At 38.8% G+C, this 1,153,433-nt stretch overlaps 5 protein-coding genes across 7 annotated transcripts; all 5 read right to left on the reverse strand.

The window, feature by feature from the left end:
* Positions 1-183,509: 183,509 nt before the first annotated feature.
* On the reverse strand, positions 183,510-922,208 carry NELL1 (neural EGFL like 1). Of its 2 annotated transcripts, XM_054699343.1 has the most exons (20): positions 921,983-922,183; positions 912,932-913,060; positions 855,400-855,550; positions 815,004-815,174; positions 782,839-782,935; positions 765,332-765,404; positions 764,608-764,690; positions 756,693-756,827; positions 755,802-755,904; positions 747,853-747,926; positions 740,419-740,518; positions 724,898-725,026; positions 555,560-555,685; positions 460,609-460,731; positions 342,539-342,634; positions 223,123-223,263; positions 198,482-198,675; positions 189,737-189,913; positions 187,205-187,429; positions 183,510-185,565 (listed from the first exon to the last, which is right to left on the reverse strand). In XM_054699343.1, the coding sequence occupies exons 1-20, from the start codon at positions 922,035-922,037 to the stop codon at positions 185,515-185,517; spliced, it is 2,433 nt and encodes an 810-aa protein (XP_054555318.1). In that variant the 5' UTR covers positions 922,038-922,183; the 3' UTR covers positions 183,510-185,514. The 2 variants fall into 2 exon arrangements, with proteins under 2 accessions (XP_054555318.1, XP_054555319.1); XM_054699344.1 differs by lacking the exon at positions 223,123-223,263 and having other exon boundaries at positions 921,983-922,208.
* Positions 416,942-418,422, reverse strand: LOC119255427 (isocitrate dehydrogenase [NAD] subunit gamma, mitochondrial-like). Its single transcript, XM_037522584.2, has one exon. It carries the CDS (start codon positions 418,328-418,330, stop codon positions 417,167-417,169), a length of 1,164 nt encoding a protein of 387 aa, XP_037378481.1. The 5' UTR covers positions 418,331-418,422; the 3' UTR covers positions 416,942-417,166.
* A 17,910-nt stretch (positions 922,209-940,118) lies between the features above and the next one.
* Positions 940,119-1,030,810, reverse strand: SLC6A5 (solute carrier family 6 member 5). Its single transcript, XM_054699345.1, has 16 exons — positions 1,030,771-1,030,810; positions 984,692-985,255; positions 982,082-982,220; positions 979,405-979,536; positions 978,883-979,056; positions 971,379-971,520; positions 968,028-968,160; positions 961,825-961,959; positions 959,732-959,835; positions 956,289-956,413; positions 951,324-951,436; positions 950,493-950,624; positions 949,474-949,573; positions 946,551-946,651; positions 942,486-942,653; positions 940,119-940,293 (listed from the first exon to the last, which is right to left on the reverse strand). Exons 1-16 carry the CDS (start codon positions 1,030,798-1,030,800, stop codon positions 940,138-940,140), a joined length of 2,448 nt encoding a protein of 815 aa, XP_054555320.1. The 5' UTR covers positions 1,030,801-1,030,810; the 3' UTR covers positions 940,119-940,137.
* Positions 1,030,811-1,043,037: 12,227 nt separating this feature from the next.
* PRMT3 (protein arginine methyltransferase 3) lies at positions 1,043,038-1,119,880 on the reverse strand. The gene is made up of 16 exons (XM_037522586.2): positions 1,119,827-1,119,880; positions 1,119,423-1,119,567; positions 1,117,493-1,117,575; positions 1,115,992-1,116,041; positions 1,115,253-1,115,355; positions 1,108,636-1,108,795; positions 1,107,218-1,107,359; positions 1,102,844-1,102,909; positions 1,097,681-1,097,802; positions 1,091,629-1,091,728; positions 1,074,822-1,074,900; positions 1,064,717-1,064,904; positions 1,062,674-1,062,760; positions 1,048,187-1,048,237; positions 1,047,903-1,047,990; positions 1,043,038-1,045,035 (listed from the first exon to the last, which is right to left on the reverse strand). The coding sequence occupies exons 1-16, from the start codon at positions 1,119,852-1,119,854 to the stop codon at positions 1,044,926-1,044,928; spliced, it is 1,602 nt and encodes a 533-aa protein (XP_037378483.1). The 5' UTR covers positions 1,119,855-1,119,880; the 3' UTR covers positions 1,043,038-1,044,925.
* Positions 1,119,881-1,122,503: 2,623 nt separating this feature from the next.
* On the reverse strand, positions 1,122,504-1,140,070 carry HTATIP2 (HIV-1 Tat interactive protein 2). 2 transcript variants are annotated; one of them, XM_037522587.2, is made up of 6 exons: positions 1,140,049-1,140,070; positions 1,139,261-1,139,456; positions 1,137,387-1,137,494; positions 1,128,144-1,128,281; positions 1,124,534-1,124,595; positions 1,122,504-1,123,750 (listed from the first exon to the last, which is right to left on the reverse strand). In XM_037522587.2, exons 2-6 carry the CDS (start codon positions 1,139,453-1,139,455, stop codon positions 1,123,525-1,123,527), a joined length of 729 nt encoding a protein of 242 aa, XP_037378484.1. In that variant the 5' UTR covers position 1,139,456; positions 1,140,049-1,140,070; the 3' UTR covers positions 1,122,504-1,123,524. The 2 variants fall into 2 exon arrangements, with proteins under 2 accessions (XP_037378484.1, XP_037378485.1); XM_037522588.2 differs by lacking the exon at positions 1,140,049-1,140,070 and adding an exon at positions 1,139,842-1,139,895.
* Positions 1,140,071-1,153,433: the final 13,363 nt, after the last annotated feature.

The following is a 1,153,433-nucleotide window of genomic DNA, read 5'->3' on the forward strand; positions in this document are numbered from 1 at the left end:
GTGATGCTCTTACTCTCTAGAAGTTTTGTATTTACTGTATTAGTTTGCCTGAATATAGTGATCTATGAGCACTCTTATGGGACAGATGATAAAACCCCAACAATTATGGAGCTTGGAAGTTAATTGAATAATAGAAGATTACTGGGACAGAACAGGGGAGAAACCCAAAAGACCCAAGTGAGTCTAGCAAACTCTCCAGGCTAATGGTTTAATGGAATATCACTGCAAAAGGGTTCCTAAATAGCAAATGTTCTCTAACCATTTCAGCATCTGAGACTTATTAGTTTGTGGGTTATGGGGAGTAGCTTTGTTTCTGTTGAGTAATGAAAATTCTCCTTGTGAGCTTGTATATCTGAGCGGGGGTGGGGGTGGGGGGGAAGGTTAAGACCTTATATCCTGGTGAATACTCATTAAAAGCTGTTGTGCGGTATGTTAATTAGTAAGTCAAATTGAAAGGATTCAATGCACAAATAATTCTAACATTGCGCCCACATATTATTGAGCTCCATGGAGACTTTGCTATGCTAATGTACCTTGTCAATCTCTAAGAATGGTCTAATACTATCATGTGTCTTGGGACGAGGGCTAGCCTACCCTTGACCCATGGCAGTATTAGAACCAGTGAACCAGTGGCATCATTCCCACTGGAAATAGAAGAGCTGAAAAAATTCTGCAAGCATTTTAGTGAGTTATTTGCATATGTCCTTACCATCTGGAGGAATACAATATGATTGTCAATGCTGCCTTAAGCCCTCCAAATTCCCGGACTAGTGCTTTGTATGATAATTTCTCTTCTTAGATCATGAATCAGACTTTGACACCCTACACTTAGAAAATTCCATTTAGTTGCCATGATGTATTTGGTAGCCATCAGCAAATAAGTATTATGGGTTCAGTGTGTGGGTGTTCATGCCTATATGTGTGTTCTCTTTTCTAAAGACAGATCAGCAGCACAGTTCCCTGCTATTGTGTGAATGGTAAATGCCACAGTGCACAGCCATTTATTGTATCCCAAATTGTTACTGGCATTAATAACTGGGGAACTATGGCTGTATTTGTTGTGTCAGCCAGACATATTCCTGCTATTAACTTTTGGATAAAAGTGGCAGCTTGTCTAATGAAAAATTATGTCTTTAAAACAAAGAACTCCAAGTAATTTGACTCCATAGAGAAGCCAATAGCAGAAAAGCAGGACACACTCTTCTAGTTCACATTTCCTGTAGCACTAATTCTGAATGACTTTATTAGATGTGTCTCTGTAGCAATGTGGGAGACATAAAAATTAGTATGAATATATTTTTCCCTTTCACTCCCTAGGTCTCTAAGGACCTGAAGAAAGATTTTGAAATGGTTGATTGTAGCATTCTATTGGATAAATTAACCTCCTGGTGTGTGATGCTTCAACTCAAAAATGGATCACAAAATATGCAAATCTAATAAGTTTTTAAAATTTTTTTGGTAGAGGAGAAGGGATTTTTCCATTCCTTTTTGTAAGTTATGAGAAATAGGAGGTAATCACATCCTCAGCCCAATTGAAGACTTTTTTTTTTTTAATATTGCCACAACAATTCTAAATGTGCAGTTGCAAAATGGCATCTTGACTTAGAAAGGCACACCAGCATGATTGTGTGGATTATAAAGTCATTTATTTATGCACCCATTTGTATACAGTGTTCATCACTACAGCATCTGGGAGTCTGACATTACTTAAAAAACACAATTAAATTTGAATACCTCATACTGGAACCTATTATAAACTTGCTATTTCCTTTTCCTTAATTTCATCCCATTACTCCTAATTATAGTTTTCTATCATAAACAGTTCTTCAATTATTTTTTTCCTCTGGGGAATTTACAAAGAGAGATGAAATCTTTATTTCTTCTCACCCTTATTTTAGTCTTCTAAACAGTGGTGATGTGGTCCATGCAGCCCATATTTTCTATTTCTAGAACATTTCTGTAAGAGGGACTCCTTAAAGAACAAAGATCCTTCATAGGTGAATGTAATTTTTCTGTAACGCCGGGTTAAAAACAAGTAATGCTGTCAGTTGACTTGGGTTTTAATTTTTACTGGAGTCCAGATAAAGCTGATTATCTTCTTTAAGACCCTGTTTCCTCATTTGTCAAGCATGCATAAAAATTTGTTCTACCTATAAATCTATAATATTATTTTTTATCATGGAATCTTATTCAAATATTAGGAAATAGTGCTGCATATCTAATGTCTGCAGAGTTCTTTCTGTGTGCCAGGCACTGCTCAAACAAATGCAGGTACATTCACTTAATTTATCTTGTTAACAACTCAAGGAATCATTTTAAACCATCCCACTTACAAATGAGCAAAATGAAACATATCAAGGTAAATTAGTCTGCCTGCCCTAGATAAAAAAAAAAAAAAAAAAAGGAAATAAAAACAATAGCAAGAAGCAAGACTGGAATTTAAATACCAGTCTTTCTGACTCCATTATCTCATCCATGTAGCAAAATTACATGTAAAGCAAACTGAAGTTATCCACAATCTTTATTTATGAGTTGCAAGCTCATAGAGCCTAAGGGTTGTCCAAATAGGAATATTAACTATATTTGAGTGATGAGAAACGTGATGCTGAACTTGAACCTTCAAGATAGGCTTGGGTTTAGAAATATGGTATCATTATTGTCATGGTTAATTGAATATATTGATTGGCCACAAGTGCTTGAGTGCCTCAAGTGCTCAGATTAAATTTATGAGTATGTTTATGAGGGTGTTTCCAGATGAGATTAGCATTTGAATTGGTGGATTCAGTAAAGTAGATTGCCTGCCTCAATGTGGCTGGGCTTTATCCAAACCATTGAGAATCTGAAAAAAGCAAAAGGAAGAGGGTATAATTCCTCTTTTTTATCTTGCCTCACTGATTGAGCTGGGATATCTGATTTCATCTTCCTCTGCCCTCTGACTAGAATTTATAACTTAGTTTCTCTTGGTTCTCAGGTCTTTGGATGGACTCAGTAAATTTTATCAATTCCTATCCTTAATCTCCACTTGCAGAAAATGGATTATGGGACTCCCCAGTTTCCATAATTGCATGAGCCAATTTCTTATAATAAAACATCAGCCTGTTCCTCCCTCACACTTTCCTCTGGAGAAACTTGACAAATAAAGGTGATATTAGAATGGTTAATTGGGAAGTAAGGCAGCTTGGATCTAATAGACAGCATCAAGGACAGGTTCGATATCCTGGTTTCCTTAGTAAAATAACTCAGGAGTCTATCTTAGAATTAATTTTCTCAAAATTAATATGAGAATAAGAGATATAAGACAGAAGTTAAAAGGAAGAATAGGAAGATAAAACGGAGAATATCAGAAGGTGAAAACAAGTAAGAAGGAAAGGAAGATGGAGGAGAATGATCAACAGCAACAAGAACAAAAATGAACTGGCATTATGTGGCATCTGTTCTGATAGAATAGTTTCCATTTCGCCCCACTCCCTCCCCATACCCACCAACCCACACACTCACATATCAGGGACAGGTAAATTCATGTCTAAGCACCTCACCTGAAACCATGACCTAAATATCCAAACCCCATGTTGCTGATTGTTTTATGCTGAGGATGGAGATGCAGGTGAGTCAGAGAAATCTCATTACCTGTGCATGTTTATTAGGTCATGGCAACTCCTGAAATTTTGTTTAGAGGAATTAAATGGTCCTTTTTAATGATGTAGGAGGAATTTTAAATTTCCCTTTGGTGATAAAAAAAAATCAGAACTTATATCTGGGCATTTATAAGAAGGTTTGAGACATTTTTTACCTGAGACAGAGTGAAGTCAGACCTCAGCAACATGGTGAGAAGCAGCCTGTGGAGACTGATTGTGAATTCTGTATAGTCTCTTGGAGATTATATTCAACTTGAAGGTGTTTTCTATTGGGTCTGTAATTCTGCTTTGTTTTCATCAGTCTTCCACTAAATTCTGGTTAGACAATTTACGTCACTTGTCTACATATGGGGCAATATGCTTAAGTCTTGGAGCAAGGCAGACCAGCAAGCAGAGCAACTCTAATCATAGCAGAACAGCAGGATCAGACCTAGAGTCAAGGGCTGCGTTGGAAACCAGACAGTCCTTGGGCCAGCTAACAAAATGGACCCCTCTCCCACTGCTCAAATTCTTAAAATCTCCAGCAAGGCATTGAACTACTCACATTTTACAAGTTTGAGGTCTGGAGTTTTTAATTTAAATACTGACACAAGATGTTCTATGAATGCTGGAGGATTCAGTGAGGCTGAGGCAATGTAAAGAACACATCTAAGAATTTAGTCTCATCTGTTCATTGCATTATTTTTTTAGTCTTCTGAAAATAAGGACTTTAAACAGCTTCCTTCAGTGTCAAAGTGTCCTGACTGTTGACTCTTGACTACTGATGACAGAATTTCTCTTCTTCAAATTATAGCCAGCATCTCCCTCTGTAAAGTACAGATTGGACCCTGAGTAACTGACTAAAGGCAGGTAGTATTCTGCTTCCACTTATTGGAATTTTTTGTACCTAAAATCATCTAGTTTTCTATCTTTTGCTGCTTTTCACATACTATGTATGTAGTTTTTTTGGCGAACTCTCCCTGTTGAGAGTATTCTGTTGCACTATCATTGTGCCATTTTCATGAGCAGGTGACACATTTATAGTTTGTCTACATGGCAGGCAGATCCTTTTTGAACAGCAGAGTTTGGGAGAAAAGTTGTTCCCTTTCCTGTCCCATTGTAGGTAGAGAGCCCTGACCAACAGATGCCACTCTGAAGATGCTTAACTTGGACAGAAACACTCTAATTGTACACAAAATAATATTTACGTCTTGATCTGCACCTTTCAAAGTCCTGTAGCTAGTCCACACATCCTTGTTAAAGATCTAATTATTTAGTAAGTGCAGGGCTTAAATAGTCACTGAGATTCATAGCAATTAGAACTAATTTGCTTTTCAGGAGGGTTCTTTTATCCTTGCAGTTTTCTGAAGATAAATCATTTGACTTCAGGCTCACAGAGAAGATAAGCCCAAGAGAAATAGGACTTCTGAAATAGCACTGACTCAGCAAATTCTGAGCCATAAAGGCTATTTGAATTCACCAGTTGGGATCTTGTGCCATGAACATTAAAGGTTTGCTCAATGTGGTAACATATGCAGAGTAAGAACCTTTATCCCCTAATTTCTGGGCTACTGATGTTTCCATTACAACATCCTGTCCCTAAGTATTAGAGTCAGCCAGGATGCTGGGACCATACGTGCCTAACTTTTCCTATTTCTATCCGAAGAGCAACCTCTATTTCTCAGACTTTCCCTTAAGTGGGTGATCTTTCTGTCTTCTGTGCTTGCTATGTTAATTTGCCACAAGAATTTGTGTTTTTAAATTTCTTTCCTGTACAAGAATTTTCAACGATCACTTAATAGCTAGGGTACAAAGTTCTCTAATCTCATTCTAGTATTCAATTTTCTATAACCTAGTAAACTGGCAAAATTCAACTTCATCTTTCATTCATAAAAATATTAACTTCTCATTGTGGAGTACTTATTCAGTAATAGATATTCTACATCGACAATCTCATTAACTCTATGAAACAGGTAGTGTTACTCTGTTTTTATAGATGGCATTTGTGGTGCTAGAGAAATTAAGTAACTGGACTGAGGTTACTCAGTAAGCATCTGAGGTAAGATTCAAGCTCAAGCTGTCAGCCCAGCACAAGGGCTTAACTCCTGAACTGTGTTTCTTCTTCTTCTTAGCCTTTTCCACCTCTTCAAATTCATCAGGATCCATACTACCCCACCACATACTTTATTCTTAACCTAAGCCTGTACTTATCAACTACCTCTCCCCCTCTCCCCTCTGTAGTGTCTATCCTACCTCTTTTTTAAGACCTGTATTAGTTTCCTATTGCAGCTCTAACTAGTTTTCATAAAATTGGTGATTTACAACAGCACACATTTACTATTTTACAGTTCTAGAAATCAGAAGCCCCAAAACAGATCTTACAAGGCTAAAATCAAGTCATCAGGAGGACTGTATTCCTTCTGGAAGCGCTCAGAGAGAATCAGTTCCTTGCTTTTCTAGCTTCTAGAGGCAACATGTGTCCTTGCCATCTCAAATCCCTGTCTTCATTATCATGTTGCCTCTGCCTCTCACTCTCCTGCCTCCTTCTTTCTCTTATAAGAACACTTGTTAATATTGTGGACCCACCTGAAGAATCCAGGATAACCTTCCCATCTCAACATTTTTATTTTTAAACACAATTGAAAAATCCATTGTTCCACATAAATTAATATATTTACAGGTTACAGGGATTAGGCTTGAGACAACTTCGTGGGGTCATGATTCTGCCAACCACAAATATTAGTTCCAGTTCAGCTCCACTCCCAGGGTTTCCAAAAAGTTTTCATCAACAGGTGAATGTGGTATCTCCATATGTTTTTTGCTTATATTCTGTTTGGTTCAAGAAATCTGCCATCCACTCAATTGTCTGGTTTTTAAAACTGGACTGCATTTGTTATGGGCTCAGATTGTCACAGCTGCAGTCTTAGAGATTATCCAGTGCGGGAAGAACGAATAGGTTTCAGCTCAAATGTCACATCAGTGCAGCTGGTAGAAGCAGCTCATGGTTCTGTGCTGGGAAGGATTTTGAGGATCCTCGTTTCAAAACAAAGAAGATTGTGATCAATTAAAATGTTTGCCATGAAGGCAGGATGAAAAGTGGCCCCATGCAGTCCACTTCTGCTCTTCTCCCTGATCTTTTCCATCTTCAAAATGAGGAAAGGCAATTGGAACCTGGCAACTAGCTTTTGCAGAAGACCAAACGTCTGACACATTCTGGTATATTATCTAACTGTGTCTTTGACCCTCCTCATGACCTATATATAGAGCTTGGAAGTAGAAAGTAGGATTCCGAGAGTTTAAGAAGCTTTTTCAAATGTCAGATGGAAGAACTTGGAACAAACATAGTCATGTCTAATTGTAAACCCAATTCTGTTTACTGCAATTAACTTGGGATTTAAATAATTTACCAAAAAAAAAAAAAACAAGTACAAAACTACAAACAGAATTGGTATTAAAATTAGGATAGCTATGTTTCCCCACAAACAAAATACAAGGTACAGAAACATCGGCCACGTGGCCACAATGTTGGATTCTTAAACCTGGGGCTTTTATAAAATATGTGAGATGGATAGTTGCTGAAACTAACTATAGACACATACAGAAAATTTTTGTGTGTGTTAGTTTGACTGCATTTAATGATTTTCGGACATTATCTATTTTTCCTGGGTGAAAAACCATCAATAGTTGGTATTTTGACATTGAGATGTCACTTTCTTTTCCTGACACCAAGGTATTTACCATTGATTTTATTTAATATTTTCCTATAAGCAAAGTCTTCCTATTTCCCCTTTCCTTTCTTGTCTTGATTAATCTGAATTTATTAACACGCTCTAGAAACGGGAGTTCTGACACAGATGTGAGGACCCAACTCCTCCATCTCTCTGCCCGTGTTAAGGGTCCCTGTGTTAAGGAAACATTACTCATGGGCCAAGCCCTTGCTAAGTGATGACATTGCCCAAAGTCAGGTCAAAATTATTTTCTAAGTATTCTTGCATTTTAAGAAATTTTTCAGGCTCCCAATCTCTTTTCAGGGAAAAAGTCTTTTTTTTTTTTTCCCCTAGACTATAAGCCCCTTTGTTTTGTGTACTATTGCACTACTAAACACGTCTCCTATGTCACTCTCCTCTCTCCCTCAGCTCTTACTGCCCTGCTGCGATTGTATTTGTTGTCATCAGTCTTTTGTCTGAATCCCAGGCTTTGTCATCCCCTGAATTCTGTCACCTGGGTTCGACTCTTTCCCTGCCATATCCAGAAGAGCCGCTTGAGTGATTATTTTAAAATGCAAATCTGACCGTAATTTCCCTGTCCCAAATCCTCCAGTGGCTTCCTTTCATCCAGATCAGTGGCTCTGAAACCTGAATGATATCAAGGTTGTGTAGATATAACTCTGAATCTCCGCCAATTCTATCCCTCAGCCAAGATTCCAGTTCAAAAAGGTCTGAGGTAAGGCCCACAATAATAATTACCGAAGTCTCCTTATTATTCCAGTGATGATGCAAGTCTATAGAATATGCTCAAGTCCCTTCCAGCACACATGCAGGCCCCCTATTTTGATTGTGTTCAGCTTCTCACTTCATCACTATCTACACTAAACCCAGTTTCCATCCCCATCCCTAGGACTGCACCCTGACTGTGGTTTTTAGATTATTTTTGTCTACCTTCAATTATTTGTGATTCCCTGCAGATAAGATATAAGAGCATGGAGATAGCAAAGACCATCTTATATGCAGGGAACCACACAGGTTCTCTTGATAAGAAAAAGGTTAACTGTAATATTTGCCTCCTAAATCCAGCTTAGTATTTAAGTTCTGATGAATTCTCTACCATCGCCTCGGACTGAGTTGATCATTCCCTCCTCTGGATTACTTCTGGTTACTGTACTATTTGTTTTATGCACTAAATCATAAGCTTCTTGTGTCTCAGTCAAAGTGGGCATTGTGCTAGAGATCCAACTACACACGCACACAACTTATAAAGTATTTCTATTTTTTTAAGATTTATTTTATTTATTTATGCATATAAGAACTGGGGTACAGGCCAGAGGTGCGGGAGGGTAAGAGAATTCACCCAGAGACAGAGCAGGGAGAAGAACAGACAGATGGATTGAAAACACTCCTGAGGGGAGCAGCTGGCGAGACAGGAGAGGTCTGCCACGCCATGTGGGTATCACCCTGGCTGGCTGGGAATTGAACCCACAATGCAGAGGCTGCAGACAGCTTCACAGTGCTGCCTCAACCCACTGCACCACTGGGGAGACCAGGCCCTAAAGTATTTCTATTCTTGCACTACTGCATCTGATCCTTACCACAATGATATAAAATAGGTGGGTCACATATCATGCTTTCTTTAGTAATAAGAAAATAAGATTTGTAAAACTGATTTGCTCTCTCAAGTCAATGTGCTCTATCAAATATAATGTGGGCTCACTTTTTTGCTCCAATGATGTACCATATGTGATGTACGTTATACCATGTAACATCTCAAAATATACATCTTATGATATACTACATAAATCTCAAATTAATAGATAATTCCTATAGTAAACATAGTATATGGGACATTAAATCTCTATTGAGCAATATATTAAACTATCACATAAGAAAGTGTAATTATATTTAGTCAATAATTATATCCATTAAAAAATAACAATGAGCTGATCTTTCAGTTAGAAACTAAAATCAGTCTTATAAGCCTTGCACTCTCCCATGATTGCCTCTTTGGCATTTTGATCCTGAGGATGATAAGAATGTCCTAATTTCTATTTTGGTAAGTAGGCATTCAGCTGGGTTCCCCTGAGGCCTAGCAAGCTCTCACAGATACAGGAGTAGCTGCATCCAGAAAAGTGTTAGACACTAAGGAATTAATCTAAATTTTCTTTTTCACAAGTATTGTTCAGTTTATTCAACAGTTTTTGGAGACCTAAACTATTAATAAAATGTTACGGCTTCATTTATTTATTCTGACTGCTTCTTTCAAAATCAGAAACAAGTGAGATCAGAAATAATTCCTTAGGGTATATGATAAAGATTCCATTTGATAGCACTTGCTTAATTCAAATCTAAAGATTCAGACTTTCATTTTCAGAAAAATATAACTGTTGATATCACATCAATAAACTACATGGGGCCCAGACCCACAAGGAATTAATTTTAGGAACTGATAACACTTCATAAAAGGGGAGGAAGAAAACCTTCTCTTTCTATTACAAAATCTGGACTTCAACATGAAAGCATCCCTGGTGGGCAGAGTCATTAACTGAAACTTTTAATATGATGTATCAGCTAGAATTCTTTTGTTCCCATCAAGAGCTTTCCTCTTTCAGAATCTGAAAAAATATATGAACAAAACAAAAAAGAATTGTATCATATCATATAATTGGAACATGAGAGATAGCGTGAGCTATAAAGTCATGTTATCAGCTCATCAACAGAATCATTAAGGACCCTAATTTTTTCTACATTTTAATTCTTCCATCTTTGGGAGGCTTCCTCCTTAGTCCCTATAGTAAGGTGGCTACAGCACTTGTAGAACTATATCCAGAGAGGACAGTATCCGCATGAATGAGCAGGCTGGATTCTTTCTGGAGTTCTCTCATAGGAATGGAGAGACCTTCCCTCAATTAAGCCCACTCCAGTGAGTTTACTTCTGATTCATTAGTTGTAAGTATATTGCACAAATATCCTTCCACATGGGTCAGCTACTGGCACAAAGGTAATGGGCCTTGGGAATGGGAATTATTGTTAATCACAATATCAATCATGTGACATATTGCACATTTTTTCCTCTGAACTTTGAATCAGAGTAGCACATCTCTGTGCTCATAGAGAAATAGAAAGAGTTAAAGAAGAATCAAGCCTAGCCTAGGGGTGAAGACAGCTATTTACTTAAATAGGGTATACTTAAATACATACTCTATTTAAGTATCTAAGCACATGGCCACTGATTATTGTTAGACTCACAATAAGGTTGTGGTATCTTCTAAATGTAGGTAGAATCTAAGTGGATGAAACACATAAATCCACTTGGTCCAAGGGCATTAGCTTCTGGAAAACAGTATCCTTTTACTAGCAGCAGCTTGAAAGGACATTTTAATATCATAGAAGGTGATATAAATCCTTTACTTTCTTCAGGGGAGAGAGACACACCTTTCAACCATTGGCTCTACAAGGAATGAGGCACAGTATTAAACGTTCCTTTTCTTGATTCTTATCAACTCTGTGCTTTTTTTATTTTTGTGAAGTCCCAGACCTTCATTTCTAAAATACCCTTGTTTATTTTATTCCCAATATAGGATTTCTCCCCTCAGAAATGGTCTTTAAAGAAAACAAAGTGTCCTTAATTTTTAGTTCAAATATGAAACCAGAACGGTCTTTCTTTCATCAGATTAATATAGAAAAAAAGCTGCTTTGAGCTAAATAGGCAGAGCAACATAGTAGTCTCTCAATTGAACCTATCACAAATGCATGGTGGACAAAAGGATTGATACCACCCATACTCTACTCAAGCATGCATCAAACTGGAAACTAAGATGAAGAATAGTGGTGATTAGTGGGTATAGATGTGGAGGGAAATATAATCAGGGCAAATAATGTCTGTGTTAGGAGGGCACAAAACAAATTAACTTTATTCTAAGTAATGCTGGCCACATAAATAAAGAAAATATTTTCATGAGTTAGCTGGATGCCCACATAACATCGCCAAATCATGTTGAACTAATTTATCTAATGACACATAATTTTACCTCCTAAATAACTTACTTAGACCAACCTGGGATTATCATTTCTAAGTTTAGCTTCAGGTTCTTAAAGTTGCAACATTTTTGGGGAGTGGGCATTTCCTTCCTTCAATTTAAATGCATCAGTGCTATGCAGTAGGCATTGTTATTATAGGAAAATTTTATCCTAAATAAAATTTTAAAAATTTATTTAAGAGAATTTAAGGTGTGATTATCCAACAAATGAGGCCATTATTATTATTAATATTCACTTATCAAGTCTGTCACCGGCACTGGAAAGAAAGAAATTCTTCCCTCATTTATTTCCCAGAATCGTCCTTATTTCCCTTAATTATTAAGTTCTTATTTCCTAATTATCAAGTATCTAGTGGGTAAAGGTAGTAAGGCAGAAAACCATCCTTGAATTCTTCAGTTTGTCAAGATGTATAAAATTTTTACATAGTTTCAGAGTTACATAGACTCAAGGGCCAATGATTTTGAGGCTTTATTTAGGTTTATCTGTAAAGAGTGGTATGCTTGATTAGTTAATTCAGTCAAGAAAACAGAAGAGTGTAACAACTATGTACCTATTTAAGTATCATTACCCTAACCCCCCCTTTATATACATAATGAAGACGTCTCAGAAAAGTGATGTGCTCAAATGTGATAGTAATAAGCCCCAGCCTATGCATTCTTACTTCATTTAAACACAGTTTTTACTACGTTTTCCACTATCTTAACAAAGATGAGGTTAAATCCTATTTCTTTTCAGAAATCATTCAAACCTAGTCTTCTCATTGAGAATTCCTTTCTTCTCCCTTATGGATGTATGACCTTTAGATCAGGTCCGCATCATGACATATAACTTGGTATCTTTTTCCAACTACTACAAGCAATCCTATATGATGGAAAGTCAATTTACAAACCATATTGTCAATTATATCTAAACAATGATATTTCTCTTAGAAATATTTAAGTATTAAAAAACAGATTAAAAAGGGACTTCCCTGGTGGCACAAGGGGTTAAGCCCAGCGCTGTGAAGCTGTCCACAGCCTCTGCAGCTCAAGTTCAATCCCCGGCCATCCAGGAAGCTACCCACATGGTACAGCAGACCTCTCCTGACTCCTGACTCGCCCGCTGCTCCCCTCAGCAGTGTACTTCAGTCTATCTGCCTGTTCTGTTTCCTGCTCTCTGTCTAGTGAATCCTCTTCCTCCCATACCTCTGGCTTGTACCCAGTTCTTGTGTGCATAAATAAATAGTCTTAAAAAAAAACAGATTAAAAGCTATTACTTATATACTACCATATCCATATAATATTTTATTTTCCTGTCTTATCTCCATGTGCTTTAATCTCTACTTCTTTGCACTAATTGATATGCCTTTATAAAGTTGGAGTTCATTAAATATAATCTTCAGATTATATATTCTTTCTGAACCAAAGAATTAAACCTCCAACATTAGAAAACGCAATGACATTAAACATGAAATTGTGCAGATATCCAGCTATCTCTACTTTGTATCATATTTAAGTATAATCTTGTATAGAAGTATGTAATAATAAAAATAATTTATTTTAAATAACTAATATTTTTAAATTTGAATTTAAAGTAATGGAATCATACTACTATACATAAGACATAAGAAAAGGTTTGTATCAGTGGTCTGCAGAATCAAATATATAGTTTATGTAGGAGAACTTTTCAATAAAGTTTTCAACAATAAAACCCAAAATATATACAATTAGACATTTGAAATCAACCATGATCTGCATCAAAAATACAAAGGCATGTACAAAAGAGATCTTGCTTTATTGTGGAAATAAAATTAATTTCCAAAAGTGACTAAATACCACATTTTTTTTTTCTGTGTGCATGAAGAGATAGAATATCCATTCTGATAAAGGCAAGGATATTCTCAGTGTATCCTTGAATACCAGTGGGTAGTGAGGTAGTCTTTATTGCTGGGTTTCTGTGCATATATTTTTACCAAAGTCAAGTGTTTACTATTGTTATTGCCTACACAACACCTTCAGAGAAAACCCAGCTGAAGAGTACTGTTGAAGGAATTACAAAGTATATAGTTCATCACTTTAACAGGGTTAGCCAACCTTTTCCCTCTCCACTAAACCCTACTTGTGCTGTTCTCTCACATAAAATACGTGAAAATCAATTTCTCTGCCGCTGAGGTTGGTAGAAGAAAGACGATTTTGTTAATAATAAATCCAGGGTCAATTCTTGAGCTTCAGATGCTTAAAATCTGTGACCCAAAGTACTCAATCTCTCTATATCTATTTCTTGCAAAGTGTGAATTATGTTTTTGCAAGAGTTATAAATAACACAGGTTAAAGTCCCTAAAATTGATGATGAAAATAATGATAATGCTATGTTTTTGTGTGTATGGAAACTCATGGATTGTTTTCTAAAATTACCTGGAGAATCAGTATTCCATTTTAGCTACTGTTTGTCTTTCTTTTCCAAGCTCTCAAATGCTAAACAGCATTTGCTTATATTGGTCTTTGAATGGATGTGCAGTATATGTTGTTGACCTATTGCAATGTTTGTTAGTTTTCAGTTATAGAGTAAATTTATTCCATTATAATGCAGGTACCACTGTACAAGGTCAATGACCACATTACAAAGTCCCCATGTGAAAGCTACTGAACTATAATATCCATCACTAAGTACAGTGGGAAGTGAATTGACCTTTCCTTGAATAGTAGTTACTGGATCATATTATTTTTTAACTTGGAATAAATTGCAGTTCTCAAATGTCCATTTAAACCACTGCCTCCTGCATTCATGTCAATGCTTTGTGCTCCTGTTGCCACTATTGGTAATCCTAAGGAGCACAAAAATGTGCAAAAGCTGCATATGGTAATGGGATAATAGAAGAGTTTTGATTTAGATTGTTTGAATTTAAATCCTGGCTCTTCTTTCTGTCTTAATATCTGGATGGTATCTGCCAAATTAGTTTCCTATGTATCCTAACTTTACATATTGATGTAAAATTAAATGAAATATTGTATTTTAATAATACATTTCAGTTTCCATTCCAAGATATAGATCATTTAGAAGTCATCATGCCAAGTCTTTGCAATAAGTAAAAGTAGACAAGCTGAAAATCAATTACTTTTCTTGGACCCATTAGAGAACTGAGGTTGCAGACCAACCTTCATCTCCAAATCTGGAGAAATAGTCACAACCATAGACACAAATGAGTTCTTGCTGGGGCTATAAACTAATAGGATCACTGACACAGTAATATTGGTGAATTGCTTCAGGTAGAGTGTGGACTAATCTGAGATTGAGAATTTTCTACTGGCTTCAAACTCTGGGAAGTCCCCATATTTCTATGGGCTTTCCCTTCATGAGAACTTCCAAGGCTATCATAGGATATAAATTTAAAAATCAATAGAAATGTCCAAGTAACTGTCAATGCAAAACACATCCAGAAACTTTTCCAAGGCAAGAATCTACTCTGTAGGGCCTCCCCTGGTGGCGCAGCGGTTGAGCGCTGTGCTGTGAAGCTGCCTGCAGCCTCTGCAGCACCTGTTCGATTCCCTGGCCACTGGTGAGGGTCCCACATGGTGCACAGACCTCTCCTGCCACGCCCGCTGCTCCCCTCAGCAGTGTTCTTCCTCATTCTGCCTGTTCTGTTCCTCACTCTGGCTCTGGTGAATTCTCTCACCCTCCCGCACTTCTGACTGTACCCAGTGCTTGCATAAGAAAAAAAATAAAAAGAGTAAAAAAAAAAAAGAAAGCAGTTCTATAATAAAGCTAGTACTCTTTAAAAAAAAAAAAATCTACTCTGTAGCAGAAAGGACTTTCCAGAAACTTTCCTTAGCTGGGAGAAGGGAATCTCCCTCCAGTATTTCTATTTCAGTTCAGAGAGGGAAAACTGTGTCTTCAAAAAGATTTAGAAATTCATAGTAATAGACTGGTAATATGGCCAGGACATAGGGTGAGGAATAGAGGGATAAAAGCTCTATCACTGGAGGAACATTTGTGAAAGTCCCAATACTGAGATAAAGTCCCATCAAAATATTGAGATTTACTATATGAAGGTAAACTACAAATTTCTGATAAAAATATGAAAGATGACCTAAATAATTGGAAAGATATTTTATGTGTATGTAAAGGAAGACTCAATATTTTTAGTCAATTTTTCCCATTTTTTTTCATAGATTTAGCACAATTCCAATCAAAATTCCAAGTTATTTTGTAAAAATGGATAATAAATTCTAAAGTAGCTTTATTCATAATTGTCAAAACTTGGAAGCAAACAATATATTCATTAGTAGGTGAATGGATAAATAAACTGGTACATTACACAATGGAAAACTTTCAGTGATAAAAGGAAATGTGAGCTGTCAACTCACAAAAATGCGCGGAGAAACTTCAGTGCATGTTACTAAGTCAAAGAAAGACTACACACAGCAAGATTCCCCTAACATGATAGTCTGGAAAAGGCAAAACTGTTTTAAAGATAGTAAAAATATCAGTTACTAGGGGCTTTGGAGGAAGGAAGTAGAAATAAGTGGAACATCAGGGATTTTTCCCACAGTGGACCTATTGTGTATGATACTGTATCAGGTATGGTTACTGGAATTAGGGGTAACGAAATGAGAGGTCCATCTACTATACATCGTTCAAAACTAGGAACTGGTGACGCGTGGACTCTAATTAATAATAACGCATTAACAAAGATCTAATACTAATGTATTAGTATTAACTGTAACAAAGATCTAACACTAATGTAAGATGTTAATAGTAGGGGAAACTGGGTGTAGGGGTACAAGGGAACTCTCATTTTTATCATTTTTTTGTAAATATAAAACTATACTAAATTATGTTTGTTAAAAAAACCCTGGGATTTCAAATTTAGTAGTTGTTAGAGACATATTAGTTCATGTTTTCTATTTAGGTCATATCATACATGAATTCAACTAAGTGCACTTATTGAATGAAATGATTATAGGAGGAAATTTACTATTGAATTAAATATAAAGTTTAATAAAGTATAAGCATGTAGTATGAAGAAATAACAGGTTAAAAGTCTACTTAATGGACAGCTTGGTGAATTTCGGTTGAGCATAATTTAATTTTTGATGATTCAAATGGCACTTGGGAATCTTTGAAAGCCTCTAAATCATCATTATGGACATCAGTTATTTTTATGACCAGCAGAATTTTGCTAATAGAGACCTCTTATTATGAGAATGCCGATTTTAATTTGTTTAGGAATATGGATTCATCAAGAGCATTCAAGATTTTTTAAATTATACACATAAAAATCAATCAACATTAAAAAAATAAAGGTCACCATTAGAATGTCTAGGTTCAGAAGCTAACTCTGTTAGTATTTTTCTGTATTAGTTGCTTGAATTAAAAAAGCTGAGCAAAGAATTAAGAACTAGAGGTAGTAAGAAATAAACAGAAAAGGTTTTCTTGTCATTTGGATGAACAAGGATGCATACCTTGGTCATAGAGATTTTGCTCATGTCTGTATTGAAGCATACTAAGTCATGAGAATATTCTTTCCATTGCAAATAGCATAGCAGGATTCCTTTGACTAACTCAATGGGTGGGGTAAGAAAGCTCTTTGAAGTTTAGTGCCCTAAGATCTTGGTGTACTGTGTGTAAAAACGCAAAAAGCACTTATCCTTGCTTTAATACAGAAACTCATATTCCAAAGAGGTTTTCTTTTTCTTTTTGAACGTTGTAAGAGCATACACACGCTCAGTTCTGGAGGTGGGACATGAAATAAACTGGATAAGGAAGAGGAATTGGGTCATGTAAAAGCTAAGATGATGACATCCGCTGCCATCTTTGAGACCTCCAAAACTCAGAAGGTTTCTTTGTGTATTGGAAGCAAAATTTCTTGAGAGGAAAACTGTCAGAGAATTCTTCAAGTCTAGGTGTGAGTAAATATGAATTAAAAAAATGAAATTTGTAATATTTGTGTTTGTGCTGACTTAATAGGAACTTTATCTGTTATAAAGAACTTCAGTTCAGTTTACTAAATTTAGTGATTTGACTAAATACACCAGTCCTATTACCTGTACAAAAGGATGCTAGACTTCTCTTGTCTACACTAAAAAAAAAAAAAAAAAAAAAAAAAAATCAGAAACAAAAACAAGGATTCAATTAAATGGAAGCAGATTATTTCATATCTCCAAGCCAAATATTTTTAGTCCTTTAAGATACCCACTTAATTGTGGAGGAATCAGAGATAATCAGGTATTGAGTTTCTCTTAGAACCACAGTTATAGAAGAATAGCTGCATTTCTTTCAATAAAAAAAATACAAACAAACAAAAGCTAAAAAAATCATCACATTCATCCAAACAGAAAATATGTAATAGCTAATCTTCCTTTTTGCTCTAGATCATACTCATCCTTATCCTAGTTTTTAGGAGCAAGATAATACCTTGCAGACACTTTGATGGGAGATCATTCCTCCATAAAAACTATTTAAACACACAATTAAAAATATAAAGTCTTTTTAGCTGAAAGGCAGATAAACTACTAACCATAAAGCCAAAGCCCACAGACACAAAAAATAATTATATCCTAGTCACTAAGCCCATATTTAAAACTATTAATAGATCTCTCTGTAACTTCTTCGCCATTTTAGATAAAATGTGTGTCTTCATCCAGCTTAATGCTGCAAAAGCTAGCTAAATCAACAAATTACCAAGACCCCTTTCTTACTACTCTTATTTAGAGTTTGACAGTTTATATTTTAAGCCTATTTGAATTGATGCAAAAAAAAAAAATCTTACTGTGTGTACACAATCCATTATGGCTTATCTTTTTGCAGTTCTCTTAGATACTAACTTTAGAAGTACTTGAAATTCAACATTGGTATGTACATTTGGCAGATATTTTTTCCTGAATACTATGTAATAGGTCACCTTATCTTAATTTGTTTTAGGGCTTCTTCATTATGGAATGGCTGTGCTAACAGAGAATATGGGTTAGTGAAAATAGCACAGAATTTCAACTATGGGAGATTTGGGTTTAAATTCTAGCATGGCCATTTCTTAGACTATGAGGAAAGGATACAACTGCTATTTCCTCATCTTTAAAACAGTGAGAATACCCTCATTCTTTCAGAGGGTGAATGTGTGGATAAACTGAGTTCATGTTTGCATTATATTAGCACATTTACTGACATGTGCTTAGCATATGGCAGTCATTAATCACAGTTGTCTAGGGTGATATTCAAAATATTTAAAATCAGTATGACATAAGCATATTCAATCAGTATCAGTTCCAATTTTAGATCACTGTACAATTTTAGCTGTACCAACTAAATATCAGCTCCAACTATTAGGAAGCAGAAGGAAATACAATAGGAAAAACCAGTTGGGAGAGATTTGATGAAGACCTTTATATTTTTTATTTTTTTTTAATTGAGATAACATTAGTTTACAATGTTGTTTGTGATTTAGAGGTATAAGATCTCCCCTTCAGGTGTTGTTACCACTCCACACCCACCATCAAAACACCCACAGTCCTTCACCATTATGTGTAATTCTCTGGAAATATTTTCACCCCTAGTCAAAGTGCACAAGTGTGAAACAAAAGGGGTCACACAGCTTGAGAATTAGATTTAAAAATTGTCTATCAGACTCAAAAAACCCTTGCTCTCTCAGCTGCACTTGGGGTTTATGCAAGTTCCAGATTCTGATTCTGTTACCTTCAGTCTCTTGATCTGGTTGATTTCAAAACTGTGTTCCTGAATCACCAGGTCCTAGTGGGAATTATATATCTTCTAAAAAAGGTATAGTAGAACCTCAGAGGGCAGAGTTTATGTGTGTCCTGGAAAACAACCCTCATACCAACCAGAACCTTCCTTTCTTTCTTTCTTATACTAAGATACTATGATAAATGCCATTGAAATAAAAAGGTTTTGATTTTAAAAAAGGAATGTAAGAAGTCGCTTTTTTATTCCAAACTATTCCCTTGGTTATGCTCATATTCAAATAGATCCTTTTCCATATACTCCATTTCTTCAGTCCTATGGCCTAGATCTCTGGACACTATTGGCTAACTCTTTTGCTTGAACTTATACTTGACTTTAAGATGGGAAAACCCACCTCATATTTCCTACCTAGACATTGAATTTCATTTGTTACCATCTTGTATGTGATCCTAAGAAAACATATTCTACCTCTGGTTTTGTTCTTGGGACTTCGTGTGATACAGAATCTATTTTCTCAATTTGCAAGGCCCTTGGCATGATCTTTAGCTGCTCTGCTTATTTGCTAAAACCCTGGATTTTCATTTAGCTTTTCTTGGTTCATCACTATCAAAAATCAATAGCTACTTTATCATTTCAAACCAGAGCTGGAGACCAACATGTTCAATACTTTGAAAATCATGCCTTTAGGCTGGGACACAATCTGCTGGAATTAAGGCAGATGACATCATCTATTTTTTATCAACCCTTTCTAATTTTGGCCCGTCTATGACTCAGACTCTAGTGACCGCTGCATTGAAATCTTGACATTGACAAGGCCGCCTGTAGTCTCATGAGAAGGAAGGAAATGACACTGTGCTAGCAGTGTTTGTGGTGGCATCTTAGACTTTTAAGATGTGAATATGTTCACTCAAGAGGCTACAAACATGCAAACGTGCAGATTGCTATGCAGAATGTGCCACAGAGACCACCCAAATGGTCCCACCCCAGCTACTATATCCACAGAGTTAATTAAATTCAGAAGTTATCACTATAGAGTAGATCAGTAACTGACCACTTTCAGCACAGAATCATGAACTGTAGTCACAGGGATAGAAAGGGAGTCATTCTGGCCTTGAAGTGCAGATGCCAAAGCACAGTGGCCAAATTGGTACCCACTTGTCTCTGTGCTCATCTCCCATTTTTTGATCCTTAATATATAAAGTACACAGCATGCAGTATTTTCAGCAATTTAGTTACAAGAAATAACTCAGTGTTTCTTACTTTCTGTGTTGTAACGTGCCCGTTTCTGTTGACATGTATTCATGTTCACTGGTCCTTTATTTTGCAGTGCTCAATTTGCTAAATGCTCATTCAGTGAATTTTTTTTTTTTATATTCTATTTTTCAATCCTGGAATTTCCAATTGTTTCTTTTTAAAAATTTTCATCTCAGTTGATATTTTTCTCATTTTTTGTGAGTTTATTTTAGTACGTAAATATATGTGATGGATATTTTTATGTCTTTATTAGTTCCAACTGCTGTGTTATTATATCTATTCCTGTTGACTGTTTATTCTTCTGATTATAGAAAACAATTTCCTCTTTCTTAACATAATTAGTAATTATAAATTTCATGAGGGATATAATGAGTACTTCATTATTGAAAGAAAGGCTTTTATTTTCTTCCTTTAGAGAATATTGAGTTTTGCTGTGACAACCTGTTCGCTTAAAGGAGGATTAACTTTATAATCTTGAGGTCTGGTCTGAATCTGTTAGGATTGATCTAGAATAGCCTTTTTTCTGATGCTAGTATAGTGCTATTAATAATATAGCCTTTTTGGTGTATCAGTTGAATAAAGCCAGGACTATTGAATTTGGTCTCTCTACTCTAATTGATTCTAGCACTAGGTCACTTCCACAATCCTTGTGCAGTTCATAGCCTCCCAGGAGCTGTTTCCTGGCAGGTCACACAGAGTCTTTGTCTATGTATACCCAGCTTAATATTTGTTCAGAGTGTCAAAGCCACTGCTATGCAGATTTATGGAACTTATTTTATGCACAGAATTCTCTTCTATGTTACCTTACCTTGAATATTCTGTGGATACCAAAACTATGATCTCTGCTCTCACAATTAAATGAGACTACCTCTATAAGACTACTACTGTGCTCTCTGTTTGGGCTACACTGCCCTCTTCAGGAATTTAGAAAGTAGATCTAACTTTGTTTGCTCCTCTCAAGCATCCCTGTGCTGTTGCCCAGTGCTTTAAAGTTGTTTTTCCATATATTTTTTGAAGCATAATATCTGCTTAGACACTTTCCTTTGCATGTTCATTAGTCAAGCTAATTGTTTCAGGAGTTGTAGCTGATGTTCTATGTTCTAGTTCTATGTCCTTCTTGCCTATATTAGTTATGAGCCCAATAGGAATTTATCTCATTGTACAAATTTAAATAACTTATCTTATAGTTAAAATTTTAGTAGTCCAACAAATTCAGACCTGCAAAAGGAAGATATTATTTTAGGATCCAGAAAACCAAAATGGTAGTATAATTGTTTCAAAATAAAATGTCTGAATACTGTTTTTCACAAATATAATAAAGAATATGATTCTGGAAAGCATATAAATAAAAGCTGGACATGGATGAGGCAGGATTTCTGTAATCTAGATTAAACTCAAACAAAAAGAACAGTTTTGAAGAGAGCTTGGTAGTCTCCTGTTTTGTTTTTTTTTACCATCAGACATATAAAAACAATTTTCAGATTTCAATGAACAAACATTGCACTGATTTTCATTGTTGCTCTAATTGTTACTCCAGGATTCTCAGAAATTCCCAACATCTAGCACCCGTATTTTTGTACCCATCACCCTTATTTGCATTTTTTTGTTTATAACTTGCCTCTTTGGATTGTAAGTTGCCCAATAAACATTACTTGAACAGAAATAAGCTTTCATAGGATTTTAGTGCAGTTTAAGACTGCTATGTGGCTCTAAAACCATCACCAAGGTACTGACCAGGAAATACAGCTTACCAAGTCTTTAACAAAAGTATTCTAGGAACATAGATGCATCAATAAAATGTTATCCTTTTAAACAAGATGTTCCTCTCTCCTTTACAAAGTACTTATGGAGTACTAATGTGTCAATGTGAAAACACAGTACTTCCTCTGAATAACACTATTTTTGTGATGCAGATTCTACCATAGGCAACCCTAGCTTTTGAAAGTAATGTGTGTAATTTAGGCAATCAGCAGGACAGACACTTCCTGAAAGTGAAGAATGGCACTGCTTATTGCAATTCTAATAGCAATTCTGCAGAGCTTCACCATGGAAAATGATCATTCCAATCATTGTGAATCTTGCTTTTCTATGTTTAAACTAGCAGCAGAGTTTGATATGATTGACTCATAAGATGAAATACATTCTTGATACAGGGTTGGTAAGAATAATTCAGAAATGGAGGAATCATGTACATGAATAAAGCCTTTCTTCTTTTTTCCTTTCCTTCTTTAGCTTTCTCTTCTATCTGCAATATGGAACACTGAATTATCCATATAACTTTGCCTATCCCATCTACCTATTTGCAGTTAAACAAAATACAAGATATCGGGTGCTTTGTTTTTTGTTCTGATGTTTATGGATTCTTGAAATGATAAGAATGAAAGGAATTTAAAGCATTGTTATGAAGTTATTGAATACTGAGCTAAACCCATCTAAATGTCAATTCTTGAAGAATGAAATAAAAATAATTGTGGTAGAGTGAGTCATCCTAACTTTAAATTTATTACTTTTTTTATTGCTTTATAGTTGTGTATCAGTCAGGATTTCACCAGATAAACAGAATCAATGAAAGGTATGTATTAAAAGATCTATTGCAAAATATTGGCTTACAGATTGTGGGATTATTAAGGCAAGTCTGAAATAAACAGGGCAGGCTGTCAGGGAAGCCAAAGTGGAAACTCTCTGGGAAGAGCTGAAATTGCTATCCAAAGAAGGAATTTCTTGAGCAGGGAAATCCCAGCTCTTCTCTCAAGGCCTCTTCACTGTTTTAATTAGGACTAGCTGAGTTATCTAGGATATTCTCCATTATGTAAAATGAATTGATTATTAATTACAGCAGCACCTTGATTGAATTGTTGGGGATTGTTGCCTAGCTACATTGACATATAAAATTGACCATAACCATTTGTGTTACAGCATTCCTTATTTTTTCACATGTTTAATAATAGTCATATTACTAAGTTACTTTCTTAGTAAAATAAAAAGATAAAAAATTAAGTTGGTTTCAAAAATAGTTTTCAAAAATATTTCTACTGGTCCATGAAAGTCAAAAATCTAGAGAACACTGTTGATTTGCAATATTCTTCCTCACCTTTCCATTCCTCAGGTGGGAAAATACAGAGACCCAAGGAGATATTGTACTAATAAATCATGGGTAATATATATTCATTGCTTTATGAAATTTAATTTCCTAGTTTATTGGCTTACCTTTTTACCTTTTAGATTAAATCAGATAGCATCAGTTTTCTGCTGCTGCATACTGAATTATGACAAATCTTTTTATATCACAGTTTTGTGGATCAGGAGTCCAACCATAACTTTTGCTCAGTGTCTCATCAGACTGAATGGGGTTGTCTGGAGTGGTGATATCTTAGCATAACTTAGTTCCTCGAGGTTATAGGACTATGACTTTTGGAGTTGCTCACCATTCCCTGAAATGTGACTTTTTCCCCAACAAAGAAGATTGCTTCTTAAAGGTCAGTAGGGATTGCCCTTGATGAATCTGGAAATTATGATTATTCTATTTCTAAAACATACTTTTGGTGGACTTACCTCACTAGGTCAGGCCCAACCAGTAAGACTCTTTTGATTAATTTAATATTAATAGTTTAGGGGCCTTAGTGCAGCTACAAAATCATTTCAACTTTGCCCCATCACATGGCTTGACAGGGTAGTGATATTCTGTCATATTCACAGGCCCTGTCTCCTTCAAGGACAGTGAATTATGTAGGTACACAGGGGGCAGGGATCATGGGGACAATTTAGAATTCTGTCTCCTACACAGAATCAGTTATTTTTTTCAATACCATCCTATTCTTTAATTTGGGGCAAGGTAAAAGTAAGAGGAAAAAATTTAATTCATTGCATTCAGTACGTTTGGGAAGGCACTGAACTGAATAAAATAGGTTAAAATTGGGTTTATAAAAGCAATAATCACCAAGCAGTATTATATAATGGATTTTATTCAACTAAATCAATGTGTAATGAAACCTAAAGAGGATTAAACTGGGAAAAGTACAGAGATTTTTATAAACTCTTGAGATAATCACAGGAAAATGGGCTATAGATCATGGACTGACATTTTTACATCATTTCAGGTTATGAATTTGGGCAGATAGATTTGCTGAAGGATATGGTCTTTTCTCATTTGAATGCTATTCACATACACAATTGCTTACATTAATTTTTTTATAATACTATGAAGCTGAATCATGATGAGGAGAGGGCATCATTTCATCAAAATATGGGGGAGCTGCACTTCTCTAAAGGTTCAAAGGTCAATGATCCATGACTATTTCTTATCTGCCCTAGCTTTCCTTTTCAGAAGTGGATTTGCTGTAACAACTAAAGAAGTTTAAATATCAGTAGTTTTTAAACATTTTTTTTTTTGGTAACATAACCAAATGATTTTTATGCAGAAATGAATAAATAAGTGGAAAAAAGAAGAATCAATCTTATTTAGTTGGAGGTAGAATTCAGGGTTGTGACCTGGGTTGACAATGGTGTATACTTTTTTTAGTGAAGAAATCATATAATAAAATTATGAACAAAATGAGTCCTGGTGATGTAATAAAAACTAGTTAAAAGGATAATGGAAGTTTTGTTTCTAATCAAAAAGTATTTTCTGGGCCTCCCTGGTGGCACAGGCGGTTGGGAATTGTGAAGTTGTCCGCAGCCTCTGCAGCACGGGTTTGATCCTGGCCAGCCGCAGAGATACACACATGGCATGGCAGACCTCTCCTGTCTCGCCTGCTGCTCCCCTCAGCAGTGTATTTCAGTCAGTCTGCCTGTTCTGTTCCCCCCTCTGTCTCTGGTGAATCCTCTCACCCCCCACACACCTCTATATGCATAAATAAATAAATCTTAAAAAAAAAGTATTTTCTGATTTAAAGTCAAGTTAGAGACATTTCTTTTTTTAAGGTTTACCTATTCCAGAGTCCACGCTGTCAATTAAACCTTTTCTCCCAAAGTCATTTGCATGTTAATTTCTAGCCTTTAAGTTTAAGGTTTCTGATGAAAACAATGACAACAAATTCTGTTAAATCTTCAGTTGTGTAAGGCAATTATATATTTTTCATGGAGAGAATTTCCCCTTTTCCTTGCCTATTACTACCCAGGAGAATCTCTAACCTTCCAATTACTCCCCAATATTAACTCAATAGATAATCATCATCAGATTAATTTCTAGGCAGGCAATGTGTAATTAATAATGTAAGTCAATAAAATGCAATTGTGACTGGCCACATTAACACATTTAAAGACAGTTTAATAGCAACTGAGTGACAAGAGCTTTTTTTTTATATTTAAATTTAACATGATTGGGAAGATTTTTCTCCCAGAAAAGTTATAGAAGTGTATATACATTGAATTGAACTATTTGACAAAAGACTCATGAAATAATTACATTCATGCTAAAAAAACTGCATAAAATAGTTTACAATGTTTAACTTCCATAATATTTGTAGTGGTTTTCTTTTCTTTTTTTAAAGATTTATTTATTTATGCATACCAGAACTGGGGTACATGCCAGAGGTGTGGGGGTGGTGAGAGGGTTCACCAGAGACAAAGTGGGGAACAGAACAGGCAGACTGACCAAAATACACTGCTTAGGGGAGCAGCGGGTGAGTCAGGAGAGGTCTGCTGTGCCATGTGGGTAGCTCCCTGGCTGGGGATCGAACTAGTGCTGCAGTGCCTGTGGACAGACTCATAGGTTATATCTTAACCCCTTGCACCACCAGGGAGGTCCCTGTAGTGGTTTTTTTCTTTTTTTTTTAATATATTTTTTAATTAAGGTAACATTAGGATCCTCCCCATCATTGCGACCTGTGACCTGAAAATAGATTAGGATCTCTTCTAAGGTTATTTCTTGAAGAGTCACCTCTTCCCTTTCCTTGGAATATGGATTCCCTCATGATTTATGTCAAGACTTATAAAGTAGCTACTACTGTCCTCCCTGCTTCACCTCTTTCCCCTCCTGTATTCTGTATGCTGTATTAGAACTACAGTGTTATCCTGGAAACATAAATCAGTTCATGTTACCGCCTTGCTTAAATCATCCCCATTGGTACATTTCAATATAGACTATAATGTTATTTTTTCTTAATTTTTTAAAAATTTTATATATTTTTACATCATTTTTAATTTTTGCACAATATATGCATTTTCATCTTGGTTGTAGTCTCTATACAGTTTCCTAGGCTAGACTATAATTTTAAATCAGCAGAGCAATACCTATGGTATTGTTTATATCTGGCTAGCATGTATTTATCCATCCTTTTGTTTTTTAATCTTTCTCAATGTTTTTTAGATTTCTCTTTATACAAATTATAGTTGGGTTCTTCTTTGCCAAACTGAACATAATTTGCCTGTTAATCGGTGGCTGAAGCCTATACACTATTTTTGATGTAACTGATATATTGTCATATTTTAACATCTTCAGATTACGTTAAGACCTTAATGATCATATGACTAAAGTATTTATGAAATTTCATCTTTTAAATCAACCTAGAAACTGAATCAGACACTCTTCTGGACTCTCCAGAATTTGAATTATAATGATGAAATACCCTATATCTTAGTAAGGTTGTGTGTGTGTGTTTATACATACACATAAGAGCTTTTCATGGGCATCTTTGGAGCAATCCACTACTCCCCACCCCTTTCCAATGAAACGAACTCCCTGAACACAAGTGCTTTTATGCACATTGTTCTTCCCAGCATTGCTCATCCTCCCGCTGCACTGGTACAAACATCTTTAGAGTGTAAGGCACATGGTAGGGGCTCGGGATATTTTTGCTGAATTAATTAATACATGAATAACTTAGAATAAAGAGCCTCTTGGAAGTTAATTATATGTATTAACTTAGGAGAATTCATTGTTGCATGTGCCTGTTGAGTAAAGTTATAGATAAATGCAAGCCATTTATCTTTCTGGTTTGGGCAGAAAATAGCCTAAAAGTTCCAATGCCTTCTGTTTTTATGTAATGTTTTCTGACTCTAGCAGTTTCCAAGGTCATGTAACTGTTGCCCTGGATCCTCAATCTATACATCCCCATCCCAGTAGGCATATGATTCAGATCCCAGTCTTAATCTTACTATTTTGACTAACATAATTGTTCTTTTCAATGAACCCTGGAAATGTGAAATTATGTTGATTTATTGGCTCCTTAGAAAGGCACTGATACCTCTAGCTTGATAGCCAGGCCTCCCTGGCAGGCTTTCCCTTAGCTCTTCTTACTCTGTTTGATTTTGTTTCAGAAAATACTGTAGAGGTTTTAACTTTTATTTTGGATCATTAATTTCACTAAGTCATTTGGACAGCAGGATACTTAAAGCTTCCTCAGCAATTTGAATGAAAGAAGACTTTGTAAGTGCCTCAGTTGAATGCTTCTTATTCTAAGCTGAAGGCATTCATTAGAAATAGACTATACTGTCCATGGAAGATTTATAAGTATATGATTGAACCAGGAATGACAGACACGATAATATGTGAAGCTTTTACAAATACATAGGTGAAAAAGAATCATTTTCAAACTGCCATGAATGAATTGGGAATTTAATTAAAATGAAAACAAGATTTTGGAGGAATCTGTAGCATTCGAGAAGAGTTCTACCAACTGGGTAGAGGAATTAAAACTTATTTTTTTAAGCAATGACTGGAAATTACCTTAGTAAACACTTAAAAAACAAAATGGTTTTACTATTTAAAAATATTATTTCAGGGTCCCTGGTGGCACAAAGGGCTAAGTCTCAGCACAGTGAAGCCATCAGCAGCCACTGCAGCACGCGTTCGATTCTTGGCCAGGGAGCATGGCGCAGCAGACCTCTCCTGTCTTGCCTGCTTTCCCCTCAACAGTGTACTTCATAGATCCAGCTATTCTGCTCCCCACTCTACCTCTGGTGAATCATCTCTACCCCCCAATCTCTGGCCCAGGTTCTTGGATGCATAACTATAATAAATCTTTAAAAAATATATTATTTCATTGTTTATAATATTTGCAAAATTACTGATTAGTAGAAGGAAAAAAAAAAACAAATGAAACCCTAGGTGATAAGATTTTATTTCAATCTTCTAGAACTTTTCAATGAATAGTGATCTGCAAAGCTTGTTTTACATTCAAGTACCTCCATCCATGTCTTCACTAGAGCAGATGTTCATTTTTTGACTGTACAGTATCAATACTTTTCCCCCCTATATTAAAGAATTCCTTACCTTTCAAGTTTTGGTGAAAAATTACACTTGTTTCTGATTATTAGGCCTAGCCACTTTCTGAGATACTTTGGCTGCATGTTTGTAGGGGAGAGCTTGAACTTAGCTAATTAGAAGCACCCACTCAGTGTAGTTCATCTGGAGATATAGACAAAAGAGATCATTCTGGCAACAAGAGTGAGAGAGCAAACCCATCAGGTTTCCACATATTATAGTTGTGACAATTTTCAGTTTTTATCATTCTAATAAATGTGAAGTATTCCTTCATTGTGCTATTGATTTGCTTTTCTCTAATGACCAGTGATGTTGGACATATTTTCATCTGATAATATTTTCATTTGGGGCCATTTGGCTATCTTCTTTGGAAGAAATGTCTATTCAAATCCTTGCTTGTTTTTACTTGGTTTATTGATCTTTTATTACTGAGTAATAAATTCATATCTTCTAGATACAAGTGCCTTATGACATATGTCTTACAAATATTGCTTCTCATTTTGTGGGTATTCTTTGAGGCACACAATTTATGATTTTGTTGAAGAACACTTTTTTTCTTTTGCTGCTAGAGCTTTTGGTTTAGTACCTAATAATCCATTGCCATATCCCTGATCATGAAGAATTTCTTTTAAGGATTTTTCTAAGAGTTTTAGATTTATACTTAGGTCTTTAGTCCATTTCAAGTTAATTCTTGGTATGGTGGAAAGTAAGTGTTTAAATGATTTATTTTGCATGTGTACATTCAATTGTTTTAGCAGCATTTGTTAAAAAATGCTCTATCCCATTCAATTATCTTATACCCTGTCATAAATCAACTTACCATAAGTGTAAGGGTTCATTGCTAAGCGTGCAATTCTATACTATTAATCTGAGTAGCTGTCCTTATAACAAAAACACCTAGATCCTTAGAGCTTTGCATAAGCTTTTAAAATCAGGATGTGTGTGTCTTTGAAATTTATTTACTTTTTTCAAAATTACTTTGGCTGTTCTGGGTGCCTTACCTTTGCATATGTATCTTAAAATCAAGTTATTAATGTCTGCAAAAAAAAAATCATCTCAGATTTTTATAGTGATTGTGTTGAGTCTATAGAATAATTTGAAGAATATTGCTCTCTTAATGATATTATGTCTTTCAATCAAGGAACATGAACATTTTTATATTGTAAAATATAAATTTGACTATATTATTTTTTTTTCTTCCCCAAATCAGTGCATAGCTGAATGGGAAGGGGCACACTCTTCTTTTTTTTTTTTTTTTAGATTTTATTTATTTATACAAGAACTGGGGTACAGGTCAGAGGTGCGGGAGGATGAGAGAATTCACCAGAGGCAGAGCACGGAGCAGAACAGGCAGATGACCAAAGACACTGCTGAGGGGAGACTGGGCAAGGCAAGAGAAGACACTGCTGAAGGGAGCAGCGGGCGAGGCCGGCGAGGTCTGCCACACCATGTGGGTTTCTCTCTGGCTGGCTGGAAATCGAACCTGTGCTGCAGAGTCTGCGGACAGGTTCACAGTGCGGCGCTCAAACCGCTGTACCACCGGGGAGGCCCTGACTGTACTATTTTTAAGCAATATTTTGTATTTTCCAAGATACAGTTTTTATTGGTTGGGTTAAAATTATTCCTCAAGATTCCATTCTTTTGCATGGTATTGTACATGGAATAGTTTCAGATTGCTTATTCCCAGAATATACATAAAAGGTTGATTTTTGTCTATAATCTTGTATACAGAAAACTTGTTTCATTCATTTATTCCAATGGTATTTATCATGGATTCTTTTGAAATTTTTATATCCAACAGCATGTCATCTGATATGAATTTGAATAATTATCAGTTTTTACTTGTTTAAAGAATTTGTCAGCTTAATTTATCTAGTTATGATCCTCATGGTCCCCTTTATTTCTGAAAATATAAATACTGATGTGCCCTCTTTGATTCCTATTAGTAATTTGAGTCTTCTTTCTTTATTTTTTTTAATTAGTCAGTCTAGTCTGAGTTTTGCTAATTTTGTTGCTATTTTTAAAAAGTGACTTTCAGTTTGTTCATTTTCTCTCTTCTACTTCTTTAATTTAAACTCAAATCTTTATCATTTCTTTCCATTTCCCTGCTCTAGTTTTAATTTGCTCTTTTCTGCAGTGTCTTAATAAAGCATATGGACAGTTTGAGATTTTGTCCTGAGGTCTTATTTTTCATTCAATTTATCCTATTACAGCTATACATTTCCTTCTCTGCATGACTGCTTTCACTGCATCCCATTAGTTTTGATGTACTGTGCCTTCTGATTTTTTTATTCGAATCATCAGTTATTTAGGAGTACGTTGCTTAATTTATACATATTTCTAACATTTTGGAGAAAATACTTTGTATATTATTAACCTTTTTAGTTTCTCCTAAAGAATACTTTATGGCCTAATAAATAGTATATTCTAGAGAGTGATCCAAGTACACTTGAGAACAATATTCTGCTATTCTTGGAGTTGTGCATTTATGCCTCTTAGGTATAGATTTTTTTAAAATAATTTGTATCAATTATATTTGTTTTGCTGAAGGAAAGTTTTATAGAGTTATTTTCTCTGCCATGCTGGAAACTGTCACCTGTTTCCATTTAATAAACAGCTATTTCCTTTTAATAAACACCTCTTCTGACTAAATTAGCTAGATTTTGTTTCTATTGAAAGCAACAAACAACCTTAAATCATACACACACAGAGAGAGAAAGAGATTGAGCAAGAAAGCTTTCAAACGGAGGCTTGTTCAGTGGTCATTAATGTTGAATTTCAATCTTAGTATTTCTACTTGCACTTAGGGAGATCTGTGAATTTTGGGGCATTTTCTACCAAATTCTGGATATAAACTTCATTAAATTTAGTACATTTTAGAAGGGGGGAGTTCCTGGTGTTCATAACTCTAAAAATCATAATGAAATTCAAATATCTAAAAATCCTAATGTATATTAATCTTTAAATAATTGAATAGCCTTTCCTTTTCTTGACATGTGGTAATTTATTTAACCTATTCTTTATATAGGAAATAGGTTGCTTCTAGGTTTTACGCTTACAAAAAATACTGTCTTGGAACACTTCCTCCTTAAAATTTCAGATTCATTTCTTGTAAAAAGCATATAGTCATTCAAAATATTTTTGATATATATTGCCAAAGTAATTTCTAGAACAGTTGCACCAAGTTTTTTGACTGAAAATTCTACAGCTTACCTGATTTGATTGATTAAATGTGGTTTCTGGTGTTTATAACCACAAGCTAGTGGACATTGGCAATCCCAATTAGACTCGGTGACTTATGTTCCTCTCCCACTATATAAACACGAAGCATAAACTCCTTCAATTGCACTTCTTTGTCTTCAGTGCTCTTAAAATTCTCAGCTTCACATACAAAGGCTCTCTTTCCACATTTATTCCAATGCTTACCTGCTATGGATCCATACAGAGTGGAGTCTGAACTCATCAGCCTTAGAATTTCCCATGTCGTACTCCTTTAAGTAGTGCTCTCTTAGCCACACGACAGCAAACATGCATTTACAGCTCTGGCAGACATGCCTGACTTTAACCTGCTGCTGGAATAGAAACATTTGTGCACTATCTCAGATCCGCTGTGATAAAAATATTGTCAGATAAATGGAAGACTAAATTGGCACATGGCTGCCTGTCTGCATATGTTGATATCAATGGGAAGAATTTATAAACCTCCAAAATTATGTTTGGGTCCAAGATGTGTCTTTTTCCTCATAACACTTATTTTGAAGAAGAATTTTAGGAAATCAACTATGTGATCTATAGTTATTCTTATTTTTGAAGCAGTGGAAACATTTTGAATATCTCATATCTGACTCCGATATTATTGGACGTGAAGCAGTATTCTTAATTTTCTGTTGTTCAGGATTTTTAAAAAAAGATTTATTTATGCATACAAAAGCTGAGGTACAAGCCAGAGACGTGGGGGGTGAGAGGAGTCACCAGAGACAGAGTAGGGAGAAGAATAGGCAGATCTACTGAAATACACTGTTGAGGGTAGCAGTGGGCGAGACAAGACAGGTCTGCTGCGCCAGGTGGGTCACCTCCTTGGCCAGGGATTGAACTTGTGCTGAAGTAGATGTGGATAGCTTCACAATGCTGCATATTAACCCCTTGAGACCAGGAAGGCCCCTGTTGTTTAGGATTTAATGGAAAATAAAAATGCCTGCAAACTGTATATTCAATCGTCAGTTTAACCCATTTTTATTCCATCATGATTCTTGAATTGCTAATAAAGCAAGTTCATTTTAAAAATTTAAGTGAAGTAAGTTCATTTTGTGATTATTTTAGAGAACTTGGTGGAGTTTAATTTAGTCAATGGAAGAAGACTGAAAGACTTCTAGAGACTTCCTAAGGGTCTTCCTCTGCCCAACGGTCAAATTCCATTTCAGATAGACACTATGATTAAAAGACAGGTAATTCTGGGAGAAGTAATGCTAAATTATGAGTTGTTCTGATAATGTTAACATTAATGAAGAATATGAGAATGAATTTACAGATGAATCAAATACATGGAAATGAGAAACCAGAGTTTGGAAGGCTTAGAAGTCAGTCACTGTCTCTATCACAAATTGGCCTAGAATTTTATTTCTTTCCTCATTCATGCTTTCAGAAAAACCTACTTAGGGAAAAGGGGAAACACCCAATACACAAAATAATCTTTAATGTTTTCCAATTTTGTGCCCCTAACTCTATTAGCATCCCTTTTCCCCACTCATTTGATATTCACATCATATTTGAGAAGTGGTGCTATCTTTTCCCACAATTTGAATAAAATAGTTAAGGGACAAAGATGTTAAATAACTTGTACAAAGTCACCTTTTTAGTAAGTGTTTGAGTCAGGATTAGAATCTAGATCGGTCTAAATGTGAAGCTCATGATTTGTCTAAGAATATTAGATTATTATTATTTTCTTGCTGGGTTTTCTCAGAATCTGAAAAAGAAAGAATTTGGTCACTATGGGACTTATTTGTCATAAACCTTAGAAGTGTTGTTTAACTAAAGTTAAGTCTAACTTTGGACTATTTCTTCCTCAGTTCCACAGTTAATAAATAATGCCCTTCCTCTGCCCATAATGTATGCAGAAAGGGAGGCCAAAATACTTACAGTCTCATTCTCTATCATTCTTTGCAGATCATAATTTAACTGTGATTTTCTAACCAAACTTCAAAGCATAGAGTTTGGTATTAAAATACAAATGAAAGATTTACATACCCAGAGGAAATTTGAAGTAAAATTCTTCAGATGTTAGTCCCTTATATTGTGCAACCACTTACAAACCAAGATTTCCTAGCAAAGTAAAATAAAATAAAATACCCAAACACAAACATTTCACAAGAGCTAGGTGTTTCATCACCTTCAAAGACTCATTGTTGAGAGGCGAGCTTCTTGGTTCTGTCCATTTCACCTAAATTCCTATCTTAGTTAATTTTCTATTTATTCTACTCTAGCATTATTTTTAGTATTTTCATCTATTCATTATCACCTTTATGTTGTTTCTTTCTCTCTACTCTGACCCTTATTCTCATAGAACCAACTCCTATTCTTTATGAGAACTGTGTTATATTGTTTAAGTATCAGGATTGAGAATGAGAACATCTGTGGTCAAAATGACTTAACCATTTATTCCGGGAATATTTTAAACCAATAAATAACATTACTGTTTGCTTCAGGTTATTCCTGCTTATTCATTTATCTTAACAGTTGGCTCATCTGGGCAAATAGTTCCCATATGTTAATGTATTGTTAAACTGAGCAAACAGCTTACTTGTCAAACAGTTTACTGATCAAGACTTGCTTTTAGATGTTCACCATGTTGTGTCCACCAATCTTAAATAATTATGTCATAGTTTCATCCCAGTCCCAATCAGGCTAGCTAACTTGAAAGACCTGATTTCAATCACTGAGCTTTGATCATAAAATTTATGTGTATAGTTTTTATCTTTCTTGTGAGGGAAGACAAAGGATCTTTCCAGGTGAGCTCTATTATTTTGATTTCACAAACTTAGATTTCCTTACTTTAGTCTATTATGATGCTTTTTTAAAGTCTAGAGTCAATGATATCACATTATGTTTTTCAGAGGCAACAAATAGACAATCCAACTCAAATTCATTTAGAACCTCATAATGAAGTACTTTGGTTTCTATAACTGAAGGTCCACAGATAGGCAGAGAATGGAGAGGTTTAACCATTGTCACTAGAACTCAGCTCTGTTCTCTCAGATTTTATTCCCACGTGACTTCTCCCCATGATAATTTTTCTATTGTAGAATATGTTATTTTTAGTTGCCTCCAGATTTACATTCTATATAAGTGGGGATTCACTTGAAACTGAACCTGAGAAAACAATTTAAGTCCAAGTAATCTGAGAGGTGCAGGATATGTATGCCTACGGGGAAGAAGGGGGGCAGGACAACAAAGGTGAAGTAGCCCCCAAAAAGTACATTATAAACCAAATGCTACATTAGGCAACTGAAGCTGAATCTTGAAGGGAATCTTGGGCAAAATGTAAAACATACATCTTAAAGTTTTATCACCTAATGGACAAGGAAAATAGAACACTTGTATACCAACTACTACTGGTTATCGTTTATAGGAAGCATGTCCAGGTTGATGTACCTCAAGTTTGAGCAGACTTAACAGGACAATAGATAAAATCCTTAGGCTGCAAACATATGCAAATATCCAGAACTGGATGTTGAAGGTATTCAATGAATCAGAAGGCTCCAGGGATATGGGTAGTGCATCTAAAATGACAATAGCACTCGGACTCCAAGCCCTCAGCCTGAAACAAAAGTAAATTCTCTCTCCCTCTCTTTTTTTCTTATTTTTAGAACCATATGAAGTCACATGTATTGACAGAATCCAGTAGATTCAGTGGATTTAATGATGTCTGCTATAAATGGCAGAGTTAAGAACCTCTAAAAATTCTATCATTTGTTCAAGTAATTAGAACACTTGCAGAAATGGACACAATTCACTTTTGCCACAATTCACTATTCCCAGATTATAGGACAACACCATAATCTTGTTCCTGCAACCACTCTCTTCCACAAAGTTTAGATATTCTTCTTGACAATAGGGAAGGAATGGAGTTCCAAGTCAAAGAATGCATCTTTTCAACTTTCTTTATCTCTTCAAGACTGCCTCGTAAAAAAAGCATCTACAAAGCTCTGTTTTTCAGGTCTCCTCTTTGCAACACCAATTCCCTCCTTTATAATTATTTACCGAAAATTTCAAGTTAGGAGTTATTTAAATTCTCAAAGAAAGCTACAAAGCTCAAAATTCCATTAACACTTTGAAAACATGGTTTTATGAAGAATGAGTGAAATGTTTTAGGGGCAAGAGTAAGGATTAAACTTTTCTGAGCAATCTAGGTTTAAATATATGAAAATAGAGTTTATTACTGAAAGGACATCAGATGATATGCGGGACCATTTTTCAAACATAATGCAATATAGTAAAATGACCAATTACCTTCATATTTATTTTGTAGGTTCCTGGTATAGATAAAAAGGAACACAACCATGACTTGTAATAAGAACTTGGATATTATGCAGTTAAGTAATTAAAACTGTCATCTGTGGCAATAGTTTTATACATTTTCTCTGTTAGTTGACATCATCCTTGTCCAGAGGGTGAAGTTTTTATCTCAAAAGAAAAAAAAATGCAAAAACAAATCTATGTATTATAAATGGCTGTGAAGTGAAATTTGTTTAAGCAAATGTGGTTTAAAATGTAGCAATTTATCAAAGAATGAGCCAAATTTGCTTCCTGAAAGCAATTTTCATTGAGCTGTTGAAAACCTAAGATTCTGAGATTTTATCTTTTGAGTGGATACGGGGGAATCAGTGTGTGTATGGTAAAGGATGAAGGCAAGGGTACTGGTGTCAGAACATAAATAAAAGTGTGCTTAAATATTTTCTCCTTAGTTTGCACTCACTTGCAATAACTCAGAAGCATAAAAATGCTTACTCCCAATCACTAACAGTCACAGATTGATTATTGAAACAGAACTTGACATAGAGCAAAAAATTGATGGATGCTTGAGAAAGCTGCTGCTAACGGAGCCATTGACATAATGTTTCTGAACACGAATGCTTGTTTATTTTTCAGTCTGCTACAATGAATTGGAAAGTGAATTTTTGAGAGCATTAGGGAAGAGACTGTGACTTTATACATATTTCTCTTCTGGCTTTCTTATCATGCTACAAGGACACTGTCCACAAGTCTAATGGTAATTAGGTATGATTTGACTTATGCTTCAAAATCAAATCAGATGCATTGCAGAAAAGAACTACCTGAAGACTTGTCTGTTTTTTAAACTAAACAAAATTATTGTGAATGCTATTCCACTTAAGAAAAAAGTGACTATTGGTATTCAATGTTTGCATATTTCAAGAAAAAGTATATTCTACTCTAAAAAACACAATCAAGCCAAGATGCTGTAAAAACACATAAATTGCTACAATCTTCCTATGGAATCTCTGGATTTGAATATAGACCCTTCAGAATGTAGAAGGATTAAGCTCACTGTGTTTAGAGAGCTGAGTTTAAACATCTCGTGCACTTAACCTTTAAATGTAGCCCATTTCTTCAATTTGATCTTTCCTGTTGCCTTTCTTTTAAATCATGCTTCTTTGCCCTGTTCAAAAATCCTACTTCCCATTGCTGTTTCAGTGACTATTTTCACTTTACCAGAAAATACTTAATATTCAAGATACAGCTAGAATGCTATCTTCCCCATAAAAAAATTTCTGGACTCATATATTCATTTATCCTTTTTAAAATTTATTTCTGCATGCTTCATTCTCTGTTACACCTCGTTAAGCAATTGTATTTTTACTGTATGCAATTAAATTACCTCAGTGTTACTTTCCAAAGTTACATCCAAAACTCAGCTTAGCAATTTCAATTGGTATTGAAATCCACAGGAAGATAAATATTTTCTTTGAATAGAATTGGAAGTTTCACTTTCATATTCTTTTATTGAGGTAATGGTTTGTATTGTTATTTGTATTTTAGAGATATAGGATTCCCCCTCACTTTCAGGTGTCCTTAACATAGTTTGCCCATCATCAAAGCACCACACAAAGGAATACTACTCAGTGGTCAGAAAGATGAACTCATGACATTTGCAGCAACATGGATAGAGCTGGGAGGGATCATGCTAAGTAAAATAAGTCAGAAGGAGAAAGATAAATACTGGATAGTGTCACTTCTATGTGGAATACAGAAAAAACAAACCAAGAGTCAGATAAAGCCAGACTAAAAAATTAACTCTTGAAAATTGACTATATAACTGAGGCAACCATGAATGGGCAGGATGTATATGAAAAAGTGCTCAACATGAATAATCATCAGGGAAATATAAATTAAAACCATAATGATGTATCAGTTTATACCTGTTAGAATGGTCATCATCAAAAAGATAAATTACAAGTACTGGCAAGGATGTGGAGAAAAGGGAACCCTTGTCTGTTGTGGTTTTTGGAGTCAGTGGGTTTGGAGAGCAGGGTCCTTGGGTTCACTCCGGGAAAGGTTTCACCAGCGTTCCCGTTTCAGCAACATGCGGCCAGTTTCCCAGGAGAGTTTCTCCATAAGACAGAGACGTTAGTTATATTTAAAGAATAAGTTCATTAGGGAAAGGGGACAGAAGAAAGAAGGACACTTGCATAGACACAAGCGGGCAGGAAGAGCTGCCCCAAAAGGGACAGGTTTGCTAAGAGAGGCCTGCATGGTTGCAGGCGGGCGGCCTTGAGGAGAGCTGCCTCTGCTGAGGGAGGTCAGTGAAAAGAAGTCCTGGCAGGTACAGGCCATGGGCAGGCAGGGAGGCTGCTGCCCCGCAGAGGAGAGTTGATGAAAAGAAGCACCTGCATAGTCACAGGTGGGCAGAAGGTGTGCTGCCCCGAGCCACTGCAGAGACTACAGGGATATAGTCTTTTTCTGTTTGGGAGGGGCTCACTCCTTGTGAGCCTTCCTTTTAGTTGCTGATTTTGGATAACTATGTAGAATCTGAAAGGGACAGGAGATTTCACAGTGGGCTCAATCTCCATATCTTTACCCTTGGGCCTGTGTTCTAGACACTCTCTACAGCAGTCTGATACCTGCTTGGATTTTAGGGTTTGTATTCTAGGTTTGGTGCCTAAAGATCTTGGTTTCCATAGCTGTGTCAATGGCTATGCTAATCCCTTCTACCCCCACCTCCAGCTCTTCGCGTTTTGTGAGCCAGGTTTCTGGTCTTGTGTGCACCTCCTTTTCAGTTTTTCTATTCTTGTCCTCCATCATGTCTATTGTTGGTGGGAATGTAAACTGATTTAGCCACTGTGGATAAAAGTATGAAGGTACTTCAAAAAATTCAAAACTACCATACAGTTCACAAATTCCACTTCTGTGTATACACATATATGGAGAGAGAGGAAAGAAAATCACTATTTTATTTTTTTTATTTTTTTTTTTAATAATAAATTTTATTTTATTTTTTTTAAATATTAAATTTTATTTTTATATTCCCCCATACAATTGCAAACGCCCCATTCTGACCCCAATCCTTCCCCTCCCGCCCCCCACCCCCCAAAAAGTGTCTCTGGTTCATAGTTTTTTGTTGATTTTGATTTTCACTTTCTTATATTCATTTTCCTGGTCCCTTATTTAAGTTTCCTAGATTCCTGCTATGAGTGAGACCATCCGGTATTTTTCTTTTTCTTTTTGGCTTATTTCGCTGAGCATGATCCCTTCCAGTGCCATCCATGTTGCTGCAAATTGCATGTGTTTATCTTTTTTGAATGCTGAGTAATATTCCATGGTATATATGTACCACATCTTCTTGATCCAGTCATCTATTTTTGGGCATTTGGGTTGTTTCCAAAGCTTAGCTATTGTAAACAGTGCTGCTATAAACATAGGAGTGCAGGTGCTCTTTGGAATTGATGTTTCTGTGTCCTTTGGGTAAATACCTAGGAGTGGAATTGCTGGATCATATGGAAGCTCTATGTTTAGTAGGTCCAGAAATCTCCACACAGCTCTCCATAGTGGTTGGACCAGTTTGCACTCCCACCAACAGTGCACAAGAGTTCCTTTTTCTCCACATCCTCGCCAACATTTGTTGTTGCTAGTTTTTTTAATATGTGCCATTCTCACTGGTGTGAGATGGTATCTCATGGTAGTTTTGATTTGCATTTCCCTGATTACAAGTGATGTTGAACATTTTTTCCATATGTCTGTTGGCCATTTGCATTTCCTCTTCCAGTCAAAAAATGGGCAGAAGAGCTAAAAAGAAAATCACTATTTTAAAGAGATATCAGCATGTAAATTTAATCTAGGATCATTTAGCCCCCCCCATATTTATTTCAGGATCAATAGCCAACACTTGGAAATAATATGTCATCAACTGAGGAATAGGTAAAGAAAATATGGCATATATTTCTAAATACAATGGAGCTTTATTAAGCCATAGAAAGAAGGAAATCCTGACATTTTCAATAATATGGATAAGCCTTAAGAGCATTAAGGTAAGTGAACTAAATCAGAAAGAAAAATGCTGTGTGATCTCAGTTATGAGAACTCATAAAAGCAGAGAATAGATTGGTGATTGCCAGAGGCAAAGATGGGGGCATGGGGAGATGGGTGAAGATCCACTGTTGCAAACTTCCAGTTATAAGATAAAGTCTGGGATGTAATGCACAACTTGGCGACTATAGTTAACACTACTTTGATGTATGTTTGAAAGCTGCTAATGTTAGGGGGAAAGAATGTCCTAAAGCTAATTCCATACAGGCTTTGTGGACTCCACCCCCACTCCAGGCCAAAGCCAAAGACACTGGGAACTCCAAATCCCATCACCACCAAAGGGAAGGTGGCTGGGACATGGGGTTAAGCAGCCAGGTTGGTATAAAGCCAGACACGTGGGCTTTGGAGGTGTCCCCATTTTGGCTCTCCACCAGCTCACAGCGTCCGGCCAGCTCTGAGATTGCTTTTTGGGTTTCCAGGTTGGCAGATTGGGTAGGACACATTAAAGACTTTATTTCCCTATTTTCTCCCTGAGTTGTACATTTTCCTTATTTCCATTTCCCTTGTAAATAAACCTTTTATTAACCTTTGTGTGTGCCTGTAGTGGAGTATTAATAAGTCCCTTTTAAGCACGCGGGTGAGGACCCACAGCCAGGCAACCCATTTAATATCGGGGCTGCCCTATAACACTAAGAGTAGATATTAAAAATTCTCGAGAAAAAAATTTGCAGCAACATGAGGTGATGGATAGTCACCTACTGTAGTGATCATTTTGCAATATATGCCTATATCAAACCATTATGTAGTATACCTTGAACTATACTCATATTATTTGCTAATTATATCTCAGAAATCTTGAAAAAACAAAATAACGCAAAGTCAGTCCATATTTTCTTTGCCTTCTTTTAATCAAATTCAGATACTAGGGTACTGGCATCTGATGGAACACCAAATTTATCCATTGTTAGATGTTTCCAATCATCTACATCAAAAGAGAAGGGAACAAAAGAGCTAAGGAAGTGAAAACATACAGGGCCTCAGAGGGCAAAAATGTGGGGGTTCAATGGATTGAATTTAAGTGGGTTTGGTAAATTATGACTCCGGAATAGAGGCAGTAGGCAAAACAGAAGGTAGTGGTATTTGGAATTGTCATTATTAAAGCAAGCAGTAATTTAAATTCATAAGGGTAACAGAATAAGGTAGAGAATTGGAGAAGAGTAGGTTCTTTTAAACAGTCCAAAACTAAGGTAGTGATCTATATGCAAAAATAGATAAGGAGAGAAGGAGGAGAATGTGAGTTTGTAGATGTGAATCCCTTGAAGGAATAGTGCGCCTAGTTACCAGAAGTTCAGAGCTGTTCATTGGGAATTTGAGTCTAGCAACAAGAACCACAAAACCCTCCTGTGCGAGACAGATGAGATATTAACCTTTGTCAGCCTCCATTACATGACCTTGGGAAAGTCTGTCCACCTCCCTAATCTTCCATTTTCTTATTGTGAGTTGGATAGGTTAGAATCTAGGTATAGAGTGGCTAAAAATAATTGGAGACAACAGATAGAAAGAATTTACTATAATGCTTCACCTTTAGTAAGCACTCAGAAAACATTGGCTATTATCATTATGATTATCTCCCTAATCAAATTATACTCTTCCAGCAAAGACATCTTCTTTCAATCACCTTGATATACCTCTGTGCAACTAGCATAGTATAGGTCTTACAAATGCTTGTTAAACTGAATTTGTATGATTCATTTTTAACATTAGTCAACACTTTCTGTTTTTTTTACAAAATGACAGTATATGAGAAATGTAAGATAATAGTTTAACTCCTACGGCAGTCATCAGTTCTCACCTGTAGGCTAAGAAATGCTTGGTTAGTTGCCTGAAAACACTAATCTCTGCCTTACTTTGTAGTCTCTGTAAAGCAAGGATAATGATACAGTACATGTTTACGAATGCTTTTTGAGTCTGTAGATGAATACTGCAGTAGAATTAAATTGTAGCCAAATTTAAACTAGATTCTGTTTAGTGCAACATGTTGTTTTTCTACTTAAGCCCAAAGAAAATGTAGTGTTAACCCTGGAATGGATATTTTAGCCAAGGGATTTTGTATTTGGGTTCAGAATTATCTTTTACCCTATTATTTTAAATTTGTCAATGATTTGTCATAATATATAATTTAGGATGCAAATGTGACTTAAAAATGAAAAAAAAAAAACCAAACCTTTCCTTTCAAATGAATCAAGTGCCTTACAATATTTCACTGGTTTATTTGCAATCCCTAATACTTTTTGAAATACAAAAATTAACTTTGGCCAACATCTCAGTCTTCTAAGTGATAGATAGCAGAGAAGAAAGGAAGTTAATAATTGCCATAATATAACAGGGTGGTCCCCAGGAAAAGGGGAAGTTTCAGGTTTCCTGCCCCACCCCAAAGGAGGATAGAACTGAGCAGGGAGAAGAAGGAGCTGCAGAGGAGACTGAGGAAGGAAGGAAGCAGGATGGAGCCAGGAGACCTGGAGGAGGCACTTGAAGCAGAGGGACACATGAAGAAACTGCACTTGCCTTTTGGTCATGGACTGGTTGACACAGATGTGGGTGAGAGACCCGTAGAGACAATGGCAACTTTTATTTTGATTTTTTGATTTTGCTCTTTTCCTTCTGTTATAGGACAGGGAGAGGGGCAGCCCAAACCCCACAAACCTGCCTATTCTAAATGGGTTCTGCCATCCGCCGCATCCACACAAAACATAGGAGACTTCAATGGGAAGGAACTTTAATACAACTAGGAAACAAGACAGGAAAGGCAAAGAATCTAGTTTCTAAATCAAGCACCCAAAGTTACCCGTCCCCTCATGGGTAAAAGTCCATCCATATGGGATCAGCCCAGAACAAGGCCCCAAAGCCTGCCACAAGTCTAAAGCATCTTCCAGTGGGGACCCACAGAAAAGGGTCAGAAACAACCAGACAAGCCCAGAAGGAAAAGAGCAAAATCAACATGAAGATAAAAGCTGCCATTGTCACCTCCCCACGGGCCTCACCCACATCTGTGTCACCCAGTCCACGACCAAAAGACAAGCGCAGTTTCTTCATGTGTCTCTAAGCTCCATGCGCCTCCTCCAGGGCTCCTTCTGGCTCCATCCTGCTTCCTTCCTCAGTCTCTTCTGCAGCTTCTCCTCTCCCTGCTCAGCTCCACCCTCCCTTGGGTGGGGAAGGGAACCTCCCCCTTTCCTGGGGACCACCCTGTTACACTTCCAGACTTATCTGCTGTTTCTGATCCTTTTCTGTGGGTCCTCACTGGAAGATGCTTTAGACCTGGGGCAGGCTTTGGGGCCTTGCTCTAGGCCAATCCTGCTTGGATGGACTTTGATCAACAAGGGGACTGGTAACTCTGGGTGCTTAATTTAGAAACCATATTCTTTGCCTTTCCTGTATTGTTTACTAAATGTATTAAAGTTCCTTTTCATTAAAGTTTCATATGTTTTGTGTTGATGCGGCAGATGGCAGAACCTGTTTAGAGCAGGCAGGTTTGCAGGGTCTGGGGTGCCCCTCCATGCCCTGTAACAATAGCAACATGTATTTACTAAGCGCATACACTATGCTTTTTACATAATTTACTTTTCAACACAGAGAATTTTTTAATTCTCATAGAAATTCCAATGATGAGAGATGCCATTATTGATTCAGCCATATAGTTAGAAACTGAAATAGAAGAGCTTATATCACCTATGTAGAGTCACACAGCAAGCAAATGGCGTGGTCAAGATTTAAACCCAAGAGATGTGATTTGGTGGCCACATTTTCTGTTGAGAACTGAATGCCTTGACACTACCCACTACTGCCTCTTTTATATCAGAATAAACTTTACCTTGTTTCTAGGTGACAGTGAACTCATCTGTCAGTAGAATCTTGTGTGTTTAATTTCAAAAGGCCTTGGACTAAAACTGTTTATTTTTATGACCTTTATTTTAGATCTGAGACTTCTAAATTATATTTAGTATAATATTGTCTTTTGTTTAATTAAATAGGAAGATGATTCATCAGAAATTACATTTTTTGATAGTGACTCTCTTTTTAAAATGGTGCTTAATTATTCTTTTGTACAGTGGTTATTCGATGATCAAGCAAACAGCTTGCAGGGGACAATTCCTTCAGTGTGGTTGTGATGGAATTTCATTGAGCACGGGCAACATTTTGCCTTGTAGAGATGTGTTTGGATATTTGTCAATATGAAATAAGTAATCTGAGACAAGAATTCTATACACCCAAAGTGAAAAGTTGTCTCAATGTGACCTAAAGTTTTAAATTACCCAATTCCAATCTGAAATGCTTCCCTATTTCATATCAAAATGTTTAAATAAAATAAAAATATATTTACAGGGCCAGAGAAATAATATAACTGGATTATATTATGAACACAGAATTAGGAGGCCCAAAAGCATTCCTTCATATTTGTGCTTTCTCTGCAAATAGCTGATATTCTTAGGGGGAAAAAATGTATCAGCATTTATAAAATAAAGAATTGAATTTGATACTCCACTGTCCTTGCTATTATATTTTCTATTTTCTATTCTAGTATTCACTTTTTTTAGATATTCAGTGTACAGTGATCTCCCTCCCTTCCTCTCTCTCTCTCTCACTCTCTCTCTCTCTCTCTGATTTGCATATCTGTACACCTTTGAAAAGTAAATGAGAACTTCAGTTTCCAGATGGTCTCTTTTAATGGATTTGGAGGAATGTGCACCTGAAAATTAGGACTTAGTATTAATAAGTGAACCAAATAATAGTCTAACCACCATATGGAGACCATCATTTATTATAATCATTTAATACATCATCCATGAATTACCATAAATTTTATATCCATAACTTGATTGAATTAAATATTCAATGATTGGCCTATGTCAAATAGGCACCGATTTTTGAAATAGGATTATGATCTTTTTAAAATAATCCCTGCTTTTGAAGTATATTTTGTTAGGATGTCACCAAATCTATAATCCATTAGCAAACATATTTAAACATCAAAAACAATGCTTTTACCCCCTAGCGTCTTCCACCCTGTGAGGACAGAGCAGGAAGTCACCCACTATGAACACCAGAAGATAATCATGCTGGCACCTTAATGTTGGATTTTACATTCTCCAGAACTGTAAGCAATAAATTTCTGTTGTTTTTAAGTACCCCAGGCACTGTTATTTTTCTATATCAGCCTGAAAGAAGCCAAACACTATGACATTTATATAAATGATTTATTTAATAATCAAAAAATAAGCTTTTTAAAGTTTCAGAAGATACTACCAAAGTTTATGCTTTTAACTTTAGTTTTCCAAGTTTTTTTTTCAAAACTTCTTCTCATGCCTGGTCAACGTTAGCATAACAGAAGAACTACAACTAAACACCTGAGGCTTTCAACTCTCTTGGAAAAAAAATTTTCCAAGGTGTTTTCTAAATGGCGCAAGTTTTCAACCCACAATTCATTCCTAGTAAAGTGTCAGTGAAACTAAAATATGTATGAGGCTTATTTCTGAGTTCTAAGGCTGACTGAACAATGTGAGTAGACAGTTATGGATTACCTGTCTAAACTGATTGACACTAATTTTAATAAGTTGGGACCTTTCTCCCTTATTTCAGCCAGTTGTTCATGAGTTCAAGTCTTTATTCCTCCATTAGAAGTAATAGAATGACTTACTGACTTTTTCTAAAGGTTTTCCATGGTTAGAGAACAAGTGATTATGAAAGTTGGAAAGCTGAATTGTGATTATATAAAAGAGCCTTTGGTCTTTTAATGTTTGATTTGTTGTGTGACTGCTTTTCAATTAATTAAAATGTTCTATTTCCGAGACCCTAATGTGAACTAAAAAACCTCAGAGTATTTTACCTTAAGTGATGCAATCATTGTTATGAGATTACATTTATTGGTGCTGTGTAACACTAGCTGACAGGTGAGCAAATTAACTTAGAACAAGTCTAAGAACTGTACTGGATGGATAAATGCAGCTTGCACTTGTGACACCAACTTGCTAAGAAACAATACATACAACAAATACATGTATTTTTTTTAAAGTCATACCTCTTCCCTCTACACAATAATTTTTGAAAATATCTTTGACAGCTGAAAATAGGATGATAAATGGCAAGTCCGAAAGCAGATAGTAGTCAAATCAGTTAGTCTAATGACTCTGCGTCTTCCCACCACTACCTCTGCTCCATATTTTAATTACTGGATCATGAACCAAAAGTTGCAATGAGAGTTCCTATTATGAAAGGTAGCATCAAAAATTAATATCATTTAGCTTCATCTGGAAGGGGGAAAATCTCTATAATAAAGGAATAAATAATTAGAAATGTGCTGCATTTGGCTTCATCTTTCTCCCTTCTGGGAATCTAACGTGAAAATGAGATGATTACATTCCAATTTGCTCTCCTACAAATGCAACTAATTTGATTGTATTTTTTTGCTTATGTCTGATAGGAGACTGTGATAACTAATGTATTTCCTCCTATTTGATTAGCAATGAAGATGTCCATTTTCATTTCATATTTGCAAGAAACATGCCTTCTGAGTGCTCACACCTGCAACTATGCGTTCTAACTCTTCATTTTCTTCTCTAATTATTCCTTGATTGTGGAGTAAATTCTCTAAGCTGTAGGGGAAACAAATCATTGTCCTTTTATCACCTCCCTGAGGAGTGCATTCCACTTGTTTACTGATGTGTATGGCTGACTGAATAAAGTGTTGCCTAATTAGAATATATGAAATAATCATTGGTCTATCTGGAGTCATAATTAATGCATTAGGAAAAACTGACTGAATGTCAAGAAGTTAGGTATTTGCATAAATGAACTTATTTTATCTGCTTTGAAACACTGAGGATACCTTTTAGGTACAGTGTTTACTAAAACAGAGCAATAATAATATGGCAGCTTACTAAAAGCATTAGTGCACATCATTGGAAATTTATGTTATTGCATTTCAACTCCTTTCTCCAGTAAAAGAAAAAAAAAGCTGACTGACACCTTAGTAAATGTAACTGAAGGCTTAAAGAAAGGCAAAATTTATTTTTTCTGCAGTGATCCTTTAATAATTGATATGATCTTTATTTAGCATTTTCTTGGATTTGGGGGTACAAAAGCAATTTTATCTTTGGAAAAATGAGTAAAATCTTTTGATTGCTTTAAGCACATGTTTCTGTATAACAGTAGAGTTTTGAACTAAAGATACAAAAGGGTCAAGAGCCTTAGGAAAAATATCTGACTGCCACAGGGCTACCTTAGCTTAGAGAATTCACTTCATCAGCTGGCCTTCAGACTTGCTACCTCAAGACACAATTTTGTTAGCATATTGAGAACATATCTGCCTTTTGGGAATGAATTCCCACAAAACAAGTTCAGGATGAGTGATATAAAAAGCAAAGGCCATGTTATTGATTTACTGTGAGAAATATTGCTGTCATAAAACTGGGCACATTTGCATCAATATGACCAGGTCAGTATCCCACTAAGCAAAGCTTCATGGGAAGTAAAATTGCAACCTGTGTTTGCTTGGGGTCAGTTGAGCAAGTACTATATGCTTTTGTGTTCAGTAGCACCAGGCATTATCTCTGATATCCTAATAAAACCATCTGTACAACAGAGATCAGTTGCTGCAGGAGGTGAGATATTAGAGATATTAGAGGTTTGTCTCAGAACACCACTTCACAGTCAATGGGGGTGGATGGGTACTACAATCTTTGCCTCTCCGTTCTTCCTTTCTGCACTTCCTTGTGGATGAGTTTCTTCTTAATTGACACATTCCTCTATGGAAAAGTTAATTCTTTGGGGCAAGTTTGGACCTAAGAAGACAATTACTAAACAAACTTCAATGTGGGTGTTGAGCAATGTCCTTCCTTCTTCTGACCTCAGAACCCAGTTTCCTCTTCTGATACAGGGGTGAGAGAATGTGAGTTTTGACCTCTAATTCAGGTCCTGACAGTTTTGGGCATGTTTGTGATTACAAAGAAAAATACTGTAATTCTAGAACTAGAAAGGTGGATCGGGACTTACGGGGTATGGGATGAGGAGGGAGAAAGGAATGTAAAAAAGGGAGAATGATTTGGATATTGAAAACCTCATGTTCTCTTACCTTGTTATACATGGGACAAGATTTCATGTTAATGGACAGTTATTTTCATCTGCTATTCATGGGAAGGGAATTAACACATTCCGTAGTCAAAATGAGATGCTAGAAATAGTGCATACATGTGGAAGAAAAGAAGGCCATCTGTGAAGATCACACTTAATTATCAGGGAAGAATTTTCTTGGTGAACTCTACACACAGAATCATAATTTTTCTTTATTTTTTAAAGAGAAGCTTGCCCATGTGTTTGCACCAAATTCTAAGGCTTAGTTTCCTAGATAAGTGGAAGGGAAGCCAGGTCTTTGTCCCTAGCCATTCCTGGCAGTCTTTGTCACCACTGTGAGACACGATGCCCTTCACTGGGACTCTGCTTCTCTGGACAGGCTATGTAAATGGATCCTTCACCCTGATCCTTTTCTCATTGCAAGTTCAGTTGGGGTATGTTCTCACGCTGCTGCTGAGGTAATAGCCACTAATGTCCAGTCGTCCACAGATATCCAGATACACAGTCCCTCTAATTAGCAAGAAGTGGGCCTTACGTCTCAATTCACTCTTCACAATTGAGAACCAACCTCGAGGATTAAACCACTATTCCTTTCTGTTCTAAGCACCCATTTTGTTCTGTTTTGATCTCCTCCTTCCTTAGAAAAACCTAGAGTGAGGGAAGAAGAGAGGAAATGACTTTTATGTTTGTTCAAATATTCTACATTAGCAAGAATAACCAAAACATCTTTCACTATAGTTAAGTGGATTCTTTCCTAAGCACTTACTATATCCAAGTATGTGCACTCAGTATGACTGAGTATAATACTTAGTATGACTGAAAATAGTAATTATCATTGCCCCATTACGCACAAGAAGAAACAGGTTTGTGCTCATTCCCATGAAGTTTTTAGCTTCCTCTTCCTCTGGCACCCTCTGGTTAACTCCTACTTAGTCTGCAGTTAAGCTTGCTGCTCTCATACAGCTACCAACCTCCTCTTAATTGTTTATCACTAAAACTCTATTTTAGGTTTATTTTTATTTTTTTAAGATTTATTTATTTATTTATTTATACAAGCACTGGGTACTCTCAGAAGCGTGGGAGGGTGAGAGAATTCACCAGAGCCAGAGCAGGGAGCAGAGCAGGCAGAAGGACCGAAGTACACTGCTGAGGGGAGCAGCGGGCACGGCAGGGGAGGTCTGTGCGTCATGTGGGACCCTCGCCTGCAGGCAGGGGATCGAACCGGCGCTGCAGAGGCTGCAGGCAGCTTTGCAGCCCAGCGCTCAACTGCTGCACCACTGGGGAGGTCCTCTATTTCAGGTTTAAATACCACTATTCTTTCAAATAAAAAAAAGGAAGTCAGTGTCCTTGAGCTTCACTGCACTCTAGTCTTACAACCTGCCTATTTCTGTAGGCAAAATCACTGTGCCACTCTCAGGTGGACACAGGGTAGTGGCTTCTCTCAGAACACCCCTGTTCCTGGTACAGAGACCCTAGTCTGTGAACAAACTGTAGAAAGGCTAGTCCTTCTGTGCCTGGGGCAGAAGCTCCCTCCACCAAGGAGGCTGACTGAAAGAAGGAAGCTCTGGCCTCTTGACTACAGTTGCCTGGTATTTTCTTTGCCTCTGAAACCCACAGCTAGGGATTTGAGGTATATTGATTGTCTCCCTTTCCCCAGGAAAAACCACATCCTTTGACTCTGACCTGGTAGGAGAGGTCAGAGCTCAATCTACCCGGAGTGGGGCTTCCATTCTGCTGAGCTGGTGGGGAACAGGGTAGGGAGGAGGGAGAAGCTGGTATTGGTTGAAATGACATAAACTGACTATTTTAACTCTGAGTTTAGCGGATTTACTGGAATAGATTTTTTTCATGTTCTCTATGCTTTTGGGACTATTTACAGAAATTTAATTAAACTCTTTTTTACCATTTATTGTCATTTCTCTGGGGCCTCCAAAGAGTTCCTCATACCACCATTCTCAAAGTCAACTCTAAGAGCAATTGATATTTGTTAGGAATTACCCTTCCAGCCAGATTAAGATCTTCCCACAAATTGTTTCTTTTCATATTCCCAGTAATCCTCAGGAGTAGCTGGAATATTATCGTCATTGTACACAGGGGGAAGCCTACCCACAGATGTTAAGTCATTTGCCTGAGGTCCTTTAGGTGCCTCCCGTTCCCTACTACTCTGCATTAAGAGTGAGAAAAAAAAAAAAAAGATGTAACTAGTGGACATATTCAGTACCAGGGTTTTTCCATGAATGGGTTGCTCACAGTTGATATCTGTGGAAATTGCCTGTGCTGCAGGAACTTAACCAAGCTGCTGCTGGGGAAGCCAAGCCAGCTGCTGGGAAATTGTGCCCTTGTTTAGAGAATCAGGTCCCTTTTTATTCCTGCCAGCAGTCTTTGGAATTTCTATATTCTGATTTGATTCTGCATTCAATGTATAATTGCAATACAAGATTGAAAATGCTGTTTACAATGTAATTCTATAGTAGTTTATACTCTTGCATAATTGAAATGGTTTGCTTGAAACAGCTCACTGCACCCAAATATGCCTACTTAGCTAAGCAGGAGAACTTCCAAGTCCATTCTTTACAAAACATTACTACAACTAGGTGATGTATATTCTGTTGCTGGCTGAGTTTTTCTAAACGTGTATTTATGCTAAAATTTTCCAATTTAGAGTGCTCATTCCTTCCCTTTCACTAACTAAATATTATAGGACTGTGCAGCTATTATTCTATTAATGAAAACTATTCCCTGATTGAAGACAATTGTGAAAACATGCCAAAATTTTAAAGAGTTTTTTGATGCAATTTTTAATTATCATTCCAAATGACAACACTGGTAGTTGGTTTTATCAACACAACAATTATGATTTTTGCTGGAATGAATTCTATGACTTTTTTCAAGACATGCATTGTGGAAATAAATGGTTTGAGCGTGTAGTCTTCTCTAATTTGCTTACTCCTCAAGGTTAACTTCTGTGAAGCGTTAGCCTGTAGAGTTCACTCAACAAATACTTCTTGCTCAGCTACTCTTTCGAGAAAACCATGCTAAGCACTAGGGAAAATATTGAAGAAATGTGAAATGGTCTTTACTTTCAAGTCAGTAATATATATTATTTGGGAAGATGGCATGATATATTTGAAAGTAGAATAAGTTCAAATTCCTGTTCTAATACTTAAATTTGATAGGGTTTTCAACAAGTTATATAAACTTTCCAAGTATCAGTTTCTTCATGAATGAGCCTCATTAATGTTTATTTTAAAAATCTTTATGAAAATCAATGAAGCAATTTATGCAAAAGGTAGCACTATATCTGACAGAGTAGAGTTTATAGATGCTGCTGTTGCTGCTGCTGAATGTGTACATATATATTCATATGTGTACATATTTATGAATATGCAAATGTATGTATATATGTACTATATGTATATATAGATATAAAATATGTTTGCTATATATTTTCAGTGACAATGTCAAATTAAAACCAAATTTAAAGTCTGGAGTATTTAAATATACTTATGCATAAAAATATTAATGACTAGCTTAAGTATTTTTTGTTGCCAGATAAGTAGCACAATTAAAGGGTGAAAAGTCTGGTGTGTAAATAATTCATTCAACTTTAATTTATCAAGTTCACCAGGAAATTCATCTGATTGCTTATGTGAGGATATGAGGAGTGACTTTAAAAAAAAGATGGAATAGATCTTTTGATAATTATCAAGAGGAAAGAAAAAAAAACATAGTAAGAAATAAAAAAATGATCCTAGAATAGAGGTTTGGTTTTATTGAGAGCCTAGAACTTGAATTCAGACTCTAATATCTAGTTATGTGATTTAGACAAATAAGAAATCTCCTTCTTCCTTAGATTTCTCATCTTAAAAAAGGTCTATGTAAAATGAGTAGTACAGAATTTGGAGGGGAATAATTGCACAAAAAGTAAAAATCATTGTTCTTTTTGCAATTTTAAAAATGAACTGAAATTTGGTTTATATTTCTGACCATGAAGCATCAGTCCAAAAAAAAATTCCTGGCTCTCATATGTTCAAGAATTCAAGTCAGTGGGAGATGGATACAGAAAATTAGATTACTTGATAGAGGATGTCCTCATAAAACATCCAGTGAAAGTGATACCATGCAGATTACTGAGCCATAGAAGCTGAGATAATTTGTGTTATTTCAAGCCACAAAGTTGGTGCTAATGAGTTATGCAACAATAGAAAATTAATACAAAGCTCAAGACAAAGATGTACAGATGTGCTGTCTTGAATTTCATTTTTAAAGCTCTGAATAGGTGCAAATGTTCCATAACCAAGCTTTATATGCTCATTGTACACTTTTAATTAGAACATGATGAATTTCTTATACAGCTAATAAACCAAGGCTTCAAAAATGTCCATATATGTGAAACTCCTTGACTTATGCCCTCCAAAATAAATAAATAGGTAGCAAATAAATAGGTAAAAGAGACATGTTATAAATTTAAAAAATACAAGAATTAAACAATTGGACCAAACAGGTGTTGAATGTGTGCTCCCAGGTGAGACACTATTTCCACAGTGTAGACAAGAGACTTTAAAATCAGACTCCAGGGACATTTGCTATTAAGGATTTCTCTTGTGGGTTTTACCTTGATTTCAGTAGAAACCACTTAACACAGTTCAATTTGTGAACAGCCAAGCACACCTTTGTTTTAATTTTTGGATTTTAGCCAACAAATTTGTTAATGGTCTGAAATGTCAAGAGTCAATAGTTGCTTCACTGACCCTTTTTGACTTAAATCAAAAGCCCAAATGCAACAGGATTTAATGTCACAAAAATTATGCAAATAATACTGAAAAAGCACTACCCATAGAAAAAGAAAATAAACAGTTTTACGCAAAGGCCTTTTTTATTCTCCTCATTTTCAGTGGAATCTAATTATGATGCCCCTGAATGGTAGGGATTCACAAAAGAAGGGTAGAAATGGCAATAAAAGTCTCCACTGCACTAATGGAGCCAACCCATGTTTAACCCCTCCCCTCCACCATTAATTTCCAAATCCTGGAATTACAGTAATTTATGGTTATTATTATACAATTTAGTGCTGTTTCCCCATGCTGCATCAAAGTGCTTACTCCTTCTAACCTCACTTACCAGGGCTAACAAACAGTCCTGAGAGGGCTAACATACAGTCCTGCTCAAGTATGTGCAGTTAACAAGAATAAGTTGCCAACCCTCTTGGGGTTTCCATTTTACATAATGAGCTGAAATTTTCATATTAGGGAAAAAAAGTTATAATTCATTTGTAAATTCTCATTTCTAAATAGGTTATGATTTGGAAGAGGCAACAATCAATTATTTTTTAACTAAGAAGAAAATATTAAGAAGTTAGTTCATTCTTATTTCCAACCATGTATACAGACAACCTCTGCTGAGGACACACTCTGCTGAATGTTGAGAATAAATATGGCTAAGACATGTTTCCTGTATTAAGGAGCTCTCAGTTAAGAAGACAGAGTTGTGTGCCAACTCACTTAGGACCAAAATGATGGGAGCTATACAGGATTTGGGGGTGTTGAGACATATACTTGGTTCAGGCTGAACCAAGGGAGAGCTAAGGGAGAGCTATTGTATATAGAAAGTCTCAATGGAAACATTCTCTGCATGCCTACCATGACTATATAAGACCACTAGAATGACTTTCAGGGGACTTGAGTACAGACACTTTGCAGCCAGGAAGCTTAATGTGACATCTGTATCTAACTAAGAAAGGACTGGACAGGTGACTATCTTTGTGACTGAGGCTCAAATAAGCGAACTACAGTGCTGGTGTACTCTGTCTACTACCCATCATATTGACTTCAGGGAATTCCAATCATAGCAAGAATGAAAGAGTATTCAAGTTAAAAGGTCTTGGCCACTTATTTGAAGACTGCCTCATTTGGGCAGTTTAGTTATATATGAAAAAAGTAAAACAAAAGGAACAGGTTTTAATGAAGCTGTGAGAGTTGGCCATAATATGAGCATCGTTTACAGAAGGCAAAAGGGTCATAGAGCAGAATACACTCCTTCTAACCACATCAGGACAGGTGACTAGTATAAATTGAACTTCTTATTAAACCTTCTTGAATCTGGGCCTCCCCGGTGGCGCAGCAGTTGAGCGCTGGGTTGCGAAGCTGCCCGCAGCCTCTGCAATGCCGGTTCAATCCCCGGCAGCTCCCCGGCCACGGGAGGAGGGTCCCACATGGCGCGCAGACCTCTCCTGCCGCCCGCTGCTCCCCTCAGCAATGTACTTCGGTCCTTCTGCCTGCTCTGCTCCCCGCTCTGGCTCTGGTGAATTCTCTCACCCTCCTGCACTTCTGACTGTACCCAGTGCTTGTATAAATAAAATAAATAAATAAAAATAAATCTTTAAAAAAAAAAAACCTTCTTGAATCTTAAAAGTTACAGAACCTGGAATTTCAATGATAACATCATTTACAGGGAGATTCTGAGTCAGTCCATTGCTCTGATTAAAAAAGCAGGATGACAATTGCTAAACAACTGTCAAGTCATTATCCAGAGATTTCAAACATTTAACTACTTTATTATAAATTGATGTGCTAAATTGGGCGTATTTCTCTACTAGTCTCTAAAGCAGGATTTTTGATGAGTCATGTTTTCAATGGGATAGTTTATATAACTTCAAGTTAAAGATTCCTTTAAAATCATTTCTTTTGTCTTCTTCTGTATCTTTGGTACAGTAGTCAAGTTAGTATTCAAGATAGCTTACCCTAAGATACATAGAGAGAATCTTTGATTTTTATGCTACAATTGAGTTTACCAACAGAGCAATAGAGGGGCAGTATCAGACACAGAATTATATTATCCTTTTATTATGGTTGCCAGGAAGCTCTAAGGTAAATGTTAAAAAACCCCAACAACCTAAATTTAGTCTGTATGCTTAATGAAACTAGAATCCTGGGTTCACTGTTGCACAATAAAAAAAAAATAATACAAGTAACTATGTATTTTTTATTAATCACTTCAAATCTGATGGAGGCTGAATACATATATATCTCTATGTTGCCTAGTTTTACATGTATACTATATAAAATATATTTCTGTATATACATACAAAACTTTGGTTTTTTTGATATTTACATATTTATACCAAAGAAATACACAGCATTTGTAATTATATAAAAATTACATATGTGTTTTACAGGTAAATTTCAAAATATACTTAAAAAAAAAAGATTTTATTTATTTATTTATTTATTTATTTATTTATTTACTTATATATACAAGCACTGGGTACAGTCAGAAGCACTGGAGGGTGAGAGAATTCACCAGAGCCAGAGCGGGGAGCAGAGCAGGCAGACTGACGAAATACACTGCTGAGGGGAGCAACGGGCGCGGCAGGAGAGGTCTGTGTGCCATGTGGGACCCTCGCTGGTGGCCGGGGATAGAACCAGCGCTGCAGAGGCTGTGGGCAGCTTCGCAACCCAGCACTCAACCTTTGCGCCACTGGGGAGGCCCTCAAAATATACTTTGAAGCAAAAGTTAGCTTAAATATAGAAGAATGATTCAAACCTCATCCCAAGACTATTTTTTGCAATTATTAGGAGTTTTCATCAAAAGTATTCATATAAAATCTAAAAAATACTATGTACCCTTATTTTTATTAATATGTAAAGCATAGTTAAATGATCCAGCATGTTTCACATGGTAACTAGATAAACTGATGAACTGATGGAAGGAATAATGCAAAAATTGCTAGATATGTTCACTTAGTAGTGAGTATAACAAATAATGAATGTCTATTACTAGACTCAGAAATTAGAAATGAGTAAGTTTCTGCCTTGCCTTTCTGGAGGTACTAACCATAATGGGAAGATACACATAAAATGAGATAAGATGTAATTAATAAATCAAATGCAAGATGGACAATGTGCAGAGGGAGTACAGAGGTGGGAGTGGGTGGTGGTTAACAATTAATCCTTGATTAGATGTAATATTAATTATAATGAACTGAATCAGGGCTAAATGTTGTACTTGAATTAATCTCAAATAATCTGTGTAATGATTTAAGGGAATTAGCAACTGAAATTAAAATAAATTTAGTGAAATTAAGTAATTTTCTTACAAACTGCTTGTGTGTGTTGGAACCAACATTCATTATAAAAATAACTGTTTTCTGTAGTTATGGAAGTCTCCTTGCAGAGGAGATATTCGATACAGGTTTTGAACTATAAATAGCAACTTTCCTTAAATTAAATTAAACTTTCCTTACATTCAGATGAAGATTGGAGGAAAATATATTGTGAGCTTTTAATGCAAAATTAGCTGAAAGTTAATCAGCCTGGCATTACTATTGATATATTTAAATTTACACTCATCTCAAATCAGTTTTGGTATTGTGTATTTTTCAAAGAAATAGCCACTGTAGCAGCTATGCATTGAATTCTATAGATGCTCTTCTAAAGATTAAAGAAATTCTCAACTAGGGCCTCCCTGGTGGTGCAAGGGGTTAAGTACCGCACTATGAAGCAATCCACAGCCTCTGCAGCACGAGTTCGATCCCCAGCCAGCCAGGGAGAAACCCACATGGTGAGGCAGACCCCTCCTGTCTCACCCGCTGCTCCCTTCAGCAGTGTGTTTCAGTCAGTCTTCCTGTTCTGTTCCCTGCTCTGTCTCTGGTGGATCCTCTCACCCCCCATATCTCTGGCCTGTATCCCATATCTCTGGCCTGTATCTCAGCTCTTGTATGCATAAATAAATAAATCTTAAAAAAAAAAAGAAAATCTCAACTGCACATGAAATTACATACCTTTCTAATCCTAACACAGTTAATTTATACATTAACCCATTGTATTTTAATCATTTTTGCCAATTTCATTAGTATTTTCTAATGAAATAATATTTTAATATATTGATTGCAACATCTTCTAAGAGTTCTTCGTTTATTCTTTCGTTAAATTCTGCTTTTGTGTTTTGTATTTCCCCTCTTTTTAAAAATTTTCAAGTTTAGCCACTTTTCTATTTTCTAATATATATTTAGGATTCTAGGTTTTTCTTATGTATACTGTATATTGCTTTGGTTCCATCCCTCAGTTTTTACATATAGAATATTCATTGTTTTATTTATTTTTAAAAATAATTTCCATTATATTTAGAGGATTATGAATTAGAAATGTACATGACATTTGTCTTTTTACTTGTAAACATGATATCTTTGTCTCTTTTTTTAAAGCTAACTTTTAAAACTAATAGCATTTTTGTCACAGCTCCTAATTAATATATTTATTTATTTTTTATTTCTTAAATCTTTTAGACTAGCCATTTGGCTTTACTGTGAACAAATTTTGCAAATATTTCATATATACTTGGAAAATATTAGTATAGCACATAATGTCCATGAGGGCAAAGATTTTTGTTTGTATTTTTCCTAGCAACAGTAGGAGTACCTCACATACAGAAGGTCCTTAAAACATACGTAAATATAATAAAATTCTATTTGCTTTATACATAAATTCTCTAGGTTATATTTTAAGAGTGTAAAGTTCATCAAAATTTTTTCCTCCTGCCTGGAAATTATAAGCACCCAAGGCTTAACTTCTAATCTTCCATCTTTCATTTTATGGCTCCCTTGTATTTCAGTTCAATTTAGCTTTACCTTATATTTTTATTTATATGTATATTTAATTTTCACTCCTATATTGAAGCCCAAGGCTCCAATTTTTATTTCATGCCTATTTGTTTCTCATCACCAAATTGTACACAAATGCATACCAATTTATAACTGCAGGGTGAGATTTATTTTGTTTTCACTATATAGTTAGTAGATTTATTTCATGAATATATATTAATAAATCAAATTTATAAGATGAATTTCATCTACTTTGATTTTTATACATTTTAAATCAAATTTTATTATTCTTAAAGTAATACTTGCTGATGGTTTAAAAGTTAAATAATACAGAAAAGCTGCTAACAAATAGTTAGCAGGGGAGTGTTCATATCACTCCCGTTCTCTGCCTTTGAAAATGCTGCTTCCAGTTATTTATTTTCTTATTTACTCTTTAATACACCATTCATCTGTTGAGTTGTCAAGTGCATTAATTAAAACATTAGTGTTATATAAAAAGATAATTACATTTTACCTTAACATAAACTTTTTGCTTCTCTTCCTCATCCATTAAATTTAATTGTATAGTAGTTGTCAATATTCAGTGTTTTGGTTATTATAAATGCAATTATTTTTACTAATGAACCAATTTTTCCAATGAAAATCTTTTGATTAAATTCTGGAGTTAATGATTTTTAGTTTCTTATACCTCTTGCTTAATATCTGTATACTTCCCAATAATTCTGTAAAAAAACTTTCTTTTTTTTTAGAGGTTTATTTATTTTATGCATACAAGAACTGGGTAAGGCCAGAGTTGCGGGGAGGGGGGAGGTGAGAGGATTCACCAGAGACAGAGTAGGGAGCAGAACAGGCAGACTGACTGAAATTCATTGCTGAGGGGAGCAGTGTGCTAGACAGGAGAGGCCTGCTGAGCCATGTGTGTATCTCCCTGGCCGGCCAGGGTCCAGCTCCTACTGCAGAGGCTGTGGATAGCTTCCTAGTGCTGTGCTTTACCCCTTGCGCCACCAGGGAGGCCCTCTGTAAAAAAAAAAAAAAAAACTTTCAATGCAGCACTTAATAGAGTCAAATCTGTCAAAAAAGATAGTCACTCAGGAATTCACAGCAATAAACTCCGCAACTATGCTACTCTTCTGCTAGAAAGATGACATTTTTCTACTTTCATACTTGATGGATATCTTGGTTGGGGTTTTGTATTTCAGCTTGAAAAATTATTCTGTCCAGATTTCTTATCTGCAACTTACTGTCATTTGATTTTCCATTATTCCTGTTGAGGTGTTAGAAATCATTCTAATTCATTTGGAGTTCTGTGAATTAAAAAATTATTCTTCTGATGGCACAAAATCAGTCACCCACATACCTCTTTCCACTATAACTTACAACATGGAGGAACAGACCAAAAGAAGGTAATTATTAGCTGCTAGCTCTCAAAGAAAAAAGAAAGAGGAAGAGGCCATGCATGCTTCTGCTGAATGTACTTTAAGATTTTACTTTTTCCCCCAAGAAATGGTTAAATGAGGAGGCAGAGAAAAACCTAAAGATTGTATCAAATACTGTTCTTCCACATGTGAATCATTTTCCTGGGGCTGATGCAACAAATTATCACCAACTTGGTGGCTTGATATAACAGAAATTTATTATTTCACAATTCTGGAGATCAAATGTCTGGTTGGTCTGCATTTGCAGTAGTTGGTAAGCTATGGGTTCAGATTGGCCTGGGGCAAAAATCAGAGACTAGTCACTTAGAAACAGGAGCCAGAGGGTCCAGAAAAGTTTATTTATTGGCTTCAATAGTAATAAGGTTGGAATATCAGTTCATGTAAATATCTTTGTAAAAGGACAAAGTAGAAATTTTGCCTTTGAATTGTCTATCTACCTGCCTACCTACTAATAAAACATTTGCTAACAAAAGCAACTTGCAGATTTTCTATCACAATTGTGGGGAACATAAAAGGAAGTTATTATTGAACTTTTTGTAATTATTGGGATAACAAACCAAACCCATAATATCACCTTATAAAAATATGAGTGGTCTGGTCCTTGCCATTCTCATATCTGCTATTCTACCCTTTCTCTTTCTTTGCATTAACACTGTTGTTTCCTAAAACAGGCGATTCTCCCTCCTGCCGCAGAGTATTACAACAAACTTCTCTCTATTCCCTTAATCTAACCAACTCCTATATCTCTTATAGATCAAACTTCATCTATCAGTTCCCAGAGACAATGTTACACAAGCTCCTGATGAATTGAAGTTCACAAGACTCACACTAATTTGTGCTCTCCTTGCACCATACAGTTATCCTTCATTTTTCATATCCCCGTTGAGTTTCCTCACCTCTGTATCATAAATGCCTAGTTATAGTGCCAAACATTCAGAAGCTGTTAAGCCTTATTGATGTTGGAAAGTTACAACTAGTTTTGGCATCAACATTTACTTCATTTCCTGCCATTATTGAATTGATTGTTGTCTATTAATGATGTTATTTGATTGCCTAATATGTACTAAAACGATTTGGTCTATAGATGCACTATATAGGTTTCAAGGAACATCTTCATGGGAAGGATCACAACCTTAGCCTCATCACATTCAAATATTTCATTCAAATATTTCTGCTTTTATTCAGAACATTTCCTGCATTCAGCTGCTTAAAATTATTTATGTAGCATTTAATAACTGCAAAACACTTTGCCAACCACTGAATTAAATTTCCCATACTTTCCAGATAGAGTATCTCTTATTCTCTGCTTTTACAGAGAGATGCCACCATTGCCCTTTTTATACTTATCATAGGGCCTGAATTAAGAGGGTACATTAAGCGCTCATTCCTGCTTGCCTCACAGAGTCCCAGGTAAATGTTTGGAATGGCAATGGTATAATTATCTTTGATTAGTGACTGAGCTTACTAAATCCCCCATCCTTTATGTTATACAACAACAACAATAACAAAAAGAGGAAGTAGATGTTGATTATGAAGCACTAATGTAGAGCATTCATGCATTGCTATAATTCCACTCATGAATATGCATAGTTGTGCATCAGTTGTTATTCTCAACAGCATGGAAGGTACCTCAACCAGTGCTACACTCATTTAGGATTAGAAAACAGATGGGGATTTCAGAAAGCAATGCTGGGGAAAATATTGGACAGAAGCCAAGCACTCTTACTTGTGTTCCATATGGAAATGGTCTCTAGATCTTTCATCATAGAAAATGTGGCTGATGATTTAAGATCCCAGCAGAGGAGCTATAGCAATCTTTAGTAGCAGGTTGGAATAATGCTGATGTTACGGGTATAAAGAAACACAGTACAGTGGAAACATTCTGCTTCAGGCAGCCCTGACTTCAAATTTTGCTTCTTTTGCTTTATAGCTGTTTTACCTTAGATAATTAACCTCACTGAGCATTATAGCCTCAACTGCAAAACATTAAAGATAATGTCAACTTTCAGCTTGTTTTTTCAAATTAGAAATACATATGTATATAAACATATGTATATATTATATAAACTTTTGAAATGCTATATATAGGCACTCAGGTAATGTTTGTTTATGGAATGAGCTTGAAACCAAACATACTGGTGATATTTCCTATCAATCTATCTTGTAAATATTTTTTTAAAAATCTATATCTATTGCAAGTTAGGTAACTAGTTTTACTTATAACATTTACTTATTTGAAACGATTTTGTTCTCTTTTAGTCAACTGACAAATCTTTACCTATTATCTGAATAATTTCTGACTCCTTCTCCCACTCGCCCATAAGAACCAAAGTGCTTTTTCTCATTTGCTCTATCCTAGATGCTTTAGATTACTTCACTCATGGATTAAGCTCACATCTCCCTTCTGAGACTTTTCTATCATCCAATTAACTAGCTGAAGTACTAGTCTATCCTTTGCTCCATTTACCTGTCTGCATGTCTGTAACAGCTGAATGGATCTATAGGGAGTTCTTGATATAGGTTTATCAGATAATGTATAAGAGCCTCAGTTAAATTTGAATTTCGGATACACAGCGTGTAACTTTTTTAAGTATATATATATATATATATATATCCTGAATATTGCATGGCACACACTTATTTGCTAAACTGGCAAACCCAACCTTACACAAAATGGGACAGATTCCCCCCTCCCCCAGAAATTTGGAATTGAAATATAAAAGTCTAGTTAGCCCGTAATATGAGTTGGGACTTGTAGATTACATATATCAGTCTTTGTACAATTATAATTTTGAAAACCTGGTATACAGAAACAAATGGGAAAATTACACAGGTTTTAGAAATGCAGAGATGAGAGACCATATTGCCACAAAAAATGTAGAGTTACTCTGGTTTGTAGCTTACTATTTTTTTGATTCAATGCATTTTTATCCAGATTATATACTTTCTGTTATTGCATTCCATGAAATGCCCCTGTACCAATAAATTTATTTTTTTGCTTAAATTACTTTGAAGGAGGTTTGGCTCCTGCAAGCAACATTTCTGCCATGCAAAGATCAGTTTTCATTAGCCAACTGCACTGTGACTCAGAGAGTCAGATCAGTAATTGTTCATGATCTGGCATGAATGATTGCCAGCCAGCAAGCATGTGGGCTTCCTTACCTGTATAGCAAACAGAGTGAAAATTGTTGTTACTGAGAATTAGTCAAATCTTAAGAAAGCAAATTAAGAATATCTTTAAATAATTTAGAGTTTGAGAGGAAAGGGGGAAATATGTTATTTGGGGAGAAGCTGAAATCTGATTTCTTTAACAAACATTTAACTATCAGAATATGATTTATGTTCCATCATCAGATGACTGTACTTAAATGTTAGTGAGAAACTCAGCAGAGAAACTTTCAGTTTGGTTCAGTACCTAGTTCTATCCCTCTTCACATCTTTATAATTGCTGTTCTGCCTTCTGTTCAGTCTTTTTAGAGAATGATGGTTGAATCTGAAGACTTGAGCTGTTAATAGTTTCAGGAACAACTAATGTCCATATCCTTCTGTCTCTTTTCCCGCCCTACCTTGTGTTGCATTTTGCTCTGGCTCTTGCTCACCCACAAGAAATTGAGATTATCAGTATAGAGAGTATTTGTAGGATAAGAACATTCTATTTATGTTTTAATATATTTTTAAATTTTGAATACAAATAAAAGCATGGCTTAAGTGTAGATAGATTAGATTACAATGAAGGATAACACAGAAAAATAAAATAACGATAATGATATATTTTATTCATTTAGTCACTCTATCTTCTATCCTTGATCATTTATTGTTTGCTAGGAATTTCTCATACACGCACACACACACACACACACACACACACACACACACACACCCTACCAGACTAGAATAGTAAGATAAATTGGTAGAGACAAACAGTTAAAAAGAAACGTCAGGGGCCTGCCTGGTTAAAGGGAGGGGTTAAAGACAGCACTGTCAAGTTATCACCAACCACTGCAGCACAAGTTCGATCCCCTGCTGGCCAGGTAGCTTCCCCACATGGCGCAGCAGACCTCTTTTGCCTCACCCGCTGCTCCCCTCAGCAGTGTATTTCAGTAGATCTGCCTGTTCTGCTCCCCCTTCTCTCTTATGAATCCTCTCACACCCCCCCCGCATCTCTGGCTTACACCCCAGTTCTTGTATGCATAAATAAATACATTTAAAAAAAATAAATGGTAAATTCATTATTAGATGTGGTAATTTGAAGGAACTTGGGATAGCCAGGAAAAAATATACAGCAAATGTATTTGTAATAAAGTGGCTAGAACTGAGGATAGAGGACTCATTGTGGAGATGAAGATTGGCTATCACTAGCATAACCTATTTGTTGCCCACTACAAATCATTTTTGTAGTAAGAAAGCTATATATAATTTTGAGTTATAGTCATATGTCTTGGAATTTTAGAAAAGGCATTTTAAATTTAGAATGTAAGCATATTTTAAACAACACATAATCAGTTAATCATTAATAAAAAACTGATCATACATCACACCTTCCTCTTTCCTCTTCAGTATTTCCCTCCACATAACCCCCCTCCCCTTTTTGTCTTTTTACCTTTTCCTTTCTATGGAGACCATTCATTTCTAGGTACTACAAGTCACCCACCATTGAAAACAATAACTGCTTTTGGTAATTTGAGAGAAAGTATAGCACAAGCTTGTAAACCCAAAGGTGTTGGGGACCCTCATGGGAAACTCTTGGATGTGTCAATGTGATCTCTCATTTTTCATTAAGAAGGTAACACCTACTTCAGTGTAGAACAGAGGAAAGAAAAGAGGAGAAAAGCTTCTTTATTCTGGGCTTACTGAAAATGAATCTTTCCTTTTTCCTGTATACATGTCCTCGAATAATGCCTTTTCATTATAAAGTTGATGAGGAAAAACAAAAGTTATACCCCTTGGATCCCCTATCTGTAAAGTTTTCATGTATCTGCATAAGTTTTCTTCTCTTTCCTCCTGTATCCAAAAGATGTGTGTGTTTTGATTCACTGGTGTGTCAATTGTCCTAATCTGAGTGAGAGGCAGTGAGTGTGAACATAGGGTAGGAAATTAGCTCTGTTTCTATCAATTAACCTATGGTAGAACTGGTTTCATTATACATCGTTCAGCTTAAAGTTACAATTTCCAAAAACCTACCTGCAGATTAAGTGAGGACTTACTGTATCTCTCCAGACAGACCCAGCACTGGCCTTTTAAGCCCAAAGGCTAAATGGTAGACAAATCACCGTACCTGGCATCCTATGCACATAACAATTCGCCTTTTAAAGGTGGATGTTCAAAGTAATCAAAAGTTCTCATTCTGAATAAGTAGATCGTAGAAACATGAACTCAAATTTTCCTGCCCTTCTCTCTGTCCAAGGCCCTAAGCTATTGTACAAAGACCAGATCACATTCAAAAGTCTCTTTCATCTCTAAAAAGAGTACACCGAGAGTATCTGCTCCTCTCAGAGTGTTTCTTCAGGCTCTCTCTGGGGCTTTGTGAAATCAAAGATAGCTTTTAACTTATAAATATATAAACAAGACTTTGAAATTCATATATTGTTTTCTAGTGGGTTGGTTTGGGGCAATTCACAGTTTTCCTGCCCTGGCAATAGTTAGTTCAGGCCCTGAATGGCTTCTGTGTCTGAGTAGAGAAGATAAGGCAAGAGAAGACTGGTGAAAAGGATGGACACTCAGTCAACACCTTACAGCTGGGCACTCAGACTTTTGATTTTACCTATGTGATCTCAGGAAATCTTCATGATCACATGGCCAGGTAGCTTGTACTATTGCTAGTTTGACATGGAGAAAGCTGAGTAATGCCTCTGAGGTCACATATCTTGCTCCTAACAGAGCAGAAATTCACAGCCAGCTCTGAGTGAGTCTCAAATGTTCTGCCTTCCCATTTTTCTGTGCTGCTGAACAGCTGACGAAATGTTCTACCTGAGGGAAAAAAAAATGGCTTTAGCAGCTCTAGTGAGATTATTTTATTTTATTTTTTTTCTTTAAAGATTTATTTATTCATGCATACAAGAGCCGGCATACAGACCAGAGATGCGGGGGTGAGAGGATTCACCAGAGACAGAATGGGGAACAGAACGGTCAGATCTACTGAAATACACTGCTGAGGGGAACAGCAGGCGAGACAGGAGAGGCCTGCTGCACCATATGGGTTGCTCCCTGGCCTGCCAGGGATGGAACTCGTGCTGCAGAGGCTGTGGATTGCTTCATAGTGCAGTGCTTAACCCCTTGAGTCATCAGGGAGGCCCTAATGAGATTATTTTCTTTTTTTTCCTTTTAGATTTATTTATTTATTCATTTATTTATTTATTTATTTATTTATTTATTTATTTATTTATTTAGACAAGCACTGGGTATAGTCAGAAGTGCAGGAGGGTGAGAGAATTCACCAGAGCCAGAGCAGGGAACAGAACAGACAGACTGATGAAGAAATACACTGCTGAGGGGAGCAGCAGGCGCGGCAGGAGAGATCTGCGAGCCATATGGGACCCTCACCCTGCAGCCGGGGATCGAACCAGCGCTGCAGAGGCTGTGAGCAGCTTCTCAGCCCAGCATTCCACCACTGCGCCACCAGGGGAGGCCCAGTGAGATTATTTTCAAGGCAGACTAAAGCAAGTTGTTAATAATGGAGCAAACACTTTGTGTACAGCACAAATTATCAACTGTCTTTTATTTATCAGGTAACTTTGATATTGGGGGAATGTATAATATTTTGGAATTATTAATCATTTTGGTTGAGGAGCTTTGTCTTTTTCTGTATCCAAACAGATAAACATTTTTATTCCTGTGGGGAGCTAATAACTTTCATGAAACTTTATAATCATGATATGATGGTAAATACTTAGCAGTGGGTTCTCTCAGTGTGTGTGTTGCGGGGAGGGCACTACAATTTATATCATTTACTTCTTTCCAAGGTGGCAAACATATTCACCATGGTTAAATCAAGCTATCAATATGATAATACTAAACATGGATTTGGCAAGTTTTAGTTTATCATTATAAGGTATTTCCTTGTGGTATCAAGAAAAAGAACATAACAGAAGGGTTTCCCACAGAGAGTGGGCTGAGGCTGGCTGGCTAGCCCAGCTGCTGGAGCCCCAGTGGGGCTGCTTACACTGGAGGCAAAGGTGGTAAAAGAGCAAACATCTTCTGCCACTTTTGCAGTGACCTGCAGTAGCCAGCCCACAGGCAGTACACACTGGGGCCAGAAAGCTGGCATGCCCTGCTGCTCAGTTGGTGGGGCCAAAGTGGGGGCCCTACAGTATTATGAGCTAGCATGAGATAATTCTAGCATATCATTTTGATGCCTGCATCCTATTCTGCTTGATTGTTCTTCTCTAGGGATATTACCATTCTATCTATTGCAATTGGTGCTATATGGATTATTGTTCTGTCTGCCTTGTCTTCCATCAAAATTGACCTATGCAGTGTCCCTCTCTCTTAGTACCTAGTGATAGAAACACTTGAAAATAGATAATTTTCAAATTTTCTAGAAGATTAGCTATTCAAACATTGTTTATAGCATTAACACATACATAAGCTAATCCTGTCAAGAATCGTAATTTCTTAATTGAAATGAATGGATGCTTAATAGAAGAAATTTCAGGGACCATTGGGTAAGTCAGATTAGTAGGCAAGTATTTTAGGCTGGTAAGCTTTCTCAGTTACCTGAAAATTACAAGGGTTCCCTACTCATCAATACATAATATAGCCCTAAATCAAGATATTCTATTGTCATCATCATGTGTTTGTTAAATCATCCAGTTTTTTAAAGCCCATGTGGATTTATAAGAAACCCAACTCAATAGTTCTGATGCTCATTGAGTAAAGTGGTCTATTAATAGGTTGATAATTGGTATGATTGAACTGATGTACTGTATAAAATTAAGGTTTTAACAAAGAAAAGCCCTAAAATTGCATAATCTAGATCTAGGAGTGCTATTATCAGGTCAGTAAGGTGAGGAGGTGAGACCTTTTTCTGAATAGGCCAGTGCCTTCATAATCCCAGATATAGCAGTGTATTTTTCTTTAAAGTTGCCCAGAGGGAAATATTTAACAATTGTTCAAATTCAGAGAGGAAATTTTTCAACAATAGGAATTCCTTCTTTTATACTGTAGACTTGCCTGTACTACTTTATTTTTGATATGCTTCTGTCATTGACACAATTGAGAAGCTTTGGACATTGGCGTCTGTGTTCCTAAAGCAAAGTCATCCTTTGAAGATTATTAATTCTGCTGCTTGATACCATTTTCTGTTTGAACAAACTCAATACCTTTAACTTTTCCATGGAAATCTTATTTGCATGTTTCCCTCTGTGCAAACATTTCATTCTCTTCGCAACTAATTTCATGGTAGATGTTTACCACCACCACCACTACCTGTCATCACCCACCTACCCCTATCTATTTATTTTGTTAATTGCAGTGGCATTTCACTTTTGGGATTCCATGAATGGCAGCAACCTGCTGCCACCAAGGACTGAGCCATCCCCTGAACTACTTTATAACTCTGTCTACTCTTTGTTGCTTTTGAGATTTAAACAGGAAACTTAGGTCCCTAGTACAAGGGTGCATATGTCAGGACATCCGTGACATGTAGAGGTGACTAGTAATAAAGTTCAAAAGGGATCTTCAGAGTCTCTTACAATAATAGTGGTGGTAATCACCTGTGAAATGTTCTAATCCTACTGCTATTATTAATAATGATGCCGTCTAATAAGACAGTCAACAAATGGAGTAGAGTCCACCTATTAGGAGCAATAGGATGAGCCCATGGTAGAGATTAGGAGATTTGATTTAATCTTGACTCTGACTTGAAAAATTTAATTCTGTAAATATTATTGAGTTGCTAAAATATGTAGAACAATATGTGTGGCACCAACAATAAAAAAGATATGTGTTCTACCTTGAAAGAACTCAAAAGTGAGTCAAATCAATTAATCGCCTTTCCAAGACTTGTAAAATTGGAGTTTTTATATTAAGTGATCATTATATTAAATGATCCCTGAACTTTACATTGCTAGTATTCAAATGGCATGAGTTTTTTTGAATATTGCCTATCTTTTAGATTCTTATTTATAAGGGACATCAAAATGCATACATTACTTTCATCAACAATCTGGCAACTGATAAGATAATGTGACTTTAAAAACTTTGCTGACATCTCCCAATGTTTCTCATCAATAAAGTCAGAATACTAATAGCTATTTCTCAAAGATGAAAGGACCAAAGAAAATAATTTAGACAAGTCCTGAAACATAGGAACTACTCAGATAATTATAGCTATTACTGTATTATTTTAGCTAATAGAATTTTTAGATGGATAAAATCCTTATATAAATAGTAGTAAAGTAAATAGAGAGCTTGCAAGTATGGGAGCTAATATCATTGGATTATGATTGCTCTTACTATTTTATTTGATTTTTTTTAAGATTTATTTTAATTTATCCAAGAGCTGGGGTACAGGCCAGAGGCATGGGAGGGTGAGAGGATTCACCAAAGACAGAGTGGGGAGCAGAACAGGCAGACGGACCAGAAACACCACAGGGGAGGCCAAGCTGTTACTATTTTAGACCATATACTTGTCTCATTTGCATTCATTAAATTTATTAAAGATTAATGAAGTAAATTTTTAGTATATATTAAGGATTAGACTCATGTATGATAAGCTACTTGTTTAAGATCATACAGAATTCTCCCCTCCAAATTAATAAATATAAGAAGAGAAAAAGAAAATGCTGACTTTAGAGAGAACAAGTCACCACCACAATTGTCAAAATGCAAAATTAACCTGTCTAATAACCTTGGTCTCTGGAAGACCAGAGTTCTGTCTATAGTCACAGGTTCTAAAAGCACTTGAGTATTATTTACTTCACTCTATTAAAAAATTTCTGAAACCACTGTTGGCCAGGCACTCTCCTAGACATACGTAGTAAAAACAAATATGATTCCTGACTTTGTAAAGCTAAAAGCTTAGCAGGGTAAAGATTTGGTTAACAGGTGAGAAAATTTTCCCATAAGCCAGCAATGATTGAATGACCAATTTCTAAAGAATAAATAGGAATTATTTAGGTGAAGAAAGGTGCAGAGCTGGGTATTCCAAGCCAAAAGAAGCACTTGGTAGAAGGCAGCTATTGTTTACCACGGCGACATGACTGGAGCAAAAAATGCAAAGGCCAGAAAAATGTGAAAAGAAAGTGAGAAAGTAAAAAGGTCTGGAGGAAGTAAGGGTATAACAACCTTTGTCTCTTGTCAAATATTTGGTCTTTATCATAAAAGCCAAAAGAAATCCCAAAAACTTAACTTGCTGAGGACAGCATCATATTTTTATTTTGTAAAATTAGAATAGGGGACCTCACCAGTGGTGCAGCGGGTTGAGCACCGTGCTGTGAAGCTATCAGCAGCCTCAGCAGTGCGGGTTCAATCCCAGCGGGGCCAGCGAGAATCCCACATGGTGCGGCAGACCTCTCCTGTCGCACCCGCTGCTCCCCTCAGCAGTGTATTTCTGTTGTCTGCCTGTTCTGCTCCCTGCTCTTTCTCTGGTAGATCCTCTCACCCTCCCATGCCTCTGGCCTGTACCCCAGCTCTTGTATAAAAATAAATAAATCTTAAAAAATAAAATAAAATAAAATTCAAATAGGAAATAGGAAAAACAGATTACTATATAGAATTTTATTAATCGTGAGGCCAGTTCCAAATAATCCAATATTTGACCTGGTAAATGGTAATATTGCAACTTAGAGATGAAGACATTATCAAATCAAAATTTTCTCCTCTCATTTAGGTCTCTTAGAGTTCTGATAATATAAATACAATAAATATCATTGTAGATTTTCAGTGCTTTTATTAATCTTATGTCTGGCAGGATGTACATAAGTTTGTTCAAGAGAGGATTCCAATGCCAGAATATCTTTACCTATAACTCTGTACTACCATCAATATCATTCTTTCTTTCTTTATTCAGGATATATATATGAGAGAGAATCTATAGTGAGTATAAGGCTCTATGTAATGATAATTCATCAATAAATAAGAGACAAAAACCTTTTCCTATGTGAGCTTACTGCTTCATGAAAGGAATGGGGCAACAAACAAAGTCTGTAAATGTCAGATTATAAATCTGCCAGATAATGATTAGTTCCATGAAGAAAAATCGAAGGATGCCGGAGAAAAAATATGCCATAAGAGACAATGTCACTTAAAAGATATTTAAGCAAAAAACAGCAGTGGGTATTTTGGGGAAAATGTATTTAGTGTAAAGAAACAGCATTTGGAAATGCTCTGGGTTAAATGAACAACAAGAGCCTTGTGTGCCTGGGTCAGGGTAAAGGAGAAATAAAATAAAGAAGATAAAACTAGAGAGGTAGTGAGAGGTGAGGACCAGGATGTTCAAGATCTTAAAGACCATTCTAAGGACTGCAAATTATATAATATATCCAAAACCATGCAAGATTTTTGAGTAAAAGGATGTATCAAAATCAGAGATTAATGTTACTGTAGAACAATTACTCTGGCTGCTGGGTAGAAGAGAAATGGAAATAAGTGAAAAGTGGGAGAAGCCAATTAGATAGGAAGTGACTGACTAATGCAGTATGAGAAACTGGTTACTTGAATCCAGCTGAGAACAATGGAAGGAATAAGGAGGGTCAAATATTGGATTTACTTGGTAAAAGAGTTGCTGATAGATTAGATATAGTAGATGAGTTAAAGAAAACTGACTCAAAGATCTTCAACCGGGGGAATTAGAAAGTGGAGTTTCATATAGGAATAGAGACCATGGAAAAACAGGTTCTAGAGGAAAGGCCTGGAGTTGGATTTTGAACATAAGTGTATTTTGCATACTAAATAACAAAGTGGTGATTTTGAAGAGACAGTTGAATGTGAGTCTACAGTTCAGAGGAGCAGCCTGTTGTGGAGTTAAGACTTGGGGATCATCAGCTTTGTAACTGACTAAGATCTCCAAGGGAGTGAATTGAATTAAAGAAGTTTTTAGTGTTTTGTATTTAGGGTGATGAGGAAGAATAAACAAACTAAGTGGAGTGTTTTGCTTTGAATATAGAACTTGCATCCAGAAGGAGAGAGTAATAACTGTTTACATAGGCTAGGTCAAGGCAGAGAACTGGCCAAGCACATGCTGTTGTGAACAGTAGGAAAAAAAGCTTTCACAATTTGTCCCTTTCACAATTTGTCCCTCCCAACCCTTCAGCCTTGAGGCAAAAGTACAGGAAGTTTCACTGTGAGAATGCAGCTGGGCCAGGGATGTCCTCTGATAACTCCAGGAGCTTGCTGGATATTGGATATTGGATGAGACCTGATATTTTCACAAAGGTATAAATTGTAGAAATGCAAGTGTAAGCATTTTCAGGCTTCTCTGTTAGAGAAGCTCAGAGATTAGGTGGAGAGATGTCAGCATGGGGTCAGAAGCACGGGCTAAGTCTTACTGCCTGCTTTTGTTCAACCTACACGTGAAAAATAATCACAGGTTCTCTGTTGTAATATCCAACTGTAGCCCTGGAAAATAACCTGGGTTTTCTTTGAGCTTGCCTTTTACTACACATAATAAGAATCACTCAAAACCCAGGTCCTTGCTTCTTTTTGATGGAGAATGTTCTATTTTTTGGGACTATAAATTCCAGGAAGAAAAATCCAGAAGCCCAAGCAGCCCAGTGGTACAGAGCTTACTTGGGTCTGACCCAAGTATGATAATGAATCTATGGAATATACTACTGCCACTAGAAGCAACTTCTCAAGTGAGACTAAGTTTTTAGTCAAGAGAAACAAAGCTCCAAATGAAAGGTAAAATAGGGCTGCATAAGGAGTCTTTGGTATGAGTATAATATATGATTTTATTCATTATTTCAGAGAAAGTGCTATCTTTCCTCATTGCAATCTAAAAATCTTCTTGTTGTATTAAATATTTTTTTATTTTCAATATACATATAAACATAAATCTTGCTAAAGTTTTGAGCTAGTATCATTAAGTTTTTCTTCAACAAGTTACTATGTAGACCTGAGAATATAGAATGAGTGATTTTTCGTTCATCTAGAGTCTCTAGATTAATTCAAACATATTATGTGTGTGTGTATTGTAATTCCTTAAGTCTGTAATATACTTTAACACAAGGAAGTCAAGTTTTTCACCTTTCTATACCTAGAATTGCGTAGAGGTCATCAAAGTTCATCTAATAGGACCCATTTCCACTTTGTTGAATCTTTCAAAATAGGTTACAATGGATGGTATGGTATTTAATAGGATTTCTTTTCCTTCCTAAACTAACTACTCTTTAGGAGAATTTCTTTCTTTTGTTTATTACTAACTATGGTGTAGTTGTTGCTTCATAGATATTCTCTAACAGTCCTAATAACTGTGTGTGTGTGTGTGTGTGTGTGTGTGTGAGAGAGAGAGAGAGAGAGAGAGAGAGAGAGAGAGAGAGAAAGGGAGAAAATTGTGTTATAAAAGTGGAACAGAGAAATGTTATCTTTTTATTACATATCTGTGCTATCTTCATGAGAGTCTCATAAGTCACATTCAGTAATGAGAAAATAAGAACATTAACCTAGCTAGATACTTTATCTGACAAGATAAGGGAACTAGTTTATTTGCAGTAATGGTGGTGTCCCTTGGATCAGCTTCTTGTCAAGGTTGAAATGTTGTTCATTTAAAAAAAATTTACATTCCCGAAGTATAAGGAAATAAATATTTTAAAATGAGGTTATAGATAAGGAATTTAACATTGGAAAAGACTACAGGTCTAGCAAAACTGCTTGCACATAATTAAATGTAATTTTCAATTTGTAAATGTGCAGTTAAAATCTGCAAAGGTTAAATTCAGCACAGAGTGGGAGAAAAGTGAAAAGTTCTTAGGTCAGAGTCTCATCAAGCAGAACAGGAACACTTAGCACAATCTCAGGCCTTGCCTATATTTATTATGCATGGCTGCTTTCTTGCCTTACTGTGAATTCTTTCTTCTACTTTTCCCACAATATTCTGGATACCAAATTTTAGCTTAATAAACCCATTCTCCTTAACAAAGTTCTTTTGTCCCTATCATCATCTTTTTTTTTTTTTTAAAGATCTATTTATTTATTTATACAAGCACTGGGTACAGTCAGAAGCGCGGGAGGGTGCGAGAATTCACCAGAGCCAGAGCGGGGAGCAGAGCAGAAGGACCGAAGCACACTGCTGAGGGGAGCAGCGGGCGGCAGGAGAGGTCTGCGCTCCATGTGGGACCCTCCTCTGGTGGCCGGGGAGCAGCCGGGGATCGAACGGGCACTGCAGAGGCTGCGGGCAGCTTCGCAACCCAGCGCTCAACTGCTGCGCCACCGGGGAGGCCCCCTATCATCATCTTGAAGGTAAGTTCAAAGAATATAAAAGAACTCCAAATAATTTTCTGAGCAACATAGTGTTTGGTATATAATGTGAGGATTTAATAGTATATCCATCCAAGATTTTCACAAAGGCGTATAAACCATAATGCTTTATTGATTTCCCAAATCCTAAGGCAATTTTGACCCTGTCAGTAAAAAAAAGAGGATGGGATTTCAGGTACTATTTATTCTGTGACTTTGTATTATTACCATCACATTGTCACACACTGTATCTTCACAATAATCATCAAAATATATCATTTATCAATGAATTATCTTGTGCCTGAGGTTGTATTGAACATTTTACATCAAGTCTGTAATTTAATCTTCTCTAATAGCTTAAGTGCTTGTACTATTTTTCCCATTTAACAGTTAAGCAAACTGAGACCTTGACATGCCAAGTTTATACACTAATAAGAGCCAAAACTTGAATGTGACCCCGGCAGTTATACAGCGGTCTATAGACTGCTGCTGATTGTAAGCACACGAAGATGTATTCGACTGTTGTGTGTTCCAGGCACAGTTCTGAGCACTTTACATAGATTAACTTGTTTAATTCTTTCCCCAAACGTGGTGAGATAAATCTAATAATATTCCCATTTTACAGATTAGGAAATGGAAGCATAGAAAGGAAAATTACTTCTTCATGACTCCCAAAGTTAGTAAGTTAAGGAGGCAAGATTTATATTCAGGCTATTACCGAAGTCCATGAATCAGTTCTGAATATTAACCATCATTGAACAGGTCATAGTTTTAAATACACTGTAGGTTTTATTCCAAGTACATTCGATTTCAGACTCAATGGAATGAAAAGCTCATCTAAGAAGGGCCTTTAGTGATGCATGGCTCAGATTCCAGTGCAGATGAAGACCTTTGCTTCATCAGATCTCAGCTGTCTATGCAGAAGAATATCTAGGAGACCCAGGGATCAAGCACTGGAGAATGGAGCCCTCACATTCAAAGGACTTATAAGGAATAGACTATAGAATTTTTAAAGTATGCAAAGGTTCTACAATATATTATTATGTTTCTAAAGTACACTATTCTCAACAGCATACAGAAGGCACAGGATGGGTGCCATTTAGTTCTCTACCATCTGTCTCAAAGGAGTAAATATTTCAGTCTAATTCAGAGAAAGTTCCTAACTAAACCAGAAACCTTTCCACTGTCTGGAATTTCCATACAGTTCATTCTGGTGGCCAGAACAAGAAAACTCAAAATATACTCTTTGTAGGGACAAGGGATTGAATCATCAGATTATGACCTATGGTTTGGAGAGATTTCAATAACACTTATTTCATTCCCTAAGGGCCACCAGAACTGGTTTAGAAACTGACCTAAAGAACTATTATGGACTGTCAACTGTGCTACAAGTGGCACTGACTGACTTATGTACTGACACATAAAACAAAAACCTTTCGTTCATTAGCAATATGTGAGTGTGTGTGACATAGTGCATACTCCTTAATGTTAAATATAGACAGAAATGGATACATAGATAGATAGACAGATGGACAGATATATAGAGATAGATGATAAAGTTAAACCACATTGTAGGACTAGAGTAGGTGCAACAAAGTAAAGAGGGATAAGGAAAGGGAACTAGTAGGAAAATATATCATGTTCAATACTCACAGAAATGTTTCAAAATTAGAGGTCAAGCGCTTGATGACTGAAGCCAATTTGCTTAGGTTTGAGTCCTAACTCCTGTATTTATTAGTGCTATAGCTTTGAATACATTCACTCCTATTGTGTCTGTTTTGTCCTCTGGAAAATGTAACAATGCTACCCTCTCACAGCATTGTTGAGTTGTTATAACATTGCCTGGCTTATAATAAGCATTATATAAGTATTAGTTATTGATTTTATTATACTTATTATAGTCAATATTCATGCAGAAAATAGTGATGAATCTGGAATTTCAGAAAACTCTATCAATAATTATTGAAGAATACTCCACAATATTAAATTAAGAATTTACATGGATAAGACCTGAAACCATAAAATACATAGAAGGAAATATAGGTGAAACACTACGTGATCTGCATATCAAAGACATCTTTACAGACACATCACCCAAAGCAGTGATAGTGAAGGCAAAGATAAACAGCTGGGACTACATCAAATTAAAGAGCTTCTGCACAGCAAAAGAGACAATAACAAAAACAAAGAGAAACCCCACCAACTGGGAGAACATTTTTGCACCCAACACTAATGATAAAGGACTGATCACAAAAATCTGCAAAGAGCTGATGAGACTCAACAACAACAAAGAAAATAATCCAGTCAAAAAATGGGCAGAAGAGCTAAAAAGAAACTTCTCTGAAGAGGAAATGCAAATGGCCAACAGACATATGAAAAAATGTTCAACATCACTTGTAATCAGGGAAATGCAAATCAAAACTACCATGAGATACCATCTTACACCAGTGAGAATGGCACATATTAAAAAAACTAGCAACAACAAATGTTGGCGAGGGTGTGGAGAAAAAGGAACTCTCCTACACTGTTGGTGGGAATGCAAACTGGTCCAACCACTGTGGAGAGCTGTGTGGAGATTTCTGGACCTACTAAACATAGAGCTTCCATATGACCCAGCAATTCCACTCCTAGGTATTTACCCAAAGGACACAGAAACATCAATTCCTAAGAACACCTGCACCCCTATGTTTATAACAGCACTATTTACAATTGCTAAGCTTTGAAAACAGCCCAAATGCCCAAAAATAGATGACTGGATCAAGAAGATGTGGTACATATATACCATGGAATATTACTCAGCATTCAAAAAAGATAAACACATGCAATTTGCAGCAACATGGATGGCGCTGGAAGGGATCATGCTCAGCGAAATAAGCCAAAAAGAAAAAGAAAAATACCGGATGGTCTCACTCATAGCAGGAATCTAGAAAACTTAAATAAGGGATCAGGAAAATGAATAACTATAAGAAAGTGAAAATCAAAATCAACAAAAAACTTTGAACCAGAGACACTTTTTGGGGGGTGGGGGCCGGGAGGGGAGGGATTGGGGTCAGAATGGGGCATGTGCAGTTGTATGGGGGAATATAAAAATAAAATTTATTATTTAAAAAAAAAATAAACAAAAAGAACAAAAAAAAAAAAAAAAGAATTTACATGGATCTGGGCCTCCCTGGTGGTGCAAGGGGTTAAGACACAACCTATGAAGTTCCTTAGGCTCTGCAGCATAAATTCGATCCCCTGCCCAGCCAGGGAGCAACCCACATGATGCAGCAGACCTCTCCTGACTTGTCTGCTGCTCCCCTCAACAGTGTACTTCAGACAATCTGCCTGTTCTGTTCCCCACTCTGTCTCTGGTGAATCCTTTCACCCCCACACCTGTAGCCTATACTCCAGCTCTTGTACACATAAATAAATAAATCTTAAAAAAAAGAATTTACATGGATTACCTATTCATTTACTACCCATTCAAAAGATATAACTGAACACTGACTATGTGCTAGGCATTTGGAGTACACAGTAAATAAAGCCACAAAGACTCTTACCCTGGAGGTGATAATCTAACTGAGGTACTGGTAAAAGCAGACAGTAAATAATAACTAATAAATAAACAAAAACTATCTTGAAAAAGAGATAATTGTTATGAAAAAAAAGTAGAGCAAGGCAGTGTAATCCAGATGAGCACTTAAGGCACAGGTAGAAAATTTTATTTTTATATTTTTTAAGATTGTATTTATGCATACATGAACTGGAGCGTAAGCCAGAGGTACAGAGGGCGAGAGAATTCACCAGAGAGAGTAGGGAGCAGAACAGGCAGAGTTACTGAAATACATTGCTGAGGGGAGCACCAGGTGAGACAGGAATGCTCTGCTGCATCATGTGGGTATTTCCCTGGCCAGGGATCGAACTAGCACTGTCTTTAACCCCTGAGCAACCAGAGAGACCCGCAGGTAGAAATTTTTATAAGTGTTATCAAAATAAATTTAAAATGATACCTTTTTTCACTCAAACGTCTGTGGCAAATGGTAAATGCCCCAATTTATGATAAGTTTAGCTAAATCTAAACATGGAAGGAGTGAGGATATCTGTCTGCTGTGGGAATAGTTTGAAATTAAACCTGAATTTGAACACAGACTCCAGAACTTAACTTAAGCCTTGGGCAAGTCTTAGAATCTCAGTTATTTCACCCTTAAAGGAAGAGAGTAGCACCTATAATGCATAGAATTACATTATATAATTTATATGAAGTGATTTTCTCAGAAATTATCAAGTACTCTTTAAGTAGATAATAATAGCTTTGGACCTGTGTAGGATACTAAATCAGGTATTCCCTTCAAGTATGTAAAGGGTCAATATCTAAAACCCCAGGGCCTCCCCGGTGGCAGTGGTGCAGCGGTTGAGCGCTGGGTTGAGAAGCTGCCCGCAGCCTCTGCAGCATTGGTTTGATCCCTGGCCACCGGGCGGGCGAGAGTCCCACATGGCGTAGACCTCTCCTGCCGCCTGCTGCTCCCCTCAGCAGTGTACTTCGTCGGTCTGCCTGCTCTGCTCCCCGCTCTGGCTCTGGTGAATTCTCTCACACTCCTGCGCTTCTGACTGTACCCAGTGCTTGTATAAATAAATAAATAAATCTTTAAAAAAAATGTAAAACCCCAGGCTCTTGTGAATAGGGATATTATTTTCCTTTACACATGGAGGAATGATGTAGCTTCAGTGTTGGGACAAGGATCAGAGTTGAGAAGAAAGGTTAATGGTCCTGCAGAAAGAGCATACTGAGATTCAAATGCCTAATACTCAGCATGAACTCAAGACTGGGATGCCATGAACAGGGTCCTTTTAAGCAATTCATTGTCTTTATCATTTGCACACATATTGGCATTCCTGAGTTTGGTCTTTGTTTTAAGGTAAACGCTCATTGTACAAAGGACTCATTTTATCATGGTCACCACCTTCCACTATTCTGAAGGTGCCCTAAACTTTCCTTTTGCAAAAGTGCAACCTAATTTCTATAGAGTAAAACAGAATAAATGAAGTTAGCTCATACAAAACCTTAAATATATGCCTGTGTGCTCCTTGTCTGGGAAATTGTGTATCAATGGATTTTCTATGACAAATCCTCTAATGAAAATATAAAGTCCTTCATTTACCTGGGGGTATAAGCCAGAGGTGAATTGGATTGGACTGAGTACTCGGATAAAGGACAGTAGATCTTCAAATGACTGTGCACTTACATCCTTTATATAGTAGTTAACTCCCAACTTAAGCAGATTATTTGTTGTTAAGGCAGAATGTCCATATCCTATTCCCTTTATAAGTTTCCATTTTTATTCAGATTTTAATTACAGTTCTTTAGAAGTCTCTATTTCCCATAGATACTTGAATCAAAGCTCCTTTCTCTCTTCATTTATTTGTAATATGTCTTCAGCGTTCCCTCACTACAAGACACAATATTGTAGAATAGTCAAGAAAATCTAACATGCCATGTATCAGATAAATAATAATTCTGGAAACCAAACATGTTTTCACACATCATATGCTTATCTCATCAAGGCAAAATATTTATTTTATATTGCCATATTTAAGTAAAGGTTATATAATGCAGGGCTGTGGATGGTTTGGGGATAGAGCAAAATATTACCTTTGTTAAGCTGTCTTAACCACCTCCTGAAATTATGCAGATCATTTTACATCTGCAAATCATTCAATGTTGCTAAGTAAGTCGTATTAGCCTAATGTCATTTTTGGAATGTCAAATGTCAAATTAGAGAGGTTAACCACTTCACAGAGCAAGAAATTGGTTCTCCTGCATTTTAAACTTAATTTGACCAACTCCAAAAAAAGTTTTCCTCTTTGCATTATACCAAATAAGTTTAGGATTCTTAGATTTATGTTTATGCTTTTATTTTTTATTTTTTAAAGATTTATTTATTTATACAAGAATGGGGGTACAGGCCAGAGGTGCGAGAGGGTGAGAGAATTCGCCAGAGATAGATCGGGGAGCACAATAGACAGACAAATGAAAGCACTGCTGAAGGGAGCAGCGGGTGAGAAAGGAGAGGTCTGCCGTGCCATGTGGGTATCTCCCTGGATGTGCAGGAATCGAATCCACACTGCAGAGGCTGCAGATTGCTTCACAGCGCCATACTCAACCTGCTGCACAACCGGGGAGGCCCTATGGTTTTATTTTTTTAATCAAAATATTGGAACTGCAATGGAGTTTGTTTTTCTCATCTGTGAAAGACATGAATTTAACTGTAATATGTTCAGGAGTTAGGAAAACTACATAATCCACATGTACACACAATCACACATGAGTTTGTTTTAGATATAGTGACTATTCTAATATGATTTTTGTTTATTTGGATAAATAGCAGTTCTTTATTGCTTTTATGCACCAAAAAGCATCTGAGAGAAAGAGTTATCAAATAAATGAGTCATATTTCTGCCTCATAAATTTTAGGGAAACCTTATATGCCCATGCCAGATACCAGAAAAGTGCCAATTTAAGTTGAGTTCCTGCTGTGAAATACAAAACATGGAAAATTAAAATGTGCATCCTACTTTTACATGAATGTTCAAAGCTGCATTGTTTCTAATAATCCCAAATGAGAATCAGCACAAAAGGCCATCAACTGGTAAATGAACAAACAAGCTGTGGTATATCCATATAATATACTACTCAGCAACAAATAGGATCAAGCTACTAAGAAAAGGAATAGCATGGAGGGATCTCAAGCTGATTATGCAAATCCATCATAATAGTAGAGGGCATATTAGTAGAAGAGCATATTATGATTCCACTTAGATAAAATTCAAAAAGTGCCAACTAATCAGTAGTGACAGAAAGCAAATAATGATCGGTATGGGGAGCAGGGAGAGGTAGAAAGGAGGAATTATTAAGGAGAGTACAAAGATTTGGGCAAATGATGATTAAATTTTATCTCTTGGTTATAGTGATAATTTCATGGGATTATACATCTGTCAAAATTTATGAAATTGTACACATTAGATATACTGTTTATCATATCTCAATTAAACCTCAGTAAAACTCTCTTTAAAATTCATGAATCACTAAGAAATAATTACGTAAATAAGGAAATGTAGGTTCCAAGTTCATGCTGTGAATGATCTTTCATCCAGAAAAAGTATAAAGCAAATTGTTACTATTAGCAAAAAAATGATGGTGGGGTGGTGAGCATTTAGTATTTTTTTTTAAAGATTTATTTATGCATGCATGCAAGAACTGGGGTACAGGCCAGGGGGTGAGAGGACCCATCAGAAAGAGTGGGGAGCAGAACAGGCAGACTGACCGAAATACACTGCTGAGGGGAGCAGTGGGCAAGTCAGGAGAGGTCTGCTGCACCATATGGGCTGCTCCCCTGCCAGCTGGGGATGGAACTCATGCTGCAGAGGCTGCGGATTGCCCCATAGTGTGGTGCTCAACCCTTTGCGCCACCAGGGAGGCCCCGCATTCAGTATTTTTAATACTAGACACCAGGGCCCATTCTATTGACTTTGCCAAGGAACACAATTTCAGATATACTCAATCTGTTGATAAAATCATCTGGGAATAAGCAAAAGCTTGCGTTGAGGTCCTCAATGTTTAACCATAACCTTATCAAACATGCACTTATACTTCACGCCTTTGAAAGGATGTAAGAAAGCAGGAAAACAAATGTCCCATAATTTAAAAAGCAGATCAATACTAGCTGTAAAATACTAATGCTATGTTCCTGTTGGACAACTAAACACAACACATATTTGGCTAACTCAGGGGAGAATATTGAGAATTTAGTTAATGTCAATTATTGGTGGACAGATTGGGCAGGTTGGAAATATGTAATTCATTTATGTACATGAAGACAAGAAAAAGCTCTATAAAACTAACACTAAACACGGACCTAAAGCTTTCTGGTTTAGACTATTGTCAGAAATGGGATCTTATATAGAATATTCAAGTATGCAGATAGAAAATTAGAATGTTTCCTTATCATAGAACTTAGGGCACAACCCAAAATCATTTATTGAGCGTGAAGACAGTTGTACCTACAATCGTGTTGATGTCTTTAACAGTACAGATTCCTAGGTAATCTGCTTCAAGCTGATTGGATAAGTTCAAGTATTGGATAAGTTCCCTTTCCAGTCTCCAATTCCTCTTCACCTAGAAAAGTAGGTACTTAACATATATAGTTAAGGACAAAGATCTGACTCATTTAAAAAACATTTTGCATCCTGCCTGTGTGGACACCCTGGGAACACATCCCTCTTCTGTTATCTGCTTCTTGCATTAGAACCTTTCCTATGGTTATTTTTAGTCTTTTTCTGTTAATCTCTGGAATGGCTGTGCTGCTAGAGCACTGTTTTTTCAACTTGACTATTTTATTTATTTTTCCCTTTTTTTAACTTGAATTTTATTTTATTTTTTATTATTTATTTTTTATTTTATTTTATTTGTATATTTTACATCATTGTTCATTTTTAACAATGTTTGTTTTCCTTTCTCAGGGTGCAGACCTCATAGAATTTCCTCCATCAATTCACCATGCACCACAGTCCCCTGTGCTCTTCCCTCTCTTCTTTGGATCCCTCTCCCACCCCATCCCCTGCAGAATGTTTCTGGTTTAATACCTCATAATCAGGAAATGCAAATCAACTTGAGTATTTGTTTATTATTATTTTTTAATTTTTTTACATCCTTGTTCATTTTTAAACAATATTTGCTTCCCCCCACCCCCTCAGGTATAGCCTGCATAGAGTTTCCTTCACCAATGCACCCGTGCACCATCACCTCAGTCCCCTGTGTTCCTCTGATCCCTCTTCCTCCTCCTCCCCTGCAGTATGTCTCTGATTTGTAATTGTCCATTTTTGCTTTGTTGCGTTTTGTACTGTTAATTATTTTTTACACTGATGTCCTATTTGGTTCCCCTATATGCGTGCTATAAGTGAAACCATCCAATTTTTTTTTTTCTTTTTCCTTCTGGCTTATTTCACTGAGCATAATTCCTTTTAGTTCCATCCTTGTTGCTGTGAATGGCATGCATTTATCTTTTTTGATTGTTGAGTAATATTCCATTGTGTATATATGCCCCATCTTCTTGATCCAGTCATCTATTTTTGGGCATTTGGGTTGTTTCCAGGTTTTACCTATTGTAAATAGTGCTGCAATAAACATAGGGATACAGGGTGTTCTTTTGAATTAATGTTTTGTGTCCTTTGGGTTGATCGCTAGTAGTAGAATTGCTGGGTCATATGGTAGCTCCATTTTCAGTAGACTGAGGAAACTCCAGACAGCTTTTCACAGTGGTTGGACCAATTTGCACTCCCACCAGCAATGTAGGAGAGTTCCTTTTTCACCACATCCTCGCCAACATTTGTTGTTGCTTGTTTTTTTCATATGTGCCATTCTTACTAGTGTAAGGTGCTATCTCAGTGTGGTATTGATTTGCATTTCCCTGATGATAAGGGATGTTGAACATATTTTCATATGCCTGTTGGCCATTTGCATTTCCTCTTTGGCGAAATGTCTTTTAAGTTCTTCTGCCCATTTCTTGACTGGATAAAACACGTCAAGATTTTAACATAGGGCCTCCCTGGTGGCGCAGGGGTTGAGCGCTGGGTTGCGAAGCTGCCCGCAGCCTCTGCAGCACTGGTTTGATCCCTGGCTGCTCCCCGGCCACTGAAGGAGGGTCCCACATGGCGCGCAGACCTCTCCTGCCATGCCCGCTGCTCCCCTCAGCAGTGTACTTCAGTCCTTCTGCCTGCTCTGCTCCCCGCTCTGGCTCTGGTGAATTCTCTGACCCTCCTGCGCTTCTGACTGTACCCAGTGCTTGTATAAATAAATAAAAATAAATAAATAAAAATAAACTAAAAAAAAAGATATATTTAAAAAAATTTAACATAGACATTTCCACAAATTCTTGCTCTTCTGTGTTTTCTTTTTTCATGGTGACTCCATTTTCTTTAATAAGCTTGCATGCTTTTTATAATATAAAATTAAACATTAAACCTTGCTCTGATTTCATTTAAAAAGGAACCTCAGGTAAGCCTAGACATACAACAGGAAAAAAAAAGATGTGATTCCATTAAGAAAAGACAGGCTGAGAAAGCTGCTGAGACTCCCAGCTCATATTTAATGGGAACCAATCAGCAATACAAATAAGTTTCACACAGATAAATAATGTAGAACAGAAAGGCATTTGTTTTTGTTTGGTTTCATCTTAAGAGTAGACTATTTCCATAGGTAAGAGAAAATAGTGTTTCTTTTACACACCCCAAAAAGAAAGAACCTATCTCATGATTGTTTGTTTGAAAATTCAAACCTAGAATAGGTAGCAAATGTCATATTATCAAGCAGAACTCAAGACTGCTTTATTAAGTCTCTGTAAGACTTCTAGCAAACTGGAAAGTGTACAGAGGCACAGTGTTTTTAAAGACCTTGATTTCCATCCACCTGTGACATTTTATGAATCAGACCAAATTTGTTTTAAGTTATTACATTTGCTACAATAATGGGAGAGGGTTTTTGCAACAAGACATTAAATGTCAAAGATTTGATTATTTTAACAATTTCCTGTTGCCTGATGCTGAAGTGATTCAATTGGTCACTTCCATTTATATCTTTTTAAATTTATTTATTGATATATTTTACCCCGTTGTTCATTTTGGTACAATGTTTGATTTCTCCTCTCAGGTGTTGTGCCCATAAAACTGTGGGCAGAATAGCTAAAAAGATGCCTCTCCAAAGAGAAAATACAGATGACCAACAGGCACATGAAAAAATTCTCAACATCACTATAGTCAGGGAAATGCAAATCCAAACCACAATGAGATATCACCTCCATTTGTATTTTGTGCAGATGTTTTTTGTTGTTAAACTAGTTCCTCCTGCCCTTTCAACATATGAGATATATGCATAGTTTGGAGTTGATATTCTTGATAGTCAGACTGGACCAGAAATAGAAAGCTGTTTTGGGAGTCGTGAGCCTCACTAGGGACCGCCTGGGAGCTTTTCTAAGCTGGAGTTGTAGTACTAATAATCCATCAAGTCTAGCTGTCCACCTTTATGTCTCCATTTACCTCCTCAGTGAATTGCAACAGGTGTCACGAGCTTCCCAAGGCTGTTGTATCTAAGGGCCATAAACCGCCCACTCTACCCCCTACATAATCGTCCATCCCCAGAGCTCATCATTGGATTTTGAAAAGCACAGTCCCTTCTCATGCATCCTTTGCTTGTGAAGAATTGCTTGGCAGAATAGGCTATTATAATGGACACACCATATTTAATGAGATTGTCACCATCTGTTACACCTTGCAATTACCAAAGCAAATGGAAATCAAAAAAGGCAAAGGCTTCGGGAATCCCAGATAATATTTCTGCTCATTATGTCTTTTGCCTGATGTGGGTTTTAAAAATTTCATTTGGAACATGTTGTAGATGAAGCACACTTTCTTTCTATTACTGAGGCACAATCAGAATACTAGCATCCAGCACTGAGAGAAAAATGACTCTGCGAGATGCACAGGCCACATCCTGACCTCGACCATGTAGTAGCAATTTCTGCTCAGGCTGGCAAAAAACACTACTTGTGCAGTGATTAAGCAGTTACTCCAGAGTTACTATTGCCTGGGGAACAGTAAATGTAGTTGTACGAGTAATTATTGTAGCGTCGATGTTCCCATGTTTATGTCCAATATGCAATGGGTTTTCAGCAAGACTTGAAGGAAAAGCAAATATTCCCAATGAAGTGATGTGGGTGTGTGTGCCAGAGAGAGAGAGTGAGAGAGAGATAGAGACACACACACACACACACACACACACACAGAGAAACACACAGAGAGAAGGGTAAAGGAGATTGAGGTTATAGGTCAGAGGATATGTGATCAATATGATCCAAAGAGAGAATAAAGTCACTAAAGACAACATGAGTTTAAAATACTCAAGTTCCATTGTGTATATATGCCACATCTTCCTGATCCAGTCACCTATTTTGGGGGCATTTGGGTTGTTTCCAGGTTTTACCTGTTGTAAATAGTACTGCAATAAACATAGGGGTACAGTTGTTCTTTTGAATCAATGTTTTTGTGTCCTTTGGGTAGATCGCTAGTAGTGGAATTGCTGGATCATATGGTAGCTCCGTTTTTAGTAGACTGAGGAACATCCAGACAGCTTTCCATAGTGGTTGGACCAGTTTGCACTCCCACCAGCAGTGCAGGAGAGTTCCCTTTTCACCACATCCCCACCAACATTTGTCTTCGCTTATTGTTTTGATATGTGTCATTCTTACTAGGGTAAGGTGGTATCTCATTGTGGTTTTGATTTGCATTTCCCTGATTATAAGGGATGTTGAGCATTACTCAGCAATCAAAAAAGATAAACTCACGCCATTAGCAGCAACGTGGATGGAACTAGAAGGAATTATGCTCAGTGAAATAAGCCAGAAGGAAAAAGAAAAAAATTGGATGGTTTCACTTATAGCAGGAATAGAGGGGAACCAAATACGACATCAGTGTAAAAGAAAATAATAACAGTACAAAACACAACAAGGCAAAACAGACAATTATAAATCAGAGACATACTGCAGGGGAGAAGGAGGGAGAGGGATCAGAGGGAGGGAGGAGCAGAGGGGGCTGAGGTGATGGTGCACGGGTGCATTGGGGAAGGAAACTATGGGGACTACACCTGAGGGGGTTGGGGGGAAACAAATATTGTTTAAAAATGAACAATGATGTAAAAATGTAAAAATAATAATAAAAGGAGTAATAAAAATGTCAATGTGTTTTTAAAAAAATTTTGACACATAAACTAAAAAATATTCTAGAATATGTTTTAATATATAATTAATATGCATTATTCACTGGTAAATTGCTTTAAAATTTGATGTTATCAATTTTCATAGAAACATTCTTTGCATCTTTGAACATACGAAGCATTTCTAAATGTTTTTATATTACAAATAATACTCTGATAAAGAACTTTCTATGTATACCTTATATATTGCAATTATGTATTCAGAAAAAAATTCAAATTTAGACTTTAAGGGTTATGCCATGTTATACTTCATTAACTGTGTATGAAAGTTATTGTGGACAATACAAGACTTTTTGAATGCTTACTAATTTGATAAGCAAAAATGGCATCTCATTTCAGCATTTTTTTGATTACTAATGAGATTGAGTAATTTTCCATTTGTTTTTAATCTAATTTTATTTCCTCTCGTGTGAACTAGCCATGACTTTTTGGTATTTATTTACTTATTAGAGGTTTTCTTTTCCTCTCCCTTGGAAGAGTGTTTTCTATAGTAGAAATATTCTGTGACACTCAAAGTTTATATTCTTTGTAAACAGTGGGAAATAAAATGGTTTAATTCTTCCCCAAGAGTTAATCAACCAACAATCCTGACACAGCTGCTGAATAATCTTTTCCCTTGCCGCTGATTGGGAATGCTTCATAACACCACTTATAGACACACACATGAAGATAATCAATTTCTCTTCCTTTAACAGAGTGAGGTTTGCCCCAACGTGTAGGATTAGTCCTTATATTCAGGCATGACCAGGACCGAGACTCTTGTCACAGGACTCTGTGCTGAGCCAGCCCTGCTCAGTGTCACCCAAGTGAATTTCATCAAGGATCATCATATCCCCTTGGGCTCTGCATGTCATCTACCAAACTCACTTAGATCAATTCCTTAATTCCAGCCAGTCCCCTTAATTTTCAAAAATGTTTGACTCTGGAGTGACAACATGCTTTCCAAGTGAAATTGACCCCAAATCAACACAGGATTCAGCGATTTAAACACCCTATATAGATTGTCTCCCACCCCTGACCAGAAAGAAACTTAGGACAAATTATTTACCCCTCTCATTAAAATTAGTGTCTGTTTTCCATTCTCCTAGGGCAAGTCAGTCTATCAAACTGAACTCCTTCAAGACTGACACTAAATAATTTATCAGAGGTCCCTGTACACTGCATATTAGTTTCCTGTTGCTACTCAAAAATTTCCACAAGCCACAAACTTATTTTACAGTTCTGGAATTTAGAAATCTGAACTTGGTTGCAGTGGGCTAAAATCAGACTTCCAATGTAAGGATCCATTTCTGTTTCCTCTCCTTTGGAAGCTTCCAGAGACTACCTGCATTACTTGGCTCATGGTTCCTTACTCAGTTTTCAAAGCCAGCTGCCTATTATCTTAAAATCTCATTTTCTGACTTCCTTTTCCTTTCTCTTAAAAGGATCCTTCTGATTACATCGGACCTACTTCAGTCATCCCAGATAATCTCCCCATCCCAAAATTCTTATCCACATCAGCAAAATTCCTTTTGCCATGAAAAGTAAAATATTCACAGGTTCTAGGTATCAGAATGTGGATATAGTTAGATTATTATGCTGTCTATTCCACTGAATTTGGACTAATGGAGGATACAATGATTCCCTACTCGTGGAGATTTAGGGTCCAGTTTTTTTTTTTTTATCAGTATAACAATTAAATGCATATGTATGCATTGGGTGGTCAATTTTTGCTCATATTACTCTTTTTTTTAAATTGTGACATATTGAGGTAACCTTGGTTTTAATACTATATACAATTTAGGGGTCTAGATTCATACCTCTTCAGATGTTTGTTATCATACCACATCTACCACCAAAGCACCTCTGCCAATTTTTATTTCTTTTATTGTTGAATTTTGAGTTATTTGTATATGTTTGATATTAATGGCTTGTCAAACACATGTTGTGCAAGTTTCTTCTGCTGTGCAGAAACTTTTTTGTTTGATGTAGGCGCCTTTGTTTATTTTTACTTTTGTTTCCCTTCCATTGGAGTTGAGTCTCCAAATACAACTCTTAGATTGATATCAAGGAGCAGATCTTCTAGTGTTTTCCGTTACACATTCTGTGGTGTCAGATCTTATATCCAAGTCTTTAACTCATTTAATTTTTTTGTATGATGTTAGTAGTTCAGTTTCATTTAGGGAAGGAAAAAAGAGGTGAGTAAATTTGGACAAAGCAGGATGATCGAATTGAACGTTTACAGGTGAACTTGGTGTAGTAAATGCACATGTTGATTTCCAATGAAGCACATTGGAAACTGCAACTTTACTTCATTTAACAAAAAGAAAAAAAATAACTTCTAAAGCTTTTCCTACTCTGGAAGCAGATTGATTGTTTGCATGAGAGTGTCCTTTGCTTCTGTATAAACGTATTGCCAGTAAAGTGTGGGGCATGTTCTCTCTGGGTCTGACAGACAGGTAAAGGAGAGTCCTGGAGCCCTCAGTGGCTTTTTCAGAATTTTAATGATCTTTCTACACCATTTGTAGTGAGGCAACCAGGTGCTGGGCAGGCAGGGATGCAGGGAGCCAGGAGGCTGGCAGGCCTCCTAGTCCCCAGCGAATCTTTTTTTTCTCTACTCTGTCGCTTTGTTTCATGGTCTCCTCTCATAGCCGTTCTCCACCGCTCTCCACTGCACCCCACGGTAGAGTCCTCTGCGGAGCCTATGTTCTCAGTCTCTCAGCTCGGGTGCATCCACCTATGCACGTCCACACCATACTCCAAGTGCCCTCCATCAGGCATGTGGAGGAAACCACAGGTGTCCATCATAGATGCGAATAGTGGGGTGGGGCATAAAGCCTGATAACTTCATTTACCCTACAGTACCCAGCATTATTTTCATGTTGAGTTATAATCCTTGAATTTTTCTATTTCCTTCCTAATTGTAGGGTAAGGTAAAAAATCAGGCTTTTCTGCCCTTCCGCCATCAGGATAGATGAGGGAACCCTGTGATCCTGAATGCATGCCTGATGGCGGGCACCTGAAGTGGGTACACCTGTGCTAAGACTGTGCTTTTTAAGGGCGGTGTCACGGGGACATCAGTAGAAGCCGAAGGAGTAGAAGCCAAGAAGCCGAGAATGAACAGAAGCCAAGAGAGAAGCAGAGAAGGCCAGAGAGCCCAGATAGAGGGAAGACCTGCTGGGGCCTGGGAGGCCTGCCAACCTCCCGGCCCCCCAGCACCCCTGTCTGCTGTGTACTGGATAAATCCCAATAAAAACCTGCAAAACCACTGAGGACTCCGATTCCTCCTTTACCCGGTCTGCATGGGATCAGAAAACCTGCTCAGTGGCCCGTTCCTGACCTTACACTAATCTTCTATGCTACTCAATGCCAGAAATCTATGCCTTAATTTTCCCAATGTCTTTAGTGCCTACTCAGATACTATTCAGTAATTATGAGTTCTGAAAGTGTTTATTTAGTGCCTGCAGTATGCTAGGTATTGGGAACATAATATTGAAGACAGTCTTGGTTCCTCTACATATAATCCTAAAGTCTCAGAAAAGACAATCCTTAAAAGGATAACTACGATAAAGTGTAAATATTATAGAAGAGGATATTATAGAGAGATTTATAGAAAAAATACATAGAATTAAATATTTTATAATGCTTATTCATTGTTATTGTTTTACTTACAAGTTATAATTTTACCTTACAAATTATTGCTTGGATAATTTCACTTATTTTACTCTTATAAGGCTGAATATGACTTGAAGTAGGATTTGAAATTTCTACTCTAGCTGAACTTTCGTGTGATATTTCCTAAATGTTTTCCTCTGTTTAACTGACAATGAACAACCATACATTTGTCAGTAGGAGTTCAGCTGGTCTGGGGACAAGAGCTTTTCAAATGACATTATCATGATGTTATTGCAGAATTCATTCACAGGTAAGCAACGGAAATAACGTCTTATTAGGTGGAGACAAGGGCCAAAAGTAATAAACATGGAAATTAACTGAAGAAGCGAGCACCCTTCAAGAGATTAAGTCTGTTTATTTCTTACAGGTTTAGCCCAGGTCCCTTCAGTCACAGAAGTTAATAGGGAGCAGGAACAACGCAAAAATTCTTCAATTATTCATGGACACACATCAGTAAAGAGCAATTATCTCATGTGGTTACCAGGATGCATTGGCATTGAACATGGAACCAGATGTCTACAACCTTCAGAAGAAGAGAACACTAATGTCTAATTACCAGCCATTGCATCCAATCTGCATTGCCTAACAGCATAACCCAGAATTTCTCCATTTGGGCTGCATGTTAGAATCACTTGGATTTTTTTTTCCCCCAAATCATGGATTCCCTCCCTGATTTAATTGGCCTGGAGGTTTGTGGGAAAGATGGGGCTGCTTGGGCATCAAGGGTTTTTTTTTTTTTTTTAATGAAACCTCTGAAATGCAGTCAGGGTTGAGAAATCTAGGAATAGGTCCTTCCTTACTTTGCTCCCCAGCACACGACAAACAACTAACGACTATTAAGAACAACTCACCATGATGAGAAAATATATTATTGAGCAAATGAATATAATAAAGATTCCAGCAGAACTTCTAGCCCAGGTGCAATGAATACTCCCATGCAGGCGTAATTAACAAGTTTGTTTAATTACAGCTCTTTCCCTTCAAAGATTCATGGCCAGGGGGCCTCCCTGGTGGCGCAGGGGGTTAAGATACAACCTATGAAGCAATCTGCAGCCACTGCAGCATGAGTTTAATCCCCGGCCAGGGAGCAACCCACATGGCACAGCAGACCTCTCCTGACTCGCCCACTGCTCCCCTCAGCAGTGTATTTCAGTCAGTCTGCCTGTTCTGCTCCCCATTCTGTCTTTGGTGGATCCTCCCACCAGCCCCACCCCAGTGGGGGGTCTGGCCTGTACCCCAGTTTTTGTATGCATAAATAAATCTTTTAAAAAAAATAAAGATTCATGGCCAGGGCCTCAGCACTCCTATCTCAACAAAGTTACATTTCAACAAGTTCGGGCAGCCAGCCAAGCTGGTCTGTCTTTCCAGCGCCATCCCCAAATACCTGCATATTTCTCCCTTTGCCTGTCCCCTGCCCCCTTGTCTGGGGACTTGGCAGCGAATGGTTGTGCCTGCTGAAAATTGATGCTATCAATGTAAGATAGTTATGATTAAAAGAAACCCTTTGTCTTTATTTATTTATATTTATTTTCTTTTTTTTTATTTCTTTTCTTTTATATATGTTTTACAACATTTTTCACTTTTGCACAATGCATGTATTTTCATCTTGGTTATATTCCCCATACAATTTCCCCACCCCTTATTTTGACCCTAATCCCTCCCTCCCATAGTGTGTCTCTGGTTTATAGTTACTTCTTGTTTTTAATTTTTACTTTATTATAATTAGTCTGTTTTCTGGTCCCTTATTTAGTTCTTCTAAATTCCTGCTATGAGACCATCCTATATTTTACTTTTTTTTTCTGGTTTATTTTGCTGAGCATGATCCCTTCCAGCTCCATCCATGTTGCTGCAAATTGCATGAGTTTATCTTTTTTGATTGCTGAGTAATATTCCGTTGTGTATATGTATCACATCTTCTTGATCCAGTCATCTATTTTTGGGAATTTGGAAACCCTTTGTCTTAAAACAGGTGCTCAGACCTTACGGGCCTACCCAGGTCTGGGATCTCATGCATGAGTAATAAGCTTCTCCTGACCTCATGTAGGATAAGGAAAAAGTAATCGGCTTTTCTGCCCTCCCGCCATTAGGATAGATGAGGGAACCCTGCGGTCCTGAATGCATGCCTGATGGCGGGCACCTGAAGTGGGTACACCTGGCCTGAGAGACTGAGTTTATAAGGGCGGCATCATGGGGACGCCAGCAGAAGCCAAGAATGAACCAAAGCCGAGAGAAGAAGAAGAGACGCAGAGAGAACACCAGAGAGCCCAGTTAGAGTGAAGATTTGCTGGGGGCTGGGAGGACTGCCAGCTTCCCGACCCCCCAGCACCCCTGCCTGCCATATGCCTGGTAAATCTAAATAAAAGGCCTGCAAAAGCCACTGAGGACTCTGACTCCTCCTTTACCTGGTCTGCTGGATCAGAAAACCCGCTTAGTGGCCTGGCCTGTCCCTCCACCTCACTATTCCTGAAGTACTGCTTGTTCTTCCTCTACCTGGGTAAAAGGCCAGAATTTCTACAACAACCAGGGGCCTCCCTGGTGGCTGGTGCAAGGGGTTAAGACACAGCACTATGAAGCTCTCCGCAGCCACTGTGGCATGAGTTTGATCCCCAGCCAGAGAGGTGACCCACATGATTCAGCAGACCTCTCCTGTCTCTCCTGCTGTTCCCCTCAACAGTGTATTTCAGTAGATCCACCTGTTCTGCTCCCCACTCTCTGGTGAATCCTCTCATCCCCCACACCTCTGGCCTGTAACCCAGTTACTGTATGCATAAATAAATCTTTAAAAGAAAAACAAAAACAAGTCACCATTCGGCGAAACCTATAGCATAGGGGTGAGACTGAAGTATACTATTGTGGGATAAATGAAATTGGCCAGGCTTTTACACCCCTGGAAGCTGTAGTTATCACCTAACCTTGATTGTGCTGATCCAGGAGGAGCTTTGGAGCGTGGGCTCGGGGCACACCTGCTGATGGTGGACACCTGCAGCATGGGGTGGGCGTGCATAAGTGTGCACACCTGAGCCTGGAGGCTGAGGCTATAAGGGCTGCATCACTCAGACCAAAACAGCTACTGTGGACTGGCTTCCAGAGGGTGATGAACATGAGGAGAGGAAGAGGCCTCGAGACAACGCCGAAGAAAGTCCAGAAAGAAGAGCCCACAGAGATTCTCAGGGGGCTCAAGTTGCTGTCTGTCTCCCTGCTGCCTTGTTTCCCCTGCTTACCATTTAAACCTGTGAAAATGATGCCAAGATGCTTCAAATTCTCTTTCAAGTTGCTAGAAATGATGGTGAAACTACCCAGCCTGGGGTGGTTGCAAAATGACCCCCTGCACCTTGGGGACCAAGGACTGCATTAGAAAGGTAAGAGAAACAGCTACTTGTTGCCCATTGCCCCTCCCCCACGCCAATGCAAAACTGCAGGGGAGGCCTCCCCTGAGCCTTCTGGTTCCTCCAGCAAGCAAAGCCATCACCTTTAGATAAAGCCTATGAATAGATGATGATTATTAACATTTATTTAACCTCTGTCATTTGTATTACAATAATAGTGAACCAAAACTCCCATTGGGTGTCATTGCTGGGATTTTTTTTTTAATTATTTATTTTTTTACATCATTGCTGGAATTTTTGTCCTTGCTTTTGAGTACAAATATGACCTCCCTTACTATCTCATTTTTTTAACCCCTCCTCAGGAGCTACTTTAGATGGGCTATGTATTGTATTTAGCATATCATTCCATCTTTTTCTATATGTTAGTTTCATTTTAGGTTTCATGTGTTACTGGGTAGGTTATTTTGGAGGTATGAGAACATTCAAACATTTTTTTCATTTAAATTAATAGTTATTGCTTTTTGTTTATGCCATTTTGACTTAACAAAAGTTTTCACAAGAATGCTTAGCTTTCTGATGGTGGGGGAAATGTGTATCTTTTTTACTACTATTATTTGCATGAAATTGGTCACGTTCCTTTATTTCTGCCTGTAGGGCCAGTGGAAAAGTTTTCTCAGTTTCTCAGACTGTTTTTTTGCTGTGACCATCCAGCACTGATGGCCTAGTAGATAACATGTAGTCTTGAGATGCAGTCCACATGGGGGAAGCAGTAAATCTTTATTAATATGTAGCCTGCACGAAACATACTTGTGTGAACTAGGCCTAAACTTGGCCCTGTGACAACTTTGTATATAAATCATATAAAAGCTAATAGGGCTCTGAGGGCAGGAGGGGAGGGTGGGGGGCACTCACTGGGCCACTACTATGGATGGAACTTAGGGAGGCTGCTGCTGGACACTGTCACTGTTGTGCATTTCTTGCCATCACATGATAAAGACTGTTCCTGCTCCCCACATACAGCTTCATGACCTGTTTTCTTTGTCACCATTGAGAACCAGGCAAGCTTGTACCTGAGACCCTACACTGCCTTAATTTCCATTTCTATAATAGTAAAATAGTTTTACTGCTTCAGTGTTGTTATGAGGGTTTAAATGAGTTATTCTATGAAAATTCCTCAACAGTGTCTGGCTGGTGGTGTTATAGTGAGTATAGTTTATGAACATAAACCATAACTTCTACTGTATTTTGGCTATGATAGTGTTATTTGTGTATTCTTCTCGTAGGGGGTTACAAAGGTGAAACAGTTAATATAGGTAAGCACTTAGAACACTGCCAAATAGCAATATTTGCTTAATAATTGAGCTTAATAACCCAATAAATGCCACCTATTATAGTATTATTAAGTGCAGGGCAAGGCAGGAAAAGTAAATATTGGAAATGGAAAAGTTCACATTCTGTCTGAAAGGGAATATTAGTACTAACCTTCAGTAGATTTTTGCCATGAAGGATCTATTGATCTTTTCCAGATAAAGCTTTTTATCCAAATTTTTTTGATTTATAATATTGCCAATTAACTTTAAACAGGGCAAACACATCTGGTGTCATCGGCTTGCAATTTCTGAATCTAAGTTGTTTGAGGCACTCTCTCAGTTGGCTGCAGTTCTCAAACACTCCCCAAAAGGTATAGTTACACTGTGGTTCTCAAAGTGTGGCTCTAGACTAGAAGCATCAATATTACTTGAGAAGGTGTTAGAGATGAGAATTCTAGGGTCCCGTTCCAGACCTAGTGAATCAGAAATTCTGAGGCTGGTGCCCAGTAATCTGTTTTCACAAGTCTTCTTGGGGATTCTGATGCTTTCTCAATCACTAGTCATTTTTATAGTAGAAAGAGTATGGTCCTTGAAAGAGACTCTAACCCCAGTTCCATTAGAAATGGCTATTCAGCTTTGGTCCAGTTGACTGAGTCTCCTGAAGCTGTGATCTAGTGCAGAGTTGTGGGGAAGACAAAATAATAATGACCCCTTTTCGTTTGGCCCATCTTTCTGTTTTTGTGAGAAAATTCACAATCTTTCTGCCTGTTATTTCCTTACCCTTAGGATAATAGGTCTACCAATTAAATCGTTCAGCTGTTGGCATTTAAGATTCCAATTCCATTGCAGTCTACAATAAAAGAATATCTTAAAAAAAAAAATCTTTACCCTATGACATCTCCTGCAAAGCTCTAAAGACTCCAGAGCAATTACATCCTAGTGGCTTGGTTTGTCTCTTTCCAGACTGTGGTTTACAGTGAATTTCCATCTGTGATTATTTCTTGAAGCACTCCCCCAACTTTTCTAGTTTCACTTTGGGGACAGGCCCTATTTTTTTTCTTTTATTTTGTTGTAAAATACAAAAGTAGCAAAACAATGAGCTTATTCAACTAGTAATTTAGAACTTTATATTGGCTCGTAAAGAAACACAATCCTAGGTCACACACATGATACAAGAAAATGAAGAAAAGTACACAAACTTTCCCTTTCTGCTCTGAGCACTCTCTTTCAGTGTCCTGCTTTGGGGTTAGGGGATACAATGGATGAGCAGAGGGCAGAGAGAGGGGTCAAAATTCTATAAGGGTAGCGAAAAACTGCATAAGGCATCTAGTCTGATTTTTCCCAAGTAAGATTATACTATGAGATTATACTTAACTGGAAAGAGGACTATTAAAAAAATAAATAAATAAAAAGATTCCTGGGCAGGACTCCAAATCTACTGAACTGTAGACTGTCAAGGTAGAACTTCAGAATTCAAATTTAATTTTTTTAAGCTCTGATATGTTGTGTTGGACTGGTATTTGGAAATCCTAACAAACTTTTTCATATTTGTATAATGTTTGAATCTCCCTAAGCAGTTTTCTAATCTCCATTGGAATAGTCTGAGAGCAGGAACTCATTACTAATCTAGTGTTGTGTATATGAGTGTGGGTTCTGAGCCAAACTGCCTGTCTCCAAATGATGGCTCAGCCACTATAACTGCATGACTTGAACACTTACTAACCTTGTGTCTATAGGTAGTTTTACTGCAAAATGGCACTAGTGCATATTTTAGTACCTGCATAAGTCTCTCATGACTGCCATAACAATTTGTCACAAACCAAATGGTTTAAAATAACAGATATATTATCTTTCACAGTTCTAGAGATTAGATGTCTAAAATCAAGTCCAAGGAAGGGCTACATTCCCTCTGGTGGGAGACCCTCAGGGAGACTCCTTCCTTGTCTCTTCCCACTTCTGTCATCAGCTGGTGGTCATATCATCCAATCTCTGCCTCCATCTTCACAGAGCCACCTGTGTGCTATGCCTCTCATAAGGACACTTGTCATTAGATTCAGAACCCTGATAATCAGGATGATCAACTCAAGATCTCTAAGAGACTTTTTTTGAAATAAGTGTGGTTCAATTCTCAGGTTCTGGGGATTAGTATACATGGCTCAATCTTTGGGAACTCATCTCTTAACCCACTACAGTATCTTATGAGCAAAGACAGATAGGAAAGTGCTTGGCACTTGCCTGGTACATAGTAAGTGCTCTGCAAATATTATTTCTAGTTCCTGATGCAGACTTTCACATTTGGGGAGTTTTGACTCTGGAAACATCTGCTTTCTCGTGAATTAAAATAACACATTTCCTTATCAGCCATGGTCCTGCTCTATAGGGTCAATTAGAAGAGTTGAATTGTGTCTGCCACATGAAAGCCCTTAAATAATTTGAAAATACAGTTCACGTTTTCAAAGAACTGATGATAAGCACAGTCCACCTCAATGGCTTCTTTTTCATCTCCCCTGGGGAAAGAATCTCTAACTCCCTTCTTGTAACTTTATTCTCTGTATCTACTTCCAACATTAGGAAATATTAGATTCGTTTAATATAAATTTAGATTGGCATTCTGAAGACTTTTACAGTACATTCTCTGAAGTGTTCAGTTCTAAAAATGAGGTTACATTCAGGGCTAAGTGTGTATAAAATTCAGGCTATAATAAATTGAACTTCCAGAGCTGAAAAAGTAAATCCATTTGACTAGATTAAGATAAGATGTTACATCTACCTGCAATGATCAGAAGAATGGAGGAAGATGTAATGTAACATTATCTAAATCAAAAATATTAAGTATTGTCTTAAAAGATAACAATTTTGATGAAAAGTAACTTTTTGGATACCAAACTGGACACACAGAGACCTGAATATAAATGTACAATCAACAATAATAACAAGCAAACCTTTTTTTATTCTTGAAAATTTGATCCAAACACTTATGATGAGCCAAATGAGAAGATCAGATTCCTGCCCAGTGTGGGAAGAGATGGAAGATGAAATTCCAGGTTAGCTCCCTTGCCTTAAATTCCCACCTCAAGACTGTTCCTTTGTCCTCCAGATGATAACACCTTGAGCTAGGATTTCACCAAAGGTAGCAATATCAGGCCTAAAACTCTAAAAACACTGTTCCTCCTCTAACAAGTGTTTTCTCTTGAGTGGACTGGAAGAAAATATTGGGGAGTAAAGCAGAAAAGAGTGAAGAAGAGCATGAGGAAACGGGGGAATAGAAATGGGGGTGGGGACTTAGGAAGAGAGATTAAAGGGAAGACAAAGGAGAAGTTGAGGAGAGGGGGAGATTGAGTGAGGTGGGGAGAAATTGATTCTTAAATAGCTTCCTAATTCCCCTACTTTTATTGGTGTTTAGATTGGATACAGAATGTTTGAGCATCCCTTTATTCTCCTACAAAGTTTGAAATTAAGAGGTAATTACTGGAGTCAAGCAGACAGAAGTAGAAATGTCAACTTGATATGGACTGAAGCTAAGTAACAAATCTGCCTTTCATCGGTATCCAACCCAGACTTGAACCTTCCCCATCAGGCCACAGGCAGGGCTGGAAAACTCCAGTTGCTGTCCCCTCCCTTGCTCCTAGGACAGAATCTGTCCTGCTTTATAATTTTCCACACTGCAGAGAACTCATGGTCTCTGAAGATAAGTTGAACAAAGAAGCCCAAATGATGTTCTTCCTTTCCACAGCCCTGCTGCCTCTTCCAGGTGGGAGGGCTGGTGTGCAGGCTGGCACAGGTCTCAGCACAGGGTTACTTTGATGAAACTTAGTGAGTCTCCTCTGTTGAAATCACCTGTTGTCCTATCAGGGCCCCTAAAGTACCTGGGCTGTTTTGTTCAGCATTTTTAGCCCCAAATTCTGGCATATGGGAACACTTAGTTCTTGCTGATTGACTGAGTGACCCCACTCTGTAAAAGTCTTAAAGGGAAAAGAATAAAATGCAAACAGATAATGGTTTAGTGGAAATAATTCAGATTTTGGAATCGAACTAATCTGGGGTAAAATCTTAGTTCTAGTACCTAGAGCCTATGTGGTCATAGAAATTATTGAACTTTTTTTTTTTAAACTTAACGAAAATAAAATGCAACTAAGAGCAACAATTTGACAAAGATTAGTCACATGTAAGGGAAAATTATTTCTCTTTTGCTCTTTTTTCATTTTTTTTTCTTTGAGGGGGTGTCTAATAATACAACCATCCTATCTTCAGGCTAAATTCCCATGAAGGTGGAATCCAGGACTTCCTCCTACTGTGGAAGTTGCTGGAAAAGACAGGTGGTCTGGTGTTCTACTCCCTGGAATACCAGGAGAGGGAATGTAGCCTAAATCTGGGTAATCAGTCAGAGGCCCTGCCTGAGACTGACAGTGAAACAAGATGTATAAATAGTTAAGAGATTGTTCATGATGGCAGTAATAGATTCCGGCCCCCTTCCCATGGTGTAACAGCAAGACCAGGGTCGATCTAATAGTGAGAGCTTGTAGTGAATTTTAACCACTCCTTCGGTGACACAACTTTTGCTGGGATTCTTAGCTGCTCTCTGCTTCATATCCCAGTCTCATCCTCTAGCTTCCACATGTGTTCTTTGTGCTTCCTTTAATAATTCCTTTCAGTTAAATCTGGCTAGAATTATGAAATATATCATTCAAAAATAGTAACTGAAAATCGCTATTCACAAAGAGCAAAAAGGGGGTAACTGATCTAGTTCTATCACGATTCAGAAAGAATTAATATATAGCAAATATTACATCAGCAGCAGTCATCCTGCTGGGAATTTGCACACAAGGGACGTTTTCAGAAACTAAATTTCCAACAGGAAAAAGAGATTCAGTTAAAGTAGCTTTCCAGCAATCCTGCCTGCCAAGAAACTTAATTCTGTAGGTCAGCCTGATATTTCTACCCAAATTTCTTCATGTTGAAGTATAGTCCCTTAAAATTTGAAACACAGATTTGTTAGTGTACTGTTTTGAGGATTGCAATGAAATCTATGTTACAACATGGAAGAAGGTACAGCCAGAGTTTCCTTCTAGTAGCAAGTTGTGGACCAAATAAACAACACAGAAAACCTTCAACACATAGTACTTCGATAAGCTGCAAATGCATACATAGGGCATGATGGTGTAGGTAAAAAAAAATGGAGAAAAGGAATATGTTTAGTTTTCTTAAAAGTAAATCACCTATATTGTAGGGCAACTGTGCATTTGAGGGAGATTTAGTATTTGTAATCAGAGGACAAATTCATTAAAATGCATTCATGTAGGTAGGGGTCAAGAGATAATATTTGTTCCCTAAAGGAATAAATGGCGTCATAAAGCCATCTTTCAAGCGGTCCCTAATTTGTCCCTGGTAGTCAGTGAAAATTACATTTACTACATTGTAGTTAATTCCCTTAGTAAATTCAAGGTTATTGCTTAGGTTATAGGAGCTATTTATCCTCTTACTGACAATACAGCACAGAATAAGATCTTCACTAGACACTGCGTGAACTCTAGAAAATGCTCTACTTTGACATCAGGGCTGGGGTGCTGAGTCTCATTAAAAGAGTCAAGAATTGTTCTGGCATCTCGGGGTAACTGTGAGATTTGAAGCACGATGAGGATGAACCCTGCTGTGCTAACAACAAGCAGGACTGACTCAACTCTTCCAAGAAAGCCTATTGTAAAATTGAAAGTACAAGGGAAGAGCAATCTGGCCTCTTAGAGCAGAAGTTCAAATAGGGTCTGAAGTCAAAGAAAGAAGCTCATTATAAAAATCCACACCCTTGGGTGATGCTTTTGTAGACATTCATCTGGAGCATCCAATACTTAATTGTGTTCTTCCACCTCTAGCTATTTTTCATATTGAATTAAAACTGCGGTTGGCAAATATATATATATATATATACACATATATAAATTAAAAAAAAAACAATGCTGCAGTTGGACAGTAAGAATGGTGGAATTAATTTAGAACCCCTACTACAGGAACTGTGCATTATATAAAGTCAAGAACCAGTACAGAATGCTGGTCTAGAAAGCCTTGCTTGTCATATGGGGAATTTGTAGGCAGTTCAAACTTCTGGAAGTTGTGGGGCAGGTTGGGCTCATAGAGAGTAAGATCTCGGCTTTGGTAAAGCAATCCACCCCCAAGGTAAGGAGGGGTCTTGAGTATAACTGCAGCTTCACATAATGCCAGTACCCCTAATTCTTAGTGGAGATGATGAATCGAAGTCTTTACTTCCAGGAAAATTTTCCTGCCCATCCTGGATTAAGTAATACACTCTTGCTATGTTATGAATTTAGCAAGATGCAATTCCCCTATATCTCTGATTAAGAAAAAAAAAATAGTTCTGGGCCTCCCTGGTAGCCTAGGGGTTAAGTCTTAATGCTATCACCCCCTGATGGCCTGATTTTGATCCCTGGCCATGGAACTAACCCACATGGCTTAGCAGAACCTCTCCTGTCTTGCCCTCTGCTCCCCATTAGCAGTGTATTTCAGTATATCTACCTGTTCTGATCCCTACTCTATCTCTAGTGAATCCTCTCACTTCCCCACCCCCATACCTCTGGCCAAAACCAGCGTTCTTCTACACAAACATGAATAAAATCTTAAAAAAAAAAGTTTTCTCAACTTGCTGTATTAAAGGCAGGAAATGCATATACTAAAGTCCTTCTATTTCTAGCACTTACCACAATTTTTGGCCCTTAATTAATACTTTTAACTAGCGGATGAAGGAAATCAATCAGGCAAAGAAGGGAGGGAGAGGAGATAAGAATCCAGATTTGTCTAGATCCAGATTCCATATCAGAAAGGTCCAGAAATCAGTGATTTGTCAGGAGGCAAACTAAGTAATTGTAAATAGAGACAGACAGGTAGAGAGCAACCCCATGATTTGGTTGCATAGACATAGGGCATTGACTGAGATTAAGAAACTCTTTCCAGAAACTCTTTCAAATATTAGACACATTCAGTCCTCACAAAAGAGATGCTGAGTGAGAATAAAATAGTTGTCAACATCAGGAATACAATGGGAGGTCAAGTATTTTAATAAGTTCATGGAAGTTGAATGCAGACTATAGGACAAGAATAAGGATGTTTTATAAAATTATTTTATCCATATCCTTTAAAATCAGGTTTCCCCCTTCTCTTTTGTTTATTAAGACATTAGTTATAAGCAATAAAATTCACTTTTTAAGAGCTTTTGTTTTTCAAAATATTCTCTTAAGAAAGTGATAAAATCTGTCAAGTCTTGGAATAACTTACCTGATAAAGGACTGATAATCAGAACATATAAAAGACTTCCAAAATTCGATATGAAAAAAAATAAATGACCCAATTAAAAAGGTCAAAAATTTGCCATGTGGATAGCAAATAAGCACATGAAAGATACTCCTTCACATTTGGTCATTATGGAAAAGCAACAATAGAAACTTATCAGGGCTGGGGGTAAAAGGGAAGAGAGTGTTACCATTTCATACATACAGAACAACATTTTTAAAAGGTTAAAAAAAAGAGTTTGGGAGGCGGTGATGGTAGCACATTAAGAAAATATTTAAAACCACTGAGCAAATGTCCTCAAAAAAATAGTAGGATGGTAAATTTTATGTTTATATATTTTAGCACGATATAAAATAGGAAAGAAAATGATAATCAACTACACATTTTCTAGATAACCTAACATTTTTAGGACTGACCATATCAAATATCAACAAAGATGTGGAGTGATTGGAATTCTAACACTTGCAGTGGGAATGTGGTATCTCATAAATACTATAAAAACTGGTGATATCTTAAAAGGCTAAACATGCATGTACCACATGTTGTGGCCATTCCTCTTTTAGGTATTTACCTTTAAATAATGGAAATGCACATAAATACCCTGAGCAGCTTTATGTATAAACCAGACAATATAAATGTGTACTAACAGGTAAACAAGTGAACACATTGTGATAAATCATCCAATAGATTATTACTCAATGATAGAAATGAATGTACTCTTAATACATGCAGCACAGATAGATTGAAAAATAATTGTGCTTTGTGAAAAAAGCTCGACAAAAATAATGCATAATATATTATTTATATGAAACTAGAAAATGCAAAGTAATCTAAGTGATAGATCAGTGTTTGGGGATGGAGGAGAAGTGGGGCTCAAAGGGATGAGTTTCAAAGGGCATGAGGCAATTTTAGAAAGTGATGCATGTATTTATGATTCTGATCGATGATATTTACAGGCGCTATGTATCCATGTCATAACTTACCAAATCATACACATTAAATATATGCAGTTTATTTTATGCCAGCTATCACTCAATGAAGCTGTTATAAAATAGAAATAACAGAAAATATTTCTTAAAAAGATATTTCAGCTAATAGGTCTATGATGTACCACTGTTCTTTAGTGATGCAACAGGGGTTTGCACTATCATTTACTGATATTCAAAATCAGGCTTGTTTAACTTGCATGCTGCTTTGATTATGGGGTTTGTAGTACCTCACTGAATATTAGCAATTATGTCAATTGCTATATTCACCTATTGCTATTATAACTTCCTATTGCTGTAAGTGCTGGGTCTTCATTGAAAGCTTGTACACCCTTTCTCCTTGGTTTGTTTGGAATACCCAGTGCATGTATATCAAACTATCTTTGGTTATGGTCATAAAGAAATTTTTTACAATGTGTTCAAGAGAAATGGCATCACATTCAATGAGCTAATGAGTATTAATTTCTTGTAAGTTGTAAAATATGGTCTAATGGGAGTACAGCCTCATCTGTATACAGTAGTTAAGAACAGTAAGTACAAGATTCTTAGTCAAGTAACATTTAAACAGTATCTTTTCTGAGGCTTTAAAAATAATAGATGAATGCTAATTGATTATGATGAACAGAAACATTATTGGAGTTCACCAAATTTTGTATTGGAAAGTGTGCTGAGATAAAATTCCGAAGGCAAGGATTCTTAAAGCAACACAGAGATGTAAATCTCAGCATCAACTTACCCTGCCCAGGGCAACTTCGTTAGTATCTTCACTATGATGTTGTTTTCAAGACAGCAGCTTAATTGTCAAGGAGGGTAAGTTTATTTTTTGCTCACTGGCATGTAGACTTTTTCTTGACACTGGGTTCTTCCTACATACCTATACTAGTCAGAAAAATATGCAAATGTCCTTAATCACATTCCTATAGGCAAAAGAATAAATTATGCTAAGACAAACAAAAATGCTATGGGATCAGATAATCAGATCATATATACAAGTACCAGAAGTGAACTAGAGGGCACAGTTTGGCCCACTGAAGGTATAGGGGTGAAGAATACAATATTTGGGCCTCCCTGGTGGTGCAGCGGTTGAACGTTGGGTTGCGAAGCTGCCCGCAGCCTCTGCAGCGCTGGTTCGATCCCCAGCTGCCAGGTGAGGGTCCCACATGGCATGCAGACCTCTCCTGCCGCCCGCTGCTCCCCTCAGCAGTGTACTTCATCAGTCTGCCTGCTCTGCTCTGCCTCTGGTGAATTCTCTCACCCTCCCGCACTTCTGACTGTACCCAGTGCTTGTATGTATAAATAAATAAATCTTAAAAAAAAAAAAGAAAGAAAAGAATATAATATTTAAAGATTGCTGCCTGGATTCGAATCCTGATCTTACCACATGCTCCCAATGGGGGCTTGGGAAGCTAAATTAAGTTATTATACTTTTGTTTTCTCAGTTATAAAATGATGCTAATAATCCTATCTTTTATAGGTTTTGTAAAAATAAATGATATGATTTAGTATGATTTTATTTGAAAACATTAGCAGATGCTTAAGTCCTAGATGGTATTTTTTGTCCTTTACAGAATAGTTTAATCTGCTTATGAAATAGTTTCAGAAGGTGAAAATTAGATGTTCAATATGTAGCATTATTTTGTTTTCTACTTCTGCTCACACAGGCTCATATAAGAGAATTTGTGAAGGATAAAAACTGCTCCCTTAAGCTACCATGCGATCCAATCTGGCAATTCCACTCCTAGGGATCTACCCAAAGGACACAAAATTAGTGATTCAAAAGAGTAAACACTTATGTTTACTGCAGCACTGTTTACAATAGGTAAAACCTGGAAACAACCCAAATGCCCAAAAATAGATGACTGGATCAAGGAGATGTGGCATAAATACACAATGGAATATTACTCAGCAATCAAAAAAAGATAAACTCATGTCATTTGCAGCAATGTGGCTGGAGCTGGAAGGAATTATGCTCAGTGAAATAAGCCAGAAGGAAAAAGAAAAATATCAGGTGGCTTCACTTATAACAGGAATATAGGGGAACCAAATAAGACATCAGTGTAAAAAAATAATATTAACAGTACAAAACACAACAAAGCAAAAATAGACCATTATAAACCAGAGACATCCTGCAGGGAAGGAGGAGGAAGAAGGATCAGAGGGAGAGAGGGAGGAGCACAGGGGACTGTGGTGATGGTGCACGGGTGCCTTGGGGAAGGAGATTCTATGGGGATTCAGCCTGAGGGGGTGGGGGAAAGAAAATATTGTCTAAAAAAATATAAAATATGATAAATGTTAAAATAAAAAAATGGAAAAAATAAATTTTAAATTAAAAAAACTGCTCCCTTAAGAAAGCTCATTCATTTTGTAGTATTGTAGCTTGCTTTGAGCTTCACATTTTGTCTTTTCCTTTCTTTTATTAAGGTAGCATTTGTTTACAATATTGTTGGTGTTTCAGAGGTCTAGGATCTTCCCTTGCAGGTGTTGTTACTACACCACGTCCACCACCACCAAAGCAGCCGCAGTTTCCACTAACATCGTCCATTATCTCCCTCCCCACTTGTTCTCATCTCTTCTTCTTATCCCTTCTTCTTTCCCTCCCCTTCTGGTAGCTTCAATTCTACAGTCAGGTTTCTCAGGTTATTAGTTTGACATATTTATCTGACCCTTTGATTTCTCTATACCTCACATATAAGTGACACTATCTAGCATTTGTTTTTTTCCTCATTTTGCTTAGTGCAATCCTCTCCAGTTCCATTCATGTTGCAGCAAATGACAAGGGTTTATCTTTTTTAATATCTGAGTAATATTAGTTTGTATATATCCCACTTCTTTCTGATCCAGTAACCTGTTTTTGGGCAATGAATTTGTTTCCATAGTTTGGCTACTGTAAATAGTGCTGCAGTGACCATAAGAGTTACGTATTGCTTTGAATTAGTATTTTGTGTTCTTCAGGTTGATTCTTAGGAGAGGAACTCTAGGTTGTATGGTAGAACCATTTTCGGCATTTCGAGAAGTCTCAAAACTATTTTCCATAGGGGTAAGTCAGGCTACATTGACACCAACATTATTTAAGTGTTCCTTTTTCTCTATGTCCTTGCCAACATTTGTTATTTCTGTTGTTCTTGTTATTGTTTTAATATGGTCTGTTCTCAGTGTGAGGTTGTATCTCATTGGTTTTGTTTTGCATTTCACATTTTTCTGTTGTAAGCTTGTGACAATCTTTTGAATAGTTCTTCCATTTGCTTATATGCATACAGAATTCTTCATATAGAATGTAAATAATTACTGACATTTTCAAGATTCTTAGGATTTCATTTTTAAAAATGAATACTCTGAATCAGTGATTCTCAAATATTTTGTTCCTATAACCACTTTACATTCTTAAAAATGATTGTTGACTTCAGAGAGTTTTTAGTTATACCTTACCATTATACCGTATTAGAAACTAAAGCTGAGATGCCTTCCAAACATTCATTAAATTATGCAAAAATATTCTTAAATAATATTTAAAATGATAATAGTACATTATAATTGATATATTTTCAGAAAAATTTTATTTTCTAAAAAGTTACTGGGAAGAGGACATTGTTTTACATTTTTGCAATCTCTTTAATATATAACAATAGAAAACAGATTTTTATACTCTGCTTCTGTATTAATTTGACTATTATACTTGTTTTGTTCCAAGTTTGTGCATATTATCTGGTCTTATGAAGACATATAGTTGGAAAAGGTGTAGTCTTCTCACAGACCTTTCAGACTATGGTATATATATATATTTGGACATTACATCAAACTAAGCAAGCCAGTTTCCTAGCTATTAATTGCAATGTGGAATATGAAGCCATATCAATTAATTTTTATACTGTTAATATCTTTTGGTCTTTCTTGTACCTTGAATGGATTATTTTCTCACACATGATTTTGGGACATGGTACATTACTCATTGGAAAATATTTTTTCACTGAGTTATAAAAAATCTTTCAGTCTTTGGTGCATTTCATTATACCATATCAAAACAATCATATTCATTATTATTAACCTGTCTCATAAGAAAAGTCTGTCAGCATTTGAACATAAGTATTGTCAAGTTCATGGTGATAGATATATATTTTCAAAAATTCTAATTTTTGCCTAAAATCTTAAAATGTTTCATTGGAAAAATATGTGGTTAGTTGTTTTCTTTGATATGACAGGCTTATTTTGTTTGCCATTTACTCTTTCAAAGTAGAAGTGGTGTTTCATGAAAAAAAATTCAACTAGTTCAGCTCCCAACTCAATCACAGATGTAATTTTCTTAAATCATATGGAGCATATTTTTCATCTATTTAAAAATAGATATTTAAAAATCTTAATTGAAGATCAACACATAACACAATTAATAATTTGTTCTGCTTCATCAGGGTCATCCTAGGTTGAAACTTACTTTTTGTACTGATTGTATCTGAAAGCGAGGAATGCAGTGGCTACTAAGACACTTGGTTTCATTAACCTGAATTATGCTAAAGTGACCACAGCTTTGCCTCCTGTCCCTTCTGCAGCATCAATGCAAATGCCAACACAGTGAAAAAGGACAAAGAAAAATCTTTATCATTATAAATTTTCTTTTTCAATCTCATGGATCTCTGTGAGAGTGTCAGGGATGTCCAGGTTTTGATGAGTCATGATTTGAAAACTGCTACTTTAAACTATTGAATATTTTTTATATAATTGTTTAAGAAGGCTGCTTTTTTTCTTCATTAACCAAATTTTCAAATTTTCTCAAGTGGTTTCTACAAATTACAAAAGTAATTAGTTATACATAGATATGTATATTTATACACAGATATATATATATATATATGTGTGTATGCATGAGATATTTTTCACTGCTACCAGTTGATTAGTTCATTATTCTTTCACCTGTATTACAACTTTAATTACTAAGAAAGAGTTTCTTTTGACAAATATAAACATATTAAAACCAACTTGAAAATATTTAAAAATTCTATAATACTTCACTCTTTCCTGGAATGATTGTTTCCCCTGTATAGACATCTATCTTTGTATCTTGTAATAAGTATTTATAGCTTCAAAATATAGTTCCTATATATTTCATATTACTATAATTATATTTATGTCCTATTGTTAGGTTTATTTTTATCATTTCATTTTACTGTTACTGGTGTAGTCTTTTATATTTAGAAGTATATTTCATTTCAGTCACAATATTTAGCAGTCTTATAATTTTTCCCATTGGTTGTTTTCAGCTTTATAAACAAATGTATCTGCAAGTAATGATGATTCTGTTTGTTTTAGAAATGCAAGAGAAATAATGTTATTGCTTCTTACTGTTTTAGATCTCATTCCCTTTAAAAAAAAAAACCTCAAAAGTGTTAAGTAAAATGTTTTTTTTTTTGTGATTTAATTGGGAATATTTCTAGTGTTTCATCATTAACTAATAGATTGATAGTTTGAGGGGAGAAAAATCAGCATACAAGTACCATCAGCCAAAAATGGAGATGCATATGGTGTGTAAAAAAGATTTCTAGATACAGCCTTATTGAGTTATTATACATAGAAGGTAAAGAATCCCCCAACATCCAAGAACAATATTAAGTTAACATTAGGTGGACCCCAAATTTTCTTTTGCAGCATAATCTGCAGGCAACGGCGATCCACAATTCTACACCTCACTAAATGGTGTGATTATGCAGTTAACAATGCCTGCTGAAATGCTTATGAGATAGTTTTAAATATCTTCTTTTCCATTTTTTTCTTAAATTTTGAACTTTATGAAATAAATCTATATGTATAACAGCACTTCTTTAAAAGTTCAGAGAAGATTCTATGAACTGTCAACTCTTCATGTTTCTGGAATTTTTCCCTGTTTACACTTCCTTATAGACATCTATTTGCCTTATAGTGGCTTACAGTGGACTATAAGCTGAAGTTCTTTCTATCATAATAGTCTGCTAAAGTCTTTCATCTGCTAAATTCAGATGAAAAAGGGAAATTTAGTCAATTATTAATATGAGAGCCAACAGCTGCAGGAGTAGAATGGTAATAATTTTTAGGAGGGCCCTAGTCTCTGTTTAGTGTGCCTAAGCAAGTAATTCCTAATCCTTCCTAAAATTGGCACCAGATGTGTTCTCCCATGCAACTAGAAACATCCCAGTGTTGTTACTCAACTCAAACAAGATAAAATTCAAGAGAAACAAACTTTTGGCAGCATCAAAGTTCAACATGAGTCTGTAACACCTCTTTGTTTAGGGAGGTCATTGGAGTGTTGCTATAGGAATTTCTACCTCTTCTCCTTAAATCAGCACTTTGTAGGTTTCTTCAGTGTTGATACTGATACATTTAACAACTTCTAGTTTATGACCTCGTTTTTTTCCCAGCAGACTTTGTGCAATGTTTCTTCTAAATATATGCATTATGGTTTAAATCATTAGAAACAAAGCTGGGAAAGGGGCAGTAGAAAAAAGTGTCATATTGTCCAGAGCGTCATATTTTTTGTACTGAAAATTTATACCTTTGTCAGTTTATTTTAAAACCACTTTATGACTATTATTTCCAAGTATGTTAAAAGTTCTTTTTTAGATACTCACTATTTAATGAATACACCAGCTTTCATTTAAAAATTCATGGCACGTTAAACAAAGATAGGAGGTATAGGTGAAGAAAAAGCATTAATAGTGATGAATGGATATGATAATAACTTCTAAAAGTGTCCATGAAGTTGTTTTTGGTTGTATTTTTTTTTTGTATCTCTGCTTATTTTTGCTTATTGTCATTATGGATTCATGCCTGAAATTTTAGGCCTTACAAGGTTAGAGGTCCTGATAGCCAAAGGGGGTCTAGTAGCTTTAATTCTGCAGTCATATTTCAAGGATTTGTTGTGGTTTAGTTTTGTCTGTTTCTTTGTTTGGTTTCTCTATATTCCACATGTAAATGAAATCATTTGATATTTCTCTTTCTCCTTCTGACATATTTCACTTAGCATAATCCTCTTCAGTTCAATCCATGTTATCACAAATGGCAAAAGTTCTTCTCTTTCTATGACTGTATTAGCCATTGTGTATACACATACACCACATCTTCTTACTCTACTTATCTGTTGTCAGGCACTTGTTTCCATAACTTGTTTAAGTAGTGCTGCAGTGAGCATAGGTGTGCATACACCTCAATTAGGACAATTTCATCTTCACTCTTGAAGGTTAAAAAGAACTTATTTCTGTAGAGAAGGAAATACTGTTCATTTCATAGGCTCATAATTGAATTGACATAGTTCACAATAGTGGCATGTGTATTATAATTAAAAATCACCATGCTACATGACTAGTATTTCTGATTTTTTTTCCACCAGTTTAATTCCAGTGTGATAGAAACAGATTTTTTTTCTAATAATTAGTAATTTCCAGACCTAGGACAAGGATCCAATTACTCAGTATTCTATTTTTCTTTAATAGTAATGCTTGGTATACTAGCATATTTTTTCACCTCTAGAATATTTCTTTCCTGTATTGATAAGACAGAAAACTTTTACTATTGGGTAAGACTCATGAATTTTAACACTTCATAATTTTCTTTAAAAATCTCTTGCTTTTTAGCAGAGAACTTGGCATCAACTAACTCCATAATAGCTGTAAATTAGATATAGTAGAATGTAGAAAATAGTCATCATGTACAATAGAGTAGGACTTTCAGTTAAGGGTTAATCTTTTGTTTTCCCCTATTTTGTGCCATGAATGATGTCTAGAAAAGAAAGAGAATTGGACATAAGTGAGAACATTTATGGAGCTCATAAACATATCACTTATGTGCCTTTGAATACATTGTTTGAAGTTTAGATTTCCTCATCAGATAAATGAGCATGATGAAGCTGGTCTCCCTATGATTGTGTATATGAAAGTACTTACACAAGCTCATGCATTTTTTTTCTCTTAATAATCAGTCATTCCAAATTTACTGGGAAAGAGGAGAAGGAGAGAGGACAGGTGGGAGAGAGAAAGAAAGAACCAGAGAGAGATGGGGAGAGAGACAGAGAAGGGGAGAAGGGAGAAGAAGGACCCATTCCTCACTAACACTCTGTCACTGGGGCCCACCAAACTGGGCTATTTACTGTTTTCACCAAGTCCCCTTCTTTAAGTAATATACTTAAATTTCGTCTCCCTGGAAGGCTATCTTTCTCTAATAATGTCTCTGGCTGACATTTTTACCTAATTTATGTCACTGCTCAAATACTGTCTCTGCATAGAGACCCTCCATGACAATCAAATCTAAAATAGTACACCCCTACCATTCTCGTTTTAACTTGTCTGTTTTGTTTTAACCTCACACATTCTCACCAGCAGACATTGTATTATATAACACTTGTTTATTTCCCATTTCCAATTCTATTCATTAAGTTCCATTAGACTTGAGTTGTTGGTTTTTTCCCCTATTACCAATAGTTTTAGAAGCTGCCATGAAGTAGTAGTTACCTACTGCATGTGTGAGTGTGTGTGTGTCTGTCTACCACACTTTTTCTTTATTTTTTTGTAGAACTAACACTGCATTATAATATTACATATGTTCATTATTGAGAATCAACAGGCATATGTACTATATTACACTCACCAAATCTAATCTTTACCATACCATTGTCCTCTTCCTATTTGCCCACACCTTTCTGCCTTCCCTCTAGTAACCACTAATTGCTCTCATAGTATGAAAGCTTAGTTTTGTTGTATTTAGTTCATGTTTGTTTTTTATTGGATAAATGACTGGATTTTATTAATAAACTTAATGGATTTTCAATTTTATAAGTTTTCAGTTGCATATTTGTATCTTCGTAGATTCTAGGATGTTAACTAGTAGTAATACCTTTATTCACCACTTTACCAATTTGCTAACAAATATATTCATAGTACTACATTTAAAAGGTCATAAAAATGTCAGTCACTTTTTCTTCTATTTTCAAAATTTTATCTTAGCATATTCACAAATATAACTTGTCTAACTACTGTCCCATTTATTCCCTGATTTGCTAAATGAATGAATGAATGAATGAATTCATGATAATTGGAGATTAATGTTGCTTCTCTTAGGTCACTAAAATAAACTTGCCTTAATTTGTTTCTTTGTCCAATGGTTCCCAACCTTGTCACAGAGCAAAACACTTGTGGATTAAAAAAAAAAAAAAAAAATTACTCTGGGCCTCCCCTGGTGGCGCAGGCGGTTGAGTGCCACGCTGTGAAGCGGTCCGCAGCCTCTGCAGCGCCATTTGGATCCCCGCCGGCGAGCGAGGATCCCACATGGCGCAGCAGACCTCTACTGTCTCGCCCGCTACTCCCCTCAGCAGTGTATTTCACCTGTTTGCCTGTTCTGTTCCCCGCTCTTTCTCCGGTGAATCCTCTCACCCTCCTGTAAAAAAAAAAATTACTCAATGCCCCAAAACCCTGTACACCAATTAAATCAGTATGTCTGAGGGTGGTGATCATATATCAGTATTTTCTCAATTCCCAGGCCTTCCTAATGTGCGGCAAAGTTTGGGAACCACTTCCTTTATCTAAATGAATGAAAGTTTCTAACACCAGAAAGAAATTATTTCTGTCTGTGTGTTTTCTCCTAGACAGTCATTTCACCATATTTGTGGTTCACTGAAGAGTTACTCTTTCTCTTCTCCCTGGAAAGCACAGCAGGCACATAACATATGCTTTCTGTGTGATTAAAATGAGGTTCCTGACTCTGGGACTCAGTTTTCATTGGCCCCTCTGAATGGGTATCTTTCTTACAATGACTAGCTTTTGATATCTGTCTTTTAAAGTCTTATGCAAATGGTACCTCCTATTTGATATATATGTATATTTTTTAAAGATTTATTTATTTATTTATACAAGCACTGGGTACAGTCAGAAGCGCAGGAGGGTGAGAGAATTCACCAGAGCCAGAGTGGGGAGCAGAGCAGAAGGACCGAAGCACACTGCTGAGGGGAGCAGCGGGCAGCAGGAGAGGTCTGCGCGCCATGTGGGACCCTCCTCTGGTGGCCAGGGAGCAGCAGGGGATTGAACCGGTGCTGCAGAGGCTGCAGGCAACCCAGCGCAACCACTGCACCACCAGGGAGACCCTATTTGATATATTTTTTCCCTATGAGAAAAATATATATGGTAAGATTTCGCTACCATCGTTGGAGCTCCCAGTTAATCTTTCTCTTGTCCTTGTTTGTCACAGTTTGGTAACCAGTTTGGATAAGTCACCTTGTTTGCGATGATTAAATCTTGCAGCAGATTTAATCATCTGCTAAATGAGGATGTTGGGACTTGAACTTGTAAAACCCTGAACTCACTTCTGGCTCTGAATTGCTATGAATTCTTTTATTCTGCACACTCTCCTAGGAAAATAGATTTTCTCATTACCATGTATTTTAAGTGTCGCCACACACCATGTATTTTAAGTGTCACCACATACCACTTTTCAGTGGATAATTATGTTTCGGTTTCTGAATTGTCAGGAAGAGAACAATTCTACACATAAATATTCTGTTTCTGATAGCAATTGTGATGATTACTAATATATATGTATACCCTTTTTTATACACACCCAGATGGAGAGAGAGCTATATATATCCCTTATATACACCATATGCACATACATGTGATTTGCCAAATGAATGATATATGCATATAAAATACAAACATGTACCATGTGATTACAGCATGTATATACTGTATATACATAAACATAATTTTAATAATATATATCATTTATATACCATTTGGCTATTCCTATGGTATGTTTACATTTTTTTTATGTTTACATTTTTTATTATTTTACCTGGTGGCGCAGCTTGAGCGCTGGGTTGCGAATAACCGGCCTCTGCAAGATCCCACTGGTCCCAGAGACCTCTCCTGCCGCCCGCTAGCAGTGTACTTCAGTCCTTCTAATTCTCTCACCCTCCCGCGCTTCTGACTGTACCCAGTGCATGTATAAACAAAACAAACAAACAAACAAATAAATAAATAACATGCCTCTATAGTAAGATAGGTAGAGAGGTAAGCATTCTACCATCTTACAAATAAACCAAAATTAAAAATCTCAAGTGATCTGCCCAGGGCTCAGTCTATAGCAGATGTCTTCTGTCCCTTCAGAGTTCTTTCCATTCCACAGAGCTATTTCTCTATGTGTAATATAACAGGAGATGAAAGAGGCATCTCCATGCTGTGGTCTACTGTTATTCATATAGTCTGTTGTTTTTCCTCAAACTTGGGAACTTTAAACACAAGAAAATGTCAAGGTTTTGAAGCTCTGTTATATGTGACTGGACAGAAGAAACTAAAGTCACATGCTATCTGGGTGACCTCCATTTGCTGATGAATATCTGAGCCAGGGGAAAATGTCCTTCAGTTCTCTCTGACAAATCAAGCATATCTGACACTAACTATTCTTCTCTGTCAGGCTTTTCACAGACTTGTGCCTCAGAAATCCAAATTCCTGTCATCACTCAACAAATTCCCAGCAGGGGCACTTTTATTCTTTTTTTATTTTTTATTTATTTATTTATTTTTTTGTTAGCAGTGGTAGAGGTGCTTCCTAAAAGGTGGATGGGTGGTTACTGCTAAGTGGAGTATGTACAAAAGGAAAGAGATGACCTTTTCATTATACTAGCTTTGGAGTTTAACCTTTATAAAGTGATCACATATCCATTTCCCACATTTAATAAAGGAGGAAACTGAGGATGCAGAGGTTAAATGTACAATCATAAGATTAGAAACTGTAGAGTTAGGATACTTAACCTTGTTTTCTGGTAGCTAATCTAGTTGAGGAAAGAATGATGGATTACCCAATCTACTCCATTCTGGTGGAACAGGAACTTTTGCTCCGACTTTGCTCTCTTCTGGAATTAGAACTAAGTTTTTCCATGTAGAGACTTGGAGAGCTCTAAATCAAACACAACCAAAAAGTGTGCTTGAATGAAGAAACTTCAGGGCCAGCCAGGGCTTTTGAATAATCCTACTGCAAAGATTAAAAACACTAAAATTAAGAGATGCACACTATACAATGAATATGTTTAAAAATAAAGGACTAAAATGAAGTTATAGCATGCATTTTTAAATGAACCATGTAGGTAGAAAGTACCCTGATAACACGATCAAGTTAACAGTACCAGTAACACTATGTCAATATCTTATATCCCGTGATATAAACTGAAATGACAACATCATTAATCTAGTATTCCTGCCTCAATCTAACATAAAAATTGTGTAACTTCAATTAATCATGAGGAAGCATCAGACAAATCAAATTTAGGACATTCTGCAAAATAATTGACAGTACTCTTCAAAAAAGTAAGGTCCTAAAAGAAAAAAAAAAAACTGACAAGCTCCCAGATTGGAGGAAACTAAGAACACAAAAGAATGAGGTACAATGTGGAATCCTGGGTTAGATGCCAGAAAATAAAAGGAACATTATTGTACAAACTAGTAAATAAAACTTGAATAAGATCTGTAGGTTTGGTAATAGTTGTGTACCAACACTAGTTTTCTAGTTTTAATAATTGTACTGTTTATAAGTAAGATATTACTATCAGGGGATGCTGGGTAAAGGGCATAAAAGAACTCTGATGCTTTTGTAACTTTTCTTTAAAATCACTTCAGTATAACATTTAGGGGAAAATCTTTTAAAATGTTTTAAATAGTCAAATAGGATATTTAGAAGTGAAAGATGGTTTCCATGAAATTAAAAAAATCAGTGAACCCTAACTATATTATTTATTCCACTTAATATAGATGCATTCATTATGTATAAATTTTATTTCAGTACAAATAACAAAACTTTTAAGTCTTGAACTTTATGATACACAGGACAACGTATATTGGGGAAATTATAGTCCCTTTTGTATATAATATTTTGTATTATATACAAAAAATGTGATTAGATGGCTAGAGGGATGGAATTGTGATAAAGTGTATCAAATGTTCAAAGTAGAGTTCAGTGCTGGGTGTGTGTTGTGTGTGTTTATTATAAAATTTTCTCTACTTGTGGAAGTTTGAGAATTTGTGTAATGTTGGGAGGAAATCAAAGAATAGTTTAAATAAGAAATTAGTTTAAAAGTTCAAGTAAGGCTTAATAAGGAAAAAAGGGATTACACAGGAAATGACATACCTGAACAGATAAATATATGAAAATTATGAAAGATAGGTAATAGGCTTGGAGGGTGTAGTGAATCTATTATACATCTAATTGAAATTCTGACAGAAGAGAGAATTGTGAATAAGCAGTTCTGAAGAAGTTATGAATAAGTATCTTGCAGAACCAATAATGGAAACCAAATCGGATTCCCTTCTAAGTAGTATGAAGACCAGAAAATCCCTAGTAGGAAAAAAAAAAAAAAAAAAAGAAAAACCATTGCATGTTGTGAGGGTTGGAAACCTAAGAAAAAAATGAATCTTAAAACAGCCTGACTTTTTTTTTTTAAAGATTTTATTTATGCATACAAGAGCTGCAGCACAGGCCAGAGGTGTGGGGGTTGAGAGGATTCACCAGAGACAGAGTGGGGAACAGAACAGGCAGCTTGACAGAAGTACACTGCTGAGAGGAGTAGCGGGCAAGTCAGGAAAGGTCTGCTGTGCTATGTGGGTTGCTAGCTGGCTGGCCAGGGGATCGAACTCGTGCTGCAGAGGCTGCGGATAGCTTCATAGGTTACATCTTAACCCTTGCAGCACCAGGGAGGCCTCTGACTTTTTTTAAAGAAGAATAACTTGAACAAAATGAAACAAATCTCCTTCAAATGGTTGACAAACTGAAAGCTAATTTCTTAAGACTAAGCATAGATGCCAGGAAATATTTTTAATGAGCTGAGTAAAAATAAATCCCAATTTTTTCCCTAAGTATAATTTTTTTCCTCAATATAATTTTTCCTTATTTCAAGAGAAACAACAAATAAAATCTCTTCATGGGCCTCCCCTGGTGGCGCAGGCGGTTGAGCACAGTGCTGTGAAGCTGTCCTCAACCTCTGCAGCACCAGTTCAATCCCAGCCAGCTGGAGACGGTCCCACATGGCACGGCAGACCTCTCATGTCTCGCCTGCTGCTTCCCTCAGCACTGTATTTCAGTCACTCTGCCTGTTCTGCTCCCCACTCTGTCTCTGATGAATCCTCTCACCCTCCCGCACATCTGGCCTGTACCCCAGTTCTTGTATGCATGCATAAATAAATCTTTAAAAAAAAATCCCTTCAGTTAAATAAACTCTGAGACAAACCGCTGCATAATAAATTTTCCCATAACCAGTAACCATGAAATACAGTGACTTGAAACAATACCTAACCATTTGATTATATTGCAACGTTTTTGTAGGTTAAGAATAGGATGGGACTTGATTGACTCTTTTGTTCTTATGAGGTCACCGGGTGGCATTTACCTTGGGACTGGACAGTTTTGAAGGGCCCAGGTGACTTCTGTCACATTCAGAATGTCTTCTGTTACTTTCCTCGTGCTACAGAGACTTGCAGTGTGGGTGAGCCTGGAAAACTTAACCAGCCCTCACTCCTCTCTGTGTATTATTCAGTCATCTGTGGTTTCTCTGGCAGTGCAGGGACACTTAGTGTCAGCTAGGCGCTCTCAGATAACCATGACAGAGGTTCTAGTTCTTAGATAGCTATAAAATTGGCATAGTAACACTCTGCCACTCCAAAAAACACAGCACTGGCCAGCTCAGATTCATGAGAGGAAAATGAATTTTATTTATATGTAGGAGGAGTGTGAAAGAATTCATAACCATTTTTATTCCACCACAGACTTCAGGCAGAAGCAATTTGATTCCAGATGGAGAGAGTACTGTAAAAAGGAATCATGAACAAAGAAATTGAGCATATCGGGTAAATCTAAATTAACAACTAGATGAAAGGGCCACAATATGAAACAATAATATTGGTTTCTTGCCTGTTTAAAAAGGGAGAAAACTGAAATATACAAATAATATATAAGCAAGCAGGGAATAAAATAATTAAAATATTCTGGAGGTCTTTGTATTACTCAAAAGAAAGGTAAAGGTATTGACTAACTGTAGGCTCTCTCATAAGTAAGTATATATATTTAAAACTGCAGGTAATGACAAAAATACTGGAGATAGGTTGTGTAGCTTGCAGTCACTATAGGGAAAAAAACATAGTCGAGAAGAAATTTATGTAAAGGAAAGGAAGAAAAGCAGAAAATGGCAGAGATGGGATAAGCAGAAAGATGGAAAACCAAATCCAACTATTTTAGTAATAATAGTAAATGTGCATAGACTGTTTTCAAAATTCAACTTCACATTGTTTTTAAAAAACAATTATATACAAATTTAATTTCTCTGTAATGACCACATAGAGAAAATGTACTTTATTTTTAAAATGTGCATCTTAATAATAAAGGTTTTACGACAAACCTCATATAAAATGTACAAAATATCTACAGGTGGACACTAAAATTTTTAAGAGTTTTAAAAAGACCTAAATAATCAAAAAATTTTACCATGTTATTAATGGAAGTATCAATAGTGGCATGATAAAATTCTCCCAAATCAATTTATAAATTCAGTATAATCTTAATAAAAAATCCAAGACATTTGTTCTTGTTTGTTTTTAGCTTCCCAGGCAATGTTAAAATTTCAATGAAAAATCAGAGGGCCAGGGAGAATTAAAGAACTTCTGAGAAAAAAGGAAAAAGTCATGGTTTAGAAAGTTAACCCTTCCAAATATCACAACTTATAAAACTTTAGTTAGTGATTATGACAATATAGAAATAGCACAAAAATAGGTAAGGCTTCTTAGAGCAATCCTACATGGAAACAGGGTTTGTAACTGGCAGGAACTCAGAGGCAGCAGAAAACTCCTTGTGTCCTGGCTTGAAGAGATTTAAGAGATTTGGATATTCAGATTTCAACTAATTCACAGCACATCTTCTGCTGTGGCCCTACTTGATAGCTTTGAACATGTTATATATATTTCCCACTGTTGCCCTTGTCCACTGACAATGTGTTAGCACAGCAGCCAGAGACTGGTAGAGTGTAGAGACTTCATTCGCTCTCCAGGCAGTGGTAGGGTGATACTCTCCACCTTTTTGAACTCTAAATGGCCATATCATGTACTTTGGCCAATACAACAAGACTGGAAATGATGTGGGAACTTCCAGATGAATGGCCACTCAAGAACTTACACTTATTTGACTTCTCTTTCTTTTTCTCGTTGTCTTGGAAAGCAGTTGCCTTCAAATGTGAGATCCACCCAGGTCCCAAAATGTCCTGGTACTGAGTGTCATGAGGATAGTTCCCAGCTGACTTTCAGAGAGTGTAACACAAGCAAGAATTATACCTTCATGGTTTGAGGCTCATGAGAATATATGGTTATTTCTAAAATACAGCATGCCTGATTGATTTTGATTGCCTGAGATAGTTATCTTTTGATTACTGATTGATAATGGTAACCTTTCAAAAATGTAATTCAGATCATGTCATACTTTAAGGCTTCCTGCCCTATAAACTTGGCCCTGTCTTTCCTCTCTGAGTTCACTTTCTCACACTCTCCAACACACTCATCTTCTGAACACACCCAGTATACTTCTGCTTTTAGAGGTTTGCATTTGCTCTTCCCTTTACCTAAAATACTCCCTGCTTAAACACCAGATAGTCACATGACTTATTCCTTTGCTTTCTTCAAATCTTTGCTCTAATGCTAGATTTTTAGTAAAGACATTTTTGTAATACCTCCACATTCCCTATTCTCTTTATTATCTTTATAATACTGATCACCATCCAAAAAAGTACATTTTGCTTCTGCGTGTATATTTGTTTATTAGCTATTATCTTTCTCCCGTAATTAAAATGGAAGTTATAGCAGAGTATAAATTTCAATCTAATTTGTTTTCTCTGGATCTCTAGTCCCCTTGATGAACCTAGAAACATTAACTATTCAATAAATATGAGCTGAATGACTGGCATAGGGGGCATCTATAGATGTAAGGAAAGGAATATGGGCTTATAATAGTGCTAGGACAACTGATTGTGTACAGTAAGCAAAAAAATGAAACTGGACCCAAATTTCATTGCACATACAAAATTAGTTCTAAGCAGTTTTAAAAAAGTAAATTTGAAAGGCAAAAAGCATTCAGTTTTAGAAGTTTATACAAAAGACATTTTATGGGTCAGGGAAAAAATTTCATAAATAATAAACAAGGAGAGAAGATAAAGAAATTCTTGAAAAATTCACCTATACAAAATTAAGAGCTTCTGTTTATGAAATATCAGTGTGCATGAAAAGTGAAAAATAAGCGGGAATATTTTCTTCATATATAATGACAAACTAATAAGAAAAATAATTCAATAGAAAGATAGTAAATAACAGGTCCTCACATATGAGTGAGTTCATCTAGTATTTGTCTCTCTCCTTCTGACTTATTTCACTTAGCATCATTCCCTGTGGTTCCAGCTAAGTAGTCCCACATGGCAAGAGTTGGTCTTTTATTAGCTGAGTCGAATTCCATTGTGTCTATGTACCACATTTTCTTTATCCTCTCATCTGTCTTTGGGCACTTAGTTTGTTTCCATAACTTGGTTATTGTATATTGTACAGCAATGGGCACAGAAATGCATGTGTCCCTTTGACTTAGTACTTTGTTTTAAACCCTAAATTGTGTAAAGTGGTTAGTTCTAATGGGGACAGATCAAGGATGGAATTTGGGAGGAGTAGGCAGAAATGTCAAAGAAAATTTTCTTTCCTTTAAATAGGTGGTTGGGATGTAGGCTTTCCTTTGTTATTTATTTTATGTATATTTTTATAAACTTTCATATCTATCAGTATATAATTAAACCATTTTAAAATGTCTTTGCACTTAATGCTTTGCATTTGAAAATGAAGCTTTTAGAGATCCCATATTTACCATGATAACAAACAGAAAGCCTTTTGATTATCCAATTGCTGCATATCTCTTTGGGCAGCTTGAAACTGTGCCACTCAGCATTATAAACTGCAAGAAAAGGCCTTTTGAGAAAGGCAACAAATCAGAAATGCAAAATGCCTTCACTGATTAATTTATGAAAACGAAGTTTTCAGACTACAAGAACCAGGGGCAAAACAAAACAATAACTCACCAGGGGCCCGTGAGCCCTGAAGTGTGGCGCTTGGCCATGTGTAACTATTTGTCACTCCAGGTCTCAAATCTGAATGATATCAATCATGCTGCTTCCCAGGACGCCCACTGAATATAAATTGGCCTTTCTGGGCATCAATAGGCCTCGTTCTGCCAAGTGATTTGATAGTTCTTTTATTTTAAAAATACTTAGGATGGATTATAGAATGAAAGCTCACACTTTGGAGCCATTTAGAAAAATCAATTCGAGCCACACTTAAGGACAAAGAAAAATCCTTCTGTTCTTTCCTGCGACATATCTTACTCAATGGAAAAGTCCCACAGAGATGCAAATACTTGGCCTAGGTAAATATTGACAGCAATGTGCTCGTTAGCACATGTACTGAGACAATATTTGCACACTGTGAACCTGCTCATTTACTCTGGTGACCCCGAGAGTGTGCAAAACGTGTTTGGAACTCCTTCTGAAGAGCTGGTCCTCAAAGCCTTGAATAAATTTTTACAGTTTAGGGGTGGCTTTCTTTGACTTTCAGTAAATGCTAACAAGTCTATTGGAATCAGTTCAGAGAAGTTTTCAGGGGCAGGGAATTCTGATTTGGCCCATGCACAAGAGACAGCTCTGTGAAGAAATGCGTGTATTTCTGTGGATGGTTCATAAAATGTCAGTGATGCCAATTCCTCCTGCAGGGCAGTAACAGAGTCTAGACTTCAGGTTCAGGTCTCACTGGGAAGCCTGCTTTTGCCACTTACTAACTCTGGAACAACTGTCAAGTTACCTAACTTTCCAAACCTCAGCTAACCTGCAGTTTCCTAACATTAGGATGTTTGACTATTTTGAAAGGTTTTTATGGCAATTAACACACAACAGTAGTCAATAAATAGCAAATGAAAGTAAAATAAAAGCAGTAGTAAATCTCATCCTGAGATCTTGAATTTAGGCAATATTTGAATGTCAGTTAAATACTGAGATTTGAAGTTATATTCACCTGAATATAAACCATCGGTTTAAATTTCCTAGGTTATTTAGCATCAGAAAAACTGCAAAATGCAGTTATAATGTTATTTGTTAAAATAATAGTCACATGGCTATTTAGTATTAAAATGTAACTGGGGCCTCCCTAGTGGCGCAGGGGTTAAAGACACAACACTATCAAGCTAATCGCCAGCCACTGCAGCACAAGTTCAATCCCCAACCTGCCAGCGAGCTACCCACATGGTGCAGCAGACCTCTCAGTGTATTCCAGTAGATCTGCCTGTTCTGCTTCCCACTCTCTCTGGTGAATCCTCTCACCCCCCAACCCCCCCCATACCCCTTTGGTAGTAAATTCAAGTAAAGCAGAAATTTTGAAAATTTAAAGTTTATATATAAATGAGATAGGTGGCAAAGCAGAATGAGTTGGGAAGCCTGAGCATGGACATAAGAGGATTGTCATCTAATTTCCCTAGTTCATGTAGGAGTGAGTACATAGTCTGGATTCAGACAGTCTGGGATAGAATCTGTTCAGTATGAACTTGGCCAAAATGCTTCAACTCCCTTGGTCATTTAGATGATCTTGCCCTGAAGGGTGTATGTAAAGGTTGGTATCCTGAGATGTATGCTAATTTGAAAGTATCCTTTAAAAAAGGTGACTACAAAATTATAAATATATAAAATCAAGTCCCTGAATATAAAATTTGATCTTTTTTATATCCGCAGTAAATATGCCTCTGAAATCTTACAGGCTTGTTGGGTTGAGGTTTCAAAAAAACAAAGTATTTGGAATAGCACCCTGCACAGTGATCACTGCTTCAGTGTTTGTTCACTGTTATTTCCATATCAACCCAATAAAGCTAACTCCAGACCCCCCCATTCCATAAAATAACAATTATGTAGAAAAGATGAAAAAACTGTTTTTTCCTACTTACCTTATATGTGTCGGGTTGTCATGGTGTGCTGACACACCTAGTTAAGTCCAGGACAGAACTTGTAGTTTGAACTGAAACAACAGCTCATAAGTAGAAGAAAAGGCCCAAAACCTTCCATCTTCCCCCACCCACCAGGCAGGTAGGGTGGCTTAAGTTTCTGCCTTCACCACACCTGGTCAGACAGACTTGACATGTGTACCAAGAAGCTGACACAAGAATGCTTTACAAACAAAAAATAAACATACAAGCAAATAAGCTGAATATCTTCTACAGGAGAAGAAAACATATTGTGGTTTGTTCAAGCAGTATAATAGCAAAGGTGTGAAAATAAGATAATCAGCCCCAACTGTTAGCATGAGAGACTTACATGATGATATTAAGTTAAAAAAAAAAAAACACTACATTTAAATAGTGTAGACAGTTTGATATAATTTGTATATCAGAACACATATAAAACTTGGTTACTCATATATCAATGAAATACAAAATTCAGAATACCTTTTGTCCCTGGTAAGAGAGAGAGACATCAAGAAGAGAATTCTAGTCGAAGAGTCACCCTCTTCATGTAAATGTTTTTCTTTTCCTTTTTGCCATATTTTGCTGTATTTGTGCGAACAACTTACCTTACAAGCTCATTATAGTTTCATATGTCTAAAATATTTTACTATAAAATAACAGTGCATAATTTATCCTTTTTTTTAGTGATTGAGTCTTAAGTATGTCTATTTTTAGGCAGTTATTATAAGTAAAATATTTCAGAGTAAATTTTATATTCCTAATTTTTTTTATCAGTGTAAGAGTTAAAACTGATCGGATGATTTTTAATAATCACTTCGGTTGTTTACTTTCTGACCTATTTACATGATTTAGCTCTAATGTAATCATATTTAACAATTCAGTAGTTGTAGTGGCAGGATGGGCACAGGGCAGGATATCTATGATCACAGCAGACGGGTGAAGGATGAGTCCTGGAGACCTTGGTGGCCTTTTCAGGGCTTTTATTGGGACTTTACCAGGCACATGGCAGGCAGGAGTGCTGGGGGCCGGGAGGCTGGCAGGCCCCCAGTGAATCTTCACACTCTCTCTCTCTGTTCTCCTCTTCTGGTCGTTCTTTCGCTCTTTTGTTCTGTTAGCATCCCCATGACACCGCCCTTACAAGCCCAGCCTCAGCCCAGGTGTACACACCTACACATGCCCACACCCCACTGCAGGTGCCCGCCATTAGGCATGCATTCAGGACCGCATGGATCCATCATCTATCCTAATGATGGGAGGGCAGAAAAGCCTGATGCTTTACTTACCCCACACAGGTGAGCCTTGTTTTTTGGCACATTATTCTCTTGATACTCTGGTGGATTTGATCCATAGGCATTTTATTTTGAATACCCAAAAGTCTCTTTGACCCACAGTTTCTTTTAATGTGCCATCTTTGTAATGTTTTGCAATTAGTTGCATTTGCTTCATGAAGTGAGTGATGGCTTCTCGTGTCTTATGAGACTTATATAGCATAGGAACAACCTATCACACATTTGATGCTACATCTGACCTCAAAGACATAGAGGTGATTCTTAAATAACATTTAAAATATTTTCCATGAGTTTCCATATATATTTTTTCAACTTTACCCTAGTTTTTTAATTTATGTTAATAAGTTACAAAAAGTCCTATATTTTGTTGGAATATTCACAAGTGTATACAGTATATAGTTTTATATCCTTTGGCATCCTTTATCTTCCCTAGTGATTTATCTTGTTGCTTATTTGTGCTTTCCTTCTTTTTTATACTTGCCAGAAGCATATATATTTTAATATATGTTTCCAAAGATCCAAATTGCAAATATACTAAACAGTTGAGTTATTTTAGTGGTTTACTTTCTAATTATGTTTTCTGCTTTTGTCTTTACTATTTCCTTCCTCATGGGATGTTGGCAATCTAGACCAAGGCTATGTACATAATTGGGCCCAAAGAAGCTTGAATTGAACCACTTTGTCAAAGAAATGTATTCTGCTCCTAGTTACGGTGTCTATTGTGCTTAATGGATAAGTCAGCCCTGACTTCATTGTTTTCTGCAATTAATAAAACTTCCCTCTGATCAGTCTTCCCCAATCCCCACATGCAAGTGTGTACTCACTACTGAATAGCAGTGAAAATATTTCAAACTCAGTTATCTTCTCTGATTGGCTAGTTCCTTTCTCATAAATACCTCATCAATGTAAGAATCCACTTTCTCAAATGGACTCTTCCTCACCCTTTCTCCTTCCTGACACAAGTCCTGACACAAGTCTTTAGAAATTTTGTAGGTTTTGTTTTCAATTTATTTATTTATTTATTTATTTAGATTTATTTTTATTTATTTATACATGCACTGGGTACAGTCAGAAGCTCAGGAGGGTGAGAGAATTCACCAGAGCCAGAGCAGGGAGCAGAACAGGCAGAAGGACCAAAGTACACTGCTGAGGGGAGCAGCGGGCGGAAGGAGAGGTCTGCGCACCATGTGGGACCCTCCTCTGGTGGCCGGGGAGCAGCCAGGGATCGAACCGGCGCTGCAGAGGCTGCGGGCAGCTTCGCAACCTAGCGCTCAACCACTGCGCCACCAGGGAGGCCCTGTTTTCAATTTATTGAGGAGTGATTGGAACATATTGTGTGTATATATAGTGTACATGATAATTTGTATTGATTACTAAGATCATTACATCAATTTACACAGTTAACTTTTTTGTTTTATTTTTTAATGGTGAGACTGCTTAAAATCTCTTGGGATTTTTCCCATGAAAATATTTTTTTTTTAAATCAAAGGAAATTCACTGATTACTTTTAAAAAGATTTTATTTATTTTTGCCCAGAAGAACTGGGGTGTAGGTCAGAGGTGGGGGGTGTGTGGCGAAAGGATTCCCCAGAGACAGAGTGGGGAGCAGAACAGGCAGATCTGCTGAAATACACTGCTGAGGGGAGCAGCAGGCTTACCAGGGAAAATCTGCTGCACTGTCTGTGTTAGCAACCTGGCTGGGGACCTAACTCAGGCCACAGCAGTGTGCCTTCATGGTGATAGCACTGAGACTTAACCCTCACACCATCAGGGAGGCTCCACAAATTCATAGGCTTTTAAGGTAAAAAATAACATTTGTCCTTATGCCAATGAAGTCATATAATATAATGTTTAATATGTTTTTATGGAGGCAAAACTACTTGACAGTCTTTTGGGAGGTCATATAAGCAGTCTCTGGGAAAATCATTGTACACTTTTTGAAAATGAGTATCAAAAATGCAAATAACATCTGGGTATTATGAAAGTAACGTTGATGGTTCTCATTCCCTGAGAGAAGTTGGGGCACCCAGGAATTCATAAGCACAGGTTGGGACTGTGGCAGGTTTCCAAGGAGCTCTGCAGGAGACTAACTGTTGTTCTGGCATCAAGCCTGCTTGGAATCAGTCTTGGATAAGTTAATTCTGAAAAGAAAAAAAGGGATAGCCATTATATAGATATATAGCTTCACAATGTCAAATATCCCTGAAGAATATAAGTAGAGATAGGAGCAAAGAAGACAAGGATTTGAGGGTTTAAAAAAAAGATTCATTTAAAATTCTATATAATTAATAACCTCCATCTAATTATTAATATAATTCTTCAGAATTGGTGACTTTCCTGGGATCCAACATTTAATGTCATAATGAGGCTGATAACTTTGATTTCTTGATTTACTAAGCTAAGGTGCTCAAATTGAGGAGTTTCTCTGAGGCCAATCCTTACTCTTAAAAAAAATCAAGATAACTGCTACCCAAGTTTAAGTCTGTTACTGCAGCACATAATGGAAAGAGATGTTTTGGAGATAGAATGCAGTGTTTATGAAACCACCAGGAGGTCTCTCCACTTCTCAGAATCCCAGTTTGCTTGTATGTAAAATGTGTATAATAATAGAAGCTTAAGGCCCAGTGAGCACATAGGGCAAATGCATTGAACATGCTGGAAAAAGTTTTTTTTATTCCTGTCCCCCAAATTTTCATACCATCATGCCTGAACATCCAATTCTGTTTCTGGAATAAATCTTTGTCTCTGAAAGAATAGTCAAGAACCACAGAAACAGCAAAAACAGAGCTATGTAAGTAGGTTTGGAAGGGGATTCAGAAGGGAAAAAAAAAACTCTTCCTCAGTCAAGTGAATGAATTGGGTTTTATTTACAAAACAAGAATTTCTTATGAATGGCCAGGTGAAGGACACTGCATGTTTAGATTATATGGCAGATAACACATTGTGAACTCCCTACAAAGCAGGCACCCTAAATCCTATCAGGTCAGACAAATCCCTTGGCTTACTCTCCATTTTATGGGTCAAACATGCTTATCTGGCAAGGATAGTTCACATATTTTACTTATAATCATTTTACATTACAGATGATGGGAATGGCTTGAAAAGTTTACTAGAACAAGGTAGAAGCAGATAACAGTAAAGAGAAGGAAATCAATGTTCTAGAACACCTACCTTCTGCTAGGCATTTAAAAATTAAAGGTAACCAACAAATTTATTAAGAATTATGCCAGGTAGGTTTTATTCTCATTTTACAGATGTGCAGGTGAAACTCACAACTTGCCCAAGGCTCATTGTCTGTCTATTTGGATCAAATTTTTCTGCTTATACCACCTCATTTCTTTAAGTCTGGGCTTACAGTTTTTAAATAGTTTTGGTATATAGTTCATACATCATACGACTCATCAATTGGATGTGTACAACTAGTGATTTTTACTATATTCACAGAATAGCGTATTCACCATCACATCTAAATTTACAATATTTTCATTACCAAAAGAAGAAACTTTATAACGCTTAGCACCACTAGCCAATTCCTTCATCCCCACCAACCCTTAGTAGCTACCAGTTTACCTCTGTCTCTAAATACTTGCCTGATTTTATCTCCTAGAAATAGAACCATAAAATATGTGGCCCTTTTGTTGACTAACTTCTTTCACTTAGTGAAATATATTTAAGTTTTATCCATGCTGTAGCACCTATCAGTACTTTTTTATTGATTTTATTTTTAGTTTATCATGTCTTTATTTCAAGATAACATTCCATTGATAGAAATGCCATCTTTCTTAAAAAAAATCCATCAGTTGAGAGACATTGGGTTAGCTCCAATTTTGTTTAGCTCAATAATGTTGCCAGAAACATTTGTGGTTTCACTTACCCTATGTTTCTTCCTAGGAGTGGAATTGCTGGACTATGTGGTTACTCTTATGTTTTACCACTTGACCTGTCAGAATGGTTTTCAAAGCAACTACCCATTTTATATTCCATCAGAAATGCATGGAATTCCAATTTCTACATATCCTCACTTGTTTATTATCTATATTTTTGGTTATAGCCATCATAGTGAGTATGAAGCAACATCTCATTGTGACTTAGATTTGCATTTCCTGATAATGATGTTAAAATATTTTTATGCATTTATTAGCCACTTTTTATCGTCTTTGGAGAAATGTTTTTTTTTTCCAAATATTTTGTAGATTTTTAAATTAGGTTATATATCTAGTATTTAGTTGTAATAACTTATTTTGTATTCTAGATACAAGTATGTTTTGAGATAGATAACTTGGAATAGTTTTTGCCCATTCTGAAGTTTAATAATGGTGTGCTTTGAAGCATAAAAAGGTCTTTAATTTTAATGATATCCAGTTCATCTAAATGTTATTTTGCTTTTGATTTTTAGTCATTTATAATAAATCATCATCCAACCTGGAGTCACTAATATTTAAACCTATGCTTTTTTCGTAAGAATTTTTTAGTGCTAGATATTAACAGCTTTGAACAACATTTGGTTAATTTCTGTATGTGTTGTCAGTGGCAGGTGCAAGTTCACTCTTTTGCATATAAACATCTCATTGCTTTGGCATCATTGGTTGAAAAGAATTTCCTTTCCCACTAATTCTTGTGGAATTCTTGTTGGAAAATCAGTTGCCTATAAATGCGATGGTTTATTTGTACTCAACTTTCTATGACAGTGCTTTACTCTTTGTTACTACTGTTTTGTTACACATTTGACCACAAGGTGTGAGTACTACCACTTTGTTCTTCTTTTTGTAAAATCGTTTTGGCTATTTGGGTCCCTTAAATTTCTCTGTGAATATTGGAATCAATTTGGTAATTACTGCCATGAAAACAGCTGGGATTTTGACCGGGATTGTATTAAATTTCTAGATCAGTTTGGGGAGTATTGCCATTGAAATAATGAATCTTCAGATCCATGAACATATAGATGTTTTTCCATTTCTTTAGATCTGCTTCTTGCCTTTTAACAGTTTTATAGTTTTCAGAGTAAAAGTTTTCCTATTTTTAAATCTTATTCTAGATATTTTTATGCTATTATACATAGAACTTTTTCTTAATTTCATTTTATTTTGCTCATTAGTAATGTGTAGAAATGTGATCTTTATTCATCTTATATCAAAAGTTGCTTGCTTTAAACTTTCTTTAATATTAGAACTCATTCATTAGTTCTGATAAATTTTTAGTGGTTTCCTTAGGGTTTTCTACATACCACATCATGTAATCTGAACATAAATTTAGTGCTTTAGTTTATTCACTATTGGAATTAAATACCATAGATGGGGTAGTTTATAAATAACATATTTATTTCTCATAGTTCTGTTGACTGGACATCTGAAATCTGGGTGCCAGCAAGGATGGGTGAGGAGCCTGTTCTGGGTGGCAGACTTATCACTGTATCCTCATAGGGTGTAATGGGCAAGGAAGCTCTCTAGAGACTGTTTTCTAAGGGTATTAATCTCATTTATGAAGGTAGAGCCCTTATGTCCTAATCACTTCTCCAAAGTCTCCCTTTCCTGGTACCATCACATTGGGTATTACAGTTTCATTATATGAGTGGGGGTGGGTGGTGGGCTGGGGTGTGAAATACAAGCATTCAAATGATAGCAATAAAATTGTACTAATTCCTTTCAATTGTTGATGCCACTTCATTTTCTTACCTAATTGTCCTGGCTAGAACACCCCTTCCCCCCAAAAAAGTATTGAATAGAAATGACAAGTTCACACAGAGATGCTTATCTTATTCCTGATGTTAGCAAGAAAGCATTTTATCTTTCACGATTAGGCATGCTCTTTGCTCTGGGTTTACTTTAGATGTGTTTTATCAGGTTGAGGAAAATTCCCTTCTGTTCCAATTTTAGTGATTTTTTTTTTGTTGTTTATCACGAATGGGTGCTGAATCTTGTCAACCATTTTTTCTCTGTGTCTATTGAGATGATCCCCTGTATTGATGTGGTGTGTTACATTAGTTTATTTTGAGACAATAAACCAACCTTCCATTATTAAGATAGATCCCATGTGGTCATGGAACAAAGTCCTTTTTATATATTGCTGGGGTCAAGCACTTAGAATTTTGCTAAGGTTTTGTAGGTATGTTCAAGAGAGTAGACTTAAATGTTTTTCCACTGAGAAAATTCTAGGTAGATAATCACCACCTTAATACCTTTGGCATATGTTTTAAACTAATTCAATTTGTAGGAATGGAGTTCAAATGTCTACTTAAAGTTGGTCCTCAAAAGTGTTTTTGGAGGGACTTTTTTCAAGGTGATAATCTAAATAGACTCACAGTCGTATTAGCTGTGTTGTAGGTTTTATTAAAGTACAAAGTTGTCCTGGAGACCGAGATGGGCTAGTGTCATCTAGTGATAACAGAAGCAGAAAACAAGAAGTGAAAAAACTGTCAGACAGAATATCTAGATTTGAATCCTGGAGTTTATATATACTAATATTGGGAAGTTTATTCAATCTTTTACCTGTGTAAAATTATCAATTACCTATAAAATGGAAGTAATAACAGAACACAACTCACAGTTTTGTTATAAGGATTGAATATTTAAAACAAGCTCATATATATACTTAGAACTTAATAAAAGATCAGGACATATTATAACAATCTTTAAGCCACCTGCATTATTCACGATCATTTTAAGCCCCAATAAGCTAAGGGGCAGACATCATAGAAGTACACATGGTAGAGTCATGGACTGTCTAGAAAGGACCCGTTAGACAAGCAAATTCAATCCCATCATAATAAGTGTGTGGAAACTGAGACCTCAAAAGAGGAATGATATCCCTGAAATTTACACAAATTTCTCATACAGGTGGAATAAAATTCACCATTTATAACCTTTGAGATGCCCTATTTTTTATTATGTTTACATTGTGGGTTTAACTAGTTTTAAGCCAAAATAACCTACCCAATCTTAATAGACACATTCACAAATGGAAACATGTCAGAATTATCTAAGTACTGTTCAGAGAAATGACTGTCTCTCCTAACTTGACAGATAGTTTATAATACTGAAGGAGATGTGCTTTTGTGTGAACTATATCATGGTAGGAATTCCAGTTTTGCTACTTAAAAGCTGCATGACTGGCAAGTTATTTGGTGTCACTAATTCTTTTTTTTTTCAGCTGTAAATTGTCAATATAATGGCTCACATATTTCCTCAGAGGGCCAGCATAAACTACTGTATATAAATATTTAGCATAATGACTAGCATGAAAATATTTTTGCTTGGTTTTGCTGGTATTCTTTTAACCTATCCCTACTTGTGTCTGTTTTCTTTTGTTTTATAGTCATCCTGTTTCAATTCCAATCTTACTTTTAAACTCAATGCTTGCTTTTAGTTTCTGCTTTCAACTTAAAAATTTGGGGACAGTTTCAGTTCTACTGCTGTCTTCATTCGGACTCATCTTCCAACTTCCCTGGGATGAACCACTGAATAGTGCCTTTGCAAAGCTCTCCCAGACACGCAGAAAAATGGCATCATTGAGAAAGTAAGTTGCCAATCACACAAGCATATTTTTCCCTCCACTAAGTCTATGAAAATAGAGATAATTGTAAAGTTGGGAGGTCTCCAACCATTTATGTTATCAATAAAGAACATCTCCATACTGCCCTTACTTCCATAGCCATCTTGTAAAATTAAATTGAATTTTACTCTTTTCTCCAATCAGTGATAGTGCAGATGGTTGTTTAATTTCATTTATTCTTTTTTTCAGTGAGACTATCTGTTTATGTCTCAGCTGCTTCCCATGCAATTACAAGCACCTTTTACTTTCTCATACTTCTTCTGAATAAAAGCATTGATCATGATCATGAGTCCCTGAGCCTACATGCATATCTACCTGCATTCCATTAAAGGGATGATGTGATATAATTTCCAGGCACATAAACTCGACTGCTTAGGGATTATTTTCTTTGCTATGATTATTGGACTTGGAAAGTGTGTGCTTGAGAAGAAGCTTAACTTTTATACCTCATTCAAAAACAAAACTCCAATAAAGCAATCTTTATTTCAGGACCCCTGTCTGTCCCATTTCTGACTAGGTGAACTGAAACAGAAAACTTGAAACATCAGTTGGGATTTTAAAAAGTATTAATCGGGGCCTCCCTGGTGGTGCAGGCAGTTGAGCACAGCACTGTGAAGCTGTCTGCAGCCTCTGTAGCACAAGTTCTATCCCAGCCAGTCAGGGAGCTACCAACATGGTGCAGCAGACCTCTCCTGTCTCATCCGCTGCTCCCCTTAGCAGTGTTCGGTCAGTCCTCCTGTTCTGTTCCCAGTCTCTCTGGTGAATCCTCTCACCCTCCATACCTCTGACCTGTACCCCAGTTCTTGTATGCAAAAATAAATAAATCTTTTTTAAAAAGACATTTAAAATTTGGCTGAGTACACAACTGACTTCCTTCACTAAAAGGAGAAAACCCACAAAAAGAAAGAAATAATCAGCCCAAACATTAAGACAAGCTTAATGACATTTTATATTTGAGGATGTTAGGTTCAAAGCTGGTATAGGTCTCTGCCACTTTTTGAAAGTTTTACAAAAGACCTACATTATTTCTATCTGTTTTCGCTAATGGAAAGAAATCCCAAGAGGATTTTGCTTTTACCAGGTGAAAGCAAAATAACATTCAACCTTTATTTTTGAAGCGGCCTTAAAAGCGGCAGCACACACCCTGATCAACACAAGAGTGGCACCTGCACACTCCTTCCCGGAACTCCACTCAGCGCCAGCCTCCATCGCTCTGAGCTGCATATGCGATCATCAGTATTTTCTCTGGATTTATTCTCCGCCTCCAGTAGCAAGATGTGTCCTAAGGTATCAGACAAGTCTAGGAGAGCTCAGTAGGGTGTTATGCTTAGTATAAAACTGGACATGATTAAGAATTTCAATTATGGTCAACAAACTAAAGATAGAGGACATGCAAGCTTTGAACTGGCTGGTGTCTACTTTTTCAAGAGAGAATCTTGAAAGCTGCCAAAAGTGAAGTCTTCCCAGGACTGAACATGAAGCACTTGGGGGAGATTTTCACTATGATTTCTAGCACAGCAATGATTGCAGAAATAAGTTTAGGGCAGGTTTGCAAGATGTTTTGACTGTCTACAAAGAATTGCATGATAGAAAGTGTGTCAGTAAGCAGATAAACACATTTAAAAGCCTTTGTCATCAAACACAATAGATGGTAAGCCTGGATCTCTGCCCTAGAGGCAGACAGACCTTGAAGTATAGATATTAGTGACCTGCCAGCTCTCATGGACCAAGATGCTGACGGACAACCCTCTTCCTGCACCCCAGTCTCCTGAACCCCCCACCACCACATCTGCACAAGACTCAGCCTAATCCACCACAATCTCCACCTCTCAGCCTTCCAGTATGATCCTTGCCCTCCCGATTCTGGTAAGTGAAACTACAATGAATATTATTTCTACTTTATACAGCTGTTGTACTTACAGCATACCTGTGTTCACTATATGTTACTGTGATTTTAGGGTTCATGTGTTAAATTGGTATGATTTGGTTGGTTATTTTTTCAGTCTGAAAATGTTCAAAGGTTTTTCCCATATAAATTAAGCAATGGGTTCTTTGTTTTATGTCTTGGCTGATGAAAGTTTTCATAGTATTTTCACATTCTAATTTTGGATTCCGTGGGAAACCTATATTTGTCTTGGAGTAAGTGTCTGTTCATACTGGCTCATACTGGCATCATGTGATATACTGTAAGTGTAAGACATTGAAGTAAACAGGAGCCAGATTGTGTACAGCTGAAGACTATTGTTGGGAGTTTGGCTGTGACTCAAAGTGAAAGAGGGAACCATTGAAAAGTGTTCAGCAGAAAAGTGACATAGATTTTAACAGACTCATTCTGGTTAGTAGGTGGTCAATTGAATGTTATAAGCCAGACTACAAGCAGGGAGACCAGTCTGGAGTCTGATACAATAATTTTGGTCAGTACAATGAGGTGAAGAGACATTGTCTGATGCTGGATACTCCTCAAAAGTGAAGCGAAGAGGATTTCCAGGTGGAATGAATATGCAGAAGGAGAGCGTAATCAAGAAAGAATCTGAATACTGTGGTCTCAGCAACGTGCAACATGGGCTTGTCATGAATAAGATTGTGGGGAAAACAACTGGAAGAAAAAAGGGGGACTCAGAAATTGTTATGGAAGTGTCAATGTTTAAAAATTTACAGTGGTATGCATAGGATGCATGCAGCAGCTGCAAAGGAGAAATACTTATTTCTGAGTGAGAAAAAGTGACCTTAAGCTAAGTAATTCTTAATGAAAGTCATCCTCAACAGAATCGCTTAGTTTTGGATTCTATCAGATGCTCTTTTCCTCTTGTTTTACCTTGTCTCCTCCTAGTTACTCTTCCATGTTATTTCAGGTCTTTTCCATAAAGTGCTGCTATAGCTTCTCTTCTGAATTCCGTCAGAGCTGCCTTTCCTTTGACCCTTTTTTTTATAGAACGCACAATACAGAGCTCAATGTCAGCTGCTTCTTAGTGTTCTATTGGGCTCTTTCCAGGTGCTTTTTTTTTCTTTCGTTGCACCCTATACAAAGTGTGCAGCCAGCCTCTTTTCTGTCTCCTCAGGGCTCGCTTGCCATCTTCTTGTCACTGGTTTTGCCTTACCCCAGGCTGGTAACTTGTGTCAGATATGGAAAGAGTCAAATAATGGCATGGTGTTCCCAGACGCTGCATTCTGGCTGTGCTGTGCCTCAGGAATGGGGTCTGCATGGGGCGATGCTGTCCAGTCACACAAAGCCAACCAGCCATGACGGAGAGTCTGCTATTGCTCCTATCACTATAGGGGGTGGGATCTGGCTGCTACTGACTGGGCGATACAATCCTGAAATGCAGGGCAGATTACTGTCTGAACGGAGAGTTTTGACCAGGAGATAGGAGGATACAAGGGAGATAAAGTTTTCATTCCTCCCTTCTCCTAAGGAACAGTTTTGAGGCATAGGGTCTGAATATAGAGCTCCAGAAAACTTTCTGAATAACCTGATACAAGTTACTTGGAAACCTATGGCCATGGGACCAGTTGATTTTCTTAGAACACTACATATAACATGTGCCAATAATTATAGACTCTGAGGAATTCCACTGTTACAAAAACATACTTAACCTCACACAGCTCAGAAATTTCCACACTTACCGGTCCACTGGACTGTGGAAGGCATTGCTTATCACACAGCATTGTACATCCTGGGGCATATACTCTGAACATTGTGCATTACATTACTCTCAAGAGTGACAGTTTACCTTTACAAGAGGAGCAGCCAGGAGCCTCCACCATACTTCCTGGTGCTTAACATTAACTCTCCCTGCTCTGGTTTGCCCAACAGCAGCCCATAGCAGAATATGTGAGCAACAGACTGGGCCAGCCTCAGTCCCTGGTGATCATGAATCTTGCAAAGTCTCTACTGGAGGAAAGTGCTGTGAGGCAACATTGTCTGGGAGGACAGCATGAATTTTCAGATCTGATTTACATGCTTCTGACAGATAGTTGCTGGGTTTATGGGCATCATTTCAGAAAGCAGTTGTAAAATTCTGGAAAGGAGCAGGGATTTGTCCTGTTCATTGGAAGAGGTCTGTACTTTTTCTCCAATTGCTCTGAACAGATGGATGAGGAAAGGTATGTGCATGGGGGCTCCAGCAGAATTTGTTAACCACATTGACCTTTTCCTGTTTAACATACAGGGTGGATCATTTTTCACTTTGCTACCTGCTCTGGTTGACAACTGGCAAAACAGAAATATAAATACTGGGGACCTTCAGTCACAAAGAACATAGGAGACTCCTTTCTACTAGACCATGCATTCACCCAGCGTCCATCCATGTTTTCCACAAGGGCCAGAATTTGTGGAAGAATAATTCATCTTTGGGGAAACATTTGTAATTATTCCTTTTTCTTAATCCATTTTTCTCATCTCCATGTAAATGGTTGCTGATTAGAAGTAAATATGTAATTGATGTGCCCCTGGGTTAGGATAAACCATTAAATCTACTTCCCCATTTCTCCACCAGGCATAGATATTACAGTGTAAATAGCTTTTAAGGACAGTTTAAGTATGATGCACACCATGATGAAATGTGCATGATCTGTAGCAGAGTACAGAGAGAATTTTATAACAGGTTGCACTGTAGAATTTTTTCAAATCAATAAACAAAGTATTAATTGATGAAAAACAAACATTCTTAAGGGTCTGCTCACCAGAAATGCAAATCTGTGCATATCATCCTTTATGTTTAATTTCTCTCTTAACATTGTTAGAATAGTAACAGCAGCAGTGGTAAAAGCTTCTACTGAGACTCCACTCTGTGCCACGCACTAACCTAAAAGCTATTGAAGTATGTTCCAATCTATTTTCTAAAGCCCACTAATCAACATCCTTTAGGTGCTTGCTTATTGCACTGTCATGAGTACTATGCACAGGGGAACTCAATCCCCATGACTGTCACATGAGATAACATAATTATCGCTATTTTGTGGATTAGGACAGTAAGCCATTGAGAGGTTAATGCCACAGTGGGAAGTTGCAAAGTCAGGATTCAAACCCAGTGAGTGTGCCTGAGCCTTTATCCTTACACTGTGTCAAATAGCCACCTGCGTAACACTCAGAGTGCCTTTTTGCTAATACGAAGTTCTTAATATTCAGCAATCCAGACTGAATATTAGCTGTAAGACAGCTGCAAGGGCAAGAGGCTTCCCATTTTACCTAGAAAGAAATGATGGTTCAGTGTAACTAAGTGGCCAGCCCCAAACTGCCTAAGTAGTGACTATAGCATGCTTCAAAATCTGGTCTTGTGTGAAATTCCGTTCACTTTTACAGTATAGCATTCTGCCTCTTTTCCCTCTACTCTTTCAAATTCTTAATATTGACCCACAATTTGAAAATAAATTATCAGTATTGTTGGTGTTATCGTGGATCCCTCCACCCCCAAGCCCTTTTCCAGAGCCACAGAAATTCTTTAATAGACAATCAAGAAAAACGATGGGAGACCTGTCTCCATCTGGAGAAAAAGGATAGAGGCCATAGTGAACACATTCCTAGAGTGAAATAGGAAAATCTGGTCCTAGTCTAGCTTGGACTCCCACTTACTGTATAACCAAATGCTGGAATGCAGCAGGAAAAACATGCTGGAGAAATTTTTAAAAGGGAAAGTCCTTATGGGCAGACAAGACCAAAGATGTGTTCAGATGGGAGACACAGATCGGGGTATAGAGCTCACAGTGGATGACAAGAACCCGTGGAAAGTAGAAGCATTCCACCTGAGAGCTGATATTTGCCACACCAGGTTTCTAGGCTGAGATGTTCTTGCCCATGTATTCTCCCAGAATTCCGCTGGACCATTAACTATAGACTGTGCTACCCTCAAACTCCTTGGAACTCAGAGTTGGGGCAGCTCTGAGTGCAGCTCTAAATAGGACAACAGCAGATGAAAGATACCAACATTTTTTTTTGTCAGGCAAAGGCTGCCAATCTGGGTCAGGGACTATCGCCTCTTGACAGTACAATAATTAGCCTCTCTGTGTTGCACTTCAATTGGCCCGTTTCCTTTGCGTGTTAAGCATTATTTCTTATTCTATTATCGGTGTCTGTTTGCATTTGGTGCAGTCGTTTCATTATTAATGTAAAGGAGCAATTCGAAATTTCATGATTAATTTTAATGTAGACCTTCCTTCTGTAAATAATTGATGAGGGAGATGATCACAGCAATACCAGAGCTGGAACTGATATTCTTTCTGTCAACTCTTATCTTCTCAGCTGCACTCATTTTCAAATCCCCCTGAGAATCTTCATTTGGTTGCAGATGTTTTGTATTCCCCGACTTCTTGTCATTTAGTTCTTTGGTTATATGGCTGAGGATCCTGTGATAGCTTCATAAAGAAAAGAAAACACTGTTTTCCTCATTTTTCTCCAACTATTTATAGGAAGAAAACCTGAGGCAGCAGAAATAAAGTTATTTCTATCCTCCTGGGGTGCTGAGACCAGTGGCAAATGAGTTAGGAGAAATCTAAGAAAGGAAAAACAACTTACATCAACATAGAACATTACCCAGTACTTTTAAAATTAAAAACCAAGGTGCCAGGGCTCATAGCTCAGGAAATTATCTCTCTTTCATTCTTCCTCTCTATGTGAGCCATCCTTCCTTCCCTGCTGAATGTGTAATCACTGGCTTGTGCTTTTTGCCTAGAATGTCTGGTATCAACTCTGGCCATTGCAGTGAGAAAAACGAGAGAGATTGTTAACCTCTCAAAGCTACTTGGAATAGCATCTTTTAATTGCATACTGTTATTTTGCTGATGGGAGACTGAAGTGGGTTAGAATTCAGGAACCAAGAAGATGTGGTACATATACACAATGGAATATTACTCAGCAATCAAAAAAGATAAACTCATGCCATTTGCAGCAACATGGATGGAGCTGGAAGGGATCATGCTCAGTGAAATAAGCCAGAAAGAAAAAGAAAAATACGGGATGGTCTCACTCATAGCAGGAATCTAGAAAACCTAAATAAGGGACCAGGAAAAAGAATAACTATAAGAAAGAAAAAATCAAAATCAACAAACAACTGTGAACCAGAGACACTCTATGGGGGGGGGGTGGGGAAAGGCGGGATTGGGGTCAAAATAAGGGGGGGTGCAATTGTATGGGGAATATTAAAAAAATGAAAAAAGAAGGATGGGGAAAAAAAAGAATTCAGGAACCATACTGCTTAGGAGCCACTGGCAGGAGTGACCTTAGCGGTATATGAAAACCAACATCAGTGTCCCCATCTGGGCTTCCCAGTTCTCCTGTTTGACCCACCTGCCATGGGATCTTTCTCTCTGCTCTCAGCATGCTTGGGGCTGCCTGGTCCTCATTCTTCAATATTAACTCTCCTTGGCTCATGCATCTCTCCTTGTCTAAGTGATAGTGAAGCAAGAATAAAAGAAAAAAAATTGATTTATGGGAATTATTCTCAGAAATTGGTGTAGAACAGGGGAAATGAGTTACAGAGCAGGGGTTGGGCCTCATTTGTTTCTGGCTTTGGGTGTGTTTACAACAATTAATTTCCCCTCCCTCTTGCATCATTGTGTCCTCGTTCATCAGGACCTGCTCATATTGTTTGTGAGGTGTTCAGCTCCAGACTGTCATGCGATGGACAATCTTCAGGCCTGACTCCAGTTACAAGGCTTTGTCTGGCTGCCTTCCTGGAGGGAAGCTGCCCTCTCCACCCCAGACTTGGGACAGGGTTAGTCAATGCATTGCAGCTTTCTGGGGAATGTTGCAGTTAAGGACTCAGCTCTCCTCCTACCCCCAGCCCACAGAACGTGAATGTAGAGACTGTCTCATCCCTAACTCTGTTGCCTCCATCTATTAGGGGCCTCAGCTGAAGTGCTTCTCAGGCGCCTCCACCCAAACCCCAAACCCCCTTTTCAGGGATCTTCACTAAATAATTTTCTTCTCTCTAACTCAGTACTTTGCCACTCTTAGCCCTTCACTTTGTCCTCTTATTCCTGAAAAAGGCAGAGGCCTGCTTTGCAGTGAGCTAACCCCTATCTGTGCTGTGGATCAGCCCCTCACTTGGAGCCTTCTTGTGGGGAAAGTAGAGCAGAACATCCAGTACTTTTTCTCAGTCTCTCCTCTGCATTGTCACACTAAGCCAACAAAGACTTGATTGTTACTTTGGTCAGGTCAGTGCAGTGAGCAGGGCAGTCAATGAACATGATGACATTTTGAATAAACAAAGAGGCTGAGGGCTCCTGGAACCCTTCCCCGGTATGTCTTGGGCAGTGTTAGCAGATTGAAGAACACTTTTTCCACTTCAAAACAAGAGATCTGGTCCTGATAGCTCCCACTCCCAGGCCAAGATTCCTCAGTGGGTCAGATCCAACAAAGTGGCTCCAAGGAAACTGAGGAAGCAGTCCCTAACCCCTGCGCATGTCCTCTGACAGTGAGGCCAGGGATTCTCGCGGCCCTAGTCGAACTGTGACCTACAACTATGGTTGACTCTCAGCTGTTCCCTGATGCTGATAACAGCTTACAGCAGAGAATGCTGAGACTCCTGCTTCAGTGGAACGAATGCAACATCTCAGCATCGCTCTGTTCACTGGCACAAAGAGACTTAGGAGTTCAGTCAGTTTGCCTACATGATAAGGGAGGTGATCTTGTCACCTGAGGCAGTATGGCACCTGAAAATGGTGCCAGTACAGGTCCCTTCCTTCTGTGTCCTGATTGCAGCCCCACCAAGACAGCTGGACTCTATGTTGTCCAGGGTCTGGACAGTCGTAGGCCCCATGGTGCCAAGGAGAGAAGACTCCTTGCGAGACTCTGAATCTGTTGTCTCAGAGTGATCAGCAGAGAGACAGAAGTCTAAGTGTGGCCCCTAGAATCCCCTGATCCAAAGCCTTTTTCTTTTGCTCTTGCCTGTGTAGTTACTGTAAGTGAATAATGGCTTGATTGTTACTTTCAATCTGACTCGCCCTCATGTACCTTCGCCCTACACAATTGCCCAACAATTTGTTCCTGACTTAAACCCCCCCTCAGTCAGGATGAAATTATAATTTATTTGAAAAGATGGATATAAAATATAATTTTTTAGTCCACATGCATTTATGGAGAAACTATTAGTTTTGACACACTGATAAATGCTGGGGATTTATTAGTGATAAATTGGACATTAACAGACTGATACAAACAAGGAATAGGTATAACCAGAAACAATATACGACAGAGCAAGGACTTCTGCAATGGGATGTGTACGTGAACTTGAAAGATAAAAATGCTCTCAGGATAAGGTAATATTGGGCTAGAGTGGAATGGTGAGGAGGGAAGGAAAGGTGTTCTGGACAGGAACACCTAGGAAGGTGTTTAGGTAGGAAATTAGGTATGAAAAATGAGACCTGAAAGAGAATGACATTTATAAAACTAAAATATATGTTTTATATATTTGTTGACATGTTTTATAAAATATCATGTTCCCTTTTCATATACACATATAGCTGGAAAATAGAGTTCAAAGGAGAAAGTAGTAAGAGGTGAATGTGGTGAGATAGGTGAGTCTAAATCAAAAAACATTATACTGTCATCAAGATTTCAGGGTGACATTTCTATCTATACTGTCACAAAAAAGCCCCCAAATTATAGATATTAAATATATTAAAACATTTTATCTCATTTGATCCTCACAACTGCTCCTTAAAAATCTATGGATCCATATAACACATTTTTATTGAAAGGAAAATTAGATATTCAAGAAAGTGCATGAGCAGCATGACTGGCAAGAGCCACATGACTGGTGAACATCAAAGCTGTGCACTCAGCCCAAAGCTCCATATTTCAAAGTCACTTTTTACCCACTGTCCCACATCAGGTTGCTTTCTCTAAATCTGACATCGATTTGGGGAAATTCCTCTGATTTCTGGAACAGTGAAAAAGGGCTAGCTTTAAGTCCTTATAATGTCACTAATTCCCAGAAACCAATGCAACTTGATTATTAAAATCAGGGACTCTGTTTTAAGGAGGATGGGAAAGGAAGACTTAAGCTCAGTGGCTGTCTCATCTCATTCCCACTGCCACTGCCACATCTGCTTACATCCTCTGTGGGTCCTCTTATTCCAGTAGATCCCATTGAACTAATAAAAATGATAGTCACACCCATTCCTGATCTCCTGAGTAGTGACTCTATCTACTTTTCTCCAGCAAGTGGGTTACCAGACTGAACTTGTTTAACCTCTCTGTACCTGCAAGAGCATATTCAAAATTAATAACATTGTATTAGTGTGTCATCATTTATTTGCAAATTCAACAGGACCTACTTATAAGGGTGGCAAAACCATTGCAAACAATGTTGCAAATAATGGCTTCCAAATTTTTGGACCATGATCTATAGTAAGAAAAATATTTTAAATCATGATTCAATATATACACATAATACTAGTAGTGGTAATTGTAGAAAAAACTAAATAAAAATAGTAATGAGTACCTATGTGCCAGGTACTATGCTAAGTGCTTTATGTACATATGTATGTATATGTAGTAAAATTCATGTAGTATATACAACATATATAGTATATACATTTGTGCACATAGTATACATACATGCACATATAGTATGTATATGTGTATACATAGTATGTATATCTAGTAATTCCTTAAATTTTTTCAATAATCTCATGAAGTGGTCACACTTACGGATTCTAATTTACACATTAGAAACCTAGCACATGAAGAAATAAAGTTATACTAGGTCTTGCAGTTGAATAATGGCAAATCCAGGATATTATCGAAAGTAAACTGACTCCAAGATCTATGCTCTCAGTCATAAGATGTTGGTAAAAACACCCCCACTCCAACAAAAATAATGTATAGAGCACTCCTTACACTATTTTAAACTATGTAATGCACCTAGATATTTTCTACTTTGTATTTTCTAGTGCAAGTTGAGACTCTTAAAAATTAAATTAATTCCATAACCACTCAGGCCCCCTGAACAATGCATAGAAGTAGGTAGTGTCTCCTAGCATTGTGCAGTTCTGTTTTTTGACCCAGATACTAGTGGATTGACACCTGAAGTTTGGGAAATTCTCCCTGGTGTTTAAGTGCTTTGTATTCAAATCAGATATCACCTATGCTACCAATTTGACTTTCTTAACTTTATGACTTAAAGTGACCTGTAAGCTGCAACTTTTACAGTATGCATAGATTTAGTGATAGAATTAAAGGAAATGATGCAGTTTAAAAACCTAGCAGAAAATTCTAACTATATTCATCCTCAAAACCGGAGTGGGTGTTTATTTGTTTACTGTTTTGGGGGTTCTTGATTTGATTAAATGGAGTGCTGAGATTATAGAAGGTTCAAGACTGAAAAGGGCTCCCTCTGGACCTGCACCAATGGGTTTTGAAACCTGTGTGGTAGCCAGAGTGAGGCTGTCTTACTGGGAAGTCAGGTATTGTATAAGGTTGGTTTTGCCCAGAGACTTGGAAGGTAACTGTAAGTGATGATGCACTGTAACCAGCACCAACTCCATCTATATGCCCAGCCATTGGTGAGACTGGCTGTAAACCCTGCAGTGTCCTGAGGCATCTGTTCTGCTGGATGTCATAAATCCCTGGCAGATGAATGAACTTGACTCATGGAACATGCTGAGATGTGACTTGTGTCAAGTGCAAATGTAGTCACTATTTAGTTGCTGAGCTTTGGCAAGTGTCTTAGAAAACTTTAGACTCAGTTTCTCATCATAGAAGATGTATCTAAGCTCCACAGGGCTTTTGTTGAAATTTAAAGACTATAACAAACACAGAAATTGAAATGGTAAAAGGTTAATTAGTTTTTCTAAGATCAGAGAGCTAGTAAGACCAGAGTTTTATATTTGAAAATATTCATTGGATATCTGGTATATGTCAGGTACTGTGATTTTTAAGGTAGCTAGAATAATGCGTGCCAAATAATAGTTACTTTAGAGCTTCTGTTCCCTTCTTTGCTACACCTTTTGAATTGCAGCAGGGCTTTTTGGTGTCCGGGAATCCTTTGTGGTGGGCAGACTTCTCAAATTCATGCTCTGGTCTGCATTTACATTAGAAAGTGTCTGGGGTCTCCAATTGGAAGAACCTTTATTTAATTTCTTTTTCTTCTTTACGGAGGTAATATACAGTTTACAACACTTTATACATTTTAGTTTTAGAATTTCTCACCTCAACAATTGTGTATATTAGGCCATACCCACTACTGAATGTGAAGTAAATATGGGCCCCTTCTACCCATTTCCTCTCCCCACTTCCACTCCAGTAACCGGAACTCTCCTGTCCAAGTCTAAGGGTTTGTTTTGTTTGTTTAGCTTTATTTATTTATTTTGCTTTGAAAAATATCCTATAAATGAGTGAAATCATATGGGATTTGTCTTCTCTTCTTTACTTATTTCACTGAGCATAATCCCCTAAAGGTCCACACATGTTGTTGAAAATGGCAAAATTTCATCTTTTTAATGGCTGAGTAGTATTCCATTGTGTCTGTATTCCACATCTTCTTTTCCATTCATCTGTTGTGAAGCACTGGATTGTTTCCATATCTTGGATATTATGACTAGTGCTGCAAAGAACATAGGGTTGCTTATATTTTTTAAGTAATTATTTTTTAATTTAGGTAATATTAGGCTCATCCCCATCAGGTATCACCTTGAAAACATAAAATATGTAAAAGAAAATAGATAAACACTTCATGACATAAACTCAGAGAAATCTTTGCAGATTTGTCCCCAGGAACAATGAAAACAAAAGAAAATACAAACAACTGGTACTACATCAAACTAAAAAACTTCTGCACAGTGAAAGAGACCATGACATATATATTTTTGAATTAGTTTTTCATAGTCTTTGGGTCAATAATCAGAAGTGGGATTCCTGGATCACATGGTAGTTCTATTTTTAATTTTTGAGGAATCTCCATACTGTTTTTCATAGTGGCTGCACCAATTTACATTCCCACCAAGTGTTCCTTTTTATTCTCATCCTCCCCAACATTGGTAGTTTCTTGACTTTCTGATAATAACCATTCCAATCAGTGTGAAGAGAAATCTCATTGTCGTTTTGATTGGCATTCCCTAATGATAAATGATGTACAACATTTTTCTTTTTGTGTCTGTTGGGCAGCTACATGGCTTCTTTGGTGAAATGCCTATTTAGATTCTCTGTCTATTGTTTAGTTTGTAATTTTTTTTGTTGTTGAGCTGTATGAGTTGTTTATATATTTTGGATACTAACCTGTTGTCTGATACATAGTTTGCTAATATCACTTCCCATTTGGTAGACTTTTTGCTCTGACAATCATTTCTTTAGCTGTGCAGAAGCCTTGTAGTTTGATGTTGTTCTTTTTCAGTATATTTCCTCTTGCTTCTCTTGCTGTTGAATATGAATCCAAGAAGGCTGATGTCAAATAGCTTTTTATCTGTGTTGCCACCTATGTATTTTATGGTTTCAGGTGCTTAGCCCATTTTGAATTCATTTAAGCATATGGTATAATGTAGTGGTCTAGCTTCATTCTCTTGCCTGTGCCTGTCCAGTTTTCCCAGTACCATTTACTAAAGGCCTTCATTTTGGAAGAACCTTTTCATAAGCCATTATTCCTTTTGGTAGAAAGCATGGAGGATTGTGGGTCAGTATGAATTTTATATAAAATACTCTTGTGGCATTTTCCTAAAGAAAATGTCAGACCTGTTTTATTGTAGTATATTGTAAAATTCCATAACAAGATAACATTCAAGCTTATCTTTTCCCTTTTTAGAAACTGCTAGTCTCTAAACAGAGTAATGGAGCTTGTGAGAATTAAACCTCTAATAAAATTTTATGCAAAATAATATCTACATCACCATTTACAAAATCACTGAAATAATTTATATATCCAAAAATAAGGGAATAAATAATGGAGGAATGTGTGATGTTCCTGGTATAAGATTCATTGAGTAAATATGAGTAAAGACAGATCAGTCACTCCTCATATCTGAATTTTTAGAGGAAAACAGAATTTTCTAAAATTGAATTTATTATATCATATATATTATAATATGATTATATATATATATATATATATATACTCTGAGTGAGCACATCATATATTTTCTATCTTTCTTTTTGAATTATTCAAATTTCCAGATTTTCTGCAGTGAATATTTACATTTTCTGTAAAGAAAAAATACATTTCAAAAGTATATAACCCCTGTCCCCCAACTCACCAAAAGTCCTGCCAGTTTGATTGGTCTACACAGAATTTTAGAAAGCATTAAAAATGGTTAACTTCACATTATAAAATATATTTATGTACTTTTTTTTTTTAAAGCATAGTAATGGCAATCTTTTCACATTCCAGATCACTTTTTTACTGCCTAAACCAACCATGTGTCCCTCCTTTAGTTTACTTGTTTGACCCTATTTGTTCTCAATAACTACTCTGAGAGCTAAGAAAAATTATGCTACCAATATCCTCTATTCATCTTATATCCTGTAGTATTTACCTGCAGGCATGTGACAGTAGCTTATTATTCTAGCTTACATTAAATAGTCTTCCATTTAGATCACCAAACTCTCAGAGGTGCCTACTATGAGCTGGGGAAAAAACTAGAGGGTGTTGTCACAATGGTGAATAAATGGGGGATGTCTGCCTTTGAGAGGGTGTTACTCATGAAATAAATATAAAGACATATATAATTTCAATATAATGGTAAGTGAATATAATCTTGATGCTATGCTATGAAACCTCTGAAGAAAACCATGGCAGGAATTCAGAACAGACTTCTTGGAGGAAAGGAAGCCGGATTTGAAAAATAAATGGGAGAACAGAAGCATTCAAATTGTATTTGTTGAACATATAAAACTATCCCAGGACTGAGGTGTCTTTTTTTAATTAAACTTTTTTTAAATTCTTGACCCATTTAATGTTTTATTCCAGTTGAATATGAAATAATCAGGATCAACCACAGGAGCTCAGGAGAAGAGGTTACAGACAATACAATTCATCAGACTTGGCTGTGTGGGAAGAGGGACTTTATAACATTTATAATTCAGGTGTATATCATTAGAAATCAACATATGTGTAGACTCGATTAAGGTCCTTACTAAAAGTCCAGTTCTATCCTTCACCATTCAGGAAACCCCTGTTCCTGATTTGCCTTTTCCCTCTTGTAACAATTTATCTTCTAGTCCAAAGATTATTTTTGTTGTACTTAATTCATCCCTTTGCTTGGTTTCTCTGTATACTTGTTAAGATGGAAAGCTTAGGGTACTTCTTTTTCTCAGTCTGCCTTCTTTCACTAAGCATAATGCTCCCTAGGTCTATCCAAGTTGTTGCAAATGGCAGGATTTCATTCTCTTTTAATAACTGAGTTGCTTACCACTGTGTATTCCACTGTGTATAGACACACCTTCTTTAGCCAATCATCTGTCAGTGGGCACTTTGGTTGTTTCCAGTTCTTGGCTTTTGTCATTGATGCTGCAATAACATGAGAGAACATGTATCTCCTTAAATTATATTCTTGTTTTCTCCGGGCAAACACACCAAAGTGGTGTAACTGAATTATATGGAATCTGTATTTTTAATTCTTTGAAAAATCTTCATATTGCTTTCTGTAATGGCTGCACCAATTATGTCCCCACCAACAGCATGTAAGAGTTGCCTTCTCTGCACATCCTCTCCAAAACTTGTTTCTTGTCTTTTGGCTTATGCCTTTTCGTGTGTGTGAGCTGACAGCTCATTGTTTTGATAGCCACTTCCTTAATAATAAGAGATGAACATCTTTTCATGTCCCTATTTGTCCTCCAAGTTTTATTTTGAGAAGTGGTCACTAGTAGACAGAGTAGGGTGTCAGGAGTGGTAACTGCATCCACCCCCAAATGTTTTCTGTCCATTTTTTAATTAGATTTTTATTGTTGTTGAGTTGTATATTTTGTATCTCAACTCCTTGTTGGACATATGTGTGCAAATTATCTTCTCCCATTTGGTAGGATGTCTTTCAGTAGCAAAAAAATTAAAAAGTAAGAATTAAGGGAACCTCTTCTAGAGAACTCAATGAATTATTTGATGTAGTGCCTGATTAATGCTTCTCACGTGGAATTGTATATTTCAATTAACTAAAGATTTTGTTGAAATGTAGATTCTGATTAATCTTCCCAGAGACCCAAGATTCTCATGTATAACATGCTCCTCAGTGATACCAATGATGTTATGCTCAAGAAGTCAGTTTGTTTTCTGATTAGTCTAAGGGGGTGAGAACTGAGGATCTTTCTCAAGACTTTGACCTGAGACCTATTAGGCCAACACTGGTGCCATTCACTGTTGGAAAATCCTCATGGAGGTATTGATGTAAGGAGAAAAATAGATTTTTACTTTAAACATATTGTGTTTGAAGATTAGATAATCAATGGAGACTTTGTGGTTGTGAGTAGCTAGACCAGGAATGCAGATATGCATTCCAGAGTGAGTAAATGACATTGAGACAATAGTCAACCATGAGGCTATTCTATGACTAGAAGGTAGATTAGGAAGAGGTTTGAAAATAAGGGCTCTGACTTTTTTAAGATGAGGAGTTGGTGGCAATGACAAATAAAAAACAGACAAATGAGATAGAAGAAAATCAGGATATCGAGGTGTCCTGAAATCTCAGAGTTGAAAGCATTTCAAGCAAGGAGTCATCAACTGTCTCAAATACTGCTGAAGAAGCCACTGCACTTGACTAACTTGAAGGTGTTGCTAATCTTTTTTTTTTTTTTTTAATTTTCTAGAGGCATGTCTTATTTATTTATTTATTTATTATTTGTTTGTTTGTTTGGTTTATACATGCACTGGGTACAGTCAGAAGCGCGTGAGGGCGAGAGAATTCACCAGAGCCAGAGCGGGGAGCAGAGCAGGCAGAAGGACCGAAGGACACTGCTGAGGGGAGCAGCGGGCGGCAGGAGAGGTCTGCGCACCATGTGGGACCCTCCTCCGGTGGCCGGGGAGCAGCCGGGAATCAAACCAGCGCCGCAGAGGCCGCGGGCAGCTTCGCAACCCAGCGCTCAACCGCTGCGCCACCGGGGAGGCCCAGGTGTTGCTAATTTTATCAACTATCCATTGCTACATAAAAAATTATAAAATCCAGTAGCTTAAAATAACTTTAAAAAAAATAACACTTATTTTCACACTGTTTCTGAGGGTTGGAAATTAGAGAGTAGTTCTGTTGTATGGTTCTGTCTTAGGGTTGTCATGAGGCTGCAATTTAGATGCTGCCTGGAACTCTAGTCATCTGAAGGTTCTCTGAGGAGGAGCTGATGTCATGCTCATGCAAGTGGCCATGAGGCAGGCCTTAGTTTGTTGCTCCCCATTGGCCTGAATATTTAATTCATTGCCATGTGAGCAGCTTTCCTTATGGACTGTCTGCATGTTCTCACAGTGCGGTAGATGGCTTCTCCCTGAGTGAGTGATCAAGAGAGAGAAAGAACACACCTTGCAAGCTGCAGAATTAGTAACCCAGCCACATTCCATTACTTCCATCATATGTCATCAGTCACGCAGACCAAACTTGGCTCATGCAGAAGGGGACAAAAACACTACACGATTATAGGATGCAAGCATCGGAGGAGCCGTTTTGGAGACTGTCTGCCACAATGACTTTTCCAGACCTGTTTAGTACAGTTTGAGGGACTAAAGTCCAACTAAGTTACAATGAATAGAGAATGAGATAAGGAGGTAGAGACAGATAATATGGATAACTGTTTTATGATGATGTTCCAAAGGAGAGGGGAAGAGAATAATGGGGCATTAGCTATAGGAACTTAGACAATCTAGAGAACTATTTTGTTTTGTTTTGTTTTTACCATTTTCACTGAGATGTAATCCAGTAGAGCAAGCCTTGGAAGTTTAAAGTTAAAGATATGAAATAGATATTTTAGAGACAATTGGATTAAATGTCAGCAGAGGCAGGTTCTTGTTCTCTGTCACTAGCTAAGTAACCTTTAGCAAATCACTCCCTCTTGGAACCCAAATAATTAATAAAATGTAAATGTTAATGTACCTACTTAAAAATGCTCGTGTGACTCAAACCATACTGTATATGTGAAAAGTGCTTTTCTTTCCTTTTATATTTTTTTACATCATTTTTCATTTTAGCACAATGTATGCATTTTCATCTTGGTTATATTCCCCATACAATTCCCACCCCTCTTATTTTGACCCTAATCCCTCCCCCCATAGTGTGTCTCTGGTTTATAGTTGCTTGTTGATTTTGATTTTTACTTTGTATTAATTAGTCTTTTCCCTGGCCCCTTATTTAGGTTTTCTAAATTGCTGCTATGAGTGAGACCAACCATGCAGTATTTTTCTTTTTCTTTCTGGCTTATTTCGCTGAGCATGATCCCTTCCTGTGCTTTTTGAAAGGAAATCATTCTCTTAACATGAGAGAATCCAGCAGTTATTCACCCATTCATTTTTCCCAGTATTGATTTCCATAAAAGAAATTTGGCTTTGTCCAGAGTGCTCCCTCTGCACAGGAGAACTGTCTTGATCATCCAGTTTTAGATGACATTAGTTGTAGCACATGACCCTTTATTCCTCATGCAATATGACTAAATGTGCTTCTGGTACCTTTAATATAATACCAATTCAGACCCACCAGTGCTCTGTTTCCAAATTGTAGCCAAATACTCTTTTGATGGCACACTGACCAAAGGCTCTGCAGTTTATTCATTCTTTTCAATCATTGCTGGAAACATTAGACTCATCTGAGGTGTGTGGCGGCTGACACCAAACTTTTGTAGGATTCACCTGACCAAGTCGTGATTTAATTTATCTGGGATAGCACATGCTCATCAGTATTTTTGAAGCACATCACATACTTCCAATGGCTGTCAGGGCAAGACACACTGGTTTAAATTATGTATTACCTACCTGTGTTCTGAGCTGGATCCTCAGAATCTTTTTCCTTTCCTGCATCCTATCCCTGAATTTCAAGTTTTGTCTGGCAAATTATAAGTGACTTAATGTGTTTGTCGTTGAAATGATTGCTGCTAGTCTACATTGATAAGCATTATATGAAACAGTTCTTTGAAACTTACTCTATATTTAGAATGAAGACTTTGCTTTTTATGTTAGCCTTGGAAGAAAAAAGAAAATGTGTTCTTCGAGAGTAGGTAAAAGTTGCTTTTCTAGAGTCAATGATCATTTCTCATCTTTTAGCTACTCTGAACCATGAAGACAGTAATGTTTTCTGTGCCCTTTGACTGCTAGGAAACTTAGCTCTCTACCTAATGCAATTACTGTGTTAAACTTGGTTTTGATCGCACCCTAATTTTCTACCGTCTGTTTCCTTTCCTTTATTTTTCTTTATTTAAAATGTCTGCATCTGCTAAGATCTATGCATTATTTTAACTGTTATGTTCTTTTGAGAACTAGGTGGACTATGTTAAAAACATTTAATAATCAAGATGATAATCTAAACAGGATTCTATTGTGTGGCTTGAGAACTGAAATATCTGATCTGACATGCTTCATTTAAATAAGTGAATCGATCCTCAAATTTTTGAAGACATTTGATAGGTGTAAGTGTCCCTAAATTCTCAATTCTCTAGTCACTTTTAAAACACTAGGAAATGGGCCTCCCCGGTGGCACAGCGGGGAGTGGAGTGCTCTGAGGCTGTCTGTAGCCTCTGTATCGCTGGTTCAATTCCTGGCAGGCCAGGGCGATTCCCACATGGCACGGCAGACCTCTCCTGTCACGCCCGCTGCTCCCCTCAGCAGTGCTTTTGGTCTGTCTGCCTGTTCTGCTTCCCACTCTCTTTGGTGAATCCTCTCACCCTCCCGCACCTCTGGACTGTGCCCCAGCTATTGTATAAATAAAAAATTTTTCTTTTAAATAAAATAAATAAAACACTAGGAAATTCTATGGGGACTACACTGGGGGGAGGGCAAACATTGTTTCAAAATGAACAATAATGTAAAAAATATATATAAATTAAAAAAATATATAAATTAAAAAAACAAACAAACAAAAAAACCAGTATACAGCCTTTGTAGAAGAAAGAGAAAACATGACTGACTAGTCTGTGAGTGACTATGAAGTTCTTACTCTCATCTCTCTTTTCTCTTTGACTTTCCCATGGAAGTTTTCTACTTGGAACATGTTTTACATGCTGAATAAGAAAGAATAATATAAGCAAAAAGTTAGCATATTAGAGATATAAATCTCTCCTGTTTTATGAAGTTGCTAGATCTATTTTTTTTTAATTCAGGGGAGTTTTCTCTCTGAATTGAATTTTTAAATCCAATCCTAATTCAGTTCAGTCAGAGTATCTGGAATGAAGACCTTGGTTTAATTCTGTTCCATGTTTATGTGAAGAAATAACTGGTTCATTACCATATCATCAAGCCAAGTAGCCAATATGGAGAAAGCATTGTAACTTTCAGATAATTTAATCATAAAGTCTAGTAAGTGTTTATGTGTGCATATGGAGGCAGGGAGAGTACTTGGTGAAGGGTTATACTAGCATCTATGCTTTCAATATTTTATCAACATTTTAGCACATTGCACCGAAAGGCAGACACTCCCAAGGTAAACAAAATGGCATTGTAATCCAGGGAGTTTTGACATCTGTATTTACATAACATGTCTCTCAGGTATGCTGAGTTGCGTCGTAGCAGTGGTGGGAAAGCAAACCATAGCCTTGTGCCCTAGAAATCTTCCAGAAATGAGAAAAAATAAATTTTCACCTTGAATTCCAGTCTGGCTTTTTGGCATAATATAAGACTGCCTGGTTGAGCAGCTGAGCTTGTGGGGAATCTCTTACCATGTACCATCTAAGTGGCCTATGCCAAGGAAGCTAACCTTTTCTAATTGGCAACCTTTCCTTGTATGTCTTTGCTTTTGTTGGTCCCAGCTTTCCCTGGCTGTGTAAAATGCAGGATTCCAGGTGTTCTGTACCATTGTGATTTCTGGTGTGTAGTGAAATTCTCCAAGGTTTGCTGGGGACTTGTGGGGGGTGATTGCGGCTTCTGGAGGGTGTCAGGAGTTTCCAGGACCAAGGGACAAGGAGCTACTATAACTTAAAATTTCATCCTCTTTCTTGTTAATACTAAACCACAAGTAGTAAAAAAAAAATTATATCAACATTGAGAAAGTATCCACAGATTCATCTATTTTTTTCATATGTCCTGTTTGAAGAAGGGTGATTACTTTTTGTTATGAAGTGTGGTAGTTAATGGATTTTTGGTAACCCTTTTAAAGTTTCCTTTCTACTTTGTCTCAACACATAATTTTTCCATTCACTGTTATGTTTTTCTAACTTTTTGATTTACTCTTGAAATTGCACAATTCTTATCAAATTCTAGCCAATGCTAATTCTACATATTTATATGTGCAACAAGCATTCCTAATGGGAACAATTCTACTTTGGAAGAATGACAGGGGAAAAATCAATAAATATATTAAGTTGATAAAGGTCTGCTAGGGATTGTAAATTTCATGATGTTCTTTATTGGTCCCTTACCCCTTCCAAAATTATGTTTCTATTTGCAAAAATGGAAATACATAAATATGGTAAAAGAACACTTATCTGAAACTAAGCAGCTGAGTTTCAATTATTTAAACAACGATAAACAATTGGATGTTCCTCTGACTATGTCCAATCAAAATAAGATGAGTATTGTTCTATTTTTTTCCTCAGTTAATTTGAGTGATATTCAAGAATCAAAATGCTGGCCACCTTTGCCAGATAGACATGGTGGTTGTCTGGTCAGGGAAGGACCTTCCAATAAACTGACAATAGAGCTGCATTCTGATAATGGAAGGAAGCCACTCACACAATGATACTGACAAAGAACATTCCAGCTGGAGGATACCACTAGGGGATAGGCTGTTAGGTAGGGCAGAATTTCCTCTGGAAGGACCAGCAGGAAGTCTGTAGTTTTGTAAGCAATGGGTAAACTGGTAGGAAGCAATGTTGCGAAGGGACCAGCTACTGTGGAGATGTAAAAGTCAACAGATGAAGTTTGGAGTGTATTGCAAGAGCCAACGAAAGATAAAGGCAGGTAAAATCTTCTACCCAAGAGTCCTATACAATGAGCCCTACTTTTTAGGGCACCATCAGTAGGCAGAAACATCCAGTAGGAATATTATCACCAACTAGTGCAGATGACAATTTGATTAATTGTGATGCTGTTGCATGCCATGAATGCCTCCCATTTCCCTTTGGCAAGTTGCTCAAGTCTGTATTCAAACTCAAGGAACTTCCCAAACCAATCTACAATTTTAGTTTGGATGATCTATTTTTTGGACCAATTTTTATAGCTGTGAGAAATTAACAGAGGGGCTTGTGGAGCTGACACTCAAAACTGGAGGGACTCTGCAGACCTGGAATCCAGACCTCTGAGGACAGCAGGCCAGACAGCTGCTGTAGCTGTCTTTGAGTATAAGATTCAGCTGCTCCTATGGGCAGTGACTGCAGCTAGAGGGGGGGAAAGCATAGAGGGCTATAAATCACAAGAACAAGAAAGAGAAAGGAACTCCACAGGAAAGTTCCTAATTTTTAATTTTAAGTCTAAAGTTTTTAATTTTAAGTCTATTCTTCCATAAAAATGTGGTTTGCAAAAGTGCCACCATCATAAGCAGAGCATAGGAGATGCTGAGAGATAGGGGCTTAGGGGCTTATTAACTGTCCTGGTAACACAACGCAGGACAAATCCTCACTGCAGGTGAGATCCACTGTGATCCTGGGCTAAGCACCTCGATATCTCACCCAATTTAACTGACTATCCTTCTTTAAAACTTCCCTAGGATGTTTCCGAGTTCCAGATTGACCAACCCTTACAGTTCCTGGGATTCTAAAGTGCATGTCTACCCATTGCTGAGCTTTCTCCCGGTGCTGTGAACCCAGGTCGTCCAGAATAAGGGTGGTTGGTGACAGGCCTGAGAAGGGCCCTCAGTCCCCAAAAGGGTTTTTTTTTTCTTCCTCTAACACCTCGCATCCTCCCCATCATCAGTTTATTAGATTAGAGCTGTCGCACTGACTGCTAATCAGAAGACACTCCACTTAGCCTTGGGTGGTCTTTGTAGGTAATTAGCTCAAGTAGTCACACCTGACTACTATTTATCTTTGACGAAGATTTGATAATCCATTTTTTTTTAGGATTTCAGGAGACCTAGAGGCTGTTGGGAATTTTAAGTTATGACCAAAGCTAATTTTCATGCTTATGGGTACATATACACTGATAAGTACAACCTGCTCTGTCTTTGGTCTGCATTCAGGACCATTAAACATGGATTTATCTACAGGGCTCCTTGCTGTTCTGAGCCCAGGTTGACTTTGTCTTGGATCCAGAGGCTCAGGTACAAAATAGTCCTTAAGAAATTTCTCAGATGTTCCTGGGGTGGGGTTTATACAGCACATGACAATTACCAGTCCAAAAAGCTGGGTTCTCCAGGTACAACTTTTTAGGAGGTTGGCAGTAAGAGGAAGAAAAGAAACACCCAACCCTTATTATTTATCAGAATAGAAAACATTGTTTAAAAGGAAAAGGAAATTCTGAGGTAAGGCAATGTTTTCTACAAGAAAGGCATTATTACATTATCCTTAGATGGCATAGAAATCAAAGGAGGAGCCAGGAAATAATGCCCAAACTGCCATCTCCTGTCGCCCTCCCTGCACGGTCTGGCGAGTGTGGGAGCACAAGGTAGTCAGGAGGCATCATGCACATGTGGCTACTTGGTATTGGGTATTATTTTTGCTTCACACCTCATCCATTCTGTAGGGGGAAAAACAGCCCAGCTAAAAGTCTTGGACTCTATGTGATGACTCAATATCTCACTCCTTTCCCTTTTTATAAATTTTTAAACCACAAAATAATCCTCAGCATAAATGACTTTCTCCTATGAGTTATTGAAAGCTGAGGTGTTGCTAAATTCTTAATTTAAAGGAGACATAATTGCCTCCCAAATGCTGGCATGAGCTGTGGTTTGAGAACACCCATATGGACAGTGTTACTTGCAAAGAGGAATTTGCTTCAGTTAGCTTTTCATGCTGCTCACAGGTAAAGTCTGTATTCGATTTGCAAGCCTCCTTTCAGCTCTTTGCTGATAAGAGTGCCTGTGATTTAATCTAGCAGGGTAAGCAAAAGGTCTTCATGCCACAGATTAGAAATACAGCTTCCTTAAAGGAGTTGGGAATTTAAGAGATAACCACCCTGAAATCTCTCTCTGCACAAGGTGCTGTAGCTGAGCATGGAGGCAGAGGCATGCTTTCAGAGGATTAGCAGAGGGAGCCCAGTCCAGAGCTGTCACCAGGATGGGGAGGGGGAGATGGAGACAGAAGGGTGGGAGGACATAACAAGCTTATCTTGTTAATGCTTTCAAATAGAAACCATTAAAAACAAGGTGACCTAATAAGGCTTCATCTTGGTTGTAGATTATATTTTGCACATATTTTTCTTGTGTATTATTCAAAACCTCCCTGCATAATAGATGAAGTTAGAGGTTTAACTCTAGACAGCCCAAACCACACTCAAAGGAAGTGTGTGTGTGTTGTGTGTGTGTGTTGGGGGGGGGGGTAGGGTTAGGGTGGTGTAATTGGAAAAGTTCAGGTCCAGAAATCTGAAGACAGTTTGCTATGTTGTGTGAATACCCTTTTATCTATGTTTTAAAATGTGTGTGTGTGTGTGTGTGTGTGTGTGTGCGTCCACAATGGGAAAAAATCCTGGAAAGTAGTCAGACAAAAGCATATTATCCTTATGAGAGATTTAAAGAAATATAATTCACAGGTTATGATTAGAGCAGAGATTAAGTGGCAAAGCTAGATTATTGTCCAGAACCCCAGGCCCATACTTTGTCCTTTCTGAAGGTGAAGACCATTTCTCATATCAAAGACGTCATTACATTAATCGTTACAAGGCACCCAGAGCTCATAGGCAAAGTAGTATTAAATGTTTTCTATATATTTAATCTTCCCTGCACCTACACAAAGTTGCTTGGTTGCTAGGTCCATGAAACCCTTCAGAAAACTGGCTACATGTGACAATGTAGAACTGGAACCAAGCCTTTGAATTAGATGACCGTGTCCTTAGCAGAGATGATGGTAAAGGAACACAGTTTGGCATCAGATGCGCCTGGGCTTGGGTCACAGTTCCTGTACTTAGTGATTGTATAACAGCCCAGGGCAAATTGTTTCACTAGCTTATACTTTCCTTTCTCCATCTGTAAAATGGGGAAATTAAACTGCATAGCATTGTTGATACATTTGGCCGAAACTACAATCTATTTTCCTCCAAAAATCCTCTTCACTATGTAGTTCCAGGTTAGAGTTGGCCAAAAGATGAGTTTGTTTGGGATTAGAAAGGCAAAGTGAAACATGGCATTACTTTCAGAAGACTGCTTCCATCGCACATGGTGATGGATGAATGTGAAAATTTTGTGCTTCTGAAAATTTTTGTGCTTCTGATCTATTTGATTCTCTCTGCCAACTAGCTTCTTTGTAGCCTCAGGTTGCACATGGTCCTTAGTGGAACAGAATCTACTGTGGGAAAAATTCAGCACCTGCAAATAAATTATATTTTGATCTCTGAATGTAGCCAATTGAAATTTCCTAGGAGAGTCCTCTAACATGTCACTTGATTAGACTATCAACTAGACTCATGGATTACCCCCCATACATGGCCCTCTGAACTAGCAGGAAAGTAGGCAGATCCTTGTATTTGGATGTAGTCCACTTGAATACTAAGTCCAGTATATAATACTCTTCTATCTTCTTAGAGAACAGACGAACAATATAAAGTAACTATCCCTCAGGAGATTCTATGCAAAATAGTCCCAAAAGAGAAAGTAAATGAAAGTGTCATTTGTAGAGGAAATTGTGTGTAGAACTGATATATTCTTATTTTCTCATTTTTAAGGTATAATTTGCAAGCAGTGAAATGTACAAAATTTTAGAATATGATTTGATGAGATTTGACAATGACACATGACAGTATTCAGCTAGGTATGTGGGAATCATCTTATAGGGACTGATGGTTAAATACCCCCCAAATTTTAAAAAACAGCTATTGCACTAGGTGAGGTTTAAAAGCAGTGATAGTGGGAATTTTTATAGTTAAACAATAACCTACAATTGATACAAATTAGGGCTTTTTTGGTGCTGAGCATCAATTTGTCTTCATAGCACATTAAAATCTAGATCTCACCAAGATATCAAACAATACTTTGATGCCAGAAATAGCCTCTTTTCCTTCCTCTATTCCAATTCTCCACACTTAATTCCCCAGATTGAACTAGTATACTGCTTTTTCCCCCATTTACATTAGTTTTACCTTTTCTAGAACTTCACATAAATGAAATAACATAGCAAGTAGCTTTTTGTGTCTGAGTTATTTTGCTCAGTGTAAGGGTCTTGGGGTTCATTCTGTTCCATATAACAGTAATACATTTTTGTTGCTATGTAGCATTCAATTTTTATTAACAAATAATTTTTTTCTGTATCTTGTTGCTAGACATTTGGGGTCTTTCCAGTTTTTGCCTACTACATCTAAAACTGCTGTTAATATTCTTATGCGACTTGTGGATATGTTTTTTCTTGGTAACATAGATATAAGGAGTACAGGCTCATAGGACAGGTGTATGCTTATTTTTATGAAAAACTCCCAGAATGATTACCAAAGTTGTTGGATAATTGTACATTCCTTCCAGCAAGGTATGAAAGTTCTGGATGCTTCCATCTTCACCAGTGTCAGTTGTTATATGTCTTTTCTAATGGAGACATCCTGATTTGTGTTATAATATTTCACTATGGTTTTAATTTTCATTTCTCTGATAACTAACAATGCAGAGCACTTATTAATTTTTCTCAATGGACATTCATATATTTTCTTTTGTATAATAACCATTTATAAATCCTGCCCATTTTTATTGGGCTATTTATCTTTTTATTATCAAATTAAGGAAGTTTATATAATTTAAATAATGCCATTTGTCACGAGTGTATTGTGAATATTTTCTCCCTGTCTGTAACTCACATATTCTTAATGCCTTAATAAGAACATTTTTTTATTCTGATAAAATGAATTTTATCAACTTTTTTTCCTTATGAAAAGTCCTATTTATATTGATCCCCAGCAAAATCTGTGCTCTACCTCAAAATCCAATGATTTTATCCTGTTCTGCTCATAAAGCTTAATATTTGTAACTTTCATGTTTGTCTATAAACTTTATTTAATTGTTTTATACAGTGTGAGGTATGAGACAGTTTTCCCTTTTTTGGAAACATAACTAATTATTCCAGCACCATTTTGTGAAAAAACATTTATTTTGCCCCTGATGTGATTGCTGCTCCGTCAGCAATCAATTTGCCATATAAATATAAATCTATTTATGGGCTTTTTATTCCATCCCACTGTTCTTTGTCAATCTTCATGCAACTGTCACACTCTCATTATCAAATCTATATATAAAATATAGAAATAAATAGTATAAGTCCTTTAACTTTAGTCTAAGACTGAATCTAGCCTAAGGCTAGATTCAGTTTAAGGGCCACTGCAAGCAAGATGGCGGTCTGCATGCTTGTTCCCTGATGGAGATATGAGACTCCGCCCATTCATTTGTTGTGTGTTGCTGGACCACACAAAGGTATTTTTATGCATGGATGGCTGTCAAATTGTTGAGGAAGGATATGTATGAGGGAAGTCTTATTCAACTATGTTGCTGCCATCCCCAAAGTAAGAATTTCTTAAATTTATTTTTAACTGAGATAATATTGGTGTAGCCCCATCAGGTACTACCACCATAGTGCACCTACCAACAACTCACCAATATTCCATGGACCTCCTTTGTTCTTTCCACAACACCCTCGGTGTTTAATTTATTTTTAAAATTTTTTATATTCCCCATACAATTGCAACCCCCTTATTTTGACCCCAACCCCTCCTTTCCCCGCCTCCCCTCCCCCCTCCCATAGTGTGTCTCTGGTTCATATTGTTTGTTGATTTTGATTTTTTCTTTCTTATAGTTATTCTTTTTACTGGTCCCTTATTTAGGTTTTCTAGATTCCTGCTATGGTGTTTAAGTTTTTAGTTGGCTACCAAGGGTTTGTTTTTTAGCTTGTCTTTATTTGACTATTAATTTAGTTACTCCATATTCCACATGTTAGTGACACCACCCAATATTTATCTTTCTCCTTCTGACTTAGCATATAAGAGATCAAGAGTTGTTTCTTTGAGAAGGTGGACAAAATCAATTTCTAACTAGGCAAACAAAGAAAAGAGAGAAACTGTTAATAAACAATTTGAAATGAAAGGAGAAATTACTACATATAGCCTAGAAATACAAAAGATAGAGATTACTATGAGCACTTTTATGTTGATAAATTTGATAACTTAATGGAAAATTTTCTAGAATATAGTTTACCAAGACTAAACCAGGAAGAAAGAAAAGAGTTGAAGAAACCAATCACAGTCCTGGAAATTAAAATAGCAATAAAATATTTCTCCAAATTAAAAATAACCTCCTGGCTGTATAATTTCTGACTGACCAACAATCAAGACACCCTTTGTCTTGGCACAAGTAGATTGTGCAGTTCATCATTACACAAAATCATCAAGCTAACAAATAAAATCAATATCAAATGTATGCAGACTCAGAGCACCTCCAACAGGAAGAGAGAAAATATTATTCTCATATATTCATGTAGAGATAAGTACATCTAGAAAGCTCCTCTGACAGAATGGCAATTGCAAGAGAGGAAGGGGTGGGAGCAAAGGCATAATTAAAGAGACAGTTAACAAATCTAAGTTTTGCTCTAAATCAAGACAAGTCTTATCCGAGAATCATTTTAAAGCTGCATTCCTGTATTTTGATATCCTTTCTATTATTTTGCTAAGTGTAATTTTCCTTAAGAAATATAAGTCCAGAAAATAGCACATATTTTGTTATGGAAATGAGAAATTGATTAGAGCCCTAGAGTACTTCTTTAGTGCTATGAGAGTAAAAAAAAAAAAAAAAAAGAAAGTATGCATTATTCCAAAATAAGTGTAGCAGCTAAGAATTGAGGACATATACCTAAATGACTATGGAAAATAAACAGGAAGAATTGTTAACTTTTTAATGTGGAGTTTTCAGCTTGAGCTCAAGTTATAAATATTAGCAAATGTTCTACCGTGCTTCATTGCATTCCTCCAGTGCAATTCGTTTAGTGATTTGAGATATGAGACAGCCATATATTTTACTTACACTGCAAGTAGCCAATTTGCAAGAAAGCAAGTAATATAAAAATAGCTATTTACTCTGTTACAAGTGGTACAGTCCATTATCACTCTCCACTGATGTCGTTACAAGGATAGCAAATCAATAATCAGTTCTCATTCCCTAACTCAGTAAACCATCTGTTTCCATTGTTGTAAACCACTTTCAGTTTGGATGTGACCTTTTCTGTTATGCTACAAGCTGATTCATTCAGTAAGACTGCAAACATCACCAGAGGAAAAGTATTCCTTATTTAGCTTTCTCCAAAAAGTAAATGGCTAGGTGCTAAAGAATTTATTTGCAATAAGAGAAATAAAAATTACAAAATGTTGTAAATGTATCAGCAATAAGGGAGACTTTGCTAAATTGTCCAAATACAGAGTCCATCTTGCACAACTGTTTTGAAATTAAGATAGTGCAAATAAACATTGGCTCTACATGGGAAACCTCACTGAAGACATTTCATTTCCACATGTAGGACACTGCTTCTGGAGCAGTCAATAAGATCAAATACATAGGACCCAAATGCCCAAAAATAGATGACTGGATCAAGAAGATGTGGTACATATATACCATGGAATATTACTCAGCATTCAAAAAAGATAAACACATGCAATTTGCAGCAACATGGATGGCACTGGAAGGGATCATGCTCAGCGAAATAAGCCAAAAAGAAAAAGAAAAATACCGGATGGTCTCACTCATAGCAGGAATCTAGAAAACTTAAATAAGGGACCAGGAAAATGAATATAAGAAAGTGAAAATCAAAATCAACAAAAAACTATGAACCAGAGACACTTTTTGGGGGGTGGGGGGCGGGAGGGGAAGGATTGGGGTCAGAATGGGGCGTTTGCAATTGTATGGGGGAATATAAAAATAAAATTTAATATTTAAAAAAAAAAAAAAAAAAAAAAAAAAGATCAAATACATAGGGTCTCCCCTAGTGGCGCAGCAGTTGAGTGCTGGGCTGCGAAGCTGCCCACAGCCTCTGTAGAGCCGGTTCAATCCCCGGCTGCCAGCAAGGGTCCCACATGGCGCACAGACCTCTCCTGCTGCCCGCTGCCTCTGGTGAATTCTCTCGCCCTCCCGTGCTTCTGACTGTACCCATTGCTTGCATGTATAAACAAACAAATAAATAAATAAACAAATAAATCTTTAAAAAAAATCAACTACACAAGCCCAAAAACTGAGATAAAAATTGTTGAATGCACTGCAACTAAAGAATTGTAGTGGCCCCAAGTTCAAGTATAAGAACTAATTTCGTTATTTTATATAATTCAATTTTATGGTGATGCCAAGCCTCCATTCTGTCTCATTAACAAAATGTCAACTAGTAACTTCCAGTGAATGCACTATAATTTTGTTTTCTAAGTCAATTAACATTTCAAATTCTGTTTCTTCGCCCACCCCCAAGCCCAATCTTCCCCTTCCTCTTGCCGGGGTGCCCAATACTAAGTTCAGAAGAAGTTAACATGAACATTGGAGGAGGGCATCTAAACTTTTGTGTTTTATGCCAGCATCTTTTAAGATGCTATTTATCCCCGTCTTGTCTCAAATATGTCCCCTTACATAGACAATGAGTAAAAATGGAGGCACAGTTTTCCGAAGCCCAATGAGAAGCCAAACTTTGTTGTCTCTTGTCAAGTTCCAAAGTTCTATTTCAGCTTGTCCTTCTGGTCTGCGATTTCACACTTCAGCTAATGTTTATGTCCCTTCCCAAAGGCTGGGGAAAAATCAGTTGCTATTCTGTATCAGCATGGGACTGCAAGAGGCTCCAGAGCAAAGCAAATATTCACACAGCCCCACACATCCACACAGCCATCTCTGCTTGGTCTCACATTCGCGTCACCCAAGGGACATTGCTAAAGCGTCTGACTCCAGAGTTTCAGACTGGAAGGACCGTTCTTCCGTGCACTGATGATATTCATGAGCTATCTTTGGAACATTGTGGCAGACAAATGACTAGCCTTTCTGGTTTCTTGACCAACTGCTTCTCTCTTCCCAGCTCATGGAGCATAAATGGGAACAAAATCTGAGTCTTTATGATCATGTGTCCTATCCCCTGATTTATTACTGCTCAAGGCTTTAAATCATGTCACTTTCCAATATTCTGTTTCTCACACTGGCAAAATTCATGCAATAGCTGCCCTGCTATCTAATTGTATGAAAGAGTAAATAGGGAGTGTGAGAAAGAACAAGTAAGAAAATGCTTAGACTCCTGCCCCAGACAGTTAAATTTTAGTTGATTGCTTCCATATGACATCTCAGAACCAAGGATTGTCCTACCTTATATCCTTTAGTATATCCTTTAGTATATCCTTTGGCTCATCCAGAGCCAAGTAGTTGTTCTTTCTACTGTGTGTCCCTTATCCATTTGTAGCCATTTCAAGGACAAGGTTGTATCTTTTATTTTTTGGAGGTATACTTATTGCTAATTTTTCCTTGAGGTTTATGTCATTTTTTCCTTTTTGTTTCATTTTTGTCTATCACATCGATCTCCAACCCTTGAGGGAAATGGTGGGGAGCATTTCCAAAATATTAAAAGTATCTCTACCTTATGATCCAGCAATTCCACTCTTAGGTATCTACTAGAAGAGTTCATTGTGAAGGTTTATACACAATCCCATGTTCATTCCAATGAACTATATACAATAGCCAAACTATGACAACCACCTAAGTGCCCCAAAACAAATGAGTGAATGATGAAGATGAGGTATACTTACAAAAAAGGATTCTAATAAGCTCTAAATAAACACTTGCCATCTGTGCAACATGGATGGAACTGGAGGGGATTATGCTACATTAATAAGTCAGAAGATAAAGACAGGTGAAGGGCGATTTCACTTACATGCGGGACCTAGGGAAACAAAACATAAGATCAGAGAAAACCAAACCAATATTAACCCCTAGAAATCTGACTGTAGAATTGACCCTACCATAGAGACAGGGGGAGAGCAAAGTGGGGAAGGGCACAAAAAACTATGATTGAGGACTCTGGGGGTCTTGCTGGTAGGTGTGGTATGGTAACATACACCTGAAGGGTATGACACTTTATCTATAAATCATATACAGTATTGCAAACCAATGTTACCAAATTAAAAATTAAAACCAAACCATAAAAATAAGTAAAAAAAAAAAATAGATCTCCTAAGTGTCCTTCCCTCACAACCTTATCCCCAAACAGTCTTCATCTCTCATCTCCTTTACTCCTTTATTTTCCTGAAAGCATTTATTTCTGTCTGGTGTTACATTATATGTCCATTTGTTTGCTTATTATTAATCTCCCTAACTGTAATATGGACACCTTGAGGCAAGGACTTTCCCTCTCTTGTTTGCTATGCTAACCCTCACACTTGAAAAATGTCATTAAGTGCTCAAAAATGTTTTGTATGATAAAATGAGCATATTAGAAACTCAACTCAGCAGGGAACTCAGCAAATGTATACAAAAGCCTTTCCCTGTTTTTCTTGAATAAATTGGCAGAGTGTCTAGGCAACAGGTAGGCTTAAAGCCCACCTGATGGAGCACAAAATAATAAGGGTCACATCACAGAATCTGTCCAAAGCAGGTGCTTAATCAATATTGAATGAATTAAATAAAATTGAGGAAAAGGAATGAAAGGGGGGGAAAAATCAAGTTGTAAACTGATCAAAGTATAACATTGATAGACAATGTCTACTATTTTTTGACTTATTTTTTTTAACCAACATTTGCTTCCCCCCACCCCCTCAGGTGTAGTCCCCATAGAATTTCCTTCCCCAAGGCACCCGTGTCCCATCACCTCAGTCCCCTGTGCTCCTCCCTCCCTCCCTCTGATCCCTCTCCCTCCTCCTCCCCGGCAGGATGTCTCTGATTTATAATCGTCTGTTTTTGCTTTGTTGTGTTTTGTACTGTTATTATTTTTTTTTCACTGATGTCTTATTTGGTTCCCCTATATTTCTGTTACAAGTGAAGCCACCTGATATTTTTCTTTTTCCTTCTGGCTTATTTCACTGAGCATAATTCCTTCTAGCTCCATCCACGTTTCTGTGAATGGCATGGATTTATCTTTTTTGATTGCTGAATAATATTCCATGGTGTATATGTATCACATCTTCTTGATGCAGTCATCTATTTTTGGGCATTTGGGTTGTTTCCAGGTTTTACCTATTGTAAATAGTGCTGCAATAAACATAGGTGTACAGGTGCTCTTTTGAATGAATGTTTTTGTATCCTTCGGGTAGATCCCTAGTAGTGGAATTGTAGGGTCGTATGGTAACTCCATTTTTAGTAGGTATGTCTACTTCTTGATGATCCTTGCTTTTAGTGATGCACCTGGCTACTTCTCATTTACCATCTACCTTACAAGAGAGAAAAAAATTACTAATATGATTAGTTAAGGAAGGAAGCTGAGTGCATGCAAAGCATGACTTCTTGATTTTGGCACTAGTCTCTGTCTTTAGTGCACATTCTACCCTAAGTTCTCTAAGTATTAAATTTCACAGAGGTAAATTCTACATGTGTGGGAGATACGTTAGTTTCCATTGGTAGATGGATAAATCTGTTAATTCTGGAAACTATTTTTGAGGCCCACTATTTATATGAACCCAAGTCAGATTCTCCAAACAATTCTATCTATAATCATCTAACATCAAAAAATAAACCTCTGTCTACTTAGTTTCTTTGACTTTGTTCAGTTGCTATTAGTTCAGTCAGGGAACAGGTGATTCTTAGGATTTAAAGTATATTTTCACTGATTTCCATTATCAGTGCTAAGGTCTCTCTTTCAAACAAGATCTCACAATGATAGAAACTATGAATTTCAATAAAGGACATAAAAAACGGACTGAGAAAGCTGAGGGAGTTCCTATTCCAGAAATTCAAACGATTTACTATATAAGCTTCTTTATTCCATTATTTATGTCAAATGTCTTCAAGCTGTCTACATGCACAAAATGAAACAGACACAAAAATTACTCAGCAAATTTAGATTTAAAGGGAAAAAGATGTCACACTAAGGACATAACAGGGATTTACTGGAACAAATTACTGTTCAGATTTGAGTTCTAGTTTATCCTAAGAAATACCCTATATTCTTATAAGTGTGGTAGCCTTCATAGAGGCTTCTGACCAACTGGATTGGAAAAGACTTACATAAACTCTGAGCCACCCAACACATGCTAACATATAACAGTGTGGATGAACACAACTAGAAATGAAAAAATCCTGAAAGTAAAAAGAACAAATAACAGCAGGTCATTGTCCAGATAATGCAGTGCTAATGAGGAAGCTTGTTAAGAGGACTACTTCATGCAGATTTCTTGAATCAGGACTTTTAGTGACAGCAAAAACATCAAGTATAATCAAAAATAAAGTAGCCAAATACACAATTTTAGGGAAGGAGAGAGAAGGGTCCTTTCATCTAGTCTTGTCTCAGATATCCTGGAGTCTTTGATGTACTGCACCAAAGGTTCAAGGAGGTGCCTGTGTCTAAATGCTTAAGTAAACTCAGTGTCTAATAGCACATGCTACTAACTCACAAACCATATTTTTTTTTATGCAAGCCAATATGAAATGAGTTTCCATTTTGTTTCAATATGCAATTTTGCAATGAAAACTTATGCCCTTGTGTGTGTGCGCGCATGGGGGTGGGGTGGGGGGATACATAAAGATATTCAAAGTGAAGATAACTTTCATAGGTCATTAGTTCCAACACAGGTATGGTTTCCTTATCTCTAACTTACATTATTGCCATACATCCCTGGGGGCTCTCCCAAGGAATCACGATAGTCTTTCAGTAATTCCACATCTGTACACTGTCACCTGCCATAGCTTCAGAAATAGATGCTTGATTTTTACCCTTGATAGAGCATATCTTTATATTGATAGAGAAAACAGGCTTCTGAGGAAAATTGCCTAACCAATCATTCAGGGAACATTCCTTTCACTGAAATGTTCTCACATTCCCATTCAATCTGTCCCCTGTTCTATTACAGTTTTCAAACTTCTTTTTCCCTCTGCCTCTCAAGTACGTTGGACTAAAAGAAGCAACCAGTGGAAGATTAGAAGGTATGAAGAGAAGTCAGAATATTTCTCTTATCTCATTGCCTTGAGTTAAGTCTTCAGTAGTGACTGTTTTCTCCGGGATCCCAGCTTTCTCCAGGCAGGCTTGGTCTGTCTGGTCCCTATCCCAGGAGAGCGGCCCCATTTTGTTTCTAGCCACTTGCTCTGGTCTGACTTCTAGGCTTTGGTAACATGGCGTCCTGTTGTTATTCCTCCAGTTTCCAGCTGCTGCTAGTCTCCAATTTGGCCTCCCTGTTTAACTTCAGAGCTCTTCTGACACCCGTGGAACTAAAGCCTGAATGCCCTTACTTTGAAATCTAAAGTAGTTTCTGTTTTCCCCTTCTGAATCCAACTAAAGTATTTAGTGATCAGAGGAAAAAGGACATAGTGAGGCTGGATAAAATTGTGGAAAAGCAATCTGGGGGAGAAGAAACATAATTTTAAAATAATTTTCTAGTTTGAAAAGAGGGAAAACATAACCAGCACAGTTATTCAGTTAGGTTTTAACTCCTCTAATGGATTTAAATCCCAGAACTGCCTATTAGGAACTCTGCAACTTTAGGCAAATTTCTTAACCTCTCTCTGATTCAATTTTCATGTTACTAAAATCATGCTAAAAATAGTGTCATTGCTATACACTTATTGTGAACATTAAGGAAATTAGGAGCAATTAGCAAGTCATTTATAAGTGTTAGTAATAAGAAATCCTCTAATTTGTATTGTGATAATGAGGAACTTCTTGGTTATTTTTTAGCATATTTAAGTTGCAAATAGTTATTTTTTTTTTTTTTTTTTATAGAGGCATGTTTTATTTATTTATTTGTTTGTTTGTTTGTTTTTGTTTATACATGCACTGGGTACAGTCAGAAGTGCGGGAGGGTGAGAGAATTCACCAGAGCCAGAGCGGGGAGCAGAGCAGGCAGAAGGACCGAAGTACACTGCTGAGGGGAGCAGCGGGCGGCAGGAGAGGTCTGCGCGCCATGTGGGACCCTCCTCCCGTGGCCGGGGAGCAGCCGGGGATCGAACCGGCGCCTCCGAGGCCGCGGGCAGCTTCGCAACCCAGCGCTCAACCGCTGCGCCACCGGGGAGGCCCCGGCAAATAGTTATTAAAGCAATCTTCTTAGGTAAGGAAGTAGAATGATACATGCATAGAAACGTAAAATAATACATGAACAAATGAGTCTAAAAATGACACATTAAAGATGTCATAAGTGAATGCTTTCCTTATTCTTAGAGACAATCATAGGAGTACAATTGATTCTTGAAGTTCACTCTTTTATATCTTCTGAAGGAGGTTTGGAGTTGTACAATTTACTCACACCTTCCTGATTATTTGAATTTTTGTTCTACTTTTTCTCTAGATGTTCCACTTACCAAAAATACATTGTCTAACCTCACAGACAGCATTCTTTTTTTTAACATTTATTTATTCATATAAGAACTGGGGTACAGGCCAGAGGTGCGGGGAGAGGTGTGAGAGAATTCACCACAGACAGAGTGGGGAGCAGAACAGGCAGGCTAACTGAAATGCACTGCTGAGGGGAGCAGCGGGCGCAGCAGGAGAGGTCTGCTTCACCATGTGGGTCACCTCCCTGGTCAGAGATCAAACTCATGCTGCAGTGGCTATGGATAGCTTCATAGTGCTGAGTCTTACCATCTTGTGCCACCAGGGAGGCCCAGACAATATTCTTTCAATGTTGTTCTAGAAACCCAAAGTATCAAGGACATGGGATAGAGGTCAGGGTAGGAAGGATGTATTATAAAGAACTATAGGGCCTCCCTGGTGGCACGAGGGGTTAAGACACAACCTATGAAGCTATCCACAGCCACTGCAGCAGGAGTTCAATCCCCAGCCAGGGAGCTACCCACATGGCACAGCAAACCTCTCCTGACTTGCCTGCTGCTCCCCTCGGCAGTGTATCTCAGTCTTTCCTCCTGTTCTGTTCCCCTCTCTGTCTCTGGTGAATCCTCTCACCTCCCATACCTCTGGCCTGTACCCTCGTTCTTGTATGCATTAATAAATCTTAAAAAAAAAGAACTATAAAAATTGTGATTTTTCCTGTATTGTATTTTTATTGGGATAACATTGGTTTACAACAATATATAAGTTGCAGATGTACCTCATTACAATTCTACATCATTCCACAATACAACATGATCACCACCAGAAGTTTATCAGCATATACTTGAACCCTTTTACCTGTTTCACCCAACTCCAACCTCTGTGTCCTCTGGTAACCACCAGCATGTTCTCTGTCAATAAGTTTGTATTTGACGTCATCCAGTATTTGTCTTTCTCTTTCTGACTTATTTTGCTTATCATAATCACCCTAAGTTTCACCCCAGTTGTTGAGTATCCACTCATCTGTAAATAACCATTTAGGTTGTTTCCATGTCTTAGCTGTTGTGAACAGTGCTGCATTGAGCATAGGGGTCATACATTTTTTTGATTAGCATTTAATACTCTTAGGATAAATACCTAGAAGTGGATTTACTACATCATATGGCAATTCTATTTTTAATTTTTTGAGCAATGTTCAGACATTTTCCACAGAGGCTGAACCAATTTACAATCTCACTTATGGTATACAAGAGTTCTTTTTTCCATATCCTTACTGTTTCTAGTCTTTTTGATATAGACCATATTCACATATGTGAGTTGATACCTCATTATGGTTTGATTCGCATTTCCCTAATAAGTGTGTCTGGGCATTTTTTCATGTGCCTGTTGACCATCAGCTTATCTTCTTTGGACCATTGTCTCCTCAGACCTTCTGCCCATTTCTTTTTTTTTTATTTAATATATTTTATTTTATATAATTCTTGTATCATTTTTCATTTTTGCACAATGTATGCATTTTCATTTTGGTTATATCCCCCATACAATCCCCACCCCCCTTATTTTGACCCTAATTCCAGTTTCCACCCCTTTTCCCCCCATAGTGTGTCTCTGGTTTATAGGTGCTTGTTGATTTTGCATTTTACTTTATTATAATTAGTCTTTTTCCTGGTCCCTTATTTAGGTTTTCTAAATTCCTGCTATGAGTGAGACCATCCGGTATTTTTCTTTATCTTTCTGGCTTATTTCATTGAGCATGATCCCTTCCAGCTCCATCCATGTTGCTGCAAATTGCATGAGTTTATCTTTTTGTTTTATGAGCATTGTTTTGACTAGTTGTGGTTCCATCTACCTAACGTCTCTTCTATATCTTTGAAGGATATCATTAAAACTTGGATAGGGATTGTGTTGAATTTGTATGTTATTTTGGATAAGAGGACCATTTTAACAACGTTAATTCTTCCAATCCTTGAGTAAGGACCATCTTCCCATTTCTTTGTGTCATCTTCCATTTCTTTTAACAATGTCTTATGGTTTTCATTGTACAAGTATTTCATTTCCTTTGTTAAACTTTTTCCTACATAATTCTTTTTGATGCAATTTAAAAAGAGATTGTTCTCTTGATTTTTTGTTTGCACATAAAAACATAACAGATTTTGATCGTCATTTTTTTTTTAAGATTTATTTATGCATACAAGAGCTGAGATACAGGCCATAGCTTTGAGGGGTGAGAGGATTCACCAGAGAGAGCAGGAAATAGAACAGGCAGACTGACTGAAATAAGCTGCTGAGCAGCAGGGGAGACAGGAGAGGTCTGCTGCTGCGCCATGTGGGTTGCTCCCTGGCTGGCTGGAGATCAGACTCGTACTGCAGAGGCTGTGAACTGCTTCATAGTGTTGTGCTTAACTCCTTGTGCCACCAGGGAGGCCCCCGTTCATCAGTTTTTATAGTTTGTCATTTCACATATTGTTTCAAATAGTTCCCCTTCCTATCCGCCCCCTTCCCTCTCCCCATGGCATCTTTAGTGTTTTCATGGTTTTTTTGCAAATAATGGTTATTTTACTTTTCCAATTAGGATTCCTTTCATTTCTTTCTCTTGCCTAATTTCTACTTAAGACTTCCATACTATGTTGAATGGCAGTATGAGAGTGGGTAACTTGTTCTTGTACCTGATCTTACAGAAAAAGTTTTCAGCTTGTTACCACTTTGTATGATGTTTGCCATGAACTTGTTGTATTTAGTCTTTATTGTATTGCAGTATATTCCATCTGTTTCCATTTTGGTTTGAGTTTTTTATCATAAATTGAATCTTGTGAAATGCTTTCTGTGCATCTACTGATCTCATACTTTAATCTTTTTTTTTTGGTAATGTGGTGAATTACATTGATTTGTACATGTTGATCCATCCTTGTTTCCATGGAATGAACCCTATAAGTTATGGTGTATGGTCCTTTTGATGTTTGTTAACTTTGGTTTGCCAAGGTTTGGTTGAGATTTTTGTGTCTATATTAATCACGGACATTAGTTTTTTAGCTTTCTGTTATGATGTCCTTGTAATGTTGGCCCCATTTGGAAGTATTTGGATGTATTCCCTATTCTTCAAATTTTTGCAAGAGTTTGAGAAGGCTAGATATTAGTTTTTCTTTGAAAGTTTGGTAGTATACACTAAGAAAACTGTCAGTTCCCAGGCTGTAATTTTTTGGGGGGAGATGGGGTGGGGGGGCACTTTTGATGGCTGTTTCAATTTACTTGTAATTGGTCTGTTTAGTTTTCCTGTGCCTTCCTGATTCAGCCTTAGAAGATGTATGTATCTCAAGATTTGTCCATTTCTAGTAGGTTATCCAATTTATGGGCATAATGATATTCATAATAGTCTTTTATGATCCTTTGTCTATGAGATCATTTATTTTAACTTCTCTTTCATTTTTGATTCTTTTTATTAGTTTTATCTATTTTTATCTTTGTGGTAAAAAGCTAGATATTTGTCTTTTTTTTTTTGAAGATTTATTTATGTATACAAGAACTGGGGTACAAGCCAAAGGTTTTGGGGGGTGCTGAAAGGAGTCACCAGAGACAGAGTGGGGAACAGGACAGGCAGATTGACTGAAATACAGGTGAGTCAGGAAAGGTCTGCTGCGCCATGTGGGTAACCTCCCTGGACAGGGATCAAACTTGTGCTGCAGTGACTACGGACAGCTTTAGTGCTGCGTCTTAACCCCTTGCACCACAAGGGAGGCCCCTATTTGTCTATATTGCTTGTTTTCAAGGAAACAGGTTTTGGTTATTTCATCTTTCATACTGTATTTCTATTTTAGATATCTCTGCTCTGATTTCTTTCATTCTTGTGACTTTTGGTTTCATTTTTTTTGTTGTTGTGTTTTTGTTTTTTTTTTTGCTAGTTTCTTAGGTAGATAACTAATTTGAAATCTTGTTTCTTGATGTAAGCTGTATTATAGATACAAGCTGCCCTCTTTGTATTGTTTTTGCTGTGTCCCATAGATTCTGGTAGATACTGTCTTTGCTTTCACTTGTCTCTAGGTGTTTAATTTCTCCTGTGATTTTCTCATCCACTCAGTACTTCTTGAGCGCATGTTAGTCTCATTACCTTTGAGAGTTTTCCAGTTTTCTTTCTTTTTGTATTTTTATTTGGATACCATTTGTTTACAACTCTGTATATAATTCAGATATAGGTTCACACTTATTCTGATATGTTATCACACAACACCTACCACCAAGGCATCTATAGTCCTTCAGCATAGTCAGCTGGGGCTGCTCTCCCCTTGAAGGTGTTTCCTGCTTTCTTTATATAGTTAATTTCTAAATTGACAGCTATTGAGATCAGGTAAGAAACTTGATATATCAAACTTCATTAATTTATTAACACTTGTTTTGTAATCCAACATGTGTCTATTTTTGAGAATGTTCCATGTACACTTGAGAAGATTGTGTTATTAGTTATTATGGGGTGCAGTGTCCAATAAATGACTATTAAACCCATCTGTTTATAATCTTCATTTAAGGTTTTTGTTTCCTTATTGATTTTCTGTCTGATTGATCCGTTGATGTGAGTAGAAAGTTGAAGTTTTCTACTTACTGTTGCGTTGCTGTGTGTGGTCTTATGTTTGTTAATAGTTGCTTTATAAAATTTGTCTATGTATTTCCTCCTTTGTTTGGTGCATATATATTGAATATTTCCTCCATATACTGATTCTTTAATCATAAATATATTTTCCATCTCCATCTCATTTTTGCCTGAAAGTCTATTTTAGTGATGTAATGATGGCTGACCTGGCCTTTTTTAGGGTACTATTTGCTTGTAGGATTGTTTTGCAATCTTTTTCTTTGAGCCTGTGTTTCTACTTGGAGCTCAAATGGGTCTCCTGGGGAGAATAGAACATTGGGTTTTGTTTTCTGATCAAACCAGACATTCTGTGACTTTCGAACAGTGATACCTGTTTATTTGTATGAAAGTTGGTTATTAATATATGAGGGTTTGCTGCTGCCCTTTTGCCTTAAGATTTGTGATTTTTCCTTTTTCAGTTTTTGTGGACTTTCTTTTCTTTGATTGAGATAGGAGAGCTACTGTCAACATTTCATGTAGGGAAGGTTGAATGTTCACAAACTCCTTCAACATGTTTTTTTGTTGGTTTTTTTGTTTTGTTTTTTTTTTTTGTCTCAGGAGGCATTTATTTCTCCCTCATATGTGAAAGAGATCCTGTAGGATAGTCATCCTTCCTTTTTAATTATTGTGAGTTGTTTTCTCTACCTAAAAACAATGTGATTATATGTATATTTTAGTTCTATTCATGGGAAGAGTAATCGTTTGTTGATTTATTTACCATCAGGCAATGAATATTAGAATCTGGCAAGACAGGGAATGAGCCTGTTGTTTCCATTAGTCATTGGGATCTCTTATAGAAAGGATTCATTCTGAACACCTGGGGTTTGTTTTGTACTATCTGTCCTCACACAATAAATTTCAGTCTCGGGGGCTCAGGAGACACTAGCTAAGCTGACTAGTTTGGATAACTTCAATGTTTTCATGAACATGCACATAAAATGAAAAACTGGGACAGTTTTATTGAAGACACCCAAGAAGGAAAATTTGAGTCAATCGACTAAGAGTCTTCTCAGGTTTGCAAATCTTTTTGTCCTTTATTGATTGTAAAGTGTCATCCAAGATACTGTTTCTACAGAATTTTCCTCCTCACTTAACTCTGCATAGAAAATGGGTACTCTGCATGTGCCTTTCAGGTTCAAATGTTTCTTCCCTTTTCCAAGGAAAATAATAACCAGCCTTTTCAGCAATATATGTCAAATCAAATGACTTCAAATTAATTCGGTGTTCTTTACCATTGTGTGTTTTTTCATTTTTTTTATTTTATATTTTTTTACATCATTTTCCATTTTTTGCACAATGTATGCATTTTTTAACTTGGTTATAGTTCCCATACAATTCCACCCCCCTTCTTTTCATCCTACTCCCTCCTCCCTCCCCTGTAGTGTGTCTCTGGTTTACAGTTGCTTGTTGATTTTGATTTTTACTTTATTATAATGAGTCTCTTTCCTGGTCCCTTATTTAGGTTTTCTAAATTCCTGCTATGAGTGAGACCATCTGGTATTTTTCTTTTTCTTTCTGGCTTATTTAGCTGAGCATGATCCAGTCAAAAAATGGGCAGAAGAGCTAAAAAGAAACTTCTCCAAAGGGAAAATGCAAATGTCCAACAGGCATATGAAAAAATGTTCACCATCACTTGTAATCGGGGAACTGCAAATAAAAACTACAATGAGATACCATCTTACAGCAGTGGGAATGGCATATATTAAAAAAAAAACAAAAACACACATTGTGTTTTCGGTCCTTTGGCCAGGAGGTAATCATTTCCACATAACCAGACAGCACAGTTCAAGTGCAGAGCACTTACAGGATTTACCTGACTTGTTAGAAGTTTGTTATCAATTTAGAATTATTTTTTTCCCTAAAAGCACCATCAGGTGTTGATGTTACCCATTCACACCCTAGGAGGGATAAAAAAATGAATTAAATAAGCTTTGCACTTGCTTTTTCACTCAGCAATATGGCACAGATGTTTTGGTCTCTAAAGAAGGTCATGACTCTATCCCTGACTATGTAGTTGCCTAAGAAAATGAGGAAAGAGAGGGCAGGGCATTACAAGATACCAATATGAGGAAGAGTATTAAAAATATCCTAAAAACTACTATTCGTCATTAAGGCTCTATAAACTTTATGAACTTTATAAAGTCTCTCAATCCACTTAAGGCATGTGGTGTTAATCCCCACCCCCTTCATTTTAGACAGACAATTCCACTATTTAGGAAGACTACTAACTTGTCCACAGTTGACTGAACTAAGAAGTAACGGAAGTGGGATTCAAACTGAGGTCTTTCTTACTCCCAGACATGTGCTCTTTCCACTTAATCTTGAATCCTCTGGGTATAGTCTCTTCCTATTCTTCTACTTTCCACTTTGTTCTCCCATCTCCATAGACATATCAGATGTCTCCTGGTGCAGTAAAGTGTGTAACCTCATTCACACACTCCAAACTCTCTTATTAGGCACCGCCTATGTAAGAAATGGTAAGACACCTGGGCAGGTGTCAGCAAATAATCAAGTCTCAGCTTCTGTAATTTATTTCTTACCATATTTTCTGTTGTTGCTAATCCCCACCCTCCTATGAACCTGGGGATTGCCCCGATTATGCTGCTGGATCTTCAGGAATGCTGTACTGGTTTGGTTCCAAACACAGGCTTACACCACAAGCCCTCACTGCTCACACCCTGATTCTTAAGTTCCTTTTAAAAAGCTCAGTCCTGACCCTTAAACATTAGTAAAATGGGTGCCCAGTCTTAGAATTTGTGTATTCCAGCTATGTTTTCTTTGTAGTATAATTCTGTGTATTATCCCTTCATCTTAAGGTGATACATCTTTCCTCTGAATGCCTGAGTGCAATTTAATGTATCTTTTTTTGTATTTATTCCTTGCCACTTTCCCAAATAACTGTCCAAAGTAGGTGTTGAATGAAATAACCATTCGATACCTAGCATTAATGTGAGGTCAAAAACGATTGGAAGAATGAGTATGAACTATTTAGGCTAGGCAATTGGTTTCTCTACACTGAAGATGGTTCTTTGAACCAAGATATATGTGCTTGGGCGGGTTGGTCATTTTCAAGACACCCATTGCAGTTTTATTATCTTTTGCTTTTGAGCTCCAGAGCTTGGGCCAAATACTCTGACTTTTTATATGGTATTTAAGTCACTTCATACTGTGTATCACTTTTCCTATTTTGCATTGTGTGGGCTGCTCATAAAGGCCACTCAGTCCTTTTTACTTGGTCTGCGCTTCTCAGCTTGACTATTAAATTTTATCTTTTCCATACTGTATTATTTTTTCATGCTCCAAACTGGGCATTTTAGTAGTTTTGCCCATTGTGGAGTGAGAGTGCTATGTAAAATGACTAGAAAGATATATCCTCCCCATTGGAAAACAGTGTGATTGGACCATCTAGATCCAGGGTAGAGAAATAGATATTAAACAGGCTCTTCGGGGGACTGGGCAGCTGGATACATTTCACAGCTCACAAAGCAATTCTACTCATGAGAACAAATGACGAGTCACAGGTCTGGGGAAGCAGCGGTGGGAATGGCTGTAGTTAGCTGAATGTAATTACCTACCTCATCCAGAATGCAAAAGTGAAGATTAACAGTAGTTGGTTCTTGGGGTGGTAGGGCCATCTAATCATGCATATGCCCGGCACATACTCTTTTATCAAAAGCAGCATAGCACAGTCTTACTGTGAAAACTGCAGTAAAAAATGGTGGTCCTATGAGAATCAGATGGAGCTCAGGTCTTGTGTAACCCGGTTCAAACCACTAACCCTGACATAAAATATCTATTCTAATCTCCACTCATGCTAACTTGCTTTCAGTGCCTACTCTCTTCTAACTCAGTTCTTTTTTTTTCTCTGTTCTTTTTTTGGGAAAGTCTTCCTGTGAGAATCCTTCAAGACAACTTCGTTTTCCTCTCTAGATCTTTCTTTGTACTTTAGAATCAGAGCACCTCTACTCATAACTGTGAGGAAAGTTTGTGTCATCTTTTCCTCACTACTAACCTGTATATCATTAGCTCCAAAGTTTAGGAGTGGTTTGAGTATGAAATGAGATTATTTGCGTAATGCATAATAAAGTTTCTGTCAAGTAGTAGTGGATTAATTCTATATCAGTCCTCTTTTCTCAGTTACAAATACATGAATCCTGGGTGAGTTACCCACTTTCACAAACTCTTCCAAAAAATGGAGAAGGAAGGGACAATACCAAACACGTTCTATGAAGCCAACATTACACTAATACCAAAACCGAACAAGGACAACACAAAAAAGGAAAACTACAGGCCAATCTCCCTAATGAACACTGATGCAAAAATCCTCAATAAAATTTTAGCTATCAGAATCCAACAATGTATCCATAAGATAATTCACCACGACCAAGTAGGATTCATTCCAGGGACACAAGGATGGTTTAACATCCGAAAATCAATCAACGTTATCCAACACATCAACAAAAAGAAATAAAAAAACCATATGATAATATCATTAGATGCCGAGAAAGCTTTCGACAAAGTGCAACACCCATTCATGATAAAAGCCCTTGAAATTCTTGGGATACAAGGAACATACCTCGACATCATAAAGGCCATATACGACAAGCCAACAGCCAGTATCATTCTCAATGGTGAAAAGCTGGAAGCAATTCCATTAAGATCTGGAACAAGACAAGGATGTCCACTCTCACCACTGCTTTTCAATATAATACTGGAAGTCCTAGCCAGAGCAATAAGACAAGAGAAAGACATCCAAGGAATCCAAATAGGAAAAGAAGAAGTCAAACTATCACTATTTGCAGATGATATGATAATATACATAGAGAACCCCAAAAACTCCACAGAAAAACTAATTCAACTCATCAATCAGTTCAGTAAAGTGGCAGGATACAAAATCAACACGCAAAAGTCAGTAGCCTTCCTATACACAAACAATAAATCTGAAGAAGAAGAAATCAAAAAAACCATCCCTTTTTTTATTGAAACAAAAAAAAATCAAATATTTGGGAATAAATCTAACAAAAGAGGTAAAGGACCTATACAAAGAAAACTATAAAACACTGTTAAAAGAAATAGAAGAAGACACAAAGAAATGGAAAGACATCCCCTGCTCATGGATTGGAAGAATAAACATTATTAAAATGGCCATCCTTCCAAAAGCAATATACAGATTCAATGCTATTCCAATCAAAATTTCAATGTCATTCTTCAAAGAAATAGAACAATTATTGATGAAATTCATATGGAATCACAAAAAACCCCGAATAGCCAAAGCTCTCCTGAAAAAAAAAAGAAGGGAATGGAGGCATCACACTCCCAGACTTCAAACTCTACTACAAAGCCATAATCATCAAAACTGCATGGTATTGGAACAAGAACAGACATACAGACCAATGGAATCGAATAGAAAATCCAGAAATAAACCCACAGATTTATGGTCAACTAATCTTTGACAAAGGAGCAAAGACTATGCATTGGAGCAAAGAAAGTTTGTTCAATAAATGGTGCTGGGAAAACTGGGTCGCTACATGCAAAAGAATGAAGCTTGACTACTACCTCACACCATACACAAAAAATCAACTCAAAATGGATTAAAGAACTAGACATAAGACCTGAAACCATAAAATATATAGAAGGAAATATAGGCGAAACACTACGTGATTTGCACATCAAAGACATCTTTACAGACACATCACCCAAAGCAGTGAAGGCAAAGATAAACAGCTGGGACTACATCAAATTAAAGAGCTTCTGCACAGCAAAAGAGACAATAACAAAAACAAAGAGAAACCCCACCAACTGGGAGAACATTTTTGCACCCAACACTAATGATAAAGGACTGATCACAAAAATCTGCAAAGAGCTGATGAGACTCAACAACAACAAAGAAAATAATCCAGTCAAAAAATGGGCAGAAGAGCTAAAAAGAAACTTCTCTGAAGAGGAAATGCAAATGGCCAACAGGCATATGAAAAAATGTTCAACATCACTTGTCATCAGGGAAATGCAAATCAAAACTACCATGAGATACCATCTTACACCAGTGAGAATGGCACATATTAAAAAAACTAGCAACAACAAATGTTGGCGAGGGCGCGGAGAAAAAGGAACTCTTCTGCACTGTTGGTGGGAGTGCAAACTGGTCCAACCACTGTGGAGAGCTGTGTGGAGATTTCTGGACCTACTAAACATAGAGCTTCCATATGACCCAGCAATTCCACTCCTAGGTATTTACCCAAAGGACACAGAAACATCCATTCCAAAGAACACCTGCACCCCTATGTTTATAGCAGCACTGTTTCCAATAGCTAAGCTTTGGAAACAACCCAAATGCCCAAAAATAGATGACTGGATCAAGAAGATGTGGTACATATATACCATGGAATATTACTCAGCATTCAAAAAAGATAACACATGCAATTTGCAGCAACATGGATGGTGCTGGAAGGGATCATGCTCAGCGAAATAAGCCAAAAAGAAAAAGAAAAATACCGGATGGTCTCACTCATAGCAGGAATCTAGAAAACTTAAATAAGGGACCAGGAAAATGAATAACTATAAGAAAGTGAAAATCAAAATCAACAAAAAACTATGAACCTGAGACACTTTTAGGGGGGTGGGGGCGGGAGGGGAGGGATTGGGGTCAGAATCGGGGGGCTGCAATTGTATGGGGAATATAAAAATAAAATTTATTATTTAAAAAAAAATATGTCTCAAAAGATGTGATCCTATACCTCTGTAACATACCAATGTTACCTCAAAAAGAAAAAAATAAAAACATACTTTTTGTTAAAAAAAAAATAAAAACACAAACTTGAAAAAATTTGTTAACTCATACTCTACTTCCTGAACACACAATGTCCACATTTCTTCAAAATTCCTATGTAATCTTTGAAACTATCGTTGAAAGAAATGAAGGGAAAAATTGTAAAAATATAGTAGTTAATGCACTCCCTTGCACAACCAAGAGGTGAAAGTAACATGATATGGTATCATCAGGTATACTAGGAAGATTTATTCTTGTCTTTGTTGGCAAAGGGAGCAATTTGTAACACATATTCATAAATAAGGCTTGAAAGAGCATTCCTTTCAAATTTTATCTGGAATACTGTCAAGTATGAGAGGAAAACCTAAATTGACTTTAGAAGAAAATTCATCAAGTTTTTAGTGTCTGCTTGAAATTCCAGAAAAATATCTTGCCTATAGTGTTGTTTCATTAGATCTCTTTTTTTAAAAAAAGAGAAAAAGCATTTAGCCTCAATGTTCTACTTCTGAATTCTTGCAATGCTGGTAGTGAATTGTGAATGGGCACTAAGCACTATCCAATTACTGACTACAGTGTCTTTTATGAAGATAAAACAGCAATGACCTTAATTGTCCCTTCATTTTTATAACTGTCTCCTTAACTCCATCCAGGGTTTTAACTCCTTAAGGTGTTAAGTTTAAGACTCTATAGAAAATATTTTCTGGAATGTAGAAATTCTAGTCTGTGGTTCTTTGCACACTTTGGATGAAAGGGCATCTTCTCTTTAAGGATTGAGAATTATACATGCATGTTCTTACTCTATATTGATTCTTATATTTTAAAGAAAAAGAATCACATCTCTGCAATACAAAAAGGGGTTAAAGATGATTTTTTTAGAATTCTCGATTGATCAAGGTACAGCAAGCTGAGTGATTGCCATAACAATGTTATGTCCACACTACAATTCCTAGACCCTGTGAATGGAATGTTATTTGGAAAAAGGATATTTGCACACTTATCATTTCTGGACACAAGATCATCTTGGATGTTGAAGTGAACCCTAAATTCAATGACAAGGATCCCCATAAGGGATACATAAAGTAGAAATATGCAGAGGAGGGAATGTGACCACAATCACAGATTGAGTGATACAGTCACAAAATGAGGACCAAATAGAAACCTGAAACTGGAAATGGATGGATTTTCTCCTAGAACCTTTGAAGGAATAAAGGCCCTGTTGACACTTTTTTTTTCAGCCTTTTGGCTTCCAAAAGTGCAAAAACAGTAGTGTTTTGAGGCACAAGTTTTGTGATAATTCATTACGGTAGCCACAGCAGGGCAGTAACCTACAAGACTGGTTCTAATTCTGATATTCCCCAACATCATATGGTGTACTTGCATTCTCTTCAATTAAAAATTCTTCAAATTGCTTTATTTATATTCTGTGCATTTTCCTGTATCTGCTGAATAACAAAAGAATGACAAATATTCCTTTCTCAGGTGTTCCACAGCTGCAAAGATGGCATCCCATTGTTAAGGAGTAGGTATTCTGTTTCCTCTTCTTCATCTCTCTAAATGACTGCCAGCAGTTATGACCTGCTTTCTGTTGTCTTCCCCATGACTCTGGCCCGCAAGCAAGGCTCCAGGTGCCTGTCTGTCCTCACATCATATTGTTCTCCCCTTCCCTTATTGGCCTCTGGCTCCAGTCATCTTCAGTGCTTCAAACCTCTTTCTACTACGTAGTTCTTTGCACTTATTTCCTCACTTTAGCCCTTCGCTTATCTTTGTGAAAACATTTTTTATTGAAGCAACATTGTATTATAACATTGAGTTTCAGGTGTGCAAACATTATAAATTAGGCATACAGATGTTATTGAACATTAAGTGACCATTAAGAATATTAAATTTACCACAGAAAGTCCAATTCTCTCCTTCAGATTGCATAAATCTTTTACTATCATTCCTTGAGAGTTCCTTCTGATTCTCTAGATACCAGCTTGCTTATAATCCCCTTAGATAGGTTGAGGTGATAAAGGGAAACCTTTCTAAAGTGAGCTTTTCCAGTTTTTTTTCCAATTTACCACTTTGAATACTTTTTTCCTTCTTACTACTGATATACCCTGTAGTTACGTTGCTCACTTAGCTATTTTCTAGTTTGTTAATGGTCTTTTCCATATGAGATTACAAATGCCATGAAGACAGAGATCAGTTTTGTCTGTTCATTTTTGTATTTACAGACCCTACTGTATTATTACTGAATTGGTGAAAGAATAAATGAGTGAATGGATAATGATATCAGAAAACACACTAATGCAGGATTGCCTTTCATTGACAGGTTGCATTATATTTTCAGGACTCTGTGTGTGTGTGGGTGGGTGGGTGTGCGCGCCCGCGCACTAATCCTAAGGGTTACTGTGTTTAAATTTTTTTCATCCCCCTACTTTCCTATAAAGCATGGGGTTGGGGATTTGGGAAATGGCTTGTTGCTATTGTGGGTTTAGATAGGCTGTCTGGGTTTTTACTCCAAGTATTTCTCAGTTCTTATTATAGAATTTATATAAAGCAGTACCACAACCAGGTGGGATATGAAACACATAGACAATAACAGATATTATATGTCATCCATGATTGTCTTTTAATGGTATCCATTTAGGAGTAATAAATGTTTCCTTGAAGTGGCAATGTGGAAAAACATTTGGAACCACTAGTAGTATGGCACAAGGAAAAGCTGTGTGGATTGGGTTACAGTTCAGGATCTATGACTGCTTAGCCATGAGCTCTGGGCAAGTCACCTATGCACTTGCTGGCTTTAAAGGTATGCCCTGTTGAAGTTTGAGTTGTGTTGAGATGTGTGTAGGAGTTCCAGTTCTTCAATTCTGACTCCAGCTAGAGAGAATCTGCTTTTATCTGATTATGTTAGTGAAGCAGTAAATATATTTTGATTTTTTACATCCATTAAATCATAACTTGTGATATTATAAAAAATTATGAATTCAGTATCTTAAATTATTAACTGAAAAACCTAGTCTGTACAAGGCACTCTGCTGGGTGCTAGCAACTGAAGATTGTGCAGAGTCCAGCTTGTAGACTGCTGTAACCATAATACAAGAAAATGGATATTAAAAGTTCCTAATAGTGATAAAAACATAGAACTATGACATTTAGAGGAAGGAGCTCTGAGAAAACATACATACTCACATGTGTGTGTGTGTATATATATATACACACACACACACACGTGCAATAGCATATGAACAGATACACTATAAGTTGCCAAGCAGTATTACATACGTCTGTACATATATATCATGTGCAAACTAGAAATAATAAGGCAAAAATGTGTTCAGTCAATATGTCTAGTTAATATATAGAACTTTCATCTCACATTCTGCTTTCCTATACCAAGGTGTTGCATGCTACTGATAGTTGAATGGTAGCTACATAACTGCTTACCCATTCATCATTATTTCTTATCAATGTGTTAGCATCTTTATACTTGGTAGTGCCGGCAGTGGTTGTGGTAAAACAGGAGATAAATTTGTCTCACGCTGCTTTGGTTATTAAATGGACACCCATTTCCCACTGCAAATCACAGCATGAGATTTAAGCACATGCCTTGAGTAGATTTATGATTTAACAAAGCAAATTTTAAAATTTCTGGATCAAGAAGGGATTTCAGTAATTTATTATAATAAGATCCAATAATGCATCAAATATAGTCAACACAAAGGTCCACAAAATAGTGAACTTTAAAGAGAGTTTTGTCCAACTTTTTATTTACCCAGCGGAGCACCTTCTGTATAAAGTACTCAATAATTTTCAATAGGAAAATCTCATCAGACATTTTGTAGGAAGTAAACCCCTTATTGATAGGAACTGGTAGTCCTGATAATAAATATCAACAATATTTTGACATCAAATTAGCAAAGATTAAATTTATCCCACAGGTTAAAATGCATATATGAAATCTTAAATTGTTGCAAAATGCCAGGATTTTACGATAAGCAATCAAGGCTAATGGCCCTGCAGTAAAGAATGGGATTAACAAAATCAAAGAAAACTGTTGAGTTTTGAAAATTCTTTGAAAAAAAAAATGGAAACACATTCTAAATTACATAACAGTGTTCATTACCTACATCAGCAGTTGGCTTTTTTTTTTTTTTTTTCCTGTAGATGACAGGAAAGTAATGTTTGGTTTTGTGAACCAGGTTATCTGTTGAGGGTGCCCAATGGTGCCATTGCACCTGTTGAGCAGAAATGACTGTGTGTACCAATGGGCAGAAAAATGGACTTGACACAAGGGACCATCTTTGCCAACCCCTGACCTGTATAGATTCTTGTAAAGAAATGTGCTTCTTCAGTGAAAATTGAAAGATTTTTTTTAATGGAGGTGTCATAAATATTTTTTCAGAAGAATCATTTTCAAATTCTCCATTCCATTGTTAAGTTTAAAAATTAAGTAAAATGGAGATGTTTAATTTACTATAGTAGTAATTGTTAAATGCAGCTTTTGAGCTGATATCACAACTTAACATGTGAACTTATTGTCATGTGGTGAATTTTACTTTCACAAACAAAAACCGAGTTTCTCCAGTGGACTCCAGTGGCCAAATTGTCTCCAGTGGACAATTACCAATGGATAATGGTGATTAGAGCTTATGATTATTAATAATTTTGTTAGATTGAGGTTTTAGAATATTTTTAGCATGGCAGGCTTATCAAATTAGGTCTTTGTTGAAGTTGGCAGAGTGAACCAACTTAATGATGAATTCAGGTAACTTAGGTAATTTAAACTATGAAGATGTGATTTACCTGAAACTAGTAAGTGTGAATTCACAGCTTAGATAAAATATAATTATATCCAACTCTTAAAAATATTGTCATGGCTCAAATGTAGACATTTACTGTTCTAAAATGACTGTATCTCCTACAATATGAGAGTTTTGTGGATTAGCAGAAAATAGCACTGAGAACACATTAAGAGACTGGTAACCAGTCCTAACTTACTAAAATTAACTAGATCTGTGCACATTGGGTGACTGAGACAAATTTACTCTTCCATGACACAGGAATAATAAAAGCACATTTACCTGTGCTTTGATAACATATTAGTAGGTATGAGAATACCTTGTAAATTATGAAAGAGATTTTTCTCTTGCAGTGCCAGGAAATGCTTTGTTTCTTTCTGGCAAGAGAAAGTTCTTCTTAAAGTAATTATTTAGTTAGGTTTGTGGTCTTTCCTCTCTTTAACAAATATCCCGAGGCATCTGTGTTTGAAATAGAAACATGATGCAATTGGATTCCACATACATATTTTCATCAATATTTTTCATAGGGGTCTTGCTACTAAGTATGCAGTAGAGGGGACGAAAATCACAACAGGCAACTTTATTTGTAGAACTTGATCCAAAAATCAAGAAAAAAATAAAAGGAGCTGAATCCCTTATGTTAGTACAGAAAATAAACCGAAAAGTACGTCAACATTTACCATGAGGTCATTTAAATGGGTTTGCAAATGATAAGGGAAACGTGTGATTTACAACACGGGAAACTTCTTTTAACAACCATAGACTTAAATGCACTGCACTGTAGGTTACCTAGACTAGGTTAGCAAGAATGAGCAAAATGATAGGTCCGAAAGGCAACCTCCGCACACCTTCCTCAGATGGAGACTTTGGTAATTGTCCATGGTAGAAAATATCAATTCCTGTTCTTCTCATGTTGGATGGTCATTTTCTCCATTTTTCTCCCACAATGAGTCCATTTTAAATACTTCAGTTATTATGAAGACACTCCAAATCCACCGAACAGCAGACACTCCCATTCTGCACATGAAGACACAAGCAATAGCCCAACTGAGACCCGGAATATAAATCAATGATCAGGGGGCAATTCTTTTATTCAAAATGACCATCTACATTTTGAGACAATCTATGAACACTGCAGAAAAATTGACAAATCCTCCTTTTCTAGTATTATGAGACGCTCTAGGGACCCACTTGCTAAGTTCGTCCAGGCAGTGCTAGTCCATGTCTGAGCTCAAACTACATTTGGGACTCCTTTGTATTTCCAAATTTTCACACAATTTGCTCATTGAACATATTTCAAATAATATTTTTATAAATCCCTGAAATATAAGATGCCATTCGTAAGGATAATCAAACGTACAACACAAATCCAAAATGATTTCCAGAAAGATTAACTTATTAGGGAAAAATTCTAATCTCATAGTGACTATAAGGGGCCAGTCCATATTTAGGTACCAAAACAGTTGGAAATTCGGAAAATGAATTATACTTTAGTGTAAAGATACCTTTGTCATCCTATTAACTGAATAGCAAACCTGATCTTAAATAAATGTCTTCCACATCTAGGCATTTTGTTTGCTGGGGCTGAAGACTGACATGGGGCGAGGACTCCTTGGCTATATGAAGTTGGCTGTTAGCCTTTATATATTGGGGCTGCAGCTTAAGATGGTACTTTCCAGAAAAGAGTAAACAATTCACATTTGTCACAGCATAAAAAGACAATTTGGAGACCTTGAGTGAGGCAGGGTTTGATGGAAACAAATATACTATTATTTTTTTTAAAGATTTATTTATTTATTTATACAAGCACTGGGTACAGTCAGAAGTGCGGGAGGGTGAGAGAATTCACCGGAGCCAGAGGGGAGAGCAGAGCTGGCAGACTGATGAAGTACACTGCTGAGGGGAGCAGCGGGCGCGGCAGGAGAGGTCTGTGCGCCATGTGGGACCCTCACCTGGTGGCCGGGGATCGAACCGGTGCTGCAGAGACTGCAGGCGGCTTCTCAACCCAGCGTTCAACCGCAGCGCCACCCGGGGAGGCCCTATACTATTAATTTTTAATGTGCGTAATCATGGACATCCCAAAATAGATGTTTCTGTTTCTTGGCAGAGCTTTTAAGAAAGGAAGAGGTCAGTCTTTACTTTTAAAAATATGTGAGGAAGCTTTGTGGGAACTCCTCCAAATAGACAGGAAAGTAGTCACAATTAATTAAATCCTGCAGCAAGAGCTTCAGGTCCTTGTATTAGGCACCATGAAAATTAACAAAGCAAACAACTTCATAGAGCATTTGGTTTTCAAACACTGTATGAGCATACACTTTTTTCCAGGATGAAAGGAGGATTTTTTGGTAATATTTAGGTCAAAATAACTGATGTCAGCCACAGTGGAACCTAGTGTCAATTGTAAAATGCTGTGGTTTAAAGGGAAGAGAGAGGACTATCTTATTCCATGTTTATTTGGAATTTGCTGCTATACAAGGTGCAGCTCTGATCTTTTCAGACATAGTAACCTCCTCCTTTCTGACCCTGTGAGAAGTAATTGCCAACCTGCATCTCCCCAGACGCCATGGAACACGTGCATTTAGAGATGTCAGGAGTGGACCTACTGAATGTTCTGACAATTGCTCAAGGCCTGATTATCCTCAGGACATCCAATTACCTTGCATTTGCAGGTTGTGCAGGGAGATCCAGCCATTGTCCACACTGAGCCGCTAAGCCGTGAAACACCATAGCTGTCCAGGCAAGTTTTTCTGATGTCATAGGCAATGTTATCAGCCAGGCAGGGGTCACTGACACAGCGGGGACAACACTCCCCTTCTGAGATGGCTGTGTACTCACAGCTCAAACTGGGGCAGCTGAGTGGCCAGCAGTCTACCTCTCCTTCCTGTGGAGAGCAAGTAAAAAATGCCTCATTATTGTTTTTATGTGCAATTCTGCTCCCAAATCCCACAGGGGTAATGAGGATAGAGAATTCTCATCACTGCCCTCACTGAATGGTCCTATAATGCACTTCTTCCTTAAGGACTCACTACAGGTTTCACCTCCTCCAGGCTGCTTCTGCTGTCTATTTTGGCTGCAGCCCCATCACTCTGTGCCAATGGCAGTGAATATTTTTTTTTTTTTTACCATTATAGTTAGGGTCCTTAAAATTATTATTATATCCACAAGTTTTGAGTTTTCAGGATTTTGACTTGTCTCTTTATGCTTAACATAGCACTGGTCAAGAAATGCTAATCAAATGAACATATAAATAAGTAGTAGGATACTGGTTAGTGTATAAAAATAGGAGTAATTAAAGTCCAAGGAGAACTGGAAACACTATTTTAACAATATCATAAACCAACTTGTCATTATAAAATTGAAGTTGAGACTGGACAATATAAGAACTATTTCAGAACTAGGGGACTTTATATATTTCAACTGGGGTCCCACATGTCCAGGAATCTGAGTATATGCAGCACATAGAGGCACAGTGACCAAATTGTTTCCATATATAACCTTTCCTTCTAATATGACATTCATTATAATTCATGCAAATTCATGTTAATTTATTCAGTCAGTTTCACAAGACTATGGCCTTTGGTCAGTTTCACATTAGACCATGTCTCTTTTGCTTAGAGCCATTATATTATCCAGAGTCTGGCATGTGCAAACACTTAATAAATATTTATTAAACATGACCCACATTATTCTCAAGTAATTATTAAGTTACATGTTCCACAGCTTAAGTTTTCCCAGGAACTATTAACTGTAGGCAGTGGGGATGGGAGAGGATATGTTTTTGAAATTCTATGAAAATTTTTGGTCCACAATTAATACCTCTTCTTCTGAATGAGTGATAATTGGCTTCTAGAAAAAAGGAATGGAATTTTCCAGACTGATGGAGAAACCAACTCTACAGTTGTGTTGGACTGTTTCTCCTTGGAGGGAATTTGAAAACAGGGCTATGATTTGAATTTCTGAGTTAATACTCCTTAGCATGAGGAGTGATTAAGGACATATCTGTTAATATTATTTGGACATTCACTTGGAAAAGTTAGAAATTCTGATAGAAACTTAAAACAATTTCTCTGAATGCTTATTTTCATCCCTAGATGGTCATTATTTCAGCAAATGTTAGACTACGAAACCCAGAAAGTGGTTTCCTTTACAAGCTTACTTAAGACTCAGGTTGAATAGCTGACTTTTGAGGAAGTCAAAGTCATATTCACTATCTGAATATGTATCCCAACAGTCTTCATATCCTTCGAAATCTTTGTGGTATAATTTGAAACAGAAATAATCAGATCTTAAGATTTTTTTTTTAAAGATTTATTTATTTATACAAGCACTGGGTACAGTCAGAAGCGCGGGAGGGTGAGAGAATTCACCAGAGCCAGAGCGGGGAGCAGAGCAGGCAGAAGGACCGAAGTACACTGCTGAGGGGAGCAGCGGGCGGCAGGAGAGGTCTGCGCGCCATGCGGGACCCTCCTCCAGTGGCCGGGGAGCAGCCGGGGATTGAACCGGCGCTGCAGAGGCTGCGGGCAGCTTCAGCAACCCAGCGCTCAACCGCTGCGCCACCGGGGAGGCCCAGATCTTAAGATTTTTTTTATGGACATTTTCAAATCTGATTATACCAGTAATGTCTATATAGTATGATACAAAATAACCTTCACTTTTTCTATGAAAATATTTAACATCTGAAACAGATTTTTCAATGTAGGAGATATTAGCAATACTAGTTAGTGATCATTAAATACCTTCATGTGCCAAACACTGTATCAATCACATGTATTCTTTAATCTTTATACCAGTTCTATGAAATAGGAACTCATCTATTTGAGGGGAAAATGATCAATGAAATGCTAGTACTTAGAGTCAAGTCTTTTCGTTCAAGCACAACAAGTGCCATTCGAGACCTTGAGAGCTTCCTATCAGGCAGAGATTTTTCTTGACCTGTATTTGCTAAAAAGGAGCAGTTATAAACTAACATTAATGGGGCAGATTTGACCTGTTATATGTGCTTTTTGTCTTGCACATTGTTTCAGAGAGAAACTGGATGTCTTCAGGCAGAGCATGTATACCCCTTAGTTAGTCACGGGGACCACAACTGCCTGGGATCACACAGCAGGGAGCTGAAGCCCATCAGCATCTCAATTTGTAACCTGCTCTAGAGTAATTGGACAGCACCCTCTAAAGCGGGCTGACATACCAGACACCGGCACTGCTGGCAGCTGTGAGTCCAATTGTCTCCACTTCGATAGAGCTTGTGTTCATTTTGATCTAAACATTGACTTGTGACCCTGGTGTCACACTCTGGGCAACAGAAAAGGTCAACACTTGGATTCTGGCAATCACAAGCAGTCCGTCGGCAGAATATCTTCCCATCCTGTTAGAAATGAGGTTAAGGAGGTTTCATCATTAGGGAAGTAAGGTAGCCACACTAAGAAAAGCAAACTGTATAAACAGAGCACATAGGAGAGAGTCCTTGGCGTGAAAGCACTCCCCTGTATCCCATTTTGTTCAAAAGAGATACACATGTGGGTGCTAAAATATACATAGCTTTTCTTCCCCTGACCTTCACTGCAGAGCAGGCTGAGTAAAAATGGATACATTTCTAAATTGGGGGAAAAAAGTAAATATGTCCTTTGAAAACACATTTTCAACCCAAAATGTTTTCTAAAACTCCTATTTCTTTTTTAAAGCTTGATTGATTTTTTTGCATAGAAGAACTGCGGGGGTTGGGGGGGTGAGAGGATTCACCAGAAACAGAGTGGGGAGCAGAACAGGCAGACTGACCAAAATACAATGCTGAGGGGAGCAGCGGGCGTGCCAGGAGAGGTCTGCTGTGACATGTGGGTTAGCTCTCTGGTCAGGAATTGAACTCAGGCCATAGAGGCGGTAGAACTGAGACTTGACCTGTAGGCTACCAGGGAGGCCCTAAAACCCATATGTCTAAGTAGCAATTATAACTAAACTAAGTAGTTAAAAAGGTGCATGTGATCAAGAATTCTTTTGAGTAGAAATTTGTGTTCTGTACTTTTCCTAGTTCTTAGATACCGTCCCGACACATTCAAAAGCATTTATCTCATTTTATCTTTGTCTCAACTTTGGGAGGAAATCAAACTATGTCCCTATTACAGAAGAATTCATTGAGGCCCAGGAAGGCTAACTGATATGTAGTGAAATGGAAGGCATGGTGTCAAAGCAATTTTTTTTTCCCTATGAGACACCCTTTAAGTTGTATATTATCAGGGACTATAATTAGGGACCATCTTTCACACTGAAGCAGTTTCTCTAATGATAAGTACAGTACAATTTTTGGAGTATTGGCTCTGTTCACTCATAATGAATCAAAGTTAAAACCTTAAGGCTGGGCATTTGGCAGCAGACCTTCCCTTATATATCTTTTGCTCAGAGTAACTTCTCATCTCAGACGACAAGTCTTGCTGAACACTTACATAAGCCCAAGAACCTCAGGGTCAGAAGAAACCATAAAGTACACATCAGCCATGCCTGTATACATCTTGAATCGTCTCTAGAACAACCAAAGTCACCAAGTCTGTGATTAAAGCTCTTCACTCTGTAAGAACTCACCACCATAGGAAGTATACTGTCACATTTCACCTCTTTCACTTTCAGAAGCCAGCCCTTCCTTGTTCCCACTGAATCATCTCATCTGGATTAAATATCTCTACTGTTTTGACCAGTGCCCACACCCACAGGTTTGCATCCTTTTATGGTTATAGTTGCCCTCTCTTGCAACAGTCTTGAATATTTTCAGCCATCATCATTGTGCAAGTATGTTATGCACACTACCACATTTAATCCTGGTAATTTGGTGGAATAGAAATTTACAAGTCCATTTCTCAATTAGGTAGCTGAGTTAGAAAATCAAATACACCACTGAGCCTGTCTAACACTGCTATGACTCTGAACTCAGGAACTCAGGGTCCCCTTAGTTCTAAGTACTGCACTTTCTTTATAGAACCGGATTTCAATATGCACTTCTGGCATATCATAGCGTTGACTTATATTGAGTTTAAAGAGACTGAAACTTCATTAAGCCCGTTTGCATCTTGGAAAGTTAGATGTTGAAAGCAGCAAGTGCAAAGCTGGTGTATTATCCCTGTATTGATCCCTCAGCAGAGTCTACAGGACATGCAGTTGGTGAGTACTGGCGCAGCAGCCATGCCTCTTGCCTCTGAGAGGCTCCTGTTTTAGCATTCTTGAGCCTCAGCTGCCTCCTCCCTGCCTGCTATTCCATGCCGTTCCCTTCACACCTGGTACCAGCATTACTGCATGTGTGCCCACTGCTCGCCCTTATCACTTGGTGAGCCACACAGAACAACTCTGAAAGCCGACCCTAGCACACCACACTCACACCGCACACTCTACGCACACTCTACCCACACTCTCTACACGCACGCACACACTCACTCTACACGCACACTCTACCACTCTGGCAGCGGACAGCAAAGCAGGTCCGCCGCGCTTTGAGTGAGGCTCCCTGGCCGGGGCTCGAACTCATGCCGTTGTATTGATAGCGCTGAGCCTTAAACCCCCTAGGGCACCAGGGAGGCCTCCGACCTGCAGTGGTTCAAAACCACTATTAAGGAGCTTGAAGCTGACGCAAGAGGCCTAAGTAAGACTGGAAGGACCTGTAAAACAAGCTCCTTAAGACCAGCTGCCCCTAATCTGCTACATGGACCCATCAACACACACTTCACTAATCCTTCACTTCTGTTTCAGGATGGAAATCACAAAACTGTGCAAACACTTTTTAAATACTTACTGTAGGCCTAGTTTGGGAAAGATCACGATCTCTGTGTCCCATAAAGTATTATTTTATGAATCTGAGACACCACTTTAAAATGCCGTAACTTGAAGTTTGCAAACATGAACTTTCTTTGTATACAACAATGGGGGGGGTGTGTGTAGAGGAAGCCCCATGAACTATACTGAACCTATAACCCTAAAATAGACACTGTTGTAAGCCAAGGATACCTCAATAATAAATGTAATATTAAAAAAAGAAACAAAAAACCATTGGCATTCCATTTCATCTCTCTTGCTTGTGACAACATTTTTCCAAGTGTTTTGATGCTATCCACCTTCTGTGCACCTACACAGCTTAGTGACATCTACAAATTTGATGGACCTGCCCTCAGGGTCTTCATCTACATCATCAATAGCAAGCTCTATCTTAGTAAACTTATCTCAACAAAGTTGAATGTCAGCTAGGTGGGTGCTAGAGGGTGAGGTAAAAAGTATCAGGCTTTTCTGCCCTCCCGCCATTAGGATAGATGAGGGAACCCTGCGGTCCTGAATGCATGCCTGATGGCGGGCACCTGGAGGAGGGTGTGGGCCTAGGTAGATGGGATTCACCTGGGCTGAGACTGGGCTTTTAAGGGCCATGTCACGGGGATGGCGGGAGAAGCCAAGAGGAGAAGCAGAGATAATGTGAGAGAAGGCCAGAGAGCCCAGAAAGAGTGAAGACTTGCTGAGGGCTGGGAGGCCTGCCAGCCTCCTGGCTCCACCCCCCCCTCCACCCCCCCCCGCCCCGCCCCGCCTCCCAGCACCCCTGCCTGCCGTGTACCTGGTAAATCCCAATAAAAGCCTGAAAAGCCACTGAGGGCTCCAGGACTCTCTCCTCCTTTACCCCCTCTTCTGGATCAGAAAACCTGCACTGTGGCCTTCCTGTCCTGCCCCGAAGTATTAAAAAAAAAAAAAACTCACATGCCTGAATTCCAAGGCCAGTTGGAAGACTTGTTGCTTATACTGTGTACCTTGACTAATGTGTACCTTGACGTCCTCATTTGTAAAATGATACTAGTAATAGTAGCATGCCCGATAACAATAATGCAGAAATAACCTTGTCATGTTACTCTTAGGATTACATAAGTTAATATAGGTAGAATTTAGAACAGTACCTGGCATGCAGTAAATGTTCAGTTCATGTGAAAAAGTTGAACTCTTTAAAGGCTTGATTCTTTATGGAGAATGGAAAAGAGACATGCTGACTACACACATACATATAATAACTCCATAGGCTGAAAAATGCTTTCCCTCAAATCTATTACTATACGAAATGACCCGAAAAATTCCAAAACATCAAGGGATGAAATATTAAACATGTATGTCTATGTACATAGGTACACACATGCACATGAGGATATGCATGTTGACAAGGACTCTAGAGTTAAGTAGGTGAATTGAGTCAGAGAATTCAGCTATTTTGGAAAAAGTATTCAGACCCTAGGAATCTTCCAACTACAGGTCTTTGGTTTACAGCTCTATCCCACTATTTTAACTCACTAATACATTTGCTTATGTAACACTAGTTACATAACACCTTGGGAATTTATTTTAACCAGTGGAAGTGAAGAAAACTAATGATATTCAACACTTAAAAAATCCACATAGCGAGGTCCGTGAATAGCATCAAACACAGGGATAGATTCTGTTATAAGAGGCTACTGTACAACAGGCAATGAGACCCAATCAGAATGTCTCCCCAAGTGCTGATTAAAAGAATGAATAAGGGTAAGTGGATAGCCTCCAGGGTTAGTACAAAATAAAGCAATTTCACATCTCATCAATTATGTGAAAATGCCAAATAAGCCTCTCTTAGTTTCTAACATGTTTCAGAACAATGGCTGTGTTCACTTTGGCTTTTGAATTACAGGGCTACTGTCAAGAAAATAATTTTTAATAATGAAAATGTCACAGGTGGCTCCATTAATTCAATGAGAAGGCCATTATAAAACCCCAGCTCACAGAGCACAGCCACACTAGATTTCAAATGTGGTAAAAGAATGGAGACCACGGACAGTGAGTAATACTTTTTGCCATAAATCTCCAGGGTCATTCCAAGAGCTTGAGCTCTAAACCCCAGCTGGGGTGTTCAGAACATTCCAAATTACCTGCCAAAAATGTATCTCTCCACCCTTCTGCTATAGAAATTAAATGTTTTCATGAAGTTTTATGATGAAAGTTCAGTTAAATTTTAACTGTTTACAGTTAATAAGTATTACAATATTTAAATTGTTTCTGAATTTTAAGAAGCAGGGTCACACACTTTCTTAGCAAATAAAAAATGAGTTAGTTCTTTTTATGCCATGGAAAGTTATGGGTTTTATACTATAAATTACACAGTTTATTACTGAATAGTCAAAACAATGATACACTTACTCCCTATTGTATATAACTATTTTTCTTTCTGCCAGAGTTTCAAAACTTTTAAATCAAGAAGGTGGACTTAGGCAAGACTACTGGTGTAAAGTGAATAGTAATATAAACCAGAATTTGGCAAATTAATGCCCCCATTCTAAATCAGGCCAGTCGCCTGTTTCTCTCATCCATTCACATAGTGCCTATGGTTGCCTGCACACTACAATGTCAGATTTGCATGAGACAGCGACCCTACAGCATACAGAGCCTGTCTGGCTCTTCACAAAAAGTACTCTGATCCCTCATATAGTGTATGAAATTAGAGGTGGTATTCTAGATCTGCTTATTCCATGTTCATATAAAATTTGGATGTGATCTTCATTCTTTTCACACAGTGTTGAATCTCATCTTCAGGTTATAACTCACAAACTAGTTGGTTATTCTTCTCTAATTATCACCTGGGGTACAAAAACTTAAGTATTGAATCCAACTACTTCATTTTAATGACAAGGACTTTTCCACATAGCACATAAAAGAACTAGACTCCAATCTAGACTTTTATAAGAAAGAATTTCCCCTCTGCTAACTCCGTAAAGCATGATTTTGGTAAGACTATAGGAAAAACAGACTTCAGACAGATGGAGATGGGGATTCTTGGGGCAGAGCTTCTCAAAGGACAGTCCTCTGACCAGCAGCATTAGAATCTCCTGGGAACCACGTAGAAATGCAAATTGTTGCGGCCCAACCCAGCCCTACCAAACCAGAAAGTCTGGTAGTACAGTCAGTGATCACAGATTCCCAAGCCTTCCAAGTGATTCATTCTGATGCCAGGGGAAGTCTGAGAACCACTAATGGAGAAACAAAGTAAGGTAGACAATTGGGAAATTAGAATGGCAGAACCCACAAACTCCTGCAATGAAAACGCAGGGTTGGGAACAGTAAGAGAATGAAGTCTAGGACTAGAACTGGAAAACGAGATCCATGACAACATTTTAGAGCTTTTAGGGCAAGACTCAATCAGCTGACATGTACATCTTTCGAAGGCAGTCCTAAAGAATCTGAGGTGTCAAGTAGTCGAATCCTGTTATCAAGAATACCCTAGAATAATGCTACTGTTTAGTTCAAAAATTAAAGCGTTTTTATAAGTAGATTGCTGGAATCCAGAAAGCTAATTTCTGCTCTGCTCCCTGGCACAGTCTCACTCCATGCTGCTGTTCTCTCTGAGGGCCATGCTGAAGATGGTAGACAGATTTTACTGTCACCTCCCTGCAGATTTGGTGAGTCTATTCTTGCCTGAAGGAAACAAGGGGACCCTCTAGGTTTCCCTACTCTGAATATCTTCCGCAGTCTGGGGAAGGCTAAAATAAGGTCAGGTCAAATGGCCTGCATCCCAGACAATCCATGACAAATGTCTTTTGCACTTTGCCCTCCCGTTTCACCGATACATTAACTAGGCCCTGACATTATTATAACTTTGTGAGTGGTTGTGTGTTTATGTTATCCATTTCCCCACCCAGTGGCATAATTTCTAGGAAAACTCCCAGGCTTTCTCTCCTGGCTCATTACCACCTATATGTTCCCCATCATCTTGTTCTCCTGATGATCTAATCTCACCCTTATTTCATATTTCCCTGAAAATACTATGTATTTAGTGTTTCTACATCTGTCCCCTCCATTCCCTTTATTTGGATTCACTATCCCCACATCTCTTCTGGACTTTATTTCTCATCTATTAAGTCTTATATAATGGTCACCTCTTTTTGTGAAGTCTTTCCTTATACTTTCTGAATCTCCGCAGAATGAAGCCTACTTCTATTTCCACAACAAACTGGTCATCACTAGATCCTGTATTAAGAGGCTGTATGTATTTCCTACCCATCTCCATGATCACTGACATAAGCACAACCACTCATGCTAAAGTTATAATTTCCTAGAAACAATAAACCTGAGATGTCTCTATTTTCCCAGATAGCACACGTAGAAAATATGAGTGCTTTCTTAAGGCCCTGGACTAATTTATGAATGAAGGAGCCACAGACGGGTATCTATGAAAAGAAGTCAAGTTGTAACTAAGATTTAGGGATCAATTCCAGAGAGATGACCATTTTTCACTGTGGGTTTCTATGGTCTGGTAATAGAGAGATATGCGTTCCAAGCAGTTCAGCAATCATTCTGTGCCTAATCAACTAACTGCTATAAAAGTTCATAAAATTATTGTCACTGTCAAGGAGCATACAGCACCTAGTGAGAAGCCCAGATCAGTTTGTACTAGCAGCATAGCCTTATCATTGATCCTCTTTCAACTGTCAACATGTTTCAAGGAGTCTTTCATTTGGCAGGAGATACTAGAAGCTAATCTGGTGCATTAACTGGAATATGGCCTCTTAGAAGAACTCTGAGTTTTCAACATTAACCTTTGACCCTTTGTTGCCTAATGTGATTCTGCCATTGTATGATTTGGTTTTATTTGAACTTCAAACAGAGAATAAACTTCTAGGGAATGATGTTTCAAAGAGCCATTATCTTAAATCCCTACCTTGACTTTACTTATTAACCTGCGAGATGATGCCATTATAATAGTTCATTCTGAGGCTTAATTAATTGAGATATTACTTATTAAACTGGGCTAGAACATTTTCATCTACAAATAAAGGGAAAACATGCAGATCACCAGTACATTCCTTTTTTTTTTTTTTTTTTTTTTGAGGATGACCTACAGAATTTAATTCTGGTTCTTACTTTAGCTCCTAAAACAGGGCCCTCCTCCTTACCCCCACTCCCCTACAATATTTGGAGGCTGTGCTATTATGGAACAATGCATGCAAGCGGAAAAAAAAATAAGTGCTTCCATGCCCATTGGAGGTGTGACAGACTTGAAGGCAGGAGAACGAACTGGATTACTTTTTTAAGGTTCATTTCCACTCTGTTTCTAGGGAGCACCCGGGAATGTATCGGGAGATTCAGTTCACGAAGAGGTTACTAAGCAAGCAATTCCCCTTGGTTCCCATGCCTATAAAGCCTAAGATTAAACAGTTCCATCGCAGTCGACATAAAAATACAATGCAAGAGCTTCAGTAGAGTAATATCAAAGGAAAATGAATAGGCAAGATCAACAAAAGAAGAAATAAAACACAAGGAAATCAAACACTTTAATAGGCCCATTTTGCAAAGCATAAAGCAAAACGGGGTGATGGCAGAATTTCATTTTCATAAGCATTAAATTTACTCCCAAACAACTTAATGTAAGGAATAGCCCAGCACAGAGAATGACAAACACATCATTTACCAGAGGCCTTATGCTATTATCATCATTTAATCTAAATGGAAGTCCACCTGTCTGACCACTGGAAGCAGGTCTCTAAGTCTTGCTATCATGGATGATGTCACCACAAAAGTGAGAAACTTTATTCCAGTGCTAATTTCAGGCAAAAAGTAGTTTTAATCAGCAAGTTTGTGTAAGTGTGGGTGAGTGCTCATTAAAGTGCTCAACCAACAAGCCTTGGAGGCACTGTGGGCTCTCATTGGGAGAACTCTCGGTGGCTTCTCTGCCCTGCTTCCCCTCTGCTCTGCAGTCAGTCTTTAACCCCATACCTCACATTTTGCTACGAGCACAATCAATTCGAAGCAGGTTTGTCAGCCACTCAGCATCATCATTAGCTGTAGTGTAGGTGAGAACAGGAAAAGCCTTTTTAGGAACTACAGGAGCTACATGAGTCAACAACTTGGGAGAAAGGTGAAGGCAGGGAGAAACCAAACAGCTATAACTTCTCTGGCACCCTCTTACCTTGCAGGAGCAGACAGAACACCTGTCTTCTTTCAGGGTCCACACTTGCCCGTTGTGCTTCAATCCTCCTTCATGGGGACAGTCACCAGAGCAAGAGGGCCCAGAGGGACAGAGGCAGTCAAAGCCCCCCGCCAGGTTGATGCAGGCAGAATCATTCCAACAGGTATGCGTTCTTAAGGCACATTCATCAATGTCTGCAATAAAACAAGCACAGAGCTTTAGAATCTAGCCAAGATTATTGCTAGAAAATAAGCATTTACAACAGCATTAGTACCTTGAGCCCGGTATTGTGCCAAGCTGTCCACAGGCATTCACTTTGCAAAACAGCCCTGTAGAGCAGGATCTGTTATTATGTCTATTTTGTAAATAATGGTGCTGAGGCTAATAGAAGTTAAATAACATGCCCAGTATCATAGAGTTAAAAAAAAAAAAAAAGGCAGGTTTGATAGCTGTCAGACTCCAAATGTTAAATTACCCAGTAGCAACTCTAAACTGGCTTGAGGATATTATCCAAATCTGTAACGGCCAGATGCCATGAACACGTTAATTCATTAACAGTGTAGCTACACCTCATGGAGGTCTGGGTCTTTTAAAAAAGGTGCGAATAGGTTAGCCACTGAGTAGGAACATGTGGCAATTAGGACAACCCTGAGCCAATTAGACTGCCCCCAGGGGCGGAAGTTGAAAGAAGGTGGCATAATTCTTACCACCCTAATGGCTAGCAGCCCATGCAAGAAAACAACTCAGAGTTGCAGTAGAGTATGGCATGGATGCTGATGAAAGACACCGGTATTCTGCTGTTCTTCACCAACAGGAAATAAGGCAGGAAAATATATATCTAGTCAACTTTCCCTGACACTCAGAGCTTGAGTGACCTTAACAACACCGTAAACACACAGCCCCTCTGCTCTGGCTTGCTCTCCTTTCCACTGGAGTCGGATACGTCCCAAGGCAGTCAGTTCTATCTTTGAATAACCCTTAAGACATTTCTTCCTCAGACAGAAATGAAATATACTTTCTAGTAACTTCTACTTTTCGGTACTAGTTCTGAGATCACTTAAAGTCTACTTGATTTTTTTTTTTTATTTCTGATCTTTAAACTATCTGATGACATTGGCCATTGTCTGTCAGTCTTCTCCACCGATGATTGCTCTGCTCTCTGAACATGCTTTCATATGACATTAATTGTAAATTTTTTCAACTTCAAGGAGGAGTATATCTATAAAACTGTTGGTAGGGTACTTTTTCTATGTCTTAAATTTCATATTAAATATGTATAATATTGTAGGCATGTGACTAAGGATTATGGAACTAAATTAAACAACAAAAACCATTATAAATAACATTCCTAATGTGCTCAAATTATATCAGTATTGCTACTACTTTTATTTGTCTATATTTAAAAATTTATCAATGCCCTTTTTAATGCATTGCACCAACTTCTACAGAATAAACTAAAACACACAGAGCTTCAGTGGTCACACCTCTACTATGTGCTAGAGCAAAGACTGTGTCCTTGGCCCCAATATTTTCCCTCTATATAAATTCTCTTTTTTTTAAAAAAAGGTTTATTTATTTATACATACATACATACATACAGACAGACAGACAGACAGACAAGCACTGGGTACAGTCAGAAGTGCGGGAGGGTGAGAGAATTCACCAGAGCCAGAGTGGGGAACAGAACAGGCAGACTGACGAAATACGCTGTGGAGGGAGCAGTGGCCATGGCAAAAGAGGTCTGTCGCGCCATGTGGGACCCTCGCCAGTGCCCAGGGATCCAACCGGCACAGCAGAGGCCGCGGGCAGCCTCACAGCCCAGCGCTCAACCGCTGTGCCACCAGCGGAGGCCCTCTATCCAATTTCTTGCCAACTAAAAGTAATATAGGCTGTAGGAGTAACAAGGAATGTTGGAAATAAAGTTCTTCCATTTAATTGAGTGCTTACTATATGCAGGTTATTTCAATATCACATTGTATGAAACCATACCCATCTAATCTATGATCTTTTGAATCTAAAAAGGGAAATAGCATGATAATGACTCAATAAATGTTCTTGATACAATGAGCATATTTTTTGAATTTGAGAACTTTTCATTATTTTAACTAAGAAAATTGCACTTTAAAAGATATAACTGAGCCACATTTATAAAAGGAAAAATGTGACTGAATAAGCAAACTCAAAGTTTGATTGTTTGTTAGCTAGACTCAAATTGAAAGTAATCACAGAATCTCTGGCTTGAGTTTTATTTGTTTGACTTTTGCTAGACTGTTTAAGTCATGATAATGAAAGTAAATATTTAAGATGAAGTTAAAGCCCTGATTTCATATTTTAAAATATCTGAGTTGTATTACATATACACACATACCACGTCTTTATAATCCACTCTTTTCTTAGGCACTTAGATTGTTTTCATAACTTGGCTATTGTAAACAATCTATAATGAATACAGGGGCCCATGTATCCCTTTGAATTAGAGTTTTTGCATTCTTCAGGTTGTTAACTCGATTGCTGGATCACATGATAGATCTATTTTTGAGAGACCTTCATACTGTTTTCCTTAGGGTCTGGACTAGTTTACACATTCCCGCCAACACTGTAGGAGGATTTCTTTCATTCTATATCCTCATCTACATTTGTTTTTTGTTTTTTTTTTTTAATTATATAGGCCATTCTCGTAAGCATCTGTTGATAAGTCATTGTGGTTTTGCTTTATTCTTCCATAGTGATAAGTGATCTTGAACATTTTTGGAATGTGCTGTTGGCTCTCTGTGGAGAAGTGTCTAGCACTTCTGCCCATTTTTCAATGGGTTAAAATTTCTTTTTTGTTAAGTTGCATGAGTTCTTTGTAGATTTGGATATGGCCCCTTGTCTGATTTATGTCATGCAAATATTTTCTCATTTGGCACAGCATCTTTTGTTTTGATGATAGTTTTTCATGGTGCAAAATGCACAATGTAGTCCCATTTGTTATTTTGCTTTTGTTTCCCTTACCGTTAGTCAAGTCCCCCAAATCATCACTTGAATCCAATGATGTGCAGTGTTTTTCCTTTGTTTTCTTCTATGTATTTTATGCTTTCTGGCCTTATATCCATGTGTATCATGTGAGATAGTGGAAATCTTGCCATTTGCAACAGCATGGATGGAACTGGAGTGGGGGGTGTGAAGCTAATACTAGATGTTCTCACTCACATTGGGAATATAAAGAAACAAACCCAAGGAACAGACGAAAAAAAAAAAAAAAAACAGAAATCTGACTATAGAATCGAGGCTATCACAAGGGAGGGATGGAAGATGGGGAAGGGAACATAGAGGATAAGGGGCTCAAGGAACTATGGTGGAGGATGTGCTATCATACATCTGAAGAGGTATGAATGCACATCTCTAACTCATACACAGTGTTGTAAACCAATGGTATCTCAACAAAATTACACAATTAAAAGTTCAAGCCCTTCCTTCTTCATTGAGCAACAGGCAATATGGCTTAGTATCTAGGTATATAAAATCTTTCAACAATAGTAAAGTGATATATTTGTATTATTCTCTCCCCCAGTCTTTGCTGAAGGTAAAAATTAAAATATCCAGTCTTAGCTCATCAGATTTATAATATAGTTTGTATGACTAGGAGCTACAGAGTGTCAGTTGACAGATGGCTCATCACACATGTGGTGATAAAGGAAATACAGACTTCTTTGAACTTGTATCAGCTCAGGTCTGTGGAATTATCACTAGGACGTTCATTGACTTCCCATCTTATCTGAGTCTAGCCAGTTCTTACTCTAATTCAGTGATTTTTCATTGTGCTCACATAGAAACTTTGTTGATGACTCTGAGCACCAGTAAATTTTAAAGGCTCCCCCAAAGTATCATTTAATTGGTTTAAGGTAGGATCCAGAGATCTCAGCTGTGTTTAGTCTATTAGGAATCATTATTCTAAACCCCTTGCCTAGGAAAGTGGTATTCTAAAAACATCCCTGGCCATCCCATGCCTGATTACCACCCTGCTGATGCTTAAAATAGAAGTTTCAAACCCCTAGCATATCCCATAAGCGCCAATCTAACATTTCACTTGTCACCCTCTGTCTCTTCGCCTTCCTGCTTAAAAGCAATGAGTAATCTACAAACAGGTAAGGCTATTTCCCCTGTACCTTGGGACATGCCTTTTCATATTATAAAAAGCTATCCCCTCCCTTATCTCTTCTTTTTATTAGCCTGGATGGACTATAAATTAATTGGTGAGATGAGCACTTTCCTTTCTGTGCTACCTTCATTCCCATGAATTCTCCAATACCAAGATCCAGCATCTCCATCCTTCACTCCAAAAGAATTTGAGTATTTGCTTTCTCTGTACCTTAGAAATAATGCTGTGTTTACATCCCTCAAGAATTACATCTTTATTCTTCTCGAAAAATAGTCTCTGCCCTCAATTAACTCACTAAGTATTTCTCCTTTTATTCTTCTCAGTGTAAAGTACAATAGAAAATACACTGTAAATGTTCAATCTATTTATTTAACTTATTTAAATCCAAGGGATTTATGGATCAATACTATTGTAAAGACTACTTCGTCAAAATCTGGTCTCTGAGGTGTGCAGTAAGCATAAGGCATAATAATCACAACCATCCCCTTCAGGGAATACATGTTATTGCATTTTCATCTGGGAAAGCCTTAAGGTCTTATTCACAATACAATGAATATAGCAAAATAGTGATCTTACAGAAATAGTATGGCAACCTTCCCTCCTCCTTCGCTACCTATTTCCTACCAAATATTTGAGGACAAGAACAGAGTTAGTTCCATTAACAAATCACTCCAGAAATAGTCTAGGAGAGTAATTTCAACAGATCCACAGTGGCTACAAAAGAATAATTTAGTGTCTCATCTAAAATAATTTCTAAATTGGTTATTAATACTCAACTATGATAATTCTTTTTAACATTTAGTTACTTTGCATTTGCAAAGTTGAAACATGTTGGTATTGTTTTCCTCTCATAAATTAAGAAACCTGGGCACAAAGATAAACACACCTAGTGTGCACAATAAAAAAAAAAAAAAGTACAAAACCTGGCTTTGCTTTTGCTGTTGCAGAATGAAAGGATTTCACAGTTGCATATAGGACCATATTGCCTACAGAGTTCTATGTAATTGCTTTACTTATGACACAGAAATCTAATTCTGCTTTCACGCAATTTAACAGATTTATGGAAAGCCAGATGTTAGCAATTATGGAAACCGACATTATTCATATTCTTGGTAATACAGACCTGTTTGCTCTGCACAAAGCCAACTTAATCTATTATACATATCCCAAGGCATCCAAAGGGAAGAGGCACCCTATTTACATATTGCAACTGTTGTTCTCTGCTGAGCAAACACAAAGACATTCACCCATGATACTTACCCAAATCATCAGACAGGCCTCCAATGACAAAGAAGCAATGAAACAAAAATCAGGCAAACTATTCCATACTCAAATCTATAATCATTAGAGTGCCCTGTTTTTTTCCTTTTGTAAGTAATGGCTCTCTGTTGTTTCCTGTGTTTCTCCTTGTAAATTCATTATTTAAATGCTCCATGCTTAGATGAGAATTTTTTCAATAAAATTCCATGGCTCAGCTTGCATTAGAACTAATTTACTTGCATTGACATTTTCACAATTTCTAAAAGCTATTTTTATGGTACTCAATTTTACTTTAAAAAAGTCTGGTTATACTTAGTCAAATCCATTTTGTTCTTTAATTTGAGGTTCTAAGGTTACTTGGACATGTAAGAAAATGCAATTCAGGGATGTTTATATCAGCAACAATCAAGCCAATTGCAAACTAGTCCCAAACAATTTTCCTACCCTTCAAGAAAAATGACTTTGTATAAGTTTTAATAGTACAACTGTAATGGCAACTCTGCCTTAGGAGCTGAAACCTCTAGTTGATTTCAGAGATCAAGAGAAAGTTTTTTCCCCAATGGCGAGGTAGCAGTTAGCTCAAAGATTAAACTTTTTCATTACTCCATATTCCTCTTTCTTAAAAAACACTGACAACCCATGTAGTCTTACTTTCAAAATTTAAACAGGTGATGTTGATGAAAAAAAAAAAATTAACCTGGGGTTTGTATATCAGCTGCAGGTGTTCTGATGTGGAAATCATTACCAGACATTAGGAGCTTGAAATGAGAAGAGAGCTTGTGGGTCTATTAATGATGGACAAGATAGAGCACATATGTCTCTTCCATAGCTAAAGCTTCTACTACAGTGGCAGGGAGAAAACTACATATACATACTATGCATTAGTGAAGAACACAAGTAGAGAAATCTGATGTGCCTTGTAAAATGCAAAGCTAATGAGCTGTAGAGTAAGTTTTAGGTACAGCTGTAGAGTAAACTGTAGAGTAAATTGAGCTGCAGAGTAAGTTTTAGGTACAGAACAAGAGAGATGATGGTGATGCTTTGTTATCTGCTGCTCTTACCACACTGGATATTGTGTTTACTTCAGAACACAGACAGAGAACAGGGCAGACACATTTAGGACAAATCAAAATATACCCAGCAGCCTATGGAGGTACCCAAACTCATGTCACGTTAAGAAAACATGAGCTGTTCAGTCTGAAAGGGTAAAGACTAAATGAAGAGATAAGGGGGTGATAGGTTCATCTTTTTGAGATGCTCTTATGCACCTCTTGGGAAGAAGTTCCAATGTCCCCCCCAGTGTTAACTATTCAGTCTTTGTTCAAATCTCCAACCTTATTTGATTTGGGAAGAAACCCTCTCCTGTGTTATTTCTTACTGTTCAGTGTGTGATTCTTCCCCCTTCTTCTTTACCTAAACAGACTCTTTTTAAACAAAGGAAAAAAAATGAACACCTTGTTTGGGTTCACTGTTTCCTTCTCCGTTCACTGTCCATGTCTTATTTTCTAATGTCTGCAACTAGCAACCAGCTTTATTTACACGTCTTCATCCTTCCCTAAATATTTGCAAGTTTTCATGTAAGCCTCTCTCCAAAGCCTGAGTTCTAAAGGTTCACAGGACCATTACTTTGGAAAGTCATAGCCCTTTACTTAAGACATTTGAGATAAATATTTCATTCTGAGAGCTCTTTTTCATCCTCTTATCTCACTAATAATCATTAATCAAGTAATACTCATTTATTGAGCATCTTCTCTGTGCTAACCATAGTGCTAAAGACCAGGGGTAAAATGTGCAAAAGAAAACATACTTGGTCCTTTAAGTACAGACCTTAAGTTACTAACATTTCCCAAGTTTTTGCTTCTGACCTCTGATCATCTTTCTTCTCAGGATAATTAAAATCTTCAGCTTTAGAATTCAGCAGCAGTGAGGTCCAGTAAATGTGACTTGTTTCAGTTTTTCTGGGACTGAGCAGGATCCTCAAGTGGTCACTTTCAGTACTATCACCCGAAAAGTTCAAAGGTGAATGGAAATAAATTGAGTCAACTGCATGTTGTCTACTCCCTCAAACTTATCAGTTCTCTGACTCTGGAAAAATTGATCTAAGAGCCCTGGCCCCATCATTTGGAAAATGTGGACCAAAAATAATCCCTTATAATTTAAATAAGCACACAATATAATGCTTACTATGCAGTATTTGCTCAAAAATGGTAAGTGGGTAATTATTGTTCATATTATTTCTATATACTTTCCTATCAGAGTTCATCTCATCTCTATATACTCATCAGTTCTGAGCTCTCACTGTGTAGTGAGTTCACACTTTCATCTGTTAACTGAAGATTTCCACTTGACTTCTGAATTCTCCCTCTTGTAGATTTGAACTGTACACTGGTTAGCCAAATTCAGAAAAGATATACTCCAAGTTTTCTCTGAGTCCTAACAAGTAAATCTTGTGTTAACGGCTAATATTGGAAGAATTTTTTACTTTGCACTCCATGAACTTGCCTTAGTCAATCACTACATCTAATGTATAGGCTGCACAAAGTGAAGTATTTTACTGCAGGTGAACAAAATAGTTCCTTCTAAGTAAGAAAGCAGAGTAGAAAAAAAATAGAGTAGAATAAACACAGAGTAGTCTTTAAATTAACCAATTTGGTTTACTTTCTGCCATGAACAAGCCATCCTTTAACTAGTGATTCAATCTGTTTAAAATCAATACAATTCTGACCAGTGGAGAGAATAAATAAAAAATCTATAAATACAGAAAAACTTGCTATCCAAAGAAAATTCCACTGCACAGAGAGGCTACAGTGTAAAGGCCAGCAACCCTAGATTTATATTTTTTATGTATCTCTTCATAGGTGGGAGGGTGGGCTGTGTTGTAACTTCAGTCTGCATTATAGAAGTAGAATAGGTATTTCTTTACTAACTACAAAAATGCCAAACAATGGGCCATACACATTTTGTTGCTAGTCATTGTGCTGTTTAATCTCTTTTACAAATTGCAACTTTGACTGAAAAAAAAAAATTACCGTTTTGCACTTTAATTTTATGGTTCCTGCATCTCTTTGTTGTTACCTGGTATGCTTAGCCGTGAGCATGGTATTCTATCTTCCTTACCCATTCAGAAGTAAGAGGCAGATCTTACTTATCTTTGTGTATCCCCTAGCACCCATGGTGGTATCTCTCACTTTCTGAGAAATGCATAAACATTTGTTATACTTGAATCTGATTGAGTTATGGTTTAAAAAGAGGGATAATTATGGAGACTTGCTTTTTATCTATGGTAAAATACAGGTATAGAATAAAATGTTTTCTAAGATCATGTCCATTTCCAACCTTATATGATTACTTTTACCTTTGTAGGATTGGGTTTGTAATTACAGTTTTAGGGCATGAGAGGTGACAGATGGAAAACAAGATAGAGGTGAATGGAGAACCCAGCATCAGGTTAACAAGGATATTTCTTAGAAGGACATTCGGTACTTATTGAAACATCACTTTCTTAATGAATGAACATTTACAAGTAAGAGGTAAAGAAAGTAACAGTGGGATAAGCCTGGTTTTATTGTCTGCACTGAAGTCATGGCAACATGACCACTGGTGACAAGTATGCACAGGAAACCAGCCCAGGTGAACCCGAAAACTATTTTGACAAATCATTCTCTCAAACAAGTTGTCAGATGAGAAATAGGTTCTTCTCTTTTCTATACTAAGAAAAGGTCTAAGGCACAGATAGGTTGCAGAGTAATTTCAGTCACTACCAAAACCATCCTGCAACTTCCAAAGAAATCAAAGGTTAACAAAACATTGCTTCCAATACAGTTCTAGAACCAGGTCTGTATCTAAACTATATCTAAATAACAAGAGAGTCTGAGCTAAGCGGTCAAACACCTTTCATGCCTATCACATACTATCTTTTTTTACTACTATTTCCCCATGATCCCTAATTGCTCAGGAGAGGTCAGAGTGCTTCCAAAATCTCTGTCCTGGTGGCAGGAGAGTTAGGAGATTGATCAAAAACAACAAAACCACCATGCCAAAAAGGGCAGTTTCTACAGAGAAAACTAAGCTCTAAATCAATTCCATTACCCCATGCTTTCTTTCTTTCAATGATTTTGTCCCTTCCAATTTTTCTTCCTCTCTTCATATCCTTCTCCTAGTCGACTGGCTTGATAAGAAAAATTCAGGCCCAACTACTATTTTGAAGGAGCTCCTTTTCTCTGGAAATATCTAGATGATTTTTGGTAGAGTTAAGGGAAAACAAAGTAAGGAGTAGGAGAGTTTAGTCCACTCTGCTCTGGACTTCTAGGAGATTAATCTATTTTTTTAAAGATTTATTTATTTATTTATTTATACAAGCACTGGGTACAGTCAGAAGCGCGGGAGGGTGAGAGAATTCACCAGAGCGGGGAACAGAACAGGCAGACTGACAAAGTACACTGCTGAGGGGGAGCAGTGGGCACGGCAGGAGAGGTCTGCGCACCATGTGGGACCCTATCGAACCAGCGTGGCAGAGGATGTGGGCAGCTTCGCAGCCCAGCGTTCAACCACTGTGCCACCAGGGAGACCCTAAAATCTGTTTATTTTGAATTTTTTTTAGCTAACCTAATGTGACAAAACCAAATTGATTTCCAAACAAAATCAAAGGTGCCCACTGACAAACATTTCCTTCTTGACTATACTCTAGTAATTAGGTTCCTCTGAGCCCTGATTAGACTAGGCCTCAACATGTGAAATCTGCAGATTCTTAGAATAAATAATTTTGCCTACCACACCCTACCACATTAAAAGATTTGAACAAACGATAGCATATATTATAACACACGAAGGCAGCTAGGATGAAGACTTGACACTCTTAAGTTCCTGCCTGGGAAAGCTCAAGGCTGCAAAAATAAATTTATTTGTTCCAGACAACACGTGAGAAAACGATCCTTGCCTCACAGTCTTGTGAGAGGAGGTGTTTAAGTTTAATAAGAATCAGTTATCAAATACTGAGAGCTTTGACATGCACCAAGAACCCCTCCAGCTTTTTCTAAATTTCCTCTTCTCAAGCCCCTAGTCTTCTGACTCCCTACTCCCTCATTCTCATTTTAAAATGCCCAGTCACCTCTGTACAAATCAAAGTTGAATTCAATTCACGCTAAGCCTTCTTCCTAGTGCAATAGTTTATTACCGATTAAAATCAGTCCTTAGCACTTTAACCATGCCTGGCTTTCTTTATTTTTCACACCACTCAGGCTGCTGCATATAAACAAAAGATTTCTTACAGTTCACCTGTGGTCCAGCTCAGCTCCTCAGAGAAAGTAGAAACTAATGGTCAATGTCCTCATTAGCAATGGAAACAATTGCTCTCTAATTTTTCTATTTACTTATTCAATAAATATTTATTGAGCACCTGCAATATGTCAGATGCTGTTCCAGGCATTGGGGATACTATAAAAATAAAAAAAATAGAGTTCAGTTTGTAGGACGTTTACACCTTAATCATGTAAGGAAGGGAATAGATAATCCTTCCACATGTCTTCATCAGGAACCTGGAAATTTTTGATATCCTAGCCATCCCCAGGCACTTATATTGACTTGTAATTAACACATGTTATGAAATAGAAATATCATTTTATTATGTATGACAATAATTTAATAACCTTTTACCCATTGTACTCACTGAGTTTTCAAAACCCTTTCAAATTTGTTATCTATTTTGTCCTTCAAAAAAAACAAACCTGGAATGTTAGCATTGTCATCATCTCCATTATAGAAATAACCACCAAATGGATTCCTGGACATACATGAATGGGAAATTATGAATTTGAAATTTATTTGAAATTTCATCTATTCTAGACCAAAAATCATTTTTGCCTCTTAATCAAGATTATTTTGAGAGAAAGGTCACTTCCTCCTTAAATCATTGAGTAGAATAAGATCCCTTCTAGCCTGTGTGCCTTGTGTAAGTAGTACAGGAATAGGCAATAGATGACCAAGAAACACACCCAGGGTCACACAGCTAGCAGTTTGAGTCAGAACACAAACACAAGCATCTTGACTTTAAGTCATCACGTAATGGCAGGGTCCCCATTCTGGAGAAAACAAAGCAACATTCTACAAAGATCAAATGGTAAATCTCCAACATACCAATGAATACCCAGATTCTCTAAATATTAATTGATGCTCGCAATACACAAAAGGTAATAATAAACCAAACAAGGCAGACTGCCTCTCTGAAAAACACTGCAATTGGAGCAGGTTGGAAAAAAAGCAGACATTGCTTTATTTGGTCTGAATACAACTGTTTAAAAATCCCTGCTTATAAACCCACAGATAAGGCTGCATTCCCCCATAATGCAACATATTCACTCTTCATTTGCATTTCTTCGACCACTACAATAGCATTTTACTGTATTTCCCTCTGTAGGTGTCTTCAAAGAGAAGCTAGATTAATAGTCTGGTCATAATAATCTCACTATCTCAAGGATTTTTTAAGCAGGAAAATGACTCAGTTTGAGTTGCTACAAGGTGCTGTTTGTAGGAATTGGCAGAAAGTTGTATTTGAATCCATATTTTACTTATATGTGTCCTCCAACTGACTGTTTTAGTAAACCTTTTTACAACTTCTTGGGCTAAGAAATTGTTACTCTCTGTGTCAGAGAACAGAACTCTGTCATTTTTTCCATCTATAAAATGATGGATTATTTCAAATCTGAAGGATTGTTGTGAGAACAAGACAAAATGTCAGCACAGGGTCGGTGCTGGATAATAATCACCCTCAATAGCTGGCCAACCCTCTAGTATTGCTTTATTTAGAAGAGAGATATTCCAAGTAAAACGATTTAGAGAAGCAAAACTGAACAGATGCAGAAAATCATATTGATACATGCATGGTAGAGGGTTTTAAGTTTTGTGGGAAATATTGAAATATTTACACAACTGTATTTTATATTAAAATAGCTGTTTCTTAAAAAATGTCTGTTTTCATAACAAAACCATCACTTCAGCAACATTGAGGAATACTGGTATTGTAAAATAGGAGCCCTAACTTTCACCTCCTTAGCTTAGACCATAAGACCCTTCAAAATCTGGTCTCCATCCCTATTCCTGCCATGCTTTCCTTAACAATCCTGCATCCTTAACACATTCATCTACATCAGGCATCTCATCCACTACATGAAACTCACTATCCGTTAGATGCAATTGGATCTCTTTTATGACTGTCTCCAGCCAGACTGCTATTCCTGTTTAAAATATTTACATTAATACTTACTTTGCCAGGAAAAAATCTTTCCCATTCTATGGAACCAGTAAAAATCATATTTTCAATGAAAGATTCCCAAACACATTGCATTCCCACATGCCTCAACCCCAAAAGGAATTAACTAGTTTTTCTTTGGTCTCATTTATTTCTATAACCACACAATTCAACCACTGTCCAACTCCTATCTCCCCATTCCTCACCAGAAGAACATTTTTCTCTGTGTGCCTAAAACTTAGCACATGAACTAATTGAGAGTAGACCTATCAAAAGCTTGTTCAACAAATAGTGATTTTACACCGACAGTGACAACTGTTGAAAAATCCCCTGCTTATAAACCCACAGGCAAAAATATTTTACAGCAGCACCAGTAGCCTCAGACTAAAACAAACACTTCAATATTCATTGCAAAGAAATTGTCGATGCTGATCTGTGAGTTCCTGCATAGATAGGATCTTTGGCTCTAAAACATTCAAGCCAGAAGTTTCTATAATGAAACAATTGCTCACACTGCACTTTAAGAGGCAGGAAGTTGACAACTACATAGAATTCAATATGTAGGAGTGCTCAGAAACTGAGAGAGGATGGCAGCTGGATCTCCCTTGAGATCTAATTGTAGCCCCCTAGCGAAAAACACTGGGGAGTTAGAGCAGAATGATGGCTGGAAACACCGAGGCGGGATCCTGGTGTTCCATAGCACAGGCATCAGTATCATCCTGAGATTCCAGAGAAAAGTAGGTTCTGCTTCCTCTAAAGGATGCAGGTGTGCACATATATACAAGCTTACAGAAAGTTTTAGGGCATTCACAGATCCCCCTGAAAGCTTTCAATAAAACTCCCCAGCTGGTTTTCAATTTAGGTGGGCAACCTAAAAGGGGCTCCTTAAAAAAACAGATTACTGGGAAAGATCCCTGGTGGTGCAGAGGTTAAAGTCTCAGTGCTATCAAGCTATCACCAGCCACTGGGACATGAGTTCTATCCCCAGCCAGGGAGTTAGCTCACATGTTAGGTCACAGCGGACCTCTCCTATCTCACCTGCTGCTCCCCTCAGCAGTGTATTTCAGTGGAGCCACCTGAGCTTCCCACTCTATCTCTGGTGAATCCTCTCACCCCCTACACCTCTGGCCTATATCCCAGTTCTCGTATGCATAAATAAAATACATCTTTAAAAAAAAAAAAAAAAGATTACTGAGCCCTATTCCAAGATTGCTGGTTCCATAGGTCAGGGATGGAGGAAAAAAGTTTGATTTCCACCAACTTCCCAGGTGATGCTGCTATTCCAAGTACCACATTTCTAGCACCACTGCCCTCAGCTACATGCAACTGAGTTCATAGGAAGTAAAGTTAGGAAACAATTTTTTTGGAATATCCCACTCATTCTGCTGTTGCTAATTGGGACAGCCAACTAGTCAGGAAGTGAAAAATCAGAGGTCATTTCAAACTTAGATTTTGCATACTATAAGCTTCCAACTTCTATGCAGGAAAGACATCAAAGTGCTGCGATTGTGGGTCTTTCCAAATATGTCAAGTTTACAGTGAGAAGGAGGTGTAGGGTAAAGAAATGTCAGGCTTTTCTGCCCTCCTGCCATCAGGATAGATGATGGATCCTTGCGGTCCTGAATGCATGCCTGATGGTGGGCACCTGGAATAGGGTGTGGGCATAGGTAGATGGGATTCACCTGGGCTAAGACTGGGCTTTTAATGGCGGCGTCATGGGGACGCCAGCAGCAGCAGAATCCAAGAGAGAAGGCCGGAGAGCCCAGATAGAGTGAAGACTTGCTGGGGGCTGGGAGGCCTGCCAGCCTCCCGGCCCCCCAGCACCCTTGCCTGCTGTGTACTGGGTAAATCCCAATAAAAGCCCTGCAAAAACCCCTGAGGGCTCCAGGACTCCTCCTTTACCCGGTCTGCTGGATCAGGAAAACCTGCTCAGTGTCCATTCCTGCCCTTACAGAGGCCTTAAAGAAAACCCTAATAGCTCTGCCAAACACTTTTTAGGGGAAAATATCAGTCTTCCTGGCATATTATCCAACTGTTACTTCTCCTATGCCCGTCAGTACACGCTCACCCCTCTGATAAAGCCTGCTCACCCACAGCTCCCATCCAGACTGACTTTCTTTTCTCAGAACTCCCACTGGGCCCACTCATGTAAAACAAGCATGTCATGGGCACCATGACATCCCCATCATTCCTTTTTATATCCCTAGAGTCTCCATCATCAACTGGCTTGAAATTTCTGTCTTTGAGTGGCTGTGCCAGAAACATCACATCACCAAGTCCTCACCACAGAAGAAAGGAGAGCATAAATGCTTCTAAGTAGCATTAAAAAAAATCAGAGGTTAGGTTGGCAATATGAAAAGAGACATGTTTGTTAATAATATAAGGGCTGAGACTATTGCGCTTAGGGACAAATCAGCTAGACATACCCAGGAAGTCTTGAGAAGATCACTCAATCTAGGAGAGTAGAGTGATTTAGTTTTAAAGATGACAAGAAAAAAGAAAATATGGAACAAAGACATTCTTTTGAATGATTCCCTGACAAAATTGAATTTGTTTCACAACTGAAATAAAACTCCTTTGAACAGCTATTTCAATGATACTGAAAAAATAAGATTTTCTAGAAACTTCTAGAGCGGGGTCTATTCATACTTAACTAGCCAGTTTATACTACGGAACCAAAAACCATAGGCCACCTGGGTGAAAGAAGGGTTTTAAATTCAAATGCATTTGGGCACTAGCAGTGTATAGGCCCAGCTCTGAAAACTTCTGCATTTGATAAGCCAGCTTACTTATATTTAATTCAGAATTCCACCAATATATTAGTTAACAGAACCCTTGTTGAAAAATACACCAGTGTTAGTGTCCAAAGATCTAGCATTTGATTAACACTCTATTGGAGGTACCACCCCAGTTGGGTCATAACCCTGATGCCAATGATAGGAAGAAGAATAAGGTTCAGCTGATCAAAATCACTTTGTTGTCTTTATGCCATGCAAAAAACCAGACCCCCATCACAAATAGAGGGTCTCCAAAGCACAGATTTTTACTTCAGAGCAGCTGGGGACAGAGGACAACAAACTGCTTGGCCCTCAGCTGCTAAGCAGACTGTGTCAGCGACAGTTCATAGGTATGTTTGTCTTTTTAACTCAGGAACTTTTGATCCCATGACTGACAATGGACATCACATAGCAATATTAGAAGCTCTCACCACCTATAGGCTTCCTCACAGCAGGGGAACATGTATGTGCCCAGAGGGCCACCACCCTCAGTCTCTCTCCTGTTCAGATAAGTGAGACCTTCAGTCCATCTGTGCACACACGAGATCAACTAAATTTAAAAACCATGGATTGGACTTATTTACAGGTATGAACACTTAAAAGAAATTATCTTTTTGCAAAAGAAACATTAAATGATTTAACAATCCCCATATGTGTTAATGTTTCAAATGTATTTGTATCATAATGTGTAACATAACTGTGTAACAAAAATATCTACAATAAACCTTTTAGTATTTGTAAAAATAAATAAATAAATAAAAAAAACCATGGATTTTATAGCAGGGGTCAATCTACAAGTATATGATGAAGTAGAATATGAGGCTGTTATCTGAATAATCATTCCTGTTCAGGCCTTAGTTTAATCCTATCATATCTTATCTCCAATTAATAGACAATTGACAGAGACAGTTGGGGGAGCAGAAAGAACACAGGCTCTTTCACACATGGTTGTGCTACTTGATGTTTCCCCTCATTTGCTACCGAGCTCACAAGGAGTTTTTGAAGGTGAACTGACACACAGTTGGCATTCAATAGATATACTAGAGATTTCATATTACCATTTGTGCAACAAGACTCTAGCAGGCAATAAAGAAAAATTCTTGCTTAAGACTTCAAAAATATTACACGTGCACAGTTCTCATACAGAATAATGATTAACAGTTTCTAGAAGAAATCGATCAGTTAACAGCTCTATGACCATGAACAATTTATCAAATTTCTTTGTGTCTGTTTCTTCTTCATTAAGCAGAGATTATAACAACCTTCATCTGATGAAGTAGTTTTGAGGATAAAGCTCTTAGAAGAGTACCTACAGCATGAAGTAATCAATCTTAGCTATAACTAATATTTTTGTTATTATACTTACTAAAGACCCTCTATTGCTTCAAGTCTAACCATTCCCAGTCTGGATGACTTTTCTTTGATGCTCTTTGAGCACTTGTCTCCCTAATCACCTGCATATTTTACAGTGTGTCAGGGTCCCTAAGGGGTGAATTCTGAGCTTTACTTTTGTGGATGTAGTAATTGCAACGTCTGAGTATTTATGGAGAGTTGTTTTGTTAAATAATTTTCTAATTTTCTGGTCACAACTGCCTTAGGAAGGTATTTAAAGAATAGGGGAGTTGCAGCTGAAAAAATACAAAATGAGGCTGGGGAAGAGGAGTTGCTTACAGGACAGACCCGATAATTAGTTTCAGCTCCTATTAGAATAATCCCCCAAAATGTCAAGTTTTAGTTGCAAAGTAAAGAACAGCACATAGGCATTATGTGTTCCCCTTATGGGCTGAGGGTGACTAATGTACCTTGTTTCTACCTCAGTTTAGTGCAGTGAACCCTATTGGCACATCATTTTGGGAAGGTTCATCACTGAAACTAAGAAGGTAATTTGCCTTCCCTGAGAAGTCTCCAGAATATATCTAATTTACCCTACATGTTGAACAACTCCAGGCTTATGTGTAAGTGGCTGAATTTGAAGGGAAGCAGAAAGCATTCAGTGCATTTAATAGGACCCATTCCTCATCTGATTTAATATCTGTAATGGTTTATCAATACCCACTGTATGGCCCTCTCTAGGGGATCCAGAAGATACCTCATTTGATGGTGTAAAATGTTCCTAATTTCTCTATCCTGGGTCCCGAGTATACTGATACTTGTCTATTTCCACTCACACCCAGGTGGTGTCTGTGCTGGGTCTCTCTGTCCATCACAACTTGATCATGACATGGCAATTTTGGAACTGAGGTCCTCTGGCTCTCCAAGCCCCACTTCCTTATACTTCACACTGATTCTAGTTAGAAGCATAAAGTTAAACAGTTCCATGTCCAGGTGACACCTGCCTTTGGGAAGGCTATTCAATAATAGAATTTATTACTTGACTAAAACCCAAATCTAAAGTTCTTTAGAAACCAGTATCAATTTTGAGGTCAATGAAATTCCACTAAATCTTATCAAGAAAGGCTGAGAGGGGTCTCATCTAAATGGAAATACCTTAGAATGGTGGATCTTACTACTCAACAAAGAGGAAATCCAATTAGAGTCCCAGGATTAATGTCCATGCATCTGCATCGTAAACTTTCTTAGTTTAAAACACCCTGGTCCACAAAGATGTTTCTTAGTTTAAAACACCTTGTAATGTCTCTTCTCTGCCATAGAGGAGAAACATACCTGAGTCTTATGGATATTTAATGCAACCTCATTTCAAATCGGAATATTTTATATAACTCATTTTCCCTTCTAACTCTCAGGATATTCGTAAAAGTCTTTGATGTTCATAATATTGACACAGTTTATCTTGCAAACACTTAATAAGGCAAAAACTTACCTATCACCACTTTTCATATTTTTTATTCCCTACCCTTCTGCCCCTTCCTTTCCTTTTTCTACTCTGGTTTCATATCAATCAGATGACATTATTGACAAGGTTAAGATTTTCATAGCAGATTATCAGAAACTGCCACCTTGAAATCCTGCCTCTGGCCTAGCAGGATGGCCCCCAAACACAGCCCTCAAGTCCACTAGACAAAATGCTTCCCCAGAGTTGTTGATTCAGACAGAAGACAACAACTATCCATTTGAATCTCATGCATTTTTTTTTTCTCATTTTCTCTTTGTCCTGTCTCATTTGGCCTCCAGCCCCAGAGTTTAAATCCCTACCTTCAGGTAGGCACTGGTCTCCTCCCTTCCAGAAAATAATACCGTGTTAACATATTAAAAGCAGAAGCTTTGGGATCAATATACCTGGATGATGGCCTTCCTGGAATTCAAGACAAATTATCTCAATCCTTGGGACCTCATTTTCTTCTTCTCTAAAGCAGAGATAGTGAGAGGGCCTTCCCTGGGATGTGGACCTAAATTAGATAATGCAAGAAACCCCTGGGACAGTGTATGGCACACAGTGGAGGTAGTCAGTGATGGCTAATACTTGTCAGCACTTCAATCCCAAATGTTCAGTACTTCTTGGCCTATGTTACCTTAATCCTCACAATTACTCCATGGCAATTTATAAGATTGGAACTTTCATAAATTGTTGATAGAGCAGCTACCTGTCACAAAGTAAGCTCTCACAATAAAGCTACCATAAATGTTAGCTCTTACTACTGTTGTTGTCTTCATTTGATGGGTGAGGACTTTGAAGTAAAGGGAGGTTAAATGTTGACTATTATTTACTACTTGCCAGAATATTTGCATATAAGAATAGTCCTATTAGAAAAATCCCAACATTTAAGTTTTGGGATGTTGGAAAAGTCATGATGCATTTTGCTTGAAAACCAGAAAAAATGCGTCATGACTTTTCTGTCAACTCAGTGTTATTTTAATCATTATGTGCTCAGGAAACTAAGGCTTAGCAAGGTTAAATGTCCTGCTATATGCCACTAGAAAGGAGCTGAGTGAGGATTTGAATCCAAGCCTGCGCTCTACTCCCTCAAAGGCCTCATTACTTTCTTACCCCTCACTGAGGTTTGTCACAGGAAGCATCTCCTGATTACAGCCTTTTTAATCTCTACTAAATAAGAATAAGGCACAGGGCAGTGACAACAGAACCCAAATTATTCTTAAGCCATTTCAGTCAACTCTGACGTGACAACAAGTTAAAACGGAAATCTCCTTCCCCAGATTGCAGTGGAAGCTCTCCAGGTTGTTTTATGTCGCTATGCATGTTGATGACAATTGCAACAGCTGTTCCAACAAAAAAATTCTCATCGGGACATTTACAGCAACCAGAAAGCAACTCCTGAGTCTGGGAACCTGCTTTACCCAACCACGTTCTGCAGCAGAAGGAATCATGGGAAGCTAAGACGCACCACATCGCCTCAGAGCAGCTGTATGTCAGCCTCAAGCGTACCCTGATGAAGATGAGTTTCACTAGGATTTGAAAACTCTATTTGATTAAAAGACAAGAACGTGACCAATACAACTTAATTCAACACAGTTCCATAGAAGATACCAAAAGACTTCAACTCTACTATAGACTATAAAAACTGATGAAGATGACAAGTCTGATCTGGTAAGTTCCATAAGACAGATGCAAATAAATGGCTGTGGCGGACATATAAGTGGGGCACACTTTTTATTATTAGAGAAAAATATAAGATGATGCTTGTCTATACTAACTAAATATTATCACTTAGAACAACTTTTTTAAGTCTCCACGTCCATCAGGAGATCAACTGAATCACAAATCTCCAGGGCATGATAGTCTATCATGGATATTTTTAAAAAACTGCTCAAGTGAATATACTGTGAAACAGGTTTGAGAATCACTAGGTTAGGACTTCATTAGGATTTTGACAAGTGGAAATGAGGATATAAGAATGGTCAGGGAAAAGCAAACAAGCAAAGGCATGAACGAATTGGAGCAGGCTTGTGTACTCACACACAGTATGAAAGAGAGCAGAGAGAGGTTGACATCTGGGGGAGTTTGAATTTTATATTCAAAAATATGTAAAACTCTGCACTTTACACATGCCACTGTTAATTAAATATTAACAGTTCTCATCTCTAAATGACCCAGATAATGATGCCTAGATAAAAAAGCAATTGTGTGCAACTTCTATGCTAAAACTGTGAAGCTCCCTGAGTCCCACCACTGCCGGCAAGCAGAGTGCACTGTAGCCTACAGGAACAACACAATCCTGTCATCTGCCAGACTCCTCTGCGAATGCCAGTTGGCAAACATTTGCCGCTCCCTCGCTCCTGGCTTTATAAAGATACACAAGCAAATGGGAGAGACAGAGTCGGAGAGACTAAGTGATAAACCCAAGAATGGGGATTTTGTTTGCCTCTGTAATACCTAGATCTAGTCATTTCTTCAATCATGAACTGCTTAAAGAAAAAGAGACAAGTCTGAAACATTTTCACTCATGAAATAATAAATCTTGCCTGGGTGCTGTTAAATGGCATAATAACATTTGATGCTTACAGTCAACCAATGGAGTCAATAGAGCAGGTGTTATTATCCTCATCCAACAAAAGATGGCATGGACTGACATGAGACTATTCTCCTAAAGCCTACAAGTTCCGTATTTTAAATTCTAATGTATGCCAGTCCCACTACTCTCGGGGTGGGGAAAGAACATGTTGTAAAACCCCTTTCTAAACATTTTCAAGATTGTTTGAATGCTGCTCTTTTTTAAAAATGTAAGTAAAAAAGCAGACATTATTTAGGGCTTATTCTGAGGTGCTAATTTCCCCTGCCATCAAAGTATCTTATTATGATTCAGAATCTTTCAAGGTCATACATCCCTCAGGAACAGAGATCTTGTTGTTCACACTCACTTCCAGAAGGCTTAACACAGTGCTGGTATAATAGTTATAATTAATATTTTTTTCTGGGATAAAATACATGATTTTGTGATAGGTAACATCTTATGGATCACAACCAATACAACTACTGATGTCATATTTATTTTCTGTTTGGTTTGACCTTTTCTGGTGGTTTTGATTTTCTGTTATTTCAATCACTTGCCATTTATGCACTGTACCTTTTCTATGCATCTACCTTGTTCTGGGGGCTGATAGTACAGTGTTGAGAAAGATGAGGCTTATGTCCTGAAAGAATTTGCATAGTGTGGCAGACAATCACAGGCGTGTAGGCATAGTAAATTTAGGAATTGAAATGCTACATAAGATGTACCAGAGTGATATAATGAAGTGACTGGAGAAGGATAACTTCAGGTAATATGGTCAGGTAGGTCCTTGAAATAGTAACATTTGAGCTAAGAATGAAAACATGAAGAAATACATGCAGTAAGACACATGTTTAATAGTTCAGGCAGAGAAAACAGCAAAGACAAAGACTCTGAATCTGGGTAAGTTCACTGTCGTATTTGAAGCATGAAAAAACAAAAAAATAATACTAGCATGTAGGAGATGAATCTAAGAAGGGACAATGAGCCTAAGTAGGAACAATATTACCTCAAGTGACACAGGCCATGCAAAGAAGTTAGAAATTTCCTTTCCATTCAATGGGAAGGTGTTAGAAGGTGGTAACAAGAAAGTGAATGACCTGATTTATACATGTTTCACCAAGAGAAATTCTAAAGCAACGCAGTACTCTCAACTACTGAAGAAAAACTAAATGATGGTCAAATGTTTGTTCTTATTAAAGCCATTTTAAAAGTTATTTCGGAAAGTGTATAAAGGAAACATCATTCACACTAGCAATTACACAAATGAAAAGTGCCACTAATAGAAACAATTGTATTCTCTTGTCAAGGATTCCAATCCACTGAAGCATCCCCATGGAGACCAGGGATCAGTTCATGGATGAATAAAGAGCCTCCTAGGTTGTGCAGGAGTCCTATATCCCACCTCTGGGCATGGCAGAGAGAGCTCAACAGGTAAGGTGACTTTGATGTCTGTCATTCTCGTGGGATGATTAGTGAGAGTGACAGAGAGCAACTGATAATTACATCAGATCAACAGGCCAAAATCAGGACTGCCCCTGGCATGTAGGATATAGTTACCCTTGACCTTGAGTCTCAACTTGTATCAAACCAGCTTTGTGTCTGGGAGCAACATGTCCTCCTCTCTGAGACTGAGTTACTTAATCAGGTACATGAAGTCAATACATTTTTTCACTGAACACCAAATACCAAATGGTATCACTGTAGAGACAGAAGGAAAAAAGTCTATCTTGTGTCCATAGTCAAGTCGGAGTAAATAATTTATATGATTTGTAACAAGTGAAGCCACATAAACACACACCAGGGTAAGAGGCCTAGAGTTAGCAAAGAAGAGAGGTGATGACTCCCATGAAGAGATCAAAAATGCTTTATGAAGGTCTAGTGAAAACAAAGCTGTATTAAGGAAACTGAATTGAAATTCATATGGGAATCCACATGATCAAGAAAAAGGGAGGGTCGTCTTTGATTCAGATTCCTGTTCCATTCCAGCCAGAGAGACAGTATATACAAAAGCAAAGAAGGTGCAACATCATGGAAAGTCCAGGAGGTAAGAAAATAAATCAACTAGGTGATCTAGTTGTCAATACACTACAAAGCTAACAGTATCCGATTGAATGGTGTCAACTACAGTTTTCAAAATTATTTTTAGCCTCCAAATTTAGTTACCATCTATGTTAATGTTCTATGTCCATCCAAAAAGAGTCATTTGATCTATTCACATAACATCTATTTACACTGAGGTGTACACAGGAATGATCCTGGTCATGTGTAAAGGGGTATGTGAAAAGCCAGGATAAATACAAACCTCACCCAAATGTTGCAAGTCATTATTTTATGAGTAAAAGGAACACAAAGAGTATGAGACAGAATGTTGACAAGGTAAGAACATTTAAGATAACAAAAGCTAACATTTTAAGAATATCCAACAGACATTAATTAAATTAATTCTTCTGACACTTAAATGAACTAGTTATCAATATTTCCATTGAAAAGAGGGGATAACTGAGATAGAGACGAGATAGATTCTGGCCCAAAGTAAGCTACTTAGCGGTGGCAGAGTTGGAGTTTGACTGCAGGAAGGCTGGCTCAAGGGTGCATTTTTTTTTTTTTTAAGATTTATTTATTTATTTATACAAGCACTGAGAGAATTCACCAGAGCCAGAGCGGGTAGCAGACCAGGCAAACTGACGAAGTCCACTGCTGAGGGGAGCAGCGGGCAGAAGAGGTCTGTGCGCCATGTGGGACTCTCGCCAGGCGGCCAGGGATCGAACCGATGCTGCAGAGGCTGCGGGCAGCTTCGCAACCCAGCGCTCAACCGCTGCACCACCAGGGAGGCCCAAGTCTGCATGTTTTAACCACAACCCTGTATGCTTCTCAACAGGAATAGCAAGATGGTGGAGAACAGTTCGTGCTACATGCCCTTTGTTCTATGATTTATCTTTGCTCTCGGGCAACCTCAGGGTAGAAGAGGGAAAAACACTGCCTGGGTCTCAGCAGCAACTTTTAGGGGAAAAAAAAAGTATGCAACGAGCAGAGAAAACAAATTTTCAAAAATCAACTTCTCATTTCCTAATTCAGCAATCTGAACAAGTCAGTATTAAGAATTCAGCTGGGTCACATTACAGGAAAAAGCTGGATTGGCCAAGGTTGTCAAAGAAACAATTACATTTTTGATCCGTTCTTTGGATTTCGTGGAAATTGTAAGGTCTAGAAGGTGAAGAATTCCATCTGTTAACTTCCTCTGTTCAGCATTTAACATAACCAGAAGCATATCAATCATGAAAAGAGACCTCGTAAGGATGATGGTGGTGGTAATAGCAAAATAATTAGGTTAATGCCAATAGGTCAAATGTGTGCATCAATTCAAAGCTTACGATGTTTAAATATATGGTGTCCCATTTAATCCTAACAACATCTGAACACTAGTATACTAATTTTTACATATTCACAGGCTTTTTTTGGTGGAAGAGCTGGGATTTAAACTAAACTTTCTAACTCCATTTTATTTCCTTCTCTCCCACAGCTGCCTTTCATACTATTCAAAATTTCAACAAGCCATCCTGGCTTCCTTTGGAAAGAACAAGAGACCATGACATACCCACCTAGGCTTTGGACCTCTGTTTCAGTTTCTGTATAAAATTCTAATCCCCACACTGCATAATCCCTGGCCTAATTCCAGAATGGCAGAGGGAGGAAACTTGATAAATTTAACTGGAGTGATCATATCTGAACACTGGGAGCGGAATAGAATGAAAAGCAGGCTGCCCCTCCTGCAAAGTGCAAATGGATGGAGGGCATGGCTGAAAGCTGCTTACCAACACAGGACTCCCCGGACAGTGAATAGGTCCCATCGTCATGGAAACCGCTTCTGCACTCACAGTGGTACCACCCTGGCAGGTTAACGCAGCGGGAGTGGTTGTGGCACTCAATGATTCCCTCTGTACATTCATCAATATCTGCCTCAGAGAAAAACACAAGCCCACCAGGACATTAATTTCTTTTGTCACTAACCTTTCAGTAAACACCTAAAACATGCTCATGTCAACATACCAATTAGACCTGGTTAGTCACCTAAAGTGAAAGTTGCAGAATGAACCAACTTCCTTTTTCCCCCCAGAAGTTCAACACATTGAAGCATCATTTTTTTTGACACTTATATAGTGAGCAGTGAATGAGAGCAGGTGGTCATGAAGACATTCCTAACTGCAGACGCCATCCTAGCTTCTGAATCACCAAAACAAAAACTAACTGAGGATGTTCAGCACTGTTTTGGTCCTGAATGACTTTTCTCTGATTCACTGCTTCCCAAAATAGTCATCCAAGACATTATTTGGTGTTCTTTAAACTTATCTATGAAAAATAAGTTCAGGAAGCTCTTGGTTAGGTTAAACTCATTATTTTTAGTACTGCAGTCTCAAATACTCATATTTATAAACCCTGAAAAACTTAATAAGAATATGCAACGTTGGGCCTCCCCGGTGGCACAGCAGTTGAGCTCTGGGCTGCGAAGCTGCCAGCAGCCTCTACAGCACCAGTTCGATCCTGGCCCTCAGCAAGGGTCCCACATGGTGCACAGACCTCTCCTGCTGTACCCACTGCTCCCCTCAGCAGTGTACTTCGGTCCTTCTGCCTGTTCTGCTCCCCGCTCTGGCTCTGGTGGATTCTCTAACCCTCCCATGCTTCTGACTGTGCCCAGTGCTTGTATAAACAAACAAATAAATAAATAAATCTTAAAAAAAAAGGATATGCAATGTTTTCAAATATACTTGATTGGGGAGTGCTTTTATTGGTCATGCCATTAATTTCACATGAAAGTAGTATGAGGAGGAGGCAGAGTGTGGGAACTACTGTTCCAATTCTTTTAAAGCTGCTGATTGACTTCAAGACTCGATTTATGATAGTCAACCAGACTCATTTTTCAGTCATTCCTGCTAAAAGGAGTTCTTCTAAGCATTCCTTGCTCCAGGAGCTGGCTTTTTAGAATCAGCAGACACCTGGATCATACATAAATTCTCTAGCCCAAAGCGTTGCCTCTGAGCTGAAGGAAGTTGACACCATTGCAGAAAGACAAGCTGGAGACTGCATGCTAGCATCACCTTGTTATAAAATGTCTCCATGCAATTTTTTCTTGGAATATAGTCATTTTTGCCTGGGAATTTTCTACTACTTCTCCTGGAAATATCTAAACTATTCCAGTCTTATATGACAAGACCTCTAATTAACACTGGCATATAACACATAAAGAATAATTAGCATGTTGGATTTTTTTTCCCCCAACAGTGTCCTGTTGGACACAGCAGCTCAGGGACAATCAGCTATAGTGATTCCTGGACCTTAACAAGTTCTGAGTTGTGCACTGGGCTATGAATGTGGTTTGAAACCTGACCTTCTCCTCTCTTGGTATTCCAGCCAAGTAGAAAGAAAAGATATCGCCTTTTATTCTGGGCAATGCCAGTTGGCCTTTTCCTGCCAACTGTCATCTTCTTCCTTGTGATTTATATCACTCAGAACATATACTTCTGTGACATCCAGCATCCCACGGCTTGTAAATATAGACCTCAGCATATGGTGCTTCTCCAGTACCTTCCTCCTCTGCTGCAGTCAGACTATGTGTGCATTTATTGTTAATCTCCAGGAAATCTCAGCAGCCTCTGAGCCAGTCATATCTGACATCGTACAGGTATGTGATTTTGTGGGACACACCTTGGATCACCAACTGCTTGAAAGTTTGAAATAGAGAAGTGACTGGAGAATAAGTCTCCCAGAAAGGGAGGATTGACCCTGGATAATGAAGTTAATTCAGTATTTTTGATGACAGGCCACCCAGAGACACATAGAACTAGATTAATCTTCACAGACAACTTCTCTGTGTTAGGCTGAAAGAACCTCCCTGCAATGAAGCAACAGCAAATTCTACCTCAAACATTTATATCCAAAGCTCCCCCAAATTAGTTACTATCCACACAGATCCTGTCACTTCTCAACCACCAATGGGATTTAGGTAACAACCATCTAGCCATAGAAGTTTTGCAGTAAAGCAGGAAATACAAGAATGAAAGTTTCTTGGATAACCAAAATAACCCTATGTCCTGATGGCTTGGGCAGACGTAGTTTAAAACAACTGCCCCTTTCCAAATCACTCCAATTTGGAGAATACATTCTCCAAATAGCTTTTATAAGTAATTCCTCCTGTCCTTGATTCACTGGGAAATTTCTAGCAGGAGCAGGAATGGTAAATGCTATGCAAATTTTTCCCATTTTCTGATGTTTCTATTCCCAGAATGAAACCATGAGGCTAGTAAAAACCTGCTGTGCTCCAACAGGACAGACATTATCTGTGTAGCACAGGGGGCTCTTATAAGGAGTAAAGACAAGCAGAGGTATACATCTACAACTTCCAGGGAGACACTAGAAAATACCTGGCTGGCACTGAAAAAGAGAAAAGTAGTGGTGCTGTCCCTTGCCTGGGAACTGCACTTTTCCGGGACTCACGAGGAATCACTAGGACTCTTTGCACACCTGCTAATAGCACTGCACATTTCTCCTCTCTGTGCAAGGGCTCTAAGCTGTAACCAGGCATTTCATTTTACATACAACCACACTGCTCTTGCAAGGTGCTCAGGTTTTCAATGTGTTCCTAACACTGGCAGGTTCTTCTGTGTAGTCCCGGTAGTGTGAGATGCAACCAACATAGACAATAACTGGAAGCTTTTCAGCACACTGTGGGGGTTTTAAAATCATAAATAGGTGTGGCTACCCTTGTCTCACAGGTTTGTTTGTCACAGTGAGCACTTGCTACAAGCAAACAAGTAAATCATATGGTCTGGGCATGGGGTATCTGAGTTCACTATAAAATTCTGAATCTTTCTCGAGTTCTGACAAATTAGTGAGGTTGGCTGCATCACACCATGTGCTAACCATCCCAAGTAAAAGAACAAACCAAAAAAAAAATCTTTTATTTTCCTATATCAAGTCCTAGGATTTTGCTTAAATCCCAGTTTGATCCAATACAGACTTGAAAATGCGACACAGGGAACATGGCTGCTGGGGATACCTGAGTGGGGATTCTGTGTAGTCCTTCCTGCATCATTAGTGCCAAGTGTCTGCTACAAGCAGCTCACCATCTCGCCCAAGTCACACAGTTAACAAATGGTGAAGCCAGCTTCAAAACTAGCTAGGACCTGTGTTTGTCACTATGTTATATTACCTTGTTGACAAACTAAAAGGAAGATTTCGCAAAGATAACACATTCATTTGATTCTCTAAGTATCTTGTGAGCTGAAAATATGTGCCAAGAATGAGTATTGTGTTGTCACAGGTGCAGAAGTGAAGGGAAATTTCCAGAAATCCAGGTACTCTGATCAGGGGGAGGAGGTACACATAGTCATCCTTCACACCCCAACAACTAGCAGTTTCTTCAACTCCTTACACGCATGTCTTCCCTGTCCTGTGACTCAGCCTATACACACACATGTACTTAGCATGCATCTTGCACTCAGGATTCTTAGTCTCCATCACTCAAATGCAAATTGCCCAAGAATACAGGCAACATCTCACTGCTAACCATGAAGACACCCCATAAAAGTATGTGGAAATGAAAGAATTTGCAAATGGCAGTGGATTGGAAGGCAAAATGAAAAAGTGTAACAGATTTCAAAGTATCACAGGATTTCCTGATGTTCACAAATCACAAAGATGTGATGTCATTTTGTAAGACTAAATAGAATGGGGTTATTTTAATATGTTTGTTATTCACCTCTAAAACATGGCAGGTAGTTTCTACTTAATATTTGGTTTCTATGCTTGATCTTTAAATATTTTTAATGTGGCAAAGCAGGCAACATAAAATCATATTGTAATTGCCTTCAATGAAGAATCCCACCTGTACATTGAGTTTCTTATTCACATCCATAAACAAGTAACTACTCAAATTTTTTTCATAGGATTCGTCCTAAGCAAAACTTTGAATCCTATTTCAGATTTACAGTGAATTTGCTATCAAAATCCATATGCAAACAAATCTTTGTATTCTTGCAAAATTTTTGACTCTTGAGTTGAATAAATCTCTATTCACCTGATCTCCTCCCTCTCATATTTTCTATGGCAATTTATAAGATCAATCAAGTTTTTTTCTTAAAGCTTATTTTCAAGGAGAAACTGTGTATTTCACATTCATTGCAGTGAGATACTGGCTTAAGTTGCAGCTAGATTATATCTTTTCTAAGGATTTGTAAAGTGAGGGGGTTGAGTCATGAGAAAAGCTTCTGTTGTTTTCATTCTTTCAAAATTCATTGTGCTCACACGTCCTTTGATTACAGAGATGAAAATATAAAAGCCCCTGTCCTATAGACACTTAGATCTATCAGGGAAAACTGGAATGAAAGTGATAACCATAGCTTAAAACATGGACTTTGGGAACAAACATAACTACAAACTTCTGACCACTAACACATTAATTCGTTGTTTTCTCATCTGAAGATTGGGGATAAAAATATCAAATTTCTTAGACTGTTGAACAGAAAAAACTCAATCAAAAACATATCATTTTTTCTACAGCACCAGATATTATCTTTTGACCATGTATCACTGCTAATACAACTTAAGACAAAAAGACATTAATCTGTAATCAGGAAATTAGTGAGTACTGAGAGGTAATGTCTTGATATTTAAAAATATTTGTTTGTTATTTTGAGCTAATTGTAACATTGCAAAACATCCAGGAAAAGAATCTATAATTCTAAATATATACCCCATAAAAACATGAGTTTTCTCCCAAATGATATAAATTTTAAGGAAGTAGAATCAGTAACAAAGTAAACACAAACCTGATTATTACCTAATATTTGTTGACTGCTAGGATTTTACTGAACCTAATATGTATCAGAATGATAAAGGGGAATTAAAAAGATAAATAAATGAAACAGACACTCTGGTAGCAATAGGCTAGGCCTTTCAGCTCCTCTTTCTGGGGTCCCAACGGTTATGTTCTGAGTAGAACTCATTTATAGGTGGCTGATTCCACATGACTGAACTCTAGCTCTAGAGCTAAGAAGTAATGTAATTCCATTGAGGTCTATGGAAAATATCTCACACAAACCTCCACATTATCACTACCTGCCCATGGAAGGCTATCATACAGGGAAACCTTAATAAAAATAGCAGAGACTTTATCTGTCTGGCTGCCTATAAGACTACGTAGAGTGGAGTCCTTCCACAAAGCTGAAGCTGTCACAGATTCTTTGAATATTACACAGTCTGAGATTGCTTTATTGCAACAGCCAAAATTCCCTGTTTTGATAGACCCCTTTGCAAAATAAGGGGGAAAACTGTTCTCTAGTCAGAACTCAGACAGACACAATTTCTAGAAACAAGGGAAAACGAGCAAGGAAAAATGTCAGCACTGATCACCAATTCTTTAGGCAGTTAAAGTAGTGGCAGAAGTTTTGTCATAAAAATCAAGAGTCAAGGTAATGATAAGCATTTGCTTTCTGCTATGTATGTTATGGTTTCCAGTTTTATGTATTAGTCTTTTTCCATTTTGAATGAGTTTTTGTGTATGATTGAACCAGTAGTCTGGTTTTATTTTTTTCTTGTGGTTTCTAGTTTTCCAGCACCATTTATTGAAGAAGTTATTATTTCTCCATGGTAAGCTTTTGACACTTTAGTTAGACCAGAAACCATGAAATATATAGAAGAAAACATAGTAACTCTTTGATGTTGGTCAGAGTGATATCTTTGTGGCCTTGTCCCTAATGGCAAGCCAAACAAAAGCAAAACTAAGTAAGCTGGGCTATGTCAAACTAAAAGGCTGCTGCACAGCAAAACAAACAAAGAAACATCAAAACAAAAGGCAGTTCATGCCTGCAAGGCCCCAGCACAGTTCTAGCTACTCCTACTGGCACCAATTGACCTCAACCTCCATGTTCCATAGTGACTAACACAGTTATCGCTGCCAGCAGCCCCAGCTACTCCAGTCTCTGCCTCCCACCCAGCTAGCAAGCTGAGTGCCACACCCCTAGCAGATAGCCTATCTCATGGCAATGTGGGATACTGCTGCCTCAGTGAGCCCCAATATGGCAAATAGCCTAGATGCACCAGCAAAAATCCAGTCTCTTCAATAAATGTTGCTGGGAAAATTCGATAGCTACAATCAAAAGAAACTAGATCAGTAACAGCATATACTAAAGTTAATTCAAAATGAACTAAATAAAGACTTGAATATAAAACCTGGCATCATAAAATACATACAGGAAAAGATAAGTGATCAGATCTTTGATATTAGCCTTAATGATGTCTTGAAGATTTGTCTCCAACATCAAAAGTAACAAAATATAGACAAGAGACTACATCAAAATAAAAAGCTACTGCATAGCATAGCAAACTCTTAAACTGAATGGGGAAAGTAATTTTCAAAGCATATATTAGACAAAAGGTTTAAATCTAAAATACGTTAAAAAAAATCATACAACTCAACAACAAAATAATACACAGCCCAACTGAAAAATGTGCAGTCATTTTACCCAAGAGGTTATACAAATGACCAATAGCATATTAAAAGATGTTCTACATCACTTATTATGACTGGGGAAATGCAAATCAAAACCATGATGAGATTTTTACCTCATACCAGTTAGAACAGCTATTACCAAAAAGTCAAGAGATAATAAGTATTGGCAAGAACCCTTGTGCACTATTGGTGGGAATATAAATTGGTACAGTCACGATGGAAATGAGTATAGAGGACTCGGGCCTTGCAGTGGCAGGAACTGATCACCAGTGAAAAGAGTATAGAGGTTCCTCAAAAACTTAAAAGTAAATCTACCATATGATCTACTTCTGGGAATTTACCTGAAGAATGAAAGCACTAATTCAAAGTTATATATGCACCCTTATGTTCATTGTAGCACTATTCACTATAACCAATTTTTGGAAATCGAAATGATAGTGAGGAATGAGTGGATAAAGGTATGGTATGTATACACAATGGAATACTACTGTGATACACACAGGTGAAGTCTTGCCGTTTGCGACAATATGGATGGGGCTGGATTATTAGATGGATTATGCTAAGTGAAATAAGTCATACAGAAAAAGAAATAGACTGTACGATTTCTTTCATCTGTGGAAGAAAAGGATGTAATAAAGCAAACGAGTGAAACAAAACAAAAACAAGCTTTTAGGCAGCAAGAACAAAATGATGGTTACCAGAACAGAAGGGAGAAGAAGTCAATTGCATGGTAAAGGATGGAAACTAGATTTTCAGGGGTGATCACAGTGTTAGGTATACAGATGCCAAATTGCAATGCTATACACAGGAAATCTATGTAATGTTATAAACTAATCTTATCTTAAAAAAATAATAATAAACAACATGCAAATGAGAAAAGATTTCATAGTCAGACCCTTGAGTTTGAGTCCTCACTCGAATACTTCCCAGCTGTTGACCCCAAGCAAGTTTCTTTTTTTTGTTTGTTTGTTTTGAGCTTCAGTTTCCTTGGCTCTTAAAAGAGGGTGACTTCACGTAGCTTATAATGATGATTTAAGGACAATATGAGATCAATGCAAAGCTGCTCTACAATGCTGGGCAGGTGTTCCTTAGGCCTGTAACAATGTTCTCTAAATTTCAATTTCAACTTGACCGTGGAGGTGCCACATGTCTATACCAAGAGTCCAATCTCCAGGTTTCAAATCCTCACATAGAAAATAAATGTGTTATATAATACACACTAGTCCTCTTGATGAGTGAGAGATCTGTCCTTTATGCTTAGGCCCTCATCTGCTACTAACCAGCTGAAGGATTGCTAAAAGGCTCTGGTGGCCACTTTGTACTCCAGATTCCTCATTAGCCAAATTGCAATTAAAAAAAAAAAAAAAAAGGCTTTGTGAGTCTCAGTCTCACAAACAAAGCACAATAAGATATGACTGAGATCTGGAAAGTCAATTAATTGCTACACAAAATATATGGCAGTTTCCTTATTACTGTTTCTCCTTTAAAGTTCTGATTAGTAACTAGTTTTGGTCCATTAAACTGAAAGGTGCCTTCTGTTAATAATGGTGTCAGGGGCCTCCCCTGGTGGCGCAGTGGTTGAGGGCTGAGCTGCGAAGCTGCCCACAGCCTCTTCAGCGCCGGGTTCGATCCCCGGCCACAGGCGAGGGTCCCACATGGCGCACAGACCTCTCCTGCCTCCTGCTGCTCCCCTCAGCAGCGTACTTCGTCAGTCTGCCTCTTCTCTTCCCCACTCTGGCTCTGGTGAATTCTCTCACCCTCCCGCCCTTCTGACTGTACCCAGTGCTTGTATAAATAAATAAATAAATCTCTTTAAAAAAAAGAATAATGGTGTCAGGCACATGAGTTACATGGCTCTCTGCGAGAAAGTCCTTCTCTTCCTGGTTGTTCCTTTTTAATGTTATATCTGAAGTCTTTCATTCTGTCTGTTTATTCTCTAAACAAGTCTTTCAAAATTCTTCCATTAAAAAAATTTGTTTGTATCTCGTCTTTAGTCTGGAGGTTATGTGATTAGTGAACGTCACAACACAGCAACAGTAGCTACACAAAATGAAATAATGACTTAAAAAAATTAAAGGAGAACTAAAGGATAGAAAAAAAAAAAAGTGGCTCTGTATATGACTCAATGTAATTGGAGCCTCTGAAGAAGGAGCAGGGAGGAAAAAATTTAGAGATATATTGGCTAAGAATATTTCATGTGTATCAAAATCTATAAGCAAACAGACACAATAGGTTCAAGAAAGGAACATTGGGGCACATTATAATCAAACTTCCCGAAACAGTGATGCAGTGAAAAATCTACAGCAGTCAATTTAAAAAAAAAAAAAAGATATGCCACATGTAAAGGAACAAAGATAAGAATGTCAACATATTTCTGCTGATGAACAAGGGAAAAGACAGTGAAGTAATGGTTTATATCACTGAAAGAAAAAAAAAATCCTGTCATGTTAAGATACTATACCTGGCAAAAATAAATTTAATAAATGAAGTGAAATTGAGAAATTACAGACACATAAAGCTGAAGGAATTGATTACCGTCCTCTCTACACTACATGAAATGTTAAAGGAAGTTCTTCAGGCAGAAGGAAAATGTTTAAAGATAAAACAGGATGTACACAAAGCATGAACACTGGAAAGATCTGCATGGTAAACACAGAAAATTATGTGGTTTTATTAAAAATTTAAAATTATTTTCTCATTTACATCTCTTAAAAGGATTTTTGACCGTTTATATAAAAATAATGGCTTAGAGGTTTAAAATATGAAAGAAAATATATGTCAATAGTAGCATAAAGTCTAATAGGGAGTAAATAAAAGAATACTGTCATACGGTTCTTATATTAAATATGTGTACTGTAAACGCAAAAGAAATATATAAAGTAACAAAGATGTAGAACTAATAAGGAAATAATGGGAATAAAACTGAATCATAAAAATTTATTGATTCAAAAAAAATTTAGAAAAGGTAGGAAGTATGAAAAACAGATGGGACAAATAGAAAACCAATAGCAACATGTAGACATAAACCTAAACATAGCAGTACTATGCTGAATGTGAATGGTTTACACCTCCAGAATTCCACATGCAGCAAAACTGTCTTTCAAAAAATAGAGGAAAGATAAAGATATTTTCAGATAAACTAAAACAGAAACTCAGCAGGCTGACACTACAAGAAATGCTAAGGTTCTTAAGACTGAAGGGGAAAAGCTATGATAGATTATATCTCAGATACACTAGAAGAAATTAAGCTTATTGTCAGCGATAAATATATGAAATATTACAGCTATATTTCTTCTCAACTTCCTTAGGATACAAATAACTTTAAATAAAAAAAAAGTTAGGTTACTGTAGATGTAACAAATGACAATGAGAGCAAAAAGGACAGGGAGCTGCTGAATGCAGCTAAGTAAGCTGAAGTATGACAATATGATCCTAAATAGTCTATGAAATAAGGACTAATCTAGTCCACTAAGCAACTGTGCTAATCTAGAATAACAGGAACGCAAAGTAGAATGATAAACATGTATATTGTAACCTCTAGGGCAAATGCTAAAAACATTCAAGAAAGGAAAAACAAGAAACCTGATACAATTAAAATATTTGAATAAACAAGTGAGACAAATAGGAAAAAACCCCACAGAATGGTAGAACCAAACCCAACCGTATTAATATCCATGTTTATATTAAATATAAATTTACTAAACACTCAATGGCAAAGGCTGTCTAAACAGGAAAAATGCAAGACCCAATTATCTATTGTAGATGAAAACACATAAAAAAATTATCAAAGAACATAGGGAAAAATTTAGCATGCAGGCATGAATAATAAGAAAGCTATAATAACTATATGCATTTTTTGGCTCGATTGAGGTAAAATGGACAAACTTGTAATATATTTAAAGTGTAAAAACAAAGACTTGATATATGGATATATTGTGAAAAAATGGAATAGCTATATTTATATTAGAAAAAATAGACTTCAAAAGTAAGGAAAGATAGCAAAGTCAAAAAAAAAAAAAAACATGGCATATAAGACTCCATTCATTAGGGACATGTAACAATCTTAAGTACTGAAAAGTTTCAATTTTTAAAGTTTCAAAATAGGGGCCTCCCTGGTGGCACAGGGGTTAAAGACACAGTACTACCTAGCCACTTCAGCATGAGTTTGATCCCTGGACGGCCAGGGAGCTAACCCACATGGCGCAGCAGTCCTCTCCTGTCTCACCTGCTGCTCCCCTCAGCAATGTGTTTCAGTAGATCCGCAACTTCTGCTCCCCACTCTAGTGAATCCTCTCACCAACCCTCCCCCTTCCTACACCTCTGGCTTGTACCCCAGTTCTTGTATGCATAAATTAATAAATCTTTAAAAAAATAAAGTTGCAAAATAGATGAAACAAAACCAAAGAAGTGAAGGGGAAAATGTACAAACCTAGAGATTTTAATATTACTACTTTAGTAATGATAGGCTATCTAGACTGGAATTCATAGGATGATTAAATAGATACCAAAACAATCAGTAAGAATGTAGGAAACATGAACACCACCCACTGACACCAGCTGAATATTATACCCAATCACTATACATTTTTATCTTGCAAGTGGGAACGGAGCTGCCTCTCATGGGGATGACAGACTCCTGCTGTATGCATTTTGTTCTGCAGGCCAGATGAAGGACTGGATGGCTGGATGTGCAGCCACATTAGTGCCATGGGAGAAATCTCAAAAAGTCACAGACACACCAAACTAGCCTTTGGGTATCACTGAGATGCTAAACAAACCCTGGGCTACCTATTACAAAGTTTCTTGTCATGAGATATACTTAAGGATTTTTTAAAGTAATAATTACTGAGTTCTCTATTATTTGTAGCCAAAAAACACGAGTATTCAACAAAATATTTTTATCTCCATTTTACAAGCCCTAAGAGAACAAATAATCTCCACATGGCAACACATCTGGTGCTCAGTATTTGGTAAGATCCAAATTGTTTTTTCTCTGATTATAAAAGGTCAGTAGGCCATTCTATTTTTTTTTAATAGGACCCACTTGTTACTCTCACCAAAACGCAGGCCTGGAGATGATCAGGGCAACAAAATGGTCATGTTTTACTTTTTCCCTTATTCCATTATATCTAATCCTGACTATCTTGATAGCTTTAAGAGTCTTTGGTTAAGAATGAACGATGCTTTAATTCCCTGCTTAACAGGAGAAACACAGTTGGGTTTTTTTTTTTTTTTTTTGTTTTTGTTTTTATAGAGGCATGTTTTATTTATTTATTTGTTTGTTTGTTTTGTTTATACATGCACTGGGTACAGTCAGAAGCGCGGGAGGGTGAGAGAATTCACCAGAGCCAGAGCGGGGAGCAGAGCAGGCAGAAGGACTGCAGTACACTGCTGAGGGGAGCAGCGGGCGGCAGGAGAGGTCTGCGCGCCACGTGGGACCCTCCTCTGGTGGCTGGGGAGCAGCCAGGGATCGAACCGGTGCTGCAGAGGCTGCGGGCAGCTTTGCAACCCAGTGCTCAACCGCTGTGCCACCGGGGAGGCCCCACAGTTGGGTTTTAATTTATTCCTGCAAGAAGATAAACCTATCTCTTTAAGAACAAGTCCACTTTGAGTATTCCTATAATCTGTGTTGTTCAGTGAAGATATTTATGCAGAAATGATAAATAAGATAATTTACCTCCAAATGAAACAGAGAGGCTCTAGCCCCCACTAACAAAAATGAAGAATTTAAGCAAGTCAATTCTTTAGAAAGCTTCACCATAATTCTGTCACCATCTGATTACATACAGAGAAAAATTCTTTTATGTTGTGTAATGGTAGACAAGCAGCCATCATAATGAAAAAGCTATCCAGGGAAAAAGTAAAATCATTTATTTGTCAAATCCACAAAGTTTTTTAATTTGTGTTTTTGAAAGGGAGAAAAGAACAGTGCCTCCCTCCCTCTGCCCCCCTTTCTGTGCAATAGAGAAATAATTCAGACAAGCTGGAACAGATAGAAGGATGTCAGTATAAGTATGCATATGTATGTATATGCATTTGTAAGTACATACACATAAATTTACTGCCTAACTAATGCCCAGGGACATTGCTAGATGCTGAAAGATAAAGAAGAGGATGAACATTTTTTAGTGTCTATTCATTTCCAGGCATTATACGATTTAGTCTCCATGGTAGCCCTGAGAAATATGACTTATCCCCGGCTCCCATTTTACAGATCAGTAAACCAAGAGTACATGTCACTTTCACAAGGCCACAGGATAGTACACGGAGAGTTGGGATTCAAGTGCAGGTCTTTTAAATGGCAAATAGCATTCTTTCTACAGAGCAACACTGCTGCTTTCTTCTGACTGCTTCTATGAAATCTTAAGAGACCTCACATGGTCTCTTCCCTTAAGGACCTCTCAGTCCGTTGAGGGAGACAGACATAGAAGCAAACACCTCTTGGGGGAAACTCAGTGCCAACTACACAGAGAAACAACATTTATGGGGACACACCCAGTGGCAGGTCTGCAAGAAGTGACTGACTGAGTTCAGTAGAGCTTCCCACCTGCATGAAGCAAAGTAGAGTGCCAACCTACCTCTTGTAACCTCGAGAGAATGTTCTGGCTTCAGATTCAAAATCAGATCATGGACTTTCCTGAGGCATTTGATGTGAAGTGCTATACCTTGTGCACCACTTAGGGCACAAGCAGATGCACCACTTAGGGCAGCCGAGATGTGGAATCCCATCTAACATGCTTTCACCCTATCTTGTCTGGTCTTCACTCCCCCCCCCCCCAGTGAGTTGTGCATGTTAGTGTTCAAATTCTCCCTTCAAACATGATGAATCTAAGGCTCAGAGAGAAATTGCTCAAGATGAGGTCCAGGTGAGGTCTTTTGATTCCCATCTGTGTTCTCTGCAGCCACCTAGACTCACCGTTCTGTCATTATGGTGAGAAAGGATAGGAGTTAGTGACACAAGAGGAAGTTTCCCTAAGAGAGAATTAGTAATACAAAATGGTGGGATTTTGATTTCTGTTGCTGTCCCCTTTGGTTCTTTATTCATCTGCTGAGCTTTTATTCATCTTGTGATTTTGTCACAAGCCACTTCCACTTCCCTTTCCATTCTTCCCCGCTGACTTGCCAAAGACCGATTTTCAAAAACAAGTAGAAACCCAGGCGTCATTGTATATATTGAGGACATTGTGAAGGCCAGTAGTATAAAAACAATGCAAGTGTCTAAAGTATAATTAAAAACAAACAGGAAAGAAGAATTAATAAATAATTTGTGCCCCTCCCAAGATTGTCAAGGAAACGTAAAGTCAATTTTCAGAGAGGCTAGCCACTTTTTGGTTGCCCTACCCTCATCCTACCTCACCTCCAAGCTACCGGAAACCTTTCTTTTGAGAAGCATTCGCTCATCCAATGCCATCATCTTCACATTATTAGCACTTTCATCACTTAACCTCTGACTTCTCTTAAACACACTGGCCAAGGAGCTTCCATATGATCCAGCAATTCCACTCGTAGGTATTTACCCAGAGGACAAAGAATCATTAATTCAAAAGGGCACTTGCACCCCTATGTTTATAGCAGCACTATTTACAATAGCTAAGCTATGGAAACAACCCAACTGCCCAAAAACAGATGACTGGATCAAGAAGATGTGGTACATATATACCATGGAATATTACTCAACAATCAAGAAAGATAAACTCATGCAATTTGCAGCAACATGGATGGAGCTGGAAGGGATCATGCTCAACGAAATAAGCCAGAACGCGAAAGAAAAATACCGGATGGTCTCACTCATAGCAGGAATTTAGAAAACCTAAATGAGGGACCAGGAAAAAGACTAATTATAATAAAGTAAAAATCAAAATCAACAAGCAACTATAAACCAGAGACACACTAAGTGGAGGAGGGGAGAAGGGATTAGGGTCAAAATAAGGGGGGTAGGAATTGTATGGGGAATATAACCAAGATGAAAATGCATACATTTTGCAAAAATGAAAAATGATGTAAAATATATACATAATAAAAAAATAAAATTATTAAAAATATTTTAATTGCTTATTAAAAGAAAAAAAGACACTGGCCAAGGAACAAATAAATTGGAAATCAGTCCCTGATAAGATGGGGCAAGACTGAATAATATAAAAAGAACAGTTTCCTAAGAAGGGCTTTCCTGTCACAAAGAAATCTGTGTGAGCCCCATACCTATTTCTGTGGCCTTAGAATATATGACTTGGGCAGCCCTAGGGCCGGAAACAGCCACGCATGAGGTTTGGCTTTGCTTGGCAACAGAGTTATATTTAACAAATAGAGTAAATCTAGCAGCAAAAATCTGAAAATCTCACATGCAAATTTTAGATTCTTGGCATCTCTCAACAAATTTGATCTGACAACATTGGACCCACATTGCCACATGACAATGACTGGCAGGAGATGAGTGGTGGCTGCCACCTTTAAATGGTGCTCAAACTCCCAATGGCACTGCAACTCATTCCTGGCTCATGATATCAGGCTTGACAGACAAGTGACTTTGTTACACCAGCCTGGAGAGGCTGACCTCATGATGAGAAATGAGTCAAGATCAAAGAACATTTTAGATGGTGTCACGTTGTTACATTTTTACTCTATACCTTCTATACAAGCATTTTTATATCCAAACATACACAAAGTTAAACATCATAAGGTAGATGTTTTAATGAATATTTTAAATTAACAGTATTAATTACACTGGTTCTGAGAATTCTTGCTTTGAATCATATACCATTATATGTACTAATTAAATGATGTTGCCAGGGCAATTATTTGCCATTACATTGCTTACAATTAAAGGCTATAAAGTTTTATGCCCTTATTTTTGATAAGATGCTAATATAATGGAAGCTCTAACATGTCATGATCGATGGGGTGGCATGCATGTTTCCAGAAATGAGCTTAGCGTTGTGGGTGTGGGTGCATGACACCAGCACCCCCACATACTCAGTAGGAGTGAGGATATGGCACAGTGCAGCTCTAAGACACAAGTGCTCAATTTAAAAAATTTAATTAAAAAAATAAAAAGCTGAGATCAAACTTTGGCTCTACCATCTACTGGTTACCAGGCTTTATAAGTTTCAGTCCAGGAAACTGAATTGGAGACAACGGTTACATCATTGTGATGTTTAAATGAGATAAACTCAAGGCCTCCCTGGTGGCCCAGGAGGTTAAGCACAGCACTGTGAAGCTATCCGTAGCCTCTGCAGCACGAGTTCCACCCCCAGCCAGGGAACTATCCACATGGTGCAGCAGATCTCTCCTGTCTTGCCCACTGCTCCCCTCAGAGTGTATTTAAGTAGATCTGCCTGTTCTGCTCCCCACTCTGTCTCTGGTGAATCTTCTCACCCCATGCACCTCTGGCTTGTACCCCAGTTCTTATATGCATAAATAAATCTTAAAAAAAGATATAAAGTCTGAAAACTGATTGTTCATCTCAGAAATCAGAGCACATGCTCAAAAGCAACAGGTAACTTTCATTTTCTTATTTTTTACTTTAGCTGGTTTAACAACATGATTATATCTGATGGGCTCAGAACCTTGGCAGTTCTTTGCAAAACCTTCGCAGTTGGTATTTTTACTTCTTCCTTTTCATAACATCCACAGTCTATACATAAATATATATCTTCTTAAAGTTGAAAAGAATGACTTTCTGTGAGTAGACTAGTAAAAAAATTCAATCATCATCATCTGACAAAAGTAAGTTTGTTCAAATATCTAGCCACCAGTGCCCCGCCTTATACATGCACATTCAGAGTCACCGAGGAATGATTTATTTGCAAAAGCAAAAGGCTAATTTCATAATATTTTTGGAAAAAAAGATAATATCCTTATTAAGAAATGAAACTGTCTGCATTTGGCATCTTTCCTTTTTACTCAGCTATTATTTCACAGGAATTAATTTTCCTGTGGTGCTGAATCACAAGTCACTGACTAAGACATTGATGGTGGGAAGAGAATTACAAGTCAGAACCTAATTGAACAGCAGGGATAGAATGAGCGGCTTGGCAAGACTTTCACTGTAGGAGCCTCAGTAGGGCTGCCTGAGGCCCAGGTTGGGACTGAGTGTGACCTTACTACCTTAGAATAAATCTGATGTCCATTAATCTTGGATGTGTACTTTGATTAGAAAAACAAGTGCCACTAATCCCACTTTCTTACTTCAAATGACTAAATTATTTTTTCATGTATAACCCATCAATTATCTATTGAACAATACCCATGTAGCAGCAGTGCACTTGGGAGTTCAAGCCAGTAGATTTGGTGAGGTGGAATATAAATGAGTCTGCTCTTATATATCTAATAGAAATATTTATTTATTTATTTATTTATGTATATAAGAACTGGGGTGTAGGCCAGAGGTGCTGGGGATGAGAGGATTCACCAGAGTGGGGTAAAGAGGAAAGAACGGGGAGCAGAACAGGTAGATCTACTGAAATACACTGCTGAGGAGAGCAGCAGGAGGGACAGGAGAGGTCGGCTGTGCCATATGGGTTGCTCCCTAACTGGGGATAGAACTCATGCTATATGGCTGGCAATAGCTTGATAGCACTAAGTCTTTAACCCCTGTACCACCAGGAAGGCCCTAGAAATATTTTTAAATTCATATAGTTTGTATTTTCAGATGGCTTGGGTTTGAATTAATAAGGTCCCTTTTCTTGATGTATAGCTTTGGATTCTTCATCCTTATCTTTAAAACAGAGACAATAATTTTTGCTCATAGATGTTTTTCTGTAACTGTTAAAAGAAATGATATACCACTTGTAATTGGTGATTTTCTTTTATCCCTTTGTTACCAGGATTGCAGAGTTCATCAAGACCTGTTCCTTCTGTTTAGGCATTGTAGACCTTTATGGAAACAAATACATATGTAATTAAAATATTAGATGTTATAATATAGTCATCCTAACAGTAAAATCACAACTCCAGAGTCATCCTAAAATTCTGGGATGGCAGACTCCCTGATAACATGAATTCAAATTTAATGCAAATTGCAGAAAGCACTTGGCTCTCATTTTCTGTGTAGTCCTTATTCTCAAAGTGTTTATCTTGGGGAGATGGAAAAAGAAAGGAATGCAAGACCATCAAGTAAACAGGAGGCGGCCTTGCTTTGGGGATGAGAATGGTTCCCATGTGCCCAATATTCTCTTAGCACATCTTCTGAGATGAACAATCACCAACGAGCACAAACTCATTAGGACACTTCTGAAACAGCTGCTTGTTCCAGTCAAGGCCTGAAGTTAGATGCAGCCTCAATGTGATGTTGAGGCCTGAGGACAGTCGCCACCAGATGGCACCAAATAGCAGCAAGGATGGGATGGATTGAGATCCTGGAGCTGATTCACCTGAGCAGACTCATTTCCTCACTCTTGTGAGACAGTAACCTTGCATTTCACAAAACGTAAAATTTGAGGTGCATTTTCTCTAATGCATGGGTTTTAATGTACCAGATTTCAGTAGAAGCTTTGAACTATGTTATAATTTCCTATAACATCTGGCCCTTCTCATCTCATCCAAGTAACTCTCCTTTAGCTTATTATACAAAGACATGCTGGTCTTTTCAAAAATATGGTCTTGGAGACTTTGCACTAGCTGTTTTCTCTTCCTAGGATTCTCTTAATATACACAACCAGCTCTTTCTATTATTTAGGACTTTAGGTCAATTCTCAAAGAATCCCCTACCACCAATTGAAGTGGCTTCATCGCTCCAGTCTACTTCCAATTACCCTTCCCTACCTCACCCTCCACCACAGCATTAGTCAGTATCTGACATAAAATGGCATATGTTGGGGCACTGCCTGCCTTCCTCCACTATAATGTAAGCCCACAAGGGCACAAGGGTTTCTGTCTTGTTTGTCACCATATACCCACATTCTAGATAATTGCCGGTGAGCATGGTAAGCTCACAGGAAATCTACTTTGGGTCACTGTCTGGGCCCTGATAGGGCAAGTAGTATAGACAAAGTAGTAAATCAGGGCCTCCCTGGTGGCGCAAGGGGTTAAGCAATGCACTATGAAGCAATCCGCAATCTCTGCAGCATGAGTTCCATCCCCAGCCGGCGGCCAGGGAGCAACCCACATGGCGCAGCAGACCTCTCCTGTCTCGCCCGCTGCTCCCCTCAGCAGTGTATTTCAGTCAGTCTGCCTGTTCTGTTCCCCACTCTGTCTCTGGTGAATCCTCTCACCTCCTGCATCTCTGGCCTGTACCTCAGCTCTTGTATGCATAAATATTTTTTTTTTTAAAAGTAGTAAATCAAAAGAAAAGTCTAAATAAGAGACTTGTAGGAAACCAGGGTGTATTGGTGGAAGTAGAAATTTATTCTGGTAGATACTTAGGCTGGAATATATTAGAGATACCATTTTAAAAATATAAAAAACTACTTTTATTGTTAAAGTAACAGTTAACACTGTGTATGGTTTTTGGATATAGGTTCACATCTCTTTAAATACATGTTATTACATTACATCCACCACCATAGCACTCATAATCCTCCAACATAATCCATTGGGGGTTCTCCCACTTTGCTCCCCACTCCCTACCATCACGTGGTGGCCTCAATTCTGCAGTCAGATTTCAAGATTTTAGTGATAACATCCTAATGTCAATAGTGGTGACAACAACTATTAGCACATACCGAGGGTTTACTCTGCTAACTATTCTTCTAAATACTTCAATGATTTAGCTCATATAATCTTCTCAGTAACCCAGTGGTATAGATACTATTATCTCCTATTTGCAGATGAGACAGTCCCAGAGAAAGTAAACAACTTTTCCAAGATCACAAAACTAAAAGAAGGAGGTGATAGCAAAATAATGATAGTCTATTTCTACTCTCTGCACTATAATATATCAAATCAAGTCATGGAAATAGCCAACACACATTAAGAGTTACCTTAAAAGAAAGAAAAGCCAAGAAGGTCTTAGCTAGGAGACATGGTGTATAGATGTCCGTAGATGACTGGTAACCAGGTAACCCCAGACAGGTCACATAATAAAATACAACACAAGAAGGTGTGGCCACAAATAAGGAGCTCTTTGCAGGAAGCACGATGGAGGTTTGGGGAATCAGGCCCATGGTCACAGGGCTATATTTTCATCATCCGAGAATTCATGCTATAGGTTAAACATATCCTACAGATTGGAATCATGGCATTTTGGCAGACTTTACAAAGCCAAATGCAATGTAAATGTGTTCCCTCAAATTGTATCGAGGTTCAGCCCTCAACTAGACAATGTGTGAGGACAGGAAAGCTCAACACCAAGAATAAAGATTAGATCGAGTTTTCCTTCACAATTCAAGTAAAGAGCAAATGGGAATCTGCCCAGTTCTGCTTTAAGAAAATGCTTTACAAATTCCAAAGAGCACATGTAAATAGCATTTGGATTCTGTGCTCCATTCCAGCATGGTTATTTATGGTGTTTATTGAATATAGTCACTGTTCTCTGCCTCTCTGCACATTTATAAATACAATTTTTTAGAAGGCATCCATTATGGCTTACGATCTATAATTGGAAACAAGATGTGACCAGTCGTGCATTCGCCAACATTGTAGAATCATACAAAGACCCTAGTGGGCTAAAGAGGTCTTGTCATTCAACGCAAGTGCCCAGATGGTAATTAGGCCTCTATCACTTGACTACAAAATGAGACTTTGAGTTCAAGGGTTGTCACGGTATACATGCATGCACTGCCTCTCCTGCTAGATCACACATAGGTTTAAAAAGAAAATCTATAGTAGTAATCCTCAGCAGTATCTGAATTCATTTTCATTACCATGAAGGCAATGAGAATACTAAACTCTGTTGCTTACCTATACTGATATTTATGAAATGCTAAAGTAACCCAAAAAGTGTAAAAGTTAATAAAAGCACCAATGTCTACCGCACAGTGAAAAGGATAATCATTACTAATATATTTGATGCGCCCTCTGTATACTGACCTGATCACATTTCCTAAGATTAACCAGCATTCTCATTTTAGCTTTATCATCCCTATATATTTCTTTATGTATGAATCTCTAAACAATGGAGAGTGTTCCTTTGCATTTTTAAAACAAAATAAATGTTATCAGGCTGCACCCGGTTTTGTAACTTCCTTTTTCACTCAGTATTGTTTTGACATTTACTCAAGTTGAGAGGAGTGTCAGCCTAATTTGTTCAATTTCTGTGCTATTATCTTGCCCTCTCCTTGATTGAAATTTAGTTCTCAGATTGTTGCAATCACAATCAACAAAGCTTGTTGATGTGTTCTTGGTATGTGTGCAAGGATTTCCCAAGATATCCCTATAATTGGAATTGCTGGGTCAAAGCACCAAACAATAGGCTTACGTGTATGCGTACTCCAGGTCAAAATGCAGTTTCCCCTGTTGTTTCTTATCTTTGTCAATAGTTGGTATAGTCAGAAGTTTTTTTTTATCACTGTCAGTGTCAAGTAGCATTTCATTGTGGTTTTATTAAATTTTCCTGAATACGAGTGAAACGTATCATTTCCCCATATGCGTATTGATATTTTGTTTCTGTAAATTATGTTTATGATTTTCCTCTACTTTTCCTTTCCCTACAGATTTCTAAAAGGTATTAATAGTTTCTAAATATTACCTTTGTTGGCTTATATCTGATACAAATATTGGGTTTCTAGTTATGAAACTTACATTTTCATTTGTTTTGAGGGGATGATTTCTTTGATGGACAGAAATCAATTTATGCTAATATAGAATGACTTCAATGTTTTGTCTTGTTTTGTTTCTATTATGGGATAATTTCTAGACATTTTGTAATATAAACAAACATAACTTTACTATAATATTTACTATAAATTATCAAAAATAAATTTTTGTTGTACCTGTACTTAAATCTACTTTTTAGCACTAATAATTATTATTTATGTCTGTCTCTCCTTGACTAGTACCATTAGAATTTTGCTGACATAATTGATATTTTCAAAGAGAACATTGATGATTCTCTAACATTTTTTTTCTCATTTTGCTCATTTTTACTATCATCCCTACTTCCCCTGCCTTTGATTTCAGTGTCTTTGTTGTATTCTGTGCTTTTTCACTAACTTTGTAAGTTGTAAGCTTTTGTCATTAACTTTAACCTTTCTTTTTTTCTCCACAAGGGATTTGAAGCACCTTAAAAAACCACTTAAGTTGTATTCAACAAACTTAATTCCACATTTTAATTCCTAAAATAACTGTTGGGGTCCAATAATTGCATTTTCTGAAACCCTTGCCAGTAATTCTGTTGCTTATTGTTTTAATGACTCCAGTTCAAATTATTTACAGATTCTGAATGAAAGATTCTGTTCAATGGTGCTACATCTGTGAGAACTGCTTTAGACCTGAATTGATGATAAGTTCCTCTGGAAAGAATGAGCTTTTGCTTCTGAAATGTTGCGTTGGCAACATCACATTTTATTTTTATTTTATGTTTTTTTTTTTTACATCAACACCACATTGATAAAGAAATCTGGGAGTCCTGGAGCAGGCTGCGCAGTTAGCAGGATGTTAATGAAGAGTAAGACCCTGGCCTTTTTATTAATAGAATAACCACACAGCATCAGTTGTAAGGGGAAGGAGGAAAAAAGGAAAATGGAGGTGTGTAACTAGAAAATGTGCTGTCATCTATAGTATCAGAGGTTGTGAGTTTGCTCTCCAGGCACTTTTCATCTGCTTGATTACTTGGTATTGTAATTGAGATCAAGCCCTAGTTTGTCAGCCATGATTCCAATCTTATCAACAAGGCATTCCACTGATCAGCTTCTGGGGGCCCTTGTTATACAGTTATACAGCAGTTAGTGACCCCCTCCCCCATGTTCCCTGTCATACCTCCTAATGTCTAAGTCGGGAATAAGTTTATGCATCCATCATCAGCCCCAGGGGCATTCCCGGCCATACCTTGTGATGCTTACCCTTCCCAGGGTTATCCAGTTTCATGCCCTTGATTGGTTTGAAAGGCACCTTGCAGGGCTGGGCTCCTATAACTTACTGACCGTGCAGTTCTGACCTTGCTTAGGAATACCAAACCGTAGGTAACAAAATGTGGCTGAATAGGCAATTTAGGATTAGAAGACCCACATGCCAGATGTCCCAGGAGGAAAAATATTAAAACAAAAACAACAACAACAACAACAAAAAAAAACTTTAAGTTGATCTTTGATATTTGATTTTTCCCAGATCATAAAAATATGTGTAATTTCATTTTTCCCTGGAATATGTCTTTTATATGTAAAGACGAGATATTTAATAAAGGAGAAAAGACTCTAAAAAACTGAAGATGCATTTTTCTCAGATGCTCCGAACATTGGAACTTGATAGAAACGTTTCAGCAGTTCTGATTTTGAATCCCTGCTCCTTCCAAACAAGAAGCAAGTTAAAAACTTGAAAAGAAATTTTATATTTGTTTGGGTGTAGGCCTCAGTATGTGTCTAAAAGTATGGAGAATACATTCCTTGGTCAGGGCAAATATTAAATATAGCTAATAAGACTTTGCTCACCTAACAGAGCACCCAGAAAGTAACACACATTCCAATCATGTGAAAGCTCTTCTGTACTTCCACTTGTTCCTTGGGCAAGCGAGAAGGACAACCCAGAAGATGAAAAGACGCTTAGTCTATTGTCTCTTTGGCCACAATCTTAAAACCACTGCATTAATTCAGTAAATACCGAGCCCCTTCATGCTGAGCAGCGCTGGGGAGGGTCACATCCTAGGAGTGTGGGAGTGGGTCTAACATCTATCTCTGGGAGGTGAGGACATAATAAACTCAATATGTGTTGTGAGGTTGTACTTATCACTGTTCTGTGCATTTTATCTATTATCTTCTTTAATCCCTCCATCAAGTGCGTCAAGTATTGCCCCGTTTTCCAGATGAGGAAACACAAGTCCCGGATCACTTAATGAGAATGCATCAAAGTTGGATTAAGACCCAGGTCATTTTACTCCAGATCCTACTTCAAAAATCATAAAAGTGGTTCCCTGTAAGAGTACAAAGGCATTAGACTGTATTATTTTAAGTGTCTTGAGACCTATTAGGCTTGAAAGTCATAAACATGTCATCCCACCCATGATTAAATACTCTAAGTAGCGGAATGTGAATTGCTGGCATTACTGACTGAACAGCAGCTGTGATGTGACTTTGCAGTTCTGGATCACCATTACCAGACTGCTCTGAGTGTTCTGAGAATGTCCAAATAAATGCAAAAATTCACTCAATGGCAGTCAAATTGACAGGTATTTAAAGGATAATAATCCAACCCACTTTGGGTATATACCTTTCTTTTGAAAAGTCATTATTTTAAGATTGCACACCTGAGTAGCAAAAAAAAAAAAAAAAAAAAGCCTTTCTGTTTTTCATCACATACACCAGCATAATTTTTTTTAGTTAGTTTTCAGCTTGTCTTATCTCATTAGGATGTTCCTATTAGGAGACGGTGACAAGCCAGTGCCCTGAAATAATCAGATGGTTTTGGGATTTTGATGTATGTATGTACCTAGAGGAAAATTCAGACTTCCAACCTCTTTTCAGTCATCAATCACTTACTGAAAGACCTACTATGAGTAAGAACTAGGGACAGAAGATACGTGTGGAAAAGACATGGTCCTTAAACCTGAGATTCATAGTCTAATGGAAGAAAAGCAGATGATGACAACAGTTTTCTAAATGTTGAAGTAGACATGATGATTCAAGGAGCTTTAGAAGAGGAGTTATCAATGGAAATAGATGAGAATTAGAAACATTGCATAGGCCAAAAGAGCTGTTTCTCTCTTGCCCAAGGAACTCTGAAAGGCAAGTAGAATTTTACATGATGAAGACAAACACAAACCTGGATAAAGGATAAAAATAAAACAAGTGTTCAGGAAAAACTGAGGGGTCCATTGTGGTGGGGGACAGGCCATATGGAGGAAGAGAAGAAGAGTTTAAAAGGTAGGATGGGATTCCCCCATAAAAGACCTTGACTGAGTTGTTTTAGTTTAGTCACTGTCACAAGAGAGTGTGGCCCAGGTCTCACAGATGTAACTCCACTGAACAGTCTTCCATGCAAACGTGGGAATGGGGCAAACATTTTCTGTGCTTGATGAGCAATGAGATATATACAAAGCCCACAACATCATCCAGTGATGTTCCAGCAAGAACATGGCGTAACTGCCTTTCTATTTTGAGAAGACTACTTGAAAGCATGAGTTAACAAAGACTAAAGGAGGGGTGGTTGAAAACAAGAAAATGATAGTTTTGTTTCCAACCAACCCTGCTTCTAATAAAAGTAATCAACTTTCAAGGTAACAACCAGGATGGCAAGGGGTCTTGATCACTTTTACCAAGATAAATTACTGATACTTAAAACACACACACACACACACACACACAAAACAACGATTATCAAACAATGTGTTAATTCTGAATCTCACTATGTTCAATTAATCAAAGGAGACAGCAAGGGTGACAACTGAGAGAGGAGAGGTTTAAGAGTGGGATGTGTATCATCGGTTGACAGCCTGGGGTTGAAACAAGAGTCAACATGACTTTGGAATCTCCACTTCAAGTTAGTGAGTGGATACGTTAAAAATAAATAAAAATTCATCGATCTTAAAATTAGGAAGGTATAATCTATCTGAAAGTCAAAGGAAAAGCCAAAAAAAATTTACCAAGCCCACAGGACCAGGAGAAAGTTAGGAAGAGTGCAATCAGCAATTTTGTAAACCAAATTCTCCGAAGTCTGTAATAGGTACATGGTGATAAGCATTGAGTTAATTAAGACAAGAATTACAAAGGCACCCTGCAAGTTTACAATTATGCACCAAAATTGAAGTCAGATAGCAGGAGAAGCTGTGTGAGTAGAGGAAAGTAAATGGACTTGTGATCAAAAGACACGAGTTCCAACTCCTGCCCCACTGCTTACTCGCCTCTCTGAACTTCTGCCACTAAATACAAAACATGAAATAACAATGCCTGCATGGTGCAGATGGGAGGATCAAATGAAATAATGGATGTGAATGCTCTTATAAACTACAAAGCCCTTGACAAATAGGAGACATTGTCATGATGATATTATCACAATAAAAGTTAAATGCACTTTGGAAAAAGCCCCCTAACTTCCAATTATTCCATCAAAATGTTTACTGGACACTATTGCCAGTTGGCTGCTCTAACTCCTGGTGGACAAACAAGGTCCCTGCTCTCATGGAGCTCTTGAGGATCCCACACTCTCACAGTGAGAGAAAAGAAGTCACGAGTTACTCATGCAGGGGTTCCTGAATTCAGCACTGAGGCAGGGGATAAGCCGAGCTGATGTCAGAGTGTCCATTTTATCAAATTTGGAAGCCAGGAAAAATGTGGAAGGGAAGAGGGTTTGAGAATCAACTACTGGGTGTCAAGAAATTTTAAAGAGAACCAACTGTCACAATTATGAAACAGAGTCCAAAATCGACTAATAAGACAACAGAATCACTAGTGTATAGTGAGGGAGAGAAATCGGGGCACTGTCTGAATTTGACATTATTTCCAGTGTGTAATTCACTTAAAGTGGCTTTTAAACGATTGGGTTTACACTGTTACTCAAGTTGAGAAGCAATGTCAATGTCACCTGAGCACCCCTGGTAGAAGGTCTAGACACAGTAAAGACTCTGAATTTATAATAAACACAACATAGTTTGCTTGTCCAGCCCATTCCTCTAACTCTTGAAGTATATTTATAGCCGTCTTCTTGACTGCAGATGATGTTGACTTTGGTATAGAGGCATCTCTTGTCCAACCTAGAAAAGTTCTGTCCAAGAGAAACCTAATCTAAGCATGTGTGAAGTTTCTAATTTTGTATAAACCACATTACAATAGTAAAAAAGTTCATTTCAATAAGATATTTTAACTCAATCTATCTAAAATGTGTTCATTTCAACATGTAATCAATATAAAACATTCATTCATGAGATATGAGACATAGCCCAAGAACCTAGTGATAATATAACATTCACAGTAATAGCCTAAGAGGATGCAGTGATTTAAGTGAAATGTAGACTTACTAGAACAATAAAGTTGTGCTAAAGGGAAAATAAAACTTTTCATTGCTTTAATTGAAAATTTTAATTAAACAAATTAAAATTATACATTAAGTTGGCCATTTGTACTAGCTGCATTGCAAATGCTCAATAACCACTTGGCCTGTGTCTACCATTTTGAAAGGCACAGGTCAAGAGTTCAGAGGGAGTAACAGAACTTCAAAGAAACTTAAAGATCATCAGATCCACTCTCTCTAGTTTACATATGCTTGTGATGAGGGGGAAAAGGAAACTAATAATTAATCTGCCCTTTATTGGTACATATTTTGACATCATACTTTAAAATTGCCCTAAGGAGGATTATTTCTGTTTCACAGATGATGAAACGGAGTCTAATCGGAAAGAAGACTCTGCAATATTCCTAACAATATTCCTAATATTCTGCATTAGAACAGGATTCAAACCCAGAATACCCAATTCTCTCTGTTGCTGAGAAAATATCTTATTTGATATTTGTCCTTTTTTTATTTCCTCCTTAACACTGCTATATCCATTTACAGTGTTCCCACCTACATCTCAAATGATATGTGGCTGATACATGGAATCTCAAGTTTAAGAAGAGGGCATAAACCTGAGCCTCCCTTCATATATATGCCTATGTAGGGTAAATGGTTTGGTAAATGGTTTTTTCAGGCTTTTCTGCCCTCCCACCATTAGGATTGTCTTGCCTGATGGGGTACCAGCAGTTGTTACGTTGTTGCAAACTGTCTTATTTACTTCTGTGAGCCATAGGAAGGGTATTGAGATAGTGACCAAGAGAAGCAGAAGAAAGCTGGAAGAGGAGGAAAGGGGAGAAAGAACTCCAGAGAAGCCCACAGGGAAGACTTGCTCGGGCCTTGGAGGTCTCCAGGTCCCCAGCACCACTGCCTACTGTGTACCTGTTTGCCACACTACATGTAAATCTCAGGAAAGCCTGAGAAATCCACCAAGGGCTCCAGGATTTCTCCTTTACTGAGTCTGGTCTGCTCTGATCTTAGAAATCCTGCTCAGTGCCCATTCTGGCACCACACCTATTTCTTTCAATTTTCTACTTACCATTCAATGTATGCTGTGTGTGCTCTCTCTTTGGGAACAAAGCAAGAAAAGAAATTATAAATAGCACCCAGCTTTCCAAGGATCAGCTCAAGGAAGAAAACCATACACCTTTGCTATATTGGTTCTCGTCCTTCCTATGGACTCCATGTGAGTATGTAACCAGTCAGACACTGTGATGTATCTGCTCACCAAGAGAAACCTAAAGCTCAATATTGTCTGAAAAGCAGGAAACCATAGTTAAGATGAGGAAGAATAGAACACTCAAAGGCAACAGATGTATTTTTAGCATAACTTGCTTCAAGATCAAATTGAAAAAGATTCTGATGAATCAGGCTATGCTTAACTTCCACAGGGCATGTGGTAAGTGCTGATGATAACAGATTTGCCTTCATCAGGCAGAGAAAGTCCCAAATGATCAGGATAAGAATACATGCAATAAACAGTGTTTTAAGCAACCTTTACCTTTCTACAGTATTTTGCAATGCAAAGATTTTGAGGTTTGGAGCCAGAATCTCTTACTTGAATTCTGCTACTTACTTTCCTTGTGGCCTTCTTTTCCTTAGTTTTTCTATACAGCCCCATACCAGACAATCAACAGCAAGCTATCAATAAAAACTACATGGCTACTAATCCACAGTGGCAGGCTTCTACCCTGAACTAGTAATTCCTATTCACGTCTCTCCATTCTTTGTGAATTTTTATCATACCATCTTCTACCTCTATTACTGATCACACTATCAATAATAAATCAGGGCCTCCCCGGTGGTGCAGCGGTTGAGTGCTGGCTTGCGAAGCTGCCAGCAGCCTCTAAAGCGCTGGTTCTATCCCTGGCTGCTCCCCGGCCACCGGAGGAGGGTCCCACATGGCACTCAGACCTCTCCTGCTGCCCGCTGCTCCCCTCAGCAGTGTACTTCAGTCCTTCTGCCTGCTCTGCTCCCCGCTCTGGCTCCGTGAATTCTCTCACCCTCGCTTCTGACTGTACCCAGTGCTTGTATAAATAAATAAATAAAATCTTTAAAAATAAAATAATAAATCAATGGACTGGAAGCTAAAAGAAATCAGCTGCAAATCATCAGAAGCCACCAGCATCTGCACTCTGGGCCTGCAGCAAGTTCAATTCCTGGGAGAGACTTAGCACCAACCAAGAGTAAGGATAATAGATTTCAAAGTTATGGACACTGTGTGTCAAAGACAAGAGACTAATAAGAGTGTTGATGAGCTTTGGGTAGGGCTGGTATTGAAACAGATAAACTTTTGGGAGTTGGGAGGAAAGTACAAATATTGGAGCAGGGGAAAGTGCAGTGAGAGAAGCAATAAAATGCAAACATAATTGACCCTAGACAACCTTTGTATGTAAGGTTTACTCTAGTTATTCCACGTACCTTATAACAAATACATCCTCACTCATTCCAATGGAGAACTAAGGCCACACAGAGAAAACCCTGACCTACTCCAGATCATCGTCTGCAGGAAAGCAGTAAGTGGTAAATCCTTTTTAATCATTCATGACAGATTTGTAGTAATTAGAGCAGATGCTATAAACTAGTTTAAATCCCAGGAGAGCATATATTATTTACCATAGTGGATTACTCATCCCTTTGTCAGTTCCTAGTTAAAAAATACAGTGCTTCCTGCTTCTTTGCCTCACAGCATCATCAGTTGAGACATGCAGGTGAGATGGAATAATATTTGTCACAATGTGATCCATGTTAACACATATCAAGAAAAAGAAAGTCTTACTAAGTAACAAGTTACTGTGAGATTTTAAACAGCGTATCCAAGATGTGTGAGTCAAACTCTAATAACACCTGGTCCCAAGCAAACAACTTGCAGGGCTATTTGCCAGCATAAAATCACACATCCGCAGTTGCTTTTTGGATAGGATAAGAATAAAAGTGATAGGGAAATAGAATAAGTCTTCATTAAATTGCAAAACCCAGAAAGGCAAAATGATTTCATCCCAGAGACTATTATATTATGAATCTTTAGCATAAAAAACTCACTGAGCATGGTGGAGCTCCCAGCTCCATCTCCCGCCTCCCTCCCCCCACACCTTTGAAAACCAAAAGATCATTCACAGTAACAAAGTGGCAAAATCATACTTTCAGGGACCACTTATATTATGATATGCCATGACAGTATTTATAGGCAAAAACAATATACAGTGTCTTCTAGCACCATGAGGGCAGTCACTGGCAAAAATTAATCCCCTACAATGGGTAAATACCTAAGTGCCTTGGATATTGAAATATGACAAAGGAGGGAAAAATGATACTGATATAAATCAGAAAAAACAGATTGAGTCCTGTTTCATATTTAATAACTTTTGGTGTAATGCTGAACCTCAGTTTCTTATAATATAGAAATCAATGTCTTCTTAGCAGTGTGGAAGTTAAAACATGTCTGAAAATACTGTAAACAAACTGTTCAAAAACTTTGTAAACATACTATCTCAAAAAAACCTTCCAACAATACTGTAAGAAGCATTGTGTTATGTCACTGCCACTAGTAAGACTAACTTATAAAAAAAAAGAACCTGGACAAGGTTCTTTAACCCTTGTTAGAATTAAAGTGGTGGTTCTGGGTACTGAAAATAAAAAGAAGGTATACATAAGTGCCACCCAGAGCACTTCAAAACAATGCAATTTGAATTAGTTGAGGATTCCATTGCAGCTGACAATAAATAATGTGGGGGAAATAAAATCCTAAGGTCATAAGGACAAATCACAAAGCAAGTGTTCCTAAGTATGAGCTATTATCTTGCAAGAAAAGCAAACAGGCTGAAGACACTAGAGGTTGGCTTAGCACTTGGAGACAAAATGGGAAATGATGTGCAGCTTTTGTAATACCATCACAGGACATACTTTTTGGCCCAACAGTGTTATCAAGAGTAGCATTAATAAGAACTCTAGCAACAGAAGTAATGCTGAACTTAATGTAGTAAATACAAATGTTGACTTATAATGATGCACACATATAATGTTATAATGCAATGTTATTTCAATAAAAAAATCATACAAATGGAAAAAAAAAGTGTTATGTGCTTGCTCAGTAGTTACAGCTAAACAAGCTAGTAATTAATTGGTGAGATGGGTGCTATAAAAAAGGAAGATGGTAGTTTTATGCCATGCTGTCTGTATGTGATTTTTAAAATTTAAAGTTTTTTTTCAGATGATAAAAATAAAAAAATTATCATAAAATTTGAAATAAATGATTATAGAAAGAAAAAATGCCTCAATATATCTCTTTTCCTCCTTCTTTCAGTTCCAATCCAACTACATATATCTTTTCTTGAGCAATGCAGGTCCTAGAAGACATGCATGTTATGCCGGATCTATATTATGCTGATTTAAATTGCAGGCACAGGCTATCCTGTCCTGGGTTTGAAATATAAGCAGACTCACTGAATAACCCTGGGTCAGAGATGAGGACACAGTGATTCCTGGAAACCTTGGGATCCAAGAATCCCTGAACCCACAGGGTAGGGCATTAATAAATTTATGCAAATGATCCTGGAAGCACCTGCTATTTCCTGTCCCCCAGGATCATGGGATAGCTGAACTAGGGGATTTAATACTCTCACCTCAGAGAAGGAGACAGTTCCTCTTTATAGTAGAGTTGACCAATACAAAGTCTCCTTCCCAGGGTCTCAATAGGAAAATATTAAAAGTCCATCTCTATCAACATATATAAACGGTTTTGGTAAAAAAAAAAAAAAAAAAAAAAAAACTACAGCATACACAAAATATTGCACTTACTATAAGAACTTTAGTTATTCAGAATAACTCAGAATGCATATATCTATATATCTATAGGTATAGGTATATCTATATCTATATCTATATTTACGGAGTGTTGGAGTGTTGATTGTGCTGAAACAACAGACAGTGTAAACACTCATCAATGAAGCAAAGCCTGAGTGAATAAATTATGGTTTATCCATTAAGTTCACAACTACAAGTCCAATTCTGTCCTTCACCATACAGTTAACCCCTTTCACTGAATGGACCCATCCTTTCTCTCCCTTCCCTTCGAGTAACCACTAATTTGTTACCTCAACAAAAATGTTACCCAAAAAAGAAAAGAACACAGGGATAATCCCAGGTAAACCAGAAAACATGACTACCCCATCATAACTTGTTCTCAGTTAATTCAGTTCCTGACTATATAATATTACCTAAATAGAACCAAGGAGGGCCTCCCCGGTGGCACAGCGGTTGAGCGCTGGGTTGCGAAGCTGCACGCAGCCTTTGCTGCGCCGGTTCAATCCCCGGCTGCTCCCCGGCCACCGGAGGAGGGTCCCACGTGGCGCACAGACCTCTCCTGCCGCCCGCTGCTCCCCTCAGCAGTGTACTTCGGTCCTTCTGCCTGCTCTGCTCCCTGCTCTGGCTCTGGTGAATTCTCTCACCCTCCCGCGCTTCTGACTGTACCCAGTGTTTGTATGAATAAATAAAAAATAAATAAATCTTTAATAAATAAATAAATAAATAGAACCATAGAGATGATACAAGTTATAAGAAGTTTGTAAAAGTCAGGTGGAAAAAGACAATTTAAATTAAATTAGTCAAATACTAATTTGACTTCACTGGTGTGTTATGTGTATTGAGAAGCAGTTGGGTAAACTAAATAACAATTTAAAAAACACTTTAAGGCTATTTTTAATTTTTGAATTGAGGTAACCCTAGTTTACAAGACTGCATATGACTCAGAGGTGTGAGTTCACCCCTCCTCAGATGAATGCTAGCACACCACAGATTATAGAAGTAATCACAATATAGTCAATCACCACTGATCGAATGGAGTTTATAAAGCCAGGAGAATTCTGAAATGAAGTTTTGGGTGTTTAAAAGTTTTATGACAATACTGCTTTTGTTTTCATTTCAATGGTAATTTTTAAACATACTAAATTCCTCAGTTAAAAAGACACCCACTGTCTTGCACTGTTAATTGCAACTAAGTAATATTTTTCATGGAAAATTATTATCCATATTCTAAGGAAATAATGAGAGGAAAAAAATACTTTATTTTTCCCGTTTACTGCCAGGATTTGGGTATTTACTTTAAGACACAGCAAACTGAATGCCACAACTGACAGAGTGCTGCCCATTTGCATTATTTTAGTTATTTTGAATTGTCAATCTAATACTATTAAGACTCGTTGCCTGTGGCCCCAGTGAAAATTCAGATACCTTTCTGGCATGTAAATTTAGATAATGTGAAATGTCAACAACAGATGCTGGTTCCATATATCCTAGCTCTAGAATATATGAGATGTTTACAATTTTTTTTTCTGTTAGGGATATTTGGCATAAAAATCAAGAGACATAAAACTCCGCTAAAGATGAATATCAAAAGCCTTCCTTCCTTGCCCAGATTAGAAACAATTTCTAGCATCTATATGAGCAATGAATCAAAATAGAAAGTGTAAAAAAAAATCAGAGTCCCATCTGAACATTCTCTTGTCTTTTTCAGAAAGGGTCAGTGTTAAGAGAGAAAGTAGAGGGCCTCCCTGGTGGCGCAAGGGGTTAAGCACCACACTGAGAAGCAGTTCGCAGCCTCTGCAGCATGAGTTGGGTCCCCCAGCCTTGAGGGAGCAATCCACATGGTGCAGCAGACCTCTCCTGTCTTGCCCGCTGCTCCCTTCAGCAGTGTACTTCGGTCCATCCACCCATTCTGTTCCCCACTCTGTCTCTGGTGAATCCTCTCACCCCCCGCATCTCTGGCCTGTACCCCAGCTCTTATGCATAAATAAATAAATATTTTTTTTTTAAGAGGGTAAGTAGAAAAGTCCACTGCACTCTAAATTAACTGTACATTTGTTCTTTCAAGATGATCTGGAACATTCAAGAGTTCTCTCAAAATGATCTGGAACATTCAAGAGCTCATGTTCTTTGAGATAAAGACTATTAAAACTCATAACACACACCTGTTTTATATCCTCCCAGGTCTGTTTTGGCATTCAGCTAGAATAATGACTCACAAACCTGACTGCCCCTATAAAAATGACAATGCTTCATACCCAGAGATTTGGATTCATGGTCTGGTTTGAGTTGTTGGATTCAAGTTTTTTTTTTTTTTTTTTTGTTTTTTTTAATAACCTCCCCAGGAAATTCTAACATATAGTAACTGAACTTAAACACTGGAGAGTAAGCACACCTTCAAGGAGTTCACAGTCTAGGGAAAGATGAAAGTTATCCGGTTCCCATGGTGCAATTGCTCTTACCACTACTATCACAACAGGCATTATTATAAAGAATGCTAGCATTTGTCATGTCAGTACATGTCATGTGTATTGATCCTAGGGGTAGATTATTATCTCCATTTTTCAAAAGATAAGAGTAAACACTTTACTAGACAATTGTCACACATTTATAGTGAGTCTGGCACTGTCTGGGGCATTGGGGATCTAGCCTAGATTACGAGACAAGATCAGCTTGTACACAGTGACTGTGAAACTTCCTAAAAGTCCACAAAGCAGAGCATTCTCAAACACATCCAGCCACAGCCATCTAGACCCTGCCTCTGATGAGCACACACGCAGGGGGTTTCTCCTTAATTCCAGCTTCAGAGCTACTGTCATTAGTATTAGCAATCTCTTTCATCTGCTTGTGCACTTAGGACATATCTAGCATGTCTTGGGAGAATGAAAAGAATGCAACTCTTCTATTATTCCGTCAGTTACTAGCATCAGTCACACTTGAAGATCATTATTAAGTCATGCTGCAATCTTCACCTGCCCAGATTAAAGAACACATCTCTTCTAACCTTTTCCTCAGAGAAATGACCCCATGGACCTTTCATTATTTTCACTGCTCTTTTCTGCACGCTCTTCAACTGTCATTAAGTACTGTGTGAATAGAAATGATGAATAATGTGTGTAGCCCTTTATAAAGCTGTCTTTGTGGACTTAGCCTGAAGGCTCTTTGACTCTGGATAGAGTTTACCTGTGGGGCATTCACATTAGAGGAACCTGAGTTAATATTTCATACAGTCTGATTCTGACTTAAATACCATTTATTGAGCACTTACTATGGGCAGAGGCAATATCCTAGGGTATGTGCACATGTCCTCTCACTGGATATTTAGGAACCAAGGGTAAAAAAGAACAACCACCACCACAAAAAACACAACACAACAAACAACAATAAAAAGACAGCTACAAATCAGAGTCATTCTGCAGGGGAGGGGAGGGAAAGAGACCAGGGTGAGGCTGGGGAAAAACACAAGAGACTATGGTGATGGTGCACGGGTGAATTGGTGGAGGAAATTCTATGGGGACTACACCAGAGAAAAGAAGCCAACATTGTAAAAAAATAAATTGAATTAAAAAAAAAACATAGCAATTCCCTTTTGTGAAAGATATTGCAAATTCCCATTCTATTGGAGAATAAATGGAGGCTCAAAGAAGTTAAATGACTGGTGACACATAGCTAAGAGCTAGAAAAGAAGCTAGTGTGGGAGAGCTAAATGGTAGCAAGCCACAACAGTCAAATTCAATTAGTGGGTTATTCAGACCTCCCTGGAGGGAAATATTAAGGAAAATACAAAGTTTAAAACAGTATCCTATATTAAAATTGGCTTCTTTCTTCTTTCAGTGCTATTGGCATATAATTATAGCAGGTATTATTAATAAGCAGGTATTACTAATAAACAGTTCATGGATGGAGAAGAGTGGTTTCTTTCCTATTATCTGCACAGAGGAGCTTTAATCAGCATTTGTTGCAGGGCAGTCCAGTTAGATTCCTGGTAGCCAGAGAGGTCTGAAAGCTATTCTAACTCAAAGAAGGAATTACTGCCTGGGATTTTTTTGTCAGAGAAGTGTGACAATTTAGCAGTTCTGTGGCTGACATTGTCAAGCCAAATGGACAGTCTAATAGCATCACTTACAAAAGAGTCTTCCAGGTATGTGACAGTCAGATTCTTCCCTCACTGTGAACTGCCCTTCTTCCCTTCCCTGTGTGACTGGATCCTGCTGTGACAAGTCTCACTTGAATGATTTGCATTTTTTTGGAATAGTAAGGCAATTAGTGAAAACATTCTCTTTGCTTCCATCCTGGTAATAGAATGCCCAAGACAGAGCTATACTGTCCTCACAGTGCCCGGTAAGGTTCAAATTTTGCTGATTCCTAAGCACCTAGGAAAAGCTTCAGGAACATTACTCTTCATACTTCAGAAAGGTAATTTCTTTCTTTTTTTTTTTTTAAATAATAAATTTTATTTTTATATTCCCCATACAATTGCAACCCCCCCATTTTGACCCCAATCCCTCCCCTCCCGCCCCCACCCCCCAAAAAGTGTCTCTGGTTCATAGTTTTTTGTTGATTTTGATTTTCACTTTCTTATAGTTATTCATTTTCCTGGTCCCTTATTTAAGTTTTCTAGATTCCTGCTATGAGTGAGACCATCCGGTATTTTTCTTTTTCTCAGAAAGGTAATTTTCTTAGAGTCAATCGTTGGTTATTTGTTGATTTACACATCCCCCATTATATCCTAATGAAAAAGAAAGATAGAGAAAAAAATGATAGGATTTTACACAAACTTTCAGACCTATTCAATCATTTAGACCCAAGTTCCACTGATTTCTGTACCAGAGGGAATGAACATGACCATCCAGGAAGGGGTGGGAAGGATCCAGAAACCACAGGCCATAAGGAGAAACTGCTTGTCTTGGAGATAATTATCCTAGAGTAAAGGTGATGCAACATGTGTCTAGAGATCATATAAAGGAGAATTAAGTGAAAGGAGAATTAAAATTTAATCCAAGTCAATACTCATGATATCAATAGATAACCATAGCAGAAGTTGTAAAAAAAGTTTAGCTCTTCATAACTGTCCCTAAGAGAACTGATGCTCCCTCCAGTCCAGTTTTTTGGAGTATCTTTCTTCCGGTCCACACAGGGACAGACACAGAAGCAAGAGCCATAAATCACACCAGGAGTAAGTTTCCTGTTATTGATTCTACTTTCCATCTCTCTGGTAACAAGGTGTAGGGCTCAATTCTTTAACACTTCCTAATAATTCTTGCTAGTAAAAAGAAAGGCCCATAGCTGTAGGAATCAATATTGCATAACTAGAATAAATAATATCATTGCATTTCTGTAGCATGTATCTTTACTGAAAGACCTCAGTTAAGGTAAGTGATAGTGGGTTTCCATTTCCTGCAGTGGTGACAAGTAGCCTCATTAAGTAAAGTTAGTTTGCTTATAAAGAATTCTAAATGATTTCCTAAATAATTAATTGTACAACAACTCAATTGTGCTGCCAGGGATGCAGCACCATTTTAAAAGTATCACTGGAATAAGTTATTTTAAAAATAGTACACAAGATTGTTTCTTGTGAGTGGAGATTTGATGGCCTGATGGTAGTTTGGTTTGATATTCTGGAGAAACTGCTACACTGGCTAGAGGCCAGGATTCAATGACTGCTGTTGTATCTTCAACCCTGATATTTTATAATTCTTTCATTACCTTTTTTGATCCTCTGTTATTCTGCCTTTGCTCTGGTGACAAACCTGACATTTCTCAAAGGATTGCCATAACAAAATATAACATTTGTTCCAGCACCTATTACATGAAGGCTGCCAGTCCCAGCTCTTTGCCAAGTCTCCCGTGTACCTGCTCCACCTGTCTTTGCATTCTGGGCATCAAGATGAGACGTAGTCCCTTTGCAGAGAGTGTTGCTGCTTGCAGCAGGAATCTCCTGCTTGGATCTCTTACATCTTAGTCGCTCACTTCTGATGGCCCAAATAGATCATATGGCCAGTCTTGCCATTAGGAGAGGACTGCAAGGATATGGCAAACAAATGTTTGGGGGCTTCCTGGTGGCACAGGGATTAAATCTCAGCACTATCAAGCTATCTCCAAGCACTGGGCAGCACGAGTTCGATCCCTGGCCGGGGAGCTAATCCACATGGTGCAGCAGACCTCTCCTGTCTCCCCGCTGCTCACCTCAGCAATGTAGTTCAAAAGATCCATCTGTTCTGCTCCCCACTCTGTCTATGGTGAATCCTCTCACCTCTGGCCTACACCCCAGTTCTACGCATAAATAAATAAAAACAAATCTTAAAAAAAAATGAACGCAGATGTTTGTTCCTTGCACAGGGGTGGGAAGGAAATGGAAACATTACAATTTACCATAGGACCATTTAGGCTGGGGACATCTGGATTATAATTAAACTTTTCTCAGCAGAGTACAACTTTAGACATCAATACTTCCAATTAAAACCAACCACACTGAGCTATGGCTCTGTCATGTCTTCACATAATTAAAAAAGGACAGATAAAATAAATAGAAGAGCTTTCAATGAAGTTGGGTTATGACAAATGTTAATATGAGAAAAGGGAAAAAAGGGAAAAAAATTAGGCCATTAAAACAAATTTTGTTTTAAGTTTTTTTCCCTCCTTTTTTTTTTTTTTCATATTCAGGCTACAAGACAATTATTGGCCATATCAGAAAGTACAGGAGCACCCGCTACAGGAATGCGCAAGTTACTTAAAGGAATCCCTTTCTACACGGGGTCTCTCCAGATGCCTTCCAGCTCTGATAGGCATTGAGCTGAGATAAGAAATGTGAAAAATCCTTTGTCAAATAAGGGAAAGGGACCGAGAGAGGGCTGGGGGAGAGGGGGAGCAAAAAACTGGTAGAGCAGATATGAGAAAGAGAGACAGTGAGAGAGAGTTTATTTGTATCTGCTAATGTTAATGTAGTTTGTGCATTAATTAATGATCATTGTATGCAATAGACTCTCCATAATTACTCTACAGAAGATGACAACACAGAATGAATTTTATTGAAATGGGAAGTAAGAAAAACAAATGCCTAATTATGACAGAGGTACTGTAGAGGAAAGATATCACTTATGTCAAACTCTACAACGCAAGGAAGGAATTTACTATAGCATGCTCTTTTCAAATTAATTTAGTGCAGGGAAAGGGGAAAGAGCTTTAAGGTTTGATTCCCAACTGCTTCTGTTATGAGGCTGGCAATTTTGAGTCAATTTCCAAGCTCTTTACATTGATGACAATATGTTCCTCTGTAAGATAGGGGCAAAGATACCTACCTCTAATTTAATAAATTTTGATTAAAAACCTATGTGGTTGGGGCCTCTCTGGTAGCACAGGGGTTAAGTCTCAGTGCTCAAGCTATCACCAGCCACTGCAGCAGGAGTCTGATCACCAGCCAGGGAGCTAACCCACATGAGGCGCCACATACCTCTCCGGTGTGGCCCACTGCTCCCCTCAGCAGTGTATTTCAGTAGATCAGCCTGTTCTGCTTCCCAGTCTGTCTCTGGTGAATCCTTTCACCCCCTGAACCTCTGCCTATGTCCCAGATCTTGTATGTAAATAAATAAAAATAAATCTATTTAAAAAAAAATCTATGTGCTGGCCATTGTTGTAGACTTTGGGAATTTGGCATAAAAATAAAATCTCATTCTCTTGGTGGTCACATCCTACAGAGGAACCCAAACAGTAGTAAGATACACCATCATATCAGGGGGCAATAAATGGGGGGAAGAGAAAAACAAATGGGCAGAAAGCAGCCCACATCAGGGGTGGAAAAGATCTATACCAGACCAGATGGTGAGTGAGGGCCACTCTGAGAAATGACCTGAATGAAGAGAGAGGGAGGCCACCAGTTCCCTGGGCAACAAACACTTGAGGCAGAAGATAGAGAAGGGCAAAAATCTCAAGGAGACAATGAAGCTATTTGTCAATGAAGAAAGTCATTGTCACTTAGGCAATGTTAGTCAATGACATAGTGACAGGAGATAAGAAGAAAGTAAGTAGAGGCCAGAATATGCAGGATCTCACAGGGCCAGGTAGAGATTACACTTTAATGTGAGTGGAATGATAAAGCAGCAGGCAGTTTTGTAAAGGGGAATATCTTAGAAATAGTACATGGTGCAAAATGTTATTAGGGAAAATATGAAAATGTTTAATAATTTAAGAATGATGTTTTACTTCCCTCATCCTTCTTGTGGTCAAGTCAAGCTGAGTTTGAGAATAGCTGAATTAAAAAACCTTTGAACCATGAGATGCCTGGAACACAGAGATCTGTGCAACTCTAAGGGATATTTTGTTCTTTTTAATACAGTGGGTTGAAAGTTATTTGATTTCTAAGCCTGATCTGATTCTAACAAATGACAGGGTGCCCCATATAAACCTCATTTTTTTCTGCCTAACCATCTGTCAACCAAAAAATTGAACTGGTTATCTGTAAACTATCTTGCCCATAAAAACCAGATCTTGTTCAAGTTGTCTTGTGCCCATTAATGTTTGACCAAGGGAATGCCAGTTATTGTTCTGATCTGGGGAAAAGTTAAAAGCATTTCTTCCTTTCCTAAAGCAACAATAGGTACCCTAATAATCTAATGCTCTATGTAGAGAGCCAAGATCATGTCTCAGAAATTCCTTATTATAGTATGAACCAGTAGCCTTAAAGGAATGATGAAACAGACCAATACATTTGGGGTGGGCAAATCAATAGCCAGTTGGTCACTTAGCAGGCCCTAAACAGCCCACCCAGAATGAATGAGTTTGATTTGGAGAAAGGGATAGAAAAGAGTCTGAGGTCCTTAGGACTCAAGGACTGTAAGCTGACAGGTCCAGAGGCATGGCAGGGATATGAGGGAACTGATGGAAACGTGAGATTTATTAGCAATCTAAGCCTTGACATTCTTCCACCTGAAATCCTACCCTCATCCCCAACGCTGCTATATTTTCAATAATCCAGTCAAATACTGCCATAGTCATGCAGCTTCCCTGGTTCCCAGCAGGAAGACTCTCTTATCTCTCTATGGCACTGAATACATTTCACTTTGGATTTCGGTTACCTTGGGGCTATGACTAAATTTGATTAATCTTTGTATCTCCATTTTCTAAATGTAGAAACTCTGCATAGTGCTTTATCCATAGGAGACTCCAACGACTAGTGAGGAAGGGAAAGAAGGGAGAGAGGAATTGTTAGCAACATTTCCTGATTGTTTATTCTTAGACACTCCTGTCACCTCAGCAGACATCAGAAACAGAGATTCCACAGATTCTGTCAAAGAAAAGCAAAACTTTGTCATCTTTTTGAAGGAATTTATTTTTAATTCTTATACCACTTAATTTGATTCAAATACTGCACTGATACTTAGCCTCCTCTCAGTATGAGGTAACAAAACTTACAGAAGTAGAAGAAAGTTTCATTTTCCAAAAGGCACCTCAGAATATGCTTTCAATACTTAACTGCGAACCTGGCAGTGGGTAAAGGCCAGGGAATGATTTATAACTCAATAATATTTGAAAGAGTAATGTGCTTAGTGGCATGAGTTAAAATAATGTAGTAATGCTCCAAATCTTTAAAGTTCAACAATTTAGGTTAAGGGAAATCATTTGATTTCCACCATTGATAAACATTTTCCACCATTGATAAACAAATGGTGTTTCAGGTATCTGGAAGTACAATCACACTAATGATGAACTGAGCTGGAGGCAGAGGAGCTTTGCTAATCAGGGAAAAGAGTCAATTGAATTTTTCCAGAGACTGGAGGTGTTAACTGAGCAGTGAGTGAGTCAGCTGGACAGAGAAGTATGGAAAACACAGTGAACCTTGTGTTTTGCTTCTGGGAGCTTAGGCAACTCAAAGGCCATCAGAAAAATTAAATGCCAGTCTTGTTTCCCATTGATACTAATGCTAAATTCACTCCTGAAATTGAACTCAATTGAAGTTCATGGTCTCTAGACACATGCTAATGTAAATGTTTGAAAACTTTTTCCTTTACATTATTGACCAGAGTCAACACAGACTTTTAATGTGAAGCAAAAAAAAAGTCATTTATATTTCAATTGCAGTGCTACGTACTCCACAGAAGCTAAAATCTCCTATTCTTTAACATATGCACGCATATGCATGACTGTGTGTGTGCATGTGTGTGTGTGCGTGCTTTTTTGTTGAAGTGATAAACATGAACTTGTGAGTCACAGAGAACTGGTTCAGAGTTACAGGCTTGCCTCTTTAACCACTGACTTTGAACAAGTCCTAAGCTCTGTAAGTCTCCATTTCTTTATTTCTATAATGAGAATTATGATGGTATCTTCCTCATTGCTTGGTTGTAATTATTCAGTGTGATAAGAAATGTGCTTATCACAGTAAGCAAATAAAAGGTAGCTATTATAATGATACTAATATATCACATTCACTTGCTCTTTGAAACTATTTTAGTTCTTTAAAGTCTTTATCTTTTAAGACAAATATGCTTCTGTTATTTATTTACCAATATCCTTAGCTCTCCAGCTAGAAACATGGCTTTTTTTGGGTCAGAAGAAACTGAGATTCAATCAGAAAGGAACACAGATAGCAACATTATTATTAAAGGGTATCCTAATGGTCAAGATTGAAAAAGTAGCAAGTCTGACCATTTTATCTTAGGCTTAACTTTATTCATATTCCCATTTCCAGTTTCCTATAACCTTGTCATTAATTTCCATAATGTTCTCTCAAACACCGAAAAGAGACCATTGTACAAAGAACAAGAAAATGAGTGATACACAATCAGACCCTCATATACAGCCATTTTTCTTTGCGGTTTTCTGACTGCAAGAATTACAAATTCATCTTAGCAATGGCGAGGAAATCAATCTGGGAAGAATTTCTCTAAAGGCTTTTGTAGCTGTTAACAGATGTGGTCCTGTCTTAGAAGAGCACATGGTATGATCCTTCATAAGTATAATAATAAGGATTGATGGCAATTAACCTTTATAGTTACTCTTGGTAGACAACAACTGGCTATGTATTTTATATTCACATTGTGTTTTAATTTTTACAACATTCATGGTGAAGGTAATTTTTTTAAATCATTTTACAAATGAGAAAGTTAAGGCTGAGAGAGTATAAATCATTTACTAAGGTGACACAGCAGTAAGCGGTAGAGCAAGACCTGGACTCAAGAGTCAGACTCCTAAATGGATCAGGACATTTAGCCAAAGTGTTCTGAACATCCACGCTGCTCTATCATGCCCAGTGCTGACAATACCAGGATTATTAAGGAATGGGTTTGTCCTGGAGGAATTCACTGCCTAGCACAGAAGAGAGACACATAAAGGAATGTCTGTGCAGGATGGTAAGCTCTGGTCACGAAGATATATAGACTGCCAGGGAAATTACAGGACAAGCATCACCACTGGCTGGGACCTACAGGGAAATGTAGGGGTGATACTGGAGTTAAGTCTACAAAGAACAGGCGAGTAAGAACTGTTTATCAGTTCTGTATCATCATTTACAATGATAATGGCAAAAAATGTAAAAAGACTTCTATGTATAGCTGAAATATAAACTTAAATATAAGATAGGAGAAGACAAGAGATGAGACTAGAGGAGAGGCTAGATCACAGAGATCCTAAGCTATCCTCTGTGGACACTGGACTTTACCTTTTTGAGTCTCAGCAGAGGGAGCCACTGATCATCTCTTTTTTTTAAAGATTTATAAATTTATATTTATGCATACAAGAGCTGGGGTACAGGCCAGAGGTATGGAGGATGAGAGGATTCACCAGAGACAGAGTGGGAACAGAACAGGCAGACTGACTGAAATATACTGCTGAGAGGAGCAGCAGTAGAGTCAGGGGAGGTCTGCTATGTGGGTGGGTCTATGCCATGTGGGTCTCTTCCCTGGCCCCTTGCCTCCACCAGGGAGGCCCATCACTGAGGCTCCTAATCAGAAGAGTGATGTGATTATATCTGAATTGTAGATGCATTATTTTGGAGACAGTAATGTTACTTTGTACTAGCCTTGCAAACTTGGCCATGTTGCTGCACATTTCTTTACACCAATTCTCCATAAAATGGGAATAAAAAGAACACCAGCATCATAAGGTAGTTGTGAGAGTTAAATGAGTACACGTAGAAACTCTCCCATGCAAATACCTGGTATAGAGTAAGCCCACTAAGAGTTAACTAGTGTTTGTATTTTATGGATGAAGGTTGGAGAGCATTAATCAAGCTCTACATTTCAGATAAAGAACCTAAGAAGGGGAGATAAATCTCACCAGTTGTAAGAGGACCATTGTGTCCGGATCTAGTTTTAAAAGGGCGAGAAACCTGGCAATATGGAAATGCACAAAGACCTATTTAATCTCTTTCTAAATAGTGTGAGCCACTTATACTTTTACTATGCCTTTGGAGACAAGTTGGTGTAACCCAACATACTCCACTTCCATAGGACATCTTACTTATGTCTAGTGCAGTGCTAATTCTATCTACTTTATAATCAACATTCATTTTTCTAGACCAGGAAAGTCCTGGACTTGAGAAATTTCATGTCACATTCCTATCTTTGTATCCTTAAGCCTAAAAAAATATGTGGCATAGAGAAGGTCATTAATTTCTGCTAATGAGTATAGATAATGTACATTTTAATTGCAATGTAAGGGTAAGAGGAAAAGGAAACCTATACTGTTAGCTTCTGTCACAAACTACAAAGAGATATTTCAAAGGGGATTAGAGTGACCAGAATAAGATTAGTAGGAATCTCACTTGTTACTTCTGAAATTATAGAATTCTAGGCCTCAAAGAAAGCATAAGGGACATTTCCCAACTGAAGCTACAAGACTTTTCTATTTAGTCAATGTGAGGTTACCCATGCAAAACCTTCCTTGCAAATAGATTTCAATCTACTCATTTTCACTTCTAAAACTCATGCAAAGGCCACTGGGAAAAAAAAAATATCTTGCACTTGCATTGAATGTGATCTCCTAGATAGTTCAGAAAATTACATACATGTTCTGATGGAAAATAAGCAGACCCCTGAAAATCCCAGTCTTATCCATAATTTGATGGATCTGTATTTCCATTTTTAATAACACAGAGCTGCTTGGTATTCCTGATAAGTCCTGAAGATGTCTGTTGTTCTTGTTTATGAATGAAAGAAATCCCACTCAAAAAAAAACAAAAAACAAAAAACCAGGGCCTCCCCTGGTGGCGCAGTGGTTAAGCGCTGGGCTGTGAAGCTGCCTGCAGTCTCTGCAGTGCCGATTCAATCCCCAGCCACCAGCGAGGGGCCCACATGGAGCGCAAACCTCTCTAGCTGCTCCCTTTGCTCCCCTCAGCAGTGTGCTTCGTCAGTCTGCCTGTTCTGTTCCCCGCTCTGGCTCTGGAAAATTCTCTCACCCTCCCGTGTTTCTGACTGTGCCCAGTACTTGCATAAATAAATAAATAAATCTTTAAAAAACAAAAAACAAAAAACAACCAGATTCCCAAAAGAAAAATATTTCAAGAGTCTGAGTGTAAAGACATGCTACTTCAGATACGATTGGTCTATTTATTGTCTTTCCAGAGAGATGCTCAGAACTTTGATTCCTCTGAAGTTGAGCCCATTCTGCCTGCTTTGCTCAACAAATACACTTTCAGATTAAAAAAAAATGTAGACCCTGAGTCCAATGGGCATCTACTTTCTCTACATTTCCTACCTGGTATCATGGCTCTCTGGTCTTCCCCACCCATGCCTCATCTCCAAGTTTATCTTTCTGATCTAAAGAGAGCCCTTAAATGTTGTCAACCTTGGTTCTATCAGGGCAGAGCTACATTCTATCCAAGCTTTTTGTTTTCCATTTCCAGTCAGGTAGTAACTTGTTAAATTAATGAATAGAAACCTACCATTGTGAAAACAATTTGGGGATTGGACTGAATATAGATAATTCTCATTTTAATTAAAATAAAATTACCTAAAATTCTTCCAATTGATACACTGTTGGCCCAAAATAATACTATTAAAATGAGTATTACTATATAATGATAGGCTTAAATAATTCACAAGAAACTAATATTAATAATTAATAGTAGTTTAAAATTAAATGTCAAAAACAGTAGTAATTAAAAGTCGTAACCAACTTGCACCATCTGTAATGATAGTTAACAAAGCACCTTTCCCTTTAACTCTAAGAATTTTGTCTATGTGAGTTGAGGAGTTATTCAACTTGGCCAAACCTTTGGTATTAACCAGATAATGAATAAACTTGAATAAACTTGAGAAATGTCTAATGATGGCAGAAATAGCGGGTATTAGCAATTCTTATAAATCTTTCAATATGCTAATTGTCAAGAGCCTTTAGTGAATGCAGTTGAAAATGATTCCATTGTTTTTGGTTTCATTCTTAGTATACTAGGAAGCTTGCTGGTTGGAGTTAAGATATATTTTCAGACATATTTTGAACTCTGTCCTAGAGTTACCTTCAAATAGTATTTACTGGAGACCTCAAGGATGTGTAGCAGCTTAGAGGAAAACAGAGTGGACTGGAGAAATCTTGTTTTCTCTTAGCTTTGCCTACTTACAACAGCTCTGCTTTCTTTTGACATAAACACAAAAGATCCAGGTGATTCTCACTGACCTGCTGCGGTGGTTCCCTATCTATTCACAACCAATGACCCCTGCTATTAATAACTATTTTCTAATGCTTTCTTAAATTTTTAAGTAATATAATTAGCTTACAAACATAATCTTGAAAAAAATTCACAGGAGCTCTGCACTTCAGAGAGAAAATGAAAGTAAATTATAATAGATGATTCACATGTAAAAAGGTTAGGTAAGGCTACCCTAGAAAACATGATAAAGCAGTCAGACGTTTACCTCTGATAAGTTTATATTCAATGAAATAGGATAACATTCAATTGATTTATATTCAATACTTTCTCTCATAGTAGATATTTTTAAACCAGACATAAATATAAGTATCCATATTCACAACATAATCACCAGCAAGGTGACAGCTGCAACTGCTGGTTAGAGGTATTATTGTATTAGAGCCACAAATATCAGGAACATCACTGCCATCAGTAACGGGATTTTTCAAGAGAGTCAGAAAACTGATTTTGTGCCAGATACTGCTCTAAGCACATGCTGTTATTATTTTTTTAAGGTTTATTTATTTATACAAGAACTGGGGTACAGGCCAGAGGTGTGGGAGGAAGAGAGCATTCACCAGAGACAGAGCGGGGAACAGAACAGGCAAATGGACAAAGACACTGCTGATAGGAGCATTGGGCAGGGCAGGAGAGGTCTGCTGTGCCATGTGGGTATCTCCCTGGTTGGCCGGGAATCGAACCTACACTGCAGAGGCCTCAGACAGCTTCGCAGCATGGCGCTCAACCTGCTGTGCCACTGGGGAGGTCCCTGGCACATGCCATTATTGACTTATTTAATTCTCTCAACATTTTGAGATAGGTACTGTTCCTATCTCCAATTTACATCTAAGGACACCGAGACACAGACTGATAAAGCACCTTGGCCAAAGTCACACAGCTAGTTAAGTGTAGCTTGTGGGATTCAAAGCACAGCAGTCTAATACCTGAAACCTTGACTTAAACCTTTGTTATGTTCTTGGTGAGCAGCTCCTAGTGAAGCTCCTAAGAAAACAAAAAGTACACTCTTCCCCCAATAAGTCCACTTGTTGCATTTCTGGAAAATGCATGTATTAAAACTGTACCATAAATACTACTTGTCATATATTAAATAGGTTTCTAGGCTTAGTTAAAAATTGCTGTTTCGTCTACATGAATGTCAGGGGAGATATTCATATCCAGGATGTAGAATGTGGGGCAAGAACTGCACTCCAGATCACAGGGAAGCTGATATCCTTGGCTCCTGCCTTCTGAATAACAATACCCTCCAATAAGTATGAAATCCAAAACTACCATCACAGGGTTTCAAATTTCCATCTGCTGGCAGGTTCTGGTATCCAATCTCTGATGCTTGAAGCCTCAGAGGCATCTTATTCTTTCCCGAAAGCCAACAAGAGCAGCCCTCTTTTTATTCCTTTCATGCACTGGGGTTCCAGGTGCAGTCAGGTGAAGATGAGCAAGAAATACTTTTCTGGGGCTATGGGTAGCATATTTTTTTTTACATGCAAGTAAGCCACCAGGGTTATTTTAAAGTCTTTAAAGTATCAGCAGGAGATGACAGCTCAAGGGAACAGATGGAATGGGATGAACAATAGCAGTGATAACAATGCTTGAAGGAAAATGTATTTTAGAATTAGCTTTTGCCTGGATTTTACTGTCTACTTGTCCAATACAGCCCCCGTGCCTCTTTTCTCTTTAAACCAAAAAATAACTGTCTGTGAGACTGTCCAAGGAATTTAATAAAAAAGTGAACGGATGAGGCACAACGAAGGAAGAGGAAAAAATTGGGACGGCAGGGAATTTTATAAGGTGATGATTGAAATGTCAAGTGTTGCTTCTCAGAAATAAAATGAAAATGTTGTAATAAGTTCTGGAGAGATGCCAAATGTTATTGTCAGGAGATGCATGGGAGAACTTCACAGCAAATTAAGGACCCGGTTTCCAGTGAATCATTAGCAAGTTGTATTTAGTAACAGGTCAGGATTTGGAGTGTGAAGCTTCCAGATTGACTGCCAGTTTAGTCTCTTACTAATTGGGTGACTTTGGGCAAATTATGTAATTATTTTGGGCTCTCATTTTCCTCACAGACATTATTATTGCCAATATTTTCTACTATTCACTGGTATTTTTATATCAGTAGAATTTTCACAATTTAAATCTTTGTAAGAGACTGAATAACTGAAATAAATACAAGGGGAGCTGATCTAGGGATCCTACTACTTCTAGGACCCATTATTAATCAAGGTGATCCCTAGATCACCTCTTCAAGAATCATAGGGATGCTTAGAAAACAGCAGATTATATCCTCCCTTGGAGTTCTTCTATTCTAAAGTATTCTTTCATGTATTCAACAGATATTTATTGTTAACTTGAATGTCATCTCTACCAGTGGTAGGCATGGAATATATAATATAATCATATTGCACCTGCTTTCCAGAATTTTGTCAAATACTTACCTAATAGCCTGTTAATTATCACAAATCCCTTCCTATTCAGTCTGAAAACACTTCTCTAAATTTACATAGACATATGTTATGTATATATGTAAATATATGTAAGCAAATATATATTTTATACATATATATATATATATATATGCTTCCTTTGCTGAAAAGTCAGTGAACTGAAGTAACCCTCAGCGCTTCTGACTCTGCTGCCCTAGCTCCCATACCTCCTCGGTCCCATAGAAACACTCCAGACACGCCAGGGCTCCCTCTGTAGATCCTTGGTCTTTATTATCTTTTTGGCATCCACTGAGCCACACTAGCTGATGAAATCCCAGATTAGTATTGTGATGAGAGAAGCTGGCTGTCTTCAGATCATCTTCCACTGCCTCTTACTTTTGTTAACTTAGGCAAGATACTAATTCTTCATGTCTCTACCTCAACTTCAAAATAGCGCTGGTAACAGCACTGACTCTGAAGGATATTGAAAGAATTGAGACTCTAGAGTAAGTTCCTAAAACAGAACCTAGCTCAGAGTGATTGCTTAATAAACTTTTGTCCATTGCTACTTACCTTAACCCACTGACATAGTAAGGGGAAGAAACATTGAATCAGTGATTTTTTCCATTGCCTGAGGAACTTTGATTCCCTAAAAGATATTTTATTGGGAGAAGGATCTGGTATTAAGCATGTTGGGTAATGCTGGGTTAAATAAGCTTAAACTGATTTCTTAAATTCAGGACTATCCAAAGCTTTCGTTAAAAAAAAAAAAAAAAAAAAAGAAAAAGAAATCCTTGTCCTTGGTCCTCAAGGTAGAAATCTAAGCGATTAAAAGAAAAATTGAATTGTTCTGAGGGCTGAGTGCTGAGCAGATGTTGGATAGTGAGAACCACAGGGCCAATTCACATCACCTGTATTAACCTCAGGTTATTTCTGAAGACTTGCTTTGGGCCAGGCATTGTGCCTGGTCATTCAAAGACACATTATCATTTATTTTTGATATCAACTTGTGAAGGTCATAATTAGTCTCATTTTATAGATGATGAAACTAAGGCTTAGAGAAGACAAATGTCATCTCCATACAAGTGGTAGTGGCTCTTAATTCAAATGGGATCAGGGCATCTTCTGCCTCTGATCCAGTCTTCTTTTGATGAATACTCAACATCCCATGTTACCGAGTATTTCTCCTAACAATCTAGAGTGTTTTCTTCTGTCAAATAATTAGCAAGCTATGAGCTGTTTCTATGTTTCAGAAGTGATTGTTATCAATTATGGAATTATTAAGAGTGCTTCCCATCTGCTTCTCATTTCTAGCTAAGAATGTTAATTAAAACACAAATCTATGCAAGGATTTGGAAAATTTATGACTGAAGATGTTTATCAATGATTCTGATAAAAATGCCCAGCATGTGCTCAGTACATAATATAGATATTGATTTCATACTTCACCACAAGTCAATAATTCTTCCTTTGGAAAATTATATTACCTCAGTGACAATGTGAGGGAGCTGTGGGTGTTGCCCTCTCTCCAAGTGATTCATCTAGTTCACTTATTTGCCTCAGGATTTATATATATATATATATTTATTTTCCCCACATTTTTATATGCATCCTACTGAAAGCAGTCACGCCACCTGAGAGGCTCTCATCAAATTGTTAGAGCAGAAAAACAGAACTAGGCTCTTGGCAGAACTGGAGATTTTAGCCTTTTAATAACCAGCAGTCTTTCTCTATAGAATTAAGATCTAAGGGATTGCAGAAAATGGTCAAGTGCATCCACAGTCATGTAAGAAAGAGCTAGACTTAATGGTAGTTTCATCCATATCCCAAATTCTTGTCAGGAGAAAAAAAAACCTGTTTCAAAGCTACAATTAAGCCAATAATTCCTCTGGGAATGGAGCAGTTAAGAGAGCAGCTAATCATTTCCAATAACCAAGGCAGAATTGACTTTAGAAAACATCATACTAGCTTCTCCACATGTTGCCATTTGAGTAATAACCATAGGCCACAGGCTTCTAACAATGCTGGCTTCTCATGAATACTTAGACTCCAGCCACTGAATCTTAGGGACCTCAGCATAGTCCGTGAAAGCCACATTCTTAATGCCTGACATCCTCAGTCAATGTCTCGAACACAGTCCTTCCAATTAATAAACCTATATATGTCTTGTAGTCATCTTTTAATCTGTGCATTTGTTCATTGTGTTTTTTCATTAATTTCTGGTCTTCTCAGTCAATATTTCTATTGTGTTATCTGTAACCCCTATTCCAAAGTAAATAGTCCTCATCTCACCATATCCTGAACTCTTCCCAGAATCTCTCCACCTTCTGGTGTGGACCCATTAGTTTTATATTCTTTCATTTGTCTATAAAGGGAGAAGAGTTGGCATTCAGCATTAATGATGCACTAGGTGATGCTCTAAGCATGGGACTAAAACCTGCCTCTTCTCCAAGAAAACCCCTCTCCCTATCCCCTACTGCTCTATAGTCCAGCATCATTTACCTCATGCCCTTTGCTGATCCTAGATCTTTATTTCATTTATTCTCATGCAAGCCCCTCTCATTCTTCAAGGTTCTCACCATCCTACCTTACCACATCTGTTCCACATCTTCTCTCCATCATCTAGAGATTTTTCTGGTCATAACATTTCATTGACCAGGCTCTTGAAATATGCCCCAGTGTTTCCCCTCTTGATTCCGACCATCCTAGAGAGGGTGTAATCTTTCGCTTTATTCATAGCTCATCCATCGAATGATAGTACTTCAAAGTCAACCTTCTTCATGTTAACAAATAGCTTCAACTTTCCATGTCAGCCCTTTGCACAATAACACTGGCCCTCTTAAGCACTACAGTCTTACCCTTGATCCTTCTATTTCATCCTATACCCTCATCCACTATAAAAAAAATCTGTATTCCACATTAAGCTTAGATCCCATTCATCTCTTTTATTGCTAACATCCCAGCATTTTAAAATCTTACTCTTTGTATTAAACCTACCTACTAAACTATACCTTTCAACTAACTCAAAATTCTCAATTTTTCTCTCCTACACAAAGGTATGGAACTGCATTTGGAGAAAATAACATGTAATTTAGTTAACCGGTGGCACTCCAAACATGTGATCTTATGAAGACTTTTGGTACAACTCAGCCATTTCTTTTTTCTTGTTATCTCTGCTCAGTTCCTTTCAATTTTCCATGGGGATTACTATATAACTACTAAATTTCTCTTTATCAAGATTGCCCCACACCAGTCTCAGCAAAAGGGCTCTGGCTGGACTGTGGAGTCAAATAAAAACAATATGAACTTGAGTTCCACCACTTCTCACTGAGTATAACTTATCTTCTCCAGGACTTAATTTGCTTATTTTTCATACTAGATAGAATGTTCAAGGCATGCAATACAAAAATGTGACAAAAAATTCATACTCATATGATATTATTGATATTGTAGAGTAGTGATGAGGAGGGTGAGGAAGAAAGACTTAATGTAAATAATTTGATGGAATTAAATTTAATGGAAACACATGTTTAATTTCCTTTGTTTCTCATATCTAACTTGGCTTCTAATTTCCCCTTTGAGGTAGAGGTTATCTGTCTAAAACGAACATTTAGGCCACTTTGTAATCTAGTCTCTTTCACTCTATGCTGAAACAAGGCTATTTTCTATTTCTTCTGACTTATTGCCATATGTTCACTTTGCAGTTTTTTGTTTCTATTTTCAACTTTTGGATTACTCTATATTTTTGTTTCTCATTTTCCACTCAACATTGTATTGTAAGAACATTTTCCCCAATAATTTTCAAGTCTTTGAAAATAGGATTGTCAATGCTTGTGTACAGCTTTAAGAATACACTATAATTTATATAACTATGCCTTCATTGTTTGGCATAAAGATTGTTTCCATTTTTCACTATTATAAATGATGCTGTGATTATTATCCTCACACATAAATCTTTATCTGCATCTGTGATTCTATCCACAGGGTAGAATTCTATAAGCAGACTTAGAGGGTCAACAACTATATTTTAAAGCTCTTTATACACATTATCAAATTGCTTTTCAGAAAGATTATACCAATTTATACACCCACCAACTGTGTATGAAAGAGATGGTCTCGACATACTCACAATGTCATTAAGAACATATCCTGCTAAATTTTCAACCTCTCTCACTCTATGAGTTCCTACGACAAAAGTTAAAAATATATTTAAGTATTTTATCTACTAACAATAGTAATTTTCTACTCAGTGTTTCTTTTTGGTTACCATCTTCTTCTTCTTCCCTTGACAGCCAGGCTGCCTGGGGAGCGATGAGTCGTCAACTCTGATCAGTGTCACCTAATTTCCTATGTCATCTGAATTGGGTCTCCATCTCTCCACTTAGCAAATGCTACCTTGACCTCCTACCCACACAGTCTAGCAGATCCTTCTTGTCATTTATTATGTATTGAATTTAGGCATGAAACAATGTTAACATTTTTTCTGGAAATTCTCACTTGCCTCATTTCTAAGACAGTTTTCTTCATCTTTCCCTAAATACTCTCCTCAGGGGAATTCTTCAGGTCCTCTGTATCTTTCTTATATTTCCTCTACATGACTTAATATACATAAATGGCTATGACAACAGTCTGTAGCTGATAATCCCAAAACCTGACTTTTAGTCCAACCTAAGTTGGATATTATTGTGGGATGTCTGGTGAATTTATTTCATGGACATCCTTGGGAATTTAAAGTATAATTGCCTGAAGTAATTTCGTTTTTGTCTTCATTCCCCCACCTCATGTACTGACGGCTTTGGTGAAGGGCATCTCTACCCATGCCCATGCTAAAAACAAAATATGGATGTAATGAATTGACCTCACTGTTCTTAATCAAGAATCAATAAATCTTACAAAATAATGTTCAGCCCTATACAAATGACTCCCACATACACTTCAGTCTTTTTCTATGCTTATTTCTATCACACTCTGTGTTCTTTCCATTTCAAATTTCTTTTACATTATAGAGCACAACAATATGACTGATATCCCTATGTCTTTTCAATTTATTCCCAATTCATCCCACCCACACAACATACATTATGACAACCTCTCCAGCAAAGAACTATTCAATGTTTGGAATCAACTCCACAGAAAATTCCTTAATGGATCCTTTCCTCCCCCATGCTTAAAATTCAACATTTATGCAGTTCAGCCTATTCAACAGTACTTCCCTAAATTTATTTATTCGTATATTATTTCTCTGCTAAATTGGCAGCCCCTTAAGAGAAATGCTGTTCCTATTTGTCTTTGCAACTCAAGTTTAGGGAATTTACCAAGGGATTAGAGACATTATCCTGGCCTTCTGAATATATCCAGTTAAAAAATGCATCTAGAAGAATATTTAAATTTGTATGGTCTTGCAAACTAATGGAAAACAGCCGTATATATTCTTCTGCACCACACAGATATTCTTGATGAAATTCACCCATATTTCTTATATGTCCTGGACTACAGCCTTTAAACAATTCTTCTACAAACCCTGACTTATTCTTTATAACATTTGTTTGTTTGTTTGTTTGTTTGCACAGGTGTCTAACTCCACAAGGAAAGATTCAGGGCCTTATTTCTCTTTTTGATTCAATAAAGCACAGTGTACTAGAATCCCAATAAATATTTGTTTATGAAAATGTCAAACATGAAAACAGAAGATCCAAATGAAAAAAAATAGTGTCAATATCTACCAAAGGAACCTTTCTATCCTATCTCAAAAGGAAACTCAGTCTTCGATTAAATAAACAGAACATGTAAAAATTATGAAATAATTCTTTTGGACTACAGAAAATAGGCAGTGCAGAGCAATGATTCCTAAGAGAAGAGAAAATAGGAATTAAGTCAAGTAATTGTTGCTAATATACTGTCAGTATTCAGGCTACAGTGCAGACAGAGAGGGAACCCCAACCTGGTAATAGATCAGTTAAAACTGAAGGGCTCCACAAAGGAATCTGTTCACACACAGCAAGGCAAAGACAGAGATAACAATACACAATCTCAGACAGCTCAGAACAATAGCAAACATCTAACACAAAAACAATGGTATTCCAGGAAAAAAAAAAAAGAGGTGAAAAGGATTAAAAAATTATTTGAAGAAATAATGACTAAATGATGACAGGAATCTTTTTAAAGTTTTTGAAAACCATAATACTTCATATCCATGAAATACAACAAACCCCAAACAGGAAAAGAAAAATCCCACTAAGGCACATATTAATCAAATGGACATAAACCAGAGGGGAAAAATCATAAAAATTATAAAGGCCATTAGATTAATAAGAAACATGTTATAAAAGGGCATAAAGATAAGAATGATCACAGATTTCTCTCAAAAATGTTCAAATTAAAAAGAAAAGAAAGAACATTTTTAAGTATTGAAAGAAAAACTGTCAACCTATAATTCCACAATCAATGAAAATATCTTTCAACAATTTAAGTGTAAAAGGGTATTTTTAGGCAAACAAAAGCTGAAAGAATCAATCACCAAGTAATTTACAGTACATTGACTTTTCAGAAAATTCTTTACCCATAAGGAATGTGAATCAAAAAGATAAGGAACTCAGAAGATGGCAATCAAGTGATTAAATATAAGATACTTTCCACCCCCATGTTTAACTTAGAAAATATAATGTGACTATAAGAACCTAATGGTTACATACTTTGTAGTGTTTAACACATGCAGAAATAAATTGTAATACAAAAATAGCACAGCTGTTGAAAAGGGGGAAATAATAACGTACCTCTGCATAAATATATGGGCCTCCCTGGTGGTGCAAGGGGTTAAGACACAACCTTGAAGCAATCACAGCCACTGCAACACGAGTTCAATCCCCTGCCAGGGAGTTCACCCACATGGCACAGCAGACTTCTCCTGACTCGCCCACTGCTCCCCTCAGCAGTGTATTTCAGTCTATCTGCCTGTTCTTCTCCCCGCTCTGTGTCTGGTGTATCCTCTCACCCCCCACACCTCTGACCTGTACCCCCGTACTTGTATGCATAAATAAATAGATCTTTAAAAAAAGTATAAAGAACCTGTTATAAGGTTCTTATACTATATGTGAAGTAATTTAATATTATTTGAAGGTAGACTGTGATAAGTTAAAAATGTTTATTGTAAGCCTTGGGGCAGTAACTTGAAAAAAAAATAAAGCATTATAGCTAACAAGCTAAAAGTGAAGATAAAACGGAATAAAAAATATCTAAAGAAGCTGGGAAAATAGTGGGGAAGGAATGAGAACAAATGCTATAAATAAAATGCAAACAGCAATAAGGTAGATTAAAACCCAATTTAAAAAATGAAATTATTAAATACAAATAGATTAACATTCCAATTAAGAAAGGCAGATATTGTGAGATTAGATTAAAAAAAAGCAACACCTAATTATATGTGTACAAGAAAATCAGTGAAATATGAGCATACAGATATAGAAAGAGATATCATACATATAGTAATTACAAAAGTGCTAGAGTAACTACAAAGTAGACTTCAAAGATAGTAATAAGAAGCAATACTAGATAGTGATCAAAGTGGACAAATAATCAATAAGTCACATACATAATAATATGTCAAATGTGTATTTTGGGTGTATGCACATACTAACAGGTAACAGTACATGAAGCAATAACTGAAGGAATTAAAGGAGAAATAGATGAATCTACAATTAGAGATGGATATTTTAAGACTAGTCACTTGATAATTAAAGCAAGTAGAAAATAAGTTAGTAATGTTACAAAAGACTTGAAAAACACTACCACCCAACCTCCTATAGTTGATGTTTGTAAGATCCTCCACCTAAGATTCCAAAAATGCATATGAAAGATAGCAAAGACTATACTCCGGACTATTAAACAATTCTTAATAAATTTTAAAGATTTTAGTCACAAAGATAATGTTCTATCACAGAATCCTAATTAAAATGTGAATATATCATAGAAATGTATTTACAGTATTCCCAAGTATTTACAAACTAAGACATGCACACATACTCCTGGTTCAAAGAGAATCACTAAATTATAATATAGTTTGCGTTAAATGAAAATGAAACCACAAAATGTAAAATTGTGAGGAACAGCACAAGTGAGTAAAGGGAAACTTAAGCTTTGTAAAGAAGAAAGATATGGGGCTTCCCTAGTGGCACAAGGGGTTAAGTCTCAGGACAATGAAGCTATCAGCAGCCACTGCAACTTGAGTTCAATCCCTGGCCAGGGAGCTGACCCACAGGTCACAGCAGACCTCTCCTGTCTCACCTGCTATTCCCCTCAGCAGTGTCTATCAGTAAATCCACCTGTTCTGCTCCCCACTCTGTCTCTGGTGAATCTTCTCACCTTCCCCTCCCCGCACGTCTGGCCTACACCCAGCTCTTGAATGCATAAATAAATAAATGAAACCTTAAAAGAAAAAAAGAATATATCAAGCAAATGATTTAAACTTATACCCTGAGAAACTTTAGATTTAAAGAAAAAAAGGTATACTCAAAGTAAAGAAAGAAGAAAATAAGAACAAATAATACAGAAAAAATGGATAAACACTAGAGAAAAATCAAATTCAAAATATTACTTTGAAAGGTCAGTGAAATTCATAGCCCTTTTGGCAGAATTATCAAGAGTAAAGAAAGCACATAAAACAGACACATTTTAGAGATGTCAAGTGACTACTCCAGGATTATTATAAACATTATATACCAATAACTTAAACAACCTAGATCAAATCAACAAATTCCTGGAAAGATACCAACTGCAAAGTTATTCAAGAAAAAGATGACTTCCACTGTTGACAAAAATGGCATGTTGGGGCCTAGCACAAATTTTCAAGTTACTGAGGCAAAATATATAAAATAACTGTTTTCAAGACGGTGGATAACGAATGACAATGAACATATCTGCTTTGTAAAGGAAAGTTTTATCTCAGACATTGTTTGGAGCAAATGAGGTTCCATGTGTGAAAATCTCCAGTATAACAACAGAAACTTCAAGAAACTTCCTTTCCTCCCTCCCTACCCCTCTTTCTTTCCTGGTGATAAATTTTACATATCAAAACAATTTAAAAGATAGCATGTGTTGTGCTCTGAAAGCTTTCCCCAGCATAGCCTAGGTTCACAATTAGCTGCGGATGAAATTAAATACCATGTTTAGACAACATTGTCCTATCTGTCTGTCTGTCTGTCTGTCTGTCTCTCTCTCTCTCTCTCACACACACACACACACACACACACACACACACACACACCCCAACCACCCCACAGAAACTAATGTAAAAATTTCTTAAAAGAATTTTATTTCCAATGAGAGAAAAAGATGCCTTCCTAAAGTCTCTGTTGACTCCAAACATTTTAGCACCTGACAAGTTGAAATAAAATGTGTGCTATTTTCTTCTAATCCACTAAATATCATTTAATGTGAATTTATGATCCTATTTTCCTAGAAACTTTACATTTCTTTCTGGGGACTGAACATAAATGGAATCACCAAATTCGTATTCTGAAGGCAGTCTCTGAAGAAGAGCTTTATTTTAACCTGGCTCACAGTCACGTTAAAATAATCAATATATTTGGGTAATTGCCTTCAGGAAAAACACAGGTTCTGGAATCATAAAATTTTGAGAATAAAAGCCAATTCTAACACTCACTAATTTTCTGAGCTGTTGAACCAATCTTAACTTTAATTTTATAGTTAGTGAACATATCAGTCTTGCTAGTTATTCAAAGAATTGAATCATAAGATACAAATGAAATGTTTAGCACCATACCTGACACAAAAGCACACCTCTTTTTGTCCCCCGCAAAATATACACACACAGATATGTCTACATATGCAGTCATTTAATAAAATATATGTATTACATCAAGCAATCTATGCTGAATAAAAATCAGGGAAGATTATTGTAATGGGAATGTCAAAAATATTTTATGAATCATAACAGATGTTGAAATGACCCCACACTGTGTTTAGTTCCACTCCCCCTTTCCTGTGGGCACATGTTACTTTCTTTCAAATAAGAGAGTCCTTCTTTTGAACTCATCATTTAGACTTAACCATGATATTTCAAGAGGGAAATTGTGCCTTCAGTGCAAGAAAAATATTTTCCCTATTCCAGTTGTACTTTTAGAGTTGTTAGGAATTCTAAGACATGACCCTATCCTTTTAAATTTTCATCCAGATTGCAATTACTATCATTTTATGACATATCAATTATCCCTCAATAGTATAAACCATATTCTTAACTTAGAGCTATAAATATCAATATTCAAAACTCTGATGTGATGCATTTCCAAACACATTACAGCAGACTGAGATTGGAAGTCTTTTCCTTTGAATTAACAATGTTTTTGTTGCTTGTTCTGCTCTGCTTTAAAGTTTTCCAGACACAACATCATAAAGGCCATCTATGACAAGCCCATAGCCAATACCATTCTCAATGGTGAAAAGCTGAAAGCATTTCCATTAAGATCTGGAACAAGACAGGGATGTCCACTCTCACCACTGCTCTTCAACATAATACTGGCAGTCTTAGCCAGAGCAGTAAGACAAGAGAAAGACATCCAAGGAATCCAAATAGGCAAGGAAGAAGTCAAACTATCACTATTTGTGGACAATATGATAATATACATAGAGAACCCCAAAAACTCCACAGAAAAACTAATTCAACTAATCAATCAGTTTAGTAAAGTGGCAGGATACAAAATCAATGCACAAAAATCAGTAGCCTTCCTATACACAAACAATAAATCTGAAGAAGAAATCAAGAAAACCATTTTTTTATTATTGAAACAAAAAAATCAAATACTTGGGAATAAACCTAAAAAAAGAAGTAAAGGACCTATACAAAGAAAACTATAAAACACTGTTAAAAGAAATAGAAGTAGACACAAAGAAATGGAAAGACATCCCCTGCTCATGGATTGGAAGAATTAACATTATCAACATGGCCATCCTACCAAAAGCAATCTACAGATTCAATGCTATTCATGCTATTTCAATTAAAATTTCAATGTCATTCAAAGAAATAGAACAATTATTGATGAAATTCCTATGGAATCACCAAAAACCCCAAATAGCCAAAGCTCTCCTGACAAAAAAAAGAAAGGAATGGAGGCATCACACGCCCAGACTTCAAACTATACTACAAAGCCATAATCATCAAAACTGAATGGTATTGAAACAAGAACAGACACACAGACCAATGGAATTGAATAGAAAATCCAGAAATAAACCCACAGATTTATGGTCAACTAATCTTCGACAAAGGAGCAAAGAATATGCATTGGAGCAAAGAAAGTTTGTTCAATAAATGGTGCTGGGAAAACTGGGTCGCTACATGCAAAAGAATAAAGCTTGACTACTACCTAACACCATGCACAAAACCAACTCAAAATGGATCAAAAAACAAGACATAAGACCTGAAACCATAAAATACACAGAAGGAAATATAGGCGAAACACTACATGATATGCACATCAAAGACATCTTTACAGACACATAACCCAAAGCAGTGATAGTGAAGGCAAAGATAAAGAGCTTGGACTACATCAAATTAAAGAGCTTCTGCACAGCAAAAACCCCAGTCCAAAAAATGGGCAGAAGAGCTAAAAAGAAACTTCTCTGAAGAGGAAATGCAAATGGCCAACAGGCATATGAAAAAATGCTCAACATCGCTTGTAATCAGGGAAATGCAAATCAAAACTACAATGAGATACCATCTTACACCAGTGAGAATGGCACATATTAAAAAAAACATAAAGAATTTAATTCAAATATATAAAGACCCCTTAAAAGTCAATGAAAAGAAATCATAGCCCATATTTTTAAATGGACTGTAAAAGTTTGGGCCTCCCCTAGTGGCGCAGCGGTGGAGCGCTGGGCTGAGAGGCTGCCCGCAGCCTCTGCAGTGCAGGTTCGTTCCCCCGCAGCTGGCGAGGGTCCCACAAAAAAATTTTAAAAAAGGCAGTGAAAGTTTAACAGAAACCTCGCAATAGGATTTATATGGAAATAAGCACATGAAATGATTCCAAACATTGACACTCATTAGGTAAATGCATCTCTCTCTCTCTCTCTCTCTCTTTCTCTCTCTCTCTCTCTCTCTCTCACATACACACAAGATACCATAATAATTACTCTGAGTAAAACACATCAAAGAGTGTACATTGTAAGGGTCCACTGACATAGAACTCCAGGATATGCAAACTAGTATAGAGTGAGAGAAAGCCGATTAGTAGCTTTTGGCTGTAGGGGATGCAGAGAGGAGAATAAATTACAAAGACAGACAAGGAAATTTTAGGATAGACGGGTACTTTCACCTCCTGATTGTGATCATGTTTTAAGGGTGCATGCCCATTCATAAAAACAACAAATTGTAAACTTGAAGCAGATGTTTTTTATGTTAATAAGACCTCAAAAAAAGTGTTAAAATAGGGTCTCCCCTGGTGGCGTAGTGGTTGAGAGCTGGACTGTGAAGCTGCCCACAGCCTCTGCAGTGCCGGTTCGATCGCCTCCAGCGTGGGTCCCACATGGCGTGCACAACTCTCCTGCCACACCCACTGATCCCCTCAGCAGTGTACTACGTCAGTCTGCCTGTTCTGTTCCCCGCTCTGGCTCTGCTGAATTCTCTCACCCTCCCATGCTTCTGACTGTACCCAGTGCTTGGATGAATAAATAAATAAATCTTTTTTAAAAAAATAATATGTTCTCATTTGGGGCCTCCCCTGGTGGCCCGGCTTCTGATTGTACCTAGTGCTTGTATGAATAAATAAAAAATAAATAAATAAAAAGTGTTAAAATAATGTGTGTGTATTTAAGTGAACTTTTACATGCATTTGTTTAGTAGTATGCAACACTTAAGATAATAGTTACAGATAAATTATAATAGCCTCGAAAATTCCTAAGATATCACTTTTTTAAAGTAGGTTAAAAATGGAAAATATACAGACTCAGTGGGTAGAATGAAAGGTGAACTTGTAAACTTATGTAGATCAGGAATGATTTTATTTCTGGAAATTTTCTCTGAGGATGAGTCAACAAATGTGCAAAGCTGAAGTACATAGAAGATCATGGCAATTCTTAAGCTAGGAAACTATCAATTTGTTCTCTGTTGTTCACTAGTAAAAACCTGTTTAAAATGATGAATAGGTAGGCCTACTGTCTAAAAACATACCCATGATATCCTGTTAAGAAAAGTTTAAATTCAGCCTTCCTGGTTGCACAGAGGTTAATGTCTCAGTATTGTCAAGCTATCACCAGCCACTGCAGCCTGAGTTTGATCCCCAGCTAGGGAGCTGACCCACATGGCACCAGCAGACCTCTCCTGTCCCGGTTGCTGCTCCCCTCAGCAGTGTACTTTGGGTCAATCTGGCTGTTCTGCTCCCCACTCTGCCTCTAGTGAATCCTCTCACCATCACCACCCCACCCAAAACTCTGGCCTACACCCAAGTTCTAGTATACACAAATAAATAAAAATTAATCTTTTAAAAAATGGAGATATTCTTTAAAAAAAAAAAACCCAAAAAGTTTAAATTACTTATAGCGTGATCTCATTTTTAGCTTTAAAATGAAGAGTTAATTTATATACTTTCGGAAGGAGCAATTGGGAGGAGTGTGTGTATGTGCATCCAAAGAGAAAATGTCTGTAACTGTCCATACAACATGTTAACTGGATTATCTCTGGCTGGAGAAGCAAAGGGTGATTATTATTTTTCCTTTTATGATGATCTCTGAATGTTCTACAATGAAGCTGCAGCACATTTTATAATCAGGAAAAAATCTATTTCCATTTTAAATAAAATCAGAACAAAAAACTTTCATTTACAATCTTGAAGAAAATAAAAACATAGACAAAATTTCCTTCAATTTCATGAATATCATGTTTTGCTACTCCCCAGGATTTCTTTATATAAACAAATACACTCATTCAATAATTTGAACATTGACCATCATTAAGCATTAGCTATTCTGAGAACTCATAATCAGTGCACAAAAAGGAAGTATAGGATGAAAACAAACAAAAATGCAAAAAGACAATAGATATTTCTACTTACTAGGGATTGTAAAGCTAGTTGTGGCCAATTTTCACTTCAGGATCTTAAATTATCAATGTTCAGGGAGTTTACACTACTGGCCTCACCTCTCACTTAGGTAAATCCCCTAACATGATATTGAGGGGTCATTTTCAAATTTGGGGTACCTCAGCGCCAATGCTCTGTGAAACACCTGCCTCTTTCAAGCTTGTGTTGAGTACAGATTTGTATTGCAGATCTCTGAGGACAAGAGACACCTCTGCTAAATCAATCTGGTTTCCATGCACCTAATAGGTATCCAGCATATGAGAATATGCTTAACAATTGAGGGACTAAACCTCAATGCCCCCCAAATAGAATAGACCCCTTTGAATAACTATATTTAGTTACATTTAATCTGATCCAGCTTCTTCCCTATTGATCCACTGCTCAGAGCCTTCAACAACTACTTAGTGAGTGTTTCTTCTGAGGGAAGTATAGTGCTAGGTGGTGGAGATCATCAGTGGTGAAGATGAAAAGTAATCCTGATACTTATTTTCTATTGTTGCATGCAGACAAATCAGAAAGTGTTTGGCTTGCGTTAATCTAGAGTTGATTCATAGGATTCCAGAAGAATGGGATCTGACTCATAACCCAAAGCAATCTGAATAGCTTTAAAGATTTATCTAAATTGACACCTGAAGAAGAAACAGACCTTTTACCAAGTGAACAGATAACTGGTGAATGCAGCAAATCATTAATAAAAAAGCCTGCTGTATTTTCTATTTTGATAAGTAAAGCAAAAATTAGTCTTTTATGACAACTCCAAAAGAACTTAAAGAACTTGAAGATGAACTTACATTATAGGAACCTGTAGATATCCTTATATTTTCTTAACTATTTTAATTAAATCATTTCTATGCATTAAAATATATCTACCTGTGATATGATAGAAATAACAGAGCAAGACCACTGGTAAGGTCAAACACTTGTTAATCATGTTTTAACTTGAACCCACTTTGTCTTTTTTAAGATAAACAAATTTTGGTGAAGGACCATTGTTTTACAACATTGTTAATCTTTTTCACAATATATATTCTCTTCGCTCAAAGGTGGTCATTAGAGTTCTCCTACCACCAATGCACCATAATTCTCCACCTTAGTCCAGCATCCACTTTGTACTGTCAAAATAAATTTAATGTAGGATGATCTGTTTAGTAAAGGCTTTAATGAAACATCTTGTTGGAGATGTAGACTGCCTACTGATGCCAGATGTTATCAATCAAATAACTGACAAGGACAGGGAACTGTCACTTACAAAGAAACTCAAGTGCCCAACCCGAGATGTAGGTATCTTTATCCCCATCTTAGAGCTGGCTGGAAAATCATGGCTTGAGAACTGTGATTTAGTTTTGTCTAATGCAAAAGTCTTTAATGATTGTGCACATAATATTAGCACAGCATATTATGAAAATACAAAGAAATACAAAGTGTGATCCTAACTCCAGCCTGCTATGTAATACAGCTGGGAGGATAGAAGGCATCAAAGGCAATTCAGAACATAACAAAGAATGTTAATTGACAAATGAGTGGGGGGTGTGTGTGCACGCGTATACACACACACACACACACACACACACACACTCACCAACCCCCCTCCAGGATGATATAAGAGATGATGAGTGATGATTGTCCTGTAAAACATTATAAAGGGTATTTTCTTTTCTTTTTTTTTTTTTTTTTTTTTTTGTGGGACACTCGCTGGCTGCCAGGAATGAACCAGTGCTGCAGAGGCTGCGGGAAACCTCGCAGCCCAGCATTCAAATGCTGCGCCACCAGGGGAGGCCCAAGGGTATTTTCTTAAAGGCAGAACAAGGAAGACGAGGACTTGGAGATAAGAAATATGAAGCAACGTTTGGTTTAGGAAAGCAAAATTGTGTGTTCTGTGTTCTGTAGTATAGAGTCAGTTCAATGTTGATGTTGGAATGATCCTAGTAGGTGAGATGTGGGAGACAAGATGAAAGAGATTTAATAATAATGGAGTTTCAAGAATTTGCAAAAACACAGCAGGCTCTGTGGAGCTGTGAACTAAGTATAGGTAACACCTATGATTCCCGCTTTTCATAAATTTTACAGAGCTTCACAACTCAGCTAAATGTGACTGTCTGAGGAAAAACATCAAAATTTTGGTCTATAAGGAATAAATGAGAGCTATGGATTCTTCATAGGAAGGTAATCAGTTTTGGGATTTTCCAACATTCTTCAGAAAATACTCAAAAAGGACACTCACTCTTTTCTCAATCCCCAGGACATTTCTTCCTTCTCATTCCCCTTAACTGAGCCACATTGGACACTGCTTGCCACTGCCACTGCCTCCCTCTTGACACATAAGTTCTTCTAAGACTCTTACCAGTGAATTAATAAACATTTCACATTTACTCTGTTCCAGGCACTAACAATATTCTTTTCATGTCCTTTGTTTTTCATTCTCATCATGCCACACTTTGGAAAAAGGAAAGTTCCTGAAAGGCAAATATTGTATCTCATGTTTTCTTTCTCAAGAACACCCAGCTCTGGAATCTAAATATTGTATCTGTCACTAGATTGTGCTAAACAATGTGTTATAATAAAAAAATGACAAGATTAGTACTGTCTATAGCTGGAAATGGTCATGAATAAGTGATCTTAGGTTATACAGAAGGAATAGAAGATTTAGTAAAGTCCCTTCAACCTTAAGGAAGGGAGTGGGTGATATCCACATGGAAGTCACACTCAACACCTACAATACAGACATGAAATATGTATGAAATTGGAATGTTCCCTACTAGGAATGGTACATATTTATAGTTAATACTGTAACCAATTGGACTGTAGATGCAATTACGTAGTTTTAGGGTTGTGATCACTGACCAATAAAAGTACAAAGCTCTCAAATACAAGAAAGCACTGTCTTTACTTAGTACTATTACTTGAGTTTTTAAAAATTAGAAAATCTGAAAATTCTCCCAAATTATAATGTAAGAAGAGGGTTTGCTAGGAGAACACCTGCCGAAGTGTGTAATAGAATAATAGAAGTGTGTGTAATAGAAGTGTGTAATAGAAAGAAAAGTGATAGAATCATAAATTAAAGCAGTGTTTAATTTTTCTTTCCACATTTGACCAATTATATTAGTTATAACCCAGGAAAAAAATTTAGATGATGGCCCATTTGCAAAGTGGCAAAGAATTTCTGTTCTGCCATCCTCACTGCTCATTTTGTAAAGTATTTCCTGACTGTCCTGGAATGCTTGTTACTGTACTATGTTTTGTGAGGGATTAAAAATAAAGTGAGAAATACCATCTTGTTTGGGTGATAAAAAAATACCTGCATGACCAACAATCTCATTACTGTATATATGAACTCCTGGGAAGATTGGGCAGGTGCTCCCACAGAATTTACTAGAGCCTGGGCAATACCATCCAGGGGGGAAAGAGAGGATAGATAGCATTGGGCATAATGTGGAGCTCTGATGAGCTTTAAGGCTTCCTCTCAAATTATAAAAGTCACTAATGTTGTCCAGATGAATCAAAAGGTGACATGACTTTGACCTTGACTTGAGGCTAATCTAAAAATAGAAGGGAAACTGTATTTGTTGGATTAGGCATAGAAAACATGAAGTCTACAGAGCATCATAATATATATTACATGTTTATGGTTGTGGATGACTGGAATATCAGAACAAGACCCAAAGAAATTCCTGGGAGTTTGAATAAAGTAGAAAAGTTGGCAAAACCATAAAAAGCTGTAGATAAAAAAACAAAACAAAACAAAACAGAAATAGAACACACCTGAAAGCTTTCACCTGGTATCTGTCCTGGCTCTAATATTTGGGCTATGATTTTGTATTGAACATGAGTAATTTTAATAAAATTCTATAGTGAACATGAAAAGAGTAAGACCAAAGTGATATCCCTTTTAGGTTATATATAAGCTCACATAAAATAAGAACACAATACAGACAAAAATTCCAAAACATTCCCCACTCTCAGGTAACAGTTGCTACTACTTTATGACTTTAATTCTGTTCAATTTCTACTAATCCATACATAAAACTGTTAAATTACCCATAGCATGCTTTTCTCTATCCTCACTAGAGTATTCAATCCAGAAAGAAATCCCCATAACACCTTCCCAAATCACCTAACACAAGACTGAAACATTAAGCTTTATTTCAATACAATCTTGTCCAGGCAACCATTCCCTGTAACTCCCACGACCCTGTCTTACAGCCACTCATGCACTTGTCTTTACTTGACAACAAGTTAAGTCCTGATATTCTCTAGCTGGTGGGTGTTGAGAGTTGCTAAGATTTCAGGCAATGGGATGGAAGGTTTAAGGCAGAGAATCAGGAAGCTAATAGCTCAAGGAACCACCAATGACACGTATTTTCAGTCTGTATTTCTCAAAGTGATGTTAGTATAATAGGAACTAATATCATCAGTGTGTGAAATTCATTTTGTTTTATGTTTTTGTGGAGACATAATGAGAACACTTGATTTCTCAGCAGTTAAAACCAACTAAGCAGGACACTGAAGAGACACATAATTATTTAGTAAGTAAAGGTAATGTTTGCTATTATGTCCTACAGGGAATACACTCCATGACCTTACACTCAAGAAATTTATAGCACACTTAAACCAAAACTAAAATAGCTTTCATTTTATTCTTCAGATTTTGAGACTTGAGAGTTTACTATATGTTACACACTGTTATAAGTGCTTTACATAGGATCTTATTCATCCATAAACTGCCTTACAAAAAAGACGCAAACATTATTCCAATTTTGTAAGTAAGAGCACTAAGGTACAGAAAACTAATAGCTCATCCAGAGTTGCACATCTAATAAGTAATGATGAGTTCAAAATAAAACACAAGAAATTTGAATTTAGAATCCACATTCATAAACCCTTAAATTTATTCCTCTCAAGAGACAGAAAATAGTACATGACATAGCATGATTAACCATTAAACGTTTAGAAGGAGTGAGTTGAGCTAAATGATGAAGAATGGAAAAGAGGCAGGGGATGATGATGGCCACTGAAACAAAGGGTGCCCCGCTGGGGTTAGAACAGAAGGAAAGCAGGCCTTTGGGTGCCTATGTTGCAGGTTAAGTTGTTTTCAGTTTTACCACTTGTCTAAAGTTCAAGAAACCTGAGGGGTGGCCCAGTCTCACCTTGCAAAAAGTGTTGTGACCTAAAAAAAACCTTATTATGTCTCAGGAGACTCAGGTTCTTTTTAGGAGGGATTGAATACATATTTGAGGTGATAACATGGCACATCATCATAAAATCTTCCTCTAGAACCAGTTTTCTTTGAGGCTCAGATTGCCTTTAAAAATTAAAATTAGACACATTAAAAATTATAGTTTTATAGACAAAATGTCTGAAAATTCTTGTTTTTTGATTTGTATAAAATATAAAAGATGCTTTCAAGAATTCAAAACATTCTCAAAAATCATAAAACACTACAAATTTTGTAATAAAAATCAGGTAGGAAGTGTTTTTTTAGCCAAAGTAAATGCAACCTTAAAATGCACCCCAAATATTCAAATATAGTAAAATAACTAAAGGGACACAAGAATCATTAAAAAGGTTATATTTTAAGTAAATTGTTCATTGGAAAGGTGGGTTACTATTAGTCAAGATATTATTTAACAGGCAGCATAAATGAGCATTTGTCATATTTAGTTGTGATACCAATAATTAATATTTTTTGTCTTACATGTATTTGCTTCATGGATTCATATTACCTGTCAGTAACCACAAGTGAAACCTGGTATCTAGAAATGGAAGGTAGAAATGAATATGTAACAAGCATCTAAGATGTTCTAAGCACTGCAGAGAAATTGTACCTATTGCATTTAATTTTTACCGTAGATGGATAGATGTTACTTTCATCAAATTACTAATCAATAAACTGAAGGTAAATAAAATACTAGGAAGCTCTCCTACTTCTAAAGAAAAGGCTTCCCTCTGAAGCTTTAGAGTTCCTGGCAAAGTCATTCTTGAAAGCTTGTGAACCCTCATCCTAATTCTACAAACTTGGTCAATTTATCTACAAACAGATAACGAATGATCCTGCTCACAGCCTCTTACTGGTAAATATGCAAAGCCTTTGTCATCAATCCAGTTCAACAAGGGAAAATACATCAATATATTTTCCTCCTCAAAATTGATTTCCAAATGAGCTGGCATTTGAATTTCAAAGTTGATGGAACCCAGAATGTGTGGTTTGGAAGGGAAACCTTGCATGGAATGGGACACTTTTGCTGAGTACTGAATTGAAGTTGGGTGTTGGCAGCCAAGAAATGATTGAAGCCCCTTTGCATGACATGGCTTCCATGTCTATAATATACGAGCTTCCAAATGCATATAGTGATTTTAATAAAGTCAAATATTTCCCCTTTATCAGCTTAAAAGCTAAAATAGCAAACTCAGATTCAAGACCGTGATTGAAAATCAGTTAAGATATTTAAATTATCTTTCATTCCTCCCAACATGTCAATGTTACTTTAAAATTTAAGCCCATGAGCTTTATATAATTGTCTTAAAGATGTTTTAAAACATTTTTGACTTTTCAGTTTAATATTAAGTCTCTTAAAACCACTATTTCAATGAACAAAGCAATCAAATTATTAAACCAATTTCTTTCTTTTTGCATGAGCAAATTGAAAACACTCCCCGTGAATGGAAGTGTGGAACTCATATTAGTGCTTTAAAAATGCCATGTCATTAGGAATTATAGGACCAGAGAATAAAAATGAACTGGTCTGGAATCTAAAACTTCAAGTGCTAGCTATGAACCAGATATTGCAATATGGAGGCTTATAAAGAAGCAAATATAGATGATTACTCCCCACACATAAAAGGCCAGCAGCAATGCCAAGCAGTTTAGATATCCACGTGATCATCTACAGATAGCTCATTGGTTATCACAGTGGAGAAAGTCATGCTTTTCAGAACACCTAAATCACCTAACCATGCTTGGGCTTTCACAACTTTGGGGTCCTATTTTTTTTTTAAGATGCTTTTTTTTTTAAAGATTTATTTATTTATACAAGCACTGGGTATAGTCAGAAGCACGGGGGGAGGGGGTGAGAGAATTCACCAGAGCCAGAACGGGGCGGGGCGGGGGGGGGGCGTGCAGAGCAGGCAGACTAACCAAGTACACTGCTGAAGGGAGCAGTGGGAAAGGCAGGAGAGGTCTGCGCGCCATGTGGGACCCTCGTCTGGTGGCCGGGGATCGAACCGGTGCTACAGAGGCTGTGGGCAGCTTCGCATCCCAGCACTCAACCGCTGCGCCACCAGGGGAGGCCCTTTGGGGTCCTATTTTATAGATACATTTTGATACATTTTTCTTTTCTTCTTCCTTAGCACTTTTCCCATAGAGATCACCCTGTCTCTCCTGAACAGTGGCAGTTCACCTACGAAGAGGGGTCACTATTTTTCCTTTAAGAAAGCAAAGAGTTTCTAACCCATAAATCCTATAAAAACAAATGCCTTGTGAAGGAGGCCTTTCTCTTAAAGCAGGATAATTATTGTTTTTTAATCTGAAATGTTCCATCAGAAAAAGTAAATAGGGAAGTTAGAGGAAAGTGAAACAAAGGAGTATTCCTGGCATGTTTAGCAATCAGTAAGTGAATCCAAATACTCTGCCCAGAGTAAAAACTAATAAATTCATCAGAAGTGCCACAAATGAATTTGTGACTTCAGAGCTCTTAAAGTAGCCAAGAATGAGACCAGAAAACCCTTTTTCTTACTCCTTTTCCAGGAAATTATTTGCACTAGTGATTATTACCCATAAATAACCAAAATTGTGCGTGTATGTTTTTTTTTTTTTTAAGGATTCTAAGAAAATGAAGCCCATTGGATGTCAGTCTGGGATGTTCTCCCTCCATCTGAGATCATGCAAACAGACCTCTCAAACTGCCCTCTTCCTTTTCTCTCAAGTAAGTTTAAACCAGAAAGCTTTCCCAAAGCCAATTGCTTGATACACTGTAACTGCTGAAAATCCAGTACTTTTATCTGAAGACAACACTATAACTTGGACAACAAGTCCGTGTACTCCAGTCTTTTCTACCCAGCCTCAATACCAGCTCTTTGAGAGCATAACCAGGTCTGATTCATCAGTGTAACCTTGACCTTGGCTTCTACTGATTCCTCATGACTGCTTTATCAGCCCTTCACTGACCAGCTCTTCATTGGTGTAAGATCAGTTTACTGTATTAAAACCTTGCCCTTCACTGACCAGCTCTTCATTGGTGTAAGATCAGTTTACTGTAATAAAACCTTTACTTCCATAATTCTTATAATTCATTATTTTATAACTAATCTTTGATTGTTGTGTATTCCATTAATGTTAGGCTTGACCATTTGCACTGACCAATGAAAGAAAGACTAGAGAATGAAACAGCAGAGGTCTTAACCATTCTTACTTGAGTTGGCTTAGCTTTTGTACTCTGCCATCACCATGGGAAGAACACATCCAGTGGCTGAATGTCCAAGGTGAAGGAACAGACACCTGGACTATCCTAAACCCAAACACTGCCTGAAGTCAAACCCAGCCAATTTTTGCTAAGCACAGCAGAATTCTAGCCTACCTGAAGACCAGTGGGTAGAAAAACAAATGCTTGCTATGGCTTGCAAGCCACTGTATTTTAGAATCATTTATTACACTGAATTATTGCAATACTATTTTACAAATACACTCACAGAGGTTAGTTAAATCTAATAAAGATAGCATTTGATAAACATCTCTTCATATGCCTACTAGTCATCTGTCTTAATAGAGAGATACAAGCCAAAATTATAACGAGATACCACTTCACACTGGTGAGAATGACTATTCTCCAAAAGACAAGAAATAATAAGTGCTGGAGAGGAAGCAGAGAGAGGGTACCCTCATACACCATCAGTGGGAATGCAAATTGGTGCAGTGGTTATGGAAAGCAGTATGGAGATTCCCCCAAAAAATGAAACTAGCAATTCATTCCAGTTATCCCACCTATGGCTATTTTTCCCAAAATACAAACACTAATTTGAAGAGATATATGCAGCTCTGTATTTATTGTGGCTTTATGTGCAGAAGTCAAGAGCTAGAAACAACGTTAATCCACCAACGGGCTAATAAATAAAGAAGATGTGGTATATATACACAACAAAATATTTAGCTATAAAAAGATGAAATCCTGCCATTTGCAATAGCATGGATTTTCCTAAGTGATACTATGCTAAGTGAAATAAGCCAAACAGAAAAAGACAAACACCTTATGATTTCACTGAAATGCAGTATGTAGAGAAAACAGATGAACTAAATAAAATTAAAATTAACTAAAAAAAATTCCATATAAGTGAATGTCACAGGGATTCCTGAATATGATTCTATATGTTCTTTGAGGCTAAGGATCATGCCTATTTCACTCATTATTGTAGGTGTTCAGTAAATGTTTATTACATAATAATAATAAAAAGATGGGATTTACCTCAAGTCCAAGATGCCTTTTGCCTTTTACTCTCTCACTCTCAAGACATATGCAATGTTTTTAAGCCTATTAATTGTAACATATAAAAATATAAATGATTATAAAGTATGATAAAATTGCTCTATAGGCTGAAATATTTGCAAGCATCACAGTTTCATACCACTGCCAACACTTGCCACGTTTATCAAGAGTGTATCACAACTGGACACGGGGTCAACTCCATATAACTGGCAGTATAACACTTATTTGTGTCTAGCAACCGACATCACTATCAGGATTCACTTATGGTCCCAACCTACTCAAACAGTACAAAGGATCCATGTTAAAAGTGGGCATAACTATATAATGAACTTGAAGCTTTGAAGGTAAAACAATGTGTATTCCTATATAGATATGAAATTTGTACTAATCTACCTCGAGGAATTTTTGAACACTTTCACAAAAATCTTTAAAAGTATCTTCTTTCTCATATTAATCTATGATTTATGATGCTCATAAAATCATAATAATGATTATGCATTCATTCATTTTTCAGCCAAAATTTTATTTATGCAACCTCTATATATTGTATGCCAGGGATTTTACGAGACCCTGAGATAAAATGATGAATGAGACACAGAACTCAGCCCAAGCAGATTATGTGCCAAGTGCACACCACTGCACCTGAACTGTGAATACAGAAATCAGGGGCTAACGCAGGAAACAGTTCCCTACACAGATATCAAACATTACAATGTTAGAAAACTTAATTTCAAGGAAGTGTAGAAATATTTAAAAAAGGAGGAAGGTCCTTCACTACTGAACAAAAGATTTTTCCTCTGCAATCTTATTGAAATTCTTTTGTATTTTTCTAATCCTACATAAAACGTAAACAGTTTAAAATTGTCAAATCCTTCCTATTTCTGACTTCTGGCTTCCAAAGACAAGCATATTCATTTTTCAAACTGATTTTTCATTGATATTACTATTTTCCTGAAGTTGCTATTTGTATCAGTTTTAATTAACTTCCATTTGTAAGATGAAGATACCTTTTAGTTCTCTGCTACCTGCATGTCCCAACATAGTTTGTCACAAATTTTGTCTGCCAATATTTAGTCTAACAGTATTACCGTTATGCAGACATTGCTTACAATTGACTTAAATTGTTTTATGATTATATCATATATTTTAAAACTTCTCTCCTGTGTGGATGCTCACTTTACCAAATTTCATGTATTCAATGTTTATATCCTCATTTTGGAAAAACACATTCCAGTTGCTTCCTAAGAAAGCAAGCCTGGAACTATTTTGGGAATTGGCTTTAAATCTAGCATTGTCAGGCCTCCCTGGTGGCACAAGGGTTAAGACTCAACCTATGAAGCTATCAGCAGCTACTGCAGCAGGAGTTCAATTCCCTGCCAGAGAGATGACCCACATGGCGCAGCAGACCTCTCCTGACTCGCCCACTGCTCCCCTCAGCAGTGTACTTGGGTTACTCTGCCTGTTCTGTTCCTCACTCTGCCTCTGGTGAATCCTCTCACCCCCCAAACCTCTGGCCTGTACCCCAGCTCTTGTACACATAAATAAATCTTAAAAAAATAAATAAATCTAGCATTGTCTTTATCTTTATAATCGATTAATATTTGGGTAGGTACAGTACTGTAGACAATGAATAACTTTCTTCAAAAGTAACTTAATTTTTGCATTAGATCCTAATGCTTTTTTCCCTTTTTCATTTAGAATCTTCATTTTTTAATTTAAATTTATTTACTTATTCTTTTAATTGATGTAATATCAGGATCCTCCCCATCAGGTATCACCACTGTAGTGCACCCACCCACCAGATCACCCACAGTCCACCACCATAACCCATTCTGCTTCCTTTTCTCTTTGTTCTTACTCCTCCCCACCCTTGAAGGCTGACTACAGACTAGAATCTTTCACTTAGACTCTTTTCTTTGTTCAGATATTTTATAGTGATGTGATTTTTTTAATCAAAACTTAATATTTAGTGAGTTTTGTTTGGCAACTCTTCTTACATTCTGGGAACTTTTATTCATGAGTTGTTAACAATGTTCTCTAGTTTGTCTACTTTCTCTTTCTGGAACTTCTGATATTCAGAATTATCCTTCTGAACACATCCTCTAATTTTCTTATTCTCCCTTATTTTTCTCTCCAAATTTCTCTACAAGCAGTGAGATTCAGACTCTTGAGTTTCATTTTTCCCGAATTGGCTGTGGGTTTCCATTTGTCTGGCTGCTTTGCATCTGCCATTTTCAGTCCTTATTTTCTTTTCATACTGATATATTTATATCCTTTTCCTATCCCTCTCACTGTTAGTTATGTAACTTTTGTAACTTTTCCTGGGGATATGATGAAAGAGTAGATATAGCACATGTATTTAATTACTGTGACTAATAGGAATCTTCATTTATTTTGTTATTAAATGCACAGGTCAATGCTGTAGGCATATCTTCACAGAAATGAACAGACTTGCTGCTCAAAATTACAAAGTTGAGATAAACAGTTACAATATTAGTTGTATGTATTTCATTCATTTATTCACCCATCCATTCATTCAACATGCTCTTCAACATACCAGGCTTCTACTGTGTTGGGTGAGAGAGAGAGAGAGAGAGAAACAGAGAGAGAACATGAGTCAAAGCACTCTCAAAAATATTGCAATAGTATAGCCCATCTAACATGGAAATATCAAGAGGCAGATATGATTAACTCAAAAGTGACAGAAAAGTAGGAGTATAACACATTGTCAAGAAAAGACCTGAAAATATTAGTAATAGGAAGAACATGTACAAGACATAGCAATGAGCAACATTTTTTTTTTATTATGATGTGTTCTGTGTGTGTTGAAAGCTAAATTTCTCAGATGGAATTAATCTCTTCATCATCTTCCAAAACCATTTATTTGATAACCCTCTTTGTACTATTCCTATTATTTCACCTTTTTCTTTGTTAAAGTGACAACCTCAGTAATTTTTTTCCCAAAGATTTGAGTAAGGTTACACTCTGGACTCATAATGTAAATAAATGCATCAAGCTAAGATTTTCAGTAAAAACTGCTCCTCCTTGGGACCAGTAATAGAAAATATTCAGACAAGAGTGTCAGGTTCCTCAGAGGATTTCAGTACCTGTCTTTGATGACAATGGTGGCTACAGAGATTTATGAGAAAAGTTGACTTCCTGACTGATTGGGACTCTATTTCTGCAACACATCCAAGGTTTTTCTATCCGCAACTTAGCAGTTTCTCACTCCTAATATTCAGGTTAACATTTAATTGTTTCAGTATCTTACAAAAATGTTACAGTTTCCATGACAACTGAAGAGGGAACTCAGCTGACAGGATTTTTTTTTTTTCAATTTAATGTGGAAATTTCAGGATCCTCAAAACTTCCTTAACAGGACTATAAAATATCTTTTAGGCTTTATTATTGCTGAGACCCTATTCTCTTACTAGCTTTTATACCTCTACCAGCATTTGCTGCCTCTATTTCTGAGCACTGTGGTTAGTAATCACATATGAAGGACTTGGCCCAAGATACTGTTGTCACAGTGCAGGGTAACCAAAGGAGGCAGTGTTACCCACATCCAAATCCTCCTCACTCCTTCAGACTTTCTGAACCCGACGAATGTGAGCAGGGGTTATTCAAGAGTAGAATGGCAAGGAATACTGCCTTCTAGCTCTCGAGAAATAGGTAAGATATTTTAGGTGAGACATACTACAGTATTACACAATCCCGCTATCTCTGTTTTCACGCCTGTTCAATTCGCACTCACGTTACATGTTTGTGGCTATAGCTCCGCTCCACTCCTCTTCAGTCTAAACCAGACAGAACTAACAACCTACACTTTGGAGATGCAATTCTCATGACAGAGAGAGAAACAGAAAGAAGTGAACTGCTGCTAAGCAGTGAGGCAATGACTTCTACTTATATTTTTGTTTTTAAATACACACTGTGCAAACATTATGCATTGTATTTTAGATCTGCTGGAAATAAACGGTTTATACTTGGTTGGTCATCATCTAAACTTTGAAATAAATGTTGATAAAACAAATCAAAAGGAATGTAAGATTATAAGGCAATATTCAACCTGAGACTAGCTCCAAACCATGAATATATAAAAGAAAAATCACAATAATCTTTCTTCTTCCTTTACACAAGGAAGATTTCTTCATTTAGCTCTACTATCAAAAGTATTTAATTTATGGTTTTACATTACAAAGAGTGAATTTTAGTATATGTAAATTAAAAAGTTAAATTTAGGATAGTGGTGCATGGAACAGTGACTGGGAATGGAGGTGACTGGGAAGAAGCTGAGGAGGATACTTGAGGCGATACTTTTTAAACAGAGGTAACACTGGTTTACAACACTATATGATTTAGAGGTATAGGATCACCTCCTTCTGATGTTGTTGCCACACCACACCCACCGCCAAAGCACTGATAGTCCTCCACCACAGTCCACTGTGCTGCCATCTCACTTTACTTCCGCAATCGACACCCCACCCCCACCCCCCCGACTCTGGTAACCTTAATTCTACAGTCAGATTTCCAGGATCTGTTTTTGGTTTGGTTTTATCCTATTCTTTGTTTTCCCTATATTGCACATATGTCCGCGTATATTTCATTAGTCAAAGTTAAGTCACATGACCACACTTGATTATCCCAGGATTGGAAGTGTAAGTCTTCATGGAGAGGAACATACTATGGAATGGCTTAGAAACCTGGAAGGAAAAGGCCCTTTAAAAAAGGACAAGTGGGCCTCCCCTGGTGGTGCAGGTGGTTGAGCACCATACTCTGAAGCTGTCTACAGCCTGAAGCGCCAGTTTGATCCTGGCCAGCCAGGGAGCAACTCACATGGCAGAGCAGACCTCTCCTGTCTTGCCCACTGCTCCCCTCAGCAGTGTATTTCAGTCAGTCTGCCAGTTCTGTCCCCCACTTTGTCTCTGGTGAATCCTCTCACCCCCTGCATCTCTGGCCTGTACCCCAGCGCTTGTATGCATAAATAAATCTTAAAAAAAAAAAGAATCAGCATAATGCTATGGAGAGAGGAAGTTATCCAATTAATTGAATTAAAATTCCATGGATAGTGATCATGAGGTGGGGCCAATAGAGAGTAGAGGTGTTCAGGAATCAGGGTTGACTCTGGTAAAGAATCAAATTAGAGATTTAGAATAGGGTGAGATCCAGCCCTGGAAATAACCAATGATGCTTCTTCAATCAATCAACTCCTTTGTTTGAATTTAAATGCTGAACATATATGATCATTATGTGGTAAAAGCAATGTGATCTATAAAATCTCTAATAGGTACACCACAGCTAATCATCTATTAGCAAACCATATATATTATCATCATATGGATAATTATCTAGTAGTAAAAAGACATACAGAGCCTTATTTTGGAAACAAGCTAATTAATCTTTTGGCTTAGACATTCCTTATCAGGATTCTGAATTTTTTAAAAAAGGCTCATAAATATCTCTGATGAAAACAATCACCAAGTGCATGGGACATACATGAAATTTTCAAACAGAAATAGACACATCTCTTAGTAATTTCTGAACAATGTCACAAAAATGGTACAAAATGGAACTCATTAACAGACGCTGTCATCTATTAAAATAAATGTATCGCTATTATTAAGTGCAGAAGTAGGAGGAGGAAGAGGAGAAAGAGAAACAGGAGAAGAAGCGGTAAGAAGAGGAGGAAGAGGTGTACAAAAATAGCAGCAGCAAGGAGCAGTAACAGCAAATACTCCTGTGACACAAACTACTTTCTAAGCTCTGTTCTAAACCCTTCAAATACGTCAACTCATTTCATAGTGAGAGTGTATCATACCATTTAAGTGCTGTGCTGTCTGGGTCCTGTCCCCATTCTGTCACTTCCTAGCTGTGGCCATTGGGCAAATTACAACATTTCTTAGTGCCTAATTTTCCTCATCCACCAAAAGGAATAGACTCCTAATTTCTGAAAGGATCAGATAAGTTGAAAACTGAAATGTACTTTATACAACTGTTGCCCTGACTCAACTAAATATTCAAGAAAAACAAAGGATGTAAAATTCACTCCACTTGCATCACAGCAAGTGAAGGTTGTTCAGGCTGCTCACAAGTTGCCTCCAGTGTCATCTCCTGTTAGCTCCCTTGTCATCAGTCCCCAGGCTTAGATGTATGACACTGAACATTTGATTCCCATTATACGGTTTTGTGTTTGAACCGTGATCAGAGATCTTGCATGTAAAACCACCGGAGTAACAACTTCTAGTTTAAGAATAAAGTGAAATGGGTCTCCCTGGTGGCCTAGGGGTAGAGTCTCGGTCTTATCACCACAAGGGCCTGAGCTCGGTCCCCTGCTAGGGAGCTGAATGACATGGCACAGCAGACCTCTCCTGTCTCGCCCGCTGCTCCCCTCAGCAGTGTATTTCAGTAGATCCACCTGCTCTGCTCCCCACTGTCTCTGGTGTATCCACTCACCCCACCCCTGCAACTCTGGCCTACACCTCTTCTTCCATGCAAAAAAAAAAAGAAAGAAAGAATGAAGTGAAATGGGGTGAAGGGAAGGTAGGGAAGATTCAACACTGCAGTCACACATCAGAAGTTGGTTACTAAGAGATTTGCCTCCATGCTTCCTTCGCACACTCCACCCCACTTTACAAATGGCAACTGAACACAGGCAGGGCTGGCAGAGGGGCTGAATGACTTTTGAAGGGGAAGTGATGCCCACATTGCCCACCATTTTAGGGTCAGTCACCTCACTAATCACTAGGGAGGCAGCCTCACCCCGAGGTTAGGAACACCAAATTGTTGCATCCAAGGTAATACTCATTTTAGCTTATCACACAGCTACGAGTACCATTTTTTAAAACTCTATCTTTTCTTAACTTGTTGCCAAGCTTGAGCAAGCTTGCTCAACTACAGTTGAAGGGTGGGTAAAAAAAACAGACGATAATCTTTGTTTTCAGTGGAGAATCAACATGCACTTGGAGGCACCTTCTGTAGAGTTTTATTTTCTCTCTAGGGAAAGATATTTGCCTCCTGGAACGCTGTAGCAGCAGGGGCTTTGGGAGCCAACACACCTCATAGCTCTGTCATTGCAAAGAGGCATCATTTCTTTGCAGTCACACATCAGAAGTTGGTTGACTAAGAGATTTCCCTCCACACTTCCCACCCACTCCTGAGGATGGGGGACATCCTCAATTTTAGGGACTGTGGAAGCACCAGTTTCTGATGAAAGGAACCTAATTAGTGACAACTAAAATGTCACTTGGCATGGGTCTCTGAGTCCCAAAAACTAGGCTTCCTCTTTCTGTTTTCAAGTGTCTGTGCCACAGAACAGAAACAATCCAGCCCCTCTTCTGTTCCTTAATCTTCTGTTAGCAAACAAACACCAGACAAATGTTAGGCACAGTAAGGGATGTGGGGTGCTCAGGTGTCATCAAATGGAGGGACATCACAGGGACACTGTCACTGCCCTGGAGCACTGCAGCAAAAATCAAAAAGGTTCAGGGGGAGGGGAAAGAAAGAAGAGGAATGAGAAGCCAAACAAGCAAACACAAGAAAGAGAGATCAATAAAGCAGGCTTCGTCATTACATTTTTAATCTGGATGCACACCCAGGTTCAACAAGAGGAGCTTGTCCATCAAACTGCTAAAAAGTGTGATGGCCTGGTGTTATCAACCCCATACTGAGAAAGTCAATCCTTTTTAAGTCTGGGAAAGGCACTTAACCCACCTTGCCTAAATCACTTGCTTCTCTCCAGGGCAGTTGGCTTTGAGGCAGCCATGGCTGTGCATCTCTGAGCGCGACTGGTAGGCAGAGGCTTGTGTGTTCATCTTCCTCCAATGGCCCTGGCCTTCTCCATAATGTTGCTGAGAACAAGGGCACAGGAAGGTGCAGGGAATGATGGTCCGATTGTGCTTTCAAGGACAAGAGTTTCTCAGACAAGTTCAGTTTCCCCAGCCAGAGCTCCTGCTCACTGTCTTTTTAGATGACAGTGACCACACGTACTTGGCTGGTTAGCTGAGTATTTAGGATTATCTTGGTCCTGTGTTTTTCTGCATTTCCTGCTGATGCCTTTCTTTTGGGGCATCTCTTTATTAATGTCTCATTCGGGGGTTGAGCAAAGGGAAGGAAGAGAGAGAAATGGCTCTAGAAAACATGGGTATCTGTTAGCAGTTTAGGGAGGAGGGCAAGGCCCTGCAGAGAACAATTAAAACTATTCCAGAATTATCAGCGAAGACCCTTTACCCAAACCAGCCTATGTTAAGAGAATTGATAACCAAAGGCCCATTTTCAAAGATTCCCATGTCCATTCTAAAATGTCTTTTAAAATCCAAAGGATGCAGTGAAAAATGATAATATATAGGAAGAGAAGAGTAGCACATTTATGAAAGGTCTGGAGATTTCTCATTGAAACAAGAAGTGCTCAGGGACTAGAATAGACACCCCACTGAACAGGAGAAAATATTTGCACATCTATGAGGCCAATATCCAAAAAGCCACAAACAACCATGCTGGCAAGGGTGTGCAGGAACAGAAACCCTATTCCACTATGGATAGAAATGTAGACTGGTCCAGCCCCTTTAGAAAGCAGTGTGGTGATTCCTCAAAAGATTAAAAATAGACATACCATATGATCCAGCAATTCTACTTGTAAGTATCTACCCAAAGGGCATAAAAAATACTAATTCAAAAGGAAACCTGCACTCCTATGTTTATCGCAGCACTATTTACTGTACTCAATATGTGGAAACAACCTAAATACTCCAGAACAGATACGTGGATCAAGAAGCTATGGTACACACACACACAATGGAACACTACTCAGCAATCAAAAAAGATAAACCCAGACCCTTTGCAGCAACATGGATGGAACTGGAAGGGATTATTCTAAGTAAAATGAGAAAGATGAATGTCATATGTTTTCTCTTAAGTGTGGAATGTGGAGAAACCAAAAAAAAAAAAAAAAAGGATCACACAAAGGCAAACTGTAAGACTGACCACTGAAGGCAGACTGTAGACATGAGGCATACAGGAGGGAAGGGAGAGGCATAGAGGAGAGAATAAGGAGGGTGAGGAGCGCATAGTGGAATGTGCTAGAGGACTGTGGGCACTTAGGTGATGGGAAAACTATGGTAACTGCACCTGGTAGGAGAAGTTCTATATTGTGAAAAAACAGATGTTTAAAAATAAATTAATAAAAGATGAGCTCAGAATAAAAGAGTAACACCACTGTATGAATTCAGACGGGCACTGCTTAGAGACTGTCAGGGCCACAGAACAGAAAATCCCCAGCCCCTCTCCTTTCACTTAATCTTCCATTAGCAAACAAATAGTAGGCAAATGTTAAGCACAGTCAGGGATGAGAAGTCCCCTCTGGGAGCTCAGGTGTCATGAAAAGGAGAAACATCAAAAGGACCCAGTTACTGCATCTGTTTTCTGCTATATCTGTGATTCTCATGTCATCACCCCTGGATGCCTCAGGGTCAATGCAGAGTCTTTAGTGCATTGCTAAAATCCTTTCCTCATTATCAAACATGTTCAGGGAATATATGCAAATATTTTAGTGGAGCTCATTCTCAGCTTCTATCAACTTTCCAAAGTTTGGTGTATGTGCATGTTCACGTACACGAACCAAAAAGAGAAAAAGAAACCGCCGAGACCCTGCACGATCCCCCTCTTCCTGCCGGTCCTTTCTTCCTTGACCCAAGCCCAGCCCACCCCATTTCATAAAAATATGCAAATTAACTTGATTTCCAGAGACCCTTTACTAGAAACAGCGGCACAGAACTCTCATGCATCTTCCACCTGCTTAAAGCTCATTAAGCACATAATTAGTCTCTCTGGACGATAATCACAGTTGCTCAAGTTCATGAATTTCTTTCTCCCTAATTTCTCTCTAATTCTGGGTAGGTTTGTATTGGAAGATTTCAGAAAGACCAGCCTGTCATTAAATGGAGGGCTGTAAAGTTTTTACTACCATCATGTGCAACAAAAGCTTGATCATATTGTTACTGCCTCTATAGGAGGAATATAAAGCAAAACGCCATTTACACGCCCCCAAGGAGGACCCCTGCCTCCTGACAGTTGATGAAATATGTCTCACATTTTACCTCTGGTGGGATTGATTCAAATCATGACAAGTCATGGGAGGAAATAAATGTGGATATCTTGCCATAGCCTCAAAAAAATAGTTTTCTACATCAGAGGAATTGCTTTGTCATGCCACACGGATGACAAACAACTCAGATTCAAGGAGTATGGGTGACAAGGTAGCTGAGATGCCTGGGACCAGGTCTGCAGGCAAATACAGGCCAAAAGAGGGAGAAAACCTGACTCCAGAAGCCAGGAGACCTAGGTTCCTGGTTTAATCATGTTACTGACCCAGTGTCAGGTCATAGGCAAGACACTGTTGGACCACAGGATTTGATTGAAGATTTATTCAAACTCATTTTTTTTAAAACAAATTCTTTTCTGCAAACGATAACCTGATACAAGAACCTACGAGGTGCAGCCATCAAAGCAGAGCTTCAGTGACCGCAGGGTAGGTACTTAAAGGCCAGCACATCCCACTGTACCCTGGAACCCCAGTTCAGAGAATTCTGGATGACTCAGCTGTCACACAGTGGTACTGTCACTTCTAACAGTGACAGGAGCACTGCAAGGGGCTGGGAGACTTCTGAATGGATCATTGAGAGTGCTACTGGATTTAGTAAAGTTTATCACGTGTGTTATTACTCCACCCTTTTTTTTTTTTCTTTATTAACCAAAGTACTGGACTAGCCAGAAGGCTACATTCTAAAAATAAAATTAGAGAAAAAAGAATGCCAGGAGCCAGGATCACTGCCCAGGATGTCTGCAGAACCAGAGGCTTACTGGCAACAGCCTGTGTTACCTCCCTATTGGGATAGGGCTGCAAAGGGACACGGGAGCAGTAGCCAGACTCAAGCAGGGAAGGTAGGTGAGACTCAGGAGAGCTTCCAAAGCAGAACCAGACAGATCTCTTCCCTCCCACTGCCCCCCTCTTTCAGCAAACTCATACATTCAGAAGCTGTTATGATTAATAATAATTTCTATTAACCTATACATTTAATGAATATAATCCCAACAAAATCATCAAGTTTCTAACACTTAGACTCAATGAAGAAAAGATTTCTTTCTTTCAAGCATAATTTTTCATAATTATAAACTAGAATTAGAAACTAAATTAGACAATAACTAGATGGAAAGATACTATTCCAGCATTTTTTCATTAATCAAACTTTTGAGACAATCAAACTTTGGAAAATGTAGAGTAATATTTTCCCCAAATGTGAGAATTTCTAGACATTTGAAACTTAATTGCAAAGCTGCCAACACTGTCCTTGAAAATGAGTCATCAGCACTGACCTCAGCTAAGGGACCACAAACACAGACACCTTAGGAGGCTCATTGAGAAAACAATAAGATGGACAAGATCCTCAATACAAACCTCACACCCTATTGATAACCAATGTCATGAAGCAAGTTCTGCCAAACCAGTTCTCCAAAGTCTCCCAACCAGCACTTAAATCCCAACCCTGGCCTCCTCTGATGTGCCTCTGACCTTCACTGGGCTTTGTACCTGCAGCAGCTTCCCACCTACTTGGCCACTTCACCTGATCCCACCTGTGTCAGGTAGATGCCGCTGTTGTTAAAATGTTGTGCAGATTCTTTTCCATGCATTGTGTTTTTTAAAATAACATTTCCTTGCAATATTACTGATCTTGATTAGTATTTTGGCAACCACAGACTTTGCATCGGCAGTGCCTCCCTCACCTCACCCTAGGTCCAATATTACTATTGGGACTTCCCAACTTTTTTTAACATGAAGCTCCACTAAACAGTTTACCCTCCCCTAATCTCAACTAGGTTTTATTAGCCATGGTAGGCACCCATTCAAGAAGAGGTGGTAATAATGAAGCCTCTACATGGTCACAAATGGTCCTCAAGGTTGTGGTTTCAACAAAGGAATTCTTGAGAACCGTACAGCAAAGCCGAGCCCACGAACAGGTTGAATGAGCCTCCAGACAACCACAGTGTCCCGCGTGTGTTCTCCAGGGCTGGATCATGTGTGCTTGCAAACCCACCTGCATCCTTGTGCACCCCCCTTCCATATATGCATGATGCCAAGACTTTCTTTTTCTTGAATATTACTCTATAGCAGACACGATGCAAAGACAATTTACACATATCCCATTTAATTCTCTCCAACTTTGTGAATTAGATATTATTTTCTTGACTTTCAGATGAGGGAAATGAAAGCAGAAAGTCCTATAACTATGCTTCCCTTGATACAATCATCATTTGTAAGGGAACCGGTATTTCAGCTTTGGTGATCGAACTCCCAAATTGGTGCTACCTCGATCACATCTGGTGTATTAAGAGAAACAAACTGACCAGACTATATTTTCTTCAGATGATATCACCATATGAGCCATCTGTTGGGGGAGACCAGAAGGGGAGACATTCTGGGTTTATATTAAGCCAATTCCCTCCACAACTAAATTGCTGTTTATCAGGCACCAGGCATAGCCTCCCTAATCCCACAGAAACGGCAATGCCGTCTGCTCCAGCGCAGAGCAGGGAGCTCACCAGGCAGACTACACCATGGGGACTTCATGGTAGGTAACCTTGTATCAAATATTCTTTCCACTGAGATAAGAAGGACGCAAATCATTTTTGTGATCAAACAGCATGAAGCCTTTAAATAGGTAGAGATTACATATTACATCTTATTGCTGAACATCTCAATAAAGATATCATAAACAGAAATCCACACATATAACAAATCATACTTAACTGTGACTGGCATCTGATTTATGTTAAGTTATAAATTATTGAATCATGGGAATATGGTGCTGGAATGGAGCCCAGACCAGGATATGTATAAAAGAATCAAAAAAAGATAAAGAACCTTACGCCCCCTCTAACAGTTTTAAAGCAAAACCTGATGGAACCTGAAATTCATTCAGGATGTATTCCCTTAGTTGGCAATGCACTTTAATAACAAAAGGCTTCTCAGTTTGCTATAGAATCAAAGTGAGACCAATGACACAAGCAGTGAATACTGGATGCACCGTAGACATTAATCATCTTGTTCTCTCCAACAGGTTTGTTTTCTTGTGTCTACATGATGGAACAATGAAGAAGGTAAAGCAATTGACATTGCCATTGCATCAGAAGGGGGAAAAATGTCCCACATAATAAAGAAGCAGGAAAACATTGCAAGGTAGGAAGTGGTTAAGAACAGTAATAAAGCAAGCTTTATTCTTGTTTTTGTGGTTCTTTTAAAGATATTCATCTGAAATATGTGATTAGTGTAAAAATTACTTTCAACATAAATTAAATCCTAATGGGATGACTCTGTCCTAAATTTAAAAATTCAGATTCTATTTGAATCTTTTCCCGACTTTTTTTCTTGCATTCTTTCAGTCTGTGTGTGCTCAATGTCACATGTGTATATGTGTATATGAGAGTGTGACACACAACATGTTTCTTCCAATGTCCATTATGACCTCACGAAGGGACAGCTTGTCTCAACACCAGCATCTGTTCACCTAGGACAAAATCTTAGAGGAAGAAATGTCACGCCAAAGTAACCTTGTAATCTGCAATTGGAAATCAATGCTCACATTAGAACACGTGTTTTGACTTGCAAGTTCTTTATCAGGCTAGCTGACTTTTTCTTTTTAATAATTCAGCACCTGTCTCTTTTTTTAAGTAGAACTAGTGAGAAATTGTAGCAAAAGGACTCAAAGTCCTGGGCCATTTGACCTCCTTTCCTTTTCAGCTTATAAGAGTGCCCTAACCTACAAAAAAATGGAGAATCAGGAGAGGGACAAATCCGAGCAAAGGTCTGGAACTCTCTCTGCAGCTGTGCTGGTTCCAATGCCAAACACTATGTGTGAAGGATAGCTTCAGTCATGAGAATGCCAATCAAGTTTCATTTTGCAGGATGACTCACTCAGTTGGCAGTGGCTTCCTTGAATGTGAGGTTAGAATGATTCCCAGAAAGGGGAGATGAGTGAACTAATGCTTCCAGCTGTGTGTACAGCAATCATATACATGCCAAGCACTTGCCAAGCCTATGCGTGCAATTAACAATTCTGTGTCACAAGGAAAAGAAGAGATTTCCATCATAAGCATAAAGAACAGAGTTGAAAGTTTCAAGAAGAAAATGAGAGGTCATCTCCAACTGAAAAAAGCAGGAAATACTTTATGGAAGAGGGAACATGTAAATGAATCATAGAAAATTAAAAGGATCTCAATGGGCAAAGAAAAGACAGGGTCTTGGGGGTGTCTGAGGAAACTAAAGAAACAAAAGCATAGATACAGCCAAGTTCTATTTGGATAAACAATGGTTAGCTGTCTTTTTAAGAAGGAAATGCATGAAAAGGATGACACATGAAGTAAGAAAAGTAATTTGGGGAGCTCATGGACAAGGCATTGTTTGATGTATTATTAGTCTTGATGGATAATGAGTATTCACTAAAGAGTGAAGTTGATAATCAGAGTTGGGATTTGAGAGGATAAACCTAGCAAACAATTCAAAGAATAAATTTGATGGAGGTCTTTATAGAAAATCAAGCTGCCACTGCAATATGTAAACTAGGGGAAATGGGAGACAGAGTTAAAGACAGAATATTTCAAGAGGAATTACAGAGAATTAATGGGATGTCAATAATATGAAATAAGTAATTTTTAAAATGACTAAATATTTTAGCCTTAGTAATAAAAGTTAGCACTACCAGAAATAAGAAGATATTTTAGTGTGGTGACTAGTTACCTAATTCTGGAGTCAGACATAATTTTAAATAACCTTGGATAAAACACTTGATTTCTTTATAACTTATCCTCTCCCCTTATCTGTGCAAATATAACAGGGTGGTCCCCAGGAAAGGGGGAGGTTCCCTGCCCCACCCAAGAGAGGGTGGAGCTGAGCAGGGAGAGAAGAAGCTGCAGAAGAGACTGAGGAAGGAAGCAGGATGGAGCCAGAAGGAGCCCTGGAGGAGGTGCATGGAGCCTAGAGACACGTGAAGAAACTGCGCTTGTCTTTTGGTCATGGACTGGGTGACACAGATGTGGGTGAGACCTGTGGGGAGGTGACAATGGCAGCTTTTATCTTGATGTTGATTTTGCTCTTTTCCTTCCGGGCTTGTCCGGTTGTTTCTGACCCTTTTCTGTGGGTCCCCACTGGAAGATGCTTTAGACTTGTGGCAGGCTTTGGGGCCTTGTTCTGGGCCAATCCCATATGGATGGACTTTTACCCACGAGGGGACAGGTAACTTTGGGTGCTTCATTTAGAAACTAGACTCTTTGCCTTACCTGTATTGTTTCCTAGTTTTATTAAAGTTCCTTCCCATTAAAGTCTCCTATGTTTGTGTTGATGCGGCGGATGGCAGAACCCATTTAGAATAGGCAGGTTTGCGGGGTTTGGGCTGCCCCTCTCCCTGCCCTATAACACAAAGACTATAATACTTATTACACAAGGGGGTTTGGAAATTGAGAAGTTAATTAGGGTAAAGCACTTCCACGACTGGAAAAGAATAATCACTCAGTAATCTACTAAAAATTATTAGACAATTCAGGAAAAGGACAAAATCTTATTGAAAGAAATTCAAGGCATAGTATGATTAATTAAAATGTATAAAGAATAACTTCAGAGGAGCCCAATGACAGCAGGTATTACCAATCTTCCCAGGAAACAGATAATCATCAAGAAATCTATTCTTTCCATAGTTTTCTCATTGCCATCTCTTTTTTGCTGATGAAGACTGGTCCTTTACAAAGTCCTAATTTATGCTTCTCTAGGAATTTGTTTTTCTCTAGCATCACATCTTTCCCGTGTAAGACTATAAGATTCCAGTGGGCATCTGCATCCTGAAATCTTTCAAAGACAGAATACTCTTGGCTCAAGGTGTGTTTAATGCCCATGTTGGTCCAGGAAGCATTTTTCAATTTGTGAGAATTTAATTTAGTTATAGGTGTGCCCTTCCTGGTATGACTAGGAAGAGATTTATCCTCCCTCCCCCCCAAAAAAGATAGGGGGAGTCAGTAAAAAGGAAAATGAGATTTTTAATTGGGAAGTATTCAGGATGGGGAAAGATGATGTGTCCACTTTTGACCTGGCCTAGGGTCTTCCAACACATTGATACATCAAATTCAAAGCAGCATGTGGATGTAAAATTTGGAAAGTTTGGATCTAGGAATGTAGACTAATGAGTAATCTGTTTAGGAGGTGTTAATTGATGCTCAGAGGACTTAATGAAAATGCTAAGGAAGGAAATAGTACAGGAAGATAACAATTAGTTTTAACCAACTTTTATATGACCCAGAATCTGATTTCTTTCTCAGACACTGAGCAGTATACCACAGCCATGTTCAAATGCTTTGCACCCCATTAGACCCCTAGATCTTCACAGGGTTTTGAGAAACAACTCTCTTCAGTATAGTCAAGGCTCTATTTCCATCAGTTTATAAAACAGGGGCTCATAATAGGGTTATAATTTAAGACAGAAATGGACTTTGGGGCTTGTCCTGTAAACCTGAATCTATGTAGAATAATTTAGCACTCATTTCCACAGCAAAACTTGTCCTCCAGGGGAGGTCAACTATCTTTCACTTGATCCTGTCAGTGGCTTCCCTGTTGATATTGATAACAGAGTCACTGCTCAATTCCTCAGGCATTAGCCAATATCAATAGGGCCACCTACCTCTTAGCTGTTCTCAATGTGCATCATTATCTGATTGAAAGAAAGAGTTGTCAGGCCTCCCAGGTGGCACAGTGGTTGAGCACTGGGCTGGGAAGCTGCCCACAGCCTCCACATTCTCCTCAGCCTCCACAGCCTCGGTTCTATCCCTGGCCCCCTAAGAGGGTCCCTCATGGTGCACAGACCTCTCCTGCTGTGCCCACTGCTCCCCTCAGCAGTGTACTTCATCAGACTGCCTGTTCTGCTCCCCGCTCTGGCTCTGGTGAATTCTCTCAGCCTCCTGCGCTTCTGTCTGTACCCGGTGCTTGTATAAAATAAATGAATAAAATCTTTAAAAAAAAAAAAAAAGAGTTGTCTTGCTCAGGTCTACGGCAAGATGACTTCAGAAGGGAATGGGAAGGTGCAGAAACATGGTTTCACAGGCTGCTGAAGGAAGACTAAGGAAATCTTTGCTCACACATAGACTCTAGGATTAAAGAATTATAGCTCATTCTGTACAGCAAAAGAGACAGTAACAAAAACAAAGAGACCCTACCAATTGGGAGAAAATTTTTGCACACAACACTAATGATAAAGGACTGATCACAAAAATCTACAAAGAGCTGATGAGACTCAACAAAAACAAAGTAAATAATCCAGTCAAAAAATGGGCAGAAGAACTAAAAAGAAACTTCTCCAAAGAGGAAATGCAAATGGCAACAGGCATATGAAAAAAATGCTCAACATCACTCATAATCAGGGAAATGCAAATGAAAACTACAATGAGATACCATCTCACACCAGTGAGAATGACACATATTAAAAAAACAAGCAACAACAAATGTTGGTGAGGGTGTGGAGAAAGAGGAACTCTCATGCACTGCTGGTGGAGTGCAAAATGGTCCAACCAATATGGAAAGCTGTGTGGAGATTCTTCAACCTGCTAAAGATGGAGCTTCCATATGATCCAGCAATTCCACTCCTAGGTATTTACCCAAAGGACACAGAAATATTAATTCGAAAAGCCACCTGCACCCCTATGTTTATAGCAGCACTATTTACAATTACTAAGCTATGGAAACAACCAAATACCGAAAAATAGATGACTGGATCAAGAAGATGTGGTATATAAACACAATGGAATATTACTCAGTATTCAAAAAAGATAAACACATGCAATTTGCAGCAACATGGATGGAGCTGGAAGGGATCATGCTCAGCGAAATAAGCCAGAAAGAAAAAGAAAAATTCAAGATGGTCTCACTCATAGCAGAAATATAGAAAACCCAAATAAGGGACCAGGAAAAGACTAATTATAATAAAGTAAAAATCAAAATCAACAGGCAACTATAAACCAGAGATGCACTGCAGGGGTGGCGGGGGAGGGAGTGGGATCAAACAAGGAGGGTGGTGGGACTTGTATAGGGACTATAACCAAGATGAAAATGCATACATTGTGCAAAAATGAAAAATGATGTAAAATATTTAAAATAAAAAATAATAATAAAAAAAGAATTGTAGCTCAACTCCTCTCACAGCCTAGCATTGGAGATTAAGTCTATTTATTCTTAAGTAGAGTGGTAGAGACCAAGGTACCAAGGATACATTCTAGATAAGTAGGTGAATTTGTATTAAAAAAGTGAGATTTCCACCAAGCATTGGTTAGAAAACACTATAGTTTCAATTTTCCATCTTAATTCTGCTTTTCTCCCCTTAGCAACCTGATAATGCAGTGAAGATGAGTGGCTACATTATACAAATATGTGGGTGCCCAGGCATACTTGACAAGGCATAAGTTTGTGACAATGTCTAAAATTCCACCATTAGAACATGGGTGACATGCAAAATGGCATCTCTCGTCAAATGCAAATGCTAAAAGAAAAAGCTTCTGCTTAAGTCTGTAATATTTCACAGTGAATATTGAGTGTAATATATAGGTGTAGAATAACCCAGTAAGGGTTATTTGATCTATTGTAAAGCAATATGATTTTCTAGTTTTTTTCCCCCAAGTAGGAAGATTATTAGGAAAAGAGGGTGTTCCAAGTTTGGAAAGAGATAAGGGGAAAAAATAGTTCTAGAGTATACGTATCAAAAGTCCATCTGTATAAAAATTTAGCATGAGCTAGCTCATTCTAGGGAAGTTAGAGAAGAAACCCAGCATGACAATGGCCACTTCTTGTCACCAGCAGGACAGACTAGAGATTAGGTCAATGAACTAAGCTTTAATCTGTTCAAGACTCTGGGAAGAAATACTTCAAATTGTTATCAGATTTGAACATCTTTTCAAAAATATGTGACAGGATTGCTCTTCCATATTTAAAAAAAAAATAAATCAAAAGAGAGGGATGGAAAATGATTAAAGTTACCTTCAAGATCCACCATGTTTTATACACATGTTTAACGTTGCTAATTGTATTTTATGGTTGGCTTGCTCTGGAATCTTCAAGTCCATCCACCCCAATGTCTAACCTCCCCCACTGTCTTTTTTTCCCATCTATTATGTTACTCTTATTTTTGGCTTTACTCTTGACCCCAAAGACAAAACCAAATTAAAGTGGGATGTGAGCATTCTTATCTTTTTCAGCTCAGGTGAAACACTTTGAATATTTGACCAAAATTCCATTTTATTGCTTTATTATAGATAACCTTTATCACCTTAATGAAATTTCCTTCCTTATAGTTTGCTAAGAGTTTTCACTGAATTCATCAAATGCTTTTTCTGTATCATTGATAATATAAGTGTGATGTCCAAGGCGTGTTCTTACACATACAAGCTGCATTCATTTCTCAGTATCTGAAGAAGCTATTATTTCATTTTATACTCTAGGTTTGGAGACAACATGTGAATTTGCAAATATCACAGTTACTGGCAGGTGGACCAATATCACTGCCCAGGATGTCTCACTTGAAATTCACTTCTCTGCTCCAATGCACTACCTGCTGTAAAGTCAAACATGCCTCATATCCAAGACTGCCTTAAATAAGAAATGCTGGGAGTCAGCCTTGTTTTCTCTGACCCTTCAAATCTGCTACAGCCTCCTCCTTTCAGTTTCAGTGCTGCACAGTTCCACCTGCCAGTTTGTCTCACGGGTCCTCGGCATTATTCTGAGTTTATGCACTAAGCCTGGCCCCAGCAGGACCTCAGAATGATTCTCTAGGTCATTTTGCACATTGTGGGTGGTATCACCACAGGGAACAAAGTATAACTCCCCTAAATTGCTGATGTTAGCAGGATGCAGGACAAATACTTAATTCCTAAGTGTGATAGTCCTTCACAATCCTCATGTGGGCTCTAGTTTGCCAGGTAAGCTTTTTGCATTTAACAATTTGGAAAAGATGCCATTTTCTATGTCGAAGAAACAAATCTTCCCAGTTGCCCCTTTTAATTATCTGTTTCTTATGCTGTACCCTGGGCAGCTGCATGGTGTGCAGGAGACATACACACCTAATGTATATATATTTTTCTTTCCAAGGAGTTCTGGCTGAAGATCTGGGATTGTCAATCTGTTAAAAATCTTTTACAGTTTTACTGAAAAGAAACTTTGTACATTCTATTGAGATTGCTTTATAGCAAGTGGTATTTCAGCTTTAACCGTCAACATTACAGAAAGGGTTGTATAATTTAAAGTAGAAAGAAAGGAATAGAGATTAAATGTATTGCTTTTCTTTGCCATATTCTTTCTATAGTTCTATGACATTCAAAGACACACTGTGAAATTTGTCTTTGCTGCCATTACTGGTGTCTGAAATGTGTTATTTTCTCTTTGACATGAGTCCTCGCAAATTCTGTTTCCCTCCCTTCCTTTCTGTCTCTCCTCTCACATTCTCTCTCTTTCTATGATTTCTATACCTACTGCTTATCCTGGCAGTGAAATGCAGACAGGAATCATTAACAGAAGCAGGCAGACTTACAAAGAGAAAGAGGTGAAATCAGTACAGATAAATAGGAAGATAGATGTAAAGTGTGATATACTAATGAAAATTATAAATCAATTTAGCTTTCTAATGTGATCTGACTTTGGCAGAGCAAAAATGAAAGTTTCCCTCGACTCAGAAAAATGGAGAGAGGCATAGAAGACACAGTGTGTTTATCGACTTTAGAGAGAACATGAAACTGGTAGGAGTTCTGTGAATACATAGGATGGCACAATTATGATCCAGAATGAACTTGGTTGTGTGGACCTGAGGGTCAAATCTAAAAGGGGAAATTAAATGGAAATAAATTTAAATTTTTTCACTTAGCTACTAGAAAGTAGTTACACAGAAGGACTTAGTTCCCTAATTGGTTCCAAAATAGAGAATTATGATGAGCAGTTAAATATTAAGGAAGCAGATTTCACCTGAAAATAAGGAATGATTCTAAAAATTTGATTAAATGTTTTGCTTCAGTGGGAGTGAGATCATTTCACAGAAAACAAACAAGCACAATAAGCAGATTAGAATGAGTTAATAAGAAAAATAGTCTTGTGGAGATTAAGGGAAGAGGTAGAAAGTGAATAAGAAGAGCTGATGTACATCTCCAATACTGAGATTCTAGGAAGGATTCTGTGATCCAAGCTAGAATTTTATTAAAGCTTACTTTCTTTCAACAGTATGGAAATAAAGGGAAAAAAGAACACAAATCCATAATTGAAAGTATCTATTTAAATTTAAAGGAACATTTAGTTAATTTAAAGTAGTATATATATATACCAAGCTATACATCAATAATGTATACAGACATAACCTCATAACCTTTGATATTTGTATAGATATTTCATTGTGAAATTCTAAGTCAACTGGCAATGTTCCATTGAAAGAGCTATGGGAAAGAAATTGACTTTCCCAGGGTAAGGATGATAAGTGATGTTCTTTCCTTGACTTACATCACCATCTCCATCAACTTTACTTATCAGCATTACCATTATCTTCCATCAACAGCATCACGATCATTTCCCATCATCATAGTTTTCACAAATGAGAGGCATTATTACACAGTAATGGGCAGTAGAGTGTGGTGGTTAAAATCAAGGCTCTGTAGTTAAAGTACTTAAAAAAAAACCCTGGTTCTACCCCCTAATTCCATCTCCATAAATGGTTTAAATTACTTAGTCATGCTCCACCTCAGTTTCCTTATTTGTAAAATGGGGGAAATTGTTGTATGCATTCTAACACTCAGACCAGTAAATATATGTAAAAACACCCTTTATATCTGCCACAGAGTAAATCTTCCATCTTAAACACAGGCCATTATTATTTTTACTTCTCCGTAAGAATTTCACTGAGACTTAATTATCCTAACTTGAAATATAAGGAAACTGAAAGCAAAAGAAGTTTTAAACTTTCCCAAGAACAAAAAGGAAGTGCTGAAATCAGAATTCAAGGCCTAGTCTAGTCTTGCCATTAAATTCATATTTTCCTTAGCTACTTAAGTTCTACTAATTGGCAACATCAAAATAATAATATTAAAATGAAACTGTCAATCACAAACACTTCAACAAAAGGCAACCCAACAACCAGAACATTCATTCATTCTTATCCATGTACCAATCACGATTTCTTGTCCACTTACAGACACACAACTGTCCTGAAATTGACAGGTTTCCTATTCCATTACCATCTTTCTAGTGCTTTATTTTCCTTGGGTCTTGACGGCTAATTTCATTAGTAGTCATTGGAAATATAACTAACTACACCTCCCGAGGTCACCTAAGTTGATCTCTTTTTATTCCAGAGGTGATGCTATCCAAAGTAACGGAGAAGTCAGAATATTGTAATAACCATCCTGAGCAGTGTTTCTAATGACTGCTGAGTAACTGAAACGGTCAGTTCCAATTAGTGCTATAAAAAAATCACTGACTCTAAGCTCTCCTTTTAAAGAATAAGGAGCTGGAAGTAAAAGGGAAGTGGAGAAATGAGTACATGAGGCCAGAATGGAATAGGAATAATCTTTACAAGTAGTCAAACATGAATATAAAGTAAAAAAAAAAAAAAAAGTAGCTTTGCAAGCACCATATAAAGGAATTTAGAATTCAGTTGAGAGACCATTTTTTGGCATCTACTGTGTATCCAGTGCTGTAAGGTCAGGTGACACTAGCAAAACAAACTTAACTTTTGTTCAAATGAGGTCTAATGCTCCTCCACCAGCCCTCCTCACAATGGACCTTTCTGAGGTTCTATATGGATGCCTGCTTTTGCCTGAGGTCAGGTCTCCTTTGATTCTGCTCTGATTCCAATTTTCTCCAACACCAGTTAGAAGTACCTCTTAAGTCTTCCTCTCCTCAAGGAAAATATATCTAGTCCTATAGGCCCAGATACTAATACCATAAAGCTGAACTCATGAATTTATGAATTATCCAACATGAGTGGAGAGACAGAGAATGAATTATACAAGATCTCCAAATTACTATAACAGGAGGAACCATACATGACATAGTTTCTAAAGAATAGTTACAGAACAGTGAGCTTCAGGGGATATAGTTAGTGGCTAAGCTCAGAGACTGATACTTGTAACTAGAGTGCACAGCTATTAGGTGCACCCAGGGGCACTGGAATGGGAAGACACAGGCCTCAGGTGCATACACCATGCTTTGTTACTGTAATTATAATGATTATTACTATAAATTCCCCCATAAAAAAGCAATGGTTTATGATTCTCTATTAAAACAAAACACAGGCTAATCTCTATACTATGGGCTAACTTGTTAATAACAAAATATATCTTAATTTATATAGAATTTCATGTTTCACATAAATAGTACTGTTTAAAGTGCATGATTTTAAATAATTCAAAATGTGACTAAAGCACATGACTCTGACACCTACTTGTATAATTATTAAATATTTAATTTATATACTTTCATATGTTTACATGACTTAATATTGTACAAAGTGCTTATATTTAAATAAAAAAAATACACATACATAAAATTTTGCCAGGAGAAACAATGAGTACTTCCCCTTATGATTGAGAATAACTTAAATTTTCTCTTTCTACTTATTCTTATTTTTCATTTTTTTACAATGAAAATGTATCATTTTTAACCAAAAATTTAAGTGCAAATAGCAGTAGAATCTTCAAGATAGGCGAAAAAATGTAATCATTCATTCCTGATGTAAGACCCAGTCTTCAAATATTTTATACTATGTTGATTTTTTTAAATAACTGAAAATCATTCATATACCTTGCACAAAATGTTGGTCCATTATTAGTGTGGTCATTATAACTCATATGTACGTGTATGCATAGGCATATATATTCCTTATATACCGTTATATAACACATAATGTAGGTATTTGTAAAGAGTGATATATCAAAAATTCACTGCAAACATTATAGCTAATTATGAAACTTTTCACTAATTACTTAAAATAGCAGTATGTTGGTGTGAGCACCCCAATGATATGATTAACTGATCCTTCTGCATCTGAGCAACCAGCCTATCTTGAGAAAGAGAAAGATCTGTTTCCCAAGATGTTCTTGCAATTTCACACTACAAAATTTTGTTCATGCCATTCTCCTTGGATAACCATTCCTCTACTTTGAGTTGGATGTATCAATATTATTATTAAGGTTCTATCCAAATGCCTATCATTCATGATTTATTTTTTTTCTCCACTCCTCCCAAACAGAAGTAAAACTTCTTTTCTAAAATCCTACCAAAGATCTTTATGGCTCCCATACAGAATTTATCATTTTAAAACCATGTATTAGTACTTATAATGTGTTTCTCAACTCCCACGGTAACTCCCTATCTGCATTTATTGCAAATCATTTTTCTACATAGCAAGTAACTGGTAACCATTTATGGACTAAATGAACTCCTGTGCATTCTGCAATTTACAAGAAGCCTTAGCTGCCAAGTCTTAGTATTATTGGCCTTTTTTTTCCCCACACAAATTTCTTGTGTTACTGGGCTGAGATCACCTAATTTTCTGAAACCAATTTTACTTACTAAATGGATCACAGATTTTTAAAAAATTTTTATACGTGAATGAGTTAAGTAATTTGATAAATGAGGGGATTGCATTTTGTTGCCTTTGGAAAGTGCTTTAGAAAAGATTTGCATTCAAATGTTTCCCTCCTTCAAGCTTCCCTAAAGATTTTTCTCCATAGGAACAAGGTAACACTGCAGGTGAATAAGTTCACAGGGCATGGGTTACTCAATTACTGATACTTTGATGACAAGCACTGGAGAAAAATTTTATTTATGTGATGAACGAAGCCTCATTTTCAGATATTTTTAGTAAAAGCTGCTTTTGCCAAAGCTGGAAACCACACACTCCTGGAAATGAAGAAGGGACTGAAAAGACATTTAAATCCTGCATGAAGTGACCTGGTCTCTCTAGGTCAAATGCCATCTCAGGTAATGTTTTTTTCCTTAATCAATAAATTCTCATACTTGGGTGATTTTGAGGATTGATGTTTCTTGTTTATTATTTTTTCAGGCTCCCTTATCTTTGAAACTTCAATTCAGCTGCTATTTTCAGAGAGGCCAAAGTAATTTCTACTGATGTCAAAAAGTAGAATAATGTTCTTAATATTTCCTGCTTTTCAAGGTTCTACATTGTAGCATCACTTGAGATTCTTTCTATCTAGTGTTAAATAATGGAGAAATTACTATTACTTGAATAATAGAAGGGATTCCACTCCACAATCACTGATGCCATTTTACTGAGTGAAGGGAGCCCCAGGAAACTGAATGAGTCATTTTTTTTTTTTTTTTTTTTTTTTATAGAGGCATGTTTCATTTTTATTTATTTATTTGTTTGTTTGTTTTGTTTATACATGCACTGGGTACAGTCAGAAGCGCGGGAGGGTGAGAGAATTCACCAGAGCCAGAGCGGGGAGCAGAGCAGGCAGAAGGATCGAAGTACACTGCTGAGGGGAGCAGCGGGCGGCAGGAGAGGTCTGCGCACCATGTGGGACCCTCCTCTGGTGGCCGGGGAGCAGCCGAGGATCGAACCGGCGCCGCAGAGGCTGCGGGCAGCTTTGCAACCCAGCGCTCAACCGCTGCGCCACCGGGGAGGCCCTGAATGAGTCATTTTAAAAGTGAAAAAGAAATATTTCTTAGGTCTCCTGCCCCAGGGACCAGAACAGGAATTTCTTTCCATATGTTTTACTTGACCAAATACAGATTCAAAAGTTAGAAAGAATGAGTGTGTTACCAGTTCACTAAAATCATTTCATAATCTGCTTGATCTCTCCCAGAAGGGATACTTGGCTTTCCTAAATGTGATTAAGTTGCAATTCAAACCACCTCACTTTTATTACAAACAAAGAATTCTCCTCACCTCAAGATTTCATTCTCCAGAAGCCCAGGAATTCTGATTAGTTTCAAAGGGAGGGCAGATTCCGAAAGGCTAAAATAATCAGTCACAGCAGATATCTTTTCTCATTGCTAATCTTTCAAATTTCCCTCTCATATATTGCCCACTTTCCAATAAAGCTATTCACATTTAATCCTTCCATTTTTTTTCCCATCTCTTAGAGAGTTTTCATGGGGAATTTTCCCATTCTAACTGCTTCCAGATAAATCGATGAGGTGTTTCTTAATTCTCTCTAATCGACTTAATGTAAATTATATGTATCTCAACATATCCCTTTCAGCTCTAAACAAACCCACCTCATATGAGTTCTGTTAAAATTGGTGGCCTACAATTCTACACACAGGAAACTGGTGTAGAATTGTTCATTCTGAGTAGGGGAATTTATAGTTAGAAAACAATGAATTTCAATATATCTTCTGAAGTAAACTTGTGTAATAACTGAATCTTCTAACATATGTAAGCACTACCTTTTGGAAAATTAATTAATACTTAAAGTTTAAAATATGACAAGTAGTCTTAGGCATCTACACTGGGTGACAACAGTAGGGAATAGCATGCTCAGATGATATAACTTCTGCTAATGTTAATTAATGTGTCTCCCCTCCCAAGAAACATAATCAATTAACCCAGGTATAAAACTCTCATCCTTTAAGATGACTTTGGTTGGAAATTGCTGACTGAATTCTGCTCACACACTTTATATACAAGAACAGTTCTGTCAAGGAGAGTCCCAGATGAAAAATCTCTGCCTAGAACAAGTACCTGAAATTTCAAAGGACAGACAAAATGTACACACATATGAGTTCTGCATATATTATTTATACTAATATTTGATGAGAAAATTTGGAAAACAACATAGATACAGGAGCAGGCAGTCCCTCCCTTTGAATTCACTTCCCTATGCTTTTATTAGCACTTAACCTTAGGTGATTTTCTTACCTATTGTAAGCTTCACTTTTCCTAATTGCAAATAAGGATGCAAATAATATCTAATCCTGTAAGATGAATGTGAGAATTAAAGGAGTTAACTTATACAAAGTGCTTGGAAAATATTGATAGAGGAGAGGAACTCAATATGTGGTTCATATCTTGCCCACATTGTGTCTTTGCATAGAGATAATTTTCATTCTAATGGTTATCACTATGAACTCAAGTAGGTAGTCATCTGTTAACCCCAGACTCGACTGTATTCCATTCTACTGATCACTCTACCAAAATAAGACAAGATATTCTCATACCCAGACCTGAAAAAGCTGTCTATTGTGGATTGCACTGCTGGGATTGGCAGGTATAAAATAGCCTGCCAGTCCACTCAGCCTCCCATCACATCCACAGACAGTGCATATTTAGAAGGAGACCTAAAATACTTCACAGTCAATCCACTCTCAATATGTTCTCCTACGCCATTCACTAATCCATTATAGCATTTCTGTGAGATTCTAATTTACTAGAATGTAAGTACATTTGAAACTTAGTACAATTCTCAGTTGTCTTATAATGCCAGACATCTCCTAGTGATGAAATTTTTATGAATATTAGTCACACAAGAAATATTTAAAAAGTAGATCTTTTAAAAATGAGCTTATTTCTAGAGTCACAACATCCTGTACTTGCCAAAACAATTGGCTCATCAGCCACAGAATTTCTTTCTCTATTTTCTATTCAGCATTAATTGTTTGCAGTTTAATTCTTATTTTTTCATTGAATAAAGTGTATTCAGTTGTAATTATCCTTGCCAGATTTAATTTTGCTCTTCTTTGCCCAAAGCTATCAAAGCTTTTGACCCTCAGGTCTTTCTATATTATTTCTCAGTTCTCTCTGGTATTTGTGACTTCCACTAAGGACCATCTGCAGATTTAATTAACTTATTGAATCTTCCTTCTTCTAGATCATTAATGAAGTTGTTAAATAAGTCTGAGCCCTGTGCTCATCTCTGTGGTATCTTGATGGTCCTTCAACCCCAATTATGTACTACATTTCCCTTTAACATTTCTTTTTATTTACATCCCCTTGGTCATTTCCCAAGCCATTGAAACACTCACTTTCGAATCATTTGAAATTATAGTCAAATGAAATTTCATGTGAAATAACTTGATGTTTTAAAACCTGATTTAACTACCCTTAGTGGAACAGCAATTTATAGTCCCAGTTTCCCATAACATCCTGCAAATTTAATGGAATAACTCAAACATTGAACATCTTAAATAATGCTCTATTGATCTTTGAAATTAGATAGGTATTCTACTTCCAAAGGGAAAAATACCTATCTTCCTAGGAAGTCTCTTCTAATTTTTTTTTTTACAAAGAATTTAATTATCATGGGATTTTTGTAAAATTATATCCCTTCTCCTAAACATTCTTCCTTCAGAAAGAGAAGCACTTTATAATATCACAATAATTTCACAACTGGTTTTAGTACACGTAGGCCAGGGTTCCTTGTGACTTTTCATCTATAGGAATTTCTAAATTGAAAACACTAGGATATTAACTTAATATTAAACCTTCATGAAGATACAGCATTATCAAATTTTATGACACTGAATAAAATGAGAGATCACAATTTTTTAGAAAGAGAAAAATATGTGTTACACAAGTGATCAAGAATAGAGTGGCACCTTTGGTCTTAAAATGTACATTAAAAAATAAGAAAACAGAATTGTTCCTACATTATTATATAAAAAAAATGCTTCTTTACCTGGAATTTTATACCCATGCAATCAATCAGCTAAGTACAAAGTAAAGTAAAAGCATTTGGACACATAACATCTGAAGAATTTACTTTAACGCACTCTTCCCAAATAAGTTATTTGATTATCTGTTACCTGTAATTCAAATGAGGGTATGATTTAAAAAGGAAAAATAGACAAAATTATGGAAACAGAATACTCAACAAGAAAGAGATGAGATTGAAAGGAGATCTGAAGAAAGCATCTATTTTGTAGACAAAACAGTTTCAACCTACAAAATTCATATTGTTCTATAGAACAGAGGAGGACAGAAGGCTCTAAAAAAGCTCTTCATTAAGGAAATGAAAATGGCCAACAGGCATATGAAAAAATGTTCAACATCACTTGTAATCAGGGAAATGCAAATCAAAACTACCATGAGATACCATCTTACACCAGTGAGAATGGCACATATTAAAAAAACTAGCAACAACAAATGTTGGCGAGGATGTGGAGAAAAAGGAACTCTTCTGCACTGTTGGTGGGAGTGCAAACTGGTCCAACCACTATGGAGAGCTGTGTGGAGATTTCTGGACCTACTAAACATAGAGCTTCCATATGATCCAGCAATTCCACTCCTAGGTATTTACCCAAAGGACACAGAAACATCAATTCCAAAGAACACCTGCACCCCTATGTTTATAGCAGCACTGTTTACAATAGCTAAGCTTTGGAAACAACCCAAATGCCCAAAAATAGATGACTGGATCAAGAAGATGTGGTACATATACACCATGGAATATTACTCAGCATTCAAAAAAGATAAACACATGCAATTTGCAGCAACATGGATGGCGCTGGAAGGGATCATGCTCAGCAAAATAAGTCAGAAAGAAAAAGAAAAATACCGGATGGTCTCACTCATAGCAGGAATCTAGAAAACTTAAATAAGGGACCAGGAAAATGAATAACTATAAGAAAGTGAAAATCAAAATCAACAAACAACTATGAACCAGAGACACTCTATGGGTGGTGGGGGGCAGGGAGGGGATGGATTGGGGTCAAAATAAGGGGATTGCAATTGTATGGGGAATATAAAAATAAAATTTATTTTAAAAAAAAGCTCTTCATCAAATTAAAGTTATCAACTATAAAATACACTAACATTTTAGTGTACTGGATGGGTATTATTACTTGAGGAAAATTTTAGTTGAAACAGTGTTGAGTGAAAAATACTTTGAATAAACAAGCAATAATAAATGAGACCATCATTAAAGGAAAGCAAACAGTTATATATTAGGGAAATGATAGCAACCTTTAAATATCATTTGCATATACATAATAGAGCAAATATTGAGTGTTGATATGGCCAAAAATTGAAGAGAGAGGGGAATGAGAAGAGAGAGTTTGTGTGTAAGTGTGTTTGGAGGGGGGTGAAGACAGAGATAAGGAGGGATTGTGTGTATGTCTGTGCATGCACTGTAGGAGTTGGCAAAAAGTCAAATCTTTGTCTTACATGGTAGTCAATAAATAACAACTAAAACTGAGAAATCAAGTAATTCATATATATAATTATTTTAGCATATATGTGTCAAGCAAACACAATACATATTATTATTAAATGTGTGGTGAAATAAATGACTGACACAGATGCTGGAGAATTCTCCCCCACACACACTCGTTTCACTTTTAAATTGCTCTCACTGGAAGAGACCAGCAGTGCAAGAGACAAAAGGGCAAGAGTTTTGACTAAGTAGTTCATAGAACAGTATAATCAAATGTACAATAAGCATATATGTTCAACTATAAAAGTCATCAGAGAAGTGCAAATTAAAACCAAAATACCACAACAGCAGTAGGGCTAAAATGAAAAAAAGGCAGCTAATACATAAACACTGATAATATTATAGTGCAATGGGAATTCTTATTTTTTCTTAATGGGAAATAATTAGAAACAACCATTTTGGGAAATGATATGGCAGTATCTATTAAAATTGAACATAATAGCTAAGCTATGGAAACAACACAAATGCCCAAAAACAGATGTCTGAATCAAGAAAATGTGGTACATATACACCATGGAATATTACTCATCAATCAAAAATATAAGCTCATGTAATTTGCAGCAACATGGATGGAGCTGGAAGGGATCACGCTCAGCAAAATAAGCCAGAAAGAAAAAAGAAAAATACTGGATGGTCTCACTCATAGCAGGAATCTAAAAACCAAAATAAGGGACCAGGAAAATGACTAATTATAATAAAGTAAAAGTCAAAATCAACAAGCAATTATAAACCACGGACACACTATGGGGGGTGGTGAGGGTCAAAATAAGGGGAAGGTGGGAATTGTATGGGGAATATAACCAAAATGAAAATGCATGCATTGTGCAAAAATGAAAAAAGATGTAAGAATCATATAAAATATTAAAAAAAGAAAAAAACCAAAGGAAATGCAATTACAGAAAAAAAAATTGAGTCCTACTTTTTTTTTTAAAGATTTATTTATTTATTTATACAAGCACTGGGTACACTCAGAAGCACAGGAGGATGAGAGAATTTATCAGAGCTAGAGCTGGGAACAGAACAGGCAGGGTGACAAAATACATTGCTGAGGGGAGCAGCAGGTGGCAGGAGAGGTCTGCGCGCCATGTGGGACCCTTGCCCAGGCAGCCGGGGAGTAGCTGGGGATCGAACCGGTGCTGTAGAGGCTGCGGGCAGCTTTGCAGTCCAGCGTTCAACCACTGCGCCACCAGGGGAGGCCCGAGTCCTACTATTTCTATGCTGAAAATAGATGTTAGTAATCTTTTTTACTCTAAAGTCATAGATTATTTGATAGATGAGTTATTAACTACCAACAGAGTCTGGTTATTTATAAACTCATTTGGAATTTTGATTTTCATCTTTGTATGACTTAAAATTTCTTAAATAAATACACATTCTATAAAAAATAAATAGTAAGGAGGTTGTAATATAATGGTACTTAAATTGAGCAGAATTAAATTATAAAAATAAAAGGGGTAGAGTAAGACATTTACTGGTCAAAAGTTTTCCTACATAGTAACTCCACTAAATGTTGTCGAAACTGAAAAAAGTAGAGTGATGAATAAATCATTAAAGTAAATGCTCTTCAGGAATACCTTCAGCAATGCAGATAGCTAGGAACTTACCAGAATAACACTGCCTATTGTGCTATAGAAGCAAATTCCAATCACAAATCTAGCAGCTGTTCAAGCCTCAGTTCCCTAATCTATACAATGAGAATAATTAGAGTATCTATCCTAGAATCCATTTATGTCCTTACAATAGTGGCTGGCACAGAGTCAACCACCTTAAAAACACTAGCTGTAGGTATGCTAATAGACTGAGAAATAGAAAATGTTTTTTCTCTCAGATGTCCAGAACCTGGGTGCTAAAATATAAGCAAGATGGTACACTCCTTGAAAATCTGTCTACTTGACATTAAAATAAGTTTTCCTTGAGGAAAATAGCAAGGGTGTTCAGTCAGGGAAGGATCTGCTGGTACATATGGAACAAACTTCTGACCTCTCCTGAATCTCCCAGATTGTTGGTACAATGATTATCCGTGAACATCTGTTCAGAGAACTTCTGATTTTTTAAATTTCATTTCTCTGAAGATGTGTTACATTTAATCCTAATGTGTATGGGTTTTTTCCTTAGTATAATATTTATTAGTCCCTGTGGAATTGCTTCATCAGTGGGAGACCCGGATTGCTTTTATTACATTTCATGTTCTTATCTTGGAACTGAAAGATGTATTAGAATACCAACTCAGACCTTAATAAAAATATGAAATTGGATATTTTAACCTATGTGAATGCTTCTTTCCAACATGGAAATGACTCTTAATTTGCTATGCTTTTTTGAGGCACTCAAAAAACAATACCTTTGAAATTGTTTGTGACTATAGAGTAATGTAAGTATTACCTACCCTACAATTGATATTATTGTTCCTAAAAACAGAAGGGACATGTGAAGTCTGAACTATGTGGTTCTTAACTACTGACAAAATTATCATCCCCTACTATTTGCTAATGAGATTTTCTCTAATCCTCATGACACCATTGACAGATACTGAAGATTGAGGAGTTTTATAACTTCATTAGTGCCACATGGTGAAAAACTAAGGATTCGGGCCTCCCCTGGTGGCGCAGAAGTTGAGTGCTGGGCTGCGAAGCTGCCTGCAGCCTCTGCAGCACCGGTTCGAACCCCGGCCACTGGCGAGGGTCCCGCATGGAGCGACAGACCTCTCCTGCCATGCCAGCTGCTCCCCTCAGCAGTGTACTTCAGTCCTTCTGCCTGTTCTGCTCCCTGCTCTGGCTCTGGTGATTTCTCTCACCCTCCTGTGCTTCTGACTGTACCCAGTGCTTGTATAAATAAATAAATATTAAAAAAAAAAAAAAAACAATTAAGGATTCCCAGCTCAAAAGGTTATACTGTGCCCCCAATGTCCTGATTTAGGAAAAGCCTATCGGTAAAAAGGTATTAAAGTGGCATCTTTATGACACTTTCAAAGTTAAATCTCCACAGCAATAAGTATAAGTCACAGGAGATGAACACTTCAGGAGGAGAAAAGTTGTGAGTAGCATGGCTTAATGAGTAATTTCTTTTTAAAGTGTTAACATTATAAGCCAGTAAAGAAATATTCAAGTCCCAATTACCGCCCTTATTAATTTTATAAACTTGAGTATTTCTTTAATCTCTTAGCCTCGTCTGTAAAATAGGATGAGGATAACATAACCCAAAGAGAGTCATTTGAGATTAAGGATGACATAGTGCCTGAAAATATTCATTGGAGACTACAAAGATCTGTACTAAATGAAATATTATTATTTATTCCAGTCTCTTCTAAGAGAATATTATCTGAAGGAAAGTTATTTGCTCAGAACATCAACATGGTGTAGATGATAGAGAAGAATTCGAGCAGCACACACTCCAGAAATTACAGTTGAACTGAGAAATACAATATGAGCTCTGACAATTATCAAAACATTTTAATCAGCCTTGTCTTTTTGAGAAGGTCAATGGAAGACAATGTTTAAAAGCCTTCAGGCCCCAGAAACTGAATCACAGCTCTGACACTTCCTAGCCCTATAATTATGGATCTATTATTTTATAGTTCTTAATCTCAATTTACTTGGTAAATGAAGATATCATTCATTTATTCATTCAATTGATTTTTCTCAAGTGCTCACTAAGTGCCAGATGGTATTCTGAGAGCTGGTATAACCACAGCAGACTGTTTCTAACCTAAAAGAGGAGGTGCACAGAAGAAAAAGATTCCAGAAGAAAATTTTTTTTTAATTTAAATATTTTATTTTATATAATTCTTACAACCTTTTTCATCTTTGCACAATGCATGCATTTTCATTTTGGTTATATTCCCCGTACAATTGCACCCCCCCTCTTATTTTGACTCTAGTCCTTCCTTTCCCCACTCCTCAACAACCCCCCACCCCGTAGTGTGTCTCTGGTTTATAGTTGCTTGTTGATTTTGATTTTCACTTTGTATTGATTAGTCTTTTTCCTGGTCTCTTATTTAGGTTTTCTAAATTCCTGCTATAAGTGAGACCATCCGGTATTTTTCTTTTTCTTTCTGACTTATTTCGCTGAGCATGATCCCTTCTAGCTCCATCCATGTTGCAGCAAACTGCATGTGTTTATCTTTTTTGTTGCTGAGTAATATTCCATTGTGTATATGTACCACATCTTCTTGATCCAGTCATCTATTTTGGGGCATTTGGGTTGCTTCCGTAGCTTAGCTACTGTAAATAGTACTGCTATAAACATAGGTGTGCAGGTAGATTCCAGAAGAAACTTAATAAAGTATGGTTCAAAAATAAATTTGGCATAAAAAATGCAAAGATAAGTAAAAAATGAAAAAAAAAAGAAAAAAAGAACCTGGAGATCGAGCCTAAATTAGAGCCTTCTCTAAACATTAAATTAATAGTTAGGTGGGTTAGTCAGTATTAGTTTAGTCAGTATTCTGACTAAACATCTTCATAAGCTAGAAAAGTATTAATGCTCCATGAGATGCTGGAAAAATATGTATAAAAATAAATGTAAGCATTTCCAAAATTGTAATGCATGAAGTTTAAGGAAAACTCAGAAATGTCAGAAATGAGGGTGGTATTTCCACTTATTTGGAGACCAAGCATCTGTGAAAATTAAAGCTTGCCATTAAGTGCTTGATATTTATTGGCAGTGAGTGCTATTATAATTGGTGACAATAAATCAAAAAGTACTTAAAAGTACAGTGCATAGCACTTTGTTCCTATCATTTATTGAGAGCCAAATGGTAATTTAAGAACCAGGAAAGTGCTTGATTTGGGCAGGATTTGCTGGGTAAGAGATGTACTATCAGACCAAGGCCTGTCTATGGGAAGAAGGGAGGAAGACCATCTAGTGTATGTTTATCAAAGTTACCTTCATTTATAATAATGTTTTAGAAACACGTTCAGCAAATCTCATATATATATATATATATATATATTTCTTGTCACCTATGGTTTGGAGTGGGAAGAACAGCATCAGCAGGAAAAGGATGGAAGAAATATTGTTAGTTCTAAACCACTTTGGTTTGGAGATACTGGGAGTGGATTGCTATACCCAGTTAATATTTTATAGGAATTTGTTGGGGGGAAAAGTTAGACATGTGTTCTGGCTGTATTACAGGCTATATTACAGGGATGGGTGGTAGAAAGGGAAGTGAAACAGATAAACAGGCCATTCAATGTGATAACTTTTAAGAGAAAAACAAGTTTATCTGAAGAAACACTGTAGGGGCCTTACCTTCTCTGAGTATCTGAAAAATATTTTTAAAGATAAGTTTAAGTGGAGATCTATGTATTTTGTGACTATGTATGGTGACATGTCTACTTGACTTTGAGTTGATCATTTTGCAATATATACCAGTATCAAATTATGCTCTAGGGCAGAAGGGCCTTATCAAAAAAAACTTCCTGTGCCAGAGAGAGAGGTAAAGGCTCTGTCATTAACACAGTGACAGCAAGCAGGGGACTTGTGATTTTAGTTAGGGGTGAGGGTCTCTCTGAGATGGTAACATTGACTCAAGACCTAAATGACGTGAGGAAGCTTATGATAAATATAGTGAATGGAAGAATATTCCAAACAAATCAAACAGCTGGAAAACATGACTAGCAAGTTCTTAGAAAATCAAGGACACAATTATGACTGTAAAATAAAGTAACACTGTGAGTGTGTGTGTGTGTGTATGGCGGCGGGGGTGGGGAGGGTATACACTTAATGATAAGGACAGAGAAATAAAAGCAGCAGGGCCCAGGATAGACTATTGTCATCAACCAGGATGAGGAAGAATCTAGGGTGAGTAATTTGAAAGGGAGGAGACCAGTAATAGTTTAGATTATTGAAGAGCCTCAATAATCAACTTTTTCTATTATTTTAACTTAATATTATATATTTGTAATCAGCAAGTATGTCTGTATGTATGTTACAGGCAGAATTTTATCAAATCAAACCAAGCAAAACCTCAGGGATTTGAAAAAAATAAGGGGCATTTTAGTGTTTTTGAATGGTCTCTATTTAGGATATATATAAAGGATAAATAGGAAAGCAGGAAAGGCAGATAGGATCACGGAGATCTTTATGTATCACAGCATGGAATTTCAACTTCAGTTTGCAAGCAATAAGGAGGTACTGAAAATTTTTCTCAGCAAAATACTATTTAATAAAATAATCTTTCAGAATCTCTCTCTGTAGAATCAGTGTACTTGCTAAAATTGTTGCCACTTATAGATAGCTTCAAGTTTTCTGTTATACTGGAGAATTCTTTAAAAACACATTAGTCCACCAATCTATAAACTGCTTATCTTTTCAACCACTGTTAAAAGGAATGCCTAGATCTTGCTATTTAATTCATCATATTTTGAATCCATGTGAAAATTTGCAAGTGACTACATTTTTCAATCAATGGATCCTATTAGGAGAGAGTGATATAAATCTCAAGAGTTATATTGCTTTTCAGTTTGGTTATTGGTTTAATTAGCCTTTTTCCATATGATCTAAAGTGCATATTAAATGTAAAGAATCCTTGGATACTAGTTACTAGAGGGGGTTTATAAGTTTTGGACTCCAGTGGTCATAGTTTCAGAAAACCTGGATTTCCCTCCTTTAGTTATTTTTCTCCAAGTTACAGTCATGTTTGTATTTTCCAGGACTTGGGATTAAAACTGAGTGCATGCACCAAATTCCTAACTTTCGCAGTTCAATAGTATAAGCTTGCCTAGTGGGAGGAATAGCTGCTTGTTATCTAAATAGTCATGAATTATTTTCTGCTTTACTAACTAGACAAGGTAATCTCTAATAATCCCAAATAGCTTTAATTTATTTCATGAAAAATGTCAATCCCTTATTAAAAAGATTGATTCTCTTCACTTTGCTTTCTGGGAAGTTATGCTTACAAAGCTACTGGAAAAACATAAAATTTCTACACTGTTCTTATATATGGCATTCTTGTTAATGGCATTTCACTCCTCAATCCTCAGTATGATATACTTTAATTCAGGTGTCTTTCAATGTGATTTGGAGTTAGAACTTGTGATCTAAAAATGAAAATGAAAAATCCTGGACTCTATGAAACGCAGGGCCCAGTCTGTACTCATTGATTCACGTTTCAAGTATTTATTGAATTCAAAGATAGCAGAATTCTAAAACTGGATTTTTCCTACATTAGAGTTTTCATAGATTGTAAGTGTTGAGGACTCCCAAGTTCCAAGGTTGGAAACTTTCACAGCACTTTCAACAACTATATGCCTGTGTTAAGCATTAATCACCTTCCAGCTCTGTAAACAAAACCTAGACTTTCAATAAAGAATGTTGATGAAGCCAAAAGTGAGGACCTTTTTAGAGACAGCTCTTAGGCAAGCTGACTGTTGTAACTCATAATTTTTCAGGGGAATTTCCTTTGTAAACTTGTCTAAGGACAATAAGCCTGAAGCATATTTCCAAATGTCCCCAGGAGGGTAAGGGGCATGGAGACTAATATTTGAGCCCAGGCCTTAAAAGTCTAAAGGTCAACATATGGGTCTGGGCAGCATTAGCACAAAGAACAAAAAGTAACCACAAAATGACCATATAAGTTGCATTTGCACTGACAGAAGGGAAAATGGGTTTGCTGTGGTACAACAAGACAGCATTATCCTAATCATAGCAAACCTGACAGAGCAAAGATGCCATAATAGAGAAATGAGACATTTACAAGCCTAGTAGCAAAGGCACATGGAGTCAGAGCTACAGAAGGATGAAAGAACTGTCCAAATCAAAGGAAATTTTCCTGGAACTCTCCAGAGACCAAAGACCCTTCCCAAAAGCACCTCAGAGTAGAAGAACTACCAACTACACATGGCACAGCCAGAGATGGGTGATGAAGATTATACCTGTCACATGAGACCTTCTCCATAATGGTCTCATAGTCTCTTACTCTGAGGTAAAACTCATGACACATGTCTTTGAACATATGATACAGAATGAAAAAAACAAACTTTAAAACTGCTTCTCACTCTATTCCTCACCAAATGTAATATGCTGATACATGAGAAGTTTTTATTTATCTATAAGTCTATTAATTATTTAAATGAGACATTTTCTTTTTTTTTTATATTGAGGGTGTGAGGGACAGCTTTTGCAAAAACTGAGATGACAAATGATAGTGAATATAATGAATGAAATGGCAGAGGAATAGCAATTTTGTGGAAAATTAAAAGAGATTCTGAAAGGAGAACTAATATAGAGGGTGGTAGATAAATGAGGGATTTCAGGGAGAAGGAAGAATTGAGGGTGCCCTAAATATTTTACTGAAAGTCATAATGTCTAAATGAGACATTTTCTTCTATATGTTGAAAGGATCCAAGTCACACAAAAACCTGATAAATCACAATGAAGTTAATATCCTGTCAGCATTTTTTCTCTGTATAATGTCTATTTTGGTGCCAAAAATTCGAATCATGTTGAACACACCACTTCTAACTTAATAATAAACAGTACTTAGTAGAATGCCTAGTAAAAAACAGGAAAATTTAAAAATATTGTCTATTGGGCAGTAAAGTGTCTGTTCTCACCTTATAATTCAAGAAACTGAGGCACAGAAGTTTTTAGCAACTTCCTAACATCACAGAGTTGGGATTCAAATGTTGACAGTCTGCTTTTTACAGCTAGTTCCTAAACATATATTTTATCCTCCACATCATTAGTCTTCCTTCATAGGTTTTAAAGGCTCCCTAGAACAGTTACCCACAATTTATTTTACTAATTCTCTATTGTAATATATCTGGATTGCTTCTAATGTATTATAGTTTAAAATGCCATCCTATAAAGATTTCAAGTGTTTTCTCAAGTATCATTCATGTACCCATCTCTGATATTGTTTTAGTATAAATTCCTAATAACTGATGAAAGAGTATGGACAACTCTCATTTCTCTGGATGGATGCTTATTCCTGTTTTACATAGGAAAATTGACATTCTACCTTGCATTACTAATAGTGGAATCTGGGGATAGAATGCAGGATTTTTGGATTCCAAGTTAAGAATTAGGAGGGTTTTGTTTCCTGGGTGAATTTGGTGATACAACAAAGGGTGATGGAAATAATCTGCAGAGATGAGGGGAGAATCAACTTTTCACTGAGGCCTCAGCTCTGCCTATGTACAAAGACCTTTAAGCTATCAATAATACAGTGAGAACTTGGTGTTAAATTTTCAATATCAACTCCAAGAAGTGAGAAACAAACAACAGCAAAAACAAAAAACAAAAACCCTTCTTCCCAAGGACCATGGCTAAACATGCCATAATTTCAGATGAATTAACTCTCCCCAGAGCATAATGTTATGTAAATTAATACCTATCAACTTTATAGGATGTTTCAGAAAAATGTTTATAGGAACAGAGAGAATATAAATTGGCAAATAATATGTGCATAGAGACATTTTGCACAGAGACATTTCTAGACATTTCTAGACATGCATAGAGACATTTCCTTCTACAAGAGCTGGTAGAAGGAAGGCGCAAATTCAGCAATGGATGATGAACAGGCATGGCTCTGCCATTCACGTACTGAGTATCCTTGGGAAAGGAGCCTCTTATTTTGGGAGTCTCATTTTTATCACTCATGACAATGATGATAGAATTAACACCAGGCATCATTTTCAGACAGCAACAGTGTACCAGATATCCTACAAAGTGATTTCAATGGCAGACCTCATTTAATTGCATAATAATATACAAGATAATATCAATATCTTTTGCTGGCAGCATACTGAAGCTTGAGTCAATATATATATCTGACCCAATGGCAAGGATGCTGGTACAGAGCAGAGCCTCAACTTAAATTGAGGTAGTATGACTTCAGAGATTATGCTCCTAAGCCCTATTTTTCTTTTCCTATTTCTGTGTTAGGCACAACAAAGATATGTAAAGGCAGGTGCAAAATGAGGCACAAAATCCTGTATGCAATTATGGCTTCTTACTCACAAGAAAATATTTTATTTGGTTTCCCACATCATCTATTGAGAGTTATTGCCTTTGGACATAGATGATGCGATAAAAAGGGAACTGATAATTAGAAAGTGGGTTAATATGATAATATGAAATGTGGGTTCAGTCCAGTGGACGATATCCTTGTATATGCTTGATAGGGTAGAAGTAGCTGCCTCATGAGAAATAAGACATGCAAAAGTCTGGGATTCACACGAGATGGGTAACGGGCTATTACAAGTTTCACTTCACAGAGGCAGAATAACTTGTGGTAGCAGATCCAGTGTCACAGCTAGGGTCTCTGTCCTTAGTCCAGTACTCTTTTCAGAATTCCAGGATTATACATCTTTAATGTATAGTCCAAAGCCCTGCATGTGAATAAGACATCCCTCCTTACAGCTATAATGAAATGACTTAAAAACTTTCTTTGCATCAAGGAGATGAAAATGAAAAATGGTTTAAGGTATTTTTCCATATGTCAAAAACCTGACAAAAATGGTGATCCTGGCAGGATCCAGGTAAGGTTCTTGAAATAACTCCAATTTGTTGAATAGTTGAGTTAGAAGGCCTTTTGGAATCATGGGTAAGTGTGCTGGACATTTAACCCAATAGCTCCATCACAGGTGAAAAAAGAAACTTGAGTGTGGAATAAACTGAAGTGAGGAAGAGATAAGGTTTAGATGCACGTGGGCTGAATATTCTCAGTATTAGTCTTGGGGTGCTTTCATCCTATATTGAAGACTTAAACTTTTTACTCTGGAAGAAGAGGTAAGCAAAGCAATTGTGAACAGATGATTTAAAATTTTAAAGAACATAGACTTTTTTCCTGGCCATTTTTTTTTAACCTGGTGGATGAATAATATATTCAGGGCAAACTATCACCCCCAGTCCACCTATCTGCAAGTCCCTGAGGTAAAGGCAAAAGAACAGAATAAATTATCCTGCAAAAAGTCACTTCCAGTTTGTAAAAGTTAAAAAAAAAATAAAGTAGCTGAAAAAAATTCTTTTCATGGATTTTATGTTCCTCTTATTTTAAGCATTTAAGGTATTAGTCCTCATTACAACCAATTTATATTTCTCACAAAAATTTTAAAAATTCAGATAAGCAGAATAGGAGAAAAGTAACTACTAGAAATTATTTTTAAAAAATGGGGCCTCCCTGGTGGCACAGGCAGTTGAGTGCAGGGCTGTGAAGCTGTCCACAGCCTCTGCAGAGTAGATTCAATTCCCAGCCTGCCAGGGAGATTCCCACATGGCGTGGCAGACCTATCCTGTCTCTACCGCTGCTCCCCTCAGCAGTGTATTTCAGTGGATCTGCCTGTTCTGCTTTCCACTCTCTCTGGTGAATCCTCTCACCCTCCCGCACATCTGGCCTATTCCCCAGTTCTTGTATGCATGAATAAATAATTTTTTTAAAAAAAGTAATGCTGATCCTCTATTGCTATTTATTTTCCTGAATATTCTTGATTAGGGTATTAATATGCATTGGAAAAGCCTGGAGATGGTGAAAGGCTCAATGGTTATGTGAGTCTCTTAAATGAAGCCATTTCGGATTAAAGAACTAGACATAAGACCTGAAACCATAAAATACATAGAAGGAAATATAGGTGAAACACTACGTGATTTGCATAACAAACACATCTTTACAGACACATCACCCAAAGCAGTGATAGTGAAGGCAAAGATAAACAGATGGGACTACATCAAATTAAAGAGCTTCTGCACAGCAAAAGAGACAATAACAAAAACAAAGAGAAACCCCACCAACTGGGAGAACATTTTTGCACCCAACACTAATGATAAAGGACTGATCACAAAAATCTGCAAAGAGCTGATGAGACTCAGCAACAACAAAGAAAATAATCCAGTCAAAAAATGGGCAGAAGAGCTAAAAAGAAACTTCTCTGAAGAGGAAATGCAAATGGCCAACAGGCATATGAAAAAATGTTCAACATCACTTGTAATCAAGGAAATGCAAATCAAAACTACCATGAGATACCATCTTACACCAGTGAGAATGGCACATATTAAAATAAATAGCAACAGCAAATGTTGGCGAGGTTGTGGAGAAAAAGGAACTCTTCTGCACTGTTGGTGGGAATGCAAACTGGTCCAACCACTATGGAGAGCTGTGTGGAGATTTCTGGACCTACTAAACATAGAGCTTCCATATGATCCAGCAATTCCACTCCTAGGTATTTACCCAAAGGACACAGAAACATCAATTCCAAAGAACACCTGCACCCCTATGTTTATAGCAGCACTATTTACAATAGCTAAGCTTTGGAAACAGCCCAAATGCCCAAAAATAGATGACTGGATCAAGAAGATGTGGTACATATATACCATGGAATATTACTCAGCATTCAAAAAAGATAAACACATGCGATTTGCAGCAACATGGATGGCGCTGGAAGGGATCATGCTCAGCGAAATAAGCCAAAAAGAAAAAGAAAAATACCGGATGGTCTCACTCATAGCAGGAATCTAGAAAACTTAAATAAGGGACCAGGAAAATGAATAACTATAAGAAAGTGAAAATCAAAATCAACAAAAAACTATGAACCAGAGACACTTTTTGGGGGGTGGGGGGTGGGAGGGGAGGGATTGGGATCAGAAAGGGGGGTTGCAACTGTATGGGGAATATAAAAATAAAATTTATTATTTAAAAAAATAAATAAATGAAGCCATTTCTAAAGCAATTGTGAGCAAAAGGCAAGTGTACTATCTTTATAATACCAGCATGTTTTTTCCAATTCTTTTGCACTAGACTGTGGTGTAGCCTAGTCCTTTCCAAACCCCACTGCTTTACAAGACTCCATTTTGGATACCTGATGTCTATACAATTGCATTTATATAATTTATAAGTCACATAATATGCAAACTGAGAAATGCATACAACTACTGACTTGTCTGCACCATCATAAATATCCTCTTGCTTTATATCCCAGGCAAAATCCCTACTACAAATCGCTGATACATTATGCTTGTCTTAGAGAGCACATTTTAAAAGAAATTCCATTTACAATGAGTGTGTCTAACTTTTATAGTAGAAAGGAAATTATCTTCTTATTACAAACATTGAAAATTTCATGTTAGGATTCTCCTTGCCCAGCTTCTGCACCAATCTGCTTCCTAAGACTAAAAAAGGGTCTGCCCCACATAGCTCAGGATGGGAATGTGCCAGCCTCTGGATCTTGAATACTCAATAATTTTCTAATTACAGTAAACCCTAAATACTTCAAGAGAAGCTTATTTTTTTTTATCTCCTAAGAATGGTTATAATATTTTATTACTAAATAATGCTAATTATATACATGCATGCACATATAATTTGAAAGGATTTTTTAAAAATTCTGTATCTAGAATGGGGACTTGTTATTGTCAACAGGGTGATCTGGTCTCCCAGGGGATAGTTGGTTAAGTCAGGAGACAATTTTGATTGCCATGGCTGGGTGTGGGGATACTAATAGCACTTAGTGGGTAAAGTCTAGTGATGTTGCTAAATATCCTGCAGTGCACAGGATGGTCCTGCATAGCAAAGAATTATCTGGTCCCAAATGCCAAGAGTATCAAGGTTAGGAAGCCTTTGCTAGACAGGATTAGTAGCACACATTCCATCTAAACTTCTTGTTGGCAAATTTCTTAATGCCTAGCAGAAAAGGTATTTTCAGTTACTTCTTGGAGGGTGATGTTCTGTTGTTTGATGGTAGGTAACACTCTGGACGTAATGTAGCTATTTGATTTCTTATTTGAAAAGTTTCTAGGAAGAAGTTGCATTGTTTCATTTTATTTTGTGGTAATATTATGTCAATGTGTCATCACATCCTTTTAACTCTCCTAGAGAGCTTACTAAGAAGAGAATTTTCATCAACAGCCCCTTTCTATGCTAAAAGTAACAAAACTCTTCTTATTACTGATTTCTCACTCATCTGTCTCTTTGTACATCTCCATATTCAGTGTGAAACCAAATCAAAATTATGGGAACAGAAAAATCAAAGAGTAAGAGAAGAATCAATATACGAATTGTCCAGAAACCAAAGGAGGTAAAATATTTGCTTCTCCTTAATGGAGTTCTGAAAGTTTGTATAACAAAATCTCATCAATACAGAATAAATGCTGAATTGCTCATCTTTTTGCTACATATTGCACACAGTGAGATTTTTAACTTCATAAATTACAGAGAGTCATATTTTTAAGCAAGTAACTCCAATGTTTTCACTCTGTTTATTTGAATTCTGAAAGGCTGATTATCACAAGCAATGAATAAAATAAATAATAGGAGGATAAAGGGACACAGTTTTTTAAGTCTAAATTTAAGTGGATTTTCTATAGTCCAAACGGAACTGTTTAATTAGCCCTGTAATTAAAACAAACCAAATAAAAGATTTCCTGTAATCATGCCACAAGACATTCACATGTATTTGCATCTTTCCTTGGCATCCTGAGTCTCAAGGCATCTAGCAACACCATTCAATGCCAAATAGAACTACTTGATATTTTTTGCTCACAATCAATATGCCAAAATAATTCAGATAAGGTATAGCATAGGTTTTCAGTGTTCAACCTATAATTCATCTAGATCCCTTCTATAAAGTGGTTAGAAATTATGTATTTTAACCTACACGCAAAAGAAAAAATCTCCTAGAATTAAAGACTATTGACCAATATTAAAATAGAATGGCTTTGCTACAGATGGCCATTTCATCATACACAGAGAAATCTTGTTTTCTTTTGTTTTATTTATATAGAAACTGTATGAATTCAAGAATACACGATTCTCAAGCTCTACTTTAATATTTGAATAGAAAATTATATCCTGCCTGTTTTACCTTTGCCTCTGGTCTTGAGTTTATCTTTATCTCTATTTGTCCCACTCCACATTATGGACCGGAATGTAAGCATTGATTTAATCAACCATTTATTGAGTAAAGGACAGAGGCCAAATCAACAAGCCATGAAAAACCATAATCAATTTTTCCTGGGCTGCATCTAATTTGTGCCCCGATCTAATCAATGTTCCCCCAACCCCAATTCTTTATAATATAAAAGGGATAAGAACTTTATAGTATTTTCTCTGGGTAAATATCACAGAAACATAAAATAAATAAATAAAATAAATTTATTATATAAGAATAATTATTTCATAACAATCTGAGGCGCTTGGCCAAAGTGCTGATTTATGGGCTCTACTTCAGACCTTCTGAGTGCCCAGAGCTGGGTGATTACCCAGGAATTTGGATATTAATAGGAAGTCCAAGTACTATCCTTGAGAAAAACATGCTTTTTTTTATAATACAGGCATTGTGGAATGTAATTTGAGTTAAATTCTCAGTCCTAATATGGCTCTCATTCCACTCCCTTTTCCTTTCCCTGAAATTTACATAATTTTGTAAATTGATGGGAAATCAATTAAGAAATCAATGATAAAACACTAACTCTATAACTTATTTAAAGTTACTTGATCTAGCTACACTTTATTTTGCCATCTAGGAAATAGTAGTAATATCTATCTCTTGTGTTTGCGCTTAATATTAAAATATGCACTTAAAAGTTCCAATACCTAATTAGTACATAATAAATGGCATATCATTAGGAATAGTAGTAGTGGGATCCATCATCCTCAACTTCATCACCACCATCATCATCACACTGTTCCATTAATTCCTGTGCACTCAACTTAGGAAAACACTGCTGTTCCAGAGAAAATAATGAGAATTCTTAAGATATTTTTATCTTAGAAAGCCTAATTAAAATCAAATGCAATGCATAAGGGCATGTGCACTAAGTTACCATTAAGTTTCTTTGCTTTTGGCAAGAATCCTTCAAGTCCATGTGGTAATTCTCTTATCCTGCTCAAAGGGAGAACTTGACTCTTGTACATGTCTTTATGGATAAGCCAATTAATTGTTATTTAATAAATGTGACTTGATTTGATAATATCACAAAATATAGAAAGAATGGTACACTTATTGTATGCTGATTTCCTTGCTGAATAATTTATATAGTTAAAATTTGACATGTTTTTAAGAGGATCAAGCTGCCTTATAAATGTACAAGCAGTGAAATGTAATATTCAAATAACTTATGGTATAAAAAAAATTGGTCCATTCAAAAAATTATTATGTAAAATCAGAAACCTTTAAATATGAAGAACATGATACAAGAGGTTTGCTTAGACTTTTGACATTAGATAAAGACACCCTCCTCCTCATCTAATAATAGGATAATGATTCTAGCACCATATTTCCATTTTTCTAATCTATACTGTTGAGAACCACCAAGAGTGATGTTTCTGACTCAGGAAAAACAGTAATTTTAGCCTAACAAAACTCACAGGCAAATTCATAGACATATTCCACTTTACAAAGCATAATTCCCTTGGTTGCATTGCTACATTCATGGGCACAATGTCACTGAATATTAGATTTCATCTGCACACAGGTAGAAGGCATTCTCAATCAATCAAAGGGCTGTATTTCACAAGACAGCACCAATCACAAGCACTGCATATATTGCAAATAGAAAGGTACACATAAAGGAATCTTACCAATACTAATTGGCTTATAGTATCAGGTCCATGAATGATAATGTGCCTAATAAACCAATATTAGAATAAAATCCCAAGCACAACAATAAACCTGCTGCGGGAGTTATTTAAAATGTTTTTACAAAGGAGCATGAGCTCTAATTTAGATTCTGTTGATGCAGCAGATTGTTAAAACTCCAATAGTTGCATGTGATGCTACCCAATAGGTGATAAGTGGGGCAGGTCAGTTAGTCAGGCTTTATCTCTAATTAGCACTAAAAATGCACAGTGAAAACTATAGCACAGAGACAATTCAACCTTGTTAAATGAGACACGTGGGTGGGAGGGCAAATGAAGCTCTATTTTCAGAGGGAGGGTGCCTATTAGGAAATAATCAAAAGGTATCCACTTTGGAAGAGCCATAGCCACCATGTAAACGATATATCAGGTCAACAAGCAAAGGATTCCATTCTTTGTGACTCTGTCCCACTGCCCAAAGCAACAGGCTTAGGTTACCTTTCTCGCAGTGGCTTCCCGTGAATCCAGAAGGGCAGACACATTTGTTAGGAGCGACACATGTTCCACCGTATCTGCAGCCCTCTTCACAGAATGCTGTAGGAAAAGAATGAGGAATTTCTTAGATAAACTGGAAATAAGGAAAATCATCATAAAAGGCTGGATCATTGAAACAATTCTTCATTACCTAGGGAATACATAACTATGGTAACACAATTAAGTTTTAGTGCACAGAAATAAATGTAGTTATATCTATTTCACTGGTTTACATGAGCTCAATTGAAATAATGAATGTAAAATATTTAGCACAGGGCTGATATGAGCAGCTATTACTGTTGCTATTATTGTTATGGATTTGACATCAAATACAGTAAGTTGAGTAACCAGAAAGGATAGAGTTGGGATAAAGGCAAAGGCATTTAAAATACTATTTTCTAAGTACTCTTTTTCACTAAACATCTTTTATTACAATGAAGGCATTTTTGCATTATATTTAAAAGCTTCAGAGTAGTAAATATAATGTTGATAGCATAATAAATGTAACTAACTGCTTATAATATTGAAGACACTGCCAACATCATTTCTGTTATAAAAATAATGCCTTATAACTAATATGCTTAAAATGCTTCAGTGTGTTATTATGTTAGGGTAAATACCTCAATGTGAAAATACTGTATCCAAGAGGAAGGACTTAGATAAGTCTTTGGTAAGTAAGCTTTGCAGAGTTATCCCGAGTTCTAGTTCTACCTGTTAGTCTTTCCAGGGTGGGTTAGTTCCCCTCTTACACACTTACATAGCATAGTTCCATTTACTTTTCCTTTGAAATATTAAATTTAATTAGACATTGATATATAACTGACTACCACCTTTTTTCTCATCCCCTGGACTGTAAGACACATGAGGCCAAATCTAACGATTGTGTTTGTCCCCATTGCACCATCATCTCAGTGTTTGAGCATGTAGTATATGCCCACAAATACTTGCTGAGTGAATTAACCTCTATTCTCTTAGTTGTTCTGATAGAAAAACTCCTACCATAACAATTCTATAACACTTTCATGCAGAATAATTTATTATCAAATCTTGCTGGGTAACCAATAATTTACTAAACCTGTGAAATTTCTCATTAATGAGGATGATTGCAATTTGTCAACCCTTAGTTTCTTTTATTAAGATGAGAACTAGGTGAACAAGTGTTATTATTTTTAATTGTAGTTAGAAAATGTCACCCTGGAAAAATATCAGGCTTATATTTTGCATCATCATCATAAATAATATGAGTCTAACTTAATGTCTTTAGATAGTTGAACACTAGTTCAAGTATATATAACTTCTGACAATATTGTCATTTTCCACATCATTTAATATCCTCTGGATGATTTAACACTCTTTAGCTTAGCAATCAATTGCAAACTTGTTTGCTTTTGCCAGAGGACGACAGTCTGTACCTGGGTATTTGAATACCATTTCCTATTTGTAACATTTCTTTGCAGAGACTAGTACCTTGAGTCTATGAAAAAAAAAAAGATAATATTTGCCTTGGCATGTTTATCACAAACCAAAATATATGCAACTATATCTATATGTATGTACATAAAATTTTTTGTCACCCAAAATCACACATTCTGGGATCTCGTGGCAGGCATTACATGTACGACATTTCAAGGATAGTTCTGCAGAACAGTTAACGGAAGAGTAAGCATCTTTGTTAGCCAGATGGCAAGCAGTAAGGAAAAGTTTCAAGAGGCACCAAAAAAAGTAGGGGCTTGAAAACAGGGAGCTCAGCTTTGGTTTCTGTGGTGGCACAATCAACACTTTATCCAGAGCTCTGCACACGTTCATATGGACATCTGTAGATCTGCTTAGGAGACTAGATGTTATTTCACAATTCATGTGTGCTCTTGATTTACTCAATGCTTAGAAAAAAACAGCAGTAGGTGAACATGAAGAAAGCATGAGCTACTTGTGATATTATAAAATGTATGTATATCATAACAAAGAAGGTGCGATGAGGAGAAATGTGTTAGTACTTACAAAAGACTTAAAATAGCATTCGGCACATGATGCTGTGCAAGCATTTTACTAAATAACATTATTTCAAAGCAATACTGTTAAGACCATGAAGCATGGGCCAAGAACAACTATCTAACACCAAGATAATGTAACCCATCCCACAAGGTGTTCAGCTTCAACAAGATGGGCTTACGGTATCACTTTTCTGTTATGTTGAATTTAGTTTCTAATAAGATAAATACTGGGGGCCTCCCCATGGCACAACGGTTGAGCGCTGGGTTGCGAAGCTGCCCGCAGCCTCTGCAGCGCCAGTTCGATGCCCGGCTGATCCCCGGCTGCTCCCCGGCCACCAGAGGAGGGTCCCACATGGCGCGCAGACCTCTCCTGCCGCCCGCTGCTCCCCTCAGCAGTGTACTTCGGTCCTTCTGCCTGCTCTGCTCCCTGCTCTGGCTCTGGTGAATTCTCTCACCCTCCCGTGCTTCTGACTGTACCCAGTGCTTGTATAAATAAATAAATAAATCTTTAAAAAAAAAAAAAAACTTAAAAAAAAAGATAAATACTGGCTCTTATACCAAGGGAGTATCAGATAGGCATTATAACATCCATTTTAAAAATGGTGAGACTGGGCCTCCCTGGTGGCACAAGAGGTTAAGTCTCAGCACTATCATGCTATCACCAGCCACTGGGACATGAGTTTGATCCCTGGTCACGGAGCTGACCCCATATGGCTCTGCAGACCTCTCCTTTCTCGCCCTCTGCTCCCCTCAGCAGTGTATTTCACTAAATCCACCTGTTTTACTCCCCACTCTGTGTCTGGTGAATCCTCTCACCCACTGCATCTCTGGCCTACACCCCAGTTCTTGTATGCATAAATAAATAAATCTTTTTACAGGGACTCAGAGCAAACATCCTCATTGCAGGTGCACAGCTATTAGACAGCATGACCAAGATTTAAGCAAAACTTTGGCTTCAAAAATCTACCTCTTTTTATGCAAGATTTAAGCAAAACTTTGGCTTCAAAAATCTACCTCTTTTTATCTACCTCTTTTTATTCAGGGCAAGTCTATCTAATCCATTATTCACATGTGCAGTTTTATTCTTTGTAATATATCCTTCAGAGCTAAGGGAACTGACTACCAATTGAAAGAAGGATCCTATGTCCAAATGCACAGGTTGCATTAAAGAAGGGAAGTAGGGTTAGTTTCTCAGCTTGCCAGCTGACTACACAACTGAGACACCAAGAGGGGAGGGTAAAGGACAGAAAGAGAGGGAGAGAGGGAGAGAAGGAGGCTTAGAGGAAGGGAGGGAGGGATAATGTGTTGTGATGGTGGTGGTGGTGGAGTATGGGCGAGTTGGTGACGGATGCACCATGGTGGTAATACCATACCCCAATGTCCCCTAGCACCCATTTTTGTCTGAACCCACTCATACTTTACCCTGTCTAGGCACACTCAACTTTTTAATAGAATTTATCTGTCCTAAACAATAAATTCATTGTCTACTAGAACCTTAGATGACATGACAAAGTGATTTCAGAAAACATGAGAGCCAAAAAAAAAGGAACATGTCATGCAAACTATACTTTGAAGAAATAAAAATCAATGCAAATTTTCTTTGTTATACCTAGTGAGTGAGTCGGAGGACTGTGGGCACTTTGGTGGTGGGAAAACTGGTTGACTGCACCTGAGGGGAGAAATGCTATACTGTGGAAAAACAAGGATGTTTAAAAAAAACAAAAAAGAAATATTGAAGAGTATTTATATCAGGATAGTCTCTTTCTGAAAAATAAAAATCTGCTACTTCAAAGAAAAGCGCCTTGATATTCCAAGCAGCTATAATTTGCATTACTGAGCTTATGGTATAACCAAAACAAAAAACCAAGTTGCTACTATCTTGGGAGAAGTTGGGGTGGTAAAAACTACATGGTCTAAATCAACACTCTGTATGTGTTAGCTGGATGACCTATAGCAAATTATTTCATTTCTCTGGACCTCAGTTTTTTTAAGAGCAAAGCAGTAACGGAAATAGTAACATCCTTGCAGTGCAAGTTAAATGAAAGTACTGAAGTAAACTGTCAGCATAGGGTAACTGCAAGTGTAATGTGCTCAGAAACTGGATATGATTGTTGTTATTTATCACTAGGATTCTGTCTTTCCAAATAATGGTATTATTATGCACCAGTGTGTACAAGATACTGGAAATGCCACAGTGAATTAGGCAGAAAAAATTCCTGTATTATGGAGCATATTCTTTAGTGAGAGCTCATTATCACTCCTTTGACTTGATGACCTTGGTGATAACATGTTGTTTACAATGAAACTTGGCATCATTCCTTCTTTGCAAACTCAGAAAAACTCAGGCATCACACGTATGTGGCTTCTTTGTCAACATCTTTCCAGAATTCTAAGTGTGGCTTGAATAGATTTTATATATAGAATGAGATTACAATCCTAAATCTGCCACTAATGTGCTGTTTGTTGTTTTGTTAATTTACCATCCTAGGGGAGATGATGGGTTGAATCAACTCTAAACTGGTAAGATGGAAATCTGAAAGGACTCTCTGTTGTGCAAGAAAAGAAAATCATGAAACTCTAAATTGAGGGAGATTTGATACATGGAAAGGCTCATTTTGATTTCAAAACTTCTTGGTATGTGATATGAAACCTGGATGTTAAAGGTAACAAAATGAGAAGGTGGGTTTGCAGGTGTCCAGGTGTGTGGATTCCCAGTACCACCACCATGTGCTCAATTTGACCAAGATAGTTTTACACTAATATAAAGTAACAGCCCTTCAAGTTCTAAATACTGTCAATGATCCTCTTAAAAGTATTACTGGCATATGTTTAGTTTCAGTCCTCCCTGGTGGCCTAGGGGTTAAATCTCAGCACTATCCTATCACTGCTGCAGCCTGAGTTTGATACAGCCAGGGAGCTAACCCACATATGGCGCAGCAGACCTCTCTTGTCTCACCTGCTGCTCCCCTCAGCAGTGTATTTCAGTAGATCAGCCTGTTCTGCTCCCCACTCTGTCTCTGGTGAATCCTCTCACCCCCCACAGCTCTGGCCTACACCCCAGTTCTTCTATGCAAAAAATATATACAAAAGTCTTACTGGCATATGTTTAGTTCCAAGGGACACCCTGAATGCTGACAAAATAAGGAAACATACAAATTTCAGCACCATCTGTTAGATGGAAACCCTTTCCTCCCTCCTGGTTTCCTTGAGGAAGTATTTTCCTTAAGCTCATTTTTTTATCTCTTTTTTCCTGATTTGTTTATTCTGCCCCTAGAGAGAGAGAGAGAGGAATTTATTCTGTTGGTAAATCTGGGGCAAATATATATATGTCAGGATGATGCTTCTCATGTGAGGAAAGCAAAAGGATGGCTTAGTAAGCACCATATAATTGTTAATTGACACACTTGTAGCTATATTTTGGATCTTGAGTTACTAAGTATGAATTTATTAAAATAAAAATCAAGATATCTAAATAATAATAAGCTGGCCCTTGTGGGCCAAAAGCTACAGGGTTTTATGAACAAATGATTATAACTAATTTGATGATATAAACCAAAATCCAAAGGGTTGGGAGGAAATATTCATCTCTCTTGGGACTGAGCAGCCCAAATCAGTTTTCCTTGCCTCTCCAATGGCACCCTCCTTGAAACTCAGTGGGTAAGTTGCTGTATTCTGTGTTCATCCTTAGCAAACTAGCTTGGCTTAGAGACTTAAACTCAAGTTCTCCAATCCATGTCTGTCAATAATAAAGGTGATATCATCACCTTCATATTTGCTCCTTGTTTTATTCCTCACTTTGTTCAGAACATGATATTTGCCAAAGGCCCCGTGCAAACATTTTTTGGTTCTTGCAAGATGGTGAGTGGCTCAGTGTGCTCTTGGCATGTGTTAGCTAGAGGACAGGGATGTCCTCCAGGTATGGCTGGTCCTGCATAACCAAGAATTATTGGCACCAAATGCTCATGATATTGAAGTTAAGAACTTCTGCTCCAACTTTACCCAATTAAGTGTCTCCAGGAGCAAAATTATATTGTTTTAATTCTTCTTTGTTTTCCTCCTGCACTGCTCTTTCCCTGCAAACAAGTTTAAAGTACAGAGAAAAGGTTAAAAGTTAAAATCATCCAGAAGGCTAGCCTAACATATAAAACCAAAGACCCAGATGTCTGCAGTTTTCACTTTTCATAACATTAATCTGGTCTCAAGCATTTAGTATATGACATATTATCTGTTTATTGGTCTCAAAATCACTTTCAACCCTTTATCACTTACTGTGTTTGTATCAGCCACATCAATTTGCTTTTCCATTCTCTGTTTCAACAGTAGCAATAGTGATAACAATACAAATGGAAAATTCCACTTACTGGAGATCTATTAAATGCCTTATAGAAAAATATTCCATTTTACCCCTACAGAAATGTGCGTTATTCATGTTTTCCTCATTGTCAGATAGTAGAGCTCATATAGAGAAGTTACCAAAAGTCATTCCACTACTACGTGGCATCCAAATTTCAAGCCAAGGGCTTACCTAGATCACCGGGTGTTTCTGTTTAGGGCTCAGCCACCTACTGTGTGCAAGTAACATCTTAGGAGTCGAGAAGTCTATAGCTAGCCATGAAATTTGTTCCTAACCCCAAAGAAGTTGGCAACAGAACAACAGAGAGTGGAATATATAAAACCAAGTATAATAAAATATGATAAATGCTATTGGAGCAGAATGAACACAGCACTGAGAGAACATGGAGAACATGATTAATTGTGCCTGGTAGCCAAGGGCAAAGCTTTGCAACAGAGCTGGCGTGTGAATTTGGCTTAGAAGAATGAATGGGATTTTCGCCAGGTACAGAAGTACAGGGAAAGAGACAGTTCAAGTCAAGGTTTTGTTCTGTGGAAAAGTACTGAAAGCAGAAAATGAACAGGTATTTGTAAGTCATGTCAAGTTTAGAGAGTATTAGAAGGAAATGCAATAAGCTACACAGGGAGACAGCAACATTTTGGAATCTGTTAATCATTTTATCTGCCTTCCCATCTCCTATGCACTTTCTGGATTGCTAGGTATCTTAAGGCACAATAGTGTTCTGCCTAGAGATATGCATATAGATTTTTGTTCTAGCCATTGCTCTAGTTACTGTTTTAAGACTGTGTTTTGCTAAACATTTAACTATAGGAAATACTAAAAGATATGTTTTATATGAGAGTATATCATGAATACCACCAGAAATATAAAATTTATTCATAGTATATGCAATACATTCTGCTATTTTCTATTGTTTTATATTCTACTGTAATCTATTCCAGTCTACAGTATACTCTTTGTATTCTACCCTACTCTATTCTAATTCCATTCCATTCTAATAAGTTATAAAATGCATCTATATACAAACTTTCTTTCTCAATCCACTGTCAGCAGTTTTAAAATCACTTGTTCATATGGCCTATCTATTTTTTTGTAGTTTAAGAATCCTCCATGTCATTTTCCACATATACTGGACGAGTCCACATTCCCTCCCTACAATATGTCAGAGTTCATTTTCTTCCACATCCTTGTCAGTATTTATTGACTCTGGTTGTGTGGAATTATTGTTTGTTTGTTTTTGATTTGGACCATTCTCATAGAAGTAAGATAGTATCTCATTGTGTTTTTGATATGCACTTCCCTGATTAGCATGTGAGGGGTAGGGTGCAGGTGGGAACAAAAGGGTTGGGGTTCAGTAGTCTACGGTAGAGGAATATGGGTATTTTGATGGTGAGCATGGTGTGGTAATACAGTTTTGAAGAGGTGTGAAGGTGTTAACCTATATCATATACCATATTGTAAGCCAATGAGATTGCAATAAAAAATAAAATAATAAAATCACTGTTCAACACATTCTTTGTAATTGACTTAATGTCCTTGAATTCTGGGGACACTAAACTAGAGTAAAATATGAAAAAAAATATTAAATTTCAAGATAGTACCCTCATATGTAACTTTATCATAAAATTTGAGACAAAAATTTGACCAAGTCAGATCCATTCAGTTAAAAATGTATCAAACTAGCAACAACAAATGTTGGCGAGGTTGTGGAGAAAAAGGAACTCTTCTGCACTGTTGGTGGGAGTGCAAACTGGTCCAACCACTATGGAGAGCTGTGTGGAGATTTCTGGACCTACTAAACATAGAGCTTCCACAGGATCCAGCAATTCCACTCCTAGGTATTTACCCAAAGAACACAGAAACATCAATTCCAAAGAACACCTGCACCCCTATGTTTATAGCAGCACTGTTTACAATAGCTAAGCTTTGGAAACAGCCCAGATGCCCAAAAATAGATGACTGGATCAAGAAGATGTGGTTCATATACACCATGGAATATTACTCAGCATTCAAAAAAGATAAACACATGCAATTTGCAGCAACATGGATGACGCTGGAAGGGATCATGCTCAGTGAAATAAGCCAAAAAGAAAAAGAAAAATACCGGATGGTCTCACTCATAGCAGGAATCTAGAAAACTTAAATAAGGGACCAGGAAAATGAATAACTATAAGAAAGTGAAAATCAAAATCAACAAAAACTATGAACCAGAGACACTTTTTGGGGGTGGGGGGCGGGAGGGGAGGGATTGGGGTCAGAACGGGGGGATTGTAATTGTATGGGGAATATAAAAATAAAATTTATTAATTAAAAAAAAAACATTTAGTGCACTTTAAAATCTCTTTATCTCACTCAATTAAAAAATTATGTCCAAAATGTCAGAATTCTTAAAAAAAAAAAAATGTATCAAGCACATATATGGACTAGATAGTAGCTACTCCACTGAGATATAATCCCTGTTATTTATGATCCAAAAGTCAAATACAGTGGTTCTCACTGAGGGTACAGCCTCCAGTATCCAGGAATCATGGACAATGTCTGGAGACATTTTCAGTTGTCAAAGTGGGGATGTGCTACTGGTGACTCTACAGGTGGGTGGAGACCAAGGATGCTGCTCAAGATGCTACATGCATGGATAACCCTCAATAAAGAATATCCAGTCCCAAATATCAACAGTGCTAAAGTTGATAAAAGACAGTCTTTTAATCATTCAACATTGCTTACTGAGCATCCTTTGTACCAATGATAATCCTGAAAACCAGGGATTCACAGAGAACAGATCAATGTATAAGTTTATAGTCTAGTGTGAGAAGATATAGGATAACACAATATATGTGTAAGTGATATATCAAGTTAGATGATAGCCAGAGATATGGTGGAAAACAGAGCAGGAGAGGGGAATGAGAAGCGTGTGAGTGAGGAAGGTTGTATGTGAACAGGGTGATCATGGAAGGTCTCATGGGGAAGGCGGCATTTGAGTCAAGACCCAAAGAGAATAAAGGGTGAGCTGTGTACTTATAAGCAGAAGAATATTCCAGGCAGAAATTAGGGCCAGTGCAAATGCCCTAAGGAGTATATAGGTCCCATAGTGCCTTACAGATTTTAGTGATGCTGCCTGGACCAGGTCGAAAGGAGACAGAAAGAGGAAAGTATTGTTTCTGCCTGGAAGGTCAAGAAAAGCTCTACAGAAGAGCTGACACCAAAACTGAATCAGACAAATAAATAATGAAAAATCTGGTATGAGGGCTGGGGTGAAGGATGTTCAAGTCAGGAGGAGGGAACTGATTATGTAAAGGTATAGAGGTTGTGAGAACTACTGGGTAGAAGCAAAGGTGGCTCCAGCTCACTGGAAGATAAGCTGTGAGGAAGGATGAGCATTGACTGTAGCTGGTATTGGGTGGTTGAAAAGTCACGACATATTTTTTTCTATGTTTTTCAAGCAAAAAGTATGTCATGACTTTTCCAACAACCCACCATTTTGCAAACTCAGATAGCATTTGGATCATTTCACAAAAGGGTCACTTCTGTCTTGCCTTTCTTATGAGGTACCTACTGAGCGTTATGGAGGATTTAGGACTGTCAATATTATTGTCTTTTTCTGCAATTCCAATTTTACATAACAGTGTTGGCTTTTTTCTAGAAAGGTAGAGTCAAAATGCCAAATAAGAATCAATTTTTATAAGTTTACACATCTCTGAAATGTAGAAATGGGACAATCATGTAAAAGGAATAGCAATTCAACTGGAAATTACTGAGAACTTGGGAGTTAAGAATATTCAGTCTGGAGCTGCTGCACAAGGACCTTGACCTTGTGCAAAGACCTTGTATTTCACCTTAATCGCTGACATTACCCAAATAACCCGGGTGCCTAGGTGCTTACTCTGTAAAATATATGGCTTACTGAGAGGTTAAGAGCATAACTCTGGTATTAGAGATGCAGGTTCTGGCTGTGTATTCATCCCTTATTAGTGGATTGATTTTCCCTAGCTTTATTGACTTATAATTGACATATAACACTGTTTAAGTTTAAGAAGGTCAATATGCTGATATATTTATATATTGAAAACTAATTACAAACACGTCTGACATTGGAAAGTTACTTGATGTCCTTATACATCGTACTTTTTATCTCTTATTTATCTGATTTAGGTCCAAAGAAATCCATGTCATCTGTTACCACAAGTGGATTGAATAGGATGTCACAAATAAAGGACCTGGCATAGCACCCACACATAATAAGGACTCAGTAAACTTTAGTCCTTATATACATCAGTCTCTTTCTCTCTAGGTTAATTAATACAGTACAACAAGGTTTCTTCTCAAATATCAAAACGCTGTGCAGTCTGCCCTTTCTTCCCAGTGCACAAATCAATGCCAGAATTTGAGAGCTTGTTGAGTACAAGAAATCAATTGAATGAAAATGATGAGGGATAAAGACAAAATCCTAAGAAGAGGAACAGAATAAAAGATGATGTTCAAATCTGAAAAAGCAAAATTCAGGGAAGTTAGTTCAGGGCACCCTGTGATGTAAAAAGTAAGACAACAGTCAAATTATATCTTTTGCAACAAAAACTCTGAAAGCAATTCAAAATTTGGTCTTGAGCATTTATGGGGGGCACTAAGAAATGGGAGCAGAAAGTGGTACCTCTGAAAAGCAGTTATAGAGAGAGCCACGGGTGAGGAGGTCGGAGGTTTCCCGCTGTACCGCCGCATCGGAGCTAACACATAGATTAGCCCTGGAGGTCACAGACTAAGGCTGTAAAGAAATAAATTCCACCAGGCTCTCCCAGGAAAAAGCATTCTGTGATTTTATACAACCATGTGGAATTAGATGTTAAAGCGAGAGATGATACCGTGATAGTAGCTGGGTGATGTGGGAGCACCGGAGTTCTTGGAGGGCTTTTCCATTCCCGTCTCTATCTTGAAACCTGAGTTGTGGCTCAGATCTCAGATCTGTAAAGCAATGTGTTCTTTTGTTTAAAAAGAGCTCCTCTAAAATCTTAAATGATCATTTGTAATGGCATCTTCATTCTGTAAATGGACATGCGGAGAGGAGTTCGAATCCAGAGAAAGTTAGTGAGGAAGCAGAGACGAAGAATGCTAGGCTCTTGGATTATGAAAGAGCCACAGGTCTTTGGGAAGGTATGTCAAATTCTCCTAATGGAACGAAACTGGTTTGGGACTTTCAAGAAGTAGGGAAGGAAGGAAAAAAAAGATAGAAATAAGAAAGGCAACATAAAAGGAGACAGAATAGAGGAAGAAAGGTAATTGCAGTGAGAGATGGCACCAGTCACTGTTCACCCCACCAGAGACAGAGCGGGGAACAGAAATAGACAGGTAGCTAGATCCTCAGATGTCAGGCTCAAGAACACGGGCAGTCTGGGTGCAGACCTCAGATCTGCCGTTTTCTAGCTGTGTAAACTGGAGCGAATGCAGAAACATCTATAAACCTTATGTTCCTCCTGACAAAATGGAAAGTGAATGTAGAAGCCTCTTCAGATAGCTGTTATGAAGAGTAAAGCTTGGACACTTAGTTCCAGGGCTCAAAAATTACTATTATTTACATTATTATGACTATTAGTTATATGTGTATATACATGGTTGGTGGGCAGACCCATCTAAGGGGGAAACTACACTGACAGAGGAAACTAATGTTAATGAAAATCCTTCTTTGTAGGGTTATCAGGCTGTCATTTGTGTTTTGCTGGAGATGGACTATTTCCAATCCCATGCTTGATGGCCTGAACAAAAAAATTCAGAGTTAGAAGTATTAATTGTCAAGTTGTAGAAAGCAAAGAATTCCAAAGAACTCTACTTGCTGGAGAATTCAAAGACATACATTTGACCTTTCTTTGGCTGTCTTCAAAGTCAAAACCCAGGGCCTCCCAGGTGGCACAAGGGATTGAGCACAGCGCTGTGAGGCTGTCTGCAGCCTCTGCAGATGAATTCAACCCCCACCCCCGGCTGGCGAGGGGGCAACCCACATGGCGCAGCAGACCTCACCTCCCTCACCCGCTGCTCTCAGCAGTGTATTTCAGTAGATATGCTTGTTCTGTTCCCCTCTCTGTCTCTGGTGAATCCTCTCACCGCCCATGCCTCTGGCCTGTACCCCAGTGTTCTTGTATGCATAAATAAATAAATCTTTTTTTTAAAAAAAGTCAAAACCCAGGTCCTTGTACATGAGCAAGTCTGATATATAGCTGCTTCACTCTGTGCACGCCCGCCGGGCCTGGATTCTCCACCATGCATGCTTACCTGTCTTTCCGGATGTTTAGCTATATCTCATCTGCAACATGAGCTGCCCTCATTTTTTTTTAATAAGATTTATATTTCTTTCTTTTTTTTAAAGATTTATATATTTAATTATACAAGCACTGGGTACAGTCAGAGGTGCTGGAGGGTGAGAGAATTCACCAGAGCGGAGGGTAGAACAGGCAGAGTGACGAAGTACACTGCTGAGGGGAGCAGCAGGTGGCAGAAGAGATCTGTGCACCATGTGGGACCTTCACTGGCAGCCAGGGATCGAACAGGCGCTGCAGAGGCTGCAGGCAGCTTCGCGACCCAGCGCTCAACCACTGTGCCACCGGGGAGGCCCAACTGCCCTCATTCTTGAACTAATTTTAAACTATTTAGGCTCAACTCCCTCAAAATGTATTTCTAATTTATAGGTAGCATGATGCTGGTAAAAGAGCAGAGTTCATGGAAGCATAGAAACCTGGATTAAATCAACAGCTGCGTGGCTTTCAGCAATTCCCTCATCTGTGAATCCCAGTTGCCCACTTGTGAAATGGAGACATGACTAGCTCTCTTTAAGCTGTGGTGAAGGTTAAATAACTGGATCAATATGAAGGGTAACTGGCAGAGAGCCAGACACAATTTCTTCCTCTCTAGATCTGTCTCTGGTCTTATCCCATGAGGTACAGTAACCCAAACATGCTGGGCTTGCTTTGATACCCATGTGGATAGCCCACAGGACACTGTCCATGAAAGGAATATGCAAGATGCAACTAGCTAACTGTTTCCTGAGAATATTATAAAGAAGTTTTCATGATGTCCACCTTTCTACCCAACTGGGGAAGTGATCACAGCTTAGACTATCAGCTAGAAGTTGATCGTTTCATGGGGAAAACTTTAAATTTTCTCCCCCATATCCACCGAGTGCAGAAAATGCTGGACTGGAGCAGTGTTCTATGATCCCAACTAAGAAACAACAAGTACAGAGTAGCCAAGTTAGAGGGACAGAAAGAGGCAGCTTCTCACAGTCTAGCCAGCGTTTGCACAGTACACAGGGAAGAAGCAGTCTCCACTGAAATCACCTGAACCTCAAAGACTATATTCTTTGCTTATGAAAATAAAAGTAAGAAGTAGGAAGGAAGCACAGGTAAAAACAAAGTACTTTGCAATAAAAACTAGCTTATGATGGATATCATTGAGAAGAGATCAAGAATGGATGAAATCTATTATGAAAGCCACATTAAGAACTATCTGAAAAATTTTTTGTTTGCTTATTTATTTCTTTTGTGACAAGAGATGTGAGATTAATATGAGAACCCAATGCAGGTTTTAGTATTCTGTTTCCTATAATATTATCCTTAGAATTTATTTAATATTTTAGTAAAGCATGGGTTCAGAATTCCCAGCAAGCATTTTCATTTCTTCATGAAGTTCTATTAAAATAATCTATTGAGATCATTTTGCCAAGTGCTCCTTCAGACAAACACACGATAACAACACAGGACAATGATCATAACAGATCATGTCCCTCATCTAAACTTATCTTTTAGTACAAGAAAAACAACAATAAACAAATGAAAGTACAAAAATCCAGGCAATAGGTAAGTGCTATAAGGAAGGATTAATATTTACATAGGGTAGATATGAGGCCTAATAAATTAATATTTGAATAGACATACAAAAGAATAAAGAGAGCATGCCAGGCAAATATTGGGGTAGTGAGCATTTGGGCAAAGGGAACTGCTTAGTGCAAAGATCCTGATGCAGACGTAACATACAGAGGTGCAGGTTTGGCGGCTGAGTCAGGGGAGTGAGTCAGGGGCTGGGTCATAGGAGATGGTAACAGAATGTTCAAGAAACATCAGTTCTCCTTGGGATGTTAGGACATTTAAAGGCTTTGGTTTCCTGTTTAGAATGAATTAAAGGGAACATTTTATGCTAAAGAGTGTCATAAAACCACTTAGCTATTAACAGGATTTTTCTGGCTTTTGCACTGAGGGAAATAGACCATGGTGTGAGACGGGCAGTAGAGAAAGCAGACAGACCAGACAGACAATTCAGACGAGAAATTCCTGTTCCCCTTGACCAGTGTGACTTAAGTAGGGGTATAAGAAAAGTCAATGACTCCTCCACTAATTTTTGCACCAGGGAAACTCTGCAGAATAGACACGGTAATAGAAATATCCTTACAGTAATAGGCATTGGGGCGGGGGTGGGATTTTTATCTGGCAACAAGATGGACCATATTTCACATGTATTTTCTCTGTCTGGAATTCTTTTCCCCACGGGTAAATTGCTTCAGTTTTACTTGGTCTCCAAATCTCAACTGAAACATGTCCTGAAGTATTTATGATGGATAACCCTTTTCTCATCTACATTAAAGGCTGTATTTGGGCCTCCATGGTGACCCTAGGGGTTAAGCACAGCACTATGAAGCTATCACAGTCTCTGCAGCATGAGTTTGATCCCCAGCCAGCCGGGGAAATACCCACATGGCGCAGCAGACCTCTCCTGTCTTGTTTGCTGCTCCCCATGGCAGTGTTTTCAGTCAATCTGCCTGTTCTGGACCCCGCTCTGTCTTTGGTGGGTGAATCCTCTCACCCTCCACATCTCTGGCCTGTACCCCAATTCCTATATGCATAAATAAATAAATCTTTAAAAAATAAATAAAAGGCTGTATTTGTTTCCTAGGGCTACCACAGCACATTGCCACTGACTTGGTGACTTAAAACAAACCAAAAATATTTTTCTCTCTCAGTCTGAAATCAAGATGTGGACAAAATCGGTTTCTTCCAGAAGCACAGAGAGAGAATCTGTTCCATGCTTCCATCTTAGCTTCTAGTGGCTACCAGAATTCTTGGCATCCCTTGGGTTATAGCTACCTAATTTAATCTTTGCCTTTATATTCATGGGGGTTTCCCTGTGTTTCTCTGTGCCCCTATCATTTATCTTATATTAACACCGGTCATTAGTTTCAGGGCTTATATTAAACCCAAGATGGTATCACTTCAAGATTTTTAATGAGATCTTCCAAGACCCTATTTCCAAATAAAGTAATTTATAGGCACTGGGAATAAAGACCTGAACATACCTTTTCGGGGGCGACTATTCAGCACAGTAAAGGTTCCCTAGTTCATTCGTCCAGGAAATCACCAGCATAGTTCATCATAACATTTGCCATAATGCCTTCTAAATGTCTTCCTGATCATTTGACCTAACAGATTTCAGCTTCTCAAGAATACAGATCACATCTTACAACTTTCTGTCTCCACTTCCAAAGCACAGCTCCTGGTATATAACAATCACTGTTTATTAAATAAATTAATTACAAATGCCAGACTTATAAAACCATCAACAATTTGGTCCTCCCTGGTGGCGCAGTGGTTATGCGCTAGGCTGCAAAGCTGCCCGCAGCCTCTGCAGTGCCGGTTCCATCTCCGGCCACCGGCGAGGGTCCCACATGGCACACAGACCTCTCCTGCCACCCGCTGCTCCTCTTAGCAGTGTATTTTGTCAGTCTGCCTGTTCTGTTCCCCGCTCTGGCTCTGGTGAATTCTCTCACCCTCCCATGCTTCTGACTGTACCCAGTGCTTGTATAAATAAATATATCTTTAAAAAAATCAATAATTTCATTGAATCTCTCTAAACAATTTAAACTTACTATTGCCATCAGTGAGGATATTCAGGTGTTTGCATCTAAAGGGTGGTCTTTTAACATTTATTGGTTTTTATCTTCTTCTTCAATGGAATAGCATATATGGCATAAATAAACTTATATTCCAATTGGGCAAGGGAATAAAAGAATCCTTAACCATCAGAAGAGAGGCATATGTTCAATATAAATAGTTTTCAAACTTTCATATAAAATCTATCTCAATAGTTGGATCATCTCCTCCTTTCATCAGTCATTCACAGTGTTGTCATTGCCCATTTGCTGTTTCTAAAGCATGGAATCAGGAGCTTGCAACATTCAGAAGGATACCACACCAGCCGCTATAGCCAAGTTATTGGTGAGAAGTAGTGTTTCAAAGTAGTGAGTTCAAGAGAAACATTCAGGCAACCACTCTGAGTGCATGAAGCCATGATCCAAAAACAGGTTTTGAATGATCACTAGATATAAGAGTTGAGAACCTGAGAAGTGACAGACAGAAAAGGAAGAGAGATAGAACTCGCCCTACAGAAACCATGTCACAGATTAGAAGCGGGGAGCAGACAACTGATGCCACTTCTCCACATGAAGATGAGAATAATATATGGAAAAAGAGAAATACAGTCTCAGACTAGGAGTCCTCTGAACACGTCGTAGCACATCCTGGGCCTGACTACAGGGATATCCCACTGGCTAGCATTTATAAACCTGCTGGCTTTGTCAAAAGCAGTCAGTCAAAGGACTAGGTCTTACTTATTTCAAGGACTCCATAGTAAATGGCACTGATTTCAATTTAGAAAATTGTGAAACATCCAATAAAAAGCCAAATCAGTTCATTTTACTTGCTTCCTATGGAGCTACTGTAATCAGACAGAACCATGCTGGGGACACAGTGACCAGTCTGAGTCCTCACGCTGAGGTCCACTACATTAGGTCATCAAGCTAAAGTACTATATCAGTATACAATGATATAATGAAAACTACACTGTGTATTTACACAAAACAAACACAAAAAGGAGCATCTATCATCAAAGCCATTCTAACATATATATTCCAAAACTCAAATGATGAAAATATATCTGTACCTTTGGGTCACCACTAAATAAAAAGGGAACTATTTTTCTATGGAAATATGATAGACTGGTTCTGTGTTTTTCTTTTCTACAAAAGAAAAAAATTTCAGAGTGAGACAAAGCATTACAGATAAAAGCAATAACCAGAACACCATGAAACTCCAAATTTCATTTTCTAGGGTTTTCAGCAAACACTTTTCTGAATGCAGTGCATTCCCTTAACGGTATTTCATGCTGTTAAAACTAAGTTGGGTTGCCAATACTTGTCAAACACACTCAGACAGGTGCAGGTGAATTACACTTCCCTGCAACTATACAACCAAGGATAGGTTTACTATGCTCGGGTATGTTAATGGCGCCAGCGCCCATAGAGTAACATCAATGATGACTGGTAAATTTCATCTCCTAGCATCATCTAAGACATCCACACATATGACTCCTGCTTTCAAACCAAGAGACACTATTTCTCTGTTACTTCTTGCCATTCATTTAAGACTTGTAGGTCTCACACAAAATAATCCTCCATCTTTCTACTCTTGAACATGGTCACCTAAGATTCTTGTTTCCCTCCAACTCATTGCTACTTGTTCAGATACATGTCATATCCAAGGACTTCATCTTCATCCTGAACACCTGTGGAGGCTTCCTTCTCATCATCTAAGGAAGTATCCATTGCATGACCTATGAAATCCTTCATAATCTAACCCCAGCCCAATCATTTTAATATTTCTTCCCTTATTCACCAATAAGTTCAAACTATTTTTTTTTTTTTTTTTTTGGTGGGACTCTCACCGGCAGCCAGGGAATGAACTGGCGCTGCAGAGGCTGCGGGCAGCCTTGCAACCCAGCGCTCAACTACTGAGCCACCAGGGGAGGCCCTAAGTTCAACCTAATTCTTTTTTTTTTTTTTTTAAGATTTATTTATTTAGACAACCACTGGGCACAGTCAGAAGCGCGGGAGGGTGAGAGAATTCACCAGAGCCAGAGTGGGGAGCAGAGCAGGCAGAAGGACCAAAGTACACTGCTGAGGGGAGCAGCGGGGGGCAGGAGAGGTCTGCGCGCCATGTGGGACCCTTCTCCAGTGGCCGGGGAGCAGCTGGGGATTGAACCGGCGCTGCAGAGGCTGCTGGCAGCTTCGCAACCCAGAGTTCAACCACTGCGCCACCGGGGAGGCCCAGTTCAACCTAATTCTAACAAAATTTTCCTTTAAAATATTTCATAGCTTTTCACATGATTCTCCACCCAATAATGCTCTTTCCCACTTATCAATTCAAATGCCAACCCTCATGCAGGGATTTTCCCAGACCAAAATAAAATATTTCTTCTATCCAGGGCCTCCCCTGACGGGTCAGGCAGTTGAGCGCAGTGCTGTGAAGCTGTCTGCAGCCTCTGCAGCATCGGTTCGATCCCAGCTGGCCAGTGAGGGTCCCACATGGCACGGAAGACCTCTCCTGTCTCTCCCGCTGCTCCCCTCAGCAGTGTATTTCATCAGTCTGCCTGTTCCGTTCCCTGCTCTGTCTCTGGTGAATCTTCTCACCCTCCTGTGAATCTGGCCTGTACCCCGGTTCTTGTATAAATAAATAAATAAATCTGTAAGAAAAAATTTCTTCTATCCAAAAACTCTGCTGTTATCAAAGTCCTTAGGAAAACACAGCGTTAAGCTGCATGTGCTTAAATAGAGCATTAAGCCCTAAAACTGTCCCTTTATCCTACCCCACAACACTATATGGTGCTGCCATTATTATTTTGACTTTACAAATATGCAAACAGAGGTTTAAAGTGGGCAAATACCTTCTCATATTTACCTAGCTCCTGAGCAGTTGCACCCTTGTCCCTTTCATTGAAATTATTGGTTCACATGTAACACACATGTAAACTAAGCAGCAAAAGAGGGAGAGAGCCCTGAAACCCTCATTTCTTACCTTTTCCCAGCACCCAGCAGAGGGTCAGACACATCGGGTACACAAACAGCATGTGCTCAATGAGTGGGTGAGAGGATGGCAAATAAAAAGAAAACACCCTAGCTTAGTTTTGCATCTGAGGCCTAATGTCTTCATTGTACTGAAGAAGAGAACCAACATTGTGGAAATATTTTGGTCATGCTTCTACCTCCTACTGTTAGCTTAATGAGTCCTTCTAATAGATGGGATATTATTCTAAACAGAAAAAAATTTCCAGAAGACATTCAGTCCAAGTTGCATAGCAATACTTCACCCTGCTTGAGCTCCAGCCATATGGACCCAATTCCTCCTCCTTGCTTACCCCACATCTCCTGATCCTACCTTTTCAGGTTATAGTCCTTGTCCTCTGCTCTCTTTCCAGCCCTGAAGAACTTCACCTTCTTTGGAACCAGCTACCTCCAGTTGAAACTGAGCATTTCTCTGGATACCTCTGGGCCTTGGGATCCATATTTCACTGCTGCCACGATAAAGCACCTGGGAGGCAACTTCCACTCAGCCTCCCAGGACTCTGTCTGGAAAAACCTATACCTGACTCAGTGTAGTACATATGTCTACAATTCTCTTAAAAGTTAACACCGAATGTCTTTGGAAAAAGAGCATCTTTGGTTAATGTCTTCATTTGTTTCCAGTTGGTAAAAAGACAAATTCTTACTCACCTTGAGGGCTTTCGCTCTTTGTTCCCTTGGCTAGATTATCTGTCCCCAAATTGCTCATGTGGCTCAGAGTCTCATTGCATTCTGCTCTACACTCGATGCTGTGTCTGCTGAAATTCTCTCCACAGCTCATACCTTCCCGAGCGGCACCACTGCCACTCTCTCTGCCTTCACCTGCCCCTTCACAGCACTGTCTCATCATGATCTTATAGTGGCGGCAGCAGCCTCATAGTTAATATTTATAGAGTGACTTAATTTTTACTAAGAGCAGTGCTAAACACTTTTCCTAAATTGGGTATATAATCTCCAGAATTAGCATAAGAGTGAGTTGATTATTTCTATTATAATGCCACACTGCAGACTGGAAACTGCAACATACGGAGTTAACTAACTTATCCCCAAATCATCTACACAATGAATGGGTTGTGAGTAGGGTTTAGAAAGATAAATAGGAGATTTTGAGGAAAATAAAGTAAAGCAAGGTATTTTGGCAGAGTGAATATGGGAATAAGCATGTGAGTGTGTGAGGTGAAGATTTATTTTTGGTTTTGCCTGTTCAATATTCATCGCCAATTACTATAGTTGTTTTTGATTTTTGTTGTTGTTGTTATGTTGCTTTTTTTAATTTTCAGAGTCCTTCTTATGCCTACTTTCAGGTCATGTGGCTTGGGCTGAATTCATTGCATGTCCTAGTCTTTATTTTTTAAGATTTATTTATTTATGCATACAATAGCTGGGGTACAGGCTAGAGGATTCACCAGAGACAGAATGGGGAACAGAACAGGCAGACTGACTGAAATACACTTCTGAGGGGAGCAGCAGGAGAGGCAGGAGAGGTCTGCTGCGCCATGTAGGTTGCTCCCTGCCGGCCGGGGATCGAACTCATGCTGCAGAGTCTGTGGATAGCTTCATAGTGCTGTGCTTAACCCCTTGCACTACCAGGGAGGCCCACATGACCTAGTCTTAAGAATAGACATATAATTCAAAGGGAACCTTTCCAGATGTTCCCATACATTTGGGCATGGTGGAAAGTACATTCATTCTAGTGGAAATGCTTAGCTTATAGATTTGGGTCATCTTTCTTTCTACTTGTGAGACCTTGACTGAGAAAGAAATTTAACCCAGAGAGATTCAGACTAGAGGGATGGGAAAAGAGGGAAAGATATTTTCCTCATGCTTGTTTGGAAACCTCGAGTTGAGCAATGCCTAATCTATGTCTCAGTATTAGTCTCAGGAGGCAGTATATTCCCTGGTGTGCTTAAGCCAGTTTGTGTGGGGCTGGCTTCACTTTCATGTGACACAAGTTTTACTAACAGCAAAACAGGCATCTGTATCTGGAGACTTCATCTAATTTAATCCTGGTGGAAATTAAAGTGGTAAGAGAAAAGTGATGGGAAATGAGGCTGGAGGCAGAAGCAGACTGACTGTGTGTTTAAGTGGGTAAAAGCTGACTTAATAGGAAGTGCCAATGATTGCTATTGCTAGTGGTATAGACCTCCCAGGTAAATTTTTAAGTGTTGAGAACCAGTCTGAGGACACAGACACCTACACTGGAGAAACTGCTCTGAAACATGATGAACAATTTGGGAGAAGACATCTCCTGATTTAGAGAGATACTTCAGAACATTTGGCAAAGCCATACCTCCCGAGAGGCCATGCAGTGCTGCTGCTGCATGCTATTGTAGAAAAGGCATGTTCAGTGGCCTGAAATGTGGTGCCTTGGAATGAAAGTGGAACCTGTGATCAGAAGACATGTGTCCCTGCACCCTTCCTGTCTACACACCCACTAGGTGACCTTAGAAAAGTCATTTTGCAAATGGAGGAATGACCCTTGCTGTCAAATTTACAGGGTTTCAGAGAGGTCCTAATAAGACAGGGATGAGGCAGATGCCTGGGAAACTATGAAGCTCCATGTATATGTCCATTATTGGGCCTCACAGGTGGCACAGGGGTTAAAGTCTCAGCACTATCAAGCTATCACCACCCACTGTGGCCTGAGTTCGATCCTCAGCCAGGGAGTTAACTCACATGGTGTTTCTCACCCACTGATCCCCTCAGCAGTGTATTTCCATAGATCTACCTGTTCTGCTCCCCACTCTGACTTTGACAAATCCTCTTATTGCTGCACCTCTGGCCAACACCCAAGTTCTTGTATGCATAAATAAATAAAAATAAATCTTTAAATAAGTAAATATCCATAACCAATTTAATGTGATCAGGGGACCAGGGTTTGTGTATAAGTTGTCACTTTCACTTTCTGTGTGATTCTGAGCAAATCATTAAACACTTGGGATCTCATTTTATCTCTTTCAAAGAAGGAATTGACTTCAATAATATTAAATGATTTTTCTGAGTATTGCATTATTTCAGTAATTCTCCAGGTCTGCACTTTCCCTTTATGGAAAAGAAGCAAATTGGCCAAATTAACAAAGTGGTCAATAATTGGGATTTTCCAAAAGGCTAAAGTTAAGTTACTTCTCAAACCAGAGTCCTATGACAAGTCAGTCCCACAGCTAGCAGCTCCCGCAGCTCCTACACTGTAAAAGCAGAATTTCCAATATTAACCTTGGGCAGCAAATGGATTAAATGTATACTGACTACTTGGTTTAATGAAGCAGTCAGTATATTATGCATTCTTTTATGTGAAAGATTTTTATAAACATTGTTCAAAATAAACTTCTGACACTTAATGGATTAAATAAAGTACTAGGAAAATTCATTTAGGGTTGACACGTCACTGCCTGGAGAAGCAGAATAATTAGGGTGCTGATAATATAACTGTCATTCTCACAGCCAAAGACTGCTTTAAAATTCATGTCAACACTTAGCTGAAACAGTCAGGCATTCTCCCCATTGTACAGACAGGGAAACTGACTGACGTTCACTCAAAATACATGGTAGGTACAAAGCTAAAATTTGTATTTTGGGATCTTTTGACTCCCAAGTCTCTACTGGGCTATATTCCCTCTTGGTGCTAACTAACTAAGGGACCAGTAGGTGCTCCTGCTTTTCCTTTCTTGTTTTGCACACAGAGGTGGCTGCTAAGGCTTTGAACAGGGAGGAAGAAAAGAAAACTCTTATGAGAGGTCTGAGTGTCATTCAACAAAGTTCAGATGAGTTTGCTGTCTGAGTTTACACAACCAAATACACATCATGCAATACTATTGCTTTTATAACGAATTTCAGGCCCAGTGCCCATATGTGTGATTGATGGAACTCAATTAATACTGCTCTCTGCTGCCTGATTTTTTAGTGACACCAAGTTATCTCAGCATGTTACTGCTGCCCTGAAATCTCTCCACTGGCTCCTGCTACAATTGGGTATTGATTGAAAAATTCTATTACTGTACTTAGTTACACAGCTTTCAATAAACAGGTCACAGACAACACCGGGGTTGGTTTCAAGGAGAGTTGAAAAACCTGAGGGCAACTGAATACTTGAAAAAATTAGCAAGAAGCCTTAGGTGCTCAGGCAGAATGGACCTATCTCTTTATTGGAGTGTGACCTGATAATTTAGTAAGTACTGACACGCTTCTGGTTCTCAAACAAGGCACACGTGGTGGATACAAAATTGAAAATTGTTTAACAGCAACCTGACTGTACTCCAAATAAAAACAAGAATATAACCAAGAATACGCACTTGGCATGTGATGATCTAGTGGCGGCTAACACACTGAGTTCCATTAACATTGAGCAACCTCTGGATTCCAAGAATCAAGCTGGGTTCTGGAGATACTAAGAAACATGAGCTACGAGTCCCATTATCGAGAGCTGACAATCTATGACCCCCCAGTTTAAATCCAGCCTACATCTACTCTTGTAAATAAAGTTTCACTGGGCCAAAGTCACACTCATAATATTGTGTTGTTCTCTGACTGCTTTCCTGCAACAACAGCAGAACTGAGAGGTTGTGACAGGGAACACATGCCCCACAGAACAGAACATCTACTGACATTTTAAAGAAAGCTTGTTGACCCATGCACTAGACAACTGGGGGAGCAACCAACATTTATGGGTGATTTAAACACAATAGCCTATAATGTCCTGATAATCAGGAAGAAATTGATAAACCAGAAAGTTCCTAAACTTTCTTAAGGCTGCATGAAATAAGTGATATGTGAGTTACTTCTGCAAGAATAAGCAGACTAGGATAAGCAAAGAAAGATAAGCAGGTAAGGCTGCAAAGTAGAAAGACCTGCACAAACAAAAATGTAGAGTTGTAGGAGAAAATCACATATGTACATGGATATGCAACTTACATAGGACCAAATGAGATAGCAGGGGCCAGTCATTGAGCATCTCCTTTGTCTTTCTAGGAGTCTGGGCTCTATATATATGAAAATTCAGGTTGTTGATGAGATTGAACATAGGCTATATAGTCAAATTGATATCTTCAATATATCTTTCTTGGAACCAAGAGGAAGATGCATGTTAAGAGACAAGATAATAGCTGTTAGAATTAGGAGACAATTCAATAGTCCAATTTATGAATATTCGGAGTCTAAGCTGTGGTTATTGGGAAATTTACATTCAATTAATATTAAAGGAAGGAAAAATTCACTTTAAAATGATGCTAACCTGGGCCTCAGCACTATCAAGCTATCACCAGCCACTGGGGCATGAGTTTGATGCCTGGCCAGGGAGCTGACCCACATGGCACAGCAGACCTCTCCTGTCTCTCCCGCTGCTCCCCTTAGCAGTGTATTTCAGTAGATCCACCTGTTCTGCTCCCCAATCTGTCTCCAGTGAATCCTCTCACCCCCTGCACCTCTGGCCTACACCCAAGTTCTTCTATGCATAAATAAAATAAATATTTAAAAAATAAAATTACGCTAACCTGAAAAACAGCACTCATTTCTCACAATCACTTTACTATTTTTTGTCAGAGGACTAATTCAGATTTATTTCAAAATAAAATTGAAAAGTCACTTTCAATTTTATTTAAATCTACTATATTTCATTGAGATAGTGTTGGTTTACAACACTATATGATTTTGAAGTATAGGTTTACACCTCATCAGACGTATTTACCATGCCACAGTCTCTATCAAAGCATTCATAATCAATTCCTTTTTTTTGTTTTTTATTTATTATTTTTAAATTTTATTTATTTCTACATCATTTTTCATTTTTTCACCATGTATGCATTTTCATCTTGGTTATAGTCCCCATACAATTTCCACCCCCCCTTGCTTTGATCTTACTCCCTCCCCCCCACAGGGTGTCTCTGGTTTATAGTTGCTTGTTGATTTTGGTTTTGAATTTAGGTTTTCTAAAATCCTGCTATGAGTGAGACCATCTGGTATTTTTCTTTTTCTTTCTGGCTTATTTCACAATCACTTTATATACCTGATAAAAACAGGAGCATATAAAGACATGGTGAAGCATGTTTGGCGGACACTAAATACAATAAGGGAAAAAACAGAATAGTAACAGCAGCAAAATGAAAGAGAAAGATAACTAAAAATGTACTCTCTGCCAGACACAGTGCCAAGTTCTTCACTTACAAACTAATTTTATATTCTTTCTACTGCCATAAATCCATAGATGTATATATTCATTTACACCGCACACATACACACATGCATACATACGTTCTATTATACCATTTTTAAAGTGAAATGGGGGAAGGGCGGGATACAAAGAAGGAAAGGGTCTCCCTTAGGATTATTTAATAGTACTTAGCAGAGAACTGGAACATGATAGATGCTCAAAAAGTTTTGGTGTGTCCTTATGGGAATGCCTAAGAAATTATCTTCACTGAATCTGGCCAGAAGAAGGGCTTTCTCATTAAACAGATGTTGTTATTCACTTCTTTTCACCCAAGTTTTCTTCAAAGACTCAAAATCCAGTGGAAAGAGTTCAGACTGGGCCCTGACATCACAGAAGAGAGAGTACATCCTCATGTGTCTGAACAAAACCCTGAGCATTGTGAAAAGACAGACTAGAAGCAAAAAATCAGAGTTTGAGTCCATTCCATATTTTGGTCATTTATATACTTAAAGAAATTCTCATCACCCCTAACTGAAATATTTGGAAACTCTAAACAAGGAAAATGAGATCTCAATTAGTTTCTTTTCAAAAAAAGTACTGTCAAGTATACAAATTCCATTATTTGAAGCTCTAAATCCCATGTATTGTTTGTTTGCTCCAAAACCCACATATCAAGTGTTCAAGTATTCAAACAAGGAGGTGATGAGACTGAAGTTCCTCTAATGCCTTGGCAGCTGATGTTAGCAAACCCACCGCCATCGAAGCCAGAGTCAATTTCTATACATGCCTCAAGGTTAAGAAATAGAAATATACATGTCAACAATAACACGAAAAATATCATCCCTTATCAACAGGGAAGTGCAAATCATAACCAAAATGAGGTACTATCCTACTCCTGTGAGAATGGCCCATATAAACAAACAACAACAAAAACCAAATAAGTGTAGGCAAGTGCATGGAGAAAAAAGAATACCCCCTCACACTGTTGGTGGCAATGTAGACGGGTTCCAGTCCCTAAGGAAACAGTATTTATATAAATAAAAGATGCAACCTCAAAAGAAACAAAAAGGAATAGAAACTTAACTACCACCACTCACAGTCAAGGAGGCTTTTCCAAATGAGAGAAGCTTCACCTACAGTCAGTGAAATAATTCCTTTGCTTTGTGTCCACATATGCTGTATAAAAACCTTAACTTCATGGGCCTCCCTGGTGACACAAGGGGTTAAGACACAACCTATGAAAGTGTCTGCAGGCACTGCAGCAAGAGTTCGAACCCTGGCCGGCCAGGGAGCAAACCACATAGCAAAGCAGACCTCTCCTGACTTGCCCACTGCTTCCCTCAGCAGTGTATTTCAGTCAATCTGCCTGTTCTGCTCCTCACTCTGTCTCTGATGGATCCTCTCACCCCCCACCTTTGGCCTATACCCCAGTTCTTATATGCATAAATAAATAAAATCTTAAAAAGAAAGAAAACCTTAGTTCCTACTGGGAAACATGCTTTCAGACTTTTGTTTTGGTGCTGCCTGATTTGAGCTGATATTTACTCAAATATATTCTTGCAAATTTTAAAGTACCTCCATTTATATCTTCAACAATGAAGTATAGGTTCTAAGAGCTAGTTGTCTATACTTTTAGCTTAATATTATGTGCAAATAAACACTTAATAAATGTCTTCTGATTGGGAAAATGTCTTGGTCTGGGGAACCAGCCAAGTTTCAGCCACTGGTCATGTGTGCTTAGCTGAAAAAATTATTCTTTTTCCCTCCAGAATAAATTCACTCCAGATTAATACATTTCATCACATACACTGCAGACTCCCACAGTCATAAACACTAATTACTCTGAATTATCAACATGGGGCCTTGTTTACAAATGCCTGAGTTTTCCATTTGGAATAAGATTCCCCCTTGCTTGCCACAAACCCATTTGTGAGAATTCAAAAATAAGTACAAAATACACAAAATATGAACTCATTTTTTTGGCACTACTAGGAAACCACAGAGATAAAATAGGGTTCCCCACAGTCAGGAGTTTATTTTACAGTTTTAAAAGCTTGTGTAGGGCTCTCCCTTTCCTGGAGCTGCAACATAAATGCAGGACATGTGATAGTCTGCTAGAGCTGATCACTTGCGTTGTACAAATTAGACTGGCCTTGCTAGAATGGCGAGCTTTTCTAATAAAATGTCTCTCTTTTCTATCAGCATCTAAGCAAGGAATAAACACAAGAAGCTAGGGGAGCACTATATGGAACTTATTCTCTTTCATAGCTCTTGAAAAGAAACAACCCTTGGATTTCCAAGCTCCTGAACTGTGAGACAAAATGTTTTGCTGTTTAAGTATTAACTAGACAGAGTGGGGGACAGAACAGGCAGACCGACTGAAATACACTGCTGAGGGGAGCAGTGGGTGAGACAGGAGAGGTCTGCTGCACCCCGTGAGTAGCTCCCTGTCCAGTAGGGGATTGAACTCCTGCTGCAGAGACTGAGGATAGCATCACAGAGCTGTGCTTAACCCCTTGTGCCAACAGGGAGGCCCATGCTTTCCTTGTCTTGAAGAGATCCCACAATGTCAGCCAAGCAGTACTATTATATTCTACATTTTCATAGGAGGAAATTAAGACTCAGAGATGGAAACATTGTGTCCCAGTTCACTAATCAGCCCTAGTTCATACTGCTAATCAAAATCAAGCCCAGAGGCAGAAGTGAGGTTTGAAAGCCTTCCTCACCTGAGCAAAGGTGCTTCAGTTCTGTTTGAATATTAGGACTTAACCACAGTTTGTCTTTGAGTTTGTTTTAGAGTTCTAGTCCTATGTAAAATCAAAAATTGACACTTGTGTAGTTTTAGTTCATATACTTTATCCAAACTTTAAACATAATCATCCCCATTCTTTAGATATGACCTTACTCTTTGATGAGAACTGTAATTGGGGTGTCAAACCCTATTTCTTATAAACTGCCTGAGGTCATGGCATAAACATGCCTTTTAATAGTTATTACATGGAACCTTTTTATCTATTTATGAGTAATAATAAAATTCCACATCTGTGTAACCCTTACAGAAACACATTTATTTAGTGTTTACTATAGCCAGGCTCTGTGCTAAAACCTTTCACATATATTATCCTATTGAATCACTCAGTAACTCTGTGGAGTAAGCTGATCTCCATTGGTACAAATGAGTCACTTGAGGTGTGCAGAAGCCAGTGTCTCAGCCAAAGTGAATTAGGGAAGTGGAGTTTTATTCTTAGGATTGTTCTGCTCAGAACTTGGGCTCTTTCTACCTTACCTTCCAATATTGTTTGGTTCTCCCAACAGTCTTCAAAAAAAACCACAAATAGTGCAAGTGATTTGCTCAAGGTCAAAGGTATTAACAGGCAGAGGCAGGACCAGAATTTGTTTTTTTCCCCTCTCACTTCTTGCTTTTGGCACTATGTTCACTGTATTATCTCATGCATGCATCTGCCCCAGGCACATGTGTTAAACAAATAGGAAAAGAAAATAGTTTGTACTTAAGCAACTTTTTTAAAGTTATATGATCTGTATTTTGTTGCTGTTCTCAGGTGACTCTTTAAAGCTTCTGATTGCTGAAGTTATTATATTCAAGGATTATAGCAAGAAGTAGTTAAATTCCCCAAATCACGGGAATAAAAGTACTCCCTTTGAAGATCTTATTGAGATGCTGAGAGGGTAATGCTTTATATAAAGAGATTGCTGGGTTGAAATTTGAGACCAATTTTGCATGTGAAAATTCAGCCAGTGTTATGCTCAGTTCAGCAATATGTGATCATTAGGATAGACTGATGTTGTGAGAAGGGACTCTCCTGTAAATTGTTTTAGTGGAAAGCTTTCTTTATACAACCAGGCAGGTAGAATCTTTCCAATGAAATGGTGATTTTTAATGATGCTTGACTTGGGAACACTGAGTATAATATTTCTTAAACATGGACCATAAATTGAGGGGCCAGGAAGTACTAGTCAGTCTATATATACTGAGCATGTGTGTGTGTGTGTGTGTGTGTGTGTAGCTATGTCTGTATGTATGTATACACACATACATACATAAAGGCACCCATAGTTCTCTATAAACACTATAATCCATGTGTTTCCTCCCCATTTTGTTCTCCCCTCTTCCCATCTGGTAGCCTCAATTCTACAGATTACTAGGGTTTGTTATTGGTTTGGTTTTACCTGACCCTTTGTTTTGTTTCTCTGTATTCCACATTTAAGTGTCTCCATCCGCATTCTCCTGGTGACTTATTTCACTTAACATAATCCCTGTGCTTTGCTGGCAATCTTTGGTGTATCTTGGCTTATAGAAACATTGCCCCAAGCTCCACCTTCTTCTTCACAAGGTGTTTCATCTGTATGTGTGTGTGTTTTCAAATTTACCTTTTTTATATTGTCGTCATGTTTATGCCATGACCTCAGGCAGTTTATAAGAAACAAGGTTTGACACCCCAATTACAGTTCTCATCAAAGAGTAAGGTCATATCTAAAGAATGGGGATGATTATGTTTAAAGTTTGGGTAAAGTATATGAACTAAAACTACACAAGTGTCAATTTTTGATTTTAGAAAGGACTAGAACTCTAAAACAAGCTTGGAGACAAATTGTGGTAAGTCCTAATATTCAAACAGAACTGAAGCACCTTTGCTCAGGTGAGGAAGGCTTTCAAACCAATCACTTCTTCCTCTGGGCTTGATTTTGATTAGCAGTATGAACTAGGGCTGATTAGTGAACTGGGACACAATGTTTCCATCTCTGAGTCTTAATTTCCTCCTATGAAAATGTAGAAAATAATAGTACTGCTTGGCTGACATTGTGGGATCTCTTCAAGACAAGGAAATCATGGGCCTCTCTGTTGGCGCAAGGGGTTAAACACAGCACTGTGATGCTATCCTCAGTCTCTGCAGCAGGAGTTCAATCCCCTGCTGGCCAGGGAGCTACTCACAGGGTGCAGCAGACCTCTCCTGTCTCACCCACTGCTCCCCTCAGCAGTGTATTTCAGTCAGTCTGCCTGTTCTGTCCCCCACTCTGTCTCTGATGAATCCTCTCATGCCCCCCACCTCTGGCCTGTACCCTAGTTCTTTAAAAAAGAAAATAAATAAATCTTTAAAAAAGAAAAGGAAAACATTTAGCAAAGAGGATATGCCCAAGGTCATAAACTCTGACCAGAGGTCAGCAAGGCTGTTGGTTACAGAGGGGTGAGAGTCAGAGATCATGCTCTAGAGCCAGACTTCTGGGGTGCTCACTTCTGACATATTGTTTGCACTTTGTATCTGTGCCCAGCTCTAAAAATTGGGAAGAGTAGTATCCATTTCATAGGGTTCAAGTGAGAATTAAGTGAGCTCATAACTATAAAATGTTGAGAATGGTATCTGATTTATGGTCAGTCAGCAATCAGAGGACTATGATTTGTAGGGTTGGCTAAAAACTACTTAAAAAAAGAGCTTAAAATTATATCCCTCAAAAGGAAAAACAAATAAAAGTTTTCACTTGTGTTTCTTATTGGAAAGGAATGGAAGAGTTTCAAGAGAGATAGGAAAGACCTGAACTGAGAGGGAGAGACAAGTGATTTATCTGTGAAAACCTCTGTGGTCATGTCATTCCACAGCCAGGCTATCAATGGGGTAAAGCTTGTAATCATGGTGGCAGCTGGAATCATTAGATCAATAAACACTTGAAAGTTCTGTCAAGTCACCACCCTGAGCTACAAATGGAGGAGCCCTGTTAACTGTGATAAAAATACTTTGTCATTGACAAGGCAGGATACAAATATGATATTTGGTGTTGTTGCCATACAATACAAAGCCCATAGGATTTCTCCATTCGCTATTTATTATTGTTTTCCCACTGTGTGGGAAACACCATCCCAGACTCTAAATACAGTAGAGAATCCAGCAATCTTGCAATCATGGAACTTATAGACTAGAGAGGAGGTGAGCTTTATAAAAAGGTATTCACACAGAGAAATATAAAATGCAACTTATGAAAACCCTGATAATATTGAGGAGCATATAATTTGGAGACTGGGTTCAAATCCTGGCCCTGTCATTTAAAATTGGCATGACCTTGAACTGACATCCTCTTTAAGGAACTCTTCAGTAACAGTAAAGATTTAGTTCACAGGTGATTGTGAGAAAATCAAATGAGATGAGACATATTCTCAGCAAAAGAATTAATACCTAGACATAGCAAGGGTTCAGTAAATATCAGTTTACAGTTGGATGAATAAATTCATCCAGATGGCAAATAGGGCTCACATGTAAACACAAACACACACACACATGTGCAAAGTATACATGACACTAAGACCATCCTTCGATTCATCGCTAATCTGTTAAGAGGCATTTGACATCATATATAACATGTATATCAAAACATACAGGTTTGACCAAATTTTTTCTGACTAGGTGTTGGATAAGAAACAGATTCAAGTTTTCAGAGAAGATAAGGACCCAGCAATGACATCAGTTTATTTGTCTTCAGGTAGGTAGCTTTCCTGAAAGCTGGAATCCATTTCTTTCTTAAAGATCTCCCAGGAAGGAGCATTTTAATTTCCATTGGCAGATAACAAATAAAGGACATTGGAAATTTCATACCCAGATGAAGGGTGATACTTAATCCAAAGTGATTTATGACTTAAGTCACATGGTTATTATTGACGATTTCCTGATTAGATCTTTGGCATTTTACCCAGTTATAGCTTTTTAACCAAGTTTCAATAAAATACAAACAGAAAATGTCAAACACTGAAACAACTAAGGGGACAGTGAGAAAAATAGAAAGGAAGGAAAGAAAAGAAATAAAAAAAATATGATAAAGTCATATTGAATGCATTTGTGATATTTGTTCTTTTCTAGTTGGCCAGAGATGTAAAAATATACTTAGAGGCACCTAAAGGAATATTTGAAACCTGAAGATAACTTTTAAGAAAATAAAATTCAGAATATTCTCAGTGTTTCAGGCATGTTAAATGCCACTTAAAAATGACATATTTTATGTTCTGCAATGCCATTCATTTTATGAGTTTTACAAAGTTCTTTAATGTAACTTTTTTTCCCTAATTACATATAATTTCTATTTGGGGGCTTTTCCAAATACCTTGAATGTGGTCACAGAGAATATCATGTCTCTGATTCTATTAAGTAAAAATAGATATTTTTAGTATAGGAAACAATGAGAAGTCAAATGATAATGTTTACTAGTCCTATTCTGGGGCTGGTAGGTATTTTTGCTGTTCCTTTCTCTTCCTCTGCCTGCATCTAAAAGTATTAGCTCTCAATCTCCCTTTCCAGATGTCTCAGCAGATACAACATATCAATGGCTTAACACAGCTACTATGAAAATCTACACAGTTGCACTAATTTACCACTACATTTACCAGAACACTGTATGAAAACCAATTAGATGGCTAAATCCGCTCTCAGAAGAGATACATAGGCAGTCAAATTAAAATATATGTAAAAATATATAAGAATCAGCATGACAGCTAATTCCTTCATACAAGTGTGGGGACGTTAATACATAACATTGGCACACCAAAAAAAAATTTTACTGGGGTAGGAGTTTGGCAAAACATTGCTATCTTGGGGCAGGTGGTGGGGAGATACATCTGAAATGACTTTTCCAAAAGTAAAGTCTATTAAGTGCAATTTTGGAATCAAGTTTACTTTTAGAAAAAGGTGGGGGGAGAAACACAGATAGTTAAATTAAAATATTAGAAAAGATGCAGCAGACTTCTCCTCCCTCGCCCAAAGTTTCTCCTGGCAGTGTATTTCAATAAGTCTATCTTTTCTGTTCTACACAATCCCTGGTGAATTCTTCCATCCTCATGCCTATGGCCCACACCCTGATTCTTCCCAGTAACACCTTTTGCTAAACAAAGTTAAAATATGTTTATTAAAAATATTATTGGTCAACCTGATTGCATGTATTCTAATCACATCTTGCAACTCTAAGGATTTGGTGTAGACAGTTGGAGAGAGGGGAAAACAGGTCAGGGAGACCTCACTCAGCCAAATCCTTAAAAATGAGTGATTTACATTCCTTGGATAGAGTTATACACCCACATATGGCATCATGCACAGACGCCTGCTTAATCAGGGGTCAGTGGACTACAAATTGCTGTTTTGCCCACATGACCTTAATTTTTAAAAATATTTTTTAAAAGGTAAAATGTAGGGCCTCCCGGGTGGCACAAGGGGTTAAGTCTCAGGACTATAAAGCTATATGCAACCTCTGCGGCACTGTTCGATCCCCAGCCAGGGAGCTATCCCCATGGTGCAGGAGACCTCTCCTGACTCACCTGCTGCTCCCCTCAGCAGCGTATTTCAGTCTATCTGCCTGTTCTGTTTCCCACTCTGTATCTGGTGAAGCCTCTCACTCCCCTGCCACACCTCTGGCCTGTACCCCTGTTTTTGTGTGAATAAATAAATCTTAAAAACTGTAAAACGTAAATGAATATTGACTTTTTGGTAAGAACAATGACTTCATTTGGCCTGTTGGCCCAAAGAGCATAAAATATTTCTTATCTTTACTTTCACGGAAAATATTTGTCAATCCCTAGGACATACTATTTCTCACCATGACACATTGCACTTCTCCTTTTGCAACATTCATTATACAAAGACTCACTTCTCTAATGCTGTCTGTCCATCTAGATTAACAAATTCCTTCAAAGTAGGGACAAGCTCTGATTTTGACACAGTGGTGCCCTCTCTATTAAACACAGCACATAATCTACAGAAATCATTTAGCAGGATTTGATTTAAAAGTTAATAAATGAACTCTGATACATATGCAGACTTTCTCTGGCCTTTATTTCCTAAGAGCAAAGAGGAGACCAAAGAGTAAAAGGAACCAGACCAAAATCACAGAAATCAACAGTGGAGAAAAAGGAATTTCAATTTAGTGACCACTAGGCCAATTCTAATGTATCTTCACTACATGTTACCTTTGAGCAAAAGAAGAAAAGAGTCAGTTTTATCTTGGCTTACACATGTCTATGGAGAATCAATAAACCAGGCAGAGCAGTGCTGACTGGGCTAGGGAAAGTCCTGGACACCGTGGGCTGCTGTTTTCTCCCTGTCCTCCATCCCCCTTGCTTCCAGCCAGTGCTTCATTGCTTAACAGTGAAAATTACACAAAGATCAGGAACTGAATTATATGGCAACAGTAAATAAAAAGAGGCAGATGCAGAGGTACTGTGTGGTGATGCTAAATACTGGATATATACATAGGGCAGTAAGTTCAGAAATACAAAATTTACAAAATCCTATTTTATTATAAATGACCAAGGGTCGGACCATGCTCTTTCGCCCTGGCAGACTCATATCACTTAGATTCCATCTCCACCCTTTTACCTCTCTGATTTTATGACTACAATCACAACAATGATAGTGACCAAAAGTGATGTGTCATGAACTGGTTTATCCACATTGTCTGATTTCACCTATAAAGAATGGGGTTGAGGTTAATAATGGTAATAAGTCACAGATACACAACTCAAATGTAGGTATTTCTGGTTGCAAGTCTGATCATTGTAAGCATTGCCTTAAGCTAGAATTACCTGCTTTGGCTCATGCTTTGCCCCCAGTATTTGCCCTAGTCTTTAAGTTCTTATTTCTATTTTACTGATTTTAAGCATAGTTGATCTTTTACAAAGAAACATGCACTATGATCTGTCTTAATCTCGTATTACCCAAGAATACCTTTATGTCCTTGACAGAGGATTGAGACATATAAATTCTAAAATAATGGATGGCATGTAACCACTTTCTTATGGTATTTGTTTGTTTAATGCCTTTTTCAATGAATGATGTGAAGAAATTGAAAACAAAAGACCTAGAAAATTCAAACATCTTAGAACACGTATCAAAATTAATCTCAGTTGAATTATAAATAAAGAGAAAAAATGAAGCCACAACAATTCATGGCAAATTCAGGAATTTTGGTGAAAAGAAATTGCGGGAAAAAAAAAAAAACCTATATAGTTGTATGAAAAATGAAGATTATGAAACAGCACTGATTTGAAAGCATTAAAAAAAGCAAATGACATACAAGAAAAATGTCAATTAAGGTAAGAAACAAAGGTCAATTTTCTGAATTTCTGAAGTATTCTCTCAAATAAATAAGAAAACTCTACATTATACCCCAAAAGGCCAGGACTTTCACTTATGACAAAGTTTAATTATACAAGATTATTCCTTCTACTACAAACAAATCTGTGTATAAAATGTAAGTAGTGGGGCCTCCCCGGTGGTGTAGTGGGTTGAGCACAGTGCTGTGAAGCTGTACAAAGCCTCTGCAGCGTTAAGTTTGATCCCGGCAAGCTGGCAAGAATCCCACATGGTGGGCAGACCTCTCCTGTCTCTCCCACTGCTCCCCACAGCAGTGTATTTTGTCAGTCTGCCTGTTCTGCTCCCACTCTGTCTCTGGTGAATCCTCTCACCCTCCCGTGCATCTGGCCTATACCCTGGTTCTTATATAAATAAATAAATGCTCAAAAAAAAAAAGTTCAACAATGGAGATCTTGATGGGGAAGCAATTAAGAGGAAACAGACACCTCCATAAAAATCAACAAACTAGGGCCTCCCTGGTGGTGCAAGAGGTTAAGAAGCAATCAATGAAGCTCTCCGCAGCCACTGCAGCACAAGCTTGATCCCCAGACAGGGAGCTACCCACATGGCGCAGCAGACCTCTCCTGGCTTGCCTGCTGCTCCCCTCAGCAGTGTACTTCGGTCAGTCTGCCCGGTCTGCTCCCCACTCTGTCTCTGGTGAATCCTCTCACCCTCCACTCTTTTGGCCTGTACCCCAGTTCTTATATGCATAAATAAATAAATCTTTTTAATAAATCAACAAAATAAAATATAGGTTGGCGAGTTTTCCAGGGAGAGCCGCGATAAAGACAGTGAAGAAGAGATCTCGCACACTTGAAACAATGACCTCAAAAATATCCTGTAGAGGAGCTTGAATTTATTCAGATCGGACTGTGGATCGATTTACATTCCATAGCATTGTCAAAATCAAAAGGGCAATCAATCAGAAATTAGGAGCATCTAACACTCTGTGTTTGCAAAAATATAGGGTAATGAAGAGATGGGAGAGTCAAAGAGGCCAGCTGAAGCCTCCCACTGAGTCACTCCCTCTCTCTGATCTCCCTGAAAAGCTTGAGCAAACCCAAGACTGACCACTGGGGAGAAACTTACAGACTTCAAACTTCAAAGGAAACTAGCTTCACTAAAATTGTCCCAGCAAATCACTAAACAATCAATGAAACAAAAAATAGCCTTAAGGGGTGGAGCTCAATATCCAGGGTTGCAACAATGTATTAACAAAAGTGCCCACTTCTTCACAAAAATAAAATAATGAGACACTCAAGGAAAGTATGAACCATACATAGAAAAAACTTTAAAATTAGACAACAGAAATTGCCCACAAAAATGTCCAAATATTGAATGTAACAAAGATGCTAAAGTGCTTACAATAAATATGCTCAGAGCTAAAGAAAGCTATGCTTAAAGAGGCAAAGGAGGGTTTGATTACAAAGTCTCATTAAATAGAGACCATCAGCTAAGCAATAAAATTATAAAAGAACCAAATAAAAATTCTGAAATGCAAAACTACAACAGTTAGAAAAGAAAGATTCATTAAGTGTTTTCCATAATTGATTTGAACTGGTAGAAGAAACCACAAACTTGAAGGTAGATCAATAGAGATTATTCCATCTAAAAACAGGAAAAGGCAAGAAAAATAAGGTTTCAGAATTGAGGAAAACCATTAAGTGTACAACTATGCATAATTAGAGTACTAGAGGAGAGGAAAAGAGAAAGGAACTAAAAAAAATTTTGATGAAATAATGGTTAAAATTTCCCAAACTGGATGAAAAATATTAATGTATATATCCAAAAAGCCCAACAATTCCCAAGAGAAAAGTACAAGAAATTCATAAGACAGTTGTGTAAAACTGTTGAAAATAACAAAGAGAAAACCTGAAAAACAGGAAAGGAAAAATCATTAATCATGTACACTAGAATATCAATTAAGATTAATACCTCCCATCTCATGAGAAATAATTTAAATTAGAAGACAGTATGATGACATATTTAAGTGCTAAAAGAATAAAGTTGCTGAACAAAATCTTATACCTAGCAAAACTAGGTTTCAACAATGAAGAAAAAAACAAAGATATTCCCAGATAAATAGAATTTGTTTCTAATTCATTTACAAGAGCTGCTAAAGGAAGTTCTTTGAGCTTAAATCAAGAGGCCCCAATGGAATTCTAACTCACATTAAGAACAAAATCACCATTATAGGTAATTATGCATTTATCATATCCTATTTCTACTTTTTTCTCATGACATTCAAAATGCAATTGCATAAAACAGTGTGTCTGAAATTGTATTGTCAGGCCTATAACATACATGACTATAAAACATATGGCAATAACCACCAAAAAGAAGTGGGTGTAAACAAAGCTATGTTGGTGTAGGGAAATTGTATTTGATAGTCACCAATTTAAAGGAATAAAGACAAGCAAAAATAGTAAAAAGGAAAGTTACTGTAACAAAAAATAACAAAATATTACATATATGCACATATAGACCTATACATATACACACAGAGAAACATATATATGTAATATCTGTAAAGAAATAAATATAGTATTTCCTTGTTGGGAGATAGATATTTGACATGTATAACAATGATGACACCAAAAAGGAGCGAATAAAGCCACATAAAAATAAAGCCACATATTTCACTGGAATTAAATGAGAATATATCTGACATAAACTCTCAAATTAAGATACATATGGTAAGTTGTACATCAATAAATAAAACCTCAAAGCATATAATGAAAAATTAAAATGTTACACTAGAAAAATAATTGTAAAGATGGCATTAGCAAGAAATATTGTGAAATAAAAAAACACAAGACAGAAAAACAGCATTTAATGTAAACAGTTTATAGATGCAGTCATAAAACAGATTTGCAGCCTGAATTTGAAAAATTTATTATAAAATAATAAATTTTATTAAATAAAAACCTGATGACAAAGAAATGACAGTATTGAGAGAAAGATGTCCTACAATTCTATATATAGTAAAAATAGTCTCAAAATCCTAGACAAAATAAAGAATTTTTCAGACAGATGAAAGCTGAGCGTTTTTACCAGCAAATACGCACTTGATTAAAGAAAGTTCTTCCTGAGTATCAGATGGCGACTTGATTCTTAACAAAGAAATACAGATCACAGGAAATGGTAAATGTGGGGGACAATATAGAAGATATTTTAATCACTTTTAATATTTCTAAAGAAAGTTATTGACAATATAAAACAAAACTGATAATGCGCCAGAGTTCAGAATATATGTAGTTGTAAAATGTATACTAAAAAAACAGATGTTGGAAGGGAGAAACTAAAGCATACTCTTTGAAAGATTTCAATTTATATATGAACAAGAATGGTAATATTTGAATCTTGTGATAAGTAAAATATGCATATTGCAAACCATGTAGCAACCATTGAAAAATTAAAGAAACACCGTTAATAAACTAATAGAGGAAACAATATGGAAAAGTAAAAATTTTTAATCTAAAAAGAATTGAGGAAATGAGTAAAAATAGATCAAAGAAGAGGTGAAAAATAGAAAATAGTATAGATTTGAACCCCAAAAGAAACTTGAGTGTTCATTCCTTTTACCACAAGTCAAAATCCTGTAAACAATGCAAATTTCATTCAATAGGAAATTGGATAAAAATGCAATCAAATACTACTTACTAATAAAACTGGAGAAACTATCAATACCCCCATATAGATGAATCTCAAAAACATTATCCTGAGCTAAAGAGTTTGTCAAAAGAGTTATATAAAACATAATTTTATTGACAGATTTCCCTGGTATCTGACAGTTGAACATTTCTATTAGGTATGATTTGGTAGATTTTTGGTTATGGGAATACAAAAAAAGAAAAATACATGAAAATTAGGATTTCCTAGGCCCCAAATTCATTTCCTAGGCCCCAAAATAAAGTACTAAATTGGAAAGTTGAACTTTGGGATGGTGTGTGAGTTTTTCTGTGGGACAGGAGTGGTAATGGTGGGGTCACTAAGGGGGAGCCATACATATAGTTCACTAAGGGGGAGCCATACATATAGTTCTAGGAGAGGAAAAGCTATTGTAAAAGAATTTGGATCAGTGATTGTCTTTGGGAGGTATCAGCAACTGAAAGGTGGCACATGAGGACTTTCTGGGTGATGGGAATGATTTCTAGCTAATGGTAATGGGATTAAACAAGTGTATGGGCCTCCCTGGTGGCGCAGCGGTTGAGCGCTGGGTTGAGAAGGTGCCCACAGCCTCTGCAGTGCTGGTTTGATCCCCGGCCACCAGGCGAGGGTCCCACATGGCGCGCAGACCTCTCCTGCCACCCGCTGCTCCCCTCAGCAGTGTGCTTCGGTCCTTCTGCCTGCTCTGCTCCCCGCTCTGGCTCTGGTGAATTCTCTCATCCTACTGCGCTTCTGACTGCACCCAGTGTTTGTATAAATAAATAAATAATAATTAAAAAAAACCCACAAGTGTAGGCATTCTTCATTGCTTGTCTGAAAGCAGACTTCTGATCTGTGGGTTTTGAGATAAGCACACACAACACCTCAATTTTAAAACTGGTTTTAAAACAGGGGGAAAAGTTAATCATAAGAACATATACAAAAGACCAATACGTACGTGGAAACAAAATGTCAACCATACTATTGATAGTTAACCAAAAGAGTCACTTTAAAACAATGAGATATGTCCAAAAAAATTAGGAAATAATATTCAATGCTGGCAAGGAGGGGCAAGACCAGCATCCTGATGCAATACTGGTGAGAAACTTAATTGGTTTATTTAGCCTCTATGGAAAGACTTTGATATAATTATTTTAAGTGTTTACTTGGAGACAATGAATCAGAGCTGTAGACAAAGATTAATGTAAAAAGATATTCTCTGAAGCATTATTTGTAACCAGGTAACACTGAACAATCTAAATGCTTAGGAATTCTAAGAGGAACAAGTCAGAAAACAGAATTATATATTCATTATGACAAAACATGATATGCAGAGAGAAAAAGGTGCTCATACTGAAAAGAAATTAACAGTAGTGTTTTCTTTTGAATGATGAAATTATAGTTGTAATTTTCAAACTTCCTCAAAGAGTAGATTTTTCTTCCAAAAGGAAAAGAAATCCTTATTTTAAAGTACACACAGAAAGAATAATAGACAAAGTCAGAGTCATCTGATGAAAACAGAATGCAAATATGCTTAAAAAAAAAGAAAAAGGAGAAAAGCAAGTAAGATTTGAAAGTTCATAGCACAGAGGAAAGAGGAAATAAGATAGATTACTCTCTTTAACTGAAAGAACAAAAAGCATTGCTCAGTAGAGATTAAATACACCCACCGTTTGCCTTATTCTGTAACATGCATTTCCTCCTCCTACTAGTCTCACCCATTTTCTCCCCACTCACTTGATGGTCACGTTTCCCCCTTTGGTTATCTGTATATTTAGAATGAAGCACCATTACATTACAATGATCTCTGTTCTCTAGCACTTTGACAGGGAGAAACCAACTGACACCTGCCTGGATTTTTCAGAACATCCAAATAACCAAATCTCTCCACTGGGCTGCATTTGCTTGAGAATAAGCAGGTTCTGTATTTGTTTAATCTTCTTTCATAAGATTCATGCCACTTTGTCTGAAACCTACCCAATCTCAATGTTGACTAAAAAACTTTGACCTGTTTCAAGGAAGTTGCCACTAGGAATCTTCGAAAAAGGAAGTATTTGGTACCATTAACTAGCAACAGTTTCTGAAGAATATGGAGGAAAAAAGTAACAGAAGAAAATGTAAGACTGTTTGTGGGACATGGCTGGTATTAACCTAGAGACTTAAGAATAGAGCTACTTTGTTTTAAATTTAATTAATTAATATTCAAAACACAACATAATTCTCCATGTGGAGCCCCCAAAAATATAATAGAGAAAATAGGTAGAACCAAATGTTCTTTTAGCTGAATCCCAACACTGTCATTTACTAGTTAAATGAATTGGACAAACCACTTAAGTTTTTACTACATCTGCAAAACAGGGTAATCATGACCACCTCGATAGGGTTGTGGTGAAGATTAAATAAAATTATGCTAGCAGTCTCCACTACCATAACTGGCCACATAGAAATGTAATTTCCTAAATAAAATGGTGATCTTTCTTCCCCTAAGCAAACAATCTAGCAGAAGATGTCAACATTTACATAAGAAATGACCATCTAATGACTGGATCAAGAAGATGTGGTACATATATACCATGGAATATTACTCAGCATTCAAAAAAGATAAACACATGCAATTTGCAGCAACATGGATGGCACTGGAAGGGATCATGCTCAGCGAAATAAGCCAAAAAGAAAAATACCGGATGGTCTCACTCATAGCAGGAATCTAGAAAACTTAAATAAGGGACCAGGAAAACAAGTAACTATAAGAAAGTGAAAATCAAAATCAACAAAAAACTACGAACCAGAGACACTTTTAGGGGGCGGGGGTGGGAGGGGAGGGATTGGGGTCAGAATGGGGGGGCTGCAATTGTATGGGGAATATAAAAATAAAATTTATTATTTAAAAAAAAAAAATGACCATCTAAGACGGACTGTAAGTCCTTAGAGAATTGAAGAGAGATTATTTTTAGCTTTAAGGTGAACAGTAAATATCTAATTTGACTCGTATATTCTTTTTTTATTTTTTTTTAATTTTTAAAGATTTATTTTTATTTATTTATTTTATTTATTCATACAAGCACTGGGTACAGTCAGAAGCGCGGGAGGGTGAGAGAATTCACCAGAGCCAGAGCGGGGAGCAGAGCAGGCAGAAGGACCGAAGTACACTGCTGAGGGGAGCAGCGGGCGGCAGGAGATGTCTGCGCGCCATGTGGGACCCTCCTCCGGTGGTCGGGGAGCAGCCGGGGATCGAACCCGCGCTGCAGAGGCTGCGGGCAGCTTCGCAACCCAGCGCTCAACCACTGCGCCACCAGGGAGGCCCCTTGACTCGTATATTCTTAAAGAGCCTCAACTCTATCAGAATTGTCCTGTATCTGTAATGCAAGGGGGGAGAGATAAAGCCCTTATACCCCAGTGCAACCTATAGCCATTGGAAGGTATCAAATAATAAACATGTTTATTAATAAAACCATTTCAGATGGTAAAAAGTGCTGTGAAACAGAAGGGTAATATGACAGAGACTCTGGAAACTTGTCCAGCAAAGAGGTGAGAAAAAGTTTTTCTGAGGTGACATTTCAGCTGAGAGCTATTGAAGCAAACAGTAAATGTGAAACCATATCATAGGTAAATGACAGGTGAGATGGGAAGCAAATAATCCTGGAGGGAAAAAAAAAATAACTGATAGGGTTGAGGCTTAGTAAGAATATACAGTGGAAACCACAAGGAGCTGAACATGTTGCTAAACTTATAGGTGCTTCCTAAGTCACTAAGAATGGAGATAAAAGCAAAATGGTGCCTGTGATGAATGAAAACAGGGGAGAAGACCAGAAATTAAGTATTCCAATAAAACTGACTAAATGGTCACTTTCCTTCTCCCCTGAACTTGCTATTAGCTTCACAAGTAACAAAACTCAAGTCCTGTGAGGAAGTACTTTATAGCCATTGGGATTTAAATACACTGTTCTGCCTCACCATGAGTCAGTGTCACTGCCTAAGCTCTTCTAAGTCTTTGGGGATCTCAACCTCAGTTTACAGACTTGATAAGTTACTATATCATCTTCATCAAGCAGAAAAGAAATCAATCTGACCACAAAGCTATTTTACACTGTCCAGATATTTTATTTCATTGTGTGTACTGACAAAATGTAGGTGATTATTTTTTCTCTCCAGTTAAGCTCCATGCATTAGAGAAATTTAAAGAGTCCATTGATGACTGAGTAAAACAGTTTTATTCCAGACTGAATTGGCTGATCACTTCTTCATACAAAAATGTTTTGCACTTCTAACCAAGGGAACACTTTTGATTCACTTAAAGGACAGTAGAGGGCCTAATAGCATTGTGGAGGCAAAGCAGGATATTGGGAGAAATTGCCAGCCTAGTGAAAAGGAGGGACAACCATCCCAGAAGGCAATGAGGCATTTGCACAGCATTCTGGAGAATAAATATACTTTTTAATCTTCCATAAAAAAAAAGAAGCAGGAGACAGATACAGTTTAACCTTGAGAAACTCTCCTTGGTCGTCCAGTTTCATGGAACCAGGCACAGTTAGTGGCTTGTAAAATCAATTTATTTGATCATGGTCAATGCTTCAACAAAAATGAAAATAGAATGGACTGGAATAGAGGTAATACAATAGATTATGGAAGAGCATAATACCTAAGTAATGGTTTTATGAAACATGTTTCTGATATGTAAATGTGCTTGTACAGTCAATCATCAAATAAAATGCATTTCTTACTGTTACCTACAAATATTTGTGTGTATGTGTATGTGTGTGCATGTGTGTGTAGTCCCCTAGACATAACTTATGAGGAAGCCCTGGGGGCCAGTGGTTAGATCAATAAGGTAGAGGAGTTAAGAGCTCAGGTGCCATGGTCACAGAGAACTGGGTTCAAATCCTGCTGGAGTATGAGGTCCATGAGAATGGGGCCATATGCTTCTCATGTATGGCTGCATCTTCAGTATCTCATACCACGTGTAGGACTGTGCCAGTGCCCAATACAGATTTATGTAAAGAAACAAATGACAGGAAAGGAGTCCCACGCGCACCACTTATAAGCAATGTGACTTGGACACATTAATTCACATGACATCATATACAGTATTTTCATAAAATGGAAATATTCTTAGGGTTTTTTAGAGGAGAAAAAAATAATTAAATCCAGAGCTTAGCATACTTTCCAGGATATGGCAAATATATGTAAGTATTGGCTATCACTAGCTTTCTTTCTTCTATTCTTTATCAGTGGTTTTTGACATTTAACTCAGTAAATTCTGACTTTCTAAGATAACATATATATAAGAGATAAAAAAAGGAAAACATAGCTGAAGTGCTACTGGTTGGCCTCCTTCTTGCCCCTGGAAATGGCCCCTGAATCACCTCTAAGCAATCCCAGGGCTGATCATAAGTCTGCATGAAAATGACTCCCCTAGGGTATGACCTTTCCCTCTCCCTGGCAGGATGACTGCTCAGGCAGAGATGGATTACGGAAGGCGGGCAGGAAATGAAGCCCTGCAATGAGCACCTGTCAGAGGCACGTAATTACAAATCTGGGAGATTGGGCCCCATTGCTCAAGCACAGCACCAGATGAAGCATTTTCAGAGTCAGGGAATTTCAGAGGTGCAGAAAATACCAGATCCTGTAAAGGAAGGCAACAGATGAAGGAAGAGTTCTAAAATGAACTATAGAACCTGCTGAAACTAATGTCAGAGTCATGTGCAATTCTACTAAATTTCTAGAATTTATTGATTGCCCCATATCTAACAGCTTCCTCCAGGCACACATTTGCATATGGAAATGTGCAATGTTCTTTATTCATTCTCGTTTCTTTCTTAATGTTAAATTAACTGGGCCAATAAACCACAGGAAGTATTACTTGAAATCTGACTTCAATCACTATTAACATAAAATATTTAAGTTGCACGGAAAGCATATTTCAGGGGGTTTATCCTGGCAAAGAGCAGTAGAAAGTCAGGATTCCCTTTCAAGTGAAGGAAGTGTTACTGCTGCTCTTGAGCTGGCAATGGGACCAAAGAAATGGAAGAACACAGGGAAGATTCCCAGTCCGCTGAGAAAAATCAGAGACCAGGAAAGAGCACTGTAGAGCCTGCCCTGATGGGAAAAACTGCAGCTCGAACCACTCTCTTCATACAGATTTTCCATCTGGCAAATGAAAATCACGCCATCTACTTTTCAGGGACATTGTGAGGACACAACCATGTATGAGAAAGTACACACTGAGTTCCTTGCCAGCAGAACACCGTGTTCACAGCAAGTATATGCAATGTTCATTCGAAAACTCCATCACTATCTCAAAGAAGCTTAGTGCCTCTCAGATGATGGGGGTGATGGAAATGAAAAAGGATAGGTTTCAAGAATTTTAATGAAGGATGAAGACTTCGCCTCTTTTCATGCTCTCTAGAGCAGATTATTAGAGAGTTTTGCATTCAATTTTCAGAGGAAAACAAAATTAATTGGCAACAGGGAGTTTATGTCTTATGGTTTGATTCAGTTGTGGTGATATTGCAGTTTCAGGTTCACTATATTTTTGATGTCTTTGAAATGTGTTCAATGTTTAAATTTAATATGAGCCAGAGCATGCGGCAGCCAATCTTTTGCCGATAAATAATACTAAAATGAAATCTTATTTTCATGTAAAAAAATATAAATAATGTCAGTGATACAGGTCCTTATCCAAATATCTTTGATTTAAATGCGCCACTAAGCCAAGGTTGTGAGTTAAAACCTTGCCATCAGCAGGTGAGGGGAGAGGAAAAGCCACGCTTCTAAGGGTGACAATGGGGATATGACAGGAGCCCAAGTATCTGCAGTGATTTAGGAGTTCTGTGACTTATTGAAAGCCCCCTTAACTCCTCCCTCCATCACACTTCATACTCTTGGACTATGTTTTTTTTTTTTTTTTTTCCTGCTGAATTGCATAAACTAGTTCAAACAAGGACTATTCTAACGTGCCTTGGAGGCAGGAATCAGGTCTTAGCTTTCTTTCAGTCTTTAGTATACGGGTTTGACATATGTGAATCAGTCAACAAGCATTTATTAAATCAGAATATAGCAGGCATTGGGTTAAGTGCTGGGCACAAATATAAAAAGATACAACCTCAGCTCTCATGGGGCTTACAGTGTAAAGTAGTTCATAAGGTTGACAAATTTAATAGTTATTGATGCTTTGACGGGCTGAACCTTCCAAATCACTGCCTGATATATTTAGTAAATATTGCTGAGATCTCGTTATTAGTAGAGAACTAAGATGCAAAGTTGAATGAGGCTTTAAACAAGTTTCTAATTTAATAAATCACCCTAACGCATACATATATAACGGCAAAAAAACAAGTAACATACTATTCTAAGCCCAATATAAGTATCTCATTTAATCCAAAACACAGTCTTATAAAATAATCCCATTTTACAGAGGAATAAACTGTGGCACAAAGAATTTAGCTACTCATCATGGTCAGTCACACAATTTGTAAGAATTAGTGGCAGAGTTCACCCAAAAGATCTGACTCCAGGGCAAGTGTGCTTAGTATGTTTAGTATGTTTCACTTTTTTTTTTAAATGCGATACTTTTTTTTTAAGATTTATTTATTTATAAAAGTACTGGGTTCAGTCAGAAGCGCAGGAGGGTGAGAGAATTCACCAGAGCCAGAGCAGGGAACAGAACAGGCAGAAGGACTGAAGCACACTGCTGAGGGAAGCAGAGGGTGGCAGGAGAGGTCTGCGCACCATGTGGGACCCTCACCGGCGGCCGGGGATCGAACCAGCACTGCAGAGGCTGCGGGCAGCTTCGCAACCCAGCGCTCAACCGCTGTGCCACCAGGGGAGGCCCTAAATAGTTTTTTCACTTTAAGCAGAAATAGTATAGTAGGAACACAAGGACAAGAATAACTGGGGAGATTCCTCTACCATTTTTCCTATATCCACTTAACATACATTGAATACCCATTAAAGGTTGGGTGCTAGGAATGCAAAGATGAACTGGCCACATTTTGCTCTGGAATTTGCACACTAGCAAGTGAGATATGTAAACAAACAACAAATAATAAGAAAAAGAGAAGCATCCAGGGAATAGGGAGCACTTCAGTGGCCTTTGAAGAATGGTTAAGACATTTGTGGTGTGACCATGGGGCCTCACTGACCTTGTTTCAAATGAATTACAAGGTAATAACTTCAGAAATATGGATAAGCCTCAGGAAATGATTTTCTAGGAAGAGAGTTGCTATTCTGCACCCTGCAAATAACACAACATGATAACCGAACTGGTCACCATCCTAAAACACTGGCTCCCTGATCCCAAAGAGCAGATGGTGCCTCCTGGATTAAGAACATGGATTTTACAATGCCCTAAGTCTGTGTGCCAATGTCAGGTTTGGCTTGATTTATGCGTCCCCTAATTTTTTAAGAAACTCGTTCCACAGTACAAGTGAAAGAACATGCTGTGCTACAGAATCCAATCAAGGTCAGGGAAATGAATGAACACCCTTATAGGCTGTCGAGAAAAACAAGAACTTCTGGGATTTTAAAGTGTTCACAAATGGACATATATCCCCTTTTGATCTTCCAGGATTATTAGTTATCTCCTGAAAATAAGAGCTTTCATTGGAAAGCACATAGAGCCTCTACCTCCCATGCCACAGAAATGCATATTTTTATAATTTAAGCATTATACAGAATATCTGTTACAAGATGTGGAATTTTTTTTTAATTTAACTTGCATGTTTAGAGAATAATATTAGAACTATAAGGGAGTTTATAATCATATGTTCTCTTGGCTTTATACAGCATAGTCAGTGGATGCCAAAGAGTTAAAGAGACTTGAACAGGGTCAGATTCCCTTATTGGAGTCACCTAACCTACATACAGTCAGAGTAAACCCTGTGTTCTAAAACTCAAAATCATGGTCTTTACCTTTTTAGCTACTAGTGTGTATTCTGTCTGGAATTATTTCCTACCCTCCTCTTCTTACTTCCCACAGCCAGATTTATGTACATATTGTCAAATGCCACAAGGAAATATCTAATTTCCTGAGGGAAATATGACAGCTACCTTGACAACTCGCAGAGTGCCTTCCAACTAGTTGGTTTAGCATGGGTGTTACTGTCAGAATAACAAAGTATCTAAAGCAGAAACTTCATGAAATCTTTGATGACAGTGTAAAGTAAACCCCTCGGCAATGAAAAACCATTTTGTTAAATATATATCAAAAGTCATAGATTTGTTTATAACCTTTGAATCAACAAACCCACTTTAATGACTATATCCTAAGGGGGAATATATATATATATATATATATATATATATATAAAGCAATATAAAGCAATGAAACTTTATGTATCAAGTGATTATGATGGCATTATTTATAATAGGAAGAAGAAATAAACTAATAAGAGTTCTTTACTTCAGAAGGAAAATGGTTAAGAAAATTATAATTTAGGGCCTCCCCGGTGGCGCAGCAGTTGAGTGCTGGGTTGCAAAGCTGCCTACAGCCTCTGCAGTGCCGGTTAGATCCCTGGCCACCAGGTGAGGGTCCCACATGGCGCACAGACCTCTCCTGCCGCCCACTGCTCCCCTCAGCAGTGTACTTCGTCAGTCTGCCTGTTCTGCTCTCCGCTATGACTCTGGTGAATTCTCTCACCCTCCCACGCTTCTGACTATACCCAGTACTTGTATAAATAAATAAATAAATCTTTAAAAAAAAAGAAAAAAAGAAAAATTTAATTTATGTGATCAATGGAATATGAGGTAGCAACTATAATTAAGTTTACCAAGTGCTTTGGGAGTAGCTTTTAGTGACTGAGAGAATGAATTCTAGTTCCTACCTTAGGTCTACCACTTACTACTTGTGTGATAATGTGCAATTTTCCCTATGCATTATAATATAACTATAAATTATGATTATTCATCACCAATATTATTATTAATGCTAAATTATGGAAATGAAATATCTATACTAGATGATCCATATTACTAGGGATAAAGCAACGTTCCACATAGACAAAAATATATATTATGATCACAACCATAACTAATGAAATAATTAAGGAACACACTAAATCAAAACACTAACTACATATGACATTACACTTAGGAAATATTTCCATCATAGCCTGAGTACCCACCCAATTTCTTGCACCTCCCCCCTTCCACTCTATTAGTAGGTGGAAGCCATATCTATAATCAGAGCCTCCACTTGATAGTAGTTAATACCAGGATTCTCTCTCTCATCAGGACCATCTCTCATTAGTCCTGGCTAGCAAGAACCAACTGCCACCACTTTTCCTGAAATGATCCAGCAGAAATGCTACTCCCCAGCAACCTGAGACTTTCCCCAGGTCATTGGTAACCCATCTTTTGCAGGAATAACTCTCCATTCAGTGATTTAGGAAACCCTTCAGTTCCCAGACTAGAGGGGAGCTCTGGACACATGAGACCTGACAAGGAGAAAACAGAAAATCATGCCACCTGTGACTCCATGAAAGTGTGATATTAACACAGACAGAAGATTGGCAAGTAGTGCTAGTGACTAACGAGCTATAGTATGCAGTTTTTTCTCCTTCCTTTTACCCATCAGTATTTTCAGAGATTGCTTAACTCACATGCTAATCTTCATAATGAGCAAAAAAGGAGACTTTTTGAATGTGTAAAACAGTGGGTGCTCCTCAAGTGTTTGCAATTAGTTTCAATGGCATGATATCAAATGAAAGTCATAATTATTTTTTTTCATGTTAGTTTTCTAAAAGAAGTCCCCTGCATATCAGCAGATTTAAAAATCAGGGATTTAGCTGTGGGAACAGAAAGGATGAGAGGTATGGATGACACAATGGGAAGAGAAAGCTGGCGTATTGAGTATATTTCTAAAAGTCAACATATATGGACTAACTCAGAAAATGTCTGAAATACATAGTGAGAAACATTGGACTCTAGAATGAGAAACAAACTTAACACATTCACATGGTAACACTGTAAGATAATAGTTGAAAAATCACTAATTTACATAAAGATTGCCTTTGACACTTAACTGAAATATTTACAACACATTTAGATTGCATAGAGGGGGAAATCCACCATCAAATCTAAAAAAGGGTTAAATGCTGTTTATTATATCTAATTTTGAAAGCAGTTCTATGGAGAAAAGTCTTTAAAATGTGGTAACCATTTAGAGAGGATGTCTTCAGACTGTTGCAGTTAGCCAAGATTGATATTTTAATAGCATAATGAAGCTCACTTCCTACAGTGTGAGCTTCTACCAGACACTTCCTGAGCATTACACTGAGTAGAGTCACATAGACACAGGAGTCTGGCTTCTCTATTACTGCCAGCCCTTCATCAAGTTTTGCTCATCTGTTGATTTAAATACTTTCTGAGACTGGACTTTGTTTCCCATTATCATTGCCACTACACTCATCCAAACTATCATTGTGTCTTGCTTGGGTCACTGGAGTAAGCAAAATCAAGTGACTAAGAGAGTGGATGCATTCCAATCTCACTAGTTGTGTGACATTGGGATACTTGTTTTAATAAACTAGATAATGTTTCTCTTATCCCTTCCTGGCTTTTACACCTGACCATACTTTACTGCTTGCGGAAGTATTAATAGTTGAGGTAATTTCATATTAAGAATTAAGAGATTTCTTGTTGCACCTACTATATTCCTCTTCCAGTCCATCCATTCAGTAATCTTTCCAAATATAAACTTAAAATGGCATCTCCCTTTTTAAACCACTTTAATGGTTTCCCATTATTTAAGGATTAAGGCTAAATTTTCCATGTACCAGCCTCATGTCCCTTTGCTCAGTCTATCATGATCTCCCGAGTTTTCTATGCCCCAGTCATGCTGAGTCTCTTTTCAACAACTCAGACATTGGTTTCAAGAGAGCAGGGACCACATCTGAGTTTGCTCATCATTTTATTACTGTAGCCTGTGGTGTACCTGTAAAATGCTGCTATTGACAAGAACAGCTAACATTGAGCCCTTACTGTGCCTCAGATATTGTGCTAAAGTGATTCATTCATATCATCTCACACAACTCTACAGCATCAATGTCATTATTGCCCACATTTTGTAGATGAAACTAAGGCAGACGAGGCTAAGAAACTTGTTTAAGGTTGCAGAATTAACCAGTGACAATGGAGATATAATCCTAGGAAAAAGGACTCTACCATGTGTGTTCTCAGCCACTACAAGTAGAATTTAATTTTTGTAAGCAGAAAGAGTAAAATAAAATGAAAAACATTTAAATATTAAGAACACTAGCTTTGGTTTTGAGTATAAAGGATATTAACATATGTTAAAAAAAATAGAGATGTGCCTTAAACAGCTGTTGAATGATTAATAGAATCACTGTCTGTTTCCATAGTGCCTAAAGATTTGATTCTCAGATGTAAAAGATCAAAATTGGTTATCAGCAAAGCAGAATTATTACCATCTCTGCAGTTGGTTGAAAATAGTTAAGGTCATAGAGGTGAAAGCCTGGAAAATAAGACCCCTATTATAGCAATGGGAGGTCATCTTCCTGATAGAACATTCAACAGGTCACATTTACTCTGGGTTTTTCTACCTTTTTTACCGAATTTAATATTTCATGGGATTCCTGACTGACAGCTGACACTGGGCCTGTCCCATGGTTAAGTGCTCAGGGTCAGGAGGTCAGGTTGTCAAGCTCCAATTGGAGCAGATTTTAAGAACCTGAATTATAAGGAATGGGAAGAAACTAGGAAGGTCTTAAGAACTGACTGACAATTGGGGACTCCCTGGTGGCACAAGGGGTTAAGTCTCAGCATTATGAAGCTATCTGCAGCCACTGCAGCACAAGTTTGATTCCTGGCCAGGGAGGTGACCCACATGGCTCAGCAGACCTCTCCTGTCTTGCCCGCTGCTCCTGTTAGCAGTGTATTTCAGTAGATCTACTTGTTCTGCTCCCCACTCTGTCTGTGGTGAATCCTCTCATGCCCCCCACACTGCTCTGGCTTACATCCCAATTCTTGTATGCATAAATAATTTAAAAATAAATCTTTAAAATAAAGAATTGGCTGACAACCTAAGGGAGAGAAATCATATGGGTGGACATGTATGATTTCAGGTCTCTTCATCATGGAGAAGGGAAGGCTATGGAGGGAATCTCCTACTGCAAAGAGCTAGTTAAAAGGTCTCCTGTGTTCTCCATGACCCATAAGAGATGAGAAGATGAACTAAATTATTAAAGGTGATATTTGAGTTTTAAAGAAGTTATAGTGCCAGACTTCATATTTTGATAAACTGTAACATATTTTTCTCACCTATCCCTGACTTTTATACCTGTTCATATTTGTATTCTATAAAGTATGTCTATTTGAGACAATTTTCTCTATTGGGTTAAGCACATGGGTTGGATTTACATGTTGCTTAAAACATAATTAACATTCTTACCTTTTCCACTCCAAAGACAGATTATTTCAATCCTCTATACCTGTGTTTCTAATCTATGAAGGGGAATAATTTTATACCTCCTTCATAGAGTTAAGAAAGCAATGAGAAAATGCAAAGTACTAAGCCTAATATCTGGAACACAGAGTTTGATTAATGGTAGCTGCTATCATTTTCATCATCATCAGTGCCATAATTCAGTTATTTTGTGTGGGTTCCTTGATTTTTTGTGGGCGCTTGTGATAAATATCAAGGTCAAAGTAGCCTATCCAAAAAGAAAAAGTGATAGAAAAAAAACTAACTGAAAAGAAACATCCTTTCTGAAATAGTCATCACACCCTGGAATTGTGCAATGTGGGTAAGACCAGTAGGAACTCTTCAGTCCAACTGCCTGGATTTATGCAAAAGAAGTTACAGTGTTCCAACTCTTACTAGCTATGTGGACAAAATCAATTATGTAGCATTTCTACACCTCAGTTTATTCATCTATAAAACAGGGTAATGTTATTATTTACCTCTTTATCTGCAAGGACTAAGACAACATGTCAAGTGACCAGCACTCAATACAGTCTCATAAGTGTTAGTAATTTTCTTGAATATTAGAAGATGTTAGCCATTCTCTGTTTATGCAAAATTTGGGGACTGCACATCATACAGAATTATGTTCAGAATGCTTTGGGGATAGCACCAATTTTTTCTTTCAAAGTTAATCCAGATACTTATAGTCATGATCTATTTTAGAAGTCTTGAAACAAGATTCTGGCTACACATGGATATGTTATTAATATTTATATAAATGCCACTATGGCATGACTTCAATCCCCAGCCAGGAAGCTAACCCACATGGAGCAGTAGACCTCTCCTGTCTCCTGGCTGCTCCTCAGCAGTGTATTTCAGTAGATCTGCCTGTTCTGCTCCCCACTCTGTCTCCGGTGAATCCTCTTGCCCACATACACCCGCCCCTCTGGCCTACACCTCAGCTCTTATATGCATAAATAAATAAATCTTTTTTTTTTAAAGCTAAAGACTATATATTTGATTTGATACCAAATATATTAAAAACATGGTTTTTAAAGTACATATGCCCTGAAAGCCCCCAAATATCACACACAAATATGAAGGACAACTTAAGCAATAGATTGCACATCTTCCCAGGCATGGGAAATACACTTTGTTAAAAGGTAATTAAAACCTGCCAATCAATACAGGTTCACAAAATAAACTTTTTGAAGAAATACATTCCCCATGGATATTTACTGCTTCTTTGCTCCAATATAATTTTATAACATTTAGTTTACAAAAATTGACTAAGCAAATATTTAGTATATTGCTTTGCAATGCAACATTTAATTTTATAGCATGGATAATGCATTTCTCTTTACAAATGTATCAGTTTCCTGATAGCATCAATAAGCTACTTTAAAGTCATTAAACGCTATGTGAGACACCAGTAAAGCTACAGATTTTTGTTACTGAAACACAGATTAATGTTCAGCTCATAAAGCCACTACATGGGTTACTTTCCCAGTGTCTGCAGTCCATACACTGAGCATGAAAGGGAAGCTCAGCCAACCTGAATGACAGATTGCACACAAATTAGCTTTGTGATGGATTCTCAGAGCCCATCAGCTACAGATAAAAATGCCTAACAAGCACTCAGGATTCTGTTACCTGGACAACCTTCTCTCCTTCCACTCCAATTTGCAACATTCCATCAGCTTTCTCTCCTTTCTGCTTCTGAGTCTGCGGGCTGACTGGGACACCATTCTCTGTTAGGCTGCCAGTTTTCCAAACCATCATCCTCTGTTAAATTCCCAGAATGTGACATCAACACCAAGGGATGAATAAAAGGAGCATCAGCTCATTCTGACACCCTCTTCTTAGTTCCACCTAAGATTGTTTGCTATGATAGCCTTTGTTGACAGGGAACAAGGTCAAGTTTATAGTCACATCCCTCTCACGATGCTCTGTATTATTTCACAACATAGATCACAAATGTCATTCACTCATTGTTTGAATTGCTATCTGTTCCCACCAGATTATGAAGACCAGAGAGAACCAGGTTTGTTTGTGCTTTGCTTTGGATCCATTGCCTGAAATAATGCCTGGCACATGGACAGTGGCCACTCAGTGAATAACTGGTGCATGCCAGTTTATGATATACCTCAATCAACGCTAAATGTCAATATAATATTCTTTCTTTTTTAAAGATTCATTTATTTATACATTTAAGAACTGGGGTACAGGCCAGAGGTGTGAGTGAGAGGATTCACCAGAGACAAAGTAAGGAGCAGAACAGATAGAATGACTGAAATACACTGCTGAGTGGAGCAGTGGGTGAGTCAGAGAAAGTTGGCTGTGCCAACCTTCAACTCCCTGGCCGGGGATTGAACTCATGCTGCACTGACTGTGGTTAGCTTTACAGTGCTGCATCACCAGGGAGGCCCTTCAAGATAATATTCTAATTACCAGCCAGTTAGACTCTAATTCACAGTGAGAGTGAACACTAACATTACTTATTACAGTAAGTGTAAAAGAAAGTGCACACACTTAAGGCTCAGGCAGATCTAGGTTTCTAATCTCAGCTCTGCTATTTACTGCTCTTCTATATTTGAACTAGGAAATAGTTCCTCTGAACTTCACTTTGCTTACTTACTACATATAACACCAATTTTCCAACACAGTTCTTGAAAAGTTAAACAAATGCATAAAATGCACTTACTACAACCCTTACATATTACAAACTTTAAATGAAATGTCTTTATTTTAAGAAGAATAAGAGCTCTGATCCCTATTTTGTGTAATATAAACCATAAAAGATCCTTAAAATGGCATAATAGTGATTAGAATGCAGAGGAAGTTGGGTTTTCATCATGAAAAATTAGAAATAACTTACATTTTCTAAAAGTTCCAAACTACTCATCCAATTAGAAAGGGCTAAAGATCAACTCTTCTTGAAGAGATATGTGTTTTCAAGTCAGATCTTATCTCAACACAGAAGTAGAATGTAAGTAATCAAGGGCAGGGAGGTCAAACATTTTAAAAGTCTTCCTAAGAAATGACAGGAAGTCCCAATCACATTTAGGAGATAGATACACACACACACACACACACACACATATCTATATATATATATATATAGATAAAGATATAGATATTTAAAATGTTATTTTATATATATATATTTAAAATGTTAAATATATATATATATATATTTAAAATGTTATTTATGTTTTATAAGATGAAGTCGTCTGTAGATTGTCCTGGAATAAAAGAGGAGTGATCAAGTTTCTAGGTTCAACTAATTCTTAAGCAAAACAAGAATATACACTTGCTCTACAAATTGAGGTAAAACTCAAAGCTATATGCTAAGTATGTATCTTAGCATAAATGTGGCTCAGTGCAAACTGTGAAAAAAGGTAGGTACTTGGATCTACCTGAAAGATAACTCCTACAAGTAACTCTGCATTCTTTCAAGGCATTTTAGAGCCTGCCTGCTCAAAATTCTTTTTTCTTTGATAAAATTCCTATAATGTGGTATTAATCCCATGAGATGATCAAAAGGAACATGTTTCACAAGCAGTTCAAAAAGGAAATTAAACCATTTACTGTGTGTATAATTAGAAATAATGTCAGCAGCTAATGATGTTAGCATAAGATAATGCCATTTAAAAATTGGTTTCCCACTGCTAGATAAACTTCAGAGTAAAGTTGAAGAACTGGTAGTATGTGGGGAGGAAAGGAGAGATTAATAGAATTTTGGAGGAATGGAAGAAAAAAAAGTAAAATCTTGATGTTCCCTTCAAATACACCCTTTTTCCTCAAAGTCACAAAAAACTTGGAAATGGAACCATGTGCTCTGTGGTAAGAGAGTAGGGTCCGACAGATCTACTATCGGCCTCTTGAAAATCTTCCTTGTAACTCTCCAGGGAAGGGTATAGGGAGGCTTCATCTGCCCTCATTCTTAGCAGCTTGCTTTCTTGGTATTTTAGCATGGAAAATGATTTCCAAACCTAGTTGGCTTCCTGAAACACAGGAGTCATAATCTGGAATACCAGGTTTACCTGTTTCTATCACTCACCAAATAAAATTTGATTTTGAATTCAATATGAATTCAAGATTGAATTCAAGTTCAAGGTCTTGAAATTGTCTCAAGCAGAGGTTCAAAGGGCCCTCCCTTTGGAAAAAAATGTATATGAGACATTTCGGTTGTTTCCATAGCTTAGCAATTGTAAATAGTGCTGCTATAAACATAGGGGTGGGTGCAGGTGCCCTTTTGAATTAATGTTTCTGTGTCCTTTGGGTAAATATCTAGGAGTGGAATTGCTGGATCAAATGGAAGATCTATCTTTAGCAGACTGAGGAGTCTCCACATAGCTCTCCATAGTGGTTGGACCAGTTTGCACTCCCACCAGCAGCAAAATAGATGACTGGATCAAGAAGATGTGGTACATATACACAATGGAATATTACTTAACAATCAAAAAAGACAAACTTATGCAATTTGCAGCAACGTGGATGGAGCTAGAAGGGATCATACTCAGCGAAATAAGCTAGAAAGAAAAATAAAAATACTGGATGGTCTCACTCATAGCAGGAATTTAGAAAATGTAAATGAGGCACCAGGAAAAAAATCTAATTATAATAAAGTAAAAATCAAAATCAATAAGCAACTATAAACCAGAGATATACTATGAGGGTGGTGGGGAGAAAGTAGTAGGACCAAAACAAGGGGGTGGGAATTGATGGGGAATATAACCAAAATGAAAATGCATACATTGTGCAAAAATGAAAAATGATGTAAAAATATATAAAATTAAAAAAATTTTAAATTAAAAAAATATATATGAGGCTTTGACTTTTAGCTTAGAACTAAGCTACATAAAGTGTCACTACAATGGATCATGGTACAGATCATAGAACCAATGTGTCTGTTGTAGGCCAGTGTTTGAGAGATGTAGCTCTATCTTTGTTCCATTTCTTTAGCTGGAGCCTAGAAAGGGAACCATGCCTGGCTGAATTAAAAACAAATATACATTTGTTAGGGGTCACTGGTCTTTTGTAGGGAGGTGTTTTCTTATATAAGTATATCTGTAAATGTATGTGTGTGGGGGGGTGAGTGGGTGTATCTTTGGGAATGGGTATAAAATAATTTCTTAAAAAGATACAAAAATTTTTCATTTTCCATTATCTCAATTTAACTTTTGTCTTGTGAATATACGGATGGGGACACACACACACACGTGTGTGTACTTGGGGCTGACTGTCAATGAGTTAAATGATAGGAATATTTTCATCTAGAGAAGATCAGTTCTAATTCTATTAAAGCTACAGGGACAGGGACATCTTTTAAATTTTAATCAGTCAAAGAGCTGTCAATGTTGATAGCCATGCTACCTGCCAAGAAAAAATGGTATCCCCTGCTAAAGGGTCACCAAGGCTCATCCCAGCAGAGCAATAATGCGCCAGCAATACAGTCAGATTAACTTTTAGAACAACTATTCAAAGAAACACCTAAATAAATTACATAATTCAATAGGAACCATGGGGACCGGTACACTGCAAATTCATCACAGTAATTCTTCACAGAGCAAACATAATTGAAAAATCTAATTCCCATTCAATCCACAGAATAATATTCAAGGAACTCTGACCTTTTTTATGCCTACTGTTTCAGCTTCTATTGTCCCTAAATATTATTACAATTCAGGGTCATTAAGACAAACTTGGGAGATATCACTGTTAATAAAAAAATTCCAGAGTCAGAGAGAAAGAAAAGTCCCTTTTCTCACCCCTAGTGTAGTGACCTTGCACTTATAATTTCAGATAGTTTCCTATAATCTTTTTATCTCTGGATCTGGCATGAATCCAATAGCAGAGTACCACCTATGATAAATGAGGGGATGAGTTTCTCACTTATTAAATGAAGCCAAGAGTTTCATCTGGCTAAGGTTTGCTGAAAGGAGAGAACTGAGGATGTTAATTTCAAGGGGAAGACTGCTCTCAGAACATCCAAATTGTAAGAAGATAAAAACATCAACACAGTGCAATTATTTCAGAGACCCCAGTGTCTGTTTACTGAACTTTTCATAAGGATTTTATCTAGAATATAATTATACCACAATGGATGTACTTTTATGAACTCCTGAACAAGTCATGAACTAATTTATGCAGTTTATTCTTTGATATTCAGCTCTAATTGTGAACATGATTTATTGGCACACATTTATTCCACCAGGTCTTTCACTAAATTGATCCTCTTGATTAGATTAAATGGCCCATCACGTCAGAAGATTGACAAATTGTTTTAATGAATAGATTAATTGTTTCAGTGTATGGACTATTTGACTTGACTGAATTCTGACTATGATAGTCAAATGAAAATCACTGGGTTCCCATAGATCCTATTTGCAAGGGCATCAACAGGCATTTCAACAGAAACAACTGCCCAATCAATACAATTCCAATCTCATTCCTAATAAAAGATTAACAAATACTAAGTTTTGCTAACCAAATTACCTGCGAGGATAATTTGAGAATGCAAAGATAATAGTTGCAATAGGGCCTCCGCTGGTGGTGCAGGTGGTTGAGCACAGCGTTGTCAAGCTGTCCGCAGCCTCTGCAGCACCGGTTCCATCCCGGCGGGCCAGACAGGGTCGCACAAGATGTGGCAGACCTCTCCTGTCTCGCCCGTTGCTCCCTTCAGCAGTATATTTCGTTAGTCTGCCTGTTCTGTTCCCCACTCTGTCTCTGGTGAATCCTCTCACCCTCCTGCGCATCTGGCCTGTACCCTGGTTCCTGTGTAAATGAATAAATAAATCTTAAAAAAAATAGTTGCAAAATAATTCATACCCTGAGAATCAGTAATTTCACCAGAAGCATGGTCTCTTTGAAGAATTCTTATTACGGATAAATGAGTGCACAATGATTTTCATTGCAGTGTTAATTATTACCATGAAAACTTGGGAAATGAAATGACCAAAAGTATGTAAAAGTCTAAGATGATGATTGAAATGCTCAAAATAGAATGATAATCAGTTATTTATTTCTATGCTAATTTAGAAACTACATTTTCTTGAAATGATGCTTATGAAATGATTATAATAGAATATGTACATAAAATCTATTTTGTCTAGATCATCCTGTGTATATAGTTTGGTAGCCTCTATTCCCCATATGGCTTTGTTATGAGTCTCATTCTTTTCATATCTTTTTGGAAATGTCCTTTTGATAAACACATTGCTGCATTTTCCTTGCTAAAATGGCAATTAAGATTAATTTGGATGCATTTATGCTTGTAAACCATCAAACATCAAATGATGCTCTAAGTACCCCTAGAATCTATGTGTTTCTCAAGTCTTTTACAGTGTAACAATTCTTTCAATTGCAGATTTTTATTGCTAAATTAAATTTAAAATTCAATTACCATAAATAAGGAATAACACATCTGCATCTGTACAGTTCTCTTACTGAGCTCAGAATATAACATAATTTCTTATTTCCTTGAGGGGTCTCCTTACAAGAAAAACTGACCACACATTTGAGCAAAAAAGTCAAATATTACTTCCAAATACAATCAAGACTCTAGGATTGTCTTTCAGAACAAGCCATTGCATCCCTGGAATTTTGGTGCCCTAAAAAGTCTTGGCCCTAACAAGTCAAACTGGCTTTCTATGACCTAACAAATTAAATAGTTTCTTAAAAACCATACACACATGCACACACACACAAAATCCGGATTCTTATATGACACTGAAGACTTGCTCCATGTGCAACCCACCATCCTACCATCTTCACTCATTGCTTCCCCTACATAAATTAAACTACCCCAAAGACCAAGCTGTCCAATGTCCTCTTGTCCCTGTTGACATCATTTCTTCCTCCTGGGATGCCAGTTCCTCCTGCCATGTTGTCATCCCTATCTCTAAAAAGTATACCATATCTTTACTGAGGGTTTCCCATGTGCCAGGAAGCTTTGGAGGCATTTGAGATCCATCTTTAAGCAAAACAAAGATCCCTACCCTCACCGGAGCTTGCAATCTAGGAAAGGAGAGATGGACAACAAACAATGGGGAATAAGGATGCAAAGTTGAAACACATTAGAAGGTGACAGATACAGGGCAGGGCAAGAGAAATTAGAAGTGCAAAAAGTACAATGGTAACTGAAGAAAATTTAGTTTCTAAGTTAGTTTAGAAATATGGGCTTCAAACATCTACACTTTAGAGAAGAGAGTTAATTTTTTTTCATGCAAGAGAAGTTGATGTGTCCAAGATCTCACAGCTAGTTAGTTCAACCCTAAGAACCAGAAATAAGTCTTCTGAAGGCACTACCAGTTTCTTTCCATCGCTACTTCTGTGTTACATAGTGGTAAAGAGAATGGCCTTGGGAATCAAAAGTTCTGGCTCTGTCTCTGTCTCTAACTCCTTCACCTAAACCTTGGTATCTAGGAGATGATGATAATTACAGCACTTACATGACAGACAGGTGAAAGTTCAAAGGAATGGTAGATGGAAGGCATTAAGAAAATGTCTGAAATATTACATGCATATTATATTATGTGGTATGATAGCTTTTTATGTTCTACTTAAAAGTCTCATTAGACTACCAATGCCTATACAATAACAATGGACAGCAAATCCTAGCTTATATGTTAAACATCAAAAGAGCACCTATTATATGCAAAATTTTATATTCAGAGATTTGCTAGATTTGCTAGATTTGAGTAGATTGGAACTTTTCATGCTAATGAGGTATGTTTGTGTGCGCACATGTGTGTGTGTGCATACCAATTATGTTTCTAAGAAGCTGACTCCTAGAAAGTTCCAATGAAAAAAAAATCAATAAAGCTTTGTGACCTAAATCTGTCAGAGATCAAATAAAGTTAGAGGTCATGGCAGCAGATGAAATTCTCTTTCTTCAAACACTGAACTAACCTGCACATTAGTTCATCATTGGAAAAATTGACTTATCACAATGTCCTTTAATTTTCTAGAGGAATAAATGCTTCACTTCCCTTGATGATACAGAAAATCATAGCAACCAGAACAAAGGCATATATTTCATAAGAACATCTTTCTGAATATCATCTAACCCCCTTAAAGAATAATCTGGAATATATCTTAAGGGATATATTCTATCCAAAAACATGCATTCATATGTTTGCAGGTCCTCACCTGGTAGCATAATATTTTCTTCTAGACTCAAAATACCTTGAGGGAAGTACATATCTCATCAATTCTTCTGCACCTACCGTTTCTAGCATACCGATTCTCTCGTAGTAGGAGCCCAATATGTGGCAAGCAAACACGTGCTTGTGTTTGTATGTACCTGGCACAAAGCTTATCCTTTATTTCTGAGAAGAGTGCAGCTATCCCACTAAAGAGCCAATCATTCCCATACTTTTCTATCTAAAGGCAGAAGCTAGGATAACTGTGTTTGATAAAGGTGATTCCTAATGAACTCACCTTTCTGCTTTAATTTTGGGCTTGGCTATAGGACATTCTCTGAAATGAAGACATTATCAAGTGTAATGGAAGCAGAGCTTAGTAGGCCCTTTCACATTGGGACTTGCCTTTCCACAATGCTCCCTCTTGAAGCCCACTCACCATGTAGGAAAAAAGTCTTTCTAGCTTAACAACAGCTGAGATGTCACATGGAGAAGAACAGAGACACCTCAGCCAATCAGCACCATCCTCAACACTATACATCACTATTTCTCACCACCTCCTTAGTCTCTACAAGACACACATGTGAAGAAGTGTTAGAAGAGTACATTACAAAGCAACTCATTTGAACCAGCCTCCTGGTGGCCCTTCTAGCCTCCACTATTGTTCCCCCCACCACTGCAGTCCTTCATCCACACAGCAGCCAAAGTGTCCTATTCAAAGTTCTAAACCATTTTCCAGCAGTCTCCATCTTTAAACCACCTACTGCTTAATAGTGAAGTCTGAACAAATACCAAAACCCTTCCTCTAGTCCAGTGTCCTGCCTGAACTGTCTTAATGTTCCCTTCTCATCACATGGCCTCCTATTCCCCTCTGCAACAACCTTTCCAGCCAACTAGTCATCTGATTTCTTCAAACACCTCTAGCTCATTCTGACTCAGAACTTTGCTTTCGCTGTGCCTTCAACTTGGACCAGAAACTCAAATCTCCCTAGCATCACTCAATGATCAAGTCAGATGCCACCTCTGAGAGTCCTCACCTGATCAGCTGAAATGACACACATCCTTGTTCCTTCTGCAACCTGTTATTCAGTCATACACCCAGCTCTGTTTTTTCCTTCTCTCTAATCCTTAGAACTTGACATAATATATATCTGCCTGTACATGTTTTCTCCCCTAGAAAACAAAGTCACATGAGATCAGGGTTTCTATCCTGTTTATTTCTTGCCTTTTTGCCTAAAACAGGAGTTCACTAATTAGAGCCCACAGACTTCTTTTTATAAGGCACTTAAATAACAAGTGGGCTTTTGCATTTTTCAAGGGTTGGAAAATTTTAAAATATCCACTATTATATGGCATAAGAATTATGATATTTAGAGTGTCCACAAATAAAGTCTTACTAGAACACAGTCATATTTACTATCTATGGATGCTATTGTTTTAAAATGGAAGAGTTGAATAGTTGCAATGGAGACCAATAAAATAGTTGCTATCTGAACTATGGTCAATAGAATAGTTGCTACCTGAACCTTTAAACACACACACACACACACACACACACACACACACACACACTATTGCCTTGACTAGAGCAGAGTTTGACTTAATATAGGTCAACAATTTATATTGGTCCAAAGATTTTTTTTTCAAGGAAATAACAGCCAAAAGTGGTATTTCTCATTACCAAAATATAAGCAACATCTAACCAGGACTACTTTGCCTATGGAAAGCCAGTGAAGTACAAGTTTTTGACGAAGGCCCTTGGAATGATTCCAGCTTTCCTCTAAACACACTGTGTTTCTATAAGGAACAGAATGCAACGTCTACATTCTTATTAAGTCTTCTAATTGATCTACACATCGAGAAGAACTAAATGAACAAGATTAGAGATATTTGAAAAACTTAAACACAGATTTCTTAATAAAGCTGAAAATAGCTTAATAAAGCTGAAAATCGGTTTCTGGCATCCCGAGGCATGTTTATTTCTGTTTAAATAGATGACTTCTCATAGACTGTTATCAGCTCAGCGGGGATCCTGGGAAAGAAGTACTTTCCTCCTCCTGTGCATTTTAAGCTCTTTCCCCATGAAATTCAGTCAGAGAATGTAAAAAGCATCTGTCAATCTGGATAAAAACAATAACCATGGTCAAGTAATGCTAAGATCCTCAAGCTGCCCATTTCTGGATTGCTGTGAAGAGATACCACACAGCCTCATAGGAGGTCATCGAGAATGACAAGCTCTTTTGTAGAAAGTGACTTCTTGGAATAAGAATCAGGTGGAAGAATGATAGGGTCATTCTCACTTGAAATGCAGCTGTAGTGGTTGCTGCAGCTTATTTGCTTGAAATGGAGGAGGGTGGCAAATGTCTTGGCCATTGGGAGGTCCTAGTGACAGGAGTCTGCTACTATTGCAGAATAACTGGGCCATGATAAACACTGGGCAGAGTGGACAACTTGTAGCTTTTCAGGGAGTCAGGGGACTAGATGCTGCCACTAGCAGGGGGAGGAGATGACAGTTGAGGGTGAGAGAGATGATGTCCCTGCAACTTCAAGGCCATTCCCATAAGGAATGAGAGATCCAAATGGTAGTAGAGTAAGGATTTCACTATGGAGCTGAGCACCAAGGTAGGGAAGACAATTTGTTTCTAGAGATATATTTCACTTTTAAAGAGGCATTTGAGAAGAAATGAAGGGGACAAGTATGCTAGAAAAAACCAAAAGAGTGGAATGTGTTCACAGGGAGAAAAATGAAAAAGAATAGAAAGGCATTGAAGGGGTAGTAATAGGGCTGACACGCACCTTATGGAAAACAATAAATCCTCTTAATCACAAGAATTAGAGGCAACTCTGATGAGGTGTCTAATCAGGCAATTAATCAATGTAAAAGGTTCATCAACCCAAAAATGTTTCTCATATGAAAATCAGATGTTCATCTTAAATTAAAAAAAGATCTTACCTTATAGATTAAAAAAATAACCAGGGCAAGATTTTTGTAAGTAAAATGAGTTCGATAATAATTAGATACAAAATAAGAAATTATGGGGAAAAGTAAAAGCTTTGCATATAACCTAATGGGCAGATGGTGACTTGAGAGAGCAGTTCTCCAGCTGTGTTAAGATGCTAAGCCAAGTAAGTCAGAAGGAAAAGATAAATATCGATTGGTTTCACTTAAAGGTGGAATATAGAGAAATTGAACAAAGGGTCAGGAAAAGACAAAACTTGCAAGTTGACCAGAAATCTGAGACAGATAGCAGCAGAAGGAGAGGGAGGGGAAAACAAGAGAGGGAGGAGCACAAGGGAATATGATGATGGGTCATGAGGGCTATGGCGGTGGTAGAACTACGGGGACTACACCTGAGGGGAGAAATCAATGCTGTCCAAAAATTAAATGATGGAAGAAAATGAGTGAACAAATAAGATACCCTCCAACAATGTGCCCCTCCTCACCACATCTCTTCTCCCTCGTCTCCCATCCTCTGTCCCCCTTCCACATACTTTCCCCCATCTTCCCTCCCTGTGTGCCTTCCTATCTCTCTTCTACCTTTCTCCCTCTCTCCTCCATCCTCGAGGCACTTTCTCTTGGCTATTTTCACTCTCTTGTGTACTCTCATCTTACCCTGCTTTATCAGTATTGCAATATTTCTTATTTTCCATAACTGTCCAATGATCGCTGATTCCTTCAGTTCTGTGGAATCCTAGAAAGAACATGGGGCTTCTCAAAGCTGCATCTTCAGTCCAACTTCTCAGCACCCAGCTCAGACCAAGTGCTCTGTGGTGGTGGTGGTGGTGGGGCGCAAATGATACTGGAGATGAAGTAAATAAGTGAAAGGACCAATGGGTGAAGTTAGATGTAAATAAGTATCTTGCCAATGGCAAGATTAATTTTAAAAGTGGGAGCAAAAGAATGTAGTTCCTTCACAACATGAAAACTTTGAAGAGGATCAATCCCAGAGGCTTTTCTTAACCTGGAGAAAATGAATTCTCTATCAGGCCTTCTAACATCTTTATCCGATGTTTGGCATAAAGGTGATTTTCGCCACCATTATCTTTTCAAAGAAATTATTTTTTTTATCAATTTGAAAAATCAAAACTAAGTATAATATGCTAGTTGTGGTCTAGTCACAGCCTTAAAGAGTTAAACATAATTTCATTTGAGATGTCCTTGCCTTTCACATCATAATACTATTTATATATTCAGAAATTTCAACTCTTTACTTTGCTACTACAGATTTCTGTACAGGAACTTCAAAATCTCTTTCCTTTTGCTACAGAAGGTTTCACTTAGGAGATAATGTAAATACCTATGTAGGAATAAGCCCACCTATAAGGAAAAATGATCCTCTTTTATTCAATGATAAGAACTAAAAAAAGAAATAAGGGAAAAATATTGTAGGAAAAGTTAATTCTGAGGAACATATTATATGGAAAACAATGTATAACATTTGACTTACGGATTTTGTCATGTCATGCTTAGATACAGTATTAATAGACTATAATAAATTATAGATTAATTTAGAAATATGGCTTTTCCCATTACCATGATAGATGAAATAATTTCATTTATTCTCTGCCTATGAATTTTGACCTGAAACTCTTCCCCAACCAAGAGCCATTTCTGAAATTCTACAGTATTCCAAACTCATCATCATCCCATCTAATATTTGAGATAAGGTACTTTTTGAGCCAACTGGATGCTTTCATTTGAAATTTCAAGTGAAGTCATAAGACTCCAAATCATATAATATTAGGAATTCTTGTTTCACCAAGGTAAACGTCTGTAATCTCCTATAGATATGACCAAACACTGATCTGTGTTATAAATGATTTTTATAAGACATATATAATGATATTTTGTACTTATGATTCTGAAAACATATACCCAGGAATAATTACTATTTCTTTGTTGAGGAATTTTTGGGCCTCTTTAAAAAATGTATTCTCTAGATAATTTCTATAAAAATCCCAACTAGCTTAGCTAAAGCAATTTTTTTTCCTCCATATAGTTTTTGGTTCTTCAAAATAAATCAAAGGATACCTGGTAATGCGAGAATATTTATAAGGATATAAGTTTAAGGTAATTCCTTTGCTCTAAGGCATAGAAAAGGAAAGTAATACCTATACCTGTACATATACAATATTGTCTCTTTCTTTTGGTAACATTCATTCATTTACATGTATTTTGCATTAGGGAAATTTGACATGAACTATAACAAACCAGATGCTTAAGTTGACCAGAGCTATTGTCCCCTTCAGTAGACACTTTATACTCAGGCTGCTCAGGGATTTAAGCATTTGCCAAATTGGCAACAAGGCATTCCAATTTCTAAATTTCTTTTGTGAAGTTAAGCCATTTTCCCCATTTCAAATATGTATGCTTTCTCTAGACCTTGTATTTCTTGGAGCAATCAGAAATGTAATATATGTAGCTTCCGTATCAGTATAAGCAAGTTCATTTTGATGTGAAGAACACTATTATACTGAGTTCCTGCGTTATGCAAGGTATCGAGGCAACTCCAAGGAGTAAAGTGCCTTCCTTCAAAACATTTTTAGTTCTGTAATCAGCTTCATGCAGAAATGATGCATATTCCCAAGTGAGCCCTTAGTAATACTGTCGGCTTTTTGCAATGTTAGTAATGATCCAGAACTGGATAAATATCTTCAAAATTCTACTCTGCAAAATTTAGTGTTTTTTTTTGTGTTTCCATTTCATAAAATAATTTTAGTTATTTTGTTTCATGAACATATAATTTCTTAGTTTTGTCTCTTTTTGCTTGCCATCACTCCAAAGAAGTACTTTGACTATTTGAGTTACTATTTTTGAAATGTCATCTCCAATATTTGATGGTCAGCTCAGACAACAAATGGTCTGAGTTTTCTCCCTTGTCTGGATATTCTGCCTTCTCTTCCTGCATTATATAGTTAACCCACAATTCCGAGAATCAGTTCTAGTGGAGGTAGCTATATAATGGCTGGATTCTAATCACAGTTCCATTATTTACTATCTGATTAACCTTGAGCCTATCAGTTAACTTTACTGTATTTCTGTTTCTTTGTCAATATAACTGGTTCATGTGGTTAATACGTGTAACCATTTAAACAGTACTTTATACTCAGCAAGTGTTCTCAAAATGTTAGCAGGTTTTTTTTTTTTTTTCCCATGTTTCACCAAGGGAGTCCCTAGTGGTTTAATGACAAGAGAACATCATCTGATCAGAATACTTGGATCCTCATCTTGCCTCTACTATGTATCAATCATGATATTGAAGCAATATGCTACGACTTGGACCATGGCTTCTGAAAACTTAATGTTTCTTCTTCCCATTTCTTTAACTCTGAGTTTATGGAATTATTTGCATGAGAAAACATTCATCCTTGGCTGAAACTTCATCTGGATTCATGTAATGTTTGGAGAAATTCACAATACACAAATCCTCAGGACCATTTATACACTTGGGTTCTAGAGCTACAGTGCTTGAATTTTAAATCTGGCTTCATCTATTAGTTGTATGTCCTCAGGCAACTCTTTAAAAATATTTTATTTATATATATTTTACAACATTGTTCATTCTTGTACAATGATTGCTTTCTTTTCTCAGGTGTAGTCCCCATAGAATTTATACCACCAATTCACCCAAGCTCAATCGCCACAGTTTCTTGTGCTCTTCTTGTCCTTGTTTTGATCACTGTCCCTCCCCCTCCCCTGTATAATGTCTTTGATTTATAGTTGTCTGTTTATTTTTGATGGGTTTGTTGTGTTTTTTATTGTTATTATTTTCCCTTATCCTTTACTTGGTTCCCCTGTATTTCTCCTATAAGTGAAACCATCTGATATTTTTCTTTTTCCTTCTGACTTATTTCACTGAGCATAATCCCATCTAGCTCCATCCATATTGCTGTGAATGGCAATAGCGTGTCTTTTTTGATTGCTGAAGAGTATTACATTGTATATTTACACCACATATTCTTGAGCCAGTCATCTATTTGGGGGCATTTCGGTTGTTTCCAAGTCTTACCTATTGTAAACAGTCCTGCAACAAACATAGGGGTGCAGGCATCTTTTGAATTAATGTTTTTGTGTCCTTTGTTTAGATCCCTAGGAAAGGAATTGCTGGGTCATATGGTAGCTCCATTTTTAGTAGACTGAGGAACCTCCACACAGTTTTCCATAGTGGTTGGACCAGTTTGCATTCCCACTAGCAGTGTAGGAGAGTTCCTTTTTCACCACATCCTCACCAATCTTTGTTGTGCTAGTTTTTTTTTTTTTAATATGTGTCCTCAGACAAATTTCTTAAAACTCCATATGCCTCAGTTTTCTCATCAATGAAATGAGGATTATGATAACAATAATCTTAGAATTTATATGAGGTTTTATATGAGAAGTAAATGAATAAATTCAAACCACATAGAACAATGTATGGCACATATTAAACACAAAAAAAAGTCATATAGCTATAGCCATTATTATCCTCAATTCGTTTGGTATACGTTTAATTACTGACCACTATGTGCTAGGCACTATGCTTTCAGACAAGATCCAGAATACTAACTAAAACATTGTCCCTATACTCAAAGAGAAGATGCATTATTAAGGCTCAAGTCAAGTAGGTGAACAATTAATTCAAGACAGAATGTAAAATGAAGGAGTTTAAAGTCCAATAAAATGTTTATGTGGGCTCAGAAAGGCTTGAGGAAATGTATCAGGGTGACAATAATCACGTTTTCATAAAGGAGGTACTACTTGATTTAGGCCTTGAATAATGGTAAACTTTTAATAAGCAGAGACTAAACTGGGAATTATCCAAATGAGGGGAACTAAATCATATGGCAGACAAATAAGAAAAGATGAAGATTAGATAAATGAAGGCATCTACTTGGGCTGAAACATGACTTATCTAAGAAAAGCAGAACCTCTTAAGAAAGGTAAGAACATGTAGGCTAAAATTTTAGAGGACCTTGAATACATTCCAAATTGAGAGTGCTTTTCAAGTGGATTGAACACAGTAATGACTACCTAAATAGTGCTTTAAGGATATTTATCTGATGTCAAAGTTGAAATGGTCTGGAATGAAAGAAAAGAATGTGAGGGCCCATTTTTTCTTTTGTTTTTTAACGTCTGATTTAAGTGGTTCTAGTGAAAGAGAATGTAAGAAAACTGAATAAAGAAAACTAAACATCAAGTAATAAAATACAATGCAAATGGAAAAATTCATAAAGTATTTCTATAAAAGCAAGTTTATGAATATAGAGGTGGGGAGAGATATTTACAGAGTAATTCTGTCAAGTTATCAATCTTGTATTGATATAAACATTTCATATTAGGTGATATTTTTAATAAATCCTTGAGAATGTATAAATGTAGATGAAATGAAGAAAAGCAACACAGGATGCATAATGGATGCAAAATTGGCAGAGAATGAATGATTGGAGATAAGATGTAAAGGGAAAAGAGATACAGATAATAACAGTTGTCACTGATTAAGCAATGACCACATGATTCGAGCTATGGTAAGAGTTTTAAGTACATTTTCACTTTGGTTGATCATATCTCTAAAATTTTCTAAAGTTGATCATATCCTGTGTGCCCCTTTGCAGTAAGACCTTGGCACTCTCCTATCAGGAAGTGTAGTTTATTTTCTACATCCTTGAAAATGATCTGCACCCTCCCTTGCCTATTTTTACCAAAAGAATATAGTAGAAATTGTATTGATTAATTTCCAAGACTGGGCCTTAAGAGATCGTTAGCTGTGACCTTTACTTCTTTAACATTCCTTGGAACCTAGGTGCCATTCTGTCTCCCTATGAGTGCCAGGAGATGAGAACTACAGCCCCTGACAGTTAGCCATCAGCACCAACTGATAGCCCCGTGAATGAGGCCATGCTGTACTTGCCTGCTATCCCCGCTCTCCCACTGAAGAAATGAAGCATCATCTGGTCAATCTATAGACTCATGGTAAAATAATCTCGTCTCTAAAACCACTAATTAGGGCCTCCCTGGTGGTGCAAAGTGTTAAGGACAGCACTGTGAAGCTATCTGCAGTCTTTGCAGCATGAGTTAGATCTCCAACTGGCCAGGGAGCTACCCACATGTTGCAGCAGACCTCTCCTGCCATACCCGCTGCTCCCCTCAGCTGTGTATTTCAGTAGATCCTCCTGTTCTATTCCCCACTCTGTCTCTGATGAATCCTTGTACCCCCTGCACCTCTGGCCTATACCCTAGCTCTTGTATGCATAAATAAATAAATCTTTTAAAAAATAAATAAAACCACTAATTATTGAAGTAGCTTTTTATGCGTGATAGGGAACAAAAGTATTTTTTTACAACAATCCTGCCAAAGTATTTACCTTTATTTCGTAGATGAGCAAATTAGAGATCAGCAAGGTTAAGTAACTTATCCAGTGATACAGCTTCTAAGTAGAACTGAGAAGAATGTAAGCAATGCAACCTGAGGGACTGAGTGATTTGTAAGGCTACTAACTAAAATAAAATCAAAATGAGGAGTTTATTAGGAAAATATCAGATAATGTGTAGTTGCTATTTCCTGTAACATCAGAATTTTATTTATTTGTTTGTTTATTTATTTATTTTTGTGGGACCCTCACCTGTGACTGGGGAACGAACTGGCGCAGCAGAGGCTGCGGGAAGCCTTGCAGCCCAGCGCTCAACCATTGCGCCACCAGGGGAGGCCCAACATCAGAATTTTAAACAAAACAGAGTAAACTGATAAAGTGTAAGACAAAATTATCCAAAATATGGAGTACAGAAATCTCAAGAAACAGAGGCAGTCAATCACCTATTTTTACTGCCTTGAGGGCATTAGCGTTCTTTAGAGAGAAGCAAACTTGTAAAGAAAGGTTCAAAGATTGAAACCAGATGAGAATATTTTACAACAGATTTAGTTCTTCTACATGTGAATATCAGCTATTCTTCCTTTTTTTCCTCCCTACTTTCCTTTCATAATTATTTACAGTAAGCATAAACTAAGCTTATTTCTGTTGTAGGTTCTGAAGCTATCATGACAAATCACTCTATCACGCCTGTTGCCTAGAAAAGCACTGGAGACAATCAGAGAGAGAGACACTAGGAAGGATATACAAGGAACTCAAGGGGAAGTGGGAGACTCACCCCCTCAAACACAGCAGGGAAGGTGAAAAGAGTTAGTCAAGGAAGGTTCCCAAAGGTGATAATGAGTAAGTGCAGACATTTAGGATGAGAAGTAGATCATCTTCACCTCTTAAAGGTGAGAGTAACCAAGGTCACCTACAAAGGTCTGAACTAAAAAGAGTGGAAGGTCTTTCAACAATGAATTTGGTTTGTACTCTCTTAGGAGTGCCACACTGTGCTGGTCTTGAGGAGAAGAGCTAGAAATGGTGAGTCTGCAGAAGGAAGCAGAGAATAGAATATGGGAGGTGTTTCATGCTATGCTCAGTTGACTTTAGGCCAAATGAAAATCTCTGAACAAGGGGTTTTAAGGAAGGAAGTCACATGATCCTACTTTCCTCTTAGAAAGATCATGTGGAATGCAATGCAGAAAAAATTAAGGGGATAAATTATTGGCAGAACATGAGCTAGGAGGCTATATTTGCAATAACATAAATTGGGAAGTTACTAATGATGCAAAAGGCTAATGAGGTGTCAGTGAAAGAGAGAGTAGGTGAATTCAAGAAACAAAGATTTGGGGACCTGGTGAAGAAGCAAATATGATTTGTTCCCCTAAAGTCTGTTACAAACCCATAACATATGATGATATTATTCATCCATTTTTCCATAGAATTACTGTTTAGATTGTTATGTAATGGTAATGATGAATCTAAAAATTTCTACAACACACCAAGAACTTACCATGTGACAGTCACAGTACTTTATGTGTATTTTCTCATTCAATCTTCCCAGTGACCCTGTGAGGTGGGTACAATGATCTCACTTTACACATAAGAAATGTGACACATTATTAGCTATATCACTCAATTTTGGTTCACTCAATAAACACATAACATTACTTATTTGCATGTACCAGTCACTGTTATAGTGGTTACAGAGGACAAGGGAAAAACACATGATATTTTCCCTGGAAACATTCATAGCTAAGTGGAAAAATTGAGTACTGAGAAGTGGTAATATTCTACTATGATGTACTAAGTGTCATCACAGCAGTCTGGCCCAAGAACTGAGGAAGGATTCTGGAAATGACCATCTTAACTAAGGATTCATCCATCAGCACACATATTCCAACAGTAAAATAGAAGCCAATAGCCGGGCTATTGTCTGCAGATGGGTTGCAGATAGGTTGACTGCGCCATGAATAAATTCCCTTCTTCATGGGAGAACAGGGGTACAGAGTGGGTAGATGAGTTAAGGTAGTATAGGTCAGTGCAGCATCTGAAGGAGGGCATTTCAAATAAAATCCAACTCTTGTTCCACTGAGCACATCATGTCTCTGAAGCAGGCCTAGATCTGCCCAGAGGAAAGCACCATATGAGCAGTGGCAGCTCTGGCAAATGGACTTGTTCAGTAAAGGGAATACATGATTAGCTTGCTTACTTCCCTGTTGAAGTTTCCTTCCTGAAACTATCTTCAAGTTTTCAAACCCTGTTCCCGACTTAGATGTAATGCAGATAGGTGAGCTCAAGGAATATGATATGTCAGGGCCTTTTGGAAACTAAGGAACTTTAAGGGTCTAAGACAAATATATTCAACTTAAGCTGCATGAAACATGGAGAATCCACAGGTATTAGCTGATACACAGATGTTTCCAAAACACTATTAAGAATTCACTGTTTTTCTCAATCTTGCTATGTGCAGGCCATTAATATCAATAAAACTACTGTAAAATTTTATAGTCCTTGTTTTTATTTCATACTCAATTAATTTCCAAGCATTAATAAAATGATCATTTTTGCTTGTGTATCTTTACACTATGGCCTTAAAAAATACTATAAATATATTATAATAAAATGACAGTAAACATTTACATGAGTTCAGTGTTTTCATTTTCTTATGTGTCTCTTTCTTTGCAAGATTAAAATTAAAAAGCATGGTAAACTGTGAAGCACTGAGCATTCAAATAAAGTTTAGAGCCCAAGGTTATTTGTATAGAAAGAATCGTGGGGATCTTACCTCTAGAATCTTGAGCCCAATTGGAAGGAATGTAAGACTCTCCTTTGCAGCTGAGCTGCAGTGGCCAAGGAAGGCCTTGTGTGAAAAATAAGAGGGTCAAAACTCTCTCCTAACATAAGCAAGAAGGTGAGAAAGATAGGATAGCTAGGAGGAAGTAAAAGCAGTCTGTACTAGCTTAGCTTTATGGTATCTTATTTATTATTTCAGTTATTATGTATATTTTGTAGGCAAATTTTATTGTACTAATTAACTCATTAACAACCTCTAGAGAGAAGCCAGACTTCTCTGCAGACTGGTTTGCTGAATTTTAATGACCCAGCAAAAGAGAAAAATCAGTGTGTAAGGTTCTGGAAAAGGCCCAGGACTCTACGCACAGATGATTTACTCCATGTATCATAATTATAGAGAAGTGTGAATTGAAGATTAAAATAGAGAATGAATGATTCCTTAATATACTTACAACACAGTAGGTATGGTTAATTTAAATAAGCAGCAATAATGGCATTTAAACACTTTAATATTTTTTAAAAATCAGTTGATTTTGTACCCCTTCCCTTTCCCCTTCCCCATCCATACATACACTTCTTAGTTGGGGCAGGAGTCAGCTAATTCTGAAGTCTACTCAAGTGAAGCTGGCAGGGGGTTCTCAGAAGGTAGTGTGAGGTAAAGAGTGGGCAGGAAGGACTTGGGGCTATGCTTGGGATAGCATAGTCTCCAAAGGACCGATCATTTATTTGGCATTTCTGATGTGACTGATGATATTTTGAATGGTGTTCAGTGTGGTACTCTGGCCTCCAATATCTGGGGTAAAGGTATCTTTGTTCTTCAAGGAAGTCAAGACTGCAGTACGAATGGTGGTGGCATAGGTCTCGAGCTGGAGGTAATCCAGCATAATGCAACTTGTCAGCAGCATGGCAGTAGGGTTGGCAACATTCTTATTAGCTATACTCTTGCCTGATTGTCTTGCAGCTGTTTCAAAAACCGCAAATAGTTGGCCATAGGCAGCACCTGGCACAAGACCTGCTCCCCCAACCAACCCCAAACAGACATTGTTGATAATGCTGCCATAGAGATTGGGTGTCACCATGACGTCAAACTGCTGGGGCTGGGATACCAGCTGCATGGTGGTGTTATCCACAATCATGCATTCAAAGGTGAGCTGAGGGTAGCAGGACGCCACCTCCTGACAGCACTGGAGGAAGAGACCATCTCCTAGTTTCAGGATGTTGGCCTTGTGCACAGCTGTCACTTTCTTGCGCCCCATCTTCTGGGCCAGCTCAAAGGCATATTTGGCGATGCGCATGCACCTGACCTTGGTGACGATCTTTAAGCTCTCTATCACTCCCTTCACACTCTCATGCTCCAGCATGCTGTATGCACCCTCTGTGTTTTCCCGAACAACTAAGATGTCTATATTCTTATGCCAGGTCTCCACACCTGGCATGTTCTTGAAATGGATAACACTTGCATAGAGATCTAGACAGGTGCGAAAGATGTTGTTGCGGGATTTGTGAGATGGAGGCAAATTGTAGTCAGTTTCAATGTTACCCTTCAGGGCCACACGGTTTCGACGGACTGCCAAGATGGCATTGTGAAGGTCCTCTTCAGAAGAACTGGAGTTAACCTTCACTTCTTCAAAGTCCACAGGCACATTTGCATGTCTGAAAACATTCTGGACTTGAAGCATAAGTTCAGGACCAACGCCATCCCCAGGAATAATGGTCACAGTGTGCCGCCCACCATATTTGGCTGATGGAGGAATACTCTTCTGAAATGAAGAACTCCTCATGGAGATCTCATGGCCAAGCAGAATCTCCCAAGAACGTTTGAGAATTGTAGGTTGGAAAAAAGTTTTCACAGAGCAACTCACAGCTGTTAGAGTCTTCAGCGCCATGATTATTAAGTGGAAAATTAATGTACATAAGAACACATTTTCTTTCTCTCACCTTGAACTGGCTTCTTTTGGTGGAATTCTAGATCCATAATTCTTTCTTAGGTCATAATTGGCTTTCCTTCTCTGTACTCTATTTTGAACAGACTGCAGTGAGAAAGAACTAATCAGGAAAATATGGGATGTGTTATGTAGTAGAAAATACATTTTGAAATTGAAGAGAAACTCATTAGGCACATCCAGTGTGCACAGTTCTGTAAGATAAACTCTTTTAAAAAAAATGGTAGACTTCATATGTAGGAATATTTTAGGTTCACAGCAAAATTGAATAGAAAGTACAGAGATCTCATACAGAGTCTGCCCCCCCAAAGATAAAGCCCCACTACCCCATCAAAAGCCCTCACCAAAGTGACACATTTGTTACAATTGATGACCCCACACTGACAGATCATTATCACCCAAAGTCCACAGTTTAAAATTAGGGTTCACTGTTAGTACAATACATTCTTTGAGTTTGGACAAATGATAACATATCTATAATTACAGTATCACACAGAGTGCTTTCAAAGTCTTAAAAATTCTCTCTGCTTAGCCTATTCATCCCTCTCTCTCTCTGAACTCATGGTAGCCACTGATCTTCCTAGTGTTCTATAGTTCTGCATTTATCAAAATGCCGTAATATAATTAAAGTGCATGATTGGTTTATTCATTTAGAAATATACATTTAAATTTCTTCCATGACTTTTCATAAAATGCTGGCTAATTTCTGTTAGTACTGTATAATTCAATTGTCTACATGTACCATAGCTTATTCACTCACCTACCAAAGTTTTGGCAACTATGCATAAAGTGGCTATAAATATTCATGTACAAGTTTTGTGTGAACAGAACTTTCAACTCCTTTGACTAAATAAGTAGAACTGTTGATCCTATGGTTAAACCATGATTGGTTTTGTCAGAAACTGCTAAATTGTCTTCCAAAGTTGTCATCTCATTATGCATTCCCACCAGCCATGAATGAGAAATCCTGTTGCTGCACATCCTTAGCAGTGTGAGCAGTGTTAGTGTTCTAGATTTTGCCCATCCTAACACTCATGAACTGGTATCTCATTGTTGTTTTAGTTTGTCTTTCTGGATGACATATATCCATCATCTTCTTTGTATCAAAGAAGATGTATCCATATCTTCTTTGATAAGGCATCTTCAAAGGTTTTAGGCCATTTTTAAATTGGGTTGTTTTCTTACTGTTGAGTTATTGGCATATATTAGATAATAATCCTTTAATGGTTGTGCCTTTTACAAATACTGTCTCCCGATCTGATGACTTGGCTTCTCACTCTCTTGATATTGTCTTTTGTAGAGCAAGAGCTTTATAATTTCATTGAAGTCTCATTGCCTCTTTCATAGATCCTGCCTTTGGTTCCTTATCTAAAAGTCCATAATGTACCGACAGTCATCTAGGTTTCCTCCAATCTCATCTTTTAGGAGCTTCATAATTTTGTATCTTACACTTAAGTCTATGATCCATGTTGACTTAGCTTTTGTGAAGATTGTAACATTGTGTCTGGATTACTGTCTTGTCATGTGTCTTGTCCAGTGTACCAGCACCATTTGTTGAAAAGACTACCCTTGCTCCATTGTGTTGTCTTTGCTCCTTTGATAAAGATCAGTTGACTCCTTGGATCTATTTCTGGGCTCATTTTTCTCTTTCAATGATTTATTCACTTGATCTTCTGCCAATGCCAAGAGTATAGCTTTACATTAAGTTGAACTTAAATCTGCAGATCTTGACTGCACTTTCCTGGTAACACTTTAGGCATCCTTCCTTCTTCCACCCCTCCCACCCCAGACCTCTGTCTTAGCTATTTTAGTTGGAACTTAAAGTCAACTATGTGACTTTAAGTTCTGCTTTCTCCACCAAAAAGATAAAGATGTTAGGTCTTCCTAGCAAAACTCCTTACAGAGAGGAGTTTACATCTAAAAATCAATAGAAACCTCCACCCAGCCTTCAGAACTCCTCCCCCAAAGCAAGCTTTTGCCAAAAACACTTATTTTGCAATGGCATGTTTTCACTCCCCTACAACTGTTTTTAGAACTTTCTTTCGCATATGCGTTTATTGCTTTATATTTCCCTAGAAGCCTGTTCTCTCTGCATTTGATAATCTCTGCTTTCATTTTCATTCTGTGCAAACTATTTTTAAGTTTGAGGTTTCTTCTGTGACCCATATATTATTTAGAAGTGTGTTGTTTAATCTGAATATTTATTTAGGAATTTTCCAGTTATATTTCTGTTATTGATTTCTACTTTAAATCCATTGTGGTCTGAGAGTGAACATTATATGATTTCCATTTTCTTAAAACTTGCTGAGGTGTGTTTTATGGCCAAGAATGTGATCTCTCTTGGTGAATGTGTGTTTTAATGTTGTTGGATGAAGCAAACACATGTCAGTTATATACAGTTATAATGGTGTTGCTGGATTCAACTAAGTCCTTACCGATTTTCTACTAGTAGCTAGAGTTTTCTTTTTTTATTGTTGTTAACTTTATAAGAGATTTTATAATGATTGTACCAGCTTACACCCCTACCAGCAATGTAAGAGATTTGTGGTATCTTCACATCCTTAATGTATTCTCCCAGCTCAGAGCTATAAGCATAAACATCTGATATTTCTTATTAAACTTTCAGGCACCAACGCCCTTGATGCAGATTAGTGTGTGTTAGGGAAGATAGGTGACTTATTTATGAAGATTTCCAAAGGGCTAATAAAATCCAAGAAAATGAAGATGCAGACTTAATAATGGCTACCATTACAAAATGGCCCCCACTTTTAAGGTGCTGTGTTGTATATTTTACACACATCATAAGCCATCAAGGCAGGATAGTAATAGAGGCATTCTCCATGAAAAGGGGAGGAGCACTGCATATTGAACGGGCACCATTTCCCCTACCTCCACTTACATGTAGACACCTTGGATCACAAGTCCAAGTATGCCTTGATCTGGAATTTCTGAGTAGGAGAGCTGCTGGGAAATGATGGTAGATTTGAGTGTACTGTAAAACATAGAAGCCAGGTAGCCCAGATATCCTCCTTTCCCAGTTTCAACTTGTACATAAGAACTTGGAGGAGAGTCATGGAGGAGAGTCATAGAGAGACTCTTGGAAGAGATACACAGGTGAGATAGATGAGAGACACATGGGGTGGGACAAGGGCAGGTAAGGGGGCTGCTTCCAGTCCTTGGCAGTGACAATGACAGCCATTGTCCTGACTTCATGGTGGATTATTTGGTATAGTTTGAGTTCTCATACACTTCTTCAGTCCCAGGTTTCTGACAACTGCCTAATCTCTTTCTTGTAGTTCCCCACCCAAAAAGTACCTTAGACAAACTTGGGGCTCAGCAGCCTCCATTCATGCCAGGCTTGCTTAGCTGGGCATTTGCCCATGAGGGGATGGGTTATTGTGGTGGTGTTTTGTTTTTTTTTTTCTTTTTGGAAACTAATATTTCTTTTCTACATACACTAATTCTATGAAAGAAATTTCACACTAAGGATACGCTTCCTTTGCTTTTGTGAAAAGATAGTTGAACCTCTTTTAGAGTATGCACAGCTTAAGAGTTTGGGGCCCCTGAGTACCCCTCATTCTAACTGTTAATGTTCCCATTTTACAGATAAAGAAACTGGCTGTCACAAATCCCAGAAATTTATATTATTATAAATAAACAGAGAATAGTCACAAGTGAGGTGAAAACCTCTAAGGGTTCCAGAGGCCTCAGTTTGCTTCACAAAACTGATCACCTGAGAATCTTATTGAAATGCAGATTCTAGTTGTTATATGGAGGGATAGTGCAAAATTTGCATTTCTAAGTAGCTCCTGAGTGCAAATTTACTGGGGCTCATATCACACTTTGAGTAGCAAGGGTTTATCTTTAGCTCCTCACAATATCTAGTGGATTGCTGTGTGTAGTGATTTTGGATGTAGTCTCCTGGGAGTAAAGAAAGGAGATAGTGCCACTTTCTCCTCCCAAAAGATGACAAGAGAAGACTGTTATGTATGACCAGCTAGGTATCTGTTTGTTATTTACTATGTCACAAAAGACTGCTAATAGATGTTTACCTACACCCAGTGCTAGAGTCCAGAGCAGATGATATCAGGAAATGACTTAAACCAACCACAAATTAGTTTCTATCAGTGAGATACCCTGATATAAGCATGCACCTCAACCTTCTTCCTAACAACAGAAAGGAAATAAATCTTTTAAAGATATGGGTGACAAAGTAAGGAAACTGCAAAACTGGAATTATGAACTGGATGATGGCTGAGATATTAATAGCAGATTGACTGACAAACATCCCTGGACAACGGAAAAAATTCTTAGTCACACTGGCACAGAAATATTATAGATATTACAGAGGTATAAGCAGAACAAAAATGCCAAGATTACACATGTTTGAGTGTAAATGTGACATTAAGACAGTAAAAAATCGGGGATTCCCTGGTGGTGCAAGGGGTGAAGCACAGCACTGTGAAGCTATCTGCAGCCTCTACTGCACAAGTTCGATCCCTGGCTGGCCACATGGCTCAGCAGACCTCTCCTGTCTCGTCTGCTGCTCCCCTCAGCAGTATATTTCAGTAGATCCGCCTGTTCTGTTCCCCACTCTGTCTCTGATGAATCCTTTCACACACACCCCACCCAGCACCACTGGCCTGTACCCCAGTTCTTATATGCATAAATAAATAAGTCTTTTTAAAAAGACAATAAAAGGGGTTTAAGAAGGAGGAGATACAATAAGACTTGCATTAAAAAAATAAATAAATAAACCTTTGGGAGGCAATTTAGACAACACATGGTATGGTAGTGGCAGAGAGGTTACTTAATTTACGTTACCACTGTTCTCAAGTAGTGATCCCCAGACCAGCAGCATCAGGATCACTGGGACCCAGTTAGAATTGCAATTTTTGGGAACTATCTCTAGAGTTACTGGGTCAGATAGTCCAGAGTTGAAACCCAACAATCTGTGTTTTGATGATTGTTATTTATGCTGAAATTTAAGAATCACTGGGCCATGAAATAGGGCCGATAGGAAATGATGAGCAGTGGTATTAAGATGAAGACAGTGAGAAAGTAGAGATATACTTTCAGAAATATTTAGGAGGTAAACTGGACTAGGCTACTGCCCTAGTCACTGAGGATCATCCTCCATGTGTTTAACAGACATAAACAAGGGGAAATGATAACACAATGAAAATGTATAACAGTACAAAAAGAGTATTTGGGTGGGGGAATACAATAGAAAATGAGTTCAGTTTCAGAAATTATGTATTTGGGGAGCCGACAGGACATCCACATAAAGAAGCCCATAAGCATCTAGTATCAGAGAAAGGATTGTGGGTGATGAAACAGATTCAGGAGTTGTCAACATAGGGGAGAAAGCTAATCACACAGGAATATATGAGTGAACCCAGGCAGAGGCTTTCAACTTCTCTTTCACTGTGACAGCTGATGAATGACATTCACCTGAGACACATCCCCAGCAGGAACAAAAGTAGTTGAACAAATAAAGAGTTCCCGAACTGTTTTTATACGTTTTGCTATACATACTTTTTACAAAAGCATTTCACTAGAAACTGGTTAGTAAAATCATGCGTACAATCTTAAAGTATAATTTTTGAGGGGAAAATATATGGCAAATAATATTTAAAAAAATGAAACTATATTTTAAAGATGAAAAGTAAGCCTCTATAGGTAATATAAGAAAAGTGTATACTAATGAAGAAAAAAATCCATGCTATGTTTAAAAAGTAAAGCAAATAATATTCATATTGATTCATGGTATTAATATAAACAGTATCATTGCAGTATCATTTGGATGTCACATTGCCTTTAATTTGGAAATTACATCTACAGCCTCATCCTCATTTCCATGCTTTTTAGATAGAGATGCTTTCTTCATCTCTCATCCTTTTCAAAAATGTATCCATGGGTAAAATCAAAGAAACACAACTACAGTTTACAAAATACAGTATTTCAAAATTGTTCTATTAATGACACATCAAAAACCATAGATCATGGGAATTTTCAGCATACATCAAACAGACTATGAAGGATGAGCTTGCAGCTGACTCTGATTCCACCTTTCCCCATGCAGGCAACACACACTATTGAAATGCAAATTGGTAACTCTGACATCCCTGTGATGGCAACTTTAAGGTGAGCCTAACTGAATAAAAAATAAATCGTTCACAAGCTTAGGAGTAACTGAGTGGTTCTGACATATGCCCAAGACTCATTGTAACATTGTAATGGGTCATATCACTAAGGCCAAGAGGTACTAGCTAGGAAGATGACTGTAGACAAAGCACAGAAAAGTGATAAGGAGAAAACTGGAAACAACAAACATTCCTAGCATTTGAACTTTTAGAAAAGGAATGACTGGAGAAGTGATTTGGAGGTAGAAGGAGAAGAGAGAAGAGAATGTTACAGATGCCAAGAGAAGTGGAAAAAAAAAATGAAGGAATGAAGAATTCATTAACAGTGCGAATATTCTGATAAGAGGTTAAGCAAAATTAGAAATGGAAATGATGGGGTCATTGACATTCTCTATGAAACTTGGTTGAGTAGTGATTAAGGACATGAACTATAGAGTCAAATTACCTGCAATGTATGACCTCTGTAACCTTTGCAAGTTTCATGACCAATGTTGGATTTTTATTCTAGTGACAGCAGACAACAAAAGAGACAGATAGATATTTACATACATATGTGCATACATACATACATACATACATACATACAATCAAACATGCAATAAAAAAAACACATAAGAGGATCTTTAAAGTAGAAAGAAGAAATGTTGTGAAACGTATACAAACTGACTGTCTTCAAGGAGCTTACATTCCAGGCAGGTTAAACGAAATGTATGCAGTTGATATTAAATGGTTCCAGAGTAACCTAGATAGGACATAAAAGAAAAGAGGACAGCTTGCTCTTTACCTAGGTTAGGGAAAGGTCTTTGTCAAATCTTAACAAAAGGCTAGCAGCCTGTAAGTACACAGGAGAGGAGAGGATTCCTTAGATGGAGGCAAAATTGAAAGGCCTGGAGGGGACACTAAGAAGGACCATTCAGCAAGTAGAAGGGTTTATGTAGGAAAATAATGGCAGACAAAAGGGGAGAGTAAATTGAGGTCAGAGGGTAAGAGAATCTGGAATGGCAAACTAAAGAAATTTATGATACCCTGCAGGCAGTAGGGAAACATTTAAGGTTTTTGAAGTAAAAAATACAAGGTTTTGAATGATACCACTTTAAAAAAGGAAAATATGCACTTAAAAATAGGACAGTAAATTTTTGATGTCCAAGACCACTTTATAACAAAGCTGTGTCTTAATGAAAGTAGAAATTTTAAAGCACACATACACACATTCACACTCAAGAAAACTCTTGACATCCACTTCATGCTGTCCTATAGGACCAACTGATTAGGAAGATCATTTCATCAATAATTTTTCTTAAAAGGTCAAAGTGCAGAGACCAAATTTGTTCTATTTTCTCTATTACGCAATTGACTCAATTTCTCACCTGTCTTCCCATCACTGTTGAATAACCACCAAAGAGCTGACATCTGCTACGTTACTCACAGAGTACTGTGGAGAGCTGGATTTTCAAGCAATCCAGAAACAACCTCCTTCTTTTCCAAAAGAGCACACATATTCTATGACAGCAAACCCACTGTGGAAGCCATGCTTGAGGAAAAGCTACACTTATGTTTATACTCAGAAGACCTTTCTGGATACAGTTTTCATTTTCTAAAAGAAATATATCCTCCCCACCCCCCACCCCAAGTGAAGAGTACCAAGGTGAGGAGCAGAGAGTTCACATTATCCATGTTATCACATAGGCTTTTGTGTTCTCAACCAGTGAAATTTATAGTCTAGTCACGAAATCGATACTTAAGCAGCTACATTAGGCTTTCTTGAAAAGAAGACAGGTGAAGACTCAAGATTACAGGTAAATTGGAAACAGCTTATCTTTTATCATCCCTTCTAACTAAACTTTACAGCCACAAGAACAACTCTATTAGATGGTTTTCTATTAGGTAGGGCCTTGCCTATGCCATTCCGAATTCTCTCTTCTAGCAGGAATATGGTCATCTAAGAAATATTCACAGGTGTGATTAATATTTTTCTTCAACCATTCTGTCTTTTGGAGGCTTTCCATTTAAGCAGGATAAGGGAAAAGAATCCCTTTGTGCTAATTATTAGATGTTTGAATGAATAAAGTTCTTTGTTATATCCATCTCAGTTCAATACACACTCTCTCTCTCTCTCTCTCTCTCTCTCTCTCTCTCTCTCTCTCTCTCTCTCTCTCTCTCTCTCTCTCTAACTCCACAACTGCTGACAGAAGTTCAGACAGCCACACATTGTGGGTTTCCCCCAAAAGTTTCAATTTCAATTAGCACCAAATCCGAGTCCCTATAAAGCAGACTGCAGTTGTTAAACCAGTGCAGCCCAATTTTTACAATGAGGTTACCATAATAACAGAATCTGAAAATTAAAGGGGACTACCAGTTGCCAGCAACTGATTTATCCCTGGTTAATATTACATTTAGGTGTAAATATAAAATTTAAAAATGTTCTCAAATGTATTCCCTGCAACTTCCCCACCCCACTGACTCCAAATGTTCTCCCTTCATTCAACATGGAAAATAGTCTCTCCCGGGCACCATAGCCAAGGCTATATTTTGGTTACACCTTCTCTCAGTCTGATACATGCAATTACGAGTTAGGAACTAGGGATCACTTTATAAATAAGGAAAGTGATATGCCATGAGGATTAAAAACTGGGGCTAAGTCAACAGATGATTCAGACTCAGATCTCATGTTTGTACCCTCTCTCCTGTAACGTGCGGGTTTTCTTTTTTCTGTGCTTTTGTATAACTCCAAGTACTTCCCCCTCCATTAAAATCCACTCCTAAGAAGGAAAGAAAGCATTCTCTCATGCATAAACCAGATCCCTATTATAGTATATCAGGCATCTAACAGATAAACTGATAAGACAAAACTAAAAAAATACACAAATTTCCAAGCAAATATAGTTGGTTAAGTTAAATATAGTTGGCATGCACTTGTATCTACTCCTTCTTGAAATCCCAACAGAGTTATATTTAAGCTTAGATTGTTTCTTTCTTTTTATTTATTTTTATTTATTTTTTGTTTTAAACTGTATACCAAAAGGACAATGAAAATAACAGAGGACACAACAAAATTTTAGAAACTGGAAAGCAGATGAAGGAATGATGACTGATTTTTCACATCAATAAAATCTGAATCCCACTCAGTAAGAAAGCCAAGAAACATTTTGTATCATACTGCTGAACTGAAAAGATTAGAGAATTGGTAACACCAGAAATCTCCGAGATTTGGCAGGCAAAGATGGGTCAAAGGCATTGTTAAGAAATGAGTAGATACTCAGATCCTCTTCCTATTCTGCTCAGTTACAAGAGTGCCCCTTGACCAACCTATGACAAAACAGGACATATATTCTCAATACTGGGGAATAGCATGCTCTGTTCAGTGTAAGTTCCACTTTGAATTCAGGGGGAATTAATGAAAGTTTACATAACACAGAGAATGCTGGATGATGGGTTTAGAATCCCTGGGCAAGAGTTGTCAAGAGAAAGGAAACCAACAGCCTAAAAATATTTCCGGATATTGACAAATGTTTCTCAAGAAAATGGCTCAAACCACCTTCTATTGTATCCCATTGTCAAACATCACATCCCCATTTGCACAGAACTGTCAATTAGGGCTTTATTTTCCAGTTCTCAAGTATTAGTGAAGAGCAGTTGAAGCTTTGTATATAAAGGACAGAAGTTGAGACAAATTAATACACAGAAGCAGTGAAGATGATTCAGGGACTCCATTAAGAGAATACTTCAAATAAACTATCATGAATGCCCTCAAAGAAAGAGGACACAGTGCTTATGAAATACATATGATGAGAAAAGAGAAAAAAGTGGTCTTGAAATACAGAAAAGAGGGGACAGCAGTCATAAAAATCTCCTTCAGCAAAAGGGTTAGAAGATAAAGTGGCGGATAGTAGATGAAACAGCAAAATAAATGGAAAAAGGAATGAAAAATTGGAGAAGCAAGAATGGCAACACCTGACAGGGAGGATCCTAATGATACCTCAATTGAAAGAATAAATAAAACAGAACAAAACAAAACAAACACAAAACAAGGAAAATAAAACTTCAATAAACAGGGCTCTGTAGAAAATTTAAAAAACAAAAGTTGTTCAAAGATCAAAACAACAGGAGAACCAGAAAGCAGAAAAGGAGACAAGTGTGAGGGAGAGAGCAGAGGACAAGTCATCAAAGACCATTCAAGAATACTTACAAGAATACCTTGAAGTTAAGGATATCAGGACTGATGGACCCACAGAGCAGCCCAGTGGAATGAAGGAAAGCTAGACACATACCATCGTAAAATGGAAAACTGCAGATTTCAAAACACAGAATAGGCAGTCATAAAGGCATCAACGTTCTCAAATTCCATAGTGGAAAGACCATGGAAAATGTCTCTGAAGTTTCGAAGAAAAAGTGATTCACAACCTAAAATACAACATACAATGCTTTTTCAAATAATCAGCCAAGGAGGAAGGCAGAATTACTTAATAAAAATGCTGGTTTACTAAGTGCCAGAGAGTTTTTGAAGCAATTTTTATATATTAACTCATTCAATAAAAGGCAGTTTTCAGAGATGGAAGGTCACAAATTGTTTTCTTCCATGTATTCCTTCTCATGTAATTAGTGCAGAATGAGTTCCATCAAGCCAGAGGAGTAAGCCAAGAAAGAGTATGCATGGGATATAGGAATAGAGGCAACCATCCCAGGGAGAGGCAAAGGGAATCCCCCAAATCAAGGTGAAGACATTCCCCAGTCAGGAGCTAGACAAAGAGTATGGAAACCAACCAACCTTCATGGAAGATTCATTCTTTCTTTTTTCTTAATTAATTTCTTTTTCATTGAGTTAACACTGGTTCACAACTTCACATGTGGATTACAACTATAGAGAATTCTCAGGTGGTGTTTTTTTTTAAATTTTATTTTTATTTATGCATACAAGAGCTGGGGTACAGGCCAGAGGTGTGTGTGTGGTGGGGGGGGGGTGAGAGGATTCACCAGAGACAGAGTGGGGAAGAGAACAGGCAGATTGACAGAAACACACTGTTGAGGGGAGCAGTAGGTGAGTCAGGAGAGGTCTGCTGCGCCATGTGGTAGCTCCCTGGCTGTCTGGGGATCGAACTCGTGCTGCAGAGGCTGTGGACATCTTCATAGATTGCATCTTAACACCTTGTGCCACCAGGGAGGTCCCCACTCAGGTGTTGTTACCACACCACACCCACCAACTGATACCTGAGGCCATCACAATATTCCATTGTGCTCCCTCCTCACCTTGCTCTCACCTCCTCCCCCATAATACCTCTGGTAGCCTCAGTTTTATAATAAATTTTCTAATGTTAACTCTAATCTTTTGGCTTTATCTAATCTTTTGTTTGGTTTCCCTATTTTCCACATATAAGTGATACTGGTATTTGTCATTCCCTTTCTAATTCATTACACTTAGAATAATCCCTTCCAGCTCCACCCATGTGGCCTTAAGCAAGAGTTTATGTTTTTTTGATAGCTGAATATTACATTATGTATACATACCACAGTATCCTGATCCCCTCATTTGATTTTGGGCACAGGTTGTTTCCACAGTTTGATGATTATAAACAGTGCTGCAATGAACATGGGAATATGTTTCCTTTAGAATGAGTGGTTTTTTATGCTTTGGATAGGTAACCTGGGAGTGGAGTTGCTGGGTTTTATGGTAGATTCATTATAATCTTTTGGGAATTTTGTATACTGTTTTCCATAGGGACTGGATCAGTTTACATGCCCTCTGACATTACAGAAGGGTTCCTTTTACTCCATACCTTGGCCAGTATTTGTTGTTTCTAGTCTTTTTGATATGGGCCATTCTCACAGGTATGAGGTGGAATATCACTATAGTTTTGCTTTGTACATCCCTTACAATAAGTGACAATGAGCATTTTTCATGTGTCTACAGTCCCTGTGTATGTCTTTGGAGAAATGTCTATCTGGCAATTTTGCCCATGTTTAGATTGGGTTGTTTGTATTATTTTCCTTGAATTATATGAGTTCTTTGTAGATCTTTGATTATTAGTTCTTTGTCAAAATGTATGATGTGCAATTATTTTCTTCCATTCAGTAGGGTATGTTCTGTTGAAGTGATAGTTTCTTTCACAGTGCAGAAAGAAGACTTTTAGTTTGATATAGTTGGGGGAGATTTATTCAAGACATGAAAGGGTTAGTGCCTTTGAGGGTGAGCATTTGGGGATAAATTATGATAAATCCACAGTAGGATAAGCAATAAGATGAATAATCCAGATGATTATTAATGACAGAGGGAACAAAGAGTTGTGCAAGAAAGGAAATCTTGTATTTTCAATTAATCTATTAGTAGCAGGCATATTGTCACGATAACATAAACACAGAATATTGATATAATGAAAAGATGTGTGTAGAGGCATGTGAAAGACAGCCAAATCCCTATATTTTATGATGAAAGTCAATGAAATAATGCCAAAATTGAAAATCTAAAGAAGCCGCAAAGAAACATGCTCTTTAGAGACATGGATGAAAATACCAAAAGAAATTGTTGAAAGTACTGCAAGTTGTTTGTTTCATCTATAGGTAGAAAATGAGCAAAGATTTTCAGGCTGCTAATCTTTTCAATCAAGCCTTCAAGAACCAATGATCTCGGGACCGCCCCGGTGGCGCAGTGGTTGAGCGCTGGGTTGCGAAGCTGCCCGCAGCCTCTGCAATGCTGGTTCGATCCCCGGCTGCTCCCTGGCCACCAGAGGAGGGTCCCACATGGCGCGCAGACCTCTCCTGCCGCCCACTGCTCCCCTCAGCAGTGTACTTTGGTCCTTCTGCCTGTTCTGCCCCCCGCTCTGGCTCTGGTGAATTCTCTCACCCTCCCGCGCTTCTACTATTCCCAGTGCTTGTATAAATAAATAAATCTAAAAAGAGAAAGAAAGAAGACAGCTGGGCTTGAGTCCAGATCTTAAAACAAACAAACAAAAAAAAAATGATCTCTTTAAAAAACACATGTATATGAATTTTATACAAATAAAATTAAATTTTTAATGTTCCTAGATTGTTTCTTTGAGGCAGCAAAGCATAGGGTTAATGGTCAGCAAACTGCTTGGATTCTAATCCTGTCCCTTTTATTTGTAACTATTTGACCTTGAGAAAATTTCTTAAATCTCTCTGCCTCAGTTTCCTTTTGTGTAAATGAGGGTATTATTTTCTTCAGAGAGGTTTGTGTGGGTTAAATACATGCAATTTCAACAGTGCCTATTTTAAGTGCAATTGCAGTATTTGAGGATATATATGATCATTACTTTTAGTGCAAATGCTATATTTGGGGGTATATTGTATCAGTCTAAGTAATAAAAGAAATTAATATACTATGTCATTCCATTTTTTAACTCTGAATTACATATATTGAACCAAACTTATCACTTAAGATTTCTCACAACCAACAAAGATTCTACCTAGTAACAACTTATTAAGCAGTGCTTTGATAACAGAATAGTTGCTTACTATGATTACTTACTGAATTATCTATTCAATAAGGTATAGATTAATATTAATTAATATATATTAATATTAATAAAATAAATATATATTATGTTCACTTAAAGAATATAAACTGCCCTTAATTATTCTAACTTTCCTCCACTTAACAATTTGAAAGATTGATGGAAAATATAAATATATATATATCTTCTATGGGACAATAAATTGTCTTCTGTTTATAATTCCCCTACTGCCTAAAAGAAATTATTCAAAAACTTGTCTTTATATTTTGTGAGCTGACTCTTTTTTTAATATTTAGGACCAATATGAGTCTGAGTTAAAATTCATTCACGTAAAGTACGCTGAATAAATGTGAGAGACTCCTCAATAACCCTCTAGATGGAATATCATTTTCCCTCCTACAGAAGAAAAGCTCTGTCTGCAGCACATTTATTATTCCACAGGGTTACCAGCCAGAAGACAGACAATTCTCCAGCAACTTAAAGCACTCTTCTCTACTGAGCTCCAATTTGGTATGGGATGTCAAAGAATCAGAATGTGCATACCTAAGCGGCCAACTTAAAATGAATGTTCTATATAGCTTTTGCCCCAAAGTTCCAGGCACTGTGTGTAAATTGAAATACACTAGGATGCTCACACTGCTAATGAGCCATGTTTGAGCATCTACAGTGCCAGCCCCATCGCCCTGGGTTCCTCGTGCTGTACAAAGGGACATACAATGAAGACATTCTTATGATGCCAAAGCAGCCTCATGGACAGTAATCTTTCTGTTTCCTGAGGCAGCCTGCAATATTCTTGTCAAATCTAATTACCAGCAGAAGAGCAGGAACCTATCACTTGTCTAGTACCTTGTTAACATGTCCCCAGTGAACTGATATAAAACGAATGCAATAATAGTGTAGCCCACTGGAAAAACCTAGGAGACATTGTCTGTGGTACTCATCAAGGTCTGAGTGTCAGGAAGAATACTATATGATAAGATTAAGTCACTATTTTCAGATGAATATATAATGTGCCAGGTTTGCCAAAACTAAATTGCGTCACAGGTGAGAGTGCCCATGCTTCATAATACCCGTGGACTACTTGAGAACTGCTTGATATAAAAATATTTTGGAAGGTTGGACATCAGCTCTGAATCTACATAAAATATGTGAAAATAAGTGAAATGTCAGCATGTGTGTCTGAAAAGTAAGAATAGCATTTTACTTCCATGCATCTCACCTGGAGAAGCCCACTCTTTTGCATTTAACTAACCATGGCAGTTGAACAGAGTATCAAGAAAAAAGTTCAGCCTGCAGTGGAGTAACTTTTGTGTATTTAATGTTCTGTGCAAAAAAAGTACATGTGTGGTGGGGAGAGAGGGAAATGGGAGAGAACGACAGATTGGAGGAGGAAACATTGGAAGGAAGGAATATTGTGGACTGTTCATGATTCGCTCTGCCCATTCCATCTCACGTTGGAGGATTTGCCATAAAATAAGACAGGATATGGGAATCTGTTATTGTCTACATCAGTCTCCATGCTTTCTTCATACATCTAAAAGCAGTGGCATTTTAATGAATGTGCTTTTAATGTTCAAACACACAGCATTTATATTTGGTTGCCATTTCAGTGTGGCTCCAAAACATGAGAAAATCTTCCTCTGGTGCTTGATTAAAGCGTCAATCTCTTCCAACTTTGCAAAAAAAAAAAAAAAAAAAAAAAAAAAAGGACAGAGTTCAACAGATGTTTGTCCTGCCAATCTGCCCACCTCAATAAATAGTTTCTTCCCTTTTGGCTGACACCCAAAGCTTTGCAATCATCAATCTGGGCAACTTACTATCCCTTATGTAACATAACTCCTCGATAAACCCTTCTGGTTCTAAGTTCAAAATAGGGCCTCCCCTGGTGGCACAGTGGTTGAACGCTGCACTGTGACTGCCTGCAGCCTCTGCAGCACCGGTTTGATCCTGGCCCCTGGCGAGGGTCCCACATGGTGCGAGACCTCTCCTGCCACCCGCTGCTCCCCTCAGCAGTGTATTTTGTCAGTCTTCCTGTTCTGTTCCCCGCTCTAGCTCTGGTGAATTCTCTCACCCTCCCACGCTTCTGACTGTACCCAGTGCTTGTATAAATAAATAAATAAATCTAAAAAATAAAAATAAACTAAAAAAATTACTGCCCAAATCCCACCATGAAGACCTTAGCTAGTGCTGCAACTGTGTTCCAGTATCTCTTATACGAGCCACTGTTTTCCTCCTACCAGGCCTCCCTGCTTCCAGTTTTGTCTCTTTATCATTTAAAATCCCCATAGTGACTAGAGCAATTCTTTTAAAAATACTAGTATAATCATGCTGCTACCTTTCTCAGCAAAAAAACTAACTTCATTTTATACACAGAATAAAACCCAAAGCACATGCCTTACCAAGATGTACGTTGTCCCTGCTGATCTGGCCTTAGAGCCTATCAATGCATCATGATCATTCTTTTTGATCACTTTCTCTAGTCACTTAGGCCTACTTGCAGTTCCTCAAGCATCTCTGGTCTCAGAAACTTTACCCTCTGCCTGCAACAGTATTCCTAGACAACTGCCCCATTTGCTTGCTAACTATTTCTGTGTCTAGTAAGTATCACCCTATCAAAAAGGCTATTTGTCTTCAAGAACAGCCTCCTTTCTTCAGAAGCTTTACTTCACTCTGTAGCTTATCCTACTGTTCTTACTCACTCCATTTTTTTTGCAGGGGGGGAGGGTTTGGTACATATCACTAACTTGAAAACATATTGCACACGTATCTGAACTTGCTAATTCCCCAGCCACAAGGGCTTCCTCTTTTCGGTTCTCTGCTATACTCCCCCTACCTAGAACAAATTCTGGCACTCAGTAACTACTGTCTAAATGACTGAGAAGCTGTGCTGAGTTGCACTTTATGGGGGATTTGAGGAACTGGATGGTTATTTTGATTTTACACAAATTATATATCAGAATGTATTCCCCTCATTTGACTCTACTCTAAAACATATGATGCGGACAACTATTCAAATTTAAGCTAAATAGAAACCTACTAAGTGGGGGCCTCCCCAGTGGTGCAGCAGGTTGAGCGCAGCGCTGTGAAGCTGTCCACAGCCTCTGCAGTGCAGGTTCAAATCTGGCCAGCCAGCGAGAATCCCACATGGTGCAGCAGACCTCTCCTGTCTCACCCGCTGCTCCCCTCAGCAGTGCTTCCAGTCCATCTGCCTGTTCTGTTCCCCATTCTGTCTCTGGTATATCCTCTCACCCTCCTACACCTCTGGCCTGTACCCCAGTTCTTATATAAATTAAAAATAAATAAATCTAAAAAAAAAGAAAAGAAACCATTCATTCTAAGTGGCATGAATCAATTCAATGATATAAGCTGTGTTCCCAAAAGTGGGGCAAGCTAAATCCTAGAGGAGAAATCATTTCTGAGAAAATGGAAAAACAAAATGTTTTCTTAACTCAGTGTTCTGGGGAAAATCCTTCCTGGTCTTACGCATATTCTCTGTAAGACTAATGAGGTCATGGCACTCTTCTACTCTGTAAGGACTGACATTCAAACTCTTTGGCAGAATGTTCAAGACTTCCTGGATATCAACCCAGTTTTTCCATTAGACTCTTCCTGGAACTCTTTTCATCTTTTTTCTACTAAATTTGTAACATCATGACCTTATACTTTGTTCCCCAAAAAACCACCATGAACAACTGTATCTCTATGACTTTATTCATGCTATTCCTCTGCCCAACACGTCTACCCCTCATAACCATTTTGCAAACACCTACTTGTCCCTTGAAACTCAGATAAAAGGTGACCACTTCTATAAATCCTTCCCTGACCTCTCTCTCACAGCAAATCACTCCCACTGAGCTTTATAATAAACTCCTCTAAATCATAATAGAATTGTAAAGTTGTCAAAAGTACCCATCAGAGGTTATAACAGCTTCAAGGACAAAGATGACATCTTATTTGTTCTTGACTCTAAAAAATCTAGTGCAGTATTTGGTATATAGTAGATGCCCAATAAATACTTACATGTTAAATCAGTCATTTTTTTTTTCTTTTCCAAGAAGCACAATATAAATGACCAAGAGGATTTACTTTAAGTTCAAATACCTCCTATCTCAGGAATTTATCTTAGGAACATTTGCTCCCTGATTGCTGACCTATGTTTGATCCTATGACTCTAACCCTTTAACTTCTTCATTAGTATATAAGCCAGTTTCTTAGAATTAAACTCTTTTTGAATATTTATTTGCCTATGTGCGCATGTATGTATGTGTATGTGTGTTTTCTCTCTTGGATGTGTTTCTCTAGAGAATTATAATGCAGTGAGTCGAGCTTTACCAAGGCCACACTGCCAATAAGATAAAAAAAAAATCCAAGCAAAGTCCACGCTTTCACAAGCATCACCCATGGGATGTAATAAAGGAATAAGTTCATTTTGATGCTTACTCTGAAGAAAGATTCTCCCTTGCCTCTGGCTGAAATTTTAGTCATGGTTAAGTCTTGGAACTCCTTTCCCCCTCTTAGATAACAGAAAATCTTGTGAACATATGTTAAGCTCCAAATATTAATCAAACTCCAAGTCTGTTTCAACATCAAATGTGCTGGTGTGCTGGGGTTGGACTCTTGTAGTGGGACATTGTCCTTTCTGTTTCCCCAACTAATTGTGTTATTTTTTTAAAGATTTATTTACTTATGCATACAAGAGTTGGGGTACAGGCAAGAGGTGAGGAGGGGGGTGAGAGGATTCATCAGAGACGGAGCAGGGAACAGAACAGGCAGACTGATCCAAGCACACTGCTGAGGGGAGCAGGGGCGAGACAGGAGAGGTCTGCTGCACTATGTGGGCTGCTCCCTGGCTGGCTGGGTATCGAACTCATGCTGCAGAGGCTGCGGATTGCTTCATAGTGTGGTGGTTAACCCCTTGCACCACCAGGGAAGCCCTTAATTGTGTTACTGTTTACCAGAGGGCTACGTATCTTTTTTCAACCTTCCAAAATCACGTGGAAGAGAAGACACTAGGAGAATAGAACCTGTCTGAAATGGTAGGTGCAGCTGTTAGGGTAGGAGTCTGAGAGGGCAGGTATACTGTCGTGACTCTCGTGGGTCTCCCCTTTTACCACAGTATTGCCACAGGCAAGCACGTTCCTCCAGGTGCCCACTATTGCCCCAATCCTGTTTCTCTTTCAATGTACGCCCCACTCTCTTTCAATGTACGCCCCACTGTTTCACTGTTCCTTCCCTGCAATATTCTTGGCAAAACTTAAAATGGCTCCAGTGCAGCTGAACGGCCACAGCAGCACTATCGCTCTCCCTCGGATGGCTTCAGAGTCTGCATTCTTTCCTGGCATGGCAGATGCTCACCTTCACTTCTGCTCCAAAGCATCCAGCAGCTTGCCTTTCAACACTCTAGGTGTCTTCAGGTAGGACACAGATTCCAGTTCATCATGTCATGACACTTCAAGTGTAGCTCCCCAAGTGATCTGATGAAAGAGCTCCCAGGCTTTGTACGAAGAAAGATACAGGCACATTTGGGGGCAAAGCAGCTGGCAGGATAGATTTTGCTAGAAAAGTTCTTAAAAACCCTAACCCCAGGATCTTGGACTATCCATATACTGAAGCAGGTAAGAAGTTCAAGAGTCATGAAACTGGCTTGAAATAATCATGTAAAATGTCCAGTTAGTGCTCTGGTCTCTCACTTTGAAATTGCACACTGACTGTATCCTGGGGTCACATTCAAACATGAGGAGTCCTAGTCTAGAGTCTTCTTCCAGTGAAACTGTTGCTGCCTCTCCCATATCACCTTAGACTGGCCAATGCATCATGTAACTGCCGGGTTGCCCAATGTCAGCACCCACATCTCTGAGTCTGAGACGAAGCTCAAAAAGTGGATTCCTGCAAAATAACTTTTCTTAGGAGCAGCCATCCAACAATGACCTGGGTGGGATAACCCTGGGCACCATTCTCCAAACCTTCCCATCAGGAGTCAGCTCCTTTGCCCACAGCTGTAGTTCACTTCTCCTATATGAGGAATCCAATACTGGCCACTGTCCCTTTCCTATCTGACATGCCCATTCTCCTACCAGTGTTTACTGTGCTTTCCTCCCCAACAAAATCTGTGAACTCAAATCTTTTTCTGATAGTCCATATTTCTGGAACAACTCAAACGCAGGTACACCTATACTTATCCATGCCATTCCATTGCCACTGTATTGATGCATTGGGTTTCTCCTTCCAGGTTTGTACCCATTGCCTAGAGCAAGAGTGTGTAGGAAAGGAAGTCACTGGTGACAGCAATCAAATACCCACTGCGATGGTTCCAGGTGCCACAGGCTAACAAAGTGATCACTTTTAGGTCACTGGCAGTTTGACAGCATGAATATGCAAGACTCCAGCAAGTCAAACTGAGACCTGCTATATATTTCAGACTGATCGAGCAAAGCATGATGCCTACTTGAAACTACTTGTGGCCTGAGGCTGAAGTGAAGAATTTTATTGTCTTTGAAAGAAAAATGTCCATGTAGATCCAACAGTAGATCTTCCTTCCAGTTCTTTTTTTTTTAAGATTTATTTATGCATATAAGAGCTGTGATGCAGGTCAGAGGAGTGGGGGGTGAGAGGACCCACCAGAAACAGAGTAGGGAGCAGAACAGGCAGATTACTGAAATACACTGCTGAGGCGAGCAGTGGGCGAGACAGGAGAGGTCTGCTGCACCATGTGGGTAGCTCCCTGGCCAGGGATCTAACGGTGCTGTGGTGGCTGCAGATAGCTTCATAGTGCTGTGACTTAACCATTTGCACCACCAGGGAGGTCCTGCCTCCCAGTTCTTAATTGTCACTACTAACGGCCACCTGGTGGGATTTGTTTTCTATCTAGATTCAGACTCAGATCAGCAGCTGATCAGTTATGACTGTTAACTATATAGGTTGGAAGGAAATCCACTCTGTGCAGAATATACGTATCTGTACATGAGTCTCTATCATTGGCTATTTTCAAGAGCAAACATATAATTATATAAAGATTGTTCAGTAGAGGTACAAATTGCCTGTCATATGGATATGAAGTGAAGGAACCATACACAAATAAACACCACAACCAAGAATGGGCAGTACTGGATATTCATTCACTGTGTGCTCTTTTAGATCAATCACTGTGCTAAGTGATGAAGACACGAAAGATACTAGTTCAGCTGAAAGACAAAGAATCACAGTCTGGTAGGAGAGACAGCTACATACAGAAAGGATGTGATAATAGGCGAGGTGTTGCTATGGAGGTAAGAATTGCTTGTATTGGGAGCAGAGAGTAAGGAATATGTTTGAAAGCTAAGGGAATTGGGTCAGTCCTTGGTAAGAATGTAAATCTTGTGTTGATACTTTAAAGGGAAGGAAAATTTTTTTCAACAGTTAAAACCTGTAGAAAATTCCAATCATAAATACCAGCAAGTACAAAAGCATGAAAGCAGAGAAAGTTATAGGGTGTTCCCAAATAGAAATGGAAGTGAGGAGGGTCAAATACAAATCTGAACAAGCGGGTCCAAGCAAATTTAGCCTTTGCAGAAGGAAATGGGTAGGCTTTAAATTTTATTTCAGTAGGATATTTTTATCTATAAATAGGAAACATATAATCTGCAATTAGGATACACAATTACCAGTCTGTTTCAGCAACTGGGAAGAAGACAGAGATTGATCATGAAACTGATGTAGGAGAAGCAGCTTGGCTAACACATCCTCATTTCCAGTTTCCCAGTTATCCTGAAGAGGCTTCCTCTATCCTCTCCCCATATGTTTGCTTGGATGTAATTGCATCCAATTGTACTCCTGTTCTCCTTCCAAATCTAGTTCTGAAAGTGAATTTTACTATTAAATGTTGCATTTAGTTGTTAGCTCTGTAGTAGATGATCCGAGCAGGAAAGACTATTTACCTTACAATATATCCTGGGGGGATCCTAAGGATGACTTCTCTGTATTTCAACCACTGACAGAACAAGGGAATTCCTTCCTGGGTAACAAAGTATGAAGAGCACAAATTGTCAACAATCTTAAGAAAGCTGAGGTATCAGATTTAGAAGTTCAGCTTTGGTGGACAGGCGAGATAAACAAAAAGTTCTGTCAACCACTTTGGGGGGAAATGTTGATATTCCCAAGCATTCTCCTAAGGCCAGTCTACAGACTACAAAGGATACTCTCACTAGGCTCCATTAAAGGCCTCAAGAGGCCACTGGGCTCTTAGTCTCTTTGTTCTTAATCTGTAGACTGCATTTCCCCTGTCCATTAGCTCATCCCTGTCTAGTATGTCTGTCATTTCAGATCATAACCATTCCCTCTGCTCCCTTCCATGTCAAAGATAGGAGACGGGATGCTCTTCTGGAAAGCAATTCAATGAATGTGTGAAGATTGGGGGCTTGCTCAGCTGCTCTCAGATGTCCCTGAGCTGCACACATTTGCACTGTTTCCCCCCAAGTGGCCATTTTTGCACAGCTGGGCTCTTTCAGATAATGCTGTAAAATATACTGTGAAAAGCAGGGAAAACAAAACTCCACTGCTGGCGAAGAGGACACTCATCGACCAGAAAGCACAGTGCAGCTTGCTGCTTTTTTCATCAGAGATCGCCAGTGTGTCTGCCACCTCTACAGCCAAGGACTTAACACCAAGTCAAGAATGGCCTGAGACAGTTGAAGATGGCTGGTTCTGCACAGAGGAAATATGATCTGTCTGGAAAATCTGCAGTCTGATGAACTGCAGATCCCTTGGGCATGCTGTCCTGGCCTCCAATTCCAAAGCACTCTTTCACCTACTCCCCACCCACTCCCTCTATGCAAAGTCCTTTTTCTATAACCTGAACATGTGCCACTTCAACAATAAATTCACTCAAGATGGTTAATTTACACATTTGTTTGTTGGGCACTAAATTTTCTTAAGCCATCTATTAATTCATTGTGATGGAGAAATTTCCATAAAATAAGTTCTTGGATAGGAAGGAAATGACTTTTTCCATCATTATAATTTTTTCAGGTACCATTATGCATGTTCTATTTAGTCTCGCAATTAGTCTCATATTTAACATATGCTGACTTCACAAAGACACATTTATTATTTTCTTTGCCTAGTGTTATACAAGAAAATCTCAATATTAAACAGTAACCTACGTTTCTTAGGTAATTTTGGCAGTTGAATGGCTGATATGTGGAGAAGGAGAGGCTTCTTCTTGCTAGGCTTTATGTTGCCATTGCTCCACACAATTCTTTTCACATATACAACTCTTTTTCCTCATAACCCCCTACCTTCTGCAACCTCTGATCTTGTTTGTTACATTCGTGCCTATGCAACCTTATTTGCTAATTAATTTAAAAATACCTCACTCAAACCTTCCCAGACTTCTATTCCCGAACTGAAAGGAGGCTGGAGTCCTTCCTCTGTGTCCCCAGAGAACTCCGCATTCTCCACTAGTGTGCTCCATACTGCATTGTGATTGCCTGCTTGCATGACTACCACTCTCACTCCAAAGTCAGAGGTAGCATTTTTTTTGTTTTATTTTGACCACTACCTTCCTAATTTAAATATTTAACATGTTCTTGGTTGGCCAAAAATTACAGGGTGAATTATGGGATGACCAGACTGTTCTGGACATTTGTGAAATCATTAAAAGTTTTCTCTTTTCCTCTCAAAAGTGTCACAAGTCACATGGTTGCCCTTTTGATCAATACATTGGACTTGGAGTATGTGCTGTATTCAAAGAATCTGCCTTGAGCATTTAGCACTATAATGTCTTGGATATGTGACCTTGAACAAGTTGCTTTCCATCTACATAGTAGAGTGGAAACCAATTATCTTGCTCAAAGATTATTCTGAGGAATACTGGAGAAAAGAGTGAAAATTGCTTCAATGAAAGGTGAATTGCTCAGGAAATCACACTCCCTCTCTAGCACCATAGCTGAAGTACATATAGTAGTGCAGAAAGAGCAGTGAAACAAAAGGTCTAGGAATATGTAATGGGATACTGAAAATTCCTAAGAATTAAAAATGTGGGTTGTTAGCCTCACTCCATTATTAAAAGTTTATAGACATGTCCTTCCCCCAGGGCATTCTGACCTGTAAAGAGGAGAGGTGATCCCTAAGAGTCCTTTTAGCTCTAAAAGTGCCTTGCTTATCCATAAATGTGATGTTTCATACTATTTCTAGATCAACCCCATCCATAGAGACATTTGACTTACACTAATAAATTTTTTGTGAGTTTACTCTAATGTAAATACTTTTAAAATACAAAGTAGGATATTTTTTCAATTATCATTTGCAGACTCCATGTTCAGGAATTATTTAGTTGGTGAAATTATTGATCCAGAGGGAGACACTGAGAAGCCACAGAATGCAAAACCAAGTTGAAGTCATCAGAGCTGCCTTCAAAGAAAGTAAACTTAATACTCAAGTCTTGTGTCATCCTTCCTATGATCTAACTTACTTGAATTATCTCCCATCTTTTGCTATCTCTTTTAAAGGGCTGAACACATAAAAGAAAGCAAAACCTTAACCTGCACTTGTTTATCAAGGTATGAAAAGCTTGTGTTTTAACTTCATTTATGAGTAATTCCCAATTGTCAACCCGATACAAAAGAAGGAGTTCATTATTTCTGACCAGTTTAGTAATGTCCATCAACACATACCTGGGCTCATTTCTAAGTAAAACTCTGCCACTATAATATAATGGATCATAATATTTTCAGGTGGAAAACTCCTTGATTTTCATCAGATTTGAAAGGCATTTTGTGCGTGGACAACTCAGCCCCATGTCTCTTCGCTGGGACCTTGAACCTATAATCTATCTCTACTTTTTACTACTTGGCTCAAACCTGACCTAAGGCAAAAGGCAGACGAGTCCTCTAGATCAGTATTAGCATTAGACAACTGACTAGATCCCTGGACTGCTGACGTTCTAGTGACCTAATCTTTCTTACATACTAGTGAAAAGAGAATGGACTGTGGTGTCAGATAAAACTGGGTTCAAATCTTGGTTCTGCCATTTACTAATTGTGATGAAGGAGGTTACTAAGTCTCTGTCATCTCTAAAAATAATAACGTCTATCTTTTGGGAATTTGTCAAGGATCAAATTGAACAGTCTGTAAATAACTGGCACAGAACCCACACTTAACTCTCCACGCCTTTCATTAACTTCTGTGTCTGTGAGCATTCACTATGGAGTCCTGTTCAGGAATGCTGTTTCTTGTCCTTGTGCCACTGACAGCCTGAAAGTTTAATCTTGAATTTGATCCTGAACTTCATTACAGCCCTGAAACCCAACTTTTGTCTCTTCGACTTCCTTATTCCCTGATCATTTACTCCCTAACCTGTCTCCCTTGTAAAGAGAGTGCTGCCCTCTCCCATCAAAGTGGTCAGGTCCTGCTCTTGCTGGTAGTAAGTTATCTGTCCAGAAATTGGTCCTAATTCTATGTGCTAAAGACTTTGGTAAGGAGGAGGGGATTGATAATAGCATGGATTATGAATTTACATTTACTTCCTTTTATGTTAACAAAAGACAAGGAGGAGTTGTCTCTAAGTATCCTCAGTTGTGTATTTTCATGATGATGTAAATACTAATGATGTTTAGAGGAACAACTTTGTATTTGGTCAGTAAATTACCTCAACACTTCCTTTTAGTTCAAAAATTCTGCAAACAATCTCTGAGTTTTTAACTCAGACACTGTGCATCACATGCTATTGAGTAGATATCATAAATAATGTTAAGTATGAGATTTTTTAAAAGAGTATCCTTAGCACTAAACAAGTCTAAGCAAAGAGCTTCTTGTTGATGTTTTCATACAAAATTCCACACTTTAACTCACCACCTCCAGTTATTAAATGTGATAATGCTCCAGATATAGACATGTGCATTTCGGATAGATCTCAGATTTCTCATTTAAAGATGCAGAACTTGAAGATGAGATAGAAAAAGAGAATGTCCCAAGGGCAGAGGGGAGTTTAGTGGCTGAACTAGGACCAAAACCCAGTTCAAATATTTGACAAATCCAGGGGCTTCCCAAGCAGAGTGCCAGGAATAGGGTAAGGGGTGCTGATCTACTAATACCCATAGCTTCTTAATCATACATGTGTCTATCAGATATCATCCTTTCTATGTGTGTCATGATGTAAAATTGGGAGTTACTGTTTTCTCCGTGTTCTCGATATTTACTCTCTGCCTCGTCAAGGGATGGAATGTTTTGCTCAAAATAATAACAACTTGTGGGATCATCTCAATTTAGTGTCTTGGTTTAATCTTGCCCATAGGGTAACTCTTTTGAATTGATTTGTGGTCTAATTCCTAGCGGCCAGAGACAAAATATGACAACTTTTCCCTACCAGTCTGGATGATTAGGTTATGGACCTTCAAACACAGCTTGCAGCTCATAAAGAATTAAAGCAGCATCATTCTAAAAGAGAGAGAAATGATATTTTAATTCCAACAGTCAGGAGCAAGGAAGAGCCCTGCAGGTTTTGAGAATGGTATGTGTGATACAAAGTGATGGCTGTTTTATTACCCTCAACTAAAAGATTTCAGAATATAGTGGAGAGGAGAGAGGCCTCTACAAATCCCACATAGGCATTAATATAATAAAGAAACTTTTTAGTGAATAAGAAAAATATCTTAATTCAAGAATATTGAGATTGATGATAATTTGGGCATGCCCTAGGAAAGACATGTACAAGTTGGTACTCACATATGCTAATTATTCTTCCCTCTAAAACACTGCCTTTCTTTTGGCTTAAATATTAGAATGGTGACCACCCTGATTCATACAATCTTTACTCCAAATACATTTTAGTCTCTTAAAGATGCAAAGACTTTTCTATTACAATACTGAGGATTCTTACTGCTTTTCTTTACAAAGCAGCTGAGTTACCACCATTAACAGCAGTTAGCACTTTGCTAGCCAATGACAGGAAAAAAAAAAACAAACAGGATTAAGCAAAAGGAGAGGGGGCCCTACATTTCAGGCCTGGCTAGATACAGATGCTACAACAATATTATTTGGCTCCTGTTCAGCTTCATCGCTCCATAAATTCTCTGTGTTGAATTCATCCTCAGTCAGTTTCTCCCCATGATCACAAAATGGCCTCAAGTCCTCCTAGTCATATTCTTCAATATGAAGTTCCAGAACAGAAAGGAAACACTTTGTCCAATATAACCAGGAAAAAAAAAAAAAAACTAATTGGATCTGTTTAGATAATTCAAACCCTGAAGCTATTCTCTCGTGGCCAGGAGAACAGATTTCTCTAATTGTCTTAGAGAAAGATCACGGATCCAAAGCTAAGAAAATATGGGTTGAAAGTGAGTGATGTTTTCCAGAGGGAATTCCAGGAATGGTTACCAATAGGGCAAAAGAATGCTCGAGGTAAAAGCCAAGAGGTGCCTTATTCTCTCCACTAGCTGTCCTCAGCCTTTCATCAGCTTTTCTCTCCTCAGTTCTCTTTAATCCAGTTTATTCAAAACTGATGCCATCTCAGGAACCATCATAGGAAGGCTGAGGTTAGTCAACCAGTTTCTTCATTTGCTATCACCCAAAATGCAATCTTACCCTGCATGCATCTCAATTCAAACTCTATAATAGAGCTAGTGATTTCTTTCCCTTTTCTTTTGCTCCTAGAGTCCCAGTGATTTTGGTTGGCTGTGACACTCCCAGAACTTCATAGGATGGGAGATAAACTTCTCTAAATCCTCAATCTGTTCAAAGGATGCTTTACTCCACAACCCAGCAATGATTAGGTTCTTATTCAGACTTGAAAAATCTGGTTGCCTTACAATTATCTCGGTAAGTGTATTATTCCCATGTCACTTAGCTTCCATGGAAAGTCTCAGCATTCTCCAGTATTGTCAATGCTGGTATACACACGTTAACTCCAAGGTACATAAAACCCTTTCTCCACACCTAACCTTATCCCCGGCCAAGAGTACAAGCTAATTGCCTCAACTATCCTTCCTATTTCTCAGTTTACTCACATATAAAATGAAGAGAATAATTCAACTTTGTTCATAGGGAATTGGTAGGGATTAAATTAGATTTTTGATATAAAGTTCATGGCACTGTGCCTGGGTTACAGGTGTTCAATAAATGCTAGCTGTTATTTTTGTCATAGGGGTGGGTTAGTAGGTAAAAGGACATACATTTCTTTATAGGATTGTGTTCATATTGTTTCAACCTTCTTTGAATAAAGAGAAACTACAATATATATTAAATGGAGTAACTTAAATCTAGTGTGTCAAACCCTTTCAGTCGCTCCTCTCGTGTCCAAAGACACATCAAATAGAGAACAAATATACCATGTTTGTGCCTTGACTTTCTTAATTTTCTCAGTAGAGTTTGAAGCCCTTTCCCCAGAGGATATAGATAATTAATTTAAGGGAAAGGAAATCAGTATTTGTTGAGTTGGTATTAATAGGGCAGATACTCATCAATGATTATTCCACTAAATGCTCTCAACAACTGTTTTATTTTTCCCCCTCAATAAACATTTATTAATAACCCCTATGTGTTAAGCTTCAGAACACGAAGATGAAAAGGGTATGCCTGCTTTCCTGGGACAGCGAGGGAGGTGAATTAAGCAAATTAGCCACTACAGCAGAGTGGTCAGTGCCAAGACAGAGAGTGATGCACAGGATCGCCGAGCAGGGCTGAAGGTAAAATTTGAGCAGCCTTTTAAATGACAAGCAAAAGTCAAATAAAAAAGGTGAAATATCCATTTGAAACGAAGACTTAACAACCAAGAATTTGCACAAGCACTGTTTTAAACCTCAAGTCACAGAAGTTTAAGTTATGTGCACAGTCACAGATCTGCAAAGTGCTAGACAGCAGCTTTGGACCTAGCAGACAGCCTCCAAATATCCATGCACTTAACCCCTGAGCTGCTCCACAGTACAGTAGCCTTGGAAGGCTACAAATAGTTTGACCAGAGGAGTTTTTGTAGGAAAGCTGCAGGAAGGGAGGCTAGAGTGAGTGTGGGAATTGAAAAGTGAGAATTCCAGGTTGAAAGCAACAAGGATGAAAGAGAGAACCTTCAGCATAGAGTCCAGAGTAGACAGATACTCAATAGCACCACCCACATTTCCTCAGGCAGTGCCCTGAGCACTGACACTCCATTTAACCTGAAAACAAACCAGGAAGGTAAACAACTGCCAAAGTGAGACACGGAATGGTCGAGTGGCTCGTCCAATAGGGCGCACTAGCTAAGTAGAAAAGTCAGGCTACTGAGCGGGCAGTCTGGATCCAGGAGCCATGTCCTCACCATTGTGCCTCCCAGCCTGCAGCAGGCTATGGAGAAATGTGCTGACTCTGCTTGTAGGCTGGATGGGCAGCAAAGCAGACCTACTTGGGCAAACAGGTTGATAATATCTGCTAGGAAATCAGGGTCATTTCTTTCAAACTCTGTAAGGGGGCAAGGAAACTCAGAGAAGTTGAGACTGCCCTGGTTCACAAGGAGCTGTCAGAGTTAAGATATGGTTCCAAGAATGTCAGATTCAAAAGTGCTGCTCTTTATCACGTTCAGGGCTGCCTCTTGCTAATTCAGGTTCAAAAAAAATCATTAAAAATTCCAAATTATATGGGCCTATAGTCATAAGGTTTTATTCTCTATAATTTAGCATTCAAATATGATCCCATTAAGTGGCTTGTTTAAGTGTGTCAGATTATTACCCAACACATTGTCATGTTTCCCTGGCCTGGAGAATACATGTGTTTTCCTCTGGCTAATCACTAGAAGGAGAGACTGCAGAGCAAGTCACTATTTAAAGTTGATAAGCATCAACACAGTAGCAGGTCATTATGAAAAACATTATGTCTGCTCTCTTATGAATTGTTTTTAACACAAAATTGATCTTGAGATGCAACAAAAGTAAATGTTATAGACTTGTTTTCTTTTTTCTTCTACTCGCTCTTAGGATAATTTGAGCTTTGATGAATGCGACTCATTTCTATTCAATATCTGACTTTATGGTGCTATTCTATCCTGAGACAGGAAATGCTATACTGTAGAAGGAATTAGATATTCTCAACCTTGGGTATGTGGATCCCAGCCATCTGTCTGCTTAGTAAATACTGCAGTTTTGCATTCAGCTGAAAGACAGAGCTGGGCTACTCCACACAACAAAGATAATCATGGAAAGCACCATTTCCTATTTTAATGGTGTCCTGCTGCCTCTACAAAGATCTTCTCTGTGTGCTCAGGGGTACAACTTTAAGAGGGCTAAAATAATTTCTTCATAATCAAAGCCTTCCCTGAAGGTTTTAGAACTGTTGGGGTGACTGCTACTCACAGGTAGCCATTGAGCTTAGTCTGAACTGTGCTTAGTCTGAACTGAGATGTGGCAAACCTGGTGTTTCTTCCTATTGAATGGTTAGCTATGTTTCTGAAGTTGTATATTTTAAAGATTGCTATCAGAGACTTTAAATTTCGGTTGTATGAGCTAAGTTATGACTTGAACAGTACAGAATTCTAGGAGAAAATGAAGGCCTCTTAATCTTTGTCGCTAAGCAGGGAGGACAGCAATCATCATAATCTGTAATACGTCTATTGCTCCCATTTCCAAAAGAATCTATCATTGTTTATTCCTAAAATCCACATTAAGTTAAACTGAGGTGCTCTGAATTTATTTCCTATGCCACCATTATGTCCACAAAATGTGAGAATGATTATTTATATGGAAAGAAGATGGTAAAGAGAGTTTAGAAGGAGATCCCAACTTTGGTTTCTCCATACTAAGTGGTTAAAAATCTATTCTGTTTCAGAACACATATTCCCTCCCCCCTCTCCCAAAGAAACCTGTAAATACGTTATCCTGTTTTTTTGGCACCAGGACAATTCATTTGTTATAAAACTTTGACTTCTGAAATACTTAGTTTCTGATTAAGATTACAGTGTTTATATTAGTTTCATGGTGTTAATGAAATTCCTTTTTTTCAAGGCCAGAGGCGAATTCCTTCTTACTTTGTGTTAATGTAATTTCTAGCAAAATTAAAATACAGGGTTACACAGATTAACAGGACAATACTGTTCCAGAACTTTTGTATCTTCTACTCATTTCAGTGCATTCATTTCTATATGTGCGTGTGCGTGTGCGTGCATGTGTATGTGTGTGTGTTGCTTTGTTTTGTTAAACTCCAAGCTAGTCCTCTTCTAAGACCTTGGTTATACCTTACTTTTCTTCTACCTAATCACATCTTCCAAGATATACTATATGTGAAAATATCATTGTTCAATATCCTTAACTGTGTCGAACTCTGCCACCTAGACTCCAGAGATTTTTTCATAGCTTTAAATAGTCTACAACACTGACTCTAAACCATTTTCCAATCTCATCTACCATATCCCACATTTTATGAATTATGCCTACCACATACTTAAATTAATTCATTAGGCCTACCACAAACTTAAAAATGTAGTTCACAAGGATTTGAATAATCACCTGAATTTTGGCCTTGTCTTGCCCAGTATCATATAGAAAATGCCACATCAAAAAACAAAACACAAATGAGTCAAGTGATGCACTAAGAGTATAATGCAACCAACACAATTTTTTTTTTAAGTTTAAAAAATGGAAAATTACTTAAAATAAAGACTAGGCATTGGAAGGGAACTGTCATATTAACAAGTGGAAATCAATTATTTAGTAATGGAATTATAAGAAGTCCAGGGATCAGGAGGATAGTTATTCTACTCTGTCACTAGCAGTTCTACTCAAGAGATATTTAAAGATTGAGTTCTTTGCACTACTTTCAAGTGACCCATAAAGCAGTTTCTCAATTTTTCTTAAAACTGGGAAGATCAAAAGCTTAGATAAAAACTGAACTGTCTTTAATTTGATGGAAGCCAGATAGAAGTGGCGGTGACATGTTTGAAAGGAATGAGTTCACTCAGCTGGAGACATTTTTAAACCCTGGATACTCCCTCTTTCTTACTTGAGGTCTACACGTGATCTTCATAGTGCCTCAGCCAGAATCCATTTCAGAAATGAATACCGAGGTTTATTTTCTAGAAAGCACAATGCAGTTACTTTTTATTCACTTAGAATTCTCCTTACAACAGGGCCTCCCCTGGTGGCGCAGTGGTTGAGCGCTGGGCTGCAAAGCTGCCCCGCAGCCTCTGCAGCACCGGTTTGATCCCTGGCCACCGGCAAGAGTCCCACATGGCGCGCAGACCTCTCCTGCCATGCCTGCTGCTCCCCTCAGCAGTGTATTTCGGTCCATCTGCCTGTTCTGTTCCCTGCTCTGGCTCTGGCGAATTCTCTCACCCTGCCACGCTTCTGACTGTACCCAGTGCTTGTATAAATAAATAAATAAATCTTAAAAAAAAAAAAGAATTCTCCTTACAACAGCAGCACAACACAAAGTGCTACTGCTCACAGATAGTTGTGTGTGGACTGAGTTCAGGTCATTGAAGTGAGGAACAAAATGATAAGCACAGTTTTCAGGTGTGTCCCATAGAAACTCCCATGTGTACCCTAAGTCTCTTCCCTATCAGATGAAAAGGGGATCCTGACAACCAAAAAGAGGTCAGATCCATAAGATGGAAGGTGAGTGGATTCCTGAATTACAGTGTAGAGCATGCCCCACCCAGCACTGATCCTTACTACACAATATTCTGTGTAGTCAGTAAGAATTATGTCGGATCTACTGAAATTTTGGAGCTTGACTATAGGGTAGTTACCCGCTACACCAGTTACACAAGGTTCACATGTGTTAGCTATTTACATGAGCAGTTTTCTCATGTAGGAGTAGAGGGTGAGAAGAAATCTGAAAATCTCATTCTATGAACAAGTGAGGAAATGAGCAATAACAGGTTGCGTGGCTCATTATCATGAGGCAAGGTAAAACCTAAATATCCTGGCAAATAAAAATCTCCTTATAAATGAAAAGATTAGGCAAAACAACAGGAGCAGAGAGGGAATTCAGTGTGACTGAGTTGGAAGATAACTACATATTAAGGTCTAAGCTATGAGCACTGTCAACAGAGCTGAGGCAACTCTGCTGTGAATGTGTCCAACTTTATTCCAAGGCTGAAATGAAGAAATACATCACTTGGTTGGGAGTAGAAGACAGAAATGGGAAAGCAGGCAAGTGTGAGCCACAACACATTCTACTAGGCAGCTAGGTGTCCCATCAATATCCTACTGATTAAGGATTACAGCTAGCACTACCACCAAAATATGCTGCCACTCAGACATTATTCACAAATATTTTCCTTTGAATCTTTTGCTGTCTTCATAAAGATGTGAGCCTTTAAGTTCATAAAAGTATGTGGGCCAGGCAGACCCAGCAATAGTACATGACCTAGACTTTCATCTGCTTAGTTCTTATACCATAGTAGCCATTCCAAGGGACCAGATCTATTTGAGCTTACCTTACTTTATAACACCCAATCAGGTACTATATTTCTGGGTTTCTACATTAGGTAAATAAGTATATTTTGATCATATTCTGGGCTGATATAGGATGTCAAGTACAACCGAAGACACTCTGAAAGTACCAAGTATTTAAACACTTTCAATACGTGGCAAATCATTTTTCCTCAAATCAGATCATCATCCAACAGATAGCCAAGGGGCAGACTATCACATCTTCCAATAATGTTTCCTAAAGAAAGCCTCCTCCCCATGGAAAATTATTACTTAGGAAAGAAAAACAGTCTTATCTGGACTGTTCAACAGAAAGTCAATGTTCGGTAGCCTGATTTAAAATAAAATTGACTGGCATATATTTATATGGCTGTGCTAATCTCATATGTCATTCCAGATGTGACAATTACGAACAACAAACAGCTATGTAGCTCACCAAAGTGCAACCTCAAAATGCACTCCAAAGCAGCAGCACTTACCTAAGTGTCAGATTTCCACTCCATCTGAGATACAAGCTGGTTTAACATGTTACCCTCAAACCTCTAGGGATATAGTTACTGTCTAGTGGGAGGCAAACTTTGAAAGGTAAGCACTGACTTTGTTAAGTGATGGAAAGTGCTCTAAGTGCATCCAAGAGACTCTTTTTGCCCACTAGAAATGCACTTGAAGGGAAAGAATATCAAAGGCCAAGGTAAGACTCTGTCAAGGTCGACCTTGTTAACTCAAAATAACACAGCCAATATATAGTGTCTTGTGCCACATAACTCCCTGCCCTTGTCTCCCTCCTGTTGATCATATTAATGCATTATTGCTGATATCAAGAGTGCAACACAGCTTCTATGTCAGCCTGCAGTGCTTTAGCAAGCTGATGCACATCAACGTCTCTTGATAAGTTAGACAATCAGCTCCATTTTCTAGTTTCAGTCATATTTTTAAAGGAAGCATTAACATAGGAAAGCAAAGTCCAGAAAGTCTTAGTATCATAAATTTCCCTGGGCCTAGATATTCTTCATTTAGAATTTAGTCAATATTATAGGATCCCATTTTACCTACCCTACACCTATGTCTGTACTTATCATCAGCACTCGCTCTGTGAGAGTGAGTTTGCCTAAAGATTTGAAGTTATTTTGTACTGCTTAATATTGCCGTTGTTACTCAAATACTTGTGTTAACATAACTGCCTGTATACTTTTAAAATGACTAATAATACTATATCTAAAATAGGTGAGCATTTCTGGGGTTGAAGTAACAGGGGTGGGAGAGTTTTTTGTCTTTCTATGATAACCTCCTGCTTTCTGAGTTTATAAATGATTCAGGTATATAGGCTACAGTTTCAAATGCTTCCTTGAAATGTTATAAAATTACTCTATAACCAGAGAAGCACTCTTAGTAACATACTTACAAACATTATCTATTTATCAATATGAATGTATTTCTACTAATGGGGCTGCTTCTAAGTGGGTCAGAGCACCCTACAATGTCAATCTTGCCTCTCGTTATTCTCTCCAATAGTTTGCCTGAATACCTAAAGGCAAGATTTTAGATTAGAACCTTACTGAATTCTTCCTCATTACATTAACCATGTTTCAAAACTATGTCTGGAGTTCTGTGAGTACTTTTGCCCAAGGCATTCCTAATCCCATTGCTATTTGTTACAAAATACCCAAATACCAACTTTTCTGATTTACGACACAGTAGTTTATCAATTTCATTGTCTTCAGTGCTTTCTTACTAAAACAACTTTTTTTTTCCCTCTCCTTTCCTTCCATATTGTCTGTGAGTCTCTGAAAGCATCTATCAAACATGTGAGATATCTACTTATTTAAATTCAGTATTTCATTTACATTTTAGCGTAAGTTGTCACATTACTCTTTCTATCGATTTCAAACCTTCCCTGGGCTTCCATTCCCATCTCCCTAGGTCCTTCACAGAAAAGTTATCCAGCATCCTATCAAAAAGAAATTTCCAAGGAGCAGCATTTCTGCACACACATCTCATCACAAACACACTCATAATGAAAGACTTCTGAAAATTGCTAGATTCGGAAGTGCCTTCAAATTAGATGCACCTAAGTTACAGCCTCTTTCATAGTGAGTTGATTTTTATTGTAATGGTTTTCTTTGAAAGCCAATCATGCATTAACAGAGTTTTTTCCACATTCAAGTCAGTGGGGTTATCTATCTTTAGGGGCAATGGTTTCCTTGGGCTGGGGATAAGGCTTGAGTAGGCTAAATACCTCTGTGTTTTAGGTAGGTTTTTGCTTTCTTGTAAAAATCTTCTAGATACACAAGTGCATGTTCTGTTAGAAAGGAATCTTTACATGCTCACTCCCCTGGAAACTTCTGAGCACAAAACATGATTAGCTCTGTGCTAAATGTTGGTTAAACTGAAATATACAGCCCTGGCCAATTAGCAGGCAATTAGCATACAAGGGCAGGTTGGGTGTATTAGCTGACATTTGGAGGGTATCTTTGGGTCACAGAGAAGTGGTGCTCACCCAGCCCAAGGCATCAGAGGAGGATCCTGTACTTGAAAAGCAAGGAGATACGAAATGACATAGTTGCATACAGTAAAATCATTTAAAAGCCCCCCTCACATGGCTTGAAAATTGGAACTGGGCAAAGGAAAATGAATTAATCTACTTCTCCAGACAACAGAAAGGTATTGAGGGGACAATAGGATTGTGAAGCCACCCGTTTCCTGAAATATACAAGATTCTAAAGAAGGGCATCATACCAACTTTAGAAGAGTATCTATAACATCTATTTCTACAGTGGAGATGGTGGCAGCAGACAAAACAATGGCAAGTCAGTAAGTCCCCCAGATAACGTGGTGGCTCTGATTTTTCACTTAATAATTATTAATTTTACAAAATGGCTCCCCAAAATACTTTTTTTTTAAAGAGGCATGTATTTTTATTTATTTGTTTGTTTGTTTGTTTGTTTATACATGTACTGGGTACAGTCAGAAGTGCGGGAGGGTGAGAGAATTCACCAGAGCCAGAGCGGGGAGCAGAGCAGGCAGAAGGACCAAAGTACACTGCTGAGGGGAGCAGCGGGCGGCAGGAGAGGTCTGCGCGCCATGTGGGACACTCCTTCGGTGGCCGGAGAGCAGCCGGGGATCAAACCGGTGCCGCAGAGGCCGTGGGCAGCTTTGCAACCCAGTGTGAACTGGCGCCGCAGAGGCCACGGGAAGCTTCGCAACCCAGCGCTCAACCGGGGAGGCCCTACCCGAATACTTTTAAGACAGAAGGTGAGATTAGAGACATTCATTGTGTCACTCCTTGCTAGAAATTGTTGTTCGAGTTTGAAAGGGGATGCTTCTTTTCCATTTACCCAATTTTCCTATAAGTGATTTGCTGTTTCCACCTCTGGATCTGCCTTCACATGCTGAGGGTAAGTGGAGGAGAGAAACTTATGCCTAATGAAGCACCCATTCTGGACTATTCCTTCTGCCTGAACATGTGCAGAAGACACTCACATGGAGATGCTCCATGGATTATCCCATCCACTGCAACTGGAAGGCTGTCTAATTTGGGGATTTGATATTATGAATGCCACTACCCCCATACATTCTCTGGCATAATCTTTATCAGGAATCATGACATTTTGGTCTCCACTTGCTTGATATCTTTCTCTCTTAACTGATTCTGAATGCAAGTGGGGAAAACAATGGTATCATTTTTACATTCTCCTCAAATCAAAACAGTTTTCAGGCCTCCCCTAGTGGTGCAGGCAGTTGAGCGCGCCGCGCTGTGAAGCTGTCCACAGCCTTAGCAGCACCAGTTCGATCCCGGCCGGCCGGCGAGGGTCCCACATGGCATGGCAGACCTCTTCTGTCTCACCCGCAGCTCCCCTCAGCAGTGTATTTCATCAGTCTGCCTGTTCTGCTCCCTGCTCTGTCTCTGGTGAATCCTCTCACCTCCCGCACATCTGGCCTGTACCCCGGTTCTTGTATAAAAATAAATAAATCTTTAAAAAAAAAAGTTCTCAAAAAATATAGTGGTCCCTAAGACACTAATTGTATCAGAAACCTGGACCCTACAAAACAGAGGATCTGACCCTCACTCATATGGACAAACACACACAGAAAGCCAGCCGGTAATGAGAAATATAAAGTCAACCCACAAAGAAGCAGAAAGGAGGGTACTATTAGCACTCCAGCTCCAGGAGCAATCTCTTCCCAAGTCCCAGCCACCAATCTCCTCTGAGATTCTGACACCTGGAAAGCTCACTAAGGGCAGGAGACTTGCCCAACTTTACAAGCACACAACCAGTGCAGCTGTCCAGGCTGCCCCCAGTCAGAAGGCCCCTACACTTAGCAGTTAATGCTCTGTGGTCATCACCTTGAACTTAGTAATTTCATATTTGAACCTGCATTGTGAGGTTCAGTGGAACAAGGGACATGTGCTGGGGACACTGGAGCCACTTCCAATGGCCTCTCCACCTCACCAGGATGGTTTCTCAATACTCTGTTCCCTGTGTCACATTCCTCACAGTCCCCACCCATAGACCACTGCAGTCCTGTGGCCCCTGAAGAGCCCTTGGCACAGACATAGGGAGGGTTTGAATTGCCCACAGGGAGGCTCTGGATACCCTAAGGTGGAGCCCACTGGCACCATCCCCACTCTGTGCTAATTGAACCAGGTACTGTAGTTCAGATTATCTAGACAACCAGTGAGGAGACTGCAATCCCCTTGGGCTGTACATCTGCTATGGATTGGGGCAGAGGCCTGAGGGAAAGGGAAAGACTTTGTTCAACTCCCCTGCCCCAGATCAGAGGGCAGCGCGCTGGCCAGGACATCCAGGAGCTCTGCAGTCATGGATCACACATGTGGCAAGTAGCAGTATAGCAACTCGACCTTCTGATCCACAGAAGGTCTACACTATCCTAATAGTGTTCCCAGAGGCAAGGGAGCAACATTAAGTATCAAATGAAAAATACCACGAAAGATTAAGAAAGAGACCACAGAAGAAAAATAGAAGCAGTTGACTTTAGTATCTTAAAACGGTAGATTATTGCCTACTTTTGGAACAAGGATCCCACACTTTTACTTTATTGTGCAAATTGCATAACTAATGTCAGCTCTTTTGTCAGATGCTTGCAACCAAAAGATTTCTAACACATAATATGTCTCTCACATGGTTCTATATTTTGAATAATGCTTTATAAGCCTCTTTCACATGAGATGATACCATTGTGTATATTGTTCTGTGGGGTTGGAAACATTTATTCAAATCTTTCAGCCATGCGAAACAGTGAAATCTGCAACAGACTTCTCTTCTTGGTCTTCTGCTCTTTCGGTGCCACAGAACTATGCTCCAGACACAGAGTCCAAACTCACTGCTTATGAAATTGATGTCAATGTTATCAGTCATTAAGACAAGAATGTGTTCAAGGATCAGGACATCTTACCCAGCCCTAATGACTGACAAGGGAAAGGCTTAGTTATTGACAGCTTTCTTGTAAGCCCTTTTGGCCTCAGGTTAATGCAGGTCTGGGAAAGCAGACAAACACTCTTCTGTAGACATGCCCAAACCTCATGTCAAGTTATGCAAATCTTATTAGAGACAGTTTGCAAGTGCTCTCTGTTTAACCCCAAATACCTAGCAACAGATGTTAAATAGTTTCAAAAGTACTTTAGTCTGTGTATCAAAAAGGTGAGCAATTTAATTATAGATTTTCACCTCAACATCTCCTCCCTTTCTGTTTTCCTTATAGCCTCTTGTTAATCGACAATGAGAGTTAAATGATGAAAGAAAGAAAAAAAGCCTTCCAGGAAGAAAAAAAGTAAGAAAAAGGGAAGGAGAAGAAAAAGGAACAGGAAGGAAGGGGGAACTAAAAGTCATGGTATTAAACAGATTAAGTCATTCAACTATATGATTTATCTGTGATATAGAATAATGTGATCAACATTCCAGGGTTAAGGTGGGAACTAAATGAAGCAATTTATGTGAACACGCCAAACAAGGTGTTTTTCACACAGTTTGGTGACTGTTGAAGTTAGATGGGTACTTTCCATCCACATGAAGAAAAAGCTCCTTGCACAGGCATCAGCCACCAGGAAAGTCCATCTGAATGAATTCACACCAATTAGTATTGTTTAAGAAACTGCTGGCTTGTGCTCTACATGTTAATAGACGTGTTAACAGCATTTATTTTTATCCAGGTGTAGTCAATTCCATGAACACCACCAAGTCCAGAAAAGCTTTCATATATAAAATAACTAATTCAAGTTGTCTGGTTATCCTGGTCCAATTCCCTCTGTAAATGTTTCAGTTGGAAAAAACTGTTATATAAAATGTATGTCCTGGGGCCTCCCTGGTGGTGCAAGGGGTTAAGATGCAGCACTATGAAGTTATCCACAGCAACTGCAGAATGTGTTCAATACCCAGCCTGGGAGCTACCCACATGGCGCAGCAGACCTCTCCTTCCTCACCTACTGCTACCCCCAGCAGGGCAGTTCTGTCAATCAGCCTGTTCTGTTCCCCACTCTGTTTCTCTGGTGAATCCTCTCATCCCCTGTACCTCTGGCCTGTTCCCCAGTTCTTGTATGCATAAATAAATCTTTAAAAATAAATAAATAAAATGTATGTCCTGAGACTCATGTTTATTTGGGTACCACAGTCAAAAACCTAAGGTTCAAGTCAACTCTTGAACACTCTCCGCCTCTTTATCTTTGTACAACTAATGACACCCTCTTCACTTTTTATAACATTTGACAGTTGAGAACATATCAATATGCATTTGCTTAGTAGTTTTTTACAATAACACTGTCAGATAAACACAGAAGGTGGTATGAACCCACTTTTAATTTGTGAAAAGCATAGACATTAGAACTTACCAGTAATGAAATCAGGTCTAACTCCCAACACCCCAAACTCTCTGTCCACTAGATCAACTATACTACATTGCCTCCCTGGGCAATATTTATAAAACACAGGATTCTCCCTGGTCTATTGAGGTCAACACAAGTGACCATGAAAATCACTTTGAGAAAATGATTTTATCTAATTCATCATTTTTAAGGGAATATATATTTTCAGAGTCTGTGGATACCAAGAACATTATTTGAGATCTATTTTTTTACAGTTGGATTTTCACATTCCACACAGGTGAAGACACCACTTATTGCAATAGCACAAGAGGGCTTGACAAAACACAAACTCACTGGACTAGTACAATTAATATTATTTTATGAGATAACATAATTCTGAAAAATGCATTAAAATCAAATCCCTATGTTGTTCCTCAGATTTATAGCATTAGCATGCAGGAACCAGCAGTGGGCTGGATAATCCATGGAACTATATTAATGTTTATGTTTTTTTGTTCTGCTTTGGAAATATCTTCAGCCTTCTTTTGAAAGCTGAGCACCAGCTTATTTCTTTTCACAGAATATTACAAGAAATAACACAAATATTGAAGGTATAAATTCTGTTCTAAGAAATGCAAACAATATTGAATTCACAGCAACAAGTGAATAGTCTTTGTCTTTCACGTACACACACACACTCACACACTGTCTCACACAAACACAGAATCCTCTGTGTAACACAGTGCATAGTGCATGATCTCAGTTTCTAAGCCTTTACCTAAATATGTGTGCAGATATTTGTAAATAATAAATTATATATGTGAGGGTTCCCTATAATTTGATCTTATGTATCTTCTGAAAATATGTCTCAGAGACCACTCAGATTATATGTGCATGGACATGCATTAACATATACACACACTGAGAGTTTTCAGTAATAGTCTATTCCAAGAAATAACTAAGCTAAATTAAAACATTCCATTCCTAATTGATATTTTAGCCATTTCTGGGGCCCAATGAATACAAACAATACTGTGCACATATCAGTTTATGTATACTTTTCTTTCTCAAGAGCATTTCATTTTCTGTAACACATTTCAAGAGGTAAAAGAGATGAAATCCAGAGAATCCCTGCACTTCTGGAGGGAGAGTGAAGCATGTACACACTCAGATGTGATGTTGTGATCCCAAAGTTCCAATTATGTAAACAAATGGGAAATCAATAAACTTGATTTAAAAATATGATTCCTATAGTATTCTTGGATTAACTTTAAATTTTGATAGATTTGTGCAATTACCACTCAAAAATTCTCACCAGTTTAACTGTCAGGCATGTGTGGAGCCATCTCACCAACATAAAGCAAAATCAATACCTACAAGTCCTCTCCTGATTTGAAGCATGAATCCTGAGTGACGTAGTTATTGAAGGCTGTTGCTCTCAAATCACCAGCCTGTCCTCTCTGCCAAGGAGTCCTGGTAAGTACTGTGTGTCCTTGGGGAAGTTACTAAACCTCTCTATCTGCTTTGTCACCTTGAAAATGACTGATGCATGATGATATGTAGCTCATAAGACTGTGTCTTGGTTTTCTGATACATTCATTTTGTCTGTTTTCCAGCATGACTGTGTCCCTCTCCCCTGGTAGAGTCCCTCAGCTAATGCTTATTTATAAAGTGTGTCAGGCATCATTTTAGCTGCTGGGGACAGAGCAGGGATGCAAGACTAACTGGTCTCTCTCATGAAGGTTCCATGGTAATGGGGAAACAGACAATATAGAAAAGAATCACAATGATATAGAATATTCTGTCAGGTTGTATTAGTGAAGAAAAAAAAGAGGGTATAGGGCTAAGAGGTAGTGGGGATGCTGTGTTTTCAGGGTGGTCAAAGAAAGATCTAGGATAAGGGGATGTCATCTGAGAGGTGAAAGGACCAGATTCTGAACACTCTCAGAGACCAGAAGGAGGAATTTGCATTTGATTATAAATGCAGACAGAAGCCACAACACTGACCTCTCCATCCCTGAAATCTTCTCAAATGCAGAGCATGGTGTAAACTTGAAGCTTCCTGCCCAAGAAAGTACCCAAGGGAGGCTGTGAGCAGTGCCCAGGTGTTCCCTGAGAAAAACTCTCAGGGATTAAAATCAGGAATCAGAGCTTCCCTCAAAAACTCAAGGCAAGAGGCCAAGCTACACAGTCACAGCGTCTAGTCATGGAACCACACCCCTGACAACCTCCCCCCATCCCCCACCCCTCACCCTTTTCATTCAAGCCAAAAGACAGACTCAAAGTATTTTTCACCTCTGAGGCACAGTGCCCCTGCCAGCTGAAAGAAATGGGTCATGTTGGGCCACCAGATTGGTGACAAGCATCTACAACCTCTTCAGGACTCTAGCAGGGTGACAACTGCCAGGTCACCACAAAGACCTACCTCTGCAGAGCGTCCCGTTCCCCACATAGCCCGGTTTGCAGGTGCAGCTGTGTCCCTGGACAGTGTTGGTGCAGATGGCGTTGTCATCACAGTTGTGCTGCCCGCTGCCACATTCATCGTGCTCTGTTGCAAAGAAAGAGAGAGAGAGAGAGAGACCTCTTAAAGCCAAATCACCAGTGTCAGAAAAGTGAACTAAAACTCACCCAACAGCACTGACTATAATGCATCAGGTCCTCACCACATGCCTAGAAGTTGCTGTGTCTGGTGCGGTTGGAATTTCAACACCTCTACAAGATGGATGTCTTTATCCCCACCTTGCTGGGGAAGAAACTGTGTCAGCTAGGCCAAGGGACTTAGGCAGGTCACAGGAGTATATGTGCTGTGCTCAGCTCATTGTGATTCCCCTTCTACAAAGGTTTCTACAGAGGCTTGAAGGTGGAGGCTCCCCAACAGGGGCTATTTTACATCTCCTCCCCCTGGAAACATCTGACAATGTCTGAGGATATGTTTAGTATTATGATCTGGTATAGGGGATACTATTGGAACCTAGTGTGCATGGCCCAGCATGCTGCTAAACAGATTACAATACACAAGAAATACACAAGAGAATCCACCATCACACACTTAAAAAAAGTCAGGAAACCTTCCTCTAGGTTAAAAAATAAAAGAAAAAAAGAAAAAGAACCAACCTCCCCTCCCATAAGACATTTCCCAACTTCTTTAGAAGACAAGAGGAAAAAACTGAAGAGGCGGGCTCAGCTAACACAGTCTAGCAAAGAAGTATTTCCCTGAAAGCTGTATCAAAGGATTAGCACAGGAAAAAGAACATGGACAGCAGGGGACTGTGTTCTGAGTAGGAAAGGGATTTACTCTCAGGACTGTGTTCAGCAGTTTAACGTTCCACATAGCCATTCTCTTAGGGTTCAGAATTTAGCTTTTATGTGACCTCTGATGTGCAGTAATATGTATATATAGTCAAACACATGCAGCCTACTACATCCACCAAACATGGGGGAAAAGGGGATAGATCTTATGCTTCAAAATGGACTGGAACATTCCAAATGACTTACAAATCAAGCCTCCTCCATCACCAGGAATTTTAAACAGTCATTCAAATGACTAAATAAACAACATGAGGGCTTTCATGGCCTTTATTTCCTTTTAAAAAGAAAAATCAAATACGGTTACTTAAGTCATAAAAAGAGCTAAAAAAAGCATGGGAATCCCAGTGAGAAATCCACCCCCCCCCCAAAAAAAAAAAATAACACTCATTAAACGAAACTAAAAGTTCGATAGATTATATTAAGTAAATTTTACATCACAGCACCAATCAGATCAAGTATTGATGATCTTTACTACTGTTATTCTAAATTTCCTAACAGAGACCCAATAATGAGAAAACTCAAATTCCACAAAGCACAGCTGTTTTAGTCACCAACAAATACATAACATAAAGAAAAGCATAGAGAGGGCGGAGCAACATGGCGGCGAGGAGATGCTGCGAGTAAGATCTCCCATTAAAAAAAGTTAATAGGGAGGAAAAGCGGCAGGTCCCAGTGAGAACTGGGACACGGAAGATAAACGGGTGACTCCAGCAAACTACCCGAAGAAGAAAGTGGCCATAAAAGAGGACCAGAAGGGAGGAAAGCGCAGAACCCTGCTCCCCTCCCCCGCCCACAGAGTCCTCCGACCGGCAGAGAGGAGGAAAACAACAAACTAAAACGACCAACAAGAACAAACTACACAGCAAGCGGGACTGTCAGTGGAAAGAAACTATTGCAGCCACCACACCCCGGGAACAGGAGCTCTGGAGAACCCTGCAGGATTCGCCATGGCGGTGAGCGAACGGCTCCGGGCGCCATTAGAGAAGAACAAAGAGACTCTGGAGACGCGCACACAGCCCGGGCTGCCGGTAAGCTTGCGTGGAAAAGCAGCACACCTGGAGCGCTTGAAAAGCAAACGTGGATCGAGACCGCAGCTGCCCAGGTCCCCACGCCTGCGACCTAGGCTTGCGGGGAGACCCGCGGAGGCCCTCACTGAGGTGAAAGTCCCTCACTGAGTAAGCAGGAACCAGGCGCCCAGGCATGGGAGCGGGTGCAAAAGGCGCCATTCCCGCGCCACTGAACTGGGCTACAGCCCACGTCCTGGACCTGAGGGCTTTGGAACTGAGACCCGGGGCACGAAATTTGGGGCATGGGTTCTCCACGATGGTGGGGCACAAGGCAGACACAGCACCCCAAAGCCGTTGAGGTTTACCCTACCATACCCGCTCTGTTCCCTGTCCCACGGGGTGGGAGGAGGCGAAAAACAGCCCCCCCCCCAAGGCCAATAGGAGAGATCTCTGGTGCCACCTAGCGACCAGAAAAAAAAAGTCACTAACACCCCATAGAACAGGGAAATTTCTTAAGACTGCTTGAAAAGGGCAGAAGTTTCCCGGAGGAGACAGTGGCCAGCTGGGAAGTTAGCCCACGCCAGGCCCCTTCCGACCAGCAGTCTGAGCCCACAGAGGGAACAGGCACCCACGGCTGGGGCAGACCAGGCGCGCAGAAGAGTGTGCCTGAGACCGGAAGCGCAGGGACTGATTCCCGGGTCGCCATTTTAGAACACGGACATTTCTCCAGTAAAGACTGCCTGAAACCAGCAGAAAGCTCCCTCAGAAGCCAGAGATGGTTCCTGGAGGAGCCAGAGGGAAGCGCAGAAGTTCACCCAAGATGCTGGCCAGTCCGAGCAACACAGTGTCCCAATGCATACAACAAATTAGAAAACAGACAGTAGGGAGTAGAAGAACCACACGCAACCTAGCAAATCTCCAGAGAAAAAGCACACCACAAAAGAAAACCACCCTCCAGATTACAACGACAGTAACTTGGAAGAACTTCTGAGACTTCCAGAAAGAGAATTTAAAATTGCTGTGATTAAAAAACTGACAGAAGTCATAAAGGAAAACAATGATATGCGAAAAATAATCAACGATCAGAAGAATGAAATTGAGTCTGTAAAGAGGGAAGCAAAAGAAACGCAGGAGATCAAAGAATTAATGGAGGAACTAAAGAAGTCTGGGAAAAGCAATGAAAGCAGAATAGATGAAATGGAAGAACGAATAAGTACTCTTGAAGACCCAGAAATAAAAAGAACCAAAACAGAAAAGGAAAGAGAAGTACGAAGGAAAAAGAATGAAGAAAGACTTCGGGAACTATCTGACTCCATGACGAAAGGAAATATAAGAGTTATAGGAATTCCAGAAGGAGAGGAGAGAGATGTAGGAACAGAGAAAATATTCCAGGAGATAATTGAAGAGAACTTCTCAAATGTGAAGAAGGAGCTGAAAATTGATATACAAGAAGCAAGAAGAACACCAAACTTCCACGACGAAAGGAAAAGTACAGCAAGACACATAATAGTAAAGCTCCCAAGAATCCAGGACAAGGACAAAATAATGAAGCTAACAAGAGGGAAGAAACAGATAACATTCAAAGGGAAACCAATCAGGCTGACATCGGACTTCTCGGAAGAAACACTACGGGCAAGGAGAGAGTGGAGGGACATAGTCAACAGACTCCAAGAAAACAGATGCCAACCAAGAATACTCTATCCCGCAAAGCTCTCCTTCCTCCATGAAGAAAGAATAAGGACCTTCCCAGACAAACAGAAACTCTGGAATTTCATTACGACTAAACCCCCACTCCAAAAAATACTACAAGGAATCCTAAAGCCAGAACCTCAGAGGGACGAATAACAACGAAAGAAGGCCAAACAAAAAAATAAGTTATTAAAAGAATAAATAAATAAAATCAAAGGAAAGACAAACACAATGGCAAATACAGATGCTAACATATCAATATTAACTCTAAATGTAAATGGACTAAACTCTTCAATAAAAAGACACAGAGTTGCAGCCTGGATTAAGAAAAAAAAACCCAACCTTTTGCTGTCTCCAGGAAACATATTTAGCTACAAAAGATAAAAATAGGCTCAAAGTTAAAGGATGGAAAACAATCCTACAAGCAAATGGACCAAAAAAGAAAGCAGGAACAGCTATACTTATATCAGATAAAACAGACTTCAAACTCAAAAAAATAAAAAGAGACCCCAATGGTCATTACCTTATGATCAAGGGGACAATATTTCAAGAAGAAATAACACTCATTAACATATACTCACCAAACGAAGGAGCACCAAAATATATCAGACAACTGTTGTCCTCTCTGAAAACAGACATCAGAGAAAACACATACGTAGTGGGAGACTTCAACACACCACTATCAACAATGGATAGATCAACAAGACAAAAAATAAGTAAAGAAAATAAAGCTCTAAATAAGGACCTAGAGCATTTGGGCTTAACAGACATCTATAGAACACTAAACCCAAAAAAAATGGAGTACATATTTTTCTCAAGTGCACACGGATCATTCTCCAGGATCGATCACATACTGGGGCACAATACAAACATCAACAGATACACCAAGATTGAAATCATACCAACCATCTTTTCTGACCATGAAGGCATCAAACTAGAAATAAACCATAAAAGGAAGGCAAGGAACTTTCCTACTTCATGGAGATTAAAAACCACACTACTGGAAGACCACTGGACTAATGAGGAGATCAAAGAAGAAATTAAAAAATTCTTTGAATTGAATGACAAGGAGGACACCAATATCCTAAATGTATGGGATGCAGAAAAAGTAGTAATAAGAGGAAAATATATAGCAATAGAAGCTCACATCAAGAAACAAGAAAGAACTCAAAGAAACAACCTAATCTCGAAGCTCAAAGATCTAGAAAAAGAACAACAAAAAAACCCCAAAACCAGTAGAAGAAAAGAAATAATAAAAACCAAAGCAGAAATAAATGAAATTGAAACTAAAAAAACAATCCAAAAGATCAATGAAACCAAGAGCTGGTTCTTTGAAAAAATAAATAAAATAGACAAACCCCTAGCCAGGCTCACAAAGGAAAAAAGGGAGAAAGCACAAATAAACAGGATCAGAAATGAAAGAGGAGAAATCACAACGGACACAGCAGAAATCAAAACAATAATCAGTAACTACTATGAAGAGTTATATGGAAACAAGTTCAACAATCTAGAGGAGATGGACAAATTCCTACAACTCTACAATCACCCAAAGCTAGATAAAGAAGAAATAGAACACCTAAACAGACCAATTACAAGCAGCGAAATTGAAATGGTAATCAAAAACCTTCCCAAAAACAAAAGCCCAGGACTTGATGGATTTACAAATGAATTCTACCAAACATTCAGAGACGAATTAGTGCCTATCCTTCACAAACTCTTCCAAAAAATTGAGAAGGAAGGGACAATACCAAACACGTTCTATGAAGCCAACATTACACTAATACCAAAACCAAACAAGGACAACACAAAAAAGGAAAACTATAGGCCAATCTCTCTAATGAACACTGATGCAAAAATCCTCAATAAAATTTTAGCTATCAGAATCCAACAATGTATCCATAAGATAATTCACCACGACCAAGTAGGATTCATTCCAGGGACACAAAGATGGTTTAACATCAGAAAATCAATCAACGTTATCCAACACATCAACAAAAAGAAATATAAAAACCATATGATAATAACAATAGATGCTGAGAAAGCTTTCGACAAAGTGCAACACCCATTCATGATAAAAGCCCTTGAAATTCTGGGGATACAAGGAACATACCTCAACATCATAAAGGCCATCTATGACAAGCCAACAGCCAGTATCATTCTCAATGGTGAAAAGCTGGAAGCAATTCCATTAAGATCTGGAACAAGACAAGGATGTCCACTCTCACCACTGCTTTTCAGTATAATACTGGAAGTCCTAGCCAGAACAATAAGACAAGAGAAAGACAGCCAAGGAATCCAAATAGGAAAAGAAGAAGTCAAACTATCACTATTTGCAGATGATATGATAATATACGTAGAGAACCCCAAAAACTCCACAGAAAAACTAATTCAACTAATCAATCAGTTCAGTAAAGTGGCAGGATACAAAATCAACACACAAAAGTCAGTAGCCTTCCTATACACAAACAATAAATCTGAAGAAGAAGAAATAAAAAAAAACCATCCCTTTTATTATCGAAACAAAAAAAATCAAATATTTGGGAATAAATCTAACAAAAAAGGTAAAGGAAGTATACAAGGAAAACTATAAAACACTGTTAAAAGAAATAGAAGAAGACACAAAGAAATGGAAAGACATCCCCTGCTCATAGATTGGAAGAATAAACATTATTAAAATGGCCATCCTACCAAAAGCAATATACAGATTCAATGCTATTCCAATCAAAATTTCAATGTCATTCTTCAAAGAAATAGAACAATTATTGATGAAATTCATATGTAATCACAAAAAAACCCAAATAGCCAAAGCTCTCCTGAAAAAAAAGAAGGGAATGGAGGCATCACACTCCCAGACTTCAAACTCTACTACAAAGCCATAATCATCAAAACTGCATGGTATTGGAACAAGAACAGACATACAGACCAATGGAATCGAATAGAAAATCCAGAAATAAACCCACAGATTTATGGTCAACTAATCTTTGACAAAGGAGCAAAGACTATGCATTGGAGCAAAGAAAGTTTGTTCAATAAATGGTGCTGGGAAAACTGGGTCGCTACATGCAAAAGAATGAAGCTTGACCACTACCTCACACCATACACAAAAATCAACTCAAAATGGATTAAAGAACTAGACACAAGACCTGAAACCATTAAAATATATAGAAGGAAATATAGGCGAAACACTACGTGATTTGCACATCAAAGACATCTTTACAGACACATCACCCAAAGCAGTGATAGTGAAGGCAAAGATAAACAGCTGGGACTACATCAAATTAAAGAGCTGCTGCACAGCAAAAGAGACAATAACAAAAACAAAGAGAAACCCCACCAACTGGGAGAACATTTTTGCACACAACACTAATGATAAATGACTGATCACAAAAATCTGCAAAGAGCTGATGAGACTCAACAACAACAAAGAAAATAATCCAGTCAAAAAATGGGCAGAAGAGCTAAAAAGAAACTTCTCTGAAGAGGAAATACAAATGGCCAACAGGCATATGAAAAAATGTTCAACATCACTTGTCATCAGGGAAATGCAAATCAAAACTACCATGAGATACAATCTTACACCAGTGAGAATGGCACATATTAAAAAAACTAGCAACAACAAATGTTGGCGAGGGTGTGGAGAAAAAGGAACTCTTCTGCACTGTTGGTGGGAGTGCAAACTGGTCCAACCACTATGGAGAGCTGTGTGGAGATTTCTGGACATACTAAACATAGATCTTCCATATGATCCAGCAATTCCACTCCTAGGTATTTACCCAAAGGACACAGAAACATCAATTCCAAAGAACACCTGCACCCGTATGTTTATAGCAGCACTGTTTACAATAGCTAAGCTTTGGAAACAACCCAAATGCCCAAAAATAGATGACTGGATCAAGAAGATGTGGTACATATACACCATGGAATATTACTCAGCATTCAAAAAAGATAAACACATGCAATTTGCAGCAACATGGATGGCGCTGAAAGGGATCATGCTCAGCGAAATAAGCCAAAAAGAAAAAGAAAAATACCGGATGGTCTCACTCATAGCAGGAATCTAGAAAACTTAAATAAGAGACCAGGAAAATGAATAACTATAAGAAAGTGAAAATCAGAATCAACAAAAAACTATGAAACAGAGACACTTTTGGGGGTGGGGGGCGGGAAGGGAGGGATTGGGATCAGAATGGGGGGGTTGCAATTGTATGGGGAATATAAATATAAAATTTATTATTTAAAAAAAAAAGAAAAGCATAGATATGCACATCTCTTGATTTAAAACTTTGACTTTTCCCAAGAAAATTTGTCTTTAGGCCTTAAAATGATCCCAAACTGTCAGGGAGACACGTGTATAGGTTAGCAAGCAGTGAAAAGGGAGACAAGATTTATGAAGCCACACTGCTAGCCTTCGCAAAAGTCATCACCAGCACATTCCAGAAACAGTACCACCCAGTGATCAAATTTCCAGACCCATCAAGCACCTAGTATGTACAAGAGCAGTACCAGATGATGCTAGGGACCCACAAAAGTCTAAGAAATTCAGACTCAGATACCAAGAATTTTTAATATCCTTATTGCAATTCACTTAATGAACAATTTTAGAGTTTGTACTAGGAATCAAAGTTAAGTAGCATATCCTCTGCTTGTATGAGTACCGGCCTCCAGTTGTCACTATGGGCTAACTGCAACAAAGCGATGAAGTGGTAAGAGTCTTAAGCAAGTGACCTTCTATTTTATCATACAAACAGAACATATTTTAGAGTGCAAGGGGCTCTGCTAATAATTATGCTCGGATAAAAAGGCGTAACACAGAATGACCTAAGCAACCAGCCATGTGTGGTCATGTAAGATAAGAATAAACTAGAATGAGAGTTCATTGGAGGGAAAAAAAATCCTTTTAGTAGGGAGAAAAGTCTTCTTGCAAGAGGAAGTGTTTGAACTGATCTTTTAAAATCATGAATGTCTCCTCAGTCAGATTTCCAGAAGGGATACTGTAGGCAAAGAAACAGCAAGGAGAAAAGTATGGTTTTATGCAACCTTCTCAAATTTTAGTTCATGCTTATGGACCTGGTTCCCCCTCCCCTGATTTCTAAAGCAAAATCATAAGATTATTTAAAATATGCAATGAGGTGCTTAGATAAAACAAGTACAAGGAGTAACACGTTCACCCTACAGCCTCAAAATTCTTGAAGCAAACCTGCTTCTGTGATGAGGGGGGCCTCACTGCTGTCCTGCATATGGATGAGCTCTTTCTTTCTGCACTAGTTTGCCTTGTTTCCCTGACTTAAAATCCTCTCAAGTGATGGGGTGGGAATATCTGTGTCCATGCCTGGTTCCAAACTGACTTCATACCCGTGAATCTTACCAAAGTTGCTTTCTCTACCACATAAATAATACCTTTCTTTGAACTTTTTCAAATATAATGCCTTTACATCTTTGATTGTGATTGTATCACAATACATGGTGGTGATATTTTTGAGTATTATTAATAATGCCTCATTAGCTAACTTTAAAGAATTATAGTATCTTTTCTATAACCCTGACTTTGCCCATTATTACTTCATGTGACATTAATGAGCCTAGAAAGTGCCAAGCATTGAGCTAAATATTGCACACGTATTATATTATTTATTCCAGCAAACATATGAAATAAGTTGGACTCATTTTAAAATGAAGGTATTGAACTAAAAAGACTGAATAGTTTGCATAGATCATAGAGTGAGCATTGTAGCTAGCATTTATGACTCTAGATACTGGGGGTGACCAACACATTACTGAGAAGTTGGAAGTTATTTAGATGCTGCTCAAGCTAAATGAACAAATCTGGAAGTGATTTCATAGTGCCAAAATACTCTTTTTTTGGGGGGGGGGGCTTCCTGGTAGCACAAGGGGTTAAGACACAGCATTATGAAGCGATACACAGCCACTACAGCACGAGCTCGATCCCCAGGCAGGGAGCTAACCCACATGGCACAGCAGACCTCTCCTGTCTCGCCTGATGCTCCCCTCAGCAGTGTATTTCAGTCAATTCACCTGTTCTGCTTCCCACTCTGTCTCTGGTGAATCCTCTCACACACCCCCCACACCTCTGGCCTGTACCCCAGTTCTTGCATAAATGGATAAACAAATCTTTTAAAAAATGTTCTTTTTTAAAAAAATAAGACCCCAAATTCCTACCAAAGATATAACCTACATTAAAATAGTAAAAGTGACTATACGTGGGGATGGGGCGGATACAGGGTAAAGGAGTGGCATTTATACTGCTTATTATTTCATTTACTTTGTACTTCTGAATATTTTACAACCAACATATGCCTTGTATCACTAAACAAGAGAGATTTTTTGTTTTTATTTTTTTTTCAAGAAAGAATGAAAATGTTTTCCAGCTACATCCACACTTGCATGGAGAAGACAGAACTTTGGAGGCTGACAAATCTGAGTACAAATCCTAGCAGTGGATGCAAATCCTACAGAGGTCTGGCAAAGGATGATGACTGCATGTCAATATGGAAAATGACACCATGACAAAAGAGTAGAAAACATGGCTTAGTCTCAGTTTCCTCAAATCCAAACATATTTTGATATAGGAGGGTGTACTGAAACATTTATACAATGAAATGTTTAAAAAAATAAAGTTGGCAAAACAACTTATCATTTTTGGTGCATAGCAGGTTCCCCAAAAATGGCAAAGGCCATCACCACCACCATCAGCAGCATCAGCAGCAGCATGTCTGTGTGGTCTTGCTGTGTATTTGCCATGAACTCTTTCTAAATCATTCCCAAAAGATTTAATTAGGAGCTTTGTTACTCTCACCTATGTCTCCATGGCTGTGTGTCCAAATCCACTGTTATCTAAGTCAAGTAAAGTTAATGTTATCAGAGCTATCACCCCAAAATGGAAGCATTAAGATCTGTCACACAGAGCTGTTGGAAAGATTAATGAGAAAGCAAAGAAAATGTGTCCTCTGGCACCCCAGCCAAGTCATACAGACTCCTCAAATGTTAGTTTTGTTCCACAGGGATTATTTAGAAATGCATCATTAAACTACAAAATTAGTGAAGAGCTGAGCTGTGGTCCAACGTTTCTGGGTTTCTTTTTTAAACACCTAGTCCAAAAGGAATATCTGAAAGGAGAATGAAAAAAGAAGTGAAACCATTGTTTGACTTTGTTTTTATGTAACAGTCACATAAGCATCCCCAAAGTGACCCTTTTTCTGAGGCCCTTCATCTTTCTCTGTGAAGAGGCTGGCTTGTGTATTCCTTTGGTTCCACGGCTACCCAGAGGAATGCGGAAGAAAATGGTCTAAGTATGAAATGCAGCAAGAAAAATAATGCTGTGTTGATGTTTTTCTTTATCACAGAAGTTTGCCTTCCCCTTCAGGAGTTGTTGCTATGAATGTGCTATTCTTCCCCTTTCTCGAGCAAGGTGAGGGTACAAAAAAAAAATTAAAGCTGAGCGAGAGACTGGTAAAGGGGAAAGTCTCTCTTTCATCAAGGGTTGTGATTCCTTGTCAGGGGCTCTGGAGGTTCAGTTGACTTATGAGGTCCCAAACAAAAAGAGGATAGAATCAAAGAAAGCGCAGAAACCTGAAAATGTGCTTGGATGTATTGCCCTGCTTTGTACAGTATTTCTTCTTTCCTATTGAATTCTTCCTCCATACCCAAATGCAGTGAGTTGAACAATGTTCCTCCCAAAGGCAGGTCCACAGAACTTAGGCTGCCACTTTATTTGGAAACAGAGTCTTTGCAGATGTAATTACTTAAGATGAGACCACAATGGATTGAAGTGGACCCTAAATCTGACAACTGACAGCCCTTTAAAAAGAGACAACACAGAGAGACAAGGGAATAAGACCATGTGAAGAGGGGAGCAGATGTTGGGGTGATGCTTTAGGGATTCAAGGAATGCCTGGAGCCCCAGAACCTGGGGGATGCCAGGAAGGTTTTCCTCTTTTTTTTTTGGAAGGAATGTGACCTTGCTGAGTCCTTCATTTTTGATTCATTCTTAATTCATTTTATATTCCAAATTGAGAGAGAAAAGATTTCTGCTATTTTAAGCCAGCTGGTATATAAGAATTTTTGATGGCCGTGCTAGAAACTCATATGCCAACATTATGTGTAATTTTTCACAGTATGAACTATTGAAAAGACAGGGAGCAGTCCAGGTCTCATGCCCTTCACCCTTTCCTACAAGAGACTCTGGAGGATTGAGGAAAAGGAGCTTGGGTATGCAAGTCTGTAATGATATCACTGGACTGTGTTTGGGGTCAGGGAAAGAACAGAATGTGTTTGAACCAGTTTCCACATGAAGCAGCTCAAAAGTATCAGTATGACCCTTAAGCCTTTGGAGGCTCAGTTTCCTCATCTTTAAAACAGAAAGAACGCAATCCATCTCACTACAGAGTTACATTAACAAACCGAATTAGGAAGGTTTGCACAGTGCCTGAGGTGGAGTGGATGTTCAGCAATGGTTAGGTTTTGTTTCCACTAGCTATGTGTAGACTGTGAAATTATAAAACTAGAATAGATATAACAGGTGAACTACCAAAGGAAACCTTCCACCCCAGAATTATTAAAGTATACACTTACTAAGATTGAAAGAGGCTTAGAATCTGCTCAACTGTCAACTCTCTGAGGAGCAGTCCAGGGACTCTGCATTAACAAGAGAATTCCTGGGGCAGAGGAAGACATGTGTTCAGCCTCAGGGCCTGGGGGCTTACTTTATTGCTTGTCCACCCATAAGATGCTGCCCATTTTCTCTTCTTTGTTGCTGGCCCAGTTCATCCATCATAGAGGGTGATGCCTCAACCTTGCTCCACAGCTGACTGGGGCCCAGTGTGTGTAAGGTAAGTATGTAGGAGGTTTCTGTGAATGATTTCCTCCATGAAAGAAGAGAAAGAAGGAAAAGAACAAGTATGAGGAGGGAAAGAAGATGAAGAGAAATAATATAATAAATTTCTAGTCTTCCCCCCTGCCCTCTCTTGCCTTTTTTCCCTCCAGTCATGTCAAAGAGTGGATTTTTAAAAAAGCCACTTTCTTCAATAGTAGGTCATTATTCAGTACCTAAAGAGTGCTAACAATGTGTGAGGAACAGGGAATAAACACAAGGGCAAGGAAAAACATAGAGCCTACAATCTAGAAATATAACACCTCCTGCTAATCCCAGATGATAAGTGCTAGATAATACTACACAGCAGGGAAAAGTCATGCAGGGAAAATATCCAAGAAGACTGCCTGGAGGAAGTGACATATTAAAAAAGGATTGAACAGAAGTTAATCAGGCAAGATAAAGATTCAAATTTAAAAACAAAGCAATAAGTACAGCTCACACATTCCAAAACACCACCAAAATTCACACAGTGAGGTGAAAGATCTACAATTGTCCCAACACTGGAACAGAAAAAACAGGCAGAGTAAAAAACCCAGTGAGTGTACATAACTTGCACACTGTGGGGCAGGATTTCTTCCCACAAAACAATGAAACTGCCTGAAATAAGTGAGTCTGTCTCTCCACCAATGGTTAATTCCTGGTGATCACAGGAATAACAAATATATAGAGCATTTTCTTCTCTGTGTCTATAACAGATTTTCTAAAAATGGTCACAACATTATCTCTCATGGCACATGTTATTCTGAATTAACCTCACCTTTCTCCATCAAAATGTCTAGCCGAATTATTCTCCTTTGAATCAAGGTTGATCCTAGAAACACGTTTGTAATCTAGGGAATATGGCATAGAGTATATGCTGCCTGATTTCCCAGGCCAGGTCAGAAGTCTGTCAGCTCGTGGATTGCTTGGTCTCTGGATACACTATCACAGGACACTACCTCTTAGAACTCTGCTGCCATGCTGTGCAAAGCTGAAGACCTAGGCACAGGCACAGGCACATGCTCAAGTTTTGGTCCCAGAAAAAACCAGTCTTCAAAGAATATCAACCCAGGAATCAGACATGTGAGGAATGAAGTGTTTGGGAGGCTCTACTTCTCAGCTGTCACAGCGTCCGCATTTTTGAAGTTTTCCCAGTTAAGGCCCAGATATCAAGAGATATGAGCCATCCCGACAGACCCTTGTTTGAATTATTCACGCACAGAATTTATGAGCATATTAACACGGTGGTAGTTTTATACCACTAAGTTTGAGGTGGCTACTACAAAACAGCAGATAACCAGGCCAAGATCCCAGAATTGAGCCTGGGGCATGGTGTGAATCCAGAGCTCAGTGAGATTTTAGGGAACTAAGTTGAAATTAAATCAAAGAACCTGGGGAAAGACTGCTTGTTCCTCTGAGACAGTCTTCCATCTTCAAATTGAGGTATATTAAAGGGTGACCCTGCTTCACATTGTCTTCACTCTGCAAAGCCTTCAATGATCACCTAACACATCTGGATTCTGAAATGAACCCAAAGAAGGGTGACTGTGCAGCAATTAAAATACATTTTCATCAGCAGGTAAACTTTCACCCTAGGACTATCAATGCACATGTTGATAGAACTGCTGAAACGTGTCACCACACTCCATGCTCAGAACCTCTGGCTGATACTATCTAAGAACTATTAATAGAGGAGGACTTAGAAAAACATATCAATGAAACCAAGGATTTTTTTTCTGGAGAATTGACAGGCATTCAGGCACATAGAGAGGTCAGATAGAGAGCTTTGTCCTCCGTAGAGGTAAGGAATTACAGTGATTAGAAACCTGAGCTCTGGACACACACAATCTTCAGTGGTCTCACCTTTACTACTAAAGGACTATGCCATTTACAGTTGGAATGTGTTATCTCTCACACTGTTTCTCCATTAGTAAAAAAGACTGGATGAAGATTAAAGGAGATAGCATGTATGTGATGTCATTTACATATTTAACACATCCCTACTATGTGCTTGCAACATTCTAAGCATGAAAAACAAAGCAGTGGACAAATGAGGTGCCATTTCCCCGCCAGGATGGACACTACACTCTACTGGGAGAGACAAATGACAAATACACAGACAAATACACAATTTGGGGAAGTAATAACTAGTGAGGAAAAGTAAGTAGAGCAAAGGAATAATGAGCAATGAGTACTTAAAAATCATAAAGGCTCAGAAGGCTTCTCTGGTGGTATTTAAACAAAGACCTATGATATTAGACAAAAAACTAGGGAATTTACCTGGGGGCCAGTATTTTTGGTAGAGAGTATGAAACAGAAAAGGCTTGAGGCAGAAGACCAGCTAGAAGTTTTGGGTGGCAGGAGTGGAGTCAGGACATGGGATGGTGGTAGGAACTTAGGTTTCTAAGTAGTCATCAGAGGTCCTTTTAAGCTTAGAGGATTGTATTCTAATTTGGGAGAAGACACTATAAGCTCCCCATGCCTCTCTACATGAAATGCTTAGCACGGTGACCACCAATATACACAGCACCAGCTGATAAGGGCTGGATTGTCATGCTATTATGGACTGTTGTCCTGCCAGGATAATAGGCACACATTCCTCATCAGCAACATTTAGTGGAACTTTCACCCAAGGAGAGAATGTGGTCAGACAGTGTATGGCCTGTGCGATCTAAGGTGGGCGGGCTGTCACTTTGCAACAGGTAGTAACTAGAAAAGGAAGTCTAAAGACATCAAGCATTCTGCTTTCACACAGACTACCTTACTCTGCATGTACATCCACTGTGGAAGGAACAAAACACTGTGCAGGAAAATGTTACTATTTGCTGGTGACTGAGTCACTGGATAAATGGTGAGCTTGTGGGGGTTGCGGCCACGCCTTGGGTCTGGGACCTAGAGTTCCCCTGTACAGCATGGCAGCCACTAGCCACAGGAGCTACTCAGCCCTTAGAATACAATGAGTCTGCACTGCAGAGTGTCTGGATTATAAAATACATACTAAACTTCAAGACTGTGTTCCATGAAATAGAGTACAAAATAGCTCAGTATTTTTCAGATTGACTATAAATGAAAATAACAATATTTTGATATATTGCACTAAGTTTCAAGATTTTTAATTTATTCCTACTTACTTTCATAGCACGGCTACAAGGGAAGTTTAAATATACACGTGGTTAGCATCACGCACTTACTTCACCCTGATGTATCAGGGGTTCCTGAAATGTGGGTAGTATATAAATGGAAGAATGGGTGGATGTGTAGGAAGATTTTTGCATTCTTAACCAGGGGCAACAAATGAGATTTATCTTGAAAGCCAGGTCTGCTTGTCTGATTGTGGTTGCCTGGAATGCTATATTAGAAAGGATTCAAGGCCCTAGCTCACTGGGAAGTCTGCTGGGGTTAATTTATAATACCTGCCATGGATATAGGAAGAGAATGTGGTAGCTCATGTATAAGATAATGATTATTCTTCTCTGGGAATAATAAAATATCAATAATTTCTAGAGAATGGATTTTGCACTGGGCCTGTGCTGGACATTTACTCTTGCTAGATATTTTGCATTCATAATTTTATCCCATTTTTTTGCAATAACCTCGATAGTAGCAATTACCATCCCTGTTTTGCCTATATGAAAAATGAAATTCAGAGGGTCTTGTCTCCTAAGCCCATCTTTTAAATATCCAGGATTTGGGTCCAGTATCTTAGATTTCCAAAGCCCACTCTAATCACAACCTTCTGAACTCAGGCACTATCCTCCTGAGGGCAGAACTCCCTGGGATGCTGGGCTACCAGCACAGATCTCTGTGTTGTGTTGTTTCCCAAGGTCACAATCTGGCTGATCCACTTCTGGGTGGATATATACAGTATATCAGTGAAATATACCTTGAAAGGGCCTCCCCTGGTGATGCAGGCAGTTGAGCACCGCGCTGTGAAGCTGTCCACAGCCTCTGCAGCGCTGGTTTGATCCCAGCCAGCTGGCGAGGGTCCCACATGGCACAGCAGACCTCTCCTGTCTCACCCACTGCTCCCCTCAGCAGTGTATTTCATCAGTCTGCCTGTTCTGCTCCCCGCTCTGTCTCTGGTGAATCCTCTCACCCTCCCACGCATCTGGCCTGTACCCCAGTTCTTGTATAAATAAATAAATCTTAAAAAAAAAAAAAAAAAAGAAATATAACCTCACGTCCTTTCCCCACTTTATCAGGTTTGTGTAGATCAATGGTTCTGAAACTGTGGCATGCATCAGAATATGGAGAACTTATTAGAGCACCAACTATTGAGCCCTGTGTTTAAAAAGCTTCAGATTCAGCTGGTCTTGGGTGAAACCTGAGGATTTGAATTTCCAATAATTTCATGAGTGATGCTGATACTGCTGCCTCAGGAACCTTATGAAAATCTAAAGTCTAGAACACAATTCCAATTCTCAGATCTTCTTAACCACAGATGAAATCATTTGGGGGGCTTTTTAGCAATGCTATGTACTGGAGCAGATCAGCTAAATTAGAATCTTGATAGTGGGGTACAGATATAAGCCTTTCTAAAACTGACAGAATAAAAGTGAAGTTTGAGAACCACTGAGCTACCTGCCCTCTCTGTTCAACCCTCCACCTAGTTGTCTTAAAAGATAGAAAAGGGGGGCCTCCCCGGTGGTGCAGTGGACTGAGCACAGTGCTGTGAAGCTGTCCATAGCCTCTGCTGCACAGGTTCAATTCCCAGAGGCCAAGGAAATTCCCACATGGCGTGGCAGATCTCTCCTGTCATACCCACTGCTCCCCTCAGCAGTGTCTTTCAGTCAATCTGCCTGTTCTGTTCCCCGCTCTGTCTCTGGTGAATCCTCTCACTGCCCCATGCCTCTGGCTAGAACCCCAGCTCTTGTATAAAAAACAAATAAATCTAAATAAATAAATAAATATAGAAAAGGGGAAAATAGTGATGCTCACTCCAGTCAAGAGGCTAAGCTTTAATGGATTCGCTGAGGACAGGGGCAGCTTCAGGGCTGAACTCCAGTCTGGGTGCAACACAGAGTGTTACATAAGAGCCAGAGGGTCTGGAGTCATAGGACTGGTAGAGTCTCAGGAGACAGAGTCCCCAGATACTCTGTACCCAGCAACTGACAAGATGAGACTTCACCAGTCTGCCCCATGGAGACATTCTCCTAGCAACAATAGGTCAGTGTGTATTCAGCCCTGTCCTTTACTTCACTGCTGCAGAGTCTTCCAATGTGAAGGACACTGACATTAGAACTATCAATTGGCTCAACAGGAGAGAAATGTGATACAATGGAAATGATCTGCCTCTGTGAGCTTCCCCCAGAGGAAACCCAGTGTAGCTAGCATCTACTGCTGTAAAATCTACAAAGCCAAGAGTTTCCAATAGAAACATCACATGATTTATTTTTCATAAAGTAGGACAAATGCTAGGAACCTGAAAATGTGAGACTGATTTCTCTTTTTGCAGTGCCAAAAGTGAAAGCATCAGTCTCCAAAACCTTCTCTTTATCTCTGTGACTTGAAAACAAAAATTGAGGAACATCAAATAAAAGGACATCATATCTGTGAAATTTCCAGGGATTTGGTAACTTTGCAGAGGCACAACTCAAAACTACCCAGCATCTTTCAGGCAGAGTTCCTCAAACAGGTGGTGTCAAATAAGGAGGTTTTCTGCCCTGTGCTTCATGTTTAAAAGAGAAGAAAAAGGACCTCCCCTGGTGGCGCAGGCGGTTGAGCGCTGCCCTGTGAAGCTGTCCGCAGTCTCTGCAGCACTGGTTCGATCCCGGCCAGCGGGCGAGGGTCCACATGGTGCGGCAGACCTCTCCTGCCTTGCCTGCTGCTCCCCTCAGCAGTGTATTTCATCAGTCTACCTGTTCTGTTCCCCACTCTGTCTCTGGTGAATCCTCTCACCCTCCCGCGCATCTGGCCTGTAACCCAGTTCTTGTATAAATAAATAAATCTTAAAAAAATAAATGAAAAAGAGAAAACAAAAACAAAACATGAGAGTCACAGTCATTTTAAATACTACATTTTAGATAGTAGGCTCATTTAGTAATATAAATGGCTATCAGTCCTCAGTAGTACATGGTTTACCAAGAGCAATTCTGAAAGTCCTACAAAAACCTCAGTCATTGAAGACTCCAAGATAACTACCTTGCCCCTTGTCTTTGATCTGGATCAGTACATTTTTGATGTCTGCCCCAACAAGCAGATGAAACAGCTCACCTGCTTGCCCTGAGGTCACCACTAGTAACTGGGATATTTGTTTCCTGAGAGAAGTTTCACCACATCCCCTTTCTTTGATATTTCACTGAAATTTCTGATAAACATCTAGTACAGAATCTCAGTAAACTTCTACTTCATAGAGTCCCCACAGGAAATCATTTTTTGAAATATTTTATTTTATATAATTCTTATATCACTTTCCATTTTTGCACAATGTATACATTTTCATTTTGGTTATATTCCCCATACAATTGCACCCCCCGCCTTATTCTGACCCTAATCCTTCCTCTCCCCACCACCACTCAACCTGCTGCAGTGTGTCTCTACTTTATAGTTGTTTGTTGATTTTGATTTTTACTTTGTATTAATTAGTCTTTTTCCTGGTACCTTATTTAGGTTTTCTAAATTCCTACTATGAGTGGGACCATCAGGTATCTTTCTTTTTCTTTCTGGCTTATTTCGCTGAGCATGATCCCTTCCAGCGCCATCCATGTTGCTGCAAACTGCATGTGTTAAACTTTTTTGATTGCTGAGTAATATTCCATTGTGTATATGTACATCTTCTTGATCCAGTCTTTTATTTGGGGGGCATCTGGGTTGTTTCCATAGCTTAGCTATTGTAAATAGTGCTGCTATAAACATTGGGGTGTAGGGGCCCTTTGGAAATCATTTTTAAAAGCTATCACTGAAAAATGTGCCCTTTAACTGTGCCCATGAGTCAAACGAAGAGAAATGTGAAAGCAATGACTCCAACAGTTCATGTTGTCATAGGTGTTTGAAAATGAAAATAGTGAAAACCACTTCTAAACGCTATTTTAATAGCTTCATATTCACTTTTTTATCCATACACAGACAAAAACACCTGAGGTACTACTGATGTCAAAAAAGGAATACCTTCAAAAGCAAATAAAATAAATCTTCTATTACACCTGCTTAAATTTACCTATTTAACTGTATATTTAATCAATATGTATAATAAATATTTGTGGGATACTTAATCATTAGCAAAAAGCACAATGAGAACTTTGCCATTCCACTTATTGAAAATTAATACACATCTTTTAAAACATTCAAATAAGTATTAGAGGTGTAGGTTGATTCTTTCATGACCAAATAAGTGATTCTTCTACTTTATCCTCAATCAAATTAAATAACTGTAATTGTGCTTACGCTCAGACATTGCCACGCAAAGGTTGCAATTAAAATATAATACATAAATAGGAAATGGAAAATGCTATAAATATAGACTATCTGAAAGGAAAAATATAACACTCAGTACCAATCATTGTAATTAATATTGGTTATAACTCCACTATTTCCTGTAATCAAGTGGAGATTCAATTGCAGTAATTTGCCTTTTTGTATATTTGCCTTTGATATTATCTAACTATTCCACTTGAAATGGGTGAGCTAAATTATAACAAGTGGTTACATTTGAATAGCAGTCAATCCCAAACTAAAGGTTAAGACACAATTTCAATGGCTTCTCACAGAAATTCTATAAGGAAATCACAATTGTCCTCATTTCACCTAAGACAAAAAGTCGAGTCATCTCACTTCTTGTCCAAATATTGAGTTTTACTAGAGAAAGCAAAGTGTGTCTTGTACTAGCACTTACATCTTACAACCACCATAGGAGGAAAACTCTGTTAAAATGTATCACTATACAAAATCAAAAACTGAAGCACAGAGAGCTAAAAGGGGATTGTTTTACTTTCCTGCTGTTCTTATAACTACCAAAAACTTAAAACAATAAAAAATGTATTATCTTTCAGTTCTTAAAGTAAGAAAGCCAAATGGGTTTGTTTCACTGGCTGAAAGCAAGGCGTTGGCAGAGCTGTGTTCCCTTGGGGGTGAGAACTGTAAAACAGACTGTTTCTTGCCTCCTAACGTTTTGAGCTTCTAGAGGTTCCCTGAATTCCTTGGTCATAGCTCCATTCATGTCTCCTCAAAATCCAGCAATTCCACTCCCAGGTATCTACCCAACGAATGCAAAAATCACTCCTTTAAAGGGATATGGGCATGCCAGTGTTCATTGCAGCACTATCTACAATAACCAAGTAATAGAAATAATCTAAGTGCTCAAAAACAGATGAGAGGATTAAGAACATGTGGTGTGTATATATACACACACACACACACACACAACGGAATACTACAAAGTTAATTTTAAAAAATGAAATCTTATCATTTGCCACAATGTGGGTAGAACTGGAAGGGCTCATGCTAAGTGAAATAAATCAGAAAGAAAAATATTAGATGATTTCACTCATATGTGGAATATGAAAAATAAAAATAAGGCAAAGAACCAGAAAACAAAACAAAACAAACTCTTGAAATCTGACTGCAGAACTGAGACTACCAGAAGGGTAGGAGGGAGGGGTGGAAGCTAAGGGGGCAGTCACAGGGACCATTATTATGCCTGTGACAGTGACACACAGCTAGAAAGTCACACAGCTGGGACTTGAGTATGGATTTATTTGATTCCAAATTCTATCCGTACTCTCAAACCATCCTATTACACTGCTGCCTTAGAATATACCCAATATGATATGGAAAGTTTTCCCTGCCAGAGAGACAAAGCCAAGAGATTTCAAGGCAATTTCAAGAAAATGCTCATGGTGTCACAAAGAGATGATGCTGGAAATACTAAAAATACTAAATACTAGAAATACTAAAAATCTGATGGCCCAGGTCACATAGCCAGAGCAGGCCCCGGTCACCCTCAGAGCAGGTGAATGGAAACTCTGAAACCAAAATCTACTTTCCCTCATTTGCATATCGTTCCTCTATCCACTGCCACTTTCAGCATATTATTTTTTGCTTTTGTTTCTGTTCCTTTTTCAGTTCAATGATTTTTTTTTTAACAGAGGGGGAACTGTTCCAACTCAGTAGTTCTTTTACTTCTGGATAACAGCCTTTGTAGCCTTTAGGCTGTAAATTTCAAGACCCAAGAAGTAAATGTGAAAGAAAAAAAGTAAATGTGAAAGAAAAAAAAATAAAAAAAACAAAACTCAGGGCCATCTGACAGTCTTCACATGTCCCTGCTGGAAGGAACTGTTTTGCCCAAATGGCCAACACAAAAACCTTCTTCAGTGAGAGCCAAAGATGTGCAGAATGTGAAGGAATGGAGGCTGGGGTGCAGCTATTCTTAATGGAGATGGCAGTCTTCTGTCTCACCCCTCAAATGTCAGCCTGAATTTCTACCAGAATCATGAACAGAGTCCCACCCCCAAACACAGCAACTAAGGAGGAAATGCCATTCACCTCCTGCCCCCAAATGACAGTGGCCATGAAAAAAAGAGCAGAATCAAGAAACACACCTGCTTTCCCCTTAGACACCTGTGATTTTACCTTTTCTCTTGTGCCCCTCACCTAAGGGCTGACACAACCCTCGGCTTAAATTTCAGAACATGAATCAGTTCTCAAAGGATGGGAATGGGACTAACCCCATGTGTGTCTGTTAAGGAGGCTAAGTGGTCAAATGCCTCTGAGACCTTAAGGAATGCAAAAAAGAGAAAGCTTATCTTTTTCTCTCTGAAGCTTATATTTACAGATGATTAATAGCAACAACCTTGAATGGAAACAAATACAAAGAAGTGGCTTCTCAGAAGTGGAGCCTCTTAAAGAGACTGCATCCTGGTTCTGGACTCTGATTATAAACAAAACCTTTTCTACTTGGTTCGGATGGGTTGACGGACTCATTCAGTTCTGTGGCTGAGTTAGCAGAATATGCTGACTTCTTTTGATCTTAGACCCTTGCTCCTTAACTTAGTCCCCTTGGTCTTGAAAAGGCTGAAATATTCAAGGGATGTCAAATCCATGGCTGTGACTGGGCATCCTCACTCACATGGGTCCTGAGAGTTACTTATCCTCTTAATGACGGGGTCTTGTCTGTTCAAACTCCTGGTGTCAAACATTCAACAACTGCACAAAAATGTTATTACAGGGGGTTTAACCAGTCTCAGACCCTGAGCTGTCTGTCTCTCAGGCTGAGACAGAATTTCACTCCTCACCCTTTAGACCTGGGCCTCACCCACACTCAGCAGGAAGTAGCCTCAGAAATTACAACTATTGTCCTTTTACCACTTTCAGAGATAAAGAGGGTGGAAATTCTTTCAAGGGAAATGAGACAGAAAGTGTCCTGGGACAGAGACAGAGAGATAGGACTCAAGGACTGGACTTTGTTCTCCCCACTATTTTTCATCAGGCTGGTAAATAAGAGGTTCAATAAATAAGAAAGGGACTGAAATATCTGAGGGGGCAATGAGGTAAACTTCAGCCTCTTACCCCCTTCCAGTTATTCTAGAAAAATGTCTGAACAATCAGGGGTAAGAAGATGACCCCAATGTTACTTATTTAACTATCATGGTTTAACCTCCGGAGTGGTGTTATGACTCAACAGTCTTGCTAAACAAGAAAGAATGGTCAAAATAGTTCAAAACCCCATCTGTGAGCCTACTACTAACTGCATATATACCAATAGCTTCCAGACCCAAGGCACTATTCTCCCTTGAATCTGCCTGAAGTTCCTTGAGTGTGTACTATCACTTGCAATAAAAGCTCCACTCCTGTCTCACTTACTCTGACTTATGTGCTAATTCTGTCCTATGCCAAAGTCAAGGACCTATGGGATCCCTCAGCACCCTGGCCCCAACATTTCCTTACCTCAGGTCCACAATCATCTTTGAGACAGATGTTATCGACCCAACTATACAGAGAGGAAACTGGAATTCCAAAGATCAGATAACATCTCCAAGTCATTGCATTTATTAAAACACAAGAAATATGCCCAATATAAAGGCCTCTTCTACTATGCAATGCTTCTAAAAGTCCATCATTTTTGGTACTTCATGTCCTTTCTCAGATCCTGGTTTTTCATCTCAAAATTGGATTGCAGTAGCTTGTCCACAAGGGTGTGACTCTGAATTAAAGGACACTGGAGAAGACAGTTACAATTCTCAGACAAGCTGGAGAGATGAGTTTAGAATAGAACCTTTGACAACTAATAGACTCAACACCATTTATGAGAGGTATTGTAGGAAGTTTAAAAATAAATAAGCAAAATTGTGAAAGAAAAGTATTCATTTCCTAATAGACTAGTCAAACTATTCCTTAAAATAATTAGGTCATTATGGATGATTTATCATCTAAGAACTACATTTGATTTTATGCTTCCTGAGCACAGGATCTTCCTAAATCAAATGTCAACTCCTGAGCAGGTATTTCCCTACCATCTTGCATCCTGGTCTCACCAGTTACTCTGACACCTGGAAGAAAAATGGGTTGATCTTTCCGACTTCAAACTTTTAGATATGTTGATTCTTCTGTTCATAATGCCACTTTGTCACTTCTCTCCCAGGTTCACCTCCTCTATAAAGACTTCTCTTGAATGAGAATTCAGTGAATCCAATCATTTCAGATTCCCCCTGTCACTTTAATGCAAGGGTAAAAGAAAACAGGACTTTCAAATTCTACTTCTACCATGTTCCACAGTTCACACCCTCGAGGGAGTCTTCATAAATGGAATCACACTCAATCCCGTCAAGCTAAGTAATATTATTTCTATTTCACTGATAATAAAGCAAACTTTTCAACATTAATATGACTTGTCTAAGCTGACATATTTCAAAAGTCACAACTGACAACCAAATCAACCTGGATTAAACTAAAAGAACAGATTGGGGGTATACACAAATGTGGATCTTTATTTTTCTCCCTTTTCCCAAGTAACATCAAATAATTCCATTATTTGCTCATATGCCTCTGTTTAAAAAATGCGAGGTCTCTCCAGGGCCACTAAGATTTACATTGCTCAAGACCCAAGTGAGATGAAAATGAAACATATTATCCTCCAATAAATACCATCAATGTTGACCAAGGGCATTGGACACAAACCCAAGCATATTATCCTCTATTTGCAACTAATCATATGACCTCAGCACACAAAACACTGTGCAGCTCTCATAGACACAGCTCAATAAAGACTTAACGAGACTTGGAAAAGGGCCAGCAATGAGCAATTAAAACTTCCTAGGAGATGGAAAAGGTTGTCTTAAGAGAACAAACTAAAATCAATCAAGACCCTTAAGTTTACAGAGATAAAGACTGAGGATTGATGGATTCAGAGTCTATAAAATCATGTTGGGACAGACAGTGCAAGCATGCACATACTCCCCGTCATTGACTTTTGGTCTTTTTTCGTCATCAAGCATTCATGTCCCCTTCACACTTGTATCTGGAGTTCCTGAAGGGGAGCTTATAAAAGTGAAAACTGAAAACCCATGAAATCAACTGACTTATTCAAGCTCACAGAGCAATTCTTAACTAGGGGATCACAATCGAGCATCCTGGTTTGGGGTGGTGCTACATCTTTACACCACATTGCCTCCACTCAACTTGAAAATACACTATGGGCCAAAATATAAGAAAACATGAAAGAAATAAAGCTTGATAATGAGTATGTTATTCAGGGTATCGGCCTATTAGATCTCTGAACACTCAAGAGAGCTCCAGTGTTTGCAGGAAGGTTTTATGAAGATTGAAACAATATCTACTCTTTATTTGCTTTTCTGTTAGGAGAATCGGGCTAACAGAAAACGTAGATGTTTCGTTTTTCTTCTTTTGATTCATACTAATGAAGTTCTCTTTTTAACTTTCCTCTCTCTCACATTTGTTGTTGTTGATCAAAGAAATCACTGATTTCCTAGTTATGTCCAACTGAGCACCACCAACATGATTCCAATCACATTATTAAAATGTAAGAATGGTTATTGAAAGTCAGTGCTGTTCCCACTCGTTGCATCCATTATCAGTTGACAGGTAACATGGGGGATCAGAACACTGCCTTCCAACTAGGAAACATCCCTGAAATAGGAATGAAAATCTCCACCTGCCTTTTCACAGTCCATGGCTCTGCTGATGGAATGTCCTCAAACAGATCGATAGCTCAATTTGCTTAATTAAGGATCATTTCACCAGGGAAGACAGAGTGGATATTGTTTCAATCTTTGTAAAACTTCCCTGCAAACACTGGAGCTCTCCTGGGTGTTCAGAGATCTAATAGGCCCATACCCTGAATAACATACTCATTATCAAGTTTATTTGTTCAGCCGGCCCTATGCACAGATGTTCTGAAACCCGTAAAAGTGATTTTTAAGAGGAAGAGCTAAACTCAGAGCTTTTTGAAACCACTTCAGCAACAACCCCTGATTAGACCTACTATGTGTATAATCCTTCAAACAAGGCTAAGTCACACAATGTTTGAGAGAATCTGAAATACACTGAGAGAGAGGCAGACCATAATCATAAAAAGTGTTCACAATAGCTAAGCTTTGGAAACAACCCAAATGCCCCAAAATAGATGACTGGATCAAGTAGATGTGGTACATATACACCATGGAATATTACTCAGCATTCAAAAAAGATAAACACATGCTATTTGCAGCAACATGGATGGTGCTGGAAGGGATCATGCTCAGTGAAATAAGCCAGAAAGAAAAAGAAAAATACCGGATGGTCTCACTCATAGCAGGAATCTAGAACTTAAATAGGGGACCAGGAAAATGAATAACTGTAAGAAAGTAAAAATCAAAATCAACAAAAAACTATGAACCAGAGACACTCTATGGGGAGTGGGGGGCGGGGAGGGGAGGGATTGGGGTCAAAATAAGGGGATTGCAATTGTATGGGGAATATAAAAATAAAATTTATTTAAAAAAATAAATAAAAAGTGTTCAATATTTCACTGTGGTGATGCCAATAACATTCACCAAGAACACACTTTTTTTCACTCAATCTTGGGACAGATTTCCTTATTTGGAAATTGCACTTTGAGGCAAGTCCCACTCTGTCCTGTGGTACTGGGACTGTGACACTAAATCAGGGCTCTACTCTTGCCAGATACTCCAATTCAGGCTCTGCCCCAGAGGTGCATATGTGGAGGACAGCAGGGCTTCATAATGAAGTGACCTTCTCTTTTTTTTTTTTTCCTTTTGCTTCCTTTATGTTGGCATCATTGAAGCAATGATTCTTCAATCCAAAAGCAGCAACTTTTGGTCAACAGTAGGATTTGGTTCCAGTTATCAGTTTTGCCAACCATCTTCAATCACCCTGTAAAGAGCCATCATGAGAGCACCCCCAGGTATCAATGCCAGCAGCTCCTCCTCAGATGCCCATATATCAGACTTGTGACATTACTTTGCCACTGGCAGACAGTAATAGTGAAGAAGGAAGTTAAGAAATGGATACAGGTAGTCAGTTAGTAAAAGCATGTCCCAAGTCCAAGTCCATTTATCAGCCTGATTGAGAAACAATTGAGAAACAATTGCAGACCAGAAGGGTCCCTCTGCCCCCCACCATTCAACTTAAAATGAATGTTGAGAACACAAACATAATAGCACAATAGCAACAGATGAAAGCTGATTTCAGAAATGTAGGCTGGGTAATGTGGAAAAACTCAGTGGGCCTCAGTAGCCTAGGAGAGTCCCAAGGAGCCAGCCAATCAGCAAGAGACACGATTTGAAGACAAACAACAGTCAAACCCCCAATCCTTGTGCACTGTACCTATAAAAGCACTTGCTTCTTGTCACCTCAACCTCATCATATTAACTCTTTCTCTTAAAACAGCTAGTATGTTTCTATCTCATGATGATTCATTGCAAAGTGCAGTAGACCCCATTTTCTTAAAAGCACTGACACTAAATTCTGTCAGGGTTTGGATCTCAGCTCTACCACTTAGTGATTATATCAAGTCAGATGGGAAGTTGGCTCACCTCTCAGTCTATGTTTTCATCATAAAATTGTGAGATAATTAAATGAGTCAATAGCTGCAAAGCATTAGAATGCTGCCTAACTCATAGAAACACTATTAAAATTTTGACTACTATTCTCAGAGGATGAATTATGCACATTCAGAAACTAGTATATCTCCTCTGGGGCACTAGCAGTGAAGAAATAATGATGATATTTAACATGTTGCATTTTCTATTCATTTAGTGAAGATTTGAGGTTTTTGCAATTTTGATGCAGTCCATTCAAAGAAATGAGAAGACTTGTGATGATTGAGAAAAAATACAAGTAGCAACTGTCAACAAAATTAAGTGGAGACATTTTCTCTAATAGTATTAAAAATCCAAACTTCTTATTCAGCTTGTAATTCAGAGACAATATAAGAAGAAGTGTAGCTTTCAGCTCTTCAGACAATATGTACTGCTTATGTGTCACTATGATGTGGGAAGAGAATGAGCTTTGGAGTTGGAATCAGGGTCCCACTTCAGTTCTGCCATTTCCTCCCTCTGAGACAGACCAGTTCCCAACTCCTTAGCATCTTCAGAGTCCCAGAACCCTCACACTTAGCCATTCCATGAACAGCAGCTACTTCTCACCCTTCAGTAACTATTTCCTGAATAAATGCACTCACCTAGTTCCACCATGTGCTAGTTCTGCTTTTCCCCATAAATGCAATACGAAATTGTGGTTCATTCTAACATATCAATCTGAATCTCAAAGATGACTTATAAATTATGTTTAAAAGGCCTAAAATTGGTCTAGCTCCTGTAATGGTACCTCTGGAAAGAGAGAGGATCCAGCTTACTTGGGAATTTTAATTAGGACATGCACAAATGTGGGTTATCTTGACTCTGAAAAACTCCTTTGATGTGGTGCTAACTTTATCTGCTACATAAATGGAGAGGTAAGATAAATGAGGGTGAGGTTGGGGATTCACCTGGAAGGTGCAGTATTATAAGCAAAACATTGTTAAAAACATGATGCTTAATTATCAGGGGACTTTGGGGAGGAAAGTTTCTTTCTAGAAGAGCTGGTTGGCAATAGGCTTCCAGAGGACTGACCGAGACAGGGATGCCTAAGTAATGGCCCAGAGAAAGCACAGGAAACACGGTAGAGACAAATGAAGGAAGCGCACAAATCATGGCCAATGTGTTTCTGAGACAAAATTCAGAAATAGGACTAGGCCAATGTGTTTGCTATTTAGCTAGATAAGTACAAAACTTTCCCTTCTAAATTAAGCCCCAAACAGCTCCCAGCTGTAAATAAATAGAAATGGATGATTTATTTCTACATTATTTGCCAACTCATTTCTCTTACACAGAATAGAAAATTATCTACTCTAGGTCTAAAAGTATTCTGATTGCTCAGAAATCATGTCAGAGGCCAAATGAAAATCTATGTAAATGCTTTGATAAGATTCAGGAGCATCTTGGCAAATAGAATCAGCACAAATTAGTAGTTCCAGATCAGAACACATTTCGGTTATCTAAAAATTTGTTTTCCAATTAGCACTTGCTAATTTGCACAACAAAAAGGAAGCATCTACTATAAACTCAGCTTTGAGAATAACCACAGATTTGGTTTGTTTTCCAGATAATAGGATATAAAGCAGAGATTATGCAATACAGGTTAAAATGAGTTGGTGTGGACTGTGGCTTAGCTGAGGTGGGCAGACTTGACTCCTGATACAAGTGGGTTAGTGAATGTCTATTGCAGATGTCTCTCCTCCTCAAAAAAAGCAGGTGAGCAGAGGTACTTTTTTTTTTATATCAAAGGTAAGTGCAAGACAATCCTAAAACATGGATGCAGGCACATTTCAAGTCTGCTTATGTCATATCTTTTAACATCCACTGGTGAAAACAACTCACACTGCTGAGAACAAAATAAAAAAGCAAAGAAATACACTCTTCCTTTAGCAGGAGGAACTAAAAAGTTACCTAACAAAGGGTGTGGGTTTGAAGAATTAAGATCAATAATTTAATCGATGATAGACTTTAACATGTGAAATTAATGGGTTATGAAAGTAGAACGGTATCTCTTACATCTAATGTTTAATAAACATATATGTAATTAATATTTATTTCATACTTATTTGAATAGTATTTAAAGAATTAATATTTAAACCATCCAGATATAAGCCCATCCCTATTGCTACTTGAAGGATGGAATTTATGGACAATAATTTTTCTACAAATCAGTGGTTCCCACTTGGAGAGAAGATGGGTTATTTGTAGGTGCTGCTGGGGCATCTGGGATAGGTGCCTTACTTACTTCTCACCCCACAGAATATGGCTCTTCAGCAGTTCACAAATCTCAGTCATCTACAATATCAATTCATCCTCTTCTCTGAGAGCTTCCATAGACTACCTTCCAGGTTTCACCTTACAACAATAAAAGCCTCTACTATCATTTACATAATATTTTTAATTTTTAACTTAATTAAATGTACCTAGTAGAGAAACCTTAGAATTCAAAAAAATAAGTGAATTTCCCATTATGCTACTCGTAGCCACAGTATTCACGGGTGCTCTAGCAAAGTGCCTTTACAGTAGTCAGGTGTGCACTGGCACTCCTGCCAGGGTAGAGAGGACAGGGGGAAGCTCTGGGTGATGCAATAAGTATTTTTGTCAGCTTTGCTAGATCACAAATTCAATGAGAATGAAGATAAAATCTCACTAAATATTTGGTAATTGGAGGCTTACCAAGTCATCAAAACAGAGAAACATTGTAGGAAAAAAAGGAAATTCTTTTTAGAAAAGAATAAAAAAAAAAAAAACTAGCAGTACCTCCTTTACTAGATTATTAACCAATTCTAGGGAACTCATATTAGTGTACAAGAAACACATAACATGTTATCACTCCTAAAGTATTGCCAACCCTCTCCCAAAGCTTTGGGTAAGGGTCAGAATGAAGGAAAAAGAAAGTAAATGCATTAATACATTATACATTCTTTGCAACAACAAGGGTGTGGGCTTTAAAGAAGGAAGACATTGGATCTGATCTATCATTTGGGTGATCTTGAATATATCCATCATCCCTATGAATCTGTTTCCTGATTTGTAAAACAGAGTGTAACACCTATTTCACTCTGCTCTAATGAGTTAGCAAATGAATGAATCGCATATGCAAAATCAGTACAGTGTCAGATCCACACTATAGGTTCAATAAGTATCCATAGGACCCTTCCACCTTCTTTTATAAAAAGACACACCCTCTGGGTTTCTGGAGGCTACATAATCATAAGTTCTCAGACAATACTAAGGCACTGGGCAGTTTGCAAGGTCATGGCGGAATCTGACCTCAGAGGGCATTGAATCAAAAAGCAGCACATATGTTTGTGCTTCTTGCAATGCAACCACCACAACAGCTACATACCCTGAGGTACTGTCATTTTGAAAGCAAAGCACACTTGCATCAAAAATACCAGGAGACCTAACCAGGCAGACTACTGGATGTCACCAACAGTTGACAAAATCTAAATCTCTGGGGTGGATGCCCCAGAATTAGCATTGCATTAAGTCCTCCAGAAATTACTACACAGTTTAAAGTGTGTGCATCATTGAAATCATTACCTGTTGACATAATACTCAGAGAATATAGTCTTTGCCACAGCAAACTAAACATAGGTGATACCTCTTGCCTTGCAGGAAAAGATAATATATCAGGCAAAACTGCTACTTGCAAGGGGTCTCACACCATTATATTTGAAGTGGGTGACCATACCAATAGGAAGAAAACTTATTTGGCTACTTATGAACAGAAAACTAAGTTTGGGTGGTACTCTTCCTACAAGTATAATAATTTAACTAGGCAAATTCTATTTTATTCCCACCATGGAACTCATTCTTCCTGGATTTACCATTAGTCAGCTCATCTTAGAAATTCTTCACTTCCACTGCAGGAGTTTGTAATCACAGGCAGAAACACATGAGTCTAAGAAGTTACTGTGAGGATTCGCATCAGAAACGCACAGATTGATGACCCTGAAGAGAAGGCCATACTTGTTCTACAGCTGTTGGATGTTACACAAATGCCAGTAAATTCCACAAGGAGGCTGGGTCACCTCTTTCTCACTTGTAAACAATCCATCCATCATTATTACTCAACCTCATGAGGTAATTTCAGTGGAATCCATTGAAAGGCCTAGAAATGCTGTATTGACTATTCCAGTTCAGTCAATTACTAGTTGGCTCTAGGCGTATGCCACTTGACAGGAGGCTGTCACACAGGAATAACCTATGACCAGAACTTCAGGTGGGCTTTCTGGAGTCCCCCTGTGACTTACAGATGTAAATGAAGTCACATTTCCAACATCCCACATGAGGAAAACAAAGGGACCCACGACAAGCATCTCCTCCATCACCCTGGGAATACCACAAACTGCAGAATGAGCTAATCTCTCTTGTGGGAGAAACCAAGGTTACATCAGTGGAATGACCAAGGGAGAGTTTTCAACAAAGTGGAGCATATTGAGGTTCTAAACTGGATGGTTCAGAAAGTTCATGAAGACAGAAAAACTTCAGGATATCTCCGCTTGGGAAGCACTTACCATGCATTGTGCCGAATTGCTTTCTACAGAGTAGCCTATTTATTCTTCATAGCAACCCATGAAAGAGATGAAGACAACTTACATACCACAATCCATTCCCTTTCAATGCAAACATTGCTAGAATTGGCAAGAAGGAAATATTAGGCCAGTCTAATGGGAAGGAAGGAAGTTTAGTAGGAAAGACCTCAACATTGGAGTAAAAGTGGTAGAGAAGGTAAAGTTTGGTATGAAAGCCAAGGAGGAAAACATGAGTTCAGGATGAGCATAAAGGGTTTGTTGACTGAAAATCTCAAGGAACAACCTTAGAATTCAGAATTAGAGAGCACAAAGCCTGACTTTTTCTGCTGACTATGAAAGCAATCATAGGAAACTAGGTCCCATATTTAAATGTATTCAACATGAATTCATGACTTGGAGAAATAAGTGACAATCCTGATGATCTGAAGCTTCCTGTACTGTGTAGCATCAGAGTGGCCAACAATCATTTTAATCATCCTGTTTGTTGAAAAGCTAAATGGAGAAAGATTGATATCTATCTAGCAACTCATTTTTTACCTTAAAGATGAGAAATGCATAAATTTAAACCCAGCACTGTCACACATTATTTCAGTGGATTACTCCTGAATTCTAAATTGGACCAATTAAGGACATTTTCCACCTGATTAAAATTCATCATGAATTTCCAATAACAACAAGAAATATTTACAGTGATTAAGTGTGCTTTGTCCAAATCCCCTCTCATATCTCTTTGTATCAGAATATAACACATGTGCATTCACAATAAAATCGAGTCCTAACACAGACTCTTGAGCTCAGGAAAAAGAGAGAGCACACAAACATGAAATTGAAGAATGGTTAGAAATGAAAATGCAACAGTGCAGAAAGATACAGAAAGCAAACAAATGAGAAGATGTCATCTACAGGTACTAATGGAACTACCACCTCATAAACACACCCAGAATGCAGAATTGAGAGGAAAAACCTCAGCAAATAGGATATTTCTTTTGGAAACCAAAGAAAGCCAGAACTGTTCCACTTCCAAATTTAGATTGCAAGTCAGTAAACTTGATTTTTTTTTGCAAGATATTCTATTTGTAGTCTAGATTTTCAAACATGCCAACATGACCTGTTTGTATGGGAGGTGAGCAGCAAGTAATTTGCAACTATTTATAATTAAGGTACAGAAACTTAGAATGATTTACTCCTGAAATGTCAGTAAGAATGGATTCAAGTTTCTTCCAATCATGAAGTCCCTCTCATTCACTTGTATTTTATACTGAGAGGGAGAGAAAAAAGCGGAGTTACGTTACAGGGATTAATTACATGCACCCAGCTGCCTCTCTTATCTATTCTGCAGCCCAGACTGAGAAATCATAAAGGGTGTGGGTTGAAACTAATCTGAGAGAATTTATTTATCACATGAGCTCTAGTACAAAAGATGCTACCAGGCCTTAGGCATTCTCCCATCTTACATGGATAAAATGAATTATCATTGCTTCTTTCTTCTCCTTCCCGCCTCCAAATCCCTCCATAGTCCCACATCCTTGCCACAACTGTAGTTATTTTTCTCCTTTCTTCCACCCCCATTGTCTGCACTTCATGTCTTAACAGGGGTCTAGACCATCTGATTGCTTCAGTCGGGTATCAAGGTCAGCAGCTACTTTTTTCTTTATTATGTACTGTGTACTCCAGTCACTGGAAGATAGAGAAGAATAAGTTCAAATGCTGTCAGACATAGTTTTTGTAAGATACCATAAACATTTCGTGGGAAATGCTGACTTTGTTAGGTAGGATGGCACTGCGTTCCAGTTTGCCTGAGACAGTTTCTGTCTGTCCTCCTGACTTTGCAACTAGCATCTTCAAGCACTCTCAAGAGTGACTTGGTTTGGAAGAAAACTTCACGGATACCAGATATACTTCAGTGAGGGTGATGTCTTGTGGATCCAAATCTTGGTTCCCAGATCCTTTTGGCCAGATGTATCTGGACAAGTTCCTTAGCCTCTCGGAGATTTGGCTTCCTTGCTTATATAGAAAGGAAAACAAAAATCTCACTTCGTTGGAATCAATACGAAGATTAAATAAACTAATGCATGTAAAATATTTAGAAGAGTAGCTGGCACACTGAAATACCCATAATTATTGTTATCATATAAGATATATATCATGAATTAGCTACTCTAAGATTTTTCTGTGAACCTGCTCCCAAGACAAATACAACTCCAGGCTGGGTCAGGTCCCTTTCACTGAATGCCTAAAGGCGCACGCACACACACATGCACAGGCGCGCGCACACACACACACACACACACCAGGTAGCAAAACAATAATCAAGTCATATAATATTTATTGAATGCCACTCACCACCTATTAGGTGCAGTACCAAGCACAATTTGTGGGCTGTGTCTTCTTGAAGACAGGGAATATGTCCTATCTTACTATTCATCTTGCCTAGCATATAGTTTACTCTTGATTATCTATTTACAGGAAGGGGAGAGGTGTGAAGGGAGTGAGGAAAAGGGACTGAGGGAGAAGGGAAGCCAGAGGAAATGAGGGAAGAGGAAGGATTCAATGTCATCTCAATAAAAGATGATTCCATTTAATAAAAATGGCTTAAAATTAGAAAAGACACTTTGTATTTTGAATTATACTATTTATATATGAAGCCATTGTACACTTTGCAGGGGAAAAAACCCTCAGATTTGTCTAGCATATCTTTAAATGGCACAACATGTTTTTGGCAGTTCTAAAGAATTTGGCTTTAGATATAAAACCTTAAGATAGTTTTATAATATACTGAAAGAGAATTATGCATTGTTTATTATTTTCAAGCACATAATACAATGTTTAAATTATTTTTAAAAAGCAAAGGGATATCACTGTCCCCTGCAATAATGAGGAAAGAATTCAGAAGAAAGAGAAACTTATGTGGGGTATCAGTGTGGGAGGGTTTTGATAGGCAGGGGAGAGAGAACATGCCAATCTCCATGTGACAAAGCACATAAGCTGTTCAACTAGAAAAGGAATGTGAAAGTGTCTCATGAACCGATGACACTGTATGTACCTAATTATAAGCAAAACTGAGAACTGGGAGTTTGAAAACTTGCCCAAAAGGTCCATATAATTTACTTATTCCCTTTCTTTTCTCTATAGTGAAACTTGAAATGTATCCCTATTTGCCTTCTGCAGTCAAATATCTAATCTAGATACATGAAACAGAGTGTGACTCATATGGTTTCTGCACATAGCTTCCTGAGAAGCTGTAGGAAAATCAAACCTGGGGGAATCTTATAAAATCTGTAATGCATAGTTGGGGGGTTGTTAGTTACTGAGGGTATCTGTAGTAATTTCTACTGTAAAGTGAATATATTAATAGAAAAAAATCAGACTGTTGCATTCCTATAGTGTCAAAACCTGAACTTACATTTGGAGTATTCTATAAAATCAAATTAAGTAGCAACAAACACACATACATACATACACACACACACACGCTCTCAGCTGTCAATGAGTCAAGTCTTCCAAGTACTGTGAAGAGGCAACATTAAATAGCCCTTTTACCTCATCTTCTTTACTCAGAAAGATCTAGTTTAAGCAGCAATCTGTCTTTGAAAAGGAATTAGATAAAAGTTATGCATATGAAAATGAGCAAAAACAACCTTAGCCTTACCCATGTGCATGAAATATTTGGCACAGTGTATGGCATATACTAATACCCCTTAAATGGTCTTCAATCATTACTGAATAAAGAGACAAAAGGTGATTTAAAATAGAGCCTGAGACTGCTCCCTTGGGAAAGGTCATGGTGCACACCCAGAAAAAATGCATAAATAAAGCTATCTGGTGGATAATAGTTAAAATAATGGCTCTTTTTTCAAAATAAGAAAAGGAAAAAAGAAAGCACATTTAGAGTTCAGATCAAGCATATGATGATGGACAAAGACGTTATCAGCAGAAAATTCACTCTGCAGAAAACCAGCCTCTTTCCCGGTAAGCCTGGCTGGTTGAGAAGTGGTTTTTAACACATGATATAGAAAACCAGAAGCCATAAAGAAAACCATCATTAGCTAACAAGCTTCAACTGAAACTTGGCAATTCCTGGGCCCACTGATGGGGTACTGTCTGAGGGAATTGTTGCTGTGAAATCTAAAAACAGAGTCTATAATTTTAGATTTGGAAGTTGAGGATTCATATAGGCTACATTAGACCTGATGACCCTAAAGGTGTTCAATACTATGGTCTATAAAATAGACTTTGGGATATAATTTTAAAATGCCTTTTTGGACGTTCACCACTATTTAAATAGTGAGTGATGGTTGAAAACAAATTTGGTCTACAATTGCTTGGGTCTATGAATACGAGATCATTATAAAGTACATTTGCCCAGGTTCAAAGGAAGTTCACAAAGATGCAAACATAATTTCAATTCCCAAAGTCACAATAAAATACTTTATTTTCATTGTAATAAAAATTTCTTACGGAGAAAAGATCAGCGCAAGTGCAATAACAAAGCATTAAGAGACAATGATCTAATTTAGAGAAAATATGGGAGAGGGAACTAGGGGAAACACATCGGAAACCTAAATACATATCCTACAGCCCCCAAAGAATACTGGTGTATTGAACTAATATCAGAAACTCCCATTTCCAGCACCAAAAAATACCCTATAGGAGGAAGGTAGGTTTTTTGAGGGGAAAGTTAAACAGCATATATTTCCTGATTCAAAACGCAAAGGAGTTTAAACCTCAGTGGCTTTAGACTCTATGGTAAAAGTTAGAATAAGAACAAAAAATTATCACCACATGAGATTCTGGATGAATTTACTTTCTTCTTTATGTATATATTACATTAGATACAAGTTCTGCAGCAAATGTGAATTTCTTTTATGATCAGAAAAATATAAAACTGTGAGGCTAAAAACTGTACGATTTGTAAGCAGTGCTAAAGGAACTAATTATCAGTTTTGTGAGTTCATTCTACTACTAGAATGAGTATGTTTCAAAATACCAAGAAAACATCTTAGTGATCAGCCATTAGGTCAAGACTGGTTATATTTAGATTCAATGATGAAAAATAACTTATCCAAAGAACTTACTGATGAAAAATAACTTATCCAAATGCTGGGCATTCCTACCAGCAGAGTGGTCTAAGAGAAATGGATACCCATCTCCTGTATTTATCATGATGTTCAATGATTTACATGAGTATCTATGTTATATTGGTCAGATATTCAGAGGACAAACAACATGCAGGTAAAAGGAAAAGTATTAAATAGTAGGAGGTAAATACAAAAGTATCACAGCAGGCCAAGAAGATGAGGCTGAGTGTCACAAAATGCAGCCATATGTAGATAAATGTAATTTTTTTCATTTCTGTCTTTAAAAAGTAATTGCCCCTATACATATACTGACATACATGTCATCCATATACATACATACACATATACATGGGACAGTTATCCAACAAAGTATTTAAGAAAGCTTATAAAAATGAATATACTATTTTTAAAAAGAGAACATTATATATTGGTTGAAAGTAACAAAAGTGAAATCCAATTTGTCTAGAGGAAATGTAATGATATACTGTTGCAAAGTACATGGCATATAAGGAAGAATCTGCCTTCAGTACCAGTTGGATTTCAAATTATGTCTTCAGGGGGCCTCCCTGGTGGCTCAAGGGGTTAAGACACAATCTATGAAGCAGCCACTGCAGTACGAGTTCAAACCCCATCCAGGGAGGAGACCCACATGGCACAGCAGACCTCTCCTGACTCGCCCGCTGCTTCCCTCAGCAGTCTATTTCAGTCAATCTGCCTGTTCTCTTCCCTACTCTGTCTCTGGTGAATCCTCTCACCCTCCACACCTCTGGCCTGTACCCCAGTTCTTGTATGCATTAATAAATAAATATTTTTAAAAATTATGTCTTCAAGTTGCTCTCTTGTCATCTTTGTTTGGCTGTTTTATCTACATATTGGCCTAATTCTCTTAAGACATTGTCATTGACCAGCAATGTGGGAATCATGTGGTTCTAGGCTCGTTCTTACAGCTATTGAAAAGGACAAGAATTTTTTCCAATATCTTCAACAGAGAAGATATGAGATTATTGTAATTGGTCTGGCATCATTCAAGTGCCCACCCATGGATCACACTAAGCACATGATTACCTGTGTGCCAAAAGAAAAAGGAATTATGATTGTCTGTTCCATTAGGGAGGGGTTTCTATAACATATTAGAATAAAGGAGATAGGGAAAAAATGCTCCTTGATAAAATAAGTTAGCATAACTCATCACATACCAAAAAACCACAAATAAAATTTTATGTTTTAAGTTTAAGGAATTATGAGTATGAGAATAGTCAACATTAATGTCAACAGAACCATATAGTTCTGTATAATTATTACATGTAGCTAAAATGTAGCTGTAGCTCTGAGCTTCTTAATTAATAGTCAAATAAAAGGGGGAAATATAGAAAAGTTACCTGATACAAAACATAAAATAAGAACAAGGCATTCTTTTTGAGAGCTTCAGTTTTTCTTCAATTTGATATTGAAGTGTAAGAATGTCTTAGATCTTCAAAATAAAAAAGGAGAGTACTTAGTGTGGTACCTTAGACAACAATCTTGACAACATCAATACACAAAAATAAACACAAATATTTTACTTGGTTTCCCCTAGCACATCGCTCAGTGTTGATTACTGGTATAAGTTGAACTAACTGACAAAAGCAGTTCTAGAAGGGGAAAAAAGAAGCACCAAGGTCCCAATAAACATCACTCCAATGATCTGGTAAAATTAAAAGTATAATTTAGAGCCTTTGGAGTGACATAGGAACTTAATATCCTTCAGACAACCCCAAGTTTTTGATAAGATTCATATAATAGTGATGTCAAGGTTTTATCTCTTGTCAGAACTCAGACAGCAGGTATACTCAATCACCAAAAGAGAACTGAATCATATCTCTGACAAATATCTGTGAAGAAGGCAGCAAAAAAAGTCCTCTGGCAGGACTCAGGGAGTTTAACCCATGCAAATACCTGACTGGCCACTTGCCCTGCCCACAAAATCTTCCTGAGAAAACAATTCTCTGCCTCTTCCATCAAATAGAAAGATGAGTCATTGAAAAACATGTATAATTTTATAAGTTGATGGCCATGAGGTTTGACAGCAGCATTTGAAGAAAAATACTTCAGAGCTTTAAATGACCGTAAGTTCACCTGGAATCAGTAGTTTAAAGATTTTAGGAAGATTTCAGAAAACTGCAGTATCCAAAACATGACAGGAGAAGGTCTCCCTCAATGGACAATGACATATCATTTGTGATCACTGAGCATAGTTGAAAACAGACAGGGCAGAGCATGTTAATAGATGAGTCACAAGGATGCGGAAGACAGTCAAAGCCTTTTTAGATAACAAAAAAAGAAGAAATCAGGGAAAGATAAATATAAAGATTTAAATCTAAATTTAAAAAAATCTAAATTTAAAGATAAAGGAAGCTATAAGGATTTGATGACAGTCTTCAACAACTTCAACTTCATATACAAATTGGACTTCGAAAAACAGAAGCAGAATATCTGAGTCATGACGAGGTAGTATTTTTTTATTCAATATGAAGAAATGATGAGCATCCTAATAGTTGTGAAGATATCCAAAGATGGAATGGAATGCCTGGGGAGATAGTAAATTCCATGTCACCAGGGTTATTAAGGCAGAAATTTGTCAGAGATGACCTTTTAATTCCCTTAAAACACAGAGAGTTTTATGGCTTTAGGAACCCATTCATCTATTACTTTACAAATACCTATTAAATAGCAGTTGTGTTCTTAGACATTTTTCTCCATGCTAAGACATAGCTTGGAATGAGACTGATAAAATCTATCTCCATAAAGTTTAAACTATAACAAGGAGATAGACAATATTAAATAAGCAAGTGAGTTCAACTATTACAGGTTTTGATGAATACTATAAACACAGTAAGTAGGATGATGTAAAGTAACTAAGTTGGTGTGAGGAGGTGCGTAGAAGGTACCATCTATTCTTTTCTAGGTAAGTGGTCAAAAGAAGGGTATTTTATTGATAAAAAGGTAATTTTAAGCTGGGATCTAGAGAAAGAAGGAACCAGGCATATCAAGTTCTGGGAAAGGAGACTCCCAGATAGACAGAGCAGCTAGTACAAATATCCAAGGAATAAAAAGAATACCAACATAACTGTGGGGTAATGAGCAAAAGGATACCAGGACTGGCAGGGAAGGGAAACAGGTAGGAAGGGAAACACAGTATTTTTTTAAAAAGATTTGCTTTATTTACACAAGAACCGGGGTACAGGCCAGAGTCACAGGAGGGTGAGAGGATTCACCAGAGATAGAGTGGGAAACAGAACAGGCAGACTGATGAAATGCATTGCTGAGGGGAGCAGTGGGTGAAAAAGAAGAGGTCTGCCTTGCCATATGGGATTCTCCCTGGCCGGCCGGGAATCGAACTGGCGCTGCAGAGGCTGTGGACAGCTTCACAGCCTCTGCACTCAACTTGCTGTGCCACTGGGGAGGCCCAAAACACAGTATTTTTTAAAGGCATCTGTAATGAGATGTTGTCAACTGCCAACCTCATAGGTGAGCTACTCTTTCTCCTCTAACAATATCATAAATTGTGAATACTTGGTGTTTAGGAAAAATTGATCCAATATCTTCTCAAGGAGTGGGCCTTGACTGGTTAAGTCAACTGCAGTGCTCACAATTACTGTGAAAGCACAAGTCAGGTCAATTAAGGTCAACAACACTTAATATCAGCACTTTTGTCTGAATTGTTCTAAGAGTAGATTCTCTTAGTACTTAAAACTGAAAGCCATGTGGATATTTAATAGACATTCAAAGACCACACAAAGAGGTTTTGCTTCAGACTGGATCAATGCTGTATAATTGAAGCCAGGACACTTCTTCTTTCATTTGATCCAAAGTTTTGTCTATAAGGACCCAATGAAAGGTAAGTGGTTAAAGAAGACTTGGTATCTCTACACAACAGAATATTACACACCTAAAAACATAATGAAATGTTGCCATTTGAGACAACATGGAGGAAACTGGATGGGATGATGCGAATCAGGTGACAGTCAATTACAGAATGGTTTCACTCATATGTGGAATGCAGAGAAACAGAACAGAGTCAGACAAAACCAACCCAAAAACAAACCCTAGAAATTTGATTATGAAATTGATGTTACCAGTGGGAGAAGGGGAGAATGGAAAGCAAAATGGAGGTCCTGTGGGCCATGGTAGATGATTATGAGAGACTTGGTGGTAGGTATGGTGTGGTAATATAATGATCCTACACTTATAAATCATACATAGTGTTACATACCATAGCTAAGCTACTGAATGGACTATGGTGTTATTCATAGAAACAGGGAAGAGTAGAAATGAAACAGGTTTGGGGGGAATTTAAAAATGCATTTATGGATGAGTTAAATCTGAAATGTTTGATACTCAGGCAGAATTGTCAGTTGGGCTACTGGACTTACAAGATTAGATTCAAAGGAAGAATTCAAAACTAGAGATGCAAATTTTGAAGTCACCAGCATATAGAGAGTACTTAAAGATGTTGGACAACATAGGATCAACAGGGCGAGGAAGTTCCTACTACTAATCTAAGGTCCTGAGACTTCTAAGTACACAAACCTCAGCAGTTTGGAATGAGAATAGCAAACTCCAGGACCTAAGGAGTGAAGATCACTACAGAGAAGTGTTAGCCTCTGATACAAGCTTCAAGAGGCCATTCGCTGAAAAATACTGTCGTGCTTTCTGAAGTCATCCTCTGAAAATTAGCAATAACTACTCAGCACAAATAGTTGGACTTGCTTTTTTCAATGGGATGCAATAAATTAAGAAGACTTCAATGGTAAAATATTTGAAATAAATAATCTGGACCCTGAGAATGCTAATGAGAAAGTGATTCAGTTGAATAGAAATCAGAAGAAAATAGAAAGTTCTGAGTGTGGAATGTTTGCTAAAAATGAAATCATCTAGAGAAACACCAAGTGATAAGACACAGGTATGATTCCACATCTTTGATTCCACTTGCTTCCCATGAAGTGACTTCATAACAGAAATAGAGTAAATCTCTTTAAAATGAAACACAAACCGAAGGATTCTAGCTTTCCTTCTAGCCTCTTGACAAGTATGCATTAAAAAGATTCTGAATGTTCTAAAAAAAAAAGATTTATTCTGTTTTACTTATTCTATTTTTTAAAAGCCATAGTGATGAATACACTTTTATAGAATGATTTTATAGAATGATTTCTTTCACAAGTGCCAGTGGGGCACTTTGGATCAAAGATTAAAAGCATCGTATCTTATGTTTGTAACGTAACAATTAAGAGAAAAACAGGACTTGGCCAATGCAGTTGACTATGGACAGTACAATTGATGAGGAAATAAACACACAATAATACAGATATCTGAGATGGGTGTTCAAAGAATTACAATAGCCTGTGGAGGCTGAGCAGAAACATTGCATGTAGAACTGAGCCTCACAATTCAATTAACTGTTCCACTTCAGTTGTTCAATGAACTCTTCTGCTTTAGCCATTTTACCTTCTTAAATCCTACAAGGTATTTAAGCAAGCTTATTTTCTCAGGGATCTAAGAAAACAAAGAAAAAGTCCCTGAATGAGAACTATTTATAGTTGACATCTACATAAAATCAGTCATTGTATTAGTCTTGCCAGGATTGGCACAGCAAAATACCAGAAGGGTTGGCTTACATAAAAGAAATTTATCTTCTTACAGGTATAGAGGTTGCAAGTTCAAGATCAAGGTATTTATGGATGAGATTTCTTCTGAGGCCTCTCCTTGGCTGCGAATAGTCTCCAAGTCTGTGTCTTATCACATGACTGCTTCCTGTGTGAGCACATACACCTAAAGCCTCCTCCTCTTCTTATAAGGGCATCTGTCCTATATGATTAGGTACCCAACTTTATGCGCTCATTTAACCTTAATCACCTTCTTAAAGGCTCCATCTCCAAATTTAGTCACATTGGGGATTAGGGCTTCAATCTAAGAATTTTGGGGTCACACAACTTATACATAATAGTCACCAAGTCCCATATTTCTCTCTTTGAAATTGTACTTTACAAACCCATTTCAGTGACCATTGACTTACTTCTGGCCACCACTGTCTTTCACCCAATCTGCCCCAACATTTTGAATCCATTTGTCTTCATTCTATCCATCCTCATCTAAATCATGGCATTTCAACAACTCAAGATGTGGCTTGTGCTCCTGGTACCATGGATACAGCCTTTTATGACCTGAGTCCTCCTGCTGTTCCATCTCAATTCTTGCTACTACATACACCTCTGATAACACCTTACTTGAAATTGCACTCAGATCCCCCTCCTGACCTTCTCCTTGTACTACTTTTCCCATCTCTTAAGCACCTGGTCTTTGGTCAAAAACAGGGTACCAATACTCCCAGACAGCTTTAACCCCTTTTTTTCCAGTACAATCTCTTTAAATTATAACATTTTATAGTACTTTACTTTCACAATAAGACATGTTTCCTTTCTAGACTATAAACATCTTGAGTATATAGCAGCTGGGATTTATGTGTCTCTGCATCTTTGTGTCTCAATAAAATAGTCGAATTGAATTACTTAAAATATACAATTATACAGACAGAACATGCTGCACAAATTCCTACACTAGTGGCTGTTGTCCACAGTACTCAAAGAGCCCAAATGCATACATAATTTTTGGCTCTGCTTGGTCTCTGTGAGACCACCTCCTAACTCACCAGTGATTCCATAATGTTTACAGCAGGCTCAAGAACTTGAAGGTGAGACTATCAATTTTACTTAGATTCCTGAGGAATAGCCTGTACCTTTTTCCAATGACACAGGAATCATACTGAATATTTAAATTTGGTCAGACCTAGAAATAGGTAAATGTACAAGCATATTACACTACTCTAACACAAACCAGTTAACCAGTAGACCCATCTGGAAGGGTTGTATCTTTTAGTCTATTAGTCTAGTCATCCCTGATTGCCTGTCCCCTTATTTATCTTATTTATACTGAAAGGTATCATTCCCCAATCCAAGGTACACTCAATGCCTGCTCTACCCTGTAGACCACATTAACACAGGAAAACTAAACATTGACAAGTGTGAGCTAAAGTGGCTCTTTCCTGAGGTAAGCTATGAGAAGGAACTTTTGCTTCTTAGAGCTGCACTGTCCAATAATGTGTCTTGTACAAATTTAGAGGTGATGATGTGTATAAACACTTACCTAATTTCGAAGATTTGGTGTACAGAAGGGGAAAAAAAGAATGCAAAATATTTTTTAAAACTTCTGTACCAATTCCATTTTTAAACTACTCTAGTTTGGATACAGCAGACTAAGTAAAAAGCATCATGAAAACTGCTCTTTACTTTTTAAATTTTAGTATCACGTGCATGTGCATGTGCACATGATTCTCATTATATTTGAACAGTGCTGGGGAAAAGGAAAGAGAAGCTGGTGACATTTCTAAACAGAGGGAGTTTGACCAGGAGAAATAAACAATAACCCGGATGGATGGAAGAGGCTCTTTCATCACAACACGTCAGAAAGCACAGCAGAAGGGTATCTGAGATGAACTGTTCATAGCATATTCCTTACATCTTTCAGTTTATCTTAAATATATCTTAATAAATTTTAAGCAAAAGTGTTTCTAATAAATGCCAGTGTGCAAAGCATTGCCAAAGGCTAAAATCAGTTAAAACACAAATAAATGAAACAATATGGATGCAATGTGGGGTCAGAAAGTGAAAGACAAATGTTTATTTCACTCATTTATGAATTATAAATTAATAAGACACAAAAAATTGATCTAGATTCAAAGCATGGCAGTTATTAGTGGAGAAGGAGAGGAGGTGAAAGGGTAGAGGGGTCAATTTGATACTATGAATGGCACCAGAGTTTCAGCGGAGGGTGTGGTGTGCTACATACACATACTGACATGTGAAGTTACACTCCTGAAACTTACAAACTTAAAAAACAATCACGAATGATTAAAATTTCATTTTTTTCTATAATAGGTAAGCTATGGAAACAACCCAAATGCCCAAATATAGATGACTAGATCAAGAAGATGTAGTATATATACACAATGGAATATTACTCGACAATCAAAAAGGATAAACTTATGCCATTCACAGCAACATGGAGCTGGAAGGGATTATGTTCAGCAAAATAAGCCAAAAAGAAAAGGAAAAAATATTGGATGGTTTCACTTATAGGAGGAATGTATAGGAATCGAATAAGGGATCAGGAAAAAAATGCATAACTGTAATAAAGTAAAAATCAAAATCAACAGGCATAGACCAGAGATATTCTGTATGGGAGGAAGAGGGAAGAATACAAGGGATTATAGTGGTGGTACATGGGTGAAGTGGTGGTGGAAATTTCATGGGGAAATCATGCACTGTACAAAAATGAAGGATGATGTAATAAATATATATATATATACATAAAATAAAATTTGATTCTAACAAAAAGTTGAATTAGAAATTAACTGGATTCTATATATTAGCATGAAAACACCTTATATCCCAAGGATTCTGCAATAATACATGCAGGGAAGAGATGACCATTCATGCAGTCAAAACAGAATATGAATTGGGTAACAAATATTGTTTAGAAATAGTAATGTATAAGTTTCCTTTGTTTCCATGAAAACACAGTATTAGTGCAGTTTCTTTTGCCTTGAAATAAAATATGCATTACTCAAACCCTGCTAAAATATTCATAAATAAATTACATTCCCTGAAAGCTCCATTTGTTTCCTTTAAACAAAAGAATAAAGAGATTTCAAATGTTATGATTATGCACACACAGATATAAGTACCAGTTGTGGAATATCACAAAAATACAAATTTTAATAGAATCGAGAGTCTAGTATAGCTGGAAAAATTCTGTCCACTTTTAACTATTATCCAGGAACAAAAGGGCACACGGTGAAATTAAAGCACACCACACACTGAAAAGTGATTTAAAATAAAAACTCCTCTCCTTTCTGAATAATTAACCTAGAGAACGCCATGTCAGATGATATTTACAAACAGCAAACATTTCAAGAAACACTCAGGGGTTTGTGACAGGAGCAAAAGAAATATTAGCTGAGAAAAATGTCCTCAAAACACAAAATCAGTCCCTAACTGAGGACACTGCTGTATGGAACAATACTGCAGTTTTTGATACTTTAAATTACCCCCTGAGGCATCCACCTGTCCTCAATTTCAAAGGTGCAGAGGTGGGAACAGACACACAGATGCATCCTTTGCATTCCCATTTGTATTCTGTACACTTCCACTTAACAAAAGCCAAATGTAGTTCTATTTGGGGAAAAAACAAGAATGGGGCTGTTCTTCTGGCTGTAAGCGGTTAGCTGGCAGGACATAAGATGACAGGAGAGACCACTGAAACCATGAGGAACCCCTGGGTTCTGGGTTCTGGTGTTGGGCCATCATCCAATCCTTAGAGTTAAACACAGCTGACTATAAGATAACCAGGTGCCGCTTCAATACTAACTATAAGATGACCAGGTGCCACTTCAATTCTATTCATTTTCATTTTGTGTGTATTTTTTATTGAGGTAATGTTGCTTTTACAATACTGTGTGATTCAGATGTGTAGGTTCAAATACCCACAAACATCACACCCATAATTCCCCACCATATTTCATTGGGGCTCCCACCCCCCTTGCTCACTGCCCCCCATGTTCCCCTCTGGCAGCCTCAATTCTCCAGCCATATGTCTAGGGTTTGCTTTGATTTAGTTTTGATCCAGAGAGATTAAACGAATGTATTCATGAGAGGTTGCAAGTGAGATTCGTACCCTAGCAGGATGGCTCCAGAGTGATGTTACAAACTACTGCCATATTGCTTGTCAAAAAAGAAAAAAAAAAAAAAAAAGGGTCTCCCTGGTGGCACAAGTGGTTAAGTGTCAGCACTATGAAGCTATCCCAGCACGAGTTCGTTCTCTAGCCAGGGAGCTAACCCACATGGCACAGCAGACCTCTCCTGTCTTGTCTGCTGCTCCCCTCAGCAGTGTATTTCAGTCAGTCTGCCTGTTCTGCTCCCCACTCTGTCTCTGGTGTATCCTCTCACCAACCCCCAACACCTCTGGCCTGCACTCCAGCTCTTGTATGCATAAAAAAATCTTTAAAAATATGTTACTGAAGAACAAGGACATCAAAACATGAACTCAAAATTGACTATGTATGTAATCAATTTTAAGCCTGCGGTTTTCATTTGATGGAGAAAATTTGCTCTCCCATGTCTTGGCAAGAAAGGTTACTCCAGAAAGTATGAAGACAAGCATCCTCTGCAGTTCAATCCTGAAAAATGCACAAATGGGTACTCCCATGACCTTAAAGTGACCTTTAACCTTTCATTCCAGTACTCTGATTCCTGATCACAACTTTCTCTCCTTCTGGGTCTCCCACATCCCTACTCTACTATACCTGCTCTTCAATCTATGGGCCCTGGTCCTATGCTGTTCCCCCCGCCCTTTATTTTCTGAGCATTTAGAAAAATAGCTCCCTAGTCCATCTTTTAAACGCCTATCTTGCTAACTGACACACCCCCAACCCTGAAACCCAGGGAAGGCACACTCCTACTTTTTCTGTCTCTGCAAAGGCAACGGAGCGCTGATGGAGAAAGATCCTTTTCCTTCTGCTTTCCATTACACCTGAAATGTCAACCCTTCAAATTGTTTTTTTTTTCTATTATTGTTTAACTTCCTCTGCGAAGTTTCCCTTCCCAGATTTGAGTAACCTCACTCTCCTCAATTCTCAGCAAATAACCTCCACTAGCAGTAAACCCCCTCAGTCTCCTACCTTCTGTTCCAACTACACATTTCCAGCTCTTTGCGATACCCATAATTTCCTCCTGCCCTACAGACTTTCAGGGGGAATAAATCCTGTTTTATTCAAGACTGTGCTCTCTCCCTAAGCTTATCCATCTATGTGTTATTCAAACCTGTCCTTTTTCAGCTTCTGAGTTGTTACTCAAACCTTGTCTTCATCTAAAGACAAACTCAAGTCCCTCTATAAGTAACCAGTCATAAACTCTCCTCCCTATTCCCCAAATCCCACTTGCCATCATCCATTATCTTATTTCGTTTTATCCAAGCTCTTTGAAAAAAAATCATTTTAAACTTGCTCTCATCACTTCCTAATCACCTAGTCTCCCTTCAGTCTGTAGGCTTCTGCCCCCAGTTCCCAGCGCTGCCCTGGGCAGGGTACAATCTGTTCCCAAGTGCTTATCCAGCTGACAATTTATAAGGTGACTCTCGAGCTCTCAGAACAGTATTCTCTCCTCCTTGAAACTCTATCTCTCATTTCAAACACAACACTTTTCTGGTGTTTTCCTCACCTATTAACTACTTCTCAGTTTCCTTGGCTATATTCTCCTCCTCCTCAAATTCCTTAAGTGGTGTGTGTTCTCTCCAAAGGTAAGTTCACATATTTTTCATTTTTATTTTTTTATTTAAATATTTTACTTTACATAATTCTTACATCTTTTTTCATCTTTGCACAATGTATGCATTTTCATTTTGGTTATATTCCCCATACAATTGCACCTCCCTCCTTATTTTGACCCTAGTCCTTCCTTTCCCCACTCCTCCCTCCCTCCCCCCAATAGTGTGTCTCTGGTTTATAGTTGTTTGTCGATTTTGATTTTTACTTTGCACTGATTAGTCTTTTTCCTGGTCTCTTATTTAGGTTTTCTAAATCCCTGCAATGAGTGAGACCATCCAGTATTTTTCTTTTTCTTTCTGACTTATTTCATGAGCATGATCCCTTCTAGCTCCATCCATTTTGCTGCAAATTGCATGTGTTTATCTTTTTTGATTGCTGAGTAATATTCCATTGTGTATATGTACCACATCTTCTTGATCCAGTCATTTATTTTTGGGCATTTGGGTTGTTTCCAAAGCTTAGCTATTGTAAATAGTGCTGCTATAAACATAGGTGTGCAGGTGCCCTTTGGAATTACTGTTTCTGTGTCATTTGGGTAAATACCTAGGAGTGGAATTGCTGGATCATATGGAAGCTCTATGTTTAGTAGTTAAGAACTCTCCACACAGCTCTCCATAGTGGTTGGACCAGTTTGCACACCCACCAACAGTGCAGAAGAGTTCCTTTTCTCCACAACCTCGCCAACATTTGTTGTTGCTAGTTTTTTTTAATATGTGCCATTCTCACTGGTGTGAGATGGTATCTCATTGGAGTTTTGATTTGCATTTCCCTGATTACAAGTGATGTTGAACATTTTTTTCATATGCCTGTTGGCCATTTGCATTTCTTCTTCAGAGAAGTTTCTTTTTAGCTCTTCTGCCCATTTTTTGACTGGATTATTTTCTTTGTTTTTGTTGAGTCTCATCAGCTCTTTGTAGATTTTTGTGATCAGTCCTTTATCGTTAGTGTTGTGTGCAAAAATTTTCTCCCAGTCGGTGGGGTTTCTCTTTGTTTTGGTTATTGTCTCTTTTGCTGTGCAGAAGCTCTTCAAACTATACTACAAAACCATTATCATCAAAACTGCATGGTATTGGAACAAGAACAGACACTTAGACCAATGGAATAGAATAGAAAATCCAGAAATAAACCCACAGATTTATGGTCAACTAATATTTGACAAAGGAGCAAAGAATATGCACTGGAGAAAAGAATGTTTGTTCAATAAATGGTGCTGGGAAAACTGGGTCACTACATGCAAAAGAATGAAGCTTGACCATGCACAAAAAGCAACTCAAAATGGATTAAAGAACTAGACATAAGACCTGAAACCATAAAATAAACAGAAGAAAATACAGGCAAAACACTACATGACATGCACCTCAAAGACATCTTTATAGACACATCACCCAAAGCAGTGATAGTGAAGGCAAAAATAAACAGCTGGGACTACATCAAATTATTTTTCATTTTTAAATGGAACTCTTATGTGACAGCACCCAGAAACACATCTCCATGTCCAGGCCTTTAGAGTTTCAGACATATCCATTTACCCAACTCCATGTCACTTCCAAAGGGTCTCTGAAGTTCACTCAACCTGACCAAATGGAAAAAATGATCTTTACTGTTCCCATTCTCAAACTCCTCTTCCTGGATACTTTTCTTGATTAGTAGCACCATCATTCACCAAGTCTCTTCATCAGAACTTGAATGTCATTCTCAGCTGACTTTTCATTCACATACTCTATAATTCCAACAATTTCCAGGAACTCAGCCACCATATTAGGCAAAATCTATACACTCTTTCCTCATTAACTTAATTCAGTCTACTATCTCCTACCCGAAATAATACAATGGCCTTTCACGTGGGTTTTCTACTTCTAATCTCACACACAAGACAACCACAGACCCATTGCTGCAACCCAGTCCTATAAGTGCTGCACAATACAAAGTTCTTTTGACATGGCTGACTAACCTTTCATTACCTATCCTCATCTTTTCCCTCTTCTACATTTTACGTGCTAATAACACAGAAGTCCACACACTTCCTAAACTGATTTCTTAAGGTATTTGATTTCCAATTATAGCTGCACTGTTTGTAATACATTCTCAACTGCACCATGATTGTCTGGTTTATGTCTTTTTATTCTATAAAACCCTCTCTCCAGGAAGGTGACAAAGTCACCTCCCTGCAGGAAGCCTTTCATCAGTTCCTTTTCTCTTCCTCCATTTAACTCAAGAAACTTGAATTTTTTTTTTCCCTGATCACTTTGAAAGAGAATCTGTAATTGCACAGATTCACCCATTAAACAAGAGTTCTTTATGGAAGAAATTGTGGTTTATTTATCTATCTTCTCAGAACTCAGCATAAAGTCTGGGAGATAATAATCATTCAATAAATGTTTGATGGATTGAATTGAATCAGATTTCACAGCTGAGTTTTGTTTTTCAGAGACGCCTGCAAAGATAGACTTCCCTTGCTACGTCAAACCATGGGCCAATCATCGGTCATCCCAGGCTCAATCTCACTATGCCCCAGGGTGAGAAAATATGCTCTGAGACACATGCATTTGTTTTTGATCATTGAAGAGTTCCATAAATCTAAAAATGGGGTCTTGAAATAATCTATCATGAGAGGTAGCAGTTCATTAAACACCCTTTTAAAAAGACTAACATTTTACTCACAACAGGTCTCAGTTCAATCAAACCTTTCAGCACAAGCCACAGAGCCACATGGCTTATTACCCGGGCAATCTAATCCCATTTTTACAGCTCTTTTCATCTTGCCCACTAAATGGCAAGATAGAAAGAACCATGAGTTTTGTCACACATGAACTCTTTAATACTGCCCAAAGAATGGTTCTCAATCCTAGCAAAAGGACTTGATAAATCAATGGCTGCCTCCAGGGACTAGATGCAGGATTTCTATGGGGTCAAGAACTCTCTCTCAACTTCTAAAGAGAAAGAGCATGGTGGTAGAAAGTATACAGATTTTGGAATCGAACAATCCTAGATCCATATCTTATTAATAGTGTACTCTAAGAAAATTGACATTAATACTTAAGCCTCAATTTGCCTCACTGGTAATATGAGGATAATTCTACCGCACTATTAGTTATAACCACAATAAAAAAGTGATACACTGTGTTAAAACTTCTAACAGAATATCAAGTATATTCTAAGTACTATATAAATGACATTTCTCTTCTTTTCACTCAGTTTCATCTCCCCAAATCCCTACTGATGATGAACTACATGGGGGCAGACAGATATGCTGTCTTGTTCACTTTTGTACCCCCAGTGCCAAGTAGAGGATCTAATACATAGCAATGTGTTCAATAATGATTTATTCAATGAAACAAATAATGAACTTTTGGTGGCACCTACTGTCACCACACCAAACTATGGAATTATGGGTTATTTGAGCCCTATTGGCCATATGGGTACATATTTATTCCCTTTCTCTCTCTCACATGTGTGCACATGCACATGCACCTGCACACACACACACACAACTCATAAACAAAACCAAAACCAAGCTTTTCTCATTGTTGAGAGCCTTTCTGTTGACCTAAGATGGACTTAATGATTGGTTCATCAGACTAAACTAAAAATGACTTTCTAGCCCACTAGCAATTTTATGATTTATAAAATACCTGATAAAAGCACGATTACATTTTAAATGCCTAGACTAAAATCCATTTTCTGTAAGAAGGTTAAGGGGAACATAAAAAGTCCCAAATGTCTATGTGCCATCTGCAACAACAGGAAGGAATCATCTCATGAATTTCAGGAAAAACATAACTTTAAAAAATCATTCTAAGATGCTAAGAGGTGACATAAATGAAATTAGAGAAAATAAATCTGGTCTGAGATCAGACTTTCCTCTGGGAAAGTCTAAGTAAATACAAAAAAGAAAGGGAAGCTGTTTAGGCCAAATCACTAAATCTCTCAGGATATAATTAGGTAAATGCTCCTGGGAATAAATTGCTTAAAAACAGAACACAAACATGTGAAGTACCATTGCCTGAAATATTTCATTCTCATGTTCGACCATAGAAGGGGGAAAAAAGAATTCCTATCATTTCTTATTTACGTGTTTTAATTAAAAAGAAACTCATTTGAAGGAATTCTAAGTTTAAGTACCCCTTTCACGATTGCCAATCAAACAGACAAAAGCTAAGACTGACATTTCTAAGACAAAGATGTTGATAACTTTACATCTAAGTGGCCACGCATGATCACAGCTCATCAATGTCACTGCTATTACAAGCCCCTTCATGCTTTCCTCCCTCCAGTACCCAACATGCCAAGAATCTTTGACAAATACCTGCAGACAAAATTTTTCAAAAACATATTTGAAACGATGTCTCTCAGCCAAAATTACTTTGCTGGCTCCACATTCAGTATGCACTTCGTTTTGAGCGATAGAGTTGGACCTTTAATCAGTGTCAAGTAAAAACATACCACTTGCCAAAGAGCTACACTGGGAAAAGCAGCAGAGAGGAGGGGTGGTGATAAGTGAATTGGGATCAGGAAATAGATTAAAAGTATAAATTCTCTCCATCCCACTGATGCTACCATTGCTGGACAACAAATGGCTGGTGCTAAAAAAGTTATCCACCCTCTCCCCCAAACCCTGGCCCTATTGACTTCCCTGGAAAAAAATACAAAATTGTGAGAAGCAACAGCAGGGCATTAGAAATTGATTGTCCCATGTCCTTCAGGTGGCTAACACACTCTGATATTCCGAGCACACTAAAGCAAGCACTTCACTTTCAGGGAGTGCAGCATCTATACCTCACTTCTACATTGTCAGTCAGTATTATAGTCAATATGTGAAAGAGACAACAAGCCCTATTTATCTGCACAAAGACATTAGACCAGACAGATAGGTGGAGGAAGATGTTTCCATAGAGTGAGACTTATAGCCACGCCTAATTCAGTGCAGGGCTGAAACTTAGAATGAATGTTTGAAGATACTAATTCACTTATTATTTTTTTTTCCTTTGGCCAAAAAACACTTTGTTAGCAATGGTTGTTCCCATTTAACTGATAAAGAAGGCAGAACTCAGGAAGGTTCAACAAGCTCATCAAGATTTCATTTCTAGCACATACATTTTATCAAGGGCATACCTTGTAGTTGGCATCGTACTAAGGAATTTTATATGAATGTTCTCATTTAAACCTTCACACAAACATAAGAGGCAAAGACCCTTACAGGAACATTCCAAATTTCGGATGTGGACGTGAAGGCTGAGACAGGTAAAGTAATTTGAACCAAGGTGATTTACATAGTGTGAGTGACTAAATTAGTGTGCAAGATCCACTGGAAATTCACACAACACATACACCATCATACACAGAATGCACACACCCAGACACACCACATGCGCCATGCCCATAGCATCTCTACATGCTTCAAACACACAATTCATCCCTTACATACACCTAAACACATATAGCACACACCTCATATATCTATGGCATGCATGTACTCACAGTACACATGTAAACATCCCGTACATGTATGTGTATGCACATACCACATACACATTTCACTTGTTTGAGTTTGCTATCAGAAATTCCTGGGATGCCTCCTCCGCTCCACTTTCTGATGAGCAGGTTTTTGTCACTTGATAAAGGACTCTGGTTCTTGAGTCAAAGACATGCAGAAATGTCTTAGGAAGCCAAAAACAAATAAAGCAGCAATGTATGTCCCTTGAGAACTGTGGTTCAGAAACTGGTTGCATAGGCAGTTAACCGGGAACTCTGGGAAAAACATCTAAGTCCAGGTCTCATTTTATATCAATTAAATTGGAAATCTTTGAGTGGCAGGGTGGAATCTTGGGTATCAGTATTTTAAAAAGTCCTGACCTACTCCAGACAATTAAAATATGCAGTCAAGGGTGAGAACAATGTCTACTGCTCTTCTAGGTATATCTTGATTTCAGTCTCCTGCTGCATATTCCAAATTGAGTCCATGGCCAAGCAGTGAGAAAAAGGTAACAGCTAGGGCTAACCCACTGCAGCTGCCTCCCTCTCCTAGCTGTTGGAGGACATGACTGAGATTGTGACCAGGGGACTGAGTGGGAGCTTTCTAGCTTGCTTCAATAAATCTGAACCAACCAGGAAGCTGCTATAGTCACCAATTCAGAGACTGAGGTCTTTCTGCCCCCATGCCAGCCTGGGAAGTCTGGTTTTTGGCTGCATTGTGGGTAAGAGATGCCAAGGCATGTGCAGCCATGGCAAAAGGACACCAAGCAAGGCCAGTCCCTGACAATGTGTAAACCTGTCTCTGCTGACCACAAGCTTTCCAGCTTTCAGTCCAAAGGTCTCTTAGAGCATCTCCCCAGCCTGAGTACTCACCCTTTGGCTTCACTATACTCCAGTGAAATTCATTCCCACGGCCACAGGACCTTAGCAACTGCTTTCCCTCTGAAAAACTCTCTTCCGAGGTCTATGCATAGCTAGTTCGTTCTAATTCTTCACTGCAAAAGGCACCACCTCAGAGATGACTTCCCTGATTACCGAATCTAATGTGGCCCTTTCTGCTAATCCTATTCACTTGTTGGCTTTGTCCTGTTTCATTTTCTTCATGGTACTAATCTAACTGGTATTTTAAAAAATAATCATTATTGGGCCTTCCTGGTGGCGCAGGGGTTAAAGTGTCAGCACTATCAAACTATCACCAGCAACTGCGGCCTGAGTTTGATCCCCAGCCAGGGAGCTGCCCCACATGGCACAGCAGATCTCTCCTGTCTCACCTGCTGCTCCCCTCAGCAGTGCATTTTGGTAGATCTGCCTGTTCTGCTCCCCACTGTCTCTGGTGACTCCTCTCACCCACCACACCTTTGGCCTGCATCCCAGTTCTTACATGCATAAATAAATTTAAAAAAAATATTTTTAAAATAATTATTATTCCTACCTGAAATTGTTCTCTATGCAATTTACCTATACCCTTTCATCATCTAGAACATAAACTCCACAGGAATAAAAACTCTATGCCTCTTGTCCATGTCAATTTCCCTACTGACAGCAACTGGCACATAGTGGGTATTCAATAAATATTTGACTAGATGAAACGGATGAAGAAATAAATGAAGAGCAAACTGTTTGCTTAGGATTTAGGAAATCCAAGACAGGAAATACAACTCTACATGTCACAGTGGGAAGGAGATGTATCAAATACTAAAAAGAGTAGACTGAAAATTCCTTAGCAGCCAGTCACTAACAAGCAGGGTCGAACTCAGGTAAGGTACATGGAATGACTAAGTAATGCATGTAACCTTTACATTGCATGGCCTCCCTTCACAAGTGCTACCTAAGTCACTGAGTAAAACTGCCACGAAAGTCTCACAACTTTCTCTGGTATCATTTCTGCACGCTGGGACAGGTGTTAGAAAAAGAGGAGAGGGGATAAAAACACTAACAAACCAAATAGATACCCCCATATCAAAGAGCCTTTATTTCTCCATACACATAATTAATGTTCCAAGACCACAACGTGGCCCCTAAGCTAATGCAAAACCATGAATGGTGTTATCATACAAATTTTAGAAAAGGAAAACATTCTGTTCAAAACTCAGAAATTCACAAGGCTTCTATTTTGGCTATCTCTCTGCAGTAAGAAAATACCTCAAGTGAAATTCACTCTGGTCCCCAATCCAATTTACTGGCTCCTTACAGATGAATCAGTGTGAAAGGTGTGCAGGGGGCTGTTTCCTCTAATTAACTTTCAGTGGGTGAAAAGAACACTAATAGCCCACAGGGAGAATTTGAACCCACACTGTTCATCAGCAACTCAAGGAACTGATTGAAGTGAGGCTCATAAACTCCTCTTAAGTGAAATCCACCAAGAGCAGAGTCAGTTTGACTTCAGAAGTAAAACAGTCAGAGTCGGCTCCTTTGTTTCCGTGGATCTGTCACCTGAAAGATATGTCACGAGCTTCACTTAAGAAAATCTCTCTTCCCCCACCATTGCTGCAGCTTCTTCCACCTGAAACGCCCCTCCCTCTGCTGCAATATTTCTAATCTCCCCTTCCTTCACTCATTATTAAAATCACACCACCTGTGATCCCAGTGAGGCTGTAAAGGCTTCTAGAAGCTGACTTTATTGATACGCACAACCACAACCAACTTTTGAATAGCTCTTGGATCTACAAAGGGTTTTGGCACTTGATCAAAGGCGATCTGATTTTTTTTTTCCTGAGTGGTTTATGCGTTTATATTGCTATATCACTTCACAACAAAATTTTGAGTTCCTTGGCAACACAGCCAGTGTCAAGCCCTTTCTGTATCCCTCAGTGTCTATACACTTAAGATACTTGTCAAATGACACCAGGAATGTGAACATACCCAGTTTGCCCTGAGGAGGCCCAACAGGGATACATTTTTGTTAGCAAAGATCTTAGTAGCTTGAAGACCACTATTTGCATGGCTTAGCTCTTTTTAAAGATGCCCCTGCTAATGCCAAACTAATCCGAGGCCGCTGTCTTTGTAAGGGATCAGAGAAATGGAAAGGGTATCCAATACAGAGACATTTACTACCAAAGGCTGATCTACTTATGGCCATGGTGTTTTGGGACCAGGGAATCTGGAGGCAGCTCACAATAGAAAAGCAAAGGTAAGACAGCAATGGACTCCCCCTGTGCTCTTATTACTAGACCAGAATTTCATTCAGTGTATTCCAAGGAGCATTTGTCCATGAAATGCTCCAAGAAAACCATTTGAGGGAATATTATACATTACATCTCCCACAGAGAAATTCAAAATGCTCCTTAGTTAGTAAAGGCTCTGAGAAAACTTTCAGTAAATAAATCCGTTTAATTTTATTCAACTCAGCATTTCCCACATTCATTTAAGCATGGAAACCTTTTTTACAAATAACAGCTATTAAGGTCCCACAGAACTACTGTTGCTCTGAAAGATGTTCTGAGTAAATTCCTTTGGTACCACTCTTAAAAGCCCAGTGCAGGGGAATCTCTCTATGCCATGAAGCAGAAAATAATGCTTTTCTAGATTAGTAGAAGTTGTTTTTTTTCCCTCCCCTGTATATTTTTTTTAACTATATGGTGTGGGCACTGGTGTGTCTCCATTTCTACTACTCACTTCCTTCCCAAATCTATCACTATCCCTCTCTGCCCTGCGCTGTATTACCCTGCATACTCCCTGCTGCTGGCTTCATTTAGAGGGCAGGAGGGGACAGAGGGAGAGTAATTCTCTCCACTTCCTGTCCTAGCTTTGTGCCACTTCTTTATGCCTTAATAAGACACATGCCTTGGGCTGCCCAGCTCCTGATCTCTGACCTCTGGCCCCACCATCCTTCCCTAGGCCAGCAAAGGCTCCTGGTGGTGCTAGGGATGATTCACTTGCTTTTTTATACTCTTAACCCCAGCCATGAATCTGTAAGAAGCCCCATCATTCGTCTCTTTATTTCAACCATTTGGGGATCATTTTCTTTGTTTTTCTTCTGGCAAACCCTGATTGATAGAGCAGGGAAAAGAACTGGTATCTGTTAGCACTCTTGGTACATCAGGAACAACACAAGAGGATTTTATAATGTTATGTAATTTAATCGTTACAGCCTTTGATGATAAGCATTACTGTCCCATTTTACAAATAAATAGAATAAAACCAAGAGCATTGAAATAATCTGCTTTGGTTTATATAGTACAAGAGAGGCTGAAGCAGATTCATTCCGAGGGTACACAGTCTGTTAATAAATACTTCATGTGAACTTACCATGTTGTTTTTTTTTTTAAAGATTTATTTATTTGTTTGTTTGTTTATTTATTTATTTATTTATTTATTTATTTATTTATTTATTTATTTATTTATTTATACAAGCACTGGGTACAGTCAGAAGCGTGGGAGGGTGAGAGAATTCACCAGAGCGGGGACCAGAACAGGCAAATTGATGAAATATACTGCCGAGGGGAGCAGCATGCGTGACAGGAGAGGTCTGCGCGCCATGTGGGATCCTCACTGGTGGCTGGGGATTGAACTTGTGCTGCAGAGGTTACAGGCAGCTTCGCAGCGCAGCGCTCAACCACTGCACCACCAGCGGGGAGGCCCTGAACGAACCATGTTTTAAGCCCCGGGTTAAACTCTGGAGACAGAGTGAGGAGGAGACATGAAAAGAGGAGAAACAGAGGCAGATCTCTGGTGTTGTGGAGGGTTCCCCATGATCCAAAAGCAGAAGATTCCTGATCAGTATGACTTGGGTTACTTTTTGATTCTGCAAATGCTACTACCATTAATTTATATGGAAAAAAATGTATTTTCAGATCCAAAAAGAAACTCTGACAAATCATATCAAATAGGAACATTCTACTTTTGGATAGTGGGGGAGACATGTAAAAGGAAATAACTTCAACCTTGACATTCAATGTTGGAAAATTAGAATCAACAAAAATCAGACTCCTGGTACAGCTGGTCCATCATCCTGACATTCCTCCCAAGAAGCAGACTCTAGAGGGCAAGTTCCAAAGTCAAGGAAAAGAGTCCCAATCCCACCACACAGCCATCACTTTCCAGGATCTGACCTACTCAATCATACTTAAAATACCTGTCCAAGATCAAATTTACTGGGGCCTCCCTGGTGGGGCAAGGGGTTCAGCGTCTGTACTGTGAAGCAATCTGTAGCTACTGCAGCACAAGTTCGATTCCCAGCCAGGGAACTGACCCCCATGGCACAGCAGACCTCTCCTGTCTCACCTGCTGCTACCCTCAGCAGTGTGTTTCAGTCAGTCTGCTTATTCAGTTCCCCATTCTGTCCCCTCTCACCCTCTGCACCTGTCGCCTGTCCCAGTTATTGTATGCACAAATAAATAAGCCTTTAAAAAAAAAAAAAGATCAAATTTACTTGGCTCTTGAACTGTGTACCTTATATAATTGGATAATTAAGAATAGCAGCAGCACTATCAATCTATGTAAGTCTCAAACATTAATATTTACATGTTTTTCTTCTGCGTAAGACATCTGATTAGTATTAAGTACTACCTACTCACAGCCATCTACCTCGATTGCTTGGATTAACTTTCACTATCCCCAACACCAATTCTACTGCAAATGACTATAGTCATAGTTATTCTTTGCTGAACCATTAGTATGTATTAGATACCTAAACCACTTTATATGATTAGGAACCGGGGCTCTAGATTTCACCTGTCTGGTTTTAAAGTGCAATTTCAACACTTACCATTTGGATAAACTTCTTACCCTCTCTAAATCAGTTTCTTCATTTATAAAATGGAGACAATACAAATACCTATTCATAGAATTATTGACAATTACATTGGATATTATATATTAAGCACTGCCTATGTGCCTGGGACAGGACAACAACAATAATACTAATAAACATACGTAATGATATAACACTATAGACCTGACATTTTCCCAAGTGTCTTACATGTACTAACTCACAAATCATTATAAAAACCCTATATGGTAAATTTATCATTCCTTAAGGGTGGTGACTCTGGAAACTGGAGCTCAGCGAGATTGACGTGACTTGCCAAAGTTGCATGCCAATAAAGGGCAGAACTCACTATATTCCAGAACTTGAGATAAAGAGCACCAGGGAACAGCATTTTAGGAACTTCTTTGTCATGGGAAAAACTACCTCATTTCTGGCTTTCAGGACCTGCCAGCCTTTCTTCCCTTTTCTCTCCTATTATGATGCTCTGTCACTGCTGCTCACATTAGCATTCTATTCAGGTAAATTCTTCAGTGACTCTCTCAGTTTTTGAATAAAGCTTAGTACTTGCAAAGGACATCAGGGCCTTCCATATGCTATGACTGCTACCATCATGGCCCATCAGACTGCTGAGTTAGCCAGACTAAAAACAGCAGACTTTTGGGGTCTGCTGTTCTCCTTCTTATACTCAGAGCCATCCCCTGCAAAGGCAGCCCAGTGACATAGCAGAAAGGAAAACAACAGCAAAGGACACGGGATGCTCCTGCTATCACATGAAGCGTTCACCTTCTCCTTCTACCTCTCTGTCTGATTGCCACCTAACGCCAAATCTGAAGCTTCACGTGTGTTGTCTGTAACAGCTTATTTTCATAGTCAAAGTTTCCAATGTTAAAACAGACGCAAGAACTCCATGACCATGAATGCATATTTCACATACTTCAGATTATACGATGAAACCATCCTACAACTCTCCTTCAGTATAAATAAATATGCAAGAAAAACAATAGTTTACTTTTAATTTCCATTTGGCAGGAGCTTGGCCCAAGGTGTTCCCTTCATCCTCCTTAGCATCACTCTTGGCCCATCGCACGGGCCACCTGAAGTTTCATATAATTATTCTGCTCTGTACAGGTTAAGCTGCTTGCTTGTAATTGTCCCCATTGCTTAAACACACAGTATCCCTTACTAATTCCCGTATACTCCACTGTCCACCCTTCCTTTCTTGTTTTGAGATACATTTTGAGATAGGATGTATATTCTTTCTTTCAAACCAGAATTTACAAATACTCCTTACCTGTTTGCCTGGATCTGTCCCTTAATTTATCTTCCTCCCCTCTACCCATCTGTTACTCATAGTTCCAAGGCCCTTCTTGGTCTCTGTTCTTGTCCTGGTCCTGGCACATTTCTTTGACCTGGTCAACATGGAATCTCTTACCTTTTAAAGTCACACCTTGGCTTCTGTATCGGAACACTGATTGGTATTTTAGTCTCCTCAAGGGGAACCTGTCTACAAACACATATTTCCTTGGAAAGAAACATAAACTAATTGTCAGCTTGGGATTCCCTTGAATTTTAGACTGGCTGGCACCCCTAATGCATAATCATAGAAGTCAAAGTCAGATGTAAGATTTACATAAATTTTAACAGGTTGGAGCTGAGGTGCAAAATTTGAATAAATTAAATCCCTAAATAATTTTACTGGGTAAGGTGTGTTTTTATTTTTTCTCAATTTTAGGTATGAAATCCAGGCCCTTCCTTAATTTCAGAATGAATTAAATAAAGAATAAAAGAGAAGGAAAAATACCCTATAACATATTTTTACGAGGTTTTTTTTTTTTTGAAGATGAGGGCTTCTATCTCAGATGTGCAAGCATAACAGGATATCCTTGTTCTGAGAAATTCTTTGACACTCCAGCATTGAGGATTGTTTTGCTAGAGGATTCACCCTCACATAACTTCATACCATGTCCTTGGCTAATCTGTCCCCACCCTTCTCTTTCATTCTCCATCAAATTCCCTTTCATTTCTAGGGAACAGTAATCTACCTCTCCCTTACATTCCCTTAATTCCAGCTACTGCTCTTACTGAATCATTTTCCTAAGCAAAAATCACTCTTTAAGAGGAAATTCCTTGCCAGCAATTAAGATAATAAAAATGTTGTGCTATGATGCAAAATGTAGCCTAAACTGTATGTGAGCTCCAGTAAAGTAGGGCAAAGTGATCTTTGCCTCTTCCCCTAGTGGCTAAACACAGTCTCAAGAAAGTAACTGGTAACGGCCTAAGGAGGGAGTTTGGTCTGGAAGTTCACATGCATTCCCCCTCCATAATCCTTTCCTGTACCCTCCTTTTCTCCCTGTATCCCACTCATACTGTTCTTTTGAGGTTATTTGTCTATTGGCATATGTTTCTTTTTTTAATTGAAGTATCACTGTTTTACGTTCTTGTGTTTGTAGAGAATAGGATTTCCTGTCTCAAGTGCAGTCACCAGAGCACTCCCACCACTGAACCCCCATAATCCTCCACCAAAGTCCACTGTGCTCTCTCTCTACCCCTTGTTTTCAACCCATCCCCTCTGGATACCTCAGATCTATGATAAACTTTCAAGGGTTGGTTTTAAAGTGTGTCTTCATGTGACCTTTTGTTTTGTTTCTCTATATTCCACATATAAATGACACCATTTGGTATTTGTCTTTCTCCCTCTGGCTTATTTTGCTTAGCATAATCCCTTCCAGCTCCATCCATGTTGCTGCAAATGGCGTGATTGTCTTTCTCGATTTCTGAGGAGTGTTCCAATGTCAACTTACTTTCATATAACCCAAGGACCCAGAGGAACCACATTCAGCTCCCAGATAACTGGGGCAAATACTTTGCTCCTTTTCCACAGGACCTGCATATCAGTAGGATTAAATTCAGCAACAAGGAACAGTGGATTGAACACTGGTGCTTAAATACAGAACTCTACTCTCTCTCATGTAAAATGATTCAAAGGCAGGCAGCAGGCTCTGTGGCCAGCAGAACACAAACTCCTTCATTATATCCTACTGCAGGTGAGAACAAGGGAAGACATAAAGGCTGAAGAAGTGAAGCCAGGTTGAACTTCCAGCAATACCTCTCCAAGCCACTGAGGAGGAGGATGCCTCTTCCACAATCAGGAAGCTGCAGAATCAGAAAGGTGCCACAGCCCAGAAGCACCCCGCCTGCCTGATATGTAAGTTGTCAAATCAGAGAGGCTCCGGAAAAAGCAGGGAACCCACACAAGCCTCTGTCATGATTTAAAACAGCAAAATGAAAACCTCCATCACTTCCTTTGTTCCCACACAACTCAGAGATCAAACCCTTGAAGAATTCATCAATTTGTCTGATTATAAGTCACGCTTGCTCATACCGAGGACCCTAATAAAGAAGCTTGAGAAATGTCAATTCTCTATTCCCATCCTCTATGGAATAGGGAGGAGAGCTTGTGTGAGGAGACAAGCCACTGTCCACCACCCAGCACAATGTAAATGTCTGTCCACTACCATTCAATGCATTTTTCTCTTGAGAGGAATGGAAAAGTTCATCCTAAGAAGGGATATTCTATTGACCAGCAGATAATCTCACTGGCAGCATTTGCTAGGATTAGAAAAGAGGACAGGGCTGGAATCTGGTTTCAGAGCATTGACCTTTGAGTCATGGCTCTAGTCAAGAGTGACGAGAGCTGTGTAGATAGAAAAAGGACAGAGGAACTGTGAACTGGTCTTTTTCCCATTGCTTTCTGTGTCGCTAGCTGCTGGCAATTTGCCCTCTGCTCTCAGCTACTGTTCTGTTTCCTTAATCGCCTCCCTTATCATTCCCCCCTTAGATTTATAAGGCTCAAACACTACCATCCATTTATCTTCACAGATTTCTTATTCAAAATTCACTGAAGCATAATTTATCCTTACCACATCTCCATGTGGTGGGGTGGGGTACGTTTTTATTATGCAGGGCACAGAGAGGTTAGCTGTCTCCTCCAAGGCCACACAATGAGGCAGAAAGATATAACACCAACAGGAAATGCCAAGTCAATAGTATGTGAGTCCCCCAGAAACGCTCCTGGTCTAAGTACTGAGAGAGAAACCACCAAACTGAGGGAGGGCAGCTGGCTCCAGGTGTGTTCTGAAGGAAGAATTAACTGGCTATCGAGGGCTAAAAGTTTTGTGGTGAGACTTTTATTTTTTAACATTTTATTTCTTTTGAGCATTGAAATCTCAAATTTGATTTTTGAGATGTTAGTTTAATCAAGCAAGATTTTTTCTCTACCAGTGCATCATGTATATGTGCAATGGACACGTATGTAGGCACAAGATGGAATCAAATTGAGTCTTTAATCTCTGAAGCTGACAAAACTGAACATTTTTCATCGGTGAAAATTACATCTTTCAAAGCACTTAGTTTCTTGCTCTCTTGGGATACTGGTAGACTACTTTGCAAGGTATATATTCATATATTCTCCCCAATGTCAAAAACAGAAAATTCATATATATAATCTGTGAAAAAACTCAATCAGCCTGATGATCTGGGTTCAAATCCCCATCCTGTCATAATTCCCTAAGTAAATTTACAGTAAATGAGTGTACTTGGGTTTCAGATTTTCACCAATAAAATGAATAAAGATGCCCGCCAAACTGCCTTCTAATTTTAAAGTCTCTAATTCAAGGTTTTCACCAAACAGCTGACCACATATTATCACTCTGAATCTAAACAATTTAAAGTCTCATTTCAATTTTTCACAATAATCACCTAATTAGGATATAATGAGATCACTTCTGCCATGTGAGAGCTTTATGAGCTGAAGCAAATACCTAAGGGTTAATTAGCTACATATTTCCAGCCTTTGGCTAAATCCTGGTCCAAGGCTGATAGTGGACAAAAGATAACCAGCACCAGACACTTGCATGCTTCTGTGTATTGAAAACAGCAATTTTAAGAGCAGCTATTAAATTCCAATGTATGCAACCTACCAAGTGCTTTACATATGCGATTGTATGAAACTCTGACAGCCATGTTCCCAGATCATAGTACCTGTCACATAAATGTAGGCCCAGTCTAACCTGTCCTAAATTACATTTTTAACTCCTTCAGTATATCTTAAGCCTGAGAAACAAGTGATCCTGTCTGTTCTATGAGGTTTTGTAGTTCTCTCTCTATCATCCATTTCTTTTCCTCTTTATCTATCTCCTGGTTTTGAATAGGTTACACACATGCAACAGTATATCAAGACAGCCCTCAAAAACTTCACCTCTGGACTTAAGCACTTGAGTCAGTAATTCACACTATTATTTAATCTTTCTGAGTTAGGTTTCTACTACCTGCGATTGAATATATCTTTAGCATCTACCACAGTACCAAGCATATAAACTATTTATGGGTCACATTTTTTGGCAACCTACAATGTGAGCAACTATTTATTAAGTACCTACTATGTACCTGGAATGAACCTAGGTGCTGGGATATGCACTGAAGAAAACTGATAAAAACCCTTGTCGTCATGGATCTTCTATTCTAGAGGGAGAACCATATCATAAATAAGGGTATTCAGTAAACTAGATTGTACGGTGGATGGTGATACATTCTAAGGATGAAAAAGGCAACAGAGAGTGGGGAAAGGATGTAGGAACACATTTTAGACACGGAAGCCTCACTGAGATTGAGACCTTTGTTAGACAGAAGGGAGGGATGGAGCCTGGAAGCATCAAGGGGAAGTATTGCAGGTAAAGGAACAGAGGATGCATGGACTGCAGTCAGGATGGTGCTGAATTGATGTCCTCCTAGGTCACAGAACACATTTAGAAACTAGCAAAGAGAACAAAGAGAACACATGAAAAAGTACCAAATCATTGCTTTATAAAGAAGGTCCATTCTCCTACAAGAAGATAGTATTTTATAGGCAGAGGTAGGATGGAGTGGTTCAGTCCTGATTCTATTCAGGCCATCTATGCATCACCCAACAGGTGACAATCATAGAGATACCAGAAGAAGCACAAGTATTCAGTATTTCCCACTTCCATTGCTCTTACAAAACTGTGTTGGTGAAGACATTCCTAACAAACGCATCACCATTAGTTGACTTAATTGAAAGCATGGAATATTTCTGAGAACATGATTTGCACCCTGAGATCCTTAATAGCTGAAGAAGCTTGACACACCACTCAGAGAATTCCTGGTGCTGATACATTACAGAGGAAGTCTGCTCCCCCACTGCCAACCTTTCAAACAGAAACTACTGCACCTTCCTAATTACTATTCAGAACCTTGACTTTATTGTTGTTTGAAAGTGATGTAAAAGTTTTTAAGCACTCATCAATAAACCACACCTATTCACAGTTGGATATGTAATTTCATATGCTGACATCTCAAACCCAGCATGTCCCAAGAAACATTCATGCCTCATTTTATTTTAAATAATTTCCTGGCAAAGTAGGGGGCAAATTTTTGTTTTCAAGAGAAAATTTCACAACAGGCTCTACATCTGAAACAACATTTAGGTCAAAACAAACCATATATTCACTTTTCATTTTCTTGCTGATGTGTCTCTGGGTGATAGATGGTCTGCCTCTGCTTTGCCCTGGCAGAGAAAGCATAATCTCTTTACAAATGCAGAGGCTACAGCCACGGAAATGAACATGAGGTAATAAATATATCATTACGAGAGCCATCATGTCTAGTAGGTGGGTAATGACAACACTTCGCATTTAGAAGATTTTTGGTGATTTATAAGACATTAACTTAGTAATCCCCCTAATACCCTAGGGAGGAAAAGGGCAGTTTTATACCAGTTTTGCAGATGGGGAGACTGAGAGAGCAATTATGATACTTCCCCAAGAGCACTGAGGGAATAAGAATTAAATGTTATTCATGCAGAGCTTTCAGTCCCAGATTTAGTTGCTGCACAATACCATCGGGTTCTCCCCATTTTTGGAGAGCAAAGTACCTTCTCAAAACAAAGTGTTGAGAATGTGAGAGAGGAATAAACTGTATACTACATTCAAAGTTCCCTCCAGGGGAAACAAAGCTTACATTTCTATTTACATATAGAGGAACTGGTATTCACAGTGTCTGTAGAAAATAAGAAAGATATGTTGCAGAAAACAGAGAAAAAAAGCCCAGGACCTGATGGATTTACAAATGAATTCTACAAAACATTCAGAGACGAATTAGTGCCTATCCTTCACAAACTCTTCCAAAAAATTGAGAAGGAAGGGACAATACCAAACACGTTCAAGCCAACAGCCAGTATCATTCTCAATGGTGAAAAGCTGAAAGCAATTCCATTAAGATCTGGAACAAGACAAGGATGTCCACTCTCACCACTGCTTTTCAATATAATACTGGAAGTCCTAGCCAGAGCAATAAGACAAGAGAAAGACATCCAAGGAATCCAAATAGGAAAAGAAGAAGTCAAACTATCACTATTTGCAGATGATATGATAATATACATAGAGAACCCCAAATCTCCACAGAAAAACTAATTCAACTCATCAATCAATTCAGTAAAGTGGCAGGATACAAAATCAACACGCAAAAGTCAGTAGCCTTCCTATACACAAACAATAAATCTGAAGAAGAAGAAATCAAAAAAACCACCCCTTTTATTATCGAAACAAAAAAAATCAAATTTGGGGAATAAATCTAACAAAAGAGGTAAAGGACCTATACAAAGAAAACTATAAAACACTGTTAAAGAAATAGAAGAAGACACAAAGAAATGGAAAGACATCCCTGCTCATGGATTGGAAGAATAAACATTATTAAAATGGCCATCCTACCAAAAGCAATATACAGATTCAATGCTATTCCAATCAAAATCTCAATGGCATTCTTCAAAGAAATAGAACAATTATTGATGAAATTCATATGGAATCACCAAAAACCCCGAATAGCTAAAGCTCTACTGAAAAAAAAGAAGGAAATGGAGGCATCACACTCCCAGACTTCAAACTATACTACAAAGCCATAATCATCAAAACTGCATGGTATTGGCACAAGAACAGACATACAGACCAATGGAATCGAATAGAAAATCCAGAAATAAACCCACAGATTTATGGTCAACTAATCTTTGACAAAGGAGCAAAGACTATGCATTGGAGCAAAGAAAGTTTGTTCAATAAATGGTGCTGGGAAAACTGGGTCGCTACATGCAAAAGAATGAAGCTTGACCACTACCTCACACCATACACAAAAATCAACTCAAAATGGATTAAAGAACTAGACATAAGACCTGAAACCATAAAATACATAGAAGGAAATATAGGCGAAACACTACGGGATTTGCACATCAAAGACATCTTTACAGACACATCACCCAAAGCAGTGATAGTGAAGAGAAAGATAAACAGCTGGGACTACATCAAATTAAAGAGCTTCTGCACAGCAAAGAGACAATAACAAAAACAAAGAGAAACCCCACCAACTGGGAGAACATTTTTGCACCCAACACTAATGATAAAGGACTGATCACAAAAATCTGCAAAGAGCTGATGAGACTCAGCAACAACAAAGAAAATAATCCAGTCAAAAAATGGGCAGAGGAGCTAAAAAGAAACTTCTCTGAAGAGGAAATGCAAATGGCCAACAGACATATGAAAAAATGTTCAACATCACTTGTAATCAGGGAAATGCAAATCAAAACTACCATGAGATACCATCTCACACCAGTGAGAATGGCACATATTAAAAAAACTAGCAACAACAAATGTTGGCGAGGATGTGGAGAAAAAGGAACTCTTGTGCACTGTTGGTGGGAGTGCAAACTGGTCCAACCACTATGGAGAGCTGTGTGGAGATTTCTGGACCTACTAAACATAGAGCTTCCATATGATCCAGCAATTCCACTCCTAGGTATTTACCCAAAGACACAGAAACATCAATTCCAAAGAGCACCTGCACTCCTATGTTTATAGCAGCACTGTTTACAATAGCTAAGCTTTGGAAACAACCCAAATGCCAAAAATAGATGACTGGATCAAGAAGATGTGGTACATATATACCATGGAATATTACTCAGCATTCAAAAAAGATAAACACATGCAATTTGCAGCAACATGGATGGCACTGGAAGGGATCATGCTCAGCGAAATAAGCCAAAAAGAAAAAGAAAAATACCGGATGGTCTCACTCATAGCAGGAATCTAGAAAACTTAAATAAGGGACCAGGAAAATGAATATAAGAAAGTGAAAATCAAAATCAACAAAAAACTATGAACCAGAGACACTTTTTGGGGTGGGGGGGCGGGAGGGGAAGGATTGGATCAGAATGGGGCGTTTGCAATTGTATGGGGGAATATAAAAATAAAATTTAATATTTAAAAAAAAAAAAAAAAAAAAAAAAAAAAAAAAACAGAGAAAAGAAAGATGGAATCAGTGTATTGCCAGCCATGGCTCACTCCAAAGGCTTTCACCTCAGAAACCTCTTCCTGCTTCTGACCTCAACCTTTCCTTCCAGCCTTAGAATAATCAGGTGCCATCTTTACTCCCCAAACCAGCTCCTTCATCAAAACCCAGCCTGCCCACGAAAAGGCCTTCCTCTTACAGATCTGCAATCTACTTCTCTCAGGGAGTCTTCAAATATTCTTCTACTTTTTCTTTTTGGCTGTTTACTTGTTATTTGTTTGTTTAAGGTAACATTAGTTTACATCACTGTATATGATGCAGATGAACAGGTTCACACCTCCTCAAAAGTTGGCTGAAGGTAGAAAAAAATATATATTCCTTGACCTCTCTGTCCCCTTCAGGTTTTTCTCCAAGTCTTTCTGGTCCCTTGACTGCCAAGCTTCCCCAAATTCTAACCATTGTTCAAACTTCTGTCAAAAAATATCTCTGTAAATCCTGTTATTAGAAATAGCAATACTTGTGCTCTTTGCAATAGTGCCAATGTCTCTCTTCTTGTCAGATAAAAATGAATTTTTTAGGTGTGCACCCTTCTGTCTCTGTATAATCGTCAAACAAGACTATGGGCCACCAACTCTTTCTTCCTTTTACTTCCATTTTATCATCTAATTATATCGCCATTTTCAATGTCACTTCTCCCTCTACCCAAGGTCTCAATACGGGGTTCCCTTCCAGAACACTGTCTTTAAGCACCTTCCTCTATGTACTTTCTTAGAAAATAATTCACATACGTGCATCAGGATGACACGGTTCTCCATCTCAAATATCTCACTTTTGTATAAAGGTACTTCTATCCACAAATAAGGTAAATTCACCATAGAAGGGAGATCTCCTCTGCTTTGTTTACCAAATCCCTCACTACTCTTTCTCTTTAAGAGTAGGGAATACCAATCAAACAGTCATACCTGAAGGCAGTAACTGGGCCATGTCAGCTGAGGTAGACTGACTCATGGAAAGACAGGCCCAGTTAACTTGCCTCTTCTCTTTGTTTCTTTACTGGTGAACACTGAATATTCTGGTTCCATAAAAGAGAAAGGATGATACAATTTGAACTTGACTGGTGAAGAAATGTCTCCACTTAAACTTGGGATTAAAATATTATAGGCCATTTTTTCCATAGTAGCTTTGTACTAGATGAATGGACATTAACCCAAAATATTATGATGACAATGATGATGATTAGTTGTTGTCATCATCAAATTTGAGTTTTTATATATCACTCTCAAATCCTCTGGTTAAACATTATGTAATACCATTCTGCTTTACTAAAATCCACTGACTAGATATGACTGAACAAATATCCTATTATCACTACAAATATGACCCATACTGTTCTATTCCAGATTGACTAATTTATTTCCAGTAATGCTTTTTCCATTCATGGAAATCCATCTTTCTGCTCTCACAAAATACAAATATTGTGAAAATGGTTTTCTTTATTTCTCTCTAGTCTACCCAATCTGCCACCAACACAACAGCTTTATCCAGACTTTGATGAGCAAGTTTACTGTACAATACACACATTAGTCTGCACATTGAATCCCTCTTCCAAAGCATACTACTGCCAGATGAATTATCTAAATACCTAGCTAAGAAGTTACAATGGCTCCTGATTACCAATTCATGCCTAACATACTCTGGAAGACTTACATGCCCTCTATATCTTGTTCCTCAAAACTTTCCAAATATTCTTTATAACTTTGCTCCAAACCACAAGGTCCTCTTCCTCCTTTTTTCCTTAAATATTGTGTTACAGTTTGAGCATTGTTGTATATTTAACCCATGTATGAAACAATTATCTCTAAACTCTTATATTAAGCTACTTACAGGCAGGGATGTTTCCCATACTACCTCTCTAACTAGCCCACACTTCATAATCCCTTATCCCTTCCCCATCCCTAACAATGCGCTATAAATATAGAAAATGCTACATAAATGTATTGTGATTGACCAGCAGAGTACAATCACAAAGTTGACTATCCCATCATTGCTATAGTTGGATAAACTATTAAAGGTTTCCCATAACACTTAGAATTAAATTTAAACTCTTTACATAGATCCACATAGCCTTCGATGATCTGATATTTATTGATCTAACATTACTAGTTTCCTCTCTCAATCTAAGCAGGAAAGCCCTTACTCTTTTGTTCAGACACACCAAGCTCAATAATCCTGTTTCAGAAATTTAGCCCTCAGTATTTCCTCTGACAAGAATTTTGCATGACTTATACTGTCTCCTAATTCAGTTGTTGATTTAAACAGACCAGTGACTAATTTGACATTCCCCTATGATCCTTTCTAAAATAGCCCTCTCGGTCATACCAATCATTTCCTAATCCTTTATTGTAAGTCCTTGCTTAATGTTGTAAGTTCTTGCAAACTGCTACTTTAAGTGAAATGATGTATAACAAACCCATATCCTCAAATGCCATCATTTAGTTTAGCATGGGTCAGAATTGGCTTCTTTCTCATCAATGTTATAAATGAAACGCCACTGAAGTAAACGATGGAATTTGACAACCCAGTATACATCATTTTTTTCTTCACAGAACTTATAACTGAAATAAGTTTTGTTTTCTTTTTTTAATCAATGTTTCCCTGTCCAGAATATGAGTTCCTTGATAGCAGGGATTTGGTCTGTCTTATATCCTGCTATACATCTAACTCCAAGAGCAAAATCCAGTACATAGCATTTACTCAAATATTTGTGGAATAAATAATTGATACAAACATCATCAAGATCTGGTTTTCAACTCTTAAAATCTATCAGGCTGATAATAAAGCACTAAGTGTCTGTTCAAGGTCATGCAGATAAATGACAATCCACATTCTATCCACAGCAGCAGAGAAGAGGCTCAGTTGTTAGAATCTGATAACAATTTGTAAGGATTCAGGCATTCAAATGGAACACCAAACTCAGATACAAAAAAACCTGATAAATATTTTCCAATCTTAAAAGCTGCATCTCAAACATTTTACTTCAAACCTACACAACCAAAGTAAAGTAGATTGAGTAATTGCGGGAGAAATAAAGTCAATTATTTATTAAAGAACTGCAACAGAACGGGTATTATGTAACATCTACTCAAGTGTTTTATTACCTGATACTATGCATCATATTTCTCCACAAATTTCACATTTAGTAGTTGACCTAACCCTCATATTATGTCACAGTACAGGTACTTCTATTTTTATGGTTTCTATTTTGCAAATATGGAACTTGATGGGGTAAGATTACCAGCTGCAGCTCACATGAGTTGTGGAGCTAGGATATAAATTCATGTCTTTTGCTTTCAAGCCTGAGGTCAACTCTATACCCTGTGCCCTACATTTAGTTAGTAAATCTGGCCATATGAACAAATGCTTCTGGAATTACTTTTCTCTGTTTTCTAAATATCCCTGCTGCACCAGATATTGGTTTGGCCCTTCACTAGTTAATACACATAGGACCTGTCTAAACATTTCTAAAAAAATACAATTACCATCAAATCGAAGAAGAGAAATCATTTTCTTTCTTTCCCCCCACTCAAGTAATCTACAAAGAGATTATTTCTATAAGAGCTACAAAGAGTTTAGTCATATGATTCACATACTCCTTATGTAACCAAGGTGCTCACTGAGTTTCATTGACAATAAAGGTGACTGTGCTTTCCCCCTTTAAAGAGGTACTGTGATGATATGTTAAATACTAAATGGAAAACAAAATAATTTAAATAATAAAAATTTAAATTTTAACAACAACAGTAACAACATATTATAAACTATGCATCAGGTAAAGTGTTTGCATTCAGTGTTTTTTTTTTTTAAATTTATTCCTCAATACCAACCTATAAAACTAAAAATTTTCAAATTACCTATGAAGATGAGAAACCAAACTTTAAGCAAGTTAAGAAATTTACACAGGTTATTTAGGGAGTAAACCTAGTTCTGGTACTTCAAAGCACTAAACATTCATACCTCCAATAATCATGTAATTGGACTTTGTATTCCAACACATACACTTTTTTTTTAAAGATTTATTTATTTATTTATATAAGCACTGGGTACAGTCAGAAGCGTAGGAGGGTGAGAGAATTCACCAGAGCCAGAGCGGGGAACAGAACAGGCAGACTGACGAAATACACTGCTGAGGGGAGCAGTGGGCGCTGCAGGAGAGGTCTGCGCAACATGTGGGACCCTCACCGGTGGCCGGGGATTGAACCGGCACTGCAGAGGCTGCGGGCAGCTTTGCAACCCAGCACTCAACTGCTGTGCCACTGGGGAGGCCCCAACACATATACTCTTCAATAGGTTATGGTAACTTTCTTCCATTAATAGCATATAAGATTTATTGGTTGAATGGATGGAATTGGAGGGGATTATGCTAAGTGAAGTAAGTCCAAAGGAAAAAGACATATACCAGATAATTTCATTCATACAGAGAAACGAAAGAAAGGAACTGACAAAACTAAGCAAAACAAACCCTAAAAATATGATTACAGAATTAAGGCTGCTTAAAGGGGGAAAGGGAGGGTGGGAGCCAAGAGGAAAGTGGCCCCATGACCAAGGTTAAAAGAATATGGGTGCTTTGATGGTGGGTGAGGTGTGGGGACATATGCCTGAGGAAGTATGAACCTTTTCCAGTGAATCACGTACAGTATTATCGACCAACTTTATGCCAGCAAAAATAAGTAAAGAGTTATTGATTTAATGCAACTATTTTAGGTGAGGCTAACTAAATGGTAGATATTAAAAAGATATGATGGGATTGATTTAGACAAGGAAGGGCTAACACTCATATCTTGATATTATAAAATGTCCCTTTTTGTTTTTTTCTTTTTTTTTTTTTTTTTTTTTTTTAAAGATTTATTTATTTTATTTATTTATTTATACAAGCACTGGGTACAGTCAGAAGCGCGGGAGAGTGAGAGAATTCACCAGAGCCAGAGCAGGGAGCAGAACAGAAAGAAGAACCGAAGTACACTGCTGAGGGGAGCAGCGGGCGGAAGGAGAGGTCTGCGCGCCATGTGGGACCCTCCTCCGGTGTCCAGGGAGCAGCCGGGGATCGAACCGGCACTGCAGAGGCTGTGGGCAGCTTCGCAACCCAGCGCTCAACTGCTGCGCCACCAGGGGAGGCCCGCTTTTTGTTTTTTTCTTGCTTGGGAATGTTTCCATGTCTCTGTGGCAGGGGACAAACTCAAGGTCCTGGGAAACAATCTCAGGGTCACAGCAGCCCTCAGGCTACTTCTAGAGCTCAAAGATCCTGGCCCTCGATTGCTGCATTCCGTAGCTCTAGGCTTTTGAGTGGCAGATATTGTTGCAAGATTACTGCTGATGCAGTAATTTTTTTTTTTTTTTGTAGACTGACATGTTTCTTACTATTTCATAAAACAAAACAACCTCCCAAAGTCTTTGTTTTCTAGTAGCTCTGAGCCTCATATCACCTTCACAGATGAGATTTTCTCAGAGGCACTAGAAGGGTTATCCTCTTGACTGTTCCATTTTTTATATGATGAGGACTTATACAGACTTATTTGCTGTGGTTGACTTACCTTGCTTCTCTCATGAAGCTCATTCTTTCAAAACACTTTAATTGGCCATCGTGCTCACTAGGGACTCAGTGTGACATACTCAATGTTTCTACCCAGAACTGCTTACTCTTTACAGGCTGGAACCTGTATAGAGGTACAGGTACCTGAAAGAGGTACATCAGTCAAAATGAAACCCATGTCATAGATGTCACAGATCTGAAGTGCAAGAACTTAGTCTCTGCCAAGTATTCATCTCTTCATTTTTTGCTTCCATTTCACTGTGTACATTCAAGTATTTGAACATTGTTATCTGGTTCACCTGGCCCCTTCCCATCCTCTATGCTAGGGATTTTTGCCATCTGGATAATGCCCAGTGAGTCAAGAGAGGAATTGGTCAAATGTCCTATTCACAGATTGTAATATTCCCCAGAACCATCAGATACTCATATGACTTGTATTGAGTTCATTTATATTCTTTTCCAAGACAAGACTACAGAGGCTCAAATTTAAGTCTTCAGCCTTAAAATGAAGTACATCAAAAGTGGGGCAGGTCCCATATACTTTGAGAACATCTGGTTTCTGTTGGAAGGGGGCAAACAGTGCACTGACCACCATGGGAGGCTTCAGAATATAAATCTCAAAGTTGGTATAGCTGAGCCACTGGAAGATGCCAACAAAGATGAGTTTGCACTGAAACCTACTGGGGAAAGTGCTGTCATTTCTCAGGGTCCCAGCTATGAACATACAGATGTAGTGACGTACAAGGGCTATGCCCTTGGGAGATGGAGTCCCCCATTCTCCAACCTCTTCCTTAGCTCAGATCAGATCATGACCTTCAGAAAGTCATGAAACAAAAAAAAAAAAAAAAGAAAAAAACTGAGAGAAGACCCAGTTGAATAGTCCTAAGAGCAAGTTGGCATGACTAAGAACCAGAGAAGAGGGCAGGGAGTGCCAGTGAGCAGTAGCAGTGCGATTAAATGAAACCTAAAATTGCAAAAATGCTTCCTCTGCTCATGCCAATACCACAGAATGGCTGCCCTAACTAAACACCAAGGTAGCCGACGTCTCTAAGAAATGTCTTGAATAAGAGCAGGGGCTCTCTTCCATCCCTTCATCCTGAGCACAGAAAGGTGAAGCTCAAACACAGGTAACACTAAATACTTGCTACTGATGGGGGTGATAGCTACAATTATCAGAACCATGCCTGTGAAAAGAAAGAGACCAAAGGAGCACAGCAGCTTTTGGGTAAGAGGCTCCCACCCTCTCCAGAGCTCTCATGGCCAGTGAAGTGAGAATATTCTCCCCTGTGTACGCAGGCGCTGGGTCTTTCTCCCGTCATGCTTTCCCTCCTGAGAGTCTCTCCTTGCTGTCCCAATAGCAATAAAAAACTCTGTTTCACAGCTCCATAACTATTAACTCAAAGAAACTTCTATAGTTCATCTCAGTCTGCAGAACTGCTTTTCCTATGGTCCTCTTAGTCACTTCCAACATTTACAATCACAGAATTTTCAGACATTAGAACAGAAACCACTACTCTCCTTTAACCAAACAAAAAGGAGGAAAATTTGATAAAGCATTTTTCTAAAGTCACAATGTAGTAACATCAAAGCTGAGACTTGAATTCAGGGCTTCTGATATTTAGTTTCATTTCTTTTCACAATCCCCCAAAAGCTCTTCTCACCCCCTCCAGTACCCCAATATAGGCCAGCCCATGAGGAAAGACACAGCAGTCAATATGACACCACAAGCACCTGTGTTGCTGCTTTGGCTCTCTGGGTACCAGTTAAAACAAAGAACAGGGTGAGTGCTGGGTGAGGGGGAGCTGGGGGTGGGTAACATTTGCCAACAAGTGTTCACAAGCGTCTATAAAACTCAGCATGAAAAGGACTTCAAAGGGAGGCCCAGCTGGCCATCCTGAACCTGTGCCTCCAGTTCTCCTTCAGAGAAACCTCCTGATGGGCAAACGAAGGCTCTTTGATCACTTGTATGATAATTCCAAGTCACACGTCAATAGTAGTTAATAAAACATCACCATGGTCTGAGTCAATATGCAAAAGTTACAGGAAATGCTCAATGAAACAAACATCACCAAAGAAAGGGGATGTCAAAATGATATTCACACATTGCTTAGAAACATTAGTTAAAAAGTTTTAAATATAAAACTAAAAAGAAACTTTAAAAATGAAAATGTCTCCAGAACAAACAAAATTGCAAGCAATTTCAATGCTCCAAATGATTACAGGTGAGCATTTAAGCAAAGAATAAAGTGCCTCTCTGTGGCACTCACTACAGATAAAGAGATAAAAGGCCATGGTTCTTGACTTCAAAGAGTTAAGAGCTTAATGGGAACTCAGAGACTCAATTTATAATCTGATATTCTCCTGTTAGAGATGATGAACCGGAGACCCTAACAGGTGAAATAACTTCCCCATGTTATGTACTGTGTTAGTCTGGATTAAAATAAATCTCTCTAGGAACCAAAACTGAATTTTTCCCTCTCTACCCCATTCCCTTTAGCAAACTATTTGTCAGTTTGTTGACCCAAAGTGTCTGCTAATCACATGGATAGTAACATTGTTTCTAAATACAAATCAGTCAATTATAACCTATAGAAATCAGTTTCTAAATACATGAATATATATGTAAAATGTGGCATATATCATTACTATGATCCTGATAATAGCAAACTCATTTTCAGAGGTGGATAAGGAGTCACTATCATTGGGTAAATAGGGATAATGTAGTTACAGGAGTAAAAGATCCCCTCATGAGGCATTCTGATGTCTTCCTCCACTGCCAGCAGGCACTGGACTCCCGACACTCAGTGTGGTTCTGTAGCCCATGTCCACTTGGATCTCAAGACAATTACCTGATGTCATTCAGTGTTCTCAGATAATCTTTGTTTCTGAGAAATAGCACCGCCCACCAATGTCCACTAGTTTGTCTATTACCTAGTGCTGAGCAGCGCACTTAGGGACTTTGATAATACACCAACCTTAGTTATGTGCATTTCCTACAAACAGTCCTCACCTTTCTTCCAGCAATAAGAACAAAGCCAATTGATCGCAAAGCCCTGAAGAACATACTGCCAAGTGAGAAATACAAAATACTGACCTTTGTGCAAAAGCCTGCACGAGTTTGGGGACAAGCTGCATAATGTATTTGTCCTCTGCATTAAAAAGTCAGGCCTCTCTAACAATCTTCTTTTTTTTTCTGAATTATTCATCATCAGCAGGGAAAAAAATGGAAAAACCCACAGATGTAAAAATAAAGAAAAAAGGCCAGGTTCTTTCAGCTTCCTGGTTGCTTAGAGATATTTTCTGGCCTTGAGTCTACAGTTGCCACATTTACCCTGCAGAATTAAATGTGAAGACCTTGTTAGCGATAATGGGACATGAGCACTAAATTCTGCCATGCTGTGTTCAAAGTGCCCTTGTGGGGCTCTGTTCTTCTTCTAAAAGGGGTATTGTCTAGTAATGACTGGGGCTTGCTTTCCATTTATAGGAATAATGTAGTAACACCCCATTTATCCAGTGACCTGACTTCTGTCATCTTTAATCCTTGGGAAGGCAGCTATGATCTAGAGTCTGTGAAAGGAGTCTCTGAGGCATAGAACAGCTACAAGAGCCCAGAACTTCATTTCACCAGGGAACAGGTTAAAATAAAGAAGGGAGAAGGGATGACTGGTGTTTATTAATTTAATAAGCCTTATCTAAACCCGAGTCACCGAAGACATGACTATTTTGCCCATCGGCTCTTCCTGCAACCTGGAGCACTGTTTTTCCATGGACCAGCACAGCTTGCTCCCTCACTTACCTCATGGCTTTACTTACATGTCCCTGCTCAGTGAGAACTTTCCAGGACACCCCATAAAAACTATAGCACTGTCCACCCAGCACATCCATCTGCTTTCCTTCAATTTATTTCTCTCCTTAGTTCTTATTATCACTTGGCTAGGCTCCATACAACTTACTAGAATATAAGTTCCACTGACAGTCAATTTTCATGTTTTAGTCACTGATATAGTCCTAAAATCTAGAATAATACCTTATACTTCATATAGTTTTCAGATGATATTTGCTCAATGAATAAGTAAATAAAATAATAAATGAATAAATCACTCTATGAGCTGAAAAACAGGTCAATGCCTAACACATGTTAAGAGAATTATGGTAAATGTTATCTCTAACGTTGACTTAGTAAAAAGAAGAGATTGATCCTTACAGTATTTCCCTAAGTTTTTAAAAATTGTCATCAAGTACACATTACATAAAATTTATCATACATCCATTGTTAAGTGTAGAGTTCGTTGGAATTAAATAAATTCACAGTGTTGTGCAACCATCCCGACCATCCATCTCCAGAAATCTTCATCTTGTGAAACTGAAGCTAAATACCCATAAAACAATAACTACCCTTTCTCTCCTCCCTCAACTATGGTAACCACTTGCTACTTTCTGTCTCTAGGAATCACACTACTCCAGGGACCTCATACATGTGGAATCAGTATTTGAATTTTTCACTTAGTATAATGTTGTCTATGGTTCATCCATATTGGTGTGTGTATCAGAAATTCCTCCAGTTTTTAAGACTGACAAGAATACTATTTTCTCTCTTCAACATTTTTTGCTTATCTATTTATCTGCCCAGGGACATTTAGGCTGCTTCTATATTGTTGATATTATGAATAATGTTGCTAGGAACACAGGCATAGAAGTATCTCTTCAAGATCCTGCTCCCAATTATTTTGGGCATATATATCCATAAGAGGAATTGCTGGATCATGTAACATTAAAGTCATTTTTGGCATTGTCAAGGAAATGCCCATCTCAGTACACAAGAGTTCGAGATTTCTCCATATTCCTGCCAACTCTTGTTAATTTCTGTTGCATGCCATTTTTGATTCTCGATCTCTCATTCACATCATTTATTTAGGTTCAGCCATAAATAACAACACATTAACAAAGAAAATGTAACAGGGAGACAAAATAAGATTCAAGGAGTAAAGCTACAATAGCACATCTAAGAGAAGAGGATCAAAAGTAAAAAGGAAATAGAAAAGAGATGAAATTAAATAAATTATGTCCAACTAGTAAAGGCATAAATTCATAACTCCAGCAGCTTTGAGCAGTGCACATGGTAACATGAGAGTCCTATTTTGTGACTTTTTGATTGTCTGAATCCTAAAAATAGATAGAGGGCACTGCTCTCTGGAGTCCCTCAGGGGCTTTACTCCACAACTGTGAGTTGTTCCAGACCATCCCACAAAACTTAGTGGTTTGCTCGAGGCCATGAAAAGCATTGCAAAGTGTGTCGTCACTTGATCCCCGCCCCCACCGCACTGTAAGCCACTTTGCTTACAGTGACATAATAGCTGCTGTGACATAATAGTCATTTAAGTCACACACGCACAGACGCAAGCACAGATGCACACACAGGCAGGCTGAAACAGGAATTGTTGCCTCACTCCCTTCTCACACCGATGGGCATTAACAATACCTCCCTTTGATAACTGCCACATTTTTAATGAAACCAAGTTAAATGGCCCTCTTAAGGGGGAAAAGGTTTCCTTAATGAGAAAATATCTATCCAATCTAGAAATTGCTCTTTGAAATTTAAAGGACAAGGAATTCAATAAGAAAATATAAATATGGAAAACCCACCTCACAAGCAGGTCAGGGATTCACTGGAGCATCACTGTCTGGTTACAAAGTATTCCCAAGTAAATTAATTTATGGGGGCTTGCTGCATCACCAAGATAGGTGTTAAGATCACAAGTTCTTTGTAGTTATTACAAATCTGACTATAGAATTGGGGCTACCAGAGGGGAGAGGGTGTGACTGGGGACAAGCAGACAGGGGAGGGGACCTAGAGCATTGTAAGGGAGGATTATGAGCACTTTGATGGTGGGTATAATAACATGCAACTGATGAAGCGTGAACGAATATTTCTAAATCACATATAGTATTGTAAACTGTTATCTCAATAAAAAAAAAGCAGAAAAAAATCACACAGCTCTTGAGGATCCAACTTTTCCCTGAGATGCTCCTTAATAACCCCAGAGAAACTACCCTTTCTCTCCATGAGCCCCTAAACATGTGCATTTCCTGTATGGGGCTGGTTTGAACTCTGTGACTCATGCTTCATCCAAACAGAGGCAAAGACAATAATCACCATCTGTCCTAACGGAGCAGGAATAAACACACGCATATGGCGAAGACAAATGAAGACAGAGGCAACTTGCTCTTAATACTTCTCTAATCCACTAAAAGCTATAATAATGCTCCCATAGCAGAGAATATTTTGCAGTCATAAAACAGTTGTATTTTTTTTAAGTAACTTTACTAATTTGGGCAATGCTCATGAAGTCAGCTAAATGGGGGGGAAATGAAACATTAACTAGTAATAGAAGAAAGATTTAGACACAAAAATCTGAGTAGGAAGAACTACTCCAAAATGTTAATGGAAGCTGTCTTTGCAGGGTTAAATTATGTATAGTTTTTAGTCTCTGGAGTTTTTTTTAATGCTATTGCATATGCCTTTTATAATTTGAGAGAGTCCTTTTTTTAATATTTTTGCATAGTTGTAACTTGTTCACAACCTCTTTTTTTTTAAGATTTATTTATTTATTTATACAAGCACTGGGTACAGTCAGAAGTGCGGGAGGGTGAGAGAATTCACCAGAGCCAAAGCAGGGAGCATAACAGGCAGAAGGACCAAAGTACACTGCTGAGGGGAGCAGCGGGTGGCAGGAGAGGTCTGCGCGCCATGTGGGACCCTCGCCTGGTGGCCAGGGATCGAACATGCCCTGCGGAGGCTGCGGGCAGCTTTGCAGCCCAGCGCTTAACCGCTGCCGCCACCAGGGGAGGCCCTGAGAGAGTCTTTTTTTATATAATTTTTAACTTGCCGTTTTCTTTACATATCTCTCTGGGTGCTGCAAAATTCCTCTAATGACATTTCTGTGAGGAAGCAAAATAGGCCACCCAAAAATATGCCATTCTGGCATGCTGATTATTTGAATTAAAGTTATTTAATAATTAGAGCAAAAAGGACACTTGGACCATCTTTTGTGTCATGGGAAGAAGATGAACTCCTCTTTGAAAGTTTCCCTGCCTATAATGGAAGCATAGAGGGTATCCTTATCACCAGAGATACAGAATTAAGCCTGGGAAGGCTGTATATACAGAGATCAGAAACAAGTATTGGTTAGGATGTGGAGAAAAAGGAGACCTTGTACACAACGGATGAGAATGCAGACTTGCCTGGTGCCAATGCAAAACACTATGGGGAATTCTTAAAATATTAAAAATAGATCTATCATACAGGAATCCAATAAGTCCATTCATAGGCATTGACCCGAAGTATCAAAAACACCAATTCAAAGGGATATACACATTCCTATGTTCATCGTAGCATTATTTGCAATTACCAATTTATGGAAGTAACCTAAGTACCCAAAGACCGAGCAGCGGATTACAAGATGTGCTGTATATACACAATGGAATACTTTGCAGCTACATAAAAAAGAAGAAATCGTTCCATTTGTAACAACACAGAAGTGGATGGGATTAAGCTAAGCATAAGAAGTGAAAAGGTGAAGGATAAAGTCTAGTGGTTTCAATGGACTTCAAATTTGAGGCTAGCAGATGGAGAGGACAGTGGAGAGCAAAGTATGGAGTGGGCCAAGGGACTGTGGAGAGGACTATGGGTATGTTGGTAGTGGCTGTGGTGTGATAACACACACCTGAATAGGTGTGATCCTATTCCTTGCAAATGTATAAATCAATGCTACATCATTTGAAAAAATAAAATTGAGGTAATAATGGCAATAGTTATTGACCATTTCCTGTGCATTGACCCCTCATCTTTACAAATGTTACTTCATTTACTCATACAAGATTCTAGAAGGAAAATGATTCAAGCTGGCATTGCTAAGAAATGCTCTGACTTAGGACAGGATCAGGCCTATCTAACTCAAGGCCCCATTTAACCACTTATGCACACACCACTTCCTGGTCACATCACAGGTCAATGAACACAAAGACAGATCAATTTCTCAAGCTCCAGGTACCATATTACTTTTCATTTCTTTTAAAGCATCTTCCACCCAACATCAAATTCAAATTTCTTCAAACACCTTCTTTGTGAAGCTCATTCCCTATATCACCCAGTAATTAATGTTCTTCTTTCTCCCAACACTTTCCCCAGCATTTATGGCCCTTACCTCACAATTTTGCACTCAGTTATATGTCCTATCAAATTATTCTCCTTAAATGTAAATTTTATATCTCCCAAAGAGACCATTACCTCTTAGAGGTCAGGAGCCATAGCTTACAGAATTAGAAAAGTAGTCATTTGCAACATTATCTTATTTTTTTAATAAGCTGAACTCTTTTCAAGACATATTTGAAATTTCAACTTCTCTGACTGAAAACTATTGAGTTAAACATTAATATTACAAGGTCCAAAGGAAAATGTTAGGTTGATAGCACTTGTTCAGTCAACTGATGGCCAGGGCAGGACTAGAATCTCTATTGCCTGATTTTTATCCAGTGTTCACTTTGCTGTGGAAACCCTAGTTTTTTTCTGACACCTCAGTATCCCTCTGTGTCCTGGACACAGTTCAGACAAAACTGGACCAACTGCCTTGAATCTGGAAGCTTATCAGAAAAATTTTAAAGATAAGACAGATAGACTCAGCTATAAAAATCACAGTCTAAGATCCCTCTGAGGAGCAAAATAGCAATAAAAAATTGCAAGTAACCTTCCATGTCTATGTTGACCATGTTCTCCAGAAACAAGAGGAAGCAAAGCCACTGCCTTTGAACTCTTTAGTTCAGACCCATAATCTATCTCTAAAAATGAAAGGCATTAGCACTATCAAGTCTGAAGCACAGTTTTTAAACTTAGCAGGATGACATTTTGAAGATTTTAAAGGAATTAACTCAGAGTCACCTTTGCCGAGCATTTTCTGTTTCCGAATATTTTAATAGCGCTTTCTGATAAAGCATAATATAGACTCATTGCAATGTAGTCCATTCCACATAAAATTTGGAAAACACATAAGGTAGAAAAAATGGGCATCACGTATGTCATCTACTCACAGATACTCTGTTACTATAGTGTCAAATTATCCTGAAGAAAGGTTATGCCGATTTACATGCCTATCAGCAATGTGTGAAGGGGTCTATTTCATAAACCACCTCCAGAAATGGGTGACTGACATATATGTAAATCTGTAATATCTATCTATACAGCTATACACAGAAAGTCACATCCATAAATTTAGTATAATTAGTACCTAATTACACTTACTTTAATTACTCCTAAGCTTGAAAGCTTGAGAAAATGTTTTCCAAGTTTTGACTATATTCTAACAGATGCTGTCAGTTACTTATATAATTGTGGATCTAAACACACTAAACACACACAGATACACCCACTTATAGACACACACACACATACACACAACACACACCTCTTTACTTTCCTTGATAATGGAATTCAAATTTTGTCCAGATTTAACTAAATACTATAAAGAAAACTAGGTCCTGCTCCAGCCTTGAAATAAATCTTGATCCAAGGTAATTATATTTTCCTGTCTAAAATAAATTTTATGAATAGCTATGTTAAATAGTTTTGACACATGAAAACAAATCTGGGGGTGGAGAATGAATTTATGATAATGTTACCTTTGGTATTTTAATGAAAGTTCCCTAGGAAGAGAATCCTATTTTCCCTTCTGACTTTGAACAGAGACAGGGCTAAATCAAGAACTGATGCTTGGGGTTGCTTTAGCTACCTCGATACCTTGATGGAATGAGATCAGGTTCTATATTATGCTGAAAATAAAATAAAAGGTTGGAAACAATCTGTGTCAGTGATTATATCATAGAGCATTTGAATTAACTAACACTGGAAATTAGAGTGCACTCAATAATTAGAAATTAGAATTTAGTATATATTTGAATTTGAAATTAGAATATATGCAAAACTCTAGATGTTTTGCTCTGTGAGAGTAAATGTATTAAGTCAGTTGAGTCAGATTTTTAAAATTATGTCAGCTAAAATTATCTAAACTAATATACCTACATTGTCTTATTTTATCCTTCAACAAATTGGTGAAGATATAGGCTATGAATGAAAAAACTGAACTTAAAAATGATTTTTACATATAATTCATGAATTAAGGGGCTGGTAATCAGTACAATTCATACAATAATGCAAACATTGCATTTTAACCAAGAGAATATAGGGGTTTCATACTAGCCCAAGAATACATAATTTATAACCAAGAGAATTTAGGGGTTTCATACTAGCCCAAGAACACGTATTGTGTATCTCAGTTACCTTCAATAAAGAAAATACAACCCAAAGACACCTGCCTATCCTTTAGGAAAGCATAGAAATAGCCATGTGCATGCACTACTCAAGGCCTCAAGTCGGAAAGCTAGCTTGCCAGAAATGTCCACTCATTTCATTGACCCAAATACGGATATAAGTGGCCTGGAAGACTTGCCTCTTCAGTGTTGCAAATGCTAAAGCACCCTTAATCAAAAGCCTTTGTATGAAAGCTTAATTGTGATTCTGAATGCACAACTCCAATAAGAGAGTGTACAGAAATATTAACCAGCCTTTTATGGTGAATTTGGGTCAAGGGCAACACAGTACTTTAGAGGTATGTGCACAAACACCCTGGGGGTAAGCTCCATCATTCATCCTGACTGTTTTGCAGCAGCCAATGTGGTTCAGATCCTTTATAAGATTTTCTGGAACAAAAAAGAACTCACAAAGAAGCCAAACACTGGACAATCCTTCACCTTTATGTTCATCACAAAACCTTCAGAGAAATGACCTTTATATTTCCCCTTAGACAAATTCTGTTTAATAACCTTAACATTATTTTAACACTACTATAATGAAAATATTGCAATAATATTTTCTCTTTGGCTCTTCCAATACTATGTACAGAAAACAAAAATTTCCCTGGAAAACCAAACTTCCCATGTATTTTCACTCTACCAGCCCTATTTAGAGGCACCTCTTAATTTTTCCTGTTTTCTCCTTTCGTTGACTGTTTATTTCACTCCATGGAGAGAAAGCCCAGTCATAAATATGTAATGCCAAGTACTATAACTTTCTATAATTTCTTCAATTCATTTAAGTGGTTCTGAGTTTCTATTCTTCTGGGCTACTGGGGTAGCAGAGCTGTCAGTGCAAGGAAACACACCATACCCAAAAGTTAATTTCTAAGCCGTGACAAAGCCTTTGCAGAGAAAAGTGTATTATACAAGGTAGCTACCAAGGGAGTTAACAATCTGGTTAGCACCCTAATAAAGCTGGCTCCCCAAATGGCAAGAATGCTTTGAATATATAAGGGAGGAAAAAATTGAGGACAGATATTTATAACTGAGTCAAGGTCTTTCACTTTTCCGCCATGGTGTTTTCTCAACAACCAGTTGATTTCTGTTTCTGATACCCCTATCAACCTCAGAGGGATACAGAATTTTTCATAGGGATGTAAAAATGATTGTTTTCCACATTCTCAGGAATGCAGCTGGAGCAAGCTAATGATTAGTTACAAGGAGGAGGTAGGAGAACGAGAGAACAAAAGACGGATAGAGTTTAATTCCACATATTAGTAAAGTTTCAGTCTAGCAAAGGTTTCTTTGTTGCAAAATGGAAGGGACCCAGTTATATTTTCTGTCATTTGGAGGGTTTCCTGGCCCCATCAGGGTATGTCATGGCCTGGAGTAATCTATTGATAAATGACCAAGAATTTGGCAGAGAAGGAAGGTTGGCCATTGCACATGGAACAGAAGGGTCACCATGGAAATATCCCATTAATCTTCTGGCTCTTGCACTCTTGTCACAGTTGAAGATTCCAGATCTTTCCATGAAGCCACACCTGCAGAGATGCTCCCTAGTTTTTCTCTCTCCAGAGTTTTACACATTCCAGAGTATAGCCTCAGAGGCAGGCCCATCCTCCAGGAATTATTCAAGTATCCACTGCTATTACTTCCTGATGCCTTGAATTCCACACCAATTCAAGGGAACCATTTTCAGTCTACAATATAGGAGGCAACTCTCCCTTCTGATTCCCCTCTGACATTATTTCCATACTCCAACTCTCTCTGTTCTAGGAGAGCAGTGGTTCTCAACATTGCCCACACCCTGGAATCATCTGGACATTTAAACAAAAGTGCTGAAACCAAATCACAATCCCACACCAAATAAAACCCAAAATCTCCAAGGGGTAGGTCTTAAGCATCAACCTATTTTTTAATGCCCTAAGTGATTCTACCCTGAGGTGAGGGTTGAAAAATTCTGGCCTAAAGAATCATCCTGCTTTTGGTACAGTAACATCTCTCCTCTGGAGAAGGAAGAAGTAGCAGTATCAATTAACTATTTAAATAAAGGGAAGAAAATAAAGGATATACCAGTCAACTAAATCAAAATCAAATCAAAAGACAAATGTCTCATAATGATCATCAAGAAACCTTTAAGTTAGGTTTTAAACATTCACAGGCACATGCCTTTTTTTTCTGACTTCTTATTCAACACATGAATAAAGGTTTTCTGGATTGCTAATATGATTTTCCACTTGTGATCTTGTGATTTATAACAACTATATCTTTGGTCTATCCTTTTTCTAGCATATAACTCCAAAAGCAGAATTTTCAAAGTAATCAGAAAATAAAGGTGTTTTTGTCATGTTAATGACATGATGCTTTTGTTATGTTAATAGGGTGGCATTTGGCTCTCATCTATGGATGGGGCTAGTTGCCAGGAGAACCAACTTTGTAACTAGAAGATTGAGCCTTTCAGATCCCTGGGATGTCAAGAGAAGTGAGAGGAGCTGAAGATTGACCTAATTCACTAATGGCCAACTATTTTATCAGTCATGCCTATGTACTAAAACCACCTTTTAAAGTCCCAAAGGACAGGAGCTGCAGAGTTTGCAGGTTGGTGAGCCCTGGAGATACAAGGAGAGTGGCACACAGGGAGGTGTGTGGAAATATCACATCCCCTCCCCATGAATCTCTTCATGTGGATTTTCATCTGTATCCTTTATCACATCCATTTATAAAAAAACTAGTAATCCAATAAGTAAAATGTCTCTGGTTTTCTAAGTCACTCTAGAGAATCAATAGACCTCAAGGAGAGAAATGATAGGACCTCTAATCTATAGCTGGTTAGTCAGAAGTACAGGAAAAAGCCCTGACCTTTGCAACTGGCATCTGAGATGGGGGGTAGGAGAAAATCTTGAACTGAATACTCAACCCATAAAATTTGATACTACTTCTGATAGACAGTGTCAGAATTGGTTGAATTATAGGACAATTTATTAGTATACAGAGTATTTCTTGTTGGTACAAAGAAAACTACTCCTCTACCCATTGGAATTGGTTTCCAGAGCCCAAGAAAGCACTTAATAGAGCAGACTTCAGTAAAGAGAAAGTCTACAGGTCTTCAAGTAGAATTCCATTCTCTTAGCTTTATCACCTCTTTTGAAACTAAAAGCTAAGGAACTAATAACTTATCCCTTTGCTTTTAGATAGTCAAAAGCAAACAAAAACAAGCATGTCCAAAGCAAGTACTTGCTATGTACTAGAAAAAGAGACAGACAACCACTGAAAAATTAACTACTGTGGTATTTTGACTGCATTTCACAGGGCATTGCTCAAAGGGAAAAAATCAAGTATCTCATATTTCAAAATTTTCTGTTTCAACAACCTTAGAGAGCATTTTCCAGAGAACTAGTCTAAAATTTCTAATAGCTAACTTTTTACTCCAAGTCTTTTAAACTGTTGCCAAAGCTCTTTTCATTATAGGGTACTTAATTTAAACCATTAAATTAATAGACTATTAGATCTAACTTTAAATAAGCTTACTTGAAAGCATTCCGAACATACACTTCCTTCAAGTCTTCCTTCCATGCCTTTATCAAGAAAATAAAAAGCCTTTTAGCAAGGTAGTGGAAATCACATGGGATATTTGTTATCTCACTTGTTCCCTTTATTTCTTACATTCATGGGAAGTTTTTGGCATAAAAATGAATGCTTACCCATTACTGTCAAGTACCTGTCTTATTGCTGCATGCTTTTCTCATAAATCACAGGTCTTCTCCTTTAAAGCTGCCTGAGTATCTAATGATAACATCTTATCAAAAAAACTAAACATGGGGAGTTTAGCTGGGGATAAATGCAAGTCAGATACCAATAAATCAAGCAGCCTGACCATTCCAAAACTCAAAGTGTAGGGTGTAGGAAAAAGGATCTCCCCAATCTTCAATTTTTGGGACTCTTCCTATTTCAAAATCCATTAAAGAACAAGGATAATTTGAGATCTCCTACAGGAGAAAACCTGATTTACACTCACATACAAATTCCAAGGACAAAAACTCCCCAAGTATCAAAGGTCAAATGTTTCAAAATTTTACCCTTCCCAAGACCAAAGGAAAACTTCCTAGCAAAATACAAAGCCATATATGTAATACTTGTTCATGCCAGAGAATTCCAAGCCACCAGGGATAATGAATAAATTATAGTGCATTTTTAAGTTCTACATAACTATTCCCACTATTGAATCATCAGAATCTTATTATCCCATGAAATAAATTTTGTGTGTGTGTGCATTTTCAATGTTTTTCCTTTTCTACCAGTACCACATTCTTCATCTATTGCAGGGAAAAGTCTTCTGAAAGGATGGTTGTTAGCAGCATAGAAATAGAAAAGGCTATTTTGAGATTCCTTCTTTAGAGCTTGTCAAGAACCAACAACTATAGGGGCTTAAGAACCCAATATTTATCTAATCTCTACTAAGACTTTAAAGAGGGGTTGATATGGAAAACACTGAAACATTTTCAATATTGAAAGAGTATTTGAGTTTTCTCATTTGAAGATGTTGCCTCATAACGAGGAACTCTGGACACAGATGATACAGAGGCCATCTGTCACCAACTTCAGTAATTTCCTAATAACTTAAGACCATATTTCTTAATGCTTATGACAGCCACTAACATATATTGTATATGCGAATGAAATAATAAATAGGTGACTGAGTGAATCACTCAAATCAGCATATCACCAAAGCTCATACAGCATCTTTAACTCTTGGCTCACTAATTTTGGTTAAGTGGAATTTTTTCAATATGACTTGACTTCTAAAATATTATTGTCAGATTAAAGGCATAGAAAACAAAAGAAAAAAGTGACCTCAACTTTCTTGGAAAGTAAACTGAATGGTGACAGCAGGTGCTAAATGATTTGGGATAGAGACTAGAATGATCTTTGGAAATAAAGAATGTCAACCAGAAATGCTGTGTCAGGAACTCAGGGAAAACAAATGATGCCTTCAGGCTTATCTATTTCTGCCAACAAAATGTCTACTGAAAATAAAACATCTGAAAAGTTACCCTACAGGGCAGACATCAATTATACCCCTCATTTGTTACAAAGGCAAATAACCACTTGAAGAAAGAAGCTTTCTTTGATGATAGAGAAATGACCAATTAGAGGTAGAGACATCCTCTCTCATGGTGAGTAAAGAACACATTGAGGTAACAGGTTTATTTCCAGGAGACCACGGTAGACATCAGAGATCTGACCTACTTATGGAAGTATCTAATGGAGGTCCTTGAATCTGGTCTAAAAGAGAACTGACTGCCAGGGAAATGCTTATCTCTTAGCTCTCTTCATTCCTATCCATATTGCCCACTGCAGAATCCTAATGCAATCTCCTCACTACAGGCTAACATGCCTCAATATAATCTAAAAAGTTCCTCTTGGCTGGCAAGAATCATTTCAAACACTTCATCCTGGCAATTAGGAGCTTCTCATTGCATTGTGTGTATATTTCCACAATAGGACTAAGCACAACATGATTTATATTGTGATTATTTTTTGAGACTACTTTCCCCATCACAGCATGAACTACTGTTGGAAAAATATATTATTTTAAATAAAAGCTCCTTATGTCAAAGGAAACTAATTTTTTTGTGAAATTCAGTAAGTGTCAATTTGATACTATTAAGTGGCTGTCACTCTGATATTCATCAGCAGCATTCACTAAATATTTCTGGTCCTCCAGATTTCTCACCACACATGGTAGGGTCACATTTTCTCAACCTTATAGTCACTATTGCCTAGTTCTATTCAGTGAGTCGTGGAAGGGAGTATGAGGTACCATTCCCTAGTTAGAACAACCAATGGTTGATGAAAGACCCACCAGACTCTCTATTCCCCATACTGGTGACTAGTAATGTTCACATCAGCTTGTACACAAAGTCATTATGATATTGTACCCCCCTCCTGTTCAGTATTGACAGATATATTCCATGAGCAAAAAATGGAATCTTGTAATTTCAAGCTGTTTATATTTGGGGTTATTTGTCACCACAGAACATCCTATTCTGACTGATATAAGTGCCCAAGTATTTAAGTATTTCAGACAAAAGCAGTATTTTATAAATGAGTAAGAACAATAAACAATTACCCCAAAGTTAAGTAGTTTTATCTACTCCTTCATTTAATAAATAGTACTATTCTGTGCTAGGCTGTGTTCTAAGTAACCAAGATAGAACAGTGAACAAAAGATCCTTTCTCTCAGTGCTTGCATTCTAATAGAAAGACAGTATTTCCAAAATCACTTATAAATAATAAAATTCCAGATAGTGATATTCAGTGGATTAAAATTAGGTGGAAATGTTCAACCTCACGTGTAATCAGGGAAATGCAAATCAAAACCACAATGAGATACCATCTTACACCAGTGAGAATGGCACATATTTAAAAAAAAAAAAAAATCAACATCAAATGTTGGTGAGGATGTGGAGGTAAAGGAACTCTACTACATTGCTGGTGGGAATGCAAACTGGTCCAACCACTATTTGAAGGTTCCTCAAACTACTAAAAATAGAGCTTCCATATGATCCAGCAATTCCACTCCTGGGAATCTACCCAAAGAGCACAAAAAACATTAATTCAAAAGGACACCTGCACTTCTATGTTTATTGCAGCACTTTTAACAATAAGTAAGCTATGGAAACAACCCAAATGCCCAAAAATAAGTGATTGGATCAAGATGTGGTATAAATACAAAATGGAATATTACTCAGCAATCAAAAAAGATAAATTCAGGGCCTCCCCTGGTGGCACAGCGGTTAAGCGCTGGTCTGTGAAGCTGCCCACAGCCTCTGCAGTGCTGGTTTGATCCCCGGCCGCCGATGAGGGTCCCACATGGCGTGCAGACCTCTCCCGCCACGCCCGCTGCTCCCTTAGCAGTGTGTTTCATCAGTCTGTCTGTTCTGTTCCCCGCTCTGGCTCTGGTGATTTCTCTCACCCTCCTATGCTTCTGACTGTACCCAGTGCTTGTATAAATAAATAAATATTAAAAAAAAAGATAAATTCAGGCCATGCATAGCAACATGGATGGACTGGAAGGCATTATGCTCAGTGAAATAAGCCAGAAGGAAAAAGAATATTGGATGGCTTCACTTATAGGAGGAATATGGAGGAACCAAATCAGGGATCAGGGAAAAAAAAAAGCAATTATAACAAATTAAAAATCAAAATCAGCAGGCAACTATAAATCAGAGACATTCTGCAGGGGAAGAGGAGGGGAAAGGATAAAGACAGAAGAGGGAAGGGAGCATGTGATGGTGCGTGGGTGAATTGGTGGTGGGAATATCACGGGTTCTACACCTGAGAGGAGAAAGCACAGATTGTACAAAAATGAAGAATGACGTAAAATATAAAAAGCAAAAAAAAAAAAACAAACATTATAATAAAGCAAAAAAAGAGGAAAAATTAGGTGACAGGACATAAGAAAAATAGGTGACTATTAATATCACAAACTCTCTGAGCTTTCTCTGATTATGAGATACAAATGGAAAGGGTCAGTGATGTAAACAGCAAGAAGAAAATACTTCTAAGAAGGAACAGCAGGTCACACAAAGTCCTATAATATAAAAAACTTGTTGAAAAGAATAAAGGTCAAGAGTCAGAGTGGCTACCTCCTAATGAACAAGAATGGAAATGCTACAAAATAAAGTCAGGGAGGCAAAATGGAAAAAATCCATATAGGGTTAATATGAAAATGAATACAGATTTGATATATGGTGGGATACTACATGAGAGTTTTAAGCAGGTTTGTAAGATTGTGTTTTGTAAAATTTGCTCTGGAATGAATTAAGATGGCACTTAACTAGATGAGAACGTCCAGCATGGTGATCATCACAGAAATCCAGAGGAATGAAAGCAAAGAATATGGACAAAAGTAGGCAGATTTAGGACAGAGTATGGAGTCCACATGACTGGTATATAGATGAAAAGAAAGAGCCAGGGAAGAAAAGAAATCAACTATAACCTATAGTACTTTGTTTTAACTTAAAAAACTGGGTAGATGATGCTTTCCTTTAATAAGATGGGGAAAGATGAAAGAGGTGGCAGTTTGCAGAAGAGAAGGAAAGCATGAGTTTTGTCTTGTAATGTTAATATGAAAGGTCTGTTATCTATCTACTATGTAAAGATATCAAGTTGACTGTATGATTCAGAAACTCAGGAGAAAGATGAAACTGGATAAAATTTAGAGACTACTGACCTAGAGAAGATATTAAGTCATAAGATTCAGAGAAGGGATCTAGAAATAATATATAGCTAAACAGGTTAAAAGGAACCAAGCTCCTCCTAATCTTAGGGTTACAATAAGTCCAGATCTGGATTTACTGCAAGAACAGAGCAATAGTCATCTACAACATCACTGATTTTTAGACTGTGTTTGGTTACAGGCCCAAAAGTTTTATACTCTTAAAATAATTAAATCTCAGCATGCTGTGCCTGTAGCAACTTCATTTTTTTTCTCTAGGAATTTTAGTTAAAATATATATAAGATAGAGATTAGATTTGGTCTTGTGTGAAAATCAGAAACCTGCATCAACCTGGTATGACCAGCCTCTTAGCTGAAGAACAGTAACATATGAGCAATCAGTGGCAAAGGCATTTGGACATGCAAAATGTTTCTTAAATTTTGTCACTTTCTGCACTTCTGAAAAGGTCATTCAGAATAAAACACATGAAGAGTGGCAATCCATCTGAGTAAAGAATTCCGTTTGAAAATGCCAATATCACTAGGACAAAGAGAAAGATGGAGTCAGGGGGAAAGGTAAAACACAACTGAATTGTTTTGTTCAAGCTGCTCCTTTTCCATAGGTTCCAGATCGATCATTTGAAGACATCTGATCCAAAAGAAGACTGACTCAGAATCTTCTACAACCTTTAAACAATTGCTGCTCATGTTTCCACTTACATAACTGCAGATAAAATGGAACCCCAAACCAAATGTCCACAAAGCAGCACTATTCACACAGGGGTACTAACCATGGCCCCTGGGGTTCCAGTTTAGTTCTGAGATCCCAGTGAAACAGGGAGAAGAGGAGGGGATGTGACAATAAACATCAATCCAAAGTCTCCTATAGTCCCACTCCCTGGCAACCAGGTACTTCAGCTTCCCCCTTTAAATTAAATCCACATCTTCCCTAATGGGAATGAAATATAGATCTTCCTCAACCTACAACAGAGCTGAGGAATAAATCCACCAGGAGTCAAAAGTATCACAAGAAGAATGTTTAATGTAACCTACCAAACATCCTAGCTTAGCCTAAGTGACTTGAAAAACTCAGAACATGTTCAATAGTCTATGCTGGGCAAACTCAACTAACAAGAAGTCTATTTTATAACGAAGCATTGACTACCTCTTGCAGCTTATTGAATACTATGCTGAAAGTGAAAAGTTTTCTGTAGACTCTCTGTTGTTTTCCCTCATGATCATGTGGTGTCAGCTCACTACTGCTACCCCAGTCATGAGAGTTATCAGACCACACATCTCTAGCCTTGAAATAGATCAAAATTCAAAGTATAGTTTCTACTGAATGAATATGGTTTTCACACCATTATAAATTTCATAATTCAAGATACTGTAAGTCAGGGACCATCTGTACATTTTCTTACATACAAAAGCATGTCCTCATGATGGGAGGAAAATAGTGTAAAATTTTTCTATTTTTGGAACTGATGTCTCTAAGTACCTTGGTGTTACTATAGGCAACTGGAGCTTCAGTTTTAAATCATAAGCCCATGGATGCAGACACAAAAACACAGAGATACTGGGAATGAAAATAAAATACGCAGATATGTTTTTATGATTACTTTTTTCTCACGAGTTTGGGGTAAAATAATGCAAGAGAAATATTTGGTAGGTAAAACAGTATTAAGACACTTGAAGCTAAATGTAACAACACGGATATTGTGCAGAGAAATGTTGAATGTTGAAAGCTCACCTGTGCAAGAGAAATCATCCACACGGATATATCCTGGGACACAGTCACAGCGGTAGACCCCCGGCAGGTTGACACACACAGTATTGGCGTGACAGTAGTGCATCTTAGCGGCACACTCATCGATATCTGAAGGACACACAAAAAAGCAATAGCAGGGTTAATCAAGTGATTAAAATTAAGTGCAAGCACTTTAGAATAAAATTTAAAAAGACAAATGTCCACTGAGTCCAAGGGGGGAAATAAAGCAAGATGCATTAAACTTCAATGAAAAATCAGCTGGGGCATCAGACGTTATCGTGAGTTGAAAGTATGTCTAGAAGGATCCATGGTAAGACACAACAGTTAAGGATCCAAGGACTAAGAAGACTGAATATGCTATTAATGTCTTAACAAGGAAGAGGTTTGATTTAAATGTCCCAAATCAAGGAGTCTGTGTCCAGTGCACTGATATCAATTAATATTTATCAGGTGTCCACTGTACATGGTGTAGTTTTTATCAGAGAGATCAAGGGAATACAGACCCACTCTGCTTGTGTGTGTCTTTCTAAGACATGCCTTAATCCATCTGTTACAAAATGATGGTGTAGCCAATTTCTCCTGTCTTGTACTATGAATACAGACAGCAGCTCTAGGCTGATGCAAATTAATTCTTTTCATCCCTTGACCTGTAGATCCATCCCATATGATAGAAGAGTGAGCTGACTCAACAAAAAGATCTTATTCTCTTTGGAATGGAGGTCAGAGCAGCAACTGTTTTCTCAAAAAAGATCATGATAAGAATTAAAATAACCTACAACCTTCAGCACAGAGTTTGGTCTTTTTCTAGGTTTTTATTTTTTCAAAACTGGCTTTTTGTTCATTTTTCTGAGGCTGCACATGTACCAACGAAGGAAAGGGAGGGATTGAAGCACAGCCTGGGAGTCCAAGATAGAAAATGTGAGCTCTAGTTCTGGTTCTGCCAACCATTAGCCTATGACTTGCATTTAACCAGTCTGATCCAGAATCTTTGATACTTTGCATCAGAATTAATTTTAAGCCTTCCACTTTCTATCTTTAAGTGCATTATCTAACTTAATCCACATATAAATTATATAAGTGCAGTGAGTCACTAACTTCATTTTAAATTCTTGAAAATTGAGGCCTCCCTGGTGGCCCAAGGGGCTGAGCATAGCACTGTGAAACTATCCACAGCCTCTGCAGCACGAGTTTGACCCCTGGCCAGCCAGGGAGCAATCCACATGGTGCAGCAGACCTCTCTTTTCTCTCCCACTGCTCCCCTCAGCAGTGTATTTCAGTCTGCCTGTTCTGCTCCCTGCTCAATCTCTGGTGAATCCTCTTACTCCCAACACCTATGGCCTGTATCCCAGTTCTTGTATGTATAAATAAATAAATAAATCTTAAAAAATAAATGAATATAGTCTAGAAAATTGAGACTTACCAAAGTAAAAGATCTGGCACAAACTCACCCAGTTAGAATATACTATACACAACATTCAAATTCAGAAATAAATGTCTTGCAAACTAGGGTTTCCATCATGAAAATCTTCAGAATGATAATTACTAAAATATGAAGATAATAATTAAATTCCTAACATCCTTCATATATAGAAACAACAGCTATATTGAGCTACTAGACAACTCACTCACTTATCTCTTTATTTTAAAAATAAAAGTAGATTGGATGTATTTCTTACTAAGCAACCCTGAAATGACATCAGAATTCTCTCAGTGCTAAATTCTGTCAGTCTATAAATAAAAGTTATTGTGGAATAATTGAGGTCTTAAAAGGAGACTCCTTATTACTGAAACTTTCTAATAGAACAAAAAAGACTAAAAACTAGTGCAATAACTAAGCAAATAATATCATGTTCCCCTACAAGTACCATATTCTTCCAGAATGATCCAAGACACTGCATAATGAAAACAAATGGGTAACAGGAACATAAAAACTACATAAGATCACATCAAGCGAGGGCATAGAGGAAATTCACCAAGGAATTTGAGATACAATAGTAGCTGCACATAAATATTAGATGAAGTTCAGATCTTTCTGGCAGTCAGGACATTACAACTATTTAACACATTGGTTCCTGGCAGCATTTAAGCCTTTTGCTTTCACAGAAGAATGGACATCTTGAAAGTCAAGAGGACGAGAGTTTTGGAAAAGGGTTAATGATTAATGTTGTTACATGCTGCTGAGTTGAATTAGATTAAAAAAGGGACAAAATCCTGGATTTGACAAGCAGCTCATTACTGACCTTCACTCATTAAGTATAATTTCAGGAAAGTGATGGGGCAAACCTGAGCAAAGTTAATTTTAAAAGGAATGGAAGAAGAGGGAGCAGAGACAAACACAGGCAAACCTTTTGAGGTATTTTGCCATAAAAAGAAGAAAAAAGCAGGAGTCACCCCCGGGAGACTTGGTGTCATGAGAGAGTTCTGTTTACCAATGGAAAACATTGTAATGTTGCATGTTGTTGAGAATAACTCGATATGAGTGAAGACTATCTAGGAAACAGAAGAAAGCAGTTCATTACAGGAGCAAAGTCCCATACAGGCAAGAAAATTTGAGCCCCACTGCAAGATGGAGGGAGTCATCTTTACAAGAAGAATGAAGCTAAGAGATAAAGGAAGAGGTGGAGAAAGGCTGGCATATTTTGGTGGTGAGATCAAATAGTTCTCTTTTGTTTGTTTTCACTTTGTCGGTGAATGAGCTGAGAGAATAATAATTGAGAATTAGAAAAGAGAAGAGGTACTGGACATTAAAGGAGAGAGGAGAAGGCATTAAATAGTCATTTTGGGAGAAGGGAGAGTATTTACTAGGGAGAGTATCACGGCAGCTGAGGAGTCCGCTTGTGATTTGTGGTCACAAAATGTGGAGTTAGAGAAGTCAGAAAGACTTTTGTTTTTCTGATTTCATTCAGGTATTTGGGGCAGATACAAAGTAACTATAAAGTTAGGTATAAGCAGACATCAAACTTCAGGCAAGTATGGGTTAAAAAGAAAGGAAAATTAAAAGTGTGAGGAAAGAGGTGATGAGATGCAAGGAATGGTAGCTACTGGGGAGAGAAGGAGGACATGGAGAGGAGACAGTCAAAATGGATCAGACATTTGGTGGACACTGCGCTGCACTGCTCAACCTCTCTCAAACACGAAAGAACTTAATCCCCAGTTGCTGGTAGTATTACCTGCTAACAATATTCAGCTGTCCACCTTTCTTTTTTTTTTTTTAAGAAACTTTTTTAATTTTGCATAGAATAACTGGGGTGTAGGTCAGAGGTGCACCAGAGACAGAGTGGGAAGCAAAACAGGTAGATAGACTGAAATACACTGCTGAGAGGAGCAGCGGGTACGACAGGAGAGGTCTGCTATGCCATGTGGGTTAGCTCCTTGGCTGGGGATCTAAGCCACCAGGGAGGCTGAGCCACCAGGGAGGCCCTGAGCCACCAGGGAGGCCCTCAGTTGTTCACCTCTTAAGGAACTTACACTTGGCTGTAAAGCACTGCTGCAACCACAGTCACATGCTCAGGGCACCTGCAATAAAAACTGGTTCTCCTCTACCCCAGCTTGGGATAATTCAATAGGCTCTCCCAGGTTCAGAACACTCAGTAGGCGTGAGCTAACTTTTCCCTTTGTCCAATCCTGTTTCCTTCCCTTCCCCGGAGGTGTTCATCCCATAGGAGTCCCTACAATTTCGGACATGCCAGTTTCCATCTTCTGTGGAACCCAAACTGCAACAGGAATCTTGATGGAGGCAAGGAATTATTACAGTGAGGACCTTTGAGTGCTGGTTCCAGACACTAAAAGATGGAGCCCCAGAATGGTGTGCTTGACATTAAAATTTTGGACACAATTTAGTTATTGTTTTTTTTTTAAAGATTTATTTTTATTTATTTATACAAGCACTGGGTATAGTCAGAAGTGCGGGAGGGTGAGAGAATTCACCAGAGCCAGAGCGCGAAGCAGAGCAGGCAGAAGGACCAAAGTACACTGCTGAGGGGAGCAGTGGGTGGCAGGAGAGGTCTGCGCGCCATGTGGGACCCTCCTCTGGTGGCCGGGGAGCAGCCGGGGATCGAACTGGCTCTGCAGAGGCTACAGGTAGCTTTGCAACCCAGCGCTCAACCGCTGCGCCACTGGGGAGGCCCCAATTTAGTTATTGTTGATCACAAGGTCTTTCATATGATTATGGAACGGTAAAAGATGGATCATAGCAGGTGGGAGGTTGGGGATCCCAAGAGAAGTCAGGTACTAAGGGAGTTACTTCATAATGTTTATTAAATATTACCAGGTTTCCACCTTCTGGGGACATTATACAATGGTACCTCCTCATCCTCTTCAGAGTTAACATGGCAACACACTAAGCTTGAACATCAGTTTACCCTCAGCCAAGACTTGAGGCAGAGTGATGAGCAATATGCCATCACGGACCTGACACTATCCACACACCGAGTGACACTTCTACATTCCAGCAAGAATGAGACTTAATAGCCTGAAAGGATCAGAGAACAATTCTCCATAGAAATGATACTCCATTTGAGACCTGAAATAGAAGTGAAACAGGTAAAGGAGACAGGAATAACATACCAGACAGAAAAGCATGCTTGAGAAGAATTAATTAAGAAAGGGACTTCGCCCAACTGAAGGAGTCTGGGCTTAGTCAAGGCAGTGACATGATCCAATTTCTGTTTTTAACATATTCTCATGTACTGAAGAGAATAGAGAGAGCAGGACAAGCTGAGGGATAACTCACATTGGTGTTTTATTCACAGAGATCTCGCCACACTAAACTCCAACTCATTCTGCTGGGATGCCTCGTCATTCTTTCAGATGAGAAACTAGTCAGGACTTGCCTTGCAGGCAATTCAATCTTCAGCCCACAGGTCACAGCTGCCAACCAGTCTACTGATTACAATGAATGTCTCCCTGTGGTGGACCCTGTCAACTCTACCTAGAAAGAAACTCCTGGCTCATTTCATGTCTGCTGCTGTATAATGACTGAGAAAATGCTGCCTCATCTAGACTGGAAGTAGTTGGCTTAACAAGTTTGTTTTGATTCAAACAGTCAAATCAAATCATTTGTTTCTTAGGAATCTAAGGACCTGAATAATTTCAAAAACTGGACAAGGGTATGGTTTAAAAAAAAAAAAAAAACAGTGAGAATGAGAATTTATCACAAGGATTTATCCAATGTTTGCTCTTGTGACTCAGGACCCCCAGGGCGATCTACCCCAATGTTCTGCTTATGTATCTTTGAGGAGGTTTTGTTTTCTGTTCACAGCACTGGTAATTTCAGCTATAGCCTAATAATTTCCTGGAACCAGGAAACCAGAGTTTTTCCAGAAAAACTCTACACCAAAATAAAACAGAATAGTTGATAACTGTAACCGGAAAAATTGAACTGTCACAACCTTATCTTTGTTGCTTATCTTCCACCTTGCAACTATCAGATATAAAAAGTACTACCTGGAATAAATGATGAGGAGGAAGGAAAATAAAGTGAAGTGTTTGGACACATCCAGCTGAGTCCCTTGAGACAAGATGATCAGAGTAAGGTAGGACTTGATAGCTTCATGGTTTTAGGATGGGTTTGAAGAATGGAGTGACAACACATTCCACAAAAAAAAAAAAAAAAAAAGAATAACTCTCCTTCCTCAGGGAAAGGCAAACCCCCACCGACAGTATCAGTGGGATTCAAAGTCCTTCAGAAGAAAATTTGACCACAGAGAGAATCAAAACAGTATCTTCAGGGAAGTGAAATATATTGAGAAATAGCAAACAACTGATTATTTACTGAGTCTAGGACAAATGTTGCCTTTTGTTCTCAAAATGTTATGAAAAGTAATGAATAATTACCAATCAAGCATTAAAAACTCAAAGGGAACTCTCTAATGAAAAAAGGAACTTGTGCTCAGAAACAAACATTAAGGAGAATTCTAACCACAGCCTGAAGTGCCTGCAGACCTTTACCCAGGGAATGACAGTTCTCTGCCTCTGCCTGAAGCAAATCTCTCTCCTAAGTAATGATCCCGCCCAGGATGATAGTCACCCAAAAGCCCTGAAGAAGAAACAGCCCAGTCTAAGGCTGGCCCTCAAGGTGGAACACACTCAAGCCAGACTCAAGTTAAAGGTTTGCATCAGCCAGGAGATCTTTTCTAAAAACCACCCCTAACCTGACTTCTGTAGTAAGAATGAGTGGCTAAAAGCCATATCATTGGGCACAGGGTGCACCCAGATGAATCAGAGAATAATGGTATAGAACCACATAGGGGGCCTCCCCTGATGGCGCAGGCGTTTGAGCACAGCACTGTGAAGCTATCTGCAGCTTCTGCAGCGCTGGTTCGATCCTGGCCGGCCGGTGAGCGTCCCACATGGCACAGCAGACCTCTCCTGCCGCTGCTCCCCTCAGCAGTGTATTTCATCAGTCTGCCTGTTCTGCTCCCCACTCTGTCTCTGGTGAATCCTCTCACCCTCCCACACATCTGGCCTGTACCCCGGTTCTTGTACAAATAGATAAATAAATCTTAAAAAAAAAAAAAAAAAAAAAAAGAACCACATAGCGTTAAAACAGAAGTAGGCCCTGACACCTAGTTAATCCTCAAAGATCTATCATTTCTATATATCAGAGCCCCTGCTAAGGTACTCTACAGGTAGTACCTAATAGCTTTTTACTCCTCTTCACTACTCTAAGAAGTACAGCATGCCCACTTCAAGATGAAGTGGTTGAGACTTAGCGATTATTCAGTTACTTACCCCCAAGCATAAGCAAAGAGCCTAGGTTTGAATGTACAATCTTGAAAATTGACATTGTTTTCACTGTACCATTTCTAGCCTATCGCCATGTTAGATACACACTATGCTGCTGCCACGTGTACTGGAAATGGTAGAGGGCAGGGAGCGTGGTACCCCAGAACCGTCAAACCTGCTCTTTCTAAATAGATTCTGCCATTCGCTGCCTCAAGACAAAACATACTCTAGTGCATCAGACCTTTAGTGAAAAGAAACTTTAATACAATTAGTGTGCAATAAAGAAAACACAAAGAATATAGTTTCCAAATCAAACAGCTCAAGTTGCCCCTCCCTTTGTGGGTAAATGCCCAGACAAACAGGGTTGGCCCTAAGCAGGGCCACTAAAGCCTGAAAGTCTGCCACAAGTCTAAGGCATCTCCTGGTGGGGACCCATAAGAAAGGACAGAAAGGTCCCAGCACTTTCGAGACAGAAGGCGCAAAAGCAAGATAAAAGCTGCCATTGTTAACCTCCCCACGGGTCTTTGACCCACGTCTGTTTCAACCAGTCTAAGACCAAGAAGCAAGTGCAGCTTCTTCACATGTCTCTCTGCTCCAGATGCCTCCTCCAGGTCTCCTTCTGGCTCTCCATCCTGCTTCCTTCCCTCTCCAATCTCATCTCCAGCTTCTCTCCTCCCTGTTCAGCTCTACCATTTTTTAGGTGGCATAGGGAAACTGGAACCTCCCCTTTCCCTGGGAACCACCCCATTACAGAAACAAATAGTCCTCCCAAGTGTACGTCTGTGTCCAATATTCTTCAGGATATTTGTTCTGAAATAATGTTCTCTGTTAAAGTAGCAAAGCTGCATGAAGCACTGCAGCCTCCTTGGCTCTTTTAAATCAAATCCTAACACTTTCACACATTAGGCTCTAGTGGCAAAGGACCCCCAAAACAAGTGTCACCATTCTGTTCCCAGCTGGATCAGACTGTGACAGTTTCTGTTCAAGTTGTTTAAGGCTATCAAGTGTCTCCTACAGGATCAGAAGTTAGTGACAAAAATGCCTGGCTTTTTTATTATTAAATATTGTTAGAGAAAATTCTATAAACTCCACTGCAGTATCTATCAGCTGAAGCATAATGGGGCTTAAATTGTGATTCATTCGTATAGATTGCTTGTCACCTTTGAAATATTAGAGCTCATCTTCTGGTGGTCTTTGGAGGTAATAAAAATACACGATTTATGTCCCTCCCTAGGATGGTGAAGTAGTTTTGTTTTTGTTTTAAAAAGGTATACTTATAGACTTTAAAATGAAACTTGATGTGGCATGATGATTTTTCACATATCACTAGCCTCTATCTGCATGCGAGTTCAGAGCAAAAACAGACCCAGAGTTGGCAACATCATCATTAAAACAAAGGGCAGGATCTCAGTAGCAAAGATGGAAGCAAATCCAAAATTATCCTAATAAAATGGTGTGATCATTCATATTTGTTACATAAGAATTTCCTAGAAAAAGGCAACCAGAGGAAGCTGATCCCCAGGGAAGGCAGGTAGGGGACATTATACCCTATTCCCTGTATACAAAGGAAACCAAGTAAGGAAAGAAAACCAGTATTTATTGAGTCTGTGCTCTGCATCAAGAACTGTATGCATTTCATCTCATCAATTCCAACAATCCAAGGGACTGGCATCACAAACTACATGTAGAACACCCAGAGTTTCAACCCAGTTCTGTGTGACTCCAAGAAGCATAATTACTCCACTCTGTGTACTGGACCAAGGGCAGGCAATTAAGAGTCAAGTTCTGTTCTTGATTTTTCTGTTCGTTAACTGTAGCACAGAGCAGGACTTGACTTTGAGCTCAGTTTTCCCATCTATAAAATGAGGCAACTGGACCAGATTGCATTGAGAGACCTCTCTAGTTCGAAAGTTCTTTGCACATTCAGATATTTCTGTCTGCTCATTCTAAAAGCCTACTTTTAAAACAATTTCTCTTGGAGTACCCCACTCCCCCAGGGTCAAAGAGCTTGCAGAAATTACAGAAACCTTTCTCAAGACACAAAACAGGAAAATACTGAGATTACCTGAGTCTCCACACACTTCCTGATACTTGTGTCAATTGCATTGTCCTCTCCCTTGAAAATGAAGAGCAGCTAGGACTAGTAAACAGATAGCCACAAAAATCATGACTCTGGTCAAGTCCTCCATGGGCTAGTAAGATAAATTACAGAGTAATTCTAGCAGACTTTAATCTCCTAACTCAGCAGCAAACGTGAATTATAAAAACACAGCAGCACCGGTCTGTCAGTTGTTATTAGAGCTATTGGTGCTTTCATATGTGTCATCCTGGGTATATTTTAAAAGTGAGAGCATAATCTCTGATTTGCAGTTAAAAAATTCCAGTGAAGCTGATAAGATGTTGGCTATTATTATGCCCTTTCGCAGGTAAGGAAATAGACATCCAGAGAAGATAGTAATACAGGCCCAATAGTACACAGATAAGCACTGGCCTGCTAACAAAATTGAGGTGTTCCGGCTCTGGAATTAGTGCTTTATCCAGTGATGCACAGTTCTGTGTACAGTTTTCTTCCAAAAACAAGGGAAGAAAAATTAAATACCCATACATCAAGAGATATAAACCAAATAACTACAGGCGGCTGGTAGAAGATATATATGTACAAGATATATCACCTCCACAGTGAAATTAAGTGTCTTCATTTTTCTTAAAACATAAATCTTTCAATCAATATTTCTCATGCTCTCAGTCTCATTTTCCTACTTCCAAGAACAAAAAAGTAATGGTTTCCTCTTTAAGGGAAAAAAACACAGTACAAGGACAATGATACATAAATGTGTCACTGAGTCACAGTTGGAAGACAACTGCAAGAATTTGGACTGCGGAACTCAGTCAAATGATGCTGCAAAGGGTTACAGGAGTAATCATGTATAGCACTGTGTGCTCAGCATGGTTTTAAGTGCTTCACATTTATTAATTTGCTACATGAGGTAGAGATAGAATCATCTTCACTTTACAGTTGAGAAGTTAGAGTCATAGAAATGTACAAAAATGATCTAAGGCCACATAGCTCCCAGGGGGACCTACACTGCCAGCATCCAAATTCAGGTGGCATGGCTCTGGAGTCGGTGCCACACTTCCCTCTACAGAATTTCTTTTGGAGACATCCTGCATGGGGGAGGAGGGAGAAGGATCAGAGGGATGAAGAGAGGAGCACTGGGGACTGTGGTGATGGTGCACGGGTACACTGATGAAGGAAATTCTATGGGGACTGAACCTGAGGGGGAGAGGGAAGCAAATAATGTTTAAAAATGAACAATGATGTTAAAAATAAAAATAAAAGAATTCCCTCTTGGGGGCTGTAAACTAGATCTCAGATCTCTGATTTGTATAACTCAGTATCACTTAATAGTTTAATATTAGCTCCATTTTTTCAAACACTATGAACCAAGGAAAACATACCTATCAGAGTCAATCCATGAATGTTTCTGTTATAAACTAGAGAGAGGGCTTAATGACTTGTGTGCACTGAATTTTGTCCCCTCAAAATTCATGTTAAAGCTCGAACCTTCAATCTGATGGCATTTGGAGGTGGGGTCTTTGGGGAGTAACTATGTTTAGAAGACATCATGAGAATGGTGATACCATGATGAGGGGGGTGGTCTAATGAGAGAGGAGAGAGCTTACTATTGGCCCATGTGCCCTGTGAGGACACAGGCAGAAGACACCGTCTGTAAGCCAAGGAGCAAGACTCCATCAGCCACCAACCAGGCTGGCACTCTTTTTTTAGACTTCCAGATTCCAGAACTGAGCAAATAAATTTATGTTGTTTAAGTCATCGAGTCTACAAGTTGACTAACACAATGACCCTTTATGTTTGTCATTTACCTCGTGAAATGGATTTTTACAACATCTTCTATGATATATGTCAAATAAACATGTTGCCTGCCAGATCAAATATTTGCAGATTAAAAATTTAAATAAACTTTTAGTCATCCCATGCATGGCAAAGTTTTCTTTGAGTTAAATACACCATAAGATAGAAGTTAGATTGTTGGGTTTTTCACATTTTAAAAATATTTTCCCTATATAGCTATGTCAGATACTTGGAAATTCATGTAAAGATTTTTTTTTCCCCTGCTGAGCTCAATTTCAAAATCAAATACTGCCATAAAGTAACACTTCTCTTTGTGCCAATAGAAATCACAGCATACCAATTTCTAGCTGACTTTGGAAAGGCATCATAAGATACCACCCTATGACTTTTTTCCCCCAGCCTGGCATTTCTTACCTTCATGAATGTCCATGAATTGATACTGACACTCTATAAGAAAGAAGCACTCTGAATAAAAGATGATTAATTCACTTTTTATCTCAAGCTATGGCCCAGCCTCTTTGAATCTATTGTCTGAACTCTACATCAGCCAACAGTGCACCAACAAAACTAGTGAGTGCTTCCAAAATAGTCCAAGGTTGGGCCTCCCTGATGGCACAGGGGTTCAGTCTCAGTGCTATCAAGCTATTACCAGCCACTGTGGCATGAGTTCGATCCCTGGCCAGGGAGCTGAACTACATGGCACTGCAGACCTCTCCTGTCTCGCCCTCTGCTTCCACAGCAGTGTATTTCAGTGGATGTGCCTGTTCTGCTCCCCACTTCATCTCTGCTGAAAACTCTCACCCCACCCCCCACACACACCTCTGGCCTACACCCCAGTTCTTGTATGCATAAATAAATGAAAAATAAAAAAAGAAATCCAAGGCTTACTCATGAGTTGTGAATTTTACTCATGAGTTGTGAATTGAACTAATCGAAGAACACACTGGAAATGTACAAACTATAATGCTCTCATGTCTTCTCTGAAACTGAGACAGGAAATTCAAGATTCAAAAGGTATTGAGAGACTGCTGGATTCCACAGATAGCAGTTTCCAAAGATCAGTGAAACTTTGTCTCCTACCTTTAGTTTTTGCACTATATGAAAACAGTCAGATAATACAGAAGATGTCCTAATTCAGCAGAGCCAGCTGCATGAAAACGCTGTCAGCACAATCCAAGCTACTAGAAAAACATGCAGTAATTTCAACAAAATGTATGGGGAAGGACTCACCCAGATCATTGTTTTGAGACTTGAGAAGGCAAGAAAATGCCTTCATAAAATGTTGTTGGCTATCCCATATCACTTTGATTGAATTAGGAAGGCATTCTTCCCCTTCCCCCCTCCCATGAATTATTGAGATAAAATTAACATGTGACGTTGTTTAATGTCTACAGTGTCAATTTGATACATTTATATACTATAAAATGGTTTCCACCATATCCTTAGTGAACACTATCATGTCAGAGAATTACCCTTTCTTTTTAGATTTCTGATCAACTCTCTTGGCAACTTTCCAAAACATGTAATACCATATTGGTAACTAAATTCACCATACTGTACACAGATGCCCAGAACTTATTCATCTTCTAATTGGGAATATGTACCCTTTCACCAACAGCACATGAATGGATAAGGCAGATGTAGTATATACAGATCTTCCTTGACTTAAAACGGTATGAATTTCTCATTAAAAAGCTTACTACATTGAAAATTTCTTGAATGAAAAAAAGCTACCTGAAAGATGCAGCTCACTGCAGTCCCACATCAGGAGAACATATCATACCAGTGAATGCTTATTGCTTTTACATCATCATCATATCAAAAAAATCAAGTCAAAATCATAAGCCCAGGTTCTTCTGCATATACAAAGCAATGCTATTCAGCCATGAGAAAGAAGGAAATCCTGCCATTTGTGATCACAGGGATGACCCCTGAGGGCATTATGCGAAGAGAAATAAATCAGACAAAGAACAACACAACCCACATGCATGTGGAATCGTAGAAAGACAAATTCACAGTAACAGACTAGAATACTGGCTACCAGGGGCTAGGAGCAGAGAAAATGAGATGGTGGGCAACTGTTCTTTTGTTTCAAAAAGATAAAGGAATATCAGCCCAGAGTGAATGAGATAGGAGAATATACAATCAGCAGCAAAACCACCTCTGTCCTCTCTATCTCTCACGGCAACTGTTCTTTATAAAAATGGGTACTATTTATTGATCACAACTTGGTGTCAAGTATAGTTTCATGCACTTTGCATGCATTAATTCATTTCATCTTCATCTACCTATATATCTATAAAGGCAGACATATACTGCTATCTTTATTCTATAGAGGCATAAGAGGACTACCACCTGGAAGGTGACCTCAGGGAATTTAAAACAGAGGCATCTATTTCATTCTGCTTCTCTACAACATCACCTTAGCTTCCCCCTTCTCAATAAGAATATCTACCTTCCCTGGTTAATTAAATAGTAATTTCCTGTAGCACTTGGTCAAATTATTCATGCACCACTTTCCCCACACAGTCAAAATAAAGTGAACAGTCTTTTGTCTTTTAAAAATAAGTGATGTGGTACTGGAGGTTTAGATCTGACTCACTACAGCATCAAATTAACCAGTGATTAAATATCAGACTTTGAATTATACAAACAAACAGGGGTCTATGGATCTGTGAGCAGGTAGTTAATGAGCACAAACTAGATTCAATAAAAGCAGTCCCTGCCTTTCACCACCAGATGACAAATGACAACCAGTTGAATGTACTCAGGAAAGCCAGCTACTTCTTTATGTGTTCCCCCTTGGAGATTCCTAAGATGAAATACTTTTCTTGAACTGAAATGAACATTGTTCCAACTTTAAATTCTTGCAGATCTAATTGGATTTATGTACTCTAATAATATAACCAAATCATTAAGCTGGTCCTTAAAAATCACAAAGTCCAGGCTTCTATGCACTGTGATTATTGAGAAAATACAAAAATAAATAGGGGAAAAAATTGAGGACCAATAATGACTTCTACTTCTATTTTGCCTCTGAAAATACCCACCCAAAAGGAGAGAAATGGAAGAAAGTCTGTATTTCATATGATCTATGAGACCTCAAGCTAATTTTTAATGGAAAACCCTTTTAAAAATATTAACATTAGAATAACTATAAGAAAGTAAAAATCAAAATCAACAAACAACTATGAACGAGAGATACTCTATGGGGGGTGAGGGGCGGGGAGGGGAGGGATTGGGGTCAAAATAAGGGGTTCGCAATTATATGGGGAATATAAAAATTAAAAAAATTATATAAAAAAAAATAAAACATGGTAAAATTTTCCATTGCGGGGCCTCCCCGGTGGCGCGGCAGTTGAGCGCTGGGTTGCGAACCTGCCCGCGGCCTCTGCGGCGCCGGTTCGATCCCCGGCTGCTCCCCGGCCGCCGGAGAGGGGTCCCGCATGGCGCGCAGACCTCTCCTGCCGCCCGCTGCTCGCCTCAGCGGTGTACTTCGGTCCTTCTGCCTGCTCTGCTCCCCGCTCTGGTGAATTCTCTCACCCTCCCACGCTTCTGACTGTACCCAGTGCATGTATAGACAAAACAAACAAACAAATAAAATAAATAAATAAAGCATGCCTCTATTAAAAATAAAAAAAAAAAACAACACTAGTATAGTACTTTGTAAATATCATATATTAATTCATTTACTCCTAATAATTACCCTTAGAAGTAGGTACTGATTTTTAGTATCCCAAGTCTACAAAAAATGAGACACAGAGAGATTAAATAACTTGCCCAAGGTCACACAAACAAGGAACAGAGCCAGAATGCAAGTCCAAGCAGATCTAGTCCCCAAGATGATACTTAGGCTCTACACCATGTACTCTCAACCAGAGTGATATCACCTGCACGTGACTCATGGGGGAGCAAAATAATCTTAGATATTAAAAAAGTTTATGGTTCTCCTAAGAGCCACAGTACACGAGCTGATATTTAATATAGCTGTGGTATTAAAATTTCATGGGAGATAAGGCAAAAAATTATCTAAAAGGCACCTTAGGGGGTGATAAAGAAAAAAAGGTTAAACATTGCTCTGTATTAAATTGCCTTCATTTGGAATAACATCTAAGTTGGAAACCCAATACACAAAATAAAATTAAGCACTACATCAAACTAAAAAGCTTCTATACAGCAAAGACACCATCAACAAAATGAAAAGGTAATCTAGAGAATGGGAGAAAATAACTGCAAATCACGTAGCAGTTAAGGATTAGTATCCAAAATACATAAATAACTCATATAGCTCAACAGAAAAAAAGATAATCTCATTTTAAAATGTGTTCTTGATAGATTTTTGTTCCAAAAAAGGCATACAAATGGCCAAGAAGTACATGAAAAGATGTACATCATCATTAATCACTAGGGAAATGCAAAACAAAATCAGAAAGAGGTATCATGTCATACCTGTTAGAAAGACTACCATCAAAAACAAGCAATAAGAACAGTTAGGCAAAGATGTGGAGAAAAAAGAAGCCTTTTGCACTGTTGGTGGGAATATGAATTGGTACAACCACTATGGAAAAAAGTATGATGTTTCCTCAAAAAAATAGAACTATCATATGATCCAGCATTCCACTTCTGGGTATTTAATTAAAGCAAATAAAATCACATCTACACCAAGACATCTATACCCAGATGTTCACTGCAGCACTATTTACAATACCAAGATATGGAAATAACCTATAAGCCCATTCACTGATGGATGAATGGATATAAACAAATGTGAGCTATAAATGTATATATTTACTTATATTTTGTAGCTACATATATACAGTGGAATATTATTTGGTCAAAACAATGAACAGAATTCTCTGGCTTTGTGCAATCTTTCCTACATTGCAACAGTAGAAACTGTTCAGGAAGTACTTGAGAAGTCAACTGTATCAGAGTGCCCCAGAACCAAAATGGCAAATACAAAGGGTATGCGTTTATGGAATTTACTTCATTTGAAGATTCTAAAGCAGCTTCATATTCCTGTTATATAAGGGTAATTGAGGGCAGAACTTCAAGGACCCACAGGATCATGCAAGACAAATCAACCATTTCAAACACTGTTTTTTTAAAGGTCTGTTTGCAGACACCACAGAGAAAACATTAAAGGAATAGTGTGACTGCCCTATTCAGGCAATGATAGTAACCAACCAGGAGACTGGATCCTCCAAAAGGTTTTGGTTTTGTCAACTTCAACAGCAAGGAAGATGCCAAAGCCACTGAAGAGAGCATGGAAGATGGTGAAATTGATGGAAATAAAGTTTCTTTGGACTGGACCAAGCCTAAAAGTGAAGGTGGGTTCTGAAGTCATGGCAGAGGTAGAGGTGGCAGAAGAAGTCAAAGTCAATTTAGCAGCAGAGGTAAGGGAGGCTCTGACAAATGAATAGGTGCTCAAGGAAGCAGAGACCATGAGTGACAGGAGGAGAGAGTTTGAGTTGTTTCTACAATACTTCTTTCTTTCTTCTTTTTGAAAGAAAGGACTCTGTTAATTATCAATGACAGAACCTTCAAGGACATTGCAGGACAGAATACAGTGTACTTGGAAATCCACGTGGATACCATTTCAATGGGAAATACCCTGTTGGTTTTGACATTCATATGCGCTTTTTAACGAGATGCCCCTATCTTTAAGTTTTTCATTTTCATTGTCTCTTTCCACACACAAAACTATTTTTTCCTATGAACAGGAATTTCTCACTTGTTAGATTTTATTGCATTTAGAAGTATGAAAGAAAGCAAAAAGCTTTACAGTTTTTACTTCAGCAACTTTGGAATTTTAAAAGTCGTAAACCTCAGAGGGTGGAAAGGAGAGGAGAAGGAAATAATTCTACCACTTGCATAAACATGGATGGACCTAGTGGGCATTATGAGAAAGTCAAACAGAGAGAAACAAGTGTCATGTGATCTCACTTATATGTGGAACCTGGGGAAAAAAAAAAAAAAACAAAAGCAGAAACAATCAGATACAGAGAACAGACTGATGGTTGCCAGAGGCAGGAGTGGATTTGAAATGGGAGAAGGTGATGAATAGGTACGAAGTTCCAATTATAAGATAAATCCTGGGGACTTAATGTACAGTATGGTGACTATAGTTAACAATATTTTTATGAAAGAAAAAAGAGTCAGCCAATGCTAACAAAGAGGCTCAGGCATGTGGTTGGGCTAAAGAGATGCGGAAGACAACCAACCTTTTAGCTATTGTGAATAAGGCCGCCCTGAAGACTGAACATCTGTATGCAGTATCTATTCAAGACCCCATTTTTAAGTGGTTTCCTAGAAATGAAATTTGGGGCCATCTATAAATTCTGATCGGATCTTTAGAAAGCCCAGAACTGTTTTCCACTGTGCTGGCACCACAGATTTGAGATTCCCAAGGGCTAGAGGGAGGGAAGTATGTCCCCTTAGTGTTGACAGAGTTCCTATGGGGTGATGAAGAAATGGAATATTGCCACTAGATTATAAATCTGAAGATGCTAAAAAGGTCAATTTTGTGTTATATATATTTTAACACATCTTGTCAAATAATGTAACATATCACAAAATACTTATTTGTACACTTTAAATCAGTGAATTGTTTGGTATGTGAATTATATCTCAATGAAACTGTTAAAAACAAGAAGGAAACCATCCCAAGTGGGTATTTCTACTTTTTCAGAGAGGAGGAAAATAGGCACATCCCTGAATAGGGGAAAGGCACATGAATAGAAAGAAAAAAAAAAAATATGTGACAGACCTAAGCTCAAATCCTAGCTTTGATTACTGCTGAGTGTTAATTTGGGTAATTTACCTAGTGTTTCTGAACTTGTGTTTCTACATCTGAGGAAGCCAGGGTTGTCAAGAAGATTCAGTGAGAGTGTGTGCCTTCCACACATGCATCCCTCCTTCAGCGACCACAAAGCCTTTAGTTTGCTGCTTCTCACCTTTTTGGTTCAAAGGCAGCCATTCTTTTTCAAATTCAGTTTCATTGAGAAATAATTGACATATGTCACTTTATAAATTTAAAGTGTATACCCTAATAGTTTGACATATATATATATACATTTCCTAAGTACGATATAGGTACAGAACTGTGAAATAAAAACAGCAAGTTTAGTTAGTATCCATCAGCTCATATAGATACAAAAATAGCTTTTTCTTGTTTATTTATAATTTTTCCACCACTTAAATTTAGGGCCTTACTCTTTCCCCTCCTTCTTAATCTCAAGAGCCTCATTTCAGCTATCAATGCCTGATATGTTCTACTTATTTTGTTTTGTCATATCATTGGCTTTGAGTTCATATTTTACTCATTTTATTCAATAATTGTCTTTATCATTTTGACTTCCTTTTATATACCTAATTCCCTCAAGCCCCTTCCATTTTGCCGTAAACGGTACCATTCCATCTTTCCTTATTGCTGAGCAGTATTTCCATTATGACAATCACCCCATATCTTTACCCAATCCTCTGTGAGTGGACATGTAAGCTATTACAAATAATCCTGCAATGAACATTGTGGAACAAACAATTTTCTTAGTAAATGGTGTTGTATTTTCTGAACTATATGCAAAAGTTGGATTACTGGATCATATTTCTATTTTTATTCCAGATTGCTTTCCAAAATGGTGGCACACACATTTACATTTCCATCAACAGTGTATAAGCGTTCCTCTTTCCCCACATCTTCCCAAGAACTTGTTACTGGAAATCTTTTAAAATAGATACCATTCTCACAGGTGTGAGAAGATGCCATATGTGGTTTTGAAGTGCCTCTCCCTTACTAAAACTGATAATGAGCATCCCCAAATACCTGTTGGTTCTCTTTTTTGCTACATTGTCTTTTCAGATACTGTATCTATTTTTTAATTGGGTCGCTAATTTTTTGTTGTTGTTAAGTTGGATGACGTCTTTCTTCTATGTACCTTAGATATTAAACCCTTGTCAGTTGTGTGATGTGTGATTATCTTCTCCCATTCAGCACTGGATATTCATACAACTTTTTTACAAAAACGACCTTCTCTTTAAGTTTTTAATTTGTATTGCTTCTTTCCCTATGCAAAACTATTTGTTCCAATAAGTAGGTGTTTTTCATTTGTTTGTTTTTATTGCACTTAGGGGCATAAAAGTATTGTTAATATTTTTAAAACTGTTTTTAAACTGCTAATGTTTTCTTTCACTGTGTAAAGGCCTTTTTAATTTGAGGTAGTCCCAATTGTTTATTTTGGCTTTTATTTCCCTTGCCACTGAGGTCGAGTCTCCAAAGATATTTCTCTTATTGATGTCATGAAATGCGTTGCCAATGTTTCACTGTATGTACATTATTGCTGTAGTTCTTATATCTAAGTCTTTAAGAATTTGCTCTCTTAACAACATTCATATGTATCATACAGCAGCCTGAACTATAGTCATCATGTTGTACCTTGCATACCAAATGCTTATTTCATAGCTTGTAGTTTGTACTTTTTACTCACCTTCCTACAATTTTCCCTCACCTTCCACTATTGGCAACCTTATGTTATATCTCTTTTTATGATTCCTAATAAAAGCTAGATTCTACATTGAAACAATTAGATTCTATATGGAAGCAAGATCACATACTTTTTGTCTTTGTCTTATTTCACCTAGCATAATGCTTTCAAGATCAATCCATGTTATCGCAAATAGCAGAATTTCCTCATTTTTGTATGAATTGTATACAATCTTTTTACCCATTGACTGTGGATGGACACTTAAGCTGCTTCCACATCTTACCTGAGTGAATGGCAAATGGTGCAAGGCAGCCACTCTGGACAGACTGCCAGAAAGACTGTGGAGATCCAACACATGGGAGTGTCTCCTTACTTTAGCTCCTCTGCCTGACAGTGCTTATGCTGACTCATCTGCTGAACCAGTTCATGACTTTTAACTTGTTCCTTCACAAGATGATGAAAGGGAATCATTCTCTGCCTCCCTGCCCTGCAGTTCCCCACTGGCAACAACAGGCTTGCCAGGTCCTACTCAGGCAAATGGGCTTTACTCTTCCTTCGTAAGACCAGCTGTGTTTCCTTCCACTACAGGGTGACATGACAGCACATCTGTTTGGGAGAAGGGTGGTTGCACATGTGTGGTCTATAATGTGAAAAGTTAAAATGCTTAAATTTAATAAATCAGAATTTACACCTTGTAAGCTCTCTGTAAGAGCAGCAAAATTAAAGAGAAGTCTATTCACTAAAACAAAGAGTAATATCAAAGATGAATTAGAATTTCTACCTTGGGTAATCTTAGAAAAATAAATTTAAAATATCTATGATATAGCATAATGATAGTAAAGTGTTCATAATAATGATGATGATAATAACACTGCTTCTTTGAGGTTGAAAAAAATGCCTAATTCAGAGACATGCATGAGAATTGCCAACAAATTTTAAAATATACACCCTGCATGCGCACGCATGCATACACACACACACACACACACACACAGAATAAGAGACAGAGAAAAGGAAGGCGAAGATAGAATTGGGAGATATTGCTTACAAATGTTTATCTAAAAAAAAAAAATCATTGCTAATAAACTGAAGGAGGAAAACAAGACCAGATTTCAATCAAGAACAACTGCACCTTGAATGCCCCTGGAGCATCTAATTCAAGGTAAAAATTCTTTTACCAAGTGGGACCATTTGGAGCTCTCTAAAAAGTCTCAGGAGAATAACCACTGGTCTTCCAATGATTGCTCAAATATTTGGGGCCAGCAGTCATGGGGAAGGTGCTTTCAGGGGGAGTTCTAAAGGAAGAGAATGCTTACCTGGGCCTATGCCTGGCACTTAGATGTTCCCTTAGCTCTCATGAGTTCAGCTGGTCAGAAGCTATGCTGGGAGATGGGGCAACAGAGAGGAGGACAGTTTGTCTATTATTTCCACACTGATTAATGGGAGACCAAGACATAAAGAACACTTGAACTACACTGGAGTAGGAGACATTGGGAGGAAATGTGCATGAACAGTCACAGAAACATCATAAGCAATTCTCTCTAGCAGAGGGCACAACATGAGTTGTCATAAAAGATGAGATGTTCACAAGATGCATAAGGGAGAAGGGAAGGAAAAGGAAGGAAAGGGACCTCAAAAAAAGATCATCAGGGCCTCCCTGGTGGCGCAAGGAGTTAAGCACCACACTACGAAGGAATCCGTAGCCTCTGCAGCACCAGTTCGATCCCTGGCCAGGGAGCTACCCATACAGTGCAGCAGACCTCTCCTGTCTTGCCTGCTGCTCCCCTCAGCAGTGTATCTCAGTCAGTCTGCCTGTTCTGCTCCCCATTCTGTCTCTGGTGAATCCTCTCACCCCCCGCATCTCTGGCCTGTACCCCAGCTCTTGCATGCATAAATAAATATTTAAAAAAAGATGATCATAGGAGAGCCCTAGGCAAGCCACTGACCCACCCATGGATGGGATTCCAGAGAGTGAAAGGCTGTTAAAGATACTAGGGGGCAGACTCGGGAAACACAGGGACAATGAGCACAGCACAGGTGATGGAGGCAGGCCTTGAGCACCATGCTGAGAAGTGTAACTTCACTTTTGAGTTCAATGGGGAGATAGGCACAGCACAAAAATGCAAGCTACTTGAGGGCAGCAACTTATAGGAGGGAACAGAATTTCATCCTTAAAGAAAGTGATGTATGCACCTGTTGATAGTGTCTGTGAGTGAATAAATACAGAACTACTGGAGTGCTCTGTATTTGCAAGCTAGAGCATGACACAATCACTGATGAATTTTTTAAAAGGTAGTTCTAGCAGCATATGGAGGGGACTCAGACAGGACAGCACTGTTGCACTAATTAAGAACAGCTGCTGTAGAATGAGTCTGGCTGCAGTGATTTTGGTTTGTGAGCAGGCAGGTATAAAGTTGAAAGATTCTACCTAGAGATGGGAGTTTATGATTTTAGGGGCAGAACAGGGAAGTAATGGCAAGGTCAGGAGCATAATGAAGTGTGTGAGAGTGAACATAACTGTCGCAGTTCAAAATTTAAAAATCTTCAAGGCTGGATTTTTGCCCAGAATGATAACACAGCTTAGCATGAGGATGAAGTATGAGCTGAGAGGTACCTCAGACCTTGGCAGTGAAGGGGAGTAACCAGGAGATTTGTCACTGACAGCAACAAGAAAGGATAGTAGGTATTAGGAGCAGATGGCTGAGACTTCAAAAGAAAAAAAAAAAAAGATTTTGTATGTGCAAGGAAGAAATTACTCCAGGTACAGCAAAGTCATCCTTGGAGAAGCCAACGCTGTCTCTGGACTCCAAGGTATATTAGATACTAAAGTAAATGCAGTCTCCAGTCAGAGAGCTGGAGAAAAGCTGGCCCCTCTGCAGAATTCAAAGATGTGATGGGAGAACATTATGTGAAGAGTTTGAGAATGTGGGAGCATTTGTTAACAAGATAATCAGGGTTCCAGAGAAGACAGTACAGCAGGAGTAAAAAGAATAGGCAGAAAGAAGAATCAGTTCTAAACATACACGAGATAAGATTGGAAAAATAAGTGAAAAGAAGGCCTGGCAGTTTGTTCAGTGAGTAAAGATGACAGATATGGGGTTATCTCAGGTAATGTCAGAGGCTAATGAAGCTGTTCAGTTGACAAGTCAACCTTTGCTGGGATACCAAATTGAACGCTAGAGCATTCTTTTGACCAAGAGAGGAGGAATAAGTGCTGGCTGTATCTTGATAAGTAGATAAATCTCTAAGAATAATCTGCCCAGGTGCCAGGTGGTGCAAGAAGGGTTTCGTGGGATATAAGGACAGCTACTACAGATTGCCATCTGGGGCACTACCTTCAGTGCTGTGTCACAGAGATTAAACAGACTCATGAGAATCACCTGTCTTCCCAAATCTACCATCAGTGACTTCACACTGCTGGCTCTGTAACCCCTATGGACATCAACAAACACTATTAATGATACCTCCTGCCCTCCCAGTCTCTGAACCAATATTAAACATTTACTAACACACCACTGTGTGTTTTGCATTTTTCTCAGAACTTAAGAAACAAGATTGATGTCCTTGAATCCAGGTATCTCTTCTCTGCTCTGATCCCACCAGACCAACTTGATGAGCCCACAGATCTCACTGGATCTGCTCCTAGCTCCTCAACTTTCAGGTACTCTCACTATGGTTTCCCCAGGTTCCAAACCCTCCACTGATTGTCTGCCACCATGTCCTCTAGCTGTCAGTTCTCTGCACGGTAAGTACTAATAGATGAACAGATTTGAATACAGATTCTCCTTCTTATGTGTATGCCCCTGGAATACATTTTGTCTGTCTTTTTTCCATAAAAATGGCAGTTGTGCAAAAATACCCTCATCGTACAGTTTTTGAGAGTTAATTGTTAAAGTGGGGGAGGAGTAGCATCAAAACAAGGGGGAGGGGAATTGTATGGGGACTATAACCAAGATGAAAAAGCATACATTGTGCAAAAATGAAAAATGATGAAAAAATATATAAAATTTAAAAATAAAATAAAAAATAAATTTTAAAAAAGTATGCAAAGCGCCTAAGTAAGTTCAAAAGGGTCTTAATTTTTCTCATTCTCTGTAAAAGGGAGAAGATAATGATGGTAATACTGGTGACTAAGTACACAGTACTTCTATGTGGTGGACACTGTTCTAAGCTGTTTGCATGTACAAACTCTAGTTCTCACTAGAACTTTAAACAGTAGTATCATATTTTATAGATGGGGTAAATTAAGACAGAATAAGTTGAGTAACTTGCCTAAGATTTTACAGCTTATCCTACTAGATCCAAAACCAGTCAGCTTTCAGAGTACTCACTTAACTACTGTATTATTATTATTTTTTAAGATTTTATTTATTTATACAAGCACTGGGTACAGTCAGAAGCGCGGGAGGGTGAGAGAATCCACCAGAGCCAGAGGGGAGAGCAGATCAGGCAGACTGATGAAGTATACTGCTGAGGGGAGCAGCGGGTGGCAGGAGAGGTCTGCGCGCCATATGGGACCCTCACCCGGCAGTAGGGGATGGAACCGGTGCTGCAGAGGCTGTGGTCAGCTTCACAACCCAGCACTCAACCACTGCGCCACTGGGGAGGCCCTTAATTACTGTATTCTTAACTACTGAATTCTCTTCCCAGAAATCCCTATTCCTTCATCTCTTTCCTCCTACTCACCATGGTTATTTCTAGTCTACCTAACTGGCCAATCCAATCCATGTCACTACTGACCAAAACCTTGAGCTACTGAGTCCTAGTAAACTGGCTTGAGAAAGAGAACAATAAAGCTATTCAGTAAATATTATGCTTAAATAAACAAAAACAAAGATAAACTACATTACCTCAGAATACTCAATGTCACCTCTCCTGATATTCCCTTGACCTGATGTACCCTACTCAGTTTGCATTTTAACAAGGATAATTTCATCATTCAGAGTCCATCTTAAGTTTTACTGCAACATAAGCCCTGCCGTCCTATTCTGCCCTGCCACTGGAACTCCATGGGCCTACACATACTCCTGACTTAGGACTACCTTGATAGAAGAACCACCTTATCTCTCTGACATCTATAAAGTTAACTTCTTTAAATTTTATCATCACTTTTTGTGCATTTGTGTTTTCCATTGGTTTTGTTTCAAATGCAGGGAATGTTTTAAATTTCTGTGTCTTTAACAGCCATCATACATAGCACCCAAAATAAAAATGGTCTAAGTAACTCTTGAAAGCCAATTATTGAAGAGGAATAACTGGACAGATGACTAGCCAAACTGATGTATAGTAAGCACGGGAATGGACAGACATATGATAAAAATCTTAAATTTCCAAATTAGAAGAACTGGTCCCAAAATAATTTCTCTACTGCCTAGTTCCCAGTTGGAGACCCACAAAAAAATCTTAATATTTGCCCCCTAAAATTGAAACTGAACCTGCATACATTATCACCCACTCCTATCTATGCTCCTGTGCATTTTTATCAGCTTTAAAAATAACCTAATTTATTGACTAAGTCTAAATGTCACAATGTACTAGGCTTTTCAAATACAGGGTTATTTAAACTAGAGTTAGATGAAGGTCAGTTTCTAACTAACTCAAATTTCTTTAAGTATATTTTATGCTGCTAAGCAAAGGCTTCAATATCTTCATCTTAGCTTTTTAAGTAGTGTAGTACAATCTATTGAGAAACAAGCTGCATTTCCAGCTTCAGAAGAGTCTTCAGAGAGGGGAGCATTAATCAGTGAGAAAGTATCTAGCCACAAATGAACCACCTGATACTGGCTGGGGTTAAAGACATGTCATATAAAAATGCTATAGTTTATCTAATACCTATTACGTGCTAGAAAATATGCATGTGCATTCATCAGATTAATCTACATGATTCTGCAAGATATTAATTTTCTACTTTATAAAATGAAAACTAAGGTTTGGAAAAGTTAATTAAGTTTTCTAAGATTATATGATTAGCAAGAGTAGAACTAGGGTTGAAATTCACGTCTATTTTATGAGACTTTATTTAATAATGAGATAGCTGGTTGAGAGAAAACATTTTATACCAGCATTCTTCCTACCAAACCAATACATCCTATCTCTGAGTAAGCCTGTCATTTGTCTCTCAAGGAGCTAGAGATTTTGCCTCATACCCAAATTCCATCTAAAACCAAAAAAAAAAAAAAAAAGAAAGAAAGAAAGAATTGCCCATCAGACGAACTCAGAGATGTTTAATGTATTTACTGTATGATCTAGCAATTCCACTTCTAGGTATCTAATCAAAGGGTTCAAAGACACCGATTCTAAAGAATATATGCACGCTTATATTTACTGAAGCACCAATCACAATAGCCAACTCATGGAAACAACCATTGACAGCAGGTAAAGACAATATAGTATTTACACATAATGGAATGCTACTCAGCTGTAAAAAACACACCCACACATGAAGTCTTGACATTTGCTGCAACATGATTGGAACTGGAAGGGATTATGCTAAACAAAATAAATAAGAAGGAGGAAGACAAATAGCAGATGATTTGATTTCACATCCTTGTGAGATATTAAAAAAAAAAAAACAGAGCAAAGGATCAGACAAAACAAAACCTTGGATTCTGAAAACTTAACTGCTATTACTGGGGTTGATGGGAAGATTGGTGGGCAGGGAGCGTGTGAGAAAATGGTGAAGGGGATCCAATGGACTGTGGTGAAAGGTTATTAGAACTTTGATGGTGGTTGTGGTGTGGTGATATATTTTTTAGGAAGTGTGAACCTGTATAGTACTAAAACATATACAGTGTTGTAAACCCATGTTACTGTGATGAAAAGAAGATTTTAAAAGGTTCATAAGAATCAAACTCATTTCTTTTATAAGTTAATGGGTAAAGAGGGTGAAAGTTTATGCACACTTCTCTGCCCTGAACTCATACCTCCTAATTTATCCTAATCAAGGTATGAAGCCTCTCCATGAGCTCAAGGTCACACAGCTGAAAACTCAAGAGCCTAATCCAAATATCAAACTCACAGAAGCCAGGGTTCATTATCCAGAAATATGCCACACCACCATCAACAAAATACCTCTGGAGAGAAAAATAAGGACTAAGCAACATGGGGGAAACTGAGTACCTTTTTCCATTATTTATGACCCACATCATGACCAAAGATTGCTTGCCTAATTACGTTAATCCTAAGTTTTCTGTGAACACCCCCACCATCAACCATGCCCAAAGACTCTCTGTTATGCACTGGGGAAATGAACTAGCTTTTATAAACCCAGGGAGACCAAATGTTTCTGGGACATTTAACACCCATTCTTGGCCAGTTCTTTCTTTGAAGACTCCTTATTTTCTGTATCATTGTATATCTCAATACAGGAAGTGATAGAATGAAAAATGGAACTCAAAGAAGAGATGAGGACATTTGGTTCACAAATGCCTTGTGTACCATAAGAAGTCCAGCCTCCCTCCTTTTCCACAGCCAGAGGAAAAGGAGCACTGATAAACTTCCTGCCATAGCAATTCTCCCACCCCATTTCAGCCCCTCACCTCCTACCACTATGATCATCTGACCTGACAAACAGCACTTCTTTAGCCCAGGTTTGTTCTACAAAATGGCCAGTCACAGATTGTCTTCAATCCCTAACACTGAACAATTCTTTCTCTCTTGAAATACCCCCTAAAGTTAACCAGATATATAGATAGATAAATGGATGGGCAAATGGATGAATGGATGGACAGATGGATGGAAAAATAAATACATTATATGTATATATATACATATCCCTAAATTGCTCTCTTGAAAACAAGAATGGGTAATGTCCTTAAACATTAAACACCCTCCCCCACTTCCAAAAGCCCTGCCTTAACAGTATGCTTGCCAACCAGAGACTAACTCAGCCTTTCCTGCTTTTATTCTATAAAATTATATACTCTTCCTAATAGCTTTAATCTTTATAGAATACAAGTGAAGGTAAACAAATTTCCTTATTGCAAGTTGACAAATCAGCTGTGTGTTAATTTTGACTTAGTTTTCTTTCTGGTGATTTCGAGCCATACCAACACGCTTCCTCTAGAAAGTGTCTGATGTATTATTTATAACCCACCTCACCATCCATGAGAAGTAGCATTAAAAGAGGGATGACATAGTCCAAAAGTGGGAAGATATATCCACAATTCTTCATTTTAGACTAAGTGATAATTCTAATGCTTCAAATATTAGATAAATTTCAAGGGATTACCACTTTGGTTATTTTTATACATGCCTTTCACTCACCTTGAAAAAGAGAATGAAAAGTGAAACACATTAATATAATTAAACCAATTTCCATTTATCTAATACATATTTTACTTTTATAATCCATTAGACCTGATTTGCTATAGTCAGGATGAACACGAGATTATTATGCTCAAAAATGAACAATTCTTGCCATAGCACTGCTTTACTCTGAACAATCATGTTAAAATAGTTGCCGCTCTCAGCATTTTAATCAATTTCCCATCCACCATCCATTTGGGAAGAGGGTTCATCTCTCTCTCTTTTTTCTAATACTCTTGCACTGGCTGTGTCCTATCTCTGTGCTGTGCTATTGACTAGCCTCTCTTTAAATTCACATAGATGTTATCTTCAAATGATAAATCGTAGCAGGCTAGCCATATAATTGATCTCAAATTCCCTGTGCCCCCAACAACCTTTAGCTGTGGCATTTTGAAGGGCTTTGAACCTCTTTGAAAAATTAAATGCTGATGAGAATTCTGAAGGAGGATTGACTCTCTCCTGCCTAAAATATGTTGTGACTCTCCAAAGTATGAACATTGACCTCTACAATCATTTTGAAGATATACTTTTGAAAAATTAGACATGAACTATGAATAGCAGTCTCTGGTAAGAAACTAATACATTCTCACTTTGTACTTGGAAAAAAGTGTATTTACTTGATTTATACATGCAGCATAATATAGTGTGAAGTTAAGGAAAAAATGACTTGTTGCTATCAGTAAAAATCTGTTGAATTATCTAGTTTCCATATACAGTTTACCCAGGAAGATGAAATGAAGTGGTAAAAAAGACATGTATGAACTTTGGGATCAAGTTCAGGCTTGAGGTTGGGCTTGCCATATTAGTTGCTTTAAGCAAATAATTTCTCTAGCCTCAATTTCCTTAGCTGAAACCCTAACTCTACTTTGCAGGGTTCTTATGATGATTAAAGAGGAAACAAGTGTACAACACAGATGCTGACATACAAAAGCACATTCTTAATAGCAGTTTACTCCCATCGAGATAATAATTATGCCCATACCCACTGCTATATATTCTCGAAGCCCATACTCTGAGTCATGCCCTTTGGGAAATAGTCATGATTATCGATAAACTCCTACAGCCAGATATATATAAATTCTGGAACAGGAGACTAGATTGGAGATACAAAAATTACTCAGCACCACCCAGCCACCCCCATCCCCCCCCCCCACACACACACAGTCACAAGGACTCACAGCAAACAAGCTGTCAGTCTAGACTGACAGTTTGCCTTTCATGTGTTTTTTTAATTAAGACTCCTCTTTAGAGAAGTTTTAGGTTTGAAAAAAAATTGAGAAGTTACAGAGGTTTTTAATATTCCCCTTGTCCCCACACAGGTGTAGCTTCCCCCACTAACATTTCCCACCAGAATAATATTGTTCCTACAGCAGACATATCACCATCCAAAGTCCATAGTTTACATTATGGTTCCCTCTTAGCATTACATATTCTCTAAGTTTGGACAAACGTATAAAGACATACAGCCATGATTTGGTATCATACACAATTATTTTTCACTGCCCTAATTCCTTTGTATTTCATCTAATCATACTCCTATAAACCATGACAACCACTGTTCTCTTGACTCCCTAATTTTGTCTTATGTAGAATGTGACATAGTTGGAATTATACACATTGGTTTCTTTCACTTAGATTTATGCATCTAATGTTCTTCCCTGTCTTTTCATGGTTTGAGTCCTTATTCCTTTTTAGTGCTGAATAATATTACACTGTTTGAATTTATCAGTTTATTTATCCACTTACATGTACATTACTTCCAAGTTTAAACCATTATGAGCCAGATGTTAGAAACATCTCTGTGCAGGTTTTTGTGCGGATATATATCTTCAATTCTTTTGAGTAAATGCTAATTTGATTTTAGAATTAAACATGGCAAAGAGTAAAACCTGCATCTAAATTAAAGATTGGCAAACTTTTTCAATGAAGAGTCAGACAGCAAATAGCTTTTGTGGGTCACATCTCTGTAATAGCATCCCAACTCTGTTGCTATAGCATTGAAACAGCCATATATAATACCTACGCAAATGAGTGTGCCTGTGTTCCAATAAAAGCATTTACAAAAAAAAAGCAGAGGGTCAGATTTAGCACAATGACCATAATTTGCAGAGCCCTGATCTAAAGGAAAGTCATATACACAGAATCAACATCTTTTGTTCGCCTTCCTTCCTGCCATGTTAGAGCTAACCCTGGAATTTCAAGTAATAATACTCTCAAGTTGAAACAATTTTACAGATATCAAATTTGGAACAATCAAATAATATTAAGGCAAGACAGCCAATTCTCATTGCACTTTAAAAAAAATCCACTTTAACTTTTATGCAATAACAGCATTTTCCGGTATGACAATGACAAAAAAAGTAGATATTTTCAACAAATTTTGGCAATCAACTATAATTTATAATGTTACTAACTAGAGAATTCTTTTCATATTGTTTTTTCTTTCCAGATCACACAGACACTACATTCCTCAGGCATAACCTGAGGTGACTCAAATAGAAAGACTATTTTTAAGTTCCCAGATATACACATAAAATTTTATCACCCTTCCTTGTTCCATACTTGAAGTCTAGTGAAAAATTTCATTCTAATTGTTTTGCCTCTGGCTTTGAAATAAAACTAGCATTTTCATTTTCCTGCCTTCAATGGCAAAGCCAAGCTTTATCTTTAGTTAAAAACCACTCCATTAAGGCTCAATAGTTCAGTGGTTACTCATTCCTTTTTTCCCTCCTATTCAAGATTTTTTCCATCTACTTTTAAAATTGGAGCTTTTCATCTGAAAGTCATGCTGAGTTTTATATGGATTTAGAACCTATTTTCAGGTAAAGGCCGATAAAGGATTAATGGATTATTATGAAGTGAGTGAAAGCTTCAAGGACTGACAATGAAGAAGACCTTCTCAGACACAATTGGGGACATCAGGCTCGCAGTTTAAGTTTACCCAAAATATAGAAGTTTGGGGTGATAGCTGTCCACTGTGGGTAAAAGCCAAGCCCTCTGATTTTCTCTACTAGTTGTAGCAGTGATGACACAAGAAAGCTCTTAATTTCCAACCTACTTCATGGTTAAAGTTGAGGGGAAAACACTAGCATTTTTGGAGAAGTGCAAAAATAAAATCTTATTCTAAAATAGCCCAAGTACAAAGAAAAACTGTTTAATGTCTCAAAGTTCATTGCTTGGAAATGTAGAGGCTGAAAAAAAGTACAAAACACTCTTTTTCTTCTTTCCCACTTATCTGGCATTATTGTGACCTTGGGAATCAAGGTCACTTTATAGTATTGAAAAAACAACTGGGTTATTGTTTGAGGATAGGGCATAGCCCCTGTCACAAAGGGTAGAGAACATAGCACTTCCTATAAGTAGAACTTACAGGTTCCTGGTTCATTCCATTTATTCCTTCTTCAGCATTTACTAAGTGACGATGGCATTTCAAACATAGACATAGAAAGACAATTTGCAGCCCTTCACGAACTCATGGGTATGAAAATAAACTACAGTTGCTTCATGGGTGTTCCTGACAAAGCAGCCCTCCCTATTTTTTTTATCTTAAATCTGATAATAACCCTCTTACTTAAAACTCTTTTGCTTTCCCCTTATATTTAGGAAAAAAATGCAGTAGCTTTACCATGGTCCTTACATAGTCTGATTCAGTCTTTCCTTCCACCCTCTCACCAATTCACTAACACCACCATTTTTCAATCTGTTCTTTCAACATAAGAAACTCATTCCTGACTTGGGGCATTTCTTGTTCTCTCTGAATTAAATAATCTAGGTAGAATACCCTTTGCCCAAAGCTGGTACTATTTCATCTTTCAAGTCTTACCTCAAGGGTCACCCCCTCAGACAGTACATCTCTGAAGACCTAAATAAACTAGCACCTTCCCTAGTCTTTTACCAGCCTTCCATCATCTTGAAATACAGAGCTCATTTATTTCCTTTCTTTGTTGTCTGTCTTCTCCAGCAGCCTAAGGGTTCCATGAGAGTAGGAACCTTGTCTTTCATTTTCACCATTGCACCTCCACTACTCAGAAGAGTATCAAATATATGACATGTACTCAAAAGATATTTTAATGAATAACCATGTATGTACACATGTAAGAATAAGAGCTAACATTAAGTTTAGGTGCCAAACACTACTCTAAGCACACTGTATTTAACCTCCACACTCAAAGTGTATACCCATTGCATAAATTCTCTATATCCAATGTATAACTGAGGAAACGAGGTATTGCATGGTCAAAATCACACACTTAGTAAAGGACAAATTTAGGATTTGATACTTGATAGTCTTACTCTGAGCATGCACTCTTAACCCTTACCATATTGAGCAAAAACTCCTATTGTGTTCTTAACCTGTCTGTGTCTGTGCAAATACTGGCATCAAGTTTCCCAACAAGAGTATTGTGGGGAGGGCTAGAAGAATGTGATCCAAATGCACTCTTCTTGTGGCATCAGGACAAAGGGAACCAAAGACAGTAAGTGATGGGCAGTCTGGTACACATGAACCACTGCAAAGAAATGGTTCCTATATAAAAATGGCCATGACTCCACTACCACTTTATACCCAAGCAGAGTTGGCTCAACAAACTATCATTCCATCTTGGACCAAAGTGATTGTTGATCCTGATCTAGAGAACCAGACCCTCATCTTTAGGTTATGCAGCCCAGAGTCAATTTCATTAGTCAATAAATTAAGCAGCCAACACAACCAATACATAATAAGTCAAATACCACATTTACAATGTATTTAGTGTCTTGCTTAATCTTCCTAATAATCACATGCAATAGGTGCTATTCTCATCACTTCTCATTAGATGAAAAGTATAGGTATAGTGGCCTATTTGGTCTATTTTACATAAATGGAATAGCTATAAGTACTAGGAAATTGTGATTACCCTTGACTATAACTTTGACATAGATATAACCAGCACCTAGAAATCAACAGAAGCTCAGAACATATCCCCATTGCTGGTTGTAACCACAACCTATATAAAAAAAGGGTGAAAAAAGTACCCCTTGTTCCAGACACCACAATGCCATTTACCTGAAAGTTGCCATAACAATACTACAAATCTGTGATAACTGTGACAAGAACAGCATGCCCCGGAGCTGTGCAAAAAGCAGCCTGTACTAATAGGAGGAATGTCCCTGCCAAGCCATTTCTACTTTTTAAAATAATGTGCATTATTTTAAATGAAATTTCAAAATAAGCTTATAAAAACAGTAATCATGTTTAGCATACACAAAAATGACACTTTTAATGTAGTAGTGCATTTTCATTATGTCACTGGCATGATAATTACAAAAAATTTAATGTACATTAATTCATTGTAGACTAACTATATAGCAATGAGGTCTGGTAATGAGATCTAAGTTTCATATGACCTGGTATCATAGAACTGCTAGCAAAAAAATGTAAAGAAGAAGATATTAGGGAAGAAGCAATATTAATTAGTCAAGCAAATGATTTTTTGGACATGATACCAAAAGTACAACCAACAAAGCAAGCAAAAAATCAACAAAAGGGACTATATGAAAGAAGCAAGAGCTTCTTTACAGCAAATCCAACAATTAAAAGATGAAAACACAATCTATATCACAGAAGGAAATTTTTGGAAAATATATCTATAAAGAGAAAATATCCAAAATGTATGTAGAATTTATACAACTTCATAAGAAAAAAAAAAAACTTATTAAATAATGGGCAGAAGAATAGACATTTGTCCAAAGAAGAGATCAAAATAGGCAACAGGGACAAGAAAAGGTGCTCAATATTACTAATATCATCAGAGAAATACCAGTCAAAAACAACAAGAATGGCTATCATCAGGAAGAGCAGGGACAACAGATGCTGGTGAGCACATAGTGAAAGGAAACCCTTACACAGTGTTGGTGAGAATGCAATTATTCCAACCACTATGGAAAACCATATGGAGGTTCTTCAGAAATTTAAAAATTTTTCAGGTTTATAACAAAGGAAATGGAAACAGAGTTCAACAAGATATATGCAAATGCATGTTTACCATAGCATTAGTCACAACAGCCAAGATGTGGAAGAACCCAACGGCTTTCCATGAATGGATGGACTTTGAAAATGTGGCTTATAAACATGGAATACTATTCAGCCATGAGAAATGAAGATATCCTGCTATACATGATACTGATGTACCTTGAGCACATTTTGCTAAGCAAGGTAAGTAGACAGAAAAAGATAAGGTACTTTTTGATACCATTTATATGAGAAATCTAAAAAAGTTAGACCTATTTAAAAACAAACACACAGTAAAATGGTGATTACCAGAATTTACAGACTGAGGGTAGAAAATTGATAGAGTTTAAGGGTACAAGCTTGTAACAGGCAGCAAGTAAGTCAGAGAAGTCTAATGCACATACATGCTCTGTACAACAAATACAGACAATAATGATTATAGACAATTCACAATGTAAGAGCCAGCAGCACCTATTCTGAGGAGTAGGGTAAATTCTGGTGACACTGGCACCATCAGGGATACAGGTAGCAGTGTGTACAAAAGAAAGTTATAATTTTCTCCAAATCATTTTTTCCTCCAAAAGATTCTTTTGGAAATTTACCTACAACGTTTGGGGAGAGGGATCCTTGTCTACCAAACCCCTCCAATAGCCTCTGACCTCAGGTCATCTGCTGCCTCACACACTAACACTCCCCAAGCAATCTGTTGTCTGCTGTCATTTGTCCACTGCACTCCTGACCAATTTCTTCTAATGTCCCTGTGGGTCTCTCCTGTCATTTTGACCTGCCCAATGATCTATAAAAATGTACACTGACCTCATTTTCAACTAGGAACTTGCATTCTTCTCTGCTTCACCTGGGAACTAACAAGATGACTCTATGACCTTCACCATTCTCCAAGCCCAAGGACCAGATGCCCAGTATAGCCCAGCCCCTGCTCTCTGTATTTCTGTCAACACAAAGAACCCCTAAACTTTCCCTCTGTACCTTGCTTGCCACTTTTCCAAGTCCCTTTTCTACTAAAAGTAACATCATTTAAAAAAAAATAGTAGATAGCAATAATAATTTAATACCTAGCTAACACTGTATCTTAAGTAAGGCATGTCATTTTTTTTTGATACCTTAAATAAGGATTTTAAAATGTAGACAATGGAGCGTGAGAAGCATTTTAACTGAAAAGCTGAGTGAACAAGGAAATGAAGTGAGAAAATATGAGTTTGTATAAGAAAAAGCAATTAGTTCATTGTTGAAAGTATGATATACATTAAGGGAACAGGCAGAGCTCAGTCTGGGGAAAAACAGCACAGGAACTAGGTCCTTGAGGGTCTCAAATGACAAAAATCAATAGTTTCTGACTTTTGTCCACTCAGTGGTAAGAAGTGGTTGAGGTTTAAAACATGAACTTCTCAATCTGGGCTGTGTTTTACATGAATTTGGCGGCATGGAGAGGATGGAATGGAGGAAAGAAACTAAAGGTACTTGTTTTTGTGCAGACCTTCATGGGGAAATTGTCGTATAATGACAGCAGTTTGTCTCTGCATCCCTGATTACTATGATTAACTGGTAAGAGACCAGCAGGCACTCTGCACTTGCAGAAGAGGAGTATGTAAATATGTTATTTCTATAGAATCACCTTTGTACTTTTCTAAATTAATCGGTACTTTCAGAGAAAGAGGTTTTTTTCCCTCATACTAAGCCCACATCAACAGCATCACAAAAATAGTGTGTATAAAACCCCACCCACCTGAATGGAACCCCCATGTTGGATGAAGTCCAATAAGCTTGCTTTAATTCAGTTAACTAAAACAAGATTCCTTTGCTGTTGCATACCCCAAGAAAAAAAACAAAAACAAAAGACAAAACAAAACAATCACCATTGTAAAGAATTAGCTGTAATTTCCCAGGTCCCCAGAGGTGATACAGATGAACTATTAAGCTATGAGAGTTCAAGTTGCTGTTAGGAGGAAAACTGAACCTTTCTGTCAGAGAGCATTTTCTGGTGGTTGAGATAGCAAGCTCTAGATCCAAGCATCCTGGATTGAAACCTTGAGTGAATTACTTACCCCTCATAGCATAATAGTAGTGCCAACCTCATAAGGACATTTGAAGAATAAGATAAATCATGTACATCACTTATTGCAGATTTGAGGTTCTTCTGATTTTGCATTTTTTTAAACAAAGATCATTGCTGGGTGTAGAACAGACTGGATGAACAGGAAGGGGCAATGTGGAGAACAGAGAGGTGGCTATTTCACTAATCCTCAAAAGAGATCATGGCAGCTTGAACTGGGAGAGTAACAGAGGATTTGCAACACATTTTTCACCCTTAATTTATAACAAACACAACTGTGAAGCTTAATAAGGTGAAGCACAGGAAGCAAGGAGTGCCCGTAGTGTGAGTCCAAATAGTGATTGGGTGAGCAATTGGATGAAGGTGTGTGCTCAGAGAAGATATGAACTGAAAATATTAACCTGAGATTACATAGTTTGAATTTACAGGTGAAAAAGAGAAAAAGACTAGTCTGAAGTCTGGAAAATGCTATAATGTTGAGTTTAGAGAGAAGAGGCATCTGCAAAGTTATTAAGAAGAAGTGGGGAGGGAAATTGAAGTAACTTAGAAAAACAAATAAGAAACTGTTCCAAAGAGAGGAATGTAACTGAAGTGAAAGAAATGTTGCAGAGAGGTGAAATAAGAGGGACACAAATAGGAGCTGTACCGTGGGTCAGACAAAACGTAAGTCAAAGCAGAGTGGTGAGGTGGGAAATTAGAAGATGTGACAATGGATGTGAGTAAACAATAGGAAACAACCTATAGAGATATTTTTGAGAAATGTGGAGTACAGGACAAAAAAAGGAATTTTTAATAGGATGAAAGATAAGGAGAGAATATGATGGAAATAATTCAGGAGAGAGGGAAACTAATGATGCAGAGGAAACACTGAGATCCCTGGGAGGTTGACAGGGCATAGGATGCAGAGACCATCAAAGGACTGACCTTTTATCAGCTAAGAGACACTTTCTGCAGCCATAGCCAGGGGCATTAGACACTCACATGTGTGGGGCCTGCGGGTTGAGCGATGAGGTGGTTGTCTTCTGCAGATTTCTACTTTTCTCAATGACATATTAGAAAAGGTCACTAAGGGTTGGAGCAACAGCATATTGAGGACAACCTTACAGTATGAGGAGGAAAATATAAAGCACCCAGACTTACTAGGAGAATATTAGATGATTTCTGAGTTATGTTGACTTTCTAAGTGAAATTCTGTGATCCTAAGTGTAAAATGTCATCCATTCATCTGGTCCTATTACTTTGCATGGTTGTCTTCAGCTACTTGGAAACAATGTTGAGATGTTGGATAATTGGGTTCATCAAGGTTAAGGTAAATAAATATAACATGGAAGAGAAGAACATGAGGGTTGAGGAATATTTTCAAGAAAGTGATTATAATGATGGATGTGGAACTTAGTTTGAATCAAAAAGCAAAGGAAAGGCTGAGAGGATCTAAGAATCATGAAAAAGAAGTGAAAGCAATGTTTCAAATAAGGTTTTTTGTTCGATGGGTTTGTTTTTACGAGAATTGTTGAACAAGGCAGAGAGACGGGGTGTTCTGCCCAGAGAGTGAAATAATTTCAAATTTCAGAAATCGTGCTCTTTCTAATGACAAATCTGTGGTTTAAGCATGAGAAGGGGTGGGTGAATGGCTACTGTTGAGGAGAAATAAGTTTGATGAAATTAGAGTTATCAGCCTCCTCGATAGGGTCATTTGAGCAGATACAGAAGTAATCAAGAATAATGATGGCCACTGAAAAGAGAAAGACAGTGAATGAAAAGCTACATGGATGAGGGACAGTGACATCAAACAATAGCAACAAGAGCAGGGAAAGGTTGGGATGATCAGATGGTGCGGATCCTGAGGATGACAACAATTTTGCTATAAACTTTTCATAAGACAAGTTGGCAACATTTACCAAAACGTACATACCTTTGATACAATCCACTTAGAAAATCTTTTCTATAGAAAATATAAGCATGTACCACGTGCCAAAAGAAGAAAATGTGAGGATATTCACTGAAACATTTTCATAGAAACAATCATGGACACAGTTGAAATAGTCACTAAGTAAATCATTCCAGGGTTGCACAAAGGAATACAACATAGACATGTAAAGAGTAAGATGATTCTGTATGTCGCCAACATAGGACTCTATATAATATATATTTTAGAGTAAAAAGAGAAACACTGTGCTTCAATTTGTATAAATAAAAAGGGACATGTGCACAAACGCATATGTACATATTTTCCTAAATATGCATGCCATATCACTCTAACAACACCCAAGAAATAGGAAAAGTAGTTATTTCTAAGGAATGCTACCGAAGGTCTATGAAAGGCCAAAGAGATGACAGTTTATTCAATAATTGCTTAAGAAGTTTGAATTTTAATGATATACTTCTATTGCTTTAAAATAACACCATTACATTTTATTAAAAGAAGAAATAAGATGAAGATAATTACCTGGTTTTTAGTTATAGAGGTATAATGAGGTTTAGTTGACATCATATTTGTAAATCATTCAGCACAGTGCCTAGCACATTCTCAGTTTATGCGAAAAATATTTACTGCTATTATCTATTATCTTTACATTATTACTTTGTAGTAAGGAATCAGAAGCCTACACAGTATGTCCAAACTGAGGTCATCATTCTCCCCACCAATTATCCTTTCCTCTCCTCACACCCACATCACTTTCAAAAGGTACCACTGCTTAAGAATCTCTAATATCACCCTTCCCCAACAAGCATTCAGAACTCTTTAAAGTTGACAGTGTCCATTTCAGCTTTTGTCCTCTTACTTCCCATAGCATACCTTTGTCCTAACCAGTGCCACTGGCTACATTTCCTACTGTAACAAAAGTATCAATATTTCAAAATGCAGATTTGGCCATTTAACAAAAATTTGGTATGCAGTGCTGTATTTATTCAAACTAATTTATTTTTCTAACATTTCAAAATAATCTGTTGCTTATATTTCCAATCTTCTTTGAACAGATAGTAATTTAGGAGATTATTTTTAATATACATTTCTGAATAGTTGAGGTTTTTACATTTTGAAGCTATTGTCATTTTTTCAGAATTCCTCTGTGCCAGCTATTAAAAAGTATAGTCAGACAAATTTCTGGTTTAGAGACTTAAAATGTGTTTATCAGTGCCATCATTGGTAATGTTTTGCAAATATTTGAAAAACATACATTCTCTATAGGGTACATACTTTGAGATTATCTATTCACTTTTATTAATAGTTAAATCACATGCTCATTTATTTTCTGTTTTATCACAGACTGAGAGCAGTATATTAAAATCTGCTACTGTAATTATGTTTCCGTCAATTCCTTCCAGCTTGCCTAACAAATTTTGCTTTATGTGTTTTGATGTTTTATTAGTAAACAAATATATATTTAAAATGTCTTTATTATAGATTTTAACTTTCATCAATATGAAGTAACTGTTCTCATTTCTCTTAATACTTTTTGCCTTGAATTTTACTTCGATATTAATATTGACTCCCCTGCATTCTTTCTGTTCAAATTTGCTTGATATTCCTTGGCCTAATTCCAGAATTTCATCTTAAAGTCACAGCTCTCATAATCTGAACACAGTTCATTTTTAAAATACAAGTAGAGTTTTTGCCTTAACCATTTCTGTTTAATTTATATTATGTGCTTGATCTTTTACTTTATGATTCATTTTCTATATCTTAGGTTCCCTAACTTTTTAGAATTTTTTGAAGTATTTTAGTGTGAGCATTTTCTTCACTGTTTTAAAAAGCAGTCATATATTCAGTACTACATTTGCTAATTCTTCCTCCCACCTTATTAGTTTAAGGGGTGTAATTATGATTTGATTCATGTATATATTATCAATGATTACTAGAGAAAACTTGGCTAACATCTATCATCTCCCATAGTTGTCAATTATTTGTTTGTTACTTGTTCATTTTATTAAGAAATCTGTAATTACTTGTTTGTAACTTCTGGGGTAAAGATTGGCCCCTCATCTTTAATTGTACTAGTATTTTACTTTTAAGATTTTCCAAAGCAAAATATCCCTCTCCCTCTCAATCTCCACAAATATTAACACACACAAACATGTACACAGAAATATTGGCATACACACATATATGCATTGCCATATAGATAATGGGGTGTGGGCGTGTGTGTGTACACTTGTCCGTGAGAGAGAGGGAAAGAACAATCTGTTTACAGTTAACATGTGAAATAAAAAAAAAATTAGTGTTCTTTCACCTCCACTTTCTATAGAGCATTTTTAAGCTGTGGGCTTATATTTTCTTTTTGTTATTCCTTAGATATTAATTTACATAAAGTTCATTTACATTTCAATCCTAGATCAATAGGCTATGATATTCATTTCTGGTTTTGTATTATAAAATAATTACTCCATTCTTGAGTTCTGTATTTTAAATTACATTCTGGTTGTGTGAGTGCCACTTCCAATTTTGAGTCCTTAGACTTTGTTGTCATCATATGCAAAAGACAATTTGGTTGGAGATGCATTTCATGGGTCACATAATTTTCTCCATCAAAACTCAACATAATTTTTCTTTTATCTTTGATAACTTGTTGGCAGAGTAAAAGTCTAGACTTGCCTGATTTTTGTTTCTTTGAAGCTATACTTTTGTTTTTATTCCTTCTTTGGGATCTTACAGAACTTTAAAATTCTTTTTCTTTGAAAAAAATTAGAATATATTTAGATATAGACATCTTTTTGCTTTTGTTACCTGCAGTCTCCTGTTCTAAATATGAATACATGTTTCAGTTTTATAAGTTTTAATTATAAAAATTCCTAATTCATGTTATTTCCATTTGAGAAGTACTATTCTGGTTACATCCTTTCTGCTACCCTCTGATCCATCTTCTTTCTTCTTCATTATTTTTTGTTTGTTCTTTCCCTTTGCCTTCAAAGACAACTTTTCAGGTTTAAAGTATCAGCCACTGATTCTGTTTTCTATCATTTTATTTGTGCATTCATCTGTGGGAATTTTAATTGTGTTCTTAATTTTTCAATATTCTTGTAGTGGTGTGCTCTTATTTAGTACATCTATCATCTCAAAATGCACTTCAGCTTATTGGATTTTATAGCATTCTGATACCTGCTTGTGGTCAAATACCATTTTCCTACCTTAATGAGGTATCACCTAAAACTGACTTTTGTTTCCTGCAGAGCACCATTTGCAAAGGTAAGCAATTTTTCTGTATCTTTAGAATAATACTGACATAACAGTCTCTGAATTTTTAAATATGTTCATTTACTTTCCTTTTCCTATAAGTTTGAGTGAACAGGACCAAGTTAGATTGTCCTCATCACTTTCATTCTCTTGGGTACTTATCAGTCTCACCATTTACGGTTGGAAGGCGGGTGGACATGGACCCAGTGCAGCTTCTGCTAGCACTCACAGAGAAATATCTCACTTGATTTCTCTGCTGCACTCCATGATTCTGAAAAAAGATTTTTCTCCTGGCAAGCTCAGATGGCTTGTCATCCTTTAACATAATTTAGCCTATCAAACACCATCATTTGTAGCACCTCCACTATTTCCAGGTCATTTTCTGCACAGGATCCATCTTCAGTAGTGTATGTGAAATAACCACAGATGCCAACAATGCTTGATAATTAGCTTACAGTCTCTAGGGAAGGCAAGTGAGAAACCAGTGGGGGGCAGATAAGAGAGAAGTCCAGCTCAGGACAGAATATGCCTGTTCTACAGCGTCAGTCCCACTTCTGGTTGACGCAGACTACAGCCAAGCCAGACATGGATACTGAGGTGGGTGAAGCTGTTTTCAATACTTTCCTATTAGCTGCACTGATCACACACAGAGACTAAAAGACCATTTCCACAGTTGTGTTTCTCATCCAACCCATAAGCATTACAGTCAATAAAATTTCCTCCAGACTCTGGAAAACTCTTTAGTCATCTTTAGTTGTTTATGTTCATAAAAATTCATCCAGAATCAGTAAGAACCCAAGAGAGACAGAGTTAAAGATTCTAACAGGTTTTAACCTGTCATAAGACCAGGTTTCTCTCCTGACCATTCATAATAACGATGTTTCCTCTGAAATGTGTACCACATAACCCAGCAGAGAAAAATGGAAAGAAAGCTAAGGTGAACACTGCAGGAAATTTATAACCTTATGTGTTTAAACAATAAGTGAATCCAAAACATTATAGCGCTGAGATGCTGGCCAAGACTAACCTGCATCAACCACGCATGGGGGCTTCGAGTATGAAGAATTCTCCTCATACTCAATCGATTATAATGAAAAAAGACGCATCAGAAATGATAGCATTCAGGACAACACCTGCACCAGTTGTCCTAACTCACCTTTAGGGGAGGTAGAGGGAGGTACTTATAAGAATTTACACAATAGACATCAGATAGATCAAAAAGTAGATTATCTGTAATTGCAGATTTAAAAGGCACTAAGATCATGTGTTCACAGACTTCTAGGGTATGGACAACTGTTGCTCCTGCAAAATTTTGGTCATACTAGATGAGTTAAAGCTCTAAATATGCCACGCACTCCTAATTTCTACATCAGAAGTAATCCTCTAGAGAGAAGAGGTAAAGAAGCCCATAAGTAACACTGTCCCTCTGTCCATCACATGAAATAACATAAGCCTGGACTCCTGAATTACTCTCTACTCGATGTGAAATTAATAAATCCTGTAAATTCTGCCTTCTAACATCATTGTCTCTTATATTGACATACATCTTCACTCAGGTCAGTGCCCAGATTTAAAATATTTTGGGATCTTCCATCTGGAAAGTATACTACTTTTCTCCTGGTCTTCATCCAGGAGTTCTCAAGTTCAGCTTCACACCAGAATCATTTAGAAACCTTTAAGAAAATACTCATGTAAGGAAGAACTTTGTGTAATGTTCAAGAAAGCTGATACTGAAATATTCACATAAAAATTCTTCCCCAGAACAATTAAAATCACTATCTCTGGAAGCCTGGCTTTATCACTGGGATTTTTTTTTTTTTAATGTCACAAGTCATTCTAGTGAGCTGTCAGGAGGGATAAGCATCACTGCTGTCATCTCAAACATCAACTTCCAAACCTGGAGTCATTAGATCTGAGCTACTGCTTAAAAAATTAAAAAAAAACAAAAAACAAAAAAAACACTACCCAGTTGATTCTGATGGTTGTCAATTAGTTATCTCCGCAATATAACAGGCTGCCCACCTTGGAATGTTGCTGCTTCCTGTAGAAGTGCTTCTCAGAGGCAAAAGTGCCCACAAATATCCTGGGATTCTTGCTAATATGCAGATTTTGATTCAGTATGTCTGGGGGGTTCCTAGGATTCTGTCTTTCTAAAAAACTCCCAGATATACTGATACTTCCTGGTGCTAGGCCACATATGGAGTAGAAAGATCCTGGATTCCTTAGTAATGACATTTCCCTTTAAAAAAAGAAAAACTCCCCTCAACTATTAGGGCTTTGAGACTGGTCTTCCCAAAATTACTCCAGTTCTCTAATACTTAATTCCAATCTTTGTTGCTTTTTTTTCAATTCCCTGATTATTTTATACTCAAAAACTAAGGGAAGGAGATAGTTCCCCTTTTCATTGCATCTTATTTTCTGTTTTCCCTAAAAGAAGTCTCTTAAAATTATATCCACTCTCTTTTAACATTTCTCAACATATAATGAAAAAGATTTACTTATTTTTTGTTTATCACACTGAATGATAGGTTAAACCTAGCTTAGAAATATATTTTTAAAACATGAAATAATAAAGCAACTAAATTCCTTTTACTATTTTCACTTTACTGACTTCAAATGTCAAATTCAATGCTACTTCCTCCAGGAAGGCTTCCTGACTGTGCTTCTGTGAGCCACTGTATTACCTTCAGACCTCATCAGGTAGCCCTTGATAGCACAGGGCTGTGATGCCAAGCTGGGATTTATGTATCAAGGTCTTTCTCTGTGCACAAGACTTGCAGATATGAGGGGTTACATCTCTTTTGACTCAACACTGAACAATTACAGAAGGATTCAACTTGAAAATCATCAACTCATTCATTAGATAATTATACTTACTGACATCCATGCATACCCACCAAAATTGTCAGACTGCAGCAACACAAAAATTAGTATGCCTCTGTACATTTCTCTCTGCCATTCAGGAAAATGGCAGAGCCAAGCCATCCAGGCAATTGCACCCTCTGATTCTTTAAAATTTCTATACTTTGAGAGTCCAGATCAATTCTACATAATCTATTCAAATACAGCCCATGATCACCAAAGATTATTTGCAAATTGTTAGCACTGATTAAGATTTGTTATTTACCTCCAAACTGATGAGCCCAGGTAGACACTCAATATAACTTCCAGGTGTTAAGAAGATCTGCTTCCAGTCATCTACCAAATTGACAATGAGTAGCTTACACAGAGAACAGCAGAGGAAAAAAAGGGAGGGAGATTGCTTAGAAAGAGCTTTGGTATTATAAATGATGGGGAAATGAAGGAAGAAAGAGCAAGCTAGATTAAAAGGTCAGGGACATATTTCTGGGTGTTGTGTATTTGAGCGGGAAGCAGAACACATGGTAATGAAATGTGGTCCATAGCCAGATAGCTGACTCAAGACGTACACATATGGCTAATGGCACATATTCTGAATAATCAACAGAAAAAGAAATGTTTTGCTACTCAGACAACAAAATTGGGGCATGTTATTCCTTACTGATATTGCCTGAGGCTGCCATGTCTCATTATAGCTTTGAACCATACGTTCTTCATTCCTTTTTCAGTTCCTCTTTACTGATTTCTCTGGCATGAACAGTAGTTCTGTTTCTCTGTGTAAATCTTTGCCAAGTTTTATGTGCTGTGTTTTGTTACAACTTAACCACCTATCTTTAGTCTGTCATTTTTATCTCTCCCAAGCCTATAAAGAATTGTTACTGTGCTGTATTACTCATAGGAAATGCCAAGAACTTTCAGGGCCAAAGAATGCTCTTACACAGTGAACTACTTAGGTTTAACATGAAAATAGAATTTAAGCGAGAGTTCTGCAGCTGGGGGGAGCAAAAAAAAACATAGTTGAGAACTATAAATAAAAGCCAGATATTGCCCTGTATAAGACAACAATAGCAAGAGAACTGTGATGTATGAGGTTTCAATATTTCAACTTGTATTGTTCTTTCCTTCAAATAACAATAGGGTAATTTACAGGCACGCAAAGCTTCTTTTCCAGCCCATTGCATTTGTGTTTAATAATGCCCACATTTACTGACTTGATTATTATATGCCATTTGGCTATTAGCAGCACCAGCTCTACAGAAGTTCACCTGCCACATTAAAGACTAATGGCTTCCACTACAAAGCTAAACAAGTTAATAGTCCAAGACTTGATAAAGATACCTTAGTCACCAGTTTAAATTCATTCTCTTCTGCATAGATTGGTGACAATGCAATCCTATACCCTGATAACAGGAAGATATTGGGGCTTTCAATTTTCTTTGCTTCTCATGGGCATCTGCTCTTCAGCTGGGCAGAAGACAGCACCTGGTCATTATGTTGAGACAAACTGAGTCATCAGAGAATAAAATAGCCCTACATAAACATGAAAGGTCCCAGGACTGAAAGAGGGCTAAATACTTTCATTCAAAGATTCTCATTCTTTAAGGAAGGAAATGAAAATGTTCCCTGGAGTGATTGTCTCATTAAGTCACGTATTGAACAAAAGCACTCAGACCTTTCCATTTTCTCTCCTCGTATAGACAGGCTCTGAGTCCAAATGTCTAAGTCCCAAGCCACTTTCAACCATGTGAAAACACATGTTAAAGTGAGATGATTAGAAGTCTAGTCATTCTCAAAGTTCCTCCTGATGAAGTAACAGTTGGCCAGAGATGTCCCAAAGCCATAGCAATGACATGAAAAGGGTTCTGAATGACAGAAAGCTGCTTTGGGAGACACCATTTGAAAGGTGTTTAGTCTTTTCTCTAGTAATGAAATGTTCATGTAGTTTTTGTTTAGTCAGATGAAGTGACTGAATACTAGTAACACTATTATTACTACTACATCCTTGCCATTTATTGAGACATTCATACATGCCAGATATATTGGTAAGAGCTTGGTTGACATTATGCTTAATTCCTTAAGTAATATTTAGTATCTTCCAGGAACACTGGGATTATAAAAATGTTCAAACTGTTCTCAATCCTTCCCCAAAGGGAGCACACACACATTCTGATTAATCTTTACAACAATCTTCTAATAGGTTCTATTATTTATATTTACAAGTGGTGGAATTGAGATTCAAAACTTGCCCAAGATTACAGAGTGAAAGAGTGATGGGCAGGATTTAAAACCAAGTTATCCTGTTTTCAAAACCATGTTCTTAACCTCTTAGCTGTGCTGACGTTCTGAGATTCTGAGGCAAATCTAGATGCTGTAATATGGAGGGCGGGGGAGAAGCAAGGTTGGCTCTTAGAGCATTTGATATCTTTACAACAGGAACTTTGTTAGTTTTTAAGCAAGCCTGGTATTTTCCACCTGGTAAATGGGACATATGATTCAGCTAAGAATATCTCCTACTTGGAGAAGCTGCCTAAGGCATCTTGAAGCTCAGATCTTAGACAATGCTTCTCAGATTTTTTTCAGATGCAAATCTTGATATCATGGGACTCTTTGCAATTCATGAGGAACTATTGAGATGTTATGTGCAAATAATATTGGGATGAATTGTGTGCATCAGTTTATACCAGGCTCTATGTGAGACAAGAAATAGCAGGTGACAAAGTTAAGATAAAGTGTGGGGGCACAGCATCTTTCAAATTAGCACATTCTGTGTATTAATGATATTTATGCAAATCAGGGGAAGAATATAATTGTTCAATTTTAGTAGAATCCTCGGGGATTCCCTGGAAAAATTAAAATAGACTTACTACTTTTCAAACAGCCCCATTGTATGCACTTCTAATTTTTCTTGGCTCTAACTGCAGCCTCTGAGAGCCCAACTTAGCAACACATTTGGAGAGAATAAATAACTGTAATTTAATGTTCATCCAGGATCCTCACACAGCAAGCCTACCAATTCTGAAAACTTTCTTTGTTTACAAGGTCTTTTAACTCCCCAAATTTCCTATGTCTATTAAATAAGAGAGTCCTGAAGGAGATAGGATGTGTATGGATAGTAGTGTACAGCCAGGTTCCTTTTAGTTTTCTACTCATTTAATTTAGCACAATGCTCCACAATGCAATCACTAGCTACAAGTTTTTGGGATCAAGCTATTTCAAAAACACTACCTTGGGGTCACCAGGTAAGGAGGCTACTTGGGGAATGAGATGAATGCTTAGGCCAGTTGAAACAGGAAAACTAGTTTCCGTTTCCCCCTTTAGTTTAACTGACCATGTAACCCTAACAGCACCATAATTGTCTTTGAGTGTCTATACATCCCACAGAAGGGAAAAAATAAAGTCACTATTTTAAAAGGACCTACTGTGTGTTAAGACATGGTGCCCACATACTTCATCTTTTTTTTTTTTTAAGATTTATTTATTTTTATTTATACAAGCACTGGGTACAGTCAGAACGCTGGAGGGTGAGAGAATTCACCAGAGCCAGAGCGGAGCAGAGCAGGCAGAAGGACCGAAGTACACTGCTGAGGGGAGCAGCGGGCGGCAGGAGAGGTCTGCGCGCCATGTGGGACCCTCCTCAGGTGGCCGGGGAGCAGCCGGGGATCAAACCGGCGTTGCAGAGGCTGCGGGCAGCTTCACAACCCAGCACTCAACCGCTGCGCCACCAGGGAGGCCCCACACGCTTCATCTTTTTGAAGGTTATGATGAACTGAAAGAAGCTCAGAAAGGTTAACTTTCCTAAGCAGTGTCACAGAGACAATAAAGTCATCCAGTTGAGAGGAAAGCTTGACTTTCCATCTCTAAGGTCACTATTTTTCCATATATTCCTCTGGCCCCTATTCATTCCCAGTCTGTAATAACACAATCCTTTCAAGAAAGATTCTAAAGCTCTCCAAAGAATGCTCCACACATTAAAAAAATCTAATTTTAAAATCTTTAATAATAAATGTATGCCACACAATTCTTTGTTGGAAGAAAGGGCCTAATTAAATAACCTCAGGTTTCCCAACTCAACAAAAGGTGGAAGTGACTGGACTTAATGTACAGATTCTCCTTTCCTCTCCACTACATGCCCTCCTGCCCACCTCCTTCCCAGAGGAGCATCATGAAGGTAGGGGCGAGCAGTGACATCCCCAAAGACTACACATCCTGGGATCTTTAATGTTGACAGCTTCCATAAGCCCTCACCACAAATGGAAGGGACAGTGTGTAATAATTATCCATGCAACAAGCCATTCAAAGGACTTGAAAAACAAATACATCTGTTTCTGAATTCTAAGGCCTTCTGTTCTTGCCAAGTGGACAGAGACATTCTCTGATTTCAATTCTAGGCCGTAAGAGCCAAATGGTATCTCCAAAACCTTGTGAGTGAGAGGCAACTTCTGGCTCTGTTCTGTAAGACTCAAGCCCCTTAGGACTCAAAGGAATGCATGTTATACCTGTACATACACATGTTTAGAGCTAATCCATTGCTCTGCCACAGTCCTAGCTCAGGGGCTCCCCAAGGCCCCAAAGCCTTATTTATTTAATAAACATTAAGTACTTTATGAGACCCTGGGAATTTTCCTTCAAGCAAACTGAAGGTATTCAAAAGGCAGTCCGGCACAATCAATCCAGTCCCAAGATTGATTTATTCAATTTGCCTGCAGCCAAACTGCACAACAACTGTAAGCACTTGGACTCCTGAATGTTTGTCAATAATAGAGTCTGTTTTGCCAACAGACTAGCCTTTTCTCTTTGTCCCCTCATACAATTCTTCAAAGAGATACAGACTGCACTCTCAGCAGCCCCCCTGCCACTGAATCTACCTATTTATCTAAACTGGTAAGGAATCAAAGGTCTGGAAAACATGTATGTTTGAGGGTATGTATGTTTCTTCTCATGCATGCGTGCACATGCACGTGTGGTGAAAGACAAAGAAGAAGAGACAGACAGTAAGTCTCTTAGAGTTACTGTTCAACTTCAGTATTTATTGTAGGCCAGTCTGTTGATTCTCATCCTCACAGAATTATCCATTGCTTATCTAACAAAAAGGAAAAGCATAGGCACTGAACTCAGAAGGTCCTGCTTCAAATGCTGACTATTAAATCAATGGCCTGGGGAAAATTTGTTAAGCTCTCTCTGTCTATGTCTAGAATGGGGAGAATATCCATTGAGGAGCAGGTGAAGTAATATACATAAAAAGGGGCCTCCCTAGTGACCTAGGGGTTAAGTATCAGTACTATCACCGCTGCAGCATGCGTTCGATACCCGGCCAGGGAGGTGACCCACACATGACACAGCAGACTTCTCCTTTCTCAACCGCCACACCTCTCAGCAGTGTTATATTCAGTAAAGCACTTGTTCTGTTCCCCACTCGTCTCTAGTGAATCCTCTCATCACAACCCCTCAGACTACTGGCCTACACCCCAATTCTTCTATGCAAAAATAAAAAAAAAAATCATAGTAACACATAAAAGGCACAGAACACGCACAAGGTTCAGAAGTGGAAGCCACTGTTCTCATCATCACTCTGCTCTCTTGGCAGGACCCTTCCTACAAAAATGCTTGTATCCATCCTTGTGAAGGGCCTAGGAAACACCCCAAGTCCACCTCCAAAACCATAATAAACATATCACCCTATAGGAGGAGAATTTATTCAAAACAAGTAAAGAAAAACATCTGGGAGGTAAAGAATAAGTATTATGTGGTTTTGGAAATATATTTTATTCAGGGTATAACCTAGTCAGTGGATTTTGCAGTGATTTTGCATTTGCCTCTTAACTCATCTCCAGACTCCTTGGTTAATGCAATTTTCCTCAATGGAGAAAGAAACTCTTCTCTGTACTGCTTCTTTGTCATGTTTCCCCTTGGCCAAAGACATTCTTGGTGATGAATCTCTGAGCATTGTGATCTGTCTTCCACCCAATATCTGGAAAGCCTCAGCAGAGCAAGCCTTCCTCCAATTAGAGACAGGTTGTTTCATCCCAGACTGGGCCGGGGAGATTGAAGCCTACTTTAAAATCCAAGACTTTCAGAAACTATCATGTCTGCAAATTTAGAGTGTTTCAGCTCTCACATACAGTCAAAATCTAGGACATCTGACTTAATGTGCTGTCTGAAATATCCCTTGATCATATGCTTTCCTTTTGCTGGTTAGGGACTCTCAAGCTAAAAAAAATATGACTGCCACAAAATTCTGTTCCAGGATTTAGAAGGGAAAAAAAAAAGACACAGAGGTCCTCCTTGGTGGCCTAGTGGTTAAGTCTCAGCTCTACCACCAGTGAGGCCCACCACTATCGCCTGAGTTCAATCCCTGGCCAGGGAGTTGACTCACATGGCACAGCAGACCTCTCCTGTCCTGCCTGCTGCTCCCCTTACCAGTGTATTTCAGTAGATCCGGCTGCTGTGCTCCCTACTGTGTCTCTGGTGAATCATCTCTCACCACTCCCCCACACCTCTGGCCTGCACCCCAACTCTTGTATGCAAAAATAAATGAAATCTTAATCACAAAAACAGAACAAAACAATAAAAAAATTAAAAATACACTTTCCTTATGCTAATCCTTTTCTGTGAATGGAGGGAAAGTCAGGGAAGTGACATTGTACTTAGGAAGTAACATGTATCAGACACTGTCATGTCCTATCTCACTCAGGCCTTAGTATAAATTTAAGGTCCACAAAGGCAGGGATTTTTTCATCGGTATTATATGTCAGGTGCCTAGACACAGCCTGGCACACACACTGAATGACAGAACTCTCATTTTACAGATCAGTAATCTGATGAGCACGAAGACAAGTAAATTAAGTTGCCCAAAGCACCCAGACCAAAAAAGATACAGATAGAAAATTCTTAATCTATATCTCATATTTCCCCCACTATTTCTTGCTGTACATTTTTATGGCATATTAACCAAAAAAAAAAAGTAAAATACATCCCATTATGAAGTCCAATACAGTAAGAAAAGCAGATAAAACATCGGTCGTGGACAGTTGCCCATGCAAACTGAGCTGATCAGAGGATGAACACAATTGCCCGTTAAGGTTATTTCTATCCTAGCAACGAAAGGGGTCTACTAAGAAAATTTGGAGAACGAATCTCTTTATGATGAGATTGGTAGCTAAAAGTGGGGGTAAGGGAGAAAGGTGTGATCATTTGTCATTAAGATATCCAGCCTGAAAGGCCTTTTGTTTAAATATCAGCAAGGACTCCAGAGCAAATGAGCATGAAATATCAATTTTGAAGAACTATATGCATTTAAAAGTAGAAGTGGGATTCACACCTAGAAAAAGGCTGCAAATCAGATAAACTGTATTGTTCAAAACTGTAAATGAGTAAAGGACACCTAGGGCAGACATGGTTAGGTTCCACTATAAAGGAATAAAATGTTTAAAAATGGTCCTAGCCAGCGCATTCTGTACAATCAGGGGAACACACTTGATCTTTAAACATTGCTGGCTTGATTTTTTTTTTTTACTGATATTTTCTTTCTGTAGCACACAGAATATCAGAACATTTAATCACAAAAGCACTTATTCAGTTGAATGGGGGAAAGGCATTTCTTCCCAGACTCACTGCAGAACCTTTTGCCCTGTTTTATAATAACTGAAAATGAATTCAGAGTTAAAACGAACAATATCCCCTTAGAATTATTTACTCCACAGTTAACATCTAACCCTGCATAACATAGCCAGGACTAGAATTCTCTGAATTCACTCCGTGCAACCCAATGCCCAATATCCAAGTAAAAGGAAAACAGAATGGGTGGTAAAAACAAAATCAGTGTTTTTATATGTTTCTTAAGTCTCTTAATAATTCTGCAGTTATCTTCACTGAGTCACGGTTGGAAATAATTTCACAGTGACATCAACAAACCATATTACAGCAAAATGAGTAAAGGAGCAAAGTCATCAACTCATCCTAGCAAATCCAAGATCATTGGGTCTAACAGACACAAGGTGACTTCTAAAAATGAAATATAGAAATAATAAAACAAGAGCGAGGACACTATATATACTTGGACTTCCCTAAAGTCCAGCTTCATGAAACCAGTGGGAACAAGATCCTCTTATAAGGAACCTCTGAGATGAAACAAGCTTCCTGATGGTTCTAGTACCCAGGGTCATTTAATCCTTTAGGCTTATGAGCCTATAAGCTTTATAGGAACCTATAAAAAATCCTTGAGACCTATAAAAAATTATGTGCTCAATAATACAAAAAGAAAACTCTACAATCAATATTACTGTCTTGATTTCTCTTTAAAATGCACCATTACATCATTCCACAAATTATTCAAATCTACATTTGTAAAAATACCTTTCCATCTGAAAGCAACGATAAGTTAGATTTTTCTTATCCTGAGCAAGCCTGATTGCTGAGAAATCATGTATCCACGAATTAAGCCAGGTCAAGTAATTTCAAAAGCAAAATAAAAGACTTTTTTCATTAAAATATTTATGTAATATAGAATGTGGGTTTATTTTAATTTGCTTATAATATAAAGTGGGTTGTATGTTCTAATTTATGAGAACTTAACACCTACTAGGAATGTAAATGCCATACCCTCTGCTCCCAGAAAGGATGGCATGGGGGAAAGGCATCTGCTCTTTCTCCTTTCCCCTTCTTCACTCTCAGACTTTCCAGAGTGACATTTGTATGACAGCAATGTATTCAGGGCTCTTCTCTGCTTATACTCTTGAGTAACTTTCCACAGAACCTAGGATAAAAGTGATATACCTCACCATGGTCTAGAAGATAGCCAAAGACTCGAGACTGTGGAGAAAAAGGATCTCTCTTGCATTGCTGGTGGGAGTGCAAACTGGTCCAACCACTATGGAGAGCTGTGTGGAGATTCTTCAACCTACTAAAGACAGAGCTTCCATATGATCCAGCAATTCCACTCCTAGGTATTTACCCAAAGGACACAGAAACATTAACTCCAAAGGGCACCTGCACCCCTATGTTTATAGCAGCACTATTTACAATAGCTAAGCTTTGGAAACAACCTAAATGCCCAAAAATAGATGACTGGATCAGGAAGATATGGTACATATACACCACGGAATATTACTCAGCATTCAAAGAAGATAAACATATGCAATTTGCAGCAACATGGATGGAGCTGGAAGGGATCATGCTCAGTGAAATAAGCCAGAAAGAAAAAGAAAAATACTGGATGGTCTCACTCATAGCAGGAATTTAGAAAACCTAAATAAGGGACCAGGAAAAAGAATAACTGTAAGAAAGAAAAAAATCAAAATCAACAAACAACTATGAACCAGAGACCAGGAAAAAGAATAACTATAAGAAAGAAAAAATCAAAATCAACAAACAACTATGAACCAGAGACACACTATGGGGGGAGGGGTGGGAAAAGGAGGGATTGGGGTCAAAATAAGGGGGTTGAAATTGTATGGGGAATATAAAAATAAAATAAAAAATAAACAAATAAAATAAAATGATGATTAAAAAAAAGAAGAAAGCCAAAGACTAGTCCCACTCTCAACCACTCAATCCCTGACTCGCCAACATCCACCATAGTCTACAGAATCTACCTTCAAAATATATCTTGAATCTGACCATGCCTCATGTGTCCCCTCTGCTATCACCCTATTGCGAGGCACCAGCATTTTCCCTTGGATCAAGACAATTGCCTTTTAACAGGGCTCCCTTTTTCCATTCTTGCTCACTACAGCCTGAGCAAATCTACTTCAAAGGAAATTAGTTCATGTTACCCCTCTGCTCAAAATTCTCCAATGGAATGGTTCACTCAGAATAAAATTCCAAATCTGCACAATAGCTCAACTGTTTGCAAGGCCCCACACAAAACACCATCTCATGACCTCTACTTTTCCTCTTCTCCTACTATCTTCAACTGTTCTCCCAGCTGTGTTCACCACTGGCTTTCTGGATGTTTCCTGATCATAACAGGAACATTTCTGCCTTCAGGTCTTTGCACCTATTCCCTGACTAGGATTGTTCCAGAAGTCAGAGACCATTGTGTAAAAAATAAACCAACCTGCTATAAAAAATAAAGTACAGAATGGCTGGCCTGAGAGTCAGGTCTTGCCTAACAGCTTTCTTCATGAAGGAGCCTGAGGCTAGGTGTTAGGGATGATGGAGAGTGAGGGATTTGACCAATTTAAAGAGAAATTATTCCCACAGGACAGACTGACCCTCTTGTGGTGAAATATGACCAAGTAGATGTTTAGGATCTGATGAGTCACATTGTAGGGGTGAGTAGAAAGAGGCAGAAATCCCAGGATCTCTAAATCTCCAGAGGGCAGGTAAAAAGGAACTTTACTTCTCTTGTTTACAACACAACTGGAAGTAGAAAGGACTCTCTTCATTTCTCTCACGGTAAAGCCTTCACAAATGTTAATGGCAGATAATTTGCCTTTAGCTAGCAATTTAAGAAATACATTTCATTTAATCTTTTCAGAAAAGTAGACTAAAGTCAGGATAGTAAGCTTGAGTACTTTGTCCAAGGTCAGTAAGTAGTAGATTTGGAAGTCAAATATTTGACCCTAAAGTCTAATTTCCTAACTGAAATTCTGTAATGTAACAGTTTTCTCTGTTCTTTTCACCTGAATTACTCTTGAGTACCTTTCAAGGTTGGACTGAATATCGCTTCCTCATTGAAACCTTCCCTGATCTCCTAACTAAAGTACTTCCTACTCCCACTCCACTTGTTATTTCTCTCACTACTCTGATTATTTTAGTGTCTTATAATTTTAAATTTACACACATACACCATTTACATATTTGCTTGCTTTACCGTCTCAACTAAAATATAAGTTGCAAGAGAGCAAAGACCTTGACTTCTGATTACAGTTATATCTCCAGGGTTTAATTAAATCAGTGATACCTGCATATCGCTGAAAGAACGAACAACTCCACAAGCAGAGTCAGACTACTTATTAGTTTTTGCAATGCCCACATCCCTGTGGGCATAAAATTGAAGGAGGGCCACAAACACAACAACTTTCAGTAGATATAATGGAGATGATCCTAGAAAATTCAAATTTGTTTTCTTTTGTATTTTACTGGAACTTGCACTCTGGTTCATTATTTGCTCTGCTTCATTGTTTTGATACAGGATTCTGAAATCAATAATATAACATTTTACCAGATATCTTCAAGTGTAACAAGAATGAGGTTGAAACATTATGCAAAAACACATACCCACACCAAAACCAACCCCCCCCCAAATAATGATGGCATGGTTAAGTCATATATTCACAGGAAATGAAATGACTTAAGTTATTATAACAATAATGGCTAATATATTTATGTGCTTATAATTACCAAGGTTTTAATATGTGTGGTTTAGTTTAATCCTTATAGCATTCCTATGAACTAAATAACATCACTTCCATCATTCAGAATGTACGTTAGTCATTATTTTCCAGGAAAGAAACTAATAAGAGATATAAAGAGAAGAGATGTGCTGTTGTGAGGATAAGAAGTCCTATCATTTGCTGTTTGTAAACTGGACTATCAGCAAAGTCAGTCTGAGTCCTGAATGCATGAGATTCAGGGGACCCATGGTATAATCACCGGTTCTAGGCTGAAATCCTGAGAAAGTGGAGGGCCTCTGGTGTAACTTCAAGAGGCTTTGGATTGGAATTCAAATGGCAATGTCCAAAGACAGGAGAAATTAAACCCAGCTCAAGAAGAAACAGAATGCTCCCTTCCTCCAACATTTTGCTCAGTGAATTGGGTGATACACAACCACATAGTGTGGGCAGTCTGCTTTACTAAGTCTATGGATTCAAACACCCTCACAGACACACCCAGAAATAATGATCTACTCTCTGGGCATCCCTTCATCCAGTCAAGTTGACTCATAGATTAACCATCACTGAAAGGGAAGATGAGACTCAGAAAGATGACTTGCTCAAGGTCCCAGACTCAAGGTCAAGACTCAGAAAGGTGACTTGCTCAAGTCATCCAAAGCTACTAAGCAGAGACTAGACTCCCAAAGCTACTAAGCAGAGCCAGGATGCAAGTCCAGAGCTGTATAAGTCCAAAGCCACAGATGTGCAATTGAGACTGGAGTTAAGGAAATGGCTTGAAAGAATGGTGACAATATGGCCTTCATAGTGGAAGCAGGGAGTGATACTCAGCTCCTATTTACCTAGTTAATGTGACCAATCCATGTGGTTCATTAACATGAAACATTCTTCACTGTGGTTGGTCTGCTGAGCCCATGCAGATGGACTCTTGAAAAATATCATAAACTGAACTAATTTTTCAAATTTAAGAAAACATCTGATTCAGCAACAGCCTACAGCACTCAGTTCCAGTGAGAGCAGTATTAGAAGCACTAGTGGAGAGCAGACCTATTTATCCATCCTCATGCCCTATCATTCTCATAGGGCAAAGAACAGATGACAGATGTCCTTGATAGTATGGGAAGCCAGCCACATCATGTTCATCACTTTCAGATCCTGCTGTGTATCATAACACAAATCCTTAATTTCTCTGCATTGGTAAGATAACAATTTTTCTTTTACTTGGTGAAATAAGATATTGCATTAGATTAATTAAGAATTTCTTATTGAGATGCCCTTTGATATCATCAAGACTAATAGCCAGGAGAACAGGCAAGATTTCTCATGGGGAGTGAAGGTGAGAGGAGCATTGGAGAAGGACTGTCTTGGATAGAATCAGAATGCAGACCAAAAGCAGCTCCGAAATTAACAAGGCTCCATTCAACAGATGTAGCTACTATTCATCGAATATGCACTTTCAGTTAGGCACTGAAGATAAAAAATGTGATGAAAACTTGGACTGTACCTCAGGAAGCTTAGAAACTCAGATGTGGAAATGGAGAATTAAAAAAAAAAAAAAGAATTAACTGCCATGCAAGATAAGAAGTATGTAAAAAGGAGCCTCCCCAGTGGCACAGTGGGTTGAGCACTGTGCTGTGAAGTTGTATGCAGGTTCCACAGTGTGGGTTTGATCCCCAGTCAGCCAGGGAGCAACCCACATAGTGAAGCCGACCTCTCCTGCCTCGCCTGCTGCTCCCCTCAGCAGTGTCCTCAGTCCATCTCCCTGTTGTGCTCCCCGCTCTGTCCGTGGTGAATTCTCTCACCCTCCTGCATCTCTGACTATATCCCAGTTCTTGTATAAATAAATCTTAAAAAAAGAAATAGGAATTTACCAGAACATAGTTAAGGAGAATTTTACTCTACCATGGAGTATCTTAGCAATGAACCCCAAAGGATAAGCAGGGATTCATTACTCATCATGTTCCTCATAAAGGATTAGGTGCTGGGGATGCAAAAATTGACAGGACTCAATCAGACGAGACCACAGAAAATGGTGTGTGGCCACTGCCCAACAAAGGTGACTCTGGATACGCATTCATTGCAGTTTAACTTTCCCCTTACAGAGAAATCATGAATCTCATTCTAGAAATCAACATAAAACCAAAGAGACAGCCTAACAGTAAAAAGGTTGGAGGAAATCAATTAGGTCCTGCAAGTGGTTGCAAATTCTGTAGTTCATAGTCCCACTAATGGTTCAATATAAGACCAGTCACCCTCAACAAAACTAGATGTCACATTTCCATAAGCTGTTCTACAGCTTTTAAAGCCCTGTTTATACAAATCCACTGCTATATCTGAGTTAATTATCTCCCCCCAAACCAAGAGAAAATGCACTTGGCACTGTGGATAAAGAAAAAAGTAAAGTTGCTATCAGATCTGGGAGATCACCTTGTGTTACTAGCACAGGATAAACACAAATGGCACCACTGGGGCTTTAGCCTGTCACCATGAGAGCAGGGAAAATTGCTGAAAAGTCACCTATCTGGCTACCAAAACAAATCTCAATCCACAGTACAGTATAACAAGAAATGACACCGTGCGCTTACTAACAAGAGCAAAAGAAAACAACAATTTAAGTTATTCCAAACATTTGCTTCACTTAAAGCTTGGAAAATGTCATTTCATTAAATCATGTTTTCATTTCAGAAGATGACTATCAGACCCATGCTATTTTATTATAATAGAAGATAGGAACACAGATGATAAAACAGTTTTAGATTCATTCAAAATATATTTGGATCCTTTGGAAATTTTTAAAAAGAAGTTATGAACCTCTCAGCCTAACCAAATTTGCTTCAGTTGATATCCAAGAGCCCATACAACAGTTCTTTGCCCATGAATCAGTCAGTAACATATTATGGGAGCCATGCCCACCGGTGAGTGTTTAAATCTCCTTAGAGAGAGGACATGCCTTATACACAGTGACATTATTTATACTCTGGGATCATCTATACATCAGACACTGAGTTTATACTCCATCTACATTGGGTGGAAGATGGCAAACAAATGACATAAATGGTTTTCATCAATATACTTTCTGCATATAAGAAAAGGCATAAGGAAAGTAGTAACAGTTTCTTTAAACCATTTACAGGTATCACTACTTCATTTATTCCTGCTGGTGAAAATTACTTAGGACCATTAGAGAAAAAGGAATACACGCAGGTAAACTGTTTAAAACTTATAATCTGGGGCCTCCCTGGTGGCGCAGGTGGTTGAGCACCATACTGTGAGGCTGTCCACAGCCTCTGCAGCGCAGGTTCGATCCCAGCTGGCCAGCAAGAATCTCACATGGCAAAACAGACCTCTCCTGACTCGCCTGCTGCTCCCCTCAGCAGTGTATTTTGTCAGTCTGCCTGTTCTGTTCCCCGCTCTATCTGGTGAATCTTCTCACCCTCCTGCGCATCTGGCCTGTACCCTGGTTCTTGTATAAATAAAATCTTTAAAAAATAAATAAAAAATAAAACTTACAATCTGTAAGCAGTTTTTAATTCAGGTGTAAATTTCAAAATAATGTCATAATTTTTTTAAAGAGGGATTTCATTTAACACCCCATTTGCAATTTGCATTAAAAAAAAAGATTTTATTTATTTTTGCATAGAAGAACTGATGTGTAGGCCAAAGATGCAGGTGGTGACAGACTTTACCAGAGACACAGTGGGGAGCAGATTAGGAGGATCTACTAAATTACACTGCTGAGGGGAGCAGCAGGCAAGACAGGAGAGGTCTGCTGCACCATGTGGGTTAGCTCCTTGGCCTTGCATGGAACTTAGGTGGTAATGGTGGTAGCACTGAGACTTAACCCCTAGCATCACCAGGAAAGCCTCAGTTTGCTTTTTGTAAAAATAACATAGCAATGTTTATTTCTCTCTCTGATTGCATATTGTCTATGATATTATAAGGACTATATTTTTGTTTATTATATGGAAGTACACAAATGACATCAGACCAGTTTACTGCTACTAGCTGCTGTTTGTTTCAATCTTCTTCAATTTTTACCAGGTAGGTAATTATGCAAAATTGTAACCATGACCTAAAGATAAATTCCTAGGAGTGAAATGTTGGCTCAGAGATGCAAAATTTTTCTTGGTGAGTGCTGCTAAATTGCTATGCTGATAAAAAATAGTTTCCATCTATTTACCAAAAGGAAAGTGCAAAGGTGTCCATGTTCCTGCTAGTGTTATCTTTACCTTCATCTTGACTTATTTGATACTTGACAAAATGGCATGAAATTGTTTTAATTTGCATGTATTTGAATACCAAAGAAGTTTAACAGATTTTAGTGGGCCATTTATATTATTTTTCTTTTAGGAAATGTGTTCTCACATGTTTTGATTTATACCACTTTAAAACATTGTTTACTGATTTGATGAAATTCTTAGTATATTAAGGATACGCTCAGTTTTTTTTATGTGTGTGTGTGTGTGTGTATGTTTATGTTTCAAATTTGTTATTTGTCCTTTGCTTTTAAGGTCTCCGAATTTTGAAACCAGTGAAACCCCTTTTCTAAAGCTTTTTTTTTTTTTAGAAATTTCTTCAATTCTTTAGGCCTTTGCTACACAAATATTTTTAAGCAAGGAAATTGTTACTGTAATATAAGTTGTAGCCAGAAGTCCAGTGTGGTTCTGAATCACATTTTTCCACCTAATCATTATATAATGTCAGAAAGTCATAAAGCATCTCTGAGCTTCAATTTCCTTATTGTGATAGACAATTCTAATAGTCTTTCTGGTTCTAAAATTCACTGATTCTATGAATTGGCAAATACAGGTTTCCATTGAGTGTGCGTTTATATTTTAGGGGAGCAGATTTTAAGCTTCAATGAAAAATAAGGTGGAATTTAATGTAGAAAACTAAATCAACTTGATGTATTAAATGAATAAGCTTTCTGCTCAGCATGAAAATATTGTTGGTCTCAATTGAATTCCGATTTGAAAGGCAGGTCTCCAAGAAGGTTGTAATAGAATCATACATTGTTAGAGTTACTGAAAAGTTGCCTTAAGTTTACATAAACTATTCCAAGTTTTCAAATGATTCTATAAGGGAAAGGTTACTAGTAAGTCATACAGTGTTTGCCTCTATTCTTTGTCTGTCTCACTATTAGCAGAAGTCAGACAGGATTAGTTAAATAACCAGCATGTACTTTCTACACAAGTTCTGCTGTGTTTCTATGGTGTGCTCAGAATGATGCTGAGCTAGATAATGAACAGAAGATGAAACAAACTGTCCACATGGAGGTGTGTCTTCTTGTGGGTGACATCGCTGATGCAGGGATCTCATTTGGGTCATGCTTAATTAGGTAGCCTCAGTATTTTCCTTCACTAAGTATGAAACCAATTTAAAAATTACAACCACTGATCAATATGATTGTTAAATATGACCAACAATCCTCTTTAGAAAAATATATTTAGGCCTCCCTGGTGGTGCAAGGGGATAAGACTCAACCTATGGGGCTTTCCACAGTTACTGCAGCATGAGTTTGATCCCCAGCCAGGCAGCACCCCACATGGTGCAGCAGACCTCTCCTGTCTAGCCCGCTGCTCCTCTCAACAGTGTATTTCAGTAGATCCTCCTGTTCTGTTCCCTACTCTGTCACTGTGAATCCTCTCATCCCCCACACATCTGGCCTGTACCCCAGTTCTTCTAGGCATAAATTATTTTTAAAAAAGAAAAATATATTTAGAAGAAATAGCAAGGTTTCTATTTGTCATAGTGAATTTTATGCTCAAAAACACAGATTGATAAAGATATATACTAGATCTATAAGAAAGTTAACTTACAGGGCCTCCCCTGTAGTGCAGCAATTGAGCGCTGGGTTGTGAAGCTGCCCGCAGCCCCTGCAGTGCCGGTTCGATCCCCAGCCACCAAGCGAGGGTCCCACATGGCCTGCAGACCTCTCCTGCTGCCCGCTGCTCCCCTCAGCAGTGTATTTCGTCACTCTGCCTGTTCTGCTCCCCGCCCTGGCTCTGGTGAATTCTCTCACCCTCCCGCATTTCTGACTGTATCCAGTACTTGTATAAATAAATAAATAAATCTTTAAAAAAAAAAAAACTTGGGCCTCCCGGTGGCGCAGCGGTTGAGCGCTGGGTTGCAAAGCTGCCCGCAGCCTCTGTGGCGCCGGTTCGATCCCCGGCTGCTCCCGACACCGGAGGAGGGTCCCACATGGCGCGCAGACCTCTCCTGCCGCCCGCTGCTCCCCTCAGCAGTGTACTTCGGTCCTTCTGCCTGCTCTGCTCCCCGCTCTGGCTCTGGTGAATTCTCTCACCCTCCCGCGCTTCTGACTGTACCCAGTGCTTGTATAAATAAATAAATAAATAAATAAATAAATAAATAAATAAATAAAATAACTCTTTAAAAAAAAAAACTTTTCTTATATTATTACAGAATATGGATGCTGACTTGCAAAAGAGAGATATCATTGCTGTAAAGATGCCAATGTGCTCAAAATTACTTTTAAATATAATGTAATTCAAATAAATATATATATATATGAAATTTGATAAAATTATTAGAAACAACTTCTGGAATAAATCATTAAGAAAAGAGTCAGGTATTTTTTAAGTAACAAAAAAAAAAAGTGAAGCATGAGTTGAACTGAAAACTCAGAAACTGATATTGAAAGCACAATGTAAAACTGCAAGAACTGAAATACTGACAGGTAGGTATAGGTAATTTTTTCATATGAAATCATGATTTCATATGAAAAATATTTAAAAGGTATTTTAAAAGAGCAATAAAGTAAATAGTTCTGGTGTATTTCACAAACTATTTGAGAAAAAATAAGGCTTTATCCCTGCCTCATTATCAAGGCAAAATAAAGCACAAATAATTATTTAAAATGAAACTTTAATACAATGTAGAAATGGATTACTCAACCAGGGAGGAACACTTTTCTAATCACAAAAGTAAAAAAACAATGATGACTAATATTTTAAAGATGTGAAGTAAATCAAAAACTTCTATAAATACAGTAACACCATAAACAAAATTAAAAGTAAAATGCATACTTGAAAAAAATTTATGAAGAACATGTTCTTCATAAATATAAAAGACAAAGGAATACACCAATAAAAAATAGGCAAAGGGCATGAATTAGCACGTCACAAAAGAAAAAATAGGAATGTATACTAGGCATATAAAAATATTTAACATATTAATAATGTAAATTAAAACAACAGTGAGCTAGTAATTGTTTACCTAACAAATTACAAAGGCTCAAAAACTAAAGTATTAGTTGTAACAACAACCAGTTACAAAAGAAGGGAAGTGTCTATTCAGAATAGGGACCTATATGCTTAAATACACATTAGTAGAAAAACCAGTTGACGGTGAGATCCTTTTTTGAGAACAATTTAGGAGTATTTCACAAGAATCTTAAAACGTCCGAATCTATGCACTATGTTCTAAGAGAAATGGAGATATTAACAAAAATGTGTATAGAAGTTCATCATAACACTTGCTTAATAAGTATTCAACACTAAAGAATTTCAGTACAGATAACCAGTATGCACATAATTCAAGAAGCCATTTAAATTATGGTCTTGAAAATTTAAGATTGAGGTAATTATTATTAAATGGAAAAGCATCTAGTCACATAGCAAGTACAATATGATACTAACTTTATACAGAAAGTGTTCGCTTTAGAGAGGGAAAGATAAATAGATAGAGACAGAGCAAGAGTTTGTATCAAAATGTTAACTTCAGCTCATCATTGGGTGACAGGATTATGGAGGGTTTTACTTTGTCTTTGGAGATTTTTCTACATTCCAACTTTTCTACCATGAAAATGAACTAATTTTGAAATCAGGAAAAGCAACCCTATTTTGAAAGATATGTAGAAAGACCCTAAAATAGCAAAAACACACCATCTTTGCTGGTGTTGTGATTCCTATTGCTTAGATTTCATATAAGCAGGAATCGATTTGACCAAGAATCTGGTTTATCAGAGAAGGACAATCTCTCAAGTTAGGGCAGCCTGAAGGAGACCCATTATAAACAAGGACACATATACAAAAAGAAGCCATTTTGCCCAACAATTATATTTTAGGGAAAATTTCCCAGGCCTGACTAATTCTCCAACTGCCTCTGTTTTTGACTGATGGATACTCTGGCAAGAGACTCTTGAAAGTAACAGAAACAACTGAGGGGAAAGTTGATGGATTTTTTTTTTCCTTTAGCAATGCAGGTAGTTTCTCCTGCACTTTCTGTGACTCAGACTCCTTTGTGGTCCCAATTTCATGCAAAGTAAAAACGAAAGTTCTTACAGTGATGCATAAGGTCTTGGAGAAATCAGGCACCATTATCAGTCTGCATGACCTCCAATTCTCTGCCTCTCAGCACATCCCATTCTCTCCAGGATGCTTCTTGTCCACACTAAGAACATCCCCATTTTGGGGCATTTGCACTGGCTATTCCCAGACTGCACCTGTCTTCTCCAGATACCTACATGTCTCCTTCTCTTCAAGTGTGTTCAAGCGCCATCTTCTCAGAAGGCCACCCTAACCACCCTACTGAACATTGCACCCTACCCATCACCAGCACTGCCCAGTCACCTGAATGCTATATTCTTCTTCCTAATGTTGATCATCTTTTGATTTACTGAGTTTATTTTCTATCTCCTCTTACTAGAATATAAACCATATAGAAGCAGGTGTCTTTGTCAGTTTTGTTCACTGCCTCCAACCCCCTAGACAATGCCTGGTACATGACAGGCTCTCAAGATCTAAACTGAATGGAAGAATGAGTCCAAGATGAGGGGCCAGAACAGTTACTTACTTTAGCGCCATTTGTGTCAAACAAATAATTAATATCACTTTCTTATACCCCTGTCACTCCTTCCCTGGAATCTATAAATAACATGTACCATGTCCCATAGGATGCCCATAGTTAAACTTATGCCAGAAAAATGCAATCACTAGGTTTTAATGGGTACGGGCTGAGAAAGCAAGAGGGCTTCCAATGTGAGGTTCTAGTCATTGGGGTCTCTTTCCTGTAACATGATCCAGACATCATCAACAGTGACAACCCTGCAAATCAACCAGGTAGAGAGCAACTGTTAAGCATAGCCCCCCTGAACCCCAAGTCTACAGAGGTACAGACACTTGGTTATCTAGGAAAGATTGCAGATCACAGAATGTCAAAATCAGATGGACTCTTTGTGTTCCTACAGTCCAAAACCCTCACTTCACAGACGAGAAAACAAAGGTCCAGAGGGGTGAGGTGACTCTGAGGTCACCCTGGTAACTCCGCATCCCACTTAGAGATGATACAAACATTAAAGCAGAAAACTTTTAAAACAATTATCCCAGAGTCTCTTACTGACCCAACATGGGCCTGTAGGCTGATCCAAGATGTAGGTCTGCATATTTATATGTCACCACAGATTTAGAAATAATTCCGCTTGTCTGAGTCAGATAACACTGCATATTTTAATTCTGCCAGTCATTTCAAGTCTGTGCTATCTAGATGCACGTGACATCTTATTAAATCAGCTTCCTGTTAAAAAAAAAGCCAATTTAAAATAGACCATCTCAAAAATTACATTTATATAATTTATGAGTTTTAAGTAATCTCTATTCAGATTGTCACTTTGAAGAATCTGATGAATATTATTAGTTTACAGAAGAGTGAAGCAAGCTTTAAAAGAATAAAAAAAAACCCTTTAAGTTTTTCTTTCAGCTTCCCCATCTATTGCAGATATTACGATGCTAAATGATACTATACATATCATCTTATGTGATGGGAGGGGGTGGGGGAAGCCAAGTCAATAACACTGCTGACAAAGGCAGACAATTATAACCTTTTACTCATCAACTCTGAAAGTGTTTAAAATGCAGCCTAACCATTGTCACAATGACTGACATCTCCATCTGTGTTTGTTTGTGGCATCAGTTGTCAAACTAACATTTCACTAATCTACATATATTCAATGTTAACTTTTCAAGTGCAGACTCCAGGCCTACAACGGAGAACTACCACAAAATACTGAGCTGTGTGGGTCTTCAGAAGAATTAATTCATTAATTAAAGATCTTAGCTACATAAAGAGCTTAGCTACATAAGCTTTATGTAGCTAAGATCTTTGTTGGGGATGAAACTATATGTTCTGAGACTTACCCAGGAGCAGAAAGACCTTAAAGTCATGTCTTAAATCCAGTCGTAAATGATTTTCTCTCCTCCCCCATGGCTCAGCAAGAAAATGCTTAGGAAGTGTTATATGTATGTTCTGAAAATGAAGCTCAGAAAGTTTCAACAGTTCACATCAAAGTATATTGTTGCAATTATGTAATAATCTCCCTCCTTATGCCTTTGTGTGGTCCTTTACCACACTAACTTTGTTAGCCTTGCCACTTGCTTTGGCTAATAGGCCAACAGCAATCATTACAAAAACAGCTTAAAAAGTACGAGTATGTTGGGGGTTGCCCTCTCTTGCTACTCTTGGGAACTATGAAATCAGCAAGTAATCAAGCCCAAGCAGCACATTCACTCCATGGCTCCACCTGCCATTAAGTCAACTTCCAGCCGTGTAAGCAGAGCCTTCCTAGATCATCCAGGTCATTCTTATCACCTCAAGAAACATAAGGTATCACACACACTTTTGATACATGACAGTCAATTTTAGGGTGGCTTGATACTCAGCAAAAGTTGAGTCAATACCTCGGTTTACTACAGTAGAGATTTGAAAAATAGATCCTGTAAAGAGCAGACCTCATTAGCAGAGAGAGCATTTATGCATATTCCTAGAAATTTCCATCAAATGCTACCTAGCTCCTATCTTGGGAAGAATACTTTATAAAGTTCCTTGATCCATGGGCATTTCCAGTTGCCATGGTTTCCACTATCATCTAGATGGAAAATCAACTAAAGTCAGTTGAAAGTGATATAATGTAGGGAGAAAGATTAAATTCAGAAACACTTGAGGCAGGGGTGGCTGACTGAGCAGAAGTTCCAACAATAAAAGCAAAGGCTGAAAAGGACAAGTGAGACTTCTTAAATGGCCGCAGGGGCTAAGGTGCCAGCTCCCTTTTCAGGACTCAAGCACTTATTATTCTACCACATTCTAGGAGTGTTGGCAGCCAGTGGCTCCCAGTTGAGTCTTTTTCTAGAAATTTCTTTGAGCTGAGGAGGACTGCCTCACCAAGGACACATCCCCTTCTTAGGGTCATATCCAATGACTGGTCCCTGCAGGGTTGATGAAATCCTTTTAAAGGGATTTCAGAGCAGAACAACTCTGCCAAGTCATCTCTGCTCCAGAGCTTCCCCTGGGACAGGCTGAGGCTTTTATTGTGACTACATGACAGTTCAACTTCTTGCCTTCCCCAATCTGGCTTCCTTCATTTCTTCACAGGTATTGATCCTAACAGCACTTGCTGATAAAATCCCTATATATGTCTCCAAGTCAGAGTATGCTTTCTGGGGAACTGAAGCTCACAGCAATAACAAAGGGCAGCAGGATAATGGCAACAGAGAAAAATAAAAAGCTATCAGAAGCATGAAGATGATACATGTATAAAAAATAAGAAAGGAAACCTCCTAAGGGAACCAAAAGTAGTCAGTAAACATGGTCAGCATAGGCCTGAAAAAAAGCAAGAATCATATTTATTTACAACATCAAAAAAGGCCAATCCTAAGTCAAAATAACTAAAAATTTAAAGCAACCAAGTAGGTGAAAAACTCCTCTTGAGGAACAGAGAGAAGCAACAGGTAGGTCATATGATCCAAGAGAAGCAAAAAGATGTCAGACTGAATGAGGAAAGACACAGATCATTATAGTTAGGAAGACAAGAACTGAAGAAGTCTGATATGGTAAGAGACCCTTCAACGGGGATGTAAGCTCTCCCTCAGCACTGACCTGCTCTCAGTTGCAGGACCCACCTATCTACAGGTTGTGTGGATCACTGAAATTCTAGCATGCTTGAGTGGACAACTAAGGAGGTACTAGGGAGCTGGGGTCATTTGCTAGCATCCCTAACTGTATCCTTCAGATTACATGTTATCTGGCCCAGTAGCTAAATCAGACAAAAACAACCTTGAATCAGTCTTGAATCTAAACCAACCAGTAATGATTCAGCTTAACTTTCTTCATCCATTTGGCTATTTTTGTAAGCCTGGATGCCAAACCTAACACAACAACACAAAGCAATCAGAAAAATAGTTCCATGAAAAAAGGCAAATTCATCAAAATAAAGAATTGTGAGATACTAGAAAATAATGTTTTTGGAAATTCTAGAAACTTTAGGGTTGATTTATTGAATTACTACTAAATAAAAGGTCCATCCAGTAATTCAAGAATGACTAAATATTAGAAAGTCTATTGATATACCACATGAAATCATGAATTTATTAGCAATAGGATCAGCATGTAAATGGCTAAAATGATGAAATTTTACACAGATTATCATGAAACACTATGGAATTCCCATTAAAATCATAAGTGAATAAAACAATACATCTACTATTTAAGGAAAAAACATTAATTGTCATCAGAATGTTCTACCAGTAAACTACTAGAGAGAGCAATTAATATGGAAAAGATAATTGGCAAATTTTGATATGAAAAAACCACATATAAAATACATGGGTTTTTAAACTTGACTTGTCAATAGCAACATTTCTCATATTTGGATTCATGGAACCCTAAAGATTCAAGGGTACATTCTCAGGAATCCTCTGAATCAATAGTGATTTTACAGTCTAGTTTTATTTCTCTGATTATCTGAAAAGTAAACAAAGTTTTTTAAAAATCTAAAGTAGATGAATGGCCAGCCAAGGGTAGATGTGACCTACAGGTAAAGGTGATGTAACTGTAAATGGCCACAGAATTGGCCACAGTTGTCACCAACTATTACCGTTTTCATTACCGAGTGCTGATGAGAAAAGAACAAAGTCAGACATGACATAATTTTGCACTTTCATCAAGAGATGACATGAATAAAGGCTTTGTAGGGATGGGGGGGGGCGCGGGAAGAAAACCCAGGACTGCACCCTCCCAGAGTACATAATATTCAAAGCAAGCAAATCCAAAGGCTCTGCTGAAGCAATCAGCACACTGTCACATCACAAGCAGGGCTTCAAATTCAGCAAAATAATGTAATTAACTGCATATAATAGATGTTGTTAATTCGACATCTATTAGTTTTGTGGTTTATAATTAAGGGCTATCAGAATAAGAAGTGTATTTCTAATTATAGGTTTTTATATTTTAGGAATGTTATTCTACTAATCTTCAAGAATAATTTAACTCTTCATAAGTTGTTCAAATTATTTTCCTTTAACAGTCCATCTGTGCCTTACTATGCCTTACACTGCCTCACAGAATCAATTAAAATGCCATTAACACTAATAAGAGCTCAGTAATAAAGACAGATACAAAGTAAACACACAAAAAATCAATAACATCTCTAAACATCAGCAGTAAAAAGGTATAAAATATAATGGAAAAAGATAATCACCATATTAGCAGGACAACAAAAGATAACCAGAAATAGCAGTAACAGGAAATATTCTAAAAGGACATATGTTGGGGGGTAAAACTAAAACTTTACCTAGGAACTCAAGAGTACTTGAATAAATGAAAACACATTGGTGATGAAACTAATGTTTAAAAGGCAATTATTCTAAAATTTAATTATACATTTAATTCAATTTCAATTAAAGTCCGCACAGGATTATTACTGTAATGTAACCATATTAGACTGGAAGAATAAAATGAAGAGAATAGTCAAGAAAGTCTAGCAAAAGGTAAAAAATGAGGATGTGGTTAGAAAAAAGTTCTAAAATTTTAATTAACAGAAATCTTTCTAGCAGAATTTCATGGTGCCAACTATGTACAAATACAAGTTTTGTATGAGGAAGAGGAACACTGGAACGGTATGAAGTATGTACTGAGTGTGTCTGAACTGGAAACTCCTAAAACATATCCTCCATGCTCATCTCCTCCCCAAGCCCCCATTCTCTACTCTCCCCTTCTAATTGGGGGAACACTATGGTTACTAGACCTGAGGGAGGAAATCCTACATAGTGAAGAAAATCAAGAGTTTAAAAAATAAAAAAAAAAAAGATCATCAGTAAATTATACTCAAGGAACAGTAGAATTTTTTTAAAGTAAAAAAAAAAAAATGGATCTCCTGTACATGATTATATACAGTTTGAGAAATTCTTGAAATAATACAAATGAAAGAGTCTCCCTGGGCTCTGTGTTCTTGATCTGAACCTCTCTTTTCCCTCAATCTATGTGAGCCATTGACATCATCACCCCAACTCTGCACCTCACTCATCCTCATCAGATATGGCACCACCGCCAATAATCTCATTTCAAGCATCTTACACTCAAACTACTATCTCCCCTGCTTTCATTCACTTGCACTGCCTCACTTTCACTGTAATTCTGTCACCTCACAGAGGTTGCTAATCCATTAATGTACTATTTACTTTCTCACAGTTCATCAGCTTTCTCCCATCAATTACCCTGTAGAAGTTAGATTCCATGTCTTTCTTTTTAATTATTCCCTTAACATCAATCCCCTTGACCATCTGTTCCTCTCCATTTATGGAGTATCAAGTGAACACACCTAGCACATTCCTTTTAACATCTACTCCCCATCTCTGAAAACATGAGTCAAACTGTCTCCTCTTACCTCGAACTTCTCACCTATAGACACTCCCCAGCCCTCACCCAATGACCCCAACTCACATTCCATTGAAAATTAAACTTCCTAACATAGAAACATGCATCTTTCCATCACCGCTCAACAGTGCTACCCACATTCACCTTTCACTTAAGAAAAATGTCCATGCCTTGATCATTGGACAATTTCTACAATGTCAATCTAGGTGTCACACCACTTGACCCTAAATGATCCCCTGTCTCCGACATCAGAAGACTCTCCTCCATTGGATCTTATCCCTGTACATTTATAGGTGCTCTGCTATTTCCATACATCTTTATTTATTTATATATATTTTACATCATTGTTCATTTTTAAACATTTGCTTTTTCCCCTCTCAAGTAGTCCCCATAGAATTTCCTCCACCAATGCACCCATGCACCATCACCACAGTCCCCTGTGCTCCTCCCTCCCTCCGATCCCTCTCCTGGCTCCCTCCTGTACAGGATGTCTCTGGTTTGTAATTGTCTTTTGTTTTGTTGTTTTTGTATTGCTATTATTTTTCCCCTGATATCATATTTGGTTCCCCGATATTCCTCCTATAAGTGAAACCATCCAATATTTTTCTTTTTCTTTCTGACTTACTTCACTGAGCATAATTCCTTCTAGCTCCATCCATGTTGCTGCAAAAGGTATTTTATTTCCATCTTTTAAAAATAAATGGAATGGGGCGTTTGCAATTGTATGGGGGAATATAAAAATAAAATTTAAGATAAAAAAAAAAAAAGTATGCATGCTCACCAATTAAATTTACCTAGTGGTGTGTAAAAACTAAACGCAACTTTCTGTTTAGATGTTTATGTCTAAGGAGAAAGAAAAAATAATTGCAAATATTTTCTAAAATTCCGTATTTTTATATAATTCCCACATAAATGCTAGTTACATGAAACTAGGACAAACTGATCCATAAATATAAACTTTACCTGATAATTAAAAACATTTCCAATCAAAAAAGCTATGAAACTACATCTACTATTATGTTCTTTTGGCATTTCATAAAAGATAGGAAATATTAATGATCATTACACCACGTTTTTTAGCATACTATCTACCTATATAAATATACACATTGTATTTACAAATAATTTTATTGTATAAGGTATTTTCAGATAAAATTTGATCTTCTACTATAGTGATATTGTGAAATTTGTATTTCCTATAACTAAGCATAGATAAAGTCCATATTATACTTACCCAAGAGCATTTTTCTGCTTTTCCCCAAAATCAAATGGAACAGTAATAACAACATCATTTGCATCTGAGCCCAAGACAGAATGTGCTGTTTCTATATATAAAAAATAAATAAATAAATTCTGATAATACAAAAATAAAAAAAAAAATAAAATAAAATAAAATAAATGAGCATACCAGAATGCACACAAAACCCAACCACAACAAAAACAAACCCTAGCTTGTCCCTTGACCTGTCTATGCTCCTGACATGTTTTTCTGCTACCCTTCAAAACTTATTTAATGAGTTGCCAGCACATGCTTTCTCTATGACTTTGCTTTTCATTCTCTTCTCAACCTACCCTGGCAGCCCTCTGCTCCCACTCCTCCCCTGGGATGTGCTCTTTGTCAAAATCACCAGCAACTAACTTCTTGTCTAATTGAAAAGGTACCTTTCTGCACCTCCCCAGTGGTGCAGCAGTTGAGTGCTGGGCTGTGAAGCTGCCCGCAGCCTCTGTAGCGCCGGTTAAATCCCGGGCCAGCTGACAAGGGTCCCACATGGCGCGCAGACCTCTCCTGCCGCCCACTGCTCCCCTCAGCAGTGTACTTTGGTCCATCTGCCTGTTCTGCTCCCTGCTCTGGCTCTGGTGGATTCTCTCACCCTCCCGTGCTTCTGACTGTACCCAGTGCTTGTATAAATAAATCTTAAAAAAAAAAAAAGAAAAGAAAAGGTACCTTTCTGATCTCCACATGTTTCTCAGCAGCACTGGACAGAATTAATTTCCCATCTTGAATTAACTTCCCCAGGCATCTGTCTTCTCACCAAAGTTACCTTCTACCTCATTAGGAAAAATTTATCACTCCTCCTCCTTGACATCTCCATTTTCATCCAAACTCAAAGCTTCTAGAGTCCTGAGGGTTTGGTCTGAGCCTGTATTGTTCTTTCCTGGTGATATCAGCCATCTTCATGGTTTCAATTATCATTCATATTGTGATAATTCTCAAATTTGTATCTCTGAGGAAGAAATTTTTAAACTCTGGACTCAAATGCCCAAACTCCTATTGCTCATCTGAACATGAATATATCAGATATCTAAAGTAGAACAAGTCCCAGAGAGAATCCTCAAATTTCCCCTGTCAAAGTGATACTCAAATACACACAATTTCCAAAACTAGAAACTTTCTGCTCATCGTTGACTCCTTCACTTTTACTCCACCATATGCAATCCATATCTGAGTATTATCTATTTAAAGATATCTCAAAAAAATCTCAAAACCACCCACTTTTCTCTACTGCTTACCACCCAGTCACTACTCCTTCTCCTAGGGGAAGCCTCTCTGGAGTCCTCCCTTCACTGTGACCTCCTCCAACAATTCTTCATAAAGGTGTACTGGAGCATATAAAAATCTAAATCACATGTTCTGCCTCCACTTAGCATCTTTTAGTTGTGAATCTTTACTTTTAGGGAAAAACAAAAATTCCCCAATCTAGCCCCAAGCGCTTCAAATCATGGACCTTGCTAGGTTCCTCAACTTCATGATCCGCCTCTTCCCCTTTTTATCCTAAGCAAAAATTCTCTGAGAACCTACCATGTTCTCTGAAATCTTAAGACCCTGACTTCTAAAACTCATTAACATCTGCACACACTTTTTTTTTTCATTTAATATTCACTTTCTACACCAGAATATCACTTTCACTAAGTCTTACAGAAATCTTTCCACTGTTGTATCTCCTGCAATACACAAAAGTGCTTAGACTTCCAGATTCACATTTCAAGTTAGTGAATGAACAAAAGTATTCTCCTTGCCCCTTATAACCGAGGCAGACTATCAAACATTCTTGCATCCATCGTCAATCATTTTGAAAAATATTTTTCATAGCTATGCTCCCTTTCCACCATTGTGAGTTATTATTATCACTATAAGCAACTCTCAGTGTGTTTATGACAATTTCAAAAGCTGCTTCAATGCACACACCATTCCACAATTACTATTTATTCTAGATCCTTGATTTACTGAAAGACAAGTTGATTCATTAAAAATGAAAAAAAAATGTGTATTTCAATCAAATGAAATCTCAAAAAGCAGATTCTTTATCATGCAACTGTTATCACAGTGATAAGCCAAATACTCTGCTGCAAAATTCTATTTCCAAGGGCGATGGAATATACATGACTTGGAATCTGTCAGCAACAGTTCCCTGACCACCCATTCACTTCTCCTCAGAAGCTGTAGCATCATCATCACCTGCATGTCTCCAGGCCCCCATGGCAAAGGGCTGGCTTCACCAATAGGAAGTGGAAAGAGAGGCAGCTGCAATGAGGAAGCTGCAGTTACCAGAGCAGGTTTCCAATTCAGGCACCTGGTGCAGAGACTTCTGACTCTGTGCCCAGACTCAGCTGTTAGCACAGGACATAGGTCACTGAACTATGGCCACTGTTGACTCTATGAATATTGCTCCATAGAATTACTAAGTTCTGTAAGACAGTGAATATTTATTTTCTTAACACTTGTCCCATTGCCTCCCAGACCCTGCCTTCCCTATGGGTTTATTTATGAGCAGAGCAAAATGGATCAGTGTGTTGAAAATGGGTCCAGGGGGTACTAGGAAAACATGGATGGTTTTAGGGGGTTGTGAGTCCTATACAATATTTTGAAAATAATCTTCACATATTCATGTAAGTATATTTGGTATTATTTGGGTGAGCTCTTTGTAACTAAGTATATCCATGCAATTTTTATTTCCATTTGTGTGTTTTTTATTTAATGGTGAAAAGCTTATATATAACTGCTTATATTTTAAGTACTATTAGCAAATGAGAAAAGAGGTAGACTTGATTGCTAAAGGATGTATTAAGCCAAATGAAGGCCAGATGGTAATTACAGCAAGCTTTTCAGTGATCCTATACCTCTAAACCATACAGAGTGTTGTAAACCAATGGTACTTCAAAGAAAAAAAAAAAGTTTACAGATTTAAAAAAAAAAAAAAAAATTTTTCAATGGTTCTAAAACAGAGGCAGAGACAAATGAGTCCTCACTCCAAGGCCTGTGGTGTACACCTGCCAAAAGCCAGGAACCTGCTCCGTAAGGTCTACGCTGCTTGTGTTGGTTTAATGTCAGCAAAACTGCATTTTTGTCATGAGGAATCAATGGCATTTGAATTTTATAGGGCTGGGTTTTGTTCAAACTTAAGTACTAATTTGGTTTGCCTTTGCAGTTGCATCAGAGCTTAAATGATTAGGAATACATACTTTGTTATGTTTATACATATTTAAGAACTATTATGGTAAATTTATCTTAATCAAGTTCTATGGGGTTTGTGGAGTTTTTTCCCTTTAAGTGTGTGAACACTTATCTATCAATAGTATAAAAAGCATGTTTAGAATTAGAGCAATATAAGCTCAAAGCTCAGCTCTGACAGCAACTACTGCTGTGCTCTTACAGAGCAATTTACATATTTCCTTTGAACCACAGTTCTAGAATGGCTTTAAGCATTATGAAAAGTGACACATGCTAATCACCCAGCTTTTAGCCCATGAGAAATAAAGCTTGGTTATCATTAGTAAACTCCCTGAAAAATGGAACTCAATATCCACTGTGCTTATGCAGTGAGTATTAACCCTTTATATTTTTAGAGCAATTGTTCACATATAAAAATTATGAAAGGTAAGTAATTAAGGAATTATTAGCCTAGTCTTGTTGATGTGGAAATTTAATTTTAAAGCAGTTAAGAGACTTCCTGGGAGTCATGCGATGCTATAGGGTCGAGAGTTGAGTTTGGATCTGCTGCTCCACCTCTTTTTCCCTCGGGTGCTGCTCTTCTTTGTACTCTGTCCATCAAAGGAAGCCTTCTCTAAGTGTGTTCAATGTAATATTATATTGCGGCTTGCCAACAGGTACAAAAAGGGGCCTGGCTATTTCATAAATAATGTATATATTTATAAAACAACAGAAATTTGCAAAAGAAAAGCTTAACTTAAGGGAACACTGGTTTTACTGATTACTGACATTAACAATTCTATTTTTTCTCTCTCCTTTAAACATCCTGCTCACAACTGTATCCTTTTAGATTTCAGTCTATTACTAATTCATGCTGCAAAGAGATTGTGTAATGGCTTTAGAAATTATATTAAGCCAGAGAACAGTTATTTTTTTCTAATGACCCAAGATAATATGAGTGATAAGTGGCTTAAGCTTTCACTACAAAAATGTAGGCACAGTTGAGTTTTTGTTCAATTTGAGGGAACAGCTCACTCTTGTCTTTTCTGCCAAGACAGGCTATAGGGGTCAAAGAGGTCAAGGACCAGCTAGTACTATTAACATAATAGTCCCTAGTTAGGGTATATCTGAGCCGTCCCCATGCCCATCTTAGACAGGAGCCAAGTCAGGACTACTGAATGAATCCACGGTTTTTGCAATACAAATGTAATCAAAGCAGGGACATAAGAACTGGATAAGAGGACTGCGGGACTCTGATATATGATAACACATTTGCAAAAACCCAGTTAAATAGTTTATAACAATATAATGTGATTATAATTCATCATAATAAATCATAATACTAAAAAATGTTATTATAGTGAATAGGTATCATAACAACTTACAGTTTAATTAGTTCAAAATATGCACTTACGAAAAAAGTCAAAAGATGTTTACTGAGTAATATATAATAGAAAAAATTAAAGCAATCTAAATGTCAAAAAAAATGTAATATTATGTAATTTACTCTATCCTTGTGACGGGACAGGGTCCAGCCATTAAATCGAAGTCTGCTAAGAAGTCTACAGACATAAGTGCTTTTGACATGAGGAGTCATATTTTTCAAAAAGGTTTAAGTGATCTCAACTATGTAAAAGAAAGTACATGGGTGCACAGAAAAAATAAATACATGAAAATATTGACAATTTTAAGTGGTGACATTAGGAGGAAATCTTTCCATACTTTAATTTGTATTTTCCATGGAGTTTGAAGTCCACATGTTGTTTGCATTTGTATCAGTAAAACATTACATAACACCATTTCCACAAAATTAATAATGCTCTTACATGCACTGCAACGGGACTGAGCTCTCCTCAAAAGAGGACTTTACGGCACTAGAAGCCAAAGGAAGGAATGTATCAGAGAAATGAGGGCACCGGAGAGCACTTTGCCCAGAGAGGACTAAGAATGCCTTGGAAACCCACCCACTTTGGTTCCATGCATTGCAGAGGATTTTCATCTCCTTTAAACCACCACATGAGAACTGAATAACATCAGATCTGCTATATCATTGAATTTTTTTTTAATTTTTTTTACACATTGAATACTAAACTAATTGGCAATGATAACGATGGAGGCTTTTTAGCAGAGATCTTGGTGCAAATCTTCCCCAGAATACTGAATTTGGCCCCTTCCAGAAAATCATCCAGCAGTGGTAATTTTGTCTTCAGGGTCTTAAGCAAAACTTCTCTAAGGCAGAGTGAAAAAGGAAAAAATTAGCTAAAGCTCTCCTCCTGTCTCTTAAACAAGGTACTATCCACTCGCCTCTGACCTGACATCTAGTGTCTCCTGACCTCTTTGACCTTTCAATATTTCTCAGCCTTTAACAGGTTCAGTGTTCCACATAGTGGCAAATCTGTACTACAGTTCTCAAGTTAAGAAGTTTATAGTGGAATGTAAATCAGCACACCACTTCTTTCATGAAGTCTTACCACCAAAAATGCAACACAAACAGGGAGAGAAAAAACTAAACGAAATAAGCAGTATACTTAGTGACTTCATTGAATTATATTCTGCAGTAAGTTCCTTTACTTCTCATAGACTAGTGGTATCAATCTGAGGGAACTTGGAAGCAGATTCTCCCAGTTTTTCCACCAGACAAGAATGCAGCCCAGCTGACACTTTGATTGCAACTTTGTGAGATTCTGAGCAGAGAATCCAACCAATTTGTGTCGGACTCCTGCCCCCCCAAACTGTGAGATAATACATGTACGTTGTTTTAAGTCAATATGTCCATAGTAATCAACTCTGTAGCAATTCCTAAGTGTGTGTGTGTATACATACATATACATATATGTATGTATACACACACACACACATATATATATATACACACACCTATGTATGACACATAGGTACATACTTTTATTAGTTTTGCCACCATAAAGAACATGCAGTAGTACAATAAAACATGCAATAATAATCCTTACTTTAAATTCTATATAGTCAATAAATTCTAAATGTAGAATTTGTTTCAATTTCTAAAAGCACAAAATGATTTTGTTGATTTTTGTTGAATTGTTGTATCATAGTCAACCTATGATTGCAAAAGATGCACAAGCAACATTCTAACAAAAATGTTGGTTGATTTTTTTTTTTTAATTTATACCTATGAGTAAGATGAAAGTGAAAAAGAGACGTATTTCAAAATGGTATTCATTTGTCAGTGTTGATGCTTCTTTGCTGAAATGTCCAAATAGTTTTTAAATCCTGGACACTTATTGTTCAGAAAAAACTTATTGTTTTTTCTGCTTTTCACAATGTAACGAATTAGAGACATGAAAAGTTTTTTAAGTTTACTCTATTATTAATACCTTCTTAGTCACTTTGTATAGTCTAGGCCAGGAGTCAATAAAATTTTTCTGTAAAAGCCAGATATTAAATATTTTAGGCTTTGCAAGTCTTCTGTCTGTGCCACATACCCATTTCTATAATTTTGTTGCTTATTGTTACAATTTTTAAAAATGTAAATAGCACACCTACTTTACTGGCTACACAAAAACAGTCCTGGGCTGGTTTTGTTCCTTGAACCATAATTAGTCAAAACCTGCTCTAGGCAATTAACAAAACAAGAAATCAAATAAACTGAGTTGTAGCATTGGCCAATATCTGTGATACAAATACTTCCAACATGGTCAATTTTAATTCGCTGACATAACGTCACTAAATTTCAAGTTAGGAAGAAATGCTAAGTCTTAGTCTGCTCAATGCCTCCAAAACGAAACACCATAGTTTGGGTGCTTTAAACAATGGAAATTTGTTTTCTCACAATTATGGAGGCTGAGACATCTAAGCTAAGGTAATAGCTAATTTTGCTTTTGGTGAGAGCTATCTTCTTGACATTAAGACAGCTACCTTCTCTCTGGATTCATAGAAAAGAGGGGGAGTCAGCTATTTTGTGTCTTTTAATATAAGGACACTGTTCCTACCCACTCAGGACCACACCCTGATAACCTATTTAACCTAATTACCTCCTTACCTACCTCCAAACACTGGTGGTTAAGGATTCAATATAGATATTGGGAGGACACAATTTGGTTCACTGAGCCATTTTATAGCATATCTACCAACTACAAAATTATAGATAGTAATAGTAAAATGTGGAAAAATATTTATGAAGTGATGCTTTAGTATTTTTTACTTATTTAAATTGTATATTTATATAATGTGTTAATCTGGCTCTCAAGATCCCTGAAGATTTCATAATTGGCTTTCATAAATCAGTATATTTTAGTTCTAGCACATCACTGCTATAGCAAATTAGTCGAGTTGGTATTGGAACCCACTTGTTTTAAATACAGTGTTTTTTCTCCTTCAGCACAACACCAAGACAACATTGTTAGTACATATATCGACTCCAACATATGGAAATACAAGCAAACTCTAGTTTTGTGATGACTAATTTTTTTTCCTTAGGTATGAAAACTAAACTTATTCAACAGCATATAAATAAGTGGCTTACTCATCAAATACATGACACATACACCAGTTTACTGTTTGCTTTCTTGCCAGTCCAGAATTTTCATGATCAGATGTTGCTTTTATAGATATAGGCAGACAGACAGACAAACAGACAGACAGACAGACAGATAGATAGATAGATAGATCCTCAAAGATGTATGATAAACCAGCATGTTCCCATCATGCATTGGCACCAGCAAAGGAAGCTTTATAGAACAATTACGCATCAAACTTAGTGAAACATCAGAAATTGGAAGGGATGGGCCCCAGGAATCTATTTTTAGCAAGTGCTGATGGTAATTCCAGTGTATCAAGGCCAGATAAACATTTGAGAACCAGCATCATAAATGATAAAATGACTCCAAAGAAAAGTCATTCAGCAAGTCCAATATTTATTATTCCTTCATATACCTTTCTGAGGTCCTTTTCAATTTTGTCTATGTTGATCATTATACCAATATTTTATTTCAGTCCTTCAGACATTATGGACAAAATACAATTTCACTATTTTTCTCATCAAAGTTAATACGACAAAATTGTAAGCACACATTTCTGTTTCTTTCCTCCCCCCACCCCAAATTCTCTATCCACCTTTATTAAATTTGCTCTCAGGAAAGAAAGTAGAATACAAAGTTGTTGGATCATCAAGGAAGTATCAGACCATGTTAAACCTGACTCAAGTAAAAGCCTAGGACACAAGCTGTCCATCTCCGTCCAGATCTGAGAAAGTATGGACATAAGACGGTTTGTTCTAAAAATGGACACAGCTTGAGCATCTGGGCAAAAAACATGTAATAGGAGGAAGGACAAGATGTGAAAGTCAGAAAAGGGAACCTGAGACTTGATTAGAAGTTGTAGGGTAAGTATGTGTCTCATTCTAATTGAGAACCTGCTTAGGGTAAAAATTGTTAGAAAAAAATATTGCAGTTGTTTGTTTCCTATCATGATTGAAACAAATTATGTGAAATTTAGTGGCAACTGATGGGGTATGGGGTTGGTTGCCCCAAGATGTGCTGTTATGACATATGACTTTTTCAAGCTGAATTCAATCAAGGCTCGAGAAAATCAGGAAAAGCTTATAACCCTCCCCTCCACAGCCTAAAGAATTTTAAAAGAAGACCTGTTCCAGGAAGGAAGGTATCACCTTAGATACAATAGAAACCAAGATAGGGGAGGTAGACAGGGAGGTACCTAACTGATGCTGTTAATTAAAATCCCTCTCTGTCACACTGATTTCTTGCAGACCCAGCAAACATTTGTTTCCTAAACAGATCATTCTCATATTCCAATAAAATTGCCTTCTTTCCTTTTGAAGTCCTAAACCTCATCCCCTTCTCCTTTGTCCAAAATTACATATATGACCCCATTTTGTGTAGCCCCTAAATTCTTGAATCTATGTAGATTCTCCCTATGTAATTTTTTTATCTTACCCAAAATAAATAACATGAGTCTGCCAGGTTGGGGAATTTATTCAACACATAGGTGGAAGCTCGGACAGCCAGTCAAACAGCAGGACCTTCTTGGTAGTGATGGTATCATGATTCACTAAGCATCATCAAGGGATGGGGCTATATAAAACTAATCCAGGTGTGCAAACCTCTGCCCAGCATGCTGGGGTGCCAAGGAGTATCTGCAATACAGTCAAGAATTCAAGGGTGAACACCAGCCATTGGAATTAGAGAAGCCCCTTGATATTTAGAGAGAGTATGAACGCTCAGCAAATAGGTAGGAGTTAGAGATTCAGAGAGGCATTCCAGAAACCTGGTGTTAGGATAACAAGATTAATGCCAAATCACAGGTGTCTGGACTTGGTTCTGGGGTTGAATGTTCCAGAAGAAACTGCTCTGAACCTGCAGCAATACAAGCCTAAAGAAGACAGAACTGACGTTGGATTCCCGAGCTGTGCTTTGTGACTTTCTTTTCCAGTGATTTCCAGGAAATCCATCTAACCAAATAGATTCCATCTAAGTTTCCAGCACCCACTGTAGAATATATTAATTTAATGCTCTCAATACCCCTTCCCACCTCTTTCCTTGCCTTCTTTCTACCTGAAAAAAAATTGAGACACAAAAGTTCCCAACTTCCCTTTACAGGCAGGGGTGGCCAAGTGACTCAGTATCATCCAATGACACTGACATGATCAAATCTGTAGGAGCTTTAGGGAAAGATCCTTTTCTCTCTTGATTAAAAAAACAAAAAAAAACAAAAAACCAGACATAGCTGCTACTTCTTTCTCCCTCTTTCTACCTTGAATGAGAATGTGATGTCTGGAGTACAGAAGCAATTTTGCAATAAGACATGAGGCAAGCCTGAGGATAAAAACAAACATAAGGACTGAAGGAAGAAAAACAAAACAACCTGGATCCTTGAGGCAATCCCTGAGCCAGCATCCATACATTTTGCTATTTTAAGGGAAAAAAAAAAATTACTCTACGAGAAAGCACACCTTACACCACCAATTCTATAATGACAGAAATCATATGTGTGATGACAAAGTATTTCTGAAATGATGTATAAGAGTTAGTTACTGAAGTCTGGGTTAAAATCTCAGTCATACTGGGGCCTCCCTGGTGGCACAAAGTGTTAAGTCTCAGCACTATGAAGCAATCCACAGCCACTGCAACACAAGTTCGATCCCCAGCCAGGGAGGTGATCCACATGGCTCAGGAGACCTTTCCTGGCTCACCTGCTGCTCCCCCCAGCAGTGTATTTTAGTAGATGCTCCTATTCTGCTCTCCACTCTATCTTTAGTGAATCCTCTCACACACCCGCACCTCTGGCCTGCACCCCCGGCTCTTGTATGCATAAATAAAAAAGTCTAAAAAAATCTCAGTCATGGGCCTCCCCAGTGGTACAGCGGTTAAGCGCTGGGTTGAGAAGCTGCCCGCAACCTCTGCAGTGCCGGTTCCATCCCCGGCCACCGGGCAAGGGTCCCACATGGCGCGCAGACCTCTCCTGCATCCCACTGCTTCCCTCAGCAGTGTACTTCGGTCCTTCTGTCTGTTCTGCTCTCCGCTCTGGCTCTGGTGAATTCTCTCACCCCCCTGTGCTTCTAACTGTACCCAATACTTGTGTAAATAAATACATAAATCTTAAAAAAAAAATCTCAGTTATTGAGTTGTATTATTTTGATCAATTTTCTTAAACTGTGCTTATGTCATCAACTGAACATAGGATTATTATCGAACCTACATTATATAATAGTTGAAAATTTAAACAAAAAGCTAATAAACTTTTAGAATACTATTTGGACTGTGGGAAGTATTCAGTGACTATTGACAATGATAATGATCATGTCCATAGTAAAAAACAAAATAAGATTCAGAAAAGAAGCCATCTCTGTTAGTCCTCCTAGTTTTTATTAGCCAGATTATACTCCTGTGCTTCTCTCTCTAGTACAAACTATCTCTCTTTATATAGCTTTCCCTGTGTTAGCCATTAATTCAAAAATGCATTTTAAAATGGAGGGGAATAGAAAATGTATCAACCACCTAGCAGCAATTGACTCAAACAAAGACCATCCTCCAAAAAAATATTTAAAACAATAAAACAGAAAAAGCATTGATAAATTTTTATCTCATTGACTGAGCACACAATCATTTTCCAGGTTTTATGTACAGCTTCATAAGGTAATTTGACCTTCACAACATGGATTTGTGGCTTACCTATCAGTAATTCTATGTACTTTGATACAGCTGGAAAAATAAGATGCTTGTAGACTGTTCATAAGCCAGGTATGTTAAACCCTAACTATAAATAAGTAAAGAGTATTCAGTTGCCAATACAAAGTACCATGTTTCATCTATTTATTCATGAACTAATGATGCAAGAAAAAGACCTATTTACATTCCTATTCCGTAATTTAACTATTAACAGTTGTTTCTATGCCCAGCAAGAAAGGCTTCTACTATCTGTCCATGACAAAGAATTCAGTCAAAAAGATTGGAGACATTCTCATTTCCAGCAACAAGACAGAATGTGCTGATAACTGCTTATTTCATAACAGTAATGTCGGATGAATGTAACAAATCCTTTTCCAATAACTATTTGGGCTGGTTCGACAACATGGATGGCATTAGAGAGGATAATGCTAAGGAAATTAAAAGGAGAAAGACAAATGCAGGAGGTTCTCATTCTATATGGAATATAGAGAAACATGACAAAGGGCCGGTCAAAAATCAAACCCATAATAAATAGTAAACAAATGATCATAAAATTGAGGCAACCAGAGGGAAAGGATTGCAGGGTGGGTGTGGAGAAGGTAAGGGGCCCAATGGAATATGCTGAAGGATTATTTGAGCACTAGGGGTGGGCAGTTTGTAGGGGCTTGGACCTATAGCCCTCAGGACAAATACAAATAGATAAACCTACTTTACCTCAATAAACATAATCTAAAAAGAAAAAAATGAAACATAATTAGCCTTGTCCCATTAAAACAAAAAAGCAGATACAAAGACATAGCAAGATAACACTTACCGATGGATTAAAGAATTAATATTGTTAAAATGGCCAACTTACCCAAAGAAATATACAATTTTGGAGCAATACCCATCATAGTTTTAGTGACATTCTTCAAAGATTGAACAAGCACTACTGAAATTTATATGGGACCACGAAAGACCCCCAAATAGCCAAAGCAATTCTTAAAAAAGAAAATGGAGATATAACTCTACCAGGCCTCAACTTATACTACAAAGTTATAGTAATCAAAGCAATATGGGATAGAATCAATAGAATAGAGGGACCAGAAATATACTTACAAGGACAACAAATTTACAACAAAGAGTATGCCATGGACAAAGATAGTCTCTTCAAAAAACAGTGCTGGGGGAAAATGGACACCTGCAAAAGAATGAAACTGGACCAGTGTCTTACATTGTTCACCAAAATTAACTGAAAATTGATTAAATACTTGTATGTAAGACATGAAACCACAGAATATATAGAATAAATCATAGGACATAGGCAAAACACTCTGCAACATTGACTTCAAAGATGTCTTGGGGGACTCAATTCCCACAGCAAGAGAAACAAAAGGGAAAAAAAAGGAGAGGGTACTACATCAAACTAAAAACTCCTGCATAGTGAAGGAAATGATCATTAATATGAAAAGACACCCTATTGAATGGGAGAAATATTTGCTTATTGTGCATCTGACAAGGGGCTAATATCCAAGATTTTCGAAGAACACATACAACTCAATAACAGGAAAAGAAACAGCTCAATCTAAAAATGGGCAGAAAAACTAAACAGACATTTCTCCAGAGAAGACACATAAATGGTCAACAGACTTATGAAAAATTCATCATCATGTATCAGGGAAATGAAAATCAAAATCGCAATGAGAAGTCACCTCACAGCTGTGAGAATGGCCCATGTCAACAAGATGAGAAACAACAAATGTTGGCAAGAATGTGAAAGAAATCTTCAAATACTATTAATGAGAATGCAGAATGGTTCAAAACCCCTATGGTATACAATATGGAAGTTTTTAAAAAAATTAAAAATCAATCCATTGTATGATCCAGCAATTTCACTCTTCAGTATCTACCCAAAACACTCCTATGTTTATTGCAGTTTGATTTACAATAGTCATATTACGGCAACAACCTAAGTGTCCAATGATAGATGAGGGAATTAGGAAGATGTGGTATATTTACACACAATGGACTATTACTCAACTATAAAAAAAAAAAAAAAACATGAAATCTTGCCAGTTATGGCACAATGGAGCTTGAGGTGATTATTCTAAGTAAGTCAGGAGAAGGACAAACACCATTATGATTTCACTGGGGTTGTAGAATACAAAGAAAAAAAACGAAATAAACTCTATATGTCTACAGAATTGAGGCAACCAGAGGGGAGGAGGGGAGAAAGAGAAATAAAGTAGATAAATAAAGAGAAATAAACTTTGGTTCTAAAGGACTCTGGTGGAGGACCATTGCTTTGGTGGTAGGCATGTTATGGTAATATACATCTGAAGACATGACCCTGTACCCCAAAATAATTTGTAGTACTGTAAACCAATGTTACTTCAATAAAAAAAGTTACAATTAAAAAGAGGGCTAACAGAACTTCTAGAAATATGTATATGTGTGAAAGTACATGTGATATGTGAGTGTAGTGATTGAAATTACAAATTCAGGGACTAAAGGAATCCATTAACTAGTAGAAGTATCTAAGAAACTACCAATAATGCAACACAGAGATGAAATGTATGGCCATATGAGTACATAGACATGGAAGGCAGAGTGGCAAAACCTAAATTGGAGTTTCAAGAGAAAAAGAACAGAGAGACTAAGATAATACTTGAAAGGATAGCGTAAAATGATGCACATGACAGTCACCAACTCTCAAATTCAGAAAATTAGTACCAAACAGGATGACTATAAAGAAACCCATATCTGGATAAATCATCATAAAACTACAAAGGATCAAAGAAAAATAGTTAAAAGTATCAGCTACAATAGATTTCACACCAACAAGGGGAAGCCAGGACACCAGGGGAAATGCCTCCAAAATACTGAGAGAAAAATTGACAACCATTAATAATTACTGGCACAAATTATTAAAAAATGCACATGAAAGAGCTATTCTCAAACAAACACTAATGTGTATATCACTGATAATTCTCAGGGAAGGAATTTCTCATAAATACACTTGACAAAAGGGAAATACACCAGAAAAAAAAAAAAAGACTGAGAAGTAGGAAATAATTGTTAGAAAGACCACGTGAATAAATCATACCAACGGTTGACGATGTAAAAAAATAATGTCAGTAACAACTCACAGGACTAAACTTCTGACTATGTTTAGACTTAAAGTATTCTAACTAATGTGTTAGGAAGACAAAAATAGTAACTATAGATTTTGTTAAAGTCGAGATGTTAAAACCAGAAATAGTGAGAAAAAAAAGTGTTTAAATTTAAAGTCAGTTAAGTTATATGGACATACTGGGAATGATGAGGCAGTTTTATTTTAAACTAAAGTAATAATGCAGTATAACATTACACAAGCTTCATAATGTTCATTATTGACAATCAACACCTGTATATACATCAAGGTCACTGCTAAAAATAAAAATTCTATTCATTACCATACCATTGTCCTCTTTTTCCAGACTGACCCATCCTCTTCCCTTCTGGTAACCATTAATTGTTCTGGTAGTTTGAAAGTTTTTTTGTGCGTATTATTTAGTTGATCTGTTTGTTTTCTCTATACACACATAAGTGAAATTATATCTTTCTCTGGCTTATTTCAGTAAGCATCATATCCTGTGTCTATCCATGTTATTAAAAATGGCAGGATTTCAGTTTTTATAACCGAATAATATTCTACTGCATGCATATTATTACATCCTCTTTATCCATTCCTCAACTGATGGACATTACACTGTTCCCAGTTCTTGGCCATTGTAAATAGCACTTCAGTAAACATGTGGGTACACATATCTTTTCAAATTAGAAGTTTAGTGGTTGTTTTTTTTTTTTTTTGATAAATCCCCCAATGTGAGGTAAATGGGTCATATGAAATTTCTATTTTTTTTAAGCATTTGATCTTCATAATGCTTTCCATTAAAGCCACACCAATTTTTATTTCCACCAATAAGGTAGCAAGGTTCCCTTCTCTAATGGAGACGTACATATTTGGGGGAGGATAGGGCGATGTAACTGGAGTGTATACCACCTGAATTAGTAATTATGACAATAAATATGATCTCCCCTACTTTAAAGTACTGGCTGTACAAAGAAATATTTGCAAAAAATACAAAAGTGCTTTAAACTTTATAAAGTGCCTTATTTGATTCTCACAACAGGGAACAAAAGGGTAGGTTTCATATTCCCCATTTTGCAAATAAGGGGAAAAGAGCAGAGCAGTTAATGACCTTGCTAAAATCACACAACTAAGAAGCAACAGAACTTGCCCTCCATCTAATCTAAAACTAATTCAGTTTCTTCCCAGAACACAATTTATCTTACACCTATCAACAAATTTAATTACAGAATTAGCAAGCCCACTGAAATGGCATTTTATCTGAAAATAATTCTAAACATAAACAAAAGAATATCCTTAAAGGGAATAGTCAGAGATTTAAACAAGATTTATATACAAGGATGTTCATTCAAGCATTATTTATGAAAATGAAAATAACCAAATTGAGTAGTGCCGAAATTGGTCTATGGCAGTGTCACATTAGCATTATGAATCATTTTCTGAAAAAAAATGTTTAATACTTAGGAAAATGCTAATTATATTAAGGGGAAATATATTAAAAATAGGATGCCCATTTTATTCAAATATAGATGTTGACATAAAAACTGACAATGATGAGAGATACATGCTACTTAAAGCCTAGAAGTCAATATGTCAAAGCATGAATTATATCTGGGGAGGGTAAAAAATAACATGCTGGGAGAAAATAAAATCAAAAGAAAATAAATCAAACATGAAGATGAGATACCTCTGAAATGAATTCATAGGAGGTCATGAGCTGTTTCTCATCACCATATCCTACTCAAATATATTAACTGCCCTAGGTATGTCACTGAAGACTAAACACAGAAAGTTCCTAATTCCCAAAGTTCAACAACATTAGCTCAGTATTTAAAAAAAAAAAAAAAAAAAAAAAGCTGCCTATAAAAAGGACTTCAGCCAAGACATTTCATCTGAAACAGTTGTCTAGACAACCGAAAGGTCAAATGTTGTCTGAGAAGGACAAACCACCCACCCACAGAGACACATCCGATCTTCTAATCTTGAAAAGGTTTAACCTGATCCAGGACAAGTTAGGGAGTCTTCCTAGTCACCCACAGTTCTTAAACCCTGATGTGCAAGGTGATAACAATTTTCATATACAATAGTCTCTTCTGCCGACCCCTAAAGAAATTGTAAACTTCAGTTCATGTCCCAAGCCTTGCATTCCTATCATCTAATATATAATGAGGGGCCCCAATCACTTCATGTAGCTCTATCCCAGCCAGCAATCTCTCAAGTAACCTCTTTGTCAAGTCACCAGATGTCTTGCTGAGAAAGGAGAAATTTTAAGATCTTCAATCTTGTTTTCAGGTATAATGTTCCTGCCATCAAAATAAAAGCAGTTAATGGTTTTCCATTTCTTTCTATTTAGAGAAATGGATGAATGGAGAAGGAATTGAAAGCTGAGAGCTAACGGACTAAGTGATTCTTCCTCTATTTAATCAACTTTCTTTTTTTTTGAAGTGTTCTTCTGTGTCTTTTATTCAACCCCTCTTAAGCTCCCTTCTTTTGCTCAGTTTTCTTTGGACTATGATTCTGAATCCAAGACTCACAATAGCAAGCAATTCAGGGGGGACAAAAAAAAAACACTTCAGAATTCAGAAAATCAGATGAATCTAATTGAATCCACTGACATGGTGTTTTCAAAGGCAGGACCCAGACAGGTCAAGCCCAAGAACGCAGATCTCAGCTAGGTTTTCCTAGTGCCTTTGTGTGGTCACAGTGATGGCAGGGATGCCACGATGATGTGACAATGATGACAGTTAAGATGGTGAAAGGGCGGAAGAAGACATGAAAGAAGTGATAAGAGGTGGTAAAGTCAGCCAACACGAAACTATGAAACAAGCTTGTTATACAAACACCAAATTGACAAAAACATAAGTCAAAGTGAGACAGTGCAGACCTAATTACAATGTGAAGTTTAAATTAAGCTTAACTTGGCCATTTATTCAAGACAATACTCCTGTCTCTTCTGCCTTCAAAGGATGTCAGGTATAGCAGAACTAGCATGTCTCTGACACCCAAACAGGGTGTTTACAGGGAAGTAAATCATTTTATGATTCACTTAATCCCTTTATTATCAAGACAAATGGAAAATATGTGTAGCGCTGTGCTTGAGGTCCATCATACAGAGGATCAGAAAGGAGTGTTGATTGATTTGGGTGATTTTAATTTTACTTAAGTTGCACTATCCTGGGAGGGTATCTATTTCCATTAGGTTCCAGCAACTCACAAGAGAGGAAGAACAAGGTTTGGAAATGTGAACTATTCAGGACAATGTGTCGATTTAAAAAATAATAACTTGAGAGCTTTTTAAATTAAGAGAAATATAAAGCATCCAATTAATTTGCTTTTAAAATTAATCCCTGGGAACGAGCAATTCTTCAGTAAGTATTGCAGACAACATAAAATGTACCTTATCTCATATTCTGGCCAAATAAAGGAATAAGAAAAGTAGAGGGAAATGTGGAGCATTATAAATCAAAGAAGAAAGATAAAAGAAGAGAGAAACAAGTACAATATGCATGGATGCAAATGAGAGGAGGAGAGGAAAGAGGTAGAGAGAGGAAATAAAGGGGGCTATAATAAAATCAGACTGGGAGACAATCTCAGACTTTTAGTTAAGATATTAATTAATTAAACTGGCCTCTTTACCAATCCCAGTTTCTCATTTCATCATAGGGCACCACCTGTTATCACCACCTTTGAAATGCTGACTTGGTCTTCAGCATAGAGGCATTAATTTAAAGCCCCTGCACTTCCTAATTATCTTAAAAGCTTTGAATGGGTCACATTTTCTCTGGCCAAACCATATATTAAGTCTACAGAACGAAATGTTTCTCTTAGCACCAAGACCAGAGATCGCTTATAGCAGCAGTCCTCAATCCTGACTGCATGTGAGTTTGCACCACAGGGAGAATATTAAAATCTGCTACCTAACTACCTTGGACTATTTAAATCAGAATCTCCCAGGAATAGCCCAAACATGTGATGCACTATGTAAAAAGCATTCTTACATCCCCTCAAACATGTAGATTCGCTTCTATAGTAGAAGAACATAGGATTTTATATAATTTGATTCCCCACCCCCACCCCCTGCCCCATTGTCAGCCAGGTTCTGGAGCGAACTGAGTTCTGAGGTCCAGGTTTGGAGACATACCGTCCCTGCAGACATGAATCCACCTGACTTTTTAATTTGCATGCAAGAGCAGATAGTGGAAAGGCTAAGCTGCAGCAGGAATGGTGCATTAAATGACACCAGAAGCTTAGCTCAGCTGCATCCTCTTCAGTGCCAGGCCTGCCCCATGCAGCAGGACAAACCCTGGTAATGTTCTTCCAATACTCATTTTTGTCCAACAAACGAGCTGCTTAGTTTCAGGGAAACTAAGCTGCATCTTGCTCAAAATAAAAACAAAGAAGAAAGAGTGTTTTAAGAATTGTAAGCCAAAAAAAGTTTCTCTTTAAAACTAACCCTCTGCCCTCTGGTCCCATTGGAAGAATTTCAACACCTCAGACATTGCTGAGACAACACAACTTGGGGAGAACCAAAGCTTTATTTGCACATAATCCTCTTGATATCTTTGAAAGTTAACAGTACAGTGAAAAATAAACAGGCATGAAGATGAGCATCAACATTAGGCCTGGTGTGAAGATTCTCGGAGAGCGAATGCTCAGGAGCAGACTCCGTGCAGCTGTGTATTCCTTTATTCTACCAGTTCGGAATGGAGTTTTGTCTCGCTTTGTTAACAGTCACTAGCATTTCACTTGCCAATAATATAAGACCTGGTCCCTGCCCCTCAGGAACTTGAAAAAACTAGGTAGAAAAACTGAAAATACAAATGAAACAGCGAAGCCAGACTTTCCTCCAAAGTAACCAAGGGAGCTGCCTTGTAAGCTGCATAGCTGCTATCATGTGAGACCAGCTGGCACTCTCAGATATGGTGGATTATTGCCTGGTGAAAACTAGAAGAAAATGGTTAATATTTCCCTACAAATAAATTTCAATCCTAAGCCTTTCTCCCACCCACCCACTTATGCTTCGCGAAGGAAAAATAATCATGAGTGCTGATGCTCCTCCCGTTGTCTAGAGTATGCTGGTTAGTCCTAAGCAGGGCACAGAAATGCCCTGGTCCAGTTCACCAAAAGGAAGGGCCCCCAGAGGGCTAAGGTAGTTCATGTCTCAGATAAGGAAGGACAGGGATCTGGGCACACAGACAGAAGCCAGAAGCCACAATTTGGAGCAAGAGTTTTGAGATTGAACACATCCAAGTGTACCCTTAGCTGTGTAACTTTGACCAAGATATTCAGTCTCTCCAAACACAGCTTTCTCATAGGTAAAGCATGAGTAATAAGACAACTTAAAGAATGGGGGCAATTCTTCCACATTTAATAATGAATGCAAAATGCTCATCACAGTGCCTCACACAAAGTAAACACACAATTCCTTCTGTCAGGAAATGCTTAATGAGAGGGCAGCAGGTGCCAGACAGGGTTCCAGGGCAGGGGCAAAAAGCACAATAGAGAAAAATCCCTGCTTCTGTATCATTTGACATCTACTGAAAAACTGTACTGTGTTTTATTTGGGGATGGTATGAAAGTGGAGAAAGGGGATGAGACATGAAGATAATAAGCAATTTTGAAGAGAATGGTGAGCAAAGGCCTTCGTGATTTGGTCAGCTGTGAGTAAAACGGAAGAGGTAAGGGGATGAGCCATGCAGAAGACAGAGTCACTGCAAAGCCCAGAAGTGTGTCTGCTGTATTTTCAGATCAACAAGGACGTCAGTGAGGCAGGAAGAGGCCGAGTCTAGGGACAGTGCAGAGATGAGACCAGGGACATAAGGGCATAGCACACCTGGCCAGGCTTTGAAGTTGGCTCTTATTCTAAGTGATTCCTAAGTTGCTGAAGAGGTGTGAGCAGATGAATGACATGATCTGATTTATACCTTCCCAGGAGTGCATTAGCTGTACTGCGAGGAAGATTAGGCAGGGTGGGTGGCTCAGTCAAGGTCAGAAACAGGAGGAGTAAGAGACGATTGCAGTCACAATGACAGAGGTGAGACTTGATGATGGTGAGACAGAAGTGAGACAGATAACGTCAATAAAAAATACAATAGATGCAGGCCTTCCTGGTGGCATAAGGTGTTAAGACACAACCTATGAAGCTATCTACAGCTGCTGCAGCACAAGTTCAATCCCCAGCCAGGAAGCTACCCACATGGTGCAGCAGACCTCTCCTGCCTCGCCCATTGCTCCCCTCAGCAGTGTATTTCAGTAGATCTGCCTGTCTGTTCCCCACTGTCTCTGGTGAATCCTCTCCCCCACACACACACCTCTGGCCTGTACCCCAGATCTTGTATGCATAAATAAATCTTTAAAAAATTACAGTTGATGCATACAGCTTCTGGATATAATTTGAAGGTTGAGTCCACAGAACTTAGTGATGAAATAAATGTGCAAGATATGAAACTGGAATCAAGGTTACTCTGGAGCCTATGCAACTGGAATGATTGGCTTTTGGTTGAAGGGAAAGACTAAGGGAGAAGCATGATGGTGAAGATAGGCCATGGGGAACAAAGGGAGCTCAAGTTTAGGTACACTGTTTCACATGCCTCTGGCACAGCAAGTGAAGATATAAAGTGCAAAATGTTGGGTGCAGGGGTAAGGTCTGGAGTCAGATGTAAATGTGGACATCACTATTACATAGTTGCTGCTGGAGGAGAGAACCAATGGATTATAGATAGAAAGAAAAGTGAGACCAGATGGAAAGACATCCCCTGCTCATGGATTGGAAGAATAAACATTATTAAAATGGCCATCCTTCCAAAAGCAATATACAGATTCAATGCTATTCCAATCAAAATTTCAATGTCATTCTTCAAAGAAATAGAACAATTATTGATGAAATTCATATGGAATCACAAAAAACCCCGAATAGCCAAAGCTCTCCTGAAAAAAAAAGAAGGGAATGGAGGCATCACACTCCCAGACTTCAAACTATACTACAAAGCCATAATCATCAAAACTGCATGGTATTGGAACAAGAACAGACATACAGACCAATGGAATCGAATAGAAAATCCAGAAATAAACCCACAGATTTATGGTCAACTAATCTTTGACAAAGGAGCAAAGACTATGCATTGTAGCAAAGAAAGTTTGTTCAACAAATGGTGCTGGGAAAACTGGGTCGCTACATGCAAAAGAATGAAACTTGACCACTACCTCACACCATACACAAAAATCAACTCAAAATGGATTAAAGAACTAGACATAAGAGCTGAAAACATAAAATATATAGAAGGAAATATAGGCGAAACACTACGTGATTTGCACATCAAAGACATCTTTACAGACACATCACCCAAAGCAGTGATAGTGAAGGCAAAGATAAACAGCTGGGACTACATCAAATTAAAGAGCTTCTGCACAGCAAAAGAGACAATAACAAAAACAAAGAGAAACCCCACCAACTGGGAGAACATTTTTGCACCCAACACTAATGATAAAGGACTGATCACAAAAATCTGCAAAGAGCTGATGAGACTCAACAACAACAAAGAAAATAATCCAGTCAAAAAATGGACAGAAGAGCTAAAAAGAAACTTCTCTGAAGAGGAAATGCAAATGGCCAACAGGCATATGAAAAAATGTTCAACATCACTTGTCATCAGGGAAATGCAAATCAAAACTACCATGAGATACCATCTTACACCAGTGAGAATGGCACATATTAAAAAAACTAGCAACAACAAATGTTGGCGAGGGTGTGGAGAAAAAGGAACTCTTCTGCACTGTTGGTGGGAGTGCAAACTGGTCCAACCACTGTGGAGAGCTGTGTGGAGATTTCTGGACCTACTAAACATAGACCTTCCATATGATCCAGCCATTCCACTCCTAGGTATTTACCCAAAGGACACAGAAACATCAATTCCAAAGAGCACCTGCACCCCTATGTTTATAGCAGCACTATTTATAATAGCTAAGCTTTGGAAACAGCCCAAATGCCCAAAAATAGATGACTGGATCAAGAAGATGTGGTACATATATACCATGGAATATTACTCAGCATTCAAAAAAGATAAACACATGCCATTTGCAGCAACATGGATGGCGCTGGAAGGGATCATGCTCAGCGAAATAAGCCAGAAAGAAAAAGAAAAATACCGGATGGTCTCACTCATAGCAGGAATCTAGAAAACTTAAATAAGGGACCAGGAAAATGAATAACTATAAGAAAGTGAAAATCAAAATCAACAAAAAACTATGAACCAGAGACACTTTTAGGGGGCGGGGGCGGGAGGGAGGGATTGGGGTCAGAATGGGGGGGGCTGCAATTGTATGGGGAATATAAAAATAAAATTTATTATTTAAAAAAAAGAAAAAAAGAAAAGTGAGACCAGAGAAATACTTGGGTGTTAGATATTCCAGGAAGGTAAAGCAGAGTCAGCCAAGGAGACTCAGAAGAATTAACTACTGAGGAAAAACAGGGGATATATATGTAACCTGCAGCTTCCTTGGGTTACATTCACTCATCTCCTTCTGTAGACTGGCACCTATCCATCTAGAAAAACAAAGCAGTTCAGAACAGCGACTTTAGAATGAGACAGACCTGGAATCCAGGAGCTTCCACTAACTAGGTCTGTGGTCTTGGGAAGTTATTTAACCTTGCTAAGTCCCTGAGACCATGACTATAAAATAAACAACATCACAATATTGTAAGGATTAAAGGAGACTCTTGGGCCTCCCAGGTGGCACAGCAGTTGAGCGCTGGGTTGCGAAGCTGCCCGCAGCCTCTGCAGCACCGGTTTGATCCCCAGCCTCCAGGCAAGCGTCCCACATGGCGCACAGAACCTCTCCTGCCACCCGCTGCTCCCCTCAGCAGTGTACTTCATCAGTCTGCCTGCTCTGTAACCCGCTCTGGTGAATTCTCTCACCCTCCCATGCTTCTGACTATGCCCAGTGCTTGTATAAATAAATAAATAAATCTTTTTAAAAAAAATAAAGGAGACTCTTTATGGAAAGCATACAGCTTGGTACTCAGAATGATCAGTAAAGAATAACTACAATTTCTAAAACTATTATTCTTCAAGTACTTTTTTTTTTTTTTGGCATGTATTTTTATTTATGTATTTATTTATTTATTTGTTTGTTTATACATGCATTGGGTACAGTCAGAAGCGCGGGAGGGTGAGAGAATTCACCAGAGCCAGAGCGGGGAGCAGCGCAGGCAGAAGGACCGAAGTACACTGCTGAGGGGAGCAGCGGGCGGCAGGAGAGGTCTGCGCGCCATGTGGGACCCTCCTGTGGTGGCCGGGGAGCAGCCGGGGATCGAACCAGCGCCGCAGAGGCCGCGGGCAGCTTCGCAACCCAGCGCTCAACCGCTGCACCATCGGGGAGGCCCTCTTCAAGTACTTTTTAACACCCACAGTGGATGCACAAATTACTGTTCACATGCTGCAAAGAGAATAAAATCTACCACATTATAAGGATTCTATGTGAAAATTTCAAATATATGGTATCGATCATGATTCCCAAGACAAGATCTTTGTGGGCAATGGCCTTTTTAGTCTGATTTGTACAATATTCTCAGTATCTGGGGAAAGAATGTAACAGAGCAGGCACTCAAGTGTTTCATGGATGAAATAATGAGAGACTGAGGTAAAGAAAGATGGCAGAGAAGTGACAAATTACTGGGAGTTGAAATGAGTAGAGAACACTTAATTGATTAGATGGAAAGAAAAGTTTTTGGTGACTTTTACTTACCAAATGAAAAAGAATTTACATAAACAGACAAGATAAAAGGGAAAGAGTGTCTTTTTAAAAGATAGCATTTGGGATAATGCTTATCAACTTTTCTGGGGAGATAAATGACAATATATGATTATACATTAACAGGATCACATTAAAGGTGGAGTATCGAAATGTTTGGGGTGGGAGAAGGCACAGGCAAAATCAGAGAAAGAGAAGGTAACACTGTAAAATAGACGTGAAAGTTGACAACGAAGAAAACCTCAATAGCAAGGGTAGCCTAGATAAGCCTGGATGAGTCTTGCTGTAGGGAAGGCTGGTTTGCTTCATGTTTACTGCCATAGAATGCAAGTTCCCTCATGAGGAGTTATCAAAATAAAAGTAAATAAAGGATCAGCAGTAAGACCTACCCTTGAAAGCAGACCACAGATCTGAGACTCAGGAGGGGAGAGGATGGGAGAGAGAGAAGGGAAGAGCAGAGAAGGGGTAGGGGGGAGAGTTCAGTGGAGTGTGGTGGAGGACTGTGGGCACTTTGGTGGTGGGAACACTATGGTGACCACACCTGAGGGGAGAAATCTGGTGCTGAAAAAAATAAACAAGGATGCTTAAAAACAAAAAAATAAAAGCAAATAGTCATCAAGGTCTAATTTATGCCAGGTACTCTAGTAAATAATCTGTAAGCAGTTATTCAAAAGATTCTTTCAATATAGACATTACTATTACTTCCACTTGATCAATGAGAAAGTTGGAATGACACAATTTTAAATAAACATTACTAAGTGGGAGGACAAGAACTCTCACTCCAGAACTAAGCCCTTGATTATTGCAAGGCATACTGTGGAGACCGTGGGAGTCAGGAAGTTACGATACTGACAATTTCATATATATATATATGTATATATATCTCCACACTTATATGGACAACTGATCTTAAACAAACAAGCAAAGAATATGCAATGAAACATGGACAGTTTGTTCAATAATATATATATATATTTTACATCATTGTTCATTTTTAAACAATTTTTGCTTCCCCCCCACCCCCTCAGGTATAGTCCCCATAGAGTTTCCTTCCCCAATGCACCCGTGCACCATCACCTTCAGTTCCCTGTGCTCCTCCCTCCCTCCCTCTGATCCCTCTCCCTCCTCCTCCCCTGCAGGATGTCTCTGGTTTATAATTGTCTGATTTTGCTTTGTTGTGTTTTTTACTGTTATTATTTCCAATGGTGAAAAGCTGAAGGCCTTTCCTTTAAGATCAGGAACAAGACAAGAATGTCCTCTCTCACCACTGCTCTTCAATATAATACTGGAGGTCCTAGCCAGGGCAGTAAGAAAAGAGAAAGACATACAAGGAATCCAGATAGGGAAAGAAGAAGTAAAACTATGACTATTTGCCCATGATATGATAATATACATAGAGAACACTAAAAACTCCACAGAAAAACTACTCAAAATAATCAAATAGTTCAGTAAAGTAGCAGGATACAAAATCAACACACAAAAATCAGTAGCCTTCCTATACACAATCAATCAATCAATCTGAAGAAGAAACCAAGAAAACCATCCCTTTTATAATTGAAACAAAAAAAAATCAAATACTTGGGAATAAACCTAACAAAAGAGGTGAAAGACCTATACAGAGAAAATTATAAAACACTGTTAAAAGAAATTGAAGAAGACACAAAGAAATGGAAAGATATCCCATGCTCATGGATTGGAAGAATTAACATTATTAAATGGCCATTCTACCAAAAGCAATATACAGATTCAATGCTATTTCAATAAAAATCTCAATGACATTCTTCAAAGATATAGAAAAAATACTGATGAAATTCATATGGAACCACAAAAAACCACAAATAGCCCTACTGATGAAAACAAAGGTGAAAAGAGGTATCATACTTCCAAACCTTAAGCTATACTACAAAGCCGTAATAATTAAAACAGTTTGGTATTGGAACAAAAACAGACACACAGACCAACAGAACCGAATAGAGAGCTGATAAATAAAACCACACTTATATGAACAACTGATCTTTGACAAATGAGCAAAGAATATGCAATGGAACAGGAACAGTTTGTAAAATAAATGGTGTGGGGAAAACTGGGCCATCACATGCAAAAAAAATGAAACTAGACCACTACCTCTCACCATGCACAAAAATCAACTCAAAATGGATAAAAGAACTGGACATAAGACTTGAAACCACAAAATATATAAAATAAAATATAGGTAAAACACTACAAGACATGCATCGCAATAACATCTTTTAAGATTCATCACCCAAAGCAAAGAAAGTCAAGGAAAAAATAAACACCTGGGGTTATATCAAACTGAAAAGCTTCTGTACAGCAAAAGATATATTAACCAAAACAGAGAGACACCCCACTCATTGGGAAAAAAATCTTTGCACTCCAGTCAACTGATAAGAGACTGATAACAAAGATATACAAAGAACTCACACAACTCAACAAAAACAAAATAAACAATCCCATCGAGAAATGGGCAGAAGAACTTAACAGACATTTCTCCAAAGAGAAAATGTGCCAACAGGCACATGAAAAATTGTTCAACATCCCTTATAATCAGGGAAATGCAAATCAAAACCACATTGAGATAACACCTTACACCAGTAAGAATGGCACATATCAAAAAAACAAGCAACAACAAATGTTGGGGAGGATGTGGTGAAAAAGGAACTCTCCTGCATTGCTGGTGGGAGTGCAAACTGGTCCAACCACTATGGAAAGCTGTCTGGAGGCTCCTCAGTCTACTAAAAACGGAGCTACCATACGACCTGGCAATTCCACTCCTAAGGATCTACCCAAAGGACACAAAAACATTGACTCAAAAGAACACCTGTACCCCTATGTTTATTGCAGCACTATTTACAATAGGTAGAACCTGGAAACAACCCAAATGCCCAAAAATAGATGACTGGATCAAGATGTGACACATATACACAATGGAATATTATTTAGCAATCAAAATAGATAAACTCATGCCATTTACAGCAACGTAGATGGAGCTAGAAGGAATTATGCTCAGTGAAATAAGACAGAAGGAAAAAGAAAAGTATCAGATGGTTTCACTTATAGCAGGAATATAGGAGGAACCAAATAAGACATCAGTGTAAAAAAAAAAGTAACAGTATAAAACACAACAAAGATACTGACAATTTCCAAAGAATCTGTTAGGTAAATAAACTCAAAGAGAATTCAGTCAATTTATTGATAATGACCATCAAAACCATTCCCTTGACTTACTTGATTTTAAGTAAATCCATTTAGAAGGACTTTTCAATGTTTGTTTTATTATGGGAGAGGGGAAGAGGAGGATAGAGAGAAGGAACAAGATGATCTAGCAGAGGGAGGGAAAGAAGAAAAGAAAGAAAAAAATAAAGAGGGAAAGAAATCAGCACAATCTTAAAAGTTTCCAAATATTTGAGTAAAGCTGAATGCATAAGTTCCCACACTCTGGAACAGCAAAACATCCTTTTTTTTTTTTTTCTTTATCTCTTCTCTGTAAAAGATGAGAATTGTTATTTCATTTAAGAACCTAACAGCCATCTTTATTTGGAGGCAGGATGTCAACAAACATTTGTACCTGTATCCGTGGAAAAGCTTCTATGCAATGCCGCATTGCCTCGGAGTGATACTTTGCCATTACTAATGTATACACAAATGAACAAAAGGCAAAATGGGGTGCACTAAAACCCATCAAAGAAAATGGGCAAAAGCCATCCATGTCTCTCTTCCCCAGAGTGATGGGCCAGAACAAAGACATCACGTCAGCTCCCCATGTGCACACCGCTGGGAATTGGGGGTCAGAGTTGGCAGTGGTAGGCATGGTCTTTATTAGTATGTACCACGGTACATTATCATTTGGTAATGGTCCACAGCCCCAGCAGGGTGGCACTGCCTAGACGCTAAATCTTATCACTCACGAAGTCTTTTTCTCTGTGGGGAGTATTTCCCCCCAACTGGCCTATTAAATTTCAGATTAATAGCCTTAGAAAGAATGTGGAAGCAATACATATTTTCTGATTTGAAAAGTGATACATGTACATGATTGTACATTCGAAAAATATAACCTATAAATAAGTGAAATCCCCCCATATTGTATTACCCAGAGTAACCTTTAGATTCACAGAATTTTAAAATCAAAGTACAAGTGAAACTAGTACAGGTGATTTGGAGGAATAATAGAGTTTGCTGTTCTTTTAATATTGCTATTAAATTGTTTTTGTGAGTCTCTTTTTTTGGTAGGATGGCAGGCACTAGAGTTTAGTTCCGATTCTTTTCAGAGTAAGAAAACAAAGACTCAATGGTGGAAAATAACATGTCCACATCACACAGCTACTGTGAGCACAACTACACCGCTGGTTTCTAACAACAGGTTTAGCACTGTCAAGACTGACGGTAGTGAATTCCCACCATTATTCACATTATTTACGGTATTGTACTTTTCTTTTTTTTTTTAATAATAAATTTTATTTTTATATTCCCCATACAATTTCAAGCCCCCCATTTTGACCCCAATCAACAGTATCCTATAAATCTGAAATATCTGAAGATGGGAAGAAGAACTTAAGCTTCGGGTGACAAAATTTCAATCTGTACTCTTTGCAGATATACACTTCTGAAAGGAACCCCAAAGCCCTGACAGCAGACCTCAGCCCCTAGGATTCTGACTGCTTTCCTTTTTATTGTGAGCCCTTTGTTCTCTTAGGTTAATACTAATCATCCCAACAATTTAGTGAATGCATAATTGATGCCAGGTGCCACTAAACACATATCACCTAAATTAACCCTTAAGTAAGCCGTGTGCCAAATGATGACATCTATTTCATAGAGCAGAAATAGAGGAGGCATTTTCCCAAGGTCTTCAAAAAGGAAAGGCTGATACTCAAATTGAATCCAGGACAGTCTGACTGTGAACTCGCTTCTCTTTCTAGATACCAAAAACGGCCCACTCTTTCAGCACCTTGCCTCCATAGCTGTTTCTGAAATCCTCCTGATGTTGAATTACTCTAGATGGTTACAAGGAAATCAGAAAAATTAAAACCTTCAGTAAGACTCTGGACCTAAGTGTTCCTGATTTCAAGGTTTATTGACAATTTAGAAGCTGTGAATCCTGATAGTCACTTGAATTTTGAAGCCTGCTTTCCTGTGGAATTTTCAGTCCTCCAGACAGAATAGCCTAGGGTGTCTGCACATTTTATCATTCAAATTTGTACATTTTGAAAATGAAAGGGGATGCCATTCATAATTTTGATGGAACAACAGGAGTGAAATAGGACATCTTAGACAAATTAGTACAGATGATTCTTCATAGAAAGCTGTATCATTGTACTCCATGCTGCCCAGCACACAACCAAGGGCCACAGTGTAAGAAATTCCTTTCTTTTCTATATCAACAGAGCATCAAATGAGACAGTAGCTTCCAGCCAGGGTCAATTTTACCTTTCAAGGAGCATTGGCAATGTCTGGAAACAATCTTGGTTGTCAGGACTGGAGAGTGGATGTTACTGGCTGGTAGGGGATAAAGGTCAGGTATGTGGCTAAACACCCTACCAAAGCACAGGACAGGACACTACAGAAAATAGACAATTATGCCAAGGTTGAGGAACCCTGAAGTCACACTTTTCAGTAAGCAGCGGAAGAGAGGTTAGGGAAGATCTGATGTCTAGGACAGGAGTTTCACTTTGTTTCTGACATTTTGATCGTGGGTCAGTCCAAACCAGGTGCTAAGGAAGTCAGTTCCCTTGAAATTCAAGTGAAATCATACTTTCCTTTGATAGTTTAATTATGATCAACAAATTTGTTAATGGGCCTATCATCACTCTGAAAGTATCATCTCACATCTCAGAAGCAGCTTGCTATGCAAAAAGAGACCAAGTACCCTGTATATAATGCAATCTGCATACATTCAAGGAAGAACAGCAGTTCCTATGCAATCAACACAGGTGCTTCCCCAAAGGTATGAAATCATAATTAGAAATAATAAAACCCTCATCTGACTTGTCTTCTCTAGGACATGTACTGATGATAAAAACAAAATAAGTGTAATTTTAAGCTTCATGCCTAAAATGAAGGGACTATTTGGGGAACCAAAGTTCTTTGATAGAGAATGAGCAATTACCCATCACTGTATGGGTCATAATTAATTGATCATTCACTCACATTTTCACTCTCACTCAGATAAACTTGAAAGAGATATTAAAGTTTCAAAAACTCTCCAGATTCATACCTCTCCCCCCAGCCACAGTTCCATCCAGCCAAACATGAGTAATCAAAGTTGCATTTGGCATGTGCTGTTTAGCTCAAGAGACTGCCCGTAAGATTGGATATGAAAACACATTTATCTGAACTCTAAAGGCAAATGTAGCTCATTAAAATACAGTCACAAGCAAAACATAATCCCTGCTTCTCTGTGAAAGGGCCCTTTGTAGTCTAGGTATTCTTCTGAAGGCCTAAAAACTCCAGGAAAGAGATTTTAATGTTTTTTTGAAGTCCTAAGTTTCTCTCCTCACTATCAGCCAATGATCCCTACCAGGAAGGATTTTTTCCTGATCATCACAAGGCCCAGTTCAAACAACTCCACAGATCACTGCTGTCTGGTACAACATCCAGCTGGTCTACCACTGGGCTCCCAAAATTAGCGGTCGTTTTTGAGCTTCCTACAGCGGTATCTCCTCCAAACAGGAAAGGGGATGAAAAGAACCTGTTCAGAGGCCCTTCACGCTAAGATGTCTCCTCTGACACAAGCTTATTTATCAAACAGAAATAGTGCAGAGAGACAGGAAAGAGTAATGTCTTCTTGTTACTACAGATCAGGGAAATGATACCAATCAGGGGGCACAGAGCAGCTTATGTGTAGAGAAGCTTCATGAGATAAACCATCTTGGATTCAGCCCATGGGAGAAGTTTCTGCCTTGTACCTGGAAACCTCTTCTCCCTGTCTCCTTTGTTATCTTTCAAAAACTAACCTTCCAAGAAGAAAAGAATAAACTTTCTTCCCAGATGTCTCTGAAACACCTAATCTCAAGCTACCAGCATAGAACATACATTTCTAGGATACTCTCATATGGTAGTAAATTTACTTCATGTGTTTGTGAGTTTGTGTGTTTTTATTTTTAATTTCCCACCACTCAACACCATGTCCAGCACAAGGTATGGCATCAAATAAAGCTTTGACCAACTGGACTGAACCGATATGGGGAGCACATAGAGATGCTATACTGGCCAGCACTGGCTCTGCAGTATATAGTCAGACAACTGTTAAGTACTTTCTACTAAGTGTCAAGCACTAGTCTATGTGTGCTTATTAATTGAAATATTAGTAATTCCAAATGTTCACTGGACTACAGTGTATGAGAGGGGTACTGATAGCTTTACTTTATAGCTAAGTAAAAGGAGGCTCAGAGTGGTCTGCGATAACATGGCTAATAGATGACAGATCAGGATTCATGGAAGGTGCTCTAGCTGTAAAGTTCAAATTCTATGCCATTAGTCATATTGATGCAAAAGACTATTTCATGGTGAACAATTTGGGCAGAGAAGATTCTAATGCATGTTTATGTCATAAGTACTGGGTGCATCAGGTTGAAATTCTGGGGGAGAATTCAGGAGCTGGGTCCATAACTTGACCAAGAAATGTCCCTCAAGCAAGCCATTTAGAGCATTTATCACTTTCTCTGGGTTCTCTGCATCTGAATGTTCCTCATCTTGAATGATGCTGGGACACCGGGGATGGACTAAACAGGATATACATCAGCACTTCTTAATCATTGCATTATTGGCATGGAGAGGGGGCAGTAATTCTTTGTTCTGGGGGCTTATCCTGTGCATCATAAGATTGTATCAACTTTGCCTTCTACCCACACCACTCCGTGCCTTCTCCTATGGCTGTGACAATGAAAAACGTCTTCACACTTTCCCCAATGCCTCCTGGGAAGAAAAACTGCCCCCAGTTCATAACCAAGAAAACACATGTAGCCCCTAATCAGACAAGAATATCTCCCAGCATGTACAATGAATCTTCTCTCCTCATTATCAGAATAAAGCACACACTGCCTGGTGAGACACCCTCACTTTTGTACCCCATTTTGGGTCAGATACACTCTTTCTCCCACACTGGATGGGCAGGATAAGCAGTGGTGCTCAAGATCAGCAATGTCTCACTCACTGCCTGGGTGTCAATGTTTCCTGTGCTAGAATTCACTTGTTGAGAAAAAAAGTGCCAGTTCTACCTTTGCCCTACAACCAGAATGCTTTAATCAGAATAATATACCCTGGGAGGTAAGAAGCACAATTATAATCTTTCCTATTTAAAAGAGCATGAACATCAGACTCAGGAAGGTTAAATAATTTGCCCAAAGTCACAGAGCTAGTTTGTGTTAAAGTTAGGATGCAAGCCCAGGACTTAGGTCTTAATTTTTTTTTTTTATAGCTCCCTGCTACCCCTAGGGGAGTAAAGCTTTCAAAAGACCAATTAAAGCAGAAAGTGAAAACTTCCCACCTGCATTCTGATGACCAAATCATCCTGAAAAGACAGTAGAAGATGCCCAGGCATTAGGAATACTTAAAATGAAGGGGTACACAAGAGCTGAATGGGAAGCAGCCTGTGCAGATGAGAAGTGAATAAGGATTCTGTCACAAGGCATCCATCTCTAACACACACCGTTTGCTAAATAATAGATCTAAGCAACCCTACAGTAAACCCCCTGGGTAAAAATTTCCAAATATAGCTAAAGAGCCACAGAAAATATACATCTTCTCTTGCACCAGCTTCTGGGGAAACAACAGCACATTGTACATTGGCCTCATCTTGACATCAGCATCTCAGGACCTCCAACCACCAGACAGTCAAGATTTAATGTGCCTGCCCCACTAACACAGGGCAGGGATGACAGCCAGGCTGCCAGAGGCAAACAGCACTTCCTGAAGAATTACATATTCTCTAGATCAGGAAGACCAACACTATTAGATACTATTAGAGTCACACAGCAAAAAACAGTTTGTCCACAGTCCTGTCAGTTTAACAAATTGGTCTCTGCACCCAGTGGCCAAAGTATTTCCTGTACTATGTATGTACTATTCTATGTACTTGGACACTGACTTTACAGACTGACAGAGTCTGTAACACCACAGAATTTTCCCCCATGGCCAAATGTACTCTTTTGGAAGTTCTAAGCCTCTGTTCATATGAAAGTGTTCAATCATTCATTCATTGAACATGTATTATTGAAACTTACTCTATCCTACTCCCTACATTAGAGATACCAAGAAAAATAAGAAAATGCTCTTGACACTAGTATCTTAGAGAATTCAGGAGAAGACAAAATTGCAATTATTTGAGTACTTTGAGTTAAACCTGGTGAATAGGCTCAAAGGGATAGAAGTAGAGAGAAATGAACATTTATGCTTAGGATGATCTTAGAAGGGATATTCCATCTTCTACAAATGGAATAGTATGTATAGGTAGTTATTATCTGCATTAACTTTATCAGTCAGATTGAGGAAAATAAACAATGATATGGATTCTGGTATGAAAAAGAGGTGTTCAGAATGTTTGGAAGGACTAGAGAAGAAACTGGGGCTCAACCACCATGGATCTCAGTTCTTTCATGTGTTCACCAAGAAGCTGCTCAAAATCTAGAGAATCTCTAGAAATCTTCTACCATGGCTTACAGTGGCAGCAGCAAACAGGCCATCAGTAAGGGATCAGTGGAAAATCACCAGTGCTCTCACTGCCCAGGGGTCTTACTACAACTGCTTCTACAGGACAGTGGCTTCTCTGGCTCCTGCCTCCTGACACCTGCACAAGTACCTGTCATTAGCTGCCTCTAAAGGGAAATCACAGAGGGAATACATCTGGGGAAAGTTTTCCTGCTTCTCTATAATATACAGATATGGGGCCTTTAGGAGGGGATAATGGTGCCAGAATCCAGCATAGAAACAAAGGCACAGAAAGTTCAGGTGACTTTTCCAGGGACACCTAAGCATTGAGACCAGAGAGATTAAGTAATTTTCCCAAGGTGATAATGTATAACAAGTGGAGCAACTATGTTGAAGCCAGGCAGTCACATGACAAGCTTTACCCATATTTAACCACCAGGCTGATCTGAGAAAATAGCAAAAAGAGACCATGAATAACATGCAGGTTTCACATCAGACAACCAACTTAGATGCTGCTAAATTAAGACTACTCCAACTTGTTCTTTTTCTCAAATAAACCATGTGAATCAAGATAGAAAATGCTCAAGGGCTACAATTTTCACTTAAATGGGAGTCCAAAAAGCCCTTCTTTACTGGTCTCTGGACCTTGAAATTGCTCAACACACCTGTGACTTCAGTGGCCTGGAGGTTGTGCCAAGACAAATCAATTGGAAAGCTCCCCTAATTTTTGTTCTAGAAGAAGGGCACAGCAGAGGCTTTGGGATCAAGTCCTCAAAGTTGTTCTTCCCAATCTGAAAAGAATGTCATCCTGCTCATTCCAGGATAAAATGTCTCTCCAATAAGAATCCTGAAATTTATTACTAATGATAGAGTAATAGGTTAAACATGGAATATTCCTACCTATCAGAATATTGTTCATGTCATTGTCCTTTACTCAGAGTTTTCCCCTTGATCACATTGCTAAGGGACATTAATTTTAAATGGCACAAGGCTCAAGTAAAAATGACGCAGATGGATTGTGTCAAAGTATGTGAAAAACCTACAACAATCTCTCATAAATAAAGTCAGTATTTATTCTCAACTGGGACTCTATATAATGCTTCATTCATTCCTTCCTTTCTTCATTCAAACGCTACTGCGGGATCCAAAGCTAGAGACGACAAAGTCATATAGAGACCTTTCTCTGAATTCATAGAAACTCTTCCTATAAAAACCAAGTATTTTTAACATTACAAGTCATATGATCTCTGTTACAACTACTCAACCTGCACCATTCAACATACATGAGCAAGCAGACTGTTTCTAATAAAACATTTTCTAAAACAAGAGAGAGGTTACATTTGCCTGCAAACTGTACTATCCCAACACTGGTCTATATTACTTGTTTTCAAAGTATAAACGCTCAATCAGAAATATCACCTGGGAATTAGAAATGCATAATCTCAGGACTTACTCTGGTCCCAGTGAATCAGGAACTTGGGGTGGATGGGGGGTGAGTCCTAGAAGTCTGCTTTAATAATCCCTCCAGGTGATTCTGATATACAGTCAAGTTTGAAAACCAATGGTCTAGACTTGCCCTAGCCAAGATGGTATCAGCAGCCAAATGTACAAATTCATTTCATTAACATTTAACCTATAGTTCCTCACTTTCACTAACTACATTTCAAGTGTTCAATAGTCACATGTGGCTATTGGCTACCATTCTGGTCATATTCCCTTTACTGTAGTAAGTTCTATTGGGCCACACTAGACAAATAGGTCAAAAATTGCCAGGAATTATGACAGGTACAACAATGCATTAAGTATAGGTATGGTGTGAAGATGAGAATGGTCAATTTTCTGGGTGGTAAAGAAGGGGGTCACTGATGGCTGAATAAGGAAGGAACATGAGCCAGGGGCTGGAAGGCAGCAGAAGAAATTGATGTGGTACATATACACGATGGAATATTACTCAGCAATCAAAAAAGATAAACTCATGCAATTAGCAGCAACATGGATGGAGCTGGAAGGGATCATGCTCAGTGAAATAAGCCAGAAAGAAAAAGAAAAATACCAGATGGTCTCACTCATAGCAAGAATTTAGAAAACCTAAATAAGGGACCAGGAAAAAGACTAATTGTAATAAAGTAAAAATCAAAATCAATAAGCAACTATAAACCAGAAACACACCACAGGGTGGGGAGGGATTGGGGTCAAAATAAGGGGGGTGGGAATTGTACGGGGAATATAACCAAGATGAAAATGCATACATTGTGCAAAAATGAAAAATTATGTAAAAAAATACATAAAATAAAATATATTAAAAAATAAAAGAATTTGAAGCTTCTGGTGCAGAGTGGGAGAATTTTGTAGGGAAACACTAGGAAAGGTAAAAGCACAATGTATGTGAAGGTGAAACGCATGATTGCTACAGGAACTGATTTCTTCCCTACAGTGAGAACATAGAGTACATGTGGACTGAGTGTGGAGAAGAATACTAGAAAGATGGTGCAACTAAGTCATGACCTATCAATGATCTTTTTCCTTTTACAGAGGCTTGGGGACCTACTAGCTAGTCACGGTGTACATGGTTTATATTTACGAAGATCACCCAACCAAATATTTCCTCGGCCTGAGACAGTAAGCACTAAGTTCACTTACCTGATTTATCTCAAGGTTTCTCTAGTTAATTTATTTTTAGCTATTGGAAGGGAGAAAGCGGATGAATTAAGCCAGAACTGATTTTTCATTAAAAAGAAAGCATGTAATTAGAATCACCTTGCTCTGATTGGTCCTATCTATCCCAGCACACAAAAGAAGCAGAAAGGTTAGACTTCTGATCTACTCCTTACCTGGTTTCCATCCATTAGTGTCAATAATGCCAATAAGCACCACAATGGAAGATCCTCTTTCCACCACAGGATCTAGGGGCACAGTGACTTTCTGCTGATATCTGAAGCACAAAAGGCAAATGCTACAGGATCCTGCAGCTCAGTGTTCAGACACAAAAGCATCACACAGTATATCCATATAAATCAGGCCAACACGACCATTTATCTAACAGAACAGTCACCCAGAAGCAGTGACAATGCAAAGAAATTACCAGGAGGGTTGTGGGAAGGGACAACACACTGTGTTTCCCACAGGATGCGCCTGCTCCAAAGAGGGCAATGCAATGCTCCACCTCGAGGCAATGTTAACACCTGTAAGGAAGAACCATTTTGAGGAAAAGCACAGATGGGGCTCTGGAATCGATTCTTGGTGGGAGGGAAAGGGTGGAGTGGGAATCTTGAAAATGGACCTTATATTCTATTACAAACCAAAGACCTTTCAAAAGCTGCTGACCTTTTCACAACTGCATTGATTCAGCCACGGAACAAAAAAAAAAAAGTCATGAAGCAAATAAAGTCACTTCAGGGGATCAGGTTAAAGCAAATTGTGAAAAGGAGAAAGAAGTTTGATCTTCAAAGGCTAATACATTGTCAACCAACAGAAACCTGGACAGGCATAATCACTAAGTTCACTCCCAAGTAGGCAGTACTATCAGCATGGGGAAGCAGGGGCTCATTTGAGGAGCAAGTCATGTTGACTAACCACAGAAAGAATTTCAACAACAAGAATGAATCGCTTCTTTTCTTCCCTCTTCTGGATCCTTCACTGACAGACTGGCTTCCTTCATAGCTGGGTCTCAAGAGACCTGTTCATTCTTTGTACAGGCATGTAGGGTAAAGAAAATGTCAGGCTTTTCTGCCCTTCCACCATCAGGATAGATGATGGATCCTTGTCCTGAATGCATGCCTGATGGTGGGCACCTGGAATAGGGTGTGGGCATAGGTAGATGGGATTCAGCTGAGCTAAGACTGCTTTTTAAGGGCGGCATCACGGGGACGCCAGCAGCAGCCGAGAAGCAGCAGTAGAAGCCGAAGCCGAAAGAGAAGCCGAGAAGAAGCAGAACGAACGCCAGAGAGCCCAGATAGAGTGAAGACTTGCTGGGGGCTGGGAGGCCTGCCAGCCCCCCAGCCAGCACCCCTGCCTGCCATATGCCTGGTGAACCCCAAAAAAGACCTGCAAAAAAACCACTGAGGACCCTGACTCCTCCTTTACCCGGTATGCATGGGATCAGAGAACCTGCACTGTGTCCTGTCCTGCCCTCTACAAGGCATCAGCCATAAATAGAACTAATATATTTGTCAAATTACTTGATGTTAAAGCTGGAAGAAAACTGAGCGACACAATCTCAAAATGAGGGGGGGTAGGTAAAAGAAATGAAACTGGTGAACAGAAAGAACATTTATCAAAAGATGGCTAACGAAAGAAAAACAGAGTTGACTTAATAAGAAAAAAGGACAGAGCTCCAAAATAACAACAAAGTTCAATTCAGTGAACAAGTATGTTCAGTGTTAAGTAAAAATCAAGAGGAAAAGTATCTGACAAAAGCAGAGAGAAAGTTCAGCTAACAAAATCAGAGGCAAAAATAAGGCTTTTTTTTTTTTTTTCCAAAGGTACCTAAGAAGTTGCTAATAGAACAGTCACAAGATGGGAGGCAAAAAAAAATTATGAATTTTCTTGACAATTAACTTTATTATATACGTTAATTGTAAGCTCACCAAGCTAGGGAAATGCATTCATTATGTTTCTAATTCTTCATTTATTTAATCAATACTGTGAAACCCCTAAGTCAGCACTGTGCTCCACACTGGATTCACAAATAGGTGTAAAATACAGTCTCTGACTTCCGTGAGTTCACTGTGTCCTAGGATACAAGCAGTCTGCAAGCAAATAATTACAGAAAAATAAATGTTCACACCAGGAGTTATGCATACATTGAATTACGGACTCATCAGTCCCATGAATGTAAAACTTACCTGGAAAATAAGCCTGTCTGATGCTTGGCTAGAAAAAGTTCAGACTATGAGAAATGTCAGCACTGTGGGGCTTAAGAAATGGTACATTAATCTACCTTTCATCATTAATCTGTTCTAGGGAGGATCTAGGTTGTTCAGCAGGATTTACATTGTGAACAGGGAGAGTAGATAAGGAAACAGAGTGAACACGCTTTACCCCATTCCCAGAATTCCCATTTTAGAGGTTGGGAAGGTCGACAGGGGATATGACTTAACACTTACTTGCAACTGGAAGAATCGCATCAAAGCTATCAAAGGCAATGAGAGCTCAGGCAACCCCGGTGTAGGACCCCAGGTGCCTATTGTGTCAAATCCAAAGAAAGCATTTAGTTAACTGAGTCAAACTTAAAATTCCTGTCCCAGGAGCCTACTGAAAGAGCTTTCATGTGCCAGAACTGAACAATTAGAGCAACAAAATAAAGTAGCACTGCATTACAAGCCAACGCATAACATAATATCCATTATTCTTCCCCCCAAACACATGCTAAAATATCTGACCTTCTTCCAAATATCTGACCTCAAAACTGTGAAGACCATCAAAAACAAGAAAACTGGCCCAGCTAAGGGGAGCCCAAGGAGTCCCGATCACTAAATATAAGGGAGATTGTGGGTGAGAGATGTTAGCAAAGGACATCACACAAACACTAAGGAATCTCAATAAAGGTATGGACTTAAACTACACTGTCCATACTGGTTCACTGATTCTAACAAATTCCTCATGCTGAAGCCAGATGTAAGTAACAAGGAAACTGAGAACCCGAGACTAAAGTTGCATTTTTGCTACACATCTGTAACTGCTCTAAAATTAAAAGTTCATTTAAAGAAAAATAGAGAGGGGGGAAACATCCTTGACAGATAAATGTAGGACCCATTTAATTGTCACAGCAACTGATTAAAGTAGTGGACAGAAACATCCCCATTTTGCAGAGGAGATAAAAGGGCAGAGGAGTGAAGGAACCATCTGGAAATCACACACCTGATGGAGTCAGGATTCTGATCCAAATGGCCTGCCTTCAGAGACTGCGCTTTTGGTTCTCGACACTGGACTTGACCCTGGCTACTACTACATACAAACAATCTTCTCATCTTCACACTTTTGGTTCGCACCCATGCCCTCCAGGGACAGTCTCCTCCAAGCAGACTGCCAGGCTCTCCTGGCACAGGCTCTGATAATTATATCCTGGATGGTTTGGTTCCCTTCTTTGATGCTTCCTTCACGGAACAGTCACCCACTCATCATTTTCACCATTTGCCGCAAGATTAGAAACCAATCTGGCCCCTTCCTAGGTTCTTCCTAACAAGCTGCAGTTTCTCTAATCTTTCTAAGGCTGGTATCCTCAGCACTGCTTTCTATACCCTGGGATCAAAATGAGGATGAGGGTCATTGAGTCCCCACTTCAACATGGGCACAAGCCAGCACTTCCCAGGGGATAGTTAGGGATCTGCCAGTATGAAAACACAAAGACTCTCCTGGGAAACATCAGGAATAGTGGATTGCTCCTAATGGATGCCAGCCATGACTCCCAGGCCGAATGAAAGGTTCATTGGCTTCAATGCCCCTCACTCCAAGACAATATCTGGGTTGGGAAAAGTGCAAAGGAACCAAGGGAATAGTTCCGTAGCCTTGAATGAAGGTTGGCAGGGAGAACAGCTCTAAATACAGCACAGACAATATGCGGGGTATAATCTCAGGGTGGTAATCAGAAAGAGCAATGAACTTGAAGCTTTGTAAGTCCAGGTGCCTCTTGTAAGAAACAACATTCAAGTGGCGCAAGGGGTTAAGCACTGCACTATGAAGCTATCTGCAGCATGAGTTCCATCCCTGGCCAGCCAGGGAGCAACCTACACAGCGCAGCAGACCTCTCCTGACTCACCCGCTGCTCCCCTCAGTAGTGAGTTTCAGTCAGTCTGCCTGTTCTGTTTCCTGCTCTGTTTCCATTGAATCCTCTCACCCTCCACCCCCCCATCTCTGGCCTGTACCCCAGCTCTTGTATGAGCATTCTAAAGGAGCCAAGTGTTCTTCCCTAGTGTGGCAAAAACTGATAAGCAGAGTGGCTACAACTCAGCAGTGCCATCTCAGCAGTGACCTATGCCCTTTGACACTGAGTTGAGTTTGCAACATGGGAGCTAGAGAAGATACAGGCACAAACCCAGAAGTGCTGTCAACATGGTGCCTAGAAGCCCAGTCTCACTGGCACAGGCGAGGTAGTGCACTGGTAATTACAACCCCCAGGGTGACTCAGAGAGTCACAACTTCTGAGCTGCATCCCTTCAAATGTAACATGGAAGCAATAACGTTAACCTGGTGAAGGATGAAAAGATGAAGATGAAATTGATTTACAAACATAAGGCTGCTAGCACTATGGTTGACCTCCAAGAGGGTTCAGGAACTAGACTTCTGCCCTTCAAATTACATTGATGTCTACAGTACTAGAAACAACTCTAGAAGTTGAACTGGAAGATAAACACTGGTTTCATAACTATTCAATGTTTGCCCAGGAAGGTTCTAGGTGCTGGAAATGATGAGCAAAAACTCTCAGTTGAGTGAGTGCAACATCTTTGGAGAAGGAGAATAATAATCAATAAATTACCCACAGGGAGAGGTTCACTAAGAAAATGACATTAGTATTCTGCATATGAGATAGATAAGATGGGCACTTAAGATCCCCCTAAAGGGAGGACTTGCTGCCCGATGCAGACAGTCTCCAGTTGTCCACTCTTACAGGGTCCACCATGGCTGCAGAGAGATTCCAGGTCTGAGAACCAGCTGTATGCTCAACAGTCCGCACTGGGCAGAGTCAACTAGAGGTTTAAGTTTGGTCAGTTTGTCCAACACAGCAAAATGCTGGCACCCAATATGTGCTCCAGATCTTTATCTAGTCAACATCACAACTTCTCCTTTTGTCTGACCTTGCTTCCTTGACTTTCCTCAATATATTGATCTTATAAAAGCATATTGCACCCCAGACCCCATCCCCACAGCACCTGCTTGCAGAGAACCACCCTGAAACAGGAAAAAGGGAACTTTTCCATAGCGATGGGTAGCAAGTATACTTTGACTAGCTGGGAGATCCAAAAAGGTTTCATTTCCAAAGAACTTCTTAATTTGATTTTTGGCAAGCTGATTTGATGTAAGGAAGCTGAGAGAAGGGAAATAAGGTCGCCAATGAGAATTAAACTCATAAAATCCACATACAGTGGGTGAGATTAGCTGTCTGGGAAAATAAAACCTAGAGGATGTCTGAAAATGTGTGACTGAGGAACTCAGGAGCATGGAAAACCCCAATCAAGAAGATTTTGGAGTAATTTCAAGGAATGAGAACTGCATTGTGATTGTAATTTAGTGAGCAGAAGGAAGCCTAATCAATGGAATTGTGTCTTGTTTAGAGAGAGACACGGAACAGCAAGGGGGTTGGGCAGCCAAAGGCGGAAAGTATTCCAGAAGGTGATATGACTCAAAGGTGGGCAAGCTAAGGATAGCTTGCTGATTTGTTTTTTAAATGATGAGGGACATGAGAGGAGTGTTTTTACCTGCTGTAAAAATTTTTCAGTAAAATATTTTTCTACTCTTTCTTTGTGGCACCTCACCATTGCAAAGATCCTCTCTGGTCTACTCTCAGGTTAGCCTGTTTTAAGGTATAGCCTGTTTCTAGGCACTGTGTGTGTGTGTGTGTGTGTGTGTATCATACAATTATATTATTTAGCTTCACTTTCTAGATGAATTACCATTTTGAAGAGAATGAAATTCAGCATCCTAAATTTTAAGTAACTTGCCCAGCTCCTTAATAGTTAGGTCTGACTGGGGTTTTAAACCCTGGTTCGTAGCACCCTGGGCCTTAGGGCTGACAACTGCATGGTATGTGCATAGCTCAACCCATTCAAACCTCACATGAGGTTTCCTGTTACTCCCAGCTCTACAGGAAGGGTGAGAAGAGGAAAAGGGGCAGGCAAGGTGGGGTGGAGAATAGTCAGCAGGCCAAACCCCCATTAACAATAAAGATACTTGGTAACAAATAGAAACTGTATAAAAGGTGGTATGAAAGCACTTCAGTGGGTTGAACGCAGTGCTATGAAACTGTCTGCAGCCTCTGCAGCGCGGGTTTGATTCCTGGCCAGCCAGGGAGATACCCGCATGGAGCAGCAGACCTCTCCTGTCTTACCCGCTCCTGCTCTCAGCAGTGTTTTCAGTCCATCTGCCTGTTCTGCTCCCCGCTGTCTCTGTGAATCCTCTCACCCTCCCATGCCTCTGGCCTGTACCCCAGTTATTGTATATATAAATCTTAAAAAAAAATGAGCACCTATTACAAACAGAAAATAGCAGGAAATAGTGAAAGAAATGTCCTTAGGGAAGGTGTGGAAAGGGATGAATGGTAGACGGCTGTGTTGCATCATAAGGTATATAACACTGTGTCACTTTCAAATGTGAATGCTGTATTTTGATGAAAATATGTATGTGAAATAATGCTTTACCAAGAGAAAAAATATTACTGTAGCTTAGTATGAAAGACATGCAGTTAAAAGACATTCTGCTAAATACTTTAAACCTCCTATCCCCTATGAAACAGAACAGACAGTCCAGCAGCCACATCCCTGGAGCACAAGGACAGTAGTCTGGGAAGATAGCAGGACCCATCCTGGGGGAAGGGGAGTCTGGAGGCCACTCAAGAGCCACCTCTGGATAGGGTAGGTGTGCTGTGCAGAGATGGCCTGAGTGGCAAAGCAGCCTTACCTCTGAGCTCAGGCTCATTAAGAAATCCTCTATCCCTTTTCCTTGCCTTCAAGGAGAGAAAATTCTGGTCTGTCTAAGATAAACATCTAACCTGCCTGACGGTGCCTGTACATTATTGAATTGACAACCTGAGATATCATATATAATCAAGTTCTACAAGCATGTCAAATATAAGTCTGTACCTGAGAGATGGAGTTCCTCTTGGTAACTGGTAAAATCAGGTTTCTAAGGCAGCAAGATGCACCGCGTGGGCAGTGGTGATGTGTACCAGAAGAAGTGCCACCTTGTGTGGTCTCTGGGTAACAGATCATGCTGCTTTCTACTCCTGAAACCATCTGTTACCCTATGAGCTAGACAGGAACTACTATGAGGACAAATTAAGGTGGGGGGTCTTATTTCACACTCCTCTCACAGTGAGGACCACAAGCACAGGAACGTGTCTTTCATCTCTATACCACCATCACTTTGCACACCATGTACTACATAGATGTGTGTTGAATAAAAGAATGAATCAGCAAGCTAAATACTGTGATGGCACTTGAAGATTATGACAGAGAACTATAGGAATTGATGCCAAGGAGAATGCTGAGTAGAGTGATTGGGATTCCAACAAATCTGCTAGTGAGAACTCTGGGCCAGAATGTCCATGACTGGGTCCCATCGTAAGGGGTGTTAATTATAACAGTCAGCTGAAGTACAGTAATTTGGGACATACCAAAGAAACATAGGCCCAAGGACATCAAAGTGTTTATAATCATTCACTGCCCAGCAACTAAAGTGCCACACACTGTCTGATGAATCCCTTTGGAGTCAGTGGAGGCTACCTTTCTCAGGATTTTAAATTGCCCCAGTTGATAAGACTTTGAAACTTCCTCTTCCCCTGTAGGTTAAATTCTACTTTCCCTCTCAAGTGTGCAAGGTCAGGGAGTTGGTAGAACAGCTGGCACGACAATATAACAGAAAGTTCTCCCTGGCCAAGTCCCAGGAGGGAGACCTTTTGAGTCTGACTGTCTCACATTCTGGCCTAATATACATGTGAGGGGGGCCTGGGTGTCCGGACAAGTTGGTCTTGCTGTTTATACTTGTTCCTGTCCCCAAACTTCTGTCCAGAGCTTTTTTCTTAATTATTTATCCACATTTTCTGTTCATTTACTCAACAGCTTCCAGCACCTATTATATGCAGGCGCTGTGAATGTAAAGATCACCATAATGCAGTTTTTCCCTGGATTAGACTCAATCTAGATTCCCCTGTATCAGAAAGAAGTCTAAAATATTCAGATATATTTAAAAATTTCCTAGCATCCTTTTATTTAGATTCATGAAGACAATGTAACTGGATAATTTCCTATCAAATATTTATTAAATCTTGTCACTAAATCAACAGTATCCATCAGACTTCATTATAAAGAGCTTTCTCATGTTCTTCTCTCAACAGGTTTCCAGTGAAATAGGTTAGACATGTCTGTACATATGAAATAATAAACAATGTAAAAAGTTCCAAAACTGGAAATCCAATCTCTAATAATTTGGGGAGTCCGAGCTATAATTATTACAGGAGTTGAAACACTTTAGTGAGACCTGCTGAGTTCAATCCCTTCTGCTAAGGAGCTTGAGGTAACTTCACTTACTTCACTCCTCTAGGCATCTACTGCCCCTACCAGAAAATGAAAGGTTGATTTAAATGATTTAGTTATTTCCAGCTCTGCAATCCTTGATATGTTTCCATTATAAGTCACAGAAGACTTCATTTGGGACATGAACTTTCTCTGACTCTCAGTAAATAAACAGAGGTAGATATTTCTATTCCTACTTTCACATCTTTAGGTATATCTGCTAAGTTTTACAGAAATCACCTCAGTGGTTCACATCTTAGTTTTATATTTTCTTTTTATTTTTGTGTAGAAGAACTGGTGTGTAGTCCAGAGGTACAGGTGGTGAGAGGATTCACCAGATAGAGAGTGGGGAGCAGAAGAGATGGATCTAATGAAATACACTGCTAAGGGGAGCAGCAAGTGAGACAGGGGAGGTCTGCTGTGCCATGTGGGTAGCTCCCTGACCGGGAATCGAACTCAAGCCTTAGAGGCGAGAGTACTGAGACTTAACTCCCAGGCCCCGGGGGAGACCACCACACCTTAGTTTTCAAAATTACTTGTTTTTTCATACTAAATTTTTAGATCATTGTTCATTTTTAAACAATATTTGCTTCCTCCACACACTCAGGTGTAGTCCCCATCGAGTTTCCTTCACCAATGCACCCGTGCACCATCACCTCAGTCCCCTGTGCTCCTCCGTCCCTCCCTCAGATCCCTCTCCCTCCTCCTCCCCTGCAGGATGTCTCTGATTTATAATTGTCTGTTTTTGCTTTGTTGTGTTTTGTACTGTTATTATTTTTTTATACTGATGTCTTATTTGGTTCCCCTATATTCCTGCTATAAGTGAAACCATGTGATATTTTTCCTTCTGGCTTATTTCACTGAGCATAATTCCTTCTAGTTCCATCCACATTGCTGTGAATGGCATGAGTTTATCTTTTTGGATTACGGAATAATATTCCATTGTGTATATAAGCCACATCTTCTTGATCCAGTCATCTATTTTTGGGCATTTGGGTTGTTTCCAGGTTCTACCTATTGTAAATAGTGGTGCAATAAACATAGGGGTACAGGTGTTCTTTTGAATTAATGTTTTTGTGTCCTTTGGGTAGATCCCTAGGAGTGCAATTGCCGGGTCCTGTGGTAGCTCCGTTTTTAGTAGACTGAGGAGCCTCCAGACAGCTTTCCATAGTGGTTGGACCAGTTTGCACTCCCACCAGCAATGCAGGAGAGTTCCTTTTTCACCACATCCTCACCAAGATTTGTTGTTGCTTGTACAAAATTGCTTGTTTTAAAGTGGGCATCTTGATCCTATTATCATTGCTCTTTAATTTGAGAATTAGAGTATGTGATCCAATTACTCACCATTAAATCACTATTGCAGAGGCCTGCAATAGCAAATGAATATGAATGTGCACATCTCCTCCTCCACAAACCCAGCACTGAGACACCAAAAAGCTGGAATCCGGTTGCCTTGTTACTAATACAACAAATTTCTAAGAGAGGAAAGTGAATGCTAGTGAGGAAGGCTGGCAGGTGTGTAAAATATGCACACAGAAAGCTCCAAAGCAGAGTGGCAGTGGTAACAGCAGAGAGCAGCCCCCAGCTAGCAATAACTTTCATCCCAATCATTTCTGCAGTTCCTCATCCCAAGCTTGATATATACACGCTGGGTGTGAATGCCCCAATCCTATCAATATGTCACATGCTATTATGTCTTCTGGGGAGAGTATGTCATAAAGAACTGACATTTGTGAAAAGTTTAAAGGTTCCAGTAATTTCAAAACTGCTGGCCCCCGTCCCAACTTTGGAAAACAACATGTAACTAGACAATAAGAGAATCAGCAAAAGATGTTAAGTGAGTTGACTGGTTTCTATCAGTTCCCTAGTTATGAGGCAGGATGTAGGGTTAAGTTTGGAAAAGAATGTTGCCTTGTTCAAGAAAAAAGGTCTGTGAAATTCCCATTCTAGTCCCAAGACTATAGCAGAGTCAGTCTACACTCGGCTAGCATTGTTACATGTAAATATAGCACCTGCTAGCCCACTAGCAAGCAGATATCCATAAAAAGGAAACCCCAATTTTAATTTTGTCTCTTGCTTTCCCAGTGATTCATAAGTGCTAGAGGTTGCCAGAGGCTGTTAGAGGTATCTACCTCACTCAAAGACCAAGGAATTTTCTTGGCAGAGTCTGTGCAATTTCCTATGAAGTTGTCAGAGAGAAACAGTGATGGAAGGGGCCATGACAAGAAGTAATATCACAGTAGCCACAACACCATCAGCAAAGCTCTCAGATAAATGGGTTATAGTGGGTGGCTTCCACCCTGCACACATTCTTGGAATGTGGCTGCTTGTGTGGCTGGCTGCATGAGGCCCAGTCACTAAGAATGTATGAATACTAATGAGAGGTGATAAAAGACAGGGCTAAAGACCACAGATGTCTGGATCTCTTCAGAGAGCAAGGTCTGACTCAGTCACTACATGCAGATGAATGGGCGCAATGGTCATGCACAGGGACCCCACCTGCAAGAAGGTGGGGTTCTGTCACTAAGATAGAAGATGATCCAGTCATATCAACAGTCCCATTTCTTAAGCGCAAGAAAATATTGGGAGAGAGGAGTCAAGACTTCCACACTCAACATCCTCCATAAAGAACAGAGATTCTACCTTGATCAACCACACATAGGTGGAAGACTTCTAATTAGTGGCATGTGCTGCTGTTCTGTCTTAGAGAGACCAGGCAAAGCTTTTGATAACAAGTTCTTTGAGCATTATCAGGAAGATAAAAGAACAGGACAGACCCATTTGCTCACTTTGCTGGATACTAAATTTATGTATTTTTCTTCCCCTGAAATCTATGAAGTTAGTGCACAATACCAATTTTTAGAGATAAGCTCAAGGTGACTCAAGGTTAGGTAAGTTGTCCAAGGCCACTGGTAAGAGATACAAGTGGGATCCAAACCCAGGTCAGTCTAAGCCCAAAGGCCACTGCACTGCCACTTCGTCATGTCCTTAGCCTCATGAACAATCGTTAGCCAAGAATAAACCCACCACAATGGCACCCTCTGCTTGGGTTTGCCTCTCCAAAGCATTCATCACCGTTAAGTTTGTCTCTGCAAATTAAAGTCATTTGAACTGTGATGATTCAAGCAAGGGTGCATAGACAATATTAAAAATGAAATGCCATTGTGAGTTAATGAGACATTGGAAAGCTTTTAACCTCAGGGCTGCAAAACTGTGCCGTTAATGCCGACGCTCGTAAACACCATCTTTATTGAGAAGAGAAGAGATTGGAAATACATGTTACTCATTCATAATGACAAGGGCCAAGAGGCAGCAAAATGCCAGTGATCAGGCAGTGGCACCCCTCAGCTGTGAGGTGGGCTCCAAATGCCACCAACATGGTGACCCAGCAGTGTTCCTTCCTGAGCAAAACTCTGCCAGTGTCTCATTTAACAGTCACAGGGTAGGAATGCAGTATTGGACAAAGCCATACTCACCTTCCACTCCCAGTATATGCCTCTAGGTCAAAAGGGGGAAAATCTGTGCAGTGACTGAATTTGCAAGCATATACAAATAAGCAATTGTCCAGAATACTCCGGAAAAAAAATAGACTATTAATTTAAGGTGAAGCTTAAATGAGAAGCAATAAACTTGATTTTAATTCTTATTGTGGAAAATCATCACAGAGATGTTTTTAACCACCCCTAAGCATCAGTAAATATTATAATAATAAAATACAAGATCATAATAATATGAGTACAGTTATTATTCAGAATATGAGCCCTCACTTTCCAGGGTTATAGCTAGAACAAATATGAGAAACTGGATTTGGTACATTCTGATTCCAGGACATGCCCTTGATGGGTTTTGGATGAATGCTGTGTTAATTAAATTTCTGATAGGAGCTTTTTTTCTCACCATTTGCTTCACAAAGAAGGTGTGGAAAAAAATTAAGTACCTGAGGTGTTCCACCGGGGTAGATGTATTTTTTCCTAGGCTTTGGGGTTTAGTAGACCACTAAGTAAGTCTATTCAAAAAAATTAATAAAGTATGTCTTACAAATTAAACCTAAAGCCCTTTTAGGAAAATATTTTTTTTTCATATACCTATGCTACCACTATCATTTCATTTTAAAATGGGCAATTTAAAATAAAAACAAAGAATGATCCTTTATTTTATTTTTTTTTTATTTTTTTAATAGAGGCATGTTTTTTTTTTATTTATTTATTTGCTTGTTTTGTTTGTTTGTTTGTTTATACATGCACTGGGTACAGTCAGAAGCACGGGAGGGCGAGAGAATTCACCAGAGCCAGATCGGGGAGCAGAGCAGGCAGAAGGACCGAAGTACACTGCTGAGGGGAGCAGTGGGCGGCAGGAGAGGTCTGCGCGCCATGTGGGACCCGCCTCCGGTGGCCGGGGAGCAGCCAAGGATCGAACCGGCGCGCAGAGGCTGCGGGCAGCTTCGCAACCCAGCGCTCAACCGCTGCGCCACCGGGGAGGCCCCTGATCCTTTATCTTAAATTCAACATTATAAAAAAAAAAAAAAAAACCCTCATCACTGCTCTTCTTTTCTCATTTAATCATGGACATATGAAAACTAACTGGCACCAGCCCCTGCCCGGTATTCAAAACTCTCCATATAAAGGTTAGGGCATTGCTGTTTGGAACCGGGAGTCCTACTTTGGAATCCCAACTTTTCCAAAATGTAACATTAAATAAAAAGGGCTCCTCTGATTCTGTGCTTTTTAAAATATCAACAGGGTATTTAACAATATCTCCTTCATGAGACTGAAATTAGCCAAGGAAGGCAATAAACAAAAATACTATGTAGTCAAAAAAGGGCTGCATTAATATTTGTTACTATTTATAGTACTCTGTACACTTAGTATAACTCGTTCTAAGTTAGATCTTATTATTCATCCTTTAAATGAATAGATATGAATGAATACATACTGAATAGCTGTTATGTACCAGCATCTGTGATAGACTTTAGAGATGTAGAGATGAATGTATACATGAATATGGTTGTTTCCTGCTACTTGAACTCACAGCAGAGACAAAGAGAAAGAGAGAGAAATAGACAGGAGCCTTCAGTGTCATGTGCCATAATGGGCATCAAAGTATATAGTTGGACATAAATGGGAAGACAATTAGTTCAGCACTCAGGATACAGAGCACTAGTGACAGAGGAATGAAACTTCTCTAGGTAGAGAAGAGGAGGAAGGAATCTATGGCAAAAGAAATGCAAGAATATATAGCTGGGTCCTTCTATCTTTCTCACACCCATCACTCCACATTTCAAGGAGAACTATTCATCTGCATTTTATATTCAAACACTTCCAAAGAAAGTAAGCCTGCAAAGCTCAGGAAAACCTAATAATTATATAAAACACAAAACAGAATTGGTCATCAGTCTTCAGCTTTTTTCCGGGAGTCAGAGGCCCTCAGACTTGAAGGATCCTAGATCCAACACATCCTGCAGCTTACTCAACAGCAAAGTCTTTTCCAACTTTCCTGGAAGCTGGAAGTTGGTCTCCAGACCAACACAAGGCCTAACAAGGAGTGTGAAGGAAACAGAGTTCCAGTTTCTTATTTACAGGAGACAAGGCCTTGAGCCATTTACTTCCATTCTCCAAGGTTTGAGGCAAAGGGATTTTGGAAGGACTTAGGAGAACTTCTTAGCATTCAAAATGACCCATAGCATAGACAAAGATTATAGAAGGAATGCCACTGCAAGTGTAATAGCAGGAGACAGCATGTAATTTCTGCGAAGGAAGTAGGATTGGTAAAACATGCTTAAGGTCAGTGTGCCTCACCAAAGTGCCTTAGCAGAGAGGGAACATTATCCACAGATAGTCACAGAAAGGACAGTTGTCTCATAAAGCAGTCCCTGTGCCCTGCTACATGTTCCACTTTGTGAGTGAGTGTAGAGCAGGCTGTAGGGTGGGAATGTGGGAGGCAGGTTCGATACAGGTCAAGAAAGGTATTTTTGGTGAGAAAGGTGCAGACCAAGTGTAGTTCCCCCTTGCTCTGCAGGATCATGCTACTCTTCAGTTATTAATATGAAAGCCTCTTAATAGGACAGAATGAAATAAACTGTCTAGACCAGCAAGAAGACTTTGCACCTACGCCCCACCTTCAGCATTTCCCATTCACTGCTATGGACATAACATTTATCAAAAACAGTCCAAATATCTGCATAGACTTTGTTCAGAAATTAGACTAGGGAATTGTTAAAGAATATTCTTGCTCATCCTTCATATTTTTCTAATGTCTTTCATAACTCCAAATCATTACCTACTTCTCAGAAATGAGAACTGTGGAGAAGAAAAAATGGTTAGAAAATGTATGGATAATCAGGATGCCATCCCTAGTAGCCAGAGATGTGCCACCCTGATCCCTCTTCAATAAAGACCTTGCTTTTCAGCCTCAAAAGGAAAATTAGCTTATGGTGTCTGTCAGCACCATTCTGGTGTGGCAATATTAGAGCCCAGCCACATTCTCCTGGGCAGCCCTCCCTCGTGTCTGAAATTGCCAGACACATGGGACCCCTCTGGGTTGTGGGATCCCCATTGATTGCCCAAAGCTTTCCCGGGGCTCCATGGGGGTTCGGGGCTTTCCCTGCCCAACAAAGCTTCTCTTCCCACTTCATCTTTCACAGGAATCCCCCTGCTCCCCAATAAACCATTTGTCCATGTAATTCTTTTGCAGCATCTGCATCCCAAATAGCCCAAATGACCCCAAGGGTATCTGAAATGGGAGTCCAAAGTGGGTACAGATTCTTTTGACCTGAGCCCCTCATCCACTGCTGAGGGTTGATCTGGGTCATCTTCCACATTTCACGTTTGCAAGGCACAAGTCAGACAAGAATCTACTCTCTTCCCCAAGCTCTTAGAAATGCACAAACTCGAGGGGGCGGAGCAACATGGCGGCGAGGAGACGCTGCGAGTAAGATCTCCCATTAAAAAAAGTGAATAGGGAGGAAAAGCGGCAGGTCCCAGTGAGAACTGGGACACGGAAGATAAACGGGTGACGCCAGCGAACTGCCCAAAGAAGAAACTGGCCATAAAAGAGGACTAGAAGGGAGGGAAGCGCAGAACCCTGCTCCCCTCCCCCGCCCACAGAGGCGGCACTCTCCGACCGGTGGAGAGGAGGAAACAACAAACCAAAACGGCCCACAAGCGGGACTGTGAGTGGAAAGGAACTATTGCAGCCACCACACCCCGTGAACGGGAGCTGAGGCGAACCCTGCAGGATCCGCCGCGGCGGTGAGCGAACGGCTCCGGGCGCCATTAGAGAAGAACAAAGACCCCGGGAGACGCGCACACAGCCCGGGCTGCCGGTAAGCTGGCGCGGAAACGCGGCGCGCTCAGCGCTTGAAAAGCAAGTGTAGACCTGGATCGCGGCTGCCCAGGTCCCCGCGCCTGCGACCTAGGCTTGCGGGGAGATGCGCGGAGGTCCTCACTGAGGTGAAGGTCCCTCCCTGAGTGAGCAGGAACCAGGCGCCCAGGCACGGGAGCAGTGCAAAAGGCGCCATTCCCGCGCCACTGAACTGGGCTACAGCCCGCGTCCTGGAACTGAGGGCTTTGAACTGAGACCCGGGGCACGAAAATTCGGGGCGTGGTTTCTCCACGACGGTGGGGCACAAGGCAGACACAGCACCCCAAAGCTGTTGAGGTGTACCCTACCATTCCCGCTCTGTTCTCTGTCCCACGGGGTGGGGGGAGGCGAAAAACAGCCCCCCAAGGACAATAGGAGAGATCTCTGGCGCCACCTAGCGACCAGGAAAAAAAAAAGTCACTAACACCCTATAAAACAGGACATTTCTTAAGACTGCTTGAAAAGGGCAGAAGGTTTCTGGAGGACCCAGTGGCCAGCCGGGAAGTTATTCCACGCCAGGCCCCTTCCGACCAGCAGTCTGAGCCCACAGAGGGAGCAGGCACCCACGTCTGGGGCAGACTGGGTGCGCAGAAGAGTGTACCTGAAACCGGAGGCGCAGGGACTGCATCCCGCTTCGCCATTTGAGAACAGGAACATTTCTTCAGTAAAAACTGCCTAAAACCAGCAGAAAGCTCCCCCAGAAGACAGAGATGGCTCCTGGAAGAGCCAGAGGGGAGCGGAGAAGTTCACCCAAGATGTCAGTCAGTCCAAGCAACACAGTGTCCCAACGCATACGACAAATTAGAAAACAGACAGTAGGGAGTAGAAGAACCACACGCAACCTAAAAACTCCTCAGGAAAGAAGCACACCACAAAAAGAAAACCACTCCCCAGATTGCAACGACAGCAACTTGGAAGAACTTCTGAGCCTTCCAGAAAGAGAATTTAAAATTGCCATGATTAAAAAAGTGATAGATCAGAAGAAGGAAATTGAGTCCCTAAAGAGGGAAGTAAGAGAAATGCAGGAGATCAAAGAATTAATGGAGGAACTAAAGAACTCTGGGAAAAGCAATGAAAGCAGAATAGATGAAATGGAAGAACGAATAAGTAATCTTGAAGACACAGAAATAAAAAGAACCAAAACAGAAAAGGAAAGAGAAGTACGAAGGAAAAAGAATGAAGAAAGACTTCGGGAACTATCTGACTCCATGAGGAAAGGAAATATAAGAGTTATAGGAATTCCAGAAGGAGAGGAGAGAGATGTAGGAACAGAGAAAATATTCATGGATATAATTGAAGAGAACTTCCCAAATGAGAAGAAGGAGCTGAAAATTGATATACAAGAAGCAAGAAGAACACCAAACTTCCACGACGAAAGGAAAAACACAGCAAGACACATAATAGTAAAGCTCCCAAGAATCCAGGACAAGGAAAAAATAATGAAGCTGACAAGAGGGAAGAAACAGATAACATTCAAAGGAAAACCAATCAGGCTGACATCAGACTTCTCTGAAGAAACACTACGGGCAAGGAGAGAGTGGAGGGACATAGTCAACAGACTCCAAGAAAACAGATGCCAACCAAGAATACTCTATCCCGCAAAGCTCTCTTTCCTCCATGAAGAAAGAATATGGACCTTCCCAGACAAAGAGAAACTCCGGAATTTCATTGCGACTAAACCCCCACTCCAAAAAATACTACAAGGAATCCTAAAGCCAGAACCTCAGAGGGACGAATAACAACGAAAGAAGACCAAAAAAAAAAAAAAAGTTATTAAAAGAATAAATAAATAAAATCAAAGGAAAGACAAACATAATGGCAAATACAGATGCTAACATATCAATATTAACTCTAAATGTAAATGGACTAAACTCTTCAATAAAAAGACACAGAGTTGCAGCCTGGATTAAGAAACAAAACCCAACCTTTTGCTGTCTCCAGGAAACACATTTAGCTACAAAAGATAAAAATAGGCTCAAAGTCAAAGGATGGAAAACAATCCTACAAGCAAATGGGCCAAAAAAGAAAGCAGGAACAGCTATACTTATATCAGATAAAACAGACTTCAAACTCAAAATAATAAAAAGAGACCCCAATGGTCACTACATTATGATTAAGGGGACAATACTTCAAGAAGAAATAACACTCATTAACATATACTCACCAAACGAAAGAGCACCAAAATATATCAGACGACTGTTGTCCTCTCTGAAAACAGACATCAGAGAAAACACATACGTAGTGGGAGACTTCAACACACCACTATCAACAATGGATAGATCAACAAGACAAAAAATAAGTAAAGAAACTAAAGCTCTAAATAAGGACCTAGAGCATTTGGGCTTAACAGACATCTATAGAACACTAAACCCAAAAAAAACGGAGTACACATTTTTCTCAAGCGCACACGGATCATTCTCCAGGATTGATCACATACTGGGGCACAAGACAAACATCAACAGATACACCAAGATTGAAATCATACCAACCATCTTTTCTGACCACGAAGGCATCAAACTAGAAATAAATCATAAAAAGAAGGCAAGGTACTATCCTACCTCATGGAGATTAAAAGCCACACTACTGGAAGACCACTGGACTAACGAGGAGATCAAAGAAGAAATTAAAAAATTCTTTGAATTGAATGACAAGGAGGACACCAATATCCTAAATGTATGGGATGCAGCAAAAGCAGTAATAAGAGGAAAATATATAGCAATAGAAGCTCACATCAAAAAACAAGAAAGAACTCAAAGAAACAACCTAATCTCGAAGCTCAAAGATCTAGAAAAAGAACAACAAAAAAAACCCCAGAACCAGTAGAAGAAAAGAAATAATAAAAACCAAAGCAGAAATAAATGAAATTGAAACTAAAAAAACAATCCAAAAGATCAATGAAACCAAGAGCTGGTTCTTTGAAAAAATAAATAAAATAGACAAACCCCTAGCCAGGCTCACAAAGGAAAAAAGGGAGAAAGCACAAATACACAGAATCATAAATGAAAGAGGAGAAATCACAACGGACACAGCAGAAATCAAAAGAATAATCAGTAACTACTATGAACAGTTATATGGAAACAAGTTCAACAATCTAGAGGAGATGGACAAATTCCTACAACTCTACAATCACCCAAAGCTAGATAAAGAAGAAATAGAACACCTAAACAGACCAATTACAAGCAGCGAAATTGAAATGGTAATTAAAAACCTCCCCAAAAACAAAAGCCCAGGACCTGATGGATTTACAAATGAATTCTACCAAACATTCAGAGACGAATTAGTGCCTATCCTTCACAAACTCTTCCAAAAAATTGAGAAGGAAGGGACAATACCAAACACGTTCTATGAAGCCAATATTACACTAATACCAAAACCGAATAAGGACAACACAAAAAAGGAAAACTATAGGCCAATCTCCCTAATGAACACTGATGCAAAAATCCTCAATAAAATTTTAGCTATCAGAATCCAACAATGTATCCATAAGATAATTCACCACGACCAAGTTGGATTCATTCCAGGGGCACAAGGATGGTTTAACATCCGAAAATCAATCAACGTTATCCAACACATCAACAAAAAGAAATATAAAAACCATATGATAATATCAATAGATGCTGAGAAAGCTTTCGACAAAGTGCAACACCCATTCATGATAAAAGCCCTTGAAATTCTTGGGATACAAGGAACATACCTCAACATCATAAAGTCCATCTATGACAAGCCAACAGCCAGTATCATTCTCAATGGTGAAAAGCTGAAAGCAATTCCATTAAGATCTGGAACAAGACAAGGATGTCCACTCTCACCACTGCTTTTCAATATAATACTGGAAGTCCTAGCCAGAGCAATAAGACAAGAGAAAGACATCCAAGGAATCCAAATAGGAAAAGAAGAAGTCAAACTATCACTATTTGCAGATGATATGATAATATACATAGAGAACCCCAAAATCTCCACAGAAAAACTAATTCAACTCATCAATCAATTCAGTAAAGTGGCAGGATACAAAATCAACACGCAAAAGTCAGTAGCCTTCCTATACACAAACAATAAATCTGAAGAAGAAGAAATCAAAAAAACCACCCTTTTATTATCGAAACAAAAAAAATCAAATATTTGGGAATAAATCTAACAAAAGAGGTAAAGGACCTATACAAAGAAAACTATAAAACACTGTTAAAAGAAATAGAAGAAGACACAAAGAAATGGAAAGACATCCCCTGCTCATGGATTGGAAGAATAAACATTATTAAAATGGCCATCCTACCAAAAGCAATATACAGATTCAATGCTATTCCAATCAAAATCTCAATGGCATTCTTCAAAGAAATAGAACAATTATTGATGAAATTCATATGGAATCACCAAAAACCCCGAATAGCCAAAGCTCTACTGAAAAAAAAAGAAGGAAATGGAGGCATCACACTCCCAGACTTCAAACTATACTACAAAGCCATAATCATCAAAACTGCATGGTATTGGAACAAGAACAGACATACAGACCAATGGAATCGAATAGAAAATCCAGAAATAAACCCACAGATTTATGGTCAACTAATCTTTGACAAAGGAGCAAAGACTATGCATTGGAGCAAAGAAAGTTTGTTCAATAAATGGTGCTGGGAAAACTGGGTCGCTACATGCAAAAGAATGAAGCTTGACCACTACCTCACACCATACACAAAAATCAACTCAAAATGGATTAAAGAACTAGACATAAGACCTGAAACCATAAAATACATAGAAGGAAATATAGGCGAAACACTACGGGATTTGCACATCAAAGACATCTTTACAGACACATCACCCAAAGCAGTGATAGTGAAGAGAAAGATAAACAGCTGGGACTACATCAAATTAAAGAGCTTTTGCACAGCAAAAGAGACAATAACAAAAACAAAGAGAAACCCCACCAACTGGGAGAACATTTTTGCACCCAACACTAATGATAAAGGACTGATCACAAAAATCTGCAAAGAGCTGATGAGACTCAGCAACAACAAAGAAAATAATCCAGTCAAAAAATGGGCAGAAGAGCTAAAAAGAAACTTCTCTGAAGAGGAAATGCAAATGGCCAACAGACATATGAAAAAATGTTCAACATCACTTGTAATCAGGGAAATGCAAATCAAAACTACCATGAGATACCATCTCACACCAGTGAGAATGGCACATATTAAAAAAACTAGCAACAACAAATGTTGGCGAGGATGTGGAGAAAAAGGAACTCTTCTGCACTGTTGGTGGGAGTGCAAACTGGTCCAACCATTATGGAGAGCTGTGTGGAGATTTCTGGACCTACTAAACATAGAGCTTCCATATGATCCAGCAATTCCACTCCTAGGTATTTACCCAAAGGACACAGAAACATCAATTCCAAAGAGCACCTGCACTCCTATGTTTATAGCAGCACTGTTTACAATAGCTAAGCTTTGGAAACAACCCAAATGCCCAAAAATAGATGACTGGATCAAGAAGATGTGGTACATATATACCATGGAATATTACTCAGCATTCAAAAAAGATAAACACATGCAATTTGCAGCAACATGGATGGCACTGGAAGGGATCATGCTCAGCGAAATAAGCCAAAAAGAAAAAGAAAAATACCGGATGGTCTCACTCATAGCAGGAATCTAGAAAACTTAATTAAGGGACCAGGAAAATGAATATAAGAAAGTGAAAATCAAAATCAACAAAAAACTATGAACCAGAGACACTTTTTGGGGGGTGGGGGGCGGGAGGGAAGGATTGGGGTCAGAATGGAGCGTTTGCAATTGTATGGGGGAATATAAAAATAAAATTTAATATTTTAAAAAAAAAAAAAAAAAAAAAAAAAAAAAAGAAATGCACAAACTCTCCAGGGTTTTCCTGAAGCTCTTCTCACTAGGCTGAAGGGAAAAAGGGAATCCTCCTCTTCCCTTCCCAGTGGTAGGAAGAGATTTGCAACTCTGTCCCAGGTAACGCTTTCTCCAATCTTCAATTTCTCTCCCCCTATCCAACCTGAGGTGAAGAATGGGTAGTAGGCAGTAAAGAGTTCTCAGACATCTCTAAGCCCTACTTAAGCAGGACAGAATCTCACTTTGGAATAAGGGACTTAGTGCCACCTGTCACTCTCATATGCCTGTAAGCTTCCCTCCATAGGACAGAGTCATATTTTATCATCCTGCTACATTTAAAACATTTAAGTTCAGAAACAATTGCTATGAAAACCCTCATTTTCTGCAGTAGCTTATGAAAAAGCAATTTATCTCATTATAGAAAGCCTGGTCAAATGTACTCCACTGGGATGAGTTGGAGGTATCACTCTTGATTTCTCCTATGGAGTCACTTGACTTTAAGAAGATAAGAGGATTTTAAAAACTACTAAGAGATGGTGTTGCCTTTCCTAGATTTTCTTTAGCTATTTTGTTTTCTCTTTATGTATGTATGCCCACACGTGCTAGAAGAAAGCACATTAAAATTCTAGCACCTTCAGAAGTTTCTGGATGAAGATCAATAACCAACAACTGTGAGATTCTAACTCTGGGTTTCACAAAGCATAATTTGGATTACAAGATTGTCCAAAAAGGTGCTCTTAAGTAAGTGACACTCAAACATTCCATAGTGATCTTGAATCTTACCATCCCCCAGTGACAAGGTCAAACAACAACTATGAATGTCAACTGATTACAAAATGTCCCAAGACCAGATCCACATCTTTCACTGTGATTTAGTCAGTCACTGCCAACACCCTTTGTTCAACCCCATTTATTTGCCCTTTGGAGCTCTGAGGAACATCATTCATCAACACTCTAATTTAAACACCCCCATCCAAACACATACACTCAAAGTCTTTATATGACCTTTCAAGTAATCAAATATAATTAGCAAACACACTCTAGAGTATCAATGTCCTTTACAAAGCAGGTGGGAGATTAGAAACTAAAACTTTGATACCGTAATGAACAAAAGAACAGAAGTCACCTTATTTGAAGCTGAGGCACATTTCCAGTTAAAAACAGCTTAAAACTCAAAACTCAAGAGGGAAGTTGGCTTTTTTGGCAGGCATTTCAAAGTTCTTGATAAATTTATTTTAGAATAACAGGTCTGATAGACTGTTAGTAAGTATGTGATGCTTTTGAAAATACCTGTTTTAATTTCCACCATTATTGTTGGAAATGTGGCATTAGTACCAAATCAGTCATAGAGGGGGGCTTACTAATTTTAAAAGGTGAATTCAACAGATGTTCCTCAGTTTCCCTTAAAGTCTTCAAATTCTTAAGAATAAAAAGAGCATATAAATGCCAGGAGTTTTTGTTTTGTCTTGTTTTTGTTTTGTTTGTTTTTGCAAACCTGATCCTAGCCTAATGCATAATAGGAATCTCATTTAATTTGATCTATCAAGTTACATTTGTTGCTTATCAAGTGACAGTAGGAGCTATCCTTTGACTAGTTCCTATAGAAAAATGTGTATTTCATTTTCAGAAAGGCTGAGTTTACAGGAAAAAGGAAGAATTCCACAAAAGCAGCCTTTACAGGAGGGAAGAAAACATGCAATTTTCAACATTTTTGGCATTATCTATATGGAATTTAATTCAATCTCTACTTACACAGAAGCACCCATGGCTAGCAATTTTCAGGCACTCATTAGACTGCCAGTTAATAATGCTGACCACTGGGAGGATGGAAGACAGCTGAAATTTTCCTACTGGTCAACATTATTGACCAAGCCAAAGCCATTAAATTAGATGCTGCTTCGGCTCAATAGCTCACAAGATGCATTTTGTGTCAAGGTGCTTACACACCTAGGAAAGAAAATTAATTTTGGTAATAAAAGGACTGGAGGTACATAGAATGGCAGAAAGTAATGTGTGAAGTACTTAATAAAAACTGCCACCATCATCCTTGTGGGGGAAAAAAAAAGAGATTGTAAACTGAAAGAGCAAAAATACAATCATACAAAAGAAACTTCAGAAACAGTAAAGAAAAATCAGCTGTTAGTAAAAGAAATTGGATGAAAAAACTTATGTTACCTAAACTAAATTGGTGGACTGTGGGATGGCCTTCGTTTTTATGGAGTATCGATTGATCAGCAAGGCTAGAAAGGAAGGCCCCTTTGCTTCATATATGCACGACTATTAAAAACAATGCATGTGAACAAAACAAGAGCACACATATAGGTCCAAACGAAGAAACTAGCATTGGTACATTACCATTAAATGAAGTCCTGACTTCATTCAAATTTCATTGGTTTTTCAACTAACATTTCTTATCTGTATCAGGGTTCCTTCCATCAAGTGCAAAATGCTACAGATAGCATTGTTTCTTTTTTCTTTTTCGAGCTGGTTTGGAGAGAAGGGCTCTGAATCAGATGCCAGTTCTCTGAGTTATAAAGTACAGAGGAACCCTAAAGTCCACATGTCTCATCCGTTAGCTATTTCATGATATCAAATTAACCAATCTTCCCCTGCTGCACTCATGTGACTGACCTGGTGTCAAGGAAACTGAAATCTTAAATCTAAAGTAGCTCTACCTGCTTTGTTTTTGCCGAAGTCATATGCAAGATACGGTCACAGGGTAAGAAAGAATATGATGGAGGGGACAATCTCACTGGATACATGAGGAGGTTGAAGCCTTTGGGGTGAAGGCAGCCAGCCTGGAAGTGGGGGGATCCAGAGAAAACATAGAATGAAGGTGTTAAAAACCCAACATTCCCAGTATTTTAGCTTTGTTGTGGTGGTGACATCGAGAAGATTAAAGCCGTAGAGGGGGCAGAGAAAGATGAAAGAAGCAGGCATGTGCTGCCTAGTTGTTTTGAAGCATGGAAGGAGATCCTCAAACAGTGTGTTCCATGACAACAGTGAAGTTACAGCTGAACAGAAATTGTGGCCATGGCATATTTATGTAGAGACAGAATCAGTGCTTCTCGGATCCTGAGAACAAAAAGGATGGCATCCAGGTCCCCACCATGAGAAGATTACTGAGTATGACAACTTCTGAGGTCACAAGAGTGAGGTGCAGAATGATCTCAAAGTCTAGGTAAGTGAGCAAATGGGGGTAGCAATAGGGTCTTAAAGAACCAACAGACCCAGTGACAGCAGAGATGGGAGCAAGAGTTGTCAAGATAAAAGACTACCCTCCCCAGTGGCACAGCGGGTTGAGCGCAGCACTATGAAGCTGTCCGCAGCCTCTGCAGTGCAGGTTCAATTCCCAGCTGGCCAGGGAGATTCCCACATGGCTCAGCACACCTCTCCTACCTCGCCTGCTGCTCCCCTCGGCAGTGTATTTCATTAGTTTGCCTGTTCTGTTCCCCACTCTGTCTCTGGTAAATCCTCTCACCCTCCCTAACATCGAGCCTGTACCCTGGTTCTTGGATAAATAAATAAATCTTTAAAAAAATTAAAATAAAAATAAATTAACAGAACTCCAAGAATTACTAATTGGGCATCCCTCTCCCCTTCTTTTATCAAGAATAGGGCAGATCAGACTGAAGAAAATAAATTTTAATACACTAAATTGCCGGGTATTGATGGCAACCTGTAGATGAATCTATTAGGTTAAAATAAATCTTGGTAAGATGAGCATAGAACATCTTTCTTCTTCTGTCCTTAAATCCAAATGCTGGTGATTCTTCACCCCTCACCTTCCCATGAAACCTCCATCTAGTCAGTCCCCTGTGACCTAACATTTCTGAATTCTCCCTTCACTTAAATTCTGTAGCATTCCAGGGAGACTGGTAAGCTCTAAGGCAGTGACTTACAGAAGGTAAAGACCATAGCTTATTCATCTTTTGATGTCCCTGGCTGCCCAGCATCCAACAGGACAGCACACAAATATGTGCTAATTGACTTATTGATTGACACACCGTAAGGCGAAGCTGGCCGAAGGGTAAAAAAGGGAAGACCTAAGATAAGAAATGGAGCTACTCTGCTCTTCTGGGATGTGAAAAGTGAAACTATTTATGGAAGCGGATTCTTTTGCAGCTCCTTCTGACTCTTAGTTATTCAGTTACTGAAATTAATTACTATTAATCACAGGAAAAGGATGAGCCAAGTTAATTCCTCTGGACAATTCACACACACTGTACCTAATGCAATCAATTTTCTGTGCAGCAATTAGGGGTGAAAAAAATAGCATTAAGTCTGTAGAATACCTGCCTGCTTCCTTTGTGGAACTTGCAGTTCTAAAATAAAAAACATTATGTAAGTGAGGATAAAGAAGAAGGAAAAAAGTTTCCACCATGTATCTCTCCTGTTCGTTGTATCAGGATTCTGAGTGAAGCATGGTGGAAACACAGGAAAGGGCTAACATCTAAATCTAACAAGGGTTGTTAAAATAAGATATGATTGTTGCAAGGTTGAATTTGTTAGAAACAATAATTAGTTATGACACTTTGTTCTAACACCCTCCAAAGCATATGCTTACCTTATTAGAAATTAAAATTCATTTTCATATAATTCTCAGCAGGATATTGCACCGAAATAACTAGAGTAACTCCAGGGGACAACAAGTAATTCTAGTTTAGCCCTTCTAAGGTCTAGCTCTTGTAATATAAAATTTAAACTAATTCACTTGAAAGTACAATGGCAGATTTGGGAAACCCAGACAATCTACTACAGTGAGCATGGGCATAATATGTATAATTTATATTTTCCCACGAATTTCCACTGCTTGGTTTTACACTTTTCCACATAAATTTCTATTCATTAGCAATGCATTTTCACTTCTTTCTTACTTTTAATTGTTGGTGTTTAGAAAGCATAACTTCTAGCTGACTGGCGTTTTGCTCTCTCAACCACAGCAAATAACACATCGGATCATAAAAATAGGCATGCTATTGTGAGCCTGTACAATGATTGATGCACCATAGATATTTCTAACAGTTAGATCTCACACAGGTTTCATCGAGTTTCTTTTATTGTAGCATTTTATCCAGGAATCTTCATGTTTTTTCATGACAATGCTCAGTGCTTATTTTCAAAATTGGCCTGCTGAGTTTCTATCATGATTGTTTTTGATAGTGTGCTGCATGTGGGAGAAATGGTCTATGTGTCTCCAAACCCAGCATCCAAATCCTGAACATTTACTAAACCTGGTCCCAAACCTGGATATGCTGCAAACATAATCAAAAGTAAATAAGATGCCTTAAAAGTTGTTTAAAAGGGCATTTTTGTAAGCTAGTTAGATTATATGATCACCAGAGTTCATGGGGGAATACAGGAATCACATTAATTTTGTTATCAAAACTTATTGAGGTTACACAAAATGGTAATGCCTTGTTAAAGAAAAACTACATAAGAAGAAAACCCCTCTTATTTCTTCTACTAAAAAAACACTTCTGACACCAAGTGTGTAGGGTTTGCCCCACACTGATCAAGTCTCTAGACACCAGGTGGGTGTCTTAAAATTCAATTCCATCTGATACTCTCTGCCTGGGGTTAGTGTTAGGTCTCACAAGTTAACGTTTCCTACAAGTTAACCCACACTTAGATGCTAATTCAAATCCAGGTTGAATGATGAGCTATAAATCCCGACAACTCCTTCCTTGAATTTAACAATTTGCTAGAAGGATTCATAGAACTCAGGAAAATGTTCTACTTACTATTAATCTATTACAAAGGATATTTTGAAGGACACAAATGAACTGGTAGATGAAGAGATACATAGGGTGAGGTCTGGAAGGATCCAGAGAAGAGGAACAAACTCCATGTGGAATTTGGAGTGTACCACCTTCTCAACACATGGATGCATTACTGTTCGCCAGTGGGAAAGTCATTGAAATCCATTTAGAGTACTACGGAAGTTTTAATCACTAGCCTCTGTAGAGGTGGTGGTGGACCTGAAAAGTTCCGACCTTTTAATCATCCTGTTGGTTTCCTAGCAACCAGACCCCATCCAGAGACCATCCAGGAGCTCCTGGTCACCAGCCATCTTGTTAGCATACAAAGAGGCACTTCAGAAGATTCCAAGGGTTTTAGAAGCTGTGTACTTAAAGTATTAAGAAGAAGAAGGCAACAGAGACCAAAGATAAATTACTAATAAGTCACAATGACCCATACTGATTCTTATTTGCCATACAAAAATACAATTAAATATATTTATTGAAACCATTTGATGGCCAAGCTAATAGACATTAGACATTAGCCAAAAGCCATCCCAGCTATGTCTAAATCAGAAGTGATGGGAAGGTGCCTAGCTTGCTACAATGAAAGTCTCACTAATGTATTGACCACAGCTCAGTACTGATGTGTATTCATTTAGTCAGCCAACAAGCTGGCATGGAGCACCAACCCTCTGCTAAGTGCCTGCCCTTAGGAGAGAAACAGTCACCGGGGGAAGTAACTTATCACTCACGAGTCAAGAAATCATGAAGAATAAATACTAAGTGAATTATGAATAGTAAAACATATAAAAGGGAAAGTCAGTAGAAAGAATATCTAAGTCTGCCTGGAGGAATCAAGAGAAGCTTCATGAAAGTAGCATCTAAGTTCAGGAATATCATGAAAGAGTTTTCATGGCTCATAAGCAGGAAGAGACTATTCAAAGCAGTCAGAAAACATGGAATGGGGCCTCCCTGGTGGTGCAAGGGGTTAAGATGCAACCTATGAAGCTATCTGCAGCTACTGCAGCACAAGCTAGATCCCTGGCCAGGGAGCTACCCACATGGCACAGCAGACCTCTCCTGCCTCACCTGCTGCTCCCCTTAGCAGTGTATTTCAGTCAATTTGCCTGTTCTTCTCCCCATTCTGTCTCTGGTAAATTCTCTCAACCCTTGCAACTCTGGCCTGTACCCCAGCTCTTGTATGCATAAATAAATAAATCTTTAAAAAAAAAAAAAAAAAGCATGGAATGGTGTAGAGATACGGACCATGGCTCTAACTAAACCTTTCCAGAAAGTAGCTTGAAAACACTTCAGACCAAAAGAGTAGCAGTTCATTCCGATCCAGTGGCAAGAGCCTTAGACGTGGGTCAGAAGACAGAGACTTCTATCTTGGGCTATGCCAATCAGTACTCATCTGTCCTCAAGCCTCACCAGGCAGAGATGCCACCAACTGGTGAGTGACAGAAACTACAACTAGAACCCAGGTACTTAATGTCTTTGTATCCGTGATGTGTGAGAGATAAATCAAATAATTTCCAAAGATCCCTGAGATCTAAATTTCCCAGTGCTAAAGTTAAAATTCCAACTGGCAGCACTCAAAACTACCCCAAAGAATTCAACCCCCTGGCTGACTGCAAACCCTAGCCTCCAGCACCTTGGGCAGCAATAAATATGTAAAGAATTCAATAAAGGCAAGGCCAGAAATTACTATCGTAGACTTAGCAAGAAATCCAGAAACCCAGTCTTATTTTTCGGGTATGTGTGCAGTAATTGAGATCACATTTAAGTGGAAACGGTCTCTCGTCCAGCCTCCTTGTCAGCAAAGCCCTGTTTACAGAGTTGCCCCAGGAACTCTTCTTACTTACATATTCAGCAGCTTGTAACTTTGAATTAATGACCTTGCATGCAAATATTTTAGTCTTCATAGAAATGTTATTTGGTTAAATAAAACTATTTTATGCATTTTTTTTCCTCTGTACCCTACACAGGCTCTGAAGGAAGGAAGGAAGAGAGAGGATGCAGTGCCCTTTCTGCACAATACCTGTCACCTTGGGAATGTGATTCTCCTCAAGTACAACACTTCTGGGGGAATGGAGAATAAGAGACGAGTTTAATTTCCTTCTGCCAAATTAACTTCCTCTGCTGCTGGGAGTAATGTGCATAATGAGAAGCCTGGAGAATGGGGAGCCAGTGTGGAGACGAGCAAGCAGAATTCCCAAAGCACCTTCCAGTTCAAGGGCAGCCATCGACTAGGTGTGGAACTGGCCATTCATGTCCTCCCAGGAGGTCAGCACAAGTGCCAGGAGGTGTTTACTAAAGTCCATGCCAGTTTAAACAAACAAATAGCCACCCCAACGCAGATGCCAATGTGCTGGTGGGACCCAAAATGCCTCCTTTGCTATCATTTCATTGTTACGTAGTGGGAAGAGCTAAGGATTTGGGAATCCGGCCACTCAGGATGTTCATTCTTTTCCAAGCTCTAGCCAGATTGGGTCTACAGGGAAATATTTCTCAGGGCCTCAATTTGCACCTCCTTAAAATGGGAGATAAGGTCTACCTGCTGCACAAAAGAAAATTAAGTGAGAGCATGTGTATGTATGAAGTTTCAGAGGCACTTAATAAAGGTTAACTTACTTTACCTTTCCCCTGTTGAAAATATACCAGAGCAACAGCGAAATAAGCCAAAAAGAAAAAGAAAAATACCGGATGGTCTCACTCATAGCAGGAATCTAGAAAACTTAAATAAGGGACCAGGAAAATGAATATAAGAAAGTGAAAATCAAAATCAACAAAAAACTATGAACCAGAGACACTTTTGGGGGGGTGGGGGGCGGGAGGGGAAGGATTGGGGTCAGAATGGGGCGTTTGCAATTGTATGGGGGAATATAAAAATAAAATTTAAGATTAAAAAAAAAATTTAAAAAATAAAAAAATAAAAAGAACAATGATATAAAATATATACAAATAAATAATTTAAAAAAAAAAAAAAGAAAATATACCAGAGCAAGCTCGGTAGCTGTTAAACAGTAGATGTATACCATCAACCAGCCCACTGAGCTGCAAGACCAAAGGTGGTGTTTTACAACAACAGGATTTGCCAGAAATGTTGGTATCAGAGACAGAAATAATGAGACAGGAAAAGACATTCTAGGACACATGTTCCCTCAGTAGGCAAGACTCCCCTCCCACGGTGAAGGCTAATGATTCCAGGCTTTCTCACCAGGCTATGGGGCACTCTCATCCTATTTGGATAGTTCTTTAGACTAATCCCTCCTCCGAGGATTTGGAATACATCTGAGAACACTTCACTTGATGGGCAGGCACCAGAGTTGGTTTCCAGGAATCAGGGCGGAGTCAGGATAAGAACAAGCAGAGAAATCCAGGAGAGGAAGGCACCGGGACATAGTGCCAGGACGTGGCCAAGGGAGCAGCAGGGGTCAAGACAGAGCACCATGAATCCCGCCAGGTGTGAACAGGAAAGAGGGCAGGAGAAAAGGGGCCCAACGGACTATGGTAGAGGATGACAGGTGCTTTGGTAGTGTGTGTGGTGTTCACACATATGTGTAGGTGTGTAAACTAAAGTTATACATGTTGTAAACCAACGCCTCCTCAAACAATTTTCTTAACATCCTTGTTTACTTTTTCACAAAATAGGATTTCTCCTCTTGGATGTGGTGACCATAATTTGCCAACAGGAAAGCACACGCAGCCCTCCACCATAGTCTAATGTGCTCTCCTAAGCTCCATTTTCTACTCTCCCATGGAATATACAATTTTAAAGAATACCCTCTGCCATCTGAAGAGCTGTGAATGTATTACCCTAAATCATAGTGTTGTAAACCAAGGTTACCTCAAAAAAAAGTTATAATAAAAAAATGAAGCAAAGTACAATAAAGAATCCAAGCTATATAATTAAAACATAGCTTTGACAATTTAGAAAAAAATAAATGAAATATAAAGCAATGAAAATATTACAACTGTTCTCATATTCTCATTCAATATTCAGTAAATGATTTACTCTACTTTTTCTTAAGTAAAAGATATAGAACTCTTTACAAAGTCCTTTTCTTATCTTAAATTAACCATATACTATGCAAAGGTAGTAATATGTGTTCTTTGTCTGACTTGTGACCAAAACATGTTGCAATAGTTCATATAATAGCAAGTAAAAAAGGTATAAATTGACAGAAAAAATAAAAGGAAACCTGGGGCTCACAGAGGCTAAGCGCTTCGCCTGAGGAGAGCTAGTTAGCTGGTCAGGAGTCAAGTGGAGAGCAGAGGTCTGTGGGCGCAAACTCTTTCTGTGAGACCAGCTGAGAATATGGCAACCCTTCCTCAGGTGACCTGACAACCCATTAAAAAAAAAAGGCTTTGGAAAATCTGTGTGAGTATCATGAACCTAAGATGCTGCCTTTATTATCTACAAGCAGATGATAATAGGGCTTGCGGGATTAAATTCACAGCTATTATTTACCATCATAGGTCATTCACTTCTGAGTAAGATGACTAATATTTGCTTGGAAGAAGGGATGCTAAGTCTAAAATGGGAGACCATGTCTATGCGATAAAATAGCAGGAAAAGCAAAGGAATTTTTATTAAATTAAGGAAACATTTCTGTAAACAACAGGCAAGGGCCTCCCTGGTGGTGCAAGGGGTTAAGCACCTCACTATGAGGCAGTCTGCAGCCTCTGCAGCACGAGTTCGATTCCCGGCCAGCAGGGGAGCAACCCACTTGGCGCAGCAGACCTCTCCTGACTCACCCGCTGCTCCCCTCAGCAGTGTGCTTCAGTCAATCTGCCTGTTCTGTCCCCCACTCTGTCTCTGGTGAATCCTCTCACCCCTCCCCCTGCATCTCTATCTCTGGCCTGTACCCCTGCTCTTGTATGCATAAATAAATCTTTAAAAAAAATAAACAACAGTTGATTCCAACTATCCAACAATATAAAGATACAACATCATATTTATGTTTCCTAAGGGAAGTAGTAAGAGCAGCACAGGGGGAGGCTGAGCTGGGGACGGTTACTGGTCTTCGGAGGCACAGTCAAACACCAGACTTTTTTGTGCTTTAGTTTTATTTACTAAATGAGAAACAATTCGTCGTGGCTTTTAGAATCAAGAAGTCATCTCCACAAAAATCCTCTGTGTCCTGAAGTAGACAAGAATTCCACTACAGTATTAAAACATGGGCCTCCCCGGTGGCGCAGCAGTTGAGCGCTGGGTTGCAAAGCTGCCCGCAGCCTCTGCAGCACTGGTTCGATCCCCAGCCACTGGGCGAGGGCCCCACAAGGCGTGCAGACCTCTCCTGAGCCCGCTGCCCCCCTCAGTAGTGTACTTCGTCAGTCTGCCTGTTCTGCTCTCCATTCTGGCTCTGGTGAATTCTCTCACCCTCCCGCATTTCTGACTGTACCCAGTGCTTGTATAAATAAATAAATAAATAAATAAATAAATAAATAAATAAATAAATAAATAAATATTAAAAAAAAAAAATAAATAAAACATATGTTAAGCATTACTCCAAATGGCTTACGTGTATTAACTCACTATTTTATACTTAGAACAGTGGTTTGAGTTAAGTACTATTATCACCCCCCATTATTCAGATAAGGAAAAATGAAGCCAAGACAAGCTAAGGAATCCCCCAATATCCATAGCTAGTAACTGGTAGAAGAATGTAAATCTGGGCAGTGTGTCTTCAGAGCCCAGGCCACACATATTTTAATTAGATGGGAATAAGTATAACCAAGGTTGAATTAGGAGGACTACAAAGAGAATAAATTAACTAGGTTGTGTCTAGAGCAAAATCCACCACAGCTGAAATGTTTTTGGTCTTTTTCCTTAGAATCAGGCAATGGTTCAGTGCTATGGAGTTTCTTATCTGCTAAAAAAAGCCATTTGGAGTTTTGCAAGAGATTATGCTAGGCAAATATTGTATTATACATTCTGCAATTTTTTCCTAGATGAATTCTTTAAAATATTTAACTTTCAATCCAGTTAATAAATATTTTTTGTAATTTTTGAAATTTACATAGAAAAAAATGCCCTTTTCTACAGTGCTATGTGAGTAAAGGTTGCAAAGTTGATAGGGATGGCAGAGGGAGAAGAGTCAGCTGGCCATAGCTGAATTCTCTGATTCTCTTAGAGAGCACCATCTTCTCCCCATCATTATAGAGTAAAACCTATGATGTCTGCAGACAACCATTTTCTGAATTGGGCTTAAGAAATATAAAGAGCTATCCAAGTGCTGAGTGGTTCTCAAAACACGTTCCTGTCATCAGAAATGAATGAGGATGCCACTTCACCTGAGAACTTTTTAGCACTGATGAATCAAGTCCCATCCCAGACCTAAGGAACCAGAAACTCTGGGGATGAGACCCAAACACGTGGCTCCAGGAGATTCTGATACAGGTTCAAGTTTAACTTTCCAGCACCTAGTAAAACCTGAGACATCAGGATCCTTAAGCAGATGCCACAGATTATAGTTACTAGAAGCTCAGAGGGAGAAGAAGAGCCAAGAGGATAAACTCCATAATGGGGGGGGGGGTGACAAGTGTCTACTTTTTTGATAATCTCTCCTTCATCCCCATCTCAAAAGCAAGCAGTCAATGTCACAGTGGAGACTGGACTTGGGGCAAGACTGTAAAATGGTAGTATGTGAAAGAAAGATCCTGGGATCCTAGGAAGTCCTGATCAAACAACTACTCCTTTGAGACTAGCTTGAGGTACTTCTTTGGTTGCTTTGCTGGGGACTCTCTGGCTTCCAGAGAAGAGGACCAGGAATATCACAAGATGGGGGTGAAGGAAAATATGGGAAATGACTAGCCAGCAAACTGTGCCAAGAGGCAGCAAATTAGTTTCTCCAAAGTGCCCCACAAGCTAGAGAGAAATGTCTTCAGACCAAATGTGATCTTTGGATGCCAATTTGTGACTTTTCATTCTGACCATAGCTCCTAATGATAAGGAAACCAAGGTCAAATTTAAAATCCCTTAATAAAACTTCACAAGACAGTGACCCTGAATCCAAATGGTTTCCTCCTCCCCCAAAAAATGTCCTGGTTTTTTATGCATGGATAATGTGGATTTTGCAGCTAATCAGGGGTCTTATTTTTGCTTAGTAAAGTATGTATATTCCAGTTTTACTAATTATGTAATGCTTTGCCCAACACATTCAGGTATTTTTTCTAGACTAGCCATGATTTCACTGCTTAGTGGGATTTCATTGTATTTTTTTAAAGATTAATTTATTTATACAAGAACTGGGGTACAGGCCAAATGTACAGGAGGGTGAGAGGTTTCACCAGACACAGAGCGGGGAACAGAACAGGCAGACTGATGAAATACAGTGCTGAGGGGAGCAGCGGGCAAGACAGAAGAGGTCTGCTGTACCATGTGGGCTTCTCTCCAGCTGGCCGGGATCAAACCCGCTCTGCAGAGGCTGCGGACAGCTTCAAAGTGTGGTGTTCAACTGACTGCGCCACCAGGGAGGCCCAGATTTTATTTTAAAATGAATTTCTAATATTTTTTCTAATATTTTACTGAACTTTCATATTCTTATAAACCACCTCATTTTTTTAAAAGATTTATCCATCCATGCATACAAGAACTGGGGTACAGGCCAGAAGTGTGGGGAGATGAGAGGATTCACCAGAGACAGAGTGGGGAACAGAACAGGAGGAATGACTGAAATACACTGCTGAGGGGAGCAGTGGGTGAGTCAGGAGAGGTCTGCTGCACCTTGTGGGCAGCTCCCTGGCTGGGAATTGAACTCATGCTGCAGTGATTGTAGATAGCTTCAGAGGTTGCGTCTTAACCCCTTGCACCACCAGGGAGGCCCCTCATATTCTTTATGGATTGAAAATTAACATTATTTGACCTCATCATCCTCCCATCTCTTCTCATTTATAGATACCCAAGGTTCCTGATTTAATATTCTGATGAGTTGACCAGGTAAGTCAGATTAATTTACTAAAATTTTTAGCAAAAAATTGCTGACTTAGTCAACCTAGAACCTTGTAGGATAATCAGCATAACTGGGAGGAAATCACTAACTTGGTCAATACAGCATGAATTTTTTTTAGTTCATTGAAACCTGGTTTGAAATCAAAGTGGGTCCAAGTAGAAATGCTATTTGGGGACTCTACGAAGAAATTTAATCATCAAGTCTTAGTGACCAAAGCGAGTTAATGTACCTTCAAAACTAAGCAAATGACTCCCATCTCCATGCAAATGGTCCATCATCATAAAAGTTGGTCATTATGGTGCCATGTGATTCTGCACGGACCACCAAGAGGACACGGGATGTTGATGACTCATCACTAATGAAGTGAACAGAGTCCAGGAGGAGTCATACAGATGCCCATCCCTGCCTGAAAAAGGAGATAATGAAAAGACTGGGAAAGTGCAATGAGAAGAGCTTCCCAGTATTTGTAATATATAATCTGTCATTTTCTAAGGGGATCAAGATGGGAGAAGAAAGAGAAATGAACATTATTTTAGTTCCACCACGCATCAAGTCCCATACGAGGTAGTTAATCTCATTTTAGCATTGGTTTCCAATCTGTGCTATAGAAATACTAGCATATTTTACAGATGAGAGGCCTGAGACCCCACAGACTTCAAGTAATGGATTTGAGTCAGGTAATAAGTAAGAAAGTCAGGACATAAATCCAGGTCTGTCCTACTTCAGATGTCATGAATTTTCACTGAAATAAGTGATTCAACTATTTTTCACTTACCTAATACATCAAACACTTTGTTAGGTGCTAGGATAAAATGTTCTAGATAACTGGAATTATCAAGAAAGATTTGAACAAATACAAAACTGGTATTGTAAAGGTACAACCAAGAAGAACTATACGGTCCTAGGAGAGTAGGTATTGAAAATCGAACCCAGGTAGTGAAGTCAATTGCCAAGTAGGTAAATGATCTGAGATCTGAAGGAAGGGTAAGAATATAACCAAGTGAAAGCTGTAAGAAAGAGGAAAAGATGCAGCAGAAAAAGGAACTAGCAGATTGGTAGTAAGAGACAGCTAGTGTGAAAAGAGACAAGAGGGAGTCCAGTGCAAAGTGATCAAGAAAAAGATCCTTGTGACCTGTAACAAGGATGCACCTGTTTCCGTCGATCAGTGAAAACCCATGCACTAAGGCTGGGGTGGGGGCGGTATGATCAGTTTTGCATTTTGACAGTATTACTCTACATGCAGAGAATTGGAGAAAACCAAAATGATGGAAAAAGCCAGTGCCATAGTCGAGATGTGAGAAAAGGAAAGCTGGGACTAAAGGGTACCAGGGAATGGGGAGGTAAGATCGATTGGAAAGATACTCATAGAAAATAAAAAACAAACATGGTGATGGATTGGACAGTGGGGTGAAGCAGAGGAAAGCATTAAAGATGCCTCATAAATCTGTGAACTGAGTAACAGGAGGGTTAGTGCTATCACTCAGATGGAGGAAATACAGAAAGAAGAGAGGTGTCCCAGAGAAAGAAAACATTTGTTTTGACCATTTGAGGGCCTGGGAAATATTTGAGGGCCTGGGAAACATCCAAGAGCTATCACATACATCATTAGACCTACAGGCATGGAGCTTAGATGATGGTCCAGCATAAAAAAGTTAGTCATTCACCCAACTGAGGTAAACAAACTGTTAGAGGAACAGTAAGGAATAAACTAAGCCAGCGAATGATGCTCTGAATGAGCTCCATCCCCTGATGACATTATGGACTCCACCATCCGCATAAGGTCCCCATAAGACCTTGGCAGTCTATGACTATAACTCTCAGCATGCCATGAACCTGACTTCTTGAACTGGGAAGTAGGGGCAGAGTGAAGTGGCCATGCTTGTCTTATAACGGAACATATGCATGCTCAAACTCTCTTGTTGGACTCTGGCTTGTACTCTGGTGCTACTGGAAGAGGAGACACATGGAAGAGAGAATGCAGTGACACTTGGAAGATGCATGTGGGTGAGAGACATGTGGAGCAGCAAATTCTGCTCCTTCACAAAGACAAAGACCATCTGTGATCTTGATGTGGTATATTTTGAATTTTGAGTCTCTCCTTCTGTCCCAGTTCTCTAGGATCTGCCTTACCATTCTCTTGTGGTTCACCTCCAGAAGGTATCAAAGGCTGTGGCAAGCACGGAGGCCTCAGAGGGGCCGGTTCAGGGAGGCATTTGTCACTGATGTTGGTAATTGAGGAAAGGACAGGATAAGCAGACATAATGTCAAGGAAGAAGATTTGAGGAGTTCCACCACTTAATGGCTGGGGAAAGGAGATGAGTGAAGAGGGAGCAAGAATTTCAGAATCAGCCACAGTGGAGTGTTTGTAGCTGCAGGTGGGGAGGGTATTGGACAGTTCAGAATGCTACTGAGGGTATTAATATAAAATGACAAAGTTCTGTAGGCCCCCAGAGATTCAATAAATTGCCCAGAATCACAAAGCTTAACAGCAGCCAAGCTGAAATTGAAGCCCAAGTCTCTCTGATCCACAAGTTTTTTTTCTCTTTCCATTACAATATGCTAAAAACAATGAAAATCAAGATTTCATTTTAATATAGTAAGTCAATCTAAGCTTATGCTAATCAAGGTGTCATCTGAAAAATATTTACCAAAACAAAGGTAAATTAGAGGTTTTTTTCCATGCAACAAAGATATTCTAAATGATTAAGCATAGAAATTCTTTCAGTTACAAGCTCTACATTAAATTTAGTAAAAATCTTATACACAAATAACTTTTTTAAAATAGCAGATGATAAATTAATGTAGCACATCACATCAGCTTAATTCTTAAAATCTTCCAGAGCACTTTTATGACTGCTAGTAAAATTCTGGTGTTAATGCCAGAGTCAGAGACAGCACTAGTGGCTCTGCCCTTAGTGATTATATGACCTTGGTCAAGTCCTTCAGCCCTACTCATCTGTAAATGAAGTGGCTGGATAATCTCTAAAGATACCTAGTGAGTAATTCCTGTTACCCCACTCTCTGCAAAGTGGCCTTTTATGGACTGAGTTATCATTCCACCCATTCAACAGGTTAGGCAACTAAGGCACCAAGAGACTGGATTGCAGAGCCAATAGTGGCAAATTGGGGTTTAAGTTCAGGCACGGAAATATAAGTTCAATGTTACCCAAGTTTTTATTATCAACCATATCATCATTTTTACAGTTTCCTCATCTACAAAACTCAAAGACATCATAGTAGAAAATGGATATTCTGCTACAATACCTAAGTTTCCTTTGTGAACATCTCTCCCTGACTCTCAGCCCATATGGATTGAGTGACCCCTCATGTTACTTTGCAGGGCATGTGACTGGGCCCCAGAAATGACTAGTCATACTACACCTGAATTTTCAGTTATCTCAGTCCATAAATATTCTCCACTTAAGACATTTTCATTTTGGGTATCTGCCACTCGCATATCAAAAAACCCTAACCAGTGTAATCAGTGAGCTTCTATATTACCACAAGTTCTTTATTTCACTGACATTTTAGGGGGAAATTTCTGGCCAGCACTTCTGAATCTACCATCTTTCCACATTCTCTTAGCTTATTGTTAAGGGAAACCAGAAGTAAGAAATAGGAATAAGCTGGGCCACCCTGGTGGCACAAGGGGTTAAGTCTCAGCACTATGAAGCTATCTGCAGCCACTGCAGCACGGCTGCAGCAGCAGCTCAATCCCTGGCCAGGGAGCTAACCCACAGGGGGCAGCAGGCCTCTTGTCTCGCCTGCTATTCCCCTCGGCAATGTATTTCAGTAGATCTGCCTGTTCTGCTCCCCACTTTGTCTCTCATGAATCCTCTCATGCCCTGCACCTCTGACCTGTACCACAGTTCTTATATGCATAAATAAATCTTTGGAAAAAAAAAAAGAAATAGGAATAGAGCCAAGGCAAATGTTTCAGGCTTAAGTGAGTTTGTCAAAAATCTAATGATTTTTGCAAAGCATTTACAAAATTACAGGAGGCTTAATGTGGTAGTGCTCTGCCCAGATGAGGTAAGTCTATAAGAACTATCAATAACCATAGTTAAGAACTTAAATTGCTTCACCTCCTAGCGCTCCCCCACATAAAATTTATGTTCTGGGTGGAATGAACTATTCATACCTGGTATAGTACACATGATGTATTTCACCATCACCAGCACGTCATGCCCTACTTTCCAGTCTATTTTCTGATACTCCTTTATTCCTTCAATGGCTGAGATACCCACTGTTAATTGGTGGTCCCTAATAAAATTATGATCTTAATTTCTATAAAATCCTCTAAAATCATTTTCAAAGCAAAAAAAAAAAAAGGAATTTGAGAAATAATGGTTCCAAAATATCTTTGACTACATAGTAATTTTGTTTATTGCCTTACTTGATTAGTTTCAATCTCATGAAGGAAGTATTCTGTCCAGCATCCTTTTACTTCCCCATATCCCTGGAAAAATACTGCTCAGCCTTTAAAACTATTTCAAATGCCTGTATAACATAAGCTGTAGGTCCCTATACGGTTTATCACAGGTTCCGCTGAATGATTACAGGATAATATGTAATCACTGTATATCAACAACTTTAAACGACAAAAGTTAATATAATTCACATTTGCAAGTCCACTGCAGGTCAGAAGAGAGGCCCAGATCATCGGAATCCCAGTAACCAAGGCTGACAAAACAGCCCTTCATTTGACATCACTGGTTGCTGCTGCCAAAGTGGAGGAATTTTGGAGGTTGTGCACTTCCAATTAAATGCTTTGGCTGAGAAGCAACAAATCACTTCTACCAGAACTCCAACTCCCATGGGAAACATTTGGTGCCTAAAAGGGGTAGAACCAGGTATTTTGAGTCATCTGCCAATAGCTGTGCATCAGAATCCCAAGATCTGGGAGCTGCTAAGTCCTCCAATAGTCAGATATGGGGTCTGGTGTCAGGAAAGACAAAGGGGAAGGAGGAAAGAGAGAAAAAAGGGAAGCCAAAAGAAAGGCGAGAGAAAACTAAATTTGAAGACAAACTATTTTAGATATTTTTTAAGTTCCAAAGTAGCTACCCAGAGAGCAGTTACACATATTTTTTATTTATTTATTTTTTTTAAAGATTGCATTATCTGTGGAAGGGATACACCAACTTCTCAGTGGTTACAGTCCTTCAAGATTTCACTCTGCCTCTGGGTCTGGGAAAGGTCCTAAGAATCTAAATTTTCACAGACTTCCCCTGGAGAGTCTGCTGATCAGCCACATTCAGACACCACAGGGTTAAATGACAAGGAATATATGGGTGGACCTAGGCCCAACCCCTCTGGGAGACAGAGTCCTCCTTTGAAAATAGGAGGATTGTAAAATCTACAGCAGAGTGTAATGTGACTGACCAGGGACTAGGACAACAGTGTAAAACCACCCAACACAATGTCTGTTGGGAAGAGACATTAGATTTTTGACAAACTCAATTAGGCCTGAAACATTTGCCTTGGCTCTATTCCTATTTTTTCTTTTTTTTAAGATTTATTTATTTATGCATGCAAGAACTGTGGTACAGGTCAGAGGAAATGTTCGTCCTTTTTCCTGACGGTCTTAATACCACAGGGAACAAGAGATACTCAATTGCTTAGAAAAAGAGGGAGAAAGATCGACCCCAAAATACTCAAAACTTAAACCATTCAAATGTCTTTTTTAAATCACTTGCTGTGGGGCCTCCCCGGTGGTGCAGTGGTTGAGCGCTGGGTTGCGAAGCTGCCTGCAGCCTCTGCAGCACCGGTTCGATCCCCGGCTGCTCCCTGGCCACCAGAGGAGGGTCCCACATGGCGCGCAGACCTCTCCTGCCGCCTGCTGCTCCCCTCAGCAGTGTACTTCGGTCCTTCTGCCTGCTCTGCTCCCGGCTCTTGTGAATTCTCTCACCCTCACGTGCTTCTTTCTGTACCCAGTGCTTGTACAAACAAATAAATAAATCTTTAAAAAAATAAATAAATCACTGGTTGTGTAGAAGAATACATTGTAACCACACCACCACGCTCAGTGGTAGGTGCTGTAGATGCGACAGTGACTACGACATCCCCTCTCATCTTCACGAGAGCCCATTTTCCCTTTTGCTGTGTGCCACTTCAGGGAGGAAAAGCTTGATAACTAGGGCACAAAAATAACCTCCAAACCTCTGTCCTTGATACACACAAGGCAATAAGCCTCCACCTGTCGCACACACCTATTATGAAGAGGAGACTGAAAATCAATGTCCAAGATCAATGCCTGGTGGCCCTGTGAGCATCTGCAGTCACCACACAGAAATTCAACAATGACCATGGCCCTGTGCACTCCAAGACCACAAAATGGATTCAGGAATTTAAAATGTTCTGTTTCAACACAAAAGGGGGCATTCAAGAGAACGAAGACATTCTCCTCAGAGAACCAAAAATTCCAGTGAACTGGAATAAGCTGTTCTCCAAGCACATCATTAATTATTGTTTTCTATTATTTCCAATTTGAAGGTGTAGTATGGTTTAAAGTAGGGATTTCAAAGTAAAGACTTTCATTCCTTTGGGAAATTTGCTGTTTGTGTAGGAGATAATACAAGCAGGACTGGTGGTATGGTTTTTTCCTAACACAAAAGATTTTTTTTAAGATTTATTTTTATTTATACAAGAGCTGGGGTACAGACCAGAGGTGCGGGAGGGTGAGAGGATTCACCAGAGACAGAGTGGGAAGCAGAATAGGTAGATGGACCAAAATACACTCCTGAGGGGAGCAGCGGGCGAGACAGGAGAGGTGTGCTGCGCCATGTGGGTATCTCCCCAGCCAGCCAGGAATTGAACCCACACTGCAGAGGCTGCGGACAGTTTCACAGTGCTGTGCTCAACCCACTGTGCCAATGGGGAGGCCCACTCTAACACAAAAATTTTATACACCCCTCACCACCATCACACATCACACATACATACAAATATATCTTAGTCAGGAAGAGGTAGCACTTGGAGTTTCATCAGAGGAGCTTTCCTTTTATGGAGACTTGGTTTATCTTTTTCTAAGAAAGCCAAGGATTTCTTATACTCAGCCCCTCACTAAATGAGCTGAAGGGAGATTTATAAAGCAAATAAACAGGAAGATTTACAGTTTCTTTCTCAGAACAGCAAAAAATCATGGAAAAACTAGTTGACCTTTCAAGAGAAAAACTTGGTTCAGTCAACCAGAAACTAAGTGCACCTATGAGAGTTCCAATTAATCCTTTAATTTAAATCCTTTGTCTTTCTCCAGTAAATATGCCAGCGGGTATGCTGAATCCCATTTGTTCCATTTGAAGTGTAACTATCTGTGGCCATTATAAATAGCATGTCCTAGCACAATAACCACTAAGCACCAATGATGTTGATAATAATTAGAAAATAGGAATTGGGGAAGGAATAAGAAAGAGAAGAGAAACAGAATAGATGGCTAGCCATGACTAGCAGGTAACCCACAGAGGAAGGAAAGAAACAAAGGCCAGGACTCCTGAGTCCTGACAGAGGAAGAAAGGACTGACAAGGTGGACAGATGCAGGAGAGGGACTAGGAAAGGACAGAGGAAATGTGACTGAAACCAAGAAAAGGGTCTTTCTCCTTAGCCGCAAGACCTAAGATTGTGAAATAAGAACTGCCCAAATCACCTCTCTCTAAGCTATCTAAATCATGTTTCCAGGACCCACTACAAAAAGAGAAAATGAAAATAAACAAACATTCAAACAAATCATCTTCATTTTTTGGTCTGTTGCCTTTTTTACCTCCATGGAGACAAAATCTGGATATTAGGGTGATGAGCATACCATTTATTAATAATGTCACCTTGGGTAAGTCGTTTGTCCTCTCCTACCCTTGGTTTTATGGGCATCACAATAGTACCTAGCTGTGTAATTGTGAGAATTAAATGAAACCATGCCTATCAACTGCTAAGCACAGTGACTATCACAGAATAGCGGCATTCATTATTTGTTCACCATATGGCTGGAATTACATCTAGAAAAACAATGTGGTTTGGCACAGAAGCAGCTGCATTAGGTATAAAATGATGCAGGTTTAAGGCTAACATCTGCACCTCAATTACCTTGTAGATATGAGAACTAGGGTTATAGTATCAAAGATCTCAAACTCTACTCCTTAGGTAGCTGAGAGACCTCAGGTAAGTCACCTGACATTTGCTAGCTTTGGTTCCTCGTCTGTAAAATGAGAACATCAATATACTTTTTAGGGTATAATAGGAAAGAGATGAAAAAGCATGTAAGGCATTTAACATGTAAATATATAAAATGGATTAATAAACATTAGCAAAAATTACTATGTGGTTCATTTATTCATTTATACACTCAACAGTATGCCAGGCAAAGCCTGATGTTAGAAATTCACCAGGGAAGGAAGCAGCCAAAAGTCCTGACCCCTTGGAGCCTGCTCTACATGCTAACAAGTGTGCCTTTTTTATTATAATTATTCAATAAATAATTTCAATACAGGCCTCCCTGGTGGCGCAAAGGGTTAAGCACCACACTATGTAGCAATCCACAGCCTCTGCAGCACGAGTTGAATCCCCCGTCAGCCAGGGAGAAACCCATATGGTGCAGCAGACCTCTCCTGTCTCACCCACTGCTCCCCTCAGCAGTGTATTTCAGTCAGTCTGCCTGTTCTGTTTCCCACTCTTTCTCTGGTGAATTCTCTCACCCCCCACATCTCTGGCCTGTACCCTAGCTCTTGTATGCATAAATAAATCTTTAAACAAAATTTTAAAAATAATTTCAATATGTTTTGAGAGGACAACATGAAGTGGGCCCTAGACCTGATTAAGATTTAAGATTTAATTTACTTGGGTTCAAGACCTGGCTCTGGAGCTTGGAAAAGCCACTTTACTACTCTGGACTTTTAATTTTCTCAACTATAAAATATTATAAGAATGAGAGTTCATATCTTATGGGAGTTGATAGGAGATTAAAGAAATACTAAATATTAAAGTACTTTATAAGTTATAATGTACCATAAAAATAACTGTCATTGTCAAATTTATTCTACTTATATACATGCTTAGTGGTCATATATTCAGTAACATTCCACCAAAAGATCCCATTTGAGATATAAATATCCACAGATTTCTAGGAATCCCCAGATATGTAAACATTGCCAGAATCTACAATACAGTAAAACACATTGAGGACAATTTTTGAATACATGCTCTGCAGAACACTAGTTTCACAGAATGACAATTGATCCACCTATTCATTAAGATAATTCCATGTACAAATAAACAGATGTGAGGTTAAACAGTTTCTAAGGGATTTCCAAATCATTACATGCAATTTTATTATCTCATATGCAATAAATTCTAAATATACTTCAACAAGCCATCATTCTTGCCTCCATTCTTCAGAAAAGTGGAGTAAACTTTAAGAAAGCAATAGTGTAGGAGGGTTCCTTCTTCTCCACATCCTAGCCAACATTTGTTGATTCTGGTTTTTGTTTTTCTTTTTTGATATGGGTCATTTTGAATGAAGTGAGAGGTGTCTCACTGGTTTTCATTTTGATTTCCCTTATAAATGATGTTGAACATGTTTCCCTATGCCTGGTGGCCATCTGCATGTCTTCTTTGGAGAACTTAGACTCTCAGAGGAGGAGGAGAGTGGGAACAAAGTTAGGAAAGACGACACAGTGTCTGTGGTAAAGGGATAAGGGTGCTTTGATGGCGGTTAAGGTGTGGTAATATCTGGGGAGTTGTGAACCTAATTCCCCTAAATCATATGCAGGATTCTAAACCAATATTACTTCAATAATAAAAAAAAATGATATAAAGTAACAGAGAACAAGTGGGCCAAAATTGGAAATGGTTGATCATTTTTACATCTGGGTAATGGGTATATCAATTAATTGATAAAACCTTCTACATTTGTACATTATTGAAACTTTCAAAATAAACTATGCAAAAAGAGTAACAAAGATAAAAAGCAATGAAAATACAATAAAGTCTATTATAAATACCAACATTAAAAAAAAACACTACACAATCATCAATGACAATTGGATAACCACAGAGCAGGCAAAGTGGGGTGAGAAGGGAGACACTAATGGCCTGCTTGTCATTTCACAGTCAAATCCCAATGTCCTCTGGTCAATGGCTATGCATCATGGATATTCACTGTCAATACTAAAATATAGTACCAATTATCAATATGTTCAAAAGTGAAAAAACCCAACCTGAACGAACACACACACACACACACACACACACACACACGATGAGTCTAATATTGGAGCTATACCAGAACTAACCACATAGTAACACAGTAAGAGGTGACTCCAATTACAGTCTAGGGAGGTGAGGCTTTTGACAGTGGATTGGGGAGAATAATAATGACTTACATATTTCCAGACACATTAAAAGGAATGCCACAATCACTTTCAGGAACAGCATTAGTGAATAATAGTGAATAATCCTTGCCTACAAAGGACTAATGCATCAAAGTGATTTAGAATAGAATATGCATTTTGGAGGTCAACTGAGATACTGGTATGTACAAAGTACTAAAACTACTTATCTTTTTAAAATTTAAGTATTTCAAACTTTACATTAAACAGATGCCTTTTGAGTGCCACCACCCCAGGCCATTAGTAGGTATATTATGGAAGATTCAGATTTCTCAGGTAACTTCTACTGTAGCAGAGCTTCACTGTGAGAAAAGCTGCCATTTGCCTGTGTATTTCCAGAAGAGTAGCCCAGGAAAGCATAGCTAATGAAATATTCCTCAGGATCCAGAGAATTGCTATTTATCACAGCTTTTCTGCCATTTGGAAAGAATGCTCTGCTTACACTGCTTGCCATAAAATGCTGAGCTGGTATGTAGGAAAGGTAAGCATCTATTTAGAGAAAATATTACTTCTGTTTAAGACAAAAAAAAATTTGTTGCAGTTATGCTCTTTACTACAGGTGTTAATATTTTTTCATCAAAGTTATCAGTAACTTTAATTCTTTATATCCTTTACCTCAGAACTATTCCCTTTGTATCAAGGTATGCAAACATGTCAGTGACATGCCTCAGAGGTATACTACAAATGTATAGAAATACAAACTGTATCTAAGAGCTGACAGAAATATCTAGAGTCTGTTTATTGAAGGATTCTCTAAAACCAAATAAATAAACAATCAGGAAAAAAGAGAAATTTGCCCCAAACCAGAACTGGAGAAAATGAACATCTTGTCAAATGTATCCTGGCAAATGAAAAAAACATAATAGGAATCAACTGGCGTGATTTTTTTTCCTCTACTTGGCTCATTCCATAGGAATATGTGTTTCTTTTTGTGTTGGGAGGATCTAAGCTTATAACCTGGCTCAGTCATTTGCTACCTGTATGATGTTGTTGTTGTGTTTTTTTTTTTTTTAAGCCAAAAAGATGTTTCAAACCCTAGAAATCTAACTGTAAAACTGAGGCTTCCAGAGGGGAGTGTGGAGTACAAAGTGTGGGCATGTTCAATGGACAGTGGTGAAAGACAACGGATGCCTTGTTGGTGGGTGGTGTAGTGACATATCTGCAGAAGCTACGCTTCTGAGATATATGTTTTAAAGTCATGCGCCTGCAACATATCAGTAATATTAATGAGAACATTTATATCTCTCGTATACATAGGAGAGACCCAGGAAGACTGAGTAACACTTCCAAGTGGCTTCAGACATCTTAAAAACCTTAGCTATAACTGTTTACAATAGCTAAGCTTTAGAAACAACCCAAATGCCCAAAAATAGATGACTGGATCAAGAAGATGTGGTACATATACACCATGGAATATTACTCAGCATTCAAAAAATATAAACACATGCCATTTGCAGCAACATGGATGGCGCTGGAAGGGATCATGCTCAGCGAAATAAGCCAGAAAGAAAAAGAAAAATACTGGATGGTCTCACTCATAGCAGGAATCTAGAAAATTTAAATAAGGGACCAGGAAAATGAATAACTATAAGAAAGTGAAAATCAAAATCAACAAACAACTATGAACCAGAGACACTCTATGGGGGGTCGGGGGCAGGGAAAGGAGGGATTAGGGTCAAAATAAGGGGGTTGCAATTGTATGGGGAACATAAAATTTATTAAAAAAAAAAAAACCTTAGCTACAACAAAGGCAGGAGGGGAGAAGGAAAAGATTTGTTAACAAATGTTGCCAGGAAAGGCACAGTAAACAAGATATGACTGCTATGCAGATACAAGTTACACCTTTTCCATTACACTGAATTCCAGCACAGGGAAGGAATACACCTTTCAGGTAGATATTTCAACTCCTAACAGATGAAACTTTGCCAAAATGATATATTCATAGTGGCAGATTTTTGATCTCCTACAATCCCACCTTTTTAACATTTCAAGAAATTGCACAATTTAAAAGTTGAGTTGCTCCAATCTCCTAGTTCTGAGAAGAGATCAGTCATTAGATAACAAGTTCCAAGACCTGTTTGGCACGCCCGGTAAACTTAATCAAATTTCTGGAGGTGTCTCACATTCTGCCACAAGTTGTTCATTGATTCAATGAATATCTTACTGAGCAGTCATCCCCTTGCAGGCACTGTACAAGGTGCTTGGGACTCAAGAATGAACAAAATAAGCAAGTCACCTCTCAAGAAACTTATGTTCTACTACTTGAAAGAGAATGCTCACTTCTGTGTTTCACAACCATAGGCATTTCTTCGTCAGTCAAGAGTACAACATGATTGCACAATGCTGGAAGCATCACCAAATGAACAATAATCTGATCAAGCACATTTCTTTTTGTGTGGTTTCAATTTTTTTATTTTATTTTATATGATTTTACATCATTTTCATTTCTGCACAATGTATGCATTTTCATCTTGCTTATAATCCTCATAATTCCCACCCCCCTTATTTAGACCCTAATCCCTCCTCCTCTCCCCCTGCCCTAGTGTGTCTTTGGTTTATAGTTGCTTGTTGATTTTGATTTTTACTTTATTATAATTGGCATTTTTCCTGGTCCCTTATTTAGGCTTTCTAAATTCCTGCTATGATAAAGCACATTTCTTAAGGTGGATGCAGAAGAGTTCCCATTAGTTTTGAGGAGCCAGGTGTTAGCATCAAAAGACAAAACTCAGCATTCAACAGCAGCAAGTGATAAATATAAAGAAATGAATAAGAAGACATTCCTGAATTTCCACAGCAGCACCTTAGAAGCTATTAGCGTGGGGCTCTCTGCAAATCCTTTCAGTACTCAAAGGAGGAGGAGACAGTTCTTGTAAAGATGTGCAAAGCCATAATTGAACACATTTCAAGGTGGTTTTTTCCACTTTAAAATTGGAAAATAAATAAGATGTTTTTATGAGAGGCTAAATGTCTTCGTGGAAAGAATTCATTGAGCACTAACATTTATTCAGGGAACCATGCCTTTGTTTATTCAGAGAACTCAGAAAGTATTCCCTGTCTATCTACTATGCTCCAGGCCATATGCTGGGTCTCCGGGATACAAAGATGAATAAAAGCACAGCTCTGGCCTTTGGATAGTGTTTCACCTAAAAAGTATCTTTAAATAGTAATTAAGATCCTGTGTGATGGGCACTCTAATGAAAGTTTAAACAAAGTGCTCTTGGGCCCAGAGGAGGGAGCCACAAAGTAGGACACTAGAGTTTGATGCAGCACTGATGAAACAACCAGAGAATGTATTCTAATTTCACTTTTCATATAATCTCTGATCTATCCCTCCCTTCCTGTCAACCAGCTCCTGGCTGATTTCCACCACCACGTTCCCCCACTACATCTTGCCTAGATGACTGCTGACTGACAACTGGTGCTCCTGGCCTGCTTTTCATCCTGTCCTCCACTGCAGCCAGGATGATTTTTCAGAAATGCAAAGAGAATCTCGTTGCTTCTTTATAAAACCCTTCAACAACTTCCTATTGCCTTTACAACAAAATCCACATTTCCAAAGCCAAGAAAGGCTTCCTCCCACTTCTGCCTGCCTCTGTATTCTTCTCTCTGTATCCCACCCCTGGGTTCCAAACTACAAATTCCTTAGCACTCTCAAACTTCCAGATCATCACAGACGCTGTTCCCAACTCCTGCATCAATTTCCTTTCTACCCTCCCTCCAATTTTGTTAACTCCATCTCATCTTAGGGTCTCAGCTTGAAACTCCCAAGGAACCCAGACTTCCCCATCAAATCTTCATCACAGACACCGATGTCCTAACTTTCACGATCCTCCTCTTACATGGCTTTTCCTGCTAATTTCATGAACCAGCCCTCCCCCATTCCTTGTACTCACTGACACACATTCTGAGCCAAATATAGATTTAATTATGCCTAATTGAGCAGTTATCAGATACAAACTTAACATTTATTAAAATCCTATTTTGTACTAGTTCCTGCTTTAGACCTTTCTGATTACTTGATTTTTTTATAGCAATTCTAAAAAGAGACTACTAAGAAAAGTATTAACAGGCCAACTTTACAAAGGAAAATGCAGCATGAAGAAGTTCACTGCTTAAGTCAAAAAAAAAAAAAAATGGAAGAGTCAGAATTTCTAACTCAGGTGTTCCAGACATCAGATGAACCTTTCTGCTATACCCTGGCTGTTTCTCCTAATTATTCTGAGTGCACAATTCTTGTTTTTCCAGGCAAAAAGCAAGAAGCAGAAGACACAGCAAGTACTATACAAGCTACAATAAAACTCACTGTACTGAATTCTTCTCAGTCCTGTCTAGAGTTCAGAAGAGAGCTGAGGTTTTTATTTCTTAAATAACAAAAAAGTTTCAGTCTATTCAGATTCTATTTACACTTAAAGCTCAAAAACTTGAACTTTTCCTTGAGAGGTAAGTAGAAACTTTTTTTTTCCTTCCTGTCCTTTTTCTCTTATTTCTTCTTGCTAAGTACTGTATCTAACACAATATATGCACAATGTTTTTCAAGGAGATACTTTAAAGTACTAAAATAGCATACACTGAGACAAACATGTTTCACTAAGAGTTCCTTAGGTGGAAAACACATCATTGAAAGATAATGTAAGACCCCATCTGCAGGCTTCATACAGAGATATCACCCAGAGCCTCTGACAGATTCAACAAAGAGCAAAGCGAAACTATGGTAAATCATGGGAGGGGGGAAAGGCATTCTATACTTCCAACATAATGGCAATGAGGTAAACAAAGTTTACCTCAATTTAAAAAACTATGGGGAAAAAAAAAGATTCACTCAGGGAAATGCCAGGCAACAGAGCTTATGGCGCTCAGAGGGAAGTCATGGTCAACAATCAGATGCAACAAGTCTGCAAGGATTTGAGAAGAGGCAACAAGCAAGGGTAGTCAAGCTTATCCTGATTTGTTTCAAGATGCTTATCTCCTCAGCATCCACCATGAGTAAGCATGAGATCCCATAGAGACACAAACTATTTAAGCAATGTTGCCAAACCTGGCGCCCGACCTCCAGTATCTCCCCTCCCAAATGTTATCTCCATGTGCCCATAAAGGTGACTTTCCTGAAGGATCAACCCAATAAAATCTTATCCATTTAAGACCCTCCACCAGATACTTGGAGGCCCCAGTAATGATTTCTTACTTTGATCATGGATCCCTGCTGATAACAATTTGGGGAAAATACCTCCTATATGAAAATACCCATCTATTATACTATCATGCACATCATACAATATATACCAAAATGGAAACTACAAGAACGAAATGGAAATCAACACAAATGAAAATTCTGATCCACATCCTCATGGATTCAATTTTCCACCTGTTGTGATGCTTGATACAGGTGTACACCAGCCTAACCTTACAGTGCTCCTCACCATCTCACCACCAGACAGCTCTCCATCCTCATTTCTCCTTGTGTTCCAGCCAAGCTAAACTTTTCATTTTGTGCTTTTATTTGTAAGGATGACCTCTCCCCACACCTTCTGAAGACTGTCTCATTCTTAAGGACTCGACTTAAATGTCACCACCTCCGGGCAGCCAGCACAGGCTTCCACTGGCAGAATGCATTGCTCCCATCATTGTTCTCCTAAGACACCATTCACTTCCTAGGATGGAAGAAATCTTATTATATTTTCACTATCTGGTCACAAGGCGCTCTTCTGCTTTAGTCTATGAGTTCCTTGAGAGGAGGGCCTACGGTTTAGTCATCTTTGCATTACTCAAAGACAACACAGGATCCAGTCACAGAAATTTCTTGATGTCCACTAAAAGAATAAAACAAAACTCTTAATCTACCAGTCATACTGCTGCATAATTCCAGCAGTTACCATCCAGCTTGATTACCGTATGTGGCCCCACTTTTGTAAATTCCAGAATAGCAGAGGGCTCAACACAGAAACAATGACTAAAATATAAACATGCTGGTAGATATATTTGTCAGGATTCTCAGAGAAAGAGAATCAGTATGACATAATAAAGGAGATTTATTATAGGTATCGGTACACACCTATATCAAGGATGAGAAGTCCCACCATCTGCCATCTCCACACTGGAGCACAAGGAGACTGGGTGGCCCAACTCAGTTTGAGTCTAAAGATCGTAGGGGGGGTCTCCCTGGTGGTGTAAGGAGTTAAGATGCAGCTCTATGAAGCTATTGGCAGCCACTGCAGAATAAGTTTGATCCCCAGCCAGGGAGGTGGCCCACATGGCACAGCAGACCTATCTTGACTCACCTGCTGCTCCCCTCAGTAGTGTATTTCAGTCAGTCTGCCTGTTCTGCTCCCCACTCTGTCTCTGATGAAACCTCTCACCCGCCAGACCTCTGGCCTGTACCCCAGGTCTTGTATGCATAAATACCAGCTCTTGCACACATAAATAAATAAATAAATAAATAAATAAATAAATAAATAAATAAATAAAGATCTTAGAACCAAGAGGCCACTGATTTAAGTACCAAAGTCTGAAGTTCAACCAGGAGTTCCAATGTGCGAGGGCAGAAAAAGACGGGCACCCAAGTTCAAAATGAGAAAGAAGGAATTAGCTCTTCCTTTGCTTTTCTGTTCTATCCAGGCCCTGAACAGCCTGGATGATTGCAGCCCTACTGATAAAGCACATCTCATTTCTCAGTATACTGAATCAGTTCATCTCTTCCATAAACACCCTCACAGACACATTTAGCAATGATGCTCTACCACTTATGCATAAAATAAACCATCTCAGGGCCTCTCTAGTAGCACAAGGTGTTGAAGCACAGCACTGTGAAGCTATCCACAGCCTCTGCACCATGAGTTAGATCCCCAGCTGGCCAGGGAGCTACCCACATGGCACAGCAGACCCCTCCTGTCTTGCCCACTGCTCCCCTCAGCAGTGTACTTCAGTCAGTCTGCCTGTTCTCTTATCCACTTTGCCTCTGGTGAATTCTCTCACCTCCCACACCTCTGGCCTGTACCCAAGTTCTTGTATGTATAAGTAAACAAACCTTTAAAAAAATAAACCATCTCAGTCTGATACATATCCAGGGTGGGGTATATGTGTGTTTAACCCTGAATATTTGAAGACCACCTTCTAGTCCAAACATTGCCAATGATGAAAATATTTATTATTATTATATTGATGGATAGTTACATAATGGATAATTATGAAATTATCAAAGACAGTTACATTGCAAAGCTATGTTGCTTAGGCCTTTGGAAAATGGTTTCACATTAAAAATATAATTAACCTTCACACAAAACGGGCACTGTTTATGGTTTGTTTAAAAGTCCTAGTTGGGCCATGAGAAAATAGGACACAGACTAATTGGGTGACTTTCCAAAGTCACCCAGGCAAGAAGTGGTAAAGTCAACCTCAATCAAGATCTCCTTATCCTTCGTTCAACACTCCTTTACAATGTCACTTCCTTGGGAACTGTCAAGAAAGTAAAATGAAGGCAGGGAATAGGCTAGAAAGCACAACTATTTGAAGGTAGCTGACTACCAAGGTAAACTCTCAGGCAAGAATGATTTGCTTAGTTCCATTTAAAAACTAAGAACTCCCAGTGCCTGAAGTTCGCTATTCCACATTCACAGTGATTTCATATTTCACTTTCTTTTTTCTATAGTACTTCAAATTTAACAGTTTGGGGATTTTCTTAATTAACAAGCATCCTCTTTTAAAAATACAGTTACCTCTGGGGACATTATGTGGAACTAAATCATTTACAAGTGTGTAGAGGATTGTTCCATGAATTGCTTCCCTCCAAGCAGGAAACTCAAAACTAGAGCACATGACAGGCTTTGAATTTTGCTTGCAAGGAAGAGATGGGTGACTTCAGGACTCACAGGGATATACACAGGGTATGTCAAGGCTACAACAATCCAGAGAAGGTGATACAGTAGGAGGCATAGGAAAACTTAGAGAACACAAACACAAAAGTGGAAGTGAGGTTGTTTAGTTAAATCCTATTTAACCATTTAACTAAACAATCCTATTTAACTAAACAATCTTCTACACACTTGTAAATGATTGCCAAGTGGGCAAGTTGCAATAAAATCAGCTTAAATCAGAAGCCTATTTGGTGGGTTCAGCTTAAAAAACAAGACATAAAAACATAATTAGCTTTTTTTCATTGAGCTAATTATGGCACAACTAGAAAATGATTTACTGAAGCAGATTCTTTTTCTTCCTGGACATATAGCTAGACATTGACTAGTCTGTCTTATCAAGAGGTCAGTGGAATACAGCAGCCCGAGCATATAAACACCTCCCACTCATTAACTTCTATTTTCTTTCCTTTCCATGGTGACCTCTAAGTCACATGTTACACATGGCAGAGCCAAAGCAGGAGGAAGTCTGAGTTCCTAAATATTAGTTTTAAGGAAAGTCAACTGCCAGAAGCAAGCATGTGAATCTTTACAGGAATGGACATGCGAACTTCTATTGAGTTAAGCCCCAGAGAATTTTTCTTGTTATAAGTGCTGACCCAAACAAATTTAAAGAATGATTCTCTCACTGTCAAAATTGAGAGAGAACTACAATGTCTCCCTGGCCATGTGTGGAAGACAAGGCATTCTTTGCAATTCAAAGCAGTGTAGTTTACAAAGAATAAAGAGAGCAAGCAGCACTTCAGCATTACATAGACTGGGCATTAGCAAAAATGAGCAGAATCAGCCCCTGATGAATAGATTCTGCACTTTAAAAAGGAGCCTTTGAACTAACAAGGCAAATCTGACAGCATCAGATAGATAAAGGCATAAGTCAGCTTGGGAATTCATTCATTCACTCTTTAAACAGATTTTTTGTATCTAGCACACGATGCTCTTTTCTGGGTGCTGGGGATATAAAGAGTAAGATAAAATGTCTGCCTTTGTGCAGTTTATATTCTAAAGGGGAAATCAGATCATAAACTGTTAAGTAGGAGAACAACACAATTTTAGATTGAAAGTGTGATGAAGAAAATAAAATTATATAAGAATATCACAGCGAACAGCTAAAGGTAGTAGCAGAATTTAGTGAAGGTGGTGAAGATAAACTTTTCTATAAAAGTGGCATTTGAATTGCAATTCAAGTAATAACTAGAAAGAGGACTTGCAAAGATCTGTGGGAAGGCATCCCAGGCTGAGGAAAGAACAATAGGAAAAATTACAGTGTGGTGGGAGGAGAGAATACAAGACAGCGTTGTTCATGACAAATACAGAGGTGCAGGCACGTTCAGTTTGCACAGGATCATACACAAAACTGGGCTTAGATATTATTCTGAGAGGTAGGTAATTCATTAGACAATTAAAAACTGAAGAATGGGGGCCTCCCTGGTGGCTCAGGGGTTAAAGACAGCGCTGTCAAGCCAGCCACTGCATCATGAGTTCGATTTTCTGGCCTGCCAGGGAGGTGACCCACATAGCGCAGCAGACCTTTCCTGTCTCACCAGCTGCTCCCCTCAGCAGTGTATTTCAGTGGATCTGCCTGTTTTGCTCCCCACTCTGTCTCTGGTGAATCCTCTCACTCCCTGGCACCTTTGGCTTACACCTCAGCTCTTGTATGCATAAATAAATAAATCTTGAAAAAAAAAAAAAGGAGTGGCCTGGGTAATAAAGATAACTCACATTTTTAAAGTTCATTCTAATACATGCCTTGCAGAATGAATTGAGGCAAGAGGAGATACCCACTGAACTCACTAGCCAACAAAAGAGGCTTAGACTAAGGTAATAGAGAGACAACAGAGATTCGGTGACTCGTTTTGAAGATAAAGTCAAGGAAACTTCCTGATGCAGATGTTGGAGGTAAAGGAAGCATGGAATTGATGACATCTACATCTTGTGACCTGAGCAGCTAAATGAATGGAAGTAGCAAAAGCTGACTTTGGAAGAAAAGAAAAGGTCTTGTGTTCTCAGGACCCTAGGACCCAGCTGAGCTCTGCAGTGTAACAGTTCATGACATGATGCCTCCTTACCTAGGCTTCCATGTGCTACCCTGAAAACCTAATGAACACACAAAACATCTTAATCACACACACAAAAAAAAAATCACTAAGATTTTTCAAATAATATCTTTAAAACATGATTAAAAAAAATATACAGTGCTACTCCCTCCCTCCTCACCCCCATCCTGAGCTCTGTCCCTGCTGGCTTGGTATGTTCCTTTCTAAACAGGGAGCTTAACAATGAACTCCTTGCCTTGATTCATGAACAATAAGCAAGATTTGGATTTGGAATTTGGTTTTCTTTTTTATTGTAATTCCAAAAAGAAAGTAATGGGAGGAGATGATTAAGAAGAGACCTGAGCTATGTTGGGCGGGAGAGCAGAAGCAGATGCTTTTGCAAAGTAACCTTGAGAGTAAAGAAGCTGAGGCAGAGGGGGGAAAAAAAAAACAACAGTCCAGGAAGAAGTCTTATCTATATCTGCTGCTTTGAGAGAGGTGTCATCTGGGTTATTAAGAGCAAAGCAAAGGCCTGAGATCTGTGTCTTGGAGAGTGGTGAGGAGGGGGTGGTGTGGCATATCTGGGTACCAGAGGATCTCTCCATTAGTCATGTCAGCTAAAAACAAAACAAAAAAAGAGAAAACACCCCAAGGTATTCTTATCTCAAGTATTCTGAATCCCTGGAAATAAATAGGAGCAGGAGCTTATCATTAAGATTTTGCTAACATGAATAACCGGAAGAGGTTTTTGGTCCCTGTGTTGTTGTTCCAAGCAGAACTTGTGGAGAAGGAAGCCCTGATTTGAGCATAAATTTGGTAGGGGGAACACAATACTCATGCATTTTCTAAGACTTCAAAACAAGAGTTACACAATTAATCCTTGTATGATTAGAAATACAATTACGTATCCCAGTCTTTTTCCCATGCATTCTCTTAATCAGAAATTTACAGGGTATGGTTTCTATGGAGGTGTGTTCATGCTAATCTCTGCATGCAGTAAGTATCTTCTACCCTCCCCTTAATTTTCTGGACACTGCTTTCTACTTGAAGTCTGATCTCTCTGCTGCTTTCCCAGTCTCTGAACATTCAAAAGGTCAGACCCTGTGTGGTCAGCTCCTGTCATGGGAAAGAAGCAATGAATCACTTTGTGTTAACCGGTTGCTGAGTGTGCGGCATGTCAGTAGTTTTGCTACATGAAATTATTAAATTCATACACAATACAGGGCATGTTGTTCCATATTTCCTTGAATACAGCTCTACTCATGTTTTTATTTTTTTCTAAGGAAGGGATGAGCTCGTCACTATAAATTATTAGACGTGGTCCTCTACTGTTAGCGACATGCTTCTGGACGAACTGATACGGCCTGGCCCTTCCTATTAAGAAAAAAAACTCTTCCCAGCCACCTGCCAGTTCTCCTGAAGATATGGATATGGGAAACCCCTTCCTCAAAATATTGACCTCAATGTGTACACTCTTCCAATATCAAGAGCTGCACAAATAATAATGATGACAATGACGGTGATAACTGTTGTGATACATTAAATGTTTAGCTACTACCACATAGTTTGCTAAATTTTTGAAATGCACTGGTCTCGTTATTGTCTTAATTGATAAATCCAATTCCCCATGTTGACTTTGGCCATAACAATGCACAGATTTACAACTGTGACCTGCAAAAAATAACTGCATACGAGCAGAACCAGAACAGAATGTTAATGATCCACACAACTTGTACTTTTTCTACTAAATGCTTGTTCTGTACAAAAATTGCTTTCATTTGTGAGTACTGAGCTAGAGGTATTCTACAAAACCCACAAGATTTCAATTAACTAATTCAGGCAGATATACTAATTCAGGGGACTTGACGCTAAGGTAAAAATAATTGCACCCTCCAAAATTTTAGTTATTTACACAATTACATCTCACTAGTACACATGTCCATCACCTTTGAGTTTACTGCTCCATGCCGTCTTTATCCTGGGACCCAAACTTAAGGAAAAGTTCTTCTCTGAAACACTGCCAGTTTTGTGTGAGAGAAAAGAAAATGAGGTGGAAACTGTAATAGCTCTTAGAGCTTCTACTCCGAAATGATACATGTCACATTCATTCATATTTCATTGGTTCAAGGAGGTTAGCAAATATTTGGAACAACTCTACAAAATTGTACAGGAAGAGGTGTGGGGAGACAGCAAGGCTCAGACATCTAGCCTGAGTAGAAATGATTTTATATTATCTTCACTTTTGTGCTCATAGTCTTCAAGTCTGCACTTATAAAACAGAGCTAATTTAGACAAAGTTGTCACTTTCCTCAAATTTATCACAAAGCTCTACAAGGAAAGTACAAGGAAAGTCTTATTTAGTGCTAATTGTAGTAACTTTTACATAGTAGGTAACTGATAGACTTTCCATGCCTCAGGATTGCATGATGTATATGACATCACATCACTCATAATTTAAGTAACATTACTACAAAAGGAAGTTTATGAGACTTTATGTAGACTCCATATTCAAGAAGTAAGATCACAAGTAGGACCTCATTGCTATACTTTTCTCAAACACTATCTAACATTTAAACTAATGCATCAGAAATTGTTTAAGACCAACGCAATGAAAATGTCATCACCAAGGTAAAGGGCCTCAGTGGACCAGATTCATAAAACACCAAAATTCAACTAAAGCAGTTTTCCAAATGGGGAATTCTCCTGCTTGGCTCAGATGAAGCAAAATAAAATGACCTCCTGTGAATTGTATCATCGCTGACAAAGGGCCTTATTATCTTCTATTGATTGGCTAGGGGTTCCAATATCTTCTCTATGCCAGTTTCTACAGCAATCTCTGCAGAGCAGGAGTCCTTAATACACTATCTCTGCTAGTACCCTAGGAAGTTAAGAAAATTGAAAGCCTTTTGTGCTTCTTTTTCCACTGAGAGCCTGAATAGGCTTTTCGAGATAGCCTGAACAATGGGTGTAATATTTTGTTTTAATTTGTAAGCCAGTCTTGTTCATCGTGGTTTGTACAATATGGGTCATTTTCCCTCAATTTACTCAGAGTAAAAAATAACTTGCCAAGGCAGTTCATAAGTATCCACTCTCTCTAGGCTATGGTGAGACAATGAACTCAGTCTAGCAGAGTTTCTGCTACTCAGGAAGGAGCTCAGTGGCCTCTCACCTCGTCTATCAGACCACCCTATGGGGTAATACTGAAGACAGAACTGGGGAAGTGGATATAAACTAAATGTGGCCATTATGAATACAGCTGGATTTTTGCCCACTCCAAATTATGCTTACCCTCTTCCTGTTTCCAGAACCCTATTTGGTTCAGTCAAAAGGTCAAGATTATTTGGTCGTAGGGAAGGAAGGCAAGCCCTACTCCAGCTCCAGAGGATGAATACAGTTAGCCTAAACCAGAGACAGTCATCATCCCATTTTCTGTTCTCATTGGTGTAGGAATGGGGAAGACGTAACCCAGGTTTGAAAAGTTACACAGGGGATTTCTTCAGTATGAAGGGGAGAGGGAACTTACAGGAAGGACTTTCTGTAAACATGTAAAGAGATGTTTAACCCCTACTCCTTCCTTCTTTCCTTTCTTGGGATGCTAGTGCGAGCACACTAAGCAGTGGCTATTGGCAGCAATCATGCAACCACAAGTAAGCAAGTTCAAAGTCAAAAAGGCTCAATTTGGCAAAATATAAAGAGAAGGAGGTGCACTCTAAAAGTGGATATTCAGGCCTCCCTGGTGGCACAAGGGGATAAGCACCACACTGTGGAACAAATCCTCAGCCTCTGCAGCATAAGTTCAATCCCCAGCCAGCCAGGGAACAACCCACAGGGCGAAGCAGACCTCTCCTGTTTCGCCTGCTGTTCCCCACAGCAGTGTGTTTCGGTCAGTCTGCCTGTTCTGTTCCCCACTCTGTCTCTGGAGAATCTTTTCACACCCCCACACCCCACATCTGTGGCTTGTACCCCAGCTCTTGTGTGCATAAATAATCTTTAAAAAATAAAAGTGGATATTAAATATACTTGGTTCTCAAAACCTTCTATGCAGATGCCAGTATTTGAACCCTGCTTTACCCCCTCAACTACATTTTTATACCCCAAATAGTCTCCAATACTTAATTATTTCTTCACAGGTGCAATTCTTCTCTCCGTGAACAATCCCCTGGAATTTGTGGGAAGTCTCCATGATAACAGAGAAACTACTGAAGTCTGAGCACATCACTGTTATCCAAGAAGGTAACACAAAGTATACTGGCCTCAGGCCAGCTTCATACACTTAGTTGAGAAGAAGCCAAGAAAACAGTGATTTAGACCTAACATTGCTCAACATAATCAATAAAATAAGACATCATGCACAAAGGGCAAGTTTAATATCATAAATGGCTCCTTATGGAGTTGAGTATCTGTAATAAAATATAGTACCAACAAGGAGAATGACAATCAAAGATTCCCAAATAGCATTTGTACCAACAATTTCCTGCTAGGTACTGCCAGGCCTCAGTAACTATGGAGAGAGTACCAGGAGTGGGAGGTGTTTGGATTCCAACAGCTAATTAAAAGGCATCAGGAGTCAGGTTATTTTGAGGCCCCTGCTACCATTTTTATAATCATTCATAGTAGAAGGTAAGTCAATTTTGGGGATCATTATCTGTATGATTTTTCCGTGGTGAATGGATAATAATCACATGTTTAATTGTTAAAATTAGTTTTCTGACTAAACATAGAAAATAGCATGAGGTAAGATATGAAAAATTAATATCAGTTTGGAGTACTGAAATGAATATTCCCCTTCCCTCAGATTGACAAATAGTTAACATATTAAAGGGTACATGAAAAGGTTTATAACTAAAGGAGCAGTTCAAGCTCTCCAGGGGCATGTTTTTCTAACCAAGTTCAAATCTATCAAAGTAAACAAAATAAAGCTAAGGAGAGGGGGAAACCCTATTAATTAGCATTACTAATGAGAACCAAGGTAGAAATGGAGAAAGTCTTCCAGAAGAAACAAAAAGAAGGCTACCTACCAGGTACTGAGCAGGAGTGATTACTCACGTTTCCTTCGACAGATCTTTAGTCGAAGCCAAAAAGTTAAGCAAGGGTCAACAAAAATATAAAAGCAGAATGAAAAGGAATTTACATTTTTGTCATGCCAATTAATATTGTCTTTACCTTGAGAATACCTGACCCACTTGAAAATGAAACCAACTGGAGAGTGACCAAGATTCTGCAGCATTCATTCCGAGTTTCCTGACTGACAGATCACCATGGCTCAATATATTGACCACAAAGATAGCAGAGTAATTGGGTACAACTGGGACAGAGAAACTGCTGAGTTTCTCTTTGCCTATGAGAGTTTCACTAAACTAATAAGATCTACTGTGCAATAGCCTACAAATTCTTGTGGAATACCTGAGAAATGAATAGGCTCTAATACAGTTACACTATACACTACCTTTTTATACAATACACCATACAGTTAGGGTAGTGTCAGAGCTAATCTTGTTGTTGAAAGGATTTAGATTAGTATCAAAGAACCATTCAAAAAGAGGGGGGCCTCCCTGGTGGCGCAAGGGGTTAAGCACCTCACTATGAGGCAATCCGTGGCCTCTGCAGCACAAGTTCGATCCCTGGCCGGCCAGGGAGCAACCCACATGGTACAGCAGATCTCTCCTATCTCACCCGCTGCTCCCCTCAGCAGTGTGCTTTGGTCAATCTGCCTGTTCTGTTCCCCACTCTGTCTCTGGTGGATCCTCTCACCCCCCCCATCTCTGGCCTGTACCCCAGCTCTTCTGTGCATAAATAAATCTTTAAAAAAAAGGGTCCACCATATAACACTGAATTGAACTTGGAGATGGCAATTTCCTCAAGTGAACAAAGGAAATTACAATGTTTATGGTTTTGTTGATGACTATTAAGTACAACAGGAAGTGAGATCTGATATAGCCCTATTCTGTTTGTTGCTTTGCTGTGTCTTGTAACTAATTTCAAAGATCTTGCTTTTACTACTAAACAGCCTGGATAAACCAGAACAGAGCACCCTAGGTAATTAATATGATTTCTTATTAGCCCTATTCTGTTTGTTGCTTTGCTGTGTCTTGTAACTAATTTCAAAGATCTTGCTTTTACTACTAAACAGCCTGGATAAACCAGAACAGAGCACCCTAGGTAATTAATATGATTTCTTATAGGGTCCTGTAGACTTGAGCCAACTGATGGCTTTTGGTATTCAATCATGTCTACCAGGAATACATTTCTCACAAATGACTTCATTAAAAATAGCTGACTTACCTTCACAGTAGGCAGAGTCTCCCTGGATGGAGATATAACCATTCTTGCACTCACAAGTAGCTTTTGTATTCCAATTTTTGCACTCTGAATTTTCACCACATTTAGGTCCTTCTGCACAAAAGTTATGACCTGGAATATATATATATATATATATATAATTTTACATCAAGGAAGAAGAGAAGAGAAGACATGCAAATAATAAAAGCATGATTTTTTTTTATTTTATCACCATGCATGAAAATGCACCTTGGCAATATGTAAGAATGAGCTGGGACAGGGGTGAGAATAGGAAACTCTTGATTATCCCATGTGAGAGAGCATTTTTCTGATACTCAAACCGTTTATCCTCAAGGTTTCTATCTGTGCTGATCCTCAGTCCTTCTCCCACCACCTTTTCATATGACTGATAATTTTATAATTATTTTGTTCCATAGAAAAGAAGGCAATATAGGACCTCCCCTGGTGGCGCAGTGGTTGAGCGCTGGGCTGCGAAGCTGCCCGCAGCCTTTGCAGTGCCGATTCGATCCCTGGCCACCCGCGAGGGTCCCACATGGCGCACAGACCTCTCCTGCCACGCCCACTGCTCCCGTCAGCAGTGTATTTCGTCAGTCTGCCTGTTCTGTTCCCTGCTCTGGCTCTGGTGAATTCTCTCACCCTCCCACGCTTCTGACTGTACCCAGTGCTTGTATAAATAAATAAATCTTAAAAAAAAAAAGAAAATAACATAATACATATGTATATATTACCAGTATCCCCTGATAGCTAACTTGAATTTTGTGTTAATCACTCCCTAGCACATTCTTAGCTTTGCACATATAGGTGTTTATTCCTAAAAATATCATTGGAATTTACCAATTTTGAACCACACATGAGTGATATCGTACTGTACATACCTTTAATGGTGTTTTATTTCTATACATCCATGTTAATGCCTATAGCTATAATTGATTCCTCAATGCATTAATATTCTACAGCACTAATATCCTACAATTTATCCATTTAATTGACCAGGTGGAGTCTGGTGAGACCAACTTTGTTCTTGAAGCCTACATGGACTGGATGTCAAGCGTCTGCTCTGATCCTTTATGGAGTATTCCAACAAAGAAGCTATAATTGCTGTTTAGTTATTCTGCCCTGTGATTTTATACAAAAATAGGTAATATGGTTTAAAAGTAGATTTGGTTTGCAAACTTTTGCTACACTGTTAAAACAATTTGAGATCAAGGTTGAGAGAACCTGTTTTTGCATAAGTTGAATCAATTTAAATATTTTTCCTGTGATTTGATATCTTTGCTGTTTTGTTTTGGCTAATGCCTTCAGATTTTGGGAGGTTTTTTTTGTTTTCTTTTTTTGTTGTTTTTTTGGTTTTTTGTTTGTTTGTTTGTTTGTTTGTTTGTTTGTTTTGGCTTGGACTGATAAACTATTTCCCAGGAATAGAGGACTTTTGCTTTCCACAATGGACAATACTTGGAGAGACTGGTGTGCTTTCCAATGGGAACCCTGAGAAAAAATTTCATCTGAGACTGTACCCCAGCATCCATACATTTGATCTTCAACACCATGGAAATGATGGCAAAAAGTGAAGCTAATTCCAAACAGCCTTTGTGGATGCCACCCCCACTCCATCAAGACACCGGGAACTACAAATCCCAGGATCCCCAAAGGGAAGTGGAGAGGACCTAAGGGTGAGTTAAGCAGCCATTTTCTCTGTTTGTAAATAAAAACCAGCCATGTTAGTGGGGTTGGGCACACCTGGCTCCAGCTCTTGGCCGGGCAGGTTTGGTCTCAGCAGGTCATTTGGGATTCCAGGTCGGCAGAACAGGTAGGACACATTTAAGAATTTATCTCCCTCTTTTGTCCCTGAGTTGTACATTTCCTCATTCCCCTTCCCTTGTAAGTAAACCATTTGTTAACCTTAAAAAATAAAAAATAAAAAATGGTTTAAAAAAAGAATAATTTTGTAGATACTAGAAAGGGAAGGAGGTTAGTGCAGCAATGTTATTGTAAATACAGTAATAGTAAATTTTGCATTTAAGGATCTATAATTCTGTTTGGGATTTTACTTTACATATATTCCATAAATAAGAATTTGGAGAAAATATCCCACATAGAGTTTTTGGAAAAAGCTAAACAGAATCTGTGCACCAGATTAAAAGATAATAATGTCTGTGTCATTTTGATAACTGCAGTTATGTTATCTTCTGCTAAACTCCTTTGTTTCTTGCAGAGTAAACATACTAGAAATTAAAAAAAATAAAATGTCCAACTTTATTTTAAGAATTTTTTTCCTTTTTTTAAAGATTTATTTATTTATATAAGAGCTGGGGTATAGGTCAGAGGAGTGGGAGGGTGAGAGAATTCACCAGAGACAGAGTGGGGAGAAGAACAGGCAGACGGACCGAAGACACTGCTGAGGGGAGCAGCCGGCAAGACAGGAGAGGTCTGCTGCACCATGTGGGTTTCTTCCTAGCTGGCCAGGAATCGAACCCACACTGCAGAGGCTGCGGACAGCTTCACAGTGTGGCACTCAACCTGCTGCGCCATAGGGGAAGCCCCTTGTCCAACTTTTTTTCTTAAATCTCAGACATCCCTTCTAGAATAATTATTTGCCTTCCTAAGTTACCTTTAGACGTTTCTTTAATGAAGACATTTAGTTACTATGCTCAATTTTAATTTATCCTTAGACTACCTTCATATATGAGGAATAGTTATATTGAGGATATACTTATTTTTTTCTCAATTATCTTGAAGGTAATAAGTAGTCCATTGTTTTATGGTTTCTATTATTACTGCTGAGAAGTCAATTGTAAATCTGGTAATCATTCCCTTTTTAAGTGACAAACTTTTCTCCTGTTGCTTTCTGAAGATCTTTCTGTGTGTTCAGTTGGCTGATGTTTTGATTTGGTTTGTATTCTTTGATTTTACTCCAAGGTAATTTACTCCTAGGATTTCTTGGGATTCCTGAATCTAAAGATTGATTAAATCTTTCATCTATGTGAAAAATTCTCAGCTATCATCTCCTCAAGTGTTCTCTCTTCATTTTCTCTTTTCTCTGTATGGAATTTCAATTAGATCCATGTCATCCCTCTCAAGTTCTCCTATTACTTAAACTTGCTTCACATTTCTATCTTGTTCCTCTATGCCGAATTCTGTGTATCTTCCAGATGTACCACTCAGTTTAGTAATTCTCACTTGTGCTGTGTCACATTCTATTTCTGTCATCCATATTCTTTTTTTTTTTTTTTTCATTTGTTAGAAATAGAAAAACCAGGGCCTTCCATGGTGACACAAGGAGTTAGGCACAGCACTGTGAAGCTGTCCACAGCCTCTGCAGTATGAGTTTGATCCCCTGCTGGCCAGAGATCTACCCACATGGCACAGCAGACCTTTCCTCTCTAGCCCACTGCTCCCCTCAGCAGTGTATTTAAGTCAGCCAGCCTGTCCTGTTCCCTGTCTCCAGTGTATATTCTCACCACCACCACTCCACACACATACCACTAGCCTGTATCCCAATTCTTGTATGCATAAATAAGTAAATCATAAAAAAAAATAGAAAAACCAGGCTAAAAATGGAGTCTTTCATGCTGGGTTTCCACCCAGAATTATTATTTATTATGCTTAAGTATATATTAAACTAGTCAATGTGAAGCTTCCCAATCAGCACTAGGAGGTCATCTGCAGGTGATACCCACCTGCCTTGCCCTGAAGGAAGGTGGCTTCACCTGAAATTATCTTTTCTTTTGCTAATAACTTTGGCCCACAGGTCTATAAAAACCCTCCATTTTGTGCAAGACCCTGAGGCAACTAGACAGGATGCTGTCAGATTTAAATACTAAAATTCTATTTAATTTTTTTCTAGTCTCCTTGGTCAAATTTGATAGTCTCCTTTTCTTTCATTTTTTTCAAATTTCCTTTTAAAAAACACATTAAAATATATCTGTTAAATTAGCAATCCAAACTCTTCAGTGTTTGTGCATCTGATTTTACAGTTTGTTGTTGCTACTGTGTATCATGAATGATGATGATTTTCTTGTGTCTTGAGTGATTCTGAAAATTCTAAAATATATATAAGCTCACAAATTCATCTGTAGAAGTTACTTGAGGTTTGGAGTCTTTAATTGCATTTCTTCACAGAGGATTTGTGATTATTCCTGTCAGGTGACTGAGAGAACTATCAGCCTAAGATAACTTCAAACTACATTTTGCCTTAGGGCAAAAGGATTAGACCATAAAAGCAGAATAAATTCACACAATAAGCTTTCAAGAATATCAACTTTTCTCTTCCATATAAGGTTCTTGATTTATGCATTAAATGTGCTTATTTATCTCAATGGAGCCCCCTTTTTCAGTAGTTGTGGTTTGATTTTTTTCTTAGTCTGCACTACCAACTCAACCACATTTTCAAAAAAACACATATAATAAGAATTTTTGGGTAAACTAAGAATAGGTTATATCTACCACAAGTTTTCAGTTCAAATGTGGTAGTGTACAAAGATGTACTATTATCTTTAAATCAATATATTTTAGTGAATAATAATTTTAGTGCAACTGATAGAGCCAGAGAATGATGTTCTGAATGAACTCCACTCCCATCTCCATGTCACCCAAGATCTCAAGAGCCCATGACTGCAAATCCCAGCATGCCATGGGCCTGACTACCTGGACAGGGAACCACTGGAAACTTCGGGCAGAGTTTAATGGCCATACTGGGCTTATAACTGAACACAAGCATGCCGACTCTTGTTTTCCTTCTTCAACTTGCATCCTGGTGTCCCAGCTCAGATAGTGTTGGTGATAGGACTTGTTGGCCAACTAATCCTCTCCTTCTCTCTCCTCACTCACCTTGTGAATAAACTTTTTTCCTCTCTGTGTGTCTTCTTTTGGGTCTTGTCCTGAATTTTTAAGAATGTGAGTTAGGACTAATGACTCAGGCCACTCATTCCCCCCTGGGGTTTCTCTGTAACACAACATTCCATATTGTGACCTCAGAGAAAATAATGGGTCTGAGAGTTAGAAGATCTAATTTATAGTGAAGTGTCTGCAGCAACAGACACTACAAATCACATCACTATCTAGGTACTGTACTGAGAAAGGAGATTTTTAAACAGCAGATGAGTTGTTTGGAAAAGCTCAAGTCCCCCACAACCAATTCAAAAGGAATAGCACTTCTTTTATATTTTTGACATATTGATCATGTGAACAACAGCTTCTGGCTTTAAAAAACACAGAATCATTAAACTAGACAAACTCCAACTTTAATTCTTTTCAGTAATGACATTCTAGAACTCTTTTTCCTTGAAATTCAATTTTAAACCAACAATATTAAGAGTTTATTTGGTTTAAAAAACACAAACTTATTAAATAACAATAAAATTCATGTATCAACATTATGCCTTGCATTAATCTAGATATTTTAAGATGGAAAACTAGTATTTTATACTTTATCCATGCATATGGAAAGAGTTAAATGGGATAATCCATGTAAAGCACTTAGAACAATTCTTACAAAAGACATTAGCCACTCTGAGAACAATGACTATGATGATGGCAAAGATAACCCAAGTTTAATGTGACCTGAAAATACTATCATACTCAACTTCAAGGTAAGAAAAGCTCAAATGCACAAATAAGAGGGTTCTAATTTAGGTCCAGTAAACTACCAAGTTCACGTTCTTGTTACTATTGATACATCATATATACTCAGATAACATAGTCTAGTGATAAAAAGTAAAGGATCCAGCCACTCTTCAGATATTAGATCTATAGGCATAGGTTCGCAAAGGCTCACATTCAATCTCACCAACAGTGACCATTTACCTGATGATTGCCCAGCCAAAATCAAATAAGATTTTAACTTACTGAACATCTGAAACTTGTCAGCCAAGAACATTTCTACAATTGCTTCCACGACTCACAATAGCCATTCCAACAAAAAGCAGTTGATGGTTCTGCTACTAAAGAAACAATTTTTACGTATCAACTTTCTCTACAAGAGGAAGGGCCGGACATCCCTTCTCATATCAGAATTAAATAATCATTAGGTTGTCTTTTCTTTCATTATGAAGTTTTACTCAGTGTCCACCCATTATTACATGTATTCTTTGTCTCTGATCCTTTTCTCTCTCTTTCCAGGAGACTGCAATTGCCCTTTTCCTTCCTCAGGCTTTTGACAGCCTAGAACAAAGCTCCTCAAACACTGTTAAGCTCCCAATGCCTCTTTCTGTGGAGCATATGCTGTATCAATTCACAATGCAAGGAGTTGAGCAAACTGTATTTCAAGGACAAAGGACATAGCCTTAATGTCAAGTTCACTTTAGTTGGGTTTGATCACTGAACCAAAAACACATGTTTTTCCATTATTACAGGCTTTCATTCAAGAAGTATTTATTCAATACTTGCTTGCCTTTCTACATGCGTGAATAATCATTCACTCAATATTTTGAGGCACCACTTCTATGGACTGCAACAGCATGCAAGCTTCTAGGGCCAATTAGATGTTTGAGAACTATTCTCTGCCCACCAAGAAAATACAAATTCTATGGGGAAGATAAATCAAACACAGGGATAGCATCAAAACAAAATAATCCATGTCGAGAATTAAGCAGTACAAATCATCATAGTGTTTTAGAGAATGAGAAATCACTTCTAGATGAAACAAAATTTGACCTTGGGTTTATCATAGGTAGAAACTTGAGAAGGGGCAAGACACAGATCCTAGTGGGAAGAATGGCTCCAACCCTTGAGGAGAAGATATGAATTTAGAGAATCATATGACCTGGCACAGATTTAATAACAGTAGCTAGCATACACTGAACACATACTATATGCAAGGTTCTCAACTAAATTTTTATAAACATTATCACATTTAATTCTATTAACAATCCCATAAAACTGGAATTACCCCTATTTTGCAAATATGGTAACTAAAGTATGGGGAAGTTAGTGAACTGGTAGAAAGTACACAAAATCAGAACTCAATTTCAGATCTGACTGAGGCCAGAGTTCTTGATAACTGTGATTTTCCACTATCCTTCCAAGAGCAACAAATTCTACAAATTCTACAGCCCACAGGATAAATACAATATCCTTTTTGCACAAATAGATTCAAATAGACTATAACTTAGACTTTTTCTTATTCCCCAAATATTTTTTTTCTGCCAGGTAATTTTAAATATTCTTAACAAAAAATCCTAACTTTTGTAACTCCAACTTCTTTAAGTTAGGGATTTATGTCTGATTCATTTCTCTCAAACAAGAGCTTCCCAAACAAGAGTAGTAATATAGATGAATAGATAGCTGAGGTGGAAAAATAGACAGAAATATGTGTGGGTAAACTAACAAATAGATAAATAACTCTGTAACGTGCTAATTAATATCCCTCTTAACCAAATGGAAGGTCATTGTGACTGGTTAGCTAGTCAGCATTTTTCTTTCTTTAAACATTTTTATTGGGGTATAATGCATAAAATTCACCTATTATAAAGACAGTTTCATAAATTATTTTTCCTAAGCTTACCTAATTGTGTAGTCATCATCACCATCCCCCATGCCAAATCATCATCATTTTTAAGATCCCACCTCAACAAGCGGCTACCAAGTTGTAAGTCCTCAACGAGTTCTCCACATTTCAGAATACTTCTAACGGGTTTGTCTTTCTTATCTGATGTGTCTGAGTATTATAGTATTTAAGATATGGATCCTTCCCTTCCTGGATATTTGTCTTCAGTTTTACCTATAGTCTCATTCTCAAATCCTCTAGTTATTAGCTGGTTATCAACATAATCCAATGCATGTCACCCTCTATCGTAAATTATTGCCTTTATTTTCAGAATTAGAAGCTATAACCAGATTGTAGAACTCACAAACACACTGTCAAAAGTGGAGTTCTTTTACTTGACTATTTTTTAATAATTGATGCTAGAGTTTCTATAATTATTTCTTTTTATTTATTTATTTATTTATTTATTTATTTTTTGCTTCTCATCCCTTTTTATTTTTATTTTTTATTTAATTAATAAATTTTATTTTTATATTCCCCATACAATTGCAATCCCCCCATTCTGACCCCAATCCCTTATAATTAGAAGAGCACAGTGGTACCATTTAACCACATTGGCCCACAGAGTATCTTAATTACAAAAGATTCTGTTTGAGTTCTTGTAACATTCCAGGCACAGAGCCAAGCATGTTACACATGAAACCCTCAAGACTACCCTAAAGATGAACAGTTGAGGAAAACATGACAGACTTCAAGTACGCTTTTTGAGATAACAAACCCAGCAACTGGCAGGTTCAAGACCTGATGTTCAAGTTCTTGGTAAGAACACTAAGGAAAAAATTCTTCTATGATTTAAATACTTGGATGCAGAAATGACTACTAATGATTATTCATTGATACTTGTGGATTGCAACCCTTTTCTAGCCTGTACACTTTTTGAAATAGGTCCATTTAGCCCCCACTTCAGGTTCTGCCAATCTATTACTAGCAGAAATTGAACTATGCCAGTGCTTCTGCCAAATCTTTTCTGGCCTGTGGTTGAGAATGTCCACTGTCTAGAAGCAGTAATAAAGGATCACAGTACCTTCTAAGAGCACAGGAAGTAACAATGACTACCACATCCCACTTGACATATGACATGTAATGATTGCCAATGGTCCTCTGACATTTCATCTGGTTGTCATCATAGGCATCTCATGGGTCACTCATGCAAAACAACTCTGGATCTTCCCAAATTCACATTCCCCAGGTTCTCCACATCAATCTGCAGCATCTTCTTCCACCCAAGTGAGAAAAGTAGGAGTCTTCTTTGTCCTCACTCCTTAAATAATGGTCCTTTCCAATTTCTATTCCTTTTTTTTTTTCCAGTTATCTCCTGAATCCCTCTCCTTTGTGCCACAGCAATAAGAAAAACCCACCCTGCTGCAAACTTTTATCATCTTTCAGAGCTTTCCATTTGTTAGTCTCAAACCTATTCTGCACACAAAAGGATCTTTTAAAACAAACTGGATAATGCCACTCTTCCCTGACAAATCTTTTCCACCTTACTTAAGAAAAATACAAAAACCTTAACTTTGACTTAGAACAACAAACAAGTTTCTTTTTATCTCTGTCATTTGTTCTTCCTACCATTTCAGCCTCTCTTTTCTCTTTTTTTAAATTAGCACTTTTTTTTTTTCCTCACCACTATCTCCTGTGGAACAGAAAAAAGGCAAAGGGAATGTGGAATGCTGTCTGCTTGCAGATCAGTTTTCAGCATGTTTCAATAGTGTGGAGGGAATGTGCAAGGTAAAAAGGGTTGAAAAAGGGGTTGGGAGGATGAGGAGCCTTCTGGATGCTTGTTGATGTCCAATGGTTTTTGAAATGTCTTATGTTATTGAACTGTTATATGAATGTTCAATATTTATTTTTATCATTCTGGCTTGTTTTACTGCATATAACTTGTTCAAATTCCCTCCATTTTGTTGAAGATGGTTGTATTTTCTCCTTTCTTATGGCTATATAGTATTCCTCAATACAATGTTTCTTTTAATTCCTCTAACAAGCCAATTTCTCTCCTGATTTAGCATCTTTGCAACTTGTTTCACCAACTCATAACATGATCATTCATTCCTGTTAGAATAATTTCCACTCTCTTCAATCCATTTTAAATATAATTGACTCAAAGACTTCCCTGTCGCCCAACTCTAAATTAAGTCCCATTATTCTCTCCCACATGATCTTATTCTTGCTCACAGCAGCTATGACAATTGATTATGTATTTATTTTTTTTATATACTGGATCTCTAACTCCCCATTAGAAGCTCATATCTTCAAGGGAAATGATCATGCAAGTATATTCACTTTGTGCCTAAGGTGATATCCAACACATTTCTAGACACTCAATAAATACTTGTTGAATTAATTACAACTCTTCAAAATAATAATTAAGAGTGCCTTTAAAATGAGCAAGCCAAGGCTCAGATGTGTTCATTACTTTCTGTATGGGTAAACAACTACTACATTATGGATGAAAAAGATACAAACCAAATATGATTCTAAGATCAGTCTCCCTTCACCACTCCAAATGACTCTCTGATCCTCAAGATTTTCATCAAGGAATGCTGCCTATGACTTAGTGAGACCAGTGTTCCATCAACCATTAGCATTTTCTAATTTATGACATGCCTGGAATCTTTTCAAAACAACAAACCTTGATTGTTTTTTTTTTTCTCTAGGACACATTCCATTATTACTTACTGTGGGAGGACTCAAAGTCAGAAGAAAAATAACCTATCACACAACATGGATGAGATACCAAGAAAAGACCACCATTTAACTTACATTGGAGTAGTGAAAATGATCACAGAGGAAGACACATAATCTGATGAAATGAGGTTCCATGTCTTATTTCAACAATCTCCTTAATTTTAGTTCCTAGAAAAGGTGCTATTCATTCATTTGACAAATTTATACTAAACACCTACCATGTGCAGATAAAGACAAGCTGAAAAACTAACCCTGAAGGTCCTTATAGAGCTGGTTCCCTGATGTGCTCCACAGCAAAGAAATAGAGAAGCCTGGGTCCCTGAGAGTTGAGATATTCCTTTAGTTCCTCATCGACAGAGGATCCCAAACCTATTAGACTTTGGATTCTCACAGTTCCTGCCTTAGAAAGTAACTAGTTTCTTCTACGCTCATGAACACTTACAGGTTTTCCTGTCCAAGGCTGCCTAGCCTTGCTTTTGGTCTTCTCTCTTCAGAAGGCTGCCTGGACCATTAACTGTGCACTTTCAGGGCTACAGACTCCATGGAATCCCCGAGACTGTAGTCGCCTGGAATCATTAAGACAGCTCCTGTGACAGCCACTTCCAGTCTTAAGGATGGAAAAAGATAACCCTGTCTTTCCAGCATGGCTGCAGGAGTTTTGATCAGATTCCAGATATCAATATGCAAATAGGTCAGAATCCCACCTGCAAACCGGCAGTCTCTCTTTTGAGACAGTAGCTTACATTCTCATTAAGTGCCTCTTTGTGAGACTAATTTTCACCTCAAATTCCCTGAAATTCTCACTCTCAAATATTTCAATCACCAATTCACCCAAAATGATGAACAAGACTGAAGCAGAATGTCATGTGATGCCAAGACCCTTTGGGAGATTTTAATTGAAGGGCATAAAAATCTCCAATAGTACAAATAATCTCAACTAATTTCAGTCCAGACCAGATGACAAGGCAAGTGACGATGAATTAAAATTACAGATAAACACATTGGGAACAGATGTCAGAAAGAACTTTTTCCCCAATACCAAAAGTCTTATATATGCAGAAAAACCCTCCAAAGTCATTGGCAACATTGAAGACACAATTAGAGACAATTATGAGGGAATAAAACCTTAAGGAATGTGTTGAGAATTCTGAGATGCATCAAATGATTAGTGTTTTCCTGGAGTAATCATGAGAACACATGGTCAAGACAGTTCATTAGGTCCCCCCTTTTCACTGAAAGCACTGGCAATACTTGAGCAAGCTTTTCCTGTTGGGACCACATTCCTGATTTTCTGCCTTCTTTCTAGGTGGGATCACTACCCCTTCTTCATCTCATGGTCTCACAACTTCAAGAAGACCAGCTCCTGTGACAACAATTATCATAAGATAATGATGAGAGTAAAGAAACTTATGCTGCTGGGAAAAGGTGTTCTAGGCATTGGAGAAATTGTAGCTGTGGATATTGCTGTTCTGTGAGGTGCTTCTAGGCGGCCAAGTCCTTGGGCCCTAGCCTCTCCCTGAACTATGTCCATCATCTTGATTCTGTGTGTGCCTTTCCTAAAAAGCCTATAGTCCTTTCCTTAGGGATTGTCTAACTACATACTAATAGCCCTGGGGATTTAACCACTTCCTCACTGGTTTACCTTCATTTTTTCTCTACAGGGCATAGGAGTTAGTTACATCATTTAGCATGACCCAAGATTTCAAAGGCAAGGTATCCAAGCCCCAAATCTTAGTAATTGTTCTACTGATATAATAAACACCCTCAGTCAGTCAGAGCTTCATATTCTTGACTCTAAGGTCTTTGGCTTCATTTCCACCAAAAGAAAATCTCCGCAAAGCTATAGTCTATTTTTTCTTTCTTTGAAAGCCAATGGGAGTGGAAGGAAGCTATTTAGCCATGTAAGTAAATGGGTATGACTCAGTTAAAAAAAAAAGTTTTTTACTCCACCAACTAGTTATAACTTGAGAAAACAAATTATAACTCATCAAAATGGGTTTTAGCATTATTTCATATAGGCAATATTTAGAGCCTATTAGATGGTATTAACATAATCGCATTCAAAGTCACTGACATAGAAATCATGTAGTCTACACAGTAGAAACCCATTTTCAAATACCTTGTCTCCTACATTCCAGAATCAGTTCACAAAATGCTATCATTGTAACTTCTTTTTTTACAAGTTGGAGAGCTATATGGATATTACATAATCAGCCAATTAAGGTCAGAAAACCAAAAAAATCCCCTCTGTGCTTTCCCAAATTCCCATTCTGAACTTCCTTTTTGGGTCCATTGGAATCGTAATGAAAATAAACCTTAGAAAACTTCAGCTCTCCAAGCAGACATGAGCAACGTTTTGACTTAAGAGTTCTGAGGAAAGATACCGTCATAGGATAACGAATGAGTTGACATTCACAGTGGAGCGTGGAGCAGGGAGAGATGATAAATATGCTAATTGAAGAGCCTTCCTTGCAGGTATTGAAAGAAGCCACAGCCACTTCAGTAATCAATACCATCAGGGTGTCAGAGCATACAGCTGAAATCACAGCACCCTGCTAGTCTCTTAAATATGCATTTCAGGTCATTGGGCTGTCACCTCTCCACTTACATGCTGCCCACCAGACAACCTCAATCCACAAAGCTCATGGCTTTTCTATTTCTATGCAAGATAAAAATTGCTTTAAATAGAAATTGGGTGCTTCTCACCCTTTCATTGCTTTCTGTTTTAGAGAGGGAAGAGGCAGGAGGAGGAGGAGAACTCAATAATGTGCCTTTGAGGAGACCCACTAGACTGTCCAGTCATCAGAATAGTAACTGTCCAATTCCCACCTCCTGTTGGCAAGATTCCACCCAGGAAGCATGAATGCAGAGGAAAAGGTAAAAGACAACTAGAAGTCAAGGTGAAGAATATTGCCCACAATATTGTTAGAGACTATTAATTTACTTCTAGAGACACTCTTGGGAAAGAAATTGGAACTAGGAGATGGGGAGTAAAATCCATGGAAAACAGTTTGCGACAACAGACTTGAGCTCCACGTAGGGGGCTTTATTAATTATCATAAAAATCTTGGGTGTGCATGAAAGGGAATCACCTATGCCTAGTCACTTTCCAACTGACTGAGGTGCAGAACAACCCACAGCACACAGACAGGTGAGCTGGAGCTCCGGATTCTCTGCAGTGGAGCAACAGAAAAGGAGACATCGGCAACAGTGATCTTGAAAGGGGCCATGGTCAGCAATTAATACATCCTATATCCCAGACTGAATTATGACAAGGGAATAAATAGAAAAACCCAAAAAAACCCATGAACCCAATGACTTCATTCAACTCACTCCCCATACAAAGACCTTCCCCATCTTATCTTTTCTGAAGACATGCTTCGATTCCTATCAAAATACAGATATCAAAGAGCATGAATAACTCTCTCTATCCTCTCTCATGTAATCATCTCCAAAACATTGCATCCAGTGCCTGGTAGTGTCCTGGCTGAGAAGAAAGCAGCTGTAAGAAAAACATCTTTCATTTCAGATTGGCCCTCGATATGATTTAATCTGTGAAGATGTATTCCTGTCTCCCAGCTTTCCCACAAAGCCAAGTAAGGTTTGGTAAGAGACACATGTTGCCAACAAAGGGCATCCTGTCTGAGTCAACTTTTCAGTAAAATAACACATTGGTCAATGTCTTCATTGGTACAGAAATGCGTACATTCTGGAGAAGTGCTAGCGGAAGCAGCAGCACCTGGTCTATTTTAAAATGGGTCAAAGCAATGAAATTCTTTGTGACTGTCTATGAGATAATCAATGACTGTTCTAATGAAACCATAAATCAGAAAGTATTTACATACACTGAGTCCCACCTGTCACCTCAACAAATAGCAACTGATAGATTTTGCATTAAATTATAAGACCTATCTAACAATCATATCAGTCACCAGTGAATGCATCCCTCTGAAAAGTCCAGTCAATCTTTCCAGAGCATCTCAGCTGCAAATATATTTATCTCCACGAAAGCAGATAAATCAAGGGAGGTACTCTGATGGCATGGTTAGCATGTCACTCATTCTAACAAGCATTTTTGGTTATCAACATACTAAAGTTTCCTAGGTTACCAAAATAAACAGTTCTTTCATAACCAACCAGAGAGAAATCAGATGAAGTTGAATATACTCCATGATAAAATATGCAACTTTTTTTTTGCAACCTTTTTATATATCAGAAAGTACTGGGGGAAGAGAGAACCCAGCATATTATGAGTTGCCACCTATTTTTGTAAATAAAATGTTATTGGAACACAGAGCCACCCATGCAGTTTACCTAGTGTGTGTCCTGCTTTTGCAATACAACAGTGAAATTGAGTAGATGCAACAGAAACCTTCTAACACTACAATGTTTAGAATATTTCTTTTCTGTGGCCCCTAATAGATATTTTCCAACCCCTAATAGATATTTTCTATTTAAAAAAAAAGATAAGAAAATCAAAGTAAAATCTGAGGTTGCCTAAGCTAAACTGTGTGTCTACATTCCTTAAAGGTAAGTCAAGAAGAATTTAGCTCCTGGGCATTTGAAAATGTGGAGAAAGATCTGTGGTGGGTACACTTTCAAAACAATAGCTATAGATTTAGCTGAATTTGGGTTTTTTTAAGATTCTGAATAAATTTTAGGTTCTCCTAGTCCATCTAAGTCTGCCTGGTGAGACATTTCAGAGAGCATGTGTGTAATATTTTGAGCTGGGGTTTGAAGAAAGAATAAATTTGGGGGTAAAGGGAAGCCAAATAATTTTTCCTAAAGCAATGAGGTATTACTTACTTGAATAATTTTTTCCTTACAGGAAGTGAAAATAAATATAAGGTAAGAAAGGATCCACTATAAGTCTTCCTCTGACAGATGTAGGAATTGTGCCATAGGAAGGGATGAAAAGAATGTTTCTCCCACTTACGAGAAACATGTAATGATGATGACATGGTTATTTTAAAAACTGCTACTGCAGGCACGACCACTATCATTATTATGGAAATTAACATTTATTTTATATGTATATGTGCCAGGCATGATGCAAGGTCCTAATGCATTATATCACTTAATCCACACAGCAATTCTTTGAAGTAGAAACTATTACCTTCATTTTATAATTGAGAGTATGACTCAGAAAGAGTTAATGTTATTTTCCAAGTAACAGGGGCCTTTGCAACTATGTTGACTCTTTTCATTAAACCCTCACACCACACACCCCATGTCCAGCCCCACCCAAGCACAGCCCACCACCATCCCCACCTACCTCTACAGACACTGCAGCACTGGTTCTCTGGGAGAATGTGATCCTTTTCTGAGCAGTTCAAAGTAGGGCATGCTTCTGTGATTTTGACTAAAACTCCACCCTGGAAGTCAAAGGAAAGGAAAAAAAGTTCATATTTCTAGTCAATGATACAAATGTATATAATGTTCATTGTGAACAGCCTGCAGTGATAACAACCCACAATAATTAACAGTGCTTCCAGAAATTCAAGCAATTATGACAAATTTACAGATTAAATTGAGAAGACTCCTGGAAGTAAAGGCAATTTTTCTTTTTTGTATCAAGAGTCTTAATTTCTATAAATGGTTTTCGAGTATCTTCTCTGTAGCAGATGGATGCTAACAGTGCTGGTAAATTTTTATCAATTAAATGTTGGGCAGGGAGTCCTGATTACAACACTTGATTTTTGTGATGTAAGTCCCCCAAAGGTAGCTGATTGTGAGCTACCAACATTACTACCACTGAACACATGGTTAGGAAATTATGGCAGTGAACTCTCGTGAACTTCTATGAATTTTTCATTGGATCACAACTATTAATGAGGTATCTTACCCATGAAGAGCTCACAATTTGTGTAAGTGGGGGGGAGGAAACCACTTTTTCAAAATTAATTTATTTTTAAAATTGTATAAATGTAAATTTGTTCTTACATCATTGTTAATTTTGGGAGACAATGACAAACCTTGAAAGCTGATCACAGATATGAGGCATCCAGGAGGGGAGGGGAGTAGAGGAGGTAAGGAGGGGTAGAAACAGGGAAGGGGGAGCATAAGGAAATATGGTGATGGACTCTGGGTGCTTTGGTGGTGGAACAACTATGCTAACACCTGAGGGGAGAAACCACACACTGACCAAACAGATGACTGGATCAAGAAGATGTGGCATGTGAACACAATGGAGTACTACTCAGCAATCAAAAAAGATAAACTTATGCCCTTTACAGCAACCTGGTTGGAGCTGGAAGAGTTGATGTTAAATTAGAAGGAAAAGAAATCTCTTATTCTGGGAAGCAAAATACTGTACAAAAAAGCCCTAAAATATATCCTCTAATACAGATATTATGTGCCGGGAAAGAATCTGTTCATTTTGTTCAGGTGGGGCGAAATTATGCAGAAGGGACCACAGGTAGGAATCTTGAGAAACAGAAGAGGCAAGGCAAACAGTATAAATAAACTGAATGAGGGTTATTTAAACAAGCACCAGATTTTCCCCTTGATATGAATAAAATTTTCAGCAGGTGAATCTTTATGACACCTATTCACCAAAGGTCCTCTATGTTGACATTACTAGCATCTGCATGGAGGTTTACTCTGAATTTTAAAAATCCATCCATGAGTTACTATAAAAATGCCTTATTTTAGCTAAAACTTTTCATTTTTTTCTCTCCCATAATTAACAGAATGTGTAAGTCAACCAAGAAGCAAGCTTGAGAAGGAGTGTCCTGTTTAAAGCCAAAAGGTAATTCTCAACAGACATGGGAAAACAGGCTAGCGCTGGAGGGTCAAGGGGGGTGGAAGATCCCGAGTTTCCCATCTCCAAGAGACTGTCATTCAGTGGCCCCTGTATCATTTGATTTGGCAGCAAATCTCATTATATCAGCACATCCATTCTTAAATATGAGTATACACATAACTTTAAATGCCAAATATTAATTTAATTTCCAAAGACTCATCTTCTGAATTATTTGCACCACAGCTGCCTGCTCTCCTTGCTCATAATTTTCAACCCAGAAAATTCAGTCCAGTCTCCAGTATTCTTTGTCTTGTGTGTTTTTTTTTTTCTTTCCCTTTGCCCTTCATCTCCTGTTCTATGTCTTGCCTTTCTCCTGACTCTATCTTAACACTGACCCGAAGATTAGAGAATTGATCCTATTTACCCTCAAACCCCACTATGCAGCTACACTCCATTCTCAGTCCTCAATCCAGGCCACACTGGGTAGCACCTAGCCTCAAGAGTTAGCACCAATCTTAAGGCAAGTGTCCTTATGAATTCTACTTAGTGTCTGCAACAGAGAACCAAAGCACTTACTACAGAACAATAGAAGCGAATAATCTTACAATCAGCACCAAATGCACAGGAAAACACCATGCTTGATTATTTAAAAGTACTGCCTTTACTTCTATGCATAAATATTAATGAGTTTTTTTTTAATCTACTGCCTCCTAGTATAAGAGAGGCAGAAATTCAACGCTTATGTGTCCATCTGCCAGATTTTGATGCTTTGCCCCCTTTCTACCTCAGAGGGTTGCCCTTGGGCATCTGCCCAAGCATAGAATCAGAAGTTACCTACTGTTCTACAACCCCACCATCACCCCAAGATGATGACTGACAGCCACAGGAGATTCTCAAGAAGAGACAATAGCTGGGTTATAATTTATGCTCCAGAACCCTCATGGGATCAGAGTCTGTCTGATTTTCACCTAAAATTGCATCCTTATTCAGCTCCTCACCCTTTCCCAGCCTGCAGCTCCCCCCTCCCCCTTCACTATTTTCTCCTGTGAGCACAACCTTAATAAATCACTTGCACTGAAATCCTTAGCTTCTGGCAGAATCCAAACTAAGACGATAAGATAAATTTCAGTCTTGCTGTCAAAAATCAAACTGTTAAAAGAGATTATCTCTAGGTGGTGAAATTCTGGAGTGATTTTCGTGTTTTCCATATATTTTTTCTTCTTTATTTCAAGTTTTATATATGAGTATACATTTGCTTTGTATAAAACCAAGATTAAAAATGCTACCAAAGATTTTAAATAATCACTCATGAAAAGTATTTTTTAAGGACTTGCTTGGACTGCTGATTAAATCAGTCAACAATTCTAATCAACCTTTAACATAGTTAATGAGTGAGATCAAAATTCCAAATGCTTTGAGAACAACCCCTTTGCATGAATCTGAAAATAATAACTGCTATTACAGTGGCATAAATGCCACCAAATCCATTTTATTCTGTCACATAATTAGGCACTCACCTTTAAGTTTATCTTCAAGACTATCTCTAGTAAGAAGTATATGATGATTAGCATTTTTTAAATCCTCCTGATTATGGTATATTTATGACCTCAGGAGCTCTGCAATAGTAGAATTCTTCCATCCTTTCTCATTAAGAGCAGCTGTCTCCAAGTCATCGGTCAAATATAAACAATTTCAAGTTATTTACTAATCACTGTGCTTCATTATCAATTTCTAATCATATATAAAACTCATATCATTAAGTCAAAAAATTGCTGGCCTAAAGATATGCTGCAAGGCAGCAATAATTGCACAAAATTGAGCAAGACTGCTAGGGAAGTTTATTCATGTTGATTTAATAAAAAAAAAACCAGTATGCTAACTTCTATAAACTCTTAGTAGAAGCATTTGAAATGATTTTTTTTTCTCATCTACTAGGGATTACTGAAGCCCTAGAATGATGCCAGTGAAATGGAAATGGATGGATCTCCAGACAGCCTTTTGTCAACTTGGGATCTTTGTTTGAACCATAGAACACAGAAAATTATCTGAGTAATTATTTGCTCAGTTCACCCAAGGACAGAACTTACTTAGCACCACTGTAGATGCCTGGGCAGGAAGTTAATCCATTACGTACATATGGCACCACAGGACATGATGACTTACAGCTTGAGACAGGCTTTCCAGGAAAAGACCAGGAGCTCTCTCATCCCACACTCATCACCCTTTCTCCCTGCCGACAACACCCCAATGTGCCCCAAACTTTTTTATGGCCTTTTATAAATGCTACCTTTTATCAAGGGAAACAATGAGCTCTATTCTGACCAATCTGGCAGTCTCAGAGACTCATCACTTTTTAGTCTGATAATTTGGTCAGATAATTCTGAACTACTCTTTAAAATTCAGAAATAAGAATGATTTCTAAATAAGACAGACATCATCAGAGGTAGCAGTAAAGAGGCTCAGAGAGGAGCCTGTTGAGCCAACCACACAGGTGCAAACCCCAGTGAGCTGACTAGCTATGTGGCTTTGCTTTCTGGGTTCTCAATTTCCTCATGTGTAAAATAATATTAATAGTACCTATACCTCACAGGGTTGTTATGAGGCTCATAGGAGATAATGTTTTTATTTTTTTAAATAAATTTTTTTATATTCCCCATACAATTGCAACCCCCTTATTTTGACCCCAATCCCTCCCCTCCCCGCCCCCACCCTCCATAGAGTGTCTCTGGTTCATAGTTGTTTGTTGATTTTGATTTTCACTTTCTTATAGTTATTCATTTCCCTGGTCCCTTATTTAAGTTTTCTAGATTCCTGCTGTGAATGAGACCATCTGGTATTTTTCTTTTTCTTTCTGGCTTATTTTGCTGAGCATGATCCCTTCCAGCGCCATCCATGTTGCTGCAAATTGCATGTGTTTATCTTTTTTGAATGCTGAGTAATATTCCATGGTGTATATGTACCACATCTTCTTGATCCAGTCATCTATTTTTGGGCATTTGGATTGTTTCCAAAGCTTAGCTATTGTAAACAGTGCTGCTATAAACATAGGGGTGCAGGTGCTCTTTGGAATTGATGTTTCTGTGTCCTTTGGGTAAATACCTAGGAGTGAAATTGCTGGATCATATGGAAGGTCTATGTTTAGTAGGTCCAGAAATCTCCACACAGCTCTCCACAGTGGTTGGACCAGTTTGCACTCCCACCAACAGTGCAAGAGAGTTCCTTTTTCTCCATAACCTCGCCAACATTTGTTGTTGCTAGTTTTTTTAATATGTGCCATTCTCACTGGTGTAAGATGGTATCTCATGGTAGAGATAATGTTTTTAAACTGTTTTCAGTAGTGGCGACAAAATAAATGCTCAGTGTTAAATATCATCAATGGCCCTTTTCTTTGTGCACAAAGTATTCATCTACTAAATAAGTGATAAAATAAATGAAATTCATGACCTACTAAGAGGATGAAATTTACATGCATTCACACGCAAACACATGCATACATGTACACACACACATCCCTCACTTGTGGTCCCTGTCTGCCCAACTTCTTTGTAGATTGTGAAAATAAAACAAGAAGAATGAAAGATGAACCCAAGGGTGAAGAGCTCCTCAAATGTGGCAGCAGAGGTAAGCGCCGCTCTGATAAACTGACATTTAAATCCAGGCCCCTATCTTCACATATCAATCAGCATCTACCTTGATCCTTTCTGATAACATAAATGTGGCCCTTGCTTGAACACCCACTGCTTCTATTCAAAATGTCAAAGTTGCCAGTGGTAAGTGACAATACATAGTAGGAACAAGGATCAGCAGCTGCAGGGGTGAAATTACCTTTAGTCATCCCAGATTCCCCTGAGATAAGGGTGAAAATGAGTGTTTTGAAATCCAAATCACTTCCCATCTTGTCTTCTGTGCAGGGAGGACATGTGTAGCCATGTGAAATAAGAATAGCTCATGTTTCTTGAGGACTTTTTGCTATGCACTACATTCTCCAAATGCTCATTTGCATCCCTATATGGTACTTGTGCAGCCCCAGGTCAGAGACCATCAAATGGGCTGTCCCTCCCAGGCTTGGTTAAAACAGAGAATCATAGCACCCTCACTGTCACACTATACTTGCCACTAAGTAAGGATCCCCTTAGCACAGCAACTGCTGACACAGACCACACACTGCATCACCACCGGACCACCTAGACTCACGCAACATCTGGCAGTCCCAGTGGCGTCCAAGAAAGAATAAGACAATAAAGAAGTTCAAGGGAGTAACTCCTGGGAAAGATTCTGGCAAATGAAAGACAGATGACAGGAATGAGCCTTCCCACACCCACAAAAAAAGATAGGATTCAGGCTCTTCTTTCATTAGTAATTCCAGAAGAGCATCTACGAAGCCTAAGTGCCTCGTTCTCCGCTAGCTTTAAACTGCATTCTTGGGGTCTTCCTGGTGGTGCAAGGGTTTAAGATGCAGCACTATGAAGCTCTCAGCGGCCACTGCAGAATGAGTTCAACCCGCAGTCAGGGAGGTGACCCACATGGTGCGGCAGACGTCTCCTGTCTCGCCCACTGCTCCCCTCAGCAGTGTATTTCAGTCAGTCTACCTGTTCTGCTCCCCACTCTGTCTCTTTTGAATCCTCTCACTCCCTGCACATCTAGCCTATACCCCGGTTCTTGTGTGCATAAATAAATCTTTTTTTTTTTTTTTATAGAGGCATGCTTTATTTATTTGTTTGCTGGTTTGTTTGTTTGTTTTGTTTATACATGCACTGGGTACAGTCAGAAGCGCGGGAGGGTGAGAGAATTCACCAGAGCCAGAGCGGGGAGCAGAGCAGGCAGAAGGACCGAAGTACACTGCTGAGGGGAGCAGCGGGCGGCAGGAGAGGTCTGCGCGCCATGTGGGACCCTCCTCTGGTGGCCGGGGAGCAGCCAGGGATCGAACCGGCGCCGCAGAGGCCGCGGGCAGCTTCGCAACCCAGCGCTCAACCGCTGCGCCACCGGGGAGGCCCAATAAATAAATCTTTAAATAAATAAAATAAACTGCATTCCTTTATTTTCTCCAGAGATGTGATTAAAAGCAAATGAAATAACAAAGTAGGTGTAGGTTGCGAGCATTTGCAAAGATGGTCTATTCTGAGATGTAGAGATTCCTGTGAATCTTTTTGCTGAATATCCTGCAAAACCAGCTGTGCTCTTTATGGGCTGTGGCTGCTACAATGCGTCACCTTTATTTGCTCTCCCTCCTTTCCTTCCTGTGTCTCTCACTCTTGCTTTCCTAGGACAGCACCTCACCCACTCTTTATCCAGGGCTTTGTTTGATATTATCTCCACAGAGAGGCCTTCCCAGGCCACCCCAGCCCAAAACTCTAGCCCTTCAGGCTGCTTTATATTTTTTTTATAGAACACAATTTTTACTTTCTGCATCCCCTACTAGACCACAAGTTCCGTAAAGGTAGGGACTTGCTCCACTGTTGCTGATCCAGAGTCCAGCACAATGCTGGTATGCAGCAGTTGCTAAATACATGTTTGTTGAGGGACTATTGAACGAGATCATGGTTCTATGCATCTTATTTCAAAAAATTCACGGGAGAAGGTAGGCAGCACGCAGAGGCATTTTTCTATCATTCTATCACACAATTGGAAGTAGAGCCATCCACAGCTGGCATCACAGACTGATTCCCCTGACACCAGCTCAAACCCCTTTCCCTGGGGCACTTGCAAACCTCCCTAACTCTCAATAGCTGCTAGCTTCCCTGACCCTTCTCACACCATTGCTTTCATAGTGTTTCCTAAGGTTACCTGACCACAGCTAACCACAAGCTAACAGCACAATGGCAATGACCAGGACCTCCACATTCTAGACTTCAGCCCAGCAGTCCTACCCCTCAGGGACCCACTCAGGCTAATACCCTAGGCAAAACCCACATAGCTCTCTCTTTATCGCCCAGAAGGGATAGGAATCATAGGACTGATACTTACTCGGCATTCCCGACAGCTCTTAGTTAAAATCCGCTGGCCTTCTGCAAGGACTTTTCCTCCATAGATACATTTGGCTGTAATAAAACAGAAAAATGAGTCAAACAGTCATGCTAGGCAACAAATGATCGCAGAGGCACCATCCAAATGCCGACAGATTCCATAAACGTAGGTGCTCTGGTTCTAAGCAATACAAATCTCCGTCTAGGAAGAAGCATCATCACCACCATGGAGTACAACAACAATAGCTTTGAATTAGACTTTCCAGCCGTAAAATGAATGAGTGGGTAAAGGGGCCTGATCCACTCCATTTATCAAAATCTCAGCCACAATGCAGAAGGACACCATTGATTTCCTGTTGTTCAGTTGCCCCCAGACATGACCTTCATTGGGGCCATCATCATCCCTCCTCTTCAGTACATCAGCCTGTCCTAACTTGTCTCCTAGGACCTGGTCTCAATCTCATCCAGTCCTTTCTCATGCAACAATCAGACATGTTGTTTGTGTAAGAGCAAATATGTCCCTGCTTTGAAATTATGGGTCACTAATGTCCACAGAGTACTGTCCAAAATGCTTCATTCAGCATACAGGCAGCTCTACATCTCTCACCCTTCAAAACTCAGCAGTTCCTATAGTGTTACTCACCCTCTCAAACATCCATACCTCCATATATGCCCTGGTCACGCTTTCTTACTTCCAGAATTTGAACACACTGTTCTCCCGGGATGCTCAGCCTCATCCATGGGTGTCCTTCTATCCTACCTATCTATCGGTTTCAATTTAAGCCTGTCTTCCCAAGAAGTCACTCTTGACCTGTAATCCTGGTTAACTGTTCTCAGTGCTTCTCCTGTGCACTGGCCCTACTCCTAATAGACCACACAGCACATTTTATCGCAATTGCCCATTTATTTTTAAGTTGGTTAATTTTTAAATGAAGCACCTTTTTCTTACATCATTGTTAATTTTTGGACCATATAGGGTTTCTCCTCTCAGATGTGGTCACTATAGTTTTCCTACCACCAAAACACCCACGGTCCCTCACCATATCAGCTGCCCACTTAATTATCCATTTCCTCAGCTAACTGCAGCCTATGTAAGGGTGGAGACTACACAATTCATAATTTTGTGTGTAGCTCTAAGCACAGTGCCTCCCTGGGCTTATTATTAATAACAATAAATTTAAATTACAGAGTCTATAATTGGTAGCAAAAAAAGTTAAATTTCCTAATTCCAAAATAAGAGTTCTTTTCTGCTATTTAACACAATGTCAAATATTAAAAGCAAATGCCAAAGGTTTCAGAACAAAAACAGCAACAACAAAGCAGAGAACAGAGAGCTTTTGAGATCAGCTCTTTTCTCCCTTCATTAAATAAAAATATCTCTGATCCTATTTCCTGCCTCAATTTCCTATGTAAATCAGTTGACCCTGACTTACTGGTCCCAATGATGATGTGGATTCCCCAAATTACTTGCATGGAAAACCGCACTCCTGAGGGCCTGGAATTCCTATTCTAGGAACTCCCACACTCCCAAATGCAGCTGCTGCCAACTGGGTGGGATGGCTCCTTCTGGAGAGACGGTTCTGCTAAATGCACTGCTGTCGACTCTGCCATCTGCTTCTTGGCCCAGGTCGGGAAGGAAAGAAATCAGTTTTTCTTTCTCACTGTGCCCCTTGCCACCGCCCACAATGGTATGAGCACATTTGTTACCCTGTCTTCAGATATTTGCTGCTTCCTCTGATAGACTCATCCCAGAACGCCCATCTGGAGACAGAAATGTCTCATTGTTTACATTCACACCACACAGGGGCTACCTCCAGCCCTCAAATCCACCAGGGAGGCATAACAATTAAATGTCCACTGAACTCTATGTCCTCAAATAGCAGGAAGCCTGGGGGGGCTGAGAATGGCGTCAATGCGACTCTCCACGCCTCTGCCACTTGCAGCTTTGGCCCTGATGCGCAACATGTCTGTGGCTTGGACATCAAGTAATCCCATGACATTATCTGAGGGAAAGCTTTCAGGATCAGCACTGCAGGTCCCAAGAACTTCCCCTGCTTTCTCCTCACCACCCCATTCCTCTGTCAGTGGCCCCTCCTTCCCTGTCACTGTCCTCCACATGCTTAACATCCATCCTCATTATCCAACTTCTTGATCTACAGCCAAAAGGCTTATTTTTGATGTCTGAGGAAATTCAAGCATAAGGAAGGTCAGACTCCAGTGCCTTTGGTTAAGGCATTTGGGATCCCCTTCCAACAGCTTTCAGAACGAGTAGAAATGTGAATGCATACCTGAAGTCCTTCATGTCACACTGGGGACATGCAAACTAGACTGTTTCACAGTGCCCAACCATGAAATTGAAACCCAGCACCAACACACATCAACTCACACTTTTCCATCATGCCAGAAACTGATGTACTGGGGATTGAGAGAAATAGTTATTCCGTTGTATCTTTCTGTGCCAAAGACGCCTGGTCCATCAAAAGTGAGGCACATTCCCTAACGCGATGCCTGGACACTGTCACCTCGTAGGTGCACACCAAATCAACAACTCACAGGTGTGACACAGCACCCCTGTGTGATGAAGACATGAGGTTGCTCTTTCTGTATGTAGATATTTGTACCCTGCACACACTCCAGCCTCCCCTCAGCACTCAACAGCTTAGACTATCCAAATCAGTGCTCTGTAATACACTTTCAAGGAGACTGGCAAATGAGAAAGGCTGAACACTCAAAGACCCTTCCTCCCTCAGCACACTCATTCACTTAAGACACCAGCTCCTGGAGGGAAATGCCTGCCTCAAATGGGTGGAAGCTCCAGCATCTCCAACGCACACATGCAAATAATGTGTGTCACTCCCAGAATTACTTCTTCCACCTGCCATAGTTCATCACACTATGAGTCTCCCAGAGGCTCTTGTTTGAAACCTGGAAACTTCTTGCAGGCACTGTCCCCAATTCATCTCTCATGCAACAGATGTATTGTCTGTGTATAGCCATATATATATTATAGAGTAGGTACCTGCCAGGTCCTTTGGCTGTCACTCATACTTAATCCTTCCTAACACCTGCTTCACTACCTCCACCTGGATATCCCTGAATCCTACACTCACACCACTTCTTCCAAAGCACTGGCCTTTGCAAAGAGGCCTCGGTCTTGCTTCTGCCATCAGTCTGATTTAAGATGGTACTTTTTGAATAACAAAGCCAATGCTGCAGTAACTCCCATGACTTTGCACATGCAATTCCCTTTGGCAGGTATGTTCTTATCCATCTTACTCATGTGGCAAACTGCTATCATTTCTCAGCATCTGCTCAGCTATTACTTCCCCTATGAGCTTTCCTAACATACATGCACAGATTTCTGATAAAGTTAGTCACTATTTTCTCTGTATTGCCTCCATCTCTTATATTGTGCATGTTACAAAACTAGGTTATAACAAGACAGTGAGTGCATGTATGTTCCTGGACAGCAGGGTTTAGAGGAGACATGTTCAGAGTATCAGCCCTATGTTTATAGCAGCACTATTTACAATAGCTAAGCTTTGGAAACAACCCAAATGCCCCAAAATAGATGACTGGATCAAGAAGATGTGGTACATATATACCATGGAATATTACTCAGCATTCAAAAAAGATAAACACATGCAATTTGCAGCAACATGGATGGCGCTGGAAGGGATCATGCTCAGCGAAATAAGCCAGAAAGAAAAAGAAAAATACCGGATGGTCTCACTCATAGCAGGAATCTAGAAAACTTAAATAAGGGACCAGGAAAATGAATAACTATAAGAAAGTGAAAATCAAAATCAACAAAAAACTATGAACCAGAGACACTTTATGGGGGCTAGGGGGCGGGGAGGGGAGGGATTGGGGTCAAAATAAGGGGGTTGCAATTGTATGGGGAATATAAAAATAAAATTTATTTAAAAAAAAAAAAGAGTATCAGCTCTGGCGTCGGACAGCTGGGTTTTGTTTGGAATCCACCAAGGTTGAAAGGCCTTGGACAAGTTACTTCTCTTTGAGCTCCACCTCCTCATTTATCAAAGAGGGATAATGGTGGGACCTATGTTTGGGTTGTTGGAAGAACCAAATGAATACACAAGAAGGTCCATAGTGCCTGCAGCTGTATCTGCAGTAGGGACATTGCTTGGGAACAGAAACTCAGTAAGGGATGACTAAATACATTCAGTGGAAAACCATCATCATGATCCAGCCCAACCTAGCTCTGCAGCCTTATCTCCATTTCTCACCTACAAAATCCCTGCATTATAGCAAACAGATTATTTGTCTTTCCCTCTATGACCTCTGTTGCTTTACAGTGCCGTATTACACAGCTCAAGATTCTCTCCATTTTCTTGATCTCTTCCATTTCTGTAGTTCTCAAATAGGGCTTCCAAAATAATAAAGACTCCAGGACACCACTGTCTGGGGACTCATATTTGTCAGTCAGAAATGGACCGTGGGAATCTCTAGTTTAAATTCACTAGGTGGTTCTACTGTGCGTTAAGTATGTTGTATACCTTGAATGTAACAGACACTCAACAAATGTTTGAGAAATGAAACTCCTCCCCCTCTTCCGAGACAACCATGCCCACAGTTAAGGAATGTGGAAGGCTCTCCTGAGTTTTCCCTAATGCCTCCCCAACAGAGGAGTACGCTCGTATCAGTACCTGCTATCTCCACTGTACACAACTACCTTGCTCTTAGGGAAGGCTTAAGATTGGGCCATTTGATTCCAACAGGAGAAAGTACTCTTCTCATGCAATGAAAGGATACATGGACACTTTGGCCAAGTTCATTCCTATTTCCAAACAGATCTCCTGAAGTCCTAACAAGTGAGTAACTTACGAGTCAGCAGAGAAAACAATTTGCTTTTATTTGATCAGCTCCTGAGACAGATCTAACCCTTCCTGAGAATCCTTCAAATAATGCCCCACTCAAACTCAGAGTAGTTTAGGAAATTTTATATAAAAAGGAAAACCAAAGTAACCAAATTTCATTTTCTGTTGTGAAGATATCTGAAAACTTCGGAAATTATACCAACTGGTGTTAGAACTCTGCCTATCATTTCTATCTCCATCCCACAACTCAATCAGTCACAGTGAGCCTCTAGAAGGCTAGCAACATTTAGCTTGTCTCCATGTCTCCAGGGAGAATCCCAGACCTACTAGGGTATCTTCCCCAACCCTCCACCAGCCATCTATCTGCGTTGAAGCAGTACCCCATCTACATGTCTGACATTGCATTTGCCATTGCATTAAATTTTAATGTGACATAATAATAATAATAATAATAATAATAATAATAATATGACATTATTCTGGACACTGTCAATCATGTGTCTAACTTGAGAGCAAGTCCTCTGAAGCAGAGCGGGCCCTTATATCCCTATTCCACTAACCTATATTTAGCTAACTGCTAATTCATGTTTCTATTAATAACTAGCAAGAAGTTAAAACCCTCTAGGCCAGAGGTTCTCAAGCTTTTAAATTACCAGAGATGTCTTGCGATTTTTTATTTTTTTTTTTGCTTAGTGATCTCAATTTATTTGTATTATCACCTCTTTATAAACATATCACACTGCCAAATGGAACTACTGAGAAAAAAGTGTTCAATTGCTATGAATTTCAAAGGCAAAAAAATATATGGGTGTTTTAGATAGCCAATGTATCAGCATCTTGGTTTAAACTGGATTCCTTTCTGAAATACTTAAAATTCAAAACTCTCTAAGGAATTGACTGAAGAAAAAAATAATGACCCCACACACTTCAAATTGACATGCATCCAGGGTCTTGTAAATGTCAATCTATTGTACCAGTAATTCTTCTCTGGAGAATTCTAACTTAAGGAAAAATAAAGTACAAAAATGTTGTCCCTATACCAAACATGTTTTGAAGAGTAATTTACAATTACATGACAATGGGAAACAACCCAGATTAACCAACAATTAGGGGATGCTGCAATAGCATGCAATAGCTAAACAATGGGGCATTGCGAAGTGCATTGGAATGAGTTTATGCAGAGTTATTTTAAAATATAGTAGTACACTTTAGTGACAACAGCAAGTCAACAAAGCATGGTAAAAATTATCTGTACAATATGATCTTAACTGTACACAAAGTATAATTTAAAAAATGATTACTACTAAAATGTCAAGCGTGATTGTTTCTAAGCAGTGGTATTTCCAAGGATGGTGCCCTGCTCTGTGCTTTCTAATGTTACACAATAAGCACAATGCTTTTATATTTAGAAACAATCAAAAGGTTAAAACACAAGACAGTTGGAGGACTCATCTACTCCCTTATCCAAAAGACAACTTCCAAGCAACAGCATTCACAATCACACCAGGGATTTAAATAATGGATTGAAAATAATTCATGTTTTCAGACGAAATTCCCAAATGTTTTCCAACTTTTTTTTGCTGACTGCTATGTCCAGATCGGGGAAAATAATCTGTACCTACTTAAAACTGTGTCTCTTCAGGGAATCAAATTATAATCTCAACATCTGAATACTTTATCTATACTGCTAGACAGGACTTCCAAAATTGCTTGGGACAGAAACAAGAGAGCCTCTCTTTTCAGATCAACTCCAAGTTTTTCCTCCAGAGTAATGGATGTATTAAAGCAACCTTAAAAAGGTTTTAAGTTCCTTTTGAAAGGGTTATATAGAGGGGCCTCCCCTGGTGGCGCAGCGGTTGAGCGCTGGGCTGCGAAGCTGCCCACAGCCTCTGCAGTGCCGGTTCGATCCCCGGCCACGGGCAAGGGTCCCACATGGCGCGCAGACCTCTCCTGCCGCCTGCTGCTCCCCTCAGCAGTGTATTTCAGTCCTTCTGCCTGTTCTGCTCCCCGCTCTGGTGAACTCTCTCACCCTCCCGCACTTCTGACTATACCCAGTGCTTGTATAAATAAATTAATTAATTAAAAAAAAAGAAAGGGTTATATAGAGATTTAGGCTAGGGTGACCAGACTAGCACTCCCCACTTCCAAAGTCAGATTAGGTGACATGCAGTTCTTGAAAAAAGCGAGCCCACTGTGTGCGCAAGACCCAATGATGTTAGTGTTTTTTATAGAGAATTATCTTGAAAATTATCCTTAGGGTGCTACCCTTCAACCAAACACTCCTTTCCTACAGAAGACCATATGATCTGATGAAAACTCGTGCATACATTGTGCATTGTTCTAGATCTCATCTCTGCCACTCACTGGCTTATAAACTTGGTAAGTTAACTTCCCTAAGCATTCATCAGTTTAAGCTTCCTAAAATTAAGGATAGTAATAATACCCACCTAAAGGATTGTGGTAAGGATGCGGTAAATTCATAGAATTAAAGCATCCAGCACAGTAATGGATTGCACAATAAATCACAGCTAGCTGTTACCACTTATCTCAATGATCATTTCACTGTTTCACTTGAAATACTGCCCTTTGCAATACAGAGAGAAAAGAATTTTTAAATCATTAAGTAACAAGCCAACTCTGAAGGATATTGGTTCAGTATCAACTTCATTTCATCCCCAAATTCCTAAAAAAAAAAAGGGCTTTTAATAACAAAATCTGGCCAAGACTTCAGAAAGCCAAAACACAGAATTTGGCCCTTAACTTGACTGATTTAATGAGAGGGAACAAAATACAGAGACCTTGGAAGTCAGGTCGATCCCACCATCACCAGCTGATTTGACCCTAGAAAAGTGACTCAATCTCTGTGAACACCATTTTGCCTACATGGAGTGGGAAGAGGAATACCATTTACCATTGATGTGAGAATGTGTTCAATGTAAAGATTCGTCCATATCACAAGTGATTAAAATGCAACAGCATTTATCACACATTTAATATAATATTAACAGCTAGTGCTTCTTATTAAAATTAGTCTGTGGGGACCTTAGAAACTGGGGAGAGATAAATGTCAAAGCACAGAGGGCCATTCTGCGCCTCTGTCAGTACTTACGTCGGCAGACCTTACAGCACTGGCCAGCAATGTGCACGGGGAGGGAGTCTGGGGAGCAATTGAGAGGGGGGCAGGACATCCTTCGGCATTCCACAGTGCCACTCTGAGAAAAGAAGGACAGAAAAGCAATCTCAGAAGTCCCCTTTGTTGAAAATGCTCACATGTCATCCCAGAAACCTCATTAGGGAACCGGAAGCTGTGTGAGGAATTCCCAGTCTGCTGCAGGACCATGAATAAAGTATTTTCCCAGCCCGAACGAACCCAGGCCACCTCAATTACTTTTCTGATATACATCACTGACTTCATTCCACCTGTCCATGCAGGCTAAGTAGATTAGGCAGAAAACAAAAAGTCTATTTTTACAAGAACATAAATAACACCTTTTGCAGACCCTGTCAATCACTGTTGAGCCTCTAACAATCCATCTTGTATTTTTCCGTACAAACAATGGCATTCTTCTGATATTTATCAAATAATTTCAACTGGACAGGGTTTACATACCAATGATGGAAGGGAAGCTCTTGTAATTCTGTGAGACAGATGATGGACAGCTTGTAAAACACAATCACACCTAAAAACTAATTAAACTCCCTTTTAAAATTTATTCTAGTCCCTTCTCTCTGATACACCAAACTGCAAACAGTAAGCTCCTTAATAACATTAAATCATATTAGAGTATGTTGTCAAGGGAGAGCAACTTTTCATATGCAAGTATTTATATATGAAGTGACACTTTTCCAGCTTCCCTTCACTATGGCTAAGATTACTAAACAGGCACTTAAGTGAAAAGATAATACCTGGAGTCAGCATTACTTATTTAAAAGTCAGATTACATGGTAACCACTGAGATGGCCCCCATACGGCTGATTATTTCTTTCCAAAAAGGCTTACTTTGCACGTGCAGTTCCTGCAGTGGTCACCATCGACCCAGGAGTCCTGGTCTCTGTAGAGCAGGCCACTGACTTGACAGGTCTTCTCACAATGACAGTTTTCCAATTGACTAAGTCTTGTCTCTGCATAATTGAGCTGCAAACAAGAGTCAGTAGGTGTGATCTTGGTAATACCACTGCATTGTCCTAAGAAAGCTTATAGCAACGGAAAAAAACAAGCAGAAGACAAAAGTATTCTGAGCAGCCCACTGATTTTCAACCACATCTGTTTTGGTTATTTAAAAAAAAAAAAAAAAAAAACAAGGTGGAATCATTCTAAATTGAAGACATATTGGCTCCCGTGGTCTAACGAGCACCAAATGAGACATTACACTATCTCAGGGACTCATGAGGTACATAAACATGTGTGCTTTCAGCTCAAGCCCACACAGAAATACTCCATAATGAATGTGTTCTCAAGGACTCGTTACACTGTTTACAGAAGATCTAATCAGGAACTCCAGTGTGCTTACATTTATCTCCCACCACCCTTTCCGTGTTCCAGAGTGTCATGGTGTTCAAAGTGGGAAGAGTGCTTTCTTTCTTAGGGAAGCCACAGAAAGACTTTAGTTTCTCCCTAGCTCAGGTCCTCCAAACAGAATGCCCCCAAGAAGCCACGTGGTGTTCAAATAAATGTCAGGAGACTGGATCAAGAAGGGGTGGTACATATACACAGTGGAATATTACTCAGCAATCAAAAAAGACAAACTCATGCCATTTGCAGCAACATGGATGGAGCTAGAAGGGACCATGCTCAGCGAAATAAGCCAGAAAGAAAAAGAAAAATACTGCATGGTCTCACTCATAGCAGGAATTTAGAAAACCTAAATAAGGGACCAGGGAAAAGATTAATTATAATAAAGTAAAAATCAAAATCAACAAGCAACTATAAATCAGAGACACACTACGGGGTTGGGGGGGAGTAAGATCAAAACAAGGGGGGTGGGAATTATATGGGGACTATAACCAAGATGAAAATGTATACATTGTGCAAAAATGAAAAATGATGTAAAAATATATAAAATAAAAACAGAATGGTAGATAGATAGATAGATAGATAGATAGATAGATAGATAGATAGATAGATAGATAGATAGATAGATAAAAAAGGTCAGGAGGTCAGGAGAGGTCACCAAACCTCTAGGGCATATCAGGATTTTGTAAAAGAACCTTTTTCACTTTTCTAGGTTACCTAACTGTAATCATTAATCATAGAATCTTAGAGTCACCAATTTGAAAGGGACTGTAAGTTGAGTGTCCTCCCAAGTAACTACTTGGAGTGCTTATCCAATCTCCTCTGGCACATTTGCAGTGGTATCTTCTAAGAAAAGCCACTTTTGTGTTAGCTCTGGATGTTTGAAATTTCTTTCTCGATTTGAGCTGTGAAATATCTCGGTCCCTTTTTCCCATTATAACTAGTTTTGTCTGGCAGCTCATTCTGAGCAAGTCCTATCTCTTCAAACTTTCAGCTACCCTGTCTTCAAACCTCCTCTGACCACATGCAGCAGTGCCAGGTTCCCGTAATAGCTCCCCGTGGTATGCTTCCAGTCCTTTTTCCTTATCACTTTCTACTCAACATACTCCCAAGTGCCTTCAAAAATATGGTGCAAAAGCCCACACTTTGGTATATCTTTCTATGGTCACATTCATTCTAAGGAATAACTCAAACCAGTAGCGATACGATCCTTCTTCCCTTTTCCTTACATGGAAACTGCCCTGATTGAAACCATACCACTTTCCAAAAATTGGAATAATTTCCCTTTGCCTTCTGGATCACACCTTTACCTCCAAGTCTTATGTATGTTCCCCATACAGGAGATCAATTCTCTAGTTCAACTAAGACTACTTCAAGCCAATATTTTAGCTATAATGGTTGAACCTGGGTGATAACTCCTACCGTCTCTCCATATTTAATTGTGGCTCCATTCCATACCTGCTCCTTTCAATTGGTCATAACAGGCTACACTCTAAGAAATGGAATCCTTCCTTGATTCCAACTTCAGTTTTTGTCACCTATTTCATCCTTTTCTTCTAGGCTTTTGGGGTTTCTCAAAAAAATATGAGCCTTATTTGCCTTTTGTGAATACTACCAAAGGGAAAACAAATTAAGTAGCACCTTAGACAAAGCACATATACCATAATCAGCTCCCCAAAACAGAATTTTGTTTGTGCCTGAAAACATTAGTTTCCAGTGACACATCAAATATTCAAGAGCTTCCAAAACTTCAGGTAACAGGTTATATTTAAATCTCCACCTAATTATAGAGTTTCTAGAATCGAGGATAATTACCATTTGGGGTAATTAGGAATTTGTTGCGGTCAAGTGACACAAAACATGCAGATAAGAGATACAAAGGAAGTGACAACTTAAATATTTTTATTTCATTTCTATAGTCCCAGTAGCTTCTACATAAGGTTGTGATTGATGTATAACCTTGCATTAAGCAGAAGAGTTGAACTAGATCTGTATTACTCCTAAAAGTGGCTCAGAATGAGGTATTTGTGAGAAAAAATGTGCCTGTCTCACTCTGAAACTCCAGAACTCTAGTGTCTATGGGAGTTATAAAAGACTTAAATGACCCAAAAGACAAATCTGTATCTGTCTAAGTTTCCTGAAAATTCAGAGCTTGCTAAGGGTAATATTGGCAATTTCCAGTACTATCCAACAAAGCTGAGCGACGCGCACCTATAAAACTCAATTCTAAGGAAAGCCTCAGTTTTAATATAATGAAAGCTATTCTCAGGGCTGATTCTGCTTCCCTCTGAACTTTGTTTTTATTTTTTAATATATTTAGCCTTTTCTGACATTGAAAAGCCCTAATCTCTGTAATAATAAAAGTGCATCAGATAAACACAAAGGCGAAGGAATATTAAGGCAAAAAGGTACATTTTCCAAGGCACTTAATATGTAATCTTGCCTTCCTTTTCCCCCTGCTAAATTCTGTAGCAACAATAAAGGAGAAAAACAACTCTGAATCAAAAAATGAATTACATTTTCTGTCATTGGTATTAGCATGCTGAATTTATACAAATTTATTTTCAAAAGCTGTTTCTACACTACCTGCCATTTTCTCTATGAATATCTACAGATCCAAAATAGATATGGTGTCAAATCTACATCTCTATTCTGTCTTAGCTCTGCTCATGCATTTATCTAAGCATCCATGGACCAAATCATTTATTCTGAACTCTACACATTCAGAGATAGACAACAGAGGCTTTTTTCACAGAAGAGGTCAATGAATGGATCTGAGTAGATTAGTTGTGTGATGAATTGCTTTTTCTCCTTTGAAATACTATTTGGCATTTGCTACGTGGAAGAGAGAAAAGAAATCTTCTATTGTGTTAAACCTTTAAGTTTAATTGAAAAATCACTACTGAGCTTTCTGAAACAATGAAAGTCTCAAAATTAAATATGTTACAAGCTGAAATGCCACTCCGAGTGTGGCTTGCTTTGCATAAATAGATATGTCAAAGAAGTAATCAAGAAACTTCCAGTCCCCAGTATCTCTTCTTCCTGACCTTAAAGGTGGAACATTACTACCACACAGGAGGATGCAGGAGCAGGGCAGGGCCTGGCCCTACTGCTATGGTGCAGCCCAGAAGGCAGTGAGTGCTATAGTGCCAAGACTGACTGGGAAAACTTCTGGTAAGACAAGGGGTTGGTGGTCTCTTGTGGATAATTCAAGGGAGGAAGCAAGCGACAGCTTTCTCGTACCTTCTCTGCCTTGAAAAGTATGATTTTCCAGAATGCCAGGATTCTTCGTACTGTGACCTCTGTCACATAAAGTGGGGGAGCAATCTGTTCTAATGATCACTCTCAGGCATTTCCAACCTCAAAGGTGTAAAGGAACACAAAGTCCTCCAGGTCAGACCCCTTGGTGATCTGGTGTCTTTATCTATTTGGTTGATCTGATTTGGGGTACCAACTCCTGTCCAGCCTATGCATTGGGTTTGTTCTTTAGTAAGATGCCATAATTTCCACCTTGACCCAAGTGTGAGGTCCTTTGGCTGCTTTCCAAAGCTTCCAGTGCCTAGCTCCAGACCACCACCATCACAGAAAATGGCAGAGTCTGCTAGACTTGGTGATGCCAAGTCACTGGTGAAGATGTGCATTTACTTAAGGACCATCTTCCCCCCTCACAGCTGAGTATTTTTTCTAAATTTAACAATATATAATTAACAACCGCCACCACTGTGGTGCATGCACCAAACAAGATCTCCAAACCTCAACTGCCTGGTCTCAAGAATATTTGTGAAACCAAGTATAACAATCACCATTTTACGTATGGGGAAACTGCAGCAGGAACAAGTTCACTGATTTTTTCCAGGATACAAATACTCAGAGAAGTGATAAAAATGAGAATTAGAGTCAGCCCAGTCTGACTCTTAAACCTATTTTCTATCTCTTCCAGGATCTATATGACCACCTGCCAGCCTACTCTCACCATAGCTGCTGGGTAAACCAAATCTCCACATCCATCAGTAAATCATGCCACGACAGGTTTATTCTACTAGAGGTGAAACGTGAGTCCAGATAGATTTGGTGCCATACAATTCTTTTTGCAGCCAGGAAATATTTTTGGCTTCTCTCTCCCGATCAAATAATCTTTATTCTACCAAAAAGGTGAATCACACTCCGTTTCCACCAAAATGGCCTATTAGATACTTTACCAATAAGATTATAAACACTTCACCAACTGAACCAACTAGATAAAGTAGGTAAGTAAAACCTCTTTAAAATGATCACAGAGGGCCTCCCTGGTGGCCCAGTGGTTAAGTCTCAACGCTATTGCCACTGCGGCCTGAGTTCAATCCTCAGCCAGGGAGCTAAGCCACATGGCACAGCAGACCTCTCCTGTCTCACCCTCTGCTCCCCTCAGCAGTGTATCTCAGCATATCTGCTTGTTCTGCTCACCACTCTGTCTCTGGTGGATCCTCTCACCCACCCCCCACACTTCTGGCCTACATCCCAGTTCTTCTGTGCAAAAAATAAAATCTTCAAAAATAAAAATTAAAAAATTAAATCATCACAGAGCTGATACAAAAGGAGGAAAGCCACGGTGGTCAAAGCACTCTGACAGCCAGAATCCAGGAGGCAAGTAAGCACTAACGACCATCTATGCACTGAAGGTTCTGCCCAAGGGCTCCAATTTTGAGCACTGTGCAGACATGGCAGCGAGTAATTAGAGAACAGTTTCCCAAAGATGGGGTACCTTAGAGTAAACTCCTACAAAAGCTGGTTCCAAAGGACTGTGCCCTCAGTTTAAGAGTAAACTGAACAGTAACAAGGTTTGCACAAGGCATAGAAAGATCACCCTGATTATACCTTGGCAATGGCTAGAGAAGTATCTTCCTTGAGAATTCTTAATTTTTTGCTGAGAATTCACCTAGCTTTTCCTAGGTTAGCAGTTTGATTATGAACAGTCTCTGGAGTTTGAAAATCCGTAAGGAGATAATGTAATATCAGGAGGTCTGTGTGGTTCTGGGGGATGCACACACACCAGAAGGGTGAGTTCAGAGGCTTTTTCTTGCCCTAAACTTCCTGCTTCAAAAGCTGCCACAAGCACCTTGGTGACTTTTCACTCTCAACAGGCAGCATCTGAACATGCTTCTTCTTTTCCTTTAAATTTGCTCATTCTTCTTACTAATACTGTCATCGTCTTGCTGGTACCATCCACCACTGCTCTCTCAATTAGTTATTCCTTCTTTTTATCTTTGTTTCTCTTTCTAACTACTTGTTTCTCTTCTCCAACTATAAAGTCTATCAGCTATGATTAAATTTTCAGAGCATCGGTTTGCACCCCAGTTCTGCCATTATTATCTTGCAAACGCTATGGAAACTTCTCGCAACTTGGTCTCTCATCTGGCTAATAAAACAAACCTTGCACACAGGATGGTTGTGAGGATCAAAAATTGACAGGTGTGTGAAAAGTTAAAGCATTGTGATAACTCACAGAAGTGCTCAGCAAGTTTAACCTAGTATGAGCAACTCCCCAGTTTCTTCAAGATCAGGGGTTGACAACCAAAGCCACAGGCCAAATCCATGTGTTTCTGCATGACCTGTGAGCTAGGAATGAATTTTATCTTTTACAGTGGTTGTATTTTAAATAATTATATTTAAATAAAGTAAGTATAGGCATTTAAATTTCAGTTTTGCCTCTTGGCCTGAAAAACTTGAAATCTACTAGAAGACCTTTCACAGGAAAAGTCTACCAACTCTTATTCTGGATGATCGTATGTTCCCAACTATGCCGTGAAAATCAAAGTACTTGGTTTTCTAATTACAATTCTATTCACGGTTAAAAAGAAACAGACTTATAAATCTTCCAAAGTACCAGGGCAGGGGGATTTAGAAGGAGGATTAAACCATTTTCTGCTTGCAATTGCCCACAATTAAACATCTTCTGCCTCACAAATGCCCATTTTACATGAAATATTTTGAGGACATAGCACAATGTGGCTCCTAGGTAACATATGGCTAAAAAGAGCAACAGGAAAGAAAGAGAAGAAGGGCACCCTCAAAGCCAGACTGCAGAACTGCAATCACCTGACACTGAGTGGCATGTTTCTTGTTGGAAAAAACTGGTAGCAAGCTAAAATATAATTAATAGCATTTAGGTCAAGCTGCTCCAGACAATAGGAAATAAAAGCCTCTACGTGCCACAAGCTGGGAAGGCAAATCGTTGCCTGCATTTTACATTCTCCCTCTACTCAGAAGTGAAAAGCTAATGTTTCAGCTCTCAAGGCTCAGTTTCTCTGACAAAAGTGTTGTGTCTCTTCTTTTCAGACAAAAGGACAATTGGTCAACTCCTAGTTTGAAAAAGAAATGCTATCTCCAGCCACACAGTCCATAGATTGAAAAAATAGTTCTCCCTCCCATCAACCTACCCACCCATTTTTTTTCCCATATGCCATGGCTGCTGGCAGGGTGCAGTCATAGCTGCAGGTGGAATAGGATTAATGTATCATTTTCACTGTTATTAAAATTATTCCTTTCACAGAGTATAATGTCTCATAGGTCCAACCTAATTCTCTCTTTGCCCTAGGCCGGAACTCATGTCCACGACTGATTGGTATCATAACAACAGTATTAGCCACATTCTCTATTTATTCAGCGCCTTTCTCCACAAGGCTCAGGGCTTTTCATTATGAATCTAATTTTTATGAATATATAGTAAAGCCTCTAATTGTTTACATTTTTCCTTCTGCCACTCGATATGAACATCTCTATGGTAGAATCCACGTCTTGTTCAGCATTGCCTTTGTGCCTGACACAGCACCTGGCAAAGAGCAGATCGTTAAAAGATGCTTATTGAGTGGGTGATGGAGAAGAGAGAGGCAGAATGATAAAACTCAAGGCATTGACAGGCAAATTTTGCCTCCTTCACTATTCAATTCAGGACCAGTTTTGAAATGAATCATAGTAGAAAAGTGACATAATGCCTTCCTGTGACAGTAATCTGTTCCTAACAATAGCTATTTTGCCCCTTCTGATTATTGGCAATTATTCTTACATCCAAAATGCATTAGCATATAAGCAGCAGCAGCACTGACCATGTATCATCTTACAGTTTTACTAGTGTAATAGCCAATGGGCAAGTTCCTTTCCACTCCCTGGAATCTACAGTGACACATATTGCCTCTTTACTCTGCACATTTTTCAAGTAAACATTCTGATACAGCCTAATAGTTTCAAAGACGTAAATGGTTATGTTTACTATAGATATTCCTATTTCAAGTAAGGATAAACCATTTTTATAGTAGCATGCTGCAGATGCCAAGGCTAAAAATATTTCCATTATAACATATCACTCTAAATTCCAGATAGGATAGAGAAAGAAATGAAATATCTCAAGCAAAATTTAGATACCTACTTTTGCAGTCATCTTGGCCAAAAGCTCTTGTAAATCCATTATTCCTTGCACCAAGCTTAAGAAATCACTGCAAGTTGGGCAAGCTCAATAAAGAAAATATAAAATAAATGTTGATACAGTGCTAGTATAAGAAAGCACAATTTCAAATAGTAGGTATTTGTCTATATAGAAACATTTTGCTTTTTTGGTTAAGTAACACTTTGCAATTGTAATGATATCACAGAGGACTTCAATTCTAGACCTCTTTCTTCTATTAACAAGCAAAAAGAAAAGAACAGGAAATAAAGACTTAACTGAAAAGGCAATATGACACTTTTAAATTAAACCCCTGCTTTTTATTAGAGTTGACTAAAAAACCTGAATTATCATACAAGAGGAAAAGGTAAACTCAAATCAGGGCAATGAGTTTAAAGAATAAGAGGGTTTTTTTTTTAAAGTTTTATTTAACATTTTAAAAATATGTTTATATTCAAAATATATTTAAGTATCAGAACCAAATTGCAACTATAATACTTTCCTTACCTTTAAATTTTAATTCTATAAATGCATAGGTTTTTAAATGATTCAAAGAGGCAGAAATATCTGGTATAAACTAAGTTCTCACTGTTTTCCCCACCACCTCAGAAGTCAATACTGTAGTTTGCATATATTATTCCTGATATGTTACTAATACTATCACTTGCATAATATTAAAAAGTTGCCAATGTTTTAAGTTGCTACTTACTGCGATTCAGGTTCGGACATTGTGTTATATGTCCATTAGGCATAAAGATGATTTTCCCATCTTGGATGATCCCCTTGAAAACAGAAGAGAGAGGGGTGATTAAATTTTTTGTGAAACACTTCAAATGGCCCCTGTGTGCAGTCACATACTCTGCAAAGCAGATTATTTTCTTTCAGTAATTCAAAAGGTGAGTTGTCCTTAGTTCACATTGAACATCCCAAAACCACCCTCTTCTGGAAAGCTTGACCTGCAATTCATCAGGAGAAAGCTACAATTTTTTATCACTGGTTGATGTAAATGATCTCTTAGCACAAAGATTCCATCAGTAAATATCCTTAAACTATCAGAATAAAACCCACTGATGCAATAAAAATTATCCTCAATTCTGTAGTCATCTTGGAGTATTCAATATTGATGTGTAAGACTTTTTCTTATTAGAAGAGGAATGACTCAAGTTCTTTTCATGCTGGATGAGAAGCTGGAAGTCCTCTTATTTTTAACAATCTATTTTTTAAAAAGCTTTATTGGAAAAAAAGGCTTTATTGAAGTATGCAGGATTCCTTTTAAAGCAGGAAGAAAGATAATGGAAACATATTGGGGTATAATGCCCCTACAGATTCATTTAGCCAAGTAAATAAAATTAGACATGGGGGAAATCCCATGACCATCTTGGTTCTCAGATAATTGAGTAACAGGTGTCTTTGCTGGTGTGTCAAGATTGCTCAGCATCTCACTGTGAGTAAAAGGTGGCCCTTTAATTCTATAATTTAGTCTGTAAAACAGCACCATTTTAAGGAGTCATTGGGGCTGCCATCTCTCAATGAAAATATTGACTTGGCTTTTGGATTTTTTTAAGTAGAATTTCAAGATTCTGTTTTAGGGTTTGTTTTTTTTTTTTTTTTTTTCCCTGATTTCATGAAAGAGATTACAGAACAGATGGAAGATGTGGAAGCTGGTTCAGAATATTGAGTTTAATCTATAAATAAAATATAGGCCTAAGACAGTGCTGCAAGTCTTTCAGAGGGAGTAACATTTAACATTTATGTGCTCATCATCTAAACAGCAGAAGGTAATCAGCAAATGCTGTTTTCTGCTTATTATTGCAAGATAAAATATTAATTGAAAATATTAATAACAACAACAGGATCACAAAACCTCTTCCTCAGAGTTAGATAAATTTGTTAACCTCTTCGTCTCCAAGGCTGATGCAGTGTTTGTGATTACAAGAGACAGTCTCCCCACAGGAAAGAAGTCCCTACTACTGCTCCTCAAAATTAATTTGTAATCTCTTAGAGGGAAAATCTAGGCAACAATTAACGGTGCAAAATCTAACCAAATTACCTTCTTCTTGGTGTGAAGTTGCTCAGTTTTTGAAAACAAACTTCAAGAAGTCAGTGTACCTTTCAAATACTTTTGAGAAATTTGAGAAAAGCATGGAATTAGATGTTAGGAACCTGATTCAAATTCTGAATCCACCTCTAGCTAACTGGAAAAACTTAGGTAATAAATCATCCAATTTCTATGAACTTTAGTTGTTCTATCTGGCAAAGTAATGCTGGGTGCAAAAAAGATTCTTCCATCACTCAAGTTCCAGGTTAACGATCTAGACATCCACACCTAAACTGTCGCAATTTAGGTATACGTTTTCACTACTTTTCAAGTTTTAAAAATATTAATCTGGGACAAAGTTATAGCTAATCATCAAAGAACACACTATTATAGAGAACTCCGTATCACTTTACAAAATATCTAACTCACCAAGTTGACTATGGATGAATTAAAAGTGACCAACCCACCCACCCTCCCATGCCTCTGACCTGTACCCCAGTTCTTGTATAAATAAATCTTAAAAAAAAAAAAAAGTGACCAACCCAGAGTTTAAGGATTTCACAGGACATGAAACCATTAGTGCTAAAACAGATTCGTGGGCAAATGGAGACAGTGAGTCTAGGCAACACAGGGTCATTGTAGCACATGTGCAAGGAATGAATTGAGTTCATCTATTGCCTGCTCATTAGAGGAACCTAAGCCATTCTTATTTTTATGTCATAGAAATGGCACTCAAACCTTTAGTACATTTGTTACAGTATTAATTACCTTTCCAAAAGTGAAAATGCATTTGAAAAGGATATTCTATCCACTCATCCTGTAGCAATATAATGTAGTACAGTCATTTTCCTTTTGTGTTTAAGTGACCACTGGCTTTAGTCATGTTATAACAAATTCTTTTTCTCACACCTTTCTTGCCTGCCTCCTCACTTCTGTCCTTCCATGTTTAATCTCTGGTGCACATATGTGTGCTATACAGGTCATGAGGTAAAAGTCAATGATATTGACTTGAACAAAACAGAAAAGATCTGACATCGTCTTGATGCACGTTAAGAAAAATAATCAAAGTACTTGACATTTTTTCTAAGGAAAAGTCATAGGGGTCAGCCCACATACTGGCATAAAGAGTTGTTCTTGCCAAATGAATCAAGATGGGAATGTTTAATTCTAAGAAATATATTCACCCCCATTTAATGCTACCTAATTAAGAATAGTAAAGTGCTAGAAACCACCTAAGTGCCCAATGACTGACAAATAGCTAAAGAGGATGTCATATATATACAAAATGGAATACTATATAGCTATAAAAAGATGAAATCCTTTCATTTGCAGCAACATAGACCTAGAAGATATCATGCTTAATAAGTTAGATAGAGAAAAGCAAACATTCATATGATTTCACATACGAGATAAAGAGATTGACTCAATAAGCTTTTAGACTATAATACCAATTAATGGTTACTATTGGGGAGGGGATAGAAAAATTGGGAATATGGGGACAATGGTAGTGACAAGACAGAATTAGAGTTTAGCAATAAACTTAATTTAGTATACACATTGATTCTCCTGATGCATACCTGAGACTCGTACCTTATAATGTCATAATGTAATAGTACTTCAAAAAAAGATGGAAATGTTAATTTATTAGACTGGATATAGTTTCAAATTGGATTAAAAGAAAAGTACTATATACTACACAATACCAGCTGTAACCCAAAGATTTGAACATGTGTATATGGTACATGTAAACACATACATGTGTGCATGACCAGCACCTTCCCCCACTACAAGAGCCAAAAGGTCTTGCATTGTGCTGCCATCTAAGTGATTTGGTGCCTGGACATTTATCAACAGGAGAATCGTTTGTTAAGCATCCATTGGTTCAAAAACTAGTCCCCATACAGCAAGTCCTTGAATAACAACATTTAGTTCAATGTTTCACTATAATGTGAAGAACTAAAAATCAATTCCTGGCCAGGGCCACTGTGTGTGGAGTCTGCACTTTCTCCCCACATCTGCACAGGTTTTCTCTGGTTCTCCAGTTTCCTCCCACACCCCACAGATGTACACAGTAGGTTCATTAGTGTATCTTAATTGTCCCTGTGTAAGCACGCCCTCAGATGGGAAAGGTCTCCTGTTGAGAGCTGGGTCCCACCATGAGCCCTGACCTGCCAGAATAGGATCTGGCCTTCTGAGACTCTGAACTGGGTGGGTTGGAAAGTAATGGCAACTATTAATATTAGAAGTGTTTGCATCTTTATTTAGAGGTTTGGTGATGCTTTTCTGGTCAGGTATAGGCTGTGGGAATTTAGCTCTCATTTCTATCAAATAGCCTAGAGTTTGATTTCCTCATATCATTTCACTAAAACTTGTAGTTTCCAAAGACCTATTAACCTTGAGTGAAGATATGTCCAAGGAGAATAAGCAGAGAAGAGACAGACCACTCAAGAATGGTAGGTGGCATTTTTGAGAAAAGAACCTCCTTGTAAGGCTTCTCTTGGGTGAGCCTGCAAATGAGCAGACCGCCGTACCTACCCTACATACAATTTAATAGCGATCTTAACTGAGTTTAGTCATATATACCATCCAGATGACCTCAACACATTCTATGCCAAGGCTGTGTCCTCAAGGAAGCTTCTGTGTGGGTAGGGTGAGCAGAGCATACAATGCAAGGATGCAGAGAAGATAAGGAGCTTTCAGTAGCCCCGGTTCAACTCACATGTCCACCAGATGACATGTCCCCCTTGAGAACCTCCTCCAACAGCACTCTAGGTTTCATTAGAAAGTTTAAAAAAGGAGTTTTATAAAGTATAAAACTATAAACTACCAAAGTAGCTCAATCTGTCTTATTTCTCCCAGAAATATTACCTAGGAGAATTTCCATAGATGAAAATGTGCCCTCAAGCACTGCAACTTCTCCCAAAGGAGAAGAAATAACGGATAAAAAGAGAACTTCCATTACTTATCATTTAACTTGAAATGCATCTATACTTAAAAAAAAAAAAAAAAGAAAGAAAAGAAAAAGAAAACAGAACTCTAGCTGCTCTGTACTAGACTGACCTCACTTGATCTTTTATTTTCAGACCTATGCTTTATTTTGTATCATCCATCATGGCAATATTTCTCAAACTTCAACTTTCTTGACAATTACACTTAGAATTTAAAATTAAGATTCTTTGGTCAACCCCCAGATCCCATTTCAGTAGGTAGGGATAGAGTGAGTCAAGAAATCTTCCATTTTATGGGCCTCCCCAGTGGCACAGTGGGTTGAGCATGGCGCTGTGAAGCTGTCCACAGCCTCTGCAGCGCGGGTTCGATTCCCAGCCAGTCAGGGAGATTCCCACATGGCGTGGCAGACCTCTCCTGTCCCAACCACTCCTCCCCTCAGCAGTGCTCTCGCTCAGTCTCTGGTGAATCCTCTCACCCTCCTGCACCTCTGGCCTGTACCCCAGCTCTTGTATAAATAAAATAAATCTTTAAAAAAAGAAAAAGAAATCTTCCATTTTAAATGCTTTCTAATGTGAATCTAATGAAAGGTACAAGGACCACACTGAAAAACCCTGCTCTAATGCCAAGCAATTTTGTCTTGGAGCAAGAGGTTTTACTCACTAAAAGTTCACAGTGCTAAAAATAAAACATCACAAACTTAAATAGAAATTGAGTAAAATCTCACCAGTTAAGAACTGAATAGCAACTAATAGAATTACTAGATAATAAACACAGTAAAGACAAAGATTCTGTATTTTTTCATCTCAGTGCCCGGCACAGCTCAATGTTTTCAGTACATCAATATATTTCAATAAATTTCATACAGAAGGCACATGAATGCCTTAAAAGCATGAAATTCTTGAAAGAAATTATACAATACTGAACAATATCATTTTGAGGGCTATTAAGGTTTGTGAAAATCATGGAGGATATTAGCTTTTAAACTAAGGGGATATACATCAGAGTTTTAAAAGAGCTTGGGGATGGCATTTGTGTGTCATTTGAAAAAAACTTCAAGGTTATTTTAATACACCTAGTGAAGACCACTGATCTAGAGCCAGATCAGGGGTCCTTTGACCTACGAAAGCAGCTTTTCCAAAGGGCACTTTAACTCTAGGCTGTACACTCAAATCTACTAATTTCAAAACCAGTGCTGAGCCAGTATGACAAGATGTAAGTAAAAAGAGATCATACATCAGCCCAATAGAAACATGAGTGACGTTGCTACAATGAAGTTCTATTATCAAAATGAAGTTCTATCTTAACTGCCTTAGTGATAGATACTAACCAAGCATACATAATCAATTATTTCCACTAGATACCAACATTTTCCAAACAGTTTTTCAGTGCTAGGAAATACAGGTCCTTTTAGGTAGCCTAATATTGCCCTCTGCAATCCTATTCACACTATTAGTTTGCTAAACAACCCATTTTCTCCTTGTTAGATAACACTAAACCTCAGCTGATCTGAAGATCGAAATAAATTCCTAAGGTGCAGACACCAAATTAGTAAGCTTTCACTATCAGTACTGACAAAAATATATGTTTGCCCTTTGTTAAATCCACCAATTGCCACCCTCTGCCTCCTGCACTGAGCTCTCCAAACACTGAAAAATAAATCTTCACCAGGTAGGTTGAACACTATGGATTTCTGTTTGGGGAACTAATGCCCATTATTTCCATTGTTCCAATAACATTTCTCATTTCACAGTAAGAAACACAAGAAGACGCAATAACAAAAAAAAGAACTAGAAAAATGATGTCATTAGGACCCTCTTATGTATGGAATACCTGAGATTAGGCAAGCCCTTTCAACACCCAGAACTTTCTGATCCAAATGAAAGCTGCTTTGCCACCAAACAAATGCTAATTTTTCTTTAAAGCTCATTTCCCTGCAGATCTCTGTTTACACTGAAGAAAATGGTTTCTTTTCTATCTTTTCTTTTCTTTTTTTTTTTTTAACATGCTAACGCACTGAAAAAAACTGCTGGGAAAGAGAAAGGGTGTGGGGAGAGTTCCTGGTGAGCATGTAAATCTATGGATGAAGATGTGTTCTGTTTATAAACTGGCAGGGACCCAAGCTTTGGCAACTGGCTAACAAAAAGTAAGACTTGGGTAACTCGCATGGAAGATTTTTCAAAAGGCAACCAATTATATATTTCTGCCCTGAAGACAGTTAATAAAATATTCCAGCTTGCATAAAAGCCAAGACAGACACTTGTCGACTTTCATTAGGATCAATAAAAACTGTCAGCTCATTAGCATATCATTAGCTATCCTGCTGTTTTCAAAGTCTTAACGCACAGAAATATTAATCTACAAATGTATAGGATGCCCCAGCTCTGTGGCTTTGACTTTCTGCATTAAAGGAAAAATAAGAATTAGATGAGAGGAATCCAACACAGCTTCTTTTTCTATGTGCCTATAAACATATGTTTACCATCTGTGGAATTATGGGAACCAGCTGAGGTAAAAACAACAGCTGTGGCATTAAAAAAAAGTGTAATCAATTTCACTTTCTAGTGACAGCTCAGCTGTTAAGGAGAAAGTGATGTCCAGGTAAGGGAAAGGTTTCAGGTACAAATTTCCAGACAAACAGAGAGAGGGGGAGGCAGAGACAGAGTACTTCAGGATGAAAGACTGGGATGGGATTCTCCCTGAGATCTCACTATTAAGAAACTGTCAGAACACCCAACCCACTGAAGCACCCTATAACTCACTGCAATTCACCAAGGCTGCTGCTTTATTTCTCTAGCTTCTGAAACAGTAACAGCATAATCAGCTTAGAAAGCATCAAAGGAAAATTGAGTGGTAATCACCATCTTGATAATGAAATCTATGACAATCAGAAGATTCAGATAAGCCTATCACTACTGGCCAGCTATATTCTCAAATGAATGCTGTTTTGAAATAAAGAAATCCCCGGCTTGAGTTCTGTGTTTCTGACAGGAATTACCTAGTGCTAGAGGCTTCTGTGCCAAGAGCACAACAAGTGATTCCACCCTCTGTTCTTTCATCAGCAGCACTTCCATCCCACTACTAGTAAGGATCCAGCACAGCCCAGAAATCAGGTTTGACAAGTGAAGAGCTTGTGCTTTTACTTTGCCTACAAAGCTACATATTAATATTTAAAATAGAGAATAGTGATATTTTAGCCTGCAAACACATCACAAGCATTTTTAGTTCTGCAACAATAAAGCAGGTGTGGTTCCTGAACTTAGGAGACGGCTTCTACGAGATAAAAATTTAAAAACTGAAGGTGTGCCTGGAAAATAACGTCTCACCTCACCAAAGGACTGCCAGGAGCACTTGACATATAGACTTCTGAATAGCAGAGCAGTTTTCAAAGGTTCCCCATGGTGAGCACCCTTCTAAAGCACCACTGGGAGAGGCAATTGCCAGTGCGGGGTATGGAGAATCACAATGCTCAGTACAGAGCCAGACTGCGCAGAATTGCCATCCCTTCTGGTGGACTCCAGGGACCAACTGCTCCTTTGGGCTGTAGCCCCAGAAAAAGACAGTAAGACCTGTCTCCTCCATGGGACATGGTGTATTTAAGTGAAAGGTCTCCACCAGATGGTAGTCACAGAGTGACTGCTATGTTGTGAGCAAGCCCTTGAAAAAACATCTGTTGAATGTTTTAGTGAACAAGGAAAGTTTCTGAAATTTAAAAAGGCCTAGGTTTAAATCCCATTTCTATCCCTTAGAAATGATGTGAGATTGGCAAATTGCTTAATCGCAATGAGCCCCCACTGCCTCTGAGCCTCTTTTCCCTCTACAGTGGCAAAAATACTAGCCACCTCATCAGGATTCTCTAAAGGTGAAATGTAGTTAACTGGGCAAATACATGCAGGGCCCTACAAGGTTTAGAACACAGAGCATATTCATTCAACAGAGCCTGGTGCTCAGCCTTCGTGTTTCTGTCTGTATCAGGTTTCTGGGTTCCTCACAAGGTTCCTTCCATCTACAGAGACACACACCCATTGAAATAGAGAACGGGACTCAATTGGTTCTCCTTTCCTTATGCACAAACTCCCAAATGAAATCCCTAAAAGGCAGGAAAAGTGCCTATCCTTTCTCCAGTACAATGTTAAATACCAAGGAGTGTTAAATTCACCAGGAAAGGAGGCTGTATGTGTTGTAAACCTGCTAAGGGCTCAGTGTTATTAATGTACATTCCTAGATAATTTCCATTCCCTTTATGAGACACATCTTTGCCACTTTACAAATAAGATTTGTAGCTTAAGCACTCATTCATTCAATAGTATATTGTCTGACAGCTATATGTCTGCTCTTGCCGTAAGCACTTGCTAAATGAAATAGACATGCTTTGATCCTAGCGAAGTTCACAATCTAGAGTGAGCAATAATAAACACATAAATGACCATATAAACTACAATGAGGACCAGCTACATAAAATGCAGGGTCCTTTTCAAAAATGGTTGAGGGCCTCTCCGGTGACACAGGGGTTAAAGTCTCAGCTCTATCAAGCTATCACCAGTTACTGAGACCTGAGTTCAATCCCTGGCCAGGTTGCTAAGCCACATGGCACAGCAGATCCCTCCTGTCTCGCCCACCCCTCCCCCTCAGCAGTGTATTTCAGTCGATCTGCCTGTTCTGCTCTCTACTCTGTCTTTCAGGAATTCCCCCACAACCCTCCGTTCCCCACCAAACTCTGGCCTACACCCCAGCACTTGTATGCATAAATAAATCTTTAAAAAAAAAATGGCCGAGCACTTGAAGATGGCAACAGCAGAGCCGTAAGTCAGTGGGCCCTTTCTACATGCAGCAGCCTGGAAGACTGTCCAGGAAGCCAGCCCTGACTCTATGCTCAAACCATAATAAAGTGATGAAAGAAATGGAGTCGTTTCAGCGAGAAAGTATGTGCAGGATGACTGTAAACTGAATCTCTCCCTGTCTCCACATCTTAAACTATGACTTCAGTTTTCTTTTGCTTCCTCAGACTGGTCAATTTCAGTCCTGTTTAAATTCAGTGAATCTTTCTTCACCCTGCGCTAATCTGTTGAGTTTTTCTCATTAAGCTTTCATTTTCGTTTCAGTTGTTCGTTTTTTGCAGCTGCTCCTTTAAATGGGAATACCTTCCGGTTGTTTATTATTTTAACATTATTTTAACATTGACTATTTGAATATTGTAATGACTCTGGAGATCAGATTCTCTCCCTCCCCTACAGTTTCCTGGTATTTTTCTTTTTGGTTTGGTTTGATAGTTGAATGCTGTCCTAGTCCCCAAATACCTTTGCAGACTATTCCAAGTTGTGCCTAGTCAACAAATCTCTGTTCCTACTGAGGAACAGAGATTTATGTTGCAGGAGTATTTAGACAGATATTTCCTTGAGTATCAGGAAAAGGAAGGGGAGCTATAGATAAAGAGTAGGGGAAGAGAGAGAGGAGAAAAGATGGAAGAGGAGAAGTAGGGAAGAGAGAGGAGTGGGGAGAGGGAAAGGTGGGAAATTTCCTTCAACACAGCCAGACTTGCGCTGTATCTAGAGACTAGCATAACAGGAAAGCTTAGGGTATTTGCAGATCTTTTCTGGACATGCACCTTGCTCTGGCATGCATATGGCTTTTTATATGCAAGAGCTTTTCCATGCCCCGATGGCCCAAAGCTTATCTCTCCCCCACTTCCCCTCCTTGATTTAAGTGGTTTTTCCTATATATCAACTGTAACTTCCTGGCCCACATAGCTGCAAGTTATTTGCCAGATGCCTGCCACTTTTCTGGCCTAGGAAATGAGAACCAGTCCCAGATGGGACAGGTATACAAAATCATTTGGAAAATAAGGTTTCCACTGTTCCCTCCAGAACCAGGGACCATTGTCCCACCCTGAAAACTTAGTATGATATTTTTAAGACTTCCAGGAGCTATGATTAGCATCCATGGGGGGGGCAAGGAAAAAAAATGCCACAAGTCATTCCTATTATTTTGATGTTCACTTGGTTGCTTTACACCTTTGAATGTTTACAAAGTTTTGAGAAAGTTGGTTCTCAGGTTTTTTGGTTTTTTTTTTTTTTTTTTTTTTTTGATGTTTCTATGAAGGGAAAGGACCTTAGAAATGCCCACTCCACCATTTTGCTGACATCTAATCACCTGTATTTTTAATATGACCTTCAAGAGATTTGGGTACACACTGAAGTTTGACAGCTACTAATCGAATGAATCACAAAAACAGAAGCTAATTATTGGCCATATCTTACATCCTCTGGGATCTACTGCTGGAGACCAAGAAAAATTCTTGTCTAGACCATCAACACTTCACCCATGTCAGCAAACCCTAATTTGGACCTTCAAACTTACTATATCAAAATCAATGAGAAAGTCTTCTAAAAACAGAGAAATTCCAAACCCACAGTTCATGTTCTCAATGAGTAGTCAATGTAGCACAAAATTTGATTTCCCCATGTAATTCTGACATCTTTCCAGAGTCAGAAACCAGTTGCTGCCCTTCATTAGAGACCCAAAGCCCCCAAGAATATGTAACAATAAGCAATATACTTGAGATGAAATTCTTTGATTTCTATTCAATTTCAGTTATTTTAGCATTTGTGTGAGTCTACCACACTTTAAACTTTCTCTGATTGATGGACAATTAGTTTTTTCCAATACAAAAGAGAAAAAAAGATGCTTCTACAGTGATGACTGTACATATCTTGGTATAGGATGAAGAATATCTTCAATGTTTATACTGAGAAGCTGGGTTCCTGTGTTATATGGCATGTGCAGCTTCAGCTTTATAGAAAAATTCCCAAATTGTTCTCCTTAGCGGTTATCCTGATCCCAGTTTCCACAACAATGAATACATTTCTATTGCTCAACTACCTTCACCAGATTTGTTTTTTTCAATTCTGCCCAACTAATGGATAAGAATAGATTCTCTTAGTGGTTTTAATTTGCATTTTCAAGATACCTACTGAAATGTAATTCCAGTACTTCTATTGGCTATTCATGTTTCCACTTTGGAGAACTGAACCTTCATAGCTTTTGTCTGATTCCTTGTTGAGTTATGAGACTCTTAGTGATTTGCAACACTTAACAGCTATTATTTCTTTGCAAAATGATTGTGTTGCCAAGATCTTCTTTGAAGAACATTTTGCATATTAATCTTGCCAGTATTTTCTTTAATAGTTTTGTACGTTTTAAACCCTGCTTAAATAATTCTTTACCCTCAAATCATGAAGATACGCTTCTATGCTATCTTCTAACACTTCTAAGTTTTTGCTTTCATGTTTATTTAATTCAGTTGTAATTATAATTGATTTTTATGTATATTGTCCAAATATGTATTTGAAACTTCCTGACAATGCACAAAAACTAATTACATGAATTTATATATATGAAATAATTAAATAACTGAATTTTCTAACCAGTTATTGATGACTACATCTGCCTATTGACCAGCAATGCCACTTCAGTTATAAATCATGTATCCAAGTTTCTGCATATAGTGAAAGTATTTCTTTCTGGCCTCTCGATTATGTTCTTCTCTTAGTTGATGTGTCAGTTCTTTTACTGATATCACTCTTTCAATTGCTATAACTTTGTAATAAGATTTTTCCTTATCCCTTCACTATGTCTTCATTATTTTTAGTCCTAGTGTTCCATATGAATTGTAAAATCAACTTGAAGATTCTACTGGGGGGAAAAAATCCTGCTGGGAACATGTAACAAGTTCATTGACTCTAACGCTCAGTGTGGAAAGAATTGATATTTTTATTATTTTAAGCCTTCTCTCCAAGAACGTGGCATACCTCTCTCCATTTAGGTCTGCCATAATAGCTTTTAATAAATTTTTATTATTTGCTTCATAATTTCTATGTACATATTTTGTCTGATTAGTTCTTAAGTACTGTGTATGTTGGTTGATATTACAAAGGAAATATCATATTTAACTACTTTTTGTTGATCCTACTGCTGTTCTGCTACTGCTAATTTTGTTCAGCAATGCAACTTATTTTGGTCTTTGAATGAAGTTGGTAATCCTAATAATCTGTGGATCCTCATTTTTTACGTAGATAATAATTTTACTAATTACTTTTTATAATCCTTAAAGTTTTTTTATTCTTCTGATCTGATCTAATGATCTACAGCAAAATATTGAAAAGAAACAATGGTACAGTGATTCTTGTATGATTCTTGATTTTAACAAGAATTTCTTAATATTTAAACCATAAGTCTGATTCTTTTTTTTTTTTCCAAGATTTATTTATTTATTTATTTATTTATACAAGCACTGGGTACAGTCAGAAACGCGGGAGGGTGAGAGAATTCACCAGAGCGGGGAACAGAACAGGCAGACCGACGAAATACACTGCTGAGGGGAGCAGCAGGCACAGCAGGAGAGGTCTGAGTGCGATGTGGGACCCTCGCCCGGTGGCCAGGATCAAACCGGCACTGCAGAGGCTGTGGGCAGCTTTGCAGCCGAGCACTCAACCGTTTCGCCACTGGGGAGGCCCATAAGTCTGATTCTTACATACATCTAATTTATGCACTTTAAATCAGTTTAATGAAGTTTCTTCTATTCCTATTTTTCTAAGAATATTTTTATCATGTGTTGGTATTAGGTTTCATCTAGTGATTTTTACACTTCTTTTTGTTTAATGCAACTAATTATATCAATAGATTTCCTGATTATAAAAACATACTTGCATCATCTAAATGACTTGTGCTTTCATACATTCTTCCTCTCTCTCTCCTGCCATAACCTCCTACCTCCTGGATTCAATTTGTTAATATGTTGTTTAGAATTTTCAATCCACTCTGTTTAAAAGTAAACTGACATGCCCATGTCCATTCTTATACAGTTCTTGGGAATCAAGTTTGGGAATCAAGGTCACACTGTCCCCATATGTGAGATGGGTAGTGTCATTTATTTTTTCCTCTGGGAGAGTTTATATGAGGTGGGAATTACTTCCTTGATGTGACAGAATTCCCCTGTAAAACTGTCTAAACAGAGAGGTTTTTCATGAAGAGAAATGATAGTTTTAAAAGTGAACACATTCCTCTGCTTTCCCTGTTGGATTCAATCCCAGTATAATATGACTTTGTAACATATCCCATTAAAAGGTAGAGTCTGTTTCCCTTTGATTCTGACCTTGTAACTTGCCTTGGACAATAAATAAGGTGTGTAAATTTCAAGTTTAGGCTTCAAAACCCGTGCACACATCTGATCTGGCTCAGGAAATCCTAATCCACCACTATGTATACAAACTCAGATTAGGATGCTAGAAAATCACAGATCATGCAAAGCAGATAAACCACCCAAACTAGGCGATGCTAGTACAGCCCACCCCCAGAAAATTTAGCAGCTGACCTAATCTTATGAGTCCCTGAGAATACAGAACCACTCAGCTGGTGCATCATTGTTCCAAATCACTATGCCTTGAGTCTATTTGCAATTCACCCAAAGGTAACTGGGAACAATAGATTTTGAATCATGAACTCTTTAAAATACTTGAATGATTCTAAGACTATCCCTTAAGTGCTTTTGATAATCTATTTTTAGGAAATTGTCCTTTTTGTATAATTTTCCATTTTATTAACAGAAATTTGTTAATAAAGGATTACTACTTTTGCAGTTTATTATTTTTTTATTCTGTTTTTGTGCCTTCTCTCATTTTGTCCTTACTGAAACTTCCAAATGTCTTTTTAAAGGACTGTATTTAGACTTTTTTGATCTGATCCACTTTATCTTACTCATCATTTTATCAATTTCTGCTCTTATATGCTTATTTTAAAATGCCTTTTATTTTCTTTGATTTATTCTAATTGTCTTTCTCTTCTTAAGGATGACACTTAACTCAGATTTCTTCCTCTTCTGCCTCTGTAGGATGTAACTACTTTGAATAATTTCTTCTATTCAATGGCATGCCCTTTAACTCTTGGCCACTTATTTTGAAAAATGTTCCAAATTTTAATCTATTGCAATACATCGACCTTTTTTCTTTATGGTTATTACATTTATGTCTTCTTTAAGAGATAATTTTTCTTCCATCAAGGTCATAAAGATATTTGTCTATGCTAACTTTTTAAGCTGTATTGGTTTACCTCTCACAGAATTAGATCTAAAATCCCTGGGATTGGCTTCCCTGGTGGCGAAAGGGTTAAGCACCGCACTATGAAGCAATCCACAGCCTCTGCAGCATGAGTTCGACCCCCAGCCAGCCAGAGAGCAATACACATGGTGCAGCAGACCTCTCCTGTCTCGCCCACTGCTCCCAGCAGCAGTGTGTTTCAGTCAGTCGACCTGTTCTGTTTCCCATTGTGTCTCTGGTGAATCTTCTCACCCCCTGCATCTCATCCAGGTCTTATTTACAGAAATAAATAAATCTTCAAAAAAAATTTTTAAAATAAAATACCCTGTGATTGATTTTGCATATAGTGTGGGGGAAAAATGTCATAGGTATTTGCCATAGAGATATTCAGTTGCCCCAACACCCTGACTGAGACCAAACTTCACCAGTATTCTTTAACAGTGCAATATACATATTCAGGTTAGATGTTAGGGATATACACCATCAAGAATGTTAATCAATTCATGCTAAACTTTTTGCTCTGGAAGTTTTCTATTGCCTCAGCCTCTACAACTTTCTCATGCCTAATTAGACTGATTTGTTTTTTTTCACTATCAACTTTTTAAATTTTAATTTATATTTTTTACATCATTGTTCATTTTTAAACAATGTTTGCTTGCCCCTCCCCACTCCCATGTGTAGTCCCCATAGAATTTCCTTCCCCAATGCACCCTTGCACCTTCACCACAGTCCCCTGTGCCTCTCCCTCCCTCCGTTTGATCTCTCTCCCTCCTCCTCCCCTGAAGAATGCCTCTGGTTTATAATTGTTTTTGTTTTCACTCTCAACATTTATGAATTGTTATTTTTTTACTTCATTTAATACATACAATACAATTTCAATTTTATGACTCCAATGTAATTCTGTGACAGTGCAAACCACTTAATTTGATAGTGAATGTTGTGAAGCAGAATTGTAACTACTAGCTTTTATCAGATGCATTGTCTCTTCTGGCCTTCTCCTGGGTTGACAGGGCTTTTAAAGAAATTCCTGATTTATCTTATATTTCAATTTGGAGGTTTTATACTATTTCTCTTATTTTGTTGTTGTTTTAAATTTTTAACATGCATGCTTTAAATTTAACCTATTTCTCTATTCATTTATTTATTTTTTTAAGCATCTTTATTTTTCACAATTTAGGCTATTTCTGCTCAGGTACGGTCACCATAGCCTTCCCACTGCAAAGCGCCCACAGTCCTCCACCACGCTCCACCACGTTCTCCCCACCCCCATATATATTTTCATATCAATGGACAGACTTTGAACACTTTAAATCAGATCATGCCTTTTATAATTTCATTGACTAATATTTTTAATTTCATTTTTTCCAAAATCATTATTATTATTTAAATATGCGATTATAAGTTCGGTTTCTGCCTGTTATGAACAAGTTATCTTTTTTTAATTAATTTATTTATTTTTACAAGCATTGGGTACAGTCAGAAGCGCAGGAGGGTGAGAGAATTCACCAGAGCCAGAGCAGGGAGCAGAACACACAGACTGACGAAATACAATGCTGCGGGGAGCAGCGGGTGGCAGGAGAGGTCTGCACACCACCTGGGACCCTAACCCGGGGGCCGGGGATCGAACTGGCGCTGCTGAGGCTGCAGGCAGCTTCGCAACCCAGAGCTCAACCGCTGCGCCACCAGGGAGGCCCTGAACAAGTTATCTTTTCAACAATTCTCTGTGCACTTTCTTCTGGAAAGTTACAGTTTTGTCTTTAATTTTTTTTTTAATTTCAATTATTTCAATTTCAGTTCTTTTATTGTGGTAACATTGATTTGCAACACTGTATATATTTTTAGGCTTAAGGATGCATGCCTTTTGAAGTATATTTTACCACACTACACCCAACTCCAGAGCACTCATAACCCTCCCATATGATCCACTAGGCAACCAGTGGATTTATATACTTGAAAATACTACAGGAAGCAAATCTTAAATGTCCTCACCCAGAAAAAACATGTAATTATGTGATATGATGGAGATGTTAGCTAGCACTATAGTGCTAGTCATTTTGCACTATATAAAAGTAACCCATTGTATACCTTAAACTTATATAATGTTATGCCAATGACCATCTCAATAAAGTTGGGATGGATGGAGGGGGAGAGAGGGAAGAGGGAGAAAGAGAAAGAGAGCGAGAGAGAGATTATACACCTATACAGCTGTCCCTCAGTATGGGTATTGGTATCAAGAACTGACAGACACCAAAATCCACAAATGCTCAAGTCCCTTATATAAAATGGCATATTTGCATATCCTGCCATATTGTTTATATCATCTCTCAATTTCTTATAATCCAATGTAAGTGCTTCATGCTTATTGTATTGTTTGGAGAATAACAAGGAAAAAAGTCTGTATAGGATAAACATAGGACACTATGTACAGGACAGACATAGTGTTGTTAGAACCCATGGATAGAGGGCAGATTGTACATTTAACTTTCAATTCCTGGGATAGGCAGACATACCTCTGGTTCTCACTTCCCTCCATATGTTTAGTCTTACAGGGCCTCCCTTCTTATAAATTTAATATGAATCTTAAAAGAATTTTGTTCTGCTTTATCTAGCATTTAGAGGCATTTTGAAGCAGGAGGATGTTTAAAATATCTAGTCTACCACAACGCCAGAAACAAACGTCTGCTGTACTGAGAACAAGACTGTCTTAAAACTTCATGATCTTTTTTAACTTCAATTCATATTATCACTGGATCCTCATGTTCTATGAAGTATAATAATGCAGTTATATTAACCTCTTTATATACAAGAAAACCAAAGCTCATAGAAACTGAGATTCATTCCCTGTTGTATATCTAAGATACCTACCACAAACTGACTGAAAGAGATATTCTGAAAATGGAAATCAATTTAAAGATGATCCTAAATTCTAAGAATTAGGACAATGATAAACATTTTGAGGATCATTTACATTCTCCATTATCCAAACCTGACAGCAGAGTGAAATACATGACCTTGGGCAAATCACTTAACTCTGCCTTGTTATGAAGAACTTACTTCATAGAATCTTTGTAACAATTATCTGATTTAATTCACATTGAACACACAGAAAAGCACACACCAAAAGTTTAAAGTAGGGCTTACTTTGAATAACCCATGTTTTTGGTTGCGCTGACCCAGCCATAAATTGCTTCCTGGGGGAAGACTGGTCTCAGGAGGGTCTATCACTCGTTCATAAATCCTGTATGGACAAAGAACTCAGTTAGTAACAGAGAAGCTCAAAGCAGAACCAGAAAGGTACACATGCTGTTTGAAGTACTCATGGCATTAGCTGCTGCTATGACAGACAGAGCCAACATGGGGCACATTTTAAAAGATAGGTAACTAGTAAATAGCTAGTTATTTACTTCTTGACAACACTTGGTGTTGGTGTGCAATCTTGCAAGTTCCCCCAGGTGAAATTTGAAACTAGCTCCGTACACAGAATGCAAGGAGAGACTGAAAATAGAGGCACATCATTCTGCATTGGTCAGTGGAAGTGTTAATAAGGGAACTTACATAGCAGGTGTATTTCCCACCCACCCTCTGGAATCTTCAGTTTCTATGGAGGCCATATGGGGTTCAGTGTGGTTTACAGACCACCTGGCCTCAGTAACTCTCTCAATACTGTGATCGTGAAGTGACTCCCAGGTTAGAAATGTTTGGCAGAATGTACATTCTAAGAACAGGCAGGAGGATAAGAAGCCTCCTGAGGTCCAGGTGAGCTAATAGGTCAAGAAGCATAATATGACTTCTTCCAACACCTCAACATATTATCTGCATTCCTCCTGGCTCACTCTGCCTTTACCCCTTTTGCCAGGAAGTGAGGAAGAGGGTAACATTTTTGAATGTCTACTTTGAGCAATGAACTTTTCACAATCTCTGACTAGAGTGGTCTTCTCCCCATTACAGGTAAAAAGGCCGACATTCCAAGAATGTAAATGGGTCAACCAAGTTAAGAAACCCAGAGCGCAATAGAGTGGGGATAAGTATCCCCATTTGCGTGGCTCCAAAGTCCTTTATACTCTACTACTCCCTGGCTTTGGTTTATTTAGCTGGCACTCCTTCCCTTCTCTAGCCTTTAAACAAATGGGTGGCAGCTGCCCAGATAATATGGTTCGTCTGCAAAATCAAATAACTGATATCACCATCCAATCAATAAGTATTTAATGAGCACTTTTTATGTTGAATTTCTCATGAGTCAACAGGAAAGAGAGCAATTAACTGGATACATAAAACCCTGCCCTCACGGAGCAGTATAATTTCTGTACGGGAAGAAATTTTCATAGGATATATGACAACATCACCTAGAAAAGGCAACCACCCTGGGGTCTTTGAAGGTATCTACAGAACCTACTAAAAAACTCAGTTGCCTTGATTGTTCTGCCCTACCAAGTTCCTTTCCAGACCTCACAAATCTTTAGATATGTGCTCTCTCGGAAATAGTTCCTACTACCAGCTGAGGGCCATCTTCTTTCCCCACACCTCTGTCAGGTGCCACTCAGCACCTGGATGTTGCTAAGGGGAGGGAGAGCTTGTCTGAGTGGAGACTTGTCCTTGGATGCTCCAAAGATTGTGGGTGGGGCTGAGCTACCTGGCACATCCTTGAATTGTAATTCCTCATGCTGGTCCTATCTATTCCTTGAATTTCTCAGTCCCAACTCCGAGCTGAGAGTGGAGTCATCCCCACGTAGGTTTAAAGGTCTAATAACTAATCAGTCCCCCCAGCCAGATGAAACACCCTGTCTTCTGCCAGAGGATGACATATTCCTCCAGTAGCTCTCAGAAGAAAAGCTCAGAGAACAGAAAGATGGTACAGTTGTGTCAAGACAAGTGAGTGATGGCAGGACTGTCAGAGATGGAAGTCATCAAGTTGCACCTCGTATCATAGTTGCATCATCCATTACTCTCCTGTTCCTCACTGAAAATATGTTGTTTCCTAACAATCACACAAGGTGTTCAACTGGCAAAGCTCTAAGTATATCAGGTCCTTCTCTACAAACTAGATTAAAACATGAAGATACAATAACTTTGCTTTAAAAAGATAGGCTGTATTTCTCTCCAAAAATTTCAATCTTTTTGTATGTTGTAATGAACCATTTTAGATCAGTTTGTCAAAACTGCTTTAACACCAGAACATGCTTTTTCTTTCCTTAAAAAAAGTTTATTTCTCATGTTTGTGAAAAACTACAAACAAGCCAAATTTACACCAAAAGAGAAATGCATAAGTTATAGCAGATCAGCTTGATAGAATTTACTGCAGTCGTTAAGAATGATAAATATGCAAGTTATGAAATATGGAGAAGAATATACAAAATAATTTTCACTGGAGGAAAGTGGAATGTAAAATTATTTATGAATTATGGAGATAAAGATTGGAAACTTATGTTCCATGTTGGTGAATTTCAGAAGAGGCCAGAGAGAAACAGAAATCGTTGTATTTAAGTGAAGAGGCAGAAGTATAATTTTCCATAAGGTTATAAACTCATCAAAACTGAAAATGTTGTCCAACTATTTACCTTAAACCATCGCTTAAAACATCTGCATTTGTCCAAGCTTTCAATTCTAATACTTTCTTCTTTGGTTTTCAAGACACTACAAAGGGAGCTCTAAAGTGCAGAGCTGTCCCTTATTCGGATGTTTATGAAGTGCATAAATGAATGAAAGAATGGACAGTCAGAAGGATCAACTTCCTATCCTGCCTTATCTTCCACAAGCATAAAAGCCCCTTGTGCCTTAGAAATCATTGAGGAAGCAAACATCTGAGGTCCATTATCAACTAAAGCATTGCCTGTATCAAAGGGGAGTGCTGATTTCCAGGGTCAGATAGCAACTCGTCAGGATCCCTTTCTGATGCCAAAGAAAGTCTGCTGGTGTGGCCTTCCTGGCGGCTCTGTCAACTCAACCGAAGAGGCAGTCCTTACCAAGGAATGCCAGGCAGCAGGCGGAAACCAACACACTGGATGCAGACATAGCAAAATGAAGATGGCTTAAAATGTGTTAACAAAAATAATTGAAAACCCAAACACAGGAAATTTAATCATGAGAAAACAGCAAACAAACCCAGTGTGAGGGACATTCCACCCAGTAACTGCCTGTGCTCTTTCCAATATCAATGTCATGAAAAATAAAGAACAGCTGAGGCACATTTGCAAGTTAAATTAAAAACTTAACCCAAGGCAGGATCCTGGATTGGACTCTGGAGCAAGAAAGAAAATTCTTATAGAAAGCATTAGTGGAAAATTTGGTGGAATTGGAATCAGAAGTGTAGATTATAAAATAGTATTAAGTTGAACTTTCATGTCCTGATTTTGAGAATTGGGTGGCACATATTGAAGTAACTGTCTTGTTCTGAAGCTGTATGTTCTTAAATACTTGGATCATGATGTCAGCAACTTACTCTCAAGGGTTCAAAATAATGAATATAAGGAAGTACATATACACCTATATCAACATATACATTATTAAAGAGAGAACTTAGGTTAATATACAGTTGTGTATGTAACATTTTTCAAATTTCTGTCTGATTAAAAAAATTGAAATATAAAGTTTTAAATAGGGCAAAAAAAATCCATAATGCCGAGTAAAAATACACACCTCCAATACAATTTTTTATCTATTAGCCAAGGATACATGTAAATTTGAAGATTCACATAAGCAAGCGATACTGCTTTCCTAAGGGAATGAAATGCTGATAGAACAGAGGAGTGGATGATTGAATGAAGCAAGAAAGGAGTTCTACCCAGACTAATGCTGATAACATAAACTGAAACTGGATTGTCACGTTCCTACCTGTACCCCTGTATACGAGAAGTTATGCCACCAACATGCCAGAAAAATATAATCAGAATCTGGGCAAAAGAGCTGCTGGTCCCAGGGGTACAATTTGGGTGGACTGGACCATGGAAAGTATACAGTGTTCTGTCACTTAAACCTAGTATTGTCCAAATCAAATGTCATGAAAAGTCAAAGCTAATAAAGTGAACTCCTTGCCTTTGAGCGTGCTAAGGAAATAGAATCTTCTCATTTTCACCAACAAATATCTGACTATCTACAATGGATATGACACCATGCTAGTTATGGGGACAAGCACAGGCAAAATTAATGCAGCCCAGCCCCTGCCCTCAGGCCAGAAGCCTGAGGCAGACAACATGCACACTCTCACCTTGTAACTCAATGCGAGAAATGCAATGCTCTATGGAAACAGAGTGAAGAAAACAGAATTCTGCCTGCCTAGTCAGACAAGACTCTCCAAAGCTGAGTTCTGAATGAAGCGGAGCTGACATGCAGACAGAACAACCAGCACTAACACAGCACCTATTGTGTGCCAAGCACTGTGCCAAGCTTTTCATATATTAAGTCACTTGATCTTCGCCATACCTTCAGGTAAGTGTTCTCAGTTCATCAAAGTTAAGAAACTTGTCTGTGGAGGCCTCCCTGGTGGTACAAGGGATTAAGCACCGAGCTGTGAAGCAATCCACAGCTTCTGCAGCACAGAGTTCAATCCCCAGCGAGCCAGGAAGCAATCCACATGGCGCAGCAGACCTCTCCTGACTTGCCCACTGCTCCCCTCAGCAGTGTATTTCATTCAGTCCGCCTGTTCTGTTCCCCACTCTGTCTCTGGTGAATCCTCTCACCTCCTGCATCTCTGGCCTGTACACCAGCTCTTATATGCGTAAATAAAAATAAATCTTTAAGAAAAAAAAAAAAAAAGAAACTTTTCTGTGGTCAAGCAACTAATTATTGCAGATTGGGGATTTAAACCTAGACCCCCCAAATCTGTGTTACTCCCTCAATAAATTAAGATTCCTTATTCAACTTCCTCAACAGGAGGGAAAGGTGCTGTTCATGTGCTAAAGCACATAGCTAAGACGGATGAGCTCTCCTGGAAGCCACCTTTGCTTCCTCCTAGCTCACAGCAACAAAGCATCTCAGTCTGAGTGGAAGGGATCTGCACCACTTCAAGGGCTTCCTCTCCGCCCCCAAAAAATCCTCTCAGGCATCTTTCACTTTCTCTCTTTCAGCTGGCAGGAAAAGACTGAGGACTCAGAGCTGGTCATTGCACACAACAGAGGATCTTGCATCCTGAATAATATAAGGCCTGCTGTCAATTAGACATATACAAATGAACTTACATACCCAGGAAATAAAATTCTGTGTTAAACCCCTCAGAAAGTTTTCTACAGTTGTGCTAATATCATTTACCCTTACAAATATACCCCACTAGGGAATAGAAAGGTGACTTTTGTGCATACATGCCTTCAAATCCAAGAAGTATCAAAGAGTGTGGTGTATGGGGAATATAAAAATAAAATTTATTAATTAAAAAAAAAAGAGTGTGGTATAGCAGAGACAATGTGAATTTGGAATAAAAATTTCCAAACTGGAATTGCGTATTCCAGTTCTGCATTTGGAATAGTACAGGTAGTAAGCTGTACAACTTTAATCAAAGTTGATTTCTCTGTACCTCATTTGAAAAACTGAAATGGGTCATGGTGAGGACAAAATACGTGGTATGCCCTTGGCACATTTTAGGGTTGGACAGGCTGTGAAACTGAGAGGTGATGAGAAGGCAGGGCCACACAGAACACAGCACCTGTTCCCACCCCATGACTGCGTCCCCACAAAGTGAATCCATTGAGAAGGCATTACTGGGAACTTTGATGCCTCCTTGTGCTTTGGGATACAACTTCAACAAATGACATCACTGCCACATGGAGCGTATTTAAGGAAGTGAGATTTCAATGTTCTGATCCAAGAACACAGTGTCTATTTTGTCAAGTTTCCATCACTCTGAAATTTTATAGTCCCAAGTTTCTTTTCACCTTCTACAAATTTAAAAGCTAAAACAAGTAAAGAGGCAAACAGCATTAATTTCTCTTGCTGTTTAACCTGATTAGTTATGGGGCAAACTGATTATCTACTTAGATGCTAAACTTTGAATTAAAAACAAAATTTTGGGACTAATTCTATTTTCTATGACATCATAAAATTGCAAGGTTTTTTTAATTTTTGTTTTTAAATGTCACTCATTAACTTCTTTTAATTCTTTTAAGCCATAAATGAAACTTTTCTATAAGTAGTATTCAAAATTTAAGCAAACATGATTTAACACTTTTACATCCTTCCAGAAGATATAATTCTTTGATATCAATGTTTCATTTTTGTTGACAATTCATCACAAATTCATATAAGAGTAGGAAAGGGTTTCAGAAAAAGGATAAAATAAAAGAAATATTTTGTAATTTGTTAATATTGTGTTTTTGGACACAACACCAAACATAACAAAACATTGTTTTTATGTGAGTATAATACAAGAGGAAACTATTCCTAACATTTTCAACTTGTCCAGCATAAGGCACTTTCCTCTCTATTTGGGACTTCACTAGATGTAGCTAATTCATAGATGAAAAGGTTTCTTGGCAAATAGGAACATTAGCAATGAGATCTTATTTCAGACTCACCTTATACATCCTTCTTTTATGTATGATTTTTATACATCCTAAATCTGCCCTGTAAGTTGAGTCTTTACTGACCTCTGAGACCCTGGCCACTTGGGTCATCCAGTAGGACAAACTCTCCAGGGCTTCACACAGGACCCCATGCCATCTCACAACTAACTTGGGTGTCTAGCATGCTGTGCTGCCAGAGCCAGCTTGCCCAGCCCTCCCTGCCAAAGGATGAGGCATGTATATTCTCTGCTATCAGGGGGCCCATCACTTGCTGTTTCCACCCTCAGGTGGTGCCTGCACTTGCTGACTGCTACTTCAACTTCCTATCTGCCAAGTGTGAAGAAAACCCTCTCCACAGCATCCCTGCACCTGCTCAGTTACTTCCTATGCTGAGACCTTCTCTGAGGATGCTGTATAAGGCAGCGCCTGCCACTCATCACTTAGCTTAGTTAACACTTATTGAGGCCAATGACTCTCCATAATTAGCTTAGCTCTTTGCTGATTGACTGTTTCCTCCCATCAGACAATAAGCAACTTGAAAGCAGGGATTTGACCTTTTTCATGAAACTCTAGCATCCAAAAAAGTGCCCAAGCCAAAGGAGGTGACCACTCCATACAATGAATGAATCCAAGCTCCCTGATACTAACCTGAGGATGAGAGAGTGTACTAACCAAGTTCAATGGCAAAGACTTTATAATGAGCAACTCACAAATTTAAAGATAGACTGAGAAATCAAGTAGTCAAACTTGACACTGTGCAGATAATCCTTAGGAAAAGGGAATGAATAAAATATGATAACTCATGTAAAGTGACTTCCTCCATAATGCCCAGCTCAGGAGATTTACATGAGCAGCCTTAAAGAAAAAGCAAAATGAAGCCTGCACTGCTTTTCACCCAGAAAAGAGATTGGGATAGCAAGTTTGAATCTGTCAGGCAGAACTCACTAAGAGGAAAGCTGCAGAAACGTATTTCATAAAGAGCTAGAGAAACAGTCAGCAACTTGAGAATTAATTAAATCAAGCATAGTCCTTTTTTTTAAGCACATGATTTACTGCTTAAGTTGACTGCATTATAATCAGCCCAAATTTATCACATTCCCATAGGCTATCTGACACAAATAATGCATTTACTCCACAACCATCTAAAAATCTACTCTTCCTTTCAACTACAGAAAACCTAATTCCCTCCTAGTCATGTTTCTAGACCTTGTTCACAAAAGAGATGCTGCTTATTAGGCTGTGTTGGGAGAAATGTAGGAATTGTACATGCCATTAATATCTATCTGTATTTTGATGTGTAAGTGTCTCATTTCTAATACAATACTATGCAAAAACTAAACATCCAGTCAAACATCCAGTCAAACTACTTAGGAGGAATGAACAATGCAAAGAACAACTGACATGTTACTTGTAAAAGCCAGGCCCTGAATCAAGGGTGCATAGAGGCCTCTTCTTCACCAGGTACAACCTCTTTACTCGTGACTTCAGTGAAGAATGCCTCCCTTACAAGACTCCTGTCTGCTTAATAGACCAGTCAATATTCTATGAAGAACCTGATTTTCTATTAACATAAAAAGCTCTCAGAGCTCAACACAAGGCAACACAGTGGTTCAACAACACTACTTGTGAAGGAATATTGGATTTTTATTTACATGGATGAAGAGAGGCCTCTGAAGGAACTCGACAGTGCTTGTCCCAATTGTAGGGAAGAATGAATTGTCAATGTAAATCATGTGAATCAACATGTATTAATGTGATTGTTCAATAAGACAATATGAAACTCAAATGAGGTGCCAAATGAGGAGGTTTGTCTTGAGCTTTGCTCATAATTGAAAAGTGTTCACACTCTCCAGAGGAGGAAAGTGACAATGACCTTCCTTCACTAAAGAGAGCCTCAGCTTCACTGCCTTTTAGCAGGCACTAGCAAACATAAGGATGTTCCATGAAGACAGTTCCCTCTAAGGAATGCAAGATAACTCCTGATTTCCTCTTATTAGCATACTGATGGTGAGTGACCTTGCACATGAAGCTGAGTCCCTCTTTTGACATTAAGGTCTATCACAATCTCCCCCTTCTCAGGCCCAGTAGGCAAATGTGAAAAGTACAAAGTACTCGAGTGAAAGTAACGAACTAGAAAAACAAGACATCTAAGGTGTTGCTAGCATTATTCTTGGCCCTGACAATTACTGAGCACACATTCTGGGGGTCACTCACTCCACAAAATAGTTCCTCAAAGCTCACTCCCAGTGTCAGCTACTTATTGCCAACTGTGTACATGGATGAACCACCTGTTGAATTTCCACGTCAGGTTGTCTGGCTGTTGTTAATTATTGGCTAACAAGAAATACACGTCACACAGAGCTTTGTACCAGAAAGGCATGAGAGAAATGCCCCCAAAGAGAATCTCTGCAGTCTCCTTCTTACAGTCTGTTTAACAAAACAGATGACATGCCACCAATCACAAGGTTTTTAAAATGTTCCTCTGGCATTATAGAGGAAAAAAAAACCCATATAGTAATCAAAGAGGATTGTAGGGATGGATACCGTATGCCCCCAACATGTAAGCATTGAATTCCAAGCTAAATACATAGCAGGGCTCAGCAGGTTTCCAAATGGTTTCTTAGCAGCTGGCTGCAGAGTAAATACAAATACAAACAAAAAAGATGAGGCAAAGTTGAAATCTGGAAGGAGATGCCTCTATTGTAGTAGATGACAAGGCAGTACTGTTCAAATGCAATCAGTAGATACTGGAGGAGATGCTTTGCCAGAGTAGGTGGTGAACACACTCCAAATAGGAGTGGTTTTCCTAGATAAGATCAAGTCCTTGTGTGACCTGCTTCATCCACTTAGAAAACACTTGTCAACAAACTCATGCTCTTTCTTGCCCAGCAATTGGATTGTAGTATTCCCTTTCTCTCCTCATTTGAATCTGTGTAGAAAGGGTACTTATGCTTCTTAACCCCATGTTATGCCCTCAATATCTCCCTTTCATTACATCTTTTTTTTTTAGATTTATTTATACAAGAACTGGGGTACAGGCCAGATATGTGGGAGTGTAAGAGAATTCACCAGAGACAGAACGGGGAACAGAACAGCCAGATGGACCAAAGACACTGCTGAGGGGAGCAGCGAGTGAGGCCGGAGAGGTCTGCCAAGCCATGTGGGTTTCTCCCCGGCCGGCTGGTTGGCCGGGAATCGAACTGGTGCTGCAGAGGCTACGAACAGCTTCACAGCACTGCGCTCAACCCGCTGCGCCACCGGGGAGGCCACTTTCATGACATTTTTCTAATCCTTACTCTGTCCAAAATTCATCATTCAACTCTCATCCCACACTGATGCTGATTGTAAATCAGTATCAAATAACCAGAACATCTAAATCTGTCCTATTTCATAGTTACCTATAATTTGGCAGTATAATAAAAGATGTTTTTATTGAATCTAGATGAAAAACATGAAGTATGTGTGATTTTTTTTCCATCATAACAGATTAGTATAATGTCATAAAGATTGAAAGAGACATTTGTAGGTAGACTTTAGGACCAAATCAAGTAAGATGCAAGTTAATAAGGACAAGTGAAAGGTTCCATGCTTTGAGTAAATACGCTTCTCAAAGGAATAAAGGTGAGATCGAACGTTTAACAAATACATACTGAAACTTAGTTGTCTTGGTTAACAGTGAAATAAGACTGCTAAAAAGGATGTCATGACCTTAAACTGACAATGAGAAGCAGATAATTACCATGTTCTATTGAGTCAAACTGCCTAGAAATTACCACATTGAGTCATGGGAATTTTTCAGATGATAAACAGATGTATTTTAGAAAGACTAGCCAAGGTCCATTTGACTTGAGAGTCAAATGAAAAGATGAATAGTTGAAGGAACAAAGGAAGTTCAGCCTGAAGATATAGCAACAAATCCCCCCCCCAAAAAAAAATGAAGGGATGACAAGATAAACTCTTAAATCTTAGAAAACTAGCAGGTGGAAGAGGCATTGAGCCTGTTCTGCGTAGCAGTGAAAGGTAAAATGTATACCTACAAGTGTAGGTTTGAAGCAGGTATTTTCAGTTCAAGACAGGAAAAATTTTTTTCACACGCAAAACAGAGGGAAAGGGAAGACTTGAGAGGCAGTGAACATCTAGTCTGGAAGTGCATCCCAGTGGATGACGGAGGACCTCTTGGCAAGGACAGTAAATCAAAAACTCAGAGATACAGACACTGGGTCAAAAACTTAAGAGCTGCTTTTTGAAGTACTGACTATATCCTAGAAACTTACACACTTGACAATCCTTAAAATATCACTCAACTGACTAATGTCCAGAGATTAAATGACTTACCCAATACCACTCAGTAAATGGTGAAGTCTAAATTCAAAACCAGATGTAAACTTCGGCCATGTCATATCATCATATAATCCTCTATTGATTCTGCTTTTAAAAAGTTGGCTATCCAACTCGTGGGTTACACAAACTGTGAGATACACTGGATTAGGAGGATCACTGGACTACCGACAAAAAATTCCTGGGTCTAAGCTTTACTATTTGTCCTTTCCATCTTAAGCAAAGTTACTGAACCCCTTTAATACTCCATTTGGTCACCTATAAACTTTACTGACAATATCAATTCAGCAGGTTTTTAATAACATAAAACAATTCTGTGTTATACTTTGTAAATTCTCAAATGCCTTATTTACAGTGGGACATATTTAATATTAATAGGTAAGATCTTTTAGATCACCCTTACCTAAAAGACACTTTAATTTTAAATGTTTTCAGGAAAAAAAATACCAAAAAAAAAAAAAACCCTCCTCTACACCAATTGGCTTAAATACTCAGAGAAGAATACATAGTCAGCTTTATAATTTCTATGAAAGAGATGTTTAGGGTAAACAACCTTATAGGAAAGGGAGAAGAATATGAGCATCCTAAATCACTCTCTAGATGTTGCCACTTATGGTGCATCTAAGCCATAGTCATTGGTTCCATGGTTTCTAGAAGTTCAGACAAAATGTACAGCTTTTCATGTTCAATTAGATCTCAGGTTAACAGTCTCCAAAATATTTACTGATACTCAAGAGTGGATGATAATTTACTGTAACCACATTTTATTATTCATCTAGGTAGAGATTTAACTATTACAATAAATCAAAACTTTGCTGTCATAATGTTCACATTGGTTACTAGGACTCTCAGGGTCAGAAAGGACATTGAAGGTCTTCTGATCCAACCTCCATCTGCTACTTGTTATATTAATTATATAAACACCCCAAAGCCATCTGTCATGCATACAGTGCAGTGACATCCTCATGTAACATTTTAAAGCTTCCCAGAGCAAATGGATGTCTCCCCAAAGGCATGATGATTGACTAATTCCAACAACCCATGTGAAATGTCAGGGTCTAGCAGCAATAGTAAGGGACAAGGGGAGTATTTCTCTTTCTCCATGCACTCCTGATACAACCACAGACCACTCTCCACCCAAAACATTATCATCCAAGATTCTGGAAGAGATACATTTTCGACATTTTTTCAGAACCTTGGAAAGCATTAATAAGGTCATTTGAGAGTTTCCAAATCTGGCTGGACATTGGAACAGCCTAGAAAGCATTTCAAAAATATAGATTCCTCATAAAATCAGATTTACAGGTACCAGTCTGATCCCAGTGTAGGAAAAGAATCCCTGGTGGAGGTCAACTTGGCACTGTCTGCTCTCAAGCAGCAAAATCAGGTTTGTGTGGGAGCACCTGCTCCAGGCACTCCTTCACCTAAGCAAGCCTCCTGACATGAGCAGCTGGGACTCTGCTTAGGGCATGTCCGAGGCAGAGTGAAAGGCAAAGGAGAAGCATTCTCCACTGTGGGGCTGTTTCTAGAGGTTTTTCTTTTTGACTAATAAAAAATAAGGCAGTAAAAAGATGCCCATGTTTGGTGGTACACATAGAAAAATCAAGAGTGCTCCTGACCATGTTCCACTTATATCCTTGAATAGAGGATGGATGGATAACTTTTGTCATTTAATTTCAAATATTAGGAAATACCATATAGAAATATAAATAAAGGTGACCTAGATCTTTCCCTTTAACCCAGAAAGATTTCCTCTTTGTCCCTTTTGCTGTGGACCAAAGGAAACTGATAGGTTCCCCCTCCTTTTGGTTTCCAGCCAATGGGAAGTGCCAGCATGATAACAGGAAAAGATTGTGGATGGGGGGTGGGGCTAATTAACATGTAAAGGACTTCACAGCATGCTTGGCACATGCACTCCCTGAATGGTGCTTGTTGCTATTATTGAAAAAAAAATTAGTGAAGTCCTTGACTACTAAGTGAAGCTTTCACATTACCCTCCCTCTTAGTTGTTGTCTGAGTCTTCCCAATATAAATGTGTCAATACAAACTTGATTGTTTTTTAATAATGTTTACAGAGAGGACAACTTGTGTGTCTTGACTTCTGCTTTTAGCAAGTATACTGAATTATTCATTTAGTTTGGGGTGCTTTCTTTTAAAAAGTAATCATCGCATTCTTGAATTTTTTTTTTATTTTTTCATGCTATCAGTACTGTCAGACTTTAGAAGTTCAAAATCACCTAAGAAGAGCAAAGCAATTTAGATAAAATTTCCTGTTCTGAAGAAAGACTTTTGTTATTAAATGTGAGGCATTCAATAGCAACTGCCAGCTGTTTAATCAAAAAGTTATTGTTCATTGTAGCGGAAAAATTGGAGTTTGGAAAACAATGAGGCTACAACTCCAAGCTCATAAAGTGTCTGATGAAGTTTCAAATCCTTTTCAAACTCCGTCTGATCATTTAAACTATAATGGCCCATTTCTGATAAGGCATTTCACGGAGGATAAAAGAAAAATCATCTACACAAATGAGATCTCCTGCTCATCCCTTGAATTATCCGCTTTCCCGGTGGCCCCTTCATGTTCAGATTACAGGGTATAAACTAAAAACAGTTTTCTGATACATCTCAAATAAGCATATTATTAAAGGCACATAAGTGACTAATTCCAAAGCCAAAATGAATGATAAAAGAAAAACTAAGAAAGTCTGTAAATTATAAGAGGGAAAGCCTGCATACTGGTCAAAGAAGACAGTTTTGAAGACAACAGGAAAAGAACAGATCCACGAGTCAGAAACCTTTTCTAAACTTTGGGCTTCGCTTCCAAAACTTGAGAGATGCCTTGGACAGATCACTTCATCTTTCTGGTATTATTTCCCTACCTTTGACAAAGAAAATGCCTGCCCTACTTGATTTTTCTTAGATTAAATGAGATTTATAGGAATTTCTCTGGATACTGTTGCCTATATCACTGATATGAAATGGCATTCGTGACACTGGGTCACCTGATTGCTTGCTGGTTTTTGAGATCATCCAAGTCACCAAGATACATCCTTTTTCTTCTGTTCACTCTACAAGGGTATCCGGTAACCTGGCCCTTTTTTGACCAAGTTACTCAAGATGATTTCTGTTACTTACAAGCTAAGTGTCTTCACATGGAAGTGTGCGGATGATACACTGAAAGTCAAACAATTCTACATCCAGATGAAGAAGGGCCATGAATCTTGGGAGGTCCACTCACCCATGTGTATGTCCTGAGCTTCTCACCACAGCTTGGTGCCCACTTCATTTACATCCTGTGATGTAATTAGTCATTTAGGAGTTTCTGGGCAACTTGACACAGAAGCCAGCTCTCATGTGCCTTGGCATCCCAGTACCTAGGCCAGTGCCAGGCACAGAGTAGGCTGAGAAATAATGGTTTTCATTCATTGTTGTACTTGTGTCCGTCTGATCAGTTCCTGGATGTGCCATCCCTCTGATTGTATAATGATCATCAGCAGATGAACTGGCTTGGCTCCCTTACCATTTCATGAATTGTCCACCTGTACTTCCAGTATTATGTGGATGCAAAGGTTGAAATGCAAATTTTCAATTAAAGGAGGATGTTTCGAAAAATAAAAAATTTCTGAAATGAACAGCATGGTACATTTCCATACCTAAAGGAATTATATGTACATTCTCCCAGTCTCTACTCTCTGGCCCTCAAATTTTCACATAGATCTCAAATCTCCCCTATCCCCTTTCAGTAATACATAACTGACCGGGCATTGCTGGGCATTTAACACTACTATTCAAGAAATTTCAATTAAATGAATGTCCCTCTTAAGACCGACCTGGCTCTATCACACACCCAGACTCAACTCTGCTGTCAAACTAGGAAACTTGTCTTGTAGTATCATTTCTCAAGTTTTATTGAAAACTGTTACTTTTATCTGCCTTTGTATGTTGCTTTCAGAATGCCCAATGCCAACCTGAATTTCTTACCTGTTTAAGTAAAGTGGTCTTTTGCACTTGAAATCAGGAGTGTATGTTTTCTTTTATTTAAAATAGTTTTACTAGGCTTTATCTCAGTGTTGCTTTTATAGGTCAATCATCTCTGATTCATGATGTATCCCTGCTCAATCATAGATTTGAATTTTCTTAATTTTTGCATTGTGATTTTTAACAGTTTTATTGAGATAAAATTCACCTGCTGCTCCCCTCAGCAGTGCTAACCACCTTTCCATGTCCACCACACATTACAGCTTATATGACATGTTTACCATCTTGATTATTACTAATCCCCCCTTTTTTTGTATACCTCTGCACTGCATTCTTTTTTCTTTTTTATTTTTTTAATTTTATATATTTTACATCATTTTTAATTTTTGCACAATGTATGCATTTTCATCTTGGTTATAGTTCCCATACAGTGAGACTCAAAGAGGTTAAAAACTCGCCAAGGGACACTCCAATTAGAAAGTGGTAAAAACAGAGAGTGACCTAGGGTCTCTTCCTTTGAGTCTGTTATAACTGGGGTCCAGGTGGGAAACAGTGCAACAATATTTGGTAATTTCACAATATAATAAAGGGAACATAGTAGAAGGCTGGACAGGGAGTAGATAAACCATTAAGCATGCACTACCAGAGTTTGTACAAAGAGGGTTGGGAACTCTTTCCATCCTGAGCATGAAAGCACAAGAACCTCAAAAGGGCCACCTGATAGTCCGGTGGCTTTCAATCAAGGAGTAAAGCCAACTCAAGGTGACCCCACAGAGAAGGGGTTCTTCATGCTGAAATTCAGCACTGTGGAAGGAAGGGCACTTGGTCTGTGGCAATCATGGTGAACCCTTCTCCCCTTTGCCAGGGAAAAGCATCTCAAGTCAATGCCTAGAGTGACAAAGCAGAGGGTTTAAAGGCTGCATCCATTCTAGATGACAACATATCACAGACACTGCCTCATCGGGACCTCCTTTTCTAGTAAACATTATACAACCTCACATTTTAAACCACTGTTATTTGTAACCAAAAGTGTCCTGTCTGGCGCATGTGCACTGCCACATTTCATTCTAATAAACCCATGAAGAGGCATTATCTTCATCTTAAAATGGAAACTTAGAAAGGTTAAGTAACTTGCCAAAGGGCATGCTAGCAGCAGACCAAAGTTCCAACCAGGATCATCTAGTTCCAAAAACTTGTGCGCTTAACCACTAAAATACACTTCCTCCCATTGAGTTCACCTGATGCCTGACCCTAAGCAGCACCAGCTCCACTTCAGTCACAGAAAATAAGCCTTCGAGCTATGCTCATGCTTTGAGCATCTGACCCCCATCACGTACCCACTTCCATCTTGCAACTCCCATCTCAGCACAGGCTAATTGCCCTGGTCTCACCTAGCTACAGCTCAGACAGGACACGCTGATGTGAGGGCAGGGGCTCTTGGCTCCCTGCCCTGTGTCTGCAGTCACCGCGGAACATGACAGGCCAGAGGAACAGATTTCACGCCAAGGCAGGAGGCGTGCAGGTGAGCACGGCCCCACGTGCTGCCACGGGACAGAGCTGCCAGATGATCCCACAAGAAACAAAGCAGCCCTCCTGCCTCCTGAATATGCTACTCTACACAGTGATGGTGAATCAGGCTTTAATCTGTCAAGTGAAAAAGGAAACTGAAGAACAGTATGTATCTCTCATTATTGGGGGAAAAAATGTGTTTGCCTACTCCAAGAAAAAGTCTAGAGGACAGAAATAAAACTGCTAATGATTACTGCTATAGAATGGAATTAAAAGCAGTGCAATGGTTAACACATGGTTGAAAATAAGTCACCCCTTTCACATTTTAAGTATTAAACAGTTTACCTAGGGAATGCTTTAAGTTAGATATTCTATCATAAAGATGTTAAACAACACATATTGCAAACATTTTCTATGCAACCTTCATATCGCCCCTTATGGATTTCTGTTCCTCATAGCTTGTTGTAAAGGTTTGCTTTACTTTGTGATGTGCACCATGTGAACAACCAGACAAGCATCTTTTGTAACTTAGAAGAAATAAATCTATTGTGCTTCACAGCAAGGCTATACCATAAATGTCTGGGATACCCATAAAACTCTGCCCAAGAGGCTTGATTTCATAAACTCGACAGGAAGCCCTTATTGTGGGCCTCAAATGCAGTTTTAAGAAGCAGACCCACAAAATCTTCTGATGGTGACATGTCCACCATACAGGTAAAACGTGTGCCCATCTGTGTGGAGCAGGGGAACTCTTTCTCCCAAACTCTTCCTGTAATACCTTCTGCCATTTTATTTGTAAGTTTCCTCTACTCCCTCTTGTCTTCCTCCATGTTTGCCCCAACTCCTGCAGACACAGGACACATTAAATTCAACTTGAGCATCAGACTGGGTTTACCTTATATAGTAAATCAACCTCAAGAAAAAAATCCTCCCAAGTCGAAAGCAGAATTACTAGGATTACTTCATCTATGCCTTTCCTTGAATGTAATAATTGAAATTTACAACACACATTCCTATGCAGGTTTTCATTTGACCTTCAAAATAATGCTGTACAAGAAGACTGGGTAGGGATGATGCCTGTTCTGTACAGAGAAGGAAACTGAGGCAAAGAACAAATGGAATAAACTAATGAAACTATCTAAATGTCTAGGAACAGAAGGCACAAAGACAGACCTTCATTACAACTCTTCCATTTACTCACTCAGGTATTCATGACGATGTGACTGTGGATTATGTCCCAGCTCAGATATGTGCTGGAAATAAAATGGTGAGGCCTTGAGGGCTCACAACCTGGGGTAAAGGCACACCATCAAGTGATCAAGCATGACTCTGTATAAAAGGAATACCGTGTTACCATGAAACTGTAAAATACAAGAGACACTCTCTGTTATCCTGAAAATTATAAGTAGAGCAACCTTGACATTCTAGAAATGTCATGTATAGAGATTCTGTGGCTTAAGTGAAGATGGTGCACTTAAATGAAAGAACTTAAGATCAGATGAAAGAGAAAACTAGTACAAGAGGAAATTGATGAAAACATGGGCCAAACTATGCAAAAATTTTTGTAAGGTTTATTAAGGATTGTAACCTTTATCCTAAAAAGTATTGGAGGCCATTAAATGCATTTACAAGTGTGTTGGGGTGAGAAGGGAATATGGTGATCAGGTTTGCAGTGTGAAGTCATTATGTAGCATCCTAATGCCCATAAGAAATTGCCATCCATGAAAATTAATCAGAATTCAACATGCTCACCTACTTCGTGTGCCTTGCTTTCTTATTAGCTCCTGCAGTTCTAGCACATATCTCATTAGATACTAATTTAAAAAAAGCATTAACAACAAATGCTCTCCTATATGGAGGTCCCCCACCACCCAATGCAACCCTTTATTTCACAAGTAGTTTTTTGTGAAACTTTGTAATTGTAGTCACCTTAAAGAACACAGCACTGTATCACCTTGAAATGGCGAATATCAAAATTTATATTGAGACAGTGTAAAACCAACCATGTAACACTGAGACTAGTGTAACACATCTATTTCACATTTGAAGAAATGGTCAAATGGCTCATTTGCAGTCAGTCGTGATTTAAGATTAGGTCCTTGGCCATCACACACGAGCAGCAGGTGCACGCAAGGCATACAAATCATAGGAGGATGATAGGCCATTCCAACCTGACCTGATGTAATAGCTGGGTTTTAAAGTCATGAACCTGGCTATCAACAGTCCAGATTCCAGCAAGAAAGGAGAATCTAGGGACTCAAGACCAACCAAGGTGGGAATTTATAACAAGGTAGATTTTGATCCAACAGCAAAGTGGCCTGTAAGGTGACCAGCTTCTCCAGTCTTAGAAAGCAGTAGATATTGGGCCTCCCTGGTGGTGCAAGGGGTTAAGCACCACACTATGAAGCAATCCGCAGCCTCTACAGCACAAATTCAATCCCCGGCCAGCCAGGAAGCAACCCACATGGTGCAGCAGACCTCTCCTGACCTGCCCACTGCTCCCTTCAGAAATTCATTTCAGTCAGTCTGCCTGTAATGTTCCCCACTCTGTCTCTGGTGAATCCTCTCACCCCCTGGATCTCTGGCCTGTACCCCAGCTCTTGTATGCATAAATAAATAAATCTTTATTAAAAAAAAGAAAGCAGTAGATAGCATGTTCTCCTACCATGTGTGACAACATGGATGAAAATGGAGGTGATCATGTTGAGTGCAATAAGTCACAAAGAAAAAGACAAATGCTGGGTTATTTCACTCATATGTGGAATATGGAGAAACAAAACAGGAACATACAAAACCAAAACAAACCCTAGAAATAGGACTGGACAATTAAGGCAGTCAGAGAAGAAGGGAGGCTGGAGGTGGGGGAACAGGCGAGGAGGGGCCCAGTGGTCTACAGTAAAGGACCATGGTGTGCTGGTGGGAGGGGTGGCATGGTGACATCTGAGGAGGGGTGAACCTGTTCCCCTAAATCATACACACTGTGTAAATCAGTTTTACCTCAATAACAAGAAAAAAAGCAGTTTATGGACCTTGGTATTTGTGGGGGGGGTAAGTTTATAAATGGGGTGTCTATACTTCTGTGAGAAGTATGATGTTATCTTGTCACATGGTGGTTAAAAAGATGACAGAGGACGAAGAGGAGGGAAAAGGACAGGGAAGAGGTGGAGGAACAAAGAAAGTAGAGGGATTGGGACTGAACAAGCAGCTTGACAATGAATAAGGAAGGCTCTCTGGACTCTTGGCTCCAGGCTTCTACGGACTCACTAAGTACTCATGGCTGAGTCATTTCTCTTTTTAGCACAGCATGGCAAAAGTCCTCATCTAGAATATGCGGGAACATCTACCACATGGGACTAGACTACATCACATGAATATATACATCATTGGGGCCTCCCTGGTGGCGCAAGGGGTTAAGACACAACCTATGAAGATACCCGCAGCCACTGCAGCACGAGTTCGATCCCTGGCCGGCCAGGGAGCAACCCACATGGCGCAGCAGACCTCTCCTGACTCGCCTGCTGCTCCCCTCAGCAGTGTATTTCAGTCTGCCTGTTCTGCTCCCCACTCTGTCTCTGGTGAATCCTCTCACCCCCTACACCTCTGGCCTGTGACTCAGTTCTTATATGCATAAATAAATCTTTAAAAAATAAAAAAGAATATATACATCATTGCTAAAAAGGACAGAACACAAACCTCAACCTGGTAATGACTGAGCAAAAGCCTGAGTTTCCCCCAGCCTTGGGCTCAATCTGAGACCAAGATGTCAAAGAATTAAGAAACTGAAATCATACATTCCCCAACTTCCTTGCTTGTGTTTCAAAGACAGCATCAGACCTGGAGAGCAGGTATTAGCAAAATGCACTGAGGAAATGAATCAGGGCTGTGCTGAGGACACACAAGGATTAAGCTAAGCCTGGGGCTGCTTAGCTCCAATAGAATTGGATTCCATTCTAGGCAATACAGTCCTGTGGATGTCTCAGAGAAGTCAGCGGACGCTCCCCACCCCTGTAAGCTCATATGTGTGAAATTTGCTGTCAGGAAAGTGATACCCTCAGACTAATAGACTCTAATGAGTAGAGATGCAGCATGACATTCCTCAGGAAGCCTTAGAGACAGCAATACGGGTCCTTGAAGGAGAAGAGAAATAATTTCCACTCTAATTGCCTGAGAAAACCCTCAGGTGAGGGCCCAGGCACATTAACCAGCTGGGCTTGGTCGCTCCAGAAACTCTGCTGGGAGAAACACTCACATGAAATTAAGATGGACTGAAGGACAGAAGTCAACTGAATTTGGGGTTGGAGCAGGTGGAAGACCACAGAGAAACCCTTTCCTTCCATGCCTCCTCATCCTCACGCCCAGCCCCCACATATTTCCTCATAGAAGGGCAGCCAAACAGGTGCAGCTATAAATGTGTTTCCTTGCATCCAATCATCCTGGATGCTATTATTTATAACATTAATTTAATTATAACATTAATTTAATTAGATTTCCCAGACAGATGGATGAATTTCTTCGCGATAATAGAGAAAACCAGTTCTTTTCAGTGACAATATCAGTACCCCCGCCTAACTAGAAAACTAATGCAGTATTTGAAATTCTTTTTCCCCAATTATGACATTCTCATGGCTTGTGCATTTTTTTAATTCCCCAATGTTCTTTTTTAACTAGTGAAGCATAAAGGAACAGAGGCAAGCAATATATAAATGTTGCATTTAAAAATTAAAAAACAGGGTTCCAGTCCATGTATTGCTCTGTTGTAACATTTAATTTTCTCTCCTCATTTTCCTATTTAAAAAATAACTATACATAGTCCAAAGAACAGAGTGAAATTATAACAATAAAGAGACTAGCATCAATTATCTTTCCTACAAGAAAACATTTATTTCTCTTGCAGCCTATTTCCCTTCCATTCACCCTGTTTAGACCCATGTCCAAGCAATGCAATGACAACTCAGGATGTCTTTGAAGGCATGTAGATTAAACCACTATGAGTGGAAAATGAAGTCTTCTCTATTGCAAATATATCTTGGTCCTGATGTATTTCATAAAGTGCCTTCTTCATAATCTACATTGCTTCAGGTAGCCAGCAAGTCACTAGATAAATGGAAGATTCTATCATCTCCTTTTAGATCTTTCCTTTACCAACTTTGAAAGTCCAGGAGCATCAGGCTGATGAGGGAAAATGCAGCTCACTCTGTCATCATGAACTTCAATTAATCCTTTCACCACCTACCTCTTCCTGCCATTGAGGCCACAGTTAACCAAAGGCATATTTAACCCCACCAGGGAAGAAGAGGAAAAGATAAAGATAAAATTAGAAAGAAGTTTGCTACTGATGCCATTAAAAGAGAGCAAAGTTAGACTTGGAACCCACTTAATGAGGTTGGAATGAATAAGCCACAGGGTTCACAGCATGAGTGGAACTACTGGGTGTTCAGTCAGAATGAGACATTCAACACTGCAATGTCTAAGGTTGTCTTAATTAAGCAACCATCTCTACTTTGCCAAACAATCTACAACTTTGAATGTATTACATTGGTCACCTAGCTCTTTCAATTCACTCTTCCATTATTTAAGTCACTACAACTTGGCAGCAATGAAAGTTTTCTTTCAGCATTCAGAAGATGTGTTATGTTTTACAATAACACTATCCATTATCTGCTTGCAATATATACTGCATTTTCTTGTATGTTGCCAAGATACCAAAGCCTCCATGACCAGAGCAGCCCACATATCTCAAAGGTTGGCCACTGTCATAAATCTGGGTAAAGCACTCTTTTTTTTTTCATGTTTATCTTTTTAATTGAAATGTTTCTTTTTCTTTTTTTACTTTCTTACCTTGACTGATAATGTTTTATTTTTTAATTTTTATATTTTATTTTATATAATTCTTGCATCATTTTTCATTTTTGCACAATGTATGCATTTTCATCTTGGTTATATTCCCCATAAAATTCCCACCCCCCATAGTTTGACTGTAATTCCTCCTCTCCTCCCCTTCCCCCACCCCATAGTGTGTCTCTGGTTTATAGTTGCTTGTTGATTTTGATTTTCATTTTATTATAATTAGTTTTTTTTCTGGTCCCTTATTTAGGTTTTCTAAATTCCTGCTATGAGTGAGACCATCCAGTATTTTTCTTTTTCTTTCTGGCTTATTTCGCTGAGCATGATCCCTTCCAGCTCCATCCATGTTGCTGCAAATTGCATGAGTTTATCTTTTTGATTGCTGAGTAATATTCCATTGGGTATATTATATATATACACCACATCTTCTTGATCCAATCATCTATTTTTGGGCATTTGGGTTGTTTCCCTAGCTTAGCTATTGTAAATAGTGCTGCTATAAACATAAGGGTTCAGGAGCCCTTTTGAATTAATATTTCTGTGTCCTTTGGGTAAATACCTAGGAGTGGAATTGCTGGAGCCATATGGAAGCTCTATCTTTAGTAGGTTGAGGAATCTCCACACAGCTTTCCATAGCGGTTGGACCAGTTTGCACTCCCACCAGCAGTGCAGGAGAGTTCCTTTTTCCCCATGTCCTCGCCAATATTTGTTGTTGCTATTTTTTATAATATGTGTCATTCTCACTGGTGTAAGATGGTATCTCATTGTAGTTTTCTATGCTAGTCCAATAAAATTTCCAATGACATTCTTCAAAGAAATAAAACAAATATTGATGAAATTCATATGGAGCCACCAAAAACCCCAAATAGCCAAAGCTCTCCTGAAAAGAAAAAAGGGAATGGAGGCACCACACGCTCAGATTTCAAACTATATTACAAAGCCATAATAATCAAAATTGCATGGTATTGGAACAAGAAGGGACACATGGACCAATGGAACTGAATAGAAAATCTAGAAATAAACCCACAGATTTACAGTCAACTAATCTTTGACAAAGGAGCAAAGAATATGCATTGGAGCAAAGAATGTTTGTTCAATAAATGGTGCTGGGAAAACTGGGTCACTACAAGCAAAAGAATAGAGCTTGACTACTACCTCACACCATGCAAGAAAACCAACTCAAAATGGATTAAAGAATTAGACATAAGACCTGAAACCATAAAATATATAGAAGTAAATAGAGGCGAAACACTATATGACATGCACCTCAAAAACATCTTTAAAGACACATCACCCAAAGCAGTGACAGTGAAGGCAAAGATAAACACTGGGACTACATCAAATTAAAGAGCCTCTGTACAGCAAAAGAGACAGTAACTAAAACAAAGAGAAACCCCACTGACTGCGAGAAAATTTTTGCACACAACACTAATGATAAAGGACTGATCACAAAAATTTACAAAGAGCTGATGAGTCAACAAAAACAAAGTAACCCAGTCCAAAAAATGGGCAGAAGAGCTAAAAAGAAACTTCTCCAAAGAGGAAATGCAAACGACCAACAAGCATATGAAAAAATGTTCAACATCACTGGTAATCTGGGTAAAGCAACTCTTAAAGAAGACAAAGTGGATACAACATGCGACCAACATCCTGTACCTTCTAAAATGTATATTCAGCATCTATTCTTATAAGGAGGGAGGCAAATGAGAAGATTAGGCATCTAGGGTAAGTAGTCTTTGCCCACTTCACTGCACCTTGAACCCACATATCAATTCAGATCATTGCAAACCCCATGCTGGTCTACTGCAGAAATGACCCTATGAAGAGGGCAGGCCAGGTTGCTCTACAATGTCCTGAGAACCAAAAAATAAATTTAAAAAAGCATCTCCTAACCAAGCTCTAATGTGACAGAAGCAGAGACAGATGCCCAGAAGGTGAGAGTTGGAAGAGGAGTTAGAAACCATCTAGCCCTAAGCCTTTGCTATATATTTAGGGAGATAAGGCCCTAACGCAGTAAATGGCTTTCCCAGGGTGATACAAATCTAACTATTTCACATAGGTCAAGTTTCCTACCCGGTATATTTTTGTGCGAAAAAGCCAAATTTTCAAAGTAAAGGAGCAAACAGCATGTATTTTTTAATTCGTATGGGCTTTTGGAGATCCAGAAAATTTTAACAAATGAGTCGCCTCACTTAGAAAACTTCTACTGGGGCCTCCCCGGTGGCGCAGCGGTTGAGCGCTGGGTTGCGAAGCTGCCCGCGGCCTCTGCGGCGCCGGTTCGATCCCCGGCTGCTTCCCGGCCACCGGCGGAGGATCCCACATGGCGCGCAGACCTCTCCTGCCGCCCGCTGCTCCCCTCAGCAGTGTACTTCGGTCCTTCTGCCTGCTCTGCTCCCCGCTCTGGCTCTGGTGAATTCTCTCACCCTCCCGCGCTTCTGACTGTACCCAGTGCATGTATAAACAAAACAAACAAAATAAATAAATAAATAAATAAATAAATAAAAATGCCTCTATTAAAAAAAAAAAAAAAAAAAAGAAAACTTCTACTGGCTTTGCATCCCCTGGTAAAAGCTATATAATTTTGCTCCTGAGCTAGGGAGAGAAGTAAACTTTTGAACCTCCTCTCTCACTGGAATCAAAAGAGAAAGAGGTTGTGCCACTGTCTAAAGGCCCTACCAGGACCAACAAGTTCATTCCTCAATAGAGAGGCTTCTCTTTCCCCATTCCACCTCAGTCACATATTTTAAAAAGATCCATGATTAGTTTTGAAGAGATTCTGTTAGCAGAAAAACCATAGAGTACTGTGATCTACTACTGACCTTGCATGAAAAGATGGACCACTGAACTTTGCTTAAGACCTGATGGCCAGTAAAACCTCAGGGACCTGGCTGACTGCAAACCCTGCATTGTACCATGAATCCACACACACTAATCCTGAACCATGCTATATATAGGTGAAAAAGTGACCACACTGTATTCATTTCTAATGATACTTTAAAATCTTTTCATGATGCTGTGTGTTTATACAGCAGTTTGAAATTTACTGAGAATTTTTAAAATACTCTGGATACCTTCCTCCATCAACCCTATGGTAGAAGAGTTACTGGCAGTCCAATTTTCATAGATATAAGCACAGAACCTGGTGAAGGGAGAGATGAAGGAAAGAGCACAAGAAGGGAGGGAAAGAGAAAAAGTGGTGGGAGAGGAAGGGAGAAAAACACAGAGCTTGATTTCACAGCTCCTGCATATTTGCATGTAAATCACATTCTACAAATGGCAAAATCAAGACCAAAGTCCAGTATTCATTTCAGTCTAGCAACAGCCACAAAGCTCGTCTGTCTGTTGGCCTGGAGAACAGCTCCGCCCTCCCTTTCTTGTCTTCTCTCATTCTTCCTGCTCTATCTCTCCCTGCAGACTTTCATTGCCAACTTGTTATCACTCAGCCATACACCCTCTTCTCTCACCAGCAAAATTATTGGCTTTGTAAAGCTTGTAAGATGAACTTCATTCCAAGTCCAATTCTCATGTGCCTGGTACAGAATCAAAGCACATAGTTGGCAAAACTGCAAAGCTGCAGAAACTGACAAGCATTTTCACCTTGGATGGTAAGCAGTTGAGAGATCATTCTATGTGCCCAGGAGCTCTTCCTCTTGTGATCTCTCTTCCTCTTGTGATTCATCATGTACTTCCCTATGACATCTCTTGTACCATCACTTAAATTCACACACGGGTATGTCCCACCTTCCCCCACTTGTTCCTCATCGCTTCCTGAACAGAAAGTCTAGAACTGCTGGGTTAGCTGGATATGAGGCATATGAGGGTTTCTCACTTTCATTAGTTAAATTTGATGGTGAGCTGTGTACTTGTGTTTCTGCTGTTGAATTGAAAAATGTTTCCATGGGGAACCAAAGGGGTGATAGTCTTGGCTCAGGATGCTATGGCCTTAATAATCATCTCTGAATTTCCCTCAGCGTACTGTGGGGAAAATATCTGTACAAAAGCAATGTAGTGCATTAGACATGTGGCTTAACAACTACCTTAAGCAATGTGAGGTTTAATAAGATGATGTTTGTAAATACTTTAGGACCTCTCTGGAAGAAAAATGCCATTATCACCATATTTCATTATGAAAAACCTAGAAATATAAACAGATGCTCATAACCTGAAGTTATGTTGAAATATTAGACAGAAACTTTGAATTACTGACTTATTCACTCAGTTTATTTTCCATTCTGCATGCTCCTCAATATCAGCTTTATGGAAAAACATAATACACTGCTGTGAATAAATAGCATGTGTTAGAAGTCTAAATATGCTTATTGTCTAAACTACACTCATTGCACTTGCTCCCATCCAGGGTGACAATCAGGCTGCAGACATGTGTGAATATATGAGGGCATGTGGGGCCTCCCTGGTATTGCAAGGGTTAAGACACAACCTATGAAGCTAACCACAGCCACTGTAGCACGAGTTCGATTCCCGGCCAGCCAGGGAGCAACCCACATGGCGTAACAGACCTCTCCTGACTCGCCCCGCTGCTCCCCTCAGCAGTGTACTTCGGTCAGTCTGCCTGCTCTGTTCCCCACTCTGTCTTTGGTGAATCCTCTCACCCCCCCACACCTCTGGCCTGTACCCCAGCTCTTGTATGCCTAAATAAATAAATCTTTAAATATATATATATATATATATATATATATACATACACACACATACACATGAGGGCATGTGCACTGCACCCTGTATAAAACTGAACAAATTAGGTAGGAGTTCAGAGCTCTGCAGTAGTGTGAGTGCACTTGAGACGAGGTTTTTCAGTCATGGTACAGAGGAGGTTGGCTTAAAGAAGGACTCCTGCATATTGGAAAGTGCTGGCCAAAGAATGAATGTATCACGGGAATGGAAAAACACTCTAAGTCTGTCTCTTAGTTGTTGAGAAGCTCAACTCCACTGTCACTTCGAGACCAGAGGCTGGGAGTTACTATTTCCAGTTCTCTCCACTACTCAGCTCCTAGTATGAGTTGTCAAATCAATCTGGTCAGAGGCCGTCAGTCCGGGTCCACAGCTTCTCTGGGGCCAGGAGCTATCACTGTGTGGTACCGTGGTGGTTTTAAAAATTAAAGTGACAAAATGAATAAGCCATAGACTTCCTAATGTCAAGGGCTCTGCATCCTCTGCAAGCTGACAGAGACAGTGTGTTCATTACATTCATTGGATGGGTTGATTGAAAATTAAAAGTTACCAAATAAAAAGTGAAGAAAACCCCGTAATGATGAATAAAACACTTAAGCACTGAATCCCATATGTTGACAATTATGTGCCTTGGGAAAAGGGACAGGCCACCGGGCGAGCTGAGAGTAGAGCAAAAAACTCTGAGGAAGGTTAATTCAGGCTTTTTTTGTGAACTTTCTTGGCAACTATTCATGTAAAATAGCTAGAGAAAAACCCAAGGCAATGGAGAAAATCAGGCTGGCCACCCAACTGAATAGCGCCTTTTATGTTTCTAGCTCGAGGTGATCTGCTCCTCACACTTTGGGAGCTTCTAAATAGGCCCAGCTAAACAGCTGAAGCAGAGAGAGAAGTGTGATTCTCAGACGCAAGCAGAAAGTGTTAAACTAGCAACTAAAATAGCAGTCGCTTTTCTTGTGACAATTTGTGTAATTAGGTCTGAACAGGCTCAGTTTCTCAATTCTAACCTGAGAAAAGGTGGAAAATCCTGCCACACTGCAGGCCTCCAGAGTACTGGAATTGCCTGGGAAATCTCTCCTGACTTCAATGTCGTGATGGTCCCTGAACTTTCTAGAGCATCTCTTCCCTGGGCAGACTCTGACATGTTTGTGACTATTTCCTGAGTAGCACATGTATTGGCACTTCACAGAGGGTATGTGGAGGGGTGGAAGACTAAGGTTGGGCAATAGATCCCAATCTGAATTTTTGGTTCTATGCTTATTACATTATGTGCTTGAGGCTGAGTCATCTAATCTTCTGAGTCTATCTCTAATCTGTAAAATGGGTTGAATAAATTTTTCCCACATGGTTATCCCTAAAAAGTATTACACCCAGCACTTTATCTGATCTGCAGTAGCTACTTGAGAAATGTGGGTCCCTTTCCCCATGCCAATGCAGTGGGTTCCATTAAGATAATTCACAACCCAGGCCTCCCTGGTAGTGCAGGGGTTAAAGACACAGTGCTATCAATCATCAGCCTCTGCGACATGAGTTTGATCCCCAGCCAGGGAGATGACACACATGGCACAGCAGACCTCTCCTGTCTTGCCTGCTGCTCCCCTCAGCAGTGTATTTCAGCAGATCCAGCTGTTCTGTTCCCCACTCTGTCTCTGGTGAATCCTCTCACCCCACCCCCACCCATGCACCTCTGGCCTACACTCCAGTTCATGATGCATATAAATAAATCTAAAAAAGGAAAAAAGGAAACTCACAACTCTTACTGTGTGACTCCAAGGATTAGTGATGTAAGACATGTGGGAGGGAAATACTAAAAAGGAGTCAACTGCTCAAACTGAATCAGGCTCTTTCTTTCCCTCGGGGTCCCAGTTCAGTGCCAAGGACACAGCCTAGTACTCATGGTTCAGACCTGGATCCAAATCCTAGTGCTAACACTTAACACCAGTAGACTGCAGACATAATATAACATCAGTCTTATCATTTTAAAGTGAGAAAAATACTCCAGGAATAAAGTAATTCCCTGGGATGTGATGTACAACATCACTGTAGTTAATAACACTGTATTGTGTATTTTAAAGTTACAAAAAGTAGGTCTTAAAAGTTCACATCACAAGAAATAGAACTTGTAACTATGTGTGGTGATGGATGGTGATCATTTTGTAGTATATGCCTGTACTGAATCTCTATATTGCACCCCTAAGAATATATAAAATTGTGTCAATTATACCTCAATAAAAAGTGTAGTTTGAGTGTGATATAAATTTATGTAAAGGGCTTAGCACTGTGACTACCACTGTCAGCACTCAGTACCATTCATCTTACCAGAGGAAATCCAGTGAGGTTCAGAAAAATAAGCAGCAAAAGTGTAAAAATAAAAGGACTGGGGCCCTCTCAGTGGTGCAGGAGGTTCAGCACAGCACTGTGAAGCTGTCCACAGCCTCTGCAGTGCAGGTTTGATCCAGCCGGGCGGGGAGATACCCACATGGCACGGCAGACCTCTCCTGTCTTGCCCGCTGCTCCCCTTAGCAGTGTATTTCAGTCAGTCTGCCTGTTCTGCTCCCCACTCTGTCTCTGGTGAATCCTCTCACCCTCCCACACATCTGGCCTGTGTACCCTGGTTCTTTTATGCATGAATACATAAATCTTTAAAAAAATAAATAAAAAATAAAGGGCTGGGATAAGTATATCAAAGTGGTATGAAGTCCACAGTGTAGATAGTAAAAACTCAGCCTTTGTGAAATTCACTATGAGAGTGGCCTAGATAAGAAACGTGTATCTCTATATAGGGACCAGATCTTCTGCTCTGAAAATCGGTTGATGCTTACTAGGAAGGAACTTGGGAAGAACGTATGTTTTCACGTGCTTGATACTACCCCGTAATCTTTTCCTCCTCTTTATTAGGTCACCCTGTTTCAAGCAGTTGGCATTCCAGAGCCCCCAGTTTATTTGTTGCCATCTGGTTTCTGATGAGCTTCCTTCCCCTCAATCTGAACCAGTGATTTTGAAATGCTGGCCCATGCTGTCTGCATCAATCTCCATGAAGAGTTTGTTAAAAAATGGAATTTTTCAGGGTCCACCCTCAGGGGATCTAATCCAGTAGCTTACCCAGTAATTCTTATGTGTAGTCAGGCTCAGGAACCGTGTTTCTAGACTTTTTCTATACCAAAATACAAATTTACCTCTCCACTGGCCAGGACCTCAGCCTGCCTTTCCCCTGATCTATCTAAAAATAAGCTCATTTGGGTTTGGATCCATGAAACCATTAACTGGCAATGACTTTATGTTGCCTTGCCAAGATCTTTCAGAAAGGACACTTTATGCCCTGAGTCAAAGTATTGATAATTTCAAGAGATAAACTTCAGTGCTTTCTTTATAAACGGGGTTGATTCTGAAGCATATTGTGGACTCCAGCTCTCACATCCTTTTCCTACTTCCCTGGTAAAAAGACTTAAGCAGCTAAGGACATAGAGTGAGTGAAAATGACAGACTCCAAGGACACCACAGATGTGCAGAGTATATAACAACAGCAACTAACACACGCCTGAAGAGCAAAGGCCAAATACTACCCTAAGCATATCACATGGAATACTTCATTCAACATTCCCATCTAGAACTAGGTATTATTATTCCCCCTTTACAAATTAAAAAAAAAACTGAACTGCCAAGAAATTAACTTGCCTAAGTTGACACAGCTAACAAGTGTCTGAAATGGCATTTCATGAACATCAGAGTTCATGAAGATTAACAGAGATATCCCCTACCCTCTTTTTCCTCTTCTCCAAAGAATATCCAATGAAAAAGAAAAACAAAAGAAAAAGAAAAATCACTGGTTCAGCATTTCAAAATCACTGGTTCAGATTGAGGGGAAGGAAGCTTATCAGAAACCAGATGGCAACAAATAAATGGGGGGCTCCAATGAAAAAGAAGATAAAACTTTTACAAGAATGAAGCAAAAAAAACACTGCTTAGCAAGAAAACAGCTGTGTCTCCAGGACTTTCAGCTGGAAATTACTGGATGAGGGCTCTGGGGCTCCTTTCTGGCCTGTGTACAGAAGTACCCACAGGACCCTTCTATTCCCTCGTCTGAGGAGCAGATAGGTGGTGAGCAGTTGGGAACAAGGATGCCAACTCACAGGCCACTTTAGTTCTAGGGAATTGAAGGAGTCAATAAGTTCTTGAAGATGGAAGTGGAGACAGCAGTGCCCAGCCCAAGACCACAGTAGTTAACATGAGAACTCTGTTCAGACACATATTACATCTGCTTCAAGTCACAATTCTTGAGAATTTATGAAAGCACCTTAAATAGAGGACACTGAAATGGACCAGACTCACTTCAAGATAAGAAATGTTCATTTCAACCTGACACTGGTTTCTGTCCTGTGCCCTTGCAGGTCCTCTTCTGAAATAGACCGTAGCGCTGGAGTGGCAAGCACAACCAATCTTCCTCATCAGAAATGTAGTATGGAGCTGGCTGACCTTGGAATATCCCCCTTTCTTGTTGGTTTCCAGAAGAGAAATTGGCCCCAAAATCCCTGCTCTTTATCCTGGACCCAAGGGAGCAAGTGTTGTGGCTGTACGGTCATTTTAAATTTGATGGTATCATTAATGAGAACCAACAATGCATGGACATGGCTTGGAATGCCAAAAAAAAAAAAAAAAAAAAAAAAAAAAACCTCCCTGTAATTGGACTCAGATCACTATGCATGAGGATTTTCAGGAGAGATCGAAACATTCCCCTTGATCACCATTATCCAGCTGTCTACCCACAGACGATCCAATGGAGACCAATAGTCTCCCTTCTTCAACTAACAGTAAGCCTGACTCTACTGATATGGGGGACAATATTTCCTTTCCTCCCCAAACCACAAGTTCCTGTGGAAATCCCCCCCACCACAGATATGCCATCCTCTGGCAAGAGGGAGTACTCACTCACCACTCTGCAGAAAATGGAAAACCTCAATTCCAAAAGATTCAAAGAACAGCCTCTTTAAGAAACTTCCATTTGGAAAAGCTATTTAAGCAAAACTGCACTTGATGAAGTGAAATAGAATTAGCCGCTCCAGTAGCATGGGCTTCTGAGATTCATTCTAAGGTAGACTGGCTTATTCCCTTCCAAGTGGAACGAACTCAACAACAATATATCACAGTTAACTGTGATCACTGCTCCATGGAATTTCAGCCGGTGCCTGGAGCACACCGAGGTGCACTTAATATTCCCCAATCTGTCATCAACCTTTTGTACATTTGTTCCTAATCACAAGCTACTATTTCACTTTAACGAACTGTTTTCTTAGCGTATTACGGTTGGTCATTTCAGCACGCCTAATGGTCCATTCGGTAGGTTAAATTACAATTAGGGTCCCTTGGTTTTCCTTTTCCAGAAAGTCTTAGAGGGGTTTGATTTTATCCCCCTTCCCTCTGCTTCAACTTCAAGGGCAGAGTCACAAAAGATCAAAGATAAAGACATACCTGTTGCAGTCAACGTGGAGCAGGAGATGAGAGGCGCTGACTGACAGCGCCACCTTGTGCCACTCTCCATCTGCCATCCGGTAGGGAAGTGCCTCTGTCCTGGGCTTCCCCTTATGTATGTAGTGGTAGCGAATCTCATCCCTCAGACCACTGCTCTCCAGTTCAAAATAGCTGTACATAAAGCAACAAAAAAGTTGGTTGTATTTGAGTTCTGGATATCAGAGCTATCATCCATTCTCACTATTTATTACCAGGTTTCTAAGAATCTAAAACTAGCTGAGCTTGACCCAAAGAGCCACAACCCAAAATCAATTGTGTACCACATGCAACCCAACTCCTCTATTGTCTGAGCCCCCTCCCGGCAATACTTTGAGTCCCTGAAATGGAAATCAACTGATCCCCTGAGAGTAACAGCCACAAACTAGCCAGCAAGGCTTGGGGAAGTGGCTCTTAAGTACTAAAAAATACAGTCCAGACTTTCTATCATTTGATAAAGGCCATGCACAAGGGATAGTTTGTTCAATTTTATTACTGGTATTTTTACTTTGGCAAGAATTAAAGGAAAATAGAAGTCATGCTGAATATTGGGGATTGCAATTAAGTTTGAGAATGAGAGATGGGAAAGTTGGTAGGTTGCTGTTGTTGTGTTTTTTGTTTTTGTTTTTTTTTTCAGTTCTCCCTAGACCAACTATTGATAGAACTAGATAACAAGCGGGAGAAAGCTGAAGCTATTCATATAGACCAGCATTTCCAATTACCATTAAATAAAACATGCAACTGAGTGTTTTCATTCCCCAGATTGTTGTCCTATTTTCCAGATTTATGAGAAACTCTTAGCACCACCATTGCAGTCTTCACTTTAGTCATTAAATGCAGCAGGTAATGTTGGTACATTCCTGCTGATACTTTAGTGGTCTATGTCTATCTTCTGCAATGTGGTATCATCATCACCACCCTGGGGCCTCCTCTCAGAGTCTAGCATTGCACACTAGGCATTTGGTATACGCTGCCTAACGCATCATCCACAAAGCCTAAAAGACTGTTATCAATGTTTAAGTATTAACAAACTAGATTCAGGAAATAGATACCAAAGCCAGATTTAAACTTGGGTCGAAGTTGACAAAATGTGCACTTTCTACCAATTTGCTGCCCATTTCAGAGGCACAATGACCAAGCAGTAAAGATACTCTCAACCGGGATTATCTCCCAGCATTTCATTCATATAGACCTAAAAGCCACTCACCATGACAGGTAACTATACTTGGAAGCCACCTGTGCTGGCCTGACCCCTCTAGCTAGATTGTATTTAATCTAAAACACAAAAAGCCTCACCCACAAACATCAAAATGAATATATGATAAAACTCGGTCTCTATTATGCGTGACTCCCAAATCTCACGTCAGGAAACATGCATATTTCTTGTTCATTTCTCATGGGGATATTCCGAAAAGAGCAGTGTGCGGGAAGCAGATTTGAGACCAAACTCTGACTCACCTCATTTGCACTAGACACAAAAGCAGGCCCAAGGTCATAAACTGAAGAGGTTACTTATCTATTGCTGCCAGCTCTTGAGCCCAGGTACACGCTATTAGTAATAATAAATATTACACATATTTTACAAGACTTCAAAGGAAGAAATCCTTTAATAGAATCATTTTATGGAAATTCTCCAAATTTCTCCCAAGTGACTAGAACATTGGGAGAACGAAACAATCAGAGAACTTAAAAGGTCAAGATGACCTTAGGGCTTAGTTGGTCAATTCAAGTCTCGTTTAACATGTTATTACTGAGCACACAACGATGGGATAAAAAAGGATTTAAAAAATAATCCTACTTAAAATCCTTTGATACTACTGAAAAGGAAATAAAATGTGTCCCTCCCCACAAAAATATTAAAAATTGACCTATAAGGAAAGGAAGCAAGAGAAGTTATCATTTCACGAGCGACTGCCATGTGCAGGAAAGAGCCAAATGCTTCCAAAAACATTATTTCAATTAATTTCATCAAGATGGATATTATACTATTTTGCAGATGAGTTCACATATGATCAGAGATATTAAGCACCTTGCCCATGACCACAGAGTTCCTGTATAGAAAAGCATCATGGTTTTATATTTGAGACCTCACCAAGATTAAGACTTCGTAAGAAACCTCTTAGTGACCAATAAGCTACAGCTGTAGAGAGGGACATGAGCCAGAAAGGACATCAATTGAAGAAAATTAGAAATACTTAGAAGGCGCCTGATGGAATCAAATAATATTTAGAAAAAAAGGAGGCAGTTAGCCATATTTAATCATTGCTGGGATTATGGCTTCATTAAGCAAGTGCTCAGTGTATTATAAGCCCATCTTTTAAAGATCTGGAGTATGTGGTTTCCTTGGGGTAATTACAAATACATAGCTATAATCTGCCCTAATGTTAAACAAAGGAATGCTTGTCTTGAGGTAAAGTTTCTGACAGCATTATGAGCATATTGAAAAAGTGCCCAAATATTGCCAACAATTTGGCTAAATACATTAGGCAACTACTGACTCGGCCCTAGGGATGACAGGACACTGGATAGCTACATGGTGTCTTATTCAAATTGTTTCATGAGTATGGGGAGGGGAATCAGGCAACACTTCCAGGCAGTAATCCTCTGCTAATAGAGATGTGAGTCTAGTCCTGAGAGCCAACTAGAGGAGGTAGTCATTTGGCCTGTGGGATTTGATTGCAGCCTGGAGGAAAGATCCATGATTTACAAATCCCTGGTTCTCAAAGTATGGTCCACAGACCATCATCGTCATTATTTGTAGAAATTCAGATCATGGGAAAGAACCCAACCAAGAACTACTTGAATGAGAATCTGCATTTTCACAATCCCCAAGACGATTCATAGATGCACAGCAGTTCAAGCAGTGCTGTAGTGGTGTCCAGGTGTTGCACTCCCTGGCCAGCTGGTCCCGGTGAGGGAGCAGAAATGTGATGCCCAGAATGAGTAAGTAAGAGCTGTGTGCTGCTCGGAGGCAGAGGGGGTCCAAGTGGAAGTGACTGAAGTGGATGTCTAGTGTGCTCTCTGTCCCTGACAGTCCCCAAGTGTTCTGGGATCTTCTCAGGAGTTTGAGGAAGAGGGAAGCTGAACGGATGATACAATCACTCACCAGATTTTGTGAGTGGCATTTCTCCCCTTAGCCCTGGATCTCAGCCAAGCATGCTTTTTGAATGAACTCTCTTGGCACCTACAAAAGTCTGTTCATCCTGCAAATATTTGTAAACAGCAAAGATAATCCTTCTTATATTGTATCTTTTTCAGGTCAAGCAAGCTCAGCTCCTTGCTTCATACTCCTGTCACCAGCCTAGACCACATGGCCTCCTGGACTAGTCTACCTCCTGGACTAGTCTTCCTCCTTCCGGATCTTTCCCCTGATTGGTCACCATGCATTTGACCTAGTAAATACACTGCATCCAGGAAAAGACACTTGATTTGGGCTGTGAAGTTATGAGTGTATCACAGCACTCATACGGCCTTCCCTTATCGAACACTCTACGTCTTTAAAACAAAATGCCATGAAGAAGAGTCTTTCCCACCTGTGCTTACATAGCTAAAATTTTTAAACCTAAGTCCTTAAGTGCTAGGCAGATCCAATCCAAATCAGCATGAATCATTCTCCAAAGTCCACCCTTGAGTATAAGAAACATATATGTTACCACAATATAAAGTCAAATTTCACAAGACTACCTGAATTCCAAGGTATAACTGGGATATAAAATCCAGAAATAACTCCAAGTAAGACATAGATCAAGATGAACCAAGTTCTTTTTATTTTCCATTTTCTCCAAAACCAAGGGATCCATAGAGATTTGATAAATATAGATACTAGAATGCACAACTCTATAAAGTCAAAATGCTAATGCTAGGTAAATGTGTTGCTTCTGTATACTAAGGATGAGAACAGCAGAAGTTATTTTTAAATGATATCCAGGACTAATTCATTAGTCAAGGTGAAAATTTCTTAGAAAATTGCATTTCCAGCAATTCCACAGAGATATATATTGGTTATTGGACAAATATCTCATATCCTAAAGAGCTCCAAAGTTAGTGCTGTGCCTGCTTATGCTCCTAAAATGGTCTCACTGTGCCCCTAAACCAACAACCTTTTCCTGGGAGTCTGGGTGAGGAGAGAAAAGCAAAAGGGATTCGGGAAACAAGCCCACTCCTGCCCAGTGTGTGTCCCTGGAAGGATTATTGGGACAGAGAGAAAACGGTCATGTCTCTAGGTGCTTTCTATAAAGGAAAATAAATTATCACAACTATATGGAAAGTACCTGGGTAGACCATCCAGAACCCACTCACCCCATCCCTAAGTCCTGAAAAATACCAAAGGAAAAAATTCAATTTCCCAGCATAGTACTTAGGATATCAGGAAAGATTAATACTACCTTTATGATGGTAATAATTACACTATCAGAAACATAGCTAACATTTATTTTATAATAGCTAATACTAACCGAGGTTTATTACTGCCACAGAATGCCTATAGGACTTTCTATTTGACATCAAAATAATACCACCACCCTATGAGATGCTTGTCTATTTTTTATTTTCTTTAACAAACACTTCTACAGCACGACTATGCATTTTAACCTAACAATCTTAATATATGCCAGATGTTAACATCCCTATTTTAAGGAAGATGGGCCTAAGTCACAGATGTTAAGAAACTGTCCCAAGGCTACACACCTAGGTAGGACCAGCACTAGCATTCAAAAAAAGAAGCAATGGCACAGTTTTCAAGTAAGTAGTAGTACAAAGAGCACTGGCAAAGGATAACAAGCACTTGATCTCAACCTCAAATCGGCTACAGAGTAATCCTAGACCAGATGGCCCATATGCTCTGCCTTGGTTTCTCCTATGTACCAAGTAAACTAGTTTCTCCTGTGTGCCAAGTAAACTAGTTAGGCTCTGTGGATAGACCCAGGAGGACGTTACAGTCTCCACCAGAGGGAAAAGATGGGACTGCAATCTCCTCTAATCAGGGAAGCTTTTCTCTCATCTATTGCAGAAATTGGTGCTCAAAAAGATTTCCTTTGGATAAAAGATTTCTACTTCCAAAAGTAATCTTAAACTATAGCACCAAACTATCTTTAAGGTCCAGCTCAGATCAAAATTCCTATCATTCCTCTACTGCTTTGCAAACTGACAGACTTTAAAAGATATTGAATCACTGGTCACTTAGTTTCATTCAGCACTTTGCATTTTTAGCAATACCAGGTCTCCAGGATACTAAGGAACCTGGAGGAGATAGGATAGGAGATGGCAGAAGTAGCAAATTTTCATGGCTCATCCTTCTCCCTGGCATACAACAGACTGTATTTCCCAGTTGCCTTGAATGTTTATGACCAAAGGCAGGCAGTAAAGAGGGTGTTCCTCATCTGTGGAGTTTACAAAGAATCCAGTAAAGGGCTCTGAGGTCTTAGGGGGTGGTGGTATAATTAGATAGACAATCCCTGGGTCCTTAATGACTGCATGGAACAGACATCATTCCTCACACAGGCCAACAGTGAATGGGAAACAAACTTATGATAATCCACAGATTTAGAGGTTCTTAGACAAACTACATTCAATTAAAGGGATACAAAAACATGAAAATGAGGAAGGTTGAAAACTGAAAAATAACCATGGATACGAAGCTACTGCTAGACAATAAATAGAAATGGCAGGAGGCACGAATACAGTCCTCTCCTATCCTGATTATGACAGAATATTGTGTCATCCAAGCAAGCTGCTTGACAAGTGTCACTTTCCAAAAATGGTCATAATATCTTGCAAACTCTCCTACAATGTGATTTTTTACACTCTTCCAATGGAAAGGTGGGTTCAATGTGTCCCTTCCCCTTGGATCTAGGAGCTTTAGAAGAATAAGGTACGCTTGGTGACTTCCAAGGCTGGGTCATGAAACATGATGGAGTTTCCACCTTGTCTGCCAGAACACTTCATCCTAAACACCTATATCACTGTGCAAAAACTCTGCCTACCCTGAGGCTGCCATGCCATAGGAAGCCCAATCCATATGGGGGCAGTGCATATAAATGCTCTGGTGCATAGCACACAACTGGGATACCAGCCAACCACCACTGTAAATACCAGATAAGTGAGTGAAAACACTTCAATATGGTTTCCCTGGGCTTTACTTTTCCAAGTTGAAGCAACAAACATTGAGGAAAAGAGACAAAACACTCTCCTCTGCACTCTGTCCAAATTTCTGACTCACAGAATCGGTGATTGATAAGATTGGGGTGCTTCATTACATATCAAAGAAATCAGAACTCCTTAACTTCAGGAATATAAGTTTGTTTGTTTTTTTTAAAGATTTATTTATTTATACAAGAACCGGGGTACAGGCCAGATTCACGGAGGGTGAGAGGATTCACCAGAGACAGAGCGGGGAGCAGAACAGGCAGACTGACGAAATACACTGCTGAGGGGAGCAGTGGGCGTGACAGAGGTCTGCCACGCCAGGTGGGACCCTTGCCAGCCAGCCGGGATGGAACCAGCACTGCAGAGGCTGTGGACAGCTTCACAGTGCTGCACTCAACCACCTGCGCCACCAGGGGAGGCCCAGGAATATAGGTTTTTATATTTAAAAATTGACACTATAACATCTATATACCAACAAATTGAACAATCTATAAGAAACAAATTCTTACTCATACAACCTTCCAAGATTATCAGGAAGAAATAGAAATCAGAATAGATCAATCTAGAGGAAGGAAATTGAAATGGTAATCAAAAGGCTTCAGAAAAACAAAAGCCCAGGAAAAGATGGCTTTATTAGTGAAAGCTACCAAACTTTCAAAGAATAAATATCCTCTCAAATTCTTCCCCCCAAAAAAGGAATGTTTCCAAACATACTTTGAAGTCAACACTACCCTGATATCAAAACCAGAAAAGGTAACCTGTCAAATAAAGGAAAAGTATAAACCAGCATCTCTGCAGAACATAGATGCAAAAATCTTCAACAAAATACTAGCAAACCAATTCAAAAATACACTAAGAGAATCATAAACTATGTCCAGGTGGGATTTATTTCAGATATGCAAGGATGGCTCAACATATGCAAATCAATTAACATGATATACAACATCAATAAAAGATAAAATTGGATCATTTTAATAAATCAACATTTCAACATAAAAGATCATTTGACAATATTCAACCTCCACTTATGATTAAAACTTGATAAATTGGGAATGGAAGGAATAATACCAACATAATAATAACTGGATATGACAAAACCAAACTAGTATCAAATGGTGAGAACATCAAAGATTTTCTTCTAAGATCAGAAACAAAAGAAAATGTGCATGCTCACTACTATTATTCAACATAGTATTGGAAGTCCTAGCCAGAGCAAGTAGTAAGAGAAATAAAACACATCCAAACTGGAAAGGAAGAAATAAAATAATCATTATTTCAAGATGGCATAACATGCAGAGAAAACGAAGACTCTACTATTCTTACAAACAATAAGTGAGAAATTTCAAAATCAATATACAAAAATCTGTTGAATTTCTATACACAATGAATAGAAAGGGAAATGAAAACAATCCCATTTTCAGTTGTATCAAAAGAACTAAATAGCTAAATATAAATTTAACAAAAGCAAAAGGCCTATATATTGAAAAGTAATACTGTTCAAAGAAAAACAAAACAAACAGAAAGCTATCCCATGTTCATGAATTGAAATAATTAGCATTATTAAAACATTCATTTTACCTCAAATAATATATATGCAATGCAATCCATATTGAAATTCCAATGGCATTTTTGACAGAAAGAGAACAAGCAATACTGCAATCTGTATGGAACCACAAAAGACCCCAAATAGCCAAAGTAATTCTGAGAAAAAAATAACATACCCTCCAACTTCAAACTATACTATACTTCAAACAAACTGTACAAAGCTATAGTACAAAACATGGTATTGTAATGAAAACAAACACAGATGAGTAGAACAGAGTTGAGAGCCCAAAAATAAACCCACAAATGTATAGCTAATTTATGAGAAAGGAGTCAACAGCATCAATGGCTGTTGCAATGGCAACAGCAACAGAAACAAAAGCAAAAATTAACAAAAGGAATTACATCAAACTGTGAAGCTTCTGAATAAAGAACTCATCAAAATGAAAAGGCAACCGACTAGACGGGAGAAGATAGTCACATGTCAAATATATAAGGAAGGATTAATAACCAAAACACAAAAAGCAATCATGTAACTCAACCCTACAACAACAAAACAGAATACAAGACATCAAAAAAAGGGCAGAGGATCTGCAGAGACACTTCTCCAGAGAAGACATACAAATGGCCAGCGGGTTTCTGAGGAAATGCTCATCACTTATCTCTATCTTAGGGAAATGCAAATCACTGCCACAAAGTCTTATGCTCAGATTCCCCCATTACTGACACCTTGTTTTCACTGTCAGGGCACAATGTTAGTACACAATTATTAACTAAATCAATACTTCAGAGTCAGATTCCCTTAGTTTTTATTTAATATCCCTTTTCTGTTGTGTCATCCTGTATAGGATATTGCATTAGATTCAATTGTCATGTCTTATGTTTCATACAAGATTCCTTACAGTTGTATAAATTTATGACTTTGGGAATTTTGAGAAATATTGAGGAGGTATTTTGTAGAATTTTTCCTACTTGGATTTAGCTAATGTTTCCCACAAGCTTACTTGGATTGTGGGATTTTGAAGGAAGGCTACAGAAGGGTAATTCTCTATCAAAGATACCATAAACAACACAACTTCCAGCAACACTGTTGGTATTGATCTTGCTGTTAACCCACCTGGCTGAGCACTGTCTGTCAGGTTTCTCTGTGATAAATTGACTCCTCCCTGCTGTTCCCTTCCCACACCATCCTGTTTCAATGGAAGTCCACACTAAGGGATTGGGGATTTATGCCACATGTTCGTGAGGATGAAGTGTCTACATAAATTATTTGGAATTCTATTACAGGAAAGACTTGGCCACTCTCTCAAAATATTTATCATTTACCTAAATCAGTATGTACTCATGGGTTATATTTTCAAACTTTGGGTAACAAACCATTGCTGGTGTATTTTCTCTCTCAGTCTGTTGCCGTTTTGACAGCCAAAGTTGTTTCAGCTGGTTCCTATGTCCCTTTGACTTACTCCCATCAGTTGGGGCTTTTTGGTTTGGAGGACTTCCTAGCTTCTGGTACCACAACATGCTCAAAGCTTTTCTTTATTTTTCCTGAACTAGTCCTAAAATCAGTCATTTCTCCCAAGAGAAATGGTTGTTGGTTTTGGAGATTAGTATTGGAAACCAATATCTGGGTGTTAGGTGTGCTCATTACTGATGGAGGGTTATTTTTAGGCACTTTAGTTGGTAAGGTATACTATATGACCACTCCATATATCCATGTCTATGAAGATTTTATGTGTCTGCTCTAAATTAAGCTAAGTATGAGTTCACACTGATATCCTAAACTTCGATGTATCACCACATGGATCATTCTAGTCTTCCCAATACTTCTCTCCAGCCTCCCATAATATGCCATCCATTTACTTACCTTCAGTACGTGTGTATAGTTATTTTAGAATTGTTTACTTGTACCTTCACGTAAACTTAATCAACTAGGATGAAATCTGTATGTTCAGTTCCTTTTCTCCCTAGTCTCACAAATTCCACTTGTTTCAAAGTTACTCAGGTTAGCAACTTTTTTTCCAGCCCCCTTTTTATTGAGGTTATTTCACATAGTTGAAATACATTTTTTGTGTATAGGAAGGCTACTGATTTTTGCGTGTTGATTTTGTATCCTGCCACTTTACTGAACTGATTGATGAGTTGAATTAGTTTTTCTGTGGAGTTTTTGGGGTTCTCTATGTATATTATCATATCATCTGCAAATAGTGATAGTTTGACTTCTTTTTTCCCTATTTGGATTCCTTGTATGTCTTTCTCTTGTCTTATTGCTCTGGCTAGGACTTCCAGTATTATATGGAAAAGCAGTGGTGAGAGTGGACCTGAAACCATAAAATACATAGAAGGAAATATAGGTGAAACACTACATGATATGCACATCAGAGACATCTTTACAGACACATCACCCAAAGCAGTGATAGTGAAGGCAAAGATAAACAGCTGGGACTACATCAAAGAGCTTCTGCACAGCAAAAGAGACAATAACAAAACAAAGAGAAACCCCACCAACTGGGAGAACATTTTTGCACACAACACTAATGATAAAGGACTGATCACAAAAATCTGCAAAGAGCTGATGAGACTCAACAACAACAAAGAAAATAATCCAGTCAAAAAATGGGCAGAAGAGCTAAAAAGAAACTTCTCTGAAGAGGAAATGCAAATGGCCAACAGGCATATGAAAAAATGTTCAACATCACTTGTCATCAGGGAAATGCAAATCAAAACTACCATGAGATACCATCTCACACCAGTGAGAATGGCACATATTAAAAAAACTAGCAACAACAAATGTTGGCGAGGGTGTGGAGAAAAAGGAACTCTCCTGCACTGTTGGTGGGAGTGCAAACTGGTCCAACCACTATGGAGAGCTGTGTGGAGATTTCTTGACCTACTAAACATAAAGCTTCCATATGATCCAGCAATTCCACTCCTAGGTATTTACCCAAAGGACACAGAAACATCAATTCCAAAGAACACCTGCACCCCTATGTTTATAGCAGCACTATTTACAATAGCTAAACTTTGGAAACAACCCAAATGCCCCAAAATAGATGACCGGATCAAGAAGATGTGGTACATATACACCATGGAATATTACTCAGCATTCAAAAAAGATAAACACATGCAATTTGCAGCAACATGGATGGCATTGGAAGGGATCACTGAATATCCCATTTTATAGATGTATGTAGTTTAACCATTCACATATTAACATCTTAGTTGCCTCTTATTTAGGAGAATATTAATAAAGCAGCTGAATAGCATTTGTGTATAGGCTTTTGTATGGAAATAGCATTTACTCTATTGATTTGAAAACCTTAGAGTATGACTGTTGGATTATACAGTATGACTATGATTAGTTTTCTAAGACATTGTCAGCTGTCTTCCAAAGTGACTGCACTATATTATATCCCCACCAGCAATGAATGAGTTCCTATTACTATCCATCCTCACCAGCAATTGCTGGTGCCAGCTTTTTTTTTTTATTTTAGCTATTTCAGTCAGTATATGATAACATTTCATATTTAATTTGCATTTCCTGATGGCAAGAGATTTTGAAAAACTTTTATATGTTTCTTTGACTTTAGATACCATCTTCAGTGAGGTGTCTGCCCAGATCATTTGTCCATTTTTTAACTGAGCTGATTGAAAACTCAATAATAAGTAAGCAAAGTGTATGTTTTGGGCATCCTTTAAAATACAGGTTTTTCCTATTTCTCCCAGTGTATGACTTCTTTTTCCAGTATCTTTGTGTTTTTGCAATTTAAAGTTTTTATTTTAATGAAACCCAAACTTTTTGTTTCTTAGGTCTCATAGTTGATGCTGTATATGAAAATGCACCACCAAACTCAAGGTCACATAGAGCTTTTCCTATGTTCTCTTATATAAGTTTTCTAGTTTAGCATTTTATATTGAGTTTAATGGTCCATTTTGAGTTAATTTTTGGAAAAGTACAATCTTTGTCAAAGTTTTCTTTTTTGTATTAGAAAGTCCAATGTTTCAGCTCCATTTGATAAGAAGATTATCCTTTCTTCCAGAGGTTTTTAGGCAATAAAAGCAAATATGAATATATTATTTTCCCTATCTTTCTAACACAAATGTTAGCATACTATTCTCTCTGTTCTATACTTCCAACTTAATTTACAAGAGATCTCATCACAAAACTTTCTTTATTCTTACCAATTCTACTTGCTATATATACATATACATTTCTCCCATTCTTAATTAAAATCACTGGCTGATTTATAGCACAAACCAAGATGATTCCTACCTCATGTCCTATTTTCTCAAGACTGAGTCAGGATTACAGACTGTGAAAGCAAGATTTAAAGTCATATGCAAGGGTTGGCACTAAATGTTAAGTATTCCGTAGCAAGCACTGAATGGTAATAAGACTTTAATATACATGCTTCCCTGAACTTCCTTGCCACTTGGTGAAGTAAAACAAAAACTTAGAGGAAAAATAGAAACAATACAAGGCTGACCTTTAAAGAAAGGGAATAAATCCACTCTTGAATAGTGATTCAGGGAAGGCTCTAAAAGGAGAGAGATACAGGAGAACTATCAATACTTAGATTGCAGGGAGAAGGGTGAGGAAAGTGATCCAAAAGGGGAAATGGAAGTAAGACAGAGGGAAATTTTTATCTGGTCTATTCAGACAACAAGAAAAGATCAAGCATGAAGAGCACTGAGGATGTGAACAAAGAATAGAGCATTTAGGAAACAGCCCAGTCAATTAGTACTAAATTCATTGTCCCAATCTCTGACATTTGACCCTGATCCTATAGCCAAGTGATTGTGAAATCATTTTTATGATAAATCAACAGGTTCATAGGCATAGAACACACTCAAAGTTTTTAAATTTTATGACATTTTCCCTCTAACTACAGCCCTCTCTCCCTTTCTCAGAAAGCACATCAAATCAACAGCTCCAATGCACCCTGCCTGTTTTCTAATATGTTGAGACTTATCTTCTGAGCTGTGTACTTGTACAGTCAACTGCTGAGTCAACAACTCCATTTGGACTCTTCAAATTTCATAGGAGGATGATGTAACTCCCAATTGTCCCCCTTAAATCTGGTCTTCACCCATGATAGGTTCTATCAGAGTGAAAGCTAGAAACTGAAAAATTGACTTGGACGCTTTTTTTCCACATGCTTGGTGTGAAACTCATCAGTAAATCCTATTACTCTGCCCTTATGTATTTACAATGTTCCTCCACACCTCATTTCCTCACTACTATTACCATTCTTTAGGTAAGCCACCATCATCTCTTGCTAGCAACTGCCTAGCTCCCAACTGGTCACCCTTAATCCACTCTGGCCCCTCCAATCCATTCTATAGCCAAAAATCATTTCTAAAAACAAAAATCCAATTATGCTATCAATCCATTCCAACAATCTTCCATACCAGGCTTAAAATTTATCAGTGACTTCTAATTAGTATTAAGCAAAGACAAAGACCCTTAGACATGCTGCTCAAGCCCTCATATGCTCCAATCCCTGTCCATCTTTCCAGCTCAGCTTGTTATTCTCCATACCAACCTCCTATCATGTCTTTGGATATGCCATGTTCCCTCCCACAATGTACTTTTACATTCTTTTTATGCTATCTGTAATGTTCCTGCTTCCATTCCTTATCTAGTTAACTTCTATTCATCCTGTACTGTCACCTTAAATATCACCTCCCAAGGAAGACCAGTAATATTTACTCTGCCAAAACCACTGAGGGTTTTTCATGAAACTATGTTCCTTTCCTACACGCATGTGTGTGTGCACACACGTACGCACACACACAATTATTATCTTTCTCTCCCGTGGGATTTCAAGTACTATGAACACAAAGAACATGTCTAGTTTTGCTCATCATTTCATCTTCAGAGTCCATCAAAGGGTCTAGCATATAGTAAAGACAATTATCTTGGAACTGATGGGCATAATGATAAATCTCTCAGTTTTATTAACAGTACTAAATTACATATGGGCATCTCCATTTATTGTGATGTATCATATGTCAAAATGTTTAGATAATCTGAAATTGAGAATCACTGTTATAGAAAAGTTCCTCATCAAAGAGGTAGTTCAGTGAAAACACCTTTTAAATATGACTAACAACTGCTAACATTTATTGGGTTCTTACCACATGCAATGTTGATAAGTATTTTATATACAATATTTCAATGAGTTCTTGAAATAACATTATGCATGGAGAATTATTTTATTCACTTCGCAAGTGAAAGACCAAGATATAGAAGTGACTTGACCAAAGACAGAAAGCTAGGACGACAATGCCTAACTCAGAGGCTCTGAGATGAAAGAAACTTGAGAATATACAGTAAGTTGTCTATAACTAAACAAGCTACCAACACAGGAGTCCTGTGAAGGATAACATCCTGGGCAAAGAACTGCATTTCAGGAGGCCAGCCACTCTGAGCAGGAAACAGACCGAACAGATTCAGGGTAATACTTGCCTCTGTCCATGGTGCTGAATAGTCCACAGTGCCGGAAGCTGAGAGCGGGTGCCTTAGGGAAAAAAAACGGTCCAAGGATTCCTGACTTCAGTTCTCAATGAAATGTAGTGAGTATACTGGAAGTAAAGTATGTATATAACTGGCTTGCTGTAAGAACTCAATAAATGTTATCTATTGTCATTATTTAAATGTTGTTTTACCCAATAGCTTCCTTGAGGAGGAAATTTATTTTCTCCAACAGCGATTCTCCATATCAATGTCAAAGCAATGTGATGTATCTCAAAAAGCTGTGAGGTGTGCCTTATGTAATTAATTACTGTTAATTAAAACTGGAGGCTCATTAATGTTTCCTTTCCTTTATTCCAAAAATAACTTAGTCTCTACTATCCTTTAGGCCCTTTATTAGGCTGTGTTGATACTGTGATGAACAAAAACAGACACAGTCTGTGTTCACAGAACTTACAATTCAGTGGGAGCAATGGGCATTAACAAAATATATCACTAATAAATGTAAAATAGCAAAGACAGGTGAGTACTGTGAAGAAATGGAACATGGTCCCATGACAAAATCTGCATCAGTTAAAGTCACACTGGGTAAGGCTACCCAAATTGACAAGCACAGGGTCACAGATGAAACTATGCCTAGGAATAAGTCTAGAAGACAGGGGCCCAATTGGGTCTAAGAGGTAATATTTGTTCACAGTAAGACACCCACTATGGAAATTACCCATTTCCAGGGGTGGAGTCATTAAGAAGTACCAAGATCCCAGTCCACTTGCCATCACAAAGCCTCCTCCCTAGCCAGTATTCCCACTAGTGGAAATGACAAAATATTTCTATCAGTGAGGTTATTGCCACCACCTCTCTTGAATTTCCTGCCCTTGCCTTACAAGGACACCTGAATCAGGTGAATTCACCTAAGGTCAATTTGCCCAGGGCTAACATAAACTAAAATTTGTCTAAAGCAACTTACCTGAAAATCACATTTAACTAAAACCAATTTGCCTACCCATTATATAAATTTTTAAGAATTTCACAAACATTTAGGTTAGTGTCACAACCTAATTGTCATTAAGTACGCTGGTTGTCAAGTAAATTGCTTTTAGAATAACTCATTGGAACAACCAAGTCCAATTTCTAGCAGTTCAGAAAGTAGATGCAGTGGCTCCAGGGTAAAGAGTAACCTTTCACATTCAAAACTTTAGAAAGCCAGTCTAATCAGTGTCTCATCTTCAACAACAACAACAAAAAAAAAAAAAAAACTGGGCTTCAAAAAGTGATCAGTTTGTACTATGCTGCCAGAATTCCTATAAAATTCCCCCCTCTCCATCATGCTTGCTAAGGATTGGAGAAGCTTCCTGCTCCCCAATATCCTGAAGCTGTTTTTTCCTTAATCCCTGATCAGTTCAGACCACCCACCTTATCTGGGAGGTAAGGGCACTGTGAGAGCTCCACAGACTTTAAGATACATGGAGTCATCTTGTTAAAATGCAGGTTCTGGGCCTCCCCAGGTGGTGCAGCGGTTGAGTGCTGGGCTGCAAAGCTGCCCACAGCCTCTGCAACGCCAGTTTGATCCCCAGCCACCAGCAAGGGTCCCACATGGCGCGCAGACCTCTCCTGCCGTGCCACTGCTCCCCTCAGCAGTGTATTTTGTCATTCTGCCTGTTCTGTTCCCCTCTCTGGCTCTAGTGAAGTCTCTCACCCTCCCGCGCATCTGACTGTACCCAGTGCTTGTATAAATAAATAAATAAATCTTTAAAAAAAATAAAAATAAAAAAAATGCAGGTTCTGATTCAGTAGATCTGGGCTGGACTCTGATACTGAAGATAAGATACTGAACCTCACCTTAGCCTCGGGTGATGCTGTTATTGGTGGTCAGCAGGACACACTATCCGTAGCAATGTCTTACAAGACATGTTTGGCAGTTAAGATGTGTAGGTAAGAAGGTGGAGGTGAAATTTCCTGGTTATCAGAAGGTATTCAGGAGGTATTCTTCCCTAAGTTTGACTCTTATAATGCAAGAAGTAGGGGGATCACAGACCTACTCATAGACTTATGGAGTTTCTCTGCAATCAGCCTTTACTGACAATTGCTTTCAAATACTAAGAAAGCATCCTCAAGTCAAGAATTTCACAATCACATAAAGTACATCCCTACCTACTTTGGAAATATAGTCTTAAGAGTTCCTCCCTTTTAGGAGACCTAAAAAAAAAACTGTTTTCATGCTAATAATGTCCTTTAACAGAATGCCTTACAATGAAATAAAAAAAGAAATTCTGCTGACCTACTTAAACCACAAATAAATTAGATAAGCAAGGTGATAAAGCATTGGAGGGAGGACCAGGGTGGAAGTGAGGTGTAGTCATTCTGTCTCTTCTTCCACAAACAGGCCCCAAGGAGCACACTGTTGTTCCAATGATTCAAGACCAGTATCTCATCCAAAGCGCAGGGGGCAAAAAGGCATACACTCACAGCTTTCTCTAATCACATAAAGAAAAACAAGCTTTACATTCAATAAACCTGTAAGGCTCCACTTTAACCAAGTGATCAAAGTTACCTTGATCACTAATAAGACACATTAACATCAGCAACCCCTTGACCTGATGCAATTAAAAAAAAAAATTCTTTAGTGCCCTTACCCCCAAAACATATGACTTAAACACAAGAAAATATCAGAAACTCAAATCAAGGAACAGCCGACAAAATAACTGGGTGGTATTCTTCAAAAAGTGTCAACATGATGAAAGAAGGAAAAGTCTAAGAAGTTGTCACATTTTGGAGATTATGGAGAAGTAGTAACTAAGTACAAAGTAGGACACAGGATCCTGGGACAGAAGAGAGTAAAATGTTATGGGTAGAAAAATTGGTGAAATTCAAGTAAGACATGTAATTTAGTTAATAGTCTTGCAACAGTGTTCATTTCCTGGTTTTGATCATTTTGCCATTTTTATGCAAGTTGTTAACATCAGGAGAAGTGAGGTGAGGGATACATAAAAACTCCCTGCCATCCCTGAAACTTTCCTCTAAGTCTAAAATTAGTTCAAAAGGAAAAGTTAAAAAAAATAAAATAAAATACTGCTTCTTTCCCAGAGGCAGAGCCTAGGAGGCCACAGCAGTGGCTGACATCTCAGTGGAGAAAGCAATGACATTTTTTGTTCTAGGGGAAAAGGAAAGATGGTCCTCTAGACATTCTCTCTTGAATCTGCTTTTTCCTCAACAAGGTCTTTGCTTGTGGTTTCTACTCATCTCCCCCAGGCATTACATCATTCTTAAAAACATATCAAGAGAACTCATCAACTCATCCTTGTGTGAAATATGAAATCTACCTCATCTACCTCACAATGTCACATAGTTTCAGAAAAAAAGAAACCTTAGAAGAACAGCTGAAAAATAAAACATTAAGTGGGAGACTTCCTGGGGAAAAGAATAAGAGATAAAGACAGCAAGAGAATGAGATTAAAGACACACACACACACACACACACACACACACACACACACACACACACACACACACACACACTCCCCAGTCCTCTTTATCCTTGTTGAAGTTGTGATTAGGTAAGTATCTGATTGTAGGGAAGGTCTGAGAGGGGAAGAACACATGGATCACCAATTATTGGAGAGGGATAACCTCAAAATAGCTCCATAAAACCATGTTCTCCCAAGCAAGGATTGAATAGACACAACTTCTATTCTAAGCCTTGGGGGGAGAAAATGGGAATGGTTACTCACCAGTCACTAACACACACTTTCAATCACCATCATCATGCATTTGTTCTTTCCTGGGTTTCAAGTGCTTGCAGGTTAGACCTAGAGAGATTTCAATCTTGACTAATTTTCCTAGCTATACCAAAAGTAAAACATGTAAGACAAAGCAAGATATTAAGAAAATTTTTACCCATGCCTCTTGAATTAAGAACAGAAACGACAGGGCCTCCCCTAGTGGTGCAGTGGTTGAGCGCCTGGCTGCTAGGCTGCCCACAGCCTCTGCAGCACTGATTTGATCCCCGGCTGCCGGCGAGGGGCCCACATGGCACGCAGACCTCTCCTGCCGCCCGCTGCTCCCCTCAGCAGTGCGCTTCGGTCCTTCTGCCTGCTCTGCTCCCCGCTCTGGCTCTGGTGAATTCTCTCACCCTCCCATGCTTCTGACTGTACCCAGTGCTTGTATAAATAAATAAATCTTTAAAAAAAAAAAAAAGAGGGCCTCCCCGGTGGCGCAGCGGTTGAGCGCTGGGCTGCGAAGCTGCCCGCGGCCTCTGCGGCGCCGGTTCGATCCCCGGCTGCTCCCAGGCCACCGGCGGAGGGTCCCACATGGCGCGCAGACCTCTCCTGCCGCCCGCTGCTCCCCTCAGCAGTGTACTTCGGTCCTTCTGCCTGCTCTGCTCCCCGCTCTGGCTCTGGTGAATTCTCTCACCCTCCCGCACTTCTGACTGTACCCAGTGCATGTATAAACAAAACAAACAAACCAGCAAACAAATAAATAAAGCATGCCTCTGTAAAAAAAAAAAAAAAAAAGAACAGAAAAGACAGTAGCCAAATTAATAATAGCTGTCAGGGCCTATTATGTCCCAGATGCCTCAAATCCTCAGATTGAGCCAAGTTTCTTATTGATAATTTTGCTAGAAATTTCTAAGTAATATTTTACTAATACCCAGGCAGATACTTTTATCTAATTTACAGATGAAGAGGCTGAAGTTCAAAGATTCAAAGTGATTTGACCAAGTAGGTAGTAGATCCAAGATTTGAACCCAGGTTTACAGAGTGATTGACATTCTTTCTACTCCATAACACTGTTATCTAGGATGTTGCCAGCAACATTGGAAAAAATTCAAGACTGTTGGTACTGTGTGGCAGTTAACAAAGGCTCCTTGGAAACTTAAACGTTCATGTACTGCCCCCACCACAACAGATGGAAGTCACTTAAGCAGTTTCTCTTGCTCAACCACTCTACTCTCCCCGCAGAAAAGAGGGCTTTCAAGAGTAAGAAAAATGGTATAAATTAACCCAGCATGGAAGAGACTGCTAACTTATCACCAAGTCCATTTACTCTTCTTCTTGGCACAGAGTTAGATCCATTTCCTAGCCTCTCTTGCTGTTAGGTGTCACCATGGGCTTGAATTGCAGCCAATTGAATATAAACAGAAGTAATTGACAGATGCTGCTTCCACGACTGGTCCTAAACCTCCCACGTGCGGTCCTTCTCCTCTCTCTGGATGCTGGAATGAAAATAACCCCAGAACATCTCTGAGCACCACATGTGGAAGAGGGCAGAGTGACAAAGTAGACTGAGCTTGGGTTTCTAAATCTCCGCTGAGAGCAGCATCTAGGCATCTGCCAGACAGATGCCTCGCCAGAAATACCTGCTTTGGTCTGTTATGTGAACAAGTAAACATGGCAAATCCCTAACTAAAACTGTTCCATAAATCCTGAGAATCCCTCTAAGTCATAGAGTAAGCTACCCACTGTTTCATTTGATAACATAATAATGAGCATTGACTGTTTCTATATAGCTCTGTAATTATCTCATTTGAATTTAAATCATAGGAATGAAAACAATTTTCCCACCAGTCACCCAGGCTCTTCACATCATAGAACAATATAAATGGGTTCATGAAATTAGGATTTAGATGTTAATGTTCACCTCTTGACAGGCACTACTGAAATCCCCCACCTTCCACATGCAGACACAGACTCAGATAACCCAAGGCATGGTTCCTTCTCTGTGACCTCCCCAAGACCTTGATAGCAATTCCAGCATGAGTCTTTCAGAGTTAGTAGTTAAAACTAACTGCCAGTAAGCAACAGAGCCAGGTCTAAAATTCTGCTCTTCTGGCTAGGTAATGTACTATCTCATGTAAGCATTTAACATAAAGAAGCATAACCTAAGCAGATGCTTGTTCCTGCTACCTCCAGTGAGCCACAAACAATCTCCTGCAGACCCCTCCTCTCTCCTCTTCTCTGCAAAGCCATGTTCACAAAGCAGAGGCAAATTTAAACCGCATCAACTAAATACCTAGATGGGCTCTGTTCAAAATTCCTTCTTGCTTGGAGGGGTTTTATGGTGAGAAGGTACAGCAGCTGGCTTCCAGAGCCAGTCTCTGGGTGATTTCCTGGCCAGATATCAATTCCTTGGCCAGCTTCTCACCCAGAATTGTGCTATAAAAATTAATTCTCCAGAAATTTACATTTACAGGCCCATAGACAAGGTCCAAGATTCTCTCAGCAAAGATGTGAAAGACTTCGAAGCAGAGAAAGCTCACTACCCCCGAGCATACACTCTGCCCTCCTTCTGTAGTAGTATCATCTTAGGAGGGCACATGGCTGCCCAGAAAGACCATAATCCCCACCTTCTTTGCAGCTATGTATGTCTCAGCAATCAAATTCTGTCCACCAGGATGGAAGCAAAAGTCACATTAGGATACCAGAAACTCCATCTCTGTTCTTCACGCTGGCTTAGATGGGTAGTGGCATGAACCTTTGTGCACAAGAGGGCAGAGGGCAACACCTAGGGTCACAATATAGAAGAGCCTAGTTCCCTAACCTCGTGATGGTGTTGAGAAAACACTGGACTACCTGCATTCAAACTACTGCATGAGAGAGAACTAAACTTTCATTTTACTTAAACCATTATTGTGCTTTAGTCTTTGTTCCAGCAGCCAAATCTGTATCCTAATCAGTACAGATTCCTCATGACGGTGCAGATTTCTGGATTATTCCATGAGCCTTGGCTTGCCTTCTAACCCAAGATAAATGGCTATTTCCTCTCTGTGGCCTTTTTCAAGAGCAGGCTTGAGGGGTTGAAAATACCTTGCAGTGATTCACACACACTTGCCACAGAATGTTGGCGTTACAATCACTTGGATACGTATTTAAAACAAATTCCTCAAAGTCCCAGGGATTCTGATTCAGGAGATTTGTGACAATACCTAAAATTTTTATTTCAAAAGAGTTCCTCTTGTCATTCAAATATTCAACCATGTCTGCTGTGCTCTGAAGTCCACAGGGATGGCGGCGATGGGGGTATGGGAGGTGGGTGGCAAAAAGACCTCATTCCCTTGGACCACCGTCAACATTCCCTTCTGCTCCTACTTCCAAGACCTTGTCTTTTCCCTCCTTTAGTGCAGCATGTTCCATCACAGTTCTATTATGACTCATGTCCCTGGGGTTAAGTTGTTTTTTCTACCTTTCCAGGTCAAATACTTTAGCTGCACCTCTAAGGAATCATCCTCCACACTGCACACTGACCTGTTTTAAGTCTCTTTGCTCCTCATTGCCTACGTGAAAGGTTCATTTGTTCATTCAGCATATATTACAAGTCCAAGCTCTTCAAGCAAAGCCAAACATACAAGATTCCAAAAATCTACCACTGCCAATCTCCCAACTCCATCTCCAACTTTTACTTTCCCACCCTGCATCTGGGACTGCTATTCCCTCTACCTAGAATGCTCTTCCACCCCTCGATACCTAGAAACTCATTGCTATCCTTTAAGACTCAGCTTCAGTATCTAAATGAAGGACTGTAAGCTTGGTTATAACCCTGACACTGGTGAATTGTCATTATCTGCCAGAGAATCCAGCTTCGTGGTTCTCATTTTAAAAAAAGATGAGTCCATTAACACCTCTCTAATGTTCTTGTCCATGTCTGCAGGCCCCAGACAGACCTGCCTTAAGAGGGACCCCTGCACTAGCAAAAAGGGAAAAAAGGCTTCCTATCTCAGAAAAAAATTTCTCATAAATTCAATCAATATACATCAGGCACTTATGCTATGTCATGCCCTGTTAGGGCCTGAGAACTGAAGAAGAATTACCTTTGGCTAATGCATTATGCCTGTTGTACTGTGACTTCTTTCTGTGCAGACTTGGTGTCCATTACCCAATGATGCCAGCTTACTAACTGGCCTCTTCAACTTGTGCATACCCCCTGGATTCTATGTGACTTCCCACCCACTGCTCTGCCCAATCATCAACTTGTTTATGTCCCCCACCAAGTCATCATATGCTCCCATCTAATCTTAGCTCCACTTGGTTCTCTGTTCTGACTAGGGCTCACTCCTGGATTTAGTATGAACCTGTAAACAGTGGTCTGATTAAACACTCTAATACCCTTGGTATAAGCATCTTAGAAGAAAAGCGCTGAACAATATAGAGGTTGTAATTAACAATACAAGTTTTATCTATCACACACATATGCTTATACATACACATACATACACACACACACACATACACACAGAGTAATGAAGAGGGCAGGAGGAAATTCTTGGGCATGATAGATTTGTGGTGATAGTTGGGTATGTATTTATCTCCAAACTCATCAATTTATGTATATTAAATACATACAGTATTTTTTAAAGACAATCATACTTCAATAAAGTTTTTTTTTAATATGAAAATAGAAAACAATTGGACTTACTATTGCTGCCTATAGAAGGTGATCTAGAGAGGCCCTCCCTCAGTCTATCTCTTTCTTTTGAGGCTATTGAAGAGCTCCCTGATGACTCATTCTCATTTGCTAAGCAAGTGTTCCCCAGTAACATGAAAATGAACAAGAGCAGCCCTGATATTCGGATTAAACAAAATGTGAATCACTACAGAATCCAAGCTGAGCCTGTTGGTATGTAAGTTATTGCTGCCCTTTTTAAAAATTTAATTACAGTGTTTGAACATTATCTCATTTTAAAGATCTAGCTACTGAGGCTCAATTAAAATTCCAAGTGTCAGAGTGAGAAAAAAGCCCCAAGTAGAGATCTAACTTCATCCTGAGTTTTAAATGTATGAAAACAGTTGGACATTTTACAATCATAACAAGTCCTTTTGGAGATGGACATTATTACCCTACAATCAATTCAAGATGTTTTACAATCCCTCTGCCAGCATGTAAAACCCCTGTGTACCTCCTTTTAGGAGCTGGTTATAAGCTGACAATACTCACTGCACAAGAATGACGACACCCACCTCATCCCCAACCTCATCATAATCATACTTAAGCTCAATCAGGCACTTGACACATCTTACTGTACGCGGGAGCCCAAGAACAAGATACTCAGTGGTAAACTCTCCCAGAAATGAGGCCAGCTAGTAATTTGCATGCTACAGGCAGTCAGATGTGGGAGATGAGGGGAGGGGCATGGAGAGATACACCATGCTTTTGCTTTTGTTGTCATGTCCAGAAATGCCTCCACCTTCCCTCCCTCTACCTACAGATTCCAAATTCCCAGGCATGCAGATTCAAGAGAATCCCACTCCACAGTATCCCCTGGTGTCTGTCTCATGCTTCAAGTCCCAGTGACAACGCCACCTTCTCTATAGAGTCTCTCTTGACCTTCCCTGAAAGAATTAGTGACTTCCTTCTGTGTTTCCACAGGAATTTTTCCTTATATATACATTCAATAAATATTGACTGGGCACCTATGAGGCATCAGGTAATCTTCAAGGTGGGATGTAGCTAAGACGTTTCTGCACTTGGGTCAGGGTGCTGGAACACAGCCTGGCAGGGCAATACAGAAGCTATTTTAGATAGGTGGTTGGAGGTTTCTCTGATCAGATGTAAGCCTATGAAATTATCTCTGAATGAAGTCAAGAGTAAGTCCCGCAGGAGGAAAGGTGATGGTGCATCAGTGTGGAGTCACAGGCAAGAGGGAGCTGAACTTGTTTGTGAAACAGCAGGAAGGCTATTGTGGCTGAGCTGAGTGACAGTGTAGGAGGGTCAGGTCAGAGGTGCTAGCAGAGGCTGGACTGCATAAGGACTTGTAGCCATGGTGAAACCCTTAGATTTTATCCTGAATCTGGGAAAGCAATCAAAGGAGCTGCCTGATATGACTCACCTCTTCAATAACACCCAGTGTGCTGTGATTGCTGGTAGGTGTGTCTCCTCAAAGACACATCTCACTCCCCCCAGCAACAGCAACTGGCTTATCAATGTGTTTAATGACTGTTCAGAGAAGAGGAGAGAGCAGGACAGACAAGATTCTGAACGAGGCATGGGAATCTCTGGGCACACGGCACTGAGTGCCTTCCTCTCATCTTTCTCAGAAAGGTGTCAGCCTCCCTAAGTCCTGGCTATGCCTATTCAGAAATGTCACTCCTCTCTCCAAGCACAGGAATAAGTGATAACTTTACCCAACCAGGAACAACAGAGCACCAAGAGTCACCACTGATAAAGGCTGTTCAAAACTTCTCACACTCACAATGCCTGAGCCACTGAAACCACATTCAATACCATCACAGGCTTCACATTGCACCGTCATTACAGTGTGGATTGAGATACTCATCTTCCTTCCCAATAATACCCACTATGGATCTTCCTAAACAGTTTGCCTGGAAGGAGCTCAAGGCATCAGGTAGATTATCTCTTTGTCCCTGATGTACCACACAGCCAGAGTAAATAACAGTCTTCAAGGTCCTCTGAAATCTGAAAGAGAAGGAATTTTGAAACCCTGGAGTCGCTGGACTTACTGTCTATTTCAGAACCTTTGCAAATAAATAATGGGATAAGATTCTCATAAATTCTTACTGCTTTCAAGTTTAAAGTATCTGACTTTTATAGCTAACCTACCCATGTCTGGGATGCACACTGGCTTACAGGAGGGATTTTTGACATCAATAAGCCCATGAGTTATACTTTTAACTGACTAAACAGCTTAGGAGTGATTAACCTTACCCTCAAGTAAAACTTCCAGCAATCTAAAAAGTCATCTGATAATTGGTGAGCAGACATTATAGCTGGCCAGCATCTCTTCTGCTCCTGAACCCCAAAAGGTGCAGAGTGCCCAAGCATTGCCCTCCATACTTACCATAGTCTGCTGGGCACTGGACACCCTCACAGCATTTGAACAACAGCATTTTTCAACAGGTATCTCATTGCCAACCATAAAAAGGCAAAGTGCCAGCAGCAAGGACTAATGAGACATGTGAACTTAAGCCCTCTAGCCTCTTACTGCCATTACCCTAACATCCTCAACTGCTCCACTACACTCAGGGTTTCAAGACCCTCCAAAGGCACCAAACTGCTTCTCTCTGGACTGATAGCCCATGGTTGCCTGGAATAACTGTGGTAGATGCAGCATTTCCCCTGTGTTTGTTAGAATGCTGGTTCAACTAAATAGTATTTAAATAATGTTTCCCAAAGCACTGCATGATAAAAATAAGTTCAGGAAGTGTTATGGTAAGCAAGTTTAAAGAACCAATACAATAGCATGTTTAAGAAAATGAGCTGAGAGCCAGATGCCCGAATTTGACTCTCAGTTCCATCATTTTACTAGCTGGGTGACCCCTGATAAAACAACCCACTCTATAGCTATTTCCTCATCCATGAAGTGGGGTTAATAGTAGAACCTACTTCATCAGTTTGTAAGATTCAATGCAATGATTTATTTGAAGTGCTTAGCTTAGTGCTTAGCACCTTATTACATGATATGAAAGGGCCTTTAATATGCTAATATTTATTGTGATTCTTGAAGAGAAAGACTGTCATCTTTCTCAAGTTACTGAATCTCCTAATTCTTGTTTTACAAGACTATCTTGCAAGTCCAGGGATCCCCAGAACCTATTTGGGGGAATTTCATGCTTGTCAGAGGTCTTTGCCCTGAGTCAAGCTGGAGTTACATCAATCACAATGTGTCCAACTCAGCTAAACTGTCATTACTCACATAAAGGAATAACATAGGTAAGAGATGAAAAATATTAAAGGTAATATTTTGCTCGAAGTCTTTACAGACCCTTCTGAGTCTTATTTTAAATTCTTCAGAGTTGGTTTAAATTCTGGCTCTGCCACTATCTGCATAACCTTGGACAATTACTCAAACTCAGCAGCAATTTCCTGGTTTCAAATATAGAAAAATAATAACCAATGTTATCTGCATTTAATGAGGGCACGATGAAGGAACGAAGGTCAAATATCTGGCATATTCTAGGTATCACTCAATTTCGCTTCCCCTTTCACAATTTCTTTAGTAAAAATTCAGTATGAAGGTTATCGCCACTTAACAGGTAGCCAGCCCGCCATGTCCAGTTTCTAGCCCAAGAGTCTTCTATGAACAATGCAGAAGTCAAAAGGCACCAAATGAATTCATTGGCTCTTTTTAAAAAGTATATAATCATATTTTGAATGTTGGAAACATCTACAGAACATTATTCCCCCCTTGCTGGCTAGAATCAAGATAAACTCAAGATACTGAATATGCAGGAAAGAAATTATTCCATATTTTCAAAGCTGAGACCTCAGTACCCACAACCAAATAAAAGCAGAATGAAAGGAGACAAATGGACAAGTAATGGTCATTTTCCTATGTCCTTTAAACTCATCATGAATATTTACTATTTGTACAGAGTCAACTCCACTAAACCAGTGATGACTAGAAAGTCCAGCTTTTCAAAGACAATTATTCTGGGATAATTTATTGTCCAGTTACAGTCATTAACAAATTACAAGGATTCCATGATTTCAGGAATAATATCCTATCTTCCAAACTTAACACTAACCCAGAAGTCAGCCTAATGTTCCTCAGACAGTAGACTCCAAATTCTGACTTTAGAAAATGTGGAATGCAAATCAAAAATACAATGAGATACCATCTTACACCAGTGAGAATGACGCATATTTAAAAAAATAGCAACAACAAATGTTGGTGAGAATGTGAAGGAAAAGGAACTCTCCTGCACAGCTGGTGGGAGTGCAAACTGGTCCAACCACTATGGAAAGCTGTGTGGAGATTCCTCAACCTACTAAAGATAGAGATTCCATGATCCAGCAATTCCACTCCTAGGTATTTACCCAAATGACACAGAAACATTACTTCAAAAGAGCACCTGCACCTCTATGTTTATAGCAGCACTATTTACAATAGCTAAGCTTTGGAAACAGCCCAAATGCCCAAAAATAGATGACTGGATCAAGAAGATATGGTATAGGGCCTCCCCTGTGGCACAGTGGGTTGAGCACCGCGCTGTGAAGCTGTCCACAGCCTCTGCAGCACGGGTTCAATTCCCGGCCAGCCAGGGAGAAACCCATACGGCGAGGCAGACCTCTCCTGCCTCACCCACTGGTCCCCTCAGCAATGTCTTTGGTCCGTCTGCCTGTTCTGCTCCCCACTCTGTCTGTGGTGAAGTCTCTCACCCTCCTGCACCTCTCATCTGTACCCCAGTTCTTGTATAAATAAATAAATCCTTAAAAAAAAGAAGATATGTTGTATATATACACAATGGAATATTACTCAGCATTAAAAAAAATAAACTCATGCAATTTGCAGCAACATGGATGGAGCTGGAAGGGATCATGCTCAGCAAAATAAGCCTGAAAGAAAAAGAAAAATACCAGATAGTCTCACTCATAGCAGGGATTTAGAAAACTTAAATAAGGGACCAGGAAAAAGAATAACTATAATAAAGAAACTTAAAAAAAGAAAAAATCAAAATCAACAAGCAACTATAAACTAGAGACACACTACGGGGGCGGGTGGCAGGCAGAGAGAGGAGGGATTGGGGTCAAAATAAGGGGCGGTGCAACTGTATGGGGAATATAACAAAGATAAAAGTGCATACATTGTGCAAAAATGAAAAATTGTGTAAGAAATATATAAAATTAAAAAAAAAGAAAAAGAAAATAGGAGACCTATTGAAAAAAAATTTTTTTTTTTACCACTACAGAAATAGGAAAATCAAATGCCATTGGGGTAATTTGTGGGAAGAAATCTAAAACAGCCTCACAAATAAATCCTGCCTGAAAGTATAGGATGTGAAATCCATTGAGCTTCTGGTTAGTGCCATTTCTTTGCCCTTGGATTTTTTTCATCCTTTCTCAATTTGAAGACCACCACACTTATTCCAGTGATTTTTGAACTTGTCCATTCCTCTGGTTAGCAACAAAGATGCAAAGATGCCAAATGCAACCTCCACATAACCACATAAGAACTCTAAAGCAACAATCTAAGCATGTCACTCAACTGCTTTTAAAACATTTCACCAAGACTCCAGCCTCTAGAAAGGGAGTCAAACTGCAGTGACCACGGGGACCAGTCAGCAACACATAACTCAAGTAAGTCAAAATTATGAAGTATTTTTCTTGAAATAAGCAGCTCTTTTAATTGTTCTTTTAATACAAAATGGTTACAATAATTCACTTTTCTGCTAATGGCTACATAAATGGAAAAAAAAAACATTTTGAAGAACTTCTACACCGGTTTCCATAGGAGCTGGGCCAGTCTACCTTCCCAACAGTGTATGAGAGTTCCTAGATAAACCCTATGATCCAGCAATTCCAATCCTAGTTATCTACCCAAAGAATATAAAAATCACAAATTCAAAGGGATATATGCATCCCTGTATTCATTGCAGCACCATTTACAATAGTTAAGTTATAGAAGGAGTCTAAATCCTCAAGGACCAAGCAGTGAATTAAGATGATGTGAGATATATACACAATGGAATATTACTCAGCTATTAAAAAAGATGAACTCTTGCCATTAACTGTCTCCTCAGCCCAGGTCCACCCTTTTTTTTTTTTTAAAGATTTATTTATTTATTTATACAAGCACTGGGTACAGTCAGAAGCGCGGGAGGGTGAGAGAATTCACCAGAGCCAGAGCGGGGAGCAGAACAGGCAGACTGATGAAATACACTGCTAAGGGGAGCAGCGGGGTGGCAGGAGAGGTTGGCACACCATGTGGGACCCTCGCCGGTGGCCGGGGATTGAACTGCAGAGGCTGCAGCAGCTTCGCAGCCCAGCGCTCAACCACTGCGCCACCAGGTGAGGCCCGGTCCACCCATTTTTTTTTTTCCTCATAGCTGGATCTTCCTTAGAATCAGTTCAAATGCCCCATCCTCAGAGCCTCTCTGAGCTCTCTTTACTGAACTGTCACTCATCCCTGGTGTATTATTAAATTCTGTCCATATTTATTGTCCAACTCACCATTCTAGAATGCAGGCTCCCTGAGGACAGGCCTTATGGGTCTCTTTTTACCTCCTCAGAATCCATCAATGCTCCCACTTGAAGATTAGTGTCTAACAGATTTGTATCTGATAAGTAATGAATGAAACGTAATTTGACAGATAAATAAACTGAGGTACAGGGAAGGGTCTGCCCAGAATCCCCAGGGTATTCGTTGACAGAGTCCATGTTTTCTGATGCCTGGTACAGCATCCCTTGCCAGTGCTCCATCTTCAATAGACTGACAGTCCATGATGTCTTTCATCCAGAACACAGAATCCTGGGGTAAAATCCACCTTTCATCAGCGACAAGTCTCATCTATCCACATTTCTCTTCACGGAACCAAGTAAGTGAACACCTATTACCCAGACATGCAAGGGTTTCACAACTTGTCGTTCCAAAGGCTCTAAGAAGACAGTATTTTAAATTCTACAGAAGAATTCCATTGAACTTACAATTTCATTAATATTTATGCATAAAATAATGTAAGTATTTTTACTAAAGAAGTAAAGGTTAATGGCTACATTTGCTGTTTTTCTATTTCTCAAACACTGGGCAATCCAAATCTAATATGCACACACACAAGCACAAGCAATTTGCCCAAGACATTGTAATCTATTGCTATGATGTGTCTTGCTTATCTTCAATTAAGGTCAAAAGTCACCTGAAGAGCTTCATTTCTTCTGACAAAGATTTAAACTTTATTTAATTAGTGTGTTCCTGAAAAGCCTCCTCATTTTCTTGACAAAAGATCCTGCCATTTTCATTTCTGCCTCAAAATTACCACTTCCTAATGCACGCTGCTGCCTTTAAACTTTCCTTTAGAGCTGCGTCTACACTCTGCTAGGAGTAAAGATAAAAATGATGGAAAATCAAATCCCAGTCATCATGGTTCCAAACATTTGGAATCATTTTTAGAAGATGCACATTTTCAGCTTTTAACTGTTTCCTTTTACCAAAAGAAAGCTTCACCCAGAGGTAGGAGATGCCATTTACTAGAGAATATTTCCCATACACTTTCAGCTTTTCTACTTTTTTGATCATTCAACTAAAAAGTTCAACTAAGTAAATTCAAATAACTATTCAATGTGGCATGAACAATACCAGGATGAAAGAAAGGACAAACACAACCCCCCTGCTGGTCTGCTCAGAGCACAGTGCCTCCCAGCATGTCCCCAGGTCCAGAACACTGCAGTCACACTTGACTCCAGTCTCCAAACATCCCACACCAAAGTACAACCAGATCACTTTCAAGTTAACCAACGTCCTTCCACCTGCATCAATTATTTGAAGTAGTCCAGGACTCCATCCTCTTAACTAGCCTCTGGATTCTGACAGCTGCAGCAACCTTGCAGCTGAGTTTCAGTCTTAAGTTGTGGCCCCTCTGTGCCACTCTCCACTAAGCAGCCACTGTGATCTTCCTAAAGCATAAATTTCATCACGACACATTTGCATGTCCATGGTTCCCCATTGTCTTTGGCATAAAAGCTAACCCTCTGCAATGCTTAGGAAGTCATTCCTGATCTGGCCTCTTCCCTAACCCTCCAGGTTCACCTCTGACCACACCTTGCCCTTCTTCCCTACTCTAATAACTGAAGTTTTCTTGAATTCTTGTAATACACAGTTATCTCTCTCTTCTTTCCCACGTGCCCTCCAGAAGCATCTGCCATTCATCTTCTCCTGGCTGGTTTCTACTTATTCTCTTTAGTCTGCTAACCATAACTCTCCGTGGGAAGACTGCAATTCCCTTGAGGCTAAGCAAGCCACCCTGCTCTGTGCTCCCCATATCCCTCCCAGGCGAGAAGTGACACCATTTTGAAATGTTTCTCTTATTCACTATCTCCATCCCCATATGCTTCACAATTGAAGACTAGCACTGAGCATCACACAATGTCCTGGGTAGGTTTTCACTACTGGTTCCTGAATGTTTTTAAGGGAGCTTAATGTCTACTGGAGCTCACTAAGAGCATAGCTCTAAATCTAAATTCTCTCCACTTATAGGCTCATAAATTTACTTGAAATCAGAGACCTTTCATATACTTCAAAAGCAACAAGGATAGATCTACATTAGGGCAAGATTCCAATTTGAACTTTGCTCTCTTCCTTCCCAACAAAATGGGAGCAATTCAAGTAAAACGGTACATTTTTAATCACATAAGCCTTAAGGTTTATGTCCTTAAGGAAAGAATTAAACTTCCAGATTTACATAAGAGTCTCAATTTCTGGAAATGTACTTTTAATAGCCCGAGGAAAAACTTTTTTTGCTTAGGCTGACTTCATCAAACCATGTAACAAGGGGCCTCCCCGGTGGTGCAGTGGTTGAGCACTGGGTTGCGAAGCTGCCCGCGGCCTCTGCAGCGCCAGTTCGATTCCCCGCTGCTCCCCGGCCACCAGAGGAGGGTCCCACATGGCGCGCAGACCTCTCCTGCCGCCCGCTGCTCCCCTCAGCAGTGTACTTCGGTCCTTCTGCCTGCTCTGCTCCCCGCTCTGGCTCTGGTGAATTCTCTCACCCTCCCGCGCTTCTGACTGTACCCAGTGCATGTATAAACAAAAAACAAACAAACAAACCAATAAATAAAACATGCCTCTATAAAAAAAAAAAAGTTTAAAAAAAAACATGTAACAAACACTTCTGGAATTTCTTCCCCTCACCCTCAGATCTTTTCTGATACTTTCAGCCAATTATCAGAAAGTATAAAATAATTTAAATATTAGTGTAAAAATCACTAGTCAGGGCCTCCCTGGTGGCACAGGCAGTTGAGCACAGTGCTGTGAAGCTGTCCACAGCCTCTGCGTGCATGTTCGATCCCAGTCGGCCGGCGAGAATCCCACATGGTGTGGCAGACCTCTCCTGTCTTGCCCGCTGCGTCCCTTGGTGTGTTTCAATCTGCCTGCCTGTTAGTTCCCCATTCTGTCTCTGGTGAATCCTCTCACCCTCCCATGCATCTGGCTTGTACTCAGGTTCTTGTATAAATAAATAAATCCTTAAAAAAAATCACTGGGCATTAAAAAGATAAATCTGCTGAGTTATAGGATGCATTTCATTAGTATAATCCATTATTTTGGGTTATGTATAAAAATCTCGAAGTGTAAACTTGACTCCTATTTCACACAGTGAGAATATTGACTTTTTTCTGTTCTGAAGAATTTGGGGAGCAATTAGAAAATAACTAATGTCATGAGAAGAGGAAGGGAAAAGGCATTAAGTATCTTGATATGATACTGTGAGGAACCTCTCTCCAAGTTTAACACTCCCAATAACTCCATGATATCGACATCTCTAGCACACAGGAGGATGCTGAGGCATGGGAAATGAAAAGCAATTGCAACAGCTCTGGTAATGAATACAGCCAGGAACCGAATCCAGACCTATCTGGCATCCAAGTGGAAAGTTTTCTAACCCATGAATTCAAAAAGCTATCAGTTTCTTTAGAAATAGAGCATTTTGGGGCCTTCCTGGTGCTGCAAGGGGTTAAGCACAGCACTGTGAAGCTATCCACAGCCTCTGCAGCATGAGTTCAATCCCTGGCTGGCCAGGGAGCTACCCACATGGTACAGCAGACCACTGCTGTCTCACCCGCTGTTCCTCTCGCAGTGTATTTCAATCGGTCAGCCTGTTCTGTTCCCCACTCTGTCTCTGGTGAATCCTCTCACACACACCCCTGCACCTCTGGCCTGTACCCCAGTTCTTGTATACATAAATAAATAAATCTTTTTAAAAAACAGAGCATTTTGTTTTAACAAAAAGAAGAACTTTCTTAGGTAACCAAAAAGATCTCCACATCCCATTACAGAAACATTCCATAGAAAGCTTTTCCTTAGACCCCTAGCTTTTGTTTCCTATCTAATTACACTTAGTTTAATTTTACCTATAATTTAGAAATAAGATGGAAAAATGGAAGATTTACCATTATATCTTATAGAGTTGCATATACTGGCAGAATGTTCAATTAGGTTTAATCTATGTTAATCAAGCTTTCCATTTTAACAAAGCTCTATATTAACACATTTGAATCAGGAAAAATAAACATTAATTCTGCCATGCCATTAAGATAGTTCAGCAAGACAAATTCGTCTTTGTTCCTTTTCCCATGTGCTATATTGGTACTATTAAAGAAAATCAAATTAGAAATATAGGTCAGAATTAATAAGAATGCCACTTCTATTCCATAAAATAATCTATTTGATTGCTACCTCAGATATATTTTCAATTGTCTTTATATTTAAGTTTCTCATTTCATTTTATCTACTTGTTTAAGATATTCATGGAACTCAATTGATTCAGTTACCTAGGGAGTTTGAAGATATTGCTATGCCAAGAAGTTCACTTCTGGTTTAAAGAATCACAACCTTCCAAATGATCCACCTCTGGTTGCTGGATCTCCACCAGGTGAGAGAAAGGCCTACCTTCGGCTAGAAGCAAATTCAACCACAAAGGGAACTCTTATGTCATTAATTCAATAATGGCCTTGCCTGGGAGGAGCTGGAAGCCCAGCAGAAATAGGCAATAATGGTTTCCAGAACAGTAAGAGAGCAGGATTTCTGGCTGACATCTTTAGAAAAGGAATTGGATGATTAATCCCTGGGGTGCTCGTGATGGCTAGAAAGATTTCATTCCAGAATGCTGTTACCCCATTGCATCTCATCAGTAAAAGTTACTGTCTGTAGGAAAGTGAACACCACCAGAAGGTTTTGGTGACAGGTATGATTTTCCTCTAAACACTGCACTGAAGAAGTGACTGCTCATCTGGCCACTCATTGGCATTCTGTTAACTCTCCATATCAAAAAACCCCTTCAACAACATCATCACCACCAGAAGCACCATCATCATGGATTTTTTTTTTATTATGTGTCAAGAACTATGCTAGGTGTTTAGAAATATTTCTAAATATTTCTAAGTCTTTCAAAAATTGCAAATTATTATAAATTTCAGATACCAAATGCCAAACCCTCTGTCCCTTTCACTGCCCTGTGTCATCTCCCACATGTAGTACATCCAGGGCAAAATCTGAGCCTCAAACCATATATTCCCCTGTAATCCTTTAAAGTAGGCCATGAAATCTGTGAGTAGCACTAGCCAGAAACAGAGAAGACAAATCATTGATAGAGTGAAAGTTTATTTAGTGAATGCATACTATGTGCCCAAGAGTACAACTTGCTGGTGGTATGGCCCCCAGGGACCCTCTGTGATGCTGTGCCTTACCTGTGTTACTTTCATGTATTTGAGCACAGCCTAAATAGGAATCATCTCCAACTTTGAGACATATCCTGCCTAGTTATTCCAATATCCAAGTTCACTTATACTTGAAATACTGCTAGACAGAATTTTCCAGTGCTGGTAAAGGAGAAGTGGTACAGGTAATGCATACATTTCCACACCTGCCCTTGAGTCTATCCCAAGAAGATGACAAAATTCTATTCACAGTAGAAGCTATTAATCTCTCTCAGAACATCAGTTCAAATAAATAACACATAGTGGTTGGACCAGTTTGCACTCCCACCAACAGTGCAGGAGAGTTCCTTTTTCTCTACAACCTCGTCAACATTTGTGGTTGCTAGATTTTTAGTATGTGCCATTCTCACTGGTGTAAGATGGTATCTCATTGTAGTCTTGATTTGCATTTCCCTGATTACAAGTGATGTTGAATATTTTTTCATATGCCTGTTGGCCATTTGCAGTTCCTCTTTGGAGAAGTTTCTTTTTAGCTCTCCTGCCCATTTTTTGACTGGATTATTTTCTTTGTTTTTGTTGAGTCTCATCAGCTCTTTGTAGATTTTTGTGATCAGTCCTTTATCATTAGTGTTGCTGTATGGAGATTCCTCAACCTACTAAAGATAGAGCTTCCATATGATCCAGCAATTCCACTCCTAGGTATTTACCCAAAGGACACAGAAACATTAATTCCAAAGAGCACCTGCACCCCTATGTTTATAAAAGCACTATTGACAATAGCTATGCTTTGGAAACAACCCAAATGCCCAAAAATAGATGACTGGATCAAGAAGATGAGGTACATATACACAATGGAATACTACTCAGCAATCAAAAAAGATAAACTTATGCTATTTGCAGCAATATGGATGGAGCTGGAAGGGATCATGCTCAGTGAAATAAGCCAGAAAGAAAAATACTGGATGGTCTCACTCATAGCAGGAATCTAGAAAACCTAAATAAGGAACCAGGAAAAAGAATAACTATAAGAAAGAAAAAATCAAAATCAACAAACAACTATAAACCAGAGACACTCTATGGGGGGGTTGCGGGGAAAGGAGGGGTTGGGGTCAAAATAAGGGGGGTGCAATTATATGGGGAATACAAAAATAAAAAAACAAATAACACATAGAAGTTGAGTAACAGAAGTGAAAAGTGTTACCATGAAAGTTACATCTGTATGTATCTATACACATGGAAAACTACTGCCCAACCTTATAAAATGTTCCCCCAAAAGAAAAAAATTAAGCATGTACAAGGTCACTAAGAAAATTCCAGCTTATTTGAAAATCTATAAATCTTACAGCACATATTTTATATCATCGATTAACAAACCCAGAAGTCACCCATCATTTTTAAATCTAATCCCTTTGATTTGCTTTTTAGACTGCTCTAACATGGGTCAAAAAGTCAAATTGAATTTAAGAATTATGGAAAGTACAGTAAGTTAAAATATTATACAACCGTACCATTGGGTTCTATTTAAAGCAATACTCAAAAATATATAAAGCCTTCAGTGTACATAAAATATTAAAAACAGATCTAAACATTCAAGCTGGTAAAAAAAAAAAAAAAATACCAGCAAGTGATAGAAAATGAGGTAAGAAGCAGAAATCAATGAATTTAAAATGAAAAATAGTAGACTTGATCAATAAAACTAAGAACTGTTTCATTAAAAAGACCAATAAATTACACATTTCCATGAGTCTCACCAAGAAAAAAAGGAAATACGTGTATTTCATGCTAGAAGTTAAAGACAAAACCACAAACACAAGACAAATATATTAAGAGAATATCCAGTTATTTATGCATTTCAGTGAAATATGATTTTTCACAAAAATGTAAATTGATCCAAATAAGAGTTTAAAATTAAGAAGAGCAATAACAAAACAGAAAGTGAACATTTTCAATAATAAAAGATTTCCCAATTATCAGCCCATATTATTCCCAGGTGAATTCAATCAAACAACATTTATAAAAGAGGTGTTGTCTATGTATTTAAACCAGCCTAGGAAACAAAAAAAATTGACAAGTCTCAAATTAACTCATGGATAGAAGTAAAAACCTCCTGTCTCTCACTAATGAGTTGAAACTTGTAAGTGCTTAATGAGGTTACTATAAAATGTTTACAGCAATGCCTGATATTTATCAGTGCTCAAATGTTTATTGCCACTATTATTTTTACTAATATTGCAAAAATGTTAACCAAAACACTAGTCAAGATAAGCTTATTTGAGGATTTTAGGAACAGTCTAACATTATGGTTCTTAATGTAAATAATTACGTTAGTAAATAAAAGGATGGGGGAAACACCAGTCTCAAAAGCCATCTTTGAGAGGTATTTAATAAAAACTTAACAGCTGTTGACTTCTTGGTCTTTCAGTAAATTGGGAATAAAACTAAATTTCTTTTATATCATCACTGCATATATCCATACATCCATATACATTTACATTGTGTGTGTTAGGTAAAAAAACTATTACCAGTTATTAAAAAGATTATATTAAACATAAAGAACACATTATAGACAGGATTTTGTCTTCCTCCTGACTTTAATGAGGACTTTGATCTATTCAATTATTCAAAGTCATTGTTATGGACATTCCAACCAGTAGCATAAGACAAGAAAAAGGTATCACTGGTATAAATACTGGAATTTAAGAATCAAAATTCAGTATTTATTAAATTATAAAAATTTAATAAATCAAGGAGGGTGACTAATCTAAAAAACCAAAAATCCAAAAATTTTGATGCCTGGCCCTGGTTATGCAGTCTGCAAATGTCAGCTTTAAAATAAAAAAATCCAAGCTACTCCTCGTAACTCACTTAGTTTAGAAGTCAGCTAATTTCTGATCCCAAAGCCAAAGATATCAAAAGAAAATCATGCCAATATATATTGCCAATATTAACACAAAAATCCTCTTTATCAAATCAAATCCAGGAATACATGACTATATAACATGTCTAAGTGGAATTTATAGAAAAACGCAAATTTGGTACACATCCAAAATCTAATTAGTTGTAATATGCCACATCATTAGAAAAACAGAATAAAAATATATGATCTTGATAGATGTGGCAATAGCACTTGAAAAAATTCAACACCCTTTCATGATAAAAGCACTCAAACTAGGAATGGAAAGCAACTTCCTCAGACTGACAAAGAGCATCAATGAGTAGAAGGTAACATGTTCAACCTGGGTAAAAGCACCTATGAGGACCTCCCCGGTGGCACAGTGGGTTGAGCTGTAGACAGCCTCTGCAGTGTGGGTTCGATCCCCGCCAGCCAGTGAGAATCCCACATGGTGCAGCAGACCTCTCCTGTAGCACCCGCTGCTCTCCTCAGCAGTGTATCTCTGTCGTCTGCCTGTTCTGCTCCCTGCTCTGTCTCTGGTGAATCCTCTCACCATCCCGTGCATCTGGCCTGTACCCCAGCTCTTGTATAAAAATAAATCTTTTTTTTTAAAAAGCACCTATGAAAAGTCACAGCTAACATCACACTTTGTGGTGAAAACTTAAAGCTTCCCTCCTTAAGATCAGAAACAAGGCAGTTATCTGTTCTCATTACATCTATTCAACATCTTATTGAAAGTTCAACATTGTATTGGAAGATCTAATCAGGGCAAATTAGCCAAGAAAATAAATCCTTCCAAAAATAACAGGGAGACATGAAAATATCTCTATTTTCAGATGGCATGACCTTGTATGTAAAAGAAAGCAAACATTGAAAAAAAAATGCAAAAGATGTAAAATATATATAAATAAAAAAGAAAGAAATCTACTTAAGCTATTAAAAGAGATTACTAAGGCTCCAGGATACAAGATAGCTATGCAAATGGTTGCATTTCTATGAAGTAGCAATGAATAAACAGAAAGTAAATTAAGGAAATTTCACTGATGGTGGCATCCAAAATAAAATATTTAAAATAGTTTAACAAAAGTCACACAAAACTGAAACTCTGATACCACAAAAAATTGTTGAAAGAAATTAAAGATGACCTAAGTAAATGGGAAAATGTTCCATGTTCATGGATAACATGATTTACTATGAAGATGACCTGCCAAATTAAAAAGTAACCTCTGTAAGAAGTCAGCTGCCTTGCCAGAAATGATAACTTGGTCCTACAATTCAATGAAATTCAATAGTAGTTGAATAACCAAAATGATCTTTAAAAAGAAAGTAGAAATGCTCACACTTAACTGATTTCAAACCTTATTACAATGTCACAATAATTCAAACATTACTAGCAGAAGGGCAGACATGTAAATCAATGGAATAGAACTCAGAGTCTACAAATAAATCCTCACATTCATGACAACTGATCTCCAGCAAGGTTCCAAGGCAATACACTGGGGAAAAACAGTCTTCAGCAAGTGATGCTAGGAGAAGTGGTTACCCATACTTCAATGGATATAACTTCACATGAGAGAACCATACAAAGAATCTGGGTGTCTTATTTTCTAGTCAACAATCTATAAATCCAGTCTACCAGGTGCTCTGTTGGAGCCTCTGCTCCTGAATAAAGAACAGTTCCAATGAGAAGCTCTGCTTCCTCCTAGCTCTCAGAGCACTTGGGTTCTGACTAGGACCTGCTCAACAACACATATTACACCTTGCTTTCTCTGCATGACCCCGAAGCTGCCAGCCTGTTACCTGACAACATCCCCACAAAAGGATCAAGGTCCACCAAGGCTTTTTTGAGGCTGAGAGCAAACTTAATCATTGAAAAAAGAACTGTTGGTCCTCACCTCTGCTGAAAATGGGCATGGAAAGACCCTTTCCTCCAGCCAAATTAGTTTGCTCCTGCATGTCTTTAAAGAAAATTTGCATCTTCATCTTCCTTCATTGCTCCCTTCTGACTTCCCACACTGCTCTCATGCTTAATAAACCCTTCCATTACCTGCTAGGATTCTGCCTGGTGTTCAAGAATCACTGTCCTCTGTGGTCTTCTTTAACCACTGACTCCTTAATGTACTGGATTCAGTGAACTTAACACCTTCATGGTTTCAAAATTATTCATTCTAATACTGCTAAATTATTTTTTATTATCAATTCTTTTATTCTTTGCTTTTTCATTTGGTCATGCCTTACCTCACATATCACAAAACTCTTGCTGGGTTATGTTTCTTCAATTTCCCCACAAAACCTGCCATGCCGTCTTGAATAGAGGAGCCACTCAAATATTTTCAATAGACTAATACAGAAGAAGCTGATATCAAAATGTTTAATTGTTTAGGTTACCTAATCATTTATTTCATAATAAATAGACCTTTCTCAAATTTAAAATCCATATGGTTTGCTATTATCTATGGAGACTTCAATCCAAGTTTTTCAACATGACATCAAAGATTTGAAATGATCTGACTTTCACTGACTTCTGTAATATCACCCCTCACTGTCCATCCCAAACTCCTTAGCACCTTCCTCACAACACTGCATGTTCCAGTCATTCCCACCCACCTGCTTATCTTCAAACCTTTCTGGAATATTTTTTTATTCCTTATTCATTCCCATTTAGCCTGTCAAATATCTACTCATTTTTTTTTCCTTTTAAGACCATCATCCTCTTTGAATCTTGTCATTACATAACTTTTAGAACTGATCATTCTTACCTTTATGCCATAAACACAGATTTCTAGCATTGCCTCTAGAATGTTTTATGATTGTCTGTCTTCCCTATTAGTTTGGGTTATCCTCAGAAAAGAAATTGTTTTAGTCAATTTAACATTCCCAGTGTCAAACAGAGTTCCCACCTAAACACACACTAAGTGTTTACTGAAGGTCACTGTTAAGTATAACTAACTTATTTGATGATTTGATGCGCTAAGTCATGGCTAGAATGTGGTCTGAGCCAAGTGTACTGGAAAAGACAGGTGAGAAAGACATTTGTAGGTGGCTCTTAGAGAGCAAACAAGAAAGCCACTTTGCCCAAAGTAATACATAATGCAAAGTAAACTCATTAGTCTGTTAGCTCAGCATTTTCTGTGAGCTACCAGTTTTAAATTCCATTTTGCACAGTCCATTCCTTTGGAGTAGATTTTCAAAAATAGGACAAGCTTTCTTACCTGTGTTCCAGTTCTCTAATGGACAGGATCACTCCTGAAGTCGATGGCTTCTGCTGTACAGTGGCCAAAAATGTGAACTCACTCTTATTCCGAAAGAGCTGGATTAATTTCTCACTCACGTGAGGGGCTGCATGGATTTCCCTGTCCATATCTAGGAGTCGAAAAGGAAGAGCAAGAGAAACAAAAGGAAAGAGAAAGAACAAGAAGGAAAATGAAGAAATGCAGAGGGAAGGGAGGAAGGAACACAAGAAACAGGAGAAAAGATGCGATTAAAACAAATACTTCATCCAAAGGAAGCAAGTTCTACTTTTTATTTTCCCCTCTCGTCAACAATTTTCATTCCCAGGCACCATCCACCACCCCACAGAGCTGCATTCATTTACCGAGAAACCCGGAAACGCCATCTCTGTCACCACGTTCACTTGTCACCTTGACAAGTTCACAATTGGCCAGGCACTGATTTTCTGACAGGAATTTTGACAGGACACTGAGCAATGTGGCCTGCTGCAAGCAGATTAAGTTGCTGTAAATAAGGTGAGAGGCAGTGGGCTAAATGGAATCCTAAATTTAGAGAATCCCCAGTCTAGCGGGTCCCAGACGCCACTCAGCAGGCTCCATTTTCTCTTGTCCCACAGACTTGGTTTCTTGCTGTGCACTATGCATCCAGGGAGACCTGCCCTTGCTTGGTACCCAGTAGAGATTTATGAGTTCTAATGATGCCAGACAACTCTGCTTCTGCCCACAGAATAAATACAAGGTGTGCTCGTGATCCCTAAGCGTGCCTGGAATTTCTCTGTAAACATATTGTGGATTATTTTCCTTGTAAAATGATTTTCCATGTAAAATATCTATGAAAATTGAGGCCATTTCGGCAGGCCTAGAGGTATATGAGTTCAGCTAATCCTGCTCCTGGGCCGGAATCCTTTTTGCAACATCCGCATGAAGAGACATCTCTCATGTCAGATTCACCAAGGGTGCATGATAAGCCAAGTGGTGTTGTTTTACAGTACACTTTCTGGCAGTGGGAAGCAAAGTGTAGAGAAAACAACTCAAAGGATAACAAATGAACATCAAAGGCACATTTGGTGCCTTTTCTCACACCCTGTCTGTCTTCTCTGAGTGGTAACTGCATGGTTTTTCTCCAGGACTGTGTGAGGGACCTTGATAAACAGACTCACAAAGGCCTTGTTGCCCATGCAGTATCACAGACATTGGTATGGACTGAGATGAACCTTATCCTAAAGAATCGCTTCTCAACCATAGGAAGTGCTTGAACTCTTGACCTTAGGTCTGTCTTCTCATTTGCAAAATGAAGCAGTGGGCCTCCCCAGTTCAGCCTTCTTTAAATTTTATGAAATGCCTTGTCAAGTTTGCAGCATAGCCAAGACCACCACTGTCTTCCAGCTATAAAGTCTAGGTTATAAAGGGGGGGAAGCAGGGTTGGTCTCTACAACAGAGGCACCCACCTCTGGCAGAGCACGCTACAAACATAAAATTGACATTCATGACATTTGCTATTCTGCCCTAGGAAAGGCCTATCTTACCTGACTGCTAAGTAGCCTGGGTCAAGGGTTGAGATAAGAAATAGCCACTTAGAAAATGCTTCTGTACCTTCTACAAATCCAAGCTCAAGACTTTCTAGGATGATAATCCAAATCTATTGACTAATTGAACAAAGCACTTTTAAAACTTGAGTTTATTAGTAAATATTTGTAAACAGTTTATTGTCATGACTTTTGGCAAAGATCCTCACAATAAATTCTACCTAGAATTTAGTGCCAACAAAAATATGTTGATCCTTGAGATTAACTTATATGTTCACTGGTTGCATTGGCTCCCTAGAGAACACATTGAAGGATTCCAAAGCTTTGTCCCAATGAGAAGAGGGCCATGACTGACCAGCAATGCCTCCCGGGGGAAAGAGGTAGAATATCCTATCAGTTCTGGGTATCCTCACCTCTCACTCAATTTCCCTGGGTAGTATATACATTCCCAAGACCAATGACCCCCAAACTTAGCCACTACCCCAATATGTCCCTTAACCAAAAGACTCATTCAATATCCTTCTTAGCATCTCCATATGAATATCTAATAAGCATTTCAAAGTGTGTATGCTCACAACAGACTTGTTCTCTCCCCCAACCCTCCATTCTCCCCTGGAGTTCAGTAAACGGAGCCACGCAGTTCAAGAAAAAAATAAACACAACCAAACAAAAGAACACCTAGAGGGTGCCCTCAGTTCTTTCTTTTCCTCCATATTCCATATCCAATCTAAGACCAAGTCATCAGGCTCTCAAGTCTGCAATCTGTCCACTTCTTCCCAATTCCACTGTTTTAATTCTTATCAAAGCTGCATTATCTATCCCTGGAACACCTCTAATACTTTCCCTACTCATCTCCCTGTTTCTTTACTGCCTTCTCTTCTCCATTTCCCACGTATCACCTACAGTGCTCTTTTTAAAGTAAAGTCAGGCCAGTTTCCTGTTTAAAACCCTCCAGAGGCTTCCCAGTGCTTCCAGGATAAAAGGGATATATCTCCCACCCCCAAATCTACTCTTGCCTCTGGGTCTTTGCTCCCTCCCCTCTGCCCACAATGCCCTCTCCGCACTCTTCACATGCCTGCTTCCTCCTTTAGCTCTGACTGCAAATGAAACCTCCTGCTCATTCCCTCCAAAGCAAGCTCACCACTAATATCTAACACCACTCTGGGTATTTTGCCCGTACCATTGATCATGAGTTATATATTGTGATCAGTTTATTTCCTTAGGTCACTTGTAAGCTTGTTTCACATTTCTACCTTATTTCCTTTCTCTCCTCAGTGGACTCTAAGCACTACGAGGGCAGGCATTCTAATTTATTCATTGTTGTAGCCACATTTCTTAATGCCTAGTATAAAATAGGCATCCAATAAAGACTTACTGAATTAATGCATTTTCCATTTATAGTGTTACTTTAGGTAACCACAAATTTTCCACCAGAAAATAGTATGACACCTTTTGGAAAACTAGAAATGAATATTTCAAGTGCTAGGCCTATCAAATTAAATGCTTCTCATTGTCAATTCAGCCTCTCTTCTTGACAAGACACCTCACCTAAAAGTCTAATCCAACCCAACCACATCTCTACTCACCCAACATCCCTTCTAAAAAGCTGAACATTTCTTTTACCAGCTTTTCTCATTTCTCTTTGAAAATGATTGGCACATTGAAGTAATGAGACCCTATTAGCACTCACCAGAGTGAAATGTAAAAAACATCTATTTTGATACATTGAGACTTTATGTGCATTTTTATTTTTCAGAAAAGCTCATTCAAGTAAATGTTTACCATAATTCAGCCACTGAAGAACACAAGAAACTAATCCCAATACTACTTGCAATAAAGTGGCAAGACCACAAGATGAAGCATTTCACAGAACAGAAGACTACACAAGTTTTAAAGATAAAGAACTGTGTGACCGCGGATAAGGAGACTTTACCCCTGAGTCTCACAGTCCACATCTGACACTGTAAGGATATTGTGCCATGATCGCCATAGTTCTTTTTTTAGACTCAACATTTCATTTCTGTTCATCACTTTACTCTGCTCCCAGCCACACAGCAAAAGGATGATAGGAAGGTATTTTTTTGTCTACAAAATACCCAGATTCTATGACTATTCTCTGCTTATTTCCCCAATTTGCAGGAATGTAGCATTGTCAATTAGTGAATACTGATAAGTTGCCTACTTTGCAGTAGCCTTTTTTCCAGAAGCTAGAGCAACCAATGAAAACTAATTAATAAGAACTTGTAGTGAATATTGTACTTCCCTAATCAACCACTATAATGTATGTTTGCTGTGTTATTTGAGAACAGTCAATTCTGCTAGAGAACAAGAAAATCAAATGGAATGGAGTGCTTAAGAAGTGTTAAATATATAGCAAGTTAGAAGCCTGTGAAATGTGTTAAACATAGATTGAATAAATGGAACATAAAAGTGTTGAACACAGATTAAAAGGACTGAATAAGAGTGTTCCTTATAAATAGAATGGGGTAGGAGGACCAAGTCATAATGCACAAATCACACTACCTTTCAGAATGACAGCTATGTCATCCCTAAATCTGACAGCCATCTCTGAAACCCATTTCATTCCCATTCTTCGCCCTACATACACTCTGCAAAACATGCTAACAAAGGGCCTCCCTGGTGTCACAGTGGGTTGAGCGCAACCCTATGAAGCTGTCCATGGCCTCTGCAGCACAGGTTCGATTCCCGGCCGGCCAGGAAGCTACCCACATGGCACAGCAGACCTTTCCTTTCTCACCCGCTGCTCCCCTCAGCAGTGTTTTCAGCAGTCTGCCTGTTCTGCTCCCTGCTCTGTCTCTGATGAATCCTCTCACCCTCCCGTGCTTCTGGCCTGTACCCCAGTTCTTATATAAATATTTTTTAATAAAAAAATGCTAACAAAATCCATCACTGCTCCCCAAATCAACTGGTGAATACAGACATGGTCAGGCAAACTTGCCCCCAAGTCCCTCCATGAGAGGAAGCACACTGGCTCCAGGCAATGTCCATCTGCTGAACCCTCATTTTTTTAAGCCCTCCACTTCAGTCCAAGTGTCCACAGTATCAGCAAGGAAGCCAATGGAACAGAGAAAGATGCTCTTAGTAGCTGAGCAATGTATAACCTAGGACCCAGTGGGATGACCCATTTCCCCACACACAATTATACCGAGTGTGTAAGCTTACTCCATCTCTTTCCCCAGCTTCCTCCTGGTAAGTTCTAATTAATTAAATAAGTCACATCAGTCAAGCATCTGCAATTGGTCTGACCATGGGGTTTTGTTTTGTGACCTCTGGGGATATACTCCGAGGCTGCCAGTGCATCCAGGTAACAATCCACTGACAATGAACATTTTATATTTTAAGTCTGAGAAAAAAAGAATGCCATTTCAAAAATGCAGAGGTTTTGCATGATCTAGTTGAGAAGCGCTAACTCAGCAGCCAGGGTTAAGTGCTTTCTCTTTCCTAGGATGAAAGGACCCTACCTAGTCATTTTTAAAGACTAAAAATGCTAATGTGATGATTAAGCATCTGTAAAAGGTGTTAGGTAAAGGGAGGCCACTCAAGAAAAAAAAATTAAAGGATGGTATTCCCACACTCTTCTCTGCCTAATATAGAAACCACTTCATATCCTTTTCCTTGACATAGAAGGTGAAGGGGGAGGTGATTTTCACTGTCAACAAACATGTACCTGTGTTTTCTCTGTGCCAAGCATTGTGCCTGGCACCAGGGAATCAAAAATATTGTTTCTGCCCTGGAGAGGAGCTATATAATCAAGACAGTTTCCTGGTGACAATGGTAAACTAGGGCAAGTCATAAGGGGAGGGGGGCCGTGGAGGCTGGGAATGACATCACCAGGCTGTATCTTTTTTGAATCCAGCTGAAAAAGATGAATAAGCATTTCCCAGGTCGGGGGAGGAGGGCATTTGTGGCAGGATCGCCGTGACAATGTGAACACCCATGTGCTTGCCATCATCTTGACATTTTTCTTTCTCTGCAAGCATCTCTCACAAGAAGACCAGCAGGAAAGCATCTCCTCAACCAGATATCGGCGAGAACTCTCCACCCGCCCCAGGTGAATCAAGGAAACAAAAGCCAGCAGCAGCAGAAATGACACAACAAACACTCCAGGGCAGCATGCCTCCACCTTGACCGAGAATTCAGACAACACTAAGTAGATACAGCATGTTTACACCTTGGCCCTCAAAACTTGACAGATTCCTACTAAAGACCTGGTGTGTCCTTCCAGTCTGAGACCCCCTTAAACTTGTGGTAAGATGGGCCCCAAAGGGGGAAAAAAACACTTGTTCCTTTGAAATGGCAGTTGGTTTTTAATTTCTAAGGACAGAGAAAATGCACCGCTTCAGTAATATTAACCATGCACTGGGCAGTTCCTGTTCCGGGAGGCTGGAGTGCAGCTCACCTCTGGACCTGCAGCCTTTCTTTGAGAAGGTCAGGTGTTATTGACCCAAGTAGCTTTCAGAGCTGCAAAAGATCACAAGCACACAGTAGTGGGGACACCAGGAGACTCCCATTTAATGCATAAGGAATTTCTTTCTCCACTAACAAGTTCACAATAACATCCCATTAAACCTCCATTAGCTCCAGAAGCCAGAATGATAAGAAAGCAAACATGTGTGTGGCTTGTTCGGGTGCCAAAGGCAGGACTGACTGCTGGCACATGTCTTACTTACAATAACCTTAGGAGTCATCATTATTTTTCCTGCTTTATAGAGGAGATAACTAAGACTCTTAGAATGCAAATCGCTTTCTAAAAGACATCAGGCTAAGAAGCCATGAAGCTGAGACGCCAGCCTGGCATGCAAGTTCCACGGGCTCCCTCCCCTCTTCACCACACCACATCTGCTATGCACCCATGTGGGCGCTCTCAGCACCTGGTGCATGTGGTCACCCTCATGTACCCAGTGAAGAAATTAGGGTGCAGACACCTTTTTTGTAGCTTACCCAGAGTCACACAGCAAGTGAATGGAGACAAAATTGAATCTTATTCAAAATAATTTAGAAAATTATTCATATTCTATTGCCAAGTTCAACAAACCACCTAAAGGCCCAATGACAGAGCAGTGGATTAAGACGATGTGGTATACAGATGCGAAGGAGTACTTCTCAGCTATAAAGAAGACGGTGCCAACATGAATGAAACTAGAGTGGGTTTCGCTAAGTGAAGTAAGTTAGAAGGAGAAAGACTAATACCAGATGATTTCACTCATAGTTGGAATATGGGGGCGGGGAGGGGGAGAGAAACTGTCAAAACTAAACCAAAACAAACCCTAGAAATAGGACTGCAGAATTAAGGATCCTCGCAGCGGGTAGGTGGGAGATAGGATAAAAGGGAGGGAGGGAGCTCCATGGTCTAGGCTAAAGCACTATATACGGTTGTTCCGGTGGTAGGAGGGGTGTGTACGCAGAGTTGTAAATCAATGTTACCTCAAAGGAAAAAAAAATGAATCTTGTCCCCGCAAAGCCATCAAGACACTCCATGGCATCTACTACTCTCTCACCCTCCCACCCTCTCGCTGCTGTGTTCCAGCCACACAAGCCTCGATCCCTTCTCCCCAGGGTGGCTCCTCCATGCCTGGAAACCTCCCCTTCTTCAGTGACCGCTCTCTTCTTTGGGGGCCAGCTTCATGGTAACTCCCCACTTTCTCAGACCACTCCAGCCAGCTCAGTTTCCCTATATTCTGTCTTCGTTGCACTTACTGTAATCACCCAGGTTTTATGTGTATGATCATCTTATTGTACATAATCGTTTCACTAATGGCTCTTATGCCCACTAGACTGTAAATTCCACAAGGAATTGTTTACTGATATACACCCTGCACTCAGTACTGGCGCAGGGCAGAGACTCCACAAATGTCTGTAGCATTAATAATTAATCTATCTTGACTCCAAAGTCTGAAATGCAATGTAACAAAGGAGCTTTACCAAAGACACTCAAATATAACCCCAGCCTGTTGAGGAAAAGTACATTAAAATAATGAACTGTCTAAGGAATAATAAAGTCAGCTGAGCGTCCCCAACTCCTCTATTAGGGGACTAAACCTCAGAAAGCCTGTAACACATGGTATTAATCAATTTTTTGTAATTACTGTGTGATTCTGTTTCCCCCATAATTTTCCTAATTAGATCGGCATGGACGGGCAGCCAAGCAATTAAACATTTAAAATTGTTCAGATGTGGGTAGACACTAGACTTTTGGTGGCAATTATAATGTAGCACACAAATGTTGAACTATAATGTTATATTCCTGAAACCTATATAATTGTACACCAGTGTTACTTCTATTTAAAAAAAAGTTTTAAAACATCACTAAGAAAAATGAACACATTCCCTTGTCATTAAGAAATTAGCAAAGTGACAACTCCCCTTTAAGCTGCCTCCCCACACTGCCACACAACCCACCAGAGATCAAGTCTCCCCACTAATCCTCATCCATCTCAATTAAACACCTCAGCATGAAGAGATGTAAAGAAAGGATGGCTGCTCTCTCTGAATCACAGAGCAAGAGAATAAAAAGGAAAGACTGCTGAAAGGGTATACTGAATATAATTAAAACCATATTGTATAAGGTACAGGCTTCCAGCAATAAGATAAATAGGCCCTGGGGATGTGACAGCCTGACAACTATAATTAATACTATGTTGTATATTGAAAAATTTGCTAAGAGTAAATCTTAAGATTCTCATGACAAGAAAAAGCTTACTAAGAGGGGACAGATGTTAACTTACTGTGATAATCATTTTGCAACACACACATGTGTCACCTTCAACTAGCACAATGTTATATGTCAATTTGTCTCAAAACTGATCGGGGCACTGTTATGACAACAGGGGTGTCCAACAGGAGGGAATGGGCATGCTCAGGAGGCATCCCAGGACTGATTTGACTGGTGCAGGACCAAAGTGTTCCTTCTCAGAAACTTCAACACCCTATTCAGAGGGATGTGAAGAGCTCAGGCTCTGGAGCTTGGAGGATTCAGGTTCAAGCTTCAGCTCTTATCAGAGGTATGGCCTTGGGTAAGTTAACCTGTTTGCCTCACCTTCGTCATCTTTACCATAAGAAAACTATCTGCCCCTCAGGGCTAGTATGAAGGCAAAGCTGTGGTCCCGCATTTAGGGTGGTGGCTCAGCAGGACACAGCCGGCAGGTGAGCAGGGGATGCCAGCTACAACTGGAGGCTCAGCTCGTGGCCAATTCTAACTCTCTTAAAAACTGGGCAGTCAGCCATTATAGAAAGCAGTATGGAGATACCGCAAAATATTACAAGGAGAAATTCCATACAACCTAATTATCCCACTTCTGGGTATTACTCAAAAATTGCAGACACAAAAAAACTAAATTAGAGATATGCACCCCTTGTGTTATCACAGCATTATTTACAATAACCAAGAGCTAGGAACTATCAAAGTGCCCTGGACAAATGATTAAAGATATGAAAAAATGTACATATTTATATAAAAGATATGTACATCTATGTATATAAAATATGTATATGTACATAAAATATGTACATATGTCTATAAAAGATCAACTCCTGCTTTCCTGCCATTTACAACAACATAGGTGAACCTGGAGGGTAATGTGCTTAGTGTAAGAAGCCAAAGACAAATACCGTATGATTTCACTCAAATGTGGTATAGTGAAAAATAATGGACAAATGAACCAAATAAAACAAAAATAAGCTCTCAGACCAAAGACCAATCAGTGCTTTCTAAAAGGAAAAGGGGGAGAGGAATGAATAAATTGAATAAAGCGGGTCCACTGTAGGGTGAATGACAGAATTAGACATTCAGTGGAGAACTGAACGCAGTATATATACAAGCTGATTTTCAATGATGCCACATTAAAGTTTATTTTTTAATTCAGAAAAATAGAGCTCAGTCTATGGGCCAATCTAGGAGAGGCCAACCAACATTCAAACATCTTTGAATTTTTGTCGTGTGCTAGTTGTGGAGCTAAAAATACTACCTAATTTAGTCCTCGAGGCAGCCTGTATTGCTATCTCCACTTCCTAAGTGAAGATACAAAATGTTAAGCAGCTTCCTACCATGTAGCACAGCTGGAATTCATACTCAGATCTGTATAGTTCCCCCTAGGATGCACCACAGCCTGCTCATCTGTCTCAGCACCAGAGTTTGAAGGCAGTCTCACCACATGCCTCTGTAAGAACTTGGGTAACTCAACTTCCTGCCGTGATCTCTGAGATACTACATCTGTAACACAGTGGTAACACCACCCAACTTGCAGGGTTGGGTAAGGAGTAATGAAAGAATACGTGAAAGTTGCCTACTATAGCATTCAGCCTGTTTGTTCCATATTTTTCCTTCCCAAGGTCTCTCTTTAGGACATTTCTGAGATTTGGAAAGGCCCAGAAATCTACACACTAAAGTCTGAGCTTTACTCTTTGTCAATGTGTTCACGAACTTGAGCACATTTCATATTTGTAATAATCCACTGGGAGACAGTAAAAGCCTCACTTTAAGGATAAGGAATCAAAAGGCAAGTGATTTGTCCAAGACCCCCACCCACTCTTCCAGGAAGTAGCAGACAGGACTTCTGACTCCAATTTTGCAGCTCTTTCTAACAAGAGAGAATCATTAGACCTCCAAAGCCAGTCTCCCTGACCTAACAGGTAACTATCCTCCAACATTTTAAACTGCCTCATATTGAGAGTGTAATCCCTAACCTGCTTAAAAAGTTTGGAGCAGGGGGTTGAGCTAATTGTAATTTGTTCCCTTTGGTGCACAGTCCTATTTCACAAGCATAAGAGCCATTTTAAATGCTGTGTTGGCCTTGACCTTGCCACATCTAGTAGAATTCAATAGTAAACAGTAGGGCATCATGTTCAACCACCAAGCTCTCTCATTTATGATTATTCATTATAAATCATTTTTACATGTTGCTTCAAATGCGGTTTTTCACAAATAAAAATCTGCCTGCATCAAAATGCACAGTGATTTTAATATGCAAACCTCCTACAGAGATGATGTCTCATTTTAATTATTGTTTCGGTTTAATGGGTTTTCATTAAATTAGAGGATGGAGCAATTACTAGGGTGAACAACTCATGTTTCAAAGGTACATTCCCGTGGCTCTATGGGCAAAAAGACAGTTGTAGCAGAGAAGCAGAAAGCAACACTTTCAAATACGCTTGCAATCAGCCTGAGAGTCAAGAACGCTGGCTATTTCTTTTCCCAGCTTCAAAAATAGAGCTGGTATCCCCTCCCTGTGATATGCAAACAGCTCCAAGCTTGGTTTTACTTTTTTTTTTTTTTTTTTAACACATATCTTTTCTATCTGGAATCCAGACACCCCTGTCATCGGACTAGAAAGCCCTCTTAAAAGTCCACAGCCCACAAAGTTAGATGTCAAACCACAAGAAAATACTTCTGATGAAATTGTCTTCTCTCTATCACAAGTAACTCAGTTTAGTGGATTAATGTCTGACTCCCCACCCCTGGGAAATTTCTCCACCTTCAGCACAGACCACAATGACCAAAATCATATTAATTAGCCAACTGTCAGAGGCTCAATGAGATATGACTTTGGTGACCTCAGCAACATTTCACTCCAGAAATGGAACAAATTTGGCACTGGGGGAACAATTGGGCAGCATAGTCTCAGATGGAAGTGAAGGAATGAATGAGAAGTAGGGATTGAGGGCAGGGTGGAGGTGAAATCTGCTTTATTGGGTCCCAGTGGTCAAAGGTAAGGGGCAGGACTCAGCGCTAGGAGCAGGTAGTTGTTTGGCACGGCCCAAGTCTGTACCTGGGGATATGGAACGGACTTGACAAGCTTCCAGTGTGCAGCTTCTTGCTCTCCAAATGAGCTGAAGGTCAAGTAAGGGCATCTAGGGGGGGGTCCTTCCAGAAATAACTGGCCTATTAGGGGAGGTTAGGTTTGGTCCCTATGCATTCTAAGAAATATGAAAGCCCTCACTATGGAAGAGGAGGGGGAAAAAACTTCCCAACAGGGACAACTCATAAAGCAGCATCAGTCCCAGGTAAAGCAGCAGGAACTCAGTAGTGAATAAAGCATCCTCACAGCTCAATACAACCACAGCCCTGTGTGCCACTCAAACCCCCTAGGGGCCCATATTCCTCAGCCAGGACTGCTGGAAGGTCCTTTTTTCTCTACTATTCTTCGTGTCCTGTATATTTCTGACAGGGATAATAATTTGGAACTCCTCAATATAATGCTCTCTTTTCAGTTTCTTTATTCCCACTGAACTATTACAGAAGGCACACCGTCGGCTCTTAGATCACGTGCTTTAATCTAATTACATGCCTTGTTAGCTAATTAGGGGAGGGCAGGTGTGGTCACTATGCATTCTGGGATTCTGCTCCCAGAGTCAGCACCAGGGAGGTCTCTGTGGCTATTTTCTATCTGTGTTGGTCACAGACTGGGCTTTCAGGTTCCTGGGGAAACTACTTGAATACTGGGCTTCTGACCCCGTGCTGAAGGGGGAAGGACATTGAGTCCTCACTTGACATCACTGATAGGTTCTTGGAAACAACTTTAAGCAAAATGACCTATAAAAAAACAGGTCCTTGAATAAGAGGGAATTTTATTTTCTCATCAATGTTGTAACAAAAAGACGTGATAACCTGCTAGAAAGCTTCTTTAGAGGAGAACAGGTCTCCTCGAACTCCAGGCTATAAACAGAAAGTCCGAGAAGTGTGTGCATCTGTCCTAAAAGGGAGCCATGGATAAAATAATTGTGCACTTGAAAAGTGATGACTTTTATTGATTTTATTCTGATCATATTTAAACATTAAGTCACCCTTAAGAAGACACTTGTTCTTGAAATCCACGCCAATCACTATCTGGCTTTTGAATCCTTCACCAGTTTCCCACTCTACATTCCCAAACAGGAGCTACAACTGAGCCCCATTTATGGGAGTTCTTTTGAAAGAAATGAAAATGTCAATTTGGGGGAAATTGGTCTTTGATCATTGTTGCAAATAATTTGGCTCTTGCATGTGCTAGAGCAACACCATAGAGTCATTTTTCAGTTAATTACTCCTGTGTATTAAATAGTGTCTTTGTGATGATTCATCTCACAGGGTGCCTGGGAGGTTCCCAAGGACCCTTTTCTACTTGGATATGATCTCACTCAGGTGACTCCCTGAACTACGGTTGTTAGCTCATCCTTGTGCAAACCTCTCAAGCCATAGGTGGTGGGAAGAGGGTGGGGGGGCTGGGGAGGGACAGGAAGTGCCTGGGGCAGTGCTGGGCACAGGTGTGGGGTGCTAGCCGCATGTAATCTCCACTCTTCTCCCACAGGAACTCCTGCCACCTTCTCCATGCCTCTCCAAATCCTCCCAGCTCCAGGCCCAACCCAATTCCTTCAACTCCACAAAGCTCTGCAGCCCCAGCTGGGGTCCATTTTCCTGTCCACCATGCAATTCAAACACTTATTTACAGAGCATGTCCACTGAGGCTGACTCTGCACTACAGTAAGACACACTTGGGAGAGAGGTAGCCAGTATTTCTGGCTGCACTTGCGCTTTCTGTCCTAGCTTACATACTGCATGTTGCCAGATCCAACTGCCCGTTCTCTATCCTCAGCCTCCCCGACTTTTCTTGGCAGCTTCCCACACAGTTATGTTCTCCCTTCTTTTTGAGGCACTCTGCCCTTTGGGCACTGCATTATTCTGGTCTTCCTCCCACCCCTGGTAACTTTTTTTTATATGAATTTTATTTTTATATTCCCCATACAATTGTAACCCCCTTATTTTGACCCTATTCCCTCCCCTCCCCGCCCCCATCCCCACCCCAGGTAACTTTTTAAGGCTCCTTCGTGCCCTCTTCTGTAATTACTGGGGTGCCTCCAACCTCATCCCGTCTATCAGTAAGCCCGGGGTCCACCTCCATCGCCACCTCAACCCTCTTGAGCATAACATCGCAGCAGCCACCACCAAATGTCAGCTTGTTTCCATTTGCCTTTATCCCTCCCCTGTCCCTCTCTTACCTTCCCCTTATCCCCTTTTTTCCGCTCTATCCCATGTAACAATCAGAGAAACAAGATCTTCTTGAAACTGAAATCACATCCTATCGAATCATCTTAACTCCTCACTTTAAACCCTCAAATCGCTGCCTGTATTACTTTCCTAGAGCAAATTACTGCAAACTTGGTGGTTTAAGACAACAGAAATCTATTACCTTGCCCCTCTGGAGGTCAGAAGTCTGAAGCAGCTTTCTTGGGACCAAAAACCAAGGGGTGGGCAGAGCTGCACCCCTTCCAGAACTTTATGGGAGGGCTCATTTTCTTGTCTTTTCCAGCTTTACTTGTTAGCATCCCACTTTTAACCCTCAGTAAGCAGATCAGCTAACCCTGCACTCTGCTTCCTCCACAGCCCCTCTAGCTGGCTGGCCTTGTTCCTTTTTATATGGATGCTTGTGATTCCATTGGGCACACCTGGGTAATCCAGGTGCCTCTCCCCACCACCAAGTCCTTAACGCAATCATAACCACAAAGTCACTTTTTTCATGTAAAGTGGCACCATCACAAGCTCTGGGATTTAGGACTTGGATCTCCTTGGAGGGGGGTGAGGATCGTCATTCAATCTACCACACTGCTCAATGCAATTTTTTTTTTTTTTTATTTATAGAGGCATGTTTTATTTATTTATTTGTTTGTTTGTTTTGTTTATACATGCACTGGGTACAGTCAGAAGCGCGGGAGGGTGAGAGAATTCACCAGAGCCAGAGTGGGGAGCAGAGCAGGCAGAAGGACCGAAGTACACTGCTGAGGGGAGCAGCGGGCGGCAGGAGAGGTCTGCGCGCCATGTGGGACCCTCCTCCGGTGGCCGGGGAGCAGCCGGGGATCGAACCGGCGCCGCAGAGGCCACGGGCAGCTTCGCAACCCAGCGCTCAACCGCTGCACCACCGGGGAGGCCCTCAATGCAATTTTTTTTATTAATTTTTTTCTCACATCACTGTAGTCGCCATAGTTCTCCCGCCACCTTATCGTGTTTGATACGATTTAAATAAAACCCTCACTCCTTAGGCCTGAAAAACAAAGCATGCCCAGGTTTCCAATCTGGCCCTAGCTGAGCACTCTGCCCCCTTCTGGTAGCTCCGCCCACACTGGACCAGCTGGAGCCCCTAACCTGGTTTGATCCTAAGGGCCTATGTTGTTCCAAGAATGTGGCTCTGCAACCAAAGAGGCCGGATTCAATTCTCAGTTTTAGACCTACTAGACCTGTTCCCTGGACAGTGATTTAACCTCCTTGCACCTCTCTTTTCCACCCTGTAAAATGGGGCTCATAATTCCCTGTAGAGTGAATAAAACGGTCAGACTTTTATGCTGATGGCCTTGATGCAGAAGGCAGTTGGGAGCGTGGGCATAGGGCACTTGTGCCTGACTGTATACACCTGGAGTGTGTTGTGGGCATGCATAAGTGGGCACACCTGGGCCTGGAGGCGGAGGCTATGTGGGCGGCGTCACTCAGACAAAGAATGACTGTAGCAGAGAATGGATGGCTACGAGAAGACAAGCAAGAGTTGCAAGAGGAAGAGACCACAAGAGAATGCCAGAGAAAGCCCAGAGGAAAAAGCATATAGAGATTCACAGGGGGTCCAAGTTGCTGTCTCCCTGCTGGCTTGTTTCTCCTGCAAACTATTTAAAAAAAAAACTGTGGGGGTGATGCCAAGGGCTCCAAGGTTCTCTTTGAAGCTGCCTGAACTGACAGTGAACCTACCCGGCCTGGGATGGCTGCAAAACAGTCCCATACTCCCTTGCAGAAGTAGCATAAGGATTAAATGAGTGACTGAACAGAATTTAGAACAGTGTCTAGCCCATGAAAAGTGTTCTTCATTCAAAATATTAGTGGACACTAATAATACTATCTTTCCATGGCTCCTGCATCTGGCATCAGCTCAAATATCACCTCTGCAGGAGGCTTTCCCCAGTAATCCCACCTAGAGTCAATCCTCTCTTCTTTCTCTCTACCCTATTATTATTTTATTTCCTTCATAGTATGCGCTACTATCTAAACTTACTAATTTATTGAAGTACTCATTTTCTGTGATTGCCCACCTCTGCTGGAAGGTAAGCTTCATGCATACAGAGACTTTCTCTTTTCTCTGCCACATCCCTAACACCCAGAAAAGCACCTGCCACATGGTGTGCAATGAATATTTATTGAATGAAGGAATGGGTGGATGGATGGGTGCATGGATATGAATATTGCTGGCTCTTTCTTCCCTATACTTAGTCCAAGGTCCCCTTAAGGTCAGGGCATCTGTCAAATTCTTGCACAATCAGAACTCAGCATGGTTGTGGCTGATGCGCCACAACCCATCGGACTTTCAGTTAAAGCTTGCTGGTCAAACACGAGCTCTAGAGGCATCTGTGAGGATAAGGGCTCAAAAAAGAAATGATTTTCCTCAAACCAGTCACTCAAAGATTGAAAGACAAGGGATTCCAAAGTCACATTTTGAAAAAAGGGAGATTCAAAGCCAGGGTCCAGGAAGCTGCTCTCCCCATCTTGCCTGCCCCTATCACACACTGAAGCACACATGAGTGTACTGGAGAGTTTCTAATTATGTGAGATTGTCTGTTTAAAGAAAATCTCAAAAAGAACATCATGCCTAGCTTATGCATGAAATGCTTATGCAGCTACAAATGAATTGCCCAGGAAAGCTCTGAAAACCAACTCCCCCACCCCCGCAACCTGGTGTCTCTCCTTTCCAATGAAATAGGGTCTTCTGGAAGGTGCCTCTCTCCCCCGAGACTCTGGAAAATGGTCTGTAGTGGAACCAAAAGCCAGATTTATCTCCTTTGGTCTCCCAAATGATAGTGACAAGCAGCCATGTGTGAAAAATTTGGTCCTGCTTGATGTCCTAATCCCAGGTCCAAGGTAGCAATTGACCAATCTCAGACTAGATGAGCATTAACATGTTAAATTGGTCTAGGTGTGACCCTCCCAACCAACATATCACACTTCACCAAGTCCAAAGTGCCACAGACTGTAAGATACCTCATTATTACTGGTACCCTAACAAGAAAATAAACTGTCCATTATCGCTTTGAGACACTATTGATGGTAAGACCATTGATGACATGAGACTGAATTAGTCTATTGGCCTTAGAATCAATAGAATACAGTATAAAAATTGGGAGATTTCATAGAAAAATCCAGATTGCCAGAAAAAAATTAGCTGACTTGGCAACACAGGGCCCACATTCCTGCAGGCGGCAGTGCCGGGAAGGCTGACACTGAGGAAGTGGCACACCCGCATGTGATCGCCAACTGGCTGCATTCCATTGCAGGTGCACACTGCTCAGCTGTCACCTGGATGACCCTCCTGTGTCTAAGACTGGGACTCCTCCCAGCACACCTCTAAGCTCATGCTAACACCGCAGGCCCTCTACAGACCGAGTCCCCACACAACCCCGCTTCTCTTGCCCCCTGAACCCTTCCTGGCCCTCACCAGTGCTTCCAGTCCTCTTCTGAATCATCCCCCTCCCAATACCTCTCAGCAGGTGCTGGGGGTACCAGCTACTGCTAAAGTTTGGCTCCTCTCAGTCCTTGGTGGGGCCCAGCAAAACACTTCAGGAAAAATAAAATTTCTTTTCCCCAGTATAATGTACAAATATGACTTTTTTCCTTGTGGGTGGGTCCTGATAGGGAAAAGGGTGGGAAACTTGCCTTGTGATGAATTGGAATTTAGGATCAGAGGATCTGGGGTCCACCATCAGCCCTGACACTTAGTACCTGAGTGACAGGTCACTGAGTCTCTCTGACCTGCAATTTCTCCCCCATGAAGCAATGACGACTATAAAGATGATGCTCACATCACAGAATCTACACGGCCAATACATGCAGTCATCTTCATGTATGGTTTCTGAAAACGTTTGTCATGTCTCTGTCTTCCTTATCCGAGAGTCCGAGTCTACACAGCAGCGTGCGTGTTAGCCAAGGCGAGGTCTACCTCCGGTTAGTGCACCCCACGGCTCCCTCCAGGAGTTTACAACCCAGCAGTGTGAACAGGTGGCTAGAAGCCAGCATGGTGGAAATAAATCCTGCATGAATAAACATCTGACACTGACTCCATAAATAGCAGAGACCAAAGATGGAGCAGCCTGCGAGTATTGGAATGTGTGGGCTGATGGGTGTCTGGATCAATCAGTTAATAAATAAGGAGCAGCTAGGTCCTGTGTCATCAGAGGAAGCCCCTGGAATAAGAGTTGGCCTTTTTTTTTTCTTTTTTGAGGATGTTTTATCTTTTTTGAAAAGTGTTTCAGCTTACTTTTTCAAATTCATGCTGTAAGCCAACAGCTTCTTTCTCAAACTATGGTGCTGTAAGTATACTTTTAAGTGGACTTTTCCTGCCCTCAGACCCCCAGTCTCTGCCTACCAGGTGTACCAAACAATCCAGACCCCACATGCTATTCAAGAAGGCAAAAATAAAAAGTAGAAATGCAATATTTTGATCAACCACAGAGTAATAATGAGAGCATGATAAATGCAAAGATGCCTGTCAGCAGTTCTATTTATGTGTAACTACTGCTGTAGCCCTCGCCTTAATTATGCTCTTATTCACTATATGCATAGAGACTGTCAGTGTGGGCCTGGGTGTAACTGAACCCCTGAAACCCCAACAGCAAAATGACGTGCCACACACCCTGTTGTGCCGTGCAACTTTTTCAAATGAATTATTGGAGAGATTTAAGAATTCTTCAAAAATGTCACAATAATAACTATTTTATCTTTTTTATGCCATAATTATGATTTGGAGCTTTGCTTTTCTTATTTCATCCAGGCACACCACAACTCATGAATAAAATATGACAAGTTTGATAGCAGCCATTGGAGAGGGTTCATCCGTAACAGCAAACGTGCTCCGTGTACAAAGAGCTTTTGTCTTCCGACAGCCTTTGTTTCTGGGATGGGCTTTTATCAGGCAGGCCCACGTGCTGTCTCCCATCTGCCCATCCCCCTCCCACCACTCCATAGTTCCTGCCTTCGGCACAGCACCTGAAACCCTGTTGATGCAGTCTTTTAATGAGGATATTTCTAAACATTTACGGAACAGCTCAAAAAGCCAAAGGGGGCTCTGCTCCCGAGGAAATGGGCTGGAAATCACACATCCAAAATCAACTCAAAGATACACAATCAGAAGCACAAAGTAGCTGCAACTGCACATCGCAAAGATCATTGACATCTTGGTGTCCACCGGGCAAGACACTCAAAGCAACCACAAGGCTCTCTTTCAAGAAGTTTCCTTTCCCTAGCAAAGGCTGCCAGGTCCCTTCAAAGTTTGGTCTCTGGTATGTCTTTCAAAGAAATAAATGTGAAAAGGAAAGGAAAGATGCGTGGCTCTGCAAAACCATCAGCATTTATCATATGGCCCCAGGGACTTCAGGCTTCAAGTCTCAAGCTTTCATTTTTTAAAGCAAATCTATAAGCATCTTGTTCTACCACACATATAGAGCCAGCTGGCTTCCAAGTTCCGTTCCAAATGCAATTTTTCCCCCAGCATTTGTTTCAAAATATGTAAGCGCAAAAAGACATTTTAAAGTCATTGCTTGCCTCAATCTTGAAGGACTGAGATTGAGGTCTCCTGGATGAGCAATTTGCCAAACTTCCAAAGTTGCAGGTCTGTCTGTGGCACTTGACCAAAAAATATGTAAGATGAAGCTGAGACTACAAAACATTTCTAACACTCCTCTGGAAAACCCACAATCATCTGGCGAGAAAAGCAGAATGCAAAAGCTTAAGCAAATGTACTCTCATGTTTACTGTGCAGGCACACAGTGATGACTGTTTTGGGAATCTGCAGGCCTGCAGTCTGTGTTTCACCTTCACCCAGGTGCTCCAGGTGCTCCAAGACATCAGCTGGTCCTGAAGAGTGACCCTTCTACCGACTGGAACAGGTGGATGGCTACCACACACAGCTGTCCTTTCTGAAGGGGTGAGTTCAGTCACACTATCCTAGGCTAAGCAATATCTTGACATTGACTGCTACTTGATGCTATCAGGCAACCCAAAGATGATTAGGGACAGATGAAAAATAAAATTCTCCTTGCACCGTCACTGCATGCCCCATACTCACATGTATGCCAGACAAGCTTGCAGTTTGGTCTGTAAGATGAGTCTGAATCTTTGGCAGATGAATAAGGCAGCAGCTTGAACACTCATGAAAAGAGCTAATTTTTATTCCCACAGGATTACACACAATAGCATCTGGCACTCTGAGGAGCTGTCCATTTGGAGGTGCTGGCTGAGCCTTCTTTCCTTCAGACTGAATATTTCAAAGAGGCCAAATAAGGTCTGGAATTTGGCAGTGGGGTTTAAATCTTTCATAGACATTGTTGAATGGGGTTAGACACCAAACTTCATGTTCAGTGGTAAAAAGAAACAAAGAAATGATTCCCCAATACTTCTGTATACCAATACCAATATTGCTTGAAATCTGAGAAATCTTGTTTTTAAGTCAAAGAATCTCAGATGGAAAATCTCAAGGTGTTGCCTGGAAGATCTGGGAGCCAGTCTCTATCACTGTGGGCCCTAGTTAGTCATTCCCTCTCCTCTCCCTGACTTCACCTTGCACATGCCATGTGCCTTCTTCTCCCACCCAAGCCTTTGAGGACAGAGGAAGCACAATGATCTTCAGATCCTCTTCTTCCAGATAAATGATCTGGGACATGAGACTAGTCTGCACTTGTGCCCACACCAGCATGTACCCAACTGTTTCAAGGACTCTCTGGCCGCAACTCTAAATGCACCTGATCGGGCCTCCCTAGTGGTGCAAAGGGTTAAGACTCAACCTATGAAGCTATTCGCAGCCACTGCAGCACGAGTTCGATCCCCAGGCTGGCCAGGGAGCAACCCACATGCGCAGCAGACCTCTCCTGACTCACCTGCTGCTCCCCTCAACAGTGTACTTCGTCAATCTGCCTGTTCTGTTCCCCACTCTTTCTCTGGTGAATCCTCTCACCTCCATACCTCTGGCCTGTACCCCAGCTTTTGTATGCATAAATAAATAAATCTTTAAATGCAGCTGATCAGTGACATTCTGAGTAGCAGAGACTTGAACTGGCCTACTAATAAATTCACCCAAAAGGATGAGCCAAACACATGTGAGAAGGCATGGGAGATGATTCTCAGCTACAAGCAAACAGCCTAAATCTTTCACTGATGACACAGAAAAAGTGAGCATTTCTCTACAAATGGCCAAGAGGCATATGAAAAAAATGTTCAACATCTCTTATAATCAGGGAAATGCAAATTAAAACCACATTGAGATATCACACTTTATACCAGTAAGAATGGCACATATCAAAAAAACAAGCAACAACAAATGTTGGCGAGGATGTGGTGAAAAAGGAACTCTCCTACATTGCTGGTGGGAGTGCAAACTGGTCCAACCACTACGGAAAGCTGTCTGGAGGCTCCTCAGTCTAATAAAAATGGAGCTACCATACAACCTGGCAATTCCACTCCTAGGGATCTACCCAAAGGACACAAAAACATTAACTCAAAAGAACACCTGTACCCCTATGTTTATTGCAGCACTATTTACAATAGGTAAAACCTGGAAACAACCCAAATGCCCAAAAATAGACAACTGGATCAAGAAGATGTGGCACATATACACAATGGTATATTATTCAGCAATCAAAAAAGATAAACTCATGTGATTTGCAGCAATGTAGATGGAACTAGAAGGAATTATACTTAGTGAAATAAGCCAGAGGAAAAAGAAAAATATTGCATGGTTTCACTTATAGCATAAATAAAGGGGAACCAAATAAGATATCAGTGTAAAAAAATAATAACAGTACAAAACACAACAAAGCAAAAATGGACAGTTATAAACCAGAGACATCCTGCAGGGGAGGAGGGGGGAGAGGGATCAGCGGGAGGGAGGGAGGAGCACAGGGGACTGAGGTGATGGTGCACGGGTGCCTTGGGGAAGGAAACTCTATGGGGACTACACCTGAGGGGATGGGGGGAAGCAAATATTATTTTAAAATGAACATTGATGTAATTTTTTAAAAAATAATTAATAAAAAACAAAAAAGTAAAAAGTAAAACAAAAAAGTGGGCATTTCTCAATGCAAGTGTGAAATCTCCTCTTCCATTTGTGTAGACAGTGTGGTGGCTGGCTGAGCAAAGCCCCAGACCCTACAGGAATAGGCAAGCTCCCTCCCAACACCACATCACCTGGGTACCCCAAGCTATGAGACTTTTCATTGGGCGACTGGACAGGAGAAAAGGAAAGTTTCCTCTGTGTGTTTGTCATAACGGCGGTAAGTAGTAGAGAATGATGTCTGTTCTCATCTCTAAACCCCTTGGCCAGGGTATGAGCTTTTATGTCTAAAGAGACAGGATTTTACAGCATATGGGAAATTTCCCTGAGAGAGTTTGTGGATTCTGAGCAAAGTAAGTAATAATAAATGGCCAGAAGACAGTGTGAAATAATAGGAGTACGTCCTTCTCCCACTGGAATGTACGAACACTCTGATGCCTCAGGGGCTGGTCCCAGGCCAAGACAGGGAAGACTGTTCTGTCTTCAACCAGAACAAGAACATACTGTATCCCTGAAGATTGGAGTCCACTGGGCACAGTACCCAGAAAAAAGTGGTGATTCACAAGGGATTCTACCAGGCCTACCAATGATGAAACTTTCCCAGCAAATTAGAGAATAAAAGAACAATGTGGCCAGTGGTGAATGAAGCCATCAGACTGAGTGGTGAAGTTCTCTATAAAGGGCCTCAGAAAGCCTGAGATGTTACACAGAGGCTCCTCTTAGACAAAATGAAACAAGAATAGATATTTTGTAGTTATTAGCAATGCTGTAGCTGCTCTGGTATGCACAGGTTCATGAATCCTGGTGACATCTGTGTCTCCCTTAAAACAAACCATCAGAGCTATTATCAATCCGAAAGACAAAAAATGACAAGTATTGTTGAGAATATGGAGATTAGAGAATCTATGTGCACTCTTGGTAGGAATGTAAATTGATACAATCAGTATGGAAAATACTAATGAGATTGTTCAAAAATTTAAAATAAAACTACCATATGATCCAGCAACCATACTTCTGAGTATACATCCAAAAGAAATAAAAACAGGATATGTATGAATTATCTGCATTCCCGTGTTCACTGCAGCATTATTTTTAATAGCCAAAATATGGAAACAAACTAAGTATTGGTCAATGGATGAATGGATAAAGATATGATATGTGATATGATATGATATATGATATGATATGATATATGTTGTGACATGATGTTACATATGTATGACTATTATTCAGGCATGAAAAAGAAAGGAAATCCTGCCATTTGCAACAACATGAATGGACCTTGAAGGCATTAGGCTAACTGAAATAAGACAGAAAGACAAATATTGCATAGTCCCCATTATACATGGACTCTAAAAAACAGATTTCTTAGATACTAGAATAGACTTAGGGCCATTAGGGCGATGGAGGAAATGAAGAGCTGGTGGTTAAAGGATACAAACTTCCAGTTATGAGACACATTAGTTCTAGAGATGTAATGTACAGCATATAGTTAACAATGTTGTATTAAGAGAGTAGATCTTAAATGTTTCACCCCCAAAACAAACAAAAAACAGTAATTATGTGAGATGATAAGTATTAACTAACCTTATTATGGCAAACATTTTGCAGTAAATATATATTTCAAATCAACATATCATGTACCTTTATTTTTATACAATGCCCTGTGTCAACTATATATCAAAAAAGTTGGAGGGGGGAAAATACAAGCCGTCACTAGCACTAAGTAGGAACACACAGTTAGCAAAGCAATTCAGTACAGACTTCTTCCATTAGTACCATGAATGCACTGAATAGCTAAGGTTCTAGGTCATTCCTGAAGAAGAACACTGCGCTGGAGCTCTGTAGAAAATTACAAGCAAACACTGAAACACCGTCATTCTGAACCTAAGGTTCATAAAAAGAGGCAATTTGAGTTTAAATATAATGAAAGACACTCTTAGGTAAGAGCCAGGGCGAGAGAGATCGAAGAAGATGGAATTTGTCAGACAAATCTGCATTTGAGACCCAGCATTGCTATTGAGCAGCTGAAGGACTTTTCTGAATCTCAAGTTCCTCATCTGTAAAACATGGATAGAACTGCCCACCTCACTGACTGTCATGGCATACATCTGGCTCAAAAAAGATTAGTTCCTTCCTCATCGTTCCCTTTCATTCTCCCAACCTACAGAATTTCCACTGATTTTGAGAGATCTCTTACAGAGAAAGCAGAAAAAACAAAACATTACATTACTATTAAGGTGGTCTCAGAGTGATAGCCTAGGCTCCTCTGGCTGAGAATGAAGTCGAGTCAATAAAAAAAAGCTCTTTTCCTCATGAACTACTCTCAAGATAGGTTTGTGCTCAGGTAACTGAGGATCAGAATCACCGAGAGGAAATTTATATTAATTCCTATAAAATCCCAGCCTGTCATTTCAGTTCCTCATTCCTGCCCAGGAAGATAACTAGAGTCCTGAGGCTGCCATCCAGTGAAGCAGTGATTCCTCTCGGCTCTTTCTCACCTCCAAGCAGAGCTCGCTTATGGAACTTCAAAGAGGTTTTGGGCTGGCTCGGGGTTGGAGGAAGGAGTTAGATTTTTCTCCACTTTGCAGCAACCCTTTCAGCTGCTTTCCTGCCTACTTCCCTCATAATGCCCAGGGCTTTGCCTGAGCTCCCAAGTTGAGAGAAGTCCTCTAGGTGAGCTTGCCCCTGACCCTCATCAGCTTTCCTGCACACTTCAATTGCCAGATGCCACAGCTTCTTCTCTGCCCCACAGGAAAAGAAGTGGACTGAAAAGGCTGAGGTGTACCAGGCCAGAGATGTGCATAAATGTTGCTTGTGCCTCTCTTGGTACAATGCAAAATATATGAATTAAGTGAAATAGCATTAAGAGCATCATTTGTCTATTTTTGTCAGCAGAGCTCTAAGAAGCTGAACTTTCCACAAAGTCTAAAATACAATCAAATCTTCAGGCTGACATGAAAGTTGCATGCTAAGATGTGCTGTCAGATATAAATCTCCAAAATGACAAATCTACAGAGAGAAAATTACAGAAATTGGATGCATTGTAATTCTGAAAATTGAATTCTTATGTTGCAATTGTTTGTTATATCCATTACATTATTTTTTAATGTCAGTATAAGGCAGCCAATTATCCTTTCTTGGGAAGGCCTGCCTTTTTTTTTTTTTATGAGATCATGTCCTTCCTCCTGTTTTTTATATTAAAATGTATTCTTTTAGCAATATTGGTGAAGTAAATAGATGACAGTTTATATATGTGTGTCCTTATTTGGCAAAAATAAAAAGTTAAAGATATCGCATTATTTCCTAAATTTTTTTTTTCTGCAACTTTACCAGACTGTGAAATCCCAAATTCTAGGAATTGCTGACCAAAGGTTTGCTAAGTAACCTATAACATCTTCATTCAAGTCACGGATGAAAAATCCCAATCCAGCAAGGATTATCTACAAAATCAGATAGCTTGGCCCTGGGGACCCCCATCAGGTCAACATCAATTCATGAATCAACTCTTTCAAGGCTGTTGGTTAAGCCAAGTATAAATCCAATGAACTGTATTTTCAGCAAGCTCACATTTAACCATCTGCACCAAAGAGCTTCCTGAGACAGTGTTAAAGGACCCACTGAGATCAAATTACTTGTACTTTTCTGTAAGATGGCAATGGATAAATTGATTGAGATCCCAGAGGTACTTGGACTTTTTCCCTGTTCACCATGGATTCCCCTTCTTTTGGGAACACCACCATAGTTTTCTTTGAGAGTACCACCATTCCTTCACTTGCAATCTCTATAGCTCAGCTTTTGTCTCCACCCTCCAACTCCATGGGTAGACATGTGACCCAGGCCTGGCCAATCAGCATCATCGATCCTTTAGATCACAGCATTTGGCTCAAGGGTGGGTGATATGATCGCCCAATGAGATATAGTTCCAAGATGTTTGATTTACTTATTGACCAAAAAAAGGCATCTTTCCACTATGTTCCACTGAGAATAGCATATAAGCCTGGGTCCTAGAGGCCAGGCTCCCCAGGGGGCAGCCTGCCTATATATATATTTAGCCCACAACAGGCCAGAGCCACAAGAAGGAGAGAAAGTGAGATTAAGTCATGATGACATCTTGGGAGCACCTCACTCCAGGAGAACTTAACACACTTCTACCCCTAACTTCAGTTACATGAGCCAATTAACTGTCTCCTTTTTACGTAACCCATGTTGAGTTGGCTATGGACTTAGAGCAAATAAATCTGGATGGTATGTCAGAGTCTTTTAAAATGTGAATTTGTTCAGACCCACCATTTCTATTATTTCATATTTATTGGTTGAACGCAATGCTGTGAAGCTGTCCACAGTCTCTGCAGTGCAGGTTTGATCCTGGCCGGCAGGGGAGCAACCCACATGGCGTGGCAGACCTCTCCTGTTTCGCCTGCTGCTCAGCAGGGTATTTCAGTCAGTCTGCCTGTTCTGTTCCCTGCTCTGTCTCTGGTGAATCTCTCTCCCTCCCACACATCTGGCCTGTACCCCAGTTCTTGTATGTAAAAATAAATAAATCTTTTAAAATAAAGAGGTAGTCTAGTGAAGGAACAGATAACTAAGGACAATTATAAGAAAATGTATGGTCAGGACTAGAATCAAGTACAATTAATGTAGAGCGCACAGACCAAGCTGAAAACTGGTCCAAGAAGCTATTAAACAATGGTGACACTTGAATGGATCCTTCAATCAGTTTCAAGGAAGCCAACAATTTCTCTTCTAATGATGCCAACTGTTTAATGTTCTTTTAATCTAGAATTTTCCAAGGAAAAATACTAAGATTGCTAAGTTATATTTTCTGGAATCCACCACTTCTCCATTTAAAAAAATAGTAATAAAGGGCCTCCCCGGTGGCACAGCGGTTGAGCGCTGGCTTGCAAAGCTGTCTGCAGCCTCTGCAGCACCGGTTCAATCCCCGGCCACTGGCGAGGGTCCCACATGGCACAATGGACCTCTCCTGCCATGCCCACTGCTCCCCTCAGCAGTGTATTTTGTCAGTCTGCCTGTTCCGTTCCCCACTCTGGCTCTGGTGAATTCTCTCACCCTCCTGCACTTCTGACTGTACTGAGTGCTTGTATAAATAAATAAATAAATCTTTAAAAAAAAAGAAATTAAAAAAAATAGTAATAAAGATAGTTATTCAGCCCTTGAGCAGTTCCCTCATTCTCTGTGATTTCCCTAAGATTACAAGAGTGAGGTTCAGTGATCACATCTGTACCCATCTTATTTCTTTGGATGAGATTCATCTGTTCCTCAGAGCTAAAACTTGCTTAAAGCACTTAGAGGTTCTCATTTCATGTTATAATTAAATTAAGTTTCAATTTCCTCTTTTTCCTGTTTGCTCCACACTTTTTCATGTTAATCATTCTTCTGAAAGGTTAAACAAATGAAAACAAGTGTTTCTGTATCACCAGTTAATTTTACACCTTCTATTCCAAGCATGAAGCCCATTTCCACCTTTTTCTTCTACTTCTCCCAGACATTGTTAATGATAAGACTTGGCACATGAGACATTTGTGGTATACAAGACATATATCCGGAATTTTCTGTTTAAAGGACTTTAAGTGAAGAATAATTTTGTAGTTTCACTAGTTATAACTTTACTTACAGAGAAGGTTCCCAAAGAAGAGTCTGTTTTTCTTTGCCATTTATATAAAATATGTTTATAAATGTTTGCCTTCCCACAGATCCTGCTGTTAAAATGGATTCTCCCAATTTTGACTAAAGTTAGAATTGGCACAGATCATCTCAAAAGATGCAGAAAAAGTACTTGACCCAAAAATGCAACCAGGAATAGATGACAACTTTCTCATTCTAATGCAGAGCATCTAGAATACAAACTTATGAGACAGGTAATATTGCACTCAGTGTTGAAATGTGAAAGCTTTCCCTCTAAGATTGGAACCAAAATGTTCAGCATTGATTCTATTTAGCATTTTACATGAGGTCCTAAGGAGTACAATAAGTCAAGAAAAGAAATCAAAGAAAAAAGACCACAAATAAAGAAGAAAAAGTGTCACTAGTAACAGATGAAATGATTATAAATAAAAATTTATAAAATCTATAAAGGATAAACGGACTACCAGAACAAATAATTAGATTTAGCAAGGTACAAGGTAAATGATCAAGATATAAAAGTTAACTGCAATTCTATAAAATGCAACAAGCAATTAAAATGAATTTTATAAGGTATTACATTTAAAATAACAAGAAATCAAATACCAAAGAATAAATCCAATAAAATGCATGCTAGTTCACGATACTAAAAACTGCAAACCAAAGCTAAGAGATTGTGGATTGACTCATAGAGTCAATATTAAGATGCAATATTAAGATGTTGCATAGTCCCAAATAGATTGAAAATAATTAATACCAAAATCAAAGTAAAATTTTTATAAGATTTTTTTATTTTATATATATTTTACATCATTTTTCATTTTTGCACAATGTATGCATTTTCACCTTGGTTATATTCCCCATACAATTCCTGCCCTCCTTATTTTGACCCTAATCACCCCTCCCCTAAAGTAAAATGTTTGAAAAAATTGACAAGCTGATGCTAAAATGAAAATTAAGATTGATTTTCATTAATTAATGAAAATTAATATAGAATTACCAAGCAATACTGAAAACAAAGAACTAAGTGAGAATTCCTATACTAATTTCAATACTTATTCTATAGTTGCAGTGTGTGGCTTTCATGTATAACTAAAAGCTGCAGATTAGTGAAACAGAATGGTGACCAAGTCAATGAACTAGGAAAAAAGAAAGTCTTTTTAACAATGGTGCTAGACACATGTGGATATCTTTAAAATAAAAAGTGAATCTCAACCTTTATCTCATCTCACAATATTAATTCAAAAATTAATTCACAGAAAAATTAATTTGAGATGCATCATAGACCTACACATAAAAGCTAACACTATGAAGTTTCAAGAATATATAATTCTCCATAATTTTAAAGTAGGAAAAGACTTCTAGACAAGACACAAAAAGATAATCACAAAAGAACAACGATGTAAAAATATATAAATAAATTTTTTAAAAAAGTAATAGCCATAAAAATTATATATTGGGCTTCATTGAAGTCTAAAGTTTCTGCTTATGAAAATACCAGCAAGAATATGAATAGTGGCGCAAGGGGTTCAGATGCAACCTATGAAGCTGTCCACAGTCTCTGCAGCACGAGTTCAATCCCCGGCCAGCCAGGGAGCAACCCACATGGCGCAGCAGACCTCTCCTGTCTCGCCCACTGCTCCCCTCAGTAGTGTACTTGGGCCAATCTGCCTGTTCTGTTCCCTACTGTTTCTCTGGTGAATCCTCTCACCCTCCACACCTCTGGCCTGTATGCCAGCTCTTGTATGCATAAATAAATAAATCTTTAAAAAAAAAGAATATGAATAGAAAAGCCAGAGACTGGGAGAAAAAAATTGCAATGCATATATCTGACAAAGCACTTGTAGTCAGAATACATAAAGAACTCCTACAAGTCAATAATTGTTTTTTAAAAATGGTAATGGCTAAAGGACTTTAACAGACACTTCATTCATATATAGAAATAAAATACACACATGTACTCACTCACAAGAAAATAAGTTCACCATCCTTAATCATAAGGGAAATACAAATTAAAATCACAACGAGTTATTACTAAGTATAAATCAGAATGGCTAAAATCAAAGGCACCAACAACACTAAATACTGGCAAGGATGCAGAGCAACCTTCAGCTACTTGGAAGAACTTTTTGGTGATTTCTTACAAATTTACACTTATCCACAGACCCAGAAGTACCACTCCAAGACATTTACCCAAAAGAAATTTAAATATATTCATACAGTAGAAGATGAATTGGCAATAAGAATGAACTGTTATGTGCAACAACATGGCTGAATCTCAAAAATAATATGTTGAACAAAATGAAACAATACAAAAGAACACACAGTATGAATCTATTTGTCTAAAGTCAAGACTGGCAAAGCTAAGCAACTGACATGGGGGGAGGGGGCAGAGTACAGGGTACAGTGATGGAATGTTATCTATTTGCTTTTGGGTGATAGTTTAATGGATGATACAATTGTAAAAACTCATCAAACTAAATTAAATCTGTTCACTTTATTGTATGTTAATTATATCCTAATTTACAAAAGAGAGGAAAAAATTAACATAGCTGGATTTTCTTGCTCTTTTCCAAAAGATGCTAATAATTTTGGTCACTATAGTCCCTGATATTAACCAGAGCATGTGACAGCCACCTTTTTCTGTTCCTGATTACAAAGCTACCTAAACCAAGAATTGTCACTCAACCAAGGTCACACACCCCTGGAACAACTGAGTCATGTAGCAATCTTGGACTATTTTTAATTATTTAATGTCTGTTCTCCCAGTAGATTATAAATTCTGTGAAAGTAGGAACCTTGTTTAGCACCTGATTCTAGTTCTAGTGCCTGAAAAATTCCTGGGGCATACCAGGTCTTCAGTAACCATATGTCAAATAAAATATGGATGCATGGATTGATGGATAGATGGATGGATGGATGGATGGATGGATGGATGGATGGATGGCAAAATTAGAATATGCTCAAGGATTATCTAATCTATTCTTTCAATGACTATAGCAAGGAGCATGATCTAGGGAAAGTATCATGATCAAGGTCACACATCCAATGGCAGAAATTATACAGGATACAGATCTTCCAGCCTATAACAACAGAACTACCAGAGGAAATATATTCTGTTGCTGTATATTGTGGTGATTATATAAGACCCCTGGAAATACAGCAACCTTATGTGCATGTAGCATTGTTCACACATGAGGAAAAGAAAACCAACAGTCTGAGAATGATAGGACAAAAACAAAGGGAAAAAATTGGTGGAAAAAAAAACTTGATATTTAATGGTGTCGCTGATCTACTGAATTATCCAATCCAAAGCTTCCCTTCCTGCTTGTTATATGGGATAACAAGTAAATCTCCCTTATTATTTAAGCTAGTTACTGTGAGTTGTCGGACACTTGAGGGAAAACATCCAAAATATACCGAGAGATGTGAGGAAATATGAGGCATTTGTGGAACTGAAACAGCAAGTGAACCTGAGAATTTTCTATTGGTCCTGTAGGCAAGGCCACACCATATGGTCCACCTGAGAACTAAGGTTCTAGCCCAAGGACAATGGGAAGTCATTGAAGGAATACAACATTTTCTAACTGCATTGTGGGCAGGCAAGAGGAAGAAAACTTTGGCCATGGAATGAAAACTTTCCATTGGAGCTGACATGTTAAAACCTTAACTCTTAGTACAAGGTCCACCCATTTTGACAGTGGCAAGAGCAAGAAGAGTAATCTGTGCTAACCAATCTAATCTGGGATGTCACTGAGAGTATAAACTCTACCACCTCTTAGACCAGTCTGTCCTACATGCACTGATGCCAACAGTCAGGACAGGGAAGGATCTATGTGTTACTGACATTCAGGGTCCAGCCACAAGCAAGAGAAGCCACACATCATAGCTACCAGGACCAAGAGAGTCTGATGCTCACAATTCAAGTTTTCCTTTAATCAGATCACACTTATCGCCATTCAGTCACAGAATCTCTGCTCAGAAGTCTTCCAAATTCCATCTCAAAACCTTCTTTTGCTTTTAAATAAAAAAGAAATATGCCAAACTAGGGCTTCCTTTTCATCATGCCGAGACTTCTTAGTATCTTGCTAAGACAGTTTCTTCTTGCTGAATCAATCAATATTTACATGCTGATTTAAAATGATTCAAAATATTCTACTTGTACTAATAAAACATGTCATATAAAATATTCCCAAACAGGCATGACCACTGAATTATAGCTTTTACACACAGAATCTTAAAGAAGGTACATTTCCCACTATAGGCTTCTTAATATTTTCTTGCTATTTAAATACATACAGCTGCTGCCCTGGTCAGCCATACCCATCACTCTAAGACAATATTCAATTGTCCACAAAATTATTACTACTTGTGCCAGGTGTTTGATAAATAGGAAGTCGGGTATGAAACTGTGAACAAAACAGATCTCTGAACCAAAAGGAAACAGACCATCAAGTCACAGGTCAGACCCCTAAGACAAGAGCTACCACTGGAGAATTCTACTTCAAAGAGCAAAGAAAAGGAAAGGTTTTATCAGCCTGAAATGATGTGAGCAAGGTATTAACTTCAGCATGGGGTGAGTCAGTCTTTTGCAAGTTTTTTTCAGTATTCATGGAAAGAAGTGTTCTATGGTATAGAACCAGAATGGCCCACCATGGAAGATGTATGTCTTAGACATCCTAGATTTTCACAGTCCAAAACCAGTGCACAAAGATAAATAATATAAAAACTAGTGAGTGGTTCAAGAAAGTAGGTCTAAAAATGATATTAATAAAATTCTACCTTCAATGTCCTTTATCTGAAAATTCCACATGACCAACATAATAAAATCAGAAAAAGGACAATAAGAACCATTATATATTAAGTACCTACTATGTGTCGCATGCTTTGATTTCTCACTACACACCTAATGGAGATGATAATCAATATCCCCAATTTTACAGATGAGGAGTTTAAGATCAGGGTGGCTTTCTAATGCTTGCCAAAGAATTTCAGTATCAGACTACAATGAGGAGTAAGGTCAAAGGTCCTACAGCCCCTGAGCTCCAATCTCTGCCAGGGGACACTGATGAAAGGTATCAGATACAGTGGCCACAGCGGAAGGTATACCTAAGCACTGACTGGCTTGTCTCAGTTTTCTCACCTATGAAATAACGTAGTCTCTGCCCTTACCAATCTAATGGCCTTATTTTGAGTTAAACAGAGTGAACAAATTCTTCTTACACATGAAGACATTCTCACTTTGCATAGAGGTCCAAAGAAGAGGAGAAGGAACCCAGAGCTCAGTCAAATGACCAGACTAGAAGAGCAAGGCTCAGCCATTACAACCCCACAAAACAGTATACTTGGGAAAGTTCTCTCTCATCTAGAAGATGATGCTGATGCCCAAACCAGTAAGGCCCACTGCCCAGTGGTAGGCCATAGACATTCTCTTGATGGGCCTCAAGCTTGCCTGAACAATAAAGGTTCTTTTATTTATTTCATGATTAGAGGACATTCCCTTTAAAGAGTTATTTTTATGGCTAGCTAAGTATTACTCACAAGTAACTGACAAAGTAGATCACTGTAATTTATTACCAGTAGACTAAAATTAATGTTTCTGGTTTATTAAGAACTCAAATACTAGGATGCACTCAATGTTCCTACTGTGTATGAATGTGTGCAGGTGGTTGGAAGGCCCACAGTTTGCAGGACAAATACACTGGCAGCGGCATCATTTGTGCTATCTTCAGTTGATCATGACTCTGAATTACTGTTCTGACTGCTTATAAGTTAATGATAATTAAGTTCCATAATTATCAGTTTAGATTATAATGGGTCATATGATTAACCCTACCATGTGTGGTGATAAATTTTTGAATCCATGGTGTTTGAGGCCTATAATTTTCAGTAGTGAGCTTTAGGCATATAAGGATTGAATGGCTGCTCAAACAGCAAATATTTACTGTGCACCTATTATGTGACAAGTCCTGCTCCATGCACTAGAAAACTTCTAGGAAGAAAATAAAACCCTGTCCTCTAAAACTCTACCTGTCATTGGAGGATCATGCAACAAAAACATGAGGCAAACAAGTACATGAGGTAGAGTCAGTATGAGTAAGTGATATGGGAAATGTGGTGTAGAGTGTGTGAGAAGGTGACTTCAGCCAAGACCAAGGGCCTGAACTGAACCACAAAAGGAAGGCCATGAAGATTCAGGTAAACAACATTTCAGGCAGAGGGAATAGCAAAGAAAAAAAGGCTTCATGGCAAGGAATAACCTTCCAATATATCACTCTTTGGATTGTCATTTGGCAAATGTATTTCTGTGCTCCTCCCATTATGAAGAGAATGTCTTGACCTGTCCCCTATGTTGAGACTGGCCACATGACTTTGACTTGGCCACTAGGGTATAAGCAGATGTGATATAAGCAATGGCTTAAAATACACCTGTGTAATAGTCCTGCCCTCCTGAATTTTTGCTTGCCATGAGCTCAGGATGCCCTGAATAATTGCTGTTCCTTCTTCTTGGGTTCCAGAATAGTCACACATGTAGCATATTTGAGCTCAAACTATGGTAAAAAGTCAAGTTCAATTGCATTTTCAGCTTAAAGCAGAACCTCCCAGTCAAGCTCAGTCTAGATTGGTTGATTCAACCAACTTGTAGTCCTGTAAGAATGAGAGTAAATGCTTATCATTGCAAGCTTCTGAGTTTGGAAGTACTTTATTACGTAGCAATAGCTGAGTGCTAAAGCATGTTCAGAGAGAGAAACTGGTCAATAATAGTGGGTAAAGAAGATGGATATTGATATGGATAAAATAAGAAGGAACCAGATAAGTAGAGCTTCACAAGTCAGGTTTTTAACTTGGATTTTAAGTGCATTGGTAGGTCGTTAGGAACTTTTAAAAATAAGGGTTATACTACCTGGCTACTGTATATAGGATGGGCTACAGACAAACAATAGTGCAAGACAAGATATAAGTTAGGAGCAATTGTGAAAGTCCAAGCATGAAATGACAGTAGTTTGGAGCAGGGATGTATTTACGAAAATGAAGAGAAGTAATCTCTAGGTAATGGGCCTGAGCACCTGAATAGATATGGGGTTATTTTCTGAGATGGAGAAAATTTAAGATTAGTGAAAGATACCTAGAGTTAGGAGGGAGGGAGGGCAGGCAGAGTTGGCATCTTACATGTGAAACTAGTGAGCATTTGAAATGTGGCTAGTGTGACTAAGAACCTGAATTTTTTTTTTAAATAATAAATTTTATTTTTATATTCCCCCATACAATTGCAAAAGCCCCATTCTGACCCCAATCCTTCCCTTCCCGCCCCCTACCCCCCAAAAAGTGTCTCTGGTTCATAGTTTTTTGTTGATTTTGATTTTCACTTTCTTATATTCATTTTCCTGGTCCCTTATTTAAGTTTTCTAGATTCCTGCTATGAGTGAGACCATCCGGTATTTTTCTTTTTCTTTTTGGCTTATTTCGCTGAGCATGATCCCTTCCAGCGCCATCCATGTTGCTGCAAATTGCATGTGTTTATCTTTTTTGAATGCTGAGTAATATTCCATGGTGTATATGTACCACATCTTCTTGATCCAGTCATCTATTTTTGGGCATTTGGGTTGTTTCCAAAGCTTAGCTATTGTAAACAGTGCTGCTATAAACATAGGGGTGCAGGTGAAGAACCTGAATTTTTAATTTTATTTCATTTTCATTCATTTAAGTTTAAATAGCCACATGTGGTCTCTGGCTCCAGTTTTGCACAGCGTACCTCAAAGGTGTTAGAAGAGCCCTGGTTACACCTCTGGCCCCAGTTCTGACACCTCCTCCACTTACTGCTTCTCCGATACAAATTTCACACTTTCAAGGAACACAAAATTTTGCAGCAAAATTTGGCTCCGCTTTCTGGGGTGAAAGACCTAGGCCACCGCCACCTCTGGGCAATAAATCAATAAACCCCATTCCTTGCATCCCACAACACTTAGCTAGTTTACAAAGTCCTCCCCAGACATTACCACTGGCAATCCATAACACCTGGAGAAATAGGTATTATTTCCCCATTTTACAAGTGAGGGACATGGCCCAAGGTCATGAAGTTAGTCATGGTCAAGCTGGGACTTGAATCTGGGTCCAAGTCCAGAGCCAAAGCTATTACTCAATTTTACCAGAGACTGAAGGAGGGAGGGGGGAGTCTCCTTGAAAACATCAAATTTTCTTAGAAGAATTTAAGCAGCAAAGTGACCTAGATTTTTTGCCACAGCAACTCCACAGCATTTCTCTCCTAGGACCCTGTCTAAGCTGAAGCGCTCCTGCTTAAAACCATTAGTGATTCCCCATCATCTGCTGCCCAGGCACCAGCACACACAGCAAGCTGACAGCTCCTCAGCACCTCCCCATACATCCATTCATTCGGTCTGTCGGCACTGAGCACTCCTGTGTGCCAATTCTCTCCCAGGCCCTGGCATCCCTGCCCAGAATACCTCTGGCCCAGAACATCTCCTGCCTGCTTCTCAACCTGATAAAAAAAAATTTAAAAAAAAAAAAACTACCACAAGGCTCTGAGCACCCTCTCCTGGAACACGGTCCCAGAAAATACATCCGTGCACCACTGTGTGCACACACACCAGCAGCAGACATATTCTCTGTGATCTTAACATCCTCTACATTACATTTTCTCACACAGCTTATAGTTTGTATAAATGCCTCTCTCTGCTATTCAATTGAGTGCTTTTCATTACTTCATTTATTTAACAAATACTATCCCAATTGCTAGGATACAGCTGTTGAACATCACAAAGAACTTAAAGGCAGGAAGCTTATAGTTAGTGTGGAAGAACATCAAATTCACATATAAATATAGATTACAATCCCTTGTGGCTCCAACTCAGGGTAATGCGCACTGCCTCGGTGATAGTAACTCTCGGTTACTTTTCGATTGTTCACCCACACTGAATGTTTGCACTTGGAATATTTATCATAGAATTTTGAAATAATATGAATAAAGTGAATGGTGACCGACATTTATTGCACATTAAATGTCAACTGCTTGCTAATTTCTGTGCAGGAATTACAGTGCTTAATCTTTACAACAGTCCTATGAGGCAGACACTACTATTGTCTCCCTGTCTCACATGGGAAAACCGAGGCACAAAAAAGTTGAAGAATTTGCTCAGGGTGATTTCTTTTGAGCATTATTACATGTTAACTTAAAGGCCATCCCTGCTGTGGTGCTGGTGCCCGTCCAGAACAACATTCTGGTGCTGCCGTTCCAAATGATTTCATCACTCCCTTCACCTCAAATACCCCACTCCTGATGATGTGCCAAGAACTGCACCCCAGTCCTGCCTCTTTCCTTAGCTCCAGACTTGTAGGACCCAATGCCTCCCTCACAGATCTTTGTGGACACCAAACAGGCTTCTCAAACCTGACATGACCTTTCACGGCTGAATGAGAGCAGTAGCTCCTTCTTCTTCCCACCAGCAACACTGGGGGAGCAGTCTTGATTCCACCAGACCCCTCACACCCCATATTCAATCTATCATAAATTTATAAATCCTCTCACTCCAAAATATACCCCAAATCCAAATTTTTCTAACCCCTCCTCCATGATGATGCTAGTCAAAGTTATCCTCTCCCCCAGCTTCCCACAGAGTCGCCTATCTATGCCTCCAGTTACACCTCAGTCCTCTCCAGCTGGAGCCTCCAAGGGGTGCAGGCCTCCTCAGGTTTCTGCAGGGCCGCACTTCTCAAGGGGAACAGCCAGGTTAAGTGGTGTGGGTTTCAAATGCCCCTGCCTGGACTGCAGCTGGAGATACCAGAGAATCCAGGCTGAGACACAGCTATTAACTCACCACTGGCCTATGGACACCAGAAAAGTAGGGTGCAGTTAGAACCACACAGAAAAAAAATGACTAAAGAAAGCCTTCAAAGGTTTGTGTTTCTTTCCCCAGATTTTAAACAAAACTATTCAAGACAAATTGTTCAGGAGACTTTACCCCTCCTTCAGTCAATCACCCCCTTTGAATTCAGGTAGTTCCTCCTTAGGTAGAAATCACACACCTCGGAGAGCTGCTCCCCCACCCCCATGAACGTTCATGACACCAATAGGTGTGTCTCCTCACACCACTGTTCTCCAAGCTGAAAGATGCCAAGCCTCGGGTTTTCCCCCAAGCGTGGACTTCTTGTTTTATTTTTAAGAGTTTTTTGTATAGTATGTTTTTATGTTGTTTTTTTTTTTTGCAGTAACAATAGTTTTCAATATTTCATATGATTTTTAGGAGTATAGGCTCATATCATGGTCTTTCTGTTCAAACCCTACACCATTCCTGGGCATAAATCAGAGCCAGAGGGATGGGTGAATCACTGCTTGCCTCAGTTTCCCCTCACTACTGCTGTGGGAATAAAGCACAGCAATGTGGGTCAAGCACAGGGTTGAAGGGCAGAGAGATGTCTGTTCAACCACTGATTCTGTCACTTAAATTCTCTGGGTCTCAGTTTTCTTTCTTTTTGTTAAATTGTAGTATTTTATTGAGGATGCATATGATTTAGGGGGTTAGGTTCACCCCTCTTCAGATGTGTGTTACCACACCACATCAACCACCATAGCTGAGTCTAGGTTTTTCTGATCTGAAAAAAGGCAGCTTCTCTGAGTATAAAATGTAGTAAGGCCTTAAATTCCTGAGGGAATCTGAGGCTCACAATAGTCCCTTTCCCCAGAAGAATGCATTATCCACACAGCATTTGCATGCAACTTTAGAGCATCCAGTCTCTAAATCAAGGTTGCTGAGACACAGGTCCCTCCTCGTCAAGATCAGTAACTTAGCTACTCATGAGACAGGAAGGTCCTAGGAGAGGGACAGGACAGGAATCAAGGACAAAAATCCTGTGTGAATGTTACTGTTCCCACTAGCTGGTAAACAAAGGTTAAAAAACCTGATGACTTTGAGCCCAGACACCTTCTGCTATACATTTCCTTTGCTCATTGTTTTGTTTTATTTTGTTTTCATTAACTTCCCCCCAGCCTAGGCATTTCTGAGCTATCGTTCCTCAGCTTATCAGATGGATTGCTATGAAGAATAGAGGAGAGGAAAGACCCAGAAGAAAAAGGGAGACACAGACCTTGAGACCAGACTGGTTCAACCTGGCGCTGTGGGCACACAGCCTCCAAGAGATGCTCACCTTGGCGATGGCCTCCAGCCCTGCACAGCCCCAGAGCTGCAGCTGATGGGTGTGCATAACTGACAGCAGCGAATGGACTTTAGCCAAGTCCACTGTCCTTGCTTTCTCAGCTAATAAAGTTTAATTCCTTTGTTCTTAAAACTCAGAGCGAAAACCTACATAGGTCCTGCAGGGTAAGTGATGGTCCAGCTTTTACGCCACTGGCCTCTGTGGATAACACCAGCAGCCTTGACTGCAGGAGGTGCTTGGGAGCCTGGGCATTGGGTACACATGCTTGATTGTGGACACCTCTGGTATGGTGTGGGCAACCTGAGCCTAGAGGCTGGGGATATAAGGGTGGGGTCACTCAGAGGACAGCGACAAGACAGCACGGCAGAGACCAGCTAAGAGAGGACAAGTGGCTACAAGGGAGGTGAGGCCATGAGACACTGCCAGAGAGAGCCCAGAGAGAGAGTAAAGATTCCGGGGGGAGGCAGGGCAGGAGGTCTGCCCCCAGCCCCTGTGCCTGTCCTTTGCCTTGCTTCTACTACAGGCCTTTGTGCCCAGTACCGCCCAAGTCTCTCATGCACTAAGAGGTCTCCCTAGAGCACTCTTTGCTTTATCTTTCAATAATCAATAAGCACTGTTTCCTTGCCTGCCCTCACCAGTGTCTGTGGAGTCCTCTTTTCAATCTTGACCAGAGGATCTCAAGAGCCCTTCCCCAGGTCTGGGAAAAGGACCCCTCAGACCAATCCTCCTACTCCTTGCAGGTGGAGAAGTGGATAGTGGCTGGTATGCTGCTAGCTCCTCCAGCTGTTTCCAGAGGGAGATTGGGGTCAGACTGCAAGGCCCCAGGCCCGCTCCCTTGCCCGCTGACACTAAGAGTAATGATATACTATTATTAAAAATCTTCTAAACATTAGTTTGTTTTCCAACTAAACTTTCATTTCCTAAATTGGAAGCATATCATTAACCTGCCTAGAATTCACAGTGCTTTGAAATTTGAATCACCAGGTCTCTGATAATTTGGCTCCATGAGGGAGGCTATGGCCAAGGTCCTGTAGGATTCAGAGCTGGGCATCATCCTTGGAAATTCATTTCCTCCCTATAATGAGCTGTTGCCAAGATACTGGCGCTCAAGCCAGAGGTAGAAACACTGCTCTCCCTCCCCCTTGGCTCAGACAGCCTCAGTCATTCCATCACCCAGCATTCTGAGGACATCCAATTTCCTCCCTGTTGGCTTGGCTCCACAGAGAGTTTCCTTCCTCACCACCACCATCGAGAAGGAAGCATAAAGTCAGGAGAAATGCAGCTGGAAGCCCTTTTCCTCTTTTAGTGCCCCATTCTTTTGTGAAATGTGCCCAGCACAGCACAGCAGCAGATATAAGGGAGTACATGAGTAAGTGCCAAGTTCAGAGATGATAGAGTAATAAAGAGAGGGATGGATGGACAGATGGATGGATGGATGGATGGATGGATGGATGGATGGATGGATGGATAGACAGACAGGTGTATAGGCAGACAGATGAAGATGAGCTAAAGATCAGAACTAACTCTTCATAAGATCTGAATTCTCACTTTTATTCTGCAAGGTATCTTACCCTAAAGATATCCTTTCCACTCTGAGAATTAGTTTCTTCATGTAAAAAGTAATAAAATTTGCCTGAAAGGGTGATGATATTTATAGGACACCCAGATTTATGCACTTGCTTTGTGTTCAGATCAGAGGTCTTGCAACCACTCACCATACCCTGGAGAGGCAGCCAGAGGCAGCTGCCACCACTGATGCCCTGCAGACTCAGACTCCCTGTCTTGGAGACTGCTCCCAATTATTTTTGTGTCTCCCACACCTGTTCCAACAGTCGCCCACCTCACATCATCTCAGGTACTTGGGGCATCCCAGCAAGTACCTCTGAGCCTCTGAGCAGCAGCGACTTCAAAACTCCTGTGGCATCCATGCCCATGTCCCCCGGAAGTCCAGGGAGGCTGGTGCTTTATGGAGGGGATCTGGACCCAAGGAGTTGGGAGTCAACAGATTATCACTCTCCCTCTCCCTCTGACCGCATGGACTATGTAGAGATGGGGTGACAGAGCATGACCTCTGTGAGCACATTCTAATGGACTAGACAATCAGTCTGTCAGGAAACTGTGGCCTCTTATTTGTTCTCGCACCTTCTCCGCGTTAGTCCCCATTCCCCTGATACTGACTTCTTAGACTTGCAGTCCTTAATTGTCAGTGCAGAGCAATTGCTATTTACCAGGCAATCCCCGTGTGCAGGGGCAAGGGACTGAGAGGGGTCAAAACAGGGAGGGAAGAGCACAAGGGATTACGGTGATGGTTCACAGGTGATGAGGTGGTAGGAGATTGATGGGAATTTATTCATTTATTGCACAAAAATGAATAACAATGTAAGAAAATTTAATTAATTAATTTTTAAAAATGTATTTGCTGTGTGTCTTGGGCCTATGTATCATCTCTGTTAACTCCAGCCGCAGCAATAACAAATAGCATTATGGAGCATTTACTACCCGCCAAGCACTGCCTGAAGTGGCTTTAACGACCTATCAAACACATGCTACTATTATCTTCATTTTACAAATGAGTAAACTGAGTTACATTTAAGTGAAGTACCCTGCCCAAGGTTACATGGTTACTACATAAAGGAGATGAAAGACAGGAAACCCTCCTGTGAGGTGGATGACACTGCTGTCCCCTTTGATCGATGAGAAACAGAGACTCAGAGTTCAAGTGACTTGAGCAAAGTCACCATTATTAACTGGCAGAGCTGAAGTTCTAGAATACAAAGTCTACAACAGCCCCCCTAAGGATCTTTCAACCATAATGTGTCAACCTGTTAGATCTCTGATAAAAGATTCTTCTGGTGGTAACTGCAGGTAGAGCTCAGTGCCAAGGCCAAAGTCCTTCCCTTCACCCTCTGCTCTAGTCTTCAGTCCTGCCTCATTCCAAGATGTCAAACTCTCACTACTCTCTCTCTGCATTTTCTAAAAATATCAAAACAGCTATTGTGTTAAGCTGTAACCAGGCTCAGAAATATTGGCTGCCTCTCCCCAGGGGAGAATTGTACTCTCTGTTAGTTTTAACTTAAAGCTTAGCCCTACGACTTGCTTTGGCCAGTGAATCTTGAGCAAAAGTGACACACATCACTTCTGAGCAGGAACTTCAAGGGCCAGTGGCTACTTTATCTTTCTTGTTTTCCCTTTGCTACAGCAAAGGCCAGGGTACTGAAAAAGGTGTGGCTGATTGTCCAAGAGAAGGAAATGCGAAAAAGAGAGGTAGCCAATTCATGATGGACACATGGTAGGAGCAAGAAAAAAACAAAACATGAATATTACAAATCACTCAACTTTGAAGGCTGCCAGACACCTAGGCTTCCTGTCGAAACATTTATAGCACAGGAAGTAGAGGGCCACCATAATGATACAACAGCAAATAAACTAAAAATATGTGGCATTGGCTACTGGCAGTGGACAGGAAGAAAGCTGTTATTGAATGCTAAGAAGATGCTGATTCGTATTATACAGTGATGAAACATTTGGGAAGGCTGTCATCTGAAATAAATTGAAAGTGAAAAATGGACCCAATGAGCTAGAAAAATAAAAAGAATGTATATTGATCACTACTGGCTGCTTTTGACAAGGACTAAAGGAAAAAGATGCTATACATTCCTGTCCCTAGCCACGGGATTCATATAACCAAGTCCTAATTCCCAGGAGCATATCTGAAGACAGTTTTTACAAAAAGAAACAAGTGAATATGAGATCTTTAGGATGGAGCCGAATGCAACATGACTGGTGTCCCTATAAAGAGGGGGAATTTGGACACAGAAATGCACATAGAGGGGAATGATAAGAAGAGGCATAGGGAGCAGATGATGATCTCTGAGGCAGGGAGAGAGGCTCGGAACACATCCTTCCTCACAGCTCTCGGAAGGATCCAGCCCTGCCAACACCTTGACCTTGGACTTCTGACCCCCAGAACTGTGAGCCAATACATTTCTGGGGTTTAAGCCACTTGGTCTGTGGCACTTTATTACAGGAGCCCTAGCAAACTACTATAAAATGAGAGAGAAAAGAATAGGCCACCTTGTAAATGGAAATGAAAGGGAATCGAGATTCCAGAAATTCTAGAACTCCAAATACCCATGGACTAAAAAGGCAAATGACCTGTTTCTCATACTTTCAATATAAAACATCGGAGTAGAGCTAGGGTCAAAAGAGACAACTTTTCTTCATCTCCAAACAATAAAAGATAAAATTGAGAAATACTTTGAGCCGGTCAATCAAAACCCAGCCTTGAGGCATGGGTCAAACCAAGGTTTTGGATACCACCCATTGTTACAACATCTGAATAAATGAGGGAAGAGCCAGGAAATCCTTTCAGCTGGATAAATGGCTAAGGTTCTGGCTCTCCATGAAAACCTGATAAGTTCAATGTCATCAAAATTAATTGTGAATGTAGCTCTTGGAACATAAAACTGACCGGAATTAAATCGATGAGAAAATGACTATGTTTTATTTGTGTTTTATAGTCACCGAGCCACACTCTCTTACATAAAAGAGACTGTGACTATGTAGAATACAGAACAATATTGGGGCCTCATCCTTGGGAGGCAGTGAATGGACAGAGTTTTTAAGCTGCTATAGAGGATGATGGAAAAGAAGGCAGTCCCAGCGAAGTGAAAAAGGGCAAAGAAATAGACTAGAAATCCACATCCAAGGAGCAAAATAACATGCCAGTCCCTACAGGTAGGGGCCCTTGCATCTCTACATGAAATCCCAACACTGTTATAATTGTGTATCTTCCATTCTTTCCCTTCCAAAATTAAAAAAAAAAAGCATGTAAGTTATTCTAGCTCTGCTCTAATGTTGTATATTGGGTCTATGAGAAATAGGTCATTTGCCTTTTTTTGGTCCATGGGTATTTGAAGCCAGAAGAGATGAATAAATATCTGATATAAAGAACCACCACAGGATCCTGGGCTTTCACTCTGTTGCCATGATTGGGCAGGATTTTTGTATAGTCTCCCTAGGGAGAGGCAGGAGGGGAGAGTGTGTTTTGAGCTGAAAGGAGATTGAACCAAATATTTATGATGAGAAAAGAAGCCTATAATAAATGGTATTACCGGGGCCTCCCCGGTGGCGCAGCGGTTGAGCGCTGGGTTGCAAAGCTGCCCGCAGCCTCTGCAGCGCCGGTTCGATACCCGGCTGCTCCCCGGCCACCGGAGGAGGGTCCCACATGGCGCGCAGACCTCTCCTGCCGCCCGCTGCTCCCCTCAGCAGTGTACTTCGGTCCTTCTGCCTGTTCTGCTCCCCGCTCTGGCTCTGGTGAATTCTCTCACCCTCCCGCGCTTCTGACTGTACCCAGTGCTTGTATAAATAAATAAATAAATCTTTAAAAAAAAAAATGGTATTACCATTCACAAATATTTGCTGCCTTTTCCTGGGCAAAGGCCACTTTCTTGTTCCGTCATTGACTTGCTATGAGCAAAAGTAATGAACTTCTAGACAGAGGCTTAAAGGGCCAGCGTATGCTTCCAAGTTCTCTTTTTCCTGTCACAACCACTGGCAATGTTCTATATAAAGGATGTTCTGTCAGCTTGTTCCAGAATCCCCAGCTGTCCCATGGTAAGCCTGTCGCGAGAAGTCAGCCCTTGTTGTTATTAGCTGCAGCAAAATCCAGCTATACTAAGTGTGACCACCATAAATTTCCTCCTCCTTGAATGGTTCAAGCCGATATTACCTCCACCTCATAAACATTTGGCTCTTCATTCTTCTCATCCCACTGGGGCTGAGTTTTAGAGTTTCTTAATTCTAAAATCGGGACAACTGGCCAAGGCTAAAAATGAAAAAAAGCACTGGGCAGAGAAACCTAATTCAAAGAGTAATAATACATTTTTCCAGATGATAGAGTTCACAGCTTATTGTGAGGCTGTGTTTGCAGGTTTGACACCATTACACAACAAATAAAACCATGTAATCATTTCAAGGACCACCATCTTTCAGGCAGTCTTTTCTAGTGAGGGAGAGAGGTCTGATTTATGTCAAGTTATCACAGGGGGTAATTCAGAAGGCAAAGGAAACCTCTCCAACAAAGTGGAACTTTAAACATGACTCTTCCGACTTTTTACCAAAAAGGCATTTCGTTTCCCCCTAGACTAGAGATTCTGAACCCTGACTACCAATGAGAATCATCTGTGAAATTTGTACAAGACTATCCAAGTCTTGTGCCCCACATTAAATAAAATAATCATAATCTCTTAAAGGTGGGTCCTCAGCATCAGAATTGATTAAGATTCCCCAAGAAATTTGAATGTGAAACCAGGGCTGAGACCACAACACCAGACAGGAAGTCCCCTCAGCAGTGGTCACGGCTGTCTCCACAGCTCTCTCTCTAGCACCTGTTACTGAGCCTAGCACCGAGATGAGGCAAAAAGAAAATAAATCCATTAAATGACTAAAGACAATACTGAGTAAATTAATTCTGACCCTGGGCAGGCCCTTCAATGCCCTTGTTGGTTTCTTCCAATATATTACATACACTATCTCATGGTTTAAAATTCTGATACTTTTTCTAAAACCATGCTATCCAACATAGCAGTTACTAGGCACATGAGGCCACTTGAATTTAAAGTGAAAATATTTAAGTGAACTTTAAAAATTCAGTGTCTCAATTAATTAGCCACTGTTCAAGTGCTCAGTAGCCATATGTGGCTTGTGGCTACCATATTAGACAGTGTCAATTTAGAATATTTCTATCATCACAGAAAGTTCTGTTGGACAATGCTGTGCTGGAATAACCAATTTCTATTTTTAAGAGATGCAAGTGACCTTGGTGATTTAATCCAACCCTCTCCCTTTATAGATAGTAATGAAATTTAATGATAATGAACATAAGGACATAAACATGGATCCAAAAAACAACCACATAAAATCAAGAAGAGAGAAGTCAGAGCTTAGCAGCAGTGAATGGAAACAACAAAAACAAACTTCTGTGGAGTCTGAGCCCACAATAAGCTCATTCGGAATTAATTCTGTGGTGGGGCTTGATCACAAGAACTAGAACAAGAAGGGGATGTGCTGCCATGTCCTGGTCAGACCAGACTGAAAGCATCATATTCAGTTCAAGACATCAAACATCACTGAGGACATAGACAAACGAGCAGGCATTCAAATGAGAGAAAAGAATGAAGAAATTCAAAATGATGTCCTATCAGGAAATGCTGCAGTAACCAGGGATGTTTAGCCTGGGGAAAGGAAGAGACAAAAGACAGAAATCTTGCAAGCTGTCTGCAAATATTTGAGAGGGTATCTTACAGGGAAGGGATTTAGACTTTTTCTCTGTGGTCACAAGTGCCTTATTAAGTCATTTCTTTTTTCATGAACTGGACAAATCTTCCTTGGAGGCCAAGGACAAGTACAAGTGCTGGCAGCTGATTTACAGCAGAAAAGGAAATCCATAGTCATGGAAGTATTTACAACCTGCTGGGCATGAAAACTACAGGAAACAAAAAGAAATGTGTAATTTCAATTTATGATAAGAACACCGAAGGACTAATCACCAGGAAGTCATGGAGGACAACAAAATAGGGCACCCACAAAGGTAAGATAACCAGAGAAGGCCTCTTTGAGGAAGTGACATTTAACAGTAAGAGGCTGATACAGGAAGCATAGGAACTAGGAGGTGTTCCCGGCAAAAGGCCAGCAGGAATGATGCTGTGGGTCAGAGAAAATCTTGGGGTATTATCCAAGGACCAAAATGTTGTCAAGTGATTGGAGTGATTTAGGTGAGACCAATGGAAGGCACTGCATTAAACCAAAATCTGTCCTCCTTAATATATTTCTAACTAAGTAGTCCAAAAATAATGAGGTGCCTCACGATGTATTGTTATTGCCATCACTGGAGGTGACCAAGCCTAACTGATGGACAATTAAGGACACCCTTAAACAATCCTCTTTATGGTGAGGTATGAATTTTAAGTATTTAAGATCTACAGACAAGGACCCATGCACAAAGACACACATGAAGTACTGAGTGTCAGAAAACTGAATCAAGTCATATTTCCATCAATAGGCAAATGGCTGAATGCACTGTGGTATAAAACAGTAGTTCAACCTACAAAACTATGTCCTCAAAAGAATAATGAATGAAGTAAGTTTCAGAAAGACCCACACTATAGGATACCATTTATACAGTTGTTTATTTTTTTTTAATTTTTCCATTGTATAACTGTTTAAAATATACCAAACAAAAGCTAACATTCACTGAGTGCTTACTGTGTGCCCAATAATGTCATAATACATTATAAGAATCAATTCACTTAATCCACAGAGCAATCCTATGAGATAAGTGCTTCATCCCCCTATCACGCACAGGGACAATGAGGCACAGAAGTTAATGAACTTGACCAAGCTTTCACAGCTACAAAGTCAGCTGGGATTTGAATGTAGGTAGTCTGGTACCTAATGCTCTACATTTAAGCATTAAACATATGATCTCACTAGTATATATTTTGTATATGGATGCATATAAAATATATTAGTATGGAGATATATATGATTATGCACATACACAAACATACACGCACACATATGCACATGGGCTGAATAGTAACCAAGCATGGTAGTGACGGCCTTGAGAGAGGGATGAGCTGGGAGGGAAATATAAGAACTTCCAATTATTCTGTAATTTTTTTAAAGGTTCCACACCATTATAACAAAATCCGATTATTTGTTCATTCTGGGGGGCAGCAGTAGGGTTGTTACTTATATCATCCTTTGTGGTTGTCCTTGTTGTTCTTTGCAAAATCATTCCTTACCAAGTTATAATTTCTATGACTTTAATGCCTGGAGCACTGGAGAAGTTAAATGATACACCCAGGAGGCAACAGTGAAAGGGGCAGCCTCGAACCCATGTCCCCAGGCACATAGCCATATGCCTGCTCAGTATCCCTGCAGTGCCAGGAAGTCTGGATGCCTTATTTTTTAACAGACTGTAAGCATGAATCCTGAGCCAGCCTAGCTTATCATTACATCTTGGCTCTACTTCATGCATTGGCTGCATCCATGAGAAGTTGTATTTAAATAAAATATTTGCATATCAAATCATATCTTTTTCCACTGATTTACATTCTAATTTTGGAGATGTGTTCCCACAGAAAAGAGTTGAGTCCCAATATGTTAAAATAAATCCCAATTAAGATTCACAGCATTCATCAAAGAGCACTGCCATCAATGCAGATCTAATTCTCCCACAATGCTCTCTCCAGAAATCCCTGGTCAAACAGCCACAGAGACTACATTCTAAGTGGTTACATATTAAAGTCAGCCCCGTGGTTAATTCTGATTTTGCAGTATGTTCACTTTAAGCAGTCCAACAAATTACCAGGTATTCATATCCAGGTACTCAGCAGGCTCCTCCAAGTGAAGGAATCATAAAATTCTACTAAATGGAATTCACCAACTGACAAGATAACCATCTGTCCCAGTTGATTTAAAATACCTGCCAAAAGATATTTTGGCAGACGTCCTTTGGTTTCTCTTAAGAGAAGCCATATCTCTACCTCATTGAACTTAATTATTCATTCCCACTTCTATGAAGCAGGGGAAATCAACCAGGAGGTGGGTTTGGGCTAAAACACAGACTCTGCAGGTAGAGAGTCCTGAGTTCAAATCCTATATCTGTGATGGCATAGCTACTGTGAGTTGCTGGAACTATGGGTCTCTGTTTCTTCAGCTATATAATGGATATAAAAATAGTGCACATATAGGAGTGAGGGTAGATGGATTAATAGGAAAATAAATTTTAAGAATTGAAATAACCCTTCTTTGAAAAAATCCAGTTCAGACAAGTTATTCATCCTTGGTACGTATTAAGCATATTACGCTACTGCCAATCTACACCTCTTGAGAAAAAATGATATATTTTCCTGAACTTAAATACATGAATCATTTCATGTTATACAACTCCCTTAATGTTTATTTGCTTATTACCTATTTCCCCTTAAGATTTGCAATTTTTCTGATAGCTCTCTGCTATTTCCTTGGACATGAAAGAATGCCTAGCACATAGAGGTACCCAACTAAATATGTAATGAAAAAGGTACACTTTCTGAATAAGTACTCCTAATAATACTGATTAACATTTAAACATTTTATCACTTGTGATGAATTTATATTTTCTAAATTGACTGTTAACTATATATTTTTTCATGGACATTACCATTACCCAATGTCCAAAGAAGAAACAAATTCCATAGGTGAAGTAGCCTGCCCAAGAGCTCAACGTGTTACTGTGGAATTAACGTCTATATCTGATAGTTTTTAAAAAAGAATTCTCATCTTTTACATTTTCTCCTGTCTCCCCTCATCTCTACTTTCCTGAATATACAAGTTGATGAGAGAAAGAGCATAGCTGAGAGAATAGATTTCAGTACAGATGTTAGTACAGATTAGGGAAATAAGTGCAGAGTTTATTTGCTCTATGATATACATTTAGTCACATAGCCATTTAATGATTTTCTAGAATATGCCAGTGCAGGTGTTAATTTGCCCCAGAGAGGGACTTGAAAACCCACTCCACTCCAGCAGCTGGCTTGAGTTTTATTTTGGCAAGAGTAAAAATACCTATATTTGGGAAATGTGGGTATGAGAATTGAATCACTCCGCTAATTGATTAAATGCAAAGTTATACTAAATCACTCCACTCAAAGTGAGGTTGACTCGTAAATGTTCCCAGAGGTAATTAGCGACTAGGCGCATCCAATCAACAGAAAAAACAATTCAGACTTGGGCAATAGTGGGTGGCAGGAAATCTGGAAGATCAGCATTAAACAAACCCTTTGGGTAACTCCATCTTACTCACATTTTCTAAGCATTAGGAGCTATAGCTCAAGCTTCAAGCACTACTTTGTGAAAATGGTTATACAAGGGCAGTGCTCCTAAGAAAGAGAAAACACACATTGAATTTCTGTCCATCTTTCAAGGTGTGGTTCAAGTGCCAGCTCCCCCAAGGAGCCTCCCCCAAGTTATCTGTGAGAAGAAATCTCCCTCTTCAACATACTGGGGACTTTATGCACCCCTGGTGCAAACCAGTTCTCTCCTCCTCCACATTTAGAGTGACTCAGGGCATGCTGTCTTTGACCTTCTAGGATGCAACTTCACTGAGGGCAGAATATTTCATCTGGGTCCTTGCCAACATCTACCACAAAGCCTAGGATGCAAATTGGTGCAAAAAGCCTCAATTTTCTCCTTGAAGTATCACCCATTAGCCATTGTTCTTTCATGTCACATAAAACAATCAGCTTGAAAGATATTATCTAATTTTTTTTTCTTTAGAAAGTCTTTTAAAATAGAACTCCTAGGCCTCCCTCATGGCCCAAGGGGTTAAGACGCAACCTATTAATTGGAGTGTTTTCACTATCCACAGCCACTGCAGCACAAGTTCCATCCCCAGCCAGGGAGGGGACCCACACACATGGTGCAGCAGACCTTTCCTGACTTGCCTGCTGCTCCCCTCAGCAGTGTATTTCAGTCAATCCATCTGTTCTGTTCCCCACTCTGTCTCTGTTGAACCCTCTCACCCCCCCCCACAACTCTGGCCTGTACCCCAGTTCCTGTATGTATAAATAAATAAACTTTTTAAAAAAATGAAATAAAATAAAACGGAACTCCTAAAAAGTATCACTTTCCTGGCAGAAAGAGAGCAACCCTAAAAAACTGGCACTCATGCATATTCCAATCACTTTTATAAATGAAACACTAGTAGGTAGTCTTGTACTCCCAACTATTTAACAACAACAAAAAACAAAAACTGTCAATAGGGGAGAACAGTTCCAAACCCTCAGATCTTCTCTAAGCCCCACTCAAAGGGATTTCAATACAAGCTTTGAAAGTCTAATGCTGGTATTTAGGATGATTTTCAGCATAGAGAAGACCTATGCCAACCTTACACCTACCCCTTCATTCTCTCTGCTCCCATGCTCAATCCCTAGTAAAACATGATTTATGTCAGGCAAGAAGAAAATAAAAACCTTACTTATTCTATTCTATACACCATGGAAGGACAGGAGTGACAAAGTTAACCTTAAAGACCTGGGTAGTCCCCAAATAAATCCCTTTAGGCTTTGGAGCTGGTTTAATTGGAGTGTTTTCACTAAAGTGAGTTTTCCACTTAAATTTGTCAATATTTTCACTCCTTTAATGTACATCAACTCAGAGCTGTACTTGGAATGGTGAACTGTGATAATAAGTGAGGGAAAGAATGATGTACTTGTTTTTTACACTTTACACTTACCAAAGTACTTTTTTGTCATTTGATTCATTTTCATAGTCATTTAATTCTTAGAATCATTCTGTATAGTCTTCCCATTTCCAGAAGTGGAAACTGAAGCTTGAAGACATTAAGAGACAATACACCAGCAGTCCTAAGTAGTGTTTCAAGGAAGTTTCATTGATTCATTGATAAAATGAAACAATAATACTTGCACCTTGTATGGTGGCGGTGAAAATGAAACAAGTACACAAAGGATTGAGCCCTAATCTTCCTCCCTAACCACTATGCCAGACTCTCTGCAGGCTAAAATCTGACATTAGTAACACAGAAGACAAGTGATATACATAGCAGAAAAAAGCCAAAGTTATATCCTATGACTTAAAAACATATGGACTCACATTTAATGAGCTCTCACCATATACTAAGTACAGTTTTAGCACTTTAAATGTATTGATTCATTTCATCCTCACTACAACCATATATAGTACCATTATTGCCCCATTTTATCAAAGAGTAAATGAAGATTCTATGTGGTAGACAACCTAAGTAGCTTGATAGTTACTATCATGTATCAACTTTTTAAAAAGTAGAATGTTGCAGCCTGTGCCTACTAACTAAACAATGGTGCAACAGTAAAATTTCTGAGCCTGTCTGTACCTGCACTGTCCAATATGGCAACCCCTAGCTACTTAACAGCAATTGAGCACTTGAAATATTACAGGTGTGGCTAAGGAAATGAATTTTTTATTTTATTTAATTGAATTTAAATTTGAAATGAATATTCAATGAAACAGCAGTTTTTCAAGACACTGGACATCACTTCATTGAGGGGCAGTGATCCCAGAGAGATGGAAAACAAGAGATGAGACCCATAAGCACCCAAGCTTACTGCTGCTCTGAGGGTGTCTAGGCTGGGATGTAGGAAGCAGGAACTCAGGCAGAACCCAGCAGCCTCCCAAAGTCAAGATGAGGAAGCTAAAAGTTGAGGACCCAGATCTCACAGGACAGTATACATGAGAGGAGACAACAACACAGAAAACTAAAGGTGACTCTCAAGATCAGTACTCAATTCAGTACAGATCAGTGTGTGGAAGAAAACTATCCAAGGATAGGGAAATCACCCAAAGGCAAGAGTGTCCAATATACATGCAGGGCAGAGAATAATACCTATTTCCATCAGTCAAACTGGAAAATATTGTAATTCAAGGGGCATTAGGTAAAATACACAGAAATTCTTGCCTCTGTGATGGGAAATAATTAACTCTATTCTAGCTCTTTGCACTAATGCTATACTGGGTCACTTCAACAGATCTTAAACGTATAATCCAAAGAAATCAATTATTCCCCAGTAACTTAACTGATTCCTAGAGCAAAATTCAAAAACAGTTATAAGAATACAAAAACATCCAGTACCAAACAAAGCAAAATTCACAATGTCAGAGTTCAATCGAAAAATACCAGCGGGGGGGCCTCCCTGGTGGCACAAGGGGTTAAGCACTGAACTATGAAGCAATCCTCGGCTTCTGCAGTATGAGTTCAATTCCTCCGGCCAGCCAGGGAGCAACCCACATGGCGAAGCAGACCTCTTCTGTCTCGCCCGTTGCTCCCCTCAGCAGTGTATTTCAGTCCTTCTGCCTGTTCTGTTCCCTACTCTGTCTCTGGTAAATCCTCTCATCCCCCTGCATATCTGGTCTGTATCCCAGCTCGTACATGCACAAATAAATAAATCTTAAAAAAAAAATGCCAGCAATGAAAGGAAGCAGTAGCAAGGAAAAAAAATAATCAGAATCAACTGGGCACAGGTACAAATAATAGAATTAGCTTTCAAAGACATTTAAACAGTTATTGTAACAGTATTTCATTTATTCAAACAGGTAGATGAAGACAGGAAGATTTTAAGAGTGAAACTGAATTTACAGAGATGAAACTATATGAGATTTTTTAAAACTGAGTGGTACTAACAACACACAGAAAAGAAGACCTCAAAGGAATAGTAAGAGCAGATATCAAGAAAAGAAAATATTATTTTTAAAAATGAATAGCTACCACTTTGCTGTGGAACAGCTTTAAGCAGCTTAACGCATATATATTTGGAATCACTAAAAAAGAAAAAAAGAAAGGAACAGGAAAAAATATTTGAGGATATAATGGTGATTTTTTTTTTCAAATTTAATGATTCTCAATAGATCTCACACACAAGAAATAGGAAAAAAACCATACCAAAGCACATCAGAATCAAACTTCTAAAAGCCAGTGATAAAGTTTTAAAAGCAGGGAAAATACTTGCATTCCCTAAGGCAGTACAAGGATAGAATGACAACAGATTTTTCAGCAAAAACAACACAAGTGAGAACAGATTGACCTCTCTAAAGTACTGAAAGAGAAAAGTGTCTAACCAGGATTTTATATCCAGCAAAATTTCCTTTAAAAATATAGATAAAATACAGACCTTCTCAGACACACGAAAGCTGAAAGAATTCAACACCCATAGTACGGTGCTAAAGGAAGTTCTTTACAAGGGATAAAAATGACAACAGATGAAAATATTAATCAACATAGGGGGATGAAGAACACAGAAAATTATCTAAATCTGTTTAAAAATACACTTATCAAATCAAAATGGCAATGTAGTTTATAATTTATAACATAAGTAGAAGTAAAATGTATAACAGCAATAAAATGGGGTCAGGAAGAAAAGCATATACTATTAAAATAGTCTTGAGGCCTCCCTGGTGTCTCAAGGGGTTAAGTGTCAGCACTATAATGCTATCCAGAGCCACTGCTGTGTGAGTTCGATCCCAGGCCTGGGAGATAACCCCCATGGCGCAGCAGACCTCTCCTGTCTCACCTGCTGCTCCCCTCAGCAGTGTATCTCAGTCAATCCACTTTTTCTGTTCCCTGCTCAGTCTCTGATGAATCTTCTCACCCCCTGCACCTGTGGCCTGTTCCCCAGTTCTTGTATGCATAAATAAATCTTTAAAAATAGGGCCTCTCTGGTGGCGCAGTGGTTAAGATGCAACCTATGAACCTATCCACAGCCACTACAGCATGAGTTCGATCTCCAGCCAGGGAGCTAACACACATTGTGCAGCAGACCTCTCCTGACTCGTCCACTGCTCCCTTCAGCAGTGTATTTCAGTCAATCTGCCTATTCTGTTTCCCACTCTGTCTCTGGTGAATCCTCTCACTCCCCACCACCTCTGGCCTGTACTCCAGTTCTTGTATGCATAAATAAATTAATCTTTAAAAAAATAAAATATAATATCTAACAATACATATAAAGTTGTATAATGTAACTTGCAGACAGCTGATGACAATTTACAAATGTATACTACAAACAATAAAGAAACCATTAAACAAAGAGTTATAGCTAGTAAATCAACAAAGGAAGTAAAATAAAATCATAAAAATACTTTAATTAATCTAAAAGAAACCAGAAAGAGGGAGAAAGATGGAATAAAGGACATATGGGACACTTAGCAAAAAGACAAATTTGAATATATTTTATGACTATCCAGATTGCAAAAGATGACAAAATTAGGAGATTTACTGTCAGGAAATTCTGCTCTGAACACTGGAGAGCATTATTCTGCTTATCACAAACTCTGCCCTCTGACCCACAAAGATGCATGTCTGTTCCACTATACTGAGCTCATCTTAGTATCACCTGAAATCTCACCCTGTCAGAGCATCAGCTCAAAGTCCAAAATTTCATTGAATCTCATCAGCTGAAAATATTGCAACTCTTACTACCTAAATAACCTAAATCAAGAATAAGTGAGACTCTGATTATTATGCATCTGGGGCCAAATTTCTCTCCATCAATGGATCTATGAAACTAGAAAACAAGTAATCTGCTTCCAAAACACAATGGTGCAACAGAAATAGGAAGCCAGTTATAGACATTCCTGCTCAAAAGAGAGGAAATGGAAAAAAGAAAGAGATCACACCAGTCCCAAAAAAAACTCTGAAAGCCAGCAGGACAAACTCCATAGGGTTCCAGAGCTTTAATACTCTGTGATCCTTGGCTCTGTCTTCTGGGCTGTGATCGTTTCTGAGTCATTCTTCCTTTTTCATGAGTAGTAGCAGGTGTTAGTAGATGAATAGTTTTATCAGTCTGTTTACTGCCTGTAAACTTTGGGGACTCAGTTGGCTTTCTTTCAGTTTCTCCTCTCTTGTCTCCTTTAGACCAAACTGGCAGTGATTCTGCTGGTAGAATATGCTCACAAATAGTGAGGGTCTCTGGCCCACTATACTAGCAGCTTCTCCACAAAACATTTCCTAGATCCCATCTCTATTCCTGACTTCTCAGATGGCTATGGGAATCCACGAATCACATATCTGATGTCTTCAAAGAGCCTTCAGTGTAACTGAGAAGTCTTATCTTTTGATCCTTCAGAGGCACTAGCTAAAGGTTGTTCAGTCATACCCCACGTGGACCCCATATAGTCACAGGGGTCCTATTAAGTGAAAGCAAACTCCCATATTGAAGTTACTCTTTCTACCAAAGAAGCTAAAAATTCCTCCCTGTAGTTTGAACCTGGTAGACATCCCAAAGGCAGTGACCAAAGCAGAAAACAGACAAAGAACAGAATTCTAGCCAAGGAAGCCCACTTGTGAAATAACAAATGAGTGAATGAATAGTGAGTAAGGCAGGCTGCAAACCTTTTATAGAGCACATTGGATGAAGGAAATTTTAATTCAGTTCAAAATGATTATCAATCAACTACTATGTGCATGCTCAATACTTGGTCTAAAGAATGTAGGGGTTTACAGACAAGCAAGATCTCTGCCCTCATGAAGTCAACAAATAAGCCACACTTCCACAGATATGGACAAAGTATCATCAGTGCTGATGATAATCTGCCCAGATTAAGAATGACAAGGCTTCTCAAGAGTAACTGAGCAATCTGCACAATGCAAAGAGAAAGGGAATTCCAGTATGTAATTTCAGTTTACATACTTCCCCAGTTCCTTAGCAAGATTCAGTGGAAACTAACATATGTGCAGTCTTATTGCCTATCACCATATAGCTATAGATTTACTATATATCATTAAGGAGACTTACATTATCTGCACAGTAAATATGTAAAACTCACCCCATAACATTGTTTCAGTGATTCTGAAATAACCCTGTCGCTACCTTCGCAAAAAACCAAGTTCAAAGTACCCTACCAGGTATTTCCACAGGGGATCATCAGGCTACCTGACTAACCCGTCTGCTCAGTCACTGCCCTGAAGCAGCCTCCGCAAAGGCCCCGAGCGCTCTGAAAACAGATCAGGAAACACCACTGTGACTACAGGCAGGGCTGAGGTACAACAGTCCACAACATGTGGTTCCCCACCTACCAGAATGAACACTGGCCATTAGCCACCAGGACACCCAAGCCCAGGGCTAAATATCAGTTCTTCCTACAGGGTCCAATGTGACCTCGTCCTGTCTCCCTCTCTAGCTACTCGCCACCTGCTAGACACCTCTCTGCTGGTTCTGCCTTAAGACCTTCACACTTACTATTTCCCCTGCTCAGAATGTTCTAGGCCCCCACTCCCTTCCTGTTCATTGTACAAGTCTCTGCTGACACATCACTGTTCTCAGGGTAGCCCTTCTCAGACCACGACCATCTCCCCGCCCCAGTGCAGTAGAGCTCTTTGTGCTATTCTTACCTGGCAGCCTACCCATCCCCTTCATGGTAAGTACAGCACTTGTAATTTGGTAGTTGCTCGTGCGATGACTGTTTCCCTCACTATATTTCAGGGCTGGGCTACACCTGCCTTATTTACTGTATGTTGCTGGTAACCCTACTATTAAGATGTTGCCTGGTACACAGTAGGAGTTCTGTAATGATAGCTAGTACTCACTGAGGATTACCTGTATCAGGCACTGTTCTGACCTCTTTAATGGATTAGTTCTCTAATCCTTGTAAGCACCCCATAAGGTAGGTAGGCACTATTATTTCAGATGAGAACACACAGAGAGTCAGGGCCTCCCCTGGTGGCGCAGCGGTTGAGCGCTGAGCTGCGAAGCTGCCTGCAGCCTCTGCAGCCCTGGTTCGATCCCCGGCCACCAGTGAGGGTCCCACATGGTGTGACAGACCTCTCCTGCCACTCCCGCTGCTCCCCTCAGCAATGTGTTTCGTCAGTCTGCCTGTTCTGTTCCCTGCTCTGACTGTACCCAATGCTTGTATAAATAAATAAATCTTGAAAAAAATTTAAAAAAAAAAAAAAAGAACACACAGAGAGTCAGGCTAGGAAACCACCCAGTTTCAAAGTCAGTAAGTGACAAGGTTGAGATTTGAGCCCAGACAGTTGGAGTCTAGAACCATGCTTTTAAGGAGCCCCCTATATTGCCTTTATGAATGCATGTTAAATGATTTAATGAATTGTGGTCAAGCTTATACTGGGAAGAACCAATAAGCTGCTCCCCTAAGAGAATGCAGCCATCAAACAATCTCTGTGTTGGGGATCAGTTCATCAGAGAAGAGATACAGATACCAGAGTAGGTGTAATATAGGTAAAGAATAGACAATAGTTGAAGAAACACCCTATAAAAATAATATTGTAGGCCAATGACTTCTAAGGACTTTACATCTTCATTCCACTATCAAGCCCCACCAAAATCCCCAGGGAAATATCTCACTATCAAGGTAAATATCAGTATTTCACTACCATGCCCTCGAGTGCCCCCTACCCTTAGAGCACATGCCAAATACATGAATATTCTTCATGACGATAACACGAGAGCAACAGCAGAGATTGATTCTCCAACAAATACCACCCCAGCTGAACACTCTCCAGACAGGCCATCCTCCCCAAGCTTGGTCCCCATGCAAAAAAGGAAGTGGCTCTATTACCGTGAAATAAAAAGGCTTTGCTGGCGTTGTGCAGCCCGGGCACCTGGGTGACTCCAACGGTGGTGTTCACGAGGTCAAGCTCAGTCATAATGTCCATCTGAAGGTCTGGGTCCATCCCAAAGCCCAGTACTGAAACAGAACAGAGAGCTGTCTTGGCTTAAAATGCAGACTGTTCGCAGCAACATGGAGCAGAAATTACAGAGGCCAGAGGTGGCAGGGAATACAAGAAAAAAAGCCCCATTGTGGTTGGAGACCTCTCTCTCCAAAAGAAAAGGTGGGCAAATCTGCCCCATCACCCCAGATACTATAGTTTCTATGTATCTCCCCAAGTCCTATTCATACCCAGGGGGCCAAACATATTTCAGAACTCAGAATGTATCTTATGTTAGAAAGGTAACATGGCCTGGCATTACATTTTATGTTACACCTCAGCAAAGTCTGAATCAGTACTGAGTAATCAAATACAATATTTCTGGAGCAAAAGGTATGACATTTTCCTCTAATTGGCTAAGTATAAATAGGCTTGTATCACTGGTTAGGGTCAAGTTTTGAAGTTCAACTCAGGGTAAGTTGCATTGTCAGGTAAATAATGAGGAAACTTTGTGCTTCGGAGCTTTTTTAGATTTGGGGACTGAAGACACAGCATCACAGCCCCACTCTACCTGTTTCAATAGGAAAATCTCACACCATCAACACCTGCAAACATCCCCACAGACCATTCCCCACCTATGACAAAGAGGGAGGCAATGGGAAGAACCCCCCTGTTGGAAAAGGATGGCAGAGGGGCTGGCCAGGAAAGAGACTACCAGGAATTTTGGTTGCACATTTTCTATCCAAGGAGATTGCTGAATGGAAAGTTAGACATCCTGACAACACTGGTTCGAGAAGCTTAGTGCAGGGAAATGTGCGCCCCACCACCGCCAACCCCACTGCCTTGTCTGAGAAAGGACATTCTAGACTGTCTCTCACCCAGGGGGTGTTCTGCTGAATGATCCATTCATGACTAGAAGGTGACTTCTGATGATCTACATTAATAAGGCAAGAGATCACTCTCCAGGGCTGTATTGAAGCCATTCACAAAGGCAGCGTCTATTGCATCTCAATAGTGCAATTCTGATTGCACAGTTGGAAATGTTTTAATCAGCAGCAGCTGTCAACTTGGTTTGATGGTGGTAATGCAGTCACTGAAGCAGGATTTGGAGAGTTTGCACCCAATTTGTCCCTGAGAGACTGAAGGAATGTCCAGCATGACATTATGAGCTATTACAACCTCATCTGTCCTTCTTCCTTACCCCACATATTTGGGGGATGAAATCTACCCTCTTTTTTCCTGCTAGGAGCAGGAACTGATGCTCAGTCCAGGCTTCTGTTAACAGAAGATTGGTTAGGGAAGGCTCTTAGGAACTGAAGCCGGTCATTGCCAAGGCAAGCAAAGGGTTAAATTAAAGGCACACGGCATATCACAGCCTTCCCTTGCTGGGTCAGACTTTTCCTTGTCCTGTGAACTGAAGGTGCAAATCGTCCCCTTCCAAATGCAGCCTGTTATGAAACTAAACAACTCTTTTTCCATTCATTCATTCACACAGCACGTTTTCACCAGATCTTACTGAGTGCTTATGGCAGCACACGCATTGCTAGGTCCTAAAGAAGTCCTCGCTGAGCGGCTGTCTCTGGGGAAATGAGCAGGGGTGGGTGGGGGTTAAGAGAGGGTAAAATGAACAGACAAATGAGAAAGCTCATTTGAGATGGCAATAAATGCTATGAGGAAAATAAAACAGTAATGGAATAGAATGCAACTTGGGTGGAGGGTGGTCAGGGAAGTTCTTCTGAGCTGAAATCTGCTTGTCAAGATGAAACCAGCAATGGAAAGAGAGATCTGGGGGGAGAGGGGTGTGAGGGGAACTTTTGGATTTAAAGAACAGCAAATGCAAAGCAGAACAAATATGGGGTACTCAGGGAACAGAGAAAGACCAGTGTGGCTGGAGTGGAGTGGGTCGGGGGAGAGTGGGAGTAAACAGGAGCCAAGAGTAGACTCTAAACGAAGAACAAGGCCTAGAGAACTGACTATGGAACTGAGCGGGGGGAGACAAGAACAAAGTGGGGAAGCAGCTCGATGGGTGTCTTGGTAGTGGGTGCAATCTGGTAACTACACCCGAGGGGGGAGAGCCTAAATTACAAACAACCAGGTAAAGCAACATTACGTCAAATCAATAAATAAGTAAATGAATGAATGGAAATTGAAATAACTAAGTAAAATGGGAGAGGGGGGAAGTAGATCCTGCCTTGTGAGCCAGAACTAAGAGGTTGATATTGATATTATCCTAATATCAATTACAAGAGGAGATCACTGGAGGTTTTTAAGCCTGTGTTTAAACAGAGGAGTAAATCATCATTTACATTATGATCTATTGTGAGTTTCCATCCTACCTGTCTAATACCTTCCTCTCACAGACTCAGTTCACAAAGACTGATCAAGTGCCTACTCTGTGAAAAGCAGCACTGAGTTAATGGGCATCCATCTCCATGAGCCTCTTGCAGAGACTGAGGGTGTTTTTCTCCAAGTGATCTCAGATGCCAGGGTTCTGTAATGACCTTGAAAAGACAAGAAAGGGACTAATATTTCATTTGATCTATAGTGCTCTCTACCTATACGGCAGAAAATAAACGAAGAATGATCTCAGAGGACCTCCAAGCTGGTCATTTTCTGGCCAAGAATTTGGAAGGTGGTCTGGGGAATCTGCCTCTAGCTGGACACAAGAGGAAGGAGGCTTCCCTGGAGTTCCAGGGTCTCACACAGGGCCTGATATATGGCCCTAAATTTCTAACTTGATTGACTAACTGATGAGTGTATGCACGATTATTGACTTGGGTTCAAAGACCTCCAAGCAATATGCATATCTGGAGACACCACAAGAGGATAGGGTGGCATTCAGGGAAAGGAATCTTTTAAAAGGACTGTGGATGACTCAACTATTGGTCTCGAATCTTTACACCTCCTTACCCCATGCTGCGTGGCTTTGTGGTTCTTTGCACTAGAGCGAGCATAAAATTCCTCAATCCCTTGACTTTTTTTGAAGATTTATGTTTTTATGCATACAAGAGCTGGGTTACAGGCCAGTGGTGAGGAAGTAGTGGGGGTGAGAAGATTCACCAGAGATGGTGGGGAGCAGAACCGGCAGATCAACTGAAACCCACTGCTGAGGGGAGCAGCAGACAAGACAGGAGAGGTCTGTTGCACCATGTGGGTGAGTTCCATGGCCGGGGATCCAACTCATGCTGCAGTGGCTGTGGATAGCTTCATAATGTTGAGACTTAACCCCTTGTGCCACCAGAGAAGCCCCAATCCCTTGACTTTTAATTAAGCTTTGCAACATATTTGGTCTTTGGGATGTCAGCAAATTACTCAAGCACAGGTTTCCAGGTGGCTGTGCAGTGGGCTTGTTCTCTTGTACCTCTTGTACCTCTGCACTGAGATGTGCAGAGCATGGTCCTGGTGTCCACTGGTCCAAGGAGGCTGACTCACATGAACAGACACCCTACCTGAATTTGAAAGCAAGCCCAGTCTAACATGGCCTGGATGAGTAAACACCAAACCAAACTACAAACACATGAACCAAAATAATGATTGTTGCTTTAAGATCTGTTTTTGGTTTGTTTGAGTCTTGAGCGCTTTGCGATGCAATATTATCACGGCAAGAGTTTACCAGTGGAAGAACTAAAGACCACTATGATGGCCATTCTTAAGATGCAGGAGTCTCTCAGGCTCCAAAACTGTCCATAAAACTGGGCAAGCTTAAAAGATGAACAAGGGCCTCCCTGGTGGCGCAAGGGGTTAAGCACCGCACTATGAAGCAATCTGCAGCCTCTGCAGCACGAGTTCAATCCCAAACCCACGTGGCGCAGCATGACCTCTCCTGACTCTCCCACTGTGTCCCTCAGCAGTGTACTTCAGCCAATCTGCCTGTTCAGTTCCCCACTCTGTCTCTGGTCAATCCTCTCCCCCCCTGCATCTCTGGCCTGTACCCCAGCTCTTGTATGCATAAATAAATAAATCTTTAAAAAATAAATAAATAAAATAAAAGGTGAACAAAATAGACTCTGTAGAATCAGCACAACCCCCATGGTGCTCTTGAATCCCCACCTTACATTGAGCATAAGACACCCTCAATCTAGAAAATGTGGAAACAACACCAACCCAAGAATCAATGTGAGTCCTGCCTCTTCCCCTCCTAAATCTGTGCCCTCGGGAGTATCAATTCACTTCTTCCAGTCTTGTCCCTTCATTCATAAAATGGGAAGGATATTAGCTGCCTCGCAGCCTCCTAGTTTTCAAGGATAAGGATGAGAACACTGCCAGGAACTTGGCCTGACACCTGACTGGTGCTGCTTTCAGTAGACCAGCTCTCAGGACCATGCCAGCAACATGATCTTCAGCTCCACTGGAATCATACAGAAAGGAACAAAAAAATTTCCTCCCCAAGCCCTCCACATGCCCACTCACCCAGAAGGTTTTCACTTGGCAATACTTTGTGAAATCTATATGTGAAACCTATATTCACGCTCCCCCTGCAACGCACAAGTGGAGGGGGTTTATAGGGCTTTAAGGTAACTGTGCTGCTCTTATCACAAAACAGTCCCATAAAAACAGAGGAAGAGAAAAGAAATCAATTAACCATCCAAATACAGTTTTCTTTGCACTCGTTAATTGTTCCCCTTCAAGATGCAAATGCCTTGTGTCAATAGCAGGATGTGTGAAAGATAACACTTTGCACACTGCCTAGGGAACCAGAAAATCTATTCATTAGGTAGCATCTACATGACCTCTCCTGAACCTTATAGAGTAGGACACTTTAGTTCCATAGAAATAAGTTTTTCATTTTAATGTTTCTGCTTCTTGTCCAAGCATGGAGCTCTTGCCCTTTCTGAGGAAACACTTAAAGTTTTCCACTTTGGTTATAACTGCTCTACAAATGGCTGAAGCTGGGCATTGGATTTAAGCAGGATAAAATGTGTGAGGAAGAAATACATTTTTTAAATCCACAAGGCAGCCTGTCAGTGTGACAGAGGCACTTGAGGCCTGACCCTAAGATTCAGAGCCTTCACCCTAATCTCCCAGGACACCTGCTGCTGCAGCAGCTGTCTGTCTCTCCTCAGTCCTGCCCCCAGAGTGCTCAGGGCCAAGCCCCCCTCAATCCACCTTCAGGGTCCCAGGACTAAGCTCCCAAGCAAATCCTCCTGGATCCTGTTCACTTCAAATCTAATCCAGCTCATTGTCCATGATGGCAAGTGTTTTCCCCTGCCCCACGGAGGAGAATATAAAGCTGAACAAATACTCCAAGAGCTGGTTTAACAGCGGGATTTCACAATCATTTGATCAAAATTTGGATCCCTGGACCACAGAGGTACCCCAAAAGCAATTTCCCTGACAAACATGCTCTATGGGCCTCCCTAGTGGCACAAGGGGTTAAGACGCAAACTATGAAGCTATCCACAGCCTCTGCAGCACGAGTTCGATCCCCAGCCGGCCAGGGAGCAACCCACATGGCAAAGCAGACCTCTCCTGTCTCGTCTGATGCTCCCCTCAGCAGAGTACTTCGGTCAATTTGCCTGTTCTGTTCCCCACTCTGTCTCTGGTGAATCCTCTCACCCCAGGCACCAATGGCCTGTACCTCAAGCTCTTGTATGCATAAATAAATAAACCTTAAAAAAATGTTCAATGCCTGTTGCAAGTGGGCCAATATTTCACATGATCACTGGAGGCTGGGGGATCTGTTCTGGGCTCTATTATTCAATGCATAGTTAGTGAACAATCTGGAAGGAGCTTCAAAAAGAAAAGCTCTCCTTCCAGCAGGTGGCAGCAAAAGGCATTCACCTGGCCCTGAGGGGCTTCTTTCAAACCACCCCTAGGCCACTGGAGAAAACTCATGTTCACAGTATGTTATTATTGCTAGTATTGTAGTTTTCTAAATGTTCATGTACCTGGAAATCCCAGAATTATTTTTCACTGAGAAATAACAAGAACTGGAGAACAGAACACCCCCCCCCCACCCCCACCGCCCCATCCCCACTCCACTTTAGTTGAAACAAGTTCTCGGAACAATGAGCAATTGAAGCAACTTCCTATGGCACCTATCATTAGATCTTCTCATATGTAACTTCTACCACACTGCAGAGCTGCTTTAATTAAAATGTGCCTGATATCATCTATTCACTTCCATTAAAAGACGGTGAGATCTGAGTAGCTCCCTAAGTAAACCACATGTTTATTTCATCTTGGACTGTTAACACCCCAGACAACGATTGTCTCACTTGACAAATAAACTCTGCAAGCAGCTGTTTGGATCCTGATAAACTAATCATCGTGCACCCTTTGCTACCTTAGAAGGATGATTCTGGGATGCAAGGATGATGGTACCTGGACAAAATCAAAAAGGCTAGCCCTAGAAAACTGCTGATAATACACCCTCCAGTTACAAGAACTTGCAAGTGAAAGAAGTAAGATAGAATCCCCCCTTCTCTCTCTGATTCTCCCAACAAGTTTTGCAGAAGAAACGTGGCCTCTGGTGTTCAGTAAATAGTGCCAAGCAGCATGGGAAATTCAAGCTCCCTAAACAACTGCCACAACCAGTGGAACAGATTCCGCCAAGTCTCCCTGCTTTTGCACAAGCTGTGCCCTCTGTCTGGAATACTGTTCTCTTTGTCCACTTGCAAACTCTCAACAGGACCCCCAAATGTCATCTCCTGATTAAAACCCTCCCTCACCACCAATCACTTCTCCCCAATATTAATTCCTACTGCTCCTCCTTGCATTTCCTTAACACAAACTTCTTACAATGCCACCTCTCCTTCCCTCCCCCATTAAGTTGTATAATAAAAATGCTTTCCAGTTTCTATCTAGATTCTCAAGTAAACTGTAAGTTCCTGGAAGTCAAGGACCAAGTCATTTCCTTTTTTGCATAAGCAGTCTTGGCACCCTGCAAGACACTCAGCTGTTTGTTGAATGAATGAATGAATGAATGAATGAATGGATACATGAATGAATCTTCCCTACAACTGAATTTTTACAGGGGTTTAAAGGGGCTTGATGTGGAGATGAGGAAAAGATGTGTTCTTAAAGATGTCCACAAGCCATGCGCCCTGGAGACACCGTCCACTCCCCATGGAGGCACTTTTTGCTGACTTTTTCAAAGGAGTAATGAGAACAAAGGATTTAGGCACCTTGGGTAGTGATACCCACTTGAGGATGTGAAATGGCCCATGACTGCTCTGCCTACCCCCCATCTCGTCTTCCTCTTGCATTCCTCAGTAAAAGGAATGGCACTTGATTCTCCCCACGCAGGGCTGCCAGCCCACTTTGCACTAGACTCGCGTGCGCTGATCTGGGGCGGGCGGTGGGGGGGTGGGGGCGCTTCCTTCCACTGCGTTCTAGATTATAAAAGACTAACCCCTCATCATCATAGGCCCGAACTTCCGAAGCAGCTATTTTAGGTTGGACTGAGCCTTGGTGTCTTCGCTGCCAGGGAAGCTTGGCTGAAGACAGGAATGGGAATGGGGATTCCTTTTGTCCCTGGAGAGTCCACACCGGATGCTCTTAGATTAAGCAAAGGCAAAGCTCCTGCCCGCTAACTCGGGAGAAACGGGAAGGTCTGGCAGGAAGCTCCTGGCCGCCCAACTCCTGCATCCTCCCGCCGGGCTCACGGTCAAAGAGAGGCGCCTGGGGCGAGTGGAGGGAACTTTTGAGCCAACCAAATCCGGGCGCTCCTCCCCCAAGGTCCTCTCCGGATAAACTTGCTATCTGGCCTGAAAAGCCTGTGCCTCTTAGGCAGGGAGGTAAGGGTGGTGGAACAGGAAAGATAAAGGCCGGGGGTTTTACCACACACGGATTCTGGGGCGCAAAGTCGGCAGCGGGCACGGGGTGGGGGGTGGCTAGTGCAGGAATAAAAACTCGCTACACTCAACCTCCCCCTTCCTCCGCCGCATGGACACGCGCGCGCGTACACACACACACACACACACATATACACACGCGCGCGCACACACTGAAAGCTCAGGGTTTTTTTTGTGTGTGATTTTTTTTTTTTTTTTTTTTTTTTTTTTTTTTTTGCCAATTTCCTACTCCACTACTCCTTAGCCTCCTCACATCTACTACCAGTCCTTCGGAGCAGGCGGCTGAGAGCAGGTCTCCAAACCCAGGGGACATGGGGGCTGGGGGTGCGGCAGGATGGGGGTGCGCTGAGAGTCCACACAACTGCATCTCTGACCGCAGAATCAAGTGCGGACTTCAGAAAATTAAACCCATTATCCTCGCCCCTCTCCTCCGCATCCTCCAACCTGCAATTATTATAGCAACGGACGGCTGATTTGGAGCTTGAGAAAATCTCCCCGAATTGTCTACACGGTTCCAATTCCAATTCCCCCGATAATTGTTCGTCCAGCCCCTGGGGCCGGGGGAGGCTGTGGGGAGAGCGCATACTCCAGGAGTTCCCCTCGGCAGAGCCCCGAAGGGGACCAGAAGAGAAAGCGAGGTCCGGGGCTCGCCGGAACCCCGCAACCCTCGCCCAGCGCCGCGCCCTGGCGGGCTCCGGCCGCACCCGCCGACCGGAAGCGCGCGCTCTGCGGGGAGACGCCCGCGGCTGCCCCGGCGCAGCCGGGTGGGGCGCGGGGAGAGCGGTTTCCACCTCCCCTTGCAAGTTCGAGGGTGTGGGGTTCTCCCGGCTGCGCTGATGTGGATTTCGCCCCGGAAGCTGGTTAGTAGCACCAGGAGGGTGCGCCCGCCAGGCCGCGCCCCTCACTCCTGCGTCCGCGAGCCCGCGACCCCAGAGACCGGGGCACTCATTTCGGGCATCTTCCAGAGTGAATACCACTTCTCACCCCTTCACCTGGATAGATCAGGGCTGAGAAACCCGAGGGTCCCATGCACACTGCACCGCCGATACCCGGACCAGCGTGGCGCTCGGCTTCAGGTCTCCCGAAGCCTGTATGGGCGCTGGTTACAGCGGCGGGGGTCCCCCACCTTTTCCTGAATCCCTCGACAGCCCCAGTAGTGCTTACCTGTCCGGGCGGTGCACACACAGATCCACACAACTAAAATCACATCCAGCGGCATCGCTCCCGAGGGTCCCCGCCAAGCCCGGCGCGCCGTTGCCAGGAGGAAACAAATGCGCCTGGATCCCGAGGCGCGCCGGACTCCGAGCTGCCAAACTTGCTAGCGGGCGGCGGGGGAGGTGGCTCGCCGCGCGGGTGCTGCGCTCGGGGATCGCGCCCGGGAAGGCGGCCCTGGCCGCCCCGCCCCCAGCCCGCCCCCCAACGCGGGCGGCTGCGGCGCCCAGCTCGGTCCCCGGCCCCCGCTGCGGCTGCGCCCGCCTTGGAAGTGGGGCGGGTGCGCGGGGCTCCGCTACTCCGGCAGGTTGCGCTGAGCGCTGGGGACCTATAGAGTTCTCCGCCCTCGCCTGCCGAGCTGCGAGAACCGGGGCGACAGGTGCAGAGCCGCTACTTAGCGAGCACGCGAGCTGGAGTCCCGGGACCCGCGACCGTCAGGGAGGCGCAGTTGGGCGCAGGGTGCCTCTTGGACTTCACGCGATCCAGCCCCGGCGAGCTGCCCGCGCCACTGTAGCTGCCTCTGCCTCGGCGCCGCGGTGGGGGCTGCCCAAGTTGCCACAGCTCATCCTGCGGGAGACGAAGATCCGCCCGGCTCTCGCTAGTGGGTTTTTTCCCCGGGGGAGCCCAGACTGTGGCGGCGCCACTGAGCGCGCCCAGTTCCTCCTGGAAAACAATTACTCGGGATTTGTTCTGGCAACTGGGTGGGGAGGGGAGTCTAGGGACCTAAGGGGGATGGTGACTGAGACCTGGCTTACCGCCAGTACCTTCTGTCTCTTCTCTGTGGTGGGCCCCTATGACTGGGTGCACGCTTTGGGGGTTCAGGGAGACGCTGCTCAGGTGAGGAGGTGGGGTGTAGCAAAAGGGTCTGTGAGCTAGAGCGAGCTACGGTTGGGGTTTAAAGAGTCTAAATGCAAGCTTTCCCGTTCTGCAGGGCAAATGCTGCCACATAGGGGAAATTCCTAACCATTTTTTTCCTTGGGTGACTTTCTTGGTGGTTTTGTCAAAAACCCCAGTCTCCTTTCATGCTCACATTTTGGCCTGTCCCGTTATTCCTCTGGTGCCCTCACACACTCCAACACCATTCCCTGCAGAGAAAAGCCACTCAGGTTTTGATTGAAGGCGAGAGTCCTCCCTCCTGTGATCCCTTTCCTAACCCAGCTGTCCCTATAAAGATCTCCCACATTTGTTGCACTTCCATCCAGGAGTGTAAATGATAACCAGGATGCAGAGAAGTGAAATCAATGAGCCCCACATCATTTAAAACTCCCCTGCTGGCTCACACTAGGCCTCTCTCCCACTCCACCCCTTTACTACTGGATCCCAGAGAAGAAACCAGACACATCCAGAAAAGCCCTCCCTCATTTCCTGGAAACCAAGTCCACATTTTTCTTCAGTAATAAGGGCCTGCCCTTTTCACTTCTTGCACCCGGTTCTCACTTTGTTTCCTAATCTCTTCCTAACTATGAGTCTAGAACCTACCACAGAAGGTCACCAAGCTCACAGTGCTTATTAAAATATGAGGTTTTATCTATATGCTCTTTAGATCTCTGCCCTATTTTTCTGGATGTTTCTATGTGCAAACCACTGTTCCTTTTGGCCAGTTAGACTGGGGTCATTTGACAGAAGAAAAAGAACATGGACAAATAGGTCAATTCCAGTCCTGACAGCAGAGGTAGAAGAAGGGAAGTCAGCACAGAGGTGTGTTGCCCTCTCCTGCAGATGAGCTGAAAGATTAAGAAGTAAACTGACTCAAGGCTAAATGGATTCTCCAGTTCTTCTGGGATTCAACTCCAGCCCAGAGGGGGGATCTGTCTGCCTTGACTCTGTTTTCATAAGTCAGGACTTTTTCCTTCCACCTGGAGCATGTTACATTTAAAGTCAACAAAAATCACACATCTTACAGAAAGAGAACTCCCCAGGTTCCAGCTGGCCTTGTGAACGAGAACGCCCATATCCACGTTGTGTTGTGAAAGGCAGGCCACCTCTTGCCTCTGTGTTTTTAAACACACCTCAGCAGGAACAGCATTGAGTGACTTTGGACAGTTGTTTCAAAGGCCCTTTTATTGACTGCAGAAATCCCAGAATCCCTGGAAGTCACAATGACCCAGACAAAAGGAAAAAGTGGTCTGGGTAAGACCTTTAGAGCTTTCTATCTTAGAGTCTCTGTGTAATTAGTTGATCCTATGGGGTGGGCCTTTTAGCCTGTTCCATTAAAAAATAAAGCAAGACATATGTTCTATCAAAGCTTTGCAGCATCACATCCATTAACAGTAGCAAGAGTTAATTTCAACAAGGTCATAAATCTTCCTAGATAACTAAGTACTTAAATCTCCTATAAGTGCATTTATTGGGGGTGGGGTGGTGGTGGATTTTGAGTGTAGAGACCTGGTAAGTTAAGGAAACCTTCACAGAATAGGTGCAGTGGATTTGTGTAGCATCAATTATGTCTGTGTGTGTGTTTGATATCAGACTATTGCAATGGGATCTGTGCTCAGCGGTGGCAGTAATGAGACTTGGTTTATTTAATGCCATATCCCAAGTCCACCCTCCATGGTTTTTCCAGGAGTCAGTAGCTTCTTTTGATCATCCATCCTTCTGCCTCTTCTTCTTGACCCCTAGATAATGGAGCGCCTCAGGGCTCAGCCATCAGCCCACTATCTTCCACCCACACTCACTTCTGTGCTTTCATCCAACTTTATGGCTTTAAATACAGTCAATCCAGGGATGGTTCTCTTTTGAAGCCCTGGCTTACAAACCCAACTACTTATTAGGAGTTTTAAGTGTAAAATAGCCACATTATCAAAATTAAAATATTTGTACTTTAAAGGACACCACAGAAAATGAAAAGTGTACCCACAGAATGGAGAAAAAACTTGCTAGTCATATATCAGATTGAGACTTGTATCTATTAAAAAACTATTACAACTCAATAATAAAAGACAACCCAATTTTTAAAAATAGGCAAATGATCTGAACAGACATTCCTCCAAAGATATACAGTCAATAAACACATGAAAAGATGCTCAACAACATTAGCCATCTGGAAAAAAGCAGACCAGAACTACAATGAGATATCACTTCACACCCACTAGGATGGCTAAAATTAAATAGATAAATGTTGACGAGGAATTCAAGAAATTAGAACCCTCATATACCGCTGGTAGGAATGTAAAATGGTTCTTAAACAATTAAACTTATCATATGATCCAGAATTTCAGCTTCTAGGTATGCACATAAGAAAAATGAGAATGTGTTCAAACATTAAGTTGTGCACAAACATCCATATCAACATTACTCATAATAGTCAAAAAGTAAAAGCAGTCCATATGTCTATCAACTGATGAATGGATAAATAAAATGTATTTATACAATGTCATATTATTCAGCAATAAAGAGAAATGAAGTACTGTTAAACATGGATGAACCTTGAAAACATCTGAAGTGAAAAAGCCAGTCATTAAGGACCACATTACCATCTACTTAGAGATGAAAATGTCCATAATCAACACCTCTATGGGGACCAAAAGGACAATAGTGGATGCCTAGGGCTCCAGGGGAAGAGACAAGGAAGGATTTGCAGATCAGAGCTAAGGAGCTGAGGGTTTATTATGGGGTAATGAAAATATTCTCCAACTGATGTGATGGACAGAAAGCCCTCCCAGATATTCACGATCTACTAGAAGTCATTCAATAGGCTGTGCACTTTAAAGGGGTGGAGGGAGGGGCTTGTAATGGTTTGTGAATTGTGTATCAATAACACTGCTTTAAAAAAACTTTAATGAGGGCCTCCCTGGTGGACAGCAGTTGAGCACTGGGTTGCGAAGCTGCCCGCAGCCTCTGCAGCGCCGGTGGCCACCACCACCACCACCCTGCCCCCGCTGCCACGGGGCCACCAGAGAAGGGTCCCACATGGCACGCAGACCTCTCCTGCCGCCCGCTGCTCCCCTCAGCAGTGTACTTTGGTCCTTCTGCCTGCTCTGCTCCCCGCTCTGGCTCTGGTGAATTCTCTCACCCTCCCACGCTTCTGACTGTACCCAGTGCTTGCATAAATAAATAAATAAATAAATCTTTTTTAAAAATTAAAAAAAAAACTTTAATGATCACCAAAGCAATTGCAATGTGACCAAGAGAAGATTTCTTGATTTTTTTTCCTTCTCCCCAAATTGCTACCTATTGCTCCTTAGAGAGACTGCACTAGCCTTCACACCAGGCTGCAATTAAATGAACCAGGGTCATCTTTGACCTGCTTTCCCCGTGTCCCCATAGGCACCAAGTCCGGTCAGTATATCCTAAAGAAAAATCCCAAATCAGCGCCTCCCTGGTGGCGCAGGGGTTAAGACACAACCTCTGAAGCAAACCACAGCCACTGCAGCATGAGTCGATCCCAGGCCAGGGAGCTACCCACAGGGTGTAGCAGACCTTTCCTGACTTGCCTGCTGCTCCCATCATCAGTGTGTTTGAGTCAATCCTCCTGTTCTGTTCTCCACTCTCTCTGGTGAATCCTCTCACCCCTCACACCTCTGGCCTGTACCCCCATTCTTGTATGATTAAATAAATAAACCTTCAAAAAAATTTTAAGGCCTCCCTGGTGGCGCAAGGGGTAAAGCACTGCACTATGAAGATATCTGCAGCCACTGCAGCACGAGTTCAATGCCTGGCCAGGGAGAGATCCACAAGGCACAGCAGATCTCTCCTGTCTCGCCCGCTGCTCCCCTCAGCAGTGTATTTCAGTCAGTCTGCCTGTTCTGCTCCCCACTCTGTCTCTGGTGAATCCTTTCAACCCCCCACACACATCTCTAGCCTGTACCCCAGTTCTTGTATGCATGAACAAATAAATTTAAAAAAAAATTTTTTTTTTTTAAATCCCAAATCTAAGGGCCTCCCTGGAGGCACAAGTGGTTGAGCGTAGTGCTGTGAAGCTGTCCGCAGCCTCTAAAGCGCTGGTTCGATTCCTGGACAGCCGGACAGCCTGGGACCAACACTCATGGTGAAGCAGACCTCTCCTGTCTCATCCGCTGCTCCCCTCAGCAGTGTCTTTGGTCCATCTGCCTGTTCTGTTCCCCACTCTGTCTCTGGTGAATCCTGTCACCTTCCCATGCATCTGGCCTGTACCCCAGTTCTTGTATAGGTAAAATAAATCTTTAAAAAAAAAATCCCAAATCAAAGACTTCTGACCGCCCCTCACTACTCCCGCCTTCTTCTAATCCATCACTGTCCTTTCTCCCTGGGCTACTGCCAAACACTTCCAGTTATTCTCTGCTCCCACTCTTGCCCCTTACAATTCACTCACCTCCACTGATTCATCCAAAAAACTTTTATTGAGCTCCTAAAATGTGCCAGACCCCATATTCAGTAAAGATACATGGGAAAAAAAAAAAAAAGGAAAGACAAAAGTCCTGCCTTGCAGAGCTTGCATTATAGAAGGAAAGGAAACAATAAACAAGTCAACAAATATTGTCAGAGAATAATAAGCAGTGTAAGAATACTCCCCACTCCCCACTCACAGCGCTCATAGCTTGCTTTTCAAAACATGTACAAGATCACACTGGCTTTGCTCAAAAATCCTACTGCACTTTTCCATTATATTTTGGGGGGAAAAATCCAGATATCCTGTAAGTTCCATGTCTACCTTCTCAGCTTTCTCTTTCCCCACTCTCCCCCCGCCTCCCCCACCTACCCCAGTCACTCTAGATGGTCTTTTTTTCTCAAACATTCCAAATTCATGCCCCCTCATGGTCTTTGCACTTTCTGATCCCTCTACCTGGAATGCTCTTTCCACAAACTTTTGCATGGCTCATATTATTTACATGACTCAAATTTCTGCTCAAATGTGGGTTCCTCAGGGGGACTCCACCTACCGAAGCTTCTTGTTCACCCCTGTCACTCTGCCTCCTTCACCTGCTTTATTCTTACGCTGCTTATTATTCTCTGACTTAATCTATTGACTTGTTTATTGTTTCCCTCAATAAAATGCAAGCTCTGCAAGAACAGGACTTTGTCTTCCTTTTCTTCACCTATCTTCACTGAACTTGGGGCCTGGCACATTTTAGGAGTTCAATAAAAGTTTGTTGGACTAATCAGAGGATTAGCTCTCCTATGAAATAGCATGAGAACTGGCACTTGTCATTGGTCATCACTACGGCAACAGTCAGACCACCTTCACCCACTAGCTCCCAGAGCTGCTCCATTTCTGATCCAATGTGGCAAAGTGGATCCCACAAAGGAAGAGCAAGGCGTCCTCTTTAATACCCTAACTAAATCCATAAGCCAGCAGCACATCCAAAGCTGAGTCTCCAACTCATCTACAGTCCTCCAGTTCTCACCTTTGTGAAACAGTCTTTCAACTATCTTCACATTTATGACACACAATAAGTTTCCTTGTTTGAGAGAGAGAAGGAGAGAGGAATGTTATGAATTGGACTGTGAACCTCAAAAAGACATGTTGAAGTCCTAACTCCCAGGACCTATGAATGTCTCCTTAGTTGGAAACTGGGTCTTTGCAGATATAAACCAGTTAGATCAGGTCATTGGTGTGCCCTAGTTCAATATGACTGAAGTCCTAAGGCAGAGACTTAACAGTGAGAATGCCATGCGCAAGAAAGACAGACCTTGAAGTGCTAGCAGTGCAAGCAAGAAATGCCTGGGGCTATATGAAGCTGGAAGAGGCAAGCAAGGATCCTACCCTAGGGCCTTCAGAGAAAGAACAGTCCTGCCTACACCTTGATTTCATCTTTCTAACCCCCAGAGGTAGGAGAGATTAAATATCTTTTGTTTTAAGCCTTCCAGTTTGTAGTGCTTTGTTATAGCTGGCCAAGTCTGGGGAAGCTAATTTGCTGGCAGAGCCTAGGAAAGTGCACAATCCCCCCACGTTTCCTTCACAGGCCTGGAATTGTGTCAGCCTGGCATGGTGGGTATTTTTGTTTTCTAAATAAAATTGCACATGCAATTATAAAGAGGGGTTGAATTAATATATTCATGTATATAGCTGTCCTGCATGAATATATGAATTCTACGTGAAAATTTTTCCAGCAACAATCAACTCTGATGATGTCCAAATTAGAGGGATAATCTTTTGCTAGGTTAATTATTATCCTTCTGTCTTTGCAGCTTAAAACACCTCTCAGAACAAAGCCAGGTATAAATCTGCTGGAAGACAGTAAAATCAACAGACATACAGACAAAGGCATTTCATAATTCTCTGGATGAGACTCTCCTACTGTATAACAGCATAATCATGGATAGTTTCAAGGTTCTAATAAGAACCAAGGTGTGCACATATCCAGGTTTTACTAGATGTTACATAAGCACATGCTATCATTTCCTATAGGCCAGTGGAAAGTTTTACAAGGAAACTTAGGTGAAGTCAGCTGAAAGGTTGTTTGGACTCAGGCCAGCAGCAACTTACAAACAGTAGAAGCCCTAGAAGCAGGCTTCACCACCCCGTCCCACCGACCAGGAGGATAATAGCTATATGCTGGTTATTACTCTAAGTGTTTTCCATGGATTTATTCCTCAAAACAACCCAATTAGGCCTGTGTGATTGTTATACCTGTTTTACAGATATGGAAACTAAGCCTTTTACCAAGTAAATGACAGAGCCCACCTTCAACCCCGGGCAACGTGACTGCATGATCTGTGTGCTTAACTGTTAAGCTAAACGTCCTTCTGGGATGAAGTCACTGAATTCAGTCTCCTTGCTGAGGTCTATGGGAGACCAATAAATAGCAGCCCATTTCCTGCATGAGTTCTGGCCAACTGAAAAATAAAAGTTAGCAGGAGGCCAAACATCAGCTTTACTTTAGCTATACTTTCATCAAAACCCTCAGTCAAAATGTGCTATTTCCCAGTCTCCTGAGGTTGGGTAGGGTTAATTGACAAATAGCTCCGCTTCTTTGCCCCAGAGCCACACCTGACTGTGTCCTCACCTTGGAGGACACAGACTATGGAGACAATTTGGGAGAAGCGTAGCCTAATGTGAAAGCCAAAATGGACTGGCCATCCACCTTCCCTCCAGGCTGGACCTTCACACAGCCCCACCCCCTGCCCCCTGCTCCTACTGATGAGGAGGAAGAGGAGAGTAAGTGAAAGAGAACCTGTTGAGAAATGAGGACTGATGGCTGTCCCCATTCTCTTTAAAGAGTGGGAGGAGGGGCCTCCCTCGTGGCACAAGGGGTTAAGACGCAACCTGTGAAGCTATCTGCAGCCACTGCAGCATGAGTTCGATCCCTGGCCACAGAGGTACCCACATGGTGCAGCAGACCTCTCCTGGCTCTCCTGCTGCCCCCCTCAGCAGTGTACTTTGGTCAATCTGCCTGTTCTGTTCCCCACTCTGTCTCTGGTGAATCCTCTCATCCCCACAACTCTGGCCTGTACCCCAGCTCTTGAAGGCATAAATAAATAAATCTTTAAAAAAAAAAGAGTGGGAAGAGTAAACAAGGGGTAAAGGTGGAGGTGTTTCAGGAAACCCCTCATCATAGAAAACAAAGGTGTAAGGAAGAGATGATGGACTTCCAAATGTTTCTCCATAAATGCTCCCTCAGAGCCCAGAAAGTTCTCACCCAGTCTTCTTTACCAGACCTTAAAAAGGTCTATGCTCTTCATAGAAGTCCCATGTGCTCAACACTGTTACCATCACTATGTGGGAAAATTAGAAGGAAGTCATCCTTTCAACTTTACTCGCACTGAGTTATGAAGATGGTACATTCCTCTTTAGAGAACAGCATCAGTGTGCGTGCCTCTTGACCTAAAATAATGAACATCTAGCACAGAAATTTCAGGTCACAAGATGGTATACAAGGAGAGATATTTTTGAACAGAACAGTCTGTTCTAGCTAATTTATGCAACAACGGATCACATCAATTCATAAGACTGACTCTGCGCATATACATAAAACAGAAATGTGTCATTCTGATGTCTTTGGATTGCTTTCTAGAGAGACAGACCACAAAAATTCTCCCTGCCAACAAAGTAACTTAAACTCTCCCACATTTCCCTCAATCTCCATTTACTTATCCCAATTCATTTCATTACCTGTATTAGTAAGGATTCTAACTGGCTTCATATAACAGGAAAACTTCCAAATGGCAATAACTTAAATAAGGCATGTTTAATTTTCTCTCAGGTGAAAAAATTCTAGAGTTGAGCAGTCTATGTTTAATTCGGTGACTCCATGAAGTCCCCAGGGAGCCAGGTTCCTTCCATATTTCTTTTTCACCATCCCTAGAATGTACAATGAATTCTTGTCTTCTTGGGTCAATATGGCTGCTGGTATGCCAGCCATCATATCCACTTTGCAGACAGCAAATATAACAGAGAAGGAAAAGAGCAGGCTTAGGAGTTCCACATATCACTTCCACGTATATTTGGTCAGATCCTAAACATATGGCCACTCCCTATGTATCTGCTAGTTATTGCTGCATAACAACCAACTACAAAGTCCCAGTGGCATACAACACTGAGCATTTATCCTCACATATCTGCTGGTCGGCTAGGATTCATACCAGCCATTCAGGCTAGCTTCAGTTCTGGTTAAGCCTGCAGTGGTTGGGATGATACCACTTCTCACAGGTCTGTGTGTTAATTGAGTGACTCTGTTCCATGTGTCCTTCATCTTCCTTGTACTAGTGGGGTAGCTCGTGTAACAAAGAATCACAAATGAGCAAGTGGGAATAGCATGGTTTCCTAAGGTCTAGACTCAAAACATAAACACTGCCACTTCTGCTCACTGGTTATCGAAACCCAAAGTCAAGGGGCAAGAACAATCCTCCCAAGCTGAGGGCACAATCAGGTATGAATGTGATGTGGTAAAGAAATGGACCCCGTCATCACTCTACCATATCTGGCTGCAAGGACACAGGGAAATGTCACAATGGCTGAGAGCTCTGATAAAAGTTTAGCTAACATCAAAGTATTACTATAGTAGGGAAAAACAAAAATTCATACTCTGCCACCCTCTCCCACATTGTATCAACTTTGTAAGACACCAACACTGGCCAAGTGCAACTTCATCATGATTCTTGCCCTCACCTGAAGACATTAGGCATGTCTACAGAATTATAAAGTACCCAAGAAGGCAAGAGAAGAGAAGGTCTGTTCCTGGAGATCATTGTGAGCCTGTGCTTAGCAGTGTTCTCCACTTGTTAGAAGGTGTGGCCCAGTGATTTTTTTAAAATGTGATCCATCTCAAAGTCCTCAGCCATCAAAGATCAAATTCAGGCCAGCTTCTAAAGCAGAGCTGCCCTGTGCATCTCTGCCCAGGCCCGGTAGGAGTGCCTTGTGATGGAAATGACAGGCAGCCTGGAGGCAAATGATCATCCCTCCTAAATAACCATGGAATCCCTCCACCTCTGTTTCCTGAGCAAGAGAAGGCAATAGAAACCAAATAATGCAGACTATCCTTGCTGGGGGGAAAGGATGTCCTGAAGAAACTCCACAAATAGGTTTTATGGACCCCACGCCCACCCCATACTAAAGAGATCCAAGACACTAAAGACTACAAATCCCATAATGTCATCACCACCGAAGGGAGGATTGCTGGGAACTGAGGGTTAATTTTTTAAATGCACAGATCTGACTGTAATGGCAAATACCCAAAATTTATGTATTGTATTAGAATTTCATTTGCAAATTTTTATTTAATCCTGATAGCAACTATGTGAGATGAGTACAATTGTTTCAGTTTTACTGAGAAAACGAGACTGACTTAAGGAAAAGAAGTACTACTCAAACCCAAGATAATGCTTATTCTTTGGGGACATAGATGGTTCTGGAGAGTCTTGCTTGGCCAGACGTTGCTGTGTTAGTTTCTGGAGCTTGGTGAAGTCTAAGAGTCCAGGGGAGGTGCTGAGGCAGGTGGGACCTTGGAGGTGGGACCCAGAGGACCCAGGACAGTCTCCATAGTTGTGTTTCTCTTGCCCTCTCCTCTTACTCTGGAAACAGCTGTCATAGCTCTCCACTATTCAATAACCCTCAGTGGCCGCCTGTGGTTGGTCAATGACCTCTGAACTCTGCATTGGCATAGAAAGCACTTGACTGCCCAGTAATAAACCACATTGTCAGCCTCAGTCCTCACTTCACACTAGCATGTACTAGACTTTCACCATCACCCATCACTCTTTCCTGACATGGTCTGTCTGTCTTACCCACACAACATCGCTCATTTGCTTTCATTCACCTGGAAAGCCCATTCTAATACCCTCTGAGTGGTCACAGGGCTCCCCATGTACCAACGCCCGATTTCATGAAGTCCTGCCTAATCCTCTCACCAGAAGGAATTTCTTCCCCTAGACCCTCTCAATATGTTCTTCTCCTAAATCCTTCTGTGGCCTTGTTACTTTCCACTGTGTGTTATGACAATGTACCTTTCTCAAAGCCCCCTACTCTGAGTGGCCTGACGGAGAGACCCAGTCTTACTCATGTTTTTCTTGCACATTTTAACACTGAGATTTATCCTAATATAGAGTAATTCTCAGTATTTCCTTGTTCAATTAAAAAATGCATTTATCAACTATTTACTCTTTGTCACGAACTGTTAGGTACTTGAAACATGAAAATAAAGACAGAGTATATAGTGTGAAAATAAACCAGTGACTCGGTCAATGAATAATGAAAATGTGATTCTTTCAATGCAGATCCATACCACATTCCACTCATTATTTTCTCATAATCCTACAAGTGTCTGGAGAAGATTCCTGGAAAATGAAATTGTAATGGGTTAAATGATATGCAATATCAAAGCTCTGATAAAATTACAGATTATACTAACAGGCAAGAAAGGAGTGGCCCTGTGCGCACTATACTGTTTTACAGTCTGGAATGTGTAAATCATAGAATTGTAAAGCAGAACCACTTTAAAGGCACTGGAGGCTTTTCTGTTGTAATGGGCCCAGTGGTGAATATTTTAAATGGCAGTTACTCAGCTCATGTGCATCTCTTTGTAAATGCAATTCCCACAAAACAACAGACTGTGGTAGAAGAATTTGTGGACCAGAGGTGCTGCAGTCAGTGACCTTGGGCTTCTGTGGGACTGTCAAGTTTCTGAATCTCTGGTTGCAAGACAGGCTTCTGGGGAGAAAGTCTAGGCAGCAGGAGAAAAGTAGAGACAACTGGAGCAGAAAGCTCACTGATCGGCACAAAGTCCAGGCAGAGGAGTGGCTGCCAAACAAATGAAAACAAGGTGAGACTGGCCCAAGGAAGCCAGGTGAGGTTTCAGAGCAGACACTGTCATTAGCTCCTCCAGGTAGACCCTTGGTCCTGTCTTCAGCAGCAGGAGGAGATTGCTCCTGCTGTGGGTGTGTGAGCTCTGAAGTTTCCCACATTGTATCATTGTCCCCATTTAGGGAAAGTCTTTAAAAGAGGCATAAAAGCACAACAGAGCATTTCCAAGAGAAATTCTGTGCTATCTGGCATCAATTTCGAAATACTCAAAAGAAAGCAAGCTTCTGTTGAGGGTAGAGATAAATGAAACAAACTTGGACATGAGTTGTTAAAATAGTATGTGAACATGGGGCTCACCACTTCTATTCTCCCCTCCTTTTGCCTATGCTTGAGGATTTTTCAAACAGGTTTTTAAAAAAATATTAGATGTGAGCAAAGGGCTCTTGGCAAGAAGTCAAGGGAGATGAGTCAGTGCCAGGGTCTGCCCCCACAGGTAGAGTTCTTGTCTTCCCCTTTCAAGATAGGCTCTTCCACTGAGCTTAGTGTTCACTACTTGGTCTGCTGGCTGAAGAGCAGTACTAAGGCCAACTCCGAGTATGTATCTGTCTCATTGCTATACACCTTTCCCAGGTTGCTGCTTAGTCACAGGATGGACACGTGGCTGTGGTTTTCAGCATCAGCTTCTAACATTTCTGTTCCCTCTGAGGGTGGTCAAGCTCAGCCCTGCCCCTGCCAACACTAACGCTGGAGATGGATGTTGAGCCCAGTGTGTTATGTTCATCTGAGGATGATAGAGTGAGGCTCACGATAGCATGATCAAACAGAAGGCCCAGCTGCTGGTCTTTATAAGACACCGGAGTTCAGGGCCTGTCTGTGGGTAGGGAATCTGGGACCGCCACCCACCTGAAAGGAAGCAGGGCAGTGACTACTGTGTGAGTTTGTTTTACATGGGCAGTCTTTCTACAAGGTTCTGAGTACCTTGAACTCTGGGACTGCTTTATTTTTGATTTAGTTTTGCCTAGGGTCTCACTTAATGCAGGAAATACACAATGTTTGCTGAATTGAAATAAAGAATTGAAGACTGCCAAAATTATCATTAAAATACCTCCCAGGATTTAACTTACTCAGTCCCTCTGTTCAGATTCACTCAGATGCTCCCCCTTGTTCTCACTCCCTCCCTCCCTATGAGAGATAATTAATAATTCAGCAAACAATAGAGTGTTTTGATGGTTAAGAGTATAACAATTTAATTGGTATTTGTTTCTGCAGCAAGGCAATAGCTCATTTTCCCAAGTGGGCAGTTTTCCACTGCTGTTCCAGGTTTCTCCCAGTAAAATAGATCAATCTTGAACATACCTGAAGGCCATTTGTTAAGAAAGAAAGAACGTGGGTGATCTGTTTGTAAGAGACACAATACTGTAATCATTATGTTTTAAACACTGACATTTATTGAGGGTTTTGTGAACTCATACATCATTAGAATAAATTCTAATTTATATCAGTATATAATAGGCAAATATATAATACAATAAATTGCATTTGTACACATAAATACAAAATTTGAGGTAGGGCCTCAAGAATAATGACTTCTTAAATGAATAATGCACAGTATATAATATGTTCTCTCTAAGATATATATGATGCATCATTTGTAACATAATATATTTTCTTCATGTACAGTTAATGAAAAAATATAAGGACCTGATTAGGGAACATATATTTATTCATAGGCAACAGGACCACATTAGATGCCTACACTTAGGACATCAGCCAAGTATGCAATTTAAGAATAAACCTATTCCATGATAGGTCCATTATAAAGTGCAAAAAAACACCAAACAATGAGGGACAAAATAGTTCCGAGTCAACTACTAAGTATCATCCTGACAATAAAATACACCTATAAGGCAAATGGTTACCTGAAGATGTATTTAATCCATGGCAGGCAAATCAAGCCACCGCTTGCTTTTCAGAGGTGATACGCACCCAACCTGGAAACAATCTCTCCTTGGCTGCAGGCTGCTCAGAGGTGAGGCCACAATTCACGATTATGTGACTTTTCTGTACTGTTGAAGCAAAATCTGGGAAAGACCGGAAACTTCACTTCTACAGATCCTGGGGCCACTTTGTGGAGAACTTAGCGTCAAGGTTAAATTACCTACACCTTTGCTCCCAGCCTGGCAGTTTTCTGCAGGCTGTTTCTGATCTGCCCAGTGTGAAACAAAGGAAATGTTCATTCATGGTCTCTGCAAGACAAGCTGCCACACAGTATGCTCTCACTTGAGTCATCTGCCTCCAACACAAGTGTCACAAACCCAAATCCAGGTGCAACTGCAGCGGTGTGATCTTGCCGTCACACACACGTTAAGCAATAGTTATTGTGCAAGTCTCTGGGAGGAAGACAATGATCAAGGGAACACAGTGGAAAGGAAAATCTGAATTTTAGGCATGGGCAAACCATGCTGACAGGTGAAGGTTGTTGGGAAGCACTGAGACACACATAGATAACACATTCAGAACTTAATCAAAGGGAAATTCAACTCCAATGCAACATTAGCAAAAAGACAACCCAAGTCTTATCCATTTAAAGGTCATAGTATTATTTTTTTTTGAAGTGCCACTCACTGAAATACAAGTTGATGGCATTTCTTACATATTAAACACACAATGGAAATTTCAAAGACGTTGAGGTCATCAAGATTTTTGCATTGATCACAGATTTCATGCAATAAATAAAGAGAAATGAAAATGAAAAAAAGAAGACTAGATTAGACACATTTGTACATGACAAACACACAGCCCTAAAGAGATCAAAAGTTACTAACAGGCAAGACAAACATTTGCATAAGAAGCCACAACACCGATAGTAAGAAATATACAATTTTTCTCCTTTAAGAATATTACAGGGTTACTGTTTTGAACATATGGCTTTTTTTTTTTCTCTGAAAGGGGTGCTAACATTTGTTGGTGCTAGGAAGCAATCTCACAAGTGGAAAATGCTTCACCATTGCACAGTGAACCCATGAAAGTCTTTCCTCAGCAACTTGGTTTTTTCCTCAGTTTGAAGGGGACTCTCAAGTGGCAGTTGATGACAATGCTATTCATTTTATTCATTCATCTATTTTGGCTTCCAGTGGACTGTGTCTTTTAACAGCTTGGAGATAGCCACACAGCCTTATGCCTGTCCGCCCTTAGTGCCCCGTCCTGATCGTGTCTGCGCAGTGCGACCAGGAAGAGACAAGGCCCAAGACATCACAGATGCTGAACAGCACATCTCTGGCCAGGAGAGCATCCAAGTCAGACATGGTCATAAAAACAGGCAAAACCAAATCTGCAGATGACCATTTCCAGAGGAGTTCAGAACATTTTGCCTTGAAGCAAATTTTACATAAAGCTTTGAAACAGCAGAAGTGGGGGTAAAATCCAATTGTTCAGGGAACAGCTAATAGGTCTGACGTGGACAAATCCCAGTGAACAGAAATGCAACTGCCCCCCAACTGCAGGCCACACTGGCTCATGAGGAGGTCTTCATTCTCACATTAAGTTAACTTTCAGTGTGTACAAAACAAACCTGGCAGCATCCATGGGTTTTCCCCCCTTTCTTTTCATCACAGCAGCAATAATTAGCAGAAATTGGGTTGGCATCCACCATCAGACTGGAGCTTTAGCCAAGAGGCGAGAGAGGAAAGCCAAAAATCATTCGTCCTGAAGCAAACACACCAGTCCCATGAGACAAAGCTAATTGATTTAAGCTCTTTTCTTCAGCCTTCAGAGTGGAAAGACTGCTGAACCTATCCAAACCTAAGTTATTCCTTCCTGTCTTTCTCCATCCACCAGATTGCAACTAAGAGGCTAATTTTTGGTGCCACTGAGTGAAATCTGCTACAGAATGGGGTCTCCTCATCAATATGGCTTTCTTAGGGAAACCAGTGCAAATGGCAGACATATCACTGTGGGAAGCTCTGGGGCCTGGGAGGCCACAGCTCAGCTTCCTAAAACTAAGTTTAGGGGAAGCTTAGGGTTCGTCTGTGATATTCTTGCAACATCTAGTTTTGGGAAATAGGCAGAAAAGGAGAACAAGGAAGGGAAAACAAGTGTGCACTGTAGACAGAGGAGATGAAAATCTAGAGTTCAAAACTCATCTTTGTTTCCTTTTCTAAAAATTTCCACAGGCTGCTCTTGAAAACTGGAAGTTCACATTGGTATTGGCAATGGCAATGAAATTTGCCATAGAAAAGGGAGAAGTCAGTAAAATGAGTTGAGACTTTAAAAAAAAAGTCATTTTTTTAAAAAAAAAATGTTACATTAAGATCTGTTGTTGGGTTTCATTGTTGCTGAACAGGATGAAAATGTCACATCAATATTTAAGATTTGAACTGAAACCTTTGCCTGAGACCCTGTAATGGGAAGACAACCAAATAAGAAAATGATTGAAGTGGTCTCCTAGAGGAAACAATTTAGGTTTAGATATTATTACTGTAAGGGAAAAAAACCCAGACTATATTATTCTAAACTCCCCATCTCTACAGTGATTCATAAGATATCTATAAGGACAGAAAACACCAGTACGAGTACATACTACATGAACACGTATCACATTTTAAAAATTTCATATATGCATGTTCAGGATACAAGAAGATATTAAAGGTTACGACTTCGCCAATCTCTGCAGATACATGATTTGCTCTCATTAGAGCGTGGTTATGAGTATTGTGAATTGGGAAGTCTTAAAATTGAATTGGCTAAATGTAGTCTTAAAAGCTATAGTCTTAATTAGCTCACTTGCTACTTACCTAAGCTGTATTTATCAGAAATGTCTATAAATACAGAGAACTAAAATGTACTACCAGCGCAGTGAATATTATGATTGAGTTCTAGTAAACTCTCCATGTCTTGGATTTCTCTATGACCACAATTGGCATTTACTGTGAATGAAAAAGGTAAGAGTAAAAATTGAGAAGTTTTTGTCTTTTTAAGAGTTTGTGTCTTATATATATAATATATAGACAGAACCAGGGTAAGTCTTGTTTTCCCAGAGGTTGAGACAAGGTATCTACAGCTTATGGAAAGACATTTAGAAGAGAAGCAAACCAGGATCATGACATTGAGCCACAGTGCTAAATGTCATGCAGAAACTGGAATGGAGCTCTACCATGAATGTACAAAATTAGGCACAAATTATATGATGGCTTCTTGCACAGAGATGGAGGAAATGACCAGAAGAATTCAATATGGTTATTTAAAAAAAAAAAAAAAAAAGACAACAGCTAGGGAAGAAAACCAATGGACTCCTCACTAAGAACTGTAGCATGTGGAGTGTAAAGTATCCAAGTCCTTGGCACACTCAAGACATTGGATCCAAAGGAAGGAAACAGATCCCCTATTCTAATGGAAATGTGAACCTTAGCCATCTCAGCGGTGTCCAAACCCACCAGCATTGTCCCAATCTAAAATGTATCTGTTTTAGTGTACCCTGTCCTGAACTTTCTGTGTCTGAATGAAATCACCTGGATCAGCTCAACTCTACACCACCGTTGAGTCCAATGAATGGTCTTGGAACTCTTCAACACATGCCTTCACAGCACCACTGATGGCAACACACAGTGGAACTCCTCTCTCAACCAAGTCACTCATCCCTCCTTGTGACTCGACTCGAAAGTCCTCACCTAGTTGATCCACTTCCGTGGGGTAAAGCGTGTGCTCGGGGGACCAACCCTACCAGAACTGACACCATGGACACAGGCAAACAGTGCTTCAAGTGGTCTGTCTAGCTCTTCACTACGGCATGCGACACTATGTCCTACTTTTCTACTTAACCACTCTCATGCACAGATATGACCCAAGATGTGGGGAGAAAGAAGGAAAATGGGACAAAAGCTGGGGAAAACATTTGGGGGGAGGCAGAGAGAAAAAAAACCGGATCAAGTCTGGGCCATCCCATGCCATTGCACTAGCACTGGGTACCCAGTTCCAAATCCTTCACTGGCAGTTTGAGTCCCAAGGAAGAGGTTCCCAAGGGATCGATCATGTTCTTATAACGTTCCCCGCGATGCTGTGCTAAGAACGGACCCCAGTCTGGCTGCGGCGAGCACACCAATTTCAGCCTCTGCAAAGAAGCCAAAGACATACAGGGTCACAGAAGCAATGGTCCTCCCTCCCCTAGGCACCACCCACCGAGCCCCAAAATTGTGTGTGGCCATGTTTGCCAAAACTTTCCCTTGAGCCAGATACTCCCCAATCATGAGAATCAATTAGGGAGGCCAGTTCAATTAATTACCTAGGTCAGGGATGTTAAAGAGGAAACTAAGTTTGGTTCATTTAAAATTATTTACATCACCCTGCAAGCAATATTATAATTGCTCAAGGTTTTCCTTGCACAGGATTAATAAAAGAAAAAGGACCCAGATTTTAATTATACATTTTTCCCCTCCAAATGAAGAGAATCTGCAAGCTTCTCTCTCCACTGCCAAACACATTCTGGGAAGGATATGTATTCAATTACTTTTGTTCTGTAGTCTCAACAGTGGATTGCTACATTAAAATAATTGGATTTTGTTTAGCATATTTCCCAAACGTATATAAATGGCCTGGGGAAAAAAAAAAAAAAAGAACCCAACCCCAAAGATACACTGCCAAGAGTGAGCAAAGATTTTAATTATCTGTTGACAAAAATACATGCTTCTTACTTGGTTCAACTGTGTGGGTTCTTGCATTATGAGTTAAAAATAATGGGAACTTTGCACAGAAGACATAATTTGACTGACACATTTTCCAGAAAAAGGAAAAAATATATTTCTGACTACATAAGAGGGAACGATTATGTGTTTATTACCTATTAAAGTGAAGCTGTTTCTTAGAGCTGTTAGTTTAATCTCCCCTTAATCATCCGTTTGCAACCTTTGTGTCCCGAATCAACCATAATAAATTTATATAGCCAACTCATCACTTTAGAGAATTTTAGGCAAAGACAAAAGTAACAAAGGCTAACCAAGCTTCTGTTCAGAGGAAAAGAGATTTCTGGGTCAGCGGGTAGCAACTGGGCACCTTCAAGCTGTCCCTGGTGGTTCAGAGATCACAGTAATTTACCTCAAAGGAATAACATAAAGAATTTCCTGAGCATGAAAACTAGAAGCTGCTTCAGGAAGAAAACTTCTACATCTCCCTTTGTCAACTCCATCTTTAGTCCAGTGTAAACAAAGCCTACCTGCCTGTGCTATGGACATTTGTGCTCTGCATTTGTTCACACTCTTTATTGCTGTCTCGCTTCATCACTGAAGGGTGTTCTGGAGACTTCCTTTCCTCCTTCCCTCCTTTCTTCAGTCTGGCTGATCAAGAGTAAATCCCATAGAGCTGCTCTCTGTTAGCAGGTGTTTCTTCTTCCTCGTCTAGCCCAGCGCCTCTCCAACTTGACCATGTATCACAATCACTTGGGGGCTTGTTAAACTATAGACACCATGATCCCACTTCCCCTAGTTTCCGGAAATGCAGATGATGAGGCTCAACCAATCTGGAGCCTCATTATCTGCATTTCCGTCCAGCTCCCAGAAGGTGGTGATGCTGCCAGTCCCTAAGCCAAACCCCAAGGAGCACTGATCTGGTCCAACACTCTAGACCTCTGGATAGTCAAGATGAAGACATTACGCTCTACTTCTAACACATCAGAGCAAACAACTTTGCTCTTCCCACCCACTCTGGAGCTGGGGTGGGAGGGATATTTGGGGACATGAGAAGTGGCTCCAGCAAGGTATTGACCTTTGTCTAAGAGAGGCAAGTCTAAATTCACGCCAGCCATGCCCTGGACCCTTCATTATACTCAATGGGGATTGTGACATTTCAGTCTGCTTGGATGCCTCAGCCCCTTAACACAGGCGCAACAGGATGGAGCCATCATTTTAAATGTGCTGGTAATAAATATTTGGAGGAGGAGGCTTGGACAGAAAGGAACATCAGGAAAAGGGGAATCTGATGTGTGGTTAAAAACCAACACTGGAATTTAAACTGGATGAGGGGAGCGGAGGAGGAAACCCCAGGAGACAGCAGACACTCCGATTATTTATTCCCCAGAGCTGCCACGGCACTGAGGAATAGCATAATAACAGCTGAGCCTGCGGATTGGCTGAGCCCCTCCATTAGAGGAATAATACATAATAAAAATGGGTTTAATAGAAACAGTGGCAACTGTAATCACTTAATCACCGAGTCTCCCTCTAGAATAAGTTTACCAAATCTTTTGTTTTTTAATGCACAGAGTTTCTCCCTTGGGAGGGGATGGCAGGGGAAAGGAATGGAGAGAATTACCTCAATAAATCTTCCAGGAGCCAGATGCATTTTTATCACAAACATAATTGGGATCCAGATAACAGAACAGGCGAGCATCAGCCACCCAAGCACCATGGACCAGTTAGGGTAGCGGTAAGAGCCATAGGTCATGGGCTCCCACTGGTAAAAGCTGAAGCAAAGGATAAACTAGAAGGAAAAAGAAGCACAAGTGTTAGGGTGGTGATGTGAAGTATCCAGCCACACAACAGTGAGAAATCCTGCCCCCCGCCCCCGGTTCGATGCTTCTGTATCTATTAACTCATCTTATATCTCTAGGAGCCTGAAAATGAGATTTTATTAACCCATTTTCCAGATGAAGAAATGGAGTTGCAAAGAGATGAAGATGACACATAGGTAGCTGCTGACCCTGCACCTGCCATCCCACAGGAACTGTGTGTGTGTGTGTGTGTACACGTGTGCACAGACAGGCTGAGAAGGCATGTTTAAAGGACTTACACCAAGATGACAAGTGCGGGGAGGTGGGGTGGGGTGTGTTTTAAGGTGTCTATTCTTTCCATAATGGATAATTAAGCTTCTGTTATAAGGGGGGAAATTCATTAAGTTTATATATTTTCATTTTTAAAAATTGAATTGAATCTACTTTGCTCTCTCCTTCAATGGGAGATGGCCCACATCCAGGAGCTGCCTTCAAAGCTGGCTGAGTGAGACCTGGAGTGGTCCCCAGGCGGTGACTGAGCAGGAAGCTTGGCCCTATAATTAGCTATGGGACAAAGAAAATGGATGCCTGGCCCCCTCTCCACTGATTCAAGGTGAACAGGCCTCACTTGTCGCCAAGCGGTGGGCGATAACCTGGACATCAGCAGGCCAATCTGGGCTGTACCCCAGTGAGCTGAGGGCACCTGTATGTCTCAGATTTCTCTACTATAAAATGACTCTATTTCACACTGTGTATACAACACGGTGGGTTCTGAGAACAGCCTGGTGTTTACTCAAGAGTCCCCACCTCAGTTTTAAGAGGGGTCATGACTTATTTTCTGCTCAAAATCTCTCACCACCTTGTGCTTTGGCTGGCAACAGCAGTGAGGACCCACTTAAAGATGTGTTTAGTGCAACTGAGGAGGAACAAGGGAACATGTGAGCCGAGAAGAGTCACACCAGAAATTCAGAGCAGGGGTTCAAACTGCTCTTGCTAAACCTCTGGGGAGCATCGCCCTGAGAAAATTGTCTTCTTCCCTGCATTAGTCCTGCCCTCCTCCCTGCCTCACATCTAGCTAAAGCAAAAAACAAGTACCCAAAGTGACTGGCAAGAATTATGTCAGGCAAGGTAATGTATGGAAGTGTTTGGGGAAAGTGTGAGCACTATATAAAGCTAAGGCATCTACATTATGACTCAAAGCCCAGGTTGTTGGAGCCAGTAGTGATTTCAGTGCAACAATAATTCGATGTATTGATTTGAAGGAACATGAGTCTGTAGACAAGTGTTGGGGAAAAAAAACCCAACAACAACAAAAAACTGTTCCCATGGAAAGACACACCCTCTCCAGGCTCCTTTTTAAACATTTGCCCCTAGAGTTATAAGCTTTATTAACCAGTCTATTGGAAGTATGGCCTAATGTAATTATGGTAAGTTGCTCCATTTCATTTACTATATAAATAGCAATACATCTGCTTATGTGTGTGCATAATTCAGTAACGTGATCTGACTATGTATACAATAATTGCATGGAGAGTATTTATAGCTCTATAAATCCATGAAGGCACATATAAAAATGATCAATTTTATTTCAGGGATTTCAAAGTAATTTAAGCCCATAATCTTAACTCATTCTAGCATACCACAAATACACATTTACCAAAGGGCAAAAGGCAAAAAATAAGTGTTAGACCTGATCTTTTGATACCCATTTTCAGTTGCACAAATATCATATCAAATTTGTCCTGCCAACTTGTTTGTGACCATAAATTTCCCTCTGCCAAGTCAGATTGACAGCTCCCCTGTCCTCAGAGGAGCTTTACCACAAGAGGTGATAATTTAACCACTGAGTCAGGCCCACCTTGACCTTTAACTGATGGCAACCGAAGGTGGCCCTGGAGAGAGACTCATCACTTGATGATGATAATGAAATTGCCCACTTCTAATTAACCATTCTTTGCTCCTAAGCAACACGGAGAGGGAATCTGGTTCTGTTTTTCTGAGAACCCTCCACAGGTTCTGATAGTAGCTTTAATATGGGAATGAAGTAAATACAAGATGATTGCAGAATTACCTCAAAAAATACAGCAATTCCTTAAGATTCCTTTTCCCTCATATTTGTTCATAAAAGTTAGGACTATTTTAACTCAAAATTGGCCAAAGTCCAGTTAGAAATGAAAGCACTGGACTTTTAGAAATTTGTTAGAGAGTTGGGTTAAGTGTAGATAAACTTCAGTTCACTTCTTAGCCTAGACAGCCCTGGATTCAATGTTTACTTGGGCTACCTGCAAGACCAGTGGCCTTGGGCAAGTTCTTTAGCCTCATCAGCCTCAGGGCACATGACTACAAAAAAAGGGGGAAGCATCACCCACCAAGCAGAGAGGCAAGAAGCTTAAAAGACAATATTCAAAGTGTTTGTCAACGAATAGTAGGTGATTGTTTTGTGACAGACTTTTGCAGAACAGAATAAAATTCTCTAACTGGAATCTCACCCAGAAGGGAAAGGTAGGCAAAATCTAAAACAAACTTTGACTTTAGCCAGGGACAAATCACATGTAGTAGTAACTGGGGGAAAGGGTGAAACTCAACAGAGATGGGAGACATCAGAGGCAAGAGTCTCAGGTTTTCTTTCCCCCCAATTAGGAAAATCTGAGTTCTTCGCACTCATTTCAATCCTTAATTCAAGAGAATGAAAAATCTATCTTAATCCTTTTCAACTCTCATGCCCCAAATCTGGTGGAACTTTTCAGACAAATTGCAGGCTCTAAAACAGGAGTGTGATATCTGTTTCAGTGCAGAGGGAGATAAATACTAAAGGGTTTTTCTGCCATTGTCTTTTCAGAAAACATTGGAGGTGTTTTGAATAAAACCCATTCTGTGACATCAAAGGAAAGAAGGGCATACTTTCTTCCTGACTTGTTTTCCATTCGAGAAGCTGGTAACCAGTAGTGAAACAAGGATCTTTAATCTGGTTTATAGTGTCACCTGCTGGCTACATTAGGAACTACAGCCTGCTTCCGCCAGCCTTATGGGATGAGACCCACAAGAAACCAGGTAGAAGAGAGTAAAGCAAGGTATTGGTCAATTGCAGTGCTTGAAGAGTGGGGCAAGGCAAAGCTGGCGGCCCATGGTAATATAGAGGGCGCAGGAAGTGCATAGAAGTTCTTTGTAGGTTTACTGATGAATGAAGGGCTCTGATCTTTAATATGAATGTCAGATGATCTCAAAATGTCAACATCACACTTGAAGATATGATACAAAGGCTTCAAAAGCAATCAAAAAGAATCCTCAAGAGCCATAAAAATGAACATAAAAAATCTAATTTATGCTGCATTCATTGTAAAGGAGCTGTACTGAGAAGTGGATAAGAGCAAGAGTTTTGGAGTCAGACAGCCTGGGCTCAAACCAGACTGCTGCTAGTCAATCCCAAGTAACACAATCCCAGGTAAGTCACAAAACCTCTCGGCATCAGTTTTCTCCTCTTTAAAAGAAAGACAATAATTTAAAAAACCTGCAAAAAAAAAAAGAGAGAGATGACTATAATGTCAACTCCACAGAGCTGACTGGTGGGAGAGATGAGGTGATACACTTAAAGCACTTTGAATAGTGCCTGGACTAGTCTACACGTGGGAAATGTGATGGATAACTGCTCTCAGTTCATGAGACAGTCTGATATAATGGGAATATTCTGCATTATGTTCCAAACACCTCTGCAGGAGTCCCGCCTCTGCACCTGATCAGCTAAGCACCTTTAGGTGAGTTGTTTCACCTCTCTGAACCTCCATTTCCTCATCTGAAAGGCTCATATAAAGGCACATACCATTTTCAAACATAAATTACCAAGTACACATGCAAGGTGCTGTCCGCAGGATAAAACATGCAATCCTTACAGTTAAAATGGTTGGGGTTACAAATGCCCAGCAGACTTTCCAGAAAATGTTTGGCTGGAATCCAATCATCATCTCTATATCTTCACAGAATCTTTGCAAGCCTGCAATTAGACAAGCAGAGACAAAGCATAAGGAGCAGTGGCAGGGGTGAGGTAGAGGCAGGGAACAGGTGCCTGTACCTTCACTCAAGAACCATTGGTTAGGAATGACACCCATTCTGCAGGACACCATCAGACAAATGAATTGCTGCTGGGAATATTGGGACAAATTGAACATTTAAAGAAATATTAAATATTCTGCAGTAACATTCAAAAAATCATCCTATACAAACATATAAAAGACTCAGTTCTAGCCCAGTCCAGGTGTCTTAGGACTGACACAGCCTGGCACATTCACCTGGTGGCTCTTTGTGGAAGTGACCTTATGTGCTGAGCAACAACTCTGGCAAAACCAATTAGATCATGGTCAATAAGCAGAGTATATTATGAAGGCCTTGGGATTTAGGGTGAGGATCACTGACATTGGTTTTTGGCCCCTATCCTCCAAAAGGAGTCTCTTCCATGAGTCAGTTTATTTTTGTTCTGTGTATCTTAACCGTAGGCGAAAGCCAGTGTAAATTCTGAGGGCCATCACCACTTTGTTGGAAGGCAAAGGCCTGCTGTTTTTTGTTTTTGTTTTTTTTTTTTAGTTTTTTTTTTTTTTAGATTTATTTATTTATTTATACAAGCACCGGGTACAGTCAGAAGTGCAGGAGGGTGAGAGAATTCACCAGAGCCAGAGCAGGGAGCAGAACAGGCAAACTGACGAAACACACTGTTAAAGGGAGGGGTGGGCACGGCAGGAGAGGTCTGCGCACCATGTGGGACCCTCGCCAGGGGCTGAGGATCAAACCAGCACTGCAGAGGCTGCAGGCAGCCTTGCAGCCCAGCACTCAACCACCCAGGGGACATTTGGCAAAGTCTGGAGACATTTTTGATTCTCACAACTGAGGTGTGGGTGGCGTAAAGAGGAGGACCAATTACTGTGCCACCAGGGGAGGCCCTAAGGCCTGCTGTTTTTATAGCCACTGGTCAGCTTAACTAAACCAACAAGCAGAGGAGACAGTTATTCTCATGGCCACATATAGCCACCGCCCAAATGCATCTTGGCGTAGAAAGCTTTTTAAATGACTCCTTGAAAACAAAAGCTGTTGGGGAATGTTTTAGAATTTGATGGTTTCTTGCATAGGTTGTGTCTTAACCCCTTGAGCCACCAGGAAGGCTCCTGTCATCTCAGTTTTAAAAAACAATGCTTAGAAACCACACTGAATAGCCCTCCTTCCCAGGAAAGACTGCAAATGTGCAGCAGTGAGCAGCCAGAACACTGGCAGGTGGAGGGGGAAATGAAACGGCTGCTACAATGGCCAGTGTTTTCCCAACTTTGCCAAGACACTAGCTGGCAACATCAGTATGAAAAGACCACAACAGGCAGAGTTTCCACATAGGTCTTCCTGGTCTTTCCATGGTGAAGCTTTTTGTTTTCCAGGCAGAAAGTTAAAATTCACTGAGGCAGATGGACTGAGTTCCTGCCACTATCTGCTCAGGTAGGAAGCACCCCAGAGCCTTGCCCTAACACAGAGGTCCACTTGTCAGGCTTCAGTGCTGCAGGCCAGCTTCTCCTCCCACTTCTCAGGCCAGAAACAAGACGCTCCCTGAAATGGAGATGTGACCTCTACCCTGAGCAATTTCTCTACCACTAACACCCAACGATCACTACAGTGGCTTTGTTTCTGGGACACCTCAGTTTTATATGAGAGGTTGCCTTTTTACTTGATTTATGGCCCTCTCCCCATTTTAATAAGTTTTTCAGGAAAGCAAGAAGTTACAGAGCACCTGCCAGATGGGATGCTAACAGTTGTATTAAAGGCAGGACACTCATGTCAGGGTTGTCTGGCAGGCAAGATGAGCTTGCTAGGCCACAGTTCAGAAGGCAGAGCTCTGCAGACCCCTCTGACCTAACCAGCTTTCCTTTGAGCATTGGTCGCTCACTGCTATCCTGCATTCTAAGCGGCATACCGCATTTCCTTATAGCTAAGAACGTGCTATCTCTTTTGGGTATTAAGTACTGTTAGACAGTCTGACATGACATCTCTCATTCCTAGCACTTTCTACAGAGGCCTTATCTATTTTGTATCAGGACAGACTTCCAGGCAGAAGCTCTGAGCAGACTTTAAGACAGAAAGAAGTGAGCAGTCCTTCAGCTCCCAGAGGACTTGCTTAGCTCACTGGCCTACCAGGAACCTGTGAGACCACCTAGTGAGAAGCCCCAAAGCCCAAACACTTCCACACCAAGAACAAAAGTGCCATCAACCGAGTTATTACTCCTGCTGTTTTTGATAATGACCCCACTGACTCTAGGACTCAGGTTGCAGGATTAAAGTAAGGGAACTTGGCATTTATTACTGGGAACAGCTGGGACAGGGGTCTTACATCATAGACTCTTATGAGGCTAATAGGTTTCCTAAGGAACTGTGAGTTCTGTGGTCTCTTTTTCTTATGATGGGAACCCATCGTGAAGTTATCCCTCACCTCAAGCCATGTGAGGACAGAAGCTACCAAGTTCAGGAAGGAATTTCACACCTCAAAGTGACCCCCTCCTCGCTGGCCACATCCACAGGCATTGATTAGTGGCTTGTCACACTATACTCCAGGGCTTGTCCTGATCGGAGGAGTTTGAGTTTCACCATTAGCTGCCACCTTTTGTTTTCTGTTAAATCTGGATAACAGGTGGTCCAGAGACAAGCTCAGAAATAAAGGTGCAGCTCTCTGATGTTTCCTAAATAGCTGTGATTAAGCTCTCATTGTCTTAGTAAATAAGTAAAGCCAGCTTGCCCTTGATGCCTGACCAGTACTACCAGCAGCAGCAGGCACGGTGGTCCCCTTACCGTATACATATGAGATTCCCACAAGCTCAAAAATGGCAATGATGACCAGGGCGTAGGAGGCCGCGTACGTGTCCACAAGTTGAAACATGTAAATCCCACCCTAACAGAGAGAGAAGCAACAAAATCAATAGGCCTAGCCCTCAGCTCTCTCCCGCTTCTAACAGTCTGTCCTTCTATGCTAAGAGAGCCAGTTGCAAGCAGGAGTCATGGGATCTCCCCTCCCTGAGACGGCAGGAACCTGAAGCTGGTCCAGTAACCTGTGACCTGGAGACTGGACATCTTAGCACAGCAGCACCCCTCCCCCAGAAGACTCTGTGCTAATCAATAGAACAAGCACAGAAAAATGATCCAGCATTGTACTCCTAACAGGCAAAAGTCAATATCTGAACATGTATACGTGAAAGTGCTGGACAGCTTTGATTTTTCTTAAACAATAGATGAGCCTATCTGGTTGACCTTCGTGTGACCTTTATGTGTACTGGCATTCTTCACCCAACCCCATGTAACTTTACTTCGCTCTTGAAGTCTCTCTACACTGCATGAGGCTTAGAGACTACCTCATTCCAATTCATCATTTTATGGATGAAGACACTCCATACTGAAATGCTGACTCACTCAAGGTCACCGAGACAGCAAGAGCAAGACATATACTGAATAAGCTCAGGACTACCAGGAATAAAGTGGTTTGTACGTGATACATACTCAACTGGCAATTTCTCTGGTCCATAGATTGGGATTTTCATGCATTCCATTTTCTTAAAGTAGGACACACATGCCTCGTTGGCTCAAGTAGGTTACATCTCAATTATGAACATACTAGAAGCATCCCTAGGTGCCAAGGTGACATATTTCCCTCTGTGGTCAGAATTCCTAATGAGCTGGCATCCTCTACTTGGCAATGGCAATGGTGTCGCTATGTTATACATTGATAGTGGCTGTTGTCTGAGAGCTCAGGGTAAAAGGAGAGAGAGGGCAACAACCCTCCCACCTGCGCAGACTCCAAGCCCATGCCCACTCACCTGAGTGATCATGGGAAAACCCATGATGAAGAAGCAAATGCAGCAGCCAAGCGTGAAGACTGGCTTGTGAGTGCGCAGGTACTTGGGGAACTCATCCGAGATGGAGGTCACTATGGTCTCAATGGTGGCAAACTGGAATGGAGTCATTGGAAAGGCCTCTGAGATAGACTGCTAAGCCCAGGAAGCTCCAAAAGCCCTTTGCATTTCCCACTAGGAAAGTGGTATTAGAACTAGGTTTGGTTTATAGGGCTGCATTCCTTTGATGGGTCTATAAGGACTTGTTGGGGTCCAACCCATAGGCCAGTAAGGGAATCCAGGCAGGTTGTGAGCTTTAGAAACTGTGCTGCCAGCCCTGAGAGACAGCACTCTTATTTTTTCATCCAGAAGGCATTTAAGCACCACTTTGTATTCATGAGATGTAAATTCCTCTTCAACTTGAGGAAAACCCCTCTTTGCACCCAACTACTAAACTCCAAGTGCCTGTCAGCATGATTTGTACGAGTCTCAGCCCCAGGGCAATTTCCCTAAAATTGACTTCTTATTATTCTCCCTTATTCAGTCCCACATAATTTGCTTTGGTAAAACTACACCAAAGCAGGAAGCACACAGGCTAAAACTCCGCACGGAGAATGGAAGAAGGGATAGAGAGAAGGAGGTTGGTTCCTTTGCATCAAATACCAGGTTACCTGAGTCATCCCTACATTACTTGGGGAAATATTCAGAAATTGCTAAGCCTACCCCCAAGCCCCTGCCACTGGCTGGATGCAGGACCCAGGAGAGGGAGGTCTTCAGAAGGTATCTGGAGCAAGCATAGAAGGGAAAGGGACTCACCATAGTGTCAAGTCCAAGAGTGAGGAGCATCAGGAAAAAGATGATGGCCCAGAATGGAGAGAGGGGCAGCCTGGTTAAGGCTTCCGGGTAAACCACAAATGCAATGCCTGGCCCTGGAGGAAACAAGACAAATGATTGCAGATAGGCCCAGGTTCAGGCCACCTCTTCCTGGAAGCCCAAGGATCCTCTCTCCATGAGATTCTGAGTTATTGTATTTGTTTTGTTTTTTTTTTTTTAACTGATTTCCATCCATTTTCCCAACTAAGTTCTTTGAAGGAAGAGCAGGGGAACTCAGGTTAGACCTGGGAGAACTCAGAGGAAAGACTCAAAAATTGTGTCCAGGCAGAGACTCAGAGTTCAAAGCCAGGTTGTGCCCCATGGCTGTATTGATGAGTAATAACAATTACTCTTTTGAACAGTGTTTCTCAACCAGGGGTGATTTTTGCCTCCAACTACCCAGGGGACATTTGGCAAAGTCTGGAGACATTTTTGATTCTCACAACTGGGGTGTGGGTGGTGTAAAGAGGAGGACCAATTGCTGACATCTAGTAAGTAGGGGCCAGGGATGCTGCTAAACATCCCTCAAAGCACAGGACAACAAAGAATTATTCTTTGCACTACTAAGAATCATCTGACCCAAATGTCAGCAGTGCTGAGTTTCAGAAGCCTGCTCTAAAGGTTAGAACATGCCCAGAATGATATCACCCATAAAATGTGAATTCATCTAATGCTGATAGGATCTTGCCCTACAAAGGTCTGGTAAAGATGGGGCTTTGTCTGTCACCTAGTAATTTGTTGGGGGAAAGGTGATAGTGAAGCATAGTAAACAGGTTAAGAGAGTTTGAGCTCTAATTATCAGACATACTTGGACCCAAACTCAGCCGCCATGACTTACCATCTGTGTAATTCCAGAAAGTTCTTTTTTTTTCCTGAAACCTCAAGTATGCCCCTTTCTAAAATAGAGATGCCAACAGTATCTCACAGGGCAGTTATGACGAAAGAACAAATTGGGAAATGCAGGTAAAGTAGTAAGATCAGCACCTCGCTCCTCATCAGCACTCACAGAATATTAGCTTTTATTATGAGTGAACAATGAACTTGGAAACTGATGGTTCTGATTGAGATTTTCCCAAGAATACTGCAGTGGGTCTCAGGGGAGACATCTGAGGGGCAGCCTTCTCTGTTTTCATCAGGCCGTTTCTGTCTGCCTCTTAGCCTGTCTGGGAAGATTACTGTAACCCATGATGGTTAAAGCCCCATCACTTGAGAATTTCCTTGTAAGTAGAAAAGGAAATGATAATGGGCAGAGACAAGTGAAGGAAATCCACAGCCAGTCCACGTCTGGAAACCAGAAATTGCAGCACCTGGAGTTTTTATACCTCAAATATAACAGGACTTTTTTAAACCGGAATTTATCAGGCTGTTAGTGCCTAATGTTGCCGAGGGCCTTGGGGTATTTAAAATAGAAAGCCTCCAATGCCTAAGAAACCTCTGCTTTATGCATTTATTGAACAGACGGTAGAAACAGTCTCTGAAGGCTCCCTATGCGAACCATAAAAGAGAAGTCTGTATTAAACCACAGTTCAGAACAGGTCTCAGATGCAGAACCCAGAGGCAGCCAGTTCAGTGTCCTGGCCACAATCGGTCCATAAAGTGGACACGAAGGTCTTGAAATGGCTGCTACTGAGGACCCCGGCTGATGGCTTTAACAGGAGTTGGCCCTTTGGGCCTTATCTGCTTTTTCAGGGTGGAGAATGATTTCAAAATATTTGACCTGCTTCCATTTCAGTTGCCTCCCTAAAGTACAAGGTGAAGGCATCATTTTCACCAACCTCCATTTATCCAAGATGGCTTGAGAATGGATTTTAAAAATACATTTTCATACCATTTTGTGGAGTTTAAATGTTTTTTCTCAAGAGAGGCATTAGCTGAGGTTCAGCGAGTTTTCCTAGTTGAGGTCTGGAAGGTCTGACTAAGGAGACCATACGCAGTCCCGCCCTCTCTCTGGGAGTTAGTGCAGCCCAGTGGCTGCAGTGCAGGCCCCAGGCCACTCTGTCTTTTATCAGTTGTGGGCCCATAGAGAGACTTGTTCTTTTCAGACAAACCTCAGTACCTTTATCCATACAATGAAGCTAATAATAAAAATAAATGTGAGAATTAAATGCGTTGATACAAGTCAAGGGCTTAAAACTATGCCTGCACTCTGTGAGAACGTGGCTAACATAGACCATTATCATGTTTCCGAGGAGAGGGGTCCCAAGAGGCTCTGCATGCCAGCAACTTGGACAGGGCTTGCAGAAATCCTATGGTGACAGCTTCTTTTATCCCAGAAAGCTGCCAATGATATAACCAGGGATGCTGGTCAATACAACAGGTCAAGACCCACACCATGCCAGTAGGGGCTGCTATCATGGAAGGCTGGGCTAGTTCTTAAAAATGCACTGCCTGAATCCCTATGCCCGGGGCAGAAGAGTTGGGCCCCAAGTAAAGGACAGATGGTTGTTGGATAGTTAGGCCTGTTTGATCAGCAATGGCAGCTGAATTTTCAGGGGGCAAGGAATCCAAGGCAGTACTTCCTAGTGGTCTGGTTCCCTGGGAGTTACCCCCAAGATCTGGGAACTCTAAATGCAATCCGTGCATCTGTGTTCACCTCCTCTGGTCTAACCCAGTCTCTCTGCAATTGCAGGGGCACCTTGGGGCTTGTGTTGGATTCTGACTTGAGCACCACTGCTCAGGTAGCCACGAAGAGGGTGGAGATGGTTCTAAAAGATGCACTTCCCAGAGGCAGCTTCTCTTGAATAGATGCCGGAGAAGAACATGCCCTCTTCCCTAGGCCAAGCGCAGAAGAAGGGGACAGCTTGGTCTCATCACTTATCTTGCCCTTAGGCCCCCAAACACTCTGATATGGCTGAGATTTGGGATAAGAACTTAGAGAAAAATGCCTCCCTTACAAGGGAGCAATAAACAAGACAGAACAGTGTTGGGTTATTAAGTTTTGACTACAGACCGAGGTAATGCGATAGTAAGTACAGAGTAGTTACTAATGTTGGGTCAGCAAAACTTTAATGAATGTCCACATGTCAGTGCTGCCCAGCTAGGAAGGAAGGGGGTTGGTATTTAATGCAATTGCCAGCCTGTTCTCAGAACCCCCATTATGGGGCTTCCGGGGATGGGTTAGTGGATGAGACAAGGCTGCAAATCCAGATTCAGATTAGCAGAGATAGCTGCTCCCTGGGATCTGGAAGAAGGCCTCACAGACCACTGACCTGTCGCCTGTAGGGAATGAGGGTTACTGTCCCTGAGCTGGGGACAATGAGAGATTATCAAGTCTTAACACACTGTGTTAGAATCTGTTAGAAATGTCTTTGGTTAAAACCAAGGTAACAAAAATCTGGAAAAGAAGTTCAGAAAGAAACCCAGGCAATTGTCTGATTCTCTCTATGTAAATGGAAAACTTCTATTAGGGTTTTCAAGACATGTTCCCCCATACCTTGTCTGGGACAAGAAACTGCTCAGAAGAGTGAGCTAATGCAACTCCAGACTCAGGAACCACACTCCAGCAACTCGGCCACTGGCTCACAGTGAACTAACTCAGTAATGTCACCAAAATAGCAAAACACTTCAGTCTGCTAGAAAGTGGGACAGGACCTGCCTGCTTCAGCTATTCTGAAGGGAGGAAATGAGGACAGTTGGGGTGGCAAGACACCCCTGTAGACCAAGACTTCTCTTCTCTCTTTTCCCTTTCTGCCCCCAAGGGAGTTGAAGCAGTCCCAACCAGGGAGGAACATTTATCAGCTCAGCTGGGAGCCCCTCTGATTTAGAGCCCTGCAGCAAAACCAAATATCCCAGGATCTTAATACTCTTTCCAGGGAGAGGTCATTACCAGCCCTTTAGCTCTTTAACTCTTTGAGCCCCAAAAGGCAGGATCAGCCCCACCTAGGCAGTAATTAATTATCCTTAGGGAGCTAGAAAAGAGCTGGCTGTCCACCAAGTAGGGGACATTTCTAGGGCTCAGTTCTGTCATGTGCTACCTCCTGAGCCATTATCTGAGCACTGCAGTGAGCTGCTGGAAGAAAGAGACCCGCACAGAGAAGCTGCTCACAGGGACACACTCTGAATTGTCCAGGACTGACAGTGACTGTTCCCCAGCCCCTGGCACAGTGACCACACCGAAGCAGCTCCTAAACATGTGATCATAAGCATCATAATGATAAGAAATAGCTGCAACAAAGGTCCTTCATCACCAAAACCTACTAAATTCCCGAATCCTCTGGAAAATAAGATAAGGTGGAAATAAAAAGTTATAAGTAAAAATATTGAAAGCTCTCTCTCTGTAAAAGGCTGTGCTAGAAACATGGATTCAATGAGAAAAAATGAAAACTGTAAACTGAAAAATATCATACAAATATTAGGCATTAATAGAGGGGTGCCTTGGGTGGACAGTAAACATTTATTCTACATCTTGTCCCACCACCAGCATCCAGCCTTTCCACCCACTGGGGAAAAATTCAGGACTGCACTGCTAACTAAGCAGAAGGCCCTGGAAGCACATTTGACCTAACAATTGGGAAAAGTGCTTTGTAAGGAAAAGACTGCTCTGAAGTCACTGGTCTTATTAAGCATGAGTACTCAGTTTCAACAGAGCCCTCTGCAAGGAAAGTTGGCCTGCAGCAGGCTGGGCCTCAGCAGCCCAATGGCACTGACAGGATTGGTGAACAGAACCCTTTCCCTGTGACTAACTTACTCAGACCAGAGCTGAATTAAGAGGGGAGAGGCAAGTAGGGAAGGGGCTTTTAAGCGATACTTGTGGTTAGGGCACCAGCCAGCTCCAGCCCCACACGGCCTGGGCTTGCTCCATACCCATCTTGGTCCTGAATGCCAACTTCCCAGCAGAGCATAAATTAGGACATTGTAAGGTGAGCCTGGAGCCTCCCCAGCAACAGCAGGGTGACAACCTCACTGTACCTTGGTCTGCCACGTTCTCAATGTTGACCTTGCGTTCATTGGCCATGAAGCCGATCACAGAGAAGATGACGAAGCCGGCAAAGATGCTCGTGGCACTGTTGGTGCAGGTTACAATTAGAGTGTCCCTGGAGGGAAGAGACAAAAGTGCCCGTTAGGTGTGCTTGGGGAGTAGAAAGGCACAGGGCAAGGACACACAGATGTGTATCTGTGTGTGCACACTGTGTTTGTGTGTTCCTGCCATTTCTAAAATCTCCACTCTGAATGGCCTCCTTTTCTCCTACTCATAAGGACAGGAACAGCCAGTTGTGACCTTCAACTCACAGCTGATTTGGAAAGCCCAAAAAGGTTCAAAGAGATCTCTAGGATTTATGGATGTGGAAATGGGGCTGCAGAAATGGGGCTCCCTTCATCCCAGTGGCAGAGGGAAGTCTGTCTTCGGAACAGGGGTGGAGGAGATGGATCTTGTGAGACTCCAGGACAGGAACTGGGTGTGAGGGAAGGGAAGGTGGTGGCACCAGGAAATGGCATCAAGATGTGAGGACAGGGCCTCCCCGGTGGCACAGTGGTTGAGCGCTGGGTTGAGAAGCTGCCTGCAGCTTCTGCAACGCCGGTTCGATTCCCGGCCACTGGGAGAGGGTCCCACATGGCGCGCAGACCTCTCCAGCTGCCCGCTGCTCTCCTCAGCAGTGTACTTTGTCAGTCTGCCTGTTCTGCTCTCCGCTCTGGCTCTAGTAAATTCTCTCACTCTCTCGCACTTCTGACTGTACCCAGTGCTTGTATAAATAAATAAATAATAAAATCTTTTAAAAAAAAAAAAGATGTGAGGACAGCCTGGGGTGAGGCACATGGGCTGAGAAGAGCCAGGGGCAGTGGGAGGAGGCGATAGATCTCCTGCACCCCAGTGCCCTCTGCTGGTAGTATGCCTGTGGTGCCCAGTCTGCCCTGTGCAACCAGCCTAGAGCCAAAGTAGCCCACAAAATGGAGTCTCAAAGCCCCATTCAAATCCTACTGATCCTATATGTTGGTGGCATGACCTTGAGCAAGTCACTTTCTTTCCATTCTGATTTTAAATAATGACAATGACTGGACCTTCCTCACAGCTGTTTGTGATGACGCCTACATAGCCGGACTCAGTGAATGGCCCACATGGTTTGACCCCTAAGTTTACTGATGACAAAACTGAGGCCTGGGGAAGGGGATAGAGTAACTAACAGTAGGTGAGGACTTGAATTCAGACTTCTTGCCTTTCAGACCTGCGTTCTTTCTGCCACACCACACAGCCTTATTTCCAGCAAAGTGCATAGCAAATCTTTGCTCTTCCTCAGTGTCAGTGTCCAGACTGACTTTGGGGTCACAAGTTAATGAGACTATGACCAAAGAAGTTCAAATGCCTTATTTTGGCACTTCAGCTGTTATGGGCTGAATTGTGTGCCCCAAAGTTCATACACTGAAGTATTAACTCCCCGTACCTTAGAATGTGATTGGGTCTTTGAAGACATAATTTTTTTTTTTTAATTTTTAATTTTTTTTTCTTTTTTTTTCTTTTTTTTTATAGAGGCATGTTTTTATTTATTTGTTTGTTTGTTTTGTTTATACATGCACTGGGTACAGTCAGAAGCGTGGGAGGGTGAGAGAATTCACCAGAGCCAGAGCAGGGAGCAGAGCAGGCAGAAGGACCGAAGTACACTGCTGAGGGGAGCAGCGGGCGGCAGGAGAGGTCTGCGCGCCATGTGGGACCCTCCTCCAGTGGCCGGGGAGCAGCCGGGGATCGAACCAGCGCCGCAGAGGCCGCGGGCAGCTTCGCAACCCAGCGCTCAACCGCTGCGCCACCGGGGAGGCCCTCTTTGAAGACATAATTAAGTTAAAATGAGATCATTAGTGTGGGCCCTAATCCAATATGTTGATGTTCTTACAAGAGGAAATGAGGACAGATACACATGCTGAGGGATAATCACTGAAGACATAGGAAAGGACCGTCAACAAGCCAAGGAGAGCGGCCTCAGAAGAAATCAACCTTGCCAATACCTTCATCTGAGACTTAAAGCCTCCAGAACTGTGAGGAAATAAACTTCTATTTTTTGGGCCACCCATCCAGTGCTATTTGTTATGGCAGCCAGAGCAAAAGAATCATCGTCTCTGTCCAAATGGCCTCAGCCAGTTCTCAGGTGCCAGTTCCTTCTGGATGCACATACCTTCTGCTCTGATCCCACTGACCTGCTCCCACCTCACCTCTCCATCACGCCATTCCCCACTCATTCCCACCTCTCGTTGCTTCCACTACCTGAAATACATTTTCTCCCCCTCACACCTGCTGAAATGGGGTTCAAGAGACAGCTCACTTCTGTGAAGCCATGCCAGGTTCCGAGGCCACAGCTTAACTGTAACCTTTTCCTCTGGGTTCAAATAATATCTCCTACATTATTTCAAAAAATACTAATAACAGCTGTATTTATTGAACACCTACTATGTGCAAAATATTGCTCTGAGACCATTACATATATCATCTCTTGCCTCTCAACAAAATACTAGAATCTGCATTTATAGAGAAAAGTGAGGCTCAGAAAAGTAAAACTTTGAGCCCGTGCCTTATGTTTTACTAAATGGTGAAATCACAATTCAAATGCAAGTCCATCTGATTCATGATGTCCCACCACCACCTCCCTCCTTCCTCTTGAATCAGTCCACCAAGAGAATGAGCCTTATTTTCTTATTGCTTGTCACAGACGTATTTAACTTTTAGCTGTCACCTCTGTTATTGCTGCCTAGGCTCTCCCAGGTGGAGGTCTTCTATTTCCTGGGCACTAGGCCTCACCTCACACTATCCAAATAGTCTCACTCTCTCTGTACACCAGAATGCCCTGAGGATCCAGTCTGCATATGGAGATACCTGGGCCTAAACCACTTTTCAAAAATGTTCTGAATAATAGACCTGGGAGGGGACTCAAAGTTTGCAATTTTTTTTCAGTTACTCTGAAGTATAATTGACAAATAAAAATGTCACATATTTAAAGTGTACAATGTGATGATTTGATATACATGTGGCAAGATTTCTACCATAGAGTGAATCAGCACATCACCAGGATGTTTCCACTGTCTCTGGGAAAATGTTTGTTGAGTGAATGACTGTACTTCATTCGTGACCGCTATACACTATATCCATGGACTGGATAGCTTGAAAATGACTATCACAGGACAAGCTAGCTACACAGCATTCCCATATAGAGCCCCGGAGCCATGTGTCAAAGTCAGCAGGGCAACTGCACCTGGACAGCAGCAGCCAGGAGGTAGGCCTGAGCAGGGGTTTCACCACAGGAGCTCTCTGACTCTCCCTCAGGTAAAGAGTAAGGAGGAGGTAGCCTGAAGTTTCTGATCACTGACTTCATTGTTCTGTCCCCAGACCTTGCTCACCAGCCCCCTCTGGGATCTAAAGTGGCTCCACATACCTGTAGCAGTTGTTGTGGAATTTGTTGTAAGAGGAGAGAGTGATCAAGCCTCCCCAGGCAGCAGATAAAGAGAAGAAAATCTGAGTGGCAGCATCTTTCCACACCTGGGTGCAAAAGGGTAGAAGATTCAAGGTCACTGAAGGGGACAGGACCCAGGGAAAGTGTCTTTCATGGCCAACGTCACATTATCTCCCCAGGGGAAAGGCAGTCAGGACAAGATGAAAACATACATCAAGGGTACTGAAGCTAAGAAAAGGCACTGAGTTATCTGCACTGAGTTAGAATGGAGATGCTAGCTCCATTCTTATCAAAGCTCCTTTCTCATCAAAGGAACTCAATAATTGCACATACCTGCTGAGATCTCATGCATGCATACACTACCATATAAAACTGACAGGAAAGATATTTTTTTTTTCCTTTAGCTGGATATACTCTCAGAAAACAATCTGGAACAGTGAAATATATTCATGGATGTAAAATAAAAACTTTCTTTGAATTGACATCCCTACAGTTACCACAACTGCTATTAAATATATGAAATTCTGTAGCCCCTCATCTTAGCAAAGCAGCTCAGTGCCACAGCACAGTGGATTTTATAGCCACATCCTTTTTGAACTTGGAGGAGAAGACCTTTTGATTCTATCAGCTGATTCCTTAATTATCCTCATAAAATTCCAGAAGGTCATTCAAGAGTTTGAGCAAGAGATTGAGGTGATTTGTATGATGTACCTCTCATCCCTTTTATAAATGAAATCCAGAGTTTAAATTGTGCTTAAAATTCAAAGAGAAAGTTCAAGTGTGTGCTGACTTAAGTCTATGCCTATTCCAACATCCATTTTTCCATACTCCTTAGTCACAAAGCTATGGTTTGAGTTAAAGACAGCCGTGGTTCAGCTAAATGACCACCTCCCAGCATCAAGGGGAGGTGCAGTGAAGAGATGATCATATGATTTCATTTCTGGACAATGATATGAAAATAAAGTGTTACGCTGAACCTCTAGGATTTCTCTTCTAAAGAGAGGGAGGGGGCCTCCCCTGGTGGCACAGCGGTTGAGCACTGGGATGAGAAACTGCCCGCAGCCTCTGCAGCACCAGTTCGATCCCAGGCGAGGGTCCCACATGGCGCACAGACCTGCTCCCCTCAGCAGTGTGTTTCGTCAGTCTGACTGTTCTGTTCCCCGCTCTGGCTCTGGTGAATTCTCTCACCCTCCCGCGCTTCTGACTATACCCAGTGCTAGTATAAATAAATAAATAAATCTTAAAAATAGAGAGAGAGAGAGAGAGAGAGAGGGAGGGTGCCTATCTCTGCATCTACACCTCAACCCTTTGTGTTACCAGGAATGCTGATGTGATGGCTGGAGTTCTGGCAGCTAGAAGGAAGCTATTCATTGCAGATGGTGCAAAACTATAGGAGCCTGGACCCCTGGTGATTATGGAACTACCCAACCAGGACACTGGGCTTTAGTCATTCAAGCTAAATAAACTTCTGTCTTACTAAAGCCACCATTACCTGGAAGTTTTGTGTTATGTATCGTCAAACTTACTGACCTAAGCAATGTTATCTTAACATACATTGGAAAGGTAGATTTCTCTTTTAAAGAGGAAAACACACTCCCTCATTTGGAATTTTTTTGAGTTTTAGATATGTCTGTGCAAAATATGCCCTACAGAGAAGGTGTGAGTGTGCAGTGGCCTGGTACACAAATGTGTCTAAGCCCTTTAAATGATAACTGCTTGTGGTTCATCTGAGTGCTGTTATTTTCCAGCCAGCAAAACCCCATTTCCAACTCACTATAATTAGTAACAGATAAGTGCCATGAGGTGGCCCAAAGCTATTAAGGGAATTTCATTCTTTATTTTGGCCTCCATTGCAACCCCAGATGTAGGACAACTATTCCAGGAATCTGAAAACCCCTAGTTGCCCAGTTCTCATTAAAGATTTCCTGAGTACATAACACTCCAAGATCATCAGGATCTTATAAAAGCGACTAGCCGGATGCCCTGTGGGAGGAGGTATGGCCCCTTCTGCCTCCCTGTGGGTCTTTACCCCAACTGCACCCCACAGGCATGACATAATGAGAACAAAAGCCCACCGTTGCATCTGTGAGCTTCTCCCACTTAGGGGTGATGAAATACCAAATCCCAGCGCCGGCTCCAGGCAGGGTGACTCCTCGGATGAGGAGGATCACCAACACGACATAGGGGAATGTGGCCGTGAAGTACACCACCTAAAAAACCATCCAACAAGGAGACAGGAATGAGCAGACCTGTAGAACGTGGCCATGTCAATAGCAGCAGAGTGTCACCTCCCCTGACCAAGTCCTTGCTGGCCAGGACATGAGGGTAGTTGTCTCTGCCAGGGCTGGGGGCACAGCAAAGGTTCTTAGACCACAGATGAGTCAGAGGGAGTCAGGAATAGAGCCTCTGGGGTGACATACAAGGTTGTCGGATGCGTTAGCCTGCAGTATAGAAACTGGGGAGGGGGGTACTTCCCGCCCCACTGCTGAGGGCACAGCTCATTCTGAGGAATCACTGGAGGCTTTGTGCCTCCCCCCTCCTTAACTCCTACCCCACTCTCTGCTTGAGCCTCTGAACTCCATCATTTCAGATGAATCCCCACAGTTTAAGCCTTCCATCCTTATTCACACAGACACTCCCAAGTGCCTGGTGAGGGGAAAGCATGGTCTTAGAATCTGGCACATTTAGGTTCAAGTGAAATTGAATGGCTGGCACTGAGAAGCTGTGAGACCCTGGACATGCCATTGTGCTTTGTGAGTCTCAATTTCTACATCTGCAAACTGAGGATAATTAGCACCTTCCCTAAAAAATAATTTTGAGGACTAAATGAGTTGATGCATGCATAGCACCTAGCATAGTGCCTGGTTTATAACAGATGGACATCAAGTGCTGTGAAGTCCACCAAGCATTTATTCAGAGTCCACTGGGCGCTGTGCCAGGCATCAACTGCATAATGAAGAGGCTCATGACCCTCAGGACCCAGGGGCAATGTCTGAATAATAAGCTGTACAATTACACACAGGACTCCATGAAGTCCAGGGAAGGGCACTGTGCCTACACTGGGGGTTTACTAGAGCTTCGTGCAGATGGCATATGAGCTGGATCTTACGTGCCAGTTATAGCTAAAGGAGGAAGAGGTGGAGAGAGGTGGGCAAGGCAGTGTGTGAGGGCACAGCTCTAATCACTAGCTAATAGGACAGCATAAAGTCAAAGCTGAGGGTGATGGCAAGGAGGAGACCATGTCACAGGAGGCCTTGAATGCCAGCCAAAGGATGCTCCTAGATTCTGAACAAGAGGGAAGGATCCAAGTCAGAAAGATTTGGGAAGTAACATCAGTAGAACCTGGGGACTATGGTTGGATAGGAACGGGTCAGAGGTACTTTCCTTTCATATCTATCCATCACATCTTGAGGTGAAGGAAGCCTTAGGGTTAGGATTTATTAGATGGCGAGTGGAGCAGACAGTGAGCCCTCAGGCTCTGCAGTCCCAGGATAAATGGGGATAGGTGTACTGGGGAGGATGACTAGGATGGTCTTATTCAAATGGGTGGGCAGGGCAGGCCTTGTGGAGAAGTTGGCCAGCACTTGAAGGAAGTAAAAGTGAGCCAATGGCTATTTGGGAGAACATTCCAGACAGAGGGAATAGCTGGAGTAAAGGCCCTAAGAAGGGAGTGTGCTTGACTTCTAGGAAGAGTGATGAGGCCAGTGTGGCTGGGGGAGCCCAAATAGGACATCAGAGAGTGGGGGTGGGGGGAGTGGAGGGCAGTGACAGATTACACTAACCTTATGGGCCCTTTGCTCTGTGAGAATTGGGGAGCTACTGCAGGGATTTGGGCAGAGGAGTAACATCATCTAATATTTTAATGGGCCCAAATGGCTACATTGGGAGCATACTATAGGGGTACAAAGCCAGAAGCAGGTACCCTGCAGGGGCATGCGGTTAGAAGCAGGGCCATCTAGATACAGATGGTGAGGGTGTTGTTAGAGGACCTGGGAGAAACTGGATATATTTTGCATAGGAAGCCAATAAAATCTCCTGACAGAGTTAATGCAGAGTGGAATGGACAGAAGCCAAGGAGGACCTCAAAGATTTTGGTCTTAGCAACTGAAAGGGTGGAGAGACCATTAGCGAAAATGGGGCAGGCTGCAGGTTTAGGAAAGATAAGTTATCCCTTCCTCTAAATGCAATTATTCAGCAAGGTCAAACTCTTTCTTTCTGGGTGCAGACCAGGGATGGGCTGGTTTCCTCTCTCTATTGCTATCGCCACTGACCAGTGGGTCTCTCCCCTGTCTCACAGGACAGCAGTCTCCCCTCCCTGCTATGAGACACCCACCTCCCAACTTGCTAGTGACTATGAGGGAGGAACAGCCTGCTCCCTCCTATTGATGCCAATCCTGCTTCTCTCCTCCACTTAAAGTATGAAAGAAGCAAAGTCCTTCTATACACAGACATCATGAAACCCAAGGGCACCTGACATCTCAGGAGAAAATCCTGCCCAGAATGGCACAGGCTATGCTATCAGCCACCAGATTTTACATGGAGCTTTCAAGTGGCAGGGTGATGCCCTGAGCAGTCTGACCTCCCCACCTCCACCAAGACAGGGTGTCAACTATAGAATACCCTCTCACCCCCTAGTCAAATGGAGCTGGTGGGATATGAGGGTGGAAAGAAGTAAGGGAGAGAGACAGGAGAGACCATGACAGTAGAGGAAAACTCCAAGAGTGGCCCCAAGTTAACCACTGAGACAAACTGCTCCTGGTTGACTGTGGAGCATTTGGGGGGTTACCACCATTTCTGGAGTTCTTGCTGAGGACCAGGTATTATTAATCCATTTTACAGAGGAGGAAAATAGTGCCTCCAGTTAAGCATTTTATAGGGGTAAAATGTCAAGGTCTCCCCTCTTGAATCATGACCCAGGCTTGAAGTCTCTAACACCAAAGCCTAGGTTCTTTCCATTAACACCTCTGGAAAGGCCACAAGTGTGAGGCAGGCTGGGACTAACATGAGGCAAGGCACAAAATTTAAGGTGGCACTCACTGTCAGGGGCCATCCTCACACTTGCAGGAATCTGAGAGTGAGTGCTGCCTTATATTTTGCCTAGCCATACACTTGCCTCACCCAGGTCCCCACTGTCATAGGAGGTATCTGGAAGATGTGCTCACTTTGTAAACAGAAATCATAGTGAGCCTAAAGGTCTCCCAGCCTGGTTTATAAACCCTGGAAGTGAGTCAGGTATACAAGGAGGCTTTATGCACAGCTAGTATCTTGGCCAGGGGACTACAGAACACACCTATTTCAGGGTACACAGTCAGCAGAATTAAACTTGAACAGTAATGAATTACACTTGGGAGAAGTGACAATAATTAGTTGAGCTGAGCCTGCTGGCCTGACACCTGTAGCATTCTCCTCACAGCAGGAGCCCTGAACAGGTGGTGAGGGAAGGCCCACCAGCCTGTGCTGGCTGGTTAGGTTTTAACTTGGTGCTGTGGTCATAGCTCGCAGAGGTCAGATGGGCTGCATTTGATTTTTTGGGCTGTCTGCTGGTCACCTCTATCCTGAAATTCTAGCTGCTTAAAGGGAGATTAAAATCTTATGGGAAGCAACTGGCCATTCTTGTCTCCCAGGACCCTAAACAAGAGGACCTGAGCTTTTCTTGTTTCAGGAGAAGGAGGATATTTCTGTTGCTTAGCAATGACAGTGTTCAGAAAATTTCAATCACAAAGGAGCCCTTGGTAATGTGCTTCAGCCTCACATTCACCTTGGCCTCCAAACAATGCTTCATGATTAATGTCTGCACACCCCAGGGCAGGATAATAAATTATGATTCATTATTTCTGGTGGTATTCCTCATTTTTAGAAAAATTGATCATTGATTTCTAGTTGGAAAGCTTTCTCAATGAAGCAGAAAGGTAAGCTAGCAGATCTGAAAGAAAAGCTTACAAACTCAGGACTGCTCAAAAACTGCCATTGCAGAAAGCCCATAAAATCTAGCATTAAGAATTGAATTCTATATCAACTGACTTTACCACCATCCTACAAAATCACAGGGATTTTAGAGAGTATTTATTTTAACCCTTGATTTTGTAGAATTGGGAAGGGTCCAGCTGCCCTTTCTATAACCTACGCAACTGGCAGCGACAGCTAATGAAGGCAGAGATGGGAAGCAATGAGATTCACTGTGGGGTGGGGGGAATTTATCCCCACTGGAGGCAAATGATGATGCCACAATTCTGCATTTTCTACCTACTCCTAACACATGAGAAAGCTGAGAGCCCAAAGGTTGATTAACTTGTCCAGAGTTACACCATGAGAGAGAGATAAGGAAAGAATTTGAACTCAATTTAGTCTGCTTCTAGAGCCACCAGTTTATCCTTCCTCATGTCACCAACAAGGCCTCTGGTCCCATCCTCCTCACCAGTGTCTTTTCTCTGGCCAATCATTAGTCTATCTATCTATCTATCTATCTATCTATCTATCTATCTATCTATCTATCTATCTATCATCTATCTATCTATCTATCTATCTATCATCTATCTATCTATCTATCTATCTATCTATCTATCTATCTATCTATCTATCTATCTAATAGGGGCCTATCTGGACACTTAGATCATGGTTAAGGTTACCCTGTTTCTATCTCTATCTCTAGCAGTAAGTGATGGACCAACCAGTGTGATTTAGCTTGAGTAAATATGTGACTACCCTTACTAAGCAATTTCTAGTTGGACCCATTACTCCCACCCAAGCCATTTCCAAGTCACAGAGGAAAGGAGTTCAGAAACTCTCAGGACACAGAGTGTTGCTAAGAGTCACATTAATATTTCCCCATCTTTCTACTGCATGAGAAAAACAATCGATCCAATCTCATAATATTCATTCAAAGTCAGCAGGATCTTAGGGATCACCTGATCCCAGCTCTAACTTTGTATAAGGGGAAACTGAAGCTAGAGAGGAAAAATGAAGCCAACCTCATTTTCCAGCTCACCGAGCACATTTCAGACAGAATGTTAGAGCTTGAAGGTCTTAGACATTGCCCAGTGCAATTGTCTTCACTTTACAAATGTGGAAACTGAGCATTCCTGAAATAGTTAAAATAAAGTAAATTTGCTTTTTATTTATTGGCAAAAAAAACCAAATGAACAAATAAAGCTAGGAGCAGATTAGTAGCCAGGCTACATTTCATGGTCCAAGTGGAGATGTCCCTACACAGCGAATACCATGAGAAGTCCTGGAGGACTAGGACAGGTTATCTCACCTCCCACCTGTCCAGGCTCTCCCCCCCCCCACCTTAAGTCATGTAAGGGGCAGCACGTAACTCAGGCAACCCTGACAAACCTTCCTGAGTCCCCCATTTAAGTCCCTGTGGTGCCAGATTAGATGGGGGGAACCCCTGAGATTGTCCATGTGCCCAGGGAGGAGACAGATTGGTCTCTGTGGCTAATGAGTGCTGGCGTTGGGTGAGGGATATGTGCATGCCTGAGAGGTGGCACATACCTATGCCCCCAGAACCTTCAAAAATGGATTATATGGAACCAGAGTAAGCCCTCACCCAAAATTGGATCAAATCCAACTCCACCACCTCTAGTCCAAGAATCCACCATCATTCCTTGGCCTTAAAGACATTTTGAGTTCCATCCTGACATGTGAAATGACCCTTATGACTGAGCATTATTGGATATTATCAACTTGACTGGTTAAGTTTTTAGTGGGTTTTTTTCTAAAGCATCAGGAAAATGGGGGAGAGCACTGAGACCCTTATAAAACCCAGTGTGCCCTAAGTTCTCCTGGACTACTTACCTCCACGGCTTCCATGCAAGTTCCTTCCCATCCCAAGGGCCAACCAAATGCTCTCTCAGCAAACAGCCAAGTATTTGTTTGCTCAACCAAAACTGCACTGGCAGGACTGTCATCCCTTAGTCAGCAGTACTAATGCTAGAGTTGAGGGACTAAGTCCTCTTAGGAAGGTCCCATCTGCAGAATTTAGTGGCAGTCCCAGTCAGGAAAGGAAGGACACTTATCACGGTAGTGCAGTACCCCCACCATCCATCAGGAGCTCTGCACATATTGTCTCATCTAATCCTTACAACAGTCCTGAAAGAAAAGCATTATTATCCCATTTTACAGACAGGCATGACGACAAGTTCCCCGAGCTCTCAGGTCCAGCATCTCAATCCCACCCACTCCGCTGGTCTTGGTCCCCACTGTTCTTCTGCCTGCTTCACGACACAGCCAACCTTGAGTGTCCCCAGCTTTCTGGTGGATAAATGTAAGTTCTTACTTTTCCTGAAGACTTGATTCCTTTTGCCAAGGACGCATACACAATTACCCACGCCAGAAAGAGGCAGAAGGCCAGTGGCCACCTGATCTCCCCTGGATATTCAATCCCTGCAGAAATCTTCAGCACAAAGTACCTAAGAGTTGGAAAGAGAAAGGAGGGAGGTGATAGTCTTCAGGCATTAATCTTGCAGCAGGGCCAAGATTCTTGAACAAACCCAGCACCCTCACTGTCCCCATTGGGACCTGATCAGATCAGGTAGTGATAGATTTGCTGATCATGGCTTCCACCCACACTTGTCTAGAATTACCCTGCTCTTAATTATGTCTGGAAGCCGCTCCTGCCCCCAGGCTGGCTTAGTACAAGACCGTCAGCCCCGCAAAAGGACACCTGCACCCCTATGTTTATTGCAGCACTATTTACAATAACTAAGCTATGAAAACAACCCAAATGCCCAAAAATAGATGACTGGATCAAGAAGATGTGGTACATATACACCATGGAATATTACTCAGCAATCAAAAAAGATAAACTCATGCAATTTGCAGCAACATGAATGGCGCTGGAAGGGATCATGATCAATACAATAAGGCAGAAAGAAAAAGAAAAATACTGGATGGTCTCACTTATAGCAGGAATGAAGGGATCCAAATAAGGGATCAGGGGAAAAAACTAATTATAATAAAGTAAAAATCAAAATCAACGGCAACTATAAACCAGAGATATTCTGCAGTGGGGGAGAAGGGAGTAGGATCAAAACAAGGGTGGGAAGAGCACAAGGGACCATGGTGATAGTTCACGGGTGAATGGGTGGTGGGAATTTCACGGGGACTATAACCAAGGTGAAAATGCATACATTGTACAAAAATGAAAAATGATGTAAAGATATATGACAAATAAATAAATAAATATTTCTAACCTTAAAAAAAAGCAAAAACTAAAAAAAAAAAACCTGTCAGCCCCACCATTACCTGGAGATGGTGGAGGGTGGAGAAGTACAATGAATTCAACAGTACTGAGGGGCCCTGGTACAGCCACCCACCAGGCATTACCAAGGATGAGGTCTTTACATAAAGTCACACCACTAATAAAAACTGTCAAGGATGATTTTTGTGTATTTTCTGTATTTTTTCTACCCTATTATTAGTGATTTTTTTGATGGTATTTGTATACTTTTAAATCAAGGAAAATCAGTACAGTGTGATTACACTAAATGACTGGAAATGCTGGTCTATGTTTTAGTTTAAGTGGTACTTGACATGTCCCACAGCTGAGGTTGTTGAAATATCCAGGCAGGGCTGAATGGGTCTTACTCAAGGAAAAAAATCAGAGAGAACCAGCTGCACACAGAGGAGCTACTAGTCATCTATATGTGCTGAAGTATTCAGGGTCTGTCTGGTGATCTCCATGTTCCTGGCAAGCAGCTGTTAGCCTGACAGGGGGCAGGCAGCCTCTGCCTGGGACAGAAGGAAGTTGCACAGACAGTGAGTCCTGATAACAGACTAGGACAATCATTTCGATTCTGCAACAATCTAGCCAGGCATCCAGGATGAAAGTGCTGTGTTTGCAGGTTGATGTTTTTCTGTGACATGAACAAAGGACCATACAGAATCCAGATTCTCTAAGACTAGTAATGGGGGACCAGAATGTTCTGACTTGCTGAAAAGGATGAAGGTGGCAGCACCATTCCTGGGCTAGCCAGCAATGTTACCTTCCAGACGGTTAGCAAATGAATGCTTTCACAATAAGGGTGGTGACCTCTGTGACAACAGAGCCTCTCTCAGTCTCTGGAGCCACCTAACCCAAGAGTTGAGTAGAGGTGACTCAAAGTAGAACTGAAATGGGCTCATATATTTCCCAAGCAATGAAAATGACCCTTCCAATAAAAAGTTCCCCCCCAAAATGAGTAGATGATTTAGTCAACATTTCTACAATAAGTCAACCATCTTGACTATTTCATGCTTTAATAAAGGATCTGGGATGAGCCCCAAGAAGATCCTAATAACATCTCCTCTTAGAAACTAAGAACCCCCAGAGAAGTAGTAATGACCACCAAAAGCAGATTTACAAATCATTTTATAATATACCTTAACTGCATGGATTATGTGCCCCGATTTCCTCTGACCAGCAGGTCAGACTCAGTTTCTCAGTACTCAGTACTCAAGGTGAACCAAAGCTCACCCTCACTGCTCCTACAATATCTTTAGAAGGGATTATGTCATCATTCAGCCTAACTGCCCCTTCTGTCTTGCAGAGCACAACCATGAACTTCTGAGTCCCTATAGATGAGAAAATCTAGAATAGGAATTAATGACAATTGGGAGAATGAGTGGAGGTACGACCAGTTCTTATCACCTGGGTGAAAGTCCTAAACCAGGAAGTCCCTGACATATGCATTTTATTGGGCCCCAAAGTTTTATTTAAATTGGTCTGCTGACAATTTTATGGGAGAGAGACATAAAAATCTGAATTTTATTCTCAACTTCTCTTATAAAATGAAAGCTCTGACAGCAGTAGCCCACATTCCCATAAGGCAGGGATCAGTGGGAGCTGAGCATCAGCAGCCTGCCTCCTACAGACTAGACACACAATCCCCACCACTCTCTATTGTGTTACTCAACCTTCACTCATTTGCCTGGCAAACAGGTAAACCTCTCTGTTGAGTCCCTGAACACATTTGAGTTTATAACCTTTGACTTAAGGCTTAACTAGAGAACATCTTTTCTTTATTCTCTGTTGAACTGTCAACATTTACTTCCTTACAAAGTAAGCCCATGAACATTATTTACTCTTCCTATGGTGGTTGAGGATTGTCTGATATCCCTGAACTTCACTCCTCAATGTGCAGCAACACAGGTGTCGTTAGTACAGAAATAAGATGAATCTGTATTTCTTGAAATTAATTTGGTTTTTAAATTGAATCTTTGACCATGATTTGTTTTCCAACCTTTTGCCTCTTTTCCCTTCTCTAGTACAAAAGTGTGTGTGTGAGCGTTGAGGGAAGAGGGGGACAAGTAGTGTGGGGACACGTCAATCAACTGAACGTCTGCTTAGATTACACTTGATGAGTTTTGCCATGTTTTTGTCATAAATATCATGAATTACAGTAGAACCAATCCTCTTCCCACCAGCACTCTGCTCTCCAAGCTCACAAGACACCACAGTCTGCTTGCAGAAGCCAAAGCAGTGTGGAAAAAAATGCCCTCCCGGATGACTCGAGTAGGTGGGGAAGGTGGAGAGGGAGGTGACCCATCCCTCAAGCCACCTCTGCCTCCAGTCTGCAAGTTAGGGCATTCATCAATTCACTGAATTTTTTTTAGAAAGTAAAAATTGCACACACAAAAGTGACCTTACTTGAAATACTCTTCACTTCCACTGACAAATGTCTTATTAGCCTGGCTGGTGAAGTTAACCATTGTCAAGTTGGGATAGGCAGTCATGCAGAAAGTCGAGTTCTTGATCTGTATTTTGGGATGGTCACCGATGACACAGGAATCTGTTTAGGAAGGATAGAATGAAAACAATGAAATCTGTACAGAAAATATATGTAATGCTCTCTTGCCATTTTAAAAGCAAAAGCCAATAATATTTGCCAAATATTGGAGAGCAAGGTTTGGAAATTATTAACTGAACAAAGTTAAATGTAGATGAGCCACAGAATTGTACTTTACCGGGGCCTCCCTGGTGGCACAAGGGGTTAAGACACAACCTCTGAAGCTCTCTGTAGCCAATGCAGCACGTGTTTGATCCCCAGCCAGAGAGTTACCCACACGGCACAGCAGACCTCTCCTGACTCACCTGCTGCTCCCTTCAGCAGTGTATTTCAGTCTGCCTGTTCTGTTCCCCACTCTGTCTCTGGTGAATCCTCTCACACACACCCGCCCCACATCTCTGGCCTGTACCCCAGTTCTCGTATGCATAAATAAATAAATCTAAAAAAAAAGAATTGTACTTTATCTGTCATGGAACCCCCAGTCCCCACAGCAGTGCCTGGACTGATAGCAAGGGTTCTCATTTCTGAAACATTCCCTTTGTGGCTATGCTGTGCTAAATACTTTGCAAGCATTATCTCCTTTAACGGTCACAATAGCTTATGCTACAGCTGACTACAACCCCATTTTTAAAATAAGGACAAAGGCTCAGTGGTTAAATAACTACCAAAATCACCAGCTAATGAGGAAGTAAATCAGAATTCAAATCCAGACCCTATGACTCCCCAGGAAACAAATGGCTTGCAAAAATGAACTTAATGAGACATAAGCAAACCTCCTGAAGGGCTACTGCAAAAAAAAAAAAAAGTCTAACTAATAAACTCACCATGAACACACTGGATCGTGACCGAGATACGGTCAGTACTAAGATACGTGTGCCATGTGCTTTCTGCAAACTCCCGTGTAGCCATGCAGTGTGCTTGTGTGCCTGCAATAGGACCTAACACGGTGGTTCTCAACTGAGGACAGACTTGTTCCCCTTAGGACACTTGGCAATATCTAGAGACATTTTTAGTCATCGAGTTTGGGGAACGGCGTGCTACTGGCATCAAGTGTATAGGGGCCAAGGATGCTGCTAAATATCCTACAATACATAGACCAGCCCCCAACAACAACAACAAAAAATTAATCAGTCCAAAAGTCAATAGTGCTGAGGTTGAGAAAGCCTGACCTAGACTGAGCTGGAGAGAGATAATCAATTATGAGAATCTTAGTATGTCATGCATTATGCTGGACAATTATTATCTCATGAAATCCTCATGAAACCTGGGACCTGCATATTATTATCATCATTTTAAAAAGGAAAAAGCTGAAGTCTTTCTGGTCATTTTACAATGCCTCTCTAACAGCTTTATAGATATTGATCACCTGACAGATATTATAAATAAAGAGACTAATCCTGATAGGAAAAGACAGTATTTTGTAAAGTAAAATAATAACAGTTATATGACAATTACCATGTATGGTTTTAGTGCTTTATATGAATTAACTAATTTAAGCCTCACATCACTCCTATGAGGCCAATAATATCATTGTCTCTACGCTACAGATAAAGAAAACAGCACAGAGAGGTGCAGTTGCTCGCCAAGATCACACAGCAGAAGCAGGAGGCAAACAGGCACCTTTCTTGCAGGCCATGTTCTTAACAACTCTAGTGTGAAGCAGAGAGCAGGGATCATGAATTCAAACACCTTCAGAAACCAAGCTGAATACACAAATGAGAAAAGCATGACAGGGTAGTAATAATGAGTGGTGGAGATTGTGGCAAAACAAATAGTGTCACACTTATCCAGGTGTTCTGGCAAAAGATGAAGAGAATCTGGGTATTTGCATGATTTTTTTTAAATGTTGGAAATAGGTCAGATTATTTTTAAATACCAGGTCCCTCACCCCAACCAAAAGACTTTGCATCTAGATCTGGTGAATGGACTGCTAATGTGTACCGCCTATGGAATAGCAAAGTGGATAGGACTATCCACTTTGGATAGGTTTTAGTCCAACTGCACTAGCCCTGAGAACTTAGATGAATTCCTTTATCTGTCCAAGCCTCGAATTTCTGATAATAGTTTTATCTATTATATAATTATATATTATTATAAACTAGTTTACAAGTTTGTGGTAAGAACCAAATCAAGTGAGATGGTGAATGAAAATATTTTATACAATGCCAGTATATCATAGTTGGACTCAACAAAGTTCAGCCACAACCAGTCATCATGTTATACCTTTTTATGGGGCATGGTGGGTTTTGTTATATCTTCTCTAAGTTTCACCTTTTTATCATTCTCAACATCACCCTCCACAATCCCACTTGCAGCCATAAATCACCTACTGCCTCCCACACAGTCCTCAGAACATTGGACAAAAATTGAAAGTTAAAACAATCCCGTCCCTCAGGCAAATTCTTTAGACCAGGGTTTTCCAACAACAGTGCTGCTCACTTTTTGGACCAGAAAATTCTCTATTGTGTGAGGCTGTCTTGCAGAATATTTAGCCACCTCCCTGGTCTCTGCTCTAGATGCCAGAAGGATCCACCCCCAGATGCGACAACTGACAAATGTCTATTAACCTTGCCAAATGTTCGGCAAAATTTCCCAGGTTGAGAACTACCACTCCTTTAATGAAATAACATCGAGTATCAAAGGGATTCCGTCCTAATAACTATCAAATATTTGCGGAGGAAGCCTTTGATTTCCCCAGCAGGAGCTTGAAGGAAAATTAAAGCACCTCCCACACATATCCCTTTTCTGTAAGCACAGAAGTTCTCACACTCCTGCCCAAAATTACGTTCATGCCCTAAGACAGAGAAGACTGCCAAGCGGCGGGCAAACGCTTGCTTCCCAAACTGCCATCATGAAGCACGCGGGCAGCTTCCCTAGAGATTGTCTCTGACGTCCCGGGATCACTGCTATCCGCAGCAGCACAAGGTCACGCCTTTCCTCTGCTGCACTGCAGCAGCGCTCCTTGCAGCCTCGGCTCCCCTGCAATACCCCTTCCCACCATTGGGTGGCAGAAGCGTGCTTCCCAGTGCACAGCGCCTTCAGGTCGGCCGGCAGAGCTGTGATGGGCCGGCTAATCAGAGAGCTCCGCGGCCCAGGAACCCTGAACAAAGAACAGCGATAATGATCTGCTAAATTGGAAACCGTTGGAATGGGATTCTCTTTACTCTGGCAATTATTAATAAATGAAAGTCCATGAAAGACTGGGGAGAAAAGGAATCATTTAATTAAAGTTCTAATGAAAATCAAGCCATTCCAGAAATAGAAATGGTATTTATGTTGTTGCCATTTTAAATGACCCAGCTAGCTCCTAATTTCACAAAATAGTCACTGGTCTCACTTGGCAGGACGTGGATTAGCCGTTTCCATTACAGATATCTGGAAAGTTGAGCTCCCCTAAAGGAGACAGATTCTTTTACAACCTGCACCTTAAACATGGGTTGCAAAGTCAGCCTCTCCCCAGGGACAGTTAAGGCTTTTGTCTGGGCTGGAGCAGTGTAGGACCCTGGAATCTCCATGGTGTGGCAAGGATCCCAGGGAGTATGTCCCTAGCAGTGCTGAGAAGGAACACGGGATAGACACCTCCCTGCTATGATTGAAGGTGATAATGCTCTCTGTCTAGCGCATCTCTCCTGGGATCAGTCGCCTGTGATCACAGGGTAGGGTGGTTGTGGGCTTATGAGGGAGAAGGTCAGCCTGGAGGGTTGTTTGTAGAACATTGCACTAGATGGAGTTTTTCTGTTCTCTAAGCAAGCCTCTCTCCAGTGACCATTTGGGAGAGAGTTTGGGATCTCTGAGGGTCTAGACTCCCAACTTGTCGGGCAGAGCAGTGGGAATACCAAGTCTCTGCCTCACCACCTTTTTTCGTCACCCCAGGACCAATACTTCCAGAAGAGATAGTATGGCCTTAGTAATGGTACACGCTCATGCGCAGACGCAGATAATGTGGAAAGGACAGATGGAGGGACTGCACAAAACAAAGGTGGGAACTGACACCTCACTTTTTAATAAATAAAAAATCTAAAGTGCTGGCTAAGGACATAAGGTTTGCCCAGCCCTGTCCGAATGCTACCAGGGAATAATCAGAGTAAAAAATGTCCATTGTCTCTCTCTGCCCAGAGATCGCAGTTTTTAAGGTTTGCACCAATTGACTAAGAGCTTAGCTGTGTAATGCCTTTGTCTTCATATTTCCTGGGTTATTATGAATCAGACTGGAAATGCCACCAAACCAGGTGCCCCCACCAACATGCCTGCTGCTGTCAAAGTGCTCAGTTGCTGTAAAATACATAAAATATAAATACATAATATACAATGTGTGTCCACTACAGAAAATGTAGAAGAGAATGGCCCCAAATCTGCTGGTTACCATTTTGTAGACCTTCCTGTGTTTTTCTAACTATACACATATTATTTGAGAAAAAAATAACATATTTATATGTACTATATATCTGTACACAGCTTCTATATTTGACATAATACGATGAGGATTTCTCAGTGTTTCATACATATTCATTTTTAATTGATTCATTCTTTTTTAATAATGCACTGTAACTTAATTAATTATTCATTAATTTAAATTTTTGTTACAAGTTTAAGTGCTTCTAGTGTTTTCCAATACTGTAAATGTGACCAACATGAACAATCCTATATAGTTCTTACCTGTATCTCTGACTCCCCTATCATGCCCAAGCCTCCCATTCCCAGAAGTAGAATTCTAAGTCAAACTCCTATGCAGACAAGCTTTATTTCTGCCCCCATAGAATCTCAGCTACAAACACTTGTTCCATGGCATACTGAACTGATATCACTTTGCTGGGACTGGTGTTATAGAACCTGCCAGACCAAAGACTCCTCATGTACCCTGAATAAGTGAGAACCCAAATCTGAGAGCTGGTTTGACTTGTGACGCACAGACTGACCCTTCTACTCTCTGAGCTGACAATCTATTCTGTAACCTGCAAAAAATGTGATCATGTCACCTGCTTCTTGGAATTCATATGATTCTTATTAGGAACAGCAGAGACATCATTTATGAAGCTGCTTTGTAGGTTAGGAAACATTTAATATGGTGATTAGTACCATGGCAGGGGGGATGGGGGCAGTCAAACTTGGGTTTAAATCCTGGGCTTATCACATAGCCCGGCTCTATGAACTTGAGATCCAGTTTTCACCTGTAAAATAGACATAATAATAGAACCCATATGTTATACCTGACTTCTATATTTAACATGATATGGTGTCAATGTCCCCATGTTGGTATGTTGTCCGTCTTAATTAATGTGGGTAATATGAGTAAAAAGGTTTAACAAATGATTATTGTATAGTAAGTGACACTTGTTAGGAAGTGTTAAGGCACTGCATAAATATTAGAGGATATTGTTAGTAGAGGAGAATGGGGCCTCTAAACCACCATCCCTTCTGCAGCCTGCTGATCTAGGGGTCCCTGAGGGAAGTCCCAGGGTTCCAAGTTTCCCATGGAGTCTGAATGAAGGCAATACTCCTCCTCCAGCAGATAAAACCCTGCAAAGTGACTTCCCTTCCAGGCACAGTCTGGAAATGACAAGCAGTACCACAAGGATGACCTTGAGGTATTTCTCCATTCCATACTCCTCATCCTAGAAAGTGCACTCTGCCTAACGTGGCTACCATTTTGGGACACCTTCCTGGGACTGGTAGTTGGTTGTGAACTTGTAAACTTGCATGTGGGATTCTTTCAGCAGTAGACAGTGACCCCTGATCTAGCTGGGACAGTTGGGCAAAGACAGTGGGACACTCCATTCCAAAAACAGTTAAGGACAGCCTAATTAAGGGATGTGGGCAAACCCAACCTAGCGCTTCCTACCTTTGGTGTATGTGGAGAACTTTGGAAATACAGATTCTAAGACTCCATCTCCAAACAGTATGATTTAACTAGTGTGGGAGGACCCTAAGTAATATTTTGATTTGTTATTCTTCAGGTAATCCATCAACATAGAGACTGTAGAGTCGAGGATAGTGAGGCCCAGAGAATCTAAGGGACATTTATTCTTGGTCACAAGGCTAGTGAGCCTCTCAGCTGGGAACCTCCATAAATTCCCATGCCCCATTCCTGAACACTGCCAGGTGCATAGGGTCTGAATTGAATGGGCATGTAGATCTCCAATTTGATCCAAAGTCTCTCTAGATAGAGGCTGGTTGGGGAACATATGTACATTTCAGGTCTATAAAAATACTCCAATGTGAATCAGTGTCTTTAGGCATAAACTTCTTTCTGGGGGTGTGGGAAGGAAGAATTCATCTTTCTTTCCTAACACACTCAAAGGATTAAATAATGGCCTAGTTCTACAGCATGAAGACTATTAGGGTAAAAGAGCAGGCTTGGGGGCAAACACTAATTGCTGATCACTTACACAGAGATCATAAGATTCTGACCTCAGCACAGACCTATCTTAAGAGGAATAGCAGATCTTCCAGAAAAGAAGAAACTACTTGCTTATTGGTACCCATTAGAATGACCAGAGCCTTCAAAACTGTCTGTTACCAGTACTTTCTATTTGTGAAGTTTCCTAATTTTCTAACTGTTATCATGTCCTTTGTTTCTCCTTGCAGCAATCCTGTGAGAAATAGTTTTTATTTCTATGTTTCAAATGAAGAAAACTGAGATCCAGAGAGAAGGAGCTACCTGATCAAGACACACGGTCAGGGGCAGAGATTTCTTATAGACCAGGAAGCCTTATTGACACATCTGCCCTGCTCCTCACAGTACTCTCTTGCCTTTGACTCAACAAGCTGGTAGCTTCCTCCAAATCTTCAAGTCTCTATGGATTTGAGAGATGGTCTTGAAATTGTCTTCCAATAGCAACACTCCCTGATACCCCAGGAGACGCCCCTCTCCTGGCTACTGCACCATGCACATTTCTACCATGTCTTCAGGCTAAATGACTGTTCTCACATTGATTCATGTACTCAGCAGTATTTTATGAGATGCAGACCCAAGATCACGATATCATTCTCCTAGAACCTAGGACTTCACCACATTTCATATTGTACCATGCATAGGAGACACCTGGAGACCATGCCAAAAGGCCTATTTCCCAACCCCACCCAAATGTAATAAATTGGACTACTGGTGAGCCCATAAATCTGCATTTTAAGCAAACACTCTAGCTGTTCATAAGCAAAAGCAAATTTATTTTTATTACCCTTACTCTGGGCCATGAGCTCCTTAAATGTAGAATTAAGGATAGATGGCATTTTTAAAAACTTCTGTGCTGCAGCATCTAGAGTTGGGTCTGGCAAACATAATATGTGTGCACTTAATCTTTACTTGATGAATGAATGAAGACTTCCAAAAACACACACACCTAAAATAGGTATAGTCAAACTTACCTAATAAAAGTTTGGTTTTATCTTTGCATTCTGGTGTGTTCCAAGGGTTGTTGCAAGAACCCCAGGGCAGAACAGACACAAAGGAGGCAAACAGGTAGAAAAGAGTGTAGCAAATAATCACATTGTAGTATATGGCTATCAGGACAGAAATGATCAGCATTGCGATGCCACAGCCTGTGGAAGCAAAAAATTCTAGGCTTTCATTCCATCCCAAATCCTATGGAATTCTTAGAGTGGGGCATGGGGTGGGGACCTAGGTCGTGAGTCTCTATTACAGATACTTAAACTTAGAGTGGAGTGGGCTCTGTATCTAGCAGGGACATTGAGGCATGCTGGCTGGTAGGGAACAATGCCAGAGGAGAACTTGGACTAACCGTCAAAGGGCGCCAGAGGTGGAACTGATCAAATAGGAGAAGGAAGAAATGTATTCTACTGATCACAAAAGCAGGTATCCCTCCCTGGAGCCTTGTGGTTCCCAAGGGCAGGTTAGGGAGAGGAGGTTGGGAGGCTGGGTGGACTCACCTTGCAGGGCTGGGATGGCCTTCCACACAGACACTGGCCCCTGGCTGGCAAACTGGCCAAGCGATACTTCTAGGAAGAAGATGGGCAACCCGGCCAGAGCCAGCATCATCAAGTAGGGGATGAGGAAAGCACCTTGGAAAGAGAGAGTGGGAGGTAAGAGCCCAGGAGACCAAGGCAGGGCTTCTTGGCCCATCTTTACCCTCTGGGCTAGGAGCTGCCTCCCTCTCCTTCTCTGGGAAACTTCTGTACTCTAGCTCAATAGCAGGCACACTCTAAAGGGCCCTACTCTAAAAAGTGCAAGGGTACCAAGCAAACACCCTCTTTTCTCGATTCCCCACTGGACAGATCACTAGGGATCGTCTGCTGGTCGGGGTTTATTCTTTTCTCTTTCCTTATTATATTACTCAATGTCTCCAAATTAAGCTCTTCTGGCATTCAACAAATTCACACCTTGACTCACCTCAGGAGTCAGATTTGGTGGACTCTTATTGGCACTTCTGCCCTTTGATAATATCTGCTAAGTTAGACTCCAGGAGTCTGCCCCTAAAATAACTTGAGTTACCTGCACACCTTCTGCCGGCCAAGGTTGTGTCTGCTCTGCCAGACAACCTACCCTTCCCCCACCACTGCAGTTATCATGCACTTTCAACCTCCTTCTCCACAAAGAAGTCCCTTCCATTCCTCCTGCTCAACACAAATGCTTCCTCCTCCAAGAAATCTCCTCCCCGTGTCTTCCCTCAGTACCTACCCCAGACACTTGACAATATTTAAGTGGGTGTTTTATCTCTTTTAAATTGTGAGCCCCTGATGTTGACCCTTCATCTCTTTATTCCCCAGAACACCCAGAAAAGAGCAACTATAGCTGGTAGGCCTTGCAGACTTGCAGAGGATTCCTTGTGGTATTTGGGAGGAGCTTGGGAAATTAGCTCTACTCTTTGTAAAGGTTTGGACCAGGAAGCCTGTTGCCTGTGTCAGAGTCAAATCAGGGACTAGAGATGCAGGAGCCTAGAACAATGTGCTGGAAAGAAGGGAAGAGGATCTCTCTCTAGTCTAGTCTTTTTGCTCGACTTTCTCCCAACTTCCTGTCCTGCCAAAGGGCTTTTCCTGCCAAGGTGTCTCTAAACAAGACATTTCTGCAGAGTAAAACAGAGGTCCAGGTTTGTCCTCTCCTGACAGAGTTTTAGAGAAAGATAGGGATTGTGCGATCCTTCCCTCTACTCCCGCGAAAGGAGAGACAAGTTCTCTATCCAGTGCTGGGGATTGCAGGGCCCCGGGCCCGCAGTGCGGAAAAGGCTGTCTGCCCCTCCCTGCGCCTGCCAGAGTGGAAGCCAGAACCACTGGCTTTACGCGCATAGCCCGGTGCTTTGCTGGATCCCAAGCAAGTAAATTGCTGCCACTTTCACTGTGAGACTCCCCTTGGTCGGAACTTCCTCCCCAACCCAACCCCCATCCCACCTGGGCTACCCACCCTCTTTCAGTCAAAGGAATAGGAACCGCCCCCGCCCACTTCCTGCACCCTGGTGGGGTCTCTGTAGGGAAAACCAAGCAGAAACCCAGAGGGCCAGAGGATGTGCCTGCGTTTGTGTGGACATTCTCCTGTTTCCAGGGCACCTTGATTACTAAATGCTCTTCATTCCTCATAAGTGCTTATGAATGTGTTCTGATTTGGAGGGTGGTGGACAGCAGTCACAAAACTTTTCCCTGTCGCTGCACTGGTCTGTCCCAGTGCACCAACTCCCTCTTAGAGTCCAAGGGGAGACAAGGGGGAAAAATAAAACAAGCTGAACCTAAAAGGGTGAGGGACACATTTCTAGTCTCTGTAATACAGCTGAGAAGCTGTGAGAGCAAGCCCTAGCTACAAATTCCTACTCATGGTCCACCTTTCAGTGAAGTTGCAGGTGAGGGTCCCAAGGCACTTCAAGGAAGGGAGGTCAAACAGAGGGAAGCTTGAACATGTCAGGCATTGTTCTCTCCATATTGGGTGGGTAGACAAGAAGTACACTCGATCCCAGAAGGTCCGCAACTGGCACATGCCTTCTGGAGTGCTCCCATTTTCCTTTAAATGTGGCTTCTTCCACCCAGATGGGACCAAATAAAATTGAAACCCCACTTTTGCTAAATGACTGTGCTAAAATATGCCCTGCTTATGCCTAAGGGAATTTTGAGAGGCTACCCCAGCCTCTCTCCTCAGGCCTTTCTGGTTCTCCTGGAGCCTGTACTCTGTACCACTCACTGCTCACTCCCAAGGTCTCTGCTGTCAGATCTCCAGCTTACAATCTTAAAATGTCCTCAATTCTGGTGTCTAGGATCACACAACTATTGGTTAAAGATGTTTGGGTTCAAGTCATACCTGAATTCTTATCAGCTATCATAGTCTGAACTTCCTACATCATTGCCACCTGGCCCAGGACCCAGGTCCCCAAGCTGGGCAGTGGGGGATGTGAGGAACCACCCTTCCCCTGGGCTCCATCTCCAGATAAAAGTGTCCTGGATCTAGTGCCTACCTTAAGGTGGCTCCTGTCCTCTGAATTCACAAGATGCCTGCAAAGGATGGAGCTGGAGTGTGAGGAGGCGGCCCTGAGCCTCCCTGACTGTGCCCTTCCAGGGGCTCTGGGTCCCCCCAACCCGAAAGTACCCACCCGCCCTGCCACAGGTGGAAAGAGCTGAAAAGCCATACCTCCCCCGTTCTGGAAGGCCAGGTAGGGAAACCTCCAGACATTGCCCAGCCCCACTGCATACCCCACCATGGACAGGATGAAGTCCAGTTTGCTGGACCAGTTCCCTCGGGCCTTATTCTCATCCCCTTGCTCGTCCTCCTGGGGGCGGAAAAGCACATTGTCGGATAACAGCCCAGGTAGGTCCACAAGCAGGCCCCATTCTGCCCCTCCCCCCTGCTGAGGGTCTTTCCCAGCAAGCAGGCCCCCACTTTTCAACTGAGGATGCAACGGCAAGCAGGACCCCAATTCTGAAAAGAGGATGCATCTACAAGCAGGGCTCTCACCCTCTCCCCTGCACTGACAGTCTTTCAGCAAGCAGCTCCCAATTTTTATCTAAGCATCCATCCTAAACAGACTCTGGGCCCCCTGTCCCCACAAATCCTGCAGTCAGGGCACACCAGCAAGCAGCTTTCCCCAAACCTTGAACATGTAGGTTGATTGCAAGCAGGTCCCTCCATCCCCAACAAAGAGTTCATTTGGCAAGCAGGCTGGTATCATGCCTACAGTCCCCAGCAAGCAGGTGCCTAACCAACCCCTCCCACCACCAGATAAAAAAACCCTCCACACACGCCTCCCCTTTCCTTGGAGTCTGCACTAAAACAAGAGAGCTGCAATGCCTAAAGCCAGCCAGAGCCCCTGCCTCACTTTCTCTGCCAAAGCTTACAGGCAGAACCTGCCTTGATGGCTAATTTCAGCTCAGGGGCAAGGGATATGACAGGAAGTATTTAGATAATGGGGTTGAAACAAGAGGGAAACTGAGACGATGGGTATGATGAGAGACAGAGCAACTAAGACACTGAGTTCTGGTCTACTAGACCAGTGGCTCTTTACTGATAGCATTTGGATAACCGCAGGAAGACACTTTGTCTCTGAGCCTGTGTCCCCATTTGTAAAATGGGGCTTCCAGTTCCAACAGTCTGTTTGTCTTTGGGGCTTACCTGAATCTGAAATGCAGAAAAAGCAGAGGGTAAAGCTACCTCAAAATAAACTCTGAAGATGTTCATGGTACCTGGACACAGGACAAAGCTTCTAGGGACCCAAGCCACTGCATGGCTTCCACCACCTCAGCAACCCTCCACCTCATACTCTAGCAACCTGGTGTGTCCCACGCTGTCTAGAGGCATGGGGGATAAAAAGGCAGTTATCAGGACAGGGAGGAAGTCTAGAGAAAAGATGCGGGCTGAAGTGGGTGTCCGAAAGGCAAGAGGCAGCCGAAAATGGGCAAATACAAGGCTTCACCTATACTGAGCATCTTTACCATCCCCTATTCCTCTCCCTCCCCACCCCCTGCCACCCGAGCACTCACCCCACCCCTTATTCTTTCAGGGCTAGAAAGGGTGAGAGTTCCACCTCCTTTTGCCTTTGCCGCACTGCAGAGATTAAACAAGGCATGTGAAAGAAATTGTCTGACTCCACCAAGGACCACACTGCTGGACATGTGCTGTGAGAGGAGGTTACTACTTACAGCCAAACGCTGCAGAAGTGGGCCACAAAGCAAAGGGGTAGAAGGGGGGTGTCTGTTCACTTCTAGTTATTGTAGCAGCTGACTGCTTGCTGTGAGTAGGCCTGTGGATAATATGAGTGTGTGTGTGTGTGTGTGTGTGTGTACACAAACACTAAAGTGACTTAGAACAGGAAGGCTTTATAAACCCGGAATCTCATATGTTCTGGTACCCTCTGCTGGATATGTGCCTAGCCCTTGAGCCAAGGAGAGGAGAGGGGATAGCAGAAGGCAGGCAATGGGAAGGGAACTGCTGAAGTAGGTGAAATAGGACAGAGGAAAGAAAAGATCAGAGGAGGGAGAAAGACAGGGAGATGGAAGAAGGTAAAGCCTGTATGGGAGAAGGGGACATGAGCAATACTGCCTTGCCCCTAACCCAGAACTGGAATTTGCTTTGCATTTTCATATCTCTGTGAATATAAAGGACCAAATGCAGTAGTGGATCCAAATTTGTGGGGCTTGAGCTTACACATGTAAGAGAAGAAAAAAAAAATTCTTGAATAATGAAAATACAAAAATCTGGTGACAAAATTGGGTACTGGATTTTGGAAGTGCAGAGGCAAAAAATAAACCCTGAAACTTAAGCCTCAGAAGTAACCTAACCTAAGCCTGCCTCTCATCAATTGAGTTCTCATGTGATGAACGACAGCTTGCACTGCAAAGGTTGCAGGATTTAAACTATTGTCCATACTAGGCTTTTCTCTGCATTCTCATTTTCTAATTATGAAAACAAATTCAAATAAGACCCAGTCATTGGCAAGCGGTATCTGCATAACGGGGTAGAAATCTCTGTCTCGACTACTTAGTGAAACTGCTCTCAGATTTCCACTATCACTGAGGGAAGGGGCAGGTAAGGCAAATCCTGAGGTCACCATCCCTCTGGCAGGGTCACTGCAGCCCTCAAGCCCTGAACTGGCCACCCCAGCAAAGTGCGAGCTTCCAGAAGCCCCAAAGCTACCTCCCACATCCATTACCTGGCACTGCCAACCAGTCTCCCCATCAGCACACGTGCACCCGCCACCACCCAACTTGCCTGGAACTTCTGGGGAGCTGGAAGTGACCGGCTTACCTGGGTGGTAGCAGTAGCCGTGCTGCCTGGGAGCACCGACGTGATTCCATCTGTGCCCAGCACCACCGTGCTCTGGCTCATATTCACCCAGCCCACGGCTCGGGTATTGTTCCGCTCCAGGGTACCCTTGCCCACACTCACGTTAGCATCCCCCTCTGGGGCGCGCAGGGCCGGAATCTTACAATGCAGCGCATTGCCAGGCCCAGAGCCTGCAGAAGGAGGGGCGCCCTGAGCCTCCTGCGACTCGCTCCAGTCCCGCAGAGTTGCGGAAGCCACTGGCGCCCGCTGGCTACTGAATTTGCAAGCCCCCACTCCTGGCTGCTCAGCCTCGCAGGCTTGTGCGCTGGGGTACTGGAAAGTTTGGGCACCAGTGGAAACCGACCGGGTCACTCGTGGCGTCGGCGGCATGGCAGCGGTGGCAGCTGCAGCTGCGCCAGCGGCAGCGGGAGGCTCCTGCTCTGGGCTCGTCCTGGGCGCACATGGGCCATCGTGGGGGCCAGGGGCCACAGTCACCTCCAGGCTGTTGGCAGGTTGTTTATTCATTTCCTTGGGAGCACCGCAATCCTGCAAACACAACGTGAAGTTCGGCCAAAAAAAAAAAAAAGAAGAAGAAAAAAGAAAAGTCACGACAGCTTTAAGAATATCTGTACCTACATGGAGACATGCTCATGATTCAGGTCTGGACACAATATCTAGGGGACAAATTGGAATCTGCATTGCTTTCCTTCTCCAAGAAAAACTGTAGTCAGTATTTCTCAATTTGTCCGTCTGGTCAATAATCAGAATTCCTAAAGAAGCTAATATTCCTCTCCCTGATGGATTGTGAACTAAGAAAATATGAAGAAATGATTTTTGGATGTGGGGAGGGTAGAAATAGCCCTACAGTCATGAGCTCCCCGCCCTCTTTGGATTTCACATCACGGCTGTAGGGTACCCACATCCCGATCACCATTGTAGAGAGATTCTTTAATTTTCCGCCCCATTTCCTTTGTCATTCAACAATGCACATTCCTTTTTTTTTTTTTCCTTATAAGCAATAGACAAGCTGAGGCCACAAAGCTGATGGCATGGCACCTGCTATCATCGTTTGAGGCCAAATCTGTTGTGCATATCTCAGTGCCCCAAAACCCTCCCCAGCCTGCCAGGTAGCAATGGCAGACACACAGATCACAACCAAAGTAACAACAAAATCCACCACAATAATAAATCAGATTTAAAAACACAAGATGGTAACTAGTTTTTCTATCTTATAAAACCTACATAAACTTCTAGATTCTCAGATATGTAACAGAATGTGCAAAGTTTTTTTCATAGCCACCCCCGCCCCCTGCTCAGGAATAACTATTCACAGGAGTCTAATATCCTCTGCACCCTTACTCTTATTTAGGAGACCAAAACTCACCACTAATTTTCACTTGGTTTCTCCTAAATGAGGTTCCAATGACAAGACCTGCCAGTGGTGTTTTTTTTTTCCCCTCTGCTCCCCCCCCACCTTCCATTATCTTTCCAGGATTTGCTAAATATTAGCAACCAATAATTTCTACTACCCTGTAAAAATAATCACATTACCTTCACCTCTACCGCATGTCTCTCATCTAACCTTCTTTTCAAATGCACAGATCAGAAATCCTTGTTATGCACCAAAGCTAAGTATTCTGGGTCCAGCCAGCATTCCTATCTCAATGGCCTCCAAGACCCACAGTGACTGGTATCAGCACCTGCATCCGGAATTTCAGCACCGTGGACAGTGTCCAAATTACCGTGGTTGGGAGACCCTTCCAACCTCTCAGCTGGACAGCTCTGGAAACTGCTTTCCGATCTCAGGCGATGCTCATAAGTAGAAATACCTACAGTTTCGAGAACTGTACTCCCCTCCCCTTCCAAAATACACTGCACATTTCAAAAAGAAATATACAAACGAAACTGTCTTTCCCACTCCCACATTCACTTCTCCTCTTGAAAGAACAAAAGCAAACACTCACCATATCTGACACGGGCAACAGATTGAACCGGTAGAGAGTGAAATCCGCAATTGACAAGGCTAGCTTTGGCTCTGGGTAGAGAGGCGCTTTCTATATCTCCTTGGAAAAGGCCGGGTTTGCGTCAGTGCAAAGCAAGGTGCCCTTCGTTTGACATTTTCTTGATAATACAAGTTTGATAAATCATTACCCCCTTGGATTCAAGTTTTAAAGGGACAACAACCGAGAGTAAGCTGGCCAGTTGTCACTGGGGCGAGAGGGGGCTGCGTGTTCTGCGTGACTCATGTGGGTCTGATTACTAAACCAAAAGCGGCTGGGGGGATGACAGAAGTTTTCCTCCTCCTAATTAAGGGAAACATGGGAGGGACACGTCCCACTGCACCCAAGCCGTCAACGAAGAGGTTTGGGCTACCGACGTAGGTGCGGGGGAAGGAGTTAAATCCCTGTGATGTTTCAGTTCTTTCTTTTCCACTAAATTCCGTTGCAGCCTTTCCAAATCTGCAGGCAGTGGATTCTGCAATATTACCCTCAAAGGGTCTGTGCATAGCGTCATAGCTCTGCAATGTCTGGCGCACTCGGGTCTTGTTTTCTAAGGGTATTTCCACAAGCTTGAATGCGGATTTCAGATATGGCCCTGCCTTCCCAGTGTTAGAGCCATCCTTGATTTTGGCTTTTAAATTGAGGTCTAATATTTGCATTACAATACTATTTCTATTAACACAATTAATAGAAATTATTGAGTAAAATTATGACTGTTCTCGCTTTGTTTACATTCCTTTAAAATATTTTAGAGAAATAAAAAGGAAATTATTTTCAACACTGACCTGGTTCTTAGGTCATTTTCAAAAATCAAAGGAAACTCGTTCTTGCTTCATAGCCCTCTCAATAAAAATCCATTACAACTAGGTCTGATTTGGAAATATGCGTTCTTAGAGATCCTCCAAATTATGAGCAGCAGCAACCAAGAGGTAGGGCTGGCCAACCCAGAAGCCACGGGAGGACATTCTACCGTCCTGCGGTCTGCGGCAGGGTTGGGAGTGAGAAGAGGGGATAATGGTTAAACAGATGAACTTTCGTCTGGGTACAAAGCAATGGTGATAGTCATAAGAAAGGAAAACATCTTTACAAAGAAGATGTAATTTGGAGACGAAAAGGGATTCTTAGCAAAATGCTTCACATTTCTCCCTCCTGACCAGCCTAACTAGGGGGAACTGCTGGCCTTTGGGGTGGGGAGCTATGGAAAGCACTTTATCCCCTCCCTGCTGCCCACAGCAACCCAGCCCACAGCCTCTGGGTCGGCGCCTTCTTACACTGCTGGGCCGTCCCCAAGCGGCAGGAAGACAATGTCTTGGGGCCTCAGATGGAGCTGCTGTGGCAGATTGCGGTGGGCGCCTGGGGCACTGCGGGGCCTCTCCCACCTCCTTCCAAGCTGCCAGAACAAGCTTGGATGCCTCTGCTCAGAGGTTAGCGCGCTTGGCCCCTGTGAGGGAAGCCGGCTGGGAACCAATGGTCTACACTTTGATGGAAGGAGACCTCCTTTCCAGCCGTCTCATTGTATTTGACATTTAGTAGATTCTCGATTATTTTCAACACTGACCTAAGTTCTCTATTATTTTCAACACTGATTGTGCTCATAGGCAAGAACTTCCCGCGAATTATTCTATTTAGTTTGATAACAATCCTTGAAAATCTCCCAATTATAAAATCGGGGAAACTAAGGCTCAGAAAGTGATTTTTGAACTCGAGAGAATCTCCCAACCTTCCTACACTGCTGTCCCAGGAACCAGTCGCGCGCTCTCTGGAGGCGGGAGCGGTCAGCGAAAGGGAAGTTAGGGAGACTGGGGTAGGGCAGAAAAGGGCTCAGGCTGGAGGAAGGCAGGCAGAGGCGAACTCCCGCTGGGGCGCATTCTTATGGATGTGTGTGAAGGGGAACTGCCGGGTTCTTCTTCCTAAACAAACCTCAGTTTCCACAAAGTCAAACCAGAACGCGAAGAGTGTAAAGGGCAGCCCTGACAGACCCTAACTCCTGCACCACACAGCGCTCTCCTAGGTCCCGGGAGGCCTTCCTCTGGGGCCCCTGGGCTGACATCCAGCAGGGGAAAGTCACGACTTGAAAAGATTCCGACCAGTTTTCTCAGTTTGCATATGATCCATGCCCGCCAAGGGCCGCAAGCTAGAGGAGCTTCCACCCGCTCACCCACGTTCCAGGGCGCACTGACGTCGCAAGCGGGGGCGGGAGCCTAAAGAAATGCGCGACTGGAATACACCAGGCCTTCTCGATGGCCGCAGTTGAGGCCCAGGGCCAAAGTGACGCCCCAGCTTACACCCTAGGCCTGACGTTTCGCCTGCGGGCCCTCCCCAGCCAAATGCGCACTTGGGTTTCCACGTGGGGCGGTGGCACGTCAGGTCCTTCCTAGGCGGTGACTCGCCTGGACGGCTGCGGGGGTGGGGCTGAGGAATGGCAGAGGAGCAGTTTTGGCTTCCCACACTCCCCCCTTTTCCCTCTCCCCCCTCCCCTTCCAACCTCGTGATTCTAGAAAGGAGGGGCTTTGTGGAGATAGGAGGGAGAATGTGGACCGGGAGGCCTAAAGGGTTGGCAGAGAAGTCAACGCCTGGGAGAGGGGAGAAGGGGGGTTTAAAAGAGGGATGGAGGGGTGCACATACCCTGTCGGGATAGTTGGGGTTCGTGGGCAGGAGAGAGCATGTGGAAGCAGACTGCCCCAACCAGCCCCTGGGCAGCTCATTGCTCATAAGGATGTGGAAACATGCTGGAGAAATGCTGAGAGTGGATCCGCCACAGTAAGGAAGAAAAGACACAAACCCACTGAGGCAGGCAGGCCTCCGCCCCTGCCCTCAGAGGCTGCCTGTTCCCAGTGATAATCCAACCTGAAACGAGATTCAGCAGAGGGGGCCATAATTCCACATCCATCACCCCGCAGCGGCTTGGTGGGAATTAGCCAGTCGTTACAGACTTAATTACTTTGTCAAAGATGAAAAATAGTAATTGATTTTGCCCTCTATCACTTTGCACCCCAGCCCCCCTTATTTATCTGCTTATTTGCAGATAAGCAAATAAATATTTTTGAAAACTCTAGACCACCTGACAGTGTGTGAGTGAGGGGGGTAGGAGGGTTGTCAGCTACAGAGGCCATCTGTGGCAGCCCTGATGCCATTCTTTGTACGAAGACATGGGGAGCAAACTGGAACTCAGGCAGGAAAGGACTGGGGCTGGGGTCCTTGTACCTGCAAGCTGGCCCCCTCTGCAATAGAGCAGAAGAGATGAGGCAGGAGAAAGTCCCCTTTTGGGATAGGAGCCCCTGTTCTGGTGTTAACCTGAGGCTTACCTCACCAGCTAGCTTCCACCCCGCTCAGGGCTGAGGCCGAGGAACTACTGCCAGGCCACTTTGATAGAAAGGAGAAGAAATTTGCCTAAGGTCAGCAGGCAGAGTCAGGATTTGAGCTGAGGTCTGTGTTGCCTCTGGTGGGCAACACAGTGTGGGATATAATATAAACACCTTTATTGTTGTCTGTGTGACTTTGATCTTGGAGCCATAAACACCAAAAAATTCTGCAGGTAAGGACACAAGGGTTCAATGGGTTTTAGGTAACATTGCCAACCTAGTCAAGAAGCCATGCAGTATTTTTGTCCTACTTGCCTACTACTGCCCAGTTTCACTGCAGTGCTGTTCTGTGCTAAGAATGTGTGCTCTGCAGACAGATTTCACTACCTCCTAGCTCAGTGACCTTGGGGGAAATTCTGGATTTTATGAGAGAATAATAAGAATATTAAGCTGCCTCAAGAATTTCTTGAGGGTTACATGAGTGTATTTGTGAAATGCCTAGACTGGGGGAGGCTCCCTGGTTTGCTTCCAATAAGCAATTGTTATTATTCAGTCTGGACAAATCATCTGTTTGAAGTCCCTCATATTTAGCAAATAAAACAGTTCCCTCTCCCTGGTCCAGAGGCACACACAGACTAGAAAGCCTTACAAGTTGATAATCATTGTGCAATACTTCCTTCTCCTCCTTCAGTGGGTGCAACACACAATAATTGTTTTCATTAAGAGAAAATTAGGGGGCATCCTGAAAAAGTGCTCAAACAGAGATTGCTCTGAGTGTGTCTTGAGGCAACCTTTTGTTTAGCTCACCATAAACCTCAACATAAATGACAGGCACTTAGAGTTTTATAACTGGCTTCATTGTCTACTTCTCGACTACTCCAAACAAGCTTGCCTTACCAGAGCATTTCAGAAAAGTCTTTCCTGGGAAATCTGTGTTTTACCTTGGGAACTAGTCCATATGCAAAATGTAGGTCCAAAATCCCAAGACTCAGACAGGCAGGATGCTTTTTCCTGAGTCAGCAGTAGCGATGAGTCTCACTTCACTGCAGCAAAACACAGGGCAGTGGGCGCAGGCGCAGAAGCAGAGATTTAAAAACAAGCTGCAAAGGATTCAAGGTCATCCATAGTGCCACATGCCTGCTTTACCACTGGGAGAACCAGTTCAGGGAAGGAAAGTTAATGCTCAAGGTCAACTGGAAAATTAGAAACAAAGTATAGCAGCATTTCTTCTTTAAAAGGAGGAAGAGAGGAAAGAACTATACTATCCTTTGATCCAGCAATCCCACTGTTAGGAAGCTACCCTAGAGACTTAACAAAGCATAGTATACGATTGTTATTATAGTCCAATTGATAAAAATAGGGGGGGGGAAATCCACATTAGCTCAGTAGTATGTATATATAAAACATGGAATGATTCATACCTGGTAAAAAGAATGATTTATGGTCCCACAGTTGACATGGACACAAGGACAGATTTTCATGAGTTATTGACAAAAGCCAGATATGTGGATAACATGTATAGCATGATCTCATGATGTGGTGTGCATGTGTGTGTATCAGTAAAATGGGGAAGCACACATTAGGTAACATCTAAGGTTACTTGTGGGCAGTTTGTATACTGATGTGAGTGGAGAGAGGGGCGGTAAGCAAAATCAGGAAGAGAGGCAAAAGACAGTGCTTTTAAAAATGGTTGTTCTAGTCCTATTTATAAATGTATGTGAAAATGTACATAAAATGATTTTTAAACTAATTCACTAAAACCTGCTTCCTTAATTAATGACCATATTCACCTAACAGTCTACTTTTATTAGGAAGTTTTAAACCTACATTCATCTTAAAGCCTTTCTTTCAGTAAATCTGGAAAAAATGAATTCAGTTAATTAAGGATCTGAACTCCTAATATTTGGCTAGCTAAGTGTCCTTCCTAAAGTCCTAGTGTTTCTGCCTCCTATCTCTGCAGGGCAGGAACCGGGGGCTAAAAAAACCTTTAAAGGATATAGTCTTGGACAATATAATAATGTTCTGCACCCTCATCCCATACTTTTAATGTGCATCAAACTGTAAAATAATTTAAACTAAAATTACACTAAACTGAAAATTTCTGATTTTTAATTTTCCATAATGACAGTATCGACGCCTTTTACTATTCCTCCTTCTTATCACTCTTTTAGAAGGAAGTCTTGATTTACAGGTTGTATATGCTTAACATATAATATGTTGAATCTCCTTTCAAATGTCCAAGTGCAAAGGAAATCATCCTGTACCCTTCAGCTTCTTCTATGCTGGTAAATAACGAAGCATCTGAAGGATCAGTAAGAGACAAAGACAGAAAGTACAAGAAGTAAAAGCCCTTAAAGAGGGAAGTTTGTATATAATTTCTTTTTTTCAAAAGCAACCTCTCTCCAGCCCACAGTCCCTCCCATGAAACGAAACTTTAGCTGAAGATTTATTTGGGGGGAGCAGATTTTTGCTTCCCTACACAAGTTTAATTCTTCATTTATCCACCTGCTCAAAGTTCCCTAACCCCAAAGTGAGAAACACTAGCCCTGTAAGAAGTCAGGTCTCAAATATATTTCTTATTTGAAAGAGATATCTAATATATGGGGCAGAAGAGAACTGATATTTAATGTTTACAATGTTAGTGAAGATTCTTTTCTTTTGAATATTCCTTTTTTCCCTGCCCTTCTGTTACTGTCCTAGTTAGTGGGGGAAGAAATTTAAGTTTAACGTCATGCAAACCTAGCAGGAATTCCTACAAGTAGAGCGGAACAGATGGTGGTAAGCTTCACTATATAGGCAGTTGATGGAGTTAAGGAAGGCTCTTAAGTCAAATCTGAACAAGAGTCACAAAGACAAATGGCAAGGACCTTGAAAATTCAAGGTCCTTTACACCAGGAACTGGCAGGCAGAATAGAGAAGTTTAAGGATCTTATTTTGCTACATGGTAGTTAAGTTAGGTCTAGGGGGGGCATGGATAACGACACCAAATTTTGTGCTGTTGGTTTTAATAATTTATAGCACTCAATACAGGATAAGACAATATCAAGCAATATCCTAGAAAAATCTCTGACAAAAATACCAGAGTAGGGGGCCTCCCTGGTGGCCAAGGGATTAAGCACCGCACTATGAAGCAATCTGTAGCCTCTGCAGCACCAGTGATTCCCAGCCAGGGAGCAACCCACATGGCACAGCATACCTCTGCTCTCTCGCCCACTGCTCCCCTCAGCAGAGTATTTCAGTCAGTCTGCCTGTTCTGTTCCCCACTCTGTCTCTGGTGAATCCACTCACTCCCTGCACCTCTGGTCTGTACCCTAGCTCTTTTATGCTTAAATAAATCTTAAAAAAAAAAAAATACCAGAGTAAATACTCATGTGGTAGTTGCCCCTGAGATGTACCTTAATTGTCAGAATTCAGTCCCTGACATCTTTGAACATATCTTCATCTACATTACATTTCAAAGTGTTTCTGTTTTCAGTCTTAACATCTGGGGGAAGGGGTGGGAGGGGAGTTGAGAAGGGCGGGTAACATGATATAGTGAGAAGTCAGAGCTTTAGAATTGGACCCCAGTCAAAAGTTTGGATCCAGGCTCAGCCATTTATCAGCTAGCTGTGTATTCTTGCTTTCCTTTTCAATAAAATGGGCTTCCTGTGCTGGTTAAATGAGATGGAGCATCTGAAAGCTTCTAGCACAGTGCAAGAGCTCCTCCTCCCTTGATGTTATGAGTTTAAAAGTATATGAAGCATGACACTGTTCCCTTAGAGATGTTACAAAATGAGTACTTTCTCTAGATCTTAATTGTATTCTCCCCAACTTTCTTCATGGGAAATGAACTTTGTCTGTTTTTTTTTTTTTTTAGATTATTTATTTATTTATACAAGCACTGGGTACAGTCAGAAGCGTGGGAGGGTGAGAGAATTCACCAGAGCCAAAGCAGGGAGCAGAGCAGGCAGAAGGACCGAAGTACACTGCTGAGGGGAGCAGCGGGCAGCAGGAGAGGTCTGCGCGCCATGTGGGACCCTCCTCCGGTGGCCAGGGAGCAGCCAGGGATGGAACTGATGCCGCAGAGGCTGCGGGCAGCTTCGCAACCCAGCGCTCAACCGCTGCGCCACCAGGGAGGCCCTGTATCTTTTTTTTTTTTTTGAGGGTAGACTTTCTTAGAAATACCAGGTCATGACTCTGCTTTCACACCCACAGTATCCTTTGCCTAAAATGTTCTTCCTGCCAGAGTGAATTCCTAACCACACCTTTAGACTCATTGCCTAAATGCATCTTCTCTCAGAGGCTTTTTAAGAAAAGTTAGTATCTCCAGTCTCTGTACTTTTCTAGGACCTGGTGCATTGTGTATGCCTTTTCTTCTACAGAAGTCACTAGCCACACTTGGCTAAGACTTAATTAAAATTAAATGTAAAATTCCATTCCTTAGTCATAATACCTCCATTTTTAGTGCTCAATAGTTATGTGCACTGGATAGTGCAGAGAATGTTTCTATCACTACAAAAAATTCCACTAGAGAGCTCAGTTGTGAATTGTGAAACTGTCAAAGCAGAGAGTTTGGTTTCTTTAAGGTCTCTATATTTCTGCTTGTAATCACAGATAGTAAGTACCTACTACTTTTTGAGTGAGTGACTTAAAAATCTTGGAATAGGGCCTCCCTGGTGGCGCAAGGGGTTAAGTTGCAGCACGATGAAGCAAACTGCAGCAGAGTTCGATCCCCAGCCAGGTTAGCGACCCACATGGCACAGAAGACCTCTCCTGACTCGTCCACCGCTCCCCTCAGCAGTGTGCTTCTTCAGTCTGCCTGCTCTGCTCCCCGCTCTGGCTCTCTCTCCCGCGCTTCTGACTATACCCAGTGTGTGTATAAATAAATAAATAAATCTTAAAAAAAAAAAAAAGAATAACATCCATTTTAAAAATAAATAATCTTTAAAAAAAATAAAAATCTTGGAATAGACTCTTGATTTCTTGTTACTTTACTATCTTCTCTAAACCCTATTATTTTGCATTTTTATAAGTTTTCATTTTCTGCTTTGCTTTCCTAATTATAAAGATAATACATATTCATTAAACTTGGAAAAGCTCAAAGAACATACAAATATAAATTCCCATCACTCCCCAGAAATCCTATTAACATTTTGGTGGAAGGCCATCTAGATTTTCATGAGCTATAGTTTCTATTTTTACAAAATTGAGATCATGCTGTTCATAGTCTTTTATAATCTCTTTTTCTCATTAATATTGTTGAACTAGCTTTTCCCCATTGCTACGATATCTACATTATTATTTTAAATTGATGTAGTTTCTTATGAATACATAACATAATAAACAATTACTGTAATTCTGATTATTTCCAATGTTTACTAACTATAAATACTGTATTATCTGTATCTATCTATACATATCTCTAATTTGAATTTTTAGCATAAGTTCCTAGACATGCTATTACTATTTAATGGAATTGCACATTTTTGAGAATTGGATTCATTTTATTGGGACTAGTTTTTGGATATGGGCCCCAAGACACAGACATGGAGCTGTATGTGAAGATATATCCATGTTCTGAGAGAGGATGCCAGAGCTCTGTGGTTTATTTCCATTCCTCTTTCCAATGATGCCCAACAATCTGTGAATACCTCTAGCTATATAAAAAAAAAAAAAGTCATGAGAACAAAAGCGATAGTATGTTTCCAGAAAGACTGAACCAACTTTCTCTTTAGTATAAAGGAATTTTTTAATGGAAAAAATATTACTTGGTAAATGCAAATATTTGCAATTATCAGTGTGTATAATATCCAAATTTTACAACTATTAGAACCAGACCAATAAGCCCATCTGTTTATACAGAGCTTAATTAAACAGTTATTAGAAATAATGCAAATATTGTGCAGGATTTGTGAATGCTTACTCTGCAGTAGAAATGAGTGATTTAGGGCTCTCTGTTTTCTGTAGATTACATGGATGATGACATCTTTTTCCAAGTCATTAACCTGGGCACAGCTTTGGGGCCAAATGAGAAGCTACATCCAAACCATTTAAAGAGTCTGGGTGATTGGTGGAGCTGACAAAGGAAAGACCCTCTGCCATTCACCACTGTAAGAGCATTTTTGGAGTGTGATTGCCTGTGACGACTCATGGTTCAATGATTCCATTGTTTCAGAAAGGCCTGGTTTCACTGATACTGCGAGAAAAAGGTGGACTGTGCTTCCACATGGGCTACTCAAGATGACACTGTCAAAAACATTTCCAACGGATATTTCCCCTTAGAATTTCATTCTGCCACTTTCAGCCTTAAATTGTTCTGTTTGTTTTGTACTACATTACAGAACAAAATAAGCCAAAAGAAGAAAATAAATTCAAAACTATCTGAAGCTCCAAGTACCAAGAAATGGTGAGTTCAAGATCAAAATGAAGTTGACCTCAAGGGCTAGATCCTGGGCTCTCAAAACCTCAGGATCCTCTCTGTGACTTGGATTCTGTTGGTCATTTATCTGTCTCATGTTTTCAGATTTTCAGCTTGTAGAAGTAATGCTGGCCAGAGCTTTGGGTTCCATGCTCATAAATTATAATCCCAGGGGAAAGGACTCTACTAGGCCAGAGAGACAGGCTTTTGATGCAGGTAGAGTATCTGGAAGGGGATCCCAGGTGAAAGTGCAATCAGGGGTAGGGGGAAAGAGTATTAATGAGTTACCACTTTGGGCAACTGGAATTCAGGCTCACTGGGGTCCTTCCAAGGTATCACATAGAACAGACTTCTATGCCAGAATTCTCCCAGACACAGGGAAACTAGATTTGTCTACTGACTTCAAATATTTACTGACTGAGGACTGTCCCTGATGGTGTCCAATCCCTAGCTCACATATGTGCTTTGCACTTGGGCTAAGCAAGTTTTCATAGCAATGGAGAAAGTTCTCTATTAGAGAAAGACAGAGACATGCTTGGAAAGCTATTAGTGTGCTAGCTAAAACTCAGAGATAGGACAAAGTAATGTGGGTGGGACATCAATAGCAGCTGGTATTCTCCGCTTTAGTTTGATCTCCACACACACCACTCACCAATATCTTGATTAGTTCAGGCTATGCCATATTCACATCTCTCAGGGTTGGTGGGACAGAATACCATGAATGGAAACCCCATCAAAGCCACATGGAGAAATAATTACTCAAAGAAAGGCTGAGGTAGGGCCTCCCCCGGTGGCGCAGGTAGTTGAGTGCCACGTTGTGAGGCTGTCCACAGCCTCTGTGCCGTTTGATCCCGGCCGACCAGTGAGGTTCCCACATGTCACAGCAGACCTCTCCTGTCGCACCGGCTGCTCCCCTCAGCAGTGTATTTTGTCAGTCTGCCTGTTCTGTTCCCCGTTCTGTCTCTGGTGAATCCTCTCACCCTCCCACACATCTGGCCTGTACCCTGGTTCTTGTATAAAATAAATAAATAAATCTTAAAAAAAAAAGAAAGGCTGAGGTATTTAATTACAGTTATCAGAGTAAGTGCAGGAGAGAAGACAGACAGGCAAAATAGTAACTATAATAATAAAGAAGATTTTCATTCCCAAGCCTTGAGATTATTAGAGGGCTATAATAACTGAAGGTTTTGGTTAATATCCTTCTACATTATATTTACTTAAGCATTTTTCCTTTGGAAGAAAGGAAACCTGAGACCATTCCATCTACAGATGTTATATTTTCATTTTTTCCTTGATAAATTTTATTTATTTTTTATTTTATTTTTTAAAAGAATTATTATTTACTTATACAAGCACTGGGTACAGTCAGAAGTGCGGGAGGGTGAGAGAATTCACCAGAGCCAGAGTGGGGAACAGACAGAAGGACCATAGCACACTGCTGAGGGGAGCAGCAGGTGCGACAGGAGAGGTCTGCACACCATGTGGGACCCTTGCCGGTGGCCAGGGATCTGCGCTGCAGAGGCTGCAGGGCAGCTTTGCAGCCCAGCACTCAACCGCTGCGCCACCAGGGGAGCCCCCCTTGATAAATTTTAATAAATACTTCCATACTTCCATATACAGTGAACATTTTACTACATATAAATGTCATTTTACCATATATAAATTTGTCATATAGAAAGTATATCAGTCTAGGACTACATGAAATTAAAGAGCTTCTGCACAGCAAAAGAGACAATAACCAAAACAAAGAGAAACCCCACTGACTGGGAGAAAATTTTTGCACACAACACTAATGATAAAGGACTGATCACAAAAATCTACAAAGAGCTGATGAGACTCGACAAAAACAAAGAAAATAATCCAGTCAAAAAATGGGCAGAAGAACTAAAAAGAAACTTCTCCCAAAAGGAAATGCAAATGGCCAACAGACATATGAAAAAATGTTCAACATCACTTGTAATCAGGGAAATGCAAATCAAAACTACAATGAGATACCATCTGACACCAGTGAGAATGGCACATATTAAAAAAACTAGCAACAACAAATGTTGGCGAGGGTGTGGAGAAAAAGGAACTCTTCTGCATTGCTGGTGGGAGTGCAAACTGGTCCAACCACTATGGAGAGCTGTGTGGAGATTTCTGGACCTACTAAATATAGAGCATATGATCTAGCAATTCCACTCCTAGGTATTTACCCAAAGGATGCAGAAACAATTCCAAAGGGCACCTGCACCCCCATGTTTATAGCAGCACTATTTACAATAACTAAGCTATGGAAACAACCCAAATGCCCAAAAATAGATGACTGGATCAAGAAGATGTGGTACATATACACCATGGAATATTACTCAGCAATCAAAAAAGATAAACACATGCAGTTTGCAGCAACATGGATGGAGCTAGAAGGGATCATGCTCAGCGAAATAAGTCAGAAAGAAAAAGAAAAATACCGGGTGGTCTCACTCATAGCAGGAATTTAGAAAACCTAAATAAGGGACCAGGAAAAAGACTAATAAATACAAAGTAAAAATAAAAATCAACAAGCAACTATAAACCAGAGACACATCACGGAGTGGGGGGAGGGAAGGGGAGAGAAAGGACTAGGGTCAATATAAGGGGGAGGTGCAATTGTATGGGGAATATAACCAAAATGAAAATGCACACATTGTGCAAAAATGAAAAATGATGTAAGAATTATATAAAATAAATTATTAATTAAAAAAGAAAGTATATCAATCTATTAAATTTGTGGGTACTAAGTATCTCTTGGTTTAAAGTAAACTGGGAGGTAAATATATTAAATCCCCCGGAATAACTTTGCCCAGGGAAAAAAGTTTTAGTGGTAGAATTCCAGGCATCAAACAAAACTATGTTAAAAAAAACAAACAAACAACACCAACTCTGGTGTATTGAGGCTTGGGGTTTGAATTCTAGTTCTTATAACTAGTTATGTGACCTTTGTCCATTTATTTAATTTCACATAATTTCATATCTTACTCATAGTGCCTTTTGCCCAAAGAAGCTTCCAAGATAAAGATTTTCACTCTTCACTTGATCCTCCAGAAACTCCACCAGTTCAAAATTCAGCTAGAATCATAAAGCAAATTCTTTTTTAACATTCTTCTAGAATCACTAGCAGGCATTAACTTTATTATATTACTTTTCTCCTTATACCTAGCTGGTACTTGAGGTGTCCATAAATCAAAACACTAGTAAGTGAAAAGATGATGTTTCTAGACCTTAAAGTAGTCAGAAGAGAGGTACCAAGATATGACAAGATGGCTGAGAAAGTTAGCTTTCTCTCTTGTTTCTCAATTACTTTTTAAATTTTTGAATAGAAAGACTAGGGTGAAGGCCATAGGGGTGTGTGTGTGAGAGAGAGAGAGGATTCATCAGAGCCAGAGTGGAGAGCAGAACAGGCAGATTTACTGAAATACACTGCTAAGGGGAGCAGTGGGTGAGACAAGAGAGGTCTGCTGCACCATATGTGGGTCAGCTCAGTGGCTCGGGATCAAACTCAGGACTTAGCAGTTATAGTGCTGAGACTTAACCCCTAGGCCACTAGGGAAGTCTTGTTTCTCATCTACTTTTAATTACCACTTCCCTAGAATTGGTGATGAGAATGAATGAATTTGTTCCAATTGAACTGAACTCCAATTTCCAGTCTATTTCCCAGGCTCTAGATGGAAATAGTCCTAAATTAGGTATCAGAGGCCCTGAGTCTAGTACCTGTGAATTGTTTGACCTTGGACAAATGACTAGTTTCTCTGAGACTCAGTTTCTGCAATTGTAGTGGAAATGTAAGTCATGTCTTCCTCTGAAAGCTGAGAGCTAGCTAATTGTAAAATATCAAGCAATCATAAGAACTTGATCTCTATTATTTTAATCTTGGTAGATCTGAGACCTACAGGTCTGTTCTGAATCATGCACATGTCCATTTGTGTGTGCATTGCAGGAGTAGGACATTTGAAAATTATCAAGAAGGTCACTAACCTAAGGATAGGACCACTGGTAGGTTCCAAATGAGACAAAGATCTCATGAGCCAGATACCACAATCTGCTAACTGTATTCCCTACTCTTTGTTCTCTTCCATAATAACTGAGCTGATCTTGGCATATGCCAGTGCAGTGAAAGATGATATAACCACACCCTTCTCACAGCTGAGTTCCGATCACTAGGTTCTAGTCAATGGATTATTAACAAATGTTGTGTATGTTCAGAATCTTGCCTTCAAAACTCAGACTAATCCTTGTCTAGTTTAAATGACTATCATTTGAAGTTTCTTTTTTAGCAGCTGAGACTTTACCCTAACTAACATACTGGTTATTCCATACAACATCAAGGAAATCCTGTCCCAGGTGGGCACAAGAGTCTTTTGTCAACTTGAGGCAGTGTCCATACAGCCATCTAAAGGAGTTCCTCCACACTGACAGCCTGGAAGACCAATGAACCATTTTTTCTTAAAAACCGTTTCTGTCAGCTGGACTTGCCAAGGTCATTTACATGAGGCAAGTGGCATCTGTCTCAGCTTGAGAGCAGAGCATGAGTCACCACCACTACTTATTTATCCTGTGCTGCTGGCTTCCAAAGGCAGAACAGAGTATGTCTTCATTAGCTGTCCCCCACTTGGAATGAGAATAGGTGTCTGCATGACTCCTAGGACCCACAGCCTTAAGTAGACCACTAGAAGTTGCCTGAGAGGTTCAGTGAGTTACTTGAAGCAACAAAGAGCCTTTATGTCAAGTCAGATTGGTATCATTCTACAGCCTGTGCTCCTTCCACTACATGTGGTAACTTCAAGATAAGCTGCCTACTTAAAGCGGTTTCAGGTTCCTAAAGCAAGCTGGCATTTGCACATTGAGATAAGAATCCGTAAGATAAATCTGTGAGATAAGAAGAATCCATTGAGGGCCTCCCTGGTGGTGCAGCGGTCGAGCGCTGGGTTGCGAAGCTGCCCACGGCCTCTGCAGCGCCAGTTTGATCCCCGGCAGCCAGGCAAGGGTCCCACATGGCTCGCAGACCTCTCCTGACACCTGCGCTCCCCTCAGCAGTGTACTTCCACAGTCTGCCTGTTCTGCTCTCCGCTCTGGCTCTGGTGAAATCTCTCACCCTCCCGCGCTTCTGACTGTACCCAGTGCTTGTATAAATAAAAATAAATAAATAAATAAATAAATAAATAAATAAATAAATAAGACTGGGTACAGTCAGAAGCGTGGGAGGGTGAGAGAATTCACCAGAGCCAGAGCAGGGAGCACAGCAGGCAGAAGGACCAAAGTACACTGCTGAGGGGAGCAGCAGGTGGCAGGAGAGGTCTGCGTGCCATGTGGGACCCTCCTCCGGTGGCCGGGGAGTGGCCGGGGATCGATCTGGTGCTGCAGAGGCTGCGGGCAGCTTCGTAACCCAGTGCTCAACCGCTGCGCCACCGGGGAGGCCCTTGTATAAATAAATCTTAAAAAAAAAAAAAAAAGAAGAACCCATTGAGGTAAAACTCCTCCCCAAACCATTCATTAAGTGTTACCCACATTCTGGGCTTTCATCCTTTAAAAGAGTTTTCAATTTATGTAAGCAAGTATGTACTGGATACTTAAGTGATCTGAAGAAAGCTCTGAGAATATCCACATTTATAGATTGAATTATGTCCTTTCCCAAAAATATTTTGGAGTCCTAGCCAGTAAATCAGAATGTGATCTAATTGGCAGATAGGGTCTTTACAAAGGTAATCAAGGTAAATTGAGGTCACTGGGGGTGAACCCTTCTCTAATAGGACTTTTATCCTTATAAAAAGGGGAAATTTGAATAAAGGGAAGATGATATGAAAAGACAGAGATTCAACCATCTATAAGTCAAAGAGGGAGAGACAGTTTTCCCTCGCAGCCCTGAGAAGAAACCAGCCCTGCCAATAGCTTGATCACAAGCTTCTGGGCATCCAGACCTATGAGAAAATATATTTCTTTTGTTTAAACCACTCAGTCTGTGGTACTTAATAATGGAAGTCTTGACAAATTAATACATAACTGTGTGGTACATGCAATATACATGGCAAATTTTCACACACACTCTGGGAATTTTTATTTCATTATAGAACATCCATGTACCCCTGTTGAAGGGCCTCTGACAGGTTTTATTTCCTGAAACATTCCAATGTCCATAATAATGATAATACTGACCAAAAAAAAAAAAAAAAAAAAGTAGCTACCATTTTAAAGCACCGTTCTAAGAACTTTACATGATTTATTTCTCCAAACAACAACAGTGGCCATAAGGGATCATGCTCAGCGAAATAAGCCAGAAAGAAAAATACCGGATAGTCTCACTCATAGCAGGAATTTAGAAAACCTAAATAAGGGACCAGGAAAAAGACTAATTGCAATAAAGTAAAAATCAAAATCAACAAGCAACTATAGACCAGAGACACACTACAGTGGGGGCCGGGAGGAGGAGAAGAGAGATTAGGGTCAGAAAAAGAGGGTGGGAATTGTATGGGGAATATAACCAAAATGAAAATGCACACATTATGCAAAAATGAAAAATGATGGAAGAGTTATATAAAATAAAAAGAAACTAATAGATTTGGTGCCTCGGTGCCACTGTAACAACTTTCTAATAAACTTGGTGGTTCAAACCAAGTGAACTTTATTGTCTCACAGTTCTGAGTGCCAGAAGACTGAACATGGTGTTGCCAAGTTCAACTTGGTGTTGCCAAGGTGAATGTAGAGCTGTGCTTCCTCCAGAGATTCTGGGAGAGCACCCATTGCTGCCTGCTCCAGCTTTTAGTGGTTTCCAACATTGCCTGGGCTGGGGCTCTATCACTCCAATCTCTGCATTGTCTTCACAACACCTTCTGTCTGTGTAAAAATCTCCCTTTGTTAGGAAATCCATGATTGCATAGGGCTTCCCTGAATAATCTCACCATCTCAAAATTCTTAATCACGCCTGCAAGGATGTATTTTTTTTTCCATGTTACATGACATTCATAGGTTCCAGGCAGTAGGACATGGTTATTTTTTTAAAGATTTATTTATTTATGCATACGAAAGCTGGGATGCAGGCCTGAGGTGCGGGGTGTGACAGGATCCACCAGAGACAGAGTGGGGAACAAAACAGGCAGACTGACTGAAATACACTGCTGAGGGGAGCAGTGGGAGAGACAGGAGAGGTCTGCTGCGCCATGTGGGTTTCTCCCTGGCCAGCCGGGGATTGAACTCGTGCTGCAGAGGCTGCGCATTGCCTCACAGTGTGGTGTTTAACCCCTTGCACCACCAGGGAGGCCCATATGGCTATCGTTTTTGGGGCATGGGGCAAGGGAACATTTTTCAGTCTACTGTTACCTGCCTCTGGCCCCCAAAGACTCACATCTGTCCCATATACAAAATACATTCACTCCATTACAACATCTCCCCCAATTTCTACTCATTAAAGCAATCAATTCAAGCCAAAATCTCAGGAAATATCAAGTCTGGAATCATCTAACATCAAGTATAGAGGAGACTGTACAATTCATCTTAGAGTGTTCTCTTTCCAAAAGGTAGAAAATGGAAAGAAAGAGGTCACCCTTATGAAACTTCAAAAACCTAAGGGCAAATTCCATTAGGTTTCAAGACTTGGAATTAACCCACATTGATTTCAATCTCTGCCCTCTAGGCCGACGAATTGAAGATGGTACTATTAACCTCTTTAAACTTCAGCTTCCATTTCTAAAAATGAAGTACTAGAACCTACCTCATGAATTTGTTGAGAGTGAATGAAGTAATGTATATAAAGAACTAGCACAATCAGTGATAAATGAAAACTGTTGTTAATATTATTGTGGTTTTTGTCATTATTTATTACTATGGAGTGATGTCTGGAGCTGACATCTTCCCACAAAGGGAGTTTAAAGTCTGATCGACCCAGAGGTTACACATTTTTAATACATGTTTTTAAAGGAAAATCCCTCCCATGGTTTCATCCCTCTGTTATATAAAAAACAAATTCCTATGCTTATTTGAGATCTTCCTGAAAAGTATTAAGCAGAAATATTAAATAAATTCAACGTTCATCCTTCCAGATATCACTGAAATGCATACCCTCCCTCTATCTCTTCTCTTTCCTTTAGCTTTCTGTGTGATGGAAAAAAAAATCTTTAGGGAAGAAAAAGTTACTAGATTTGTAAACCAGTTTTCCAATTACAGAGCCTCTGCAAAAAAAGATGGCACAATTTCTCAAGGTGAAGGGAAGAAGAGATAAGAAAATAAATTATCATATGGATCAATGGTAGAAGCTTTCTGAAGATCCAGGGAGAATTTCCCCAGTCTTACCTGTCAGCAAACCATACACTCACCAGAAAATACCAGTATGCTATCATTCTTCTGCTAATTTTCCTTCCTTACTTTCACACAACACACACACACTATAGAACATACTGTCACGAGGGTCCAGCCCACTTGAGGAAGAAGGACAAGCTGAAAGCCCAGAAAGTGGGAGTTACCGTTTGTGGTATAAGTGGCAAGAAAGAGGCATGGAAAATCAAAGTGAATAGAGAGAGCTGTTGGAAGAACTGTTATCTGGAATTTGTACACTTTCACACATTTAATACCTCCTCTCTTTGATTACAGACTTTGTCTTTTAGAAGGCCAGATTTGGACAAGGCCAAGGCAAAATGCTTGTGGACAACTGACTCAACACTGGCTGTTGGACATCTTTTAGCTGATCTGTGATTTTTTTCTTGATTGAGTGAGGCTCACTAGCTGGCGGCCTTAGGAGAACATGAGTATATTGTGCTTTGGCCAATGATGAGAATTTTTCCTGCAGTAGCCTTTTAGAATTCAGAGTTGCTGGTTTCTACCTTCATTCACAGGTTTCAGGAGGAAAAGCCTTTCCAATTGGGTTAATATTTGGCTAAGTTTACTTTTTGTGTAATGTTCACATTGTATATTATTTATTAAAAAATGTTTACTATTTATAAACATTTACTGGGCAGTATCTGTAAGCCAGCTGTCCCTGAGGATATAGCAACAAACTAGACAGATGTAATCTCTGGGACGAGGACTGTTAGGTTACTGTATAATGAAGGCTATGTTAATAACAGCAAACATTAACTGATGATTATCAGGAGCCAATTATATACATGACTTCATTTAATCCCAATTATCTTAGATAAGGTTAGTAATAATGTCTTATTCCCATTTAATAGATACGGATACTAAGGCATAGAAAGGATCCAACCAACAGATAGTCAAGTTGGGCTATGAACCAAGACACTCTGGCTTCAGAGCTGGTGCTTTTAGCCATTATGCTATAAAGAACCTCTAGGTGCGCAGAGTCGGAAAATGGAATCCTTTAATGTGGCCCAGATGGTATAGGTGGTAACGTTGTTGAGTCCCAAAAGATAAGGAGGATTTAACCAGGGAAAGGTAGGTATAAACATTTTCAGCTCTGAGGTACAGGGGGTGAGAGGATCCACCGGAGACACAGTGGGGAACAGAACAGGCAGATTGACTGAAATACACTGAATAAAGGGAACCCAGGCAGCAGTGGTTTCTAGCTTCCATGCAGAGATTCTAGGAAGTCTGGGTTCTAGTCAGTATCCTCTTCCTTTCTCTTACTGGTCTACTGCAGGTCTAGGTCTCACAATCAATTTGGGGGGAAGAAAGCTAAGGAAACACAGGGTTGAGAGTTTTGCTTACATACCTCCCTTCCCAGGAAGAGAAAATCTTTCCAGATATTCCATGGAAACTTCCACTTACAAATAATAATAGCCAGAACTAGGTAATATGCACACCTCTAGAAGAGCTTAGGCCCATTGTCCCTGACACCATAGATTTCTAAGATTTTGTAGGCAAAAAGAAAAGCGTGAATCTTACATAGGCAACCAGCAGGGTCTGCCACAGCAGAAAATAGTACTCTAGACAGAGGTAATCTCATAAGCAAAAACTTGGCAGAATATCAGAGCATGACAAAAGTGAGGGATGGGAAGAAGTTCAGAATGGCTGGAGATAAGCTAGACAGGTGGTAAGAGATGAGACTGAAAGGACGCTCAACATGAGCACCCAGAGAATGAAGGGAGAGGCATGACATCTGAAGGCATTTACACTTTGTCCTGCTAAGGAGGGGGCAGGGCCATGACCTGAGATTATTTGCTTACAAAGATCATTCTGGAAGCTCTGTGAAGAATATTTGAAAGACAAGGGGCAGGGAGCCTCGTTGGGGAGATGCTACAGTGGTCCAGGTTAGAGAGCTCGCTGAGCTCTCACAGAGGCATGGTGATGTAGAGAGGTGGATGACTCTCTATTTAAGAGGTAGAATTAAAGACAAATGGATTTGGAATATCATTCCATTCTTCCGAATTTATTAGGCAGTATCTGTAGGCTATCCCTGAATTATAGATTTGCTTGATTTCCTCAATTTCTGAATATCTAGAGATCTATAGCACAAGCCAGCTTCCTTCTTAGTTTCCTCCATATCATTCAGTTTCCATTTTTACTGGTCTGTAAGTCAGCCTCACTTGCCCACCCACTTTAATCTCTCTGATCTACCTTTGACTCTGCATACCTGGACAGCAATTCTATTACAAGGGGTAACAGAGGGCCTCCCCGGTGGCGCAGCGGTTGAGCGCTGGGTTGAGAAGCTGCCCGCAGCCTCTGCAGCGCCGGTTCGATTCCCGGCTGCTCCCCGGCCACCAGAGGAGGGTCCCACGTGGCGCGCAGACCTCTCCTGCCGCCCGCTGCTCCCCTCAGCAGTGTGCTTCGGTCCTTCTGCCTGCTCTGCTCCCCGCTCTGGCTCTGGTGAATTCTCTCACCCTCCCGCGCTTCTGACTGTACCCAGTGCATGTATAAACAAAACAAACGAACAAACAAATAAATAAATAAATAAAACATGCCTCTATTAAAAAAAAAAAAGAGGTAACAGAGACATGGTCATCTTACTTGGCAAAGATGGTAAATGTGCTTCAGAGGTTGCAGAAGATTTCTGTAGGGATGTCCCCAGAATGAATAAAAGTACCTGTGACCTCATGTAGATCCCTCCCATATTGAATTTGGGCTTGGCCACATGACTTACCAATGGGATATTAGTAAATGCCAGGCAAGCAGAGGGTCCTTTGGTTGGGTATACTCTGACTGCTGGAAATTCTGAGACCCCCCTCAGCTGAAAGGAAGACTAACCTCCTCGATGGTGAGGAAACACATGGAAGTAGACGCCAAACCACCCCAGCCAACAGAGCCCAGCCACAGTTGTAACAGCTACCAGCAGATGACAAATAAATGAGCTCATTAAAAACCAACGGAAGATTCACCTACGTGAGCCTAGTCCACATTCCTTACTTATACCAACTGTGAGCAAACAAAATGATTTCTGACTTAAATATTACATCTTGGGGTGGCTTGTTACTGCATGTGATAACTGATACTGAGGGGTCACCTTGAAAATTTTCCTTTTGCTTCTTTTGAATTTACAGATCACATTGTCAAGGCTATGCTGTTTGTATTCAATGTGTCCTTGTAAATTTAATTTATCCCTTTATATCATTTATCCCTTTATTATCATTTTAGTGTAGTTTGGAGAAGGAGTGAAAGTCCACATACATGTCACATCCATCAAATTACCTGAAAGACCCCGCAGCTTCTCCTTCACCAGTCCAGCAAATATTTACTGGGCACCTCATAGGTACCAGCAGCACCGGGCACTTGTAATACAGTTCTCATTTAATCTTTTTTTTATGCATACAAGAACTGGGGTACAGGACAGAGGTGTATGGGGTGAGAGGATTCAACAGAGACAGAGTGGGGGACAGAATAGGCAGATTGAATGAAACACACTGCTGAGGGGAGCACTGGGTGTGTCAGGAGAGGTCTGCTGTGACATGTAGGCAGCTCCCTGGCTGGGGATTGAACTCATGCTGCAGAGGCTGCGGATAGCTTCATAGGTTGCATCTTAACCCCTTGCACCACCAGGTAAGTCACCTCATTTAATCTTTACAATAATACTCGAGTCAGGCATTGGTTTCTCTCTTTAACATATGAGACAACCAGGACACAGTGAGGGTAAGTGACTTGCTGGAGATCACTCAATGAGGAAGCAACATTTTTGGATTTGAACCCTCAGTTGAGTGTCAACAAACCCCCAGTGCTTCCAATACATGTTTTGAAAGTAGGAAATGGAGAGTAGAGGTGCAAAAGCTGGAATGGATGTAAAACTCATCACTGAGGAAACATGACCTGAGAGCAGGATATGAGAGGTAGGAAAGAAACACTTAGAAATCCAGCACCACTGACCTATGTCAACTCTTTGATTGCTATTAGACAGCACCACTAACAAAACAGACAATAGAGGCATGCTTTTCTTAATTGGGGAAGATGGAAATTTTGTTTCTGAGGGACAATCTTACATCTTTCCCTTCTTTTCTCCATCTTCAGATTAAAGCTCTGCTGAGCATGCTTGTCAGCACTGCTTGTGATCTGCTTTTATTGGGAAAGATTGGTTGGTGCTACTTAAAGGCATTTTCCCAGGGTAAAAAGTAGTTTCTGATCATGCTCATCAGTGGTGAGTGGGGAGCTAAGCCTTGTGGGGCTCAATGTGGTTAACGGCTGTTGAATGGTTAAAATTCCAGGCATTGCTAGGAAAGTATTCTCAGAAGATTGCTAAATGTTTTTTGCTCTCTGAGTAAGGGAAATTAAGTGCCAAGAAAAGTGTGTTCAATTTAGACCCATCTGGTCTGTGTTGCTTCTTACTCTTTTCTCCTGCAAAGAGTCCTATTCAAAGGTGCTTTGTGATCACTTTAACCTGTTAGGAAGTGAGAGTATTTCTAGCTGAGCACATTGAAGAGCAGAGAGAAAAAACTGCTCTAATTTTAACTAGAAGTAATCTCACTTCAGAGAAGAGCATCATCCCAAATGCTGGCTACCCAGCATACAGAATGTGGGAGGAAAGAAATGGTGTCTGCTTTAAGAACATTATGTCTGAAAGAAGGAAGACATGATCCTTGCTACAAAATGGTCTCTTACAGTCCCCGCAGGTTAGTATGGGAACACCTTCAATGGACAGTGTCACTGGGTTCCAAATAAGAAACCAAAACCAGGTTACTTTCCAAGTAGCCCCAATACTCAATTTTAGTTATGGGTCATGAATTTAAAGAACTGGTCAGTGAATCTATAAACCACATGGGTTATAAGTAAAAGACATCCCCACACTGTGGAGCCTTATGTAATTGTTACTAAAAAAATGATTGATCCTAAATATTTACTTTTATTAAGAATTTAACCATATGCCAGGCCTCCCTGGTGGCCTGCGGGTTTAATCTCAGCTCAATCACCACTAAGGCCTGAGTTTGATCCCTAGTCAGGGAGCTGACTTACATATGGCACAGCAGACCTCTCCTGTCTCACCCACTGCTCCCCTTAGGAGTGTATTTCAGTGAATCCACCTGTTCTGTTCCCCACTCTCTCTCTCTGGTGAATACTCTCACCCCCCTGCACCTGTGGCCTACACCACAGCTCTTCTACATAAAAATTAACAAAAATCTTAAAAAAAAAGAAAAATGTGCCAAAAAAAAAATTAACCATACACCAACCAATATTCTAAGAGCTGCCTGTCAACTTTTAGTTTTTTCCTTGCAGTAACCTCATGAGCAGATAATCCTTGTTCTATAGATAATTATAACAAAACACAGGGAGGTTGGTTGGGTTGTTCAATACCTACTGCTAGTAAGTGGTAGATCTGAGGTCTGGACCCAGGTGACCTGCCGTTAGAGACCATGGCTTACTTTAAGTCAGACTGCCTATCTAGCTTGCAAATGCTATATATATATATTTTTTGAGATTTTTTTACCCCCACATTAAACATATGATACTTGTTTACTTTAAATATATCAAAGGCAAGGCAAGGCTAGGCTAGGGAAGATGGTAGGACAATTTAGGTTTTTTTCCCTTTTATATTTATATATTGTCATTTTTGAGTCAGGACAAGGTACTCTCCTCATTATGCTAACAATAGGAATTTATTTAGGCAACAGGCAATTCTAGACGGGGGAAGAAGAACTAGGATAGAAGTCAGAAATCTAGGCACAAGTACACAGGCATTAAATTATCTTCAAAATCCCTATAAACCACCTATAGGGCAAGTAGAACTATGGAGAGGCGGAAAGTGAGCCCTTGGGAAGCAAGGTTATAGTTACCTAGGAGAATATGCAGTGGAAGCTGGGAGACCCAGGGTAACCAGAGGAGTAGAATGGGCTGAGGCTTACAGGGAAACAGACTGAGGAAAGTACACCTCTTCCTCAGCCAGAAAGTCTCTTAAAAGAGTTTCTGGTAGGGCCTTGAAGGCAAAGGAAGGAATACCCCTAGCTGAAGTGGAGTTTGTGGAGGCAGAAATAAGAGTAAGCCCTGCCATGTCCATGCCGTTCCTATATGCATCATTTAGTAAGGTTTTCCCTTTAAATTTCTGAGCAGGCAGGCCTCCCATTCAGCTTAGTGAGGAGACTTTTCAGAAGGCTGGGGTGGCATGAGGTTTTCTAGGACAGTGGATCTCTACATTTGGCATGTCTAAGTCTGTCTCACTCATCACTATAACCCTGCACTTAGCATTAGCACTGTAGAGGCAGGAAGGCCACTGAGCAGGTTTTCTGATCCAGCACACCAGGTAAAGGAGAAGAGAGTCCTGGAGCCCTCAGTGGCTTTTCAAGTATTTATTGGGATTTACCAGGCACACGGCAGGCAGGGGTGCTGGGGGGCCAGGAGGCTGGCAGGCCTCCCAGCCCCCAGAAAGCCTTCACTCTATCTGGGCTCTCCTGTCTTCTCTCACATTCTCTCTGCTTCTCTGCTCTTCTCGTGGTTCTAGTGGTTCTGCTCGCATCCCTATGAAGTCGCCCTTATAAGCCCAGTCTCTCAGCCCAGGTGAATCCCATCTACATATGCCCATACCCTACTCCAGGTGCCCGCCATCAGGCATGCATTCAGGATTGCAGGGATCCGTCATCTATCCTGATGGTGGGAGGGCAAAAAAGCCTGATATCATTTTCACTTACCCTACAGCACATAGTAGGAACTCAATCATTATTTGTTAAATTAATTTGATGCAATTATGAAATATATAAATACCATTCTTGAGCTGAGGAAGTCAAATTTTCTTTGGGCTTTGATTAGTAATCCTCTTGATCATAATGCAAATCGTTTTTATTGCTAGCATTATTGAGCACTTAAATATGCTAACCCTTGATGTTTTAAATTATAAGAATTCCGACTCAAATTTTACTTTAAAATTTGACCTGACCAGGGACAGGTCAGAGGTCAGATCAGTTCCAATGTGGAGTCTGCTTGTTTTCTCTTTCATTTGATGCTGAGACAAGATTTTTACTGAGACAAGATTTTTTACTTGTCGATGCAAAATGGCTACTGACAGAAGTGGAGTCCATATCCATGAGGAGAGAACCACATCACATGCTGATGGTACTGCCTAAGCAATTATACCAGTAATTCCTTAGCTTGCTTCTCGGTGGTGAGTGGAGAGCTAAGCCTTGTGCGACTCAATGTGGTTAATGGCCACACTGAGCCATTAACAGGTCTGGGATTATCCTGAGTGACTAGATCAGTCATAGCCTATCCCTGGAGCTTGAGATGAAGGCTCTCCTAACTTAAACTGCAGAACAATTTTCAAGTAGGGAAAAGAGGAAAGGATGGTGAAAAGCCAGATTGATGATCATTCATTTTATCTTCACAACACCCTATGAATTAGATCCTACGAAGACATGAGAAAAATGACCTCTGAGAAGTTAAGCAACTTGCTCAAGATCACTAAGTGAGTCACTAGCAACTCTGGGATCCAAACCCAGGTCTGACTCCAAAGGCCATGCAATTAGTCACTGGGCTCTACTGCTCCAAATCTTAGACATCGCATAAGTCCCTCTGGTTGCCTCTAAGAGGAACCTGTTCTTATGATCACCTCTGGTTGTACTGGGCAACAACTTGGGTTCAAGATGAATCTCCTTTACTAAGGAGTAAGGACTCTCCAGAGAGCACAGGCTATGAGATCAGCTTTGAGCCTTCAGATTCCAGCTTCACTTTGGGAGCAGAAATTGGGTTCAGATCAAGAGGTCGCTATAAAACCAGAACAGACAGTCCCTGTTCTTTCATCAGTGGTCATTCATCAAACAGTTAGTTAGCATCTGCTCTCTGAGGACCCATCTGTCTAAACTAAAACCTAAAATGCTGTTTCGAGTGTCTTTTTCTGGTCTTTGGTTTTGGTCTCTTTCTTTGTTTATCGCACCCAGAAGTCCTCTCCTCCTCCCCTGGGTTGAATGCTTTGGACCAATTTTGGCTCCTTGTCTCAGATCTGCATATAGCCTGTTTCTTTTCTCTGGACCCAGCATGAGTAACTGCCTCTTCTTGCAAATTTCAGTTAATTGACAAGGACTGCCTTGAGGAGAAGGCAGAGTCCGCATCCAGTCTCAGAAGGTGTGCATGCCATAATCAATCAGCAGCGTCTGCCAAGGGAGAGGAGGCTGGAACTGCAGCCTGCATAATGGATATCTGATACCCCTGGGTCCATATGCTCACAGAAGCTTTTAGTTTTGGACTCACAGAACCAGTTCCCGCTGCCACTCTATTGCTTGAATTCCTTGAAGGTCAATTTCATGTGGTAACATAATACTGACAAGCTATGGACCCCCGCTTGCCTTTCCCATGCTCTGCATGAGATTGAGCTGTGTAGGGTAAAGGAAAAATGTCAGGTTTTTCTGCCCTCCTGCCATCAGGATAGATGATGGATCCTTGCGGTCCTGAATGCATGCCTGATGGCGGGCACCTGGAACAGGGTGTGGGCATAGGTAGATGGATTCACCTGGGCTAAGACTGTGCTTTTAAGGGCGGCGTCACGGGGATGCCAAGAGAAGCCGAGAGCAGAAGAGGCCGAGAGAGAAGCAGAGAACACCGAGAGCCCAGATAAAGTGGTGACTTGCTGGGGGCTGGGAGGACTGCCAGGCTCCCGGCCCCCCAGCACCCTTGCCTGCTGTGTACTAGGTAAATCCCAATAAAAGACCTGCATAAAGCCACTGAGGACACTGACTCCTCCTTTACCCAGTCTGCTGGATTAGAAAACCTGCGCAGTGACCCTTCCTGCCCCTACAATGACCAGCTGCATATTTCCTGTGAATAACAGTACTGTATCTAGTTCAGCCCAATGAAGAATTATCCCACACCCTGAACAACTACCACATCCTACTATACACTCATGTAGATGACAAACTTACAATTGTCTGACATTGGAAGCTAGCTCTGCTTTAAATACTGACACAATTCACCTTTGTGCAACTGGTGTTTAGTGTATATTAAACTTGAAAAAATAAATTACCGTCCGTAGTGGCACAACCAGGAGGAAGACGGGCAATGGGGGGCGGCGGGGTTTCCCAGCCTCCGGAGAATCTTGACTCTTTCTCTTTGGGCTCTCTCCGTCGTAGTCTTGTGGTCCTGCCTCTCTAGTCACTCATCCTCTTGTAGCTGTTTCACTGAAGCCATTTCATCTCTGAGAGACACCATCCGTATACCCTCAGTCTCCAGGGCCAGGTGTTCACACTCATGCATGTCCACACCATACTCCAAGTGTCCACTATCAGGCATGCATGCCCCGTGCCCATGCTCCCAAGCACCTTCTGCATTCAAGGCCACAGGTGATAGGCACAGAGGCTAGTGCATGAAAGTCTGACCATCCTCATTTACACCATGTAAATTAAGAACAAGGCAAAACTTAAAAAAAAGTTTTATTGAGTCATGATTTATATGCCACAATATTCCCTCACCTTGGAAATATTATCAGTTCAGTTTAGTGTTTAATCAATTCACAGACTTTGTAATTTTTTTAAAGATTTTTTTATGTATGCATACAAGAGCTGGGGTACAGGCTAGAAGTGTGGGGGGCTATAAGGTAAGGAAAAATGTCAGGCTTTTCTGCCCTCCTGCCATCAGGCATAGATGATGGATCCTTGCGGTCCTGAATGCATGCCTGATGGCTGGCACCTGCAATAGGGTGTGGGCATAGGTAGATGGGATTTACCTGGGCTTTTAAGGGCGGTGTCACAGGGATGCCAGGAGAGGCCAAAAGAGAAGCAGAGAGAGAAGCAGAGCCATGAGAAGAGCAGAGAGAATGTGAGAGAAGGTCGGAGAGCCCAGAGTGAAGACTTGCTGGGGGCTGGGAGGCTGGCAGCCCCTCAGCGCCCCTGCCTGCCGTGTCCCTGGTAATCCCAATAAAAAACCTGCAAAAGCCACCAAGGACTCTGACTCCTCCTTTACCAGGTCTGCTGGATCATAGAAAACCTGCACAGTGGTCTTCCTGACCCCTTACAGAGGCTGAGAGGATTCACTAGAGACAGAGTGGGGAACAGAACAGGCAGACCGACTGAAATGCACAGCTGAGAGAAGCAGTGGGCTAGACAGGAGAGGTCTGCTGCACCATGTGGGTTGCTTGCTGACTGGCTGGGGATTGCTTCATTGCAGCGCTTAACCCCTTGTGTCACCAGGGAAGCCCCGATTTTAAAAAAATTTTTAATTATTTCTTTTATTGTGGTAACATTAGCTTACAACATTATACATGTTATCTGGATCTAGGTTCACATCTCTTCAAACATGTATTACCACAACATGCCCATCAATAAAGCACCGATATAACCCCCAACGAACTCCACCATAAAGACGTGATTTTACGGACCCTGATGCCTTTGAGTTTTTAAATCCTGTGCTCAGAGAGACTTAATTAGAAAGGGGAATCTAGATTTGAAGCAAACAGCAAATCAAAGCAATCATCTTGCACCAGTTGCTTTGATCATTATGGTCCAGTTCTTTCAGGCAAGCAACAGAGAGGCGGTGAGGTATAAACAAACCCAAGAGAACCATCACAAAAATGGACAGGAATAGGTCAGATTCTATCACTCAACCTGGATTTCACAAAGCACAGACTTTGGCTATTCCTTCATATAAGGCTTAGTTTTCTGCAAAGGAAGTGCTATTCTAAAGGAGAAGCTGGTGCCCACAGTGGTGCACTGAGTTTCAGTGACCAGTAACTGGTGAGTGCTGCTAGCACTCATAGATGGTGTTAATCCCTCCAGGACACAGCACTGTGTGGACTATAAGGGAGAAAAATCTGTCACCCCAAAATATGTCTTTTTGACAAAAACTTCATTTAAGGAAAGGTCACTGAAGACTGGGTAGAGGTTATTTTTGGCATTTATATGTAAACTTTCTGTAAGTGTCTCTCTCTCCCAGAAGACCTAATCTCTTTATTCAATGGAGAAGGCAGAATTTAAATCCGAATATCTATTTTTATAGTATTTTCCCCAGTAATCTTAATTTATCACCTCTGCCCCCAACCCCCACAGGTTCTGTCTTAGTTGATTTATGTAAGCGGGTGTGTAAAAGTACATAGACCAGTTACTTAGTCATGTTGAATCTCTCCTATGTATATAGAAAGTATACATGTTATTATTATACTTCTTTTTTTTCTCTTTCAAACTATCTGATGCCTGTTCAGGCCATTTTTAAATGTTCATTTCAATGCTTTTTAGGATAATTAGTGATCAATATCACCATAATCTAATTTTAAATCTTTTCATCACCTCCATCCCCCCCAAAACCCTATACCCATGGGTGGTAGTTTACACTTTCCCATAACCCTGTCATTCCCATAGGAGTTGCCATAGGCAACTACTAATCTACTTTGTGTCTCTATGAATTTGTCTATTCTGAAAATTTTATAAAAACAGAATTAGATGTGGTCTTTTGTGACTGGCTTCTTTCACTGTAATGTTTCCAATGTTCATCATCAGTTGATGAATATTTGATGTTATGGTATCATCAATAAATTTAAAATCTAAGCCCCCACTCCTTGCCATGCAAGCAAGTTTGGAAGGCTTGAATGGCTGAAGAGAGTGAGTGGGACTGAGATGGGAACTGGGGAATTAAGCTGATGTCCTGTTATGCTAATTTAGATCATCAGGACACTCCCAAGACTAGACATACTAACCAATCAGTGATGCCTGGAGTATAAATAGAGTCTCAGAACCTTCACTCTGTGCAGCAGACCTCTCCTGCCTTGCTTGCTGCTTCTATAAGCAGTATATTTTAAGAAATCTGAATTTTTTTTCTCTACCCTGCCTTTGGTGAGTTCTCCATACAACCTTTGGGCACTTCTGTGTATTCTCTGTTGGGTCTTGGCTTCCCCTGGACCAGCCACCTAGGCCACCACCCTGGACAAGAAGAGTTGGGCTGTGGAGGGGCAAGTGCCAATGCAGCACAGGTTCTGACATCAGGACAGTTTGCAGACAAGGCAGGCTCTGCACAATTTGTCATCTCCTGCTGCTCACTACATTGCCAGAGTCATTTCCTTGTGTTTATGATGGAGGAATCATTGGCTGTGGAGCAATTACTGTGTTGCAAACAAAGCATTATGGCTGGAGGTGAGAGGAAAAACAAATAGCAGGCACTCTGAAATCTGGCTTCAGGGCTTCTATAGCAAAATTCCAGGTGTAGAGCAGTCCTGAGCTCCAACAGCCCGCTGGGAAGCTGCTGGATTACAGACATTTACAAAGGAAAAAGAAAAAAGAACAGACAGCCTGGTTTAGTATGAGGAGCAAAGCTAGCCCTGGGAAGCCAGGAGTGTGTGCCTTGCAAGCAAATTGCAATGCCTGCCTGAGCATCAGAGAAGCGGAATTTGGGGCTCTGAAAAAATGAAATGATCATACCCCCTGCTTTTAAGAAGCAGAGCAAGAAATGATAAGGTTATTTTTAATTCAGTTATTTGCTCACTACTGATTAAGTACACAACTTCCTCACACTGGGTAGTGTAGAGAAAGCAATAAGGTATAGAGAAAGCTAGAAAGGATAGAGAGGTGACCGCCATAGGCCTTGGAGTCAAGCCTTCTGCATTTGCATCTGACCCCTCACCATCCTATCTTGTAATCCTCTCAGGCCTCAGTTTCTCCTCTGAAGTGATTAAATGAAATCCACGGAAAAAGCTTAGAGCAGAACCAGGTATATCTAAGTATCCCATCAAACATCAGTAATCACTAAGCACTTGACCACCAATTCGCATGAGTGGCGTAGCTTGTGAATTAGCTGACTTTATTGAAGAGTTAATGGGATTTTATCAGGCTCACAGGCTATGTCACCCAACTTCTCTGCTTCTGTGCTTTTCCTTGTGCACAAAGATGAACAGGTTCATTCTTTTCCTATAGTCCAGATCTATTTTAAGATGTGCTTTCAGTCCATAAAACAGTAAATTAGGCAGGATCCAAATAAACCATCTCATCTAGACCATTTTTAAGCATTAATTTCAATGCCTTTTAGGATATTACAGAGTTGACCAATGTCACCATAATCTAATTTTAAATCACTTTCATCACCCCCCCTCAAAAGAACCCTATACCCAGGAACAGTCATTTACATTTTTCCCTAACCCTGTTCCTCCCAGCCATAGGCAACCACTAATCTATTTTGTGTCTCAATAGATTTGCCTATTCTGAACATTTTATAAAAGTGGAATTATATGTGGTCTTTTGTGACTGGCTTCTTTCACTAAGTTTAATGTTTTTAAGGTTCATCATCAGTTGATAAATATTTGGGTTGTTTCTACTTTTTAGTTATTATACATAATGCTGTTATAAATATTCATGTGCAAATTTTTATATGGACATATGTTTTCACTATTCCAGGTACACAGGAGTGGAAACTGCTGGGTCATATGATAATTCTATGTTTATTCTTTGAGGAAATGTTAGATTGTTTTCTAAAGTGGCTGCACTATTTTACATTTATATCAGCAGTACATGAGGACTCCAAGCTCGCCATATATTCACCAAAGCTTATTATCTTTTTTATTATAGTCATCCTGGTGTGTATAAAATGCTATCTCATGATGGTTTTGATTTATATTTCCCTGATGACTAATGGTGTTGAACACATTCATATTGGCCATTTGTTTTGTCTTCTTTGGAGAAATGTCTATTTTAAATCTTTGACTGTTTTTATTTTCATTAAAAAAATTTTTTTGAGGTTAAGATTTTTTTTAAAGATTTATTTTATTTATACAAGAGCTAGGGTACAGGCCAGATGGGCAGTAGGGTGAGAGAATTCACCAGAGACAGAGTAGGAGACAGAACAGACAGACTGACGAAACACATTGCTGAGGGGAGCAGCTGGCATGACAGGAGAGGTCTGCCGTGCCATGTAGGTTCTCCCTGGCTGGCTGGGATTAAACCTGCGCTGCAGAGGCTGTGGACAGCTTCACAGTGCTGTGCTCAATTACCGGCGCCACCAGGGAGGGCCTGGTTAAGATTTTTTTTGAGGGTCTCTCCGGTGGCGGTGGCGCAGCAGTTGAGCGCTGCCTCTGCAGTGCCGGTTCCATCCCTGACCACCAGGTGAGGGTCCCACATGGCGCGCAGACCTCTCCTGCCGCCCGCTGCTCCCCTCAGCAGTGTACTTGGGTCCTTCTGCCTGCTCTGCTCCCCGCTCTGGCTCTGGTGAATTCTCTCACCCTCCCGCGCTTCTGACTGTATCCAGTGCTTGCATAAATAAATAAATAAATAAATCTTTAAAAAAAAAAAAAGATTTTTTTTTTGACATTGTATTGTCACTTTTTTTTTTTTTTTACCTTTTTTGAGGTAAAATTGGTTAACAACACTGTATATGATTTAAGGGAATAGGCGCATACTTTCTCTGACCATTTCTAAGCACCTATATAGTCTTTTACTCCAGACTATGTGCCGCTCCTTCCTTGGTTTCCACCTCACCCTCCCTTCTCTTCCAGTAGTCTCAATTCTGCATTTGTATTTCTAGGGTTTATTTTCAGTTTTATCAGTTCCTTTGTGTTTTTTTTTTTTGTTAGCTTACTTTATATTCCACGTGAGTGATGTTATCTCACATTCTACTTCTGACTTACTTCACTTAGCACCATTTCCTCAATCCATTCATGTTGCTGAGTAGCACTCCATTGTGTGTATATGCCACATCTTCTTCATCCACTGCTCTGTCAATGGGCATTTAGGTTGTTTCCATAACTTGGCTATTATAAATAATACTGCAATGAACAGAGGAGTGCATATGTCCTGTCAAATTAGTGATTACTCTTCTGGTGGATACCTAGGAGTGGAATTGCTGGGTCATATGGTAGATCTATGTTTAACCATACTGTTTTCCATAGGTATTGGGCCAGTCTACATTCCCATCAACAGCATGAGAAGATTCCTTTTCTGCACACCCTCATCGGCATTTGTTTGTGTGTGTGTGTGTGTGTGTGTGATATGGACCATTCTAACAGGAATGAGAATGTGGTTTTGATATGCATTGCCTTGATTATAAGTTGAATTTTTTTCAACTTGATGTTGAATTTTTTTCCATGTACTTGTTGGCACTCTGTATGTCTTCTTTAAAGAAGTGTCTATTTTTTTTTAAAAGTGTCTATTTAGTTCTTCTACCTATTTTGGATCTCTTTGTTTTCTTTTTGTTGAATTGTTATGAGTTATTTGTAAATCTTGTCAGATATACGATGTGCAGATATTTTCTCCCATTCAGCAAGGTGTCTTTTTGTTTTAATGATAGTTTATTTTGCTTACAGAAGCTTTTTAGCTTGATGTAGTCCCATTTGCCTATTTTTGCTTTTGCTTTTCTTGCTGTTGGAATTCAGTCCCCAAAGACATCCCTGAAGCCAACGTCATGGAATATTTTGCTTATATTGCCTTCTATATATTTGATAATTTCTGGTCTTACCATCCAAGTCTTTAAACCATTTTTAGTTAATTTTTTTCCTATAGTGTGAAAGAGTAGTCTAATTTCATTTTCCTGCATGTGGCTATCCAATTTTTTCCATCACCATTTGTTGAAAAGACTTTTCTTTTTCCATTACATAATATTGGCTCCTTTGTCACAGATTAACTGTCAATATAAATGTATTTTACTTATTTTAGGTTGGGTTGCTAGTCTTTGTTGTTGTTGTTGTTGTTAGTGTTGATTATATATTCTGAATTCATGTCCCTTACTAGATATGATTTGCAAATATTTTCTGCCATTCTGTAGGTTGTTTTTTCACTTTCTTGATAGTGTCCTTTGAATCACAAGTTTCCAACTTGCAGATGTCCAACTTGTCAATCTCCTCTTTTGTCACTTGTACCTTTGTTGTCATATCTAATAAATCATTGCTTAATTCAAGGTCATGAAATGTTTTCTTCTAAGAGTCTTAGTGCTTAGAAGAGTTTAGCTTTGATTATTTCATTTAAGCCAACAAGAAGCTAAGACCCAGTGAAAGTAAGATTTGCTCTAAATTACCTTGGTAATAAGTGTCAGATCAGTAATTTTATAAAAACAATATTGTACAACCCAAAATCAATATAACTTCAAGAACAAAGAGGGTCTCAAGTCATATTTAAAAAGTCAGGGTCTAAAATCCAATTTATATTCATCCTGTAACGGAAGCAACATTTAATCTGAGGCAAATAATGATAAGAACAGTTCCCATTTCTTCAACAATTAGTCTGGGTCAGTCGCAGTGTGAAAAGCATTCTCTAATTCTCAAAGCTGTCAATAGGAATATTATTATCCTTATTTAAAAGATGAGAAAATGGGTGCTCAGAAAACTTTTAAAGAAACATGTCCAAAATAAGTCAGTTAATAAGAGGCAAAGCTGTTACTTTTACTATTTGAATGCCACTGTCATGCCCATTCCTTGTCACATCTGTACTAATTTCTCTTGGTGAGGTTGTGTTTATTTGTTGTGGTGACAACCCAGACACCTGGGTTGCAGTGAATTCCTGATCCTTTTTCTTTAAATCCAATTTTCCACTTGATTTGGCTAGGGCAAGGAGATATTGAACTCTGTGGCAAAGGTCAGTCCTATAAGGTGTTTATCTCTATTTACATAATTCATTGGAACATTTCAGGTGAGGAAAATTCATCTCCACTGACATTAGCCTTGGGATCTCACTCTGGGATGAAAAGAAGCAATCCCAAGCTTCGATTTTAGTATTAGCTACGTACAGAGGTCTAAATTTGCAATTTCAATCAGGAATATTTATTTACATGTGGAAATTCCCGGTGGGAAGCTGAAGAACACAACTTAGGAGTGTTCCCCAAGTGGGAAATTGAGAAGTACACTGAGCTCCTTTTATTTCCATTTAATTCACCATCAGTATCATTACCATTATTTTGTTAATCATTTCACTAGCAATGATGTTACGTGGGACTGAGCTAATTGCAGCCAAATGTGGAAGGTGCTTGTCTACAGTGTTTAGTTAGCCTTTCATTCAACTTTTTAGTGATGGGTATTAGCTCTTTCTTTTATTCATGGAAAATGGCACTGTCTTGAAATGCTGAAGATATTAAGGACTCCCTGCAGCTTGATGAACGCTACACTTTCTTGAAGTGAGGTTTGTCATTTTCAGCTTGCTGTTGCCTGAAACTGTATCACCAGGCACAGTGAAGTGGCTGCCAGAGATGCTAACAAGTCCATAGGAAACAGTCCATGCCTGCCTCATGGTCTGAGCAGTATGAAGTGAATGATCAAGACTTTATGCTAGAGACCCGTGTCTGTTATTTGAAAATTGTGTGATTTGGGGGAACTGACTTCTACTCTCTGAATCTTTTCTCATTTATTCAAAAGAAGGTAATACTAGTCATCTCATAGATTGTTGGGCAGTAAATGAGGTAAGATGAGTAAAAGATTCAGGACATTCCTTGATCCAAAATAGGTGTTCAGTAAACACTATTTCTATCCTCAAAAGAGGCTGATGTGGAGGGCTGGTCCGCTGACTACTCAATTTGGGAGCCAAAAGCAAATAAAGTCAGGAACAATGGACTGGAAGGGAGATACTTTTGTGTTGACAAAAAATGAAGACCTTGGAGGGGCTACAAAAGTGTTTGTGAGAAGACTTAATTGCCACACTCACTTTTGGACTACAAGGATTATCTTTGTTTGAGAGCTAGAGACCCCTGGTAACCCCACCCATGCACCTCCAAAACTTCACCCTGTGTTCTCTGCTCTCTGGCTACTTTGATTTCCTCTGAAGTCCTTATTTCCCTCCTCAGTGTCTTTCCATAGACGGCTCCCAGTGCGTGGTTCATTCTCTTCTCTAGTCTTGTTCACTTGACTGGTCTCCTCCTACCCCCCCCACCCCACCACACACACAATCCCACACCCCATCTTGGTTTTTCCAGTATTTCTTTGACATGTCCTTGTCAGACTTGCCCGATAGCCGCCCTCAGATCAAACTGTGCTTTCTCTGCACAGCACAGATTTGTTTTGCTAAATAGGCTTCTGTTTGTGTGGAATTTTGAGTTAAAATTTATTTCCCACCACCAGACAGCCAGCACCTTGAAGCTTAAGCCTGGGACTATTTCATCTATACCTTCTCCCTAGGAGGTATTCAGTAATACTTGTTGTATGAAGGAATAAAGAAACCCTTGGGAGAAATGAAGAGAGGGTTTTGGTGCTGCCAGTTGAATTCTCACAATCAAAGATTTTTAAGCAAAGGCAAAAAGAAGAAAGTATTGATGTTAGCTTCCCACTTGCCAGGAGCTCCTCCAAGTCCTTCTGTGCATTAACTTATTCATGATAACCCTATTATTACTATCACCCCCCCATTGTAAATATGAGGAAACTAAGGCATAGAGGAGTCATCCTCAGGAAATAAGAAGCAGAACCATGGTTTGGACTAAGACAACCTGATTCTAGAATATACACTCTTATGCACTACTACATTATAATTTTCAACACATATTCCTTATCTCTTAGAATATGCCCTCTTTTTATGATCTTTCATTTCCTACCACATTCACATACGTTAGGTCTCAGGTTCCAGGTTAAATAGCATTTCCTTCCTTCGAGAGACCTTTCAGACCCCCATCTTAACTCATGCCCCAGTCATCAGTACTCATAGCACCCTGAACTTTGTATTCAGAAATCCTGAATGGCGAACTTCTCCCCAATCACAGGGCAGGTCATGCAACTTTGGACACTGTAGCAACTAGCACAAAACTCAGTATATAATATGTAACTCAAATCTCTTGGTTAAAATGGAACCTAGCTATTAATAATGCATGTTATTATGTCATGTTAATTACATGTGTTATGTCATTACATGTAAAATAAGCATAAGCTTGACCCAGCTGTCCAGAGCTAGCATTTTACTCTGAGATAATAATGCAAGTACAAATGATGTTAAAACAAAGACTGTTGATAAGGTGTAAAATGAAGAACAACTAAAGATGATCAATAGGGATCAGTTACATTATCTTCTCTCCCCATAATGGAATCTTATGCAGCCATTAACAAGGATAATATAAGTAGATTTATAGATAATGACACAGAACCATATACATGTTACATTTTTGAGTGTTAAAAATGAAAAAGATTAATGCTCCTTTATTAAGAATTTATTGTTTGGCACCTGCCAAGCCTTTTTATATGCATTAATTCGTTCAGCACATATAGCAGTTCTATAGGATATATTTGATCTAATTCTAATTTACAGACAATTAAACTAAAGTGTAAGAAAATAAACCAGATTTCAAACTATAGTTTTCTCCAGAACTTGTAATTTTTATCATTACATTATCCTATCTCTGTGATCCTGTTATGTAATTTCACACTCTTGACAGAGACAATTTGATATTCACAAGGGTGAATATCAATTTCACCCTTCTTTTATGGTAATGGGATTTTTATCTGGACAAATGGCTGCCAGAACAAGTACTACATTTCCCAAAGTCCCTTGCAGCTAGGCATGGTGATGTAACTCAGTTCAGGCCAACGGGATATTAGCAGAAATATCATGTATTCCTTTTGCTTCTCTCTCAATCTCTCTCTTTTTGCTCCTGCCTCTTTGTTCTCTAGAATATAAATGCTAGCCTTTGGACCATGATGGGAGGCCATATGCAATGTAGCAACAAGATGAAATGACCCTGCATGACTGACTCTGGAGTCAGTCAGGCTCTGCATGTCATCCTGGCTCATTTGTCAGTTCGGAAACACTCTCCAGACTTCTACATGAGAGAGAAATGAGCTTTATCACGTTTGCATCAATATTCTGGCAGTCTGTCATTGATAGCTGAATGTAACTTAACACATGCACACATGTGGGTATGTACAAGCAGAGCGATTCCTGCAAAGTGCTCATCATGTTAACAGTGGTTGCCTCAGGATTACTGGATTTGTAGTGATTTTACATTATCTTCTTAATTCTCTGATTGCATGGGCTACTTCTTACAAAAACAGTAAATTAAAAGAAAAACCTGTCATTATCCCCCACTTCTACCCTGCAGTTTCAGTTCAATGGCCAAGTTCTCATTTGCCCTCAGTCCAGCTAGAGCACTGTGACTCTGGATGACAGCTCACCCTGGTTCTCTGGGGTGCAGTTCTGACTTGCTGACATTGAGGTTAAAGCTTACATCTGCAAAAATGTATCTGCAGTACACCCTTCTGTTGCAAGAGGGAAAGAAGCTTAGCTCCATGCCCTCTGGAAGGGAATGAGAATCAGAAAAACAGTCCATTTAGTCTCTCTGGAGGGAAGACAGATGGAAAAATAACTATAGTTGTTTCATTTATTCAATGAATTTTAATGGAGGACCTATTATTTCAAGCTGTGCTCCAGGTATAAGGATATAGCAGTAAACAAGGAGTGTCTGTTGCCATGAAGCATAGAGTTCAGTGGCAGGGACAAGCATTTAGATGTCCCAGTTGAGCTGGTCAGTGCCTGAGCCCATCTGTCAGTGAGAATTTCACTTCCCAGAAGATTTCAATGTGCCACTGCCTCATTCATTCACTTTGCAAACATTGTCTGAGTGTCTAAAAGTGCCGGGCTGTGAACTGGGAATTTAAGGACATGCAAGACAGTCTTTTCTCAACATTCAGCCAGTCTGATGGGAGTGCCAGTTTTATAAACGGTTGCCACCTAGTCATAAAGGAGTCAGATCCTATAAGGGCTTCTGTCTCAATATCAAAAGGAGTTCCCAGCCTCGCTTGGAGTAGGGGTATAAGGAAGGCTTTGAGGTCTAAACAGCTGAACTAATTTCTGAAGGGTGAATAAAATTGCCAGCTTATGTCTCAGCCTGTGAAAATAATTCTTTCTGAAGTGCAGGCATCAGCAGCAATAAAATTCATGGAGGCCTTTTAAATATTTCAAGTACACCAGAGGTCTTAGCTAAAGTCTAAAATGGGATTCAGATATGTGTGATAAACGGATAAGTTGGTTTTGCTGATAAGCGGCTGGAATTAAAGGGTGAAAGGCAGTGTTGGGCAGACACGTAGGGTATCTCCTACTGTTACTTTGGTCAAAGAACACGTAAATTGTATTGTTATTCCTTTTAACAAATATTAATATTTATCAGACAAGAGTATGTGCTAAGACCTTAGTGATAAGTTCTTTCACTTAACATCACAACATCCTTTTGTTGTATATTATTAATCTCTACCATGCAGTTGAGGAAAATGAGGCAGTACACCTCTTCCTCCAAGGCACACAACTTGTATGTAGTAGACTCATGCTGCCTTCTTTTGAGGGAGTGGATAGCAGCCTGGCTCTAGGGGCAGAGCATGCATCTCCGCTGCCCCCAGTGCCAACTGTAGTTGACTTCCTCCCATTGAGACATTCCCATATTATCTTATTTCAAGTCATATGGACACATCAGGGAAAGATCGAGAATCATTATCCTTGGAATCTGAAAACCTGACTCAAGGTCTGACTCTGTCACTAAATTACAGGGTGAGGAAGTTGGGTGAGTATTACATGTTGCATCCCCTACTTGTGCCTCCATTTCGACCTCTATAAAATAAAGTGATTAGACTGCAGATCTAAGATCACTTCTGGCTTTGCAACTAATATTTTTTTGATGCTAAAATGACTGATATCAAAGATAGCTTATATAAGTGGGTCCAAAACAGTTGAAGATGAAGATGAAGTCTCTCTTAAACAAGAGATAGAAACAGCCTTAAAAGAAGGTTGATGCATTAGTTTCCAAATTAAAAGACTTCTTCATCTTAAAGGACACCATAAACAAAGTGAAAATAAAAAATCTTGGCAAGTATTTGCAAAACATACTAAGACAAATGTTTCTTGTTTGGACTACATAAAGAACTCCTTAAATCAATAAGAAAAAGTTAATTAGACTTTCCTCCATAACATCATCCCCCATCCCCGCAAAAATAAATAAATAAATAAATAAAGATGAGCAGATTGTGGCTAGGAAGTTCACAGCAAAGAAAATGTAAATGGATAACAGGAGTATGAAAACATGCTTAAAAATTTACTAGTAAAGAAAGAGATGAAGATTAAAACATGATTGAAATACTGTTTTTCACTCATGTAATATTTGATATTAACATATTTTGGTATATTTATAAGGAAGCAGTGACCCTGTCTGTGGGAGCAGGAGGGTGAGTTGGTAATATCTGTTAAAATGTAAAACCTTCAAATACCAGGACTCGATGGTTCTGATAGGAAGCTTCCTCATACCAATGAGCAATTTTCAAAGACACCAGCTGGGTGTTCAAGAACTCAACTTGGTTGTGACACTGTCTACTCAGAAAAAGCATCAGATCTTACAACTTAAGGGCTCAGTCCCCCGACACTGTCCCCCAATTCGGAAACCAGTCATCCAGCCTAGGTTGTAACCCACACTTCTCACCAACAAGCTCAAAATGAGAGGTTCGTTCCCAGGACACCCTTCCCAGGTTCAATTAATTTGCTAGTGTGATGCACAAAACTCAGAAAACCAGTGTACACACTAGATAATCTACATATTACAAAGGATCTAAGTCAGAAACAGCCAGATGGGAGAGATGCATAGGGCAAGGTCTGGGGGGAAATGCACGAACTTCCATGCCCTTTCCAGGCCAGCCATCTCTCCAAATCTCCATGTGTCTCTCAGTCCAGAAGCTCTCCAAAGTCCCTCCCTTTTGGGGGCTTTTCTGATTACATCATTGGCCATTGACAATTTGATTCAAACTCTAGCCCCACTCCCTTCTCTGGGAATCAAAGGATAGGACTGAAAGTACTACCCTCTAGTCCTGTGGTTGCCTGGGCAACCAGCTCCACCCTTAGTTGTTTTCCAACCTTGCCTTCATTAACACAGCCAGAGGTACCCACTTCACTCCACAACACTTAAGAGATGCTAAGGTTTTTAAGGACTGTGACCCAGGAATGGTGGTAAAGATCAAATATGTATGAGAAACACATATTTTGGTCATCTAGACAACCAAAATACATATTTCTTGTAAATCATAATATCATTGGGTTTCTTTCTCAATATGTACCTTACAGAGCCAGCCACCTCTGCCTACAGGAAGGCACAAACAATAATGATTACTCCAGCAATGTTTGCCATCACTGAAAATCTCATCAAACCAACAACAAAATTGGGAATGGAGGAAGCAACTTAAATGCCTGTCTATGAATAAATCTCGTTAGCTCTATGTTATGCAATAATAAGTAAAAATTAAGAAGACTGCGGTGACATGGAAAAATCCAAAAGAAAAAAGAAAAAAAAAAGGTAAATTGGAATAACACAGCATATGATACTTTGACAGAGAACAGTAATTAACTGTGTCTATAGAAACTGTATAGAAGAGGGTCTGCAAACACAAATGCCAAGTTGACAACAAATTATTTCTGGGGAGAGACCACAAGAATTAATTGTTGGGGCGACCTTATCTACGCTATTTCAGTTTGTTCCAAAAGATAACACAATCATTACTTGCACAATCTTAAAAATTTTCTTATAGCATTAGGGCCTCCCTAATGGAGAAAGGGGTTAAGATGCAGCACTATGAAGCTATCCGCAGCCCCTGCAGCACAAGTTTGATCCCCAGTAAGGGAGCTAACCTACATGGCCCAGCAGACCTCTCTTGTCCTGCGCACTGCCCCCCTCAGCAGTGTATTTCAGTCAGTCTGCCTGTTCTGCTCCCCACTCTGTCTCTGGTGAGTCCTCTTACTCCCTGCACCTCTGGCCTGTGCCCCAGTTCTTGAATGCATAAATAAATCTTTAAAAAAATTTTCTTATAGCAGTAAAAAGATTAGTGGTTGATGGTTAGCAGGTTCCCCTCTCCCCTTCTCAAGGAACAGAATTCCTAGTCCATAAATTATAGGATCACCCCACACCAACCCTCTTGCATGCAGTAGGACCCACGTCTGGCTCTGTACTGAAACAGTCATCTGAATCTTGCTAAGATTTTGGTGTCAGAAACCAGGCACTCATCTCTCTTCAAAGATTCCATTAGAGTTGTTTATAGAGCTTTGACATTTGTTCACTCAGAAGTAACTGCAGGGCAATTCTACAATTACATTGGTGGTTTTTGTTTTTGTTTTTTTCTCAGTAAAGAGAAAGGTTGAACATGTAATGTTAACATTCAACCTGGTGTAAAAACATTTCAACCAAAAGACTTTGGAAATTGATTTTGTGGTGAGCTACCTGAAAAACATTTGTTAAAGCTGCTCATGTTTAGTTCCATTCATTGGAGAGAGGCAGCACGAGTTTGTGGAGAAGCAAATATCTGGCATGCCCAAATATGTCTTTTTGGCAAAAGGTTCTTTTCCTGGGAAGGGCTCTAAAGGTTGTCTTGAAAAAGATGTAAGGCTGTAGACCAGCAAGATCTAATCTTCATATCTCTTCTCAATCAAGAAGGCAGAACTTAACTCTGGGTGTCTTTTTCTTCTGTGCCCTCCCCAGTAACCTCCCCAATTGACTTTCCCTTTCTCCTCTCCAAAGTCCTTCTGTCTTGGATGACATCTAAAGCCAGCTGGATGAATTACTCAAGCATGCTGGATCTCTCCCACTGATAGAGGAGGTATGTGTTATTATTAAATATCTTTTTGGCTTTTTCTCATCAATCTGTCTGGTATTTATTTTATTATAGCTATGTGGAAGAACCCAGAGGAGCACAGGATGATTTCCTTTGCACTTCAAAAGGTGTTGATGCGGGCCTCCCCGGTGGCGCAGCAGTTGAGCGCTGGGTTGCGAAGCTGCCTGCGCCTCTGCGGCGCCGGTTCGATCCCCAGCTGCTTCCCGGCCACTGGAGGAGGGTCCCGCATGGCGCGCAGACCTCTCCTGCCGCCCGCTGCTCCCCTCAGCAGTGTATTTCGGTCCTTCTGCCTGCTCTGCTCCCCGCTCTGGCTCTGGTGAATTCTCTCACCCTCCCGTGCTTCTGACTGTACCCAGTGCATGTATAAACAAACAAACAAAGAAAGAAAGAAAACATGCCTCTATAAAAAAAAAATAAATAAATAAAAAACAAAAGGTGTTGATGCCTCACTCCCACCTTTACCACCCCCAGATCAACATTAAAGCAATAGCAGCATCCCCTGGCACATCTTAGATACACACATTTAGCACTACCCCTCGCTCCCTGAAACTTACTGAATCAGTAACTTTGGGGTTAAAACCCAGCAGTTAGTGTTTTCACAAGCTCTCCATATTATTCAGGGTCACACTCAAGTTTGAGAAGTCTGATTTACATGGCTAAATATAAATTGCCTCTGGGAACGCTGATGTACACATCCACAAAGTAACAACCTGATACTAAACTCTAATTTATTCTTCAGATGTCAGCTGAATCATCACTTTCTCAGGAAACATTTTCTGGTTCTATGCTTCCATCAGCCCATATATCTCTTCTTTTTGCAATAATCACAGGGATATTTTACACCTATTTGTATGATCATTTGATTGGGATTTGTTCTCATTAACATACATGATAACCCACTCGAGTACACTACAGTGCCAACCATATAGCAGGTCCTCAGGAAATATTTGTGAATGAATGAATGAATGAATAAGCGAGCAAATCTTTTATAGACTTTTATCCTGGCTCCTAACACATTTCCCAAGAACTGCTAATGAAACTTTCTTCATCAAGATCATCACTGTTTTTCCAAATTTGAAACCTTGGGGAACTTTTTAACTTACCACTTTCATTTATCTCCAGGTACCAGCAATTCTTCAAGTCCAATGGCATCTTCCATTGGAATGTCTCTGCTGCCCGACCATCATTTCCACCTCCTGCCCCTAGCCAAGGCTCTATTATGTGATAGAGCAGTATGTGATCAACTCTAAGCAGCTACTCAGCCCACTTGATTAATTTCCTTTAAATATTATTTTCACTAAAATTGTAGATTGCCACTATTAGTATACAATCAGCATTTTATGGTTCCTAAGTAATTTTACTTATATTAAAACAATAGCACTATTTATTGGTGATTTACATGCCAGGCACTGAAGTGATTAGTTAGCTGTTAAGTGCAGAGGTAGGATATAATTTCTGATTCTGGCTTATTTTGTGACCTGCCCTCTGTGTTATAATGCCCTCCATCTACCCTTTATCTACAGTCCTCAACATGGAAGAGCTCAGCTATTTGGATTCCATACCTTGTGCTTTCTTGACCTCCTCCATGTCATTCCTTCTGCTCAAAGCCATGCACTGTGAATAGGCATGTGTACTGGAAAAAAAGATGGGCTCTGGAGTCAGACAGGCCTGAATTCAAATCCAACCTGGGTGATCTACAGCAAAACTATTTGTCCTCTCTGAACCTGTTTCTTTCTCTGTAAAATACGGAAAGTTGAAATTATAACCTCATATGTTTACCTTGAAAACTAAATAAGATAGTGCTCTTACCAGCATACTCAGAGTAAAGTAAGTATTAACCAATACAAACTATTAAATCTACTTCTAGTTCTTTATAAATGAAATCTGAACTCTATCCACCTTTCAGGGCCACATTTAATCTGGGTTCTTCTTTTTCTCTCTCCCTGCATTTCTCTTTTTATAATAAGACAAGTCATTTTGTTCCCTCAGTACATGTCATAATCATTGTGATACTTCCAATTATAAAAAAGATGGGTGCTCTTTGAAAAATAAAATCAAGCAATACACAAAACTACAAAGATATGAAATAAAATTTCTGATTCCAACATCCAAGAAGTAACTACTGCAAAACATCCTTTTCATCTCTGTGTGTGTGTTTGTATGTGTAACTGTACCTACATAAGTTGTGTTCTGAAATCTAATTTTTCCACTTAACAATATTGAACAGACATCCTTCCACATCAGAAAATATAGATTGTCATTTAGAACAGCTGCTTAGCATAATATTAAATGTGATATGTTCTAATGATGGACTGTAGGACTGTATTGGTTAACTACTGCTACATAACAAATCACCCTCAAACTCTGGCTTAGAACAATTTAAAAAATATATTATAGGGGCCTCCCCGGTGGTGCAGCAGTTGAGTGCTGGGTTGCGAAGAGCAAAGCTGCCCCCAGCCTCTGTAGCACTGGTTCGATCACCAGCCACCGGGTGAGAGTCCCACATGGCGCACAGACCTCTCCTGCCGCCCGCTGCTCCCCTCAGCAGTGTACTTCGTCAGTCTGTCTGTTCTGCTCTCTGCTCTGGCTCTGGTGAATTCTCTCACCCTCTCACACTTCTGACTGTACCCATGCTCATATTAATAAATAAATAAATAAATCTGTAAAAAAAAAAAAAAGCTATTATCTAAAAAAAAATAAATATATATATAGCTACATATATGTGTGTACAAGTATATAACATTCTATAAAATTATGCATATTCTATATAAAGAAAGCAATGCATTGGAGGGGGTTCATGTATGTATTCTTATATACATACATAGACATTCCACATGTCTGCAGGTTGGCTGAAGTCTGGCTGGTCTAGGCTGTCCTTATGTGGGCTGTTCTGCTTCAGTTTATAGGTACTGTCTATAGGCTGGCAAGGGTGGCTCTTCTCCACGTATCTGTCTTATCCTCTTTATGGGGCCAAGGAACCAACTGGAGCATGCTATGGAGAAGATAGAAATACAAGAGGGAAAGCATTTGACGTCTCTTAAAGTTAAGGCATAATGTCACTTCTTCCTATACCAATTGGCATACCATTGGCCATGGCCAAGTTCAAAGTTAAGGGATGGGGAAACAGACTTTGCTTATAACGAAGACATGTGAGTGCAGACTAGGGTAAAGAAATGAGATCAACTACTCACTCTACCACATAGATAATAGATTTGCTTCATTTCTTATTAGGATAAGGCATTTTGTTTCCCTTTGAATATATACTTTCTCTTGCTTATCCAATTTTATCTTTTTATGATAAGCTTCTAAGGTCAAATTTCTATGTCAAAGAGTATATATGTGGAATACTGACGCATATTTTCTAGTAGTATTGCAAAAAGATTATATATGCCTAATAATTGTGCAAGGGAGCACAGTTTTCCTTACATTTTGCTATTGTAAAGAACTGTAAAATAAGAAAAAATCTTTGCCTATCTTGATAGAAGAAACATGGTATCTTGATGTTCTTACATTTCTTTATTAGTGAGATTAGAAATACTTTTATGTTTGTTAACCTTTTGTATAATTTTTGAATGACCTCTTCATCTAAACTCACTTTTTCAAATAACATGAAATTTTTACAAAACTAGGCCAGAAAAAAGCTAGCTTCTTCAACCTAACTCCTGTGTAAGTCTGTGTACATCCAACTCACCACCAACCCCAGTTACTGAGGCAGAATGCCAATGCTAAGTTGGCAAAAAGGCAATGAATGCATTGGAGGGGTTTATGTCCTTCACTTGACTGGGAAAAAGCCATGGATATGCCATGATTAAGGAAGGTCAGAACCTGCAGTCAGTCTTCTGTGAAGGGTGACAATTACTGCTCCTGAAGATGCTGACTCAGAAGGAAGGTCCATTACAAAATCACAATTTTTTTTGATGGCAAAAGAAAATTCCTATATAACCCATGCCATTGGATATTTAAGTGGTGCCTAGTTGTGTGTGTAATGTATCCACTTCTAAAAATCTCAGTACTACTTGGAAGGTTCTGGAAAGAAAATGGAAAATACTAAATCCTAGTCTGGCTAGAAATGCCTTCAAATAACAGAACTTAACACAAGACCTGAAACCATAAAATATATAGAAGAAAATATAGGTAAAGTGCTACATGACATACATTTCAGTAACATCTTTATTTATTTATTTATTTTTTTGTGGGACCCTTGCTCGCGGCCGGGGAACTAACTGGCGCTGCAGAGGTTGTGGGCAGCCTCGCAGCCCAGCACTCAACCGCTACGCCACCAGGGGAGGCCCTCAGTAACATCTTTAAAGACTCATCCCCCAAAGCAAAGAAAGTGAAAGAAGAGATAAACAGCTGGGATTACATCAAACTGAAAAGCTTCTGTACAGCAAAAGAGACATTAACCAAAACAAAGAGATACCCTACTAACTGGGAGAAAATTTTTGCACTCCATACAACTGATAAGGGATTGATCACAAAGATATACGAAGAACTCACACAACTCAACTAGAGAACACAATCCAGTCAAAAAATGGGCAGAACTTAAAAAACAATCCTCCAAAGAGGAAATGCAAGTGGCCAAAAGGTATATGAAGAAAGGTTCAGCATCACCTGTTATTAGGGAAATGCAAATCAAAACCACAATGAGATACCACCTTACACCAGTGAGAATGGCACATACTAAAAAAAACAGGCAACAACAAATGCTGGTGAGGATGTGGAGAAAAAGGAACTCTCTACTACACTGTTGGTGGGAATGCAAACTGGTCCGACCACTATGGAGAGCTGTGTGGAGTTTCCTCAGACTACTGAAAAATGGAGCTACCATTGACCCAGCAACTCCACTTCTAGGAATCAACCCAAAGGACACAAAAACATTAATTCAAAATGATACCTGTACCCTATGTTTACTGAAGCATTATTTATAATAGGTAAGACTTGGAAACAACCCAAATGCCCAAAAAATAGATGACCAGATCATAGAATTCTGTTTGTCATTTCTACAGGATGGCAATACTTGTGTATTCATGTGCATCTCTTCCTATCTCCACACTCAGTGGTGTCACGTTGGTAGCTCGAAACCAGCCATGATAAGTGTATTTATCCCACTGAAATTGGAAAAGGCTCCAAATTTGGGTTTCTCCGAGGGGAGGAGCTATGTTTTTAAAGAACTGGATATTCAACATTTAAGAGCATACTCCTACAGATACACATGCCTAAAGTACTGACTTAACTATATGTGTGATTTTTTGGAAAACAACTCAATGTTTTTGAATCATAGTATTCTATTTCTTAAAATTGTTGTGAGAGTTTCATATATCAGACTGGATTAAAGCAGTTCCCACATGGTTTCCACATGTAGCTTAACATCAGAATCACTACAGATTCTAAAGGCACTCAAGACATAAGGCATGGGAATTTCTTTGGATGGTATCTAGGGATACGCACTGTAGATAAAATCTGCATTTAGGAACAAATGGTTAAAGTCAAGCGGTACAAAAGAATAAGATTTCTGGACTAACAGAATAAATATGCCATGAAGACATTTCTTTTACAACTCCATAATAGACAGTTAGAACAAAATCAAGATTTCTCTTCCTGAAGTGTGATTTGCTACACATTTGAGGGAGTGAAAGAGTCCCTCTAACTACTAGAGCTATTCTGTGTCTATAATAGGTTTCTTGGCAAGGACAGGATGGTTTCTCTAGGCCAACCAACAGCTGTGGAGATAACTCAGTGACAAAATCGTATTTTACTAACATGAGCTTTTTACCTTTCTTGCATCCAAATCATGACAATGGGGCACAGACCTCCCTGAAACGTCCAGTACAGGCTTTCAAGAGTCACTTTGGCATGTGGATTACTTCGAGTTGAGGTTAATCATTTGATGACAATGATTAACCTTCAGGCTTACAAAAACTTTCACAACTACCTTAACTACCTAGAAAAAAGAAAGTTGGGGATTACCCAGAATTAGGACTTTTACTAGAAATAATCTTCCTATCAGAGAAAATGATCTATTTGATAGGATAAACATGTAATTTCAGAATATCTGGTCAGCGAATCCCTCTCCTCTTTCCTTGAAGCCCCAGGCTCCTGCCTGTTCGTTATCTCAGGATATGTATGTGGGTGCACACATATACACACACACACACACAATCTTATATATCATATATTGATATATCGTTTTAGAATTTATGCCCAATTTTAATGCATGTAATTAAATTTGTTCTTTTCTCCTAATCTGGCTGATGCTAAGTTGATTGTTTGATCAGCCCAAATAAAACCCAAAGGGTTAGGGGGAAATTTCCTTTCCAGTTCTATGCTCAGTTATAGCTTTCAAGTTCTCAATCCCTAAGAAAAATTTCAGTGCTCTCATCAATCCCTTTGACTTTTCCATACCCACCCTTGTCCCTACCCAGCTAATATCTTCTGGCTTTCCACATTATTAAGACTAAATGGACTTCTGTGAAATGCATCTGCCCAGCCATGGCAAGATGTTGAGATTAAGTTGGTACAGTGATCTTCCTGGCTCAGCATATTCAGGATTGTCATCAAATGGTCACATAAAATGGCAGGAAACAGAGTATAATTTTGAATTCCTTCAGTTATACCTTTGCCTATTTAAGGAAAAGATAGTCCCCCGCTCCCCTTTTTCTAGGAGTTGTTTCATTAAGCCAAACACCATAGAACAATATGAGAGCCAGGGCAGGAAAGGTGTAAGGGGAAGAAATCCTATTAGGGTTCTCAGCAGGCGGTTCATTGCCTACACACACACTAATGAAAAGAAGACCTGGAGCTCCATTCTTGTTAATGTGGTCTGGCTCTAATTCCAAAGGGGGATCAGGGGAGGAGGGGGAATTTACTGCTTGCCTTCAGAAATCATTCCAAAGGCACTCCTTAAACCACATAAAAGCTTTCATTCTTTCAAAAAACATTTAGGATAGAGGTAAAGGTAAAAGCACCACTAACAAAGAAAAAAAACAAAACCCTTTACTATCATTATTATGAAAGGTTAAGATTTAAAATAATCTAATCACTGAGAGTTCACATTAAAATATTCCTAGTCATTAATATTCACAAGGACAAAATAAAGCAATTCATAGATGAAACAGTAATTGAGGAAAACTGCTATAGTATCATTTGTTAATTCTAGCAAGCCACCAGTCTAGGTTATTGCCCAATAGGTATTGCATTTTTTCACTCAAAAGATATTTACTGAGCTTCTACTATTTGCCAATGCTGATTACAACAGTAAATAAAGTGGGCAAAATCCCAATCACCCTGGAGCGTCTATTCTTGTGGAGGGAGAAAGATAAACTGGTTAAAAAGAAATGCTTATATGTAAAAGAACTTACGTATGTAAAATATATATGTAAAAATGTGTATGGTAAAATGTGGATATATGTTTTAGATAACAGTAAGGACTATGAGAGAAATTAAGGAGGGGAGGGGACTAACAGTGTGAATGTGGGTTTTGCAAGCTTAGAAGGGTCAGAGAAATTTTAAGAAATTGCTGTTTTAGCCTAGAGCTGAAAATATGGGAGTGTGGTGACCATCTGGGGGAAGTGCTTTTTAGGAACAAAGCCTAAAATACTCTAAATATTAATAGAGGTGATTTTACATATACATGTGTCAAAGCTCATTGTCCAATATATTTAAAAAGTGTACATTTTAGTGTATGTAACTATACCTGAATAGTTGTTTAAAAATATGGGAAGGGCCTCCCTGGTGGCGCAAGGGGTTAAGAGGCAACCTATGAAGCTAACCACAGCCACTGCAGCATGAGTTCGATCCCTGGCCAGGAAGCTACCCACATGGCCCAGCAGACCTCTCCTGTCTCACCCGCTGCTCCCCTCAGCAATGTATTTCAGTCAGTCTGCCTGTTCTGTTCCCCACTCTGTCTCTGGTGAATGCTCTCATGCCCCTACACCTCTGGTCTGTACCCCAGTTCTTGTATGCATAAAAATAAATCTTTGAAAAAAAAAAATATGAGAAGACAGCAGACAGTGAACACAGAGAACTTTGAGTGGTCTTAGTGTAGAAAACTGAAAATGTGATAATAACAGGAGGGTAAGTTGAGTCATGAAAGAAACAGCCTATTTATAGGCTACTTAGAGCAGTAGAGGGAAAAGCTGATGTTATAGGGGAGACCTACAGAAGCAGTATCTTTCAGCAGTTGAGAGTGGGATATATGTAGGGAGAGACTGCATTTGTCCAGAAGTATTAAAAGATTACTCAACTTGGTGGGAACGCAGGATATGGCAAAAAAGGGGGTTGGGAGTGTAGTAAGGAAACCTGTTAAAGTTCTCCTCAGATTGGTTTTCAGTAAAATAGGAAAAAAGGACTTCAATTGATAGCACAAGGGGAGAGGGGCTGCAGGTTGGAGGAGAGAAGCTGTAAGCACTGAGAACAGATGAAATGGAGCAGGAAAATAAGGAATGACAACTTGGCATTTAAGATTAGGGGTCATGAATTTAACACTGAATCAAATAGTGTGGTTGAGTGTTTTTCTCCAATTTCACTGAGGTGCACAAGCAGTCGTGGATTTGGATTTGAGACAGAATTATGATTCAGCCAAGACTATAGAAAGTGAGAAGCAAGGAAGGTGTAGCTCTATAAAAGGAAGGTGTAGCTCTATAAAAGGAAGTGTTTATAATGTTCATCCATGGATTTTAAGCTGGGCAAGGAGAGAAGTGTAAACTTGAAGTTAGAGACAGTGAAGACATGATATGAATCAATGGATTTTGGTCTTGGTGGAGTTGAAGGATTACCAGAGAATAGGATATTAAAGAGTGAGCTGGAAAGTTAGATGCAATACTTTGAAATTTAAGCAGTAGTTAAGAGCAGAGCTCTGGATTATGGTCAGTCTTCTAGGATGACCAGGAATGGTTGCAGGAAGGAAGAGGGCGACAACATTGGATGAGGTTGGATGTGGTCAATAGCCAAAAAGTCACCATTCACAATCAGTGAGACTTTTTTTTAAAGATTTTTTTTATTTATGCATACATTTTCTACAGATACTTTAGATTGGTTCCTTTATCTATCTCCATGACTGGTGGGCAGTTTCCTGCCAGAGACTGTAGTGTGGTCTGCAATCAGCAGATATCTCTTGACAGGCCAGAGGTGCGGGGGTGAGAGGATTCACCAGAGACAGAGTGGGGTGAAGAACAGGCAGACTGACTGAAATACACTGCTGAGGGGAGCAGTGGGCAAGACAGGAGAGGTCTGCTGAGCCATGTGGGTAGCTCCCTGGCCGACTAGGGATTGAACTTCAACTGCAGGCGCTGCAGACAACTTCACAATGCTGTGCTTAACCCCTTGCACCATGAGGAGGCCCAATCAGGAGGCCCAAACAGTGAGTCAGGAGTTTGTTTTCAAGGAATAAGAGGGAGTGATCTGGAGGTAGGGAGATGGTAGGAACAACAAGGTATTAAGATGTTTGGTGTCACAGTATTGATGACAAGAGATTAAAGACACTGGGGGGAAGTTGTGGAGTGGTGATGGTAGGATTTCAGGGTACCCAAAGAAAGGAAGTTATCTACTTCATATCCAAGTCTAGGAGGACAAGTGGTGTAGGAGAGTACAGCCATTTAAGAAGTCTGCAGCAGCATCAATGTCCTCAGAAGAGTAAAACCCTTTTGGATTTTGGCTAGAAAGGGGGAAGACACAAAGAATTACACAGGGGCTAGAGATAAAAGATGCAGAATGAATTGGGAGGCCTGGGCTTCTCATGGTGACTTACATTGTGATAAAGAGCATTATGATTAATCCTGATGGTCCAAAAACATGGTTTAATGGCTAGAAGTATTAGCAGAGAAGGACAGTAGTGTCCTGCCGGAAGTATACAGAGTTCTTGGGCTTCCACATTCTATTTAAGCTGATGGAGTAGCCCATTAGGTTCACTTCTCTTATTAAGACTGCAAAATTATTTTGGCTATTAACATTTGTTTCAAGATTATATTTTAAAATGTATTGAAGTTATAAAACAATACAGTAATTCTACCTATTAGAGGAAAATGTCACCCAAAATTCAGGGAACCTTACAAATTATTTTGTTTCCTCTCTCACTATTTTAGCATATGTAGGCGTTATAATGTTTCTCAAGTTTTCTTGTTTTATTCAACATTTTTATCAGAAAGAACACTTGTATATTGACAGGATTTGACAATTTTTACTTAGCAGAATATAATTTGCTTAATTTCAGTCTCCTTTAACTTGTTAGACTACTGCGCTTTAGCTTCATTTAAAATAATGGTACCTAATTCTGTGATAGACCTTTTCGTGTGTATGTAAAATCAGCTATAATCTAGAGTTAAATGAATGCTAACAGCTCCACATTACCCAAAATTGTTGAGGCAGTATATGAAAACTGCTTCCTTTGCAGGCTTTCCCCACTTTATTGGAAAGGATAAGTGAATTACTAAGACACTTTAAAAGCACTTTGCTTATTCATCATTCTGCTTGGAAAAGTTCATCCAAACTTTAAAGCAAAATTATTAAAAATACACAAACTTTGAGGATAGCTGGGCAGAAACTTTACATACCTTTCTACGAGCCTTACTGCAATAGTATGCTGATCCAAGAGAAACAATCAGGGTGTAATACAGTCAGGAAGGTGTTTCTCCGAGGAGTCATGATTCAAGGATGTGGCCAAGCATCAGTCTCAAGGTATATGATGTTCTGATGAGGGCATAGGTGATTTTAGGTATCTGTGTCAGTCATTTGCTAATGATACTTTAGATTGGTTCCTTTATCTATCTCCATGATTGGTAGGCAGTTTCCTGCCAGAGACTGTAGTGTGGTCTGCAATCAGCAGGTATCTCTTGTTTTTTTGCAGTTGAAATGCTAAGTCAATCTGTTTATTTTTCACCTAGAAGTCTTTTAACATGGCATTAAAGAAAAATGGAGTCTGTTTGACTCAAAGCAAGTTTCACATTTCCTGCTTTTATCATGAAATGCCAAAGTCCTTTCAATGATTGATCCAGTTGTTGCTAGAATGGGGATGATTCCTCTGCTCTGGTTCCCTCCAGTCTCCACATTGGCCCAGTGGAGATCACTTCTTATTGCTTCCCAAAGGGAAGGTCCATCTGCTATTGGGGGCCCATCTAGGTCCCTGGTGGGCAGTTAGTAAAATGTTTACATTTTGGATACAGGATCCTCAAGGAGCTCTGGCCAGCACAATTCTTACATACTGACAGTCTAGAAGTACATACTGACAGTCTAGAACATAAGTTTAGCCAATAAAATTACGCCAAGGGCAAGTAATGACAGCAGGAGTCCAGCCTGAACATTTAAAACCACGAACCAATGTTTCCTGGCAGTAAACCCAACAAATTATGCAAAGAATCTATTTTTTTCTTACTTCCTGTAGATAATGAGGGCTTTTGCTGGTTTTTTTCTAAGCAAGTTTCTACTTCTGAGGAATTAATTCACATATATCAAGTATTAGTAACTACAGCACATTTCTAATATTTTAGAAATGTGGCATTCAGGATAGAATCAATGTTAGTTATATGGACAGTTAGGGGCACATAATGCTCACAAACAGATTGAGGATTTAGGTGACACCCAGTAGTTGGTTAATTTCCTCAAACTACATTGGGTTGTGAAACAACCCAATGTAGTAGTTTTTCTAAGTAGAAGTTGGGGTTATACATAGTAATAGACTAAGATAAATAATATAAAAAATTATGGGTGTCCATGTTTAAAGGTATTTCTACTATCTGCAGGGCTGAAATGCTAATTATAGTACATATTAAGGGTAATTTCCTAAAGTATATGCTTGCAATCCTAATAAAGCAAAGGTCAGTAGGGCAACTAGGCAAAGACTTATAACTTGGTATAGTAAGGCTGCTATTTTAAGAAAGCTAAGGAATCAAGTTGAGTCTGAATAACATGAGAATGATCTAGAGGGCTGGTATGGTGTCTTGAGTAGTCTACATCAGACGTCTGCTTTGTCAGATGGAGGGTTAGGTCCTCAGTTGGATGTCTTTTCTGAAATTTTGTGTCTAGGGGCCTTCACTGAGAGAGACAGGGATCCAATAGTTCATTCCCTGTAATTTAATTGCTCAAAGATTGAGGAAAGACGACCCAATGGGTCCCCTCCATCTCTGCTGGAGATGTCTTTTTCAGTAAATAAAGTCTCCTGGCTTTATCTCGTGGTAGAGTGTTCAGTCTTCTAGAGTTAAAGCACTATGGTGGGCATAAATGACTAAATTTTACTTTCTATTAACCAACTTAGTTGTTTACAGTAGATGAGGATGTCTTCTTTTATAAGGTTAGGTTCAGTGGCTGCAGATGCATAAGTTTTCTGATATAAGCAGTCAGGTATTTAATAAGAGGCATTTCTATGGAAATGAAAAAAACAAAACAAAAACAATGCTTAATGATTGAAGTACTATAATCCCTGCTTCTGAGTTTTGAAATAGTCAGCTGAGATTTTTGAGAGGTAAGGCTCTAAGCATCTTCAAATGGACTGAAGGCAGATCTTGGGTTTGTAATTTAAGTGTCTCTAATGGTACTTCTGACTAGTCATATAACAAAGCCACAAGAATTACACATGCATATGGCCATTGTGGTGATTTCTCGGCAGTTTATCAAGTTTTCCAATTCTGTATGGCTTCAGAAAAGTTTTAATTTTCAATAATTCCAAATCATCAGGATGAGGAAAAAAACTGGAAACAAACATTAGGACAGTTATTCAGTGAAGATACTGGTTCATTTTTCTATTTGTATCTCACCTAAAACATTTTATTGCTATTTAAGTTATTTAAGTCTCAAAGTAAAGGTTTTGGTATCAATTAGTACTACTAAGCATGCATTGCCATATATTTTAAAGTTCTGAGTATATGTGCTTTGTATAAAAGTTAATTTATTTTTGAAAGTGGTTAGATGATAATGCTTAGGTAAATAAACTTAAAATAGGATACTATGACAGTTCAATAGTAAAATAAACCATTGCTTAGAAGAAAAAAATAAATGCATATCAAAACAAAAATACAAAGATCTAGTTTTCTATTACCCCAATTTTTAAAACCAAAGTTATGCCAACACAATACTCTAAATATCTATAATCCAATAGTAAATAGTCCAAAATGGACAGTATATATGACTTAATTTAGACACAAATTGATGGTTTTAAAAACACTAGATTTTTAAGCAAGATTTAAACAAGAATATCTCATTCTTCTAAATCTTAATTTGATTAATTTGTCAGTACATTAAATGGAGCATATGCATGTACAACATTAGAAGAGTGTATACACTTATTCATATACATAAATTCTTGAAAAAGATTAAAATATTTACTTTCTCATATCTAAAGGCTATTTTCTGTTTTAAAGTTCCATTTATACCATAATGATCTCCCTGCAGCTAAACTTATGTTACATTTGATGTTATGAAAATCATTAATTGAAATTACATATTAATTCCTAAGTTAAAACAAATCAGTTTTAACAGTACTTTAAATAAAAGTTATGATCACCTTTATTAGGTCATTCAGTCCATGTATTTAATCTCTGTTCTAAGCCCAGCTTTTCAATAAGTTTCGGAAATTCTTACCCAGTTCCTTTTTACTATGACCTGTAGTCTATAGTATTTGTCAAAATCTTTTCTGTGAATCTCTCTGAACATGAAACATATTGGTAAAAGCAACAGAATAAATAATAATTTCTGTAAATAATAAGACACTTTAAAATGATCCATTAAAGATCTGATAATGAGATTGACATACAGAAATTTGCTTAATTTCGTGACATACAATATCTTAAAATAATTACCAGAATGTCAAGAAATAATATTATATTAAAACATATCAAGACTTTTAGGAAGGTCATATAATTTTTATAACACTTATATTAATATTTCATGCCCACATAAATACAAATTAAAAAGGCTTAATATTAGTTATTGATAGTGCTTCCCATGCAATTCAACACACAAATAAGCCTACTTTATTTAACCTCTTCTTTATAGAGGAACGATTACAAAGTTTATGGGATGCTGTTCTAGGAATCCTCTGGAAAAACACCCCATAGTAACAAGTCAAGATTTCATTTACAATTTGATTTGGGAAACTCTGTCTAAAGTAGCAAAAGATCTTAAAAACATCTGACTAAATGAGGTAACAGATGATTATGAAATAACATGTAATTATTCATTTAACCAAGCTGACAAAAGATTTCAAAGGCATTTATAGCAGCTTCACAGTTTTAGGCAAAGCTTAGCTCAGTATTAACAAGACTAAATTCACTTAATCAAAGACCTGCTTGTAAAGGTATGAAGTACAAAATATTTGCTTTTTAGGTAAATTACTGAAAAGGCAAAGAAAACCCTTCTAATGGGTATTTTTTTAATGTCATTTTGTTCAAAGTAGGTCAGAATTTTTTTCCCCTAATCAATATTTTAATGAAATGACACTGAGTGAAACCACAGTCCAAGATCCACTGTAATTCCTCTCTGATGAAGTTGACATTCTCAAACTGATGGGATATATTCTTTGGAAGGTGTTCTTGACTGTATTATGATGATGCCACTGCCACCGAGCATTTATTGAGTGTTTCTGCTATGGCTGGCACTGATCTAAGTACTTGAATGTATTAACTAATGAACTGGCATGTACATGAAGGGAAAGAGGTAAAGGAATATGACTAAGATCACACACACCAAGTAAGAGCTGGAGCCAGAGCTGGATTCCAGGCACTGACTCGTGCTTCTTAATACTATGCTATGCTGCCTTGTGTACGCTGTTTTGAAAAAGAACCAGCTGATGAACTTGAAAAGAAGCATGTGATACTTCTTAAAATCCCTGTTTTCTTAAAAATGATTTCTATGTTAAGATTTTAAATGCTTCTGATTTTTCAAAAGGCTATATGGTTGTTGCATACATTTTATTGAATATGTTTCATTCTACATTTCAAACTGAGTCCACTGAAATTCCAATTTTATAGTGATGAAGTATATCAACAGTAACATGTTTAATGTGGCACATAAATCTAGTTTGAAAAGCTGTATTAGTAGATAAGAACACATTATAGCAATCTTTTAAAACTTATGAAACCCAGGATAAATGTATTGAAAGTAGATTTCCTGGGCAATACTAGAAAACGATACAGTTAAAGAATATTTGCAAAGAGGGAAGAAGCTACAAAATCATAACTATAGGTTTACTAGACAATTGTCTTCAAAGGATTTGTGTAAGAAAGCTGATGTTCTCTTTTCTATATTTTAGCTTCTTACAGTGGTTCTTTATTATATCCTAATATTCCAATAATACAATTAAAATCCACTAACCCTCAGAGAGTATATCTGCAATAAAATGTATAATACCTGTGTGAGGCTACTAGATTAACAAAACATCATTCAAATAACTAATCAATTACTTATGTTTAAAATTTATAGTAAGAAACATTAAAACCAACAAAGACTACCCCTGTTCTAAACTTAGGCCAATTCAAATGATTTTCAATACAGCTAAACTCAGTGAAGACCTCGCATTTGGTTAAATCTACTGACCAGACTTTGAAAAATGACATAAGTGGACCACTAGGATCGGCTGGTTCCCTTCCTCAGCTGAATTACATCAGGTCCCTCTCTACCTGCTTCTCTTGAGGAGACTCATTGGAAAGAACACATCATCCATCCATGTAGTCACCTAAAACTTCTCCCTCCAGCCCTCCCCACCCCGTCCCCACATAAAAATCTTGTGCTTTTTCATTGGAGACCATAAGTTTGAGTTGAATTATTCAAGAAGAGGGTCACAATAAGAGAACGTGGATCTTTCTTGTTCTTGTGAACTGTGATCTTTCCTTTCACAGCTTCACCTACAGAAGAAAGGCAGAAGAAAATGTGTTTAAGAATTCAAAGAATACAGTCTAGAAATGTAATAATCGATACACCGTACTTTTATGCTCATGTGGTTTGCTATTTTTTTTTTACCTTTTTAAAGTAATAAATTTAATTTTTAAAGCAATTTTATATTTACATTTTGAAAAAAAAGACAGTCCTAACACATATTACAGGTGCCAAAACCTGGAATGAGGGAAAGTATAGAGGTCAAGTCATATAGGGTTGTTGGGAGAGTTGTTTTCCTGGACTTCTGAATATGGGGCCCTAAGGTTGTCCCTGGGCATATAGTAGAAATGAGGACATGGTTCCTGCACTCAAAGAACACAGGAAGAGAAACAGTTACACCAACAATCATACGATAGGTATGTGCCTAAAATGTGCTGGAGGTGAAAAATGGGGGTGGTTGAAAGCAGTGAAAGGCAAGGTTTCACAAAAATGAATGAACCTGAGGACTAACATCATGGTTAACCAGGGTTAAGTAGTGCACGTGGATGGCATTTAAGGGAGAAAAAACGTGTAGGGGGCCTTCAGGGAAAGGCATTTTGGGGAAGTGAAAATTAGTTTGGCAAACTTAAACCCATATTATATGGAGGCACACAACAGGCATTGGCCTTTAAGTTACTGACACTAAATGGAAAACCAGAACTTCACATGAAACAGTGAACACAAAATGTATTATGCTTGTTTCAAGACAATAACTGATTACCTACAATTTTTATTATATTCTAAAATGGAATTATATGTGCTTTTCTGATTACAAACACTTCTCACTTAATTTTGTATTTATTTACCAAAAGCCTTTAAAAATAAATAAGAGATCGCTAAGTTGTAATTGAATACCATTCTTTCATTTAACAAGAGTAAGTTCTTACTTAAGTAAGACCCTTAGTATAAGGGTCAAAATAGAAATGTTCTATGGTGCTTATAAAACAGGTTATCAAATTCTTCATTTCTAGTTTAAAGGGTTTAACTATGAGTTAAACACATTCCTCCATTTAGAAATACAGCCCAAGATGAGCTAGTAATGGATACGTTAGCTAAATTTTCTTGAAAGAAGGTGTCAAAATTAAACAAAATATCTGAATAATTAAAAAGTATTTATTAATTGCTTTTTAAGATGGTACTATAATTTTCATGCCTTGAAATGCAAGCAAAACAATTATTTCTGTAATAATCTTAATTTCAAACAGCACTCACTTAAGTTAATTAAATAGCATGAAAGGTCAGAGTAATAAATACATAATTTACTCTGCTGAACTCCCTTCAATTGTTCAAGCCCGAGTAAAGTGGCAAGGCAGTGGCTGTGATACCCAGAGTAGATCAGAGTAATTAATCAATGTCAAATAGATATAAAATGACTGATGTTGTTAAGCGTGCACTTTGTGGTGAGTCCTGCAAAGGACACTCCTAGAGAGCTGAGCTGTATCACCTTGTTTTTATCACCAGCAGACGGCTATTAGTATACCACAAAGCAGTGTAGCAGTTCAATCAAGAACAAAATTGATTTCATTTCATTTCTGTTCTGGTGATTTTTAAAATTAATTTCTTCCAGAGCAATGAAATTTCCTTTCCTTGGAAGAGGTAAAGAAAGGAAATCATTATTATCACTATTGAAATTCAGCATTAAAATATGAAATAAAAAAGGATGAATTTTCCATCATATAAAAGTTTAGTAGACATATACAGAGAGAGAGAAGTAAAACTCTGATTTTAATCATATTTTCAAAGCCAAATCATGTGGAAGATGAGCTGGAGTTTTAAAGTAAACACTGACATACAGGTTTGAACAGTAAAACTGCATATTATTTTAGAAGGAAAAGGAAAATGATCATCCTGAATTTAAAGTTGAAAGTAAGTTTTCTCTAACTTCTTCAAAAGTATTCATTCATTCTGGAATGCTCATGTCTTATTCCCACAATACTGGAAGTGCTCAAATGTTTAAAGCACTACTTTCAAAATTATTATTAGAACTAGGTTGTGAATAAAATGAATTAAAAAACAAGGCAAGGTCATTATTTTACATTATTTTACCTTGTTGTGAAGATTCTTGTACACAGACTATGGGAAAGATTGTTCAGAATACATAGCTGAAAAGAAATTGTGTGATTATAGGGATGATATACCTGTCCTTAACTGGGTGTTATCAAGCTGCTCTATCAAGTTCTTGTACCAATTAGAACTACTAGGAGTGTAAGAAAATTCCATATGTCTACCTTATTCCCTGTACTTGGCATGGTTCAACTTTATGTATTATTTTCCTTTAGTGATGGATGACAGAGTTTTATACTTCAGCCTTTCCATATTACTGTTACTGAGTATCTCTCCATTGATGTTTGTTATACATTCAGCTTTCCTACAGTCAGTGAAGGTGGGATAAGAAGACTTACATGTACCAAGCAGTTTAAAAAAGTTTCCATAATCAAATTCTAATTTTTAGAGTTAAGAACTATAGGTGCTCATATAAGTGAGCAACCAATGAAGTGTAAAACAAAGAAATGTGGAATTGAACCAGACTTAATGAGGTAGAGACAATGGAGAACTTACTAGACAAGCACATTTTGAATACAATAACTACTGAATGACATTCTCTTTAATTTATATTTTACCTCTGTAAGTGATATTTATTTTTAGTCACTTAGGAAATAAAAATACTGTCTTTTAGTTATTTTAATAAAATAATATACCATCTAAAATTTACGTAGATAGCAGCTCTGAGAACATCTTAACACCTATTGTATAACTTCAAAACCAGTGGGCACATAAGAAGTGGTTGTAGAATGAATGAATATTGCTTACTTCAGTATGAATAAGACATTTTTCCCCCTTGACTTTTCTTTCTTACCTGCTTTTACTGAAAATGGCTTTTCCAATAGAAATACTGTTTGTTTCCAGTGTGTTTTGGTACTCTGGGGGCCCGTTGAGAACATGACCTGCATTGGTAAAATTTAAAAGTATTTGATGAAGTACAAGATTTTTAATATCATGGTACATTAATCTACTATATCAAATACAAGCTTCAATTGCTTACAACAGCAAAATGCTTATGATCAAACACCTTGGGGCACAAAAATGAAATACAATGTATTTCACATAATTAATTCTTAGAAGACAAGTCATGATACTCACCCTGTTGTGGCAATTCTTCTCAAAATATATATCAAAGTAGCCAGCAATTGCCTGTTTAAAAATATATATATAATCATTAAATTACTCAAATGATATAACTATTAATTATACATTTTTTTTAAGACATGGCAAACAAGAAACAGACATTTCTTAAACTTATATGGCAGGCCACTATTTTTCCTGGAGAAGATGTGATATGCAAAAATAAACATAATCTGGTTTACCCCCAAACAAACATACAATAAGAGTACAAAAGGCTAATCAAATAATCAATATGTGTTTTATTAGAGAATAAAATAATCATGATAGACTACTGAAAGATGAGAGACTACACAGAGAGAAAGAAGGGTACATACAGCTAGCCCCAGTCAATCCAGACTCTCCTGCTGAGATATTGTCTTGTAAGGAAAACCATCTTGGGCCCACTTGTTTAAGTTAAACCTCCAGACAGCTGCATCAACATGAGACCACACTTAAAATATGTGTTTAAAAATTCGTGTTTCTCCCAGAGAAGAAACTCTGAAGTAACTAAAGGTTACTGTGATAGTACAAAAAGATCTATGAAAAAACCTAATAAATTCAGAAGAATATATAACTTTCATTCTTTGCTAATAAAATCTGAATTTTTGCTTTTACTTCTGGGATGGGTTTGACTTTTTCTATTTCGATTGTTCACGGGTGAATTGGTAGTGGGAATTTTACAGGGAATATACAATGATGTGAAAGATTTTTTTTTAAAAACCTGTCATTGTATAAAGTCTATAAAGCTAACTCTGTACTCTGTTGCTTTTGTAGAGTTAATATGGACTGGGTCTAAACCAAACTCAATTTTTAACCTTAAGGTTCATTATAGTTTAGACACCAAGAGAGAATGAAAATACTACCTATAATTCTCTCAGATAGAATCATAAAGCAACGTAGTACTCAGCGACAGGTTATTAGAGAAAATCATACAGTTAATCAGTACATTTCTAAGACATAACTTTTTCAATTGCTTTCTGCTGCCACTTCACAGGCTAATTAAACTGTTTTCTTAAATTTATTCCTGTATGTCAATCTTGTTCACCACTGTATCCTTAGTGCCCAGAACACTGCCTGGTACATAGTATACAATAAATATTTGCTGAGTGAATGTGCATACTAGATACAATTCTATCACAATATTTACCACATGAGAGCAGAGTTTATCTTATCAGAATATAATTTAAGAGCAAAGCTTACATGTAACTCATATTTCTATTCCGCTTACCCAGTCCAAGTTGACTATATAGCAGATTCTCAATGAATTTTAGTTAATATTTTTAGATAAATTTTAAAATATAGCTAGCCCTATTATGTAGTCAGTATAAATTCTTAAAACACTGACAAAATATAGATGGAACTAAAAATCTTTCAATGCAGCAGAATTGGAGAGTCTGGGACAAACATGGGGAGAAAACTAGAGAAAAGGAACCCCTAATTCTATGTTTGAAATGACACCAAAAACTCCTGGGCTAAATTGTAGAATGGAAATGACACCAAATACTCCTGGCTGAATTGTAGACTGGACACATCACAAAAAAAAAAAACAATGATTTTGAAGGTAGAACAATAGAAATTATACATTTTGAAAAACCAAGGGGAAAAGATAGAAATAAAACTCAGGGAGCCTCAGGAACCTATGAAGCTAATATACACGTGACATGAGACCTAGAAAAGACAAAAAAAAAAAAAGATATTGAAACACAGTGGGAAAAAAACAAACCCCAAATTCTATATCCAGCAAAAATATCTTTCATGAATGAAGGCAAAATAAAGACATTTTCAAGTGAAGGAAAACTTAAAAAATTCATTACCAACAGACTTGTTTTACAAGACATTTAAAAGGGAATTCTTTAGGCTGATGGGAAATAATACCAGAAGGAACCTGAAACATCAAAAATAACAGAACAAAGAAACTGATAAACAGCTGTGCAAACATAAAAGACTACTTTTTCCCCTCTGAATTCCTTTAAAATTGTTATGATTGTTTAAGGCAAAAGCTGTAACAAAATCTGGTGGGGATTTCAATGTAAGTACATGCAATCCCAAAGATGAGTGTGCAGAATTTCATAGCAGGGGGTTCACTTTATAATTATTCTACATGGTGTGTGTGTGTGTGTGTGTATCTTATGTGCTCCTTATATCCTGTTACCAAAAAAGAATGTGGGAAGAAAATCCTATACACTACCAGAACCTGTAGAAACAACAAATTCAGCTTTAAAGAAAGCTCTTAACATCATCAGTCTTAAATATATAAAATACATTTTTATGTATCATATATTTAACTGGGTAAAAAAAACAGATGAGCAATATTGATATTGTAGGACAATTACAGATTTATAGGTATAGAGAATAGGAATTAAAAAATAAAAAAAATTTAAAATACTGAAAAAAATAAAAAAAAATTGAGAATACAAAGATTCAACTTTGAATCTGTTCTCCAATCACTAAATCTCACCATATGAAATTCAGCTAATAATCAAAGACGAAACCAACATTCCCTTAACCCCTTCAAGTACTACAATGAATGAAACACTGGGAGTAACCAAAAAACAAATGGTAAATAAGCCTAAAGGCAATTAAATAAGAAACGAAAATGAAAGATATAATTAATTTTGTTTATGAGTACTTGGCAGGGATCTGTGACAAAGATACATCAGAGAACACTTCTTTTTCAGGTCCCTTTCAAATGTATCATGGTATGTTTGACTCCTCATGGAGATTTTCCTTCCTAGTGATGTTTGGTTATAGATATTAATAATATATAAACCAGCTCCTATGCACACATTTTTCAGAAGCATGAGAAGTTAGATAGAAATTCATACAGAATTAGGGCCTCCCCTGGTGGCGCAGCAGTTGAGCGCTGGGCTGCAGGGCTGCCTGTGGCCTCTGCAGTGCAGGTTCGATCCCCGGCCGCCAGGCAAGGGTCCCACATGGCTCGCAGACCTCTCCTGCTGCGCCCACTGCTCCCCTCAGCAGTGTGTTTCATCAGTCTGCCTGCTCTGCTCCCTGCTCTGGCTCTGGTGAATTCTCTCACCCTCCTGCGCTTCTGACTGTACCCAGTGCTTGTATAAATAAATAAATAAATCTTAAAAAAAAAATTCATACAGAATTAAAAATTACATTCAGAAAACTTACTCATGAGATAGCATTCACGTAAGTGAGAAAATGGAAGACTCTTACCATGAAAAACTAAGAGGAATTATGGTTTTCAAAGGGGTACTTAACGCTCAAAACAAAAGTTCCAGATAGTCACTTACAAGGGAGAGGGCTTTTTTTTCATGTAAATTATCCTTAATAATTAAGATTTTTAAAAAGAAAAAAAAAACCCCTCAAAATAGTTACACAAACCAGTAGAATAATGATTCTTGTTTTTATTTCTGCAAAGCCTTTATAACCAAATATGTCTGCTGATTGGAGGACGAAACAATCTATTTTGCTGCTGAACAAAAATGTGTCACTATCTTTCATCACAGTTTCACTACCTTGTTTGCCATCACTTTGACAGGCTATCTTTAGGTCTTCCCAATGTTAATTTCAATGAAGCTATAGTCTGTCTGTGGAAGTCATTCAAATATAAGAATAAACAATAACCACAGGAAATTGAAAATAATGACTAACAGGCAATGAAATATAACTGGAGCACAACTTGACATGAGCCTGCAAAAGATCAGATAGGCTAGAAGGCCTGACCACAAGATAAATTTCTCTTTTGTTCCACATATATATCTTGTCAGGGGTGAAGAGAACTGCTGAGGAAAAGTATAAGCATTAAAATCAAGTATCTGTAGCAGCAGATTTATCTGCAAAGGCAAAGTCATAACTAAATATTCACTGAATTGAACTACAAAAAAATTTTACTTATGCAGTCCTATAGATGGAAGGAGATTAAGTGGTAATTAACAACAATAATAGTGATGATAGAAGAAAACAGAAAAGTAAAATACACACATAAGTACATTTCTGAGATAATTTAATCATGCTTGTAATTTAGTGAGAATTCTCCACAATTACTTTGAAACACATAGAAAAATAATTTTCTTTATTCTTTTGTGTGTCTCTTAATTATTTTTTTGTGTAGCTTTATTGTTTATCTTAAATATTCCTAAGTATTAGAATACAGCTTCATAATGCACCTTGGTGGATTTCATAAAAGAGAAGAAAATGAATCATACCATTTGTCAACTCAATCATTGAAAAATCTGTTTTAAGCCACATTTTGTTTGTTTATCCCATGTATGAAAAGGTAGATGCAGTTCATTTTACACATGCTCATTTGAAAAAAACAATGACTTGGAATAAAAATGAATTTCTGTGTATTTTGGTATAAATATTTCTTTAAAGAGCACATGCCATGTGTGTATGTAACAAAGCAGCAACCAATGAAATAAGAACAGACTAGACCTTCCAAAGAAGAAAATTAAAAATTATCATTATCACTATCACCTGCAGGGAGTAATTTATCATTTCTGTTCTTCATTGGTATCATGTTCCAACAGCGTGTGGTTACAGCAGATATAATTAGGCAGCTGGCCACAGAAGTAGGAGGATAATGTGCTTTTGATGGAGTTTATCCAAGCATAGAGATAGAGTGCTTGTAATCCATGCAGCAGAATCACTATGACAAAAATGCAATTCATTTCTTTGTTGGAGTATTTCTTTCAAAATCTTAATGTGGAATTCAAAAGGCAACTGATGACGAGTTTGAAGCAAGTAAAGAGAAAGAAGATAACACATAAAAATGATTATTATAGCTCACATCATTGCATATAAACCAGCCAGATGAAAACACAAACATAAGCTGAACAAGTCAGTGCATAAGAGCATGAACTCTTCTAATAGTGATAACTGGTATTCAAGCTTAGAAGACATAATCAACAAATATGAAAATTACATATCATGATTTTCTCCCAGTGTTAAGCTTATTTTAAATTATGAACTCATCGTTTTCCAATTAATTTTCTATTTTATCCTAGGAGAAAACATGCGTTTTCTTTTTCTGATGATTCCTCTAGGGAACAATACATATTAAGTACCATATACTTCTCAAGGGATGTTGCCAAATTGAGTGGTTTTTAGAAACAGACCAACCAATATGTGAAGAAGCAAAAGAAATAATAGGTCTAAATATATTTTTAAAATTGAAAACAATATAATTTTTGATTTTTCAGATAACTGAAATTTCTTTTAAATTCACTTAAAATTCCTTGTCATTTCAAAATTGCTTATTATACCTCCCCATATTCTAAAACACAAATACCTTAACTCTGACATTTTATAAATTAGTACCTTACATATTCTAATTGCTTTACATTTCTTTGTAGCTATAAACACTGAATACTGTTTTATACATTAAGCTGTGCCAATATTTTCACTTTTATAAACCTTTTGAACTATAATACACATTTAGAAAAATGCACAGGAGTACATCATGGTGAATTTTCAAGCAGAATAGAGCTATGAAACTTATACTCAGTTCCAGAAATACACATCCCAACAGCCTAGTAATGTCCCTTACATACCTAGTTAATCACATTACAGTTCAACCCTGACAAGTTAACTACTACCCTGATTTTGAGGTCAGTTTTACTAAAATATAATTGATGTGCAACACTGTGTAAGTTTAATGAATATGTTGATCTGATACACTTATAAACCACAAAATGATTACCATCACAGCCAGTTAATACCTCCATCACACCACATCATTACCATTTATTTTCTGTGGTGAGAACATTAAAGATCTACTCTCAGCAACTTTCAAGTACAAAATGCAGTATCATACTATGAATATACTATATTATACTATAATTACCATGATTACCATTGGGTCCCCAGAACTTACTCATCTTATAACTGGACGTTTGTGCCCTGTGACCAACATCTTCCCATTTCCCCCATCACTTAAGTAACTACCATTCTGTACTGTGTTTCTGAGTTCGGCTTTTTTAGATCTCACATATAAGTGATATCATACATTATTAGTTTTTGTCTGACTTACTTCACTTAGCATAATGCCCTCAAGGTCTATCCCTATTATTGTAAATGGAAGATTTCCTTCTATCTTCACCAGGATGATTTGAAGTTGGACTGCAGTCCATGCAAGGCCTCATTTACCTCTATATTAACCTTTTTTTAAGTGCAGTCTCCGGGGTCCCAATGCAAAGCACTGGGGAATTTAAAAGGTCCCATTTTCGTATTCCTAACCTTGTGAGGCTATTAAATAGTCTAGTGAAGGCTGCTGTTTCCAAGTTGGCAAAGCCTTTGAGGCAAAAGCAGTCCCAAATGTCAGTCTCATTTCTTTGACTTTCCTTCTTTTCTGAGCCTTGATTTGACCATATTTTACTACTTTTTCTCTCTGACACCTTCAAACAGGGTATTTTTTCAGCTTTTATAGTTCTCAGCAAAAGCGGTTGCTCCACTTTATGTAGTCGACCATTATAGAAAGAAGATCTTTCACTGCATTATTTTCCCCTACTGAAGGTCCCTTGCCTGTATCACGTCCCCATTCTCTAAGCTTGTTGCTCCTGTTATGTCTCAGTTTAAATGCTACTTACTCTTGGCGCTCTTGTAAATCCCACAGAGAAGATTATAATAAACAAATTAAATGATCCTGCATTCCCTATAACAAAACTCACCGTACTCATAATGCTTTTTGTTCAACTGAAGGTCCCAATAGGCCCTTAAGGCCACTCTCACCATGTCTGTGCTCATGTCCATAGCCTCACTGCCTAAGCACAATGCCTGGGTATTCTATCTAAACAGTGAAAGCAACTGTGCACTTACAAAGGCATGAAATAGCCTGGGATGTTCAGGGACTAAAAGAAATTAATAAAGACTTGTTAATTAAGTAAACAAATAAATGAAAGATGAAGTGATATAATATGCTCGACTTTTATTAACTAACCTCTGGGAAAAGGAAACCATGACGCTGTTCTTCTAACTTCCTTTTTTTTAATTCAAAACTGATAACATATGCCAATTACTTTGGAGAAATATTCCCTGACATCAACAATTAATCACTTACCACTAATATAATACAAGCAGTATTAATTAGGAAGGTTTTCAGGAAGAAGCCAGACCTAAGGTAAACCCAAGAAGTAAGACAGTGCCAGGTGAAGGGTACCTGCCATATGAATCCATTATTAAATTCTGTTACATGATACTATATTGCAACAATCTGTTTATATATTAGCCTTTAGTACTAATGAAGATCTTTGGGGCCAGAGATCCCAAATACATTTTGTTACATTCACAGTGTCTTGAAAAGAATTGCTTTGGATGTGCTTGCAATTTAAAACTCTAGATTTTTCTTTCTCACTGCTTCATTATATTCCTCTCTTCCTGCTTTCTCATAAACATCATCAGTTTTTCACTGATATAGTTATTGATATAGTTATTGAATACTTATTGTTTCCTTGTATTCCATTTTTCAATGCTACTTTTGCTAAAAATCATCCACAATCCATACAGGAGCTATCATCCAGTTTTAGTTTTTGAAAAGGCAGAAAACACTATCATTGGTAAGTAAATATATTTCTAGGAACAAAATCACGATGATCACCTCCCAACTAATTCCTTCTATAAAATATCCAACTCTGAGTGGAACCAAAAATCTAGTAGTATTCATTTACGTCTGTCATTTAGAGGCTGCAGCATGTTAAAGAAGGTAATTATATTAGCTATCTTAAATTCTGGGGTAATTTCAGGTGTGTTTTAGTTGCAATCTTTGCACACTGCAGTGTGAGACAGTAATTTACATATTTGGAACCCAGTATTTAGTCTGTTCCATCTCTTATTCGTGGGGTTGGATGCTAAATGAAAAGAAGAGGAAAAAGAAATCAGACTGAACATTATGGTCCAACCTTTGGGAACAGTCAGAATATATCACTTGTTAAAGGAAAGTACATTCTACAATAGTTATGTCACTGTCTCAGTGATTTAGAAATTAGAAACGTAAGCCTTTGTAAAACTATAGATAAGAAGAAAGTGATTTTGCTTTGAGAAGTAGCTGATTTATATAAATGCAGCATTTTTGAAAGGTCTCATTTCTTTAATACATTAGATATTCAAGCATACAGATAGATCAAAGAAATTTCTATGTACAGCTTGGCCTGCAAAGGTGTACAAAAGGTCAAAACAAAATAACAAAAACAGTCTTTGAGGGGGTAATTATAGCCATATTAGTTATGCTTATTCAATCTTCATGAAATAACTAAATATCATCTATGAAATTACATAAACTCTAAATTGCTATTACCAAATGAATAAATTAAAAATGTAACAAAACAACCCTTTTGTTGAAAATGCAGAAGATAGGAAAGTGATTGGAAATATCAGATGGCTCATTTTTTGAGCATATTTTTATGTGCCAGGCAGAGTGGTAAATGCTTTTATGCATTATCTCATTTAACACTCAAAATAGTATCTAAAAAGTAGGTACTGTTGGTGTTATCACGATTATACAGCCTCTAGGTAATGTGGAGGAGTTAAATACTACACTTAATCTTAGACAAAAGGTCAAGAAGCGATGTGGAGGCGTTAAATACTAATACTAAGGCGCTAAATACCTCCTCTAAGGTAATACTGGTAAATTCAGTCCATTGGGTCTAAACTAGCTTTTATCCACAATGCAACTTCACCACTGCTTAAACTTTTCTTTGATTTTAACCATTTTTAGAAAACTCCATCCTATTTAAAGATTAGTGCTTTTCTCATTCAGTTTCCTAGAAAAAAAAGATAGAACATTTTGGTAAATCTTATTAGAGAGCAAGTTCTAAGACAGCTGGTGCATATATTCAAAATCTATTTTTCCACCTTGACTCATCTTTCCGTGAAGACTGATCCTTCCTGTGACTACATACATATACATCAGATATCTGGAAACATTAGATGCTATAAGATTTTTAGATGATCTGGACACCAGTATTCATGATGGTTTTTGCCAGACCTTAATTGCAAAGGAAATCTGAATTGGGAAGATTATTTTCCTTACAGGTCATTACTCCAGAGATAACTGCCTGAATCAAAGAAGAAAATACCTGGTCAAGCTCATTTATTATCACAATCTAATAATGCCAATTGGCAGCCTCTGAGATAGGACTAGGGAAAACTCCCCTGACATCTCTAAATCAAGAGTCCACTATTATTGATTATTTGACAACTAAACCATGTTATGCTTATTGCTGCGCTTGAGATAAGTATTTTAGGCCTGTTTAAGTGTGATTACTTCTCTCACAATTTATGGTGACCCTCAGCATTGCTCATTTCAAGCATGACCCTGTATCTAGAATTAAAGTGATATGTAATGTAGCATAAGAAATTCAACAATCTACTCACATTATATTTTAGAACAAGTTGATGTTCAAATTCTATATAACTCAGTTTTAAAAAATGCAGATTCACAGGATTTACTTACAGTTTGACTTTTAAAAATGGGATGAAAAGCATAGGAATCTCTACCAACTCTAAAAGTTATTTTACTCAACTTCAGGTTTCTCATACTGTGGTCTTTGACATTCTCAGGTTTAATAATGGTATAATACTGCAGTGATTCCTCTCACTATCCTATTCAATGGACATATATCACAAAGTTAATATTTTTTTTAAATATCAAAAATTTCTTAAAGGTATGGTTCAATGGCAAGTATAAAAAAGTAGGAAGGTAACTATGTAAGCAAGGTAGGTTGAAGAAATCCAGATTTTAAGAAGGTCAAAATCCTCTGGCATCCAGTTTAGAAGACTAAACTCTCTATGGTTGGGGAAAAATGAATGGTAAAAGGCGATCAAGCGGAAGTGTTCAAAATTTTGTAAACGATGCATAAGGTGCACTTGGACTTTAATTGAATTTTAAAGATGCCAACACTTAACAGAACTCCTCTGAATACGAGATGAAGCATTTATGTATTAGATAAAAGAAAGACCACGTAATGGGAAAATCTCAGATAATCAAAATTACTCTATAAAATCCTGTGATAAGGTCATATTGGAAACAACATGAAAATCATACCTCAATAAGATCAATAATCATATTTTTTTGGCAACGGCACAAATCAACATTTCTTTGGATGTGTTCTAGATGTAGTAGAAGGTTTGTAACACAATGCCATGTTGTATTAAAGATACATACTTTACACAGATCCACCATTAGATATAGCAATTCCACTCCTAGGTATATACCTGAAGAATTCAAAAACACTAATTCAAAGGGATCTATGCACTCCTATGTTCACTGCAGCACTATTTACAATAGCCAAGTGATGGAAACAACCTAAATTCACAATGACATATGAGTGGATTAAAAAGATATGGCTGGGGGAAAAAAAAAGATATTGCTGGTGTGTGTATGTATGTATGCATGTATGTATGTATGTATGTGTACACACACACACACACACCAGAATACTACTAAGCTATAAAAAAAAATTCAGCAGGGATGGAACAAGAAGGAATTATGCTAGCAAGATAAATCAGAAGGAGAAAGAAAAATACCATATGATTTAACTCATATGTAGAATACGAAGAGACAAAACAAAGGTACAGACATGCAAAATCCAAAACAAACCCTAGAAATCTGACTACAGAACTGAGGCTATCAGAGGAAAAGAGAAAAGATTATGAGTACCTGGGTGGTGGAGTTGGTGTGATAATATACATCTAAAGAGGTGTGAACCTATACCCTAAATCATGCAGTGTTGTAAACCAAAATTACCTCAATAAAAAATAATAGTTTTAAAAAATCAAGTATATATACTTTCGGGGTCTCCCCAGTGGTGCAAGGGGTTAAGCACCACACTATGAAGCAAGCCGCATTCTCTGCAGCATGAGTGCGATCCCCGGCCGGCCAGGGAGCAACCCACATGGTGCAGCAGACCTCTCCTGTCTCGCCCCGCTGCTCCCCTCAGCAGTGTATTTCGGTCAGTCTGCCTGTTCTGTTCCCCACTCTGTCTCTGATGAATCCTCTCACCTTCCCGCATCTCTGGCCTGTACCCCAACTCTTGTATGTATAAATAAATAAATCTTTAAAAACATTGTTTAAGTGAAGTATACAAGTATACTATGTACAACACACACATAAAAGTCACTGGGATAGAGCTCAGTGAGCTTTTACAACATGAACACACTAAACTACTACCCAGATCAAAGTAAGAACCACTCCTAAGATTCTGGAGTTTTGATCATGTCCTCTTCCAAAGACTAAGTCCCCTTACAAAATAGTAACCACTATTTTGATGTTTATCAACATCCTTTTTTCACATGCATTCTATTGCTGGAATTTATCCAGGTCCTAAGGTATAATCAAGGCGATCTTTTTTATAGATGTATAGTACTCCATAAACATACACATTTATTTACCCGGTCTATTACTTATGAATATTTGCCTTCAGTTTACATTATCTGAAAAATATGGACATTTTCTTATCTAACTACAATGCCATTATCTCATGTAGCCAAATTCTCAATTCTTTGATAGTATCAAATACCCATAAGGTGAATTTTATTTATGTTTAACTGATAAACATTTGTATTTATAGCATGTTAGATCAGAATGAATAATAAAGATTATTCAGCTAAGTGTAGGTTCCTTGTTTCACATTTAGGAAACTAAGACCCAGAAAAAGAAAACAATTTTCATAATGTTGGCCAGTGGCAAAGGTAGGACTAGAATCTAGTTGTTCTGATTCCCAGTCTAATATTATTCATGATTTTTTATTGAGGTAAAATTAATTTACTGTATAGATTTCAGGAGTACAATTTCTCACTCTCCACACTCATTACTAAATGCCAAGTCACCCCACCTACCCCCAAACAATCTGCCCTTTCACTCATTCTCTCCCTTCTTCCTCCCTCTGGTAACTATTATTCTGTTGTCAGAGTCTATGGGCTTATTTTTCTTTTGTTTGCTTGCCTTTCTTCTTTATATCCCATGAGTGAGTGAAATCATACGGTATTTGTCTCTGTCCTTTTGACTTCACTTAGCATAATCCCCTCATGGTCCATCCACGCTGTTGCTCATGGCAAATTTCATCTTTTTCCTATAATGTGCATTTTAATATGCCTACTGAAGAGAAGAACTATATGTTTTGGCTTGTTGCTATATCCCTAATGCCCCACAGTTCTCAGCACATATTACTACTCAAAAAAAAGCTCTTGAGACCAATTAAAGAGATTTAAGCATTCCCATGCCACCTAAGCCTACACAGAAGGGTTGAGGTTTAGGGAAGAACAGAAAGTTCAGGACCATCCTGTAGATCATATGATCATTCACACAAAGAGAACTCTGAAACTGACTATAGAGGTGGAATCACATAATTCGAAATACTCCCGTTCTAACACATAAAATTTACTTAATGAAGTCAATTAAAATATATACCAGATGTCCCACTAAAATCTATGATGCAAGTTCAAGACAAATCTTACTATTTCTAAGCAGCACAGATGTGTTTTAATAATTAGTTTCTTTAGCTGATTAGCTTTGCAAGGTCAAAATTAGGTCAATTTACACCCCAAAGTACTAAGAGCTGATTTAATACTCAGGAATGAGTATGGCATTAGTTGGTTCTATTGTCAAAGACTTTTCAAAAGCCTGGAAAGAAGATTTAAAGAACACAATTGCAATGAAATGGGTTTATCTTGATGCTTTTTTCTTAAACTATTAGAAAAATTTAAAGCTTAGTTGAAAAATAAAATGAAAACAAAGAATGCTAAGAGCAAGGAATTACTAAAGTTTGAGTTGTAAACATTTTAAAGTTTCTTTTAAATACATTTAAATTAATTTTTAAAAATTCTAACTCAGCCTTATTTCAACTCATCCAAAACTAAACATCAGGCCCTCTTAAATATATCTTCCATTTAGCAAATATCTCTTTTAAAAAAGAAGGAAAGAACTGAGCTGCGGTTAACACACAATTTATATTTAGCTCACTGACAACTTTTGTTTACTTTCACTTACTTTTCCTAACTTAAAAAATTCTAAACAGATAAGCTAAGGTTTATTTATTTATTTGTTTGTTTGTTTATTTCAGAAAAACTTCTGTGTTCCCAGGGCCAGAACACCCTTTGTGTATTTTTATATTTTTACATTCACACTCAAATGTTCTCAGCACCTGCCACTTCTCGGGTAAGCATCTTTTCAGGTCATAGAATAGGTTTTACTTGTATTTTTTCTTTGTGCCCAGAGATTTTAGAAAAGTATCTAGCAGATAGTTTTAATATTTGTTTATTAAACTGTTAATAAAAATCTAAAGATTTTAAGTTTTGATTAATAGTGAATACAGTTCAAACTGAGGTCACAAAAGTAGTCTATCATATACCAATCTCAGTAGAATGCTCAAACAAAAAACAATAGAAGTAACACGTAAGACAATGAAGATGGAACTTAGACAAAATATAACAGAAGCCCTTAAAAAGAATTCTTCAAAATCAAAGCACATTGTTAAACTCTTTGGATGTAAAATAATAATTATTGTATCAAAGTAAACTGAAACAATTTTAAAGAAACCATAAAACTTTTTGTATATCAATCTGAGTGTATAAATAAGAATCAAGTTGAAGAATCAAAGTTAATATGATTATAAATCTGATCCATAATTTCAATAAAAATTTATTTTCTGAAGATATAATTAGTAATCAAACTTATATACTTAGTTTAGTTAATATAAATATTTGTACTACTACCACCAATATAAACCCATCCTTATTTTTAATAAAGGCCCATATATTTTATTAATATTTAAGTCTCGGTAAAGGTAAATACTGTTTTGTTAGTACTAATATACATTTTGAAATTATTTAAGAATAACTATATCTTAATAACAATATTTCTGGCTCCAATGTAGGTGCTTTCACATATATTATCTCATTACTCTGTACAACTAAATTGACAGAATTATCACCATTTTTCTTAAAGCAGTTAATCTGAAAATACCGAGGTAATGAATATAGTAACAAAAGCAGTGAGTGGCAGAACCAAAGATGAATTTGGATTTGCCTAACTTTTCTAAAGCCCATACTTCTTCTATTATATCAGATTAGTTCTGTAAGAAAGGTAGAGCACTAGTTTATGATTTTTCACACATGAATATAAAAAATTACATTAAATAAACACATCTTATTCCACCGAAATTGAATGTGAAGAGTTACTAGGAGGAATAAGGCATGAACTTTGTCTTTGAAGATAAAGTTGAGTGGTCTCTATTAATTATATAATAGGTAATAATGAAGAATCAATAAAGAAAACTCATTATGTAAACATGGTTTCCTAATTTTTCTCTTTTGAATTAAACTAACTTTTTGAAGTCTACAGACCTATTAAAACAGATCTGTTCAATAACTTAACAAAGGCAAAGATAGACTGTCAAAGGCAATAGTCTTTTTCATTTATCACAAGTCTGATAATTAATTCATTAGACTGCCAATCAAATGTACTACTAGAGAAATTTGTCAAAGTAGAATGAAATAGCTTACCGTGCACAAGGATGTCTTTGTGATTTTCAGGGTAAAATCTGAAGAAAATTCCAAATCTGAGATAGATGTTGCATGGCAATCTATATGCTGCCCATCAAAAAAAAAAAGTGGGGGGAAGAATTTTGTAAAAACAGTAAAAAGAACAAAAAAATTGTGCTTCTTTATGCAAAAAGGATTTTGCAAACCAATGAATTGCAAAGCTTATTCATATCGCACATTTGGGATCCTTTCCAAATTTAGGGGTACGATCATTTTGTTAATTTTTCTTTAAATGAAGTATTTTTTACTTAGACTTCTTGTAAGGTATCTTATATATCAATCAAATCACAGTTCATATCTCCTAAAGCTTTTCTTCACACCAAAATACTTTTAAAATAAAAAAATGCCTTCATGTGTTCTAACTAACATTATTTTCCATACAACACCAATTACACATTAGCTATAAATTATGTGTAATGATAAGTCAATATTTTTTATTAGAAATGACAACTTGAAAACATACTAGTGAAAAAGACAAGTTGCTTCAAAATTTATTTTTATAACTGCTTTTGAAGGTAAGTCTGTTAGACATTAGGGAAAAGCACAATAGTTTCAATCAAAGAGAAAAACCAAATATGAAGATTCAACTCAGGAAAAATGTACTCAAATATTCTATTTCTTATTCTTCTCTGGGTCAAATCTTTCTCCATTTCATTAAGGTAAACATATTCTGATCATAAATATGTTCTAAAGGCTGTCAAAAGTTGAGTTGCCATGAATAGTATATAATCCAGGGAATACAATTCTTCTGACTATATACTAGAGGTATTACTCTTTTAAATGAGAAAATTTAAAAGAAGTTACAAAGTGATTGTCTTTTATTTTTAGGAAGACTGGAATACAGAACAAATTATAAATTTACTAAACAAATGATTAGTGTAAAAAAAGAAGAAAGGGTATTATAAACTTATTAAATATGTTCATTTTTCAGTTCTAATTAGATATTCACAGAAGTTTTTACATTAGATATTCACAGAAGTTTTTACATTAAGCAAAGAGATCACTAGAGAGAGAAACTGTTTCTGCACCCCAGCCCTGTTCCTTCTGTTCAGCCTTAAGTTGAGTTGGCTAACATGGTACACGCCTAGTCTGAGCCAAAGAATCCCAATAAAATCCCTTACTATCAGTGTACCAGAACAACAAACAGTCTTGTAATCTTTAAGCAGTCTGTATTTTTTTTTCCTTAACAGCAGAATGCAATTTTAATCAGCTTGCTCTAGTCAAGGTACTTTGCATATTTATTATTCTATGCTAATTGTAAAGACTATCCATTTAAGAAAATTAATAAACATTTACTGAATGTCTCCTTTGTTCAGTGAATAATTATTAATGCTATAGTAATAGTGTCACTAAATAGAGGAGACAATATTCTAAACCTAATGTTGAACAAGCTGAATTTGTTTGATTATCTAATTGAAACAGACAAATTAAGGAGTTTTTAAGAAAAGCAGTATCACTTTTCATCAAAGTTATTACTCAATCCATGTAAATTAGACCCTTCCTGAATAATTCACAATAAAACTAGAGATTAACATAGTACACACAAAAGGCACAGAGATATCTGAGCAGAGTAGGACCTTAGTTTCATATGCAAATTCAGTATAATTATTTCATATGAAAAGTTTAGAAGAAACCTGAATGAAAGAAAATAAATTGTGTGGAATATATGATAGGAAAGCATAATGTGGCTGTAAATGAGAAGTTAGAATACAGCGAAGAAGTGGTGATGAAGCAGAATGACAATATAGCAGGATTTTTTGCTTTCATTAAGCCCAAGTAAATGATTTAAACCTTCCAATTCATTATAAGGACCTACTCTCTCCCCATATAAAGAGGTGTGACTCCAAGATGATATAGTCAACTGGCAAATATCATGATCTCATGTTGCTTCTGTCTTGAAGATCAGCTTATGAAATCAATGTACTAATTTCAAATACTGAACTCATAAATGAAAACTAGGAAAACTGGAAATACTGTTAAAAATGAAATCAGTAAAATACCTACCTTAATACTACTAGGATCTGAAATAAGTGTCTTCGGATCCAAAATTTCCACAACAGCTTCTGGAATAACTGCTTTCTTCATACAGGACATATTGAAGCCATAGACATCATCCCAAAAAGCAATTCTATCAGCATGTTTATTCACATCACTTACTGCCACAAGGTTGATAGCACAAAGGTCAGGATAAACTGTAACAAATAAAAACACCCAACAACTTAGTATTATTTCTGTTTATGACAAAATATAACATTTAAAGTATAAATACCAAATTCATTACTATGGACTACTAGCAGTAGGAAACTAATGAAGATACAGATGAGGGAAAATAACCAAGTTTCACCTCGTAGTCTCTTTTGAGAAAAGATATTAATTATTGTGATGTTAAGATTAAAATAAGAGTTTCAATGATGGGTTCTTGTAAAAATAAAACAGATGAGATGAACAATAATAAATAAACAAGAGATAAATACACTCATTAACATTAAAACTTATGCTGACACTAAAAAGGTATAAGATCTTTATACATTCCTCTGAAATGTGTAGACAAATCATTTAAAAGATATGCAACATATATGGTACTGGAACAAGAACAGACACATGGACCAATGGAACCAAATAGAAAATCCAGAAATAAACCCACAGATTTATGGTCACCTAATTTTTGACAAAGGAGCAAAGACTATGCATTGGAGCAAAGAAAGTTTGTTCAATAAATGGTGCTGGGAAAACTGGGTCGCTACATGCAAAAGAATGAAGCTTGACCACTACCTCATACCATGCACAAAAACCAACTCAAAATGGATTAAAGAACTAGACATAAAACCTGAAAACATAAAATACATAGAAGGAAATATAGGTGAAACACTACATGACATGTACCTCAAAGACATCTTTATAGACACATCACCCAAAGCAGTGATAGTGAAGGCAAAGATAAAGAGCTGGGACTACATCAAATTACAGAGCTTCTGCACAGCAAAAGAGACAATAACCAAAACAAAGAGAAACCCCACCGACTGGAAGAAAATTTTTGCACACAACACTAATGATAAAGGACTGATCACAAAAATCTACAAAGAGCTGATGAGTCTCATCAAAAACAAAGAAAATAATTCAGTCCAAAAATGGGCAGAAGAGCTAAAAAGAAACTTCTCCAAAGAGGAAATGCAAATGGCCAACAGGCATATGAAAAAATGTTCAACATCACTTGTAACCAGGGAAATGCAAATCAAAACTACAATGAAATACCATCTGACATTAGTGACAATGGCACATATTAAAAAAACTAGCAACAACAAATGTTGGCGAGGGTGTGGAGAAAAAGGAACTCTTCTGCATTGCTGGTGGGAGTGCAAACTGGTCCAACCACTATGGAGAGCTGTGTGGAGATTTCTGGACCTACTAAACATGGAGCTTCCATAAGATCCAGCAATTCCACTCCTAGGTATTTACCCAAAGGACACAGAAACATTAATTCCAAAGGGCACCTGCACCCCCATGTTTATAGCAGCACTATTTACGATACCTAAGCTATGGAAACAACCCAAATGCCCAAAAATAGATGACTGGATCAAGAAGATGTGGTACATATACACAATGGAATATTACTCAGCAATCAAAAAAGGTAAACATTTGCAGTTTGCAGCAACATGGATGGAGCTGGAAGGGATCATGCTCAGTGAAATAAGCCAGAAAGAAAAAGAAAAATACCGGATGGTCTCACTCATAGCAGGAATTTAGAAAACCTAAATAAGGGACCAGGAAAAAGATTAATTAATACAAAGTAAAAGTCAAAATCAACAAGCAACTATAAACCAGAGACACATCACGGAGTGGGGGGAGGGAAGGGGAGAGGAAGGAGTACGGTTAAAATAAAGGGGGGGGTGCAATTGTATGGGGAATATAACCAAAGTGAAAATGCACACATTGTGCAAAAATGAAAAATGATGTAAGAATTATATAAAATAAAATAAATTTAAAAAAGATATGCAACATGTAAAAAAAAAGTCGTGTCATAGAATTTTAGTTGTGCAGACCAGTTCATATTACTTTCTCTTGTTCTTTATACAAGGAAATATTTATGAGCATCAAGTATGCATCAGACAAATTTTTCTAATTTATAGACTTTGGATAAATGGTCCCTACTCTCAAGAAGTCAATGTTGAGACAATTTAGACAAATAAATGGGCAATTATTTGTGCAGTAACAAAAACTAAGAATTGGGAAGTACAACTTACCAAGAGAGTTCTCAGCAAAAATAGTAAATTCAGAATTGTCTCGAGCAGGGTTGTTAAGGAAGAGCCAAAGCCCAAGTAAGTTAGGAATGAGAAGGTATGTTCTCAGCAGAGCAAGCAGTCACAATTAACATACACTTCAATTAGGCAGAAAATAATGAGATATAAAGCTAGAAAGGTGAGTAGGGGCCAATGTGAACATGGCTCAGTAAATTTCATTAATTAACTGGATTTTATTCCAAGAATAATGTTACAGCCAGTGAAAAACTTTTATATAGGGTAGCAACATGATAAGATCTTGGTTTTTCAAAAAGCTATCTGGAATACAGTATGTGGAATAATAGGAGTGTGAGTCTAAAAACAGAGACAAAATAAGGGATAGTTGTACTCATCAGGTGTTCTGAAGTAGAGAGAAGGTTATGTGAAGGGAAAGATGAAGATATATTCAAGGGATATTTAGGAGGTAGAATTCATAGCATTTTTGAGATTGGCTGCTTGTGGCAACTAGGAAGAAGAAAGAGTCAGGATGACAGTTTTTAGTTTTAGCAACTGTGTAGATTGTGGTACTAACCATTATAATGGGGAATAAATAAGGGTAAATTCAATAAGAATTGGAGAGTTTATGAGACAAATGGGTGAAAATATCCAATAAGCTGCTGAATATATAGGCTTGAAATTCATGCTTTAAACAGCCCTAGTTTAAAAATATACATTTGGGGTTATGGGCAAATAAATGGAAAGGTAAGTTAATGGCTGTAATGGTAAGTAATGAGGCCACGTAGTAGTAGTAGTAAATGATAACAGAATTTGAATGTATTCGTAAGGAAAGAAAATGAAGAAATAGCTGAGAAGCTAGGGTCACAGAAGATGTAAAACTAAAAATAAGCAGTAAGGAAGCTAGAGAATGATTCAGAAAGAAACTCTCCTAATAACCAACAAAAGACTTTGTAACAATTTTTTTTTTTAAATACTGATTCTTTTTTGACTAATAAATAGCAAAATTGACTTTGTCCTTCAAATACCAACATTTAGGGGATTCAAGCATGAATTAAAACATAAACCAGTTTTTTATATCAACAAACTGAAATCTAGTTCACATGAACCAAGGAAAAATTCAAAAAAGGGAGGTTGGAGGGGTGGAAGCAGACACCTGTAAAGGTATGACCCTATACACCTAAAATATACACAGTGCTGTAAATTAACATTACTTCAATAAATATTTTAAAAATAAATTTTTTTAAAGAAATGCACAAAAGAAACAACTTCATGATTACTAACGAGCCTTCAGATTTAGAACAGTAGAGAAATAACATTCCCCCCAAACTTTGTTTCTATCCATAGCCTTAGGAATTTTATTATTCAATGACAGCAGCACTAAATTATCTTCCAAATAAAGCCCATGATAAGACCTGTTGGCATTAAAGCAATTGCTTCTTCCAAACCTGACATGTGAGATACCCAGACAAAATACCTGGTGTTATATCTCACTGATAAAATATTTTTAAATCTTCCCTAAGGGGGCATGTGAGGTAGATGTGATAACTGCACTGGGACTAGCATCTAGTGCCAGGTAAACTGTTACTTCTATTCTCTCTTCCTCACAGATATGGTAATGGTCTTGATTGCATTTAAATTTCTGACAGGTAACAATTCTTCAAAGTAACTGATCTGCTATGGAAACTGACATGTATTAGCTACAGGAAAGTTGTTCAGTTTCCTCAGATTAAGATGAGAAAACATGAAGAATTCTTCTTCTTAAAAAAGATTTATTTTATTTATACAAGAGCTGGGGTACAGGCCAGAGGCGAGGGAGGGTGAGAGGATTCACCAGAGACAGAGTGGGGAGCAGAACAGGCAGACGGATGAAAGCACTGCTGAGGGGAGCAGTGGGCGAGACAGGAGAGGTCTGCTGCACTCTGTGGGTCTCTCCCTGGCTGGCTGGGAATCGAACCCATACCGCAGAGATTGCACCACTGAGGAGGCCCGAAGAAAGAATTCCTAATGACTTTAGATATTTGCCTAACTTCTTGATATATCCTTTGTGGTACTTAATAATCACAGATGCTTTCCCACATTATGCGCTGTAATTTTATCCTTAAAGAGGAACATACTAAGTTCTATAGATTGGGAGTCAGCAAAAATTTTCATAAAGCAACAACTTTAGATTTTGTAGGCCATGTGGTCTTCTTTGAAACTATTCATCTCCATCGCTATAATGTGAAAGTAATAAGAGACAGTATTTAAATAAAGAGGCTGAGTATGTCCCAACAAAACACTGTCAACAGAAACAGACAGCAGGCCTGATACAGACAAGAGAGAAACAGATGTGGGGGTGATTACCAGGGCCACCCCAGTGTACCACTTTAGGGAGTACCATTCATAATATAGTTGATAGGAAACAAACATCCTCCAGAGTTGTACAATGCACAGCATACTTAACAAACTTAACATACTTCATAAAGCTCTTCTATTTAAAAAAAAAAATATTAAAAATTTTCGTCAAACATTTTAGTATCATCAGTCTCTTTCTAAAAGGTTGGCAAATTATGTTCCCTTGGTCAAATTTCATTCATTGCCTGTATCTGTAAAGTTTACCTGGAACCCTGCTTACAAGTATTGTTTACTTATTGCAGAGATCACATGGCCTACAAAGCTAAATATTTACTATCTGGTCGTTTAAAGAAAAAGTTGGCTACCTTGAGTTCTGTGTCCAGCAATATGATGTATTAAGAATACTACTAAGAAATAGGGATAATTTTTTCACAAATGAAAACTATAATATTGAAACTAAAAACATTTTCAAAATATGTTGGTAGTAAGAAAAAACAAATTAAAGAGGAATATGACTTTACTTTTTTTACTGTTGATATATATTTTTTAGGCTAATTGTGTTTCACAGCGACACAGAAAATCATATTTTTGCATTTTTAGAATTTACAAAGGAAATTATTTTTTATCTTTCAGCTAGCAAGACCTATGAATATTCATAAAGGACTTGTAATCAGTCTTATAGGTCAATTTGGGTATATATAACTACCTCACAGCTGTCTAAAATTTTGGGCTACCTTCCAGAATCCTGGAAAACCTTTTACCTTCACATTCTGACACATTTGTCATTTGATTTTTGTCAGATAGAGGCATAATTGAATAATTATTTCTTCTTATAGGAGAAATTAACAAAGCACTGATTGGACAAAAGCATCCTCTTAACAGACAATTTATAAATTCATGGCTTTGACATCTGTGTCCTTCTCGATTCACTGCCCCGAATTCATTTGTCACTAGAACAGCTCACATGGTGAATAAAGATGGGAAATCCTTTATCCCTCAGAATTGCCTCACAAACTTTTGGACACTAATGGAAAATACTGAGATTCATAAACAAACAATTGCTAGTAAACACTAGCATCCTAGCTTGTATGAAAATAACCAGAGAGTAAAAAGGTTTAGAGCAAAATAAGATACTAAATATATCCAAATAAACTGTTCTTTGCACGATATATGTAAAAACGTAGAGATTTTAGTGAAAATAACCATTAATGAGAAAATGCTTAATATGCATAAAGGGAAATGTACTCCAAAATCATTAAAATCAGCAGATACTTTGAAGTTGAATACACTCAAAACTTAATTTCCAACTTATATATTATAAGGCTGTCTTAAAAATTAACATTTATTTGGAAATCGGAATATCTGCCCATCATTAACTTGTAAATTGTGACTGGGTCCACTAAAATTTGGCTAAGCAAAAATGTAGCTGTAATATTCACTGAAAAATTATATACTGAAAAGGAAAATAAAGTGATACTTCTGCAATATCATAGAACAAAACTAAAATAATAAAAATGAAATAAGGAGATCTGAAAATTAGGAGGTAAGAGATGCATTATGGAAATACTGAAGGAAACCTATAAGCACTATGAACCAGTGTTAGAGGCTGGTTACATTGAGATAAGTTATGTGAAAGTCAAGCGGTATACAAAAGGCAGGTGTTGCTACCATGATGCTTAAAGTTTTCTGGTGAAAATGCAAAATCAAAGACCTTTGGAAGGTACAGTTCTATCTACCTACCTACCTACCTACCTTATAGAGTGTGTGTATATGTGTTTGTGAGTGTGTGTGTGTATATATATATATATATATATATAGTGTGTGTGTGTGTGTGTGTGTAGTTTATATCTGCCACTTTATTTTGTTGCCCCTTCTGAACTATTCATGTAATCTGCTATGTTATGAAGCAGGGCCTGCTTTCCTGTACTGAAGTTGAAAATGAAAGAACTTACCTTTCCTTCCTCCCTTTTAAGTTAAGTATCTTACAAGGCGTGGGATCCACTAATGATATGTACCTAAAGCTCTGTCTACTTCAAAGGCAGCAATGCCGACTGTTGGAGAGATCAGCAATGTCATTTGTGCCAGCTAGTGGACAGTATTAGGGTACTGGCATCATTTCTAAACCAGTTCCATAAAGTAATATTGAGTATTATTCCTGGATAGTTAGTTAACTTTCCAGCCTGGTTTTCTAGTTCTCAAAGTGATTTTCTATCCTACCCTAGCCTTTAAATAATTCCTACTCTCTCTCTTCCAACAAGAACACTGATTAATACAAAGGGAGATATACATTTAAAATAAATTACTAAGAACAGAACTCTTCCCCTAGTCCTTGGTTCAAAGGGGTCTAACAAGGGCCTGACCATCCACATTTCCTAACAAAAGCCCCAGGGATTCTGGTAGTATGTCAAGATCAGGAAATAGGTAACACTCATACCCCAAAATTAACCTAAAATGAATCATAGGCCTAAATGCAAAAGATAAAAAAACTTCAAGAAGAAAAACATAGGAAATTTCTATGTGACCTTGAGTAAAGCAAAAATTTCTTAAATTGGACATTTTTTGCAATATGACAGAGATTGAACATATACTTAAGAGTCATCTGCATTTATTCTTTTGTGAGTTGCCATTCACTTCTTTGAGAATTTTCAGTGGGGTCTGTGGTTTATTTGTCGATATATTTATATATTAGGGGTATTAGCTTATTTTTGGAGGCAGGAATTGAAATTTTTTTTAGTCTGTATGTTTTCTTACCATTTTATGGCAAATTCTACTATTTAGAAGTTTATTAAATGTAATCAAATTTATCAACCTTTTTTTTAAAGCTTCTGAATTTAAGTTCTAATTTGGAAGTCCCCTCCCCGCAAGTTTATCAAGTAATACACCTATATTTCCTTCTAGTATTTTTTACCATTTTATTGCTATTGCACCTTCAAAATTCACCTTTTGGGCCTCTCTGGTGGTGGAGGGATTAAAGTTTCAGCACTATTAAGCTATCACTACCCATTGTGGCATGAGTTCAATCACCAGCTAGGGAGCAAACCCACTTATGGCACAACAGACCTCTCCTGTCTTGCCCACTGCTCCCCTTAACAGTGTATTTCAGTAGATCTGCCAGTTCTGCTCCTCACTCTGTCCCTGGTGAATCCTCTCTTCCCCCACACCTCTGGCCAGTTCTTGTACGCATAAATAAATAAAAATAAATCTTCAAAAAAAAAATAAAAATTACCTTCTAAATTCTTTCTCTTTTCTAACTATACTAACTAGTACCTCTGATGTTTTAAATAACTATGTAATAGTGACCACCCAAATCTTGCTTCAACTTTAGAGAAATGCTTTTTGTATTTATCGTATAAGCTGGCATTCAACTATTCTAATTTTTTCCTTTTATAAAAATATCAAGAATGTAAGTTGCATTTTATCAAAAACCTCAAATATCCATGAAGACATACACATATACAAAGCCTTTACTCTATGCCATTATATACAGTGAGACATACATATATATGTGTGTGTCTCATATGTATAGTAAGACATATACAAAAAAATTTTGGTTTCTTCATGTATATGTGAATCCTCAATATTCTTTCTCTCACAATACATGCATTCTTCCTAAAATTGTTCTATTACTAATTGCTTAGTAAATCTTTCCTACAGAAAAACATAAAAGGAAATTTTGCCCTGCAATAGGAAAATGAATATGTAGGTAGATGATTGGTGATATTTGTTAAGGCATGCTCAAATACACAAATAGGTTAACCTACTTCATGTTATTCTGACTTTTCTTTCTTTTCTCTTGATTCAATTAAGCTACAACATTCAACAGCACTGCTTATATCACTCAATACACCTCTAGCTGTGAATATCAACTATATAAAATATGGAGAGACTTAGAAGTCCCCACTTAATCTCTCTGATGATGGGAAATAGCTCTGCTACTGTTTCATCAACTATAACCTCATTATTCGCATGCCTCAAGTTCTTAATGAATTTCATGGAGAATTCAATTTAAATGTATTAAGTAGATGTCACTCTTTCAGTAAGATCAATGAATACCATTCAAGAAGGTATGGAAATAGTTTTCTGAATTTTCCCTAGGATAAATTCAAGGCAACAATTAGATTCAATAAAATGTACTTTAGTAGTGAAACAAGAAGAACAAAAAGAACATGAATGTTGGAGTCTGGCAGCTCTGAGTTAAAAAATATGTTACCCAGGACATCTTTATGAGGTTTGTTCTAAAATCTCAAAAGGCTATTGTGAGGATTACTTGTAATAACATAAAGGTAGAGTTCACTATTTGGCAGCTAGCTGAAAATCAAAAAGCAGATAACAGTTTTTAGTTGTTAAGCATAGTAGTCATTTTTTTTTTTTTTTAAAACTACTGCAAGTATAGAAGATACAGCCAATTGCTGTTGGGTAAAATGCATCTCAAAATTCTAAGCAGGTTCTCATCAGAAATCAGGATTATATACTGATTTAGAAAGTACGGTGATAAAATAAGAAAATTTTAAAAAAGAAAGTCAATCCATTTAAATTATCAGAACTCTTTTGTACTGGAGAATTTTCTTGATGACTTATATTTTTGTCTTATTGATTTTTTTACTGTACCATAACTGCCAAAATAATTTCAGAGCAAAAGGCATAAATATGGTCAGGTGCTTTATGTCACTAGCTCAAAATGTCTCATCCTTTTCCTCCACCTTCATGTAATAGTTTTATCAACTGTACTCTAACCATGGAAACCATATGTTGATCCTGAAGCTTTAAGAAAGGGAAGGTACAGGACAGGTGGTAAAGGGAGACAGATGCTATGCAATTCAGTTTTAATGACTCAATTCAATAAACATGTACAATGTTTTTTCTGTTCCAGGAGCTGTGGTGCTCAACTAAGAGTCATAACCACTGCACTGAAAGACAACATTTTGTTTGTATACAGTTGTTCACAGCAGGACTGTAAAAACACAATCTCACTTGAACATGCAGAGTTAATATGATCAATAGTTCACCAGGGACCTGAAAAAAAAAGTCTTCTACATTTATTGGAATCCATTTAAAAATATAAATTGAGTATGTTTTGCTTTAAAAACTTTGCAGACACCAATGATTATTTAAACTTTCTAATTAAATCACAGAGAAGCGAGGGTTACATATTTAGTGATAAAAATTTTCCTCTAAAGCGAACCATCTCCAACCTAGTATGAAATATTCTACTCGAATAAAAGAACTAAATGTCCCAAATATTAAAAGTCAAAAGGTCTTTGTTAAATTTTGATTTGAATTCAAATAGCTTCCAAATCTGATCTTTAGTATTTTTATAAAAAGTGTTCTTAAAAATGCCACTGACTTAAGAGTCCTGAACATCTTATATAATGTTCTACCATCAAATGTATAGTAAACGAAAGTCTTAAAGCTTCATCTAATAGGAACATTTTTCATCTCTATTGGGAACTTTCTCGGTCATGCATAGTTTATTTGAAATCCAAAGGTTCATGTGGTTCTGCCAGACTAAAATTAGATTAAAACTAGAATTTTATACTCACCTGATCCTCCTTTTGCCAAGTATTTGTTCTTTGCATAAAGTACAGAATCTAACATGGACTCAAAAAGAAGAAAATAGCCCTGCATGAAAGGGAAAAAGTGGACTTTAGAAATGAGCAATATCCTCATATGCAAATAAATTTAAATACCTGAGCTATTCTTTTAATACACAATGTTTTTTTGTAGTATGCTCCCCACATAGTACTTATTAGAATATCAGGCCAGGCTATAAAATGGAACCAGAAAGTTTATTACAGTAAAATGGATTAAACCTTTTTTACCTGTACTCCCATTTTCTAGATGACTGTTCCATATAAAAATGAAATTTTTAGATAGAAATTATTAATATACCCATAATATTACAATATTTATCTAGAACAGTGATTCTCAACTACAAATCTTCCTTGACTTACAATAGGGTTACATCCTGATGAACTCATCCTAAATTCAAATTATTTTAAGTGGAAAATGAATTTAGTACACCTCTGCTACAGAATGCCATACTTAGCCTAGCCTACATTAAATATGGCAATACAACAGAATACCTTTATTAGCCTGCAGCTGGGCAAAATGATCTAACACAAACTATTTTACAATAAATTCTTTACTATCTCACCTAATTTATTTAGTATTATACTTAAAGTGAAAAATAGAAATGATGAGTATGACACCCAAACCACAATACCCCCAAAAATGCTGGTAACACAATATACTGTAGAGTATCAGTTGTTTGCACTTGTGATTGTGTGGGTGACTGGAAACTGTGGTTAGCTGCTGCTGTCCTGCACTGAGAGAGTATTATAGCATAGTTCACCAGCCCAGTAAAAGATCAAAATTTAAAATTTGAAATATGGTTTCTATTGAATGAGTATTGCTTTCACATTATCATATGGCTGAAATATCATTAAATCACAGTTAAGTCAAGACTATCTGTAGGCCTCCCTGGTGGCGCAGCGGTTGAGCGCTGGGTTGCGAAGCTGCCCGCAGCCTCTGCAGCGCCGGTTCAATCCCCGGCTGCTCCCCGGCCACCGGAGGAGGGTCCCACATGGCGCGCAGACCTCTCCTGCCGCCCGCTGCTCCCCTCAGCAGTGTGTGTACTTCGGTCCTTCTGCCTGCTCTGCTCTCCGCTCTGGCTCTGGTGAATTCTCTCACCCTCCCACGCTTCTGACTGTACCCAGTGCATGTATAAACAAAACAAACAAACAAATAATAAATAAATAAAAACATGCCTCTATAAAAAAAAAAAAAAAAAAAAAAAAGACTATCTGTAGCTTCTGTCCCCAGGGAGACATTTGACAGTATTTAGAGATATTTTTGATTGTTGCAAGGAGGGATGCACTGGTACCTAGTAGGTAGTGGCAAGGGATTTTAATAAATATCCAAAAATGCACAAGACAGACCCCCCACAATGCACAACTGTCTGGATCCAAAGATGACAGGGCTAAGGCTGAGAAACCCTAGTCCAGGACACAGTTTCTCAAAGTGAGTCTCTCTTTGGTTTAAAAAAAAAAAAAAGATGGAGGTAATCTTTAATTACAGAAGTTTGAGAAACAGAGATTATATCCTCTTCTTAGGGATTCACAATGCACATTAGTACATTAAGAGTTCTGAGAAGTGTTACAGTAAAGAGGACTGTTGACCATATTTTAAGCAAGAATTACCCACTTAACCACAGGCCGTTTTTTTTTCTTCCATTTAACATCTATTAATACCTTGCACAGCTAAGGCTGTTTGAAATATGGTTCATGAAACACCATCCCAGTGTTCTCTCAGATTTTAAAGAACAGTAATAAATCCTCTATGAAGGAAAGATAATCACAGAACAAATGAAATGAGAACTTGCCCCTACTGATATCACACAGTACATTCTAGCATGTTACACAGTTCACTATAGAAAAGATGAAGTCACAAGCAAGAGATCAAAGAGAGATCTTTCTCCTGCTAGACTCACCTCCCAACATCTCTGAGCAGTAACTTTAATCAACTGCTCAGCACATTATATGTCTTATGACTGCTTAGGGGTCAGTGAACCAAAATGAATTTTACCCCAATACTAACAATCTAAAGCAAAACTATTCTCACCCATTTGTTCTATATACAAATAACCATCTGATAGGATGAACAGAATATTCTTTTAACCACATGAACTAAAATATATTTCAAAGGTTTATCTACAGTAAGAAATACCTAGGAACTTGGAATGTTAATCTTGACAACAAATTAACAGCCAATTTAATTTTTTTAAGATTTATTTATTTATTTATTTATTTATACAAGAACTGGGGTACAGGCCAGATGCGTGGGAAGGTGAGAGGATTCACCAGAGACAGAACGGGGAACAAAACAGGCAGACTGAAGAAATACACTGCTGAGGGGAGCAGCAGGTGTGACAGGAGAGGTCTGCCACTCCATGTGGGACCCTCGCTGGCCGGCTGGGATCGAACCACCGCTGCAGAGGCTGCCGGTAGCTTCACAGCGCAGCACTCAACCGCCTGTGCCACCAGGAGAGGCCCAGCCAATTTAAATTACAGAAAATACAGTTCTCATGCCTGAATTACTTATAAAGGAACCTAATTAAACTGTCACTCTCAAATCTACATTGGCATTTACCTACTTTCCCTGACACACAAATTTATTGATAAGAAAATAATTGTTGACTTAGTGACAAAGTTCATTTATTAATGTGTTTACACAGGGAACAAATAAGGATTTGGTGGAAAGTACTGGTCTGGGTAGAGTACTTCAGTAATATGTCTACCTCTTTCAAGTCACTTTCCCATTAGTATCATCTTTGTGTTCATTAAAGGAACTTTCTGAATTAATATTTTTTTTTTACCAGTCTTGACATAATTCATGCAAATGCTTATAAACATAAATTCTTTGATTTAAATGAATATTAATTTATGCCAAGGAATTACTAGATGAGGAGGCATCTATCAACTTGTGAGAAAAAGATCAGCTGTTAAAGCATAGATAGTTAATAGATTGGGGGGCAGAGGAGAGCCCCTATTTAAAAGATTGCTGTACATGAAAACAATAAAATTTACAATTTTATTATGAATTATTCAATATAATCCATTCTTTTTTGGAAATAGAGCAAAAAAGTTTGGTTTTGATTTCACAATGTTCAAATTTACAATAATAGTATCTTAATGCAGTTAGCTAAGTCTTTATTTTGCTTTCATATGCTGAAGTTTCATCATATTTCCAAATACTATGAACAAACCCACAAGTATTTTTGATCAATAATTGAAAGTAGTACCTTCTAGCAACATGCTCATTTGGTCATTCATCAGAGATTAACTTATACCACATTTTAGTGGGCTGTGGTCAATACCAACAGTATAGTCATTAAGAGGATGTACACAAGGATTTAAATCCCAGAGTAGCCCTATTCCCTGCTGTGATCTTAAGCAAGTCAACAGCACTGTGCCTAAATTTCATCTATAAAATGACAATAACAATGGCAGTCTACTTCACAGGGTTATTGAAAGGATTAAATATGTTAATGCATGTTAAAAGGGTTTGGAACAGTAAGTCAGCTTCACCAAAAAAAATTTAAAGCTATTTTAAAATGTTTGTAAAGGCTAAATCAAAATTTTAAAATCACATTTAATAAACTGAGAAACAAAGAACTAAAGAATGAAGGATGAATTTAGTAAATTTAAGAATACTAAACTGCCTAGAATTATGTAACATTTTTAAGTGAAGGGTCCTTATTATAATCCATAATATAGGATAATTTTTTTTTTTTCAGGAATACATGCTGGTCAGTCTCAGTCACTATTCATTGTGGAAATTATCAGTTTAGAAAAATTAGTGCATAAACTACAATATGTACAGAAACAAATAGATGACATTTATGAGATACATTAATGTCTAGTTAAAAATATTAGCAAATGAAATGATTCATATTTGTATTACCAATAGCTGTCCTTTCTCTCAACTTTTGCTAAACTTCACTTTACTATGGGCTTTTTATGTGATAGACTAGCCTTTAATTTCCTGAGAATTGTCCTTGGTTCTGTACCAAGTCATTTATTACTGATATCAGAAGGCACTGCTCCAAATGCCCTACTCATCTGCAGTGCAATTCAGACTGCAATTTCACAGGCTGCTGCCTCACCTGTAGGGGTGCCATCTGGAAGAGAATTATACCTGATATTTTCTCCCACATTGCTCATGGGGCACTCTTATTTCCAAACTGACATTCACTTTTTAAAATTAAGTTTTTCATTTACACTTCAAAAATTAATTACAACAAAAGGAACACAATAGGTTAAATCTGGAATTAAAATATCAACATGATTCATTGAAATGGGCTTGCTTATGATATCTTCTTGGAATAAATTAATGATAAAAGAAATGTGTGCTACCTTAGGTAGCAGGTGCTCTTTTCGAATTTTATCTCAGTTCAAATAAATGAATTACTGACATACTCAGTAAGAATTAACTATTTTTTTAAAAAGAGGCTAAGGAAAGGTACAAATAAAATTAGTTTCATCAGTAGAAACGTCTAGTGAAAAATAGTAATCTGGATTTATTTAAAGATAAATAAAACATAACCTCCAACAAGTAAATAAGTCTATGAAATATAATTCAGAATACTTAGTTTATTTCTGAAGTACAATAAACATCTGATGATTTTTCCCCGAATACTAGTCTCAGTTCTGTAACATTTACCATAGAGTTTTATCCAATGTGAGTGGGACTAAAGTGAGTTGTTAACTGAAAACAATGCATTTGAAATGAAAACACATAAACACAGTTTACCAATATACTTTGAGGATGGACCCATTAATTGAAATATCCATTATCTTCCCTGCCTCAAGCACACCCACAACAGACTGTAATTTTCAGTTTTGGTTATTTTAAAACAGAAAAAGAATCTAAGGGCACTTGCCAAGCAGAAAGTCCTTGAATTCAGTAATTTCTACCCTCTCATTCCAAGCCTTTCACAAATGTTTTACTCACTACTTTATTCACTAGCCTTTTTTTTTTTTTAAACAGTCTTGTTCTGTATTTTTGGTTGATACTGATTTTCTATAAATGAGCAGACAAATACAATAAGCTGCTTTTTAAATATAAGATGCTTACATTGGTTCCATTTATATAAATCTGAAAAAGTAAAAAATAGAAAGCACATTCTTTAGGGATGTGAACAGAAGTGGCAAAACCATAAAGATAAGCAAGGAAATTATCACCATAAAGGAAAGGAGATGGGTTACCTCTCTGAAGCAGGAAGAGAGTTATAACTGGGAAAAGATACTTGTGCAGCTTCTTCCTACATTTTGATCAGGCACTCTGGCTGATGATAGCACAAGTGTTCATTATGTAACTATTTGTTACAAGGCACCTGTTTATACCATTTTCTGTATAAATTTCACAACTTAAAAGATCATGAAAGAAAATTTTAGGGCCTCCCCTGGTGGCGCAGCGGTTGAGCACTGAGCTGTGTACCTGCCCACAGCCTCTGCAGTGCTGGTTAGATCCCTGGCCACCAGCGAGGGTCCCACATGGCACGCAGACCTCTCCTGCCGCCCGCTGCTCCCCTCAACAGTGTATTTCGTCACTCTGCCTGTTCTGTTCCCCGCTCTGGTGAATTCTCTCACCCTCCAGCGTTTCTGCCTGTTTCCAGTGCTTGTATAAATAAAAAATAAAAAAAATAATAATATGCATTACTTGGAAAAAAAAAGAAAACTTTACATGACTAATTACATAATGTGCAATAATAATTATATAATGTGCAATAATCTGGGTGAAAGCAAAAAGAACATAACATTCATCTATGTTTATAAAGCTTTAAAATGTCTAAAATACCACTTAGAAAATAAAAGTCTAAAATAGAATACTATCAATTAGAAAACTAAATAGGTCAATGGAACAAAAATATTACCAGGGACAAAAAAAATAGCACTTAATAATGATAAAGCAGTCAAACTTTATGAAGAATGTATGACAATCCTAATATGTATGTAACTAAAAACCACCTAAATATACACCTAAAGCAGAAATCACAACAATAGTGTTCTGAATTTAGTAAAAAAAATTGTGGGAAGTAATCATACAAAATTTTACAGACTGAAAGAAATGAAAAAAGCACGGTGTAGAACAATAGATAGAACATGCTTACTCTACACTAAATATAAGGGTATGTATCTAATTTGTTCATTGATTTATTCTGCCTAGAACAGTGCCTGGTACACAGGAATCACAAAATATTTATTAAAAGAGTGAGTGAGCCAAGAGGTAGGGATACACTTACATGCTTATAACAGATTAAAATATTTTAGGAGGGATACACCAGAAACTGCCAGAGTATGTTGGGGGACTCGGGATAAACTTGAGTGCTCTTATAAAGAAAAGGATGAAATTTTTAACTTCTATATATTATTACATGTAAACAAATATCTTTTTACATATATATCACAAATATTTGTCACAGCAGTTCCTATTTCACTATGATTTTACTTGGTGACTACTTTCTCTAGAAGAATGAGAATGAAGGTAATTACCATTTACTTGGCACCAATTATGTGCCTGTTAGTATCCTGTATGAGGACTTCCTTCCTCTTTTCACACATTACAACAGTTCTCATTTATTAGTGTCATAGATTTCTGGACAACATAACACAGGAGATAATTTTCTGTATAGTCTTCCCAAGTTTGAAAAGCTTCCTATGATTTAAAAGTCTTTCCCCCACTAGATGGCACTCTCATTTAATCAATAAAATACTGACAGTCAAGTGGGCCCCTTTCTTCAAACTGTAGTAAAATGATTAATAAGCTAATCTATCAAAGGAAAAGTAAATCATCTCAAGATCTTTCCAAATACATATCTGTGGTCCTACTCTAGATTTAGAGAATCAGTTTCCAAGGATGAGAATAGTGCATATTACTTAAAAAAAAATTCCTATTCTCCCACACCGGTTCAAAATATATATATAACTAGGTATACTATCCTTAAAAATACAGTTAAATATTTACTAGCACTTTTATTAAAGAGAAAATACATATTAAATATAATTCTATATATTTTAAATATAAATACAATTAAACATATATACAAGAGTGATTCTATAATGTATATAAATTACAGATTTTTGACACAATAGAAAAGAACTCTACTAACAGTATAACTGAGGGTTTAAAGAACAAGGTCACATTCTATTTTCAGCAGCAATGCATTTAAGGACTAGTGAGTCTAAGTATAACAAATATGCTAGAAGAAAAAAAAAAACATCTTGTTAGATGTATCACTCTGTGGGCTACCAACTTAGAGCATTTGGTAAGTCAAATGAATGAACTTGGTGAAAACTGGAGACAAAGGCCCGTGGCCAAAGTGAAGAATATAATAGGAAATTGATACTGGTAACAAAGCAGAAACAACCAAATGCATCAAGAGAGTAAATGTGATTTTAAAATCTCACCTACTGCCACCTCCCCACTCTGTGCCAAATCAATTATACCCTGGATATGAGTGGTCAAGTACAAACTTCCTCACCACCTCCAATTGTTTTAAAGCATAAACAAGGTTTCACATAAATTTGCAAACAATTCACAATGACTAGGTGGCAGGAAAAATTCTCAATCTCATAATTTTAAAGTGATTTTATAACATACTCTGTTGGAAGACTGAAAAAAAAAACAGGTATTCTCACAGCACAAATTGGTGAGAAAGACAAATGGTAAGATCAGTATTGAGGAGAATTTGGCAATAACTAATATTACATATGCATTAACAATTTACCAATCAACCTCACCTCTAGGAATAAGAAAAGATATCCACAAGAATATTTGAATAGTATTATTTGTAACTGCAAAAAGAATGGAAGAAATTCAAATGAGTATTAGCAGAAAAACAATTATTATAGTAGGAATCAAGATTTTGTCCACAGGGGCATCCCTGGTGGCCTAGGGGTTGAGTCTCAGCACTATCACCTCAATGGCTTGAGTTCAATCCCCAGCCAGGGAGGTGACCCACATGGCCCAGCAGACCTCTCCTGTCTTGTCCGCTGCTCCTCTCAGCAGTGTATTTCAGTATATTGCCTGTTTTGTTCCCCACTGTCTCTGGTGAATCCTCTCACCCCCTGTACCTCTGGCCTATCCCCCAGTTCTACACAAAAATAAATATATAAAATTAAAAAAAAAAAAGATTTTGACCAGAAGAGCTACAAGTATAAAATTAAAGCGTTCACATTAAAATTTCATGATCTTAAATTGGGAGTAACAATATAAATGATTTTTTAATATTAAAAAATAGTCACATTAGTTCACTTGAAAAAATACAAGCAATGACAGTCCAGTTGCAATAAACACAGCCAGAATCCAGACTGATCTCTAAGTCATTTTCTACTGAAAGTATCAGGATGCTCTCATTCCAAAGGTAGGCAACTAAAATGGCTGTAAAATATCTGATAGTGCCAAAAAGAAATATTCACATTATCAAAACTTAAATTTATATTTGTTTTTCATTTCAATATATTAACTCTAATTCAGAAATTATGTTGAGGATCACTGGGGTCTGCTATAGGGACACAAGATATATGCCATTAATGAAAAGTAGGTCAATTTGAACATTAAAAGATACTAAGAAGTTTTGATTCAATGCAATAAAACCCACCACCACTCATGAACAATTCTGGGGGTGGGAGGTAGCAAAATCAATTTGAATTTGTGAAGCCTCTATTTGTGGACCTTGTATTTCAGATCACAAGAAATACAAGGATAGAAAAACATGTCAAATGGCACCATGAGGATGTATGCATCAAAATCCAGAATGAGAAAAAATTTACAGGACAATACCAGGACAAATGACCTGATTTCTTCCAATAAAGGCAAGAAAAAGGGGAAGGGGGCAGTTCTACAGATGACAGATTTTAGACTTGCTACCAAAAGCATAATCCATTAAAAAAAAAATTGAACTTCATCAAAATAAAATCCATTCGGTTAAATTTTGTATTAAGAGAATGAATTACATAGTGAAAGAAAATATTTGTAAATTGCATATACTGTAAAGGGACTAGTAAAAAAGAACTATCAAACTCAACAGGAAAAAAACTATCCAGTTAGAAATAAGCAAATGACACAAATAGGCATTTAACTGAAGAAAAGACACAGATGGCAAATAAGCATATGAAAAGATGTTTAACATCATTAGCTATTAGGCAAATGCAAATTAAAACCACAATTAGATATAATTACACACCTATTAGAATGGCTTAAATAAAAAAGTGACAACACTAAATTGTTGGCAAAGATGTGAAGTCACTGGATCTCTTATACATTGCTAGTAAGAATATAAAATGGTATAGTCCCTCTGGGAAACAGGCAGTTACTACAGAGCTAAACATGCAATTACCACATGTATAGCAATGGTGTTCTTGGGCATTTATCTAAGAGAAATGAAAATTTATGTTTATGCACCAACCTATTCACAAATGTTCATACAGCTTTATTTCTAACAGGCCCTGACTGGATCGCCTTCAAAAGTCCAATGGTTGATCAAACTGTGGTACATTCATTCATGTGATGGAATACTACCCAGAATTAAGGAATAGACTATTGATACATGCACTAATTTAGGCAAACCTCCAGGGAAACATGCTAAATGAAAATAGACAATCCCAACAGGTCACATTCTATTTGATTCCATGTACCGTACTTTTTTTTAGTTTTGTTGTGTATTATTTTGACAGTTGCATGTGATAACATGTGCCTTCTTAAAATGACAAAGTCATAAAATTGAGAACAGATTAGAGGTTGGCAGAGGTTAAGGCCAGCGACTGGAACATGGGGGCTGGGTGAGGTCATAAAAGGACAAATGGGAAGAGGCACTTGTAGCTGAATTATCTTATATCCTGATGCTATCATTATCAGTCGCTCTGTCTTTTTTTTTAAACAGCATGTACAGTGCTATCTTTTTTTTTTTAAGATTTATTTACGTATGCATACAAGAACTGAGGTACAGGCCAGAGGTGTGGGGGTGAGCGGATACAGTAGAGACAGAATGGGGAACAGAACAGGAAGATTGACTGAAATACACTGCTAAGGGGAGCAGTGGGTGAGTCAGGAGAGGTCTGCTGCATGCCGTGGGTAACTCCCTGGCCAGGGATCGAACTTGTGCTGCAGTGGCTGCAGATAGCCTCACAGGTTATGCCTTAACCCCTCACACCACCAGCGAGGCCCAATATCAGTAACTTGGTGACAGTACTGAACTATAATTTTTCAACTTGTAATCATTGTGTAAAACTAGTAAAGAGTACAAGAGATCTCTGTATTATTTTGACAGTTGCATGTGATAACTACAACTACCTTAAAATAAAAAGTTCACCCCCCAAAATTTATAAATTAATCAAAGTAACTTGAGTTTTTCATTTAAGTAAATCAAATGTAAATAAATATCCTGAAATGGAAATGTGAATATAGACTACGTATATTAGGGAATTTATTTTTTTTTTACATAATTTAGAATTGTAGCCATATTGATAAGTTTGTTAGGCTCAACACTAGCATGATAAACATTTTAAAAACTTCTTGTTAGCAAAAAAAGTATAATGGTGCAGAGATAAAAATGGCGCAATGTTGATAACAGCTGAAGATGGGTGAGTCATTCAAAATAATATTGGAAACCTTTCAAATTAAAAATAATAAATCTAGTGTTTCTGCATTTGTAATTACCTCAGGTACATGGCTAAAACAACTGCAAACCATTTGGGGGTGAAGTTCAGGCATCAAAAAATTTTCCACAAAGCTCTTTGGAAAATATGCAGTATATCAAATAATACTAAACACTCAAACAAGCAGTAGGCACCACGACCAAGAACTCATAGAAACAATAGCTAGCAAAAGCAGACCTACAAAAATGTTAGCTATTGTAATTTTAAAAAGTCTGTCTGTGACTAATAAAATTAAGAGACTTGAAAATAATAGTAAAAAGCAAGTATTTTAAACAACCAAAAATTCCTAGAAATTATTTGTATAAAAAATTAAATGGATAAATTCAACAATTAGAGATAGCTTCAGAAAAAATTAGTGAATTGGTAGACTGAATTGAACAAATTATCCCAAATGCGGCCCAGAAAGCCAATCTTAATGGAAATATTAAAATTAAGAGGCATGGAAGATGGAGATTACAAATATGTAATGGTAATCATAAAAAAATTTATTAATAAAGATACAAAAGACTCAAACCATAAAGGAAGTTGATGAATTTGATAAACTAAATATTAAGACTGTCTATTTGTCATATCATACCCAAAAAAGTGAGCTGACAAGTGATGCACAGCCAACAAATACAACTAATAATTATGAATCCATCCAAACAAGCTAGATTGTCCTGTAGTTAAAAAGAAACACTCAAGTAATGACCTAAAACAAAAAAGATTTATTTCTTACATTACTGGCTGACAAGAGCATTGCTTATTGTATAATTTCTCAACATTAAATTTTCCCCATAGACACTAATAGCCTACTATTCCAAAATTTCTCCTTATTAGAGTAAGAAATAAAAAGGTTGCAGAATGTGATCTGAAATCTAATTTAAACAAGTATTAAAATTACAATTAGGAGAGATGGTGGGTGGTAGTTAACAGTACGGATAAGAACAAACATAAAACATCATAAAAATATATATTAGGGGCCTATGCTTATATTTTTATTCTTTTTACTCTCATTTTATTCTTAATTTAGATATCAGCACATCTATTAAAAAATACTCTTACAAACCACAACTTCCTTTCACTGTTCAAATACGATATCTCCCTGTTAATATTTATAACACTCACAAACTATTACTGTGAAATGTGATTACTTTATGTAAACTAGGCATGATCAGTATTGCCTATTTTGCTTGAAACACATAGTACATTTAAATTCAGTCAATATTAAGAAAAAAACTAAAAATATTTACAACCCAAACAATCCACATCCATCAGTTGATTTTTATATTCTTTTGCACTAATTATAGACAGGGTCAATTAGTGAATGCTAGCTATGGAAATAGGGTCTTTTGCTTTTACAAAGGGTTCATCAACTAAGGAGAAAGCCCTAAGAATGTTCTCCCCATGTATTAACATTCTTTCCTTCAAGTGTATTTCTACTTTTACTGAATAATCTGTCATAGAATCTGACCATTCTGGTTGCCGGTGTCAGGAGAACTGAAAAAGATAGATGAAAAAGATATAATATCCTGTAAAAAGCAGTAATGGAAACAAACTAAAGTGCAGAGTGTCCTCAGCACTTTACATTTATATTCAAGGGGCAGAAAAGGAAAGTTTCGTAGAGGTGAGGCTTGAAACAAGTCTTGCAGGACTACTAGGGGTTTGGCTGACAGGGAAGGTAAAATACTAAGAGAAATATCAACAAAGCAATGTGCTAACCCATACTCTGCTCTTACAAATCATTAGTAACTTCCATTAAACGGGAAACGAATTCTACCAAAAATATGCTAAAGAAAAGATGACTGCAGAATTAAACAAGACACTGAGACAACAGTAAATGTCATGAAAAGAACAATTTTTACAATTTACATATTTTTGCTATTTTTGATTTTAACATTTGTTATTTTTAAAAAATGATTTTTTAATGTTTATTATTTGGGGTTATTAAGAGAAATCCTATCATGAAAAGACGCCTTTTCTTTAGTGGAACAACAAAGGAAAATGAAATGGAAGGGGGAAAAATGGCAACCAATATATAGTGAGATGGAAGTATAACGTTTGTTTATCTTGAACCATTGGACATATGAGACTATTTTTTCAGAAAATATTTTATGTAAACAAAACTATATTAAAGTTCAGTTAGCTTAAAATTTCATATTAATATGTATAAAAAAGGAAAAACATAATTTTTAAAATCCTGAAATTCAAGCCTTAAGCAGATTTCTTATCAAAGAAAGGCAATAAACCCAACTATATAGTTGAAAATTGTGTTGCTAATCCTGTATATCTTCCCTGACTCTAAAATTAATCCATCTTATCTAACCTACTAAACTATCATTTTATCACTTAAGGAAAGAAAACAGACCATGAAAGGCAGACTATCCTAATGGCAGTTGGCTGAAATGGCAAACTAAAAAATGACAGAAACTTTTCAATAACTACCAGTTTAAAATGGGAACTATGAAAAGCTTCACGTTCAGTTTCTGGACTACTGATAGGTCAGATTCACGTTTTCTATGTGATAAAACCTATGAAATCCTGAAAAACCATTTATCAATAATAAAGAGTAATAAAAACAAAGACACTCCAACATTGTGGGTGTGGTCATGTGCATGTAGGTACATTACAGATACACCTGCGTAGGTGAAGATGGGAAAGTTAATTTGTGTTTCTAGAACAAATCCAAGAATAATGAGAGTCAAGAAAAAGTTTCATGTCATTTAAGTGAAAAATAAGACAGAAAAATTACAAAGGCCTTAGATAATCTGAATGCATATCATGAATGATCATGACAATGAAACATGAAGTTCACCTAACGTGCAATTTTATTTTCTGGTCATGATGACAGAAAATAACTTAGGTACAAGTAAGAATCATGCTGGGAATTGAACCACACAATGAGAGATTTTATCAATGTTTGCAAGGTGATGCTGAAAACAGTTGGAAAACAGCAACACCAAAATAAGTCAATTTGGCTAGTAGGATGCTTACTTTGATTAGTTTCATTATGTAATCAGAAATAACAAATCATAAAGAAGGATTATTCTGGTAACCTAAAATGTGAAAAATGACAACAGATACTCACAGTTATAAATGTTAACATCTTGTAGAAATTACATTCTATTAAACGGATAACAATTTTATAAAATAGAAGTTCCATTCAATAAAATTAAAAAATGTGAAATTAAAGCCAAGTCTAAATCTGAAAATATACCTAAGAACACCTTCCACAATAAATGCAAAGTTCACATGCAAATGTAGACTTAAAAACATATCTACATATCAAAATTAAGCCACAGAACAGTTAGTGGACCACAGTAGAAGAAAACAGATGTTCATGTCTGCAATATACGATGCCTACAATGCTATATTGGATTTCAAGTCCATTAAACATCTGTGTCCAATTCCTTTGGGTATATTCTTTTTTGTCTTTCCTTGTTGAAAATACTTTTAAAAAGAAAAAAAAAAACATAGCTGTAGCTGAAACTTGGGTTATTCTGGATTTTTGCATCCTTACTATGTCATATGTAAAAGAAAAAAAATCAAAAGACGTCTAAGCAATATTCTAATTTTAAAATGCTGTTGGCTGAAATGGCATGGTTTCACTGTGGCTTTAAAGCTAAAACATGGCTTAACAATAGATTTAAAAGCCAGTTATTTACCAACTGTCCAGTGTTTCAGCTAAAGTAGGAATGTTTGAAATATGCTGGATATGTTTTAGAAAGCATACTTGCTTCTTGTTTAATTATGAAATTGGAATTTTCCAGTTTCTCAGCACAGAAATCTTAGAAGTACCAAAGTTAGAAGTGGACTTACAGGATTTAGAAACTAGTGTAAATAATAATGCCAATTCAGAAAGGCGACTCAAAATTTTAGTATAACTCTACTTGAAAGCTTAATGCAAATTTCTTAAGGCCATACAGAGCTGACTGCCTTAGAGTAACTGCCATGAACTGCAGTGTGTAAGATTCCACAGAGAGCACTGAACACAATGTGCTAGACTTCAGTTCCACTGATGCTTACAAAGAAAGGCACTAAGGTAATACAAACTCCTAAGTTATACCTTTGTGAAGAGGAAGACAGAAAGTTCTTAGTTATCACTTCTTGGATACAATGAAATGTCTTTTAGTGAAGGGATTCTGAAAGTACCTTAGCACCAAACAACTGGCTCAATCCATCACAGGTTCCAGTGACTCAATACTCTCTGTGTAACAATGACTTCTTGATAAAGGCAGAGAACATACCTGATTGAACCTCCAAAATTAAAGGTGCCCTTCAAATCAATTTGAGTCTAACTAAGAGAACAGAAACCATAAACTATGAAAATAGTGGAGAAATAATACAGGAAGTTGGTTACACACAGGACAAATGATATGAGAAATTATCAAGAGAGGAGCGAGACAACTAGACATTAGCAATACCAAGAAGAAGCAACCATTCTAGGCTAGAGACAAAGGAAAGAGGTAGTGCTACAAAATCCTGAGGCCAGGGCTGTACAGTGAATAGTATTACAGCCTAGCAGTACCATTACAGCCTAGCAATGGAAACAGGAGTCACAAAAGAAAGTTTCTGCCAGTAACACTACCAAAGGCAACATGTGAAATGAAGAGAAGAAATGCCCTGGTCTCTCCATTCCTTAAAACTCTCATTTGAGTTTCCCATTGGATTTCCTACACCCCATCTAGGAGGCAGCCTGCAGTTAATCCCCCTTCGATACAGAAGAGAAAGCAGGAAAAGGGTATCTAAAATGGATCTGAGCTCAAGACCAGCACACCTTTCAATAAAGTTCACTTCATAAATGTGGCATCTTGAAACCAAAATTCTAGAACATCTATATCCAGAAGTATAATTCTGCTAGGCAGGGCAAGAACTACTGAATTAGTTTTAATCAGCTATATTAAAATGCTCAATTGGGTGACAACAAGTTTAGTAAATAGTCTGCCTTTTAGTTTGCCTATAAAATCTAATTTGGAGAAATTTAAAAGATATATTTTCCAAAAAGGATAAAATAGTCCCTAAAGAAACAAGGACAATGTTGGCTAAAATTAGTCATAAATTATTTAAAACTTGTCAAGTTAATGCCTCAAATGTGCTTTCTCTAAAATATCTTTTTTATGGCCTTTAAAGAGATGTTGAATATTTAATTATAGATAACTAAGTTTGTAGCTTCTCACTCAATTCATAAAAAAAAAAAAATCAGAGTATCAATGAAAGCTCTTTCATATAAAAAGAAGAGTAATATTGTGATTGAGAACTGTTCAAAGCTAGTACCTCAATCAATACCCCCCCCCCACACACACACACACCCCATTCCACATTTTGAAAAAGTGACTGCCAACAATAGTGACAGACACTGGCTCTAGATTGGAACTAAATTAAATCTGAACATTTCAAGAGCTCCCTGAAACTCCTGCTTCTTTGCTAGAATTTTTACTAAGTTTAAGTTCATAATTTTAGAGCAAAACCCAACACTTTTCAAAAATTTTTATAGTTTAATGAAAATATATGCAATCAAATATAGATTTTTAAAAATAAGTTTAAAAATTTCCAAATAGTTAAAAAATATATGTCCATGTAAAAACACAACTTACCTTATCTTTACTGAATTGGAACATCAGTAAGTCAAATACCATTAAATTTACTTTTTTATATACTTTAAATAAATGAACATTATGACTTAGCTTTTGATTTTAACAGCAAATTATAAGTCACAGAACTTACTTTAATTTTATTATTTTAATAATGCAGTAATACTATTTTATGTGATAAAGGATACAACCAGGTCAAAAAGATAGATTTATTATGATAGCAGAATGGAAACTTCTTAATTTTGATGAAATAATGCTTGTAAGTCTTTACTAGGTCTCAAAGACTTATAGGAAAACATATTTAGGTCTCTAAACATTTAGAAAGCAAAACGATAATAACTATTTACCATGATTTAAAAGTTAAAAGCTAATTTAGTTTCTTTTTTAAAAGTCAATGACTGGCCTATAAATAAGTCCTATTTCAGAATAAACCAATATTAAAAAAAATTGTAGCTATTTTTAAAATGTTACCATTCAGCCACACAACAAATAAAATTAAGTGAAGAAAAAACCTTCTTTGTTTTTAAACAATAAAAGTATTTTTCTCTGTAAACACTTACCATCCACTCAGATATAATGACATCCACTTTTTCTATAGGAAGATGAACTTCTTCAATCTTTCCTTTGATTAGTATAACAGTATCTTCAAGTTTATTTAGTCTGAAAATTATCATATTGAATTAAATTAGTATGTTAAACAGATTATGAAAGCTAGTCCAATTACATAATTTCTTGGCAACTATTCATATTGTTTGGTGGAGCCCAAAAGTATGTTTAAAGCTGTTTTATACCCTGGGTGATATAATTACTTTTTGGTTACTCCATGAATGCCCAAAGAATGTTTTGCTAAATATGGCAATATACTAAACAATATTTAAAACTTCAGCTTGAAATCAGAATTTTATCAAGAATACATACCAATAATGTCATTGTGTCTCTATGTTTTATGTAATGTGTTAGAGTGAAGACAATTAGAAGGAAATACTTAAAATGCAAAACAACAAAATGAAAGACAAGAGGGTAGTTACCGGAATAAGACAGGAAGAACACCATGCTAAGAAAGGGCAAATAGAGGTGGGCATTCTGAAGTTCTGGCAAAGTTCTATTTCTTGCTTTTTGATTTTTTTTAAAGATTTATCCATTTATGCATATAAGAACTGGGGTACAGGCCAGAGATGTGGTGGGGTGGTGAGAGGATTCACCAGAAAGAGTGGGGAACAGAACAGGCAGATCAACTGAGATACACTGCTGAGGGGAGCAGCGCGCACTACCGGAGAGGTCTGTTGTGCCATGTGGATTGCTCACTGACTGGCCGGGGAATTGAATTTGTGTTGCAGTGGCTGGCAACAGCTTGATAGCGCTGTCTTCAACCCCCGTGCCACCAGGGAGTTCCTATTTCTTGTTATTTATGTGCACTTAACTTGTATTATAAAATACTGTTTAGATTTTATGCAGTTTTTTAGTATGTGATCTTTTACACGAAAGTTACAAAAAGATGCTTGTATCATATTTTTACTTTTTCAGAGGTATTAATGAAATTGCTACAGTTGCTTACTGTTTACTGAAATATTTATGAAGCCTCTAACAATTACAAACACTTCAAAGAAAACAAAAAGCAAGCTTCATAAAAGAGCAAAATGCTCCTATTGTCTAGAACTATCTTTAGAATGCTTATGCTGAAACAAGATGTGTTTTGTAAGAGGCCATCTGCTCAGGATGTTTACTGTCTGCTACAAGTCATAATCCTACTTGCATCAGTAATTACTTGCTCAAATAGGAATATAACAGAAAAGACTAAGATTTTAAGGAATACACAGAAAAAAAAGACACATAATTTCCAGTAATTCTATATTAAAAAGATAGCATCCAGATAACCTCTTTCCTGACACTGTTCATCTTAATCACTAGCTGATGCGCCAATTTATGAAAAAATATATATACATTACTCTTCTCAAGTGGCTACTCACTATACCTTACTTTAGAGTAAAAAAAATGAATTCCATTCTAAATATACCTGTTAAAGAACTAGCATAGCTTTAATCTATATGACACTCTAGTAGGAATATTTAAAACAAAACAAAGTTTTTTTTAAAAAAATCCAATCAACACTTGAAATTATTTTTCTAAAGGAAAATTTTGTTAGAACAACTAGTACTTTCCTATATTAAAATTAGCAATTTAATTTTTCCCTATGATATAGGGACATGATCACAATTATCTTGCACTGGGCATATGGAGATAAAAGACATAGTCCATGCACTGAAGAACATGGTCTAAGGCAAACACAACATTAAACAGCATAAATAGGGTACAATGGGAGCTCATGAGTCCTTAACTGAGTGCATCTGAGCTTAGAAAGATGGATGTGTATCATTATGGGCTTAAGGAAGGGTACTCTCTGTGTACACAAATGGCCTGTGTGTGTGTATATGAGTTAAAGTGGCAAATGTGAAGAACCTTAAGTAGTTTAGTATGATCAGAGCAACAAGGGGAGTATGTAGTAACGAAGTTGGGAGGCAGAGGTGATGCTAAAGGGGTCTAGATTTTATTAAAACACAATGAGAAAAAGGCTCAAATTTGTGTACATTGTCCCATTAAGATTTACATAAAGATGTGGTTTGGTAGGAAGATAGATGTACAAAAACCATAAAAAGCCATGAGAGTTCTATACACTGAGCACCTTCTCAAGTATGTAGAACTTAAAGTTACTGACAAGATTATAAAGTTCACCTAGAACACATGGGTAACAACAGCTATTTTTTTTTTTTTTAAAGCATATAGGGGGAAAGCATTGAGGGGTGAGGAGGGACTAATTTCCCTGATATAAAAATATGCAGGTGTAATACTTTTTTGCTTTTAGTTCAATAGGCACCCAAGCATACATACTTCTCTTTTGTTCCCCAAGCATACAGAAATGACAACAAAGTTATATAAAATCCATGATAAATGCATGGAGAATCCAGAAGATGACTACAGAAACAAAAAAACAAAACCAAAAACAAAAAATTCTGGCAACAGGAGGAGAAGAGGAATTAAATCATATTGGTGAACCTGTGACGAATCCTGCACTCTACATATTATTAGAGATGATTACTGTGGAGTTAAAAGTCATTCTCTGCAACACTAACCCCTGGAGTCAAGAGTTACACGAAATTCAAGTTTCTAAAGGGACAATTTAATGGAATGGTGACCAGATCAGGTCCTCCTCCCCTCTCCTCAGAGAGAAAACGGACATAGATGCCTTTATTAAACAACCTTGTCTATTCAGAAATGTAAACAAAAGCCAAGGATGCTAAACCATTCCAGACAGGTGACAAACATATGTAAATCCCATGAAAAATAACACGGGTATTCTTTTTCCTTCTTGTTCCTAGACTCTGTCTCTTCATGTAACAAATCTTACCTGTGAATACAATTTTATATTGAGCAATGTGAGTTATTCTAGTGAATTACTGAGCTCCTGGATTCCCCTCTCCAAAAAAAAGGACCACTGAGTAGACAGGAAATTAAGGAGTCACTGGGGGTGGGGAAAAGACATGAGTTTAGCTTCTTTGTCAGGTATCTTGATCACCTTCTTTACCTTCAACAGAATTCTAGGGCTTTGAGCAGCAAAATATCTTTTTTGAAAAAACCATTTTAGCCTCATCAGCAGTTCAAAATTTTCTTCACTTGATCTTATATGCTATTTCTTTTGAATTCAGAAACAAAATCTAAAGACACATTCATTATTTAAAGATATTACCCTCATGTATTTTGTGATCAAAGTGTTCTCTAGGCTTTTCTTAATATTTCATTTTTAATATTATTCTAGACACCGTCAATGGAAAAGATCGCATCTTTAGTCATACTTAGAAGTATTGCATTGTAGTAGCATGATGAATTGACCTTCTCCTGAAAACTCTTCTGCAGTAACATCCAAAAGTCTGAAAAATGAGCTAGTCCATGGCTGAGGCAAAAGAAACCAAAAGCAGTGAGAGAAACGGTGAAAATACTACAAGTTGCCTCTGCTGCCTGAGGGTGAACACAGCATACAATTGTCTGGCAACTGAATAGCTTTACTATCCTTAGGTTAGCTTATGTTTTTGAAATGATCATTCATTGCAGAGTTCAAATTATGACAGCAAGAATGAGAAAAAATCTCTCATTTCTTTCATTCATTCATCACTTAAGAGATGCAGTTATCCCTGCTATTACAACATCTCTGAAAATTTTATCCCCTATCTACTTTATTCATGTCTGCAACCTCAGAATCACAAACCTGACCTCCTTAAGTAGATCTATCAATAGCTATCTCTCTTCCTCTCTCTAGCTCATTCTCTCTCTCTCTCAAATCTACATTATATATAACCCCAAATGTATGTATGTTAGGTCTCTTTCTTCAACAGAGGTAAAATTATTTTATCATTGAGTACAATAAAAAAACTGTTAAGTTGAATATATTTAAAGGAATACCAAAATACATATTTTACAAGTATCCATCTTTTAGAATTTAAAGTGTTTTTTATAGATGTAAGCTTCTGAATTTTTATAGAATTTTTTTAATTAAAAATTTTAGATTAAAAAAAAATTCATTGAAGTAAGATTGGTTTACAACACCGTAGGTGATTCAGACATATAGGAACCCATCAGGTGAGGTGGGTACTATGCACCACACCCACCACCAATATACTCATAATCCTCCACCATAGTCCATTTGGTCCCCTCCACACTTGCTAGCCACCCTCCCCATACCCCTCTCAAGCCTTAATTCTATAGACAGATTTCTAGAATTTGTTATTGGTTTGGTTTGAACAGATACTTTGTTTTGTTTTCCAATATTACATATGTAAGTAAAACCATTAGATATTTGTCTTTGTCTTTCTCTTTCTGACTTATTTTACTTAGCATAATCCCCTCCACTTCTATCCATGTTTTGCAAATGACAAGAGTTCATCTTTTTTTACTGCAGAATAGTGTTCCATTGTGTATATATACCTCATCTTCTTAATTCCCTCACCTTCCTTGGGCACTTCAATTGTTCCAATAACTTAGCTATTATAAATAGCGCAACAGTGAAGATTAATTCTGCTGTGTATTGATTTCTGACAAAGAAGGAAGCCTCAAAGGGCTAAAGATAACACAAAGCCTGCTAATCAGAAGAGCTGTTTTCATTGACTAATGACAGAAAAGTTATAAATTGAGAGTAGAATCCAAGGGAGGCGAATGAGTACCGAAAAACACATAACTGGACATGGTCTGTCAAAGCAGTAGAACTTCCAGCAGAAATGTCATCTTATTATCAATCAAAAATTTTTTGATAATTCTTCTAAACAATCTCATTTTTGGATGGCAATGCACAAGCATGTAAGGATACACTTTATGGAATATCCAAAAAGGTGATGTGTTCTTACTGGAGTATTAAGAAGTAAAAAAACACTTCACTCGATTACAGAACTGATTGCCTGCCTGCCTATCTTTTCCAATAAGACAATCAGAACCATAAAGTTTACCTTTATCTATGAAAAATCTAAACAAGATAATTTTTTCATTGATATTAGCACAGTGGCTAACATTTGAATACTTACTATGTGCCAGGCAATATGCCAAAGTGATTCATATGTGTGTCTTATTTACAACTCACTTTACTCATAGCCACATGATGTAGCCATTATTACTTTGATTTTGACAGTGAAACAAATAAGATTTCAAAGAGGTAAGATAAAATTTAAACAAAATTCAAACACCTGCTAAATGGTAGAATGTGGACTCAAACCCAAGACTGATTTGAACATGTACTCTTAACTACAACACTGTATTTCTACATTATGGGATAAAATCTGAAGCTTTAAACATGTTACATACATAATCATATTCAAATTTTTTAATCATTAGGAAAGACCAACTTTAATCAATTTTAAGAATAGGTAGGAAAACAATTTAAGAATCACTGAAAAGCCTCCCATTAATTATTCTGGAAATAACTCCTAAGTTCAAACATAAGGTGCTTTTGTTAAGCACACAGCTAAAGAAATCTAGTTCTAAAAACTCAAGTTCAAAAAAAGGTCTCCTTTCTAGGACATAAACCAACTGTATAATCAACCACTGACTGATTAGCCTAACTTCTCAAAGAGAAGAGATATTTTTATTGAATAAAATTAAGTTTTAGGGGATGAATTAAATCTACTTCATCTTTATAGCCACTTTATTATTTATTTTGCTATCAAGGAGGAACAAGGGCTAATGTCAAAAAACAAAAGAACAGATAACCTCTACGCTTTAGTCTTAATGCCATTTGCTAAAGAAAGTATTACTGACATGCTCAGTTTTGTATAGACTAATAATATTTCCTTATATGCCAGTGATTTATAATTTTATTATTATCATATTTATAGCCATAATTAGAAAATCAGAAAATTAGGTAAAAATAACTCTCTTCAATGAAAATGGTGAAGATTATTCATGGATCAAACATGGTGAGTTCAATCCAATTTAAAATCCTGTTATTCTTAAATGAATTTTTAATAAAAAACAAAAGTCTTGAGTTTGCATTAGAGAGCTATTAAAGACAAGAAAACCTGTTAAGTAGCCATCAAATATACAAAAAATATTAAACCAGCCTTAAAATGCATCTACCTTATGATATCCATCGCCTGGTAAAGTATTTCAGACTGATCAACTCCAAGAACCTTCCTTGCACCTGCTTTAGCAGCAAACATAGAAAGAATTCCAGTTCCACAACCAACATCCAAAACTACCTGGTAGTTAAAAAAAAAAAAAAAAAAAGATGTTACTGAATAGGTCTGTTATTTGTGATTGGGAAAACAGAACACAATATAAATTTAAAATTTTACCACTCAAATATAGTTATTTCTATTTGGAGACACTATTACTGTGGGTTGTTCTAAATTTATATAGTTGGCTAGTTGTACAGCCTACTGCAATCAGGCTCAACAACACTAAATTTAAAAGATTTTTTTTATATGAAATAAACAATTTCCATGGACTTCTTAATAGGGAAATGCTGTTTCTAATTCCTTTATTGCCAAAGTGGCAAAACACAACAAAGCTGCAGACAGCTTCACAGCGTTGCACTCAACCCGCTGTGCCACTGGGGAGGGCCAAAAATAACTTTTACTCTGTATAAACTATACTGGTGGCGCAAGGGGTTAAGCACCACACTATGAAGCAGTCCGTGGCCTCTGCAGCAAGGGTTCAATCCCTGGCCAGCCAGGGAGGGGCCCACGTGGTGAGGCAGAACTCTCCTGCCTCAACCGCTGCTCCCTTCAACAGTGTGTTTCGATCAGTCTGTTCCTCACTCTGTCTCTGGTGGGTCCTCTCACCCGCCCACCGTGTCTCAGCTCTTGTTCACATGAATGAATAAATCTTTTAAAAAAAATCATTCAGGGGCCTCCCCGGTGGCGCAGCGGTTGAGCGCTGGGTTGCGAAGCTGTCCGCAGCCTCTGCAGCGCTGGTTCGATCCCTGGCTGCTCCCCGGCCACGGGAGGAGATCCCACATGGCGCGCAGACCTCTCCTGCCGCCCGCTGCTCCCCTTAGCAGTGTACTTCGGTCCGTCTGCCTGCTCTGCTCCCCGCTCTGGCTCTGGTGAATTCTCTCACCCTCCCACGCTTCTGACTGTACCCAGTGCTTGTATAAATAAATAAATAAATCTTTAAAAAAAAAAAAATCATTCAATCTTTTAAAAAAGAAAATAATTTTTGCTATACAGAGATTCATAAAGTCAAACTCAAGCTTTCCTTTTATGGCCTGTAAATTTTGATTACAAGATTGACATTTCCAAAATTCCCCACATTTCATCCACATACATTTTCCCTTAGTATATTTATGATTTCACTACTATAGTTTTTTTTAAATCATGCTATACACTAAAAAGTATGGTTCCAACTTTACTTTTGTTCAGGTGGCTAGCTGTCTCAATATGTTTGCAATAGTGTTTCCCCCACCCTCACCAATGATTTGATACATGACTGCTGTGATCTTAAAGTTTCTGTCTCCCTCACATTCATGTTGATATCATAATCTCTTAGGTAATGATATCAGAAGGTGGGGACTTTGAGAGGTGATGAGGTCAGGAGGGCAGAATCCTCATGGGTTTAGTGCCCTCATAACAGAGGCTCCAGAGATTCCTTGCTATCTTTTATTATGTAAGGACATAGCAAGAGGGCCCTATCCAGAATTTTCTAGGGCCTTGTTGTTGACTCTGAAGTCCCAGAATAGTTAGAAATAAAATTGTTATTTATAAGCCACTCAGTTTATGGACTGTTCGTAACAGCAGCCTGAGCAGATGAAGACAGGGACCTTTCTAGCATTCACTAAAATTTCCGTGTGTATTTTGGTCTATTTCAGAATTTTCATTCTGTTCCATTAATCTTTATAATCATATGCCAGTAATTTTTCTAATTACAAAAACTTTATAAAATGTTTTAATATCTGTATGATTGGTCTACTGTCATTGCAATTTTTTTTTCACAATATTTCTGGATGGTTTTATTTCTCCATAAGAACAAGAGAATCAACTTGTCTAGGATTTTTTTAAAAGGCTTTTAACATTTATATGGGGGCTGAGTCAAAATTACAAATTAATTTAGGTAAAACACACAATTGAGTACTCCTACCCAAAATTCAAAATTTTAATTTGTTTATATCATCCGTTATGTTTAGGTTTTTCAACCTTTTTCATATGTCTTGCACATAACTAATTAAGCTTGTTCCTATGTAAGAATACACAGAAGAGTCCCTCATCCTATTTATATCTTGAATAATATAATTTACCAGTTCTGATTCCAGAAAGGAAAAAATACAAGCAGCAGCCTGATTTCCAATGAAGAAATAAAAAGTTGTCAAAAGACTGTTATTCTGCTCTCTTATCCTCAGGCTCAAAAAGCTTCAAAGGGAGAATTTGCCTGTTCTTGCATAAAAGGCACATTTCAATATAGCTATATTTACGGACAAGAAAGTTAAGAATTTTCATTTAAGATGCAACCTATACAACATCACTGCCAATAAAAAGAAAATTTGGTTTTTAACTTACAAGTAAGATGTATTAACCACAAAAACAAGAATAGTATAATACTGTATAATATTATCACAGAAAAAAATTACTGAGTAGAAAAGGATATGTACCACACACTCAAATCAACAGTGTTCTTTTGTAAGACTACACACACAGAGATATATAATTTATATATATACTTTTGTACATAAATACATAGAATATATATAAAACAATTCTTATTTAACCATCATTTTGCAAATGAGGAACGTGAGCTACAGAGAGGGAAAGCTACAGGATCAACAGTTAGCAAACTCTAAAACTAGTATTCAAAACTAGGTCAATTTGCTTGTAAAGCCTGTATTCAAATTATATTTTAATTGCATATCAATTATTTATTACATCTAGCTCAGAATTACAAAATTTAGGCAAATAAACTAAAACTGGATAGACTAAAAGAGGTAGGAATGATAATAGAATAAATCAATCTTTTGTAAAATGATGAAGAGTTAGTTGATTTGCTTTTCTAAAAAGAAAAAAGAGTAAGTGAATCGATTTTAACTGTAGATAATAATCAAATGTATAATGAAGGCACCTAACTGGGAATTTCCTCAATGGACTACAAATAGAAATTAATTATGACTGGGTGATAACACAATTAAATGCCACCCAAAGTTAAATTAAATCAAAGAAACCATATGGTCTCCACAGGAGCTTTGTGAATTGAAATAATATTAAGAAAAGAATGAAGGAAAAGAAGCAAGAACAAAGGAATGGGAAGAGAAGGGAATGGAAGGAACACATTTTCAATTATAAACATCTTTTAGAAAAACAAATCTTTACAAAGCACTATTTGGTAGAGTAGCAAGCATCTAGGCAAAGTATTAAAGGGTACTCCCAATATTTTAATAAGCCCTTTTTTTAATTTGGCAGATTTAATCTCTTCAGTAAGAGGAGTTGAACACAAAATAATTACACATTATGAATGTGCTTTCCATTGTAAAATATTTTATCTGAAAATGTATAATGTATACATTTTTACATGAACCCAGTGAGATTTACTCCATATACAGAAAAATAGTAATTATCACTTAAATTCTAAATAATTAATACTATGATTACTAATACTGGAGTCTTTTCAATATTTTCTTATTACAACACAAATCCATTCAGAAGTATATTTAAAAAGAAACATTTAATTTACTCTTATGGTATTCATCTATTTGTTTTATAAAAACAGAATCACAGAAATCTAGAACTGGAAGGGCTCAAAATGTCATTTTGCAGATGCGACCCAAAGAGATTTACTATTTAATATATATATTTATATGTAATTTTATATATATATATATATATATATATATATATATATATATATATAAGTCCAGGTAGAATGATTGATTCCCAAACCAGTGCACGCTTAAGTTTTATTCAACATATTGAGGGAAAATAAAAATCTGGGCATAATCTGACCATAGAACAAAAACTTTAATGGCAACATAATTTGATTCACTGGAAACAAAGTAGCTTTTATTAAATAAGTCCTTTCCAGTATTTGTGTACAGATATAAAAACTATAAAAAAATTCTTAGTCTCACTGCAATAACATATAAAAAAGTATAAAAGCTAAGCACAAAAAAAACTGATAAAATCCATGATTTTAAGAATGAAATTCTCTTATTTGTCTATAGGGGGAATCAGCAAAAACAGAAACATCAGAAGACATCAGAGTACCTTATAAATTGTGTAACTGGTCAACTAAGCTAAGACACAAGTGAAATACTGCTCTTGGGAGCACTTATGGAAAATGAAAAGTCAAACTAGGTTACATCCCAAACAATATATAAATGAAGAGATCTTTCAAACTATAAAGATTAGTCATTGCTGCAATATCATTTAAAGTCTTTGAAGTAACTGTTGAGAATTATCTTTTAAAATGGAGATGATAGGGGAATTACCAAAACCTTTAGTATTTAAAACCTAGTATGTTGTATCAAAAAACATGTTCTTGAAGTGGAAAGAGTGGGAGGGAAATTCTAAGCAAATTCCCAAAGCAAGGCAGAACTACTAATACTTTTCTTGATTAAATTAGTGGACTAATTTCTAATAAACAGAAACAAAGAGGAGATCCGAATTTTTAAATAACCTTGTCAATGGAGAGGGGGGAATGACAAGAGTAATGAAGAAAAAAAATGAAAGAAATTCACAAGGGAGGAAAAACAAATGACATGATTTCAAACACATACGCAAGACAGTAAAAAATCACCTCAGAATTAACCTGCGGTAGTATCATGACTAATTATAAAATGTAAAGTGTCTCATAAAGGAGCAAATGAGGCCTTAAAAGAAAGCACACAAAAGATTTTAAATGTAGTATTGTTATAATAATAACTTCTTAAAATTACCGATTTTTAACCAATGACAAAACTAGAATAATAATTAAAAGTGTGTTTTGGTATGAGGGTCCCATCTGATATGTTTGAAATTCACAGTAATCACAGTGAATCAAAAATATGGTTTAAGCAAAATTACTTGGATGAGTACAGTTTAACTGAATGATGTCACTATAATTAATGAATTTCAATTAAAGAAGAGTATAATGTTGACTAACGGCACCAAACAGCACCTTATCAAAATTTTAAACCATAGAGCAGCATCATAAGTCTAGTATGAAATAAAGCCAAAGTATATTAAATCAACTGTTATCATTAATAATGACCCGGAGAGAATTTCCACTGCTCACGAGTCACATGGAATACACACTTCTGTAGCCAATGCTACTCACCTTGTCCTTGAAAATATGTGGATTTTGATATATAAAATCTCGGTAACTTTCTGTTCGGACTTTGTCCTGGGGTGGAGAGAGAAAAACACTGTGTTTACAGCATTGTCTAAACAAATTAAAAATGTGTTTAAGGAAATATTTGCTATTTTATCATAAATTGCTAGGTTCCATAGCTACCTCTTGCCTGGAAAATCAAGCTTATTTTTTCCCTTAAAGAAAACAAATAGAAATAACACTCAGAGAAAATATTTATATCAAGAATGTTGGTGAAAGTCAAATAAGATCTATGTTCCTAACAATGCATACATTTTTGTCTTGACATAACTAACAATAATGACATACAATACCATTTTAAACTTTCAACTGATCACTAAAGCTAAAAGAAGATGAACATAATGTTTTGCTTCTTTAAATAGGGCGTGAAATCTACGGCCTGACTCCCTGTGGAACCATGTCAAAAAAAAAAAAAGAAAAGAAAAAATAGACAAATATAAATGAAAAATGAGGCTAAAATGAGCATGAGGATTATTTTCCTAAGAAAGTCATTGATTCATTGATCACACTTAAATAATTTCTATCCTATCTAGTTTCTAGAACTTTCTGTACTAGAAAATGAAAAGGCAACCCATTTGAGACCTGCAGCCCACATTATAAGATATCTATACTCTTGAGTCTCACATGACCTGGGACCAAAGTAAGCACTGAACACCAGCATTTATGTTGGCCCATGAACAGAGCTGACTCTTTTCTAAATGACCTAACTTGAGACACATACTGACAGCAAATTAAGCAGAGTAAGGGGCAAAGCTGTCATTAAGTTGTAAAGTAAAATTAAGTTGTGAGTAAAATGAATATGATGATCTCAGAATGAGAATTCTAGTTTTTGGTTTTATAGTTGACAAAAAGAACAGTTATGCCATATGCTACAATATCAAAATGTATACAATTCATATCCCCAGAAAACATTTTTATGCCAGTTGTGGGATTAAAAGATCTATAGATACATATATTTATCTAAATAGAGACATACATATAGTTAAAGGAAATCTGAATTAAAAGGCAAGTCATTTTATTTACTAGACCTAAAAAGCAGAATTCTGCAATAAGTTTCATGCTTTCTGATGGGATTATTTCTAATTGTTTTACATACAAGATTTTAGGTCAGGCTTATTAAATCTTCCCCTGGAAGTTATTTTAAGAATGATTAAAAGAATTTAATGTTTAAATAAATGTTCAAATCATTAACTAATTTAAAAGTATCTTTTAAAGACACTTTTTAAAAGAACCTTCTCATACAATTTTACTTTTTTATGCTCTTCTTACACTATAGGCAGAGCTTTCTGCTGACACAACACAACCTAAAAGGGTAAACATCAGTCAAGAAGGCAGTCAGCAGAAAGCTCTCACCAATCACACTGCTTCACCACTGCTCCAACTTAATCACTGGCATCCCAACTCCTGTCCTAAGTCCGTGCACTGCTGCTCTGCTCAAGTACAATCCTTTGTCTGGGCTCTTTCTACATATATCTATCTGTCCATTCAATGCTCACCCTAGTTTAATGAAACCCAAAGTATAGCATAGTGCCTTGAACACAGCAGAGCTTCAATCTAAGAAATGAATTTTTTGAAAAGTCCACCAAACATGAAAATATACGCAAATAAAGGATTAATGCCATAACCATTCAAAAAATTTATCCTAATAAAAGACCAACACTTCAATACAAAATATGGTAATCAATGGAAATTTTAAAACTATCTTATAAATCAACGTGTGAAAGAAAACACAGAACAAAATTAGAGGTCTAGTACTAAGAAAGATAATATTTTAAGACTTGTAAAATGTCATGGAATTTTCTTCAAATATAAAAATACAATTTAAGAATATTAGTAAAGATAGCAGAAAAGTAAATAACAGTATGCTTTAGATTTATAGGCTCACGTTGGTGGACAGAAGGCCTAAGTCACTGTAGATACAGAGAGGAGAATGCAGTAAAGAAAAATAATAAACAGGACTATGAGATGTTCACCAAAGTGATTAATGCTTTTCTTGGGGAAGAAAAAAGATAATGATGCATCTCAGATTTGTAACATTAGTCAACAATGACTCGTCTTCAGAAAGATAAAGTGGCAAAGGATTTTGAAACTTCATGTAATCTATGCCTCTATCAACAGAATCTCTGGGACTCAAAAAAAAACTATTTTAACTCCAGAAAACAAGATCACAAACTACCTTTATTTTTAATTATAATCACAATATGTGCCTAAATAGTGCCATTAAAAGCAAGGCCAATTCAAAACATAAAATTAAGTCCTGTAGGGGCCTCCCCAGTGGCACAGCGCTGTGAAGCTGTCCGCAGCCTCTGCAGTGCAGGTTCAATTCCCGGCTGGCCAGGGAGAAACCCACATGGCAAGGCAGACCTCTCCTGTCCTGCCCACTGCTCCCCTGAGCAGTGTATTTAGGTCCGTCTGCCTGTTCTGTTCCCCGCTGTCTCTGGTTAATTCTCTCACCCTCCTGTGCCTCTGGCCTGTACCCCAGTTCTTGTATAAAAATAAATAAATCTTCTTTTAAAAAAGTCCTATAACTATGGTTTCTCAATTTTAAATTACTTATAAAAATCTTAAGACTCTAGTGGTAGCACACAACCTGAAAGAGAGTATGTGTTCTTAGGAATTGTTTTGATAAGAAATAGAAGAAATATTGTTTGGTACAGGCACATTCATTACCATCTACACAGCAAAATACAAAAATAAATAAACTGTCTTATTTGAATGGAATACATCCGTATTTCCTGTGAAAAGTCAATCAAGTCATCTCCAGGTGAGGTAATTACCTGGGATAACAAATAAGAGGAACTACAACAGGAAAAATTTTATTAGTAAGGATTCTTAAGTTATTCTTTCCAAGGGAAAAGATGGTACTGGAAACTTCAAGCTGAAACTTTTTACATCTACACATATATTATAAGGACCTCAGGGTTTATGATCAGGTATGAAGATCCTCTAGTTATAGACATAAAGTCATAAAAGTGCCCAGAACAGTTTTGGAAATATGTAGTCACACATAGATTTCCCTGATGACTGTACCAAGGACACTCATATGTCCTCACTGACCTTATCTGTCTGAAAAATCCAACACAATTTCCACACCAAAGGCATTAAAGGTTCATGGCATTTAAATTGATGGGGTGATTTAAAATAATAAACATGGCTTAGATTAACTCCTTAAAAGAAAACATTCTAGACACAGTAAAATTAATTTTAACACAGAAAGCAGAACAAGTCAATTTCTTTTAAATTTACTCTGGACTTAAATTTATTACTTATAATAAGATAACTGTTATTTGTAATGCTATGTCATTACCCAAGTGACAACAAAAACACAAGAAACTGTGACATATCATTAGTAATGACATGACATTGCTTTAAAGGACCCCACATAATTACAATGAGTATTAATCGGCAAAGTTTCACTCTCCGACCCCGGAAAACTGACTGAAAACATAGGCATTTTTAAATATCCCTGGAGAACATAAAAATCTTTTGAGGAAGGATTTTAAAAAGGAATTTTTTTTGTTGGTGTGTAAGGTAGTGTCATCCAAAATTCATAGAGATAAACATGCAAAATTTTCAAAAATTTTTACATTACATTTATTTTATTCTAGTTAGGTATTTTCAGGTTTATCGAATTAAAAAACCATATCTTGCTATTTTACAATCTACAGCACAATACTTAATAAATTGTATAACTGCCAGGTATAGCTAGAAATCTACTTCTAGGTAAGTGACATTACTGTTATAAAAATTAAAACCAACCAAATTTAAACACCTTATTTAACTGAAATAGGAAACCTACACATTATTGATTTTAAATGTAAAAATGTTATACCATAAAAATTGTGATTTACAGTTAAATGTTGTACCAAAGAATTATGTCCCCCAAAATGAAGTCAGTATTTCAGTTAAATACTAAATATAATCATTTCCTTTGTATAATAAAAGGCAAACATTATTTAATTGTTCTTACTGAGAGTTGCTCTTGAGAATATTAAAATCTATAGCAGTTGATTTTTCCAAAGCTATATTTAAACCAAAACAATAAATATTAATAATGACTGTAAATAGAATGTACAGTGATTTTGATGCTTCTGTAATCTCTTCAACCCACATGAACAGTCAATACCGAAGAGATTTAAAAACAGAAAAAAACAAAAAACAAAAAGCAAACCAGTTCTACAGCATATGTATTAAGAACCTGTTTTATTCTATTAAAGGAATAGATTTTACTCTACTAAAAATACCAACTTATTCAATATTCTACTACAAGAATCTGTATTTCCTTATTGTGAGTTTGGCACACTTGTGCTCTTTTCTAACCTTTAGCATTTCTTCATGTATCCCATAATGCCCGTATGAGCTGAAATAAACACCATCCTCATCCTCCTGGAGGTCTGCAATGGCAGTAGATGACGAGCAGGTTCTGACATCTGCGTTCATCACAAAATCCTGAGCAAATTGTCTGTAATCAATTTGAAATACACCCTTGAGACAGGTTTATTGGACCATGAAAAAGGAAAGGCTAGAGGTTGAGGAAGAGGAAGGGGGAGGGAATGCACTGCGGAGTGTGATGAGGCTTCTAAATCACAGTCTATCTTAGGCAACTGAAAGCTCCCTCTGCTGGATCTTAAGCAATAGCTTATTCAAACCTAGTTGTAAGCTACCCTTCTGCAAAGCACGAATGAACCATCAACTGCTGATTTTATCTTGAACTGAACAAAGGAAAACAAAGGCACACTACCTTTATTAAACTTAATTATTTCTATTATCCCAAAATCTTATTTAAGCAGTTGAAATTAAAATAGTATATTTCAACACAATTTTTTTAAAAGCATACTATCTCAAAGAATAAAAATGGACAGAAAGTGCACCCAATTAAGAATTATTTACATACACCACCATTCCAGCTCTAAAACTCAGTTCCCTTTCTGATCACCACATTAAAGATCTACACTGTAACATGGTGGAGAAATGCAAACAAATAGATACTGCTTTTATATTAGGTTACCCAGCATAAAATCTCAAACACAGGGAAGGGGCACAGCAATCAACTATACTATCTTTCCTGCAGGACATTCTGGCAAATCATTAAAAGCAACCAATTACAGATCCAGTAGGTACAGCTAGAAGTATACTTGGTCGAAGTGCAAAATCTCAGGTCTACTCCAGACTTTCTGAATCAGAATCCAGTTTAATGAGATCCCCAGGTGCTTCTATGCACCTTTAATTTTAAAAAGTACTAAGACAATAGAACGCTAATTTACTCACTGGAAAGAACCATCCTAAGTATTTGATTTTCTGGTTAAATACCCCAAACACTTTGATGCTTTAAAACCAAAAATCTTAGTCCTGTGCTTCCCCCAAACCTAAAGCATGTTAATCCTTCCAATTTAAATGGCTAGAAATAAATAAAACAGAAAAATTAAAAACAGTAATTCAAAGTAAGAAAACAGCAAAGAATAAAAGCACCCAAGAAAATTATATTTACCAGAATTACCATCAGTGCCAAAGTAAATTATAAAGAAGTATATGAATGTAGGTAAAACAAAAAAAAAAAAAATTAGGTCACTATATCCACAACAGAGAAAAATGCTACATTATCTTTAAAATTCTAAAATTAAATCTCTACATTGTGCTCTCTACTATATGAAATGTTTTACCATATCCTTTCTACCATGTCATTACTTATGTTATTCTGGGGACTAAATAATCGCTCCTCTGTAAGATTGATAAATTACTTCATTCTTTGCAGATCCTCACGCGCTCTAGCTAATGCAGCTTCAGCAGACAGTGCCCTGGCTTCCATATGTTTCAATTTTTCAACAACAGATGTATTTTCACTGAGTCCATTGGGGTATGAGAATGGGACTGACACCGGTTCATAAAGATCTTCTACATCTAAAGAAACAAATGGGCATTATCATTAAATGTGTTAGAATAAATGCATTCTAAAGCGCCTATTACGTGGCCAACTAAGAAAAATTAGCAAACTATTTTTATTTCAACAGTCAATACCAAACTATTTCAAATTGAATTCAAAGAGCATACCTATGGTCTAAGTTTTTCATTAGTTGGCTAAATTGAGCAAATTATAAGTATTAATTATACCAAAGCAAACCCAAAGACAAAAAAAGTGGAAGGAAAAAACTTCTAAATTTATTGATCACCAGAGATCTTCCAAGTTTATGCATTACATCTCACTTCATCCTCAAAACAAATCTAAGGTGTACATATTGACCCCTATTTTAGGACAGAGGAAAAATAAATTCAGAGAAATTAAGTGAATAAATAGCTCAAAGTCATATAGTTGTATAATGAAGGTGCTAAAACTCAACCCAAGCCTGCATTCTTAACCCCTATCCTTGCCACTACACAAGGCAACCTCTCAGCCTGAGTCATTATCTGTAGAATAACAGGTACTACATTTATTTATTCCTTAAGGATAGTGTGTAAAGAATTCTATACATTCAATAACTTTTACATTCTAGGTAAGGGGAAGTGGAATTTAAGTAACATCTTATTGCTCATCTTATTAAACATCCTAATTCCTAAAATTATTTAAAAATCTTCATTTAAATTTAATCTCACTGTGTGTAAATAATTAACTTATGGCTGTAGAACTAATCATTCTGTAAACAGAAGTTAATATGAAGCAAGTGAGTTTAACAAAATCCTACTATCAAATGAAATTGGTCTAAATTAATTCTGAGATCTTAAAACAATTAAAAACAATGCAGATATTACATTCTCTGCTCAGTAAAGAGTGGCAGAAACATGACTTTGTTTCTGTTTGGTTTTTAGCTATGATACTTATAAAGATACTTCTTCAGAACTGGGACAAAATAACTTCAAGCTTAATAAAAAATGTGATAAAATTGTAACATAGATACTAGCGCCTAAATTGAACTTCTTGTTATAAAGGCAGTGCAGTGGGCCACTAATTTCTAGACACTCTAGCAGAGTATTGAGTAATTGTTTTAATAAATGCTAAATTCATTCATTGTACACAAAAAATTGAGAGCAGCAAAATATGAACTAATAATTGATAGTGTGCCATATTTTTACTTCCTATTACAATTCTTACTATGTTTCTTGTTTTCAAAATTCTTCAAACTGTAAACCATCTTATGGATTAGAACTAAACAAAGAAATTGGTATCTTTCTTTTGGCAAGTTTCTGTTTTGCTTTCTGCTGCAATAAAAAATTGCATAAAAACTTTTAGCGTTAATAATATGTAAATAATCATGTTAAAGGTAAAATGAATAAATTTGAAAAGAAAAAAGATTCAGAAAACTTTAAGATTCTTAATTATTAAGATTCTTAATTCAAAGTCCTAAGCCATTTCTAGGAAGATGCTTTTCCACTTCATTTTGACAGCTTAGAATTATCACAAAAGGTGGCCAACATATTAGGAAGGCATAATACATACGCATAAACTTCACAAAAGAGCTCCAAAGTACATGAGGTCAAAGCTAACAGAATTAAAGGCAAGAAAAGACAATCCTTCAATCTCTGACAGAGATTTAAACAGGCACCTCTCAACAATCGACCAAAATAGGTTTTAAAAAAACTAAGACATCAATGATCTGAACACATATATTTAGTCCTCTAAACTAATTATTTATATAATAATATACTCACTAACTGTGTTTTGACACTCCTAGAAAGTACTGATCAGTGATTTTGTGGAATATTCCTCAATCTGGGTCTGCCCAATGCCTTCTCATTACTGGAATGAAGCTACACATTTTTGTCAAGAAAAGCAGAGAAATTCCATTGTACCCTCAGTGCAGTAAGGCTCACAGGGTCAATGTGCCTTATTATTGGTGATGTTGATCACTTAGTTATGGGGGTGGTTGCTGTATTTCTCCACAGAAAAGTTACCATCTCCTTTGTAGTTAAAAGTTCCTTCAGGGAGATTCTTTGAACTAGGCAAATCCTGTTTTGCCTTAAAATTTCCCCCAGTAGTGGTAGCATTCACTGGTGGATCTTTTCTGTAAGTTATTACTGTGTTTGTCTACTGACAATTTTCTATTTTTCTTTTCCCTTCTTCATATTTTAAAGGAATTCTACTCCAAGGTCAAGCTACTCCTCATTTTATTTGGTTGATTACTTATGCCATTATGGACTCATGGATGCTTATTTTATCCTACTGTTTAAAATCTAGTAGTATCATTTTCTATGTTGCTCAAATTACTCCAGATTTGCCACTAGGAACTCCTTCAGGTTGGTTCTTCTGCTTTTGATAAATCCTCCCTCCCCCACCTTTTTGTTAAGTACTTCTGTATTTTCCACACAACATGGCACAAGACTCATCTTGTATTCTCCCTGCCCCATCCATGAAATCAAACCACCTCTCTAAGGGAGCTTTGGTTCTTATTAGTGGAGAATGGAATTATAAATCCAGATCTGGGCACTAAAGATGCTTATGGCTACTGGGGTTTTTCTAGGATCTCTTAGCAGATGAAGCTAGGAAATCCATGTACATATACAAACTCACACAGGCACGCACATCTATATTTCTTTACCTACTGATGTGTATATTAAAAACCCCAAGTTTATACTATTCTTCTGTCTCCAATTTATACTCACAATATTCACCTCATCCTTCTATATTTCCTTATTAAAAATCACCTTCTCCGACACTGAGAAATCTGACACTTTTAATCCACAATATAATTACTTATTCAACTTTAGTAGTATACACAAAACATACCAGAATTCCTAAACCACATCATGAGAAAAACCCTTTTACTTATGCGAATTAAGCAGTATTTTTAACTGTAGCCTTACCACAAGAGTCAAAATTCCAGCTACTTAGGTAATTCTTTTCTCTGTCCTCTTCAGTGTGATTACACTATTCTTTTAAAATACAGTTAAGTTCATTTGTTAGACTTTGTGTCCCATTTTGCACCACCTCTCCAAGCACCCCCTATGCATTCTACTTAATTGCTGATGTTATTATATGAAGGCTATGAAAATCAATACTATGGTCCTAAGAGTCAGAGCTACACAAAAGATACACTCAGAGAGATATCAATCACATCTTTTATTCCTGTTACTTCATTCTCAGTGTGCCCTTCTTTCCATCTGTCCCACAGATAATGAGGATTATTATAAGCAACCAGTTTCCTTACTTGCAGTTTATTCCCCCTGTATTTCTTTTGCACAAATACAAAGATGTGTATTTCTCAAATGCCCTTTTATCATATTATATAGATTCTTTTAGACTTTGCCTTTTTTTCATTTAATAGTACCTCCTGGATGTCACTCTTATTAGTTTCAGAGAGCTTCAATCTTATTAGCAGATGTATATTACTCCATGGTGTGGATGTATGGGCATTTACGTTGTTTCTGTTATTTTGCCAGTGCAATGCTGCAATGAAGTATCCTGTGTGTGTGTGTCTTCAGCCGTGTATTTTAAAGACAGATCCTTATGAAACCACTGGGTTAAAAAGTGCATACACAGTTTTATTGGGCATTGCCAAATTTTTATTCTATTAGCAATATATGATAATGCCTACCTCTCCACAGTTGTTTTCAACAAAACACGTAATCATATTTTAAAATTTTCTTATCAGTCTAATAGGTGAAAATGGTATCTCACAATTAATTTGTATCACCTCTTGATTGAGTTTGGACTTTTTTCCCTTATGTTTGAAGTCTATTTTTATACCTTTTTGGGGAAATCACTTAATTTTATATTTTTCCCACTGCTCTATCAAGTGATCAAGGGATATTAACCCTTTGTGGAAAACGTTCCAAATACACCATACTTTCAAAAAAAAATTAACTAAATTCTACTTAATTCACTGAGATTTCATTCATTTTCCCCTAATATCTCAGGCCTTTCTGTTCTCAGACCCTGTCCAGGATAACACAATATACTTAGTTTGTATGTCTTCTAAATTCCCTCTAGGCTAAGACAATTTCTGAGGTTTTCCTTGTTTTTGATGACTTTTATAGTTTTGAGGCATACTGGGCAGGTAGTCATAGAATGTTCCTCACTTTGCATTGTTTTTCCATGGTTATACATAGGTTATTGGTTTGGAGGTGGAAGAAGAGAGCAGGAATGTGCTATACTTATCACTTCTAATCAAGAGTACATACTATTAACATGATTAGCACTGATGAATGTGAACATGGACTCACTGACTAAGGTTGTCCTTGCCAGGTTTCCCCAGCATAAAGTTGCTTTCCCCCAATTATACTGTATTTTCACTCACAGGATGGAAATGGTACATTAAATGCTGTAGAAACATGAAAAACAAGTGTCATAATCCTTTCTATAGGGAACCCACAATCTAACAGTATGAGTGTATTATTTTTAAATGTCTGTACTGTATTCAATATATGATTGTATGTGATAACTTTCATGAGACACAGAAAAGGTAGTGAGGTTCAGAAGAGGAAGAGATTACGCAGATCAACAGATATTAACTGAGTGCTGCGTGTACTGGTCTCTGTGGATACAGATCAGTATTGAACTGTAACTCTCCAAAGGTATTTGAACTTAATTTCTTTCAGTGTGTAAAAGGTGACAATGACTACTATCTTGTAAGGCTGTTGCACAGATTAGGATGCTACCTATCAGAGGGAAGTGCTTAAAAAAGGAAATTTATTGTTATTAGTGATTTTGAATTTAGGAAGAAGTCCTGAAAGGCCCATAGTGAGCACTTTGTCATTCATCAAAGATATCACTTTGGTAACTCTGAGGAGAAATAAAAGAAAAGTTGTAAAAACAAAAAGAAACAAGCTGGGACTTACCAAATTTTAGAACTAGAATGAAACTCAGAAATCTGGTCCGAAGTCATTATTTTCTAGATGAACACTTAAAACCAGAAAAATTAAGTACTTTGCCCGGGGTCATATAGTTCCTGAATGTTACATTAAAATTCTTACAACTAGGGCCTCCCTGGTGGCGCAGTGGTTGAGCGCTGGGTTGCGAAGCTGCCGGAGCCTCTGCAGCGCCGGTTCAATCCCAGGCTGCTCCCCGGCGGCCACCGGAGCCCCGGCCGCCACCGGAGGAGGGTCCCACATGGCGCGCAGACCTCTCCTGCCGCCCGCTGCTCCCCTCAGCAGTGTACTTCGGTCCTTCTGCCTGCTCTGCTCCCCGCTCTGGCTCTGGTGAATTCTCTCACCTTCCCGCACTTCTGACTATACCCAATGCTTGTATAAATAAATAAAAATAAATCTTTAAAAAAAAAAAAATTCTTACAACTACATCACACAACTTAATGATGGTACTTCTCAAAGACATGAGTTTTCCTTAGTTCTGATTAAAAAACTTGTCAAGTACACACTGTCAAACTAGTATCTAGGAAGTTATGTGTCTTACTACAATGCTCTTACTCACCTAAAGAGAACAAATCCTCTATCACACCTGACGGACAAGAAATGAAAGGGTACAAGAAGAAAAATCACTTTATCATGACACCTCAGACCTATAAAGTATCTACAGGATTCAACAGAAGATACTATAAGACACAACAGAATTTTCACAAAATGCCTGTCCAAAAAGGAATGAACCAAAGCACAAAGCAAAGTAAGGAAGAAAGCTATAGTCGAGAAATGAGAGTAACCCCACCACCTGGGAGGGTCAAGAGTTATTATACATGGGTAAGTCCATGAAAATTAGGGTGAATCTGTTCTGCATCAAAACAAAAATCTCAGTAAAGTAGATGCCTTAAGAAAAGAATTATCCGGCCTGAATATGTGAACTAAAAGTAAATGTTATTAAAGCCACTTATAATTTTTTTTAACCAGTAGCTTTATTAAAATGTTAGTCATTTTTCATTGGACTAAACTAAAAATTATCCTCTCAAGTCTCCGTAAGTTTCAAAACATCTTACACTTATTAAACAATTTTATGTATGTTTCTAAATTCCTTCCTGATAATTTATTATTGTGACTGTCAGTTATTAAGTGACTTAACTTTTCTACTAAAACCAACTACCCAATTAAGTCTTCACAGAATAAAAGAGATGATATATTGGGCCTCCCCGGTGGCGCAGCGGTTGAGCGCTGGATTGCGAAGCTGTCCGCAGCTTCTGCAGCGCCAGTTCTATCCACAGCCACCATGCGAGGGTCGCACATGGTGCGCAGACCTCTCCTGCCTCCCACTGCTCCCCTCAGCAGTGTACTGTGTCAGTCTGCCTGTTTTGCTCTCCGCTCTGGCTCTGGTGAATTTTCTCACCCTCCTGCACTTCTGACTATACCCAGTGCTTATATAAATAAATAAATAAATCTTTAGGGGAAAAAAAAAAAAGATGATATATTTTCCCATAACATTTAATCGCTATTTTGCCATAACAATGACCCTATATTATAGTAGATAACAGTATGTTCATCTTACCAAATTGAAGTAAAAGGTCATCTTCTAGTACAGGCTTCAAATACTCTTCTTTCTCCCAAGGTACTGGGTTATATATGGAATTCATATATTCAACTGTAGGATTCTGGATATAAAAATTAATTAATTAATTGCATATGAAATTGATTTCATTGCATATAATCTCAAAATCCCCTAGCAAAAATTCTAGGAAATTAAACAAAACAAGAAATCACATCTATATTATACAAATCTTTATCTATTTAAGGAACATATTATCACGTGTCATTTCATTAACTTGACTGGACGACTGCTAAATTAGTGGTCTCAATGTAGTTTTTGATAGTTTGGATTTGGGAGAAGTGGCAACATAAACATTAATTTCAATAGAACAGAAAGAAGAAAGTATTTAAAAACATAGAACAATAAGAGGAATTGAAGTACTTGAAAATCACACTAGGAATTATTTCTGAAATACCATCAATCAACATTTCCCTTTATCAAACACTGAATTACTTTACACATAACATTGATTCACTTACTAGACTCGGCTAAAAACAACTCTTGTTAAGGATGGTGTGTATATCTTTATTCGTGTTATATGTTGTACTGCTCCTCAAGTTCATGATTCACCCAATGTAAGTGCCAAATTTAAAAAAAGTTCCTTATATAGCAGTTATTTGTATTTTTTTTAAATCAGTGCATTTACAGTCACTATGGTTTTTCTCTAGTTTCCAAACAAAACTATAAATTACCAACTTACCTTAAGTCTAATAAAATTTATTAGCTTAATGTATCCATAAAATTCAAGACCTAAAGGAGGGAAAAGAAGAAAATTCACCTATTTTAACAGAATGAGTTCTGTTTAATTGTCTTGCTCTATGGAGGTTTCTTTGGTTAAAGTATTCTCTACTACTTATAATATTTTAATTTCTTATTAAAAACAAGAAATGATAACTTTGGCACTTCTGAATATTTTAACTGAGAGCCAGTGATGCATGACAATTTTCTTAAACACTTTTCTTAAAAAAAAAAAAAAACAAAAAAAAAAAACTTCTAAAACAGGAAATTCATTTTTAGAATTCTACTCATGTGTCAGAACAATACACATGAGTATTGGAAAATTTAAGTTCTAGATTTTACCACGTATTTGTCAGTTGATGCTAAGAGCCACAAGTTGCTACATCTTCCCAATTTTTATGGTGTTTACCAGATTTTAATTTCATCACAACATGGAGTACGGAAATATACTAGCTTTTATATTAAATTAAATGATGCAAATTAAAAAAACAATGAGGTTATAATCAGATTCGCCTAGATTCCAAAATTGAAGAAGCATTTAAAACTAGGGAAAATAATAGCATATACAAGCAAATGGTTATTATCTGTCATGAGAAATGTTATGAGAAACATGTCTTAGAAGACATTGTAAATGTTTATATGCATAATAGCAAATCCCTATACAGTAAGAGAAAAAAAAAGAAAATTATATTAAAAGTATGATTCCAATTCAACTGAAACAAGCACATTAAAATCATGAAAAAAAGAAAACCACAGAAACTAAGGCATTTATGTCTTACAAGAGTATTTGCAATTGAATTTATGAGTCACAAATATTATATCGTGTTTGACACCTAACATCTGCCTAGCATTTGCTATTCTTCAATAACTTCTTTTCTAATTGTTAGTAAATACCACGGCCAAAATACCAATTTTCTATTTTGTTAATTTTAGTGGAATAACCTAACTCTTCAACACCCACTTAAAGGAGTGGAAGTTTTTCATTGTATTGTGTAAACACAAGTTTCAACAGAATCATGATCTGAATATTTTGCTTATCATCTTATTAATTTCATTACTCCTTATTTCTATTTTTTCACCAAGCTCCTTATAAAACTCAATCTCACATGCCTTAAAGTTTATACTTTAAACTTCAAAGTTTGACCTTTATTTTTGATAGTGATTTACTTCCTTTTCCAAAGTCCATTCTACCACCATTGTCTAATTCTAATATGATAAAAAATACAATCAGATTTTTATTGTTTTTAGCTGTCAAGTCAATATAAGCTTAAATATTGATAAATTTAATGTAGAAAAATGATTTCTTTATTCATCTATCCTCAAAGCGCACTTGACAAAAAAATTCATTTTCTTAAGTTGTTATACATTTCATTACACTGGACTTATGTAGAAAAGAAAGGCATGGAAAAATAAAGTTTGAACTTAAATTTCATAATGAAAACTTTATTCTAAAAAATACTCACCATGTTTATGGACCATGTTACCAATATTAAACTGATGCTCAGACTTACAGTGTGAAAATGTTTCTTCAGCAGATGTAAATAATCTGAAAAATAAATCAAAAGCTTCATGGAATTGTCCTCATAAAAGTCTAAATACTGATTTCATGTTAAATATACACTTTTCCCCCAGTCTCTAGTTTTATTTCATTAAGAAGAAATACAGATGAGAAAACCAGTACTTCTAAAGGGAATTAGTACTTTCTCAGTCACATTTTATACCTAAAACTACTCTGTAAGTGTTCAGATTAATTTACTTGCCAAAAAATAGCACTAAATTTATCAAAAGGCTTTTAAGAAAGAACACTCCCTTTGACAGATTCTTTCAAGTCTTGGAAATTCCCTACATGAGATTTTCTCCTCTACTGTCAACTATGCTTTCAGAGATTTTTGAAATGGCACAGCTTAAAATGCTTTTTAGAAATAAAGCACAACATGTAATTTCACAGCTGGCACATTCCCAAAGTACCATATTTCAAAAGTTATCCCATAGTGTTCACAAAGTACTTGCATTATAGGCATAGTAAGGATTAAGCCACTTTATTACATGCCCTGCAAAACTGAAGAACACATAAGGTTAGCAATAAATAATAGAAAAGCTACATACTTTTACGTAGCACATATGCAGCTCCTAGTTTTCAATTAATGTTTATTTACCAAGGCAGGTTATTTCCGCAGTATTTATGCGGCCTACCACAAAGAAGGGCATCCCTGAGAGCTGATAAGTATTATGTTATGACAACTAGAGTATATGTAGACATTCTATACCTACCCAAATTTGTTTGAACTTTTTGAATGTACCACCAAAAGCACCACATCCAAGTTCAGGAGATAAAGAAAAATGTTTATTAAAGTAGCACTGGTTAGTGCCACCAGGCTTCTTTCATGCCAATTTGCCCGACAGCAGTCAAAGTCAAAGCTTGTGAAGAGGCAAAATTTTAAGTGAAAAGAACACAAGTTTGGACATAAGACAAACCACACCTTTATGATGGTGAACAAGTTGATACTGCAGTCTCCATTGCCTGAAGTGCAAAAGGCATCAATTCCTCTCCCTTAAATAGGTGGGAAACCTCAGGTGTGCTAAGGGACTAAATAACTCAAATGAAATGTTCTCCTGAGATACGTTCTGCTTTCAAAGACTTATAGGATGGTAAAGATGGAAAGATTCTGAGGGATCTAGTTTCGTGACTCTCAAACTTTTTATTCATTTGAGTTACCTCATACAGTGTCTTTATGTTATAGATTTCTAGACCGTATCCCTTATTTACAAAGACTTAGGTGCTGGGCCTCCCTGGTAGCACAAGGGGTTAAGCACCGTGCTACCAATCCGCAGTGTCTGCTGCATGAATTCCATCCCAGGCCAGCCAGGGAGAAATCCACACGGCGCAGCAGACCTCTGCTGTCTCGCCCGCAGCTCCCCTCAGCAGTGTGTTTCAGTCAGTCTGTCTGTTCTGTTCCCCACGCTGTCTATGGTGAAATCTCTCACCTCCCCCCATCTCTGGCCTGTACCACAGCTCTTGTATGCATATATATAAAATCTTTTTAAAAAAGAAAGACAGACTGAGGTGCTGAGTCCAGCATCTGTATTTTTTTGTGTCTCAGGTGATAAAGGTGCACAGATTTGGGAAGTCAAAATCCTCTTATTTTACACAAGGGGAGACTGAGGCTGGGCAATGAGAAGCAGCACAGTCCAGCATCCAGGTCTCAGCTCCTCCCTCTCATCACTGTGGTCTTTCTCCTTAACAAACCCTCACTCCAAACCACTGGTTCAAGAATTCGAGGTCAGGCCACTTTGGTTCGATTCCTGACCCTTCGTGGTTCCTGAGCAGACGACCCAGAGCCACGCGGCCCCGGACCCCCCCAGGGCGAGAGCCAGGAGCTGAGATGGACGAACCTGTCACAGAACAGGCAAGGGGTCTGCTGCTTGTCGTGGGGCACATCGGCTTCGTCCTCATCCTCCCAGGCGGCCTCGTCGCCGCTGTCTGACAGTTCGGGCACGTCCTCCTCCTCCTCCTCCGGCGCCTCCGCGCCCCGGCCCCCTGCACATGCAAACCATCAGATCGGCCCCGACGCCAAAGCCCACCGGGCGCGCGAGGCGCAGGGTGGGGAGGGGGCTCTCCCCGGGCCCGAGGGGGCGCTCCCCACGCCGGGCGCGCCGCGTTCCTCCCTCACCTTCCCTGCGAGCCCCGCTCCCCCCCGCTCCGGGCCCCGGCGGCGCAGGGGGAGGGTCTCCCCGCGGCCCCACGGCGGCGCGGCACGAGGGCTGGCCGAGGCCGGCGCAGAGGCCGGGGTACCCACCGGTAGCGCCCGACGCTAACGAGCACATGGCTGGCGAGCCCGGTGCGCCTGGGGGCGGGGACCCGGTTGGGTAGCGCGCGCGCGGCCGCCGAGCAGCTCTCGGGCCCGGAACCCCGGGAACGTGCGCGAGGGCGAGGGCGAGCACGAGCGCGCGGCGGGGCCGGGCACTCCTGGAGACGCGAGCGCGCGCGCTACTTCGCCGGCGCTTCCGGCCTCGAGGCGGCCAGGGGGTCACGTGAGTGGGACGGGAGGTCACGTGTTCAGGGCGGGGGGGAGCGCTCACGTGATTAGGGGCCTGCCCCGCCCCCCCGCCGCAGGGTTGACGCAGCGCGCGCCGAGTCGCTGATGCAGGCGGGGCTGAGTGTGGGGGGCTCGTAAATGACTCGTCTCCTTTCAGGGCGGCTGAAGGACTTAGCTGGAGGCCCTCCCTGCGGCCCTGCGGCCAGCGGCGAGCGGACGCCTCAGCGGCTTTGCTGTCGGTGTGACGCCCGCGGCGCAGCCCTGGCTGGAATGAGCTGTTAGTGGAGGGGGCGGCCGCTCGCGGCGCCCTCTAGTGGTAGAGGAGGCGGGGTGCAGGCAAGAGCCCGGCACTGCACTGCTGGTCTTGGGGTGCAGGACTGAAGGGGAAGGAGCCAGCGCGGGGGGATGTGCTGGTCACCTCATGAGACAAAGCCTGGTAGGGTGCTTTAAGGAGTTTAGTCTTTGACTTACAGGGCGAGCACGGACTCTGGAGCCAGCCGCCTCAGTTTGAATTTGAATCTTCTATCATTTAACTTTTAGTGAGCATGAGTTCCAAGCCTCTCTCCCATCTACAAAGTAGGGATAATGACCGCAGGGCTAGTATAGTATGAGTAAAATAAATTAATAGAGGTAGGTTCACCGTTCTTTTGGTCAGCTTAAAAGAGAAACTTGGAGCCCTGTGCATCATCCCCACGGGTTTTTAAATAGTTCGCAGGGAAATAAGCCGGCAAGGAGACAGCAGCGTGCCCCCCTGAGAATCTCTATACCTCTTTTCTCTGGACTTTTCTCTGGCGTTCTCTTGTGGTCTCCTCCTCATAGCTGTCGCTCGACCTCTTGCAGCCCAGCAGTCTGAGTGATGCCGCCCTTAGATCCCTAACCTCTAGGCTCAGGTGTGCACACTTACACACACCCATGCTCGGGTGTCCACAGTCAGGCACACGTGCCCCACATCCACGCGCCTTTTTTCTTAAGGAGATCAAGGCCGCAGGTGATAGCCACAGAGGTCAATGGTGTAAAAAGCCTGACCAATGCACTTACCCCACAGACTTGATAAACAATGAAAAGCAGTGGAACTGTGGTTAAGCAAGGGAGTGATGTTGCCGGATTTACAAAGTAGCAGTATGATTGCTGTGTGGGGAGTGACAAACATTCCCTTTCCAGTATTTATTCAAACCATAGCATTCTTGGGTAGGTGGGACTAGTCGGGCAATAGTAATTTCAGTAGGTGGTGTCTCAAGCTCTAGTCCCAGAGGTTAGCAGGCCCTAAGCACATGTTTATCCAATTGAATTGACTAAGAGAGTTTATTAAGCTCTGCATCTTAGTGCTGCCTAATCTTCCACCCCAACTCAACCCTCCAACCTGGCCCCCACCCTCTGGCCTTTTCCTTGGTGCTAAGTTTCCCATCTCCAGGTCTTTACTAATAATATACTATACACGGGTAGGTCCTTGTTGTCTCAGCCAGAAAGGCTTTCCTCCCACCACCATTTCTAAAGTAGGTTCTGTTATTCCGGCAGTCTCCAGTTAATTTCTGTCTTAGCGCCTACCATTTGTTTTTTGTTTTGTTTTGTTTTGCTTTTTGGTCTCAACCCACAACACTGCACCATAAGGGTCTTTTTCTTTTCATTTCTGTGGCACCTAACACTTGGCCTAGGTACTCAATAAATTTGTGGAATGAAAATGAGGCCTTGTAATATTGCTAAACTCTTCTGAGTGTACTTCCCCCAATCTGGAGAACGAGTTCCATCTCCTTCCTAGAGTCCACATTCCAAGACTGAGACTGTGAATGTCCATGCCCTTTTAAGGATACATAACCTCTATTAAGGGGAATAACCATTATCTTCTGGGGCCCACTGAAACTTGCAGTCTATTTGGCATGCTGTAAAATGGACTCTAATAGTGAAGAGAATCACTCAAATCACTTTCCTGAGCACAGACGTTAAGACCAGTTTCACCACCATCCTTTGTTCCAGGATGGAAACAAACGTAGTGTGCTCATCTTGGTTTTGACCCTTTCTACCATATCTTCCTTTCACTTTTCCATAGTTTTTGAAATGTGGCACCTCAGGTGCACTTTTATTTTTTTATTTTTTTTTTTTTTATAGAGGCATGCTTTATTTATTTGTTTTGCTGGTTTGTTTGTTTGTTTTTTGTCTATACATGCACTGGGCACAGCCAGAAGCGCGGGAGGGTGAGAGAACTCACCAGAGCCAGAGCGGGGAGCAGAGCAGGCAGAAGGACCGAGGTACACTGCTGAGGGGAGCAGCGGGCGGCAGGAGAGGTCTGCGCACCATGCGGGACCCTCGCCGGCGGACGGGGAGCAGCCGGGGATCGAACCGGCGCCACAGAGGCCGCGGGCAGCCTCGCAACCCAGCGCTCAACCGCTGCGCCACCGGGGAGGCCCTCAGGTGCACTTTTACTGGCTATATGAACATTTGGTGGTTAATCATAGGGATCCTAGACCATGGAGAAACCCAAATATTTTCATTTTATTCATTTATATCATACACTGACTCAATAACAATTGCTTGGAGCTTCCTAAAAGCATGCAGAGACTGGCTACTTTTGCAGAGTGGTCAAAACTACAAGCTGATCTGTGTTAGAATCTTGCCCTGCCATTTCCTAGTTTCAGATCTTCAACTTTGAACTCTCAAGCAAGGCACTTAACCACATTGAGTCTCAGTTTCCCCCTCTAAAGCATGGGGATGATAGTTCTACCTCATAAGGGTTGTTTGGAGGGTTAAGACAGAGAACCGCATGTATAACGGTTGGCACTTGGCACACACTGGGTAAATGATAGCTGCAATAGTACCATCCCCTTGACCAAAATACTACATATTTCCACTGATGCTTGGGCATTTTCTAAAATTTAAGAGACATCCAAGACTTAGCTATTTGTTTTTACTTTTCTATTTAATTCTCCCATGAAGTTTATAGGCTTAGTTATAACAACTTTTATTATATACTCTAAAGAAGTGTTAAGGCACAGTGTTCACTTACACAAATAGAAGCAGTCAGCACTGGGTAACTCAGACATGAATGTAAACAATTTTAGAACAGAGCTCATCTGCACAGTACACAAGGTTCACGCTGCTGCTGTGTCTCCGCAGACAAGCTTTTGAAATCTAGCCTTCCTGCCAGGAGCCTCAGAACCACCAGGGGAAGCTCAAACAAAACAAAATAATAGATCTCTGGTGCCTGCCCCTCAAAGATTATGATTCAGAAGGTTTGAGGTAGGCCCTATGAATCACTACTTCTGAAAAGCCTCCTGGGTGATGTATGTATATATACAGCCAAGTTCTGAGTCACGGATGCATAGCATAATCAGTTTTTGATTGGATCTGGATTGCTGAGAATAGTAAAACCACGAAGTGGAAGCATGCTGACGTTTTTTAGAGCCTGGTATTACTCATTTGGTGGTGACTTTTAAGGTGTTACAATAAAGTATTCCTCAATGTGGTCAAGGCGTGAGAGAGCCACTGGCTTTCCCCAGGTCAAGGATGGCTTTATTCTCCAGCAGTTCCTTCTTGTCGTCGCTTGGTCTTAATGCATTGTTCAGCATCGCTCTAACCAAGGTCACCACAGGTATAGCATGTCCACTGGCCCAAGATTCTGGTAAGGAGCCAAAGAATTTCCTAACCAACCATTCACCTGGGCGGGATTCTTGCCTATCACATAACAGAACTCTAAAGAGAGAAAGAAAGGGCAGAAGTAGAGATGTAAATTGCATTTAGGCCATAGAGGGTATTATGGACTAAAGTGGTCTCTCCAAAATTCCTGCTGAAATCCTAACCTCCAGTATGAACTGTATTTGAAGATAGGGCCTTTAGGGATGTAATTAAGGTTAATTTAGGTTATCAGGGTAGGACCCTAACCTAATAAAATTGTTGTCCTTACAGAAGAGAGATCTCTCTCTCTCTCTCTCTCTCTCTCTCTCTCTCTCTCTGTCACACACACACACACACACACAGAGAGAGAGAGAGAGAGAGAGAAAGTGGCCATCTACAAACCAGGAAGAGATGCCTCACCAGACACCAACCCTGACTATGTCTTCATCTCAGACTTCAAGGCAACAGAATTGTGAGAAAATTAATTTCTTTTTTTGTTTGTTTGTTTCAAAGTCACCCAGTCTGTATTAGTATTACTCTGGGTAGAAATCCAAACAGACTAATATAGTGAATAAAAGGTTTTACTTGGTGCATTAAGAAGATTTTTAAAAAAGAAGGTAGCAAAAGCTACCAGGAATTTCTGGACTATTCTGAACATAGTACCACCAGCTATCTATCCCATCCTTCAAAGTTAAAAGGTGGGTCTTCAGAGAAGCAAGCAATCTACCTCTACCAACTTCTTTTATATCTCAGTATCTCAGCTATCCTATCAGCTTTTTCAAATTAAAAAAAAAAAAAAACAAAACCTAGCTTCGAGGGAATAACCAGCAGGAGAGTCTCTTACACAGCATGAATACTTACCCAGGCCTAAATATTGAGTAACGATCAAATTTTAATTCTTCAACCCTGGCTTCCACTTCTCCCTGTTAACAAAAAACACATTTTCATCATTTGATCAAAACCAACTTATTGTGATGCTTAAAATAAGTTGGGGTTTTTAAAATTATCTGCTTCTGTAGGCCTTAAAACTTGCCAATATCCTTATCTAGAATTTTAGATCCCAGAGTCTTGGAAGTTAAAAAAGGGATCTTTCAAGCTTGTAGTAAAGTTAGAAAAGATGTATTGAATGGCTTCAGAATTAGTCCAGCCTCTTAACTGAGTGAGATTAAGACAGATCTAAGATGATAAATGACATATTACTAGTTTAACCATAAAAGAAAATATGTACTGTTAGTCCAGAATTAATGCTACAGGTCAAAAAATATTAACCTTTTTTTTGTTTGTTTGTTTCAGGGCTTCTCTTCAAATATAGTAGTTCCGGTGGTTTAGAGGACTCATAGACCCTCAATATTATTCATTTCCTGAGTAACCCTGCCAAATTTCAAGAGACTGTGGGAAAACATTTAGCTTCCAGATGAGGCTTTAATTTTAATTTGTTAAACAAAACCTGAATTTTCATGCCAGGCATCTCTATAAACAGAAGTGCCAGAGCTCGACCATAGGTCTAGACAGAGGCCTTGTGAGTTCCTACCACTCATTTGGCACTTAGCCTGTGGCATCACATAATCTTAGGTAGCTTTTTAAATTAATGTTTTGTATAGTATTCACAGAATTGCACAACTTCCACTACGATCTAAGTTTAGAATACTTTTGTGTATTCCAGTTCTTTTGTGTATGGCCCCTCTCATTCAACATAGTGTTTCTAAGGTACACCCCTGTTTTGGCATGCATCATTCCTTTTTATAGCTGAATACTATTCCAGTGTATGGCTATGCCATGTTTTATTCATCCACTTATCAGATGATAGATATTTGGGTTGTTTCCACTCTTTGGCTATTGTGGATAATGCTATGAACATTCATACACAAGTTTTCATGTGGACGTGTTTCTTCATTAGCTTTTTTATAAAGATATGTTCTGTCTCCATTAGAAGTGTGTATGCTAATGGAGGCTGAGACTGCTAGCCTTGGAAATTGGCAACGCTGGCCTTTTTTTAATTCTAGGAACTTGGATTTCAGTAGTGTTTCTGCCATTACCTAAGTGATTAGAGTAGTTTACAGTGCATGAACTATTTATATAAACAATGTGCTTTACACTGAACACTTGGTTTCCTTCTGGACGTTTGCAATTTTTTCTAGCCTGAGGGTGCATATGTGACTGACCCCCATAAAAGCTCTGGACATAAAAGGCCAATTTTTCTGATAGACAATGTTCATTGCTAGAGAAATTAAGCACATCCCTTAGCAAATCTACATGGACTCCTGCAAGCTTATACCTCGTTTCTGCTAGACTCCCCCCGCCCCATGCATGATTCCCGCTGGACGATTTTCCTTTATATCCTTTCATTGGCATAAATCACAGCTGTGAGTATGACTATGCACTGAATCCTATGTGATCTTCTAGCATATTACTAAACTTGGAGCTGTGGGGATCCCCCAAACAAATTATAAATTCCTTGAGGGCAAGGACCATCCCCATTATAAAATGTCATCTATTTTGACTTTCTTCCCCCATTTAACACATGCACAAGTTGAAGCTCACAGACACTGTGAATGGAAAACTTGAGGCTAATCTGGTGTTTGGGCTCTATACCACACCTCTCCCCACAGCACCCAGCCCCTGGGAACATAAGCAATATAAACAAAGAATGTTTCACACAGTAGTTTCAGGATTATTTAGGGAAAATCATCTTAAGTAACTATATTGTTCAGCATCATTCTGGAATGAATTCTTTGGTGGTTGTTTCTGCTTTTTAATTTATAATTCCATGCTGCAGGTAATACACATCAATTTCAGTGACCATAGAGGTCTCTCTCCATTTTATTGGTATTTATTTATATTTGGAGGTGCTATGGCCCAGGTGATGTGCTACTAGGTCCTTCCACATGTATGAGCAACCAAGGCTAGTCATTACAGAATGGTGAGCAGCACAAGTTCTGGTGTCAAATTCCTGGGTTAGAATCTCAGCTCTGCCACTTACCAACTGGCAATCTTAGCATCACTATAGTTCAGTTTCCACACAAATACACATAAAACCTTCAGTACAGTGCTTGGCTCAGTGAGTGGTAGGTATTATATTTTTTTTTTCTGATCGAATCATTATTATAACTCAATGAATAGGTATTAATGCCTTATTTTGATTTTTACAATTTTTTAAAAATATTTATTTTTATTTATGTATACAGAACTGGGTTGTAGGTCAGAGGTTGGGGGTGTGGTGAGAAGATTCACCAGAGACAGAGTGGGGAACGGAATAGGCAGATCAACTGAAACACACTGCTGAGGGGAGCATCGGGTGAGACAGGAGAGGTCTTCTGTGCCATGTGGGTTAGCTCCCTGGCCAGGGATCGAACTCATGCTACAGTGGCTGGCGATAGCTTGATAGCATTGAAACTTTAACCCCTGTGCCACCAGGGAAGCTCCCAATAATGCCTTATTTTTAAAGAGGAGGAAATCCATAGGGTTTTGATAGAATGACCTTGAAGGTCATGCTTCATAAACTGTGGGCCCTTGGGGTGTAGAGGCGGTACAGAGAACCGTAAGAATGCGTGCCTTCTGTTCCTGCAGCATTAATCTAACTTGAAGGTAAGGAAAGGGAAAAGGCTATGCATATTCCTGAATGTCAAAAGTTACAAAACTGGAGCCATAATAAAACAGGGCCAGAAAAAGCCACCAGTGAAAAAGCAGCATTACTATCCTCTTTAAAATGGATCTGACCATTGGACCAGATCAAGCCACCAGTATTCCAAGAAGCCAACAAGAGTAAAAATATCCCGTTTGGAGGGACTGACAAAGAGAACTTCTACCTACTTTTACTTTGTGATCGCTCCAACTGATCAATTTACCCTGTGGTCCCTCTACCTGACTATTTTACCTGTGATTCCCTACATTTGATCACTATGACTCCTTCGCCTGATCATAACCTCATGAATTTTTCTCTCTGTAAGAACCCCCAGACCACTGTTGGAATGGCAATTCTATGATTCCCAAGTGAATAAACTTTGCCTTTTAAATGGCCTTCAAAATTTTTTAAGTAAACCTGAGTATACCAAAATGTGTATGGAGTTTTAAAAACTTTTGGGAAAGCTCAGTTGTAACAAGTAGATTTATTCAGGCTAAATATCCCAAGTCTCCAGAAAAATAAAAGCCCTTTTCCTCAGTCTTTAGGGAAACTTCAAGATAAATTTCAGAACACTGCCTGGAAGTATCTTCCAGTGGTAAGGGTCCATGCTGATAATAAAGACCAGAGCTGCCACATTTCATTTCATGATTAAAGCACAATCTATAGGGGAATAGGTCTGAAATTCTCTTTTAATCACTCATGTTTACAAATACATCTCTGGGGGAAAAAAACAGTCCTGTAGCTATTTAAAAAATAATATAATGCATTTCATGCATGGCTTTATCATTTAGTATTACCAACTAGCCAAGGTTCTCTAAAAATAAATGAAGAATAGAAACATGTACAAACCTTAACTTGCAGATATAAAAAGTTGCTCGATTTATCAGCTCCTTTAGAACTCAGCAAGTTGAAATGTTTGCACCCTCCAACTTTTGCCAGCTCTGCAGACTTCAGGACATAATCACGATCAACACGAACAAACCCTTCCTGAGGGGGAAAGGATATGAGTTATTTCGAAAAAGCTGTGAGTTCATCTTAAAGATTACTTCTCAGGTTGGTGGCAGGCTAGGCAGTCTGGGGCAGATAGGGATCTAAATAAAATGCATCCAAGTAATACATGAATGCCAGACCCCTGGGAAAGGCTCCAAGTACAATCCTCAAGATAGATGCTGTGGCTTTGGCATCAAGGCTAGATAGATGCTCTGGCATCAAGGCTAGACTGAAATGACAACACAAGGATAATGGCACTGAAACACACACGCCAGAAGAAATCTTCAAGGAGCAAAAAGGGCAGTAACATCAGGCTAGGGAACTACTTTCAGTCTCACAAAAAAACATGTAGTCTCAATACTTTATAGCGGTCTCTGTTTTGTTGTGTCAACTCTAATGTGGTAAAGTTTCAAAGCATGGTGAGAACACTACCCATGTACTATGAGAACAAAGCCTACTTATTTTCCAATTTTTGTTTGTTTCACAACATACTTTATATATCAGAACAAGTGCATCCTCAAATTTTTTTATTGATGGATCTATAATCAAAAATGTTTGAAGACCCAAGGTCTAGACCCAGTATAGTGAATTCACATCTCAGCATCAGTAAATGCTTAGGACATTGTAGGTACTCCAAAAATACCTGAATGAATAAACAGCAGACTATTGAAGTAGTAGACTCTGAAAGCAGAGAAATGGCAAATTCACACATAAAAATAAAATAACAACAGGGCCTCCTCGGTGGCGCAGTGGTTGAGCGCTGGGCTGCGAAGCTGCCTGCAGCCTCTGCAGCGCCTGTTCGATCCCCACGTGCAGGCGAGGGATCTGGCGTGCAGACCTCTCCTGCCGTGCCTGCTGCTCCCCTCAGCAGTGTACTTCACCAGTCTGCCTATTCTGCTCCCCGCTCTGGCTCTGGTGAATCCTCTCACCCTCCTGTGCTTCTGACTGTACCCATGCTTGTATAAATAAATAAATAAATAAATCTTTTTAAAAAAAAAACTGCTGGAAAAAAAAAACATAAAATAACAACATAGTAATAAAAGGAGAGGGGGAAATGTGGTTTAGACCCTTTTCCAAAGGACACATGTCTCAACCCACGAAAAAGAATTCCATGTAGTAATTGTTTCTTGAAACCACCATGGACCGTGGCTGGCATCCTCAAACTTGAGATGGCAGAACATATATCTAGAGTCTACAAAGTTGAACTTCACAGGTACCCACAATTTTTAAAGCAATTTCACAGTTTTAAAAGTTTTATAGATTTTATTCCAAGTGTGAAGACTAGATTACTGCCCAAGGGATTTTTTTTAATTAAAAATTTTCCCAAAGGCACTTATCAATGCTATAGATTTCATTTTACATGGAGATGTCTTTAAAGATGGTGAGAAGGAAGGAAACATGAATCAAGGACACGGAAACTGCTAGATTCTGGGAAAGGTAAAGAAATGGATTTTCCCTGGATTTTCCACAAGGGAACTCAGCCCTGTCAACACATTGATTTTGTCAGCAAAATCCATGTTGGACTTCTGGCAGGTAGAACTGTGAGATAATGAATGTGTGCCATTTTTAAGCCATTACATTTGAAGCAATATGTTACAAGAACAGTAGGAACAAAAACAAGAATTTAGCTTCTACACAGTTTTTATTTTTTTTTTTTTAATTTTTTTTTTTTTTTATTTTTTAGAGGCATGTTTTTATTTGTTTGTTTGTTCGTTCGTTTTGTTTATACATTGTTTATACATGCACTGGGTACAGTCAGAAGCGCGGGAGGGCGAGAGAATTCACCAGAGCCAGAGCGGGGAGCAGAGCAGGCAGAAGGACCGAAGTACACTGCTGAGGGGAGCAGCGGGCGGCAGGAGAGGTCTGCCCGCCATGTGGGACCCTCCTCCGGTGGCCGGGGAGCAGCCGGGGATCGAACCGGCGCCGCGGAGGCCGCGGGCAGCTTCGCAACCCAGCGCTCAACCGCTGCGCCACCGGGGAGGCCCTCTACACAGTTTTTAAACTATGTCTTGAGGTAGATTGTAAAAGAAAGGGACTATAAGAATAGAGCCAATACATTTTCATAAACTAAATGTCCTCAGCAACCAGCTCCCAAATCAAGAAATAGAACTTTACCATGACCTCAAAAGCCTCCATGCTCCTTTCTCCTTACTCACAGTACTTTTTTAACTATGCCCTCTACCTGCAGGGCAGTGTTATTTTTCTGCCTCACTTTAGGTAACATCCATTTAACTCCTTACCCCTGAATCAGCACCATCTCCTCTTATAATGTACACTCTGACATTCAGTCCTAACAACTGACCCATCAACTTGTCCTACACACTGACTCAAATGCCTATTGTTGCCTTTCAAAATCACTGTGAAGCAAAGCAATTTTAATACTCAGCACATCCAGAGAGAGAGAGAGCACGATTCTCCTCAGATCCTCTCTTTGAATTGAGATTTTTAGATGTGCTGAAAGACTGCCAAGAAAAACAACCTAGAATGACAGAGAAAAATTCCCAAACCCTCAATGTTCCTTCCGCATCTGTTTCTTCCCCTCACTCGAATTCACCAGAACTTTGATTTTTAATAACAGGTTTGTTATTCACTAGTTGACTAGTGAAATAAATGCCTTTTGGCGGTTGCTGATGTTTTACCACTATTTCTTGTTAGGATTATCGTTGTCGTCTCTGTTAAAATGCTTTTTCTTTCATCACCTTCCCTGATAATAAGAGAAAGATTCAGCCAATCACAAGTCTCTAGACCGACGCTGTCTCTCTTACTTAATCCAGGGCCAGTAAAGGCATAATTTGATTAAACTGAGACCCTAATTTATTTGGCTTTAGTTCTGGATCAACCTCCCCTTAATAGAGTGCTGTCATCTCCAATTGTTTGATGAAAATTAAAGTGACATAAATACCATGGGACTTTTTCAATCTGATTAGTCAGCGAAGGCACATCAATACCACCCCAGCCATCAGACGCTGGCGTCCTTCCTTTCACCCGCCTCGCCAACAACTGACAACCTCTCCTTGAAGGACGAGCACCCACGCTGTTGCAGAGACCCCCACACTTAGGCCATCATCTCTGCTCAATGGAAGCCGTTGACAAGGTGCCCATACCTTTCTCCATCGCTGTTCTCTGGACAAAGCTAAATATTGTTTTATTAGCAATCAATGGCTGTTAATCCAAAACGATTTCACAAATCCTCTGAGCCCTCAAGCTGATTATAAATACGTATTTTTCCAAGCCCACTAAATTTTGAATTTCACTTCCCCCACTCGAATGCGTGGCCTCTTAGCTGGTGAATCAAACTCAAAAGCAAAGGGTTCAACAGCTTTCAAGGACTTAGAAATCAAATGTGAATGTGGATCCTGGTGACTGACTCGGAGAAATCAACACACACCAATTTTCTTTGGAGTAAGGAAGATTCCATTTATAGGTAGAGGGGAACGATCCTAAAATCTCATTAACAACTTTCATTCCTGTCCCCTAAGAGCTCAAATAAAAAACATTATGAAAACAGATGTTGAATTATAAGACACTGTACCTGAAACTTATATAAAGTGGGAAACCAATGTTACTCAATAAAAATGTTAATAAAAGCAAATAAACTAAAAAAGGTACTCAATAGAAATACACACTCCCAGAAACACAATTTTCAGAAAAAAAAAATTAATTTCCCTAACCACATCACACAGCAGGGGAAAAGACTTTTTTTTCCCCTGAGAACAGTAGGTCTATTATATTATTATATCTTTATGAAGCCACAGTCAGTTTGCCCTGCTCTAAGCTAGGAATCAGAGTTCCTTCTAGAAAAGTGAATTGATGAAAAAGGTTTTCACTATACAGCTCCTTTCCTGGCACCTACCACATAATATAATTCAGCAGAGATCTTCACAGTCTCCTCAAAGATCAAGGGAGACAAATCCTCTACTTGCTCTCAATTTAAGTCCTTTCCAAACTAAAGCTGCTAAGCATTTTTTCTAATCTTCTTTACCAATACCTGAAAACCAGGAAAACTCTGACTTAGGAAAAACTTATTTTAACAAGGTATTTCAGCACTGACAAAAGAAGCAGGCATGCTGCAATGACTCAAAATCAGGGGGCTCTTTCAAGAAGGGAGGATCTATCATTCTGTGAAAGGCCCTAGTTAGCCATATTTTTGCTTCAGATACTTTTTCCTTCACTCCATTTTTCAATCCTATAAATTAGACCAGAAAACAGAGATGCTGGCAAATAACAACTGGTCAAATCTGAGACCCCATTTGTGTGTGTCCCAGAAGGCACTTTTTATGTGCTGTATCGTATTGAGACCAAGACCTTACTTAGAGAAAGACCACTGGATGGAAAAATACAATCAAACAGCTACTGAGTATTCCTGAATCAAATTCTATATTCTTACATATTTTTCATTTAGGGTATTCTTTGTGGTATGAGAGTCTAGGACTTCTGCAGGTAAAAGGGTCTGCATTTGTCACCTCCCTCTCTATACAGACAAGGAGGCAGTGGCCCAGAGGAGCTAACTGGCATAGCCCAGGTCCCACGGCTATTTCACTGTGTCCATAAAAGGCCTATGATCTGAGACTCTTGAACCATTAGGACCTCAGCACTGCAAAAGTACCCTCCTAAACATCAAACAAAACAGCAGAGATTATAACACAGGAGAGGCTGACAAACTTTTCCTGAAAAGGAGGAGATAATAAATATTTTCAGCTTTGCAGGCCTCTGTAGCAGCAGCACAGCCCTACCACCCCAGGACAACAGCAGTCATCGAGAACATACTCAGTAACGAGAACAGCCGCGCCCCCATGATATTTTATTGATGGGAGCTGAAATAAGAATTTCCTGTTTTTTCCTTTTTTTTTTTTTAAAGATTTATTTATTTATGCATACAAGAGCTGGGGTACAGGCCAGAGATGCAGGGGGGTGAGAGGATTCACCAGAGACAGAGCAGGGAACAGAAAGGCAGACTGACTGAAATACACTGCTGAGGGGAGCAGCAGGTGAGTCAGGAGAGGTCAGCTGTGCCATGTGGGTTGCTCCCTGGCTGGCCAGGATCGAACTTGTGCTGCAGAGGCTACGGATTGCTTCACAGTGCTGTGCTTAACCCCTTGCACCACCAGGGAGGCCCAGAATTTCCTGTATTTTCACAACTTATGATCTATTTTTTTTTAAATGTTTAACCTTTTAAAAATATAAAAATATTCTAGTCAGGGATATGGGCAGAGGGATCAAGACAGGGGAGGGAAGAGCACAAGGGACTGTGATGCTAGATCCCAGGTGCTATGGTTGTGGGAGAACTACAGGGACTACACAGGAGGGGAGAAATTGAATGCTATCCAAAAATTAACAAAGATGCAATAAATATATATATATTCTATACAAATACATATATATATATTATACACACACACACACACACACACATACATATTTAGCTCACAAGCTATACAAAAAAGGCAGGCTGCATTTGGTCCATCGTCTATACTTTGCAAGCCCCTGCATTAGAAGAGTGTATCATGAGAATGAGAAGCCATGAGACACAAATGATGCCGAATAATTGTTGGGATTGGCTGTATTAATCACATTCACAACATTATCTCTTCAACAGAATCCAAGAAGCTGGAGTACTGCACCCTGAGCCCATAGGTGAGGAGATAAATGAGGCAGTGAAACTGTAACAAACTACCGTAACAAACTACCTCAAACACACTAACCAAAACCCTTAACACAAATAAGGTGAAAGCACATGGCATCTGTGAGCTACTCCTCTTTCACTCAAAGCCAATGTAGATCTGGTTGTCAAAGAATATTCAGCCTTCACCAGCACACACGTTGTTCACTAAAGCACCATGATGGCCATCTGTGACTATGGTACCTGAAGAACCAGGTGAGGAGGACCACAACATCCAATGCCCCCCGTAAAGCAAGTCTAACAAGAGTTGAGAATCAGCTACGTCAACATCTACCTAGAAGAGTCAGCTAGAAATACAGAGTTCAAGTTTCCAGTCTCCGACATTCTGATTCAGGAAGCCACTGCATTGAGTAGACAGCTACGGTGGTGAATGCGAGAAGGCAGATTAGCATTTAACCAGTTAGTGTTAAAGGAAATGATTTTCCTAACACTTGAAGAGAGCTAATAGACCCATCCTTAGTACCAGTTTCAAAAGAAATCTGGGTAGGCTGAATTTTATGGGTTGCATTGTCTCCCCCAAGCTCATGTTGAAGTTGTAACCTCCAATATCTCTGTGACCTAATTTAGAAATAGGATCCTTGTAGATGTCATTCGTTATGGCAAGGTGGTTCTTAACCCACTATGACTAATGTCCTTATAGAAAGGGGAAACTTGGACTAGGCCGCATGCATACAGGAAAAATGCAAGACAGAGAAGGCAGCCATATACAAGTCAAGGAGAGAAACCTGGGGAAGATCCTCCCCTCAAAGCTCAAAGGAGGAACTCATCCTGCAGAAGTCTTGACGTCACACTCCAGAACTGTGAGGCAATAGTTTCCCTTGTTTAAGTCTCAAAAGGGCTGTTACCATGTTTCCTGCCCTTTAATGTGGGGCAGAGCTAAGTGGTCAAGTGGATTTAGGTAACACGGAAAAGGTGGGCTCGAGAGACACCTGTGACATGGAGACACAGGAACAGAGACATGGGGAGAAAGACCCACTTGCTTCTTGCCTTTAGACTTGGACCAGGAACTTGGAGGGGGACGTGGAGGAGAGACAGTAGAGACACTTGAAAGAGACATGGGTGAGAGACATATGGCGAGGCTGACAATGGCAGCTGTTACCTTGATCTGTAGTTTGATTTTGCTCCTTTTGTCCCAGACTTGTCACTTTCCTATAGTTCCCCGCCAGAAGATACCTTAGATTTGTGGCAAGTTTTGGGGTCTTAGTGGTCTCGCTTTGGGCCAAGCCTGTTTGGCTGGGTATTTACCCACAAGGGGATGGATAACTTTGGACGTTTTATTGGAAAACAATTATTCGTTCTTCTTCTCTCTCTATGCATACTAATCCCATTAAAGTTCTTTTGCGCTAAGAGTTGCTTTGTATTTGTGCACATGGATGGTGAGACACCTTTAACAGCATGCAAGTTTGGGGGTCCCAGGGTGCCCCTCAATCTGTGCACTAACAATTATGGTACCACGTTATGATAGCCTTAGACAAGTAACACACTGAAGATCCTGGCTACTGAGAAGATTTCAACACTGAGACAGAAATAGAATTTCTTGAATTTTCTCCACTAGTAACTCAGGTTGCAAAGTAAGCCATAGATGATACCAGTTACAAAACAGCAACAGAATGACACCAGATTTTGCAGTGTACATATGAAGAAATACCTGGAAAACCTTCTCTACAGAGAGGGCTGCTGATCCAGAATACCAGGTGGGGTGAGCTTGGAAATCCATAGCCTGCCGCCCCCATCAGACAAACCTACTGTTACCTAGCCATTTGTGAATTATCACCTCTTTTAAATTGCCCCAAGTTATCACAACCTCCAAAATTTACATTGTATTCACTCTAAATTAGTTTCCAATTAAAACAAAAGAAAACTTTCTGGAGGAAATGTCAGTTTACTCCCTGGCACTTACCCTCTTCAACCCTAACTCATTTCTAGGACTATATTTGGCTTACTAGCCTTATCTCTTGTTCCCTCATTAATTACTTTCATTTTTCAAATTAATTTCAGAGAACAAAAGGTACTGAGTAGCCTGAAGGGTACAGACCAAATCATCTAAAAAAATATTCTGGGTAGTGAAGACACCCACTACTCTGATTAAAATTGCATTGCACAACTCGATTGCAACAAAACAGTCTCTGAAGTGTCTTTATAATAAGATTTGCCTTATGTCATAAAAACCAACTGCTCTAAGCCTAATGCAGTGCTTTATATTTTGCTGAGTCACCACCAAAATCAGGTTGGCCCTTGAGAGTGCAACCTGCAATGTACTAGAACAAAAGTTTTCAATGCTTTTAGAGGGCACATTGTTTGTGACTGTCCCTATCTCAGAAGAGACAGCACTAGGTGCTGAACAGAAACATAACCCTTTCTAGATGAGATAATATGCCAATTTCATGGAGAGTCGAACTTCTCCACAATCCATACTTTCTAGCACAGGGCTCAAAACCCAGCTGTGTTACCAAGAACTGCAGAAGATTTGGAAATACATCCTATTGAAAACATAAACAGAATTATTCTCTGGATCACAAAGAGGCCCAGGGAAACACACCTGGGCATAACTCCTCAGTTGGCCTAAACCAATAGTTCCCCTAATGATTCTGACAGGTGGGCCAGTTTATAAAGCTGTGGTAAGCCCCCATGGTAGCACTGTGGTCCTGAATATTTAATGGACATGTTTAGCTCCAGCAAGTAAATTCTGCCAGAGGGATAAAATACAGTCACAGTATAAATCAAATGAGATGTATTAACACTTGTTCAGGATCTACATAGTAAGCTATGACTTCTAACTATGTAGTAAACCATGACTTTTGGACAGGGGTCAATGCAATTTAGAACATCATTAAAAAGAAAATAAAATGTGTATTAGAACAGTTCTGCGTCAGTTAAGGCTGAATCACCACTGAGGCTGAATCATAGCTGGAGGCTGAGTCATCTCTGGGGGCTAGCTGAATCGTGCCTCTGTTCTGATGTTCTATCCCTGAAGTTTAAAGCTTGGCATGAAAATAGGTTGAAGCAAATCACACAAGTGGAGAGAACAATTCAAGTTTAAAACATTTATAAAGAGGGGGAAAAAAAAGCTTAACTGCTAACAGCATGAGCGCCAGTTACTTTTACCCAGACACAATGGTTTGTCTTAGTTAAGGGATGCAGTGACAGCAATATTTGTAGGAAACAAGACCTTGTAAATATTTATGATGTCTCCAGCATGCAGGTCTGAACTCAAGGATTACTTTGAAGGTAAGATGAACTTATCAATCCTTTTTAAAGTACAGCAAAAGTTAGAGCAGCATATGGAATCAAAAATGATAACTTATCCTTATTATCACACAGCGCAATTAAGCACAGGAAATGTAAAGAAAAATTGCGAGCAAGAAAGGAATCTTTGACATTACTGACCAGAGAAAAGGGACAGGGGTACATTTCTTCCTTACCGCCCCAGCTTTTTTTCTGGTGGTACCCAGGCAACAGAATCCAACATCATGACCTTGAAAGGCAGACGCGTAGTCATCCAGTTTGTCAAAGTCCACCACTTCTTGATTCTAGACAAGGACACAGTTACATATAACTATGTTATTAAAACAAGCAATTAAAACAAATACCTCTCAAAATCTAAAGAACTACAGAATATTACTTAAGAGTCTGCCCACTTCACATCAAATTCTGCAAACTCATTTTCTCCTACCAAGAAGCAATTAATCTGAATTCAAAAATCAATAATGCCCTTATGAGTCCATAACACACAAACCTGGACTAGAGAGATTCAGATTCTAAAGTCAGGTTCAATTATAATTTTCTCTCTTAAGACCTGCCTGTATCTCATGGAGGGATGTCAATGAGATATAATGTAGGGACAGGGAGTGGCGTTTGGGATCTCAAAGACCTATGTCCAGATCTTGGGCCTCCTACCTAACACATTATTTATCAGATGTTTCAGTTTTTATTAGCAGTAAAATGTGAATGATCGACTTTCCTTGCATCTAATCCATGAACTACCTGCATTAGATCCAGCCAGGAGGTACTAGATAAAAAGGCATCTTGTTGGGTCTCACCCCAAAACTTCTGAATCAAAAACTACATTTTTAGCAATACCTTTGGGTGATTCTTATGCCACTAAAATTAAGAACCACCATTTAACTCCTAAATGTATTGCGAAACTTAAAGAAAGTTTGAGACATTCCCATCATCCAGGAGTTCAGATAAAATGTTGCTTCTTATCCTACCAGCCAGAACATTTTTCAGGAGAATTATCTTCATATTGTACACAATACTGAAGATTAACATGTTTTTATAAAGCGCCTGACCAAAAGATGTGCCACCCAATTTGATTATTAAAGCACAGAACTCAAGTACAATTTCTAAGTACCAGGAGACTCTAATACATCTCATGAAGTCAGACTACAAAGACCACTTATTATCTACCTATGTCTAAACAAAGACGGCCACTTTAAACAGGAAAGTTCTGATAGACCAAAAACATATGCACAATGACCTGAACATGGACCTAAAGGAACCAAAAACAGTTACTTGTGAGACCATTTGTCATCTGAAAGTCCCATCTGTAAAACTGTGGAGCTGAGTTCTATTAGTTGTGGGATCTCAGAATTACACCCTAATTTGCTGCAGTTCACAAAAAACTGAGTTTATGTGGAGAAAGAAATCAAAACTCCCCTACCCCCATATTGTATACTTTAGATATTTAGGACATTGTCACCAGACTGAAGTTCAGTATATCATCTGCTTAAGCATGGAAGTGTAAGTGACAGTGAAGTGACTATTCCACTTAGACATAAGCCTGAAGTTCTGAAAAAATCAGGCAGACCAAATTCTTCAACTAACCACCCCATCTTTCATTGCCATAGCTCTTCCCCACTCTGCAACGCATTTTCAGACCTGCTGACAGAATTAGCAGTGAGTGGACAGATAGAAAACAACAGATAAAAAAACAAAAGGATTGTGAAAATTGCCCAGGGTCACTGAACTATCTCTAAAGCCCTACTTGAATGACCAGAAAATAGTGTTCCTCTGTCTCCCCAGCCGGTACTACAACCTAGGCTAGGCCTTAAAGGGGTCTAGACATACACAAGGGCTTTGACCAGGCCACCCAGTGAGGGGAGGGCCCAACTGGGCCCACAGTTCAGAACCACAGCATCCAGTAAGGGCTCTCATAGGCCAACCGTGGCCATATTCTGATTGCCTCTCGCTGCTTCCACCACAGGTTGGGCCAAGTTCAGTCTTTAAGCATGAAATATTTTGACCCCACAGAATCACTGCATGTATATTTCTAAGTCCCAGCTCAAGTACCCACCACATTTTTATAAGCCTCCTCATGGAAGGTGAGCTTCCTCCGGCCAATGAGTGTGACTTTGGAAAACAGGTTCTGTTCCAGGATTTCTTTTAAGAGCACTCTACCGGTTTCCCCGCTGGCGCCCAGAATAAAGACAGATTTATTCTGCATCCTGAAGTCTTCCCGAAGCTTCGGCAGTGCCTCAGTCTCGGCCATGCTGCAGAAATAAGATCCACAAAGGATGTTTAAGGGTGTTTAGGATGTTTAAGGGTGGCCGGTGCTGAACCCTGGGCACAAGTGTTGTTTATTTGTTCTAGAGGAAGATAATTGTTATTCTCTGCAGGTTGTTACAATTCCCAGTCAGGGCTCTGGGGAAAGTGCTGAATCATTTGCAGGGCGTGGCGCCTTAGCTTTCCCTCGCCCCAAAGTCAACCTGCACCTCGGATGGGCCTGGGAAAGGAGGATTCGCCCCAGTGCCTAATCTGCCAGCACCAAGCGGGCACGTTTAATCCCCCTCTCCCCCGATCCCGGGTTCCAGCCCCTCCCTCCTGCGCCCACAGGAGTGCGGGGGCCCAGCTCGGCCCCCTACGCGGTGGGGTTACCTAGAGCCGGCCCCCGGCCCCGCGTCCTCTCGGCGCAGCAGGAGCAGGGCGCCCACCAGCGCCGCCACAGCCACGGCCGCGCTCAGCGCCACGGGCCCGGCCGTCCGGACGGCCCTCCTGCCCTGCGGCTCCGAGGCCGCTCGCCCCATCCCGCGGGCACCCCTCCTGGCGCGCCCTGGGGTCCGACGCCCGCAGACCCGCGCCTACCCGCCTTGGGCTTCCGGGTGACTGCGCGACCGCCCGCCTAGCTCCGCCCACAGGGGCGGGGCCTGCGGGCCTGGCTCGGCGGCCCCCGGGCCAGGTGAGCCGCGAGCCCAGAGCACGTGCGCGGCGCTTGCTCAGCCTGAAGGGCCAAGGCAGCCCCTCAAAGGCCGGAATCCTCAGATCCTCTCTCCGAGGTTTTTTCCTTACTGTGTGGACCGAGTTTGCCCATAAATCCACGGCCTCAGCTAATAGATGTGAGCTTCACCTGTACCTTTCGAATGACAGCTTCACCTGTCATTTCTAGTGTGCCTGGACATCTTCATCTTGCATTCTCCACGTCCCTATACATACACATACGTCCCTCACCCCTGCTTCCTCAAGTCAGAAATCGGGCTATCCCCTTTGACTTCTTTCTCCTGGCCTCCCTGTTGTAGAAATAAATTCTAATTTTTACCCAGGCAGAGGAAGAACAAGAGGTACTTCAGGAATGGTGAGGTCAGGAGAAGCTTTATTACTCATGGATGAGGTCCCAGACCTGGGTAGCCCCGTAAGGTCTGAGTCCCTTTTATACACAACTGTGTCCATATCTGTTACATTGATAACATTGTTTTTCAGCAGGCACAACCATTTGCGGCAAAGTTCCCAGACAAGGGGGCAAGGCAATGGGGGGAAAGATGCAGGCATTCAGGGATGGCCTTGGAGAGACAGACCAGCTTGGCTGGCTGTCCCACCTTGTCGATAAGAGTGCTGAGGCCCTGGCCATAAATCTTGAAAGGGAAGGAGCTATAAGTAAGCAAACTTATTGATTAAGCCTGTGTTGGAGTGTTCATTGCACCTGGGCTGGAAGTTCTGCTGGAATCTTTATTATATTCATTTGCTCAATAATATATTTTCGCTTCATCCCTACATTCCAGATTAATCACCAAGACCTACCATCCCGTCTGTCTTTCATATATTTTCTCATGTAATTCAAGTTGTCACCATCATACCAGTATAACTGGTTTCCCTGCCCAGGTCCTGACCCACTTCTGTCTCCTAGCTGATTGAATCAGGATGACTTCCATACTAGTTCTGTGGTTGATTCTCTGTAGTCGAGATCAGTTGTTTCCACCTGTCTTGGAGCTTGAGAGAATCATAAGCAGGAATCTGACTGACAGATACTGTGTTGTAAACGTCATTCAAACACTAGTCTAATTTTAGGAAAATTCACAATAATTGAGACAGGACCCTAGCTCTCATTCTAGAAACCAAGTGAAACATACTTTTCCTCTGGAAACTCCTAGGAATTGTATGTAGATGTTACCTAGGTCAGACACATCCATCCAGATTTCTCACTCTGGGGAAGTAATACAAAGATGTAGTGGAAGCCTGAGATAGTTGGACAGGTTAGATAGTGGATCCTAGGATCTGACAGTGATCTGATAGCATAATGGTATCTGTTTTGTCTCCCTTAATTTCACCTGTTTTCAGAGTCTGTTCCTTGTATTTTCCTTTCTGCTTAAGCTAGGGTTTATGGTGCTGGCAATCAAAAACCTTGATGGATGCATAGTAGAGTATTTCCTTACCCACTGTCCAGTCGATTGCTTGGAAGTCTTGTGTTCAAGTTCCAAAAGCTTTTCTACTGAATGCAACTTAAAATCTTGTCAGTTAACACTCCCACTGACTTGATATTAATCTGTTTAATTTTAGCCATTCTGGTGGACGTTTAAATGTCAAAAGACTCCACACCCTTCTTTCAGTAATAGAGCCCTGAGTTCCAACCAGACCACAAGACTGTCCATTTAGATTCTATATTTCCCAGCATCACTTGGAAGCCCAGGTGACATGAGACAATGTTTTAGCCAATGAGCTGCATGAAGAGGTAATATGTGCCTATTTGAATCACATTTTACTAAGGGACCTACCTGATTTCCCTTCACTTTCCCTTTTCTCATTTCCTTTGGTGAGAGTGAATACGGCACCAGTGAGCAAGCTCTGACCGTGAGGAGAAAAACACCCTAGAGAATGGCAAAGTAAGAAGTTGAAAACTGAATCCCTGGAGAACTTGACAGAACTGAGCCACCAACTCCTCCTGGACTGCCTGCTGCCTCTGGGAGAAAGGTAAACTTCTATCATGTTGGGGACACTGTGATCCTGCTACAGCAGCTTAGCCAGCATTTTGCCTAAATATATTAGGCAATCGTGTCAATAATATGTACTGCTTATCTAATTTGGTCTAAATACTGCAGCAGGTACTAACTATAGATTATTCTCACATGAATCAGATACCAGGTAAATTCATTCTCACCTGAAAAGCCAAGTCATAAATACTTGGGAAGCTAAATAAAGCTAAATAAAAACTAAACGGCATTATAAAATATCTTGTAAACTTTCACAGGGTAGCACATGCTCAATACAAAATGAGTGCATAGAAAAGAAATGGAAACTCGTTGAAAGACAAGCCCTTGACCTTTCTTCTCTACCAGCTGGCTAGCAATAAGGCTCTGCCATAAAGTGACACATTCTAGGCTACTAGGGCAACAAGTGGGGAGGGAGAAAGTAGGCGGGGAGGAGCCCCAATGGTGGGCGCTCTGGTGGTGGGTATGATGTGGTAACATCTGAACAGCTGTGAAGTTATACCCCCAAATCATATACAGTGTGGTAAACCAACATTAGCTCAATGAAATAATTAAAATTAAAAAACAAACAAACCAAAGAAAACGTCTTGCAGCTTTAAATTATCAAGGAATTCAGAGCCTTTGCCTAAGTGAGAAAGACACAGAGAAGGAGCTAATAAGAGCAGGGTGGCCAGATAATGCGTATTATAATATAGTTCTAGAAACACATAAGTGGACTCTATAGGTTTGAGTGAGTCTCTAGGAACAGGAGATGAAGAAACTCAAATCGATAAGGTAAATTACAGTCTAAGGACATTAGGGGGATTCAGGTAACAAATATTTTACAATTTGCAACATAAGCACTGAGTAGAGTAACATGCAGAAAGGGAAAGTAAGACTTTAATCTGGAAAGGCACATATATGTGTTCTGTGTGTACAATGCAGAAAATAAATCCAAATCCGGTTTCACTTCTGGCAATTCCTGGAGATACAGCACTGTTAGCATTGGCTGCTAAGCACTAGAGGGCGCCAGAGAAGTGGATTTTTTATTTTCTGGAACAACTGGTATTGGAAAAATCCCCTCTGAACTCTGTATGTAACTTTTTATGGGTGCAGGGTGAGTTTTGTAAGTGAAAAAGCCAAACTAGGCAATGTTAATGCTGAGGATAAAGTAGATTGCTAGTAATAAATTTTTTGTCTAACATTTTTTAGTTGTTTTCTGTATGTATGTTAGGGCATTAGATACTGTGTGTGCAATGGTAAAAAAAAATTCCATTGCACTCACCAGTGACACCAGGAATCAAAATTTTCATGATTTTCTAAAATTTGAAACTTTCCATCCGCACCTATTCACACATTAGCCTGTTCAGAGGAAGACTGTGTAATGATTAAGCACAAAGACTTTGGAGTAAGACAGATGGGTTTAATTTCCAGTTCTGTCACTTTCTAGCCTCCGCCCCCCACTTTGGGACCCCTTGTTTTCTCATTCATAAAAATGGGATAATTGTAGTACCCACCTTACTAGATACTGTGGAGATTAATGAGCAAATCCATGCAAAGTGCTTGGAACCATGTTATATTTAATATTTAAGAGTATGGGTTCAGCTGAAAGCATAGATTTAAATTTTAAACCACAGGCCTGGAAAGGAAATCGTATCTAATCCAATCCCCTCACCATATAACTGAGAAAATGAATTCTGTCACTTGCTGGATATGTAAGATTGGAGAAGTTTCTCAGTCTTTTCAAAACCTGTAAAAGGGAACTAATAGCTAGACCTCTCAAAACTGTTGAGAGACAACAGCAATGCACATAAAACCCTCAATATCATATCCAAAAAGATCATTCTCTGTTCTTCCATGCATTAATTGATCAAAAACACTATACTTCAGCATATCATAAATCTTTGACTTTCAGGAAAAGGTGGGATAATTTTAGATTTAAGAAATTTTAGATTTAAAAATGAAATGAACATTCTATAAAGGTAGGACTTTGTTTTCCCACTATTACATCCTCAACACCTATGATGCCCAACACAGTGTGAACACTGAGAAAATAAAATGAATAAGCAAACAAACATGGGTTAGCTTTCCATGACCACACTGGACAACATGGGGAGCAGAATACTTGAGAACATTACACATTAGATAACATTGTCAAAAATTCTTTTTTTGTTTGTTTCTTCCATTGCTTTACACTATAGGAGCTAAACACACACATTGGCTGATAGACACATCAACTCTACTCTTAAAATGAGTTCATTTTCCTCAGATTCCACTGCAGGATTCTGGGAGCACCTGGTTAGTTCATTAAAGGTTCCCAACCTCTGTTCCAGGCTCCATTCCTAAGGGCAAGGCAAGGTCTAATTCTTATTATTTTTTAAAGATTTTATTTATTTTTGCATATTAGAACTGGGGTGTAGGCCAGAGGTGTGGCCTACAGAATTCACCAGAAGCAGAGTGGGGAGCAGAACAGGTGGATTTACTGAAGTACACTGCTAAGGGGAGCAGCAGGTGAAATGGGAGAAGCCGTGATAGGGCTTAACCCCTAGGCCACCAGGGAGGCCCCACAAGGTCTAATTCTTGATGCTACTGTGAGGTCATTGGCCTTAGACTAAAGCCTAAAACACCTGGGGGCTCATCCTAGCTTTGTCACTTGCTGGTTTGGACAGATCCTTTAACCTCATTGAAACTCCATTTTTTCAGGTGTAAAATAAAGATAATTTCCCATCTTTTGTGAGTATCAAATTAAATGGTTATGAGAAGACAAAAAATCAAGCAAGATTTATAAGGGAAGTCATAAATTAAATTTATACCATTTCTGGGTAAAAGGTTAGGAAATGTAATTTTAGTGACTGAATTAATTTATGTTGATTGGCTATGTGTGTGGCCTAGGATTTGCTCAATACAAATTGGGGCCAGTTTAGCCAAGTATAATTTGGAAGACAGTAATTTGACAGTAATTTGGAGTTAATAAATTTAACTCCTTGAACAATTTGGTCAAAGTAATAGTTTGGTGAAGAGAACTTAATTTTCTCAGTTGAAGTTTTGTTCTACAGAAATTGGTTATTTTGGTGTACTCTGGGGGAAGAGTCTTTCCATACCTTTTAGCATTTTTAGAATGTTGGCATTTTAAACAATTTCTCAGTTGCTCTTCTTTTTCCTCTTTATGTCATTTTAAGGATGCCTCTGAGTTGGATTTTTCATCAATTTGGCCATTTGTAAAATGTGTTTCCTTTCAGGAGATCTGATTAACATTGATTAATTATTTATAACTGGGAATTCATAACTGAGCAATAATAAAAAAACTAATTACTTTCACCGTCAATTTCTCAGCTTGATAAATATTGCAGTTTCCTTTTCAAACATTTGATCTCTTAGAAACTGGCTACTTTGGGGTCTTTTTTTAACCATTTTTATGCAATTTACTGTTAAGAGAATGCAATGAAAAGGAGAAAATCTTGAGTGCAGGGAGGAAGCATTCAGGATTCCAGAATGGACAAAGACACCATTATCTGCTAAGAGCCTTCTAAAAACTCAATTTAAATTTAAAACTAGTGGGCAAACTCAACTGTTGAAGTGGAAGGGGAAAGATTGGTTGGGAGGAAGGCAGTGAAAGGATTTTAGTCAAGACTTGTAAATTCAGTGGCAAGCACAAGAGGGCAGCACAATGCAAAACATCTCACAACTGCTTGCAATCTCACTCACCAACTGGCATTTAAACAGGATTTAAAGGAAAGGAGAAAAGTTGAATGGATAGAAACCCAATAGAAGGGTGTTTGCCAGGGCTAGAGGGTGGGGGAAGTGGAAAGAGCTTGGTAGAAGGGTACAAACTTCCTGTAAAATGAATGTCTTGGGACACAGGATTCTTGGGAGGATTAAATGAGACAATGTAAGGGAGGCACCTGGAACATAATAGCTATAGCAAACTGATTATCGTTATTGCTAAATTTCATGTTTATAAATACACAAATACAATTTGATGACAACCTAAGTTCATTTTCATCCTCATCATAGGTAAAGAGTATATTTAGTTTCAAATGTTCTGCCACATTCTCATACAGAACAACCATTTCATGACTATGGAAATCAGTATAATTCATTCAAATATAGAAATTAGAGTTTTTTCAGAGCCACAGCAGATGAAAATGTTCCATCATGTATTAAAGAAAGGCTTATGAGTAGAGTCCAGCAAGCTAAGAATTCATAATCCTATTTTGGGGGTCAAATCCTAATATCTAATCCAATAACAATAGTGATAATAATGGTGACAGTCTTTATTTTTCTAATCAAGAAGACTGCCAAGACTTAACTGATGAAAAGAATTCACTTGGGCATCCAGCAGTCACCCTGCCATGGTGCCAACCATAATAAATCGCAGTGCTACAGATAAACCACACAGCAATAAATGTTAGGTGGTAATAATCTAAAGAAAAGAGCACTAAGGGCTGGAAGGAGTGACAGTAGCTCCCAGACCCACTAGAAATTATTGCCTGAGAATGTAACATTTAAAGAAGTAAACATTCTGCAAACTCAGAGAGATTTCTACTTGACCAAATTCCGTCTGAATCAAGAATTCATTTGGGAACTGAAAAACAGAGAGAGAAGTTTATTCCCAAAATGTATATAAACAGGAAAAGAGTAAAGTTAGATGCTAGTATTTTAACTTCCTTTTGTTGACTTGAAATAATTTGTTTATAAATGTTATTTTTTTAATTAAAATATAGCATCCTACCTCATATTGTTTTTGGTACAAATCCCACTATATGTCAATAAATGAAGCAAAATGTAAACATAGTCATACATTTTAAAATAAGCATGTGCCTGTTGTGTTAAAATTATTAGGTGTGCTTATTAGGAAGACAACATTCCACATACAAATGTTTATTTAAAAGTAATGTAATTCTGGCAATAATTTTGTTATGCTAATACCACAAAAAATAACCCCCATATATCCTTGTTACTTTGGCAATAATTCGCCATCTAAAGCATCTGCTTTTAATTAGTTCTGCTTTACAAAATCATCAATCAGTTTTCTAATGCACCACAAAAATATATATCAAAATTTTAATTTTAAATGCCTTGTGCTTTTGTGGTGAAAACTGAGTTGCAAGGATAATGGATAGGATTATACAACAAAAACCAAATATGTGTTCTTTGTAGGAAAACTAGTGATTTAAGTTAAACCTACTCTAATTCAAAGAGAGGAAAGGTTATCAACTAGACAGCTATGGCCAGTGGCCACATGAGTGACTTCATCTGCAAACCAAATTATTCAATTTAAAATTAGAAGCCCTTTCCCTTGAAATTGAATGGAGGAGATCACACACTTCAGACAGAGTCAACATGAGTTCATTGGTTTGGTATTATTTTCTTTCCCAGGGTAAGATGGACTGCTAGAGAACGTTAGTTCCTTCTGTGGTCATGGTTCAAAAGTGGACCTAATTTTTACTAAAACATGCTGATTTTCAGAAACAGATACTTTAATGAGGATAAGTCTTTCTTGACAATGTAATCAAAGCTCTTGGAATGATGATCTGCCCTTAAAGAATGGATTCCAGAATTCCAGAATTTAAGAGTTGGAGGAGTCTTTAAGTTATTTCTCTCTTCCTGTAGCTTTTGTTCTGATTAAGCTGGAGATTCTTCTGACCTTGTAAAACTCCCCAAGGATGAAGATTTTATTCCTGTCTTACTAACTGATTTTAAGCGCTTACTAACACAGATGTCTAAGTGTTATCTAGAGGCCAAAGTGAATCTGATATTTTTGTAGTGATCCCCATAAATTTTCAAATGTATATGCCATGCTGTTGTAAAAAGAACATTGAACTTGAAATCAAAAAACCTGGACTTGGCACTTCCTCTTTGACCTTTGGTAAGTGCTTGAACCTTTCCAGGGTTTAGTTTCCTCATCTGTATAGGAAAGCTAATAATCCTGTCTCAAAGGAGGTTTGAGATTCCAATGAGCTAAAACATGTGAAAACATGAAATAATGATAAAATTTATTTTAAGCATTATGATATTGTTTTTAAAGATTTATTTATTTGTGCATACAAGACCTGGGATACAGGCCAGAGATGTGGGGGTGAGAGGATTCACCAGAGACAGAGTAGGGAACAGAACAGGCTGACTGACTGAAATACACTGCTGAGGGGAGCAGCGGGCGAGACAGGAGAGGTCTGTGTGCCATGTGGGTTTCTCTCTGGTCAGCCAGGGATAGAACTTGTGCTGCAGAGGCTGGGGATTGCTTCATAGTGCGGTGTTTAACCCCTTGCACCACCAGGGAGGCCCCTAAGCATTATGATATTGAGGAAGTTTAGAAAGAAATGAAGATTTGGGTTAAGATCTTAAATAATTATCTACTAAGAATTTTGGTTATGATTGTTTGCGTTCTACATTAAACATACCACTCAGTCAAGGGGTTTACCCTACATTTAAAATCAACAAAATTCCAACATCCATCCACTGCTTTAGACTCTTTTAAAGCATATTGTGAAATGTTAATCATCATACAAATTAAGTTTTTACAAAATGACTAGTGCTATGATATCAAGAGCTAGTGAGCCACTTGTTTCAGAAAAACCTAAGCCTTGATTGTCTAATAAGATCTGGGTTCAGGAACCTGTAGGGCATAACTTCATGGAAAAATCTAGTTTCCAAGGAACTTGACTATCCAGAGAATTACACAGCCCTAGCATGCTAAACAGTATCTCCACACTCAAAGGACCATCTAAACAAGCAAAGTGGCAAGGAAATTGTTGGGCATTTGTATAGTGCATCATGGTTTTCAAAATGCTGTCATATATTACAAATCAAATGTATAATGTGATTCTTATCATGGGAGTAATCTCAGTAAGCTGAGATTTGGGGAGAGAGAGGGGGTGAGAGAGAAAGAAAGAGAGAGAGAGAGAGAGGATTGTAAATCAAATCACTTAAATATTTTTTTTTAAGATTTATTTATTTATGCTTACTGGGGTATAGACCAGAGGTTCAGGGGGGTCACAAGAGATGGAGTGGAGAGCAAAACAGGCAGATCTACTGAAATATACTGCTGAGGGCAGCAGCAGGTAAGACAGAAGAGGTCTGCTGCATCATGTGGGTTAGCTCCCTGGCCTGGGATTAAACTCAGGCTGTAGCAGTGATAGCACTGAGGGAGGCCTCTCACTTTAATATCTTAATGCAAAACTGTAAGTAGATTAAACACACAAATATACACCAAATTAACCTGATACTCATGTCTACCAGAATAGAAAGCTCTGACATTTAGACAATGGAGTGGAGATTTGTGCTTATTCAGCATTTATCACTCCTCCCCCGTCCCTAACTTTCCTTTAGAAAAATACCACTTGTTGTCTAGTGTTGGGTGTTATGGTCTGCCCTAATTGCTCTAGGCCAATATGGACAATCCTGATCTCTGCAATTATTCAGCATTGGCCAGTCCCACAAAATTTTGTTTAAAAATGTGGGAAGCATTTTTCTTCCATTGATGTGAATGAGAAAATCAATACCTCAGTATTCAGTTAATGCTGATGCTACAGAAGAGCAGAGGAACTATGTAAAGAAAAAAGGGGAAGATGAATCCATCTCAAGACTTGTCAGTTATGAAAGCCAGTATCTTCTTTCTATGTTTAAGCTACTTTGAAATTGATTTTCTGTTTTTGCCATACAAATCATCTTAAATGATATATTTAATATATAAAATACTTTTGCATCATATTGCATATTAGGACACATTGCAGCAGAGTGGGTTTTAGTGTCACCTCCATTGTGGAGAAGAGGAACAAAGTCTCAGGTTTGTGAACTTCCTAAGGGCCATACCAGCTAAGTGCTAGAACAAAATGGAATCAGGTTGTCTGTCTAAAAACTACTTCCTGCTCTACCATGGTACATTGAAATGCCAAACTAAAGGCAGAATTTTAAACTTCCACGACCTATGCTACATATAAAATTTTGTAATTATTAATATCATTAAAACATGATAGGTACATATTACAAAATTTAGAATCTTAATTTTTTACTTTCAGCAGTGGTTAGAATCCATAATGCTTAAGTCTTTGTGCCATATGGGTCCTAGCCTGTGGCCTGGGTATGCTGTAGCTTTCACCAACTGTAGTAAAGGTATTCCTGTGTGGTATACACAGCAGCAATGTGGAATGACACATGAAAGTTGGGTGATAGACCTCTCATGGGTATTGCTACTGGCACTGATAAGAGTATCCAGTGGGAAGCTTGAAATGACTGCCAATCTCAAAGCATTATTCTTTGAAGACAAGATGAAATGCTATATTTACTTTTGGCTTGTTTCACTGAAATGCCCATTCTCCAGTCTTTACAGTAAGCTGTGAGTGACTTACTGAATCTGCTTTCCACATGGCTACTAGAACTTAGAGCCACAGAATGCACAAAGGTCTGGGTGGATAGAGGCAGCAGGACCCTGCTAGGCAGAAGGGCAGCACACAAACAAGGTTGCTGAGGACTAACTCAGTCTATTTTGCAAAGCTCTACATCTTGTACATTTAAAAGACACATTTTCCTGGACCCTTTGTGAGTTCAGTTACATTCAATAAACCCTTCATTGATTTATTCATTCAATAAATATTCAAGTACCTACTATCTCCAAGGCAGCAAGTACTTAGCAACTGACAGATCAGCCTAACAAAACAACTCCAAGAGGGCATTATCAATTTCTTCACTCACTGCTACCAAGAGGCACTAGTACCATAAGTACAGTAGAACATGTTATAGGACCAGGCTCTGTGAACTACAGGGTTTCTTGCAAATGTCAGGGATTTCCATTATTAACACTATCGCTATGGAGCTGGGATTGTTACAGGGAAGGATGAGGGGCACCTCAGAACCCCCAAACCTGCTTGCTCTGAATAGGTTCTGCCATCCACCACATCAAGACAAAACATACTCTAGTATGTAAGACATTCAATAGAAAGGAATTTTAATACAATTAGCATGCAACAAAGAGAAAGGAAAGAAAAACTTTCCAAATCGAGCACCTGAAATGATAAATGTCCAGACAAATAAGTTTGGCCCAAAGCAGAGCCACTGAGGCCCAAAAGCCTGCCACAAGTTTAAGGCATCTGGGGGAGACGCATAGGAAAAGGGCAGAAACAGCCAGCTACATTTGAAAGGAAAAGAGCAAAATCAAAATCAAGAAAAAAGGTACCATTGTTAACCTCCCCACAGGTCTCTCACCCATATCTGTTTCAACCAGTCTAAGACCAAGAAGTGAGTGTAGCTTGTTCACATGTCTCCCTGCTCCATGTGCCTCTTCCAGGTCTTCTCCTGGCTCTCCATTCTTCTTCCTTCCTTCCCCTGTCTCCTCTGCAGCTTCTCCTCCCTGCTCAGCTCCACCCTTCCTTGGGTGGGGCAGGGAATCTGGAATCTCCCCTTTTCCTGGGGACCACCCTGTTACAAGATAAGGTACTTAAAAAAAGATCCCTATTTCAGGTTCCAGGAAGGATGGAGACTTTCTGACTCCAAAACTACTTTGATCTCTTAATCATTTACTATTTCCTTGAGCACTGTGGTATGTGCTAAGGATGTAGCAGTAAGTAAGACACACACATAATCTTTGTCTTGAACTTACAATTTAGTGTACCTTGAAGGGAACTGTTTTGATTAGGAAACAAAAAAACAAAAAAAGCAACAACAACCCATCCTTGCCTGCAGGGTACTCACAAATAAGCAAGCAGCTAGAATGACATGTTCAAGTTGCTTTCATCCAAGAGCTAGGGGGCATAGCTAATGCTATTCCTTCTAACAGGGACAGACTAGTGGAAGAAGGCCTCCCTGGTGGCTCAAGGGGTTAAGCACAGCACTGTGAAGCGATCTGCAGCCTCTGCAGCATGAATTAGATCCCCAGCTGGCCAGGGAGCTACCCACATGGTGCAGCAGACCTCTCCTGTCTCGCCCCGCTGCTCCCCTCAGCAGTGTATTTCAGTCAGTCTGCCTGTTCTGTTTCCCATTCTATCTCTGGTGAATCCTATTCCTGGCCCCCCTACCCCTACAACTCTGGCCTGTACCCCAGTTCTTATATGCATAAATAAATAAATCTTAAAAAAAAAAAGAAAAGTCAAAGAAAGCCTCAAGGAAATACTGACATGGGTATAATTCACCAGATGGATCTATGAATAATGGTTAACACTGGACCATTCAAAATGTTCAGTTCAGAAAACACAGAATCAGAAACAACTGCAGCAAAGTAGATTTAGGCTTAATTTGGCTCATTTACAAACACAGTTACTTAAAAATTAGTTTTCCTCTGATTTTGTTAAAATGTCCCCAGTGAGCCTACCACCTATACATCACCAGGCATTTGTTCACAAACAGGGCTGATGCAGGCTCCTCCATGTCTTTCTCTCTTGTGATTATATCTTTTCTAGACATTGTTTATCAGTCTGAACAATGACAAAGTGTAGGAAGAAAAAGAGAAAAGGAGACAGTGAGAAGGAATGATAGAAGGTAGGAAGGAGGGAAGGAAGAGGGAAAGAAGCAGGACAGAAAAAGAGACTAGAGATTATTAATTTAGGCAACACATTCATTTGGAGATTAGAATTGAGAGCAAAAAAAAAAAAAAAAAGTCACCAGTTCTAAAAAGTCTAGCATTAAATGGCCTAGCATGAAAATGACTTTGAAAAAAGTCAAAAGAATAAAAACAAAAACAAACTCCTGAAAAAGCCTGAGGGGAAAAGTCAGAAAAGTGTAAGAGCAGCATCTGGTGGAGGTGACCTAATTCCAAAACAGGCAGGCACAAAGCTGTTGCTTTACTTACTAAGGATAAAGTAAAAAGCTTGTGAAATTTTACCCCTGTGCAGACAATCACTTAAAAAAAAATCCTTCAGCAGAGGGAAATAGATAAAAATTGATAGTTTGCAGAGAAAGAAAAGTAAACTTTTATATCCCATGTGAAATGAGCAAGCTGGACACTTTCTCCCCAAAGCCAGCTGAGATTGTTCTCTGAAGGCCACTAGCTTTAAGGACTACTAGGCTGGTGTCCTGACCCTCTGTTGAGTCTCTCAGCTCAGAGCAATTTCCTACTTTAATGGTGATTCCTATTTGTCAGCAGCCACAGTCCCACCGAAAAACCTTTCCCAGCTCCTTTGTAAGAGGACAGTTGGAAGGAACTCCTGGGAAGGAGACAAAGCCAACCTATTTCTAATCGCTATGGCTGAGTCCTAGAACCTTCCATTTCTTGAAATGTCCAAGTCCTAGGCAGCTGCACATGACTTGATTTTCAAATAGAGTCTAGGGACAGTCGCTTCCCTGGGGATTTGCCCGTTAAGC

The sequence above is a fragment of the Talpa occidentalis genome, unplaced genomic scaffold, assembly GCF_014898055.3.
Source record: "Talpa occidentalis isolate TD23 unplaced genomic scaffold, MPIMG_talOcc4v2.1 talOcc4.3, whole genome shotgun sequence".
NCBI classification, from domain to species: Eukaryota; Metazoa; Chordata; class Mammalia; order Eulipotyphla; family Talpidae; genus Talpa; species Talpa occidentalis.

Coding starts and splice junctions, on each gene's coding strand:
- LOC119255427 (XM_037522584.2), bottom strand. CDS start 418,330: ATGGCGCTGAAGACTCTAACAGCTGTGAGTTGCTCTGTGAAAACTTTT.
- NELL1 (XM_054699343.1), bottom strand. CDS start 922,037: ATGCCGCTGGATGTGATTTTAGTTGTGTGGATCTGTGTGTGCACCGCC. Junction 747,927..755,801: donor GTGCTGTAAGGTCTGCCGAC/GTAAGTACTGAC, acceptor GTTTTATTACAG/CCAAATGTATCTATGGAGGA. Junction 555,686..724,897: donor AGACTCTGCCTACTGTGAAG/GTAAGTCAGCTA, acceptor TGTGTCCTTCAG/ATATCGATGAGTGTGCCGCT.
- HTATIP2 (XM_037522587.2), bottom strand. CDS start 1,139,455: ATGGCCGAGACTGAGGCACTGCCGAAGCTTCGGGAAGACTTCAGGATG. Junction 1,128,282..1,137,386: donor CCAGAAAAAAAGCTGGGGCG/GTAAGGAAGAAA, acceptor TTTCCCCCTCAG/GAAGGGTTTGTTCGTGTTGA. Junction 1,123,751..1,124,533: donor TACTCAATATTTAGGCCTGG/GTAAGTATTCAT, acceptor TTCTCTCTTTAG/AGTTCTGTTATGTGATAGGC.
- SLC6A5 (XM_054699345.1), bottom strand. CDS start 1,030,800: ATGACATGGAGGAGGTCAAGAAAGCACAAG. Junction 979,537..982,081: donor GGCCTTCCAGAACGGGGGAG/GTATGGCTTTTC, acceptor TCTCTTTCCAAG/GTGCTTTCCTCATCCCCTAC. Junction 951,437..956,288: donor TGAGAACGTGGCAGACCAAG/GTACAGTGAGGT, acceptor TGTTTCCTCCAG/GGCCAGGCATTGCATTTGTG.
- PRMT3 (XM_037522586.2), bottom strand. CDS start 1,119,854: ATGTGCTCGTTAGCGTCGGGCGCTACCG. Junction 1,119,568..1,119,826: donor GTTAGCGTCGGGCGCTACCG/GTGGGTACCCCG, acceptor TTGCATGTGCAG/GGGGCCGGGGCGCGGAGGCG. Junction 1,115,356..1,115,991: donor TAAATTTTATTAGACTTAAG/GTAAGTTGGTAA, acceptor TTTTATATCCAG/AATCCTACAGTTGAATATAT.